At 41.1% G+C, this 1041821-nt stretch overlaps 4 protein-coding genes and 1 pseudogene across 9 annotated transcripts; 2 read left to right on the top strand and 3 right to left on the bottom strand.

The window, feature by feature from the left end:
• The first annotated feature begins 21733 nt into the window (after positions 1 to 21733).
• On the top strand, positions 21734 to 25577 carry C4H4orf36 (chromosome 4 C4orf36 homolog). Its single transcript, XM_077814776.1, has 3 exons — positions 21734 to 21798; positions 23943 to 24097; positions 25444 to 25577. The coding sequence occupies exons 1-3, from the start codon at positions 21734 to 21736 to the stop codon at positions 25575 to 25577; spliced, it is 354 nt and encodes a 117-aa protein (XP_077670902.1).
• Positions 25578 to 29054: 3477 nt separating this feature from the next.
• PTPN13 (protein tyrosine phosphatase non-receptor type 13) lies at positions 29055 to 175483 on the bottom strand. The gene is made up of 48 exons (XM_077814754.1): positions 175369 to 175483; positions 165775 to 165783; positions 158495 to 158664; positions 147394 to 147459; positions 142304 to 142489; positions 139087 to 139180; positions 122246 to 122809; positions 105602 to 105697; positions 101446 to 101545; positions 92248 to 92467; positions 89465 to 89539; positions 89182 to 89356; positions 87803 to 87956; positions 87519 to 87657; positions 86818 to 86970; positions 83907 to 84089; positions 81624 to 81786; positions 77084 to 77501; positions 76805 to 76902; positions 74871 to 74924; positions 71185 to 71274; positions 69636 to 69743; positions 68692 to 68823; positions 67546 to 68021; positions 66266 to 66391; positions 62662 to 62755; positions 61676 to 61761; positions 60839 to 61004; positions 59328 to 59542; positions 59140 to 59238; positions 57300 to 57664; positions 56747 to 56933; positions 54206 to 54364; positions 52915 to 53086; positions 52584 to 52794; positions 50883 to 50953; positions 48957 to 49018; positions 47624 to 47780; positions 47102 to 47248; positions 45473 to 45552; positions 43847 to 43902; positions 41338 to 41441; positions 39841 to 39989; positions 36782 to 36872; positions 33820 to 34157; positions 32801 to 33016; positions 30967 to 31029; positions 29055 to 29880 (listed from the first exon to the last, which is right to left on the bottom strand). Exons 1-48 carry the CDS (start codon positions 175481 to 175483, stop codon positions 29800 to 29802), a joined length of 7533 nt encoding a protein of 2510 aa, XP_077670880.1. The 3' UTR covers positions 29055 to 29799.
• A 79914-nt stretch (positions 175484 to 255397) lies between these two features.
• LOC144263490 (large ribosomal subunit protein uL14 pseudogene) lies at positions 255398 to 255841 on the bottom strand (annotated as a pseudogene).
• A 189930-nt stretch (positions 255842 to 445771) lies between these two features.
• MAPK10 (mitogen-activated protein kinase 10) lies at positions 445772 to 564289 on the top strand. Of its 5 annotated transcripts, XM_077814366.1 has the most exons (14): positions 445772 to 445837; positions 462475 to 462564; positions 468629 to 468798; positions 489431 to 489560; positions 492947 to 493005; positions 494567 to 494705; positions 496302 to 496467; positions 513358 to 513429; positions 530239 to 530421; positions 533951 to 534075; positions 548150 to 548182; positions 554586 to 554649; positions 556231 to 556308; positions 564147 to 564289. In XM_077814366.1, exons 1-14 carry the CDS (start codon positions 445772 to 445774, stop codon positions 564287 to 564289), a joined length of 1518 nt encoding a protein of 505 aa, XP_077670492.1. The 5 variants fall into 5 exon arrangements, with proteins under 5 accessions (XP_077670492.1, XP_077670494.1, XP_077670493.1 ...); XM_077814368.1 differs by lacking the exons at positions 462475 to 462564; positions 548150 to 548182; XM_077814367.1 differs by lacking the exons at positions 462475 to 462564; positions 513358 to 513429; positions 548150 to 548182 and adding an exon at positions 499956 to 500027.
• Positions 564290 to 582160: 17871 nt separating this feature from the next.
• On the bottom strand, positions 582161 to 934017 carry ARHGAP24 (Rho GTPase activating protein 24). Of its 2 annotated transcripts, none has more exons than XM_077814995.1 (10): positions 933873 to 934017; positions 879752 to 879951; positions 798986 to 799073; positions 632636 to 632758; positions 620572 to 620779; positions 602518 to 602650; positions 598554 to 598627; positions 594837 to 594958; positions 590867 to 591935; positions 582161 to 582946 (listed from the first exon to the last, which is right to left on the bottom strand). In XM_077814995.1, exons 2-10 carry the CDS (start codon positions 879929 to 879931, stop codon positions 582703 to 582705), a joined length of 2241 nt encoding a protein of 746 aa, XP_077671121.1. In that variant the 5' UTR covers positions 879932 to 879951; positions 933873 to 934017; the 3' UTR covers positions 582161 to 582702. The 2 variants fall into 2 exon arrangements, with proteins under 2 accessions (XP_077671121.1, XP_077671120.1); XM_077814994.1 differs by lacking the exon at positions 933873 to 934017 and adding an exon at positions 920846 to 921187.
• Between the last annotated feature and the right edge of the window lie 107804 nt (positions 934018 to 1041821).

The following is a 1041821-nucleotide window of genomic DNA, read 5'->3' as shown; positions in this document are numbered from 1 at the left end:
CATGGCACGGCCCACCCAGTAGGATGTGGGGCGTGCTGCATATGCCCAGTCCTTTGGGACGGGAGAAGGTTGCATGGCCCAGACCATGAGGGTGCTGTGACCCAGCCTTTGGGACACATGGTTGCTGGGGATGGATCTGACTCTTTGCAAGCCCAGAGCCCATTCCTCACCCTTCCCTGAGTCAGCTCAAGAATTGTTGCCACCAGTGTGACTTGCATGCCCAGTTACCGGTGGGTCTCAAGCCACATCTTGAAGTCATAGGCATGGGAACTAGGGGTGCTGGGGGGTGATGCTACTGCAGCACCCCTGAGGTCCCAGCTGCTGGCCCCATGTGCCTAGGGCTTTGCTCCTGGCCTCAGCTGGGGGTGGTGGTGGTGGTGGTAAGGGAGCTGGCTGGCTTTCTGCACCCCCACTATGAAAAATGTTCCAGTGCCACTGTTTGAAGTGCACTCAGTCACCTGGCCTCAGCATATTCCGTTTATTCAGATTGCAAGAGTGCCCAGGAGCCCCACTTATGGATCTGTTATGGATCTAGCCTCCTTGTGCTAGGCACTGTATAAACACAGAACAAAAAGATGGTCTCTGCCCTAGAGAGCTTGCTCCAGGAGGAAGACCATAGTTGACAATATCACTCTTCTGGCACAGTGGAACTCTCTACAGTAAGGGTAAAACTCATCTGTTCAGGAGACGCTAGCCGAAAGAGCTAAGTCAACCCTTGGATGCATGAGCAGGGGAAACTCAAGTAGGTGTAGAGAGTTTATTTTACCTCTGTATTTGGTCCTCAGGCCACCATATTGGAATGTTATGTCCGGTTCTGGTGTCCACAATTCAAGAAGTATGTTGATAATTCAAAGAAGAGCCACAAGAATGACTATTCGAAAGCATGCCTTATAGTGTTTCACCCAAGAAGCTCAATCTATTTATCTTAACAAAGAGAAGGTTAAGGGATAACTTGAACACAGTCTACAAATATCTATACAAGGAACAAATATTTGATAATGGGCTGTTCAACCTAGCAGAGAAGGTTATAACAAGATTCAATGGCTGGAAGTTGAAGCTAGACAAATTCAAAGTGGAAATAAGGTGTAAATTTTTAACAGTGACAATAGTTAACCATTGGAACAATTTACCAAGGGTTGTGGTAGATTCTCCATCACTGGCAATTTTGGAATCAGATCCGCCCCCCCAACCCCCCCCAGCTCGCAGATATACTGTAGTTCAGAGGAATTGTTTTGGGGGAGTTCTATGGATTGTGTTTTACAGGAGGTCAGACTATTACAATGGTCTCTTCTGGCCTTGAAATCTATGAATCTATTGAAAGCTGGAATGAAAGAGTTTTAGCTCCCTTTCACTGTTTTTCTTTTAGAGACAGTATCACAGACATCATTTTCAATGTCCATAATATAAAATAGTTTCATATTAGACTGGCAGATTGCCACTACAATAGCGTAAAATATTCATAAGGGCATACAAAGATATTTTACATTAGTGTGTTTTCCCCCCTCCCTGTTTGTTTCAGACATTTTGCATGATTATTTTAAGGAAAATGGGTCAAACTCAATTGGATGTGAATATTTTTGCATGTTCTCAATATGAAAATACAGATTTATTGCTCATTGTGGGTCTGTCAGATTCATATATACCTCTGTGAAATTCTTGGGACAAAATGTGAAATCTGAATAGTTCTGTTGACACCTATTTCAATATTTCCAGTCTCATTCTAATTTTACATTGGAATTTGCCAAACATTTTACGTAGGCTCCAAAATCACTTTGTCACCCACAAAACCATCACTTTTGCAACTTTGTAGCCCTGGAAAAATAATTCATGCCACCAAAAGTGCTTCAGATGTCATGTGATGATATTTTACACATCATTGTATTGCCTCTCAGCACAATGCCCCAGATCCTCAAAGGTATTTTGGCTCTAACTTTGCTTTCATGTTATGCCATCCTTATAGCCAGCCACACACAGTTATCTCATGGGGAAAGGGCTTCTGTGGGATCAGATGGCGAGAGCTTATGATGCTTTAATTCTGCTGCCCGCGCTATATAGCTTTCAGGTTCCACCGCTTTCATCCTCACTATGCTATGCAAAAGAGGGGGTGATGGATACATCTCTTTGTGTACGTTTACAAACCTGTAAATTGGATTTCAAATCTTTCTCTTTAGGTGGTGAGACGCAGCACACCTGTGATGCTGTCGACAGTGTCATGTATGAGGAATAATTTTACATTATGTGAAGTATGAATTATTAATTAAATCCACCTGTTAAGTCCATAGGTTGAAACTCACACAGGTACGGAGGACCCATGCAAGGCCCTCAGCACTACTTGTGTCTCACATTGCCCCTCTGTGATTGCCCTTCTGCAAAGTGATGCCTCTGAACCCCAGCATACTATAAAGGGGAGTTCCAGGAGGGCTTGAAATAGGCTGGCACAGAGCAAGAGGCTGTGGAAGGGGCTATGCTGCATGAATACATGCTGCCACCCAAAAAATTTAGGGACCACAGTATGCCTTTAAGGCCTGATCCAAAACTCATCGAAGTTAATAGATTCCTACTGATCCTTGTGGGCTTTGGGCCAGACCCTTACTGTAGTCCCATGGCCTGTCCATGGGTTGAGGAGGCTGCATTGTGCATCTCCACCAATCTCCACAAAAGAATGAGGCTGAATGTCCCCTCAAGGAATAACTTAACACAGTGGAAGCACACTGAGGGATTCAAAAAGAGGCAAAAACTCCAAGTAGTTTGCTGTTGTGAATTCTCCAAGGAAACCGTAGCTTGTTGCACCTACCACACAGGTACACTGAGGGGTGGATTAACTTAAATGTTGAGTTAGGAATGCTTAACTCTTTGCCAGAGAAGACCTGAAGTGAGGAACACAAAAAACACACAGGAAAGGAAAAGAAGACGAGGAACAAAGGAGATGAGACAATACAGTTAATGACAGTTAAAATAACACAGCTTCAATTTTTATGTTAACGGATAGTCTGTTTTTTGTATTGTGGCTAAAGAACTTCACTGATTTGGCAATACGTTTTCCCCAAAAAGTATGTGAAGAGGGAGATGTGGAGACTGATTTATTGTCCTGTGGGGGTGCAACCAGTACATGAATTTTAGGTGCCAAACACAAGCCTCATTCCTGGTGTTGTTGAAATCATTGGGAGTTTAACTACTGGCTTTGCTAGGAGCAGGAGCAAGTTCAATGTGGAACAATTTCATAAAATAAGACTGTTTGAAAGGTTTCATAATGTATTTGTAGGAACAACTGATCAAACTGGCAAAGCAAGGGTTAATTTGGCTTCAGTCATGCTGCTTGAAGAAGAAGGCTTTTCTCTGGGAATACCTGGCAAAGGGATGGGGGTGAATAAAGTGTATTTGCAGAAATGTGAGAAGAGGCCATCTGGTGCTCAGGGACGTCTTCCATAATCTTATCACAAACCCAGAATAAACTAACCTTGGTGAAAAGAATATTAAGCTTGTGTTTTCCAAAGAGACAGTGAGTGCGTCTAGGTGAGACGTTGTTACTTATCTGCCTCTGAAAGAGCACTATAAACCCTATGTTCATAAGAAATAAGTTTTAATCAACCGTGTTGAGAACATGTTACAAATGTATAGAGAGAGCTGGGAATAGGGTAAGATAAAGACTTTGAGTTAGTCACAGTCAGAAAATAGTCGAAGAGCTTCCAGTCTCTCTCCAGCTGGTTTACAGCAGAAAACAGCCAGTCACTAATGAGTCAACTGCGTCAATGGGAGGTTGTATATATGAAGATGTGGATACCTTCTTGTAACAAAAGAAAGCTACCTTGAATTCAGAAAAATACTGGATGAATTTCTGAAGAATCCAGTAGCAGCCTGTAGGACTGACAGTGTTAAAAGTAGAATGTAGTACCCCTCTACCCCAACATAACACTATCCTCAGGAGCCAAAAAATCTTACCGCATTATAGGTGAAACCGCGTTATATTGAACTTGCTTTGACGCACTGGAGCGCGCAGCCCTGTCCCCCACTTCCCCCCGGAGCACTGCTTTACCATGTTATATCCGAATTCGTGTTTTATCAGGTCGCATTATCTCGGGGTAGAGGTGTATGTCTTATCTACAGACTCCAGAATATTATGTCTTGAATTATTTGTCTGAAACAACATTAGTTAAGTGTATTGTAAGGTGTTTTAAGGTAGTAATGTCAGGCTTGCAATAACATTCCTGGAAAGTTTAAGACTATTTAGCCTGAATTTCAAGAGACTGTTTTTGCCCTTACAAGCTGAACCTTGAGGAATAGTCATTTTCACCAGATTTATGCAGATCTCTGGGATTTGTTTTCCCTCAACTTGTGCTTAATTTTAAGTCAGTTGAAGTCAGTTTGACATGCTTAAATGCATTGCTGAATAGGGATCAGAGTTAGGAAGCTGTAAAAGGGCCATCTCCCAGATCTGATAGTTTTGTACCTAGACTTTCTGTTTAGATACTTGGCTTTTCAGCAGCATACACACTAGTGACAAGTGTGCTCTTTAATTGCTAGTAATATGTCCCTTTATTACGTAGCTATATAGGCTATAAGAAGTAGGCAGAATTTCAGTGAGTTATTACCTAGTTTCAGGAATAATGTATGCAGTTACACATTAGAGCTACAAATGCTACATTACAGACTCAAGCATCCAAGTATCGTGTACATAAACACTTGCAAATTAATTTGGAGGTTCATGCACACAAATGAGGAAAATATTATGTAACATTATCAAAGGTAAGGCAGACATTTTTTTTTATCACACAAAAACAATATAGCTTCATGACAGCTGTAAAAATTTCCTCTTATTTCAGATCACTGTATCCAAAAGTGAATGAAAATATTTTTTTTTTGGAGTATGTTTTGCTTTTATATTGCATACCTCCTTGAAAAAAACAAACCAACAAAAAATATACTGACATGATCAGCTGAGATGTCTGTGCACACACACACACACACCCACACACCCACCCACCCACCCCTGTGTGCCACATCCTGAAAATGGATCTGCTCAGGTCTATCCCTGCATCTGCATGGATTCAATTTCCACACTTTTTCTTTTATCTCGCATGGCCTTTTGTAAAACCTCTCAATTTTCAGTACATGACAAGACAGTTCTTAATTGTTTTCATAAAACAACTTCACGATAAGATAAATCCACCTTTGGTCATGCGGCCCCCAACAAAACCCTGCTCAGTTCTTCAATGTCACCTTCAGCAGGAGAAAAAATAGGCTTGTGCCTTTTATACATCATTAAAAAGGCTTAAAGTGTTATAATTTAAAAAAAAAAAAAGGGGTGGGTTTTTGCTTACTTGTTATAACCTTAAAAATCCGAAATAGGGCCCGGTCAAGATATAAGGCAATATAGGCCAGTGCTCAGAGTCCCAGCTTTTGGATTCATGTGATTACATCAAAATGTCATTTCTCCTGTTAAAAAAAAAAAAGTTGGTAGTCCTCTTGGCTGTGGAAAAATACTTGAAAGCGTGACCTGAGTGTAATCCCAGCAATGATGTCTGCCCAAGTCTGCAGACACCTAAAACAATAGCTCTAAACTGCCTTATGCTCCTCACAGGCGTGTAAACCGCAAGACACAATGTTCAGGGGAGATGAGGAGTCTGCCATCTCCACCAGCTGAGAACTCTGTGTGTGGTGGGAGGAGAGTGAACCTGGCCTGATGTCCACCTAAGCAGATAGCCTCTTGCTGTTGGGGTGAGTACTGGGGATCCCACTTCTGTCCCTCAGGGAAAGGGGATCCATGGTACAGCCACGGATGCTCATGAGGGGAAGGAAGCCCCTGCTGCCACTTTTGGCGAGGAGGAGGAGGATGCCTCAAATCACAGCCTCTCTGGGCAGGAAAGTCAGGTTGCCGCTGTCAATCCAAGTAGGGCTGGAGCTACGAAGCTGGTGTGGAGCCACCAGAGGCCCTGTATTGTGGCATGCCTGCGGCCCCAAAATCCCTTAATCTAGCCCTGCCTGGGAGGCTAGCTGGCAGTTACAATCTCTCAATTTTATCATGCGTATCATGATATTTGGAATTTTTCCTAGAGCTCAGACTACTGAAATAATCAGGTTAGTCCCTGATAAACTCATCTTGCTTTCTAAATAAGTTTCTAGCCCTCATGGCTATGAAGAAAAGATTGAAAATGTGAACCCCAAACGCTCCAACACCAGAAGGCAAATAAAAAGAACCCAAGATTTATTATTTCTTTTATCTCATGATTTTCAAGGCAGCCTCATGATTTTGAATGGGTGGGGGCTGGCTTATGATTTTCAGATACTTGAGTTTGAGTATGTTGAATTATGACACCAAAAGAAAGAAGAGAGTTAAAGCCGAATAACTGAGCGGCGAAGGGATTTTTACTCAGACTACGTAAAGCTGCATTTTGTTTATTTTTGCTCACACGTATTAATTCAAATGCCTGATTAACACTTGGCAGAAACAATATGTTTGTTTTTACTATAACACCCCTCTCCCTTCAGTTAAGAGGAGATCTCACAATACGCATCTCATGAAACCCCCAAGAAGTGCTCCAGCAAAACCAGGGAAGAACAGACTTGACACTCCAGTTAGTTCTAATTAAAACAAAACAAAACAAAACAAAAACCCCTTTCAGGATGTCTTTATAAATATAGAGAAGCAAAAAAAATGATACCAATGCAAGGCACCTTTAATTCCCAACTTAAGTCTTGTATTAAATGTGTGCAGGTTTTTTTAATAAACACATGGGAGCGAAAAACTCCGGAAAATGCCCAGGTTCCGTTATAGGGACTTTTAATGGAGTTCACGTCTGTTCACTCTGTCTACTGTGCATTCCAGCCTACGTCACTTTCCTGTTCATGTTCTCTGTGGTTCAATTCTTTATTGCTCATGTACACAGCAGGCTAAGTGTCTCTTTTTTGGTGTGGTTATACACTATCTGGGAAGGTGGGATGCAAACAACAAATGAGATGGTAGCTGAATATAGACCCCTAGGGAGAGCCCCATAAACATGGTGAGGACTGGGAAAGACTTGGTCTTGAGGTGGATTTTTGAGGTGAACTTTTGTTACCCTTGAAGGGATGGAATTTTGGTTTAACGGGAGGGCCAACCAATGAGAGAGAAAGACTACCGACCAGAGGGGAAATTGAGGCACTGCCACGTCATGTCAGCGAGAGGTAAGATACCTTCTCACCATGCCTCTGGATACTACCACAACACACATAACAAGAAACTAGTAGCTGCTGCTAGAGGATGAGTCAATTCATAGTAAAGAATCCAGATTAGCACTCAATTATTCAAACAGAAGGTGGTTTCCTAGCCTGCTTCTTGTGGTCTCTGCTTTTCTAGTCTGACCTACAAGTTCTTTCAATTAGTTTATCAACAATTTCATTGATGATATCCTGTTCAAGCATGATTTAGTGGCTATCTGTTCAAAGACTACATTAATGTCTCTTTGGCTGGATGTATGCTACAAAATTTTGAGGCATATGAGGTTATATCGTGTTGCTATTTTTCTTCCGTTTCCCATCTTATCTTCTAAAAAAACAACAAGGAGTCCAGTGGCACCTTAAAGACTAACAAACATCTATCTATATATAAAAGACATTCTCTAGAATGCCTGCATCTGTAATTTTCACTCCATGCATCTGAAGAAGTGGTTTTTTATCCATGAAATCTTATGCCCAAATAAATCTGTTGGTCTTTAAGGTGCCACCGGTCTCCTTGTTTTTTTAGAAGATAAGATCGGAAACAGACTCCTTGTTGTTTTTGTGGATATAGACTAACACGGCTACCCCCTGATACTTGACATCTTATCTTCTGGTTTTATAGTTTTCTTTACACAGTGCCAATTTCAAGAGATACAGATGGCAGTAGTATTCCTGCCAGTTTCAGGTGCAGAATTTCATAATTGAATAATGCGTGCCTGCTCAGCTGAGCAAAGTTACTCAGGTGTCTTTCCCCATGAGGAATTTCATCCCTCCTTTCCAGCTAAGAAGCAGCACCGCTTAGGAAAGCAATATTCCCTCTGCCGGAGAGACACAATCCCTCTCCTATCTATCTCATAACTTAGCTGGCAATGCTGGAATTAATCCTTATGCTGAACCTGCTGTTTCTTTATGGTTGATAGCCTTTTGTTACCAGTTACACAGAGCAGTTAGGCAGGGCACATCACAGAAAAGGGCATTATAAATAATGGTTAGAAGTGGGAAAGATCTGTTGCTGCTATTGAGAAAGGATGGTCCTGTGTTAAAGAACTGGCCTGGGACTCAGAAGATCTGGGTTTTGTTCCTAGCTGTCACACAGACTTTGTGTGTCTTTGGGCAAGTCACTCTCTCTCTCTTTGTGCCTCAATTCCCAATCTTCTGCTTGTATGTTCTAACTCTTTCTGCCATGCTTTGTCTGTCTCACCTATTTAGAATGTAAGCACCTGAGGTCAGGAACGGTTTCTTATTATGAACTCAGAGCTGTGGGTCACTGATTTTGGCTAGGGTCTCTAGCTGCTAATATAATGCAAATAATAAGCAGTATTTGTTCATCAAATCCATCCCACCTTTCCATCCTCATCATGCAGGATATAGTCCCCAGACAGAGGACGTATCAGTAATTAAACTGGTACGCCATTCTGTCTGAGTTTTCTTTTGTCCTTATAGTCTCTCAGGAGAAAAATATTTCTTTAGCAGAACTCGTTTCCTAGCAACATGGGAACTATTTTATTGGCAGCTATTAAACAGGTAGGAGTATATCACAGAGCTTGTAAACTGCTTGTATTAAATTGCTAGAAAATAAACTAATAATTTATTAACAATAATTTATGTCCAATAGTTTCTTGGTGACTTTCAATATTAAATTCAGACACATTTGAGTTGGAAAGTAAAGACAAACCCATACCCAGTTTTTTGTCCACTAGCACCCAAAGGTATTTTTGTGCAACATTATTAACTATCGGTTTCCTCCTGCTTAAGTTTCACACTTACATACAAAGTGTGTTAAGAGATTACTCGGAGCACATACTTATTACAAAAAAATTTTACTTTGACCGAACTCATACTGTATTAAATATATAAATTTTGGCCCCAAATTTAAAATCTCAGTTACAGTTGGGGAAGGGAGTGGGAAAATCATAGAATCATAGAATATCAGGGTTGGAAGGGAGGACCTCAGGAGGTCATCTAGTCCAACCCCCTGCTCAAAGCAGGACCAATCCCCAATTAAATCATCCCAGCCAGAGCTTTGTCAAGCCTGACCTTAAAAACTTCTAAGGAAGGAGATTCTACCACCTCCCTAGGTAACGCATTCCAGTGTTTCACCACCCTCCTAGTGAAAAAGTGTTTCCTAATATCCAACCTAAACCTCCCCCCCTGCAACTTGAGACCATTACTCCTTGCCCTGTCATCTTCTACCACTGAGAATAGTCTAGAACCATATTCTTTGGAACCACCTCTCAGGTAGTTGAAAGCAGCTATCAAATCCCCCCTCATTCTTCTCTTCTGCAGACTAAACAATCCCAGTTCCCTCAGCCTCTCCTCATAAGTCATGTGTTCCAGACCCCTAATCATTTTTGTTACCCTTCGCTGGACTCTCTCCAATTTATCCACATCCTTCTTGTAGTGTGGGGCCCAAAACTGGACACAGTACTCCACATGAGGCCTCACCAATGTCGAATAGAGGGGAACGATCACGTCCCTCGATCTGCTGGGTATGCCCCTACTTATACATCCCAAAATGCCATTGGCATTCTTGGCAACAAGGGCACACTGTTGACTCATATCCAGCTTCTCGTCCACTGTCACCCCTAGGTCCTTTTCCGCAGAACTGCTGCCTAGCCATTCGGTCCCTAGTCTGTAGCGGTGCATTGGATTCTTCCGTCCTAAGTGCAGGACCCTGCACTTATCCTTGTTGAACCTCATCAGATTTCTTTTGGCCCAAACCTCCAATTTGTCTAGGTCCCTCTGTATCCTATCCCTACCTGCCACCGTATCTACCACTCCTTCTAGTTTAGTATCATCCGCAAATTTGCTGAGAGTGCAATCCACACCATCCTCCAGATCATTTATGAAGATATTGAACAAAACCGGCCCCAGGACCGACCGTTGGGGCACTCCACTTGATACCGGTTGCCAACTAGACATGGAGCCATTGATCACTACCCGTTGAGCCCGACAATCTAGCCAACTTTCTACCCACCTTATTGTGCATTCATCCAGCCCATACTTCTTTAACTTGCTGAAAGAATACTGTGGGAGACCGTGTCGAAAGCTTTGCTAAAGTCAAGAAACAATACATCCACCGCTTTCCCTTCATCCACAGAACCAGTAATCTCATCATAGAAGGCGATTAGATTAGTCAGGCATGACCTTCCCTTGGTGAATCCATGCTGACTGTTCCTGATCACTTTCCTCTCATGTAAGTGCTTCAGGATAGATTCCTTGAGGATCTGCTCCATGATTTTTCCAGGGACTGAGGTGAGGCTGACTGGCCTGTAGTTCCCAGGATCCTCCTTCTTCTCTTTTTTAAAGATGGGCACTACATTAGCCTTTTTCCAGTCATCCGGGACTTCCCCCGTTCGCCACGAGTTTTCAAAGATAATGGCCAATGGCTCTGCAATCACAGCCGCCAATTCCTTTAGCACTCTCGGATGCAATGCATCCAGCCCCATGGACTTGTGCATGTCCAGCTTTTCTAAATAGTCCCTACCCACCTCTTTCTCCACAGAGGGCTGGCCACCTACTCCCCATGCTGTGTTGCCCAGCGCAGCAGTCTGGGAGCTGACCTTGTTCATGAAGACAGAGGCAAAGAAAGCATTGAGTACATTAGCTTTTTCCATATCCTCTGTCACTAGGTTGCCTCCCTCATTCAGTAAGGGGCCCACACTTTCCTTGGCTTTCTTCTTGTTGCCAACATACCTGAAGAAACCCTTCTTGTTACTCTTAACATATCTTGCTAGCTGCAGCTCCAGGTGTGATTTGGCCCTCCTGATTTCATTCCTACATGCCCGAGCAATATTTTTATACTCTTCCCTGGTCATCTGTCCAATCTTCCACTTCTTGTAAGCTTCTTTTTTATGTTTAAGATCTGCAAGGATTTCACCGTTAAGCCAAGCTGGTCTCCTGCCATATTTACTATTCTTTCGACACATCGGGATGGTTTGTCCCTGTAATCTCAATAGGGATTCCTTGAAATATAGCCGGCTCTCCTGGACTCCTTTCCCCCTCATGTTATTCCCCCAGGGGATCCTACCCATCAGTTCCCTGAGGGAGTCGAAGTCTGCTTTCGTGAAGTCCAGGGTCCATATTCTGCTACTTACCTTTCTTCCCTGTGTCAGGATCCTGAACTCGACCAACTCATGGTCACTGCCTCCCAGATTCCCATCCACTTTTGCTTCCCCTACTAATTCTTCCCGGTTTGTGAGAAGCAGGTCAAGAAAAGCTCCCTCCCTAGTTGGCTCCTCCAGCACTTGCACCAGGAAATTGTCCCCTACATTTTCCAAAAACTTCCTGGATTGTGTATGCACCGCTGTAGTGCTCTCCCAGCAGATATCAGGATGATTAAAGTCGCACATGAGAACCAGGGCGTGCGATCTAGTAGCTGTCCTCCAGATTCTGATGAACTGCTGTGTCTTTTAATTTCCACTGCTCTATCAGTGAAATATTATCTTTGGTCTCTGATGTGTCTGCAAACTAGCGATCATGGACTGTGCCTAGAACACAGGAATTGTCTTATCAGCTCAGGCCAGTGGTCTGTCTAGGTCTGTCTCCAACGTTGGCCAGTACTAGCTGCTTCAGAGGAAGGTCCAAGAAACCCTGGAGTAATCCTCCCCTAGGGAAAGCTTTTTCCTGACCCCCATTAATTAGGGGTTGGTTTATGCCCTGAAGCACACTTTGCTACAGCAGATATTAAACCCAGTTGACCTTGTCCATGCCAGTAGGCCAACAGTCCGCAATACGAGTTTGAGGGAAAAGGGGTGCTGGGTTAATATTCAGAGTCAAACATGGCAGCTTCTGTAGTGGACACATATAACCATCTAACCATATAACCGTGGTTATACCATACCAAAAAATTATTGCTCACACAGTAAAGAATTTGCAACTGCATAGGCTGCACAGTGTACTACAGAAATCCAGAATTATGGTTTGAAAACTAGGCACTGGAGAGCACTCATAAAAAAAAATGAATTAGTTGGCTATGCTAGTCCTTGAGGAGACTTATTTTTAAAGCTCAATCAGCAGTCATTCCTTCTGGAACCTCACCTTTACTGCTTGCCATTATTTTGACATACTTGAGCCTTTTTTTTTTAAAATCCTGTAAAAATAATCTTACACACAATTTGCATGTCTTTTTATGGTGTTGTAACTGTTTGCAGAGAAATTATTAATGGCGTGCTGATCATAGAATGCAGGAGTAACTACTTGTTGTGAAAACTGAAGCAGCAGTTGTCTCCCCCGAAGAGAAGAAAAATTAAAACAAGAATTCCAGAACACCTGAAACTGCAGCCGGGGGTTCACCAGAGTTCAGTCCCCCTTTGCCTTTAAGTCATGCTCACAAAGATCCACACCAGAAGCGCTGAAACCTTTTCTTTGGGCGAATGCTAGGGGGAAAGTCCCAAAAGACAGGTATGCTGTCATTTTCCAGGCTGTCCACCAAATGAAGGCTTAGCAGGATGGATGAATAGATACATGTGTATGTTTACAAAATATGTGTCCTGCAGTCTCCTAAGTGTTAACTAAACGTACAGGTTTGCTGATGTTGGTACTGAATAGTTCTCAGGGAGAGGTCACAGTTACCAGATTTAAAAGGAAAATATGACCAGTCTGAGAAGTTGGAGCTCTGGGGCCGGCTGGAGCATTGCATTGCATCCTAGGAAATGTCAGGGTTTTTAATATCAATTCCTTGACTCATAAAGCCTGAATCTGAGTGTTAACTAAGTAGTCAGAACCCATGGAGACCCTATCCCTCCCCAAACAACCTCCCCACCCCCAATTACTGGCAGTTGTCTTCTAAGGGAGAGGCCCAGCAGCCAGCAATTGCCCCTCCCCCCTGGCAGTCGCAGTCCTATCCCCTTTTTGGGTGTCTTCAGGAGGATTCTCCTACATTCTCTCTCCATTGAGAGATGGGGGATTGGCACATCGCCCTCCTCTCTGTCTTGCAGGGGCATCTGGAGACTTATCTCTTGTTGGTCTCTGTCTCTGGAGGTGGAGGGGTGTGCAGCTTCCTGCCTTCCTTAGGGCCCCCTCCCCATGTGTCCCTATCCTGCAATAAACCCCTGTGTGCTCCCTGCACATTCTGCAAAGTCACACCCCCACAAAAATGTATCCATCCTTCCACTCCCCCATTATTGCAGTATATTTCATGCAATAACAAGCCCTTAAAAGGCCAGGGTCCTGAGCAGAGATGGTGCCCTGCAACCAAATTCCCTACCTTAGCTGTTTTTCTCTTGCATGAACAATCAGCCTCCTAAGGACCTTACCCACCCATAGGATGCATAAAAAATATAAAGAATAAAAAAAAAACCACACATTTCTGGCAGGCAAAACATCTCTCTCTCTCTCATCCTGGGACATTGGCCAGGACTCTTTTTTGTACAAAGTCAGGACTGTTTTAGGAAAACCAAGAGGGCTGGCGACTCAGCAAAGAAGCAAACATTTACAAAATTTGCATTACTCAAGCCAGTGGGAAAGACAAGCTCTTTTTTTAATATCAGAAGCTGCCAAAACAGATCTCAGTTCTACACCCATCAAGTCAGATCCTTAGCTGGTGTAAATTAGTGCAGTTTAAATAACATCGATTTAGATTATATCAATTTAGACTACCTGAGGCTCTGGCCCAATTAGTTGAATGGGTGCGGTATCAAGTCCAGAGAAGGTAATATTCAGAGTGAGATCACTGCATCATCATCTCAGTAAACATTGCTCCAATTTTTATATTTGGTTGTGGGAATGTTGTCTTAATTTCACTGGAATCACTGCTTATTTACACAGGTGGGTGTGAGAGGACAGGCAGGTGAACAGTATTTCTTCTTCTTCTTCTTCTTCTTCATTAGTCTCAGATCAGACACGGCCGTTTCCTCTGAGTCATTTTCCGCTGATGCATGGACAGGCTTCCCAAAACAGAAGTGGGCTGCTTCAGCAAATGAGGGGAAATAACCCTCATGCAAAACACTGATGAGAAGTGTGCTGCCACCATGTACCTGGGTCTGACCTTTGAAAGGGAGAGTGCCACAATCATTTCTCCATTTTGGATGTAGTCCAGAAAGCAAGAGTGACCACAAAACTCTGTCAGGGTCAGACTCAGTGCAGCTCACAGGGGGGTTGTAAAGGTAGCCAATGAGCCTCCAGTGAGAAAAGAACCACAAAAGGGTGCTGGCACCCCTAGTTAGCGAGATCTGCCACTTCAACTTTGATTAAAGCCAGGAAAGCTTAGGGCTGAATACCAGGGACAAGGGATTTATTTAAGGTCAGGCACACAGCATCAATAATCACTTTTGAAAATGCTGGTTTAAAATGGTGTCCCATATAACTTAATACAGGGAAAGAGTTTCCATAATAACCCTACCCCAGAGGCAATTAAATAAGCCACTCAAGGAATCTGACTGCACCTTTTGCACCTAGGGCCATACATGCAATTATTCTGTGCCAAAGGCTGTGGTGATGACAGAAAATCACAAGCTGATAAATGCAATGTGCTTGGTATATTTTATATGTGAAGGGACTCTGGTGTACACAAATCCCTCTCTGGAGCCTGGGAACACAGACAATTGAATGAGCCAGAGAAGAATCTGACCATTTCCTTTGCAACAAGGGTCAAATATACAATTACTTTGTGAATTATTTAAGAATAAAACTGTTAAATTCTGCAGTCAGCCAACGTATCTCATAGTAGCCTAACGTTTTTAAGAGCATGCAGGCAGGCCCATGTGGTTCAGAAAGAAAAAGCTTTTATATAGTCTAAAATTCATTGATCCAGTTTTCTTCTTACCTCTCCGCACATACACTGCTGCATCTCCTTGAAAGATTTAAAATCCTAATGGCCTAAATTCTGCAAACCCTCCTGCTGATTATGGAATAGAAACAATCCCAGGCGACCAATCACAGCTAATCAAAACACTTCAGATTTTGAATAGAGAGTACTGAATACTCCCTCAGTGAACTGTTCATAGTTAGCTCCTACAACTTAAAAAACCCACACTGGGTAGATATGAATAATGAGGAAGTATGAGGAACTCTCAATCCACTCAGACATTCCATGAGCAGAAAAAGACGCTGAATTAATCGAGGAAATTATTTACTCTGCTGTAATAGTGAAAAACATTTATAGGGCCTTCTTTTTGTGACCACATATGCAATTTGCCTAATTGCTCACTAACTGCACAATTTGCTCACATAAGTGCCCCAAAGTGTGGTAACTTCATGACACAAAATTTGTATACCCAAAAAGAAGGCCCTTTATAAATTTAATATAAAACATATATGTGCCATTATTACCACAATGTTCAATGACAGTAATAAACCTTTTAATCATATTTTTGCCTAATTCTAAACCTCATACCACTTCAATAGCTTTGTTGGAATATTGTTTTGGTTTGCTTAGTGATTAATAAGACTGCAGAAGAAAAATGGCTTCCTGTTTTCCTTTTTGGCAAAAAAAGGAATCCCACAGTAATGAAAATCTTTGATGTAATGGAGAGTTTGCCATTTAAATCAACTAATAAAATATTTTCTGTTTTTCTTCTCTTGAACTTTGCCCATATGAACTGTCAGGCATCCTATCTTTTCTGTTAGAGATTAGTGTACAGTTTCTTGTTTTATTTCCTGTATTCAGTTGCTTTATTTTGTAACTCCCATTGCACACTACTTCATCTTTCCTTGTATTTTTCTGCAGAAAAAAACCCAGTAGAATATTATAAATGGAAATACGGTAAGTGAGTGATTGCATCTATGTACTTAATTGAATGTGTAGTTGATAATGGAGAGACAAGGTGGGTGAGGTAATATCTTTTATTGGGCCAGTTTCCGTTTGTGAGAGAGACAAGCTTTCGAGCTACACAGAGCATCAAGCTCAGGCCATTTAGCCTGTCAAGACTAGAATTTAAAGTTGTGTTGTTAGAATATTAGCTAACGTTCTAATTAACACGCTTGACAAGTCTAGCGTAGACAGGGTAGTGTAGATTTTAACATGTGCTTAGCTGGCTGAGTTAAAGCCTAGGCATTCCCATAGGCTTTACATGTCCAGCTTAGCATGTAGGAAAGGCAGTGTGCCTCTTCACATGTATTAGCCGACATGTTCGAACAACACACTTTTAGATCCTCGTCTAAACAAGGCCTTAGGACAGTGGAGAACAACCTGCGGCCCGCGGGACACACACGGCCTGTCAGGGTAATCCGCCGGCAGGCTGCGAGACAGTTTGTTTACATTGACCATCCACAGGCACGGCTGCCCACAGCTCCCAGTGGCTGTGGTTCGCCGTTCCCAGCCAATGGGAGCTGCGGGCAGCCGTGCCTGTGGATGGCCAATGTAAACAAACTGTCTCGCGGCCCGCCAGCGGAGTGCCCTGATGGGCTGCAGGTTGCCCACCACTGCCTTATGGGCTACCTGAGGTATCTGGAGTGAATCCACATGGGAATAAGCTATTCCTATATAAGGCACCTTTATTCTGGTATAACTGCTGTCATGCAGCAGGATTATACCACTTTAATTATCCTGGGACAGTTAACGTTGTACAACTTTTGTGTTTAGATAACCTCCACGTCTTTTTCTGTTAGCGTAAACTGCTGTAATCCAAAGTACCACTGGGTGGAAGTAGTGCTTGTGTTTGCTGCTTACTTTCCTGCACTAACAATGAAAATACCATTATGTGCATGATCTTTGGTGAACTCATTTTATTGTGAGAGAGGCTTCTGCCAGGCAGATTTCATCACACGCTCTGCTTTCATCAAGGATTGATCTCTGGGAACAAAGCGTTTCCAGAGCTGTGTGGCACTAGGAAGCACTGCACATGGAGAGATTGAGGGCAGCACGTGGTCCTCAAGACAAGAATTCTATTTGCAAGCGCTCTGGCAACTGAGCTGAATGTAATCAGAGTTGATTCCCATCGGTATCCTTTGAGGTGAAATGCCAAAAGAAACATTCTGTGTTCTTTGTTTTAAATCAGTAAATTAGGTGTTGAGCTAAATTCTAGCGTGGAGCTGAATGTTTTGAATTACCACTGGAACAGAGACAGTGAGGTGTCTGGCTATGAGAAAAGAGTGAGTGTAGGAGAAATATTTTCTTTAGCTGGCATGCCATTCACATTTTCCAGTGCCGCTGTGGTCAATGTCTTCATATTCTCTCTTGAGAATTTAGCACTTGTCTAATAACCCACTCGGGGGTTCAAGTATTATATTTCACTACATTCCTCGTGTATGTAAAACTGCTCTATACTTGCCTGGGCTTACTTGAATTTGCCATTGTGTTGTCTGCTTACTCAGTTATGTTAAGTCCTTCTGGAGTTCTCATGCGATAACTTGGGCTGCACCTACAGGACCCACCCAAGGTAGACTTCATCTGCAGTTGGAGCGGAGGGTGCGATTCCCAGCGTGAGTAGCCGCACTCACGCTAGCTCTCATCACGCCGGCGCGTTATACAGAGGAGTGTGGCAGCTGTAGCCCGGGGGCAGGGGTGGCACAGGCTAACCACCCCGATTCTGTATCAACAGCAGCCAGGTGCGTTTGTACGTGGCGCAGCCAGTCAGCGCTCTGGCTCACTGCTTGCCCTGCTCCCATGGTTACGCTTCTGTTTTTAGCACGCTTACGACTGACAGCGAGCGCGAGCGTGTCTACGTGAGCTGGGAATCACACCCCTAGCTCCAAATGTGGAGGTAGCCTCAGCCTGTGAACTCTTCAGAGAAGAGAGTATCTCTTACTGTGTGTTTGTGTATACAGTGCTTAGCGCCCACTCCCGCATTGGAGGGCCTTTAGGCACTACCACAATACAAATATTTAATAATGATGCATTGGTGCAGCTGAGTGTGCAATGGGGGAATCACACACACCAATGGCCACTTTGTGCTCTTCAATGTCCATTTGGTTTGCCCATTTGCCTGTTGGCATGACCATACCCAGGCTGAAATTGCAACACTTATATGATGCTGTCCATTTCTATGGGACATCCAGACACATTAGGTACGTCCTTTTAGCTTCTGACAAACTGACAGTGCAGCTCTTGGCGTCACAAAGTTTGCAGTGAGTATGCGTGACTGGGGTTCCAGGGAAGCCGACTGGGGTTCCAGGGATGCCAACTGAGGTCACTCAGTTCGGGTGAACTGCAAAAAATGGGGCAAACAATCCCCAAAGCTGGTGGATATTCCAATACTTAGATTTACCAAGCCAGCACAAAACAGCTTCTATAATACCTCACTGGTTCCCCACAAGCCAACAACACAATTCCCTTAAAAAGAAAAGGAGGACTTGTGGCACCTTAGAGACTAACCAATTTATTTGAGCATGAGCTTTCGTGAGCTACAGCTCACTTCATCGGATGCATCACCGAAGGATCAGACACATTACCTCCCAGGTCAATGCATATTCCAGATCTTATCCAAATACATGCTTACAGCCAATTCTTATTAGCTAAACTAAAATTTATTGAAAAATAAAAGGGAGTATTGGTTAAAAGATCAGTATACATACAGACATGAGCACAATTCTTGAGATTCAGATTCATAGCAGAGATGGTGAGCTCTGTAGTTGCAAAAAGTTCTTTCATAATTAGTCCATGGGTTATAGACCAATTTTCATATTCAAGCTTAAGACTGGGTTCTCAGCCTTACAACTTAAGCTTCGCCTGCATGAAGCATCAAGCCAGTTGAGATGACAGGATCAGGACCCAAGGGTCTTTTATACAGTTTTCTAGCAGCCACTTGATCATACAGTCCTGGGTGAACAACAGGCTTTTGATGTAACTTTCTGTTTCCTAAACCTCACCGGTAATTAACTATATGGATTAACATAAGATAATTTATCCATTAAGCAGTTTATCACAAACTTTAAAGAGACATATAGACAATGACATTATTGCACCCAAGATTCATCTAAATGTTCATATTCCTTTTTGATCTCTGAATCAATAGCTATAGTGACAGTCAGGAACTGTCTGTTTAAATGGCTAGCATCTAAGATATAAGTAAACACACACAATTAGGATCACCTCTTATTCTCTAACAATACAGGTTTGCACTTCGAAGTTCTAGCCTATCTAGAATGGAATGGCCTTAAATACCATTCACATACTTTCAAACACGTCTCAAAGGTTGTCTTTGGGTTATTTATCCTGCAAGCTGCTTAACCCTTTCTGGCCATGTGCCACACTTTGTATGAAGATCCGTTGCAATTCTACAGCAGTGGTAGCAACAATGATCTGCATCGTTATATTTTAGTTAGACAAGTCACAGTATGGAAGCCTCAAAGCTTGACAAGTAGCCAGTTTAGCAACTGTAGTAACTAAATGAGAAACTAAATATGAGCGTTCCAAAGCTGGTCATAAAAGCATGTGTTTGCAAATCCTTCTCCTACCTATATCTATCTAATCTAAAGATTTTATACAGCCACCCATCATCATAGTATCTACGTAAAATAAATAGCAATTGCAAAGTCCCTAGTGGACTTCATAGAGTCTCTGGCACTTCTCCCCTTTTTGGGGTCAGTTGCACCTGCACAGGCAAAACTACTTATAATGCCAGTTTGCATTCAAACATCGGATTTATGTTGGCTTTCTTTGAAAATTTTGCCTGTAGTATTTAATATAAATGCTCTGTTCTGGGCTATTCCGTTTTAAAAACTAATTGACCTTTATAAGTGTACAAGGGATAGTCTGTGTTCCTGAGCCACAAGCAGGGCCCAGAAAAGCAAAGAAGACTATGAAGTTACTTGGCACTTATTCTCCAAAGCTTCAAGAGCTTGACCACAGGGAGGCTGCTCCCATTCTCTCCCTCCCTTCTGGTTGCAGCAATGGGGAGGTACTAGACGCAGCCGTTCAAGCTGGTCTTGGTCAGTAACTGCCTCTCCCAGTCTATCCATGAAAGTGTTGTCTGCTGATGCGCCACAAAGCCCATTATTACATCAGCAAAGGAGATGTCAGGGATCAGTGTGTGTGCCAACACGGGGTAGCCTTACATTTCTCTCAGGCTTGGCATGAAATGCATCCCCTAAAGTAAACCAAAGGCGGCTCCAGGATCAGGAACAACACTGCCTGTGTGGTGCTCTATTTGTGGATTAGTGTGTGAGTAAGCAACAAACACAAAAATTCATTGCAAAGAGACAAAACAGGTAGCTGGTGTCACACTGAAGAGGGATCCGTTCCCTGCATTAGCAGTTTACTCAGTGGGAAGTTCAAACGCAGTTGCAGCAGGGCCGTGCAGCCCTATTTTTAATAACTGTTTACATCTTCTCTAAAAATCCTCACAGGAAGGCTGTGGGGGTGTTGAAATGAGCTGGTTAAGGGGTCAGTGGCTTTGTGATCTATAGATTTCTTGCATCCCCAAGCTTCAGCTGCAAGTTTACTCCATAATTTACACTCAGTTGATTATTACTTCCTTTAGCCCTTATGATGGTCAGATGAAAAGTTAATTTAAATAATTCTTGTGGGCCATTTTGTAGGAGTGATGCTCAGGGCTGAGACTAAGAGGGAGTTGGGTTGGTGGAAACACTTCTGATATTATCAACATTGGGGGTAATTTAAAAACTAAATGAAAAATAGGTCAATTTCAAGCCCTGCAAAATGAAATCAACAAACATTTTAAAATATTTCATGACCTTATTTCAGAGTAGCAGCCGTGTTAGTCTGTATTCGCAAAAAGAAAAGGAGTACTTGTGGCACCTTAGAGACTAACCGATCATTTGGGCATAAGCTTTTGTGAGCTACAGCTCACTTCATCGGATGCATTCATTGGAAAATACAGTGAGGAGATTTATATACACACAGAACATGAAAAAATGGGTGTTATCATACACACTGTAAGGAGAGTGAGCACTTAAGATGAGCTATTACCAGCGGGGGGGGGGGGGTAAGGGGGGAGGAGAAAACCTTTTGTAGTGATAATCAAGGTGGGTCATTGCCAGCAGTTAACAGGAACGTCTGAGGAGCAGTGGGGGGGCCGGAGGTGGGAATAAACATGGGGAAACCTTAATTATTTTTGTTTTCATTTTTCAACTGGCTCTGTTGACCTGCAATAGGGCAGGGCAGTGAGTCAAGTCAAACTACAGGATCCTATATCCAAGTCAAGCTACACTCTCCATTCACTCTCACAGAGAATTGTTTATACTTGTTCTTTTGTTTTCTTTAATTTAAAATTAGTCATCTAGTCTGAAAGGGCCTGATCCAAAGCTCATTGAAACCAATTGAATGGACTCCCATTGACTTCAGTTGGCTTTGGATCACGGCCATATGACAGGTTTTGCTTTATGTGCATGGAAAATGTAAGAGTAAAATTGAAACAGGTGTTGGAGACTTTGTTCATTCTGCTCATTTTGATCTCTTCAGAATCGAATAATCCAAAACTGACGGCAAGACTGACAAATGCAACTCAGTTAATTCCTGGAGCAGGTTTTCCATTTACATTTAATTCTTCCACTTAATGCACTGCAAGTAAATGCCCAGGCGGAATGGGTTTTCCTGGCTAACGATCTCTTATGTTATAGGTGAACAGGAAGCAAAAGAGGATAGTTTGCATCTGTTTCTGACATGTCCGTGTAAGTGAACTGCATCCACTGATCTACCATGGAATATGATTTTCACAGAAAGAGGACAGTAAAATCTGTCTTACAAGCAAGCTGTTATAAAGTGTAAGTGCTGGTTACTACATCCCACAGTCAATATACACAACAGTGGTCACTATTTTTTATACAACTACCATCTATTATCATTATATTGTTAATATTAATTAAGAGATTGGGACCAGACAGTTGCTGCTCCAAAGAGTTTAGAGTCTAAATAGACAAAGGGTGGGAGGGGATCTGAGGCACAGGGAGGAGAAACGTCTTGCCCTGGTCACACAGGCTACATCTACACTGCAATAGAAGACCTGTGGCATGGCCACAGCTGGGGGAGGGTCTCAGAGCACAGGCCCGAATGTCTACACTGCTATTTTAAACCTGTGGCCTAAGGCAGCTGTGAGATTCAGTGTCGTGAGTTTTGTATCCGAGTGCAGCCCTCACAGAACTAAGACTAGAACTCAGGTCACCTGACTCCCAGCATAGTGTCCTGTCCACTAGAGTCTAGACTAATCTGCCTTTTAACAGTTCTTCAGCCTTTTAAAGGTGGATTAAGTGCTTGTGAAAAGTGCCAGATTGCTGGCACTGGGAAATAGAGTCCTCTGTCCACAGAACCAGGTGCTGAATGGATACTGACCTCCTTTGCCTATACACACATCCATGTGCACCAAAATAAGCTTGTTTTAACTGAAAATTCAAGCCAAGTAGGAAGAAAGTATGTCCTGGCTTGTAACTTACTGCAGGTAAGTGGATATAAAAAGTTCCAGTGTGAATATTTTATATTGATTGATAGAAAAATGTACAATGACATAAAATAAGAGGCATAATTACAAGAGAGTAGAGTTAAGGCTGAGGTTTGAACTTCAATCTTGCATTTCCGGACCTGAGTGCCTGAGTTCTCAACCTTAGTTTCATTATTAGCCCTTGTTTTTAGGGTTACTCCCTTGTTAGTTAATTTTAGAGAGTCTTTTGTACAAGGGAAGAAATGGGAATGAATCACACAGTTTAGATGCTTTTGCCTTTTACATGTTTTCATAGTTTCTCTTGTTAACAAATTATTTGCATTTATTAAGATGTCAATCTTCTCCTAGCTGGCCCTGCAGCAAAATCCTAAGCAATGGCTGGAGTGAGCCTCCCTCACCTGCTCCTCTTCTACCAGTCTGAAATGGGATAAGGGTGGACGTTGCTGTAGCCACTTCCCTGCCTCTGCTCAGAAACTGGTGGATCGGTGTGTGGATGAGTGCACCTTCCCCAACTTACTCCTGACCTTAAAGGAACGATGGCCCAGTGGTTAGAGTACTAGCCTGGCACTCAGGAGGATGCAGATTTGTGTTCTGCTCTCTTACAGACTTCCTGTGCAGACCTGGGCAAGTTCCTCTGGGCCCCAGATCCCCAAACTGCAAAATGGGGATCATATTTCCTCCTCATAGGATGAAGTATATTAGAAATTGTGGGGCAATCAGACACTACAATAATGAAGGTCTTATAAGATACAGACATACCTGCCCCCTTAAGCCCTACAATATGGGAACAAGCAGAGAGCCCCCTCCCCCCAAATAGGTGAGCTGTTCTGCACACAAATGGCTCCAGCCCCCCGAATCCTGCCTCCTGTATCTGATGGAAACTTAGGCTGCATGTGGGGATCCCCAGTGGCAAAATGGGCTGTACTTTTCTTTGTGTGTTTAGGAACAAACTGACGCATGCTGGTATCATCTACCATCGTATATATTTTAATAGGTCCCTACTAATGGGGGCCAAAAAAGAGTGACTTCGGAGGGAAATTCTTCATCTTCTCACTGTTCACTGGAGGAACAAAACAGGGCTAAATTACTGTCAGGAATTCTATTTAACTGTCATAAATAATACAAACTAAATTATGTCTGACTTTCTCAGAGTGTGTTTTTCCATTAATCATGGCATGAATGAGGGAACAGATGGACTGATAGAGTGACTGACTGATCACACTAGTTTTGAAGCCTTTCTTTCAATTTTTTATTAATTCTTCTAAACTTTTTCAGTATGCTTTTATTTTTACACAAGATTATTGTGGCTCCCTCTGGTGGCCAAAAAAACACCTCTACATGGACGAACATGAGTGTCATTTGAAATCGCTAGCCTTGCTATAGAAAATGTTCAACAGGTGACCTGAACACCTGTGGATTTTATGTTTTCATTGCTGTACAAACCACTCATTCATGACATTTTTGTGGTCACAGGGCAGATGCTGCAGAACTTGCTTTGCTGACAAGGCGTTTGTGCCAGGAAAGGGGACAGACAAACCTGCTTCTCCTTGAAGACACCCCTTGGTGTCATGCTTTAACTCTGCGGCCAACTATCACTGTTGAAAGCAGGCTGATCCCATCAGTACAGAGTAAGTTTTCTGGTCTGCTCTTAAAGATCCAGTGTGCCATTTTGAGTGGAAATTGAAACTTCAAAACCAGCTAAATTGCAAATGCTGTTCCTAGCTCTGCTTTTAAATTTAAAACAAGGGAGGCAAGTCGTCTGCACCCTGCTCAGACCAACCATGAAGAAAAAGCTACTGCACATGACAGAGGATAAAATGAGAGTTTTAGCAGCTGTTGCCCCTGCCCCCACAACATTGTAGGGTTGTTTAATAATATACATTTTATTTCATGAACAGTGTGACCCTTTCTCCTCAAAGTCAGCATATGTCTTAAAATCTTCACTTCACCTCTGTTCAACAGCAAATTGTTTAGGGTCCTGATTTTCACTTGGTCAAGCAGTTAACTTCTTTCAGGGTTGAAAGGTTTTACATTTACCATTGTCCTCTGTCTTCTGAAGTGCCTTCCAATCTCCTTGATTTGGTGGATTTCAACTATAATGGTCTCTCAGAGCCTGGCCACTGACTGCTTTTGAGGTCTTGAGCAAGTCACTTAACATCTGTAAAATGAGGATAATACTTACCTGCGTTGGGGGGGGCAGGGTTGGGATTATTTAGTGTTTGCAAAGTACTTTGAAGATGAAAGTACTAAATAATATTACCACCTAGTGCTTATATAGTGCTTTTCATCAGATAATCTCAAAATGCTTTACAAAGGAGGTCAATAGCATTCTCTCCATTTTACAGATGGGGAAACTGAGGCATAGGGATGGGGAGTGACTTGCCCAGGGTTATCTAGCAGGTGAGTGGGAGAGCCAGAAATAGAATTCAGGTCTTCTGAGTCCCAGGCCAGTATGCTGTCCAAAGTGCTAAGACACTGGAAGGAGGGGAAACAGAGGGATGGGGTAATACCACAAATGATTTAAATTATTACATTGATTAAATTTAAAAAGTTAATTAAATTAAAAAGGTTTGATTGACAGCTCTGCCAACGTCATGCTCGGTCCAGCTAAGTGGAGTGGAGGCCAAATCTGAGCCATCCCAATTTTGTTAGCTAAATCTTCGAAAAATAGTGTTAGAAAAATGACTGATGAAAAAAATATCAAATTGAAACTGATCTCAGATGGAGTGTTAGCTGTGTGGATATGGTTACCCCATATATATGCATACTTATTAATAACCAGTCATTGCTCCTACTTGTAATGCAAATCCCTCAAGAGAGCTGGTTAAAAATATCCAGATGGATAAAATAGCCAATAACATGAATGGGAGTGGTATTCTATTTTACCTGAGAACACCCAAAATTGGGGTTTATATTAAATATAAGTTGCGCCTTAAGGAGATTTCAGTACATTTTTCTCTCTCTCTCTTCATAGCATTAGAGGCTGAAAGGATGTTTGAATCCAAAAGATTGAATAAGATTGACCTTGAAAACAAGACTGCTCAGCAAACTGAGTCTGACCTGAAGGGCAAGAGAATTGGTGCAAGAAGGCCACTTCCACCCTTCTGATGGCCTCATGCTAGGCCCAGATCTTTGAAGCCCTGGCTCTAGTCTCACTCAGGCCTCTTACTCAGTTAGAACTCCAGTCAGTGCAAATTGTGGCCTGACTTTACGCCATTGTAACAGATCATCGCCAGCAAAAACTGACCTTCAGAAAAATTCTGCTGTGAGTAAGGACTTCAAGTTTTGGCCCGTTACTTCCAGGAATTCTCGTGACTCAACACTTACCTGCCTAGCAAGGATGAGCTGTCACATACAGCTCAGTTTGTAATACACAGGAAAGCTAGATGTAGGAGATGACTAGGTCATGAATAAATTCCATCCTTGTACTAGTCCCTTCACGTCCATTTTACATTGTTTCTATTATAAAGCTCCCAGGATGAATATCCTAATGCATCATGAATGGGCTAAGTTCATGATCTACAGAAAAGATACAAGTTTATTAATCAATAATTTACAAGGGAATTAGATGCCTGAATACCTTCAAGGATCTGGGCCTTTGTACTTTTCGGGTTTTTTTCAATTCCAGAAGAAATAACGAAGCTAACAGCCACGTTGCCAGTATTTTCTTGTGATATAAAATTAATTGTACATGTTTATGTTTTCTTATTTTTGATAACAAATTGGGTGGGGTGGGGGAAGAAAAGTATCTCACAAAAACATTCAGATCCCAAAACAAGGTTATAAAGTAGCATCTACAAAATGAGATTGTATAGGATGTGTTTGTAACATACAGTTTTAGAAAAGGATTCAATTCTCAGGAGTATGTTAATTTTGATTTGGAGAAAGGCCTTAAGTGTATCTCTTTGGCCTGATTCAGGAAAGCAATTCTTTTCAGGACAGTACTTACATACACGTTTAAATGCCACTGAAGTCAATGAGTTAATTACTTGCTTATAGTTAAGCAGGTATGTAAGTGCCTTCCTGAATTGGGTCTCTCTGAAGTTTGCAATAATTTGATGCAATCTTATGTTTTCACTGGTTAAAGGGACACTGCCAAGATTTAAAAAAAAAAACCCCAAAAACACGACCAAATTCTGTACTTAGTTAAATCAGTGTCGAATCAGAGTAACTCCATTCGCTTAACGTGACTGTAAAAGTAGCACTTAGCTATTAAAGTGATATGTTCTTTGGGCCAAATTCTGCTGTCACATTAGTTTAAATCTAAAATAACTTAATGAGTTACTATGATCTGACATTGTTGAATTGAGAGGAGAATTTGATTCAGGGAGCAGGTCAGCTGAATAGGAAGGTGCCATTTTTAGAGCCCCCTAATCCAAGTTTAATTTAAAACAAATTTCTATTCATATGAGTTTCTGTGTGTCCTGTTTAAAAAAATAAGCAAGCCCAAATGTTGGGCCTAACCTAAAAGTGACAGTGTAGTCAATTTGTAATCAAATTCTGTCAGATATTGGGGTAAATATTAAACAGAACTTCTCTCATGCTTCTTAGTTTTCTTCTCAACATTTCACTAAGAAAGCCATCTAAGCTCACTAAAATCAATAGGAATCTATCTATTGACTTCAATGAGTTTGAATCAAGCCCTAAAGGCCTACTGTGGTCCCTAAATTCCATCTTCAGACATGCAGCAGCACCATATTGGTAGAGAGAGTAGGATGCTTCGTTCCTTTGGTTTGGGGTTTTTATCCCCCTTCTGCCTCGTGCTCTGAGCTGCAACCTCAGCTGATGGGAGGAGTCCCCTTGCATGACTCATCTTCATGGGGAGGCAAGCCGAGCAATCAGAGTGTTTCGTCCTTTTGTTGACGTTTTATCCATCCAGATGTAGGAAGTTTCCAGTTGTAAGATCCAACTCTATCCCGTCTCTTTCAGGAGGGGCGTAACAGTTTCTGTAGAAGAGCAGCTCCTCACACTAATTACACTCCTCTCCTGTATGGTGAATAAACTGCAGCGAGCAGCCTTTTAAAGCTTTTTTTAAAGTAGATTCCGCAACCGGGAGCTAATCACACTCACCAGTCAGAAATTAAAAAAAAAAAAAAAAAAAAAAACCAACAAAAAAGCAGAAGCCCATCCCCCACGGGCAACACCCAGAACAAGCAACAGGCTAGTTAAATAAATGAATAGGCAATTACTACACAAAGAAGCCTAATTAGGCTTTCTGGGTGCCACCTTGGCAGCCTTCACCTCAATACCATCATTGTATTTCCTAAAAAGCTCAAAATGCTGCATCCACTGGTTAAGTCAAAACAGTAACTAGCATTTTTGCTGACTATATTCCTTTGCTTTACATTAACTACACTACCCCTTGACAACTCCATTCCTGAAATATATTAAGTCTTCCTTTTTGATTCCTTTCAAAATGGTGCATTGTTCCACAATATGACAATAACTGTTCAATCTCTGTCTTCCCTTTCTCGTTATCTATCCTGAATTGTTCCATCACACTTGTAGGCCTGGCTTGACATAAGTAACTTACCTAATTTCTTAGTGGGCATAATTGGGACGTGAATGGAAGGTTAAGTTGCAAACAGGGGCTTGACAAACAATATGCTGGAGTCAGGATGTCTGTGCTAGCTAAAATAAGCAGCAATACCTTGATGCTAGGGACTATGGACAAGATAAAACTAGAATGTAAAGATCAGGTTCCACGAGAACAGCACATGGATTGGTTCCTGCAAAGTAAGAAAGCCAATCCAAAAATATGTGCTGTAATGTACAGCAAATACACTGTAATGTGTGAATGTAAAAAAAGGGAGCGGTGGTCTATGTAATTCTGAATGGGTGGTATGCCTGGGCTATACCCATCCCCTCCTCTTGAGTCTGATCAACGCAGTGTAGCTTTGCTGTATGACAAATAAAGGAACCTGCGTTATGAAATCCAGGGTTGAACTATGTGTTTTGGATCCCAGAGAAGGGAACCGGATGGCGTGTTCTCCCAGAACTGGACAAGGTGTTCTGGATAAACTGAATGCAAAAGGTCTCGGAGGGAATCCCAACAACACTACACTGCAGCTTAAGCAACATATTTTCTCAGCTGTCATGGTTCACTGGATACTGGGTATGCCATGTATGAGTTCTGTAACAAGGATGATCATTCTGTTGATGAGACAAGAAAAAAAAAAAAGCTCTAATTATTTTTAAACTGGGCTGTTGCTATATCAATTATAATTAAAATGCCCAGAGTCTCAGTTTTGGGATAAAAGATCTCTGCAGGCTGATAATTTGGGAATGAAAGATGCATATTCACAGGTCTCTGAGCCCAGCTTTTACCTTGAAATGCGAGATGCAGCGCAACTGCTAGTTAGTACATCTCATCAGCACAGGTTACACAGAGTACTGTTCCATACTAAGTATATGTTGTTGTTTTAAACCTCCAACAACTAAACACACACTAGCATTGGGCAGGGGAAGAAATGGAAAGTAAGATAAAAGGCATAGGTCCATTTCATTTGACACATAAGGTGCTCAGATAGCACAGTGAAGATTGCAGTGTAAGGACAGAAAAAATGGACATAAAACACACCTACATACATTTTAAAGTGTATTTTTATTTACACAGTGGAAATGCCTAATCAGTTATAAGTTTAGGCACCTGATAATTCAGCTTTTTTTGTGTGTAAAAGTATATAAATATATACATGACAGGCTTATGAAGTAAACATTATAAACTGTGATACTTACAGTAAACATTCACTGCTCTTTTCTAGGCTAACAGGCGTCTTGTAAAGCTTAAACACTGATTTCAAGTATCCCCTATAAAATCGCTCTACTACATCAAAATGCTGAAAAAGAGAGATCTGCTATAAACAAGCTTTTAAAATAGACTAATAAAATGTCCCTGTAGGAAAGTCCACCAGGATAAAATACTGCCTTATTTTCCCACCCTCCTCCCACTGCGGCAGAAACAAATGCTAAAAAATAGTTGCATACCCACAGAAGGCATTATTGAAATTTTTAATTAAAACGTTTTTACTTCAGTAATTTATCAAAGAGTAAGGAAGCTGCAAAAATGCAACTTTATTAAATATTCTTTTTCCTGGTACACAAGGAACCCCAGCACTACGGAGGGGCGTAGTGGTACTGCATTGTCTTGCCCTTCACCATGTACTATAAGTGGCCTGAAGGACAGACTGCGCGGAAGAGATGGCTGACAGAGAACGAAGAAAAGGACTGGAATAATATTGGCAGAACCAACAAAATACGCAGGAGCCTCTGCTTCTGTTGCCTTTTTTTTTTTTTTTTAAATTAAAAAAGCACTGCGGGCGCTGGTATTTTATTTGCCTCTCTTCTGTTCTTCAGCTTGGAGATGTTTCAGGACATAGAGGACAACCTGATAGCAGAAAACGTACTGATCCTGTGAGAGGAAGAATCATAAACACGTTAATCAAAATGTTCACACTCGCTAAACAAGGTGCCTCTACCTGTACTTCACAGGTGGCGGAGTTCCTGACTTGAATACGGTTTCATATACATTATTAACGAGAGAGTGTGATGAGTGAATGTTATGAGACAATGTTTAAAGAGAACAAGGGGGTGAAGAATGGGCTGCTCAGTTTTCAAGTGTACTTCATGTGGATTCACCTCCTGGTTAATATTTAGTTTGATTCCTAATCCCACCATCACTTTGTCCTTATATAGGGCCTGTCATCTGCAGACCTCAGAGCAGCTTACAAATGAGGAAAGGGAAGCACCAAGAAGTGAAGTGATGGGACCAAGGTCACACAGCAGGTCAGTGGCACAGCTGGGAATAGAACCCAGGTCTGTGATGCAACCTCCCAGTTTACAATGAGGATACCACAGGGTTTGGGGCTATTTCTGGATAATTCTGTATTTTTTATTAAATAAGGGTTGAGAACTCCCTGATTTTGTATTCACTGTCTTCTCTAGGTTCAGGTTAGGAGGCTTTTTCAACCTTTCCGTCCGAAAAGCCATCCATCCAATTACCATACTGCTATGGATAACAGCAGCAGATAAAATGCAGTTGCTTTTTTTAGCCTTAGAATAGGTAAAAAGACACTAATATGCTATTACTTCCAGTTGGAGTAAAATAAGTGTTTCTCAGAATGGAATAAGGGGTTTAATGCAAGAATTCTCAAATGAGACAATGTCAGATCTTTCATAGATTAACACAGTTCACTACATGTAAATTTGCACACACTTATACTTGCCAGATTTATGTTTGCATGCCCTTGTATTTGCACGTGGTGAAGCATATCCAAAAGTACATGCATTATTATGAATTCTGTCCCTATATTAGCATTTGATTTCACTCCAGCAACACTGAGGTTGAGTTTATGGGGTACAAAGTAAGTCATTCTACAATATTTCCTAATCCAGACATCTAGCACAATCTATATGCTTATCACAATTTTTTGAGAGATCAGAAATTCAGTTCAAAATCTTTATTAAAGCACAACTTGATAAACCAAGGTAGACATACCTCCGTCTGAACCATTCCATGTCTCTGTAGTCTCATTGTACGCACCAAATCAGAGATGTCAAACTGCCAAAAGCAAATAGACGGTAGCAACAAGTGAGATGTTATAACAAAACCACATTATATACAGGAAAATACACCTGTGGCACAGCAGGGAATTTTCACTTTCGTCTAGTAAGCAGTCAAATGCCAGTAAATCCACCAAGTTATGGACATACAGTACAGTATATGGAAAGCATACAGTAGAGCCTGTACGAGTGCAATAAATACGTGAGATCTGAGTACATCATCTACTTTTCTTTTACCTTTCATTTTACCTGCTCAGCACACCCTTATACTCCCCAGTCTTTATTCTACCAAAGCTAAGTCTGCCAGGGTGCTGCACACTCTGGCCCTAATCAAGCAAAGCACTAAGTATGGGCTCAATTTTAAGTATGTATACACTCCCTTTGACTTCCATGGAACTATAAAAGTGCTCAAAATTAAGCATGTGCTTACATGCTTTGCTGGATTGGGCTCTAATGTGCTGCCAATACACTTTATTTTACATCAAGAAATAGGAAAGCGATTGCTCCATGAATTGGTGGATGGGACGACTTTAAAATGAGGTTGCTAGTGCCCTCCGGTGGACAAGGAGTACATAATCTCTGTGAAGCATGGCATGGCATCCTAAATTCTGTTACAAAAGCTCTTTTACCACATCACTGACTTAGGTTCAGGCATAGGAGCTGGAACAGTGACCTATTTTGGTTTTGCTTTATTGCAGCCTCCTTTGTTTGGATAAAAGGTTGCTAACTACTGCATTCCACAGCTTCTGATTGTATTTATCATAGCTGCCACAAAATGTCCAAACTGTTTATGAAAAAAGCACTGCATGTTTTCTGTTTCATAATTCAATTAAATCAAATATTTAAATGTTACAGTGTAAAGTGTTCAAACAGACCCACATCTCAGAGTAAAATCAGGGAGTTTCTTAAAAACGAGAGTATTAGATCGTTTAATGTTGACTAAAGCACATTTTATAAAAACACTCGTAAGAAGAAATGTGAGTATTTAATTCATTTTGGATAAAGAATTACTACAGTCACTAAATAACTAGGCTTGTCAGAATTATATTTTTTTACAATTTTGATGGAGAGTATCCATGTTTATTTTTAAGCTTTTAATATGTTTATTTACATTTTCACAGTTGTGCAAAATGATGGGGCTTATGAATATTTTTCTATTTTTATTGATTTAAATTCACAGTCACAGGAAGTTACGTGGGGGTATCAGACAATAGTTATTTCATGACAACAGATATTGAGATTCAAAAAAAGCTTCATAACCACTGAAACAAATTGTCTGCATCACATGTGAAAATATACAAAGTAAATGTCCTTACACCACTCTCAAAGTTCTCAAGCAGCGTTTTTCTTACTTTGCTGATCTGTAAATTTTGGCCTTGTCCTTCTAACCCTATAAGGGTATGTCTACACCGTGTTCTGGAGCTCGAGGGAGTCTCCCAGTCCCAGTCGACAGACCTGGGCTACAGGGGCTCACGCTCATGCTCTAAAAATAGCTGCACAGACAGCACTTGGAAGTCGCGACTCAGGCTGGAGCTCAGGCTCTGAAACCTAGGAAGATCAAGTGTTTTTCGATTTTTTTTCTTGTGCTCCATATTTCTGCTTTTCACAATTATTGCTGTTTTATACCGTATACCTCATAAATCAAGTTAAGGTATAACCAGAGTCCTTGATTCAAAATAGTTGCACACTAGTAAAATAACCAAATAGCTCCTAGGGCTCACAGTTCACTGAGTGAAAAGCACAGTTCAATCTATCCTCTGGGTACTCACATCAAGATCCTTGCTGATTAATCCTAGAACGACATCGATACAAATAAGTGTCCCTGAACGTCCAATGCCTGCACTGCAGTGAGTGATGATAGGTCCCGATTTATGGATGTGCCGCATGTAGGAGATGAAAGTGAGCAGGTCGTCTGGTTGAGATGGTGTGTCATGGTCTGGCCAGGCAGTGAAATTCAGATGAGAAACACGCCGTAATTCACCAGTCTAAGGTTTTAAAAGAGACAGAACAAATATAGGCAGAAATGGCAAAGCAGACTGCCAGAAGTTGTAAGACTGGCCTAAGAACATTCTGTGGCCAAACAGCTCACTGTGAAGGGAGACTTGCCAATTAACAGTGACCCAAAATTTAGGGTTTGTGAACAGAACAATTTTTACAATGCCTGACATGATTACAAACCTGAATTTGTTTGAATTTCAACCTTTTCCTGCCGTGTGTGGAAAATAAGCCTGATGAGAGTGTATTAGAGCTTGAGAGCAAAGGACATGGACTATGCGTAAAGGTGAAAGTGACCAGTTTAGTTTCATTGTCCTAGCTGCACTACTAGCACAAAGTCATCCATCCAGGAAAGTGACCCTACAAACGAATTTAATTTTAATAAATCTTTCTGTTTCTAAAGCTAAGGCATTATCAGTAACGCAGATATGGGGCCATGTCCTGACCTGCTCTTATAGAGGTACATTAGCATTGTGAGGTGATGTCCTTGAGCACTGGAGAAATGCTACCTGCTGAAAAAGTCTCCACCTAGCTTATGCAGAATTTTATTCCAGTGGTGAAAGAAGCTGCTCACTCAAATTCCTACATGGAGGAAGAGTGGCCCAATCATAATAGTCAGAAGAAATAAGGACAAAAAAGATTTTTTAAAAAAGTAATCCTGTGGTTTTTTCAGGATGCGGAAGTTTAGACCAGCTCTGGCTGGACTGAAGGGATCCATGCCAAGCAAACAAAAAAGGAACCTGCCCAATCACCCTAGAAACCCACAGAGTGTAGACTGACTTGATTCACTTACTTGAATATCTTCTAGCTCCAGCACTCTAATGACAAAGCCTTTCAACTGTTGCAATCTCACAAGGGCCAGCCGGAGTCGGTCATTGACCATGATAGTTTTGCCAAGTACATCGGGCCAATAGCGCTGGCATTTTATCTTTTCTCCTTCTACTTCCTGGGTCATCATGGCTATTACAGTACACTGTTGTTCCCAAGTCATTTGCCAGAAGTCTGCTACTGTAGTAGGGAGTGGTCCTTGACATGCAATGTAGACAAATTCTTCATTCCCCACGGGCATTCTAATGAAGCTGGCATTGATGTATCCACCTTCAGTTCCTAGGGACACTCTAGTGGTATCATCTGCAATCCCAACATAGAAAACATATTTTAATTATATATGTCCATACTAGGGCTGTCAAGCGATTAAAAAAAAATCGCGATTAATCGTGCAGTTAAAAAAATATTTGCCACGATTAATCACACAAATAATCTCACTGTTAAAAATAATAGAATACCATATATTTAAATATTTGTGGATGTTTTCTACAATTTCAAATATATTAATTTCAATTACAACACAGAATAGAAAGTGTACAGTGCTCACTTTATATTTATTTTTATTACAAATATTTTCACTGTAAAAAACAAAAGAAATAGTATTTTTCAATTCACCTAATACAAGTACTGTAGTGCAATCTCTTTATCATGAAAGTTGAACTTACAAATGTAGAATTATGTACAAAAAATAACTTCATTCAAAAATAAAACAATGCAAAACTTTAGAACCTACAAGTCCACTCAGTCCTACTTCAGCCAATCATTCAGACAAACAAGTTTAGTTACAATTTGCAGAAGATAATGCTGCACACATCTTGTTTACAATGTCACTTGAAAGTGAGAACAGGCATTCTCATGGCAGTGTTGTAGCTGGCATTGCAAGATATTTACGTGCCAGATGCGCTAAAGATTCATAAGTCCCTTTATGCTTCAATCACCATTCCAGAATACATGTCCATGCTGACGATGGGTTCTGCTCTGGGTCCAGTGCTGTATCTATCTTTAGAAATCTCACATTGGTACCTTCTTTGCGTTTTGTCAAATCTGCTGTGAAAGTGTTCTAAAACGAACATGTGTTGGGTCATCATCTGAGACTGCTACAACATGAAATATATGCAGAATGCAGGTAAAACAGAGCAGGAGACAAACAATTATCCTCCAAGGAGTTCAGTCACAAATTTAATTAACGCATTATTTTTTAAACGAGCGTCATCAGCGTGGAAGCATGTCCTCTGGAATGTTGGCCGAAGCATGAAGGGGCATATGAATGTTTAGCATACCTGGTATGTAAATACCTTGCTATGTCCGCTACAAAAGTGCCATGCGAAAGCCTGTTCTCACTTGCAGGTGACATTGTAAATAAGAAGCAGTCAGCAGTATCTCCTGTAAATGTAAACTTGTTTGTCTTAACAATTGGCTGAACAAGAAGTAGGACTGAGTAGACTCGTAGGCTCTAAAGTTTTGCATTGTTTTGTTTTTGAGTGCAGTTATGTAACAAAAAAAATATATATCTATATATATTTTACACTTTCATGATAAAGAGATTGCTCTACAGTACTTGTATGAGGTGAATTGAAAAATACTATTTCTTTTATCATTTTTACAGTGCAAATATTTGTAATAAAAAATAACAAGTGAGCACTGTACACTTTGTATGCTGTGTTATAATAGAAATCAATACATTTGAAAATGTAGAAAAACATCCAAAATATTTAATAAATGTAAATTGGTATTCTATGGTTATAAATGCGATTAATTTTTTTAATCACAGTTAATTTTTTTTAGTTAATCGCATGAGTTAACTGCGATTAATCGACAGCCCTGGTCCATATACCCACAATTAAACCTAGGTCATGTAAACACTTATGGAGTACTTTTCATCTCACAAATATTAATGAATCATCACAACATCCTATTTGAAAAAAGTATTAACTCCACATCACATAAGGAAAAAAGAGGCAGCGAGGTTAAGAATCTGATTATCAGCAGTGCAGAGCCTTTGCTGTTGTCACGGACAAGAACTGAAGTTCTGGGCTTTCAGCATTCCTAGAAATCAGGCTCTGTGGGTATGTTTACAGTCAGAGCTGGGGGTGAGATTCCCAGCTCCAGGAAACATGCTCACGCTAGCTCTTATCAGGTTAGATCACTAAAATGAGAATGTGGCCTCAGCAGTGCAAGCAGCGAGATGGGCTATTGCCCCAAGTGCATGCCCGTCAGAGACCCTAGATACACACTTGGGGAAGCTTGCCCCTCCCCCTGTCACAGCTATGAGTTAGCACAAATATGTCTCCTCAAGCTGGGAATCACATCCTCAGCTCAAAGTGTAGACGAACCGATAGTGTCTTACCCACGGTTTCAGAGAGACTCTGTCAGAGCAGAAATTAGAACTTAAGACTTTCTGGCTCCCAGTTCTAGACTCAGACTTTACGTCTCTTGCATATGTAACTAACGGAATATAAACATAATTCTTTTATAGTGAGATTGATACAGTATATTAATATTAATTATTATACTTTTGCACTCCAGATTTACAATGGTATAACTAAGAGCACGGTCTGTCCTCCTATGTTTATGTCTATCGTATGTGATAAACAGGATCTGCTGCTTAAATAGAATTAAAGTTTTATGTGAGAGTGGAGGGAAAGGATGGGAGGCATAAAATAACAAGCAGGTGCACTCATAGAATGATTTTCATCCACATATCGCAAAGTGCTTTAAAAGGGTGGGCAAGCAGCATTATCTCTTTGTTACAGATAGGGACAATAGGTGCAAAGAGGTTTAATGGTCTGTCCAGTCACACACTAACTCAACAGAAGAACTGGGAATAGGAGTCAGGACTTACCAGTCTGATGTCAAAGCCACCAGACCACACTGCTTTTCTGGTGAAATCAACATAAAAGTTTATCATCAGATTACTTAGGACTTACAGGGAAGTATATTTTTATATCTGTTCTTCCTCCTGTTCTCTTTAGTTTGTCCAACCAAACACTGATCCAAAGGCTTTAAGTCTTGCAGGTTCTATAAACAGATAGTCAGTTTATATTAATAACTGCTGGGATAAACAAAATGTCATCAATTTTTAACTGTCAAGTGACTAACAGTATCTATTAGACACATATAGAAATGACAGGTTTCAGAGTAGCAGCCGTGTTAGTCTGTATTCGCAAAAAGAAAAGGAGTACTTGTGGCACCTTACTGACTAACCAATTTATTTGAGCATAAGCTTTCGTGAGCTACAGCTCACTTCATCGGATGCATTCAGTGGAAAAGACAGTGGGGAGATTTATATACACAGAGAACATGAAACAATGGGTGTTATCATACACACTGTAAGGAGACTGATCACTTAAGATGGGCTAATACCAGATGGGGGGGGAAGAGGGAGGAAGAGGGAAGAAAACCTTTTGTAGTGATAATCAAGGTGGGCCGTTTCCAGCAGTTGACAAGAACGTCTGAGGAACAGTGGGGGGGGGGAGGGGACGGGGGGAATAAACATGGGGAAATACTTTTACTTTGTGTAAATGACCCATCCACTCCCAGTCTCTATTCAAGTCTAAGTTAATTGTATCCAGTTTGCAAATTAATTCCAATTCAGCAGTCTCTCGTTGGAGTCTGTTTTTGAAGTCTTTTTGTTGTAATATTGCGACTTTTAGGTCTGTAATCGAGTGACCAGAGACACTGAAGTGTTCTCCAACTGGTTTATGAATGTTATAATTCTTGACATCTGATTTGTGTCCAATTATTCTTTTACGTAGAGACTGTCCAGTTTGACCAATGTACATGGCAGAGGGGCATTGCTGGCACATGATGGCATATATCACATTGGTGGATGTGCAGGTGAACGAGCCTCTGATAGCGTGGCTAATGCAATTAGGCCCTATGATGGTGTCCCCTGAATAGATATGTGGACACAGTTGGCAATGGGCTTTGTTGCAAGGATAGGTTCCTGGGTTAGTGGTTCTGTTGTGTGGTATGTGGTTGCTGGTGAGTATTTGCTTCAGGTTCGGGGGCTGTCTGTAAGCAAGGACTGGCCTGTCTGCCAAGATCTGTGAAAGTGATGGGTCGTCCTTCAGGATAGGTTGTAGATCCTTGATGATGCGTTGGAAAGGTTTTAGTTGGGGGCTGAAGGTGATGGCTAGTGGCATTCTGTTATTTTCTTTGTTGGGCCTGTCCTGTAGTAGGTGACTTCTGGTTCTGTCAATCTGTTTCTTCACTTCAGCGGGTGGGTACTGTAGTTATAAGAATGCTTGATAGAGATCTTGTAGGTGTTTGTCTCTGTCTGAGGGGTTGGAGCAAATGCGGTTGTATCGTAGAGCTTGGCTGTAGACAATGGATCGTGTGGTGTGATCTGGGTGAAAGCTGGAGGCATGTAGGTAGGAATAGCGGTCAGTAAGTTTCTGGTATAGGGTGGTGTTTATGTTTATGTGACCATCGCTTCTTAGCACCATAGTGTCCAGGAAGTGGATCTCTTGTTTGGACTGGTCCAGGCTGAGGTTGATGGTGGGATGGAAATTGTTGAAATCATGGTGGAATTCCTCAAGGGCTTCTTTTCCATGGGTCCAGATGATGAAGATGTCATCAATATACACCAAATACTGTCATCTAATACAGTGGGAAGATTTATATACACAGAGAACATGAAACACACCCATTGTTTCATCTTCTCTGGGTATATAAATCTCCCCACTGTATTTTCCACTGAATGCAGCCGATGAAGTGAGCTGTAGCTCACGAAAGCTTATGCTCAAATAAACTTGCTAGTCTCTAAGGTGCCACAAGTCCTCCTTTTCTTTTTGTGGATACAGACTAACACGGCTGCTACTCTGAAACCTATAGATTCATAGATTCCAAGGCCAAAGGGACCATTGTGTGATCATCTAGTCTGACCTATGTGTAATACAGGCCATATAATTTTCCCAAAATAATTCCTTTTGAACTAAAGAATATTTTTTTGTAAAACATCCAATCTTGACTTTAAAATTGCCAATGATGGAGAATCCACCATGACCCTTGGTAAATTGTTCTAATGGTTAATTAACCACATGATTAAAAATGTACACCTCATTTCTAGTATGAAAGTGTTTAGCTACAACTTCCTGCCATTGGATCTTGTTATACCTTTCTCTGCTAAACTGAAGAGTCTATTATCAAGTATTCGATCCCCATGTAGTTACAATTTACAGTCATACCATATGGGAGTAAGGCATGCAGCCTTGCAAAAAAAAAAACAAAACCCTATCTTCTTGTAATTACTTTGAAATCTTGTCCTGGAAGTTTTAATATTTGGTAACATATTAACAATTTTAACAAGAGTAGAGATTCATGTTTTAATTGTGTCAGCTGGATTTTGCAGAGGTCATTACATTTTCCACCTCAGATGTTCTTATCAACTGCTGGAAATGGCCCACCTTGATTATCACTACAAAAGGGCTTTTCTCTCTCCTGCTGGTAATAGCTCACCTTAAGTGATCACTCTCGTTACAGTGTGTATGGTAACACCCATTGTTTCATCTTCTCTGGGTATATAAATCTCCCCACTGTATTTTCCACTGAATGCAGCCGATGAAGTGAGCTGTAGCTCACGAAAGCTTATGCTCAAATAAACTTGCTAGTCTCTAAGGTGCCACAAGTCCTCCTTTTCTTTTTGTGGATACAGACTAACATGGCTGCTACTCTGAAACCTGTCATCTTAAGTGCTGGTTAAAAAATAATTATTAATTAGTATTATTATTAATGGATTTGAAGAAACAGGCAAGTCTCAATCACATTTCTAGATCCAAAGCCAATATAGCTCAGTCTAGTTAATGTAGTTAAACTGAAACAGAGGGGAGGAAAAGTATTCTTTCCTTTCTTTTGCTTTGGCCATGCAGAATCAAGCCCTACGTTTCTACCTGCTTCACACTGCCCCAGTGAAGAGTATTTTCATTGCATGATTCATATTTAAAAGAGGTTTACAAAGGACTGAAAATAGCCTGTGTTTGTTTACCTCAATCTCCTTGGAAGGAATTCCTTGTTCCAGTAGTCCACGTAACATTCGGATGACTGACTTCAATTTGGCTCCAGTATATTTGCCTGAAGGAAGCACTCTGACAATTGGGAGTGCAGAGAGCTCTTCATTTGTCACTAAAAGGCAATCTAGCAGCAGAAGAAGATTGATTTATGTGCACATATAAAAACAGCTAACAGAAAGGACAGTGTATAGCGTGCTATAGTGCAGTGCTATGAGAGATTTCCCAGGTACCACCACATCCAGTTTTCAGGTTGTCAATTGCTTATTTATACATATATTTGTTATATTTTATAGAAAAGATCACCCATAAGAGAAACAATCCTTCCAGCATTATCTCTTCATTGGTAATGCTTGCTACCTTTTATCACTATTTTCCCCAGAACTGTATACAGATCAATTCATGATTAAAAATGTCAACATTTGAGAAACCATGAATAAGTAATTTTCATCTTTAATTTCCGTGCAGTCAATACGCTGAAATAATCAATAAATGCATTTTTAGAATGGATTCTTGACGCACTGTAATTTGCAAGATCAATGACCATACACATAAATATGAAAGCAGAACTCTGCACTTGAGCCAGAGACCTTATATTTAAAAGTGCAAGCTCACACCTTGCAGTTTTTTCTTTAAAACTTCACCTTAAAATGCATTTTAATGATAAAAGCGTAAGATGTGTTAACTGCATTAAAGTTTTTCAAAAAATCTTGGTTTAGAAAAGCACGTCATTCTTTATTCTTTCAAACACCACACAACTTGTTAATAATCAAAGTTTCCTTGACTTGAGTTAAAAAATATCTTGTGACCACTGAATCATACAAAAAGTTTACTAGAATAGTTTATGTTGAAGTTTATTTTTCCTAAGTTAAAAAGCACTTTGAAGCACAGATGCCATAGATATGATTTATGAATATGAATTCAGATAATGGAACATATTCCTGAACATATTCAAGATGCTAAAGATAGACACCCAGTTCTGCCACCCTTACTCATGTTGCGCAGAACCTTATTCTGGGAGTAGGTCCATTGACTTCAGTAAAGATGGCAAAATCAGGCCCGAAGTAATGAGGAAAATGGTGGGAATTTAGAGTGTGGAGTCAGCACTCAATAGATGCCTATAGGATCTCAGTCCAATTGCACATTTCACCATATGCCCTTGCAGCTTTCGTAAAATAGCTATTATGGAAGGGAACTGGCTGCAGCTCTGACTATGGGCTCAATTCTGCAATCCCTTGCTCAGATGAGCATTCAGTGAATCAGTGGGATTACACCCTTGCGTGAAAAAGGGTTTACAAGCTTGAATTATTATGATCCACTCCGATGAGCTCTTGAGCACCCTGATTTCCCATTGACTGCTCTTCTGAGGACTGGGACCTTAACAATATCCAGAACATGTTCAAATACATTTCTGACATGATTACATTATTGTAATCCTCATTTTCCACTGATTGTTTATTTGTTCAAGTCCTTGCCTTTAGTTCGATGTTCCTGATTTATTGATTCAATAGGGAGTTCATCACTTCCCCATGTAATTTCATCTTCATCTGCTTGTCCCACCAGAGGTTGTTGAGGTGACCTAGAAAAGCAAAGAATGTAAAGGTTTCTCACTTCCTATCAGAACAATACATTTCAATTTTAAATATGAACATTTTCTGTAAACAGAAGACCCTACAACACATGAGATCATTTAGAAAAGTGCAGAATTCTTAAATTTAGATCAAATTTATAAATGACAATAAGAAGAAATAAATATTTCATGTATTCCATAGATTATTCCATAGATGTATTCCATAGATTCAACCAAAATAAGAGGTTTAATTCCATGATGATAGCTATTAATGTAATACACAGAGATTATTAATCATATTACATAATTCAAATGTAGGGAACTTTCTTAAAAAGAGAGAAACTCAAAAACGATATTTTCTGGACCAATTCTTATTGTTGTTCCTTGAAGACAGAAGCCTTAGCTTCTAATTATTTTTTAGCCTTACTGAAGTAAATTTAAATGACATATTATCTATAACACACATACTGCAAACAAAAAGCTACATTAAAGAGCACGAAAGTTGCAACATCAAGTGCCCCAATATTGAGAAATGCCAGAATTAAGTTTGCTCATGCAACTATGTGTGTGTGAGTGCGCATGCATGTTACAAATGTAATTATATGATACATACAGACATGTTTTACACCCATTCACACATACCAATGACTTTCTAGTTTGATCTGTATCTTTGCAGGCAAAATGATTATACAAAAATAAACTGAAGTCTGGATTTATTTGAGAAAAACAGCCATTAAGCAGTTAAGTTTTCTGAAGTTTTCCTCATAGCAACACAGTGTAGCTGCCTTTGTTATATTTTACTTTATTATGCTTGAGTCATGACTGAAGATTCTCTCATTTAAGACTAGCAGGAGAAGAACAGAGGAGGAACCTTTGCTGTTAGGTTATTGTATGCATGTCTGCAAGGGACTCAGATACCATGGTGATGCTTGTGGAATAAGAACCTACGTAGCTAAAACATTTCTCCACAAAATATCCGCAGTGCAGATTCCTCACATTCTCAGAGCAGGACACCTCAATCCAGTTTGGCAAGGACCACCATAAGCCTGTCTGGACTTTGGACTACGGAAGGTGGCAGCTACTGGCAGTTTTGATGGTGATATTGATGGGGATGCATTCCCACACGAAAATGTCTGTTCATTCAGTCAGTTAAATCACAGTCAGAAAGAAGCAACTTTCAAACACTGCTGTCCTGGGCTGGATTCAAACAAGCGATCTACAGATGAAAAGTTTCAGCGTTGCAGCCATGTTAGTCTGTATCAGCAAAAAGAACAGGAGTACTTGTGGCACCTTAGAGACTAAACAATTTATTAGAGCATAAGCTTTCGTGGGCTACGGCCCACTTCTTCGGATGCATAGAATGGAACATATAGTAAGAAGATATATATATACATACAGAGAAGGTGGAAGTTGCCATACAAACTGTAAGAGGCCAATTAAATAAGATGAGCTATTATCAGCAGGAGAAAAAAACTTTTGTAGTGATAATCAAGATGGCCCATTTAGACAGTTGACAAGAAGGTGTGAGGATACTTAACTTAGGGAACAGAGTAACAGCCGTGTTAGTCTGTATTCGCAAAAAGAAAAGGAGTACTTGTGGCACCTTAGAGACTAACCAATTTATTTGAGCATGAGCTTTCGTGAGCTACAGCTCACTTCATCGGATGCATCCGATGAAGTGAGCTGTAGCTCACGAAAGCTCATGCTCAAATAAATTGGTTAGTCTCTAAGGTGCCACAAGTACTCCTTTTCTTTTAACTTAGGGAAATAGATTCAATATGTGTAATGACCCAGCCACTCCCAGTCTCTATTCAAACCCATGTTAATGGTATCTACTTTGCATATTAATTCAAGCTCAGCAGTTTCTCACTGGAGTCTGTTTTTGAAGCTTTTCTGTTGCAAAATTGCCACCCTTAGATCTGTTACTGAGTGGCCAGAGGGGTTGAAGTGTTCCCCTACCAGTTTTTGAACGTTATGATTCCTGATGTCAGATTTGTGTCCATTTATTCTTTTGCATACAGACTGTCTGGTTTGGCCAATGTACATGGCAGAGGGACATTGCTGGCATAATGTGGAGGCAACTGGGGGACTATGCAAGCCAGGATCTGAATATTTTTTCATCCTAATTATGTTCCAGTAGTTGAGAAGCAAAATAGAGTCCTACAGCAAATTTGTCCTGTTCATAATTCACAACTGATGGCCTTGAACACCCCACTTGACATCAGGTTCTATAGCACTAAATAATATCATGACCTCTCAGATAACATGAACAGACACAAAGCCATCTTATATCAACATGTCAACAGACAGATATATATATATACGGGGTTTGGGGTTTGCTTGTGCTTTATCTTCCCTCACTTCACCGAGCTGTAAAAATTATGTTACTCTTAAATTCCACTTAAAAATCTCACCTTTCAAGCACTACTTTGTCTTCACAATGTTCTTCACAACCATTTATTTGTGTCGGCTAGTGAAGGAAGCATTTCAAAGTATAGTGAGTTATGTTGGAAGGGGACTGTACAACAAGCACACTTTTATTTTATAAACCAGAACAATGTTAACAAGTAAATTAAGTATTTGTCCAGGGTACCACACTGAAAGCATTATGCACTGACAATCTCTATTCTTCCAGGAAATCCACCCAACCACAAAATCCCCAAACATTCAGCCTCTGCACTGGGGAATGTGGAGCAGTTGGAGAAGTAAAATCATATCCCAGCCTAGAGCCCCTCCCTGGCTCTTCCTCCAGCTTCAGTCTCTCTGTGCTAGTAATGTTGGTTAGGGGTGTGATTTTTTATTTTTTTTTTGCCAAAAGCCCTAGTGTGTGTACATCTTATTTTCTCCAGAGAACTGGTGTACGCTATACTGGGAAAACACTTTTGGTGATATAAGCTGCATCTACACTTGGAGGGCTTGCCAGTATAACCATAGTGAAGACTAGGACTAGGAAGGAGAGATGGCCTGGCTCTAGTTCTACACATAATCAAATGTTCAGCATACTCACTTCCGAAACAATGCAGAGCTCAAATTCCATCAGGCGGAAAATCTGCTTGTGGCTCTGCTCAACATATAACTCAGTGACAATCCCCTGCCAAGTCAGCCTATACCCATACCCATACATCGAACAGAAAGCGAAAGGACAGAGCACCTGTGAGTTTTGCCCCCAAATGAAATATGTTGCATATGCATGAATAGAAGTAGAATACTCAAGAGAGGTAAGGAGCTTTTTAATTTTATTTTTTGATTAACAGAGCCCAGGCAGTGTAAGTGTAAAAAACGTCAAGAGCGACTCACAACTGAGACCAACTTAGCCCAGCTGCTGGTGCCTTAGCCAAGGGGAGTCTCTCTTTTAGATCCCCTACAGAGAGGTTACAGATCAAGGGCCCTGGTGTTGAGTCACAGTTGTACCTGGGCCGGAAGTACAGACAGTGAGTGTACACTGGATAGGGAGATTCTATAAACTGGATACATTTGCTGTGGAGTCTGGACATCTATTAACTGATGCAACATAGGACAACATGGGGAAGTGCAGAGTGAAGGTGGTACAGAATCTGTTTGTGAACATTAGTTTTTCTGAGCAGAAAGGTGAAGGAGCCTCAGATTTGGACTCTTTACAGATACTCTGCAAAATATTTGAAATGCTCTGATTTTTCCTAACCTTCTATGAACTGAGGGAGCTTTCTGGCTAGAATGTATGAAATAGCATTGTATTGGCATTTTATTATCATTACACTTTTAAAAACTGTTGGCTTTCATTGCTTCCTGCCAGGAACAGCAAACATAAATTTTCTGGTTTGTTCTCTTGCATGGTTAATTTCTCACAATTTAATTATTATACAGTATTTCAAAAACTATTTCCATACTCTTGGTTTATAAACACTGTTTTCTGGAGGCCAATCAAATGGCAGTGACAGTTAAATTTAAAATGTTGATGAAATTATTTCCACAAATTCAGTGTGATCGAGGGAACGAGAAGTCAATGTAAATAGTCTAGGAAATCGGCAAATAAAGACACTGCCAACATCTTTTCATTTTACCTCTGGAAAGTCTTCAGGCAAAGATGACCCATCACAGTCTGTGTCTTCAGCTTTTTCTTCTGCCAGCTTCCCATTGGTCTCTAAAGAACCTGCTGGAGAAATACATTGGAAGACAGAGCTATACAGAAGTGATGTTATGGGTAGGTTAAGTGAAAACGCTCATATTTCCATTCAAATATAATAAGAAAAATAGTGCCTGCAGCTAAGAAACCAGAAAAAAATTGGTTCTAAGCGTACGAGACCTGATATTCATTCTTAACAACTCTTCACTGTCACTGCAGACCATAGGACTAATGGTAGATTACGGGCCTGATTCTCATTTACACTAAAAGTCCTTTATACCACTTTGGCAGTGTAAAGCAGCCTTAAAGTGGGCACAAACTGCACTGGCACCCAGTAAAGTTCCCTTTACATTGCCAGAGTGGTGTAAAGGGGCCTTGACATAAATATTAATCAGGCCATCGTACTTCATCATTCTTGGCACAGAATCAAAATTTGGGGTTGTTTAAATGTAGTTTAACTACATGCAAAAAGAAAAGGAGAACTTGTGGCACCTTAGAGACTAACCAATTTATTTGAGCCTAAGCTTTCGTGAGCTACAGCTCACTTCATCAGATGCATTCAGTGGAAAAACATGGTTATTTGTATCAGTTTTGAGCTAATGTACCTACTATAAAAGGATGGCAAGATCTTAACCCAGCAACATGAGTCTCACTCACAGTAGGACTAGGTCTACACCTGGATTCTAGTTACTTCCTATATTAATGAGCCATCATAAAATTGAACAGGATAAAATCTGACCTACTTTAGCTATGTCACTGCTGCTACATCTCTCAGGTTTAGCACACCAGCCGTATTGCTGTATACAATGGGCCAGATCCCAGCCGGTGTAAGTTTGGCAGTAATGGAACCACACAGATTTACACCAGCAGAGGCTCTGAGTCTGTAGTTTTAAGAGAATGTTAATAGATGAAAATAGGCCAGCAAGTTCAGGAAGGAGCAGAAGGACAAGGGTTAAAATAGTTATAAACTGGTGAGTGGTGTCTCAAATCTGGTGACCACAGTAACAGCCACCAGAGTTTGCTTTAATTCACTGAACTATGTGCAAGCCCCCAGTGATACCTCACATGAGCAATTAGCAACCACTGTTCCCATAATCATGCTCATTTCAGTTGACGGTAATTATTCTTTTGTGAAGATAGAGCAGTAACGAAAAGGGAGTGCTGACTCTTGCAGCACTAGGACGAAAGGAAACTATAAAATTGGCTGAAAATTAAAGGAGCAGATTTGCAAAGAAAAGAATATTTTATATTTTTCAAAAATTGCTCTCACAATTTTGTAACCACCAGGGATGTAATTTGGGTGCCTGACTACACCTGCAAACCAAGACATCTAAACATAATCAGTTCTACCCACAAACAATTGCAGGTACTAATGCATACCCCAAAATTATTTAAAATAAAGACCAGATTTACAAAACCTGGACTTCACAGAAAGATCCTCTTACTAGACGCACCATCCCTTTAATTGGAAAAATTCAGTTTGCAAGCTACTTCCATTCCACCACCTTCTGTTAGTTAACCAAAAGCCCATTCAGTGTTCATTTCCTGGGTTTAGCTTTTTGATGGCTTATGGTACCTGGCAGATGGTCACCTTTGGTTGCATTATTGCGATTTAAGAGGTTCTGGGCTTCCTCGTCTACAACATTCAACAGATACTGGACAACGTCATTGTGGTCATCCTCATCAAAATAGTCATCCTCCAGTATCTCAGTTTCTAGAAAAATAAAACAAACAACATGGGGGAAAGGAATATAAAAAGATTAATGCTTATAAAGGAAGTGAATGACAAAAATGGGGCATCAAGCGGATATTCTATATATTCTCTAAGATACTAATAATTATTGACGCTCCTTCCTTGACTATGCTACAGAATTCCAACTCTGATCCCATGACTCCACTTCTCCTTCTCTTGGCAAATAACTCGTTTAGGAGAGAATACAGGACCAGAAAAACACATTATAGAAATGAATGTCAAATTTAAGATGTTCAAGAAGTTAAAATGGTCTTTTATTTTGAAATCTTTATTGCCTACTCGCTCTCCCACTCTCGAACTGAGGAGTACACAGATATTCAAATCCCTGCTCCTTACCTGAGTGATCACTGTTCTTGGAAAAATCGGATATCTGATTTGTAAAACCACTGGAGGGCATGTTTCTAGAATCAGTGAAGTTCATTAGCCCTTTTGCCTGATGAATACTGCTTACTGCATTTGCATGAGAAACTCCTATCACGCTTTCCCCATTAACCTAACAAACCAAAAAGTAGCATACGTTAGTTTTCTTTTTTAAGGGCTTGTTGTTTGTTCCTCTAACAGCCCCATTCTAACAGAGCATAGGGTACTGCTCAGGAGTGCAGGCACAGAAATGCAGCCTTTTCATGCCTCCTACTCCATTAAGAAAACACGATTTAATCTTATTGGTAACTTATGCTTGACATTTTTTTAAATTGACAATGTAACTGTACTATAACTTACAAACAAAATTAAGAAAAATGAAAATTAAGCCCGAATGTAAGGGGGAACTTCCTGACAGCGGAGATCTATTAGATTGTGGAACAGCCTACCAAGAGAGCAGTGCTGCTGCAATTACTTTCCTCTTCTTGTCCCTCAGACTGAGGCTATGTCTACACTGGCAAATGCATGACAAAACTTTCGTCTTTCAGGGGTGTTAGCCCCCATGTCCACCGAAAGACAAAAGTTTTGCTGTAACAAGTGCCAGTGTGAACAGTGCGTTGTCAGCAGGAGCACTCTCCGGCCGACAAAGCTAACCTTGCTCGTTGAGGGTGGAAGTTTTTTGTCAGCAGGAGAGCCGACAAACAGCGGCTACACTGCACGACTTTTAGCGGTACGGCTGTGGCGACACAGACATGACGCTAAAAGCTGCGTAGTGTAGACAAAGCCTAAGAAATAATTGTGAGGGATAGAATACTTTGCATTTATATTGTGTTCTCCATCCAACACTCTCAAACATTAATGATCTTAGCTTCACATCACTTGTACCTCTGTGAGGGAGGTGAGCATTACCTCCATTTCTCAGAAGAGAAAATGGAAGCAGAGAGAGATTAAATTACTTGGCCAATGTAACACACAAGCATTGTGAGGGGCTAGGAACAGAATCCAGATTTCTGAGTTACAGCCCTGTGCCTTGGCCACAAGATCAGTCTTCTTTCCTTAAATGCAGTTCTGGGCATTGGAAAAATAATTCCAAAAGCTTATGCACTTATTGATTCAGATCAAGTGACAGCGCTGTAACTGCACAGTTTAAGGTACAGAAATTTTGCCTTAGCTGGGGCTGGGTATTGATTATCTTTTTCTCTAGTTAATGAAAATTCCTACCAATAGGATTACATGCACCTATTTTATCAGAACTGAACAAAGGAATATAAAGCAGCTGTGTTAAATATGGTTGCTTCATTTTATTTACCTTGGGGACATAAACATCAGGTGCTGTTTCTGTTTTGCCATAGTGATCTCCATGGGGATGGCCTAAACAAAAAAGAACAAATCGATAACCCTTTAAATAACAAAACGTTTGTAGTGAGCACATTATGAAAAAAGTATCAGAGGGGTAGCCATGTTAGTCTGTATCCACAAAAACAACGAGGAGTCTGGTGGCACCTTAAAGACTCACAGATTTATTTGGGCATAAGCTTTCATGGGTAGAAAACCTACTTCTTCAGATGCATGGAGTCTCCATGAATCTGAAGAAGTGGGTTTTTTACCCATGAAAGCTTATGTCCAAATTAATGCATCTGAAGAAGTGTTTTTTTTAAGCTTGTGCCCAAACAAATGTGTTAGTCTTTAAGGTGCCACCAGACTCTTCATTGTTATTATGAAAAAAAGTTGTTTGGCAGTAAATAAAAACATTTATCATTTGTTATGAAATGTAATATACTTCCTTCTGCTGACAGTTATTAAAAAGAATAACTGAACCTAACTGAATGGTGGAATAGTGGGGTACTTAACTACACTCATATCTGAATGACAGCATATTAAAATAACATTATGTTTGCAGAGTTAGGAGAAATAAGAGACCATAATGGTATAATAAATAACCGAGTCTCCAAAATGACCACTGTTGATAAATAGTAATACCAATACAATATGAATTATATGGCACCAGGTGCAAATGTGTCACTTTAGAGGAATATTGTAAAGCTCCCACCTCCAAAGGTTTAAAATCTAAGGGCACGTCCCTGCAAACACGTATCTCTGGATGTAGTGTATACCCAAGTCAATGAGACTGCTCGTAGTAGTGTTTTCAGGACCAAGCTCTAAAGAGACAATGTCTAGATAAGAGATGGGGGATATGAAACAACAAAAATCTAGCGCAAGATATTAACCTCTCCTTTCTCTTTAATTGGTCATTTATTAACAGTGATGTAACCTCATGTTCAGGGCGACTCTAAACCTCTGACTGCCAGAAGCTAGGGTGGATCACTCCAACTGCCCTGTTCTATAGATTCCCCCTGAAGCTCTGTTATGGGACAATGTTGGAGAGTGGATACAAGGCTCGATGGACCATTGGTCTGACCCAGTCTGACAATTCCTATGTCACACTACTAAAGTAACACTTTGCAGCTAGAACAGCTCCAAACACACTTTGGCAATTAAGAAATAAATGATAATACTGTGGAAAGTGTTATTTGACCATTACAAAACTTAATATCACACTGTACTTTTTTCAGTGGGTATAAGAGCTGTGTTCTTATTCATTGCCTGATTAAAAGATCTGCATCAAATTGTGTGCGCATTCTGAGCTGATTTATGAATAACAGAAATAGTTATCTTGTGTGAAACATAGTAAGAGATTTCGAGTATAATTCTTTAAGTAAACAAAGTGTTCAGGAATTATCAAAATTTGCCCATCAATTAAATGGAGATCTTTGATAGCCCAGAAGACTATACAAAACCTATCAAAGATACGAAATTAAAAAAACAAGACTAACAAAGGAATAAGGGAGAGCAGAAACTGATTCAACTTTCCTCCATAGGCAAAGTGATATGTAAACAATACCACTGGAAGCACCAAATTATTTGTGTTGTATGTAACAATGCCTATATATCACCTAATCCAAGAATTTTCTAAAGCTGAGTACAGAACACTCCATTATGTTTAAATGGTTCTATTATATTTCTCAGAATCTGTGACATTCTGTATTGTCTCTTATCCATGTCCTTATGCAAAGTGGCTTCTTAAATTTGTTGCAGAAGTTTGGCAAACCTTATTTAAAAGAATACCATGTATCCTGTTTCTGACAGGCTTTTGTAGGCAAAAGATAGATATCACACTTTGGTTGTCATTGATAGAAAGCAACTCATTTGCAGTAGGTAACTAAGAGATCCTTACCATTAGCTTTCATTAACTTTGGACTTGAGCTAACAGAGCCCCTGGACTTTGGAACCAATGGGTGACCATCTCTGCGATAAGAAGAAATACACTATATTTTTGATTTGTGAAAAGGAACCATACGTAAGTATCTATATAAGGGCAATTTCTTGTTGACTATTGTGCTTGACATAGTTAAGGCCTATTTTCCTTGGACAGTTTTGGAATAAGGTACCAAGAATATTCAATATTCCAATAATAGAAAGGTATTCACCAGATAATATCCTCGTTCATATCTACTTTCAGAAGAAGGAGAAAACTTCACCCGGCTAGGATTTCACCCCAGACTCATGTAGACAGGTGCAATCTAGTGGCCTCAGTCTAGGGCCTAAACCTGAGAACTCCTCAGTCCCTGCAGCACTTCAGAAAATCAAGCTTTCGGTGCCTGAAAGTTAGGCGCACAAAAGTAGTGGAAACTTGGTAATTCCTCTGCCTCAGTTGCACCATCTATAAAATAGGGATACCAATACCTATATAGCTACCTCTTTACAGGATTATTGCAAGGATTAAATTATTGCTAGTAAAGAGTTTTGAAATTAAAGGGTCAAGGATGCAGCTGCTCTGTGCCAACCTGGTAGCATAATCTGAACCTACAGCCAGGTTTGCTGTGCCAGGGAGGATTGCTCCAGCACATACATGAACCTAAGGAGGCATAGAGCCAATGTGTGATCTCTTACACCACTCCCCCTCCCTGCTTCTGATGTAGTACGAGAAAGGTGTGGCTGGAGCACCCCTGAACTAGGTCAATCTTCATCTGCAATTTCCGTACTCTGTGGGTATCTCTACACTGCAGCTGGGAGTGAGCCTAACAACCCAGGTAGACCGACTTGTGCTAGCAGGGCTTGAATTAGTGCATTACAAATAGCAGTGTGGATGTGGTGGATCGGGCTTTCAAGCCCACCAGACCCCCCTAGGCTTGAGAATCTGAGATCCAGTCCAAGATGCAGCTATTTTTAACACGCCAGCTTGAGCCGTGCTAGAGCAAGTCTGTCTATCTGGGCTGAGAGGCTCACTCCAGTTGGTACAACTTTGGGGGGAAAAAAAAAGAAAAATGTTGACAAATTTGACAACTCTTTCCAAAACAATTAGGTTTTTTTTTAAAGGGCACTTTGATCCACTTAACTTATTACTAAGGCTAAGATTTTGTCACAGTTATTTTTAGTAAAAGTCACGGACAGGTCACAGGCCATAAATAAAAATTCACGGAAGCCTGTGATCTATCCGTGACTTTTACTAAAAATAACTGTGACAAAATGGGGAGTGGGGGATCACAGCGGATTCTGTGACTTCCATGACCTCTGTGACATAATCGTAGCCTTACTTATTACATACTTGTCCTACCCTGCTTATTACATAGATGTCCACACACAAGATGTGCATATATCAAATTTAGTCTGAGAATGCCTCTTATGGTGCAGTCTGCAGCTGGACAATTTTAGCCTCACTATGAGCCCAATCTGATGAGATACCGAGCACGCTCAACTCCATTAAGTCAACAGAATTGAGAGGACAGAGCACCCTAAAGGATCAGGCCTTTAAAAAAATAGCTGCCATTATCACTCCAATTGGTTAGCTATTGTGCCAGGAAAATGCAGTTAAGTGGACATGGCTACAACTATGTCAGTTAAAAATCACATGCAGGAATTAGCTTCCACAGGATACCTTGTCGCTTTCAGCACCACTTTAGGAAGTGACATTTCCAGGGCTCTTTTGGCTTCTTTCAGAGTCATTCCCTGTGTGCTGACTCCATTAATATAATGGATGATATCCAACGTACGGAGACTTTCCTCGCTAGCAGCAACTGACCTTGGCTTTATATCACTAATATACACCACCTGATAAAGGCTGTCATGACCTCCTGATATAGACAGACCTGTGCAGAAGACAAAAAATCCTCAATCTTTTCTTTTACTAGTCAAGTGTGATTTTTACAATGGGACATTGAAGAAAGGCATTGCACACAAGGGCAAACAGCCATACAATTTTATATTACCCAGCTCTTCTTTATGGCATGATAATGTAATATCAGGCAGCAAATGAGGCAACACTGGAATCTTTGGTAACTCCAGAACACGTCCAACCACCAATCTGACAGTCTTTGGCGCAGCTCGAAGAAAACTGACTGCATCTGTGTGACCCATGTTAGTGACATCCATGTCATTAACCTGAAAAGAGAACAGCAACAGAAAAATCCTCATTATGGTTACAATTAAGACAGCCAATGATACTAAGAAAATTCAGCTGAAGTCCCTGTTATTTGTATTTCATATTAAATGACAAAATATAAATGTTATCAATGACAGCAACTGCAATCTATGAGGTTATCCATTTCCACGAACAAACACATTTAATGGAAAATGATAGAAGAAACAAATCCTGAACTAGCAATGTCAAAATAGTAAATATATTACAAAAAAGGTTTAATATATACCAGTTTCCATAAAATGGAAGAATAAGCTTTTAGCAAGCCACGGCCTGAAAGCCAGACTCAGTCCCTAATCCACACTGGTTTATGATTTTATTCCTTACCTAAGGTTAAACGTTATTCCACAGGATTTAATTCCCCGATCTAGCAAAGACTGGCACGCATGCTAAACTCTATGTACTGTACTATGAGTGGTCTCATTGATTTTAGTGGAATTATGAACTGCACGTGGAAGTCTTTGTAGGATGGGGGCCTAAGAATGTAATTAAGCACATTCTTGTTCCACGACACCTTATAATGTTAGCATTTGCTTCAGTGTATTAATAGACTTTTTTATGTTCTGTTTACTGGAAGGAAGACAAGAATTTTCACACAAGAAAATTTATCCAAGCTTACCTGAACAGTTCTTCTCTGAGACTAGATGATCATGATGGTCCCTTCTGACCTTAAAGTCCATGAGTATTTTGAAAGGAACCCCTAACTGTAACCTAAAAGATCGTATATACTGAGCCCAACCCTACCTATTATTTTGCTGTCTGGAAGAATTACACAGATGTTAACAGCAAAATACATTTAAGTGGACACAGATGTTAAGAGCAAAAGGTTTAGTGAACATTTGTCAGTCATGTTCCATGTGTTTTATTTTATACTTATATTTAAGTTGGTTCAACAACTGTTATATTATGAATTTCAATACATGCATTTAGTTGTCTGCTTCTCATCCACACATTTGACTCCGCACACTACAGGATCCAGAATTCTTATTTTTCTGGTCCAAGGTTAGTTTGTTTCCTCTCCATTATCACACAGATCCCTTAATCTTGAGTTGGGTTTCACTATGAAATTCTACTCATCTCACCTTGATAAGCCGGTCTCCTGGTCGTAGCCTCCCATCACTTTTGGCAGGATCCTGAACAACGTCATGAATGTAACAACCAATGTTATCATTGCCTTTGGTCACTGTAAAGCCCAGGCTTCCTTTTTCTGATTTAGTCATGGTAACATGGAGTTCCACTTCCTATGGGAAAAACAGTGTTTTAAATAAACAGTGGTCTAGAATGTGGATAAATAGTGTATCCTCTATGAAACGTAGGGTCATCTGAATGAGCTGCTTTGATTAAGATTATTTAAGACAACACACTTCATTAACCAATTTACTTAAATCAAATATAGGTCCTAATCCTGCAAACACATCTGTACTGAGGCTTATGTATTGAAATCAATGGGACTACTTATGTGCATAAAGTTAAGCATGGGCATAACGTCTTTTTTGCAGGATCAGGGCCATACTGAGTACATCAGGGATGGACAATCATTTTTGCGGGGTGGGGGGGGGGACTCCACGCATTTTGGTAAGTCGTCAAGGGCCACACATTTCTACTATATTAATGGAGGGGGTATGGGATCTGGGAGGGAGTTTGGGTGCAGGGGATTGGGGTACAGGAGGGGGTGTGAGGTGCAGACTCTGGCCAGGAGGCACTTACCACAGGTGGCTCCTGGCCAACGGCGCAGCAGGGCTCAAGCATGCAGCCTGCATGCCATGGCCCCACGCCGCTCCCAGAAGCGGCTGCGGCTGGCTGCTGCTGGCACGTCTCTGTGTGCCCCTTGGGGAGGAGGGAGGCAGTTGGTCTCCGTACGCTGCCCACACCCACAAGCACCACCCCCACAGCTCACATTGACTGGTTTCTGGGAGTGGCGTGGGGCCATGGCAGGCATGCAGCCTGCCTGAGAGTCCCACTGCGCCACGGGACTTTTAGCAACCCGGAGATCGCAAGGGGGCAGTCAAAGAGCCTGGTGGGCCGGACAGAAATGTTAGATGGGCTGTATTTTGCCCACCGCTGGAGTACATCAACTAGAATAAAGCTGGGCACGAGAGGTGAAGATGCTCTCCTACAAAAGGATAAAATGTCAGGCTTCCGTTACTAAACTGGAGTACTGTATTGTACATCTTGCTATTACACACATGCATGCCTTTTATATTATACATTTGTAATTTACATGCATTTTATGTTCTCTGTTTAGGATTGTGCTTTACTTGCACAGAAATTAACAGAACAAGAAGAAGAAGAAAGGATCAAAAGAAGAGATTAATAGTGTGAATTTAGCACTGATTTTTAACCCTAGAGAATTGCACTGATAGGCTTGTCTAAATGGTGCAGCAAAACGTGGAAAAGGAGTGTGATTTCTAAGGTGCACCAATGTTTTGTGCACCAACTGGCCCACGTGGACTCTGCTAGCACACAGTAAAAGTTCCCTACTGTCCGTTAACATAGTACTGTTTATGTGAATATGCACGAGGGAACTTCTGATGTGTGCTAGAGGGGTCCCAGCATGCTTTAGAAATCACTCTCCCCCCGCCCCCGGTAACATGCTTGTGTAGGATATCCCTTTGTAATGGACAGTGCTCTGGGTTGCAGAGAGAAAGACCTGTCTCTATTTTCAGCACTGTTTTTCACTCTGTGAATTGACAGGGAGCGAGAGATGGAGGTCTTTGTGCTGCACAATAGCGTGCTCTGGGATATGAGGCAGCGATGTCAGAAGGTTCTCAGAAAAGTTTGATGCATTGCCTCTGTGGCCAAAAGATGTGTATCTGGGGGACAGACAGATGTAAAAGCAGAGGAAATGAATCGGATTACAAGGGCTCCAACCAGTCCGAGGGTAACAATGGGGAAAAATATATTGACAAGTAAGAAACTTAGCTTCAGAACATCATCACTACATAAAAAGAAAAGGAGTACTTGTGGCACCTTAGAAACTAACAAATTTATTTGAGCATAAGCTTTCGTGAGCTACAGCTCACTTCATCGGATGCAATTTGTTAGTCTCTAAGGTGCCACAAGTACTCCTTTTCTTTTTGCGAATACAGACTAACATGGCTGCTACTCTGAAACCCGTCCCTACATAGTTACACACAGTGCCAAATCTTCAAAATATGGATTCAAACTGTACCTAAGAAATGTGTGCGCCCATCCATAATATCCACAGGGCAATGGAGCATTTAACTACCCAAATTGTATGTATGCACAGGCAGTTATACAATCTGCACAGTTTTAGAGTCTGATTTGAAAAAAAAAAACCCCTGTTTTTTATTTAAAAGAGTAAGTAAAACATTTGAATCTCTCAAGTGCCTCATCTATAACACATCTAGGGACACTGTCTTAACAATGATGCCATTACTATTGTCACAAATGGCCGGGCCACCTTCTATAAGTAGATTGTATAAGTACCTTTTGCAAAACACATCCTCAGTTAACTATACATTTAAATTAGGGTAATTGTTCTAAGTAAATATAAATAGGATGCATTTTGTTACGGTCAAAACCATGGCTAAATAAAACCCCAAGAGGCACAATCTTTAACACATTTATGGCACAGAGAGAGAGAGAGAGAAAGTAATTACTGGTTCATATTCATCAGCATGTTTCTCAAATTGGTTGAGCAGTGATGTTATTTTCTCTCTTTGTGGAACTAGCTCAGAGGTGGTACTGATGTAGGCATCATCCATTAAACCAGGAGTAGCAATCTCGGTAATAGTTCTACAACTTGGTATTGGTGGCAAGTCCAGTGGTAGAGGAGACGGAGGATTACTATGAGAAGACAGGGAAACAAGAGTTTGAATGGTTTATAATATTTGAGGCAGACTGTGTTGCTTACATGATTAGAACTCTGCAAAGACACCATGCTTCACTTCACAGGTATTCATGTGTGAACTTTGATATTTCTGCAAACATTTACAAACTTGATACAGGCGTCAAATTATACCATCCCTCACTGCCAAATCAACACAAGTCTTTGTCCCGATAAAATCTAGTCGTTTTCATACCAAAGTCTTGAATTTTTATTAGTAAGCCTTATCATCCATTTTTGCAGACAAATTCCACCCTTTTGACTGTTCCAGGCTTGCAAAATCTGAGTATTTATTTTTGCAAAATAAGTAATATTTACAATCATACCTGTCCTCAAACTCTGGCTTGCTGGGAGTCTCATGAGCAGAGTAGTAGATGGTACGAATTGCTTCTTCCTGGCTACAAGGATTTTCATACTGAGTGTGTGCTGGAGCCATCATTTTGTCTAGAGTTTGGTACAGAGCAGAATTCCATCCAGGGCTTGCTATCTGTGTTGGGGTCACCACTACCTCTTCTTCACCACTCCCACTGCTGTCACTGTAGCTGTCTCTCCTAGAAGGGGATTTTAGTCGCTTCTTGCTCTTATCGGTCACTTCATTTTCATCTGAGCTGTCACCTTGATCTCCCTTTGACGCACCAGAAGTTTCTGTGCTAATGTCTGGAAATATTTGTTGTGGGGAATGTATGGGAGTCTGCAACAAATGTAGAAAGAATGAGGAGTACTTGTGGCACCTTAGACACTAAAAAATATATTTGAGCATAAGCTTTCGTGGGCTAAAGCCCACTTCATCAGATGCATGAAGTGGACATCTGTTAATCAACAAATGTGATGTTTAAGAAATCAGACTCTGGCTATAATGGTCATTTATTCATTTTAGGTTTGGCAGAAATGTGTAAAGAATGCAGAAATAATCAAACACGTTTAATCAAAGGTTAATTGTATTTACTTCAGAAGTCAGCACAGTGGACCAAACTCAGCCCTGGTATAAACTCCACAGAGTTCAGAGTGAATTTAACTTATTTTCAGTAACACAACACGTATGTAATTTTCAAACCTGTGTATCTAGGCAATTTCAAAAGCACTAATTAAAATGGGAGTTGCGGGTGCTCAGCTCTCTAAGAAACTGAAACTGCTGGGAGGCACTGAGAGGCAGATCCTCAGCTAGAATAGATGGTCAATGACAATTTACACCAGCTGAGGATCTGTCCCCGAAAGTTTAAACATTTGGCTCCAGTACCATTTCCCAAAAAACTGTGTAATCACACTCCCATAAACATGATGTACCAATCAATGATGAGTATGGAAGCTTTGACAGTTCCATTTATTCATCCCATGGGAAACCTGTAAGTTCACGTACTCACCCACCCCGAACACCATCAACCGCTTTTCGTTACTTTAATTTTCTCCTTTGTTCCTCTTGCCCTTTGTTCAGATTTGTATTGAGATGTCCACACACAGGATACAAATCTGTTTCTATTGTCATGTAAGAACAGTTTTTATCTGGTAAACAACAATAAAGTGACTTGATTTGAAGACTTCTTCCCAATAATTTTTTAAATTGTTCTTTATTACTGAAAGCTACTCTACTAATGTGGACTCCTCCATCATGGAGTTCCGATTTTTTTCTGCTGCAGTATATACAGTCTAGTTTCCATCGACACTAAAATATTCTAAAATGGCATTGTGCTCTTTGGACTGATTTGATAGAGCCCTTTTACAAATCCTCTTTGGGATCATGTATTTTAACTCAGAAAACAGGGCTGAGTTTTTTCCAGCTTGATGTACAGCAAAACTAAATTATAAATACTTGTTGTTATTTAATGGCAGTTTCATGACTAATTCACCACACATCTCACCGAAAATGTAACCCTCGGTGAAGCCAACTTAAAACTAACAATCAACATTTCCAAGGAAAGTGTAGTTATAGTATTTTAAGCCATTTAGGAGCCTTTTTAATAAAAGAATGTACTATTGTAAATGTACAAGAGCCTTGTATTTTTTCTTATTTTTATGTAATAGGCTGTGTTTCTATCTTGTGGCTTAACACAGCAAACACATTGGTATGATCCTGTATTCCCCTGCCACCTCTCTTCATTTTTCATTTACACGTGCAACCAATGTATTCTGAATAAGCAAAACTTAATGATCATATGCCATAGGCCTTACCAACAGAGAAGGATCAATTTCTGGTAGTATACCAGGTGGTGGCCTGCAAAGGAGGAGAGAGACTTCTGGGGATGTTCCTCTGAGTGCTGAGATGACCTCCTATAGGTACAGTTGATTTTGTATTAGACACAGGTCCCACTTGCAAGATATCTACTACTGACAAGTAAGGCTATAGAGAGAACTCTAACCTGCTGGGATAGTCCTTTCAACGAAGCCCCATTCACTTTCAGGATGACATCCCCCACTTCAATCTGCCCACTTTCAGCTGCAGGCTGCCCAGGGAACAGCTTTTTAACCCTCACTATGCTTGAGCCCAATTGCTCCAGAGTAAGGTTGTCTTCACGACAAAAACTGAACCCCAGGCCCGAGCTGTTCTTCAGCAACTTTACCTCAAATGTGTTATCTGGAAAATAAACAGAAATAATAGACTACTCTCTTTTCCTACAGTACCCTCTCCATGAAGGCTGCTTATTCAGCAATAACAATCAGACTGCATCCCACCAACGATCACACTAATGGTTTGGGGTAGGGGGTTACCGTGTGTAACAGTTTTGTAAGGAATCCCTGTGTATGATCGGTTTAGACAAAACATGCCATAATTATTCATGGTTTCTTTCCCTGCTGTTCTTCTCTTGGAAATGTCCACACTGCTGTATGTTATCCCCAAAACAGTAGTACCTGGGAGAAGCTCAGAGGACATTCAGGAAGGATGTAAGGGCATTATGCTGTAGAAATAATTGAGAAGTATAGAGGAGGAGGAACATTCTGGAGGTTGGCCATAATTAAGACTACGATTTAATGACAGATATTTTTAGTAAAAGTCATGGACAGGTCACAGGCAAGAAATAAAAAATCATGGGCCCGGTGACCTGTCCATGACTTATACCATAAATACCCCTAATTAAATCTTGGGGTGGGGGTGCAGTGGCGGAGAGGGGAGCCCTGGGGGGGCCCGCGGCACCAGCTGCTGCAGGGGAGAGGAAGCCCCAGGGGGCCTGCTGCCGTGGGGGAGCCCTGGGGTACCAGTGGCTGCTCAGGCCACTGGGGGCCAGCCACTGATCTGGCTGCTCTGGGACCGCTGCTGAGAGTCGCTGAGCTATGGTTGCTCCTGCTGCCCCCGGGACCGCTGCTCAGGCAGTCCCCAGGGCCAGCCGCATCAGCTGCTGCTTGGCGCCTCCAGAGCAGTGGCTGGGGCTGCTCCTGCAGCACTGGTATGACTGGCTGCAGGGCCGCCCAAGTGGCTGGCTGTGGAACCGCTCCAGCAGTGGCCGGTGTGGCTATCCCTAGGGCCGCCTGAGCAAGATTCAATCAGGGCCCAGGGCCCACTGGCTGCTTCATAAGTCACGGAGGTCACAGGAAGTCATGGAATCTGTGTTAAACACGGAGCCCTAGCCATGATCTATTACAGGAAGTAATGCCCTTCGTTTCAAAGGTGACCACTATAAATAGGTTAAGGAATGGTAAGGGAAGAAACTATTTAAAAAGCTGCTAAAATAAATGACTGAGACACCATTACAGGAAATATTCAAAAAGCATTTAACAACATGAAAGAGAATCTGTGTTGTACACAATGCTTGGACGTGGTCACTGCCAGCCCTAACTTCCGTGATTCTTTTCACTGAAGGGTCATCTGGCTGTGAGAAAATGGAAGGTTTTGGGGACGCTCTAAAGCTCAGATAATTTTTCTCCATGACCTGACCTTCAGTGACAAAGCTGTAGTCTTTGGTATTTGTCATTTTTCTCTCTGGTTTGTTCTGGGGCTCACTTTGTCCCGCCTCATTTGGAGGCGTGCACTGTGGTGTAATGGGAGCATGAACTTTGTTGGCCACTGGAAGCTGCCCCTTCTCCAGCAACAGATGCACTACCTACACAAATACAACATATTCAAATTAGTTAGCACAAGCCACAAAAATACCACATTTTGCTGTACAGGGTCTAGTCTAACCTGTTCTGGGTAACTAAATTACACAGCCATAAATTGTACAGATTCATAAAAAAATCCCCCATAAATCACTGTAAGTAGCTCATTAGTTTGTTAGGAACGGCAAATGGCAACAACATCGACAACAATAGAGAAACAAAGCCACAAGATATCAACCAGACAGCATTTAAAGTAAATTCAGATCCCCCCGCCCCAATATTATGAGGCGTGAGGGACAATTAAAAAATGCCACTGACTACATTCTTCATACATGGGTCCTGCATCAAGGGAATCTGGAGGAAAAGACAGTTTACAATATGTACTGGTGGCATTTTACTATTCCAGAGATTTAATATTTGTACATGCACTTCCATGCATGATTAGCTAAGGGCCAAATTCTGATATTTGAAGCAGCTGCCTTATGCCATGAATAGTGACATTCACTGAAATGGCACCACATTGGAGCGCGGTGCTACTCAACATGATTAAGTGTATCAGGAAGTGGTCCTAAGCAAGAAAGTGCACAGTGGAGAGCTACCGTTGTCAGTTTTGTCTACTGCATTTTTACTCATGATAAGTTTATTTACCTAAGACAGGAGAAGAATATTATATTACCTGGCCAGTGTTTCTCAGTGTTTCCACAGCTTGTTTATGGGTAGCACCTTCCAAACTAATCCCATTGACAGAGAGCACACGATCACCTAGAAACAAACAATGCATGATTTAGAAGAAGGAAGAATGTAATAAAAAATTAATTCATATAGAACACGCTTATAATCCATGCAACAGTGATCTGTTCATTTTTCAATGAACAAGGGCAGTGACTCGGGCAATTCCCCATGCACTGAGAGTAGAATAGGGCTTTTTGTATCAGAAGTGTTCTGTAACTGAATTCCAACCCCAAAATCTAGGACCATTTTAATGCTCAAAGCAATGCTTCACTGAGAAATCTGGGGAGAAATACAATAACCCCTCATCTAACTGTGGGACTCCACTTCACAAAGAAGACTAACTTAAAAACAAAGACTGTCAGAGCTATTACAAGGATTTTCTGTACTGAGATACTTAGCATGTCAAGCGAGGAGGTCACTAATTGCACAAAGCCTCTTTCTCCTCTCTCTGGGCATAACCAGAGCAATTTGCTCCATTAAAGTGGAACGCATTAGAACAAAACACTGACTAAAAAATATTTTGTAATTTTTTTTCTCCAGTATGGCTTCCATAGTTTCTTCAGATACTGCAATAGTCCCACACTTTGTCTTCCTTTCTTATCTCCTCATTGCACAGCTCTGTCAAATTTATAAACTTAGCACTTATTAATCCTTTAAATGGTCAGAGTGCTTTACAAATTAACCCTTACACCACCCATGTGAGGGAGAGACTAAGGTGACGCGCTACAGAAAAACCTCAGAGAGGTAGGTAGTTTCCCATTGACAATATAGACCCATAAAGAAATTACAAGTAACCAAAGCCAGGCAGTCGGTAGACCTCTGGAGTTCTTAGGTCCTAGACCATGATGTCTCTCCAAAGCCTACATAAAGTCATCTGGATTTCATTCTACTGCTATTTAAGAAAACTTGTGGAAAGAGCAAAGTATATACCTTTCTGAAGTCTACCATCAGCCTCAGCTGCTCCCTTAGGAATAACGGCCTTCACATAAATGCCACCATGTCTTACACTGGTGTTTATGCCACCCTAAATGGAGAATAAATAGGTAAAATGCAAACCTTTAAAACCTTAAACAGAAGATCTTAGATCAAGAAAGGTAAACAATCCTTAAGAAACTCAGGAAGCACTCAAGCCATCAGCATGTAAAATCAGCAGCCAACTTATTGTAAATAAAATATTTTGAGATCCATGCAAATCATAACCAGTTGGGGTGGATGTGTGTGTGTGGGTGGTGGGGTGTGAGTGGGGTGGGGGTTAAAACTATGAGGCTCAAATGCAAACCTTTCCAGTAAAACAAGCGTCCTTCAAGCAGAACTATGAAAGCACTAGAATCTGCATATATGAGTGTGGAAAAGCTAAGTGTTGTTTGTGCGCAACATGCATCAGCTGCCAAAATAAAAGATGCATACATGCAATATCCTAGTTTTGTCCACCCTCATTAAAGTAATGTGAAACTAAACGGTATTCTTCTCTCTCAGGTTACAGAAAGCTGTCTTGAAAGCAAAATATATTGAGCTAGGAGGTGCCATAAAGATTTGGGTTGAAGGTCTGCTTAGGTTTCAGACACTCAACCTACTTATTTAATGCATATAGCCATCACCACACAGTTCAGTGTTATTTCAGGGATTCCCCCAAACTTTTAAAGGAGGAGAAGGAGGAGCTAGCCCACAAATGATCTCCATGTGTTCCCCAAAGATCCAATTGTTTTAATATTACTTCCGAGTAAGCTAAAGGTTGACAGTAGATTTTAGAACAGTGCAAGGATACAGGTGGAGGCAGAAAATGATAAAGTGAGATATGGCGACCACTTGTTAGTCCTTGCACTGGTGACCATTGGCAGCATCGACAAAGTCACTGGAATAGCAGGATTGCTGCATGTCAACAGCTAAGTCGTCATTATACTACTGCATAATTTCACCTTCATTCATCTGTCATAGTGAATCTGGCTCCAAATCAATAAGTGATAATTACTACAATTTCTTTAGATTTAGAGCATGTTTTCATTTACAATTCATAGGCAAAGTTTACAATATGTAACTGAGCCATAATCCAGACTATGGACCAAAGAATCTGTAGTAAAGATTTCCCCCCACCCTCAACTCAACCTTACAGTCCTTTATCTAATTCTCCTGCCAGGGGCCGCTTGTAGTTAGAAACTACTAGGTATTGCCTTCAGCTGTTTAAGATATTTAAGAAGAGTGCATTACCTATAGCTAAGGCTACATTTTAGTCACGGGTATTTTTAGTAAAAGTCATGGACAGATCGCAGGCAGTAAACAAAAATTCACGGCTGTCACCTGTCCTTGACTTGTACTATATATCCCTGACTAAAACTTGGGTGCTCGGGGGGGGGGGGGGAGCAGCCCAGGGGTGCCGCAGGTGCTCTGGGGGGGCAGCCCGGGGGGTGGGTCAGGACCCCAACTCGTGCTGGGGGGGGCAAAGTGGGCTGGAAGGCTCCCTACCAGCTCCTGGAAGTGGCAGACATACCCCTGCAGCCCCTAGGCGGAGGTGTGACCGGGGGGCTCCGCACTCTGTCCCCTGCCCTGAGGGCCTGCTCTGCAGCTCCCACTGGCTGGGAACCACGGCCAATGGGAGCTGTGGGGGAGGCCCCTGTGGGCGGAGGCAGCACGCGAAGCCATCTGGCCGTGCCTCTGCCTAGAAACCAGACACGCCGGACACTCCCAGGGAGCCCCCCAGAGGTAAGTGCCGCCCAAAGCCTTCGCCCCCTCCTGCACACCAACCCACTGCCTCAACCCTGAGAGCCCTCCCACACCCCAATTCCTGCTGCTGATGGGAGGGAGGGGTGAGGTGGCCCGAGACTGCCCCAGCAGCTGCTGGTGCGGCTGGCCCAGGGGCCGCTTGAGCTGCTCAGGTGGCCCTGCACTGGCTATGACTTCCGTGACCTATAGTTACTGTTTGTGGGTATAGCACACCCACCCAATTTCTGATCTGAAAACATTAGAAATTGCTCCAGTGATGGCTAAAAAGTGCATAAAAGATTGCATTAGGGATGTAAAAAGGAAACAGCTTTATTCTGCTGTCCTCATCTTCAAAGTAACATGCATTAAAATCTGCTAGACTTGAAAGAAGGTGTCCGGATCTATGATCTATTTAGAAAATGCCTGCATCTGTAATACAGTAAATAGCCACTGAAATTGCCTCCCTTTTGAACTCTATTTAATATCTGCTCACTACTACCAGCGTGCTACTGTTGACATTCAAATTGTTTTCAGAATTGGGAGGTGAATCAGTTAGACTAATCCTTGAAAGTTAAATTGTCTAAGAACCAAAAGGTGTTTTTGACACCTACAGAAACACAAATGGAATGTTGGTGATATAATGATATATTATTCACCATGCCTTTAAAGCAACATTGTCAAGTAGGTTAGGCCTAAAATTTGAGCCAGTTTACAAACATTATAATCGGGTGTGAAGCTTTTAAATTAAAAATAGATATATATCTCCATAACATAAGAACGGCCACACTGGGTTAGACCAAAGGTCCATCTAGCCCAGTATCCTGTCTTCCAACAGTGGCCAGTGCCAGGTACCCCAAAGGGAATGAACAGATCAAGTGATCCACCCCCTGTCATTCCCAGCTTCCGGCAAATCTCCTTATCGACTTGCTAGAAGGATGACAAAAAATAACAACCAGCCACTCCTTACCCAGACAAAAATGTTTTGTGCTCTTCTGCTTCTCAGCCAGCAGAGGGAGAACATAGAACAAGTGACAAAGCCTTACTCTGAAACCTTTAGAGAGACTGATGCTGCTGGTGAACAAGTCAGTAAAACAAAAATAATGCTGGACCAAATCTGGCCCAATTTAACTCCATTGGCTTCAATGGTGTTATGCTAGGGATGAATTTGGCCCCTTACTGTCAACCTATTAACAAAAGCTACTTGACTTCACCTTCAAGGCCCTTCACTGTCCATCATCTCTCATTCAGTATTGGAAGATTGACTCCTGACTCCAATCAACCCATTATGCCAGTCTCCACCGCCCGCTCGTTAAATGCTCAAATGAGCACTTTTGTGCCTCCTTTGTGCCTGTGTATCTTCCTTACAACTCTCCTTTACTGTGATGCCTACCTGACAACTGCTCGGCTGCTAGTGCACTAAGACCACTGTCTATCATACAGATCTAGACTGTCTCATTTTTTCCCACTGTACTCCCGCATCTGTCAGTATACGTCTGGTGTCTTGTGTCTTACACTTGAATTGTAAGCTTTTTGGAGTCTTTTGATTCTGTGTTTGTATAGCACATAGCATAATGAGGTCCTGATCCATGACTAGGGCTGCTAGGCAGTATGGTAGTGCAAGTAATTAAAAATAAATAAATAAATAAATAGGGAGATGACAAGAAAAGAGATATGGAAATAATTAATATTTTCCAGCTTCAGGGAGATGGAAGTATCTGTAAGCAGGTACTGGACAGTGTCCTTTTAAAATACCTTGCTTCCCTGTAAATTAGCAATTGAACAGGTTGCTGGGAGTGGAGAAGAAGAGAAAACATCTAAAAACCTTGTCAAACAGTACCGTGACACTTATTCCCAAGCCGCTATCTTTTTTGGCTAGTTCGACCTCAAAGATATCTCCAGGTTTAAGAGGTGCTGCAGAAAGCTTTTTAGAATTCATTTTGTTTGCTGTATTCACTGAGGAAGACTCCTTTACAAAAAAACAAAAAAACAAAAACAGAAAAAAAAGACAAAAAGAAATAATGATTCCCTGTTAGAGCAGAAGTTAATTATTAGTTCCCACTGTGCGTTTACGGGTGAGACAGAGCAGAAAGGGGTTAATTGAGAGCACTGGTTAATAAAATGGGGTTCAGATTCTTTCCTACTGTAAATGCATTTATTGTACTTGAATGTTCTTAATCCCGGGATGAACTTGGTCCATATTGGCTAACTGTTTTTATAGACCAGTACACTTGTATGAGCTGGTCTTTAAAATGAAGGAATCATTGTACCAGGAACTCAGTGAGGCAGATCCTCTGATGGGGTAAACGGGTGTAGCTCCACTGACCTCAAAGGACATTTCTATCAACTGAGATCAGGGCCATTACCTTTAGGAGTGAATGTAGAATGTCCTCAGTCAGTTTACTTTTAGACAGGCAGAGCATCAGATCTCCTCTGCTCACTGGATGAATGGAGAACAAATACATTTTCCTTTTTTTTCCCTCAGACCCTACCCAGGACGACTTGTTTTGCTACGAGCTGACCCGTTCATCCCAGATAGTATCACTGCTTTTCCCTAATGCAGGTAAAACTCAATTTACCTGGTCTGTAAAGAAACTGATACCTGTGAATATGGTCATTTGCTACGATCACCTTGGCCAAATGATGCCTTTGGATGAGCATGCAGATTTTCTATTGCAATCAGTGAGACTCCTACATACACATCCAAGGGCAGAATTTGGCCCCTTTAAGGCTCAAAGAAGAGTTATGCTGGGGTTAAGCAAGAAGGCTCCCACTAGAGTAAATTGTATTCAGGCAGCTAAAGCCCTAATAACCTCTTTGAAATTTTGGGAGTACTTTTTTTTCCAGGTAATTTGAAAAAACCTCGAATGGGTTAGAAAGATACATTTTAAATCGTGGTCTGTTTATTCAGTTCCCTTATTTGCCATACATTTGAAGCACCAAAGGGAGTTAGCATTAGAAAATCTGTACTTCAACTTCAGTACCAAATGCGTTAGCAGTTAGCAGTGGAAGCTGCAGATTGTCCCTCCCTCCATCTGCTCCCTTCCCCTCAAGCACTACATTAACAATCTACAGCAGACTAGTCAGCCACGTATATGAAATTGTTTGAAAGCGTTCAACAGAAGTGGACTGTGCCTTTTTAGCTGCCTGTTGCTCCTGACTGCTAGAGTAAGTTGCTTCATCCATGTCAGAATCCCCTCGGTCAGAATAATCCACGGTTTCCACTACCCCAGGCCTTTTCGCTTTTGCCTGGATGCCGTCCGCAGAGTTCCTTTTTTTCTCATTAGTTTTGGAAAGGGCAGACTGAGAATCACTGCAGTGCTGCAAACCCTGCTGGGCTCTGTCACCAGTGTGGTTGCCAAAGAAGCCATTTGTTTGGCTCTGAGACAGGCTGGCACTTTCAGTCCTGGAATCTTGGGAGCTCAGGCTTCTGTCCCGTTTGCCCACAGACAATCCAGATGAACTCCCCGAGATGGGCCTCTGGTGACCTTGGGATCTGCTGTGTTCCTCTGAAGATGATTCTGCCTCATTGTCCTGCATTGACGAAGGCCTCCTTAAATAACCCTTTGTTCCATTGGCAAGATTTATAGATGACACTGAAAGATCAAAATCCAACAATTAACAAGTTACATTTACTCTGCTACAAATACAGAAATCATGATTACTCAGGTTAACACAAATGACAATCTCCAATCTTATCAACGAAGCAAGGACATACACTAGTTGCACACAAAATTTACAGTGATACATTTCTTATATAATCCAGTATTGGAGCATGGACTCAAACTCAGAGATTTATAGTAACAATTTAAACCTTCAGACTATTTCTACACTATTCCGCAGCGTGGACTACAGGGGGTGTGAACTGAAGAGTGTACCAAAATGTTGCACTCTAACTGCCGCGTGTGGATGCTGCTGTTGTGAACTAAAAGGTACCCAGTTCATGTTCACATAGTCCTCTATTAAACAGGACTATGTTAACGTGAGCTAGTTACCTTTTAGTTCATGACAGCAGCGTCTACACGGTGCAATTAGATCGCAACATTCTGGTGAGCTCTGCAATTCACACCCCTCGTAGTCCACACTGCGGTGCAGTATAGACAAGCCCTTAGAAAAGCTAAATCAGGCATTTGGTTCTTCAGAAGGTCATTAAAAGTCCATCATGAGAGGTCTTAGGGTGCGTGGGTGGAAATCAATCTCTCCTATAATGAAAGGTAAAGGAAAAAACAAAATTTGTAATATAAATTTAAGGATGTTTTAAAATACCATTGGAAAGTTTGTCCTTGGGCTGAGAGATGACAAGTGTCACATCTTCAGGAGCAGTCTCCAGAATTTCTAATGCTGCATGATGGCTGACACCCTCTAAGCTCACGCTGTTCACTGATATTAGACGGTCTCCTGCACAAAAAGATTTGTTCAGATACAAACAATCCAGAATTTATGTTTCCAGACTTTAATGAGGTAGCAAGGTTATATCTGTGTGCAAAGCTCTATGCTCATTTTCATCCTCAGTAGTTGAAACTGAACATCAAAATATTTGGCCAATAAAATTAAAGGAACACTGTCAAATTGAAGCCTAGACAAGTTTTTAAAATGAGTTTAAAGTAACTTCAGCTCCTAAACACCTGTCTTTGTCTCCCTGACAATTTTGGTGGGATTACAGCTACATTGTTCTCTAATTTATAAACATTTCTACATTCCTTATTGCTGTGTGAAACACAAACAAATAAAAAGGGAAACTGAGTAGTGAAACAGTGAAATTGATTATCCATAGTGCTGTCAAATGCACAAAGTAAATACGGTGAAAAAGTTGAGATTAGGTAAACACAATTTTAGGAGTGACTTGTGACAACAATAAATTAAATTTTTTCAGATAGAAGTGTGGTTTTGTGCTGTTTAAAACTGAAATAAAGTAGCCATCAAATAGTGAAGTCAAACATCATAATTTCTTTACATGAATTATAATAATTTTCAGACTACTTAGGACTTCTACAGAACATTTCATTTCATAGTGCGTAATGATAATCAATCATTAATACTTCTGAAGTAATTATCAACATGTACGCTCCATGGAGAAATAGAGACAGACATTTAAGGGGCAACCTCCCACAGCCAGAGATGGAGTCAGTTAGAGACAGGACTAGAACGAAGGAGTTTCTGGCCCCCAGTCCTTCGTCTGGAGCACATCTTTCTCTAATCATATAATTTACCTGGTTTTAAGGACCCATCCAAGTCAGCTGGCCCTCCAGGAATTACTGAATGAATAAAAATTCCCAGATCAAGTTTTCCAGTCTTCTCCCCACCAACGATCTGAAATCCTATTTAAAAACAAACACATGCACACAATGATGTCAACCATTCATTCATTCTTTACAAGTTTATATTTTGCCATTTGATACAAAAGATGTATTACTCTAGCAGTTTTTAAGATCACACATATGTAAAAGTGACCTGCAAAAGGAAAAGACTGCTGTCTTCTCCATTTTTTTTTTCCATTTCTATGTTGCATGAAGAAGGCTTAAAAGGTTTATTTCAATAATATTTTCTTTTCTGCTTGATTTTTACCTAAGAAATTCAGACCTTGCCTAACTGGCTTTCCTGAAAGTCTCTAGGGATGACTGGAAAACCTGGAGGACTGTACATCAGAGATATGAAGGAAGTCTAAATTAATTCATTGAGCACGTTTGAGATTTTTTTATCGATTTAGAAGGTTTGGGCCTGCTTGTTTTGTTAATGTTCAGACATTTGAGTTCAATGAACAAGACTTAGAGTAAATCTCTCTTGATTAAAGATGTAACACTCTGGCCTGCTAGTTAAGGCTGACAACCCTCATCTAAGACCTGCAACGTGTCTCTCCAGGTAAACCTGGGAAGACCACACTTGATTTTCTTCTTCTTTATTTTCAAGTCCCCCCCAGCTGCCTCACACACACACTTCTCCCACGTCTTAAGGTTATCTTTAAGAGATTTGTTGCAATCTACGAGTTTAAGGCTCAAATATAAATAACGTTTCTTCTTGGTATTTTCCCCATTTGGAATTACACAGTGGTGATACACTGAATCTACAGAGCAACTGTCAAAAGGCCACCTCAGAGGACATCACAAAGGTGGGCCAGATATAAAATTACTCTCATTTTTCATATGGGGACAATTTGCCCAGGATCACAAGGCAATCAGTAGCAGAGCAGGGACTATAATCCACTTCTTTTGTGTCTCGTTCCTCTGCTTTAAACCATGAATTAATGTTCCCTCTCTGATGAAATTGTGTGTTATATAGCAGAGGAAAGCAGTAAAAGTAGTTCATAATGGCTTTGTCATGTTTTTTTTTAAATCTCACAGCTGTCCATGTTACCTGGACACAGACACAAACCTGACAGCCCCCTTTTAGAGCAATTTAAACGAGAATAATTTGGAATGGCATTGAGATTTCTTTCAGCAGGTTACTGGCTTACAAAACTAATGATGAAATTTTACTGATACGGAGCTTTTCAAAGGGATGTACAGATCATTATCTGCATTTGACAGACAAGAAAACTCAGACAGACTTGGCAAGGATCATTCATCAGAGCCAGGAATAGACTCTGTGTCCCCAAATTCTGAGTCTGAGATCTTTCCACTGACCTATGCTGCCTTCCCCCAACCACGTTTCCTCAGTGTGTGTGCATGTGCATATTATATATATATATATAAAAAGTAGAAATAGTCTATTTCACTTGTGTCCTCCATACAGTTACCGGATCACAAGGCTTTAGCAACTTACCTAAGCCATGTTTTTCATCTTTTTTCAGATTCACCAAGGTGATCTCCCTTTCTGGCAAGGACACTATAAACAAGGCAGAGCATTGAGTGTCTATTGAAAAGTCATCATGTGATAATAAAACATATTGACTGGACATCTGCAAAGTGATGTGCCTTTTATGTTCATTTTTATATCACTCTGTTTACAGGACTTGTAACTCCAAAGGGCACTATCGAGTCTGACAGGTCTAAACATGGACCTGCCTCAGCGCAAGGGGCTGGACTTGATGACTTCTCGAGGTCCCTTTCAGCCCTACATTTCTATGATTCTATTACCTACTCCTCTGCCCACTTTACAGATGAATTAAAATACCATTCAATTCTCTCTTTTTTAAACCAAACAAAAGGACTCTTCTTCCTTCCTCCGTGTAAAAAGCAGTCTTTAGGATATACTGTTTGGGGCCACAATCTTGCAAGCTCTCTGATTTTGCAACATATTGGTCCCATTCAGCAAAGCACTAAAGCATGTGCTTAAGTGTTTCACTGAATAGGGAAAGACTTAAGCACATGCATAAAGTTAAGCCTAGGTTAAGCACTTTACAGAATCAGAGCTATTGAATTCAATGCGGGACTATGTGGGACTGGTGTGCCGGAAGAGGCTCTAAGTTTCTTAACTCCAGCACATCTGCAAATTTCTTTCTTTGCATTTGCTGTAGTTTGATAAGTTAAGTTGTTTTAATCTTACAAGCTTTGAATGCCCTCAAATTTTATCCATGTCATTCTTAAAGGGACCCTGTCAACTTGAAATAGGCCCCAACATTTAGATTCTGAAATATAGTGCTTTTGGGGGGAAAAACCCTGTTCCAATACAAAATGCTGTTTTCCAGATTTTTTTTTTAAATGAGTTCCTGTACTTGTGCACAGGGTCACCTAGAGAAGTGCTCCCTTGCCTGCTTACACAGCAGGCCGCAGGACAGAAGAAGAGCTGCTATAGCACAGTCTCCCTCAACGTGACAAAGAGCAGCTGCAGGCCACTATAAGCCTCCTTGACAGAGAGTAACATGAGCCATTTCCCCTGGTCCTATACCACTCCATGATTCACCATGAGACACAGATCAGGAGTGGGGGGAGCTCTTACACTGGGACATCTTCCAGGGAGACAACTCTACCTCCTCCTTGAAACAGGACAAGCCCCCTACCACGATAGGAGTGAGGAAAGAGGAACCGCCCCCAGATGAGAGTGGAAGGAGAGAAGAGCAAGCACGTGCCAGAAGTGACGCTTCCCAAAGACAGGAGGGATGTAGAAGGAACAGCCAGTGCCCTCAGTGTAAGTGACTGCTGAGGGGTAGTTGGCGCGTACCACACATCATGTTGGTGTTATGTTTAGTGCTGGCGGCTAAATATTTGGCAAGTGCTGTGTGTGTGGTGATGTGCAATATGTTGTGTTGCGTCATGGCTGTATTTTTGGGAGGGGGGAGACTGGTCAGGGATTGGCTGGAGAAGAAATCACACTAGTGTCTGGGGGTGTTGTTTGGAAGGTGGATGGTAAGGGATTGGCCGGATGGGATAGGGTAAGGTCAAAACACACAGTAGTATGGTGCAAATCAAACAAAACCAAGGAACAACTAAGTTACATTATACAACTGAAATGCATTTACTCATATTGGCATCACTAGTTCGGAGGCTGGGATTGGGACAGATGCTATCACCACAATCTGGCCCTACAGATTGCATAGGGGCTTTTAGAGCACAGTATCAGCTCTGCGAGGTCCAGGGGTGGCAGGTTTGTCGAAATTTTGGTGGTGCCCATCCAAACTCTGCCCACCCAAACTCCGCCCTGCACCTACCTATGGCTCTGGGAGGGAGTTTGGGTGGGGGGAGAAGGTCTGGGGTGCAGGCCCTGGGCTAGAGCAGGGGATTGGGGTGCAGGCTCTGGGAGGGAGTTTGAGTGCAAAAGGGGTGAGAGGTTGGGCTCTGGGAGGAAGTTTGGGTGGGGGAGGGGGTCTGGGGTGCAGGCTCTGGGATGGAGTTTGGATGCTGGGTGCAGGCTCCAGGCTGGGGCAGGGAGTGGAGGTGCAGGAGGGAGTGAGGGGTGCAGGCTCCAGGCTGGGGCAGGTGTGCATGAGGGGGTAAGGGGTGCAGGCTCTGGGCTGGGGGTGGCGCTGGAGGAGGGGGTGAGGGGTGCAGGCTCTGGAAGGGAGTTTGGAGGCCGGGGCAGAGGGAGGGGATGCAGGCTCCGGGAGGGAGTTTGGGGGTATGGAGGGGTGAGGACTGTAGGGTGTGGCTGAGGATCAGGGGTTTGGGAGGGGTCTCAGGGCTAGGGCAGAGAGTTTGGGTGAGGGCTGGTGGGTGGGGCTGGGGGGTTCATGATGCAGGAGGGGGCCCAGACCTGGGGCAGAGAGTTAGGGTGCCAGGGGATGAGGGGCTGAGGTCAGGGATGAGGGGTTTGGGGTGTGGAAGGGGCTCAGGACTAGGGCAGTGGGTTGGCATGCAGAGGGGTGAGGGCTCTGGCTGGGGGTGCAGGGGCTGGGGTGGGGCTGGGGATGAGGAGGTTGGGGTGCAGGCAGGCTGTCCCGGGGGGGTTGGGGCCAGAGAGGAGGACTCCCCCCAGCCCTCCCCCCGCTGGCAGCACACTCACCCCCATCACGGTCACTGCATGTGCTCCCAGGGCCCCTCTCAGGTCCCCTCGCCTACGCTCTGGGGGGGGGCTGGAGGGGGGCTGCCATCACATGTGCGCCTCCTCCGCTACGGCTGCCCCTCACTGGGGGGATGAGGGGCGGGGCTGCCCCTTGCCCAGCAGGGGCAGGAGCGGTGACTGTGGGCGGGGGGCCCTGCATTGGTGGAGGGTCCTGCCGGAAAACGTAAGGGCACAAGGTGGAAGGGCAGGGTAAGGGCAGCCTGCCCTGCCACTAGTGGATGGGTGGCACTAGGACCCTGCAGCGGCAGCTGATGCCTGCTGGGAGCCGGCGGAGCAGAGGCAGCCTGGAGCTGCAGGGACGCTCTGGGGCCTGGGGCAGCGAGTGGGAGCAGCAAGTGGGGGCTGGGAGACGCTTGGGGGAGGGGTGTGTGTGTGTGGGGGGGGGGGGCGGGGGCAGGCAGGGCCGGGGGAGAGACCAGGCCCCAAACATTGTTGGAGCTGGGCCCCCGGGCTCTGAATATTGCTGGAGCCTGGGCACCACGGACCCGTACAACGTGCTGCCCCTGGCAAGGTCACCGTGCTGGTGCATGTTAACTAGGAAGTATCAGGACATGACAACCAACTGCCTTGGGAAACATATGAAAACAAGTCACCACTGGAGAAGGTCAAAAGAAACCAACAAAAAAAACCAAACACACCCAAACACACCACAATTTGAAAAGAAACTTCACTTTCAGTTTTTAAGGTGTTACTAGCAGCGTACCAAAGGGAAAAAATGACTCCTAAAGAGCATGATTTTTAAAGTGACAGCATCCCTACAAATCTCAAACAACACAGGCTGCTGACTGACTATATTTAGCTGTGACCCTTTTGGAAAATCTCTCAAGAAAGTGAGTCAACATCAGCTGTTAGAAGTTAAATTTAAAAAAGTAAAGGGCACCCATCCCATTATCTGAAGACAGTGTCCGATAAGATGACAAAAGGGAGCAAGTGACAACGGTAGTCAAGAGGGCAGTAAAAGCATAAAGCACGTGTTTAAATATCATGAAGAGATTTTATTAGAACCCTACCATTTTCTTTCAGTGGCGCTGATGGAGGATTTCCAGAACTATTCATGCTAATACCTGGAATGTAAATGCAACTATTAGAGATTTAACTAACAATATTTCAATCTTCTTAATAAAACTAAAGTACTTCTTGGAAATGTCTATATACAGCGTATGCAAAAGTTGATCCATGATATTGCGTTACTTATTCATACTGAACATGGGTAAAGCCAGAGATTTTGATTTAGCAAAATCAAATTATAGGTGCATCTCGGTCCTGTTCCAAAGTTCAGAGTGGCAGTGGGTTGGATAAAAGGAGGAATCAGTAAAGAACTGAGGGTCTCTGAGGCTATTCTCAACTTCATATAAAAATTTAACATTAAAAAAATCTTATCAATAAAAATAAAGTCAAAGGCTAAAACTACTAACATCATACAATGTATACGCACAACTAATTAATGTACACTAGACACAAGAAAATTCCTTTCTTTGTGGGTCAATAAGAATTACAACAACAACAAAACTGTCCAGGTTGAATTTTTCGTTGAATTTTGCATCTCCAGATAAAACTTATCTAAATGTACAAGTCCTCATTCATATTCATAAATTGAAACTGCCCTATTTAAATTGTCATCTCTTTGTACTCTTAAAATATCCCCAGCAATACATAATCCAGGCATAACGCAATGGTTTCTTTTTTTTTTTAAGTGCCTCTGAGGTTTAGAAAGTTATGCATAGCCTTGCTCCCTGCAATTCTTGATTAGCAATGCTATGCTAATACAAACCAAACAATTTTTCTGACTTATGTTCTCATTTCTTTTCTCCACCCTCCATCGGAAAACAATTTCTAAGAAACTGCTGGAGTTAAATGATGAGCCTCAGCTGAATAACTATCTACCAACAGATTTGTGTCAAGGAATACATTTTCTATGGAGGTTTTAATTTCAAGATGATATTGCTGTACTACAGAGAGCAGCAGGAGAGTGACAAACAGAGAACTCCACGACCACTTCCACTTAAAAATCGGAAACATTTAATTCTAAGTTCTCTATCCCCTGTTAACATATTGCTTTTGATCCCCGTCTTGCCAAGGTCATGCAGAGGGAACAGTTATTACTGTGCAGAATCCCACTCAAGACAATGGGACTGGCAAAAGCATCTGTATTTGTGCCCCAAACCCTTTGCAGAATGGTGGAGTAAGATTATGTTCGTTAGTTACAGGTCCACAGAAGGATAAGGGTCCTTCAACCACCTGCTACAGCAATTCGGTTCCGTTCTTTTAGCTCAGTTATTAGAGGCCCATGTTTCTGGAGCTGAATAAACAGGCTTATAATTGTAGCATCATCTGCGTGTGTGCACACACAAACACTGATCATGTGTATCTTTTTAGAGCTTCATAATTCCTCAGAATAACCATAAGATATAGCATGCACATTGCTGTAGCAAGAATCCTAGTCATTCAGGATTCCTGCTACCAGGGCTAACGGAGATGGAGGGAACTCTGTAGGTACTGCTCTGAGATACGGGACAATAGCCAGTTCATGCCCAACTCAGCCCATCTCTAAGAAACCAACCTTTTCTCCAAAGACACTGCAAATGTGGGGGTGGGGGTGGAAAGGTAGGCCGGTGATGAAAGACAAAAATCCACAGAGTAACTGATGTTCCCAAATAACAGAACTGGGAAAAGTTATTTGGAACTTTAAGCACTATTTGCACACAGGTTTGTTACTTTTACAAAAAGGGGATTTTTCTGATTTGTTAAAATATTTTGATTTTAAAAAGAAAAATCAAAACACAACCAAAAAAAATCCATATGTAAAGGCAACACAAGCCAGTAGCAAACAGTTCCTTAGCAGGACACTAAAGCAAACTGATACCCTGTACATTAAAGCCTCACATCAGAGAATACTCTAGAGTTTAGTTAGCAAATAAAATAATAATACTTTTTCCGTGCTGACCTACAACATAAGCTTGACCAGTATCTTCAATGGATGATGAGTCTGATTCATTTTTCCTCCTTTCAAGGCTTCTATTTAAACCTGCAAGAGATTTTGAACTAAACAGGATGGGGAAAGAAATGGAAGGTGGGAGGGAGGGAAGGAGGGAGGGAGAGGGGAGAAGTCAATGTAATAAAATAATAATATAAATAATAAATGTGGTAGAAATGAAAACTGATGTAAAAATGTAGCTGCATTGCATAAAAAGACAAAGCTTTGGGAAGCAAGAGTGATTCTTACTTGTTCGGTTTCATTGCTCCAGCCATTGACCCAGCTTCAGATTTTGGCATCTGTTGAAAGATTCTTCCTATCAGCTCCTCCATTTTCTGTGGGGAGGAATCCACAGCGGTGATAACATTTTTCCGATGGGGGTAAATAGAGATCTGGCTCTGACTCAGATCATGAAATGATTTGCTCATGGCTCTGGGTCTTTCCTCCCATGAAGCTTTCTCATTCTTCTCTTTGGAGCAGCCAGGAAGTGGTTGAAAAAGTGACAGCTCAGAGCAGGAGAGTCTCTTCAGAATTTCAGCTTGAACTGACAAAGGTCGGAGCTTGTTCAAAGTACTGCTGGCCAGACTGCCTGTACTGATTGCACGTCCCATGTTAAATCCTTTAACGGACTCTGCGTGAAGGTTCAGACTCCTAAATGATGCTCTCTCTGCAAGGAAACAGGACTGATTTACACAAATTATAATCCTGACGTACACTTTTTCTTTTAATTTAACATCTGCTGATGTGATATATTTAAAACTAGTGGACACAGAACATTTTTAACCCTCGCTTTTAAGTATAAGTGGATTGTACGACTAAAATGGCCTGGAATATCTAGCTCAGAGAGAATGGCTTGGATTTAGTTACAGTATGCTGACCTCAGCTTAGTCTACACTTGAGTTAATTCCACAGCACCAAACCACTCAATATTTCTCCTGAATTTCACTACAAGACTGAGATCTGCACTGCCATCAGTGCACAAGAGTTTTAATACAGTGTTGGTTAAAATCCACCCAAAGGCCTAGGTAAGTATCCATGAGTTTAGATGCCTGTTCAAAACTCTACTCAACATTTCTGGGATCTCTCCTCTTCAAAACCTCCTAATAAGTCTCCCAATCTCCTTCCCCATCAGGCTTCTCACCATCCCTGAGCTTTGTCCTTGCAAATCCTTGACTCTTTTCCAGCAACTGACTCTGGCACTTTGCCCCTCCCTCCCAGCAATCATTCAGCTGATCCCTGGCTCCCACAATCTTCCTATAACTGGGTCCACTACCACTGAAGTCCCTGTTGCAGGTCCAGCAGGTTTGGCAGCCTCTCTTCTGGACGTGTGCCATTGCAATCAGGTTTCTCACTCTTTGGGATGTCCCCAACTGGAGAAGCCCCAAAGTGCTTTGACATAGAATAGAACACAAGTGTTGCTTGGAGCTCAGCAGTGCTCTGTAGATAACATTGACTCCTGTAACAGGATTCTCTCAGTTAAGGGGGGCAATACTGAGATCTGGAAGCTAGGCAGAAAGAGAAGAGTTAAATAAAGTCAGTTGATCAGAGCCCATTATAGACCCGGAAGTTCTGGATTCAATTCAGAAGAAAGACTGAGATACACCCATCCTTAATTTACATATGCTAGTACAGTTCATGCTCACAGATGGGAAATAAGATGCTTAAGAACAGAGAGAAACTTCGCTCATACGATTCCAACTCGGTATGATTTGATGGGAAAACCCTGTTTCTCAGCTGGTACAGTACACCCATTAAATATTACTATTAAAGTACTGTGGTCACCATTTAAAGTCTATTTGGCAACAGTTACCACACAACAGTGGAATCCGAGATGCAACAGTTTCCTCTGATTCTTAGAACTTGAAATAACTGTGATAATAATTTAGCATTCTCTATACAAAGTATGCAGACATACAAGGAAAAATTTATTTAACCAAGGCACAATTGGCAAGTTTTTAAAGGAGAACCAGTGTGCACATAAGTTTTTCTTAAAATGGTCTGGTATCTGCTGCTCCAAGATCTCCCCTAGTGTTTATTCCGCGTTTTGGTGAATCTCCTTGGAGAAGAACTCTTCAAATAGCTACAAACTTCACATCATGTCCTCTCATTCTGCCAGCCCCGTGTAGGACTTTCCAAAAATCCTGCTAAGACTCTTAAATGCTTACACACGCTCTAATCAAGTCTTCTGTCTCTCTTTTCCCCTAGGCCAAATGTACTCAACTGCTTGAAGTCTTTCCTCCTAAAACCGACTTAATCCTTAACTAATCTGCACAGTCCTTCTATGCACTCTTTCAAGAATCTGAATCTCCAGTGTTTAAACTTGTGGCCAGTACTGTACTCAATATTCCAAGTGTACTCTTACGAAGGTTACATAAAAGAAACCATTATGGCTTGATTTATAAATAATCTCCCTTCTTATGCATCGAAAGACCTTGTTAGCTGCCTTTTTATTTTTGGCAGCCATCACACACTGAACTCTTTCCTTTGAGCTATCGTCTCCCCCGACTTTCTCATCAAGAATGCTGTTCAAGGGGATTAGTGTTCTCCAAAATCATGATCTTACATTTACATTAAAATCCCATGCACTCTAGTCTCCTGCTCACCTCCCTAGCTTGCTGAAATCCTCCTGCAGCAAGTGCACAACTGTCACAGTATGCTACGCTCCTCTCATTTGTGTGACTCTTCTCAAATCTATGAATAAATCATCTGTTTTAATAGCAAACAGCGATTGCTGGTAATAGCATTAAGTTTTGAGGAAACCCACTTGCACCCATCATACGGGGGGAGGGCGTGTGTGTCCTTTTTTATTCTTACTCTTCATACAAATTAGCTGGTTGCAATTAATTTACCTAGGTCAAGTACTGATGCCAGCACCCTTTATCTTACTACGTTCCCATGAGATTCTTTATCAAATGCTTTGCTAAAACCAAGGTAAGAGTCAACTGCTCTCCTTTTAGACACCATACATTGTACTTCCAAGAAATGGGTCATAGCTTCATTCAAATCCTTATTTATAACCTGCCAGCTGCCCTTGCCCATGGAACACTATCTAATGAGTTAGTATAATCTATTAGAGTTAGTGTCATCTCTTGTTAATTTATACTACTAACCCTCCCCTCCATCTAAGGATGTACACTTTCTATTATAGACACCTTGTGTTCTTATTACAGGCACCCATGTCTTCTTTCTCCCCCATTCTGCTGAGTTCTACATCTACCTGTTAGATCTTGTTCCCTATTTAGATTGTAAGGTCTTTGGGACAAGGACTCTTAGCTTAGGTTTGTACCAAGCCCAGCACATTGGAGCAGAGATCCTGATGGAAGACTCTGAGCACCACTGCTATATAAGGATTATTATTATTAATAAATAATAATAATAATAATACTGCACTATTTTGTTTATTTACATTGTGGTTGTTTCATTTTAAACTGTATGTTGTTTAACATCTCTGCACAACTTTTTGGATATTACTGTATACATTTTTCTATTAATTCTGTAGGGAATACAACCTGGGCAATCACTTTAAAGGAGTCTATCAAAACATATTAATAGTTCCATTGTGAAACTGTGGAGGAAAGCATGATTTCCCCCTTACATCGGTTTCATTTTTGAACAAATGGAATTCTCTTAGATACTTAATTTACTTCTTCCTCAGAATTGATGGATGAACTCCCAGGCCTCTGAATTCGCAGAAGGCTGCTGTGCACACAAGCAAAACAAATCTATTAGTCTCCAGATTCCCATAGCAAAACACAAGCTGTGTGTATAAAAGTCACTGAGTCTGGCTGGGCAAGAAAGCCTTGCATGCAATGTCTTCTGTTCTTTTTAGAATAAGCTGACATTGAGTTAGAATATGGCTCAAAGGACTTGAGTCATTTTGTTCCATTTCTTTATGCTAAATGGTCTGCAGCGTCTGATAGAACAGAAAAGCTGCACAGTTGCCATGATCAATTCTCTCTTTCATCAGCTATCAGCATTTCTACAGCAGTGGGGCCAGACTCTGATCTCAGTTAGACCAGTGTAAATCTGTAGTACAGCAATTGGTTGTATAGGGGAGATGTCTCTGCAGACTGACTGAAATGTAAAACAAAGTAAGAATGAACAAAAGAGACTGAACAACATACCACTTTGGGGGCTCTATAAAAAGCCAGTGGACCAACCAGGCTGCATTCCAGGTAGAAGCCAAATAAACACTGCTTATCTATTTCAAGGAGGAGAGCATTGTTCAATCCAATTTAAGTTACTAATCTACAAAGGAATCTTTTTCTTGTATCTTAGCCACTCACATTAAGATTAATTGACAACTACTTTCTGAAGAAACCAACTCACACTGAGACAGTTCTTTTTTTGATGGTTGTCTAGAAGTTTTAATTAGCATGTAAATTAGACACCCCACTGCTTAACAGATGTGGTGTTATGAACTGCTTCCCCTCCTGTTTGCAGTCACACGGACCTCCTCTCCTATCTGCATTCACACATCCGGTTGTAGCAACTACCGAAATTGCTCAAATGAAAAAGCAGTATTAGGAAAGTATTTTTAGCTTTCTTTTACACAAATGTAGTGGCTGGAAGCAAGGAGAGCCAGCACCACGTGACCAGCCAGCTATCTTCAGATCACAGCTTGAGAACAGCTGGCCTACTATACTTTCCTTAGAATACAGACCCTCCAAACGTAGCAGTACGTGGATGGGGCTCAATGGAATTACTACAGTACTCGCACCCTTTTTTTTTTTTTTTCATATAAATATACACCGCTGTCGTTCTTAAAATAGAAACCCACAGTCCTTACCAATGTCCTGAATGTCTTGGTTGCTCTGTCTGGCTCTCATCTGTAGCTGGAATTTGTGCTGGGAAGAGCAGAGGTGCAGGAGGTATTGGCAAGTCTTACTCGTGTCAGTTTGGAATGCATGCTTTATACCATCTGACACATTCTGCAGAGTTACTTTCTTTTTCTATAAGATGAAAAATAGGTCATAAAAATGTTGCTGTTTTTCAGCCTTGAGAGAATGTAACATGTTTCTGTGCAACCAGGTGTCAGGAAATAAGGTTTACTAAAGCAAATTGCATTAACCGGATGCATTTTTAACATATAAACAATTGTATCCATTTAAAATAATGTTAGATTTACACAGTGACATTCCTGCATCAAAAACCAACAACTACATAGTATCTCAACCAGCCCAAAGTACATTCAATTCACTGTTTACTGTTGGGTCAGCAACAAACTAACAGCAGCAGTTTCTACCTGAACTTGTAGGGTAGAATTCTGAAAAAGCCCCTAAGGGAATTACAAACCCATCTGCCATTGAAAGTTCATGCAAGCTGGGTGCCTAAATCCCTTTGATAATTATGAAAATCTTAGCTGGTGTCACAGGCCTTATCTTCACTACCAAAAAAAAAAAAAAAGAGAGAGAGATGTGCTCTTAACCTGAGTTAGCTAACTTGAGGTTAAACAGAAGTGAAGGCAAAGCAGTTTGTAGTTTTCACAAAAGTTAGTACGTTGCATTAAAGACTTCTCTTCATTGTCTGTTAAAAGACTAGCGCTTGAAATTCCAAACCTATCAACACTTACTTAACCCATTAGATCATCTGAAAGTGTCCCTATTGAGTTGAGCATTTGTTAATATTAATATAAAGTCTGCTGCAGTTTCCACGGTATGCATCTGATGAAGTGAGCTGTAGCTCACGAAAGCTCATGCTCAAATAAATTGGTTAGTCTCTAAGGTGCCACAAGTACTCCTTTTCTTTTTGTTAATATTGTACTGATTAAGCATCAGATATTGGCACTCATTATCATTTTGCTAAATTGCTCCTGGAAACATCATAAAGCAGCATAAGTGGATTTCTTAACTGTGTGGAGTATAGTATATTTGTCACACAAGCCCACTACCTTGAAATTCTTCCTCTGGCTCCACTCAGCAGGCTGTGCCCCATCTCGCACACACTCTAGGAGTGCCGCCTATGGCTATAACAAGTGGGCAGGCTTTCTCCCTGTCTTCAGGATGGATTCTTGCCTTTATTTGGAAGAACTTCCCCTTGAGTTCAGGGAAACAACACTCCCTGGGAACAAGGTGCTGCATGTAAAGGGCTAAGTGACCCTAGAGCTCCCTTCAGAGTGGGGAAGGGGAATTTGCCATTCCTACCCTGAAGATCCTGTTGCCAGCTGGGTTGGTGTGGGGTTACAAGTGCACTCCTCCCTTATCTGGCAAACCCTGGAGAACAGAGATGAGTCAGCTACTCCCAGAAAACAATGGAAAGGAACGGATCCCTACCGTGGTATTTCAGGGCCATAGGAGGGTTTGGAAAAGTTGTGGGGAGGGTGTTTACGGGGCCTTTGGGAGAGCTGAGGTGCTGGGAAGATTAGACGGACACAAGGACAGTGGTGTGCTGGAGTGGGGTGGTGAGATGGGAGTTATGGGAGGAATTGAGGTTGGAGGGACCACAGGGCATTGGAGTTAGGAGGAGCTATGTTAGGAACTCAGATGGCATTGGAGGCTAAAGGGAGAGAGCAGTGGCTGGGGAGTGAGCTGAAACAGGACTGAAGGGGAGACACAAGTGAGAGGGCGGGGATGAGCTGCATGAGATGTGGGGGAGTAGAGAGAAGGGGCTGATCACAATAGGTGATGGAATCTGAGGCAGCAGAGGGTACCTGCAGGTGAAGGATAAACATGCAGAGATGGGTCCCAGAGTGGGGAACAGCAAAAGGGTGAGATTGGAAGGGAGGGAGGTGCTTAATAACTGTAATTCCTAATGAAAGTACAATTTCCTTTTGGAATGATGTTATGTTATTGTAAATCTAATGGAGAGTAGGGAGCAAATCTCAAAATTCACAAGAAAAGAAGGTGGCAAAAACCCTTCAGGCCCCTGAGCTGTGCTGAGTTTGGAGCTCCTGTGACGTATGGGCCTAGTAACTCAGAACCTTAAACAGCAGAACCCACAAGTTAATCCCATGCAGGTGGAACTCCAGCTCCACAAAAGACATTCACAGATCACACTGCAAAATGCCCAATAAAAATACATAAAAATGCAAAAATAATGAATGCAAAGCTAAAAACCAGATATACAGACGTACGCTAAAGGATATTTTCTTTGTTTCTCTCCACGGGAAGCGAAGTACAGGTGTGCGGACTCCATTGTGAACTTCAAAAATAAGAACTCCCTTGGAACACACTCCCAGCAGGATTCCAGTTTGGGATTTCTTCTCAGGCAACACCCGATGAAAATGAACACCATATTCTGTCAGCCTCTGGCACATCTACATAGAGGCACATTTGTGAGACTATGAAGTTAAGGATGTTAGAAAAATCTACAGGGACACTGATAAGTTAAAAAAAATCATATGGTCACACTTTACATTGAGGTTCGATTCATACAGGATTTATAGACATTATAAACATGTTACAGACATGAGCAGCATGTGTGGTAGATAGTTGTGAGCACATCATTAGAAGGTGTTATAAATAACTATAAGCTATGGTAATACGCAGTCTATAATAATTAACCAACTAGTTATTTTAAAAAATTTATTAAAGATTTAATAACCTATTTACAAGTGGAATATTAACAAAGTTTTAACGGTCACATTTACTCTTACTTATGCTTCTCAAACCTCTCTGGATTATTTGAAGTGAGGTGGAGCCAAACCTTTACATGCCACTGGAGGTTTTAAAGTTTGAAAAAGGCCCCCCCCAGCCTTTGGTTAAACAAATCCTGTGATTATGAGAGAATTTGGGCAAACATCCAAAGCTCTGTATGCAGATCAAGGACATGAATCTTCTCTGATATGCTTGACTGAATGCAACCTGGAAAGCCCTTTGCTACAATTTTAATCCTTCCTGGTGACAGATAACTTCCCAAAGTATGACAGCCTTGAATTAGGAGTTCCCATCACATCCCATTTTCCTCACCTGCATGCAGATCAAATTTTGTTACTGTTTTTTTTCCTGTTTGCAGTTTTCAGTTACACTTTCTAATGCTAAATGTTTGTCTTGCCTATGTTCCTCTGTCCAATAGTGTACTGATGTATTCAGTGACAGGTTTACAATGGCTCCAGTGGCTCCATGGAGCCCGGCCCATGCTCAGAAGGGGCCCCAGCCTGCTCCGCTTGCACTGCGCCCCAAGACCCTGCTGGCTCCTCCCGCCCACCACTTGCTCCTCTCAGTCTGCCCGCCGGCTGGCTGAGGGCTCCTCTCCGCCCCCTGCCCCCACCCCCTGCTCCTCTCAGCCCCCTGGCCAGACCCAGTGCACCTCCGGCTCTGGGCAGTCTCTGCTTCCTCCTACCTGTGGGGCCCCACCTGTCTCTCCGGAGCTGAGCTGCCTGGGACTGGTGCAGAAGCCTGGCCAGTCTCAGTCAGGTGGTGGGGGTGGGGCAGGAAGACCATGTGGGGGGCTTGAACCCTCCAGGCAAGTGCATCTTGAGGGAGCCTGGCCAGGGCAGGAACTGGCCTGACTGATCGTGCCACTCCTGAGGGACCGGAGCGATTCCTGGCCCTGGGACTGGCCCTGGCTGTGCTGCCAGCTCAGCCCGGCAGGCACAGTCACCTCCCAGCAGGGTTGGTGAGCACGGCCGGGAGGCAGGGCTTGGGGGAGTGGATCTGGGGGGAGTCTGGGGGGTGGGGTGCTGGGCTGTGAAGGGGAGGGGAAGATCTGTGTGTTGGGGCACTAGGGAGAGGAGGTTCAGGGGCGGGATGCTGGGTAGTTGTGGTGGGGTTGTGGGTAGGGGTGGTGTTGTGCAGGGCGCTGTGCATTTGTGGGTGGGTCTGGGGGATCGCTGGGAGTAGTGGGTCTGGGGGGGGCTCTGGCCATAGGGAGTTGGGGGGTGTTGAGTGGGGAGGGCTGCGTGGTGGGCATGGGCCCGCCCCCAAGGGGAAGGGGCATGCTGGCAGCACAGGGCCAGGCAGGCAACTGTGCATCTGGCAACTGCTGGTTTGTAAATAGTGCCCTCGCACTGGGCAGAGCAGGGCCACCCCTGCCATGCCATGCCATGCCCTGCCCCATTGCCTCTGGCTGGCCCCTCGCTCTGGGGACTGACCTTCCCGCACCATGTTCCATTGCCTCCATAGGGGCCCACAAATATGTTTGGCGCTGGGCCCACAAAAGGTTAATCCAGCCCTGGATGTATTGTAAGACTACTGAACATTCATTTAGGAGTCAATACTGTTCCCATTGAAGTCAATGGCAAAACACTGATCCACTTCAGTGATGCAGCAGTGGGCCCATATAGCAGAAGTAGCAGCAAACTGTGTAGTTAAGTATCCAAAATTGTTTCCTTTCTAAACTATCATAAAATCGGCAGTTGGCTGTATTCAATCTATCATCTGTGAAAAACAGATGAATGTGTATGTTAATATATACTAGCTATCTTAAAGGTGATCTGGAAAGGAAAGGAAAGGAAAGGAAAGGAAAGGAAAGGAAAGGAAAGGAAAGGAAAGGAAAGGAAAGGAAAGGAAAGGAAAGGAAAAAATTGGGGTTAAATGCCTGTGAAATATTTTCAGTGCTCCCTGCTTCACTGAAGGTGTCCTGAAAGACACCATACTCGAGGATATCCTAGATATGGACAGTATGAGTTACAATAAGACTTCGGTTATTTGCGGTATCACGATCTGGGATACCTTTAGTCAACAAATTAGAACAAAGATGATTTCAGAGAGGGGGATATATATAAACTAAGAGTTTCCTTTATAATCGTACGATGATCAGATTCTTTAATATCTGATGACATTTTAGTAATGCACCCAGTGAAACAGCTGAAGGAAGAATATTAAAGGCTTTTCTCCATCATGTACAATTTCCTTTCCTCACTTTTAATAATTGTATCTTTTAAGTGAATCCTCTTAACTTTTGCCTCTTGCCAATGCTATTTTAGAAGACTAACTATTTTCCTTTGTTCTCCATTTCAATTCCAGGCTTTTTATCTATCCCATGTTCCTTGTACAGGGAATCTCACATGAACACAAGATAACTCAAGAGCTGTTATGACTTACCTTCAAAAATTCTATCTCTGTTTCTTTTTCAGAAGCACCCACATAAGTGCTATGCAACTTGGGCAGCTCCTCTTTGACGTAGGATAGGTCTAGTTTCTCCATCACTCTAGCTGGTAGGTAATGTTCTAGTCTAAAATAGGACATGCCATGCACCTATAAAGTGAAGCATTTTTATTCTTCATATGTTATTACAAAAACAACCATCTTTTGTGTTTGTGTCTGTGTGTAAAGATGGGCTTCAGCTAAAACACTGGATCTGAACTTTCTGAGTTGGGGAAAGGAGCTCAGACTCTGAACCCAGAGCTGAGCTAAATTTCATTTTTGGCCCTTCACTCTATTCTACTATCACAAAGACACTGGGTCTGAGCCAACATCCATGAAATGGCCAAACTACATTGCTGGATCCAAACACTCACAAATATTGAAAGGGACAATGGACTTGACATCCAGATCCAGATCTGAATTCTATGGCAGAGGTTCAACATTCAGACCTGAAATTCTATGGCTGAGGCGCATCGCTACATGAAAGCACATCTGTGTCCTCTCTCCACTAGTCTTCAAACAGCATAACAACTACAAACAGCAGATCAATTGAACTCCCAAAGAACTGGAACATATTCAGCCCTAAACTATACCACAGAGCAACTGCAGTAATTGAATAGCACAAATAGCAGTTGTCTATAGATGAACGTACATCCTACCTCAGCCTGGTAATCTCCATACTCAGCCTGGAGGGCCAGAGATGCCAGCAGTAAAGCTGTCTCATCATCACAGTGCATCCTTTCCTCCAGAAGATCTTTCCGTAGCTGTAGATAATACTGGTGATATGTCAGAGTGTGCCTGGGGGAAAAACAACACACAATATTGTTCCTTTCAGCAATGCTTCTAACAGTGTGCACCTATAACCTGAGGAGGTGGGAGGAAATTAAAAATGGGGAAGGACCCAATTAAGAGGATGATGAGAAAATAATGTTCGGCTACTCACTGTATAAGACTGACATCATCCATGAAAAACTTAACGCGAAAGAACAAGGTAAAGTTGATTGTGGCTTTGCTCTTTTTCTTAGGTTCCTCTTTCCATCCTTCCGGAGCAACTTTAGTTAGTTTTAAGTCAGGATCAACAAAGAAAAATTCATTGTCTGTAACATGGGTGAGAGGAAAGCATTTTCATAAACAGACACTTTCTCTGGCTGCAGAATTAAGATCAACTTTACAATTTTGCAGTTTATTCTTGATGGTTAATATTCTATCAACTAGCAGAGAATTATAATACACAATAAAATGAGCTAAATGAATGGCTCAGTGGGTAGTAAGGAGAAAAAGTCTTTCACCATTTAAAACTTAACCCAGGATGTAGAGACAAAGTATTTCTATTTGTGATGGCTATTTGGTGGCCTACATGAAATGAGTATGGAGGTCTTAATCCATTTCCTTGTGGTCAGAAAATGACATTACCAATCCCAACACCCCTGGTAGGCGCTAGAAAATTTCATTTTGCTCCCTAGAACTTAAATGTATGAAGAGACTATGGTAAGTAAAAGCCTTAACACACTGGATAGGACTGGTTGGAACCCTGAATTCCTGGTCTGTGGGAAATTCCAAAAGTTAAAATAATCATTCTGAATGAGCATTCCACAGAACGGGAATTCCAAAATTTCAGTTCGAAAAAGTCTAAACAATATTTCACTTCCACTTTCTCTACATGTTTTCCAGGCTCACCAAGCTATTTGGAACCTGCCAGTCCACAAGGTGTGGAAACAGAAGTCTAGAAGTCCCTTGGAAACCTTACAGATTTCTGTCAATTTTGGCAAAACCAATTTTCTGGATCGGCATTTTCCCGTGGAAAGATCTTCTGCTGGAAAATTTCTGACCAGCTCTTATGCTGAATCACTAAGGGCTCAGTAACTAATACCTCTCTGCACAAGTAGCCCTACTGATCTCAGTGGGAATACTTGCATAGTAAGATTGTGCTCAGAAAGAGTAATGTTAGTAGAAGCATTTTGTAACAGAGCATTTTGATCAGACCCCAAGCCATCTCCAAGAGGTCCCTGTTGACTAGAAACACACGAAGTGAAAGACAACTTGGAGAAAAGAAGAAAATGCAAAGTAACAAAGATAAAGGGCCACCCTGATTTTCTTACCGTTATTTAGGTGGAGTAATACCATACAAATTTAAGCAAATGGATCTGTTCATGGAGCAAGGTAAGGGTGGCAGAGCCTGACTTGAAATCAATGGGTTGATCATAAATGATTGCTCTGGTCTCCCATCTGCAAATCTTAAATCTTCCTTTGCCTGTCTCCAACACAGCATACTTAGCTAAGTCTAGTAACTTTACACCTCCCCAATTAAAACATGATTCTTACCTTTTAGGCTAGCCAAGCCAAACAAGTGATGCTCCACTAAACCAACATGGGCTACCACCATATCAAAAACATCTTTGCAAATAGTTTTGGTATCACAGGTCAGCTCCAGCCTCTGCCCACTTAAAAGCATTATGTTTACTTTCCGCCTGGTATCCTCGTTCTTCCCTTTCTTAGTCTGCATTTTGTGAAACAAAGTATCAGACCAGTCACATGTGTCATAAAGATGTATTAATAGCTTAATATATTCCTACTACAACTTATTGCTGAATAGACTATTTCTTACCAAGATTGACTTTGGTAGATCCAAGGAGATGAAAGGCTCAATGGTCATTTTCACAAACTCGGGGCCAAAGAAATTCTGCAAATCACAGAAGTCTGAATTAACTCTTTGTGTTTCTACAGCCACAGACTGAGAAGTAATGAATTCTTAAAAGGTGAACTGGAAAGTTCAAATGAACACTGACTTAAACCCAGACGTGTATGCAAATTGTTTCCAGCAGCTTGGTTAGCTGGAAGATTCAACTGTGTCAGTGTGGCCGAAGTTACGTTGAAGGTATGACAAAAATATTTCCTGCACAGCATTATTTATATATTTCAATATTACACATAGCTAATTTACTTCTATGCACAAGAACGAACCTGCTGTCATATCATCTTCAGATGGCCATGCCTGATGTCCCAGATGTTTGGGAATCTGACATTCACTGACACGGTTAAAAACTGCAACAGTTCCATTCCACCAATGACGTGCACCATTCATAGGCTTAGTTCTATTAAACCATTCTTCAGTTAGACTAAAAAAAACGAACAAGCTACACTCGCAGACTCATGAGCTAACAAAAAACCCTGATGCAATCTAAGGCTCCGATCCTGCAATGCTGTTCTGGTTGACCCCTGTGCCAGAGAATCCTCACTGAAGCGAATGAGGCTCTGCATGCACTTAAAGATCTGCCTTGTGCAGACCAGCCTTGTGTAGGACTGGAATGTAAGTGCCATCATTGCAGGAGTTTCAAAAACACAACAGAATCCGGCTTATAGTTAAGTTAACTAAATAACTTTACCTGAATTCAAAGCTGCACAAAGTTCTCAGTCCAAGTAGGTACTAAAGGAGGACACTGGTTAACTTCACTACTTCTAGAACATGCCAACTTTCCTGTTCTCTTTAGGAAGTCACACAAGGATTTGTCTTTTTTTGGGGGGTGGGGGAGTGGGAGAGGAGAGGGGATGAAATACCTGGAGGCCTGAGGTTTTACCTGCTAACATATAATATTCTCTACAAGTATTTAATACAAATGCCTACATGGTAGCTCATTTAGAAAAGCAAAGAATTTGTGCAGTTTAGATCCTAGATGAATGACTTGGCAAAGTGCTGTGGGTCAAAAAGAGAGACATGGAGGGGACATTACCCTGGGTCATGAACAGGAGCTGGGACGGCCTGAGAGCAGTTTTATTTTTTTAAGCTGATACAGTTCAGGGCATGCCGTAGCAGAGGGCCTCAGACTGACTCCTCCTAGCGTCAGACACTCTATTTGCATGTCTGAGTCTCCTTCTCTCTTCCAACCCTCGGACCCTGCCTACATTTCAAGATGGGAGGGGAAGGGCCTGAGCTCAGGAGTAGAAAGAGAAACTTGTACAGGGACTCAGTGGTGGGCTGTCCTATGGCTGTGTGCCAAGATGCCAGCAGAATCTCCCAGGCCCCTCTTCTCCTTGGTAGGCTCCTCCTACAACCTGCTGGGGATAGAGAGAACCAAACCCGGTGACAAGGGGAGAAGTTGCTGTTGCTTTCAGATCATCCTCCCTGGCCTGGTGAGGGACAGGGGAAAAGATTTCCTGGGCCTGTTGGGGAAAATGAGAATCCACAGAATGACTAGGGTGAGCGAGAGAAGCATGTATGGGGTGAAGATGAGATTCAATTAACAGGTGACTGGAGAACCAACAGAGAAAATGGATTCCAGAACCTGACAGGAAGTGGCACCCATTTAGTTCCAGCATCCAGAGAGTTTGAATGGAAAGAAGCATTTCTCACTGTTATAAATAATGAATTATAACTGGGGGGAAGTGGGATAGGGCACCGAGGGAAGGAACTGTAATTAAGATTGGCATGGCTGAGACGCCTACTGGTGTCAAAGCCAGAAACAGTTGTCCTAAGTTGTTTGCTTAATGATCTCTGTGCTGTTCCACACATAGCATATGGAAAGCCCATAAAAAAGATTGAAAAATGCAGAGCATATCAGGACAGTAGAAATGAACAACCCCTAATAAATTGCTTGTACTGCTATTTGGCAGTGAAGTGGTTAACAGCTGTGACATTTAAGTAGTGAAGATTTGTTTTCTAACTTAACATCCCATTAAGCAAAACAGGTCTCTTGATGCTGTTTTAGGATGCGTGGGTACAGAATCCACAAGGCATTAGAAGTTCCAACTTACATGAGGGCTTTCTTTCCAATCAGAAAAACCAGCCATCTTTATATTTATTTTGTGAATGGCAGCTTTGATTCTGGACAAACAGAAGTGACGTTGGAACTCTAGTTTATTTGATCATGAGCTTTCGTGAGCTACAGCTCACTTCATCGGATGCATACTGTGGAAACTGCAGAAGACATTATGTACACAGAGACCATGAAACAATACCTGCTCCCACCCCACTCTTCTGCTGGTAATAGCTTATCTAAAGTGATCCTTTTCTTTTTGCGAATACAGACTAACACGGCTGTTACTCTGACCAACTTGATGATCACTTTAGATAAGCTATTACCAGCAGGAGAGTGGGGTGGGAGGAGGTATTGTTTCATGGTCTCTGTGTATATAATGTCTTCTGCAGTTTCCACAGTATGCATCCGATGAAGTGAGCTGTAGCTCACGAAAGCTCATGCTCAAATAAATTGGTTAGTCTCTAAGGTGCCACAAGTACTCCTTTTCTTTTTGCGAATACAGACTAACACGGCTGTTACTCTGAAACCCGTTGGAACTCTAAACACCATAGACTTGAATTTCAGTCTTTAAAATAAGTTGAGGCAATGCTCCACCAAAACGAATATTAAGAATGCAAATGTGTTAAAATGTTACCCTCAGTTTTCTTTGGGTCATGGCTGTTTCCAACGCTATCTCTCTAAGAGGGTCTCTAGTGATGTCCAGCATCGACGTCCTACCCAGGTCTCCTGGGTAGAGGCTTAGTCGAGACTGCCTAAGAGCCATTCTAGCCTGCAGCTGTATCATTTCCTCTTCTTGACGCTTTAACATTATTTCTTGGCTTATCAGGTTGCCTTCAGGTGCTGCTTCATACTGCCTACTTAGTTGGAGGGGAGGAAAAAGATACAGTTATGATTAAAATACAGCTAAGCACTAAGACACCATGGTGATGGGTACAGAGTAAGAACCTAGACCAGACAAAGCAGGAATTCTAGTGTAATAATTTTTTGGGACATTTATTTATTCAGTAACTGAGGAGTTAAGGCAGAATATTCCTGGACTAAAACAGCCTACAGCAATAAATTAATATGGAAAATACCAGGAATACTCCAAGTTTCCATCACTGTTTGTCATTTATTGTATGGGAATAAATGTGCAATTGCAGTCTCTCTACCAAAAACAATGCCACCAAAAAAACAACAACTCTATAGCTGGAAAAAAAAAACTAAGAGTGTTCTGATAAAGATCAGACTTCTCTTTTCCAGCAAGAGGAGTGGATAAGTATATTTTAAAATCTGCATTTGAAAGTAACCAGAATGCATAAACTAGATGACATTTAACAGGCTTACATAACGCTTTCAACTATATTCCTGTAGCAAGTCTCTATTAATTATTTAGATGGGACTGTAAGACAAAACATCTTTGCCTGAATCAGATACAGTTTAAAACATTCGGCATTCAGATTCCTGTAAAATGTTGCATTTTAACTTTATCAATCTGCTGGAAAGAGAGATCTTGTCTTTTAAAATCCAAAAAGTCAATCTTGCCCCTTTGCTGGCTTTTGGTAATGTCTATATAACGAAGAGTCGGGGGGGGGGCAGGGGCGGAGAAGACATTTCTCCGAAGTGGTATTTGTGAACGACTCAATGCCTCCCGCCTATCATTTGAGGGCAGAGAAAGCTCTGAATCAAGTACTCTAGCCATCCAAGGAGCCTGCCAGGAAAAAGAGGAAAGAACTACTTTTCTTAAGTCAAAAAACAAAAACAGACCCCAAACCACCCAAAACACAAAAACAAAACAAGAACAAACAAAGTCATTGCACAAAGGAAAAATATCCTTTTTTGTGCAAAAGTTATTTTCAAGACTTCTTTATACATCAAAAAAGGGCACAAATATACTTGATTTCTTCTCTTTTGCAGGCTGCTTATTCAGAAGGAATCAAACGTGTGTGGTATATATCCTTGGGACCCACAGCCAGGACTTTTCCATTCGTGAAAAGCACCCCACCTGCTCCTTCTGCTGCGAAGGGAAGTCCTGTAGCAGATAAGAAGTCTGCTGGAACTGGTCCCTGTCTGGGTGCCCATGAATGGGGCAGGGTACACTTGAGCATTTCCCTCCAAAGGCATGTCTACATTGAAAATTAAGGTGCAACTGTAGTGCAGGTAGGCAAATCTAGCTAGCACAGGTAACAATAGTAGTGAAGATACAATAGCAGAGGCTTCAGCACTCATTGGCTGCCCCAGTACAAGCCGGAGACCCTGTGTATATACTTGGGTTGCTAGCCCATGCCGTTGCATCTTCTCTGCTATCTCACTCATGCTAGCTAAATTAAAGCGATCACTGGTTTAACTACCTGCACTACAATTACACCTTACATCTGCGCTGTAGACATACCCCAAGAGAGCTCCCTTAGGCACATTGCCTCATAATGCTCTTGCTGGGGCACCAACCAATCTCTTGGATGTCATAATTTTACTCATTTTCCAGTCCCGCAAGCAGTCCCTAGCCAAAACAGGGAAGCCAAGACCTGACGTTCCTGATGTTAAACACATGAAAAAGGTGGGGGAAAAACCCAAAAAACCACACCCCAAAAATACCCACACTCGCTCACTCTCTCCTCTTCAGGCCATCTTTACACCTCATAAAGGAAATAAAAAGCATGCTCACAATTTTTTGTTTAATCTTTGAGAATCATCTTTAAATTTGAAGGGATGGAAGAGGTTAGAGAGCTTTGTATACTTCTAAAAGAAATTATTGGTCCTTCTACATGCATGTCAATTGTGACGAAATACTAGGGTGATGGGTATCATAGAAATAAATCATCTTAATAGTTACATACCACAACGAATTATGAATTCAGATTATTACACCTTTGTGAAACTGTAGTTAAGGTTTTCCATTATTATTTATTACTATCAAGAGTAAACAAACGTCATAAAAATACAGTCTTTCAGATTAAAATCTGATTTACAGCCTTCTAAGGCAAGAAAAGAATATTGTTGTATATATTTAGACTTAAGAAATTGTTAGATCTAAAAAGCAGACATATTTAGAAGAGATAAAACCAGCTAAGCGGGTGGTGCAGTTATTGACGTTAATTTGTGTGTGTGGTTTCAGAGATGTGAATATATATACACACACACACACACTTTTCCATAACAGTGATTCTAATGAATAAAATGCTAAGATTAGGGCAACTATGTCTACACAAAATCAGGATATTCTGTTAAATCTGCTTCACTCTGGACATTAACTGGCATAGAAAATTCTCACAACAGGAGGGATTTAAACAATCAAAAGCAAATTCAGTCATTTTTGAGTTGCAAGCATGCCAACAAATTGCTTAAGATACTAGTATGTTTCTTTAAATGGAAACTTGGGTGGAAAATAGAGTATTTACAGAAAAAGCTATTTATTTAATCACCTAATCTGCAGCTTCTATTATATTGTTTCCCCTCTCGCATCTCCACACTTTGCTCCATCCTACAGCAGACCCAAGCAAATGTTCATGCAAGATCAAGTAATGAGATAAGGCCTCAGTCCCACAAAGATTTACACACATGCTTATCTTTACATACAGAGTAGTCTCCTGCTGTGAAACTGTTAAAGTAGTTCCCCATTCCTGCTGTGGAATTATTCACAGTGAACAAAGTTAAGTATGTATATAAGCCTGGGTAGGATCAAGGTTAAAGGTTGCGCATTGGCTGAGATAAGCCACATTTGGAACATGAGTATCTCTGAGAGTTAACAAGTGGGATACAAAAATATGAGAAGTTTCAACAGGCTATATCAGGAATTGTTTGCCCTGCAAATTCAAAAATGACTTTTTAATAATATATCTACACTATGGTGACTAACTCTATTATTTGGAAAAAAATATACCTATATATTCATTTATTTTTGAGGTACAGCCAATGCATAATACACTTAAGCAGATCCACCACATTTTTATTAAGGGTTTGTTTGCTTTTTACATTTAGAGCTTGGAGGCATATTGGGCAAATGCAACATCTGCACAGATGCAGCTGATTTAATTGTTAAGGTAAATGAGCTACAAATTGAGGACTCTATGCAATGATTTACATAGGGAGCCAGCATGATTCATCAGATAGGTCACCAGAACAGGAGCCCATTTTCCCTTCCATTAAATGGAGAGTATTCCTGCTGCTGACCAACTTTTATAAAGACTTTGAGATGTACAGCTCTTTGCAAGGGCCAAATATTATTACTGTACCAAAAATCCCCTGCTGCACCACAACATTGTGCAACCGCATGGCCTAGGGCCACAATGTCAGCCTGGATTTTCAGCCACAACCCTGAGTTTCTTGGTCTGTGAGCTGAAGTCAGATCTCAATGAGTTACTTATTAAGAGTGCTGGTGGATGACAAGTCAAGTGGCAGATTAATTCCTATAACAGTGGGAAATGAGTTAATTCATTACCCAATGTACTTACCAAGAAATTACCAGGTATTGGATCAGAGAAGGAAGCTGGGGGAAGGGATGAATTAGGTCTTATCTAATGAAAAGTGCAGCAGAAGGATCAAGAGAAGAACTGATTGAGATAGGACGTACTGAAAGGGATAAGAGCTGGAAATGGAAACCTATCAGCTACTTGGAAAGGAAAGACAGCAGTGGGAGAAGGAGTAGATCCGTATTGGCTGCTGCCCCTGGAAAAAGAAAGGAAGAAGAAATAAAGAGGGGGAAAGAAAAGGAAGAAGAAAAGAGGAAAATAGACACAAAGGAAGAATATACATTGCTATGGTACTGACAGCATTCCAAGAGGCTTAGACAGAGGACACTAGCAATACCCATTACAGAACACAAAAAGGATTAAAAATATTCTTAAGCAATTGAAATGCCAATCGTTTCTGCTAGCTCATTACTAGACCGGCCCTTGTGAACAGCACACTTCTGATAGGCTGAAGATTCTGAACAACTTTACCAATCCTCTGACACAATCTATATATTTCTATTGTCCCAAGTTTTGCATCTATTACAAATCTGCTCTTTTATAAGCTCATGCTCAAATAAATTGGTTAGTCTCTAAGGTGCCACAAGTACTCCTTTTCTTTTATAATGGTTGTTGCAAGGATAATTAAGCAGGCTGCCCCAAGGGCATGCTACGTGGGCAGTGAATTTTATGAACAAGATACAGAGATTTGTGTTTGTATAGAGATGATCTTTGAATAGTGTCAATCAAAACAAAGAAATGTGCCATCAAATGCTAAAGGGACCACTATGCCATAGTGGCAGAGTCCTCTGGCACCTTATAGACTAACAGACGTATTGGAGCATGAGCTTTCGTGGGTGAATACCCCCTTTGTCGGATCCGACGAAGGGGGTATTCACCCACGAAAGCTCATGCTCCAATACGTCTGTTAGTCTATAAGGTGCCAGAGGACTCTGCCCTTTTACAGATCTAGACTAACATGGCTACCCCTCTGAAGCTTGACACTACGCCACTGTAACTCATATACACTTCATAGTACCCTGAACTCACAGGACAGAACTAATGAATACATGCAAGATTCCAGCCAACTGGGCATTTTTTGTGGATGGATGAACAGGGCAGGGTTGATTTACAACCCCAAGTAGGGAACAGTAACTTGAAAAAATTAAAACCTGGCAGTCTGCTCTCCTTAGAGGTGTGGGGGGTTTTTTGTTTTGTTTTTTCTGAGGCACTGAAATGTACTTCAGTAGCTGTAAATTTCCATAATACGAGAAAATGCATCTGAACTCTGAGAAGTGTTTTTGTAAAAATGGCACCTTCTTACTTCACAGATCTGCTCTCTGAGCTGTACTGTAAGGGCTCGCTTCCATGTCAATAAGAAATTATAGCTATTTTTACACCTGTAAACAAAGTCCATACATCTATTGGAGAGTGAACTTCCTTCTATTCTGCCTCGTACAATCAATAGTAATGTTAACGAAGCTTCTACTGCAGGATCAAATTCTGCACTGGGTTATATCTGCGCAACTCCACTGTTTTCAGTGGGGCTTCTAAGTTATAATTGAGAGCAAAGTGTGGTTTCAAAATCTTTATACTTTAAGAATCTAGTTTGACTTTCAGACCTCAGATGCATTTGCTGGGCTGGCAGTTAGAAAAGCCATGTCTGATCTTGGGAAGAGAGCAAGCTTATTATGGAAATCAATAAAAACAATAAACATGGTAGCCCACACATTGCCATTTTTGAGTAATTTTACAGAGCAAAATGGCACTTTAAACAAAAGTGGAGAGACGGGCCTAAACAAACTTGGGATCCAAATATCACTGAACCTTGGAGTAAGATCAGAACAGCTTTGAACTTTGCAGAGCTCAACTCTAAGCAAAACAAATGATTTGCATTTTCAAAACAACATTTTTCCCTCTAGATTTCACATCATACAAATTACTACCATTAAATTTACTAAACTTAAAAAATATATACAAAGGAAAGCAAGACAATAAGGTGAACTAAGAGAAAGCATGTTCTCACTGGCTTGAAGAAAGACTTTCAGTGTTAAAATCGGCAGCACTTCAACAGTCTGAGTCACTTTCACATATCCCTTACCATATCTGAAATGCCTTGTAAACAAAACCAAAAGATCTCACCCTCTCTCACTGCCTACCTACTACTGCTGCTTTATCCTGCAGTTCAGTCATAATGCCCCATCTGTGATTTTACCATCATTTCCATGGTAATTCTCACAGGATTTAGCAGCAGCAACAGAAGTAGTCAAATAGGGAAAATGATGGGAAAGGAAATGTAGAAAGTTATAAGATTACTCTTTGTGTAGAAAATAGTCTCCTTTCCCCCATTTACTCTGGTAGGAAAGTCTCTTTTGATTTGGAGTTAGAATAAGAAAAGGCACAATAGAAACATACAACACTATTTTCCAATGGGACTCCACGAAACAGGAATCTGTAGCAGATTACTATAAAACTTGCCTTAAAAAACTCATGAACTGGCCAAAAATCTCCTACATCAAGAAGAACCAGACCCCTAATACATTCTACACACCTACTGTTTGTGTACACATCTATACATTATATACACATGCATGTCTTGTATGTGTGTGCAAGTATATAGTCATGCAACACAATATGTATCTACTCAATTCCCTGAGAATGTCTCCTACACAACTAATACACACACAAATAAACAAAGTTTTGTACAGAATAATATAATTTCACACAAAATACACATGTAAAAATGTTATAGTTGTCAAATGAAGCACTGAAAAGTTTGGAAATGTCAAAATTAAAATTGTTCATGCAACTTTAATTCTGCTCCTTTGGGCATATGTGTTAAGACACAATTTTTAATTACATGATCACCCATTTGTCCATAGGACCACTGCCTCATTCAGGGCACTGAGTGTATGGTGCACAATGCACAAAGTCTCACTGTTCAGTCACTGCACACCATCCTAGACATGAAGGATTCTCTGGCGCTTTCAAGGAGCCCTTCTACATTCACTGAAATGGCTTCCATTTCCAGGTGTATTTTTCCTTTCTGCATGAGATGAGGTAGGACTGCTTTGCAAGCTGTACCTTAATACGTATGCGTTCACAAACATCTTTCAGAATGAGGCAGGGATCCTGCCACCAATATACCCCAAACAGTTGAGGCCAAGAGTTGTTAAAACAGTCTTTTCCCACTCTCTTACTATACAAAAATATCTGAACCACTTTTGGTTGTACTTTCCAGAGTGATTTGTCATCTGGCAGAGATGAGACATGAAAAATTTAAGCCTGAAAGGTGAAAGTTTGTGAAAGCTTTAAGCAAATGAAAAAAAATAGCACTTTGTAACAGAAACTCTTATATAACCTTAAGTATATAGCAAATGTTGCAACGTGCTCTCACTGGAAGATACATGAAGTAGGACCTGCTTTTTCACTTACACCAGTAACATGCCATTTTAATGAGAAAACTGACAGGAAAAATAGTTGTAGATAGTATTGTTGTAGCTGTGTCATTCCTAGGATATTACAGAGACAAGGTAGGGGAGGTAATATCTTTTACTGGACCAGCTTCTGTTAAACCCTCTCTGAGCTCACACCCCTAGTTGTCACTTACTATCCCACAGTGGAACCCATAGGGAGTATCATCAAACAACTACAACCCATACCTGATGGGGACCCCATCCTGAAAGAAATCTTTCCTGAGCCCCCTCTTCTGGCCTTCAAACAACCCCTTGACCTTTCCAAGCTCATCGTTAGAAGCAAGCGCCCTTCTGACCAGGACACATTAACTCAAAAGCGGCACCAGACTCTGCCAGAACAACAGATGCAAAACCTGCAGACATATCTCCACTGCTACAATGATCAACACCCCCCACAACATACCTTTCAAGATGTCTGTCACAACATGTGGGGTACCTCATCCAGTGCACGAAATGCCCCAACAACTATGTGGGTGAAACCAGATAGTCACTATGCTCTCGAATGAACTCACACAGGAAAACGACAAAAGACAAAAACACCCTATCATCTGTGGGTGAACACTTCTCACAGAGTGATCACTCTATGGTCATGTCTACACTTCACTTTCATCGTTAAAATTTTCATCGCTCAGGGGTGTGGGAAAAACACCTCCCTGAACGACAAAAGTTGTAACGATAAAAAGCGCTGGTGTGGACAGAGCTTTGTTGGTGGGAGACGCTCTCACAGAGACGAAGCTGCTGCCCCTTGTTGGGGGTGGTTTTATTTTGTCGCCGGGAGAGCTCTCTCCCAGTGACAAAGAGCGGCTACACTGCGTACCTTACTACGGTGTGGCCGCAGTGGCACAGCTGCGCTGTTGTGAGGTGCGCAGCGTAGGCATAGCCTGTAGCTGACCTATCGGTCCTCCTCCTCAAAGGAAACCTGCACCACACTTTCACAAGATGGGCCTGAGAGCTTAGAGTCATAACTTTGCTAGACACTAAAAACCATGGACTCAGTGGACACTGGATTTATGTCTTATTACAACAATCTATTACCTAAAAACAGCCCCCCAAAAGAGCTCCTTTCCCCCCTATGACTGAAGGGGTGTTAAGAGGCCTCTTCGCCTTGAATGGTCCTTTGAAATATGTGTTAACTAATTATGCTAAACAATCGGTTCCAGCTTGTGTTTAGCTGTGACATTCTGAGTGCCTTTCCCAGACCTGAAGAAGAGCTCTGTGTAAGCTCAAAAGCCTTGTCTCTCTCACCAACATAAGTTGGTCCAATAAAAGATATTACCTTATCCACCTTGTCTTAGGAAGAAACAGTGTCCACTCTACAGTATGATACATTCTGGTGACTGTACACCATGGATAAAATTGCCCTACCCGTCAGTTTAAAATTATGCTTAGTGTTACTTGTACAGACAATGAACAATAGCTTATAGTCATCTGTGTGCTGTCTGCAGTAAATATCCTGCTGTATGGCCCTTTGACTCATTTAGCAGTCATATTATAATAAGGGCATGATCCAAAAATGGACAATTTTGATTCAGTCCTTCAGTGTGTCGATATTTTCAATAATCCTCTTTTTAAAAAGGCATGTTTGAAGTAAAAAATGAATACTATACCTCCTAGCAGAAGATATTACCTGAGCCTCTGATAATTAAGACAATAATTTAGGGCCCAACCCAACTTCCATTAATCAGATTCTTACTTGCCATGATTACATTACTACCAGGATGTGTCATGAGACTTCTACTGGAAGCAATAACCACTGCTGAAATGCTGCCACCTCTAGAGTGGAATAAGGCACATGATTTACTACTACTTGCAACACTAAATGGAAGTTTAGGACAGACAGTGAAATAAATGATTTGACTGCAACTAAAGAATAATAACTGTGAGAGAGAGAGCAAGGACTGTAAAATATCATGATTTCACGCAGTTTACCTTGACCTTAGAGGATGAACTTGACTGGATGGAGAGATATCATCAGCTCCTGGTAAAGCAGTACCAGAGTCATCTCTCTTTAAACCCTCATTTCTTGTCACTTGCACATAAAAAGGAAACACAGATAAATTAATACCTGAATGGGCTAGAAACCATGTAAAGGTAATCCTACCTAAAATTCAAGGATTTATCAGACACATGAGATTACTTAGAAAGGATCAGTTTCATATGCACTGCACAATGGCATTACAGTATTAGAGAAATTGGCGTTGGGAAGTCAATTTCAGTTTTCAAAGAGATCCTGTTGTTTTCCCTCTGATGAGAGCTTCATAATCCTTTGAAGAAACACGTTTGCAAGGGGTTTAAAATACCGAATTGTTAATATACTTCTGTAACTTCAAATGTTTCATTGTCAGCTGAGGCTTGAGACATCTGAATACGAAGAGGCAAAACTGATCTATAGAAAGTTATGTGCCAGGAATAGTTTCACAGCAGCTGGTTAAGATTATCTGACTCAGAACAAGGGAGTTAAACATCACTATCTTGTGGAACTTCCACTTTTTATTTTTGCCTCGATTCTTCTCCCTCTCCATGGTTTATGAAATACTGGATTCTCCTTTTTGACAACAGAAGTCCTATTTATTAATGTGATCTCCATGAGAAAGTCAATATTTACTTACAGTAACATCAGAGATACTGCAGTTAGGGCACAATTCTGCAAGATGCAGAGACCTCTATTTTTAACTCCCACTGTCCTCAACAAGAGGGGATGGCCCAAACCTGTCACTTTGTGGAAAGTACTCAGCAGCTTGCAGAATGTATTTCCTAAGGATATGAAAACAGCAGCAGCATTCTCAGATATGCGTCACTGATTACTGCTGTGTCATCTAAGTAGTTCCCAAACCTTATTGGTTCACATGTCCGCTTCTTAAAAAAATTGATGTTTAAAGTACCACATACAAATTTCTGTGTGTGTCCCCATTTGTTTTAGGTCTTAATAGACTTAAATACTTCCAGACTCTACAGTAAAATAAAGGCCCAAGAAAGCCTAACGTGTTTGATTATAACTACGGCTAGCCAGAAAACAAGAATTCCATTTTGTGAAAAACTTTGAGGTGTCCATATGTTTTTGTTCTGTTGTGGAACAAAACCAAGACCTTTTGGAACAGAAAGAGAGAGACCACCCCAGAACAGCTAGTAGCTTGGTGCTTAGCACTTGTACCTGTGACATAGTAGACCCAGGTGAGTACCCTAATCACAGAGGTATTTCTCTGTATTTCTCTCTCTGGTTTTGACTAGATATTCCATCCCAGGCCTGAGAAACCTTCCCTACAAAAAATTAATCAAAAGTAATACGTTTCTGCAGAAAGTTTTGGTTCCGATGAATCAGTATTTCCCAACAAAAAAGTTTCAAAAAAGTTCCCGACCAGCTCTAATTAGAACATCCTTTTTATACATCTCAGGTTTTTTGACAGGGCATGAAAAAGAAACACAATGAAGCAGCCATTATTATGTACGATTTGTTAACTCAAATTACAAGAAACATTTATGATGTCCTGTCATATTTTGGTGTGTGCTACTGAACTATGTCAATGGTTTGAGTCTGTAACTTGTCTAATTTAAATTGGAAGTTCCTGTTAATTCTGATCTGGATTATGGCTGAACAGGAGCTAGAGTTCACATTGTTTGCCTTTACAAAATTTAAATCAATAAAAAACATTCAGAGTAGTTATTGGCGGAGTGGGGGGCAGAGTGGCATTAATGAGAAGGGGGTCTGTGGGTAAAAGGGCAGGGGGCTCTGGCATGGTGTATCCAAAAGAGAGAAAGGGGACTCCCGGGGAGAGGGCTCTGGTACGTGTGTGTGTGTATAAAAAAAGGAAGGAGGCTCAGAGGTGGAAGAGCATATGTGTGCGTGCGGTGTGTGTGTGTGTAAAAAGGGAAGGGAGCTCAGGGGGGAAGGGCATGTGCGTGCATGCGGTGTGTGTGTGTGTGTGTGTGTGTGTGTGTAAAAAAGGGAAGGGAGCTCAGGGGGGAAAGTACGGAGGCAGGGGAGTGATGGCTGGAAGAGGGGGCTTCTGCTCCAGGAGACCTCTTGCTCCTCAGCTGCTCTGCCCCCTCCTCCTACAATGCTCGGCAAATTTCATAAGGGCTCCCCTGCTGTGAGAAATCTCAAATTGCAGCCAGCTGGCCACTCTACTGCTGAAGAGCCAGGCTTTCATCCACAAGCCCCAATCAACCACCGACATTCCCACCTTCCCTGTGAAGACAAGAGGGAATTTCCCATGAGCTTCCATCTCCCAGCCCTGCAGGGGCCAGACTGCAACTTCTGAAGGGCAGGAAGTGCAGGTAGCTGCCTGTGTAGGGGCCCTTCCCTCTCAGCGCTGAGGTTGCAGGTTTCATAGCCACTCTGAACTTGCCCTGTGTATGACCATCTTTTTGGACAAGAGGAGCTCCGGTGGCACAATAAGAAACTTCATGAGTTAGCCTCACTAGCTTGACCTGTGTGACTCAGGGAAAGCTGGAGGCTAGGCCAAGTAGAAAGCCAGCCAGCTGCACACCAGATGAGAAGACAGCACCCATCTGCACAGCCACACTGCACAACACACTACTAAAGAAAATTACTTTGTTGGCATGGTCAGCAAGTATTACTCATCATTATAGCTGAAAGCAGGCATTTTCTGGTGAGTTGCAGTGGGTGCATGGACTGTTTGTTTGAAACGGATAGGGGTCTGTTTGTTTGTTTGTTTATTTGAAGAGATTTTGGCATACCACTTCCAACAAGCTCACATACCACCAGTGGTACATGTATCACAATCGGGAACCTTTGATCTAAGTACATTAAAGTCTTCTCCATTTTTCCCAAAGATTGGAAAACATAACAGTAGTTACAAGGAGCAACATATTTGCAGATGTAGCCATTATGGCCAGAATGCAATTCTCATTTCAAATGACATCAGTGGAGATATAATTACATGCACTGAGATTCAGTCACCATACAGTTCTCAGATGAGATGGAAATGCATTTACCAAACCGTTTGTCTATAATTTTCCAATTATAATATCCCAGAACTGAAATGCATTCACCTTTAGGAGTTTATGCAATCACAGCAAGTGATTTGCTCTCTCAAGGTTTTGCAAATTTATTTTCTCTCTCTTCCAATTGTCTTGAAGTAAATACCTTTGTTGTTCTTTGTAATACTAACGCAGACAGAACAAAAAGTCAAACTGGTAAATGACTAATTACCAGTAAAATATTAACGGTTTCAAGTGAAAAACTTTGTGCTGTGCTGGCTATATTATGTAATTCCCTGTAATTCTGACCATATCATCCCATCTTCTAAGCCTTTTTCACTGGCTTTTGCTCTCCTTCCGCAGTTTGGTCAAGCTCTTTGCCCTTACCTTCAAAGCTCTGTACAGGTCTATACTGTTACTTCTCTGCTTCAATTCACTCTACACCCTTCTTGCTCTCTGTGCTACTCCATTTCCTCTCTCTCCTGCATGTTCCTTTTGTCTACTCTTGCATTTCTGTCTTTTCATTAGCTCAGAACATCTTCTCTCATCTTGTGCATAGAAAAGCCTCCCGCACTCTCTGGACGCTAACCACTTTCCCTTCACTTCAACACTAGCCTCTGAAAGTCCCCGCTTTCACAAAACTTCCCTAAATTAAAACCTCCACCAATGCCTCCATACAGTTGTCTGGTATCACACATCTATCTGAGTCACAACATAAACTCAGTAGGCCAAAATCACAGAAGAATTTAGCCTCACGTCTTTCATAGAGGGCTATGTATAGTTAGGGCTATGTATAGCTATAAATACTACTGCTACTACTGCTGAAAATTCAGAGGACATGACCAGTCTTATTTACAGCAAACATTGTAATAAAATGTTAATTATTTCCACCACTTCCTGTTGATTTCCCTTACGCATCTCCAATATTCCAGATCCAAACCTATATTAAACAGTCTACAAATCATGCTGAACTATGTAAGATGATCTCATATAATTACATCTTCATACTGTTCTCAATTACCAGATTTTCTAGTGTAGGTTTTTGTTTTCTGCATACTCATCGGATTTTCTTTTAAATCTTCCGTGTGTGCATTTGTTTACTTTCTTTTGAGTTGGTCTTTATTTTATTTTTCACAGGTCTTACCTTGTCTGCAATCTGGCTCAGAAGAAGTAACGGATGGACTTTCACTGGAGGTACTATAGACGTCGCTGTAGTAAGATCTGTACCTTCTCAACGGTTCTAAAAGTTGAAGGCAAAGTGTTAGGAAAGCAAAGGAACAACAATTCTTAGGCAAAATCAAATGTGAACGGGTATTTTAAGTGACCCCCTCAGAACGTCTAAACATTTCTGTGGCCACAGTTTTAAAACATAAAAACAGTCCCTGAATATTGTGCTGCCCCATCCTGCCTGAATATCCTCCTTGATCCTGCACACTGTTCAGTCTCCCTTACTTCCTTCTAATCTCTCAGCAGACCCACCTCTTTCCAAACTCTCTTCTACAATGACTCTCACAGTAAACTTATCACTGTTAGTTCAACTAAAGCCAAAGCTTTGTTACACAGCTGGACAGTACTGAGTACAATGGAGCCTTGATGCTTTTTGGAGGGAGGGGGACTCAAACGTTTTCGTAATAAAAATAAAATACGTATTGAAGCTGTGGCAGAGTGGGATATGATACTATGTACTCTATTTTATACTACATGTGGAAATACTGGCACTAATGCTTCCCTAGTCTGGTCTTGTCCTGCATCCCAGGCAGCTGCCCTGGGCCCGAGACAGGTTTTTATTTTTTACATCATGTTGAAGGACCATCACAGAGCAATCTGGGGTTCTCTCTTTGAACGAACCAACTACTGGCCCACCCATGACATAATGGTCCCTCAACATGAAATCTCACGAGGGACATGAAGGAAAAGGATGACTGGTGGATCAGGAGCTTCTCAGTTTGAGTACATGGCACAGAAAAGGGTGTATTTCACCGCAGGGTCTGATCTGTGCAGGGAGCCGACCATCATGAGACACAAGAAAGAGGGCTGGAGGGATGCTGCCCAGCCTAAAACACAGAAAAATTTCAGACTTGTAAACAAGGTGAGCTCAGACTAGAAGAGGGTGGGCCTCAAGACTTCGTCAGTTTCAATTCTCTGTACCTCTGCAATGCTTTAAGAGTAAAGTGAGTGAAATTATGAAATTCCTTCACTAAGCCTGTGTTCCTTGCGTTCCTGCTACACACCTTGTCTCTGAAGGGGTTAAACAAGTAAGCCCAGAGTGACCACTGCCTAGGCAGGACTGAGGGAGCATATGGAAGCACCTGCTGGGGCTCAGGAGGTCTCAGGGCTTGTCTACACCACAAACGCTACAGCAACATAGCTATCACACTGCAGCTATGCCAGTGTAATGCCATCATGTAGACACTTGCGACAGCAATGGAAGGGGTTTTTCCATTGCTGCAGTTAATCTACCCCTTCCAAAGGTAGGTTGATGGAAGGATTCTTCTGGCGACCTAGTACTGACTACACCGGGGCTTAGGTTAGCTCAGTTACATCTCTCAGGGTGTGAATTTTTCACACCCTTGAGCAATGTAGCTAGGTTGACTTAAGTTTTAGATGTAGACCAGGCCTCAGACACAGCTGACTGTGTTTCTAAGACAGTGGCATCCCATGGCCAAAGGAAGGGCACCAGATAAGAGGTCTGAGCTTGACAGTGTGCCTTAGAGCCCCAAAACTAGAGTTGGTTTTGAGGCACATGGGAAACATAATGAGTTGGCTTGGAGGCTCAAGGGACCCAGTAACTGGGTCCAGGCACAACAGACTGGTGACTATTTGGTGGGGTAACTGGGCCAGTTTGTAAAAATTATATTAATTTACTGTGTCAATTATTAAAAATAATAACAAATACATAATATAATAAAAAATAAAAGAGCCCACGAGGCATATTCTTGCAATACAGTTTTCATCCTATTTTATGTAAATCTACCTCCCTTATGTTCCACCCTCAAGCTTGATGTCGTCTCTTCCTGCATCACGTCATGTAATATCTAACCAACTCTAAAATCCTCAGTGCAAGAGCCATATCCTAATTTTCCTCTGTAAAGGGCAATGAAGACTAGTAAGGTTTTTATTAATACGAATATAAAATATTATTTAAATTACCAGTAAATGAATTTCTGTGTAGAACCACAATTTAGTAAAGCAGCACAGACTTATAGCCTTTCAGAACCAATATAACACTAATGTTACATCTTTATAGTGGTATTTTCCCTGTGGTGACACAAAGGGTTTGTAATCACATGCTATTTCTGATTTTCCTTCAACAGTGTTCAGAATAAGTTTACTTTTTTTTAGCATAAACCATGACTGATCTAGACTTACATCGCTCATCTTTGCCTTACTCTCATATTGAAGTGTGCTCCAGCAAAGCTCAAATAGTTTCTCTGATTGAAAGCTAAATAAATAAAATCTTCCTAGTTCCAATGGCTTGGCATAAGGGCTGTAGGGAGGATGGTATGAAGAACTGAGAAGGGTATTCAGTTAATACTAGTTCAGACTGATTTAAACACATACATCAGGCTTAAAGAAAAGATTCTACTTCCTTAGCCCAAATGTCAAACATTTACTTTTTTCTCAAAAAAGTTACCTGCCCTCAATTTAATACCAACTCCTTAAAGAGAGAGAGTACACAAGCCTTTTTTTGTCTTTTTTCAAAAGGACAGAGCAACTCAGTTTATGCCAGCTGGTTGCCTGAATATGAAAAAAAAAAAAAAGGGTTTAAGAAGATTGCTGTATATTACAATCAGTAACATTTAGCTATTTCACATATTGTAACCAATTATAGCAACACCCCTAGCTCATGTCAAGCAAGGGATACCAAGACAGAAAATTACCGAGTTTTCTGCCACAATAGTTTGCAAGGAGTGGATCTAGTGTTTCAGATACAATAACTGTTATACATAGTCCTGTAGCATTATAAGATTCAAAGGGACACTGGGTCAGGTAGTGTTGCCCCAAGATGTTGACTGTGTTTTAAAAACAAATTTCACTAAACTCTAACATACCAATATTCCTGTTGGGAAGGCTTCCTGCAATTGAGAACAACAACTAAAATAAATCTGTGAAAATATTTCTTATTTGTATATACAACATTCTCATCAGTATTTGCTACACAAGCACTGCTGCATTGAATGCATGAGAACCAGAAAGGGAAAGAGACTAGTTTGCAAGGTAAGTGAAATGTAAGAAATACAAAATGGCATGATTAGAGAAAAGAAAGGCCCCATTCTGCAAGTTGTTCTGTGCAGGCAAATTTTGTCTTGGGTTTGTAACAACTCCATGCGTGTACCAACCACTTGTATATGTTTCAAGCAAGACTTCAGTCTGACAAGGCTGGCAAAGATACCGTACCAAAAACCTGGTACCAAAACACTGAACTCAAAACCATGGCCCCTCTTATCAGTAATTTGTTCATTATAGATTTTCAAGTGTGTTAAGCTGACTCCAGGGGGGAAAATTTAAAAGGTTTTAATAGTCCATCTAGTCAATAATCTGGGTTTCCCAAACTGAGAACTGTGGCTCGGAGGAGTATAGAAAGGAATTATTGGGGGTGGGGAAAGGGTGTCACAGGGAATATAAAAATTTGCAACAAAATAAATTTCAAAGGATAAAAACCAGATACACAAGGTAAGACTTGTGGTGGTGTTTTCCTTTAGGGGACAGCAGGACACCTGACTCTACAAAGAGATGTAGGGCTTTACTGCTGACTTAGCCTGTTAGAAGGTGTTAAAACTCAGCAGCAAACTAGCAGGCAAGCTCCTCAGCCACGGAAGATAGAATAAAGCTCCAACCACCATTCGGTGTAGGTCTCTTTCTTCAAGGCTGGTTTTATTAACAAGATATGTAAAAAGCTCCAAATAATGCCAGCACTGTGTGAGAGCGGGCATTCCACCAGCTGGCAAGGGAAACTCTTTCCCCACAGGCCCCAGCCCCTGGTGCACAGGGAGCCTGCCACGGTTGGGGAGGGTCATGTTAAGGCAGGATGGGGAGTAGCTGGAGAGTGCTGCTCTTTGGCTATACCCAGCTGGCATATGGTCCCTGGGTCCAGGGCAGGGAATCAGACCTGCCCGTGGTTTGGTCTCAGCTTCATTTCCCCCTCTGCTGGGTTGTTCTGAATGGCTGTGTGTTGCTAGGGACTCCCCTAGGCTCAGGCAAAGCCAGTTGGGCTCCTATCCTGTTCTCCATGGGGCTCCTATAGCCAGAATTACTCTCCCACTCCTCCCTCTGCAACGTAGCATGCGGGCAGACCAGCAGTGAGGAAGCTGCTAAGCAGTTGCAGAAGAGAGGAACAGCAGCTTCTTCCAGCACTGCCAGTTCACACCAGAGCTGTTCTGGGGGCAGTAGGTGAAGCAGTGATGGGAAGCAGCTGGGTAGCCTGCATCTCTTGTCACCTCCCTATGGTGAAAGGACTGATTCAGATGCTTCAGTTTGAGGCATCATCAAGGGTCATAGACTGGACTCCTCTACACTGTAAATTTGCTTACACTACAGTATAATACTGTATATTGCATCTACTATATTATTAATACTGGGCAAAATCATGAAGTCTTTTTACTCGGGCAAAATTCCCATTGACTTCAATAGACCACATTTGGATTTAACTTGGCAGTGGAATGAGAGTTTTGCCTGAATAAGTAAAAAAACCAGAGTTTCCCAACTCTCACAATATTCAAGCCTCACCTCCTGGCATCATCTGATTGATTATGTGGGAATCTTAGCTTTCATTTTAAAAATGAAAGCAAGTTTCCAAGGACTGTACTCCAGAGACCACTCAGACTAGAAAGTCTTAACACCATGTCCCTCCGAAAGGCTCAAAACCAGAAACAAATAGAAAGAACCCAAAGTTTATTATTTTTGAAAATATCATGATTTTGGGGGTTCCGACTTGTGAGTTTTGAATGCCTGTAGTTAAAAATGTTGAAATATTGAACAGGGATTTCTGGATTAAGCCCACTCTGCAGTAATATTCACATGTTACACAAATTATTACACTACCCATTATATTGTTTCTTGTATAAACTAATGCAATATTGTAATGTTTAGATTTCAGTGTTGTAACTAGGGTGGAGTCTCCTAATAACCATAATGTCTCAATCATTTAACATCTTAGTAGATCCACCTTGAATTAAAATGTCTTATAAACAGAACTGGTGAGCTGTTAATTAAACTGTACATTACAATGAGGAGCAGCCACAATCTAGCAGTGAACAAAGTATTATGGCTCGCAAGCCAGTGCACATGGTTTGCACTTTTTCAAGCTGCCTGTCAAAATCAGGAAAGCACAACCTTACAGCAAAGCACTTAACACTAACAGGACACACCACGTACCCAAGGCAAGATATGCAAGCCCAGACAAGTAACACACAGAAAGGCTCATCCCAGCCAACTGCACAACAGAAATCAAAGACCCACATTTAGCCTGGAATTTTGTCATCCTGAACACATGACTCAAATTACAGAGATACAGGTTTTCAAATGCAGTATTACAAAAATTACTGGCTTTACAAAGCATAGAGAGAAGGAGAGGAGGAGGAAGAGAGTGAGAGATGGGGGAGTTAAACAAGTATTGCAGAGGGATTTTTTTTTTTTAAGAAAGATAGCTAAACCATTTCAAAAGACTATTATTTAATAGGAAAAAACCCAATACTGTGAGTTCTGACCATTTTTCCCTTTAAAGGGGCATAGCCAACTTAAATATGGCCCACATTAAAATGGTATACAAAAACCCAAGCTTTTATAAAGCTTAAGGTCGTTAGAATGGTTTCCATATTTTTTTAAAAAAAAAAAATTTCAATGAAAGCACTGCAGTGTCTGGAGCCCAAATACTGAAAGTTAAATTGGGCTATAAAGAAAAGCAAGACCAACTTCCCTGGATTTTCACTGTTCAAATCAACAAAAATGCAAAAAAAAAAAAAAAAAAAAAACCCAAAAAAACCCCCCAAAACCCCCCCAAAGAACATGAAGTGACAAATAAGTCAGATTTTAAAGAGTCATTAAGAAATCCTGTGATTTAAAATTATGGTATTTTTTTCCCTCTGTGAGAAGCCAATTTACAAAATCTTTGTGGAATTCTTTATGTAAGTGAATGAAACATTATCTCCAACATATAAAATCATTTTACTTTTCCACTCTTCAGCCACTAAGATATAATTCTTGAACACTGGTCTAACTCAAAAGTTCAACCCTCTCCATATTGGACATACCAATGATGACAATCCATTTTACCAGCACTAACTTTTTAAAACCATACTTAAGCATGAGGATTACACGTGCAGTTGTGAGATGTCTGAACAGAGCCTTTTTGGCTGTTACACAGAAACAATACATTACATTACTCACTTATAGCAAACTCAGATCTCCTGCTAACTAAACCTGTGTACAATAGGGCAAGTAACTAAGGTATTGGAAGACAAAATATGTATTTCATTGCCTTTCTAAGATTAGTTCATAAAAGTATCCAACTGTTTAGTCTATAGCTGATTGGTGTTGACATTTTTATGGGGAACCCCCCAGCCAATTCATGACATTTTTATGGGGAACCCCCCAGACAATTCATGAACATTTTTTATTCCAACCCCAGCCACCTTTCTGACCAGCTCCAGATTAGACCAGAGGTCCCCACTGTACAGTCTATGGCACTCTGGTGGTCCACAGTGCACTTGCTGAGAGCTGTCTGGACACATGGGGCTTCTTCTCCTTGTTTCAAGCTGCTACAACACCTTAAAAGACATCTTAAAGAGAGATTTAAAATGTTCCTAACATCACGCTTCCATTTCCTGTAGTTGCTCCGGGGATGTTATGCAAACACAGACTGGATAAATCAGGTGGGTCTTCAGGATCAGAAATGGAATGACATTAGTTTCTGAGATAGTTATATTGAAACTCTGTATTGAACTGTGTAATTCAAGAATACCAGATTAAGGCCATTACAATGGACAGTGTAACTACATTGCACATTTTGAAAGAAAACAGAAACGCAAAGGTATATAAACCGGGGATGGGCCCAGAAACGAAACCTGAGATCCAACCTCTCTCTTCTTCATTATCTGAATGGGAATCTGAATTTTGCAGCTCACACCAACCTGTAAAACACATCTTTAAAAATTAGCAACGATGCAAGTACTATTTCTCATTAATATCCTCACTGCGCATGTGAATGATTGACATACATGACAAAACCCTTGCTTCAACTTTCACATTGTGTGTTTCAACTTCTGCATCACCCCCATTCCAACACTGCACCTAAAACTGCAACTCTCAAGGGCAACCTAGTAAAAAGATTGTTATGTGATGAGTCTATTTCATTAACAAGGTGAGGTTCACGCTCCTGCATGAAAACATTTCAGTTGCACAACTCATCAGCTCAGACATTTATTCAGCCATGTAAGAGGACTGTAGCATTAATGCTGCAGTCTCACTGAATACTTAGCCTGGATTCTTGTTTTCATTGCAAATGCCAAACATTCAAAAGCTTAGCGAGAGTAATAAGAGCAAAATATCTTGATATTAGGTACAAATGAGCAACTAGTAATTCTGGTGTGAAATAGGTTCACTTAAGTACTCCTTATTTACTTATCCACATTAAAGGAAACCAGTTTTATCCAATTCTCCTCCCAACAGTGAGGAGTAGAGCCAGAGGAATGTGGATTGGTGCTTTGGCTTTTGGGAGGCAGAGCGCTGCTCCAACTGAGCTGCTATTCTCTTACTACAGAAGCAGAGCACAGAAGAAGCAAGCCCACCTGAATGCAGTATTGCTAATTGCAAATAATAAACAAATTTGAGTTGGACCACAAAAATCATGAGATTGGCTTAAAAATCACGAGATTTAAGCTCATGAAAGCTTATGCTCAAATAAATTGGTTAGTCTCTAAGGTGCCACAAGTCCTCCTTTTCCTTTTGCAAATACAGACTAACATGGCTGTTACTCTGAAACCTTAAAAAATCTGGATTCTTCTCATTTGCCTTCTGGGTTTCGAGCCTTTATGGGTCATGTTCTTCCAGCTCTTCTCTACAGTCAGGATAGTTAGAAACTTTCATGTTATAAAAAGTAAGCGGTGCTATCACATCACTCCAGAAGCTGGGGCTTTAAGAAAAAAATCCTGTGTCACAAGACTTGCAACAAAATTGTGAGAGCTGGCAGTAGTCTGTGTGAAAGCAGCCTGAGAGAGATTCCAACACCATGGAAAATATCAGAGGGGCCACGGAAGTGGTTTACTAGTTAATGGGTGAAAGCCTAAGGTATCATAAAAAGTTTTGTTTTACTGTGGTAAGTTGAGAGGGGATATGGTGGTGGAGCCAGGGGACAGACTGAAAATAAGGGAAAGGTGTAATGCAAGAGAGCAGAATGAATGGCAGAGCAAGAGGGGCAGGGGGAAGGACAGAGAAGAGAACGGAGGAACACAGTGAGAGGAGGAAGAGACAAGAGACCAGACTCCTAGCTATACAACATGTTGTCAGTCACACATAGTGGTTGTTTCAAGAAGACACTGAAAAGCACAAAGGGAGGGCCAGATCAACTGGGATAAAGGTAGAAAAACTGAAAATAAAAGAAAGAGGGAAGAACTGAAGATGGCTGTTGGGATTCTTTAGCATTCAAATGCTTCCAGATTGCACATTTAATAAAAACTTTAATAAAAACTATGGGATGTTTTCTTAACCTTCCTGGCCTCTTCACACCTGGATTCAGCAAGATCAACTTCTGCCATTCATAATGACAGGTTTCAGAGTAACAGCCGTGTTAATCTGTATTCGCAAAAAGAAAAGGAGTACTTGTGGCACCTTAGAGACTAACCAATTTATTTGAGCATAAGCTTTCGTGAGCTACAGCTCACTTCATCGGATGCATCCGATGAAGTGAGCTGTAGCTCACGAAAGCTTATGCTCAAATAAGTGAGCTGTAGCTCACGAAAGCTTATGCTCAAATAAATTGGTTAGTCTCTAAGGTGCCACAAGTACTCCTTTTCTTTCTGCCATTCAGGATCCCTCCCCTGTGTCTTCCCTGCTTCCCCATTGCATTCACAGCATGCTACAACACCAGTGCTTATCTATACTTCCCTACTTTTGTGCCACAAGATCCCTTCAGTGCATAAGCAAGCAGATTCCTGGCACCCCCTCTGCATCCCATTTAAAACATGAGCTTAGTACTCCAGAATTTTGAAGACCACCATGTCAATACTGCTGAGAGAGACATGCATATCAATCACAGCAATAAAGCAGTTTAATTTTTATCATGTTTACCCTTGAAAATGGTAATTAAACACAGCAAAAAGTCATAAACACATAAAAGGATGGGGGAGGGTACAAATAGACTAACACGGAAACATCACCAAACTGCAGCATGCTATACTGCCAGACCCAATCAGGGGCAGGCCTGGGATCTAAAAACCAAAGTCAGCTTTACAGCTTTGTGTCTTTCAGAAGATACCATCAGTTTCATAGTTAAGAAGGTAGAGAAAGTGAGGGGTGGGGAGGAATGCACAATGCTAACCATGCTCTTTGAACAGCAAGCAGTGCTTGCAAAATGTACCGGGTAAATGACATTTCCCACTCTGTATGATGACGCTTGCCTGCAGGTGCCAAGCAACTGCCGCCAAGTTTCCAGAGAACAAGAAAACTAATTATTCGCTTTGGAAAGACAAATTTACTGCTCAGCTGCATAATGTATTATAACTTCACAACTGGAAATCCCATGACTGCTCTGAGATCACAAAAAGAAAGGTACAAACTGCAACACACTAAAAGATGTCCCAACACTTGAGAAACAGCAGACATACATGGACAATGAATATGGACATTGCAAACATCTCCTTTCCATCACCTCACTGTCTGCCAGCCTCTGTGCTGTTGAGGAGGATGAAAAACTTGGGGAAGGAGAATATCAAGCTGGAGCAGAGGGAAACAATCCCATAGTTGGGACACTCCTTCCAGATGATGTCACGGAATCCTTGCACACTGAGGATACCTCTCCAGGGGAGAGGAGAGGACCCCTTTTATTAGGAAGAGACGGGTAACAGCAATGGGGGATATGGTAACTAGAAATACAGGGTCTGTAACGACTGGGAGAACCACATGGTGAAATGCCTGCTAGAGGCAAATGTTGCGGACCTCTTGAGACATGTAGACAGACTTACGCACAGTGATGTGGTTGCGGTTCATGTAGGCACCAATGATAGAGGGAAAATTAGGGAAAGATCCTGGAGGCCAAATTTAGGTGGCTAGGTAAGAGATTGAAGTCCAGGACCCCTAAGGTAGCATTCTCTGAAATGCTTCCAGTTCCACATGCAGGGCCAGTTAGACAGACAGAGCTGTAGGGTCTCAGTGAATAGATGAGATGATGGTTTACAGAGGAAGGATTTAGGTTTATCAGGAACTGGGGACCCTTTGGGAAAGGAGAAGCCTATACAAGAAGGATGCGTTCCACCTAAACCAAAATGGAACCAGATTGCTGGAATGTAAAATTGAAAAGAGGCTCAAATTACGTGTATATGCCAAATTAAAAAAAACAAAAAAGCAGTAGGAGGACCGAAAAAATGCCACCATGGCTAAATAACAAGTAAAAGAGGTGGTTAGAGACAAAAAGACATCTTGTAAAAACTGGAAGTCAAATACTACTGAGGAAAATAGAAAGGAACATAAACTCTAAAGGAGTAACAGTCTCAAGTTGCAATGGGGGGAGGTTTAGGTTGGATATTAGGAAAAACTTTTTCACTAGGAGGGTGGTGAAACACTGGAATGCGTTACCTAGGGAGGTGGTGGAATCTCCTTCCTTAGATATTTGTAAGGTCAGGCTTGACAAAGCCCTGGCTGGGATGATTTAGTTGGGGATCGGTCCTGTTTTGAGCAGGGGGTTGGACTAGATGACCTCGAGGTCCCTTCCAACCCTGATATTCTATGATTCTAGCAAGTCAAGTGTAAAAGTATAATTTGGCAGGGCCAAAAAGAATCTGAAGAGCAACAGCAAAAGACAAAAAATAAATAGCAATTTTTTTTTAAGTACATCAGAAGCAGGAAATAATCACTGGGCCACTGGATAACTGAGGTGCTAAAGAAGCACTCAACGAAGACAAGGCTGTTGCAGAGAAGCTAACTGAATTCTCTGCATTGGGCTTCACTGCAGACGATGTGAAGGAGATTCCCACACCTGAGCCATTCCTTTTAGATGACAAATCTGAGGAACTGTCCCAGATTGAGGTGTCAAGAGAGGTAGTTTTTGGAACAAACCAATTAATTAAACAGCACAAGTCACCAGGACCACATGGTATTTATCCAAGTGTTCTGAACGAACTTGGATATGAAACTGCAGAACTACTACTTGTGGTATGTAACCTATCGCTTAAATCAGCCACTGTAACAGATGGGCTGTGGATAGCTGATGTAACACCAATTTTTTAAAAGGGCTCCAGTGGCAATGCTGGCAATTACAGGCTGGTGAGCCTAATTTCAGCAAATTAGTTGAAACTACAGCAAACAACAACTATCAGACAAACAGATGAAGACGATATGTTGGGGGTAGAGTCAAAATGGGTTTTTTAAAGGGAAATCATGCCTCACCAATCTATGAAAATTCTTTGAGGGGGCCAATAAACATGTGGATAAGGGTGATCCAGTGGATATATATTTGAACTTTCACAAAGCCTTTGACAAGGTCCCTCACCAAAAGCTCTTAAGCAAATAGGCAATGATGGGATAAGATGGAAGGTCCTCTTATGGACCAATAACTGGTTAAAAGACAGGAGACAAAATGTGGGAATAAATGGTTAGTTTTCACAATGGAGAGAGATAACTAGTGGGGTTTCCTAAGGGTCCATACGGGACAAATGCTTTCAATATATTCGTGAATGATCTGAAAAAAGGGGTAAACAGCGAGATGGCAAAGTTTGCAGACAATACAAGACTACTCAAGATAGTTAAGTCCAAAGCTGACTGTGAAAGTTACAAAAGCAATCTCATAAAACTGGGTGACTGGGTATCAAAATGGCAGATGAAATTCTATATTGATAAAGGCAAAGTAATGCACATTGGAAAACATAATTCCAACTTTACATACAAAATGATGGGGTCTAAATTATCTGTCACCACTCAAGAAAGATCATGGAATCATTGTGACTAGGTCTCCGTAAACATCTCCTCAATGTGCAGTGGCAGTCAAAAACGTGAACAGAATGTTAGGAGCCGTTAGGAAACGGATAGATAATAAGCCAGAAAACATCGTAATGCCACTATACAAATCCATGGTACACCCACACCTTGAATATGGTGTGTTTTTAGTGTTCATAATTGGATCATGTATACTTGAATTCAGAGAAGATTCCCCCACCATCTTCCAGCTAAGCACCTGGACAATCAACAACTACCTAAATTTTCATTAGAATAGAGAAATTAAATGACCTTATATCTGAGCTGAACACAATACTACAAGTTAATGAACTAAGCACCTAGCATGAGTTATCCTTAACAAGTTTATGAAGTTAAACTTGAAACATTCCGTTTCAAAACCCAACTGCGTATTTTAATATAATGCAGCTTATGTGGTTTGCAGCTTTTTGCAAGCTGCTGTATTACAGTGCTGCTATAATTAAGGTCATGTCAGCCTTTCCACTATAAGCCCTATTTTTCAGGAGTTTGTAATTTGGTTGTCAAATGGGTTTCGAGTTAAAACTTTGAACACCAGATCCTATGAGTGGGAACATTAAAAAAAAAAAAAAAACACATTCAACCCTTTAAGTTACATGAACAACACTAAAGTTTGTCAGCTTAACTCAAAATAAGATAGATTTAAAAATAAGATGTGGCTTTTTGTCTTCTTAAAGTTCCTTTGTGATGCAAAAAGAAAATCATATTCAGCACAGTTTACTTTGCACTAAGATCTAATGCCTTTTTGTAATTTGAAAAAAACAAACAAAGAAAAGCAGAGATTTATTGACCTGTATATGTAGTAACGGGGATGGACTAAGGACAGCTGGGACCTTGAGTAAACAACATTTCAAATCCCCCCCCAAAACAGGCCTTGCAAATAGACACTTCTTTCCAGCCAGGACAGTACTATAGTTCTAGCTCTTGGCCAGCATCAAGGACCTGTTCCGTCGTGCTAAATGCCCTCATTATTGAGATACCCTTTCCTCCCCATAACCTCTTCCTCTAGAGGCGGAACATCATCATTTTCCAGCAGCCCTTTCCCTCAGATCACTCTGGGTCAGGTGTGAAGATGTGATGATCTGATCTGGGGAGGAGAGAGGACACTGCACTCCTTTTCTCATGCTTTCTTCTTTCCAGGCAGTTTCTTCCTAAGCAGAGATCAGCCTCCTACCTGTCAGCTGTGTGATGTTCCGTGGGAAAGAGTCAGACAGCCACCTATGAGGTGCTGACCTAAGCCATTGCTATCTGCTTCTAAAGGATGGATAACAGATTCTACCTGAGCTTCCTAGGGGGATCAGTAACTTCACCTATGCACTTCCCCTGAACTACCTCAAAATGCTGCGCCTGCATTTAGGTTCATGTACCCATTTCAAGTGCACTCCAAAATATTACCACCATATTTGGAAGATGTAAACCATCTGCCTAGCAAAGAGAGATTTTAAAAGTGGTTGACAGTGGTAGTGTACTACATAACCTACTTGCATGTGATTACGTTCACCTCTTCAATAGAGTAAGCAAGTAAAAGACACAAATCCAGCACTCACTCTCTCCAACCCCTAAACTCTTGTCATACATTTTAAGGGTCTAACCCGGGGTGGCCAACCTGTGGCTCCGGAGTCGCATGCGGCTCTTCATAGGTTAATATGCGGCTCCTTGCATAGGCCCTGACTCCGGGGCTGGAGCTATAGATTTTAACTGTGGGGTGCTCACTGCTCAACCCCTGCTCTGCCCCAGGTCCTGCCCCCACTCCACCCCTTCCCCTGAGCCTGCCATGCCCTTGCTTCCCCACCCCTGCCCACCAGAGCCTCCTGTGCATCACATAACAGCTGATCACGGTGAGTGGGAGGTGTAGGGAGGGAGCAGGAGGCATTGATTGGTGGGGCTGCCAGCTGGCAGGAGGTGCTGCAGGTTGGAGTAGGGGGAGCTGACAGGCTGGGGGGAGGGGGGCTGCTGACGTATTACTGAGGCTCTTTGGCAATGTACATTGATAAATTCTGGCTCCTTCTCAGGCTCAGGTTGGCCACCCCGGTCTAACCTATTTTAACAAGAGGCAAGATACTGTATGATATAGCAAGAAACGTGGAGAGAAAAAGAGGAACGGAGGAAATGAAAAGAGGTAGACATAGTTCATATTTTATGAAATGTTTGCTTCATACAAAATAAGTCAGAGAGGAGTGTGTAACATTCAACAGACTTCTCGTGCAAGTTATAAACACAGATGAAGTGTGCCTCTAAAAACCCTTCACACTCCAACTTGATAAAAAATATTCCTCACAGAAAACCAATGAAGAGTAGGTTTTATTGAGAATTCATATTTAAAACAAGATTTTAGTCCAGTCATTTGTGAATAACGGACACACACAAAAAACAGAACAGTTTAAAAAAAATGAAAAGCCATATTTTTGAAGACTTGTCTCTCAAAATGGCTTCTCTAAAAATTCTGCAACACCCAAAAGCAAAGCTCTCCTTTGGCCAAGGACTACATGTGATAAATCAATGCATAATGATGTTTATTTCACAATTCTTTTTAAGGAGAATGTAAAATGTACATGTCACAAGTCAGGTCTTTGCTGGAAACTGGCTTACAACCTGTTCTATCAAATAGCTATTGCGAATTCATAATGATGGTAAATGAGTCATTAAGTATTGTCTACACCCTCTCAAAGTAAATTTGCCATTCAACAGCACTGACTAGGAAGCCAGAGCATCTGTTATCCCTAACTGCACTTTCACCCTTTTCTTACAGGAATCTAGTAGTTTCATACATTGGAATCATCTCAAAAGCTTTCAGGGCACGGACCTACAAGATTTTCTTCAGAATCGCTAAACTGTCTGAATGGGAATGATAAATTCTTGCTCATCAGTTGGATTGTCTGTCTTTGGTTTTGCTGTTGTGCAAGATTAACATGCACAAAGCAGAGAGCTCTTAAAGGGTGGGACAATTTATTATTTTCTTTACAGGGAGTGGCCTGCTCTTTGGTTTCATAAACTGCATATGTTCAAATATTGATAGTTAAATTAATTCATATATTAGTCAGATTAGTGTAGTCTGGCTTTAAAAGTTTTCAAGTAATATTGCCAGGGATAGTGACATTTCAAAATTAAGGAAGTGAGGGTGTTTAAAGAAAAAAAAAAAAAGCCCTTTGTTTCAACATGACAAACCCTGAAAAAATAATGTAACTATACGGCACAGCTCAGAAAGTACTGATGCTTTTTATTTTATTTACCATATTTTTTGCACTTTTCAAGATAGAAATAAGAGATGATACAGTCTCCTTAAATTAAGATCCTTAAATGACAAAAGCCTTCACTTACTACCTTAGCGTATGCATTTCTAGTGGGACAGAGTCTAATTCCAGGTACACAGTGGTTATCTCCAGGTATCTATCTTCACCCACTTTCATTCTATTGCTTTAAAAATGTAGCATTTATCAAAGATGGTAACTTGATAGGACAAGCAGGGCATTTCAAGCTTCCCCACCCCATCCCTAACATGCTTCACCACTGACAGGCAAGAACCACCTCCGATAGTAAGATGGTAGTTTGATCTCTACGGCTTTCAATCCTAAATCTCCACTGAGATGGCCAAAAGAGGTGCCGATAAGCAATTTTTGTGATTTAAGCCACACTTCAGAATAGTGCCTAACCATCTTGTCTAAATGGGGATGTGTTCCTGAAATAGTGCCTTAGACATGCCCACTAGAGCCTGGACTGAAACAGCCATTTCACATAGGCAGTCTTACAGCAGGCAGACCACAATGACTTTTCAACACTACAGACCCTCACATTCTGATTCAAACCAGTAACCTAGCAGTGAAATCTTTGTGTCTATCTAGCTCTGAATGTCAAATAAATATAGCTATTCTGTCTTGTGCATTAGGTGATTTTACAAGCTATTCAGCAAAGCATGCTGCCTATTCAAGGTCAGAATTTGTCCCTTAGTATTACTATTTGTCCCTTACTTACACAACTAAACCCATGAAAACACGAGCAAGTTTTTAAAACAAAATATTGCAGCCACACCCATGGGGTTTTACATGCAGATGATTTGAAGAATGTCTACAGAGCTGATAAAAGAAAATGTTTTTCATATAAATGCTCAGTTAGACCATGGGTCTCACTGCCACTCAATACCATTGAGCCAACCTCTTAGCAAGATTCAAAAAAGGTTAACAAGATCATTCGAAGTTATTAATACACAACCAACAAAGAAGGTTGGAAGAGATATAATCCCTTCTGCTTCAGGGCATAAACCAACTTCTCATTATTGGGAGTTAGGAAGAAGCTTTCTCTGGAGGAGAGTTACTCCATAATTGTCTACTACAGGGCTTTCTGCAATTTCATTTGAAGCATTTGTTGTGGGCTAATCTCAAACAGAATACCAGCTTAAATGGGCAACTGGTCTGATCCAGTATAGCAGTAGCTCTGTCCCTACCTCCGCACTGGCAGCAGCCATTCTAATGCTTTGTCGTTTACTTAAAAACTGAAGAAAAGCAAAATCTCACCTCCTCCAAGAGGTGCTATGGAGATATTAACTTAATCAAACGGAAGAAACCTCTGCATAAAGTAACCCCCTCACCAACAAAATGTAGAAAACCTCATTCACCTTCTACGTTCATGGCTTCCCTCAGAGCCTGCAATTTCTTCTGTCTCTCTCTGATTCGGTCAAAGGCACAGGATATTGCTGCAGAGGTGGATGACTCTGGCACGGGGCGCACCTGCTCCAGTTTTTGAGGGCCAAAGACATCCAGTGCTATGCTTCCATCAGAATACCTTGATTCCTTGTTCCTAGCGGTAGTTGAAGTCCGTACTGTAACTGTCTCATAGTGATTGTTGTGTCTGTGAGACTCTGCAGAATGGTCTGTCTCAGTTGCTTTCTTAGTTGTACACAGCAAGTCTGTGGAGGATGCCCAAACCTTCTGTTTGGGAGCACTGTCTGCTCCAACGTTACTTTTTTCCCCCAAGTCATCCGTTCTACACCGATAAGGACCGCAAGCATCTTCACGTCCAGAGTAGTAATCTGAGGATATGCTTTGGAAAAAGTCTTCCTCGCCTTGTGCTCCTCTGATGGACAGGAATCCCATAGATTTACTGAGCCCTTTGTTCAGCATGGCCTGTTGAGAGAATTGAGCCTTGTGTACTTCTGATGCATCACCCATTAAACTTTGTCCTGGAATGAGAAGAATCCATCATGTATGTACTGTCAGTTCAGGCACTGGAGTGCAACAAAAGTTATTGACTTTGCAAGGTATACACTATTTTAAAATGCAGCTTTTGGTTTATCATGCAAATGCTGGAAAAAACACTTTAAAGGATTCCTCACTGAATAACCCAAAACAATGCTTATGTTATCAGATACTTTCCAACATTCATTTTCTTTGTTTCTGAAATATGCAAGGGTGAATTCCTGGCTTAGTGGAGTTGGATAACTAATAACATTTGAAAACATACAGAGTGAAATAAATATTTTAACAGTTTTCTCCCATCACCAAATGGTCTTTTGAAAATAATCTGAAGCACTCCTGAAAATATTAGAGCTATAGTTTACATAATTCCCCAACATGCTCTAAAGGCATCATCCACATTTTTATTGCTTTATGACAAGTCTAGGTTTGTTCTACTGATTACCTGGATACACTACAGTATTGGCTGCAGTAGGAGATGACTATGTAACTTGGAATTTAAAAAATCCTGGATCTTACAGTAATTACTCTTTTTGGATGATAGACTCTTGAGTTAACTTTCTGAACTTAAGATAGGCACTCTGACAGAGTTTTCAATAATAATAACTCTGACAGAGTTTTCAGAGTAATTGTATGAGCTTTTCTACTTTACATTAAGGTAGCATTTCAGGCAAGTAGGCTATTTTGAAATTACTTACAAATAATACTATCAAAGGAGATATTTCTTCTACAAATGTACGTGGAAGAATGCTAAACTTTACTTAACCTCAATATCACCCCACTAGCCATGAAAACTGTCAGTGTAAGTAGAGGTTTTAGTCATGAAACTTTCTGAAAACTATGGGCCCAATTTCACAAACAGCTACTACTAGGAGAAGTACCTACAACCATAAGTAACCACACCAAAATCCTTGGTACTACTCACCAATGCAAGCATTTTGTTAAATAACACAAGGCCTGATCCTACAAACTACATATTTATGTATTTAAGACCATGGCTACACTAGAGAGTTTACAGTGGTGCACCTGCAGAAGCTTTTCCCACCGACACAGTGCTGTCCACATCAGTGCTTATGATTTATTCACCCCCGTGAGGGACATAAGTTATACCGACTTAAGCTGTAGTGTAGACAAAGTCTAAGGATGAAATGACACTTGCTTAAAACTACTGTGTAAAGATTTAAAAATTACTAATATTCAAGAGGTAAAACTACTAGTTACTAATATTCAAGAGGATCAGACGATATCAACTACTGTTACTCCTCTGTTCTATACACCTTGATACAAAAACATTTGAAAACTTTCAGTACAAAATTATGGAAATTTGAACAAAAAAAACCTACCATGTATTCCTAACATAGAGTAGTTTAGTCCTATGTATATTACAACTCCAGAAATATACTGCTAAAAACTACAAGGATGTTGTCTACCTGAGGTGTACACACGTTATATATGTCAATTTTCACCCCATGATAGCATCCCTGCTGGGAAAAAACGGATTGAAAACAGTCTCTGGCATGTAGCCAAGTCAATCCTTCTGCCAACCCAGCTAGAGATATAGTAGTGCACGTTGTCTCTCAGAGCGAACTTTTAATATCCCAGATGAGATATTAGCCTATATTTCTTCCCTCTGAGTTAGCCTTGAAGTCCTCTTCACAAAAGAAAACAATCCTAGAGCTCAAAGTAATTTGCTGCACTGAACCTTCTATTGTGAAAGACAGTTCTGTAATCTGAACTGCTGCCCTTTGTTACAGAGTTGATCAACCCTCATCAAGAGCCACACTTGTCCATTAGGCTCCTGCTGAGCTTCCAGTGAGTCTATTACTTTTTATTGTATTTTATCGAGTGCTCTAAGAGTTTCTACAAACACTTTGAAAGCTCACTGATTTGCACCCCTAAGCTTTGACTGTCTACTCTTCTCTCGTTACCATTTTGGCCTGAATAAGACCTGGCATGATAAAATAAGCATTTCTTATCCTTGCAAAGTCATAACATTTTAGTGTTCTGAGCTTCAGAAGAGATTAAATGTCTTCAAGGAAGCACAGAAGCTGCTGTGTGTTCCAACTCATTCAAAATACTAAAATGCAAGGCTTTGTCAAAGGGATAAAAACATTCCAAAACTGATTGTTACACAACCAAGTCAACATTCCAAAATTAGGGTTAAAGCCCTAAGCCTTAATTAAAAAAATAAAATAACCCATGGCTGGCCACCATCTTACATGGGGCATCTGTTGATGATTGGTGCTACTGATTACCCAGAAGGCCCCTGCCTAGCTCAAATGTTCAATGGCTGGCTGTCAGCCAATTTGCACATAAACGGCCTTCAAATGGCCATGGGCCACAATGCCACCACAAGTGAGTCTGCTGCTGCCAATGGCCCCGTCTCCCCACCCCACATTGTCTGTAAATGTGATTTAGGAAAGGGTGTAAATACTGCAGCAGATGCAAACTTGGGTGGGTGCACTTTGGCAACAACTCAACTCATAAACTTTAGAAATGTATTTCAGTATTTTCACTATTTATTTAAGATTCTTGGGGGTGGGGGGAGGAGGAAACACACATCAAAGTGAAATCACCAACTTTACCATCCCCACCCCAAAAGTTTCAATTCTAAAAGTCAGATTTTTATCTGGAAAAATTGCTTTTGCATTACTTCACCTTATTGTTTTACTTTCCAAATCAGACTGCCTAAACTGAAATTAAATGCATGCAGTAAATCTAGCGAAAGAATGATGATGTTAAAGGAAAATGAGGAATGCCCCCACCCCACCCACCAAAAAAAAGATGGCTATGACTCCCATGTAACACTTTTATTATATTTCAGGACAACTTATGAACCATGTAGGCCCAATTCAAGAAAGTATCCCTGTCATAAATATAAAGGGAAGGGTAAACCCCTTTGAAATCCCTCCTGGCCAGGGGAAAGCTCCTCTCACCTGTAAAGGGTTAAGAAGCTAAAGGTAACCTCGCTGGCACCTGACCAAAATGACCAATGAGGAGACAAGATACTTTCAAAAGCTGGGAGGAGGGAGAGAAACAAAGGGTCTGTGTCTGTCTGTATGCTGGTCTTTGCCGGGGATAGACCAGGAATGGAGTCTTAGAACTTTTAGTAAGTAATCTAGCTAGGTATGTGTTAGATTATGATTTCTTTAAATGGCTGAGAAAAGAATTGTGCTGAATAGAATAACTATTTCTGTCTGTGTATCTTTTTTGTAACTTAAGGTTTTGCCTAGAGGGGTTCTCTATGTTTTTGAATCTAATTACCCTGTAAGATATCTACCATCCTGATTTTACAGGGGGGATTTCTTTATTTCTATTTACTTCTATTTTTATTAAAAGTCTTCTTGTAAGAAAACTGAATGCTTTTTCATTGTTCTCAGATCCAAGGGTTTGGGTCTGTGGTCACCTATGCAAATTGGTGAGGCTTTTTATCCAACATTTCCCAGGAAAGGGGGGGTGCAAGTGTTGGGAGGATTGTTCATTGTTCTTAAGATCCAAGGGTCTGGGTCTGTAGTCACCTAGGCAATTTGTTGAAGCTTTTTACCAAACCTTGTCCAGGAAGTGGGGTGCAGGGTTTTGGGAAGTATTTTGGGGGGAAAGACGCGTCCAAACAGCTCTTCCCCAGTAACCAGTATTAGTTTGGTGGTGGTAGCGGCCAGTCCAAGGACAACGGGTGGAATATTTTGTACCTTGGGGAAGTTTTGACCTAAGCTGGTAAAGATAAGCTTAGGAGGTTTTTCATGCAGGTCCCCACATCTGTACCCTAGAGTTCAGAGTGGGGGAGGCGAAAGAATGATGATGTTAAAGGAAAATGAGGAATGCCCCCACCCCACCCACCAAAAAAAAGATGGCTATGACTCCCATGTAACACTTTTATTGTATTTCAGGACAACTTATGAACCATGTAGGCCCAATTCAAGAAAGTATCCCTGTTCGAGAATGCAATTAAGCTTGCACATGTTTAAGTGCTTTCCTGAACCGGGGCCATAATAGCAAACACTGAGTCCAAGCATATTATAACCACCAATTAGGTTCCCATATAGCAGCAAGCATGTCTATTGTACATTGACAGAGAGTGCCATAAGGGACTGTGACCTGTACAAATATAGGAATGAGAAAGCTTGAGTGGGAGGAGACGGGCATCAATCTCAAGCTTTTATTGTCTATTGTAGGGAGTAGGTGGTACAATACTCCCTACAATAGACTCCCTGGCAAGCCCTACTAGATGCTCTGTTAAAACCAAAGGCTCAGCAATGAGGAGACTAACTCCTGACCTCAGCATATGGGAATGTTTCCCATTCCTTAACTCCCATGCCCACTTGATCTTTCCTCGAAAGGAGGAGTGAGTGCCCTAACCAATATCTCATCATCAGGGACTGGGAGAATGCCCATGGCTGCAGCATTGCCACTCATTTGGTAATTATATGGACAGGAGAGGAGATGAGCTATCTTGACAGAAAGCAGTGCATGAAGTGGATGCCTGATAGACGCCCATTTCCACACTGCTATTCCATTCTGTTGATTGGGATGCTTAGAACACCATTTTTAAACGATTCACACATTGACTTTTGCTGCCCGTGTTTGCCTTTAACATATGACCAGAGGGAAATAAATCAGTGCTGGCCTTAGCATTTAGACATTAATTTACAAAACAGTTTCACTCCAATCTCCTGTGATTACATCACAAAGCACAGGATGTGGCTGAGGATTTTTGGGAAGGGTTATGTAAATGTTTGTTTGCATCCTCCTAAATCTTCAGTCTGCCACCAGGCCACCCTGTTGCAAGAGGAATGGAGAACCACCAGCTTACATTGAGGCCTGTATTGTAACACTGAAGCGGGGGGAAAAAAAAGCGAAGGAACAGTTCTTCATCTAAACTGGGATTTTTTTGCACTTTCGTTGAATTTTAAGTATTTCCCCCCCCTTTCCTGCATTTCACTGTGGATCACAGAATAAACCGCAATATTATTGTAACACAAGTGCTCAAAATATCACCTTTCCCCACAAGCTCACAGCTGTAGAAACATAATAAAGTTAAAAAAATCACTGCTCTTGCTTATTGCCTCCCTAGAAGTCTTTATTCATTTTTATTTCCTCCTGTTCTGCAACTCATTCTAAATTATTTTTCTCCCTGCTATTCTTTTCTTCCCAATTCGTATTCATACTCTGCTCTCCACCCCCTTGCTCTCCCCTATATTATATTTTCTCTTCCTCCTTAGTCTCATCTTTTGTTCCTCATCCCATCATTCTCACCTGGTCTCCTCACACTGTATGTTTAAGGTCTTCCCCACCACATACACACACTAATTCCAAATGAGCACTGACTGAACTAGTATGTAATTCTTTTCAAGCAGCTGTTTAATAGTCATCACTACAGCGATGTAGTTATTAACCCCATTTTACAGATGGGAAAATTAGGTGACTTGGCCAAAGCCACAGAAGGATTCCAAACCAAGATGAGAATGCACTTGCTTAGGTCTGGAGACAATGCTGACCCTTACACATGACAGTCACTTTTCTTATCCTTTATAGAAATGCTATTTTGAAACCACTTATATCAAGACTCTTTAGAGGGCCATAGCAGATCTGTCTCATGCAGTTTCATAGCCACAGATCCATTTCTCCAGCTAATCAATTGGTAGGCTGTCTATTATAGCACAGAGGCTAGTATTGCCATAAAATAAAACATCTTTTCCCTCCATTCAGTTTAAATCAGCACTATGGATTTGGTTTAACATGGTCTTTATCCTGGTGATTTGATCACTCTCGCTGTAAGAGAAAGTTTATTTATTTATTGTACACTCTTGGCTTTTAACTGTGTGCACCATCACCACTTTAAAATACTGGAAAGATTATGAGGGAAAGCCACATATGAGGATTAAATATCCAACACAGAGAAGAAAGGGAATTTGGCTGGATAAGACCAGGATTGTGCACTTTTGTGCCTCTGAAGTAGAGTGAAAGATGACATGCTTACTGTGAACTTCTTAGCCTAAATCTAAATTATTAACAGGAAATGGAAGATGGATGGTCTGGTGGTTACATTTGTGGACTGGGACTCTGGAAACCTAGTTTCAGTTTCCTGATCTGCCACTGACATTTTGTGTGACCTTGGATAAGTCATTTAGTTGCTCTCTGCCTCAGTTTCCCATTCATAAAATGGAAGGATAGTACTCCCCTACCTCACAGTGGCATTGCAGGGACAACACATGAATAACTGTGAGGCATTCAGGTACTACATTGTTGACCATATAAGTATGTTGATCATATAAGTACGTATGATAGACCGCTCAGCCTTTCCCCCAAATTACCCTTGGAAGACTTAGATGTCAGGGATGGGGGGAAGGAGCAGCAGGTTATAGCCTCCCTTATCACCTTTAGCAAAGAGGTTAGTGCACTCACCTGGGAGGTGGGAGACCAAGGTTCAATTTCCCTCTCTGCCTGATGCAAAGAAGGGATTTGAACTTAGGTCTCCCACATGCTAGGTGAATACCCTAACCTCTAGGATACATAAGCATTCGCTTTCCCTGTCCCAATGACTATTAGGTCATTATGAATGACAATGAATAGTCATTGAGCTAGGAAAAAAGAGTGAGATTGACTCTGCAACTCCCCTGCAACGATATCCACATTTGCAAATTTCTGTGGTACAATTACTACCGAAAGGCCAAATTCTGCCATCTTTACTCACACTAAGTAGAACAATGCTCTCCAAGTAGTCTCACTGATTTCCCTCCAAGCATGAGTGCCAGACTCTGGCCCTAAACAAACTTCATACATTAGTCTGCCTTCAGCGGTGCATTAACTGTGCAGTACAGGCAATTGATCAGATGTTATGTAACTGTGGATGCTGTCAACGCAGTTTATCTGACAGTTCTAGAATGCAGGCTATATTTATTCTCATTGAGTGAATTTAGTTCAAGCCTTTTAAAACACTTTACCCTATCTTTTTTTTTTCTGGCCAACATAAAATATATTTTCCTATTCAGGCATATGATTACATCTTTTGTCTATACATAGCTATCAGTGTGGCACTGGAAGCTCTGTAAAGAGGAAGTGATTACACTAAAGTTTAAAAAGATCTCCCAGACCAGCTATCATTGCAGGATGCAAACAGAAAAATCCTTGTCACAAAACGAGCAGCTAGTCACTCAAATGAGAGGGGGAAGCTCTTAGAAGAAGTTGAATTTACAATCCCTTAGGGGCAGACTGGGAGCCAGAAAGGAGATAATGAGTCAGATGTAGCCTGGGGGTTGCTTGCTGGAAACCTCCCCGCACCCTTTTTTTTGTTGTTGAGAAATTCCAAGTAACAGATTAAAGTTACTGCATTCGTTGTAAAAAGAAAAGGAGTACTAGTGGCACCTTAGAGACTAACCAATTTATTTGAGCATAAGCTTTCCTGAGCTTCAGCTCACTTCATCGGATGCATTCCGATGAATGCGTCCAATGAAGTGAGCTGTAGCTCACGAAAGCTTATGCTCAAATAAATTGGTTAGTCTCTGAGATGCCACTAATACTCCTCTTCTTTTTGTGAATACAGACTAACACGGCTGCTACTCTGAAACCTGCATTCCTTGTAGAGAACATGAGCTGGGAGATATTACCCTTTGAAGAGCTGAGAGTAAAAAGTGGCAAGAATGCAAACCTTTTAGCCATGCACATGTTTTGCACTAGAACAGATGTTATAAAGGAAGCAAAGAACTCCAGGATTTTGTGTGGCTGAGAAATTTATTCTTCTAACACTTCACCAAGCAGCATTTTGGTGCTTAACCTCACTTGCCCTCTCAGTATCCCTTCTAGAATTTAATTGGATAATTGTTCTTTTCTCTGAGATATGAGAGAGATACCTGCTCTTCTCGGACTAATGCCTAAATGGTCACATCGCTTCCCTCTTGATATCCAAGGATACCAAAAGTTGACGAAGGTCACACAGCTGGTCAGTTCCAGCACCAAGTCATTTTACATATCTGCCACTATTTCTTCCCTTGCCTTTTGTCTGCCTTCTCTATTTAGGTTCTGAAATCTTCAGGGAAGGCACCATCTCTTACTATGTGTTTGCCTAACAGTACCTGAATCTGAGCTGGGAACTCAAAGCACTACCGTGACATAAATAAGAAAAAATGGCCTGGATTTCAAATCCTTTACTGGTTTGCTATTTGTTTTGCAAGACTCATGAAGATATTCTCCACCTACACATTTCTGGTTTTTTAATGCTGAAAAAAAGATGACAGTGCCAGAGAATAACTTTCTGAATAAACTACTCAGCCATATTTACTGTTATCTAAAAAACAATAAACTTGGGTTTAGCAGGAAACAGTTTAGAATGAATTATGCCAGTTCAAATATGTGGAGGACACCAAGTAATTTGATTTCTTTGCAGACCGATTGCTGCCTTTTCTTCTCCTCAATAAAAGAACTAAAACAGGTTATTAAAAAAAATCTCCTTGCTTCCCGAACAAACAGGCACAGCTATACATTACAAACTTTTGCTGACAGTTTTTGCTGAGTGGCTAAATGAAAGAAAAAACATAATCAGGAGACCACTAATTAAGCAGTACAGTTTTCATATAGAAATGTCATCTCATTTGTTCCTTTGATGTTATAAACACTTTAATGATCACCTTTCCGATGCATCTGCTATTTTTACAGCTTGTAATTATAGCATGCAATTCAATGGAGAGTGTCGACACCTAGGATTTCATCCAGGTCTGCTGAATCATTTCCTGCCCTACTGTAATACATTCAGGCACACACAAAGATAAGGCTGCTCACTTTGACGAGTCCCTTAGAAATGATTGCTCACTTTATACAGTGGCCATATATTCTCTTAGGGTAGTCGAGGGTTGAGAGTTTGCTGGATAACCCACCCCCAGTTAAAAGAAAAGGAGTACTTGTGGCACCTTAGAGACTAACAGATTTATTTCAGCATAAGCTTTTGTGAGCTACAGCTCACTGATCTTAGCATGCTAAACACATCAATGGTAAGTCGGAGAAATTTGTGGATGGGAAGAAAGAGAAAAGAAACAAGCAGAGGAAGCATCTTTAAAGAGAGAAAGACAATCCTCCAAGAGACACTTTTCCTCCTCCCTCTTGCTCTTACAGCCCAGTGATAAGAGTTTCAACATGGCAGATAAATAGATGAGGACCATGGCCAAGATTTCCCTAACAATTAGAGCTCAACAAATAGGACCTGATTTAAATAAGTGAGTGGATGGGCTCCTGAGTGTGCCTGAAGCCCCAGTAACTTTAAAAGGGCTCTGCACAGATGGTTCATAGATTAGTTTAGATGGGACACAAAATCAGGTTGCATTTTTGGTTTCTTGGTGGCTGAACAGACAGCCAAGAAATAGGTCCATGGCATGAATACTCATGGTTTTGGGTATAAAACTCACTATCTGCAAATATTTCCCAATATTTACTTGAAGTTTATTTCTCCCACTTTCCCTGCCAAGAAATTCATTCACTAGGATATTAATATTAATGGACAGGGAATCTAAAAGAGTAGCAAAGACAAACCGAGTAAAGTGAATTCAATTTTTTATTGGAGTGAATATTCACATTTAAAAAAAAATAGCAATAGTTTTTTGTTTTGTTTTTAAAGGAGTAACAACGTAGAAAAAGAAAATGCTAAAAACATTCCATGCATTTTAGGAGTGCAAAAATATTTGATTTATACAACTGAAGTGGGAAATATTTTGAGATATTTGCCCAGCAGTAGTTATTATGTCATGGCAACTGGGATTTGAACTGAGGAAAGTAGCTTATGAACTGATCAGAAGGCCAATGGCTTTCAAAGATTTTGCAGAAAGATCTGGAAATTACATGACAAATGTCAACCTAAGCATATTTCTCAATTCAGCACATCAATCTACTAATTCATGAATTCTGTCTTTGGAAACAGAAATTAGTTATTTGTGCATAACAACACTTCAGCATTCTCAAGCTGATAGTGTATATCTCGTGACACATCTATATATTATATTAGTTCCATGTGTGACAAATTTTCCTAATGACTTCCACACTGAACAATTCAGTCTCAAGTCCGCACAAATGATAAGCTGTATAATATAAAAAGGAGATAGGACAACATTGTCCTTTATTTACTTTTCTAAAGCACATTTGTATATTGGCTTTCTACTCAAAGTTCCTCACTCCAGGACTATCATTAATGTAATTGGTACTAAATTCAAGTACTTGCTTTGCCAGAGGCTGGAAGCTCTACCCTTAAAGGAAGCTAAGCTACACTGATATTGACAGAATTAGTACCAATGATAGGAACTGTTGTATCGACCAGTCAAGGTACTAACAAGCTTCAACAGGACTTTATTTTCGAAGTGGAAACCTCTTTACTAAGCTGCTGCTGCACCCTCTGTGGCACTCTCTCCCAGCCTCTCAACTCCTCCCCCCTCCTTCCTGTTTCCTGTCCTTTCAGACTCCCAACAGCCAGTGCTCCCAATTCTAATAATTACAAACAACATCTAACCACCACAAGGAACATAGCTATAAAAATAGAAATACCAAAGGTGTAAATTCTCTGGAGTCTCCTGCAGTCTGGTTGTCACCCAGTAAGTTATTGTATAATCATCTCTATTCGCTCCTTACTAGTTTTTAAATGGTTAAATGCCAAATTGGAACCGAGAATTATTCTCATTCAGGGTTACTATCCTGATTCCGTATTCCCCAGGAACTGAATACGGTGGGAATCAGGTACAGCAGCTACCAAAGAGAAGGAGAACCTGTAAATTGGAAGATGGTGTTGAGAGCAAGATGTATTGAAGAACAGAACTGAAAGCTTCACCAGGAGGTGAAGGATCGGGAGAAGACACTGGGAATCTGGAGGGCATGCACCGTAGGCAGAAGAAAAAGATTACTCAAGATTTGAACACAATGTGGACCAGGCAGGAAAACCAGCACGGGAGCAGGACAAGCAGCCAACAGACGGAGAAAAGAAAGGAATCTGGGTTCGTCTCTTAAGACAGGGAAGGAAAAAGGACTTAATATAGTAAGAACACAGTTATTTTGTTTTTTACGTCTGAGGGAATTCTGGCCAAAAAATTAAAAATTATGGGCACAATATTTTAAAATTCTGCAAATTTTATTTGTCAAGAAATAAATGTGGCTCTAGCATGGCAGCGGGGAGCACAGGCCCCTGACTGCCTTGAGATGGGAGATCACCCTGAAGCCCCCACCTTCCTCAGTACAGGGACTTAGGGCCGTCCCTAGCCATTTTGGTGCCCCAAGCCTCCACGGGGGTAGGAGGGGGAAAAGACGAGCCCCAGGCCTTCACGGGGGAGGGGGCTGGTGGGCAGGGGGGAACCGCCCCTCAGCATTCACCAGCAGAGCGGGCTGAGGCCGGGTCGCTCTGCTTACCACCACCAGTGAGTGCAGGCTCGACCGCTGCTGGAGGCCTCAAGGGAGTGTGGGTGGGGTGGGGGCAGGGCAGGGGCCATGGGGAAGAGGTGGAGCAGGGGCTGGAGCAGCACGCAGCTGCGCAGGGCACCAGGAAATGTGGTGCCCCAAGTTTCCTGGTGGCTACGCTGCGTGCTTTGCATATGGGTAGGGATGGCCCTGCAGGGACTCGGCAGTGAGGCTGCACCTGACCCTGACACAGTGTAAGGGCTGGGCCTGCCCCAGAAACAGCCCGGGGCCCTGCCTCTCTGTGCTAGTGTGAATGGCCAGGCTCAGCCAAGCGGGATCCAAGTGTGGAAGGGCTTAGTGTGGGGAGATCCAGGTTTCTGTGGGGGGCAATCTGGGTGTGGGCGGCTCGGTGGGAGATCTGGATGCACAGGGGCGCGTTGGCTGGTTCCAGGTGCAGGGACAGTGGGACTCTGCAGGGGATCCAGGAGAAGGTGGTTGGGGCTCAGCAGACAAGGTCTGGGTGTGGGGGGCTTAATAGGGCGGGTCCAGGTGCTGGGGGAGTGGGGCTTGATGGGTGGGGGTCCAGGTGCAGCTGGTTGAGGATCAGTGGGGTCTGGGTATGAGGGGCTCATCAGAGGGATCTAGGTGGGGGGAGACGGGGCTTGTCAGGGTGAGGGTTCAATGGGCCTACTTAACGGGGGAGCCCCGGCTGCTGCTGAGGGGATGCCGCATGCTGGGCTCCCGCTTCCCCTATTCTTCTCCATCCCCCTCCCCTCACTCCCACATTCCCTTCCCCCGCCCTATTCCACCCCACTGGCTCTTCCTCCCCCGCTTACCCAGCTCTGCCCCAGGCACTCGCTGTTGCACAGAAAACAGGAAGGCTCCCAGCAGACAGAAGGGGAGCATGACTGGCACTAGGACTCAGGAGGTGGTGTTCAGCTGCTCAGTCCGCAGAGCTGAGAGACAGCCTCCTCCAGCTGGGCAGCTCCGCGCTTGCAGAAACGAGGGGCCGGGGGAGGGGGAGAGGGCAGTGGCACGTAACCCTGCGTGCCCACCATGCCTCACCTCTGTTTGGGGGGGCAATCCCCCCCAAAAACTGAGCCCGTGGTCACCTCTATGACACTACGCCCCATATTCTCCACAGAGATATTGTTATGATATGATTATGGCATAACGATGACGTATTTTATAGAAGATAAGTCATGTGAGATGTCATTGAAAAGGTTAGGATTTACTGAATATGATTATCCTATTTGTGTGCCAGGATCATGAGGTTAGGAATATTGTCTATGCATCTATTACAAATGTGTTTAGACCTGGAGAACGCCCACCAGGCAGAATGCACTCAGTCTAGATGGCTAGCTGGGAAGGGCCATTAGGAAGAACAATAGGCCTTAGAAGATGCTAATCTCCCATCAGTGAGCCTTCCTGAGGATGCTACAAACAGCCTCCTAGACATAGCTGCTGTGGCCCTACAGGGACATGTGACCAAGTCACCCGGCCCTGGACTCCATCTTGGAATACCAGTGTTTTTCCACAGAAAGGCATGGGAACCAACTAAGCCTGGAGACAAAGGGTACCCACCCTATGCAAAAGCTATTTAAGACTGGGGAGTAACATCATCGTGGTTCTTCTTCACTGACTCCCCACCTGAGAAGATTGCTGGAAACACCTGAGAAACAAGGACAGAACGGAGAGAGGGAGCGAATTTCATCAGCTTACGCTGCACAGTTCTCTGTGCAGTGCCAGCCGGTATAATTTTGGGTTGACCCTTCTAAGGGGTGCGTGCACTTGAGTAACTGGGCAGTTCCTTAGCTGAGCCTTCCCATGCAGAGCGGATCTCAACATCTGTGTGAAGGTGCAGCTGGGTGTGTCTCCACCTGAATGCGCTCTGGAAGGGGACTGAGAGCCTGTCACAGCAGTACAGCGTAAAGGGAGCTCAGGCTGGTGGGTCAGGCGGGCTCAGTGGTACCCCGGTTCCAAGTGGGAACCGATCAGAGCCCCCCGACCCCTGACACGCAGCTTCCCTTTGGTTCCCTGCCATTTTCTGCAGGGAAGCACAGGAATTCTGCGGGGGGCGGGGCGGGAGGGATGGGGCATTTTCTGCTGGTGTACAGTCACACAGAATCCCCCCAGGAGTAAAAGTTTTTATAGCCGGGGGAACCTTACCCATATAACACCAGCCTAGCACAGAAGTGGGTTTGGTAGCTGAAATAAACTCTCACAAGTTGATAGCACCATCTGTCCAGAGAAGTATTTCTTGAATAACTATTTCTTGAATTATTATTAATTCAAGAACTATTTCTTGAATTAATCCTTTGAGAGTCAATTTTGAGGGAGGTGAATGGATTTTGCTCACTCTACAACAGTGACGCTTGGACATTCAAAATGATGTCAAGCATTTATACAGCACCCAAAGCATTCTAAGTGCTTGTCATCTGAACATATGGGAGCCAAAGGATGGTTCCACTTCTTTTGCTTATTCATTTTTTCCTATCTTCTCTTCTCTTTCATTCACTCTTTTTTCAGAAAGCTTCTTTTCTCTCTTTCTGTGGTGTGGTTTGAGAGGTGGATATTTTATAATCTTGGGAAGGATGAACAACACTTTAGGTCTTTGCATAATGGAATGGCTCCAGGGAATTATAACGAGACAGTGAGCATTTCATCACCTACATATAACTGGCTCAAACCTGGTCCATCTGAAAGCTGGCTGGTGGTCTATATGAAACATACTGGAGGTCTCAACAACCTCTCATCCCACATCCATATCACAAAAATCCCTACAATTGCATTGCTGGTGAAGATCTTACAGAAGGGCAAGGACTGAAAGGACATAGTCACTGAATCACATTGTCACTCCTCCTTCTCAGGTTGAGGTACGTTAAGTGAGGACTATACACTACTTTCTATTTAACCAGGTTCTTATCTGAGCCTTATCACCACAGTACCTGCTGCTACCATGATGTACTTGCTCTGTGGACAGAGGACTTTAGTTTCCAGGGCTGTCAGTCCAGCACCTTCCATAAAGCACTACATGCACTTGGTGCGTGTGGAGGTGTAAATAGCACGGGCTCATTAGACAATGTGACATCCCCTGGATAGGGGGACATAGCACAGAAGAGGAGTACTGACTTGGATCAAGAGATCCCTTACCAAGTTGAGGGTGGCGAGCTTGCTTACAGAGAGTGGCTGTGTAACGTCGACTCTTCCACCTCAAGGAAATCCTAATGAACACTCTTCTTCACTCCAGGAGACCGCAAGATAAATCAGCCCTAAAAGAATCCTGTTATTTTTGGCATCTTGGAGCATACAACGCAGGTTATGAAGCCAAGTGAGGGCAAAGTGGCCAGCCAAACCTTTAACTCTGCAGAACCTCGGAGCCAGATGCTGCATTTCAGCTGAACTTTCTGAGTAAATATTTTTTTAAAAATTCCCTTCTCAACAAGTTCAGAGGAGCAGGTATCATATGTACCGAGTGATGCAGAGAAAGCAGGGTGAGCGGAAGAATATCCTGTCCTATGTTGTTTTACAAATAAATCACACAGGTTACAGTGGGAAAACACCTGTTAGATTAGCTCATCCTTCCCCTGCAAATACAAGACATGGTCCCTAGAGAGAGGACATGCTAGAAATTAAACAGATACTATTACACACTAGAACTGAGCCAGAAACCCATGAAGATGCTATAACAAGATGGCTTTTTATAGTACCAATCTCTGAAGGTAAGCAGTAAAACCCAAATATAACTATGTTAACAACAAAGCTTAAGACTGTAGACATAAAATTACTTCTGCTAAAGACAGTCTTATAAGTTGTGTGTATATGAACAAAAAGGAACAATCCAAACAAATAGGAAATACACACTCACTTGAGAAGAGATTTTAAGTTAAGGACAATTATATTTCTTGTGGTGGTAGGGAAACAAACAAATGTTGCAAAAAAACTAAGGTACTAAGTACAGTACTATATTATGGCTGTAGAAACCAGTGATAGTAGGGCACGCGCGAGAGTGAGACAGAAGGGATACTGCATCATTAACTGTTCCTAAAGCATACTGCCTATAGAGGACAGCAGGAAAAAAAATCAGCAAAGGAAGGCTCTTAAGAGAAACTTCTTTGGAAGAGCAGCCTACCATTCCCTCTCAGCACCTAGCCCTGAATCTCCAGTCAGTACAGAACAGTTGCAGAGCCATGGTCCAGCCTAGTTTTGCCTTCTTTGTAGTTTCTAGCACTACTGGCGATCCTAGTAGCTATCTTGATGCTTGTAATCCCTTCCAGGCTACTACGTTTTTTAAACAACACAAAAGTAAAATATATAAGAGCTGAACAACAGAGAGTAAAATACTTTTGTACTCTGTTTGGTAGTGGCAGATGGGCAAAGACTGACAGTAACATGTGAAGAGTTGAACACCCTATGTACCTTCTGTGCAATGATAAATCTAAGCAATTGTGTCTATTCCCTGTTTGAGAAGTGAGCAGTAACTGCTGGTAGCGAGATACTACATTTGCATGCATGTATTTTTAGGCGAGAATTGACCATTATGATAATTTAGTCTGGACTCCTGTACAATGCAGGAAAAATATGAGTCCTGGTTCAAATCCATAATTTCTGGTTGACCTAGAACATAATTTTTAGAAGACATCTAGTCTTGATTTAAAGATTTCAGGTGATGGCAAATTGGTAAATTGTTCCAGTGGTTAATTATTCTTTATCAGATATCTCACTCTAGATACCTGGCACGTGAGTGAGCCCAAGCTCAACACTCAGTTTGATTGCATGTCTTTAAAAATTATGTTCTACACAATTCTTATTCACCTGCTATCAATGGGACAGTCATTTGGCTGGCTAAGAATCCTAGATTTCTTCCACAAGGCTTTCATCATCTTGACCACCAAGGAGCATTTACCTGTGGGGAGTCCCTTCCCTCTCAGCCTATCCCGAATGGCCTGGCTTCTGTCTGTCTGTAATTTTCTTTCTCCATTGCAGGAAAGCTGATCGACCTGTAAACAGGCAGTAATACAAAGTCAAGTGTTCTGAAAAGACCATGTTAGCATGAAGACTGGATATTTCAGGACAAAAGGCTAGCACATTTAGCAGGACATTGCCTTTCTCAGGCAAATAAACGTTCAACAGAAGTAATATCCAATATTTACATTAGTTTGTCTGTGGAAATTCAGAATTTCTTCATTGAATTGGGATTATCAATTTGGATTTCCCCCAGGGTTATCTTTTAGGAACCCTTCCCTTATTAGTATCACTTTAGTAATATTTGTTCAATACATGTTTGGCATACTTCCCCCCCCCCCCGAATAAACAGAAAATAACTCCATAAATCTACAACACAAATATGTTCCATTACAGTAAATTGGAACTAGAAGAATTAAAATAGCTTTAGATATTCCATGATGTGCATTTTCAGGGTTAATTTGCCAAGTTATGGTTTGTACCTACTATTAAATGCAATCTTATGGATGATATTTTAGGCTGGTACCCACAGTAGCTATGTTGGATGCCCATACAGTAGCTTTAATAATTTCAGAAAAGTGTTTCCTTCAGTGTTTCCATAATTCAAAGAACAAAAAAGGAAATTCCAACTCTTGAGATATTTTAACACAGCTTCCACACTTTTAGAAAAAAGTTAATTCAATACATATATTTATCTGATTCTGGATACTTGCACACAAATAATTCAAAGAATCTCTTTAAATTGCACCGATAATTTTTACCCTAGCCTTTCTGTAAATTAGAAACTAACTAAGGAATTAGCATTGAAGCTTGTAAAAAATCAAGCTACTTTCTATCTAGTACAATTACAATGCACCCCAACTAATATTAAATAGATTCAATCAGTGATCTCCCCGCTCACCCTTTACAAAATATTTTAAAAAGTAAATGCACCCAATGACATTTTAAAATGTTTTACATTTCAATGGATGATTTCCTATACAGTTCAAGAGGAAACATTTACAGTACAACAATGCCTAATCAGGGTCAAAAGATATGTATAGGAACACATTTCTAAATTGGATGCTCTATATAATCCTGAGCAAGAGCAGCATAGTTTCCATATATAAATAGTGTATGTACATCATTAAGTTAACGTTTCAAAAGATATGTACAGAAACAAACAGCAACGGGACCTATCTGCGTACACTGGAATGAAACTGGGGAGTGAAGACTAGCCCAATGCATAAAGAAAACAACTGCACCATGAGGTCACCAACATTCTGATGATACCCGGTTCTATTTTCCTTTCTTGCTTAGTGTGAACAGTGTAGTCTCAGATATTCCAATGACTTGGTGAAACAGGGAGACGGATGAAAGATAGCTGGCTAAGACTCTGTTCAGGCAAAACATAGGTGATGTTGATTGGTAGAGGGAAACACAAGAACTAGCAGAATCTCAACAAGCAACACCTCAACTGAAGTTTTTTTTAACACCCCTCCCACTTATTAAGATGGTGCACAAACGGGCTTTTGATGGATTCACCTTTGATCCTGGAACTTCCAGATAAGCATTTTCAGCCACTATTATCTTTTCCACCGATGCTGGCCAAGATAAAGGGCTGGTGAAAGTCATTTACATCTTTGTTGCCTCCAGGCTAATGCTACTCTAATGCACTATTAGCTGGGACTGACTATGAAAGCCATATGGCAATTAAGACTGATACAACACAGATCAACTCACCTGCTAAGGAAGAGACATCATACAAGACTACTCACATTAGTGCTCTGCACTCTACTGGTTCTGCTCTATCTAGGTCACAGTCCAACCCTATTTTAAAAGCTCTGAATTTGCTGGGGCCTGATTGTCTCAATTACTGCCTCTTGCTCTGCATTGTAGAAGAACAGCTACATTGAGTTACCATGGAGGAGCGCAGATACCCCATTGATGATCACTGGAGAGAGATAGATTCAGCTGCCATGCTTAGGCTGACCGAGACCAGAGTATGCCCCACAGCACTCTCTCTGGAGGGCCCGTGGGTATGGAATCAGTGACGGCTGGAGATTCAACTGAGCCAGAGTCGTATCTCTTCATGCAGCAATTTACCAACCAGATTAGAAAGGCCCTGACAGCACTGGACTCTCCCATCACAAGAAACAGGATATCAAGCAATGTACTTTTCTGTGATCATACTGGTGGCATGTGTCCAGGGAGCCATTTTTACACCAGTGTAATAACTCATTGAGTTCCAAAGGGTTGAAGCAGTATAATACTGTAGTAACATAGCAGTGAATCAGAACCACAGTATCCAAGACCTATGGCCCAGCAATTCTGTAGAAATACTTTGCTTGAGTTGTCTGATTGCCATTAGAGATAATTTATAAATGAAAAATACTGGGAGAAGTACTGTTTGGCACCATTAACAGTTAGTAAGTTCCATTTCTATTCAGAGTCCTAAAATTATTTAACCAGCCCATGAATATGTTGTAACATTGTAGCGAAGGGAGAGGTTGCCAGTCAGGAATGGCAACTTTGTGAGATAAGTTAATGTAGCTTCTTTTACATATGAAAATAGCAAGTGCGTGTGTCATAATAATATGAATTCCCTGTCAGTAATAATGGCTGACAGCTGGGTAGAATCTCAGAAGAACTCAGAAGTCTGGTGACAGATTCCCTTATTTCCTTCAATAAACAACTGTCCACAACAGAATTTAAAAAGCATATGCGAAATCCAGTTAGCTAAAACAAGTGTGTTCAACACCTGCCCCATAGCATCTATTCAAATTTTTGTTATAATCACAATTTCCTATTTTTAAAAAAATGTGTCTCCCCATTACTGTGTGGAAGACCCAACACAATGAGAAACTGACCTTACCAGGGAAACTGCAAAAGTGACAATATATAGTGTTGCCAAATGCATAAAGTAAACTAACAAAAATTAGAGAACACAATGTTTTCCGTTAATCTTTCAGTAACTGCTCTTTCTGGTGCTGCTTGTGATAAAAGCAGGTAAAATACATTCAGACAGAAGTGTAATTTTTAGACTGAGCGTCCCTTTAATATAAGTTGGGAAAAATTACAAACAAGAAGCAAGACTGGTTGGAGAGAGACTTTGAACCAATTTCTTCACTATGTTTTTGCAATTCTCAGTTATTGCTCAACTGCTTGTAAACACTTACCCCAGAGAGGCTTCCCAGAACCAGTTTAACCAACTGTTTCACATATGAGAAAGAAGGTGCACAATTACTGTTCCTTATGTGGGCACTGCAGGCATCCAGAACCGTCCGTACAGACACACGGGCATAAATGACATCTTCACACATGCCAAGCAGTATGCTGTTTAGGTGATCCCCAAGCTTGATAGGCTGATTACAAAGGAAAGGAGGAATAAAAAAAAAAAACAACACTTAAATATCTATCAAACACATATGCAAATGGCTTGATTTTCTAAAGCTTCAATACTAATTCATTTTGGTACGTCTGAAAATTCCACCTGATATGCTCCATCTCAAACACATCTCATTAGTAGAGAAAGCAGTATGATCTAGTGGTTATCCAAGGGACTGCAATTCAGGATCCTAGATCTAAATGCTGGCTCTGTCACTAGCCTGTTTCATCTTGGGCTATTCACACAATCTGTAAACTGAGTATAATAATACTTGTCTACCAAGGACATTAGGGCTAATTAATATTTTTAAAACACAGTCTTGAATAATAGCTATATTCATTGTAACTGCTAACCATAAGGGGCCTGGAGACAGTATTTGCAGGAACTTGCTGATGAGATCTGACAAGTGTACTAAAAAGGCTTCCATAATCCTTTAGCTAGTCCAAGATTTTACTTCAAATGGATTTGTACTTTCATGTTCCAGAAAGGTGTAGGATTGACTCGCCAAGTCCCTTATGGCTAGCAATTATATTGGAGATGGCATTTATTATCAAGATTATCAAATATTTAAAAATCCTTTCCAGAGTCCAGAAAAGTTTTTAGATATTATTAGAAAAGGGTAAGGACTCAGGGAGCAAAGTAATTGGCTAAATAAGTGAAGCCCTGCAATTATGGGACAACACCCATAGGGTTGGGAACTACTTAGCCTTAATTTCTTCCCATCCAAACAGTCAATCCTATCATATTCTAAGTGGAATAACACTCCAAGCTATGCAGTAGTCAGTGATAACACCACTTTGCAGATACTGTAGACACTTGGCCTTCAGCACTGTGTCTCACTATGCACCCAAGGTGGGCGGTTATCAAAGAAATACATGCCCTGTCGTGTGTTGTTCTTTACTGAGCACATTAAGTTTCACAGGTTTCAGAGTAACAGCCGTGTTAGCCTGTATTCGCAAAAAGAAAAGGAGTACTTGTGGCACCTTAGAGACTAACCAATTTATTTGAGCATAAGCTGTAGCTCACAAAAGCTTATGCTCAAATAAATTGGTTAGTCTCTAAGGTGCCACAAGTACTTCTTTTATAAAGTTTCACAGTATTTCTTTCCATTTATTTTTAAGCTTACTATAAAAATTTGTTCAGCATCAGCCTCATTTAACATACAGCATTGATATAGGCTTTTACCATATACAAACTAATAGGCACTACTGTCTTTCAGTACATTTTTTTTATGGGAACAATTTTTCTCTCTCTCTCGAATCACAGAAATCATTTTTGCATGAAACCTGATACACAGCAAAGAACCTAAAACAACATATCCATCGGCTAAGAACATCAACAAAGATTTATAAATTGTACATCTTACATCTGTGTTACAATGGAAAAGCTTCCAGGATTAAAGACAAATTAAATGATGAAGATTTAAGTATTTTAACTTTTTATAAAGGTAGATCTTTGAGCTCTACTGGAATGTTAGCTACTAGCACTTACCACATACTTACAGGAGGGGTAAGATAAATTCACCAGATGAAAGTTGCTCTATTCTAGGGTGGCAACAGTTGATTCTCTTTTTAAAGTAGCTGAAGTGCTCACAACAGCTATAGCCAATTCCCTCCATGTTTCCATTGTACCTTTCTGTCTTCAGTAGCTCGTAACTTTCTAAAACATTCACCTTTTGGGCTGAAATTATCCATACCTGGTCTCTGCCTCAGGGTGATTCCACCCCCCTCTTTCTCCCATTTCTTCAGATTATGAAGTAGAGCAGGTCAGCTGATTTTGAGAATGAAGGAAAAGGGAAAAGCCCACAACACTTTCCCCATTACAAAAACATTCTGCAATCTATACTGATGTTACACATACACACACACGAGACAAATTAAAAAGCAGTCTATAGTAGGGGCTATATTATATGCCACAGCCAGAGCTGAGCCAGGGGTTACAGAACTGCTGTGTAGCAACGCACTCCCCCTCAGGCATATGGGAGCAGATGATCCATCCTTTTAATGAGCACAGTTTGCTCTCTCCCATATAATCCCTGTTCTGCTGGACACTGCGTATGCAGGAGTAGAGTCACAGTCTTTCCCTTTATGGAATCTAGTGTCATTACCCACACTAGGACTCTTCAAATCCTGACCATCAAACATATAAAGGACCGGGGATTGGGCGTAGTCCCAGAAGTGGAGCCCAAAAGAGCGGGGAGATCTTTGTATCCTCTTCCCCCAACTTATACACCCACACAGGGTCAGCCACAATCTGGCCCTTACCTTTAGCTACAGAACGTACAAAATGAAGGAAAGAATCGTAAGCCGCTCAGAGCAGGGATGGTCTTTTTGTCCTATGTTTGTACAATGTCTAGCACAATGGGGTCATGGTCCATGGGCTCTAGGGCACGACCGTAATACAAATAATAAATAATAATAATTGGTCTTTGGTCTCATGGTTAAGGCACAGGATTGGGAATCAATTCCAGGTCTGCCACAAACTAGCAGGATGACACTGGGCAAGTTACAGTCTCTCTCTGTGTCTCAGTTTGCCCTAGGTAAAATGGGGTTCATAATACTCCCACATTTTTGTCAGTCTTGTCTTTTTAAAGTGTTAATTCTTCAGAATGGGGACTGTCTCTTATTATGGAACTCACCTACTACAATGCAGCCATGATCTCTGTTGGCATCTCAAGGTGCTATGGTTATATAAATAATATTGAAGGAATACATTTTTCTAAAAATATCCTAGTAGTTACAGAATATATCAATACTATCATGAAAGAGATGACACTTTGTAAACGCCAGAAGCATGTGCTTTGAATGAAGAAGTCAATGACAATCTGTAACCACCCAAAGAGTCCGTTAGTACAGCATAATGAACTTCTGGATGAAACTCTTTATAGCATGCTTTGTTTTTCCATTCTAACCAAATGATCCCTGCATGCAACTAGATAACTCTTTGGTTTTGGGAGGAAATAATGGTTTTTAAAATTGTAGATTTTCTTTTTTAGGTTATAATATCACCAAAGCCACAATATAGTTACAGTAATGAAAGCATTCATTATAAATCCCTATGTTCAATAGCTAGTTTTTCCCAAAAATTCAGCTATTAGGGCTGAAATACATCAGTGCTTGAATCCTAATCAAAGGAGTAACTGCCCTCACTGCCTTTGAAAATCTTTCCCTTTATTTCTCAGCCATAACACTGTATCAACAGCTTTCTCCATTTAATTAGTAGTAATAATAATACATCTTTTAGCAGCTGAGTAAGTTTTGTGCTGAAACCTGTTTTTTCACCCACATCTGAGCAGGAGTCAGGCCAAACATATAATATCTGCATATCCCTACCTCATCACTGAATCTACTTTCTGGATACAGACTCCTAATTTTTCAGTCTCCTCCAACCATTTCAGCTATTGACTTAAAGTGTAGTTGTTGTGTGGGTTTTTTTTGTTTGTTTTATTTTTTGTTTCCTAAGATGAAAGAGCTCTGGAAGAAGATGAGTCAAATGCTAAAGAGTAAATCCTCCCAAACCTGACTGAAGGAGTTCTGACAGGTGCACATACTGTATACGAGATAATCAAATTGAGCAATGAGGTTAAGCTCTAACCAGGCCATAACTGTGTCTGAAGATGCTGGCAAGTCAACAGCAAAGAAGTCTACTCCCTATTTTCAACAAGTACTCTCCCTTCAGAGGCAGTCATGTAATGAATTCACCCAAACATGCCTACCTTAGGCTCACAGAAATTATATTCGGGCCAAATGGAGCACAGTGGTTAGTATCTTTTTAAGTAAATCACAAATACTTTTTTACTATACAGCATTAAAGAAATTTCAATATGACAAACAAAAAGCAACCCATTTTAGAATCCTTAATAAAACAGAAATACGATTTTTCTTCTGATAGATTCACAGCATGATATACAAGCAAGTTGTTTTTTATAAGCCTTAAACAGCTGTGGTTCATTGGGAGACATAAGGGCAAAGTTGACTTCACATAACTTCAAAGTGGAAGACAATGCCAGTGCTTTCCCTGCTTCAAACCAACACTACTGTATCCCTAATCAAGAAAAATAAAGAAGCAAACAACCAGAATAGAAACAGTGAAGAGTATTAATTAGAGAAGAACAGTAGTTTTGTCTCATAATGGACAAAGCAAGCTACTTCACTACAATCAAAGCTCTGTGGATTCTGTGGTAAAAAAGTCTTTAATTCTACAGCAAAACCCCCTGCTCTCAGCGGCGTTATGGTTAGGAGTGAATTCAGTGACAAATTCTGCAGCTGCAGGATCACAGAATACATCAACAGTCTCTCTCTTGTCTGTTGCAGTAAGACTCTGGTAAACTCACCTTTAAGTACCCATAACTTGGAAGTCCACAGTTCAGCCACCAAGCCTCAGTATTCAAGAGGAAACTACTTCAGATAATGACATTATACCTCTAACCCTACATATTTAGGCCTGATCCTGGGAAGACTGAGAACCTGGAACCCCCCGTGACTGCGAAATGACTGCAATGGGAGTTGCAAGCTCTCGTACCTCTTGGGTTCATGCCCCAAAAGGCTTAATTCTGCAGCTCTTACTCATTAGAGTAGTCCCATTATATGTATGGAACTACTCACATGACTGAGGGCTTGAGGAACAAGCCCTAAATTCTGCTCCTTGGGGCATCTTTCCCCTCTCACAAGCACCTTGTAATTATGTAAATTACAAAAACCCAAACTATGTAAAAACTCCTGCTTTTCACTTAGTCTCACCAGTCCCACCAGCATCCCAAGGGTTTACCTTGCCCTGTTACTCTGTTTCTTTAGAAACGTGGAGGAGGTTATCAAACAAACCCCATTTTAAAACTTTAAAATGGTGAGATTTTGTAAAAGAAGTCTTAAAAAAAATACTTACTTGGCTTTGAGGGACTTCATGGTCAGCTCCCCAATAAAGGGTCATACCAAGAGAATAAACATGAATCTGTAATACAACACAAACAATCTGTAAACTTAAAGAAGGGACAGTTCTGGAAATTAGACAGTATATCCTTCAAGTATTAAATGGGTGTCATGAACTTGACATTTTGAAACAGGGTGGTCCTTTCCCCCGCCCAAATTAGGTGCATTATTGCACATTTACATTTTTGACAACTAAGCTCAACCATGGACTCAATTAGCCTCCTTGCCTTGGAGAACTTCTGAACTGTCCTTTGCCCTGGTCATTACAGTCAGAGCAGCAAATCCCACTATGGGAAAAGACTTGCAAAAATCTTATTAATGCTCCTCTAACTTTTTCATTTAGTTTTTACTCTTCATTTAAGATTAAGCCCCGGTATACATAGATAAGATTATGACTCTTGATGGTGATGAACACATTCTGAAATGCAGCAGGGCATTCCAATCCTGCAAGCCTTAAAAGGCGCATAGTTCTGAAGGTGGTGAAATGCTTAGGATCACAAACACTGGCTTTTGGGTTGCCAATGGACTTTCACCTATGTACACAACATATGAGGTTGTCATCTTAAAATGTCAATCATTGTAAGCTCCTCAGAGCAGGAAATGTGTTTTCCTACATATTTGTACATGTCCCAGCACAACAAATCATCCTAATGTGGGCCACTGGCCTTGCTGTAATACAAATAAATAACAATAGAAAAAAGTAGTGAATAGTAATGAATCTGCACTGTTTGTATATATAATGTGGTAATGACACTCTTTGTACTGGACAAATCAACTATTGTACAGTAAACATGTGTTAGTAACAACTGTATAATTTAAAGCAAGAGGTGCATTACATAATTTTAGCAAGATAAACATATATTTAAATCAATTCTAGGACAAAGTTATGTATTTGTTCAGCACTGACCAGACACTTGACTTGGTAAAAGGCACAGATATTAAGACAATCTCTGCCCTGGAGAGTTTATAATCTATCAGAGACAATATTTAGAGAGATCTACAATCTACACAGAAGATGCTGTGGGAGACAAAGGAGAGAGCTACCATAGTTAATATTTATTATTGCTCTAGTTTTTATGAAACAATAATATGGTAAAAAGAAAAGGAGTACTTGTGGCACCTTAGAGACTAACCAATTTATTTGAGCATGAGCTTTCGTGAGCTACAGCTCACTTCATCAAATGGCAGCCCCACCGAGGGGCAAACTCCTGAGGTAGGCTGTGGCACAAGTGTGCCCTCTCAGGTAACCCAAGAACTCCACTTCAGGCCCCCTTGCTTCAATAATGCCCTTCTGTGGGGCCAGTTTATTATCAAAACCATAGTACAGTTCAGTTCATAACAAAAGTCCTCCACAGAGTCCATCTATCATCCCAGTGCATATTATCCTCAAAACCCCATGACGTAACATTCCACAAGCCAGCATCTTCTGCCACACTCGAGGCTCCTCACCAGTCTCACCTGTCCCTCTGTCAAGATGGCCACCCCAACACTTCCAACTGGAGTGTGAGCCCACTCTTCTCAGTGGTAACTCCGCACAAACTCTCTGCTGGGAAATGATCTTCACCAGGGAAGCATCTCTCCCTCTCCCTGTTCCCTTAGGTCCAGCACTCTGGCCCTGGATATGTCAGTGGGCAGATTCCTCTGATGCTCTCCAGCCTTCAGAGTTCTCTGGCCCTTGGCTACATCTCCAGCTTAGAAGTAAGCAGGAGACTCCCGCTGCTGCTGTCTGGCCCTGGCTCTTTGGCTTTGGGATGTCAGCCAGCAAACCCTTCTTTGCTGCTCTATTGCCTTCCGTCTTTCCCCAGAAACCACCTACAGCTTCCTTCCAGGACCCTCCATAATCCCCTGGTAGCTCTCACCTGCCTCTTTCCTGAGGAACTCACCAGGTCCCTCTGTCTCCCAGGGGTCTCTGCCTCTCAGATTCTCTCTATCCTTTATTGCCTCAGGTGTTGCCCTGCCCTCTTAACTGGCCAGAGTGGGAGCACTTGCTCTGGCACAGGGAAGCTGGAACTACTTCATGTACAGGGCGAGCCAGCCACCCTCTGATATATATAGTTGTATTTACAAATTTACACAATAAATATGGACATTGCTATTAAAAAGGCTTTTTGAATTGCAAAATCAACATTAAAGTGCAGAATATACACAAAGCTCTTGCTTCACCTAAATAAAGTATTATGCCAAGTGGCTTGTGACCTGAATAGTAAGTGAGAGTGAAAATGGCAGCCTCCTTCATTGCATTGCCAAGTATCAGTCCTGTATATAAATTCTAAACAACAACAAAAAATTAAAGAGTGCTTCAGCAGACTTTTTCAAATATCTCGTAAGTGCTCTTATGTATGGTTTTGAGCCATCCTAAATTTAAGAAGTGCATATATTTTGTACTAAAGAAAAGCAGAGGTAAATATTCAGTGCTATGTTTCAGACATGTGAACCAATGGTCCCGTTGTTAACAAAACCACCTACATATTCATGCTGCCATTGATGTCAGTCAAAAATAATTAGTAGCCTATTGTCAGCTAGATAGGACTTAGAAACAGATAAATATGGTGTACATTTTAATTTAAAACAATCACCTTTTTTCGTTTGCATTTCATCAAATTCTCAGTTCTTTTCCTGAAAATTTTCAGTGCGTGTATTAATTTTTAAAAATTGATAATCTCAAATTTCCAATTTGTGGTTTAAAAAAAATCATACATATAAAATATTTTCAGTTTTCCACTACAAAATAGGTGCAATATTCTCCTTTTATTTAATCCCTCCACGTCAAGGCATGGTAATGTCAGCAGTTTAGGAGCAACATATTCCCCATTCTGTGCTCTATTTATTTTTATTATCTATTTTCCACATAACATTTGAAAATAGAGGCATCCAGAAGAGCACTTGAGTCCTAAGCTTTCACCGGTTATTACAAAGAGGTCTGTCTCCCAACACACACAGCGTATGAGTCATGCAGAGGGCTGCACTGATATGAGATTGTGATAGAATTAATACAGCTGACATATGGTTATATTCACCATGAGAGTTCAGTTCAACAAGCTGATGAATCGTAAAGCTTACGCCTGAGGTATATGTGGGAGGAGGGATTATGCAAATACAAAATATTTTTCTTGGAATTTTTCTGTAAATTACTTTATATATTATAAACAAAGCTGGAGTACATGCCATGGAAGGATTTGTGGTAATGCTGTGCCTAAGAAGACAATGGGCCATTTTTTCCTAATGTGACATCCACACAAATTTTTCTGAGTTCAAGATCTCATGGATTTCACTGGTGTTGTAGGATGCAACTGAGGGTGCAATTTGGCTTGATACCCATTAGATAACAGGCCCAATCCTGAAACCACGTTCTATCAACTGCAGACTTAAATATTTTTTTTCCCTTTTAATTGATAATGACGAATGGAACGACATCAAGTAGCAAGCAGTTGCAGTATCAGGGCCATAGCTTAATCTGGGAGAACTGGAATATTCAGTCCCCCAAAGTCTTAGCTTGGTTGTAGCAGGGACCTTTGTAGAGGTGAATGCCAATAATAAGAATGAACTCAGCTCAACTTCTTTCACATTGTTAAAAAGACAAAGTTATACATGTTCCAGAGTAGCAGCCATGTTAGTCTGTATCCGCAAAAAGAAAAGGAGTACTTGTGGCACCTTAGAGACTAACAAATTTATTTGAGCATAAGCTTTCGTGAGCTACAGCTCACTTAATCGGTTATACATAGTATACATCACTTTGGAAAGGACATATTTAATTGTTTCAGAAAACATGCTCATGGTATTGAAAAGTGTTAAAGTACTTTACACAGAAAAACACACAATGACCGAGTAACCCATCTAGTTTTTGAGAGGTCAGGAGGAGATTAATTTCAGTCAGTAAAAAAAAAAAAAAAAAAAAAAGTGAAATTTACTCAGAAACCGATTGCTTCTCCAAGGAGCTAAAAAAAACTAACCCAAATGAACTGGCATTCATCATGACTTGCATCTTCAATGTATGTTCCACCAGGTTATTTGGAAAGGGAATCCGATGGTATTTAAACATGTACCTTCAGCTGAAACTGACATTTTTTTGATATGGTGGTTGTGAATGCTCAGCGGAAAAATTAAAGACTTATTTGCAAACTGGCTTCCAACTGCACATGGTTTTGGACCACAAACCAAACTAAGATGGCTACCCTCACGACACAGGGTTTTGGGTTTTTTGGTTAGGTTTTTTTTGTAATTTATTGCTATTTTTTACCTTTAACCCTTTATCTGAAATTTGGATTATAAGGGAATTGTTAGAAGTCACTGTTTGACCGCTTTAACCATAAAAATAAGCTTTACTCCTAAATACAGATCCCTCAATTGCAGGTACTACATATTTAGCAATGTTTCACACATGCATCAGAACCTCTTTTCACTGAGGAAAGAAATGATGGCCACAGAACTAAGTTTTCCTTGTTTTGTGGAAAGATTGCTATGGGCTTTACCTTCCAATTGGACAGTCAAAGTCAGGTATCAGGGACTCTCAGTTTAATGAATGTGCTAGTCATTGACTTAGTCATCTACAAGTAAATGAACTCTCCAAATACTGAGCTGGTACTTCTCATATTCAGCTTATTACCAAGACCTTCTACTGAAAGATTAGAGAGCATTGCCAATTTGTGCCACAGACACACCATAGTTATGCATGAAAAGGAAACTAGACCATTGCAATACCATCAACGTTAAACAAATAAATACATACATAAATAAATCTGGCAACAGAGAATGGAGAGAAGAAAAAAATATACTTACGAAAACCAGGTAGTATAGGTATAAAATAGTTAACTGATAACACCAGTTTTTCTTTAAATCTCTACTACAGAACAACCTTATTAATTCTAGGTTAGCTAATATACAAACTGAACACTATTCCCAAAACATCTGAGAGTCTCATGCCTTTTCCCAGCAAAGCTTTTATTACAGAGCATTGTAAAGAGGTTCCTATACTAAGACCATTATTTTTACAAAATTTACTGCATCTCTACTACACAGTGAAGAACTATTTTTCAAAATAAGTGAACAAAGCACATTGTGGTGTGGGTGCTCCATTGTATGCTTAATTTGGGATCAGTTTGCGTGAATTGCTGAGGTTCTTCTGAATGTAGTATTTCACAAACTATTACAACAGCACTATACAATATAAACAAAATTGCATAAGTTACATACATATGAAGCAACCTTTTACATATAAAAATGCTTGTGATGAATAAAATGAATTGCATTTACTCATATTTGTTACAATTTGAGTTTAAAAACATAGTTATATTACTTTCATGTTGGTATTTTACATTTCTTCACATCAATATTATATACTGTTCTCTAACTGTTCATTATGGTTTGACAGACTAATGTCATGCCAAATATTTTTTGGGGAAAAAAAAATCTCATACCAAGGCTAGGCTGTTTATTTGATCATCATGGTTGAGGCTTGTGCATTGTTATCTCAAACTCCATTCATATGCGATAATGTCAAGTACATTAAAACTAGATAATGCATCTATTTTAAAAGTGCTGATAATAAGAAGATCAAGAATGAAGCTAAGCATGCGTTCTCATATACATGTGTATTATGTATACACACTGTACTATTTAAGACATATTATATCAAGGTAAAGTTGAAATATGAACTTCAATAAGAATTGCAAGTACTCTGCACCTCCAAAAAATTAAGATACTTATTTAAATGCTTCTTGGTAATCCTGATTTTTGGCTTTTATGATTTATATTAAAATATTTTGAACAGTTTTCACAAGAAATAAGTAGCACTAAATTCATATCACAAATTTATTATTTGTGGAATGATTTGCAACTGTATATTTCAAATAAGCCTACGATTACAAAGTCACCTTTTTTGTTCAATTTAACAAGAGACTTCGAATCAGTAGGGCATTCACTGTCTGACTAGCACTTTGGATGATATTTATTGTTGAATACATAATTTCTTTGGTTTAGAAGAAATGAAGTCATGACCCAAATACTAATGCAACCCTGTCATTGTGTTTTAAGAGGTCATTACAAACAGGAATTTGTTTTGGTTTCAGTAAAATTCTGACATGAACCAATTTCAGAACAAGAACTGAAAATAAACCAAAGATTTCCACTCAGAAACTAGTTTGGTAAACTGCAGTGAAATACACTGAATGAAGATTGAAGCTTAAAATTGAAAACCAGATGAAATTAGCATGTATACAACATCATTTAAGAAATGCAAAGTAAATAAATCACAGAAACTAACCATGACACCACTCAAAACTTAGCTTAATACAGATGGAAGGGAAGATGACACTGGGGTTACGGGCAAGATGCACAGGAAAGATATTGTAACCATAAACATTTTAAAGAAATGGTACACACCAATCATGAGGCAATATTACTGTGTCTTAAACAACATTTAACACAGATTATTAGAAATGGGACAAATTATCTTTCATTACAGAAGGGTTTGACTTCTATCCATTTTATGCCAGAAGAGCAATGTATTTGATTTTGATTGACATATTTTCCCCCCAGAATCAGCAATTTGCCTCCATATCCTTTTCATTAGATTGCTTTGTCAACCATCCCTTGCAATGGATCAGAATATTACCCCAAAGAAACATTCTTCTTCAGCTAAATCTACACTATATTATGATTTGCATTACAGCAGCAACCAGAGGCCCGAGTCAGGATTAGAGCTGCATTGTACAGTTGACAAATATTAGCTGGTTGAAATGTCTAAGGCAATGTGAAAGAAGGAAAAAATTGGGATTGAGAGAAGGAGATAAAGAGAGACATTCGAGAAGGATTTTGGAATAAATACAGGGGATGAAGGGCAGATGCAGACAAAGATGCAGGCAGGGTCACCATTAGCAAAAGAAATTTCACTTAACTCTGAAGGACAATACACATATAGAAACAGAAATATTTCTGAAGGAATGCTATCCAACACAGACTGACTTTTCCTTCAAAAATGTCTGCCTCATAAAGCCTTAATCTACACAATAAGCTACATTTGAATGATTTCTGTACAGTTCAGAGTTCAGTAACCTAAAACAATAAACTTGTACTTGGAGCCTATCTGCTCACTGTGATATATGCAAGTTTATCACACGCTTTTTCTCCTATTACATTCTAAACTTTATACACACTCTTTAAAAATTCACTCTATTCAACCTGCTGCACTTTTAAATTAAAATAAGACAACATAACTGCAAGACAATATTCCTGATACCTTTTGGTGCCAGAAGCTGCAGATAAATTAAATTATATGGCCTAATTCTGGCAGACACTAAAAATGATGTAAATAGCACAGTCCCCCCACAAAACCAGGTAAAAAAGTACTGTTAATATACACCTTTAACAGCTGTTAAAAAGCCCCATGCATGCACATCTGCCATGTAGTAGGAAGGAATTAATTGAACTGAAACTGCACGAACCACAGCTTGGCCAGGCAAGTTTCATATACACACATTTATGGTAAACAAACATATGGATCAGGCTCCTAATGTTATGGCTGTACCTTGTTAAACTCATACATAGGGCCCTACTAAATTCATGGTCCATTTTGGTCAATTTCACGGCCATGGGATTTAAAAAATCATTAATTTCATTATTTTACCGATTGAAAACTGAAATTTCACAGTGTTGTAATTGTAGGGGTCCTGACCCAAAAACAAGTTTTCTTTAAATCTCTACTACACAACAACCTTATTAATTCTAGGTTAGCTAATATACAAACTGAACAGTATTCCCAAAACATCTGAGAGTCTCATGCCTTTTCCCAGCAAAGCTTTTATACAGAGCAATAAAAAAATATTTTTTGCAAGGTTATTGTGGGGGGGAGGGGGTTGTGGTACTTCTACCCTTACTTTTGCGCTGCTGCGGGGGGCGGTGCTGCCTTCAGAGCTGAGCAGCTGGACAGCGGCGGCTGCTGGCCGGGATCCCCGCTCTGAAGGCAGAGCCACCGCTAGCAGCAGCGCAGAAGTAAGGATGGCCTGGTATGTTATTGCCACCCTTACTTCTGTGGTGCTGCCTGCAGAGCTGGGCCCTCAGTCAGCAGCCGCCACTCTCCGGCCGCCCAGCTCTGAAGGCAGGGCAGAAGTAAGAGTGGCATGGTATGGTATTGCCATCCTTACTTCTGCGCTGCTGTTGGCAAGGTGCTGTCTTCAGAGCTGGGCGCCTGGCCAACACCCGCAGCTCTTCAGCCACCCAGCTCTGAAGGCAGCGCAGAAGTAAAGATGGCAATACCGCAACGCACCTAAAAATAACCTTGTGACTCCCCTGAAACTTCCTTTTGGGTCAAGACCTCCAATTTGAGAAATGCTGGTCTACCCCTTGAAATCTGTATAGGGTAAATGCACACAAAAGACCAGATCTCAAGGGCTGTGATGCATTTTTCATGGCCATGAATTTTGTAGGGCCCTACTCATACACAACTCTTTTGTTGGAGGCCCAGCAGAATGGCCTCTTCTCAAGTTGACTGGGGAACTAGAACCGAGGAACACAATTTTCTTCAAATTCTGTTTCATCGTTTCAGTTTGATACAGTGGTGGTTCGGTTTTGGGGGTTTTTTTCCTGCCACATGTGTATGTGCAAAGTTAGCTAGAATTCAACCCAAAATTAGATGTATTCAACTCCAGTAAAAAACTTCAACACAACACTAAAACCAAATACCACAAGCTAAAAGGATAAACCAAGTTAAATCAACTGTATGAGTAATCTCCTTATGCAAACCAAGGCATATATATGTCAACATGCAAAAATTTCCCAAGAAAATATGAATTCAGGCGCTTGCAGAGGTAAAGGGTCACAACTGTACTACCACCACTTTCCAGAAAATTATGTTATCAGATGTCATATAATAGCTAAATGTACATTTTCATAAGCTAGAGCCACAATCTGAGAGAATTAATCACAGCGGCATGTGGGGACAAAGGCCATAATTTGGTCATCAACAATGAATGAGTTCAAGTGCAAGAGAAACATGCCACATCAGTTCCCATCAGTTTTAACTTCTTTCTATGCAACAAGGAAACACAGGGCCTCTGGTTTGCAACATAGAGTGTTCTTCTTCTATTTTTAAAAAGAAAACAAACAAACAATTGCCATCAAGTAAATGTAGTGTTAAATTAAGAATGCACCCATCTTTGAAGTAAAAGATTTCACCTACACACAGTTTAGTTGCTTAAGGAATTTACTGATTATTTCCCTGGTGCTTTTGATAAGAGAGTTCTTAAGCCAAATTCAGAGCTAGTACAAAGTGGCACAGCTCCACTGACTTCAACTGCACCCGCTCATTCAAGTTATAAATTTTAGTAAAGATTTCTAACTACAAGGTGCTTCACAGTACCACTATCACAAAGTTTGGAATTATCCCTCTTATCTGTGAGTTCCAGATGCTGCAGTCCCTATTCTGGCAAAACTTCCACTGACTTCAGTTCTACCATTACTTGTGTAAGGCACTTCTGTCTCTTGGCCCTGAACAGTTAACACACTAATCTACCACAAGGTATATATATAGATAGCCTTGACTGTGTCGCAAGGCAAGAGGCCTGAAGCCAAATGCTTTCAACCACTGAAGAAACATATACAGACCAAAATACATTTCTTGGAGGGCATCCTTTAGACTGGATATTCAATTGATACGGTTCTAGAGAAAACTGACAATTTAAAAAGTTTTCAGAAAAAAATATATCAAAGTGTAGCTAGTCCTTGCCCATGTCATAGCAATAGTGCTAGTACCAATCTCCTTCAGAACAAAGCCACGCAAACTGCTCCTCCAGGAGGAGTCCTGCCAAGCCATATAACAGCTTCCAAACACACAACTATTTTGGCTGTAGTCCTGTCTCATGGAGGCCGCTGGTCCGAGAGGTTTAGCACCCCGTCTACCTGTGACGGGCTCCACTAAGGAAAGTGATCCACCTGGAGACTAACTGACTAAGTAGCTGGGCGGCAGTTAATTAGGTGAACATCACCCAGTCTAATAAAGGCTTCCGAGGGCTCAGTCAGGAAGCCTCAAAACAGAAAGAGGAAGTTCCCAGAGAGTTCACCGAGAGCTCACCAGAACAGAACAGAACACAGAGAGGAAGTTCTCTCTCTCACAGAACAGAGAGAGGAAGTTCCCAAGGAAAAAGACTGCTCAGAGGAGCAGTTCAGAGAGCACCAGAAACAAAGGGGACCTAGGAAAGGGCAGGGCAACGAATGGCAAAGCCCTAGGAAAGCCCAATCCCAGTGAAGGGACCTTACACACAGCAGCAAGAAGTCCAGGTCTTTGGGGAATTACACACCACTCCAGAAACAAGCTACTGTAGTTTTCCATCTGGAGGGGCCCAGAGTTCAGAGAAGGAGCCATTCTAGAACCCTGAAGGGGCATCATTCATGATATACAAGCCTCGCAGAATTGACTGATAGCCCACAGGGGAAACTGAGGCAATGTCATATCTGACCACAGAGGCCACATCAGGGTGACTTCCACACTATTATACCCTGCAACATCCCCCTAAATAAGAGTTGAAGAGTTTAGGATTATGAAGACCAGTCAAATGAAAGGGGTGGGAATAGAACCCCATCCCCTCCTCATTCCCAGCCCTGTCCATATTCTGCTAGGCTGAGTGGGTATTTTGCTGAAGAAAACCTTAAAGCTGAAGAAAAAAGAAAAAGGCTAATTTGGAGCCATTTGGAAGACTAGTCAGTTAACGATGCAGATACAATTTAGATTTATGTTCAAGCTCACCCTTCCTTAGGTGAGCACCTAATCTTGGGGGGCAGGGAGGAGGAGAAGGGGGACTTCGTTACAGGATGTATGGTAACACCCATTGTTTCATGTTCTCTGCGTATATAAATCTCCCCACTGTATTTTCCATCTAATGAATGCATCTAATGAAGTGAGCTGTAGCTCACGAAAGCTTATGCTCAAATAAATTTGTTAGTGTCTAAGGTGCCACAAGTACTCCTCTTCTTTTTGCGAATACAGACTAACATGGCTGCTACTCTGAAACCCAGTTATAATACAGTTTCATAGAGACTAACATTTTATGGGAGTGAAGGTAACGTACCTTTTCAACATCTGAAAGGGATGACAGTGACTGGTTCTGCAGAACCTCTGGTGCCGTGAATGCTCTCAGGTCCTGGTTGGAAACATTTTCATCTGTAAATGACACACTCCCAGATGGAAGCAACAGCAAAGACCATGGAGAAATGATGAAGCTCAGGTCAGTAGGATCAGCTATATTTGAAAATACAAATAAAAAACACAATTGAAAGGCAGCTGCTACCAAATAACAGGACTCCACAAAAATCATGTAAGTGTTCATCTGACAAAGAGAAAGTTGTGAAATGGAGTGGATGATCTAATTAGTCTTCTTCATTTGTAATTTCTATGACCACAATCGTTAAAATGGCTTTCATCACAAAGAGTTCATGGGAGATAAGCAGCAAAGACCTTTCGGGCAGTTTCAGTATTTTACTTTGAAAACACTGATGTTATTTATCTGGAATTCTTAAACAAAAGATCTACCAGAAACATGCACCATCCTTACTGTTTTATATTTTTAAATAAGATTGAGAAGACAAAGAAATAGACTGAAATAAAATTGTTACATCTGATTGCTAATGCTATTTAAATACAATGCTCAAGACAAGAAGAGTGAATTATTAAGCCCTTTCCCATCCACTTGTTTTCTGTAATTTCGCTCTACTTTACTTAAATGTAATCAATATTATTTTTAATATTTGTTATTTATATTAACATTCAACATCTGAGAAGGTAAGCATTATTCCCACTTTCCAGATGGGGGAATCTAAGGCACTGAGGTTAAATGAGAATGACTTTATCCTAAAGGTCAGAGACAGTATTATTGTTATAGCCAGGATTAGAACTCCTGACTCCTACTCCTACACTACTTTTCATGGCCTTTGTTTTAATGATCCAGACTGATGACAAACATTTGATCATGCCAATATGTTCTGATTTATTTATTGTTTGTCATAAAACAGCAAGCATCCCAGGGGATTGTTTTTCTGATCAGAGGTAGGAGAATAAGGATATAGCAGAGACTAGAGCAGAATAAGAAAGTAGATTAAACTAAAACACATTAAAAAAATATAAATAGCACAATCTCATGCAACACATCTTACGTATACATCAGAATACAATAGCCAAAAGAAATTAACCTTAACTATCCAGTGCACAAGGGCCATGAAGTTTCACATGCTATATGTCAAGATTTAATTTGTTAACATTTACTTATAGCAGTTGAGCCGATGAGCCTTCTCTAAGAAGCGGCTAATGTTACAAGGTTATCATACTTCAATGTATAGTTCAATTTTAAATATAGTGAATATACACAAACCTTATTAAAACCTTTTCAGGGTGAACTGTTTGATATTATTAATTCATTCAAAAATGTAAGTTAACATTAACCTATATTTTAGGTTACTAGGGACTAGATGCCTGCTCTCTTTTCCTCCCATTTTGCTTGACGACCACAATGGCTATCAATGTTTTTTCTTTAAATAATCACTACAGTAACCTCTATCAATTGGCTGTCATTTTTGTATTATTACTCATACCCTCAAAGTAACACAGAACCCTCCAAATGATTAAAGATTTCCCCCTTCAGGATGTCTTTTTGTTTTTAAAATGGAGCTGCCCACTGAAGTTACTTGATTGCTTCCTATTGGATGCTCACTATCAAGACTAATTCCTATAGTAAGACTGAAGTTAATTGGGGTAGCAGTGGAATGTGCAAAGAATCTGCACTCAACCAAAGAGCCTCCATTCAATCTGTGTGAATAATATTGTCAGAAAGAAACACAAACACTGAGATTATGAAGCCTACTGTTGACATTTTAAGAGGGAAAAGCTCCTACACCAGGAACTTGCAATTCTGGCACCTGGATATTTAAAGCTCTCTGGATAAAATCTGATGTAAACTCTGGCCACTAACCTGCAAAGAGGCTTTCAATCCATAAAACACATCTTGAAAATAACAGTGGGCAAAGAAAAAGCAACTGTTCTCATGGGTCTAAAAGATTTTAATGACTGCTGTATGAACGTCAGAACACCACAACTCAAGTACATACAAATTGTGATGTAACAAAGATTTAATGTAGTGTTGTAATAACAGAACAAATATTATTGTCATTCTAGGGAGAGCGGCAATAGTTCCATTTCCTCCTACAATTCTGTTTCCTAGGCTGTCCCATACTCCTGTAATTTACTGTAATTCCAACATCCCAGGAGATTTACTGAGTAACTATGTATGGAATAGATATCAGAAATAAACAGACCTACCAAACAAATCCTTCAAATTCCCAGGCTTCAGTCCTTCCAGCACTCTGAGATTATGCATCTGGTTCTAACGTCAGACATTTAACAAAAGAAAAACGTGCCTCAGAAACGTAGGTTTAATTTTCTAGATCAATGGACAGAACTCCCAATTTATAGATACCAGAGAAATTGTCCACTCCTATCTGTATGTAGCAGAATAGCTATTAAAGACCATTTAATGTGTATTGTGGGGATTAACCTTTGGTAATTTTTTGGGGTTCGAATAAGAGCTTATTGTCCCTATTGGCTTGGAAATGGAAAGTTTCACTTCATAAATTAAGAACACTTATGGCAACAGGAACACAACAAATATTCATGAACAGGAAGGATTTTATGGACTTTACTTAAAATAATGATGATTAATGTTTAGAGACTCAAAACTATACTATAAACAAGCAAATATACAACTGCACCTTTCACCTTCAAGTATCTACTCCCTGTTGCCTAATTAAGACTGAATGTGTTTCAGCATTTGTCATGACACTGAGAACATTACACTTTCAACACTCAGGGTATATCTACACAGCAAAAGCTGTGCATAGTACAGGCTACAACCTGAGTTACGCAGGCCAGCTGGATTTAAGCTAACAATAGCAGCAAAACCGCTATAGTACAGGCTTCAGAGCAGGTCAGTGAGCTTATTCAGTGTGTCTGTGCTGGGATTGTACTACCTGTGCTGAAGCCAGGCTTTACTGTCTTCAATGCTACTGTTACCCACATTAGCTGGGTTCAAACTTAGCTTGGGTAGGCTAATCCAGGCACAGCTTTTGCTGTGCAGACAAACCCTGAGACACAGATTTTGATTCACAGTTACAGCCACTAGGACTGGAATTCTATTCTACGGCTTGATTCTTTAAGAGGCATAATGACATATCTACCTGTAACTAATTCCTATGCACAGCTGCTCTACATTTTTATTTAAGTAATTCAGCATTACACTAAAAGATACCAATGATGATGAGAGTGAACTCAAAGGGGAGAATTATAAAGGATTAATAGAGAGTGGCATCTTAATTTAAAAACCCTTTCTTGAACCTTATATTCAAGCCTCAAGAGGAAAATGGGAGAAGGAAAAAAAACTTCAGGGTTCACACTGTAGAGCTGGTTTCCTCTATTCTCCCACTTTCACATTATAAGAGCGACCTGAACACACTTTCTTCAGGGAGTAAATGGAGAATACCGTCTTTGGTTACGTGAGGGAAGCAGATTTTAACCCACAAACAGCACTGCAGCAGCTTCCCATTGAAATGGTATTGGCATTTTATGAATCATAAAAACAATATTAGTTGATACAAGTATTTTTTAGGGCTGTCAACCGATTAAAAAAATTAATCGCGATTAATCGCAATTTTAAATAACAACAGAATACCATTTATTTAAATATTTTGGGATGTTTTCTAAATTTCCAAATATATTATTTTCAATTACAACACAGAATACAAAGTGTACAGTGCTCACTTTATATTTATTTTTTATTATAAATATTTGCACTGTAAAAACCAAAAGAAATAGTATTTTCAATTCACCTAATAGAAATATTGTAGGGCAATCTCTTTATCATGAAAGTTGAACTTACAAACATAGAATTATGTACAAAAACAGATCAGTGTAAAACTTTAGAGCCTACGAGTCCACTCAGTCCAACTTCTTGTTCAGCCAATTGCTCACACAAACAAGTTTCTTTACATTTGCAGGAGAGAACGCTGCCCGCTTCTTGTTTACAGTGTCACCTGAAAGTGAGAACTGGCATTCGCATGGCACTGTTGAAACCGGCGTCGCAAGATATTTACTTGCCGGATGCGCTAAAGATTCATATGTCCCTTCATGCTTCAATCACCATTCCAGAGGACATGCGTCCATGCTGATGACCGGTTCTGCTTGATAATGATACAAAGCAGTGCAGACTGACGCATGTTCATTTTCATTATCTGAGTAAGATGCCACCAGCAGAAGATTGATTTTCTTTTTTGGTGGTTCAGGTTCTGTAGTTTCCACATGGGAGTGTTGGTCTTTTAAGACGTTTGGAAACATGCTCCACACCTTGACCCTCTCAGGTTTTCGAAGGCACTCAGATCCTTAAATCTTGGGTCAAGTGCTGTAGCTATCTTTATGTATCTCACATTGGTACCCTCTTTGCATTTTGTCAAATCTGCAGTGAAAGTGTTCATAAAACAAACAACATGTGCTGGGTCATCATCCGAGACTGCTATAACATGAAATTTATGACAGAATGTGGGTAAAACAGAGCAGGAGACATACAATTCTCCCCAAGGACTTCAGTCGCTAATTTAATTAACACATTATTATTTTAGCGAGCATCATCACCACAGAAGCATGTCCTCTGGAATGGTGGCCGAAGCATGAAGGGGCATATGAATCTTTAGTGCATCTGGCACGTAAATACCTAGCAATGCCAGCTACAAAAGTGCCATGCGAATGCCTGTTCTCACTTTCTGGTGATATTGTAAATAAGAAGTGGGAAGCATTATCTCTTAGCATGGCTGAACAAGAAGTAGGACTGAGTAGACTTGTAGGCCCTTTATATTGTTGTTTTTGAGTTCAGTTATGTAACCAAAAAATTGTATTTGTAAGTTGCACTTCCACAATAAAGAGACCACACTACAGTACTTGTATGGAGTGAATTGAAAAATACTATTTCTTTTGTTTATCATTGTTACAGTGCAAGTTAGCAACTACTACAGTTTTGAAAAGCAATGAGTCAGACTAACCTTACTGCCAATTGAGACCGTCTTGCCACTAGAGTGCCAATTAGTCAGTCACTCAGCATTGAGGTCTTCCCCCGTTTCGCTTTTTGTGTTGAGAATGTTTTCACCTCAAGGCAACACCTATTTTAGTACTGAAGGAAACTCGTCTTTGCTTTGTCTGGAAAGTAGTAGAGGAGGACAAAGAAACAAGAGCTTTTTTCAAAAAATTACCTTTTCTATTCACTTCAGACTTTAATTTGTTGACTTTGTGGAGAGACGACAACATTTATCCCCTGTGCTTGGTATTAGACTTATTATAGAACGTCTCAGTGTAAACGCTCCAATAAGTCTGGGTGAACTACTTTCACTGCAGAGCATATAGCAGGAGAGCAAAAATTGTGGTTCTCAACATTAGTAATCAGTTGATGCTTCTTGGCTTGAGATATGAGAAACTTATTGGCCTTCTTTCATGTTTAAGAGGCACTGAAAGTCCTAAGGAAATGTGGTTCCCTGTAGGTGGGAGGGACTGAACAATATAGGGAGAAAGAGATCAGTCTTGAAGTGCTACGTAGTTATGCCTGTTGCTGTTGTTTTGTGCTTTCCCAATCTTGGGGTAAAGAAATTCTACTCAAGGGTCTGAAATGCTGTAATTTCATTGTTTTTGCCTGCCATTAGTGTAATGGAACTGACTAATCCATCAACTGTAAATTGGGGTAAGCAAGACTAAAGAAAAGCCAAGATTTGTATGAGAAATATCTGAATAACTTGTGCAAGAGTTTAAAAGAAAATGGATTAAACACACTGATGTCACCTTAATTTGTGTCAAATGAAATTAAGGCCACTCTTCTGTAACATAGTCTGAAAAGTATCTCTAATGTGTATTTAAGTGTTTGAAAGGCTGTAATACATGCATTTATCAAGCTGTAAAACAAATTATCACCTGAATTTCCATTTATTAAGCTGCATAAATAGTGATGTATATAGGGGTGGGAAGAGAATTCCAAACCTACCGACTTCGTGTATTGGGCCCATTTCTGTAGCCTTTGACTGCAATGGACTTCCACTGAAGTCAATTCCCTCCTCACATAAGATATCTTTCTATATTTGTGATTCCTGCTTGTAAACACACTTCACATTGGGAAACTCTCTGTCTAGCACCAATGAGTAATCAATTGATTTATTATTATTTTCATTAGAGTAGCACGTACAGGACTCAACTAAGATCAGGACTCTACAAATTCATAGTAAGAAACGTTTTACTTTTATATATGCCTTCTATTCACATAGCCTATTTAAAACCAACATTCCCATTCCAGTATTCAGAAAGCTTTCTCATTATGCAGAATTGCAGTAATAAACTTTGGAAGATAAAACAGGAGAGCTACCAAAAACCAAAATATAAACCAAAACCAAAATAAAAAAAAAAACAAACCCACCAGCAACAGTTGAGGAGACACCACATTTGACCAAAATAACCAAAAGTCACTCCAATCAACTGAAAAGTAAATCTTAAAAAATCTATTTGGTCAGATCTTTTCTTAGTTTAATTTTTACAGTATTAAGAGTCTTATCATGCTCCCTTCTTAAGCCAACCAGAAAACTCTAATTTACTGCAATGCCTGGAGGCTCAGGACCTAAATCAACAAACACAGAGATGGAAGAACTGTCTTCATTATCTTGAAATACGAAAAAAGGTATGGTATGCTATATAATAAAATTAAGGCAACTTTAGAAATCAAAGTTTATTGCTGTCACTCTTCCAAAACACACACTGCAGCTAATTACTGGATTTGGAAGAAAAGGTTTTCTTATTCATATTAAAACCACAAAAAACAAATATTTTAAAGCAATGTTAAGGGTCTGACTCAAACATGAAAGGAAACTTAGAGTTATGGCTAGACTCCATCTTTAAATTACTTTTCTGTACCACAAGGATTTTAACACAAACACACCCTATGAGCTGAAAATACAGGATCAAAATCCATCTTCCTAGTTAACTCCAATAAAAGCAATGAATTAGGCCTGGAGTCCTATTTTTACTAGGGTCTGAAATATTTATTGGACACCTACTACCCCGAAGACTCAGTTTATTACCCCAGGACAAAAAAAATCCTTCCTACCACACACAGGGCCATACTCCTCAATTTTATGGAATAAACAGTCACACTGCTTACTGTTTCCTATATTTCATTGTAATATGGACAGTCGGTCATCTGTTTAATACATTTTTAAAAGGTAGTTAGTAGGGGTATGTCTGCACTGGAGCTGCCGGTATAATTTCCAGCTTAGCTAGTGATACCCATGCTAGCTCCAATTGAGCTCATGTGCTAAAAACAGAAGTGTAGCCATGGTGGCGCAAGTGGAAGACCAGGCTAGACAGATCATATCTCCATCTGAACCAGTAAGTACGAATTCAGGGCAGCTAGCCCCTCCTGCTGCTCACGTCAGCACAGCTACGCTTCTATTTTTAGCACGCTAGGACAATCAGAGCTAGCGTGAATGTGTCTCATTCAAACTGTAAGTAACACTTCCAGATCCGGTCTAGACATCTCTCTCTTGCTTTTGCTTTGTCTTCTTTTTCTTCCTGTCTTCTCTTCACTTTGTGTTTCTTTTCTTTCCTTTAATAGATCCTGGTGTATATCATACCTTCAGCAGCCATTTCCTCTTTTCTTTCACTCTCCTTCTATTATTCCCTTATAACCTGTTCTCTACCTCTTCTCATACGTTTTCTGTTTGGACACCCAACATCTCTCACTTTCTCAATACCCTACCTCTTTTCTAACTTATCGCATCAGTTTCTCCCCACAATTCTCTGTCCAAACCCAGCCATCTAATAGACCTTGAAAAATTATAGCAGACTCCTAAGAGCCAGGGGACCCAACTAAGATGAGGGGTGCAACTGTACAGGGGAAATATTCATGTGAAAAGCCAAGTGCCCATGTCTTCTTTCTCAGCTGGTAAGAAATGAATGGTGCTTGAGTTCTTGCCAGAGTATTGTCTCTTGACCCTACTCAGGGTAAAAGATGCCTGATCAAATTTGAAGTCCCCACCCAACCTCCAAACCTGCTGGCTGCTGGAAGGTGCACATACTTTGTCATTCTTGCATTGCAGAACCTTCTGGGTGCTCCAAGCGTGGGATACTGATCTACTCCTCTTCCAACTTCCAGGTTGTGTTTTCTAAGTTCTCTTTCACTGCGAATAAATCCAGGGCCTTCCTCTGCTGCCTCTCTTAGGTTTCCCAACCAGCCCAGGAGCAGCTTGAAATTGATCCAGTTCTTGGCAGTTTCATGAACTAATAAAATGATGCAACAGCATTTCTCGGTACACCCCCAGACAACCCCCAAAGCAATGGCTCCTCCAACATGAGAAGGACCCCTGTCTCAGGAAGTATCTCTGGGAGAAAGACAGAAATGTATTCCCTCCTCCCGCCCCCAGTCTTGCTGCATGTCACCCTACTCACTGTTGTCACTGGCCATCTTTCTTCCCCTGATTTTACCTGGCCTCACTGTCTGCTTATTGGTGAGCTAGAACAAAGAGGAAATATCCCCAGGCAAACAATAGCAGGGACAAAATAATTAAATGAAATACCACTTGTTTACTGCTGGAAGAAAACACATAGGCAGCTCAATTCCTGCTGCTGGTGTTCCTGTTACACTAACAGTTTCATGCTGAGACAGGCAGGACAAACATCCCTGACTTCCTCTTTGAATTACTTCTTAATTCAGGGTCCCCTCTCTGTGGCAGGAGTCATGCCATTAGGGGACTGCGTGTGCCATTCATCTGAGTCCTGCCCTAAATCCACTATGAGAATTATAAGAAAGAAACAATTCGCTTTTAATAGTTTGCTTTTCATCCACAGATCTCAACACCTTTTAAACAACATCACTATTCCCATTCTACAGCCAGGAAATTAATGTTCAGAAATGTGGGATGAATCACTTAATTTAACAGAGCAGGTCAGTGACCATACTTGGAATAAAACCCAGGTCTCTTGACTCTCAGGCTAGTATTCTATCCAATTGACCATGATTCCCAAGGGTTCCGGATACCAGGAGCAAAACTGGAGTCTCTAACTTCACTCCGCTGCTGTTTTGCAAAGCAAGGAGCACCAGTAAAGGCCTGGATACTCTCTGAAGATTTTGAGAGCCACCACCGCATCAGTTTACACTCCATTTATATCTGGAAGACCATTTTCACAACCAGAAGAACTGGAATTTTTGTTTTAAATCAAGTCTTAAATTCTGCAGAAGCGAATAGGACTCACTCATGAAAGCTATGTAAGTGCCCTGGGTGAGTGGATTTTTCAAGCTTCAATTAAAACTGTAGATAGCACAAATAACGTGTGTTAAACAGCAGCACTAAAACTTTTCTTTTAAAAAAAAACCATGGAAGGTGATACAGCAATTTTGTATGACTGCTTTAGAAACAGATTGTGACTTGGTATTGTAAAAGCTATCCCTTAAATATGCATTTACAGACTTTACAAAACCCAGATCATTTACTCAATAAACCTCAAGGCCTTCTTCGAAGTAATTACTGCCTGTCATGGAACTGAACCCATATATTAAAAATCCTTTTGAAGAAAAGCTTGCACAGACACTCTGCTCATATTTCTGAATTAGAAGACATGCTTGTAAAATCACTTTTCTCCAGATGGCGCAAACTAAACAGTCTGCCTTGTGAACTAGATGCCTACTAATTGTGCATAAACAAACTATTCTTGATTGTTATAATGCAAAGAAAAAGTTTTAAAGATTGAAAAATTTGGTTGACAACGTACAGCAAAAAATGCTCATCCCAGGATCATTAAATATATTTACAAACCTTTGGCACCTGGGATTTAACATGTAAAGTATGGCAGACTCCTTCATCAGAAGTATTCTGTGCACGTATACAAAAAAAAATAGACTTACAGGAATTAGGAAATATGCCTTCCATGGGTATTTCTCACTTAAAATATTATTCCACTACCAGTTCCTGATAACATGTAAATAAATGTGCATGATGTGCCATCGCTGGGAGACCACGGAGAAGCAGAAGCAGTTTTTGTAGCTGTGCTGGTACTAGGTATAATGGAGGAATTTGTAGTCTCTTCTTATTTAGAGGAAGCCTTTTTATTCAAACACTTGACAAAATATCTCAGAACTTTCTTCTGTGTATTTATGGTTTGTTTAACATGGTGGGGATCTCTCCTTGGGGAAAAGACAAATAAACATTCTCTTTTTAACTATCTACTAAGGCATGAAGACAGAGTATGGGTGTGTATATATATATATATATACACACACACACACACACACACACACGCACGCACACACCCAGCTGAGGGTTCACATATATACGCTACGTTACAAAAATAAAGGTTTCAAGTTTGTCATTTGAACATATGTAGTATTCAGCGATTACTGTATAAAGACTACTAGTTGGGAATCTAAGCTCTGATATTCCAAATAACGATACTTTGAATTAAGGCAAAAATCATTCTGAACACCACATTTATATTAATGGAATAATGATATATTCCCTATACTCACTACTTGAAATAAAAGGGGAATTCAGGAGCAATACAGATGCAACGCTTATTATGAGTGGGTAAATCCTGCTGCCTGCTCTGCAGGACATTCACTCCAGCAGAACCAATACTGTTCTGCTCAGCAAAACAGAGACTGCAGACAGGATGCTCAAGATCCCGTGTAGGGGGATGTGACCGGGAATATGGCCATGGAGCTGCGATCCATAGGTGCAACTCGTGCCCCAAGCACAAAGAGGGAGTTATGGAGTGTGTGGGGCAAGTGGATCCTGACTATACCAGCTCTCCTCCCCACTGCACACTCACTCACTGTATATGGGAGGATACATGGACCTGGGGGTTATAGCAGCCCTTAGGCCACAGTACGGACCACCAAGCGGATTCCTTGTCCTGCCAACCCCTAAAGACTTCTTCAGCACACACCCTTGCTGCCCAGGTTATACCCTTGGACCAGGACTTGCTCCTAAAGCGTTGACAGGCTCCACTTCAATCTACAAATTAACGTAGTTCGACCAATTTAGACATAGGAATAAAAATATGTCATCTGATCTTTTTCTTTTCTTCCTTTTCCTTTTTATTTCAGGCTGGACATTTATTCCCAGAAACACAGGGAAGGTAACTGACTGGGAGCTTCTAAAGTAGAATATCAACAAAATTAATTTAAAACAACACAGCCATTAAGCCAGGTACAAAGAAAGCGAATGACCTTTTCCTAGAGGCAGAGGAGCTTCTCCAGAGGTCAGGGAGAGGGCGAAAGAATTTTTCACTAATTATTAAGCTTCTTCGTGCCTGCTCTGAAGTTCTTCTTGTTTTGCTCCTCCAGAAGAACTCTTAACAGCAGCAATAAGGGAAACATCCTCTGAGAGGTCCCTTCCTTCTAACCAAAATACAGGAATAATCTTTACAAAAACCATCTCCAAATCCTCCTTTCAAAACCACTGGAATTTTTGGTATGGCTTCTGATCAATTATGTGTCCACTAGTCTTTACTGAGCTGTAGTTGCCAGCCTTGTGAGCTAAGTCCAGAATTATGCAGCTTGGTAACAAAACACTTGTGAGAGCAGAGTTTATTAAGCATTGCCAGAAGACAGATAAACAGTGTGGTCCAGTTTAAAAAAAAGAGAGACAGAACTGGTTTAAAAGGCAATAAAACCAGGGAGATTATTCAGGTAAACAGTATGCAATACAAATGTAAGGCAGTAATTTTGAAATAACCCTTTAAGCACATGCAGCTAAAATAAAAATCCCTGAAGTCACACAATAACTTTGAGCAGCACCGTAAAAATTGTCACTTTTAAGATGTTGATGACTGGTACTCTTGAATTCTCACTTCAGAGAAATAACACACACACACTCACTCACACACACACACACACACACACACTCTTCAATCCCTCCATAAAGTGTCCCCTTTATGACTATAAATTTTATCAGCTACAACTTCATTTTGTTTTACCTGTCCCCATCTTTTTGTGTGTGACCATTAGCAAATAGTAAAAATAGAGAAAAGCCTCTCCATGTAACAGTTTCTCCATACGCATCTTCTCAATGCCCTGTTCTATGGATGTGACAGTTTTTTAAGGGTATGCCAAGGCCAGGTTGTGGGAGGTCAGGCAGGTGCCCAACAAGTCTTTAGATAGGGCCAGATTATGCCCCATCCTGCGAGCCAGCAGAAGGGAGTGGATGGTGCACCATACCACCATTCCCTGTGCACAGACAGAAACAGGCTCTGCAGAACTACTACATCCTCTCCTTGTTCAGGCAGGTGGGAAAGAAGAGGGGCAGGGAGATCCCTGTCTCCGTACCCCCAACACACCAGCAACATAGTTACAATAGCACAAGGGGGGAGCGTACACTGTGACCTGTTACAGTTAACGCCCTTCTCAGAGTAGTGGAGAGACAGGGAAAGAGATTTTTTTTATTAGGGGTCCACTAGTAGTTTTAATACTATGACTAGGACTTCAGCTAGGAGTTTCAGGTCCCAGAAAAACATAATTACTACTTCCCTACCACCAATGTTTTATAATACTGTATTGCAATGCATGCACATACTCTTTCTTCCATACAGCCACAATTCGCAAGCTGGCCTGGTCTCTCCCCATTCCACTCTGGTATTATTTTTAACTCATTCAACTTTGCCTGGTCCTATTGGTTGTCTGTTTCACCTCAGCTCCCCGTTTTTTTTTCACCTGGTCCACATGTTTTTCTGTTCCCCACCACATATATCTTGATATGGGATTGGACCAGGTGACATATTAGGTCCTTTCTACCTTTAACTTTGGGTGATTATTCACAAGTTATCTAGCTGAAGCAGGTGATTCCTGGTTTATTTTTTCTTGGCAACAAAAAACATGACATGCCCTTTTCATTTCTACAGATATACACCAAAGATATTGCACCTGAAAGACTGGTTACTTCTGACCTCATGGCGTACAGGGTGCAAGACCCAGCATGTCTGAAACAGCTGAGACACCCTCTAAACAACAAAATTGTTGTTGCAAGTAATTAAGCAGGAGGTGGTCTAGGATCAGCTTTTTCAAATCTATCTACAGATTAATCTAAATATTATCACTACTCTAACTAGCAATACCAGACTGCCTGATCTTCTCCTCCACTTAACTTATCATACAACATGCAGCCAATTCGGTGTCCAGAGCCGATTTTTTTAAAATTTGTCTTTCCAAATAGGACACTCCAAACCATTTTTTCCATTAATGATTAGCTATGGAAACAATTTATGAAGTGCCTTTATGCAGAAAATTGGAGACAGCCCATAGGAGAGCAACAAGAGGTTTAGAAAACACGACTTATGAGGAAAGGTTGAAAGAATTGGGCACATTTAGTCTACATAAAAGAAGACACAGTATTTAAAGATATAGTAATAGTCTTCAAATAACGTACAAGGTTGTTATAAAGGGGATGGTGATGAATTGTTCCCCATATCCAGTGAGAGTAGGACAAGAAGTAATAGGCTTAATTTGTAGCAAGGGATTTAGGTTAGGTGTTAGGAAAAGCTTTCTAACTACAAAGATAGTTAAGCACTGGAACAGGTTATCTAGGCAGGCTGTGGAGCCCCATCATTGAAGGTTTTAAGAACAGGGAGGGTCTAGGTGTACTTAATCCTGCCCCAGTGTGGGGAGATGGGTAAATGAACTCGCTGAACTCTTGAGGTCGCTTCCAGCGCTACAGTTCTAAGATTTAATGATTCTGTCATCTGCTAGAATTGTAAATAAAGAGTAGGCATAATAACGTGCATGCATGTATATTGGCTAACGAATTATACATACTGTAATTAATCCATCTATGGTAAACAATATAAGAAGTAATTTCAGCTTTGTTTTTAATTAAACACTTGAGTGGGGTAAGGTTCTGGGCTCAAACATAAAAAATGCAGAAGGCTACATTCTAAACAGTCAAGACTTTTGGAAGTAACGAAGTTATCAAATGCATAGTAGTAGTTTGTTTTGGCCAATCTTCTTCCATTACATGGAAAAAAATAATTTCTCAAATTAGCCATGTTACGATAGTGATTGTTCAACGTCTGCCGATAATTGGCTGCCTTTGACACTGTTGATTATGAGGTATTGCTTGTGTGCCAGAGAACCTTGGAGGGAACTAATGGAAATCCCAAAAGGTTGGGTACTATAGTAAATGAAACAATGAATTCAAACTACTGTGGCTCTTTTGGGTAATGTTGATCACTAATTTGGCTCCTGAACCACTGAGGTCTGAGTATCACTGTTCTACAGGCTACATTCCTAATTAAATCTTTCAAGTACAGACATACAAATAAACTAAGCATTGATTAATTGGCTTTGACTGTCCTTTTTATTATAAGGCTGGGTTGTTGTTGGTGGTGGTCTTTAAAAAATGTAAGAAGTTAGAAAGGAAAACCCCACTTTAGGACAACAAACAGAAAATCTTCTTTCAATTATGCAGATGAACTCAATTAAAATAATATTTTCCACAGGCCATTTTTACCTCTGAAAATTGTGTGGAAGGAATTAATAGGAACTCTTCAATGAAAATCATGCTTGTTCTAAAATAATCCTACTGTCACTACATAGTAATTCCTGCTGATTATTGCCCATTACATACTTTAAAAGAACTGGCTAACAAGGCTTTTGTTACTGCAAGATTAAAAGCCTTAAGGGGGTTGAAAGATTTATTCCAGTTCTTTAAATATATTTGAAAAGCTGTACCATTTGTGAACCGAAGGAGTTTTTTCATAAGCTTCTTTGTAACCCTTTAAAACAAAATTATTGTCCAGTATAGATGACCCACATTTTGAACTCTTAACTTTCGGATTTATCTGAACCTTCCAAAAAATGCTACAACAAGGCCTTATCCTACAAAACTTTACTCACATGAATAGCCCCATTGAAACCAGCAGGACTACTCATAAGACTAGGCCCACCGTTTGTTTTTGTCCAAATCACTTTCTGAAAACAGCATTCACTAGTATGCCTAAGAAGAAAGCATTATAAAAGTATACAAAATAATGAATGGCTGAAAGAAGGTAGAACAGGAACTTCTGCCCTCTCTGCCTTGTAACACAAGAACAAGGACACATTCATTTAAATTAAAAGATGGCAGATTCAAATAGATAAATGGAAATATGTTTGACACAATGCATAATTAAACTGTGGAACTCATTACCACAGAAAGTCATTGAGGCCAAGAATTTAGCAAGATTAAAAAGGATTGGACATTAACATGGATATAAATAATATTCCTAGTTACCCTAACTGACAATAATTTTGGAAGGAAAATTAAACCTCATGCTTCAGGGCTTAAACCAATCTTTAAATATCAGAGATCAGGAAAATCCCACATCTGCCTAATGTGAGATGACCTAAGCAACCTGAACTGGCCACTGTTGGAGACAGCAGCCTAGACAAAACATGAGTCTGATACTATATGGCAATTCCTACGTTTTATTTTACACTTCTGTTAAAAAATATGAAGTGTCAGTTTGGAATTATATGCTTGAAAAAAAAATTTTAGTGGGCCTTTATTTAGTAGCTGTGACTGTGCAAATAAACCCTTCCCTAGAACAGAAGGGGTTACGGGGCTGTTTTGGGCTGGGCCCCACTGCACCTACAAATCATGCCAGGACTGGAGGAAGAGTTAAAAAGAAGGAACTCTACTCAGATGGGTGAAAACCTTGGGAAGGGAATAGGCTGTTGAGCTTCTCCAGTCCTGGAGAGAGGACTGGCAGCTTACAGAGCCCCTATGCTCCCAGAAGGAAGGTGCAGACACCCTGAGTTGAAGGGGAAAAAGAACTGCAGCTTTGCACTGGAGCCTGGTGAACTCTGAAGTGCACACTGATACTCCCAGGACATCAACAATCCCTCTAAAGCAGTGATACTCACAACTCAATGGTTCAGGGGACAAATTAGCGATCAACATTTCCCAAAAGAGCCACAATAGTGTGAATTTATATGTAATTCTCACAGGAAAATGACTGACCAAGTATTCTACAATTGTTTAATAACATAGTAAAGGCATCCTGATTGGTTAATAACTTAGATTGGTTAATGAATAAATCACACAGTGTTTTAATATCATGTGCTGCAAAGAGCTGTAGGAGACACATTAAAGAGCCACTTGTGGCTCCCAAGCCTCAGTGTGAGTATCACTGCTCTGAAGTAAGAGATGCCCATATCCTGGAAGGAGCTGCCTACAGGTTTTTCTTTACTTTTGTTTTATGTAACCCTTTTTGCTGACCACAGGCTGTTTGCTGGCATCACCAGAGACACAGAAGAGACTGTCAAGAGGCCCTGCCAGAAGGTGAGCACCAGCCTGCTAAAAAGATGCCCGGCAGTATCCACTGGGGTTGGGGTGGAGTAATTGGACTCACGTGTGTGCACTCCCAATGTTGTCTAAAAGAGGGTGACCTACCATGGGCAGATTTGTGACAGTTGCAGAAATAAGTAATTTTCAAAGTAGGGTCCAATTTCTCAGAGTAAAATTACACATATAGCTGTATGTGCACATTTATGTACAAAAATTAGCACATGTAAATACAACTTCTCCACATTGGTACAAATACTCTTTCAGAGACCAGCTTAAGGCTGCTACAAAAGTCTGACCTTTGAGCCTAATTTACATTGTAAAAAATTTGCAAAGGGGAAAGGAGGATGGCTGCAGGGAGAAGGAAGAGAGAATACCCTTAGGTTTGCCCAGGGCGGTTTAATGCCTAAAGAACTCCTCATATACAGCATTTCAGATGCTCCAGATTGGCGCCTGACACATTGTCATTTCTTCAAGCTTTTACTCCATTAAAGCAAAGATATTGAACTTGCTCTCAACATTTCTCCAGTAGCATATGTGCTAGCATTCTAAAGGCATAAGAGATTACCTTTTCTGAATAACTCTTGAAGGCTTTCCGCACTTTGATTCAATACAGCCCATATTTCTTCTTCCTGCAGTGGCCCTCCCCGAACCTCCAGGGCTTCAGCCAGCGACACATGCATATTACCTGGGAAAGAAGACATAACTGGTTTAAGAAGGCATGTGCACGCACGCACGCACGGCCGTTTTTTCCTTATGCGTAGCATTTAAGTGGAAATGTATATTTTTAAAGCCTAAATCACAAACTCTCTACCACGCTACTGTTAATAAAATATAGGTGGGGAGTGAGGGGGGCATCCCCCTACAGAATTTTAATCATGAGTGAAATTTTTAATTAAAACATCATGATTATAATGAAGCAGAGAAAAAAAAGGAACAGTTTTGGAAAAAAAACAAAAACACATTAGCTTCATGTACTATCCAACAATTAACTGCAACATTCTAGCATTAAACTATCTGAACATCTACTATGGGCAGGAGTTTTCTTTGTTTAAACTACTGATCAGAACGATTAATATCTTCAGTTGATTTACATTAGTAATCCCATTAACACTTTCTGACTGGAATAAGTAATACCAGCAATTTATCAAGAACAATCCCCTCCACTCCCAACATCACAGTTTTCAAATTTTTCCTACCCGAATCACAACACAGTGTATGCTGCTTAGAGAAAGATCAGTTCTGAATTTATGTCTGCTGTATTCAGTGTCTGCTTAGTAAGCATGGGGAAAAGTGTTGATGTATAGATTGTATCCCTGAAAATAAGACAACTTTGTTGCTTCATAGTTAGGAGAATTAAAGACTTTGCAAAAAATTTGACAGTGCTTTCACAGTAACAAAAGAATATCACCATAATGTGGTGCACAGTTGTTTAATCAATCAACATACTATATGATTCTGACAATAATTGAATGTATCCCAAATGTATTCTTTTTATTAGTCTAAGCTCCATTCATTCCTATGAGCTGAGAAGCATCTGACATTTACTTGCTAATTTTCTGCAGCTGAGCATGGATGCCAAATGTTTTCATCTTAAGCAACTGTGTCATTTTAATGAAACATATGATAATTCTGCTGCAGAATCAGATGGAAAATCTCTCTGTTTCTTTCCTCTGTTGCAGGAACATCTTGGGGCACGCAGGTCTCTTATATAGCAAATTAGAGATCATAATTGCTTCATTTTCCATTTGGAAAGACTTCGATTCTGGCTTCTGTTGCCCACAAGAACCCCAGACTCCACAACTTCCATCACATCCTGCTAACAGAGAGCCATTTAATTCCTAATTCTAACTTCATGGGGTCAGTACCTTGTTCTTCTAGGAATGTGACATATGTGCCTATAAAGCAGGTTATTTCTGAAGTGCAGCAGGTTTGTTTTTTTTTAAAGCAACCAACCAACAACCCCAAAAAAACAAAACAAAAAACTTTTTTTTTTAAAGTTTCGGGTTCAGGTTATCATTGCCAGCTCATATGCCCTTACATTTTGTAGGAGAAAAGAGATGGTCTATATTTTCTTGCTTATATGTATTCTTATGTAGCTCATGTGGTGATTTTATTAGTTATCCAGCTTTAAGCCTAGCCAAACATACGCAGCTGCAGGAAGGAGCTATGGCTATTCAATAGGTGGCACATATCACTCTGAGACAACACGGAACCAATCATCCAATATCATTTTAGAGGGTATTGCACCACCAGAGGTACCTTTTTCCACATAAGATGAAAACCAAAAGTCCTGACCAGTCGTGGTCAGATCGCTAACTATGTAGTGTGACAAAGTTCCTGCTCTACCTTGGTGGGTCTTGCGCTTATTGGCGGATTTGCTCGCCTTGGAGCTTCACGGCAGCCCTCAGCTTGGCCGTTTTTCTGAACCCACAGTCCAGGTCGACGACTCCTGTGTCTGACCAGGAGTTGGGAGGATTTGGGGGGAACCCAGGCCCGCCCTCTACTCCAGGTTCCAGCCCAGGGCCCTGTGGAATGCAGCTGTCTAGAGTGCCTCCTGGAACAGCTGTGCGACAGCTAGAACTCCCTGGGCTACTTCCCCATGGCCTCCTCCCAACACCTTCTTTATCCTCACCATAGGACCTTCCTCCTGGTGTCTGATAATGCTTGTACACCTCAGTCCTCCAACAGTCCGCGTTCTCACTCTCATCTCCCAGCTCCTCACACGCACACCACAAACTGAAGTGAGCTCCTTTTTAAAACCCAGGTACCCTGATTAGCCTGCCTTAATTGATTCTAGCAGCTTCTTGATTGGCTGCAGGTGTTCTAATCAGCCTGTGTTAATTGTCTCCAGAAGATTCCTGATTGTTCTGGAACCTTCCCTTTTACCTTACCCAGGGAAAAGGGACCTACTTAGCCTGGGGCTAATATATCTGCCTTCTATTACTCTCCTATAGCCATCTGGCCCGACCCTGTCGCAGTAGAGATGATCTGGTCCCATCACCATAGTATCCTGGGCAGGTTTTTCAACATCAGGATGTTAATCCTATGGCCTGGCCAAATGCCTTTTTGAATAGCTACATTCCATCTCTCATTTCCCCATGCATTTGGTATCCTTCATTTCCTGACCTAAACTGAGGTATCATGTTATTGAACACTGTTAAAGAGCTGTTCAGGCCTATCCAGAAGAAGAGATTACTCAGCCAGTGCAGTAACTGTGAATCTTCAAGATATGTGCTCCATTGCATGTGTGCAAGCGCCTCTCGAGTCCTCAATCAGAGATTTTCAGTTAGCTGCGTCTGTTCAGCCTGCGCACGCATGCTATGCCTCCTCGTTCCTGACACCAAAACTATATATGGGTATGTAGACGAACGCCCTCAGTTCCTTCTCCACCCAAACGTCCCTTGAGGAACAGTCTGAAGCAGAGGGGAAGGAGGGTGGATAGTGGTAGGCGTTTGAAGGGTGGCTGTCTTATCTGCCCTAGCCTCCTATTCCTCAAACGTCTCTTCCTATGGGGGGCGGAGAGGGGGGTGAGGGAAGGAGGGTAGGGCTGAACAACTCTGGCCTTCCTGTGAGAAGATACCAGTCCCTGGGGTCCCAATGCGGCCATAGGGGAGCCCATATGGAAGTCAGTGGCACACAGGGTTAGTTCTACCACCCTTGGTAGTAAGCGCAATCCTCCTGTAACTGTCAGGCAAAGGGTTCTCGGAGAGGTATGTCAGAGAACCCTGAACATAAATAGAGGAGACTGACTGAAAGTCTCCCTCATTTTCCTTTATCTCGTCCAATGGGGGGGATGGACCCCACAGAAAACGGTGGAGAGTCCTGCAGTACAGGAGGGCAGTAATCCAGAGATCAGTGTCTCTGTATTGAGACACACTCGGTACCCATGAGAAGAGGGGACTCTGGCTCATCTGTTATCCAGAGATCCCTTGTATATCCTTAATTCTTGAGGTACTGAGTAAGGGATTAGTACCAGCACGATATCCAAGGCCACGGTCACTGACACTGATGGTACCATTGGTGTGTACTGAAGTTGATACCAATGGTGTCTGGTGCCATTGTGTGCTTGGTTCTGAATGCGCAGGTACCAACATCTGGGCCAAACTTGAAGGTGCCCGACCTGATGTGTATTCCTGCCCTCCTTGCTTGAACACAGAACCAAGGTCTCATCGGAGCTGTGTCCTTTTTCCTTGGAGCTGTGGGACTTCACAGTCCTGCTGATATTGGAGGAGGAGTCCAACTCAACGACACCAAGCCGAGAAATCGAGGCTTCGGAGACTGTGGATCTTGTCAGACACCTGATATTTTTCAGAGCTAGCCCCTTAAGGTGATATAGGGTGATAGTCCATGCTCCTCTTTTTTGGAAACTTTCCCTGACACTTCCCATGTCTCCCTGGTGTTAAGGGAAAGTTGCGCTGAGATAGAAAGCGTGCTGGATCTATCTGGAGACAGATGTATAAGGGAAGTCTCCTGACTTGGCTCAGACGCTGGTACCAGGGAGCGCTCCATAATAAACAGCCAGCGCTTAATCTCCCTGTTCTTCCTCACCCTGGACTTGATGGCTAAACAGAAGTTGTACTTCTGGGAGATGTGAGACTCCCCCAAGCAGTGAACGCACTTAGAGCAGCCGTCGCTCACTGGTATGACCTCTCAGCAGGAGAGGCAGTGTTTAAAACCTGGAGAGAATCAGGCATGGCCTGCCAGGAGAAACAAATCCCGCATAGTGAAAGAGAGGAGAAAATTATTATCTCCCTACTTAACTCTACTGTCTATAATAACACTAAAACTAACTACACTAAGTATTCTAAGAGAGTGATAAAAGCCGAGGCGCGCTCAAGGCAGACAGGCTAAGGCTCTGTCTCAGGCTGAAGCAGCTGAGAAGGAACTGAAGGCGGTTAGCCTGAGCACCCTTATATAGCCTGGGTGTCTGGCACAAGGAGGTGTAGGGCGCATGTGCAGGCCAAACAGACGCTGCTAACTGAAAATCTCAAGGGTTCAAGAGGTGTATGCCTAGCTGAAGCGGACCACCCGTTGGGGCACTATTCGAAGAAGCGGCATAGGTATTTAAACAGTGGGTGAAATTTTTACATGTACCTATAGCTATAAATTGTTTACACTTTGGAATCCTTTAGAATAAAAAAGATGCTATATTCAAATATATGTAATTGTCACTTATGAAAGAAGAAGAAGAATGCCTGGCACAGACGCTGCTGCCGACGTCCTACACAGTAGTCCTAGACTGTACTGCTATTTGAAAGAACAAACTCATGGTTGCACTAGGTCACTGAAATAATTTAGATTTCTCTCTAAGTGATTAACTATGTTTAACATTCAATTTTCATTAGATGTATTTATTCATCTGAAGTGTTTTCAGGAACCAGGCTTTGAAGTTACTAGGTCAAATCAGCATATTATAAATAATTTACAAGTGTAAAGTCACAAAAATTAAGGACTGAAAGAAATCCATTAAAAGAAAGTCAAGGAAATTTGTAGATAAGGATTAAAGTTTGAAAATCTGAGAAGAAGGGGAAGATGCTTCAGTGTTATCTTACTTCACCCTGTTATGACTAGGTACTTAGAGATTCAGGGGCAGATTTAGACTTGCATAAATGGATGAAAGCCAGACCTGCACCTGCTTCCAGTCTGAATTTGACTTGAACAGGGAATTTTGTCTCAAATGCTGAGATCTGAATTTACAATAAAATGGGATAAAATAGGTGGAAAAAGAAGGGATATCTTCTGCCTGCAAAGACTGAAGGCAGGTGTTATCAAAATGTTGACTACTTATGCCATACCATAAGGAGGTATGTGCTGACAGCTTGCGCAATACAGTACCACAAAGAAGATCCCAGAGAATTTAGCTCCTCGGTAATTGAGGTTAGATTATAAAACTGGACAGCTCTTCACATAATACGCTTCTATGTAACTGTGCAAGGTACATTTATTTGTACTGACATGTATATACGGAATTAACGGCAGCGGGATCTGGAGCCTTTCACTTGAGTCACTGATTCTAATCCAACCAAGGCTGATAGTCCCTGAAATTTTTTTTACCACCTGATACATGTTTCCTGGGCTGTGTAAATTAGTCCCTCTACAGTTTATTTTTAGCAACCTTGTTCACGTTAGCAAAGGGCCCAGGAAGGGAGGAGAAAAAAAGGTTACCACATTTGCTTTAGGTAACCATAAAGCCTAACGCAAAATTATTTTTGCTACTATATTTTTAATTGACTAAACTAGTCAGTCTCCTCACTTGCTTTTAATTGTCGAATGTAAAGTAGCTAGCAAAGCTTATTACAGCAGCTTTTATCATTCCACTCAGACACATAGAGGCTATTATCTCCAGCTCACATAATCTTCAAAATAACTTTGCCTTATGGGTTTATTCCCCATAGGTCCCAAGACTGCATCTGCATTATTGTATGTGTAGGTCAGTAAGTGAAGATTTTCTCTTGAGGTTCTCATTTCTTCTCCTACCTATGTTTCCCCGTTTCTTCTTCTGCATCCTGAATTTGAAATAAAAGTCTGAGATACCCGCTGAGAATGGCGAAGCGAGAACATTTTAAAATGGCACATGCCTGATTCAGTGCACACTCTGTACGTGTTTGTTTTGTTTGAACACTTTATACCAGTCATAAGGGCAGGAACCATTTTCATAAATCTCACTGTTGAAGCCAATGATAGACAATTTTGTCAAGTAGTTCTCAAATATATATATTAGAGACTACTAATTTAAAAGTGGAATTGAACAGTCACTTCAGAAAGCGAAACTACTACTTAGTCCATGTATTATCCATGTATGATATGTCCTCCTGTTTTGAATTTTGACCTTAATATATTGTTCACGGGATTTTGTCATCAATTTGCACTGCCAAAAAATGTGTGCAACAGATGTTCCAATGGTGCTAAAAGTCGTGTAAATCTTGTATTTGGGAATGATGTTAGAGTTTCTGGATCATCATTTCATCTCAGCCATAGAACTACTCTGGATTTAAATATTCTTTTCCATTTGATGTCATTAAAAAAAAGAAAGAAGTACTAATAAAGAGATTCTCTGTGTTTTAGGTCTGTCCTAAATGACCCACAGATTGACAAAACAAAAAAACCCTCAATTCATTTATATAAAAGCCCGAATTTCAAACTTATCTTCTTCTGTACCATATTCTGCATTACACTTAGAATAAGAGAACAAACTGCATGTGTACCAACAAAAATTGGTTGACACTACTATCCACAGCAAAGCTGTTCTTCTCTTAGCCACAGGTTAACTTCATAGACCTCTCCCCACTTCTTTCTCTTTTTAGATTAAAGACCCGCAAGAAGCAACACAGCAAGGGAAAGCTTATTATAACAGTGGGGTCAAAAATTGGGTGCCTATAAATTAGGTTCCTACATTTATATTTAGGTACCTAAATACACATTTGGCCCAATTTTCAATGAGCTGATCATCTTCAAACCCCGTTGAAGGCAATGGGAGCTTCAGGCAGTGCTTAATTTGCGCCAGGCTGGCACCTCTGGTCTTGGCAGTTCATAGCCCTGGCACCTCAAGGCTTCCCATGTCAGTTATGAATGTAAAAAAATGGCTTGAGCCACAGCATCTAATTGCTTGAGCCCTGGCACCTCTTTAATTGCAAATTAAGCACTGACTGCAGGTGCTCAGCACCTTTGAAATTCCCCCCATTAATATTGTGGGGCCTAATATTTTGGAGATAATCTCGTGGCCTATAATTGCAGAACGTTCTGCATTTGTGTTGACCAACTCCCCACCCGCATCATCTTCAAGGAATGGAATGTGTCAGTATGTTTGAGTTTATCCCCCTCTCAATGTAGTTTCTGACAATATGGCAAAGTGAGGAACCTGGGAAAAAGTTACTGTGGATGTGGCACAGTATCCTGTGAAGATACGAGATATGAGATACGAGCATGCCTAGATGTGTGCACAAGAGATTACATGCCTAATTTACATACACTGATTGCACAAACAAATCAGGAATTTTGTTGTTCAAATACCCAATTCACACATACAATCATGGTAAATACATGTGCTAAGTCCAAACACATTCACATTTTTAATAATTAGCCCATTTTTTTCAGGAAAATGCATAATAGGTGGCTCAACTTTTCCTTTACCCTCTTTAGGGATGACGTGGAAGAACTTGTGCAAAATCCAGTACTTTCACTCTATTCGGGGATGGGAGAAAAAAAAAGTTTCTCTCCCTCCATCTGTCATAACCCTTAAGAGTTATAGGCTCCAAGATGACACTGCAGCTTTTCCTCTCTATTAACAACTCCCATGGATTTCAGTAATTCAGAGTTTTGATGACCAACCAACAATCTTCTCTGGTACCTTTTGCTCTTATTAATTACCTGTGTAAGTAAGATATTATTATTTATTTTAATGCATACTGTTCCCTTACTGGTGGCCACTGCAACGATCATTGCTAATTCAATCAGTTTTTAAAGTGTGGGAGTAAAAAGAAAGCCTTTCCTTGTATATTTGTCCAGCAAAGTTCAATATTTGTTTCTCATTTCCCCCCTTGTAGGCAGATGCAGAGTTTAACAAACACTACGAATAAGGTACATCCATCTTCCTTGGATAATCTTTGAGGGATATGAGGAAGGTTTCTTTGAAATCAAACACCTCTTCCTCTGAGTGAGAGCTCAGTGGAACAGGACTGATAGTGGGTAATCTAAGCTTCTGTTTGAATGTAGAATAGGGGGCTTCTGCAATTTTTTTTTTAAATGGGATGAAGACTGGCAAAGTGCACATCCAGGGTGTATAAACACTGCTGGTGTACTCAGCGGAGCCATGCAGTGATACTCTTTGAAAGACATTCACTGCAAGCCTCAGACATTTTCTTGCAAGCCTTCATCTCCAACATCTGGAGTTTTAGAGAGCAGAATGTGCCATGCTTGGAGTTGAGGCTTGCATTTCCAAGATACTCTTTCTTTATGTTGCTCTAGAAGCATGAGCTTTCTCTTCTGGTTGATGGGGGAGCGAGGTCAGCCTTGGCACAGAACTTACCCCACAATGGAAGGTTGGCAAGTACTGCTGCCAGCAATACACTCCTTCACTTTTCTCTTCCATACACTCTCACCAGAACAAGATAAACTTGTTTATTTGATGCTTCATGTGGAGCAAAACTAGCAAATCCACTCCAAGCTGTGTACCATTCTCATGTGAGTCATGTCTTTTAGGAGACGACTGCACAATGTTCTTTCACACATCAAGTGTCAAAGATGCTCAGCGAAGATGACATTTCACATCTAGCACACCAACGCTATTCAGAACGCTACATAATTATGACTACAAAGTAAACTTAATCCTTGTAAATGTGAATAACAGTATGACTTGTAGCCATCTCGAGTTTAATCTTCAGTGTAAGAATCTTGGGCAACTCCCTTATTTTGGTGGTGATTGACTCCATAGAGGTGGAGTCAGCTACGAAGAGGCATGTCTCCCTAGGTGTGTTTTTCATAAGCAACTTTTTTTTTTTAATTGCTGAGAAGGAACAGAGTGCCTCTGACTAATGGAAATCCAGTAAATGAAAGTGACTAACAGAACTGGGAAGACCAGTTAGTAATGGTAACCCTTTTTAAATAGGCAGATTAGCCAATTATATCATCTCATTAAATAGCTTCTACAAAAACAAACAATCACTATTCTAATGCTGCATGAAATAATTACAGGCTAGAATAATATGCACTACACAACAAGTAACCTGTTGATGCAGTAATAATCATGTACTATGTAACTTTCCACAACATAGAGTATAATCTTTGTAGAGAAAATGGGTGTCACTCTATCCCTAGGAATCCCTCTTAATGGTTAGGTGTGGACACTATTGTAATGCTTCTGTCCATGAAGCTACAGAGACTGCAATGATCCTAGACAGCAGGGTTGGATGAAAACTGATCATCATTTTTGACCAAAAAATAAAAATAAAAAATTGGATCGGATTTTTTTAATTTAAATCACTCACTTAAATCAGTCTATCTTCCTAGACTGGCCCATGGAGTTGGGAAGTGGCACTGTCTGTACTAGGATAGGGACAGACCCCTGCTGAAAGACAACCTCGGGGCGGCAGCCCATTATGTGCACCTTGCTCCTTCCATTTTAACTAGGAAAAAGAACCGGCCATATAATTTGTACATGTTTCTGCTTGTTTCACAGATGAAGGAGAACTGACAGGTATTGTTAATTAACAGAACCAGCTTGAAAGTGACACACAGAAAAGATTTAAACATCACTAATGACCTGATGGCATCCCTGTGAAGCAGTGGTTACTATTATCTTCCAATCAGTCTATGGTATTTATTAGGTGCCTATGACTAAAATAACAGTGATTGGTACACTAGAATAAGTAGGCAGAAGTACAATGGATCACTAAGTTCAGTGTCCCAGCGCAGATCCTCTGAACAAGCAAGTTCCAAATTAAGTGGAGAGTACCGAATACCAGTTTCATCCACAGACTTATCCATTCACTCAAAATGTATTAAAGTAGACTAAGGGCTTGTCTACACAGGAAAATTTTACTAGTTACCCAGTATAATTATACTAGGTTAGTTAAACCGATATAACTCCCCACATGGACAAATTTATTCTAGAATAAGAGTGGCTTTTTTCAGTTTTGCTTAAATTCCTTTCAAACACACATAAATTAAACTGAAAAAGCCACTCTTATTGTGGAATAAGAATGTCCACACAGGGCATTATACCAGTGTAATTATATCAGTTTAAATTCACATCTTAGGTTATACTGGTATAACTTTCCAGTGCAGACAAGCCATATTACTCTATAGCGGTTCATAATCTATTAGGGACTAATGATGTCATCCTTAGGGCTAGTCTGCACTAGACGTGCTACACTGGCACAGCTGCACTGATGCAACTGCGCCCCTGTACCACGTCTGGTGAAGATACTCTATGCCAACAGGAGAGAGCTCTCCTATCGGCATACTTTCTCCACCTCTCTGAGAGGCAGAAGCAATGTCGGCAGGAGAGCATCTCCTGCTGACATAGTGCCAGTGTGGACAGTGGTCAGGTTGCTGTAACTTGTTCTGTTTCTTTGGCGAGAAGCTGGAAATAGAAGTTTTCAGAGGGACATGATATTTGGTGTGCGAAGGGAAAAAATAATTCGGTACAACATTATATGTTGTCATGGATGGGACCCATATGTCTTTAGTGATATGCCATCATTTCTCACGGAAGAGCGCTATAGCTCCTAGTAAGGAGGGTGAGACGTTATCTTTTGATTCCAGTTCCTTTGCTCTACTACAGAAAGGAGTGAGTTTCTGTCCTGGGGAAAGGGCATAAACTTGGATTTCAGTTACTTGAACTTTTTGAGCAAACATATAAAAAAGAAAATTTTCTTCTTTTAGGACCAAAGAGGGAGTTTTAAAAGTTCAGGATGCTCAATACCATGTTTCCTCAAACAAAGGGAAAAAACATGCACTCTAAATCTAAGACTTATTTTACATTAGGGACAGCAACAAAAAGAACAAAAAATAAAGCTTCTTTCAAAATCCTCAATGTGTATTTCTCTTCTTTACATATTGTTCCTCCTCTGAAAATAAGATGACTGTACTCTCTAAATGCAGGCTGAGTTCTTAGAAATGTAGAGGATAGATACACAGCAAAGACCAAATTCATAGTTACTTATATCACACGTCAAATAAGTTTCAGAAATAAATGGTATTTTACACCCACACCCCACTGTACTTTAAAATCTGTATCAAGTATTTCGCTGAAGAAATCCAATATTCAGATGCAAAGGGTTACAGCCTTCTTATGGAGAGTAACTCTGCTTTCCAAAAGGGATTACCTTCAGAGAACTGAGCTCCATTCCTGAGCAGGGCTGCCAGCACTCCATTCTCTAAATGACACAGACAGAAACTTGCACACCTCTGGCGAAAGTTAGGTACCTGGGCAAGGATCTGACTCGATTTACCAATTTATGTAATAATGGACCTAGTTACACGAAGTAAAGAGCACAGACACTTGACAAGCTACTGGTTCATAATTTCTTACTCCCACTCTGTTCCATTAATCACGTCAAAGGAATCCATAGGAGAGAGACATTCTAAAGGAAATGAGAAGCACCGACTGGTAAGACTTCAATTCTAGCTCTCTAAAATTCTACCCGTCAGGAAGGAGTGTAGTGCCTTTCATATAGGAACTCATTTTTATTGAATTCATTTTGCAGCATAGGACATAGTCCTGAAAGACAGGAGGGGTTTTAATGGGCCAGAACTGTAGGTCTATTTTCGGAGCTGTCAGCCATGAGTTTTAGTTCTCAATAGGGAGCCTAGAAAGCTTATTAAGGTTTTTGACCAAAGACAGCTTTACAGCAGGAGTCTGCAAGCATTTTAAATAGATTCGGTACCACCAGATAAACTAGGGCTGTGGAATCAGCTTTTCCTTTGTCCAGAAACTAACCTCCCTCTCCTCTGCATGGCACTGCAAGTATAGGGTCCTGGCACTGGTACCTAGTTTAATGAGGTAGAACCAGTTTATTGTTTAGTGTATAGAAATGTACAGTATAATTGCCTTCCTAAGACTCTTCCAAGGAAACTCCTAGATATGTGAATAACTCTAGATTGCCCAAAGAGGAATCTGACCCTAAATGACTAACACTTCTTGAAAGCAAATCAGATTGGTAAGGGAATGGTGAGGATTTTTACTCTGAGCCAGAGCAATTTCTTAGAGGGTTGAAGGTGTGGGAATAGGTGGGACAGAAGAAGAGACCATCAGGAGTTCTCCTAGGAATGTTATCCTTGAATAGGAACATGCTGTACTTTCCCAAGAGACATGGAATTTGATCCTACCACATACTTAACATGAGAAAAAGGTGCCAAATGAGCTACACAATCAGGTCACAGTATTAGGTCTATCAGGCACATGATTCAGTCACAAACAACTGAACCTCACTCACGTCTAAAAAAATTTACTTTGAACACTGCCAGGAACTTTTATCTTCTTTCCTAACATAAATTGGACTGTCGTTGCCACCAGTTAGGCTGGTACACAGGAAACAAAAGGCCTTTTGCTGATTCAGGGATAGACTGTATGACCTTCACTCACATTTAATAGCACTTATTCACAAGGGAAGTCCCACAGAAGCCATTTCAAGGGAAAACAACACGGTGCGGAGGATGTCTGTTCTTTGACTCAGTTCACAGACATTACGGTTCATTCTTGTTGTAATGACAAATTAAGCACATGACAAGATTAGCTTGGACCATGACAACTAGTTATAGTCCATACTGTCAACCTAAAGAGCTCTTCCTTCAAGGCTTGATTCTGCACACTCTACCTTTGTACAAGAGGATATAAAACTCATACATGCAGAATGGAATATTATGTACAGGGTAGAAGTGGGCTACTCTGTACAAAGAGAGTAGAAGTGGTAAAGATGCAAGTATTCTTGCATGCTTACCCCCGAATGCAGAAAGTTGCAGGAGGGGACAGACCAAGAAGATCTAACTAAGAAAGCAGGGTGAGGTGCAGTGGAAGTTGTTTTAGAACCATAAAGTGGATTTTGAATTCATTTGAGATGGGTAAAGTGACTGGGTCTCACTAGCTGGAGAAATGAAAAAAAATTTATACTCTCTGAAGTTTGTAAAGTAAATATTTAGAAAAAAATATCATGACAAGAATTGATATAGGAATAAGTAAGGATTTCAGCAAAGTTGCAAATGTTGAAGTAACTGGCTAACTACAAAAAGAAAAGGAGTACTTGTGGCACCTTAGTCTCTTAACACGGCTGTTACTCTGAAACCTGGCTAACTACACTTTTTCACAAGTTGAAGCGCAAAGCATGGTCAATTATTTTCACATCACTCACTTCAATTCTTCCGGGCTTTTCATCTTATATACAATTATAAATGGGAAGGTTTCTAGGTTCTTATACATTTGAAAAAAGAAAAAAAAATAAATTTTACAACCACCTTGGACGCATAATCTTTAAGCAGGAACAGTTCCATTTCTTTCTACATTACTGTAAACAACCACCTTCTTCCCAAGTCATATTGCTTTATAAACACAAGTTTGACTAAATGGGAACTCTTGTTTTAAAATTTCAGCCTGTTTTTAGCCACTCTACAACTCTGATATTTATATCATTCTTCCTTCAGTAGGAAATGTCTCATTACCACCACTAACACAAGGGTAAATACACACCCTCAAAACACAGCTATTGTGTTCACTGAAGCTATACATAATAACTGGAATTTCATGCCCCTTTAAGATAGCAATCAAATTATTAAGAAATAGTCTAAGTTTTGCAATAGGTCGCATTTTGTACTTCAGCTTAATTTTACATCCAATTTGCTGCAAGGGAAACATCTCTAGGCCCTGGTCTGCACTAGGAGTTGAGGTCGAATTTAGTTGCATTAAATCAATTTAACTTTGCACCCGTCCACATGACGAAGCCCTTTTTTTCGACTTAAAGGGCTCTTAAAATCGATTTTCTTACTCCACCCCCGACAAGGGGATTAGCACTGAAATCGGCCTTGCTGGGTCGAATTTGGGGTACTGTGGACGCAATTAGATGGTATTGGCCCCCAGGAGCTATCCCAGAGTGCTCCATTGTGACCGCTCTGGACAGCGCTCTCAACTCAGATGCACTGGCCAGGTAGACAGGAAAAGGCCTGCAAACTTTTGAATTTCCATTTCCTGTTTGGCCAGCATGGCAAGCTGCAGGTGACCATGCAGAGCTCATCAGCAGAGGTGACCATGATGGAGTCCCAGAATCTCAAAAGAGCTCCAGCATGGACCGAACGGGAGGTACGGGATCTGATTGCTGTAGGGAAGAGGAATCTGTGCTATCAGAACTACACTCCAGTTTTCGAAATGCCAAAACATTTGTCAAAATCTCCCAAGGCATGAAGGACAGAGGCCATAACAGGGACCCAAAGCAGTGCCGCGTGAGGAGCTGAGGCAAGCCTACCAGAAAACCAGAGAGGCGAACGGCCGCTCTGGGTCAGAGCCCAAAACATGCCGCTTCTATGATGAGCTGCATGCCATTTTAGGGGGGTTCAGCCACCACTACCCCAGCCGTGTTGTTTGACTTCTTCAAGGGAGATGGAGGCAACATGGAAGCAGGTTTTGGGGATGAGGAAGAGGATGATGATGAGGTTGTAGATAGCTCACAGCAAGCAAGCGGAGAAACCGGTTTTCCCAACAGCCAGGAACTATTTCTCACCCTGGACCTGAAACCAGTACCCCCCGAACCCACCCAACGCTGCATCCCGGACCCACCCAAGGCTGCCTCCCGGACCCAACAGGCAGAGAAGGGACCTCTGGTGAGTGTACCTTTTAAAATACTATACATAGTTTAAAAACAAGCATGTTTAACGATTAATTTGCCCTGGCATTCATGGCTCTCCTGGATATACTCCCAAAGCCTTTGCAAAAGGTTTCTGGGGAGGGCAGCCTTATTCCATCCACCATGGCAGGACACTTTCCCACTCCAGGCCAGTAGCACTTACTCAGGAATCATTGTAGAACAAAGCAGTGCAGTGTATGTTTGCTGGCGTTCAAACAACATCTGTTCTTTATCTCTCTGTGTTATCCTCAGGAGAGAGATATCATTCATGGTCACCTGGTTGAAATAGGGTGCTTTTCTTAAGGGGACATTCAGAGGTGCCCATTCCTGCTGGGCTGTTTGCCTGTGGCTGAACAGAAATGTTCCCCGCTGTTAGCCACGGGGAGGGTGGAGGGGCTAGCCACGCGCTGTGGGGAGGCAAAATGCGACCTTGGAACGAAAGCACATGTGTTATGTATGTAATGTTAACAGCAAGGTTTACCGTGAAAGAGTGTACCCATTGTTCTAGAAAATGTGTCTTTTTAAATACCACTGTCCCTTTTTTTTTTCCCTCGACCAGCTGCATATGTTTCAAGTATTACAGGATCTTCTCCTTCCCAGAGGCTAGCGAAGATCAGAAGGCGAAAAAAAATGAACTCGCGATGAAATGTTCTCTGAGCTCATGCTGTCCTTCCACACTGACAGAGCACAGACAAATGCGTGCAGGAAAGCACAAAATGACCGGGAGGAGAGGTGGCGGGCTGAAGAGAGTAAGTGGCAGGCTGAAGAAAGGGCTGAAGCTGAAAGGTGGCGGCAGCATGATGAGAGAAGGCAGGATTCAATGCTGAGGCTGCTGGAGGATCAAACTAATATGCTCCAGCGTATGGTTGAGCTGCAGGAAAGGCAGCAGGAGCACAGACCGCCTCTACAGCCCCTGTGTAACCAACCTCCCTCCTCCTCAAGTTCCATAGCCTCCTCACCCAGATGCCCAAGAATGCGGTGGGGAGGCCTCCGGCCACTCCTCCCCAGAGGATTGCCCAAGCAACAGAAGGCTGGCATTCAATAAGTTTTAAAGTTTAAACTTTTAAAGTGCTGTGTGGCCTTGTCCTTCCCTCCTCCACCACCCCTCCTGGGCTACCTTGGTAGTTATCCCCCTATTTGTGTGACGAATTAATAAAGAATGCATGAATATGAAGCAACAATGACTTTATTGCCTCTGAAAGCAGTGATCGGAGGAGGGGAGGGTGGTTAGCTTACAGGGAAGTAGAGTGAACCAAGGGGTGGGGGGTTTTATCAAGGAGAAACAAACAGAACTTTCACACCGTAGCCCGGCCAGTCATGAAACTGGTTTTCGAAGCTTCTCTGATGCGCACCACGCCCCCCTGTGCTCTTCTAACCACCCTGGTGTCTGGCTGTGCGTAACCAGCAGCCAGGCGATTTGCATCAACCTCCCACCCCGCCATAAACGTCTCCCCCTTACTCGCACAGATATTGTGGAGCGCACAGCAAGCAGTAATAACAGTGGGAATATTGGTTTTGCTGAGGTCTAACCGAGTCAGTAAACTGCACCAGCGCGCTTTTAAACGTCCAAATGCACATTCTACCACCATTCTGCACTTGCTCAGCCTGTAGTTGAACAGCTCCTGACTACTGTCCAGGCTGCCTGTGTATGGCTTCATGAGCCATGGCATTAAGGGGTAGGCTAGGTCCCCAAGGATAACTATAGGCATTTCAACATCCCCAATGGTTATTTTCTGGTCTGGGAATAAAGCCCCTTCCTGCAGCTTTTGAAACAGACCAGAGTTCCTGAAGATGCGAGCATCATGTACGTATCCCGGCTATCCCACATTGATGTTGGGGAAACGTCCCTTGTGATCCACCAGTGTTTGCAGCACTACTGAAAAGCACCCCTTGCGGTTTATGTACTCGCCGGCTTGGAGCTCTGGCGCCAAGACAGGGATATGGGTTCCATCTATTCCCCACCACAGTTAAGGAACCCCACTGCAGCAAAGCCATCCACCGTGACCTGCACGTTTCCCAGGGTCACTACCCTTGATATCAGCAGATCTTTGACTGCGTTGGCTACTTGCATCACAGCAGCCCCAACAGTAGATTTGCCCACTCCAAATTGATTCCCGACTGACCGGTAGCTGTCTGGCTTTGCAAGCTTCCACAGGGCTATTGCCACTCGTTTCTCAACCATGAGGGCTGCTCTCATCTTGGTATTCTTGCGCCTCAGGGCAGGTGAAAGCAAGTCACAAAGTTCCATGAAAGTGCCCTTACACATGCGAAAGTTTTGCAGCCACTGGGAATCATCCCAGACCTGCAACACTATGCGGTCCCACCAGTCTGTGTTTGTTTCCCGGGCCCAGAATCGGCGTTCCACCGCATGAGCCTGCCCCATTAGCACCATGATGCCCACATTGCCAGGGCCCGTGCTTTGAGAGAAGACTGTGTCCATGTCCTCATCACTCTCGTCAGTGCGCTGACGTCACCTACTTGCCCGGTTTCACTTTGCCAGGTTCGGTGCTGCATATACTGCTGGATAATGCGTGTGGTGTTTAATGTGCTCCTAATTGCCACAGTGATCTGAGCGGGCTCCATGCTTGCCGTGGTATGGCGTCTGCACAGAAAAAAGACGCGGAACGATTGTCTGCCATTGCCCTGACGGAGGGAGGGGCGACTGATGACATGGCTTACAGGGTTGGCTTACAGGGAATTAAAATCAACAAAGGCGGTGGCTTTGCGAGAAACTGAATGGCCCCCTCAAGGATAGAGCTCAAAACCTCAAGGATAGAACTCAAAACTGGGTTTAGCAGGCTGTTGATTTCACAGAGGGAGGGGTGGAGGAGAAAGTGAATACAAAACAAACCTGATCTATTTCTTGTTTTGAGCCACTTCATCTATCTTTATGCATCTTGCTGGCAGCAGACTGTGCATTACGACCGCTAGCCATCGTCTTCTCCTGGGTGCTCGGCAGAAGACGGTGCAGTATGACTACTGGCCATCGTCTTCTGCTAGCTGCAGATTAAACGACAGTGTACTGCCAGTAGAACTCAATCGCCACGAGACGAAACAAGGGAAACGACCTGGCTGAGTCACTCCCATGTTTGCCCAGGCGCCCGGTTAAAAGAGCACCCAGGACTACGTCGCCAGCGGCTACCAGTCATACTGCACTGTCTACTGCCAAAAGGCAATAAACTGCTGCTGCGTAGCAATGCAGTACCACGTCTGCCAGCACCCAGGAGACATACGGTGACGGTTAGCTGAGTGGGCTCCATGCTTGCCATGGTATGGCGTCTGCACAAGTAACTCAAGAAACAAGGCGCAAAATGATTGTCTGCCCTTGCTTTCATGGAGGGAGGGAGGTACGGAAGGAGGGAATGGGGGCCTGACGATATATACCCAGAACCACCCGTGACAATGTTTTAGCCCCATCAGGCACTGGGATTTCTACCCAGAATTCAAATGGGCAGCGGAGACTGCGGGAACTGTGGGATAGCTACCCACAGTGCAACGCTCCGGAAGTCGACGGTTGCCTCGGTACTGTGGACACACTTCGTCGACTACATGCACTTAGAGCATTTGTGTGGGGACACACACGATCGACTGTATAAAAACGCTTTCTACGAAACTGACTTCTATAAATTTGACCTAATTTCGTAGTGTAGACATACCCTGTGTAAGCATGGAAAAGAACAGTTTTTCTACAACAGAAATTAGCTAGTGTCAGAGAAGAAAGCTTGTAGCACGTTAGAGACTAACAAATTTAAATGTCAGCCTTAAAGTGCATTTTTGAAATAGTATCAACGGATACTCAAAAGGTCTGAATCTCAACAAATAAATTTACTCTGCCGTCATGAAAAAATAAACTAGATGAAGTCAAAAGGTAATTCCAGATATAAATGGCAACATTTACATGAATAATGAGTCACAGGAGAGATACACAGATTAAATATCATACACATTTATAAGGGGGATACAAACTTTCATGCTTCAAGGCACACTCCAACCACTAATTGCCTGGGATGAGGAAGTAATTCTTGATGGGCAAATTACTCCACAACTGTTCACTATAGGGTTTCCTGCAATTCTGTCTGAAACATCTGGCACTAGCCACAGTTGGAGTCAGGGTTCTGGACTGATATATTAGCTATTTAGGTAAATGCTGAACTACTTGTACTACAGTAGAGCATAAAAGCCACACTCAGTACCTCATTTGCCATGGTCTGGCAGCTGCTGGTCAACTGTGGACTTTTCCAGTGGCAACTACTATGGGCTTTTGGCATGCAACAGTACACAGCAGATGTTTTTTTCCACCTCACTGACAAAGAATCCACATCCAGACTTATGAAATGCTCACCCACCTTTGTAAAGTGCTTTCAGATCTGTGGATGTAAAGCACTGTAAGTGTTAAGCAGCACTAGTATTAAGAACAGCACATTAAATATGACACTACCATTATCGTATCTATGGCATTTTTCTGGCTAACTGCACGGTCATTATCCAAATCACAATTTGTATCATATCTCTGGGATACCTGAAGAACAAGGCACTTTATGGGAAGTTCTTTTTTAGTTGTAAATAATTTTTTAAACCCTCTTTCCTTGTGGAGATCAAAAGCTTACAGAGAGACTTAAATTGTCTAGCTTAAATCTTGCAATTAGGAGGTTTTAGCTCTAGATTAATCAGAAGACAAAGCTACTCAAAGACTTGGAAAGACTATAGGAAATCATGATCTTGCACTAAAACATTAGTTGATACAGCACATATGGCTCCGTACGAAATTTACACAAGTGAGTAAGAACAGGGAATTATTCATCATGTCATCATTCACTGCACTTCAGGGAACTATGCAATTATGACTTAGCAAAATTTGGTGCCCTATTTATAATGTAACAATTGCTACATTAGATACGTTGCTCCTTCAAATGTGTTTTTTTTTGGGGGGGGGGGGTGTTTACATAGAGCTGAGCTCTGATTCATCCTAAATATAGATGCTGCCAACAATAAACACAGACACAGGATCCTTTTTGTCTTTTAACTGTACTTTCTGGCTGTGGGATTGCAAACCCTCTTCCCTTTTGATGTGATAGGATATTTAAAAAAAAAACAAACAAAACAGATCCTGGATCTACCATTTATTGCTGACACTAATTTAAATTATCATTAGATTTCTGGTTATTGAGCCAAGAAATTGAAAGAAGACCAAAAATGACTTTGCTTTCAATGTAAAGATGTAGCCAATTCAACTGCAGATGCAAAACACAGCAATTTATTATGCGTCACTGTCAGAAAGAAGATATCTTCTGATGATGAATGCAATGTGGCTAGCACAAAGGGGTCCCTTTCTGGTTCATGACTTCTAGGCATTATGGTAATACAAATAACAAACAATAATAAGGATTAACTTTGAATAGTATTCATTATATATTAGCAACTCAAAGTTAACAAATGACAGAAAAATGCTACTTCATATTCATGATGGGCTCGTCCCCATTTTTATTTTTGGATAATGTAGTTTAAAGTTAAATCTATTAGAATTCATATACTGAAAGTGCAAATGGAGCTGTACTTCCACTATAGCATACGAACAAGACCTCCCAATAACTTCTGATGACCAAAGATATACAGATAATCTTGATATAGCAAGATCAAACTATGTTTGTCAAAGGAAGAATTTCTACTACTAGTAATGCCCCATGGCTTTTAATTATGATTCATCTGTCCCAAAGGAAAGGGACTGATACAAATGTATTTTCTACAGATGCCAATAAAATCTTTGATCGCATGCAATTTTTATTTGCTACTTAGGAAATATGGCTTTTGAAATCATTTTGGGGTTGCAGTTGCTTTGTAAGGTAAGCCTCATGTTCATCTTCATTAACAATACTGCACCCGATGAAGTGAGCTGTAGCTCACGAAAGCTTATGCTCAAATAAATTGGTTAGTCTCTAAGGTGCCACAAGTACTCCTTTTCTTTTTGCGAATACAGACTAACATGGCTGCTACTCTGAAACCTGTCATTAACAATACTGTTTCCTTCTGTTAGAGCAGGAGGCAGAACACTCCAACAGAGACAAACACACACACTTGGGTCAGTTTAGGGCCAGACTACAATACCCTTATTCATGAACAAGTACTTTACACCACAAATAGTCCCACTGGAGTCACTGGGTGAAATCCTAGGCCCTATGGCAGTCTGTAGGAATTTTGCCAATGACTTCAATGGAGCGAGGATTTCACCCAATACCACTACTTGTGGAATAAGGTACTACATTCAATGTAAATACAGGTATCACAAGCTGGTCTTTGGTAATTAGCTTCCATGTACAGACTTTGCTGACCAGAAGCAAATTGGCAATAGTATAATAGGAAAGTTCTGTATTAGAGAGGACCCTTACAATGTAATACAAAACTCTAATACAACATTTTCCTATTTTGAGGACCTCTGGTTATACTAATAGTTGGAATGTCCCATGATTTCTAACATGCTGAAATATCAAAAATCTACAAAAATGCAATAACAGAGTTAAAACTGGTTAGAAAGATAAACAGTGATGGGGAGAGGATCATTAGGGTTTTGTCAGATGCCGTGCACGGGGACCAGAATAAGAGACTCATTACAAAGTCTGTAATTTCAGTGTCACTTGTTGACAAAATTGTAACTAATGTATTCCAGATGCCCATGACAAGGGTATCCATCTTAGAAACAATGTGGACAGAAAGACATTCTAAATTATTTGCTTTAATTGTATCCTAAAATTATTCATTTTTAAAAGCACAAGGGTCTATATCAAGTCTATCACAAAGACATTTATACCCTTGAGTCTGACTACTTGTCTACACCAAAATATTTTGGTAATTGGAGAGACTGTGGAGCCGAATAAACTACAGGAGATGTCATATTGCTAGCTGTAAGATCACATTGCCAGAAAGCAGGAAAAACAAAACACCAGCTCCTCCTACCATGACACAAGGCCAGGCCTGCTGTCGCCAGAAAGCAGAGATCCTGGTACTTTTCACAATGTTCAGATGGATAAATCCTTTCATATTCGTAGAATTACAGGACAAAGTGTCATAATACACCCGTGGTTGCGCAGGACGGACATAAATTACTGGAAACTTCTCTACAGTGAACCAAAAACCCACAGAGAGAAGGAACCAAAGCATCGTCCTCCTCTCCTTGTAATCCTGTCTGCATGAACAATGGAGAAGAAGCTTCTGAAGGGCATGCATTTAGGCAGACAGGGAGAAGAGCTGAGGGATAGCAACTCTGTAGAAATATATATGAGTGGGCAGTTGCTGTAAGCCTCCAGACTCATGCCTCTGAGGATACAGTGGTGAAGAGAGTCCATGAGGGGCACCAAAGACAGGGACCCAGGGAAATATCCCAACTTGCATAGAAACTCCCCTAACAACATTTCATAATTCATCAGGAACATACTTTGCGCCTGTGAAATCATGTCATTACAGCTAGCATCATGTTCCCCTATACAGGGCCAGCCACTCCCCTTAGCTGTATCAGACTATAGATGCAATCCCCTTGCCCCTCCTTAAAAATAATCAAATTTCATCACATTAAAATCTCCCTCTCCCTGACTACGGAAACAGTAATAACCTTTCATTGTATTGGGAATGATGGTGGGTAAACTTCAAAAATCCATTTTGGTATTTCATCAGCCTAGCAGTAAGCTAACAAGCAAATGTAATAGACTGTAAGACGCAATAACTTCCTTTGGGACAAGATGAAATAAGTTTATTTGCTGAAGGAATTTTCTTTGGGTATACACAGCAAATATGTATATCTGCACCAAAGAAAGTCCTCATCCTCTCCAGCATACAACGAGCTACAATTTCAAACTTATACCCACTTTCATCTTTTTTGTATATGAAGGGAATTTATGTGACAATCTTAATTCCTTCTAGTCCTGAAAATATGATTTCAGATTTATTTTTTCCATCCCACATACTTATTAAATCACAATCATCTTTCAAACTTATTACTCACAGTCCTTTTAGACAAACAGAAAAACAGTAAGTCTACTGGAGGCACTGTGAAAAAGTATTTTAGTATTTCTAGGAGAATTGGTTTGCAAGCCTCCTTTCCCTCCACCCCCCCAAATTAAAGCTTTAAGGGGACTGCAAACCAGTCATTTCAGGGGTGGGTAAGAAAGAAGGAATCAGTAGCCAAAGTACCATTACAAAGGAGACATACACACTTTGAAAATTTTAATCATAGTCTCAAATCATTTAAGGGTGTCAGGTGCGTGTTTTATTTATTTATTTTTATTAAATTGTCTCTTAACAAGCATTCATTTTCCTCCCATTCGCATGCATAAAAATGCCCAAATTTGGACTGAGTGAATGCTTGGAGAAAGCGATACCCAAGTCTTTTCTCAATCCTCAAATATTTCAAAACCTAGTAAAATGCAGAACTAAAGAATAAATATTAATTTGTTGGGGTAGCCGATAATGTAGGGTACCTAGAAACATATTCTCTACATTCCATTTTGGGTGGATTCTAGAATACTGCGGCACTCACGTTTTTTCGCCCGAGTCCCATTAAGACTCAGTTGTGTGTCCCAGCAATATATATGAAGAACTGAAGCCACTACTTTCCCCTCTTCTTTTGGCACCCACAGAATACTCAGTTTGCTATGTGGCTACCAGCCATTCCAAATAAAACATTATATCTGTGATATAAGTCAACAGAAAGGGACGCAAGAGAGTAAGAGATATTACTACAAAAATGTACAGTAATAAAATACTGTAAATACATGAGCTTTGGAATTGAGAACATCAAATTTTCTTCAATCTGACCAAAAATAATTTATTCAGGTCTTCTATTTGCTTTGAAAAACAAACGGATATTGATGTTGGCATCTGAATGGCACCCACTGATAAACTCCCAGAGGTCAGATAGAAGCAAGAATAGACTCCGGGAAACTGAATGATAAGAAAACTTCATAGTTTAAATATATAGCTATAATAATCCTTCAGTTGCTCTTTTTTTTCACCTCTCATGTTGAACTGTTTTTATTCACATATATGCACACAAAACTACTGGTGGACATATTTTAAGCAACTGGAAAATAAAACCCAAGCCATCCTTTACAACCTACACAACATAATATTGAAAGTCTGACACTCACAACATTTTTTTCTGTAATTCCTGCCATCCCTGAAGTTTCAGAAAATGGATTCCCTAAGCAACTGTATTGAGCTACTTAATCTAGACAGAGATTAATTTTTGCCCCAACCACCATACAGAGTACATGTATTTTATACTAGTGGTTCTCAACCAGGGTTATGCGTACCCCTGCGGGTACGCAGAGGTCTTCCGGGGGTACATCAACTCACCTAGGTACTTGCCTAGTTTTACAGCAAGCTACGTAAAAAGCACTAGCCAATAGGTTTGCCAACTTTCCAATAGCACAAAACTGAACATCCCTGCCCCGCCCCTTGCCTGAGGCCCAGTCCCCACACACTCCATCTCCCCTCCCTCTGTCACTCGCTTTCCCCCACCCTCACTCACATTCCTGGGCTTAGGCAGGAGGTTGGGGTGCGGGAGGGGGTGATGGCTCTGGCTGGGGGTGTGAACTCTGGGGTAGGGCCAGGGATTAGGGGTTTGAGGTGCAGGAGGATGCTCCAGGCTGGGGCCGAGGGGTTTGCAGTGCGGGAGGAGGATCAAGGCTGGGGCAGAGGGTTGGGGTGCAGGCTCTGGAGTGGGACCAGAAACAAGGGGTTTGGGGTGCGGGGGGGGGCTCAGGGCTGGGGCAGCGGGTTGGAGTGCAGGAAGGGGTGCAGAGTCCAGGAAAGAGTTTGGGTGTGGGAGGGGGCTCAGGGCTGGGGCAGAGGGGTGGGGTGTGGGAAGGGGTGAGGGCTCCAGCTGGGGGTGTGGGCTCTGGGATGGGGCCAGGGATGAAGGGTTTGGGGTGCAGGAGGGGGCTCAGGGTTGAGGCAGGAGATTGGGGTATGGACTCTGGGAGGGAGTCAGGGTGTTGGAGGGGGTTCCCACCTGGGGTAGGGGGTTGGGGTACAGGAGCGGGTTTGGGATATAGGCTCCAGCTGGGTAGCACTTACCTCAGGCAGCTCCCAGTCGGCGGTACAGCGGGGCTAAGATAGGCTCCTTGTCTGCCCTAGCTCTGCGCAGCTCCTGGAAGAGGCCGACACGTCCAGCTCCTCCTAAGTGGAGGGGCCTGGTGGTTCTGTGCGTTGCTCGTGCCCGCATCCCCATCCCCCACCCCCACAGCTCCCATTGGCCATGCTTCCCAGTCAATGGGAGCTGCGGAGCCGGCGCTGGCTGGCGGGGGCAGCACAAGGAGCTTCCCTGATTGCTCCTCCACCTAGGGGCCACAGGGACATGCTGGCCGCTTCCGGAAGCTGGGCAAAGCCATGGCAGGCATGGGCCAGCCTTAGCCTCGCCATGCTGCCAACTATACTTTTTAATGGCTGGTCAACAGTGCTGGTCAACAGTGCTGACCAGAGCCACCAGAGTCCCTTTTCGACCAGGCGTTCTGGTCGAAAACCGGATGCCTGGCAACCCTATTAGCAAAGTAAGTACAAACTACAACTTCATACAGACAATGACTTGTTTATAGTGCGCTATACACTGAAATGCAAGCACAATATTTATATTCCAATTGATTTATTTTATATGGTAAAAATGACAAAGTAATCATTTTTTCAGTAACAGTGTGCTATGACACTTCTGTATTTTTATGTGTGATTTTATAAGCAAGTTGTTTTTAAGTGAGGTGAAACTTGGGTGCATGCAAGACAAATCAGACTCCTGAAAGCAGTCTGCAAAGGTTGAGAGCCACTGTTTTATACTATATATTGCAGACAAAGGGTATTAAGTCGTCATTACGGTCCAGGCTGACTGGATGATTATGTGACTTTGTTAGGTCAATATATCTGTCTCAATTATTCACTATCATTCACTTCTTGTAAAGCAGTTTTCCTATAAAGAGTTAAAAAGAAAACATGAGAAGCCGAAGGGATAAACAATACCGCTCTCCACTCCAGTGACGTCATGTGTGCATGTCGGTGGCGACCAAAACCTCAGCTTTTCCATCCCTGCTATGGTTCCGTATTGATTGAATTAATTATTAGATTAAGTGTACTAATGGGAAAAAAGCAGTACTACTGCCTCCTGTTTTGTAACAGCAACAGTGATCGCACGGTCAGTTGTGGTCACAGATGTTGCACAGAATGAAGTCTCATCTGCCCTTTCACCCTCTCCCACAATTTGGCCGAGATCTGCAGAAATAGGATAGCTATTTTTTTAAATAGACACAAGTAGACCAGCTGTATCAATATACCTCAAAGTGTGGTAAAATGTTTTCGTGTATGTACTTCCCAGTATGCATTTCTTTGGGGAAGAGAGGAATCCCAGAATGCATTAGTCAGAGGAACCAAGCATTCACTACAGAGGGGAAAGAGAAAGAAGGATCTACAAATTCACATATTTAAGGGGAGCTCAGGATGTATTTGGTCTAGGATGGGGGAAAGAGTCCAGAAGTTATTAGTTGGGGAACAGGGCAGAAGAGAGGAGAGGAGAAAGAGATTTTATTAAATGATGTTTGTAAGAGGGGAAAAAGGGAGGGGCTGTGTGTCAGAAATGATTTTATTGGGGTGGGAGAGGGCACAGAATGGATTTAATTGTGATATTGTGGAGACTAAATTACTGTGCAGCTAGGCTAGGCTAGCATTAATGTGTGTGTCCCGAAGTATTTGCTACCAATAACATAACTTGTTGCTAAAAGGTAAGTTTTCACATGGATCATTGTGGACTAACTGAGAGGAAAGTATTTTTATTTGAGTTATTTAAATTATTGCACTTTGCACACACAAATCCAGTGATTCTCAACCAAGGGTATGCATACTGCAGGGGGTACACAGAGGTCTTCCAGGGGTACATCAACTCATCTAGATATTTGCCTAGTTTTACAACAGGCTACATAAAAAGCACTAGCAAAGTCAGTACCAACTAAAATTTCATACAAATAACTTGTTTATACTGCTCTTTACGCTATACAGTGAAATGTAAGTACAAAATTTATATTCCAATTGTTAATGTTATAATTATATGGTAAAAATGAGAAAGTAAGCAATTTTTCAGTAACAGTGTGTTGTGACACTTCTGTGTTTTTAATGTCTGATTTTGTAAGCAAGTAGTTTTTAGCTGAGGTAAAACTTGGGGGTACGCAAGACAAATCAAATTCTTGAAAGGGTACAGTAGTCTAGAAAGGCTGAGAGTCACTGCACAAAACTAGAAGTCAAACAATGCCAAACCATCTGGAAAAATTAGTTTAATGGAAGTGTTTTTCATGTACACACCAAAATTGAAGATGAAGAGATTAGCATTTAGTTGTCAGCAGAAACATGAAATAGATAGTTATAGCTGTCAGCAACCTGGCTTTTACCTTCTCCTGGTTTACTACGGTGAGGAGAACGCAGCTGAAAACAGCAAAGGTGCTCAAGAGTGGCAGGCTCCCAAAACAATCAGAATTCAGTAGTTATGACTACAAACTCTGAACTGCATTCAACAACAATCATTGTTTACAAGAGGGGAAAAATACAGCCATTCTGCCTGCCAGTTAAAAAAGCAATTTGAGGAAGGAGTACAAAACCCAGAAGCCTCTTACAAGATTGGTCATTGCTCCCCTTGTATCATTCTATCTGAACCAAAAATGGCACTAGTCACTAGTTAAGACTTTTGTTATAAAACTAAGGAAAGGAAAAAATAAAAAGGGAATCTAGTTCTATGCAAATATTTTGAGGTACTATACTGTAGGGTGTTTTGGAAACAGTATCATAAAAAGCATCACTTCCATTAGGAACATAATAGCTCTTGGCATATCAGTTGCAATCTTCTACTGGCTTTGGTAGCATATTATTGAAAATACATCATTTGCCTTGAAATGAATACTGTCTGCACTAACAATTTTATTTTATTAGTCTAGACAGGCAGTAGTTTCTCTTCTACTTTTCCAAAACCAACGAAGAGGGAAGCAAAGGAAGCAGATTTTGTAACATCAGCATACTTACCAACTTTCAGTCCAATGAGGGTGAAAAGTTAAATTCTGTGATCTGTAATAGTCTCACAGCAAAGGGCAGTTAGAGGGAATTAAAGTGTGTGAAAGAGCTCAATGAATGTCAAGCACAGCAAAGGTCATTCCGTAATACTAGCACAGTTTGTAACAATGCTAATCCATACAACGTGTTCACTATTTGTAAACTCAATTCGTCTTTTTCTATCATGCTACTTAATAATTAGTATTAAACCACATTCAGATGGTGTTAGCATCATAAAATCAAAACTGAAATTAAAATTTCAGTTTAAACTTTAGAAAGCACCCTTTTCCACCTATCTGCCTATTTCAGCACATACGGCACAAGGGAAAACACACTGTTGTGCGTATGTACTGCAGGAATCTCACACTGGGGCGAGTGACAGTATGCTTTCCAACTTCAAAGAATATGCTTCAAAATTAAAGTAACTTGTAATTCAGATTAATAAAATAAAGCCGTTAAACTGCTCCCCAAACTATTTTTTAAAGTCATCAATTTTCTCCAATCTGAGCAAAGCAGGCACTGAAAAATAATTTATTCAAGTCTGCAAATTGCTTTGAAAAACAAACTGACATTGTTAAATAGTGTATCATATTTTTTTTTCTCCATTTTCAGGTCCTTCCCAGGAGGACTGGCTGCAGGTAATTGGGGTGTGGCAAAAAAAGACATCCGCTTGTTTAAGTAAGTTTAGAACTCTAAACATCATAGTGCAATTTTACAAAGCAAAATTGGTATGGTGAACAACAGCAGAGCCCAAATAGATGCTAATCTTATTCCTCAACAGAACAAGTTGATTTATGTCTCTCCAAATCCTTCTGAATTGCTTACCACTGACCTTTTATATGACATTTTAGAGATTTATACTTCCACACACCACCAAAGTATGAGGGCTTTATTTTCATAGATTCTAAGGTCCAAAGGGACCACTGTGGTCATCCAGTTTGACCTCTTGTATAAAACTGGCCATAGGATCCCTGAAATAATTCCTGTTTGAACTAGAGCACATCTTTAAGAACAACATCCGATCTCAGTTTAAAAATTGTTCATGATGGAGACTCCATCAAAACCCTTGGTAAATTGTTCCAATGGTTAAATACCCTCACTGTTAAAAGCGTGCCTAATTTCCAGCCTGAATATGTCTAGCGTCAACTTCCAGCCAGTGGATTTTGTTATATCTTTGTCTACTAGAGTGAAGAGCCCATCATCAAACTTTTTGTTCCTCATGTAGGTACTTGTAGACTGTGTGCAAACCGTCCCTCAACTTTCTCTTTGTTAAACTAAATACGTTGAACTCCTTAGTCTATCACTTTAAGGCATGTTTTCCAATTTTTAAACCATTCTTGCGTCTCTTCTCTCAAACCTCTCCAATTTACCAACATTCTTCTTGAATTGTGACACCAGAACTAGACACAACGTTCCAGCAGCAGCTGCATCAGTGCCAAATACTGAGGTAATATAATCTTCCTACTGCTTGAGATTCCCCCGTTTATACATCCAAGAATATCATTAGCCCTTTTGGCCAGCATCACACTGGGAGCTCATGTTCAGCTGATTATCTACCATGATCCCCAAGTCTTTTTCAGAGTCACTCTTTCCCAGGATAGAGTCCCTCATCCTGTAAACATGCCCTACATTCTTTGTTCCAAGATGAATAACTTAACATTTAGCTGGTTTCAGAGTAACAGCCGTGTTAGTCTGTATTCGCAAAAAGAAAAGGAGTACTTGTGGCACCTTAGAGACTAACCAATTTATTTGAGCATAAGCTTTCGTGAGCTACAGCTCACTTTGTCGGATGCATACTGTGGAAAGCGTAGAAGATCTTATTATATACACACAAAGCATGAAAAAATACCTCTTCCCACCCCACTCTCCTGCTTGATCATCATACACATTGTAAGGAGAGTGATCACTTTAGATAAGCTATTACCAGCAGGAGAGTGGAGTGGGAAGAGGTATTTTTTCATGCTTTCTGTGTATATAATAAGATCTTCTACGCTTTCCACAGTATGCATCCGACGAAGTGAGCTGTAGCTCACGAAAGCTTATGCTCAAATAAATTGGTTAGTCTCTAAGGTGCCACAAGTACTCCTTTTCTTTTAACATTTAGCTGTATTAAAACACATGCTGTTTGTTTGCACTCTGCTTACCAAGTGACCTGTCCTCTTCATTATTTACCACTCCCTCAACTGTGTCATCTACAAAATGTATCAGTGATGATTTTATGTTTTCTTCCAGATCATTGATAAAAATGTTAATTAGCACAGGGCCAAGAGCCTCTCGAAGATGATTCCCCATTTACAGTTGCATTTGGTGATCAGTTAGTTAGCCAGTTTTTAATCCATTTAATATTTGTCATGTTAATTTTGTTTCATTTTAGCTTTTTAAATCAAAATGAAGCAACAGACTCAACCACTCAGTATATGGCCCTTTCCACAACTAGGAAAAACCTTTAACAGCACACCATGTTTTAATAGTTTTTGTATAAAGGGCAGGGACAGGTTTCCTAGCTGGTGTAAAGAGGCCCATAGAGGCTCTCTCTGCTCCTCACCCATGCCTCCTCACTCATTTTTTGCCTCCAAAGTTTGGATGCATGGGACATATAAATCTACTCTCACCACTGCTTACCTTTCCTGCATTTTCTCCTTCTTCTCAGGGTGGAGGAGAGAAGGGTGGTTGAAAGGAGTCCATGAGAGGAAGGATGATAAAACAACAAAAGAAATGCAGCCCAAAAGGGCAAATCCTGTCTACTTTAGTGCCTCAGTTGCATAGCTTCAGCTCTGTGGAAGTGTCTCTCATCTACAAAGATTATTCTGTGTTCCTCACTCCTCAGGTACAACCATTGTGACTTGTCTGCGTCATGGCAGCAATGAAGCAGAGCACTGCCCCATCCTTTAATCAATCCCTGTTTAAAGTGAGGAAATGGAATAAACCATGTTTTAAGTCAGCTCCTTAATATTTTATTGTAAATACCTTTGTTTTGAAACTGGAAGCTAACAAAAATGCTTTGAGGTTGTCCTAGTGGAAAGTGGATACGCTGTATTGTACAGACCGACACAAATTCAAAACACAAACTGTAAAAGGTTTGTGTCACGGAGCAACTGGCCCTTCAAGGTAAATCTGGGCCTTACTTGCCCCTGACACCCCTCTGATGACCAGCTGGGAGCCATTGGGTGCTCCAGGGGTCTGGTAATTAGCCAATAAGCAAGGGAGCACCGTAGCCCTATAAGAAGGCTGCCTGAGCAGTCCAGAAGGGGAAAAATAAAATCCCTCTGAAGGGGAGAGACTTGTAACTGAAGGGTAACCCGGAGAGAGGGAGGGGGAGAATAGGTATACCCAGAAGGCAAGGGGCTTGAAGTGGAGAAGAAGGGTTTGGAAAGAAGGCACCACAGGCTTGTCCTAGGTAGAAGGAATTCAGATGGAACTAGAGACTGTTTCTAAGAGTAAGGTTTACTCATTTTATTTTCTGTTATCAATAAATGAGGCATTCCTTAAAGGAAAAAAAGTCTGGTTTGGATTCGTTTATACCTGGCGGACAGAAAACGGAAGCTGGATCCACCTGTGGTTCCTTACTCATACTCCAGTGGGTAATAAGAATGTGGGGCTAGGGTATCCATTTGCTTTTAAAGTTGGGCCTTTTTGTTGTTGTTGATTCTTTGAAAGAGAAAATGTAAAGAAAGATTTCTGCCTTTTTTCATTTTAGGATTTTCTCCTTGGTTTTTTTGTCTGATTTTGGAGCTTATAGACAATATATATTAGCTTTCACACCTTAAACAGAGGGGGTGAGGGTTATGAGTCTCTAATAAAGACTTCTCTCCAAAACACTAGTCACTGAAATTAAACAAAAAAATGTGGACAGTGATTAACAACCTTCCTCTCTGTTGCCCAACTTCCACTCTTAGTCCTTGTGATGTCATCATCTCACCAGTTCTCTAGTCACCATAGTCCTCCAAGCTAGAAAGGACTTGCTATTCTACCGTAAAAAAACAAGCATCTTTTTATGCAGGCTTTTTTATGCATTATAAAGCAGCAAAAAAGCACAAGCCCAACCTTTTTTCTTTGCAGTTCACCTTTAAGAGCCGTAGTCTTAAAAATCAGTAGAGCATGGCAGCTCTTTCAAATGATAGAAGATTGGTAATGCCACAGACCTAAGGAAAAAGGGAAACTACAGGAAGAGAGGTAGAGTGATTTTCTGATAGAAGTATGCAAATATTGTTGTACAGATGAAATAATTCCCCTCAAAACACTTTGTCATACCGATGAGGAGACTTTAATGATGGCATTCCTAAGGGAGAACATGTTTCACACACCTATCAGATACTTCTATACAGTCAAAAATATTTTAATGAAATATAAGAGTGTCATGCACAACTATTTCATTAAACCCATATACTAAGCCTTACAGGCTGATTTAACTGTTTCATACATGTGACAACTTAACTACAAAATTGCTCGCTATATGATAATGAGTCTCTCTAATTGATTAAACAAACTTTTCAGTGCTGCCTACTACCAACTTTTTATAATCAGATAATCTTTAAATTCACTATTAAAGTCAATCAAGTGATTTTAATGACTGAGCACACTACAGCAAGAAATGTAGCATATAATGGCACAAAATATGAAGGTTTAAGATATGAAGGTGTCTACTTCTTAAACATATAGAGATGCAAGATAAATAGCACCAGAGCTCGTGCATCAGAAGAAATCTGTTGAAGTCAGCGAATGGTTTCCAAACGATATACTAAAGTGTTAATTAATCATGTTTCCTCACCGGAAGTCACGGTACCTATGGTTTCCAACATCAGTTAGCAGGTAAATCATCATCATGCCAACTCTGCCCATTTTAAAAATAGAATGTTGATAGTCCCCCTCCCTTCCAACAAAAGGAAACCCAGACAAAACAATTTCCAATGCATTTCAATGGAGTTAGTAGATGTGTCCTTATTTTTAAACCCCAGCAGCACTTATAGATTTCCAGTAGCAGCCAGTAGGCAGACATTTTTTTCTTATTTAAATAAGTATTTTTGACTGTAGTTTCAGGCTAAAATACTACCTCAGTGGATATATTTCTTCATTTCTCAGTAGTTAAGTTAATAAAAATAATTGAAACCACAATTTTGAAAATAAAGATGCAAGCAAAATCATTTCAAAATGACAACAAAAAGTATTAAAAAATCAGTTATAGCTGATAACCAAAGACAATGTCAAAAACCGAGTGGAAAAGAAGAATTTATCTTTTGCAGTTTGTTGTTTTTGGAACCTCACATATACTCTGTAGTTAAGCTACTTTATACTTTCCCTCCATACACATATAACTGTACAACTCCTGAGCCTGCAGTAACATGTGGCAAATTCTACTGAGACTCTCTCTCAAAACAAAATATTTCCAACTAGTCTCTGACATTAACACTTCAGCAATGTGAAGGGGCGGGGGAAGGGAAGAAGAGGAGAATTCATATAACTGTATTGACTATTATTCAGTTGGAAAAGGTTTTCTGCCAGGGTGGATTAAACAACATGTCATCTGCACAGCCTTAACATAATATCACAGTCAGACTACTTTATAATATGAAGAGTTCCTCGTCTGAGAGTTGTAGCCAGAACTGACTCTGGAATGTGAGGTAACTATGCTTGACCCAACTAATTTAATTCTAATGGTCTAAAAGACTTCCTTCCATATACAACACTGTCTCCAATGGTACAGTGGAATGCTCCCTCCAGTGTCATTTTGGGTCTGCTCCTGTTCCCATACAATTCTATGGTGCAGGATTGAGCCCTTTGCTAAGCTGTTAAAAAGCAAGCCATTATTTTATGCATAACAATAGATAATCAAGCATGAAGGAGGATTATCAATTTATTAGTAACATAGCAAATATGCTAAGACACAAACTGTCCATTTCCCCCATAAAAAGCTAAATAACATGATGAGAAAAGAGACTCTGCAGTGTAAAATACTGGTTATAAACACTGTTTACTGAACTTTGAGTTGCAATTAGGTGAGTAAATTTGATTAAACTGATTGATGGATTATTAGACTGTTCTAAACAATCCATGCCACCAACAAAAAAAATAATAATCCAGACAACAATTCAAGAAACAGTACTGCATGTTATGGCTTTAAAAGAAACAAAAGTGCTACTAACAAAATGTCACACAAATCATAAAAGTTTCAATTTCTACTACCGTGATCTCTGCAATTCTTAGATTTATATCCCAATCTCCTTTACGGTAAAGTCAAAATAAATGGTTGAGATTCACAGATGGTGAGAACAAGTAACAGATGTCCATCATTAATGTGCAATGCACATCCGGTTTATATTTTGATGAGTACTCCTTAGAAATAAAATACTAATTTTATTTCACTTTAGAGCTGTTGAATACATAAAATTATATCAAAATCTAAATTTTTCCATGAAGCCCTTCTGTAACACATTCAGGCATGAAGCTTACATCACAGAATAATTAAAATAGTTCACCTTGCCATTATGAACAGAAGCTCCAACTGAAATAAAAATGCAATAATGTCAACTATTTAATTCTATCAGGGCTAAAAGCAAAGCTTTACATTCATTTTCACTTCTATTTGAGGAAACATTATTTAAAATATATAAATAAATTTAACAGAACAATAAAAAAGCTCTACATTACAATAAAATTAACACTGAACAAAAAGGGTTTAGTTATTATGAATTTTGTAGTTTACCACATATCAGCAATAAACTGAAGCACAGCTTCTGACTAATCTGGCTTTTGGTAAATGTCTATCTTAATTACTCATCTACATTCATTCTCCTCTCTGACCTCACTGAAGTGTTAGTACAGGGATCACTACAGGTTTATTCATTTTTATACTCTCTACATAAACCAGTCACTTATATTTATATGAAAAATGGTAGATACTGTATCTGACCAGCATATAAATCCAGTTCAGAGAAGAGATTAATATTAAAGGGAAAAAACCCTCAGCTGGGCTGAGTATAAAGTTAATCATTGGGAACCAGTTCCATTGCACAAACAAAGAGTTTCAAATTAGAGTATCTATAATCTTCGTGATAATGAGATAAGCCATGTTCTGTCCGCACACGGTAATAACTTAGAAAGCCTTATACTCAACTGCTGGTTCTTTTCTAAGCAGGATTTGATGGACTCTCCAATCCAAGAGCATAGCACTTTGTACTGTATTCAGATAAGGAACAGAAGGAAGAGTGTAGAACTGGCATGAAACTTTTAATGTATTGTATATCATGCCTTTTAACAATGGGGTAATATTAATTTTCATTCTACTGTGGACCACTTTGTGTACAACCCTGGTTTTCAACATTGAAGCTGAGAAGAATATACTAATGCAGAAGGGTCAACAAAAGGCAATCTTAATTAAAATAAAAGTTGTGTTACTGTTAAGATTCTAACTTTTTAAAAGAACATTTAGGGCCTGATTTTCAGAATCCATAGTTTTAGACCGGGGGGTTCTCAAACTGGGGGGTCAGGACCCCATGGGGGGGGGGTTCGCAAGGTTATTAAATGTCACTCTCTACCGCTTCACCTCCAGCATTTATAATAGTGTTAAATATAAAAAAAAGTTTTTAATTTATAAGGGGTGGGAGTCGCACTCAGAGGCAGGCTGTGTGAAAGAGATCACCAATACAAAAGTTTGAGAACCACTGTTTTAGACGGACTCCTAGTACCTAATGTGTTGGTGCAATCTGTCTGTTCCACATCTTGAGGAAATCAACTGTACCTGCAAAATTGCTTGTGAAAAAACAGGAGGCAGAGTTAAGGTCTCAGTCAAATATCAGACTCTTAAAAACTTAGGGCTGATTTTTGAGTTACCCTTCCATTACATGGAAAAAAAAATATGTGAACATGATGTTTCTACTAAGTTATCCAATGTGAATTTTTGCCTCTGAATTGGCAGTCATTTGGAGACCGTACGTCCTTGCACTTGTATAGGTCTGAAGATCTCTTTCTTCCTTGAATGTGCAGAGAATTTACAGGGCAACCTTCCATTAGATTTAACGAGATGCAGTGAAAGATTCCTTGAATGTTGTAAGGATATGAGACAATACTTGTGCTTCTCAGGGATATATTTAAAGTTCTGAGTTGCAGAACTGAGGATTTTGTATAGCTCGACTTATAGTTGGGAGATGATTTACACCAAGTGAGTAGAGAGGTGTTCTTCACTAAGGTGCCAGATCTTCATTGGTGGATTGAAAATGAGCCCAAATATGCCCAACCCATACTTTCACAGCGTTGGGAAAGAAAGGAGAGAGAACAGGTGTGTTTCCTATTAAAGTTGTAGCACCAATTTCAAGTTTACAGCATGTCTACAAATCATCTAATTGTGCACAGGCAGAATAGCCGCCCAGGCAGTCTTTCAGTGCAAGACATTTTTTATACAATACTGGACAAGTTTAGATATGCCACTTCTAAGCTGCCTCTTCACAGATATTCCCGGAAAAACATTAGATACAATAATCCAGTTTTAGAAGATAACATGAGTAGTCCATCTAAAGCTGTTTCAAATTATTTCTTTAAACAAGATTCAGTTCAGTAGAAGTTTCCTTCTAGAAGTTACCCCAAGGCAAGAGAGTAATATTCTATCCTAGACAAATATCCCTAATCTGGAAAGCCATTGATTCGGAGTTCTGAAAATTCCTGCTCAATTCAAAAATTGTAACATGCTTTTCTTCCTATGAAGGCAACAGTACACAGAACTTGAAAGAGATGTTATTCTGAGTTTTTGCAAGAAAAATAATAGTTTTATCAGTAGTATGGTCTTGTGATTAACACACTGAACTGGAACTCTGAACACTGAATGTGGCCTTGGGAAAGTCTCTTCATATCTGTGCCTCAGTTTACCCATACATGAAATGGAATAGCTATTACTCCTTCCTTTCTCCTGTCCATTATCTGAGTTGTCTACTTAGATCATAAGCTCTTTGGGACAGGCAACTTCTTTTGATATATGCTTGTTCAATACCGAGTCCAACAATGCCTGGATCAACTGGGCCCTCTAGAAAGTACTGTAATACAAATAACCAACATTCATCCTGAGAATTATAGTGCATATTATTTAAATATAGAGTGTTCTCCCTAGCTTTTCCCTTTAAAAAGTCACCAAGTACAGTTCTATTTTTATATCTTGTCCTCTAATTAGTACAGAGACAAGGTAATATCTTTTATTGGACCAAAATCCGTTGGTGAAAGAGACAAGCTTTCACCCACCTTGTCCCTCTAATATCCTGGGACCAACATGGCTACAACACTGCCACAAACAACTTTACTAAATATGTCAAGAGCCATTTCTAAGTCATGTTGGACTGATACATTACGTTTACCGAAATACATATATGGAGAAGCAAACAAAAGTTTGAGAACCTAAACCTTCTCTCCTCCATGATATTAGGTGTGAAGTTTTTTATGCTAACTAGGACAGAGCTCTATCACGAAAAGTGCCTTATAAATTTAAAAAACATATTACTACCCTTGAACAGAAACCTGCTCTTTTGCCAAATCTGAAAGCATTCTAAGAGACAAGGATGCACCAAGACTACGCCTGCATCCTCACCATCTGCATAAGTGGTGTAGGTTAGGCAGAAGATTAGACAACATAAATACAGCCATACTGATTCTGTTTCTTCCTTCCCATCTGTACGTGCTAGCTTCTCTCTATTTACTTTAGGTGGAGGTGAGAAATTCTTCTGTAAGAAATTCCACTCTTCCTTACAGTTGTGCACTGTTAATTAGTGGCTCACAGTGGCTAACACATTAACTTATTATGACATACATAGTTCGTTGTCCAACTTCACTTGTCCAATGGAAAGTGATAACCTAGAGCAATTGTTTACTGATACTTTCTCAATTGTTGTACAATACACTGAGACTTTCCTTGTTTCATTGACTGTCACCTCTCCTTTTGAGATAGTAAAATTCAAATAGCCAATTCGCAATAAACTAAAAGATAGGCAGAGTTGTGTATAGAAGAGAGAGGGGTGTGCATTCAAAATGACCTACGGAATATATTGACAAAACCCTTCTGTCAGATCCACATCTGAAATGGCACTTTCCCTTCACTTCCAAGTAGAATATCTGAGACATGGCAGTCAGGCCAACACTTAATGTTTCTTCAGTTTGATCCAGCTCATAGTGAAATCAATGGGAGATGTGCCACTGGTATCGGAATTGGATCTCTTGTGAGATAGATATGCTAAAATCTACTCAAAAGTAAATCTTGCTTTCTAAGGGCCTGATCTGAATTTCATTTAAGCCAATGAAGGTTTTCTGATTAACTTCAGCAGGCTTTTGATCAAGCTCAAAAATCTGTTCCTGCAGTTGGAACCTCTGAGAGCAGAGCCCTGCACAAGTATGGAGCACAAATGAAGTTCGAAATGAGATTGTTGCATACTTAGCTACAATGTATGTTCATAAGAATGGAAAAGGGACAGCCATATTGCAAACTCTTCAGCACAGGGCCTTAAAGAGTTCCTAGCACAGGAGGACTCCAATCCCAACTAGAGCCTCTGGGCACTATTATAATAAACATATCTGAAAACTCTTTAACTTACTGTGTTGCCCAGAAGCCCCAGCAATTACAAAAAGCCTTAAATGTCTCTTCACCCGAGTTACTTATGCTATGAAAATGGGTTCCATAGAAGATCCTGCACAGATAGATAAAAATGGGACTAATTACTTACCTCCCTCGCAGGAGTGGTGAGAGGTTAGGGCTTGAGCGCCAAAATTTGGAAGGCACTTTAAAGATATATAGCACTGTATAAGTCCTAATTATTATTACTCATCCATGTACTCAGTTGTGGAGAAAAAAACCCTGTGCTGATTTGTTACCTCAGAACTGCAACCAGTTTCAGATCTGCTTTGTAGCGCGCTTTAAAATAGACTTATCAGCAAGGCACTTGGAACCATTCACTGGTTATCTTTACCCCAACTTCAGATGGTTGCGAAGTCCTGTTGTGAAGGAAAAAAGCACATCTCCAAAATCGATCTCTTCCTTTCCATCACGACTGCCAAAATCATGTCTTCATAACCTCTCACCTTGGCTGAGAGACCCTCTTCCTTTCCCTGGCTTTCCTGTCACCCACCTCACTGTTTCTTCCAGGGCATGGAAATTCGACAATGCTAAATTAATGTTGCCCTCAGGTTCTGACCATTCCACACTTCATTTTTATAAGCCCACTTCATTGGTTCCACATCACTTAGACATGTACACATGCTTAAGTTTATATATTGAGAATAATCTTGCTGAAGTCAATGGAGTACTCCAAGTGTGTAAAGGTAAGCACATGCTTAAGCCTTTGCAGCATCAGGGCCTTACACTGCAAACTAGCTGGGGAAGATACCTGTCTTGTTTATGTTTACAATGTTGTTAGCATCCATTTGGGCGTTATTAAAAAAACCAAACATTAATATACCCATTTGTACTAGGAATGCTTGTTTATCACATAAACAAAAAAATGAGACAACACTGTTTGAAAAACGATTATACTTTTTTCATCAGTGTAAACAGAATTGTGCATCTTCAAAACAGCAAACCAAACCCCCAAAACCTACTTTTAAGATCATTTGTCTCTTACTGTCACTCTTGTCTTATTTTAAGACATTCTTATTTGTAAACAGCATTTGCAGAAAGACTGCACATGTGGCAGAGAAAAGAAGCAGGCAGGATAAAATACAAAAGCCTTACATGAAAGATAAATAGATGGGTAGACTTGCTAGCCATTCAGTGACAACACACTGTATTGCAACTGAACTACCAAACAAATCACTGTAAAAACAGCATTAGTTTGTCTCCCATCAGTTGTTCTTATATAACAGTGGTTTTCAACCTGGGGTCTGCTGACTATGTCTAAGATTTCCAAAGGGGTCCACACCTCCATTTCAAATTTTTTAGGCATCTGCAAATGAAAAAAGGTCGAACCACTGTTACAAAAGAATATTACTGTTTAAACTGTTCTCTTATCTAAGATTTGGTGTTTATTTCTAGCTTCCAGCTCCAGCTTCTTACAGAAGCCTCTTTAAACATATCCATTGTTTTCCATGCCAAAGGTTTGTACAGAGAGGGAATAATATGACAGGCCTGATCCTGACATGGTGCTGAGCATGAAATTGGGGGTGCTTAGCCCCACCTCGTAGGATCAGATATTATATTAACTGAAATCTTTACCTTTCAAGTACTCATGTATTCAATGACAGATTTTCCTCAGAACATTCCAACACCAGCAGAAAGTTTGGCATAATTGTATGGCATTGACCCAGTTATACTGTACAATCACAATACATGTCATTTCAGGGATTTGGGAACTCATCATTGTTACCATCCTGGCTAGTTCTATAACGAAGGACTTTTATATTTACTTTTCAGAATGTACACCCTAAGAAGGTGCCTAGACATAGGTAATTTTCAGTCATCTTTATATCCCCAGTCTTCATGCCATACATTTAATTTAGAGCCTGCCTACAAAAAACCGGTTCCCCAATACACAGGTGGGGTACAGAGAAGCACCCGATGGCTCCCTATGAAGTCACTGCCTTTGTTGTTTGAAACATGCCATTTTTAAAGAGAACGACACAGTCTACAATATGAGAGAGATTATCCTGTGGTTTGCTGAGGTGTTGATCATACAGAGATAAAAAGCCAATGAAACCTACACTATTTCTCATCACAGGCCATTAGATTTACTCTTGATTTCTATCCCTCACCCGTCAAAAATGTGGATAGAGTTTAAGCAAGAATCTTCTCTTAAATAAGAAGTTTTTAACTTTTAGTGCCTTAAAATAAACCCTTCAGTTGTTCAGCTCTTACTGCAAATACACAGCAATTCCTCTGCTCCAGCTATGTACACTTACTGTTTTGAGAACCCTGAAGTCTAGTTTAACCCAGAGGTCTTTGGACAGGAAGTAATGGAAAAACAGCAATAATAATAAAACCACTTGCTTCATGTGGTGCTAGGCTCCCTCCTCCCAGCATTCTTCTCATGCGACATAGAATTTCCACAATCATTTCAGAAATTGGAAACAGACAGGGGCCTGCTATGTAGTCTTGAACACAGACAACTGGAGTGACTAATATGCATTGAGTTTTCCTATGCACAATAAGTTCTTTCTTTGCTGGAGTTTTCATTCACAAACTTAAGAATGTGCAGCCAGAATGACTAACACCAAAAGGAGCCTCATGCAAAACAAACAGGCGCGCACACACACACCCTGAAAATCCTGGTGAAACTAAAGAAAAATGTTCCTTACAGCAGAATAGCTTGTAAATATTCTCTATCACCCTCCCACACAGCCCAATCCTGGATCTTCCTCAGGAGGCAAGCTTGGAAGTCTCACTACTCCACAAACCACCGACTTGCACCCATCCAGTTTGCTCAGTTTCTCCAGGGGGCTGCCTGTCCCCCGCCCCGCCTCCCAAGAGCGGCAACCCTAACCATCTAGCCCGACACTTCCCCCTAAAACCAGAACTGGAGGCAGAAAAAGCAAAGTCCTGCTACATGGCACTGGTCTACACATCTTCAAGGCACCATACACGCATAATTAAGAGTCATTATAATAATTAGAGAGGGGGGCCAGAGGAAAACCCATAAGCAAACACCCTCCCAAAGTCTGGGAAAGTTCAAGACCCAGATCCCAACTTCGCACCTGGAGTTCCTCTCTCATAACAAAGGGGGAGGGAAAAAACAAACCCCCAACAAACCCCAAGCCCACGCAGACTTACCCGCCGGTCTAGAGCCCCAAGCCCAGCGTGCAGGGGGGTGATGGAGACGAGGACCCTGAGCCTTCACCCTCCCCGCGCAGCGGCGCTGGCTGGAGTCTGCAGAAGAGCCCGGGGAGGGAGGCAAAGGGGAGCAGCAGCAGCATCTCCTCCAGCCCAGGCACCCCCGCTCCCGCCCGGCAAGGAGGCGGCAGAGAGCGCCGCCCGCTCGCCTCGCTGCAGCTCCCCGGCTCTGCCCTGTGGCAGCAGCCGAGACCCTGCGGACAAGCCCCGCTACCGCGGGACACCCCCGCCTGCCCCCGCCCGGGCTGGTGCGCCTGCGAGGCGAGCCTAGTGGGGCTCCGGCGCTGCAAACATTGTAACGAGCGGCGGAGAGGCGGCCTCCCCCGCCGGCCTCTCGGTCCCTCCCTCCGGCCTCCGCACACGCCCCGCTCGCAGCGGAGCAGCCGCTGAGACTGGCTGGGCTGGGCTGGGCTCACCCCCTCCTCCCTCTCCCAGCCCGCCCCGTGCTGGGGCCCTGGCAGGTCTCGGCTGTCTGGTTACTAAGCCAACCTCCAGGCCTGGAGCTGCGCTGCCTGCCCCACAGGCAGGGAGGGAAGGTGCGGGGGGCGCCCTCCCTTCCTCCCCCAGGCACCCCCTTGCCACCTGGGGGGAGAGGAGAAGCAGACACCCGGCTGAGGGAGGGCAGGGAGAGAGGATCCTTGCCCGGAGCCCCAGCCCGTAGAGGAGGAGGATTCCCAGGAACCCCGTCCTCCTGAGTGGGGGAAGTAGCCAAGATCTGCCACCGAACCCCATCCTTGGGGGGCTCGTGGGGGAGCGAAGGAGATGCCCCCCCAACCTATGCTCCCACAGTAAACCCTGTCCAGGGATGCCGTCCCTTTAGCAGAAGTGGAAGGAAAAGGAACCCCCTGAGCTGGGAACCTCATCATTCTAAGTTGGGGCGGAAGGGAGGGAGAGGACCCAAGAGTTGGGTGAGGGAGCCTGTAACTTGAGGACAGGAGTGTAGCTGGGCAGAAGGACCAGACTATCCCTACCACGGAGGTCTAAGCTCCCAGCTGAGCGGCCACATTCTGCCAGTGAGATCGGAGAAATCACACTACCATACCTCTCTGTTACCCAGTGTCCCATTTGCCATTTTTCAATAGGAGAGGGCAGTCTGATATTTATTTTTCATGCCTCCTCTTGTCCCATCCTCTTTGAGGGATGGCCTATTTCCTTGAGGGTGGCTGGCTGCTGTCTTCTCCACGTTGTTTTCAGGGTTGTAGGACAGCAACGTCTCCCCAGCTCCGCTTTGTTTTCCTACAGTATCAGAAACTAGAATCCATATGGATGTATTTTACTGCACACGTAGTTAAGGTTGTGTGACACAGTTCGTTATAAGACCTCTATTTTCATTTGCTTATAAGTTTGCCAAACTTTAACTGTTCAGGTTGGAAATTTCCTTGCTGAGGGCAAGATTAGAGAAAAATATGTTGATTTCCCAATTTTAAAGTAACTATTTCAACTGATTCGGTGAGAAGCTCTAGCATCTCCAAGCTTTGAAGCAGGGACTTGAAATTTGGCAGGGCATTGTCCTCATGACAGGAACATGCCTTTTGCTGTTCCTTTGAAAATCTGCCCAAACTTCAAGTTAAAGCCCCAGAACAATTTCAGGCCACATGTGCTCCATACTGACTTGTCGGAGTTTGGCAGCAAAACTATCTGAACATTCTGTTAGCACTGAGCATGCTCCATTCTTGCACAGATACTACATGCCAACCAGATTACACATGCACAGAGCAATTGAGCATGCTCCAGGCCGCAGCTCATTTTGGCAGCTGGGGGCCACTTGACAGCATGCAAGAAAAGAAGAACGCAATCTGGAAGCCTGGGAAGAGGGGTGAGGTATGGGGGTTTCAGGGTGGAGATCCAGAGTATGGAGTGTGCTGCTTGCGGACCAGGTGCCAGCCAGCTCATGCCAAGGCCCCTGGGCCTCACTGAACACTGACAAATGCATAACTGGAAACCAGTCTGGTCACCCGTGTGTTAGTATTGTTAAAACAGATATTAGAGTTACAAGAATGCATTTCGTGTTTAGACTTCATGAAGTGACTGTAGGATGCTACATATGTTAATCTTACTTATAATATCTGTATCCCATCTTACAAGGTCATATTGAAGTGTGCTCTGTAACTATAAAAGTATTTGCTAAAACTGTAAAACCCCACAGTCAGGAGAGAAGCAATGCCAAGTGTGAAATACTAGTTTACCACAAGCGGTATCATCTCCTCTCCAACCAAAGAAGGCCTATAGACACCAGACAAACCATTCTGGAACATCAGTGGACAAAAGACTTTATAGATTGCTTCCTCCACCCATGAAGAGAGTATATGCACAGGCCCTTGTTCCACCACAGCTTGAATGCTGCAGGAAGGGCATAAAAAACCCTGTCAAGGAGGAATTGTTATCACTATGCAGCTTGGAATTGGAGAGGGCAATATTTGTAAGCATAAGCAAGGGATCCCTGAGTTGCTTAGTCCTAACTTACATATAGAGCTTGCATATTACAGGAGCATCTATTACCTTTAGAAACCTAAGTCTGTAACGTGTGTGTGTGTGTGTGTGTGTGTGTGTGTAGGTTTACCTGCTTGAATGTTGTAAATAACTCACTTGTTTCTTTTTCTTAGTTAATCTTCAGTTAGTTTATTACAGGATTAGCTACAAGTGTTGTCTTTGGTTTGAGATGTAAAGTACAACTGAATGGGATAAGTGACTGGTCCATTGGGACTGGGAGTAACCTGAATATTGTTGTGATTTTTGGTGTAAGGGACCATCTATCACAAAGGCAGGGTTGCGTGAGTGGCAGGATAGACCAGAGTGCCCAAGGCTCTGACTGTGACTTCATGTTAAGATTGTTTTAGTGCTTGAGAAGTTCACACTTGATACTTGGTTGGTGAAATCTAATTATAGAACACACAACCAGTTTGGAGTTTGTGCCCTGGTTTGTAACAGTCTGCCCTCAGGTTGGCACCCATGTTCGTGAGCCACTCCAGTCAATGTGATGGGGCACAAAATCAAGAACTTGGAGCAGGAGCAGAGAGGAGCGGAAGGTGGGCAGGGATGGGAGAGGGGCAAGGGCAGGAACTGGGGTGGGGAAGATAGGTGCTTATGGGGTTGGGAGATTGGAATGAGGGATGCCTGAAGATGGGGCAGAAGGGTCTGTGCCCACCAGACTCACTCCCCACCAGAACCTGAAACTCCTAAATCTCTGTTTTTCTTTGCTGTCTAGCAAATAGCTGTGAAAGCTACTGTAAAAATGTGTTTCATTCCCTTGTTGTCTCGCTGGTCCACATATAGAATGATAACTACTGCTGATGCTGTTGCACAGACAACTTAATTCTCGCACTTCCTAGCTTTTGAGTATTTGACTTTGCAACCTTAACTTTTAAAGCAGTTTTTTAATGTAATATTGTATGGGCTCGCAGTCATTGTTAACTATTTAGAAATAAATGAGTATGATGTCTAGAGTGTCAAGGGAGTACAGCCTGGGAAGGGGGCATTAATCCCCACCCAAAGTGGGGATTTTAAGGAGGGCCTTTGTTTGATTTTTGCTAAAAGTAGCTGAACAACAATTAAACCAGAGAGTCAAAATATTATACAAAACAAGCTTTCTACAAAAACAAAAACCCTTAAGCCAAAATTTCCAAAACTGGCCAGCTGAAGTCTAGTGAGAATAAAGGCTCCTTTCTCCTCCTCCCCACAATGTCTGCCACTTAGATGAATTTTCAGAAAGGGGGCTTTTTTCCCCCTCTGTCCTGAATAAGAGCTCTGCTGTGTGAGTTATTTCCCACTCCCACTCTTGCTGGGATACTAGGTCCTCCTCCGAGGGATGGGGTGCCTGTGATGGCTCTCTTTTTTCAAGAAAACATGAGCTGACAGGAGCGAGGAAAGATGAGTGGATTAGAAAACTTCCATTTGTTTAAAAGGGACAATTTAAAGGTTTTGTAAAAATAAACTCTTACCCAAGGAAAGGCCAATATTTTTTTAAAGCATTCCCATGAAAACAGTAGTTTTATAACATGTAAACATGCTTTTGCAATAATTGTAGCTTTAAGAACAAGAGTGAAATGGACTTTATTTTCATTGTCCATGTTGAGAGAAATACAAAAAGGAAATAAGTGGCATAAATAATTAGGATTTAAAAAAAATATTTCAGTTTCAGTATGTCCTCAGTAACAGATAAAGAAATGTGTTTACAATACAAGTTTTTTAAGTTGCTAGTGTCTCTTTCAGTGTAAGGTCTCCCGAACATGCACCCTATTTACAGAAAACTCAGCTGGACCTCTCAGCATCTTACACACAAGCTGCAAACTAGGGGAGTGCTTTCTTTACTGAATTCAATTCTGGGCATTGTATTATCAGAAAGATACTATGAAACTGAAGGGAGTGTAGAGAAGAACAACAAAAATGAGCAGGGGACTGAGGGATTGATTCACAAGGAAAGATGAAGAGTTAAATACAGAGTGGATAAGATTTTCAAAAGCAACTAGTGATTTTAGATGCCTCAATTTTTTGGTGCCCAGCTTCAGATACCTTAAGGATACATGATTTTCAGTAAGTGCTCAGCCTTCTTAACATCCATCTGGGATCCAAAATCACTGCTCACTTCTGAAAATCTTGGCTAGTTTGTATTGCTTGGCTAGATGATGAGCAGAGAATGGATGAACATAAGCTGACAAACATTTGAAGGGGGTTAACACCAAGTAGAGAGAGAGGAACTATTTAAGGCCCTGATACTACAGTGAGATCCTTGATGCCAGTGGGGTGCCACACAAGAGCAAGGATCGATCCACGTGAATCCAATAATAGGGCCAGTGCCTACAATATATACAGGGATATCCTTAAGTCTTGAGATGAAATTAAGAAAGAAAATTTAGGATGAATATCAGGCAAAATTTCCTGACACTAAGATCTATTAGGCTGTGAAATATTCTCCCAAGAGAAGCAGAAGAAGCTAATTTGGTTGGGATATTTAAAGCTAGGCTTGTCAAAATACTAGTAAATGTACAATAGGGAATAACCCTACATTGGCATGGAGGTAGACCAGGTCTAGGTAGACTAAGTCTTTTCCACATTCTAACTTCTGATTCTATCTTAATAAAGATTTTGTCTGGGAATTATACAGTGAAGAGTTAAATAACAGCAGCTGTTAAAAGGTTTAGGCAAGGGAGGAGATAAGAGTTGTTTTTATTTGAGATTTGAAATGAGATGAAGGGTCAGGGAGGCAGAGAAACACACAAAGGCTACAGAATGTTTCTAAGAAAAGGCTCTCACATCAAAATTGGCTAGATTGTGCGGAGGGACAGAGGGGAGTCTAGACAAGTGGGGCGGGCAGCAGCAAGAGGATGTTTTGCACAAATTAGAATGTCACAATTCTGTAAGTGATGGCTCTTAAGTAACCAAATTTTTAAAGGGGAAACCAGCAATTTGAACTCTGAACCCTCTTCGACTTGCAGCACTGCAAAAGCAGAAAGCGTATTTAACGTCAGCACATCTGTTGTTTCACTGCAATATTGTGATTCGGTATCTTGTATGTAGGGCCAGATGTTGCTCCCATTGAACTCAGTGGGAGCTTCCCCTTTCAATTAATGGAGTAGGATTGGGCCTATAAATAGTAGCCTTACATTACCTTGTGATCTTCAATAATCTTCACATGGTGATGAATACACCAAAAAAATCTTCTGATAAATTCTTTTGTATATTCTGTTTTTATTTTTACCATGATGTATGCAGTGAAGATTATGGATCTGACAAGTGAGAGGTTGGAGTGGGTGGGCACAAGAATGTAGGTGAAAAATCAAAGGCACCCCCAACATGGCATGACTGGCCCTTTAAAATGAGTCGGGTTCAGCCTTGCCTGTGAGGTGACTGTTAACTCCCTGCTGATCCTGATCTGGTGACTCAATTACAATTAGTGATCCCAGCTGTGAAAGGGTCAGAGCAGGAAGAAAACTCAGTGAGGGAAGAGAGCCAGTAAAGAGGAATAATGGAAATTTCTTCTCTCCCGGAAGGGCCTCAGGAAGCTGGGTTGGAGAGAACCAAAGGGAGTGGGGTAGACTCTCGAGGGAGGGCTTGAAAGGCTAGGGAGTCCCCGGGGGAGGGCTGGCAGTGAGGAATCCCGCTAAGAAGCAGGGCCTCCAGGGAGATATGTTCTGGAAGGCAGTGTTCAGCTAAAGGAGCAGAGAAGGAGTTATACAGTCCGTGGGAAGAGCAAGGAACTTCAGTATAACCCAAGAGGTGCAGAAAAATAATTTGTTTAGACATTTATTTGGATTTTCAGTTGTCCTCTGCTACCTTGGAAGAGGTCTGAACTTAAAAAGCAACCTGGCCAGAGGGCTCCGTCATGGAATGTGTAGCTAAACACAGGCTATTGCAAGGCCAAATAAGTGGGTAATGGGGTGCTGGAGATGAAGACCCCTGCAATGTCAGGCTCTAATACCAGGAGGTGCTGTGGCAGAGAGTGGAACTACCTACAACAGTGGCTCTCAACCTTTCCTGACTACTGTACCCCTTTCAAGAGTCTGATTTCTCTTGTGTACCCCCATCTTAAAAACTTACAAGATCAGACATAAATATACAAAAGCGTACAGCACACTGTTACTGAAAAATTGCTTTACTTTCTCATTTTTACCATATAATTATAAAATAAATCAATTGGAATATAAATATTGTTCTTACATTTCAGTGTATAGAGCAGTATAAACAAATCATTGTCTATGAAAATTTTAGTTTGTACTGGCTTTGCTAGTGGTTTTTATGGAGACTGTTGTAAAACTAGGCAAATATCTAGATGAGCTGATATACCTTCCTAGCCATGAAGACCTCTGAGTGCCCCAGAGATACACATACCCCTGGTTGAGAATCACTGGCCTACAGCACCTGATCTGGCAAAGTATATAAGCACAGGAGTGGTCCCACTGAAGTCACTAGGACCACGCATGTGCTTATCATAGAATCATAGAACCATAGGATATCAGGGTTGGAAGGGCCCTCAGGAGGTCACCTAGTCCAACCCCCTGCTCAAAGCAGGACCGATCCCCAACTAAATCATCCCAGCCAGGGCTTTGTCAAGCCTGACCTTAAAAACTTCTAGGGAAGGAGATTCCACTACCTCCCTAGGTAACGCATTCCAGTGTTTCACCACCCTCCTAGTGAAAAAGTTTTTCCTAATATCCAACCTAAATCTCCCCCACTGCAACTTGAGACCATTACTCCTTGTTCTGTCATCTGCTACCACTGAGAACAGTCTAGAGCCATCCTCTTTGTAACCCCCTTTCAGGTAGTTGAAAGCAGCTATCAAATCCCCCCTCATTCTTCTCTTCTGAAGACTAAACTTCCCCAGTTCCCTCAGCCTCTCCTCATAAGTCATGTGTTCCAGTCCCCTAATCATTTTTGTTGCCCTCCGCTGGACTCTTCCAATTTTTCCACATCCTTCTTGTAGTGTGGGGCCCAAAACTGGACACAGTACTCCAGATGAGGCCTCACCAATGTCGAATAGAGGGGAACAATCACGTCCCTCGATCTGCTGGCAATGCCCCTACTTATACATCCCAAAATGCTATTGGCCTTCTTGGCAACAAGGGCACACTGTTGACTCATATCCAACTTCTCGTCCACTGTAACCCCTAGGTCCTTTTCTGCAGAACTGCTGCTGAGCCATTCGGTCCCTAGTGCATTGGATTCTTCCGTCCTAAGTGCAGGACTCTACACTTGTCCTTGTTGAACCTCATCAGATTTCTTTTGGCCCAATCCTCCAATTTGTCTAGGTCCCTCTGTATCCTATCCCTACCCTCCAGCGTATCTACCACTCCTCCCAGTTTAGTGTCATCTGCAAACTTGCTGAGGGTGCAATCCACACCATCCTCCAGATCATTTATGAAGATATTGAACAAAACCGGCCCCAGGACCGACCCTTGGGGCACTCCACTTGATACCAGCTGCCAACTAGACATGGAGCCATTGATCACTACCCATTGAGCCCGACAATCTAGCCAGCTTTCTATCCACCTTATAGTCCATTCATCCAGCCCATACTTCTTTAACTTGCTGGCAAGAATACTGTGGGAGACCGTGTCAAAAGCTTTGCTAAAGTCAAGGAACAACATGTCCACCACTTTCCCTTCATCCACAGAGCCAGTTATCTCATCACAGAAGGCAATTAGATTAGTCAGGCATGACTTGCCCTTGGTGAATCCATGCTGACCGTTCCTGATCACTTTCCTCTCCTCTAAGTGCTTCAGAATTGATTCCTTGAGGACCTGCTCCATGATTATTCCAGGGACTGATGTGAGGCTGACTGGCCTGTAGTTCCCAGGATCCTCCTTCTTCCCTTTTTTAAAGATGGGCACTACATTAGCCTTTTTCCAGTCGTCCGGGACCTCCCCCGATCGCCATGAGTTTTCAAAGATAATGGCCAATGGCTGTGCAATCACATCCGCCAACTCCTTTAGCACTCTCGGATGCAATGCATCCAGCCCCATGGACTTGTGCTCGTCCAGCTTTTCTAAATAGTCCCGAACCAGTTCTTTCTCCACAGAGGGCTGGTCACCTTCTCCCCATGCTGTGCTGCCCAGTGCAGCAGTCTGGGAGCTGACCTTGTTCGTGAAGACAGAGGCAAAAAACGCACTGAGTACATTAGCTTTTTCCACATCCTCTGTCACTAGGTTGCCTCCCTCATTCAGTAAGGGGCCCACACTTTCCTTGACTTTCTTCTTGTTGCTAACATACCTGAAGAAACCCTTCTTGTTACTCTTAACGTCTCTTGCTAGCTGCAACTCCAGGTGTGATTTGGCCTTCCTGATTTCACTCCTGCAAGCCCAAGCAATATTTTTATACTCATCCCTGGTCATTTGTCCAATCTTCCACTTCTTGTAAGCTCCTTTTTTGTATTTAAGAGCAGCAAGGATTTCACTGTTAAGCCAAGCTGGTCGCCTGCCATATTTACTATTCTTTCTACACATTGGGATGGTTTGTCCCTGTAACCTCAATAAGGATTCTTTAAAATACAGCCAGCTCTCCTGGACTCCTTTCCCCCTCATGTTATTCTCCCAGGGGATCTTGCCCATCAGTTCCCTGAGGGAGTCAAAGTCTGCTTTTCTGAAGTCCAGGGTCTGTATTCTGCTGCTCTCCTTTCTTCCTTGTGTTAGGATCCTGAACTTGACCATTTCATGGTTACTGCCTCCCAGGTTCCCATCCACTTTTGCTTCCCCTACTAATTCTTCCCGGTTTGTGAGCAGCAGGTCAAGAAGAGCTCTGCCCCTAGTTGGTTCCTCCAGCACTTGCACCAGGAAATTGTCCCCTACATTTTCCAAAAACTTCCTGGATTGCCTGTGCACCGCTGTATTGCTCTCCCAGCAGATATCAGGGTGACTGAACCAGGGCCTGCGATCTAGTAACTTCTGCAAGTTGCCGGAAGAAAGCCTCATCCACCTCAACCTCCTGGTCTGGTGGTCTATAGGAGACTCCCACCATGACATTACCCTTGTTGCTCACACTTCTAAACTTAATCCAGAGACTCTCAGGTTTTTCTGCAGTTTCATACTTGAGCTCTGAGCAGTCATACTGCTCTCTTACATACAGTGCAACTCCTCCACCTTTTCTGCCCTTCCTGTCCTTCCTGAACAGCTTATATCCATCCATGACAGTACTCCAGTCATGTGAGTTATCCCACCAAGTCTCTGTTATTCCAATCACATCATAATTCCTTGACTGTGCCAGGACTTCCAGTTCTCCCTGCTTGTTTCCCAGGCTTCGTGCATTTGTATATAGGCACTTGAGGTAACCTGCTGATCGCCCCTCTTTCTCAGTATGAGGCAGGAGCCCTCCCCTGTCACGCGCTCCTGCTCGTGCCTCCTCCCAGTATCCCACTTCCCCACTTACCTCAGGGCTTTGGTCTCCTTCCCCTGGTGAACCTAGTTTAAAGCCCTCCTCACTAGGTTAGCCAGCCTGCTTGCGAAGATGCTCTTCCCTCTCTTCGTTAGGTGGAGCCCGTCTCTGCCTAGCACTCCTCCTTCTTGGAACACCATCCCATGGTCAAAGAATCCAAAGCCTTCTCTCCGAGACCACCTGCATAGCCATTCATTGACTTCCACGATTCGACGGTCTCTACCCAGGCCTTTTCCTTCCATGGGGAGGATGGACGAGAACACCACTTGCACCTCAAACTCCTTTATCCTTCTTCCCAGAGCCACGTAGTCCGCAGTGATCCACTCAAGGTCATTCTTGGCAGTATCATTGGTGCCCACGTGAAGAAGCAGGAAGGGGTAGCAATCCAAGGGCTTGATGAGTCTCAGCAGTCTCTCTGTCACATCACGAATCTTAGCTCCTGGCAAGCAGCAGACTTCTCAGTTTTCCCGGTCGGGGCGGCAGATAGATGACTCAGTCCCCCTGAGGATAGAGTCCCTGACCAGCACCACCCACCTCCTTCTCTTCTTAAAGTTAAGCATGTGCTAAGTGCCTTGCTGGATCTGAAACTAGATTTCCAAGCATAAACTCGAAGTGGTTGGAAGCACATTGTGACAGTGTTCTACATAAGGACACTTTCAGGGGTTTTAGCCAATTTCTGCTGTAATAGAGGCCAATTTCTGCTTTCAGATATACATTCTCAAATCAGTTTGAAGGCAAGGGGGGTAGATTCTTGCCTTATGTCTTTCCTAATGAGCCCTTTTTTTCAGAGCTGTGTTTACCGAGGTCGGTTTTGTCTTGACACACAAACATTGTCTAAACTAGATAACTTTTACAATTTTCACTGTTGCTAAAACCAGTTCAGCTGCAGTACGGGGAACTCCCATTCTCAAAGAACTGTCAATGTTTTCCCCCATTCTCTTTCCTCCCTAATCCCCAAAACTACAGTAGGGATAAATCTGGCCCATTGGATTTGAGGTAGTGGTGAGATGTTCAGGAGGACATGTCTGACATATATTTGTCAATATCGGACAATGCAAAGGATTAAAAGATCAAAAAGGGAAGAGGTAGATATGAAGGCATCAGTGTAAAGGTGATAGCTGAACATTAAATGGATGAAATCTCCCCAGAAAGATAGGCCTAAAGACAGAGTTTTGGGAAACCCTATCAGGCAGTCACAGAACGGAAGAAGTAGAACTCCTGAAGGAAATGTTAAAGGAGCTGTCGGAGTCGCAAAAGAAGAATGAAGAAAGTAAATCTAGTACTTTGAAAACCCAAAAAGGATAGGGAGACCTGTAGCGAGGTGGTCTGGTTCTCTGCCGCCTCAGAGAGGGACGAGCCTCTCTGGACGCCAAAGTGGGCAGAGCCAGCGAACCCTGCACCCGCCCCTCAGAGGTCAAGGAGCAGGACCGGAAGTATAAAAGCCCGATCCCAGAGCTCAGTTGAAAGACAGCCACCGGAGAGGCCAGACACTTGTGGCAGAGTTCCCAGCTGGGAGACCACGGCGATCAGCGGCCGACCCGAGGACTGGCCAGACCAGCCAATGCCTGATGCTAGCCTGAGCCCAGAGATGCTGCCAAGCTTGCCGTTCACCAGTTACCCTGAGGAGCCCTGTCATAAATATAAGGGGAAGGGTAAACCCCTTTGAAATTCCTCCTGGCCAGGGGAAAGCTCCTCTCACCTGTAAAGGGTTAAGAAGCTAAAGGTAACCTCGCTGGCACCTGACCAAAATGACCAATGAGGAGACAAGATACTTTCAAAAGCTGGGAGGAGGGAGAGAAACAAAGGGTCTGGGTCTGTCTGTATGCTGGTCTTTGCCAGGGATAGACCAGGAATGGAGTCTTAGAACTTTTAGTAAGTAATCTAGCTAGGTATGTGTTAGATTATGATTCCTTTAAATGGCTGAGAAAAGAATTGTGCTGAATAGAATAACTATTTCTGTCTGTGTATCTTTTTTGTAACTTAAGGTTTTGCCTAGAGGGGTTCTCTATGTTTTTGAATCTAATTACCCTGTAAGATATCTACCATCCTGATTTTACAGGGGGGATTTCTTCATTTCTATTTACTTCTATTTTCTATTAAAAGTTTTCTTGTAAAAAACTGAATGCTTTTTTCATTGTTCTCAGATCCAAGGGTTTGGGTCTGTGGTCACCTATGCAAATTGGTGAGGCTTTTTATCCAACATTTCCCAGGAAAGGGGGGGTGCAAGTGTTGGGAGGATTGTTCATTGTTCTTAAGATCCAAGGGTCTGGGTCTGTAGTCACCTAGGCAAATTGGTGAGGCTTTTTACCAAACCTTGCCCAGGAAGTGGGGTGCAGGGTTTTGGGAAGTATTTTGGGGGGAAAGACGCGTCCAAACAGCTCTTCCTCAGTAACCAGTATTAGTTTGGTGGTGGTAGCGGCCATTCCAAGGACCACGGGTGGAATACTTTGTACCTTGGGGAAGTTTTGACCTAAGCTGGTAAAGATAAGCTTAGGAGGTTTTTCATGCAGGTCCCCACATCTGTACCCTAGAGTTCAGAGTGGGGGAGGAACCTTGACATGGTGGCATAGTGGTGGGATTAACCTGAAATCATTTTGAGATCCAGTTGAGATTTTTTGAACTAGAAATACAGATTTTAAAAAGGAATTTTTTTTTCCTGTGGCTTTGAAGCAGCTTTGAAACTGAAAGCATCTTGGGTTTTCCCTGCTTTGTGGCCAAGCAGAGACAAAAGGGGATTATCTTGTGAATTGCAGGTTTTCTTTGCCTGGAGGCAGGGTACTTAACTCCTGCAGGGAAATTCACAGTCTTCCAACCCAGAGGTTTTTTTTTTTCTTTTCTTCCTAAAAGTAAATAGGGGGTGTGTGTTCTACCCATTTGCTTTTTCTCTGGGCTGGGTAAGCAGGTTTCCAAGTAGTTTGGAGGTTTTTTGCTTTAAGTTGGGCCCAGAACAGAGACAAGGGAATTGTCTTTTTCTGTAGGCTGACAATCACTATCAGAGAATAGGTATTCTATTCCAGCACAGCAAAATTTTACAGCCAAGTTTTGTTTGTTTATTTCTAAACCTCGGGTGTAAAGTTAGTTAAAAACAGAGAGGTTAGAATGACCAAATCCTCAGCTCGACTACAGCTGGAATTAGCCAAATTTCAGGCTGAGGAAAGACAAAGGGAACATGAAAGACAGATAGAACTCATGCGGCTGAAGAAGGAACAAGAAAGGGAGGCAGAACAACACCAAGCGGCTGCTCACAGGAGAGCTATGGAAGCGAGGGACAAAGAACTGGAGGAGAAGGAAAAAGAGAGGAAGTATGTGGAGGAGATGGAGAAGATAAAGGCTCAGCAGAATATCCCAACAAACCCTAGTAATCCTTCTCCAAGTACCACTTCCCATCCCAGAAAGTTCCCCACCTACAAGGCAGGCGATGATACTGAGGCCTTCCTAGAAAACTTCGAAAGGGCCTGCCTTGGATACAACCTCTCTACTGACCAGTACATGGTAGAGCTGAGGCCGCAGCTCAGTGGACCCTTAGCTGAGGTGGCAGCTGAAATGCCTAAAGAACACATGAACAAGTATGAACTGTTTAAATCCAAGGCGAGAGTCAGAATGGGGATAACACCCGAGCAGTCTCGTCGGAGGTTCAGAGCCCTAAGGTGGAAACCAGACATGTCATTTACCCGACATGCCTACCACATTGTGAAACATTGGGATGCCTGGATATCAGGAGCAAGTGTTGAATCTCCAGTAAATTTGCCCTTCCTAATGCAAATGGAACAGTTCTTAGAGGGTGTTCCTGAGGAAATAGAAAGATACATCCTAGATGGGAAACCCAAAACTGTAATCGAGGCAGGAGAGATTGGAGCCAGATGGGTGGAGGTGGCAGAGAAGAAGAAAACTGGTCGCAGTTGGAGCGGAGACCAGAAGGGACCACCCCAGACCACACCCTATTACCGGGGGCCGCCCAAGGCCCCACCTACCTCCCAAAGAACCCTCCAGACCCCTTATCGTCCTGCCACCCCGTTCTCCAGCAACCCTCCTCGCCCCAGTGACCCGTCAGCTGGACGATGTTTTAAATGTAACGAGCTGGGGCATGTAAAGGCCAACTGCCCCAAGAACCCCAACAGATTACAGTTCATTGCACCGGAATCACACCAGAGGTCCACAGGCCCAGATACTTCCCAGATACCCTTAGAGCGGAGGGAAACTGTGAGTGTGGGCGGGAAGAAGGTCACCGCGTGGAGGGACACCGGAGCACAAGTGTCAGCTATCCATGCTTCCTTAGTGGACCCCAATTTAATCAACCCAGAGATCCAAGTGACGATTCAACCCTTCAAGTCCAACTCTTTCAATTTGCCTACAGCCAAGTTGCCTGTCCAGTACAAGGGCTGGTCAGGAATGTGGACTTTTGCAGTCTATGATGATTATCCCATCCCCATGCTGTTGGGGGAAGACTTGGCCAATCATGTGAAGCAGGCCAAGAGGGTGGGAACGGTCACCCGCAGCCAGGCTAAACAAGCCGTGAGGCCTAGCTCTGTTCCGGAAACTGCTATCAGGACCCAGTCAGAGGTGATGGACCTGGACCTTAGGCCAATGTCTGCAACAGCAGTAGTGGATCCAGTCCCAGAGACCCAGACGGAACCAGTCCCAGAACCGGAACCAGCCGAACAACCAACACCAGACCCTGTGTCAGCACTGAATCCAGTACTTGCAACCTCAACACCAGAGGGCCCCACTGAACCTGAACTGGCAGCAGCCGATAACCCTACACAAGAGGCTCAGCCGGAGCCTGAATCCCAACATAGTGCACCAGCGGAGAGCGGTTCACAGTCAACAGAAACAGCTCCATCCCCTATATTGCTTCCAGAGGGACCAAGCCTAGGTCCACAATCCAATGAGGGACTGATGTCTCCAGCATCAAGGGAACAGTTCCAGACCGAACAGGAAGCAGATGAAAGCCTCCAGAGAGCTTGGACAGCGGCACGGAGCAACCCACCGCCTCTCAGCTCTTCTAATCGATCCAGGTTTGTTGTAGAAAGAGGACTTTTATACAAGGAAACTCTTTCTGGTGGACACCAGGAAGACTGGCATCCTCAGAGACAGTTGGTAGTTCCAACTAAATACCGGGCCAAGCTCTTGAGCTTAGCCCACGATCACCCTAGTGGCCATGCTGGGGTGAACAGGACCAAAGACCGTTTGGGGGGGTCATTCCACTGGGAGGGAATGGGCAAGGATGTTTCTACCTATGTCCAGTCTTGTGAGGTGTGCCAAAGAGTGGGAAAACCCCAAGACCAGGTCAAAGCCCCTCTACAACCACTCCCCATCATTGAAGTTCCATTTCAGCGAGTAGCTGTGGATATTCTGGGTCCTTTTCCGAAAAAGACAGCCAGAGGAAAGCAGTACATACTGACTTTCATGGATTTTGCCACCCGATGGCCGGAAGCAGTAGCTCTAAGCAACACCAGGGCTAAAAGTGTATGCCAGGCACTAGCAGACATTTTTGCCAGGGTAGGTTGGCCCTCCGACATCCTCACAGATGCAGGGACTAATTTCCTGGCAGGAACTATGAAAAACCTTTGGGAAGCTCATGGGGTAAATCACTTGGTTGCCACTCCTTACCACCATCAAACAAATGGCATGGTGGAGAAGTTTAATGGAACTTTGGGGGCCATGATACGTAAATTCGTAAATGAGCACTCCAATGATTGGGACCTAGTGTTGCAGCAGTTGCTCTTTGCCTACAGAGCTGTACCACATCCCAGTTTAGGGTTTTCCCCATTTGAACTTGTATATGGCCGTGAGGTTAAGGGGCCATTGCAGTTGGTGAAGCAGCAATGGGAGGGATTTACACCTTCTCCAGGAACTAACATTCTGGACTTTGTAACCAACCTACAAAACACCCTCCGAACCTCTTTAGCCCTTGCTAAAGAAAACTTACATGATGCTCAAAAAGAGCAAAAAGCCTGGTATGATAAACATGCCAGAGAGCGTTCCTTCAAAGTAGGAGACCAGGTCATGGTCTTAAGGGCGCTCCAGGCCCATAAAATGGAAGCATCGTGGGAAGGGCCATTCACGGTCCAGGAGCGCCTGGGAGCTGTTAATTATCTCATAGCATTCCCCACCTCCAACCGAAAGCCTAAGGTGTACCATATTAATTCTCTAAAGCCCTTTTATTCCAGAGAATTAAAGGTTTGTCAGTTTACAGCCCAGGGAGAAGATGATGCTGAGTGGCCTGAAGGTGTCTACTACGAAGGGAAATGTGCTGGTGGTGTGGAAGAGGTGAACCTCTCCATGACCCTTGGGCGTATGCAGCGACAGCAGATCCAGGAGCTGTGCACTAGCTACGCGCCAACGTTCTCAGCCACCCCAGGACTGACTGAACGGGCATACCACTCCATTGACACAGGTAATGCTCACCCAATTAGGGTCCAACCTTACCGGGTGTCTCCTCAAGCTAAAACTGCTATAGAACGGGAGATCCAGGATATGTTACAGATGGGTGTAATCCGCCCCTCTGAAAGTGCATGGGCATCTCCAGTGGTTCTAGTTCCCAAACCAGATGGGGAAATACGTTTTTGCGTGGACTACCGTAAGCTAAATGCTGTAACTCGCCCAGACAACTATCCAATGCCACGCACAGATGAACTGTTAGAGAAACTGGGACGGGCCCAGTTCATCTCTACCTTGGACTTAACAAAGGGGTACTGGCAGGTACCGCTAGATGAATCTGCCAAGGAAAGGTCAGCCTTCATCACACATCTCGGGCTGTATGAATTTAATGTACTCCCTTTCGGGCTGCGAAATGCACCCGCCACTTTCCAAAGACTTGTAGATGGTCTCCTAGCGGGATTAGGAGAATATGCAGTCGCCTACCTTGATGATGTGGCCATATTTTCGGATTCCTGGGCAGACCACCTGGAACATCTACAAAAAGTCCTTGAGCGCATAAGGGAGGCAGGACTAACTGTTAAGGCTAAGAAGTGTCAAATAGGCCTAAACAGAGTGACTTACCTTGGACACCAGGTGGGTCAAGGAACTATCAGCCCCCTACAGGCCAAAGTGGATGCTATCCAAAAGTGGCCTGTCCCAAAGTCAAAGAAACAGGTTCAATCCTTCTTAGGCTTGGCTGGTTATTACAGACGATTTGTACCGCACTACAGCCAAATCGCTGCCCCACTGACAGACCTAACCAAAAAGAAACAGCCAAATGCTGTTCAGTGGACCGGAAAGTGTCAGAAGGCCTTTAACAAGCTTAAAGCGACACTCATGTCTGACCCTGTACTAAGGGCCCCAGACTTTGACAAACCGTTCCTAGTAACCACAGATGCATCCGAGCGTGGTGTGGGAGCAGTTTTAATGCAGAAAGGACCTGATCAAGAATTCCACCCTGTAGTGTTTCTCAGCAAAAAACTGTCTGAGAGGGAAAGCAACTGGTCAGTCACTGAAAAAGAATGTTATGCCATTGTCTACGCTCTGGAAAAGCTACGCCCATATGTTTGGGGACGGCGTTTCCACCTGCAAACCGACCATGCTGCACTGAAGTGGCTTCACACCGTCAAAGAAACTAACAAAAAACTTCTTCGGTGGAGTTTAGCTCTCCAAGATTTTGATTTCGACATCCAACACATCTCAGGAGCTTCTAACAAAGTGGCTGATGCACTCTCCCGTGAAAGTTTCCCAGAATCAACTGGTTAAAATCGTCCTTAAGATGTGGAAAATATTGTTAGTCTTTATGTACTTGGTAGTATATTTAGAGATGCATGTGTCTTATTAACTCTGTTTTTCCTAGAGCTCCAGGAAGAAATCCCAGCCAGTGTTTCACCCTAGCTGAGATTTGGGGGGCGTGTCATAAATATAAGGGGAAGGGTAAACCCCTTTGAAATTCCTCCTGGCCAGGGGAAAGCTCCTCTCACCTGTAAAGGGTTAAGAAGCTAAAGGTAACCTCGCTGGCACCTGACCAAAATGACCAATGAGGAGACAAGATACTTTCAAAAGCTGGGAGGAGGGAGAGAAACAAAGGGTCTGGGTCTGTCTGTATGCTGGTCTTTGCCAGGGATAGACCAGGAATGGAGTCTTAGAACTTTTAGTAAGTAATCTAGCTAGGTATGTGTTAGATTATGATTCCTTTAAATGGCTGAGAAAAGAATTGTGCTGAATAGAATAACTATTTCTGTCTGTGTATCTTTTTTGTAACTTAAGGTTTTGCCTAGAGGGGTTCTCTATGTTTTTGAATCTAATTACCCTGTAAGATATCTACCATCCTGATTTTACAGGGGGGATTTCTTCATTTCTATTTACTTCTATTTTCTATTAAAAGTTTTCTTGTAAAAAACTGAATGCTTTTTTCATTGTTCTCAGATCCAAGGGTTTGGGTCTGTGGTCACCTATGCAAATTGGTGAGGCTTTTTATCCAACATTTCCCAGGAAAGGGGGGGTGCAAGTGTTGGGAGGATTGTTCATTGTTCTTAAGATCCAAGGGTCTGGGTCTGTAGTCACCTAGGCAAATTGGTGAGGCTTTTTACCAAACCTTGCCCAGGAAGTGGGGTGCAGGGTTTTGGGAAGTATTTTGGGGGGAAAGACGCGTCCAAACAGCTCTTCCCCAGTAACCAGTATTAGTTTGGTGGTGGTAGCGGCCATTCCAAGGACCACGGGTGGAATACTTTGTACCTTGGGGAAGTTTTGACCTAAGCTGGTAAAGATAAGCTTAGGAGGTTTTTCATGCAGGTCCCCACATCTGTACCCTAGAGTTCAGAGTGGGGGAGGAACCTTGACAAGCCCATGGTGTGTGACCCCTTGGAGGACGCGGGCCAGACCCAGGTACCTCTAGATGGGGAGGTAGGAAGTAGCCTGGGGGCAGCCGACCCTAGTTAGGCTGCAACGCTGCCAGAGCCAACGTCAGTGTGTTGCAGCCAGGAACCCCACTGACACAGCAGTGGGTCTTCTGCCGCTGTTAGGGCCCAGGGCTGGGAGGCAGTGGAGTAGGTGGGCCTGCCTCCCCCCCGCCACCCATCTCGTGGGTGGCCGTCTCCCCCACTCCCAGGCCGCTTGGAGCCAGGAGCCTGGGTTTGCTAGTGAACTGTTTGCTCAGCCCCTGCCTGAGGGCCTGAGCTACTGACTGTTGGCCCTGCAGCCAAGCTAATTCCCCGATACACCTGACAGAAGTAGCGAGTGGTCTGGTTCCCTGCCGCCCCAGAGAGGGACGAGCCCCGGCCGAACACGCTTACAAGACCCCATACAGAAGCACGAATGTAATGAATACTAAGCAAAATCTCTTCTATCCTAAGATAAATTGGAATCACAAACCCCAGAGAGAGACAGAGCCAAAATTCTAGTCTTGGTTTCACTAAAGTAAATCTAGGGTAACTTCACTGAATTAAGCGGAGTTACTCCAGATTTATACTGATGTTGCAGAGACCAAAATCTGGTTGATATATAGGGCAATTATTGTCTTCCTTATTAACTCTGCTATCTGCTAATACTTGCACATGTACCTAGATTTATGACAAGCTCAGAATTCTCTTGAACTGATTCCCAAACTTTGTCTCCTGAAAGTCTCTTGAAACTTTGTTGCTTTGTCTTCTGAAAGTCTGTGTATAATCTTAAATGGGAGTAAATCTTTTAAAAATATACTTCATATTTTGGTGTACTTGTTACATAAAGAAGAGTCATTCAAAAGAGCCAGTACCTAGATAAGACACAGACAAGACTGGCATATTTAATCTACTACACAATTTTATCTAATGAAACAAAACTAATGTAATCAAATTGAGGGGACTGAGGGACCGATCTCATAACTAGTTATATCTGCCTATGCAGTTAAATCTATGTTGTCTTACTTGAGGTGAATGCCTTTTAACTCGATGAGACTCCATGTAGGATATAAGTCATAATAACTCTCTTTAGGATCAAACATTTATTTTTGAATTACTCCTGTCTCCCAAAGTTACACTATAGCTTTCGTAATGAACATCACTGATTAGTTTTAGTGTCAAGCTTTTAAATGGAGTGTCTTAAAGAAGCTTTAAAAAAAGAAAAAAAACAGAACTCCTAGTATAGAATTGTTGCTGTGGGGAAGGAAGCAGGTTGTGGTGGCAAGCTTTCAGGATTCTCACCCTCTCTGATAAAAGGGGCAGGGAATTACTGTAGTAGTTATACCTCTTGGTTCCTTTCTTATCCATCACACAGAAATTATTTTACTGCATATCTAGTATAATATTTAATGTTTTTCTTGAGGGGTTTTAGGATTGATTTTATCTATTAACATAAGCTTACATTGCCTCAAATTTTTCCACTGCCAAATTAAATTATTATTGTGGGGTATCCAATTTTACATGGAGGCCTGAGGGCATTTTTCAGGGAATCTTAGTCCTTTTCACCACATTTTAAATATCAAAGGGGAGAAAATTAAGTTACTGGCTTTCACATAAATTTATTTCCTGATTGTCTAAGTTAATTAATCAACTGTGGCATTACACTATCTGTTTTATATCTTTTCCTTAAGCCTTTGTGGCAGACGTTTAAATGTGTACTGCAGATAATGCTGAGGTATCTTTTGTTGTTGCTTTGTTGTTGGGCCAAATTTTCACCCTCCGATACATTGACTTCAGTGGGAGCTATACAGTTAGATCTGTGGACAGAATATCACCATTTATTTGATTGATTATATACATTGGATTTTAACTTGTATTATTGTTGGAAACCTCTTTCCTAGTTTGTGGCTTTAGTGTCTCTCTCATTCTCTCACACACACACTTTCCATCAATTTATAATGCTTATTAACCTTGATGAGAAATGACTATGTATCCCCTATAAATAAAGAAGAATTCACTGTGGAAGCATGGTGTTGACATAGTTTCTTCTTTCTAAAAAGGACAAGTCAGATAGTTAGATCCACTCTAAAGGAAAGGCTTGGTAGTCCATGGGCATCAGTTATAACTGACTTAATCCCTGTTAACTCAAGTTCCATATTTGCAGGTACTCCTAATTTCAGTTTCATTCATATTATTTCCTTCACTATTCTGGATTTAAAAGTCACACCCTTTTCTCCATGCAACTGTGGAGGCCTTTATTTGGAAAACTACCTTATTTAAATCTTAAGGGTTTCATTGGTTCACATCTTCTGTACGGTATAACAACTAGTTTCTGCTTTGAAATAGACTCCTTAGTTGGCATGTTTGGATGCTATAGGGCACTTCCTGCATAAAGCATTTAGGGATACATTTTCAAAAGTGCTCAGCATCTTTACCGCTCTCTCTGCTTCAGCAGAGAAGAGGGAACACTGCTTTCCCCTTAATGGAACCTCTGATTGTGAAACTGATTCCATACTCTTCCTTCTCCCAGAGTTATTGCATATAGTCAGATCTAAGTGGCTTTCCCAAGGAATTAACTTTGTTGAGCTTCTCGTAGCATAGTCAGTGTCTTGACATCTAAGGGATGGGAAAGAGCAGAGGAATTGGTAAGGCTCTTGAGCGTTCATTTCTGTTGGTGCAAGAAATCTATTTAAAATGACATTCATAGAAACTCTACAAATTGTGTTTAAATCATGTTTTCATGTATAAGCGAAAAATAGTTATCTAACTTATCCCTGTTTCTCATGCTGTGGCTTGTTCGCTTTCCTCTCATCTTACAAGATTCATCACTTGGTGAAGAGTGATAGAAGAAACTGCTTTCCCAGGAAAAGCCTGTTTTCCATGCATGAAACATTTTATAAGGGGGAGGGAAATCAACTACACCACATGCTTTGGTAGTAAATCATAACCACACTGCCAATGATGGCTGGGCAATAAAGTATATAGGGATGTTAGTAGTGCAATGAACCCATTAGCTGGAGCATAATAATGTATGACGCTAATAATGACTTTCATATAATTACAGGAAGATGAAATCCACTTGAGGTCAGAATAGAGAAACTGCTTTCATTCTGAGAGTAAAATATTGGCATAAATTTTTCTTCCTAAATTTTGTTTAACCATGATGTTAGCCCTGTAGAGGCTGCATACATTTATATAGACGTATGAAGATATCTTGACTGACTTCAACAGTATTACCAATAGACTTTTACTTGGGTGGGGGCAGGGTGGTGGTTTATTTTTCTGTGGGCACTTTATTAAGCAATAGGAAGGTATTTTTTCCTCTGCTATTGCCCTTGGACCAACTGGAATGTTTCACTAATCACAGTTTTCCTCACTGAAGGTACTTGTTAGGGGAAGCCTCCTCTTTACCACTCCCTTCTCCCCACCAAATCTTCATGGTACATGGGTCAGGAGTTTCTCTCTTTCTAGCCAAGATAATCTCACCCCTTTCCACATTCTGTCTCAGTGAATGTCCCCAGAAAGCCAGCACTTCAGGATTGGGGGGCTCAGTGTCCCAGAATGTTCAGTGCAGCTAGCAGAGACAGCTAATAATAAATGTCTCTGATACCAGTGATGATAGGATGTGAACTATTCTGCATTGTGTACTTCTGCCTTCTTAAAGCTATAGTGCACATTCCTCTGTATAACGTGACTGTTTTCAGCCAGTGATGAAACAGGAAAACTGAAGAAGCCTAATCTAGGTACATCTGTGTAAGAGTGTGTGTGTGTGTGTATAACTATATCAAGTATCCCCATAAGCAATTTGGGGAGTATCCCTGTAATCAGTATTTGGCTGGCAGTCTGGAAAATGTCAATTCTATAACGGTTCAAACGAGTGACTTTCATATTAAAAAAAATTTCGAATTTTGTCTTGGAAGTCTCATACGTGGAGGTAGAAAGCAACTAGTCTGCATTCAGCCATTAGAAAAAAAGATGGAAGCATTAAAAAAGTGAAGGAAAAAACCCCCACTTTGAAGGCCAGAGGCACTGGACAGTGTCCTGTATCAGTCTTCTTCCTGGAAATATTATTTTTAGGGAAATGCACATTAAGTACATTACTACCAGATTTAACATTGGCTTATCTGGTTTCATCTGACAGTTAAATGAAGCTTAAAATAAGTTCTTTATAAAGATATGTTGGCATGTTCCACTGGATCTGATGCTGACTTAAACCATTAGCTGGCCACATTTGGGGAAGAGTCTTTTGTTCACTACAGGAAGCAATCTGGAGTCAACAACTTCCTGTTCAGCTGGTAGATAGTCATTGTGGAAAGAATCATCAAACTGAGACCCCGAAAAGCAAACTCAAACACATTCTATGCGTGCACACAACAAAATATAAAGTAATACACCTGTCAGTTTACTTTCAACTGACTTCCTGTTTAACTCATCATTACTGGGCAACGCTAGTAATATTGTTAGAAATTACGCCAGTGGAGGAAACTGTTATGGAACAACACTTCCGAGAGCTAAATCCGCAGGAGCATGAGGAGTAAAATGTGCACGTTGTGGTGCAGTAGTTACTTGAAAATGATTGGAAACTTGAAGAGTTTCTCATGTTACACTTCAAAGGGGGGAATGAAATTTCTAGTAGTAATAGGGTAGTAAACCCTTTAGTTTGTGAGGAAGCTAATGGATGTCACTGTGTTTGTGCGTGGGTTTTTATTTATTTATTTATTTTTAGAAGCTGCCTGATGACAGTAAGAACAGCAGTATGTTTGTAACTAGGTCTGGCATGTTTGCGTACATGAAATAAGTACTGTTACTTTGGACTCAGCTGTACCCATGTGATTTTTGTCATCCTTTTTTAAAAGCAAAAGACGCAATACCTTTTAACAGTGATCAGTTTTAATATAAATTGGGAAAGTGTAACAGTAATACCTGTTTAAATCTAATTTAAATCTCAAAATTTGCTGAACTATGTTAGAGATACACAGAAAACAAAATATTCTCTATCGGTTAGAACTAGGAGCTGAGAACTGAGTCTAGATCTGCTCCAACCATCCGAAGTGTTTAGCGAGTGAAATTCGCCTCTTAGGTTTGTGAATTCTCTGCGTGGAGTGGAACTTATTCCTTTTGTGCAATTGTTCAAAGAACAATCATGGTAAAGGAGCTTCAGTCTGTGTATTTCTCATGAATATTCACAAGTATAGTTAGACTATTCAATATTTTGAATTTACTAGTCAAGCTGTAGTGAGCTGTAGCTCACGAAAGCTTATACTCAAATAAATTGGTTAGTCTCTAAGGTGCCACAAGTACTCCTTTTCTTTTTGCGAATACAGACTAACACGGCTGTTACTCTGAAACTAGTCAAGCTGTGACAATCATCTAAGTATGGCATGGTTGCTGTTGCAAGATTGGATAACCTAAGTTTCTTGGCCAAAAGTAGATTTGTTTAGTAACTAACCAGACAGTTTCAGAGTAACAGCCATGTTAGTCTGTATTCGCAAAAAGAAAAGGAGTACTTGTGGCACCTTAGAGACTAACCAATTTATTTGAGCATGAGCTTTCGTGAGCTACAGCTCACTTCATCAGATGCATACCGTGGAAACTGCAGCAGACTTTATATATACACAGAGAATATGAAACAATACCTCCTCCCACCCCACTGTCCTGCTGGTAATAGCTTATCTAAAGTAATCTTCAGGTTAGGCCATTTCCAGCACAAATCCAGGTTTTCTCACCCTCCACTCCCCCACACAAATTCACTCTCCTGCTGGTGATAGCCCATCCAAAGTGACAACTCTTTACACAATGTGCATGATAATGAAGTTAGGCCATTTCCTGCACAAATCCAGGTTCTCTCACTCCCTCACCCCCCTCCAAAAACCCACCCCCATACACACACAAACTCACTCTCCTGCTGGTAATAGCTCGTCCAAACTGACCACTCTCCAAGTTTAAATCCAAGTTAAACCAGAACATCGGGGGGGGGGGAGGGGGGTAGGAAAAAACAAGAGGAAATAGGCTACCTTGCATAATGACTTAGCCACTCCCAGTCTCTATTTAAGCCTAAATTAATAGTATCCAATTTGCAAATGAATTCCAATCCAGCAGTTTCTCGCTGGAGTCTGGATTTGAAGTTTTTTTGTTTTAAGATAGCGACCTTCATGTCTGTGATTGCGTGACCAGAGAGATTGAAGTGTTCTCCGACTGGTTTATGAATGTTATAATTCTTGACATCTGATTTGTGTCCATTTATTCTTTTACGTAGAGACTGTCCAGTTTGACCAATGTACATGGCAGAGGGGCATTGCTGGCACATGATGGCATAAATCACATTGGTGGATGTGCAGGTGAACGAGCCTCTGATAGTGTGGCTGATGTTATTAGGCCCTGTGATGGTGTCCCCTGAATAGATATGTGGGCACAATTGGCAACGGGCTTTGTTGCAAGGATAAGTTCCTGGGTTAGTGGTTCTGTTGTGTGGTATGTGGTTGTTGGTGAGTATTTGCTTCAGGTTGCGGGGCTGTCTGTAGGCAAGGACTGGCCTGTCTCCCAAGATTTGTGAGAGTGTTGGGTCATCCTTTAGGATAGGTTGTAGATCCTTAATAATGCGTTGGAGGGGTTTTAGTTGGGGGCTGAAGGTGACGGCTAGTGGCGTTCTGTTATTTTCTTTGTTAGGCCTGTCCTGTAGTAGGTAACTTCTGGGAACTCTTCTGGCTCTATCAAACTGTTTCTTTACTTCTGCAGGTGGGTATTGTAGTTGTAAGAAAGCTTGACAGAGATCTTGTAGGTGTTTGTCTCTGTCTGAGGGGTTGGAGCAAATGCGGTTGTATCGCAGAGCTTGGCTGTAGACGATGGATCGTGTGGTGTGGTCAGGGTGAAAGCTGGAGGCATGCAGGTAGGAATAGCGGTCAGTAGGTTTCCGTTATAGGGTGGTGTTTATGTGACCATTGTTTATTAGCACTGTAGTGTCCAGGAAGTGGATCTCTTGTGTGGACTGGACCAGGCTGAGGTTGGTGGTGGGATGGAAATTGTTGAAATCATGGTGGAATTCCTCAAGGGCTTCTTTTCCATGGGTCCAGATGATGAAGATGTCATCAATATAGCGCAAGTAGAGTAGGGGCTTTAAGGGACGAGAGCTGAGGACAAGAACAACGCTTCCTCAGCTCTCGTCCCTTAAAGCCCCTACTCTACTTGCGCTATATTGATGACATCTTCATCATCTGGACCCATGGAAAAGAAGCCCTTGAGGAATTCCACCATGATTTCAACAATTTCCATCCCACCACCAACCTCAGCCTGGTCCAGTCCACACAAGAGATCCACTTCCTGGACACTACAGTGCTAATAAACAATGGTCACATAAACACCACCCTATAACGGAAACCTACTGACCGCTATTCCTACCTGCATGCCTCCAGCTTTCACCCTGACCACACCACACGATCCATCGTCTACAGCCAAGCTCTGCGATACAACCGCATTTGCTCCAACCCCTCAGACAGAGACAAACACCTACAAGATCTCTGTCAAGCTTTCTTACAACTACAATACCCACCTGCGGAAGTAAAGAAACAGATTGATAGAGCCAGAAGAGTTCCCAGAAGTTACCTACTACAGGACAGGCCTAACAAAGAAAATAACAGAACGCCACTAGCCGTCACCTTCAGCCCCCAACTAAAACCCCTCCAACGCATTATTAAGGATCTACAACCTATCCTAAAGGATGACCCAACACTCTCACAAATCTTGGGAGACAGGCCAGTCCTTGCCTACAGACAGCCCCGCAACCTGAAGCAAATACTCACCAACAACCACATACCACACAACAGAACCACTAACCCAGGAACTTATCCTTGCAACAAAGCCCGTTGCCAATTGTGCCCACATATCTATTCAGGGGACACCATCACAGGGCCTAATAACATCAGCCACACTATCAGAGGCTCGTTCACCTGCACATCCACCAATGTGATTTATGCCATCATGTGCCAGCAATGCCCCTCTGCCATGTACATTGGTCAAACTGGACAGTCTCTACGTAAAAGAATAAATGGACACAAATCAGATGTCAAGAATTATAACATTCATAAACCAGTCGGAGAACACTTCAATCTCTCTGGTCACGCAATCACAGACATGAAGGTCGCTATCTTAAAACAAAAAAACTTCAAATCCAGACTCCAGCGAGAAACTGCTGAATTGGAATTCATTTGCAAATGGGATACTATTAATTTAGGCTTAAATAGAGACTGGGAGTGGCTAAGTCATTATGCAAGGTAGCCTATTTCCTCTTGTTTTTTCCTACCCCCCTCCCCCCCCGATGTTCTGGTTTAACTTGGATTTAAACTTGGAGAGTGGTCAGTTTGGACGAGCTATTACCAGCAGGAGAGTGAGTTTGTGTGTGTATGGGGGTGGGTTTTTGGAGGGGGGTGAGGGAGTGAGAGAACCTGGATTTGTGCAGGAAATGGCCTAACTTCATTATCATGCACATTGTGTAAAGAGTTGTCACTTTGGATGGGCTATCACCAGCAGGAGAGTGAATTTGTGTGGGGGGGTGGAGGGTGAGAAAACCTGGATTTGTGCTGGAAATGGCCTAACCTGAAGACTACTTTAGATAAGCTATTACCAGCAGGACAGGGGGGTGGGAGGAGGTATTGTTTCATATTCTCTGTGTATATATAAAGTCTGCTGCAGTTTCCACGGTATGCATCTGATGAAGTGAGCTGTAGCTCACGAAAGCTCATGCTCAAATAAATTGGTTAGTCTCTAAGGTGCCACAAGTACTCCTTTTCTTTTAACCAGACACTAGGGCTCCAAATCTGCCTTCAGTGATATGTATATGGACAAAATTTCATTCATTGACCATGCCAGAATCAAAATGGAAATCAGAATTTTCAAAAATGTTTTGAATACTACTTTCTCTCTAAAGGTAGAACTTCCCTCCAAAATTAAACTGGCCTGAAGCTCATGGAAGGTTATATTCAAGTTTAAGGTCTGATGACCGTTCAAGGCTAGGCATTAAAAGTTTATATGGGAATTCAGTTCCACTGAAAAGGGGAGATTCCTAATGGGGCATTAGGTGCTTGAGAGCTACCATGACTACAGACAAGATACCAGACTTAATGTATAATGGGTCTCATCTAAACCCCTAGAAGCAGGGACTTGCACAAGGGGGGTGGGAAGCAGGGGCATCTCTTACCCCCCGCCCAATAATCGGAGTGCACGGAACTCCTCTGGCTCCTTGCCATGGTGGGGAGAGAGAGAGAGAGAGAGCTCCTCTGGCCCTGGGGTCGTGGTAGGGGGAGAGAGCTCCTCCAGCCCCGGGGCTCCAGTGGGGGCACTGAACTCCTGCAGCCCTAGGCCGGAGGAGCTCACTCTCTCTTCCTGCCATTGCTCCAGGGCCGGAGGAGCTCTGTGAGCCTGCTACAGCCAAGTACCCGTTGGATACATTTCTTCGGATGGCTCCACAGCACATGGATTTTTGTTGAAAGGGTGATTGTACTGCTATTTATTTCTATACATATGATGTATGTGCATGTGTTGCTATGGTGTAATGTGTATAATACGTCTGTGTTTAACATGCCACTCCAAAAGCAGTCAAATTTAAGCCCCTGCACATGCCCCTTCCTAGAAGTCAGTGATACCACTTCTGGTAGCACAAACACATGACAAATGTGACCATGTGTAGCCACATCTCTTAGTGAACTGCTGAAAGTTGCTCGCACACTGCTGTGGTGAGTGCACTATAAGAACATATGTTGAATAGCTTATGAGTGTAGGCTCTTAGGTAACATATAAACAAATGTTATATTTCTTCTCCTTCTCAAAAATTCTGTACAATTGTACTTGTATTCAGGCAGGCAGCCATTAAAGGTGAAGCAATACAAAATAGCCCCAATAATGTTTTTAAAAATTCTTCTACTGTGGAAAACTTGCATGGCATGGTTATTGTAATTTTAAATGCGGTATATACAAATGGTATGATGTGCAGATTTTTATTAGCACTCCTTTGGGAAGTCAGCTTTACCCACATTTGGTCCATCTCAGTTCATGACAAAACCTTTATACACACCATCATGTCTGCTAGGTTCTGAGCTGATGTGAACTGGCATTGCTCTACTGGATGTATTGGAAGTTGTGCCAATTTGTAGCAGCTGATTTATAAAGTATATAATGTTATCAGTTTTATAACTTAATTGCTTGAAACTTGGTGCCATCTTTTGCTCCTCAGAGCATATCACCTACCTTATACTGCTCGCTTTTCTGATCTTGTAAAGTTCCTTTTCTGCTAATATAACCTACTTGTCTTGATTACTTCACCCTTCTCGTCTATAACCTTCCTATATCTCTGTTCCGTTTCAAGAAGTCTAGAATTCTGTGGCCAAATGGTTCTCTTTGTTGCAGGAAGTGGGATGAGATCACCCCATTCTTGGTCACATTCTTATCCATTTCTAAATCCCACTTAAAATTGCTTTCCTGGACTTCCAAACTCTCTGTGGACTTATTCCATCTTCTCACTCTATCCTGTACATCTTCACCCATCCACTCTCCTCTTTTAGCATCTACTTCCTTTCCATCTAGCTGTAGGTTACTTTCACTCATGTTCTCCCCTCCAGTTAGAACTCTTTCATCTCAGGAAATATAATTTTAAAACCTCCCTGCTCCTGTTTGCTCTAGATGCCACCCTAATCTATTCCAAAGCCAGTGTCATTCTGCTCACTGCAACCATTTTTTTGGTTTTTTTTACTATTGATCATTTCTTGCAAATCTGAAATTAGTATTTCAAATGCTTAGACCGGGAATAAGAAACACAAACTGTAACAAAACTTCCTCTGCATTAGAAAATGAAAATGCCATGTAGGTAGTTTCTCTCTCTCTCAATAAAGACATGGTGGACCAAATCACTGACTAGTTGTAAACTGAAATAACTCAATTGCGGTCAATGGAGCTACACTGATTTACACCAGTGGTGGATCTGGCCCCACCTGCTTGTTAAAATTTAGAGTAAAATCCTTCATTGCTTAACAGTTTCTCTTCAGATGCATATTTTAAAGTTAATTTGCATAATCATTAATTAGGAAAATAAGCTACTTTATTCCAAATCTATTGATATTTTTAAAATAGAATACTGGCAAAGCAACCAGTTTAAAAGCAAATAATTCAGCATTCTCCCCACATATAACAGCCAGAACACTAGAAATTAGTGATTATTTTATATTTTAAGGGTATATTCTCAGTACTTACATAGTAATTGTCCAGGAGATATTTTAAGCGAAGTGAGTTAACTGTACAAGGAAAGCAAATATAAAACATCAGTTGGTTTTGTTAATGTAATCTTATGTATGCTGTAGACCTGAAATATATTCATTACACCTGGGGGATTGTACTCTAATACACATCTGTTCTGATCTTAAAACAAAAACAAAGGGAAAAACCTTTTCACCCATGGCTCCTTTCCTTTGAATATTAAAGCAAATAATGAACGTCATGTGATCTAAAAATGTACACGTATGTAGTATATTAATGGCTTTCTCGAGTTTTTACCAGCTGTATGATTAGTTTAGTGTGCTGGAGACTTCTGTGGTTTCATACTCTACATTATAAACATTTTTAGTGGAGCAATGAATAAAATTCTGGAACTAGAATGTCTGTAAGTTCTCCCATACTCTTTTGGCAGAGCTGTCATGTGAATTGAATGGGTGCTTCTTCCACCGACATTGCTTGCTCCTTTGAAGTATCATAGCAGACAGCTTGCTGGAGTATTATGTTTCTCCCCCCAGAATACATTCTACTATGATGCTGTTTCAAGGAAGCAGATGGATGAGGCGGCATCTCTGTGGAATACATCTACCAATCAAAAGTGCCGTTACAAGAAAGTGTTGGACAGTTAAAGAGTGAATGCACAATGCTCAACTCAATGAAACCTTTTAATGTATTCTTTTAGTTTTGTAGCCACTCTCCTTCCATTCTTCTCCTCTGAATTGCTGTGTGTTACGGCATAATAGAGAGAATTTCTTTGTGTGAATTTGACCTTATTGCAAAACATTTACCCTCATTTTTCCTTGCATAATCCTGCTTTCTGAATAATTAAATCTACCATGACTCTCCTGAAGCCTGTTGTCCAAGGCTATTGGATTGATAGTTGGGTTAAACAGTTAATAAGCCCCAATCTGTAATATCTATATTTTGCTAGTTTTTTCACTTTGTAGGCATGTAAGATCTTTTTATAATATACTGATCTAATAGTTGTAATAGCCAGTCTATCAAATTCTCAGATATGGTGATGAGTAAATTTTATTCAGAATGCATCATCACCTTCTTTCTCAAATTGGCTGGCACAAGGATTCGTTGACTGACTTTATCCTGATCTAGGGTTTTCTGCCAGAGGCAGAACGGTACAAAGTTTTTTAGATCCTGGTGGAACTTCCCCAAGGCTTGTGGGAGTTCATATTCCAAGGCTTTGGTTTTAGACCATCTCTAAATTTGGGTGGCAAATCTTTCCCCATTCTTCATATGTTCCCCCTCTCTCCCTCCCTCCCTCCTTCTAAGTCTTCTAATGTGCCGTTTATCAATCTGCTACGTTCATTAAGTATTCTTTCCATAGTCTTCGTAGTGCAGTCTCCACTAAAGAGAGAGTATTAGTTCCTCAATGAACATGAGTCCAGTGGGAAATCCCCTATCTGGATGTCTTATCGAATGCCATATTGCACCACCAGGCAAGTCATTGGACTAGCTAACAATTACTTTGAGAAAATTCTATTCTCACACGAAAATAACCCCTACTTCACACTTTTTGATTGCTTATGAAATATATTAATATGAAGTTGACTAGTTACCCACACAACCAGTCCTACACCAACCACAACAGTGAAAGTTTCTCTATTCTGCCCTGCCAATACATTTTAATGAAGACCTGGAGGGAACAGTTTTAGGGGCAAGAGATTAGTTTATTTGGTATGCCCATTCTGCCCTGGCTTCTCTGTAGATACTGATGACCACATTAATTATGGTGGAAGTTTGTGTGATTTGGGCTGAGAACAAACTCCTATATAGGTCATTGAATAGCTAATTGATGGTAACAATGTTTGGTCTCTGTTGTCCTCCTCAGGCTGATCTAAGGTTAGACGACTGTATGACAAAACTCTGCTGATTATTCTGTAGTACCTTTCCTTAGATCTTTTGAAGATTTTTGTCAAACTGAGATTGTTGCATTATTTTTTCCCAGTAAAAGTACAAATAAATAAAATTGCAAAACAAAATTTTCACACATACATACACACCCCTCCATCTTTTAACCTCCTGATAAAGACTAATAGAATGCTGTACTGTGGTCTTGTATTCCTAAGCGTTCACAAGTACACAATAGGACGTGCTCTGATACTCTCAGTATCAGTTATGCTTATGTAGTTATGCTTGTTATGGCCCCAATAATACAATATCTCCATTATACCATATCTTCACTATTTTCATATTCCTGGTGCTAGTCACTCCACTATGTTGTAGATAACGCAGAATTTAATAAATATTTCTGAGAAAATTTCTCTAATATAAGTCTATAAAATAGTCCGGATCTTTTTCAAGAATGCCGTATTTTATCTTTAACTGAACTTCTCCTCTTCCTGAAAGACACAAGAAGATGTCCAGTGATCTCCTTTCCTCTTCTATGAATTGTCACAGAGAATGCTAGAAGAGAGCGGGGAGGGACCCTAAGGGAAGGGCAGGGACTGAGTCCAGGTGCCTGTAAGGCACCTTGCTGCCATAAAGAGGCACTTGTGGACAGCCTGGCTTGTTACATACCCAGACAAGAAAATTTAGATTCTAACCTTCCCCTGATCTAAATATGGCTCCGACTCATCTCTACTATAAAGTATTATCATCAGTCATTAAAAGTAAACAAGCTGCCAGAAGCATTAGCATTTTTCTTCCCCTGCTTCAGTTTAAGGCAACTATACGCAGTTATAATTTTCTACCCTTCAGATTGTCCGATTCCTATTTGATAAAGCCTCTCGAAACAGATATGGCACTAACATTATCTGAAAGATGGCCTGGATAGAGCAACAGGATCCCACTATGTTTAGGACTCTCTTCATATTTGTGTAGTTTGAACTTCAGTCATGGATTTTGTTAAGGAAGCTACATACTGACACCATGATCCTACTTTAGACCTCTACGCTTGGAATAGATACAATACCACCTCCAGAACATTAAAAGTATTGTGGAACTTTAAGACCCCAGTCCTACAAGGACTTAAGCAGGTGTATAACTCTACATACACAAGTAGTCCTATTGACTTTGGTGTGACTACTCACATATGTAAACTCAAGCACATGTTTGAGTGTTTGCAGGATCAGGGCATGGCATTAATTTGGAGAGAAAAGTGGGCAATTCTGAACCAGTGGATTTCCCCCCATGTGCTCTGTTTTTTCCAAACATGACTGAGTTTCAACTACTTCATATAGCTTAACTTGTGTTTTCCAGGTGGTGGTGGTATGGAACTTCTTTAAAATAATTCCATATGCCCTGAACTGGAGTGATGAGTTCTGGATGTTCAGAGGGAAGTTTGATCTCCCATGCCATCTCAATCCCTGGCCTTCATGCTGAGGGTGCCATTTAGGATTAGCTTTTCTGTGTGAAGTGGACATCTGCATATTGGAAACTGAACTGAAACTACACAGTCACAGTCAGAACTGAAACTATACAGTCAAAAGACCATCAGCCAGGAATGACTTCCAGTAATTACCTGGTTAGAGTCATTTTCCAGTAACTTAGAAAGAAATGTTCCACTGTTTGTGTTCTAAATTCATATTGGATAGAAGAAACCAAAGGCAATGTACCGAAGGAAAAAATAGCAAAGCTATCATGTAAATGTTAAAATATTGTTTGCAGTGTTGTTGTTTGACTTCCTCACGCTTATTTTGTAAAACTGACACTTTCAAATACATGCTGAGACATTTTTATTCATGTTACATGTTAAAATGTTATGATCTGTCAGACATAACTTGGCTTCCCTCTAGTGGTATTTAAATATACTACAGTTATTTGAGAAATCCCAAGTACGAAAAGAACTATGATCGAGTCTCAAAAACAAAGCAAATATTGATTAGAATTGGGGTTTGTTTTTTTTACTGGGAAACAGACTTGCAGTTACATTTTAGAGAAATATAACTTTCCCACTAAAACTGGGTATATAATGGTGTATTGCCCAAACATGATTAAGGTATATGGATGACTATTTATATTGTGGTTATGCTCAGAGGCCTCAATCGGGATCTTGCTTTGCAGTCACACCCGCCCCCCACTCCCAAATATTTAGTTTAAATATGATGAGACAAGGGAAACAGTAAGATGCCTGTGTGCATGTAGGCAGTAGTCACAAATTGCCCACTGCCTAATTTATTCTGAGGATGAGTGTGCATGGATCTGATACACAGTCCTCATCTTCACAATCTTTTAGACCTTGAAGCCAGTTCAAGATTTAAGTTTTTTATTCCAAAGCTGCCAACACAACACTAATGGCTCCCAAACAAATAAACTTTAAACTTGAAGGCATAGTTTAATGTTTAAAATGTATTTAAGTCATTACATGAGTGAAAGGAAGTAAAGAGATTCTGGTTTGCTCAGTCATAGTAAACAAGCTTTTCTTCAATTTCTTCTTGGCTTATATGATTCATGCTGCCTAATTTGCTCAAGGAAAATACACACATAGATAAGATTAATTGAAGGCATCTTTAAAGTACCTTGATTTTCAAAAGTGAATAGTGTCTTTACATCCCCTTTTATTTATTTTGTTTGGTTGGTTGGATGTTCAGCTTTAACTCAGCTAAAGAAGCTAGCTATTTTTCAGCAGGCTCAGAACTTTCTGAAAATCTAGACTCATTAACGTGTCTTAAATTGACTCCAGAGGTGAAAGTGGGCCAGTATGGCGTATCAATAAAAAGTGGCCGCTGATACCGGCCCATACACAGCTGACAGTGCTTTAACGTCGCTGCCACTTTTGCCCCCCCCAGGCTGCCAACGGGAGCGGAAAGGGGCAAAAGGGGCAGCTTCCCCGGGCCCCGGTGATTTAAAAGGGCCCGGGTCTCCCAGCTGCTGCATCTCCCAGCTGCTGCTTTTAAATCACCAGGCCCCAAGGCAGCGTGGGCGGGCTGACTGGGGGAGGCTGCCCCCTCAGCCCCGCCCCTTCTGCCTGAGGCTCGGGAAGGAGCCAGGCCCTGGTACTGGTAAGTCTTTTATGTTACTTTCAGCCCTGGTTGACTCCCTAAAAAATGAGAAACACAAAATCACTAGTCACTCTTGAAAAATTAGGCCAAGATATTTAATTTCAAACTTCATTTTATATAGTTCATCTTGGATTAATTATTTGGCTAATAAATGTTAGTTGTTTGTAATATCATGAGCTACATTATTTCATACTTGTATTGTTTATAATGTCACTTGCTATCTAAAAATTACTTGATCATTACAGCTGGGTGAAATTTTGAGACTGAAACTTTTTTGGTGAAAAATGCGGAATCAGGTTGACCAAATCATTTAGCAAATTCATGTAGACTTTGGCAAATTATTTCAGTTGAGCAGGGGAGGAGGAATAGGGGGCATGCTCCCAAAAATTGGAACCTTTTTGTTTTGACTTTTTTTTTTAAAACAAAACTTTTCAATCTTTCACTACAAAACAACTTTTTTTTGTAATTTCTATTAAATTTATTTTTAAACCTTTACTATTAAAATGCTGAAAATCAAAACAAAGGTCTTTGTTTGGGTTGAAGAAAATATTTATTTGAACTGAAAATCTCAAACTTAATATTTTGGGTAGACCCCAAACAATTTTTTATATGGTCAGCGAACCAAAAAAATCTGATATTGGCATATTGATGATATGCAGACTATTTCTTCCTTTGAAAAGCAGATAAAAGCTAAAACTGGATTTTTTTTTTACTGTTCGATTTGTTTCCACTGGAGACAGAGCAGGGAGTGAGCTAAGCAGTTAAGTCTAATGGACTATTGTACTATAGGACAATATCCTAGAAGGGATGGATGTTGGTATACCCGTAATGCTTAACTAATTCACTTGTGGGGAGCAGGAACTGAGGTAATAGTTGCACCTGAAAACTAAATCGTAAGCTCCTTTTACAAGGGTGCCAGCTAGTCTGCTGGCAAGAAGGACAATCTTTTCCCCCCTTTAATACACATTCAGTTAATGACTCAAAATTCTTCAAAAATAAGAACTTCCTCTTCATGCCTGTCATGAGCACTCTGGGATAATAGGTACCTGGGGCCGGGTGAGGGGAGAATTTATATTCTGTATGCCAAGTGTCCCCACTCAACTTTTATTATCCTTTGCTGTCAACAGGAATTAATCTGAAGCTTTAAAGATATCTGCCTGTTTCATTCTTTCCTTTCACATTTGTTTGAACAAGTTTCTTATGTAGATTCACTCTGAATCCACATTCCTGACTCTTTGTGTACAGTGACTGTCTTCTGATCATTGCTTCAAAACCTATCTACAAATCTAAGGTATGTAATTCAGGGAATTCTTTGCTTATCTTGATGCCTTTTCATTCAAGGTGTCTAAAGATCATCTGTAAGAAATGAACCATTTCAGAGAGACCTTTTTAGTTTAACTCAGTGCTTCAAGTGCGTCTTCTTTTTTTCTATGTTGCTGCTCTCTTCATAGGTTGTCATCTATCCCTCTTCAATATCAGCCTGCACAGTAGAAGCCAATAGAATGTAAAATTTCTGCAGGGCAGGGTATTTGAGGGGGACTCTTTCCTTTGATTCTACACACAGCATTTCCCATTTAAAAACTAATCCTAATCAAGTTCAGTGCTATGGATTTTCAGCCTTCTGCAGTTAAATTTTTTTTTATAGAAACCTACTTTTACTCCTGTTTCCTAAGTGGATCACAGTAGGCATTTATTTTTGTTAACGCTACACATATGAATTGCAGGTAAGTACTAATAATTGGATTTTCAATTTCTAACCTTAGTGGTGAAGTCCCACCCCGATGCATGTATGTGGCTCCCATTGATATCAGTGGAAGCTATGTGTGCATCAGAGCAAAGAAATCGACCCTCATTAACCCCGACATTATCACAGTTTTTCACACTGGGGTATCTACGTGGGGGGAGAACTGTTGTGCCCCCAAACTCCTGGTGTTTAAAAAAAAAAAAAAAGCTGCTTTTCCTTATGGTTCCATGACAGACCAGCACAGTCTAGTTCTTAGTGGAAAAATTAAGGCTTGCATCAGCCAGGGATCAAACAGAAACATAAGACTTGAATTCCAATCAGCTACATCTCACTCTTATGCTTGCTGGGCATAGAGCTAGTCCCCTTGGAACACAGCCCCCTTACTGGCAATTACCTTGATATGCCTGGGGATTTCCTAAGGGGAATGTCAACAAGCCTAACTTGTGGCAGCTATGGAACTTGTGGATGAATAACTGAGGAGGGTCTTCGACCTCAGGCTGCTTAGGCCTCTTGGGTCAGTAATGTCTAAAAGGCTATATAAATGCAAAGCGTTTAATTAGTGTGGCCTTAAATATTTTCTGTATCAAAGGTTTAAATTCTGACCTACATTGTAATACGTTGTAATACAATTTGACTTTTTGGGAAAGGTATTTTTTTCAATACTATTCAGCACTTTTCAGCAGAGGATCCGAAAGTGCTGTAAAACACTGGTATTATTGGAAACACTATAAAATGTAGGCCTGTGACTTGTATTGAAGACAGTGGGTCTGCTAGCATGCATACAGCTAAACATTTGTGTGCTTGCAGGTTTAGGACCTTAAAACTAACAACATCCCTGTTAGGTAGTTCATATTGTCATGATTTGACAGAAGGGGAGAATGAGGCACGGAGGTTAAGTGACTTGCCCAAGGTGACACATAAATCAGTGGCAGAACAAACAGTAAAACCCAAGCACCCTGACTCATAGTAGAGTATTATAACCTCTAGGCTGTACTCTTTTCCTATATTATAATTTAATTTAATACTCTTTATTTTGAACACTCTTACTTGGAGAATTAACCTCAGAACATATTTGCATTTGTAAATATTCCATTCAAAAGCTTGCTGTGTATTTATACAACTTAGATTTTCAAAGTCTAATATAATCCAGCAACTCTGCTTAATGGATAATTGCCAGAAAATAATTCCCCACTGTATAAGAGGCCGTGTGTGTGTGTGTGAATTGTCTCATGGAGGAGCACAATACTGTAACAAGAGAGGTGGGTGTTGGAGGCGGGGAGGGGGAAGAGATGACTGGAAATTGACAGATTGCACCCTATAAATTCATTTATATGAAAAAGGGAGAAGCAGCACTTGTTATTTTAAGAAGCAGACAGTGAAATGTACTAAGATACTGGCTGAAGTGGGGGCAGCTGCAACAAGCTGTGTCCTGCAAATCAATGGGTGACATGCTTCTATTTCACACTGTATAAAAAAATCAGGCTTGTTTTACCGGAAAACAGTAAACACTAACTTACAAATGTGTAAGATTCTGATACCACTCAAAAAAAAAAGAGTGGTATGAATGTTAACCTGCTAGTAAAATACATAAATACTATAACTTATGTCTCTATCCAGTTGAAATAGTGTGTGAGAAAATTGGAGTCCAATTTACTGACTGGCCACTCAACCTTATTTCCCCAGTGATCATTCCTAATTAGGCTAGTATCATTGTACTGCAAATAGCAGTTTCTAATAATTTTCAAGGGTTGGATTGCTAGCTCCTGGAGGGGTTTTTGTTTGTTTGCTTGTTTTGGTGCAACCACTTGTATTTTATCTTTACAACGAGGATGGAGCAGGTTTATGCGATGCTGCCAGCATTGGAGGCTATCCTGGGCCACAGATCTGTGCATTCCTTAGCCACGGGGCCTGTGATTGCTGAGCCTTTCATTTCCCCTTTGTTATGTACTATCACTCCTGCGTTGTCCCCATCCTTTCTCCGGTACGATTTTCTTTGCCAAATTACCACTGCCAGGTGCACCTTCGTCCTGAGCTCAGGCTTGCCTTCTTGACAGGAGCCATGATCATGTCGCCTACACCAACAGCTGGCAGCCTATTCAGGTGCCCCTTAACCCCTTTCACTGAGATGAGGTACAGGTTCTTGGCACCTGTGTTATCTGCACAGTTAATCACAGCTCCCACGAGGAGACCGAGGGAAATATGGAGTTTCACACCAGACGAATCACCACGTCCTTGCTTGAACATCTTGGGGCTGGAATTAGAAGTGGTTTTGTTTATCCTGTTGGGATAAGGAAGGCAACTACTAGTAGGAAAGAAATGTAAACCAATGTTATGAGCATTTGGCAATAGAAAGCCACACAAATTCCTTTGCAGAGGCATCAGAGTTCACAAAGCTAGTGTGATTTCCTTTTAGAGAAAGCATGATGATGGTTCAGGGCTACTAATTTAAGCCTTCTCTCTTCCGCAGCAATATGCCCAAGTCAAATCAGCTTCTCCTCTCTTTCCATAATGAGCCCCCACATAACAGCTGGCCTCTCATATATTAAAAATCCTTCTTTGCACCTGCTGTTTTTAACTCTTTCTCAGTCCCAGGCACATGGCCATAGATGTTGCTAAAAGTCCCTATGAATACCCTTTGGGCCCAGGTTGGGCAGCTCCTCCATGTTCTCCTGCTATTTCAATCTCTCCTTCCTTCAAGTTCTATTATCCTCACTCTGTTTGGGTTTTTAAAATTCAAAACCTGTAATTTTCCATGTTTCTATATTCAGGAGAAAATAGAAGAGCCTTCCTGTGTCTAATCTAACACCTGTAACGTCATACAGATCATACCTGTAACAGGGCATGCTGGCCCTTAAAGGTGGTCTCCAGGCCCAGCACTACCAGTTCCCAGTGTCAGCCCAGAGTGGATGGAATTCTGGGAGTAGTACTTTCCGGATCTGATGGGAATTGAGGCTGTCACAGTGAAGAATTCTGTGAAGGAGCGTCGGAGGATATAAACAGCTCCCTTCCCTCAGAATAGTTGGGGGAGGAGCAAGACTTCTTGTGGAGACTCCCCAGGAAAGACGCAGGAGGTTTAAGTTTCTCTAGTCCAAAAACAATTTAAAAAACCCCACAACAGTAGGTAAGATAGCAAAGACAATCTCAGGGTAAAGAGCCAAGTCTCAAGAGGGAAATTCAGGGATAATGGCAAAGCAAAGAAGGTAGTCTTGAGGGAGAGATGTATGGAGACCTCATGCCCACTTTATTGTCCAGAGCACTAAGGCTGGAGCTCATGGTAGAGGCTGGGCATAAGTTCCTCTTGAAAAGGGATGTCCCTGTAGCGAGGAAGAATTTCTTGTTCAGGAAGAGAGGAAGCAGGTAAAGCAGCGGTTCTCAAACTGTGGGTCAGGACCCTGAAGTCAGTCATGACTGTGTTTTAATGGGGTCACCAGGGCTGATGTTAGACTTGCTGGGGCCAAAGCCTGGACCCCACTGCTTGGGGCCGAAGCCAAAGCTCAAGGGCTTTGGCTCTGGGTGGCAGGGCTCAGGCTACAGGCTACAGGCCCTCCCTTCTTGGGGCTGAAGTCCTGGGGCTTCGGCTTTGCCTCTCTCTGGGTGGCATGGCTGTGGTGGGCTCAGGTTTCGTTCCCCCCTCCTGGGGTTGTGTAGTAATTTTTGTTGTCAGAAGGGAGTCAAAGTGCAATGAAATTTTTGAGAACCCCCGAGGTAAAGAATTGCTTCTGTCTGAACTTATATTTTCTTTACTTTTCTTATCTGGGAGGGGGTGAAGTTTTAGCTTAGCCAGAGAAATTAACAACCCAATCAACAAAAGAGACCAAGATAGCAGCCACACTTCCAGGAACATCAGAAAAGCCATTGTGCCATAACCTTCTTAGCCATGCTTCTTAGCCAAAAGGTTCCCAAGGTGCTATGCAAACTATATATTGGTGCTTAAATCTGATGACAAAGAACATATTATCCAAATGAATCTGCAGAGGGAATTTAAGTAGTCAGAATGTACTGAAACTTTATCTGGATGTTGATACTCCAGAAAATGTGATGGGATCTTTAATAATTAACAGTTAAAAAGTTATAAATAAATACTCCAGATTGGCAAATAACCTGGTAGAACATACACCATTAAAGCTTGATTATGCTTGCTTCCTTCTAGTTTTAAAAACTTCAGCTAGTAGAAGTAGCATGGTGAATATTTTATAATGGAAATAGCTTTAAAAATCTTACTGTGAAGGGTGTTGGAGGAAAACTGTGGATTTAGCTGAAGCAACATTAATTGTAGCACAGGAAGTATGTAGCAGAACAAGTATTGTGAGGCACTGTGATGGGGTGTGTTCCTCACACACTAGCCCAGCAAAAGCTGGATTGGGCCAGGTGGGCCCAATCAGTTAATTACGCTGCAAGCAGTGGAGATTTAGGGGGAAGGCAGCTAATTAAGGAGTGGCTCACCTGTGCAGGAACAGAAAGCCTGTACCTAGCTTTGTAGCTGGTTGCTGAGAAGGGTTGCAGGCTGCAGTCGCTCTGTGAGTGGAGGAAGTTGGAGGCTGGCAAACCCAGAGAAGTGGGAAGCTATATATGTACAAAGAAACCAGGGAAATAGCAGTAGGAGGTAGAACTGTACAGGGACTGTGGCTGCTTGTTGTAAGGTTCCTGGCTTAGAACCCAGTGTAGAGTGTGGGCCTGGGTTTCCCTACCAGACACTGCGGAGTAGCAAGCGCATTGGAGGCACCAGGAAGCAGGTCTGGAAAGATTGAATTTCCTGGAAGGGGATGACTTTGTGGCTTGGCTCTCCAGTCATCTCACTAGAGAGGAAGCTGCAGACTTGGGAGAGAGTGGGGCCATAAACCAAGACAAGATAGTAGAAGACTACACCAGAGGGAGAGTGCAAGCTGACAGAGCTGATGGCCAGCAGGAGGTGCTGCTTATGGTCAGTGGACCCCCATGATAGGCACAGATGACCATATTAATTTATAAGTATAGCAAGTCAGATTGGTGGTGATGATGGGAAGAGGTGATAATAGATTTATTTTTGCTTTGACTCAAGGGTATATTTGTGAATTTCTACTTTGAATGGCTTATCCTAGGAATAGGTCAGGCAGCAACAAGGTGAGAGCCGTGGTTAATGGCTCAACTCCTCTGTCACATTGGAGCTGTCTGTCTCAAGGGTAAACCTTTTCTGTACATGAGCTAGAGCTTTGTTGGGAGCTGATCCCAGACTGTGGAATGAACTTTCAAGGGAAATCAGAACCATTACAGACCTCATCACCTTCTGCTTCATGTACAAGGAGTGCTTTCTTGATGTTGACTTACTACTGTAGAAATATAGTAGCATGTGTATAAAAGAGAACCACCCTGCACACAGCTTTCCTCCAGGAACACTATTACCTTCACAGGTGCTGAGTTTTGTCTTTCCTGGTGGGTGCTCCACCCATGCTCTGCCTGTTCGTGTCACCTGCCTGCCCCGATTGTCTACTGCCAGCCACTTGCTGACTTGCAGCCAACCCCGGGGCCCACCAAACAGCTGACTGGCGGCCAGCCATGGGGCCGGGACCACTATGGCTGGTGGGTACTGAGCACCCCCTCTTTTTATTCTGTGGGTGCTTGAGCTGCGAAGCACCCATGGAGTTGGTGTCTATGATTGCATGTGTTAGTCACACAGCTTAATGCACTACTGGAAAGAACCTAGGTACTACAGTAAGGAGGGCATTATAATAACCTGTATATAATAAATGTCTCCAATCCTTTTAATGTTAGTGCAAAATATTCAGATCATTGTGGCTTTTGTCTCTTTCCCTGTTTGTGAGAGCATAGCCTCTCATTTGTGGTATAGAGGCACTTAATAGCTTTAGTTCTATTGCTATACCAAAGACCTACAACTCTTTTTACTAAAGATTTTTTTTTCTGTCATCAGATAAAGCAGGATTTTCCAGACACCCAAAAATATATATATTTAGTTGTTTATATACAACACTAGCATTCTAGCTCACTATATGAGTGATGAGCTGAGGATTTCAGAGAGATTTCTACTCAGACATAACTGTATATCATCTGACAGTCAACATGAGGAAGGGCCACAGATCCGTTCAGAAAGGTACAGTTTACTAATCTGACGGCATCTCTTCTCTAACAAAGGCTCAAAAAATAGAGTCCCCAGAGGGGTGGAGCAGGGATGGGGCAAAGAGAGAGGGAAACAGGGACACCAACTTAAATGTTTTGACAGCCCAGTCAAAACAGGGAATTGCCTCAGGCTGCTGTACACTTTAAACCCTGCTGACTGAGTGAGACTCCTAATTAATTTCCTTTCTGTATTCTGCGCTTCCTCTGGAGTCTGCCATCTAAAAAGCAGAATGTATTGAGATGCTCCATGCTTCCAGTAATGGGAAGAACAGAACACCCACACCCAAAAATAGAGGGAGCAGCTGTGAGGAGATGAGATGAACAAGAAAGTGAATGTGCCTGAAATAGCTCCTATGTGTAGGTGGTAGTAATTCATCATATAAATGTTAAATGCATCCCTTTTAAACTTTGTAGCACCAAAAAAAAAAAACTTTTTTTTTTTTTTTTTTATCAGGTGCAGCATTAACAGTCTTTGATTTCTTTTGGCGCAGCAGTCCTTAAATTATGTATTGTGGACCCTGCTATCTGTATTCACTGGGGAAGTGGTACATGAGGCAATATTTAGTTCCATAATATCCATGTCAATGACTAGTTTTCAGGAGAAAATGATATTGAGAAAGTAGTTAATGTAACAGCTGGAAACACGGGAGTAACATGTCATATGACGAGCTCGCTCTCCATGGATTGCCAGAAGCATGTTTGTTGTGACCAGTGGCCCACACAACATAGTTTGGAGCCTCCAGAGCAGTAGTCTGCAAAACATTACCTCAGCTGAGGTAAATTGTCGGAGAACCATGGACTTTGATGGAGCCATGACCATTTACACTGGGATCTGCCCCAAGAACTTCAAGTGCTACTTCCCCCCGCCTCCCCCCGCTAACTTTAATAGTGAAGAAAGAGAAAGCCAACTTCAATCTAGGTCAGGGATGGGCGAACTTTTTGGCCTGAGGGCCATGTCTGGGAATAGAAATTGTATGGTGGGCCATGAATGCTCACAAAATTGGGGTTGGGGTGCAGGAGGGGGTGAGGGCTCTGGGCTGGGGCCAGAAATGAGGAGTTCAGGGTGCGGGGGGGGACCTCTCGGGTGGGGTGGAGGAGTGAGGTGCGGGGGGCAGTGAGGGCTCCTGCTGGCAGGTGTGAGCTCTGGGCTGGGGCTGGGGCTGGGGATGAGGAGTTTGGGATGTAGGAGGGCCCTCTGGGCTGGGACTGAGGGGTTTAGAGGGCAGGAGGGGGATCAGGGGTGCAAGAAGGGGCACAGGCTCTGGCTGGGGGTGTGGGCTCTGGGGTGGGGCTGGGAATGAGAGGTTTAGGGTGCAGGAGGGGGATCAGGGCTGGGGCAGTGGGTTGGAACATGGGAAGAGGCTCAGGGGTGCAGGCTCCCAGTGATGCTTACCTCAAGTGGCTCCCAGAAGCAGCGGCATGTTCCTTCTCTAGCTCCTACGCAGAGAGCCAGGTGGCTCTGTGTGCTGTCCTGTCTGCAGGCACCGCCCCTTCAGCTCCCATTAGAGTGGGGTCCTTGGAGCACGTAGGAGCCGGAGCAGGGCAATGCTGTGGCTTCCTGGAGCCGCATGGTACGGCCCCTGACCCTGTGCTCCAGTGGAACACAAAAGCGGGGCAAGCCCCAGACCCCACTCCCCAGCGGGAGCTCATGGGCCAGCTTAAAATGGCTTGAGCCATAATTTGCCCACCCCTGATCTGGGAACAAGTTGACTGACTGAACTAGATCATGGCAGCCTTTGGGTGCTATTATCATTTAAATATTTACTAATAATATCACTGTGGTTTGATTTAAATCAAGGCAATTTAAATCACCAACTTTAATCAGCTTTTCTATTTGTACTTCAGTTATTTTCTCAAGCAAGATGCATTCTCATTGATTAACCTAACCATTAAAAATATTGATTTACAACTAAATAGGGCCTTACACTAGATTTGGTATGTCTTTTTGCTACCTAGGAGAGTACGCTATAAATATATACATGTATTTAAGTGATTCTATAGCTTAATATTTTCAGATTATCAATTTTATTGTTTTAGTACAATGGTGACTGATATATTGCGTATTAACTAAAGAATTAACTTTAAATGTTTTGGATACATAAACTTCTCATCAAAATTTGTTTCACATTTACAACTAAATTATAATTTCTGGAATTAACACTTTTGTATTAAATTCAGATTTCATTTTAAACAGGTTTATTTTTACAAAGAAACTGATTTTATTTAAATTGGATTTTTTAACAAAAAAATCATTGATTTTTCATCCACCCTGAATAAAGTTCTTAAGAGTCATGCTCTGTTTCTTCCGGTAAAATGTTGCTTGTTGTAGGTAAAGAAAATACGATTCTCTTGCTGGAATAAGAAATTTAATGTAGAGCTGAGAAGATTTCTGAACTGTGTGAGGAGAGGAGGGGGGAGGGCATTAGTGTTATGTAAATGTATTCTTCCCCTTTTCCTCTAGGAATCCAGCATAAGGAGCTTTATATGCAATACAATTCCAGTTCTGAGCCCCCAGAACACCACACCAGAAAAATCCTCAGTATGTCTGTTTGCATTACTCCTTCCAAACTAAGCTTGTTTCAGATCAGTTATGTGCAACTGAACTCTATTTGAGATTAATATCTGAGTTCAAAACACTATCCCCCAATATGGCTGCAATTTTTAAACTATATAATATTTGCAGTGTCTATCTTGGATCCAAATCAGGACAAATGTTATTAGGAGTATCTAATTTTTCTCTGTAGTTTCAACTGAATATGATGGTACTTTTCGTTTCCTGACCTAAACAATTTTGCAGTAGTTTTTTTGCTTTTGTTTTGTTTAGTAGTTGCCCTGATCTACTCCAAAACAATCTGCTTCAGTGGTGAAGTTTGTATATATTGTAGTTAGCAAGATGGTTTAGGATACTTCGCAATAAAAAGTGCTCTGTCATATTATTGTGGACAGTGCCTGAATTCTAAGGATGCAGCAAGGTCAAGTTGTCAGCAATTGAGGTGTTTATCCCCAGTTCCTTCACTGACATGTCTAAAATCTAGTGAATTGGTATCCAGTTCCATAGGGGTACTTCTCTTCCTTACATTTCCAAAATAGCCATGAATTCCAAGCACTGGCCTCTGCCCAATGAATACAAAAGCACAAAGGATTTTTTTGTAGGTTAAAATTATCTGTAAATTTTGTGCTCTTTCTCAGTTCTACAGGATCTTAACCAAATCTCTTGGTGACCATCCTGTTACATTGTTTAAAGAACAAGATGGGTTTTGACATCTTGAACTACCCAAATTCAAAACAGTAAACTTTTAAAAATAATACTCCTATGGAACTGGAATGCTCATGGGATAGATACAGACCCAGATCTTCAACTAGTGCTTAACTAGTTAATTTCAGTCAGTTAGATGCCTAAATACCTTTGAGGATCTGGGCCATGGTCACCAGTTCAAATCCAGCCCACATTAGTGGTGCTAGAAAGTGGTGACCTCATAACTCTTTGGTGAATTATGGGTCTGTCTGATGGCAATGACTACGGATTTTATCTGATTAGAAACAGAGGACGGAAGAGCTTGGTAAACATGCTTATGGCCCAATAAGACTCTTGCATAGGTGTTGGAACTAGTGGTGCTGGGGGTGTGGCAGCACCCCTGGCTTGAAGTGATTTCCATCATATACAGGGTTTACAGTTTGGTTCAATGGTTCTCAGCACCCCCACTAGCATTTCAGTGACACAAGCATGGTGTTTCAGCCGATGGACTTGAATTGATTTGATTCAGCCATAGTGTTTTGGGTGCCCTTTCCCCACTTAGGATACATTTCTAATTTATTTTTAGTAGTCGAGGCTTCTCCCTCCAGTTGCTCAAACATTGCCGGAGTTGCAGGGTCAGAGTAACTCTTATTGCTCAACAACTAGCACTGTAGTAAGCAATTAACGATGTATTGTCAGAGTTGATAAATCAAACATTGGGCTTAACACTGTTGTTTATATTGGAGGAGAAATACCTAGCAAGCATGTGCACAGGAATATAAGTTTGACTACTTTTGGAGGGGCATGTTGGGGCAGTGGCTATCAGTCAGCTGCTGGGGCAGTGGCTGGGTCAGGAGCAGAAATACATATTTAGATGAATATTGGCGGGGGGAGAGGAGGGGACCTGTGCCCCTGCTTGCTCCCACTTGTGCACATCTCTGCAAGGGAGGAATTGCAGGGACTAACACTGGATTTAACCACAAGACAGTGAGGACTCAGATCCTGTGAGAGAGGGTGCTAGGAGATGAGGTGGACCAGCTTCAGGAGAACCTGAGTCACAGAACAGGCTTTGCAAGTGTCTGTAGACAACTCAGAGCTCCTGAGAATAGAATACCAGGACACCATGGAGGAGAAAGGCAAGCTGCTTCTCATGGTGGGGGACCTGAAGGAGGAAAGGGATGACATGTGAGCTCACTTCTGACAGAGGCAGGAACGGAGATACCTGCTCACCTGTGGGTTGCAGTTTTGAGGGTGATTGTGTGGGTGTATGATGGGGCAGGCTCCACACACTGGCCCTGAGAGGGATGAATTAGGCCAGGCAGGCCCAATTAGCTTAAATCTCTCCCATGTTTACTGCTTATCAGGAGGCTGCTAATTAGAAGCAAGCTAACCTGTGAGGGAACAGGTACAGCTTACATAAAGCCAGGAGACTAGGAACAGAAGGACTGCAGTGTGAAAAGTGGTGGTCACTTTTCCCTGGGGTAAGAGGGAAGGAGAGAGAGGAATCCCTGAGACCTAGGAGAGCGGGGTCTGACTAGGAAGAGTGGAAACAAGGTAGGAAGTAGTGCAGGGTTGAGAGCAGTAAAGTTAGGGAAGCTGCAGATCTTGACTCCTTGGTAAAGGGACTTGGACTGGGACCCTGAGGAGAAGGTGGGCCTGGTTTCCCCTACCAAATGGTAATGCCAGGGGTGGTGAACTAGCAGATTGCCTGAGTTGTGACAGGGTCAGGGCAGCAGGCATGAGGACTTTTGGATGCTGCTTGTCCAGAGACACTTGGAAAGTATCCAGTCCCTTCTCTCTTCTTCTCCTCCTCCTCCACCCCCGCCCGTGGAAGGGGAAACCATGATGCGACCTGGCTGGAGGGCTGAGTCACAAGGTCGCAGCACCACAACTTTGAGAGCGGCAAACAGTGGAATGAATGAGTGGGAGGACAGACAACCACAGGAAAGGGGTGCCAAACTTGGGGGAGCTAATCTCCTGAATTGCCCAAAGGGGTGCCACCTAGCAGTGAGTAGAGTGCCCCATGCCACAGAAGAAACAGGATTTGGCTCTAAGATTGGCCTAAACCAGGTGAGTTTAAAATAAAGAGCTCAAAATCAACTAAAGAAATTAATTAAATTGCAGTCACAGTCCAGAAGTGCTGGTTTCAGTCACGGTGTTGGGGGGTGGGGATCTCTGTTCAATTTAGGGAAGTGAATTCTTCAGCAATATGTAATTTAGATGAACTTGTCATGTGATGCACTCAATATGGCACATACAGTAAATATAAGTTGTGATAGTGTGTTTCTTGATAAATAGCTGCTTGGCAGTTTTCTAAGGAAATTGAAACAAGGACTAATTTTACTGAAAAGTCTCTTACCTGAATCTTGCTAATTGCAGATAGGATGACATTTTTGCTGTTTTAGTTTCCATTTCCTCTTCAAACCTTTTGGTTAAGTGGGACAAAGACATGCCCTCATTTGGTCTATATAAAACTATGATGACACATTACAGTAATAATGTAATTACACAATTTCATGCTTCAGGCAAACAAAGGCGTTCAATCCTTTAACCTAGCTGTTCCAGTCTGCAACCATATATATCTGAATTCAACAAAAGCAATAAAATGCAACAGATTAGCAGTGAGTGATCTAAATGATGTTTTTAAAATATCAGTTTCTAATTTATGAATGATAGAAAAAAATCTGGTTTTGGATTAATGGTTTTGGATTTTATATTTTATAAAACAAACAGCACCAAAAGAGAAGGGGATCATGAATATATAAAGAGGTGCGTAACTGCTGGACACGGTAAATGGAAAATTTCCATCCAGGTATGAACTTTATTTAACAACTGTTATGGTGTAAGATGATGGTCGTGCTTAACAGGTAGGAGCTGGAGCTACAAAAGTCTTTCCAATATAACTCCATTTAATTAGCCTGAGTGCCTCAGCACAGGGTCTGAGTTTTTGGTTATGGGTTTGTATGTTGCTTAGGGGTCCAATTATGGATCAGGATCCAGAGTGCTAAGTGCTACGGCACTACAAATGCTACTACTATCTTTTGCTCCGAGTTGTACCACTGTGAATTTATGTCTACACTACAATTTGACCCAGATCTTCAAGGCCTATTGAAATCAGTGGGCCTAATTTAAAATGAGTGAGATTTTTGAACCTTGTCTCTACTGTCTTTGAGGGAACAATGTTGAGACAAGGTTGCAGTGGGGATAAGGGTAAGACCAGGTGTACCTCAGGGTCATGAAGTCAATCCAGTGTTCATTCTGTCTGTGGACAGACAATAAAGTAACCTACCAATGAAAACTTAAACACTTGTACTGTCACAGGGATATGAGTGACTGAATTGTAAAAGGGGGTGAAGAGCTTATACATACCACAACCTTGGGGCTGGCTAGGTAGAGGTATGCGTGTTAACAGGGTGTCCTGGAGCTTTGCTGAAAGCGAATAGAGTTCAAGTTGTAGGGGCAATCTTAATTCTGCGTTTCCTGGTTTTCAGAAATTTGAGTTTTGCTCAAGTGAACATTCTGCAAGGGGGTGACACATCCTCAAGCAACCTTAACTCCATGACTCTCACATTATAGCAACCTCCCACCACTTACTCCAAGTGGTGGGAGATTTGGTTTAAAGTGGGGGGTGTACATATGTTTAATGTATCCTTAGATATGTTAATTAAAGGATGATATCACAGTAATCAAGAGCTCTGTGATTCATCCAGTCACTAGTACTTCTCAGCTGAACAGTACAAGAAGACTGAAGGAATTTTTTTTTTTTTCATGGAGAAGGGAGGTTCTGTAACTTGGGGACCCCTTAGCCAAATGACTCCAAATTTGGATCGCTAATGCTATCAAGCACCCTCATGAAGCGCACTAAATTTCACATAATCATAACATAACCATTCAGATTTTAGAGCACTTACAAGAATTGAGCTATAAAGCATATAACCTGGAAGGAATGGAAACTCTCTAGCATTTTTTCTGTATTGGTGCATAAGCAGTGTAAAAAACAAAAAAAGTACATTTTCTTAAATACCATTCTCAATTTAGGTTGTGCAAAGATTTAATGAGTCTTATAAACTACCTGGAACAAAATTTGGTTTGAGACCACTTTGACTACATGTTTGAATTTTTACATTCAACCCTTGTAGTCAGGTGACAGATGTGGGTCTTTTTGGTATTTATTTTTTTCCCTTAAGTCAGATGTAAAATTTTTAGGGTAAAAATGACTTGTAAACTTTCATATCCTGCTCAATATGCATACAATTATAAATTGGACCTAGTGTTGTTTACCTGCATTGTTTTGTTGGGTTAAAAAAAGCATTGTTGGATAAACTTGTATTCAGATCTAACTTGAAAACACCATCTTCTAGTAAGTACTCCCTAATCTGACAGTAAGAATCTTCTGAAAATCACAATTTCTTATTTTTACTGATGATCCAATTTTTCTCTTGGAAGTGAGTTTCCTAGGTGACGTGCCTGGGAAGAGAGGTTTTGATTAGTTTTACTGGGGTTTGGTAGGAAGAAAAGCTCTCAGAGGGAGAGGGGGATTTCATTTTTCAAAATATGGAAATTAGCAGGATACATAATCTAACCCCACCTGCTGTTAAAATGGTATACATATTTTGTCTATTTGACAATCTTTCTGGGGATTCCTATGATATCTTGAAGTATAGAAATAGAAGTTAAAGCTTTTTCATGTTATAACCTCCCTTCATTGCAGCATCAATGTTAAAGCAATATATAAATGTGATAGAAATATTGTTCTAATGGCAAGGATTATATTGGGCCTGACATTGGGAAACATGGTAATCTGCCTTATACCAGGCAGGAGTGATACAACCAAGAGCCTGTTATAGTGTAAGTGGATCAGCATATCTACTGACAAATGGCAGCTAGACAATTTAAAAGCACTTGTCCATAAAAGGTAAACTTCTTCTGAATCTTGCTTAAAGATATTATTGTAATGAGGTTCAAAAAGCAGTGCTGTGCTATGCCAGCCAGCGTACAAATAGCAAGCCAGGAAGGCCACAATGTTGCCAAGTCAGCCTTTTTAGATTTGAATGGCCATCAGCCAACAATTGGCTGACCAGATGCTAATCACACTAAACAGGAAACAGTTTTATTTTATTTTCAAATTCCTCATAGCTGTTTCATTTTGCCGCAGGACTAACAATGAATGGCTGCTGAAAAGTAGCATTTCTGCACTTTGCAGCATACATCTGCAATATATGGAAGGAACAAACATGGATATTCTTCCAGTTGGCCATTCAGCCTTAACCATAAACTACACAGGACCAGTTTGATTGGTATCTTGGTTCTCTTCTTGTCTGACTAAACAATCGTGCCTTTTCTGTTCAGTCTCTAAGCTTCACATAATAAAAAGAGCATATCAAAGCTATGTGCTATAGCCCTGAGACTTTGTGAAAGTACCCATTCAGTGCAACCCTGCTCACTTACCTTGATTCTCCAATGAAACTATTTGTCATTCGCTTCAATCACTGAATTAGGCAGGGTTACAGTATTAGGAGTCATGTGGTAAATAAAGGGAATTCTGAAATCTCTGAATTGCAAAATTGGAGTAGTAGAAATTTCCACAACTTTTTACTTATTGGCTCCTTGAAGAAAACCTCAGAACTAATTTACCTGGAAGTCCTTTATTTGCTTGCCATTCAAAGGTAGAAGGCCAACTGGCACCCTCAAAGGAAGAAGAGAAGGCAGGCAATGGCAATGAATTGCAACAGGTGGAAAATCTTGAAAGGAAAAATAGAGGAAAGAGTGAGGAATCATCCTCTTGCTGGTAACAGGTAGGAAGGCTGCCATGAGAGAAGCCATTTCTGGTATCCAGAGGGTAGCAGGAATGAAAGGTCTGGCAAATGTTACCTGACCACAGATAGGAAAACTCAAGGAGAATAGCAAAGACAGACTGAAAGGAGAAAAGCAAAGAATTGCCTCTGACTTACAAAAGTATCTTGTAGGAGGATCCATTCCACCTCACGAGGGACTCAACATTTGTAACAAACACAGACTTCACAGCATCACTCATTTTTGCCTGGAGGGCACAGCTCTATACTGTAGAGCCCTGCAAATCTCCACTTTTAAATTGGTGGATCACTTTTGCGGCTTGTGGATCTGATGCAGATACAAATTTTGTATCTGCGCAGGGCTCTACACTGATGTAGAGGCAGGAAGCTCCCAGATTCTCCTAGCATGCAGTTCCTTCCTCAGCATATGCTCTCTTCAGGTGACCTGCTGCTCTGGCCATCATAGGGAGTAGTGCATGGGTCTGCCTGTTTCAGGGTGGCTATCATTCCTACAGGAGATATCTCAGGCCTGGTCTACGCTGGGGGGGGAGGGGGTCGTCTATCTAAGTTAAGCAACTTCAGCTACATTATTCACGTAGCTGAAGTTGCTTAAGTCGACGTACTTAGATCGACTTACTGTGGTGTCTCCTGTGGTGAGCTGACTCCTGCTGCTGCCCCGTCGATTCTGCCTGCGCCTCTCACCAAGCTGGAGTACAGGAGTCGACAGGAGCGCTTGGGGGGTGTGTGTGTGTGTGTGTGTGGATTACCGCCTCTAGACTAGGCGCGATAAATCGACACTCTCCCTCCCCCCTCCTCCCCCCCGGATCAATCGCTGCCTGCCGATCCAGGTAGACCTACCTTCAGATCAAACTAACAGCTCATTGATTTTAATTGGGTACGGCATTTTCAGGAAGAGATCCTTTAATTGTGAAGTTCACTCCACTTCATAGGTCTGTCAGCCTTGCTCCTGCCCAGCTTTTTTTTTTTTTAGGGGTGAATGGAATAGATGTCAGGAGGAGCCAGGAGAAATCTTGGTTCTGGTGTTTTGGAAGATTCTAGTACGGGTAGTGTTCCTATTGGATTTGAAAGTGGTTTTGCAAATAGCTTATTCATGCACTTAGTTTTTTTTTTTTTTTAGATATGCACATTTTTTTTTAGAAGTAGAGCTAAATACTCAAAACACAATTCCAGATAAGACTAAATATCTAAGGAAAGGAGATAACTCTTATCTTTTTATTAGACCTGCTCTACATTGCAATAGCAGAAGATGACCTTGCTTCATGAGAGGATGGAAAACACCTCAGGGGTGTTTAAAATCGATAGTACTGTGTGTTTAATTTTTTTGTAAAACATCTGATGTGCTCAAATAGGGGGAAAAATCCAGCCAAGTTAAAGAAGGGGAGCAAGAGAGCACTATGCAAGGATGTAACTATAAAAAGAGCCATGAGGTAGCTATATATTTCAGTGATTGAGTTAGATTTCAGAGTAGCAGCCGTGTTAGTCTGTATTCACAAAAAGAAAAGGAGTACTTGTGACACCTTAGAGACTGTGCCACAAGTACTCCTTTTCTTTTTGAGTTAGATTTAACTGTCTTGTCTTGTAATTTCTCTAAGGCTCTCATGTGAGAGTACATGAACTTCATCAGGCTACTCAAACAAATTGATCAAATTGAATTAGTCTTATCTGGTTACTTAATTGGCTAACTCTCTCTCTTAGAGTTGTGGCTTTATATAGGTGATATATTTCAGTATTACAGAACTCTTTTTAATATGGCTCTTTCTACCATGGGAAGTATTTTGGAATCAAATGCTACTTTGGAAATATAAGAATAAAAGATGCAAAACCAAAAGTTTTAAAAATAAAATATAAAGACTAGTCTATTTTCTGGCGCAGGGAGTCTATTTGCTGGCTCCTGGGAAAGGCAAGCCAGACACCTCTTGAATCTGTGGATCCACATACCTATGGTGACATGAGCAAGGCAACTGTTCCCAAAGGAGAAACATTCAGGTTGTGGACCTAAATGATATAATGCTGACTCAGTGTTTTATGGCTCAGTTAACTTTGTTGTATCTCAGCTTTGGTAAAATCAAGAGGAAGACTGTTACAGTTTCAAAATATAAATGGTTTAGATCTGGGTTTCTCAAACTTCATTGCACTGCCACCCCCTTCTGACAACAACAATTAGTACACAACCCCAGGCAGGTGTGTACTGGATACTACACGACCAACATTGGCAGGTGCATAGTGGATAACTGTAGCCCACAGGCACCTAGTACTTCCTGCTGGTGCCTAGCAGTGCAGAAGAACTAAGAGCTGGCTCGTCTGTTCAGAAGCCAGACATTGCTGGGAGACCTCCTCAATTCCATGCTCAAGGAGGTTTGGATAAAAGGGACCTCTTGTTCTGACCCAGCAGCACACGTGCTCCCATCACCTTCCTCTTGTTCCCATAATAGCCGGTTTAATTTCTCCTTATGGTGATTCACAGTTGAATGTGAGCTTAGTGGGAACAGATTCCTCCTTAGAGAAAGATTCCATGCCCATTCACTTCTTGGGCCAAAAGAGGAGAAGCCATCATGGAGGAGTCCTGTTGAACTGTGACCTTGCATTCAATACACACCTCTAAGTACACATCGACTGATCTGGGCTTCAGACTGCTAGTGCTCAGGAGGGTTCTTCCTGAACAGTTGTAAGCAGTGTTTCCCTCCAAAGTCCTGCCATTTGAATCCATCTATGTTTTCTCTATCCTTATTCCCTCCTTTGCCAGTCCAGACATTTCCCATTCTTTCTTGAGCTAGGCTAAAAGATTCATGGCTAAACAGACCAGGTGCCAACACTGGCAAAAGCCACATTCCACAAAGAAATAGGAATTAAGAGATAATGGTCTCTATATAGTACAAACTTTGTAAACATTAATAACTGTGGCCAAATCCAGAAAACCTCCTTTCTGAATAAAACCTCAGGAATTGGCTTTTGTCCACTTGTGAATGTAAAAGCAGTTAAAAGTGCCTGACACTCCTCCTATTAAAATCATGGTTAAAATCGAGGGAAAAAATCTGGTCAACAATGATATTCTTCCCCACCCCGCCACACACCTGTAAGTGCCTGATCCAGAACTGAGACATGCCATCTCGTAGCTCGTAATACTTGTTAAAAGGCCAAATTAGAAACTTTCTGAGTAAATGCGACTTATAATAGAGATACTGGAATAACACGCTTAACTCCCAGTGAGAATGGGGCTTCTAGCATAGACTGGTCATCATGGTTTGAAGCTTCACACAGGTTTAGGATAATAAACTACGCACAATGGTGATGTGAAAACTGGGAGTAACCCAGAGGTAATTGAAAAGGAAAAGATAAATGAGACTTTCAGAAAGTTTTATAATAGGACCTTGTGTTCTTTTCAATTTTCTTCAAGGAACCAAAGCACTTCTTCACATAACTATCTCCACTTATCAAGAGGCAAAAGGTTAGCTTTAGCAACTACATCTACAGAAAAGGACATTCCAGCTGTGGCAGTTTCTCTGAATAGTGGTAAAATACAGAGGGCTAGCTCTTGCAGCCTGCAATGCATGTTAGTCAATGTCTTAGCTAGTAAATTGGAGAAGATGCTGTTGAATCTCATAAACACAAATATCTTACATTTATGTAGCATGTTTACAAACATGAATCACTGCAGCCATCTCTGAGGTAGAATATAATTGTGCAGGTTTTATTACTAATGGGATTGATGTAAAATTGCAGTGCTCAAGAAAATTGTTTTGGCCATGGAGCCTTTGTTGATTTCCTTTAATAGTGGAGCTCTTATCTTCAGCAGTGAAGGTGCCCAGACAATGTGCTTTTGATGCACTCTGTGCTGTGAAATGCTATGATCCCAATGTATGATAGGATGAAATAGTGGGCTCAGGGTAATTGAGAAGAGCTCCTATAGGAGGAGGGCCCTGGCCAGTGAATTTACAGGGAGACCAGGAAAAATTTCTGTAGGCGATTGAGTAACTCATGACAGAAAAGTTCAGTTCAGCTTCTGAAGAATGTTTGTGTCTGTATATTCCTTCTACCATCTCTTCAGTTTAGAGAGTACCATATGCACTAGTGATGCATATTTTGCAAGTTAATGTGCACTAGCTTGTAAGTATTATGAAATTTGCTGAATGAGTTCAAGATACCGATCCGAGTACTGTGCCTAAAATTTGAAAAGTGGATTGCAACAAGAACTGAAATCCTCAATATCAAATGTGTGGTTATACTAGGAATTAAGCAAAAAGCATAGTAACTGAAGTGTCAAAACTCTTTTTTTAAAAAAAGAAAAACAAAAAATGAGTTGTGATTTTTATGGTTAGGGCTGCTTAGTACTTTCCATTCTAAGATCCTGTTTTTTCTCTTGCTAATATTGCTAAACTTTAACTCTTCAGGATGGAATTTTCCGTGGTGGATGAAAGTTTTGGCTAAATGGGTTCAGCCATTTCTGAGAAAAGGGTTAATAAAGTGTGGTGGTTTGCCCGTGTCAAAAAGTTGTTACAACTATTTCACTGAGAAGCTTTAGTACTTCCATGTTTTGGCATAGGGGCTTGATATTTAGAACACTCATTGCTGTAGTGTCAGGAATGTGCAACTTTTTGCTTCCCCTTCATCTAAATTTAGTCAAGTCATGAGCCTCTGAAAAGTGCTCTTTCTACATGCTCAGTAGAGGCTTGTTAGCAGAGCTTGGCATCTAAATTCTCAGACAATTCCGTCTGTGCTGAGCATGCTCCATCCCCTTACAGCTTCTCTGTGTTGGCCAGGCTGCACATGCACAATCCTCACAGAGTAAATGACTCTGCTCCTTCCCAGGTACTGCAAGGGCTGAGAAGAATATTGTGTGCAATTGCTCCCCTTGGCTGCTGAGGTGCCAGGCACCAGAAATAAGTGCAAGGAGACTGTCTTCCTGTGCTTTCAATGTCTCCTCTACTGGCACTCAAGATAAATCTACACAGCCTGCAGCAGGCTATAGAATTGCCCATGAGGAAATTAATAATTGTGTATTCCATACACAGTTTGGATCATGTGCAGTAAATAATGCATCAGGGGACACATTGATGCAGATAAAAAGAAAGATTAAATAACTACTCATTCAGTGCGAATAATGGACAATTATCACTAAATGAGGTAGGGATCCTGTGGAAAAAATGGTCTGAGTTCATGTATTAAAGACTGCATCTTAATTCAGCCTCTGGTGCATATGAATTATGGTTGTACAGGCAACCATAATTCTGGCATCTCTTAATTTTGGAGTGCTTGACTTTGCAACCTTAACATTCTTAAGTGTGTGTGTGTGTGTGTGTTTTTAATGTAGTGTAAATTAATAGGGATAAATCCATCTCTATATCCTCCCTCTTCTGAATTGTGCTGTGAGGTGTGTGCCCAAAGTTCAGAGTCCAAGCTAAACTGCCTATTAAAGTGCTTTGTGGTCCTCCAGACTGAAATGTGCTCTATAAATGCAAAGTGTTTTATTTTTAACTATTCTTCTACTGTCAAAGCCTCCATGTTGTATAATGCAATTAGAAAAATCTTGTTTGAGAGAGCAAGGTTTATTCCTATAGGCCCCAGTTTAGCACATGATCAAGTGCCACTGAAGTTAATTGGACTTAAGTGCTCTGCTGAGTTGAGGCCATATACAAGTTTAATTAAGTAGGCAGGGAACTTGAAGTATGTGAGCAGTCTTATTGACTTCAGTAGTCCTAATCACATGCTTGATGATAGGCATGTGCTTAATTACCTGCCTGAATCAGGAACTCAGGTAAACTATTACTATTTTCATTGCTGTAGTGGGCAGATGACCCAGAATACTAGGAGCTGTATAAAGAAGAATCAATGGTCCTTCCTCTGAAGCTTGTAAACTCTTATCTGTATTTTTATGAGGGTGGGGAACAGGGATTTTTCCCATTTTTGGGATGCGTAACCGCCTTGTAAAAAGCAGATATCTTGGTTATTCATTTAGTTCTTTTTAATATCAAAAGTGATCTCATCCTCTTATACCATCTGTATTGTAGCCTCAAAACAGTAAGATGCTTCAATCCTGTGGCGCATCCAGTGTTCACTGACAAATAGTGATGATAATACAATAAAATTCACCTGCAGCTACCATAAAAGCAATGAGAGACTTAAGGTATGTCTACTCTGCAGTGTAGGCTGCTGGGCTCAGGTTGGAGCCCGGGCTTGAGGACCCTGCCAGGTGGCAGGGTCGCAGAGCTGGGGCTGCATCCAGCAGTCTGCACGGCAATGAAACAGCCCGAGACAGTCAACTGGCATGGGCCAGCCAGGGGTTTTTAGTTGCAGCGTAGACATACCTTTAGGGTGTCAGGTAAAATCATGTAATGGAGTCAAACAACTGAAGAAGAAATGTCCTTTCTTTCCAGTTCTGAGGACTACCAGGGTTTCTGCCATGTATGGACACTCGGCTTGCTGAGTTAATCTGGAAATTACTAGTGGCTGCACTCACTTGTTTTCATTGACCACCTCCCTTTATGGCCTTGTTAACTTTATAAGTGTTCCATCTGCAGAAGATCTCAATCCCCCTTGCATGCTAAACTGTTTCTAAGGAAAAAATAGTGTCTGGAGCTGTTTCTAGGAGGAAAAGTGCATTTCCCGCGTAGTGTGCAGTAAGGGCCTGCTCCAAAGGCCACTGAAGTAAGAGTCCATTGATGGGGTCAGGCCCTAACTAACTTAGATTTTTCTATCCATTTGCAAGCAATCTGCTCCTTTTGAACTGTTAACAGTATTTTTTTTTTAAAAAAAATCTGCAGTTGCCTAATTCCAATGAAACTATAAATCTTTTGGGCATGTAACGTTGCAACACTTACAATGGAAATGAATACATATTTCATACTTTATAATTTAAAGTAGGAGACTAATCTCACACTTTGTTTTAACACTCTTAATTCTGTATGCAGAATTCTCCTCTTAATGGAAAAATAAGTTGAGTTTGAAGCATTTCACTGTACAGTCCTTCCTATCCTGTCAGTGCAGAGTGAATTCCACTGAGCAATATTACAGTTCCTATAATGCAGAAGGAATTTTGAAGAGCCATGTGGTGAGCTGACCATGCTTAGGCAGGAAAGGAGAAAATTCTCTACGAAGAGAGCCAGGCGGATGACCTACCCTGCCCCACAGAACCAGCTGTGCTTTCCAATTAAGGAAACAGTTTCTATCTGGGTTCAGGAATGCACATACTGAAGCCTGAAAAGGAAGCACCTCTTTGTATTTGTCCAGGGACAAGGAGGAGGTGTTTTTTGCTTACTATCTGGCAGCTGAGCTGAGACTTGGAGGCCCTGGAACAAGGGGTGAGAGGACTGAAATGAGACTCTTGGCTAAGTCTTTTTGTTTTATTTCTCTCTTTTACTTTAATTGCCATCTGCTGATGAAGCCTGTGGAAGGTCTGGACTGGAGATTTGAGAGCCAGGGAAGCTGGGCTATGTTGCAAGTAGTCCTGAGGAAAGAATTAAGTGGATGTTTGAAGCTGAAGCAGATGGGCCATGGTCACGCTGCCAGAGTCTTGCTGTAAGTGCCTGTAGTACAGGAAGGTACAGGCTTCCCTGTGCCTCAGCTTTGGCTGATGTTTTCTGTTTAGATGGCTGCATACCCTGGAAGGCAAGGAGTAAGCCAACCTACCAGCAGGAGGAGACTGTGGACCTGCAAGGGAAACTGAGGCATAGTTGTACCTGTTAATGGAGAGGTAAGATGACTCTGTAGAACCAGTAAAGGATAATAGCAAAAAAACACAATAAAACCCAAAGCCCCAAAACTTATGACTAGCTCACACGCCGAGTACACACACCTTGGGAACAAACTAGTGCTCTGCTTAATGTATTGGGGACTGTGGGAATATGTTGTTCTAAAATATTCATTTGTCTGGCTATCAGAAAAATACTATCACTTAAAATGAGGGTTAGTACAATTCATTCTGAATGATTTTCTGGATGTCGTGTATGTAAAATGTGGCATTTATCTGAAAATATCTAAGCTTTTTTGGACATTTATGAGAAATCATGGCTCTCTGCTCTGCACATGAGATTTCTATTCATCAAAAGTCTTTCTGATGGTTTTCATTCTACTGACAAGATGAAGACCTCCTGTAAAGGTATTCTCTCTTGAACATATGGTTGTCAGAAGGTGTATTTTGCTGCTGCTGTTGTTAAATAAGTAAAATACAAGTATTTGTATGTAGCGAACTTGACACACAATGTCTCCAATACTCTACAGACAGTCAAAGTAAAACTCAAGAGAGAAGGAAACCTGAGAACTGAAGAGAGTGTGAGCCACAGTATTGGTGGGATCAATGGAGGGGCAAGTGAAGGAATGCCCACTAACAATAAGGCCAAAATAGCAGAAAATAACAACCCTGTTTTTTGAAACTTTCATAAATGTTCTAAGTTGGATTCTCTGACATGTGGGGAAACTGGTGGGTGCTGGGGATGTCATGGAGCCACTTTTTGGAGTGAGAGAGTAGTTTGCTCTAGCTCAGGGGTGGGCAAACTTTATATGGCCCGCTGGCTGGATCCAGACACCCCAGGGGTGCCCTGGGCCCTGCGCCGCTCCCGGAAGCAGCCGGCACCACATCCGTGGGGTGGAGATGGGGGGCAGAGGGCTCCATGTGCTGCCTTCGCCTGCAGGCACCACCACCCATAGCTCCCATTGGCTGGGAACGGGGAACCTCAGAGCTGCCACACCAGAGCTGCTCCAGGTAAGCAGCGCTGGGCCGGAGCCTGCACTCCTTGCCCTGAGCCCCCTGCTGCACCACAGCCCCTTGCCCTGAGCCCCTTCCTGCACACCACACCTCCTCCCACACCCCAACCCCCTGCCCTAGCCTTACATTCATGGCCCTGCATGCAATTTCCCCATCTAGATGTGGCCCTCGGGCCATAGTTTGCCCACCCCTGAGCTAAAGCAAACTACTCTCTCACTCCAAAAAGTGGCTCCATGACATCCCCAGCACCCACCAGCTTCATTGGCTTCCCCACATGTCAGAGAATCCAACAAGGACAAGAAGCAATGGGCTTCAATTGCAGCAACGCTGGCTTAGATTGGACATTAGGAAAAACTTCCTGTCAGAGTAATAAAGCATTAGAACAAATTGCCTAGGTAGGTTGTAGAATCTGACATGGGAGGTTTTTAAGAATAGGTTAGAAAACCCATCAGGAATGGTCTAGCTATTACTTCGTCCTCCCTTGTGCAGGGGACTGGACTAGTTGACCTATCGAAGTCCCTTCCAGTCCTGCACTTCCTTCAATCTGTGATCAGAGGAAAATAGGTCATTAACAGTCTTCATATTCTGGAAAACAAATCTAGACTGAAAAGGATCTTGGGAGTTCTGATATGCATAACAGTGGCTGTCAACAAACTCTAGCTGCAGACAGGGAGGTGGGATGATATATACATATGGCTTGGTGTGTCAGGTGGGCTCTTGATTTGTTGTTGTTGGTTTTAAACACACTTGGTTTTTGCAGAGGACATTGCAGAAATGAGTCCTGAGGAGCATTTCAATGAGGCAATGCTTGAAACTTGCCAAAGGGGCAGTATGGAGGAAAGCATGTCGGTGGTTTTGTGGCCTGCACTAATGGAACAAAAAAGGGTTTGGGAAGTATGAAAATAGGGAAAGCCAAAATGGAGAAAGGGGCTGCATGATTTAGGATCTCAAAAGCAAGGGCAAAAAGTTGCACTTCATGCTGAGTGCCACGAGGTGGCCGGCATGATAGCTGAGGTGTGGCTTATGATAGCAGCATTTTTAACAGATGGCATGGGGTGAAGTTAGTATCAAAAGGGTGTGAGTGGAGGCATTTGCTGGATTTGTGGTAGGAGATCAGTGCCATTGGGACAGGAAGGAAGGGGGAATATTTTTTTTCACATCCTGGATGTGGGGCGGTTCAGAAGGAAAGGGAGAACTTGGAGGTGGCCACTTGTTACAAGCTTGCATGGCAGTAAGGATGGTGCTACTATGAACAGTAAATGAGACAAGGCTAGCAAAAAGGATTTGGGATACCATGAGCTCATTTTTAATTGAGCTTGATATGATGGCGAGACAGATTTCCAGAATGGAGAAATAATTCTGAGTGTAATAGTTAAATTAATTCAGATGAAGTCACCCAAGGATAAGATGTGGAGGGAGCCAAGTCAGAGGGATTCCAATGAAGAGGAGACAGGGAGAGGAGGGGAGAAGTTGAAAAGATGGTGAAGGAGAAGCTGCAGAGGTAGGAGAACTCAACTATGGTATCATGGAAGCCTGTGGCACACAGGATGTCAAGCAGGAGGAAGCAATCAACCATATCAAAGGCAGCACAAAGATTTAGGAGTCGAGGAGGATGGAATTTAGGCTTTGAGGCATAGTTCAGTTGAGACTTCAGTGATGGTAGCCTTCATGGAATGGAGAAGGTAGATACTGGATTAGAATTTATCCGTGAATGAGTTGGGGGTAAGGAAGTTAATACAGTGGCTTTTGATGGCCTGCTTTAACCTTATAGGGAGGGTTGAACTGGCGGATAAGGATGAGGGTGAGAGTTATGTATGATTTATCATTATTTTAAAATAAAATTTATCAAAGCTTTATTCTGATAACTGGGAATGTGTGTGTCTAGAAAGTGAAGTTCTGCTATACATTAATGCACACACATTATGTCTACAATAGCAGCAAAAAATCAGCTTCTTTCTCTTTTTTTTAAAAAAGCTTTTGAAGAATGGAAGTCTTTTTTTTAATTTTATGGTTTGCTTTAGAATGATAACTTGCAATATTCAAAAGCTCATTTTAATTAAGGGTTTGTATCTCATTATACACATGTGGAATTTGCATTTGAATCTGCATCACCACTCTTCAACAGACTGGGGGAGATGAGGGGAAGCAATGGATTTGTATTCGGTTCTCTGACAGATTATTCCTGCTGTACCTATAGTGTTCTGAGGAAAATTCATTTCCTCCTCTCACCCCAGGGGAAAGGGATAACAAATCTAATGCTAGAGAAAGTATATAATACGTCATGAAACTAAGAGTAATATACTGGAAGTAGCAAAATAGAAATAATGAGGCAATAAGAATGAAAGCTAAAATAGCTAATGAGAGATACAGGGTCCCTTTTTTTGTGCTACATCATTTCTAGGCATGCTAGGAGGCAGTTTAGGTTTGCAACTTGACCATCTTTGGAAACGTTACATTTGTATTCCATATTCCTCTTTCACTTATCAATCAGTTGCTCTGTTGAGCAACTTAAAAACAAAAACCAAATGCCAAAGACACTGTTATGTACTTCCCCTTCTGACCTAGCAACTGAAGAAAACCAACCAACCTTGGGCCAGATTCTTAGCTGGTACACATGGTTATAGTTACCTTCCTCTCAATGGAGCCGTGCTGGTTTATACTAGCTGAGGGTGTAGACTATTACTTCTTACGAGTTGTTTGTTCCATTTCTGATGGTATCCGTCTATTGTAAGTGATTAAAGGGGGGAGAAGTGAGAATGGGGGAGAGGGAACACTCAGTCTCATTCATTTCAGCTCCCCATGAGCAAACTTTGTGTGTGTATGGGTGCGGGGTAGGGGGAGAGACATCAGAGCTTACAATATGAGGACAAAACTGATAGTGTAGGGGGAGAAATATTTTCAACCAATTGAGTTGAAATTGCGAACAAACAAGAAGAAAAACTATTTTAAAAACAGTGGTATGGCCTGGGCCCTCCATTCCCCTCTTAATCCTTTATGAAATCACTTGCTAATTCTTATCTCACGAGGCACTTATTATTTTGACAAACAATAGTCAATGGTTTTACAATGCCTACCAGAACATGTAAGTCCCAAATACATATAACATGGCTCAGATATATGACACTTATATTTAGTTTTGAAAACCAATAAAATAACAAAAGGAGTACTTGTGGTACTCCTTTTCTTTTTGCGAATACAGACTAACACGGCTGTTACTCTGAAACCTGTCAATAAAATAACACTTTTTTTTTCTATTTGTATTCTTGTTTTTTTGTAGGAAATATGTAAGGTTATAAAATTATTGGTCTGTATTGCAGTAGCACCTCAGAGCCCAAGTCTTGGGGACCCCCTGGTGCTAGGTGCTATGCAGACACACTTATTCCAAAGAACAGGAGACTCATGCTGATCATTTTTAAAAATCTGGCCACAACTGTGTTTGCATAAGTATTGAACTCTAGAGCCAGTTTAAAAAGGGGAAGTTTGTCTCTTCTGAATGTCTGAATCACAGCCCCTCAAATGCTTTACACTAGCTCTGCTGAGCCCCTAAAAATCTTAAGTCAATGGGAGTTAACTGGGTGCTCAACAGTCCTGAAAATCTGGCCATGAAGCACTATCCAGTAATTTCCTCATATGTTCAGTACTAATTATATACTCCAGGGTGAAGATTGGTGGTAATTAATAAATTGCCTGGAATAGGGTAGGTGATTTAGAGGCCTCATTCAATGCCCCTTGAACTCAACACAATTATTTCTGTGGGATCAGCTGTTTTAAAGAACAAATGAAAGATGGTCCATGCCCCCAAAGGATTTGCAGTCTAAGTTTAAACCAACTGATGGAACACATGAACAACAGCCAAGGAGAAGGGAGAAAGCCAGGGGGTGTGTCCATGAATTTACACAGTTATTCAGGTTTGCTGCTGTATGTACAACTGCTGTTTCAGTGTTTTTAAGCTGGAGGGGGTATTTCAAATGGAACAGGAGAGAGAAATGGATAAATGAGAGGTTGGAAAGAATGGCACAAAATGGTGGTGTGACAGAGTTCTGAGAGCCAGCATGTAAGCCAGCACTCTGATCACTGAGGCACTAATTAGCCCCCCCCATGAGAGTGGTCTGATGGGATGCAGTTATCTCATCAGGCTGGGCATGCTAGAGGCTTAATTTGCTCACCAGCTAAGACTGGTCAGGGTGGGAAGAGCTAGGTAGCTGAGCCCAGATTCAGAGAGCTCTCACAGAAGGGAGACTGTCCCCACTCAGGTCCTGCAGAGAGGGCCAGTGATGCAAGTAATACTATTTATGCATGGAACCTTAAAGGTGTTGGTGGAGGGAACTTAAATATAATTCACAGGGTGGACACCTTGCCAGTGGCGTATGAGTGGTTTCTGTGATGTGAAAGGCAGATGTGGAGCACTGCCCTGCTACAGGTGGCTAGGATTAGGAGAGTAAGGGAGAACAGTAGAGCCAGATTTAGACTGAGGTCATCAGCAGCTAGGAAGATGGAAAGCTAAATCGGAGATCTGTGGTGGGCTGGAGATGAGTTGTCACCTTGTTAATGTGCCTGTTATAATAGGCGTTATGTGGAGGTGTTGATTGTGCGTATCCTCGTGTGGTGTTGGTGCTCTTTTGTTTGTTCTGTAGTGTAAACTGAAATTTCTAGTAAGCAGGTTACCCATATGACTTTAGTGTTTGTACACGATGTTAACTACAACGTATCTTCTTCTTTTTTATTTACATAGCTAAATATTTAGATGTGCCTTGAATGTGGTTTTTTAGCCTATTTCAATAGGGATCATGACACTACACCATAGACACATGGTCACAGGTCTCTCATGATGATTAAACAGGGAAATCTATATATCAAAGTAGTGCTTGTTAACCAAAACCAATCTCCTGTCCAGATGTCTATCTTTGCTCCATTAAATGATGTCTCACAGGAAATTAAGTCAGGTTCTTCAATTTCCTTTCACCAGGTAAAAATATGTAACTTTGCATACCCAACTGTCTAATACCAGCAGCACTGAATCAGATAGAGGTACCGCTTGACAATTCTAAACTCTCAGAGGGGAAAGGTGAATATAAGAAGCTGCTGCCATGTGAAAAATTCATTTCAGCCTTGAGTGGAATGCTCTGAAAATCGATATATACAGTCCGCTGGTAAAGGAACACATGGCTGTTTTACAAAGATGCTTTTGTGAGTCTGTGATGGAAATGGATTTCCATATAGTAGATACCAAGTGAATGGGCTTTGAACACTAGATAAACTTCATGATCCATCCGTTTCTCCTGACACGCTTACATTTCCATTTTACTTTTAGACTTTCTGCATAAATTGTGGTATCCCCCCCACACAAATATCAAATGCATACTTTCTCTGCTAACCTCCAGAAGTTTTTTTGAGGAGGAATTTTAAAGGCAAAATAGAATCAGCCATAGAAAATGTACACTGCAGCTTATCTTCCAGCACAAAATATTTCATACTTCACTCAGAAATTGATTAGAAACAGTGTTTTTAAAACAAAGCAAAAAATCCTAAGAAGTCTCTAAAATTTCTAGGCATTTACTAGAAATAAAATATTCTCAGGGACAGAGTGTAGTGTCATTAGAATTCAGTGTTTGTGCTGTCCCTATAGTATCAGAAGGCAAATCCTTGACCAGCCATCTCCACAGAAAGGAGTCCTCAGCAGTACCCTGTGCCTTCAGAACCTGCAGGCACAGATGGTTCCTTAGGTTCTGCGAGGACAGCTTTTCTGTGTAAGGGGCCAACTAATACTGATGTGATGATCCAACTGCTTTCTATCAGGAAAAATCCATAAATCTGCCCAGTTTGAGTCCAGTACGTAGCTACTGGGTCGCTGGAGATGATCTCCAGGGAGACTGTGCCTCTCTGATATCCCTATTGCAAATAGGAGGGGGTTCTTTTTTTGCAATACGTTGCCCAAGACAGAAACCCTCTTTTGACAGTTCTGTTTCAGACAGAGGAGAGCTGGTGTGAGAAGAGTCTCACGTGGATAAATAATCTCCTCTCAGGAGCAACTGGAGGAAAAGGAAGAGATCATGGCAGCACGGCTTCTCCCCACTTTCTTTCTCACATTGCCATAAAGTGGCGATCTTCCTTTACATTCTTCTCTTCTTCCCTTTTTTGAAGGAATAATCCAGATTTAGTTCCTTCTCTCTTCTTCCTCATGTGCTGGAACTGCACAGTGGCTATTCCAGCATTAGGAATGTATAAGGGTTTTCTGTCCCTTTCTGACACATAGACAGGGCCAAAATTCTGTCCTTAGCATGGCCTAAGTACTTCTGAAAGAACCTGGCTAAGTTAGGTCATAGATAATTCTACTTGTAGCTTACAGTACATATTTTATATATTTATCTGTAGGCTCATGTGGAACTGCATATTCACGAAAATACATCCTTTAGAAATGTAAAGTAATAAACTCGTTTTAATTAATGCAAATTGGAGTCACAATAATAAAGAAGACTCCAATAATTGGTGTAACTGATTTGTGGGGGATGGAAAATGAGTGGAGTTTTCTTAATGTGGAAAAAGGAAATCACAGAACTTTCCCTGTGTGAGAAATCCTAAGGTACTTATTCTGTTTTTACTGATGGTACTTTGGCAAAACTCCTATTACTTTCTGAGAGCATCTTGAGTTAGGAGCTCTGGATATGATCCTGTTAAGTGCAGGCTTATAAACAAAACTAAAATTTGCACACTTGAATACACTGCAACAAATCAAGACTTTGATGTAGATAATACTTCCAACTATAGTGGCTTAATCAGACTACTCTAAAGTCAAATTAGTCCTTTATTAGACCTGTGCAACTGGCAGTCGTATTGCTTCTTTGATTCCAATTAATATATTGGAATTTCCTTGTATCAGAGTTCACTATAAGCATGTTCCACTGTGGTGGAGATGACTGTGGGCAATAAACAAATTACTTCTGAGCAGACCAATACATATTACAATGCTCTAAACATTTATGTTTGGGAACTAAAGGTTTGTCTCTGTGGGAAGAGTTTTTATATAATGTGAGATGTACTTTGGCAAACAGTGAACCCTTCCCCTCTAACTTTTTCAATCTTCCCTACTGAGGAGGAGGCTAAACACTTTGGTCAGTAATAGATGTTCCTTTCCTATTAGGAAAGGGAAATAAAGGCATTTTTTTAAAAAAAGTGAAGTATTTCTTTAAAGTTTAATGATCACTGAAGTTTGTCTTAAGAGTAAAGCATTTGCAGTAATTAATAAATATTCAGGATGGTTTCCTGAGGAGAGAAGCACAATGAATGCTGCTTTATTGTGTGAGCAGCCGGCTCAGATTGGGGCTGTTGAGGTTTCTGAAAAATCTGGTTCATGCTGCACATAGAGTATCTTCATGCAGGTGTAGTTACTGCCATACTGTAACATTATTCCTATCCTTGCATATTTCCCCCTGATAGTTTACATCCAGCGTGGCCCTAACAGCCTTCCTGCACAGTACTGTCATGGTTTTATTTGTGGTAAGGCATTCTTTTTATTTAAAAAAAAAAAAAAAAAAAAGATACTCGATTGGGACTCATTTCCTGGCCCTGCTACAGGCTTCCTGTGTGTTCTTGGGGAAAGTCACTTGATCTGTGCCCCAATTACCCATCTGTAACACGGAAATAATAATAATGTCTGGGGTGCTGAGGTATTAATGGGACAAGGAGTCAAATAAGAGGGGCCACTGATGACCATCTCTTAGGCCAATGGGGATTAGGTTGAACTAGTTTAGTGGCTTTCATTCCCACTTTCTAGTTTCCTGGAGGTTTCTCTGTTGTGTAATTTGAGGCACTTCCTTCATGAAGCAGTCTCTCTAGAACATTCTTGCTCCTTGACAGCCTAGAGTGAGATCAGGACAAAAACTGAACCAGGCTTTCCCACATGGGTCTTCAGATCACTGCCACCTAAATCAGTGTCCCTGCCCCTTGGAATGTATTTGGATCATTGTTCACAATTATGTTCCATGTTCATGAGCAGTCAGTTTTTGCGTATCAGCCTCCCATATTTCCACACTTTCTTTACTGGCTTGTTTTCAAAGTGAACTAATAAGTTGGTTCAGAGGAAGAGGGCATGGGGACAGATTCCCAAGCTCTGATTTAATTGTGTCATCTGGCACCCCTTTTCTCCTCCCACTCCAAACGTGTTCCTTTTACTTTCTCTGATAACATATGGCCAGTGCGAGACTGCATATGGGTAGATAAGATTACATCATAATTAGTTAATCTGGTGCAACTTCATATAACGTGACACAGTGCAGAAGACCAGATAAACATCCGCTATAGTTCACAAAACTAGCTCTAGTCATAAAACAAGACCTAGAAAGATTAAATGTCAGGTTTCAGAGTAGCAGCCATGTTAGTGTGTATTCACAAAAAGAAAAGGAGTACTTGTGGCACCTTAAAGACTAAACAAATTTATTTGAGCATAAGCTTTCATGAGCTATAGCTCACTTCAAAAATAAATTTGTTTAGTCTCTAAGGCGCCACAAGTACTCCTTTTTCTTTTTTTTAGAAAGATTAAAGGATCTGAATAGTATCAAATTACAGGAACACACCTACAGTACAAGTAACATGCTGTGACCATTCAGTCTTGAGGTTGCTATAGGCAAAATTTGCCTTTGACACACTTGTGTTCAGGTAGTGAAAAAGCAGAGTTTAAAACGTATTAAAATCCTGAGTGCCTCTCTGAGCCACCCGTATGTTGAATAGTATTGTTCTCCTTGAGCAGTCACGTTGATCCGCCATTTTTCATCAAGACTACTCAACGAGAATCCCCTATTGACTAGTTGTAGCTGTACAAACAGGGTGTTGGAGGGGCCAGGATCTTGGTCTGCATGTTTATCTTACTGGAGTTGGGTGTGAAATAGGCTGAAACAGAATAATACACTGAGCTAATTAAGAAGATTTTCAACAGCCAGGGCATAGCAAGCCTAGTGAACCTGACAAATAGGTGAGTTTGGAGGATTATGGAGGAGGAGCGAGATTAACTAGAGAAGAGCAGGATAGACAAAAATGTCCTGGCTTCTGAGCAGTGTAAGGATTTTTTTGGCGGGGGGGAGAGGGAGAAAAAATTAATGTGTGCAGAGCAAGGTAGTCCTCCCTGCTCGGATTTATTCACGCTATGTTGTTCATGGCTCCTGTTCTAGTTGAACAGAGGTGTCTAAAACAGCAGAAACAGTAGCTACTTTTATATATGTGCAACACCATTTCTAGAACTCCAGCAAAACAAAGCTCCGAGTTAAAGGTTCCTCGCAATCAAGCTCCTTTCCTGGCTTCTACTTGACAGACTGTTCCTCACTGCTCCAAGCCTGCATTAGATGCCCTAACTAAATCAGTTTATTATAGGCGTCACGTGAATTACTACTCAGACATTGTGTCCAGCTGAAGGTCGCACCTGATAGGAGTCATCCTGTTAGACAAGGATACATTATAACCTGTTACACTAGAGAGGAACTTCTGGTTGAATTGGTAAATGAGCCAGTTTGATAAAATTATTTTAGTGCCTCAAAGTAGTTTCATTGCAAAATGGTGGTATGTAAAAATGGCCCCACAGATCCATTCCCTGTGCATATGTAGTCATAACCATTGACTTCAGTGACCAAAACATGTTTTTGTTTTTTTTTTAAACTTTTTATTCCAGTTAGTGCTGTAAAGCCACGATAGCTCTGGGAGAGGAAGATCAGATTCTGTTTCTTCTTCTGCATCATCAGAGTGGTTTACTAGTTGCCAGACTGATATCTTTACTCATGACGAATAGCACCTTTTTTGCCTTGAATTGGGCTTTTTGTGGACCAAGACACTACTCTGTGCAAGTACATGTGTTGGAAGTTAACCCTTTGCCCTAATGATAGGGCCAATCAGTTATACCTGACTGAATGGACTTGCACAGATGTCAACGAAGGTATAACTTGAGGACAGTGGAGTTGACAGCTTTAATTGAGGGCATAATTTTGCCTGCGTAACTATTTATTACATGTATGAGAACACTCTCGGGTCTTGTGCTGAGAGTGCAGGGCTGGAAGTTAAATTTATATTTTTTCACTTCTGAACAGAGCGTGTGTGCTCACGCTCTCTCTCTATTTTACTAAAACAATAAATAGGGAACCTCATATTTTTGGAGTGACTTTTCAGAGCAGGGCTACCCTTTGAGTGGTTTTAGATCAGTTCATTCAGACAGTGGTAATGTTGCCCTCTGTTGCTCTTCACTTTTAACCTTTTTCTGGAAATTTTATCTCAGAAAAATACTTGAACAGAACTGTCATCTCAATCCAATATGAAGATTATCTGCAATGTGCGGAAAGAATACTGACTGAATTGAACCAGTTCTTCTCTTTAAAATCGAGTGGCTGAGTTTTCCATGAGATAAGGACCACCGTTGTCCACAGTGAAGAACAGCTATCTCTGAGGATTCCATCTACGGTCGCTCGTACAAAGTAGCGTATTGTGGCCAGCAACCAAAACTTTCGTCATCAACCCTAAAGGCTTGACTCTTCAAAATCCATTATAAAACCAAATTTTTTTTTACTGCTTTGAAATAAAGGCTTCTAGGGGACCTGGGATCTGATAAATACAGCTATTTGCCACCTCTTTTGAGTGATCTCTTGCTTTCCCCTGTCTGTCAGTTTCATTCTGCCCCATTGCTGTCATAGTAGTGGCCGGCCAGGATTGTTAAGCTGTACCCAAAAGAAGAAGAAAGGGTCTTGTCTGGTGCCGTGTAGAGCAGGAACCACACTCAATCATTGCATTGCCCTGAGGTATGAGAATGACAAACCCAAATAGAAAAGGAGTACTTGTGGCACCTTAGAGACTAACCAATTTATTTGAGCATGAGCTTTCATGAGCCACAGCTCACTTCATCAGATGCATACCGTGGAAACTGCAACAGACTTTATATATACACAGAGAATATGAAACAATACCTCCTCCCACCCCACTGTCCTGCTGGTAATAGCTTATCTAAAGTAATCATCAGGTTAGGCCATTTCCAGCACAAATCCAGGTTTTCTCACCCTCCACCCCCCCACACAAATTCACTCTCCTGCTGGTGATAGCCCATCCAAAGTGACAACTCTTTACACAATGTGCATGATAATGAAGTTAGGCCATTTCCCTGCACAAATCCAGGTTCTCTCACTCCCTCACCCCCCTCCAAAAACCCACCCCCATACACACACAAACTCACTCTCCTGCTGGTAATAGCTCATCCAAACTGACCACTCTCCAAGTTTAAATCCAAGTTAAACCAGAACATCAGGGGTGGGGGGAGAGGAAAAAACAAGAGGAAATAGGCTACCTTGCATAATGACTTAGCCACTCCCAGTCTCTATTTAAGCCTAAATTAATAGTATCCAATTTGCAAATGAATTCCAATTCAGCAGTTTCTCGCTGGAGTCTGGATTTGAAGTTTTTTTGTTTTAAGATAGCGACCTTCATGTCTGTGATTGCGTGACCAGAGAGATTGAAGTGTTCTCCGACTGGTTTATGAATGTTATAATTCTTGACATCTGATTTGTGTCCATTTATTCTTTTACGTAGAGACTGTCCAGTTTGACCAATGTACATGGCAGGGGGGCATTGCTGGCACATGATGGCATAAATCACATTGGTGGATGTGCAGGTGAACGAGCCTCTGATAGTGTGGCTGATGTTATTAGGCCCTGTGATGGTGTCCCCTGAATAGATATGTGGGCACAATTGGCAACGGGCTTTGTTGCAAGGATAAGTTCCTGGGTTAGTGGTTCTGTTGTGTGGTATGTGGTTGTTGGTGAGTATTTGCTTCAGGTTGCGGGGCTGTCTGTAGGCAAGGACTGGCCTGTCTCCCAAGATTTGTGAGAGTGTTGGGTCATCCTTTAGGATAGGTTGTAGATCCTTAATAATGCGTTGGAGGGGTTTTAGTTGGGGGCTGAAGGTGACGGCTAGTGGCGTTCTGTTATTTTCTTTGTTAGGCCTGTCCTGTAGTAGGTAACTTCTGGGAACTCTTCTGGCTCTATCAATCTGTTTCTTTACTTCCGCAGGTGGGTATTGTAGTTGTAAGAAAGCTTGACAGAGATCTTGTAGGTGTTTGTCTCTGTCTGAGGGGTTGGAGCAAATGCGGTTGTATCGCAGAGCTTGGCTGTAGACGATGGATCGTGTGGTGTGGTCAGGGTGAAAGCTGGAGGCATGCAGGTAGGAATAGCGGTCAGTAGGTTTCCGGTATAGGGTGGTGTTTATGTGACCATTGTTTATTAGCACTGTAGTGTCCAGGAAGTGGATCTCTTGTGTGGACTGGACCAGGCTGAGGTTGGTGGTGGGATGGAAATTGTTGAAATCATGGTGGAATTCCTCAAGGGCTTCTTTTCCATGGGTCCAGATGATGAAGATGTACACTCTCACAAATCTTGGGAGACAGGCCAGTCCTTGCCTACAGACAGCCCCGCAACCTGAAGCAAATACTCACCAACAACCACATACCACACAACAGAACCACTAACCCAGGAACTTATCCTTGCAACAAAGCCCGTTGCCAATTGTGCCCACATATCTATTCAGGGGACACCATCACAGGGCCTAATAACATCAGCCACACTATCAGAGGCTCGTTCACCTGCACATCCACCAATGTGATTTATGCCATCATGTGCCAGCAATGCCCCTCTGCCATGTACATTGGTCAAACTGGACAGTCTCTACGTAAAAGAATAAATGGACACAAATCAGATGTCAAGAATTATAACATTCATAAACCAGTCGGAGAACACTTCAATCTCTCTGGTCACGCAATCACAGACATGAAGGTCGCTATCTTAAAACAAAAAAACTTCAAATCCAGACTCCAGCGAGAAACTGCTGAATTGGAATTCATTTGCAAATTGGATACTATTAATTTAGGCTTAAATAGAGACTGGGAGTGGCTAAGTCATTATGCAAGCTAGCCTATTTCCTCTTGTTTTTTCCTCCCCCCCCCCCCGATGTTCTGGTTTAACTTGGATTTAAACTTGGAGAGTGGTCAGTTTGGATGAGCTATTACCAGCAGGAGAGTGAGTTTGTGTGTGTATGGGGGTGGGTTTTTGGAGGGGGGTGAGGGAGTGAGAGAACCTGGATTTGTGCAGGGAAATGGCCTAACTTGATTATCATGCACAATGTGTAAAGAGTTGTCACTTTGGATGGGCTATCACCAGCAGGAGAGTGAATTTGTGTGGGGGGGTGGAGGGTGAGAAAACCTGGATTTGTGCTGGAAATGGCCTAACCTGATGATTACTTTAGATAAGCTATTACCAGCAGGACAGTGGGGTGGGAGGAGGTATTGTTTCATATTCTCTGTGTATATATAAAGTCTGCTGCAGTTTCCACGGTATGCATCTGATGAAGTGAGCTGTAGCTCACGAAAGCTCATGCTCAAATAAATTGGTTAGTCTCTAAGGTGCCACAAGTACTCCTTTTCTTTTTGTAAATATACTAAACAAATACTGCTTTTATTATGGATCTGTCGTTCTCCTCACTGTTACCCTTTGGCTATGTTTAATTACCACTCCAGTTTATCTGATACATACCAGAGAGTCTTATTTTAGGAATTCCCAGGATCACTTCAAGTATCTTATAATATTTGGTGCCCCGAAGCAGAAAGACTACATATCTTGAACAGCAGCTCGGCCACTTCATTCTTAAATTCCTTCAAGTCTTTGGATGAATATATTTGAGACTGATGACTTCTTGCTATCCCTGTCTTTTCTGCTGACTTGTGTGACGTTGAGCAAGTCATTTAATCTCTGTGCTTCATTTCTTTCCCCTATCAAAAAAAGTATACCTATACCCACCTTTTGTAAAGAGCTTTGAGTTCCTCAGTGAAAATTATGTTGTCATGGTGAAGCATTGAGTACTGGCCATTGCTGGAGGCAGGATCCCAACAGAGACTGGCTGATATGAGCTGATTCACTGAATCTTAAGTCTAACATTTCTAAGACTGTTGTGCCACCAGTACGTAACCTATTCCCCTCCATTTTACCCTAATAGTCTCTGTTCTCTTTGAAATTTTCCTTTTTGCTTTAAAAGGATGAGAACAGATTTTAAAAACAAGCTGCCTGTCTTTCCTTCACTCTTACCAGCCATTGCTGTCTGGTGTTTTGCCTGTGATCATGAGTATTCTTCTGTGCAACTGTCAACGCTGCTTAGTGCCCACCCGAGGAGAACATTTCTACTGCCATGAAGTCTTCCCTCCACTGTCCAGTTTCTCTGCCCTAAAGACTCAGAGCCAATGCTGGCAAATTGGAATAACTGGAGTGAAACATGAGATATTGAGGCCGTGACAGCTAGTTTCTCTCATTCTCTGAACATTCTTCACTCTGAGTCCAAAGAAGCCCCTGAAACCATTGCCAACCTTTTGTGGATCACAGTGCTGCACATCCTGTCTAATTGATGGGAAGCTCAAGCATCAGCAGAATCGGTAAGAGAAGGACATGGAGGAGAAACACATTCCCCTTCTGAGTACTACAGAACAGCCTTTTCTTGCCTGTTAGAAGTTCAGTCCCTTAGGATTATGGGGTCACCTCTCCTTGCTGCTGTGTGAATGAAATATCATTTATTTATATTTTTATTTTTGAAGTGGGATACTAATGTGATTTAGAACAAAATTTAAACTAATGCAAACTGGCTCCACAGAACTTGAAATGTTGGATTGAATTCTGTTTCTAATGAGTGAAGTAATGTCAGCTTTGTCGCTGGCATTTGCTAGGGTTATGTATGGCCTTAAGAGTGGGCTCTTGCCGTGCAACTTCAGGGCAAAGGCAGTCAAGTACAGTTTTTAAAACATGTCAACAAAACTGACAAGTTGCTATCCATCTTATCTATTTGTATTACAACAGCACCAATAGGCCCCAATCAGGATCAAACCCCCGTTTGCTGCTGTTCAACATCAATGTGTTAGGTGCTGTGCAAACACTTATTAAAAAGATAATCCCCCCCTCAGAAAGCTAACATTCAAATGATCTATCACTGTAAGGGAAGATTCAAGTAGAAATCAGTATTGCATTATGCGAATTTGAAATTATTACGTGCAGTCCTTGAGCTTCTTGCAAGTTATATACGTGTCTGTCTGTCTGTCCTAAGTTTAGGAATGCAGGGTATAGAACGTTGAATTAAACATTTCATTTTTTTAAATCTTTTTATTTAAAGGGAGACTGACTTGGCGGTTAACAATACCGCATTGGTGGCTAATACAACACTTTTATACAGTGCATTCTGTTTAAGAACTTAGTGATTATGACTGCAGGTATCTGTGGTAACTAATTTTTATATTTGGAATAAGTTTTTGGGGTAATGGCAGTTACTTTGAAGCTGTAAATTTTGAGGCTTTTTGTTTACTGTGTCCGCTGTATATTGCTTTCCATCTTTTAAAACAGTTTACAGACATGAGCTATCTGATATTCTCTCAGTACCCCTGTTTAAGTGGTGGAAATATAGACAGGGAGCCAGATCCTCACCTGGAGTAAATTGGTGTATTTCTGCTATTCCAGTTATAGAAGCTGAGGATCTGGCCCAGAGAGCTTAAGTGCCTTGTCCAAGAGTGCACAGTTGCGATTAGATCTTGGTTCTTGGTATCTGCTCAGCCCCTTGAACCACATAATCCTTCACTTTGAGACTTGTTTAAAGCTATTTTGTCTGTCTTGCCTCATGAGAGGGTTCAACCCATCCACTAGGTATCTCTGTTTTGAAAAAAAAAACTCTTGGGTTATGGATAGAATAGTGCAAATCAAGTGGTGTTACTAGCAGCCTTGCTGAGTTTTACAATTCTAGGATTGAATCTTAAGTTTCATTTAAAATTTAAATTATGCAGGCTATTAGCAATAAGTCATTTCAAATTTGATAAAATTAATGACCTGAGACAGTGAACTATTTTTTCCTTTGGTTTATTTTCCCTTTTAAAATATTTTTACAGACCTCCCCTTCCCAAAGGAAATTAAACAAAAAAAAAAAAATGTTATAAATCCACAGAACACCGACATGTCCCAATGTCAGAACATCAGGATAGACAAACTAACAAATGTGTTTTACATTTGTTACTGAACTAATTAACTATGGTATGGATAATGTGAATTAGTAGATTTTTGGATAGTTTAGAGTACAGACTTGGGAAATTAATATTTGATCAAGGTTTATTAATCAAAACAACATGTATAATAGCCATTATACTTTAAAACAAAGTTTATAAATGAATTTAATACAGGATCTGAACACTTACATCAGTATAACTTGTGTATGTATGAGAAGCGGAATAAACTATACTAGCATAATTGCATTCACATTCTAGTTATACTAGTACAATTCCTACTATTTTTATTTTTAAAAACTCTGCATAATGAACATAGTCCAATATGAAGAATATGTAGACCTGTTTTCTCCTGTTCTATGCTTGGCAGCCCCCACTGTTATAACCCACTTTAAGACTTTGTCTAATATGGTAATGAAAGCTAAAGTGAAATAAAAGATCTTCTGTGAAGACAAACACAAAAATGGGAATAAGTAGCGTTGCAGGAGAGAATACCCAAATATAAATTTTAAATGTGGAGGGCTAAAAACTGCACAAGTGTATGAAAACTCCAAAATATTTACATTCGGTAGCATGTCCTTAATAAAAAGAAAAGGAGGTGGGGAGAGGTGTGTCACTGCGAACCTGTTGTCTTAATAGAAGCTTTATATCAATCAAAAGCTGTGGAACTATCAGTGATAGTTCATCCAAAAGTAATTCTAAAGTTAGACATGTCAGACTTTTTTAAGTTGAAGTTTCCGTAATTGCCATACTATAGATATATATATCACACACTAACCACTAATACGCTCTAAGGGCCTGATCCTGTAAGGCGCTGTGCTTTTGAGAAGTGTGAAACACCCTTAATCCTCACTAAAGTTAATGAGGGTTGGTAGTGTTTGTTTCACAAATGATGTGTAGCCACATTGCTTAATGTGTTGCTGAAAGGTGCTCAGATGCTAAAGTGATGAGTGCTGTACAGAACCTGTATAAAATAGAAGTTCTTGGCACCTTAATGATTCAAAGCTACTTTTTCTTGACGTTCTAATAGGTGTAACCATGAGAATCTATAATCCTAACCAGATGTGAAAACAACAGTAAACTCCTAACTCAAACTTCTATGAATCTGGGCTAGTGTTTGTGAAGTGCACATAATAATACTTTTGAGACGTACACGTTTTTTATAACTAGGGTACATACTGTCTGGTGATGTAACTGAGAATGGCCGAGTCATTTGTTGTTTAACAGGAAAGATGCATATAAAAGATAACTGCTGTGTAGATAAAATCGCTAATTCATTTTGACAGAGCAATGTATGATCTCTCAAGTGTAGTTCAAGGTAGTATTACAGGTGTAGCGTTCTGACTTGTGGTCTTGCTGGTGGGTGGGTGAGCGAGAGAGAGAGCGTGTGAGTGCACGAGCAAGGTGCCTATCTCTTATTAGTTGATTACCAGTAGAGGGAGACCTTGATAGCTAAGTTTTGGTTTCTCATCCCCTCATTTTTTGGGTTCTAGAAAGCAACCTACTCAGACATATTGGTGGAATATGTGTGTGGGTGGTACGTTTATTTAAAATCCAGTTGTAGAGTGCAAACCCCCTTGTATCATTAGACCACATCTTGAAAGGAGATAGTGCAGGAACTAGGTTTATGACACCACATTCCATCTGTCCCATCAGAGGAGAGTTTTGATATTATTTGGAGCTTGTCCACCTTCTCAAGTCAGATTTAGTTCACTTTTTTTGAACACTCTTCTATCTGGTCAGCTGTGGGGAGTCTCTTTATCTGCAGGACCAATACCTTTTTGTGATGGTTATATACACATTCATGACCAGATCAGTTTTTTGCTTATTAAATATTATTTCCTGTTTTTGGAGTGCATGTAAGCATGGCTCAGCTCTTCCTGTTGAAATGGCAGAAACTTGGTTTTATCTATAATCCCAACTTGTTCAGTTTTTAACAAATTCCAGGATCCACAGCCGTATGCCTTCTGGTTTGTTTAGATTCTTTTCTAATATTACTAAGACAGTATGAGGAGTTAACTTCTCTGAAGCAATGCTATACAGCAATAAACTATACTGCATTAGTGATACTAGGAAAGAATCTTAAAATCAGAAAGACCCATTCCAAAGACTGAACCTTCAGTAAGAGAGCTGTTAGTACATATTTTGAAAGTCCTCTCCTTCCATTGTCTTGGATTCTAGATTAGTGGAGATATTTCTAATCTTAGGGTCATCTTTAAAAGCTGCTTCTGCTTCACTTCTTTCAAAATGTTGATGAACCATAAATGGGAGGAGAAATGGAAAAATCCAGCAGAAATAAACCTATTTTTTTTTTCAGCTTACCCCTTACCTGAAACAGACACAGCAGCTGCTTCTAGATAAAAGCCAAAATAATTTTTCTTACAAATACTCTGGTCACAATTTTCAAAATTCCTTTAGGTTTAAACAACACATGTAATACTGAAGTACAAAGCTCATTTTATTCTCATTGTTCAGAGAGAAAGTGTGGCTCCCTAATGTGCTGAAGGCTCTGTGTCTTGAGAATTGTTAATGCTGCCCCAGTGGCCAGTGAAGACAAAATTAAACTTCCATTACCTGCTCTTGCTGTACATGACTCCGTGGTCTCCCAAAGACTTACTTTATCTAGTTCTTTCCAAAGTGTTAGTCAGTGGGTGTTGTATAGCTGAATTCTGTGCAACACTCAGAAAATGAAGGGGGGTAATGGTTTGACTCTGTCACACACAAGCATGCAAATTCAGAGTTACGGTTTCATACTCATGCCTTTGAACCTGTTGCTCCAATGGATCTGTTCTATCTATAGGATTGGCGCAGACTCACCACTTGTTCTTGCAGCAGTCATTGCAAGTTCACTCCATCTGGGGGACAAGTCCCCAGGCTAGTTTTGTTTCATTTTCAAAGCAGAACACCTTTGTTAGTACAGCCTGCAACTGCTCTTTTGCAAGGGGTGAAGAATGACCTGTATCACCTCTAGCTGTGATCTTGTCTGGTCAAGCTAAGCAATGCTAAGCCACCTCAGTACTGAATGAGACTCGTCAAAGGCATCACTTATGTGCTAAAGGAAGACTGTAGGTAACTGGCATATTGTTAAAGTTGATTGACTGCAGCACCAACATGCAGCCACCTCTGTGGCGAAACACAGCAAATGTTCATAGCAAAATGAATCCTATGTGCAGGGCTTCAGGTTAAGATTAGTTTATGAAGTATCTGGGGTCTCAGGTACCGTTATAAATGAAAGATCTATTATCCAAGGGTCTAAGATCATTTGGTATTACTATGAGCTCTTTTGAGAAACAATACTTTCTGTGTAATGGGGACATGGTCATATTAAGGCCATTTAAATGAGGGTGCAGTTCCTGTGGTAGACGCAGTATAACTATTAATTTAGGAGCCTTAATGGTGGCAGATGCTTTGCGATAATGTGCCTATACGGTGCTGTAATGCCTCAGTTAGCGTTAGCACTGTTCGACAAGTTGTAGAGTCTAGACTTAGACAATAATGGCTAATATTCTTGACCTGACTTCCAGTTATATTAATGTGTTCTCAGGAATCTGTGGGGTTTGAAAGAAGGCTGTTGCCTCCTACTCTAATTTATCATGAATAGCTGCCATAAGGAGTCCTCTTTATGCATGTACATGCTACCAACCAGGAACCACAAATACATTCAGTAGGTGAGGTGGAGAGAAACCCGCCATTAAATAATGTCATAGCAGAGGTTAAATTGTTCAAAAATGTGTCTAAAGGCAAGGTGTGTAATTAAAATTTCTAACACAGTAGCAAAGTAACAAGGGCCTTGGGTAACTTATAAACATTAAGAGAACTGCAAGTGTAAGCAAAAATGTTTAGTTACCTTGATGACAAAATTCTGCAGTTACAAAATACTTTCTGAGGCTTTAGTTTTGACTGCTAATTTCAGAATCAGCCTAAAGGTAATTCCTATAGAAGAACCATGAATGACGCACCATGAAAAATCTTAATACAACCTTCTGCTAGTTTGTCACTCCATAGTTCAGAAAATATATTCGTGAACTGTGCTGGTTCTTAGACTCTGCACAGGTTTCTATCCAGAAAATGGAGGCTTCAAATGTGAAAGGCTAGACTGCTGCTCCCAGTGAAGTTTGTGAAAGTGCATAAAGGGGGTGCAGTACGGTCTCCTCTCCAGTGTGGCTGGTCTGGGGAACTGGCTAGTGCATGTGTGGGGCAGAGTTATGCTCCTTACACTTTTCAAATGAGTTGCTCCTGTGGGGACAGCTCAAGGAGTGGAGGAAGAGTCTTTACTCTCAGGAGCCCCTCTCCTCTGTACTGTACAACTCCCCTTTTACTTTGCAAAAGGGCTAGCCACAATCTGGCCCACAGCATACACTTCACCCACCTCTGGCAAAAGTGTATCAAACTCTGAAATCAGTGAGGCTGTGTGTGACTACAGCAGCAGGGAATTTGGCTTAAAGGGTCCCATTCAGCCATTAAAAACACAAGTCTGACTCCTGTTGTGCTCAGCAGGTCCGATTCTGCCCTCACCCAAGCATAAACCAGGAGTACTTCTATTGAAGTCAATACAACTACTGTGGTGTAAATCCAGTGAGACCAGAATCATGGACATTGCTCCCAGTTGTCATGCATTTAGGAGCAAAAATGGGACCGGAGAGTCACATTTTGGGGGGGAGAAAGGCACCTAAGTTACAATTGCAAATAAAAATGTTCTCAGGCTAAAATAAGCTGTTAAACAATAAAGTAATTGCTCGCTTACATGCGTGCAGTTCCCATTTTGTGCATTAGATAGACTATCTGGAACATGTGGTATTACACAAATAGTATTTCCCCCTCACAATTATCAGTCTATGCATAGTTGGTAGATCTGTGAAATCCATGACATCTGGCAGTTTTCTTATTTTTGAGGCTGAAAGCTCCTAAATGTGTCTGGTTGCAATTTTAGACTTGGACCCTCAACTGTACTGAGTTTAAATGCTGGAGAAGGGTGGAAGAGGTGGCTCTAAGACACGTTTACTCCTCTGTTACTGGAGCCTTCACTGAGCTGCTCTAATGTACACCGCCTGAAATGGTCCAACAGGGCAGATTCCACTGGCCTAGGATCAGCAGAGTGCATTGTGCACTGGCTGGATCCCATTTTCATCCTAGAATGTCCCCTGTACCAAGGATTCCCCTGCTCTGGGGGAGGTTTTTTGCAATTGATTAAGGAAGCTTTAAGCCCCTTTTGCACAAAGGAGCAGAGCTGAAGAACTGGCTTGTTACTAAAAACATTTATTAAAGATTACTGGTACTGTCAACAATTCCTTTATTTCCCTACATAAAGAGTAAAAGAAGAGGGATGCTACTTATAAAAGAACCCAGAACTTGCTCTTTCTGTCAGATGCTGAATTCTCATTCCTCAATGGGGGCTGGTCCTAGTTTCTGTACTCCCTGTGCTGTGTAATACAAGGCTATTGGAGTTTTAAAAAAGGAAATGGCAATGTGCCATATATAAAAATTATATGTTTATAAATGCGAAAAAAAGGCACTTGGCTGTGCTTATCATTCAGTGCCCCCTGGCTATGTGGGACCCAAGGGCCATGGGTGAGACTTTATATTTTATCTGTGCTGCACGCTCCTAAATAATGGTTCTCTCTTCTTTAATAGCTTTCATCCCAGGTTCTTAAAGCACTTAAACTCTTTCCATCCATGCACAGAGTTAAACTCAGGCCAGATCTACACTACAGACTTATATCGCTAAACTATGTTGCTCAGAGGTATGGATTTTTTTCACACCCCTGAGCAACACAGTTATGCCAACCTAACACCCGGGGTCGATACAGTTTCTCCTATCGACGTAGCTACTGCCTCTCAGGGAGGTGGATGAACTAAGCCGGCAAGAGAAGCTCTGCTGTTGGCATAATAGCATCATCACTAAAGCACTACAGCAGCGTAGCTGCACCATAGGTGAAGACAAACCCCAAGCCTTTTGGAGATGATGTGAAACATGTTAATATTCTATTCATTGTATAGGTGGGTGAGCTAATGCACAAAGAGATTAAGGTTTCTTGCATAACTCTCAATGCCAGAGAGACACCTGGGAAAGGAGATCTATGCCCCAAAGTTCGGTCACAGAGGGACTTGTGCTGAAGTAGCCACAACCACTTGTGCTGAAGAATGACTCTGGCATGGGTAGAGGAGCAAATGCTAGAACAGCTAAATGCTTTCAGAGCATGTTCTTCCCTCATTGTGGCTTCAGCCAGACAGCTGCTCCAGAGGGCAGGGCACTAGCCTGACCCATTTGAGGAATCCACCACTGTAGCTGCCGTCCATTCTCCATCAAGAATGGGACTGTCCCTTGGGTTGGGGGATGATTCCTTTCCATATCTATGCCTAAGTCGCATGTGTTTGAGCAAGCTGTTTACACTAGGTCAGTGGAAGAACTAGGAACAGAACTCTTAGGAGTTTTGAGTCCTAGTCCTTTGCTTACCCACTAGGCTGTTTCTCAGTAATCTGCACTCCCCGTCCGCTAACGTACACGTTAGTCCTGGAAATTGGCTACAGACCAGGAGCACAACGGTGTGTGAGGTCTTGACCGAGCTCAACTTGTTCTTTCCAAGGTTTGCCAGAATCCCTAGGGCTAGGGCTGCATTTCCAGGAAAATAAAAATCCCACTTGAGGTGCTGGGACGTTGCTCGTGAGCTGCAGGTATACTTTTGAAGTTTCAGGGTGCTTTCCTGGTATGAAAGGTATAAATCTTTTCAGGCGTGCATCCACCTGATGTAATTAAAGTCTTTTGGGTTGTCCTTCTGTGGAGAGGAGGAGTTGTAGGAGATTCCTAGATGCTCAGCTCGATGGACTAGGAAGTACTGAGAGACTCTTTCAGAAGAATATGCGAGGTGGGGAACAATGATTTATAGAAGTGGGTGAATTTAGGTCTTTCCCCTTTTTTTGCTCCTGAAATTCCATGCTCTCCTGCTGACTCAAATTTGAAGCAATATTAACTGAAAGAATACCAAATTTTTAGCACCATTGATCTATCATGAACAGGTTCCTGTTCACGATAGTTTGTTCTGTACAGATCAGATTGTGATAACCTTACTCTGTGAACAGCTACTTGCTTCACAAGTAGTAGTAATGACTTCAGTGAGATTGCTCATAGTCTAAGGTACTGTTAAACATGAGCAAATGTATTACAACCTGGCTGTCATTCAGCAAAGAGTTAGTTACTTGTGCCACATCAGAAAAGATGCATACCATTTCAGTTCCATGAAATCTGTTCCTCTGCATTAGTGCAGAGTTGTTCCATTATGAATACTGCTCCATGTAATTCCAAAAATGACTAAGTTTCCCCTCCCTCAAAATCATTGTGATTTTGGTAGTTCCTCTTAATGAACATTTGTGCCAGTACAACCTGGATGTGTTAAGAAGACAAACTGCATTCACTGCAGTAGGGCTATACTGACTGACACCAATGAAGGATTTAATCTATGACATTGTGTGACTGGGCACCTCCCATAAAGTCCATGTAAGTTGTAGATGCTTGGCATCTCTGCAACCCAAGCCATTGAGTTAGATGCATATACCTGGAAGTAGGTGCTTAATGTTGGTCTGAGTTTTATGGCCAGTGTGAAGGCTGGGGGTGGAAGTTAGCAATGGAAGTCCAATAGAAAGGAGTGAATCTTGATGAGAAATTTGAAGTAGTGAGGCTTCCTGCTGAATGAGGGGGTGACAGGATATTCCAGGTATAGAGTGAAGACAAGACTCATAGGGTTAGAAGGGACCCCAAGGGTCATCTAGTCTAACTTCTTGCCACAATGAAGGATTTGTGTCTACATCATCCAAGACCAAGGGCTATCCAGCCTCCTTTTGAAAGCCTCCAGTGAAGGAGCTTCCACAATCTCCCTGGGCACGAAGAAGGGGACTTGGAGGAGGAGGAGCTGGACAGAGGGCACAAGTTGGAACACTTCTTCCCCTTTCTAGCGGCTGACTTCAGCAGAGTTATTCTAAATGTACACTGATATAACTGAGAGTAGAATCTGACCTATAGAGACATTGTTAAAGTAAATGCTGGAATAAAGAACACAACAAGGATGACAGCACCTACCACATCTTCCCCTCCCCCCCCCCGCTAGTCATAAGAAAAAAGACTAGGGGACACACCAACTCAAAGCAACACCAGTTCCTGCCAGAAGAGATGAAAAACCTTCAGACACATCACTGCTGCTATGTTTGATAACTCCCCCACTACACCTTTCAAGATTTCCCAGACTGACTCATGCCCATCAGCACAGATGGTGTGCCTCATCAGGTGCCCCAGCAACTACCACCATCTGGGTGAAACCAGATAATCACTCAATTTTTGAATGAACTCTCACAGAAAAATGCTAAAAAAAACCCCCACCCTCTCGTCCATGGGTGAACACTTTTTAAAAAAAAAAAATCATGAAGTGATCGCTCCATATCCAGTGTTGCCAGCTGCACGTAGCAGGAAGTCGGAGAAACCCTGAAACGTCAGTGGATGTCGCTATTTAAGCATTCCAAAAGTGTCAAATGTCACTAAGCAAACCTTCCATAGAATTTAACAGAGAATTTTGTTTATATACACAAGGGATGGTAAATTTGCATTGAACATTATAGGATTTTTAATAATGTATTATTCAAGTATTAACACTAATGGCTGAAAGGGGGGGGGCATGGCTGTCCCTAGGGAGGTGCGGGATCTCGGGCCGAAGTACCAGATTCGTCTCTCTTAGGACTGACTGTGCCAGCCAACCATACCGACCCGTAGGGCCCCCAAAGTTCAGGGCCTGGAACTGTCACCCTGATTCGCCCTGCCCAAAGGATGGCTCTGCTGTGGGGTCCACCCTACTTCTTAACCTAGCATTTGGCTGCCCCTTCAGCCCTCCCCTTGTGGCTCTGTTCCCTGGGGCATGGCCCAGATCCCATAGCCCCTTACTGCTTTTCGCATGTTCCTTTCCATAACTGCCCCTGCGGCCTCCAGGCAAATACAACGCTGCACGGTTGTCATCAGGCAGACGCTGCTCACATCGCCTCTGCTTAAGGTTGAGTAGCTGTAATGACGCTGACTTGGTTCCCAACAGAATTTTATTTTATTAACACTATTGAACTGCTTGTGAATGATTTTGTGACTGTACAAATTAGCAGTGACTTTCTCTGAATATCACTGTAATTGGTAGTGAAAGTCACTAGATTTGTCACTGGTCGCTTTGACAATTTATTTCCTTGCTATGGAAACCAAAAATTCACAAAATCTAGTGACAAAATTGCTAAGTTGGCAACACCAAGAGCTCCTAGTCCTCATCTTCAAAGGAACCCTGCACAACACCTTCAAAAGATGAGCTGCAAATGTATTTCATAACTTCGCTGGACACTAAAAGTCATGGATGTAATAGAGACACTGGTTTTATGGCTCATCACAACAATTTGTGATGCACTTTGCTACCTAGTAACCCTCCGGTGTCCTCCTACTGCAGAGGTATTGCAGGGGTGGGCAAACTACAGCCCATGGGCTGCATCTGGCTCATCTGCATTTGCTCCTGCTGGAGAATGAGGTCTGGAACTTGCCCAGCTCCAGTGCTCCACCTTGGGAGCAGGGTCAGGGTTCTGCTCTGCGCGGCTCCCAGAAGCAGCTGCATGTCCCCTCCTCTGGCTGCTATGCGTAGGGGCAGCCAAGGTCCTTCACTCCGCATGCTGCCCCCACCCCAAGCGCCACCCCCACAGCTTACATTGGCCAGGAACTGCAGCCAATGAGAGCTGCAGGGGTGGTGCCTGTGGACAGGGCAGTGCACAGCAGAGCCATCTGGGCTTGCCTCTCCATAGGAGCCAGAGTTGGGGGGGGACATGCTGCTGTTTCTGGGAGCTGCTTGAGGTAAGTGCTGCATGGAGCCTGCACTCCTCAGCCACCCCACCCCTGCCCACCATACAATTTCTATACTCAGATGTGGCCCAAGGGCTACAACATTTGCCTACCCCTGAGTGTTGAGTACTCACTTTATTTTAAGTGGTTTCCTACAACATGCGTGAATCCCTTATGCTTAATCTGGCCCATTTCATACAGTAAAAGCTGTGTTATCTGGCCTTGTACCAACCAAAAAGATCTATAAACCGGCATTTCTAATATTCATAGAAGGTCCGGTTGGCACAGGCCAGCAGGTCCCTACCTGGCTACCCCGGAAGTGGTGACATGTCTCTGCTACTCGTAGGTGGAGGTGTGGCTCGGCGGCTCTGTGTGCTGCCGGCCCCTCAGCTCCCATTGGTCATGGTTCCCAACTAATGGGAACTGCAGAGCCTCAGGGTGGGGCGGGGGCAGCTCACAGAGTTGCCTAGCCACATGGCCTCCTAGGAACAGCAGGGGCAGGTTGCTGCTTGCAGGATGAGCACCCTCTGGATCTGGCATCTTGAGTCCCCTCCAACACCCAAACTCCTTCCAGGACCCACATCCTCTCCTGCTTCCCAACCCATAGCCCCGCCGCACCCTCCTGCACACAAACTTCCTCCCTGTTAGTTAACTGGAATTTTTCACTTGCTGGGCCCTGCCCCAATTCCCCCAACATGCTGGATAAAAAAAGCTTTTACTGTATTTAGCTGTAATACTCTGTTTATTTTCTCTAGACCTGAGGAAGAGCTCTGTGAAGCTCAAATGTTCTTCCCCTCCACCAATAGAACTTAATCCAAATTAATTTCATCCACCTTGTCTCTTTCGTATCCTTGGACCAACATAGCTACACCAACACTGCAAACATATACAGTAGCATTGCAGATTTTAACTATAAAACCAGACATCTTTTTCTAATGACCCAGGCACCCCCCACCTTTGGTATTGCTGATTTAAAACTGGGTTTTGTCTGTGTGGGACGGGGTGGGGGTGGGGCTGGCGCATTACATATGTTTGTTGCATAACCACAAAACTGAAAAGAGTTTCTTGGATCTGCTAGCAATTCCACTCAGGGCTGCTGGCAGTCATGGTAAATCTTTCAACTTGCGTTCCTTTTTCATACTTCTCCAGCACAAAACCCTTGAGATTTACATCTCATTTCCAAGACCTTCCCTGGAGCACGTGGTCTTAATGAGTACAGTTCCACAGAAAATAAATATGATGTTCCCCTAATCTGCACTGTTCTAAAGATTTGTTGTGTGGGTTTTTTGTTGTTGTTGTTTTTTAATGGACTAAAAGACATTTCCTTTTGCCCACAAATTATTTCGAGCTCAACAAATTCAAAGCTAAAATTGGAATGGTTAAAAATGTTCAGGGTGGCAGCGTGCACCCTATGTACTGAAAGATTCCAAGTAGAGCTCAGCTTTTTTCTTCAGTTGACAAACATTTCTGTGATTCAAACAATGACTTATTTTTGATGTCAGGAAAATTAATTTTAGTCATACAAAATATACAACTGGATACTTTCTGTGCCTGGACACTTGACTCATTGAAGTAGTGAATACAATGATTACCATAGACTACGATAAAGTCTCCATTGCTCTTCTAAGTCTTGTCTAGGATTTTCAAAAGGCACTTTGGCTAATTTCTAGTTAAGGGCATTATTTGACAGGAATTTGGAGTTCTCCATTAGCTATAGGCAGTAAAAGTATGTCTTCCTTACCTGTGAATCTCAAAAGCAGTCAAAGAACAAGGCATCCTCACATTTATGTGGAAGATGACACACTGTGTGGATGAGTTATTAAGCTAATAATGTTTTAAATGGGTGTAATGCCTTTCATCCAATGCACTTCGGAAACTCTGGGCTCCGCTGTGCCCAATTAGGCACTCTGATACCATAGTGTTGTCTCCAAATGATATATTGTATGCAGATAAAGTAACTCCAAATAGCTTCCCTTCTACAGTCCTCTACTTTGGGCCTTTCTGCTCTACCTTGTCCAAGTGACAATCACTGTATTAAGTGTGGTGCATGCTATGGAAGAAGTAAAGGAACCTGTACTCTGTTATCTTGAAGAGCATAAACAAAGGGATATTGGTTAGGAAAATGAGCTATAGACAGAAGAATGGCAAAGTCCATTTTGGCAGCTAAAAAGTGGCTATTTGTGAGATGAAGGAAGAATGTTAGGGTAATGGACATGAAGGGGGAAGATCAGAAATATCAGTTGCCTCAATGGCAGGTGTCAAGATTCCTTCCCCACTCTGAACTCTAGGGTACAGATGTGGGGACCTGCATGAAAGACCCCCTAAGCTTTTTCTTACCAGCTTAGGTTAAAAACTTCCCCAAGGTACAAACTTTGCCTTGTCCTTGAACCCTATGCTGCCGCCACCAAGCATGTTAAACAAAGAAGAGGGAAAGAGCCCACTTGAAGATGTCTTCCCCCAAAATATCCCCCTAAGCCCTGCACCCCCTTTCCTGGGGAAGGCTTGATTAAAAATCCTCACCAGTTGGTACAGGTGAACACAGACCCAAACCCTTGGATCTTAAGAACAATGAAAAAGCAATCAGGTTCTTAAAAGAAGAATTTTAATTAAAGAAAAAGTAAAAGAATCACCTCTGTAAAATCAGGATGGTAAATACCTTACAGGGTAATCAGATTCAAAACATAGAGAATCCCTCTAGGCAAAACCTTAAGTTACAAAAGACACAAAAACAGGAATATACATTCCATTCAGCGCAGCGTATTTTACCAGCCATTAAACAAAAGGAAATCTAACGCATTTTTAGCTAGATTACTTACTAACTTTACAGAAGTTCTGAGTCTGTATTCCTGATCTGTTCCCTGCAAAAGCATCACACAGACAGACAGACCCTTTGTTTCCGCCCCCTCTAGCTTTGAAAGTATCTTGTCTCCTCATTAGTCATTTTGGTCAGATGCCAGCGAGGTTATCTTAGCTTCTTAACCCTTTATAGGTGAAAGGGTTTTGCCTCTGGCCAGGAGGGATTTTATAGCACAGTATACAGAAAGGTGGTTACCCTTCCCTTTATTTTTATGACAGCAGGGATAAAGGGTAGTGGAATAATATAAAGTACTGTCTTGTTTCCTTTTTGCGCAGGCCATTATCTGAGCCTGTCAGAGATTAGTTAGGAGCATTTGGTACTATGGTGGAGGTGGTAGAAAACGAAACATCATACACAGAGGGATCCATCTTGAGAACACCAGTTTTCTTCCAGAATTCATTGCCACAAAGGACAAATAACCACTATCTCAATTGTTTTATCGTGGTATTCCATGTCCTTTAGTACTATCTACAGAGGAGTCAGTCTTGGCTTGCCCAGCTGAACTAATGGAACATAAATCAGAGCTTGAGAGCTGTTTTTGGCATGATTTGCATTGCTGAGGTGTCCTAGTAACTTAGGGAGAAGAACAATTCGGTGACTAGTGTACAATTGATCCAGTGTCATTTTATGATCCCTACATCGGGAGGGCATAGAAAGAAGTGCAAATGTTAAATTCATATCCAGCAAGAGAATTTGATCTGGCTCTGACACATTTTGCTGGTGGATGGAGACCTTCAATAGTTATTCTATTCCAGGGCGGATCCAGGATCAGGTAATGTGGAAACACCAAAGAGAAGTGTAGGAGATAAAACTATTAGCCAGGCTTTTTTAAACAAAGCCATCAGGAAAAAATGGTTATGTGTATGCCTCTAGTGACCTGGTACTTCTACAGAAGTGGTTCTTAACCTTTTTGGGCTCAAGACCATATGTAAATGTTTTATGGCCTGTCATGACCCAGTAAATAGTCTGGGAGTGGAGGTCCAGTGGTGGCTTTTGTCGAGTCCTGCCAAGCACTCCACCCACAGTGGCAGCTCCTGTGCTGTGGGGCTGGTTTGGCTTGGCTCTCTACACCTCGGCGTTGCAATCTCCAGGGTTGCAACGCTGCTTGGGTTTGGCCCTGCCCCAATGACTGGACCCAATTTGGGAGAGTGGAGTTATTTCACACCCATGGTGGATGTAGCTATGCTGATATAACTTTCCAGTGTAGAGCAGGGCCTAGACTAAGACTTCCATTGTGCCTTTAATTCAAAGGCTGAAATGAAGCGCTCCACTCAAGATTCATCTCTTCCCTGTATGATTAGTAATCACTAGAATATGCTCTGCTTTTTAAAGCAACCCTTTGCTCCATCCCTGAACCTCCTGAGGTACAGCACAGGCTTTCATTCAGATCCTGAATTTAAGTAAAGAGAGAAACATTGCCCCGCCCCCGCCCCGGCCCATGTGTCAGTTCACTTTTTATGCTGGGTTTTATTTATCTTTTTATTTTGCCTCCATAAACAGGAATGAATCTTTTTGAAGTGGTTCTCCTTTGTAGCTGATTAAAATGGTATACATTACTGCAGTCTTTACCCAGTGAAACAATTAAACCAGCTTTAAGAATGAACCCAGGGATCAGGCCCTGCAATCATTCTAAATAATGTATGCTTCTGTAGAATTTGTAATATGCATTGTGTCAGGCTGGTATTGTTAGGGACATCCTATTAAATAAGCTGATGCATCTTTACAAGTCTGTCCTAGTACACAATAAACTATACTAATACAAAATGCAAAGATATTTTCCAGTAATGGCTTCTTTTTCTTGGACTTGCTCTATAATCTGGAAGATGAGATAGAATTGGGTTTGTTTTTTTTAGGTCACTATAATAAGTGAGTAAAGGGGCAGAATCAGTGCTCTGTCTGTAGACATAGAGACTCTACAGCAATACTTAGCTTATCATGTGGTGATACTCCAAGCTTCAGTGTTGAAAATATGTGGCTTTTATTTTAGTTTGAATTTGGCTAGCTTCAATTTCCAAACACTGGGTCATCTTATGCCTTTGTCTACTAAAAAGCCTTTTCACTGGGTAGGTACTTCTAGATCATATTCAAATCACCTGCTAACTTTCTGTTCATTAACCGGACAGATTAAGCTCTTTGTTACTCACTGTAAGGTAGGTTTCCAGTCCTCAGTTTTCACTTTTCCTCTTTCCACTTAAGGCTTCCCCTGCACCATGGTAGAATAGCATGAAAGAAGGTGAGTTGGGTGATGGTGGTGGTGGGGGAATAAGATATGAAGAAATTAGTCTGTACTATACAGGCCATTATGTTTGGTTTGGAATTGAATTCGTCTCATACCAACCTTCTATACTAAAGCACAGTATGATATACCCCCTTCTTCAACTAAGCAAGCTTGCATATAATGGTCACTTAACTATTGTTTTATGCTAGCGTTAGTATAAACAAATGGAGCTGTGCTAATCTGACATGGAGCTGAATAATTTCACTATGTCCCATATGCATACCTCTTAATACGCAAGTAAACAGGTGCATTGCAGAACTAGTGGGTCTGAGGATTTCTTTTTGTGCATCTGCTGAGTGTAACTGTCACATGCTTCAACAAGTTCCATTTTAAGTCAAGACAATAAGATAATGATATATTACTTAGGGCACTATTTCCCCCTCATCCAAGCTGTGCTCTGCACTGGGGAGGCTAGGGGGAAAGGCCATCAGGGATTGAGTTATGGATCCCTGATTCTGTGCTGGCTAGCCCCAGCATGAGTTAGAGTAGCCTCCTGAGCCACTCTCTCTTTGTGAGTGCCCTCTGGGGTAGGAGGGCTCCACAACATCTCTTCTCAGTTTCATGTGTAGTCTGCACTCTGCCCTTATTCAGTATTTCAGAGCCCTCAGCAATGTTTCTTTGGGGTGCATGTACAGAATATAAGCAAATTGTTTTTGTTTTCTCTGAGCAGTTTATCACCTCCCTCATGTATAGCTAACCTACGCTATGGGTATCCGCATGGCCCGCAGTATGCCAACATTTTTATTACTGACTTAGAATGCTTCCTCAGCTCTCGCCCCCTTACACCCCTACTCTACTTGCGCTACACTGATGACATCTCCATCATCTGGACCCATGGGAAGGAAGCCCTTAATGAATTCCACCATGATTTCAACAATTTCCACCCCACCATCAACCTCAGTCTGGACCAGTCCACACAAGAGGTCCACTTCCTCGACACTACAGTGCTAATAAGCGATGGTCACATAAAGACCACTCTATACCGGAAACCTACTGACCGCTACACTTACCTACGTGCCTCCAGACCACATCACACGATCCATTGTCTACAGCCAAGCTCTAAGATACAACCGCATTTGTTCCGATGCCTCAGACAGACACCTACAAGATCTCTATCAAGCATTCTTAAAACTACAGTACCCACCTGCTGAAGTGAAGAAACAGATTGACAGAGCCGGAAGGATACCCAGAAGTCACCTACTATAGGACAGGCCCAACAAAGAAAGTAACAGAACGCCACTAGCCATCACCTACAGCCCCCAATTAAAACGTCTCCAGTGCATCATCAAGGATCTACAACCTATCCTGAAGGACGATCCCTCATGCTCACAGACCTTGGGGAACAGGCCAGTCCTCGCTTTCAGACAGATCCGCAACCTGAAGCAAATACTTGCCAGCAACTACACACTACGCAACAAAAACACCAACCCAGGAACCAAACCCTGCAACAAACCCCGGTGCCAACTCTGTCCACATATCTGTTCAAGGGACACCATCATAGGATGTAACCACATCAGCCACACTATCAGGGGCTCGTTCACGTGCACATCTACCAATGTGATATATGCCATCATGTGCCAGCAATGCCCCTCTGCCATGTACATTGGCCAAACCGGACAGTCTCTACGCAAAAGAATAAATGGACACAAATCTGACATCAGGAATCGTAACATTCAAAAACTGTAGGCGAACATTTCAATCTCCCTGGTCACTCAATAACAGACCTAAAAGTGGCAATTCTTCAACAAAAAAACTTCAAAAACAGACTCCAACGTGAAACTGCGGAACTGGAATTAATTTGCGAACTGGACACCATCAGATTAGGCCTGAATAAAAACTGGGAGTGGTTGGGTCATTACAAAACCTAAACCTAATTTCCCCAATACTAATTTCTCCCTACTGTTACTCACACCTTCTTGTCAACTGTCTGAAATGGGCCACTCTCATTACCACTTCAAAAGTTATTTTTCCTCCCTTGGTATCCTGCTGTCAATTGAATTATCTCGTTAGACTGACCTCACACTTGATAAGGCAACTCACATCTTTTCATGTATTTATACTTGCTCATGTATTTTCCACTCCATGCATCTGATGAAGTGGGTTCTAGCCAACGAAAGTTTATGCCCAAATAAATTTGTTAGTCTCTAAGGTGCCACAAGGACTCCTCGTTGTTTTAACCTATCAATGGACCTATCATACTTGTTAACTGACTCCTGCATCTTATTGTACCTAGCTATGAGTCAACTTTCAAGGAGCAGTGTTAACTTGAATGTGAGGCTAGAACCAGTCAGTCACCGTCAGCATGAGATGCAGTTTTCAAATCCTAACATACAATACTTAAATTTCCATTTTTGGAGGAGGCTGACCATTCCCCTTGGCAGGGACTAGAAGGTTCAGCATGCCCAGGATAAAAAGAAAGAGCAACAGAGGGACATTTTTGGAAGCTATAGTCCTCTTTCCAAGCCTGGCCAGTGACTTTTTTTTTTATACAACATCCTGAGAAGATAAGTCTGGGAGAACCAAATGCAAGTGACAAGTCAATCCATGCCATTTGTCAGCAAACACGGTACTTGCTCATCAGGACAAAGTGCAGCTGGCTATCAAGTCCTATAACCCCAGTCTTGCAGTTGCAGCTGAAGTTAGTTGATCTCCACATGGACACACACAGCTTTGTTCAGGAGCAAAAAGGTAAAGAATCAGGGCTTATCAGGTGGGGAAAAAAATAAGTTTGAACAAAATGGATGTGTGTGCCACAGCTGAACACCACTTGCAACAACAAGAAACCTTTAAATAAAAGTAATTTACCAGAAAAGGTTTTAGAAATTCTTGAGAAACAAATATGGCTCCCAGTAGAAAAATAAGTCTTGTTACCTGTAAATCTGGATTAATTATTGAAGTCAGTGTAATTTATCAATCTAGTTGTTCACACCGCACTCATTAACCATCATATCTGAGCAACCCTGTATTTATGGTAGAGTAACACAGCAGAGTTTGGCCCAACAAGTCTAAACCCCATTTGTAGTACCATTTTATTATGAGGATGAGGGTAAGGCTGTTCTGGGAAGTCAAGGTCAATGCAGGAATGTATTCTTCTGAACCATGCACTCACAAAAGTTGTTAAAATGATCAGTATTTATACAGCAAATAATATCTTCGGGAAGGCTGGGCACCATCTGTCACAACCTAATTTAATTTTCTGGCTATAGCAGGGTGAACTTGCAGTTTAAAATTTTTCCATAAAAGTCCTGAGTGGGTGTGTTAAGGCTCCAAATTAAACTTATGAAACTTGTTCCATGATTCTTGTACTCCCACAGTCTATCAATGGGAGATGTACATACTTGTTTTTTCTGAAACAATTTTATATTCTCCTTACTGCTTTACAGCTCTGGAATCACTTATAATTGATAAATGACTTGTTTATGTGCAGGGAAAATTGATCACACAAGTATTCACTGTGGAAAACCTAATACATATTTGAAATGTGTGAATGACAATTTTTAAAATTAAATAGAGTGGGAGCAATTCTTTTTAGTTTTAAGTATTTGCTTTGTTTTCTTCAGATGGTGATTCATTAATATATAGACTCATTGCTATGGTTTGTAAAAAAAAAAAAACAACAACAACAAAAAAATAACAAAAAAAAAAAAACCAGGTAGCCCAGGATTGTACAGAGAGTGGTGGTGAAGATGGAAATGCTTGCTTTAAAATGACTGCAGAATGGGAGTGAAGTTTATCCTTTGATGAACTAGAGTTTTATATTGCTGCCTTTTTACTATGTGTAGTAGCTGAATAGGTACTAAAATATTTTTAAACGATTAAAAAATAGCAATGTAAGTCACAGCTGCAATAACTAACAAATTCGTATCACAAAGCCCCAATCCTGCAATCGCTTATGCACTTAAATACTTCTGGCCCAATTTTGGGTCTCATCCAATGCCTACTGAAGTAAATGGGAGTCTTTCTACTGACTTCCACAGGCTTCGGATCAGTGCTCTGACTGCAATATTACACCACATGGGAAATTTTTTCCTAGTCTTGGCTGATTATCAGTTTATCCTCTCAATTTTTATTTTAGGTGGTTGAACTGAAAATGTTGATTTTAGCAACTAAGGAGAGTGTCAACCAATGGCGTAGTTCATAATCCTGCTGTAGTGGTACTCCATGGGTGTTTTGCTGCAGACTAGATAGTGGGAGCAGAATCAGGCTCTAAAGCAGTGTATGCTTTAGAGGTCCATTTTCCAGGAGGCTTTTGTCTGCCCTCTACTAGGAGATCCATCAGAGGAGTGGCTGTGTGGCCGGAAATCATGTTAGCGTTTCTCCCCACTTTCCATCTTGAAAACAAGCCCTGTATCACTGACTGGAACGCAAAGATGCTACCTTACTTGTTTCCTGACTGAGTCAAAGGGTATGTCTATACTGCAGAATGTGTAGACATGGCTGAGCTAGCTTTAATCTCGCTAGTTGCAGTGCTGGAGTGGTGAAGCCATGGCAGCCCCGTTTCAGTGGGGGCTGTACAAGCTGTCCTGAAACGGAAGGTAATTATTCAGGTGGCTAGCCCACGCTGACGTCTGTGCGGCTGCAGCATTACCGCTCCAGTATTTAAGCTAGCTTGCGTACGTCTACGTAAACTGCAATTACACCCTTGGATTGCAATGTAGACATGCCAATAGAACTCTTCCAGTGCTGGCACACCTGCTGCTTTCATAGTTGCCACTTCCTTTATAATGCCATCTATGGAGGGAGAGTTGCGTATAACATCTATTGATCGTGGGCAAAAGACACAGCTGATTTGCCTCTTTATTTGCATAGGAATTGATCATTTATCCACATCTATCAGTTTTATTAACTAAATTATGAACAAGCATTGGAGCTGAGTGTGAATGAGAATCTCACATCCAATCCCCTATCTTCTTGTATTCCAAGTGTATTCTTTTTATATGCGTGGTACAGTACTGGGTATGAGCAATTCCAGATATGCTGTAGGAAGATCGAGTTCAAAGGAAAGTGCTTTCTGTCCACAAAAAGGATATAACAGATGTCTATTCACCCGTTCATTTGCTGGGCTACAAAATTTAGAAGGGCATATTTGGGAACCTATTGTTTTGCAAATAAAACATGAATATTTTTGTGCAAAGTTTTGCCTTACCAGTAAGTCTATTTTAGAAGCACAAAGTGAACACAGATGTTTCCAAAGCACGCAATTCAATAAGGAATGTATTTTGCAGTCAGTGGGCTTCCAACCTAGCCCCACATTGTAAAGATATTCTGAAAGGATTGAGATATTACATTTGCCTTCCCCACAACCCTTCCTATATTCAGTTTATTGTTCCTTTTGCTTACCATGGTGTGAGTTTCACACCCCTGACCTTTAAAGAGCCTGGTAATGTGGGAGACTGGACCCTGTGGGGTCCAGTCCAGAAAAAGAAAAAAGAGTGCTAAAATGCTTTCACATTATATCTGGCCACTGCAGTATCACCCTGAGCTCAGTTCCAAGCCAGGATACGTTTTATAGGATCTTACTGTGCCTTAGCCAAGCCACAGAGCCATTTCAGCAAGGCACTGCATAAAGCAAGTTGTAAGTGCTACAGATGTATGTGAAGTGAAATGCTGATAAATCTGTGACTGCCTATAGGAAGCACAATTCCTTTATCACAAAAACCAGCATTTGAGAAAGTGCAATTTTCTATTGGCTTGGTTGTTCAAAAGACAAATACCCTAATTACTTTCTGAAGCCTTTGCTACATCTGAAAGAGCGTAGGCTCTTTTCTTTCCCAGTCTTTTATCGTGGCTTGTAAATGGGCCAGGAAACAGAGCCCAGCTGACTTCAGCAGGGCTTTGCACTGGCTCTTGTATTTCTAGGAACACACCTCTTTGCAGGACAAGGGCCCAAACTGTCCCGGGGCTCAGTGTAAAACTTGGGAAGGACTCTCTGTGGGTGATTTTTTTTTTTTTTTTTGGTTTGTAGTAGAGCTGAGGTTAAAAAAAAGTGTCAATTATGTGGGAAATTTTTTACATATGTTTTGATTAGAAACAAATGATACGTTGAAACTTTGAATTGATGTGATTAGAAATTTTGGCCTAGAAGATGAATAGCAGTGGCCGTTGTTGAGTTTATTCAATGAGCAGGAGAAGGGAAGAGTGGGTCATCCCTAGGAGGCCTCCCATGGATAGTGGAAGGGAGACTTCAACAGGAATTAGGTGTCTAGGCATTTCTGAAAATTCTACTAGGTGCTTGTGTGTCTTTAGGTGCCTAAATAGCACCTCGTCTTCAAAGTCCAAGCTGAGTGCCAGTGCACTAGACAATACTACTTCAATTTTATTGTCCTGGCTTCTGATCGGTGAAGAAGAGCTTGAACTTTTGTAACGGGCTATTAACTTGTTGGGAGGAAAAATTACTGGACACAGGCGCCAGTTACTCTTTTCTAGCCTATCTTTATTTTTATTACACACACAGTCTTTGTTTTTAACCATTTTTTGCTGAAGGCAATAACAAAATCAGCAGCAGACTTTACATATAACCACACAGCAGTTCTCTGGTAAAACAGAGCTGTGAGCTTTGACTCTCCAGCCAATCTGCTTCACTCCAACATTGCTTCTGAAATTGTGGCCTGTTGTACTCAGGTGATGTGTCACTCTAAAACCTCATAGGTATAGAGTCACCATGTCTTTATCTCTGAATAAAACAAAGGACAAACATGTTTAACCTATTATCTTTAAAGAGGAACTCAATAGATGGGTCTATTTATTTGTATTAACCGTAGTGCCCCGGGACCCTAATGAAATATCATAGTGCTAGCTTTTCTCCCCCCGCCCACCCCCACAACCTCCCCACGTTTGAAAGTATCTTCTTTCCCCATTGGTCCATCTGGTCATGTGCCAACTAGGTTAATGGAACTGATTAACCTTTTACAGGTAAGTGATTCTGTACCTCTGGACAGGAGGGATTTGATGTTACTGCATATATAAAGGTTGTTACCCTTCCCTTTATATTTATGACACATGCTGTGGAAGAACTTGCTTCTGAGAACTCACACTATAGGATTATGATAAGTTGCAATAGATGAAACTGACAAATAGGGTGGAGAGGATGAGATCAGTAAAGTGAGCACATTTTAAATAATCATTAGTCCCACCTGTCTAGCTATTGTCAGAATGCAGTGTAATGTAGGCATCATGTCTAAGAAAGTCTACAGGAGGTATTTGAAGCAAAAGGAGGTGACAGCAGCTGTACGGATTTTGATAGATTTCCCATGCGCATGGGATGAAAGCTTGTGTTACTAAATATGGTGGATAATAAGGAAGCTTGGTGGATGCTTATGGGGAGAGCCTTCCGAGCATGAGGAGCAGTGTGGGAGGAAGCACTAAAGTGCTTGGTAGAAAATTTAACAAGTACTGTAGCTAGAGGAAGCTGGCCTCATGGACTGGTTAGAGGCGAGTGTTGACCGTTTAATAACAAATTAGGGATGATATGTGGGGTTGGGATGGGCAGAAGGTCTTGAAAGTGAATACAAACTGCTTATGTTTGATGCAATAGAGAGAAGGGGGAACCAGTGGACTGATGCAAAGAGAAGGATGATGTGAAAGTTATGGGCTCGGAAAATTGTCTTTGGAGCAGCATTCTGAATGGACGTGATTGGGGAAAGATTGGATTAGTCAAGGCCCGAGAAAAGGATGTTTCAGTAATGGAAACATGAGATGATGATGTGGAGAAGTTTTGGATCTGTGGCTGGATAAGAAAACTGTATCTTAAAGATGTTATGCAGAAAGAATCAGCAAGACCTGGAAATAGCCGGGATATGAGAATCTAGAGAGAGGTCCAAGTTGAAGAGGACACTCAGGTTATGGGCCTGAGTGACATACAGGATGGTAGCATGATTGGCTTGTGATGAGGAAAGTCACATGCAGCTGAGGTGAAAACTTCTTTGGAGAAAATCTCTTTGATACTGAACATTTTAATAAGATCTAATGTCAGTGAAAATAAAGGTGGCAGGTTAGTTCTGTTCAGTATACAGACTTAGGGCTGGCAATATTGTCAATAAGAGATGTATTCTTTGTTGGTTGCTTCAGGTCTCAAGTTCTGTCCCTGATATGCAGTCATGCCCACCTTACCTTCTGTAGTTGGTTTCTCAAGTTATTCCCAAGCTCCCACCCTTTCCCTCTGTTTCCTTTCAGTACTTTCTGCCAGACATGAAGCTCACCCACCTTGCAGTATGCACTGGTAATGGATGAGTAGTGCTGGTGGAGATGATGCTTAATTGTCACTTTGTAAGCCACTGCAAATTGCTACAATGATTGTCATGGGCAGTTGGCATGCATGAGCTGCAGCTAACTTTATGTCTGATTCTTGGGTAATCCAAAGGAATATCCCATCACGTTACTGAAACAAAAAGGAACCACCCATCAGTCCTCACATTGGGTTTGCCACAGATTTTCCTGTGTATGCCCTATGAATGCTAATGGTTCACTTAAAAACACTCATAATTAGCAAAAACATGACATACTCGAGGTGTTGTTTTGGTTGGCAACCGGGTATCTCTGATATAATAGCAAAGTTCAAAGTTAACATATTGGTCTGAGTTAAAATAATCTGGTATTGAGTAGAGTCCCTAGTAGAAGAGAAGATTGCAGTGATGGCTAGAGAATTACTCAAATCCATTAGGGTGTATGGAGTATTCACATTATATTTGACCCTGTATTTCTTTGTGACAGCAGTTTAGTTCTTTCTGTAATGGAAATGAAATACTATGAAGGATTTCAATACATTGCTTGTATATCTTATATTTTATTATTTGTATTGCAGAAGTGCCTAAAGGCTCCAACTGAGATCAGAGTCCAATTGTGGTAGGCACTGTACAAACTCACAAACAGATACTTCTTGTCCTTAAGAGACTAGAATCTAAGCAGACAAAGGGAGGGAGAGTTAACACTATTCTCATTTTAGAAAATGGGAACTTAAGGCACAGAGGGGTTAAATGACTTGCCCAATGTCACATAGGAAGGCTGTGGCAGGACCAGGAGTTGAACCCAGGCCTCCTGAGGTCTGGTTCAGTGCATTAACCAAAGACCATCTTTCCCCTTGCTGTTGAACAGCAAAAGGGCAGAGCAACTGCTGAGACATGTAAAGCAAATGTGCCTCAAATGGCAACTATTTTGACAGTGCTAGTTGCATAACCCCTAAATTGGAAGACTCCAGAAATCTGAACAGTCTGTCAAGTCAAACTACACTAGTATCTATCTACCAACCAACTGGCTATCTTGAGCTGCAAGGTACACAACGGTGGCATCCTGAGTATCCAGCTAAAAGGCACAGCATACTGGTAACAAAGAACAAAGCCATGGTCCTGCCCTAAAGGCTCTATCCTCATAGATGCACTACTTGCCTATGCTTCTTTATATAAGGGATGGTATAGGGAAGGGAGTAACTCCCTGCTGTTTGTTGTAGTTTAGCTATTTGAGCACAAAGCTGGAGTGGATCACAAAAGGTGTGTTTTTGGGTTCCCTGCATAGATCCCTGTGTGCACAGCAGCCAGTGCAAACAAGAGGTCAGAGCTGCGTGAAGTGAATCCTTTCTGTTGTTACCTACTCTTTATACAGGCTAGCTCCCTGATGTTGCAGATGCCAGCGCTGCTGGTGCTGGCAACGGCTACAGAAGGCTATTCAGCCTCCCTTTGCAGTCTGCTCTAGCCCCTGATTCACAGGGAGATACAGTAGCTGTAGCAGCACATTAGACTGACTTTTTTCTCTTCTCTCTTTTTCTCTCCCCCCACCCTCGAGACCTCTGAGCTTTGACGTCACGTGTGCTCCTTTCAGTTGCCATAGCAGCCCCATTCCCCAAGCCCTCTGCCTGTCTCCTCTGGTAGGTTCCACAATGGTACAGCCAGCATCACGCTGCACAATGGTTTCCAGGCAGTGAAAGAGGGTGATTCAGCAAGCCACTCTTTCTTCCCCTTTTATTTCATTATTATCATATGTTTTCCCTCCCTTTCCCCCCTCTGCTTTATTTTTTTCCCCAGGGATTTTATTTAGTACACTTTTTTAAAAAATTGGTTTGCCTTGAAGTCACCTGCCCATCATTTTAATTATTATTATTTTTTTAATACTCCATCTCTTCCTCCTCAGTTTGGAATGTGGTTAAAAATACCACGTAAGGTTGCAGTTTGAGGGAAGGGTTGCTGTACCGGGAGCATAGTTCGCAGGCACGGAATGGTAGGTGGTTGATACTAATATTCTACGACTAACCTGCCTTTGCAGGGTGGGGTGATGAATATTGATTGTTGATTTAAAAAAAAAGAGAGAGAGAGAGAGCCAGGTTAACGAAGTAAACTGCTAACCGATGCAAGAAGGCAGCAGTGTTACAGAGTTTGTGGCCGGAGGACCATCATTTTCCTGTTTTTGGGTGTGTATGAACATTTCTCTTCGGGCTGTTTAGGTGACCGGTGGTTTTAGGAGCCGTGCAGAGGCACAGCATGGATGGGGTGATAGTGATTTAACAGCTGGTGCATGTAAACAGTAGGGCTGTACTCAGCCTCCTTACCTCTGAAACTGCTGGGGCTTTCTTTGGGAGATAACTCTTGGCTTTTAATTCAGCAACGTAAACATTTTGTTTGGGTGTGTATGGGTCTAGAGCTATATAAAATAATAACTGTATAGTCATTTTTAAAAAGGAATTGCTGTTACTAAACACCTTTTGTGATCTGGAAGCTTAAAGAACTGGCCTTTTGCATAGGGGTTAAATTTAAAAAAAAAGATGGTCTGGGGGGAAGAATGAGTGTGTCAGAAAAATTGTGGTGTTGGGATGTGTGTGGTAGTTGATGGAAATTGTAGGCAGATGGAGGGATGTCTTGAAGGAAGTGGTCTCTTAAGGTAGGCTTTACTCCGTTGCATGACTTCCAGATGTAATTAAACAAAAACTGCTGTATTTTATAGAGACACCAGAAGCCCTTAGGAAAATTATGTGCAAAATAATTGCCCAGTGGTATGGTACAGAAGAGAATCCAACAATTTTTTCGACTGCAGTGAAATCAATGTAGCTTTACAGAAAAATCCTCACGCAGCTCTGGCAGCACAGTTATTGCAACAGAATTAACTATTTTGCTTTTTTCTTTTGCAAAGGGGGGCTTATTACAAAATAATATGCATTTCCCTTGGAGAGTGAAATGCCATAGCCATGCCTAATAAGCAAACCTGTTCCCCCGGAGAATCTGAATGGGCTTGTACCTTAAGTGATTGTTAGCTTGTTTACATGGGCTCCTTTTTACTGCATAGCCTCACCATATCCTCAGTGCATCCTTCCCCTTCTGTGATTTGTTCAGTGTGACTTTTGCAAGAGACCTGGTGAAAGATGAACCCCAAGCCAAAATATAAATACAGATTTTACCAAGGGAAATGAAGACACAGAGGGAGCGTTTTCATGGGGAAATATTAAATAACATAGTATGCATTGTCAAATCAAGGATCCTCTCTGAAATGAGCTGGCTGCTGGACATAGATATTTTGTCATGCATGGCTAATTTTTTTTTAAAAAACAGGGGGTGGAGGAGTGAGAGCATGCATGTACATTATACTGGAATTGTTTGGGTTATGTTCCGCCACATGCAAACACATCTGATTCAGATTACCAGGACATAAGGAGATGTATAAACACCGTGATGCTCTGACCCTAACTCAAAACATGTCAGTATTGGTGACTGCATAGTATATGCTCGAGTAAAGTGCCCTTTTTTCCCTGGTTTTCCTTCTGCCTGCTGGGTACTTTTTCTAGACCCCCAAAGTGGCATAAAAATACCTGTTTTTGTTGGATGGGGCAATTGATTTTTCTCCATTGGGAACACAAATGTGAATCACAGACATAGTTGGACCTCAGAAAGCCATTAAACTGTATATTTTCTCTCCCACTCTCTCATATTCACATACATGCAATGTTATACACATGCTCTGAAACAGCAGCAGGATAATTTGTTAGGGTCCTGTTGTTTTAGTATGGTGTTACTGAGGAGCTTCATGATTCCAGAAACATTTCTAAAGTGGATAAGGGCAAAAAGCACTTAACATGAAATATTAGCTGCCTTCAGCTGACTCTGCTTGCATGCTTGATATTAGAGAACATTTCTCTTGTTGTTGAGAGAAGTGTGTATGTGCTGGAAGGGTCGGTTTATGAGCAGATCCCAGCAGGGGTGAATGTGTTGTTTGCTGTCAGTCTCTGGCATGTCTGCAGCCATTATTTAATGATTTCATAGTACTGGTCAATAATTGCAGGCATGATATTGTTCAAGTGTTGATTTTTTGAAAGATAGATTTGATATTACAACGAGAGATCTACCAAATTTCCCTTTGTGTTATCCTTTTGGAATATTATAGAGCCCAGTCCTGCTTTGCACTGTGTTGCAAAACTCTCCTTAACCTCAGTGGGAGCAAAAGCAGGCCTCAATAAAACAGACTCCTTTATTACGCATACACATATGCTATTTTAAAAAAATCCAATTATTGGAAAATACAGAATTAAGAAAAAGGTCCTTGCTTTAAAACGTAAATGTAAACTACAATGCAGTGCAAAAGAACACCATTCTTTAGATGGTTCCTGAATAGCAAAAACTACAAACATCATTCTGGTGAGAACTAAATTCAAAGCAAAGCTTTGATGTGCTGTTCAGAGTGGAGAGCGCTCCAAATCACTTAAACCTTGGATTATCCAGGTCACATTTTTAGTTCATAGTAGCCCTAGTAGAAATGATGACATTAAAAAAATCTAATCATTGCTTTGCTATCGTTCGTGCTGCTTTATTTCTTCATTGAGGTAACAGACAGGAAGGAAAAAAAGATTTCGCTGAACCAGAATAATAAACAAATGCAAATTGGTTTCCTGCTTCTATCCATTCTCTGCTTCCCTTGCTACAGGTTCTCTGAAGCTCCATGCTACCCTGCAAGAAAAATACTTCCTCCCACATATGGTGGGTAGATTTGGCACTAATCCAAAACTATGATGTATCTGCTGCAAGCTGCTGTCCCCCCCGCCCCTCTTACTATAGTACCCCCACCTTGGGGACAGAGACTTAGGGGAAAAAGAATCTTTTAGAGTAACATAGTCTACTGTAACGTAGAAACCTTGTTTATTAGTAACTGAAAGCAAAATACAACTTCACCTTCATTTCTGTGGAATATTAGATGTTAGGGTCGTATTCTTGTGCTCTGCACTGAGACACTGATTATTGAAGTACAAATGAAAGGCAATACTGTGAAGGAGAGAGGAAATGTGTAATTTTAATGGTACCGAATCTTCTAGTTTCAGAAGTTTATCGGATGGCAATAAAATTTTACTTGGGTCGGTTACTTGAGATACAAAAGTCTTAGCTCAAGAGCGTCACCATTATTATTGTTAGCAAGCTTTAAGAACAATCCCTTTAGGGTTTTTTTTAAGTAATAGGAGCAGAAAAAATTAATCAGATATGTTCAGTAGGTTCTGATGCTTTTCTCTTTCCTTTGCACAATGGTATCTTAAAAAAGAGGGTGGGGCTGGCCAGTTTCTCAGCTCCTACTATGGAGTGCTCGGCACAGCTCCCGCAAAGGCCACTGGCTTCTGAGTGCCCTGACAGTCCCCCTGACCATGCCAGGAGGTGGGATAGGTTAGGAACGGCTGCACTGGCATGATTCTGACATGGCTGGACATGTTGCCTTTGGGGCTGCTTTGCCCCACTTTCAGGGTTCAAAATGGATACACTAGAACACAGACTTTGGCTTTTGGCATATAACCAAATGGTAAAAACAAAAGCCCCAAGGGTGAAATCCTGGCCCCCTTGAAGTCAATGGAAAATTCACCACTGGTTTCAAAAGAGGCCAGGATCTCACCCTAAGGAGCCAAATACTGAATTAAGCATTAACTACAGTAGGATTGCATAGGATGTGAGTCAGTGTAAAGTTTGGCCCTATACCTTAAGATGATGTAAAAAGCTTGCCCCCTGTGATTAAGGAGTAACCTCTTCTCATAAGGATTCTTAATGTGCTATTCTTATTATGCTGTCACAGTACAATCTTCTTTTGAGCTGCTTGCAGTGTGTATTTTGAATGAATGGTTAGAAAACTTTGCCTAAGCCTTAATGGATTCATTGATATTGGACTGGAGCAGCCTTCCATATCATGTGACAAATACACGCGCAACCTATTTTGTTTGCTTAGAAATCCCCTCACTATGGTGATTATCTTATAAAAGAATCTTATATCATACACACAAAATGGTGGGTTAATGTTGGAATTTTAATTTAATGAGGATTTTCCTTCCTTTTATGTTTTAGTCTTCATTTTTTGTGCATGGGGGTCAATTTAAAAACTCATGTTTAAAAGGTAAAATACAATGTTTCTTTCTCTTCGTTTTTTTTTTTCTGTGTTTAGGGCTAGCATTAGAAATTGGTACCAGCAGCAGGCCAGATTCAGCTATGGGAATTCAGGCATGAAGTTGACCCCTCTCAATCATTTCCTATAGATGAGACATAGCACAAGCTGTGGTGAGTTGCAATGGATTCTTTAAAAATACAACACACTCTTTTGAAAACTCTTAATACCAACATGTAGGCTGTTAAAGCTGTCATTTTAAATGCTGTCTTTTTGGTCATTTTTAGTCAATAGGAGTACACAGCTGCCTTATAAGTCTGTCTTTTAAAACCTTTATTACCGCCGCACTGGAATGTAATGGCAATATAGTTTTGGAGGTGGTGTGAAGGCAGTACAATAGTAACATAAAAAACATGCATTGTTATGGACATGCGTATGCCATTGTTTATCATTTTTACCTTATGTATCTTTTTTTACTCTGCGGTGACTAAATATATCTCGTATGAGGAGTGCTTAGTGGGATTTTTTGGACATAAATCCTATTTTCCTTGGTTTGCTGCAGCAGGATTTAGATATTTTTGTTTGGTACCACTAGGAAAAGAAAGTGAAATTGACAGTAAAACTGACCATCTGAGCTGAGTGAAGTGCAGAAAATAAATAAGCAGCATGAATGGTGAAAGGCAAATAAGATTTTAAAAGTTCTTGTAGTTTTACTAATCCTCCTAAGTGTCATTAGTAATGCAGGAAAGGAAGTTTTCTGAATATATCATTTTGATCTTGATGGTGTGTTTCTCTTTAAATTGATCCATTGGGCTTTATTTTAATTATATGGCAGGAGGGGAAAACCTACTTAATTGTGAGATGCCCAAAATGATCACAAACCAGATTTTTATTTCCTGTGAATGTTTTAATTTTATGAGTAACCACATTTCTTTTGAAAATAAGCCAGTGTTTATAAAAACATGAGAACTATATTTTTTTACCATAAATATGTTTGCTACTTGGCAAAGCTAACGCCCAGCCGACCATACCAGAAAGGTTTGTGAACTGCATCCTAGCAGCTTTGACAACAGCTACAAGTACAGCCTGCAGCGTCTCCAAGATGAATTGTCTGATCTGTGTGTTGTTACATCTCCTGTGGTTTTCTTGAGGACCATACCAGCTCTGCAAGATGCAAAATCTTCACATCCTCTGTGATTTGGTGGAAGCCAATGGTCTGTGTGTGTGTGATCCAGGTCCCACTCTGTGCCTGGGGAATCACGTAAGCTCCACTCAAGAAGAGAGGACCTGAGTCTTCTCAGCTTGAGCTAAAAAGCCAGATTCTGTAGCTAGGAGCTGTAACAGACTCTTATCTTCTATAGATGAAGCATAAAGGGGTACACAAACACATGCCAGCCAGTGCGTTATGCTAACTTGTTTAATATAGTAATAATAAAATTCGCAGTGTGATAGGATGGCCTCAGTATTGTTGGTGAGAGCTGCTGCAAAGGAATATGGGCTGGGCCTGAAATAGCAAACCGTTGAGGCAATTTGTTTCTGCTTGGGGAGTGGAAAGGGTGAGAGAAGAAAAACTGCCCAGTGGTCTTTAGCATAGTATTGTAATCTGCTTACCCAAAGGGGTTTTTCAAATAGGTAAACTGTGTGCTGGGTGGGTATTACAAATCAGGTCAGAAGTGTGGCAGTTGGGATACTGATGTTGCTGATGCATGGATATTTAATGAGAGCAAGGTTCTTGAATAGAATGTGGGGCTGTACTTCTGGTCAGGAAGGGTGGGGTTAGGGGAAGAATGAGTGGTGTTGGTTTCCAAGTTTGTGGGTTGCAGGCAAGTTTTGGGGGGAGGGATAGCTCAGTGGTTTGAGCATTGGCCTGCTAAACCCAGGGTTGTGAGCTCAATCCTTGAGGGGGCCATTTAGGGATTTGGGGCAAAAATTGGGGATTGGTCCTGCTTTGAGCAGGGGGTTGGACTAGATGACCTCCTGAGGTCCCTTCCAATCCTGATATTCTATGATTTGTGATCTTCATCATGAGCAGGCCATTCTGTGTCCATGTTAATAAGCACATCAGTCTTCATCTTCATTTAGTAGGGAGCCAGTTTACATTGTATACTAGTCTGAATTCCTCCAATCCAAAAAAGAGCTCTTAAACTATGAACGGGTAGTTAGAACTATGCAAAGTTCAGCTGGTTGAGTTTGTAGGCTTTCTCTTGGACTAAACTTTCTTTGGCTTACATCCATATGGGTCACAAACTATGGGTTTTGCTTTCAGCTTTAAATAAACACAAAAAGAAAGGAGAAATTCAGATGAAGCTGCTGTTTAGGTTAAAATCACAGAGTCGTGTGGTTTTCATCCAAGTTTGCTAAGAAAAAAGCCCAGATTCACTCAGAAGATGTGTGAATTTTACCACACTCTTGATGGATCTGGCTGAACATCAAGTTTGTATTGAAAACCAGAAAAAATCTGCATGGTTTCGATTTTGTAATGAAGGCATATCACATCTCTAAAGGTTGTAGCATCCAGATAAGATACAGTTTGCAACAAATCAGTGCATGCACGCTCTAATCGGAAGACATTTTTTACTGGCTTGTTCATGGAGAATTGCAAAAAACTCTCATCAGAAGTTTGGGAGTTTTCTTATTTTATTTTGAGATGGAGCAGTGATATGTTTAAATTAGGGCTGTCAAGTGATTAAAAAAATTAATCGCAATCAATTGCATGATTAAAAAATAATTGTGATTAATCCGCGCTGTTAAACAATAATAAAATACATTTATTTAAATATTATTGGATGTTTTCTACATTTTCAAATATATTGATTTCAATTACAACACAGAATACAAAGTGTACAGTGCTCATTTTATATTTATTTTTGATTAAACATATTTGCACTGTAAAAAACAAAAGAAATAGTATTTTTCAATTCACCTTAAAAAAGATTCTCAAAGGGTTTCTTATCCTTCACGAATCTTAAGCTCAGTGTCTTACAATATTTCATAACAGTATAAAACCCTTAATTCTATCAGTGGCTCTTTCTTTTTCATTGGTATCCTTATAAACGTTCAACACTGTAAGCCATATACTGATCTTGGTTTCCCTGGGTATATCTACACTGTAAAAAAGACCCGTAGCAGCGAATCTCAGAACCCAGGTCAAATGACTCAGACGCACAAGCCTTGTGAGCGTATGGGACTAAAAATAGTCGTGATGACGTTGGGGCTCAGACTGAAGCCTGGGCTCTGAAATTTGGCAGGGAGGTGGGGGGTGGGTTTCATAACCTGGGCTTCAGCCTGAGCCTGAATATCTACGTTGCTGTTTTTAGCTGTGTAGTGTGAGCTGCCAAAGTCAGTTGACCTGGGCACTGAGAATTGTTGCCATGGGTCGGTCTTGCAGTGTAGATGTAGCCACCAATATAAATATGGAGTAGCTCAAAACTTTGTACGTGTTACCAGAGCTCAGATATCAGCATTCTGGAGTCATAGCTGAGAGCTGTAAAAACATTCTGGATACTTACATGTAGAAGAGCATGATTTTAAAGTTTAGACCCTGATTGTGCAACTTTTACCCACGTTAATACCTACTAATGTGCGTTGTCTCATTGAGTTCATGCAAGTTCCGTGTAATCACACTCAAGAGTACTACTCTAAGGTGAGCAAAGTTTGCAGAATTGAGGTGTAGTGAGATGCCTAGTAGCGGCAAAATCTGTCTGCATTTGCTTGTTCTTTTTCAACGGTAGCAAAAAGCTGGTATACGATATGAAGTCATACGAGGTTTCCCAGTTTGAGAAGAAAGATCTGTCATTTATCAGATGACATTTCACTGCTTCCTTAGTGGCATTGAGTCACTACGTTGTAAATCCTACCAATAATTTTTTTTAACATGAATGATAACGTATAGCATTCCACAGAGAAAAGCATGTTCCGTTCACAGGGATACAATCAACTCCATGCATAGTCGCCTAGAATACGGACATCATTGGTATGTGTAAGAGTCTGGCAAAAACCCCCAGCTCAAAATGGGGAACCACTGATCTTCTCCTGCCCACCAGAAAAGGATGCCTTTTGTTTTTCCTCACTTTTGATCACAGAACTCCTGAAAGCAGCATAGATAGATCAAAAGTTGGTAGAATTATCACAAAACACTAGGACATATTGTAGTGCCTGTTCTAGAGGGAAAATCTGGAGCAGAAGATAAATGTGTAGCTAGTTTAGATAACTTGAGTTTTCAGTGTTGCACGTGAATAATATGTATAAATAAACACACACACAATATGTAATGTATAATCTCCACATCAACTGTGTAGTTTGGCGATATGTGATTTTTACACATCTGTTGTCCAACTGAAAAATGCAGCACTTGAGAATATTAGGTGGATTTTAAATATTTCCAGGAGGATGTGGGGACCATAAAATGATGGCTGTGTTAGAGTCCAATATAGTGTCTCATTTGTGATAAATGCAATCTTACCCCAATATTGCTACCATTATTAGAGAAACTTGGTCTAGTTGTTTGAGCTTAGAACTGTTGGTTGTTACAGGCTCTCTGGCTTTGAGTAGATCACATAACCTCTCTGTGTCTCAGCTTTATGATTTTTAAACTGAGGAGAGGGATAACATTTCCAAAAATTCCAAAATTTCCAAAAGTGAGTAGTGATTTTTGGTTGACAATATGAGGCAGGCTAAAGGGAACCTAATATTCAGAAGAGGAGTGCTCAGCTCTTTCTGAAAGTCGGGCCCCTTTAAAGTACCTCAAGTTGGCTCTGCAACATTGATTTCTTCTGTCTCAATCAGAACTTTGGCCTTTTTCCTTGTGAGTTAAATGGCAATGTTTTCTAGACAGTGATCAAACTATTCTTGCCTAATCTGATCAAAATAAATCAAAAGGGTAGTGACAGAGAGAGGGAGAGGTAGTGTGTGTGGTTTGTGAAAATGATTTGGCGCCTGAGATTTTAATCCAAATAAATGTTGTATCTGAACTCTTTGATTCAAGTAATTAGTGACTTAGGTTGCATATATAAATATTGGTTAATGTTTCTAAACGGGCTGTAGGAAGGATTGTGATTATACTGGTGGTGATTGTCTACTGACATTTTAAAATGATTTTTTTTTTTTTTTTTAGAAAAGTTGAGTATAGAGTAAAATCATTGTCCAGTCTTTTTTTCTGAACAGGATTTGGATATATTTACTTTTACCTCACAACTTACGTTGTTCTAGAAGCAAGCAATGCAACATTTTCCATTAAATGAACTTTCTGGATGGATTTATTGCCCATGATGAAAATGTTGACATTCTCCAACGTCAAAAGCAGAAAAAAATGGTAAAAATGTCCTTTCAGAAATCCACAACAGACTAAAAAACAATGACTAGGCCGTGACGTTTTTTCTTATTTGCTCGTTGAACATGAGTGCACAGAGATTCACATGCCTGTAATGCTGATTATAATGGGGATTGCAGAGTATGCCATTACAACAGGAGAGCAAACTGATAAGAGAAAAAGGAAATAAAATTCAGAAAAGCAAAGATTTTTATTTTTTTTAAGCTCAGTTTTTGCCCTTATTTTAATAATCAGCCTCTTACAGGTGCTAGTTGTACAGACCAATTGGAAGCTGTGGTCTAGTAGGAAATGTAGGTATTTGGTCATATCTTGTGCTCATTCTTCATGTGAAACAAGTGTAAAATACACCCCAAAGGTGTGTAAATGACAAAGAAGGGATATGCTTTCTAGTGAGCTAACTTGTGGCCTTTTTGGGGGATATTGGTGAAATTCCACATGACACCCATTGTAGTCAATCAAAGCTATATAAAACGTACACAGTACACAATGGTAGAATTTCCCCCAATTTTAAGGTCCCAAAAAGACTCAAAATAGGTAGATAAAACCAGTTACCACCTTACTTCCAAAATCAAATGTGCGAATGAGTCATTTGAAGGCAGTTGATGAACAGTAGAGTGAGTCAAGTCTCCATTCGTTTCTAAAGATGGCAGCAATACTTAAACTCCCCATATGGCCATAGTAATTCCATCGGATCTGAAATTTCTGCAGGTCACAACTGGCAGATGTTTCCTCTTATTCTGTTTTTGCAACTGAGGATTAAAACCAGCATAAAATGAAGGTGAAGTTACATTAGGTTGTGTGCTGGTGTTGCGTACCGTACACTGGCCTTTGACAGTTCTTAGGTTATGTCAAATTGTAGGGCAGTGGTGTATTCCAAGGTCTGATGTGCCTTGTTGTCAATAGTTCAGGATGCCCATGCCTCCCATTGAAATCAATGAGCTCAATGTGATTGAATGACTAGTGCCCCAAGTAGCAGTCACCCCTGAATAGTTCTAGGTTTGTGGGGAGGTGGCCCTGGCTGGGCCTCATTTTATCTTCTTCCCGCCCCAGGGCAGCAGTACCTGCTTAGACTCAGATGCAATTAAATGACCTGAGCAGTATTTAAAGAGGGAAGCAAAACCCAAATCTCTCTCCACTCCCGTACAATCTATCTCCAATTTATGGGCATTGCAGAACTGTCAGTCAAACAGAGAGTAATTACTTAGGCCCTGTTGATTATTACACTGGGTGGAAAGTATCAAACCTGCAATTTCTGTGAGCTTTCTCTTTGGAAATCTGAGTTAAAGTTACCCCTGAAAAAGAAGGAGAATGTATCTATCAGCATATCTCTGGAATTTCATTTTGGCTTGTTTGTAATTTCACCTTGTACATTGAGGGCCAGATTGTGCCTAGTCCCTGCATGAGGGTGCCAGGGAGGGAGAGAGGGAGGTAGGTGTGTGCAAGAATGTCTTACTGACTGAGAGGGAGTACTTTGACTCTTCCATAGGGCTAATGTTCCTGTTAGCAACAGGCTCTGCAAAGGAGGAGGGAGGGACAGGGAGGTCTTTGAGCCATTATCCTTCTGAGGCATTATGGTGGCTTCGGGAACAAAGCCTTCCTGAGCTCCTGTTGAGATATCCAGGGGTGAAAGTAACTTAAAGGACTTGGTACACTGGAGTCCTGAGCAGGAGGCGTGGCCTCAACCAGAAGAGGCGGGGCCTTTAATACGCGGGCCCTTTAAATCAAGATTTAAAGGTTCCACGGCTGGGAGCCGCTGGCCCTTTAAATCACCCCTGGAGCTACCAGTTGCAAAGGCAGCTGGGAGCCTCAGGGCTCAGGGGCAATTTAAAGGGCCTGGGGCTCTGGCCGCTGCTACCGCAGCGGAGCTCCAGGCCCTTTAAATTGCCAATGGAGTCCCAGGGGCTCCCCGGCTGCTGCTGCTACCCCAGGGCTCGGGCGGAGATCTAAAGGGTCTGGGGCTCTGCTGCGGTAGCAGCAGCTGGTAGCTCCTGGCCTTTTAAATCACCACCAGAGCCCTGCTGCCTGCCGGGGTAGCAGCAGTGCGGCTCAGGAGGCGATGTAAAGGGCCAGGGGCTCTGGCCGCTGCAGGGAGACTCGGGACCTTTAAATTGCCAGCCTGGGGAAGCTGGTCTGGTCCGGCATGGCATACTGGCCCATACTGACTGACTTTCACCTCTGACTGTATCCCAAGCACAGGGTAATGCCTACAGGCCCCAGTAGAATGCCACCTGTGTAGCTGTTGAGTCCCATGGCTTTGCATTGTTGTTTTTACCAAGCAAACATGTAAATGGTTTCGTGTTGACAGTCGTTCCATCCAAAACATCACTATCTATTATAGGGACTCTTTAGTACTGCTCTTGGGCATCACCTTATTTAGCCAGTACAGATGGGCAAACGAAGGGGTGAATATAAATAGTTAATGGCTCAATCGTTCATCCTTAGGCTACCCAATGCTCCAATTGAAATTAATAGATTAGTCTCAGCTGTATTAATAAATGGGAGACCTTAGTTTGAGGAGGAATACTTATATATATATTCTAGAGTGAACTAAATTTGAACAGCTTCAGCTTTGCTTTCTGAGACACTCTTGTTGAGATTTTTGTTTTTATTGTGGTGATGGTTTTCCAAACTTCCATATTCTCTTTCAGTAACTATATTGCAGGCTTTCACAGTGGCTTGGAAATGAAGGGACAGATTCTACTTTCTTCATGTGCAGAATTCTCATTTATTGCAATGTCAAGATCAAGGGGAGCCTATGATCCAAACTCTGCCATTAGTCCTGCAATCAGATTCCACCTGCATGGATTAAGTTGCAAGATTGTAGCCTGCATGAAAATTTAATGGAAGCTAGTGGCATCCTGATAGGCAGTGCATTGGGTCAAGAGCAGAACTCGAATCAGATTGTGACTCTGACAATCATGACCTGGTTCCCCCTTGCTCCAGGAGGAATGTAATCAGTGCTAGCCCTGTACCTGGCACAGCTACTCCCATTGGTGTGCTGGTTGGAGCAGGGTGGGGGCATGTCTGTGGAAGCAAGTCTCTCATCACTCTCCCTTCCCACACCCAACCAACCCACTTTAATGGGGGTGGGGGAAGTAACGCCCTCATGGGAATTAATTTTTCTCTGTGCTGCTACTCACAATATGAGTAGCCCTTGCAAGTGAGTAAGGGTGTGTAAGGCACCTTCTTACTCCCTTGACCATCAAAGCCAGTAGACACAATAATCCATAATCCTGTATTTCTGAATTTCCCGATCCCTGTTGCTCAAGTTGCATTGAAGTTGATTTACTAGCCATACTTATAACTATCCCCCTTTCTTGAGATAAAAAAAAAATGCAAATAGGTTCCTGAAAATGTAATTGAACATGTAAGAGTCTCTAAAAAGAAATAGTAATTGGTAGGAGAATTTTACCCTTCAAGATCATTTACTGTCCTAAGCAAAATGTTCTAATGTAGGTTAAACAGAACACTTTTACTGACTCCTAGCTTTATTTTCAATCCCTTCCCCAATAATTTACATACGACTTACTGCAGAGAAGTAAGCCACTGTTTGGCTTTATATTTTGGGGTAATCTAAATATACTTAATCCCCAAACATAGAAAGCTCAAGCAACAAAAAAGAAAAATTACACACACATTTAGTTCTGCTGCTGTTGCTGGAACTAGTAAACAAATTCGTCTGTGAGCTTTTCCTGAAATAGAGCTCCACAGTTTAATTGCAAATTATAATATCTGCATTAATTTCAGGTTAGATTTCAGTCATCAGTTCATGGATAGATATTTTTATGGCATTATGAATGCTTGATTTACAATTGTATTTAAAATTAACTTGGTTATACTTTACCAAATTGTATTAAGAGAAATAGCTTTCATACCCTACAAATATGGCCACAAGCTTTTGTGGCTATCGTAGTGGCAATAACCTATATAGCCATTGATAAGAAAAATTTAAATGCAGTGAATTCTTCTTAATCTAGCAAACCTGTAGCGCAGTGCACGGATTTTCCTTTTGTGTACCTGAGAACAATATAGACATAGATGTATTCACTTGGCTTTGGCCTTTCTTACTCTTGGGGAATAGAATAGATCTCAAAAGTTTCTTTAGCGACTATGAATTCATGTCACTCCGGCCGTCCTATGCAAACAAATGAGCACACCATGCTTCTAAAATGTAAGGTCAGAGCCTCAGCTGATGTAAATTAACATATTCCATTGAGTTCTGTGGAATATTGGTGGTTTATACCAGCTGAGGATCTGGCCCTTAATTTCAATTTAATATTACTGTTTTAATGTCTTGTGCAGATGCTCAAGAATCCATATGTGTGCTGTCAAAGCCAATATATATCACTTTTGTGGTATGTTTAGTTACGAAGTTTCTGGGATTCTTCTTGCTTTTCCCATAGTTTTCCCTGAACGTTACTACATTCAACGTGCCACATGTTGCAGTGACCCTGGTAAAATATCAATTGTCAAAATTGATTGACAAAATTGTCAATCCCAAGTATTAAAACAAAAATGATGGGGTCAAGGCTTAAACCGCCCCTCTCCCCCATGAGATTGGCTTAAAAAGCATGAGATTTCTTTTTTAAAATTGTGTTTATTTGCCTTTTGGTTTCTGGGCCTTTAGGATACTCTTGGATCATGTCTTCTAGCTTTTTTTCTGTAAGTATGAGGGCTCAAACTTTTGGCTTAAAAAAAAAGCTTCTCATATAATCAGATGACTTCTGAAATTGTAAGAAAAAAACACTTGATCGTGTGAAAATAACAATAAAAATTGAGTAACATTGGGTAAGCTCTTCAGGCATACCTTACAGGAGTAGCCACATGTTCCTTATCAAACTCCACAGTAATTTCCCAGTCTGATCTGGGAAATTTTCTCTGTGGCAGTTTCTGTTTTCTGGCTTTCCAAAGTCCTGGCCTGGACCCCATGTTACAATCATGGTTGGTGTGAATGCCTTGAAAGTTAAGGAAGCTTTCAAAAAGCTCAAACCAAACCGCAAAAATGGAATAATAACCTCCAAACAGGCACTTGTCCGTGATATTTTGTACTAAAAAGAACTTGCTGCTGATATTGAAACTCTTTGTGCCCAGTTCTATGATTCACATGCTGCCAAGCCCTTCATGTGCCACTTACTCACCCCCTCCTCTCTCTCGCTCTCTCAGAGGAAAGAACACTTAATAAATAACCTGAAGATACCCAGATGACTGACAGTTTGACTGCTGCCAGAAACATAGCAGTTCTTCCACTGTTCCTTTGAAAGCTCTTAGGACACTGCTACCCTCTATTTTGTTTTGTAATCTTTGCCTGCTCCTCTTCCCCTCCCCCCCCCAAAAAAAAAGAAAAGAAAAAAGGAAAAGAGCAGGCATAGCGGGCTTACTGACTTTTTATTCCCTCCCCCCGCCACCAGCTATCTTTTGGAAGAGAGAAGTCTGTCTCCTGATTCTGTTCTTGCTACGTACTGTACATGCCAATGACATTCGCACTGTGGCTGCCTTCACAGCACCTCATCTTAAGGGCCTCATCATGCTGTTATTGAGATCAGTGGCAAAACAACATTGAGCCCTTAATCTGTTGCTCCCAGCCTTCAGTAACTAAGGGAAAATAGTAAAATCAGGAATAAGAGAATTGTTTTTTGGTCTAAACCATTACACAAGTTAGCATCTGAATCAGTCTCTCAGATTCTAGAATGCATATGTATCAAGTAAAAAGAAAAGGAGTACTTGTGGCACCTTAGAGACTAACCAATTTATCTGAGCATAAGCTTTCGTGAGCTACAGCTCACTTCATGTATCAAGTGCGATTCTGTAACTGCTACATTTATGAATATGACAAATGATTCTGCCTGTAAGATGGCTATTCCATTAATTGCTTTGGAACTATTAGGATCACTATATATTGTTAAAAGTTGAGTAGAATTCACACGCTGGGCCAGATTCTGAGCTGTCGTAAATTGGAGCGGCTCGATTGTCTTCAATTAAGATACGTTGACTGCTCCAGCTGAGGATCTATCCCATTACATTATTTTGTTTAAAAGTCTTTAACTATAAGAGTGAAGATACTACTAAACTCCTTAAGAGTGTATTCCAAAACTTCACAAGCATATATAAAATTGTATAATATTTATGCTAAACTCCCAAGATTTGCAAGGAGATTACAAAATAGAAAAATCAAATATCCCAGCACAAGTGACACTGAAATCTTTATAATAAAGCAGTAATAATACTTTGTATTTATCTGATACTTTCTAATAGAAACTCTCAAAGTGTTTTACACGCAACCCTTTCATTACCGGTAAGTATAAAACAAGTATGTGAGCAGATTGATTTTAAATGGTCTTTCTTCATGGAGGAAGTGCTAGACATGGGAACCAAATTTTCTGTCTTGCAGTCCTGTGCCTTAACAAGGCTATTTTTCTTCCCTAGGATACCATCTGTGTCCCATCTCATCTCTCCCTTTTCCATTCCCTTCCTCTCGAAATTAATTTTTAGTTTCACCCTCAAATGATGAATTGCTTTTTGAATCTGCCCTTGAAAATGTCAAATGGTTATTTACTTTAAAATGTATGCCCAAAGTTATGCCAAATGGAAATTGTAAGAAAGCAGTAGCATTCAGCTTTTGAATCATCACGAGGCATCCTCCTTTCCAAAATATGTTGGGTGAGACCCTCACGATTGGTTCCTTGCTGCCCAGTGTGGCACAGGGTGTGTACACAAAGGTGACTGTAAAATTAATCCAGATCCAAGCAATTTTATCAACAAAATAACCTGAAAATTCCCAGAGTGAGGAAAACCTCAGCACCGATTAACAAATCTTCCTACCACCTGGAATAGTTCCACTGTATGAGCTGTTGCAAATGCTATGGTGAAGGTGAAGCTACCTTCACTTTCCTCTATGCTTCTCACCCAGGAACATTATCTCTAAAATTATTGCATAGTATAGTCCATCAAAGTTCCCCAGGATGTTCTTGCAAAATAAGGCTTCAGATGCAGGCATCCAAAGTAAAGATTGGTATTTAGTTTTGTTCACTGAGTAGATGGGTGGAAAGGGAAGAAAAAAAGGAAAAAATGAAGGGGACTGTAGAATTATCTTAATTCTGGAGAATTATCTTAATTTATCTCCTTTTGATATGTGATGCATCTGCATTTAACACTCTAATGATTTCCACTTGGTTATCCACTTTCAAAATTTGAAGCAGTATTATTACTCTAATGCCTGGATTCTCAACCTGGGGGTTGGAAATAGGTACAGGGGACATGGCATCCCTTCCTTTCTTCATAGAGGGGAACCCTGAACCTTCTTTGTGTTGTAACATAGAGTTGTGGAATGGAAAAGGTTGAGAACCATTGCTTCAATGGACTAGCACACAGGAAGACAACGAACTGACTGAGTGGCATTCTGTGTTCTAAATGTACGAAGAGGAAAGTAGAATTAATCTTAAAAAATAGCATTATTTTATTGCACTATTATGTTGGATTAATATGGAAACATTACATGAATAATGTTAGTCTTATTGGAATATGGAGAGTTTTATGCTATTGACCACACCTAAATCTCATAATGTTTACAATACGTGTAATTAATATATTACTACCACATATAAAATGGCAATTGCATTTACATTCGCAGTGAATAGTACCTCTTGCTAGACTTCCTGCAGGTGCAGTAATATAATTTTCTCCCCTCTATTATCATACATGAATAATAAGTAACCATGTAAACACACTCAAGTTGTTATCCTATCATCAATGATAGGCATTATGTTAGCGATTTCTTTCCATTTACATTAAAAAGAATCTTTGCAATAAAAAGGATCATTTAGATCAGAAGTGCAATAAGTTGTCAAAACTCAGTTTTAATAATTAGGTCTTTTATAATTGAATGAGTTAATGGTAAACTCATATATAAAAATTAAATATTTTCATTGTAATATATGATGTGAACACATTCTATTGTTTGGGTGCAGCCCAAAGTGAAACTGCCTATTTAGTAAAAGAGTAGAGACTGCCATGAAGGGATGATATTTGCCATTGGAAAGTGGTTAGTGTTGCCTCAGTATTACCGGTATTTGTGGTTCCTGTACTTAATTGCTTTTGAATGGCAAATATCAGTATTGTAATGGTGACTTCTGTATATTACATTCAATAAATATTATTATTCAGCGTAAAACAAAATGATACAACTCATGTATCTTGTTGCAATGTTCTGACTGAGATCTCAGACACTAAGTTCAGGGAATTCAAAATGGTTTCCTCAGAGCCACAGAATTAGGCCTCTTTGCACACGTGCAGTATTTTGCATTATTTGATATTCTGTTAAATTGCGTGGCTTAATTTTCTACCATAATGGAGCATTAAGATTGTTTGTTTATTTTCATTGGATTGTCTTGCTTGCTTGCTAAGTTTAAAAAAAAAAAAGCCATGTTTTTTATTGCACATTCAGGTTTCTCACAGTATATCAGATTTGAAATAAATAAACTGAATAAGTGTATTTGGTCTCATGTGTATGGGATATATTCACTGAGATTCCTAGAAATGCTAGAAAAAGGAATCTGTGTATCCGCTCTATGCACCCTTGAAATAACTTAAAATACCTCACAAATAACTCTGTTGATGAAGAAGTACAATTTAATGTAATTTGCCATAGTAATCCAGGTAACTTCAAAACTCGTACTTCTCCTCCTCTATTAAATCCACATCCTTACAATTCCTGCTATTGATGATTACTGGAGGTGGGGGCACATGAGCTTTGCAATGTGTAATGAGCACACACAAGAAATAGCTGTTCATTGCCTCATTTACACTTTCAAATGTTTAAAGTATTTCAAAAGAAAGAGAAAAAAATAAGGTTAAGTTACCCGTCTCTCTGTGGGAATTTACTGTATAGTTCTTTTACCGCTCTGAGCCTTGTTGTTTGGATAAGGTGTCACCTAATAATGACCTTTTTCAATAGCACACGTGCCAACTATCCTGTGTAAGACTGTCTGTCTCTTTCAGCAATCGATTGACAATTTTCCCACTCAGTCTTAAATTAATATAATTGAATGGAAATAAAGGCATGTGCCATAAAGATGTGGAAGGGGTTAAAAGTGGAGTTAGAAAAGGTCTGAGTTTGGAAGGGGAGGAGCTGAAGCTCTGGTGCATACTCCCTTTTTCCTTGGAACACTAGAGAAGCTCCTTCATGTTGACTCCGCTTGGTCAGAACTCTCTGGGAAAGAGGAGGTGGTTCAGGGAGAAGCAGAAGCTTGGCAGCAGCTGCCTTCTGCATGTGCTTCCCTTGTGACTGTAGAAAAGTGTAAGTTAACGCTGCTAGCAGCTGTACTAATTCTCCCTTCATGCTTGTTGGCCCTCAAGGAGGGCTGTTGGGGACAGAAGAGACAGCTAGTAGCCCCAGCCTTTCTCAGGAGACTGTAGTACAGTGAATATATGAGGATATCCTTCCACTAGTGTGAAGTGTTCTTGCATCCATGTGATTGTCCCTCTGCTTTCCTTGTAGATCTTAGAATACAGGAGGTATCCAGAACTCAGCTCTCTCTTCTCCATGAGGCCGTAACCTGCTCCCTACCTTATTTATGAAACTCTGAGGAGAACCTTGAGGGCTTTCTAGCTGAGGCTTCCCCACCTGCAGAGTTTTCTATAAGAGAGGAATGGCTGGACCTATAGTTTATCAGTGTGAGCAGGTGTATTCTGTTCATATAGCTGATGCAGTGGGAAGTGATGTCAGTGAGTAGAAAGTGAGGAAAGGAACAAATTTCTGGTATCCTTCTCAACTGACACTGAGATGCTCTATCTGCTTAAATGGCCAGCACTCCATCAATACAATCCCTGAGCACCTCCAAGATATTTATGCATTTATCCTTCTATCTGTGTCAAGTAAGAAAAGATGAATATCCTCGCCTTGCAAATGTGGAACTGAGCCACAGAAATTAAGGAATTTCCTTAAGGTTGCACAGGAAGTCTGTGGCAGAGCCAAGAATTGAAATCAGACCTCTCCAGTGCCTTATCCACAAGACCATCCTTCCTCCCCAAAGCACATTCCCCTGGCACTTGATTTGAAGGAGAACATTTTCATAGGGCAGCAGTGGAGATAGATGAAGGGAGCAAAGAAGGAAGGTGTTGGAGAAGAGAAGAAAAAGGGTTAGAGGGCAGAGGAAGAAGAGCAACCTCTAATGTTAAACAAGAGGAGAGGAGAAAGTGAAGAGCAAAGAGGAGGGACTGTGGCACAGACCATGTTTGTTTGTCCTGGGCTGTGATCAGGTTGTCTTCATTCTTTAGGTAGTATCATGCCACTGATAGTACCAGTTTCAGCAAGAGACCTCCATATAGTTGACCCCATATTTTTGAAATAAATACTTGCGTCTTGATATGTCTTGTTGCCAGGTCTGATACAACCCTGAGTTAGAGGAACTCTCTACTGTCTGTGCAATAGTGCCTGGGGCAAAGGAGGTGCAGTGTTTTTAAAGGGTGCTCACATAAGAGAAAATACAATTTTTGCTAATATAGTATTAAGCCCTTGCTATTGAGGTTGTTTAGCAGGAGGAACACTGGAGCCTGAGACCTTAGAAAAGTCTTCCTACTGAGCAGGCAGAATTTATGAGTATTTAAAACTGCCATTCAATATGCAGGTTGAATCAAGCCTGGAGAGTGAAGGTAAAAAAGTAAACAATGAAGCAAACCTGTTCAGTTAATTCTAAATCAGCTAAATCTTTGATTTCTGGAGAAATCATCCATAACCGAAGAGAATTAGCGTAATGAGAACATGAGTAGAAAGAGGGAAAGTGAGGAGGAGCTCTCTGCAGAAAGAAGCTGAATTAACTTACGCTGAAATGTCACAGAGACTGTGCTGTGATACGCTATTGCTTAGGGCACAAAAGGGTAGGAAGAGGGAGTAGAATGGGGAGGCTGCCTATGTGCTTCCTCCATTTCAGAACAGCTGTCAGTGCTACAGCTTCAATGGTACACAGAGGTGACCCACTGGCACCTCACTTGGAATGTGGCAGTGTAAAATGGTATCTTGCAGGAAAATAAAAAAAGGACTTAAGGCTCACTGGTTGCAGGGTCCCTTAGCAGTACTGCACAACCCCTTTGTGGGCTCCTCAAAAGTACAAGGAGGCTTCTGTGAGCACAGGATAAATGGACCTTACAGAGGGTGTGGGAGTTCCCCCCGGACTTTGGCTAGTCCCCACCTCAGAAAAACGGTGTACCTTCTCCCTCGCCCCTCTTGGCCAGTCCGCTGTTAATGTGATAGTTTGTGGGAATCCCAGAAGGCATGAGAAAATTTTGCATCCAGTGCTCTTTTCCCATAATGGATCCAGACATCTTTTTTTCTTTTCAAGCCATCGTTTTTAGCCTTTGAAATCTAGCACAGGTTCTAGTTCTACTGAAACACTGTAGAGAATGAATCTGTCCCTCAGCTACACTGGAATCCTGTTTGCAGATGTTTATTGTTGGTTTGTACTGGGGAACATCTATTTATGCATCCGTTCCTATAGATCAGGAGAAGGTGGTGTTGGGTTTTTGTTTTTTATTTTTGTTTTGTTCTAAGTGTAAAGTGTTTCCTTTGGTGCAACTTCCCCTGCCCCTGGGAGCCATCTCAGAACGAAGGGCATTTTGGATAGCAAGTGGGACAGGCACTCTGCTGCCGATGTGATTTTTAAAGAGTCATTGTTTTGGCCTCTGATAGTTATCCTATTTTAGAAGGATTTATAAGCCAGGGCCTCATTTAAGCAGTTTTTATGGTGATGTGTCTCTTCAGAGAAGCTTTGAAAGGATGGGGTGGGGGGATTTTTCCATTGTTTGAAGATGAGTTTGTTTTATTTGCATTTATGTATGTTGTATAAGTGGCAGAATTTATGTTCTGTAAGCCTATTTACAGTAGATTTAGGAAACATCAGGATTTGTTGAGATATGTCTTCTGGCACATTTGTTACCTCAGGATATTTGCCTGTTTTTGCTTAATTCCTTCATTGTGATGTCTGTAACCTCCTCAGAAGTAGATTATTTTGTAGAAGTAGTAGAAGCCCATTTTAAAGTACACTGTTCCTTTTTTTATAATTTTTTTTCATGTTTAATGGAATGAAAAGTTGCACTGTTTGTGTATGTTTGTGTACTTCAGTTTATTTGGAATACTTTGTTTTATTTGATATCTCCTACTTCCCTGACTCCCTGATTATAGTGTCACATTCTGAATGGGCTGTATGCCTATATAATGCCAGATACGCTAGAGCTATGGTGTTTCGCTGCACAAGCAGGGTGGACAGCCAAATGTAATGTGCAGTCCACTTTGTGCCATGGAGGAGGTCTCCAGGGTTGCTCTCTGCATTGTAATAGGGAGATAAGGAAAGAGGGTACACTGGGGACATGGCTTATGGGTGTGAAGCAAAAAAAAAAAAATCCATGTTCTTATATTGGAGGGATGTTAGGCTGCATCTGCTACTTCCTCCACATACCCTTCAGGAACTGCCTGGGTTAGAAGCTCCTGAGGCACATATTGAGGTTGAGGATTTCTTCCCTCACCCCAGCTGTGATTTAGCACCACATTGGGCTAGATCCTGAGCTGCTGAGTGGCCACAACATCTTAGGTATTGAAGGTGCTGAATGCTTTGCAGGAGGAAGACTTATTTTCCTCAGAACAAAGCCTTTATGCTCAGGCTTGCTGTTTTTCAGACCCACTGTCAGGTCTTTTACATTCTCTCTCCAGGCAGTGCTCTAACGACCTAATCCTCAGAGATACAGAATGTCCTCAATTCTCACTAGAGCTAGTGGGAGCTGGGGATGCTCAGCACCTTGCAGGATTGGGCCTTACATTCCTCTGAAGACCCCACATATGTTACACTTTCCTGTGCTTCAGGCTTCATGTGTCCATGAGGACATACAGAAGTAAAAGAAGACAGTCAAAAATAGCTGCATGTTAGCTGAGGGAGGCATTTGCCTTTCTGGCATTTAAGCAAAGGGATACAAATCACAAGCACCTTAAAATAAATAAATAAAGTTGAAGCCCAACCCTCTGACTTTCTGTTTACATGCACAGGAAACTTACATAGCCGACTACCTTAAGAAATATGTTCTAACCTGCACTGCAGCAGGATATATGGAGTACATAATTAAAGCTGCCTCTGTGAAAAACATTCCACAGCAGGAAAGGAATCCTTCCCTAGGAGAAAAAACCTAAATCATACAATGAGGAATAAAAAAAGAAAGCAAGCCACCATAAATAGTGACACAGGGAAGTGAAAGCCACCTGGAGTGTTAAAGGCCCAAATCTTAGTAGGGGGTGGGGGGGGAGGGGAGTGAGCATTTTGTTGTATCTGCAAACTAATAGCAATTTCAAAGCTAAGCTCTCCCTTGGTATTGCTTGCTGATATTTTTACAAATGTCATCACAGTATTTATGTAGTGTGTATGAAAGTCGCTAATGCAAAAGTCAATATGCCATGCTCATTGATCAGCAACTCGCATACTTTATCAAGTCACTTTGGCATATAAGTGAAAGCCAGCAACTTTCCATCACAAACAGAACATGTGCATTGCATTAGCAAAAAGGCAAAGTTAGTGACACAGTCATACACTAAGTCCCAGATCAGGCAGGTTTGTTTTATTTTTGCTTTTTATCTAGCTGTCGTAAAGGGCTTGGTTTGGTCATCCTTAATAATGTTGACACTGGACCGTACTTTGCAAATAGTCCAATTATTCACCAGTGCAACACTTACAAAATAAAATACAGCTTAATGTTGAGTAAAGATGTAAGAACAAAGCCCACAGGAAGTGTTGTTGTTTTTTAGGGCTGTCGATCGCAGTTAACTCACACGATTAACTGAAAAAAATGAAACACGATTAAAAAAATTAATCGCAATTAATCGAAGTTTTCATCACACTGTTAAGCAATTGAATACTAAGTTTGGTGATCTTCCTAAAAACACCATCCTGGCCACAACGGATGTAGAAGCTCTTTATGCCAATATTCCACATGAGGATGGACTACAAACTGTCAAGAACAGTATCCCTGATGAAGCCATGGGACACCTGGTGGCTGAGCTTTGTGACTTTGTCCTCACCTACAACCATTTCAGATTTGGGGACAACTTATACCTTCAAGTCAGCGGCACTGCTATGGGTACCCGCATGGCCCCACAGTATGCCAACATCTTTATGGGTGACTTAGAACAACGCTTCCTCAGCTCTCATCCCCTAGCAGCCCTCCTCTACTTGCGCTCATTGATGACATCTTCATCATATGGACCCACAGGAAGGAGGCCCTTGAAAAATTCCACATAGATTTCAACAATTTCCATCTCACCATCAACCTCAGCCTGAACAAGTCTACACAAGAGAGCCGCTTCCTGGACACTACAATGCAAATAAGTGATGGTCACATAAATACCACCCTGTACCGGAAACTTACTGACCACTATACTTACCTACATGCCTCCAGCTTCCATCCAGGACACATCACACGATCCATTGTCTACAGCCAAGCCCTAAGATAGAACCGAATTTGCTCCAATCCCTCAGACAGAGACAAACACCTACAAGATCGTTATCAAGCATTCTTAAAACTATAATATCCACCTGGGGAAGTGAGGAAACAGATTGACAGAGTGAGACGGGTACCCAGAAATCACCTACTACAGGACAGGCCCCACAAGGGAAATAACAGAACACCACTGGCCATCACCTTCAGCCCCCAACTAAAACCTCTCCAGCGCATCATCAAAGATCTACAACCTATCCTGAAGGACGATCTCTCACTCTCACAAATCTTGAGAGACAGGCCAGTCCTCGCTTACAGACAGCCCCCCAACCTGAAGCAAATACTCACCAGCAACTACACGCCACACCACAGAAACACTAACCCAGGAACCAATCCCTGTAGCAAACCTCGTTGCCTACTCGGTCTCCATATCTACTCTAGTGACACCATCAGAGGACCCAACCATGTCAGCCTCACCATCAGAGGCTCATTCACCATGTCTACTAATGTGATATATGCCATCATGTGCCAGGAATGCCCCTCTGCCATGTACATTGGCCAAACCGGACTGCCCCTACGTAAAAGAATAAATGGACACAAATCGGACATCAGGAATGGTAACACACAAAAGCCAGTGGGAGAACACTTCAGTCTTTCTGGACATTCTGTAACAGATTTGAAAGTAGCTATACTTGAACAAAAAACCTTCAGAAACAGACTTCAGAGAGAAACAGCAGAACTATAATTCATTTGCAAATTTAACACCATTAATTTGGGCTTGAATAGAGACTTGGAGTGGCTGGCTCATTACAGAAGCAGCTTTGCCTCTCCTGGCATTGACACATCCTCATCTATTGTTGGGTGTGGACTACATCCACCCTGATCAAATTGGTCCTGTTAACACTGGTTCTCCACTTGTGAGGTAACTCCCTTCTCTTCATGTGTCAGTATATTTATGTTTGCATCTGTAACTTTCACTCCATGCATCTGAAGAAGTGAGGTTTTTACCCACGAAAGCTTATGCTCAAATAAATCTGCTGGTCTTTAAGGTGCCACCGTACTCCTTGTTGTTTTTGTGGATACAGACTAACACGACTACCCCGATACTTGAATACTAAGTGACGTTTATTAAATATTTTTGGATGTTTTTCTACATTTTCAAATATATTGATTTCAGTTACAACACAGAATACAAAGTGTACAGTACTCACTTTATATTGTTTTTTATTACAAATATTTGCAGTCTAAAAATGATAAAACAAATCGTATTTTTCAATTCACCTCATACAGGTACTGTAGTGCAATCTCTATCATGAAGTGCAATTTACGAATGTAGATTTTTTTGTTCCATAACTGCACTCAAAACCAAAACAATATAAAACTTTAGAGCCTACAAGTCCACTCAGTCCTACCTCTTGTTCAGCCAGTCATGAAGAAAACAAGTTTGTTTACATTTGCGAGACATAATGCTGCCTGCTTATTATTTGCAGTGTTGCCTGAAAGTGAGAACAGGTATTTGCGTGGCACTTTGTAGCCGGCATTGCAAGGTATTTATGTACCAGATGTGCTAAACATCTGTATGCCCCTTCGTGCTTCGGCCACCATTCCAGAGGACATGCTTCCATGCTAATTATGCTCGTTAAAAAAATAATACATTAATTAAATTTGTGACTGAACGCCCTGGGGGAGAACTGTATGTCTCCTGCTCTATTTTACCTGCATTCTGCCATATATTTTATGTTATAGTCTTGGATGATGACCCAGCACATGTTGTTTGTTTTAAGAACACTTTCGTTGCAGAATTGACAAAACACAAAGAAGGTACCAATGTGAGATTTCTAAAGATAGCTACAGCACTCGACCCAAGGTTTAAGAATCTGAAGTGCCTTCCAAAATCTGAGAGGGACTCGGTGTGGAGCGTGCTTTTCAGAAGTCTTAAAAGAGCAACACTCTGATGTGGAAACTACAGAACCTGAACCACCAAAAAAGAAAATCAACCTTCTTGGTGGCATCTGACTAAGATGGTGAAAATGAGCATGAATCAGTCCACACTGCTTTGGATTGTTATCGAGCAAAACCCGTCATCAGCATGGGCACATGTTCTGTGGAAAGGTGGTTGAAGCATGAAGGGACATTTGAATCTTGAGGGCATTTGGCACATAAATATCTTGTGATGCCAGCTACAACGGTGCCATGTGAATGCCTGTTCTCACTTTCAGGTGACATTGTAAATAAGAGGAGGGTAGCATTATCTGCAAATGTAAACAAACTTGTTTGTCTGAGTGACTGGCTGAACAAGAACAAGATCCAAGTTACCTGGGAAAGAATTTTCTGTAGTATCTGGCTGAAGAATCTTGCCCATATGCTCAGGGTTTAGCTGATCGCCATATTTGGGGTCGGGAAGGAATTTTCCTCCAGGGCAGATTGGAAGAGGCCCTGGAGGTTTTTCGCCTTCCTCTGTAGCATGGGGCACGGGTCACTTGCTGGAGGATTCTCTGCTCCTTGAGGTCTTTAAACTACAATTTGAGGACTTCAATAGCACAGATATAGGTGTGAGGTTTTTTTTTTTGTAGGAGTGGTGGGTGAAATTCTGTGGCCTGCGTTGTGCAGGAGGTCAGACTAGATGATCATAATGGTCCCTTCTGACCTAAATATCTATGAATCTATAAGAAGTAGGACTGAGTGGACTTCTAGGCTCTAAAGATTTACATTGTTTTATTTTTGAATGCAGGGGTATTTTTTAATGTAATTCTATATTTGTAAATTCAACTTTCGTGATAAAGATTTTGCTACAATACATGTAATGCGGGGAACTGAAAAATACTATTTCTTATTTTTACTGTGCAAGTATTTGTAAAAAAATAAATATAAACTGAGCACTGTACACTTTGTATTCTGTGTTGTAATTGAAATCAATATATTTGAAAATGTAGAAAACATCCATAAATATATAAATAAATGGAATTATATCGTTTGACAGCACGACTAATCACTATTAATTTTGTAATCACGCGATTAATCATGATTAATATTTTTAGTCGCTTGACAGCCCTAGTGGTTTTTTTAAGAAAACAAGTATTGATTAGATAATGAGCCAAAATGTCAAAACTTGCATCTAGAGGAGAGGATAAAGAGTCAGAATGTCTACATCTAGAACTCATGGCCAGTATGTTCCGGTTAGGAGTACACAATTAAGTGCATACGCATGCACTTGCCTTACTCAAGATGAGTTCCTTTTAGGGCTGTCAATTAATTGCAGTTAATGGAGGCGATTAACGCAAAAGAAATTAATAGAGACTTGTTTTTTAATCTAGTTAATCACAGTTTTAATCACACTGTTAAATAATACTAGAATACCAATTTAAATTTATTATACATATTTTTGGATGCTTTTCTACATTTTGAAATATATTGATTTCAATTACAACACAGAATACAAAGTGTGTGTACAGTGCTCACTTAATATTTTTTATTACAACTATTTGCACTTTAAAAAAATAAAAGAAATGGTATTTTTCAATTCACCTCATACAGGTCCAATTCTACTTCTTGTTCAGCCAGTTGCTGAAACAAACAAATTTGTTTACACTTAAGAGAGCTGATGCCTGCTTCTTATTTACATCATCACCTGAAAGTGAGCACAGGCATTCACATGGCACTGTTGTAGCAGGTGTTGCAAGGTATTTACATGCCAGATATACGAAACATTTGTATGTCTCTTTGTGCTTCGACTTGTAGGCTCTAAAGTTATATATTGCCTCGGTTTTGAGTGCAGTTTTGTGTTTAAAAAAAAAACCCCAAAACGTATTTCTGTGAAAGTGCAACTTACAATAGAGATTGCATGCAGTACTTTTACAAATTGAATTTATACACATGCCTGCACCATGCACATTTTCTCTCTCTCTTTATCCCTTCCCCCAAATCCTTACATTAAAAGAAAGTTATTTAGGTTGCAAAGTCAGGAAAAAGTTAAGATTTATTTTAGCTTTTTCCACCTTAATTTAGACCCTTTGTGTCCATTCTTGCTCGCTAAATGAGCCATGGATTCTGTGGGGTGGAAAAAAGTATGTGATAATGTAATTAAAGACTCTTTCATAATGCATATGCACAGAGTAACACAGGCACCTGACAATCTGACATTTCCTAACCTTGGCTTTGCAACCTAAGTAACTTTCTTTCAACATAGTTTTTTGTGTGCAATTTCCTAGCTTTTTGAAAGGAAAACAGATAAAAACAAATGCCATGTTGGGCAACTGTAAATACCTCCTTGTCATGCATTATCAGCAGGGTTTGAACCCTGAATCTTAAACACCACAGCTTATCACTTGAGCTACAGGACTAACTACAGCAAGTGCTGCTACGAGAAAGTGGTTATATCAGATAAGGGGATTGGCCTCTGGGGCCATGTGCTGGGCGCAAAAAGAGTTTGGGATGCAAATGGCCTGGCTGTGTCTCTTTACTCGCACTCTGATGCTGGGAGATGGAGGTTTCCTGCCCCATGGGGTTCCCCAGAATGGAGGATGGGACCCTGTGCTAAATCCAAAGGGAATGGTGGTGGGCAGAGGAGCTCAGCTAGGTTGCCCTTATGCTGCTGTGGCAGGTCCCAGGTATTTCCAATGCAGTGTGGCTTATTTACTTGGGATTCACTTGGTGTTTTGCTGCAAATGTGAAATTCCAAGTGAACCTGATATGGTGGAAGCTTTTATGAACTTTGTCCCACAAGCTAGAAACAGGCAACCCAGAACATGTATCTCTAGTTTTAATACCCTGGTGTTGCTACATCCTAAGGAGAACATACAAGGGCAAGATTTAACCATTCCAACTTTTATATGTCAAGACATGGACCAATTAATCTCTCCTTCTTCTGAAAAGCCTACGGGGGTAATAAGAATTTCAGATCATCTACGGAATGCACATGCACATTTATTCTACATCCTAATAAAATTAACTTGTTGAATGACATTATAAATGTCAGACAAATGTAGAACTATCACAAATCATTCACCATATTTCAGTAGACATTAAAGAATGCAGCTGTGCAGTTTACTGAGTCTCAAATGACTTTTTATCAAGATAGCAAGCTTTGAAATAAGATTCTGTCTTACATGGTTGGTTGTCTCCTCCATGTAGGTCTGGAAACTTGACAACACTGAAAAGGATTCTTTTTGTTTGTTTGTTTCTTTCCTATGAACTGTTTGTGTTTTTATTGGGATGTTTACACATACTGTGTTTTTAGACGTGGAAAAACATTGTTTGGTGGCAGGTGTGTCTTGTTCAGCCATAATAATTTTCCAAGTAGTTCAATTTTTTTTTATACACGGAGTTCCATTAGTAATGACTATGTTTTATATATGTAGATAGGTACATGAGTGTTTATATGTAGATGTTTTTTATCTGGTGTATAATTGAAAGATGGCGTTTTCTAGTTAATAGTGTTGATTTAGCTTCAGGTCATGTTGTTGTTTTTGTTTCTTCTATGATACAGCTAGCTCATTGGCTCTCATCTAGTGCTCCTAACCACTTTTAGGATTGGCTGATCTATGGTCTCTTTATATTTCATCTTCCTTGTATTTTACTTAGCCACATGGCTAACTTGGATTTTTCTTGGTAATGCCTTTCTTTGCAGATCTTTCTTGGTATTTTTGAAGGTTTGAGGGATTTTCTCCCAGAACATAATGTATGTCAAAGTTTTTCTGCAAACTGTTGTTTGTAACAAAATGTCTGGATGTGGAAGAATTCCCAGAAAATGTGTGTGTAGCAATCAGCGTGGCTACAAACCCTTCAGCAGAAGCTGGGGCTTTTGAAATAAATTCTTTTGGTGATTACAAGGGCACAATTAAAATCTTCCACACAGAGGAGTTCACAGACCCATTGGCCAGAGGTCTGGGTTATCACATCTTTGAAAAGAGGTCAGCAGAATTTCCAGTTGATGGCTATACCGTGCAATCTAGATGGGCAAATCTGCCTACCTTGAATTTCAGCTCATAGCAAGATTCCCATGCTCATGTTCTCTGATAGTTGATTGTAGAGGTGCCTTATTATAAATGAGTGGTTACTCTTTCTTGTCTTGGAGAGGGACAGAAAACTACCCAACTCACTCAGAGTTTTTCATATTCTTCCAGAGATGCGGGTTCAGGTAGCAATTAATCTTTCCAGATCATGTTCCTATGCATTGAGCATTTAGCGTTCTAATAAAAACAACCCTCCAAGCCTCCTATCCTGTTCACTGTTTAAAATGTGGCTTGCTGATTTCTCTCTATCCACCAGGTGTCACTTTCCCCTTGTTTGTTAGGAAATTATAAATTTGGAGTACCTTTGCTTCCCTTTTTCATAAAGGGATGTGTTTCCCTTCCTTGTAACATCCATTGGCATGCAGATTAAAAAGACAACTTGTCAGCAGTTAATCTGTCAAATCCAAAAGCCTCAAGGCATGTGGAACTTGTGACAGATAAAAACAATGTTGGGTCATTGGATGGTTTGATAGGATGCAAATTGGAATCTCCCAGTAAAGATTTAGGTCACACTGCTGGTTTAAACAAGTCTGTCTCACTGCAGAACTTGCAGAAGCCTGGAAGATGAGTTTCCTTTCCATACAACCAGGCCTGATATAGTCTAAGTTCAAGGCTGTAATGAGAGCTACAGGGCGGGTATTGTAGGAGATGATCTAAGGCGTCACTGCGATCAAGAAATTCTGAATGATGAATTGCCCATAAGCAAAACATGAGGCAGAGGGCGTGGAAAGCAAGTCAAAGTCTCAGTAAAACAAGACAAAGTCAAACAGAAGAAGAGCCAGTCTAAAGCCAAAGGGAAGAAACTGGCTAAGGCTTTATCTTCACAGGAAAATTATATAGGATAACTTGCATCTTTCCAGGAGAAAGTGCCCTGTGCCCACACACAAAATAGTCTTTTTTTATTGGTGTTTCTCATGTTTTAAACCAGAATAATTAAATTGCTTTGGAACCAGTGTTGTTTTATTTCAGTAGGAGTTACATTGGTGAAAGGTTTGTATGGACACATCCACAAATTTATATAACTCCACTGCTTCAGTTAGTTCTCCCACTCCTATCCGACAGTGCATTAGCTCACGTGTGAATTTGCCTGTCTGGTTACCTGTGTGGACTCCTGTAATGTTGTCTGATAAAAATATAATAATTCAAATCATTATTGCTACCACTTTTATACAATTGCAACAAATCGTATACAAAGTGTAAAACTTGGCCAGAAAGGGTTAAACAGCTTGCAGGCTAACTAACCAAAAGCCAACCTTTAAAGACATGTTAGAAAGGTATGCAAATTGTAATTAGGGCCATTGCATGCTAAATAGGCTAGAACTTTGAAATGCAAACCTATATTGTTAGATGTAATACTAATTGTGTACTCATGAATGTTAGCCATGTAAACAGACAGTTCCTGTCTGTCACAATAACTATTGATTCAGAGATCAAAAGGGAATATTAACATTTAGATTAATCTTGGGTGAAATAATGTAATTGTCTATATGTTTCTTTGAAGTTTGTGATAAACTGCTGAATGGATAAATTGCCCTATGTTAATTTGTGTAACTAATTACTGGTGACGTTTAGAAACAGAAGGTTACATCAAAAGCTTATTGTTTACCCAGGACTGTATGAGCAAGCGGATGCTAGAACACTGTATAAAAAGACCTTGGGTCCTGATCCTGTTTATCTCAGATCTGCTTAAGCTTCATCAGGGAAAGTTTGAGTCACAAGATTGAGGTCCCAGTTATGCTGGTACTCCCTGAAGGTGATAGTGGACATTGGACTATAACCTATGAACTAAATTCTAAAGCAGGGGTCGGCAACCTTTCAGAAGTGGTGTGCCAATTCTTCATTTGTTCACTCTAATTTAAGGTTTGCATGCCTGTCAGGGTTCCTTCCCCACTCTGAACTCTAGGGTACAGATGTGGGGACCCGCATGAAACACCCCCTAAGCTTATTTCTACCAGCTTAGGTTCAAACTTCCCCAAGGCACAAAGTCTTTGCCCTTGGATTAGGTAAAACACTGCCACCACAAAGTGTTTTAGACAAAGAACAGGGAAAGGACCACTTGGAGTCCTATTCCCCCAAGCCCTACACCCGCTTTCCTGGGGAAGGCTTGATGGTAATATCCTCACCAATTGATACAGGTGAACACAGACCCAAACCCTTGGATCTTAAGAACAATGAAAAATCAATCAGGTTCTTAAAAGAAGAATTTTATTTAAAGAAGAGGTAAAAGAATCATCTCTGTAAAATCAGGATGGTAAATACTTTACAGGGTAATCAGATTCAAAACATAGAGAATCCCTCTAGGCAAAATCTTAAGTTACAAAAAGACACAAAAACAGGAATACACATTCCCTCCAGCACAGCAAATTTATAAGCCAAAACAAAGAAAAACCTAACGCATTTTCTAGCTAGATTACTTACTAACTTTACAGGAGTTGAAGGGCTTGCATCCTTGATCTGTTCCCGGCAAAGGTATTAGATAAGACCAAAACTTTTCCCCCACTCTAGATTTGAAAGGATCTTGTCCCCTCATTGGTCATTTTGGGTCAGGTGCCAGCAAGGTTACCTTAGCTTCTTAACCCTTTGGGTTAAGGATTTTGCTTCTGGCCAGGAGGGATAGTATAGCACTGTATACAGAAAGGTGGTTACCCTGCCCCTTATATTTATGACAGTGCCAGTAATACATTTTAACATTTTTAGAAGGTCTCTCTCTATAAGTCTGTAATATATAACTAAACTATTGTTGTATGTAAAGTAAATAAAGCTTTTAAAATGTTTAAGAAGCTTCATTTAAAACTAAATTAAAATGCAGAGCTCCCTGGACCGGTGGCCAGAACCCGGGCAGTGTGAGTGCCACTGAAAATCAGCTCGAGTACCGCCTTTGGCATGTGTGCCAGAGATTGCCTACCCCTGTTCTAAAGGAACTCTTTGCAACTACAAAGCTCATAATCTCTGATATGAATCTGAACCTCAAGAATTGAACTCATGTCTGTATGTATGTTGATCTTTTAATCATACTCTCTCTGTTTTCTTTTTTTAATATATTTTAGTTTAGTTAATAAGAATTGGCTGAATGCGTGTATTTGGGGTAAGATCTGGAATATTCAATAACCTGGGAGGTAATGTGTCCGATCCTTTGGGATTGGTAGAACATTTTCTTTTATATGATGAAATAAGATTTTCAGATATCTTCATCATATTTGACTTGGGTACCTGGATGGAGGCCTGAGGCTGGGTTGCTTTAGGCCAAGGTAACTGTGTTGGTTTTTGGGCAAACAGTGAGATAATAAAGAAGCTGTTTTATGCTGTCTTAGTAAATCTAAGTATTGAATTATCCACCAGCTTTGGGATTTGTCTGCCCATTCTTTGCAGTTCACCCTAATTGAGTGACCTCAGCTGGCCCCCACTGGGACCTTCATCACAACTCCATTCCTCCAGGATCAGCAGCACCAGATGCTTCCCCTCCGTTTAAATGATGCTGGCACAAGTCAGAGAGCATCGTTGTGAACTGACATTGTTGCAAGTGTGATGACAGGTTTCAGAGTGGTAGCTGTGTTAGTCTATGTCAGCAAAAACAACAGCAACAACGAGGAGTGCTTGTGGCACCTTAGAGACTAACAAATTTATTTGGGCATAAGTTTTCATGGGCTAAACCCCACTTCATCGGATGCATGCAGTGGAAAATACAGTAGGAAGATATATATACACAGAGAACATGAAAAAATTGTATACATCTCTTCCTAATGTATTTTCCACTGCATGCATCCGATGAAGTGGGTTTTCGCCCACAAAAGCTTATGCCCAAATAAATTTGTTGGTCTCTAAGGTGCCCCAAGTACTCCTCGTTTTTTTTTGTTGCAAGTATGCTCATCTTGAGTCCATCACCACAGCCATGACCTGTACTTCTGCATCATCCCATCAGGAGGCCCTGGACTTCCTTAGCCTTTGGGGATATAAATGTATCCAGTCTCATCTCTCCAGAAGTAACCAGATTTACAAGCAGCTGTTACAAGAAATGGAGGAGAAAGCAGAGATGTGTTCCAGAGCAGAGCCAAAGAACTGCAGAGAAACTACCAGAATACTAGGAAAATTGAAAAGGGCTCTGGTAGTGCATTGAGTTCACGTCCATACTGTGATGATCTGGCCAGAGTTTTGTGCCCTAGGCGCCATCACAGAGTCCCAATTTGTTACAGTTTGACCTTGGGCTAAAATGAGGTGGAAACATCAGCAGAAATAACCCAGGCAATGCTGACCATGAGTAGAGTCCCCCTGACAGCCAGAACCTCTCTGGTACTCTGGAGACCCAGATGGAGAAGCTCCTGGAATGCTTATCTGATAATGTTGCTGAGTGAACTTCAACTGGTGAGGCATTTGGTATAGTACAACGTTCTGTCAAATTTGTACTGATCTGGAGGGATTTTGTAAACTTTCTACCCAGTGCTGGCTCTGCATCACCATGTTTGGTGGATCTAGCTAGCTACAGGAGAGGGTGGATGTGTTGGTCCCTGCCTAGTGGCCTTACTTCTCTGCTTGATCACCTTTTTTGCTCTCTTCTCAATAGTATGCTCTTCAACACACCACACCTGAAAATGGCATCTATCCCTGACATCCCCAAGTTCCCCTCATCTGCCCCGAGCAATGCTTTGCCTCTGGCATGCCAACCCAGTACAGTGTGTTTATATCAATGCAGCACCACACTGTGTGGACACAATGCCTTGCAAACAAAGCATCTTAAACCTGTGTAAACAAAGCAGCCTGGATGCTTTCTTAATGTTGTAATTTTATCAGTGTAATTAACCTATAACAGTGCAACTTTCTCATGTAGAAAAGGCCTAAGATTAAGCCACCTTATTTGCATTCGTTAGAGTAGCAAATAAAGTGCCACCATGGCACAGACAAATATTACCCATATAGTTTAGAATGGTATCTCCAGTAATGGGTTCCTCAGAATTTGACGCATGAACAACCCTTCCCCTATCAGTTATTTAGTAGTGCCATGTTAAACCACTGAGATAAATTTCTTCCTGAATGCATGCTGATGGTGGAGTGGTGATTATGTGGTGGGAAAGATTATACTGTAGTTATGTGACTGAGGAGCAGATCTTTGTTTCCTATGTGCACTGAGGTGTTGGAGAAGGATTGGTAAGGATAAAATATGTCCAGTCCAATGTAAGCACCAGTTGATTGCATGTAACTTGTGCTTAGGCTTGTTTTGTTTCTGTGATGGATGTACTTTTTTACTCCAAACTGCAATAAGGAACTCCTTAAGACTGTGGTTAATATTTAATTTACACCTTTCATCCCAAAGGATCACTGTGTTTTACAAATTATACAAAAATCACTTCATCTTACAAAGAAATGTAACCAGCTGTAGTGTTAACGGTGCTCTGCAGGAGAGGCCAGAAATGGAAAAATATCATATTCATCTGAATGTAAGTAAGCAAAATGTAACCACTTGTGTTAAAATTTGGCTGGAACAGTGGGTGTCTTATGAAAAATACCACTGACACTTTTTAATCACACATGGTCAAGATATTATCTTTACATGGTATCTGAAAGATGGCACCAACATTAACACCATGCTGGTCCATTGGTTGAGTACTGACACAGAAGGGATACTTTCCTCCTCAGATATTTACTTTATGTCCAGGATTAGCCTGCTTTAGCCATAGTAGGTTTAATCTCAGCATGCAAGCTGACATTTAGTCACTGATAGTGGCATTAAAATCTTCACCTAATAGAAGTATAAGAGGCTCTGGGGAGAAACTCAAAGTTCAATAATTATTACTGTGAAAAGGACAATTTCTTTGAACATTCATTGGCTTGAAAATCTCAATGCATCAGTAGTCAGGGGGACAGGTAATGTCTTTGAAATGTGAAGAAAGGTACTGTATGACGTGTCTCACTGAGCGTTGCATTACAACTTGAGAGCAATTAAAACACCCAATTCTTTGGGGTAGCTCATAACACGGAGCATTTCTAGTTGTTTGTTTTGCTGAGTGAGATCCTGGCAATGGTTTATAACAATACTTTTTTTTAAATAGGAAACTGGTTGGGTGTATATATCCTGCCCTCAACTAGGAAAGGAAAGGGTTAATTTCCTTCAGAGGTAACCAAGGCAGAAGGCCTGGCCTGGCCTACCCTACCCAGAGAAGGTGCTGAGCCTTTCTGCCAGAAGGGAAGATCCTGTCCAGAGGATATGAAGGCAGATATATTAATAAGAAAAGGAAGCAGTCTGGAAGCTGTTTTCCTCATTCAGGGAAATAATTGGGCCAGGTCAATCCCAGATGAACCTCTGATTAAGGATTATGAAGACCCTTGCTTTAGTTACACTGGGAGAACTATATTCCTCATTACAGACTTTTAGTTAAGATAGTTTATTTCTCTGTTATGGTTTTCTGTGGCTGAAGGAAGCCTTCCATCCCATTTAGTAGTGGATTTTCTTTCCCCTTTGGTCCAGGCTGTTCTTGATACCCTACAAATTCATAGGAGCAAAGAAGATATATGCAGAGAGATGTACGCTCTAAAGAGGAAGCATTTTTATTGTTGCGATTTTTCCATTTCATTGGTACCCAGTACTGCGGCTATAGGCGACTCTAGTTCAGTGAGATGTAATCTAACACAGTGTGATGTATCGGAAGTGTATTTAGCTTTTTCCTTTCAAGCACAGAGAAGTTATTGATGGATCCTAAGGTATTCATTACAACCATGTGTCATTAGGTCCTATAGATGTTGACCAAATGAAGTTAGTTCAGCGCCAAACTGGTAATCTAATGATAGTGCTTTGCTGGAAAGATGTGTTTAAATCCCAGTTCTCTCAACAGGGGCTGGATGTGTTATGCACTTATTCAAGAATGACTGTTCAGGTCATTAAAAAGAAAAGGAGTACTTGTGGCACCTTAGAGACTAACCAATTTATTTGAGTATAAGCTTTCGTGAGCTACAGCTCACTTCATCGGATGCATTTCCACTGAATGCATCCGATGAAGTGAGCTGTAGCTCACAAAAGCTTATACTCAAATAAATTGTTAGTCTCTACGGTGCCACAAGTACTCCTTTTCTTTTTGCGGCTACAGACTAACACGGCTGCTACTCTGAAACATGTTCAGGTTATTGTAAGACTTTTTTTAAAGAGAGATCCATGCACAGAATTTCAGGTGCAGTTACATACCTGCATTTGCACTCACAATTTCACATGCAGATCATACAATTATATGAACAACTGGCTTAGTAAGTATATAACTATTTTGCAGGAGCAAGTAATCACAATTGCAATAACTGCATCTAGAAATGTAGCTCACACTTGTCTAGCCCTCTCCTTTACAAACTGTCCTATTCCAACTATGTTTAAGTGAGTCCAAGATTATAATTATCTAGATGTTCGGTCTTATGTATCCTGTTATAGAAGAGATGTTCTACAATGCCTGATACTGTGTTATCAAACAGGAGGGTGCAAATAAAGATCACATTGGGACAGACATATGTACGTTCGTATGTACCTAAATTTTACTCCAATTATATCTGGCAACTCTAGCCCTACTAAAGTCTTATTGTTTACTTAAATTACAAGTTTTTAAAAAATGGCTTTTAGTGGTATTGCTGGACTCTGAAGAGAATCCTTTTCAGGGCTCCATAGTACCAATTTTGTGGCTGTAGTTTTGGGGTATAAAGCAGGGGCAAATAAATAGGAATCTGTTTCCCTCTCTGGGCAAGAGGTGGGTTTTGAAAATATATACAGTAAATTATAAACATTTCTTGGAAAAAAATATTGGTAGAAACACTGTTCAGAACTATAGAATAGTTAAAACCAAAAAACCCTACCTCACAGAAGAGCTATTAATTTACTATTAAATTGCATAGGACTTTTCCATAAAGGAAAAAAAAAAACTTATTTGCATTAAATAACTGATTCTTGGTTTAAAACTCAAACCAAACATTTTCTTTGCACTTACTTGCCTCTGAGCTTCCTGGTTCAGGCCCAAACTTGAAGACGGCAGTACTGGAAATCTCCTGTTTAGGGCTATTTCTAGCCTACACGTCTTAGGTAAGAATCCCAAACCTTTGGGTGCTATTTCGAGCCTACACATCTTAGGTAAGAATCCAAACCTTTGGGTGCTTATCTAAACCGAATAGCTGAAGCTTTTTGAGGTTCGTTCATCATGAGCAGTGTTTGCTTTTTAGTCATTGGAAGGCAAGCAGGGAAACCTGAATTCAGAGCTTCTTCATAGTAAAACTTAAGGCTCAGTTCTTCCCTTGGGCATGTGTGCACAAATTCCATTAAGTCAGTGGGAGCTGAGCAGGTATTCCAGGTCAGGATTTGGCCTTAGCACTTTGATGGGATCTTCAGAGTTCTTCACTAATTAATCCTTTAACATGCCTACAAAGTAGGTAGATAAGGGTTTTTTAATGATCTCCAGGGTAATGCTGAATCAGGAGAATTAATAGTTGTATTTTTCAGAGGGGCTGAGCATCGGCAGCTCCAGCTGATATCATTTGAAGTTCTGGGAGCCCAGCATCTCTGAAAATCAGGCTTTGAGTGTGTGGGAGCTTTTGCTGCTTCCAGTGAATTCAGTGGAGCAGAGTTAAGCCAATGCTGAACACTTCAGAAAGTCCATCTCTCTGTGCCCTGGGTTGGGGTGCATGTGTCAGAAGTTTTAGGTGTGACGTCCTGTGCTGGAGGCCACCAGATCTCTCTCAGGTGAAATCGGTAAATAATAGAGGAACTTGTTTGTGAATATTTGGTTAGGAATGTAATGCAGTTTAAAATGTTGAACCTTACCTATGTAGGGCCTGATCCTATGATTCTTATCCAGGCAGGTATCCCTGTGGAAGTCAGTGGGACTACTTGCTTGAGAAATGGCTGCAAGAACAGCTTATGTTGTGTTATGTGTTTGGAATCTGTTTGTAACAATAGTTCTGCATCTCACCCTCCACAAACAGGAACTCAGCTGTCCATGATTTTGAACCCAGCTGGAGTCCAGCTCACTGCCCTGACACACATGAGTTTGCTGGTGTCACTTAGTCCTAAATTTAATTTTCTTTGCTTGTCGATTGTAGGTTTTGTGAGGACAAAGATTTACTTAAAAAATGAAGGTGAGAAGAAACCCAAACTCTTTGTATGTTAGCTCACACTTCATGGTTCTTGCCACAGCAACAAGGAAGGTCGTGTTGTACGCTGTCTTTCAGCCAACTGACTTCATTAGTGAACTCTGTGTGAGGGTGCCAAATGTCTGGCTTCTGTATTTCCTGATCCAAACAGTTGGTCCTTACTTTGATGCGATTGCGACAGTTCAGGGCCACTGACTAGATAATAAATCATGTATGGAAAAGTAGTGATTATATAGGCAGGACATTTATTTTTTACATTTAAATTGATTGATCAATGTATTCCATAACTACCTGCAATAATTTCTTCAGCAGTGTTACCTTGCAGTTGATAAGTAGACCTAATGATAAACTAGGACACATCCATCCTGAGGAGCTGACTGGATTACTCTTACCTCAGTGCACATCTAATATGCCACTGAGGTCCTCAAAACCCTGGCTCAACTCCCGCCTAACTTTTAGGTGCCTAAAGTCCCTAGATCCCTCAATTTCCACCATTCAAGCCCACAGGCAACTAAAAATCTGCCAGTGAGCCTGCACACAGCTGCCTCAATTTAGGCATGCAGATGCCTATTTTATGCCAAACCCCAGAGGGATTGTCAAACTTTTCATTCTCCGACCTCTATCACCTGTGGGGCTTGATCCAGTAGGCATTCTCCAGAGCACATCTGAACCCACACAAAACGGCCAAAGGAGGAGGTACCACCACTACTGCCCTTATAACTATGTTAACCCAGCACTTGGAGCACTCTCCTGGGTCTCCCACATTCTGTGTTCAATTCCCGCCTCGGTCTGATGTAGCAGGGATTTGAACTTGGCTCTTCTGCTTCCTAGGAGAATACCTTAACTACTGGACTATCGGGTATCCTTGGGCAGGTAGGTTTCTCTCAGTTTGTCCTTTTGAATCTATTTTATTGTGTATAAATAATTAGATGTTCATTGGAGCAGGGGAACTGGAACCAGAGTCTCCCATATCTTGGGTGAGTGCTGTAACCAGTGGACTAAAAGGTATAAGAGGGAGGTGGTGCCAGCGTCACCACTTTCTTTAGGGCTGTGAATCCCAAGTGAAGAAAGGCGCCTTCCTCTGACCGGGAGCTCAGGGCCTAATTCCCGCTGAGGGCAGGGCTTAGGTCGCACCCTTCTTCTTGGCTAGTTTAGGCAGCTCCCCGCTCAATGTGCTTGCTTTTGTGGTACCCATTCTTAGGCACCTCACTCTTCCCGTGCATTGTACAGGGAGTATGGGAGGCTAACTCAGGGCTGTGGATTGCAGGAGCCTAAGTCCCTTTGCAGATCTGGCCCTTAGCCTCTCTGTGCCTCAATTCTTTTCTGTAAAATGGGGATCCTAGCATAGCCTTGCCTCACAGGGCTGTTGTGAGATGCCCAGATACCACAGTAAAGGGGGCCACAGAAGTACTTTCCTTGGATAATTATGTTGCATGGAGGGGGAACAGTTGCTATACCAGACCTTTCTCATGACTGGTGTAGTGCATTGGGAAAGCTGCTCTGCAGCTTTGTTCCCTGGTCATAGATTTAGGCAAGAAGTTGCCTTTCCTAACCCTACCTCACTTGATTCCTAAAAGTCTAATTACTCGGGTTTTATTTCACAAAGTGAATGTCACCACTCTATTATAGCAAGATATTTTCACTCACATTGTGCAATTTTTTTTTAAAAATGCCCCTTTCCACTTGAATCCTGAAGTTCAATAAAATCTGGAAGAAACGATCAAGAGGGGAAAAAATAGGACGGTAGAAGTGAAATGATTGATTAGGGGTTGAATTGAACAGTCACTAGTGGTGTTTCCAAATCTGCCATGACCTGTAGAAATCTGAATTAAAATTATTTAGGTATCTGCTGTGCTTTTATAAAGTCAGAAATTGTATCCCATTCACTCTCATGGTGCTGCACTATGATAAGCTACATTTGGAGTGACTTTCTGACCCAGTGCCCATTGACTTCAATGGAAAGACTCCTCCTGACTTCCATAGGCATTGGATTGGGTCTCGTATGCATTGTATTAATGGTTCTCTCTTTCTAAAGATCTTCTGAGTTGTCAGTACAAGAAAATGTTGGGTTCATCGAAAATGTATTTAGAAATCAAAGCAGAGAGAAAATGGCTGTGTGTGGATCACCTTAGTAATGCACCTTGTGCAGATTTTAAGGAAGGACCTCAGAAGTAAAAGGTGGTGAGAGGAAATTAGGAAATAATGAATAAGACATCTTAGCTCACAGTGATTATGCAGCCAGTGAAATGTGCACGGTTTATCATGTGTTGGTGTTAAAAGCTCTGGGCCTGAGCGGAGCATCTCTAACATTGAGCGCTGGGGTCAGGATTTTGGGTCAGGCCCAGCTCTAGCTAACATGACATACCACCTGTTCCATAAATCATGCGTTCTCAGCTGGAGAGGAATTGCAGACAGGTCCATAGTGTTATGATCTCAATCTATTCTTCTTGTCCTGAAACCTCTTTTTAATGTTGTATCAGGGGGTCAGTGTGTGGAAGAGCCAGAGAAATACTGTGTAGGTAATTGCAGTGATGACGCTAACTTGCAGTGATGATGGCTGGCCACTAGATGTCTCGGTTCTGCATTGAGAACTCCAGGTCCAGGAAAGGAGAGCTGCAGAAACAACAAAGGTGGAAGCCAGCTTGTTGTAGTTCTCTGATAAATGGCTGAGGCTTAAGAAAGACATTGTGTATTGTAACAATAGTGAGCTAAATTAACCCAAAGATCTGTGCTGGATTCTGTTAGCATATGCCCTGGCATATTGCTCTACCGTATTTACCAAGGGAGAAAATTCTGAAAGGAGAAAGCAGCTCTTTTGCATTCAGGGTTAGCGTCACCCAAAAATAGGTCTCCTTGGCTGGGAATGGGGTGCAAATGGGGGCTGTGCTAGCATGCTGTAGCTCCACTCAGTGGATGCACCGCATCCTGTTGGAAGTCCCAAGTGTGAGCATCGGAGGAAATAAAGCCTTCCTTCCGTGTTGGGTGCAAAGGGGCTAGGTCGCAGAGGGAGGGTTGGATTATACTGTCCTGCATCAGCTTTTGAGGTATATTATTAAATGATGACTATTAGAACAGGAGGCTGAGGCTTAATGATGACCCTCCTAGGAGTAGCCAACATTGCCATTATGTGTCATAGTGAAGGTGTTGCCAGCAAGGAGCTATTTATAATGCTGAAGATGCAACTAGCAGAAAAGTGAGGTAAATGTATTTGCAAGGCTGTCACAGATGGAGGGCCAGGAGGTTAGTATTTTTTCACATCTCCTAACTGTCCAGGAAAGTATAGCATTTACCATTTGATGGTAAACATGTTTTAAATAAACAAGGTAGGAGCTGGCTGCAGTGACTTATGGGTGCTCAGCACTGCAGGAAATGTGACCATAACTCCCATTTGAAGTCAAAACCAGATGTGGGTGTTCAACATGCCTCTGAAAACTAGGCCATTAAGATGTGTAAAAATTATCAATGGAGGAAAAGCTGACAAAGCACATTGTAAACTGGTGGGCTTCCACAGTCAAATGTGTCCAATAGCATTAGTTTGCCCTTCTCCACAGGGATAGGCTTGTTTGCCAACTCAGTTTAAAACAGATAAAACCTGATCTTGCTCCCTGGCTCCTGCTAAACCTCTTCCTGATAAGGGTTCTGCCCCTGCCCGCACTGCAGGTGTGTCCAGCCAGGCCTTCCATCTCACCACTGTGGAGGGCCTCCCCTTCCCAGATCATTTTCTCTGAGTCTTCTTCAAGAGCCTTCCTGCTCTCCTCAGGCCTCCCCAGCTGAGCTGTTTACTGGCCTGCAGATCTGTTGCTTGGGGGTGGCAAACTAGGCATAGGTGGGGGTGAGTTCAACTCCCTGTGACATGTTTCAAGGCAGTGGCATTTTTTTGGCTCCAGTTGCTGTTGGCTCCGCTTCATCTTATATTTACCTTTAGTGGATAAGATTCTGATCTCATTTACACCAGGGTATATCAGGAGTAACTCCGCTGAAGTCTTCAGGTACACACAGCATAACCAAGATCAGCCAGTACCTATAATCGGGCAATAAAGGAGTAAGCTCAGCCACATAGTGGAATGACTAGTTATCCTTCCCAACTGTACCACAGGTTTGGATTAGTCTGGCCAGAGAGATAGCGTGATGGATGGTGGGGGATAGCTGGAGACAGAAATTACAGAGCAAGGGTGAGTAATCAAATCTGTTCATGTAGTACTGGAAGTCAGCTGACTATTAACCACTAAGGACCTGATATTATTCCCACTGAAGTCAATAGCAAAACTCCCATTTATTTTGATGAGTACATTGATCATTATAATAGTAAACTGTGCAATACCATGGTCAGCAAGAGGAGGGGAGTTATCAAACCAGATTGCATTCTCACTTACTGCAGGTGGTATTGATGGTACTGGCAATTATCAGAGATCAGCTACTATGTTTTTGAGTGATCTTGTGACTGCTAATCTCAAAATCTGCATACATGCGGATGTATGTACATTTTACATTGAACTGTTGTAAAGTGACAACTACTTACTGATACTTTGTAGCCGTGTCGGTCCCAGGATATTAGAGAGAAAAGGTGGGTGAGGTAATGTCTCTCTAATTGACATTGAAATTGGTCCAATAAAAGATAAGCTTTAGAGCTATGCTCTGTGTAGCTTGAAAGCTTATGTCTCACACCAACAGAAGTTGTTCCGATAATACTTCACTTTGTCTCTCTAATCGACTTGCTGATAGGCTTTTGAGGGGGGATTTCAGCTGTTGATGGAGTTAGTGGGAAAATCCTGCTGTAACCCACAAGCTTGTGAGGTTTTTTTCTCAACTGATTACATTTTATATATATATATATATATATATATATATATATATTTTGGAAATTCAGTAGCATTAAATAGTAGTAAATTCAGTGGAGTTGTTGGTGCTTAGCTTTCCTGCATATATGAATTTCAGGTATTCAGCATCTCTGAGCAATATTGGCTCATATTTAACTAGTAAACGCTTCAAGCATATTAATGTTTGACCCAGATATGATTAAAGAATCAATGGTGACGTTGTTTTGTATTTTGGATGCAAGACAAAGAAGGAAGAAAATTGAAATAGTGCTCTGTATAATTACTTCTAGGAATTAACAAGCAGCGATTAAGGATAATGATTCTGATAGGAAATATAATTATTTCTGCTGCATTGTCTTTGTTAATAGCACACTATTGTTCTTATCTCTATTTCTAGAAGGACAAGTTTGACAATCTAAAAGTGAAGGAAAATTAGATTAGTATTGACGTAAAGCAGATTTCAGATAATTTCAAGTAATTAAAAAAATCATTGGTCAGCTGCGGGTTTTTTTGCCTACTTTCTTTGGAATGCTTTTAATTTTTTAAAATACACTTTGATGTATCACTAATATTTCACACTCATTCAGAAAACAAAATATTCAACTGCCTGCTTACTATTTCAATTTCCTTGTTTCTATCAACAGCATAATTGACTACAATATTACACCCCTGATAAGAAAGGGAAGAAGCCAATTCTACAAGGTACTTACACACATGCTTAATTTTAAGTACCAGAGTAGTCCCTAAAAGTCTAATGTTAAGCACCTAAGTAGTTCCTTCATGGCACTACTTGGGTACTTAAAATTAGGCACACGTTTAGGCACATTGCTGAGCTGGGGCTTAAGTGAGGAGTTTATATCCAGGAAAAAAAAATTTCAGTGCTGAAGAGAGAGAAATCATTCACAGACAGAATCAGATCTGCAGTCTAGCATGCCTGTAACAACAATTATTCCACAACGTTGTGCCCATAGTGCATGGGCATTTAGATCACCACCAAGCACTGTAGTGGGTTCATTGCTAGTATGTATGACAAGCATCAATAGACCCAGTGGTGAAAAGAGTCCTCCTGCTATTGCCCATAATGCAATACAATGCTTAAGAAACCTGTGTTTTACTGGTCAGGGATCAGACTTGCTGTAAGCCACTTAATTATGCAGATGGACTTGCATGTACCATAATGTTCACTTCTGTACTATTATGCCAGCATCGATTGCTTCTATACCACTGTCCTGCAATCAACTCCTTTCGCAGTGAGCAGGTCTCAGAAGGAGGCTTCCTATCAGAATGCTGTCAGCTGGCTGAAGGTGCGTGTGCAGCCGCTGGTGACCATCTGGAGCAATGAGAAGATCCAGTCATAGCTGAATGCCCTGGTCTGTGGGTGGACGTCCAAGGGCCTCACTCAACAGGATATCACTTGGTCTGGCAAGCTGCCCTGGGAAATAGATTAAGGGCTTCAAGTGCAGTACGCTGGTGACAGTGATCTGGGGAAAGGAGAAGGAACATGCTCAAATCTATGGAGCTGAACAGGAAAGCTGAGACTTGTCCTTCAGTGCAGCCCAATGTGGCAGTGGACAGTACAGAGGCATCCTGCACTCTGGCAGGACAGGGGAGGGAATGGACCCCAGATCCATGGCACAAGCAGAAACCTGAGAGGAGGAGCTGAACTGGGTGAGGGAGAGTCCCATGATCTGGAAACAAAAGCAGAGAGGGTGGTTGAGCCTGTTTAGCAGGTGAAGGAAGATGGTGGGCAGGGCAAAGGTGCCTTTGACATCAAGCAAGGCACCTTTTATAGCGGATGTACTGATTGCAGGCTCTGGGGATGAGGGGAGCATTTTTGTGGTGCTGTGATGAACAGTGTCACAATTGCTGTGAAATGGACAGATCTAGTCTCATAAGATGGAGCACCCCCTTTTCCCCTCCACAGCGAAGCCTGTTTCCCTCTGCCCTGCCTCCAGTGCTTTCAGCATGAATAGCACCCGCTGAACCCCTCTCCTGCTGCCAGGTTTAGTTGCTCTGGTCTCTGCCAGGTTTGGTATCCCCCCCTGAGAAACTCCATCCACAGATGTTTTCATAGGCTGCTCTCACTGGTAATTGCAGAAGTGCCTGGCATGCTATGTGCAGTGACTGGCTGATCCCTGCCACATGGCCAGATACAGAATGGTGGATGAGTACAAGAGGAGTTCTTTAAAGGGAAACAAACAGCAAATGAATCACAGGATATTTTTACTGCAATGCACTACATGGTGGGCACCGTGAGCCAACCATTGTACCAGTCAGCCCATATGCTGGACCAGGACCCCTATTCAGCACTCTGATCCTATCTATCTTTAATCATTTTTCATTCTGCTTTTCTATATATTGCATGAAATATAGGTGTAGGCATAAATTGATAGCAAACCGCTGTCCAACTACCTGAGACTGGGGGGGGAGGGGAATCATTACATTGCCTATCACGCCTTCTGCCAGCCACACATGCATGCAATGAAATCTAACAGAGATACCCTGCCCACGCAAACACAAACTTATTTTTGGTTGTTGGGATCCTCTCCACAGAGATGTTATCAAGGCTTCTGTTAGCCTGCAGCATGGAACGTTTGTTGCTGCATTTGAAATGAACCCAACTCCCTCTGTTTCTCCAACTCTGTTGCTAGCATTACACCCCATATTCTTCTTCCCTTCCCCCCAAATCAAAATGTAACTTTGTTCTTTCCACTCCTAGCTTGGGATTCAAAACTGAACAGTAATGGTTCCTTTTATCATATCCTTGGTATTCCAGAGGTTGGATGAGCCATTTCTCTAGTTTTTAACTGTGTTGTTTCTCATTTTTCATACCAGTGATCAGTTCTTGAACAGAGATCTCTCAGATAAGGTGAGGGGGTGGGTGTATAGAATTACAAGTGGCTGAGCGACTGACTAGCATGAGGACAAGGGAAGGAGAAACCACATATTTAAATTTGGAGAGGACAAAATTAAGCGTGTTTGGGTTTTTTTTTAAGGAGGATGACAAAGGATTTGTAACAGTAGATTTGCAGCATAACCTGGAAACAAGGCTTCAGAACTAACAAGTTCAGAGGGGATCATTTAAAGACAACCTGGAGATCCAAAAAGAGGTGGCACAGCTGTCCCAGCAATAGTTCCTTAAATATATTTTTGTATCACCTGCACATTTATAATGCAATGACAGTACTATCTGTCGGACTTCCCCATTTTTCCAGTGTCATCCTATACATTCTAGGCCTACCTCTATTTGTGCATAAGAAAAGAAAAATTGGAATTCCTACTACATAAAGATCCTGTTCCTGTAGTCTACAAACTCTGTTGCCCTTCCGCTTTACTCTGGTAATTGGGTTATATATTGCAGCTGGCCTGTATCTTCCTGAGCTTAATGGTTTATTTTGACAAATTATCTTTCTGTGAAGAGTAAATCCAGTATGTTGTATTTTAATATCAATATAACCATATTTATTCATCTATAAATGCACTCATCTTGTCTCATACAAAACTTATATAAATCATGCTAAAAAGAGAAGAGCTGTAAATCACCAACAGTAAACCAAAAAGGACATCCCCATGCCAGCAGTTTCTAGCATTTAATATTGCATTGATACCTCCACCATTCTCTTTTCCCAAAACTTCCCTCACCTTAATTTAGACAACATATCACAGTGATTATTAAAAGAAATTCACACATTAAATCCATCATCAGCTGCGCAAGAGGCAACACTTGCTCATGCTTACTTCTGACACCCTCAGGAATCAGCATCGTGCATCCCCATTTTCCTGGATCTCTGCAGGTACTGCTAGCACACACTCTCGGCTATCTCTCCACAGCCACCTTGGGTCAACTGTGACTATGTTCCTAAAGCTCCAGCGGAAACGTCTGTTGTGGATCAAGATGACCATTCAACCTGGCCTCTATTTTGAGACGATGATTTGGAAATTGGGGCAGTTCCCAAGGGTTTATGGGAATTTCCTAGGAAGTTTGACTGCTCTCACAATCATCCTGAGCTCACCAGAATGGCTAATCAGAATCTGCTTCAGGAGCTATGTTGAAACTGTGGAATAGGTACCCAGAGACAGTGCACCTGCATGGGTAGAGTACAGCAGTAGTGCATGGATGTTGGGGAGACCTAGCATTTATTCAAGAACGACTGGTTTTTACACTGATGCAGTTCCACTGGTTCAATTACCTGGTTCAGTCCATAAAGTAGGAAGATTTTTTTTCCTCTGCTGGATTCACTCTTCTATATTCTACTGAATTCTGTTCTGATGCCCTTTCCTATATGTATCTTGAGGATAGTTTTAAAGGGTTTTTTGCATTTTATTGTTTATGGGTAATCAGCACCCACAAAAATGTGCGTGCACCCATTCTGCATAGAAGAGCTGCACTTGTAGATGCAAATTGAGTATTTACATGTACAAATCTCCCTTTGCTTGTGAAAATTCTCTCTTGTTTAGCAGTGGGTTGCGTGAGAATTTTTGGTACCATCAAACTAGACAGCCATATTTGAGAATGGAGCTCAATATTTTTAAGCATCAGGGAGCAAAGGACTTTGGCAGAGAGAGCTGATGAGATGAATAGCCTAAATCCAAGAAAAAATAAGGGTTCTCTTCTGGCAGTAGACACTGCTTTCTCATTGTGTTGGGTTTTGTCAGTTTGAGCATGATGGGGCTTGAGGTTTATCTGTCCCTGCTCAGTGAATCTAGACCCCCGGAAAAGGTAAAACTTTACTTTCTTGGGCCCACCTTGCCTTTTCCCCCTCCTCTTCCTTCCTCGTGGACCATAATAGAAGATCATGAAAAATGTAATATTTTATTCCTTACATCTGTTATAAGTAATGCATAATTCGGTAGCGTTGGTCATTGTGCAAAAGTGTAGAGCAAGGGTGCAGGAAGCCTTTCACTACTATTCCAAACACAAGGATCATTATAGTCCCAAGGGGGTGGGGAGGAGGTGAGAGCTTTGCTTTGTCTCAACTGTACTGCAGCCCGTGGAGCTGGCTGCCAGTGGAAAGCAATTTCAAGGAATGAGGCAGTTTATGTGCGACCCTGTGTGCTGGGGAGCTGCAGGAAGGGATTGCACCTCTTGATAAACAGTTCCTCCCCAACAGTGCTACTCCACACTGCACCGTACTGTAGGCCAGTGGTTCTCAAACTTTTTTTTTGGCGGACAACTGGGAAATTGCTGAGGGTCTCGGCAGACCACTTCATGATCTTTCCAAATGTTGTTTGTACCGTTAGCTAACTCTTGTAAAGAACTTTTGGATAAAAGCGCTATATAAGAAAAACCTTAACAATAATTAAGGTTTTTTTGTTCTACAAATAACAGCACACAACTCATATTTTAATATCAGTAGTCTTACCTTTCTAATGCAATGGATGTGCCCTCTCTCCTCCGCTGCTGGGGTTGGGAAGGAGGGGGGTCTCTCCCTCTCTCCCCTGCCATGGCAGCCCCTGAGCTGGGGCTGAGATGGAGGGGGAGTCTCTCCCCGGCAGCCACAGCCCTGGAGCTGGGGAAAGTCGCCTTTTTCTCTGACTGCCGCAGCCCTGCACGTCCAAAATTCCCCCATCCCCTCTTCTCACCCCACTGCCCCCTACCACCTACTCCCTATTCCCCCCAGGGCTACCAGCTCTTACATGTGCATCTTCTTCGATGTGCGTCTACCTTACATGTGCGTCTTCTCAGGGGCCAGGCACCTAATTAGTGGAGCCACACTAATTAGGTGGGCAGCCCTTCATTCTCTTATGTGCGGCCGCCCAGACGCACATTGTCATTGTCCTACAGACAGAAAACATTTCTGTTGGTACGAAATGAAATATTTATGCTGTAAAGGAACACAACTTTTGGAAAGGAAAAGGGAGTTCTAGCAATAAAAATAATTTTACCTTTCACTCAACTATCTGTTGACTGGTGTAGCTATTTCCAGTGGCAACACAGGGTCTTAAATTAGATGAAGAAGTCAGGAAAGCAAAGAATAATGAAGTGGCAACTTTCTTTCCTCTTCTGCTGAAACTTTCTCCTCAGGTGTGACTGAGGGGGCATGCTTGGTTCTCTCTCCATTTAAAGGAGAGATGTTTTTATTTTTTTCTCCTACCCCCAAATGTTTCCTGGTAGCTCTGTTTTTCCCTGTCCTCTAGAGAAGGTTCTCTCCCTGCTTCCAGCTTACTAGAGTTAATGTCCTCTGGATTCCCCTGTTATGCTTGGAAAGATCTTTGCTGTGATTTGATGCTCTGGACCATCTGCCTGAGCTTGGCTTGCACCTATTACTGTGTCCCCTCATCCCCATGTTCCCATCACCCATTCCCCTTTTCACTGTGTCCCCAATTCCTCTCTTGTTTTTCCCATCTGTCCATCTCTCCATTTCCTCCCCAACCCCAAGATGAGAACTCGTGGACCACTCATCACATAGCATTAAGGGACAGGGCAGCAGCTGCCTTTCCCCTTGGTTATTCCCTCTGCACTGTTCTCTGCCTGCTCTCTTATACATGCCCTAGCTAAAGGTTGAGTGAGTGTAGGCAGGGAAAGCAGAAACTGAGGCAGCTAGAAGTCTTCTGTCTACTCCCTGCAGCAATTGCTAATGGTGAGAGACCAACTTTTCTTTGTGGGGGGAAAACAAAGCGGCTCAATCGGCTGTCTGGGATTGTGGCCAGGGTGGAAATCAACCAGGATTTGATTTTAAAAACTCAGGGTATTTCTTGCCAAAATAGGACAGTTAGCCAGTTTGTTTGGCATATAAACTATGATTTAATACCTCTTAAAGTTCACGTCAGCAAAACATCTGTCATTCTTGTCTGCCTTGATTTCTGAGCTGCCTTCCATTGAGTCCTAGAGGTTATTCTGAATGTTCCCATTCTTGCTATGTTTAAAAAAAGAGAGAAATCTCTCAGCCTATTTAAGCTACTTTTTAAACTGTTCATTGCATCTTCAAAACAGCTATTTTGTTGGCTCCATCCAGCTCAGCATGTGATCAATTACTCTTAATCTGCAGCATATGGAGGGAGTTTAATGAAGTTTCCCTAACAGGAAGGAAGTCTGTTAATTTGGATATTCTGTGTTCAGGGGCTTGGGTATTTGCATCCTTGCCGATTTGCTCAGAAGGGAACTACAGAAGAATCTTGCTGTCCAGAGAACACATGTTTTATCTGCACTCAGAGCCTGTTCTCATTTCCTGGCAGCCGGGTGCTACAGTGGATTACATTTTTAAAAGCATGTTTTTTCACTACTGAGCTTGGGAAAACAACGACATAGATATCATGGCTTAATTAGTGTAACAATGAAATTAATGTGAGTGGTCCAGTCTTGGGTCCTCTTCGGGGTGTTTATCTGATTTAGTGTACAGTCCAGAGGCATGGGGTAAGCCAGTGGACTGCTTGACCACTGTTAGTTTACTGATGCACACGAGTTAATTTTAGCTGCGTACACTGGAGTGGATCCATTGCTGTTTTATCTGCCCAGCTTTTACACTCTGTAACCACTGTCACGCTACTGCTGACTCGACTACTTTAAGCAGTGCTGGATTCTTGGGTTCCAGTGGTGAAGTGGCCTTAATGCTCAAATTCCCTGCCAGTGGGGCCCCTCATCTCAGGGTGGGTCAGACTCATGCAATGGGGAACCAGGGATCACCTGCTTCCCACCTCCATCCAGCTTCCAAACTCCTTTTGAGGGCATGAGCCCTAGAAACATTAACACCTTCAGTGCTCAGCAAATCCTGTGCGGGCTGCTGATGTAAAGGCACCACAGGCAGCCAGGGGTTAAATAAAGAAGGGGGAAAGTGCAGCTAAAAGCAGTGCTCCTTTTATTCCCCCTCCTTAGATTGGAGAGCATAGCCTCCCCCAAAGCCCCCATTCCTCCAACTCCTGGTGAAATGAGGACTCTGTAGAGAAGGAAACAGAACAGCAGGAGGAATTGGTGTTCAGCACTAAAGTTTCTTGGGCTTCAAGCGTTCCCCTTCACTAGTAGGGGAAGCAGCATCAGTATACTCAGGCTCTTGTTCCCTTATGTTTCTTCAATGCAAACTTTGATCCTTTGCCATTTCCACTTTTCCTCTGACAACCCAAACTGGCGACCTTTCCTTCTTGCGTTGATCTATTTTAACCACTGCAAGCAGCAGAATTAAAAGAGAGGTTTACTGCCAGGTCCAGCTGGGAAAAGCCACAATGGCTGCACACATTGCAGAGAGAGAGAGAGAGAGAGAGAGGATTAACCCCATCAGGCCAAATAGGGAGGCATCTCCTGCAGCTGGTCAACTCATGAGATCACGGGCAGAGAAAAGCCAGGGCAGAGAGAGGGCTTACGGCAAATGGGTGGGGTGGGGAGAGGCGAACCCCTGGGGAAGAAATCGGGAAGGAACAGAGGCAGAGCAAGAGGTGAGGTAGGAGAAAAGATTGGTAAGGAGGAGTTACAGGGAAAGAGAGAGCAGAGAAGATGACAAGTTGTGGTCACTGCGGGAGATGGGAGGATCAGTAGATGAGACTGCAAAAAGAAGAGAGAGGCCTGGGGAAGAAGGGGAAAGGAGACAGAACAGCATAAAAGGGAGTAAATGAATAGAAAGAGTAAAAAGAAGATGTACACAGAGAACCAAAATGGCATCCCCCTCCCTCAAAAAATGAAAAAGTCAGATACACATGAGAGAGTGAATGAATGAACATATGCATTAATAAATTAATTTGAAGTTGAGGAAAAGGTAGCAACCAGGCGAGGGAATGGACATGAACTCGGTGGGGAAGGGCACCCAGCCACCAGTCTGTCACCAGAGGGGCTCTAACACTAAGCAGTCAGGGACTGCTGCCTTAAGGGGACTCTCCATTTCAGTTAGTTGGTGATTTTTACTCTAGTTTTTGGAATAGTAAACTCACTAACATTTAGCTGTCCACAATAGCTTCTCAGGTCTCAAGTGACTCGTTTGCCCCTTGATATTTTTCTTTTTGTCATTTGTCTAATAACATGCTTTTCAAGGCTCTGAATGACCGCGCTAGTGACAGGGAACGTGTTTTCCTGTCTCTAGAAAAGTGGTTTTTTTTGTTGCAAGGACTTCATTCGTATTCGTCTCACCAGCGTAATGTTCAAAAAATTTGAAAGGCTCCTCTGAGTCAGAACTGACCTCTTCAGCTGATGCTGGCATTATTTGCCAAGTAGTACAAGTGAGTGGTGGTTGCTTCTGCAGTTTAATAATGAGCAGACAGTGGAATAGCAAGAGAAACATGTATTATTTACGTAAATAACAGCTGAAGCTAGACAGACTAGAAAATAAGGCACCAATTAACCATTAGAACAACTTTCTTAGAGAAGTGGTGGATTCTTAGTGATGTGAAGTCTTTAAATCAAGATTGAATGTCCTTCTAAAATATATGCTTTAACTTGGCCAGAAATGGGCTTGAAGCAAGAAGTATTGGGTGAAGTGTTATGCAGGAGAGCAAACTAGATAGTCGTAATATTCCCTTCTGTCTTTAAAATCTATACAATCTATCTTCATATAACAAACATTTTTAGTGATTAAAATGGAGTGAAAGGCAGTTGTGATGTTGCACTCCGTATGTTTTATGGAAATATGCTTATGAGTGTGAATATGATGTAACTGGAATATGCTTTATGCAAAAGGTATCTTGTAAGGTATCATAACAAAGATTATAAACTACTGAATATATTCCTCCTATTTGTATGCATGCATCATTCTTGTATCTGAAGCTAGAAATATGAAGTATAACTCTGAGGTCCTATTATAATTGTGCAACATTTGGGCCATTAATGGTGGTTTAGAATCTTGATGGCTCCCATTGACTAGGACAATTGGTTGTAAATGGTTTATTTACCTGCAAGCCTTCCTGTGTACGTGTGGGCCAACCCAGGAAGAATGGAGACTAGGGGTCTTACAGTGACATGTTAATTCTTGTACTTTTCCATTCATGAGGCGGGGGTGGGGACAAGCACAGAGAAAAGATTCCCGCCTTATCCCAAAGCTATAAAAGGGGGTGGAGCAGGACAAAAGGGGCTGCCAGTCATGAGAAAACCCCTGCTTACCACCTGAGATGTCTGCTGGGTCTAACACAGACTGTACCAGGGAAAGGATTGGGCCCAGACTAGGCATCTAGTCTGTGAAAGAAGCTTATTGGAACATCTTTGAGGGTGCTATATTACCTGTAATCAGTTGCTTAATGTTTTAGGCTTAGACTTGAGTGTTTTGTTTTATTTTGCTTTGTGACTTATTTTGTTCTGGCTGTTATTACTTGAAACCACTTAAATCCTACTTTTTATACTTAATAAAATCACTTTCGTTTATTAATAAACTCATAGTAAGTGATAAATACCTGGGGGAGCAAACAGCCGTGCATATCTCTCTATCAGTGATATAGAGGGCAAACAATTTACAAATTTACTCTGTATAAGCTCTATACAGAGTAAAACGGATTTATTTGTGGTTTGGATCCCATTGGAAACTGGGTGTCTGGGTGTTGGAGATAGGTCACCTGCTGAGCTGTTTTCAGTTAAAGCCTGCAGCTTTGGGGGTTTGGCCCAGACCCTGGGTCTGTGTTGCAGCAGGCTAGCATGTCTGACTCAAGAAGACAAGGTTCTGAAGGCCCAAACTGGCAGGGAAAACGGGCTCAGAGGTAATTTCAGCACATCAATCCCAAGGGGGGTCTCTGTGACCGAAACCATCATAGAGGTTTAAACCACTCATTGTCGATCTCCATCCACTCTAGTGAGGTTATCTGGAGTGGGGCATCTCATGTAATTTCCCAAGAATGACCTCTGCCCTAAGCTGCAGAATAGTGGCTTACATGTGACTCAAGCTTTGTGTTTGCTTTGTTGGTTTCTCAGAATTAGATATTTGACCAAACTCTGATTGGAAAAAAATGAACTGTGATTTTTGTAATTAACTTATATGCATTATGTTTCTGGAAATGTTTTATGGGTGATATGCAAAACTGTGGACTTGTCCAGTTCTGGCATTAAAGAATCCATTGGCACTTGGAAATGTTCTAGTCAGATGCCAATATGGATGGCCACATTTTGGTTGTCTAAATTCTCCTACTCTTTAGCCATTCATGTAGTTCTGCTGGAATTGTTATAAAAGGTGACACTTTTCACCACATAGATGACTGAGTTTTGGTGATGAATAAAGTTAAATCTCTCAGGTATTAATTTACTAAAGCACCTGGAGGCTTGCAACAGGTGCTACATAGATCAATAAAAAATATTACAGCATCAGTAAACTTACTGATATTATTTAGGCTTTGATTCAGAATTGGTCAAATATTGCTATGTTTTGATTATACAGTAAGGAACGTGTGAGAGTTCATTCAGTGGGTGGCAACATTCTCCCTTTTATGAAGGTACAGAAAAGATGCAAATGAAGCCAGTGTGCTAGTGGGCTAATTTACAGAGGATCTTAGAGTGAAACCAGGGATTTAGGTGAATGTCCAATATTTAATCTGTTAAGATACTCACCCCTTCTTTTTATTTTATCCTTTACATCAACATTATTCCTGTGTTTCAGCCGTATGCATGAACAACATTGGCCAGTCACACACTTTAGTAGCATAATCTACTCAACCTCAGACTAATAATTTTAGAGCTTTGGAAAGGGCACTTCATTAAAAAATTAGAATCCTTCTCAGAATTCAAAGTATATTGGGTGACGCATGCCATAGCAATTAATGATATAGTCACATCTCAAAATTCCTATTAGCAGATGTAGCAAAATATTTTGATCAACTGAGATTCCTTTTTTCTTTTAAGCAGACCAAGATGCATGATGCATATAAGATGTTCAGAATCTCCATGTTCCCTGAAGGAATAATAATACTGTCTGGGTGAAAATGACTTCTGTGTTTGATGTTACTGAGCATGAATGGTATCTGGCAACTATGAGCAGTGGTGCTGACCTGCCACCTCTCACGTTGTGTATATGACGCAGCCTCTCCTGGTGGAGAGACATGGATAGTGACGCTCTGAGCTGACTCTGACTTGCTTGCCCTTTCCTTATCAAGGTTCCAGTACAGCTAAGCATATGCTTGACTTCAATGAGAGTAAGCACAAGCTTAACTTGTTGGAACATGTGCTTAAATGATATGATGAACTGGGGTCTAATCTCACAGTTCACTTGTCCCATATGAGAGTTCAGAACCAGAACCAAAACCAAAACTAGGCATTCAGAGTACTCAAAGACAAAGTTATGGTTGACTTGGGTATACTTAACATTTCTGCTATAACATTCAACAACAGAAGCTGCACTACCAGCACTGGAGAATGTAAAGGTTTTATTTCATTCTGAAACCTCAGAGCTGTTCAGCAGAACACCTGCAGCTTAGAAATGTGGAACGTTCATCATTATGACTTTTTTTTTAAAAAAGAGACATCCAAAGCAGGCATCTGTTACTCCCTCAGTTAAGAATATGCTTAACACTGGCGTAAAGAAAACACGTGGAGTATATTTAGATCAAGCACAGAGCTTCCAAGGTGCATTGTTGGCAATAAAGTATAGCTTGCAAATAGATCAGTCATTTAATAGAAACCTTGTAGTCAAATATGCACTGAGAGAACTGACAGTACTGGCTGCTTCTCAGTGAAATTGTTTTAAAGTATGGTTACCAGTCAGCTGTGATGGACAGACAGAAAGGAAGGCAAGAAATACTGCTCTCTTGGTTTCTCAAATGAAAAGGGCTAGTTTTATATAGACTTACATGCCCAAAAAAATCATTGAGTAGTTTGAATTACATCTATGAGTAGGTTATATTGAAGTTCTGGGTTTTGGAAGGAAAAAGCCTTGAGTAAGGGGATGCAAATGACGCAGTTGAATAACCAGTACAGCTCTGTGCTCACCTACTTGACTCATGCATGTCTGTTATCCCTTTTTTTAGTACTTAGTGAGATTTGGATGCTTTGAAACAAAAAAGGAAATGTAAAATACAGCTGTCTGCATACAGAATCAGGATGGGCCTTGAGTGAAGATTCCATACATGAGCAGGTTGATTCCCTGTATTTTGAACACGTGGTACGGGAACTATTTAATACTGCAGTTAAATGTGGTACATAGCAACAGAGGGGTAAGAACTATAATCCTGAGTGGTTCAGAAGGAAAAATTAGCTTACACTAACAGAGTAAAGATTCTATTTAGTCTTCCATTTCTCATGTTGTTTAAACTACTATCTTCATAATATCTGCTGCAGGTAGCCTCATTGTATACTTTTGTTAGTAGACAAGGGCAATTAGATATACTTTGAGCCAAATCCTGCTTTTATCAACCCCATTGCATATCTGGAATAATTCCAGTGATGTCAATAAAGTTGCTCCAGAGTTAAACAGATGCAACTGAGAGAAGAATAGGCCCTGGATCTTTTATATTGTCCATAACTGAATCCAGTAAAGGTCAACTTAGTTTTATTTTCCATCATATTGAATTTCGGTGCTTCTTTCAGAACAGAGTCATTACCTGCTACCTATATAACAGTGGATGAAACACCTTTACATTCGCTAGGTGAGATCAGTTTTCTTCTTCCTGGCTCTTGAAAAGGTAATAGGCATCAGTCTTAAAGCATTTTGCAAACATGAATTTAGAGGCAGCACGATAGTTTCTGTCCTATTATCTATCCCTTTCTTAATTATTCCCAGCATTTATTCGCTTTTTTGACTGCCGCTGCACATTGAGTGGATGTTTTCAGAGAATTATCCACAATGACTCCAAGATCTCTTTCTTGAGTGGTAACAGCTAATTTGGATCCCCATCATTTTATATGTGTAGTTGGGATTATGCTTTCCAACTGTGCATTAGTTGTGCATTTATCAAGATTACATTTCATCTGCCATTTTGTTGCCCAATCACCCACTTTTGAGAGATCCTTTTGTAGCTCTTTGCAGTTTGCTTGGGACTTAACTATCTTTAGTCATTTTGTATCATCTGCAAATTTTGCCATCTCACTGCTTACCCCTTTTTCTAGATCATTTATAAATATGTTGAATAGGACTGGTCAGAACAGACCCCTGGGAGACACCACTCTCCATTCTGAAAACTGACCATTTATTCCTACCCTTTGTTTCCTATCTTTTAACCAGTTACCAATCCATGAGAGCACCTTCCCTTTTATCCTGTGGCAGCTTACTTTGCGTAAGAGTCTTTGGTGGGGGACGTTGTCAAAGGCTTTCTGAAAATCTAAATACACTATATCCACTGGATCCCCTTGGTCCACATGCTTGTTGACCCCCTCAAAGAATTCTAGTAGATTGGTGAGGCATGATTTCCCTTTACTAAAACCATGTTGACTCTTCCTCAACAAATTATGTTCAGCTATATGTCTGACAATATTGTTCATTATTATAGTTTCAACCAGTTTGCCTGGTATTGAAGTTCTGCTTACAGGCCTGTAATTGCCAGGATCACCTCTGGAACCCTTTTTAAAAATTGGCATCACATTAGCTATCCTCCAGTCATCTGGTACAGAAGCTGATTTGAATGATAGTAGTTCTGCAATTTCACATTTGAGTTCATTCAGAACTCTTGGGTGAATACTCTTGGGTGAATCACTTTCTAAAATCCGCACTTGTGCTTTGTGTAGTATGGCTTCCAGTGGTTTATAGTCCTTCTAGGTCATATAACTTCTGTCCATTAAAATCTTCATGCAGTTGCAAACAAAACAATTGCTAGTGTTTCTTTTTCAATCATGACATAGTTCTGTTGTCTTAGTGCTTTGGAAACACCTGCCACTGAGTGTTCATCTTTTATTACAGCTCCCACCTCAAGGGAACTTGCATTTACTGAGATCTTAGGCCATCTCTTATTTTCAAAATATTTCCATAATGATGCTTCTGTTTCTTTAATTCCCAAGAGCTTGCCAATCATCTGTGTCCTTCTGTACTATCCTCAAACAGCATTCTATGAGAAACACTTAACTGTGACAAATTGAAAGTAATTTATTTAGGTTAATGGGCATGTTAACATATCTATGTGATGTCTCTTTGTTTTAGGGTCTTTCCATTCTATAATTGCCTCCATCTTTCTTGGGTTCAGATTAATGATATGTTCTGGCTGCTGTGGTGCCATTCTGGCAATGCAAAGAAATCACAAATCAGCTAGTTAACTGGATTCATGGTTATTTTTTGTCACCAGAGTTATGTTCCAATGAATATGACCCAAATTTCGTATGCTCGGCCATGTATATTTTACAATATAACTTTAAAGGGGCCCTTGCAGAAACTTCCATAAACCTAGGGGCATGATCCTGCATCCACTGCAATCAGTAGGAATTTTCCTATTGATATCAATGGGAATGGGAGCAGACCCCAGGTTCTGTAATATTACAACAACTAGCTATTAGCTGGTAAAATTTTTTTAGAGGTGTGGTTATTTCTCTTGGACAGCTTTCAAATATGCAGTGTACTGCTAGATATAAATATTATTCATACTTTCCCCCCTCAGAACAGCTGATGATATTTTATGGACAGCCAGAACTGTGGTTGCCTACGGCCCTTCTTTCCTTATTGTACCAACTAAGTAATGCTATCTATTGTGCAGAAAACAAACAGAAGAATAATGAAATAAGACCAGCCTTGAATGTTTGTTCCCCATGTGCTTTTGCAAATGCTTTAGTTGATTCTAGGACAAGAAGCAGTGGCCTGAAGCTAAAATAGGAAAAAGTTTGCACTAGATGTCAGGAAAACATTCTTAATGGGAAAGGCAATTGAACAGTGGAATAAACAACAGAGGGAGGTGGCTGAGGCTCCATCACTGCAGATATTCTGCAATAGGTTACATAAGGCTTCAGTGGGTGGTACACAAGGAGTACAGGCCAGCCAGCTGTTACACTTGAGTATATCTCGTGTAAGTGTATTCACTTCAGCAGAGTTGATCCAGACGTCCAGTGCTATTTTCATACCAGAACCTGATCCCTCTATATGTCTGAAAAGTGAGAAGGGTTAGATTAGATGACCCAAAGCAGCATGCTTTCAGACCTTGCTCTAGGTGATTCAGTAATACTTTCAGCTTAGTCTTAAGAAAAGGAGTACTTGTGGCACCTTAGAGATTAACAAATTTATTAGAGCATAAGCTTTCATGAGCTACAGCTCACTTCATGAAGCATATCCTACATAGTACTCAGTCTGATCGGAATCAAGTTCTTCTTCTTCGAGGAGTGTCCCTGTGGGTGCTTCACTTGAGGTGTCCTGGTGCCCTGTGCTTGTAAACGGAGATTTGTAGTAGCAGTGCCCTGGTTGGCTACGCACACGCAGCAGCCATCTTGCGCCACTCCGAGTGGCCACTTAGCATGTGCAGCCAACCATCCCTCAGTTCCTTCTCTACTGCCTTTGGCTTGAGTTGGAGCAATAGCAGCGCCCGTCTATCTCATAAAATTGCTTATATTCCCATCTCTGTTGATCCTTTTTGCCGCTTTTCTTTAGTTTTCCTGTCCTTATTTTACCAACGGCACCGAGAGCCTCAGACCAAGAGGTACCAGGAACATCTGGTACCGAGATGTCCAGAGGAACCAAGGCACTGACAAGGCCAGGCTCTCACTCAGGTGCATGAGCTAAAGCTAAGCTCTCTAGCTCGGCACCGAGAGTGCCGAAGAATGCCTCAGCACTGGCTAGTGAAATGGTACCACCAGCTGCATATCATAGAATATTAGGGTTGGAAGAGACCTCAGGAGGTCATCTAGTCCAATCCCCTGCTCAAAGCGGGACCAACCCCAACTAAATCATCTCAGCCAAGGCTTTGTCAAGCTGGGCCTTAAAAACCTCTACACAACCTCACAAGACCTTGGCACCAGCAGAGCATACTGTGATGCCATCCACGGCACCGAGCTTCCCGGTACCGCAACCCTTCACCAGACAGGTGGACCTGGCAATGTCCTCCACGCTGGGAACACCCATCTTCGGCACCAACGGTACCCCAGTCAGACCAGGACCGAGCCAAATAGGCACTCTTTTTGTGGATCTGCACCTCCACTTTCTAGTAATGAGGATGAAGAGGATGATTCAGGTCTTTATACCCTTGTCATTCTTCCCTGAAACCAGGACCCTCTCATCAACAACCAACAATGCCAGGTCAAAGCTGGCAGGCATAACCATGGATACTACCACCAGTTGTTATGCCACCCAATTGACCATACTGGGACCCGTGGGCAATCTACAGAGCCCCAAATCTTAACCCCCCCACCAACCCACCAGCATCAAGGGCCACCCGGTCCCCTTCACCCATAAACCAACCACCATCGGAGGCCCCTGAGGAAGAGAGAGAGGAGCTGGAAGAGGCTCCTGAAGGCGACATACTGCCACCCACCCATATTCGTCCTCATCCCCAGATGAAACAGTTATGCCACCACCTCCCACCACAGAAGATGATTTCAAGTCCTTCCAGAACTTATTTAAAAGAGTTGCAGAATCCCTGGACATCTATTTAGCAGAGCTGCCAGAGACCCAGCACAAACTTACTGACATCTTGCAGGCATCCCCATCAGCAAAGATAGCTTCGCCCATTAATGCTACTATAATGGATCCTGCAAAGATAATATGGCAGACACCAGCCACTGTCCCACCCTCCTGTAAATGCTTGGACAGAAAATATTATGTACCAGCGAAAGAGGCTGAGTTCTTATTTACTCACCCCGCTCCAAATTCACTGGTCGTAGAGGCAGTAAACCAAAGGGGAAAACAGCACCAGTCAAAAACCACCCCTTATGACAAAGACTGGAAAAGGCTTGATCTCTTCAGACGGAAATCCTATTCCTCAGCCTCACTGCAATTTCGCATAGTAAACTACTCTGCTCTGTTGGCGAAATACACCTACAATTTGTTTAATAAAATGACATCTTTAATTGAACAAATGCTGGAGGAGTCAAAGGAGTAATATAAAACTAACATTGTGGAGGGCTCCTTAATTGCCAAAACAGCACTGTAGGCCTCCCTTGATTCTGCTGACATGGCAGCTTGTTCCATCGCCACATCTGTGGTCATGTATCGAGCTTCATGGCTCCACCTCTCTGGGTTTCCTAGGGAAGTACAAGCCACAGTTGAGAACCTGCCCTTTGAGGGACAAAAACTATTTGTGGAAACCACAGGTGCATCTATACATACCTTAAAGGACTCAAGAACCAACTTGAAGACTTTAGGTATTTACATCCCCACAAACAAGAAAAAACAGGGCAGATTTTATACCCAGAGATTCTGCCCACCCCATACTCGCAACCCCAGAAACAATACAATCAACGCTGCAAGCAAAAACAAGCAAGGCATTGGCAGAACCAGGATCAACTTGCTACGTCTCAACTGTTAACATCCCATCAATCATTTTGAAGTATTGGTTGAGGGCTCGAGAGCTTTATTTTAGCCCACGCCGGATTGTCAGATGACATCCAGTCTCTTTGGAGACCGCCTGCTCCCAGACTACCCAGTCTGGAACAACATCACTGCAGACAAATGGGTGCTGGAAATCGTACAGAAGGACAGAATCTGTCCCATTTAATTCTACTCCCCCTACCCACCCACCTTCCACATCCCTCTTCAGGGACCCTTCTCACGAGACCCTGTTGCAGCAGGAAATAAACCATCTCCTGCAACTAGGAGCTGTGGAAATAGTACCGCTCCAACACAGGGGAAGAGGGTTTTATCATCAGAGCAATACCGCTGCTCCACCAGAGCGCTATCCACGTCTGTAGCATTCCTCAACAATGAATTCATTGTAGACATTTGCAGGCCAGCTACCTGGGCCTTGGCCCACGTGATTACCAAACACTATACTCTGGAACTACATTCCTCTGCCGATACTCAATTCGGACTCTCAGTGCTATCCACCGTCAACAAAGATACTCTGAAGCCCCTCCTTCCATCAAGGGGTACTGCTCCATAGTCACCTAAAGTGGAGCACCCACAGGTACACTCCTCGAAGAAGAAGAAGAGAAGGTTACTCACCTTGTGCAGTAACAGAGGGTCTTCAAGATGGTTGTCCCTGTGGGTGCTTTGCTATCCTCCCTCCTCCCCTCTTCTTTGGAGTTTCATGCTGATTCTCTGGGGTAGAGAAGGAACCGAGGGATGGTTGGCTGCACACGCTAAAGTGGCCACTCAGAGCAGTGCGAGACAGCTGCTGTGCATGCGCGGCCAACCAGGGCACCACTACTACAAATCTCCAATTACAAGCGTATGGCACCAAGACACCTAAAGTGGAGCACCCACAAGGACAACCAGCTCGAAGAACCTTAGTGACCACACCAGGTGAGTAACCTTCTCTTCCTCTGATTAATACAGTTCAAAGGAAAGCTAAATAAATTCTTAAAGCTTGTCACTAAAAAGACTAATTTCTCAAAGTCAGACTTGATAAGATGCCAATGAAATATAGGCAGTAGAAGAATCCCGTTTGTGCTCTACAGACAGTCATTTTGATACTGACCAGCATTCATTAGGATTTCACAACTTTGGGGCCTGTTAGAAAGAAGTCCTTCTCATGTAAAATAAGATATTTATAATACGCAGTCTCATCCCACTTTTTAAAATCTTAATGCATAACGGTGAAACAAATGGATTGGGAAGCATGAGAGGAAATTCAAATAATTAGGTGACAGAAATAGGAGCAAACATTTTTATTTAGCAAGATGAGTGGAACTTCCCTATGTAAATACATTTTGTTGTTTTTTAATGGTAACTGTTGGTGTCTGATGGTAACCAATCAAGAACACAATGAAAATCTCGTTAGTCTAAACCTTTTAGTATTCCACCCAGAAATTAAAACCAAGAAGTCCAGTTTTGTTTGTATTTGTGTTAAACTTATACATATTCTACCCCATGGAAACATCTCCTGGATGAGGTCAGATTAAACACATTGTAAAACCTCTTTGAGGAAGGTTTTGCCCCCTAATCAGAGTGATAGGCTGAGATAGGAGAAAGAAAGGGGGGAGGAGTCTTACTTCCTATACCAATGAAGGGAGAAAAGCAGAAACCTTTTATGAAGTCTGAGAGATTTGGTTATGTAGGGTTTAATTTACCTGGGAAATGCTTAGCTACTAGAGAGATTGGTGCTATAGAAAACAGACTTAGATGATCAGCAAGTAATTCTGGAAGGAATCAAATAAGGGCTATTTTACCCCGTCCTTTCAATGGATGTGCAATGGCGAGAGGTTGCAAAGAGATCTGTTCTTGTGTATATTGTGCAAGGGTCAGGGATAACTGCACTCCATGCCCTCAGTGGTGTCCAAATGCTGCTGTCTCTGTGTACCATCATGGATGCAAATTGCCCAAAGGTGAAAAGAAGGGGCTGGGAGGGGTTGTGGCCAGCGGAAGAGGAGTGCACCAGTCAGTAGATGTGCATTGGGAAGCCTGGAAAGGGACTGTGCCTCTTGAGGCAAAATTTCTTCCCAACTTTCCATCTAGGGCAGTGAGGGGAGATGCAGTGCTCCCCCCTGGGGCCAGTGTGTAAACAGCTCTTTGCTTCTGAAGTGAATAGAGGTACAAATATTGTTTCTCTTCCTTCAGCTGCCACTGATACTGAGCACCCTTGACAACAGTGGGATTTGAGAGTGCTCAGCACCTTGCAGGATTGGGCCCAATGAGCCCTTCAGTGGATACCTTGACAAAATAAACAATTTTCTCTTAGCGAAGGGACTGCCTACAATCCTTACCAATATTTCAGTAATCAAGAAAGCTATCCTCTGCCTCTTGCCCTGGTAAACAAATATCTTTTGCCATAGTGAGCCAAATCCATTCTCGGTGCAATTCCATTAACCGCAGTGGAATTATGCCAAGGATGAATTTGTCCAAGTAGTTGCAATTTCATTTTGTAATTGCTGAAAATAGTTAATACATAAATGAATTAAATTACAAGGGACAAAAAACGCATTTTTAGCTTTTCTTGTATTCCTCATTTTGGGCCTTTGACACTTTTCAAGGTTGTATATGTGTATCTCATCTGCATGTCAGAGGGTTCACATATAGTTGTCAAATCCAGTATGCTGCAAAATAATGACTTTCGCAGCTTGTTTGGCTTTTTGTAGCTATTAGCACTGCTAAACATCACAGTGCATTACTGTGCAAGTGATTTCTGCATTGCTGTCTCTTATCACCATGCTAGAAAATGTCTTACTAGGATTTCATGAGAGCCCTCCTTACCTAAACTGTTGGCACTGGGCATTGAGAAGCATACAGTGGACCTTGGACTAGATGACCTCCTGAGGTCCCTTCCAACCCTGATATTCTATGATTCATGCATGTTGAGGAATGTCTCTCATGTCACACACTTCCTCTGGTCTTCAGTATCCCACTATTTCCAGTTCACAGCCCATTCCCTAAGCCTTGCTTTATTAAACATTTTGACTGACACACAGTGACCAACTCAAAGAAGGATGAGGGCAAAGAGTCCATGTTGAAGAATATGCCCTGGGGCTGGAAATAGTGCATTCTCTCTGCACCGAAGGGAGTTCAGCACCGAGAGGTCTGCTGAATTACGGCCATTTGAGTTGGTTTAATGTACATTCAGCCTATTTCAGCTGCCATCTTTGAAGGTTACATTTGTTAGTGAGGCCTTCAGGCCAGTTCCCTATTAACTAAGGCTTTATGACACCCAGTGCAGCTCATTTAAAACAATCTAGCATGCAGAAAGTTGTCCATCCATCTTGTTGACAATCGTTAAGGCAGTGTAAAACAGTGATTCAATCATGAAACTTTTCCCGGTCCATTTTACTGCAGACAAAATATAGCTGTGGCTTTATGTCTCAAATATACTTAGAATTTGTGCCTTCCCAATTATTTGTCTGGTGACATGTTCTTTGTTTCCAGCTAGAGCAAGCCAAATGGTTAACTGTTTGGGTAGCCGGATCGGGGAGGATGGAGGTTTTGGGGTAAGACTTGGGAGGATATTTATTTTGTGAGCTAGGGAGGTTTTGTTTTTGTGGACTGACTTATTTTGTATGGAGAAAGGTGGTTGATTTACTGCTTCTCTTTTTGTATTAACTGGGTTTATTTTTTAAATATCCACCCAGAATACCTGGATCCTGAGGTAGGTGTTTGTAATATGCTGAAACTGAAATAAATGAAATCCAGCATCTGTAAAAACTGCCACAAATACAATGGTTAAAATGAGGAATGGATTTTCTTTAAAAAGACCCAAAATATTGGGTAGATTGATAGTAAGGGCTTGTCTAAACTAGAGACTTGCATTATTGTAATTATACTGGTTTAGTCAAAGGGGTACAACACTCCCTAGAATGGATGCACTTGCATTATTGTAATTATACTGGTTTAGTCAAAGGGGTACAACACCCCCTAGAATGGATGCACTTATACCAGTACAAAAGTATTTAAATGCGAATAGCGTATTCCAGCTGGGGAACTGAAAGAAGCTACACCAGTGTAAGTCACCTCTGTCGACATGAGGCTTTTTAACAGTATAACTGTTGGTAAAAGTCATGCCCCCTGTGATCAGGGGCAGAAGTGTTGTGTTTGTTGCCTTCCTGAAGATGAGCATTATCCTGCTGTTCATCTTTTGTTGTTCCTATTTGGTATTTGCTAATCAGTAATAGTGAAGAGAGCAGATATGAAGTGTGTCCCTGCCCCCAAAGAACTTCCAGTACAGAAGGCAGACACAAAGAGGGCTTGACGGAAAATCCAGAGAATGGAGTTAACTATTTATGTGTTGAATTAATTCCAATGTATTAACTCATTTCTTGTGGGCATCTCTTTGCACTTTGGAACTGGTTTTGAAACTATTTTTGGGGTGACCTGCATGATATTTGGCAGTAGCTCTGGGTTTTTCAAACTGTTCTTGATGGCACCAAAGCAGCCCCAAAAGGGCAGACGAGAGGCTACCTTTTTGAGATCAGATCCTGACATCTTTACTCATATTGAATATCATCTTACTTCAATAGCAGTTCCACTGCAATCAGTGGGAATATTTGTGGAGTAAGGTACTATTCTGTGTGAGTAAGGGCATCAGAATCTGGCCTTAGGGAGCTCTCTTATGAAAATGGCCCCAGAGTGTGGGGCAATTCAGATTCTGGGCTTAACATCAACCCAGTATAAAGAGAGAGGTTATTTTGCAAAACTGTGGGTTTTGGATCTGAGTTTGGATTTTTGAAGACTCTCCCCTTCCCCAAATGTTGGGAGTATTCAGATTTGTGGTTATGTTCTAGACAATTTCTAGATCCTTATATTAGATTCTCCTTTACAACTTAAAGACAAATAGAAGGGAGTGATTCAGGTTCCTGCCCTTCCGCTTTGCATAGGGATGTGCTGACAGATGGCTTCATTATAACTCTTGATAGAAACATCTACAGTAGCAAATGCAATTGAGTTTATTTATAAACCTGCAGATTAAAATTGTTTTACCATTTTTACTCACCTTGGAGGTTATGATATTCAATTTCCAAGAACCCAGTCCTTCTAGATTCTTAAAAACTGTTCTTAGAAGACACTAAGTGTTCTATGTAACATTTTTAATGTGAAATTGGATTTCTGTGAGGCATCTCTAAGGTAACACTGCATAAATCACAATTGAAATGCCTTTATTGCTTCTGTGGTGCTCATGGAATTTCTGGTGTTACATTTTTCTTTTGTTTACCAGTTACAAAAAAGTGTGTGTTCCCCTCCCAGTTCTGTCTATGGACATCTGGGGTCTCTTTATTGACTTTGTAGAAGGGAAGAAAGGTACTTCAAATGACCTTTTTGTTCTTATTTCCCAGCCGAGAACATTCTGTTGATTTTTTTCCCCTCCTGGTTATTATTGTACCATCAGTGATATGATGTTATAATGATAAGATTAAAAAAAAGTCTCCTCATCGCAAAAGGGAACGGTCGAGTGTATGGGTGGTTTAAAAGTGTGGGGGGTGGGATGGGGGGGAGGGGGGAAATAGCCTGAGACGGATGTCAAGAAGGATGAAATTCTATCTGCTAGGGCTCATTGTCGCTAAGGTAGGCATGATGGCTAGCTGCTCTGAGTCCAAATCACTGTTCCACTGAAGTTGGTGTCAACACATCCATTGACTTCAGGGGGCTAGAACTTACCAACTAAAAAGCAAGAGCTCTAAATGGCTCATGGTATCATAGATCTAGCTGTGTACAACACCACTGAAGTGCATTTAATGCATTAATGTCTATTACCAAAAAACCCCTTAGTGGCAAGTAAGACTGCGGCAAGACACATTTCATCTATCCAAAATCTTAAAAGAATATAAATAGGAGGTTAAGGGGAAAGACTTGTGCATTCCTTTTCACTTTCATATTGCTTATGACACTGCCTATAACACACTCCATTGCATCATAAGGCTTCCATTTTGATCTCCAATATGTACCCCAAATTCATGAAACTTGTTCCTCAACACAAAACCTTAACAGTGACTTCATATGCTTTTATATCAGTTATTACAACAGCTCAGCACATAAGACTGCACATTCCATGTAATTGGGAAATTATTCAGTCTTAACATGGCTGAGGTCACAGTTCAGGATTTGCATTAGAGTTCACGTTTGATGAAGCTGGGGTACATATTTTTTTTTTTGGTATCCAGTGGAGAGGGAAGCAAAATCTGTTTTTAGAGAGGTTTGTCATTGGGTGAATCCAACCATGGCATTCACCCCACAGATGAACAGTAGAGTTTGAAACCGTTGAAGAGCACTAAAGAGCTTGAAAGCCTTTACTGACTTCCAAAAAGCATTTGACAAAATCTACTACAAAAAATTGCTCAACACATTAAGATCTGTAGGGATCGATGGATATGAACTCAGAGTAATAAAATCATTATACTAGAATTAGAAGGCAATTATAGTGGGAGATAAAAATGAAAATCTAATACAGGTTGAGAGGAGTGAGACAGAGTTGTATAACGTCACTGCCTTTATTCAACATTTATAGCATGTGTTTGAAATTAATCAAATAAACAAAAGAAGATACTAAGATGGAATGGAAAATGGGTGAAAGACATTTGCTATGCAGATGACAGTGCTGTTGGCTGAGTCAGAAGGTGGCCTGAAATTTAGTAGAGATTCTACATGAATATGGCAAAGAATATGGTCTGAAGTTGAATATCGACAAGGCAAAAATTATGGTGCTATGCAAGAATCCGGGGGCAAACATGCACAAGGCCAGTGGATGACAGTTGTACAGCAAGTGAAAAATTAATGCTACTTAGGAAGCATCATTACAGAACATGGCAGGTCGGATACTGAAGTCAGCATGAGAACTGAGACAGTACAGTGAAAAATTGCCCAAAGGGGTGATTTCTTTTTATTCATATTATTCTTTCTCTATCAAATTCTGGAATAATAAACATCTGATGAGAATGACATAAATGAAGGCTAAATTCTGACTCTTAAAAACTTATATTTGGTCTCTTAAATTATCGCTGTGAAACATGGGCTTTCAAACAACTGATGATAAAGAAGCTACAATCCTTCAAATCATGGTGTTATAGAAGAATTCTGAAAATATCATGGAATAACAAAGAAGTATTGGAGATTATTGGAACTCAGCAAACGCTAGTCAGAGAATTTATTAAAAGAGAGATTTGATTTGCATAGCATATTTTAAGTGGTTCAGCGGGTGATGCATGTATATGGATTCTGGAAAGGGAAGTTAATAGCAGAAGAACGTGAGACAGAAAGAGATGATCTTCAGTGGATGGTCATGTATCCTGAGTGGATCAAAAGAACTTCTCATCCACAAGGAGATCAGCAGAGGATCATACAGAATGGGCTATCGTGGCTGCAAAACTTCGGTAATGGAGATGCCACATAAGAAGAATTTTGGTGGTGATCAGGAATCCTGGATTCTGTCTCTGGCTCTTGGAAAGGAGTATGGTGTAGAGTGGTTAGAGATAGGATAACTAAAACTGGCTTAGTCACATTAAACTCAGTGTGGTGCAATGGCTAAGGTTGACATTTGTCATGTTAGATACCTGGGTTTTGGGCCTACAGTGACCTTGCATAAGTTCTCTGCTAATCTATTTAAAAAAAAAAAATTGAGCAAAGCCTTTGTAAAGAAGTCTGCTTATTTGTAGACAGACAGCTCAACATGAACTTTCTTCAAGAATAAAGCTCAAACAAAGTTTACAAGAAGTAAAAGAACATGTGACTTAGGGGCAGGGGGAGTCCTTTAGCAAGTGGAGAGCTTTTTTTTCCTCCAGAGCAGCTGCAGTAGCAACAGCCCACCTTCCATCAGTCTGGTTGCTTTATATGAGCATCTGGTAATTGGGTAGAGCTGAGATCTTTAGGGAATCTTTATTTTTGAGATCTTTAGGGAACTCAGCCAGCTACTAGCTTGCCCCTGCCACACAGGCATTGCCTTCTATGGTTATGGAAACTGATACATGTGGGAACCATCATCACAAGGGCCCGTTAAAGGTACCAAAAGTACCATTCTGTCTTTATCACAGAACATGCATACAGGTGTATTTTTGTGGACTGCACTAAAATAAACCATGGTTAAGGCTCTGTTCAGATTACATGACTCTGTTGTGCAGTTGAGGCTAAATTCACCCAGTTGGTCTTGGATTCCACCAGCACAGAGACTGGAGGAGGGTCCTAAGCAGCAAAAATTTCCATGGGAGCAGGAGCTTTCGAAAAGCAGTCTCAAACGAACTGAGTGAAACTTTTTAGAATAATTTGTTTATTCACAGAAAAATGCAGTTTTGGGCTCACCAAAACTGTCTGTGAATTTGGGTTGACTTTGGAGAATAGGTTCAGCCAAAAGAAAGGGAAAACCAATGTTTCATTTCAAAATGTAGCTATATGCATTTTAAAATCCAAAAAAGGATTGAAAAAACTACCTGAAAAGAAAATGAAACACATTTTTGGGGTCAAACACATTTTGTTCAGTTTGAAAGAACCATTTTTTCATTTCAGTGAGCAAAGCCAAACAGGTTTCATTTCAGTTGACCCAAAATGATTTTTTTTCCAGATTTGTTGATTGTCACTGAACTGAAAAAATCAATTATTCACTCATCTCTAGTCACAATCTTGCTTACATCGGGATGAAGGAATATGTCTAGTCAGCTTCTCCTACACTGGATGTTGCTGGCCATGGAGGGGGTGTGGGTGTAGCAGCTAGGGGATGTATTGATTCAAAGCATTCCCTCAGAAACCTTCCCTGGGGGGCTCCTTTAGCTCCTACTGTGGACATTAAAGTTGCCTTCCTTGACAGAATTCCAAGGAATGACAGAAGTGGAAACACCATCTCTCTTCCCTGTGGGACATCAGGGCAGGCTGGTGCAAGGAGGTGGAATTTGCAGTTCCTTGTGACAGGGATGTAGGTGTGTGAGATTCAGTCTAGTGGGTGAATACATGACAGACGTCAATGACAGAAGTGGCTGAAAAAGACAGGGAAATCCCACCCCATCTTCATATCTGCAAAGGGAACAGGCTTTTAAAGTAAGTGATTGGGAGTATAAAAATTAGGGCCATAGTCACCATTGCCTCGCATCTTCTGCAGTTATTTACAGCAGCACAAAATGGGTTTAAAGTGATTTGCATTGGTTTAAATTTAAATGAATATACATGGTGCAGGGCAATGGTGAATAGGACCCAAATATTGCCTTGCATAACATAGAAACAGGTGAAAGTGAAATAACTGAACAGTCCACACAATGCATGCATTTAAAAAAAAAACAATTTCCTACAATGCCTATAAATACCATCTATACTATTGACATAATTCTTCAGAGCATATCTCAAATTACAGTGTGTATGACTGTAATAAGCAAGACACTTCAGAAACACACTGACTGCTGTGTAGCCAAAGACAAGAATGGGTGCTGCTTCCTTTTGAGATTTTATACGTTTGTATATTGGGAAACACTTTGTTGAGGGAATGGTCATGTGTATAAGAACGTAGTTTATTTCCCTCTGGAGTAGCCTAATTTTTTCATGTGCATGGTGGACTGAAGTTATGGTAACCATTCAGAATACAAAGGTGAATAATCCTAATCTGTTGCTTTATGATGTAGTTTACTTAGCATTTACCTGTGGTCTTATAATACTGTTAAAAAGGCTTTTGCACAATTGCTCTGAAGGATGAAATGTTACCAGTGAGTCAGAGGATTTCCTCACGTTTGGCAGCCTCATGATTGCTGCTTCCAGAACTGTTTTCTCCTCTTAAGAACACTATGCTATGCAAAGGGATGGTGGGGAATAGAGTCCTTTGTTCAGACAATTATGTATTTTTTTTTAATGAAAGTGTAGTGAATGTTTTTTTTTTTCACCATTACATCCCCAAACTAGTGTGTGTGTTTCACAAGGAGCAAGCATCTCATTTGGTGTTTGCAAACAGAACGAAATCTCTTAGCTAAAGGCTTTAACATTACAAAACAGATTGTTCTCATCACCTTACTCTGCTGAGCACAGTTGCAGTCCAAAACAAAGTGCTGTAATAAGAGGAAATAAAAATAGGCAATAGAGACAAATAAATTAGAGACAAGATAAACACAGAAAAGGCAAGCGATACTAGCCTGGCATGAATTTAAATGGAAAGGTAAGACTGACTTACATTATGGAGACATGAAAACATAAATGGGCTAGCTTATTAAAACAAGAATCAAACAACAAGTAGATCTTGATGAATGTTCAAAAATGGAAAACTATCGCCTAAGGTCAAAATAATAGTAAATGGGAGTATATAGGCTGAACTTTTCATAACTGTGCAATATAATTATGCAATAAAAATGTGAAAACATTTTTGGGTCTAGTTCATGCATGCGCTTAGTCTTTAATTTAAAGAGTTTTGAAAATCTGGCTCTGTACTGGAACAGCCTCAGAACGGGTTATACTAAGGGCAGAGAGGGAGCATGTTAGTGATTTGAGAGAAGGGTTATGAGGGCAGGAAAAATTCCAGGGGAGTACAAAATAAAGCTAAAGGAGCCAGTGTGCCCACCTGCCTCCTCTTTGTCTATCCATCTGGAATAGGATTTTCTCTTCTCTGGAGCCAGATGGGCCATAATCTCGACAGGACTATTTACGCCCCTAGTGGGATCTGTAACGTTTCTTCTGTGGTTTTGGAGAAGGAAGGGATATACATAGTCACTCTTTCACTTTGTCCACCAGTTCACCGAAGACCTTGTGTCAAGGTTCCTCCCCCACTCTGAACTCTAGGGTACAGATGTGGGGACCTGCATGAAAAACCTCCTAAGCTTATCTTTACCAGCTTAGGTCAAAACTTCCCCAAGGTACAAAATATTCCCCCCGTTGTCCTTGGACTAGCCGCTACCACCACCAAACTAATACTGGTTACTGGGGAAGAGCTGTTTGGACGCGTCCTTCCCCCCAAAATACTTCCCAAAACCCTGCACCCCACTTCCTGGACAAGGTTTGGTAAAAAGCCTCACCAATTTGCCTAGGTGACTACAGACCCAGACCCTTGGATCTTAAGAACAATGAACAATCCTCCCAACACTTGCACACCCCCTTTCCTGGGAAATGTTGGATAAAAAGCCTCACCAATTTGCATAGGTGACCACAGACCCAAACCCTTGGATCTGAGAACAATGAAAAAGCATTCAGTTTTTTACAAGAAGACTTTTAATAGAAAATAGAAGTAAATAGAAATAAAGAAATCCCCCCTGTAAAATCAGGATGGTAGATATCTTACAGGGTAATTAGATTAAAAAAACATAGAGAACCCCTCTAGGCAAAACCTTAAGTTACAAAAAAGATACACAGACAGAAATAGTTATTCTATTCAGCACAATTCTTTTCTCAGCCATTTAAAGAAATCATAATCTAACACATACCTAGCTAGATTACTTACTAAAAGTTCTAAGACTCCATTCCTGGTCTATCCCTGGCCAAGACCAGCATACAGACAGACCCAGACCCTTTGTTTCTCTCCCTCCTCCCAGCTTTTGAAAGTATCTTGTCTCCTCATTGGTCATTTTGGTCAGGTGCCAGCGAGGTTACCTTTAGCTTCTTAACCCTTTACAGGTGAGAGGAGCTTTCCCCTGGCCAGGAGGGATTTCAAAGGGGTTTACCCTTCCCTTTATATTTATGACACCTTGCCTTTAGGTTTTGATGTTGTTTGGTCTTATATATGTGTGTCAGGAGGCTTGGGTGTTACAAGCCCTGGATCTAGTTGAAAAGCAGCTAGCATTCACTGAGGCGTCTGAGATGAAGGCAGGGGCTATGGAAATCTTCCTTAGAGTCCCTTCCAATTTGTTAATATTATCCAGCTCTGAGGCATTGCTGCAGCCTTCTCCCTTTTCTCCTCAGGGGTATGATCCTGAGTTCATCTATTAGTGTGCCTAGTGCTTCCAATCAGGAAACCCCTTGCAATGCAAACAACACAGAGGGCCTGTACTTTGGGAATATATTCAACACCGAATTTCATATTGAGGAGTGTCAGCCAGAGCATAAAAATATAATAGCTATCACAATTCCCGGAGTAATAAAACAATAACCAAGGCTTTATTGTCTATGGGGATCTCAGGATAGTGAATAATAAGAAGAAAAGGAGTACTTGTGGCACCTTAGAGACTAACCAATTTATCTGAGCATGAGCTTTCGTGAGCTACAGCTCACTTCATCGGATGCATACTGCCACAAGTACTCCTTTTCTTTTTGCGAATACAGACTAACACGGCTGTTACTCTGAAACCTGGAATAATAAGAAAAGGTATAGGATAATAAAAGACAAAATTAACACTATGTAAACTCTACCCCTCCCAATATTTACAGCAAATATGAAGCAATCTGCTCCCTCACAACACCTACCTACGCAAATAATGAGTTTAGGCTCAGTCTTTGGTGGGTGGTGCAGCACAGAAATGGGTGGCTAGGGGTTAGGTCTAGTGGTTAGAGTCTGAATGTCAGAGCCAAAGGTGAAAGCAGAGTCGGAGCCAGGAATCATAGCCAAGGTTCATAACCAGATTACCTGGGGTCAGATAGGCAGAATCAGGACTGGAACAAGGCTGGGTTCATGGCACAGTCTAGGCAAGCAGTGCAGGAGCAGGGCTTGGAATGAGATAAGCAGAGGGAGGCAGAGAATGTGTGGGTGTGTGCATTGGGCAGCCACAGATCCTCTGCAGCTGCTGTAGCTCATCAGGTGTTTCTGCTATGGCCTAGCTGCGCTTCCTTGCTGCTCTGATGACAGGGCAGGCCCTCATTCCTGACAGTCTCCACACAAAGGATGATATCATTATCCTTATGGCTCCCTGGTCAGGATTAAAATGTGCAGTCAGGCTGGCTCTTGGTAGCCTGATCTTGACTCTCTCCTCAGCCTCCTGGGTTTCTGGTCTTTGGTGAGATGACACTGTCCAGTGTCCCAGAAATCTCAAAGGGACTAAATCTTCCCCTGGGTAGGAATGTGGAGGGTAGAAGGGTCCTCTCCAGCTGAGTAGCTCCTTTCTCTGCTATGCTCCAAACCAAAAGTAAGCCTTTTGTCTCTGGGTTCTGGCTTATGACTGGTTCTTGCAGTAGCTTCTAGCTTGTTCTTTTTCCTCCCTGGACTCTAAGCAGACTTGGAAATGGAGTTATCTATCACCACTGCTGCTGTAATCCAAAGGCAAATCCCCTAGAGACTGAATGTGGTATGTCAGGAGCACCTCTTGCAAACGGATAACATTACACTTTTTGATTTAATGAGGTAGGACTCACTCTGCCAGTGAAGCTGTCCAGGCTAGAATGGCATGAGAAATTCATCTAAACCACTGATGAAGCACAGAAGACTGTAGAAGATGCCTCATCGTCACCTCACAATGAAGCACTGACTTGCCTGTTTGGTCATTACAGAAATAAAAAGTATTGAAGATAAAATAATGTACGTTGCTAAAACATTGAAACAATTGCATATATTTTCAGGCATTCCAGCTGTAATGACCACTAGCTGCTGTGTGTTTGTTCTGTACTCCCTAGTGCCATTTTAGCAGAATTTATCCCCTGAAGAGCTGTTGACCTGTTTTTGGCACACATTACCTATAGTAATGCACAGTACATACAGTAGTTGCCTACATTTGTTATCAACTACAGTGCAGTAATATCTGAGATATAGCCGTTATAGCCTGATCGAAAGGTTGGTGGCAACTATTGTATCTGTGGTGCTGTATAAATAATACTACATTAAAATCAAGGGATAACAGACTACTGTGCCAATTAAAAAGTAGTGTTAAATTGGTAAAGCCCAATAACTTGAATTAATACTCATGTAGATTTGAACAGTAGGCAGAGAATATCTAGGTGATAGAGGGGAACATTGAACCAGGGCTTATAAATCCCTGGTGAGGTAGGGCATGAATACAGTCTGTGATAGCATCCATTGAGCTATCTCTTCCTAACATCTTCTATGGCCAGACTGGCCCTCAGTGCTCTCATAGATTCCAGGTTATGGTTGGCTCACCATACATACACATTTGTATCAGTGGAGGTTTGTCCAGTGGATGTATAGAGTATAAATGACTTCTTTTACAATTATAGTTACCTTTCCTCATGTCCGTGGTTTTTTAGAAAAGGGTAAACATATTTGCCTCAGAGAGCATTATTCTCTGAGCAAGTCTGTTCATAAGAGGGCCACCCCCTTTAATGCAGACAGGCAACTGTGCCAAACATCTTGACAGCACTACAGAAAGATAGCTTTTATGCTTTAAGGAAAGAGATGCATTGTGAAAGCTGTCACGTTATGTTGCATTGATGGAGAAGCCGACTGGAATTACTGAGGCAATTCTCTTGGATAGCTATAACTTGTGATTTCAGAACCGAATTGCATTCTTTTAATATCCAGTTTAGCTGCTGATTTAGATACTTTCAGAAATATAATGTGCATCATACACAGTATACACACTGGTTTCTATGTCTTTATTTTCAGCAATACTTAATGGATGAATTTTTCTCTAAAAATCCAGGGACAGATATGAAGTAAAGTGACTATTGTTCCACTAACGCGCACGGTATCTGTGTCAACCAGTTGAATTTCTAGCTGTCCTCTGGATGCTTGCTCACTGATCATAGTTTAAAATGGAATTAAAATAGTTTTAAAAATTAATTTAATAAACAAGGGAAGTCTGCTTGGCTGAAGAAAACTGAGTCTGATTCTTTCCTAAGTATTTAAATGGCCCCATTTACCACATATCTAGGCACCACACAATCTTCAATACACTGATCCTCACAAAAGTGTTTTGAGGTAGGGAAATGCTATTATCCTCATATGGAGGAAGGTCTGAGAGACCAAATGACTTGGGACTTGTCTACACGGTGCAGCAATGTGCACTATCAGGATGTGATTTTTAAAGCAAATCAACATGTTGTGCATGAACTGACCCACGTAGACCCTGCTGGTGTGCACTAAAAGTTCCCTACTGCACTTAAATGCAGTACTGTTTGAAACAGTACTGTGTTAAAGGACCCTTAAGGAAGTTTTAGTGCAAACTATCAGGGTTTACATGGGCCCATCAGTGCGCAACCCATTGGTGAGCTGTAGAAATCACTCCCACTGCAGTGAGAATTGCTGTGCCATGAAGACAAGCCCTCTGTCACGCAGGAAGTCTGCAGTGGAGCAGGGAATTGAATCCAGGTCTTCCAGGCTAGTGTCCTAACCACTGGATCATCCTTGCTCTGTGATTTTTGATCTATTACATTGGTAACCCCATGGAATACCCCTTTGAAGTCATACTAGGTTATCTGGCACAATAAGTCTATTGTCTAATAAGCAGATCAGTGACATGGGGCTTGATAGTGCTTTTAAAGTACAGCTATAAAGGCCTGGGGAGTTCTCCACCATACTTGCCCTTGCATGCCAGTCCTGTTTTGTGGACTGATATGAAGGAGGGAAGGCAACGTCATACTTTCTCCCCAACTCCTTTGAAGTGCTAAGTACTCAACATCCTAACAAATTGCACTTCCCCAGTGCTAGAAGAGGAGACATGACTCTTCCTGATTTAGCAAGCAGGTAGCATCATGTGTCATGGATGCCTCAAGAGATAAGCTTTGCAACGAAGGCCCTGGTTTACTCACCGTGTTATACTGAAATCCAGTGTCATTCTGCCAAATATGATTGCATTCCCCTTTCTCTTGGTGGACTGACACAGTAGAAGTTGGTGTTATTTACTTCTTATGAAAGATTTTTTTAATCCATAATTTAATCAAACTCTATACATTCCTCATCTGTCAGTCCAAACATTCAAACAGCCATAGCTGTAATGGATGAATAAGTAAGCTACATTTTGGGTTAGCAGAATTAATATTTGCTTTCCCTGAAAAAAGGAAGTTCAGACAGAAGTTGAGCTTTCTAAATGTGTGTAAATTTCTCAGGCAAGTTATGTGCTGACTAATCAGCAGAGGCCTAAGAACAAACACCAATTAGCTGGAAATACAAATATGTTCCCTTTGAATTGCTGTGCATTTGAATCTGCTTGAAAACTATTTAGGTATTCAGTGCTCTTTACAGCAGAGAGGCCATTTATTGGTTGCAGCAGTGTTTGACTGGATGTTTCAAGGCCATTGTAGGCTCAGTAGAACAATTTAGTGGTAAACAAATAGTCACACATTAAAATAGATCACCAAGGGGAAGAAGGGAAGTATACCAAGCAAAAATGAGAACCAGAGAGTGAAACTGACTCAGAATGGACTAGTCTAGTTTCACTGTCCAAGGTGAGTGAAATACTAACTACTGAATTTTACCTTGGCAGTGTAACTTTTAAATACATTGCAACTTTCTTTATGCAAAATAATTTTTCAAAGGACGCAACAGGAAATATAATTCCAGTAACACATTCATTTGAGATATAAGCCCTGCCACCAGGTTTTAATTTTAAATTAAAATTAAGCTGTTACTTAATTGTACCTGATAATATCACAAGACCACAGTATTGCCAAACCCCAAGCATTTGGAAATAACAGGTCAGGCTTCTTAAAAATCATAAAATTGGCTTAAAATTCGTGAGGTTTAAAAAATAACACATTAGCAGTCCTTTTTATTTGCTTTCTGGCTTTTGCACCTTTAAGGGTTCACATTTTCAAGTGTATCTCTGCAACCATGAGAGCTAGAAACTTACCTGTAAAAATGAAATGTGAGATTCTGCTGTATTCACATGATTCCAGGGTTTAGGGGTTAAAAATTCCATCAGATATCTCCAGACTGGCAATAAAATTTCAAGAGTTGGTGATTATGAAGCTAATTTTGCACTGGCAATGGAAGCACCTGGACAGTGGTGGAAGGAGACAGATACTATCGATTAAAATCAGCATACTTCTAGCCCTCATTGGCCAGCAGAGCTGAGCTGACCTGGAAGGGAGTGTGTGCTGCACTCTGAAAAATGGGTTAGAACCATGTTCCCCCAGGGCTTTGTGCTTGCCTGAGGCTAATGACTGCAGGAGTTGCACTAAGGTAGTGCTTCTCTATGCTAGCTGCTACCAGGGGCAGTGGTTTAAAGCTACAGTTTAGCCCCTAATCTTGTGCTGGTTTATGATGAGGGTTTAATCAGTAAAAGTTTTATTTTTTTAATTTTACTTACCCATTTTTCACAGTCCGAGTTGTAAAATGAAAATTAGAATTACTGATGTTGATGGAACAATTGAATAGTAAGTACTAACCTGTTACACATTATGGTATTTTCTGAATGTTTAGGATTGTGAGTAGAAGGGATTGGCAAGCAGTTCATTAGGTCAGCAAGGTTTAGGGTAGAGGAGTGACTGTCAGTTAAGATTAAGCAAATTTCAGTTTGTGTTCCCACTCTCCCTCCCCCCACCCCTCCAGTTCAGCAAAATGTTTAAGTACATGCATAACTCCAATGAAAGCAGCAGGACTGGAGCACATGCTTAGGTGCTTTGCTGAAAGTTGAAGCTAGACAAATTCAGAGTGGAAAGAAGGAGTAAGTTTTTGACAGTGAGGGTAGTTACCCAATGGAACAATTTACTAAGGGTTGTGGCAGATTTTTGGGGAAGTTGCATGGGCTGATTTATACAGCAGGTCAGATGATCACAATCGTCCCTTCTGGTCTTGAAATCAATGAACTATGAATATGATTCTGGGCGTTAAATAATTAATAACCTAATAGACTAATATGTTAAAGGTGTATAGACAAAAGTAATACTGTTGGAAACCAGTGGAAAGATGCCCCCTGAATTTAGGGAACTTTGGGTCAGGCCCTATGTATCAGGGAAAAATTGATTTATGCTAATTTTCTTTGAGATGCTGTTTCCGAAAAGCAGAAACTCCAAATGAAATAAAGGAAAGTAAACTAGAAAAAAAAAAGGTTTGCCAAAACCCCTGGGAACCCGTTGTGCAAAGTTTACACAGCTCAACTCTTGGGTTGAGCCAAATGTTTTGAATGCAATCTAGGTAGCCATCATTTTGTAGGGAAAGTGGATAACTTGCAATCTGTGGCTCATGGTGTACTTGTGGTAAGATGCTGTCAAATGATACCACTATAACTCTATATGATTTAAAACCAGAAACAATTTTATTTTTAAAAACTGCTGTCTTTCTAATATAGGATAATCATAGGCAACACCAGGAAAAAATAACTGACAATATGAAAGCTGTTTCCTAAACAAGTTGGTGATACACATATCTATAGTGAGGAATAACTATAGTGATGATAAAGCTTACCCTGATTTTTAAAACAAACAAAGCAAAACGCTAATGTATAGTTCTTAGATAATAAGCCTGTTAGGGCCCAGAGGTTAAGTAATTTCCTGAGATCCTCTGTTAACTAACCAAGTTATAAGACTTGAATTATTTTGTATCAAATCCTATTATTGACTTTTGAGCATTTATTCCCAGAATTAATTGACTTCCTACTAACTAGACCATCAGATTCTTATTAATACCCATTACTTAGAATGCTACTCTTTAGGAATCAGGAATTTGCATTTTGTGAAAAGGAACGTATTTGGAGGATTAAAAAAAAAAAGAATAGCACTCTAGTACTCAGGTCAGTAAAAGTCTTTAAAACTGACAATTTCCATTTTCTGAAGGATACACTTTTGACTCGGATAACTTCACAGGCTCTACTGTTTAACCACAGATTTTTTCTTTTTACTGCCCTTCTGTTCACTTCTTTGGATATGAGTGTGCATGCCTTTTGAGAGTCCCCTATGGTATGCTTAAGTAGTCTTCATACTGATTCTGAAGAATTTTAATTTTCTTAACTTTGAATTTAATGTCTTTTTGAACTAGCTTCCCGCGCCCCTTTCTGAGGTTTAGCGTCGCAGTGCTTTTTATTTATGTATTGTATTTATTTAGGAGTACAATTTCTGCCCTGAGGATACCGAATTTATTTATATTGTGGTCGCTATTACTTAGTGGTTCTAGAACCAACTCATGTGTGTTACTTGGGACCAAGTCAAGAGTAGTCTTTACTTGTGTGCTCTAGACATTTCACCAGATAGTGTGTTTAGCTAATGTTCTCTGTTAAATACCATTTTATTAGCCTTTGTTTTGTCTTTTAAAATATTGTCTATACAATATCCTTTGTTCTGATCAGGAAGTCAGTAGTATAATTCAACTTTGGAATCTTTTCAGTATAATGCTACTGCTCCGCCACCTCTGATCTAGTCTGACCTTACTGTATAATTTATAACCAGGTATTACAGTATCCCATTGATTTATCATTCCACCTTCTTTCTGTAATATCTATTATGTCATGATCTTCCTCCATTGCCAGGCATTCTAGTTCACCTATTGTGCACTCAGTGAGGGGGGGTGGTCATATCACAGTAGGGTTGCAAACTTTCTAATCGCACAAAACCGAACACCCTTGCCCTGCCACTTTTCCGAGGCTCTGCCCCTGGTCTCTCCATCCACCCTCCCTCTGTCACTCACTCTCCCCCACCCTCACTCACTCCTTCATTTTTACTGGGCTGGGGCAGGGGGGTTGGGAACAGGAGGGCGTGAGGGCTCCGTCTGGAGGTGCGGTCTCTGGGGTGGAGTCAGAAATGAGCGGTACAAGGTGCAGGAGGGGGCTCAGGGCTGGGGCAGGGGTATTGGAGGGATTTTGGGGTGCAGGCTCTGGGAGGGAGTTTGGGTGCAGGCGGGGGCTCCAGTCTGGGAGTGCGGGGGGGGGGGGTGTGGGCTCCAGGTAGTGCTTACCTCAGGGGCGCTTACTCTTGGCTCCTAGGTGTAGGGGTGGCCAGGTGGCTCTGCACACAGGTGCCGCCCCTTTGGCCGCCCCTGCAGCTCCCACTTGCTGTGGTTCCCAGCCAGTGGGAACTGTGGAGCTGGTGCAAAGGGGTGGGGGCAGCGTGCGGAAGCTCCCTGGCCGTCCCTGCACCTAGGAGCCGCAGGGACATGTCGCCACTTCCGGACCCACGTGGAGCCAGGTAGGGAGCCTGCCAGCTCTGCCAATCGGACTTTTAGCGGCCTGGTCAGTGGTGCTGACCAGCGCCACTCGGGTACCTTTTCGATCTAGTATTCTGATTGAAAACCGGACCGTGGCAACCCTATGGGTGAAATAATCCCAAGCATCTCTTCATGTTGGTGGCAGAATTTTAACAAGAGTCCCCTGCAATACCTCAGTGATTTACAGATATCCCCCTAATAACATGATTCTTCTTCATGCAAAGGTCCACAGATCTGCTACAACAGGATCAGCTTATTTACGGCACCCATTGTATTGGATCTGTGGACCTTATTACTTAAAGAAAGGATGTTTTCAGGTAAGCGCGGCTACGTTTTTGTAATCCTGCTTTCTATTTGTATTTTGACACTTCCACTTCTTTGAAATTTAGCATGGTGCATTTACTTTGCTTCAAATAATAGTTGCAGATGGATGGTACTCCCTTAAGATGTTCATTCTAACCAGCTTAGTGACTAACTGATTATAATTGGATATCAATACTTTTCTTGTAGTGAAGTTAGAATGTCCTTAATTGGCTAATCATTATGCCAGCTTCTTTAATGAATAGTATCTGAGACTGAGACCGTGGCAAGCAGGACTTCAGTATTCTCATGAAAAAAAGATATATTTCACATTTAATTATGTCTATGCACCATAATTCCCATGTCCTCATTGAATTTCCATGAATAACTCCACATACATGCACTATGTCTGTGTGTTAATATATGCATGCACACTGCAATATCTGATTTTATCCTTACAAGAGTTATGCAAAGGATTTGTAGTTCATCTCATATATAGATGACAGTACCTAACATAATGACTGAAAGAGTCAGGAAAAAATATTTTTCCAAGTGCAACACTGTTCAATTAACCAGGTGTGGTATGTGAGGTTCTTGTTTTCCTCTGAATCATTGGGTATGGCTGGAGGCAAAATACAGGTTTGATGGGCTAGTGGTCTGATACTATGGTGAATCTTCTGTTCCTAAAATCCCTGTGGTAAAAAGAACATTACTGGGCCATTTAGAAATCCACTGACCCCTTCTGTCTCGCAGTTAGGAACTGGGCTAGTACTTGGGAGACCTGGCTTCAGTTCCTGGCATAACTGCAGTCTTTCTGGACTATGTGTTCCAGGGAACTCAGCTTGCACAATTGGGGCCAGATTTTCAAAGGGAGCTCAACCCACATTTAAACACCACAATAAGTGACCAGATTTTCAAATGCATTCAGCATATTGGTGTGCTGAGCATAAATTTTGCCGTAAGTGTCACAATGAGAACATAAGAATGGCCACACTGGGTCAGACCAAAGGTCCATCTAGCCCAGTATCCTGTCTTCTGACCATGGCCAATGCCAGGTGTCCCAGAGGGAATGAACAGAACAGGTAATCATCAAGTGTTCCATCCCCTGTCGCCCATTCCCAGCTTTTGGCAAACAGAGACTAGGGACACCATTCCTTACCCATCCTGGCTAATAGCCATTAATGGACTTAACCTCCATGAATTTATCCAGTTCTCTTTTAAACCCTATTATAGTTCTAGCCTTCACAACCTCCTCAGGCAAGGAGTTCCACAGGTTGACTGTGCGTTGTGTGAAAAAATACTTCCTTTTGTTTGTTTTAAACCTGCTGCCCCTTAATTTCATTTGGTGACTCCTAGTTCTTGTGTTGTTTATTTACTTCTCCTCATAACACTTCCTTATTTACTTTCTCCACTCTAGTAATGATTTTATAGACCTCTATCTTATCCCCACTTATTCATCTCTTTTCTAAGATGAATAGTCCCGATCATGTTAATCTCTCCTCGTATGGCAGCCGTCCCATACTCCTAATAGTTTTGTTGCCCTTTTGTGAACCTTTTCCAATTCCAATATATCTTTTTTGAGATGGAGTGACCACATCTGCATGCAGTATTCAAGATGTGGGCGTACCATGGAGTTATATAGAGGCAATATGATATTTTCTATCTTATTATCTATCCCTTTCTTAATGATTCCCAACATTCTGTTCGCTTTTTTGACTGCCGCTGCACATTGAGTGGATGTTTTCAGAGAACTATCCGCAATGACTCCAAGATCTTTCTTGAGTGGTAACAGCTAATTTTGATTCCATCATTTTATATGTATAGTTGGGATTATGTATTCCAGCATGCATTACTTTGCATTTATCAACATTGAATTTCATCTGCCGTTTTGTTGCCCATTCATCCAGTTTTGTGAGATCCTTTTGTAGCTCTTCGCAGCCTGTGAAGATGACTTAACTATCTTGAGTAGTTTTATATCATCTGCAAATTTTGCCACCTCACTGCTTACCACTTTTTCTAGATCATTTATGAATATGTTGAATAGGACTGGTCCCAGAACAGACCCTTGGGGGACACAACTATTTATCTCTCCATTCTGAAAACTGACCATTTATTCCTACCCTTTGTTTCCTATCTTTTAACCAGTTACCAATCCAAGAGAGGAGCTTCCCTCTTATCCCATGACAGCTTATTTTGCTTAAGAGCCTTTAATGAGGGACCTTGTCAAAGGCTTTCTGAAAATCTAAGTACACTATATCCACTGGATCCCCCTTGTCCACATGCTTGTTGACCTCCTCAAAGAATTCTAGTAGATTGGTGAGGCATGATTTCCCTTTAGAAAACCATGCTGACTCTTCCCCAACAAATTATTTTCATGTATGTGTCTGACAATTTCGTTCTTAAGTTTCATCTAGTTTGCCCAGTACTGAAGTGAGGTTTACCGGCCTGTAATTGCTGGGATCACTTCTGGAGCCCTTTTTAAAAATTGGCGTCATATTAGCTATCCTCCAGTCATTTGGTACAGAAGCTGCTTTAAATGATAGGTAACAGACTACAGTTAGTAGTTCTGCAATTTCACATTTGAGTTCTTTCAGAACTCTTGGGTGAATACCATCTGGTCCTGGTGACTTATTACTATTTAGCGTATCAATTTGTTCCAAAACCACCTCTAATGACACCTCAATCTGGGACAGTGCCTCAGATTTCTCACCTTAAAAGAATGGCTCAGGTTTGGGAATCTCCCTCACAATCTCAACCATGAAGACAGATGCAAAGAATTCATTTTTTCTCCGCAATAGTCTTATTGTCCTTGAGTGCTCCTTTAGCATCTCAATTGTCCCGTGGCCCCACTGGTTGTTTAGCAGGCTTTCTGCTTCTGATGTACTTAAAATATTTTTTGCTATTACTTTTTGAGTCTTTGGCTAGCTGTTCTTCAAATTCTTTTTTGGGCTTCCTAATTATATTTTTACACTTCATTTTCCAGAGTTTATATGCTCCTTTCTATTTTACTCACTAAGATTTAACTTCCACTTTTTAAAGGATGCTTTTTTGTCTCTCACTGATTTTTACTTTGTTGTTTAACCATGGTGGCTCTTTATTTGGTTATTTAACTATGTTTTTTAATTTGGGTATATTTAAGTTGAGCCTCTATTATGGTGACTTTAAAGAGTTTCCATGCAACTTGCCGGGATTTCACTTTTGGCACTGTACGTTTTAATTTCTGTTTCACTAACTTCCTCGTTTTTGTGTAGTTCCCCCTTTCTGAAATTAAATGCTATAGTGTTGGCCTGCTGTGGTGTTTCCCCCACCACAGGGATGTTAAATTTAATTATATTGTGGTCATTATTACCAAGCGGTTCAGCTATATTCAACTCTTAGACCAGATCCTGTGCTCCATGTCAGACTAAATCAAGAATTGCCTCTCCTCTGGTGGGTTCCTGGACTAGCTCCTCCAAGAAGCAGACATTTAGGTGTCAAGAAACTTTATCTCTGCATCCAGTCCTGAGGTGACATGTACCCAGTCAATATGGGGATAGTTGAAATCCCCCATTATTATTGAGTTTTTTATTTTTATAGCCTCTCTAATCTCCCTGAGCATTTCACAGTCACTATCACCATCCTGGTCAGGTGGTCGGTAATATATCCCTACGGCTATATTCTTATTATTAGAGCATAGAATCTCTATGGATAGTAATTCCATGGTACACTTTGGTTCATTTAAGATTTTAAAATCATTTGATTCTATGCTTTCTTTCACATATAGAGCCACTCCCCCACCAGCATGACTTCTTCTGTTCCTCCGATATATTTTGTACCTTAGTATTACTGTGTCCCATCGATTATCCTCGTTCCTCCAAGTTTCTGTGATGCTTATCTAAACTAAATATCCTCATTTAATATGAGGCATTCTAGTTCACCCATCTTATTATTTAGACTTCTAGCATTTGTAAATAAGCACTTTAAAAACATGTCACTTTTTACCTATCTGCCATTATATGATGTAATTGAATGGGACTTTTTTTTTTTCATTTGATTGTTTCTCATGAAATCCTATCCATATTTTATCGTCTTCCATCCTCTCTTCCCTACTAGGACATAGAGCATCTCCATTAATAGATCCTCCCCTAAGGGATGTTTCTGTCCGAGCCACATGTTCCTCTGCACCTGTTGGCTTTCCCCCAGCCCTTAGTTTAAAAACTGCTCTTTGAGCTTTTAAATTTTAACTGCCAGCAATCTGGTTCCATTTTGGTTTAGGTGAAGCCCATTCATCCTGTATAGAGTCCCCCTTTCCCAAAAGTTTCCCCAGTTCCGAGTAATTCTAAACCCCTCCTCCCTACACTATCATCTCATCCACTCATTGAGACCCTGCAGTTCTGCCTGTCTGTCTGGCCTTGCGCGTGGAACTGGAACTGGATGTGTCACCTTCAAACATCAGCACTGTGGACAATACAGCCCCATGCTGCTGTGATAAAGAGGCTATCAAAGTGGGTTAAACTGTGAGCTTCACTGAAAGAACAAAGTTAATCACAGACTAATGCCCCTCTCAGGTCCAATAGAATATTTATTTCTTGTAAAAATAACCTGAGAACTTTTATGGCAAACTGACCCATTTATCAGCAGGAGGGCTCCTCTCCACCCGGAGTATTCATCAAAGTATTTCTGTGACCCCATCACAAGAGTATCTGAACACCTCACAATGTCCTTACAGTGTCCTTGTGAGGCAGGGGAAAAGTATAATTGCAAATGGTGAAATGAGAAACAGCGAGATTAAATGACTTGCCCAAAAATCACACACTTGCCCAGAATCACAGAGCCAGATGTTAATCCCAGGGCTACTGCATTTTAAACTAAGGCAGAGGTTCCCAAACTGGGGGTCGGGACCCCTCAGGGGGTTGTGAGGTTATTACATGGAGGGGTCGCAAGCTGTCAGCCTTCTCCTTAAACCCCGCTTTGCATCCAGCATTTATAATGGTGTTAAATATATAAAAATTTTAATTTATAAGGAGGGAGTGGTTGCACTCAGAGGTTTGCTAAGTGAAAGGGGTCACCAGTACAAAAGTTTGAGAACTACTGAACTAAGGCTTAACCACAGGACCATCCTTCCTCCTTAGCAACATTCAAAGAAGGATTGGATATTTATATAGATAATAAGAATAGCCGGAGTTGTTATTGTACGTGCTTTAAAAAAAAAAAGAGAGAGCTTGGGAAAAGAGAGATGAAATTTTCCATGTTTTAGCATTTTAAACAAGTTTCCATTAAAGATTAGAGGAAACTTCCCAGAGGTGCAGATTATCCCACATATGTCCACTGCAGGGTTTCTTGCGTTTCCTCTCAAGCATCTGATGGTGGCCACTGTCATGGACAGGATGTTGGACAGTCTGATGTAGTATGGCAATTCTAGTGCTCCCGCTTTAAACCAACGAACCTGCATCTGATTTTTAACCCTTTGTTAAATGTTGGGATACCCAGCAACTCCACAAGAAGTCTTCACCACCCACTCACCAAACGCTGACTGTGTAGTCATGCTTGTGGGGACAGGATATCATCACTAGAGAAAAATTAGCCATGAGAGCTGGTAGTTATACTTCACTGAAGGTATTAGTGACATGACTATTGTCAGGTGCAGGCAAAAGTTGTCATGTAGTATTCCTCTTCTGCCCTCATAGTGCGGGGAAAAGGTGGCCAACTGTCCAAGAAAAGAGTAAGCAACAAATGTCAGGTAACAACTTGAGCTGTGAGATAATAGTGCTGTTTATTTACCAGCTGAAGAATGAATGAAGCATGCAAGTGCCACACAGGCAATAAATTCAACACAGTAAAAACACTGACTGTCAGGCCAGAAATACTCTGCCTTTCACTGGGTACACAGGAAAAACATGTCTAGGGTTTTTATAAGGTTACTTTATACAATAAAGGTATTCTGGAAAAATGAATCAGTGCTGCCTACACATTATTTCACCTTCTAGTCCGGACACTCTCCTGGCTCTTCCTGAAGTGCCTTATTGCCTTTCTAATTTGACCTGATTTGAATAATTTGATTCATGTGTTCATTGAAAATTCACACAAAGGGCATTGTGTTCCCCTCTGCTGAGAAGCCTGGTGCTTTAGATGAGGTGGAAAAAAAACACCAAAGAAAGGAAAGGAGAGGAGAGACATTTCTCCAACAGGCTCCCCCAACCATCTGGGAGACTGTGAAAGACTCTGTTACCGCTGTGTCCCAGGGCTTTTCAGCTCAGGTGAGAACAGTTTTTCTCTGCCACATGCTAATTGGGTAGATATCAGGAAGGATATTTGTGCAGAAGTTAATGCCGCTCCCAGTTTTTATTCCACACATGCTGCTGCATTGGAGAATGGGATTTAGGTAGATTTGGATGGAAGAGGCAAAGGTAGCATAACTCCTAAAGTAGCAATGCTAAAAGGATAAGGCTCTCTTTGGGGCTGGAGCTTTCTCTCTCTCTGCCATCTTAGTGCTGGATAACTAGATAACTTCATCAAATGTTTCCTGTGTTGGACAGCTGATACAAATAGAATATCGGTGTCCTGAGGGAATAAAAAACAACAACCACCTGTTCCTCTTGGATACTTTTCGACTACCTGGAATGAGCCTGAAGGAGCTAAATAGGGTGTGTGAAATGTACCTGAAATCGTGGGACAAATGACCATCCAAGGAGTAGGTGACATTTATTCTCAGTGCAGTAATGAACATAAATACTATGAAAAACAATGGAAAGTTGGGGCAGGAGAGGTTATTTGCAGCTGCCAGATCAAGAGAATTATGGGGTACTGTTTCCTTATGTTTGATAAGAGTATCCTCTGGAAGAGGCAGCTGCAGTCTACTCTGCTTTGGGCCAAATCCTAGTTCTTACAGAAATGAATAAAAAAACGACCATTAACTTAAATGAGACCAGGATTCGACCCTTTGTGTGTATAGACCCATGTTGGGAACAGATTACGTAACTCTAAATGCAGTAGGTGTTCAAAATAATGCTTGGTACAGTATGTATAGAGCAATTTATATTTGTATAATATAGACCATATAGGGACTTAATTAGTAGCATTACATCGACCAGATTCACTCTGTAAGTGGGCATAACTCCATTTAACTCCTATGCCAGTGGTTAATTTAGCCTGAGGTATATTGATTTATATGTTTTTGAAAGCTTAAGTGGTCTGACTTCCAGCTTGGCTTTCTAATCTGTGTAAAATAAATTAAGGGGTTATGGTTTGATTGAAATTGCAGCAGTGTAAAGCAAGAATCTCTTCAATGAAGTCACTGGAATTTGTCCAGATTTAAATCTGCCATAGTAAAGCCAGAATCTGACCCGAAATGGTAGGGAACAGATAAAACTGAATGTATATGAAAGAGATGAGAAGTTACTCATCCTTTGTTCTTCACAGGGTGGTTTGTCACAAGGACTTGCTCTTCTAGGATTGCTTGTGTGGGAGGCACAGCATGCTCACTGGTGGTTATGATGAGAATGGACAGGTTGTTGTTGATACTTTGCCTTTTGCATTGACAGATAAGGGTCTTTAAAGGGGCCTCTTCGTTAGCTATTTGTTCTTTCTTTAGCCCATGCTTTAAATCAAACTCTGCATGCAATACAGCCATTAGTGCACAGAAGAGGGCTTGGGAAGATAAATACGGTACCGTAGCCTTCAGTGCATATTCTGCATAGCCCTCTGTAGAATGTATTTCAGCAGCCGTAGGAGCAATTAATAGGAGCAGTCTGCAAAGCTCCAGGTTGCTATGGGTGTTGCCTAGTGTTTAGTGCTACCATCTGGGCCACTGAGAGCTGGCCTGTTGCTTCTTGCAAAATCATTTCCATTTCACTCAAAAAAGATTTTTCGCTCTCTGCTTTTTAACATATTCTCTAGAGCTGGTCAGATCAGCAAGGCACAACTGAAGCCAGGGTCCAAAATGTCCAGAAACAAAAGGGAGATGGGGGGGCAAGTCAAGTACATCAACCTCATCCATTTGTTGCAGTGGCTCATAATGGCTGCCAAGGAGATATCAAAGAGAAGATTAGTAATACAAATAATACATTAAAACGCCCTCCAGGGCAAATGTATCTTTCTCAAGGAAAAAGAAAAGCAAGACCCACATTTGTGGAAATGAAAAAGTAATTAATTTGTCCATCATTTGGGCGGGCAGAGAATTGCATTTTGGCTTGCATGTTAAGAAATGTACAGATTTGTATGGGGAGCCTCAGCTCAGTCTATATACAACCCGATACTTCTGGTTCTGATGGACTGGTGGATGTTAGCTTCCTTGTGTTTTTAAAATAAGAGATGAGAAATTCTGCTAAATTTGAAGTGAACTTTCCTGCTGTTATTATTTATTTATACTGCAGTCTTGTCAAGGAACTTCACTCATGGACCAGGACTCCATTGTAAGGGGTGCTGTACAAATACATGAACCAAAACATGGCAACAGGTTGAGTAGATGACAGTGTACATCTTTAAGTTGGTTGAACTTGGTGACTGGTGGGTCTTAGACTACATATATCAATGTAGGTGCACATGCATTGTATAGGGGTGTGTGTGTGTATGTACCATATATATACACATCCATACAATGTGTGTGCACCTGCATTGATATATGCTGTCTAATACCACATATATGATAGCGATAGCTGTTTGATAATTGCAGACCAAACAGTACTGTGCCTTTATCAGGTATCTTTGTCTCACCTGCATTTGATCATTCCCGTAGCATCTACTTAAACATTCCAACCCCCTGAACAGCTTCTAATACCACAATAAAAAAACGGAAACATTTTGTGGCAGGTGTTTTTATCTTTTTCCAAATATGGAATTTTCCCATTCCCTAATCCCTTTCCCCCCAAAATTGCATCCATCTGCGGTACGGGATGGAAAGTACTCAGTCCTAGATCACTGATATGTTTAGGGAATGACATCTTGTTTGATTACCTGGACTCCTTACTGCCTCTGGATACCTTAGTAGCCATGGCTGCTCCTTATTTAATCTTTGGCTGGCCATACCCCAAGGAGACCACACCCATCCAGCTCTATCAAATTTGCACTTGACCATACTTGTCACATCCAGGTTTGATTATTTTACTGTAGGGCTGTCAAGCGATTAAAAAAATTATTCACAATTAATCGCTCTGTTAAACAATAATAGAATGCCATTTATTTAAATATTTGTGGATATTTTCTACATTTTCAAATATATTGATTTCAATTACAACACAAAATACAAGTTGACGGTGCTCATGTTATATTTTTTTTATTACAAATATTTACACTGTAAAAAAGAAACAAAAGAAAAAATATTTTTCAATTCACCTAATAAGTACTGCAGTGCAATCTCTTTATCATAAAAATTAAACTTACAAATGTAGAGTTATATACAAATAAACTGCACTCAAAAATAAAACAATGTAAAACTTTAGAGCCTACAAGTTCACTCAGTCCTACTTCTTGTTCAGCCAATCACTCAAACAAACAAGTTTGTTTACATTTGCAGGAGATAATGCTCCGCTTATTTACAATGCCACCTGAAAGTGAGAACAGGCATTTCCATGGCACTTTTGTAGCTGGTGTCGCAAGATAGTTACGTGCCAGATGCGCTAAAGATTCATATGTCCCTTCGTGCTTCAACCACCATTCCAGAGGACATGCTTCCATGCTGATGACGGGTTCTGCTCAATGACGATCCAAAGCAGAGTGGACGCATGTTCATTTTCATCATCTGAGTCAGATGCCACCAAGAAGGTTGATTTTCTTTTTTGGTGGTTCGGGTTCTGTAGTTTCCACATCGGACTGTTGCTCTTTTAAGGCTTCTGAAAACATGCTCTACACCTCATCTCTCTCAGATTTTGGAAGGCACTTCAGATTCTTAAACCTTGGGTCAAGTGCTGTAGCTACTTTTAGAAATCTCACATTGGTACCATCTTTGTGTTTTGTCAGATCTGCAGAGAAAGTGTTCTTAAAATGAACACGTGCTGGATCGTCATCCAAATTGCTGTAACATGAAATATATGGCAGAATGCAGGTAAAACAGAGCTGGAGACATACAATTCTCCCCCCAAAAGTTCAGTCACAAATTCAGTTAATGCGTTATTTTTTTTTAATGAGCATCATCGGCATGGAAGCATGTCCTCTGGAATGGTGGCCAAAGCGTGAAGGGGCATACTAATGTTTAGCATACCTATCACATAAATACCTAGCAATGCCATGGTGCCATGTGAACACCTGTTCTCATTTTCAGGTGATATCGTAAATAAGAAGCAGGCAGCATTATCTCCCATGAAGGTAAACAAACATGTTTGTCTTAGTGATTGGCTGAACAAGAAGTAGGACTCAGTGGATTTATAGGCTCTGAAGTTTTACATTTTGTTTTTGAGTGCAGTTATGTAACGAAAAAAATCTACATTTCTAAGTTGCGCTTGCATGATAAACAGATTGCATGACAGTACTTGTATGAGGTGAATTGAAAAATATTATTTCTTTTATCATTTTTACAGTGCAAATATTTGTAATAAAAATAATGGAGCACTGCACACTTTTTGTTGTGTTGTAAATTTTAAATCAAAATTGAAAATGTAGAAAAACATCCAAAATATTTAAGACATTTCCAATTGGTGTGCAATTAAAACTGCAATTAATTGCGATTAATTTTTTTGAGTTAATCACGTGAGGAAACTACTATTAATTGACCACCCTATTTTAGTGCACTCTATCTAAGGCTGAAATTGTTGATCTTGAAAAGGCTCCAATTCATTCAAAAGACAGCAGCTGGCTTACTCGGCAACCCGCGCCATCGAGAGCACGTTACTCCTCTGCTTTGCTGTTTTTTCTGTCTTTCCATCATGCATCCGGTGAGATTGAATGTTTTAGACCTCCTCCTCAAAGCTCTGATCAGACTGTCCCATGTTATCTATGGGATTGCCTTATCGCACACGATGAGGACCTCCCATGACCGCCGTGTTCCAGTGCTACAAGAGAGAGCCTCGTGCGCAGCACACAGAGCTTATTGGCCACTGGTCTTCAGCTTTGCAGCTTGCTTTGAGGAGAGATGAGAATGGCCCCAAACACAGCATCTTCAAAGAAAATCTAAAACCCACATATTTGACCTAACTTTCCCCCAATAAAGCCGTGTATTTACATTCAAAAACAAATTCCTCTCACAAAAATGAAAATCGCTACGGAAGGGAGAGAACGATACAGAGACCTTCTTATGTTCATTTTAATACATTTGTGAGGGTCTCAGATGCCACAAAGATGGGAAAGATTATAAGAACCATGACAGACAGGAATATGAGGAGAGTCAGGGCAGAGGGAATCACTAATCCGAAAAGAGTTCTTGCCATATTTTTTAACTAGCTCTAAAGGTGAAATGTCGGGGGATAGAAAGTTGACATTTGGCAATGAAAAAACCTTCATTTATGAAAAGTGCTTTTCAATGTTATGTGCAAAGCTGGTTTTGATTTGATCAACTTATGAATCTTTGAAAACCCATGTTCCATGAATGAACATGATGTTTGGAATAATGAAAGCACTAAACTTGGAAAGAGCACAACTGAGGAAAGTCGCATTCCGTATGCATGCTTGACTATCTTAGCTGCACACGTTACAATACACTCATGGGCTAAGGTTGTGCATGCAACTTTACCTTCAGCATATATTGACTTTTGAGTGCTTAGTTGTGCAGTCTTAGGCCCTGTTTCTGCAAAGTCTTATGCTTGTGCTTAACTTTATGTGCATGAGTAGTCCGATTGAGGACTTTGTACATGCAAGTATTCCCATTAAAGTTAGGCATGTGTGTAAGTCTTTACAGGATCAGGGCCTTAATGCTTTTGTGGTATAGTTTTCTGTATTATGTGTGTACACAGGATACATTTAAAAATATTGTTTAGATTGTAAGCTCTTCAGGCTAGGGATTCGAAACGGTCTACTCTGTGTTTGTGCAATGTCTAACACAATGGGGCCCCATTACTGGTTGATCCTTAGGTTAATAAACATGATAATTGTTGTTATAATATAAAATTCTATATACTAAGAATAAACAATTTTTTTGCATACATTTCTGAAAAAATGTTTATCAGTTGTGGAAAAATTTCAAAAGTTGCGCATTTTCTTTTTTACTTTGTCATAATCAGACACCTGGTGCAATTAGTGACATTGTCTGAGCTGGAACAAGGCATCCTTCGCATCCTTTGCACTAACTAGTTGAGCCATTATTTTATATACTGCCAGTGTATACATATAGTTGGTCTCCATGTGGTAGGTGGAGGAGGAGGAGAATGAGACAACTCTGGTTGCATCACAATTAGCAAAAGTTTCAGCTGGTATCTGTAGTGCAATGTATTTATGGCATCATTCAGTACATGTTGTGATGCCAAATCCCCAATATCACTCATGGATCACTTCCCTTGGTCGCTGCAGATGGTGCTCTGACAGTTTGACATCATTCTTTATGTAAGTCATTACTGATTGGCTGTTTTCTGACGTGTTCTAGCTGTGCTAACCTATTAGAAAGAGCCTCGGTTGTTTCACTGGCCTGTCACTGTCAGAGAGGACCAAAGGGTGGTTGGCATAAATGAGGTGATTCATTACTGCCACTGGGCAGAACAGAAGACTTATTTTGTATATTAAAATATAATGTATATATGACTATTTGGTGCCAGCAACTGGGAAGAAATAGCGTTTTCAAGTGGATTTGGTGAGAGGGGGTGCTGGAGAAATAGAGAGTACCGAAGCCAGAGAAGGGGAGATTAAAGGTCCAGAGAGTATGGATGAGGGAAGGAAGTCTGGGGAGACTGGGATAGTAGGATGCAAATTGTAGCAGAAAGCAGGAGATGTAGGAACTGGTGTGTGTGAGGAAGCAGGAATAGAGAGCAGCTGGGCTTGCATCATCCAGTTCTCTTTGGGGAGCAAAATCCCCCGTCTGTGCAGAATAGGAGTGCTCCCTCTGTGACATTCTGTCACTCCCTGGGGCCCTGCAGTCCCTCTCAAGGGGATCTACACAGAATGAGTTCCACAGGAGGGGTTTGTTGTAGGGTTCCAGCTGCAGTGCTTGGCACCATCCACTGTTCAATTTGGGCACATCTGTGCAGAAGTCCTATCAGGAGTTAGAGCAACATTAGCTTCTGGGCAGGTCCCTCTGTGGTTGCTGGAGAGATATTGGATGAATGGCCTGGGCATATCTATGTGTGCCTTTCTCCTCTAGATTTGTGAAGTCAGGAGGCTTTGTCCCCTGTTGACTTCATGGCTCCTCAAATGCCTCCCAGTTGTGTTCCCATGTGCATGCATGTTTCACACACCCAGTCTGCAGAACGTAGGAGCAGAGACTGCATTGCATGGGGAACAGTAAGTGCTGCCCAAGAAAAGGAGTCAAAATATGCCCTAATCCCTGTGTAACCTCCAAATAATTAATTATGTTGATTTTAAGGGCTTTGTTTTAAGAATCTCATCAAAATATGTGAGAAAATTGTCTGCACGTAAAAAAGAAATACAGGCTGTATACAGGCTTGATTCTATCTCCTGATTGACTGCAAGCATCAAAGCATCTATTTTACATACTGCATGGACAAGATCAAGGCACAATACATGATTGTGAAAGCCTGATTTCAACTTACATTCATCTGGCAACATCTGCTGTTGAATGACTCATGATTTTATCTCTCATCCCATCACTTATGAAGATTGGCTTACTGTAAGACATCCGTTCCTCTTTCCCCACACATGTGCACATGTACTTGTATTAGATTCTCAACCAGTGCAAATTGGCATAGTTCCATTTTGCTGCAGAAGACAACTTATACCAACTCAGGATGTGACCCGACAGCAGAAATGCATGTACACACTCAGTCTGTATGTAAACAGGCAATTTATTTCTAACAAACCTTACAGAATGTGGCACCTGATCAGTTCGCCCCAGAACCAAACCATTTTAAAGAAGTACCTAGAGATAAAAGGAGGGGATGGTTGTGTGTAGTCAACCATGAAGTGATATTTACATTGTGAGACCTGTGCTTTTAAGGAAAGTGCATGGATGACAGGAGAGGCCACATTGGGGAAGCAGTTGCTCTCCCCTTCCTGGGGCTCTGGAGATGCACTCCTGCAGTGTAGGCTTTCTTGGAACAGATTTGTGGTGACATAACATAATGTATTTGAGTCTACTAAATTCAAACCCACCTTATTCAGATTTAGTCCTCTGCTTGTATTATTTGATGAACTTTACACATAGTATTGACTATCTAATTTAGCAAATCCGTCCATCTTGCCTGCCCTGTTTACAAAAGCTATGGCACCTAATCTAACATCGAGATCGTAACCGCTGCCATCTGGAATGGTGTATAACTTGTCAAGGCAATACTTCTGGACAATCTATTGTAGGGCTGGACAGTGCTGAATGTGATAACAGTCCCAGGGGTCTACAGAGTGGGAGCACTGAGGTATTTTTATTTTGGGTGCGTGGTGCAACCTGAAAAGTTGGATAGGATAGAGTTGGGATCAGGTTTTCTGCTACATCAGCTACAAGGAAACAATATGCAGTATTCCACTGGAATGTTCCTTTTTGCTGTTCCAGTGAATACACTTCATCTAAATTATATAGCGTGGGATCCAGTCAAGTGGGTGAATAGAATAAAGACAGATGGCAATGGATTAACTTTGACACTTTTTTATTGCAGCCATAAAACTATGAAACTGAGACTAGGGGGCCAGATTTATCAAAAGGAGGGAAGGGAGACATTTTTCCTGTTTCTCCATTGTACGTAATAGGTGGCACACTTATCGATTAAGTATCTGCTTTGCATATGATTGAATCATTCTAGTTATAATTGAGCACCACTTGTTTATATTTCTAGAAAGCTAGGAAAGGGATAGAGGCCTGTCATAGGTTTGAATCTGCCTAACAGAAATAATAAATGTATATATTTTTTACCATTTGATGTGTGTCATTGGTCAATTTGTAATGCATTTGATGGTCCAGCAAAGTTCCTCGTGGACAGGTATCCATAACCTAAACAATAACACTGTTTGGCAGCACTTGGCATTCTCAATGGCAGTCTCAGCAGGCAAGCTGGGATTTAAGGGGCGTGGAGAATGATGATGATCATGAGACGCTACCCCAGGATGCGGTATAGTGGTGGAGGCTGTTCACTTGGAACTGGAGCTGCTCTGTGAAGTCAGTGTGGCACCTTTCAGAAGCACTCGATCCACTCCTACATTTTAATGTAGCAAAGGAGAAAGCAAGGCATGTGCAGTGTAGATAATAAAAATTTGATGTTCAAAAGGTAAATGGAAGAGTAAGCCTGAATGTTTGACTTCAATTTACCAATATTTGTTAGCCAGATTTCAGATCGCTGGCAAACAGCTCACTGCCACTCTGATTACTATTTTTTGCAGGTCTTTTGCAGCAATATAATTGAACCCCTTGAGATGAGACGTTCAGCACTGCACTCAACTCAATTTTTCGTCAGTGTGCCTGTTACTGTTTTAATAAGCTATGGCCTCACAGGTCTCTATCTCAGAACTGTTAACGGGCCAGTCATCTTAGGGCAAATAAAAACCCTTGTTAGTAACTGGAATTTAGATCAATTCTTTACAACTGGAGAACTTTATTCCCCCGATAAAACAAATACTTGTGAAAATGCTGATTGGCATTTGTAAAAGTTGTATCTAGGATGATTATGATTAAAGATGATAGGCTATTTGGATGAAAACAGTCAGGGTATCGTAAAAATGCTCTCAGGAAGGTCAGGTTTATTTAGCTGACGTGGTGTTTGGTTATCCAAGCTCCATAGTACTTCATTCTTATTAAAAGAAATTGGTATAGTGTAGCGTTTTTTAGTAGTAGCAGGCTTAGTATTAGGTAAACCTCGTTGAAACTGGTGAGTGTAACAACTGCCCTTCATTTGGGATAAATGTAAGAAACAATGGAGGCCTCAAACCAAAACACAAGCACATAGAGTGACAGGGAAGTGGATGGAAGTCAGACACAACCTGAATGTGCACATGGAGTGTCAAGGTTCCTCCCCCACTCTGAACTCTAGGGTACAGATGTGGGGACCTGCATGAAAAACCTCCTAAGCTTATCTTTACCAGCTTAGGTCAAAACTTCCCCAAGGAACAAAATATTCCACCCGTTGTCCTTGGACTGGCCGCTACCACCACCAAACTAATACTGGTTACTGGGGAAGAGCTGTTTGGACGCGTCCTTCCCCACAAAATACTTCTCAAAACCTTGCACCCCACTTCCTGGACAAGGTTTGGTAAAAAGCCTCACCACTTTGCCTAGGTGACTACCGACCCAGACCCTTGGATCTTAAGAACAATGAACAATCCTCCCAACTCTTGCACCCCCCCTTTCCTGGGAAATGTTGGATAAAAAGCCTCACCAATTTGCATAGGTGACCACAGACCCAAACCCTTGGATCTGAGAACAATAAAAAGCATTCAGTTTCTTACAAGAAGACTTTTAATAAAAATAGAAGTAAATAGAAATGAAGAAATCCCCCCTGTAAAATCAGGATGGTAGATATCTTACAGGGTAATTAGATTCAAAAACATAGAGAACCCCTCTAGGCAAAACCTTAAGTTACAAAAAAGATACACAGACAGAAATAGTTATTCTATTCAGCACAATTCTTTTCTCAGCCATTTAAAGAAATCATAATCTAACATGTACCTAGCTAGATTACTTACTAAAAGTTCTAAGACTCCATTCCTGGTCTATCCCCGGCAGAAACCAGCATATAGACAGACACACAGACCCTTTGTTTCTCTCCCTCCTCCCAGCTTTTGAAAGTATCTTGTCTCCTCATTGGTCATTTTGGTCAGGTGCCAGCGAGGTTACCTTTAGCTTCTTAACCCTTTACAGGTGAGAGGAGCTTTCCCCTGGCCAGGAAGGATTTCAAAGGGGTTTACCCTTCCCTTTATATTTATGACATGGAGCGTGGAGAAGTCTAGAGATAGGGAGCTTTTGGGCCCAGTGCTGGCTGAAAGGGGCTTGTGGCTGTGAGCAAAGAAACTCTCTCCTGCCTGAGTTCCGTCTAAGCTGTGTGGCTGTGCAGCAGGCTATCAAGGGTTGTGCAGGAGGGAGAGGTGCCTCTCCCCCAGCCCCGGAGCTGCCCCATCTGGGAAGAGGTGCCTTTCCCCCAGCCCCAGAGCTGCCCCAGCTGGGGAGAAGTGCCTCTTCCCTTGGCCCCAGGCTGCTGCGGTGAGAGAGGGCTGGGGGAGTCCTCTCTCCCCGCCGCTGCCCCTGGGCAACCTGCACCCCAAACCCCTCATCCCCATCCCAGAGCCTTCTCCCCCAGCTGGAGCTCTCACCCCCCTGCACCCTAACCCTCTGCCCCAGCCCTGTGTCCCCTCCCACACTGCGAACCCCTCAGCCTCACCCCCGCCACACATCACCTCCCTATTGGTGCACATAACAAAATTCATGCCACACATGGATGTAAAAAATTAGAGGGAACATTGTCTCCTGCTGTTTGCTTCCTCCTGCACTCAGGGGAACAGGACTTTGTACTTTCTTTGTAAACAAACAGGATTGCATCAAAGACACCTAATTTGATCAATGACTTCTCCTCCTAAATAGCCTGCAGAGCCTTGAGATCCCTTATTGTTAGCCATGCCCCAGCACAGCTAGGATTGTGCAGCTGGAAGTGGCAACACAGCGGTATGGAGGGGCTGATGCAGAAGCCTGATGGTGGAGTAGAGGAGGAAAGGAAAAGTGGATTCTTTTAGCTGCATTTAAGACTTTTTAAGTACTGAAAATGTTGATTGCTGTTAAAGACCCCACCTTCTCTCCACTCGTTCACTAAACCCATATCCAGCTGCAGCTATTATTTCTCCCACCATGCTTGCTCAAGTGTGCAGGAAGTGAACCTTGTGTCAGTGAGCCTCATAAGGTCTATTGAGCAGGGTTTCCCTCCTGTAGACCTTATATGCCTGTGACGAAGTGGCTGGATTCCTTAGCTGAACGTTTCCGGACTTTTTAATATTTAGAATTTTTTTGGAAGAGTTGACACTTCGTAACTCTTCCTTAATGGTTTTTGTGTGTGTCGGAATTGAACACAGTTTACAATCAAATCCATCAATGGTCTGATACGTTTTTATTTTGATAGTATAATGTGAAGGGAGTAATGGATAGTGTGTTTTCTAGTGGGTAGACTGGGGGTCAAAATGCTTGGGTTTTCTCTCTGGCACTGCCAATGAATTACTTTGGACGTGTCATTTAATTTCCATATGAATTGGTTCCCTGATCAATAAAATGGGTGTACTCATTTTTCACAAGAGTGTTGTGAGGATCAATGTTTGTAAAGCAATTTGAGCTTGTCGTGCGGAAGCTGATATAGAAGTGTGAAGTATTACTTTTAATCCATTATTTTTCTTCAGCGTAGCAAACGTGTTTTTGGGGGGATGGTTAAGAGCTGTTTAGGGTGTCAACTTTCATCCCCTTAGGCAGCCATAGAACCTGCCTCCTATAACTGACTTGGCTGACAAAATGGAAAAATGACAGTAGTCTGGGATATACAGCAGCTGTACACATTATTACAGTGATTTACATAGCTTACACTATGGAATTTATATCCTGGTCTCCTTCTGAGATTGCAGGGAAATGGGGATAACATGAAGAAATGTCCTCTTCAGTTTCCAACTTGTTCCTGGACACCATGTCATTTCTGCCTGATGCAACATTTTGACTTTCATTCCACATATAAATAGGTTATAATATCACTTTTAAAAAGGAGGGGAAGGAATCAATCAACACTCCCCCAGTTGGAGTACTCCTACCAAGTGAGGCCAGGTAAATCAGATTTAAATTGATTTGTCTTGCATGCAGCTTCTATAATAGTTTGGAATTACATCAGTACATGTTTAAGGACAGCCACATCAGACGCTCTGGATCTTCATTCTTGTTTAGTAAATAGGCTTCAAACATGCCTGTAACACCCAGTTTAGTATAGAAAATGAAACAGCAGGGCTGCCTGCTTTTTCTCATATGCGGCTTTTCTATATAGCTCTCAAGGTGAATGGAGGTGCATGAATAACCCATGCAATCTTGTACTGTTGGAAACTCATCCTGCCTTCCAGGAATTGATTTCAGTCAGCTACTCTCAAACCACAGTGAGCGGCGAGGAGATCCTAGAGAGAGCAACTCTGCATGACTGCATGATTGTCTACCCTAACTACTGGTCATAGTAGCATAGGATGTGGCAGGCTTTCATAAAGTGCTTTATAGCAAGCATTGCAGACGCGCAGATCAAAGATAATGAACGAATCATGTTGGGATTTGCAAGAAGCCAACATCTGATTTGATTTTTCTCTCTTATTGTTAGTTGGTTCTTTAAACACAAGTTAACAGCAACACAGATCTATTATTTATACCACAGTAGCATTCTGTGACTCCAGTCAGGGTTAGCAGCCCCATTGTGCTGGGCTATGTATATACATGTGCGCACAAGCAAGACAGCTGCTGCCCCAAATTGCTTAAAATATGAGTGTAAAATGAGAGGTGATGGAGAGAGCACAAGCTTATGATCAGTGTTACAAGTAGTGGTAACAACACCCCAGGTACTTTTCCAGTTAGGCAGGGTGAAAGTAACTTAAAGGACTTACTGGAGTTACTTAAAGGTACGCTGGAGTCCTGAGCAGGGCGGGGCCTCAATTGGAAAAAGGCGGGGGCTTTAAATCCTTGAGCCCTTTAAATCGAGATTTAAAGGGTCCCGGGCTCCGGCTGTGGTAGCAGTGGCTGGGAGCTCTGGGCCCTTTAAATCACTGCCGGAGCCCCATGGTAGAGATAGCTGTGGCAGCGGCCAGGAGCCCCGGGGCACGGGCGGCAATTTAAAGGGCCCAGGGCTCTGGCCACTGCCGGGAGCCTCCCGCCCTTTAAATCGCTGCCCTACCCCCAGGGTTCCTGGCCACCGCTGCCACTCCCGGGGCTCCGGCAGTGGGGCTGTGATGGCAATTTAAAGGGCCAGGGGCTCCACTGCAGTAGTGGTGGCTGGGAGCCTCGGGCCCTTTAAATCACTGCCAGAGCCCCATGGTAGCAGTAGCTACAGCAGCGACCAGGAGCCCTGGGGCTCAGGTGGCGATTTCAAGGGCCCAGGGCTCCTGGCCACCCTGGGCCCTTTAAATCGCCATCTGAGCCCTGGGGCTCCCAGCCACCGCTGCTACCCTGGGGCTCCGACAGCGGGGCTCTGGCGGCGATTTAAAGGGCCCAGGGCTCCAGCTACTGCCGGGAACTCTGGGCCCTTTAAATCACCAGCCTGGGGAAGCTGCCCCTCTGCCAGTACAGTCGGCTATGTACCGGCCCGGATCGGCTTACTTTCACCTCTGCAGTCAGGTAAGCCAGCTAAGTACAATTTATCACATGGTTCCATGTGTAATTAGGAGTCTGTGTAATTAGGAGTAATAATAGTAGTCACCAGGTGATAAATGCTCTTACTCAAGTTACCTTGGGATTTTAATTTTAATTCACTGTTTTGCTGTTCATAACTACATAAAAATTATCGTGAGGATAACTTGTTCTATGCTTGATCTCCGCCCAAAGGAAAACAATTTGTAAAGTTGAACTAAATTTTTTCATTCATTTTTGAGAAGCTTTGAAGTTGATATATATTCTATGCATTTAAAAAGTAAGATGCTATTTTGCTCATGCATGACTTAAAAATCACTCAGCTTCAAAAATATGAGAGCCTCATTTTGAGCCTGATCCCAAGCCCTTTGAAGTATCTCAATAGGGCAATGGATCAGATACTTGAAGACCCGCGGATTAGTTCATTTTAAATGTGTGAAAATTATAAAATTCAAAATAAACACACATTTTTCACTCATCTGCATGATTTGTATGTGTGTGTGTGTGTGTGTGAGAGAGAGAGAGAAATTAGACCACAGGCAAACATGTCCTTTATAAACAGTAGAAATTGTGTCTTGAAGTTCTCATTGAATTGTTCTGTTATTCATGTCTGAGTATTTCTTCACTTAGCTGATACAGTGTTAAAGCCCTTTCTTTTTGGAAGTGATTACTGCACTGTAGGAAATGACTCAAACAGCTTTTCTTCTGGCATAGCATTTGCCTTTTTCTGTTTCTAATATTGTTTCCGTGTGATCCTGTTTGGCTGGGGGCTTTTCTAAAATTGTCTAATACACCAGCCTTTTCCCAGATAAATGTTATTAGGGTAGCGAATATCAAATCCAAGAGCAATAGTGAATTTATTCATAGGCTTAAGAAAGGTGTTTGATGGAATATATTATCTCAAATACCTTCCCTCACCATGGGACCAAAGTGAATTCTGTTAAACTATTCAGTCGATGGTGCAGGCAATGTTGTTCTGTGGTTAAAATGTTAATGGTGCTTGTGGCCCCCAGTTGCATACCACTAACCGTTTTCCTGAGTCAAAAATTATACTTGACTTTGGAAGAAGGAAACAATTATAGTGTTTACTCGGTAAAGTTCAAGCTGCAGCCATTTAGTAAGTCATTGCTGGTTTGTTCATTCTGCTACATTATATAGCCAATGTACTAGAAAGCTCCTAGGCATTCACTTGCAAAGTCGCTTCTTGATTATCCAGTAAATAACTTTTTACTTCATCTTTCCATGGGTTGTCCACAAAAATCTAAGGTGTGCTTGGCAATGCTAATTGAATGCTTGAGATGCTGAATGCTTCCTTAAGTCAGTGACGGTGGAGGTCATTGGTACCTTGCAGATGGAACCAGCACTGCACAGGAATGGACCCTAAAGGTAGAATAGATTCCCGCCCCCCCCCCCCCTTCTGAAGGAAGCCACCAAGGTAAGATAGCATTAGCCCTTACCCAAAGGGTACGCACATTTCCTGAGCCTTAAACATTTAGACTTGGAAGTATCTCCAATAGATGTTAATGGCTCAAGCTGGTTGAAAAATTTCAGTGGGGCAGTTTTGTCAAAATCAAAACATTATGCAGTAAAGTGTCTATTTTGATTAATTTTTTGATGACAAAAAGTTTCCTTTTGCTCTCTGAATGAAATGTCTCATCTTTTATATTATACTAAAATATTTTTGAAATTTTTGGTTTTCAGGAAATATCAAAACTTTGGCTTTTTGTACCAATTCAGAACTAATTTTCCACCTGAAATATCCCATTCCACAGGAAATTCTAAGTTCTCATTCCTGACCAGCTCTGTTAATGGCTTAGATGCATTAGTATAATGGTTGGTTTTGTTAGGTTAATTGTACATATACTGGTCATCATGGTAATGTGAGATGTTTTTCTCTGGAGGAAGCTTTCTAAGAAAAAGAGCTGTAAAGTAAAGGTCAGAGTTTTGTTGTGTGGAGGAGAGGGAAAATAAGAGGAGAGAGAAAAATAAGAACACACAATGAAGTGAGTGAGCATAGAATTAGTTCAGATTGTGCCTAGTTTGCCCAGTCAGGGACATTTATAGTTGCAGTTTTGCTGCAAAAATACTCTCAACCAAATCCAGGAAGTTTAATCTTGGCTGCTTGTGCTGCCCATTGAGATGAAAAAGACAAGAAAATTAGAGTAATTGCTTACATGATGTCAAGTACAGTTTCATTTATTGCACTCTTGTTGTATATGTTGATTGGCTGCTGTGGAGAGGGGGAAAGAGCTAAGCATAGTACATTCCGCCACTACAAGCAAGTGAACACTTCAGAAAACCAAATTTCTCATTATCTCTTCTACCCTGAAAACGGGGGAAAAATCCAACCCTGAAACCATACTTTGAGGTTTGGAGCTCTTGCACATATTGACACAGATTCTCATCTGCATTTACGCTTATTTTTATGAAAGAGTGCATTTACTAGTGCTTTGTTAGGTGGGATATTTTTCATACCTTGTTGAGATTGATGTGCAGCTTCCATTGGGAAATCTGGGAAGCATTGTACCTCAGGGAAGCACAGTGCCTCCCAGAGCTTCTGGGAATGCTCTGCATCACACTTTGAGCACTCCTTCTGCTGATGACCAGATCTACTCTGTTCAACTACACTTCTATCTATAGGCATGAAATATGAGTTAGGATTGTCTCTTATGGTTATTTATTACTTTTATAATGATGTGCATAGTACTTTACAAAATACATACTGTGTTTAATCCCAAGGAGTTGTGTTCATCCAATGTAGACTCAGTATAAAGACTATAAGGACTTAGTGTAAGTAGAATGAACTAGTCAGTCTGCTGTGGAAGGCTAGACAAAAGAAGTTGGTCTTAAGGAACTATTTGAATTTGGAGCTGGAGGGCATTTGGCACCTGGGAAGTGGAGAGGATCTTAGGTACCATTATGAAGAAGAGAGAGTGGGTGAAAAAGGAAGAAAAGCGCATTAGGAAGAGAGATTATAAAATAAGACATGGGCAAGTGCACACATGGAGAGTCTTCAAAACATATTTGCATTTATTATTCGAGTGAAAAGTGGGATTGGATTTTGTTCTAAGGTATTTGATGGGAACATACTGAATCTGCTACCAGTAACAAATTACCTTGTATCATGTTTTGGAACAGGTACTTCAAATGTCCAGATTCCAACCCTTTAATTAGATATAAAAAGTCAGGGAGCTGGATTCTCCAATATGCTCAAGGTACTTAGTGCTGCTTCAATTCTTCAATTTCTTCATTGTTCAAAGGTGGCAGAGCTGGCTCCTGCTCCAGCCTCCCTCTACCGTGGTACCAGGGTATGTCAGGTGAGAAAGAGGTGAGGCAGGTATGACATTGCTCTACTGGTCCCCAACTGGCAGAAGGTCCCTTAAGGACCTGGCATCAGTGTATAAATTAGATCTGCCCCATGGCCAGTGGAGGATCAGAGAGCCATAACTGGCTTCCCTGGGTGGATAAAAATCAATGTTTTTTTTTTAATGAAAAAAAATCAATTTTTTAAAATTTAAGTTGGATTTTTTTTTATAAAATGCTTTTTGTGGGAAAAAACCCATCTAAAGATAAAAGAACAAGTACTCCTCATTCTTTTTGCTGATACAGACTAACACAGCTACCACTCTGAAACCTATCTAAAGATAGTTTTAATTAAGATACCTTAACTCAAAGATATCTCATCATGGAATAGGCATTATAAATTCTAATTCTATAGTATGAGACAATATATTCATGTAATGTTTAAGAAAAGTTTTGTAGATGAGTTCCAATAGTTCATGGATTAGGGACCCAATCTTATGCGGTTCCAGGGGCTTCTGAAAAGATTATTTAGGTTATTCTTTCTTTCTATCTACCCAGCGGGTCTCAGTGCTCAGTCTAGAAACACCATCAGAGATGATTAGTTTTGCAGTTCTCAAACTGTGGATTTGTGTCTCCAGAGATAACATGCTTGTTAACAGCAAAAATATTTTAAAATAAATAATATATAGAGGTGAGAAATAGTTAAATAAAACAATTTAAATGTCTGTCTGGTGATGTTCTCCTCCTAATACAGCATGGCAAGAAAACCCTTGAAATATTAGTGATTAACCCGTTGAATTGGAGATAGTTCACCTCCCAATGACTTCATAAATATCTGCTTCAATTACCTTTGCTAAATGAAATAACCAATCATTCATTTTCTGATATAGCTGTAAAACTAATCTGAGAAGTTTTCAAAATAAATCACTTAAAAATATATAGTGTGTACCTTCTAAAAATGAAACCTACATCTATCTCTGAGTTGGAAAGAATATGTATTAAGGTTATAACAACCAACCAACAAGAATGCACTTTTATGTAGAAATCCATGATTAAATCGAGTCTTCCTGACTTGTGATTTTAAATAATGTTTTAAATCAAATCCGCCCTGTGGCTCCCTGGTGGTTACTTGTTCTATACTGAGAGGAGTGTGGATGCAGGGGAAAATCAAGTCCTTGGGTGTTCTTTCCATTTGAAGAAGGTGAATTCGCTTCTCTCCTCCCACCCCTCCAAAGATGCCAGAGGCTATGACCGTGAATTTAAATAAGTTCTAATGCCTTCCAAGATCTCTAGGATAATTGGTTTTATATAAACCATAAATAAATTGACTAATATTTGTTCCTAAATAGTATAAACTCTTCCAAAGTGACATTAAGAACGAAATCTGGAGGAACAAAACCAGTTGACCAGATAACAATTCAGAATTGACTAAATTAGTCTAATTGTGGTATCACCCAACAGGATTCTAAGATGTGTTAAAGATGGAATCCATTATCCAGAGTCTGTCAAAAATAGCAAGGGCTTTACAATGGCCTGCTCCCAGCCTTTGGTGTGGGGGAGAGTGGGTCATGACTGGAGTGCACTCCTGAAAGCCACCTTTGCCCAACCCCCTTCATCTCTGCCCCAAACACAGGAATGTTGATAACTGAGTATCATCTGTAATGGGTGTATATGAGTAGCCAGTGAAATTCCCTTTAAATAATCCAGTCTGCTCTTAGCCAGTATTTCAGCATCCTGTAATTAAAAGTCAGCGCATTTTGTTTTTCCTTAGGAGCCTTTAAGTCTTAGGCTATGGCTACACTAGAGAGCTTACAGCAGTGCCACTGTGCCACTATGAGCTCTCTAGTGCAGTGGTTCTCTACCAGAGGTACGTGTACTGCTGGGGATACTTAGAGGTCTTCCAAGGGGGACATCAACTCATATACCTATTTGCCTAGTTTTTCAACAGAGTACATAAAAAGCACTAGCAAAGTCAGTACAAACTAAAAATTAACACACACTTGTTTATACTGCTCTATATACGATACACTGAAATGTAAGTACAATATTTATAGTCCAATTGATTTATTTTATAGTTGTATGGTAAAAATGAGAACATAAGCAATTTTTCAGTAATAGTGTGTTTTGACACTTTTTTGTTTTTGTATGTCTGATTTTGCAAGCAAGTAGTTTTTAGGTGAGGTGAAACTTGGGGGTATGGAAGACAAATCAGACTCCTACAAGCGGTACAGTGGTCTGGAAAGGTTGAGAACCACTGCTCTAGTATAGCCGCTCTAAGCCAACAGGAGAGAGTTCTCCTGTCGATGAAATTAATCCACTCACAACGAGTGGCAGCAAAAGTTCTCCCACTGACACAGTGCTGTCCACACCATTGCTTAGATTGCTGTAATTTACGTCACTCAGGGAGGTAGTTTATTCTTACCCCTGAGCAACATATGTTATACCAACATAAGTTATGTCTACACTATTACTTATGTTGACTTAAGCTGCAGTGTAGCCATAGCCTATGTCACTCAAGGGTGTGAATTAGCCACCGCCCTGAGCGACATAACTTATGCTGACTTAAGCACTGGTGTGGACAGGCTAAGTCGGCAGGAGAGCTTCTCCCATCGACACCAGCAGGGGCTGGAGTAATTAAGCTGACGGGAGAGCTGTCTCCCATCAGTTTAGAGTAGCTACACAGAGAGCTTACAGTGACACAGATGCATTGGTGCAGCTGCACTGCTGTAATCTCTCTAGCATAGCCATAGCCATAGCCATAACATTAGTGAAAGTGAACTTAAACGAGAAGCTTGGACATCATGGAGACAGGGAGGGACAATCTTAAAAAACAAAAACAAAAACAAAAATGGCATGGGGACAATGGGCCGGGGGCAGGCAATATTCTGTATATCTATATATTCACCCTCTGGCATAGGCCAGAGTTCAGTCTTTTCAGAAAGCTTTACACAGAGTTATATCTCAGGACTATTGTATGTAGAAGCCTGATGAATAGATAGTAATAGTTCCCAAGGAACTTCAAAGAGAGAGTGCCATACGCTCTCATAGTATAACAAAAATGTAATGTACACAAGACACATTGTAAATAGTATACAATATTGTAAATAATGTGTGTAATGCTATTTTAACTTTTAAACAAAAGTTATTAAACACTAAATCTACTGGTGTTCCTTATGCAGATTCCACTGTGTCTGTTACAAACATTCAAATATAAGATTTCAGCATAGTATTTTCTATACTTGAGCACACACATCAAAACACGAACACCTCAGATCTTCCCTGAGATTATTTCTCAGGCTTTACAGTGTGACCATAGTATGTAGTGTGTGTCACCTGGACTCTTCAGAGCTTGGGAAATGTCAACATCTCAGTCCTTTCAGATACTCCAGAACCCTGTCAGCAAACAAATACTCTGGAGATCTCCAGAGCTAGCAGCATTCCAGCACCTGGGTTCATAGCTGATTGGGCCTCTCAGTTGCGGGTGAAACAGAAATCTGTATTCTGCACCGAAAGTGATCAGGATATAAAAAATCCATTTCCTGGATCTCTGTAAGGTCCTCGGTCTGTAGGGCACCATCTTCTCCCTACAAGCCCAGCTAAGTCAGGCAAGAATTCTCAAACCCTCCCCTAAGTACTGCCCCATTCCCTCTTTAACTGAGGCAGAATTCCCAGTTTAGAGCCATTAGCTGATAGCTCAGTGTAAGTTCCACAGGCTCTCTGGCTCTGGGGCAGTGGTTCTCACTCTATTTGGGCTCAGGACCCATTTGTAAATGCGTGTGGCCTTTTGCGACCCAGTAAATGGCCTAAGGTGGTTGTGATCTGGTTCTGCCTTGAGGGAGTCATAGAAGTCATAGAGTCATAGAATATCAGGGTTGGAAGGGACCTCAGGAGGTCATCTAGTCCAACCCCCTGCTCAAAGCAGGACCAATCCCCAATTTTTGCCCCAGATCCCTAAATGGCCCCCTCAGGGATTGAACTCACAACCCTGGGTTTAGCAGGCCAATGCTCAAACCACTGAGCTATCCCTCCCCCCGAGCTTGGGTCCTGCCTAGCACTCTCCCCACAGTGGCAGCTTCTGTGCTGTGGGGCTGGCTGGCCTTGGCTCTCCTCTCCAGGTATTGCAACCTCTGGGGTTGCAGAGCCATGCAGGTTTGGCCCTGCCCTCCCTGACTGGACCAAATTTGCGTGGGTGGATTTGTGACCTGGCTCATGGGGTTGCAGTGCCACTCACTCAAATTTGGCCTATCTGGACTCCTGTCGTCATGATGGCTATGCTAAACCTGAGTGGCGCTGGGTCCCCAGAGGTTGCAGTGCCTGGAGTAGGGAGGTGAGCTCAGCTCGCCCTGTGGGACAGGAGCCAAAGGAGCTGCCATGTTTGAAACATTCTGGCGACCCAATTTTGGGTCCCGACCCATGGGATGAGAAACCCTGCTCTAGAGGGTAGCAAGTGCTTTCCCCCACCAGGTCTCCCTACAGGTCCATAAATCACACCACAGTGGACCAAACGCTATCCTAATGGGGTGCTTCATGAGTAAGCAAAGCTGAAATAGGTAGCTTCCACACCCTGTTCTGGAAGTTTCTGGATCCTTCTAGCTGAGTTGCCCTTCCCCGCTGTCTGCACGTGTGCAGACACACTATTCAACCAAGACCGGTGTCTTCTCCCCATTGCTTCTTGACCCCTTCCCTGAAGAAACAAAGTCAAGTGCTGCAGTATAAGGCATGAGGGTTGCACAAGTTAACTGAACTCCCTTAGTGTTACTCAGTCCACAACAGCTTAGTTCTTTCAGTGGGACCCTCGCTCTGGGGGGCTGTTTCAGACATACCCAGTAAAATTCTCTGAGAGCTGAGGCCATCTCCAGGCTCTGCCCTGCTTATGTTGTAGGGTAGGGTCTGCTCCTGCTCCACTGCCCGCAGCCCCAGATCCTCTCTGCAGACAGGGAATGGGAAGTGCTCTTCCTCCAGCACACCCTCTCGAGATTGTCTGACTGACAGGGTGCAGGTGAGATGCTCTATTCACAGATATTCCTGCTATCTGTGATCTCACCTTGGTAGCCCTGGCCATACACACTTTCATGTCCAGGTACATACGTATCCCACTTCCTGTTATGTCTCAGTTTCCCCAAGAGATTCAGACTCCTGCTGGAGAGCCCATGAGAGAGCACCTAGAGTTGGGAAACGAGAGGCAGACATTTTTAACTGAAGATATCTGCATGGTGTGTCTGCTTTGGTACTGCTTTAGGATCTAGGTCCAATCTGCCAGCTGCCCATAGAACCCTTGCTCAAAAATGGGGTTACACAGCACAGACAAGGAAGCTGTGCAAGTCAGTGCATGCTCTGTGTTTTGGTGTGGCTGGGGAGTGGGAAAATACAGCACAGACCAATTGGCCTCTCATTTCATCATCTCCCAACACCTGGCCAGAACCCCCCAGTCTCCCCACTCAGACACTTCTTTGGGAAGAAGGGAGCTTGCTAAGGAGGCAGAACTGTGCTCACTCTCAGCTTGGGATCATAGACATGGAGGGAACAATTTGTTGTTTATGCACTGTTTGCAATTTTGACACACTGCCTCTGGCCGCCCGAGATCCACCAGAATATTTGTTGCCATTCCGAACTCTTGGTTTGTCTGTATAAATCATTTCCTCTATTCATCTCTTTTTCAATAGCTTAGCTGTAAATGAATTGCTCGTGGAAAAATTGCATTTGGAATTTCCCATTTAATTGAAGAACTGTATTCTTCCAATGAATGTGTCTGATGGGAAATTTGAATGTCTCATCCTCTTGGGTCCGTGAGTTCTTTCATACTCAGCAATGGAGTATCAAATCTCCACACTCTAATTCTAGATTCGCTTTGCACAGAGCATTATTTCCAAAGTTCTAATGCAGTGATCTGATATTGTTTGGGAACTAATTATGTTCTCAACAAAGGGCAGTAGTTAATAATGATCTGCAAATTCTTTTTTAATAAGACTAATTATAATCATCCATATAACTAATTGCTAAGCAAGAACACCTATGATACAGTATCTCTGCATTAAACAGCTGCTCCGTAACTCTGCATTTCTACTTACTTGAAAATTAATGATGCTTAGCTGTGAGTCCAACAGCATTCAGTGACAGCAGGCAGGTCTTCTGCACTCATGTATGTTTCCATTTTGATCATTTGATCAGCAAATCCAACATGAGAGCTTGTAATCATGTCCATATTATTGGATTTAGCTACCTCTTCTTCCCATTCGTTGTTTCTGGCAGGCTATTTAGCCTATACTTTTGTTTCATTTAGAGTCAGAGCCTAAAACAGAGAGTGAACATATTAGAGCAAGCTAAACTGTGTGTAGTTGCAGTGCGGATTTGGAGAGTTTGGCAGAATGAAAGCAGTAAGCACTGCTGTCTGCTTTTTGTGCTGCTCAGGGCTGGATCAATTAATCAAAGTCAGGATCAAGTCTAATGTAACACTGGAGAGCAGGTCCCCATTTGGAGAAATGAAAACACAGTCATAAGGGATTGGTACAATATCCTGGAGTCATTAAAGGTGATGCTACCCAAAGATATGTGCACCCACCCAGTAAGGTCAAAATAGAAGGCATTGTTCAAGTGCGTTAATCAAACTTTGGGCTGAGAAAGGGGTGGCAGGAGCTCAGATACTTTATAATAAGGACTGTATAAGCTATAGCTAGTTGGACAATGTTCCTCCCCACCCCCATGGAAAATTTTCATTTAATAACCCCAGCAACCTGAAAACAAAAATGCTGAAAACGAAAACATTTTGATTTTTAGCCAGAAAACTTCACTTTTTAGTTATCAGAAGAAAACCCAAGTTTTTTTTTTTTTTAAAGGAAAGCAGACCCCTTCCATGAAAATATCTGTTTATCAAAAAACAATTTTCCACTGGAAAAAAGCTTTAGTGGAAAATGCTTGATCAGCCCTAATATCAGCTCTTTGTTGTTTACTATGTTTGAACAGTGCCTAGCACAATGAGGTCCCAGTCTGGTTGTCCTAGGTGCAAAGTAACAACATAAGTACTTAGATAGACAGCAGTAGCAGGTAATTTTCTACTGGTAATGCTACATATTTAATTTAATTATGAATCACCAGCGGTACAGGGCCCTTTTTTCCTCAAGTTAATGCATCTCTTCTATCTGCTTTAGTATAGTTGGAAATTTAATCAATACATACTTGAAAGTATCAAAATATGCTTTATTTTCTTGAGGAAAGATTAAGGTTGTGCTTCATATTTAACTCCCATTTGCGTTGCTGAGGTGAGTAGTCCTATTAACTTTATAGTTACAGGAAAGAATTTAAATTTAGAAGTTAGGGATAACGCGAGATTATGAAAGAAACCTACATTTTGGCTGTTTGTGTGATAAATAAGACTGTATATTCCATAGCTGCAGAATTTACAAAGGAATCTACTCCCAGTCACAGAATTGTGCTCCGGAATCTAAGTTTTACTTTTTAAAAATAATTGTGTTGCTAGCAATTATAAACCTTGAAAATACAAACCAATTATAAACGAATGCAGTGTTGTTATCCTGAGGTTTTAGACAGCCTGAAACAATAGTGCTGAGTAGCATGAACTGCCCCATTCATCTCAATGACCAATTAAGCTGTCTTTTTAAATTTCAGAGCTAAATATCAACATTGTTAATCTAACAACGAAAGTGTTTATTCTAAGTCCCAAACTACCTCGCATGGCATGCCCCAAAGTCTTTGGCATATCAAAAACTGAACCTGTGGGAACACCACAAAATAAATTGAATTTAATATAAAAATAAGTACTACCATACTCATTATTTTATTTATTTAGATCTTTAATTCACTGTAACCTTTTTTTTCTCTTTTAAATGAAGCTGGCTCAGAATTTCCAGTGTGCCACAAAATTCAGGTGCCTTGAAACAGAGTTTAAGTCTAGCTTCTTATATGGTGCCTCGGTCCTCAACTATAATCTTCTCACAGATAAAGTTTGACTCTCAGATCAAAATGGCTGATCCCAGCTATGATATTGTGCTCACAATAATGTATATACAAAAAGAAAAGGAGTACTTAGTCTCTAAGGTGCCACAAGTACTCTTTTTCTTTTTGCGAATACACACTAACGCGGCTGCTACTCTGAATAATGTATATGGAGTTTTCATTGATTTGGGGGAGAGACAAGCATAACAGAACTGAATGTCGGAGTTGAAATCTCCTTTGACGACCAAAGTGTTAGAATTATGCCCAAAGCTAGCAGATTCCTGTTACTATAACTTGTTTTAATATGTTAATTAAATATTTTAATATTGTTGTCTTCCTAATAGGGAGTTCCATAGTCAAGCTTCAGTCCTTGGGGAGGGAATATGGTCTAGGAGTTACAGCACAAGACTGGTTTCAGAGTAACAGCCGTGTTAGTCTGTATTCGCAAAAAGAAAAGTAGTACTTGTGGCACCTTAGAGACTAACCAATTTATCTGAGCATAAGCTTTCGTGAGCTACAGCTCACTTCATCGGATGCATACTGTGGAAACTGCAGAAGACATTATATACACAGAGACCATGAAACAATACCTCCTCCCACCCCACTCTCCTGCTGGTAATAGCTTATCTAAAGTGATTACTGTCCTTACAATGTGCATGATAATCAAGTTGGGCCATTTCCAGCACAAATCCAGGTTTTCTCACCCCCACCCCCATACACACACAAACTCACTCTCCTGCTGGTAATAGCTCATCCAAACTGACCACTTTCCTTACAATGTGCATGATAATCAAGGTGGGCCATTTCCAGCATAAATCCAAGTTTAACCAGAACGTCGGGGGAGGGGCGTAGGAAAAAACAAGGGGAAATAGGCTACCTTGCATAATGACTTAGCCACTCCCAGTCTCTATTTAAGTCTAAATTAATAGTATCCAATTTGCAAATGAATTCCAATTCAGCAGTTTCTCGCTGGAGTCTGGATTCGAAGTTTTTTTGTTTTAAGATAGCGACCTTCATGTCTGTAATTGCGTGACCAAAGAGATTGAAGTGTTCTCCGACTGGTTTATGAATGTTATAATTCTTGACATCTGATTTGTGTCCATTTATTCTTTTACGTAGAGACTGTCCAGTTTGACCAATGTACATGGCAGAGGGGCATTGCTGGCACATGATGACATATATCACATTGGTGGATGTGCAGGTGAAGGAGCCTCTGATAGTGTGGCTGATGTTATTAGGCCCTGTGATGGTGTCCCCTGAATAGATATGTGGGCACAGTTGGGGACGGGCTATGTTGCAAGGATAGGTTCCTGGGTTAGTGGTTCTTTTGTGTGGTATGTGGTTGCTGGTGAGTATTTGCTTCAGGTTGGGGGACTGTCTGTAGGCAAGGACTGGCCTGTCTCCCAAGATTTGTGAGAGTGTTGGGTCATCCTTCAGAATAGTTTGTAGATCCTTAATAATGCATTGGAGGGGTTTTAGTTGGGGGCTGAAGGTGACGGCTAGTGGTGTTCTGTTATTTTCTTTGTTAGGCCTGTCCTGTAGTAGGTGACTTGTGGGAACTCTTCTGGCTCTGTCAATCTGTTTCTTCACTTCCGCAGGTGGGTATTGTAGTTGTAAGAATGCTTGATAGACATCTTGTAGGTGTTTGTCTCTGTCTGAGGGGTTGGAGCAAATGCGGTTGTATCGCAGAGCTTGGCTGTAGACGATGGATCGTGTGGTGTGGTCAAGGTGAAAGCTGGAAGCATGTAGGTAGGAATAGCGGTCAGTAGGTTTCCGATATAGGGTGGTGTTTATGTGACCATTGTTTATTAGCACTGTAGTGTCCAGGAAGTGGATCTCTTGTGTGGACTGGACCAGGCTGAGGTTGATGGTGGGATGGAAATTGTTGAAATCATGGTGGAATTCCTCAAGGGCTTCTTTTTCATGGGTCCAGATGATGAAGATGTCATCAATATAGCGCAAGTAGAGTAGGGGCGTTAGGGGACGAGAGCTGAGAAAGCTTTGTTCTAAATCAGCCATAAAATGTTGGCAGACTGTGGGGCCATGCGGTGCCACTGATCTGAAGGTATACATTGTCCCCAAATGTAAAATAGTTATGGGTAAGGACAAAGTCACAAAGTTCAGCCACCAGGTTTGCCGTGACATCATCGGGGATAGTGTTCTTGACGGCTTGTAGTCCATCTTTGTGTGGAATGTTGGTGTAGAGGGCTTCTACATCCATAGTGGCCAGGATGGTGTTATCAGGAAGATCACCGATAGATTGTAGTTTCCTCAGGAAGTCAGTGGTGTCTCAAAGGTAGCTGGGAGTGCTGGTAGCGTAGGGCCTGAGGAGGGAGTCTACATAGCCAGACAATCCTGCTGTCAGAGTGCCAATACCTGAGATGATGGGGCGCCTAGGATTTCCAGGTTTATGGATCTTAGGTAGTAGATAGAATATCCCAGGTCGGGGTTCCAGGGGTGTGTCTGTGCGGATTTGATCTTGTGCTTTTTCAGGAAGTTTCTTGAGCAAATGCTGTAGTTGCTTTTGGTAACTCTCAGTGGGATCATAGGGTAATGGCTTATAGAAAGTGGTGTTGGAGAGCTGCTGAGCAGCCTCTTGTTCATATTCCGACCTATTCATGATGACAACAGCACCTCCTTCGTCAGCCTTTTTGATTATGATGTCAGAGTTGTTTCTGAGGCTGTGGATGGCATTGTGTTCTGCACGGCTGAGGTTATGGGGCAAGTGATGCTGCTTTTCCACAATTTCAGCCCGTGCACGTCGGCGGAAGCATTCTATGTAGAAGTCCAGTCTGCTGTTTCGACCTTCAGGAGGAGTCCACCTAGAATCCTTCTTTTTGTAATGTTGGTAGGGAGGCCTCTGTGGATTAGTATGTTGTTCAGAGGTATTTTGGAAATATTCCTTGAGTCGGAGACGTCGAAAATAGGATTCTAGGTCACTACAGAACTGTATCATGTTCGTGGGGGTGGAGGGGCAGAAGGAGAGGCCCTGAGACTGTGAGGCAGGAGGCCTGGGTTCTTGACTCAGCCATTGACTGACTGTGTGACCCTGTCCTCCCTGTGCCCCAGTTTTCCCATCTGTAAAACAGCAGATGTTATGCTCATCCTCCCTTGTAAAATACTTTGAGATCCATGAATGAAAGCTGCTACATAAGTACAAATTATTAATTATCCCAAAGTCTCTGTGAATAATCCCTTTGAAGGGGTGTCTTGGATAAACAAGTGTTCCCTTAATGAGAGTCTCTAGGCTTAGGGTTCCTTCCTCTTAAACTGGTTGGTTTTGCTTAGGCTAGATCCTTTCTCCCTTTTTTAGACATTCTGTTCTCTTCTATATATATTCTATATAGACTGCTAGGACTGGATGATGGTTTGGATCACTCATGCCCTGTACTGCTCATTCCCTTTGAGGCATCTGGCACCGGCCACTGTCGAAAGCCAAGATACTGGGCTAGATGGACCATTGGTCTGACCCAGTATGGCCATTCGTATATTCTTATATTTTATTGCACTCACCACCAAGCACCTTCCAATAGTGCATTAAGTGATTAGTATCTGTCACATGTTTATTCTCTCATCCTCTCTCCAGGGGAGAATTGGAATGTCTTGTTTACATGTTGCTTTATATTTATGGTAAAGGAGGCAAGGTCAAAGAATAGAGCAGAAGGTGGTGAAGTTTGAGATAGTTTTTAGTTCCTGAAGGAGTTCATTCCATGGTCTTTGACCAGACACTGAGAAAGTTTTGTCTTCCTCACAGCCAAGCTTTCCCCTGATTGTTGTGCATACTTGCCTTGAGACAGCTGGCTGGCTGGAATGAACAGCTTTTCTTTCTTCTCCTTTCCCTTCATGCGACTGGCCTTGTGGAAACCAGCTGGAGCAATCAGCGTACTTCAGAGGACTATCTGACTTTTGGATAACCAAGAATTTCAGCTAACTAGGGTGCCATAAATATAAAGGGAAGGGTAACCACCTTTCTGTTTCCAGTGCTATGAAATCCCTCCACCTGTAAAGGGTTAAGAAGCTAAGGTAACCCCACTGGCACCTGACCCAAAATGGCCAATGAGGGGACAAGATTCTTTCAAATCTGTGGGGGGGGGAGAGAACAAAGGGTTTGGTCTGCCTGTGTGATGCTTTTGTCTTGAACAGATCAGGAATGCAGCCTTACAACTCCTGTAAAGTTAGTAAGTAATCTAGCTAGAAAACGCGTTAGATTTGCTTTTGTTTAATGGCTTGTAAAATAAGCTGTGCTGGAGGGAATGTATATTCCTGTTTTTGTGTCTTTTTGTAACTTAAGATTTTGCCTAGAGGGATTCTCTATGTTTTGAATCTGATTACCCAGTAAGGTATTTACCATCCTGATTTTACAGAGGTGATTCTTTTACCTTTTCTTTAATTAAAATTCTTCTTTTAAGAACCTGATTGCTTTTTCATTGTTCTTAAGATCCAAAGGTTTGGGTCTGTGTTCACCTGTACCAATTGGTGAGGATTATTATCAAGCCTTCCCCAGGAAAGGGAGTGTAGGGCTTGGGGGGGATATTTTGGGGGAAGACGTCCCCAAGTGATCTCTTTCCCTGTTCTTTGTTTAACACGCTTGGTGGCGGCAGCATAGGGTTCAAGGACAAGGCAAAGCTTTTACCTTGGGGAAGCTTTTAACGTAAGATGGTAAGAATAATCTTAGGGGGTCTTTCATGTAGGTCCCCACATCTGTACCCTAGAGTTCAGAGTGGGGAAGGAACCTTGACATAGGGTAATTGAGGTTTAATTGTAATATCATATGATTTGTCTGTTAGCTGCTCTGTCCCCAGAAAATGTTACAGAAATCACTTGTACTGAACAGTCAAGAAGTAACAATTATAATACAATATAGAGACCAACAATACATGAATGGATAATAGTGGAAACAAGAACAAAACACAAAATTCAATGTGCTGTAACTTCTTCAACAAATGGGTTTTGGGTGCATCTGAGTAGAGCACACTTGTGCAGTGGAATGTATCCAGTACAGGGTAACATTCCAATGATATCAGCTCTTCATTAATATATTGCTAGAATTGCAACAGTCCAGTAGATGTACAAGGAGACCAGCAGCAAAAGGGTTTATATTACTAGCATCTTGGGATGGAGTGGGTCTGTTTGATTCCAGGATATGCTCAGTTCTGTCTCATTGACTCAGAAATACTTGCAGTCATTACTTTAATAAACTGCCAGACAATGTCTGTTTCTTTTTTCCACTTGCGTGTGTTAAATATGGGTGAAATATTCAAAATGTATATTTCATTGATATTGCATTAGTATAGGGTAGTTATCTAATGCTTTTATCTGTATATTTTGTGGAATATATGCCATTTCTACCAATCATTAAATGCCAAGGATATGTTCTTTGAAGGCAAATGAAACTAAATTTGTATTAGATGTGGAAATTGTATTTTGGCTTTGGAGTGTTTTAAAAATGTTGTTCATTATATACCTTGAGGCAGTTTGACCACAGATGTTTATCTAAAGAACAGTTTTTATTGATTTTTTTCGTAGCATGTCATAAACTTACTCCCCTGGAATGCATATGAAATTCTGAAAGCTGTAGATGAATTTTTTTCTGAAAGATCAACTTTCCACAATCATTAAAACAAACAAATATTGGGTTGATTGAGAAATTAATTCATCTAAAGCTTCATTTTACAGTTTTTGTACACAAAGACTTGGTCTATGCTTTATAATTTTTTTCTTTTAAAATATCTTACCTCCCGCTTTGCTTTTACTGACAATAATACAATATCAGATCCTTTAAAGTATGTTATATTGAGGTAGCAGTGGTTTTATTGTGGATGTTAAAGTTTGGAATGTTTGTTATAGGTGAGAAAGACAGGCTTCTCTCATGCACAAATGGCTTTGGAAGAGAAGGAAACTTCTGATGGGGAGAAGGGAGGGGAAGGCTAGATAGTCTATGCCAGAGAATCAGGCGAGAAGCTGGTCAAGGTCCTTTTAATATTTAAATTAATATAGTCGGATTTAATGGTGATGAAAGTTTATCAGGTCAATCCTGCTTTGTAGAAGTCAACTGTGTGTATATAGTATATTGTGTGCAAAACTCAACTCAACCTTTTCTATGGAGCTACAACTGGCGTCTCCATAAAATCTTTGATATATTCCTTTACACATCTTCGCTTTTCTATACACAAAAATGGAAAAATGAGATTCATAACATAGCATTCTACAATCAAAAAAGTTTTGGCCTTATAATAACTGTAGGGCATAGAGGCCCCAACCAGGATCAGCACCCTGTTGTGCTAGACACTGACCAAGCATAGTAAGAGACAGTCCCTTGCCTGGAAGAACTCACAATCTAAACAGACATGATAGACAAAGAATGGGAGGAGAAAAAGAGTCACAGATAGTTGAAGTGACTTGCCCAGGGTCACACTGTGCATTAATAACAGACACAGGAATAGACCCAGGGCCCCTGGGTTTCAGTCCAGTCCCTGATCCATTAGACCATGATGTCCTATCCTCCAATTCTTACTTAGGCAGAATTTCTGTTGGCTTCAGTGGAAGTTTTGCCTCTGCGAGGACTACTAAATCAGGCCTTTCATTTTATTTTTTTTAAAGTTCGTGTTGGATTATGTATGAGGGTTTTTTGCATATATTAAAGGACTGAGAATAGAAGTCTGTGTGCTTACCCATTACAGCAAAAGATACATGGTATTAGGACTGTGTAATTGATAGTTATCAGTGAGTTTTTATAAAACAGTAAAAGATTATTTCTTCTTCTTACGTTAGAATACTCCTTTATTACTGAGAATAGGACTTTTTTTTAAAAGCTCCAAATTGCCCTATCGAAGTAAAAAGGACCTGAATATATAATGGGGAATAAGTGTCTACACAATTAAAAAACAAAGAGCATTTTTTAAATTTGAAACTGAAGAGTTGTGTGTTCACCTGAGAAATACTTCAGACTTGCTTTTCCAAGGACTTTAATGATTGTGTGATGGGATTTTTTAAAATTCTTTCAATGAGTTTAGTACTTGCCAAAACAAAGAGCTTTTTACAGTTAGAGTATTTATTTAATTCTTGACTTTTACATCAGTTCAGTTAATTTTTCAAGGACAAAGTCTTCTCTATTTAATATTTTATATTTAAGAGTTCTGTGTGGTTATAAGAAACATCTTGCAAGGAGTGTCATATGGTCTGAAAACCCTCTGGGTGTCCAGCAAAGAAGGAGTTAATTTCTTGCTCTCCACTATGCAATTTTTGCTCACCTAGGATGAATGAAATATCATTAATTTTTGTCATCATCCCCAAGCACTCTGACTAAAGGCAGGCAAGTATATTTTTGTCCTTGAGCTGGTAAAGTTTTGAGAGCCTGGTTCTGAGAGGTTCTGTGCACCTCTGCAGTTGGTGTTATGAGGGTCAGCACTTGTGAAAATCAGCCTCTGTAACAATTTTGCAGTCTGTTCTCTCAGGACCCAATTCAACAAAACGTTTAGGCACATACTTAAGTCCTGTTCTGAACTGGGGGCCTAAATGTGCAGGAAATTTGAACACAGCTCTCCATTACTGATAATGGTAGATATGCCTGTACGGACCCAGGTTATGCCTCTCCTTATCTGAACGTAGAGGGGGCCTCCATGCATGGGCTTTCCTTCTTCCATGCGGAAGGATTTCAGGTGCCCCTACAGAACTGTTCTAATTCCTAGACTTTGGGTGATCCATGCATTGCGAGGTGTATAGAGGGAGAAGGAATGAGGGAAACACATCATCCCCACCTCTATGCTCGTGGAAGATAGTGTAAAATGAATTAGTGCAGACGGCTTCTGGAAGCTGCTGTAGACAGGGGGAGTCCTTGGTAGTGTGGCTGCAATGGAATCAGGTTACAAGGGAACTGGGTGAGGGCCAGAGTCACTGTGGGTTTCAGGTCCTCTGGGAATGTGGTCCTGGCCTCCTGCGGATCCCAGAGAATCTGTCAGGTTTGGGGGATGGGGGACTTTTCCTTGGCAGAGCAACACCCTCTGATTGCCCCTTCATGAGATGATGAGATTCCCATGGGAAAATATTACACTTTGTTAGCTTTTACCCTGGAGGGGACAATCTGGGCCATAAATCCCCCCAAAACATTTAGAAGTGAATTAGAAGTACCAGCAACTTGGTGTTTGATTCTAATCTTGGATGTGTTGACATGCACCACAATCTACTAGTGTGCATGATCTACTATGTGCAAGCTCAGGTAACTTTTCAGTACATCTGGAGGTGGGTGTCCACCTGTCTGAGATGGGAATGAAACCTAATGACTGCAAATTGTTATGAAATTCATAACTACTCTGTTTAATCATTAATATAAGTAGTTAGTTCTCCGAGATAAAATGAAGTACTGCATATAGAGGAAATGGTGCCTGTATAGCCCAATACATTGAGCATACCACTGAGAATCAGGAAAGCATGATTCTATCCTAATTTCTGTCCCTAACTCTGTGACACCTTGGTCAGGTCTGCATCATTTTGTGATGGAATACTCAAGAGTCTGAGTTAAAACTGGTTCTGTTTATTGCCAGAATCATGTAACTTTTTGTTCTTCTCTTTACAAGAGAATATGTGAGAATAATTGAGATTTAGGGTAAGAAAAATGTAGTTCTTAGAGTGAGATTCCAGTAGCATCACTCCAAACTTTAGATATTCAGTGTATTATACTTCAGTGCTCAGATCATGCGTGTTCCAGCAAAGGAGAAAGGTCTACCTCTTTTTGAACTATGCATGGAATAATTCAAACCAATTTTCAAAACAGGAAATATTAAAAAACAAAACAACTCCCACACCCCCGAAAGTATGAATCTTTTGAAATTAGCATTCTTCAAAAACAGTTTGTCTGTTACAGATGAATTGATGAGAAGATGCCTTATCTCAGACAGTAGGAACTGAATGTTATTTTTTAAAACCAGTGCTAGAAAATGTATAGATAATTTTGATAAGAGGAATAACCAACTCCTTCTTTCTTCCATGCCATGAATTTTCTGAAATCTTTGTTTCAATCAGATACATTGAGGCAGCACAAACTATTTTCAGCTTTTCCTCTTCAAAGTGAGTACATAACCAAACAGCCATATAAAGATATGCAGTACATTCAACCTCTACCCCCCACGCATACTGTACATTTTCTTATGGCGATGTGATAAATGCAGAAATGCTTGATTTATCTCCCCATAAAATTACAGTGACAAACCTTACTTTAATATTGGGAAAGTCATGGTATGTTGGGCTGGGAGTAGGTTATGATATATCATAGGGTACCCTGCAGTCCTGATCAAATTCTGCAGTTTACAGCCATACAGCCTCAGGTTTTAATCTTATCATAGTTGATAAATAAATCTGGACTGAGTGTGATAGCATGGTTTACCTCTTCCCAGAATCAGGTTCCAGCCATTAACTAGTTTTCTGGGCTTAGGTTATTTGGTCTTCTGGCCAAATGAAATGTTCCCCTTCCAAGTTAAAGAAAAGTCCAGATATGATCAGGAATGCATGTCCTTCACCCCTCAATACAGGACAAATGTTTCCTTCACCCTCTCTAGGCTGAACTGTTCGATAGGTCTTTCGCTAGGGTCCACACTAGTCTTTTCCACTGTTGCAGAAGGGTAAGGGGCGGGGGCCTTCCTCCTGCCCTTTCTGGAAGTTGCAGGCTGGGGCCTCTAAACAAGGATAGGTGCAAACACCAGGCCTCAAGCCTACACCATAACCATATTGCCTCAGGCCTTTCCCTTCATATTGCCTTTAGGCCTCCTCCTGGGCTATCTCCCAGGCTTCCTTTCTGGGCTTCCTGGCCCCTTTCCTGGCAAGACCCCACAACAGCCGCTGCTCTTTCAAATCTCTCTTGTTTCCTGAAGACCATCCCCATCAACTGCTGCTCACCCCTAAGTCTCTTCTTGTTCTGAGCAACAGGCAGCTCTTTTATACTCCTTCCTGGGTGGCCTTCCTATGGTAGCATGTGTATCATTAAATTTGGTCAGTGCCAATGACTCATTTCTTATGAAAAGCACCAGGGGATCTTTAGTGCCCAGCAGTGGTCAGGGCCCTCTTTTTTCCCCCCTCGATCTCATCCGAAAGTAGACACCTCCAGAAACAGTGTTGGATGCAGAGCCAAACATTGCAGTTAGCCCCTAAGTCTTGAATGGGAAGTGCCAAAACCTTGGTACCAAACATCCCTGAACTTTGGAAAAGCTTGGATCTCAACTGAACTTTACCGCTTCAACCCATCTCTACCAAAAAAAAGTAGTTAGATATTTACTGATGCCAAATTCCTTTTAGATTGCCCTCCTTATGTCATGCTTGTGAATGTACACTCCTATTGTGGCTATGCAATGACAATGTTTGGGAAGTATTATGATAGCACTGGCAGGGACTGTGTGTGTGTGTGAGAGAGAGAGAGAGAGAGATGGAAAATGTCAATTTGTCGAAGTTAAAACTTTTTGTGGGAACCCTTCAGTGTCACGTTCTGGGTGCAATCCAGACTAGTGAGGGTTGGTGTCACTGAATGTCCTGTAACCCTGGGCACCTTAAATTGCTCTGCTGCTGTAGATCCCTTCTCTGGATGCAGCTAGTCAGGGCAAAAGTATGTACTGAGTGTCTATGTGATAAGTGGCCCTGGACCAGCAACTAAGATTCCAGCAGCTTGCTTGCTACACCCTAGCCACACTCTGGTCTCCACCAGCTTTGTGGTTACGCCTGGCAAGATGACCCCAATGCCCCACAGTTCTGAATTTTCCCAAAACCATGTGCTCTACAACCTCCAGCCCTTTCCTTTCAGAGGAATAATAAAGTTTGTTTGTTCTTCTAAAGAAACAAAATAAACAGGTTATCGTGATAAACTGGAGTTAACAATCACTTCAATTCAAACACAGCACTGGTTTGGTTCAAATGAAAAGTAAAACAAGTTTAATAGCAAAAGGTGCTAGGATTTTAAATGAGTTCCGTCACAAAGAATAGAGTTTATATGGGTACAAACAAAAGTGAAAAACACTTTCTAGAGACTAAAACTTAGCAAATTAGGCTTGATTCAAGGTAAAAATCGTATCACGCTATCTTCCAGCAAGATGTCTGACCACGCAGCTGGTCAGGATCTTTCACCAAGACCAAAGTGTTTTTTAGGTGAAAGACAACTTGGGATTCTTTACCCCTCTCTTTCATAGTCCAGCATCTATTTAAAAGATGCAGTGAAGGTTACCTCCCCCCAAATTAAGCTGTGAGGAAAGCAACATGGAGTCTGGTGGTGAAGGAATTTCCATGCTGGTTTCTTCCCCCTCTGGTGTTGACTAAAATGCAAATTGATCTGTTCCAGACCTCTGTGATGCAAATGAATGGCCACTTGCGATGTCAGCTTGTCCTTTGTGTGGGAGAAACCTGTTTACCCACTCGCCCAACTTGTCTGGTAAACACATTATAGTTCCATATTTCCTTCATATTTGTGTGGTCACTTGGTAATTACTGTACACACACCGTGCAAGAATATGTGGTGGTAGTTTTCCAGTGATACCTTACATGATACATATCAGATACAGTTTATGATATTAGCAAACTGGGGTGCATTGAACTGGTCACTGAAACTCACCAGATACCAGTGAGTCTCTTGCTCTGGGATGCAAGTTAGGGTCACCATCAAACTTCACCAGGAAGGTTTTCTCAGGTCTAGAATGGAATTGAGAGAGCAAGAGAGACCCCAGACTAGCCAATAGCTGCAGTGGTGGGGCATTCAACTGGGATGTGGGAGGCACAGGTTCAAGTGCCTACTTTGGAGCAGAGACTTCAACCCAGGTCTCCCACATTGATTCATTCTCTCTCTTTTCATGAAAAATGTTATAACGTTTCAGTTTCCTCTCAATGTGAAATGAGAAATATTTTGAAACCTCAGAAATGTTTGGAAGATGAGAAAATTGTTTCCTGCCCAGTTCAAATCAAGATAATGCATCAGCATGTAGTCCTACTGAATGGAGATATGTCCTCTAAACCTCTTCAGTGAGAGAATTTAATAATCTGCTAGTTTTCAGAAAGCAGTGAGATTATGACTAATGTTAATAAATATATATATAAACAAACCTTCTGTGAAATGTGGAGCTTCCTCAATAACTCATCGAGCAACGAGGCAGCAATCTGAGACACTGTAATGTGATGCAGAGAAAGTCATACACTTGCTTTTCATGACCAGATTGTTCATTCATTCATTAAAAATTAAGCACATGTGGGAGCATATGGTACAATTCAGGTTGCAAACACTGGTGGGCATTTTTTTCTTTTTATGGTTTCTTCAGCCCTGTGCAGGCAGAATAGGGTAAAATAACTCCAATAAACTTATTATTAGTTCACAGTACTTCAGCCTATCGTTAATGCACCGTTATTACAGTCACATAAATATCTCAAGACCACAGTGTAGAATTTCAGGACTGTGGTGGTATCTCCATCAAAGTAGGATAGTATTTCTCAGGATTAGCTTTTACATAATCTTATTATAATTACAAGGCAAAATTGAAATTCTACAATATTTGTCTCCTTTTCTTGTAAAGCTAGCAGATTTTTTTTATTTTGGTGCAATTAAGATTTTTGCCTTTTTCCTTAATGCAGTCCTGCTTCTTGGCAGAAAACCAGTGGAGATTTCTGTCTTTGCTCCAGCACAGCTACTCATTTGAGCAGCCTTACTGGCACTTGTGCATTTTTCTGTGGTGCTCTATATTGGAATTATAGTATGCCACAGTAGGGCTGAGATGAGTAGTAGGAGTTGAAGGAGGAACCATAGACTCTTTCATGATGGGTCAATAGACCAAATGAAGGTAACTCTGCTATCCCTGCAGTTCTGGCCACTGAGCTCCAAGGGCTCAATTTCGCTCCAGCTGGTGTGGGGAATTTGTGAATTGCACTGGCTTGCATGTAGGGAAGATTCTGATCTAATGATTTCAAGTTACTACCAAGCTAGATTGTGTTTAAACAGGTAACCTTTCCTAGTAGTCTGAAAGCTCTGAAGCCTATTACCAATCCACTGAGCCACCCCAATCTCTTTTATTCATATAACTGAATAATAACTCACATGTTGTTTTCATACTGTGAAATCAGGTGGATAGAAATTGTAATTCCAAATCAGCAACAGGCAGGTGATTTTGACTTTTTTTAATTGCAGGTATTTATGAGCCGCCATTTCTTATACTACTGCAGTGAACCTACCCTGGATGTGAAGATTGCCTTTTGTCAGGTGTGTGTTCCTTACAGGTAAAACAAGGTACAGTATATACTTGTACTTCCATATTTGTCATCTATATTATATTGACACTGTAGAATTACAGTAGAAGCCCAGTGCAGGATACTGAATTGGGAGAATTAACCAGAGCAAAAACACAACAGAAGTGCTTGATAATGCATCACAGAGTTTACTTTTTCACTTAGTTTGACGATCATAGTTTGGTTTTAATAATTTATGACTGTGCTTGTAATGGCTAGTGAATGTACTGGAGTAATTTTATACAAATAACAGTCTTAGGCCTTTTTACACACAATGTGGAATTGAAATAAAACATGGTTTTAATTCACACCAATTTAAATTGAATCAAAATAGGACACTCTCTTAATCTCTGAGAAATAATCTCTTAAAAGTGTCCACATACAGACAAGCACAGAAATATCCAAAAGGATGAATGAAAACACATTTTTCTTATTTCCTTTCCCGCCTTTATATAGGTAAACCCTTTGTACGGTAACACCTCACTACAGAACTGTTCTCTAACCTCACTGTATAACTCTCTGCTTTTACATCTTTGCTAAGAGATGAGGAAGAGTGACCAAATTTGTGCATGGAGTATAAAGTGTATGGTTTAATGAAATGTGTGTGATTGAGGTTCCGCTGTATTTAAGCAGCAGTGTAGCCAATTTTGTACTTTTAAAATTGATCTTGAAATTCAGTCGTGATGCTTTAAACTCTACAGGACTGAAACTAAATTCAGTAAATTAAGTGCAGAATGAAAGCGGATTAAGTTGTCCAGTTCTTGGTCCTGTTAGTTAGATTTGGGAAGTTTAGCATTCATACATGTTCACCAGCCACAAATCTTGGAGACATTTTCGTTATCTAGGTGAGCATGTTTTTTATTTTCCTATTCACTTCTCCTGTAGCGTGACTACTGCTTGAGCGCTAGCTCTTCATTCATTTTTATGGTCTGATGGATCACCAGTAATCTGGGTGATCACAAGAATAATATGTGTTTCTTGATTGGTGAGAACAGTGTTGCATCCCTAGAAAGAGCATTAAAGGTATTACATTTAATACTTAACCAGCAAATGATTACACTGGGTCCAAGTAACTGAAATTCAAGAAAAAAAAAGCAATATTTGTTCTTTGGCAGCATTTAATACAAAGCAGCAAAAAGGATGTTTTTTCCCCACAAATATCTTTTCCTGTTCTCTGCATTTCACCAGGCATTCAGGTTCAGGGTGGATCTGGACCATATAATTTCATTTTTCAATCTGACAGTCTGCTTCACACATTTTCTTTCCCCTCATCCTCCTCTGCCCGAGGCATTTTGTCTCTCTTTGTTTCTCATCTACATATAGATCTTATTTGCTCAAATTCCCCTTGTTCTATAACCATCTATGGTAGTTAGCAACATTTCATAATTCATCCAGACTCACTTTTTTGTCACCATCACAGAAAGTTACTATTACTTTTCATCCATAACTCCCTGACAGAGTTGGGGACACTCTTTCCATCAAAACGTTTGTACTGAAGCAAAATGACTTCTCAATGTAACTACATTTTCTGCCCCAAAAATCCCATTTTCAATGATTTTTTTATGTTTACAGTTGCCTAAAAAAAGTGGTTTTAGGTTTTTTACATCCCCTCGTCCAAGATCCCCCCCCCCCACAATTATTTTTGTTAAATTTTTCATTGGGGGATGGGGGAAAATCATTTTCTGACACTCTCTACTTCTTAACTCTATCTTCTCCCTGTCACTGAGACCCCAGTGTAAAGTTGTACAGGAATCTTTACATATAATTCTCCTCTCCCACTTGGAAGTATGCTGTATGCAATTATAATGCATTAATATACAAGAGAGGCATCTGACCACCTGCATTGTGATCCTTCAGTCTCAGATGAAATGACATCTCAAATGGTGTGTGCTTCTTACCCATCACACCTGATTTAGATTTGAGCAGGGGAAGGGTGGTGGTCACCTTTTTCCTTAATATTCAGAATTCCTCTTGTTAGACCAGTGATGCATGTCAATTAACGTTTTTTCTTGCTGGATACAAGGTTTTGGAAATAGATCTAATAGTGACAATGCTGCTGTAGTTATTCCTGTTCAGTTCATTTACTCTTATTAAAAAGGATTTGGAGACACATGTAGAACTGTATTTATGTGCAATGAATTGGACAAGCAAAATAAAACAAAAGTAACAACAACTCTGGCAGTATTTTTAACACTAAATGAAATTGATTGTGTTATAACTGTAGAAGGTTTCCAAAAAATAAATCATGCAGTAAGTGGTTGTGAACTGTGCCAGACTGACATACTGGAAATTGTAAACTGTATCCACAAAGCAGACACAACGCAAACAATAATTCAAGCTCCATCACATCGGTCCACCAACATGCCTGAGCCTTGACCCTTTAAGGGTGGAAAGCAAGTTCAGTCTCCATGCTGAGTGAAAGTGATCATGAAAAGTGATCCATGATTCTAAGGAAAAGGAGTGAGAGCAGATGAAAAAGGACAATGGTTTCAAAAAAGCAGACTTCAACAAACTCCGGGAACTGGTAGATAGAGTCCCATGGGAAGAAAATCTAGGAGAAAAGGGGGTTCAGGAGATCTGGCAGTTTCTCAGGGACAATGTTAAAGGCACAACTTCCAACCATCCTGATGCAAGGGAAAGATAGGAAGAATACTAAGAGACCAGTATGGCTGCATCAGGATCTCTTTAAAGACCTGAAATGTAAAAGGAATCTTACAAACAGTGGAAACATGGACACGTTGCTAAGGATGAGTACAGAAGAATAGCACAAGCATACAGGGAGAAAATCAGAAAGACTAAGGAAAAACTGAACTGCACCTAGGAGGACATACAAGGGAAAAATAGTTTTTATATGTACATTAGGAGCAAGAGACAGATGAAGGAAAGCATAGGTCCATTACTTAATTAGTGGAGTAGAAGAGCTAACAACAAACAATGCCAGGAAGGCTGAAAGTGTTTAACCTTCATCCAGTGTTGAGAAAAAGGTCACATTAACTGTGTTGTGGGAGACTTTTGTCCCTCAGATGCATTCAGAAACTAAGAACAGCTCTTTAATGTTTTAGTGAAAAAATGTTAAGTAGCAAATTGAAAGAACTAGCTGGGGTCTCATTCAGTGTGAGCATCAGTGTAGAGTGGTCAACATGTACAAATTCAGTGCTGTGACTGGGTGCCTGGGATGGGCCACGCTGAGAATGCCACAGTCAGGGCAGACTGCAAGAAATAGGGTAGACAGTCCCCAAAGCTATAATCAGATTCATCAATCCAGTAACAAAAGATCTTCTGCAGTACCACATTGGTTAACCAGAAGCCAAACATAGTCCCCTTTAGGCATTCCTGCCATTGGCTCCCATCCAGACTAACAGGTCTAATATGGTAAGGGGTTATTGGAAAACCTAATTCACCATATGTGAGATTCTTGCTAATCACAAGGGATTAGACAATTATCCTTGGGTCAATATGCATCTCAGATTTTACAGAAATATCACGCTGTCAGCCAATCCTTAGTAAACTAACTAAAGATTTATGAATAAAAAGAAAAGAAGAGAGTTATACATAGTTAATAGATCATATACCTACAAATGACTGCAAAGTCCTTATGTCCGGTTCATAGCAGTGATGGAATAGCCCACTGGCTTGCAAAAGTCTCTCTGGTAACTTCCAAAAGATTGGAAGGTCCTCAATCCATAGTTCAAAATACTCGTTTTAGTTGTAAATCCACAGTCCAGAGTACTGGAACAGGAAAGAAGCAAAATGGAGGCCTCTCAGGGGTCTTTTCATATCCCTTGCCATGTGCATGGAAATGTACTATCCCAAACAAAGCCCACAGCCCCTATGGAAAGTTAATGGCCCAAGATGGAGTCCAGGGTCACAAGAGCATATCACATGTCCTTACATGGTTTGCTGAATTACAAGGGATGGCCATTGGTCCTCACTGTCTGAGGCATCCAGAGGAAGAGCTGTCTGGATGGGATGAATTTCTTCAATGGCCATTTGTGAAAGTGCAGTGTCCTTAATGGGCCATCAGTACATAGCAGCCTAGTCCTAATGTAAATCTATCTTGGGGGTGTCACTCAGGAACAAAACACATGTTGGCAATACAAATATATAGTCAATATTCATAACTTTACATACAAAATGTGATACATGGATGTAATCAGGATAATCATACTCAATAGATTGTAACTTTTCCATTGACACCTTACATGATACACTTTTTGCAAAATGTTTTGCAGTTGTATAACAGTGGTAATATCAGTTATGTAAATGCTCCTCTTCAATCATACAGCATCACAACTGCATTCTTCACACTGCTTGTGGCTTTTCCAGTTAGCTGACCTTGGGCACATGTGGCAGCCTCTACTGCTGAGTTTGCTAGGCCCTCTCCTAGTGGCTGGTTTTCAATTGTAGCAGCTTTGATGGGCATGATGAGATGATGGGTATACACATTCATTTCTACATGTGCATCTGTAAGTCGTTCTAGACTGACAAGGAACAAGCACTTTCTTTGTCATGGTCAAATGTGGTGCCAAGCAGGATTGTTGCTGACCCAAATGATGAAACTTGCAGTGTCAGTAATATCAAGCATGTTGAAGAAAAGAATAAATGTCTACCTATTTGTCTTGTGCCTGCAAGACTACATTCTTGCAAGATGGTCCATGTTATCAACACCACTTTTGGCATCATTCGAGTGGAGAATTATGTAGCGTTTCTTTTTGTCTCTTTCTGCAATCTTATCATGATGCATTGTCAATAGAATTATTACTGACTTGCCCTTCTTGCAACGTAGGGAACCAGTTTAGAGCAGCCCAGCAAACCTGAACACTGACATTTTTTTTCCTCGGCTGCGATGTGGATGCATCTCACTGGCTTGTTTTGTGAGATTGTTCCAACATAGGTCACATTTTTGTTGACTATATCTTCAGCAAGCTGAATACTGGTGAACAAATTACTCCCAACTACATTTTCCCCAATTTTATAACAGGGCTGAACACAAGCTGTTCATTGTCTGAAGATAAACTTGATGAACAATTGATGGAGACATGGTTTTCCTTTTCAGAGCAACTCTCAACATGATCTGGCATAACGTTATTATCATCTAATATGTTGTAATCACATGACAACTCACTTTCAGAGTTGTAAATCACTTTATAAGGTCAGAAGCAGAGTATCATGCCTGTTTGCCATCTTGAATTTTGCAATACAGAAAATTCCCTCAAGAGTCTCCTGAGCCTGCAGTTTTTGGAGCACAATATTTAGACACCCTCAAGAGTGTGAGGCAAAGAGGGCCTGCATCAGTCCATTCTGAGCTGAGGATACTTAACATGCCCAGATTTGAAGGGACCAACCTCCCTGGAGTACCTTCTACCTTAGGGTGACTGTATGTGGCAACCACTGTCACTACAATGTATTATCAATGAGCATTTTCTATTATAATACAAGATACTCGCACTAGAAGCAAATGTGCAGGTAGAACAGTGCAACACATTTGGAGTACATTTGTACCCCACATATTTTTTTTGATACAGAAAAATACTTTTTTTTTTCTCCCTGGATTGCATATATGTGCCTAGGTCCTAAATCAGCATAATTAGAGTGCCATTAGTTTGTTATTGCAATTTTTATATGCTTGCAGCTACAACATTACCCCATGAATGTGGATGAGGGTTGACGTCTATTTTGCTTTAGTCATCACTAAAAAATTTGCAGAAAGAACAGGAGTACTTGTGGCACCTTAGAGACTAACAAATTTATTGGAGCATAAGCTTTCATGGGCTACAGCCCACTTCATCGAATGCATTGAATGGAACATATAGTAAGAAGATATATATATATATATATATATATATATATATATATATAATATATATACAGAGAAGGTGGAAGTTGCCATACAAACTGTAAGGGGATAATTAGTTAAGATGAGCTATTATCAGCAGGAGAAAAAACTTTTGTAGTGATAATCAAGATGGCCCATTTAGACAGTTGACAAGAAGGTGTGAGGATACTTAACATAGGGAAATAGATTCAATATGTGTAATAACCCAGCCGCTCCCAGTCTCTATTCAAATCCACGTTAATGGTATCGAGTTTGCATATTAATTCAAGCTCAGCAGTGTCTCGTTGGAGTCTGTTTTTGAAGCTTTTCTGTTGCAGAATTGCCACCCTTCAATCTTTTACTGCGTGGCCAGAGAGGTTGAAGTTTTCTCCTACCGGTTTTGAATGATATGATTCCTGATGTCAGATTTGTGTCCATTTATTCTTTTGCGTACAGACTGTCCGGTTTGGCCAATGTACATGGCAGAGGGGCATTGCTGGCACATGATGGCATATATCACATTGGTAGATGTGCAGGTGAATGAGCCCCTGATGGCGTGGCTAATGTGATTAGGTCCTGTGATGGTGTCGCTTGAATAAATATGTGGACAGAGTTGTCATCGGGCTTTGTTGCAAGGATAGGTTCTTGGGTTAGTGTTTTTGTTGTGTGATGTGTGGTTGCTGGTGAGTATTTGCTTCAGGTTGGGGGGCTGTCTGTAAGCGAGGACTGGCCTGTATCCCAAGATTTGTGAGAGTGAGGGATCGTCCTTCAGGATAGGTTGTAGATCTTTGATGATGCGTTGGAGAGGTTTTACTTGGGGGCTGAAGGTGATGGCTAGCGGCATTCTGTTGTTTTCTTTGTTGGGCCTGTCCTGTAGTAGGTGACTTCTGGGTACCCGTCTCACTCTGTCAATCTGTTTCCTCACTTCCCCAGGTGGGTATTGTAGTTGTAAGAATGCTTGATAAAGATCTTGTAGGTGTTTGTCTCTGTCTAAGGGGTTGGAGCAAATATGGTTGTATCTTAGAGCTTGGCTATAGACAATGGATCGTGTGGTGTGTCCTGGATGGAAGCTGGAAGCATGTAGGTAAGTATCGCGGTCAGTAGGTTTCCGATATAAGGTGGTGTTTATGTGACCATTGCTTATGAGCACAGTAGTGTCCAGGAAATGAACCGCTTGTGTGGATTGGTCTAGGCTGAGGTTGATGGTGGGATGGAAATTGTTGAAATCATGGTGGAATTCCTCAAGGGCTTCTTTTCCATGGGTCCAGATGATGAAGATGTCATCAATGTAACACAAGTAGAGTAAGGGTGTTGGGGGACGAGAGCTAAGGAAGCGTTGTTCTAAGTCAGCCATAAAAATGTGTTGGCATACTGTGGGGCCATGCGGGCACCTGTAGCAGTGCTGCTGACTTGAAGGTATATATTATCCCCAAATGTGAAATAGTTGTTGTTGAGGACAAAGTCACAAAGGTCAGCCACCAAGTTTGCCGTGACATTATCAGGGATACTGTTACTGATAGCTTGTAGTCCATCATTGTGTGAAATGTTGGTGTAGAGGGCTTCTACATCCATAGTGGCCAGGATAGTGTTTTCTGGAAGATGACAGATAGAATATAGTTTCCTCAGGAAGTCAATGGTGTCTCGAAAATAGCTGGGAGTGCTGGTATCTTAGGGCCTGAGGAGAGAATCCACATAGCCAGACAATCCTGCTGTTAGGGTGCCAATGCCTGAGATGATGGGGTGTCCAGGATTTCCAGATTTATGGATCTTGGGTAGCAAATAGAATACCCCTGGTCGGGGTTCTAGGCATGTGTCTGCACAGATTTGTTCCTGTGCTTTTTCGGGGAGTTTCTTGAGCAGATGGTGTAGTTTCTTTTGGTAATCCTCAGTGGCATCAGAGGATAACGGCCTGTACAATGTGGAGTTAGAGAGCTGCCTAGCGGCCTCTTGTTCATATTCCAACTTATTCATGATGACGACAGCACCTCCTTTGTCAGCCTTTTTGATTATGGTGTCAGAGTTGTACCTGAGGCAGTTGATGGCTTTGTGTTCAGTATGGCTGAGGTTATGGGGCAAGTGATGCTGCTTTTCCACAATTTCAGCCCGTGTATGTCGACGGAAGCAATCTATGTAGAAGTCCAGTCTGGTGTTTCGACCTTCAGGAGGAGTCCACGCAGAATTCTTCTTTCCTTAGTGTTGGTAGGAAGGATTCTGTGGGTTAGTATGTTGTTCAGAGGTGTGTTGGAAATATTCTTTGAGTCGGAGATGTCAAAAGTAGGATTCTAGGTCACCACAGAACAGTATCATGTTCGTGGGCCTGGAGGGACATAAGGAGAGGCCTTGAGATAGGACAGACTCTTCTGCCAGGCTAGGAGTATAGCTGGAAAGATTAACAATATTGTTGGGTAGGTTAAGGGAACTACTGTTGTGGCTCCTTGTTGCATGTAGCAGTTTAGATAGTTTAGTGTCCTTTTTTCTTTGTAGAGAAGCAAAGTTTGTGTTGTAAATGGCTTGTCTAGTTTTTGTAAAATCTAGCTATGAGGAATTTTGTGTGGAAGGTTGTTTTTTTATGAGAGTATCCAGTTTTGAGAGCTCATTCTTAATCTTTCTTTGTTGGCTGTATAGGATGTTGATCAGGTGGTTTCACAGTTTCTTTGAGAGTGTGCGACACAATCTCTCAGCATAGTCTGTGTGATATGTAGATTGTAATGGATTTTTAACCTTTAGTCCTTTTGGTATGATGTCCATCTGTTTGCTGTAGCCCACAAAAGCTTATGCTCTAATAAATTTGTTAGTCTCTAAGGTGCCACAAGTACTCCTGTTCTTTTTGCGGATACAGACTAACATGGATGCTACTCTGAAACTAAAAAATTTAACTGTGACCAGATGTTTAACATGGTTAACATTAACAACCAGAGGGAAGGAATACAAGCCAGAATAGGGAAAGAACAGGTTAAAGAATATTTAGGTAAGTTAGATGTATTCAAGTGGGCTGGGCCTGTCAAAATTCACCTTTGGGTACTTAAGAATGAGCTGAAGCAATGTCAGAACTGTTAGTGATTACCTTCAAGATCTCATGGAGGATGAGTGAAGTCCCAGAGAATGGCAAACATACTACCTATAATTAAAAATGAAAACAAAAAGGACCCATGGAATTACAGACCCAGTCAGCATAACTTACGTGGAAAGATACTGGAACAAATTATTAAACAATCAGTTTGTATGTACCTAAAGAATAATAGTGTAGTAAGTAATAGCCAAAATTGATTTGTCAAGAACAAATCATGCCAGATCAACCTAATTTCCTTCTTTGACCAGTTTACTGACCCAGTGGATGGGGCTGGGGAAGCAGTCAACATGATTTATCTTGATTTTTATTAAGGCTTTTGACAGAGTCCAGTGTGACATTCTCATAAACGAACTAGGAAAAACTGGTTGAAAGAGTACTCAGAGTAGGTGTCAATGGTTCATTGTCAAACTGGATGGATGTATCCAATGTGGTCCCTCAAGAGTCTGTCCTGGGTCCGATACTATTCAATATTTTCATTAATGACTTGGATAATGGAGTGGATAGTATTCTTATTAAAATTTGCAGATGACACCAAGCCGGAAATGGTTGCAGGCACTTTGGAGGACAGGATTAGAATTCAAAATGACCTTGATGAAGGAAGGAAAAATCAAAACTGGGAAATAACTGGCAAGGCAGTAGAGCTGCAGAAAAGGATTTGGGAGCTATAGTGGACCACAAATTGAATATAAGACAACAATATGATGCAGTTGCAAAAAGGGAAAGTGTCATTCTGAGATGTATTAACAGGAGTGTCGTATGTAAGACACAAGAGGTAATTATCTGCTCTGCTTGGCACTGCTGAGGCTTCAGCTGGAGTATTTTGTTCAGTTTTGTGCATCACATTTTAAGAAAGATGCAAACAAATTGGAGAAATTCCAGAGGAGATAAAAAAAAAAAGTTAAAGGTTTAGAAAACCTGACCTGTAGAAAGATTACGAACACTGGGAATATTTAGTTTTAAGAAGAGAAGATTGAGGGGGACTTCAATATGTTAAAGGCTGTTATAAAGGTGATCAGCTGTTCTCTGTGTCCTCTGAAGGTAGGACAGGAAGTGATTGGCTCAGCATACAGCAAAGGAGATTTACGTTAGATATTAGGAAAAGCTTTCTAACTATAAGGGTAGTTAAGCTCTGGAGTAGGTTTCCATGGAAAGTTGTGGAATCCCCATCATTGGAGATTTTTAAGAACAGGTTAGATGAACACCTGTCAGGGATGGTCTAAGTTTAGTTGGTCCTGCCTCAGAGTGGGGGATGAACTATTTGACCTCTTGTGGTTCATTTCAGCCCCCATTTCTGATTCTATATTAATTCACTCTCTCTGCTAAGCTAGGCCACGATCCAGAAAAACACTTAAGCACATGCTTAACTTTAAACATGTGAGTAGTTCCATTGGACGTCTTTACGTGGTTTTGTTGGATCAGGACCACAGCCAGCAAGGGTATCATCAGTTATTGTGGCATGGGGAGGGGATGTGTGATGCACATGACAGTCCTCTAAGAAGTGACCTAAATCCTCAGCTTATTCACAAATGGTAGCAATGTTTAGTCACTGCTGAAGTCATGCTAGTGACATGGAGGCGAAAGGCTCTGGAGTGAGTTAATCCTTCTGAGCCAGTGATGAAGAAATAATGAGTTGAGGGGGTTTTTTGGTCACCGGGAAGGCTTGCAGGAAGCAGCTGTCAGTTCAGTGAGTAAGCCTCAGGGATTTAGGGATTGCTTCCAGCAAAAATAAATGATATGTACATGGAATGTTCATTTGCAGCAAGGGCTTGATCCTGCAACTCAGATCCTCCCAGGACTATGGCCAAAGGGCATTCATACAGTTTGTATAGCAAAGAGCACCTATACGTTCATCATTTCCAGAAGGCATCATTATACCCACTTTTTGGGTTTTCTGGGGTTTCAGTGCATTCAAAATATTTTCTTGTTGTATGAGCCTGAGTTGGAGATCAGAAGAGTCCCTGATGTAATTTGATCCTAATCCATTGGCTTGCAAGATAATGAGCTAAATTTTGCTCTGTTACATCATTCTAAATTCAGGATGCAGTTGAGAGCAGAATGTAGCCCTTTAACTTTTAATTTCCAGCCCCTTCCCCCCCATAGCATCCTGGGTGTTTATAAGATGGTCTCCAGAGGGGACATTTTAAAAGTACCTACACCATGGGCCAGATCCTCAGCAGGTGTAAATCCATATAACTCCATTGTCTTCTATGAAACTATGTTGATTTATACCAGCTGAGGACCTGGCCTTCTATACAAGGCTGGACTCCTGGAATATGCAATCTTTTGGAGACAAATAACCAATGGGGGATTCTGAAGGGCAGCATTTATATCTGGCGAAATAGACCTATTACACAGAATGGAGTAGCTGGAATTATTAAAACTGGTGGTCTGTTAACAAGTTGAATAAATCATTGGAATACACTATAATAAAGTCCTGCTTCCATTCAGAGTATCCACCTCTTGGGCTTCCTTCCCACAAAAATGGTTTGTCCTATAATATCAGTTCAGGAGGGCAAGAGGAAACTGAAACTTAGGGCTCTAAGTAATGCTATGCAAACTTTTCCTTGTAGCATATTCTTCTTGAGGATTTATCTGGGACTACCTACGGTAGGCATAGCTCTTTATGTTGTACATGAAAGTGGCATAGGCCTAATTATAAACTGTCCCTCTACAGCCAAGTTACAGTATTAAGTGTAATATCTCTGTCAGTAGCTCAATAATGTAAATGCCTCAACATGAAGGCAATATAAAGTATTTTAAGATTAAGAAACAAAATACATCCTTAGAAATAAGCAACAGCATTTTAAAAATTATGGCATGTAAAGAACTGGTTCTGAAAAAGATGACAATCGTGTTTCAGCAATGTCTCCTGATGTTTCTGTCTGACCAGAATTTGAATCCGTCCATATGGGTTAACAGATATACATGCAGTGAAATTAAACCAGCAAGTCCATCTGTTCCCCAAATACCTCCAGTAGGCCATTCTTCATGGGGTATCTTTGTTTAGTCTTGCAGACCCCTACTTCTCAACTTGTTTTGCTCCACAGCTCAAAAGAAGTGTTCGTGGGTTCTCTGTACAAGTTCCTGAATGGTCTTTTTCAGTCCAATACATTTTTTGTTGGAATATAATATGATCCTGTGGTTTCACCCAGTCAGTGAAAGGCAAGATATTTTTTATGTCTTAGAAGAAAAATAACTTAAAACATTTCCTTTATTGGATTATGTGCTTTCATAATATGTATATTGTACCACAATCAAAAATATGGCACATTTTGTAGTTTTCAATGAGACACACCCATAAATGTTAAGAAGATGTTTTTTCCCGAGTCATTCATCGTGATTTTATCTTAGATATGACATGCATCATCATATTTATTGGTTAATTTGAACAATTTGGTATCTCAAGTACACGATCTGGCAGCGGTTTTGTTCATTGTAATTCTTGCTGCATTGAGACCACCAAAAGAAATACCTAGAATGAAATTTTAGAGTGGGATTTTGGGGAAATTTTGAGTCCTTTGAAAATCTTAGCTTAGATTCTTGCTTGGTGGCTTTCTTTCCTCATTACTGTGACAACCTGTGTAAACTGCTTGACCAATCACTATGTGCGCGCGCTCTCTAAAATCCTTTACAGACTCCCTAGTTTCCATAACAATGTCATTGATGAACATTTAGAAACCAGATTATTTTGAGAATGCTCTTAGATTAGCTTGAACCACAGAAAAGGTCATGTTTGTTGATAATCATGCAGCTATTCATTGGTTGAGCTCATCTGGTCTGATTGCGAATTGTTTCTTAATTTTGATAAATCAGTCTAATGTTTTAATCAGATTGGATGAAGATATTGCTTGCAGCCTTAAACAAAGTTGTTTCCATGCAAAATGTCCTGTAATTTCCCATGGTTTCTGGTGGGTCATTAATCAACATTCATGATAGTTACCCTTGGGTAAATAGTGGTGTTCCCCAAGAGTCAGTTCTAGGACCAATCCTATTCAACTTATTCATAAATGATCTGGAGAAAGGGGTAAACAGTGAGGTGGCAAAGTTTGCAAATGATACTAAACTGCTCAAGATAGTTAAGACCGAAGCAGACTGTGAAGAACTTCAAAAAGATCTCACAAAACTAAATGATTGGGCAACAAAATGGCAAATGAAATTTAATGTGGATAAATGTAAAGTAATGCACATTGGAAAAAATATCCCCAACTATACATACAAGATGATGGGGGCTAAGTTAGCTACAACTAATCAGGAGAAAGATCTTGGAGTCATTGTGGATAGTTCTCTGAAGATGTCCCCGCAGTGTGCAGTGACAGTCAAAAAAGCAAACGGGATGTAAGGAATAATTAAAAAAGGGATAGGGAATAAGACGGAGAATATTTTATTGCCCTTATATAAATCCGTGGTATGTCCACATCTTGAATACTGCGTACAGTTGTGGTCCCCTCATCTCAAAAAAGATATACTGGCATTAGAAAAGGTTCAGAAAAGGCAACTAAAATGATTAGGGGTTTGGAAGGGGTCCCATATGAGGAGAAATTAAAGAGGCTAGGACTTTTCAGCTTGGAAAAGAGGAGACTAAGGGAGATATGATAGAAGTATATAAAATCAGGAGTGGTGTGGAGAAAGTGAATAAGGAAAGCTATTTACTTGTTCCCATAATATAAGAACTAAGGGCCACCAAATGAAATCAATGGACAGCAGGTTTAAAACAAATAAAAGGAAGAAGTTCTTCACTCAGCGCACAGTCAACCAACCTGTGGAACTCATTGCCTGAGGAGGTTGTGAAGGCTAGGACTATAACAGGGTTTAAAAGAGAATTGGATAAATTCATGGAGGCTAAGTTAATTAATGGCTATTAGCCACGATGGGTAAGGAATGATGTCCTTAGCCTCTGTTTGTCAGAGGGTAGAAATGGATGGCAGGAGAGAGATCACTTGATCATGTTAGGTTCACTTCCTCTGGGGCACCTGGCATTGGCCACTGTTGGTAGTCAGGATACTGGGCTGGATGGACCTTTGGTCTGACCCAGTATGACCACTTTTATATTCTTATGTTCTTATAATCTATAAGAGAAGCACTGACCTGCAGTTTAGATCCTTAGGTTACAAATCCTGCCTGTTTAATATCAAGAGTGATTTTTTTAAGGGGGAATTTTAATTTCTCTGCTGCTTACCCCTTATTTATTTATAAAAGGGAGACTCCTTTGTTTGCTACCATTTCCATGTCAAGTGCTGTAATTATAAAATAATATATTAAAAATAGAATTTATAGGGTGATGAGTCTGTTGTGATATGGCCATAGGTGTTGCTTCCATTTAATGGAAATAGTGATGTACATTTGTGTATCTTCCTTTTCACCCTGCATTCACAGTAGGAATAAAAGCTCTTAAATATTGATCAGAATCTCAGATGTATCCTACTTTCTTGAAACGATTACAGATCTATTTAATATCACTATGAAATATTGCATTATATTATCAATGTATGCAGTAAGCTAGAGAAATAGTGCATCTCATTACATGTCTTTCTTTTCTTCCTAAACTCTCTATGCCACCTCCTTTCTTTACTGCTGTTGATACATTCACTGTCCTTCCCATCTCCCGGACTTGAAATCCTCAGGCGATCTTCTTTCCCTTCCTTCCTGTTCTCCCTCCTTTCCCTGCCCTCACTGCATCCAGTTTCTCTCTAAGGTTTTGTTACTTCTTCCTCCTAACATAACCAAAACCCACTCTTCATTCACTATTGGCGTCACTAAACCCTTACTCCAAATCCTCTATTGCAAACTTCTATGAGTTCCCTTCTTGTCACTTCTCCCACTTCAGTCTATCCATGATAAATTGCCTTCATTCTGAATACATTATCTCCTCTATTCTGTCACTAACTCTCTATGTGCTACAGCATCAAATTCAGGCTAGGTTTCAATGGCCTGTGTAATATTGTCCCAGCTATGTCCTTGCTCTCATTTCCTTTTTCCTCCTATGCACCTCACAGTCCTGCCTCCTCACTGCTGTCTTTCTGGTGTCTCTTACCAGTTCTTGGCTTCATGCCTTCACTGCCTCCTGTGCTTGGGACATTGCTCAATTTCTTGTTTACAAAATGTCTTCTCTCCTTCATGTCCCTGTTGATAACACACTTATTCAAAGAATCTTTTCTCCCATGGTCTCTCTTGACCTCATATGTCCTCCTCCCTCCCTTGCTATTATGACCTGAATTTTATGTTGTCTATGTGTTGGCTTTGTGAACTCTTCAGGGCAGGGACCATGCAACTTTTATGTTCTGTGTGAAGCACCACATGCCTTTATGTGGGGTGGTGTGAGGGAGCTTGCATGTGTAGGCCCTGTTCTGTGTATAAAGAGGTTTTAATGTCTAGAGCTCCCAGTCCAGTTTTTTCCCCAAAAACATTTGTGTTGACTAAGGGCCAGATATTGTACTTATATGGGCAAAACTCCCATTGAGATCAATAGGAGCTTTGCCTGAGTAAGCAGTTCAGCAAAAAGCTTCAAATGAGCACTAATAATACAATTCTAAATGCACACGTATTAGTAAGACCAGTTTAAATTCCAATATTATGTGATTCTGCAGGAGTAGACGTGAGAGCTTTATAGAACTGGAAATGAGAGATTCCTGGCTTCCGAGTAGGTCACACAATATTCACTCCTAGCTCCAGAAAATCTCAAGGAATCAGATTTTTAATCTGTGACACTTTTAGGTATCAAAAACTATTTTAGAGTAGTGGGGGTTATGGCTACCTGTGAGCCTTAGATATAGTTGACACCTGACTATAAAGTAAGAGGGATATAAATAATCTTTAATTTATATGTTGCATACACAGAATACATGATGGTGTGATATGATGATTCATTGGCTTCTCTGTGGTTCCAGTATGCATTTGGTCAGCCCAAATTCATATTTCAGAATAACCAGTGATTTAAGTAAACACATGTTAATCTTAGAATTCCTGTATTGTTCCTTGCAGAATTACAGCCTAGATGGCTTTTTGTGTGTCTGATTCAATATTTAGCCAAGATTTACATCCAATCTGACCTGCTTGCAAACTACTTTTTAATCACTTTTGCTTGTGCTATATCCTTCTGAGCATAGTCTCACAGCCCTTTAGGGGAAATGAGGAGATTCATGATCTCTCACTGCTGTAGCATTTCTAATCATCGCCTCCAGTGTTAGCACAAATTTTACTTTGAACCCATATGTAGGACAGACGTTTGAATAAGTCCTTGTAAGGTTCTGAATACACGCTTGCTTGTAGCACTCACTGTTTCTAGGAGTCTGAGAAGGATAAAAGTTCAACTATCCTACAAATGCAGTTATCCATTAAAATATTAAAGCAGCTGACACCATCAGAGGGGATGAAAAGATGTGAGGATTCTGAAATGCAGTGAAATAACCAAATGCTAGGTGTTGTTGGCATTAAAGAAAGGGCCAAAAGAATATAGAATAAAACAGCATATAGGAATGTGTTTGTTCGTGAACATGAAAAGATTAAAGTCTCTTTAGACATAAATCAGGAAGAACTGGCCTGGGGACCATTTGGAAAAGGATGATGATGAAAGAGAGTGTGCTCAAGGAAAGAGATCCAAGGGAAGGGACATAAAAATGAAATGACTGGACATAAAGGAACAGTTGAGCCCCATGGCTGAGTAGGGGAAGCATTCCATAGGTCAGAATCCTAAATGATGGCAATTGTGTTGTGTTATCTGCCCACACAGATGAGGAAGGGACACTATGACAAGGGTTTCAAAAAATTATCAATAGAAACAAACTCGACAAGAAGGCAAAGAATACTTGGCTTGTCAGAGGTGGGTCTGTTTTGCTTTCTTTGTGCCTTATTTATGCATGTAGCTATTACATGAATAAAATCTTTGACTTGGTAAGGTTGCTCAGGAGAGTCGGAATTTGCAGGATCAAGCCCTTATTTCCACTTTGGCAATTTGTGAAAAAACTCTATGGATGTCATGATTGAGCCTCTTTATGTGAACAACTCTTTCCTTTTGACTTTGGGGACCAGATGGTGGGTATAAGACATTGCCTGTGTTTGAGGTAAGGGGTGAGGAGGCGTTGCACACACCTGAATCCCTGGAGGGATTCTATCTGAATAAGTGGCAGTTGCTCTTATGGATCTATGGTAGCACACTCTGGAGCAGGAGTTCTGCCACCTGCAACATATGCTGTTCATGAGGCTGGTCACTCTCTTCTGGATGAGATAGAGAGATGTGGGGCTATGGCCACCATTGGAAGGACATCACTAGTGCTAGGTTGACTGCGCAGGGGCTTCCATCCCATTCTCTTTCCCTCTATATGCCCCGCACATCCAGGATAGGGTCAGCACCAGTCTGGCCCTCAACAAAGTAGCTAGCATACTGGTCTTGATTCAAAACTCATAGAAGTCAATGGGAGTCATTCCATTGACTTTCACTGAGCTTTGGGTCAGGCCCACTAATAGAATGACAGTACTTTATATACATATATATATATATAGGTATATATTGTGACACATTCAGACCAGAGAGTGGTGGAAGGCACGTGTGGTAGCCCTAGAATGCTAAAGGTCCTTTTCCCTATGAGTTGAAAAGGAGCTACCTCAGATCAGCTAGGTACACTTGAATCCAATTAAGGGCAACTTCTGACCTTTGAAAAACCCATCTTCTCATGAGAGAAGGAGGGAGGGACTCTGGGGAAGGACTGGCATCCAGAGGCCGGCATAATAAGACAGCACCCCAGAGTGGGGCAGGGAAAGGTTTTCTATTACTGTGTTGCAAGGGTTTTTTTGTTTTGTTTTGACTGAAGAGTACTGCTTGGGCCTACCCTCAGGCCCACTTTGTAAATATTGGAAAATAAAACCTGAGTGAGGAATACAAACTCTCTGGAGGGGGGCTGATTTACTCCAGGTCTTTCTGTGTGTGTCCCCCCCCCCCCCCCCCCCCCAACCCACCCACACATCGCCAGAGGGGGAAATGCTGAGCCCGGCAAGCTGAAGGAGGTATAAAGTACCTGGAAAGACATATTTAAGATATTGAACCGTAAGTATTTGTGATATATTAGGATTGCCAATCATGGGATATGGGTAAAAAGTGTCCATAAAAACAGTCAAAATAAAACTGCACCTGTTCATGGACAACCATAGAGTTTTTACAGTGGAAAATAGGCAAAGAAAGCAGTGGAATTACATAATATGAGAATAAAGTTCTTTGGTCTTTTCATCTGCAAAGGCGAGAGAAGACTTTCTGAGAATCATAAATCTGGTTCTGTTTACTATTGTACTTCCTTCTGTTTTGCCCTCCATGTTGAAAAAGAATAATTTAGCTAGTCAAAGTTGAGTGTCAAGCAGCAATTGCTGGTTGAGTTTTATCAGATTTTTTCATTTAATTGTTCCATAAGAGCCAATAATGTGTTTTCTAATGTGCTACGATTTGGCAATGCCCGAAGCAAATTCATTCTCCAACCCTTCCGCTGATGGAGTCTTTACAGCTCTATTTCCGTGGTTTTGGCATTAAGCAAATTGTAGGTGTATCTCTTCCCTTGCCAGACATAATGAGCCATATCCTCCACTGGTGTAAATCTCCATAGCTCTGATGTCTAGAGCTGATCAAAAAATGAAGAAATAAGTTTGCAAATAAATAAAATAAAAATGAAAATTTGACATCGTTTCTATTTTGCAAAGTTCAAAATTGAATACTTTTTTTTTCAAAATATTTTTTCAGTAAACTGAATTTTGAAACTTTTGGTTTTTCCCTGTTCTTAGCCCCCCCCCCTTTTGTCACTTAGTTCAATAAAATGAATGATGACTAGGGATTTTTTCTTGTAGTACTCACTAACTTTTCCAAAATTGATTAAGTTTTCAGAAGTTGACTGGAAAAAGAAAATGCTGCATGAATGCTTACACATGCGAGTTGAGTATTCAGTTCCCATGAATGCTCATGCAGTAAAACTTAATCACACAAATGTATGTAGCAAGCAAGCACAAGCATACCCAAACTGAATTCATATTAAAATCCAAGCAATTATCCAGGCACTTTTTTGTATTGTTTGGCAGTAATCATCTAGTTCTAATAGTGAATGACAGAAATGTGTGAAACTAAAGTGGCTTTTGTTCAAAGGGGGAAGAGGGAATACTTTTTTATTTAGTTTTGTGCCACCTGAATTGTACAATTAATTTGGAACCCCAAAACTATAATGTGGCCCAGATTTGCTGCAAGCTTATTTCAGCTTCACCAAAAGCTTTGTTGACATCGGCAACACTGTTTCAGGATTGAGCGTAGCAGCCATGTTATTAGCCTCTTAGAGTTGGTAGGCAACTGCCACCTTTTCGTGTTCTCTATATGTATATATATATATCGTCTTACTATATGTTCCATTCTATGCATCCGATGAAGTGGGCTATAGCCCACAAAAGCTTTTGCTCAAATAAATTTGTTAGTCTCTAAGGTGCCACAAGTACTCCTGTTCTTTTTACTGTTTCAGGATGAAACTTATTCCTCTGTAGAAGACCCACACAAGTTCTATAAATTGCTTAAATCCCAAGTAAACCCAATTTTGAGTGGGGCCTGGTGTGAAAGAAATAGCTCAAATGAGAATTTGGCTCAGCATAAACTTTAATTGTGTTTTTAAATGAAATGTATGTTGATAAGATATGAAAGCAACTCTTTGCTTCACGGTCAGAAATCACTAGGTATTAATCATGATCTTGCCCATGCACCCCGATAGTAGGTTCTCTAATTTTTTTGGTTGGGAACCTGTCATGGACTTAAATTTATTTCTAGTATTTTGAGAGAATATATGTGTGGACGAATGACAAACTTGCTGACTAGGCTGTTAACTATTTTTGTGAGTCTGCTTAGGCCTACAGTGAACACTGATGAAGGTTAATTGTGCACTGACTTATAAAAGGAATTGCATAGGATGCATGTCAACACAGTATTTGACACTTAAGCTCTAAACACCTTGATTTTTTTGAACTTTCTCTTAATTAATATTGCATCAATGTCTTTTCCCCGCCCTGGATATCCACCCATGTAGCATCATGTCATCAGTGAATGCGAGGACAATAGTTGGTATCATTAGATTGTCCAAACCAAACCAAAACTGTCTCACCTTTATCAATATATTTATAGCACTAAAGAATGTGACTAGTATTCTGGTGCAATAACTAATGCTGGGTTGAGAGTAGGAGGCTTGCAATGTGAACTTTGTCCTCACTGTACAGAAAATGATAATGGAATAAACCACATTGCAATCTGTTTGACTACTTAGAGGTACTTGCCTCTCACTTCCAGTTCTGGTAAGCAGGACTGAGCAAACCATGTGAATATTTCTCTGCAGAAAATAGAAGACTGTTCAAGGCTTAACTTTCACAGTGCAATTCAGAAGTAGGCTGTTTCTGCAAATGTATTTTTGAGTCATTCAGGACTTTGTTTTGAAGCTTGAATTTGGCACTGTGTCAGAGTCCATAAAACTCTTATTTTTTTGTGTTTCCAAAAAAAAAAAATCCTTGCACTGTCGGGCTCATAACGAACTGTAATATTTTAATTGCTTCTCTGAAAATGATGTTTACTGCCTGAATGAACAGCCATGTTAATCAGAATATTTCAAACAAATTATCTAAATGAGCTAGTTGTAATTAAACAGTGCTATCCAGTGGAGTGGTTGTTCTCATGAGAAAATTGACAGAATATTAAGCATTCTAAGGCAAAACCAAGAAGAGATGATCTTGACAAGGTCAGTTTTTGAATTGTAACACTCACTTTATGGAGTATTGGCATTAAGTCATTTAAAAACAAACAAGCAAATAAAAAAATCCTCCCAATGAGCTCTTCTCCTTGCCCCAACCCATCAAAATCACACTGTTTGAATTCTATGGCCATGTATCACAGTTGATTGTGACAGCAAAGTTTTGATTATGTAACTGAATATATTATGATCTATTGTTTTTAATAATAGAATAAGTGAAAGGGATTTCTCTAACTAAAGATGGATTTAAAGGAATTAATAATGGAAAACGAGGGAGGGTGGCGTATAGACAGTGGAAGACACAGACTTGGGGCAGGTTCCTATTCTCATTGAGGGCAATAGAGAAACTTTCATTGTCTTCCACGCATGTACTATCAGCTACTTAACCCTCCATCCTGCAAGATATGGAGCACCTTTGGTTCCCATTGAAGTCAATGAGCATTAAAGATGCTCAGCATCTTGCAAGATGGGGCCTTACATTACTAACTTTTTTGCAATGATTTTAATCCCAAAAGAATCCCCATCTATTATTCAGTCCACTAAACCTATTGTTTGTTTACTATTATTATACTAATGTAAATGAAGTTAATACCAGAAGCTTCCATCAGGATTGTGGCCCTGTTGTGCTAGGTGCTGTAAAAAGCACAAAGAGCTGATAGCAGCCACCCTTTATATTTCAAGACAATTGACTATTTGCTCAGAAGCTGATGAGATCGGTCCCTGTGACTTTTGGGGGGGGGGGGGGAAATCACCCAGATCATTTACTAATTAATACAGGGGAAACTGAATTAAAGTTATTCATACCTATATGAACCTGTACTTTCACATTTTTTCAAATCCAGAGTTTTTGCTGTAGTGTGTAGAATACAAAGTATACAGTTAGGACACAGTACTCAGTTGGGGTCTTGCATTCAGTGCATGAAAAATCCAGGCATATACCAAGTTTTAATCATAGGCTTTAAGAGTCTTTGTTTTTTTCAGTTGAAAGATTTATGTGCTGGAGTGATAAAATGGAAAATAAATACGTAATGTTCAAATCATCAAAGGGTCAAAAAGATGGCATTTGCCGAGGATGTCAGAAGACGTCATTATGTGATTGGAGGGGTCTTATAAATCCCAGATCAGATTACCCTCCTATTTTCTTACTGACCACTAGGGATATGAAACTGGCTGGTATTTGCTACTGTTCTTAGTTATACATGGAGATGTTCGTGTATTTATGATAAAATACTTTGTATTGCTTTTCAGAGGCTTTTGTACCCCTCTGAAAGTTACCTGTTGTTGTTGCAGGACCAAATCCTGAAGTGCTTACTCTGCTTTTACTCAGGTTCAGTTTTATTTCAGTGAAACTTTTGCTTGAGGAAGGACAGAGCTAAAATTGATAGGTGTCTAAGATTTGCCCCATCATTTTAAAATTCAGTCATAGTGCCAGAATCCTCCTCCTTGGCAGAATGTCTACTAATAATTTTCACTTAGTGCAGTCTGAGACAAGGGTCTAAATCAAAGAAGGGCTGTGCACTGCCATGCTCAATGAGAACTGCTCAGAATCTCTCAGGCAGGATCAGTCCAATAATTGTGGCTTGTTTTCGTGCTTATCTGAAATGATTTGTGGCTTTGCCCTGATGCTCTGCAGTAGTAGTACCCCCACCGGCCCTTTATTTTTTCAGGCAACTGCTACAGTTTACAAAAGTTAAGAGTTTAATTCCCATGTCATTTGCACCATTTTACATTGATTTAAGTCCACTGATGTTAAAGGAGTTCTCAGCTACGCCTGGTTTATTGCAGTGTGAGAGGAAAGTCAGACCAAAACGCTTCAAGAGCACCATATAGAACCTTCCTGCAAAAGGCCTGAAGTACCAGTAATGGCATGCATATACCAATGGCTGGGAATTTCTGTTCTACAGACACTGGCTAGATGAGGATTCATGGCTTTGCAATGGAAATTTCCTAGGTGAAGGAGAGTTTACTGTTGTATTTGAAAGCCTTTGAGAAATTGTCTGACAGTGTACAAGTCTCTGACAATGAGCATAAAAAGATACCGATACATATTTGAAAACTAGGCTCTCTTTCATTGTTATGCTGATGGTTTACTGGTCTTGGTTTTGTCTTTTTGTCAACTCCTCATCTCCATGACAGGGATTTGGAAAACAAGTGGATGTGTCATATATTGCCAAACATTACAACATGAGCAAAAGCAAAGTTGACAACCAGTTCTACAGTGTGGAAGTAGGTGACTCGACCTTCACCGTTCTCAAGCGCTACCAGAACTTAAAACCTATTGGCTCTGGGGCTCAGGGAATAGTTTGGTAAGTCTCTTCAGTTTCTTTTATTTATGCTTTTAAATGGGATATGCCTTCTGCCTTTCTTTAGAGTTTGCTAGTTCCAAACATTGTCTAAGATTGTAAAAATAACAGTTAAGCAGCAGACATCCTTTGATAAAAAGAGCCTAGTGTTCTGCTAATAAATGTTCTTGCTGTTGTGAATGGTAGCATTGGGTTTGTTTCTCCACATAGCAAGTATTAACTAGCAAGAAAGTGGGAGACAGATCTTACAATAATTGACAGCTATAGCCCTTATTTGCAGTAGAAGTGGAAATTATATATCAAACAGACCCTGTAATTTCTACTCCTGGCACAATAAAAGTCACTGAGACCTATTTAGAAAGAATTCACATCCCATAGCATCTTGAAGCTTTCACATATCTACATGACAGATAATGTTTTCCTTTATTTTAAGTGACATTTCAATGCAATGTATACATAATCCAAATGAATGACAGAAATGTAATATCTGATATTATATAATATATACAGTTAATAGAATTCACAGAGTAAATAATCATTTAAATAATCCCATTTAAAGCTTATGTGACATTTTCTTTTACATTTGTTTCTGCAGTTTTAGAGATGGTCCTTTCCTTTTGCCTACCAATGGTTTATAGTGTGAACCCCTGCCCAGTGGCACTCAGCATATTTGTTTTAGACAGCAAATAGTTCTTTTCCCCCCAACTACTTTATCATAGATGTCCTTTTCTGTCTGTCTTCTCTAACACTGCAGTATTGTGAATTTAATGTAATACTACCTTACCATGAGATGGAATGGCAGAAACACTAACTTTCTCTAACACAAAGGCAAGTGCAATTCTATAGATTGCTCAGCATGGACACTAAAAATTAGCAGTGAAGAATGGCATCTGTACCTTCAACCCCTTCCAAGTCTGCATTACTTACAGAACCTTTGCCACTTCCACCGATCAAACTGTGTAATTTTCAAATCTGCTTCATGGCATCAAATTGAGAATTTATTTATTGTTTTTATCATACAATTTTTTCAATTTTGTTTAGAGTCAGATTTTAGAAAGAAATATAATGTATGTATTAAATGCTTTTGTTTGTTTTCCCAGGATGTTTTTCCTTCACTACCTAGCATTAAGCTCTTGTCTTCTCTTCCTACTTCGCACCCTGTATTGCTGTGAAACTCCTTCCTCCCTTCAAATCAAATTTTCCTATGCCTATGCATAACTGATTTGCTGTAAAGTTCAATTATGAGCAACAAAGAACAGATAAAGCTAAAGGCATCTAAACAGAATCAATAACATCCTGTGATATTTATATTTCATGCTGAGATTTGACAGGCCAAAAATCTGAATGCCTTAAGCAAAAAGAAACCAACCCAAACAAACAAACAAAAACCAAATACCACCCAACAAACAAAGTGTAAGCTAATACAAATCCCCTGGAATAAATGAATAATAGGATAAGACTGCAAAAAGACCAGTGCAGTTTTGGGCTGCAGATGTAAAGATAGCACATCATGGATTAGGAAGATAAGATTCATTTCTATACAGAACCTGAAATATTGTGTTGAGTTTTAGCCTCTAGTTTACCATAAGGATATTGACAAACTGTTAGGTGCAAAGGAAGATGAATCATTGGTAGGGTAGGATGAAGTGATTTATTTACAAAGACACATTCTAAAAGGTATCTGTAACTTGGCTATGAGAAAACAAATGGGGAGATATGTTAAAAGCCTACAGATATTTGAAGGTTGTAAACACCAAAGGCAGAAATACAATATTTTGTGTGATGCATGTGGATATATCTAAAAGCAACTGAATTAAGAAAAGGAAAATGTAGGCTAACAACTTTCCTGTCAGTGAGATGTATTAGATTGTGGAATAATCTCCCAAAAGAAGTGGTGGAAGCCTCGTTACTTGGAACTTTTAAGCCTCGATTGGCCAAAACATGAGAACATGGAGTTGAAGGGTTTTTCCTTACGTTGACAAAGAGATGGACTGAGTGATCTTTTTAATCTCTGAATTCTCTGATTCTAGAAGATGTACTGTATTTAGCTGTTCTTTCTCACCCCTGCAACCCCCAAAGAAATTGTGCTGGAGCAAATTCATGCCCTATTGGGCCTTAAGAGCGCTGCCTGGTAAATCAGCCAGGCCCCACACCTAGCACTCAATGGAAGGTTTGGTCACAATTCTGGTTGGCTCCTGGGAGGATAAAGGTTGCCCAAGGTTTTTTTGTTTAAAAAAAAAAAAAGAGAGAGAGAGAGAGAGACCCTACCATATGAAGTGTTTTCAACCCCCATTGTACCCATGTGGAACAATTATAAATGTTTCAAGACAAATGCCCTATTGAGATGTGTTGATGTGAACATGTTCAGTTCAATATTATCTGGTTACCCTGAAGTTAATTCCTTCTTTTTTTCATACCATAAGGGTTTCTGCTAGTCTGAGTTCATGTGGAGGTTTTTGTAAGTGCAGAGGCAGAACACTTGTTTATGAGCAGGGTTTTGCTCCTTGTCCCTGCCACCGATGTGTCTGTGAAAAAGATTAGCTGATTAAATGGCAGTGTATGTTTGTATGAATGGTATGTTTGTTTAGGGGGGTCTGTAGCATCCTCTAGTGGTGCATGTGTACATAAATAATACCACTGGCAGTGCTGAAACATTTTGTTGTGTTATCTCAACCATCATATTGAGCTCATAAGCTTTGGCATTGCTGGGGAGCATATCGGCTAGATTCTTCAGTCTGCACAGGACACTTAAGCTCTTACAGGGAGGGACTGTTCCTTTGTTCTATTTTTACAGCACCTAGGGCAATGGTTCCTGGTCTATGACTGAGACTTCTAGACTCAACTGCATTATAAATCATAAATAATAATTTATGTCAGATGGCCTGAGTGTCTGCAGGTGGCCAGCAGACAATTTCCCCTCCGTCAGTGTATCCATCGCCTGTACCAGCCACAGCCCACCACTGGTATATGGGGAAGAATAGGGCATATCAAAGGTGTGGACTAGCAGAGGTCAGACAGAGAAGAGTAGATCCTCTGTGGCTTGTAGCTAGTATACAAAAGAATATCATTGGCTTACCTACTCATGTTTCACTCACTCATCTAACTGAGAACTGGTGTGTAGGAGCTGTTAGAAGCTGATTTCTAGTCCCTCAGTGTGGCTTCCCATTAAAGGTAACGTTGTTTTAGTTGACTTATGCAGCAGCCTGAGGAAAAGTTATCGTCCTCTGTTTCAATAATTGTACATAGAGGACGAGGTCCCCAACTGGTGTCATTTGGCATACCTCCACAGAAATTAACCTGAATATCTGGTCCCAAGGATGTAACACTAACTTTCCTGGGATGGGGAAGAGAGAAAACATTTCTTTCCGAACAAAAAGACTAAACTGTAATTTTACACCATGTGTAATCAGTTATTTCAGATTTGGAAATGATAGCTGCAGAATAACAGCCTAAGAAAAGAAAAGCACAGAGTGACGCAATCTACTCAGAGGAATTTTAAAAACGTACACCATGATGTGCTGCAGTCGCAAGTCTCAGATGATCAAGTATCTCAGGCCTACTTAGAATTTGAAATGCAATTTTTCCAGGAAGCTTATTGATAATTTATTCAGTGACGTTCTTTCATGTGACTCAGAACTGAGCAAATGCACCTATGTGATGGCAATTCCATTCCAGTTAGGTAATCCTGTAGAACCAAATCTTGCAATCTTTTTGTGGACAAAATTCCACTGGGCAATCATTCTGTCTACCTAAAATTTTTCTCTCTAGTTTGTATCCTTTCAAATGGCTTCTAGTCTTCATTTTCTATCCTAAGCTATTACTTATGTTGCTATGTGCCTACACCTTCTACCCCAGAAATAGCTGCATTTCAGTAGTGGTTGAAGTGTTCCCTTTAGAGAAATCAATCTGTAAGGTGCTTTGGAAGAAGGGCACGATATATACAGTAAATGCCAGTTTTTATTATGGAGAAAAGATGGGTGAGGTAATACCTTTTATTGGATTAACTTCTGTTGGTAAGAGAGAGAAGCTTTTAGAGCCACACAGAGTTCTTCTTCAGGCCTGGGAAAGGAACTCCCATCATCACATTTATCATTTTCCTGTGTGAGTTCATTTGAGAGCGTAGTGATTGCATGGTTTCACCCAAATAATTGTTGTTGGGGCATTTGGTGAATTGGATGAAGTACACCACATGTTGTGATATGTCTGCAGGTTTTGCATCTCTTGTTCTGGCAGGGTCTGGTGTAGCTTTGAGTTACTGTATCCTGGTCTCTGGTGAGCTTGCTTCTGATCATGAGCCTGGAGAGGTTGGGGAGGTTTGGGGAATTGTTTGAAGGCCATAAGTGGGGGTTCAGGGAAGACTTATTTCAGGATGGGTTCCTCATCAAATACGGGTTGTAGTTGTTTGTTGATACCATATGGGTTCCAGTGTGAGGTGGTAGGTGACAACTGGGGTGTGTGGTCAGAGGGGTTTTATTTCTGTATTGAAGAAGGTTTTTTCAAGGTATTCGGGTGGCTTGTTCCATGACGCAATCTACTTTTTTGGTAGAGTCCTTGTTTGAAGGTAGTTTTGAGTGTGTTAAGGTGTATATTCCGGACTTTCTCCTCGAAGAATATTTTGTGGTACCTGAGTGCCTGGCTGTAGATAACAGATATCTTGGTGTGTTTTGAGTGGTTACTGGATCTATGAAAGAAGGTGTGGTGATCCATGGGTTTCTTGTATATGGTTGTCTGTAGAGTTCCATTGATGAAGCTGATCATGGTGTCCAAGGAGTTGATGCTAGTGTGGGAGTATTCCAGTGAGAGTTTAATGGATGAGTGGTGGTTGTTGAAGTAGTGGTGGAAATCTATGAAGGAATTTAAACTATTTGTGCAGAGGATGAAAATATCATGGATTTATCTCCAATATATCATGGTCATTTGTCCAGAAATTTTTCTCCAAGGTAGCCCATGAAGAGGTTGGCATATTGGGGAGCCGACTGAGTACCCATTGCTGTTTCCATGCTTTGACTTGGTTTAACAGGCCACTTTACTTTGAATGGTCCCTTACAATATGTGCTAACTACTTACACTAAACAATCTCTTCCATATTTAATTGCACGTTTTCATTTAGCTCTTGACCAGATGAAATGATTACCCTCTGATTTACATCTGGAACAGTAACTCTGACTTTCCGTTGTTATGTCTGTGATTGGTTTCCCAAGGAAACAATATCAAATTTCATAAACACATTTGGAATCTGTATTGCTGACTGCTGCATCCTGAGGTGCTAAGCACCCGCTACTGCCACTAACTTCATTAGGGGTCACAAATACTCAGGATTTGGCCCTGGGTCTTTAAGGAATGTTTATGTAACTGTGTTTCACCAGACGGGGCAGAAGATCTTTCTTAAGATGTGATCATTGCAGCCTTTCTCCTAGTAGGACTGCAGAGGCAATTTGCTCAGCCACTTGGGTGGGAGGAGAAGAAAGAATGCCCTGGGATTCTTCTCCTTCCAGCAGCTTGGCTGGATTCCAGAGGGAGCTCCCTTCAGCCCTGTTTACTTAGAGGGTGTGCTGCCACAATGTTAAGCTCTTGTGCAAAGCGGAGAGGAAAGGAAGCTCCAGAATGGGCTTGGAGGTCTGCGTAAGAGTAAAGGACTTATATTTCACCTCTGCTTTGCTTCTTGTAACTTTTTCCCTTTATTAATATCTTGAAATATGGGGAGAAAAAGGCTGAAAACGTTAACATGTATCCACCTGTAGTGCCTGGAGACACCTGAGACAGGATGAAGACGCATTTCTAAATTAAATAGGGACTTGAAATATGTGAAGTTTGAGCAAGAGTTATTGTCAGTATCTTCCTTTTTTTTCCCTTTAAAGCTTAAAGCAATAAAAAAAGACAGACTGACATGTAATTATTTGACAAAAATGATTCCTCACATTTTTATAATGCCCCCTTGTAACCTGAGAGGCTTCTGGTATGAAGGAAGTTGCTACATATTTCATGTTTATCTTCTCGTATTTCATATTCCTTTGTTAGTACGCAGAAATCTGAGAGAGAGAGAATTTGGATTCTGGAACCATGACAAGATGTAATAAAGCCTGCTACAGTGTAACATGCCCTCTCTGGGTGTTGGATCTCTGGTGTTTTCACATTCTGCTTGTCTCTTTATGAGGATCTGATAAGGCTCCCGCCATTGTAGTAGCTATTGTAGGTACCAGTGTGCTCCCATTTCCTCTCTGAGGCCTTGTCTAAACATACAATTTAACTACATTGGTTTAGAAACAAAGTAAATTGGTACAACCCCCTTGTGTGGACATTTACATTGGTTTAAGGGTGTCCTGTATTGATTTAGCTATATCAGTGTAAGGCATTCTCACACTGCTTTGAGTGTCCACACTATAGAGTTTTAATTTAATTAATCCAGATTTAATTAAGTCAGTTTCCAAACTGATTTAGTTCAATCAGTTCAACCTCTATGTGTACACAAGGCCTACCTAACTGTCATTGATCTCCACAGCTCCCTTCTCTTTTCAATGATTCTTTGATTGCCCTCCTTTCTAAAGTTGCCATTGTTTTCTGTTATAGTTGAGTAGCAGGCAAGTTTGGGTTTGAGAAAAGGCTCGGTTCAAGTCTGACTATTGTCCACAAATCTCAGTGATTTCCTGATTGAATTCAAACTTGCCCCTGCATTCCAGGGGTGAAATCCTGGCCTTACTGAAATCAACAAGAGTTTTGCTATTGTTTTTTATGGATTCGGGATTTTACCCTAAGCTAAAGCTAAAAGCTCTTCAGGGCAGGCCCTGTGGAAAGGGGCCAGTGCTCTCCTTTTCAACTCTCTCTGTGATGACGTCACATCACACAAGTTTCTTCTGGTCATTACCTACCCTTGCTTTTGCATCACAGTCTGTCTGCCCATTCATATTTACAATGGTCAGGTTCTGTCTGACAGATCCAAATACTGTTGGCATGGGAAATTACGGTTTCCACGTAAATCGCTACTATTATTTTGTATATTACTAGCTAGGAATCTCTCTCTCTCTCGCTCTCCCTCTCCCCCACACCACACCATTCCACCCCCTCCCTCTCTCTTTTTCTCTAATTTCCTGCCATAAAAGATAGATGATATGAACATGGTCTTCTGTCAAAATAACATTCAAATACCTTTCCTGAAATAAGTCATGTGAATTGTCTGATATATAAACAGTATATGTAGATTTTTTTTTTATTTTTTGTTTTTGGAACTGAGCGGGAATTCACAGCTTTGGGGGTATCTGATATTCTTTACTTTTGTAGCTCAATGAAGGGAATATTCCTGAGTCAGTGGTAATGTTATAGCTGTTCTCTTGATTGTTGTTTGTTTGCCATTAGATTAACCGGTCCACAAACTTCTGTTTCCTCTTGTTAGAATTCCAGTGCCAGCTCTTGCTGAGCACAACAGGGTCTCTACTGCAGTAAAATAATGACTGTTATCATATGGAAGAGACAGGGGATGGGAAGCAGAGAAATAGACAAACAGCAAAACAAAGAAGCAATTGAATCAGAAATGGAAAAATAAATGCTAGTAAATCATAAAAGAAATGTGGCTTTCATCATCAGACTGTATTGCTTATTTATTTTCTAATATTTATATATTAGGTTATATCTAAGTTTGCACAGTGCTTTATAGAAAACGAAAGGAAGTCATCCTTCTCCCAGAGACCTTACATCCTAAATTAAACAAACACAGGAAATATGCGTGGTGGGTTAGACCCCTCTTCCTGGGGTGCTACCAGCCTGGGTCCCCCCAACTCTGTATTGCTGTGTCAGGCTCTCAAGTCCCCTTCCAGCATACACACACACACACACAGGTAGGGACACACTCAGCTGTAGAATCACAGAGTCTGCGATCAGCTCTCTGTGAGAGGTCTCAGCTAGGGGAATGCCCAGTGCTCCTGTGCACACTGTATAGAGATCTATATAGCATAAGCTGATAAAAATGTTCCCCTCCCTCAATGTGGAGAAAGCTATGCACAGCTCTCCCCCCCCCCACCCCAGTTATGAATTGCACAAACTGGGTTTTGGAATAAACAAAAAAAATAAGTTTATTACCTACAAAAGATAAATTTTAAGTGATTATAAGGGATAGCAAACAGAACAAAGCAGATTACAGAGCAAATAAAACAAAACACACAAACTACACTTAATACACAAAAGAAACAGGTTACAAATAGTAATTTCTCACTCTAAATGTTGTTTTAGGCAGGCTGCAGAGTTTCTGCCGCTCAGATTTCCAGTTATTTCTCTTCACAACCTAGACGCTTGTTTCAGCCTGGACTCAACTCTTGCCTTTCCCCAGCTTAGTTCCTTTGTTTCTTCAGGAGTTTTCAGCAGTATTACTCCTTGGGCAGGGCGGCAGTGGAGAATAGCCCTGATTAACTCACTTCCCAGTCTTAAATAGGATTTACATAAAGTGAGAATCCTTTGTTTCCAGTGGAGAAATATCAGCAGTGTCCAAGGTTGTACTCCGTACCAGGTGACATCATCACATGACCTTGCAGTGTTAAAGCAACCATGAGACAAGATTTATTTGTAATGTCCCCAGGAAGGAACTCCAGGAAGATGAGAGATCATTACCTTCAAAGACCCATTCTGTTTCCTAATGGCCCATTCAGGCTGATTGCCTACTGTCTTGTGGGCATTTCCCAAGTACACACACAGTTGTAATTGTTACATAGTCAAGATTCCTAACTTTGGATACAGAAACGATACATGCATACAAATTGGATAATCATATTCAGTAAATCATAACCTTTCCAATGATACCTCACATGACCCATCTTGCATAAAACATATCTCAGTTATGCTATATTCATATTACAGCTATATTTTTATGAAGAATATGGGATGCAGCATCACAATATGATGGCAAAAAAGGAAGGGAGAGAAGGGATGAAGGTTAAAACAAATTTAAAAAAATGTGAAACAAGTAGTTGGGAGTGAAGTTTGAAAGATCAGATGACATTTCAGAACAGAGTAAGGTGAAAGAGAAGAAATGTTGAGAACTGGATTAGAATTCCTCAGTGGGAAAACTCACTGAAGGAAGTGGATTTTAAAAGAAGACCTGGAGGTTGAAAGAGAGAATGCTTGGAGAGGAAGCAGGATCCAGGCATAGAGAACAGAAGGGAAGAAGGGCCAAAGTTATGCGTGAAAGTAAGAGAGAAAGATAGCATCAAGATCAGAAGCCTTTGTTTAGAAATTGAAATTGGCAGAAATGGGCAAGGGAGCAGACCGAAAGAAGATGAGAGCTGTAGGTAAGGTGGACTTGTGAAGTGTCTTGAAAGTAAGGAAAAGGAGGTGAGGGGAATCCTGTGGCTCTAAGCCATCTTTGTGTCCTCCTGATGCTCCACTGTGTAACTTAGGCTCCCTTAAGTTATGGCAGCCTCCCCAGCCTGCCGTATGGCCACAATACTGCCCAAAATCTCCACAGTGCTGCATGCTATAGCTCTGTCCCACCATGCCTGATGCATCAGGGCTTGAAAGTGGTTCCTTGGAAGATAGTCTTATGGACGTCTTCCACATTTCCTGTGCCAGCTGGATACAGATACCTTTATGCTGCTAGCCTTTTTCCCCCGTATATAGGTGCTGTGGGGATGAGGCTGTCACTCAAGAAGTGTAAACTTGATGTAGAAAGAACTGTGGACCTAACTTAGTAGCTATAATATTGCTCTAGAACTACAGAATAGTTATGAAAAAATCAGTATATTTTTTGGTTTATTAATATTAATGAATTCATGTCCTGGAGACAAAAATATTGGCGAATAATTGAGCAAAAACAGAAGTCTGAGTTTCTGATATATCACAAGGCATGTGACAGGTTATGTATGAGGCATATGGTGCAGTATGTTTTTTTTTTGCCAGCCCATTAGTAGAGTAACTTCATTTTCAAAGGTTGGGTTAAGAAGACTCTAGCTATCTGTTCACATTGAATTGCTGAAAGATCTCCATTGGATATAATATTTTTACATAATGATTTCTTCAGAAAAGGACCATGCATATTTAGTTTTGTCTTTTCCAACTTTTTGTGTAGTCTGTCTTATTCACATAGTATGGCACCATTTAGCAAAGCATTGAAGCATTTGCTTAACTCCATCTTTGTACAGCAATGTGCTCTAGTTAGCAAAGGACTGAAGTATTCTGGTAAAGGTGTTACAGTGCTGAAAAGGTCTCCTTGTAGGAAGCATCTCTATACTTGGACAAAACTTCAGAAAGAATTTTCAATTTATAATTTCTCAACATTGTTATTTTATGCTACGGTACTTTTCGTAGAGTTTTCATAGAATGTTAAAGATGGCTAAGGATCATGTCTCATTTGTGAGCCAGATACTGAATCAATTTCACAGGTATAAATCCTTTGACACCTTTGACTTCAGTAGACTGATTTGAGATTGAGACCTGTATAAATCAGATCTGAATCTGCTCCTATGTTTTGTAAAGTGCCATGTAATTATACAGTTGCATGTAGATATCTGTTGTTTGACAGTAATAACAGCGTTTTTTGAATTTTTTTTGTTAAATATACTTTTTTCAGTCTTTCATATCGCTCATCCTCATTCACAGATTCCTGGCTATTGAGGGCTATCTGCATACCCAAGTCATGGCAGGAAAGATATGGCTTGCTGCTAATCTATAAGCCAGAACCTTCACTGGTATAAATTGTCTTAGCTCCATGGAAGTTAATGGAGCTACGACAACTTATACCAGCTGAGGATCTGTCCCTAAGTTTTCAAGTGGAAAAACTAGATAGGCAACTCAGAACAGAGCCCCTGAAAAGCTGTTACAGCATTTCTCCTTGTAAAAGCGAAGAAAGCACGTTTTGGTCTTTTAGGGCTCTCAGGTTATCAGTGTTTTTCCAAAGGCAATGTAGTAACAGATGGGGCAAATCTACCATTGTCTTTCTGGTAAACTAAATTACAACTGCTTTAAATGACAGGTTTCAGAGTAACAGCCCTGTTAGTCTGTATTCGCAAAAAGAAAAGGAGTACTTGTGGCACCTTAGAGACTAACCAGTTTATTTGAGCATGAGCTTTCGTGAGCTACAGCTCACTTCATCAGATACATACCGTGGAAACTGCAGCAGACTTTATATATACACAGAGAATATGAAACAATACCTCCTCCCACCCCACTGTCCTGCTGGTAATAGCTTATCTAAAGTAATCGTCAGGTTAGGCCATTTCCAGCACAAATCCAGGTTTTCTCACCCTCCACCTCCCCACACAAATTCACTCTCCTGCTGGTGATAGCCCATCCAAAGTGACAACTCTTTACACAATGTGCATGATAATGAAGTTAGGCCATTTCCTGCACAAATCCAGGTTCTCTCACTCCCTCACCCCCGTCCAAAAACCCACCCCCATACACACACAGACTCACTCTCCTGCTGGTAATAGCTCGTCCAAACTGTGGGTTTTTGGAGGGGGGTGAGGGAGTGAGAGAACCTGGATTTGTGCAGGAAATGGCCTAACTTCATTATCATGCACATTGTGTAAAGAGTTGTCACTTTGGATGGGCTATCACCAGCAGGAGAGTGAATTTGTGTGGGGAGGTGGAGGGTGAGAAAACCTGGATTTGTGCTGGAAATGGCCTAACCTGACGATTACTTTAGATAAGCTATTACCAGCAGGACAGTGGGGTGGGAGGAGGTATTGTTTCATATTCTCTGTGTATATATAAAGTCTGCTGCAGTTTCCACGGTATGTATCTGATGAAGTGAGCTGTAGCTCACGAAAGCTCATGCTCAAATAAACTGGTTAGTCTCTAAGGTGCCACAAGAACTGCTTTAAATATAATTTACAATGTTGAGAGCCTAGTTGAAATGCAGGGAGACTGCAGCCTGCTCATTTGGGGGCTCAGTAAATAGATTTTTGTTTTGTTGAGTCTGCCAGGGTAAGTGACAATAATTAGGGCTACGATTGTTTTGCAAAGGTCATAAAAATCACAGAATCTGTGACTTCCAGAGACATCTGTGACATGAGCCCACAGCACCTGGGAGCTGCAGGCTCCCCCCGCCAGCCATGGTGGCTGGGAACTGTGGGGACCCCGAGCTCCCAGTTGCAATGGGCGGGGGGAGGTTACCACAGGAGCTCCCAGCCACGGAGGTGGGGGGCAAGCCATGGGCGGCAGGGGGACCCTGCAGCTCCCCATTTTGTCATGCATATTTTTAGTAAAAGTCACGGATAGGTCACGGGCTTCTGTGAATTTTTCTTTATTGCCTGTGACCTATCCGTAACTTTTACTAAAAATGTGCACGACAAAATCTTAGCCTTAACAATAATACAGCCAAAGATGGTGGGAAGAGTGTGGGGAGCGGGGGGAGTTGTCCTTTTTGCCATTTTCTCTGGGCTTGTTTTTTGTCACCCTTAGAAGTGGTCAGTATCTCTCCATGCAGGCGAGCCTCACATTTTGAGAGCTTCTGGCACATGGCAGCTAAGAGGGACAAATGATACTGTAGAGCCCAGTAGTGCAAATGGATCTGAGTGGGTGGACCACAGGGATTTGCCCATTCAGATCTATTTGTAGCTCAGAGACCTTGGTGAGTGCTTTGTGTATTGACTCCATAAAGAATTGTCAGCACTTCTGATGGCAAATGCATGGGGTTTACCTGTGAAAATAGTGACATTTCTCCCTCAGTGCAGAACTGTACATTTTGATGAATTTGTGATCTTCACTCTAAAGAGACATTCTCCCTCCTGCCTTTTTGCTTTCAATATAAAGCAAAGTAAAAACTGGATAATGAACCTGCAAATGTGATTTTTTCCTCCTGCTGGCATTACCATTAGTGAGAATTTGTTCTAATAGTTCTAATCCCATTATGATGCAAATGCGATGGTTTTGTTTTCTGTGGTAGAAATATCAGATGCATTTGCATTTACAATGGGTGAAAATAAAATATGTCTGCCTCCTATGGGGATTGCAGCATCTTCAGATCTAATAGAACATCAAGTTAAAGCCCAGTATTCTTTGAAATGGTGGTGAACCAGTATTTACAAAGGAAACAGTTACTTGACTCTTAACTATACTGGCTCTAATGAGTTTGCCACAATAAAGGAAGAAATCAAATACTATGTAGACGTCAGTGAACACTTGACCAGACTCTATCAAGGTAAATCATTTCACTTGGAATAGATGGATGAAAAGAACTTGGTTGGCAAATGTTAGTGCTCAAAAGCCAAATAAATTATCCTAACCGCAAAAACAAAACATCCCCCCCCCCCAAATAAAAACACCACACCACTAGAGTCAGATTAAATACTCTGCTGACTCTGATATTCTTTAGCAAGGCAAATGTTTCTAAAAAGAGCACGTTAGTAGGAAAAATAGAGGATTGCAGATTTCTAAGCCTGAGGTATACAAACTGTGTGGGTGGAAGTGGGGTAAGGAAGCAGGAGGATAAGCCTTGGAGACAGAAAATAAAGCACTATCAACATTCCTTGGGAGAATGAAAAACTTTCACGTTTTCCTCAAGTAATCAGCTAGACATTTGCTTTGACTATCCCCTGTACCACCAATGATAATTTTTCAGGTGCTGTAATTCCATGGCGTGCTGGGATTTCAGATCATGTAAATGATGCAGCACAAGATGTGAATTACATGTTGTGTACGTGGTACACTATGCTACATTGAATGCTTAGTAGTACTGAGTGGAGATACAAGTGTGAGAGCCTGATTCTGCTCTCCCTACAGTGAGCACTCTCTATCAGGAGTAATTTAATTTATGTCAGTGAATTTATGCTAATTTAAAAGTGATGTAAAAGCACATTCTGTCTTCCCATTTCTATGATTCACCATTAGCTAATAAAAGCACTTGAGTTTCTAATTCAGTTTTTTTTCTTTTTTTCAAAACTACTTCAAATTCTCTGGGCTGGATCTTCTGGTCCATTTCCAGTGCAGTAGAGCTGACCTAAAATCAGCATAATTGGCCAGCCGTAGATTCTCCGTGAATAAGGCAATGCAAGGTTGGCTCAGAGCAGCCATACCAGCTCCTGCATGCCCCTCTCCCCCTTCAAAACTGCCATCCTCAAGCTTGTGGCTGGGATGACCTTATACCAGGAATATTTACTTGCTGGAATTTCCCCTTTGGGCTATAGGTTGCTGTGCATAATTTAGAGCAGCCCTGAGGATGCTTTAACTTTTACCAGGGTGTTGGCAGGCCCCTGGCCAACCCTGTGATTGACGGAGGGTAATGATGGCTTAAAATAATGTTTGTTCCATCCCCAACCAGCTGTGCACCAAGTAAGGCTTAGCCATTAGAGGCTTTGGCCCCATCTGTTCTGTACAGTACATCATAGCTATTGTGTAGTTCAGGGATGCCAAACTGTGTTTTGCGAGCCACATGTGGCTCTTTTACTATTAAAGTGTGGCTCACAAGCCCCGCCCCCCATTCTCTGCCTACAAGACTGGGGGAGGGGAGGAGCTCAGGACCTCTGCCTGGTAGTGGGGTTGGAGCTTCCGTCCAGCAGGGAGGAGGGTCTCGGGGCTTCAGCACTGCGGGGCTCACCTACAAAGGCTTGAGGCTTCAGCACGAGTGGGGCTGAAGCCCCGAGCCCCAGCTCCTGGCAGGTGTGTCCCGGCTCTCGAACTTCTAAAGATTGTCATATGCGGCTCGGAGGGCCAGTAAGTTTGGTCACCCCAGGTATAGTTAGTCTGAGGAACTAAACTTTGTGGAAGCCTTTGCTCTAAAGCCAGTGGTTCCCAAACTTGTTCTGCCACTTGTGCAGGAAAAGCCCTTGCCAGGCTGGGCCAGTTTGTTTATCTGCTGCGTCCGTAGCTTCGGCCGATCGAGGCTCCCAGTGACCGCGGTTCGTTGCTCCAGGCCAATGGGAGCTGCTGGAAGCGGCGGCCAGTACGTTCCTCGGCCCGCGCTGCTTCCAGCAGCTTCCATTGGCCTGGAGCAGCGAACTGCGGCCGAACCTGCCGACGCAGCAGGTAAACAAACCGGCCCGGCCTGGCAGGGGCTTTCCCTGCACAAGTGGCGGAACAGGTTTGGGAACCACTGCTCTAAAGCTGTTGTTTCATGGTAAAAGCAGATGATTATTTCAATGCCTATCACTGCAAATTATTGGTTGTCTGCAACATCCTTCTTCTTAGGGTCTGGTTAGCTTTAATTATTCATTCAATGAGAAGTGTAGTAAGAAAGCTTAGAGAGTAATTAATTTGTTGATCCATATTTGACAGATTTTGTTATATTTTAGCCAGAAAAGACCAGCATGTTTTTTAAAAACATGACTATGAGCAGAATATGTGAGATTGTATCTAATGTTCAGAACAAGTTTTTTTTCCTTTTCTTTTTTTCTTCCTTAAGGTTAGTGGAAATGAAACGCCTAAAATATGAGCTTTATCATTGTATTTATAAATATTTGTCATTGGCCAGTCTGGAAGAGCCAGGAACTGGATTATTTGCCAAGCCCATATGCAGCCTCCTGCCTCAGTTTCCAGGTTTCCACATATTTGTAAATTGCTGTTGAATAAGGAAAATGAAGTTTCACGTATTGTACTTGAGAAACCCTCCAAGCTGTTCAAATATGTTACCAATTTTGAATAAGAACAATATAAGAATAGCCATACTGGGTCATACCAAAGGTCCATCTAGCCCAGTATCCTGTCTTCCGACAGTGGCCAATGCCAGGTGCTTCAGAGGGAATGAACAGAACAGGTAATCATCAAGTGATCCATCCCCTGTCACCCATTCCCAGCTTCTGGCAAACAGACATTAGGGACACCATCCCATCCCATCCTGGCTAATAGCCATTGATGGACCTATCCTCCATGAATTTATCTAGTTCTTTTTTGAAACCTGTTATAGTCTTGGCACTCACCATGTTCTCTGGCAAAGAGTTCCACAGGGTTGACTGTGTGTTGTGTGAAGAAATACTTGCTTTTGTTTGTTTTAAACCTGCTGCCTATTAATTTCATTTGGTGACCCCTACTTCTTGTGTTATGAGAGGAGTAAACAAATAACACTTCCTCATTTGTTTTCTCCATACCAGTCATGATTTTATAGACCTCTATCATATCCCTCCTTAGTTATCTCTTTTCCAAAGTCCCAATCTCTCCTCATATGGAAGCTGTTCCATGCCCCTAACAATTTGTGTTGCCCTTTTCCGAACCTTTTCCAATTCCAATATATCTTTCTTGAGATGGGGCAACCACATCTGCACGCAGTATTCAAGATGTGGGCATACCATGGATTTATATAGAGGCAATATAATATTTTCTGTCTTATTATCTATCCTTTTCTTAATGGTTCCCAACATTCTGTTCACTTTTTTGACTGCCGCTGCTCTTTGAGTGGATGTTTTCAGAGAACTATCCGCAATGACTCCAAGATCTCTTTCTTGAGTGGTAACAGCTAATTTAGACCCCGTCATTTTATATGGGGATATATGTATAGTGGGATTATGTTTTCCAATGTGCATTACTTTGCATTTATCAACATTGAATTTCATCTGCCATTTTGTTGCCCAGTCACCCAGTTTTTGCCCAGTCACCAACTCTTTTGCCATCTGCTTGGGACTTACCTATCTTGAGTAGTTTTGTATTATCTGCAAATTTTGTCACAAAAAATTGTTTTTCCTCTTTGTCCAGATCATTTATAAATATGTTGAATAGTACTGGTCGCAGTACGGACCCCTGGGGACAGCATGAGAGATGGTGCAGTATTTCCCTGTAGTTATGATGGGAAATTACTGTACTTACTCTGATACCACTTTGATGTAACTGTTGGTAAATGGTGAACTTGGTAACGATCATTAACATACCATACAAAGGTAGAAGAAGATGGGAAGCTTAAAGGTTCATCACTACCTGATCTTCTATACTTGGTGGAAATTGATAATGTGGGATTCCTTGTACCCGATCCCCACAGGAGACCACTGTGTAATGCTCCAGAGGAAGGTGGGGAAAAAACCCAAAGTCCCTGCCAATTAGCCACGCATGTTGAGAAGATTCCTTCCTGACCACAAAGCTGAAATTTCCTCTTTTGTCTGTTCAGGCTCAAATTAATTATTCCTGGATGTTACAGCATACAGGCCTGATTTAAAGCTCATTGAAGTAAGTGGAAAGACTGTATTTACTCCAATGGGTTTTAGAGCATGCCCTGTGTAGGGATGGTAGAGATCTACAGTGTTTTAAAGTTTCATAAAACCTTTAGAACCATGTCCGTGATTAATTTTCAATTATGTGAAACACTTTCCTCTTCTTTTAAACTATCTTCAAGGAAAATGTAAGATGTGCTTTTTAAAAAAAATTGCATTTACAAAATGGAATGCTACACTCCATATTCCCACTTGATCAGTTTAATAACAATGCTTTTCTGAATTGGGATCTCAATTTGGAATATGGTGATTGTGTGTCTAAATGTCCATAAATCAATTCATGGACCAAATGTCCAATAACATCTCGCTTACAGTGGAAAAAAATTATCTGGCTTTTTGAATCTCAGAAAGATTGCTTCAGAGAGTATAGTAATGGTGGTAGGTGTCTAAAATCAGGGAAGGGGGAATTTGAAGTCCTAGGAAAGCCTGGGAAAAGGGATTTTATTTTAAAATACTCTGACTCTGGTATGCAGGTTACTGGTCACTGCTCTTCCTCTTGAATGTCAGTTAAAGTTATATCACTACTTTTGTTATAACACGCACACTTTCAAGATTAAAGATTCACTCCAGTCTGACTCCTGACATAGGTTTCAGCACTGTAGATCAGGGTTATTTAAAGATCACTTTACTGTGTGTCATATTTCAATCTCAACATTTTGAGCTGTTTTTTTCAGCTGTGGTAGAGTTAAATAGGTAGGGTGAAATGCTGACTCCACTGATGTCAATCGCAAAATTTCCTTGATTTAAACAAAGGCCCGATCATTAACCTAGGTAGGAGAGAATACAGGCAGAAGCCCAGCAGCAGATTTTTGGGGCTGTCCTGTTTATTGCACTCAGTGTAGCATGTATGATTACCTGCTCTGTGGGCGGGTGGCATATATGTGCATTCAGTGCAAGGAGCTCTTGGCTCTCAGAGACCACGTAGGGGCTTTGGAGGCCAGGGTGGCGGAACTGGAGGAGCTAAGGGAGGCAGAGAGGTACGTTGATGAGGCTTTCCGGGACACTGTAGTTTTGTACCACCTCCGGTCAGACAGCCCCTGCGCTGTTAAGGAGGATGAAAGGCCCAGGGACAGAGAGCAGTCAACGGGAGCAGAGGGAAACCTTCCCATAGTTGGGACCCTCCTTCCAGATGATGTTGGGGTATCCTCTCTCACCAAGGTTACCTTTCCGGGGGAGGGAACTCCAGTCATTAGGAAAAGGCAGGTGTTAGTAATGGGAGATTCGATCATTAGAAACATAGATAGCTGGGTTTCTGATGACTGGGATTCCCGTATGATGACTTGCCTGCCTGGTGCGAAGGTTGCGAATCTCTTGAGGCATCTAGATAGACTTACGTGTAGTGTGGGGAGGAGCCGGTGGTCATGGTACATGTAGGTACCAATGACATAGGGAAGGGTAGGAGAGACATCCTGTTGGCCAAATTTAGGCTGCTAGGAAAGAAACTGAAATCCAGGACATCTATGACAGCTGGGAAAACTTTGGGATAGGGGGAGCCTAAACAGGAAGGATGGGCTTCACCTAAACCAAAGTGGATCCAGACTGCTGGCACTTAACATTAAAAAGGTTGCAGAGCAGTTTTTAAACTAGGAGATGGGGGAAAGCCGATTACTGCAGAGGAGCATAAGAGACTAATGGATGAGAGAATAATAATGGATGAGAGAAATTAGGTTTTTGAAAAGAATCATTTATCCTCTGAACTACGGTTTAATTTGTCCATTAAACTAAGATGCTGTTCTTTGCTTTTAGAAAAATACTCCCTAGAAATGATTCCTTAGGCTCTTGATGTGTGGTGGTATAACGCAATGGCAATTGATAATATACAGTCTGAGATCATACATAGAATTCTTGGTAAATTATACAGTTTGGTTCACGTAATTCTTTTTGTCCAGAACAAAATTGAATTACTTCACCAAGAGGAGGGAAATTATCATAAAGAGCATTGATAAACACTTAGTTTCATACACACTTTGTTAGTTGCTGACTTAAGTAAGACAGATATTTGGTTGAAAACAATTGGAGCCTGGGTTTGTTTGTTTGCTTGCTTTTTCTTGTAATTTGTTTTCATGTTCTCTGAGTTCTCATCAGACACATCTTACAAATTAATTTTTAAAATTCGGATATGTAAACAGTAAGCATTATTCTGAAATGTTTTCATTTCCAGTAGCAGTATTATTGGAATATGATGATTCACTCTGGAGAAATGGTTTAAGAAATTAAATCGAAAGGGGACTATTATTACTAACTCTCTCTAGAGCAAGTTGGGATTTGTTCACTGACCAGTTGCTGAATGAGTCCTTAATGATGGTGGGAAAAGCTACAGTAATAGTCCTTCTATTCTGTGTAGCTTCCTATATGGCAGTCATCACTGCAGTATCTGAGTGCATTAAGTAATATGACTGCCTTCTGTCACATTTGTTCTCTCATCCTCTTCCCAGAGGAAAAATGTATGTAGTGGACTATCTTGTTTTGGTAGTATGTTTTTTGTTTTGTTTGGGTTTCTTATATAGACATGCCACTGTATATTTATGTTAGAGAAGGCAAGAGCAAATAAATGCATATTGCATGTGGAACAGAGTTTTGAGTGTCTGCAAACAACATAATGACTTTCCAGAAATTTAACTTAGGACCTATTCCTTGTTCCTCACTTATTCCTTATTCAAATCAAATGCTATTGTTTTCAGCATTAGCTTGGCATGAGAATGGAAGATTTTACTAGCGTCCTTATCAATTTAGCATGAGTTAACTATAGCTCTCTAGTGAGTTTACTGTCATAAGAATAAAACATTAAACCAAACATACATCCAGATAATATTTCAGAGGCAACACTGGGTATGCAAAATCACAGACAATGGAGTTATGAGTAGGAAAGTTATGTTCTGGTTTCAGGATCACTCCAGTAACACTAGTTTTATTGTGGCCATGCTAGGTATTCCACCTCTAATATCTTTTGTAGATCACATGCAACAGGCACTTGCTTATTTACAATCAATTGCAGATCTCTGAGTAATTAATGTAATTTTTGAATTTCCGTCAGTTTAACAAAAATAATTGCTGGCTCTTATAAATGATACTGTATATGCATAAAGAGGTGTGCTTTGCACTGAAGACAGCAAAAACTCAGGTGTATTCTAAGCCTAAACAGTCTTCCAGTGTTCCAAATAAGGATGAGAACTCTTGCCTATAGAGAGATACTTCTGAATCTCTTTGCTTCCTAGTCTATAGTAAAATCCATCTTTTACAGTGACTTTTTATGTTGAATAGGTCTTTCCCTGCTTTGCATGTAAATCTTACACTGCTGTTGAAATTAATTATAAGTAATGGTGTGTACTCTGTTCCATTGCTGTAAGATCTCACTTCCTCTGCGTGTGTGGATTTCCCTTGACCATTGTTCCCGTGTCTGTCTCTGTAGTTCTGATTAATTCAGAAAACACCTGAATGGGAATTCCAGACATCCCATTCACCCTTAAAACTGAAGAATATCCTTTTAAAATGTATAAATCCTGAATCTGTAATCACTGCAGCGCTGCATATGATGCCGTCCTTGACAGAAATGTGGCTATTAAGAAGCTCAGCCGACCATTTCAGAATCAAACGCACGCCAAACGAGCTTACAGGGAGCTGGTCCTCATGAAGTGTGTGAATCATAAAAATGTAAGTTTTCTTGTGGGGACCGGGGGATGTTGTGTGTGCTTGATTTGTTAGGGAAAAAGTCACATCCTTTCATGCTGTAATGAGATACTTTAACTTATGACTTCTGCTATTTTAAGGGCTAGATCCTGACCCAGACTACACACCTACATATTGTAAGAACCCTACGTGGGCTACCCTAACTTTGGGTCCTGGCACATGTGAATAAGCATGGCTACTTTAACTTATGACTTCTGCTATTTTAAGGGCTAGATCCTGACCCAGACTACACACCTACATATTGTAAGAACCCTACGTGGGCTACCCTAACTTTGGGTCCTGGCACATGTGAATAAGCATGGCTACTCCCTTGCTTGCTCCTTCTCCAGAGGAGGTGGGCAAAGAATGGATGGAGCTTTGGCTTCACCCTCTATTTGCTGGTACTGGCCAGCAGTAAATTACTATCCTTCCAGGAGCATGGAGGAAGCGGGAAAGGGATTGTGACTCAGGGGAATGTCTCTGAATCATGCTACCTCCAGGAGCTACTTCTGTGGTGGTGCAGTGAAAGCACACCCCTTGCTCAGAGCTCTGCCTAAAGTCACAATCCTAGCCCCCTATGTTGGAGTATTTGGTTTATTGTCATTATGAAGATTCTCTATATTGATAATCCTGTAAAGAGCCTATGGAGCACAATGGGAATCTGATATGCTTTTCCTCTGTCATGTAAGAAGCTGTTACTGATTACTTCATTGCCAACAGTTTGGATAGTTCATACTAATGCTGTGTAACCAGAATCTCTGAAGCCACATGCTATTTTGTTTTATTTCTTCTTAATCTTAAGAAATGAACAATGACAGCAGATTTTTAGTCTCTTAATTCTCCTTACCTCCGCTTGCCTTGTGAATAAACATTTTCTTTAGAGTTGTACTGGAATGGTATCATAAGGGTGTACATTCGTGGTGCCCACATACGTATTCAGTGATTGGAATGAAATGTTTGATACCGTGTAGTGTTGCTTGTGGCTATGGGATACCCATGGGTACCCCATCTCATTGTTCAAATGTTTCTCTGCTAGTTTCTTTTTTGTGCAAACTCGCCACTCCTGTTTCTGCCCTTTTTTCCATAATTGGCCAAACCATGGTATGGAAGTCCCAAAGAAATCAGTAGAACTACTCATGTGAGAAAAGCATGTCCTTTTATTTGTAGCATACCGGCTCTTAAGATCCAAGGCTAGTATCTTCCTATGTCTGTGGACTGATTCTAGCCCACTGGGGATGCTACAAATAATAATGATCATCGACAGTGCACATTAGTTTCCATTAAGAGTAAATTAATAACAGTTCATTACCTATAAACACTTGTCACAGACCCTGAAAGGACTCTTCCTCTCCACACAAACTGAATGAAAGAGCATGAGAAGCTTGATAGACTGTGAGATTTGACACACTATTTCTCAATCATTAGTTCACAGGGAGAGAAAGGAATTGGCTGCACATTTTTTTTTCTTTCAATGAGAGGTAGCCCTGAAATCACAAAGAGCAGGGACTGAAAATCAGTGCAATTCAAAGACTTGCTCTGAAGGTTACAAATAGTAATTTACCACCAGTCTCCTGTTACTACCTTATCTCTAGTGACTATTTGTTTGATCCTTTAAATTACAGATGAATAGTGTGCCTGGCAGACACTTCTCAGAGCCCACTTAGAGTTATTTTGCTGTACTTTTCTAAACACTGCATTATCCTTAAATTTTCAAAGAGTTGTGCAGGGCTCTAGCTGTCTCATTCCCTTTGGCTTGGATGGAAACTGCATGATTTGGATCCCTGCACGCTAGTTTGAAAATGCAGAGCTGGGTGAGTTGTGCTTGGCACATAACTAGAGGCTGCATGGTGCATTGTTACCCATGATTCTTAATGTACTGGAAGGGGCAGAAGGCTACAAAGATGGGGTTGATTTGAAAAGTAGACTATTACAAAAGTACTATACAGTAGAACCTCAGAGTTACAAACTGACCAGTCAACCACTCACCTCATTTGGAATCGGAAGTAGGCAATCAGGCAGCAGCAGAAACCAAAATAAAAAAAAATGCCAGTACAGTACTATGTTAAACATAAACTATGAAAAACAAGGAAAAGTTTAAAAAAATGATTTGACAAGGTAAGGAAACTGTTTCATTTAAATTAAAAGCAGCATTTTTTTCATTTAAATTAAAAGCAGCAGAGTTTCAAAGCTGTAGTAAGTCAACAATGTTGAAAGAACAACCATAACATTTTGTTCAGTTATGAACATTTCAGAGTTACAAATAACCTCCATTCCTGAGGTGTTCGTAACTCTGAGGTTCTACTGTATGTGACACAACAGCTGTAAACCTATTACCTGCTCTTAAGTTCTAGCTGTCTGTCGTTAAAGCTTTCAAAGGAACAATAGAAGAGAGAGATCTCAAAAATATTAAGAAAACGGGGAAGAAGCAAGGAAAGATGGTGGAGGAAAGATAAAAGTGCAGAGGCAAAGAAGCGGATAGAACAGTAAGAAAGAAAATTAAGGCTTTCTTTAAAAAATATAAGCCCAGATGGTCACGTTTTCCCACGAGGAAAGCCTGCCAAGGGGACCAAGTGGGGATAAAGACTCTGTAAGGTTCTTTTCATGGAGTTTCCTCATAATTCTTCCTTCTCTTTCCCCCCACACACATGGAAAGGAAGGGAATTCGGGTCCCAAGTCCCACAACCTTCCCATCCTAGAGGTACTGTTGCTTTGTGCTGCCTCCCAGGCACTACCAGCTCTCCTGCAGATTCCTGTCAGCAGCATTCCCTACTGGCTGTGTTCTCTGGAATCTCACTTTAAAAGACAGAGTAGTGTACAGGACACCTCTGGCCACTTTCCACAGCTCTCTGAGGTTCTACGTATTACAGCAAGACAGCTGGGAATTGGATTTTTTTTTTAATGAAAGAGCATCTGTGCCAAAAAAATTAAGAAATGTCAGAGAGAATGGAAAGTCCTGTGTTTGTGTTGAATAGGATGATGTTTGATTATTTCTCCCCTCAGACACATAGCCTTGATATACCAGAAATGGCCAGTGACTTTACAAGGACTCACATTTGTTTGAGTTGAGGCTGGAATTTGAACCTGCAACTCCAGAATTCACAAGACTAATGCCTTCAGCATTTTGACCGGTTGCTGTCCATGACCACTCCTCTCTCGCGTACCCTTTCAAATGCATCCTGAACAATAGTGGAGCTCTGAAAAATTGTTCTGAAATTTGCCAGCTGCTTACTAGCAACTATAGCAGGACTTGTCAGTGCAAATTGAACAGTGAAAAACAGATGCTATTATTTAATACAGCTGTCCTTCAAAATGTGATCAACTGCACGTATTTATCTTCCCTTTCTCTCCCCCTGTCTTACTCTGCTTTTCAGATTATCAGTTTATTAAATGTCTTCACACCACAGAAATCTCTGGAGGAATTCCAGGATGTGTAAGTAACACGGGCAGTAATTACACTAAAGCTTTAGAGGGAGGTGGGCCCTGGTATTGTATAGTGAACATACAAATCCCAGTATAATAAAAAGGATGAGCTCCTCTAGAAAATTATCTTGTGAAGATGATGCTTTAGATAGAATTTGAAAATGTAGACTGGTCTATTTTAGGTATGTATAAGGCACCTGTAACCTTTGTATCTAAGTGCTGGAAAAAACATGCCCGCAAAGCATGCTCATGGCTGTTCTTAGACAGGTAGTGTGGAGGAATATGAGCATCTACGAGGAAGTGTACTTTGTTCCTTTGTGTTATTGGTTTGCTCAGGAAATGTTGTTGTATAACTCTCTGAGCTGTGTGAGTGGTTTAAAAGGTGGCGATTCACTTTGAAATAATTTCCTGGTAAAAGAGACTGATGTGAAACATTTTTTCCCTTTGATATTTATTGTGGGATAACCTTTGACTGTGTAAAATTTTTCTGCCTTGGGAAATAGTGGTGGCATGTGAGCTCCACTGAACTTTTGTCTACAGCATGGGCACTACTGCATTTAATGAACTTGCCCTGAATCAAATTTCAGGTAGTCACAAGTGTTGCTGTTTTATGTCAGCTAAATGGCTTCTGCTTTTCAGTCTATAGCACCTTGTTCCATATTGCAGTATCACAAAAGGAAGGGTTTAATAGCATTGTTTGGAGTCAGGCAAGTACTGTTCATGTGTCTGCACAAAGATCTGCTGCTCCATTGCAATAATCTTGTTATTTCAGTCCTCTGCAGAGAATTGGTGAGGTGAGCCTGAGTTAGGACGCTCACATATAAATCTAGATCTAGAGTCTTCCCAAAGTTTGAGGGAGTTTGAAACCGGTGTTCCAGTTAAGGTCCATCTCTACTTAAGAATAAATGTCCCTTAGGAACTGAGCTGGTGGGTTAATATATTAACCTATCACTTCTGGAGGACTGAGTTAAAATCTGATTAAGACTATCACTCAATCTTATTCAGCAAAAGCACAGTGTACAGTCAGATTAGTTAATTGGCATTAAAACCATATGGGCTCACCCAGTCTTACAAACACTTCAAACAAATTTATTGTGGCAATATATAGTTACCCTTCCTACCTCTTCCATCAGTCCAGTGATCTCTGGAAGAAATCTTCTGATCAAATTGCGATAGCCATTTCTCATGAGAAAAGGCTCACAGTTTGGTGCATGTGGCGTCAGCATGTTTGAGGATCCTGCTGCCTTGTGTGCCCAGGTAGAGCACAGTCACTGTGCTGTGGAGTGTGCCAGGTAATCCTTGATACTCCAAGGATGTCAATGGGCCATTCTTGGAATGCTGCAATGGGAGACAAGTCACAGAATGGTTCAAGTATTACTGAGCTCTGTGCTGGGGCTCAGGTGAATGGTCAGTTCAAAACCTTTTCTCCATCTGTGTTACCATCTCACAATGGAAATAAAAAAGAAGCAGACTGTGAAGAGAGAGAAGTGAATGTTGATTATTGCACAGAAGTTACTAGAAGCTCCATGCCTGCGCAGGCAATAATGGTATGACTTTACTCTCCTATCTAGTTACCTGGTAATGGAGTTGATGGATGCCAACTTGTGCCAGGTGATTCAGATGGAATTAGACCATGAACGAATGTCTTACCTGCTCTACCAAATGCTGTGTGGGATCAAGCACCTTCACTCTGCGGGAATCATTCACAGGGTAAGGGGACTGCACTTTGAAGGACAAGATAGTTATTGTTGTTAAGAATCTTGGTCATGTCAACATGGAAACTTTGTGAGTCAACCCCTTCATCAAGACCCAGCCTTCTGAATGTAAATATTGAAACTTATCTGTCAACAGCCTACATGTCTGGCAAGTTAGCTGCATGGTTGTATGTTAGGGATGAGGACGTTTGTCAAGTTAATAATCAAAAAGAGAAAAGGAAAAGGGGAATGAGCCCTAGGTAGTATAAGACACACAAGTGATTATGATTATTGGAGAAGGAGGCGATAACTTCACTTTTCCTAAAACTGTCACTAGCTGTCTGTAGGCTGACAGTTTAAACTCATGTAACCCATAGTGCATTAAAATGCTATAAACTGATGGTGTCCAAACTGTGGTCCATGAATCATTTGGTGGGGTTCCACGGAGAACTGTCTGGTCATATCTAATTGGTTCTCCTTGTTTTCATTTGCTTAAATGCATGAAAAGACTGGTAAACATATGTTAAGTACATTCCCAACATTATTTTTCCGTGTAAGCAATTGCGGTAGTTGCCACAGGAGTGAATGAGAAGATAGGTGGTCTGTGCAATTGTTGATACTAGAGTAAATGGTCCATGCAAATGTGAACAGGATGGGAGGTGGTCCAGCTGACCCTGAATGCATGGGAAAATGTCCATGAGACAACCTTTCTCTTAAGATGTGTTCCACATTATGAAAATAGCCTGGGAACCTCTGCTCAAAAAACAGTAATTTTTATGGCACAGTGGGCACTGCCCCACTCAGAATAAAGTGCAAACAAACAAAATATTTCATCACCCTGATTCTATAAGCCTTTTAGAGCTATTAATTTAACAGCAGAATGCTTCCATCATCCAGAGAAAAGTATTCATAGTTTCGAAGGCCAGAAGGCACCATTGTGATCATCTGCTTTGATCTCCTGTATAACACAGGTTATAAAACTCCTCAGAATAATTACTTTTGAACTACAGCATATCTTTAAAAAGTCTAGATTTAAAAGTTATCACTGATGGAAAATCCACCATGACCCTTGGTACATTGTTTCAATGGTTAATTACCATCACTGTTAAAAAACTATGCCTTATTTCTAGTAAGAATTTTTCTAGCTTCAGCTTCCAGCCATTAGGTCATGTTATATCTTTGTTGGCTAAATTGAGGAGCCCATTATCAAATATTTATTCCCCATGTAAGTACTAGAAGTACTGTGATCAAGTCATCCCTCAGTCTCCTCTTTGTTAAGCAAAATAGATGGAGATCCTTCAGGCTGTCACTGGGAAAGGCATGTTTTCTAAGCATTTAATCATTCCCTGACTTCTCTGAAATTTCTCCAGTTTATCAGCAGCATCCTTGATGGAAGCAAGCTGTTTGAAGGATCTGGACTATAAGACTAGAGCACACGTTCCAATAGGGTGTGCCAAAGCAACAACAGGATTCAGAGGCAGGCTAAAAAGTGGATGACTGCACATGCAGCTGTGGAGCAGTGAAGTGTTTAGAGGTCCACCCAAAGCATGGATCCAGATCGCCAGTGTGCATAGATGGCAGTCATGTCTGTTTTCCGTTGTCTCTCTTGCAGGACTTAAAACCAAGTAATATTGTGGTAAAGTCCGATTGCACGTTGAAGATTCTGGACTTTGGACTGGCCAGGACTGCAGGCACCAGCTTCATGATGACTCCCTATGTGGTGACACGTTATTACAGAGCACCAGAGGTCATCTTGGGAATGGGCTACAAGGAGAATGGTAGGGCTGAACCTCAATAGCAAAGACTATGTGGCCTGCAGGGCGAGGGCTACTTTGACAATTTATGGGCACAAGGAGAGGGAAATAATTGCAGTAAAGAACACCTTGAATTTAAACATTTTAACATTTTAAATTTTAACATTAGATCTGACTTTTCCCAGTATTACAATCAAACTGCAATAACTGATGGTACTTGTGGTGCAATTTGCATTGAATTTAACTACATGGTATATCGCAAATTAACAACCTGTGATTGACCAGCGCTCCCTTGAGCAGCTGAAGAAGCCCTTTCTGACTAAAGTGTGTACCCATAAAGGCTGCTGTGACCCAGAAACATTATGGGAATTGTTAGGGTTGCCAAATGGATGAAATAATCTAATGCCAGCTCTTCTGAGTCTCAGACCTCTTCTAGTGAGGAGGAAAGAAGAGATGGGACTAAACCAAATTTGGAATCCAAACATTCCCAAATGTTTCAAGATGCAGACCCAGATTTGAATCTCAAGAGTAGCTTCTCTATGTATAATAGGCTGAACTAACATCCCAGACTCTAACAACCTGCTGTTAGGTATACAAGATCTAGAGCTCAATTGTGCAGCTTGAGCCCATCTTTAGTGGAAAGAGAAGGGAGGAAGAGGAGGAAACTGAACTACTTTTCTGCTGTTTCACTGGTATGTAATCCTTCTAGCTGTAGGTAGAGGGCTCTGCTGTGAAAAATCTACTGGTGGTGTCTCTTTCTGTCATTGGACAGGTTCTGGGATGAAGGTAGAGCTACCATATCACAGAGGATATGACCTCTTATAGGCTCATAGAGGAGCCTATAAGAGTTCATTGTAGGAGAGATAAAGGGAAAGCATTATCAAATATGTAGGTCTTGTTCTATAACATAATTGAACATTATAACTGTCTAGGTGTCAGGTAGACCAGGCTGGAAAGAAGAGTAGGAAATGTAGTGGAAAAAAGTCTATTATACTATTTCTGATGCCAAAGCAATCTCCCTGTTAGATGAAGAGATCTTTTCAATGACCAATGTAATGGGAAAGTAGCAGAAGCTCAAAACTATTTTACTTTAAGTTGGAGAACCAAATTAACATGCAGTAGAATTTGAAGTAATACTGACAGCATTCTTCAGCGGACAATGACCTTGTATGCTTGTTTTTTTAGATGGATTTCTTTACTCAAGCGATAATACAGGCATGCTCATAACACATCTGTAAGCTATTTCATTACATGAATTGCTGGTAATATTCATGGATTCACAATGCAGGTTTTAATACGGTAGTTAGTAATTAGGAAAAAATGAGCACAAGTGCTAAATATGTTTCACCCTGGCTTTCTCATAAACTTAGTGCCTCCAAAAATCTTTACTGGGATCAACACACATGTCATCATTACCTAATCTAAATATTAGGTTCTTTTTATTCCAAAATGAGTTGCTCAGGCTTTGTGTGGTTCTCACACAAAATGGAATTGTTAATGAGTTTGCTGTGTTTGACACAGCAGAGAAATTTCCTCTGGTTTCATGCTATTATTGTGGCATCTGGACAAATTTTGGGGAACTTTTGTCATCAAGTGAAAGACAGATTTGCGGAGGTACTCAGAATGTGTGCAACCCTCAAAGGGGCTGATCTAGTGCCCTGGAAGTTAATGGAGAGATTCCCATTAATGTCAATGGGCCATGGATCAGGTTCAAAGAGAGCAAGGAGCTTTTCTCTTTCAATTGAGCAAGATAAAATAGGCAAACATTTAAAAAAATAAAATAAATTTGAAAACAATGAATAAAGGAAACATGGATCAGCAAATCTGAGGAGCTGATGTGTACGAGGGATCTGATCCAGGTCTCAGTGAAGTCAATGGGAAAGATTGTTCTCTGCACCTCTGCTCAAGCCTGTGCTGCTGTACTACGTGAGCTTCCCCACTTTTTTCTCCCCACTTTGTATGCTGACTATGAAGATTGTTCACTGCTTTCATTTTCTCTCTGCACCTGATTGGCTAACGATGCATAGTTTGCACCATTTTGCTGCACTTACCTTGGAAGGACCCAAAATTACCACAAAGAAGAAAACTCTAACCCCACCTCAGGCATGCTTTAGCTGTCCTGTGCCCCCAGTACCTCTACCCTCCTTTCCCAGATGAAACATTTCACTCTTATTTTGTTTTACCAACAAAAACAAAAGTTTTGGTTTGTTTGTTTTTATTTTGTTTTTTAAAGGAGGAAAAAGGGAGAAGAAAAAGAGGAGAAATTGGTTATACATTACAAAAAATTATCGTAAAACAAGGATTTGAAGTTGGGAAAATATGGCATGTTCTTGAAAATAGATTTTTCTTCACCATTCAGAGTGCTGATCCTTTCTTTCTTTGCACTCTGTATCCTCAAGTATCTGTCTTTTTTTCCCCCTCCTTGTACAATTTCAAGGAAGAAAAACCCCACCTAAACCAAACAGATGAACAACAGTGCACACTGCATCCAGTACGTGAAGTCAGGATGGGAAGCATGGAAGCATAGAAACCTTCATAAGATATGTTGGTATTCACTCTATGCAGCATTCTGCATTTCAATACCTATACAGTATCCAGGATAGGCAGTGTATTCCAGACTTTGTGTTCTTTCCTCTACATAGAGATGGATCTTGCAGCAGGAGTTTGGACTACTGAGTGACTGTAGGATAGTGTCCAGACCTGCAGTCCTTACTTTTGTTCCAGTTAGGACAGCTAGTGTGAGTGAGGACTGCAGGTTCAGATTCAGTCCTGCAGTAATAAACCCATAAACTGGCCCAAAAGGCCAAGTAGGAGGTGATTCCAGATGATCACTATCTTTTTTTTTTTTAAAGTAAAGATTTGGGTTTTTATTCTCTGCCATTGTATTTTTCCCACCCACTAAGTGCAGTTTGTCCTTGCAGACCCAACACAGCTGGGATTGCGTCTCTGTTTTTACTTTCTGGCTAGCTTTGTGTCTTTTTACCCTGTGGGTTCCACACAATCTCAGGAGCAGGATGAGGTAAAACGAGAGAGCTCCCCTTCAAATTCATGCCTTCCTTTTTCACGTGTATTAGAAAGCATAGCAGTAAGCCCTCCTTTGAAACCCCCTGGATGGTTTTAACATAGATTAGACATGCTTTCAGCTGATTAGTTTCCAACACATGAAGCCTGCTTGTGAGTTCATTGGGTCTAGGTGCATTTTTCATGTTGCCTGAATCAGAAAGAGACTGTATTGACAAACCTCTGTTGGTTTTCCTGTGAAAAAAGGTGCATATTTTTATTTCAGTTAGTGTAACAAAAACTCTGACAACGCTGATATTTCAAATATTTTTCCAATTTTACTGAGCCTGATGGTGCTTTTATCTATTTACTTATTTTAGCGTTTGGTGGGAGGAGAAAAAACTGTACTATTCTGATCAACCTGCTCTTTTTCCCCTCCTTTAGGAGTGAAGTGTCTTAGTTAACTTTGCTTTTTTTCCCCCTTCTACACTTCCCTGTCTCTGCTGTTCTAGTGGATATATGGTCTGTGGGATGCATTATGGGAGAAATGGTTCGCCACAAAATCCTCTTTCCGGGAAGGGACTGTATCCTTGTGCCATTTGCTGCAGTTTCACCTATTTATTTATTCCTCTCCTTCATCCCATCCCCTCTTAAACATATAATAAATATACCAGGACTGTAAGGATAGAAGCAAAAAGTTGAATATAAGAGGTATGAGTAATTTTGAGGGGGAATAACCCAATTCATGAAATGAACAAAAAATAAAGAAATCAAAATGGAAAAAGAGATACAAGCTGAATTATTTCAATCCAATCTTCTTCTTTTATTATTATTTTAAAATCTTTAGTCCTCCTGTTTTATGTAAAAAGTGTGTATGCCATATAAGAAAGAATACAGAAAACAAATGTTTAGCATACCTTATTGATTACCCTTTCACACAAAAAACAAAACACCCTGTCCTGGCCTGTCCAATCCTGTAAATCTGTTTTTCTGCTTTACTGTTTTGGAAATGGTAACTTCATGATGTTTGTGGTGACATCATAATCTTTTGCTCGCTAATGCATCATTGATATGGATTCATCTCGATGCTGTATGGGCTCAAAGTTGAGTCGATACAACATTTTTTTTTCTAAAATTTTTTCACTTGCCCACTTTAAAACAACCGTATATCTGGTTTTATCTCCAAATTTTCCTGAAATCAGATTCCTGTTGATTTGAAAATGGACTTTCCTTCACTTGCATGAGGTCTGTGTCCCTCTCTGTCTTGATCATCTAAGCTTGGATGATATTCTTTTTACCACCTCTGAGGCGGTGAAAGTAATATTAGAAAATGAAAACAAAGGAGGGGGTGGCTTTTGACTTGGCAAAGGCTAAGCTAGAGGACCTGCCTGGGGTATATGAGACGTGTGGGGAAATGTATTTGTGCCCATCAGAATAAAAATGCAATAACATAACACATGTTCTGTTTTCCAAAAAGGGGGATTAATTATGACAGGTTGACAGAAGGAAACCATAAAAATCTGGCATCAGAAGATATTGGCAGTTAGTATGGATTAAAAAACCCTATTTTTAAATACATAAGGTCATAGACATAAGGTCATAGGCACTAATTATTTTTGCTGACTCTCAAGTGATTCATGTAGTGTTTAACAAAGTTACATATGGATCTTGCAATTGGATTTATGTGGAAGGAGCCCCATGGAAGGCAATAACATACGGGTGTACAAATGAATCCAGTTGCAGAACTGGGACTTTACAACAGTCATATATGACTTTCCCCCACGTGCATTCAATAGGGAATACTGCAGATATTATTATCTCCTACTTGCCAAGGAGAAAATAGCAAAGATATTAATGGCTGCTATTGTATTCTCCTTGATTAAAGTAGACTGGAATGTGAAAACCTGAGACACACACACACAAAAAGAGACTTTGGATCACTGTTTAGAATTATTTTTAGTTGATTTTGGAGTCTCATCCTAAAAGGTGCTGAGTGCTTCCTGTGAAGTACCGGGTATCTTCCACATTCAGTGAAGTCAATGGAAGTTAAGGGTGTAGTGCACCTTCAAGTTGCAGCTAGCAGATCATTGTGGCTTTTCCAGTTTTATGGTGGTATCAAGGAGTCATTGTTAATTTTTATCAATTTCTGTTGCTGTTTTCTCCGACTTTCTTAAGGTACATGATGCCTAATTCAACTATTTATCAAATCTCAGGGGCCCAATCCAATGTCCATTGCATTCACTGGGAGTGTTTCTGAAGTCAATGAACAAGAGATCAGATTCAGTTTAGTTCATTAATCAACTGGAAAACTGTAAAAAAAACAATTGCAAAGGAAAAATGTAATACGATAGTTGATTGCAGCTCTTTTTTTCCATCAACAAACAGGATGCTACAGTCATGTCTTTCTGCCTATTCGTAACAATCCATTTAAAAAACATAAATCCCAAACTTTTTTCAACACAACTCTTACTGTGGTGCTTTCATCTGGCTATGTCAAAGTCACCCTTATTAGTGTCCGATTGTTCTTTTTCAGCGGATAGCCAGAGAATATTAAGAAGGAAATCTTTCACCATCCAAAGGTTCATTAAAATCATCTGAAGATGTGAGAAAAAAGATAGTTGATGATTTGTATGGCTCTCCACCCAAAGCCTGAGGCAAACTGTGGGATAGACCTGCTGTTTTACATCATTGGAAATTGCCTCCCCCAAAAAGTTAATTTACTGTGACCCTTTCAAAGCCAGCATTAATCACCCTAGTTTCTTTGGGGGTGGAGAGGGGAGTTTTTTGTCAGGTGACTTGCGGGAGGGGGAGAAAAAATGCAGTGTATAAACTCATTCCCAAGATATTTATTTGTTAATCGATCTGAACCAAAGAAGAATAATAAGAGTTTTCAGTGTCAGAAAGCCTGGATTGTGCGTGTGTCTGAGGTTCTTTTTTTCCTCCTCTGTTTGGTCAAACTGTTTGAATGGGCAGGTCCAGTCAAGCTTCTTGATACAGTAAGTCCCTGAAAAGCACTTATGCAGCAGCAGAAACCTCATCAAAAGCCTTCTTAACAAAACTTTTCTTGCAGCGCCTTAGGGCCTTTCTGATGATATTAAGTCCTCCAGCTGAAAGGGGTATCTCTCTCTCTAGAAATATAAATCTTTATTTCTTTGTAATCGCTAAAGGGAATGGCTATTGTGTTTGGTTTTCTGTAGGTCCATGAGGCTGTCTCATTTGTAGCTTGGAACAGGAACCCACAATTGTACTGGCACAATAAACACAGAAGATTGAGAGCTGCTGGCAAGTTTGAAGAAAAGGCAGGTTTAAATATCTAGGCATCCCAAAGCAGAATAGCCATTGAATTGGGTCTATTGGTCTCTTAAAGCTTGCATGGAAATTAAAGAACATGGAGGACAGATTGTAGACTAATTGATGTTTATTGTTGATGAGCTATTTGTAGGTGACTTTGGAAAAAGTCCTAAATTCTACATAGATGTCAAGGTAATATTCTCATCCTAAGGGCTATGGTTGTATGCACATGACTTCAGTTAGTGTTAATGGAAGTTATGCATCAAAATGAGAATATGTCTCCCAGATTTATTACCAAATGTAATAATCAAAACTAGGCAATCTCATGAAAGAGAAATCCAGCTTTTGACATATTTCCAGCCTGAGTTGCAGACCAAAATGTTTCAGAAAATGTGTCTAATCAAATCCTGAGGTTCTTCCTCAGTTTTTACTCAGTTCTTTCTCCTAATTAAGTCAGTAAGAGTTTGCTTGAGTAAGGACTTAATTTAAAAAAAAAGAGTAAGGACCTTAGGATATAGTCAAGTCTGAACTCTTGGAAGCTGCGAAAACTAGACAGAACCTCTGAAACCTCTTGTGGTTCCCAAACTCTAGTTTCAGGTCTGGCTAACAAAATCTCATAAGATTTCAGTACAATGATAGGAAATGCACTTTGTGCACTATGTAATGGAAGCAAAACATGAAACACTATGTGAACTCAGTTATTTTTAAATGAGAGATTTAAATGAGAGCCTTACACAGATAATAGGGGTTGAAACCCAGACTGACATCACACAGACAGACACCCACACTCATTCCTTCAAGGATTCTTTGTTGAAATATTAATTCTCACTTGGACTTGTTTTATTTCCCCCAGTGTTGGAACATTTATTTTCTATAGTAGGAAAGTGACACAGTTTATTTCTGGCATGAAAATGGCTCTAGTTTGAAGCGGGGTACGTGTGTGTGAGAGAGATTCCTGAAGAAGATCGAAGCTGAAATATTATTGTAGTTATGAATTGCTGTATTGAATTGCTCAGGACCGTATTGTACCAGGCACTGTTTTTTTTTTAAAAAAAACAGAGGCGGGGGGAACAAGGTTTCAGCCTTGAAAAGCTAACAATCTAAGACAAGACTTAAGTGAGAAAAGAGGATGAAGGTAGCAATAATAGGAATATGAGTTCAAACAGACTTATTGTATATAGCTATCAACACAGAGAGCCAGATTTTCAAAAGTGACCAGCTGACCAATTGTGGTCAGATTTTTTAGAAGAGCTCAGTTCCCATTTTAAGCATCTAAAATGAAGGAGCCAATTTTGCAAAATTACTCAGGATCCAGGAAGTGCTACTGAGAATAATGAGTTAATAGATGGTGAAGTCTTCAAAAATCTGGCCTATGCAATATTTTTCTTTGGTGAATTTATCTGTTTGGTTATGGATCATAATTATATTTACTTCTACAGGAATATACAGTAGAACCTCAGAATTACGAACACTTCGGGAATGGAGCTTGTTTGTAACTTTGAAATGTTCGTAACTCTGAACAAAACGATATGGTTGTAATTTCAAAAGTTTACAATTGATATTGACTTAATACAGCTTTGAAACTTTACTATGCAAAAGAAAAATGCTGTTTTCCCTTTTTTTAGTAGTTTACATTTAACACAGTCCTATACTGTACTTGGTTGGGTTTTTCTGTTGTTGTTGTTTTTGTTTTGGTCTCTGCTGCTGCCTGATTGTGGTGTATGGTGGACTGGTCAGTTCGTAACTCTGGTGTTTGTAACTCTGAGGTTCTACTGTACACGCAGAAAATACCACATACATTATAGTGATCAGTGTGATCTAAAAAATACTGTTACAAAAAGCAGTTGCCATCCATAGTTCTTGAAAGATGCAGTGAGAAGATCTGTATTTAGATACTGAGCGAGACTTAGGCAATTACAGTTGGTTAGTGGGTGAGGTTAGTGTTGTGAATGACAGTTTCTGATAAGCTTTTGTGTGAGAAATTATCTGTTCTTACCTTTGATGCAATTTCATGTTCAAAATTTATTGCTGCTATTTCTATTTGTTCAGCGTAGTATTTTTCTTTTTTAAAGACTTCTTTTGTTTAAAAGATCAGTAGCCATGAGACTTTAGTAAGGGGAGAGACTGAGAGTTTCAAAATGGCTGGCATGCTTCTCACAATTTGATCATTTGATGGGTGTTGACTTATTGTTTGGATTTTATCTATTTATTGACAGAGTTGGCTTGTGCATGCATCACTTTGAATTTGTATCCAGACACAAGCTTGGATATGGGGTTTTGGTTAGCGTGGGGACAGTTTGCGTTTCAGTAGTATTTTCTTTACATGATAGGTCATCTGGCTCCAATAGACATCAGTGAAATTTGCATCCATATAGATACTTGACCATTAACATTCTTTTAACTTTTTGGACTCAATATATATATATTCCATACATGTTTAGTTTACAGTCAGTTATACACATGATATACATATATGTGCAGACTCATTGCTAAGGCTATGATTTAGTCATGGAGGTCATGGCAGTCACGGATTACGGTGACTTCTTGGGGTTCAGCTGTCAACAGCTGAAGCTGGGGCTGGAGCCGAGGCTGTGGCTGGAGCCAGGGCTATGCTCCCCTGCTCTGCATTGGGGGCTGCAATCGGGACCATGTGCCCCAGCCCCAGAGCGTCCACCGGGGGCTCAAATGGGGCTATTTGCCTCTGCCCTGCAGTGCAGGTGGCACCCCTGCCCCCCTCAGGGGCTGCAGCCAGGGCCATGCACCCCTGCTCCATGTTGGGCTGCAGCCGGGGCTGTGCGTCCCTGCCCCACGTGAGGGGCTGCAGTGTCCCTGCCCGCCTCTGCCCCACATAGGGCGCTGCATCCGGGGCTGTGTACCCCTGCCCCACGGTTTCCACAGTGGTCTGAAACCAGGGCTGTGTGCCTCTGCCCCATGGCTTGTGTGATTATTTTTAGTAAAAGTCATGCACAGGTCATGGGCTCCATGAATTTTTGTTTGTTGCCCGTGACCTGTCCCTGACTTTTACTAAAAATAACCATGACAAAATTTTAGCCTTACTCATAGCCAAATCCTATGTGCAATCAAGTAAGTGGTTTGTACAGAGGGAAATCTCTGAATCTGGATTATCCCCAATAGCCTCGTAAATGGCAGTTGAGATAATCCATGGCTGCTTTTACAACACCAGCTTTAGAGGTTTTTGGATAGTGGATCTACGTAGCGGTGGCTCCAACTGACAACCACCCATACTTCCCTTGTCCACTCACCAAGACTTTTCTGCACTGAAGCAGGTAGAACCCCCTGGAGCACAGCTCTGTAGGACATAGTGGTCTGGTCTGGGTGAACTCTCCATATCTTGCCTGTGCTCCTGCACAGCAGGCTCTCACCAAGATAGAACATGAGGCAGTGAGTCAGGGAGGAAACTGGTTGATGAGTTCCTGATTTAGAATGGAGAGTATTTTTTAAAAAAAGGTTTTTTGCACATCTGGTTGGGGTTTCATTTGGGACAGAGGTATTATTTCTTTCTTTCAGTTAGGGTTTCCTTTACATCAATACTGGGTTTAATTAGCCTTGGTGTTTGCACTGTGAGCTATTCCAAAGAAACATTATCATAACAGCTTCTCTCTTTATGAGAATCAAATAATATGAATCTTAAAAGATCCATTCTCCGCTTTCTCCTAAGGAGATCAGGGTTATCTCTTACTTCTGGAGAAAGCCATTTCCCCATATAAATAGGGGAGACTTCACAAGTAATTTAGTCAAGTGGTGGTATAAATCAGAAAGGAGAGTATCTAATTTTTAGCTTTTAACTTTTAGTTTTTAATCATAAAACTAAGCTGGCAAGAAATTTTTATCTATTTGCAGTATTTTAGTGCTAGATGTTTTTCAAGGCACTATAAAAACTAGCACTACAATGCAAAGTGTTCGGTCTGCCTTTTAGCCAGGGTCCCATGTTGGCGGGCGAGTAGTGAGAGGAGGTGCGCTCTCCCAGCAGAAGCTCTAGGAGGCATAGTGGCTGAAGCAGGAGGATCACTTGGAGCTCTCGGAAACCAATGTTCTCCTTCAAAGGAGAGCACGCCCACTCCCCTCTGCACTGGCAAGCTCAATATATCTATATTGATTTATGGCAAATTTCTAGTCATGTTTTCTGATCTCAGTAATTAAGAGGCAGATTTTCAAAGGTATTTAAGTATCTGTTGATGCAGATGGACATCTACAGGGATTTTTCAGTCAGTGGGAGTTAGGTGCCCAATCTACTCAGGTACACTTTAAAATCTCACTTGGTGCCTATCTGCTGCTTTAGGCAGCTAAATACTATTGAAAATCTAGCCATTAGTGCCTACATGTGTCCATATATATCACCCAACACTTCAGCTTGCAGAGCTCAGATCATCTAGCTGCAGGGTTTAGAAGCACTTTCTGTGTTTTAAATTGCTTGCTTTGCGCTAGCTTTTTTTTGTGAGCCTCAGAAGTATACATGGGCCTGATTCTCCACTCCATGACTCTGTTGTAACTTTACTGATGCTAACAGAGTTAGGCTGGTATAATAGAGTGGAGTTTCACAATCAGTGTATGAAAGGGATATAGGTAAAACATTGATTGTCAGGGCAACTAGGTACTTTAATTACCAAAATTAGTACATAAAACATGAATTTACCATGGATTATACATTATATTGTTTCATTTTTATTAATAAATGTATACACATTTTTTATTAATATTGTGGAGAGAGAGGCTATTGAAAGATTCTCCATAGAGAAGATGAAATAATTAAAATATGCTTGGCTATAACCTCTGTGGCTCACAAAAAAAGCTAGTTCAAGGTAAGGCAGTTTAAAACAATACAGAAAGTGGTTCTAAACCCAACAGTTAGATGACCTGAGCTCTGCAAGCTGAAGAGTTGGGTTTAGACTACTTTTCATTGTATTTGGGTTAAGTGAGTGTTGGTTTAAATTGCTTGGCCCAGATGCTTTGCAGATTTACTCCCATTACAATGTTGTTGTTTTTTTCCCTGAGAGCTATAGATATTCATTCAAGTACTCACTACTACAGCTTTCTGTGACTCACTAATGGACCAATCCTGAAGTCCTTCTACAGGAAAAACCTCGCCCTGAAGCCAATGGAAGCTTTTCCATTGAGTGTTGTAAGGTGGGCGCGCCAAGTGCTCAGAAACACCTTTGGGCTCGATTGAGCATATACAATGTGCTTTGTGCAAGAGGTGCTACGTGAGGTGCAGCTTCACAGGCCCAGGAGCAGCACAGGAAAGGAATCCTGCCATCTTCTCCTTCCTTGCTCCGGGGTGGGAGTAACAACCTACTGGCCCCTTATCAGATTGCATCCCCCCATGTCAGCTCAGCTGTGGTGGTAGGCACATTGGAGGGGCAGATCCAAATCTCTGCACGCTAGCTCAGGGGCAAAATAGTGAATGTGCAGAATGTGCTTAGCCCTCGGAGTTTGGAACCAAGCTTTGGAGGGAACACAGGGTGCGAGGCATGACACTCTCCCCCTTATCCCCATGCGTGGTTGTGTAGGCAAGGCCACAATCAGGCCTTCTGTTAGTCTTGCAGCTCTACTGTGGATAAACTGTGACTGTGTTTAACTAAGGTGAACATCATCTTTTCTGAATTCCCAGCAGGTGACTGCTTTGAAGTACCTTGCTGAATCAAGGCCTGAAAGTAGAATATGGTCTTATGCTAGATTTGTTTGTATCCTGACAACTGTACATGCTAGAATTCACCATTACTAGTATCAAACTCAGAAGGTCTAAATTAACATTTTGTATTTCTTAAATTCCCTTAGACTTTCAGATACCAATTGCAGAGTGGGGAGATATAATTACTATGTATCAATGAATGTATATGTTGAGAGAAAGAGAGCGCAAGCTCTAAACCTATCAGGAAATCTGCAGCATTAATACTGTACCAATAAAATAAATTTGCATGCACCAAATCACCTGATTAAAATTTATAATCATTTTTATAGTGCAGGTGTAAATTTTTATAGGGTGAGGGTACTGAATCTTTTTTATTTTATGTAACTTTCTACCATATTTTTAAGAGGAATTTATTGAGGGAAAACTATCAAAGCAAACCGTCTGAAGCCCTTTGCTTGATGGGAACATAATTATTCAGCTCAGAGGTAAATGCAGTCTGCTCACAGTCTTAGTGTAGCCAAAGCTGTTCTCACACTATTATGTTGCATCCATTTACAGATCAGGAAACAGAAGTAGACAACAAAGTACACAAACCTTTTTGACCTCTATCATTGCCACTAAGCAATCAATTAATGTTTGTATTGTTTATATAGGACTAGTGTTGTGTATGGTGTTTCAAAGGCATAAAACAAGGCATGTCTTCTGCTCAGAAGATCTTATCCTCTAAGGTCTTAAGCATATATGGTATTGAGCACATGCAATCATCTGCTGAAGGTCCTCAACTCAATGGGAGTTGAGGGTGCTTGGTATCTCACAGGAGGCATTGAGCATCTTGTAGGATTGGATCCTAATTAAGACAGATAACTCAATAACTATATCATGGGGAAGGGACTGATAAGAGGGAGAGGCAATTATACAATCAGAGAGGAACACAGGCTAGGAGATCAGTATCTTCCACGGGAAGCAAATTGTAGAAGTAATTTTTGACTTTGTATGTTACTTTTTTGTTAACTTTTCCATGTTTTGTTTCAGTGTGTATTATTAAAGTTTAAAGAAATAGTGAGGTGACAGAAAAGGAGCAGGCTGTAGTGGAAAGATACCCAGGAGAAGTGAGGTTAGAAGGAAGAGAGAGCAAAGTAATTTTAATTTGATTTGCAGGAAGTAGGATGCTGCTCCAGACATAGAGGAAAGCATGAAAAAGGCACAGGGTTGTGAATGGGAGAAGGGAATGAAGGGAACATTATGGGAGAGGGGTGAGCAGAGTGGAGTGACCAGGAAAGAATGAGAGCAAAGATATAAGCAAGGACAGACCCATGTGAAGCCTTGAGGTTGAGGACTAGGAGTTTGAACTGGATTAAGAAAGAGATTGGGAGCCAGTGAAGAGATTCAAGAAGGGCAGAAGAGGAGGACATGTGAGGCTAACCCTTTAAAGGGCTTGTGTTTGCATTCATGCCTATAAAAGGGCTAAGGTTCGTAGAGCAGAAGGGAAGATGTTCTTATTGTTTTCTAAACCAGTTTGCCCATTCCCACCAAAATATCAAATGCCCCTGGGGGCATTGTCTTTCCAGCTCAGTGTGTTGGGCTCTGTGGTGCAGTGGGACCTGACGCAACACACTGCAGAATTACAGTGATTTTCCTTTTTAGTTGTATTAAAAAAACAATAACCAGACCCCAGGTACTGTGTTATGGTTACAACATATGAGTACATAGTTATGGGATCTATCTTGAGATGTACCAGAGTTGCTATCAGCCAGTTCCACTCTACTGAGGACTGTGCTGGTTTTTCCCTTTGAAAGTTTCAAGTAAACAGCTGGATTCAGTTCTGTAGCTGAGACCATAGTCTCCAGTAAGCATGAAGAGCTGAAGAAGTATTTCCTAGCAGAACTCCTTCGAAGAAACCCCCTTTAAAATGGACTTGGAGAAGTGAACTTAGTGCACTGACAAGCATGTTCAGACTTCCTTGGATTGTTCCCAGAGTTCAGACCTCAGCACTTGTGTAAAATAGGTTTGGGCTGTTACATATTCTGGGCTATATATATGCAAATGAGCATAGCAAGCATCAGAGTTTGCCTCAGAAATCCCACAGCCAGCAGTAGCTATTCAAGCTATTCAACAAGTAGCTATTCAAAGCAGGACAGTCTGTTTCCAGTTCTCAGTGGACAGGTGCACTATTAAAATATAAACAATCACAAATGGGACTAAACTGGCCATCTCGGCAAAGGTGAAAAGGTGGAGTATAAAGCAGCCTCTTATTCTTTGTAGTGGTTCTTCTCCAGGGTCAGAGCTAAGGCACAGTGGCATGGCAATATGGGGAAAGATTGCACAGCTTCTCCCTGTCCTGTACCTGTTGTGGATAAACAGAGGACTCCCGGATCTGAGACTGTAGTGAGGGGTACCTTTTGTGACCATGACATTGACATTCTCTCCTCTCACCAGTTTTAACCAATGTAACTCCACTGAATTCAGTGGAGATAGTCTTGATTAATACAGGAGTAAATTAAATTTAGGTCTCTCTACTACATGTTTGTATGGAGCCTAGTACCATGGAGCCTTGATCTCTAATTAGGGCTTCTGGACACTATTGTAATATACGTAACAATAAGGCTTTTAGCCTCAAGTGCCTTACTATTATTACACATATACAATGACAAATTTAGGGTCTTATTAGGGATTTTAAAATCTCTTTATGAAAGAGAAAAAGGAAGCAAGAATCATAGACTTTAAGGTCAGAAGGGACCATTATGATCGTCTAGTCTGACCTCCTGCACAACGCAGGCCACAGAATCTCACCCATCCACTCCTGTAACAAACCCCTAACCTATGTCTGAGCTATTGATCTCCTCAAATCGTGGTTTAAAGACTTCAAGGTGCAGAGAATCCTCCAGCAAGTGACCTGTGCCCCATGCTACAGAGGAAGGCGAAAAACCCCCAGGGCCTCTGCCAATCTGCCCTGGAGGAAAATTCCTTCCCGACTCCAAATATGGCGATCAGCTAAACCCTGAGCATGTGGGCAAGACTCACCAGCCAGACACCCAGGAAAGAATTCTCTGTAGTAATTCAGATCCCACCCCATCTAACATCCCATCACAGGCCATTGGGCATATATACTGCTAATAGACAAAGATCAATTAATTGCCAAAATGAGGCTATCCCATCATACCATCTCCTACATAAATTTATCAAGCTTAGTCTTGAAGACAGATATGTCTTTTGCCCCCACTGCTCCCCTTGGAGGGCTGTTCTAGAATGTCACTCCTCTGATGGTTAGAAACCTTCATCTAATTTCAAGTCTAAACTTCCTGGTGGCCAGTTTATATCCATTTGTTCTTGCATATCTTTTCTCCACAGACACTGGGTCAAATCCCAAGGTTTTCACCCAGTCTGTGTGGCATTGGAAATCTTATAAGAATTTCCTTCACAAAACTTCACAAGTAAAATAGAATGCAAGGAATTCTTCCATTGCTGGCTTATAGTATGAAAAGAGTTTGCAATTAAACTGTTAGATGATTTTCCATAGACATAATTTTTAATGAACATTTTGCAACAATAACATGAGACAGAAATTTCTTAAGATAACAAATGTATTAATAATGATTGGACACACAACTGTTTACTCTATCTTTTCCTGATATTCTGCATGTCATTCAGCTTGTTGTGATGGAAGCAGCAGTAATTAGTTCTCCTGGGTTTGCTTATTGCTACCAAGTAAGTAGCCATTTTTTGGTGCTGATAAAGCTTCTCAGATGCTAAGTAAAATTACAGGGAACCTTAAATACAGTCAGGATTAAGATTTCCACAATAAGTACATTCTCCTTACAAACCAAACCCACTTTAAGCTACTGCTACAAAATCAGAGTTGGCATGGAATCTTGAGGAGTGAAACCAAACAACATGACATTGGTCTCTCCCCACACAGATCCGGCACAGCAAAGACGTCTTTCTTTCTGTTATTGAATATCATAGAAAGAAGTTGGCACATGCAGTTTAGTGTCAGGGCTTGCTTACTTGCATGTTTGTGCTGTATTATGTTAAGCAGCTCATCCTCACTGGCAATAGCAGGGAGGAGAGCATCAGTTTAATTATACATTATACTTCAAGGGCCTGATTCTGATATCCTTTATATCAGTGTAAATCATGAGTAACTTTCTTGAAACCAATTCAGATACATCAATATACACAGGAGGGGAATCGGGCCTCTGGTTTGCTTTGAATTACAGTCCAGAATGGCCAGCTTAGTGCTTTGTATCAGAGCTGTTCCATTATAAAGTTAGCATTTCCTATCATGCAGAATGAAAATCTTATGAGTTTCTCAGGACACCCATTCTGAACTAGCTGCTTTGTTGAGATTCAATAGAAGCAAGCCAACAGACTCCAAAGCATGCATTATTGAAACTGAAAGATCTCAACACATTTTATTCACACTTCTGAATGATGTGGATATGTTTTGTCAAGACCAAGCTTTCTTTTGTGGCTGTTGGCAGTTCAGATTTTAAAATATGCATGGATCTCCTGTAGTTGAAAGGATGAAAGGGAAGTGATTTGCATATCCCCAATGAATACAAAGACCAGCATTCATTTACAGCACAAACTAGTATGATCCTAGGTAATGGAAGCAAATGAGAACTTTAAAAAAACGAAACTAATTATTTAATTATAATTGCAAACTTGCATGAACTCATAGTATAGCCATAGGTCTTACTCAGTTTCCAGGGTTCAATAGTATTGTCTCTCATTTTCGTGAGAAAAAAATTACTGGAGTCAGTTTTTCTCAACCCAGCTGTACTCTCATCAAACATGTATACACAAGCACAGCTCCTCCAGATATACCTTTCAGAAGAATGTAAGGCAGGCACTGCATCTGAAGTACCAACTGCAGGCTCCTGTACTTGGCATGACTGGATAAGTTGTCTTCTCATTTATTTGTTGTTCTGTTGCTGTGTTCTTGTTTACCTTCATTTCATTTTTGTTTTCAGTTGACATGTGGTCAATAGGGTGCATCATGGGAGAAATGATTAAAGGTGCTGTGTTGTTTCCTGGCACTGATCGTATCCTTCCTAGCAGCCATTGGTCTCTATAGGTACTTTCAATCCCTTCCCCTCAGGCCCCTCGGTAATAGACTAGTGCTGATATACATTTAATGTATCTAAATAACTGGGATAAGTCCCATTACAAAATGCTTGCAAAGCCTGTACCTTGCTATAATGTCTTTGTCTCCTAGTAAAAGGCTTACATGGAGAACACAGTGAGTATAGTACACGAAAGATCAAACACGATGCTATGTACTGTTCGTCACTTCTGCTGGTAGCAGCCAGTGACTATCTGTTTTAGTTATGTTGCACTATAAATGTCTCAAATTACCTTTTCTTATTTTCTTTTATAAATGACAATATTTTAATGTTCAAGTTATGTTTTAGAGTGGGTACCATTAAAATCCATGCTTACAATATATATCAGTGAGTGGTAAATCATAGACACTATGCTTTAGGGAGAAGAGATGATAACTCAAACACTACTTTTTGGTAAATGTTGATTTTCTAATGGTGATCACTGTACATAGAAACACAATGCTATTTAACTAGGAAATGCTTTCCGATGTGGGATTTTACTTTTTATAAGAATTGTAGTAGTCTGGATTGTACTAACTTAGTGAGTCAAGACTCTCTCTGCTTTAAATCATTGTAATAGACTTCATTTTCATTATGATTTTGAAAAATGAAACTAGAGCAGATAAGCCTGTCCTCTCTCCATTAAAGCAATTAATGTGATTTTATGGAAGTAGGGTTTTTTCATTATAGGTAGAATGGACAGTGTAGTTAGAGCTTTTAGGAGCTCTTCTTCAGGTTTGGAAAAGATAACCAGAGTGTCACAGCTAAATACATTGTATTTAAATACATTATAAATTATAAATTGTATTATAAATACAAAGTATTTAGCTATGACACTCTGGATACCGTTTCCAGACCTGAAGAGGAGCGTTGTAAAACTCAAAAGCTTGTCTCTTTCCCCAACAGAAGTTGGTCCAATAAAAGATATTACCACACCCGCCATCTCTCTAGCATATCTTAGGATCATCACAGCTACAGCAACACTGCAAACAAATATAGTTAAACTCATTTTAAATCAGTGGGCATAAAGGCCCAGTAAACAGAGTGTGCTTTTTAGTTATTGTACAGTTCTTCACTTACTACACTGAGGAATTCTTTTTTTCTGATTAAAGCTACCATTGAGATTTCTACACAAACTTCAATAAATACTTCATTATTTTAACGTGCATCAGCCTGAAATTTCAGTTCACTCAGATGTAACTCAAAGGAATTACAACGAGGACCATTTGGACCATTAAGTTTATAGATTTTATTTCTCATGTGGACCCTGTGCTTATAAAACACCAAGTGGGAAGAAGTCTTCAGGTGTTAATGCATTTGTCACTCAAAGATATGTAGCGATGTGCACTGTAATCTCTCTGATTGTAATTTTTTGTGCTATCACATGCTTGCTAGATGAATTTTTCATGCACCTGCTATATTCACATTGATATCTTTAAAGGGTATAATTATTTGATTAATGTGGGGAAATAATAATATCTGAAGCCTTGTTAAAAAAACAAAACAAAACAGATTTTTTTCCTGATCTTGACTGCCATCAATACAGTAGTTTCTGACTTGAGCCCACGTTTGATGAATACGTGGCTGAAATATGGGCTGCTCCTGTTCCCATTGAAATTAATGGCAAAACACCACTAGATTTCCATGGGAACAGGACCCGGACTCTGTAAGCATGGATTGGGCTAGATTCTCTGCTGTGTGAATCAGTGTAATTCCAGTTAGCACTAGCTCAGGATTCAGCCCAGGATGTGTTTCTGTATGTGCTATGGAAATTGTGGGATAGCGTGAAGCATTCAGACTGCTATACCTCAGTGCTGTAGTTCCATTGTTTGTTACGCTGATGGCTTTAGCTTTGTTAGATTTAATTAAATATGTTACCAGGAAAAAGTATAAAACTATTTGAACATGCCCTATATTTTGATTTTAAAAGATAAGTTTCCCTCATGCAGCTTTATACTTGTTAAAAAGAGATCACAAAAAGCCTCTATAATTAAACTATTAAATTCAGTTTACTATCGCAACAATTCCCAGAAATCAGTCATTAGCAACTGCTGATTAGTTTGGAATTATTTCTTAACTGAGTTCATGTTCTCCTCATATGTTTAGCATCATGGTTTCTGGTCCATGACTGGGACTTCTTGGTGCTACTATAATAATAAATGATGTTAGCAACACAAGTTTATTATTTGTATATACGTATATGGTGCTATATGTGCACTGCGTTTTATGTGCAGCTCTGCTGTATTTTTCAGCAGTTCCCTTACTTTCTTCACTGGTACTCTGCTGCAACTTATAAATTCTCTTTCAAACAGTTGAACATCCTTGGAAAAAACATTATTTTCTAATGCATGCCATAACAACCAAATCCAGCTCCTCTCTTCACCCTTCAGAGGATAAGGGATCTGATCCTGCAAGGTGGCGAGTGCCCCCTGAAAGATATTGAGCTCACAATATCTAGTGAAGTGAATGGAAATTGGGGGTAATCAGAAATTTAAAAGATTAGGCTCAAGATGTGTTATGCTTTGGTTCAAGTTATGCTTTTGAACTCTGAATTCACTGAAGTCACACGACCAATATTGACGCAGTATGGAGTCATGCCAGCAGGGAATAAGGTCTATAACCTTTGTGACCCTGATTCAGCGGAGCATTTAAGCATTTGCTTAATTATAAGCATATGCTTCAGTCCCATTCATTCCAGTTGGATTCAAATGTATGCTAAAATTAAGCATGTGGTTAAAGGTTTTGCTCAAGTAGGACTTTTATCATTCCTCTATCAAACACATAGGAGGAACCCGTGGATATTTATAGCAACAGAAGAGTTACAAATCTGATTTATTTATTTATTTTTATTGCCAGGTATAAGAAAGAAGTGAAATTTGCTAAGGAAGTCAGTGAACCAAATTTTGCTCTCAGTCAAGCAGAGAGAAATTGTGGGGAAATTTTCTGCAAATATCTGTTTCAATTAACAAACAAAACCTGATTTGAAAAGTGTTTGTTAGGCTTTTACATTCACCTTCCAGGAACGTTTGCACGCTCAAGACGAACACACACACGCACGAAAAGCAATTACAAACAAAGGCGCTGACTTTCTTTTTTTTTTTTTTTTTTCCCCCCGGTGGGTGCTCCAGCCCTGCTCTGCCCCAAGGCTCCACTCCTGCTCTGCCTCTTTCCCCGAGGCCCCGCCCTCGTTCCACCTCTTCCTACCTCATCCTTTCTCCCCCTCTTTTCCCCTGTTGCTGACACACTCCTCTCCACCTCCTCCGAGCGCCTCCTGCCAGCTGCTTGCTGATTTGCTGGCCAACCCTGAGCTTGCCAAACAGCTGATCGGTAGCCGGCCAGGAGCCCTGGAACCACAGTGGCTTTTGGGTGCTGAGCACCCCCTATTTCTTTCCTTAGATGCTTGAGCCCCGGAGCACCCATGGAGTCAGCATCTGTGATTGCAAATTCAAAAGCCTGAATATTCACCAAATGCAAATTTTAAATTTTATGTTTGATTATAAAATTCACAGTTTGCAAGTCACGTGAGTTTGGTTTGGTATATAAGTCACATGATATTGTTTCTGTTGTCTGAATTGGATGGCTTATGTAACAAACCAAAATAGCTAGAATTGCAAATAGTACAATCAAATATGATTGTGGACAAATTGCAAGCAGGTACTAGCTCTGACTGAACATTGTAAACGCTCCAAATGAATTGGGTGTACACAAGTGTTACCGAGAGCAGAATTTAGCCATCTCTGAGAAATGATCAAATTGTAGATGGAAGTTTTACATCATTAACAGTCCCTTCAGTCTTCATTGGCCCACAATTGTAAAAAGCTGCACTACTTTCCTAGCGTTTTCAGTGTTCGGCTGTGCTACAGTTTATAACAGCTGGTTAATAGGAGGTGGAACACTTTTTTGGTACCGTATTTGCCTCTGTCCAATCTCAGTTGCAGCAACACTGGAATTTATGGTTGAGAGCCTACAATTCAGGACCTTCAATTAAGGGATGAATTGTGGCTTTTTCACCAGCTCTGAGCAAGATTCTGCCTCCTAGTTTCCTCTTGTTTTTCATGTACTCCACTTTCTTGGGTAAGAGAGAAGGGACATAGCAGCCCCACAGAGAATGCTCTTATTCCCACAATGCTACCTGTGATTTGAGTAACCTGCACAAAGGAGGAGCAGGTGCCTTACTCACCCTAATTCCTGTAGTTAGCTATGAAAGCGAAGGTTATGCATAGCTTTATTTTTTTAAGAACAACTTCCAAACAAATTTTGTAACCTTTCACTAGGAAGTTTGTGAATGCAGTGGTGTGAATGCATATGGGAATGTATATAACTACAATGTATGGGGAATATCTGATGGTGTCGTATGTAAACTTTTATTGGCATGAGTATGGGATGGCCATATGACTCAGCATTCGTGAAGCCATATTCCACCACACAATCATGAATTCTGTGTATGCCACATAATTTTTTAAAACTATTTTGGAACTGTGTTAGTGATTTTAAAAATAATTGCTTCCATCTGGAAAACCAGGTGCCTTACACCAGGCATCCAACTGTACAGGACTTAAGGATGGAAGTATATCAAATCCATTTTAGAAGCCTTTAAAAGTGACCTAGAATCGTTTTTTCTATAATTAATAATGTTACATGTGGTTTGACATCAGAGTCTAACAAGGCTAAGAACAATTGCCTTATACCATAGGAAAAGGAGATTTTCAGATTTCTAATGGTTTAGCTGCTAATTTAAAAGCTCCCGTTTCTACCCTGATGAATCACAAGATATCTGAGTTCAAACCTGTTGTTTGTCCAAGACTAAATGTTGCCCATTCTAGACCTTGGTCTTCTGTAATTTTGGAGCACAGTTGACACATTTACAGATAAAGAAACAGCATATGTACCTTTTTCCACCACACATGATCACTACTGATAAAGTGAAACAGGACTGATAAAGGACCTAGTGTCAATAGTTTTCTCTTTCACTGTAGGAATGGTGTGTAGATAGAGCTATGAGAGAGCACGTGAAAGAGAAAATGAGAACACAGATGGAAAAAAGTAAAAAGGTGAAAATTAAATGCAGTTTATTCGATTACTTCAGAAGGGTATGGGTGTGTGGGTATCTATGTATGTATTATAGGTGGGGCTGGTAGCACCGCCTATTATTCGGGTTCACTGACAATTCCCATTATAAGATCTTGTCTTCAGTTGCTTATAACTTTGCCAAATCTAACCATGTGGGCTGAAATTATCCATATCATTTATCTGCCTCAGGGCCAATGTTTTTTTAATATTTTAGCAAAAACAGTTAAGCCATTTCCAAGAACAAGGCTAGGGGAAAAAATACGTTGCTTTGCCTGTGTTAAAAAATTCTGGTGACCATCCTCTTAACAGGGACTTGAAATTTGGCAGGGGGTGGCCTTATGTTTCAGGGATATGCCTTTTCTGATCTCTCTGAAAATTCGCCACTCTCTGGCCAATTCGAAAAATTGCAATTTGCACGTGCTTGGCAAAGACTTCTTAAATTTTAGTAGCTAAACTCCCTGAAGGTTCCATTGATGCTGAGCATGCTCCTACTAAAGTGGTTTGTCTGAGCTCAGTCTTTGACTAGGGGACCACAGTCTTTCTATTATTATTGTTATGTGTCTACAATTGGAGAAAGGATTCTATTATTTTGAGAACTAATGGCACTGTATGTTTTCCCTTAGGGCCAAATCCTGCTCTTCATAGATGTGTGATTAGTTCCATTGGATTAAATTTACTCAAGTAGGTAACCCCACTGAAGTGTGTGAGTGAAATCTGGATTAAAAACTGTGGAACAAACTCTGCTCACCTTTCTCACAGGTGGCTTCAGTGGAAATACTCCTCTGAGTTAGGTAAGGAAGATTGAGCCAAGTATCATTATTGATCTGTGCCCCAGGAGACGGAGCTAACCTTAATTTCTGCACATTCAACCTTAACTTCTGAATTTCCTGACTTGGTTATGGCTTAACTGTGCGATTTTAACTTTGCAATAATATTTTATATTAACGTATTTTCCCAGTATAGATTTTTTTTCTTTAGGAAAATATATATTTTAATCTCTGGATAAGATTGTGATTATTTACTGACTAGTAATGGCAAAAAAACTCTTGAGAGAATGTTATAGTTTAAAAAAGGGGTTGGACATTTTGGAAATTCCAGTTTAAGAATCCACTCTAAAGATAAACCCTCACCCAAATGATAACTTTGCGCTTGCCCCCGCCAAGCTTCCATCCTGCACACGTTGCCCCTTGGGGTTTTGCTGACGATATTTTGCTGAAGAACTCTTGATGAAGAAGATTGTGATAAGGACTTTTGGAAGTCAGTCTACTAAATCCACATATGTGCATAGTTTTCCTGTGCTGTTGAGCAGCAATGAAATATGTAAGTGGCCTGTATGTCTTTTATGCTCATATATCTGTGATATGATAGTGATCCCCAGTCACACCATTCCATGTGATGTATTTAATTTTGGATCAAGTCTTCTCATAGAGTTTAAGGCCAGAAAGGACCAGCAGATCATCTAGTCTGACTTCCTGTATATCACAGCCACCAACACAACTCAGCATCTGCATACTAAACTCAATGACCAATGTGAGACCAAGTATTACAGCTTGCAGGAGACTGTTATGTGCCATAGGCAGACAATAGGAGAAACTGAAATGCACCAATGCATGAGGCACCTGCAATGCAGGGGACTGATTAAATGAGATATACCCAGATAATCCTAGCAAGTGACCCACACCACCACACTGCAGAAGAAGCTGAAAAAGCCCCAAGGTCACTACCAATCTGAGTTGTGGAATATTCTTTCCCGACCTCCCATATGGTGATCTATTAGATCCTGATCATGTGAGCAAGAACCAAATAGCCGTAGCCCTAGACATAGTGAGCCTCATTCTTATTTACACTAAGTCCACTTCATGCTGCTGCAGAAAATTATATTTACACTTATTTCAAGGGCCCTTTATACTAGCTGGGCAAGATCCTCAGTTGACATAAAATGTCGTTGACTTCAATAAAACTGTGATGATTTATACCAGTTGAGAATCTAGCCCTTAGAATGACAAAAGTTGTCATAGTATAAATAAGAAATTGGGCACAGTAGCTAGAAGTCTCAGATTATGACATTTTTACATTTGCAACCACATGTACTTTTGGGGTATTGTCCTGAGTGATGTACTCAAATGTGGTCACGTTTTGTGAAGAGATGTAAAGATCTTGCTTTTGTTTTCGTTTTCGTGGGTGAATGTCTATGGTCTTAAGGAAGACGGGACTATTTCACCCTAGCAATGTAAGTACCTGTTAATTTCAGTCAAAAATGCCATAATTGCATGTAATTCATCTTGCTCACAAGAATAAGGTAGTCCACTTAGATTCCCTCTCTGTTTTGGAGTCATTGATGTGATTAAGATATCCATTGCCTTTAATTATTTTTTGCTTTAATTTGGTTGTTCTGGAGTGAGAGAGATAGAGGGGAATAAGTTAAGGTGATTTGGGTGACATGTCAATATTTTCTAATATGTTTTGTTTTTTAGTCCTCCAACTTCTTGGCTTTCCAACATTCATGTAGTTTGACAAAACTTTCTTTTAAAGTCTCCTCCGGACATTAATAAACAGTATTTTTACATTTAAAATTAGATAACAATGTTTTTGGGGAGGAGGGAATTTCCTTAGAATTTTTTTAAAAATAGGTTTTGTATAAATGCCCGAGACACTTCAGTGTCACCTGTAACTTTCTAAAGAGTATACTTATGACTCTGATGTTAAATAATAAGTCCGAGTCAATTAGCACAGCGTAACAATGTCATGTATTAAAATAGAGAAATTTTAATGTGAAAAATGTTTTCTCCAAGGCTGTGAATATCCTAAGGAATACATGACCTGGTGGTTCAAGCATGGCATTTGTTTACCATGTTGGTCTATCCAAAGAGCATCGGAATGAGTACAGATTCCCGGGGAAATCCATTGTTCATATGACATGAGTGACTTGAACCAGCTTCATACTTGACAATCACTTTTTGGTTAGTAATCGTATGCATAATAAAATCTACAAGATTTTTCTCTGGGATCATGGAGTATAATTTTAGGACTAGTTCATGGTTCCAAACTGGTGCTGATGAAAGGTCAACAAAAACTGTACAAATCTTCTGTCCTGCCTCAAAGGCATCCTTTATAAAATACGTCGGTCTAATCATTTGATCCTCAGCACTTTCGCCTGCTCAGAACCCTGCCTGGTAATGTGGTAACTATGGGTCAATTAAAAGCTTTTAAGTACCAGTCTCTCAAGTAACTTAAAAGTTACTCTGATCAGTGCAACTGATAGTTCTTCAGGTCATCCACTTTTCTTCCAGTGCCACCAGACCTTCGGAACAGTACAGCATTCCAGACAAGTATTATAGAGTCCTAGCTGGAAGTTGCTACAGGATCAGCTCATGTGATGCAGGAACTCTCCCTGGATTTTGTGAAGCCTAGGAACCTTGTAAGGTTTTAAGAAAGAAAAGTCACTGATTCCAATTCCTCCCTAATGAATGGGTGGGGTAAGCTGGAGTCAGCTGAGGAGGTTGACTGAAGTTTTTGAGAACAGATGATACCTTCTAATCACGATCTCTGTTTGTAATTACTGGTAAGTTATTGGCCGCAAGATGAATTTCCACATTGCTGAAACGTGTAGGACAGGTTGGGGTCTCTTCTGCCCAATGGCCACAAAAGAGTCCCAAGTCCTATGAGTTGAGTGGATGAAATCTAGACTTTCAATATGTGTGGGCCACCTTTCCTGCCTCTTAACGCTAAGACAGTCCCTTAGAATATTAGCAGCCTGTTTTGTCCCGTCAGGTGAAACAGACTATCTGACTTTTTGATAGAGGTTGTCACAAACATCCAAGCCAGTGATATATGTCCTATGAAAACCACATGGAATTGACTTTGTAGTTGCACTTAGCAAAGTCTCATACAAGACCTTGTAAACCAGAATCACATCAGCCGCCATATACCATGACTTCCTGTGTATGAGCGTCCTTGGTGGAATGGTTTCAGAGTAGCAGCCGTGTTAGTCTGTATTCGCAAAAAGAAAAGGAGGACTTGTGGCACCTTAGAGACTAACAAATTTATTTGAGCATAAGCTTTCGTGAGCTACAGCTCACTTCATCGGATGGAATGGGTTTCTTGAAGCATTAAAACATCCATTACCATATTGTTGGCTAGCTGCTGAAGAATATCATGCTTGGGGCAGAGATCCCCTCTATATTCAGCTATAAGATTGTCAGGGTGCCAAAGGCCAAGTAGGATTGGTCTCTCTGCACCCCCCCCTTGGGGGTTAATGGAGGATGCCAGTGTGAAGGCATGCATGCATACAACACACACACGCCTGACCTGTCACCCACCTCGGCAACTAAGTTTCTGTACACTGATGACATCTGGCTTGAAATAACTAGAAGCAGCTTTGAGGTGCTGGAGTTCTGCCTGTCATCGTACTTTGACACCTTGGCCCAAAACTTTTTGAAGTGGTGTCTTAAACTACATGCACTAAAGACAGTATCATCTTGTTTCCATTTTGCCAACCAGTTAGCTCATAGACAGCTGCAGGTCCTTCTGAGCAATCAGCCAATCGTTTTTGAAGTGTACCCTATTTATCTGGGGATAAAGCTTCACCACTCTCTGTCCCCAGGCTTGTTGTCAACTCCTGGGGCAGTAGCGCTGCAACCTTATGGACATCTTTCGATGCCTTAATTATTGCACCTACTGAATACTGTGTTGGGAGCATGGGTCTCCAGTCGTCATTGTGGATATTGGAGTTAATGATCAACTCTGCCTTTGTATCATCACTGGTGTGAGCTGGACAACTCCAGTTTCCAACCTTCTGCTCCTGGTTGGCACTGTTTCCCTGGCAATTAGGTGAGAAGTCATTACTGGCTGCATTACTAGGCGCAGCTACGTATCAAGACAGCTTACTTCACAATTTCATTGGAAAGCCGCATAAAAAATAGTAGTTAAAGTCAAAGACGTCCCTTTTCTGAAATAGTTGAGCCTCTCAGACAGGACGTCAGACATGATCTTTCTAAGGCACAGCAGTGACATGTCATGTGGGACACTATTTTGGATTGATGGTACGTTTCTTGGCAGATAGGCACCTCATATCTGTGTCGCCTAGCCTGTCTGAATCAGCTCTCACATGCCCCTCAGAGCAGCCATACGAACTGAAAGATTTTTCTTCGTTACAGTAAGATCTGTTGTGTTCACGGGTGGTTTAACTTACATCTTTACAGTTGGGGGTTCTAGAGCTCCCCATCCTGCCCCTGTGGAGCTCAAGAACAAACAGCATGCCATCTAGTTATGAATTGTGCTCTTTATCAATTTTATGGTGCTTGACATCTGTGGATGACGCCGTGTTAGAATGGCTGCATCACTTACCTGACATCTAATTAATTGTTTGTGCCATCAGATACCATACACCAGAAGAAAAGTCTATCCAAAACTCTGAATTGCTGCCAAAGACCAAGCAGGCATTATAATTAATGGACCTGAAACCATAAACACATTGTAATGTACGCATCTGGACCCTGCATTTATCCTAAAATATGAATTGGTCCCCCACTTTATTAACTAAATCATTATTCCCCTGTCTACTACCCAAAACTAATGAAAGGCACTGTTCCTTACTGAGCCCCAGGGAAGCCTACTTCACCTTAAGTCTGCATATATCATCACAATGTTAGTGTTTCCTGATGCCACTCCCTTCACCTCGTTTCTGTTGCCATGCAGGTTACACTCACCATCACATACTTCCATTTACCGATGTGCAACCGAGCCACCATTCACATCATCTCTGTTTTTGACCACGACATGTGCATCTAGGGCTCAAACTTAGACATTTGTTTTAAATTAAAGTTTATATTTTGCAGCATTGATGACATTGTTTCTGCCCACTGGCCAGGGAAAGCTTTTTGCCTCTGCAGTGGGAAGTAAGCAAGTGGTTTTCCAAGCCATGAATATCTAGATGCTGTGTCCCTGCAGCATTTGACCACGCTTTACATGTGTCCCATTTTCCCTCTGGGTATTTGTCACTGATCTCCGATCAACATTGGGGTAGAAAGGTATCTAGGATGAGAAATTTTCCCCTGGTGTAAAGCCATTTATGTCAATGGAGTTACACCAGAAAGTTCACCATGGATAAATTTGACCCAGTAACTCTACAAAACCAGACACGGAAATGGGGTGCTACTGCCTGACCAATATGCGACTGTATCATGACTGTACCCTGTCATGCATTTGACTTGGAAAGTAATGGACAAGGTAAATAGAAAGAAGTAACAGTAGAACTAAAATATACTAGTGTGAGTAAAGAAAGCAGCAATCTGGACTCATTTTTCTTTTGTACTTTTCTTTCCCCATCTTTTAATACTAGGGATTTGTCTATAAAAGCAGCTTTTTTGTTTTACAGAACTCATCCGTTTCTGCTATCTATTCTTCCTTTGAAATTCTGATCCTATGCTATGATGACACAAATCATAGATTTATTCAAGTGGAAGACAATAGAAGGAAATCTTAAGGAACAAAAACCCTATTCATGCACATTTCCCAAGTAATTCTGTTTTTCCATGAAGCATCAGCAGCTCTTTAAGGGGTTTCCTTGTGAAAAACGTGAAGTTTGCAATGTTTGATGTTGTCATTTGCATACTAGGTATCTGATTGATATATCTGCTACAAAAACAACTCGTAATCAGTACATTGTTATGGATTTAAAAGTTAGATATTAAAAATTGTTTATTACATATAGTAATGACAATACTTTACATGTAGAAAGCCCTTTTCATATGAGGAGCTCAGTTTTTTGTTTTAATTTTTTTAAACAATTAATTAAGCCTCACTGCACTCCTCTAATAAATTTATTAGTCTCTAAGGTGCCACAAGTACTCCTGTTCTTTTTGTGGATACAGACTAACACGGCTGCTACTCTAAACCTGCACTCCTATAATCATTTTACAGATGGGTAAATTGAAGTACAAAGAACTGAAGTGGGTGCTTTAAGTTCATATAGTAAGACACTGGTGGGAATGGAAGTAGAACTCAAGTTTTGTCTCCTGGTCTCCTGTTCCAATAACTGGACAGCAATGCCTCCCCTCTCTGTCATGAGCCCAGTATATTGTATATTGGCTTCTGCTGTGTTAATTAGAGCAGGGCAGGAAACAGGTTTTCCATCCTATGAAATTTCAAAAATTTTAAATTTTTCCTGTCAGGAATCGGGATAGAAATCGTATTATAAAAAATCCAGATTGGGTCGCCTGAAACATTTTTATTTCAGTAATTTCAAAATACTTCATTTCAGATTCAACATTTTTAAAGTTTTAAAACCATTTTTGTTATAAATTAACTATTTTTAAAAATCAAATGTCATTTTGAACCAAAAAATGAAATTTCACTTTGAAAATTATTTTTTTTCCAAAAATATTTCTAATCAGGAAATTCATCAAAACCAACCCTTTTCTAGGAACAGTTTCAGTTTTGATGCATTGACATTTTCAGATGGAAAAAAATTATCCTAAAATTCCCAATCAATTCTAATTTAATTTGTGTATGGTTTTAATTATGGTGAGATTTATTCAAGCTTGAGTAGGTGTAGCTGCCTACGATGGCTTCACCCCTGGACTAGAATACTTTGTTTTGTAGTTTATGATAGTATTAATTCAAGAGGCTGTGTTTTCTCATGTAACATGGATTGCTCAAATGAGGACATATTCTGCTCCATGATAAATTTAATTTGATAGCATCTATACTTAGAGGTCTGTTTCTGAAAAGTTTATCTCCACCTATGCTAGAGCATATTCTTCATAGTAAGATTTGTGATTTCTCTCTTCCGGATTTTGCAGGTTTGGGCAAATGGCCACCTGAATGTGAACTGCCACTGGTTTTAGGGTTGACTTTTGCAAAACTAAAATCACACCCACTTCAGTTCATCTTATGTAATCGGAGACTTTAAAGGCCAGAAGGGATCATTATGCACACCTCAGGACACAGAACCTCACCCACCCATTCCTGGAATAGGCTCATAACCTCTTGCTGTGGTGATGATACTTAGTAGTAGTAGTTTTGTTACCCCTTATTTTGACAAATATATTTAAGCAAATGTACACAAAAGAGGCAAAGTTTTATCGGAAAATCTGGTGTTGCTCCCCCAAATGAAAATATGCATGGAAAAGATTCTCTGTCCTTTCCCTCCATCGCCTGATATGATTTCTTTGATGCTTAATGCATGGATTAATTGTTTTATTGTGTGGTATGTACCTATCATGTATCATCTTCAAAGCAACTCCTGTACCTAGGTATTTCAGCAAGGTCCCCTTCTAAATTATGTTATCTTTCCAGGAAAAGCCTTTGGGTTCACCTACTAATTTAGCTTCATTTTTGGCAAGGCTATAAAATCTATTGACCATCACAAAATCCAACTCCTAAAAGTATAAATTAGACACATGTGAAGTGTTCAGCAGTTACCGTGAAAATTCTCTTATGAGTTTGGGAATCATCAAGTCAGGGAACAGAACCAGTACCATGTGATAACTCTCCAGTCCACAAGAAGAATAGTAATTTAAGAAAGGTGAGTGAATAGTTCACAGATAATTGATGAGCTGAAATATTTTTGCATTTAGCAATGTTTTTTAATAATGAACAAACAGGAAATGTGCCTTAATGGGAATGACTCCAAAACTTACAGAGAGCTTTCTAAGGTGGCCAGTGTGAATACATATGTGAATACTGGCATGAATATGTATTTGCAATACTTTTTCTTTACATTAAAATGTTTATCAACAAAAAGTTTCATTATCTGAATGCTCACAGGAAGCAAAGTAAAAGAGCTATTGAATTTTCTCAAAATGTAATTATTATTTTTACTTAACCAAATGTTCACAAATAATGTTGTGTACAATTTGCTTAGCATTAGTCCAGAAGTAAGAACCAGACAAAGAGCAATCATTCATATAAAAAACAAACAAAACTTAAACTTGTAAGAGAAGTTAAAAACAGGTGAGATGGTACCTCATGGTGATATAACTTTGATAATTATATTGATTTTGCGGGTGTTGCTGCATTACTTTCAGTAGTTTAGTTGGAAAGAGACTTATTTCTGTCCCCAAAGCTTTTCAGAAGTTTTGAAATAGTACTCCTGAGTTCTGTGGTAGAGGAGGTTCCAAGATGACATAAACGATAGCAATTACTGACCATGAAAATGAGAGCCATGCTGGAAGTTGCTGCATACACACAACACCATTTAGAAGATTATAAGTAATTGCCCCCTTTCCCACTCTCAGTGGGGTTGCCCAAGATTTGTCTTTCATCTTTTACTAACTTTACATCTGTCTGTGGGTAGTGTCATCCCACATCTCAGCATGTCTGTCTCCTCTCAGATGTCTTCTTGTCTGCTTAGACTGAATACATGCGGAACAGAACTTCCCTCCCTAACATTCTCTACTTTCCCCTTCTCAGTCACTGTCAACATCACCTCCATCTTCCCTGTCCCTCAGGCCGACAATCCTCTCCCGTGCCCCAAACATCCAAATCCGAACATATCTTCCTCCTCAGTGTCTCCAAGATCCATCCTGTTTTTTTCATCTTCACAGTCAAATCTCTCATTCAGGCACTCATTATATCCTGCCTTGATTATTGGCCTCTCAAATATACACATTGACCCCACCAGTTCATACACAATGCAGTCACTAAACTCCCTTCCTTTGCTCATATAACTCTTCCTCTCTTTGAATACTTCCACTGGCTTTTCATTTGCTGTCAAATCAACTGTAAGCATCTTCCCACCACCTTCAGAGCTCTGCATAATTTGGCCCCTCCTACTTATCTTTCCTCATCAAGCTTCATGTTTTCTCCATACCTTCTGCTCCACCAGTGTTCCCATCCTTGTCTATCCATTTTTAGTTGCTCACACTTTCACTTCTGTGCCCTCTTCCATGTGATCTCACATGGTACAACCTTATCACACAGTTACCTTCATGTTTTCTGTACATTGTGCAACCTCCATGAGTTTATATTGCAAAGCCCATATTTAAAGCCCCCCTTAAAGACTCACTTCTGCCATGCAACACACAGTGAATCATGTTGACCTGTATACAAATTAGAGATGGTACAAAATTTTTGAATTCCTACATTTTCCAGTGAAAATGGGGGACAACATTTTCATGAAAAATTCATCCCACTTTTTAGCCAGTTGGTTGAAAAAAATTAAATTTTGAAATTTTCTGACAACAAAAGGAGACATTTTTCATGGAAACTTCAAACCCCAAATGTTCCAGTTTTTCAGCCATCTCTAAAGCAAATTGTATAGAATTTTGTTCCCTTTCATCTGGCCTCTTTTCTGCCCTTAGATTGTGAGCTCCTCAGAGCGGGGACTGTTCTTTTTGCGTGTTTGGAAATCTTTTAGCACAGAGTGGGCACTACTGTAAATAAACAATTAACAATAATGAAAACAAGATTATCTTCATACTGTGCTGCATCAGAAATAGACTTTCTAAAATGAATGTTTTCTTTCTAATGGGTTCCCATGAGGCTTCCTTAGCTACATGCTTGTGACAGTCTCTTGGTAGAAACGTGTGCATCACTGTGTCTATTCGTATATTATTTCACGCGTTCTTCAAATCCTTAGCCTGATGAATGCAGGGACTGTGTTAGGGAGGTGGGACTGGTTTTAAAGGCAATATCCTTGATCAAACATTGTCGTAACCTCCCCCCCCTTTTTTTGACACAGCAGAGCATATTCTGAACATGTCTAGAAGTGTGACAAATCATTCAGCAGATATGCTCATTGGTACTCCAGGAAAGCTAAAAGCATTGCCCTCAAATAAGAGAGAGGGTTTCTTGGTTGCGTATGAAAGCATGTGGAAGCTAGCATTCATGATGAAGGCATAACAACTGTTTCTTGTTTTTTGCCATGTTTGAGGAAAACAAAAGAGAAATATTTGTGTATAACTGGTATGTTGTGTACCGATAGAAAATAATTGTTAGAGGAAATGGTGAACAATCAAGAAAACACATTACATTTTTACAACAATTTGCCAAATAGTTTTTGTTGTTGTTCTTATAAAACTAGGAACTGATAAATGGCTGGGAAGAATAAAGACGCAAGTATGCAGCATTTCAGTTTATGTATGCATCTCCAGGAACTTCTGGCAAATATGTCTTTTCCGTCACATAACATGTTTATTCCCAAATAAAATGTCCTTCACAAATTATTGATCGCTCATGAAGAAAGGAGAAAACAAGTTAGGGGTAACTTCTCCCCTTGCAGAACTCTTTTCACACCCTTTTCACTCCACTGGGTACCACTCTACACAATGTGACAGTTATGATTGATATGCCCAGCTGAACAAATAAGATTTGTTATACCCATGTAGCCTTACTGATGTCTATGGGGTTGCACAGGTGTAAGAGACAGTAGCCATTAAGCTAGGATTTAAAAACAGAAATAGACTGACATCCAGGACCAACAGAGAGAGAGTTTTATATTGTGAGGGGTCCAGCTATTACTATTAATATTTGTTTGTGCAGTGTCCACCAGTAGGCTAGGTGCTATAAATGTCTCACCCATTATGGCTTATAAGTCTTCAAGTCATGATGATGAACCAAGACATTGATTGAGAAGTATCTTGGGAGGGAATTAAGTACCTTTATGGGTTGCTAAAAACCAGCCAAACAAAAAAGCTAGTAGGCTGCACATTTTCCCCCTTAACTACCTCTCCTCAGATATTGACCAGTGGAATAAAGTAATTGAGCAGCTGGGAACACCATGCCCAGAATTCATGAAGAAGCTACAACCCACAGTGCGGAACTACGTTGAGAACCGACCTAAGTATGCTGGTCTCACTTTCCCCAAACTTTTCCCAGATTCTCTCTTCCCAGCCGACTCAGAACACAACAAACTCAAAGGTATGTCTAAGGAGGGAGCATGGGGCATGTATGACCAAGTACAATAAAACATGTTTTTTCTCCAGCTGAGATTAATTGATTTTCAGTGTACTTTGAAACACATTTCATATAGTGGGTCATAATTTTTTTTCTCAGTGCTAAGATGAGGGAGAGTCGTGGATGTAAAAAAACATACTAGAAAGAAAAGAGAGCAACACTTTTGATGTCTGCAAAGTTAGTCTCCATCCATGTGTTTATTGAAAACTGTTCTCTTTGATGTGAGGAAAAGAAAAAGTGGTTGAGATCTAAAGTGTGGTAAAGAAAGAAAAAGTAAAATGTTTTAGCTAGTTGATGTTTTCATGAAAACATTGTGGGGTTTATTTATCAGATCAGATTCAGGTGCTGTAATGACCAAGACACTTGCATTGGTTTTATCTAGCAAGGAGTTAGTTCTAAATATGATTTGGAGGGAAATTTGGTGCGAGGGCATCCAGGCCTCTAGGGTACGTATGTTGATGTTGATTAATACATCAAGCATGTCAGATTCATGGCACTCATTCTGTACAGCTATGCACTCCGATAGAACCATAAGCAAGTTTGGAAAACCCTGAATTTTTATTAATTTTGTTCTGACATACTGGAGCCCAAGGAGATCTCAAAGTGGCATTAAATCTTCTTTTGTTGTAAACAAAGAACTGTCAATGCAGCCAGAGCCCTGACTACAAAAGTGATGGTGTGTTTACTAAGAAAAGTAAAAGTATCAATGCCACCAGCTAAAATTGCTCTTGATGTAGTTGCAGTTTAATATCTGCCTGTAAGTGGCTTTGTGACTATGAAAAATGGAGCAACTGGGTTTTGGTATGTGAAGCAGAATGATATCTTAATTACAGTGGGGCTACATATTTCCATTGTACAATATATGCAGTGGCATGTGGTAAGATGGTTATAGTCATAAATTGAAGCAATGATAAACTTGAACAGGATGTTGACTTTCAATAAGAAACAATGATTAATGTGTGTTGAGTATAAAAAGATTTCCAGTCACAGCTTTGGAACCTTTTCAAACTGCTAGTGTGCATCAATTTTGCACACATGGGTTCCTCTGGTTGCTTGCTGCAGTGACACATAATGTTTCTTAATCACCTACAATTTGCATGTCATTACATTACCCAGAATGCTCTTCCAGTTAACAACTGTTTCATAGCACGGCTGTTGTCTGAGATCTGGGAGCAAAGTGAAAGGTCTGAGCAAATGCTTTTGGATGCATTGAGTCCTTTTCTGTACTCCTCCTACAAAGAAAATGAATAGTGGTCTTTCATTGGATTTAGGGCTAATGCACAGAGAATAATGATCAAACTGTGTTAACTAATTATCTCCTGGATAAAGGAAGCACACTTTTATTTAAGCACAGAGTGAATGTCTGTGTTTAAGATTATTTCTTGTTTGGTTCCTCTGTCCTAGGGTACTTTTATATCCTGAATCCTCGTACCTTCCTAAAAAGTACAATAAATAATGGTATATAGTCACTTTGATGTCACCTTTAGTAGTGTGCTGGGGTACATAAGATACATTTGGTGAAGGGGTTGTGTTTTTGTAGTTACTGATCTATTTTTGTTCTTTGTTTTCTATTCGAGGTCCACTTCAAATGGTATAAAAAGTAAGATAATAGTAAATGATTTCAAACAAGAAAGCAGTTTTAATATGATATGTGCAGTATTCTTAGCAGTAAGTGATCTGGTTAACCTTAAAGAAAAAAAAGATTGCAGTGAATTTATTGACAGTCGGGGGAAAAAAACAATACTGGGATAAGAAAAAAAATCAGTTTGTGGGTTGATTGGCAGCATATTTGCTATGAATACAGAATACTATGGGCTCTGATCCCAGATTAGAGGTTTTGGCTTGTACTTCGTATAGACCATCACATGGTACTAGGGTTTGTTTCGTTGTTGGATACTTGCCCAGCCAGACATCAGCATGAATTTCCATCTGATGCTTATTCAAACTCCTGTCAGAATGAATAGAGAGTTACTTTGCTCTCTTGGCTAAATCTCATATTCCATTTGCCACTACCAACTAATTTGTTCCCAGGCACTCTGAATAGTAACTCACATAGCAACTGCTACAACTGCCTCCATTCAGGTCCTATGCTATAAATAGGAAAAATTCAGCTAGTTATCAGGGAGAGAGAATTCACAGATTGTGAGCTTTTGCTGAAATCTTGCCATATTCAACTGTGTTACAACACCATGCTGGACAAATTCCAACTTTCTTGACAAATAAGACTAAGCTCACTGAGCTGTATGTTCTGTCAGTGTAAATTGGCATAGCTCTACAGAGGTCAAACACAAGTGTAAATGGGGCTATGCTTATTTACACCAGCTGAGGATATGGCCCACTGGTTTCAGCACTAGTTGAGTGAGTATCGGGATTTGGACAGAGCCTTCATCAACAATGTTATCTAGCATCTCTATGGTGGTGAATGTCCAAGCAATCAGAACGCCATATATTGCTACCCTGGGAGATTCTACTTTCTGTGACCCATAAAATGTTTCTTCACTTGAAAAGATACTTGTTGGTAGGGGCAGAATTTCAATATTACTCTCCTCAAGAGATATGGGAGAAAACTAAAATTTTTATCCAAACTCCCAGAACTTTGTTGTTGTTTGAATAAATGGATTCCAGAGCTACTCCTGTTCTTGGGTTTGGTTTTCCAGAATAAAAACCCCAGTGAAGGGGATCTTGCAAACCCAAACCATGGTCCACACACCAGGTCCTCAGGGTCATCAATATGGCTGATTTGCACTGCACAGCTCGCAGTTTCTGGCTGCAGATTTAGTGTATCTGGTCCCAGGAGAAAAGCCTCAATGCAGGTGGGAACCGCTGATGATGTATAGCTGGTGTAGGAACTCCCATAACACCCTTCTTCCTGCTGCCAGCCGAGGGCAGAGTAAAAGGGATAGAGCTGGGACTAGAGCTATCCGGCAAAAAGTTTAGAGGACTTCAAAAAGTTTCCCATCCCTTATCAGGAAGAAAAATCAATTTTAAACCAAAAATCTGGAAATTAAATCAGTTTGGGTCAGTTTCATTTCACTTTCAACCCACTTTATTTTAAAATATTTTAAAAATATAATTAGCTTTAATTTTGAAATGAAAAGTCCTTTTGAACTGGAAAACCAGAATGTTTTGTGCCCATGCAGAAACAAAATATTTTGCCAATTTCAAAGCTTTTTCTCCAAAATTATTCTGAGTTGAAATTTGATCAAAACCAACCCTGTCCCACAAAAAAATTGTTTTGATGAATCAGCATTTTTGGACCCATTTTGAGGGCATACATGAGACTTATGTAACGTGCAAGTCTTGTGCTGGCTCTTTATTCATCTTCTGCGTATATTTGGATCTCTTGCTGTATTGAGGAGTGGCAGAATTTCATCCAAATGAAGAATAACTGGAGGGAACAAATTGCCCTACTTATTTTTTTACAACAGTTAACCAATACCTGCATGTAGTAATTTTGTACTGACACTGTGTTCCTCTGATTTCATTGCTCTAGCCAGCCAAGCCAGGGACCTTTTGTCAAAGATGTTGGTGATTGACCCAGCCAAGCGGATATCAGTGGATGAAGCCTTACAGCATCCATACATTAATGTGTGGTATGACCCTGCAGAAGTGGAGGCGGTAAGTGAAGCATGGACATTTAATTTGCTTTCACCTCAGTACTGTAAAATGCAGCCATAATATTTTTTTCAGCCCTACCAATCATGCCCTGAAAAAAACAAGCAAGACTTTTCAAGTTTACATTATACCTTACTAGTAAACATATACCATATGGTGGAGACAGGCAGAACTAAACAGGAAGCAAAACTAAGCTCCCAACTAGGAAAGTTCTTAAACCCTTGCTTGGGTCCCATTGAAGTCAGTGGGATTTGAAGGATGTTTTAAGTTAAATGGTTATTTAAGTGCTTTCTTGATTTGGGGCCAGAGTTCACTATTACCTAGTGCAGGGATCAGCAACCTTTGGCACGCGGCCAATCAGGGAAATCCTCTGGTGGGCCGGGACTGTTTTGTTTACCTGCACCGTCCGCAGGTTCGGCCGATCGCAGCTCCCACTGGCCGCAGTTCGCCGTTCCGGCCAATGGGGGCTGCGGGAAGCGGCGTGGGCTGAGGGATGTGCTGGCTGCCACTTTCCGCAGCCACCATATTAGTGAACTCAAAATCCTGCTTCTGAAGTCCCCTGCTCTCAATGAATGAGAAAGTGATCATAATTCTAGCATATAGCCTGAACGCTACATTTATCTTGTTTCTTTCCCCTAGGGAATACCTCCTTCCCTTCCTCATTCTCATTCTTCCTGGAAACCTTCTTTTTAACAGTTTAGAGGAAAGGGAAGCAACAGTAAACTAGTCCTGGAGAAAGAAAAGGAGACTTGTGGCACCTTAGAGACCTAACCAATTTATTTGAGCATAAGCTTTCGTGAGCTACAGCTCACTTCATCGGATGCATAAAAGTGGAAAATACAGTGAGGATGTTTTTATACACACAGACCATGAAAAAATGGGTGTTTATCAATTCAAAATGTTTTCTTCCCCCACCCCACTCTCCTGCTGGTAATAGCTTATCTAACGTGATCACTCTCCTTACAATGTCTGTGTGTATAAAAACATCCTCACTGCATTTTCCACTTTTATGCATCCGATGAAGTGAGCTGTAGCTCACGAAAGCTTATGCTCAAATAAATTTGTTAGTCTCTAAGGTGCCACAAGTACTCCTTTTCTTTTTGCGAATACAGACTAACACGGCTGCTACTCTGAAATCTAGTCCTGGAGAATGTTTATTTACTCTTTGGTAATGCTCTTTTCCCCACTTCTTGACCTTTGAGTCCTCTTCCATTTATTGCAATGTCCCAGATGCACCATTCCTCCTGCCAGCCCAACTGAAGAACACATTCTCCCCCAAGTAATTTGTCTGGACATATTATTACGTGCAAAATCAAGATGTGAGTTTTTAATTATCATCTTAGCAACATTATTTCCATTGGAAATAGTACAGTGTGGCTATAATAACACATGGTCCTTCTGAGCATTTCTCATGACAGGACATTATTTAGCTATGTCACTAGTTAGCTTCATATGAAAAAAATCTGTGATGACATGATAAATGTAGGGCCCAATCCTACAAGGTAATGACCACTATCTATGTAGTAACTAAGGAAGTTAAGGGAACTTAGCACCTTGAAAAGCCAAGTCTAAAGGCATTATTACAGAAGTGTTCCAAATGAAACATCTTACTGTACATGCTGAAATTAGTGTACTTTGAAAAAATATATATATACACTCTATATTTCAGTTACATTTGCTTTTGCACCATCTATTCCTTATACCCTAAACAAATTAGTTGAATATATCCTTTAATTTCTATTGACTTTTTTGCTTACTTTTTAGAAGTATTTTAATCTGAAAATTAAAATATTTGACATGCTGCCAAATTTATTTTACAAACATGCGCATATTTCAATTCCAGATGCCTGTTCTAGGTATCATTCCCTTCCTTGGTCATCTTTATTGAATTACATCCCCATTTCTGAATTTAATTCAGAATGGCTTCAGTGCTTTTTGGAACTCCCATAGACTTGCTTGCACTCTCTTGTTCTCTGTCTTCATATCTACGCTCTCCTTGCTCGTTCACACCATTCTTTCAGTCTTGGCATTCCTCTCTGTCCAACCCTGTACAATTCAAGGTCACTGATGGATGGTGTACTGCTTCCTCTAACTGTAGAAGAGATAGAGGTCCTTTTCATAAACTTCCAAGTTGCCACATCTCTTCCTATCTCTCCTGAACTTCACCTTAGCCTATGTTTTGTGCTAAACCCTGCTCATCTTATTCTGTTTCATTCTCATATGCCTCCTTTACACCTCACTGTGACAATTCTACCCTTTTTTCTGAACAATCTCCCATCATTGCTGACTCCAGGCCTGCTCCACCAGCCGCAGCAGTGGTGGGATCAGTAATGTGACAAAATGGCAATGACTGCCAGATCTTCTTACCACTGTGTCATCTAATCCTTCTCATCTAATTTCCTGATGTACTGATAGAAATGCCAGTAGCCATCAGAGACATTTTCACACTAGTTGTCCACGCCATTACCATAAGTGGGATTTTTTTTTTTTTAGAAGAAAGACTTGTAAAGATAAAGATGTAAATTACAGTTTTGGCTTTTATTGCTCTGGTCCATTTTATTTCTCATTTTGACTTATTGCCTGTATGAGAGTCACTGTATCCAGTATTGTAAAACTTAATCCACTTACTTTATCTTTTGAGAAATTGCTTCGGAACGATGTTATATAACAATGAATTGAATTATAATTAGAAATGTTTAAATGCACAAGGGAACTTTTTATATCCTCGGCTTTGGTTGTGCTTTGTCGGTCAGAAATATGGATAAGGAAATTGTTGTGCTTCATGATTCTCTAAAGGCTTGGAAGATAATTCTGGATAAGCACCTGGAATGCTTAGGGGCTTGTGTAAACCTTTTTTGCTCAGGAAATAAGCTTGAAAATTTCAGAGGGCAATGCTGACTTTGAAGATTTCCAGTATTTTCTGGTTTTGATTGAGCTAGGAATGCTACAAGAGTGGCTTTTTTCACGGCGTTGCTACTTTTGCTTCTGCTTTTGGATGAAATCAGCGAACACGGAATCATTTTATGCTGTGACATGTAGCTGTGAAGTATATGAAAGTATAAAAAGCCCCACTATTGTTTACTAAGCAAGAGATTTGTACTGTCTTCCCAGATCTTTGTGATTAATACATGTACTAGAGGTGGTTAACAACTGGAATACTGGATCCGAACCGTCTCTGTACTTTAGGAAAGTTTGCACTAAAATCTACATCCACAAGAAGTAAAGGAGTACTTGTGGCACCTTAGAGACTAACCAATTTATTTGAGCATGAGCTTTCGTGAGCCACAGCTCACTTCATCAGATGCATACCGTGGAAACTGCAGCAGACTTTATATATACATAGAGAATATGAAACAATACCTCCTCCCACCCCACTGTGAAACCTACATCCACAAGGAAAGCTTTATCTTTTTATAGCCTGTACAGAGCTGAGCCTAGGACAGGGGAGAGAGGAAAGTGCCCTGAAATCCAGTATGCAAAGTCAGAACAATAATGTCATAGCACTTATGGATGGAACAAGCTTTTCTGGTTGATTTTCATCATGTCCAACAAGGACACAGTGGCAACCATTTGGCAACCATTAAGGGTCTGATCCGGTGCCTATTGAAGAAAAAGAAGAGATTCTGGTGAATTTAGCAAGCAACGGATCACTTTTTATCCTTCTCATGTCCAAAATTATTAATTAAAATAAGAAAGCTTTTCAAAGGGGATATCCTTTGAACGGAGGCCCCATGCAGTTTACAGCACAGGGGAACTGTCTCACATTTAAAGTTGTACTGCATTGTTACAGTATGTATCTGTGGGCACCTGATTCTCTACTGCCCTTCACCTTGTGTCACCGGTTATACCTGTGCAAAGTGGAAGAAGAAGAGCTCTGTGGAGCTTGAAAGCTTGTCTCTTTCACCAACAGAAGTTGATCCAGTAAAAGATATTACCTGGCCCACCTTGCCTCTCTCATATCCTGGGACCAACATGGCTACAACAACACTGCAAACAAAGTGGGTATGAAATTCTACCAGATCAGTTTCTCTGCTCTCTTCCACTGGTGGAAGCATTTCAGGCCCATTTTGCACTCAGCAAATGTGTACATGTCTACATAAGGTGCAAGGAAATGGAGAATCAGGCCCACACTATTATTATTGAAAGGTCAGATTCTGCCACCCTGACTTGTGCTGAGTAATTCCATGTTCCAGAAATTCCCGCATTGATTTTAGTGGAATAAGGTGCTGTTCAATGTGAGTAAGTCTGGAAGAATCTGACCCAAAGTGAACATAGTGTTGCGTCTTTGCAGCACTTCACGTGACAGAGGGATCACCTGGAGAAGGAGCAATGCATTGGCTAGTGATAGTTCAAATTTAAAGCAATCAGTTTTTTTGACCCAGTTATTTGTTCTAATTTGTTGTCTGTGTCTGAATTGCATCTTTTTAGAATGTCTCTTTTCGTTCACACTTCTAGCTCTTTGCCCAGCTGATTTGTAGTTAACAAACCTGCTGAACATCAATTTCCTCAGCTGTTATCTCCATCTGTCCTGCTAAAGGATTTCTTCTTTAAGACATGCTATGTCTTGTTCTTCCAACATGTGCAGCACACTATAGAATTGTGTCTCAGCACCTGGGCAGTGAATCATTAGTGAGCTGATTTGATACCATTTTTCTATCATTCAGAGACCTCATTCAGTTCATAGCAGATATGAAAGGAAGGAAGATTACGTTAGCATAAATAGCGGAAAATGGATTGAATGAATATTTATTGTATTTTGAACAGGTCATGTGTGTCTAAGTATAGAAAGGGCCTGACTACTTCTAGGGTGCCTTAATTTACAGATCTCATTTCCAGGAGGAAAATTAAACCAATGACTCTTGATTTTACTATTGACCGTTTATTAAACCTTAAATTTCCATCTGTTCCTGCTGACACACCTTCAGTGGCTAATTGTGAGTCATTGAGTAATTACTTTCCAGAGAGAATTTATCTCAGTTGTTGGATTTTGCTTGCTTCATCCGTTAGAAAGTGCAGTCGCTGACTGAATTGCATCTACACGGGGGAGGGGATATCTGCATGAGGAGGGGTTGTACAGCAGCATGCACTTTAGCAATCTGTTCTTTCTATCATTTTCCTATATGCCTTTCAGAAGAGTGTATTGAATCCAGTAGATCAACCCTCAGTTTGACTTTGACTTCGACTTCCAGTAGTTTGGCATTGTTTTAAGACATTAATTGTTGCTTAAATAAAAAAAAGTTTCACTTTTGCCTGAACATCAATCCAATTTCTAACTTTCTGCTCTTGGCTAAAAAGCTGGTGTCAGAATGGCTTTTGGTTCATTTACAAGGAAGATACCAGCACATGATAACTTTGGCAATACACTTTTTTTTTCCTGCTTAAAGTCTGCAAAGACTTATTTCCTCTTGGTTGAAGCTATAGCAGAATCTTTGATAGTCATTGGTAACCTGTCAACAGCCTTAGATGTTGATTATGCAAATCTCTTGGAATATCTTAACTGTCTTGTTGGAGAATCTTCTGCAGTTGTAACATAGTGCAGAGACTGAGTGTGCTATAAATTACTATTTTGTGCAAGTTAGTTTCTACTTTGACACGTTCTATGGCCTCCCTGAAGGGTCTTTGTTGTGCTAACTGTATTGCTCCGTTGTAATGCTGCCTCTTGTAATTTTTCACCATTGTGATACAAGATAATGTACCAGGGTTAAAGCAGTGACATTATACACTTTGTCCCTCTCTGACCTGATTGCCCTGTATTTTAATTTCTGGTGGAGGTTTGGGATGTGAATGACTAAACACTTTCAACATCGCATTTGAATATACATGATGAAGTGGATATGGAAATTGTTACCTTGTTAGATCTTGTAAGCCCAATGGTCTTGGGTCTAGCTAATACTAGTATGACAGACCTCCAAAGAAAATATACATTTGCTAGGAAGTGCCATGGTGATTCATTAGACAGTCTTGCCCCGGAGTCAGTCTACACTGAACCAAAGCTGTAGAAGTGGTGCTGACTACTTCTGGTCATTAAACTTCCTTGGCCAGTTTTTGCAAGAATAGAGATATAAATTCCAGTGCCCTGAACAAATTGGAAGTTGATAATTCCAGTCTGTGTACCTAAAATCCCCCCTCCAATTTTAATTGGACAAAGCAGTCTTCACTTTCTTCCTAAACTATAGTGTTACTGTTACTGTGTGCTATGGAACAACTGGTGTGTGTCAGACAACTGGTGCATTTCAGTAGGGATTCTTTTTCAACAGCAATGGGTCCAAAACAACACTCTGGCTCTAAACCTCCTGAACTTCGGAGGGTGAGGCTGGAATCCAGATCCTCATCTGTATCTAAATTTTGCAGCTGATCCCTGTCTAGAATGAACAGTAACAAAAACTTAGATCCAAAACAGTAGAAATGTGTGTGTTGAAATCCAGATACAGAAGCTATAAGTCTTTTCCCTTTTCCACTATTGGCACAGTTTGTAAAGCTTGTGATAAACATACCTTATGTGAAAGGTTCTGTGTCAATGAAAGCCTGTCATTCACCTTTACACTGAATGGATTTAAATTCTCCCCTTTTGCATTTAAGGAACAAGCTTCACCAAGGTCTTGATTTTTGTCACTGCATATCTTAACTGTGCTGAGAGTCTGTTTCTATCAAAGAAGGGAAGAAAGCAAATGAAACATATTACTGTCTAGAACAATTTATTCAAGAAATTTAGACTCCATGTTTCTTTGTGAATTATTCATGAGCAGGTTTAGAATTTGTGTTCATTGTTGGAAATATTTGACAAATGATTTATGCAAATGTATATCAGCCTGAGGATTGCTTGTGAACTATTTGAGAGTGTGTTATACTTAAGTCCCTGTTTTTGTTGTGTGATCATATGGTATTGTTTCTGTTCCTTGGCTGAAAGATTCCCAGTCCTGCAAAAGAGATTGCTTGCATTGGTAGGCATGATGCTTTCTCTTTCTGTAAACAGACTTGCAAACAAAAATTCACTTCCATAAATGCTTCTGGAAAGTGATTTAAGGAGGCTGAGAATACAGAGAAATGAAGTCCCAGTTTTCTTCAAATGAATATATTTTGCAGCATTTGTCAAACTCTTATACTGAATATCCTTCAGGTGTAATCCCTGAGGTACTTTAATGATTTGGAAATTTGACTATTCTAACTCTTTGCTCCTTTAATTATCTAATATACTAATTCATAGATTTTTGCTTTTTCAAAATTCTGCTGCACTGCCATTTACCTTTCAAAACTATTCCAAAACACATTTTTTCATTCTATTCTACTGTCTTTGTGTTTAGATTTAGCATTGATTTTTTTTTAATGATTTGACTTGTAAAGAAATTAAGGGTTTAGGATATTCCTGAAGCAATAATTTTGTGATTGTACTTAGTCCATTATGAGCTTATGTTGAGGTATAGCCACAGTAGGGCATTTGCCTGTTGAATATGACTAGAACAAACTGAACTGTTCACTGAGAGCAATTTAATGGATTTGGCCTTTTTTTCCCTGTTTGTGAATTGCCCATGAAATAATCATGAGTGTTATGAGTTTTGCTTAGTATTTTCAATTGTTTGATTAATGAATTTTACAGGTATTGGGGCCTGTGGATTTTTTGAACAACTGTTCTTAGAGCATTTGATCATCAAAATTCAGTCTGTGTGATTGTTGCCTGGTTCAAAATTCAGATCTCTCGCATGGTTAGGTCCTTGTTTCCTAGGAGACTAAATGTTTATGAACAAGAATTTAAGAAAAAAGCCTGGCTTTCTGGGCCTGCAGAAAAGGCTGGCATGTTTATAGTCAAAGGGCCAGATTCAGGTACCCCTAATCGGATTAAATAATACCTTATTCAAGGTGAACAATAAGGTGTCAGAATTTATTTATCAGGTAGAGGATCGGGAGCACTATAAGGAAGCTTAACACATACTAGGGCACTTTAAATCTTTTCCTGTCTTCTTTTCCACAGGAAAGAACATTATATTTGACTATGTATATGGCTCCCAGATTTTAAATAATAGCTGGGTTCCTTCCTGACAAAGCTGTAAATCAGATTTATTAGCTGTCTAGCATACTTTTCATTCAGTTTTCTCCCATCAGAGCCACACCAAGTAATATCTGTGCCTGTTACTATGCATCCTCCCTTCTTCCTCCTTGTCTGGCACGAACACTTGCTGGACATCCGTTTTTCTACATGAACTGGTGGCTCTAGTTAGTAGACTCTTATTCTTTTCAGTGAACCAGTCACTAGAGTGGGACAAAAGCATGGAGGGAGACACAAAGGGGATCGTAGCAGGTGTGTGTTACTCAGGGTAATCCTGCCCCCTGTTAGATTATTAATAGTGTAGTAAAATGGTCAACTGGCCCTGATGGAAACTGCAGCTGGCCCCTTTTCTGGGGTGCCAGGTTGGAGGAGGGTCCTTCCATCATCCTCTCCCACAGCATCTTGTGGTCCCACTCAGGACCCCACAATCTATTCCTGAATACGGAATTTTGGCTTTGGCGCTTTGTGAGTGGCTCACCTCAGCTGAACAATACAAATGGCCCATTCTCCTTTTCTTCTCCACCACTCAGCTATTAAGTGACAAAGATGTGAAATGGAGACAAGCAAAATTAAATAAATTGCAGTAGCTGTTGGGCACAGAGGGACAAATTAGCAATAGGACCCTGTTAATGGAGATGGCCATGAAAGGACTAAAGATGTCAGGATTTGGTGTAGAGTCAATAGTTAGCATTGCTATACTTGTACCCAGCTGTGTGTGTGTGTGTGTGTGTGTTCGTGGAACAGTTGTCCATCATCTTAGACAGCAGAGTTAAATAGTTAGACCTGCTGGGCTCAAACCCAGCCAGTAATTTGGATTAGGGCAAGTTATGCTGTGTTCTTATGTGATATATGAGGGGAAAGTGATCCCAAATTACTGTCCCATACAGTTGTGTATCTGATGTTTTCGGTAGTACAGCAACAGCTCTTTTTTATCTCCCCCTTGGACGTGGGCTACCTGCTGCAAAGAAAGGGAATGATGGCCAGCTGTACAGGGGAAAGCATTCTGCCCCATCCTCAGGAATGGTTCAAAGGTCACACTCCCACTTTGGGATGGTAAGTTCTGGGAGGGATTTCTGTGTCACAGTCCTTCCTGGACTTTCTTGTAAGACTTTGCAGCTTGACCTGTCCTACAGTGTGGTATAATGTGCCTGAATGGTATAATGTAGCCCTCTCTCAGGCTAGGCAGGCAGTGTGTGGGCCTGAGGGAACCTGGCAACAGAGGATAAAGTGAGTGATAGGTTATACAAGATATAAGAATAGCTTTCACTGAATCATTATTGAGGAGGACTGAGAATGCTGCAGAGAGATTCACCGAGGGCCTGATTCTGCTACCCATATTCACAGCAGGATTTCTTGTGGAGTGAGGTACTTCTCAGCATAAAAGTAGCAGGATCTGGTCCATATCTGTCTCAGGGAAAGCCTGAATCTCCGACTGCAGAAGTGTTCAACAACTGTTTAAAAAATGTCAAGGCTATAATAATATTTTAAAATTCATTATTGACCCTGCACAGCCTGAAATAGGAATACTTTGCAGAATACCAGCATCTGTAAAACCTTTAGGTATTCATTTTATTCCCATGAGCAAACCCTTTCTTGTCAGGAGCTAATCTCTCTCCTTTTGTCAATCCACTGTCTGCTCTCCAGTGCTGTACGTAGGGAAGAGTGAAGAACTGCAACAGCACGGCTCTTCAGAGCTCTTCACAGCCTCCCTCAGAACCCTTCCCCCCCTCCCCCCCAAAAAAACCTATAGCAAATAGGCAGAACTTGAAGCCAACTGAAATTCTTAGAAAATGCTGTCTTTCCAGAACTTCTCAAGTGCATTGATGGTGGAGTTTTTAAATTTCCCTACTAGCATTTATGATCTTGGCATGTGTCATGTTAGCTCAGGTCAGTGAATTGATTTCTGTTTGTAGCTCTTGATAAGCTTTCTTTGTTTAAAGTGAGGATTGAGGTAACTCTAATAGTCTGCCTGATCAGGAGAAGAGTTGTTTTTAAAGTGCTGTATGTCACTTGACATAACCCATTGTGACAGCTATAATCCAGTGTGACATGCCCCAGTGGGGTGCCTCTCCTGGAGAAAATTGAAGGAACCCCCCTGAAATTGCTTTAGCTTATTCACGGCCAGACAATGAGTAAGACAGCTTCATGTCTGGAGTAAAAGCAGAGGATTTTGTCAAAGTTTAACCTAGAGATAATGACCCTGTGCGTCTCTCCCAGATTTACAGCATTATGAATGTATAAGGAAGAGGTATGCATGATCTGTCTAGTCAAATATCTAGAATACTGAGCCTGCTACCATCGCTTTTTGTAAGTCTATTAAAAGTTTATGGTCTTTTACACAATATATGGGGGCCAATAAAATTCTGATCTCATTCTAATGGCAAAGACTATAATGGGAATGGGAGATCGTAGAAATGCAACTACCTTCTCCTTCTGACAGGCTTAATATGCTTAGCATCTTGTAGTCTTCCTTGAATGCAAAGCCATGACCGCTTGCTAACTAGAGGGAAATAGATATTATTACTTGTAAGAAGTGCTGTTCACTTACAGTGAAGGTCGCACAGCAGTTTGGCTCTCCCATGGAACTCTGTGCAGAAAGCCAACCAAAAATGCCAACCAGACTTCTTAACCTTCAATAGCTCTGTAGCAAACTTGTTTTGCTGATGTTTAGAAACAGGTTTAACACAGTTTCTGAGCCACAGATTTTGTGGAATGTCTGTGTGGGTGGACTGGATCTTGGTTCCTAAAGTTATTCCAGATAGACTCTTAGTTCTAACTTATTAACACTTTTGGATCCTGGTTCCGACTCCGTCAAAATGGTTACAGTACTTCTGTGGGTAGCGTCATAGAATCAGCCAAAGCGAAGTGTTCCTAGCTATTCTGAAACTGATTTGAATCACCCTATCCTTTATTAGAGTCATTTATATTCACAACCAATCTTTGATTAAAATAAGCATTTCCCCCTCCCCCAGATAATCTGTGTGTGCACATGTGCATGTGAATGTGTGTAGAAAACAGGAATTTAGGAATTACCATACTAGATTAGACTCATGCTCCACCTAGTCCAACATTCTGTCTCTTATAATGTCCAGCACTGAAAGCTCCAGAGGAAGGAGCAAGAAACCCTCACAATAGGCAGATGTGGGGGTAATCTGCCCTCCCCCCATGAAGGTGTCACCCTAATCCCTAATGGTTTAGAAATTGGTTTAACATGCAGGCACAAACCCATTCAAAATCAAAATTCCCTTAGTCTGAATCAAGTTTTGTCTGTGCTTCAGTGATAGGATCAAAACAACATAGGTCTTTCCCATCTCCTGAACATAAAGGTAAAATGCATTGATGCGGACACTGGTAATATTTCAACTGTTTTTTAACTGAACACCTAAATCCCCATTTACAGTCTCAGCAACCAACTTTTTTCTGTTCTCTAGGTAAATGGTGGGAGCATTTTTCCTGTAATATTCACGATGTGGACAATTCCTGCCCGTCAAACACTTAATCGTTTGCTCCGTATACTGCCACCTGCCTTCAATAGGTGGCAGTATAGATAAATAGATACTAGGGCAGTTTCCCCAGCAGTAAGGTTGGTGTAATATTGATGTATGTTTTACAGCAAATGGAGATTAGATCTTCTATTTTAGTGACATGAGGTGGTGTGAACATAAGAACGGCCATACTCGGTCAGACCATCTAGCCCAGTATCCTGTTTTCCTGCCAATGCCAGGTGCCCCAGAGGGAATGAACAGAACAGATAATCATCAAGTGATCCATCCCCTGTCACTCATTCCCATCTTCTAGCAAACAGAGGCTAGGAACACTTCAGAGCATGGCTTTGCATCCCTGCCTATCCTGGCTAATAGCCATTGGTGGACATATCCTCCTAGCTTATATTAGTATAGGAACTAAGATTACCTTGTAATGACAGACATGAGCTGAACTTTAGTTTGACTACTCAGTTCTTAATGTATCATGCTTCATGAGGAGCCTGAGTGTTGGTAAAAATCTGGACCAGAACCATTGTGAGCCTTCATCTGACTCAATAGATTATTTGTGATTGAAACGGGCGTTTCACTGCCCATGTAAACAGTTCTATCTTCCTTGTGTGCTAAATTCCTACTGAAGTTGGGATACGAGGGGGTGTAAGGTCTGCCTGATCAGGCCCCACAATAATACTCTGCACATATATAACCCACTCCTCCAAAAAGCAGTGATAGGCATAAATAAATCTCATGGCATCCCTGTGAGGTAGATAGCATTGCACCTATTTCATGGGTGGGGAAACCAAAGCTCAAAGAGGTAAAGCGAGTTCCTAAGGTTACAGAAAATCCATTGCAGACCCAGAATTAGAATCCAAATCACTTAACTTCCATTTCTCCGCGGTAACCCCAAGATCATCTTTCCCATGTGTTCAGTGGAATAAGTGTCAGTTTAACTTCTAATTATAAGCATATATCATTATATTACTTTAATATTATGCAAAAAGAAAAGGAGGACTTGTGGCACCTTAGAGACTAACCAATTTATTTGAGCATAAGCTTTCGTGAGCTACAGCTATCACAAGTGCCACAAGTACTCCTTTTTGCGAATACAGACTAACACGGCTGTTACTCTGAAACCTTTAATATTATGGTAGTTAATTTTTCTTCAACATTTGGACTATAACCACCGTGAATAAACAGTATATATTTCTTTCTCAGACTGCTATATTTTTCCTACCAGGTGAAAATATTATTCTCGCCTCTGTTTCATCCACATCTAGGATATTCTGTTTATTGTACCTTATCATGATAACTCCCAAGTTGCATATTACTTCACTGGCCCATTCTCTCTTTGGCCAAAACTTCACTCAAAACATTGTTTTCGTCTGTACAGATATCTTTTGTACGCTATAGGTTTGTCATCCTGTATTTATATTTTCCATGATAAAGCCCCAAATCTGGTGTTCCGTTTTCTGTGTGTTCCCTAGTTTTTACCAGATGCTGTCTGCCTGAGTGTGTTTTAAGCTGGTGTGTTTAAATTATTCATGAAGAAGGTATATTTCTGTGTTCTTCAGAGCTGCTGGTTTCATTTGCCATCTGAGTGACTCTGCACACTAGCTTTGACTTTCAAAACACTTCTGCTGGTGTCCTATAATGCAGCTTTTGGTTTGGTCTGCCTGATGTCTAGTGGGATTTTATGTATCCTTGGCTTTAGAAGTTGTTTTGAACAGGGGAGGTTAGAGTTAGGTCTCCTGTTCATCATCAGCATCTGAGTTACGTTCTGCCAAAGAAATGTTCCTGTTTTCCCTCCCTCTGTTCTCTCCCTTTTATAATAATTACAAAAAGCCTTTTTAGCCAAACAAATTACTGGTAGATTTCTGAGGGATATTGTACTCCTCTGCCCTGTCACCTACAGGGAGGGTTCATCCCAATCCAGGAACACTGGCGGGGTAGTGTCAGGAAAACATGCATTGCCATTGCCCCTGCACGTTTGTTCTGTGGCTAAAGAAGGAAATTCAGTTCGCCAGGGGTCTCACTCTAGCACCTTTCACTAGTGATACATTTTAAGACTTTTTAAAAAAATCACAACTTGAAATGTTGCAAAATGAAAAGTTTTTTTTATTTTGCACCCCTTTATGAGAAGCCAAACCATTAAACAGATTGTTTAACCTCACCCCATTAATATTTTGAGCCTCCCCTGCCTCCAGTACTCACATAACGATAACTTTATAGTTGCCCAGCACAGAGCTCTATAGCTTCCAAGCCAGATTGCCTGATCCTGTGAACAACTACAGTGCATGGGCTTGTTCCAGTCAATCCCAAGATCTTTACTGTGCTGGGTATTAACTCTCTAGAGACACGGGCGTCATCCCATTGAGGGCAGAATTTGGCTAAGTAGGAGGAAAGGGCTGTCAGTCTCATTCTTTTTCCCGTACCCTTACCAGCGGTAACTGTGACTACATTCACATGGATGTGGTAGGGAAGGGAGAGTTCACTAGCATCTGGGTACCTGCTTAAACTTGGTGTTTATTAACTTTCCTTTCATTTTTTTCCATAGTGGAGTGTTTTCTGCTCACCAGACTTAAAAAAGGTATTTATTGGATACAGTTGTCTCCTGTTTGTGTATCTCATCAATTAGGTACATCATGTATAGAAAAAAAGTTGCTTAAATGATGTGAGAAGATAAATGGCTAGGCTTTTTACTCTCTTTTGTAGAAATTGTTATTAAATGCAAGGAAAATTGAATACACCGTTAAACTATTTTAAAATGCATAATTTTTAATAAAATGTAAAACCAAAAACTAAAAGTCAACCAACCAAACCAAACTACTATTCGTTGTATACATGTGCCAACATGTCAACCAACAAAACCAAAAACCTGCACTACCCAAAATAGATTCCATTTTTCGTTGTTGTTGCCACTTTTACATCTTAAAAATCAACCCATTTGGGGGATAAAATGGTTATCCTAAATAAAGCTAGATGCTGCCACCCTTAGGGCTGGTCTGCACTCAGTGTTTGTACCAATTTAACTATACCTGTTTAGAAACTGATACAGTGGAAGTGGTGTAACCCCCTAATGTGGACACAGGGATGCTGGCATAAAGGTAGTTATATCACAATGGTTTATTTATAAGGACCTTTATATACGTATAACTGCACACACTGAAGAGTTGCCCCAATTTAACTGGATTGGTTTCTAAACGAATATAGTTAAATTGCTATAAATATTGTGTCTAAATAAGCCCTTCCTGACACTGAATAGTACCTTAGGGGCAGATTATGAAAGGCACAAAGGTTCACACTCAGGCACCCATTTCACACCGTGCTAGGGTCCCAGATACTACAGCTGCTCTATCTGTTACAGTGCTGTGTCAACACAGACATTATTAACCTCTATTTTTAGAACTCAGCAATAAAATTTAGCTCAGCGTAAACTTGGCAGCCCGGGGTAACTAATATTCAGCGTGATTATCATTATTCTTAAGTATTATTATTATTATTTATTATTAAGCTACATGATTCTCATTAGCATTAGTGTGAATCACATGAACAGATCCCTGATCATCATGCTAAGCATTGACTTAACTGGGTGTCCTAACTCCCTGTATGCCTTCTGCAAATCTCCCCCTTGCAGTCCCACTGAAATGAAGGAGGCCATTTTTGGAGTAAATGTGTTACTCTACAGGTGGCCACTCTACAATCTGGCCCATAGTTTTCATTCTTAGGGCTAGATCCTGCAAATGGATCTCCCCTGGGCAGAGCCCTGCACCCCTATGTCGCCCAGTTGAATTCACCTGTACGCTGCAGACACTATGCAGATTATAGAGTAAATGTTCTGCATAATGATCAGGGATTCATCCCATGCTAATGCTAATGGGAATCACAAGCTTAATATCTTATCCTCATGCTGAATATTAGTTATCCCTGCCTGCCAAGTTTCTGCCAAGAGCCAAATTTTATAGCAGAGTTCTAAAATTCTAAAAATAGAGGTTAGTAATGTAACTGTTGATACAGCATTGGAACAGGTGAACTGGCTGGAGTATCTGGAACCCTAGTAGTGTGAAATCTGGAGTTTAGTCACTTATCTTTGACTACCTTGTCAGCTAAATAGGCATTTGATATTGGGTTAGATTAGGTTGTGCCTGATCCCCCCCAAAATACTTCAATTCCCAGAATATGTTGATCTGTAAAATAAATCTTGCTGCCATTCTTGTAGCCTCTTACCTTAACTAAAGCTGCCTGCTTGAGACATCGGGTGGCGTAGATTAGCAGAGACACTAGACAAAGATATGTTGATTCTGTGAGGAAGTGGGGCAGATAATGTGCTTGAGAACACCCCTTCCTTTTTACTCCTTAATTCCATGCATTAAAACAGAGGGCGAGCCCCCTCTGTTCTCCCTCACCTGGGGGAACAACACTCCTCCTTCTCCTTGGATGGCATGGGAAGAGCTTCCCTGCCTGTTACAATCTATGTTAACCACTGCCTGTGTTCTTTGCAAGCCGTTCCCCAGAGCTCTTCACAAAGGAAGGTAATCATGGGATATTCTCTCTCAATTACTCTTCTCTACTTTTCTCCTGTCTCTCTGACAGAGACACAGTAGTTCTGCTGATGTGATTTAGACTACAGCTCACCCACATGTATCCCCCTGCAACCACCACCCAAAACCTAGAGCAAGCAGCTTAATGAAGCAGACAGCCGCTGTAGCTCTTATGTGAATTCATAGGCCTCGAGGATTTCCTTGTCTGTCTTGTCTTCCCAAGTGATCTCCACACTTCCTCATTAGAAAATGCATGCTGTAGAACTGGCAAGGTGGCTGAGCAACAGTCTGTCAGGCGTGCTGATCTGGAGGACCCTGGTTCACAGCATTCCCATTGTCACTGGCGAGGCTAGAATTCTCATTCTTAGGTTGAGTCGTGAGCTTCACAATGCCATGATCAGCAGTAAAGAGATGTCTCCAGCAGGGATTTCAGTGGCTTTGACTGAATCTAGCACCAGCTTCAGGGTGATTAGCTGCTGCAGGCCAGGCTGTAATAAGGGACAGAGATGTGTTTGTGTGGAAAACAAAGATCATGGCTTTATTAACAATAAACATCATTCCATATGGTCAAAAGCTCTTATCTGACCTGCACAAGTGACCTGCAGAGACAGCAGAGCCCCATTGCAAGTCACAGCCAAAGCTCCCAATGTTCCCCCTTCACCATGTGGCTTAGGCTCCAACCTGGCCACCTGCTTGAGCCACTGTGGCCTCCTCACAGCTCACAACCAAATCCGCTTAGGTACCTCAAACCTCACCTCAGGTCACAGACAAATCTCCTGAAGTATAGCTTCGGCAGACCTGCATGTAGACCCGGCAATCCTATAAAAGCCTTGCTTCGTATACCATGGGGTAAAGCGCACACTGAATGAGGGAAGGCTTCAAGTGTCCATTGAAAAAGGCACTGCTGTTGCATCGTTCACTGTGTATACTGTGTGGCATGCAGCAGATGAGGAAATGGCTCTTTTTGTAGAAAAGACTTCCATGGACTCTGTTTCTCCAGCACAAACCCAGTAATAGAAAATACGACTCTCACATTCCTAAATTAGGAGAATTATCTCATGTTACACTGTATGTTTGTGTGTTTTAGACTATTTGAGAAATATATGATTGTGTAAGAAAAAAAACATGTCTCATAATGCATGTGCACAAGGGGACAGAGTTACAGTTGCACAGCTCATCTCCCGCCCACAGCCTTGCAGCAAAGGCAGCTGTCACCTGTAGAGAAGCTGTGTGAGTTGCTTAATGATTCTCTCCCTGCCACAGTCACCACTTCAGTGGCCTCCAAGCAGCTAGCTCTCGTTATCTGCCCTGACTAACCAGACCTGGAGATGGAGGTCTTTGTCTGTGACAGAACAAAGATACAGGAGTTTCTCTTACCTCTAGCCCTAATCCAAAAACAACTGAAGTTATCTTTCATTGCCTCCAGTGGGCTTTGGATTGGGCCATTGTGCATGAGAGCACCCGTACTTGAATTTTGGTTCCTTCTACTGTATTCACCCGCTCCTGCACCTCCACAGAGGTCACTCTGCCGTACTTTCCTTTGACACCCTCAGCCGCTTCTGCTGCAAGCAGAGCCTCTGTTGGAATGATGGTCCCAAAATCCTTTGACAAAAATTTCACTCTCCAGTTAACCAGATATCATCAACCCAGTGATTGCGTGGTTGGTATTGGATAGTGCTGATAGGAACACAATGGTCGCCTTCCCACGATGCACCTGGAAACTCCTGGAGGTGTTGGTGAAGAAGAAAGCCCATTCTCCCAGCTCATCCTGGGCTCTATATTGATGATCCTAAGAACCTTTATAAAGGGGGGCAATGGGGTCACCAGCAGGTTGGGATTGGACCTACTAATTCATAGTAGATCATCAACTGGTCGAGAAGGCTGGTCCTGCTACATGACTTAGAGAAGCATGATATTGAGTAGGCTGCAGGAAAGAATTAAAAGGACATACCCTGTACCCATGGTCTCTCTTCTAGGCATCTTATTGTGGGAAAATCCAGGCAGCTCAAGGATCCATTGACCCAACCAATTGCAACCGCAGCAGCTGTCCAAGTTGGGACACTGGGCCTCTGACACAGCCAATTGTGGCTCCAGCTGCCATGCTGTTCCTGGCTAATTCATCCAACAGACTCATCCAAGGTGTTTGCAGCAAAGCTCTGCTTTCTCAGTGAATGACAAGTGAACATATGTTAGAGAGAGCTTGGGGATGAAAGGGTATCTATTTTACCCACTCCCCATACTGCATTACAGATGCTAGACAGCACAACCTCCTATCTGATGGCATATGATAGTTATTAATCTCGCAGTTCCATACTGTTGGAATCATTGCACCCTGTGTATCTGGCCTCTTTGATACTGAGAATGGATTTCACATATTGAAGGGGAGACGGGCCTTGAGGCTGAGGAGAGTGATGAAAAGTGCCACAGCAGAAAGGAAGAGAAGACAAAGAAGGTCCCTGGGAAGTTGTCTCTGTTGTGAGGGAGGGTGGCAGGAGAGTTCCATAATAGGGGAGCATTTGGGGCAGGCCGGGTGTTCAGAAGGATTTGGTGGGAGAGGGTGTTTGGGGTCAGAAAGGAAGGCAGAAGAGTGTCTCAGCAATTAAAAATGCCTCTCTGAGGTGAAACTACCAGGTGAGAGGAGTGGTGGAGTAAGAGGGATTAGTTGGGCTGGTTGGGTTATAGTAAAAACAGCTTCTACCGTGTGGCAGCAGCCATTTTAAATGTACCAAATCCAGCCTTTGTTTCTTTAGAAAGATAAATTTGGCAAAAGTGCTGGATGAATGTATGAATCAAATCCAGACAAGATTCATCACATTGATAATTCTCATGGATGTCTTATGATTACTTTCTTTGTTTTTCTAGATCATTGGGGTAGAGCTGGGCAACATTTTTCAGCCAAAATATTTTTTGGAAAAAAAAATGCAGATTTGGTAACACTGAAATATTTTGTGAATTTGTGTTGGTTTTGCCAAATTTGGTTTTTGGGGGAACCCCACAAACTTAAAAAAAAAGTCTGACAAATTGAAGCATTTCATTCTGACATGTTTGAAACAAAATGACTTTTTATTTTGAAATTTTCTTTCATTTTATTTTTAAAAAAATCAATTTTTAAATGGTTGAAATCAAAGCAAAACTTTTTGATTTCTGTCAGCATGAAACATTTATTCAATCTGAAATTAATTTTTATGTGCTGAAAAATTTAAAACATTTTCAGGTTGAGCCCAAACTGTAATATATTTTTACTGGTGGGAGAGGGGGAATTGTCAGCAAACCAAACAATCCATTATTCTTACATATCTACACTGGGGTACGGAATGAAGATGGTAGGGAATTCAAATATTCATCATGGACAAATCGTGGGCCCAGATGCATTAGTTGTGCAGAACCAGCTGTGCAGAGCCCATGATCCACTTGGACTCTGCAGCCATGGAAGCTGATACTGGGGATGCAATCTCTGTTGAAAAGGCCAGTAGTACTTACACAGCTGGCTAACTCCTCCCTCCCCAGATTGTTCTGCCTGGGGAGGGAGAGTTACACAAGACGCGGACAATTTTGACAATATAATGACTGGAGATTATGAATTCACGGTTCAATGTGTTGCTTGGAAACTGAATACATTACCAATTTGCAGAATTCTTGTGGGTAACCTCTCTCTTCCTGGGGAAGTGGGTTTGGGCACACAGAGAACAATGAGAAGAGGGAAAAAAAGTGTGACCTTCCTAAAGTCATCTTGGTTTGCAGATGAAATCTGCTAACTGGGTTTGAAAAATCTCAGACAACATTTCACATTTTTATCAGACTTTAAATCTTCATGGCATGGTGCAACACTCAGGTCAGGCAGGTGAGTACTATTCATCCCATTTTACAGATGGGAAAATGAGGCAGAGAGGTCAAATGACTTTGTCAAGGCCATCAAGGGAGCCAAGAGTCAAGTTCAAAAGCTCCTGGTTCCCAGTCTCATGCTGTAACTATTAGACCATGCTGCCTTTCAGCATACCCGAATGCCTCTCAAATCAATAAAAATGTGGAGTCCACAGGTAAGGCAGGTCTGTTGCCACCTGGACCACTCCCAGTTGATACTTCTCTGCTTTTGGCTGAATTCCTGAAGCCTTGCCTTTAAACACTGTATTCTGGTTAAAACATTCCAGCATCAGGAATGCAGATTTTGGCTGATGCTGCAACGTCATTCCTGCCAGTGTTGATTATTTGAATAACATAATTGCAGGGCAGGATTGCATGGCTTTCAGGATACATTCACTGTAGGGGTACTTACTACAGGTGAGGGGTGGAGTGAGCAAAGAAGCAGCCGGGTTCTTTGATATGAGCTGCTGATTTCCAGGAATTTTAGCCCTTTAATAATCAAGTATAAAAACATTCAGAAATTCTTACTATGTATTTACTTACTAATATAAAGGAATAGCCTGTTGACCTCTCTTTGTTTCTACTCTACAGCCTCCTCCGCAGATATATGATAAACAGCTGGATGAAAGAGAACATACGATTGAGGAATGGAAAGGTAATCCCATTTTAAAGATATATGGACAAAATCCTACTCTCAGATGTAGCAGTACAAATCCAGAATAACTTCTTTGAAGTCAGTTTAGCCCTGTGTACTGATACTTTGTTGGTAAATATAGACGAAGCTTCTAGAGTTACATCTGTAGTCTCCAAAGGAGTTAAAAACCACACCAATAAGGAGTATGTTTGATCTGTGAACAAATTCTGTTTTACAGTAGTTCGTAGCCTGATGATGATAGTTCTATAGGGTGAAATTTCTGCCCTATGCAAGGGACCAGCAATAGGTCTTAAATAGGGTTTAAAGTGGTACATAAAGCCTCGTGTTGGTCCCACTGCATACAGGTGAATTTCATCCCAAAGGATGCTCTACAAATTTAACCAACCCTGGGATTCAGTCCATTCACTGCTGAAATACAGCCATCTTGGGTTTGGAGAATCACAGTTGTTTTAACAGTACCCTAACACTATACAATATTTCAGGGCAGGAAGTGGAAAGGAATGCCATACTCATTTGAAACCACATGGCATTGCTCATACTGGGCCTGATTTTGTCATCTTTACTTATATTGAGTAGTGTCTTACCGTGTGAATAGATGCATTGATTTCCTGGGGGCTACTTGTGTGACATGAGTAAGGATGACAAAAATAGGCCCTGTACATTATAGTTCTTATTGCTTGATACATCAGGTACTATTTAGCAAAGACCAAAGGGCTAGATTCTGATACTCACGGAAGTCAAGGGGACTATTTGTGGAATAAGGTACTATTCAGAGGGGTAAGGTGTCAGAATCTGGCCCAGGATAAACAGCATTAAAGTTACTGTGCCCCAGCCCTAGTTATAAATAATGCAACATCAAAGCAGTTTAGCTATTATACTCTCCTATATATGTCTAAAAAGCACACACACAAAAAGTGAACTTGGATAGATAGAGCGGAAAGACTTACTAAAGCTCAAGTAGGCAAAATGAGATTGTGGAAGGCTGGTAGAATGCTCTTAAACGCTCTTCCTCTCAAGTAGGGGAAAAGAGGGCTGAGTGTGAGAAATAAAAAGAAACAAGCAAAAACAAATGGGAAATGATTACACAGGCAGCAAGCAGGCATGGAAAAATGTTGGTATAATGCTCACATTCTTTTATTACATAATCGTCTGGAAAGGTTTAGCTTCATTCTCAGTTTGTATGTTTTAAAGACTGGCCCATGCAGCCAGTGTTAAATCATTATAATGCATTGCATAAAAGTTTTAAAACTCCCTAGTGTGTGTGGCTTAATCTTGGTACACAGAAGAGTCTTAAATTACCTTAATTCAGCACACTGAATTTGCTGTGCTCAAGCCTATTTTGCAGTGCTAGACGTGGAACATAAGCTCAGTTATAACAGTCCTATTCCTTTCACTGTTACTAAAGTGACAGAGGACATGACAAAACTGCTTGAATGGCTCCAGCAGCAGGAACAAGGATACTGGGGAATAACTGGTGGGGGAAGAGAAGAGAGAGTGACTGATTTCGCAGTTTATAGCATTAAGTTGTTCATGGGCACAAGAACTAGCTACTTTCATAACGGCATCAATTGTCTTTCACAGAATTGATCTACAAGGAAGTAATGAATTCTGAAGAAAAAACTAAAAATGGAGTAGTAAAAGGACAGCCTTCTCCTTCAGGTACTCAACCCCAATGAATAACCTTAACATGTTCTCCACAGCAGCATAGAGAGGCTGCAGTTATACATCTGAAGCTGAAAATGTATTCTACAATTTAGTGCTTATAATGAGTTGTTCTATTAACTGAACTCCGGAGTCATTTTAATATTTAAAAATAGGCTGCTTAGATTCCATGCAAGTTTTGAGGTTATTTTGGGGATTTCTTCACATTGAACTCACGTTCTCATCTGCACTGGCGTTTCTAAGGACTAAACAAACACAATAGTTGTACAGTGTTGAAATGGAGATGGGGAATGGTTAATATTTTCAGAACCACCAGGAAAAAGAATGTCAGTGATGACACATTACGTTTCTAAATGAGTAAATGAGCAAAACCTATTCAAATCAATCTATTGGTGCCCATTTACTCTAGCACAGAATTTGGCCCTATGTCCATAAAAGTACACTGCACAAGCATACTATTTGGACCTACTACTGTAATTGATCCTTTCAGAAACTCTGATGTTAAAACACTTTATTTGAAATATTGATTGAGATTGGGTAAGCAAATAGACTAGAAGGGCCATATTTTTACATAAGGATCCCTAAACTGCCTCCACAAAATACATATGCTCAAAATGAGCAAAATCCACATGCATGCAAACAAGCATTTATATACCAATGGTGATTGTGTATGCACAAACAGGTAACTGTGGAGACATACATTTTTAGACAAACATTAGGCATCCGGATTTAAAGTATTTGCATCCCTGTAGGAATGTTTCTATGCATGAAACAACCTTCAATACATTCTAATCATTAATTGCAGTGTTCTCCACTTTGATTTCTTGTGAGTAGATGTTCACCATTCAATATGGAAAAGTCATATTTAATCAAAAGGTTCTTAATGTGTGATGTGTCCCTGTATGTTTACTGTTTTGCACTGAGCATATTCATGCCATCTTTCATCTTGCCAATGTTTGTGCGAACTAACCCAATGTGACACTATGCGATGCACCATTACTCAGCGATGGAACTCAGGGAAACATGATGTAAGTGTGATAAGTCAATACAGTGCTGACTGGCAATACTAGGCTCTGTTATTGAATCTTGATTTCAGCTACAAGGAAAAAGATATGAAAGGCAATCCAATGTGTTGCTGAAGAGTAGCTGGTGAAGTACATTACAGGCAGATTTGACGTAGGGAATTATTGTACTGTCACTGAAAAAATAAATCTGAAGGCCTGCCAGGTATTTGAATAAGTCCTTGTAATTTAACATTGCTCGCTAAAGAGCAGTGCTTGATACTGATTTATGTGCAAATAATACTGTAGTTGCTTGTTTTGGGAACTAATTCATTAAGCCAACCGAAGAATTATGTTTGCATAAAAAGAAAACTGAACTTCTTCCCTGTTCCATTTCCTCTATGCAGAAGGTTTTTGTTGATTTGTTTTATTTATTTAAACACTTTTGAGCATGCAAAATTGCAATTTCTTATGTGTTTTTCTTTCACCGTTCTCCTTTCAATTGCATTTTCATTATCAGTGTCAAATAACAGTAGCAACTTCCTTTAAAATCAAATGTAGGGAGGGGAGCCTGTTTTGTGGAAACACTAACTTCCCAGGTTTTCAGGCCTCTGTTTCTGAAAGATATATTTTTAATTTTATTAAAAATATGAAGACAAACAAATCTGCCAATTTTGAGGACCAGGGTACAGCAGGGTGGAAACATTACCTTTATAACAAAAAAACTTTTAAAATTTTATTAGTTAGCAAATCAAATACCAAAATGTGCTAAGGCTAGAAAGACATTTGCCCAAGAAAATAGCCCTCATAAAGTAATTGAGCTTTTGAGCATCCTGGTGAAAATTGGATTTGATTAGGCAGATTGAGGAGGATTTGAAAAAACACCTTTGATGCATATTTAATAATTGGGGCCTGATTATTTGCACTTCTTACCACAGTTCTGAGTAAAGGAAGGCTGCACTGTGTGGGCCAGGTTCTCAGCTAATGTAAGTCAGCTTAGTTCCTTTTAATATAACAGAGCTGTGCCGATTTACATTGGCGGAGGATTTTGCCCTGCCTAGTCATCCAGTTCATTTAGGCAGTGATTTATGGAGGAGAGCAGCCTCAACACACTGTGTAGGTGTTAAGATATGAACAGAATGGGGCAGATTTCCTTAGCAAGTGCTGTCTACCAAAGTGTGCATTGTGGGTGGAATCCAGCACTGTGCAGAGGGCCAGTACGAGGTTTATGCACCACTGAAGTTCTACTTTGAGGTCTTGATAAGATAGCCCCGTTGAGATTGGTAGATTTCCCTCAAGGGCACTTCTGTTTTCGTGTTCGTAATTTATTGATCACAAGAATATAAATTGTGTGAGAGTTTATGGCTTTCTTGGCAAATGAAGGCACCCTTCATTTTCAATGCAAATGAGGGCTGTTTTGCCAAAGAATAGAAGCACCAAGCTTCCCCTTTCAACTTCCTGAATCTCCATTTTAATACAACGCTACTGAGGTAAAATCAGTGGAGGGTCAGACCCCTAGAGTTTGCAAGCAAAACCAAAAGGCATCTTGTATATTTGTCACCTGAAGATTTGATGTCTTTCTGGCTACACAGTGAAAAGTACTTTAACAGCTGTAAATGCTGTGAACCATTCTCTAGTGAAACCTCTTGGAGACTTGTTAGCTAGGGCATATTGATAGTTGAAAACATTTCCTTTTTATATACGTATACATTTTTGCAATTAGTCAGAATTAATTACTTTTTAAATCTTAACCTTGCTGCATTTTGGGATCTCTAAATATATCTGTGTTACAGATAAATCCAGATGTTTCATACCTCATTGAAATATTTATATTTCAGAAGAAACCTTGTCACATCATATCTTGGCTGGCAGCCTGCATGTGCCTGGGAACTCTCTGGCTTCCTTGCTGTGCTCTTCCACAAAGAACATGCTAGGAGATTGCTACACATGGGCTGCTTAGATTTCTCTACCAGGAGTTTCTTATTAAAATGAGGAGCACTCTGGCATATAAGTGGTCAGTTTTAAGAGGTCACTTGCCACCCGCAATCCAGCAGTGTTCTTGTGCCATTAACTCTTGCAGCTAACCTGTGCCATGGCTAGGGCAGAGAATCAGAAACTGTACCCAGCTCCCTGACAGTGAGAGTCCAATTTTCACATGGTCCCAAGACTTGACTATATATCTTGTTTTACTCACACAAGCAGAGTATTTTGAAAGTGGCTATTTGTGCGCAAAAATAAGCAGGTAGCTAGATGCACAACTGCATCATTTCCAAATGCCTATTTTCCGACATGAATATGGCTCTTGTATGTACAAAACAATGCATGTGCCATTTTAAGAATGCAGGAGTAGAGGTTACATCTCACAGTGTGGTCCTGTTTGACCACCTTCACGAAACTAGTTTCTAGGTGCCAGAGTGGGCCTGAGCTTTATGATGCCTAGCTGGAGATCTGTCTTTGTTTTTCCAGCTCCCCCCCCCAAAAAAAGTTGAGAAAAGTCCTCTCATGCCCAGTTATCTGGAACATACGTTTTAAATATTTTGCCCTTAATTAGAATCCAGAGTTGAACCTTTACAGTGTTTCCTTTAATTCCTGAAGAATAATCTGAATGCTTAGTCTCTGAATTAATTTCAGATAGATTTGATGCTTGCAATATACATATATTTGAAGAACAAAAATGTAGGGATGGATACTCTTAGTGTTATGTCAGTTCAGGCATGTTGTATTAGTACATCCATAAATATAGTGACGTTTTAGATGGATTACTTTAAAGATTATAAGCAATTTTTGTTTTTAAGAGAAAGTGAATGGTCATTACTTTAGCATAACCTATTCACTAATGGTCATGTATGATTGACCCATGAACTTCCTGATGATGCGATCCAAAGCACCATTTAGAAATAAAAAATAGCTGCTGGTTATCAAGATGTTTGTTTCTGTTAGATCCTAGTTCTCAGGTCTCTTTTCTGAAGTCATTTGACAAAATATAAATAGAGAAGTGGCTGGGTAAGACTTGGTTTTGCTTCATACAAAAGTCAACTCATAGATTCCAAGGCCAGAAAGGACCATTGTGATCATCTAGTCTGACCTTCTGTGTAATACAAGCCATAGAACTTCCCCAAAATAATTCCTAGAACATCTCTTTTAGAAAATCCAATTTTGATTTAAAAATGGTCAGTGATGGAGAAGCCACCATGACCCTTGGTAAATTGTTCCACTGGTTATCCTCATTGTCAAAAAATGTATTCCTTATTTCCAGACTGAATTTGGCTAGCTTTACCTTCCAGCAATTAGATTGTGTTATACCTTTCTCGCTAGACTGAGGAGCCCATTATTATATATTCCCCATGTGGATACTTAATCAAATCACTCCTTAATCTTTACTTTGTTAAACTAAATGGATTCAGCTCCTTGAGTCTATCACTATAAGTCATCTTTTCTAATCCTTTAATCGTTCTCCTAGCTCTTCTCTGAACCATCTCCAATTTCTCAACATCCTTCTTGGATTGTAGAAACCAGAAGTGGACACGGTGTTCCAGCAACTGTTGCTTCAGTGCCAAATATAGAGGTTAAATAACCTCTCTGCTCCTACTTGAGATTCCCCTGTTTATGGATCCCAGGATTCCATTAGCTCTTTTGGCCACAGCATCACACTGGGAGCTCATATTCAGCTAATTATCCACCACAACCCCTAAATATTTCTCCATTAATAAAGAGAGGCGTGAATAATCATAGAAACAATAATGAGTGTCAGTTTGTATTTGGTCTCAAATATGAAGCATATCTTACTGTATGTCAACTACAAGGCAGAAAAGCAGCATTTTATTCCCATCCCCTTAAAATAAATGCATATTTGCCTGATTAGAGAACTGTGAGATTTGGGTCTGGTAGGCTTTGTCAGGGTCTTAGGCCCAGGCCTAAAAAGAAACAAGTTTCTGTTGGGAACCATGTATCAATCACTCTCTTGCATTCTGTATTGTGTCGTCTCACCGGTGTTGTAAGTGAGGGGGATTAAGATTGAAACCCATTGTGGTGGCTGAAGGAAGTTGTAGTCCAATTGTTTCCAGTCAGCTATGTGGCTGGTGAGAAGGAAGCCAGGGGAGAAACATTGAGACATCTCTGTATGTGGCTATAAATAGAACCCCTGGTTGAAATAACCGTACTCTGGAAAGTGGCATAAAGCCCCAGACATAAGGCTTGATGTCCCTTCCTCCACAAATGTTTGATAGGTCTTCTCATTACCTTCTAAGGGAGCCAGACACACAGTCTAGCATGCAACTTTGTGGAAAGCTCCAGCAAGGTATGAAAGTTGCTCCTCTCCCTAGCACTGTGATCTGGCAAACCTGCAGTGCAAGGTCTTTAGATCTGTAGCTTTCCTGTTATCTCCCAGATCATGGAGCGTGCTGTAATACCCTTAGGGCCCCCCTTCTTCTTGCACCTCAGATGCACAATGCCCTCCCCTCCCCAGCAAGGTACAGAAAGGTTGAAATTGTCTTTATGGGCCGGAATGTCAGATCTATATGGATCAACATCAATGCTGAGTCATACTGAGTCATGATTGGAAAACAAGGAGTCCTGGCTTTCCAATAGTATAAAGCATTTATTCCACTTCCTGGAAGGTTGCATTAAAGGCATTAAAATGAAGTCATGCTCACTATCATCTTGCTTTTGTTCTCCCACTGGAAATCTGACATGAATTTAGTTGGTACCACAGTATCTAGAACTCAAAGACAATTAGAAGCCCCAGGGACTTATATCTTAAAAAAAAAATCTGTTTATCATCCTAGCTTTAAAGAGATTTAAAGCATAAATCTTTGTGTGATATCAGCTGTTGAAATCAATTTGGAATTCAAATGGAAATAAAAAACCAAGAGTGTAACCAGAGTGACATGATTGTTAAGGTATGATATCTTGTGATTTGCCAAGGCTAGAAACCCCTTGGCAATCTAGCACTTAAGTTTTAGGACAGTAAATGTTTCCAAACACTGGCCCCTGGACCAGTGATCTAAAAGACAAAATGTGTAGTCAATGTCCAGATCGGAATGCATTCTCCCAAGTGAAGGGGTTTTGATTTGTTTTTCATATATTGGCTATAGGGTCTACAAGTCAATATTCATAATAACATTTTGAACCAGAAGTATGAGAAGGAATATCAGGATCCTGAATTCTAACTGGAATTTTTGCCTTGCAAGAAGGCATTTGACTTGTTTGCACATAAGCACTGTGACCCAAGAAACAATTTGCTAACTCAGAAATGTAAAACCTAGCTACTTGCTACAAAGCAGTGGGGTGAGCATATTAGATAATCTGTATCTGGTGCTGAGGAGTGCTGGAGAAGATCCCTTTCTTGTGCTGACCGTGGACATGTTACAAATTAATATTTATTTAAAGGCAAGCTGTTCTTGATAGGTACAGCTAGCTTTCCTTTTCCAAAATGCTACAGAGCATGATCTTCTGCATTAGTAGATCATTTTTCTCAGGGTACTGGAGTTGCCCTAGCATTGGTGTGAAAACATTCCAAATATGCCCCATTGCCCTAGAGTATGCAGTAGGAACTAATGCAGAGAATATGGATGCAGTGGTGTGGAAGGCATCAGAAAGCAGCATTTCTGTCCTTGCAATGCAAATCCAACTTGTTTGTTGTATATCAATGGAGAATGTCGTCTTTCTTGCTGAATGTGGTATAAAAATGTGCAGGCAATTCCCTTCACGTGATGAAAAAGGGAAGTTCTTCTGATTTATTTGCTGTCTGCTTTAAAATCTGCATGCCTCTGCATAATTTAGGTCTACTATGTCACATGCACTTGTTTATTCATTAACATGCCCACTGGGATGTTTTTTTCCTAACCCAGGGAGTTAGTAGAGGTTGACTTATGACCTGAAGCATGAGGATTTGTCGCCCGTACACATTTATATCCTCTCGAATGTGAACATGACCACTCTTAGTAGTCAGATGCCTGTCTAATCCTCTTTTGAATCCCATTAACCTCCCTCCCCTCAATAATATTTGTGGAAGTGAGTTCCTTGGGATAATTATGCATAGTTTTTAAAAAAAATTACTCTTTTTAGCAGTGCTAAAGTTGTGGCTTTTTAATTTCATTGGGTGACTCCTTCTGATCTCTTACTATACGGAAGGGTAAATAGGATCATCTGAGGTGACCTTCTCACAGTGAGGTGGCAAAGTTTGCAGACAATACTAAAACTGCTCACGATCATTAAGACCAAAGCAGACGGTGAAGAACTTCAAAAAGATCTCACAAAACTAAGTGATTGCACAACAAAATGGCAATTGAAAATTTAACGTGGATAAACGGAAAGTAATGCACGTTGAAAAAAAATAACCCCAGCTCTACATACAATACGATGGGGGGCTAATTTAGCTTCAACTAATTCCTCCTGCAGTCTGTTCAGGCTCAATTTCAGTGGACCACAAGCCCCTAGCCTGATTTTTTTCATGGCTCTAAGAGGATACATCAGTGAAGTCACTTTATAAGAAATGCAACATGGATTTTATTCAAAACAACCTCATGAGGTAGAAGTTTCTCACCAAAACTTCTGTAGTTTAAAATGTTAGTCAAGACTAGAACTTGAGGCTGGAAAAGGAAGCTTTATGGTCGAGTCTTACTGCTATCAAAGTCAGTAGCTAAACTTCCATCGACCTGTATGACTCCAGGATTGGGCTTTCCTTGGCCTATTTTGTTGACCTTCCATTGTTGCTTAAAATGGTGTGTGTGCCAAATCCCTGTTGCAACAAGTAATGCTTCATTTGTCTTCAAGTTGCAAGGATTCCTTGGGTTTCAGGTTTAATCACATTGGTGTTTCATTTTCTTAGCACAGGTGCAGCAGTGAACAGCAGCGAAAGCCTCCCTCCATCCTCATCTGTCAACGACATCTCCTCCATGTCCACTGACCAAACCCTGGCATCTGACACCGACAGCAGCTTGGAAGCTTCTGCAGGACCCCTCGGTTGTTGCAGGTGACTAGCCGCCTGCCTGCGAAACCCAACGTTCTTCAGAAGATGAGGCAATTTAGGGGAAAAATAATAACAAGAATAAACAATGGAAAGGAAGAGAAATAAAAGATAAAGATTTAAAATGAAACAAAACCCTTTTCAGCCTGCTTCTCCTACAGAGTTATGTAATGCAGCTAAGCTCAAGTATATATTTAACTTATAGTTGCTCTGCTTGGTCTTCTTCCAATGATGCTTACTGAAAAAAAAAGGGAATTAAAGAAGCCTTTTTTTCCCCATGAAATGTAAAATTAATGGCTGCAAAACCAGCAACCTGCAACTGTCCTTTTTCACACTGGCATGACAAGGTGTGCAGTAGCCACTCTACATATGTATGTGTGTGTATCTGATTTTCACTATCTTGCTAACCTATTTTACTACTTCTGGCCACTTAGATATAGATACACACACATTTATCTCAGTACCTGTACAGCAAACATACACAAATGTGTATGATAGTATGTGCAACTGTGTATCTCTATACATTATATACAGATATGCAGTGTGCACTCTAGAACTAATTGGCCCATTTCATGTGAACATCTGTAACATATTGCCAGTATATAATCTGTTCTGTTTGTTCATTAAGTTGTATATCAGATAAGATTTGTAAAAGCAAAAATAATAAGTCAAGCCTGAGCTCTCTCAGACCCTTGAAGATGTAGCACCCCAATTTCAACTGATATATATATTTTTAATAATACTGGTTTGTACGGAGGATGCACGGAATGGAGATTTACAAGGAAAATGTGCATGCTAACATTTGTTGCTTTGATTTTTAGCACAGATATGAGCTAGGACCAGGTTAAAAGGAAGCATATCTATCTTTGGGAGCTGTTGGGGTTGAGGATGGAGGAGTTGTCCTGTGAATACCTAATATCTCAGCCCACAAGGACTTCAGAGGACACACTTTTCATAGTGATAATACAGTGAGTTATTTTTCTTAGCTTATAGATAGGCTTATCATTGTTAATTATAATGTGTATGTGTGTGTTAGGGGCTAAAATGTGGGGGATAGGCTCAGATAACAACCAGAAGGATGTACACAATTTTTATGTATCATTTATGACTAGGTGCTTGGTCAGCCAGGATTGCAGACAAGGGATGTTTGCAGTCTACTCCCTCTCTAGGTATTTGTTGCTGCAAAGGAGTTGAATTCCCTTTAAATAATTTCCCTTGTGGGAATTACATTACTTGGACATCATTGATTCTATAGTTCGTTTCAGCCTTCCCCCCCCGCCCCCCGGTGACAAATCAGCTGATTCCTCAAAGTGCTTCATCAACTGGGCTACACCTAGCAGGTTAGTAAATTGAATGGTCAAATATTCTCATACATTTAATATGCTTTGCCTTTATTTAACAGCCAGGAGCGAAGCTGAGAGTGTAACAATCAGGATCTCAGGCAGCTTTTGCATATTTCAAAGAAGCCAATATTGAGTAAATATCAATTGGATTTTGATGGATAATAATACTTTGGACTTGCAGCAGAGAGTAGTGTCAGGTCTTTTAACAGCGTACAGCAACACGACACAATTGTTTAGGGCAACTGAAGAACTGTTTTTCCTCCTGAAACAGCAATGAGAATTTTAGGTAGGCAAAATGCAACTGTCTGAGTTGGAATTTAGCCAGGATTCTAGGGTTCACATCTCTCTCCTCTTATCCAAATGTGCTGTGCCATCTGTAATGTATGCCTCATCCAAATGGCAGGAAAAGTTAATTTAAATAGCTTATTCTAGTTAACTGTAATGTATGACAATTTTTGAATCTACAAATATTTGATTGGACAGTTGACAAATCTGCCATCCCTAAACTGGGGAAAATATCTGAATATCAACTGAGATTTTGTCCAAAGTAAAAAGCAAACAATAAAGCTTCCACTCAAGTATGTAAAATAAAAATAAAGAATAAATGTAATGTAAACTCAGAGTTAGTAGCTCTGAGTGGTCTTGAAATTACACTATAAAGTAATTTTTCCCCAGGTATGTTTTGGTGGCTTTTTTTCCATGACATTTTTTCATATATTGAAAACAAAATTATGTATGTAATTTTTCAAAAAAACTCAGTTTCAGCAGTAGGTGTGAAAGCAATAAGTATAAACAATAAACTACTACTGCTAATAGATTTAGCAATATTCTCTCTTAAAGCCATGAAACATCAAATCATCGTTTAGCAACATGACCTTAATCCAGCCTCAGGTGAATGCAAATACTTGTGAAAGTGTTTAAAGGGATACCACAATGCATTGTAGGTGTGTCAAAAGCAATAACACTGAGGGGGATTCCCTAGCAATAATAGCAGTTATCAGCTCCAGCTTTCAATCATCATACGTTAACACTAGTAAAATATAGAGAATTCACCTCCATTTTAGGTTGTCTTCTCAACTGAAAAAAGGGTGAGCCTCTTGGAGTGACAGATTATTAAATGAGTACAACTAACCACAACCATGCCATAGACTTTCAGAACAATTTCTGGGAAGTCCTGCGTAGAGAGCTACTTAAAGTGTGTGGAAACGCTCCCAAGTTTAATCTGTCAAAACTAGAACAACGACCACTCTCCTGTGCAGTACAATTCATTTTTCCCTGGGCTGATGAAAAGGGATGCGGACACCATAAAAGACGTCCCAGTGATTGGCACTATAGGAATCCCTAAGATAGAGAATACAGTTTATCTAAATGCCCATCTAAGGCCCTGATTCATCAAAACACCAATGCATGTGCCTAAGTCACACACAGGTCAATGGGATTTACTTATAAATAAGCATATGCTTTAGTTCTTTGCTGAATAGGGATGAACATAGTTAAGTGCTTTGCTGAGTTGTGGCCTAAGTAAACAATCATAGCATTTCTTTTTATCCTTAAATTTGTCAATCTTCCTTTTGGGCAGCTCTGCTCTTTGAAGGGTGCAAGGCTCTCCACCCTGGACAAAGCTATCAGCAAATGAGCAATAGACCTTGTCGGATCTGTCAGAGCTGGAGTAACAACCCCTCAAACCTGAATAGTATCATTCATTTTCCCTTGGCTCAGGAAGTTGATGCTGTCAGCATGTAACCTAAAGGAATACAGGTACCGATCAACTAGAAACTACAGTGACTCATGCTCTGTAAATACCTATGGATAGATAAAAACCTTCATAGCTTCTAGAAGTTCCAGACATCGGTGTTTCAAGCCTTTTCCTCATTAGTTCAATATTGTAGCCAGCATGAAATGATGGTTGCTCTTATTCTCTCTCTTGCAAGTGATTTTTAAATCTACCTCTGTTTTTAATAATATTAATTAATACCTCGCACTTATATGCTTTCAAAGTGCTTTACAGATAATAATAATAATACAAATAATGGAAAGAATGAGACACATTCTGGCTAAGGGCTAGATTTAATGCCTGAAGCTGCTGATAGGAACCTATGCACTTTTGAAATATCCCACTAGGCACCTAACTGTCATTGACTTCCATTGAAGTTAGGTGCCTAGGTGCTTTCGAAAATTCCACTAGGCACCTATCTGCATCTTCAGGTCTCTGAAACCTTTAAATACCTGCCCTTAAGTGACTTCCTTAAATCATGTTGATAGCCACTGGCAGAGTAAGGTGATTGCCAATCTCTGTTCTGAACACTAGTTAAAGTCACTTTAAGAAACTGTAAAAGGAGGAAATGATTGAAGAACCTTTCCAATGGGGCTACTACATCTTCAGGGGCATCTTCCTAAGTTTCTGGATGATATGAGAACCCTACAGGAATTACAGTGTACTAATGCTTCTAAGAGACTGATATTTTTCCTTGTTTGAACGTGAAGGAGGTTGAAATAAACAGATGGTTATGCAGATCTAGCTATTGGTATGGAGATTAACCTTGCTCCTGCAAACTTGATGGCTGTTGGAAGAGTGGTTTCTTTTTAGGCTTGCTCTGGTTATGCAACACCCACAATGCATGACTGACTAATCATTTCCCTTATAGAAAAATATAGAATGTAACAGAAAATTATCACCAGCCTATAGAATTTAAATAGAGGTATAATTTTCTGCTATAGGATTCTAAAGATTGGTTCACTAAATCTCCATAAAGGATAATATCCAGAGTGCCCTACTGGTTTCAATAAATTCTAAAGAAACATTCCATGAGGATTGTAAAGTATCTTTAGACAATTAAAGTATTTCTTTAAGTTGGTCCAACGCTGAGATGTTTGCAACTCACATTCTTCTTCTGAATTATTCTAGTTTACATGGGATGCCTGATGTAACCTCAAGTTCAGTAGAATACTACATCACATGGCGTGGAAGTACACTTCGGGTAGCTTATTTTGTTGATCAGAAACAGAATCTAGATGACGAACACATCCCTCATTCAGTGAATTTTTCCTTTTGAAATTCTTTTCTTCATGGCATAAATCTGTAACTCCAAGAGGTGGCAACATTGGCTAGATCAGATGATGCTGTGACAGTACCACTCACTTTGCTCAATTTACAAGCCAAGCTGAGGCTCCCGTATGTGGTTTCACCTTCAGGCTGTTACCTGGTGCTTACTGAAGAAGCTAGACTTATGTTAGTGCCCTGAGGACAATTTCCATAACACTGTCCCTTCATTAAATCCCATCCAAGTTGATACCATTGAGTAGAGCTCGTTGGAAGTTTTCTAACAACAATTTATTTTCATCTGAACATGCTGATTCATCAGAACCCAAACTGTTCGTGAGACAGGGTTGGTTTTGATGAAGCTTCCAATTTGAAAAAATTTGGAGGGAGAAAAAGGTTTTGAAATTGGCACAAGTCCCAAGTTGACCTGATCTGCTTTGTATTATTATGATCAGTTTGCAGAAATTTTTCAAGATTTTCCCTATTTGGGACAAGACAAATTTTCAAAATCTCTAAAATTCTCAACCCAGCTATACTCTTTATTGTTTCTGAGGAGAGGAACACAGAATGAAAACCTGTTGGGAAAGAATTAGATTTTTGTTAAATAGTCAGGCAAACACAAGTGTGAGTTAGGTGTTTAGGTTTGTATTTTTTCTGCGTGCACGAGTGGGTGTGTGTTTTTAGGTTCTTCGTGATATACTAATATTTGATCCAAATTTCTTAATGTGGAAAATGACCCTGTAAACTTAATCAAACCTTGCATCTTCAAGAATCTGATAGTTGTGCTTGTTTCAATTTACATCAGTTTTCAAAGGATACCATTAACTTGTGGCAGGCTGAAGATGAACTTTAAATAAATATACCCCCTGCACAAACAAAAAAACAATGTTCAGCAGATTTGAATATTCCACAACTATGTAATGTCTTAATTAGAAAAAAAATTGTTTGTCATCTTTGAGGAGTTGGAAAATAACTCTGTCCAATGTAGTTTAGTGGAATCCATGAGATATATTAGGAACTTGTCAGTAAGACCTAATATCTCTTTTTTTTAATTTGGTATTGATTGCAAGAGCTGAATTGTTTAAACCTCATTTCTGTTCAATCTCGTTGACAAATGTCAGGTTAAGGCTTTTGGAGAAGGTCCAAGTCTGCAAAAAGAACATTGAAAACTCCTGCCAAGGCCAAGTGAGTCATTTCCAGCTGAGGCTGAAAAGTATATACTCAAGTAAGACTTGGCCACTTTGGAAACTAAAATACCCTCATTGTGCTTATCAGTTTAGACAGGCACACCTGTTCTCTTTGCTAATTTCCACTGAACAGAGCCATCCTTTTCTTCTAGAAAACCAGATATTTACAATGTAAATAGCTGAACTGATTCTATTCTTCTCTGTAACTAATTTGTAATAATTCACCACCTCGTCTTGTTGGATCTTTTAAAAAAAAGATCACTGTATGCCTAAATGTAGTTGACCTCTGGCTATTTCCTTGGTCAGGCATGTACTGAGAAGGAAGATCCCAGGGGCTTGTGTATATAAAGAATGATGTATATTTAGTAAATTCAGTGGGACTTATGGCCAGTATATATTAAACAACAGCATCTTCAAAACCTAACTAGGAAAATGAACTGTTCACCTTGCCACGTCCATTCTGTAATAAGACACCTGCCTGTAGACCTGCATGAGCGGACTTCAAAGTATAACTGACATTAGGGACTGTAACATATAAGTGTTGATTAAAAAAACCACAAAGCCAATAAAAGTTCAGCATGAAGACTGGGGGATAAATATCCAACTTTGAAGCGGTAGCCAGAACCACTAAGCATGGATAAACTGAAAATATTACCATTTCCCCCTCCTTACATTATTTTCTTTTTTCCCCTTCTATGTTCCCTCTGGTTGGTGTAAGGGCCCCATATTGGCTTTGGCTTCATTCATCGATAGTTTTGAGTTATTAAAAGCAGAAAGGACTTTCCTTCCCCCTTCATGTCAAAAGAAAATCTTGTCTGAGTTCTTCTCGTGAAGATACTTTTCACTGGTGTACTGATTTGCTTCTGTTTAGTTGGTTTTTAGTGTTCCAGATAAATAACACAGCGTAGTAAACCATATTGATATAGGACCTCATTATGCATGTCTTCTGCACTCATTGACTTCAGTGAGACTTTGAGAGCACCAAGTCATGTAGGGTCAGGATTCAAATGAAATACTTTAAGTACTCTGTGTGTGAAGCCCCAAGTGCACCTCTGTGACTGTACATTAGGAAAGCTGCTGAATTTTACAGAATGGGACCCTCCTTACCTGTGAAGAAGCTGTGGCCAATGAGTGAACTTCACTCCTCCTCCTCAGGGCACCTGTATGAGGCCTGTGCTTTACTTATGCCCTACTTTGAGGAGTTAGTGTTGTGGAGGCCTTGTTAAGAGCTCTCTGCACAGGGGTGTATTTCACCGACTGAACATGTATGTATGTCAAGACAGACTGTTCCAATAAGGAATGTTTGGGTTGCTTTCTTTAAGAACTAGCTCTATACTAATTTAATTAAAATAGTTTTATCCAGGAAATCCTCTTTGATCTTCATGTGGTGGGTGAAATAAGAAAAGGCAAACCTACAGCCCTCTCTGTTTTCTTGCCCCCTTTCCTTCACCCCTTATTAACTTATGGAGATAAAAATCAGCCTAAAGCAACTCTCAACTTACTTCAATGCCTTTAAGGAGCAGAATAGAAAAGAGTGGGGTTTGGGTAACATTACTGTTGTAAATCAGTGATAAGCAAGGAATTCAAATGTATTTTTGTGTTAAGATAGTGATGTGATTAGGCTATGCAGAGCTGAGTCCCCTACACTAACCAGGCGAGCATTGTGGTCTATTCTTCTTCCAGTTTTCATGCAAAGAAATGGACCAAAACTAAAACATTTAATTCAAACCCCATTGATTTGCTGCAGAATTTGGATTTAAAACCCAGGCTCCAAACACCTTTATAAGATTTTGGTTCCAAAATGGAACGGGGTGGTGGGAATATTTTCCATTTAAATGTACTTGAAATCTTCCAACACAGAGTTTTTGTGAGGCTTGCACCTCTCCAGCATAGAAGTAAAAATCTTCGTGAGAACCCTTCATGAGATCTCTGAATCCAAATCCACACACTAGCCATATTTTTACTTCAAACAAACCCTGAATCCTAAATTATAGTGGTTCTAGATCAGGACCTGGCCATTGCTGTTGCATATCACATAATGCCCATTGACCTTTATAGGGAGCTGTGGTTCAAGCAGTTTAAAATAATAGACCTCTAACTTGAAATTTCAGTTCTTTAGTCTGCTGGTCTCACTTTTAATTTCACTTATTTTGGTGAAAAGTAGTTTGTTATAGAAAGATTGGTTATGGCAAATAATCTATGTTGAATAGCATTTATAGAAATGAGGCAAAACTTTACCTGTCCGTTTGTTCAGAGCACATAGGAAAGAGAGCAGTATCATCATTGGGATTAAGATCAGCAAGTAAATTTTGTGCCTGGCAAAAATTCATGAGGAGACTGTAAGGCTGGATTAAGCATATTAGTGCAGGTTTTAATTCATCTTAGACGTTTGGTATGGCTTCAGTCCATTGGTGTGATGGGAAACTAAAGCCTGATGGTCCTGTAGATGGAAACTGTGGCCAACAACCAGTCATTTTGACTTTCTCCACATTACTAATGGCACAAGCCTTTTCTTTTGGGGGTAGCATTATACTATTTTTTAGAAAAAACACATTCTCCAATTAAACTGCTCTCTAGCTAAGACCTTCCTCAAACCAATTCAAATAAAGCATTAACTCCATTTTAGGTTAATACACTGTGCCTTCTCCAGCAGATGGTCATGATTTTTAATCATAATGTTCTTCTGAACTCTCCTACTAACTGCACAGCTTGAAGCGCTTAGCTAGCATGTCTTCAAGAAGATGTGATTATGGGTCTCTTAGTGTATATGGTGCATTGTGAGCAAGTTTAGTTGGTTTAATTACTAGTGATTTCTTAATGGATTTGTCATATTTTAAAATGGGCCTCGGGGAAGGATTAATTATTGTTTGTCTTGTTGATGCCTCCGTCGAAGGCTCTGTCCATATCCCAGCAGGACACACATTTGTATATAATAGTAACTGGGCCAGTGAAAAAAATAGCTACTTTTCTGAATGCTTGTGCCAAGTCTCCTTATAGGGAGCAGCTGGTTCTCGGCTCTGCAGTGAGATACTGTAAATGTGGAAAAAATGATTTGAGCATCTAAAACTTTTCCCGTTCAAAGGAGGATTGTGAAAGGAATTTCAAGATGGTTAACAACTTCCAGCTCTGGCTGATGTGAGATGCAGGTAGAAAATGTATGATCTCATCTTAATACAAACTAAATTTTGGTTCCAGGATATTCGAGAGACAAGGTGGGTGAGGTCATATCTTTTACTAGAACAACCTCTGTTGGTGAGAGAGAAGCTTTCTAGCTACACAAAGCTCTCTTGCTTGTCTCTTTCACCAATAGAAGTTGGTCCAATAAAAAGCTATTAACTCATCCATCTTGTTTCTCTACAAACTATATAGGCAGACATTGAAATCATTCTCTTTCATTTTCCAGGAACAACCAATTGTTTAGGGGATGTGTGGGGTGGAAAATCTTTTAAGGTCATCTACTCTCTGATTGACATATGTTAGGGGGGAAAAGTCCTATATAGATATGGGCAAGAAATCATCTGCAGGTGCCATGAAAATACCACACTGTCATCAATTCCTGCCTAACATCTGAAGCAGCACAAATGAAGTGGAATTGGACCATTGAGTCCAGTATGTGACAGGGATCAGTCCCTGAGGCATCAGGCGGTGGAAAACACCCCTCAATGTGCCGCAGTATATATGATGGTGCAGAAAACAGTTCTTCTTGGTGATCAATTTATGCCAGGAGGCATCAGGATTATTTGCCTTACATTCTCCAAAACCAGATCTTATCTTTTCAGCTTCAGCCCTACTGCCTTATCCTAAAAGTAGGGAAAAGAATTACTAGTGGGCTGAACTCTGATGAGACCCAAAGCCAGGAGGACAGATTTGCGGGGTCCCTACAAATCAAATGTGGACCAGGTTTGCCAATGAGGTTAAAAAAACGCAAACAAAACAAGACTTGAGTCTAACCTGAAACAAATTTAGAGTGAACCTACACTCTTTATTGTAGAATATTGATTTTTTTAATGACCCCAAACACTGTATTAGCAAACCTATCATAAACTGTCCTGGTTGCAGCTCTTGCTGTAAGGTTTACATAAGGACAGGCTATGTTTCAGGTAAAACAATCAGACTCAATCCTGCATGCTTTGAACCCCAATTTAAGGGAGCATGAACAAAGAGAAATTTAAATGAAGAGTTTGCATAAAACCTTTCTAAAAAGCAAAACTGCTAATTTCCATAGACCCCCTAGCCAGAAGTGGGAGGACTAAGAAAAAGAGAGGGACTGCTATTTAAAGTCACTGCACCTAGTGAGAAATGAAACCCTATATCTAAATATTGTGAACTTTGGAGTTCTAAGGCAGAGCCCTGGTCAAACTTCAGCTCAAGCCCAATGACATATTGTGTGGGTTCTTAGCAGTGGCAGAGGATTGCTTTTTGTATTCAGTTTCCTGAAAGGTCAGTGCATGTTATTTAAGCGTAAATGCACTTACCCCTTGTGTTCTCTCTGGCACTGTAGACCCTCTCATCCTCTTCCCCACTCCAAAAGAGAGGCAAATTCAACTTGCCTGGATAATTCAGCAACACTCACAGTTGGTGATTCCAGTTGGACAAGTGGCAGCACTACTGAGCTGCTTGCTTTTATCTTGCGGACCTCCTGCATGATCAGTTCAAATGGAATGAGTATGTTAATGGCAGAGGCAATAAAATTACAGTGTCACTACAATCTTTCACTCACCAGCAGCAAAATGTAGGATTGCTAAAACTTAGGGAATGAATTGTTGCAATGAGTGTTAACTACCCTTTCTCCTTTTCTGGTGTTAGTGACATGGACGGAATAACAGAAGTGTCGCTCCCTAACATCTTTAACAGTGCAGCATACAATGCAATCTACATAGGCACAGCCACTAACTACCCTTTAATGCACAAAATGTGTTGGTGCCATTGTGACACACAATGAAGCCAGAGCTCAGGGACCTGGAGAAAGATTCCACTCCAGATTTGCAATGCATCTCTTTCAGCAAGTTGACTGTGGTATTGTTTTAATTGCAAACCCTTTAGTGGACATAGCACACACTGGGTTTAGAGCTGGACAGGGCAGAGTTGACAACCAAGAATATTCCCCAATTATTCCCTGCCGATGCTGGTTTGTATTACTGTAGGGAGTTAAAACTTACTTCTCCTATGACTGCAGTTTTCACATTACTCTTCTGATGTGGCCTTGTAAAGTTGTATGTATAACCTCTTTTAGAAGAACACAAGTGAAGGAACATGAGGTGAAGCAAGATCATCATCTAAAGGCAAGAATGTGCTGAAGGCATCACTGGAAACCAAACCAGTGCTCCTATCAGTTCTGTACTGCATTTCTTCCCCTACTCTGTGAAAACTGGGCAGTTTATCATGTTCTTGATGCTCATGGACATTTCAGGTAATGCTGCTTTTCTTGGAACAAGCACGTTTCTGCAGCAAGTTTGCTGTTTTAAAAAAAAAACAGTTGCCAGTTACCTTTATGGTGTGAGTTGTGTCTTCTCCATGGGAAGACAATGCAGGAAAAACTCAGATGGATCCTTCAGAAGTGTCACTGGCAGATACATTTTCAAAGCATTGTATGGGATTTTAGCCATGGTGAGTCCTGTGAAAATCATTTGCAAGCCTGTGCCTAAAATCCCTCAAAAGTTGGAAGAAAGTATGTTCATTTACACACTAGGGTTTCTCCAACTGGTACCGACCGCTGATAAGCGTGAGACTAGTTTGATGAAACTCACCTCCACACAAGAAAATGAATGTGTCAAAATGGAGATGACATGCTTGCATTGTTCTCTCTTTCAGATAGCTTGGTGGTTTAGGTTTGCTGTAATATAGGAAAGGGGAATTATTTCCCGGGGGCATAGCTACATTGCTTTCTCCCCACCTTCACGTTGTTGTCTTTGCTTCTTTCATGTTTCCATGGGGTTTCATATCAGTGGACTCTGTAAGTGCGTACATGAAATAAAATATAACCCCAATGAGCCCTGATACAGTAAAAGCAACTGGAGAATGCTGTAATTATGTAGACCCCTGCTGAAAACCCCATTTAAAGTATGTTTAACACACAGCCTACTTCCCAAACAAAAGCAAGTTATCTACCTGTAATTCTTACCATCTAAAATCAATTATTTAGTGGATTCCTACCCTTGGGTATATGCTTTCTATTTGCACCCACACTGCATAAGGTTGCTGAGGTAGTAGAAAGTGAGGGATCTATTGCAACTGTTAACTTTGGAGAAAAATTACCTATTTAGCTGTAATTCTTGGTGCTTCCCAAAAATATAATGTATGATGAAACCCTACCGTTAGGTCCAGCCTTCAAGTATAGTAAATTAATACACAGTGAGTTCTCTCAGAGGAAGCATAGATCCAAAATACTATATGTTTGAAGTAACTACTTTCAGATCCAGTTTGCTGTATAATGAAATTATTTCTCTGATGTGGTACATCTGTCAGGTAATCCAGAAACAAACTGCAATTTGGCAGTGTTGGGAGCTGCCATCAGAGAGGGTCTAACTTTGTCACCATGCTAATTAATATCTTCATCTGTAAATGGTCCCTTTTAGTATCATTCACATAAGAGTGGTGGAATAAGGTCCAAAGAGACTGTGATGTAGCTTTGATAAGTTATACCCACCTATCGAATTGGAATAGTTTCAACAACCTGGTGTTCCAAAGAACCTACATATTTCCAAATCACTTCTGATTAATCATTCTCTATTTAAATCTTAAGGGCTCAGTGAGGTTAGTATGATCATCTACACAACCCTAATGCTCCCTAGCATAGCAAAATTTATGACAGTTTCTCCATAAAGTTAATTTCATGTCTTCTATTTGTAAGTAGAATACTCCAATAAGAGATATTACATCAGATATACAGTAGGTAAAAATAAGATCAATGCATTCTCTTTAAAAGATGACAATGTAGTATGACACTTACTGATTAAGGAAGTCATTTTGCCCTGTCAGAAGACTTTTTTTTTTTTAATTGTGATTGTACTCAAATCCATGATACATTGTTTAGAGCAGATGTCCCCCAAGAAAAGTCATATTTGTATCAACCTTATACTCTTGCTCTGAGGAACTAATGAATTTGCATTTTATAGCAAAGAACATGCAAGGAGGATATAATTCCTCTGAATTACTGGCATACATGCTATAAGGGTAATATGCAAGGAACAGTGACATCACAGTGTGAATGAGAGCAAGAGCATGTTATGTTACTTTTGCAGAAAAAAATCAAGTGGAATAGGATTTAGGGTAATACATAGCACCAAGAAATTGAAGAATTAGCTATAGAGTTTCTGCTGTTTTCTAAGTAAATGGAGATTATTTGCCAAGCCAATTTTTCTGTAAAATAGTGTCAATTCAGTCATCTCTTGAATGAGAAATTTAAGCATATGCATTTCTCTAAATGCCAGTTATCTGCTAGTTTAATAAAGAACTGAGGATCTACCACATTTTTTCCCTTTCAATATCGGAAAACCTTTCCTGAAATGCAATCGGTATCATTATTTACAGTATCGAGAAATGCACAGTATGTGAAATACAATAAGACCTGTCTTAAGCCATTGTCCAAAGAGATGGCAAAAGTCAGTTAGAAGGTAGTGCAGAATTGGTCTTAAGGGCCCTGATTCTGTATTGCCTCGTGGCATGGTTTATAAACGTGAAAATTTGTGCAATACATGCCTATTCTGATTGGGAAGCGTGGTACACACACACCCCAGTATTGACACAAGGGATATTATGACTGGTTTCAGAGTAGCAGCCTTTTCTTTTTTCAGATAGGATGGGGATGGATGACCTTAGGCCCAAGGTATTTGGGAGTGGTCTCAACACAGGAGGCTGCCTCTTAATTAGGGTGTCTTGTTCAGATTTTACTGTACGTAATTTCAGTGCACTTTTTAAGGCACAATGAATGGTTAGGAGTTATAGAACCATAATTCAAGGGTATTACAATGCACAAGGCATAGAGTCATTCTTTTTATTTTTCCAGGAATGCAATTGTCTCATTTGTAATAATAGATGTAGCGCAGTAGCTTTATTGCTATTGCTTAAACTTTCGTGAGGGAAGAAAATGAAGTAGGCTATAATGAGTGTTGAACAATAGTTTCAGCCAAGCCATGTGATTTACATAAATTAATGAACTGGTACCTCATTAGCATGCTGATCAGCCAGTCAGAACAACTCTGTCATTATAAGCAATTTTGTAGCTGGTGGTACGTTTAGCATTGCAAACTGATGGATGCACACCTGAGAGTCACGTCAGTAGGAAATGATTTCATTATAATCATTACTGTGTTAATAGATACCAAATTAAATCAGCACAGTGGGACAAAGCAACATATTCCGATTGGAAATGGTCTTCATACAGGAAAATGCTTGAAAAAAAAATTAAACTGCTACTTGCAGCCCAGATCCTAAGTGGAATTCCACACCACCACCTGTGCTGGCGGAGGGCCAGGTTTGGAGACCCTCTGCCAGGAGATTCTCTTTCCCCGACAGTGTGCTGCCCCTTCACTGGTTGTTCTCCCTCCTCTAAAGGAGGGAAGAGGAGTAAGGGGAGGCATGTCGAAAGAACAGCCGATAAGTTCACACAGAGTGTGAATCTGTAAATGCCAAGCCCCTGCACTAGAGGAAAGCTGCAGGCCATGGCACCTGTTCCGCCTTCCATAACCTGGGGGAGTTTCTCTGCTGTGACTTGCTTCAGCACAGTGTCCTGGACACAGTTACTTAGGCTTGGCACTCGTTTTCAGAATTTACAAATGCATAATTTGATTGATGCTTTTTGTTCTAGTTGTCACGTCCATCACTGAGCAACAGAAAATGCAACATTGTTTTCACATGGAATTTTAGTGTGACCTTTTGGTTAGCTGGCAGAATTCTACATTAAGGCTCTCACCAGGCCTGTTTTAACCAACTCCCAGGACTTTGACTTACATCCCCTTAAACTCAGAAGACTGAGGCAGGCAGCTCTCAAGGCTGGAAAAGAAAATGGCATTCTTCAGGCCTGCAGGATTTAAAACATTGACTGAAAGGCAATTTTAACTAACAGGAGGGTAATAAATTGTGGAGTGCCCCCAAAATAAACCTTTTCCCTTTCACATCTGACCCCCGAGAATGAAATCACTCCCACCCAAAACAACTACTGCAGAAGCCATGTATATTAGCAAACAATGCATTATGTTTTCTTCCTTATCTCATGCGTGGATGCCAGGTAGTTTAGAGTTAGGGACTTGTTTGGAAAGCAAAGCTCCTACACTAACTACAATCATTGCTGCTGCATGGAACTCACTTTAACAACACTAACCTAGGCCCAACCCTGCATTCCTCAGTGAGGCAAAACTCCTGCTTTACGTCCGGCATGAGTTTTGTCCAAATAAGGCAGGTGGGATTAGGGTTAGAATCTTATGGAGATTGAACAAGTGAGGAGGAGGAAGAGGATGTTCAACTACTAAGACTAGATGTAATTCCTTTATGTAAAATAAATAGAAGTTCATTTTTTTTGGTACTGTTTGTGACTGATTTTGTTCTGGTGTGAGAAGGAGGTACGTGCACGGTTCCTCTACAGCAGTGCAGTGTAAAAGTCTGACAGTCTTTTTTTCCCATGCCCAAACTCCAGCTCCAAACAGCACCGGACTTTTCAGAAAAGTATAATCACTTCAGGAAATGACATACCTGCGTCTCCGGTCCTGAACTAATTATATTTTTTTAGATGGAAAGAAAAAAAAAGACACTCGAGATTTTAAATTTACTGTGTATGAATAAATACTCTATGTGTGTGACTGAAAATAAAAAGAACTCTTTGAAATCAGAAGCAGTGTGAATTATTTAATGTACTCCTCACACCACCTGTACCTTTCCAAGAGTGGCATTAGTATTGGCCACATTACAGCAGCATCTAGAGGCCCCAGGCAAGATTGAGGCCCCCTTGTGCTAGGTGCATGGTGCTCATACACATAATAAGAGACAGTTCCTATAAGAAAGAATTTATAATCTAAATAGACAAAGCACAGAGCAGCAGAATGATTGCCTAAGGATGCACAAAGGTCAGTGACAGAGCAGTGACTAGAACCCCGGTCTCCTGAGTCTCAGTTCAGTGCCTTATCCACTGGAACACACCACCTCTTAATATATATTAACATTCAATCCAACAAGCACTGCCCAAAGGAGAGCGCTGCTAAACAGTCAGACTAGAAACTTACCTCCAGAGGAATTAGGGGCAAGTATTCTGCTCAGGCAAAATCCATTTTGCCTTATTCATTCCCTCTAAAGTCATGCTTTTGCAAATAGTCTGACTTAGAATTTGCCCTGTTTTGCATCCATTGGAGCAGCTCTTGGATATATAAAGCAGAAGGGTGTAGTGTAGGTGGTCCTAAACATTTGAGTAGCGGGAGTATTATTCAACCCTCTCTCTGACAAAGATTCAAAAATTGAATAATCTATTCAATTAAAATGCAGTTTACTAATAACATGAATTTTTTTTAAAAAAGGGATATAGAGTACCAACTACTTTAATTAAAAAAAAAAACTTGCTATTTTTAATACCCACATTAGAAGCAAAGAAATAATTGTTTCACCTACCAGTGTTTTCCTTTTCCACTTGGGCAACATGAATAGGAAGTTAAATTTACCCCCTGTCCAGAGGCCCCACAGAAAACTTCATGCGTCTCTTTAAACCCAGTGTTAAGGGCTTAGGAGCACAGGGCCCAGGAACACAGGGCCCTCTGAATTTTACTACTGGAATCTAAACCAACATCGCTTTGCCTAGTTGAATTAATCAGCATTATCTTGATCATCATCAATACTGCCAGCACAGACCAATATGAGTTTCACTTGAGAAAGGACTACAGGATCCAGCCCAGAGTTGATGCGGCAATATTACTCTTGTGACTGTAAAATCATGCATACACAATAGCAATTGTTATTTTGGCTTTTTTGGTTTAATTGCTCACTGTGATTTCTTTTTCTGTTTGTGTAAAGCATCACTGTCAAATACCAGAGTTCCTTTAACAAGGAATTTTAAGTCAAATTCGGGGCCTTCCCTACATAGCATCTCCAAGGGAAATGGGGAACCTCTTTGGAGCATTTGGAGTCAACCAATAATATGCAGAACTAGAGACATGATAAACAGTTCAAACCCAGTCCTCCTTTTTAAATACTCCTACACATAGCTAACAAAATCGCAAATGAAATTTAATTGTGGATAAATGTAAAGTAATGCACATTGGAAAAAATAACCCCAACTATACATACAAGATGATGGGGGCTAAGTTAGCTACAACTAATCAGGAGAAAGATCTTGGAGTTGTTGTGGATAGTTCTCACAGTGTGCAGTGGCAGTCAAAAAAGCAAACAGGATGTTAGGAACCATTAAAAAAAGCGATAGGGAATAAGACGGAGAATACCTTATTGCCCGTATATGAATCCATGGTATTCCCACATCTTGAATACTGCGTACAGATGTGGTCCCCTCATCTCAAAAAAGATATACTGGTGTTAGAAAAGGTTCAGAAAAGAGCAACTAAAATGATCAGGGGTTTGGAACGGGTCCCCTATGAGGATAGATTACAGAGGCTAGGACTTTTCAGCTTGGAAAAGGGGAGACTAAGGGGGGTTATGATAGAGGTATATAAACTCATGAGTGGTGTGGAGAAAGTGAATAAGGAAAAGTTATTTACTTGTTCCCATAATATAAGAACTAGGGGCCACCAAATGAAATTAATGGGCAGCAGGTTTAAAACAAATAAAAGGAAGTTCCTCTTCACACAGCGCACAGTCAACCTTGCCTGAGGAGGTTGTGAAGGCTAGGACCATAACAGGATTTAAAAGAGAACTGGATAAATTCATGGAGGTTAAGTCCACGATTGGTGTCCCTAGCCTCTGTTTGTCAGAGGGTGGAGTTGGATGGCAGGAGAGAGATCACTAGAGCATTACCTATTAAGTTCACTCCCTCTGGGGCACCTGGCATTGGCCACTGTCGGCAGACAGGATACTGGGCTGGATGGACCTTTGGTCTGACCCAGTGTGGCCGTTCTTATGTTCTTATCCGTTGTTTACTGGAAACTGAACTAGAATGAAAAGACAGTTATTCTGGAAAAATCATGTGGTCAAGATTCCTTAACCAGACCATCTCCTTTTGGGTTTCAAATCCTGGATAAAGTGGTCTGACATTCCAAAAACCAAAAGATTGTTATTTATAAAGAGTTCAGAGTCCAAAGAGAAAAGTCCCAAACTTGTCAGATGTTAATGGTATATTTTTATAAAATTATTTACACTTTTCTTTTTGGTCATGGGCAAGTCCATTGGCACAAACAGCACAGCCACACATTAGCCTCTTGTTTTAATAACTAACATTATCTATATATTTGTTTATCTTTAGTCCCCCCCCCACACAAGAAGGGTAACAAAAAAAATTGATATACAAAATAAGCTGATGGTAACACAATGCCAAAAATAGCTTATTATGTTAAGTGCAAGGGAGAAAAGCCTTGATATAAAGCTTGATTGCAACAACATTTCAATTTACCAGTTTAAATACAAGACTTGCATTAAAATATTTTGTGAGATACGTCTCTCGCGCTCTCCTTAAGATGACTTTTTTTAAAATCTATATACACATTCAGTTGTAACACTTGATACTAGCATTATGAAGCATTCAAAAAGTACGATAACTTGATAAGTACACACTGCAGTATGGGTGGTTAATGTCTGTAGGTTTTTCCTCCTTCAATGGTTTACAACTCTTTGTTGAGTGCTTGCCTCAGTTAGGTGACCAGCCACCTGAAACAGTATAATACCCCAACATCCCTTCCCAGAATCCCACAGTCTCAGCTTAGAATGCTCACTGAATCCATATGGTGTTGCCTCTCTCCGGCCTGCGAGGCTCCACTGTCAGTTCTCCAAATGTTGAGAAAAACTGCTCCATCTCTTTTTGCAGCATGTCGTTCCTCTTCTCTGCATCCTCTTTGGCCCGCTCTGCATTGCGCATTTTGATTTCTACCATTGTAAACTTCTTTCTTTCCTGGTCCAGCTCATCGTGCAGGGTCATCATTTCTGCCTCAAGGGTGAGGTTTCTCTGTTCCAAGCTGCAAAAATAGAAGTATACAGATGACAGCCCTCACTGTATTACCCAGCCTAGCTCAGAGCAACAGCTTTTAATTTACGAAGCTTAGTCCAAGTTTCTTCAAAGAGACCATGTTAAAGTAACGTGTTTCTTACTGGATGTTAAATGTTGAATTGTCTCCTACAAGGAATGAGGGAATCTTCATCTCTTGGGTTATTTATAATTGAAGGATACAAACCACTGGAAATGTATATGGTAGAAAACAGCTCTGCATGTGCTAGGCAATGAACTAAATAGGCCTTTTCCTTCTCCAAGGGTTGATTCTGGCCTCACACTGGTTGTACACTGGTGTAACCACATGTCCCTGATCCTCTTTTTCTATTTGCAAATATTGATTTCCCATGCTGATCTACTGTTTGAAAAAATTATAGAATCATAGGTGAGAAGGAGCCACAAGCATCATCTAATCTAACCTTCTGCCAAGATGCAGGATTTGTTGTATCTAAACCATCCAAGACAGATGGTTATCCAGGCTCCTTTTGAAAATCTCTAATGAAGGAGATTCCATGACTTCCCTACGCAGTATGTTCCACTGTGCTATTGTTCTCACAGTTAGGAAATTTCCCCTGAAATTTAATCTAAATCTGCCATGCTGTAGTTTGAACCCATTGCCTCTTGTCCTGCCCACTGTGGCAAGAAGGAAATTTTTTTCCCATCATTTTTATGACAGCCTTTCAAGTATTTGAAGTTGCTATCATGTCTCCCCTTAATCACCTCCTTTCCAAACTAAACGTATGCAGTTCTTTCAGTCTTTGCTCATAGGGCGTGCATCCCATCCCTTTGATCATTTTTGTCGCTCACCTCTGGATTCTTCCCTGTTTCTCTACATCCTTTCTCTACAGCAATGACTAAAATTGGACAGAATACTCCAGCTGAGGCCTAACCAATGTTGAGTAGATTGGTACTATCACCTCCTGTGACTTGCATGCTATGCTGTTAATGAAACGCAAATTTGCATTTGCTTTTTTTTTTTTTTTTTTTTTTTTTTGCAACAGCATCGCGTTGTGGACTCACGCTGAAGTTGTGATCCACCACAACTCCCAGATTCTTCTCACCCATGTTGCTGCCAAGCCAGTTATCCCCCATTCTGTATCTGTGCATTTGGTTTTCCTTCCTTCCTTAAGTGTAGCACCTTACATTTGTCACGGTTAAATTTCCTTTTGTTGTCTATAGCCCATTTCTCCAATTTGTCAAGATCCCTTTGAATTTTAGTTCTATCCTCCAAAGTGTTTGCAACCCTCCCAGCTTTGTGTCATCTGCAAATTTGATCAGTATGCTCTCTATTCCAATATCCAGGTCATTAATAAAGATGTTAATTAATACCAGACCCAGAAAAGATCCCTGTGGCCACTTGAGAGTGCCTTCTAATCTGACATCATTCCACTAATAGTTACTCTTTCTTTGCAGTTGTTTAACCAATTATGTATCTAATCTACTTAATGGTAGGTCTATCAAGCCTGCATTTCTCCATCTTATTTATGAGAATGTTGTATGGGACTGTGTCAAAAGCCTTGCTAAAGTCCAGGTATATTATTATAAAGTCCTCCGCATACCCCTATTCACCAAACCATTTACCTTGTCAAAGAAAGAAATCAAGCTTGTTTGGCATGATTTGCTCTTAGTAAATCTATGCTAGTTTCATCCTCCAGGTATTTGCAAATTCAGTGTTTTATGTATTACTCCAGTCGCTCCCCAGGTATTGAAGTCAGGCTGACTGGTCTATAGTTCCCCAGCACCTCCTTTCCCCCCTTTTTAAAGATGGGCATTATGTCAGCCCTTCATCAATCTTCCAGGACCTCTCCTGTCATCCAGGAGTTTGTAAATATTATTGCCAGTGGCTCCAAGATTTCTTCAGCTAATTCCTTCAGAACCCTGGGGTGAATAGCAGAAGGCCCTGCTGACTTGAATCAATGCAAATTAGTCGTAAGATCTCTGACGTGTTCTTTACTTGTTTACTTAACGTGTTCTGCATCCCTTCCCCTTTATAGTCTATGATAACTTCCTCAGTCATCCGGTCACATGTTATGTTTTTGAAGCTGCAATTGATGTGGTTTGTTTTTGTTTTTCTTACTATATTTGAGGGTTTATGGTAAAGGACCAAGCACACTACTGGTATGATCTAATACATAATAATAATTAATAATAATGCATGTCAAACACAATGTGTTCCAGCATCATCAATAGTCTCAGCACAGCTTGGAGAATTGTGATGTACGTAGCTAAGGAAGTGTTCCTCCTTTTGCTTTCTGTGCACTGTACCTTTATATTTCTAAAAACCTGCAGTCCAATGGAATCAGCAGCTATGGTGTGTTCCAGTTCAGATACAGCTTGTTACAGAGGAGACATGCACACACCATGCTGTCTCTTGTGAGTGGCAGAGATGGGAACAGAAGCCACGTCTCCTGGCTGCTATTCTAGTGCTGCATCCACTATACAACTGTGCTGAGGTCATAACGACAATGACTTTTCCCACTCCATGCTGTTATGTGCCATTATTAAGGGTAGGCATAGAGTTTGGATACAATCACTCATTAGTTCATGCACCCTAGTCTCTTTTCCTCTAAACAAAGATTTAATTGACTGTTGATGAAGCAGGAGAATTAACGATTGGTAAATTGTTCTCCATTTAAAAACAATGAGAAATATCTTTTCCTAACATGACTCAGCTTCACCTACTTTAACAGCTCTTGAACTGCATAGGAAAGTTTCATGCAAAGTAGCAATGAAGAAATGCACCTCTTGGCTGGATTTACAGATGAAGGGAAAATCCTGTTTCCACCCATTCATTTGGGAATTCTGCCTTACCAAAAACAATTTGAGTCTGATCTTAAGTTGCATGTCACAATGATGTAAGTGCTGAAGATGAAAGTCAATCTGGTGTGTAACTTGGTGTCAATTTGAATCTTACCAATGGGCATATACATAACAACTAGCACTCATGATTTGAAATGTGGAAGGAGAGGCAGCAGGACTAAAGTAGATCAACACCTGTCCATCCTTAATTTACCTCTCCCCTATTATATGCATCACCCCTGAATTGCATGGTTGAGCTATATGACACAGTGGATGATATTCAGAACACCAGGAACAACGTGAAGCTGACAAGAATTATGTCAATTTCACATCACTGTTGGGGGAATCTATAAGCAGCAGAGGTAGCCACCACTGGAATGATTCACAGGGAGCAGGGCACAAAAGAGAATACAGAGAATATAGAGCACTAGTAGAGTAATGGAGACATCTTCCCTTCTGGAGATACGTAGGGGTTTAGAATAGCACACACACTCATACCCTCATAGCATCTGTGACACTGTGCATGGGGGAGGGAACAGACAGAGACTGCACTGTTTCTGAAGTTTCATCAGCTAGAAGAAAATGAGCATGTACAAGCTGCAAGCTGTAAAACATGGACTTCCCTCCCCCCCGGCACCCTCTCTTCCTGCCCCCGAAAAGAATACCACCCTCACAAGAAATTCCAGCACTCTCCCACTTACAGAAGTGAAGGGGTGGGGCCCTTGGGTTGCACCTGTATTTCACTGATAAACAATGCCCCATCCCCATCCTAGCTTATCAGCCTCTGACTAATCAGTGTCTCAAACTTTTTTGACATGAGCTAAAACAGTGAAGTCTCACTGGTAGGGTTACCACCCACCCTGAATCTGTGGGATACTATTCATTTTCTTAGTCAATGCTACAAGAATTCACAAAGGCCTGACTTTACTGTTGGTACTCAAGAAATATTATCACATTGTGATACTAGTGTCAGGATTGTGGCAACTTTCTGGAACAAACTTTATCTCACGATGGCTAAGTTTCAGCCAGTGGGACTAACTCAAAAAGGAAGAAAATCTAGCAAAGACGATGACTCAAGCTCTAGAAATTTTCTGGCAAAACAATATTTTAACATTTACTATAAAGATCAGTTTGAGTTTTGCAGGCTCTTAAAAATCGCATTTCATGGCTTAGATGTAGTCACAGCCATGAAATAAAACAACGCTGATAACATCAAAACCTCAGAGATGACTTTTTTTTTTTTGCTATTTGCCAGCAGGATTTTTGCCATAGCCATTAAATAGATTAACCATCTGTGTGTGTTGTACAAACTCCCTCCAGGGATTTGTGTTATACTTTGGGTTTCCTTTACATTGTTGGAGAACCGCTTGTATAGTTTGAAAGGGATGTGCCTATGAAACAGAATTATTAACTTCTATCATCATTATTTATTTGTACCCCAACAGCTTTACCTATGCTCCAAATTGAGTGAAAGAATAGAACCAAGTCTTTTGCTGGAGAGAACAGCACATTTTAAAGAATTGCCTCTTCTGTTTTAAGTGGTGATCAGACCAAATGATTTTCATTCTGCCTTCAAAATGCCTAAGCAACAGCAGTGCCACTTTCCAGTTGTTAATCAGAGCTGCACTTACATTGCACTGAAGTAAACTGAAGCCACCTTATTAAATCTTAGATCATTCAGTGCGAACGGGAACATTTTCACATCCACTGTGACAACAGAAAAAGCCCAAGTAAACCATTTTAATTTACAACATTTCAATAGTGGCAAAAGTGTTTTCTGTAACAGTACAGAATTCTTTTCTGGATGTAAACAGTGTAATTCATTTTAGGTAGTGAAGGTATGGGGGAGATTATCCAACTCACTTAAGGGAGTGAGGCGCACAAGTCCTATTGAAAGTCTCCCTCCTGCCTCATTTGATTTAATTTCAGTGAAGTGAACAGGCAAATCCTGTTTGGGTACCCAGCCCAAGCAGCTGTACTGGGTGCTGGGAACATCTGTGCATGTGAGAGGAATCCCCTTCCCTTCCCAGGTTGTGGAATGGGAGTAGAGCTACTCTGGCCTCAGGAATGAGAGTAGTCCATGGAGCCCTTTCCCCCATCTCCTCATGTGGCCTTCAATAGCTTGCACTCCTGATCCTGATGCTTGCTCCTCCCTCAGGGATCTTTTGTACACAGCCATCTTGGAAGCGATCATGGAACTGCACTTCATGTGGCACAATGGATCTTGCCAACCCTAAAATCCTGCCCATGCAGCAGGACCTTACTGGTTCCACTGCAGCAAGGCCCTCTGTACCCACCGATGAAGGAGAAAGATGTGCGGTTCTAAATATAAAGCCAGCCAAGAACTTGGAAAGCCACCATGCATAACCTTTCTCCTAATACACTAGCATTATCATTGTTCCTCCAAAGTGCTCTCAAATATCCAGTCTGCTACTTTTGCTTGGTATCCATGTTGGTCTTAACATGTAGGGTAGCAAAACTCAGCTCAACTCTATACTGAGCCCATGTTCAGGAAAAGTGGTGTTTAAACATTTCCAACAGGATATTTGTACCCATTTGGATCATGGATAATTTAATGGAATTTTTAAATCTAAGGAAGGTGACAAAGTAATTTTGTAAGACAGCCACATTTTTTAAATTGTACAATCACTCAAATCCTATTATACTCCTGGGAAAATGAAAAAAAATGGTTTTCTGATTTGTTTGCAGCTTTTGACTTCAGTTAGTATAGGTGTGTTAGAAATTCCACAACTATTGTTACAAAGTCACAACCAGTTAAAAAGAGCCTTGTTTGCATCTGTCATTCAGTGCCAGCACACTTAAATATGTTACATGAATAAAAGGAAATCATTTTATGCAAATAGAATTAATCTATGGAATGCACTGCTGCAAGATCCTATTAAATTAAATAGTTTAGTAAGATTAAAAAAGACTGAACACTTAATATGAATACAGATGGCATCTGCAGCTACTCTAGTTAAATTAAAATATAAGGGCCACCAGTCGTCTAACTTGAGGGCATAAACTGGGATCAGAATGAAATTCTCCCCAATAGTTCAGTTTGGCACAATTGGCCCTGTTCACTGGAGAGATTTTTCACTTAGAATCATAGAATATCAGGGTTGGAAGGGACCTCAGGAGGTCATCTAGTCCAACCCCATGCTCAAAGCAGGACCAATCCCCAACTAAATCATCCCAGCCAGGGCTTTGTCAAGCCTGACCTTAAAAACTTCTAAGGAAAGAGATTCCACCACCTCCCTAGGTAACGCATTTCAGTGTTTCACCACCCTCCTAGTGAAAAAGTTTTTCCTAATATCCAACCTAAACCTCCCCCACTGCAACTTGAGACCAACTCCTCATTCTGTCATCGGCTACCACTGAGAACAGTCTAGATCCATCCTCTTTGGAACCCCCTTTCAGGTAGTTGAAAGCAGCTATCAAATCCCCCCTCATTCGTCTCTTTCGCAGACTAAACAATCCCAGTTCCCTCAGCCTCTCCCCATAAATCATGTGTTCCAGTCCCCTAATCATTTTTGTTGCCCTCTGCTGGACGTTTTCCAATTTTTCCACATCCTTCTCGTAGTGTGGGGCCCAAAACTGGACACAGTACTCCAGATGAGGCCTCACCAATGTTGAATAGAGGGGAACGATCACATCCCTCATAGGCAATGCCCCTACGTATACATCCCAAAATGCCATTGGCCTTCTTGGCAACAAGGGCACACTGTTGACTCATATCCAACTTCTCGTCCACTGTAACCCCTAGGTCCTTTTCTGCAGAACTGCTGCCTAGCCATTCGGTCCCTAGTCTGTAGCGGTGCATGGGATTCTTCCGTCCTAGGTGCAGGACTCTGCACTTGTCCTTGTTGAACCTCATCAGATTTGTTTTGGCCCAATCCTCTAATTTGTCTAGGTCCCTCTGTATCCTATCCCTACCTTCCAGTGTATCTACCTCTCCTCCCAGTTTAGTGTCATCTGCAAACTTGCTGAGGGTGCAATTCACATCATTCTCCAGATCATTAATGAAGATATTGAACAAAACCGGCCTGAGGACCGACCCTTGGGGCACTCCGCTTGATACTGGCTGCCAACTAGACATGGAACCATTGATCACTACCTGTTGAGCCCGACAATCTAGCTAGCTTTCTATCCACCTTATAGTCCATTCATTCAGCCCACACTACTTTAACTTGCTGGCAAGAATACTGTGGGAGACCATGTCAAAAGCTTTGCTAAAGTCAAGGAACAACACGTCCACTGCTTTACCCTCATCCACAGAGCCAGTTATCTCGTCATAGAAGGCTATTAGATTAGTCAGGCATGACTTGCCCTTGGTGAATCCATGCTGACTGTTCCTGATCACTTTCCTCTCCACTAAGTGCTCCAGAATTGATTCCTTGAGGACCTGCTCCATGATTTTTCCAGGGGCTGAGGTGAGGCTGACTGGCCTGTAGCTCCCAGGAACCTCCTTCTTCCCTTTTTTAAAGATGGGCACTCCATTAGCTTTTTTTAGCCTCTGACGCATTTAGTGCAAGCCACTGCTGAATGCAGGATATTGCATTCGACATGCCACTGATCTGCTCCAGTGTGTCAGCTACTTCCATGCAATCCTCAAAGGGGTTAAAAGTTTGATTTGGATGGGCACCCTAACATCTGGAAGTTTTCTCCAAACCTTTGTGTGAGCTCTCCACTCCTCTTAGATCAGCAAATTTAGGCTTGGGATCTTATGGAAACAGACTCTTCAGTGAGATTTTACATGCTTACTAGGTTTAGGCCATCAATTTGAAAACAGTGATTCTCATGCTACACCAATCCTTCTGATCTTGGCTGAGAACATGAGGCACATGCAAATATGCAAATAGCAAATATCATGGAAAGAAAAAGTTATGATTTTTTTCCCCACTGTCAGATCAGGTTTGGTTTGAATTAGGAGGGAACGGTTCAGGTGGGCTCTTATTTTATCCAAGCAGTTTCTCCATCTCTACTACCAATTCCTATGTTCGGATTCACTGAGACATGGGAGCATAAGAGAATTACTCTGCCTCTCGTTTATATAATTAGCACCTATGCCAGAGATACACCACCTTACCTCTTTATCCTTGTTTCATACTCCACCTTCTGTTTTGCCATCTCCTGCTTTAAGCTGGACACTAGGCTGTGCAGAGCACTGTGGTTGCTCGTGTTGTTTGCAACAAATGTTTCACTGTTATCGCTGCTGCTGGTGGCCCGGCTGCTGCGTCCTCCCGTGCTTCTTCGGTCAGTTTTACTCTCATAGTCTCCTTGGTTGGAGAGGTCTTCATGTGGTGGCCCATCTAGCACCGAGTCTTCAAAATGACCCCCATAAAAGTCTTGCTCAGGGCAGGTAGTAGTAGACGACCGACAGGAGTTGGAGTGTTCGGGTAGGGATATTTCACAAGAGGATGTGGACCAGGTGGCGCTATCTACGCTCTGTTTATCATCTGAATTCACCATGGAGAACTGCTGGTGGACATTGTCATAGGTGGAGAGTCTGTTATGCTGGCCCGAATCACTCACCAATTCCTTTTGTTTACTGTCCCTCAACGTGACGTACCCATTGGGCATCCAGCTCAGGTTTCGGCTGTTAAGGGAGTTGCTGTGTGCATCAGTGCTTGAAATGCCCATTCGCACGCCTCCATTCTGCATGCTATGTGTGCCCATTTTAGTAACTGAACCTTTCAGGGATGATGTTCTCCTGGCCTGCAGGGTACCATTTGGTAGGGCCTGGGTTTTCTCATGGCCCTCCACAGAGCTGCTGAAGGACCCATTCGTGACTATGCCACTGCCTTTATTAAAGGCTGGGTTTTTTTTCACCATGAGAGGTGGGCTTCTTGTGACATCAGATTTGTGAATGCTGTTCCTTGGACTGTTTGACTTGCTCCCTGGCAGCACGGTGGGAGACCCATTGTCCATGCTGCCCCTCTGAAGAGGCTCAGGTGTGTCCCAAGAACAGCTTCTCACCGCTATCTCCTTGTTGTTATTGGTCTCTTTATTCTGGAGCTGACCAATGACCATTTTCTTCTGGATCTCATTGTTGTTATTGCACACCTCCTCCCCTGTCTGAAAGTCTGTGTCCTTGGGAAATAGCTGTTCATGTTTACTTATCATCACTGACATCAGCTGCTGGACTACTGCCGTGCCTGGAGGATGGCAAATGAACGATCATTAATGAGGTAGTTTCATTTGAGAAGTGAACAAACATTCTTTTAAAACAGATCTTTAAAGATTTCATAAAGATGCATCTGGTTAATATACACTTAATTTATGCATTTACGCATTTACTAATATATATGTAGTTTAGTTTACCTAAGCATTTAATATTTGCTATTACAACCTTCATGCCTATCTCCTCTTTCTAGCTCCAAATCACCACACCACAATCAGTTCTGTATTGCCCCCTTTTCAAGGAAGAAACAAAAATCAGCCCGTGTGTCTGCTAGTGCACCTTCCTACCCACTCTGCGCTGGCTCTGGTGTACTGGCCAACATCGTGGGGGCAGAGCCAAGACTTTGCTCATTCCTGTTAGCAGATGTTCTCCCTCTGCGAAGAGCCTGCCGATGTAGGTAGCCAGTGCCGGGGAGGAAAAGAGCTCCCTACATCTCTTACTTCAATATTAGGGCACGTAGCAGCCGAGAATGTTTTAAAGGAGATATTATCATGGGGAACTAAAACAAATATCCCAAGACAATATCTGCAATTGAAAACCACTGGGACCATACAGAGAGATTAAGAATAATAATAAGATGAATGATGTAACTGTAACAAGTGAGTTTAAGCTCAACATACCAAACATCTTTAAAAATGGACTCCTAGGCTGGGAATGCACTAGCCAGTCTAATACAAGGGATTGAAGGAGGAGAGGGTTTCTGGCCCATTAACTTTTTAGCCAATCAGAGCTGTGTGAGATATTTAATATAAAAACCTTTAACCATTCAGAGATGAGATTGTGACTGGCCAATAAAGTGTGTCATGCTGTCACGCTATGTGTAATCTGCTGCCGGTAACACATAAATCACAACCTTAAAGTCACACAGCACTCCATTTCGCAACACATTATAATAAATGTTCCTTCTCTAGAAACCCAAAGTGCACACACCACACAACTTCACTTTAATTTACAGAACTATCATTTGGAACTAGACTTGGGTAAATAATGATGTATCATTGCATTATAGATATATTTTACAGAACCCTATTAGGGAGTAGTAAGAGTCTTCCAGTAATGAGGTCAGGTTGGTTATAAACACCATTTTAAAGTTCTAGAAATGTTTCAGTGGCATGCTCTGCTCTTTTAATCAATAACTTCCCACTGGCCAATATAATTGTATACAGTTTGCATTTGAATATTTGAGCTTTTTTCCTTCAAATACATCTACTAAAAATTCAGTTTGCCACGGGGACTTGTCAACATTTTTTGTTCGTTTGCTCTGAAATACTGAAAATCTGCATTGCTTTGTAACAGCTTTGAGTCTACCATAAGAAATAGTGGTGGGAAAAAGTCAGCTTCCTTTCACAAACCTCTTTCTTTATTCATGCATATATTATATCTCCGTACAAGTATAATTCATTTATAGTAATTTTTGAGTAGTCAAAAGATTAGATACAAAGTGAAATAGAAACTGAAAAAAACAGACAGCAATTGAAATGAAGGTGATTCTTTAAAGGACGGTGGACTTTTTTAAAAAGGGTGTTGAGATACCTTTTTAGCCCCACACTGGATTCTTCACACCATGACCCCTCTTTGCCCTATGGATTGGTAGCATTAGATGAGGATTGCTGTGAACAATTTTTCTCATTGTATTGGAGGATAAAGGGCTGCAGAAGGTGACATCATACTGAACTCTAAGTCTGTGGGGGAAATTTTCAGAGACAGCAGAAAAACATAAAACAAAACAAAAACCCAAAGAAAAATTCCATTCTTGCCTTTTAGAGAGGCGTTCTGTGCAGGCCTTTGTATTTTCCTGCTGGTTTCTGAGAAACGAATGTGCAGTCTCCAGATGGAAAAAATAAGCAGTTCCACCATAAAAAAGGCAAAAGTCCTTTGAGCAGCTTCAAGACTTTGCTCATGGTGACTTTTTTGCCATGTTCATAGTAAAATGCTATCAGCTGTATCTGGCATCCTTCCAAACACACAGCTAGAATGGTCTTCTCTGAGAGTAATGTGTATAAAAGATCCACAGGACAGGCCTTAATGTCACCAACTGATGTTGTGAAAGTTTGTACCAGACTTAATTCTTGCAAAAACACAGGGGTTCAAATGTGAATATTTGCAACATGAAAACAAGCTGGTTTGCACAAAGCTAGCACCTTTCTCTCTAAAGTGCAAAACAGATTGGGGGTGATAAGAAGATTTTAAAAAATGGTAGATGCTTAAACATATGGAAAAATTAGCTGAAAATATGTAGATTTTGAGTTATTTTACCTCTTTACTGGTAAAATTTGTCAATCAAATGCTCTAGCATTGGATTTCTGATTCATCAAGAAAGGTAATCAAGACTGGGTCTTTGGGCACTTCCATAACATAATATTTACTACTTAAACTCTACTCTGAAAAGTGACAGTAAAAGTGGCATTGTAGTATTACAGCAGGCCCTATGAAATGTTGTTCCTGACAAAGGATTGCCCAAGGTGCAAATAAGTGGAACAATGTGGCCAAGTAGATAGAGTGCTTGGCTGGGATGAACGAGAGCTGGGTTCTATTCCTTGCTGTGCTCTATGTGGCCTCAGACAGACCTGTTGAGTAAGAAGTTGCCATTTTTTACAGTCAGTTTTCAGAATAGAGCTACACTTTAAGGAAGTCATGTGTGCTACAGTGTCTGAGGCAAAGTCAATGCACTACAAAGGAAATTTCAATTTCCTCTGCAGCAGCATGTTCAGCAGAGCAGTTACTTTAAGTTACTGTAGTGGAAGAAAAGTTGTGTCTACACACAAACAGGCAAAAGTTATTTTTGACATCAGACCACCCAAAATGTACTGCTGATGAATCTAAAGAAGTTCCTTCTTCCTGTTTTAAGGTTGTTTATGATTTTCCTTTAACTCACCCTCCATGATGGTCAGAGGATCTTCCACTTTTGGGCGCAGGATGTTGGGACCAAATACAGTAGCCAGGTTTTGCACGCTCATTTTGTTTACACCCGCATAGGACTGGACTTCATCCAGGAATCTGTGAAATAGAGGGGGTAAAGTGAGCACCAAGATCACAAAAGGGAAAGGTGGATGATGATCTCTTACTGTATTTTTTGTATGGCATTTCCTAGTTGTTTTTTAAAGGTCACCACTCTTTTTTAAAGGTCAGCACTGTTGTAGGCTTGGAAAAACATGGCAGTAGTTGTGATGCTCCCTAGGGTACCCAGGGCTCTGAGGCACGTCGGAGCGGGAGGGCTCTGAGTTACTACAGAGAATTCTTTCCCAAGTATCTGCCCGGTGGGTCTTTCCCCCTTGCTCAGGGTCTAGCTGATCACCATATTTGGCATCAGGAAGGAATTTTCCCCACAGGACAGACTGACTGAGACCCTGGGTGTGTTTTGCCTTCCTCTGCAGCATGGGGCATAGGTCACTTGCAGGTTTTAATGGTGAATGCTCTGTAACTTGAAGTCTTTAAACCATGATTTGAGGACTTCAGTAACTCAGCCACAGGTTAGGGGTCTATTTCAGGAGTGGGTGAGGTTCTGTGGATTGCAATGTGCAGGGGGTCAGACTAGATGATCACAATGGTCCCTTCTAAGCTTAACGTCTATGAGAGAGCCTTGTTTCTGCCTGCCTGGAATCGGCTCGACACCCCTGGATACTGGCAACACAAGCACTCCCCTCCAGACCTCACTTTACAGGTTAGCGATAGGCATACACTAACCCCTGAGTCCTCCAAGCATCCATCAGCAGCATCTAGCCCCTGCTCCATGGGATACTCACTGAATCACCAGGCCCACTGTTTCCAAAGGAATACTACATGCCAGCTTACTAGTTTGCCTTAAAACACAGCTCCACTTAACACACAGCACTCAGATACGTTTACAGAGAAAGCAAATATAAGTTTATTTAACAAAGAACAGAGATTCCTATGATAGCAAGCAAAATGCTGGAAAAATGCATTATATATAAAAAAATCATAACATGCTTTCTCCATGGCCTAAATTTAACTAACAAGATTTCCTCCTGTCTAAAGAAAGTTTTATCTCACCCAAAGTTCTTCCCAGCATTTTCAGCCAAGTCTGGCTGGGATCCATTTTTCATGAAGCAAACCCTCTGTCAGTTTACTTCCTCGGTGAAGGATGCCAGGGGGTCTTTTTTCACCTAACATATACCAGAAAGACCTTTGATCTTCACTGAAAAGAGTGTCTTCCCTCATCTCCAGCTGTTTACCTTTTCCTGTTAATTTTCTTTTGAAGTCCCTGCAAGCTCTTCCTTAAACATATGACTTAATATGCTAACAGACTGTGGTTGTAAGACACACGCTATACAAAGATTAGTTTGGGAGAGAAGGGTCTCTTGCCTCCTGTCTAGAGAATTGTCTCGAGGCATGCTATCAACGTGTGCCCTGCCTTTAACTACAAGAACATTTTTCCTTTCTATCCATGCACACCCCTTCTGAGATGTTATGCACCACACATCTCACAATGATTATGCCAGTGCGACACAGGCTTTCATTAGAGTCCATTCATGTCATCCCACAGATACCAGATGCAAGGGATACCTGCAGCCCTTATGTATCGCTGTACCCTCTGCCAGTTGATTGAAAGAGGTCCCTGGGTTTATTTTCTAATGTACCCAAGTTTTCTAGAGCATAATGCTCCTTAGAGCTAGCAGAGTTGAGCTCTTATCCAGTGTACCTTGTAAGTTTTCCAGGGAAGGAAGCTTTTGCATATCTTACTGTAACAAGACATACAGGCCCTTTAACCAAGGAAGCGCTGTCCTGTGACTTTTCAAACCCAAACCAAGGCTATTTTGGGGGTTGTCATTTCTAGAATGATTGTGGGGGAAAAATTCTGAAAACCTGCTGTCGCAGTTAGGCCTCCCATTCTCCACAGCTTACTGGCTGCTACCCCAAGTGAATTGAAAATGGGAAATTATTTCTTTCTTATCCTCCCCATAGAACCCCGATATTTTCTCATAATGTTATATGAAAAGCTTTAAAGCTTAATTGATAAATACATTCTTGATATAACATTCAGTGTCTTACCAAAATCCATAGATACTGTGATGCTGGCAGCCCAGGTGCCAGCTCATTAAAAGGTCCCCATGTCTGAACTGGACACTAACATATACATGGCTGGAATGTATCTGTCTCACTTGTGGGTTAATATTGATAAAATAGGTATTAGAAATGTTAAGACTCTATTGAATGCTTATGAATTACTGCATGCATTAATCTTACTTGTAATATATGTGTTCCATATTGTAACATAATATTTGAGTGGGTAATATTTGAGAAATTGTTATGCATCTCCCAAAAGAGGAGACCCAACCCTAACCTATCTGGTAATGATGTATCTTACAACTGGAAACTCCCACACCTGGATTGAGAAACCATCAAGAAATGGACTAAAGTCTCTTATTACTGTGCTCTCCTCCCTGTGAAGATGAATCATGCAAGGGACTCTTCCCATCAGCTGAGTTTGCAGCTCAGAGCACATGGCAGAAGGAGGATAAAGACCCCAAACCAAAGAAGCTAAGGAACTCCATGCTGCTTGGATTCTGGGGGAGGGGAACCAACTTGCTTCTATGCATAAGCAAGAGATCCCCAGCTGCTTAGCCTAGGTTAGCCCTAAAAAGACAAATTAGAGCTTACTGATTATAGAAGCCTGTATTACCTTTTGAAACCTAAGACAATAACTCATTCATATGTCTATATTTGCTTGCTTTAACCTTGCAAATAACTCTTTATTTTCCTTTTCCTATTTAATAAATTGTCATATAGTTTACTATAGGATTGGTTATAGGCATTGTCTTTGGTGTGAGACCTAAAGCACAACAGACCTGGGGTAACTGACTGGTCTTTCGGAATTAGGAGTAACCTGAATATTGCTGTGATTCCTGGTGTTATGGCTATCTATCCAAGAGATATATTCACCTGGGTAGCAAGAGAAACCTGAATACCCAAAAGGACTGTCTGTGACTCCATGTTAAAGCTGTTGAAGTGCCTGAGGAATTTGCGCTGAGTTGGTGAAATCTAAGTTAGGAATTTACAACCAGTTTGGGGTTTGTGTCCTCGTGTGTAACAGTCTGCCTGAGGTTAGTACTCACGATCTTGCAACACCATTGGGAGCGTCACAGATATTAACATGCAGCAAACTACATCAAAACATTACCTGTTATGAGGCCGTGTTTTATCTCACATCCCCATGCACACATACCACCTTACCCTTCTGGTGTTTTGACCTTTTTAACCCAGGACTCCCATAAGCTGTTGAATCACCAAGGCCAACAGAAGCTGCTCTCCAGGTAAGTGACCTGCAAATATAGCCCTGCTTCCCCTTACAAAAGTAGGTAGAAGGTGATATTCCTTTTTCCAGCTATATTTCCTTGCCTTTCATGCTGGGTGTGGGCTGTTCATTAATCCTACTCCCAGCTGTACAACTATAATTAGTAAGTTAGTAATTAGTAATACAATAAACAAACCTCTGATTGTGTTAGGTTAAATGTACCAGTACTCTGACTCTCTTTGTTAAACTTCTCTTGAGATATATTCACCCAGACAGACAGCAATGTCTTCTAGGGCATAGAAATAAATACCTGTTTGATAATCTTTCAGGAGCACTTACCTACAGATATATTTCAGCAGATTGTAATTGACGGGTGGCAGACTCTTTACTTGTTTCACTAATTCCTTCACCCCCTGTGCAAACAAATAAAGCAATAACAACAACAACATTGTTGAGATTTTGGTATGAAATAAATAGAAGATACTTATGGAAATGGAGTAAAACAACTGTTTTGTTAAAAATATCCAGATAAACTATGATCACTAGTGTCATAAATATAAAGGGAAGAGTAACCACCTTTCTGTATACAGTGCTATAAAATCCCTCCTGGCCAGAGGCAAAATCCTTTCACCTGTAAAGGGTTAAGAAGCTAAGGTAACCCCACTGGCACCTGACCCAAAATGGCCAATGAGGGGACAAGATTCTTTCAAAGCTGGGGGGGGGGGACGACAAAGGGTTTGGGCTGTCTGTGTGATGCTTTTGCCGGGAACAGATCAGGAACACAGCCTTACAACTCCTGTAAAGTTAGTAAGTAATCTAGCTAGAAAATGCTTTAGGTTTTCTTTTGTTTAATGGCTTGTAAAATAAGCTGTGTTGGAGGGAATGTATATTCCTGTTTTTGTGTCTTTTTGTAACTTAAGGTTTTGCCTGGAGGGATTCTCTATGTTTTGAATCTGATTATCCTGTAAGGTATTTACCATCCTGATTTTACAGAGGTGATTCTTACACCTTTTCTTTAATTAAAATTCTTCTTTTAAGAACCTGATTGCTTTTTCATTGTTCTTAAGATCCAAGGGTTTGGGTCTGTGATCACCTGTACCAATTGGTGAGGATTATTATCAAGCCTTCCCCAGGAAAGGGGGTTTAGGGCTTGGCGGAAGACGTCCCCCAGTGGTCTCCTTTCCTGTTCTTTGTTTAAAACGCTTGGTGGTGGCAGCATACTGTTCAAGGACAAGGCAAAGTTTGTACCTTGGGGAAGTTTTTAACGTAAGCTGGTAAGAATAATCTTAGGGGTTTTTCATGCAGGTCCCCACATCTGTACCCTAGAGTTCAGAGTGGGGAAGGAACCTTGACAACTAGCCTGTAGTATCCATTTCATTTGGACAAAGCAACATTTTGGCTAGCTCCCAAGGTCTGCACTAGCATTAGACAAGCAGAAGATTCTTTCAGTCTGTCCTCTCACTAGGGTTCAGAAGAGCTGAACAATGTGAACTTGGTTTCTGTGTCCATTGGAAATAGCCTCTGGCTAAGCTCCTGCCACCAGTGCATTTGGATGCTGTTTTAATTCAGCCTTTGGTGCTTTGCCAGCCACTGTAGGGTGTTTGATTTCAGTGGGTCAGCAAAACAAGTGCAACTCAGGATGGGAAGATCATGATACTGCAAATGTTTGCTGGGCAAATGCTCAAAAGGAAATAAGACAAACAGCTATCTAGATGAATAGCGGCATCGTTTGTAACTTGCACTGTAGAAGAGTCCAACATAGAAGACTAAAAAACTAGTCAAAAGATCTAACAATCAGATGGCTAAGCCAGCATTACAACAGGATAAAAAATGTCTTATAGTCTCTAGCATTGGGCACTCACATTGCCAGTATCACATGGCAAGAACTGGCTCTAGGTTCACACAGTCACTGAAGTCTCGTTTTCAAATACATTTAATAAAAAGTTTCATGTGATGTTCTCAGAGAAACTATACAAACATAGCTACTATAAAATGGACACATTTAATTAAAGAATGGAACACAGAGCAGCTATTAGCAGTGTGATGACAAGCTGAATGGAGGTTTCAAGTGGGATTCCGCTGCAGTTGGTACTGAGTTCAGTACGATCAATTAGACAGATAGACAGACTAAACAAAAGTAAACAGCAGTGCTTATCCAAACCTCTAGGTGCCCCTGCCATAAATTACACGCACAAAAACATTGAACAGCCAGCAGAACACACAGCTCCCCTCAAACTCTTCTAGACCTAATACAAAATGCTCCTCCACACATCTAACCCCCAACCCTCCATCTGATCCTTATTGATTTAGTGGATGGGGATGGAAAGAATCAATTCTGGCTGGTGACTCAGAACAGGGAGGATGTCAACCACTTTGTAGGAGGGATTAAAATGTAGAATGGTTTTGGAAAATTAGAGGGATGGGCTGAAATTAATAGAACAAAACTATTAATGATCACTCTGAGAAAAAAGACTGAGAGATAACATCATATACTAACTGCCAACGAGTACATAGAGGGGTGTAAAAAGGAGGCTTCAACACAGCAAGATATATTGGCCTTAAATTACTGTAGGGAAAATATAATCGGTCAAATCCTTCATTCTGTTACACAAGTTTCACACCAGTAGAACAGAGTTGGAAATCTGTCTCTATATCTTTAAGACGCATTAGACAATGGGGCATGTTTCCAAGATAAATGCTAGAGTAACTGATGTCAGAGTTAATCAAGACCAACTTGCCAAATATCTCTGAGTGATGCTTTAATGACAATGGACTCAAGGCGAAAATTTTAGAGACTAAATCCCATGGACTCTGACTTACGACAATTTTATCCCCAGTTAATTCCCACTTAAATCAATAGTTTGCTGTTGACTGAAACAGGAATTGGGTAGGACTAATAAGAGCAGTCCTGTTACAATGGAGGATGACAGCCTAGATGACCCAAAATAAGTCTCTTTCATACAAGATAGAACTCTTCTATCCCAATGCAGACACTTCTAACCATAATTCAATGGTATGCAGTTTATATAGGTAGAGAAGTGTTTCTTTTATTCCCATATGCCTATTTAGATTGCTATGTGAACCACAGATTTCATTTAAAGATAACCTACAAAGAAAATCGTTCACAGAGAGTAGTTATCAGTGGTTCATAGTCGAACTGGAAAAGCATATTGAGTGGAGTCCCACAGGGATTGGTTCTGGGTTCCATTCAAGATCTTCATCGATGATTTAGATAATGGCATAGAGAATACACTTATAAAGTTTGTGGATGATACCAAGCTGAAAGGGGTTGGAAGTGCTTTGAAGGATAGAATTAAAATTCAAAATGATCTGGACAAACTGGAGAAGTGGTCTGAAGTAAACAGGTTGAAATTCAATAAGGACAAATGCAAAGAACTCCACTTAGGAAGGAACAATCAACTGCACATACATACAAAATGGGAAATGACTGCCCAGGAAGGAGTACTGCAGAAAGGGATTTGGGGAGTTGTAGTGGATCGCAAACTAAATATGAGTCAACAATGCTGATACTGTTCAAAAAAAGCAAATATAATTCTGGGATGTATTAGCAGGAGCGTTGTAAGCAAGACAAGAGAAGTAATTCTTCTGTTCTACTCCACGCTGATTAGGCCTCAACTGGAATATTGTGTCTAGGTCTGGGCACCACATTTCAGGAAAGATGTGGAAAAATTGGAGAAAGTCCAGAGGAAAGCAACAAAAATGATTAGAGGTCTAGAAAACGTGACCAATAAGGAAAGACTGAAAAAAAAAAAGGGTTTGTTTACTCTGGAGAAGAGAAGGCGTGGGGGGGGGGCAGCTTTCAAGTACATAAAAAGTTGTTTCAAGGAGGATGGTGAAAAATGGTTCTTGTTAACCTCTGGGGATAGGACAAGAAAGCAATGGGCTTAAATTGTAGCTAGGGCGGTTTAGGTTGGATGTTAAAAAAAAATTCCTAATTGTCAGGGTAGTTAAACACTGGAACAAATTGCCTAGGGAGGTTGTGGAATCTCGGTCATTGGAGGTTTTTAAGAACAGGTTAGACAAACACCTGTCAGGAATTGTCTAGTTATTATGTAGTCATTCCTTGAGTGCAGGGGACTGGACTAGATGACCTCTCAAGGTCCCTTCCAGTCCTACACTTCTACGATTCTACATCATTAGAAAGACATCCTGATATGGTTCAAAGATGTGCATCTAGCAAAGAGTGAAAGCTGATGCAAAAACTAGAGAACCTTTGCCAAAACCAAAGTAGATTACAAAACACCACTATCTATATAAATCCCAATCAAAGCAGAAAACTCACCGTTTCCTCTTCCTTGCTGAGCAATTTGGCGCAGGAAAGAAAATCCTCATATTTTGCATAGGGGATAACAGGTTCTGGGAGTTCTCTTAGATACAGTTTGAGAAGCGATGCCACCGTGTGCACATCCGTACTGCTGTGGGGATGGAATGCAAACGATTACTGCTGGGGATCTGGGAAATGCTATACACAGCTGATGATCTCTAGTCTACTGTTTAACTTTTTCAATACTGAATCATCAGTTTGTTAGCCTTACATATAGCTCCAGTGTCTGGTTTTAGCTTGCTTTGTACTGCTGAGGATTTGTAAAAATACCTGTAACAAAGGCTCTCATAATTCTGATGATATATTATTTTTAAACAATTATTTACCCTACAAAATAAACATTGCAATATTCACAACATAGGTGCTAGGAACATCATGCCTTTCATATAGGTTACAAACATCCCACATGAGGAATGCAAATACCACCTACCCACCTGACAGATTTAATTTGTACTTGACCAGAAATTAGGCAAAATATTTCAATACATGGAATTATATTCTCATAACAATCAACAATTTGGCTCAGATTCTTGACACCTGCCTCTAACGTAGCTGAGTTCCAAATATCTGTGCCCTGCATGGTATCAATTTTTTATCAACATGTTGTGCACAAACCAATTTATTCCACGTGTTTAATGAAAGCTCCCTCTTATCTGAATCGTAGTTAAATCCCCAGGTGTGCATCACTTTCCCAGTAGTTCCCCTGAATAATTAATACTGTGCATTTTAATAGCACTTTTCCACAGAGGATCTTGACGTGTTTTGCATACACTAATGATTTAAGCCCTCCTCACCCTTGTGAACTGGTATTATCTCCATTTTCTGAAAGATAAACTGAGGCAGAGAGAGAAAGTGACTCAAGATCACAGAGTGACTCAGCACATTGTCAAGAATAGCTTTCCAGGGCCTAATTCAGAAGTGAGTCTAAGAGTTTGTGTGTAACACACATGCTAAAATCCCTCTTATACAAACAGATTCATTTAGACTTAGATGCACACTTACTTAGTTACAACCCCCTTATGCATCACCTCAGAAGTTAGCCCACTCCGACTACTGGAGTTTAAGCAAGTCTAAGCTAGTGTACAACACACACCAAGAGACAGAAGAGTAATAAGAAAATCAACAGGAAGGACATTCTACAGTAGGACATTCCCTACTTAATCTTACACATTCTCATACCTTTTTATGGCTCTCTGGTGTATAAAGTTATATCCATGAAGGATACATCTACACTGAAGTCAGAGGTGTGATTGCAGCACGTGTGGACATTCCCAAGCAAGCTTTGATCTAGCTAGCATGAGTACCGGTTCAGTGAAGCTCTGGCTTCATGGGTTGGCCACCCCAGTACATACCCAGGGTCCCAGACTGCCACAGTTTAACTGCCATTTTTACTAGAGCTAGCTTGGGTATGTCTACACATGCTGAAGTCACACACATCATCTGATGGCAAACATACCCTTAGACTCATTTGTGCATCAGTAACTGGATGTAAGCAGATCAAAGGGATTCCAGCTGATTACAAGCAAGTCTAACATACATCAGTTTTAACATCAGCTCTGTAATCACCCCACCAGATCTCCTTTTGAATCCTCGTTTATCAAAATGTTTTAAATGGCATCAATGTTTCAGATAAAGAGGGTTGTACTAGAATCTGAAATTCTCCTCAACCACTGTTAGTCTTATGAAAGACTTGGGAATCTGATTTCAAATTATCCCCATGTCATTCAGGATAGAAAGAAAACTGCAGAAATTTTCTGTAACACAGAACAGGTTCAGTATATACTGCCCCTTTTCATCTAGATGTGTTCATGTTTTATGAGAAAATAATATAATTTTAAAATTAACAATGTCATAAAGAGAACAACTATCTAGTATGATGCTGTCACAGTTCAAGGTGACTGCGCCTGTATTCCCCCTCTGTAGTGGATTCCTCAGCCACCACTTCTCTCAGGTAGAAATCCACCTCTCTCTCCCTCTTGATTTTTGTTTCCAGGCTGCATAGTTCTCTGCCTACCCTGGAATTCTCCCAGCAAGCCAGACTGTCTGAGCAGGCCAGCATCCACGCTTTGCTTTCACTTTCAGCACTACAAACAATAATATTTGCCACCCGTTATGACTTATCACACAGTTCTTTATAAGCAAGCATATTTGTTCTCAAGGTGAAAGCATTACAGAAAAAAACATATTTAAAACAATAAAAGAGCCTAAGTGGCATGATGATAAGTACGTAGATCATCCCAACTCCATCTACGGCTATGATAGGAGTCAATCCTTCAAACCCCACAGAGGGGCTTTTCTGTGGTTTAAAGTTCATAACAGCCTTAGTTCAGAACTCGCACACCCATGAACAGTTCAATCTTTCCTTTATACAGTTTGGGCCTTGGATCTTGGCCTCACATAACTGGTGATCAGCAGACAAAGGCCCACTCCTCAGACCGTAACTTCAAAAGGCTGAGTTTTTGCATAACCAGAGATAGGGAGTTAGCATTGGCCTCCCCCTCGATATTTCCCAGGAAATTCATTTCACACATATTGTCCCAAAAGACCATTCTTGTCTGCCACATTGTTTAATATAGTCTTTTGATCATCCAGGCCCATAATAATACATAACGTTTGCATTTAATACAATGGAATTCAAAGGTACTTAAACTTAACACAACAAAGTTTTTCAAGGATATTGAAGAAATTGCCATATCTGTCACAGAAGCACTTACACTTTGCTAGAGGTATTTAAACCAGTGACTTTGGAAGGTCCTCTGTTAAGCTAGCAACAGCTTTTACTTAGCTATATCTTAAGAAGAACACTTGCAACAACCCTAGGTTCACTGAGATTACGCGCGTATAAGAGATATAACATGGGGGGGGGCCATTCAGCTGTCTCCACATTTGTGAGGCCCAGGCTTCATGTACCTACACAACCAAACCTCTACCAAAGGAGCCAAATGAGCACAAAGGCTGTAGAGGTGGTGGTGGTGACAGGGGTGATATATTTTATATAAAATATATTTTATATTAGAGCAGTTTGACGAACTTAATGTTCCTTTTGTAGGAAATTTTGACATTTTAAATTCAGAATTAGAACCAGAAGTTGAAATACTGAAATTTTTCACAAAATGAAAAATTGAAAAAATGTCTGAACTGGAAATGTCAAAATGGAAAACTTTGACTTTTTTGATAAAAATGAAATTATTCAACATCTCAAAATGATTTTTTTGTTTCATATTGAATTTTAGAGACTAAAATATTCATTTCACAACACTGATTCCAAACACATGTTTTAATTTCAGTTTACCTGTGTGGAAAATCAAAACTGTTAGAATCAAAATTTTCCAACTGAAAAATCTTGATGTCAACAAAACCACATTTTCCAACAGGAAAAATTTTCAGTCAAAAAATTTCAACCAGCTCGAGCCAAAACTCTGAATCAGTACTCCTTTGGGCTTCTGAGGCAGGGTCAGATTCAAATCCCTGAACCTGTCCCCACTATGGTTTTAGTTCTTGTTTGGATCCAATGCCAGGAAGATTATTTTCTTTCATTTCTTCATTTGGATGTGTCTGAAACACATGAGAACAGTTTTACACATGAGATTTCGGTCCAGGATGGTGGATCTCACAGATATTGACAAGCTTCTGCCATACTAGTCCAAAATATTGTGTTACTTGTGTACTATCATATGAATATATGTTCATTCACTATTTTTGATTTGGACTCTTACTCAGATTCCGAAACCTCTGCCTATGTGCAGTACAGATCAGATATGAAGAGCAGCTACTCCTCACATCTCTGTTTGCCAACCCAGTACAGACAGTACAATTCAGGTGCCCCTGCTTCATATCCTGAAGCTCCAGACTCAGAGCAGTGCAGTTTTTCCTCTTTTTAAAATGCATGCAATAGTACACTCAAGGAGTTCTCACTGGTTGGCCTCACAATAGAGGTAAAAAGGTAAGCCTTAGCGAGGAAATTAAGGAAGTTTTACAAGCTAGCTTGCATGCAAGGTACACAAGAAGCAAATTGGTAGGAGATGATTTCTGTTTGCCTATTGCACCAAGCTAAGGAGGAAGAGGGAAAGCTAATTAAGGAGCAGAGCTCTGTTGACAGCCCTATTATTGGAGCTGTCAGTTGTCTGGTGAAAGGGAGCAGGCACCCTGAACTGATTGCATAAGTATCCCCTCACTGGATTGAGCCTCAAGATCAAAAGTTGTCATCTTGTGATCTCTCCTAAATACCTTTTATTGAACAAGGACACCCCACAGTTGTGGCTCGGGAATTTAAACAGTCTGAAAGAGCCTATATGGCATCCAAAATTGACAAACCTTCCAGAAATAAAATAAGATCTAAAACAAACAAACAACAAAAGAATTAGCAAGAGCTGGCAGTTTTCACCAGGTGAGAAGGTTAAACAATGCACTGCCCAGCTTTCGCTTCCTGCCAGTGCCAGTACGGTGGAAAAAGCTTGCAGTATTTTATAAAGATTTGTACAGTTCTTGATATGAAGCGAAGTACTTGAAGGCAAAGTATCTGGAAAGAAAGACAGACAGAAGGAATAAAAAAAAAAAAAGAAAGAAAAAAAAATGCTACCTGTGTCCAGAGTCGTCCACATGGAGAGGTTTGTAATACACTGATATCAGTGAGCCAATGAATGCAATAAAATAAGGCTTGTATTTCCAAGGTAAACTACACAAGGCTATTTAAACACATTAGTTTGGTTTTATCTCATTTCATTTTACTAAAACTCCAGTATACTACTTGCTTATTGCTACCAGATATAGATCTCTAAGAATGCAATTTCTGGGTTGGGGTTTGGACCCTACATTTGAACCATGCAGTTTATGCCTAATTCTAGGCTGAGGTAATGCATATATCAATTTGGTTCTAGTGTACCGGAGCATGGCATGTATCAACTACTGTTGCATGATCAGTGTACCATCACTAGATGGTGCAATTGCTAAGAAAGATTATCCTACGTTTTGAAAATGTACAAATGCAAAGGATTTCTTTCAGCTGTGCTGGAACAATGCCTGAATGCTATATTGAAAGCCTCAGTGTATCCATAACTATAACACTTATCAAGTTACCATGTATAGTTTAATAACTATATATTTGTGAGACTGTTTAAAACAAACTCTTTTCTTATATTCAGCAACAACACTAAACTTTCTATTTTTTGAGGCAAAATACTAATAGATCTGAAAAATAAGTAGAATAATGGGATTAAAAGTAAGAGTATTGTATAATCTAAGAGTATTTACATCTTGCAATCTAGTACTAAATTTTCTTCCTTTTATTTTAAAAGTAGAGATGCACTTGGACTGCAAAATTAGGATCCAGATTTTAAACCCTGCACAGTTTGGGGTGTTCCAATCCAAGATTGTGGCTCTACTGATTTCAGAGTCAGAAGACAACTGTGTACATGAGGCACAATTTTCCAAGCAGTCCCACATTTCGGGAGTGTTCAACTCTGCTTCTTAGTTTTCTTGCACTGTAGTTTCCACACCATTGAGATCTGCATTCCATTTAGCCAATTATCTTTATACAGCTATGTGGTTGCTCATAATGCCCACATCACCTTAGTATCAGAGGATCTAACAATCATCAATAAACTTTATCTTTACAACAGTCCTATGAAGTGGGGAAGGGCTATCCCCATTTTTCAGAGGGGGAACTGAGGCACACAATTAAGTGACTTGCCTAAGTTCACACAGGAAGTCTGTAGCTGAGCTAGGAACAGATCTCTTGCTAAAGAAGTCCTCTAATTCAATCACAAGTTATTGGTCCTGATACAAGCGTTATGGGGTGAAACGTTGCGGCCTGTTATGCAGGAAGTCAAACCAGATCATCATAATGTTCCCTTCTGGCATTAAAACCTATGAATGCATGAACTCAGACGAGTGCCCTAACCATCAGACAATAGAGTATTCTGGGATGTGTGGGCGTGTCTCAGACTCTCCTGTTGAAACTGTTCCACTTTGCATAAATAATTAGATATTTATTGGAGCAGGGACTGGAACCCAGGTGTCCCACCTGCTCCCAAGTGGGTTCCCTAAGTACCAAACTGTAGCGTCGTTCTCTCTCTGGATCAGTGACTATTCAAGTCTTATATACAAAGTAGGACAGCTTTGACAGGAGAGATGGGGAACTGATCACCTGAGCTGGTGGCTCACATAAGCCATTGACACCTGTACACTCTGGGGAGAAGTGCATTACCACAGCCAGTATAAATCCCCTATAGCCACAGTATATTGAGAGCTAGCTGGTTGGGCTGACTAGCACACAATTTAATTTTACAGTACAAGTTCTGTGGAATTTCTAATTTCTTTGCTTCTCCGAGTAATCACTGTTTCCGCAAAACATATACCTATATGCCCACTAGTGGACACACAAGTACGCACGTTAACACGTATATTAATTGCCAAAAGTTTGCTTCCACCCATCTCAATATAAAGGCATTATTTGTGCAAACACAACAAATCCCTTCCTTGCAATTAGACTGTACAGATTTAATGTTCTTTTTATCCGATGTCTGTGTCATTAGCATCCCTGATGGTGGTGCTGTTTTGACAGCACTTTTCTTTGTGTTATCACAGACATTGTGGAAGTGGTTGTCAGACCAATTACACAGCCTGGGGATTCTCACCCTTTCCTCCATAAACAATAATTTATTGAAGCACAGCAAGTCACCATAAATGCATGCATAACCCTCACACTCGCAGACAAACACACGGTGCCTTTATGGAGCTTGAGTCAGCACTTCAGAAAGCAAAGTCAACCAGCTGCTAACGAACTTCCAGTGGGGAAAAATAACGGTGCAAGGTCACATCAGAGAAAAATAAGTATTATGTCCAGGGGCTCTATGGACACGGATAATAGTGCGTAAAATTACAAATAGTAAGGAGCTGTGAATTATGGGTCTGGAATTCCACAGAGAGGCTCTAGTAGTATCATAAACCATGAGAGCAGAGCTCAAGTGCTTTGCATAGTCATCAGAACCCCGAGGTGGAATTACTGTCCCACAACTTAAAACGTTGCTGTTTTAAATGATTATAGACAGAGTCCTGATTCTGTCTCTGCAACCCCCCCTGCCCCCGCATCAATATGCCCCCTGACTCATTTAGTAAGTTCTCCTTCTCCCCCTCTCAATGGCTCACCTACTGCTTCCATATCAAGCTGCTTTCAGCAGTGGTGGAGTGGCTTCTTTTAGGACGCCAAGCACTATCCATTCACAGAAGGCCCAAGCAAGCCATCTCGCAGAACACAGCAACCACCAACACACCCTAAATGGCTGGAGGGTGCATTAATAAGGAGCAACTAGAGGCTCTGCCTTCCACATAATGTCTGACATAGGAAATGAAGGGCTACTAGACCCTACTGGACGAGTGAGATAATAAGACCCAAGAATAATTTACTACTAAAACACTGTGGAATGAGAAGAACTGTTGAGTGGAAACTTTGTTGGAGTGCTGTAATTATACACAACTCAGTTCAAAAAGAATTACCCCAACATTAAAGTTGAGAAACCAAGTACTCAAAAGTCAGGGAGCCAAATTTTGCTCTTAGCTATGCCACTGTTAATACACAGCAAGACCACTTACTTCACTGATGGATTTGGGCCAAGAAATACAAAGTTAATATTGAATGCTCAACCATAATTCTGTTTCCTCGTCCACATGCCTTGGAGCATGGTCTCTCTCTCTCTAGCTTTACTGTATGGTATAATGTTTGCCAAATAATACAGCATATAATTTAAATAGCAGCCTGATTCTTACCTGTACCCTTACAGACGTACCTCTAGAGCCAAATCCTTCAACTTTATTTTTGTGCCTGAACAACCTGGTCCTCTGCCCTCTTACCCATCTGTTCCTAACCCCTCCCATCCCCCAATGACTCTGACTGCATTTTCAATAAAAGCCACTCTCAATTCTCACTTTTTATTAAGTGGGGGGAAAATAAACTCTGAGTCTGTTCCCTTGTTCTAGTAATTACTAGTGTGAGAAGCCTCATTCACGTCAAAGGCAATATTCATAGTAGCAAGCCTGGTGCCCACGAGTAAAGATTTGCAGGATCAGCTACTGAATTATGAGCCCATACATTTATGATGATAGCAGACAAATTTGAAGAGGCCAAAAACTGTTGCCCAAAGAGCAGCCAGGGTTATAGCAATTTAAAATTGAAAAATAAGGAGAGAGAGAGGAAATATATGGGCGGAGGTAAAAACACAATGTAAAGAAGGAAAGTAAAAGAGAGATAAGCTTTCAGAGATATGAAGAGGTAAGAAAGTTTGTGGTGCGTGCATACAGGCAGATTCTCATAATTAGCAAAGTAAAATAACTTCATCAGACTATTGGAGTTTGAGTTAGACTGACTGGTTTTTATAGGAATTTTGCAGGGCTCGTAAAAATATATAAAATCCAAGCAAGTAAAATGATAATTGTTATTATTTGTTAGTCTGGAAGGTCACAAATCTTACAAATCCTGAGCAGTGATGTCTTTAAAATGAACATTTCTGAAAGCTTTGATGTGACAACAGAAGTTATCCTTTTTTTGTAAAACTGCATTCATGGACATCTGAGAAGTCATTTATCATCTAAATGTGAAATACACAATTCCCATGTTCTTCAAAGATCACAGTTTCACAGTAACAAGTATCAAATCCCCATTTGTAAAAGTTAAGGAGCAATTATGTTTCATAATCCACTTGATTCAGGAACTCAGCTGAAGAGACTTTAAACATTCTTTTGCTGTCCGACAATTAAAACATACACTCCTCCAGCTAGACACCAATTAGCCTGATTTACTGATCCGAGCATTTGAGTTAGAAACTGGCCTCCTAATGAGTAGTTAATTGCCAAATCATGTCTATACGCCAAGCTCTATTTAGATGCTATTCCCACTAGCCAGTTACAAAGGGCTGGTTTTAGAGGGGACAGGAAAGTGACAGGAACTAGATAACCCACCACTGGAGTTTCATTTGTAAAGATCAGTGAATAAAGTTTGGAACCTTGCACACTGTGCTATGATTTTTCAGAAATCTAAGGCCTTCACTGTTTTGCAGAAAGCTGTTTAGCATCTGCTGAGCGAAATCTTAAACTACCACAGCCCAGGCAAGAGGAGATTTGCTAAGGGACACTGGCACTTTAACCAAACCAAACAAAAAAATAACTTAGTCAACAGCAAGCAGAACAAAGCTGAAAAGAGCTAAGATGAAGGAACTGCAGGCGGAAGGTGATTTCCACTGCAAATTTATTTTAGGTACCTCGGATCTAACATCACCCACCCTAACACAAACATACACACATACTATCCCCACTCTCTCTTTTATTTTTACTTTCATTATGGGAGAAAGAGAGCCTTGAATCAATTGACAAAGTCATAGACTTTTCTCCTGTTTTATTAAAGGTGCAGCCAACTGCAGGAGTCTTCAAAGTTCTATGCAAAGTCATTAGAAAGGTAAAGCAGCACCTTTCATGGAATATCCTGCTATTTTTAGATGAAGAAAATCTCTTACAAGTGGTTACAGTTGAAGTTTTGGTGGGGGGGAGGGGAGAGAAAATCAAACAAAACCCCTCTTCCTCAGTTAGTTCCAAATCAACATCAGGCTGGGGTTGTGGTGCAGACAGTGGTGGTGGGGGTAGAGGTGGTGTCACTTCTGGCTTTCATCGGCAGCACCGCAGCCTCCCCCCTTACCACCCTCGAAGACCTTCAATCATGGTGGTTTTTGCACTAACAAGGGGCTGAAGGTGGCTCTCTCTGAAGCCCTTAAAATATAATTTTGAGAGTCAATCAGAAACAGTTACTCCTAACTGCTAAGAACCTCTCTGTCTTCTCTAGGGGCCAGTCCCTGAGCTCAGCAGTTCTGGTCTGCAAGGGTTTATGGGAAGGCATTTTAGTTCAGTTCATGTAGATCCCTGTCCCATTAGGTGTTATTCAAAATCCAGAAACTCACAGTAAGACCTCAGTAAATTATGGGCTTGACCATGCCTCACTATGCACAGGTGTGGCAGAGGGCACAAGCAGTCTTTCCCTATCCTTGCCCTAACTTTCATGTTAGCCAGTGGCCCAGAATAATTTCAGTCCTGCACTGGGACTGACAACATACCCTTATGTGGTTCCCCCTGCTGCACCCTCAGAAGAGCTGGGAAGAAGCAGGGAGACATATACAGCACACTGTAAAGGGGTATTGCAGATGCCATCCCAGAATGTGCTGCTACATTGCTTTTGGAAGTGTCATGCCTAACTCTTTGCTGCTGGCGCACAGCCCATCTCTCCCCATTTCCATGCCCCTGGGTGGACAGTGGCTTAAAGCCCCGCTCTAGCTCTAAAAACAATCCAGGTGACTAGAAGCTGGTTTTTTTAATTTCCTGAAAATGGAGGGGTGATTTCTCTCTATTTTGTTTCAAGACAGACAAATAGCCTGAATTCTGTCCCCAGATACATACACGAAACTCCCACCATCTTCAGCTTCATGCACACGCACACACGCAGTCTAGCCTTTAGGAGCCAGAGAACTTCCCTTACTTGATAACATTGCTAACAAGGTCAAATTTTGAGTGAGAAGTAATTTATGGTGCCCTTGTAACATGCTCTTGCTAAAAAAGCGAGGCTATAGGAACCACTATCAGACAGTCCAGTTCTCTATACACTAAGAATTCAACATAATATGCTTATGACCTTGATAATTGATATGTTTTTTGTCCAGGTGGCTCCCAAAGTGCTTTTGCTTTGACAGTTCCAGTGATTAAATGCACATAAACATTCCTCATATCCAATTCCACATTTTGGATTATTTGAACAACACAATTCAACCTTCAGCGATTGCTAGCTATCACATACAGCCACTTACGGGTTATTTCCTCAGCTGATAGCAACACTGAATAGAACAGTATGAAATACTTTAACTCTTAATATATTGTGTTCTTCTCTGGAAGAAGCCACAGCTATAAAAGAAATCTATTAGGATTTTTGTTTTTTGGAGACATTTGTTGAACAGTAATATATGCTGCTCCCTCAGCATGTATCCATATGTGTACACACACACACACACAAGCTACCTACTTTTAAGCTCCTCTAAAGATCTTGCACATTGATGGAAATAGCTATGAAAGTCTTCCTGCATTAATATTTATGTCTGTTTCAGTATCATTTCAAATATTTCCCTTCCTGTGAGATGTTGACTTTCATATCATCACCTAATAATTGTGATGAACAGTACATGGAAAGAAATAATATAAAAAGAGAAATCCAATTTTGCTTCCTTCCAGAAAAAAGTTACGAACTGAAGAAAATCTCACATTATTTTTTTTAATCAGAGGAAGCGTCTCCAGGCCAATTTTTACAAAATAAATAGCTGATCTTGATAGATTTTGTGCACATAATTATAAATATATTCATACAAGCATCAAGGTGTATTGGTTTAAATCAAAGCAATTTAAATGACCAATTTTAATAATGATTTAAATCAGCAAGCTGGAAACATTGATTTTAATCACGTTTTGCATTTATGCTTTTTATTTTGCTAAAGAAAGGCTGAGTCTCACTAGTTGGTAATCATTAAAACATGTTGAGTTGCAACTAAATATAGCTTTTGCACTGAATTTGGTGGGTTTTTTTGTTTGTTTGTTTTTGCTAAACAGGTCAATACACTATACCTATACACATATATTTAAACAATAATATAGCTTAATTTACATTTATTCAGATTCTTAATTTTTAATATTTTTATTATGTTAGAAAATGGTGAATTATGCATTTCTTATTTAGTAGATTATTTTTTTCTTGTGATTTGTGTCATGCTCTATTTGGACAGAAATTCAAATTCAATTAAAAAAGCATAAAACCAGCATTTTTAAAATTCAATTAAATATAACTACTTTAAATGTCCTGGATATATAAGAAAAGGTTTATCAAAACCTGTTTTGCATTTAAAATTAATAGAAAAATTAAACAAAGGAAGTATGATCTATAGTTAGCCAACTGAACTGATTGTTTTTTGGAGTACTTGTGGCACCTTAGAGACGAACAAATTTTTTTGAGCATAAGCTTTCATGAGCTACAGCTCACTTCATCGGCGCTGTAGCTCACGAAAGCTTATGCTCAAATAAACTGGTTAGTCTCTAAGGTGCCACAAGTCCTCCTTTTCTTTTTGCGAATACAGAATAACACGGCTGCTACTCTGAAACCTGATTCTTTTTTGTCACCATGCCCTTCAAGATTTTAAAACTAGTAAATGTCATCCTCTCTCACCAGTTTTTTAATCATAGATTGGAGGAGAAAAACTAACTTTCCTAATTTTCCAATTTCCATTGGCTTCTTAAATTTGAATGAACTTGTTATTGAATTGAAATGAAGAAAAGATTCTCTATGCATGTGCAGAAAAATCTTCTGCAGTTAGAAGCTGGTTCAGCACATCAGCAAACTCTGGTTCCAGATGCTTAGCCAGTAACTTCCACCAGTTCAATGGTTTGACTTTCTTTAAAACTTGACAGCAAACATGTGCTGCTTAATATTATTCTTTGCATTTAATTTATATGACTTTAATAGATTATAAATAGTTTAGGCCTTATGTTGTTAATTTCAAATTTAATTTTAAATAGGGTTATTTTAAAAAAAACAGTAGTTAATTTAAATTAAAATATGATTTTAATAAAAACAATCAGATTTAAACAATTTTTTAAAAATCATCCATTTTTACCTCCCCTGACAAGCCTGGACTGAGGGACAGTAAATTTAAAGTACTTTCAACACAACAGAATGAAGCAAAATCCAAGTGATAAGCAAAATTCACTGTCTGAAAGAGATAGTTTTTAAATAAAAGTCTAATGGAACTGTACGGAAAGTAAGAGGGATATTTGAAAGTGTGTGTGTGTGTGTGTGTACACATAGAGACAGAGAGAGAAATAGGGATAATACTGTCCACATAAGGCTGCTCTGAAGTTTAATTCATTAATGTCTTTAAGGTACTTTGAGACTCTCTGAATGGTACTAATGATGTGCTAAATATTTTTATAACTAACTCTACCAACTGAGTACCAAACTGCTACCTAAGCTGAAAGTTACAGTGCTTCAAATATGTAGCTCACATTGATTTCAAGTTAGGCTTTTTATCATTTCATTTACACTGAACCATGTACTTTCTTCTGCAGTTTACCTGATGGTCTTCCCTGCTAAATCAAGGTAACACGATGTGCACAGGAAAAAGAAAATTGCAGGGGGGAGGGGCAAGAGCTACAGGACCTTGGACAGCAAATGTCTTAAAGGATCCTTATCAGAAAAAAAATACCCATTTCTTTAAATATCCAACTTGCTCATGCTTGTAAGATGTCCAAAGAGAGATTGCAACATTTTAAAACACAGTGATGCTATTTTAAAGCAGAGATTACTAATATGGTAACTGTAAAATCTTGCTTTCTCCCTCCCATCCCCAAATTCTAAGGATGGTCTACTCAAATAACCAAAGAAGCTTCATGTAAGCATTAGAGCAGGGGTTGGCAACCTGCGGCATGCATGCCAAAGGCAGCACACAAGGCAATTTTTACTGGCACACTCTGCCAGCCGGGGTCCTGGCCACCGCCCCCACTCAGCGGGCTGCTGGCCTGGGTGAACGGAACGCCGGGCTGGCACCAGGCTGAGCGGGGCCAGCGGCCGGAACCCCAGACTGGCGGTGGGCCGCTCAGCCCGCCACCAGTGTATTAAATTTCTCCCCATAGGAATGTGCTACTTGCAGAGCACCAGGACTGGCAGCCGTAAGTAGTACACCATATGCAGCACATTCCTACGGGGAGAAATTTAATACACTACACCTGTGTAGGGAAGGCTGTGCCTCCCAAAACAGCCCACCCCCTATCCGCCCCCTCCCACTGCCCGCCCCTCCGACTGCCCCCCTTATAAACCCTGACCCATCAACCCCCCCCACCCCTTATCCCCTGACCACCCCGTCCTGGGACCGCCCGCCCCCTAACTGCCCTCCTCAGAACCCCCCACCCATCCAACCCCCGCTGCCCCTTGTCTTCTGACCCTCCTGGGACCTCCCACCCCTATCCGCCCCCCCGGGACCCTACCCCCCATCCAAGCCCCCCTGCTTCCTGTCCTCTGACTGCCCCGACCACTATCCACACCCCCTGGGACTCCCATGCCTATCCAACCCCCCCGTTTCCCGTCCCTGTTCCCCATCCCCTTACCATGCCGCTCAGAGCACCAGGAGTGGCAGCCGTAAGTAGTACACTGTAAGTAGCACATTCCTATGGGGAGCAATTTAATACACTACACCTGCCCCGCTCAGCCTGCTGACAGTCTAGAGTTTTCAAAATATGTTCTCGCACCCCTTATCAAAAATTACACTACAATTAGCTTAAAAACCTGAAAACTTTAAAAACTTTGTATATTACAGTAATCATTAAAAATGTATAATGTTAATAAATACATAGTTTTGATGAAACAAAGTAGTTATACTTATGTGCCTGTGCTTAATTTGTGTTTTCGATGATTTACCTTCTAAAATAATCTTGCATGTCTTGCACCCCCAGAAAGGGCATCTTGCACCCCCAGGGGGTGCGTGCACCCCAGGTTAAGAACCACTGCACTAAACTGATAAGATCTGCATTTTAATTTAATTTTAAATGAAGCTTCTTAAACATTTTAAAAACCTTGTTTACTTTACATACAACAATAGTTTAGTTATATAATACAGATTTATAGAGAGAGACCTTCTCAAAACGTTAAAATGTATTACTGGCACGCAAAACCTATTAGAGTGAATAAATGAAGACTCGGCACACCACTTCTGAAGGGTTGCCGACCCCTGTATTAGAGGAACAGTCTGCTAAGTGGTGGTTTTTTAAATGTAAGCATTTAAAATATAAATATTTCACTGCCCTCTCCTTTTATTACAAAAAATGGAATTGGACTCTTTGTTTAAAGTGTATTTATATTCAGAAAAATGTCGAAGTGAAAATGGCATCTTTTTATGCAAAACATCAGCTCCTTGTGTTTCCAAGTCATAACTCCACTGACCAAAAGTAGTTCTTCCTACAATTAGAGATGCAGAACCAATACTGCTATGGAATAGTGACCTGGATTTTGTTCTGTTTCATGCACCATCAACAAAACTGTCAACCAACTCAACTGCAAAAACCTTTATTGCTGGAGATGTCTGAGAAGGAAAAAACACAGCTTGATATTTAGATCCCAGGATGGTTCTGCAATGCTGGACTTCAGATCAGTCATTAGTCATTTGTGTACTAAATACACTGAATTCAGAAGTCCACGAGAGAATAAATATGGAACCCCCCCCAGAATTTCATTTTTACAGTGAATTTTCAGACAATCATTTTCCCAATGTTCCTCTTGTAGTACCGGCTCAACCAAACTAGTAGAACATGCAGTTGCCTAGAACAAAAATGTTACCTAGAGAAATAGACACAGAGTCATGCAGGGGAAAAGGGGTATATCCACAGCATGGTCTTCCCTTCTCCACAGCACAGGGTAATCCTGAATGCCTGCACAAGGGCAGGAGGGAGATGGGAACAGCAGGTCCCAACCAAAATCAGAGGTCCCAGCCAAAATCAGAGTCCCATTATGCTAAGCACTGTCCAAACACACAGTGAGAGGCAGTCCCTGCCCTGAACAACTCTTAGTCTAACTAGAAAAGATAAAGGGTGGGAGGGAAAACAGAGAGGTGGAGAAATGTCTTACTCAAAATCACACAGTGGCACAGTCAGGAATAGAACTCAAATCTCTCAGCTCCTAGACCAGCACTGTATTCCCAAGCCCACCACACTGCCTCCCAAAGCATGGGAAAACCAACAAGCCAACAAAAACACAGACGTTTGTTTTCATACAAACATCTGAGGTAGGAGTTAACTATAAATACACAAGCCTCTGAAGAAAAACTGCAGTGCCAGAGAATTCTAGGTGACTAATGCCAATGTTTCTAACTGCTTCCATCGCGGTTATGCGCCTGTTTCACAGCAGCACCACATGAAGCCTCTTCTCCATTTCATTCTCTGAAGCTGAAACAGCAAGCTTGTTCCTGCGGCTCAGTAGTGTGATACAGGTGTTGTGAGAGAAACCAGAGAGAAATATTCACGCTGCTCAGCTCACAATTCATTTGTTTGATAATAGATGAGCTCTGCACACCACTTGAAAGAAGCACCTCTGTCCAGAATGTTAGACACAGCATCTTCGTGGGTTATTTTAAAAATATAATGTTCTTGTCAATCATTTGGCCTGGTGGCACTGAAAAGTCTCATTCCGGCTCATTTATACCCCAATGTCAGTTCATCTGCATCTCTGGCCAGAGATATCATTACTAACGTTTAGCTTAAAGGATAAAACAAAGACGAAATGCATTCAACGAAAACTTGGCTACAATAGATTTCTCATTGCTTTTTGAAAATATGCCTTTCCCCATAGTATAGCTCTGCAATATCTTTCTAGTTAAACTAAAAAATGGTGTGCTTTTACATTCTGATGCAAAAATTCATCCCTCTAACAATGTCACTTGCTAGAGTTCTAACCCCATCAAGCCCTTCTCCAGCCAACCTTGCCTCCGGTCCACTTTTCATTTAAAAAGTAATAAAGCTGACATGGAAGCAATAGCTTTTGTTCTTTCTGTGCACTGCCACTTTCATGATCTGCTTGGAAAATGCAGAATTGTGGGGGAAATGGCATCACAGTGTTTGACACTTACAGTGTTGCTCCAATTCCATATCAAATGTGTTTATTTTTGGAGAGGACAAAAATGTTGTCTCATGATCAGACCCACAAACTCCAGCTAAGATCTGACTCATTTTGGCTCAGGCACCACTGAGTCAAAGATCCTATAGAACAAATGCAACCCCTCCCCCTGCCCCGCTCAAGTTAGGCCCTCCATCACACCTATGCAACCCTCTCCTGTTCTAAGGAGTTGTTAGAGGTACCACCAAGGATATAATTTGAAGACCATGGAGGTTCAACAGTCAGCCTATAATTGAAATTTAGTTAATTATCTTGGCACACGAATCTAGGTCACTCACCCAGAGTTACGGTGGCTCAGTGGTGCTGGTGTAATCCATGTTATATCTCCTCTTCTACCATATCTATTACTACTAGCACCCATCTAGTTCCTGAGGTAGAGGTCTCATGCTTTTAGCACTGAAGATCTCTGATTCAATCCCTGCTGATGGCTCAAGTTGGGGTTTATTATACTTGCAGTAGTAAAAAATAGCATTTATTTTTGTCACTAAAGGCGAGAGATCTGACTGTGATTGGCTCCCTCTGCTACATGATGCCATTTTTACATAGTCCTTTTCAGAGCAGAACTCCCTTTAAACCAAGCCTTGCACACAGAGATGGCTGAAGATGCCAATGAAAGGTGAAGACCATCGACAGCTGAGAAAATGGCACTGGCTCATTTCTGGGTCCAGAAAGTTCCTATTTTATGATTCAGTTTTGGATAATCAGCTGAACATTTAGATGCTATTCTGATCTGAACCCTCAATACTATTTGAAGTTTGACCCTCACAAGGGACTATAATTAAATTACTTTTATTTAAAAAAACCCCCAAAATAAACCTCACACCAACCTTAATTTAGACTCCTCCTTCCATCTACTTCATCAGGTAACAGAACATACTGAGGCTGGTGATAAGAGAACATGTTCCTTGATGCAACAGAATAAGAAAACCCACCACCAAACCATTCCTAGGGATGATAAGGTCAAAGTGGTCTATACATTTTTGATTAAGCTGAATTGCTTATGATACACTTTCTAACTGGCATCAATATTAAGCCATTACAAAAAAAATTTCTCAAAAAAAAGAAAACAACCAAAAAAACAACCATTGAGATCAGAACCTACAGTGAGAAATGAAGCAAATGCTAGCCTGTTAACGGGAAATGTGAAAAAGCCTGCAAAAGTTACACAGGTTCAAACCATGCTAGCTCAGGAAGGATTCAGTGCCATTTATCTCACAGTACACTAGGTCACTCAAACTCTAGTCTAGACCTCTTAAAGTAGGGGGGGATTTTGTGCATTTTACCTGTCAAACGATGGCTTCTCTCCACAGTCAAATGCATCTTGTAACTCTTTGACAAGGTTAGCCTGGCCCGGAAGTCGAAAGAGCCCTTCCTCCTTCAGCCCCCGCAGTCGGATAAAATCTACACACTGCTCCACCAACATGGGAGCCAGACGGTGCCCATATCTCTTCTCGTACCGGACTGTGTCTTCCAGCTTCTGTCCAAAGATACCTACGCATAATAAGGAGAGACATGAGTGGGTTAAGGGAAAGGTAGCATTGGAATGAACAAGGAGGGAAGTCAGTGCATGAATGATTTGTACCACAAACGGCCCTCCTTACAGATTAGTCAAATATAAGGATAGTCAGCTCCTATATCCAGGAATAAAGAGCTCCATTTCACATCTAGCACCCTTTATAAAAAACAATACACCACTGTATTTTACCATAATGGTCCAAAACACAATTGTAAAAGTATCATGAACCATTGGTACAGAATATTGTAACTTTTAAAAACAAAACACAACATTACCTTCAAATCCTAAGGGGAAAGCAACACAGGGACATAGAACTCTGTCACAAAAGCGTTAAACCCAAGATATTACATACGTCCCTGTTTACTCTTTGAGCCGAGGTTAAGTGTATGTGGCCACTGAAACAGCTCTAATATCACATCTAAGGTATCTGAACTTTTTTACTCTTATTACACTCAGGGTAAAACTTTCAAAAGGCGCATAAGTGATCTAGGAGCTTAATTCCCATGGACTTTCAGTGAGAATGGAAAATGGGACTTTGACAGCTTTTTTGAAAATTTTACCCCCAGGGCCAGATTTTCATAGATGTAAAGCAGCTGCAGCTCCTACTGACCTCAGCTGGAGTTGTTGGTGTTCAGCTCCTCTGATTTAGACCATAAGTAAAGTACACCCACCCCTCACTCCTATAATTTACTACAAGTTGCACAATTACTTTCTTTTAGAATAACAACAAAACATGTATATGAGAAAGAGCAGGTGGTGGCATAATATGCCAGACTGACAGCCTTGAAGACTAATGCTTGTATTGATCCACATGGCAGGAAAGCTATGAACAGCAACAGTGCAAGGTTGCTCATGAAATGCACTTCAAACCTGATCTGGAGAAGTAACTACCTCTTCCCTGCTATTAATGGCATCTCCAACTCCCTTCAAACCTTGGGCCCTTCTGCCAAAGAATGTCATTTGTGATGGTTGTTTTGTGATAGAAACATAGAATAGAATATCAGGGGTTGGATGGGACCTCAGGAGGACATCTAGTCCAACCCCATGCGCAAAGCAAGACCAATCCCCAACTAAATCATCCCAGCCAGGGCTTTGTCAAGCCTGACCTTAAAAATATCTAAGGAAGGAGATTCCACCACCTCCCTAGGTAACGCATTCCAGTGTTTCACCACCCTCCTAGTGAAAAAGTTTTTCCTAATATCCAACCTAAACCTCCCCCACTGCAACTTGAGACCATTACTCTACCACTGAGAACAGTCTAGATCCATCCTCTTTGGAACCTCTTTGATGTGAGCATCTGTTTCCTAGCAAGAGGGCTAAAGGGCACCAACACATTTCATATACAGAGGGACACTAAACAACTTTCAGACAGGAGTTGAATTCCAAATAATGACCTACAGTTGAGAGACTTTGCTTTCATATTACATAAGCCATATAATGAGAAAAATCCAATAGGTCAGATTCTTCCGTTTGATAAGCATGCACAGCTCCAGTGACTTTAAATTTTTTTTTAAATAAAGATTCAAATTAGCAAGTGTTTGAGTCCACTTTCCTTCTTAAACTAAATCTAATCTTTAAAGTTTGTTTTGTTTTTGTTTTTTAAATTGTATTTATTTTCACTAATATACCATAATAAAGAAAGCTGGTGGAAATTCTAGTTTCTGTGTCCAGCCACGTGATTCTGGGATAGAGGAATAGCAGAGTTCTGATTTCCACTGCCCCTGCCTAAGAACGCTACCTGTTGGTAGGTGGAGGGGGTGGAATTCTCTCTCCTAGCCCCCCTCTGTGCATGTTGCAGAAATGCCAAACGGGAACCATCAGCAGTTACAGAAGGAATATTTGAATGTCACAGTTAATGAAGCTTAGAGAAAGATTAACTGGCACAGAAAGTTTGGTGTCCAGCCAGGTCGCCGTCTCAGCTGCTAGCAGTCCATAGAAACTATGTTTTTTATTTATTTATTAAATAATGTTTTGGTTTCTAGCTCACTCCATGCGGAGATGATGGGAGGATTAAACATACTTGTGGTTTTTGAGCTAAGGATTGCTGTCTGGCAGAACAATGGAGTTCCTCCACTCCCTCCCTGGTTCAGGAGGAGTGCTGTCCAAAGGAGCTCAGTTGAAAGCATGTGGTGATATCACAAAGCACACAGCAGCGTCAAGGTTTCAAACCCCATTGTGCTCATGGGATTGTACCCAACTCCACAAGTCAGCAGCTCTTGGTGACCTGCTGAGTCAGGGCCTTGAGGTAGTTGAATGCAAATTGGCTAATTGGCTGCATAATTTTCACAAGCCAAGGGAGATTTTGATTTATTACTGGGCATAGTTTGATCTGGCCAGACAAATATTGACCCTAAGCCTTGAAATAAATCTGAATATTTGTCAATATAGGAAAAATCGTAGTAAACTTTTAATTTGTTTCGAATTCGGCATATCCTTGGGACATATGGGGTGGGGTGAGACAGGTCAGGAAATGGAAATATCAAAAGAAGCACAGTTTCCAACCTGGGCCAAAAGAGGCATCTCGTAACAAAGTCGTATTCTTACTAGATTTCTAGCTTCAATTTCCACATAGGCTTCAAATCATAACTGAAAACAGCAATTCCTCCCCCTTTTAGAAGCTGCCTATTGTTGAAAATAGGAGCTCATTGTTAGTAACGGAGATGAAACTGAAAAATGTTTTGCTTTGCATGAAATTAACTAATCTATTTTTTTTCACATCAGCCTTGTGAAGTTTTCTGCACTGCTCTAGCCATCTCTACCCAAGGCCTTCCCTGATGAAGATATGCTATGAGCAGACAGTCACTCAGAGTTCCTCCTTCACCAACAGCCCATAATATTTCATGGCACTAAACAGAAGATTCAACACTTTTGAAGTTAAATTAATTAGCATAAAAATGTGGACTACAATTATATACAACTCATGCCTGTTGAAAATACAATTAATATGAACGAGCTCTATCTCATTAATTGAACTTTTTTCTCACTCCACTAATGTTCTTCTGATTCATGTTCATATTACAGGCCTGCTTACATCTGCACAGAAAAGAGAAGTTCTCAAAGCCATTAAACTGCTTATAGTTTCATATTTGCACTGACAGCATTGTCAAAACACATAATTTCAGGTTAATAAATTTATTAGGTTGCTCTTTCCCCCCCTCTTGTGGAATTAGCTTTCAAATCACATCTAATCTGAAATGAATGAAATGAAAATAGGGTTTTTGAGGCACTGGGGAAAAATGTTTCTATATTGTTATAAATTGCAGATGCATTGCAGCACAAGCTCTGGTATATTGAAAGCAGCTGGCTGCTGCATAGTATTAAGATGCCCATAACCAGCTCTCAGCCAGTATTGCTGAGTACAAACAGAGAACTAAGAGGGGCTATGATAGATTTAAAATCGTGACTGGTGGGAAGAAAGTGGATAAGGAAGTGTTATATACTCCTTCACATAACATAAGAACTAGGGGTCACCCAATGAAATTAATAGACAGCAGGTTTAAAAACAAATAAAAGGAAGTACTTCTTCATACAATGCACAGTAAACCCATGGAACTCATTGTCAGGGGATGTTGCAAAGGCCAAAACTATAACTGGGTTCAAAAAAGAACTAGATAAGTTTATGGAGGAAAGGTCCATCAATGCCTATTAGCCAACATGGTCAGATATGCAACCCCATGCTCTGGGTGTCCCTAGCCTCTGACTGCCAGAAGCTAGAAGTGGATGACAGGGAATGGATTACTTGCTGATAACCTGTTCTGTTCATTCCTCTGAAGCATTTGGCATTGACCACTATTGGTAAACATGATACTGGGCTAGATGGACCATTGGTCTGACCCAGTTTGGCTGTTCCTTTGTTCTGAAATTATTTTCTCCAATATTTAAGTCTATGGGCCAGATTTTCAGAAACCTTTCTTGCATAGTTGCATGCATAGGTACACAGTTCACATGTGCAATTACAGCATTTTTGTGAACCAACAACCTGTTAACTAGACCAAGGTAATTGGTTATTTGCATGTGCATCCACAGTCAAGGCCTGACCCAAAGGCCAGTGAAGTTAATGGGTGTCTTTCCATTGACTTCAGTAGATTTGGATTGTGTCGTAACGATGCACACAGTGTTCTGCAAATCTGGCCCATAGACTTTCATGATGATTTCTTTTGGAAGAGACCTTGTATATGTAAAACACAGTTCAATTGGCACAAGTGAAAATGAGCAGCAATGGCTCTACCTGCATCATTCAATCCCCTGCCCGTAAACAGGGTGATTTCACTCATGTTTTCAGAACAGAAGAGTTATTGTGCCAAAACATACAGAAAAACTGAAACAGCTGAAAGTCTCATTTCTCTACGAGAAGCCTGCGGCACCACTGAGGTCAACAGTCTGCACATTAATCTGTTAATCCTTTTCTCAAATTCTGAACATTCCTCGAATAGCTAAGCTCATATGGAGGGGCAGACAGCAATGGAGAAGTAGCTTACACCAACCGGTACATAACATGTATGTACATAGACACATATGTCCTGTCTCAACCAGATTTTCAGAGGTGCTGAACAGCTCCAATTTTTTATTTTTTAAAAACAAATCTATCAGCAATATTTAAATCTAGGGCTAGATGTTCAGCACCCTTTGTGTGCACAGATACACAATTTGCATGTGCAATTACAACAGTTGCACAGCACTTGTGAAAAAAATCAGGCCCTCTGCCTTTATTGCACTGGAAGAACCATAGCTAGTGCTGCTTCCTCCTTCAGGGCATATCCTGTTCACCTTTGCCTGTGTGGGCAAAACCCCCAGAGCAATGGAGCCACCTTGTTACTGCCGAACATGGTGGGCAGGCGGCAGAGCACCCATGCTGGGAAAGATTGGCACATGTTGAAGGTCACTCTGTGACAGTTTTGTAGTAGGCTAGGAAGGGGACAGATGGGAGCACAACCCTGGGACCTGCAAACTATGAGGAAATAAGGGCCAGATCCAGTTGCATGTAGCAACTTGCAGCCTTAACTTCATCCCACTGGGGGGAGTGGCTAATGTTTCTGCAAGTTGGGTGAAGAGAGGATTCCAACCCTATTAATCCCTGTGTGTAACTCTTAACTCGTGCTTGGAGTGCGGATGAGAATTTCCATTCATGTACTCAGAGTAGTTCTTAAAAACAGCACAAAAATGTCTGTGAAACGCTTCTTCTCAGATTCCAAAAGACAAAGTTTCCTTTTTCTCATCAAAGAGTTAATTTATTTTTTTTCTTGGTGCTGTGACTCCTATTCCGTGTCACCTCCTACTCAGATTTTTTTTTCTCTTCTAGCTTTACCTGCTGATGCATTTTGAAAGCCAGCTTTACCTCCACAACTACCATACTTAATCATTAGGATTATGTACAATGTAGAATTAAACTTGCTTTAATAATGTTTCTGCAGCTAGTGGAAATGGGAGTACACGCTGCAGTGAAATAGGATGAAACAAAGCAAGGCAATGATATGCAACAGCATAATGCATGCGTGGAAATCCGACATCTTTGGATCCAAGTATTTGGACACCTGGACAGATATAAATTCTCTCATCCCCACCCCTCATGCAGGAATAAGTGTCAATCAGACCTATTCTTCCAATTTTGCAAATCTTATGGCTGACCCTGGGTGTCACAGGTTCAACTCCCTCACAGACTATTCATGGACTGCTGTACATAGAATACAATGCTACAACTACAAATGAACAAGGAAATTAATAAATCATTCATGGAACGTCGGCATCCTTATTGTTTCATGCCCTTTGTTTTGGACTTCTCGTTGGCGCTGAATACACAGCCCCCTCGACCTCTCAGAATAAAAGGCTCTAACAGCAAAGCACAACACAGTGACAAGCTGTACATACCTTTGCGAAAACTAAAGCACCGTTTAATTCTCCTATAGGTAGTTTTAGGAATGAAAGGAGCCGATGCTAAGGCCCCTGAGGTGCGGACCCCATCATTTCTATCTTCAGGCATCATGCAGGCCAGAGTCCCAGTATCAAGCCAAAGCTCTCCTTTAGAAGCTGCATCCAGAGGAAAGACTGTGACTGTTCATTCTTATTGATTTATTGGGGGGTTTTAATGGTGCATTTTCATCTAAAGTTGGAGGTTTGTGATCTTCTAGATCTCCGTAGTGTTTTTTTTTTGTTTCCTTCCCTGTTTCAATTCTGCTTTGGAAAGAATTTCCTTTTGTCTTTTTATTTTCTTTTCTTTTTTTCCTTTTATTTCCTGTGGTGAGACAACTAGCTACAATGCAATGTCACAACAAAAGAATTTCAGCCAAAAGATGCATCTTCTGTTCAAATGGAAGTGTCTGTGGAAGAGGGGTATGTGCTGGTGGGGGTGAGGAGGGAGAGCTCTTCCTGTCAGCTGGAACTGGGGGTAGAGTGGCAGGGGGCTCAAATTCCACTGGAAAAGGTCAGCACATCGTAATGTGCATGGGGGAAGAGAGAACAATGACAGAAGGGCCCCTGAAGAATTCTCCAAGATACTCCTTGCTGGCTCCTTTTATCTCTATAAACAGGGAACAAAAATAATGGCACCTTCGCCTGAAAGACTCTCTGTCCATAATGGATTCTTTTCAAAGTGCCTTCCTCCGTAACCGCCTCCCTTTCTGATGTTCTTGTGGGCTTCCCAGTTGTTTTGTTACCTTCAAACTACCAGAAGCTCTTGTGGGAGAGAGGCATCAGATGCAGCGGCGTTGGCCGAAAGGTCCTCGGGATCTGCTGAAGAATACAGGCTTCCACACGGGAGACGCTTTGCTCATTTCCTCCTTTTACTACTATTCTCACTGGAGGTGTTACGAATGCTGCTGCTGTTGCTGCTGCTGCTGCCTTCTGCTCCAGCCAGTCACATACAGCAGGTGCAGGCAAAACAATCTAAAGGAGGGAGCTGCTGCAACCTTGATTTTTTTTTTTTGACTTTGAGTTGACTTCAAGCCACTGTCACGTGTGCCAGCTTAGCAGGCAATAAGCCTCAGCCCTTCTGGCTCTCAAGAGGCTCCAGCCCTTGCTCTGCCTTACCCCCTTGTACCTCCCCCCCCCCCCACACACACACTGCATTAAAACTCTGTTGTTTCTTCTTCTCCTCTACCCCCTTCTTTCACTTTATTTCTGTTTTCAAGCTCTGCAATCAAAGCTCAGGCCTTTCCTTTCTTTAAAAAAAATTGCCTTTTTAATCTAATCAGGAAAGGAATTTCATGTGCAAACAAGCATTAGAAGTGCTGGCTGATTTTTCATTTATTTATTTTAAAAAAGAACGTTCTCCGTATTCTTCCTGCTCTTTTGGTTAAAAAAACAATCTTGTTCAGAGCACCTTGGTAGCTCCCCACCCCTTTTCCCATTCCTAGTACCAGTTAACAAACAATAATTTAATGATCTGGTTAATTATTTATAGATCTGCTTGCTCCATGACCGGGATACCTTTCCAGTCACCAGCCAGACCCTAAATATTAGTGATTTAACAGGGCTTATGCTCATATGCACAGACACCTGTGGAATACACACAAACCCTGTTTATAATACTCAGAAAAATTGATGATTGTACACGACTACCACTCTGAAACCGGTCTACATAAAACTACGTTTCACATCAAACACACAAATAATTTGGTAAGACAGGGCTCTCGTGATTCATTGTATTTTGTGCTAACTTTAGGCGGCGGGGGTAAAATGGGTGTTTTCCTTTTGATTAATTGGTTGGCTGAGTTTATTTGTTTTCTGTATTTGATTATTTTTATGCTGCTGGTTGGTCGACATTGTGATTGTAAGTCTAATTAATTGTTAGAATACCTACAGCTTTTGGATAGATAGATTTAAACAACAATTTTAAAAAATCCTATCTAAATAACAATTATAAACTCTGAGGGCACAGACTTTGAGCTTGACTCTCATTTGATATCAATCACTGAAGTCAATGTTGATTTACATCAGCTGAGAATCAGTTCACTTATACGGTATTTATTTTCTCTGTGAAGCCTTATGCATACCTACGGAATTAGATAGCAAGTCCATTAATAATAATGATGATGATGTTAATAACATGGACCCTCATTCAGCAAAGTTAGTCTGTTTCAGGTTTGTTCTGGAGTAATTTATACAGAAAAAGAGTAGGAAATACACGTGTTGAGTTACATATTGTCACAAAACAGCCAAAGAGACCTGATTAGGTCTTCTGGAGTTTCAAAAGTAGTACTTCAAATGAGAATCAGTTAAACAGACAGGCAACTCTCTAGATGCGCAATTCCCAGAGGTCTCCAGGCCCCAGGATAGTGTCCAGTATCCCTGTGTAAATACATTAGAAACCTAAAACCACTCAAGATTGTGAGGCTCACTATCAACATTTGTGTCACAAATAGAATTCTCTCAGGAATGTTTCTCTGGTCCAGGATGGAAATCCTAGTCAGTGTGTGTCCATGCAGAATAGTCAACAGCCTGGTGGTCAGGGCACGAACATGGGTCTTGGTTCAGTAGAAACAATTTTCAAAGCCTCAAAACTTTTCAGGAAATAGAAATTTTGTTTTCTGGCCAGGACTTCTCACAATCATTTACCTCACTTTTTCTGATGATTTGCCCACTAGAGTGAGACTCATTTTAGAGTTAACATATTTGCTCAAGAAGGCCAACATGAAAATGACATTTATAAAAGGCTTAAGTTGAATTAAAAATAATTCAATTAATAATTAATTCAAACAAACAGTAGCTCAACAATTATAGTCTCCCACCATGCCCAAGCCTTAATTGGTATTATGCAAACAATGAGCCTCATGTTTCAGAGTAGCAGCGTGTTAGTCTGTATCCGCAAAAAGAAAAGAAGTACTTGTGGCACCTTAGAGACTAACAAATTTATTTGAGCATAAGCTTTCATGAGCTACAGCATCCAATGAAGTGGGCTGTAGCTCACAAAAGCTTATGCTCAAATAAATTTGTTAGTCTCTAAGGTGCCACAAGTCCTCCTTTCCTTTTCAACGAGCCTCATGTTCAGCTCTGCATTTGCACCAATAGATGGCACTAAACATTATTACATTTGTGACAGTATCATGCCAGCTTCTGGGGTGCATCCAGTGGTTTCCATATGTAAATCCAGTCTCACCAAAGTCCATCTTACATCATAAATGGCTAAGGCGCCAGACTTGGATTCAGGAGATCAAGGTTCTATTTCTAGCTCTGTCACAGACCTCATGTATAAACTTGGGTAAATCACTCAATGTCACTTGGCCCCAGGTCTTCCCCTGTACATTGGAGATATTTCCCTACCTCACAGGGGAGTTGTGAGGATAAAGACATTAATATATGTGAGATGCTCAAATACTATGGTTGTTGAGATCACGTAAGCAGGTAGATTTGTAGCTCTCCTCTTCTCAAAACGGTACTGCTTGTACCCAAATGTGTTTTGCCATGGTAGCTGACAGTGATTTTGGGTTGGAATATAAAATGGGCCTATTATAGTTCAATATACTGCCTGGTATAAGACAGATTTTTTTTAAAAACAACGTCTTGTGTAGGGAATCACATCTAGAGTGCGGGCCCTTCCGTGCTTATCATGTAGGTCCCAAATTCCTTATAGGCTAGAGGGACATCTTTTACCATCCCTTTGGCAGGCATTTTCTCTAGGAATCCCCAAGCACCACTGAAGGCATGTTTGAGACTGTGCCAGACAGGCCTCCTGCTGATAGACGGTCACAGGGCAGTCCACCAGGCAGGGGGTCAAAGTTTCTGCCCAATATGAAATGTCTGACCTGGATAGAAGGTGAAGGAAGGTGTGTGGTTCCTCTGAAAGATTTTGTTCAAAATTATCATTTCCTTCAGGCTCAGGCCTCCTCTAGTTTAACTAATAGGTGGAAAAGGTGATTTTCAGCCAGTAAGAGCAATTTTCTGCTACAACAACTGTTCTTTTCTGTTGCAAAACAGCATGAACAGTCTTGCTGAGGTTCCAGACATTGTTTTCATAGCCAAACAATAATGGTGACAAGAGAGAAGTTATCTGGTTTAAATACAAATGCTCTCATCTAATGGGAAAGTAGCCCCCATATCCAAAAGTAAGGGCTTAAGTGCCCTGAGAAACAATATGATTAATGTGTAAGCATTTTGCTTCCTGAAATGATGATAATAGTATTATAGATAATAGTTGCACAGTGGTGCCCCCTCAGTATAAGGGGCCTTTCAAAGACAGCAGGTGTGCTGGACAGACTGAGTAGGGCCATTTGCCTTTTCAAGATTTCTAACCAGAAGGAACAACTTATACACTTAATGCCCAAATAATGCCACAGGGCTTCTAGTAGTGTTCACTGCGTTTTATACAATATTATCAGTCAGATGCAGCTTTCAGGCTTTGTGGGACCATAAATGCCAAGTTCTTGTGACAGGTACAAATTCTAATTGAATTAGACACCAAGATGCATCAAGATCCCTCTCATCTTACCCCGTGTGAAACAGCCTTCTCTATCAGCAAGGACTAGAACCAGTTGACCAGCTGTAGGAGTTGCTGAGAAAGTGTGTCCATGATTGTGTTGGGCAGAGATGAATACACTGTATTTGCCCATGTATTTTTGTTTTGAACTCCCCCAGTACCTAACAAAATGTCTTTTTCTCAGGAGCCTATACCATTTTTTTCTTCTCCTCATGCTAATATAAGGTGACAAGACTGAATCCACTATGTGCGCTGACTCCATTCTGTGCTTTCCGACTGCAGCAAATACAACTGCATGCTGAACAGAGAAAGGAGTGGAAAGAGAGCAACAGGACTGACACAGTGGTGCTGGAGGCCCCTCACTAGCAGCCTGCTCACCTAGGTTGTCATTGGGAACAGACAGGCATCCAAATAGACACAATAGCACGTAAGAACGGCCATACTGGGTCAGACCAAAAGTCCATCTAGCCCAGTATCCTGTCCTCCCACAGTGGCCAGTGCCAGGTGCACCAGAGGGAAAGAACAGAACAGGTAATCATCAAGTGATCCATTCCCGGCTTCTGGAAACAGAGGCTAAGGACACCATCCCTGCCCATCCTGGCTAATAGCTATTGATAGACCTATCCTCCATGAATTTATCTAGTTCTTTTTGAACCCTGTTATAGTCTTGGCCTTCACAACATCCTCTGGCAAACAGTTCCACAGGTTGACTGTGCGTTGTGAAGAAATACTTCCTTTTGTTTGTTTTAAACCTGCTGCCTATTAATTTCATTTGGTGACCCCTAGGTTCTCATGTTATGAGAAGGAGTAAATAACACCTCCATCGTTACTTTCTCCAATATGCCATGTTGCATTTTCATTCTGTATCTTTTTCGGAAGAATATTTTCGGTATTGGGAAGAAAAACAGGACCCTCTTAGGTGAAAAGAATGGCTGTCTGATTAAGAGACAGAACTGGGGGTCAGGCAATCTGGGTTCTATCTTCATCCTCTGTGATCATGTGTAAGTCTATTCAGCAGTCTATGCCTTACTTTTCCCCACCTGTAAAACGGGGATGACAATACTTCCCTACCTCACAGAGAGATTTTAAGGCATATTTAATTAATGTCTGTAAAGTGTGTTGAAATCTTTTGGATGGGGGAGAAGCAAAAATATTTACTCATAATATTAATGCATGTCACCCCTAGGGATTATCTCAGTCTACCTTATTCCCTAGGTGACAAACTGCCCATGAAGGACTGACTTCACCAAACCAATTTTCCTAGAAACCTCTATCATGTTGCGAAAGATGAATGGGAAGTGCTTGGTCCAACTATTTTAAAGCATCTGGCTCACTCACTGTCTTTTCTTCTTCACTAGGACCTAAACACACAACAATATGTATCTTTTCCCTGGGACTCTTAAATTTTCTCTCCTGGACTCACCTCCTCCAAAAGGTGCCCATATAACCCTGCGAATGGATTTCACCCAGTCCTCCATGTCATTCTGTGTGCTGGCCATAAGAAGGTATGTCTCATGATGAGCTGTCATCCGCTCTCGGTCTCCTCCTGCAAGAGAAGACAATCACATATAAACTCTATCCCTTCCAGCCCAGCCAAACTCCTGCCAGCCACCTACCACCAAACTGACTGCTGGAAGCTGCAGCAATGTGTAAGGATCCAAGGGTGTGGGTCCTTGGATTTAGCAGGCCTAGAACCCAGGAGCGTGCGAGGCTGAGGTCTCTTACCATTCCCTCACTGCCACCAAGGAAGACAGATGAAGCACCACCTCACTAATCTTGGATGGTCAGGCCCCACAGGGTCCTCTCAGGACACCAAAGGCCTGGGGCACCTTCCTTAAGCAAGGAAGCGACCCAGATGGGTTGTCTGAGCAACTGTGCAGGATCCCTGTTGCTGGCTGCTACATTGGATCAGGCCCTTTACTTGTCTCCTGTGATCTGCATCCAACCCTGTTCCTAGTTCCTGCTCTGCTCCTGTCTCAATTCCAGTTCCTGCCTTGCCCCGCTCCAGGCCTGCTCCTTGCCACATCTCTGGTTCCTACTCCCATGCCTCATTCCTGACCATCGGCTCCAACTCTGACCCTTGGCTCATCTCCTGGCTCCAACTCCAGCTCTGACTGTTAGACAAGACCACCTATGTCCCGGTTCCTAATACAATGGTTTGAAGTATTCAGACATAGATACCATGGTCTAGCTATGAAAGGCAGGAATATTTATCATCAGTCAATAGCGTGAAAAGAAAATACTGAGAGTATAGTCACCATCTGATTAAAAAAAGCTATTGAGAGGAGCAGATATTTTATTAGAGAAAATGAATATTCATAACGTTTCATTTTTGATAATATTCTGAGTCACCAACCAAAAGCACAGGCACAAAACATGGACCTCCTAATTCCATACTGCCTTGCATCTTGTAGGATTTATACCGCTATACAGTGAGCACATTCTACACACACTTTGCACAGATGGATGGGACAACAGAAGATGCAAGGCAGTGGAAAATCGGGCCCTTTAACTGTTCCCTACAGTTTCCATCCCTTTCCAGAGTTAGCAATTTGGCAATGTGACAAAAAATGCCTTCTTTTTGGCCAGTCCCAGGGTAGCTAAAGCGTGAGAAGGAACAGCTGTCATTCCTTCTCCTTCCCTCTCACTCACTCACAAACAGAGAGCATATGATGCGTCAAAGATACATTTCACTCTTTTAAAGTTGCAAAGGACTGGAATAAGAAGATGCATTTTTGACCCATTAAAATACAACATGAGAGGAGCACAAAAGTGCCATTCTAAGCCTGAAGCATTCATTACTGGTTTTGCCTGAAGGGCGATTTACAGCATATACAGCAATATTCTGCTCTGTCACCAATGCTCAGCCAGGAACAGCCCAGACACTGACTGCAAATGACAGCTGCTTCAATGTGTTCCCGGCTAGTGGAGAAAAAAAGTGAAAAGCACTACTAATCATTATTGCTGCTACCCACTTGATACTTTATCTCTGAGAATGGTGCCAGCGTCTAGTTTTTGACGTTGATTCTTATTTGGTTCGCCACTGTCAATCAAAGGATGTCAGTGCCTTATACTTATTACACAAGCAGACATTTAACTTGCAAATGCTAAACGGCAAAACCAAAAACACAGAAACTGTGCATCAGTCTGCTAGAATGTTCCAAAATTCCACCTTTGCATCTGAACTCCCTTCAAGGGTACACGGTGTCCAGAGGCTGGAAACTGGATTCAAGGCCCCAGATTCAAGCCCACTTCTCTAGAGCCAAAATCAGGAGCCTCTCTTTTAATTTTTTGGATCTGATGCAAAGGTTTATAAGGTCTGTTCTCATTTTGGCCTTCCCAGAGGATTTGGACAAGACAGTAGAAATCTTTCAGGAATAGCTAGTATGTTCCACCATTCAAACGGCAGTAAATCTCATTGTATCAGCTTGTCCGTGATATTTACTTAAACTGTGGCTGAAATCTCATGAGAATTAGGCATCATTCCATGCAACCCCAAATACCAGTCCTGAATCTCTCTAAGAACTGACCCCAGCCCCAACTGAGATTTAGAGCCGACCAGAACCACTTAGCCAAAATATACGGACTGGGTATTGAACATGGAATATATTATCTCTCTCCTAGATCTTTGTTACATGATTTAAACAAAAATAAACAACCCCACAAAAACACTGCATTCGGTTACTCTGCACCTCGTTATTGCAATGTATTTATAGAGAGATTTTCCTCCTAAAGAATTTAAAGTATTTTACATTTCACCTAGCACTAAAATTCAGCCATTTCTGTATTGGAACACATCTTGTGTTTAACAATGCACTGCAAAAACTACACAACAGTTTAGGACAGGAATTGAAGTATGCAGCTGAAAGGAGAGGGAGAGGGTAGGAAATTTCTTGTACATAGGCAGAATATAATCACGTGAATGGAATTTGGACAGGAAAAAGGGCTGAAATACCTGAAGTTGCTGAAACCTTTTTATATCTATGTAAAATACAACGGAGGGTAACAAATATTTGAAGGAACACCATAAATGCGAACACACCCCAAATCCATATCTCCTTCCTCCAAAAGGTAACAGACAAACTTTAAAACTACTTTCCGAGTACGGTGAAGACAATCAGCTCTCCAGAAGGAGAGTTGCAATAACCTTAGTTGCAATAACTAGAAGCATTAGAACATGTGACTAACACAAAACCCTGCACATTTTGGAGGCTAATAGTGATTTCCTTGCAGTGATGACATTGTAAAGGTGTGGACAGCTGTCATGGCTGAAGGGTGGGCTCCTATTTGTGATCCATCAGTCTTTTCAGTTTTCTTTTAATGACCTATATATTCCACTATGGCAGATCATATGCCATTTAAAGAATAAATGATTATATGTCAAATTAGAGGGTCTATACATTACAAACTGGATTAGTGCCAGAAGTCCAGATAGTTCATTTACACCATTCCAGAGTAGCACTCCAAACAACAGACTTGATTACATAACGATTTAGCTAACATTTAATCTGTGTTTAACTTCATAATGAAGGAAAGCATAAAATATCCTTGGTCAGATGCTCAGCTAGAGAAAATCAGCAAAGGAGCTCAAAGGAGTTTACACCAATTGAGGATATGTCCCCCTTGATGTTTGGTACATCCTTTGTGTGCTGCAATATTGGGCCTTTTATGCTTATCTTCCCTGTGAATAAATTATTATTTACATCATGCTACAAGTTTGCACGATGCTTCGAAAGAAGATATTCGCGAATACACTTGCGTTCATTTGTTTGATGTAGGACTGTAAATGCTGGTTTATGTAGGGATAATATTTAAAATACAGGTAAACCCTGATAATTTGAACAGCTCAGAAGATATATCTAAAATTCAGAAAATAAGAATTTCAGATCATAGGTATTTGGAGAAAGAAAATTATGGTTACATAGGACATTTCTAACTTTTCAATAATCCGATTTTATCGGTATAAAGATTTTCAGAGTTGCTGAGCACCCATAGGTCCTAATTATTTCAAGAGAAGTTTTAGGTGATCAGCACCTCTGAAAATACCCAACAGTAGGCACCCCAATTTTGAAAATGTAACAGATCACTGAGGTTGCACATGCACCCTTAACTCTGCCACCTGTGCGCACAAATCATTATACGGTGTAATTACATGATCACATAGGGTCAGATTATGCCTTTACAGCACAATCTCTCACTGAGCTCACATTGGAAGCACAACAGTTGCACAATCATTTTAAAGGCTGCAGCTTATTCATCTCTCCCAGGCTGGCAAACTGCAGGGCCTGGTGAAGGCAGGCAGGGTGTGCCCATTATCCTGTCTCTCCTCCCTGGCAATTTGCACCTACCAGGGGAGGGAGCAAAACTCTGTGCTTGCCTGACTACAGAGACTGGCCCTTGCCCACCAAGTTGAAAGCTGCAGCTTGCACAACCATCATACACATCCTACTCCTTCACAGCCCTGGGCCAGGACCAGGGCTAGTCTGGCCCATACTGTTTCTTAAAGATATACTGTTATCATCATGCCTTTTGCAACCCTTAGTATTCTCTTTTTTGGATCGAATCAGAGTCAGATTTATTAAAGGAATCGAGAATTTCAACTTGGAAGGGAAAAAGTGAAGTTGCCCCACCCCGTGTTCAGTCCTGTATCTCGGACAGGTCAGATTCCCTCCCCTCTCTTTCCTTTAGCAATGACTTATGGGTTCTCCCTCCTGGCCCATTCACTGGCTCTGTAAACAGTAAATACAGAATGCTACTTCTTGATCAAGGCTGTCTGTGACCACTCGAACCCATGCTGGGTACAGCTTTATGCAGTGAGCCGGCGCTGCATGGATCTGAGCTAGGCAGAATATTTTAGGAACTTCTGCCAGCTAACAGGAAAACAAAACACATGCACATAATTAAAATCAGGAGAGAGATGATTCCTGGAGGGACAGGAAATGCGATAGCCTTTTTTTGCTTATTCCACATTGCACTGTACCCTTTGAAAAAGATAAAGAGGTGCTTACTGAAATTAATGGGTGGTTGACTCCTGAAATACCAACCTAAACAGCTTTCCTGCATTTTCCCCACTATCAAGTAAACATGGGAAGTACATAAAATTCTTATGCAACAAAGTAAACCAGGACTTTATCAGATAATACATTCTTGTTTGTTGTACTCTCTCTTTGTCCCTCCCCCACCCAGAAATGAGCAAACTTTCAGGGGACCAGGCCTTGTTTATGCTCTATTAGAACTGCATCACCTTTCCTCTACTCAAAGTGCTTATCAAGCTGAATTCACATTGAAAAACACCCTCACTTTTCTGCTTATTAGCATCTTGGATTTACTGCTAACTGTAGTTCTTTGCTTCTTGCAAATGGAATGCACAGGGATTAATCTCCACCATTTTCTTAAAAGAGAATTTTCCCCCAGGAGAAACATCAAAACTAGGATTAACATGACTTTTTTTTTTAAACTGAAAATAACATGGCCAACCTCAAAAATATATTCCATATTCTAATATAAAAATGTTGGAGCCATTTGTAAGCTGAAATTATTTCCTATTTTCTGTGCATTTCTTTCAGTTCAAAGCCCAAAGCACAGGTTTGAAAATGGAGACGTTAGAGACAGCTGAGAATTAAGGGAGATACAGCTGGATTCTGTGCAAACCCTTCACTCACTTTAGACTACTTATCACCACATTTTAGGTTTCCGAAGAAAATACTGAATAATAATTGTAGTCTTTTAATGTTTCTCTTATGAGCGTCTATACACTGAATTTTGTCCATATACAGGCATTCATATGGGAGCTGCTGGGTGCTCAGCAATTTTGAAAATCAAGCCACTTATTTAGATGCCTGACTTTAGACACTCATTTTTAAAAAATCTTGCCTCTACAGACTTTTCCTCCTATTTTTATTTTATTTTTGGCCTTGAAATCCCATCTTTCTTTCAGTTAGCTTTGGCCTTAATGTGCCTTGGGACTTTCTTCCAGGTAAGGCTCAGCACTTCTCTATTTATGTGTTGACTAATGCCCATCTTTTCTTCCTCATTTCCTTCCATATCACCTGAAGTCTGCTGGTTCATCCACACTCCACCATAGAAGGAGTGCCTAGTTTTGTAACAATCTTTCTTTATAGAAGATACTGCTCAATGCAAATAGCTAGATGGTCAACAGATTCTATGCATCTCCCTGTTGGTAATTTGTTTAGCTTTTCCGAGTCTGAGCCTTTTGAAAATGTCACCTGTGGAAAATGTGTCTCATTTTCTTCCCTTTGTTCCGTATGGTCGCCGCTTCCTTACTCTATACAGGATGTCAAGATAACTGTTGTTTACCGGTTCAGGTCTCTGATTAACTTTTCTCAATACCAAAATAACCGATAGCCATGGCAGGCTTCACATGTGCTGCAAATGAGCTTCCCAGAAAAATGAAGTGTTTCATCTCCTACTTCTCTGGAAATGCAAGCATCTGTTTCTTTCTTCCTTTTCTCTTTGTCCTTCATCAGCTTTGATTTTACAGCATTTACATTCACACTTATTGGTCTGGACCACGAATCACCTCTTTATGTTATAGCGGTTACTAGATTAGAGTACAAGATTGCCTCTGCAAAGTCAAGACAAATGATCTCTTCCCCTTTATTCTAATGGAGTTCCAAGATTTTTTAAAATAATCCTATGCACTTCTTAGCACCAGCACAAAGCAGAGGTGACACTTACATGACCTCAGCACTGATTTCACATCAATCTACCTTAGTTTAAGCACAGCAACTTGACATGCCACACTGATTATGTACTAATGAAAACCAGTTCAGCCAGCAAGTCAGGTGACCCGTTTACAACAGAGGGTCTCATCAACACTGTGAATTTTAGCCATGTTGTGACATGGGAATTGCCAGACTGAATCAAGCCCAAGATCCATTTGTCCTGTACCCTGTCTGTGACAGTGCTGCTTTAGAGGAAGGTGTTTTTAAAAAAACCTCCTAAGCAGGCAGATGTGGGATTATCTGTTCCCAACATTAGATCTCATCTTGATCTCCAATAGTTAGAGATCGGCTCAAGTCCTATAGTATTAATTATCCCCGCTGCAGTGAAGACAAAGTCTAAATTAAAGACCTTTCTTTAGAGCAGGCCAGGCTGAGCCATTCAGATGTGTCTCAGATAACCATGGCTGAAAGAACAGAGAGAGACAGCTACTCGAAGTTTATGGTGTTTTTGAATCACTTGACTGACAGCCAAAGACAGACAGTCCTTGCGGTACGATTTTAAAGTGTTTGGAGGGAGGGGGAAATGAGACTCAAGTTTTGCACAGAAGTTGTGATTGAGCTGTGTGATTTTACTGGGACTATTCATTCCGGTATGCTTGGCTACTACTTTTGCTGTTTTGCCCATCTTTGATCCAAGCAATATCAGGAATCGTGTGCATGCTGTAAATTAAAGGAGACTGCAAAAATAGATCTATCCTCAGTTTGCATCCACTCACCCAAGAATCAATCCATTCCGGAAGCCCAAACCCTTCTTGCCTACTCAGAGTTGGAACAAATGAAAACCGCAAGTAAAATACATATGTGGAGAGCTGTGAATTAACAGATGCCCTGGCACAACTGCTGAGATTGACCTTATTTATTTTTTCATTACTTCTCATGAGAAACAGACCTGCTCAGTGTAACACTCTGTGCAGTAACAGTAGTTTTAATTTGCCCTACCACTTCCCTTTATCTCTGTGCTTGTAGTCATAGATTCATAGATATTGAGGTCAGAAGGGACTATTATGATCATCTAGTCCTCTAGTATAGTCCCTCCCCTACAGCACATTTTTTCCCTAAGTACATTAAATTTTAAATATTTTTATACGTAGCCTAATACTATCCCAAGATTTCCTTTCACTTGACTAATTACCACTGCAAAAGTGATTTGTCATCCTGTTGAGAATAGCCCACATTAATTGAATTGTCTCAACCCCTCACTTGGTAAGGCAACTCCAGTCTTTTCGTGTACTGTTATATATATCTTCCTACTGTATTTTCCACTCCATGCATCTGATGAAGTGGGTTTTAGCCCACAAAAGCTTATGCCCAAATAAATTTGTTAGTCTCTAAGGCGCCACAAGTACTCCTCGTTATTTTTGATCTCGTATCTTGTAAACCTCTACTAACTTGTCTACTTATTAGTAGAAAAATACAGAGAAAGTCTTACTGTAGCAATCGGGGACTCTGCTCCAGTTGACAGATAAACAGAGGGAAGAAATAGTTCACCATTTGTATAAATTCTACAGGATGTGCAAGGGTTTCTGTAGTTGTGTTTCAGCAATGTGTCAGGAGTAAGCGGATGCTGTGAAAAAGTGGAGCGGTGAAGGCAGAAAGATACTGACAAAGCAAAGAGACAGTCCTGGAGCAACCTGGGGAGGTGACAATGGATCAGAGAGGCTGGGAAGAGCTGAGAAAACAAAAGCTGGAGAGAATTGGAGAACAAGAGATAGCATTGGAGGGGCCTGGGATTTGAGATAAAGTATCAGAGGCACCAGAGAGGCAAGGAAAACAGAAAAACAGCAAACAAAACTGCCTGCAGGAATTAAGGGCTCAATCCTGCAAACTGCAGAGCAACTCCTGGAGGTGCTAAGTGTCTTTATCTCTTACTGATTTCAGAGGGAATTGAGAACACTCATTACCAGTATTGTCAACCTCAAGCATTCAAAACTTCAGAGTCAAGGGAAGAATCGGAAATTCTGCTCTGCTACAGCCACTGAACTTTTCAGGTCAAGCTACAACCACCTACATCTCTCCCCCTTAAGTTTGTAAATGTTCCTCAATAATAACTGAAAACAAGGGACTATTTACTAACATTTCTACACTTATAGGTGTGGGGGGCGGTGGGGAGGAGACAGCAAGCAAGATACCAAGAATCTAAGGTGTATGTGGAGCAGACTTTACTACGGACAATATTTTGTATATCTTTGTGACTACATTATGCAAACGGATACTGTAGTGGTAGGCATCTTTGAATTCTGTTCAATCGACAAATCCATCTAGAGAGCGCCAGATGCTATAAAGCATCAATAATTATTGTTACTATTTCATTTCTAAGCATTTTCAAAAGTTGTGCCACAAAATGAGTAAATATTCCTTGTTATTTATTCTTTTCCAAGTCTCAGCTGGTATCAGATCCTGCTGCTAGTATTCAGTCTTGCCAGCTATTATTCAGCATTTGTCTCTCTAGCAAAAAGAATATCAGAGAGTAGGGGTGCATGAATGAAAGTCACAGCTGTGCTTTCTGAATACTGTCTTACCAGTGCTGGTGACTCTGAACATAATATTGACAATTGGGTTTTGGACAGTCTGCTATTCCAAGTTCCATTAAACTGAATTACCTCTAAATCTTTGATGACAGGTAAGAGATTGGGCTGAGACAGGTACACAAATTATAACTTCAGTTATTTTCATCAGAATCACCATGTAATTTACTCGACTCCTGTTGGGTTCTCAGTGCATTTTGTCAGTCACAAGGCAATAAGCAAGTAGAGACAGCCAATGTATAAGCCAATCTAACTTAAACCTTGTGTATTACTAACATCACTGCCAGCAAGAACACTGGTTTCAATAGACACAGTTTCTAAACAATTTACTGTTTTACCCAGTCACTGTGTCAGCTACACATTTTCTTTGGATGCAGCACTAATAAACCTTATAGAACAAGAGTAATTAAAAAATATTGTAACTGTGGTAAAGGCACAGATATTTAAAGACCTGCAGTTTTACAACAACAAATGTTTACTGTTCAGATTCATAGCATCCCAGCTGTTCTTTTGTATTAGTAATCCTGAGCAACAGTCCTCTGCATTAGAGATGCTGTAATTTCATGTGAGCACTGGCTTTATAACCCACGGAGTAGTCCAGCGAAAGTGCCTAAATGACAAAAGCCTCATAAAAGCAGTTCATTCCCGACTGGGCATTGCACTCCATCACAAGTGGCCATTCACAGCCTGCTTGGGAAATAGCTGTATTCTCTAAATAGGAGAGGGAATTTTAAGCATGCATGAAGCTGTGAAATGACTGCCATTAGACCCCTCACACTAAGGTATGATTCAGGAATCATTTGGAAAGGATCTGTAACACATGGTGAATAACCTATGCTGGTAGCCTCCTACTTCGGTACAACAGTTATAGCTGCAGCCCTGAATCCCCATAATGAATGATAGATTAAGATAATAATAACAAGGCTTTAATTATAAGGCAGCACAGCCACATATCAAGATGCTCAGGGTACTGCATAAGCAGTTAAGGCAAGCCATTAACAATGGGTAAATAAAAACACTGGAACTGTGTAAATAAATCAGAACTAGTAGGGTTGGGGCAGGGGGTTGGGGTGCGGGAGAGGGTTTAGGGTGCAGAGTCCCGGTGGCGTTTACTATGGCTCCCAAGAAGCGGCCACCAGGTCCCTGCAGCCCCTAGATGCATGGGTGGCCAGAGAGGTTCTGCATGCTGCCCCTACCCTCAGAGCCGGCTCTGCAGCTCCCATTGGCCAGGACCCAGGACCAATGGGAGCTGTGGGGGCAGCGCCTGCAGGTGCAAGTGCAGTGCGTGGAGCCTCCCCGGCCGCCCATGCATCTAGGGGCTGTAGGGACCTGCAGCCAGAACCATCCCTTGGATAGGGTGAAGATTGCCCCACACTTTGGGGGGCCCCGCGCTTTGATAAAATCAGGACTATTCCGATATTTAGCACTTTGTCCCGCATCCTGACCGATGTACGGTCAGGATGCCATTTGTCCCAGTATTCAGATGAGGAGGTGGGTGGGGAGGCAAGGCAGGTGGGAGAGTGGGGTAAGGAAGCGAACGGCAGGAAGGCAGGCAAGCAGGGAGCAGAGCGGTGATCGGGCACATGGCGGGGGGGTGCACCGATGGACAGCGAGGAGACTAGTGGGGAGGTGAGTGATGGGCGAGTGGGATGAGGAGGTGAATGGCAGGCGGGCAGGTGGACAGCAAGGAGGAGAGCGGGAGGTGGGCGGACATGAGGCAGCAAGCAGTGGACGGATGTCAAGGAGACTAGTGGGGACGCGAGCTACGGGCAGGCAGGTGAGGAGGCGAATGGCAGGTGGGTGGGTGGCCGGCCGGCGAAGAAGTGAGCAGCAGGTGGGAGGTGAGAAGGCAAGCAGCGGACAAGTGGGCAGGTGTGCCGGGTGGATGGCAAGGAGACTAGCGGGGAGGCTGATTTGTCCTGGGTCTCGCACTCCATTACGGACAGCCCTGCCTGCGGCCATTTCTGTAAGCCATGCAGAGCTAGGGCAGGCAGGGAGCCTGCCTTAGTCCCAGGCCCCTGCTGCACCGCCAACCGGACTTTTAACGGCCTAGTCAGCAGTACCGACTGGAGCCGCCAGGGTCCCTTTTCGACTGGGCGTTCCAGTCGAAAACTGGACACCTGGCAACCCTACCTGTTCTATATAGACTCTTCCTTGTTTCTCTGCTCTTCAGTGGGACCCTGCTATTGTCACTACAGTTGCCTCGGTCCTATCTTTTTCTCTCCTAGTGCCATTCCCAAACATAGAAACTTCCTCTTCCAACTCTACATATCTCTTTTACTTAAAGGGACAAGACAAACCATTCTATTTACTATTTTGATAGCAGCATATATTGAAAGGCCATCACTCCATATGTCCCTCATTACAGGTCTATATTTAACAAGCCCATAGGGCAATGGCACACATCATTGCTTTTCTGGTTAATCAGTGTCAAACAAGGCTCAGAGGAATTCTTGTTTGTCACTTTGAAAAACTCTTCCTGGGAGGCTGAAAACTTTTACTAGTGTTGTGCAAAGGCTTGTAATGTGAAACCTGGTTCTATGTAATTGAATTTCATAGTTCTGCTGTTCTACTGATATGATTTTCAGACATTTTTCAGAATATTTTACAGAAGTTTTCTATGTGCACTAGTGATTTCCCTTTCTGCTTATGCTAGATTTGTGTGCAACTACACTGGATTTTTTTTTTTACTGACGTCCAATCTTTGTTTTTTAAACCTGCAGCTATACCTGCAATTCCCTTCCTTCGCCCCCACAGTCAGAGAGAAGCTGAACTCAGAAAAGTAGGTAGAACAGAATTATTTCAAAAACTCAATTTCAATCACTTAACTCATAACCTTAAATAAATCAGACTTCTTCAAAGCTCTGATGGCAAAGATCCTATAATAGAATCCAGCAAAATATCTTCAAATTAACATGAAGCCTAACAAACAACATTACAGCAAACTATTTATGAAAATTGTTTGCTCGAAACATTATATGGCACACAGTATTAATTAAGCGTTATGGCTACTGTAGGGCAACAGAGAAGAGACTCAGTGGAAACAAAAAAGAACAAGATGGGCTCAAGACAACTGGTCTTTCAATCACATGTCTGTTGTGATGGAACCTTGTAGTATTTTTGCTTGTGGTGAGAATCATAGCACATTAAATAGATCAAGTCAATATAGCCAAAACCAGACCCATTTTTCTCAATCCTCACCCTGAACTTTCAGAATTGGAAGAAATGGCACTAGTTACAGCCCAAGCATTTTAATACACAGTTATCTATCTAGGTACTTATATGGCCCCATTACTGTACCACAATATACGGGCATCTGCTAAGTATTTAAAAATAAAAACAAAAACCATCTCTCTCTCTTACTTCCAAGTCTATGGAAGAAATCCCTTTGTTACTACCCTTCAACAATAATATATGCACATGCTCTATATTGAGGAAAATATGGCTCAAAGATACAGTATTGCCAAGCATTCGAGCATTGTGACTTAGACCTCCCAAAATAATGAGACTAACTTAAAAAAAGATATATTATACACTTTGGATTCTTTTGATTTGCCTTCTGCTATTTTAACCACTCAAGTACACTTAGGTTATATTTTCAAGCTTTTCTCTGCAACCAAAAGGGCTAGAAAGTTACTTTTCTACAAAATGAGTTGTTCATGTAAATATATGAGCTGGATAAAGAATGTGAAACTCGTGATAAAAATAATGAGAATCGACAACACTGAAGATATGAAATTTGAACATGGGAGGCCTGTGGTAATTCTTAGCTCTGGAACGAATAAGTTTCTTAGTCTAGGTTCTGCTCCTTTGAAGGTTTTGTCATAAATCATCCTCTCTTGGTCCACAATTTCCTGGTTCCAATGGAATGTAGATATTGTGTGAGGTTGTGATGGGAAAGGCCGTCTCTTAGGTAGATGGGGAAATCCCATGGAGACCTTTGAATAGCAGGATAAAAGACTTGACTTCAAAGGGGAGCCAGTGCAGAGAGAGAAACACTGGAGTGGTATGCTCAAAGCAATCTGTGTTGCTCTATAGACTGGCTACTGTGTATTCTACCAGTTGGAGATTCTTTAGGACAAGATGTTTCCTGTCTATGTATGAGTTGCAATAATCAAGCTGAGAGTGGATCACTGTGCCTAGGATTAGTACCCTCTAATTCCCAGTTGTAGTCTCAATTGGGTGTTTTTTCTTCCTATGGCTATTTGAGTATCCAATAGCAGTGAGGGGTCCAAAAGAATGCCAAGGAAGCAGTCAAATTTATCAAAATGAGGGCAGGTAGTGGGGAATATTATAGAGGAGGTAGCTTCTCCTGAACATTGGGGTTTGATTATACAAGAGAAGGATTGTAGATTTTTTAAAAATGCCATTATGTTTATCAGTTAGAAACGGGTCTCAATTGAATTATCCAATCTACCCAGTGGATAACTTGTAACTATTAAAATATTGTTAGTTCTTCAGAGCCTCGTTTAAAATTTTTTGATGTTCTTGCTGATTGATTTTTTTTTCTTAGTCTTTCAAATAATAGTGCATTTTGTGGATAAACAAGGTTTTCTATTTCCCATCTACAGAAAGTAATATTCCAGTAATAGCTGGATATATTTTTAATGCAAGTTCTCTCTTTTGGTGCCCACACATCATGTCAGTGAACGTGAAAGGCTCACTGCCACCTTTCCATTTAAACACCCGTAATTGGTTAACAACTGAAGTTTTATTTCTGCAATGAAGATTTTGTCTCAAAAGAAAGGCTAAATATAAGGAGCAATTTTTTTCGAAGTGACTTGTGATTTTGGCTGCCTCCATTTTTGGTTGCCATGTAGACACCTTAAAGGGGCCTGATTTTCAGAAAATGCTAAGCATCCACGTCTTAAAATCAAGTTCCTGGAAAGTGTTTCAAGTTGCATACCAAAAATCACAAGTAAGGCATTTTTAAAGAACATCAAACCCACTATTTCTACATAAGAGTCTCTCTAAACTTGTGTTCAAACCTGGCAACAGCCAAAAAGTTTTGACCTGGACAATGCTCCTTCAAGAGCCATTTAATCTCCTCTCTTTAAGGGAGAGAGAGAAAGCAGATTGAGTTCACTGGTCCATACATACCCATCATCATAAAAAGAGGCCTGGGAGAAGCTTTGATTTCTGCCCAAAGAAATGCTACAGAGACAGAGCGAGTTCCTCAGACCTTATGCTGTGGGTAAACAGATACACACAGTTACAAAATCCCCTTTTTATTTTTATTCTTGTTCATCATAGCAATATATCTCACATTAGAATCAAGTGCAAGAACTAATTTGAAGTGGATTATCTTAAAAGGTCAGCTCCTCGGTGCATGTTTGTATTGTATTTCCGCTGGTGGAAGACTTATGGTAAGAAAAGGTCCATAGCCTAAGGAAAGCCTTTTAAGTGGAAAGCCAAAGAGACTAGGGTGAGTTATTAATATCCATTCACATTCAGTCAGCTAATTTGGCAAGCCAAGATACTAAAGAAGTTACAAGAGAGCTGAGTTTGCCCTAGGTGACCTTTCAGATTTGCAGAATCTAACAAGACAGACATTCAAGGAACTCATAATCATTTCAACTGTCAACAAATACTCATTAAGCTATCTGTGCTTCATTAATATGAACTACTGAACCTTCAGTTGATGACAATCTCGATGGTATCTTGCAAGCTTAGACATAATTTTGTCTGCACAACAGCAACAAAACTGATTTAATATAAACAACTTTGAACAACTAGGTTCTGGTGCTCGCTGCTTAGAAACCAGTCAGAAGAAATAATAATGCAAAACACTTTTTGATTATGAGCTTATTTCCTTGTATAACTGAACTGTCAAATTACTGCTGCCAGCTATAATTGGATCTAGCCCTTCTAATTGTTTCAGCTTGTCTGTGCTGGTATCCCCACTGTCAAGCTCATATTGACAAGCAGATAGTATTTTTTTAAATCTGACAGTTAAAAAAAAAAGTGGTCCAAAGAATATTAATATGCTGTATTTCTTTTTTTAAAAGTCAAAGAAAGGTGCTATTTTTTTAAACTCTTGAGAGACAAAATACCTTTTTTTTCTTACCAACCTTCAGAGAAAACAGGTCAGTTCATCTCACCTATATACAGTTGATCTTCCACCTCAAAGAATTTTAGAGTCGAACTCTTATGCAGGTGTTCAGCAGCATTTCCAAACTTTATGTATAACTGAAACTGAAACAGTGCACTGAGTTGGGTCCAAACATAAATATACTGGTGGGAATTTGTGGGAGCAACCAACCACTTCAGTTCATATCTGATTTCCAACATGATAATAAATAGCAATAATCGTTCTGTCTTACATGCATACATCTTTCATCACAAAGAATTAAATTGGTTTTCAAACATAGCAAACACATACTTTGCACAGGCATCATTTCAGCCACTAGTGAAATACAGCAGCTGTTTAATAATGCAAATTTATAATAGAAAATGAAGAAGAAATTATCCAATTGAAACTGGAGGACAAATTTAGATACGCAGAATATAATTATTCAATTTAAAATCTGGCCAGGACACCAGAATTAAAGGTCTTGGACCTCTTAAAAAGTGACACAAGATCTTCAGCAACCAGGTCAGGAGATTTATTTTACAACTTATGCAAAATCAGGCTTCTCTTGCAACACAGTAACTGTTAACACCATGTTGGGCATTTGTTCAGCCCCGAATCAGAAGGAAGACTGACACAGAATGGATTACCAACATCATTGTTTGGCCACCTTAAGTGATTCTTGGAGGTTTGTGGTTCAAGTGCCAATTTGGCCCGGATTCTGAGATCCGACAAGATCGGGCCATCGTCCATTATTATTACCAGTTACTTATAGAGCACCAAAAGTGTGCTATGTGTTCTGCAAATGTTCATGGATCACAACACATGTAATAGGGAAGCTGAATTTGGTTACGTTTCCCTGAACATATGGAACAGACAGTTATTGGTAGTCTGACTGGCTATTTTTTAGATTCTCCAGTAACAGGACAAATGTTAAAATTAATTTTAATATGTGAATTTAGAGTGAACAGATCTGTGCAAAACCAGGAACAAAGAATGTTCCTGTGTTTGGTGTTTTCAGTGTAATAGCTGATTCTCCATCAATCTTGATACTTTACAGATAATACTAGTGCCCTTTTCAGACTTCTTAGGTTATTGCTGTGACTCTTCGTAAAAGGAATCTGCCACGTGGCCAGCTGTGGGGAAGAAACTGATCTGTAAGGGTACGTCTACACTGCAATAAAAAAAGACCCACAACACTGAGCTTCAGAGCCCAGGTCAGCTGACTCAGGCTTGTAGGGTTTGGGTCTAAAAACTGCAGTATAGATGCTCAAGATGGAGCCTGGGCTCTGAGACCTTCCCCAGTTGCCAGGTTTCAGAGCCCGGGCGCCAGCCCCATTTTATAGCCCTGCAGCCTGAGCTGTGTGAGCCCACATCAGCTGACACTGAGGGGGTCGTGCTGTGGGTCTTTTTATTGCAGTGTAGATATACTCTAAGTCTTGTTTCTTCGCCAGAGTGTTTGTTTCTATTTCCTTTATAGACACCTAACTGAGCTCAGCCTCTATATGCCAAAGAGAGACACAAACATTTTCAATAAAAAAGCAACAGCTCAAAGCTTCTTAATACTCACCAGAAGCCATCTGCGGACACTCAGGAATCAATTCGGCTGAGATGAAAGACTTTAGGGTACAATTTGCAAATGCTTAAGTGACTTGGGAGCCTAACTCCCATTTTCAAAAGTGACTTAGGAACCCAAATCATTTCGACTTTCCATGAGACTCAGGGTCTTAAGGCCAGGAGCTGTAAAGGTATTTAAGTGCTGCTGCACTTAGGTTACAATGCCTAACTGATTTAGGAGCCTAAATCTAATTTCCAAAAGGGATTTGGGCATTTGGGAGCCAAAATCCCATTGATTGGCAATAGGATTTATGATAAGTGCCCAAGTCCATTCTGAAAGAGGAACGTGTAAATCGCTTAGGCGCTTTTGAAAATTCTACCTTGTGTAAAACTGTGTGTGTGTACAAGGGCCTGAACCAAAACCTCAGGTCTGAATTCTGGATCTGGATTTCCTATCTAAATTTTCATATCTTCAAGGGTCACAAAATTCCAGGATGTAGATACTCCCAAACCTGTCTGTACAAAGTCCAATTCCAAGTCCAGCCTCCCCAGATGTTAAGGTGACCAGATCTGGCCCACTGTACAGACAGGTGTGAGCTGTGGAGCCGTACCTGGATGTGAAGTTTTGGTTCAGGCCCATCTCTAGGATTTTGCTAAGGACATTGAGTTTAAACTAAGAGCCCAGCATCACTGGAGGCCGTACCTTTTTCTGGAATCTACAAGAAACCTACTGACAGCTAGAGAGTTATCAAACACAAGTCCCAAACATGCCATCACAAGGAGCCTAAGGCTTTGATTTAAGAATTTAGCCCAGATCTCAGGCTGCACTGAAGCCACTTCACACCATGCAACAAAGCCAAAACAAAGCAGTCCTAACCTGGGTGGCCAGTCATTGAATCTGTACAGAGGAATCCTCTGACACTGGTTAAAAAGTGACACGGACAAAAACAGTAAATTCATCTACACAGGAAACCAATTAACGTTAGGCAGGAGGTTAGATTTAACAAGAAGTGGTTGAAAGGTCAATACATTCAGGAAATATTTGGGGTTGGTTTATAATTTTGTTTCCCTTCACTTTGTTGTTTATAAAATTAATTGGTTTCTCCAGACCAGTACTCAAAAACACTTATCTCAGATACAACCCATTTACTACTGAAAAGGACACTTGGGGATATGGCTAAGGCACTCAGATACAGTAGTGATGGCCATGATAAAGCCACCTGAATGGAATGGGAGAAAACAAAATCAAACAAAAAATACAATATGTAGAAGATCTGTAAAAGCATTTTGATGGAACAGCTTAATATTGCAATTGCTGCTTGCCTTCCTCCTCCTCACTCATGAATGGTGAATGGATTCTGGTTGTCTGGCAATGTAACTACCCTACTCTGAATGCCTCTATTTTTAAATGGATAAATAACATCAGCTTGTTTTGGCAACTGCAGTATGGGTACCAATGGGCTTGTCTTTCTTACTCGCATCTATATGTTTATGGATTTTTATTTGTCATGAAAAGTTCTATACAAGAACTCGGTATTATTTATTTCAAGAAGTTAGAAGGCAAATAAAGTATTTAAAAACCGGGGCTGCCACACTTTTTCAGCATCACTCCATAGAGGAAAATGCATGGGAGTATGGGGATGAGACTGAAAACTAGGATCACAGTATAGAAGAAAAACACATCAGTGATTAAACAGATAGTATCCATACCAGTTAGAAGCCTCCTGTGCAAAAGGAGATAGCTGTAACCTAGTCTCATTGTGAAATGTAATTACTTATTTGAAACACTGAAGCTCAGACTTCTGCCAGTCTATAGCTTCATTTCTGACAGGGAGAGAGGGGTGACACTCCCTCCTTTCCACAACTGCACACTCTTTACTCTCAGAACAGAAGAAATCACAAGAAGGAAATTCTAATTGTATAAATATTTCCAAATGTGTTTGATGATAGTGTTATATTATGGGAAATCCTTGGTATAGAGCTGTCTGTCTCACAAGGGGAAATCCCATGAAATCTTTAGATCGAAGAAATCAAGTAATCATGAACTGCTTACACTGTCCCTATGAAATATGAGATGTCAAATAAGAGTACTCTTGACCATACAGGCTACAATCGGAGAATGAGGTCACGCATCTTTTTTGTAACAATATTTGCTTTTCTGAATAGAAGAATGTTTGCCATTTCCTGTATCTTTTCATCCTATATACTTCACCAAAACCAGTTTAATTAAAGAGAGAGATCTGCTAAAGACTTCAGACCAAATTCACAACAGGCTTCAGAGTGTCCACCTCTACTGAGGCCTGTGGAATTGCAACTCCTTACACCAGAGAATTTGGCTTGATATGTTCATTTTAAATAAAATGAATGTATTTTTTGTTATAGAAACATATCAAGCAGAGAGGAACTTAGTGGTTTCTCTTTGCAAGAGTTGTTTTCAAGAGTTTGCACTGCTTAAAGTTCTGGTTTGAAAAATTCGAAACTCAGCTCAGCCAAAAACATTAAATTTCATGTGGCTTGGGGTAAAAATCATATGAAACCACAAAGTTCCTTAGGGTTTCCAAGGAAACCCATAAATCGGTGCAGGTTCACCACAGATGTATAAAAGCCTGGTGACCCTTTGGGCATGCAAATATTAATTTCTATTATATTATTCACATCAAGGGCCTGCAGCTTCAGTCCTCTGTACCTCTTGTGTACACACACACACACACTTTCTCTTTTTCATAAACCAGTCGGAGAACACTTCAATCATAGAATCATAGAATCATAGAATATCAGGGTTGGAAGGGACCCCTGAAGGTCATCTAGTCCAACCCCCTGCTCGAAGCAGGACCAATTCCCAGTTAAATCATCCCAGCCAGGGCTTTGTCAAGCCTGACCTTAAAAACTTCCAAGGAAGGAGATTCCACCACCTCCCTAGGCAACGCATTCCAGTGTTTCACCACCCTCTTAGTGAAAAAGTTTTTCCTAATATCCAATCTAAACCTCCCCCACTGCAACTTGAAGCCATTACTCCTCGTTCTGTCATCTGCTACCATTGAGAACAGTCTAGAGCCATCCTCTTTGGAACCCCCTTTCAGGTAGTTGAAAGCAGCTATCAAATCCCCCCTCATTCTTCTCTTCTGCAGGCTAAACAATCCCAGCTCCCTCAGCCTCTCCTCATAAGTCATGTGTTCTAGACCCCTAATCATTTTTGTTGCCCTTCGCTGGACTCTCTCCAATTTATCCACATCCTTCTTGTAGTGTGCGGCCCAAAACTGGACACAGTACTCCAGATGAGGCCTCACCAATGTCGAATAGAGGGGGACGATCACGTCCCTCGATCTGCTCGCTATGCCCCTACGTATACATCCCAAAATGCCATTGGCCTTCTTGGCAACAAGGGCACACTGCTGACTCATATCCAGCTTCTCGTCCACTGTCACCCCTAGGTCCTTTTCCGCAGAACTGCTGCCTAGCCATTCGGTCCCTAGTCTGTAGCGGTGCATTGGATTCTTCCGTCCTAAGTCCTCACCAATCTCTCTGGTCACGCAATCACAGACATGAAGGTCGCTATCTTAAAACAAAAAAACTTCAAATCCAGACTCCAGCGAGAAACTGCTGAATTGGAATTCATTTGCAAATTGGATACTATTAATTTAGGCTTAAATAGAGACTGGGAGTGGCTAAGTCATTATGCAAGGTAGCCTATTTCCTCTTGTTTTTTCCTACCCCCCCCCCCCCCAGATGTTCTGGTTTAACTTGGATTTAAACTTGGAGAATGGTCAGTTTGGATGAGCTATTACCAGCAGGAGAGTGAGTTTGTGTGTGTATGGGGGTGGGTTTTTGGAGGGGGGTGAGGGAGTGAGAGAACCTGGATTTGTGCAGGAAATGGCCTAACTTCATTATCATGCACATTGTGTAAAGAGTTGTCACTTTGGATGGGCTATCACCAGCAGGAGAGTGAATTTGTGTGGGGGGGTGGAGGGTGAGAAAACCTGGATTTGTGCTGGAAATGGCCTAACCTGAAGATTACTTTAGATAAGCTATTACCAGCAGGACAGTGGGGTGGGAGGAGGTATTGTTTCATATTCTCTGTGTATATATAAAGTCTGCTGCAGTTTCCACGGTATGCATCTGATGAAGTGAGCTGTAGCTCACGAAAGCTCATGCTCAAATAAATTGGTTAGTCTCTAAGGTGCCACAAGTACTCCTTTACTTTCTCTTTGCACGTTCATTAACATTTGCACCTGTCCTTTGAAGAGTGTAATAGTGGCACACATGTGCACATTAGCACCAGGTCCATTTTCTGGGTCAAATGATTTGTAGAAGTATTGCACTAAAAGAAGGACTCACACAAATATTAACAGTATTAGCAGGTTCTTACACCAACTGCAAGCATAAGTATATGCATGTGTAAATTGATTGTGCACCTCTGGATAGAGACCTTGCTGAAAACGTATCCCCACATATTTGCAATTCATTTTTTCATTAAGCAGCATCTATAAATGCACAGAATAAGTAAGATCAATTGGAGAACAGTTTTGTGAGACAACTATTTTTTCTTTCTAAAAAATCATCCTCATTATATAAATTAGAATAGATGAGACAAACGTTACGTGCAGCCTAGAGCCACTTGAGCCTTGATTCATCTCTGGTTTGTTCCTTTTTTTAAAAGTCTAGTGATGCGAGAAGCAATCATTCAATGACCAAATTAATCAGCAACAACCTGAAAAACACTGGCAGATTATTGACACACACTCAACAAACATTCACTAGCACTGAAGAGACAACATCTACCCTGCACACAATCATTAACCCTCACAGGCACAATAGAGCCTGAACCAGAGGAAAGGTTACTCAGGCTGGAATTTCAAAGGGGCCCAAAGGAGTTACCTGACTAGCTCCTATAGACTGTCAGTAGATGTTGGGCACTTAACTCTCAGACTCCTTTGAAAATCCCATCCTTTGGCCCATCAACAACATGACTGCAGTTTAAAGCACTTCCTAATCTTCCCAAGCTGCAGAACACACGTATGCAGATCCAGCAAGTTAACATGGGTTTGTAATATATTACGCATCAAACAGGAAAGGGTTAATAATTTCACCTTAATAATTGAAGAAAAATATTTTCATGATGTTCAATAGGGATCTCAATTACTCTGAAAAGCTAGCTAATTAAATGGATAATGGGATTCTTTCTACGGAATTTTTAAACAGCCCTGTAGAAGTTAACAGAGGATCACACTTCTGTAAAAGAGTTTAAAAATTCAATAAAAAGGTTATCACTCACTATTCTTATTATTTATATTGGAATAGCACCCAAAGGCCTCAATAAAAAGAGGCGCCCCCTTAGGAATGGACACTGTACAATCTGAGAGCAGAAGGCTTGATCATGAGGGCAAATGGAAATGCTAAAATTTAATTTACTATAGTTAAACATTTGCCAGCTGGTACAATAAACTTTACCACTGATCCATTCTATCTGAAGTATAAGGGGAAACTGACATTTCAGACAGCATTATGTATGATGGCAAATGCTTATATTTTTGAATGGTCACCACTGTACCTCCAAAAAGGCATTTGTCACAGTGTTCATGATGTGGCCAGAACTGGGAAGTACCAGAAACTTCGTAAGAGAGCCTGTTCTTGACAGATTTCCAGCATGATGTCTAGAACTAAAAGAGGCTAGGACAAGTTTCAGATAAGCATGCAAACTGTTTGATGCTTGTCCAAACCAAACCTCGGAACCTTTTGAAGTACACCTGGCTGCTCACAAAAGAACAGGGGGAGGGTAAACCTGGAGAGGGTGGCACTCTGAACCAAAGCGAGGAATGTGCAGGTATGGGAACACTTGAGAATTGGACAGAAATAACTAAGTCTGAAACTGTAACTTACAGTACAGTCTCCTTTTCTTCTTTCTTTGAATGTCCAACAGTTACCCAGTAAAGTCCCCCCAGTCATGTTAAAAGGTACAATCATCTCCTCCACGCTATTAGTATTCCTGCCTCTCACTCCTCCTCATGCTTCACTGTCAGTACTGAACTGTGTTCCTGGTCTGTCACACAAAAGCTATAATGAACAGTCCTATCTCCCCACACCTCTCCCCTCCCAATGGTCCAGTTTGGAACAGTAACAGTCCCTGCCCATTTTAACTTTCCCATCCAAACAAAACACTCAGCTTAACATAGTTTTAAACAGTCATACAGAATAGGGATATCATTATCCTTTATATAAATAAATACCCATACAAAACATATGGCCTCATTCTTCCATGTCCTTACAAGGGTACGAATTCCAACCACAACCAAGATGAACTCTGAAATTACATGATCAATTTTTGCTGTGGTTCTCAAGTGCACACATTATCTGCTTGCATTACCAAGCATACACCCAACACCTGATAAAGTTCTGGACATTTGTGTTTCTGCAACACTGGAAAAAGTTATGACTTCTAAGAAAAAAATTGCATTGCTGGCCAGAAGGGTGAAAATTCATGATTTCGGCTAACGGAGAGACATGGAAAATTGGTTTTCACCTAAAATTATTTTGCTATGCTAAAAAACACAGTTGGAAAAAACCAACAGGATGCCTGAAGCCAAAACATTGGTTTTTTGGGCTAGATTCACTCCCTGTTGGCACAGAAAGGGAAAAATTGCAATTCTCTGCACTACATCAAGACCTTCTATGTCAATTATTTTCATCTGAAGCAAGTTCTTAAATATACAAGAATACATGGGGTTATAAAGAAAAGTGTTGCACAGTCTCTGTGCCTTCACTGTAAACTTAACTCGAATTATCTGCACTTGAGTTATTTGAATACCAGCAGCCATATTGTGAAATAATACTCAAGCTGCTGTGCCCACTCTGACACTACACTCCCTTGTGTGTGACACATCTCATGGTTCTTTGCACCGCAGTAAACTGAGACACTTTATGAATTCTTTCCCAGTGAATTCTGGAAGAACTTGTCTGTCCTATCTGGCTACAGAGGACTGTGGGAAGGCATTAGAAGACTAGCAGTACTCAAGTGGAGCTAGCCTAAGTCCACACTGCAGAGCGGTCATATTAGTAGCTCATGAGTTTTGCTAACTCAAGCTTTAGTCCATCCCTCTCCCCTTCCCCTCCCACCCAACTCGAGTTAAAGCACCACGACACTAAAACCGAGGGCTGTGTGTTGACAAGAGCTAAAGTATTATCTGAGTTAACTTTTCTATGAAGACAAGCCCCAAGAGAGACAAATGGTTCCACAACAATGAAACTCATCTCAGTGAGCAGCATAGCATCTCACAGTGTTAACAGAACTGTAATCAACTTTCCAGTGGTGTCAGATTTCTAGAACACTGTGCATCATTAAAAACTGGAAGTCAAAGCCTAGTGAGGAAAATAGAAAGGAGCATAAATGCTGGTAAGTAAGTGTAAAAGTAGGCAGGACAATATTACAAAAGTAATAAGGCAGGACAAGGAAGAATTTGAAGAGCATCTAGCTAACGACATAAAAACTAACAGCAAATTTGGCAGGAAGCCTGCTAAACAATCAGAAGAGCCACTGGGTAATCAAGGTGCTAACGGACCACTCAAGAAAGACAAGGCCATTGCAGAGGAGCTAAACTAATTCTTTGCATCGGTCTTCCCCCACACCTGAGCCATTCTTTTTAAGAGACAAATCTGAGAAATTGTCTCAGATTCATGTGTCAGCAGAGGTGGTTTTGGAACAAATTGATAAATTAAACAGTAATAAGTCACCAGGAACAGATGGCATTCACCCAAGAGTTCCGATGAAACTCAAATATGAAACTGCAGAACTACTAACTGTGGTATGTAACCTATTGCTTAAACCAGCCTCTGTACTAGATGACTAGAGGGGAGCTGATGTAACACCTTTTGTATTTATTTAATTTATTTATTTATTTATTTTTAAAAGCTTTCAGATGTGATCCTGGCGCTTTCAGGCCAATAAGCCTAACTTCAGTACCAGGCAAAGGTACTGGCTGAAATTATAGTAAAGAACAGAATGATCAGAAGCATAAATGAACACAATATGTTAGTGAAGAGTCAACATAGCTTTTGAAGAGGGAAATCATTGTTCACCAATCTATTACAATTCTTTGAGGGTGTCAACATACATAAGGACATGGGTGATCCAGTGAAAACACTGTACTTGGACTTTCAGAAAGCCTTTGACAAGCTCCCTCACTAAAGGCTCTTAAGCAAAGTAGGCAGTCATGGCACTGGAGGGAAAGTCCTCTCATGGATCAGTAACTGGTTAAAAGATAGGAAACAAAGGATGGGAATAAATGGTCAGTTTTCAAAATGGAGAGAGGTTAATAGAAGGAACCCCCAAAGAGTCCCCCAAGGGGCCAGCGCTGTTCAACATATTCATAACTGATCTGCAAAAGGGGTGGACAGTGAAGTGGCAACATCTGATACAAAATTGCTCAAGCTAGTTAAGTCCAAAGCTGACTGTGAAGAGTTACAGAGGAATCTCACAAAACTAGGTGACTAGGCAACTAAATGGCAGATGAAATTCAAATGTTCATAAACGCCAAGTAATGCACATTGAAAAATATAATCCCAACTATACATACAACATGATGTGGTCTAAATTAGTTGTTACCACTCAGTGAAGAGATTTTGGAGTCATTGTGAATAGTTCTCTGAAAACACCCACTCAATGTGTAGCAGAAGTCAAAAAATCTAACAGTATGTTAGGAACCTCTTGGAAAGGGATAGATAAAGACACAAGATGTCATAATGCCACTATATAAATCCATGGTATGCCCACACCTTGCATAGTGTGCACAGTCTGGTTGTCCCATCTCAAAAAAAGATATATTAGAACTGGAAAGATCCAAAGGAGGGCAACAAAAATGATTTGGGGTACAGAACAGCTTCCATGCGAAGAGAGATTAAAAAAACAGACTATTCAGTTTAGAAAAGAGATTACAAAGGGGGGATATGATAGAGGTCTATAAAATCACAAATGGTGTGGAGAAAGTGAATAAGGAAGTGTTATTTACCCATTCACATAACACAAGAAGCAGGGGTCACCCAATGAAATTAACAGGCAGCAGGTTTAAAACAAACATAAGTAAGTAATTCTTCACACAATGCACAGTCTGTTGAACTCGTTGTCAGAGACTGCTGTGAAGGCCAAAAGTATAATCAGGTTCAAAAAAGAATGAGAAGTTCATGGACAATAGGTCTATCACAGGCTATTAGTCAAGATGGGCAGGGACATAACTCCATGCTCTGGGAGTCCCTAAATCTATGACCACCAGAAGCGGGGACTGGATGACTGCGGATAGATCACTCAAAACTGTCCTGTGTCTGGGCTAGCCGTGTTTGTCTGTATCCACAAAAACAACAAGGAGTCCAGTGACACCTTAAAGACTAACAGATTTATTTGGGCATAAGCTTTCATGGGTAAAAAAACACTTCTTCAGATGCCAAAACTGTCCTGTTATGTTCATTCTCTCTGAAGCATCTGCCTTGGAAGACAGGATACTGGGCTAAATAGACCATTGGTCTGACTCAGTAAGGCTGTTCTTATATAGTTAGGGTTAGATCAGCAGTTTGCCATCTAGCCCATAGCAATGGGCAGCTTGTTCATTTTCTTTGGAGCAGCTTGGGAGGGAGATTTTAATTTGGGGTGCCTTGCTACTCTAGAAAGATAGTGAACTGCATACACTTCTCCTGACAAGCTGGCATAACCATATTGCCTTGATGCACTATGGGTGTGTGCTTTCCTTGTGCCCAGGAAGCGGCAGTGAGGTGCATCATTGCACAAAGGTAAGGGCACATTATGTCCCCTTTACTCCATTGCATCAGTGAGCAGCATGGGCCACAATCTGGTCCTTAGTGACTACCCATTCCCCTATTAATCATTCAGGGCCAGATGCTACAAGCCATGCTCAAACTGAGTAGTAATTATTTGCAACTGATCTACCTGGCCACCAATGAATGCGTTTTGGAATCTGGACTTCATATAGTGGAGTCCCTAGAAAAAACAGAAATTAAAGTAGATGCAGATTTAGCCACTCTCTGCTCAAGTTGCATAGAGAGGGTAGCGATGGCCAAATCTCAAAATGTTTGGAGGGCACCATTGGGATGAGTCCCAAAAGGTTAAATGATGATGATGACAACATCTCATACTTCCACGGCAACTTTCATGTGAGTTTTTGAAAACACTCCACAAACAACTACTCCTCACTGCACCACTGTGTAGTAAGGAAGTACTATCATCTCAATTTACAGAAAGGGAAACTAAAGCACCAATAAGTTAAGTGGTTTACTCAGAGACAGAAGAAATCTGTGGTGTAGCTGGGAAAAGCAGCACATCGCCTGGACTCCTAGAGCTGTGCTTCAGTTCCAAAACCTGTCCCCCCAGCCCTACCCTAAATAAGCCTCTTGGATATAAAAATTAGGACAGGGAGTCTCTCTGAATTTTGAAAGCAGTTTTTCAGACTAAATTTACTTTGGCTATGTTCATGCCCCTCCGGTGTTCACTTTTCATGAATATTCTATTGTGAATGAATTTCCTGGCAGCAATGGTCACAGGAACACAGCTGTAAATATATGACAATATTAGTGGAAATCAAATTTTGAAGTTGTAAACACAGGCATTTACAGAAAAATATTTGCAGTAATTATTCATCTAAGAAGTCTGAATATTGCATGAAGCTGAGATAATTCCTGTTTGCTTGTGCACCGTTTGCAAACAGAGAAAGAGGCAACATTTATTGCAAATATGTTTTACTACAAATTATTCAGCCAGCTTTACCTAATAGATACCTTCAGGCATGGGCTTTTGTTCAATATGAAATTAAACTGACCACATTCCTGGTGTTTGAAATGCAACATAATCTGAATGCCATCAACATTAAAAATTACCTCATAAAACAAGAATACTGGAAAGTTAAACCGACTGTAATGAACAGAATATTTAACTGCCAACTGCTTTTTCCACGCTTAGGAAGCCAGTTCACAATGAATTGCATGAGGAATGAGCTGAATGACTACTGACTGCCCTTCTAAGACAACAAGCTTTATTAATATCCCAAACCCATGCCAGCTCAACAGCTAGTCTGTCAAGACCAGCTGCTGGCCCGTGAGATGGAGACAGAAGCTCCAGAATTCTTCCTTCTCCTGAAGCTCACCCACTGACTATGAGGAATATGTGCTGAAGAAGAGGAAGGCAGGGCTGGGAGATGAGATGAAAAAGAAGGGTATTCTTTAATAGACTCCATGCTGGGATTGCCTTGAATGAAAATGCTGTGAGGATGAACAACAAAACCTCAACACCACAAAAGCAGTTTCTATTGGTGTTTGGTTACAATATAAATGTAGTTGCTTTTCTAATCCATTTGCTACAATACACAAAACAACAGGAACCAGATGAATATGGAGAATGCCAATCGGATAGTAAGATGTCACTTCAAAAGTCCATAGAGTTTAATACAATTTTTCTTACCCCACTGTTCCCCTAAGTAGACTATTCTTATGGTGAAAGACATCAAATGGCACCATTACACATTGTTTTACAGATAGTTTTTTCTTAGTGTGCAGACATTATCTGAAAAAATGCTGCATTTTTGTTAAATTTTGTGATGGTGTTTCTTTTTGGAGCAGCTGTGGCAAGCAGCAAGGGAGTTTGCTCTCTGCCTTAAATTCCCTAACTAGAGTCCATTCTTGGGGCAGAGTTGCTCTCTAAGAACTAGGCACTGGTGTTTTGGCTGAGATTCCTGAAAGAGGGAACTGCCTGCATGCTGTTTGACCACCTCTGATCAAGGGCCAGCGTATACAGAGTAAATAAAACAAATTACACTAAGAAAACACCATCTCTGTCTCACTCTTCCAGTGGGAAACCAATGTAGAAGACCCTGAAATTTGCTACTCTCTGGCAAAGGAACCTATCTTGTAACATTTCTTAGACAGAGGTTAATTATGAAAGAAATAACTTCCTATATCTGTTCCAGCCAAGAATATTCTTGTTGTTCAAAGTATGATGTAGAAATGGATGAAATGGTCCCAACAGTCCCCAAAGATCTACCCACTATACCCTAGTAATTTTTGTGAATGACTGGCAGACAGGACCATTGGATTCTACCTTTGGATCTACTATTAACTTGCTATGGGGCAATTCTCACCCTTTCTCGCTCCTCAAGTGTGACAGGTCCGCAATGTAGTTGAAACAGTGATACAGGGGCTGCCCCAGTGGAAAGCTTATGCTCACACTTGCTGTGCATCAAAGAGCTCTTCTTCTCAATGCTTCTTGCCCCTTAATGCACATTATGATTCAAGGGGACACATCTGGTAGATATAGATCATCTGATTCCCTCCATCCATGCTCCTCCACTCCCCCAGCCCAGTGCAACTAGCAGAGCTAAAGTGGCACAATTTCCTCTCTGGTTCAAGCTGTGCACCGGAAAGAGGACTTGGTCCTATGTAACCATTGTTAAGTAATTTCAACTGTATGCCTCAGTTTACCATATATAAAATAGAAACAATACTTACCGAGCTGACCAGGCAGTTTGGTGCCTCTTTAATTAACGTTTTTAAACTTCTCAAAGGTGCTCAGGAGATTCCTCAAAAGATGCTTTCGAGCACTAGCTATCTAAATGCAAAGCACGTATTTCCCTATTTAATTGCTGTAGATGATGTTTATATTAACTTATATTGCTTTACTGCTCTTCCTAGTTTTCCCTTTCTCCACCAACTAATTATATTCTACAGAGTGAGCCTCCTGACACTGCAGTCTCCAAATAAATTCTAATATGATTAAGTATGTTTAGAGGAAGGAAGAAGTCTTTAATCATCTAGTGAACTGAGCACTTCTGGCATCCAGAAGATCTAGATTTCTGACTCTGCCACTGACTTACTGTGTGACCTTAGAGAAGTAATTTCATCCCTCTCTGCCTCAATTACTCCTTCAGTAAAATGGAGATAATAGTCCTGTATCCTCCTTTATCAAGTACTTCAGGATTTATGGATTAAAACCCCCTCTGTTTAAGGGCAAACATTATTATTGAAAAAGCAGCCTCCTGGCTGGAGATGGGAAAAGTAGCAGGATTTGGGAGGAGAGGTTAATTCAAATCTACAGTGAAAATATAATGTCAATAATCAGATTCAGACTAAGTGAATTACTACATTAATCTCAATTTGACCATGCAGACCTAATTGTCACCGTGACACTGGAAGGTATTAAGTAACTCTCATGAATTGAATCACGTAAAAAAAATTTAAGAAGCTACAAACAGCTTCTCTCACTTAGTGCTCCTAATTAAATTTCAGCCTCTTTTCTAAAATCAGCCTTTGATCAGCTAAGTCAGTAGTCAAACTTCGAGGTCTATTCTTCTCTCAGTATTTATGCGCCACTCAAATTAATACTAGGCTAACCTTGGGAGACAGGAGATATAAGTTTCCATTGGCTATGTTGAATCTGAGCCCACATATTAGGATACAGACGTGTACATGCCGGTAGAAAAATTATCATGCTGAGAAAGGAAGTGTGTCAGCAGTTCAGCAACACTCATTGCGGTAGTTGTAAATTAACAGTAACACATTTACATAGGTCCAAATTCATCCCTTATGATGTTCCATTGAAGTCAGTGGGTGAATCTGAAAGGTACTATGGGATACAAAGATTTTAGTGCCTGGAGAAGATGGTGACTGGTGCCCTAAAAATATCTCAAGTGACAGATAAGGATTAAGTAGAAGCCAGAATAGCTAGCATGTTTTACTGCATTGTGAGCTTGGTCTTGCTTTCTCCCCAGCTCTTCTTGCAAAGCTGTGAGACGAGTACAGACGAGAGCAACAAAAATAATAAAAGATTTAGAAAAACTGACCTATGAGGAAAGGTTAAACAAATTGGGCATGTTTAGTCGTGAGAAAAGAAGACTAAGTGAGGACTTGATAATAGTCTTCAAATATGTTAAGGGCGACTATAAATAGCATGGTTAATGATTGTTCTCCATGTCCACTGAAGGTTGGACAAGTCGTAATGGGCTCAATTTGCAGCAAAGGAGATTTAGGTTAGATATTAGGAAAAACTTTCTAACTCTAAGGGCACTTAAGCTCAGGAACAGGCTTCCACGGGAGGCTGTGGAATCCCCATCATTGGAGGCTTTTAAGAACAGGATGGACAAACACCCGTCAGGGCTGGTCTAGGCTTACTTGGTCCTGCCCAGTCCAGGGCTGAGCCCCAGAACCTCTAGGCTTGGCAGTTCATAGCCCCAGCACCTCTGGGTCTGCCACATCATTTATGAAAGTAAAAAAAATTGCTTGAGCCCCATCGCCTAATTGCTTAAGCCCTGACACCTTTTTCATTACAAATTAAGCATTGATCCTGCCTCAGCGCAGGGGGCTGGACTTGATGCATGGGTGGCCGGTGACCCCGCTGCTGGGGAAGGCTAGCTCCTGGTCCCTCCCCTTGTGCCTGAGGCCACTCCCTCCCCTGCAGGAGCCCAGAACACCCCCACCCCAGCCCAGCACCGGGCAGCGCCCCCGGCCCTGGTGTGCCGGGCAGCACGGCCACAGTGTCCCCAGCCCCAGAGCGCTGGGCAGTGTGCTCTGAGCACCGGGCAGGCAGCGCGGCCCCAGCCCCAACCACCCCAAGTCCCTGTGGGAGGCAGGCCAGACAGCCCTAGCCTGAGCCAGCCTGGGCCAGGGCAGAGTGCCAGGAACTGCAGGAGGGAACCTGGGGGCAGAGAGTGGGGGGAGGGGGGCCCACACCAGGCACAGACTCCCACAGCCAACAGTACCCACTGTCCATGACTTGATGGCTTCTTTCCAGGCCTACATTTCTATGATTCTATAAACACAAAGCACAACATCAATGGAGCTGCAGAATGGATCAATTTGGGTCTAGGATTTTAAGCTAATTTGGGGGCGGGGGGGAGTTAACTCAGTCCTGACTCTATGAAGCCCAAGCATTGCATAATTATTGTACAAACAGAGAGTTGCAAACATGCCAATTAAATGTTTCACTTCAAAAAGGAGATGCAATTAAAACAAATAAAATTTTATCCTAGGCCAAATTGTAAATTTTGACAAAAATCTAAGTTATTATTGTGAATCATGCATGAAGAAAAAATTGAAACTTTTAGATATCTGTGTTCATGTTGATCAAATACCTAAGATATGAATCCCTTCTGAACAAAACTACTGATGAAAAGATTTCATCCTTGTGGGGACTAGATAAAATAAGTGATATGAAAAGTTACATGAATCCATGACTAAAACAAGAGGACCTGATTCTCTACTCACATAACCAAAGTACATCAGTTGCAAGGCCATTGATGTAAACCATGTTATACTTGTATAAATAAATGAATCGAGAATGAGGATCTAGGTGTGAGATCAATGAGAAAATGCTAAAATTGGGTAATGTAATGGTCAAAGCCATCATCACCAGAAACATTCAAAAATGAAGAAGTCATTTAGGGAAAAATCCTGCTCCTCTTACATGCATGAGATTCTTGAAGTCATATCCCTCATGCAAAATTATGCCCTTAGAGAATTATCAAAACTGCCAGTGTTGCCCTACTGTAGCGGGATGGACTACACAGAGCTGTAAATGAAGAGCTTTCCAGCTCTATCATGGATGACATTTACTTATTTGATATTCTACAAGCACATAATAAAGGTGAACTCTCAAGGGTACACATTTTCTGCTTTCCAGTAGTCAGGCTCCCAAGTGACCCTGCATAAGAATGTTCCTTTGGGCCCGTGAAATTAATTTGCAGCCTGGAATCTAAACAGGTCTGCAATTTCGAAGAACAGTAAGGTCAGTGCTCTCATCTGAGCCATGTGCTTGGAAAGTCCCTACCTCAGCAGAGTCTGGTGGCCTCAGCTTAATAATTTTTCAGGAGAATTCTCCTTATTTGTTTGAAGCCCTCTGGTTTCAGCAAAGGGCTGACTCAGCTTATAATGCAGAGTGAACTCTAGCCTTCTGTTTAAGGAATGCTAGATTATAGTAAAATGAAGCAGAGCTGTTCGGGCCCCTTTAAATTCCCAAATAGTAAACAAGGATTTCATTTAGACACACACTGATAGTTTGTGAACATACTATATAACTTGCCCTATCTACTAAACTGCAACAGTTAAGTTGCTGAATGCCATTCAAAAGGTTGATTCACATATGTAGATAAGAACGTAAGGAAACATTTAATGCTTAGCAATGTGAATTAATCTGCTGGCAAGTAAGCCTATTCAAGCACTCATTTCACCTGCCAATTACTTCTTCATTTTCTCCCTGTTTTTCCTATTTACCTCATTATAAATACCCAAATAACTTTTCTCATTTTGAAATAGATCACTTTCAACTTTATTCCTACTTTTCCTGTATTCATTATCAGTGGCTTTTTCTCTGAGCCCATGAGATGTGTCTCCATCTTGTCTGAACTGAGCCTGACGCAGCTAGTCCTCACCCAAACCCCAGGCTCATATAGACGCTGGGTCAAATAATTCATTACATGATCCTAGTTGGTTGTGAGAGACAGCTGTGACATCAGCATGTTGCAGACATTGCAGCCTATGTCCTCTCACTAACCTCAGCTGCCTCAGAAGAACCCCAAACAAAAGGCGTGACAAAACAGATCTTTGTGGTACTGTACTACACTGTAGAGAACCTTCTCTAACTCCCCTTTAGATTATCTCAGAGAGAGGACTGGAGCCACTCAAGACCGACTTCACTACCTCTGCTAGGGTCTGCAGACAAAACTTCTGTGTCCATCGTATCAGGAGTGCTCACTGATCTAAAACATCACTCAATCTTCATCCAGGGACTACATTTGGAACAGTATCTTCACATAGGGACTAGCAATTATTTTTAGAATGAAAAGCTAAATACTGACAAAACCTAGAAGGCCCACAGAGACGTGCAAGAATGGTGTATGCCAGGCTGGATTAAGGCACAGGACTTTAGATCAGTGCCTATGATTCCAGCTCTGAGTAATGGGACCACATCATAAATTTACTTTCTGTTTGCTTTTAAATGAAAAAGTAAGTTTCTAGCCCTGGTGGCTGCAAAGAACAGCTTGAAACTGTGGACCAAGCATTCTGCAGCGAGCCTGAAACAATTGCTCAGAAGAGTGAACTGCCCTTTACATCTGAATGGGGTGTTAATGCCAAGACACACTGCTCTGGGAGCCTCTTCCAAAACCATTCCAGAAGAGAATTATTTATGTTTCAGGAGGAGAAAAGTAGAGAAGGCCCAGCCCACCCCAACTTCCTGGTTTCTGTGTTGGTGACTGGGAGACCCCTCTCACGATCACCCCTGCCTCTCTGGGGAGTAAAAGGGTATTGGTTATGATACCTCTCCCTGCCTCTCTTGATGCCACTTGGAGGGGTGAGAGAAGATGTTCCAATGCTGCTGTCCTTGCCTTTCTAGGAGATAAAGGGGTCCCCCAACACCTCCCCCCACCACAACCATACAGTGATTTGCCAAGGGCCCCAACATGCCCTAATCCAACCCTGAATGGACCACTGAATTGGCTCAATTGGACTCCTGTTCCTGTCAAATCTATATCCACTGTTCACAGAGAGACTGTGATTATACCCCTGCTGGGAACAGGGAAAGAAAATAGGGTATATGAACTCAGTACAACACAGAATGTGCTAATAAGCAGCACTGCCTGTAACAACAAAACTGAGCACACAACTAACCTCTCTAAAAACTGGGAGCTACATAAGTTTCTGATCTGATGCCCACTAATGAACTTTTAGTGTGTGTGCTTCATGGTTTCTTACAAGACATGTATTCCCAAAAAGAATCAAAGGGGGAAAAAGGCAGACAGGACTATCAGCAGCCAACCAGATCTCCTTGAACCAATGCAAACAATAGCACTGACCTTGGAAGCAGTCAAAGCAAAGTTGCACCTTATCTAGTTCCCAGGACAGGTATCTGATTAATGAGAAGGACACTTAACATTTCAGGATAGAAATATCTTTACTACCTACAGGAATATCTTGACTGCACACTTTACTTTATAAAAGGAGGTAAATGACTCAGACTCCAGATGGGGCACACTGATGTGATGCTATCATTGGCAACATGTCAGTCTCCATTCCAGTTCAATAGTCTATATAAATTATTTATTAAACGTTTTTGTTTAAAACTGGAAAATGGAACTGTCACATGTTGGACAATACTCAGGTGGGAGGCAATGGCTGAGATGACACAGCCTGAGGCTCAGAGAGGCAGGTTCTTCCGTACACTTTTCATGAACCTCTAAAGTTATAGCACAATATTATACAGTGTTTATAAAGGAATGGGGATGATAGCTAGAGGTGGAAGGTGGGGAGACCCGTATTAGCAGCAGCCTAGCAATATGGAAATTTCATTACAGAAAAATTACACTCATGCAAAAATTATGAGTCAGATTGAACAGACTTTTTCCCCTCTCATCAACCCAAGTCACATATATAGGACCAGACAAGAAACGGAATAACTATGTGGTAAGACTCACTGCACATGCAACACAAGCAATATACAGTTGATTCAGTAAATGTTTCTTCAGGAGAACAAGAAAAGTCAAATCCGTTATAACTGTCTCCCTGGTAAGAGGCTAGTCTGTGGAATGAAATATACATACAAGCTAAAATGTTAGTTGGTTGTTTTTAAAGAAAGATATTCCAAATATATTGGATGCCCTTATATCTACAGGTTTCAGAGTAACAGCCGTGTTAGTCTGTATTCGCAAAAAGAAAAGGAGTACTTGTGGCACCTTAGAGACTAACCAATTTATTTGAGCATGAGCTTTCGTGAGCTACAGCTCACTTCATCGGATGCATACTCCGATGAAGTGAGCTGTAGCTCACGAAAGCTCATGCTCAAATAAATTGGTTAGTCTCTAAGGTGCCACAAGTACTCCTTTTCTTATATCTACAGTCCTATGTACACAGTGAGCCTGCTTCGGAAACCCACTTATATCATTGTAAAACAGAAGAGAACTCCAGTGAAGACAATGGAGTTACACCAGCTAACCAAGATTGTGTCTATTAAGCACAGCCAGTACTGGGGCAGTGAGAAGCCAGAATGCAATTGTCTCCAGACTCTGCTCATGGAATGCAAAGGAGAGGAAAGACTTAAGTCCCCTCTGGCTCACTTCCATCAGGGAAAACTATCATTCCAAAGCCCTGAATAGATCCATCAGGCCCCTATTTAAAAAAAGTCGTCAGTCACTCAAATGTTTACTTCTTTCTCTCCCAGACTTCCTCCATCCCCACCACTAACTCCTTGGGAGAAGATGTTGGGATGACGGGGAAGGGCTGAGTATGCCTCAGCCTCAGTTTGAATTTGTTATTTAATGCTCTGATCAGGGGCCTGTGCAGAACAGTCAGGGTAGTGGACCAAATCTGAGCTTTTTAGATACAGCCAGGGAATTATTTTTGCCAGAAAGGCAAGCAACAGTTTTCTTTTCCAGCCATAGCATTGTAGGCTGTATAGCAACAATCAGGATCCATTACTTTACTACATCATCATTATGCCATTACACTGGGAAGAATATAAAACCATGTCACATTTCCATTACCCCAAATTCCTCATATCTCTGTTTTTGACTTTTTAAATAAAACTATCCTTCTGAATTTAGTTACTGAGACTATACTTACATGCTGGGAGAATCTCTGATACAGAATATAGCATATCATTGAATTCATTAAGCAAAACAACAGCAAAAGAGAATCATTTCCTTAAATCATTTTGGAGTGGAAGAGGGAGAAATCCATAAATCTCACAGACAGGCTCTAGGAAGTGGTATTTGATTTGCACTTTAGCGAAAGCCAGCCTGGAAGCTATATTGCTAATATTACCAAAAATATACAACATTCAGTTAATAAACATTACACATGATAATAAATTAGTGAACCAATAGATAGTTAAACAGAAGACTTACTACAGACTTGCTGATGGCATTTTGGTTCATCTACCAACAATATGTACTCTCCTGTCCACCCAGCAGATCTCTAAGGCATATTCAATCATTTAACACAGTACTCTCCCACTGACATGAATGGAAGTTCTATGTACAAATGGAAGATCTATGCACAACACAAGTTCAGAAAGTACAGAAGAGATTTACAACATGAAATGGATATGAGACTTTTGCCCACTAATTTATGAGTACTTGACACAGTGGCTTTTTGACATTGAAAGCTTTATATTTTCAAAGATTTAAACAACCTGTTCAGTGAAACATGTTTAATCAACCAGCTCTGTAAATACTTTAGCATTTGAGATCTCTTACAAGGCTACAATTCTGCTTCCAGTTACAATACTGTAAAACTAGAAGAACTCCATGGATAATCAATGGAGTTAATCCAGATATACATAGATGTAGCTAAGCAAAATTCAGTCCAATGGAGTCATTGCAGATATGTACTGGCATAACACAAGGGCAGAATTTGACATATTGTTTTAAAGAGTTAGATGTTATTATTGTCAAGATGACAATTTAGCCACTTAATGGATCATATATCAGTATTCAGTAAAGGAACTGTTCTAAATCCTTAAATATAAAGTATTTTAAAAGCACGTTCCTTACCCAGAGGAAAATTTTCCAACAGCAGAATCTCTTTTGTTTGGAGTTAAACAAAAAATAAAATCTGCCTCTGGTTAAAAAACAAACTGAAATCCAAAGGATTATATTCTCCTCACACTTACACTAGTGTAATTCCACTCAAATTAATGAATTATAAAGATGTACAACTGAGAAGAGAATCAGGTTCAGAGGCTCTGTATTTTGTCCCCAGCCTGCTAAATATTTGCTATTTTTAGAAGTGAAGCTTGAAGTTTTTCAGCTTTGTTATCTGCTGGGAACTTCATTAAAGCCTCAGGATCTAGCTTCAACAGGAAGGCTGAAGCTATTGAAACAACAATCCAGCTAGCCACTGTTTTTACACCCACTGTCTCTTCCCCTAATCAGGATGAGCAGCCAATCACGCACACAAAGAACAGAAGTGAAATGCCCGTTATCAGGAGTCTTCATAACTTCATAAAAAAGGAACAAAGCCTCAAGTATCAGCTGCACAGAGATAAGCATCTCACTTTTTCAGCATTACGAATAAATGGTAGGGATTAGATGCTATTGTTCACTGAAGGACACACTTGAGGACTGTCTGACTGCAGCCTCAGTACAGTGGCTTCGTAGGCATCTCTTTACTCTTAGCCAAACAGATTATGATCTTTACTCCCTGAAAAGAACAAACAGATCTGAATTGCTATAGGACTGAGTGCTACAGGAATTGCTATAGGACTGCAATAGAAAAAACAGGAGAGTTAGAGGTGAGAAGAGGAAGCAACCACAAACACTGTTATGTCCCAATGCTCACAAGTGAAATATTACAGCAGCAACCTCAAGACCTGGACCAATAGGTCCAGGAAGACATGTATTTAGCTAATAATACAGCGGGGCTGGTGGGGTTTCATGGAATTTAAGGACTGGCTGGAGACTATCACTGATAGCTCTGAAAGACCCTGCACTGAGGTAGTTGTGAGTAAGAGGAAAGTAGGGGGAAATGAGGGGAAAGGATTTTTTTTCCAATGGGTGCTGCAGCTTTATTTAGTACATACAAGGCTCTTGGATCCAAACCCAGCTACTTCCTCATTGAGAGTGGAAGCTCCCCAGAAGACCATAGAAAAATGGAGATGTTCCATTGCACAAGGCGAGGAAGCAGAAACCCAAGGGACAACATAGGGGATGCACAGAACCTGTGCAGCACGGAGCTCCGCTCTGTGGGGCCCACTGTGCAGCAACTGCATGCCAGGTTGGGGAGTAGCAGGATGATTAGCTGTTGCACAGAACCTCCAGCCTCTCTCCCTTTCCCCACCTCCACCCAGGGAGGCTATACTGACTACTTCAACTCCAACCTAGCTCCTGCCCTGTGCAGCTGCTCAGGATGGGTGCTGGGTTAGATTTTGCCCCTCAGCAAGTGAATGCCCTGTTTCTTTGCCATCATTCAGCATTCCACCTAGCTTCTAAAATACATTAGTTGATAATAGATGTAAGGTTATCAACTTACATGAATATCCATCAACTGTAAGAGGTACAACTTTATTATTATGCGCTGTATGGCTCCAAGTCTTGGTAGGAGGAATTTTTTCCCTCTGTAATTTAAAGCAACTTGGACCAAATTCATCCCAGATTTAACTCCACTGATTTCAACAGGCTTCCACTGAAAATGTGAATTTTAGCTCAATATCTCATCTAGGACATCGGTGTTTTACTGATTACCGTGAACAAAGAGCAGTACATGCTTCCAGAACAATCCTTCCTCTTTAGCATATCCCATGGTGTACACTGCATGAAACTGCATAGAAAACCAGGGCCTAATTCTAAAGTAACCCAGTGTAAATCAGAAGTAATTCCCATGAAGTCAGTGGACTTGCACAATGGTCTTGTATCAGTAGGTCTACACTGCAATGATACTCTTGTATCAGTAGGTCTACATTGCAATTGTACATGTGATTGCTGCTCTAATCTAATGTGTATGATAGCGAGAGATAATCCATGCCTCAAAGAGTTCACAATCTGAATAGACAACACCGACAAACGGCAGGATGGGAAACAAAGGCACAGGTAAGGGACGTGACGTGTGCAAGGTCATACAACAGGGCAGCGACAGATCTGGGAATAGTTTTTAGGTTTCCTGAATCTCAGTTCAGTGTCCTTTCTAGCAGGCCACTTTGCCTCTCCAGCGCCAATTGGAAATAATTATCTCCTTCATTACCTTGTGTTGCTGCATAGTGTTGTTATACAAAGTGGTTGCATGGCAGTGATAGGTGAAGCAAAGTGTTTTGGGATCTTTCTGGATGAAAGGGACTATGCAAGTTATTTTTCAGCAAAATAAATTGCAGTTTTTCTATTACTGCAATATTAACTTACTGTACTGAATTGGTCTCCATTTACAACTTCCAGACTAAAAATATTTAAAAAGAAGCAGTGACGGATTAATTTTGCAAGATGCATTTTAAGTATTCTTGTTTTCAGTGCAGTGTATGTAGTTAGTGTATTTATTTATTTTAAATGCTACATGTCAACATGTTGCCATCACTTCTGGTGGCTTTTTTTTCTTAAACAAAATATTTTGCCACCAGGTTTGCCGTGACATTAGCGGGGATACTGTTCCTGATGGCTTGTAATCCATCTTTGTGTGGAATGTTGGCATAGAGGGCTTCTACATCTACAACCTATCTTGAAGGACGACCCAACACTCTCACGGATCTTGGGAGACAGGCCAGTCCTTGCTTACAGACAGCCCCCCAACCTGAAGCAAATACTCACCAGCAACCACACACCACACAACAGAACCACTAACCCAGGAACCTATCCTTGCAGCAAAGCCCGTTGCCAACTGTGTCCACATATCTATTCAGGGGACACCATCACAGGGCCTAATCACATCAGCCACACTATCAGAGGCTCGTTCACCTGCACATCTACCAATGTGATATATGCCATCATGTGCCAGCAATGCCCCTCTGTCATGTACATTGGTCACACTGGACAGTCTCTACGTAAAAGAATAAATGGACACAAATCAGACTTCGAGAATTATAACATTCAAAAACCAGTCGGAGAACACTTCCATCTCTCTGGTCACTCGATTACAGGCCTAAAAGTGGCAATTCTTCAACAAAAAAACTTCAAAAACAGACTCCAACGAGAGACTGCTGAATTGGAATTAATTTGCAAACTGGATACAATTAATTTAGGCTTGAATAGAGACTGGGAGTGGATGTGTCATTACACAAAGTAAAACTATTTCCCCATGTTTATTCCCCCCACACTGTTCCTCAGACGTTCTTGTCAGCTGCTGGAAATGGCCCACCTTGATTATCACTACAAAAGGTCCCCCCCCGACCCCGCTCTTCTGCTGGTAATAGCTCATCTTAAGTGATCACTCTCCTTACAGTGTGTATGATAACACCCATTTTTTCATGTTCTGTGTGTATATAAATCTCCCCACTGTATTTTCCACAGTATGCATCCGATGAAGTGAGCTGTAGTTCACGAAAGCTCATGCTCAAATAAATTGGTTAGTCTCTAAGGTGCCACAAGTCCTCCTTTTCTTTTTGCGAATACAGACTAACACGGCTGCTACTCTGAAACCTGTCAAAGCTATATAGCTGTGTGAACCCAAAGACAGTGGAAGCCAGTGGGATTGTCTATGGTGAAAAGATTAAACCAGGTGGAAGAAGACAGGAAACCACAGTGATCAGTTGTGACTTACTATGGCTCTTGTAAATAAACTACAGTAGCATACACAAAACCTACTATTACCAAGTTCATCACTTGTAGAGCTCCCTATGATGTTTTCTGAGTTTTCAGCTTAGATGTGAGTTTTGGGATCTTTTGTTTGGACTCAAAAACAATGGGGTTTGTTTATTTCAACTACTGTACAAATAAAACCATTTATGAAATTCAACAGAAATCTCAGGCTTTTGTGTTTTCTGGGTTAAAAAAAAAAGCTTTCAGGATGTTCCATGGTTCAGAGTTAAAAATTTATTTCCCTCTCGTCTCCTACCTGATTCTAATAAATTGAATTTTCCCTGGCGACAAACTATTCACTAAATTAAGATTTTCATATGAGGGGGCCAGATTCTGACCCAACACCATGTGGAGTTACTCCTGATTTACAAAGGTGAGCTATTAAAATTAACCCCTGTATAAAGTGATGTTTATATTACCAGAATTAGATCAGATCTGGATCCAAATTTCCCTGAGGTTTGGGGGTTTGCTGTGTATCCACCTTTTAGTAGATCATAAAAAAAATAAAACAAACAAACAAAAAAAAGTAGACATCCATCACTGAGTATTGAGGGTTTGTGTCTATTTACAGCAGCAAAGCATTTAAACTTCCTTTGATTACACCAATGAATTTCCCATCAAAAAAGCTCACTACATAATCTCTCTCCCTGGAAATTTGGAACTGAGTGTTCCCAAATTCTGAACCCTCTATTCTGCTAACAATCAGTGTGTGCCCAAAAGAGGAAGCAGAGTTAGGTCTTAATTTATTAAAATCACAAGCAACTTGCAGCTTTCCCTGCCAATAAAGAAAGAACTCACTGACAGCAGAGATGCTTCACGGAACTCCTAAAGATGTCATAAAAATAGGATATGATAATTCTGTATTCCGTAAAGTATTCTGAGTCATGCTATGGCTGCACACTAATAAAATAACCTGGAGCTGTGATAAAGGCATGACAGTGCATCGGGCAATTTTTCATTATAAAAATTTCAAGAGACCTGTGGGACCAATTATAAGAACAGCACTACTAGCCTCAGATCTGCATGTCAATACTTGTACGTATGTGTTAAAGAGGATGTGCATCTTCGATGAATTCAGTACTCATTGGTTTAGATGCAGTTCCAATGCATCAGTCCATATAAAGCACATGTGAAATATACTGCACAGGCACTTAAAAGTTTGGGGGTGGGGGCACAATTGTCTTTCAGGTTTTAAATTAATTAATAAAGATAAACCTTTGGTGCTAATTAATGTAATCACCATATTAAATTCGGCTATATAGGATACAGTTTAAGACTCTAAATTATTCTGTCACATTTGCAAAATGCTCCCTGCTTCCCTACATATTAATGGGCCAAGTATATAATCTCTGCACAGTGATTACAGCTCTTATAAGGCCATAATAAACATGAGCATGCAGTGATACTGTTAATGAAGACAGGCAAAATGGAATTACACACTTAATTTACTCTGAAATGTTAAAAACCAAATATATCAATATGTTCAATAAACAATGAGATGGAGTTGTTGAAATCTGGGGGGAATGGTTATGATACGTACAACCTTCCTCCTCCGAGTCACCGGGTCTGTATCCAGGCCTCGCTGGGCAGGAATGAAAAGTGTTACCATCAGATGGCTGTTCAGTGGCCCGTGTGCCAAACTATTTACTCACCGCTAAAGGGGCCAGGCCAAATTAGCATTTAGGCGTGGGCAGGGCAGCCTGCAGAAGCTTCAACTACTACTACTTGTTCCACACCCCTTGTATAATTAAACAAGTGAGGTCAAGTTTCCCATGCTCTTGCTTTAGCATCTTTCACCAGGATTAAACTCTGTTAATAAAAAAAAATCCAAACAGATTCATGCCTGTGACATAGTCCAGGATGTAGATCAGAACCAGCTATGGAGAAAATTGTCTCTTGCGTGCGCTCAGCCACAATGAACTGTGGACATAAATCCACTGGGATCTGGGGGAACTAGTTGTCTTCCCTTCCCCTCCAGGTCACCATGTGCCATGGTGTGGCTCTGGTTGCATTCTCTTAGCAGGAATGACTGGCAGATCTACAGGCCCTATCCCTCCACCACTCCCTCAGCAGCCTGGTGGAGGTGCTCCATTGCATGAGGGAGTTGTGGACCCCTCCCTAGGCTCCTCACACCCTATTCCCACTATGTACAGGGGAACTGTCCTAACCATATTAATTCTGCTGCAAGCATAAGTTGAGCAGGATTTGCCCCCATGGCTGTAATATGGCTCTGCATGTGGCCTCAGTACGTGACATATTTCAGTATACTGAAGCAAAAGTCATGGAGGAAAGGAAAAGAGCATAGCATTTCCTCTGGCTTTCTTTTATATTCTTGAACAGAAATCATCTTCAACCATCCAGTTTTGGCATTTGCAGTCTCTATCAGCCACTTAACTTATAACGCATATATGTTATAGGGAGAGACAAGGGCATCCAGGATGCTGTGCTTGTGCTCCATAGCACAAACGGGAGGAATTAAATTCGAGTGTGCAGCCAGAAGTGATCCTCAACCAGTGAGGCTATGATTAGAGGCCTGTTTCCAGGGAGAGTACATTATTGACATCTAAAATAGAGACAGAGTCTCTCCTTAGTGCGCTCTCCCCAGCCCATTCTGGGTAAGTCTACACGGCAATAAAGAAGACCTTCGTCTGGACTGTGTCAGCTGACTTGGACTTTTGGGGCTCGGGCTGCGGAACTATAAAATTGAGTGTAGACATTCAGGCTTTGTCTGGAGCACAGGCTCTGGGAGCTCCTTGAGGAAGGAGGGCCCCAGATCCTGGGCTCCAGCCTGAGCCCCCAAACCCGAATGTCTACACTGCAGATGTACAGCCCCGCAGCCCGACCCCCAGTAGCCCAAGTCAGCTGATATGGGCCTGCCATAGGCTTTTTCTGCAGTTTAGATATACCTCTGAAGCATTCTGCCTGCCACAGAACTATACCAGCTGAATACCCCCAGCAACTGCCACGGGTGTCTTGGTGCACCTCTGCTCCCACACCTCTTCCAGCAGTGGTGCTCTGGATCTAAAAGCCACAACAGGGCCCCAGACATTAAACTGTAGTACTCCAAACAAATCTAACCTTACAACACAAGCCAGGAAAAAAAACCAAATACATTCTAAAAATTAAAAAGGAAAGTGGTTGGGGTTATTTTTACGGCTGTTGATTAATCGCAGTTAAGTCACGCAATTAACTCAAAAAATTAATTGCGATTAAACAAATTAATCACGATTCATTGCAGTTTTCATTGCACTGTTAAACAACAGAATACCAATTGAAATTTATTAAATATTTTGGATGTTTTTCTACATTTTCATGTATATTTTGTGTTGTCATTGAAACCAAAGTGTATATTATTTTTATTATAAATACTTGCATTGTAAAAATGATAAACAAAAGAAATAATATTTTTCAGTTCACCTCACAAGTACTGTAGTGCCATCTGTTTGTCGTCAAAGTGCAATTTACAAATATAGATTATTTTTTGTTACATAACTGCACTCAAAAAGAAAACAATGTAAAACTTTAGAGCACATAAGTCCACTCAGTCCTACTTTTTGTTCAGCCAATCGCTAAGACAAACAAGTTTGTTTACATTTATAGGAGATAATGCTGCCTTCTTCTTATTTACAATGTCACCAGAAAGTGAAAACAGGTATTTGCATAGCACTTTTGTAGGTATTTATGTGTCAGATGTGCTAAACATTCGTATGCCCCTTCATGCTTTGGCCACCATTCCAGAGTACATGCTTCCATGCTGATGACGATCATTAAAAAATAGTATGCGTTAATTAAATTTGTGACTGAACTCTTTGTGGGAGAACTGTATGTCCTCTGCTCTATTTTACCCGCATTCTGCCATACATTTCATGTCATAGCAGTCTCAGATGATGACCCAGCACATGTTGTTCATTTTAAGAATAGTTTCACTGCAGATTTGACAAAATGCAAAGAAGGTACCAACGTGAGATTTCTAAAGACAGCTATTGGACTTGACCCAAGGTTTAAGAATTTGAAGTGCCTCCCAAAATCTGAGAGGGACGAGGTGTGGAGCATGCTTTTCAGAAGTCTTAAAAGAGCAACACTCCAATTCGGAAACTACAGAACCCAAACCACCAAAAAAGAAAATCAACTTTCTGCTGGTGGCATCTGACTCAGATAATGAAAATGACCATGTGTCAGTCTGCACTGCTTTGGATTGTTATCGAGCAGAACCCGTCATTAGCATGGACACATGTCCCCTGGAATGGTGCTTGAAGCATAAAGGGACATATGAATCTTTAGCACATCTGGCACGTGAATATCTTGTGACGCCGGCTACAACAGTGCCATGAGAATGCCCATTCTCACTTTCAGGTGACAGTGTAAACCGGAAGCGGGCAGCATTATCTCCTTCAAATGTAAACAAACTTGTTTGTCTGAGCGTTTGGCTGAATAAGAAGTTGGACTGAGTGGACTTGCAGGATCTAAAATTTTACATTGTTTTATTTTTGAATGCAGTTTTTCTTTTACATAATTCTACATTTGTAAATTCAACTTTCATGATAAAGAGATTGCACTACACTACTTGTATTAGGTGAATTGAAAAAATACAATTTCTTTCTTCCTTTTTTACAGTGCAAATAGTTGTAATCAAAAATAAATATAAAGTGAGCACTGTACACTTTGTATTGTGTGTACTTCTTTTTTTTTAGGAAAAAATTATTGTGCAAGACTCCTTCCAAGTAAAATTCAAACTCATTTTCTTATTGGTTAAACTGTCACCATAGAGCTGGGAGATTATCTATCCTTCCGACCCTCCAGCTGAGCTGTTGGCTTTCTGGTGACTATTCACGCTGTCCAGCATTGAGGGTCACAAACTAAAGATACAGAAGTTAGAAATCTTTGAGTCTTAACAATGTTAGTTACAGATTATTTTCATCTCTTTTATGGATTCTATTCAAATCTATCGAACACCTGAAACAAACCAACAAGCAAAAATACAACCATACTGGCTAAGATGAAAATATATTTTTTGAGCAGAGAGAAGAGTTATAAGCATTTGAAAAACTCCTTTGCTATCCCTCTCCTTTAATCATTTAAACTTCCCATTGCAAATACACTCAGGGTGTATGTTAAAATTAGCCTGCTTCAATTTACAAAACTTTAGCTTTGAGTAGTCATAAGAAAAGAGAAGTTAAAATAATTATTCAAGCAAATAATGTTTTAGCATCTTCCATATTAACATGGCAAAGTCAATGACAATTTTACCTTCAGTATTCTCTAGCAGGAACTTAAACATTTCACAGCTTGACATTTCCAGATAAAATTCTCCTGGTTTGTGTGTGTGTTTTCATAGGCATGCAGAGAAAATGTACCACAGACCTCTCTACTGGCTTCCTTCAAGATCAACTCTGGTTTTGTCAGTGTAAGAAGAGAGACCAGTGACCGTACATAATAGCTCCTAAACTCCCCCTTAGCAATGTTTGCATGGCTAGACTTGACAGAAACTGATTGCAGGATAAAAATCACACCCACTAGTCCCCTAATAACAAAAGGCTCAACAATGAGGAGACTAAAATGCTTTAAAGGCAGACTTTGAAGTGCTTTCCTATATTTCACTGTCATTGTGTGTTTAAAGGCCAGAGCAGACAACACCTTTTTTCCCATAGCTTTTCAGGCCACTTCTGTCTCTTACAATGACCTAGTTGCACTGTTGAAACTTTTCAAAGTAATTCCAAGGAGCTATGGTTAAAATGTATATACATATAAAATACCTACACTTACTAAAAAGCTCTCCAAGTCTGCAATCTTAGTAATCTATAGTGTTATTTGTAACACAGATAGACAGGCTTGTTTACAGACAGGCTTGATTTTTAAACAGATAGTTATTCATGTTTGCAATCGGCTTTGAGATCCTTGGCTGAAAGTTGTTGGCCTTTGGAAACCCCAAAAACCCCCAATTCTAGCTACCCTAATTGCGCAGTGTATGGAGACCACTTGTTCTGATTTTTTAAAATGTTCTTAGCTTTGTGTGAATTAATATCTAATTCTTGTCTGAATTGGTTATTAAAGCACAGAGCTGCCATGGCAATAAGTTCCACAGAAATTAAATAAGCAACTACATATACATATTACTGCTACAGAAACACACTTTTATATACAGCACAATTTAATACCATCTCACCAAAATGCTCAACATGTCTGTCTTCCTAATGAAATAATAAGGCCAAGAACTTTATACTGTACACTTAAGAGGCACAGGCACTTGTGAGGGGTGAACCTCAAAAGGTTTACAAGTTTAGTTGAGTCCCATGAAATGGAAGTACTTTGGGAAGGAAGATAAAGCTCTTACACTTAAATATATACCATGTTTCACCATGAAAGACATCAACATTCTTTTTCAAACGCTGGAATATGATTAGACCAATAAATAAGAATAATTTCCATAACACCGAAGTGCGACCATGTCTGGAGTGAAATGCAGTTGCTAAGTGACAGTGTGCAGCTACACCACAAAGCAATTTAGGTTAAGAACAGCATCATGTCTCCTTGAAGCTAGAAAGGCAATTTAGATAGGCTCAATGTAGCTACCAAAAGTGGGATTTGGCCAGAAAGCCAGTGTTAGCACCCTTACTTTTTCATCTCTCCACAAAGACAGCACTTCTAATGTTACAGTGCTTTCTAACACTGTAGGAATGATACTGGATCACAAACAGCAGAGAAAGTAGAGTGCTGACTGTGGAGTCAGAAAAATGCTGGATTTTCCTGAGCAATATCCCTTCCAAGTAATGACCACAGAAATGGGTTAAACATTCAAGGTTGTCTAACACTGGGATGACAAGAGGAGAAACCCATTCTTAGCATTCACCAAGGGGCATTAATATGTACCACCATCATCGTTATTCTTATGGACGTGAGGCATGCAGAAGTGCTGGACCATTATCTAATTCAGAGACAACTCCCTTGGGAAATACTGTCTATTCAAATTGCTGACCATCACCAACACATTTTAATAACAGACTGGAAAGCAGCCTCTTCTATTCATTTTTTTGTTCTTGCTGTTGGGGAGAGGGTGACTCAGACAAAGGCAGCATGGTACCACGCTGGCACATCTGCAGCAACTTGGACCACAAAGCATCAAGTGAGATGAAATCACAAAGCCAGAAACATGGTAACCATCCAAGTGGAGCTTTTTCATTAGAGATGGCCCTGAACCAAAACCCTGTATCTGACCTCCCACTACCCCCCTTTCCGGAGCTTCAGTAGGATTTGGATCTGAATCAGTATTTTGCTGTTTGAGCCAATACGGTATTTATGAACCTCCATATGCATAATACTTTGAGTTATAACAGTCTCATCTTCTATGTGTCAGTTACATTTTAGCTTTTAACTCTCAGGGTAACAACAACTCTCAATAAGCTTGGCTCACAAGCTGGCTTTTACAAAAGCCATGTGTTGGGCTCCCTTTCACAGGAGACCAATATAACTGTAGAAGGATGATAAACACGTTATGAAAAGGTAGGGGCTCTCACTCTTGCCAGTTGCTAATGGCTCCAGACAAAACCAGAAAAAAGGATCAGCATGATGTATCATTCTAGCTGCCCCACCTTTCCTCCAGTCATACACCCTATACTAGCAGCAGATGGGGGAGACACAGAAACAACTATACCATTTCTGCATCACCGAAAAACCCCAGTCCTCTTGCACTAGGGTGATACTGTAGGAACACAGGATAGTGGGCGAGATGGACCACTGGTCTGACCCAGTATGGGCACTTATATTTATGATCTGCTCACAGCTGGCTACACCAACTCTGTGGCCTCAATACACCTGAGAATTTGGCCCAATATTTCACTGTTAATCTTTTGCATAACAGTAAACATTTAAAATAATAACAACAATGCCCTGTTGTTCTTGAAAATCACCTTGATTTTCATCAAAGCATATTACCTGTTGCTTCATTCTGACAGAAACAGATTCAAGAAACAACCCCCCAAAACAGGACATTGATTACATTTAGCAAAGTGCACACTTATTTTTTTTCTCCAGCCTGGTGTCAACCTGTCATCCTGGGTTTTGTGAGGAAGGAAATTACTCATAAGGCAGAAGACTACTATGCTTATGCTTTCTCAAACTCCAGTATCAGCCAGCCAGCAAAAAAGTAACAGACTCTTGACATTAGGCTGAAAGAAAAAGGTGGAAAGAAAAATACTGCGTACCACAAAGATCTCTGCCTACAAAAACTGCCACACACTGCCTACAAAAACTCTATCACGGGAATGGATTTGAAAGTACGCATACTCCTGTCTACCAGTATCTACGTCTCTCTCTGTCACACACACAACTACATAGCCGGCAAAGTGAGGTAGGAATGGATGAAATGATTTTATAGACAGGAACATGAACAGCTGTTAGATTCAACAGCTCTAGGAACAATCTACTTTATGACTTATGAATTTCAATACTGCTAAAGGTTTGCTTCAAACTAACTAAAACATGAAATTTACATTAAAGATAAACCTGTCATTCTCACCCACCTCAACTAAAGTATCTAGAATAGTGCAAAATTCTTCCCCTTGGATGTGCATTGGACACATATCAGAAAAGAATTTGATCTTCATTCACTTACCATCTGGCATACATCGAACAATGTCTCTTCTTGCTTTGATTTAAAAATATCTAATTTCATCTAATTCCTAGCCCTGGGAAACATGCTGATGCAACCATTTAAAACACTGTATAAAGTACCAGCAGTCACAACAATCCACCATAGATTATGGCAGCATTTTTAGCAACATTATATTCCACCTTTCTCTTTTACAATATTTAAGACTGTAATCTTACAAAATTCAGTTTTAGGCCTAGTCTACACTAGAATATTAGGTCTGTTGAACTACATCAATCAGGGATGTGAAAAATCACACCCCTGAGTGGCATAGTTAAACTGACATAAGTTCCAATGTAGACAGAACTAGGTCTACAGAAGAATTCTTCCTTTGACTTGCCTACCATCTCTCAAAGAGGTGGGTTACCTGTCCCAGTGGGAGAATCCGTCCCATCAGAGTAGGTAGTGTTTATACTGAAGTGGTACAGCGGCGCAGATGTGCTGCTGTAGAGTTTTAAGCATAGCATAGTTGTACAACATTTTTCCAATTTACACTTTCTCATATTCCATTCTTTCACCTTAAAATATTTCTCCAAAGTTCTTCATAGAGGAGCTAAGTTTTACCCCCTTAAAACAGAGTTTCACAATATGAGACTTTTTCATAAACCTCTCTCGAAGGAAAAAAAAGAAGGGATTTTAAAATTATTGAGAGGGTGAATAGTAACAACAGTCTAGTCAGAATTGTATCTGATAATTCCTGTCTTTATTTCAACATAAAGTCAGACCACATAATACACTTATTCCACTTTGGGCACATTAAGCAATGTCAGTCAATATTAATTAAACACTCAGAAATACTATCATGACCACCAGACTGCTCTCAGATCCTTTAAAACAAAGAGTTCATTTTGTTACTCCAGGTTTCCAAAAATAACCCCTTGCCTTGGGAAAATTTAGAAAGTCAAGTGAAAAGTGGAGAGGGTCTCAAAGAACCTTATTTAAATGTTATTCTTATTTTTAAAAGACCAGCCATTTTTATTTGCACAAAAACAAGCAGAGATGCAGCCCTGCGGCAAACACATACACAACCATCTCCTAATTGACAGGGAAGTAGTAATGGAAAGTTTTCACTGGTTAGTAGATTTCACTTTGTGGAATTTACTTTTGCAAAAGGTTAATCCCTTAAGTGTTCAGGGGAGGCAGACATCAAGCTCTGGTACATGTTGCAGCATACAATTCAGAGCTTTTATAGCTAAGTGTGGAAAGGTGATCAGGTTGTCCATCAGGTTAGCATTTCTGCTGGAAAACCCAAATGAACAACAACTAGTGTGTGAGATCCTCCCTTCAGAATCCAGGGGAGTGGACTAAAAGACCCTGATGTTAGAGAAAACCCAGTAAAAGACCATCTACCTTTATACAAGAAGTTCTTAAATGTTTCCATATTGTGACTCCATGTTACAGAACAAACATTGTTTTTTGGCAATGTCTTCACTTCCAACTAGCCATTAAGAAAAGTAAGTTGTGAACACATGCTTTATGCAATATTGGTAGGGTGCTCTGGTTAGATGAAGGGGGAAAACACAGTTTGAGACTGGTGTTATACTAATTCAGGAGTAGCAGTGGTGGGTTCACTGCCATATGCTCAGTCTCAGAGCCATTAATAAGGTATTTTTGAACCATTCCGTTAGCTAAGGTTGGAATTGTGAAAAAAAAAAATCTCACTGCTAGCAAAACCAGCAAGCAGAAAAGGACAATCACATTACAAAATATTATGCAAAAATGAAGGTGATTTTAAGCATGAAGTTGAGACCAGCCCTGACATCAAGAAATGTATCTAGCTGAATTCGACCCTGTGAGCATACAAGATAGCATGTGTCCAGGATGATACCTTTCAAAGAGATTAGTTTAGATTGAAGCCCCTGATCTGGATATCTCGAAGGACAGAGTAGTCTGGCACTATTAATTCAAAAACTGCTCTGCTACTGACACGGAGATGATCCTACATGGTTTGATGGAAAAGCGTGGGGTTGACATGCAGTGCAGATGTCACCCAGAGATAATGACAATGCTGAAGGGAAGGCAGGCAGGTGTCAGTTGCTAAAGCTTCCTTGCCAAATGGTTTAGTGTGTCCCCAGTTTTTGTGCAAAGTGGGAGGCAGCTAAGCCACTTGCTACCAAGCAGCTACCCAGGGCACATTCTATATTGGATTCTGTGACAAAGTTCCTGCTCTACCTTGGTGGGTCTTACGCTTATTGGCGGATTTACTCGCCTTGGAGCTTCACGGCAGCCCTCAGCTTGGCCGTTTTTTCTGAACCCACAGTCCAGGTCAACTCCTCCTGTGTCTGACCAGGAGTTGGGAGGATTTGGGGAGAATCTAGGCCCGCCCTCTACTCCGGGTTCCAGCCCAGGGCCCTGTGGAATGCAGCTGCCTAGAGTGCCTCCTGGAACAGCTGTGCGACAGCTACAACTCCCTGGGCTACTTCCCCATGGCCTTCTCCCAACACCTTCTTTATCCTCACCATAGGACCTCCCTCCTGGTGTCTGATAATGCTTGTACACCTCAGTCCTCCAACAGTCCGTGTTCTCACTCTCAGTTCCTAGTGCCTTTTGCTCCCAGCTCCTCACACGCACCCCACAAACTGAAGTGAGCTCCTTTTTAAAACCCAGGTGCCCTGATTAGCCTGCCTTAATTGATTCTAGCAGCTTCTTGATTGGCTGCAGGTGTTCTAATCAGCCTGTCTTAATTGTCTCCAGAAGGTTCCTGACTGTTTTGGAACCTTCCCCATTACCTTACCCAGGGAAAAGGGACCTACTTAGCCTGGGGCTAATATATCTGCCTTCTATTACTCTCCTATAGCCATCTGGTCTGACCCTGTCACAATTCCTACAAGGTAAAAACACTAAAATCTCTGCTAATCATCAGTCACTTGCAATTTATTGTCACAACCTAGCCCCAGGAACTCTGGTTACTTTTATCTTCAACTTTGCTTTTTCAATTGATGCTTCCTACAAGGTGAAGCAATCATGTGTCCAGCTTTGAGCACCACCACTGTGTGTAGAGGATATAAGTGCAACCATTCCTTTCAGGCGATTATCTAGTGATCTTCCCACAATGACCCAAAGAGAAAGCTGTTGAATTTTTCTCCTTGGATAGAAAGGTTGACAACTGAAATATAGAACTGTGACAATGAGGTGTCACAAATAAAACTTCCAGTATTTCATAACTCGTCTTCTGAGAGACCATCACTGTGAATCCCAGCTCTTTTCTTGCATTATATCACTAGCTTTTGTCTCCAAGCTATATTTCAGAATGCCCTCAAGTACCACCACATTTCAGTAAGTCATTTTCCCCACTATATATTTCTCATAAATAGCACCTTGTCCTCTAATTCATCTACCGCAGCTCCTCTTTTTAAACCTGAACATCCCTGCTCTGTTTCTCCTGCACTAAAATACCTTTCACAGCAAACTCATCTTTAACACACACACCCCCCGCTCACCCAGTTTTTATGATGTATTTGACACACAGCTAGGGAGTTTTGCAATTTTTCATCCATGTGTATTTCATCTCTGGCACTAGCATTTAAAATTAAAGCCTTTTTTTGGAGGCTCTCCTCAAGAAAAAGCTTGATTTTTGTCCTGACAAATTTCTTGCTCTTTGGAGGAATTTTTAAATTTGAATACTGATTCTAAGAATGTTGCTAACAGGTCTTCTGAAAAACATCACAATATCTCTGTGCCACTTGATGCTGTGCCATTGGAAATTAATGGCAGCCCATCTGCCCATTCATCTCTGCTGATTCAGCTGGAGCAAGATCAGACCCACAGTAACAAATCTCAAACTAATAAAACTTCTTCAAAGGAAAGCTGTTTTCTCTCCAGTTAGTTTTCTGTATCAATTATTTTAAACATTCTGAATAATAAAGAGGACTATTCTATCATTTCTTCAAATAACCTTTTTCCTCCCCCACTTTGGGTGGGTATGGCATAATTCCTCTGTGTTCTGCCTTATCAGCACTGTAAAACCAAATAATAATATTAGCATTTATCTCTCAAGGACTTTACAATTGTGGGTAAACGCCATTGTGCCCACTTTCAGAGATGGGAAACTTTGCTGCAGAAAGGTTATGTGATTTACTCAACACAATACGGTGAGTAAATGCCAGAGCAAGAAATAGAACCAAGTTCTCTTCCTGCCAGTTAAATGCCTTATAATCATCTACCAAACATAAACTGGACTGAGCAAAGCACTAATGAATATACTGAACGGAACAATCTGGCACTGATCTAACTGACTTGCTAGGTTTCTCCGGTCTCTAGTGTCTAATAAGCAATTCTATATCACCAACAATAACCAAATTTTTGTTGTAATTTAAAACAAAACAGTGGGAGCATAAAGCTATTGACTGGTGCAGGGAAAATAGATAGCCAGCAATGGAGAAAGCAGTAATACACATTTTTGGCACATATTAATGCTTTCAATCATTTGCTTGTGTGACAGATGACAAGACAAAAAAACCACTTATTTGTTCATTTATATTGTATATTGTCGCCAAAGTGATGTTGGAAAGAAGTATGATAGTTAAGCCAATGATGCTATCAATTGAATGCTTATCATAAATACTGTAATTCTATCCACTGATTTGTAACGGCTGTTGTTAAAATGTAACACAGTTCTAACACAAATTTAACCCATTTCTGTTACAATTCTGATGCTACTGCCTATGGATACAGTAAGAGTTCGGGATAGGGCCTTAAGAAACAAACAAACAAAAAAGCCTTCTAATATGGAATGGTCAAAAACTCTCAGGTAAATCAGACAAATGAAAAATAAACCATCAAACTCTGTACTAGTTCCAAACGGAGGACTTCTTTAGTCTCTTAATTGTTTTTTGTGGAGGGGTGGGAACCATAGTGCTGTTGACCTACGACACCCACAAACAAGATTGTTTGGCTGAAAGAACTCCAGCCAAGCACTGGCAGCAAAAGGGTGGTTGGTTTGTTTGGGTCTGAACTAACCTAAGCATTGTGAACCCTGGAATTCAGGGCTACCTTCCAGCAGAGGTGTCAGCGCAATTATTCATGGTACACAGTGAAATATTTACATCCCTTTTCATACTAGAGGTACAATGAAACTCTCTGATAGTGAAATAATTTCCCCCACGTTCCACATTTAAGTTCACTACAACTAGAACTGCACTTAGCTCAAGCCAATGCATTGAAACACTTTGGAACCTTCACATCATTATGTGCAGGCTCAGTCAAAATAGATTTCTATGTACCACCTTGCACTGAAGCGAAAATTAATTATTATTATAATACTTAAATGTACTTGCTGGAGCTATAACTGCTAACATAAGTTTCAGAGTAACAGCCGTGTTAGTCTGTATTCGCAAAAAGAAAAGGAGTCCTTGTGGCACCTTAGAGACTAACCAATTTATTTGAGCATGAGCTTTCGTGAGCTACAGCTCACTTCATCAGATGCATACCGTGGAAACTGCAGCAGACTTTATATATACACAGAGAATATGAAACAATACCTCCTCCCACCCCACTGTCCTGCTGGTAATAGCTTATCTAAAGTGAGCATCAGGTTAGGCCATTTCCAGCACAAATCCAGGTTTTCTCACCCTCCACCCCCCCACACAAATTCACTCTCCTGCTGGTGATAGCCCATCCAAAGTGACAACTCTTTACACAGAAACAGATTGATAGAGCCAGAAGAGTTCCCAGAAGTTACCTACTACAGGACAGGCCTAACAAAGAAAATAACAGAACGCCACTAGCCGTCACCTTCAGCCCCCAACTAAAACCCCTCCAACGCATTATTAAGGATCTACAACCTATCCTAAAGGATGACCCAACACTCTCACAAATCTTGGGAGACAGGCCAGTCCTTGCCTACAGACAGCCCCGCAACCTGAAGCAAATACTCACCAACAACCACATACCACACAACAGAACCACTAACCCAGGAACTTATCCTTGCAACAAAGCCCGTTGCCAATTGTGCCCACATATCTATTCAGGGGACACCATCACAGGGCCTAATAACATCAGCCACACTATCAGAGGCTCGTTCACCTGCACATCCACCAATGTGATTTATGCCATCATGTGCCAGCAATGCCCCTCTGCCATGTACATTGGTCAAACTGGACAGTCTCTACGTAAAAGAATAAATGGACACAAATCAGATGTCAAGAATTATAACATTCATAAAGCAGTCGGAGAACACTTCAATCTCTCTGGTCACGCAATCACAGACATGAAGGTCGCTATCTTAAAACAAAGAAACTTCAAATCCAGACTCCAGCGAGAAACTGCTGAATTGGAATTCATTTGCAAATTGGATACTATTAATTTAGGCTTAAATAGAGACTGGGAGTGGCTAAGTCATTATGCAAGGTAGCCTATTTCCTCTTGTTTTTTCCTACCCCCCCCCCCCCCAGATGTTCTGGTTTAACTTGGTTTTAAACTTGGAGAGTGGTCAGTTTGGATGAGCTATTACCAGCAGGAGAGTGAGTCTGTGTGTGTATGGGGGTGGGTTTTTGGAGGGGGGTGAGGGAGTGAGAGAACCTGGATTTGTGCAGGAAATGGCCTAACTTGATTATCATGCACATTGTGTAAAGAGTTGTCACTTTGGATGGGCTATCACCAGCAGGAGAGTGAATTTGTGTGGGGGGGTGGAGGGTGAGAAAACCTGGATTTGTGCTGGAAATGGCCTAACCTGATGCTCACTTTAGATAAGCTATTACCAGCAGGACAGTGGGGTGGGAGGAGGTATTGTTTCATATTCTCTGTGTATATATAAAGTCTGCTGCAGTTTCCACGGTATGCATCTGATGAAGTGAGCTGTAGCTCACGAAAGCTCATGCTCAAATAAATTGGTTAGTCTCTAAGGTGCCACAAGGACTCCTTTTCTTTTTGCTAACATAAGAGAACTAAACTGCACCACATGAGGGTGGCATTTTCATATGGGACAACTTATGGCTCTCAGTTAAATATCTTCTAAAAGGGATATTGGAACAATTTGTACAGTGTGGGTGCTGAGAGCCATTTAACCAAACCAAGCCAGACATGTACCCAGAAGCCTCCTGGTGCAAGACAAGCAGGGCCGGCTCTAGGCACCAGCAAAACAAGCAGGTGCTTGGGGCGGCCTATTTATAGGGATGGCATTTCGGCCCCAGCCATGCCGCCCCTAGAAATGTGCCCCCGCCACCCCAGCTTGCCTCTGCTCCACCTCCGCCTGCTCCCCTGAGCGCGTCGCCGCTGCTCCGCTTCTCCCCCCCTCCCTCCCAGGCTTGCTGCGCGCGAAACAGGGAGGAGAAGCAGAGCGGCGGCATGCTCAGAGGTGGCAGCGGTGGTGGTGGAGTGGAGGTGAGTTGGGGCAGAGAGCGGTTCCTCTACCCCCCCCCCGTTACTTCCTGCGCTCCCCCCCACCATCGCTCATCTCCACTCCGCCTGCTCCCCTGAATATGCTGCCTCTCCCTCGCCTGAGAGGGAGGGGGGAGAAGCGGAGCGGTGGTGTGTTCAGGGGAGCAGGCAGAATGGAGGTGAGCTAGGGCGCGGGGGGAATGCGGCACCCCTGGGGGAGGAGGTGGGGCTGGGGATTTGGGTAAGGGGTTGGAAGGGGCAGAGCTGGGGGCAGAGGGGGCACAAAGAAAAGCGGGGGCGGCCAAAAATTTTTTTGCTTGGGGTGGCAAAAATCCTAGAGCTGGCCCTGAAGACAAGCCCAAGAAAGAAACCAGCAGAACTCCACTAGAACAGCAGGGATGAGAAGGGCTAATAGTATCTGAAGACTGCCTTCAACCTACAAGAATTGTTTGAATGACAAGCTAGGCTGGTACTGAATGTCACAGGGGAAACTTGCCTGTCTTCAGGTTTTGTGATGCTTGGGCCATTGAAGAAAAAATAATGGTTTACTCTTTCAGCACATTAAATACTGCACAGTAAGTACGTAGCTAACAGGAAACGTGCTTTTGCCTTACAAATTAGCTTTCTATAATAAAGCACTTCGATTTTTTTCTTAAGGTATCTGCTCTGTGGATGTGGATGCACACCTTGAAATGCACATTCTGGTAAATTGTCTTCTCTTCAAAGAATAAAAACCAGCAGGGCACGGTAGAAACTTTTCAAGAGTCACACCTCCGTGTCCCATTCTCCAGATATATCAACTAATCGGGAACATTTTATATTGTATCTTGCCTGAAACATCCCCTGGATCTTGATTGTCGTTGCTAAGTGATTTCAGTTGTATGAAACAGATTGAAACTAGTGAGGAGATTAAACCTCTCTCTCTCTCTCCTACCTAGAGGCTTCTTTATAAGAAAAGCATCCTAATCTGAACTCTGGATGTGTGATTTGAGAAAAGCCAGCTCCATTCTGTCATTCCAATGTTTTCTCTCCTTCTGAAGACTGAACTTATACAAGTTCATCGTAAGGTGCAGAGATGAGAAGTAATGATGGGGTCAGTCTGCCACAGTGCAGATCGATAACAAATGCGAAATGAAAACCAACAAAAAACAAGAGTTATTAAGAACCCTATATAGAGACAGGAAGGCTCTGCCACCAATCAATCTTGCCAGATCCACATATCAGTAGTTAGGTCATTTCTTCAAGCTTCCTGGGACCTACACAATTGTTGGTATTTAGGAGAAAACTACTCCCTAGCTCAAAACAGCAAACATTCATCTCTCTGAAATAAGCTACTCCTTGTAAGTTTAACATATAATTAAGCTGCTGCCTTGGATGGAGTGCCAGAGTGTGATGTGGTCTTTTTATTTTATTGAAAGCAATAAAGATGCAATATACTACTGTGCAAGATATCCATCAATCAGGAAGATGGGGAAGTCCCCTGAGCAATGCAATGGTGACAAAAAGGAAGAGGTAAAGGGTTTCTTAAGGTGCTTTGAAATCCTTTATACCCTTTGTCCAAAGAAAGTACAGTACAGCAGCAGTAGCAAAAGGTTCCCCTCCCACTCCACTCATGTCCCAACTTTGACCTAAAAGTGTCTTCTCCATTCCCATTCACTCCTTGCTCTCTCCAGTGAGACACCATCAGGGTTAATACCCTTTGTGATATGGACCTGTGTGGCAAAATCCTGGATTAATGGTGAAACACCAGTTGTATCAATCATCAGATGATAACAACATGGGGTCACTACTGGCCTGGGCTGGATTTGAACTGCAAACCCAGAGGTGAAAGAGAATAACAGTGTCCTATAATCGAGGCCCTGAACCAATGAGTCCCTGCAACAGGTTTTAAAATATTAGAATCATTGCATTTTTATATTTACAAAACATCAAAATATTCTCTCTCTCTCTCTCTCTCTCACACACACACACAGCGTACAACAGCTAAAAAGCAATTTTAAGCATACCAGTTTAAATTGCATTCAGTCAACCACGACACCCTTACATTCCACATTTAGTAACAATGATTATAGGACTTCAGGAAAACTATTGCTAACAACCAAGTCTCCAATTTGCTATTCGAACAACTACCTAGTTAATACATGCCTTGTTAACAATATCTTTAATGTAGGAGACTGAAAATTAATCCCTTAAATATTGACTGCTCATGCCTTGCAACATATCTAGTGCCATGTCATATCTATGGAGATACTCATATTTTTTTCCATATTTTCCATATTTTTAAAGCTTGGGTTTATCTTTATAGAAATGAATTGATTTCTCAGCATTTATCAAACCAAATGTCACATTGCTGCCAGAGATGGCGGGCCTGTCTCTTCTCATTTTACTAAAATTATTTGTTTGCTCTTTAACAACAGCCCTAATGTTATCTCTTATTTCATTAGTATTTATACAAACACAGCTCAAGCAATCACCTATATACCTTTATTATTGCAGCACTGAGTGCTGTCAGAGCAGAGATTGCTGAGTTCTATAATAGGCAGCATTATAGTGGTGTGAAAAAAACATCCACCAGGTCCCTGAGGAAAAATGATCAAACTCATGTCATCAGTCTCTTTATGCATATTTGTATTCGAGTCAATAGAGAGGGTTAAACCTCTTACCTACTATCCAATCCAACTCCTTGATTAACACACTAAAGCTGGAATTTACGATTTTTAACTGAGTATTGTCCCTTCAAAATTCAATGTTATGTTGCTGTGCCAGAGTTAAAGGCTCCAGTAATTCACTGCTATAATTATCTCCAGCCTAGTTTGCTTCAGTGAAGAAAAAAAACAAGGTAATACACAGCTCTATATTCAATTGAGTTTAGTAGCTCTGCTTAAAAGTTTTAAACATGAGCTGCACACTAAGGCTCAAACTCTGTTGTCAGATGAGATGATGCACACTCTCCCAGCAGAATCATAATCCCAGCCTGGATTTAATCTATCCACTGTCCTCCTAGTAACATTGGGATAAAAACATGTTATGCCAAAGTCTTCCTTTGACTTCAAGGGGGAAGAGAGACAACATGGGTGAGGCAAAAACAACGAGGAGTCCTTGTGGCACCTTAGAGACTAACAAATGTATTTGGGCATAAACTTTCGTGGGCTAAAACCCACTTCATCAGATGCATGGACTGGAAAATAAATTTGTTAGTCTCTAAGGTGCCACATGGACTCCTTGTTGTTTTTGCTGATACAGACTAACACAGCTACCACTCTGAAACACGGGTGAAGTAATATATTTTTTGGACCAATTTCTGTTGATGAGAGAGAGAAGCTTTCGTGCTTACACAGAGCTCTTCTTCTGGTCTGAGAAACGTACTCAGGGTGTCACAGGTAAATACAAGGTGGAACAGATTGGTTAGCATAAGTAGCTAACACATATTTTAATGGACCATTCAAGGTGAAGAGTCATTTTCTGGGAAGTAGGTGAACTTCAAAGATCAAATATAATAAAATCCAGATTAAGTCTCAATTTGGGGCTAGGTTCAGGCTGATTCTTATTTTATCTAAACCACTTCATTCAACCTTATTGTTGCATGACTGCACTTGCTGATGTGTGTCCTGATCCTACATCTGGTGAAGAAAATGGTACTGATTTACACAGATAGAGAATTGGGCCAAGGTTCATTTGCTATATTCAACTGTCTTTGTAGCTCATGATTGTTCAGTATTGTCCCCTCCTAAAAGAAAACTGCATTTTCAAAATATGTCCAGCATTTGTAATCTCATCTGTATGGAATAAATTCTAGTCCATCTTGAAGTATTTACAGTTTTTGCATAGAGTAGTCCTAGCAGCAGCAAAAATACACTATCATTAACCTTAAGTGAAAGGCTTTTCTTATGGAATAGGCCATCACTTAATTACAGACCACATGCAACTGGATTTCATTTACACTGAAGATCATTAATATCTGAGCTGTGTGAATAACTGATTTTTCAGTTCACCGGCAGCTCCAGAAAAAATTGTTCCGTTCAGGCCAAACCAAAAGGGAAATTTTTCGGTGTTTTTGGCCAATCAAAAAAGTTGTAAAACCATCAAACAAATAATTTTGTTTTGTGCATCTTTAACAAAAACAAAGAAAATGAAGGGCTAGATTCACAAAATGGAGGAGGCGGTAATGGTAGCAGTGGTCCCCCTTCCCAATTAGTACAATGGTTAGAACACTCACTTGGGTCACGAGAGATCCAGGTTTGAATCCCTGGAGCAGAAAATACCAGTGAGAGCTGGTGTCTCTATATAGTTATGTAGGTACTCATATGGCCCCAGAGCATCTAACAATTGCTGCTAGGTATTTTTCTTCACAGTAGCCCGGTGAGGTGAGGAAGGGCTACCCTCATGTTTCAAATAGGGAACACAGGATTAAGTGTCTTGGCTAAGGTAACACAGGAAGTCTGTGGCTGAGCTGCCAAAAATATGCTCTAATTCAATCACAAGTTACTGGTGTTGATACAAGTATTAGTGGGTAAAGTTCTATGCCATATTATGCAGGAAGTCAAACTAGATGATCACAATGGTCCCTTCTGGCTTTAAAATTTATGAATGCATGAACCCAGCTCTGCCCCTGCCCCCTTCCCCTGCCCAGATGTGGGTCCTAACCACTAAAACCATTAAGGAAATTGTATCTTTCTGTTAAGTCTTCCAAGCTCTGGTGTCACAGGAATTACCTACTGGAGTCTTCCGAACTGAAAGTTAAATGAACAAAATGTAGAGAATGGGGGGAAGGGAAGGTGGGAGCTGGGCCAAAGCAAGCTGCAATGATATCAGCAGATTTTGTTACTCAGTTTTGTTACACATTGTTACTCGGTATGTGTGTGCTGGTGCAGAGCTAAATGAGCCAAATCATCTGGGAGGAAGAATTTCATCAGAAAAATGTGAATGGTAATTGGGAATCGTTTAAGAACATCTTACTAAACACCCACAAACCCACAATCCTACAATTGAGGAAGAAGGCCGTGCTGATTGAAAAACCATGCTGGTTTAGAGGGGAAATGAAGGCAGTGATAACAAATCAATCAATCATAAACTAACAGAAGAAAGGGGACATTGATAATGATCAATATGAATCAGAAGTTATGAATTGTAGAAAATTGATTCGGGAAACAAAGGGGCACCAGGAGAAATCTACAACCAGCAGAGTTAAGGGTATTAAGAAAGAGTTTTTAAAATACATTAGGAACAAAAAGAACCCCAAAATGGTATTGGTTCATTACTAGATGAAAATGGTAGTTAATAATAATGCAGAAAAGTGTTCAATATTCCTGTTCTGTATTTGGGGGAAAAAACAGATGATTATAGTCTCATCATATGGTGATAGCACTCTTTCCATTCCACTAGTGTCTCTGGAGGATGTAAAACAGAAGCTACTAAAGTCAGACACTTGAAAATCAACTGGTGTCCAAGAGTTTTTTAAAGGAGCTGGCTGAGGAGCTCACTGAACTGTTAATGTTGATTTTCAATAAAGCTTGGAGCATGGAGAAGTTCCAGAAGAAAGCTAATGTTGTGCCAATTTTTAAAAAGGGTAAATGGAATGACCCAGATAATTATAGGCCTGTCAGCCTGACATCGATCCCAGGCAAGATAATGGAACAACTGATTCGAGACTCGATTAATAAACAATTAAAGGGGGGCAATGCAATTATCACAAATCAACATGGAAAATAGATCCCATCAAACTGACAATTTTTTTTTATGAAATTACAAGTCTGGTTGATAAAGGTGAAAGTGTTGACCTATATACCTACCCATCTGTAAGGCGTTGACTTGGTACCTCATGACATTCTGATTAAAATAAACTAGAATGATGCAGAATTAACTTGGCACACATCCAATGGATTATACACTGGCTAACTGATAGGTCTCAAAATGTAATTGTAAATGGCGAATAGTCATCAGGTGGGTAAATTTTCAATGGGATCGCTCAGGGGTCGGTACTTGACCCCATGCTATTTAATATTTTTTTTCAATGATCTGGAAGAAAACAAAATAATCACCGATTAAGTTGGCAGCTGACACGATAATTGCGGGAATGGTAAATAATGAAGAGGGGAGGTCACTGATTCAGAGTGATCTGGATCTCTTGTTAATCTGGGTGCAAGCAAACAATATGCATTTTAATATGGCTAAATGTAAATTTTTATATCTCAGAACAAAGAATGTACACCATATTTATAGGATGGAGAACTCTATCCTGGGAAGCAGTGACTCTGAAAAAGACTTGGGGGTCCTGGTGGACGATCACCTGAACATGAGCTCCCAATGTGATGCTGTGGCGAAAACAAAAATGCTATCCTGGGATGCATAAACAGGAGAATCTCAGGTAGACGTACAGAGGTTATTTTATCTTTATATTTGGCACCGGTGCAACCGCTGCTGGAATGTTGTGTCCAGTTCTGGTGCCAACAATTAAAAAAGGATGTTAATAAATTGGAGAGGGTTCAAAGAAGAGCCACAAGAATGATTAAAGGATTAGACAACCTGTCTTATAGTGATAGACTCAAGGAGCTCAATCTGTTTGGCTTACCAGAAATCAGGTTAAGGGGTGACTTGATTATAGTCTAAGTATCTACATGGGGAACAAATATTTAACAGTGTGCTCATCAGTCTATCAGAGAAAGGTATAATGTGATCCAATGGCTGGAAGCTGAAGCTAAACAAATTCAGACTGAAAATAGGTGTACATTTTTGACAGTGAGAGTAATTAACCATTGGAACAATTTACCAAGGGTTGTGGTGGATTCTCCATCTGTGACAATTTTTAAATCAAGATTGAATGTTTTTTTGTAAAAGATCCTCTCTAGGAATTATTTTGGGGCAGTTTTATGGCCTGTGTTATGCTAGATGATCACAAAGGTCTCTTCCAGCCTTGGAATCCATTAATCTTGTGGCTTAATTACTTTCCAGTTTTCTATATAAGCAAACTGCCTGGCTAGCGGCAAGATTCAAGTCATAGTTTAGGTCAAATGATTCTTAGCGCTAGCCAGGGAATCGTTAACTATAAATGTGACCAAAATTTAACTCCCCATTTATTCAGTTTCATTTATACCTGAGGTTTGATCATCTCTTTCAGCTGTGCAGTTAGGCAGAAGTATTAAAACAAGTGAAGTTAGAACTACAATGTGGCTGCCTAAGCAAAGTCGATCCCTACAAATGAACCCCCTGTGAAGGCACTGGTGCACTGTACTACAGCTGTGCTCTGGAGTTAGTGAGCAATGGGTAGGGCTTGTGTAAATATTGCTCTGAGGAGGAAGGTCCATGGAGAGCTGCAAGCACATTAGCTGGATGCTGCATAAGCCTTCTAGAAGCACGTGTAAGTTTCCATCCTTTCCGCAGCAACCCTTTGGAGCATGCACAGTGACCTTGCCACAGATGTTAGAGTCACAGTTCAGGGCAAATGCACCTGTATTCCCCCTCTATGGTCCAGCAAGGGCACCCACTCGCGGCTCCAGGCTCCTCACCCTTCACCTCTGGGGCTGAGATGTTCGTCTCTCTCCCTCCTGAGTGACGTATTTCGAGGTTGCACATTTCCATGGCTATGCTGTCATATCCCCAGCAAAAGACAGACTTCTTAAGCAGGCCTGTTTTGCCTTCTCTTCGGAGACAGTATACAGTGTAACTGCCACAGTTATAAGTTACCGCACAGGTCTTAAGAATAAATGTGATTGCTTATAAAGTTAAAAGCATTACAGAGAAAACATCTTAAAAACTGTAATAGAATCTATATGCATGCTCATAAGTTTACCAGAGATCACCCCCTCACTCCAACAAGCACTCTGGTTGGTGAGTAGTTCTTCAAACCCCACATATGGGTTTTTCTTGTGGTCACAAGTTCATCAAAGCCTCATCTCAGAACCAACACCCATCCTTAAAAGGCCTCAGTGGGCCACAAATCTTCCAACTCCTTCCCTAAGAACTGGGGTCCACTTGGATCAGAGGCCCTGTCCATTTGCTATATCAGAAAGAAGGCCATAAGTTAGGTATAACTCAGGCTATATAAAAAAAATCTTCTGTCTCTTGGTCCCTGGAGAATCCAGCTTGAACCAGGATCTGTTAGCCTCTCTCCTGGAGGGGTTACAACCACCCTTCTCCTCCACCCACTGTTCTTGGTTCCTGAAAGGCTGTGGTCTCCTCAACAGTACATGAACATTGTGTTTTTAATACAATGAACTCCTAAAATACTTAATTCAATAAGGTTTGTCCAGGATATTGTCATATATACCACAGTCAGTTCACCCCATGCTGCTCTTCAAAAGCCACCAGAGCAGTAGCATAGCTAGGTAACCATTAATGGCTTGGACATCACATCTTTCCTTGGGGCAATTGCACACTGGAAAACCTGAGAGATACATGATGGAGGACTTGCCTGCTTATCTTATTGTGGTTTGACAGAGAACATTGCCATGTCCCTCACAGTCCTTGGTTACTCATGTATTCCCATAGTCCATTAATATTAGTAATTTACTAATTACTGTTACTAAATCTGAATTATGACTATAGAATGGTGTGCACCAGTATCATGGAATATTGACTCTGGTACTTACATGGTGGGGCTCCTCTGACTGTGATGGAGTGGATGGCAAAGGGGATATGGAAATGAAACTCTTCACTGCTGTCTCTTCTACCTTGCCTGGTGACTAAGATGATATACAGGAGATCAGTGCTGCCTAAACTTTAATTGCACTGTGGCGCTGAACAGTTGAACTGTACTCCAAAGATTGCATTGACTGCTTAAGCTAGAGTTTTCCAAGGAGAATCCCACAGCATCTCACTTACACTACCCCTCTGCATGTTCTTATATTGTGTCTGTTCCTATCCTGCTCACACCAATGGCCTCCTGCATTCTAACACTACACACAGCATACCCCTGTTTCAGCGTAATTTGGGGGGCAGGGAACATTGAGCCCCTGGGTGCTTCTTTGTGCTATACATGATGACTGGACCATTAGTGTGATATTCCAATCATCTACCACAACTTTCTGAGTTGAAAAATGTGCAAATATACAGCACTGGATTTATTTGTTTCCCTAAAAATTCCACTACCATGATCTGAACAGCACAGAATCAGTGTCAGTAACAGCCAAGAGTGGAATGTGTTTTGTTACAGAACTCTGAACTGTCCAAGTCCAGCGAGCTGTAATATGTCATAAACCTGAAGGAGGAGGAAGAGAGGGTGAGGAGGGAGAGAAAAATCAATCTGTGACCCAATTTCAGGACAGTGGATTTCACTCTTAACTCTCCTTGAATGTTTTTTTTTCAAATGTTCTTTTGGTGATTCGGTTCACACTCAATACATCACAGCTCTTCTGCTTCTGAAAGGCTAAATAAAATATATATTGCATTAGAAAAGTCACTCCTATTAATGACACACTCCCGGGCGTAGACCTTTAAATGTCGGTTTCAGCTTTTGACCCTGAGGCTCCTCAATTATTTTAGTCCTTTTCGTCCAACATTTCCAGGCTCTCCCCATTGTATACAGCATTAGTTTTCACCTCTGAAGACTGAAGTGTTCTGCATCCACCAAGCAACCATTCTGACATTTACACAAGAGCAGAACTCACAGTGGCAAGGGATGTAGGAAGTAGAATAAATGAAAGCAAAAGTGAACTGTATCTTTCCATCACTAACACGATAGCATCAGCAACTGCCCTAAAGAAGTATCAACATTCAAAATCCACTACTCAGTATGTTTTGCACTTTTAGAGAGAACATTTTTGTTTACAATCCATCTGCTACTGGAAAGTTAAGATTTTCTGATTAAAGTTCCAGCTTGCTAGCAATGCAATATTCCATAGGGGACAAAATGAACACTTTAGAAGTTAGAGCAGAATGTAAATAGGGAAGCTGGAAGTACTGTCAGATGTTGTTGGCTTCTTTCATTTTCAGTTTCTGGATGCGATATTAAACAGTAAAGATAAATGAGCATTACAGGTATTATGTCTAAAACACAAGGTTTTTGTTTTAATGAACCTTATTTGTCATTCATGGCTGCCTCGGCTTTCCTGACTGATCTGTGTGAAGTGTTAACTGTGTCACACTGACATACATCTTTCCTGTCCACAAAACTAGGCTTTTCCAATTTTGCTTCCAGCTGGGATCAACTTTTACCCTGTTTCTAGATGAGCTAGCAAGTGTGAGTGTGTATGTGTACTGGAAGATAACTCATGAAGCTGAGACTACTTGGACTGATCCCTAGACCCATATAAACCCATTTGGGCAAAGAAAAAATCACCCCCATCCTGACCTTCACCAAAAACTCAAGCCAAACAAAAATACAGCTCTTTTGCAGATGAGCAAATATTGAGAAAATTAAGTGTTCTCCCTCTGAATTTCACAAATCTGGACACTTGCTTGAAGCATTGTATTGGATATCTTAAGAGAAAGCCTATTCTATTGAGGCTTCCAACCCGATTCTGAACACCTAAGTGTCTCGAAGAGAGTTTGGAGAAGCATCCAAAAAGTTAACTGCTGTTCAGACTGCATAGCCATATTAGAACAAAAGCTCAGTGATACAAACAAAGAGAATTAAGTAATGTACACCTTGAAAAGTGATATATTCTAAAAAGAAACCCCATGAAACTGGCTATATGAAGATAATGTCATTGTACCATACTTTGGTTTGGTGCCTTCGACAATAAAAAAATACCCCTGTGTAGAATCTTATCATGCTTCATGTTCCAGGAACTTGAAAGTAAAGCCCTAGTCACCTACTTTAACCCCCACCTAAGCCAGCACATACAGGAGTTCTTGGGAGACTTAAAATTAACTTTATATTTTCAAAAGTACTCAGCTCTGAAACTGGGGGGCAAGTTTTCAAATGACAGTTAAGGCGCCTAAATAATGCTCAGGTTTTCAAAAGTGCTCAAGACACAGGAACTGCCATTGTGAGCCTCATGGCCAGATTTCCAGAAGAGCTCAGCACTCCAATGCACTGGTCACTTATTGGGATGAGTAAACAGGAGCTGAAAATCTGGTCACTTATTGGGATGTGTAAGGAAAGGGAAACTTAGTTTGAGTTGACAGCAAGACATATTAGGATGTGGAACAGTCACCCAAAGAAAGATGAGGAAGCCCCATTGTTTGGGACTTTTAAATTAGGAAGGATGAATAACTAGAAACATACTACAGGGAGGAATCCAGTGGTTAGGGTACTAGCCCTGAACTCAGGTTAAATTCTTAGGCTAGTACCCTAAAGGCTTGTGAGTAATATTGGGCAAGTCACTTATTCTCTGTGGAGATCATGGTGGCACTGCCCTACCTCACAGAGGTACTGTGAGGTTAAATCCATTCCAGATACTAAGAATCTCAGATATTTCGGTAACGAGAGCTATACAAGTATCTTAGGAACATAAATAGCCTTGCATTTGGAGGATTTTGAACTGGTAAATCCATGTCCACCTCACATTCAAACAAAAGACAGGCCAACCAGGCCCCAGGCTCAGAAGGGGCCAGAAATCATTCTCTGCTTCAATTTTTTATTGCTCCTTCACACCCTAGTAGAAGGTTTTTTCCCCCAGTTCCCTCCTCCTCTTTCTTTGCCCGCAAAGTGGCTTAGGGCTATGTTTATGATTATTTGGATTGCAACAGTACCCAGAGGATCTAAACAAGATTTGGTCCCCATTGTGTAGGGTGCCATTCAAAGACATAGGAGGACATGGTTCCTGCTCCAAAAAGCTTGTACATTTTAATTCAGCCTTAATCTTTTCCTGTACCGAGGAGCTATTTTTCTCTTCAGGGCATACATAACCATGGAATCAACCAGTGATCACCAAGTGAAAAGGACAGCAGAGAGTCCTTGGCACAGTGATATCACAATATGCTAGAATTTTTAGAATATAAAGATGAGCCAAATTCCCAATCAGAGAAAAGAGAAGTGGAAGAGGGGAAAGAAGGAGGCTGCGATGGTCATGCTACAGCATCTCCAAATTAAAAAATAACAGAATGCCTTGCTCTTCTCTCCAAAATAACCTGTCATTGCAAAACAGTAGTCCCTCTACTTTCTGATCAGAGACAATAGCAGAGACATAAATAGCTTCATTAGGAATGAACAAGTGTGTTCTTGGAAGTTAATATACCTTGCTCCTTTTACACATGGATTATCACTAAGAACACAAGACATTCAAGGTAACAGGTGGATGAATCATTTGATCGTGGCATTTCTAATTAACCTTTACATTGCCTTGCTACTCTTCAGCAGTGTCTTGAGTATTCTGTGTGCATATAATTCTCTTTACACACACACGGTTTACCATAGCAGACAAGATCTTTCTACCAGTAAGTCCTGTACTCAGTCTCTGGCAGTGATCTATACCTTATGGTTCAAAGAAAGTGAAAAACCCTCCATTAATGCCTCTAGGCCAACATTTTCAAGTTTGGGTGAAGCATCACATGAAGCATCAAAAGGCCAGATTGTGACACCCATAAGGTTTCACACCTTGTTAAGTCATTGCACGCTGCTCTGCGAGCAGTCCCATTGAGTGAATACGAATGACTCTATCGAGCACGAAATAAATTGATTGCTATAAGGGAGCTGCAGGTGCTCAGCGTCTCTGAAAAATCACACTGCTCTTTCTTTCTTTCTTCTTTTTGTTTTGGTCTGGTGCATGAATATGAATTTATGTGCTTAACTTTAGCCACCCAAATATTAAACTTACTACAGTAATCAGCTGTGCAATACTAAACATCAGACTGAAGGTAGCATTCCTTTCTGACCCGGTCAGTCATCAACTTGCAGCCTGATGCATGAGATTTGAGTTCACGCAACCTACTCTACATAAAAGGTAATAAAATTAGCCAAACCTGTTAACAATCCAGACACAGTGCTTGACTCATTATCCTGCAGTGTTTAATTCTACAGGTTGATTTCATGCTGCATGGAGCAGCATATCCTTTTATTTGTTCTACATTTATTCAACATTAGTTTGACTAAGCAACTCCTTAGTCCTAGCACTATGGGACGGCATTAAGTGACAGAAAGAGGCTCATCAATTTTCAATATACCTTTAATAATTTAAGAGTTTTAAACTCTTCTACTATTTTCCTCGTCTTTTCAGGAGAAATCACTATTTTTTTAAATTATTCAACATATGTAAATCCCATCATACCTCTAGCCTATGGGGTAGCAGGTTAGTCAGTTCAAGTCATATAATAATTTATTTATAATTTATATTGTTAAAATAAAGACATTCAGTCATTGGGATGAAAGTTCACCAATCAGAATGTTAAGCAATTTTACATTCTGCAGGAGCTGTCTGTGGACATAAATCATCTGTGAATGAGATATTCCTGTTAATTTTAGTATCTGACCAGTTTTTTAAACCAGTCACAGAATAGCCATTCAAAAATCAAGCATATATGACCAGTCAAATGTCCAACCTATAACCCCTATTCCTGTCATCTTTGCTACTCTCCAGTGAACCTTGCCAAAGACATGTTACCTACACTATAAATAAGCATAAGAATATATACACTTACTAGGAATGAGGTGAGAAATTGATTATTAAAACTATCACTTCTCCTTATGACCATCAAATAAAGCATAGTCAACTAGATTTGAAAAACCTGACCTCAGGAGCTCAGATATTACAATGATGAATATAGTGTAAGAACCTACACACAAGAGAATAGATTGAGGAGAATATAATTACATACCTATGTAGTTTCTCTACATTATTGCAGTAATTTTTATGTCCTGCTTGATAGATAACATCTTACATTACTGCATATAATTGAAGTTCACAATTTTTTCTTCTCCATTTCTGTTTTCTACAGAGTAACAAAGTGGCATTTTTATATTTTTAAAATATGGGGGGGAAATGTGCTGAAAAGTTATTTTATATACAGTAAAGCAGATGCAATCCTGCAAGCTCTCTCTCCCCTCCGCAAGGAATTCACAATACATTCCACAATACTAAGAAAAACTGCTAAGTGTAGAACTCCAAAGCCCTTTTTAGGCTACCAACCTGTAAAAGTTATGTCACCTAAAACCTGTCACTGTTCAAGAGAACAGTGACTTATTGCAGAGCCTAGGTTGTTAATTATCTTATTTCATCTTAAAGACGCTACTTTAAAAACTGTCACAACTAAATACAACATCAAGTCTTGCCTCTGGACAAGAATGCAGAAACAATTTTTAAAAAATCTACATATATTGACTATCGCACAGACAAGCTAATAAATAGATAGTGACAGAACCAGGTATTAAATGGAATAATGACCACCGCAACAGCTGGAAATGTGCTTGTTAAGCAAATATCAAATAAATCTAAAGCTTTGAGCTCTCACCTTGCACAAACACACACTTCCTGAAGAGTCAGTAACAATGTAGGCACTTCCAGCGTGCTAGCCAGAGCAGCTGCTGCTGTTGTGAACTGCTTACAGCACAGCCAGCCCTGTCGCTTTTCACACTGTTTGTTCTCTGCAGTTTCTCCCATGACTCCATCACCCAGGAATGGCAACTACCTCTCTCCTTAGCATTGGTGGTGCACTGGCTGCTATTGAACTCAGGTAACAAAATGAGAGTCAAACAAGGTCAGCGCAATGTGAGCTGAGACAAAGTACAGGAGACAAAGAGACCCTAAACAAGGGTTACTGAGCTGTGTAAATAACAGCTGAGACAATGGGAGGTCAGAAGAGCAGTGAATATGAGAATCACAACATGGAACAGAGCCAATCAGCTTACCCAAGAACCCTTTTTAAGGCAATAAACAAACACACAAAAAGAACCATCCTGGTGTTTGCCAGTACCAACGCCCCAAACACTCTGTTCTTATAATATCCTCCTCAGGCTGACTGTAGGTCAAAGGGGGGTTATTTTCTTTCACAAGTTAATATTATTAGCAGAAAAGGAATAGATCACAGCATGGCTTACAGACAGCAAAAAATTCCCCAAATAAATATATTACACTAACTTTAACAAGATTTCTCTACTACTATTTCCCCCCTTCCCCCTCCCACACTACTGCCCTTTGGTATTTTGCCTCAGTTTCTGTGAGGATCCCACAGAAGGATACCAAGTGGAGATTAAATGATTTAATAGCTGATGGTCAGAGCAGGAATTTATGGAATGACATCTCTAAGGACTTGATCAGATAGTACAGAACGTGCTAAAATTTTCATGCTCTGTCTCAAACTGACTAATTTCTTGTGCTAACTGTGGATTATAGCAAGATAATTTTTATTAAAATACCTGATCTTGGTTAGCTCTCCTTCCCAAACTGGAAATCTTTAGTATTACTTAAAGCTGTTTTCTCTGGTCTTCTTGCCTTTGTTGGTGACCCCTCTTAATCACAACATAGCAGCTCCCTGGGCTTCACAACAAGTAGTTTGTTGTAAGGGAACTAAAAATAGTGATGAATGTTCAGTGAAGCACTTGCCTTAGTGACCCTAATGCCAGTTACCATGTGTCCAGGGATTCTCGGAGTTCATTGTCAGTAAGCAACATAGACTAATATTAAATGTAGTTCAGACCATCATGGAGAAAAATAATGCTTTAACAAGCTCATAAAAGTTTTGAAAGAGAGACCAGTGAGTAAATCCTGACCTTGAAAACTAAAAAGGACAAGGTGAATTTTGAGAACTTGCCCTGGGAAAAAGTTGCTTAAACTGTTATAATCAGGTAAAGCACTCAATAAAAAAATTGTGCTGTAGCACTCAATCGATCTTTTCCCTCTGTGTGTATTCAGAACAGAGTCACAAAGATTTTTTTATATTAGTCTGAACACCTGTTTGCCCTGTAGAGACCACACTTCTATGGGAGTGTGAGCTGGATTCTGTTCTGCTAATGTATCAACAGGTTTGTTAATAGCTGGTTCAAACCTGCAGAGCCAGGCACAAGAGTTGTGAAAGAGAAGCACTAAAGCCACCTGTACAACTGCTCAGCATGGTAGTTTGTAGAGCTGAATGGTAAGTGCAGAAAAATGTCGGCAGGAATTTTTTTGCCCAAGATGTTTCATTGAAATTGATTTTCTTTGAGAATTTTTGACCTCTATAAACTGGCTGAAAAACAGGAAAAATGTCAATGAAAATACCGAAATTAAAAAATTTTCCTCATAATTTTGAAAGTACTAGCTTGAGTACTTTGTAACTTGTGAATCAGTAAAGCGAACTGCTGCAGGTGAAGGGAGCAGGCACTGTAGGCCACAGAAGCCCAACACGAACAGTGATCATTGTATCTTGGAAAGAACCTCTGAAGACAATGGGTTTGCACAGGGAGAATTCGGAGCTTAATTTTTCCAGCAGACTATTTAGTATTTGTGGGGGTGTACAAGCCAGACAAAATCCAGCTCGACTCTCAAGAGTAAATTTAGAGATGATGTTTAAGTTACCATATATTAGATTTCTTCACACATTCTCACTAGATTCCCCTGGACTTAATTTGGTGTAACATACAAGTCCAGGAGTGGGAAGATGTAAGTTAATGTGGGAAGTGGTTTGAGGGTATTTTTTAAATTTATTATCTTCTTATATCCTTCTTCTAGATGCTTTTTTGCAACACTAAGAAAGCTACACCAACTTAGCTTGTCTAAAAGTCAGCTAAGCTCAGTGAGCCAAACTGAGAAGTAGAAGGCTAGTCATTGGTAAGTGGATGTGAGTTTATAAAAATATGTATCAATGAGTCCAAGTTTACACTCACTTAGACACACCTTTGAATCTGGAACACATGTCATTGCGGGGCGGATTTGCAGCATTGGTTAGGGAAAGCATCTCTTCACTTAAATTGAGCAAACATGATTTGGAGTTCTTGAGACAAAACAAATGTGGAACCCTTCGATGCCATTTTCAGAAGGTCACTTTTCAGACTAGATCCTGTTAGGTCCATCAGGTCTTGAAAACAGGCCTGCATAGCTGTCAGCCAGGAGAAACCTTCATGCTGCCTCCCAGTGGCAGGTGTCACCAGCTTGCACTCCACTTCCCATGACCTCTGGGAAGTTCTGCCTCAAGGGGTCTAACAGGTAGCAGCCTCATGGATCCTGACTGGCTCCCTGCACTCTGTCCACCAAGGTTCCAGAAGTATCCAGGCAACAGTAGGAATCTCCTGTAGCTTCCATGACCATTCCCGCTTCCTGGTCTTGAACTCCTGGCTTTAACCTTGGCTTGATTCTGACCTGGCCTCCTGGCCCAGACTTTGGTACCAACCCCAGCCTGGAACTTGACTACAAAGTCTTCTGCTACTCTGAGCCTCAGGTTTGATCCTACTCTGACTCTTAGTCCCAACTGCCCTCATCAGGATCCTGACAGATCTGCAGTTTAAAGAATTAAGTGAGATGAAACATTTTGTTTTAAAAAGGTGAAGACTGAGGAAGAGACTGATAAGCTAAGGTAGTGCCGGGAATCTAGGAAGAGAATGGAAAGAGTTTTTAAATCACTGCCTTGCTTTGTTTATTGTCACACGATCACAGCAGTTTAGTAATGGAAAAGACCTAGGAAATAATGTAATCCATTCTGCTGCTAATGGAAGGTAGTTCCCTTCAATTTACTATCTAACGTGTTCTTTGTCCAGTCTCTTTTCAGTTGTATGTATTTGTTTTGCAAAAGTAATATTTCATCATCTTCCTCCTTGGCAATGAACCCTACAAACCGCTCCTACTCCTTCCCACTACTCACAAAAACACACTGAAAAGCAGTGCCTCCAAATCTACATCCAAGGATGTGTCTAGAAGATAGTCTTCTCGTTTGCTATTCATCTCTCTTGCTATTATTTAGTGGAAGAAGGCACTAAGAGAATGCCAAGTTCTTTCCCCCAATTTATTAGGGGAGCGGTTGAGCCTACACTCAGCAGCACGCAGCCATCTGTTACTGCTGTCTTACGGGAGAAAACCGCTAGTTGATGATAATAAGGAAGTACTTTAAAAGACAATTCCAGAGCCACCTGCACCCAGAAAAACAAACATGAATTTTCCCCTTCCCTCACCTGCTGCCTCTATTCTATGGGCCCAATCCTGCTTTATTGAACTCAACAGGAATTTTGCCATTAATTTCTATAGGAGCTGAATCTGGCCCTAAGTCACACCCTTTTAAATATAGATTGAGTGAATATTCCAGGTTTTTTATTTTAAAAGACTCCCATCTTCCACTACCCTGCCAGAGAAGTAATAAGAAAGCTACAAGCCCTCGGCATCAGATGAGCCAGCTCCTTGCAGCTGCTTCTACAGGAATAAGTAATATAAGTAGCACAATGAATATTCAGCAGACAGCCACTGCCTGAGGAGTCAGATGATGGATCGAGCTTCATGGTAAAAGAGTGGAAATGCAACACAACGTTGGCCAAGATTGTTAAAAAATCACATTGAAATCATAACAATATTGTGGCTGCCTGCAGACTGTTGAACAGCATTAAAACAGAATTAGGGAACCTTCAGTGAAAACAGCGATGCTCAACCTATTTCTCTCCCCCTCTAAGAAAATCTGTTCTGAAGCTCTATCTGAACTTCTCAGAATATTATCATCACATTTAATCAAGGAGGAGTATATAGTTATCTGCTCAGCTGCCAATATTGAAGTAAGTAGCACATGGTCAAGCCAAACACCCAGTCCCTGGACCCAATCTTGTTCCCACTGAAGCAAATGGCAGTTTTGCGACTAACCGCAGCAATGCAAAGTCTCATCCAGAGATTACAGCTTAATTTCTTCCTATCAGTGATGCCAATTGGGGTGGATGTGGGGGAAGTGAATGCACTTGCTCAAAGTTCCACAGGCTGCCAAGTTCCATAGGCATGTTGGAGCTACCAATCTGACACTGTTTTATATCATGTGAACTCAATACAAAGCAAGACAGATCCTATGAACTTCTCCTTTACTTCCTCTTTTATAAATGGATAGTGTGTTTATATCCAAAATATGTAAGGGTAGGTTGTGGCTGTTTGAAACTTGGCCTCTGGGTGCTGTGTGCTCTGGTGTAGGATTCATCATTAGAAGTCACTGGTAGGGTAGTGCACAGCCTAAGTAAGACACCTCAGTGCTGGGGAAAACTAAATGAGTAAGGAGAGAAAAGCCCTCCTGCTGAGTGGCGTTGGAGATGGACTGGTCATGTGCTTTGGATGGAACCTGATTGCATCACCAGGAGTAACAATAAGATGGACACCTGAAAGCAAGCGAAAATGAGGCTGCCCGAAAAAGAACATGGCAAAAAGCTGTGGAAGCCGAGCTGAAAAACCTGGGGCACAGCTGGGGAACTGTTGAAAGACTTGCCAGAAAGATAAGAGTGGAGGAGCTTCATCACTACCCTAAAGGCCAGAGGCGTAATAGGAACATGATGATGATGAATGACATAGGTACCTTAGTATTTCCTATGTTTCTTGAGTATTTTCTCCAGGAAGAATAAGGAAATGAAGGGGATATTGCAAATACTGGAGTAGACTGTTTTATAAGTCAAAACTGGCAAAAACTTGAGTAATCCCACTGTACAGAAGTACAAAAAATGATGTAAAAAAAATCTATACTCTGAATGCTGAGTCAGATGACCCTAAAGAAACCAATGAGTGGCACCAGCACCTGTAAACTATTCAACATCTATTTAGACATCATGAGCTTGATTCTGCACTGGCTCATATCCTGTGTGAAGTGTAATATGCTCACATCAGCTCTTTGGGACAAGGGCTGTTTTTTGTTATGTTTGCACAGCTCTTTGTGCAATGAAGTTCCGGTCCAGGATTAGGGCTTCTCACTGCTACCACAATATAAGTTAATAATAATAATGATCTCATCAGTATGTATGAGTGGACAGATCAGCTTTGGTTATGTTTTATCAAAATACGCACATAGCTATACAAGGTGCAACGTATTGAAGAATCAGACCTCATGATTACTACTGTTCAGTAAAAATACCTCCTTTTTTTTTTAAGTTTATCGTTTTATAGCTCTTCCATTCTCCCTTATACATTTGCTATTTTTACATACATGCCATATTCAGAGGGATCATCTGGAAACAGTGTTTGTTTCATCTGTCCCAGTGTTGACCAAAATACTGTTGGTACATTCCTGAAGTCCTTGGCTGTACATCATAACCATGGCTGCTTCAGAAGGGAACAGCTGTGTGAGAGGACAAGGAAAAGGGGAAGGAGGTAACAGGGAGAGTATGTGCTGCAAATTTTGCTGTCAGTCAGGCTTGTGGATCTCTAGGCTGCTAGTACAGCGACACCTCCTTGGCCCACAGTAACCAGATGTTTGAAACCTTAATGATAAAAAGACCTTTGTCAATAGGACAGACCAGACAGGAAACGAATCACACAATTTGGTTATGTAAAAGTGAGGTGTCAGGCCTTCAGAGAATTTTTTGGGCCCAATAATCCTCTCATTTATACTACTATAAATCAGGAGTAATTCCATTAAAAGTCGATAGAGTTACACAGCTATAAACCTGGTGTAAGAAAGAGGAAAATCAGATCATTTGTGTTCAAAGGCTGGATGGAGTTTTGCAGGCTTAGGAAGCCGCATACATCAAGATTTTGGTCACTATTCACTCTGTGCCACCAAAAAAACTGCAGGACTGTTTGGAAAGTCAGGATCAAATGTTTATACCAAATAGTAGCTGTTTTTTAATCACTTGAGCTTATATGTGGCCATCAGCTGAAAAACACCTTTCAGGAAGCATTCTGTAGAAGACGTGTGGGTCAGAGGACCTGGGGATTCTCCCATACCCTGGTAGGTGACTGACACTCCGGCTATGCCCTGATTGCCTTGTTTTTAGTATTACTTCAAGGAGAATGACTTTGCTTTTTGTGTGTCTCATGCGAGACTCAATATGGGGGCTCTCAAATTACTGAGTTTTAACATTCTGGCTGCATCTGTGTATTAAAGATTCATTACAAACCCATTTTCATATGTTCATCATTCCCTGACGATTCACTTTTGGGTCTGAAACTTCCATTCAGAGGTGAATTTTTTAGGCATATCTGAGCAAAATCCTTACATTTTATTCATATTCATTATTCATTTATTATTCATATTATTGAGTTTGGGGCATTAGGTAAAAACAAAACAGTGTTTTTCTATTATCCACAATTTTTTAGTCATGCTTGTTCCAAAGCAACTGACATTTGCAGTGGTCAAGTTTGTAGTGTAAATGATTTTTTAATGGGGAGTACTTTGTCTAGCGATGGTGAAATAAAAAATAAAAAAATGTTGTGACTGGTGAAAAGTAACTTCTGAGCATGTCCAGGAGCTTTCGTTAAGGGCCCTTTTGCAGAAACTAATGAAGCTCACCCTCTGTAGGACCTAAGATGGCAGATATGAGATACTTTGACCACCTGTCAGGCCTAGGGCCTGCTGCTGGCAATATTTGCCTGATGGACATTAAGATGAGACTGAAGGCAATTGAGTGCATTGTTTAAAAAATATTGTATAATTTAGGGTCACTACAATTTTTGTTCCATTATGAACATTTAAAATACCATAACATCACTAGGCCCGATTCTCCTTTCATGTCCAAAACAGGAGTAATTTATACTTTATACTCGTGTGAGAAAAGAAGCCAGATCTCAAGGGCCATACAGAAACATAAATTTGGTCAGGGTTTGGTTTTGGAAAGAGAACTGATTCCAGTTTCCCAGCAGAGATGGATCTGGACCAAGACCCCATCTTGAACATCCCCAAACTTTCAGGTCTGGAATGGTTCAGGTCTGGAATCAAACTTTGTCTTTTGGATCCTTCTCTAGTTTCCATGAGAGTAGAATAAACTTTACAAAGGAAACAGCTGTCTGAATAATTCTCAGAAAGCAATTAAAATGTACAATGTGACTGCAAATGTTATGTGATACTCCTATAGGAAAGTAAACCATTATTTTGAGTCCTTTCTCATGTAATAACTGTGCAACATGCACTCAATTATAAGAATATAAAAAAATCTAGTTGGTGGAATAAAGCTGACCAAGCCTTTAACTGTAAACTAAAGGTAAAGTACTTGAAAAGACAAAAAGGCAGAAGGTCAGATTCCAATTACAGTTACTGCAGATAAGGTACATCTCTGTGCATATTTAATGTAAGGATAATGGATTCATGGCTTCCTTTTCTTGTGTTGACGCCAATTCCCTGTTTACTGTAGTCCAGTTCCACTCAGTACTTTTTAAACGAGCACTTTCTGTGGGGGCAGTGGTAGTTTTTTTGTGGCACACTGAGCCGCCTGGATAATTCTCAATGGGACACAACAACATCGTTTCATGAATGCTAAATTCAGCTCTACTGTGTGAAGGGCTCTCAGCTGCACAACGCTTTAATTTGTGTGATAACACTTTTGGCTGCCACTGTGCCTGTACCTCTGACCCAAAACCAAACAAAACCAAACCCGTCAAGAGCTGTGAGAGCATCAGGAATCATCAAGGTGCTACCCTTCAAACAGTTTATTCCTAGGGGGAAATGGGGAGAAAATTAAAAAGTATAACAGATCGGACTGGACACACATACCCCTCCTCTGCCAGTACATAATCTGTTAGGAAAACATCTTTTCTGTCTCTCCTGTATATCTGTGTGTTGCAGGTGGAAATACATAGATTTAAATAGCCAAATTTATATGTAAATAGCATTTAAAACAGTAATTTCTTTTCTCTTTTGAGGATGGAAAATTACAGTGTCTCTGTGATGCATTTATCTTCCTGACATAAAAAGGCACCAGCTGGTATTGTGTTTAGTTTTACAAGAAAACAAGTAAATACCAATCTATTAATTACAATAGAGAATTTAGTTCCCATGTGTGCAGATTTCTTACTAGTTCAAGACTTAATAAGCAGCAGCACAAGCTTTGAACTGGGGCAGAGAGTCTAAGAGACCACCCATGCTGCTACATGTAACAGTTTCCTAAATATAGCCGTGCACCTTTCTTATATGTATCATGAGGATCCTGTCTGAAATAGCAAAGAACGGACTTCATTTTTTAGGTGCTTAGAGGCAAATATAAAGACACTTCCATGCTGGCAAAGGGTGGTATGGTTGATTCTACCTGAGTTTCTATTGATAACAGCACTGCCCTGGTTCCAAATTCAAACAAGGAGAACAAAAAAGTGAAAACTGGGCTGCCAAAGAAGAGAATTGGTATAAGAATGCTTTAAAAACCAGATCTGACCTGGATCAATGCAAGGGTGAGCCAGAGAGACTTAATCCTTGCTTCATTAAAGGGGTAAAAAACCCTGTAAATTCTCCATGTCTGGACAGCACAGAAGCACCCTACACTGGACAAATGGACCCATGTCCTCATAAATTATCCAAAACTTTTCTTAAGATCAGGCAGCTGCCAAATAAGTTCAGTGTGGTGCTGTCCTTCTGTCTGTATACATGCCAACAAGAACGACCTCACTCACGGATACAGTATGTACCCTGTGGTCCTCATTCCATTCCTTCTTCTGCACCCTTTGATGGATTACTGCAGGAGGTTGACCCACTTTCTCCCGGGATGACCTCATGCCCTTCCCTGCTGTGGAAGAAACGTCCAACCACAGCAAATAAGTGTTTTAGTCAGATGTGCATTAGGGCCAAATCACAGTCCCTGTTCGAAGTATGATGATGATGATTCATGTTTACTACAGTAGTGCCCACAGATTAACCAAGAAGCAGGCCCCATTGTGCTAGGCAACGTACAAACTGCCTCTGTCCCGATGGGCTTACAGTCTAAATAGACAATACAGACCACAGGATGGGGAAAGAGGGTGTAAAACACATAAGCAGACTGAACTACAATGGGAGCAAATATCATGTTAGTTCCACAATTTTTTTTCCTGCTGCAGTGCAAAGCCTATGTAAACTTGCTTTGCATTAGTGCAAAGGAGGAAGGAATCCTCCCGCTACCAGTTGTGGAGAACAAGACCAAAGAAGTTCCATGGACAGTAGCATTTATGAGCTCCCACTGCGCACATAGTTCTGGCCAGTGGGCCTACCTAACCACCCATCCCAAATATTCAGCCTCCTCGGCCCCCCCAGATGTGAAGTGTGGAGAAAACCACTGAGTGGTGCCTCTCTGTGCACAGCTAGAGTGAAGTCCCCTACACAGCTTCTCTGCAAAGAAAAACTGCACCACTTCCCTTGCCTTTGAGTCCTTCTACAAGCCACAATATTTAGTTCTTCACAATTCTTGTAACAGCTGGGAGACACGTTTGTGCTCCCTCCACCTTCAAAAAAAAAAAAAAAAAAAAAGGAGGGGGAACAACCTACAATCCCCAGTATTGCTAACCCTAATCATGAGTCAGGAACCAATGTTGGCAACACTGAAAGAGATACACATTTTTGCCTACTCAATGTGTGCCTTTTATGGTCAACAGCACAGTGATCTACACTGCTTCCATTCAATCTCAGCTGTGGCCAAATGTTATGTTAAATGTTGGTTTAAATGTCCAATTCAAAAAAGTGTGGTGAATCTGGAGACTGAGGTATTGCCTAACACATGTACTACCAGAGAAAATGGTTCCCCCGAACTCAGATTTAAGTCTCTCAAGTACCGCCATATGGGCAATCTTAAACAGTGGCTGCCCAGGCCAGTCTTGACCTGTAGCACACCCTGATTTCAACATTAAATATTCCTCGGCTTTTGCCTGCCACGTTCCTCTACAATTGGCTGGAGATTTTGTTTTCTCTCTTGATAATGAAAGATTTAACATTTCCTATCACAGAACCATAGATGACAACTTTCCTCCTCAGTTTCCCAGCATCTTCCTAGACTCAATCATTCTGCTCAGCAGCAGTGTGGATGATTGTCCTGTGCCTGCAATGGCCTTTGTTGGCAGGGAAGATGACAGGATTTGAAGTTGGTTTACTCTATGTCCTTTCAGTTTCATAAGCAGTGTTATTTTAAAAAGATGAATTAGGCAGAACTGAAGGCTCAGGGAACTGGTCATAAGATTTGAAGCCTCTCTTCCTGGTCACCATTTCAAATACAATCCTGGTCAGTAGTGACTAAAAACTGCCACAATCTGACATCTGTTTGGTGGCTTAAATAAGTGAGCTGGTGTTCTTGGTCTAGTTCCTAGTGGAAGCATCCATGTCATCCTACAAGTAGGGCTGTCAAGCGATTAAAAAAATTAATTGCGCGATTAATTGCACTGTCACACAATAATAGAATACCGTTTATTTAAATATTTTTTGATGTTTTCTACATTTTCCAATATATTGATTTCTATTACAACACAGAATACAAAGAGTACATTGCTCACTTTATATTTATTTTTGATTACAAGTATTTTCACTGTAAAAAAAAAAGAAATAGTACTTTGCAATTCACCTAATACAAGTACTGTAGTGCAATCTCTTTATCATGAAAGTTGAACTTACAAATGTAGAATTATGTACAAAAAATAACTGCAATCAAATATAAAACAATGTAAAATTTTAGAGCCTGAAAGTCCACTCAGTCCTACTTTTTGTTCAGCCAATTGCTCAGACAAACAAGTTTGGTTACATTTGCTGGAGATAATGCTGCCCACTTCTGGTTTATGTCACCTGAAAGTGAGAACAGGCATTATGGCACTGGTGTAGCCGGGCATCACAAGATATTTATGTGCCAGATGCGCTAAAGATTCATATGTCCCTTCATGCTTCAACCACAACTCCAGGGGACTTGTGTCCATGCTGATGACGGGTTCTGCTCGATAACAATCCAAAGCAGTGAGGACTGACACATGTTCATTTTCATTATCTGAGTCAGATGCCACCAGCAGAAGGTTGATTTTCTTTTTTGGTGGTTCAGGTTCTGTAGTTTCCGCATCGGAGTCTTGCTCTTTAAAGCCTTCTGAAAGCACGCTCCACACCTTGTCACTCAGATTTTGGGAGGCACTTCAGATTCTTAAACCTTGGGTCGAGTGCTGTAACTGTCTTTAGAAATCTCACATTGGTACCTTCTTTGCGTTTTGTCAAATCTCCAGTGAAAGTGTTCTTAAAATGAACAACATGTGCTGGGTCATCCTCCGAGACTGCAATAACATGAAATATATGGCAAAATGCAGGTAAAACAGAGCAGGGGGCATACAATTCTCCCCACAAGGAGTTCAGTCACAAATTTAATTAAAGCATGATTTTTTTTAAAACAAGCATCATCAGCATGGAAGCATGTCCCCTGGCCGAAGCATGAAGAGGCATATGAATGTTTAGCAATGCCAGCTACAAAAGTGCCATGCAAATACCTGCTCTCACTGTCTGGGGACATTGTAAATAAGAAGAGGGCAACATTACCTCCTGTAAATGTAAACAAACTTGTTTCTGCGATTGGCTGAACAAGAAGGAGGACTGAGTAGACTTATAGGCTCTGAAGTTTTACATTGTTTTGTTTTTGAGTGCAATTGTGTAACAAAAAAAATCTACATTTCTAAACTGCACTTTCACAACAAAGAGATTGCACTACAGTACTTGTATGAGGGGAACTGAAAAATATTATTTCTTTTAGCATTTTTACACTGCAAATATTTGTAATAAAAATCATATATACTTTGATTTAAATTACAACACAGAGTACTATATTATATATATATGAAAATGTAGAAAACCATCCAACACATTTAATAAATTTCAACTGGTATTCTATTGTTTAACAGTGTGATTAAAATTGCGATTAATCATGATTAATTTTTTAAATCATGATTAATTGAGTTAATTGCATGAGTTAACTGCGATTAATTGACAGCCCTACCTAAAAGCTACAGTCACAACTAGTTGCCTTGGTATTAGGTTCAGTAAAAAACCCAAGGAGAGAATGGTCCTGGAGAACGAACCTTCCTACTTCCAGTCGGTGCTGGGAAATATTGGTAGGGTGTGTCGAAGCTTGCACTGCATGAGCATACTGTGGCTAAACAGAGGACATCCATACAATAGGTCCTGCCCCTTTAGCAGCTCTAAAACAGGTTGGGAAAAACGTATTGATCAGAGAAACAATAAAATGAAGTCAGCTTCTGAAGGAACCTTGTGATAGGAGTCAGGACACTACCACTTTCTCTGTGCTTTCCTAGATCCGAGAATGCAAGAGGTACCCCATCCTTACTATTAATTAAATACTTCTCTCCTGTCAGGAGTTTTCTGCCAACAGCAAGATGGCTTCTATACTGAGGGGAAATGTTTTGTCATTTTTGTAAACTCAGAATATTAGGTCACCTGACATTTTCAATAGCTTGGGATGTGAAGTGAAGGTTGTAGATGATGATGGTCCGCCCTGTAGCCTGGGGTTTCATGCTTTCTTCATGCTCTGGACTGGAAAGGCTGCAGGTAAGGTCAAATGAGGTATTTCTACACAGCAATTAAACACTCGCGGCTGACCTGGGTCAGCTGACTCAGGCTCATAGGGCTTGGGGTGTTATGCTGTAAAATTTCTGTGGAGACGTTTGGGCTTGGGCTGGAGACCAAGCTCGGTGAGGGGGGAGATTTACCATTCTCTGTTTTACTGTCAAGATAAAAATGGGCACATCCTTCCTTCCCTGAAAGCAGGTCTTGTCCTTTTATTAGGTAAACAACATCTGAGAGACCTTTAAAGGCTCTTAAGTGTATCATACAGGTAGCTAATCTATAAAATGTTAATGACAGACAAAGCACACACATTACACCCATGTGGCTTTTATAAATTAATCACAATATTGATCCCCACTCCATCCAGGCAAACTTTTCCCTCTAAGCTGTGCGCGTGCACACAGATCCTGAACCCTGCGCACACTGCGAAACACCACGCACACAACAATTTGCACAGAAGACATTTTTTGCGCACACGGCCTGTCAAAAATTTGCACAGAAGAAATTTTTGGCACACATGGCCTGTCAAAAATTAGAGGGAACATTAGCAACAACTCCCTTTTCTTCCATCCAGCCGGACAGAGACCCACCACATTCAGTTTCAGTGAGCACATTGAGAGAAACAAGGAAGAGGAACAATAATTACTGTAATTAGTGCTCATGTAACACTTCAGAGGAAAGCACTGCACAACATTAATTAAATACACCTCTAAAGCAGCACTGTGAAGTGGGTAAACGTTAGTATCCCCATGTTCCAGACAGGGAAAGAGACACATAAAAGGAACAGCGACCTGCCAAGAACATGCAGAAGTCAGTGGCAGATGCAGGATCTCAGGTGCTCCTGATTTCCAGACCTGCACTCAGGCCACCACACAACTAAACTAGAGGTTACAAGTAAGTTTTCAACCTGTAGACATGCTTGGCCTAGGACAGCGATGCTTGGCTGCACCGGCATGAGGCCTCTGTCCTGCAGTGGGCAGCAGAACACTGAGTATGACATTGACTAGCAGTTGTCCTATTTTAGGAATGTTATTTGAAATTGCATTTTCTCAGCCATGGAACTTGACATTATTAAAGAGCCTCAAAATTTGCTGCTCCACAGAACTTAATATTTGGGTATCCACTTCTTGCCACCCTCTCATCAATTTTAGTTAGCAATACAATGACCCATTTGATACTTTTAGCGGATACTCAATAGCCTTTAATTTCTTGCCAAACTCTGATTAGAGAAGACAGTGGGGTTACAAGTTCCCTTGCAAAAACCAGGACTGAAATGCATTAAGAACACAGCTCTGTCAATGTTTTTCTAGGCTGTTTTCCAGCATTCCATGAAGGACCCCTTTTACATACACAAAGGAGGCATGGGGATAGATTCATAGCCCTTAGCAAAATGGAAAATAATGTCCACCAAAACAAAAATTATTCAAAAGCCCATATATGTTTCTCATTAGATGTCCATAGTTTATTTAGATCAAATCTGCAGTGTGTGTCTGTGTGTGTGTTGAGGAGAACTATGCCCCTTATTTCCTCACTCCTTTCCCCCCCATCTTTATAACTTCCCCCTACTTTTGACACTTTATAATTTTCCCTCAGTGTTGATGCTGGCTTTTTCACTGTTATTTATATTGAATGGACCTGAATCCACTCCTTGGATGGAGGTAATAGAGAGAGGCACAATATTTCAACTGAAATGCTTGCTACTTTTGAACCCAGGCACTACCCAACATTTTAGATGAAGTACAGTGATGCAGTTATCCGCTGTGCTTACAAACCAGCACTCTCTTTTGGTTTACCTACCTCTGTTAGACAAACTGGAAATAGTAACATGAGCTCCTGCAGTTACAATGGTTAAATAAAGATGCAAACTGAACTGACAAGAACTACAGTAAAAGTTGTTATCATTTGCCAACAGTGTCCACCATGATAGGTTAAGCCAGTGTTTGAATGAACAGTGGTATGCTTGGATATCAGATCTAAAGAGTACCTGGCTTTGTGTTGGTGTTTTTTAAAATTTATCATTTTAAGTGCTTTACTCATTATAAGAGCACTAAGGTAAAAGTTAACATTCTTAGTCTCTCTCATTTGAGTTTAGCAGAGAAGGGAGGCTGAGTAGAGCTAGTATCTTCGAGACTTTCTCACTTCCAGTGTAACTTTTATACCTCCTGTACTATTCAGTTATCTAGGCCTTTTCAAACCTGTCTCCTCTTCTTCAAGCTTATTTGCTCAATTTTGATCTAGCAGTTTTCTTCATGCTCCCTGGACTATTTGGACACATTGTTACAACTAAGAGGACATGAAAATGCTGGTCTTTATATGTAGTATCTTTATATATAAAGTTGTATCATGTACTGAAATAAAAAAAATTCCTCTCTGTGACATAGAAATGTGGACAGATTGATAACCAACTGTATTCCCTTGCTTAAGTACATATGTTTTGCAATGTACAGTGTTTTGTTAAAGGCTTCAGCCACCACATCATCAGAACACATATTGCACATTTTGTTTTTAAGGTGAACCTGTCATGCACATCTCGGTAAAGAAGCATATATTTGTTTTGCAGAGAAGAATGACAAATGATCCAGTTGAGGGACTGATTTACTGGATGTGGATAACCAGTATAATTTGTTTGGAGGCTCTCTCTATGGTACAGACGGAGGGTTCTCTGCTGTGTATGAGAGCCAGTCCCACTGGCTTTAATGGGGACTATACATATGCAGCAAGCCATGAATGTATAACTCAGGTACAGTGCTCCTGACAGTCATCATCTTGCTCCTAGTTTATTGCTTATAAACAGTGAATTTTTAAAAAAAATTCCAATAGACTTACTCTCTGTTTGCAAACTGGATGCAGAGTACTGTAACTGTGTGGAGGGGACATCCAATAGAAACAATACATAAGGATGGTGGGTGATTACTACTTCTGCAGAAGCAAATACTGCATTAAAAAACTGAATCGGCTCACTGGAAAAGTTAAAACAAATGATGAAAATGTCTTGGCCTTGGGAATTGAACCTGTCTACACAACTATAGTGTGTAAAGATTTCCTCTGAATCTGTAAAAGGCTATTTACAGGCTTATATCTCCATCATAAACATTCTATTCTAATCCAGTATAGTTTAATAAAGTGACAACTACTAAAACACCAGGTGAATAAGATCAACATAAGAGGCATTTAAAACATTGCCTACTTTTGTTTTTCACATTCCATCTTGGGCTGCAGGATCTTCTACTAACTCATCTACTAAAAGGGAATCAATGAAAGAACAATGTTTGTTTTAATCCTGGTTTGTTCTTCTTTGTTCTTTAGTAATTATTAGTGTGAAAGAGACTATAAGGTCTTGGCATTTGTTTGTTTTTAAAAGGTGCTGGCCCACTTGAAATCCTGAAGAGTAAAGTTCTCTCTGCATGCACAAACTAGGTAGCACATGAGCACTGCAGGGCAAGCTTCCCCACACAACAATGCCAGTTGACTCTAGGTCCTCTTTTAGAAGGCTCACTTCCATGGGCAAAAACTTTGTCTCCAGGCACACTCAGCCCTTTTGAATTGGAGCAATGGGAACTGCTGGGCCCAGAGCACTTGTGAAAGTTTGGCCAAGACTGACTGACCTGTTGCCTAGAGATTAGTGAAGCTACCTCTGTCATTACATAGACCGTGTGATTACTAACATTACCGTATCAATTGTGGTTATTTTTATCTAGCAGCATGTCACTATGACACTTAAGGAAGAACCAAAATGTCAAAGAAAAATGGTGACATCAAGAAATGAGAAGCCATAGTGTATGCATTGTTATGTATACTTATACCTACACTGGCTTTAGATCCTATAGATTAGCATTACTCTAATCTCATTGCATCTTATTGAAAATAATTTGTAATACATATGAAATCTCTTTCTAATCAATGTAGCTGAGAAGAGAATTTTAAATGTACCCCAACCAGATGGTACGATCTTATCAAATTTTCACATGTTGGTCTGCTCAGTTAATTAAAACCCTTTCCTTTCCCTAGTTAATGGCAGATCTGTGCAGCAGAAATGGCATTGGAACAGATGTTCATAAAATGTCAGAGCAGCAGGATGATCACTCCAACCTCACTGCCTCTTTGAAGGACTACTCTGTTTACATTCTCACTGGCCTCATGTCAACCCTGGTAAATATTACCTTTCCTTTGGCTGCTTTAGAAAACAGGGTAAGGCAAGTTTCTTGGCCAAAGTCATTTACTTTTTAAAAGCAGAGCATGTCACCACCTGATGATAGGTGGTCTTTTTTAAGATATGGGGGGAAAAACTCCACTTAATTATGAAAAGCGTGCCAGGATTTTAAATATGCCTTTGTCCTGTAAGTTTTCATACATTAGCAGTACAGAACTCCTACTAAAATAACAGCCAAGGCTTAACAGAAAAAAGAATGGGGGGATTAGTTTGGCTAAAATAAGAACAGATGCAAACTGTAGTCGATCTCTTGTCCCTCATCTTTTGGGGGGTGAAAATTTTGCTCTTTTGTCAGTCTTCTAGTGGTTCTGCAGTCCCCAGTTTTCAATGCGACAAGAAGTTGAGATATCACAAGGGAAGCTACATCCAATATTTCTGAGCCGACTGAAACCAGAAGGGGCTGGAAATCACATGAATAAAGCTGCCCTTGCCATGATAACACCACCTAGCTTTTGTATAGCACTTTTCACTCATAGATCTCAAAGTGCTTTACAAAGAAGGTATCATTATCCCCATTTTACAGATGGGGAAAGCAAGGTACAGATCAGCCAAGTGACTTGCCCTAGGTAACCCAGCAGGCCAGCAGTAGAGCTGGGAATAGAACCCAGCAGGTATCTTATTTCTCAGCCAAAGATGTTTACATAAGAATCTGAACTTTTGGGTACAGGAGCTGATGAAAACGCCTTAACAAGTCAATGTTTGTGCCAGTTAGTAGTCTCAGCTTGGCCACTGATCCCTTCCTCCTTGTTACACTCCAGTAAGGTCTGCTCCCTGCTGCTTCTCCCTGTGTCACCAATAAGCCTTTTAGACATCTCTTACTCTGACCTCCCAATAAGGCCGTACAATAGCTCTCCCTTCACTGACCACCTCACTGACCAGTTGTGCTACTGGCCTGCTCGGCCTCTGTGTTGGGCCCTGCCCTCAGCTGAATTAAAACAGCTTCTGCTGTGAGACAAGTTTGGTGGAGCAATGCAAAAATAAACAAACTCCAGACCAGCCAGACGTAATACAATATATAGCTCCCCCTTTATATGGAGTATACGAAACATATGGGCTGCATTAAGCAGCATGAAACTACGTAATATAGTGTTCATACAAACTATGGTCATTAGCTTAAAGTCAACGTAGTACAGGAAATCAGAGGTGACAGACCCTCCCTGAAAAGCTTTTAAACTGGAGATCTCACTCATTTTTTTTTGTTAATAGCATTAACTATTGATAACATTTTTAAACATGCCTAAGTGACTTTGGAGCCTAATTTCCACTCACTTCCAGTGAAATTAAGGCTTCTAAGTGCCTAATTCCCTTTTGAAAATAGGACTTTAGACTCCTAAGTCACACAGGCACTTTTGAAAATGTTACCCTACATCTTAATGGAGAGATTGTGCATTGGACCATTCCCCACCTGCTTGTGATCATATGGACCAGTTCCCTTCCCATTTATGAGAATCACAGAATATTGCCATGGTAACTATAGCAACTGCATCCGTGGAAAAGCAGTAAAAGTATTTTTAGCTACCTTGTAATGTAATTTACTGGCTCAAATGGAGAAGAGCCAAAACAGAGTTAACCACCAGCTCTCCACAGACCACAGTTCGAGAAGCAGTGCCTTAGATCAATGTGCTTCCCCCTGACTGTCAGTAGAACAAAGTGACATGCTGCGTGGAATAGTAGCATGCAGGAGGGATTGTAATCAACACACTGGGGAGGGCTGTGACTTGGCTGAAGATGTAGAGCACCAACGTACACCAAAATGGTAAATCAATGTCAGCAAAGCCCCACAGACAGGCAATAAAATCACCACCCTCACCAGGCCAGCAGTCCTCCTATCCTTCTGCAGCCATCTCCAAAAGGGGTGGCGAGCAACAAAGACTAATGCTTCCCCCTTAAAAATTTCTGCATCTCGTTGGGGAAGGCAAGAAGCCTGCTGCTCCCTCTCCCAAATAAAGGAATGAAATAGTCACAGGCCACCTGCTTTCTGGAAGCAACAGGTGACTCCAAACAGAGTCCATACACACAGTGTGTGGTCCCCATTTAGCCTTTCCTAGGGTTTGCATTGACAGTTTATTATAACAAAACCTCAGCCTAAGCTTTTCTCCCTGAATTTGGCTGCTACCAGGGGTCCTGCAGTGAAAAACTCATATGTTCCTGCCCCAGTTGCCTATGGAGACATATGACCCCTTTTATATCCTGGATTGGAACTAACAGGACTGAGCTGCCTGCGTGAGCCAGCAGGAGCAACTTTGCATCTTCTTGTAGTATCCAATCATCTGACACCAATGGGAGTCAACAAAAGAGCTCTGAATCAAATTGCAAAGTCCAAGAAGCCTTCATGCTGGGTTATCAGAAGTAGGGAAAACAAGGAAAATTGATTTGTCAGAGAGAGGGAAGGAGCCAAGATCTGTTAGAAGCAGAGGAGAACTACCACTAGGGGCAGCATCAAATGTGGATGAACTTTGGATATGCATCTCTATTATGGATGTTCATCTGAACTAAATGCCTGAATCTTTTCAGGGTTATAGCACTATAACTAACCCCGAGATAAATTAACTTTCCACATTTCTCTTGAAGAGAAGGTAGTTCACATAGCCCAGTGTGGTGATCAGTTTAGACCTGTTGTGATTCACAACTTGTGCCCTCACCATTTCTAAATAACTATCTTATCTACTCATTGTACAGAGCTATTACTATCCCCCAAAAGTTACCTAGTTACCCAGAAAAGCTAAACAGTTGCTAACAGTGTTATGCCATTGGGCATGACAGAGTCATTCAATTAGCTAGCTTTCCGAGAACAGTATTTGCAGAACAAGAATGTGACACTGTACTCCATCTATTTGTGTATTTATCTAGCCTGTTATAACAAACTATTACCATTCTGATGCAGTCAAAGCTGCACTTTTCATTTTGGAGTGTTATGCATTTGGTACTTTGTCTTTATAGCCAGAGGAGGTACATTCCCCAAGATTAAGATAGGCAAAGAACAACAATGCACATTTTTACTTGAAAGTGCTTTGTATGAAGGCCAAAGAGGCACACAGGAGTACTGTGCAGTAAATCATGCAGTGGAGTTGCACAAAAGGCTTGTTAAAGAAACAGCTGGAGCCATCAAGTTGCAGAGCGAGTATCATGACAATAAATCCTACAAAAAAGTTGGTTTGAACGGAAGCTACTCAACCCCTCCTATAGCTGATGTGTGAGCTTCCTCCCACTGGTGGTCCTGAGCAAAATCTATCAGGCATTAAGAAAGTCCCTTGATAATAACAACTTTGTGGTTATAAAGTGCCTTTCATCTGCGGAGCTCAAAGAGCTTTACAAAACTGAATTAACATCACCATGCTTTACTAGTGGGGAAACTGAGGCACTGATAAACTTTAAGGTAGTCTGTGTCCTTACAAACTACTTCTACCACACCTGTACCATTTCTCTTTTTTGTTTTAATACTATCCCATCTCCCCCTCTTAACTGGTCCTTAAGGGTCATGTCAGTCTATAAAGGGTCATTTGAGATAATCATGAAAATATTCTCAATATGCTGCTTGCACAGATCCTTTTGAAGCTAATTTGCCCCTCCCTTTTCCCCTCCCAAACAGGTAAACTGATGCTCTACCTGCCTCACATGAAAGTCTGCCCCTCTCCCACTTATCCCACTTTCTAACCATTACCTAAATTGCTCTCCTGATTCTTTTCTAGCTCCTCCTGCTGTTCTGCCACCTCCACTGACACAGCTCCCCCACCCCTTTCAGATATTCAGTATTATGTCTGAGCTGCTTCTGTTTGACCTTGAGCACTTCCAGTCTCACTTTTCATGAGCAAATAATGTTTGGTGTGCCCTTTCACAGAAGCTGAACATCTTAAAAGGTAGCAGGGAAAAAGTCTCTTGAGCATAAGACAGGATTTCATCAGGATGGAATCTGAAAGGCACAAATTCACAGAAGGGTGAGGTAAAAGGAAAGTCTGGGAGGAGGTAAGTTGACCAGTGTGCAGCAGAGACGGAGTTGCTGGTTGTGCTCAGTTTGATTTAAAGGGATAGACTACATCCTATGCATGATATCATCCATTAGACTGTAGTAAAGCTCAAAATGTGCTAGGTTCTTTCCAGATAGAGCATTCTTAGCCTGAAGAATGTACAAAAGGTAACATTCCAGTCATGCTTAAATATCTCTTAGACAGTAAACACCATTCTTTCATTTTAAAGAGATACATTGAACCCAAGTGTATTACAGATTCAGAAAAAAGACTTCACAATTGCTTATTTTCCACTTGGTCCTGTGAGGTGCCCACATGAAAGCAATGAACATTGCATGAGATAGCTGAATGGATAGAGACCTTTGTCAAGCAATTAGGAATGCATTCTCCCTCTATTTCAATGTGATTTTTATTAGCATTCAAGTCAGCTGGATAATTTGAAACAGTACCCAACAATGGTTAGCACAATACATAGAATTTTGGCTTTGGTCCATGCTCAATTTGTTGCTTATAGGAGTCTTCTAAAGCTACTGCTTATTTGCTGATTTCATCTCCATGGAAGATGAGGTTCTTTTAAATAGACATGAGCCTGATTCTCCCATCTTTGATTTGTTCTGTTTTGAAAGTGACAGTTATTTGAGCATACTGTTACCTTGTCTATTAGTGGAGAAATTACTCTGGTTGGTAAACAGTTGTACAGTGATATTTTTGGGTAATGTATGCAGTATATAATTGGGGAGTTACTAAGGATGATGTGAATTAAGGGAAACACATATTTCAATGTGTTCCTTGAATACAGTCCATTTGTAGTCAACATGCTATGATAATCATCCTATCCATTTGGTCTTGTTTTATGAAATAAACAAATTTTATATTTTTTAAGGAACCTGCACACACACAGAGCTTCCAGAGGCTGCCTACAACATTATCCATAATACTTCCCACCCCCACTTGACATTTATGCCTCCATCACATATCCATTATTATATGCTGATTAAAAGGACACCTGTACTACACTTTTTTATTGGATGAGGGAAGGAAACAGAATATATTCATAAACAAGATACTCATATTTTCCTTTCATTTGCAATGCGTATTTTGCAGTCTTTGCAAGGGATTTCTAAAATTCATTCAAATAATTTCTTCATTACATCCACTGGAGGAAAGATTTCCAATAGAAACTTCAGAAAACTTAGGTTGATATTATTTATTTCAGAGAAAAACATTGGAATACTAAGGATTCTTCTGTCATTGTGAACACTGCTTTGGTTTACTGCAGAGAGAATCAGCACATCTCAGAAGCATTGCTTGTTTCTAAAATAATTAAGATCAGTTTCCTGAAGTTTTTCTGAGAAATACTTTCTCCAGTTGATGTGCAAAGAAAAGACAACAGTCTCAAGGTTGGCCTTTGAGTGGCCATCAAACGATGGAGTACTCTGGTTTGTGGCCAAATTATTTACCCACTGTATTCTGCCATTTAACTTTTTGTATATAAGCCCAGATGCTGTGAGGAATGTGAAATAAATCACAGAGTAAATTGGAGTTATAAAATCATCCACTCGAGACAAAATTCTTTTTCTATTAAAACTTCTTAGATTATTAAAAGTACATTTAAATATCCAGTTTACTTTTTTACTGTTTCTATTGCCCGTTGATTTTTTGCATGTCTCTGAGCTTAGACCATGACAATCACTCTTGTTGATAGGAGGATTTCCAAGTTCTGAGTGTTGTTTGGGTTACAGACACTGTAGAGAATAATTTATTAGTTTTAAAACAGTAGTTTCCACAATAATTTTTTTAAAATGGAAACACTGATTCGGTTTTGCCAATAAAGTCTTCACTGGAGGTATTTCCTCCAATAGATGTGATACTGGCCTTTATAATGGCTGACAACAAAACATGCAAGAAATGAGATAAGATGAAAAATATTTGAGGATGCAACTTCAACGGACATACGATTCATTTTCTTGGTGGGTGTACATTTTTCTATCACTTTAATTTCAAGATTCAGCAGTTCTGGTAGAGAGAATTCATAGGAATAAACAGTGGGGACAGCCAGATCTGTAACAGATGTAAATTTGGGCACAGAAAAAAATGGCACATCTTGTAGTGATGTAGAGTTTAAAATATGGTGCCCATGAAAGTCTTACTGGAATTAATTCTGTAGCAGCCTAAGGGAGACTGCATTTTACATAGAGTATCCAGCAAACTAAAGATGTTGGGGGAGAAAAAAAAATCCAGGTTCAGGAGATTACCGCATGAGGAGACACTGAATTATTTAGAGCACTGGATTCAAGAGTCGGTTATAATATGCAGTGCAAACTGCTCATAATAGCCCATAATCCAACCTGAAAATACATACATAGTTTCTCACTGGACAGAATTTTGGTTGTTTAGTGTGTGTACATTCGCTGTCATCTGAGCCACAAAAAGCTGTGCTTAATGACGAAGGGTCAGATCCATGAAGGCTCATGTTTCACTTGCAAAGAAAACAAACCTGGTTGCTGTGGACTTCTCTACCATCTCTACTTATTGTTCTGTACAGTATCAAAAATATGCACTGCAATAGCTGACAATAAACAGCGCCACACCCAGCACCACTTCTCCCCTCTCTTTACATCTTTGATCAGTGATTGACGTATCTGCAGAATGGGTACCGCTGCATGACACAATCCATAATAGCCACTGTGCATCGTGTTGGGTGTACCAAATACCGTCTTCCAGACTGGCTTGACGGTAACGATCCAGAAGTATTGAATATCTTTGATGTTAAGTGACAAGCACATGCTGTGCTCTTAGCCGACCTGCTCTCTGAGTCGAAAAAGGTCAGATACAGGGCAGTTTGTAGTATGCGCCAGGGCAAATTCTGCCAAATGCAAAATATGTTGTTTGGCCATAAAGCAGAGGAATTACATTAATTAAACATGACTCCAAAGGTTTCTATGATGCTGTCAAAGCTGTGAATGGCCCTGACCTGCCTTTACACAATTAATAAGTGCTGATGGTCAATCTCACATCACAGATCATGGTGCCATCCACCAACGATGGTGTGAACATTTTAGCGAACTATTTCATCATTTATCTATTGTTTCTGATGAGTTGCTGGATAATGTCCATAAACTGCCAACATCTACTGCACTTGCCAAGCCACCCGCATGAGCAGAGGTGTTGAAGACTGTTCAAGTAATAAAAAATAATAAATCCTCTGCTCTTGATGCCATTCCAGCTGAGGTTTTCAAACACAGAGGAAATCTTCTCCTTGACAGGTTCTTTAAAATTCTGGCTTCAAGAAATTATACTGCAACAATCAAAAGATGCCAATATTGTCACTATTTATAGCGTAAAGGCTCAAAAAGTGACTGTGGTAATGACCATGGTATTTCTTTGCTCTCTGTGGCCTGCAAGATTCTTTCAGGGATTCTCTTGAACTGACTTCTAACCCAAATAATTGACAATTCTCTATCGGAGTCACAGTGCCACTTTCATGCTGAGTAGAGCACTGTTGACATGGTTTTCATCATTCAACAATTACAGGAAAAATGTCACGAACAGCACCAACCTTTGTACATTGTGTTTTTGCATCTATCCAAGACATTTAATATGGTCAACCGCACATCCTCTGGAAATTGCTTGCTAAATTTGGATGTCGAGACAAATGTATTAACAGTGTCTGGTAATTCCATGAAGTCATGGCTGGAAAGTTAGTATTGATGGTGATCTAACAGATCCATTTCCAACCACAAACAGGGTGAAGCAGGGATGACTCCTCACTCCTAGTCTTTTTGGTCTATTCTCTGCAGAAATGCTAGAGAAAGCCCTCATGGTGCTTCAGATGACATCTTTACATGCTTCTGCGCTGGTAAGCTCTTCAGTCTTTCCTGTATATATGTGAACCCAAAGACGATAGAAGCATTGATCCATGAACTGCTCTATGCCAATGGCTGTGCCTTGATGGCACACTTTGAAGCAGCAGTACAAGATCTCATAAATTGCTTTGTTGTGGCAGCTCCTAACTTTGGCCTCACCATCAGCTCAACGAAAATTGAGGTTATGTACCCGCCAGCTTCTCAACAAAACTTACCAAGACCCGTCAATAAGCCCGGAAGATATGACACTCTAAGGTATCAAACAGTTTACTTATCTCAGCAGTGTGTTGAACAACAAAGCAACAATCAGTCAAAATCTAGCACTGCATATGGTTCCTTCGATCACTAAATCTGGAAGCAACATGGAATCTGTCCACAGACAAAAGTCAATGCTGTTGTCCTCATGACATTGCTCTGTGAGTGTGAAACACAGACCTGTTATCAATGATACATTAAAAAGCTTGACAGTTTCCATTTGAAACAGCTACAATGCTTGCTGAGCATCAAATGGCAGGGCCAGGTTTCCAATATTAAAGTCCTGGCAAAAGTTGGTTTGGTCAGCATTGAGGTAGTTTGATCTGTGCCCAACTGAGATGGACTGGCCATGTATTTCGAAAGACTGAGACCCACCTATCAAAACAAGTTTTATATTCTGAATTAAGCTCCAGCAATCATAAGCATGGAGCGCAGAAGAAACACTTCAAAGACACACAGACAAAATCTGTGCAAAATGAACATTCTGACTTGGCCTTTGAGCAACAGGTAATGCATCATATTGCCTGGTGCCACACCATAAGTGTGTATGTCCATGACTTTGAGAAAAATAGTGTGGAGCTGCTGGAAGCAAGCACCAGGCACGGAAACAATGCACAGCTCAATCAACACAACTAGGCAAATGGCTTCATGGCCATTGCAGTACAAGTCGTTCTTCCCAAATTGGTCTATGGAGTCACACAAAGACCCACTAGTGCAAACTAGAATTGTCCGTGTTGTCCCTGAAATCAACGTGATCAGCATGAGTACCATCACATCTTTGTTCTAGTCTCTCTCAAAGGAAGCCCATCTGCAACCCAGAGTGTGGAGGCAGTAGAACAACTATACTATATTCAAATAACATCTTTAATTGCATTCTCTCCTGAGGTCAGAGAAATGCTGTGCTGTATATTGTTTAAGAAGACTATTATGCAGATAATATGTCAATATTCCTGGTCAGAAGATCCCCAGCAGGTCGGGGTTTGCACCCATAATTCTGATGGAGACTTAGGGATAAACTCACCATTTAGAATCACAAAATGGGATAATTCTGCTTTCCCCAAATATGCAAGAGTCTCATCAATATTTAAGGATGTCAACAGTATGAATCATAGCAACATAGGGCTGGAAGGGGCCTTGGAAGGCCATCTAATCCATCCCTCCATGCTGAGGCAGGACCAAATATACCTAGACCATAACATATCTCTTCAAAAAGTTTGGACCCCTATGGTTAACACAACCACCTAAGCATATGAGTCAATGGTTCTCAACCTACCTCCCATCCATAACTCCCCCCCACCACAACCTATCTGGGATCAGGCAAGAACCTCTCTCTCTTTTAGCAATATGGAATGGACTAGTTGGTGAATATTGAGAAGCCATGCTGCAAATAAAGATTTTAGCTAAAAAGTTCCTCTTTTCAACGTGTTCATACTTTGTGCACTGGAGAGCACGGTGTGTGCCAGAGACAGCAGAAACTCACTTTAAATGGTGGGGGCAAACGTGAATAGTGAAATCTAAAGGTACTGAGCACCGTATTAAGTATAGGGAGTGGGGAAAGTCAGGGCAGAAGCGGGGAACTGGGTGAGGGGGGTGTCAGGGAAGTTGGGGTAGGTGCTTTGCATGAGGAGCAGGGGACAGTTAGGGTATCAGGGATAGGCGCTAAAGGTTGGGAGCAAGCGGAAGCTATTGAGATTTGGCAGGGGGTGAGGTGGGCAGGCAGTTGGCTCAGGATGGGAAGGCAGGGTCTCAGCATTTGCCTCTCTCCTGCTGGAGGTAGCTGTTCCCAGTAGGGTCACCCTGGTTCTTACCTGCTCTCCAGCCCAATCCTAGGTGCTTCAATGACCACTCCATCCCACCTAGGTCCCACTCTTGCCTCCACCCCCCTTAGCTGCTGAGCCCGGTGTGGCCTGAGCATGTGCAGTGTGTGGAATGTTGCGTCATGCATGTGTAATTGATGGGGAATACTGGTTCCCAGAAGGTGTAGCAAAACACTTTGTTTAAGAATGATGCATGGGGCAGAAACATAAGATCAGACTTCACAGTATTCCCACTGAGGTGGTGTTTTGGCATACCCCACCCCCATTCCCGCTGCCCAAGTTCTGTGTAGATATTACTTCACCCACCTTGTGTCTCTAATATCCTGGGACCAATACAGTTACAACAACACTGCAAACAACCTCGTGCGTGCAGTCAGTTTAACCAACTGGGTTTCACCACTGTGTAAGTCAAACTGTCAGTTCCTCCCTTCCTGAAAAGACCCCTATATGAAAAAGGGAGAACCAGATCTCTTACAAAGATCGTTAATAGTAACTTTTAAATAAATGTTTCAGGACATTCTATTTAAAAAGTGTAAGGTCAGAAACTGAATTTTACAAAATTCCAGATGGTAGGCATCCCTTTTATGGGAGTTCTGAGAATGCAAGGAAAACAGGAGACCTGCCATACAGGTCAGAGAGGAATCTGATTATTATAAAATCTGACAACTGTTTATAAGATCAGGGAGTACCTAATATTAAGGAAGGGCAAAGGGCGTGTATTTTAGTTGCCCATCCTCAGCTCTCTCTTTACTAAAACTTTAACTGAAAACCTCTTTGTTCACAGTTTCACCCCCAGCTGGAATTTGTGACAAAAGTTTAGTGAACCATTGCTGAGCCAAAAACAAGAACAAGGGCAACAACAAAAATCCACCAAAGAAATGTAAACACAACATTATACATGACTGCTGCTTTTGAAACAATGGCTCATGCTCACTGGGAAATTAGATTAATTTTGTAGCATAGCTGGGGGTTAAGGAGAAAGAGATGATCCTCTTCCCACAGCATGAAAAAAAAAAGATTTTTGTTTCAGGTCAAGGTCAGAAGATTTATTTAAAATTATTGGGTTTAAAGGTCTTGAGATCCTGGGGTTCTGGGAAAAGTGTGCCTGTGACTTAACAGTTTTCCCTTCTAATGTGCAATTTTTAAGTGATGACCTGACCTGGCTGTATCTATAATATCTCAGGTATTTGGCAGCTTCAATAACCAATGTGCTGGCCTATCTGAAAGTCACACTGATATCACTTAGAAACCTCAGAAAATTGTTCCTTGTAGGTGCAATGCTGCTTATGCATATTTTGAGACTTTCTTTTGTCAGTCATGATTATTTATAAGGACATTATCATGAATACAAGATCATGGCTCCAGAAATCCACCTGTTCTTCCACTGATTTCCTCACCTGAAAATATATGTGAAAATCCACCCATGAAAGAGGTGGCTGGAATTACACCATGAAGGTTCCCAATGTACGTAATGCACTTTTCAGCCAATTATACCAAAGGTGAATTTGGTCAAATGACTGCAGGTGAGGATCCAACCTCCAGAGCTCATAGAAACAAAGTTCCTCTTTCCATGAAAAATGATCTCGTCAATCAAGAAGTTTAAAAATTGCATAAGCACAATTTATTTCTAAATAATTTCCACCTCTCTCCCACACAAGGTATACATGATATGTCAGTGGCTTTCAAATTAATTCTTGTTCAGTGATAACCATCACACTTTATCTAATGTAACAGTATGAAGGACAAAACCTCCCCATCTCAAAAAGACATGATTAAAGAAACATGACCCTATTCCTCCTTTAAAATGAGGAAAGACCAGAGCTAAATAAAGGTCTTTTATGGCTGTAGACATTACTTGTTTATTAGAGATATTCCAATTGTCACAGAAGACATTTGGGAACTTCAATGACCTCAAACTAAACTGTGGCCAGAAAGAGAAACACTATAGCCCTCAAGGGAAAATGATCTTTCTAAACATATTCAGTACTGAGTACTGTATGTCCCTAAGGACTCACTTCTTTGGCCAAAATTCAGTCAGAGGGAGGGGAACTGAGTCAAAATTCTATCATCCCTTCTCCTCACTCTCGGCACAAACTCTACATTTGCAGCTCTGATGTTTCCAAGGGGAAATAACAGAGGAAGGAGAGAGGAGCTAAGGAAAAAGCTGCTCTGTAGGACATTCTCAGTGCAAAATAAAGTGGATTCTTTCATAGTATTATCTTTTGCAGAATCACATTCCACATATCACTCTCGGCAAGGGAAAAGGCGGGCCCCGACATTTCTCAAGGAGCTTTGCTAAAATGGGGGTAAGAAACCTGGGGAATGGCCTGGAAGCACTGACCCTCCACACAAGTGTCCTGACCTACTGAGAACGCCCCAAGATCTGCATGATTTCTTCACAGATTTTGGGACATCTGTGGGGTTGGAAGGCTAGTGTCACTGCCCATGAGGCATTTATGTTAACCTCTCAATTGCCTTTTTCCACCTAATTTCAGCTCTCCTGTGGCACTTTATATAGGAGGGTATGTTTTAGCTACAAATCTATTTCTTCACATTAATGTAATTGGATGCATTGGTATGTGGTACAAAATCCGACTAACACTCAAATTCACTCCTTTAAAGCTTCCTAGGAAGACGTATCTTTGAACTAGAAAAGTCTCATTTTGAAATCCCATGCACCAGAAAAAGAACATTCACTTGTTTGAACAGAACAGAAGAGACTACATAGCACTGGGGAACAAAAGGCTCTTGGTACGCAATGACATTTTAGAACCTAATTAAAAAGTGACAGGGCTTACTACCAAGCATTGATATTAACTCTCCACAGCAGTTGCTGGATGGCTGCAAGGATGATTGGTTGATGTCTTCCAACAGCTCATGACAATGAAACTTGACAAAGCGGCACATCAAACTATAGTCAGTCAACTTGACAGAGCCGGGATTCTAAAGGCATTCTGTGAGTCTGGAAAAAGTTTACTAAGGAAAAAAAAAATCAGAACATGCTTTCCTACATAAATACATGAGTTTTCTATTACTCCATGCAAGCACAACCACAAGGAAGGTGGAGTTTGACCAGTGCGAAGTTCAGAGAATTAGCTGTTTGTGGGTGTGATATGTACATGCTACTCATCAGTATCAAATTTTGATGCCACATAATGTGAGTACAAGAGTAGTTATTAATCAGTGTCCCTATAACAGGACACAAATAAAGGCTATACCTTGACACATGAGGAACTTTTTGATTATAAAATCAGCAAAGGGGAATTTGGGAACAGAAGATAGCTGACCTTTCTTTTTTCCTATGCAGGGAAGGATATGACGGCCAGTAAAAAAACAAAGTGGAGAGCAAGAAAGAACAAAATAAAGGAATATGTGAATGTGAATGAAGGGATTAGAGAAATGGAAAAAGAGTTGGAGGATTACTTTGGTATGATCATCCCAATGTGGAATACAAAGCCAAATGCTATGTCTGTCATTACTATTCAATGTACGCCTAACAAGTCATTCAAGCTGCAGAAGAGCTGTTTTCTGCACATTCAATGTGAAAGCAGGGCTTCCCCATTCATTTCAGTGATGTCTTCTGGTAGGACTGAAATAAGTGTTTTGCTGGGAGTGTGACTATCAAATATAGCATAAGCTATACAAAGTGTAATATTATTTTTCTCCCTGTTGAGCCTTCCTTCTGGGTAGGTCTCATACTGATAACTTCACTGTTGATAACAGTAAATATCTATATTACCTGAGCATACCCAGATGTTTCTTCAGCTATTTTTTTAAAGTCCATCCTAGTTTTCAGTGCTGTAGTCAAAATATTTCTCATTTTTGTGTATGAAAACTGTGGACCCACTGCTGTAAAGTGTTGAGTGCCTTAACCTCTTATGTCCACAGGAGGTGCTCAGCCACACAGAATTGGGGCCTATATTTGCATACACACAAGTTATACAACCTCTCTGTTTTTTGCTGTATGTGGTGCATGCGAAGAGACGCAGTGTAAGTCTCATCCTTCAGATCACATTCTCCAACTCTCAAAATGTTCTGTTTGATTTTCATCAGAAGCAAGAGCCTAGAGCAATGGAAACTGTGGGAATTAGCTGCAGTGTGTGAAAATACCATTTACAGTACTTCAGGGTTCAGCCCACTCAGACAATGTAAATTCTTCCCATGTGGGCTCCTGCTGCCAACCAGCCTCCAAACTCGGACACAGAAAAAACATTCAGAATGTTCCTTTTAACTATTACTGAAATTGTGCAGCTGTCCTCCTGCGTGCAAATGGGAATAATATCTCTCAAATGGAGAGAAAGCCAGGATAGGATAGGAGATTATTTAGCATGTAAAGGAGAAAGAGCTGAGTGGCATAGTTGCAGATGGACTTATGTTGCATTCCCAAACTGAGCTCACAAACTGGTAAGTGTTCAAGGGTCACAAAGATCTCCATACTCCTTGTGGTACAAAAATAGCCTCAAAACAAGTCCAACAGCCTTGAATTTAAAGAAAGCTAAGTAAAGTTTCAGTGAACACAATCTTTTGTACCACTTACATTTGTATTATCCCTGGGAGATCAAATGCTTAGAAAGGGTCAGTGGAACATTTTAATGCTATCGTGTTGAAGTGAAATACATTTCCTTTCCTCCTTTAAGCTAGCAAACTGCTATTTACTTGTGCTGATGGGACACACTTTCTCCCCCCTGCACTGAAACTGTATAGCTACAGATTATCTAACACAGTCTCTGGAAATGAAAGTTAATATAGATAGCTGTCTCAATAGAAAATTAAATGTTAAACTACAGTATTTATGCATATCAAAATGGGTCCACAAAATGTTGTGGTTCTATCCTGATATTTCCCACTGGGAAGTTAGCAATTCTGCTTTATATTCAAACGTTGAAGGATACCACTCTTGCCTCCACTGTACTCATAATTTGAGTGGTGTAGGATCTACACGGGCAACATCTACAACTCACATGTGTCACAAACAATCAACGTTGATGCTTCTGAAGATGAATGACCTCACAGGATGCTATCTCAAGTTGGCCTTCCATTATCATAACCTCAACACTCACTCCTTGCTTGGTTTCCACCATTGTTCCAAGAAGTCTGTATTTTTTTAAGACTATTGTCACAGTGGCAATACTGGAAACAACGCCCTGCTGGCACAGAAATATAGCCTTGTGAAGGTAGCACTGGAGCTTACTCTATTCCCCATGGCTACTTCACCCTTCCTAGTCTCTCGCTCGACTCCTTGCTCCAGGACATGCTCTGCAGGCTTACTCTCCTCCTGTACTTCCTCCTGGTCACTGACTATCTTCTTCATCCCAGGGAGTGACTGCAAGATTTCGACCCCTGCAGCCCCCTTCTCCTTTCAGCCTCTTGGCTTGATTGTGCTGGCCCACCCCTTTCCCAACTGGGTTTCACTCTCAATTAATCCTGGTCCTCCCTCTCTCAGCTGATACCAGGTAATCACTGAGCTGTAGCTCATGAAAGCTCATGCTCAAATTAATTGGTTAGTCTCTAAGGTGCCACAAGTCCTCCTTTTCTTTTTGCGCATACAGACTAACACGGCCGTTACTCTGAAACGTAATCTAATTGGCCTCTGAGGCCCTCGTTAACCCTTTATCGTGGCTGGTGTGGGGCACACACCCCATCACACATGGGTAACTGTGTAGGTGCTAGCACATTACCTATGAGTCTGGTGTAAACACTGTTTTCAGGATAAAGGTGTGTTATTGATCCTCTTTCTGTACATCTGCCATAAATATAGTTAAGCCTCCTGAATTTCCAACCTTTTAAAGTCATGTTGGAGCATTTATTTTCTGTTTGCACAACTCTGATAGCAAGGGGATTCCAGACAGAGGGACACTATGGAGGGGTCCAAATCAATAATTACCTTGCATACATTACTATTTCTTGACCAAATTGCACTCTCCATTATGGCACTTAAAATCAGCAGTGACTTCATCGGAGTTAATTGAGTTACTCTAGATTTATACCGGTGTAACTACGAGCATAAATGTGGTCCTTCATAAGACTTCACAGTTCCTTTGTTTTGAAAGATTAGGTAGAATTATTTTACTTAGGAGAATTCTTGCTTTCAATAATATTTTGGCTTAATTATTCCGAGACTAAGATGATTTTTTTGGTTAGTTTTAGTTTCATTTACCCTTAAAATATCTCCTTTTGCAATATTTGTGAGCACCTCCTTTATTCAGGAAGCAGAAAGAGCCAAAATATATAGATTAATAAATGTCTGCATCCAGATCTGAATACTGTCCCTGGGACTTAAAATACTGACAGGAAATACGTTCCTCAAAGGCTGTTCAAGATCTTTCATGCAATCAAAGGAAATGCAGTACTTCATTTCACACACACATTTGCTGGTCCACTGGGCTGCTTTAAAGTGATATTAATAAGAAAAACACTGCCAGATCCTACTGAGAAAATCCACACATTAGTCATTTTGTTTACATGATAGAAGAGAAGTACTGGAAAATGTTGTTACAACTGCAAAGCTCCTGGCTCAATGAAACTTTGATGTCATAAATGAATGTTTCATTATTTTTCAGTCACTGTAAATGCCACTTTTCCCCATTTCAGCAATGAAGGTGTTGAAAGATGAGCTGATGAAGATGGACAGCCAAGCTCTGCTTTCAAAGAGCCAATCTGGACTGCCAAGCAGGTCACTTAGAACCGTGCATGCTGATCTACTTTGGTGATGGCTCAGTGAGCTGGGAGAAGAGGAGTGTGGATATCAATGAGACTATACCATTTGTTATCAACAGACTGAGTGACAGATGTGCAGCTGTGTGGTCCCTGGGCAGGATGAAGTTTACCCAAGGTGGAGAGCTAGCACTGGGTACTGTAGGGTATGCTGCAAAGTGGCCACAAAGGGATGCCTGTGTATTACAGTTGCCAATTTTGGTTGGATGTATTCCTGGAGATTTCCTCCTATGACAATCTTTACTTAAAAATTAATCCTTAATTCCTGGAGACTCCAGACCAATCCTGGAGGGTTGGCAACCTTACTGTGTATCCTGTAGATACTGTGAAAAGGGTCGCTACGCCAGCCCTCCATACTCTGGTGCAGAAGGACGCAATGTGAATGGACCAGGAGAGGGGCGAAAATGTCACATTGAGGCACATGCAGAAATTCCAGTACCCTGAACAGCTGGCATAGAAGGGCTGTGCCCACAGCAGCCAAAGGGGAAACATTGGAGGAGGATGTATAGCATCCTCACACTAAGCCCTAAGTGTGGGGCAGTAGGGAGTGAATGTGTAAATGTCTCCAGACTAACAATTCCCATTGGAGCACAAGCAGCCTCTTCAGCTACTCTGCATTTCACCCATCTTGGGCCAGAATCCTCTGCCTTTATGCAGCGGGAGCGGATTTGCCCTGTAATGAATTATGTTTTCCAGTAGCCAATATTAACACCTTTCTGTTGTGAAAAAGAACTCAAGGAGGAAATTTCAGGGTTCAGATAAGTGAGACAGTGAGAGATGCACAGCTCAGTCGGTGCAGCAAGCCTCTCTGGTGTTCCCCAAAGCAGAAGGGGCAAACATTCTTTTTTGTGTTCAATTCCCTCAGCCCCAGTGAGTCAGAGCACAGCTGGGAAATGGAGTGCAGTGGTGATAGGTTTGCCATTTTGGACAGAGTTCACCTCAGAATTACAGAATTATTCAATCATCTTAGCTAGAGGACATAAATCTCTTACAATTTAGAGTCCCTCCAATGGGCACACCTGAGTTATAGGACACATATCCAGCCTCTCAGCTATGCTTTGGCAGGCTGAGAGGCATGCATGTACACTGGTAGTTGTACCAAGCACTGATTCAAAGGGCAATCATGTGACCAGTAACAGACAGGCAGATTACATATTCACACTAGGCAAAGCAAAAGTCTTACAAGATTTTATATTGTGCTGCAATGGATAAACATTTTCTAAAAAAGTTTTTCAAAAGTCTTGCCTGTGTGTGTGCGTGAGCGTGCAAGTGTCTGGTGCTTTCAGCATACTTTATTTAAACAAACAGCTGGCCTAGAGAACAGCACTGCAATCCCACTTTAAGGAGTAAGGGGCAAGACACCAAACTCTACTACTCACCTCAGGAATTAATTTAGAAGATTTCAATCATAAGTGATTGATTTACATCAAAAATATTGTGACATCATAACAAATGACTCATAAGCCTACTTCTTCCTGCAGAGCATCCTGAATATTTCTCGAACACTAAAAATGGAACCCACTATTGTAATGTACTGCTGTGATCTTTGGAAAAAAATTATATTGATTTTCATAATAAACTAAACATAAAGCAGAAATTACCTGAGATTAGAGAACAGAGGTACACATGCAGTAAATCAGTATATCTTAGCATAAAAATACTAGACCTGATTTGCACCAACATAGATAAAGAGACAAATCAGGAGTGAATTCATTTGAAGTCAAGCGATTAAGTAAGAGGAGAATCAGGCCTATCCTAGAATGTAAGCTGTTTGGTGGACAGTCTGTCCCCCTCTCTGTGTTTGCATATTACCTTGTACAATGGAGCCCTAATCTCTGAGGGGACTCTTGGTTCTACCATGATACAAGTAATACATTAATAATATACTATATACAATAAAATAGAAGAGCAAGTGTAGTGTGGAAGTGTGATTATCCATAATCCATCTGATGGATCTGCACAGTCTACTCTACAGATCTGGGATAAATTTTCTAGGAGTTGATCTGAACTTCGGGTGGCTCTGCACCCTCTGTATTTCAAGGAAGAATATTCAAACATGAACTTTTAATACTTTGATCAAAGAGTTAACACTGTGCAATGTTTGGTCTGTTCTGAATGTGTACAAGGAGGCCTGCTAGTAACAGATGAATGCCTAGTGCCTGGCAGATGCAGTGCCTGCCTCCAAGTTACCTACTGTTCCTACGTAAAAATGCCCTCTAAGTTACCTACTATCTTGACATGCACAGTTCAGTCTTAAAAGTGGCTAAAATTTTTTTCCATCTGAGAGGAGAACATGTTTTGCTTGTGCTCCAATGGGAATTGTTAGTCTGGAGACATTTATTAAGATACAGAATAAGCAGAACTTCCAGCAGGATGCTCGTCAAACAGCCTCAAAGCAGCGTGAATGACAGGGCAAAAAAGTTGCAGGGGACAACACTGCACCAGTGGTTTAGTTTCTCCAGCCTGTTTGGTATGCAATGAAAACTCACACTCTTTTGTGACCTTTTTAGGGTATTTGCCCATTGAATTGCATATATTCACGCAGCCTGACAGAAATCAGGCACAACAAATAAGTTCTATGCCCATAGCTATTGTCAGGGCTTTTACAATTAATGCCCCTGAAATGGGTTTTCAGCATTGCCCACAGCCCACCCTTTTTCAGAGTGTTCACATCTTGCCTAAATAAAAAGGAGGGGATGTGGTTCTATGTCTCAGAACACTGACATAATCAAACGACTCGTGATGAGACAGCCTGAGGTTCTCAGCATTTCGCTGTTCCAAAGGATAAAAGAGGAAGTGAATGGCTAAAGCACAGCACGGGGAGTGAGATTTGTGGATTCTTAACCTTTTGATTTCCACAAAGTGCTGAGCACTCACCCTCTGAAATTCAAAACCCTTTAAAGATATCTCGGGGGAGGGGGGGGCACCAAAATCACTTGTCATTTTGAGTTTTCATCCAAGTCACTGCACGGCCTAGGACAAGAACACTCGGGGGAAAAGCTGGAAGGAATTTTAATTTATTTTTAATTGGGAAGGGATGAAATGAGATGGATTTTAACTTCCAAATCGTAGGGTTGCAACAAGATCTACCACCATCTCAGGCATCCAAGAGAGCCAGGATCAGAGCTGAGGTAGAAAGGCACAGGGTTCCATAATGAGAAGGCAAGCGTTAATTGACAGACACCCCTTCCCCCTGCCAAATCAACTGGGGATCATTAGCCCCTCTAGAAACCCTTCCTGGAGCAGAAATATAGAAATTCCACAAAGATTATGTCTCTACTACAATCACGGGGTATGACTGCAGTTTGGGTAGATATATCTGAGGTAGCTTCAATCTAGCTAGCGAAGGTCCCAGAGTAGTGAACTGCAGCGTGCAGGCTCACCCCGCAGGTTATTCCCAGGGCTCTCGGGGGGCTCGTATAGGCTGTGCCATAGCTTCGCTGCTCCAGTACCCAAGCAAGCTACATTAAAGCTAGCTCAGGTATGCCAATCTTGGTGAAAGTTTGGTAGTGGTTCTACTCCCAGCAGCTGTCTTTTACACCCAGTGACTGCAGTATAGCAATACCCAAAGAGGGGAAGGAACCATCCATAGGTTTGGGGTTTTGTTCTACTTATTAAGGAATCTGTGTGTTGTCCTTCCGTAACAAGGATGGAGTTAAAGACTGGTTTAAAGATTATTTTGAATCTCTCTCAGGATAAGAGGGATTTCCTTCCTGGAGCAGGAAGGGATTTAATGAGTGTGTCACTTATTTTTTGTTCACCTTCTCTGGGGGCTCTTTGCCTTCATGCAAAGGAGAGTATCCAGGAACTGTATCTACGTTTCCAGCCCATGGAGGTTTTGGTCTCCCTTTGATGGAGAGGGGACCCAGGAACTATAGTTGTGCACAAATTGAAAAATCAAGCTGTATTCAAAGTCCTTCCATAGAGAACATGGTTTGGGGTGGCTGTGGGTGTAAAGGCACACTCCTGGATGGGTTGTTGGGAGTGGGGAGTGAACCTGGGACCTCTGGATCTAAATACATGAACCACTACTGCCTGAGCTAAAAAAACAAACAATTCCGGTAGCCAAGGCTATATATAGCAGACTCACTGACTTCTTTTGTGGCCCAGTCACACTAGAGACAAGTGGAGAGCCACACTGAGGGAGCAACTTCCAGAGAGCAGGAGACGGGCAAGAGAATGTGGGACACCAATCGATACTTCTGCCTTGGTACAAGGCATGAGTCTATAACTTCAAGTGCAGGGCAGCCGCAGTCTCCGCCCTTTCCTTTGTACTAAGGGTCTAGGGGAAGAGCCCCTGACAAGGGTCCATCATAGCAAAAATTGTGGATAATGATTCATTTCTTACACAACCGTAGAAACTAAACAATGAGAGGGATATTAGCACAGATAGCCATCCGTGCAAGACTTAGGATACAGGTCTCGGACCAACAACAAAGACAGCTTTAAAAAACAAGAGCGGCAATTTTAAGTCAATATGCCATTTTATAGACAGGCAATGTAAAAAAACCACATAGTTGGCATAATGCAATCACAATATCTCAAACCAGGGAGAAACCATGCCATTGCACTGTGAAGCATCTATAAACACAACAATCCTGCCAAGAGGGAATTACAATCTGTAAGCCTCATGGTTACAAGAGAATATGTTGCTGTTTTCAGTTCAAGGGGTGCAAGCCAACTGCACAACCAGGTTCTGATAGAAAGGCCTTGATCAAATGGATGCCCAGATAACATACCTGACTCACCACTGCCCAACAACTGCCATCAACAAGTGAACATATGAAAGAGAACCGAGTCTCTTCATATAGATCAACTCTACGCAGTGAGACATCTCTTTTCTGTGGGTTGAAGAGAAGGAAGGACTGAAATACCTGTTAGTGACACTGTGCAAGCATCTCTCTCTAATAAAGACTCAACTCACATAGTTCCCAAGCTAAATATACAAAGCAGTGAATCATCTGTGTACTAGTCGGAAATGATCTCACCAAGAGGTATCATACACAGGCTTAATCATTTTGTATTGAACTTAAAAAAAGGAAATATTTACCTGCCCGTTGAGGCCTACTAAGTATTTGTAATATGCTTTAAATTCTTCAGATGAAAGGTGAGACAGAAATGCCAAGTATCAACATATCAGAATTTAAATTGGTTCCTTGCCTTGCACTGGTCTGTTACCAGACTTCTATTTGCAGCTGTGAAGCCCAGGCACATTGCTCTTTAACACCATCTGTGGAGAAGTTTGTACCTTTTCTGACCTCTGTATATATCCAGCATTCTCCAGACCAAAAGATAAATTCTATAACTACCCATTACACAAACTGCAGATGGATACTATTGTTTTTTAAAATTGTTTGCCAAGGGAATGCAGCTAAACAATGCCCATTTAATTTAAATGGACAGTCCCAAAATAATAGTTGAGAGACAGAAAATTTCTCCATCCAGATTTCAAAGAAATGTTCAACTTGACCTAAATATGTTTGACATTATTAAAAAAAAGGAAAGTTCTCAGCCATTCAAAAGAAAGGTACCTTGAAAGTATATGTCGTCTATTCACAGATGTTCCTCCAGTGCAAGCTCTTGCTTTAACTATTGCATTCAGTTAGAATGAAATTTTTATTTCTAATGACAAGATGTACACTGCTAGCTTGTCTCTAAAAAGCAGCTGGATTTAAGCCACTCTTGTCCATACTGTAGTTACTATTTAAAGGCTCAGAGGGAAGGGGGGCGGGTATGAATAAACCCTTGGTAGAGCTATTCTCTTCCTCTTTTTACAGCTTAGTCAATATCCCCTCTCCCTTGACACTTACAGGGGAGTTGGGACATAAGGCATTATAGCCTAAATAAAGTATTAGAGCAGCAAAGAAAGCGTTACTAATCTGGGAGAGTTCTTTAAAGCCATTATGCATTTTTCATAAGGCTTCCTGTAATCCTTACTTATTTTAGATTATGACCCCAATATTTTAAAGGTTATTCCTTAAATGTTGCCATATGTATGGCATTCATAATGTTATGATATTAGCAGAGAGCAAGGGTTGTACTGAAGTTTGTTATAAACTGAGGAACATTTTATATTAGAGTTGAAGACAAGACAATTTTAATGACCATAAGCTACTTTTTTCTTTATCAGTTGATTATATAATCAGAAATTTTAGAGCCTTCTCAAAATATTATTCATCATATGCACATGCTGGTTTATTACTGTAGGAGTGGTCTGCATGCTGGATTGCTGACCATTAAATAGCATCTTTAATCAGAAAAGTGATGTGAAACTTCACAATGGGATTCCATATTTTTCTGCCTTCCATAAGAGACGCATTCAGTTAACAAAAATACTTTCCTAACTGGCAGTGCTGTATGTGCCCCATAGGACAGGAAATATCAAGATGTTATTTCTGTGTTATACTGTGCTTCCTCACAAATAACAAAGGCCTGGATTCCACAAAACACTTTAGTACAATGTACATAAAATCTCATGATATATCTGCAGCACAACTGTATAATTGCATATGTATAATTTCATGTGTATATATGTATACACGAAGACCATTAAAGTTCGTTTGTCTTGCCTTGGTACCCATGGCAGATCCAATGCACTGCAAGAGATTTCAGTCCTCTGTGTCACCGCTATCACAGCAGGACAACACTTAGGCATCCTTAGCTATACATGCACATGGTCACTGGGTGTGTCACATACAGTAAAGTAGATCTATAGTCAAAACTTTTCAAGTTTGAAAACTGATGAAATTTGAAAAAAGGGGGAAAGAATATCCATGATTTTTTTTGCTATTCCTACCACAATTTTTGACCAACTTTAGAGACCAGTTCTAATACTACGGTAGTTAGCGAGCTCCCTGGTTTACCAAGAGCATATTATTTATTATATTATAGCATCTAAAAATGTGCTACATGCTTCACAGAATACACTTAAAAATCAGGTCCCCGGCCTCTAGAGTTGTAATTTTAATAATGGACTTAGTAAACAAATGAGGCTGTAACACCAGGAAGGAGTGGGTTGAGAACAGACATGGTTTACAACTATGGATGTGTGAGAATATAGTTTCTCACTATAGGCATACATACATTTTTGAGGTTTCATGGGTGTTTATACATAAACACACTTAAAAAAAAAGGCAATAACCTCTCCCTGCCCACTGGAACCCACCCAGAAACAGATGAACAAATCCAAGCTGTCTCCCATAAGAGCTATTCCTGTGCTTCCCACACACAGCTTAGTAACGGAATTCCAGTCCAATCATCTGTTATATACAGAATGCTAGATTCTACCTTTTGCAGGTAGAGGCCCTCTGGAGCAAGAGTGGAGGGGCCATCTTACAGCCAGAGTCCCCAGGGAGATTCACTACCTTCCCCTGTCCAGGCACACCTGTTCCCTTTTAACTGCTAGCTTTCAAAGTAGTATTAGGGGTGAAGGCTCAGCCAAATAATGGCTGGCCTCTATGTGGGGGTCCCTTGTGCCCATTTGTTTCCTTGTATATCCATATGAGAGCCATCCATAAACTGTCCCAGCACTCTAAATACTGCACTACCAAGTGTATTGCTCTTGCTTTCTAATATGCAGTGTATGTTTGCGTATTTCCCCATATTTTCTTCCCCCAACAAAAGGGTAATTCATGAAGTATGAACTTCAGTACCTAGGAGAAGTAAAAAGTGGATTTTTGTATGTGAGAGAGAGAGAGAGAGAATGCACAGTGGTGTAATATAAAAGTTTTCCCAGCATAAGTTTGGGATGGGCACATTACTCATAGAATCATAGAATATCAGGGTTGGAAGGGACCTCAGGAGGTCACCTAGTCCAACCCCCTGTTCAAAGCAGGACCAACACCAACTAAATCATCCCAGCTAGGGCTTTGTCAAGCCGGGCCTTAAAAACCTCTAAGGATGGAGATTCCACCACCTCCCTAGGTAACCCATTCCAGTGCTTCACCACCCTCCTAGTGAAATAGTTTTTCCTAATATCCAACCTAGACCTCCCTCACTGCAACTTGAGACCATTGCTCCTTATTCTGTCATCTGCCACCACTGAGAACAGCTAGCTCCATCCCCTTTGAAACCCCGCTTCAGGTAATTGAAGGCTGCTATCAAATCCCCCCTCACTCTTCTCTTCCGCAGACTAAATAAGCTCAGTTCCCTCAGCCTCTCCTCGTAAGTCATGTGCCCCAGACTCCTAATAATTTCCGTTGCCCTCTGCTGGACTCTCTCCAATTTGTCCACATCCTTTCTGTAGTGGGGAGCCCAAAGCTGGATGCAATACTCCAGATGTGGCCTCACCAGTGCCAAATAGAGGGGAATAATCACTTCCCTTGATCTGCTGGCAGTGCTCCTACCAATGCAGCCCAATATGCCGTTAGCCTTCTTGGCAACAAGGGCACACTGTTGATTCATATCCAGCTTCTCATCCACTGTAATCCCCAGGTCCTTTTCTGCAGAACTGCTGCTTAGCCAGTCAGTCCCCAGCTTGTGGCAGTGCATGGGATTCTTCCATCCTAAGTGCAAGACTCTGCAATTGTCCTTGTTGAACCTCAGATTTCTTTTGGCCCAATCCTCCAATTTGTCTAGGTCACTCTGTACCCTATCCGTACCCTCCAACATATTTACCTTTTCCCCGAGCTTAGTGTCGTCCGCAAAATTGCTAAGGGTGCAATCTATCCCATCATTCCAGATCATTAATGAGGATGTTGAACAAAACCAGCCTCAGGACCAACCCATGGGGCACTTCACTTGATAATGGCTGCCAACTAGACAGTGAGCTGTTGATTACTACCCACTGAGCCCAACAATCTAGCCAACTTTCTATCCACATTATAGTCAATTCGTCCAATCCATACTTTTTTAACTTGCTGGCAAGAATACAGTGGGAGATTGTATCAAAAGCTTTGCTAAAGTCAAGATATATTACATCCACCGCTTTCCCCATATCCACAGAGCCACTTATCTCATCATACTCATGAGCAGAAACGCCACAAGTAATGCAGGCCACCTCAAAGGACTGCTGATAAATTCTTGATACTAACCCACACAAATATGTATCCTACATGCACTGCACGTGTTACAGAAAAACTATGTTACACGTGTTTCAGGAAGTTCAAAAATATTAACTATTCTTTGAATGTCTCTGTATGTAAAGGCAGTTGCCTTATTTACCAGGAGTCCAAATGTAGAGGGCTGAGGGAGCAACAGAAACTTCTCAAAAATTACCTATAGCTATCACAACTTAATATGTCAGAACCTTCTACCAGCAGAAACAAGTGTTGCCGTGTCTCCCCTCCTACCCCACAGTTGGGACACTTATGTCCAAAGGTTCACATTTTCTATTTCTAGCCCTGCAAGCGCCTCAGCTATCAGACCTTGAACTCATCAGTGCAGAATGGAATATGACTGTCCTAGGAAGGTGTAATTATGGTTGGGAGTGGGGACAACTGGGAGAAAAGAGGGATGCATTTCTGCAGTAGGCTGATTTAAAAAAAGAACAAAACATAATGCCATCTATTTTAAGTTGCTCAGAGTTTTGAGACTGTTAGCGTAAGCCTCAGGGGAGATGGATTAGTGAGAAGGGAGCAAGTTAAGTGATCAAAGGTGCCTGATAAATCCAGTTATCACATGATTCTGCTATTTATCTCTGGGATAGTACCTCCACATAGTGTAGTGTATTGTTTATACATACATATGCCCCCTTTAATATGTTAAACCCATTTTCTTTGTTTCACACTGACAGCAGGCTGGAAATTCTGAGTTCAGATTGAAAGTTCATTCTTAACTGTCTCCTAGACACTTTCTCCCATATGGTATGAAAGACGAGTTAGTGTTCTACGGCTATTAGTAGAGGAGTCATACTGTTACCTCTTCAGAAACTCAGGAAGGAGTAAAGCAGATAGGCTTGTCCTTGATCTACTTCCAAATTTATTTTTACATATTGTTTGTATTGCAGTAGCTCATAAAAGCCCTGTCCAAGACTAAGTCTCCATTGTTCTCTGCAATGTACACACAAAACCTGAACATAGTTCCTGCCCCAAAGATTTTACTGTCTAATATTTATGATATAACTTTCTGGTGATGGGGTTGAAATTTGAAATGCAGCATCATGTTAAATGCAAAAGGGAAAATTATTTTTTTAAACTTCAGGGCCAGGTAGTTGGCCTCCAGTAAGGCTGCTTTGCAAAACTCTGGCAATGTAAACCAGGCTTAAATTCGCCTGGCATGGAAGGATACCCAGCATATTCACAGCTCTGCGCCATCTCCTGCCAACCTGCTCACCCCCACCCCAGCTTACCGGGGGAAAAGGAGCATAGTACTCTGGTTATGCTTGGCAGCTAGAGTGGTCCTTTGGGGTTTAATGCAATGGATACAACTTAGATCAACCCTGAGGCTGTCCGAAGCTGCTTCTTGGGACAAGATGCAGGCCCTGATGAAGCAGGGAGTAATAAAGATAGCTCGACAGACACCTTTACAATCTCTTCTCCAAAGCTATATAATAAATTCAAGTGGCCAGTTCTGATAATATGTCCTGTTTTATATATGTACAATGAATTTTATATTGTGTTGATAAAATGTATTTAGGGATTTTTCATAATGCATACACCCACTCTGCAAAGCGTTGTGTCAAAGAGTCTCTAAAATTGGCCTGTTTTTCAAACAATAAACCATAATGGCCCCAAAGAAACTATCCTGGTCTACTGTGTAAATGCAGCTGTGCTACCATTTCTTATTAATATTTTGTTGAACAAAATTAACAGGTGCAGCGTACGAAAAATAGCTTGAAATTTAAGTTGAAAAACAGTCAAACTGTTTTTCAATAAATCAATTAAAAATAAAACTTTATAATTTGAAGTCATAGTTACTGTTGGTCTGTTACTGTTCGCAGTCATTTTAAAACGGTCAAGCTTGGATTTCTTGGTCCAAATTTGAAGCCCCTATTTTACCTCACTTCCATTTTTACAGATGAAAAATAGCAGAAGCAAATAAAAAAGTTTTATGCCTACAATTATTTGTGTCTTCAATATTCATCACATAGATATCTTAGTCCCTGACTGCACTGTCAAATTAGTACTAGGGACATCCAAACAACAATTTGTGCCCACAAATAATTGCACCCACAAAACCGTGCCCACAATTATTCATACCTACAAAAATGGAGACTAGTAACCAAAAATATGGCAGTATAGATTAAATTTTGCTTTCAAATAAAAAATCCAACTTTGGGGAAATACGGATTTAGATCGGCAATCAAACCACGCAGTTATGACCCATTTCTATTGTAAATCAAGGTGTTTTTTCAAACACCAATATCTTCATAGGCAAATCTCCTACATTAAAAGCATTTCTACTTTTATTTGCTGAAGAAAGACTGATTCAGAGAAGTATTTGTGCGAAATGAAGGTAAAATTTAGGTAATAGTGAATACGATTCTGTATGGATGCATTCTCTCATGCTAGGTTCTCAGCCTTGGTTCCTATCTTGGGGTCTTGATATCTGCACCTCCCCAGAAATAAACACAAGCAGGTATACCTCACTGACCTGCTTTTAAAATCAGAAAACGGGCATGCAGGTGAGATTCCTGATTCTGAAGGATACATGACAATGGGCAACCATCTCTTGGGAGTGCATAATCAATTCTTCAATGTGGTATCTATAAAAATTAGTATGTTTCCTCTTAAGGTTATTTTTTAAAATGGGATTTTATATAATTTTTGTTAATGAAATAAAGAAGTATTTTCTTTCAAGAGTCCCACCAGATTATGAGAAGGAAGCAGTTGCACAGCATTTGTTTTGTATATAAATGTACACAAAATTTTTTACAACTGCCCCTTAATCTGTCATATGTTGTCTGATGTCATTATATAAGCAATTCACAAATCATTTTCTATTAGTTAATGAACAGATATTAGTGAATGGGAAGGGATGTCAGAATGGAAAGAGTAGCAGAATGTGTGAAACATTATTCTTTGAAGTTTGCACACGACTCAAAACTGTGGGAAAAACACATCGACAACAGCTATCCTGCACAAGCAAAGCAGATTTTGATTATGCTTTCTGCTTTCCAGGGCCAAATGGCAGAGGGAGGACATCCAATCTTATACTATGAAACAGAATGGGATACACACATGAAGAAGGAGAAGCATTTTCCAGGTGGCATGGAAAAGCTGATCTATAGGATTTCCAAACTGGAAATAGCACATTGTTAATTTTTAGTGGAAAATCCAGCCATCCTGTCCATCATTTTCTTCTTTCAATTCTTATGCTTAAACTTAATCCATAAAATCAATGCTGCTTCCTACCCCCCAGTTTCAACAAAATATGCCAAGAAAACATGTTGTCACTACCTTCAATATTACTAATGTGTACAGTCCAGAAATATGATCCATGCAACAATCACTCACTCTCCACCAACGAAAGAAATGTGATCACATAAAATAACGGTAACATTACTTTGAGATCTTTGGGAGAGGAGAACGAAAGAGGGAGAGAAAACATGGTGGTGTCAGTGTGTCTTAGTTGCAGCAAGTCGCGAATATAAAGATTCTCATTTACCTGGTTCAAAACCATTTCAATGGCAAGAATCAAAGTGAACACAAGGCTTGTGACATCCCTTCCCATTCACTAATATCTGTTCATTAACTAATTGAAAATGAGTTGTGAATTGCTTATATAATGACATCAGACAACATATGACAGATTAAGGGGTAGTTGTAAAAAATTTTGTGTACATTTATATACAAAACAAATCAAAACCCAAATATTTAGATATATATATAAACAATTGTATACATTTGACTGTCTCCCTCTTCATCTTTCCTGTGCTGTTCATTGTCTTAGGCTATGTCTGCACTGAGTCTGAGCCTGGGTTTACACTGCAGTGTAGACATATCTTAGGTTGCGTCTATACCATGAATGAAGGGTGTGATTCCCCTGCTAACATACACACACTCACGCTAGCTCTCATCAAACAGGTATTAGTATAAATAGTGCACTTGTGGGATCCTGAAACCAGTGTGTGTATGTACTAGCATGGCTCAGCCCTGCTTCCCCTGCTGCTACCTATGCTACTGTGGCTACACTTCTATTTGTACTCATGTTAGCTTGACGTGAGCTAGCGCGTGCATGTGTACATAAGCAGGGGAATCACACCCTAATTCATAGTGTAGATGCAAATTCAGGCTCAAGCCCGTGTCCCCTTTCCATCTACACACAATTCTAACTCAGTCCTAAGCTTGGGCCCCAGGATCCTGCATGGATGGAGAGTTTGAGCCCAAGTCTCTCAGCGGTTCAGGTTCAAACTCCATCTTTTTGCAGCGTGGACTCAGCTTGGACCCAGGACCTCCAGTTCTGGGTTCTGAGAGTCCTGCCAATGTGACCTGAAAATCTCATGGGACAAAGTCCTGTGTCCTTTCTATCCTAAGACTGGCCAATCAACTCCCAGGAAACAGAAGCCAACCCCTGGTACAAGTACAGATGTTTGGTGTTTAACCCTTTTATTTTGTTCCAACTACAGAGCTGAAAGCAGAGTGAACCTCTTCCTATGTTTGTAACAGCCACTTACACAAATAAGTCCTTTGCCAAGTGCACTGCTAGCTGACCACAGGAGCACAGCCAGCTTTTGGTTAATCCCTGGTGTGAGGCAAGCAAACAGTTCAACTTTAGCAAGAGTTCCAGGAATGATCATGGATACCAGCTAATAGCCAAGAAGCTAGCAGCATTGGAGATTCACCAAACCAATGACCAGAGCAGGGAGCAGATTAACTGCTCAAGACCAAATACTGGAACACCAGAGATGAGAACTGCATTTTGTACCTTCCTGGGAGCACCAACTGTGAACAAACAGTAGCAGGAATAATGAGGCACACGGATAGGTTAGGTTTCTGTTTCTTTGTGGTTCTTTTATGCTTATCACTGGTTTGTTTTATACCTGAACCCATTTGAGGAAGCCATGGGAATCATAACAGCAAAGGTTAGGTTTATTCCCCTCACACTTTCACAGAACTCTCGGCATCCTGGGAATTGTAGTTCCTGTACTCAAAGCTACAGGAATCACCTAAGAATAAACTTACAAACACAAACTGGGGTAGCTATCTGTACCTAGCTAGATAAACACTATCTGTGAGCACTACAACGTAGCAGGGAACTCGCTGCCATCCTGCCCCTCTTCTGAGGAGTTTGTCTGTGTACTGCACTGAGACATCAGTGCTTCATGACAGCCTGGTCAGCGACCTTCTCATCCCTGAATCCAATACAGGACTAGAGGGCAGCCAGCAAGTGCCAGATGCAGCTGCTGAAGTGGCTCTTGTACTCAAACCAGTCCCTGAGGAGGCTTTGCTGCCGGAGAACATTTTGATGCCCCCCCATAGGAGCTGCCCACCGCAGAGCCAGCATCAGAAAGACAAAAGGCAGAAGCAGCCCCTGAACTTGATAAGTTTCTAACTCCATGTTTGTTGTTATTAATATATGGAAGAGGGTGTGACATTACACCCCATATTCTTCATAGAAATATTATTATTATATGAATATGGTATAACAAAGATATACTTTATGCTAGATGGGTCTTGTAAGATATCATTGGAAAGGTTATAATTTACTGAATGTGTTTATAATTTACTGAATCCAATTTGTATCCATGTATCATTTTTGTATCTGAAGCTGGAAATATTGACCATGTCTCTGTATTTCAAATGTTCTACGCTGGATGAGGCCAAACCATGTTAGTGGCTTATTGAAGAAATGCACACAAGCACAAGGATTACCCCAGGAACTGTATGCAACGAAAACCTCTCAAAGATAGCTCTGCGCAATGGGAACTGTTTGACCCAAGTCAGATAGCTCCATCCAATGGGAACTGTTTGACCCAGGTCACAGCAAAGAAGCTTCCTAGCAAGTGGGGGCGGGGGAGAGGGAGAGAGGAGACACAAAAGAGGGACAATGACAACATGAGCAGTCCTCACTCTCTCTACAACAACACACCTGAAAACACCTGAGGAACAAAGACTGAACTGTGGGAAGTGATGGTCCCAGGCTGGATGGATTTTTAGCCTGTGTAAGAAAACCACTTTGAGGAAGAGGGCAGATTTTTATGAGCTTGCGCTGTGCAGATTTGTCAAAACAGCATAAGACAGTATTATTTTGCATTTATCTCCCAAAAGCGGCGTGCGTGTGAGTGCTGGGGGAGTCCTCTCACACAGAACTGACTTCAGTCTGTGGCTGCAGCTGCTTGTGGCCCTACTTGTGTGTGTGTGCTGCAAGAGGCTGGAGAGCCTAATTCAGCAAAACAGGGATTGGGAACCCAGGCTGGTGGAGCAGAAGAGGCTCAGTGAAATCCCAATACATCAGGTGGTATCACAGAAGGGGGGTCCAACCCATCAGAGGAATTTCTAGTTTGTGACCCAATGCAAAATTTATTACAAGCTGTGACCAGCAGCATGCATCTGTCAATGGCAAATTCCACGCTAGTGCCCTCATGTAACTCTCACACCAGTACCACATGGAATTCAAAATGGAGAGAAAGATACGCAAACAAGTATTTAAAATTAACTTTTTTTTTTTTAAACGAGAAATTCACACATTTGTGCAGAGATATGCCTTCCCTTATAGTACGCCCAGAGGTGAAAATGGGCCAGTACGGCATACCGGTAAGAAGTGCCCGCCGGTACCAGCCTGTACAGAGACGACATTAAAGCATTGCTGTGGCAGCACTTTAATGTTGCTGCCCCTTTTGCCCCCTCCTCCCCAGGGCCACCAACAGGGTGGGGAGGGAGGAAGAAAGGGACAGCTGTCCTGGGGCCTGGCAATTCGAAAATGCCTGGGGCTTCCAGCCGCTCCCACAGCAGTGGCCAGAGCCCTGGGCCCTTTAAATCACTGCCAGAGCCCCAGGCAGCATGGGCTGGCTGGGGGAGGCTGACCCTCAGCCTTGCCCTTCCCCCCGAGGCCCCACCCCTTCCGGGGGCCTAGAGTCAGCCCCCCGTACCCGTAAGTCTTTTATATTACTTTCATGCCGTGCCATATACGTTGTGTACATCACAGTATAAAGAACTGCCTGTAAACACGAACTGTCCAGAGTAAGTGCATGTGTCACTATCTGAAGTGCAGCCAGGGGCTAGTATGCAGTCCAGAAATGGGCCAGGGCAGGGACGGGATGGCTGTTAGTTCTTTGAGAGCATATATTATTGCGTTTGTTTCCATGGAGCCCCTGGGTAGATGCGTTCAGAGCAGCCTACATTGGGAGCCGTATGGAGGCAGTCATCCATGTGGACAGCAATGCACGCAATCTTTGCCATTACACAAGAAAGTCATAGATGTTGTGGAAGCTATTGTGGGTGTTGGCCCCTTTACTGCAAAAAGATTTAAGCAAAGCAATGATATCCATGAAGGAAACTCTGAGGAGACACTAGCTCTAGAAACTAGTTTTCCATTGTAAATTAAGTTATCACCACTACTTGCAAAACTTACTCAATTCCATCTACAATGTCCCAGAGCAGAAGTTTTTGAAAAGTTTGAGGGAAGTCAGACATGGCATTTTAGAGATAGGACAGAGTTTTAAAAATTAGGTGTTTTCCTTTTCCTGGAAAGGTTCCTAATGTTTATTTGGCTTGTCACAAGTCAAATAGGACTTAGTATAGAGCATCCAAACTTGTCTTATTCAGTTGGATTTAATGACTACTGGTACCCACTACACCTTTACAAGAATGGGGGGTTAATTAGTTAGAGTCAGATTCTGCTGGGCCCCCATGCAAATGAACAGGATGGAATGGGCAAGTAGCTTCCTCATTCAGACAGCCCAGGCAAACAGCAGATAGAACTGCAGTCTTTTCCACTGAGGCACAACACCCCAATGGTGTTGATTCACAGGTTGTAAGGCCAAAAGGGGCCTCTCTCCTAATCTAGTCTGACTCCTACATAACACAGACTTAGGACATCCCTGAATTAATTCCTGTTCGAACTGGTGCATAGCTTTTAGGCAACATCTACACTATGAACCAGGGGTGTGATTCCCAGTTCACACAGACATACTTGCGCTAGTTCTCATCAAACTAGAACACAAGGTGGAGCATGTTAGCTTGATGAGAGCTGGCACAAGTACATCTGAACAAGCTGGGAATCACACCTCTGCTCACAGTGTAGTCATTTCCTTAGAAAAACTTCCAGTCTTGATTTAAAAATTTCCAGCAATGGAATCCACCACTGCCCATGGTAAGTTATGCCAATGGTCAATTCCCCTCACTGTTAAAAATGTTCATCTTCTTTCTACTCCAAATGTCTGTTGCTTTAACTTAGGGTGACCAGATGTCCCGATTTTATAAGGACAGTCCTGATATTTGGGGCTTTTTTTTAATATGGGCTTCTATTACCCTCCACCCCCTGTCCCGATTTTTCACACTTGCTATCTGGTCACCCTACTTTAACTTCCAGTCATTAGATTTTGCTCAACTGAAGAGTCCTCTATTGTCAAATTTTTGTTTCCTGTGTAGGTACATTTTATAGACTGACATCAAGTCATCTCAGAGATGGCCAGCGGTGAAGCAGAACTGGGTAGAACTGTACAGAACCCAGAGAAATATTAGAAAGTCTCTAAAAAGGACCTTAAATAGCTTTTCTTTACCTAAAAATGTTAAAAGTCCTTTATCAGGGCCCTTTCAGGACTATAGGTAAGTCCCATATATCCACTTGACTGCCACTTTACCTTCGTATTAGTACAGCACCTTAATCAAATCCCAGTGAAATCAACAGGAGTCTTTCCATTGACTTCAGTGACCTTTGGATCAGGCTCATGAAACCCCCATTTCTAATCCTAGAGAGCAAGAAGTTGGAACACATTTATGTGTAAAAAAATCTGTTAATGGTGCATGATTGAATCTTGCCTGTCCTGTGCTTAGGCCTGATGTCGTCTGAGAGTAAAGAAAACAACAGTGATATGGCAAATGGTTTTTAATAAAGGGGGCTAATGGAGACACAATAAAGGTCTTCCTCCTGGGACCTCATTTCATCATCACAAACCTGTTGTTCAACTAATTACTGGAGCAGTATCCCGTGTTACTTTGAAGGAAATAAGATGGATTTTCAAAAGTGCCAAAGTGACTTTCAGTGGGACTTATGCTCTTAAGTCACCTAGGCACTTTTGAAAATGCCACCCACAGTCTCCCATAGCACAAGTTCTACAGTAAACTGAATTTGAATAATGGGAGCCAGATCACTTTAATTCATTCACCCCTCTCATTAGTAATTGAAGACAACAATTTTCTCTTAGATGTAGCTTGTAAATGATGTAAACAGCTCATGCTAACAACGTCTCTGCTCTCGACGCTGAATCAATACCACATCAGCAGTTAAAAGACCTGCATCAAATCACTGCTATGTCTGATTAATGGTATAAGGAGGGTTATCTCGGTACACAGATGGAAAGGTCAAAACAAAATTACATTGGATCAATCAGAATATTATTGACTGGGAAAGTGTTCCATCGATTGTGTAAGTTTTATTTTGTGGAATCCCATATCTTGTAATGCTTTGAGTATAAAAGCATAAAGCAACAATAGAAGCTTTCCACACTAATGCTTGATAATAAAGATAAACAAGTACTGCAAAGAAAGGTGGCTTCTTGACGATAAACTTCAATTAAAGCAAAAAAGTGATATAAACTGGCTAATGGTGCATGTGTGTTTATATGAGAGAAAGAGAGGGCTGAACTCTCAGATTCCTGAGAGAGGGGAGTAAGCAAAAATGGCTTTATGTCACCTTTATGTCCCTACACCAGCTGAGAATTCCCCAACACCAAAGGAATCCCCAAGCAGATGGTCAATCTGGTTTTCTGCAAGTTTTCCACTACTGGAATGGAAGCAGGCAGAATGTCAGCCAGGATCTGACCCAGTTATCTGAATGAACTGTTGGTTTATGAGTTTCCCAGGATTCTTTTCTAAAAGCTGGTGAGTTCATTTATTCACCTTTGAGACTTATGATAAACACCATTGTGAAAGTTGCCATTTTCCCCTCAATAAACAATATTTACTAGCAGATACAGGCTAACGTAAAAATTGATGCCTAAAGTTCGGCTCCTAGAGTTTATACATGGGCACCTAAATTAGTGGCCTAATTTTAAAACATGCTGAAAATCCAGGAGATCCTCTAAGTTTTATTTGACACCCATTTTTCAAACTCTTGGCCAGTCATTTTTTGAGAGAGACTGGTCAAAAAGAAGGAAAGTTTGGGTGATTCCATGTTTAACTGCTCATTCATCATTCTCCTGTGACATAAGCTTCTCCAATGGTCACAACTTGGATTGATTTCTCTTTACTCATTTGTTTCTTGCTAGAAACCTACTTTAAAAAAGAAAGAAGACAGACAGCTGAAAATCTCCTTTAGGGACCCAAAGCCTGGCTCTCTTGACTGGAGGATCACACAGACTCAGTGCTCTGACATACCTACTATTGTCCAGATTTTCAAAATGTGATGAACAATCACAAATCCCAGTGAAGTCAACTGAAAACCATGGGAGCAGTGTATGGTCAGCAGTTTTGAAAATCGGACTCTGTCTTCCTCTGCGAACACAGCTCTGCCTATGGTTTCCCAGTTATTCCATTAGTACTGAAGTGAATCTAATCACTTTGCCATGAATCGTTGAGCTAATAGGTTTTATTGTCTAGGAAGTACTGGGAACAGCTGTTTATTTTAGTGCCATTTAAGGTCATTAAATAGCTGCTACTAAATCATTTTGGGAAAAAATGTTAAAAGATCTGAACTTCCGGAGTGGGAAGCATGGCATACCTAGTTTTTTGCTTGCTTTTATTCAGTTTTCCTGCCATTAAAATAATATTATAATTGAATCACTGGAAGAGCCTACCAAAAGCCAGTGAGTTTTATCATGCATGAAGCTCTATATAAACATATAACCTTATTAGATGCAGGATAAGAACACAATCATTTCATTTATAAGTATTAACTCCTTGAAAGCTACAAACAGTAGAAATTCAAGCGTCACAAGACTTTCAACAGCTCAATAAATTTTACTGGATTAGTCAGACATTCTCTCAGCAGGGGTATGAGGGTGCCATTTTTCCAGACATTCACCCACTGTCCTTGGATCACCAAAGCAAATAAATATTTTGTCCAGGGCTAGACTGATATCAGAATTATGTGCACATATCTGAGGGCAGGACCTGGACCATATGCTTTTAACTTTTAGGTGACACTGTCACAACTGGTAAATGATTCATACAAATTTAAATTACACTGATGACTTTTTGTCCAGCAATAGCATTTGTAGCTACCAGGCATCATTTGTATAATCCAGCTGTTGACAAACATATGACCTTATCCTATGATACTAGATCAAGTCAGTCTCCTTAACAAAACTGAGGTTATATGCATGCAACATTTTGGTTCTACACTTGTGAGATGAATAGTGGCTGTGTGAATGTCTTCAGCTGACTCCGTTCTGCCCTATCGTTTTATTTAAATGTGCTAAGATCCGTTGGACCCTTGGACTGACCATCTGACTTTGGAGAGATGAGGAATAACAGAGGAAGTTGGGCCCTGTTGCAGCAAAGCAACTAAATAAATGCTTAATTTTAAGCACCTGAGTAGTTCCACTGACTTCATGACTACTCGGGTGCTTAAATGTAGATGTGCTGAAGCTCTTTGCTGGAGTGGGGCCTAAAGGAGGAGCAGAGAGAGAGAGAGAGAACGAGAGACTCTCTCTTTAATTTTTCAGGTCCTCATAGCCTGTATGACTGTTTGAGGAAACTGGACTTACCCTGTAACACTAACCAAAGGAAATTTTGTTTTGTTTAGTTCTGTTTCATCCCATATAATTTAGAATCAAGAGAAATGTTTCTGTGTTTTATGACTGCAGAAACAATTATAGATAACGGTTCACTTTGAAAAATGAGAGAAATGGATAGGAAAATGGCATTTTTAGAACAGATAGATTTGAAGAAAGCTGGAGCAGTTTTGATAATATGCTCAAAAAGTCTAGTAGCTGAAAAGTTATTAATCTATCTTACTACCAAAAACATTCTAAATGTATGAAGATATAAGTAATTTGTATTATATTTATTTTGGGGGGAAAGAAAATATTTTGTATGACTGTTACGAAACTAATAATTATTAAATAGCAGGTGAGATTTTCAAATGCACCCCAGGAATTAAGGAAGAAGAGTCTGTGACAGCCTGTACCCCATGGTCATTCTTTTTACAAGACCATAATAAATTCCATACAAAGTAGGCCTTGTGAAGTATCATCTGAAAATTCAGTGTCCTGAACATTATTGTCCTGGTAAAATGTGCATCAACACTACATGTAAAGTTATAAGATTCTACTGTCTAACATTGCTGTAACATGTTCCAGAGTTAGAAAGACAGGCCCAAACCAGTTCTTCAGAGACAAAGACACACTGGTGCCCCAGTCAGATATCAGTTTAATCAATTGGACAATCACCTACATAAATATTAAATACATATTGGCAAAGACAGAGTGCATGGGTTACCATGTAAACAGATGGGCTGTCGTCTAAACCCCAGACGGAGATAATCCTCAAAGAGGGAAGAAAAATATAAGAATGGAGGGGAGGACACAGTTCACCTCTCCCGCTCCCCTCCCCTCAATCTCTACTCATGGCAGCTACAATGCTTGAAAGATAAAGGAAACAACTTTGAATTGGAGAAGGGGTCCTGGCTAGGAGGCATTTCAGCCAGTACAGACTGCTGTAAACTTATGGTGAGAAAAACCTTTTGCTTTTAAATTCATTTAGCTTCTTCAATTAGGCATTTAGCTTGTGTTTTATCTTTTTATTTTCTTTGTAACCAATTCTGACTTTTATGGCTTATTATTTGTAATCAGTTAAAATCTCTCTCTCTCTCTCTGTAGTTAATACATTTGTTTTATTGTTTTATCTAAACCAGTAAGTTTAGATTGAATTGTTTTGGAACCTCCACTTGTGTCAAGGTTCCTTCCCCCACTCTGAACTCTAGGGTACAGATGTGGGGACCTGCATGAAAAACCTCCTAAGCTTATCTTTACCAGCTTAGGTCAAAAACTTCCCCAAGGTACAAAATATTCCCCCCGTTGTCCTTGGACTGGCCACTACCACCACCAAACTAATACTGGTTACTGGGGAAGAGCTGTTTGGACGCGTCTTTCCCCCCAAAATACTTCCCAAAACCCTGCACCCCACTTCCTGGACAAGGTTTGGTAAAAAGCCTCACCAATTTGCCTAGGTGACTACAGACCCAGACCCTTGGATCTTAAGAACAATGAACAATCCTCCCAACACTTGCACCCTCCCTTTCCTGGGAAATGTTGGATAAAAAGCCTCACCAATTTGCATAGGTGACCACAGACCCAAACCCTTGGATCTGAGAACAATGAAAAAGCATTCAGTTTTTTACAAGAAGACTTTTAATAGAAAATAGAAGTAAACAGAAATAAAGAAATCCCCCCTGTAAAATCAGGATGGTAGATATCTTACAGGGTAATTAGATTCAAACATAGAGAACCCCTCTAGGCAAAACCTTAAGTTACAAAAAAGATACACAGAAATAGTTATTCTATTCAGCACAATTCTTTTCTCAGCCATTTAAAGAAATCATAATCTAACACATACCTAGCTAGATTACTTACTAAAAGTTCTAAGACTCCATTCCTGGTCTATCCCTGGCAAAGACCAGCATACAGACAGACACAGACCCTTTGTTTCTCTCCCTCCTCCCAGCTTTTGAAAGTATCTTGTCTCCTCATTGGTCATTTTGGTCAGGTGCCAGCGAGGTTACCTTTAGCTTCTTAACCCTTTACAGGTGAGAGGAGCTTTCCCCTGGCCAGGAGGGATTTCAAAGGGGTTTACCCTTCCCTTTATATTTATGACAACTTGAGATAACATAACATTTTCCACTGATGAAATTACTTTGTATGATCTTTTATTGTCCAATGGGTGCTGGGCAGTACAAGATGCACATTTCTGGGGGAAGGTTTGGGACTGGGAATTTGCTGGTGTCATCTTGTATGTAATTCATGAGTGACTGGTCAGAGCATTCATGTAATAGAGCTAGGAGTGATTTTGCCTGCTACAGGCTGTGTGTGAATGGGCCAAGAGTGGTCGTTCTCATAGAAAAGCAGTGTAAAAGGCACCCCAGGCTGGAGTATTGAGGGGACAGAGCTGACCAGTGATCCAAATTGTACCCTGGGGAATGTCGGAGTCCCTTTGAATTTCAGTGGGACTTGTGTTCTTAAATTTTCCTTAAGCGTATTTGAAAATTTCCCTGTCCATGTTCACCTGAACATCCTAATAGGCATCTGTTATGTTGTGGGGACAACAGCTTTCTAATCCATACAAGATTTTATATTTTCAATACGGAGTTTACAATGGTTGCAGAGTACAGAGAACTGAGTGCTTCACAAATGAAAGGAGTGGCAAAAAAAGAAAGTAATTTCCTTATGGATGCCGTTTAAGCATAGTACAAAGCTAGTTTGGACCATGATCCTCTATCATTAGAAAATTCTCCAAATCAGTTCTGGGGTCCCAGATTAACAGCTTTTCTCCATACTTCCCTGAGCTCCATTCCAACTGCAAAGAGGCCAACAGACGAATGTCACAACTTAACAGCAAAATGCTGTTTCATGACTGGAAAAAGACAAATTCATGTAATTAACTGAGATAGTTAGAGCATTTTAGTGCATAACAGGGACATACAAATGATCTCCATTTAAAGGTCAATATTAACCAAATGTTACAATGTAATGTTATGTGAAATATGCACTTATTTCCTATTCTAACAATAGGAAAATGCAACATCTCAGATATTATAGGGTGGAAACTGCTATTAGACACTGATTCTTGAAAGGCAGCATCTATACATCTGCCCACATAATGAAGAATTATAAATAAGTGAACAAGTTTGATGCATGGAAGGCTATTGCAGTGCTTTTACTTCTCAGTTAGTCTGAGCTAATCAAACTTGTACCCCTCCAGAGTTTGAAGTCTGATGCAATTGTAAATGCTACGTCCAAACTTCCTCAGAGTTCAGTCACTATTTATTGTGAAGGCCTGTATTTCATTAGCATAATCATTATAGCAGGTACATTCTTATACACTGTGTCACAATACAATTTAGTAGCTCCAACTGACTTTGGGGTCCCACTATGCTAGAGGTTATACAAACATATAGTGGGATAATCCCTGTCCCGAATCTTATGGTAATGATTCCACTGTCTAGGCCCAAGCAAAGCTATTGATCTCTATGTAGTGCTGCCATCCCTTGTGTGTTTTTTAGTGTAATCTTTAACACCGACACTCTATGTTTAAAATACTTCACGTAGCTTTATCTAATCCATCCTGTAAAACACAGGGTGCCAATTACAGGATTTAAAGGGAGCATAATTCTAAATCCACTTTGAAAACCCAAACCCAGAACATAGTCTGTTGTATATTTTCCCCTCTCTTCAATCTAAGTATTTCCATCGTGAGTTTTTTTATACTGTAATCTGCATTAGGCAGGTGTTTTGTGAATGGGATTTATCAATATGATTGGGCTGTCTGGACCTTGGCTAGACAATTGTCTCCATTAGATTTCCTAGTATTTCATTTTTAATTGGGATATTGGAACTGTACACACTGTGAGCAGTAGCTACAAAGCCATAATTAAATTAATTTAGCGTTACAAACTACCCTTCTTTCCCTTAAACTGTACAGAGTGCAACACTGGCTTGTTTGCTATCTCTTGCAGAAAGACACTGTATAGTGTTCAAATAATTTCAGAGCAGAGTGAAGAGGGGTGGGTGGGAGGAGAAAGAAACAAAAAGAAAACCTAACAAAACCTTTCCATATGCATCCAGACAAATTTGGACCAGATTTTCAAGCACGCTCAGAACCTAAATGAAGTGGTCAAATTTTCTAAAGTGCTCAGCAGATCTCATAATCTGTTGAGTTCATTCTGATGCATAAACAGGAACAGAGCTCTTTAAGAAAATCTGCCTTCAGTTGTGAATGCTGAGCACGTTTGAGAACTTGGCCTTATATTTTAGTAAGGCATTTATACTTTCATGATACAAATAATCATGGATATGCATGGAACCATTATCACAAGTATATATAAAGCACCAATTCCAGCCGTTCACCAGTACCAAAAAATAAGCAGACCAATGAACCAGGACAAAGTTTTCAGTGTTTAAAACTGGAGACTATCAGGAGTTATCCTTTACCCTTTTAAAAGGGTGTAGACATCTGATCTGACCCCTACAGGCATTCACAGCTTGATTTAATAGCCTGCATCATGCCAAGACTTACTGAAGCAGATAGGCTACTGCCAGATCCAAAATTAAGATGTGTTGATGTTGATCAGAGGGTTACAAGCCTAGAGCTTTCTGCATTTGTCAAAGACCTTCCTTCTGAAGCTATTTAACAGAATAGCTGTTGTAACACAGGACAGAGCTGAGAACTGACAATATCTCCAGGGATTCCTACAGCCTATCCAATACTATAGACTGCAGAGATTCGTAGAAAGAACTACTGTACTATTACAGCACAGTAGATCTTATGTACCAGACAGCTGCCTTCAGTACACGAACCTCGTGCCCTAGGTTTGTTGTGTGGGGTGTTGTTTTAAGTTAAACTGTTTAATAATGTAGAAAAGGCTCAGGGTATGTCCACACTACGGAATAAGGTCGAATTTATAGAAGTCGGTTTTATATATTCGAGTGTGTGTGTCCCCACAGAAAATACTCTAAGTGCATTAAGTGCATTAACTCGGCGGAGCACTTCCACAGTACCGAGGCTAGAGTCGACTTCCGGAGCGTTGCACTGTGGATAGCTATCCCACAGTTCCCGCAGTCTCCGCTGCCCATTGGAATTCTGGGTTGAGATCCCAATGCCTGATGGGGCTAAAACATTGTTGCGGGTGGTTCTGGGTACATATCATCAGGCCCCCCTTCCCTCCCTCCCTCCGTGAAAGCAAGGGCAGACAATCGTTTTGCGCCTTTTTTCCTGTGTTACCTGTGCAGATGCCATACCACGGAAAGCATGGAGCCCGCTCAGGTAACCGTCACCGTATGTCTCCTGGGTGCTGGCAGACACGGTACGGCTTTGCTACACAGTAGCAGCAACCCATTGCCTTCTGGCAGCAGACGGTGCAGTACAACTGGTAGCCGTCCTCATCATGTCCGAGGTGCTCCTGGCCACGTCGGCTGGGAGCAGCTGGGCAGACATGTGCGCAGGGACTAAGTTTGGAGTGACTTGACCAGATCATTCTCTTTAGTCCTGCAGTCAGTCCTATTGAACCGTCTTATGGTGAGCAGGCAGGCAATACGGATTGCTAGCAGTCGTACTGTACCATCTTCTGCCAAGCAGCCATGAGATGTGGATGGCATGCAGTCCTTCTGCACAGTCTGCTGCCAGCCAAAGATGTAAAAGATAGATGGAGCGGATCAAAACAAGAAATAGACCAGATTTGTTTTGTACTCATTTGCTTCCCCCTCTCCCCTGTCTAGGGGACTCATTCCTCTAGGTCACACTGCAGTCACTCACAGAGAAGGTGCAGCGAGGTAAATCTAGCCATGTATCAGAGGCCAGGCTAACCTCCTTGTTCCAATAAGAACAATAACTTAGGTGCACCATTTCTTATTGGAACCCTCCGTGAAGTCCTGCCCGAAATACTCCTTGATGTAAAGCCACCCCCTTTGTTGATTTTAGCTCCCTGAAGCCAACCCTGTAACTCGTGTCGTCAGTCGCCCCTCCCTCCGTCAGACAGCAGACAATCGTTCCGCGCCTTTTTTCTGTGCGGACGCCATACCAAGGCAAGCATGGAGGCCGCTCAGCTCACTTTGGCAATTAGGAGCACATTAAACACCACACGCATTATCCAGCAGTATATGCAGCACCAGAACCTGGCAAAGCGATACCGGGCGAGGAGGCGACATCAGCGCGGTCACATGAGTGATCAGGACATGGACACAGATTTCTCTGAAAGCATGGGCCCTGCCAATGCATGCATCATGGTGCTAATGGGGCAGGTTCATGCTGTGGAACGCCAATTCTGGGCTCGGGAAACAAGCACAGACTGGTGGGACCGCATAGTGTTGCGCGTCTGGGACAATTCCCAGTGGCTGCGAAACTTTCGCATGCGTAAGGGCACTTTCATGGAACTTTGTGACTTGCTTTCCCCTGCTCTGAGGCGCATGAATACCAAGATGAGAGCAGCCCTCACAGTTGAGAAGCGAGTGGCGATAGCCCTGTGGAAGCTTGCAAGGCCAGACAGCTACCGGTCAGTTGGGAATCATTTTGGAATGGGCAAATCTACTGTTGGGGCTGCTATGATGCAAGTAGCCCATGCAATCAAAGATCTGCTGATATCAAAGGTAGTGACCCTGGGAAATGTGCAGGTCATAGTGGATGGCTTTGCTGCAATGGGATTCCGTAACTGTGGTGGGGCCATAGACAGAACCAATATCCCTATCTTGGCACCGGAGCACCAAGCCGCCGAGTACATAAACCGCAAGGGTTTTCAATAGTGCTGCAAGCTCTGGTGGATCACAAGGGACGTTTCACCAACATCAATGTGGGATGGCCGGGAAAGGTACATGACGCTCGCATCTTCAGGAACTCTGGTCTGTTTCAAAAGCTGCAGGAAGGGACTTTATTCCCAGACCAGAAAATAACTGTTGGGGACATTGAAATGCCTATATGTATCCTTGGGGACCCAGCCTACCCCTTAATGCCATGGCTCATGAAGCCGTACACAGGCAGCCTGGACAGTAGTCAGGAGCTGTTCAACTACAGGCTGAGCAAGTGCAGAATGGTGGTAGAATGTGCATTTGGACGTTTAAAGGCGCGCTGGCGCAGTTTACTGACTCGCTTAGACCTCAGCGAAACCAATATTCCCACTGTTATTACTGCTTGCTGTGTGCTCCACAATATCTGTGAGAGTAAGGGGGAGACGTTTATGGCGGGGTGGGAGGTTGAGGCAAATCGCCTGGCTGCTGGTTACGCACAGCCAGACACCAGGGCGGTTAGAAGAGCACAGGAGGGCACGGTACGCATCAGAGAAGCTTTGAAAACCAGTTTCATGACTGGCCAGGCTACGGTGTGAAAGTTCTCTTTGTTTCTCCTTGATGAAACCCACCGCCCCTTGGTTCACTCTACTTCCCTGTAAGCTAACCACCCTCCCCTCCTCCCTTCGATCACCGCTTGCAGAGGCAATAAAGTCATTGTTGCTTCACATTCATGCATTCTTTATTCATTCATCACACAAATAGGGGGATGACTACCAAGGTAGCCCAGGAGGGGTAGTGGAGGAGGGAAGGAAAATGCCACACAGCACTTTAAAAGTTTACAACTTTAAAATTTATTGAATGCCAGCCTTCTTTTTTTTGGGCAATCCTCTGTGGTGGAGTGGCTGGTTGGCTGATAGCCCCCCCACCGCGTTCTTGGGCGTCTGGGTGTGGAGGCTATGGAACTTGGGGAGGAGGGCGGTTGGTTACACAGGGGCTGTAGTGGCAGTCTGTGCTCCAGCTGCCTTTGCTGCAGCTCAACCATACACTGGAGCATACTGGTTTGGTCCTCCAGCAGCCTCAGCATTGAATCCTGCCTCCTCTCATCACGTTGCCGCCACATTTGAGCTTCAGCCCTGTCTTCAGCCCGCCACTTACTCTCTTCAGCCCGCCACCTCTCCTCCCGGTCATTTTGTGCTTTCCTGCACTCTGACATTATTTGCCTCCACGCATTCGTCTGTGCTCTGTCAGTGTGGGAGGACAGCATGAGCTCGGAGAATATTTCATCTCGAGTGCGTTTTTTTTTTCTTTCTAAGCTTCACTAGCCTCTGGGAAGGAGAAGATCCTGTGATCATTGAAACACATGCAGCTGGTGGAGAAAAAAAAGGGACAGCGGTATTTAAAAAGACACATTTTATAAAACAGTGGCTACACTCTTTCAGGGTAAACCTTGCTGTTAACATTACATACATAGCACATGTGCTTTCGTTACAAGGTCACATTTTGCCTCCCCCCACCGCGTGGCTACCCCCTCAACCCTCCCCCCTCCCTGTGGCTAACAGCGGGGAAGATTTCTGTTTAGCCACAGTCAAACAGCCCAGCAGGAATGGGCTCCTCTGAGCGTCCCCTGAAGAAAAGCGCTCTATTTCAACCAGGTGACCATGAATTATCTCTCACTCTCCTGAGGATAACACAGAGAGATAAAGAATGGATGTTGTTTAAACGCCAGCAAACATACACTGCAATGCTTTGTTGTACAACGATTCCCGAGTACGTGTTACTGGCCTGGAGTGAAAAGAAAAGGAGTACTTGTGGCACCTTAGAGACTAACCAATTTATTTGAGCATGAGCTTTCGTGAGCTACAGCTCACTTCATCGGATGCATATCGTGGAAACTGCAGCAGACTTTATATATACACAGAGAATATGAAACAATACCTCCTCCCACCCCATTGTCCTGCTGGTAATAGCTTATCTAAAGTGATCATCAGGTTAGGCCATTTCCAGCACAAATCCAGGTTTTCTCACCCTCCACCCCCCCACACAAATTCATTCTCCTGTTGGTGATAGCCCATCCAAAGTGACAACTCTTTTCACAATGTGCATAATAATCAAGTTGGGCCATTTCCTGCACAAATCCAGGTTCTCTCACTCCCTCACCCCCCTCCAAAAACCCACCCCAAAGTGTCCTACCATGAAGGACGCAATAAGGCTGCCCTCCCCAGAAACCTTTTGCAAAGGCTTTGGGAGTACATCCAGGAGAGCCGCGAATGCCAGGGTAAAGTAATCCTTTCACATGCTTGCTTCTAAACCATGTATAGTATTTTAAAAGGTACACTCACCGGAGGTCCCTTCTCTGCCTGCTGGGTCCAGGAGGCAGCCTTGGGTGGGTTCGGGGGGTACTGGCTCCAGGTCCAGGGTGAGAAACAGTTCCTGGCTGTCGGGAAAACTGGTTTCTCCGCTTGCTTGCTGTGAGCTATCTACAACCTCATCATAATCATCATCATCATCATCATCTTCTTCGTCCCCAAAACCTGCTTCCGTATTGCCTCCATCTCCATTGAAGGAGTCAAACAACATGGTTGGAGTAGTGGTGGCTGAACCCCCTAAAATGGCATGCAGCTCATCATAAAGGCAGCATGTTTGGGGCTCTGACCCGGAGCGGCCGTTCGCCTCTCTGGTTTTCTGGCTTGCCTCAGCTCCTTCAGTTTCACGCGGCACTGCTTCGGGTCCCTGTTATGGCCTCTGTCCTTCATGCCCTGGGAGATTTTGACAAAGGTTTTGGCATTTCGAAAACTGGAACAGAGTTGTGATAGCACGGATTCCTCTACCCATACAGCGATCAGATCCCGTACCTCCCGTTCGGTCCACGCTGGAGCTCTTTTGCGATTCTGGGACTCCATCATGGTCACCTGTGCTGATGACCTCTGCATGGTCACCTGCAGCTTGCCACGCTGGCCAAACAGGAAATGAGATTTAAAAGTTCGCGGTTCTTTTCCTGTCTACCTGGCCAGTGCATCTGAGTTGAGAGTGCTGTCCAGAGCGGTCACAATGGAGCACTCTGGGATAGCTCCCGGAGGCCAATACCGTCGAATTGTGTCCACAGTACCCCAAATTCGAGCCGGCAAGGCCGATTTAAGCGCTAATCCGCTTGTCAGGGGTGGAGTAAGGAAATCGATTTTAAGAGCCCTTTAAGTCGAAATAAAGGGCTTCATCATTTGGACGGGTGCAGATTTACATCGATTTAATGCTGCTAAATTTGACCTGAAGTCCTAGTGTAGACCAGGGCTCAGATAGTCTCCATGTAATTCTGAGAGTTACCTTTAAGGGAACACAAGGAAACAGAACACCTAGATTTGCGTATGGGAGAGAGCCAATAAAGAAGGCAACTTGCTGGGAAGCAAGACAGCAGAGCAAAGATGCCTAGAGAAAGCAATTGCCTTAGGTACAGGGCTTGGGGTAAGATGCACAGGTCAAGGGCCTGTTATAAAAAAAAATTGAAAAGACAATTTCAGATACATTTTTCAAACACCATAACTTTAAAACTCCTTTTCCAATTTCTGTCAGACTACCAGAGCGGGTAGGGGGAAAGTAACTGTTACCAGGGATGAAATGCAGGACATTTTCGGAAGATCAGTTTCTTTTTGCGTGGAAGCCGGGGGTGGGAGAGGGGGCTGATATTTGAAAATTGAGCTTAAAAGGTTGATACTAACTTCCTGTTTGACTTTGGGCAGCTATCACAGCTCTTCTATACCATAAGGAGACCATGCCTAGGCACAGCGGCCCACAGGTGTATAATATATCAAGTTCAACGGAGTTTAATATGCCTTAAAAACCAGTAAAGTCTTATTTTTAAGCATCCACTTTAATAGAAACAGACTTTTTTTCCCCCAATTTACTGTTTGATTCTAAAACCAACTCTCACACCGTGTACTGTTTTTGACTGTTCTGTGTATGGCAAATTCCCGAGAGTGGCGGTTTTCAATGTTTTTTCATTTGTGGACCCCTAAAATTTTTGAATGGGGATGTGGACCCCTTTGGAAATCTTAGACATAGTCTGGGCACCCCTAGGGGTCCGTGGGCCACAGATTGAAAACCACTGCCCTAGAGCAAAGACTAGTCTCTTCCCCGACTGACAGATTCTTTCTGTTCATGAGAAATAATTCCCTTCTACTCCTGAGTCATAGCTGCAGCCCTGAACTTTGTTGGGACTTCTCATTATAAGACCACCCCTCACACCTCTATTACCTAACTAGAACAGGATTTAAAACAAACAAACAAACAAACAAACATTCAGCTTGAGTTGTTTTTCACAGTACATGATTACTGTATGTTCTGTTTTTCTGGGACTTCAAAGCAGCCCCGGACTACAACAGATTTGAAATACTACTGTCACTGTGTTACTTCTTTTGGTTAAAAGGCAGCATGGAAAATATTACAACATTTTGGGGTGTTGACGGTTACCTGGAAAGTATTTTTTATACAACTTAAAGTAGGGGGAAGTCAGCAGCACAAGGAAACTCAATTTTAAAACCACATTTATATAAAACCTTTCACTTACACAGATCAGTCAATTTTTATTTCAAAGTTGGTGAGGGTTTTTTATTTAAATTTAAATTGAACAGTCTACTTACTTACTTTGCTTATAAGGTTTTAGGTTTGGCGGGGGGGAGGTTGTGGTGATGGTGGGGAGGGGCTTATAAAGAAAGATTTATTTGTCTGTAAGAGAAAGACAGATGATGGGATAAGTGGGCCCTCAGGAAGGCAACACTAGCTGTCCACATCACCGGGTTAATGTTTAGAAAAAGAGAAGTTTGCAAAGCAACCATCAAATAGCTCATTGTGTTTCTAATATTTTATTCTCTTAAGATTTCTGTTTTAAGGCCTGATCCAACATCAGTGGAATCAGTGGACGGCCATTGACTTTGATAAGCATTGGATCAGACACGTATAGAGGGAAGGATTGTCAGACATCTGGACTGCAATTTTACAATACTTTTTGAAGCCAACTGCAGTTTTTGGGCCAGATCCTCAGCTGATATAAGTCAACCTAGGTCCAATTTATATCAATTGAGGATGTGACCCAGAACGTGCATATTTGAGAATGGATTGGGGACCCTTGTGTTTATAGATAGAGCCCTGCACGATACAAAATTTGTATCTGCATCTGATACGCAATCTGCAAAAATGATCCACAGAAATCTGCAGATTTTCAGGGCTTCAGATATAAAATTTGGATCCGCATCCATCCACAATCAGCAAAAATGGTCTGCAGATGTAAAGGGATATCCGTGGATTTGCAGGGCTTTATTTACAGACTGTGACTGAACAGTTTCCAAATGCCTTCCATCTGATCAAGAAGACTCACAAAGAGATGGAACTTTGTGTGAATTCTCTCTGTAGCCATAGAATTTGGAAAGATCATTTTATTTTCTTTCTGAAGTCTACACAAGTACCGACCCCAAATAATCTCCTGTTATCGTCTCTTCATTTCACTACTGCACAGACAGAAATCAGGAACAAAATGAAGCCTCCTGGAATGATTATTGTAACTCTTTGAACAGACAGTATACTTAGAACAGACAAGTCTAGTGAGAAAAAATAGTTAAAACTGTCCTATAACTCAAAAAGAAAAGGAGTACTTGTGGCACCTTAAAGACTAACCAATTTATTTGAGCATAAGCTTTCGTAAGCTACAGCTCACTTCATCGGATGCATACTGTGGAAAGTGTAGAAGATCTTTTTATGTACACAGAAAGCATGAAAAAATACCTCCTCCCACCCCACTCTCCTGCTGGTAATAGCTTATCTAAAGTGATCACTCTCCTTACAATGTGTATGATAATCAAGGTGGGCCATTTCCAGCACAAATCTAGGGTTTAACAAGAACGTCTGAGGAGGAGGGGTGGTAGGAAAAAACAAGGGGAAATAGGTTACCTTGCATAATGACTTAGCCACTCCCAGTCTCTATTCAAGCCTAAGTTAATTGTATCCAATTTGCAAATGAATTCCAATTCAACAGTTTCTCGCTGGAGTCTGAATTTGAAGTTTTTTTGTTGTAATATAGCAACTTTCATGTCTGTAATCATGTGACCAGAGAGATTGAAGTGTTCTCCGACTGGTTTATGAATGTTATAATTCTTGACATCTGATTTGTGTCCATTTATTCTTTTACGTAGAGACTGTCCAGTTTGACCAATGTACATGGCAGAGGGGCATTGCTGGCACATGATGGCATATATCACATTGGTGGATGTGCAGGTGAACGAGCCTCTGATAGTGTGGCTGATGTTATTAGGCCCTGTGATGGTGTCCCCTGAATAGATATGTGGGCACAGTTGGCAACGGGCTTTGTTGCAAGGATAGGTTCCTGGGTTAGTGGTTCTGTTGTGTGGTATGTGGTTGCTGGTGAGTATTTGCTTCAGGCTGGGGGGCTGTCTGTAGGCAAGGATTGGCCTGTCTCCCCAGATTTGTGAGAGTGTTGGGTCATCCTTCAGGACAGGTTGTAGATCCTTAATAATGCGTTGGAGGGGTTTTAGTTGGGGGCTGAAGGTGACGGCTAGTGGCGTTCTGTTATTTTCTTTGTTAGGCCTGTCCTGTAGTAGGTGACTTCTGGGAACTCTTCTGGCTCTATCAATCTGTTTCTTCACTTCCACAGGTGGGTACTGTAGTTGTAAGAATGCTTGATAGAGATCTTGTAGGTGTTTGTCTCTGTCTGAGGGGTTGGAGCAAATGCGGTTGTATCGCAGAGCTTGGCTGTAGACGATGGATCGTGTGGTGTGGTCAGGGTGAAAGCTGGAGGCACGTAGGTAGGAATAGCGGTCAGCAGGTTTCCGGTATAGGGTGGTGTTTATGTGACCATGGTTTATTAGCACTGTAGTGTCCAGGAAGTGGATCTCTTGTGTGGACTGGACCAGGCTGAGGTTGATGGTGGGATGGAAATTGTTGAAATCATGGTGGAATTCCTCAAGGGCTTCTTTTCCATTGGTCCAGATGGTGAAGATGTCATCAATATAGTGCAAGTAGAAAAGGGGCGTTAGGGGATGAGAGCTGAAGAAGCGTTGTTCTAAGTCAGCCATAAAAATGTTGGCATACTGTGGGGCCATGAGGGTACCCATAGCAGTGCCACTGATCTGAAGGTATACATTGTCCCCAAATGTAAAATAGTTATGGGTAAGGACAAAGTCACAAAGTTCAGCCACCAGGTTAGCCGTGACATTATCGGGGATAGTGTTCTTGACGGCTTGTAGTCCATCTTTGTGTGGAATGTTGGTGTAGAGGGCTTCTATATCCATAGTGGCCAGGATGGTGTTATCAGGAAGATCACCGATGGATTGTAGTTTCCTCAAGAAGTCAGTGGTGTCTCGAAGGTAGCTGGGAGTGTTGGTAGCGTAGGGCCTGAGGAGGGAGTCTACATAGCCAGACAATCCTGCTGTCAGGGTGCCAATGCCTGAGATGATGGGGCGCCCAGGATTTCCAGGTTTATGGATCTTGGGTAGTAGATAGAATATCCCAGGTCAGGGTTCCAGGGGTGTGTCTGTGCGGATAGAGACTGGGAGTGGCTAAGTCATTATGCAAGGTAACCTATTTCCCCTTGTTTTTTCCTACCACCCCTCCTCCTCAGACGTTCTTGTTAAACCCTAGATTTGTGCTGGAAATGGCCCACCTTGATTATCATACACATTGTAAGGAGAGTGATCACTTTAGATAAGCTATTACCAGCAGGAGAGTGGGGTGGGAGGAGGTATTTTTTCATGCTTTCTGTGTATATAAAAAGATCTTCTACACTTTCCACAGTATGCATCCGATGAAGTGAGCTGTAGCTCACGAAAGCTTATGCTCAAATAAATTGGTTAGTCTTTAAGGTGCCACAAGTACTCCTTTTCTTTTTGTGAATACAGACTAACATGGCTGTTACTCTGAAACCTGTCCTGTAACTGGGAGAGAGCAAGCATGCATTCTCCAAAATCAGACTGACCCTCAATGTAATCTAGACTCTACAGCAAGAAAGTAGCACAGAGTTATATGCAGGCTTCATATACACACAATTAATTTTTTGGGACTAAGTTTTCCTTTGATACCATCAACACTTGCAGGAGACAAAAGCACACATGATTTACCAGCTTCCCCTGCCTTCCTCCCTTGAAGGAAGTTTGAGAATATTTGCGATTACAGATATATAACTTTGATAGTTTTGAATATGGTGTCAGATGAGTCATTCATCTGCAACCTCTTGCTTAAAAAGATCAAAAACAACATCTCAAATATGAATGAACCTTCAAATTCTCATTGGTAGGGTTGTCTCCTGCCCGCATTGAATCGGTTTATATCAGCCATTTGTTCCAGTCTTCCTTTCCTGAGAATAGCAGCAAGACTTTATTCTGACTAATGCCTTTAGAGCAGGTGTTCTCAAACTGGGGGTCGGGACCCCTCAGGGAGTCGCGAGCTGGCAGCCTCCACCCCAAACCCTGCTTTGCATCCAGCAGTGTTACATGGTGTTAAATATGTAAAAAAGTGTTCTTAATTTATGGGGGGGGGGGGTGGCGTGTCGTACTCAGAGGCTTGCTATTTGAAAGGGGTCACCAGTACAAAAGTTTGAGAACGACTGCTTTAGCATGTCAGCCATTCTATAAAGCATGTCCCACCATGTCGGTGAGCTGGGCAATGGGACACTGGTCAGGATCTAGACGGCGGAATAATCGAGTGACTGGGACACAGAACATCTTCAAAATAGTTTTTAGCATATTGCATTGTTTCAGCAGAATTTACATTTTGATAATCAAAATTCAGTGAACCAAATGCCTCCCTGGGGTAACACTGCTGGTTTCCTAGAAAGGACTTAATTGCTCATCTTTAATTTCTCTATGCAAAGTAATCATAAACAATAACAAAATCAGCAACAGATCACTGCTGCCAAACCCAGAGCTGGGAACTTTTGGACAGATTAAAAAGGAGTTTCTCTACTTGAAATTCCTCCAAGATACTGTGCATGCAACTAAGAGACCTTATTGCTATGAAACAAACCATATTTCTGGATGAGTTTATAAGTTACAGCAAAAAAGTCCAAATTCTGCCCTCGGTCCCACTAAAATAAATTCAGTGACAGCTCTAAATTCTGAGGGTGAAATCTGGCTCAGAATCTATCAGTGTTCTCAAACAGCAAGCTACATTTTGATGAAAGGTATTTGAATCTAAATCAGACAGGTTATATAAAAGTTGGATGAATGATACCATATTTTAATATTATATGTGTGTATACATATTAAAATTCACACACATATTTTAGAGAGCATAGGAAAGAGAACAAAGCGTGACTTCTGATAAAATACCATGGTTACTGCTCATGTGGAATTCTGAATCAATTATGTAGACCTGACCAACAGGTATGCAAATAAAAGTAAAACAATCACATTTATAAAAGGATCATCAGATATACTATCTCTTTCTCTCAGTCAACACCTGCCTGTCCATATAAATATACAAATTGCAGTTGCAAATAAAAAAAATACCAGTTATAATCCAACCTCTCTTCCAAACTATCTCAACAACACACTGCTCAGACAAGGCAGGAAAACTGAGCCAATGATACTATACCTGAAACTAACTTCTGGGAGGAAAAAAAGCATCAGTGCAAAACTAAGTGTGTATACACTAGATTGTTAGAACGGTTAATATACTAGCCCACAAAGCATGAACTTTAAGACACAGATTAAAAAGTAATAAATACAGATGTGTCTTAACATAAGGATATCTACTCACCTTAGTGCCTGCATGTTAAGCCACTTCACTCTCTGTCATTTGCTTACATGAGCATCAAATACATTGGCAAAAGCTTATTAGATCACATGATGAAAAGCTTAACAGAATAGCTGACATAATGCATTCCCAAAAGCAATAAAGGCTCACTGGAACTGACAAGCAGGAGTGAGAGTCTGTTGTAGAGAAGCACGTTAGTAGGGTGATGACAGAGGGGGCTGGGCATAGTGAAAGATTACAGAACCATCATATGGTGGTATGCAGCTCTCACCAGCCTTATCCAGGTAGGGTTTCATTAACAGCACTAGTCGCTGTGGGCATTGCAGCTGCCATGGCAGGAAGCTGCAGATGGAGTGTTGTGGTATACTTTCCTAGCAAAGTACATCACCAACAGTTAAAGAGAGACATTAATGTTGTCACTCATTTTTATATCACTCCCAACGTTTCAAAGTCATAGGAGCTAGGAGAAACCAAGAGATTTGTTCAAGACAGCAGCAACTTTTCTGCTGTACTTGGAATTGTATAAAACAACTGTGCAGTAAACAAGAGTCATGGTCCTAGGCACTGAAATGCTAGGATAAAAATTCTCATTTCAAACAGGATGGAAGTTCTCTGTTTCACACAGTATTCTGCAGAAGTCCCACATGTGGAATTCCATTTCCACTGTCATGCATTTTTGTGCAGCTCCCTGGTGTTCACACTTGGTCGGTGAGATCAGGCAATTTAGTAAAAGCAAATCAGTATTCCTATGAATACTGCAAAAGGAACTGGGAGGTAATGCAATGACAGACTTTTGGGTAACTTGGAGGATGAAAATACTCCTGACATTAAGGCAGGCAGAGCAGGAATGAGGAGATAACAGCTGGTCAGAAATAAGTGTTGCAGTCCCTTCCCCTAGTGGTACAGTGAGAAAGCTGGAATAGACCAGCATAAGTACAAGGAGAGCCAAAGGCCTGGTTACATGACCATTAGGATGCTGCTGTATAATACAAAGTTGACAATGAATTGGAAGCTGCAGCAGCAAAGCAACCAGGGCTTTGGGCTAACAGCTTGGCATCACATCAGGGACAAAGCTTTATCTGTTTACAAGCTGTTTCTGTTGTCTGGTCACCCACTTCAGCAGGGGATTAAGAAACAGATTTTTGGAAGCTGGTCTCTATTTATAGATTAGTCTCAGAATGCTCACCAAGACAACACCACAGTATAAACAAGCACATGCCTGAGCATGGTATACTTAAGGAAACACAAGCTTGTCAGTTCAGAAGATGGTGTTCTTTATTTTGCTGAAGAACAAAGCATTTATGTGGGGCAGAGAGAGGTCAGCAGTCTCTCTCTCCTTTTGATAGTGGAAAAAGTCCATCTCTTGTTAAAATTTCTTTAAGAAAGCCTGGAAAAAATATGTTCTGTCATGATTGGCCATCATAATATTTAAATAGAGTGACCAGATGTCCCACTTTTAAAGGGACAGTCCTTTTCTTATATAGACACCTATTACCCTCTACCCCGTCCCGTTTTTTTCATAGCTGCTATCTGGTAACCCTATATTTAAATGAATGGCGTATCCACTACAAGAACTGGCATACAACCTATAAAACAATCTCCCCATCACTTAACATAACGGAATAGAGATTAACACAAACTGTGAAAGAGAACCAGAATTTTCCTCACCATTAGAGCTATGCAAAACTCAGATGTTTTGCTTTTCAGCCACTTGTGTTGGGAGAAGGGAGGGAGAAATTGGAAGAATTAAACTGCATTATTTAATGTTTACCCTGCCTTCATGGCATCCAAAAATACGCTGGGCCAGATCCAACTCTAAGGGGATGGATCTCCAGTTACTTCAAAGGAGTCTCTTCCCAATTACACCAGGGTTGAATTTGGCCTGCTACCCTTTAGTTAACAAAGAGTTCAAAATACATTTATTAGATGCTTTAAATGTAGATCCTAATTATAGGATATTAATAATAAAATGAACAATTATGGTAATGAGTACATAGAAATTATAAATTAGGTATAACTTCACTTACGTCAATGGCACTGCACTCGTGACATGGCTGAATTTGCCCTATAGAACAAAAAACTCAAAGCACTTTTAAAAAATATTATCCCTTTTTTATGGGACAAGTAATCTGAGGCACACAGCACTTATATGACTTGCCCAACGTTATGGTATGAGTCAGTGGAAGAGACAGGAACTATACTCAAGTCTCCTAAGTAATGATCAAAGTTTTACCACTGTGTGACAAACACTATCTTCTTACACAGTAGTTAAATCTCTGTAAGCATAGTGTTATCAGTCAAATGGCATTTCCTATTGAAAAACTGATCAAATCTCAGTCCAATCCTTATTTGAGAAAGGTAATTTGAGAACTAAGCATTCATATAATTTCCAGAAAGGAGTTTTTAACCTATTTATTTTTAAAGAATGTGCTGATATTGAATTGGAGCTGTTCAGGATATAGGCAGAAGAAGTTAAAAGACCTAATGTTTAAAAAAGCTGCAGCCATAACGGTACTTAAGGTCAAACAAATAATCATACTTCGTGAACAAAAACCTAAGTTATCCAGTCTCTGGTGTTGAAACTTACTGCCAGATGTCTTTGAATTGTGGTTTTATCACTGAAGTTCCAAGAGAGGAAAAGCACTTTCAAGTGAAAAACAACTTTTACATTTTTCCTCCCCCATCATCCCCAAGTGTAGACACAGCTGTGTTTGACACACAATAAATCAACACACACACAGACACACACATACCCCTCTTTTGCAAAGGAATTCACTTCTCTGGAGATATATTGGGTTTTAAAAGATGTTTTGCCTGCACTGTAAGGAAAAGAGCCCTTAGGGAATGCTCTTAATGGCTTTCAGTGCATTGAAGTCTAACTTTCTTTTAACAGGGCTTTTAACAGAAGCTCCCAAATATGCATTCAGTTTTAACACAGCAATTATTGTATTTTAAATAAAGATTGGCTGGGTATCACAAACTTTTCCTGAAGGGTAATGTGGAGCCACAATAAATAGATTTATAGTCTCTTGGGGTACAATTCTCTTGGATTTGCATGGACTGCCTCTAGATACACGTAGGGAGAACAAAATACTGGAGTGAAGATATACTGTGCACATTCAGAACACCAACCACAGCATCAACATTCAGGGCCAGTATCACAGTATCCAGGTCACCTGTTTCCTTCTCTTCTCTGCTGTCCTTTCCCTTTCCCTCTATGATAGTAGCTCTGAGTGCCAGGGTAATGTGTGTAGGATGATTACAGTCATTCCCTTATAACTAACTAGATAACTGATTTTATGCTGTAGCAGTAACTCCACTGTAATCATGATTTTCAATAATTATTGTTCTAATGATGCAACTGTCTTAATGCATTTGTATTAAAAGCATGTGAATACATAATTGTAATCAAAACATTGAATTTTAATTATAAAATCTTGGATCTGTCAGAAAGAAACCAAAGATAAATGCTTATATTGTAGTTATCATACAAAATACAACAAGTTTCACGAGATCACTTCTGTATCACAAGAGCAGTTGAACATTTAGGCTCTGCTTTTGTATTGTTTATGCAACACTTGATTTAGTCACACCCCTTCTTAAACACATACCACTATCTGGAAATAATACCTATTATTTCAAGGAAATGAAGCCTCAATTACAGTTATCTGAAATGTTGCACATCATAACTCTTGAAACTATCTGATCCACTCTATTTTCAACAGCAAGATAAAACAAGCACAGGAAAGGAAGAAGGTGGGAGAGTGAGGAGATCTAAGCATTACCTAACACCTGTAGCTAACAGGCACCTGCCTGCTTCCTGCAGCTTATCTGCAATATATGTCCAATGGGGAAATAGATGTTCAGTAAACAGACTGACAAAACATCTTGGAGCAGCTAAAGTGGCAATGGTTTCAAACACACAACTCTTCTCAAAACCATGAATTCTCTGCATTATCCAAAACAGAACAGATGGAACCTAAATATGTATGTCTATTTATTTTGGTCCCACGATAACTTTGCAGTAAAAAGCAGTCTGCTCTTCTTGCCAGGTTACTTTGTCAGTTCTTATTTTGAGATACATATAAAAAACAACACCACCCTGATTCTGACTTTTCTTGTACTAGTTCTATTCCGGTGTGGTTCCTTTATCTTCAATGGAAGTTATACTCCTGATTTACACTGATGTTCTCTGAAGTCCATCAAGATTCAGAGCCAAATCATTCTCTCATCAATCTGTACAAACCTCGTTATTACTCTTATGCTTATACGAGCTTAGCAGTGTTGTTGTCCTTGAAAGGCATGTGATTGGTCATAATTTTGGGATCCTTTGCTTGAGTAACTAGAGTGAGTTAAATCCATTCACTCAACACAATTTGTTCTTTAGCAGCAGGTGACAGGTATTCAATGTCTTGGATTCACCCATCCCACTCCAGCAGAGACTATGCTGCAGGATGAAAAGACAGACAGAGACGGTTGATGTTTTAACACCATGTCCCTGCCTCTACTATCTCTTCTAAAAGAGAGCAGACTTGTGGGCTCAGTGCCAGCTTCTCCCCGCCAAGGTCGAGGACAATAACAAGCTCTGTGCTCTTACAGCCAAGTCATGCCAAATGGTAGCAGATGGTGTCTTCCCAACAGACCCTGTACTCATTGCGCTGCAGTTGGCAAACTGAAAAGATCACCCTCCCTCCCTGGGTGGTTTCCTTTCCCTCTGGCGTCCAGCACACTGGCTTATGAGTCTGTCAGATTTTCCATAATTACCTCTGAAAGAAGCCTTTAAAGAGCAGATTCTGACTCTGGCCTTTTAGCTGCACACAATCGGCGCATGGGCTGAAGTGCAGGCTGCACCCATAAACGTGCAGCCTACAAAGCAGAACATGAAAAGAGAACATCAGCTACTGTGTCTGGCTTGCTTCAACATACTCAGAGTTCCTTTCCTCCTCCCACGGAAAACATCATTCAGCTTTATGTATTATCAGGCACTGGAAAAGCTCCTTGGAGGATTTTTTAAAAAATCATCCCTTAAATTGCTCTTCTTCAAACTTGACGGTTTTATTTTAAAGCTGTGTGCCTGATTATTATTATTATTGCAAGAAGATAAAAAAAGTTTTAACAGGAAATATTATGAATAACGTGTATGTAAGGATGTGATGAATCTAAAATACTTCCCCAGCACAGGGGAAAAGCCCTCCAGGTTTTGTGACTACTTAAGTGTCGCAACTTATGCACTCAACTTTCATTTTAATTAACAAAGATTGAAATCTCTGGGCTTAATATCGCAAGGGCTTATGCAACGTGGAGAGAAGATACAAGAATATCCTGACCTGCACACAAATGCCTAGCAGGTGCACAGTCTGTAACTGCCCCATGCAGTGAACAGCATCCCATGCTCAGCACCAGAATCACCTCTTGTATGGTGCACTTAAAAGGCTGGTATTGAGAGATTAAATGTTGTGTCTACATGGAGACACTCAGGAAAGTCAGTTTGAATTAACGTTCAAGTGGATTAGTTAAGCCACATTAAACCCTTATATTGATACTCTTATCCAGAAATAAAGTGTCCTTAACATGGTTTAATTTAATTCACTGAAGGACACTAATTCTGGATAAGAGTGTTCACACAGGGGGTTAATGTAGTTTAACTAATCCACCTTGTTTCAGACCATTTGTTAATTCAGAATAACTTTCCTGAGTGTCCCTATGTAGACAAACCCAAAGAGAGATTGGTGCCTGGTGCTTAGGCCCTCACCAGGACTATGGAAATGATGTGCTCAGCACCTGCTGACTTGGCAAACTGGTACTCCTGCTCGAAGGAACGCAGATACTAGCAGATTGCTGCACCCCTAAGAAGAGGAAAAGTAGCTCTGCAGGGTACCAGACGCACAGCTGATCTGACTTTCACCATGATGAACAACAAATAGTTAGGGCTAAGATTATGTCACCGAGGTCACGGAAGCCACAGAATCCGTAATTCCAGAGACCTCTGAAATTTTTTGCTTCAGTCCCAAAGCAGCAGGGCTGCAGTTCTCAGCTGCTGCAGGCAACAGTGGGGCCCCCCACAGGTTCCCAGTTGCCGTGGGGGACCCCGCAGAGCTCCCAGCCTCCACAGGCAAGCATGAGGGACCCCAGCACTCTCAGCAAGATTGAAAGGGGGGAAAAGGCTGACAATACTTAAAATAAGGACTGACATTCCTCTGCTACTGGGACTGTTAGGGAGAGACCTGAGGATGAAAGACCAACTGCAGCACAGCTGGGTGGAGGCCAGAGAACTTTGGTGCCTCCTACCGTGCCCTAAGCAGCCAGCTATCAGGCCTATGCATAAGGTCACCGCTAATAAGGCACAACAGTGCCCATACAGTGACAAAATAGACTACAAACTAAACACAGTCGTTAAAAGTCAGTGAGGAAATTTGAAGCGAACTTCTATTCCCACACCACTCATACACTAATGACCACCCAAAGGTAACAAACTTTATCATCAAAGGTAAGCCCTTTGGTTCACAAACACTGGGTATATAATCTATTGGTCCAAAATAACCTAGTGGGTGTTGCCATCTTGAGTATCCTTATTCCTGAATCCAGAGCATGACACATGCTAATTAGCACACTAATACCTGTGTATTACCATTCCCTGAAGCACAGCACAAACTTCCTGGAGTGCTACAAGGAAGAGCAGAAGATGGAACTTATGAGTTCTGGGTTCTATTCCCAGTTCTGCCACTGACCTACCATGTGATCTCAGGCAACCCATTTAGCCTCACTTTCCTCCTCCGTAAAATGGGATACCACTATTTACTCAATACGGCAGGTATTAGGCTTTTAATTAATTGTCATTTATTAAACACCGAGGTTCTTGATTGAATGTTATATACTATTATAAACTATTATAAATCAAAGCATGTTATTTTGAAGGACAGACAGACATCAGTCCATTTTGGGAGACCCAGTGGGTAACCAGGGTATTTAGATAGTTTGGGACATCTGTAGAAACCTTAACCTACAGCACTATTTTTTTGCTTAATATAATAAAATTTGATGAAACCTTGGTTAATTCATTTAGCAGCTGGAATCCGAAAGACTTAGACATGCAAATATAGAACTAGCAGACATCTTTTAATAGGCATAAAAACTGTACACGCTGATTTGAATTAATCAGCCCGAAGTTCTGCAAAAAGATATAGTTAGTGTATTAATAAATCACCATTATTGTTAGTAACTGCGGCTTTTAAGAAAATATATTCACCAAAATCCCCAAATGGCCTCCACCTCTGGTTCTCCCACTGCCTTCTATTTCATCTGAATCTTTTTCGGAATATAAACTCTGTAGCGAAGCGATTATGTATATTGTGCAGTATACGGTGCCAAGCATATTGCTGGCATGCAACAATACATAGTCATAATCATAAACAGACTATCCAGCAGGAAAGTGCATCTGTTTATAACTTCATGGGTGTTCATGATCCTCACCACAAGAGGGCCAGGGCTTAAGCTGAAAACAAAGATAGGAGGCTAGTAACAAACAAATTATTGCACCCCATACTTAACAGAGCATAATATACAGGTCACGGGATGTATGGTTTTTTTTGAGGTGCCGAAGAGGAGATGCTCTTTCTTTACAAGTGATTCAGCTCCTGATGGATGTACATCATACTGAACCAGCTCCCCTCACACATGTGATGCACATATCACAAGCTGGGCTTCCTCTTCTGGAGTTTCTTAAAACTTAAAGCTGGCAATGACAAAAGAGAACCTGTCACACTCATTAGCTCCAAGTTATGATGAAAAGGTTGCCACAGCAGCAAGGTCAGTACTTCATTCCAAACGTCATCTGCAGATCATAGAGACTACAACAGTATGGGCATTAGCAACACAGAATTAGATAGATTATAGCTATCAATTGTCCCTTCTTACCAACAGTCAGGCCGGGTCTATACTACAAACTTTTGCCAGCACAGCTATGTCACTCAGAGGGTAAGGTATGATCCTCGACCAACACAGCTGTTCTGGCAAAAGCCCTATTATAGAAAGGTATACTAACAAAAAACAAACAAAAAACATCAGCTGTTGTTACTAGTGCATTACCATAGACCAGGACCCCGTTGTCCTAACCACTGTTCTAACACAGAACAAAATGATGTATTTTGCTCTGGAGAGGGCGGGGTGGGGCTGGAACAAGCTATACTACCATGCAGAAGAGTCGACTTACAGCTGACGCACTCCCTCGTGGCTGGGCATGGCATAGCAGCTCTTTCCCAGTTAGCACTCCCCGGCAATGTTTGCTCCAGTCCCACAGTGGTCGGCCTCTTTTTGTGACTTGGGCTTCCAGACAGGTCATGTTTAGTTCCACCTCTGCTGGGGCAAAAGAAAGTCCAACAAAAAACTCCCAAGGGTACAAACCCTCCATCCGAGCTGCTACCCTCAATTTTGGGTCCAGTGGTTTGTCTACCCTTTTTCAGGGCTTCCAGGAGCCCATATCCCCTTTTCAGGGGCTTCACTCCACCTTACCATTGACTAGTAGGGGAACTCAGGCCTCCCCTCTATGCTAGGTTCCAGTCCAGTGCCCCCCATGACAAGCAGCCAAGTTCACTCCACCAGACTCCTTGCTGCCACTTCCCTGGACTTCCTCCTACCAAGCCTTTCTCCAGGCTTTCTCCTTACCCTGACAGAGCCCTCCTGTGCCTTACAGGTCTCTTCACTCCTACTATTGGGAAACTAACTGCAGAGTTCCTCCTTCTCTCCCTGCAAACTTCTCTCCACTCCAAACTTTTCGTTTAGAGCACCACCCAGCCAGTCCCTAGCTAGGTTTCATCACACATTCATTAATTAGGCCTGGCCTACCTTCCAGTGCAACCAGGTGGGCTAACTGAGCTCTCTGATTGCTGTTAACTCTGCACAAGACAAAACACAGTGTTGCCAGTACAAGCTGTGTCCACGCTAGGAGTGCTTTACTGGTATTGTTATACTGCCAAGGTGCTTCTAGTGTAAACTTGTTTGGTTTATGTGCTACCCCTAGCTCCATGATGTGACTCTAGCAAAATTCCTGCCTGGGCTTTTAAAGGTGCAGCTGTCGTTCTCCTCAGAAGTCTTGTACAGCATCCAGCCATCAGATACTACAGCAAGAGTGCCATAGAAAAGCCTATGCAGAAGGGGCTGAACATATAAATGAGTAGTGATAGTATTTACTTCTCCATTTAAAAAAAAAGACCTGATTGTGAATATGACAGGAATATTCAAATGTAGGGGGGGAAACAGAAATAGTAGTAATCTGCTTCTAAAATAATTGGCAGAGAATTATAAAATGAACATTTTGATCTTAGCTGTAGTAACTGGGTGAGTAGCAGCAAAAGGTGTTAAAGAAGATACAGTTATAGGAAACTTTAAAGTAACTGTGCAGTACTCTATCCTGTGCAATGTTCTGTCATTTGGAAAAGCTGACCAAGAAGTACAGAAGAATTATTTCAAAAGAAAGTACAAGAAGGCTACAAACATTCAGAGGTTTTTGGTTTATTTTTTACATCTATTTAAATTAGATTCGTAGCTGGGGAATAGTGCTTATTAAGCAAGTTCTTATTTTTCTAATTTATACATAACACATGTATTTTATATATATAAGGCCCCCCCTCCACACACATGGAATACAAATAGGGTGTGGTTTTATTTATGTGAATGTGGGCACATTATTAGCATGATTTCATAAAAGTTAGGCATGTGATCCAAGACAAGAGATGATATAATTGTGTTACCATACTATCGTATAGTCTGAATATGCCATGTGTGTCACAGAAAAAAAATTTTTGGCAATGTTTTAGATTTTTAAGTTATTGAACCTATTTTTGCATCCTCTCCCTGTAAAGACAAATGACTTAGCTACCATCAGGGCTCAGCAGCAACTGATATCCCCTACAAATGACCTAAAATAGCGTGCCTAGTTTTAAAAATACAATATTTTAGAAACCTGATCTCTCAGGCCCTCTGTGATAGAAGAGAGTGCAAAGGTTCATCAGAGAACTGGACTCTCTCAGGACTTTTAAGATCCAGTATCTAACTATGCAGGTTAATAGACTTTAGGGTTGTGGCCATTGTATATATAAACACAACTCTACTAGGCCATGACTTTATTTTGTCAATCCTGGCACTCAGGCATGTGTGATATTGTGAGGGGGAAATTCCACTCTTGGGACAGTAGAAGGAAATATTTCTGGGGCATTTTTAAATCACATGGCTCTGATTTATCACATGGCAATCACCTCCACAAATATTCCTAATAGGTAATCTATTGATGCATAGATGCTTCTGGAATACCGCTCCCACAATATTTAATTTAACAGAGCACCATCTATCCAAGAAACACAACGGACTTTACAACAGTATTAGCATACCAATTTTTATAGAGGAGAAAACTGAAGCACAGAGAACATAAGTGACTTGTACAAGGTCACACAAAGAATCACTGCTAATGCTGGGAAGAAAAGCAGGTTTCCTGAAAGCAAAGCCCTTCCCTAAGTCCTGAACAGCACATAGCTGCAATAAACACAACAAAATGGCTAAACCTGAGGCTCAGAGTACTGATCTGCAGGGATCAGCATCTGGAAATATCACAGACTTTGGTACAAGGGTAACACTGTGTGAACCAGAATTGTAATTACATTGTTTTATTTTTTTAAAGAAATATTTATTTTCACTTGAACACTGGAGGAGGCAAGCTTAGTATGGGAATCGCAAATATTTACATGTCATAATGACTTCTCATCAAGCTGGAAGAGAGTTTATTCACACTGAGACCTCGGCTTTAACCTTGTGAGAAAACAAGCAGCAGAGTCTGCACTAGGTTCATTTTCTTGGCTCACTGACCCTACAGTTCTCTGGGAGCTCTGATCTCATTTTAAAAAGTGGCACTTTTGATTTGTTACACCATTTCCTTGGAAGAATTAAACTTAGAGTGTGTGTGTGTGTGTGTGTGTGTGTGTGTGAACACATTTGTGCACGTAAAACAATAAAAATAAAGAGGTGCTCCATCTCCCAAATAAATAAGACATATTCACTCTGGTAATAAGTTGAACAGCAATGATTAGGAGAGTTGCAGTACAAGAATAGTAGTTGGGGCTTTGATACAAAATAACATGTGTTTGCACTGAGATATCTGTATGCAATAAAACTGATATCCAGTTAATTAAACAGCCTCCTTGCTAAGTGCACTAGATATCACAGGCGCAATTAGTTCACGTGGTAGTATCACCAATGCCCTTGAGGTTTTGTGCTCCTGACGACTAATGAAGAGGCACTGCTGGTTGTCAGCATGTACAGGGGGAGGCATTCATCTTTTTGGCAGCAGCAATTAAATCCATCAGGGTCTCCTGCTTCATATCAGGCTGAGATCAGAATCAGTGTAGGGGAATGAGTTAAAACAGCAAGCCATTTTAACACTTAGTCATCAGGTTTCATGGCATGTGGGCAAAGGAGTCGGTAATATGTTAAAAGAAAAGGAGTACTTGTGGCACCTTAGAGACTAACCAATTTATTTTAGCATGAGCTTTCGTGAGCTACAGCTCACTTCATCAGATACATACCGTGGAAACTGCAGCAGACTTCATATATACACAGAGAATATGAAACAATACCTCCTCCCACCCCACTGTCCTGCTGGTAATAGCTTATCTAAAGTAATCGTCAGGTTAGGCCATTTCCAGCACAAATCCAGGTTTTCTCACCCTCCACCCCCCCACACAAATTCACTCTCCTGCTGGTGATAGCCCATCCAAAGTGACAACTCTTTACACAATGTGCATGATAATGAAGTTAGGCCATTTCCTGCACAAATCCAGGTTCTCTCACTCCCTCACCCCCCTCCAAAAACCCACCCCCATACACACACAGACTCACTCTCCTGCTGGTAATAGCTCGTCCAAACTGACCACTCTCCAAGTTTAAATCCAAGTTAAACCAGAACATCTGGGGGGGGGGGGGGGGGGAGGAAAAAACAAGAGGAAATAGGCTACCTTGCATAATTAAGTCATTATGCAAGGTAGCCTATTTCCTCTTGTTTTTTCCTCCCCCCCCCCCCCCCCGATGTTCTGGTTTAACTTGGATTTAAACTTGGAGAGTGGTCAGTTTGGACGAGCTATTACCAGCAGGAGAGTGAGTCTGTGTGTGTATGGGGGTGGGTTTTTGGAGGGGGGTGAGGGAGTGAGAGAACCTGGATTTGTGCAGGAAATGGCCTAACTTCATTATCATGCACATTGTGTAAAGAGTTGTCACTTTTGATGGGCTATCACCAGCAGGAGAGTGAATTTGTGGGGGGGGGTGGAGGGTGAGAAAACCTGGATTTGTGCTGGAAATGGCCTAACCTGACGATTACTTTAGATAAGCTATTACCAGCAGGACAGTGGGGTGGGAGGAGGTATTGTTTCATATTCTCTGTGTATATATAAAGTCTGCTGCAGTTTCCACGGTATGTATCTGATGAAGTGAGCTGTAGCTCACGAAAGCTCATGCTCAAATAAATTGGTTAGTCTCTAAGGTGCCACAAGTACTCCTTTTCTTTTTGCGAATACAGACTAACACGGCTGTTACTCTGAAACCTGGTAATATGTTAAACATGCTTCAGCATCTGCAGTTATCCCAGAGTGAGGAGAACAGAATATTTGTAGGATGGTAAATGTGGTGAAAGTACAGACATGCATTTTTGCGCATTATATAAAGGGTTTTCTTTTCAGCAGAGCTCTGTGTTTGTACAGAAGTGATATTTCCTGCCTAAGACAAGAGAAGCCAGTTTGCTTATCGAGCCATGTTCCCAACACTCCAGTAACATTTTGGGTAAGCTACCAACAGACCAGCAGCATGTATGGATATCATTGAATCTGACATGGCAATTACTCATGAGAAGATTTAGCCAGGGAATTCCAGTCTCTGATTTCTCAGAAGAAGGGGAGCCTCATTGAAAGGAAACAGCTTTTGTTCCAAACGTCAGAGTTCAGAAACCCTCTCAAAATATCCCCTCTTGGATAAGTCACGCTGAGTTGCAGCAAGCACATTCCAATGTCTCACATATCCTGACATCAACGGTCCCAGTTTGTGTGTCTCGTTTTAGAATCAAACTCTAAGTTCCACCCCATCCTGCTGCTACATGATCTTTGGTATTGCAAATTAATGAGGCCAGAAGAGAAGAATTAATGAAATGGAGGTTACAGAAAATTTTGATGACTAAAGAAATGAATCTTGCACCTATGTATGTTCTTCAGCTTAACTTTCTTGTATTTTGGGCTTCTTTCCCCAAACGCTGAGCTCCATCAATGTAACTTAATAAATAAATTAAAAATCATAATACTATGAATGGCTATTGCACACATTCCATCTGAAGAACTCCACTTTTTCATCACATATTAATGAATAAAGCCATTCTGCTCTCCTGTAAAGGTAAGTACTATTGTCCCCATTTTACAGATTGACAAACTGTTGAAGCACAGACCAGTTAAATAATTTTATGTTAGTTGTCAGAGACCTGAAGGCCACTGAGTGATGCAAAGTGATTCCTTTATTCAGCAATAAACATTTTCTATAATATCAGTTTCCTGGCTTTTCTCTCCCGATGGGGATAAAACATTCTCAGATTTGTACAACTAAATTATTTAGTGTTTTGAGAACTTAGGGTTTAAAAAAAGCCATAATAGAAGGTACAAATCTTATTCTATTCGCCGTGTACTGTATCAGGTGCTTGAAAACCCATGGCCAAATTTAGTGAGGACTTCAAAGTAAGCTAAACACTGTGTGTGCCAAGGGGAAAGAGGAGCAGTTTCTGTGTTACTATTTAATACCTTTGCTTCACATGTAGCAGGAGACAAGCAGTTGCTGTTTCAAAACTCATTTATAGATGCAGAAGTGATATTCTACTAAGTACAGATAGCAAAAGAGTGAGTGTGGAATGTACAGAGATATTAAAACTCACCTCAAGCCATTAAGCAGATGGAAGATGGACCCAAGAAACCTAAAACTGACTTAAAAATAGAATGATTTTCCACGAAAAAGAGATTTTTAAAAACAAGACAAATATAGTTGTTTAAAAAAAAAACAGAATTGCTAAAAGGAGTGGAAGTAGAAAACATCAGTGGGAATAAGACAGTTTAATATCAACTGTTTTAATACAAAGGAGATTAGGAAGAAAGGCAGTACACTACCTGAAATCCCATCTGGCGTTCTCCACCTGAACAAGGAATCTTTAAAAACCTTCACCAACCAGATGGTGTGCAATTAAAAAAAAATAAATAAAAGAAAGAGACAAAGTCTAGAGGCACCTCCATCTATCCTAACTAATGAAAAAAATCATTTTGATAGATTTCAGAGTTCCAAGAATTAATCTTTCACACAATGGTGGAGATTTAATACCAGACTATGGGCTCTGGGGAACTGGTCCATGTACAAAACCTGTACAAGTTTATAAAGTAAATTTAGCAATCTGATGGAGAGTTATTTCACACTGTACTGAGAAAACCCAGCAGAATAGCCTCTTGCAGCAGCAAGGAGAGATTCAGACATGCCTATAGGAGCAGCTGTCCAATCCTTGGAAAAATAATATAACACTACTTAGTATTTTTATAGCACCTTCCATATTAGTGTTTCAGAGTGCTTCCCAAACATTAATTGAATAAAATATTACTACATCCTTGTAAATTCTAATCTCCCATTTTACAGATAGGAAACATGAGGCACTGAACAGTTAAGTGACTTGCCCAAGGTCACAGTAAATCATCATCAGACCAAGATTAAAACACAGGTCTTTAGACCCCTGGTCTTGTGCTTGAATCACTAGACAAGGTTTCCCAGATCATTCTATCGAAGTAGCACTGTACACTGTAGCAATACTATTGTAAGCTGTGGTATTAAGGGGCAGTACTGCACTATTTTAAATTCTGAAGCACATCTTACATTTTGGTTTACATCTAATGAACCACAAAGGGAACTCTTGTCTGTGTGGGATGATAAACACCATCACCAGACTAAAAATGTTCCCTCAATATGTGCATGGATAGGAGCAGTTCCCTGAAAATTCTCATCCAAACTATAACAGGGATTTGTGTGTTTTTCTTCCACAGTGTGTTTTCTCCCAGAGTGCAGCCCTTAAGGTCTGACAGACGGCTCTTTAACATACAGAAGTGAACAATCCTTTAGGTAATCATCATTCATGCCTCCTACCATCTCCAGTTTTCACTGTGTGTTAAGAGCCCTGTGTTTACTGATGGATAGCAAAGCAGTCATGGCGCCTTGGGGGCCTGAGATTAGCAGAAACCTATGTGCAGGAACATGAACCTGTAGCACTGGAAGTAGAAATTAAGTAATTGTCTGTTCTCAAATATCTCAATTTCATACAAAACAAAATAAAGAAAATGCTGGCCAGTGGCGGCTCATGATTCCCCAGACCTCCAGGGAAACAAAACATGTAGGGAAGAATGTTATTCATGAACGGCACACAATTATGATGGAAAAAACTTCCACAGGTGATGCACTTGAGTCTGAATCTCACAACTTTTACAGAGTGCTGCAAGACACATCTGTGTCAATCAGCATTTCCCAGATATGCCGTACCAAAAGACTCCTCATGTCAACCGCCAGTCACTTATTATTGTGAGGAACTGGCTTAAAAGGAAAAGGGAAGAGAAATCTACCTTTCAGAGGTAATTTTGATGCACTGATAATGTTGTGAAGTTCTCAGATACCTAAGGCGTTGTCTGTACTAGAATCACTTTCCTAAAATTTCCTATTGTTGCTATCATAATAATGGCAGTGGCCCTAATGGAATGAATGTGTAACCCACACACCTCCTGGGTGTGATGTTCTGTCCCATCTAGTGGCACCGAGACCACTTAAAGAGAGATAAAATGAGTCTCCTCTACAGCCTTAGCTAACAAGCAGTTGGCTTTTAGCTCACGCGGTAGAGCATCATGCTTTAAGCTCCAGAGGCCGCAGGTTTGATCCCACCTGCCAATGACTGGGGTCTGTCGGTGTAACAAATGCACCACTGGGCACAGCTTTTTAACAGCCATGTAGCCCAAACCTGCTCAGAGTGGGGTTTTTAAAATGCCAACAGCTGCTCTACACCGCTTCTGTTGTGGCTATCACTAGGAGGAGTTACACCATGGTAGCAGTGCTGAGGAAATTTTAGGGAACGAATATAATTCAGTCATGAGTTTAAGGCAGGTTGTGAAACTTAATGTTTGAAAAATGCTTTCAGGCCCTTGAATGAAAGGTGCTGTAGAAGTGCAAGGTAGTTAGTAGTAATATTACTAAAAAGGGTTGCAGTTTCAGACAGTCCTTATTTTGCTCATCCTTCACTTCACTTTCATACAAACGATTTTGACATCACAGTTGCTTGTATATCAGCAAGCTACAAAATTAAGCATACTGGATTATGGTGTGATGCTATCATTAAGTGATTCCTGAAGGAAAAACAAGTTGATTATAAAGGTGAAAAATATATACATTTCAGTTTAAACACAGTTTTAATAAAATATTAAGACCTAAGCTTTGAACAAGTAACGTTAAGGGTGTTAATTTGTCCAATGGAATTTCCCATGCATTTGGTCCTGCACTCAGGACCACATCATATAGTCCTCTTCATATATTTTCTCAGACAAAGTTCCCACTGACTTCAGTAGGACATCTACCTGGGTAAGGACAGAGTAAAAACTGTATGGAGACCTAAGGAGTTGGTCTATTATTTACATTTACAGTACTGACTTGTACCTTAAAGGTCCCAGGGGATGAGGGACTCATAAAGGAGCTATACAACTCACATTTTTAAGAATATAGTTCTTTAAACAAGTTCTCCTTCAGCTGTGCCTCCTCAGGAAACATGCATGTAATATCATACCTACTCCATAGGGACACAAGTAACACATGACTGGAATGCCTTCTCACAGTGAAATACTAGAAAAGTGGTGAGCTGGCTTCCCAACACTTAGGCCAAACTGTGTAATCATTTACTGCTGCCATAAAGCAGGACCACCCGTTGCAAGCTGAGGTTAACATAAATAACGGGGGAAAGCAAGGGAAGAATAGTAGGCATTTCAAGTGATGGATGCAAGACCATGATTCAGTGAATGATGAGGGAAGCACCATTCCTCCAAGATTATTTCCTTATCCTAGCCAGCGTCAGCTCTTTTATGTGAGAGGCAGTGTGTCCTAGTGGGTAGAGCACTGGACTGGGACTCAAGACCTCAGTTCTATTTCCGGCTGTACTACTAGCTTGCTGTGTGACTCTGGGCAAGGTACTTCATCTCTCAGTTTTCCCATCTGTAATATGAGGCTAATGATACCTCCTTTGTACAGCGCTTTGAAATCTACTGATGAAAAGCATGACAGAAGAGCTGAATGTTTTATTATTTAAAAAAACTTTAGTGCTAACAAGGTACATAATGAAAATAAACAAACCCAATTATGTGACTTTCATCTGACTTTCCTGACTCCTTGGTCTGTATTATGTCTAATTTAAGGTCTGATCCTACAAACACTTATTACCAAGCAAAAACCTACTTGAGGCAGTAGGCACTAAGCACTTTTTGTGACAAAAACTTTTATTCTTATATCTTTACAAAGTGAGATGTTCACACCTATGGTTGTATATATAACAGTAAATCAAAATAAATGCCTTAAAGTAGATGTTCAAAGTACTGCAATTCAAAACACAAAACCTTACATAAATCACTACAACAGATCTGGCGTCTTGTATTTTTTATTAGTCTAGGTATTTCAGTTCTATCAAAGAACTTACATTTTAATTTAATGCCTATTTGGGAACCATAACTGACAGCAAAACCCTGAAGAAGAGCTCTGTGTAACCTTGAATACTCGTCTCTCTCACCACCAGACGGTGGTCCAATAAAAGATATTACCTCATGCACCTGGTCTCTCTAATATCTTGGAACCGACACAGCTACACCACCACTGCATACAGCAGTACCCAATGTTATTCAGAGGGTGCAAGGGATTGCAAAAAGGCTCAGAACTCTTCTGTGATACTGGGGTCCAACTGACTCCTGAGTAGAACGGATCAGCACTTAAGTGGTGCATGGACCTTGTGCTAGTCAGAGGACAATTTCATACTTTGGGTTTAAAAACATGCCAACACATGAAGTATGAACAGAATGTTTTAAAATGCAAATGGAATGAATATATTTTTAATTACAGCATCGGGCACAAGACTTTCTCCACAAATGCATTTCATTCATTCTGCTTCAGACATTATCATGTTCTGAGAATTATAATTTCATATGATGACCCAACTCCCACTCACATTCCCAAAATTGTTTGCATGTATTACCAACACACACACAAGCTTTAGTTCTGCCCACAAATCTGATGGACAAAAAGAAGATTGTCACTGCTATCTTGGTATTATAAATAAAATTACCTGAATTTGTAATGTACATGCAAAGGAAATAACATCAAGCTAAGACTGCAAATTTCAGTGTTGTATCATGTAACACAATGTTCAGTAAAATAAAAAAAAATCAGTCTATCCAACTAGATATTTTTCTATGAAGCTATTTTCATGTATGGAAGTTATTGGGAGGAAAACACAGGCTTGACTACAATATATTTTTCCTTTGTTATACCCCATGAGTTCTATTCTTTTTCCAGCCTGCTGCAACATTGGCTTTATAATGAGTCACTAAGAGGATAGAGCCAACAAATAGCTCAGTTTCAGAACACTGGAGACTGAGAATTGTCAGTGAATACTCTCTCTAAGCAGTGGTTGTGACTGAACAGCAGTAATAACGTTAACTCTGTTTGCTTATTGCCCCTCAGATGATATTTCTAAAAACCCTACAATCTTTCCAGATTGTGTGCTTCACTTTCAAAGTTACCTACTATTCCTTTTGATCCTGATTTTAATTTGGGCTCTAAAAGACCAAAACCATGGTACAAAGTGTGTGTGTGTTCAACTCCCAGAAGGCAATATTTTAGGAATTGCATCAGAAATAGTGCTGAAGTGTGGAGTAACTGCATGTTTATTGAAAGAAAAGAGCACTACACTAATGCCACTCAGACACTATCAAATTATAGTGGTCATCACTGAAGTCCATAATAATCAACAGTAATCATACGATGGTATCTGAAGCACCACAGTATTTCCCCATACTTGGAACAGGAAATAACCGCGGCAACTATGTGGAGTCTATTGGCCAATTTCAACTTTTTAGTGGCAACCATTGTATGTTATCAAGGAAAACCTATCACCGTGTAGTGTGAGTGACTCCTATGATTGAACAGGGAGAACTTGAAAGTTTAGAGTTAATCAAACACATTAAAATTAGAGGATACCGATATGGGGGGGGGCGCAGCGGGCAGTGTTAATTAAAGACAATCTTGAACAATTGGTTTTTCTCCTCACATACAGTTTCTGTTTTAAGGTTTTGGTTTTGTCTCCGCTTCTGATGCTGCACAAAACTATAAAAAAGAATATTTAAACTGCTAAAGATTTCAGTTCAGTTAGTAACTTTTCAATTCTGAAATCTGATTATGAAGCCTAAAAATAATTATAAGATATATTAATACAGTCACTTATACCTGGTTAATATGAATGTAATTTTTCTATGCACATTTTAAGTTTGATCTCAGAGCACAAACAGGACATTAAGTAAAAAAATCTTTGTCTACAGAGTCACTAATATGAGCATGTGGCTACTCAATATGTACAAATATCATTGGTAGAATAATTACCCCATTCCTTTTTCAGTTTAAGTCAAATGTGATGAAGTAGGAAACATTTTTTCAAATGCCGTATGTCAGCTGGCATTATCATATGTATATTCACTTCATTCAAAGAACACCATAAAGATTGTGACACTCAATATTTTCCATACTACTTGTTTGTCTTGTAGATCCTATACATAAACATCAACAGCAAAATTGTCCTAATTTGGTTATCCAATTCCATACTTAGCCAGCTAAAAAAAACTGCCTGATTTTCCAAGAGGATGTGCATTTACAGCTTCCATTGAAGGAATCCAAATTTGCCAAGTTCAGCCCAGCTGCTTTTTGTTTTCTTGGCTGTAGAAAGAGATAGTACAATGAAACTGTACTTTGAGAACTCACGATACAGATTGCTTTCTATGTTAGCACTGCCTGTTAGTTATGTGATGGCAAGCATTCCGATTACAGGCTACATTGCTCAGAGCTTTGTAACTCGGCCATGAAAGTTCATTCTAAGCTGAAACTTGGCATGTAAGATCTCAGGCTGGAAGTAAATAATTTATTTGCCAATGTTTCCGAAATCAGCAAGGAATTTTCAAACCATAGGAGAGGAACATTTTTTTTAAATGGTTAGCTAAAACATTGTTGTGCTCCGATAACTCAAACTCAGGATGAAACATGACATTTTTGCAGGCAGTCTAGAATACAAATAATAAAATAAAATAATAATAATACAAAACTATGAAGTGACTGCATTGCTGTGGATTTTTTAAGAGGAAAGAGCCGGATCAGTACCTGTTTCATTAAAAGTGGTCAGTGTTACAGAGCCCAAATCAGCAAAGGAATTGTCTCTAATACTAATTCAAAGCCTTCACATCTGGAACATGGTTCCATAGAGAAAAAAGCCAAAAAATAAACAAGAACAATAAAGTTTAATAGGGAGAACTAGATCAGGTTTACTGCAGTTATTTTCCCTTAGGGAAATTAATAAAAAAAAATGCATCTGACTAACCATTCCGCAGTTCAGCTGCCTCAATTCACATTAGTCATATATTCCTTCACCGGCCAGCTGAGCAGTGGCCTACAGCTGCCCCTACTGTTTTACAGAAGTGTTTTTGAGCCTACAGTTCCTTACATTTCAAATGTGAGGAAGAAAACATTCCACTGCCTTTGTGCCAAAGCTACATCAGAGACCAAAAAGGCCCTAGAGCCAGAGTGGGTTAATGGGCAGATTTAAGTGTCAAAGGAGTCAACATTTGGAGCACTAGCTGCAGCAAGGTCTCTTCACCAAGTTGTACATAGATGGTATGATGGCAAGGGAGGCATCAGAGCCAGGGTAGGTTGTGGATAACCTGAATTAGCACTTCCTCTCGACAGCATCTTCCAGTGGAGCTTGCAGTGGAATTAAAGCTGCTTCTGTCCAGCAGAAACTTCAGGGAGGACAGACAGCAACAATAATAAATTACTTATCTCCTCAGAGCTACTTACTTGTCCCCTCCTTGTGCCCCTGCTGTAGTATGAGTGCTCCCATGTCTTTTAAAATAGCAACCATCACCACCATCACTTCAACCTATCTTTCCTGGTCACCGTTGCCAGCCTGTAGAAATAGCTTCTTCATTTATAATAGAACTCATTGAAAAAAAGATGACAATTTTCAGGAGAGAGTTTTTCCCTTAATTTTTCAGTTTTTCAATTAAAAATTAGACTTTTGGGGCTTTTGAAATTTGTATTCAGTAATTTTTCCTTAAACAGAGACTTTTGAGGGTTTTGTTTTCCTGTTTTACATTAAAATAACAGAAAATTAAAACCGTCCTTTAAAATGTTTGGTTAGATCAAAAAGTCATTTTTCAATGAATAATTGTTTATAAATTGAAGCTGGTAAAAAAAGAGTCTAATGTTTTATGTTTGCTTAGTATTGTACATGCACATTTCTACAGCACGTGAGAAGTGGTGGAAGAAACTATTATTTACACCTCCTTGCACCAGCTTCAATTAATCGGATTAATTGTGACTGTCACACTTTTAATGTATTCAAGTTCAGTCTGAGTTTTGGACAATTGTATGTGTCAGTTTTGAATTTTATATTTTAGCAAGAATTGGTCATCAATCCATCAAACATTTTTTTAAAATTTTGGCTCTATTAGAAACTTATGGCATAGATCCTTTAGAATAAGACATGTAACTTAGCAATAAGTCATCTCACTCTATAGCAAGAATCCACTAAAGTATTAACAATAATAAACCGCTTTTTATTAACAACAACATGTTTATTTCACTGCTTTAAGTATATGAAATGTACTTTGACCCCACTTTAACTGAACACTTGGTTTTTGACATGCTATTTTTGGAGCTAAAGTTACTAGACAAAGTCCTCATAAAATGGTGACCTTATCACTTTATTTGCACTCTTCATACTAACTGTATGTAGTTTAAAGTCTCTCTTTTTTAAAACATGAATACAAAAAGAATGAATTAAAAGAGAGAAAGAGAAATAAAGACATTTCAGTATTTTTGACACAAGTTCCACGTTGGAGCTGTTACATTGGAAACTTGCTCCCACCCTTGGTGTGAAATAGCTACATTTAACAACCTTCCAGGCATGCTGCAAAAGACATCTATTTGATAGGGCATTTGGAGAAGGCTAAGGGCCTGTTCCTGGAATGAGGAGGAGAGGAAAATGAGCTTTTTGTAAATTCGTGTCTAGGTGGCCAATTTAAGTTACTGTTTCGGTCTGAAAGTTGTTTTTTAATGCTGGTAAGGGTATTATTATATTGTAAATTCAGTTTGGCATCAGGACACCTACAGCCTTTGTATAGGTGACTCATTATTTAAATGTAATAAAACAAATAATTAAAAAGGGGATTATAATATTAACAGTTAGCGATGGACCACTTCAAAGGTTCGGAGAAGCACCCAAAAAACAAAACAAAAAACACAGAAAAATCCCTTTATCTGAACTTCTGAAAATCATAGAATCATAGAATATCAGGGTTGGAAGGGACCTCAGGTCGTCATCTAGTCGAACCCCCTGCTCAAAGCAGGGCCAATCCCCAACTAAATCATCCCAGCCAGGGCTTTGTCAAGCCTTACCTTAAAAATATCTAAGGAAGGAGATTCCACCACCTCCCTAGGGAACGCATTCCAGTGTTTCACCACCCTCCTAGTGAAAAAGTTTTTCCTAATATCCAACCTAAACCTCCCCCACTGCAACTTGAGACCATGACTCCTTGTTCTGTCATCAGCTACCACTGAGAACACCTATCCACACACAACATGGCCCCTTCAGAGTATTCCTCATTCAGGCCTGAGTTGCTCAACTCATCCTTGTCCACTAACTGTCTGGCCTACAAGCCTCCAGGTTTGCTCTGCAGTTCCTACCCTCTCCCTTCCACAAATCCTCTCTTATCTCTAAAGATTAATTTATTCCAATACCAGAAAACCATTCTGTTCATCTTATCTGGCCTTCTGTATAACACAGGCCATACGACGCACCCAAAATAATTCCAATAGTACATCTTTTCGGAAAAAAGCATCCAATCTTGATTTAAAAATCACCAGTGATGAAGAGTCCACCACCACCCTTGGTAAATTTTTCCAGTGGTTAATTGCTCTCACTCTTAAAAAATTCATGCCTTATTTCCTTCTGAATTTATCTAGTTTCAGCTTCCAGCCATTGGATAGCGTTATACCTTTCTGAGCTAGATTGTAAAGCACATTATTAAATATGTATTCCGCATGTAAATACCTATAGACTGTAATCAAGTCACCCCTTAACCTTCTCTTTGTTAAAGCTAAATAGATTCAACTCTTTGAGTCTACCAAGATGAGTTATGGCCTGAGCTGCTTCTGTGCTAAAAGACTTTCAATTTTTGCATGTTTTGGTCCACCAGGCATTCTGGGGCACATTAAACTCAGGCGCCATAAGAATTCAAAGTGAAGGTACTTGAGCTTAGTTCAGATGCATTTAGACCCCACAACTGTGTGTGTGTGTGTGGTGTGTATGTGTGTGTGTGAACTGGGTGAGAGTTGGAAACCACGGAGAGGGATAACAAAGAGGGGAAACGGCAAGTTGCATCTAGTAAATAGCAGGGTGACTAGGGTTTGGGAAGGCGGAAAGGCCAGCCAGCTCATGGGTGGAGTGAACAGTAGCACTCAATGACCAGGGAGGTGCTCCTTTACCAAATCAACCTCAACTGTTTAGAAAAGGGCTAGGACTGAGTTTCAAAACAATGGGACTTAATTGTGTAAGAGCAGGTTCATGCAACCCTAGTCACAATGAAGGATCCTTAATACTGCTAGCCATGCTAGCAGGCAGCACTACACCAAACTGGCTGTTAAATCATTTTGCATTTATGGTACCACAGAATTCTCGACCTCACTTTGTAACATTCAATGTCACAAAAGCATTGCCAAATGTGCTTATCCTTCCAGCAGTCCATTTCACACAGTGCCCAGAGACCTGACTGCAGAACAATTGTACTGTATGTTCACAAATAAGAAATCATAATTTTCCTTCACAGCCTGGGGGTGAATGAATATATCAAAGACTATATCATTAGCAAAATTAACCAATTTTTCTCTTACACAGAAAGATTAATCATCTTCTGCCTCTGTTCAGGCTGAATAAAACCAGTCATTAGTCAACAGGAACAAACTTTTAAAGACATATTTATGGGGAATAGAATATCGTACCTGGAATAACTTCAAAGAGGAACTTCCCTGGGCTTTCTTCATTGCCAGGATGCTCAATTACTCTGTTTCCAGGCAGGAAAATAGCACCCTAAAAATCAACAAATAGGATCAGAACTTCTGTCTTGCTCTTAAAATATTATTGATTTTTCTCTCAAACTTTGGTATATAAAAATTATTAAAGAAGGTATCAGTAAATGTCTGGGAACCTGGCTAGGTATGGGGAGGAGTCAGCCAAGCTAACTGCTGGTGCCTCCTTGTGATGGATGTTCAGTGCAGGAACTCCCATAGGGAATTGATACAGTGATCAGATAAAATGGATTGGTACAGGATTAAAAGGAGGCATTCTTTAAAGGAGCCGAGAAACGGGGTTAGGAGTTCCTGCGACTGGTACAGCGTTGAGTTAACCCCTCCTTCCTTTTTGGGCTCCCTTTTAGCACTGGTATGAGGGGGGATGTGGCTGGGACCAGGATAGGGAAGGAGGCAACCCCGAGTGTATGGAAAGGGAAATGGAATTACCAGCACTGTACCAGTTTATCTACCACGTACTCCCAGATATTTAAGAAAAAAGTTGTGACCTAATTAAAACTACAATCGAGGCTTCTTCCAGCATGATCAGACAATTATATGGAGAGAGAGACTCTAGCCAGCTCAACCATGAACAACCTCCTGAACTGAACTCAATATATAAAGCCCTGGATTCTCCATGGTAATCTGAAACTGAACTCTGCAGGATCTCTGGATTCTGCAGCACTTTGGTATGGCAGTTTGGAGATTTTGCAGCATATTTAAATTAAAAACTGGATTAAAAAATATTTTCATAGGAAAATGAACATTACAGTCCATTTCAGAGTAACAGCCGTGTTAGTCTGTATTCGCAAAAAGAAAAGGAGTACTTGTGGCACCTTAGAGACTAACAAAATTTATTTGAGCATAAGCTTTCATGAGCTACAGCTCACTTCATCGGATGCATACAGTCAATGTGATTTCTCCTGTGATTTCTCTTATATGACATAACTGCATCATAGGGGGATGCTGGAAGTTTGGGCAGCTGTGCTGTCAAGGTTCCTCCCCCACTCTGAACTCTAGGGTACAGATGTGGGGACCTGCATGAAAAACCTCCTAAGCTTATCTTTACCAGCTTAGGTCAAAACTTCCCCAAGGTACAAAGTATTCCACCCGTGGTCCTTGGAATGGCCGCTACCACCACCAAACTAATACTGGTTACTGGGGAAGAGCTGTTTGGACGCGTCTTTCCCCCCAAAATACTTCCCAAAACCCTGCACCCCACTTCCTGGACAAGGTTTGGTAAAAAGCCTCACCAATTTGCCTAGGTGACTACAGACCCAGACCCTTGGATCTTAAGAACAATGAACAATCCTCCCAACACTTGCACCCCCCCTTTCCTGGGAAATGTTGGATAAAAAGCCTCACCAATTTGCATAGGTGACCACAGACCCAAACCCTTGGATCTGAGAACAATGAAAAAGCATTCAGTTTTTTACAAGAAAACTTTTAATAGAAAATAGAAGTAAATAGAAATAAAGAAATCCCCCCTGTAAAATCAGGATGGTAGATATCTTACAGGGTAATTAGATTAAAAAACATAGAGAACCCCTCTAGGCAAAACCTTAAGTTACAAAAAAGATACACAGACAGAAATAGTTATTCTATTCAGCACAATTCTTTTCTCAGCCATTTAAAGAAATCATAATCTAACACATACCTAGCTAGATTACTTACTAAAAGTTCTAAGACTCCATTCCTGGTCTATCCCTGGCCAAGACCAGCATACAGACAGACACAGACCCTTTGTTTCTCTCCCTCCTCCCAGCTTTTGAAAGTATCTTGTCTCCTCATTGGTCATTTTGGTCAGGTGCCAGCGAGGTTACCTTTAGCTTCTTAACCCTTTACAGGTGAGAGGAGCTTTCCCCTGGCCAGGAGGGATTTCAAAGGGGTTTACCCTTCCCTTTATATTTATGACACGCCCCCCAAATCTCAGCTAGGGTGAAACACTGGCTGGGATTTCTTCCTGGAGCTCTAGGAAAAACAGAGTTAATAAGACACATGCATCTCTAAATATACTACCAAGTACATAAAGACTAACAATATTTTCCACATCTCAAGGACGATTTTAACCAGTTGATTCTGGGAAACTTTCACGGGATAGTGCATCAGCCACTTTGTTAGAAGCTCCTGAGATGTGTTGGATGTCGAAATCAAAATCTTGGAGAGTTAAACTCCACCGAAGAAGTTTTTTGTTAGTTTCTTTGACGGTGTGAAGCCACTTCAGTGCAGCATGGTCGGTTTGCAGGTGGAAATGCCGTCCCCAAACATATGGGCGTAGCTTTTCCAGAGCGTAGACAATGGCATAACATTCTTTTTCAGTGACTGACCAGTTGCTTTCCCTCTCAGACAGTTTTTTGTTGAGAAACACTACAGGGTGGAATTCTTGATCAGGTCCTTTCTGCATTAAAACTTCTCCCACACCACGCTCGGATGCATCTGTGGTTACTAGGAACGGTTTGTCAAAGTCTGGGGCCCTTAGTACAGGGTCAGACATGAGTGTCGCTTTAAGCTTGTTAAAGGCCTTCTGACACTTTCCGGTCCACTGAACAGCATTTGGCTGTTTCTTTTTGCTTAGGTCTGTCAGTGGGGCAGCGATTTGGCTGTAGTGTGGTACAAATCGTCTGTAATAACCGGCCAAGCCTAAGAAGGATTGAACCTGTTTCTTTGACTTTGGGACAGGCCACTTTTGGATAGCATCCACTTTGGCCTGTAGGGGGCTGATAGTCCCTTGACCCACCTGGTGTCCAAGGTAAGTCACTCTGTTTAGGCCTATTTGACACTTCTTAGCCTTAACAGTTAGTCCTGCCTCCCTTATGCGCTCAAGGACTTTTTGTAGATGTTCCAGGTGGTCTGCCCAGGAATCCGAAAATATGGCCACGTCGTCAAGGTAGGCGACTGCATATTCTCCTAATCCCGCTAGGAGACCATCTACAAGTCTTTGGAAAGTGGCGGGTGTATTTCGCAGCCCGAAAGGGAGTACATTAAATTCATACAGCCCGAGATGTGTGATGAAGGCTGACCTTTCCTTGGCAGATTCATCTAGCGGTACCTGCCAGTACCCCTTGGTTAAGTCCAAGGTAGAGATGAACTGGGCCCGTCCCAGTTTCCTAATAGTGCATCTGTGCGGGGTATTGGATAGTTGTCTGGGCGAGTTACAGCATTTAGCTTACGGTAGTCCACGCAAAAACGTATTTCCCTATCTGGTTTGGGAACTAGAACCACTGGAGATGCCCATGCACTTTCAGAGGGGCGGATTACACCCATCTGTAACATATCCTGGATCTCCCGTTCTATAGCAGTTTTAGCTTGAGGAGACACCCGGTAAGGTTGGACCCTAATTGGGTGAGCATTACCTGTGTCAATGGAGTGGTATGCCCGTTCAGTCAGTCCTGGGGTGGCTGAGAACGTTGGCGCGTAGCTAGTGCACAGCTCCTGGATCTGCTGTCGCTGCATACGCCCAAGGGTCATGGAGAGGTTCACCTCTTCCACACCACCAGCACATTTCCCTTCGTAGTAGACACCCTCAGGCCACTCAGCATCATCTTCTCCCTGGGCTGTAAACTGACAAACCTTTAATTCTCTGGAATAAAAGGGCTTTAGAGAATTAATATGGTACATCTTAGGCTTTCGGTTGGAGGTGGGGAATGCTATGAGATAATTAACAGCTCCCAGGCGCTCCTGGACCATGAATGGCCCTTCCCACGATGCTTCCATTTTATGGGCCTGGAGCGCCCTTAAGACCATGACCTGGTCTCCTACTTTGAAGGAACGCTCTCTGGCATGTTTATCATACCAGGCTTTTTGCTCTTTTTGAGCATCCTGTAAGTTTTCTCTAGCAAGGGCTAAAGAGGTTCGGAGGGTGTTTTGTAGGTTGGTTACAAAGTCCAGAATGTTGGTTCCTGGAGAAGGTGTAAATCCCTCCCATTGCTGCTTCACCAACTGCAATGGCCCCTTAACCTCACGGCCATATACAAGTTCAAATGGGGAAAACCCTAAACTGGGATGTGGTACAGCTCTGTAGGCAAAGAGCAACTGCTGCAACACTAGGTCCCAATCATTGGAGTGCTCATTTACAAATTTACGTATCATGGCCCCCAAAGTTCCATTAAACTTCTCCACCATGCCATTTGTTTGATGGTGGTAAGGAGTGGCAACCAAGTGATTTACCCCATGAGCTTCCCAAAGGTTTTTCATAGTTCCTGCCAGGAAATTAGTCCCTGCATCTGTGAGGATGTCGGAGGGCCAACCTACCCGGGCAAAAATGTCTGCTAGTGCCTGGCACACACTTTTAGCCCTGGTGTTGCTTAGAGCTACTGCTTCCGGCCATCGGGTGGCAACATCCATGAAAGTCAGTATGTACTGCTTTCCTCTGGGTGTCTTTTTTCGGAAAAGGACCCAGAATATCCACAGCTACTCGCTGAAATGGAACTTCAATGATGGGGAGTGGTTGTAGAGGGGCTTTGACCTGGTCTTGGGGTTTTCCCACTCTTTGGCACACCTCACAAGACTGGACATAGGTAGAAACATCCTTGCCCATTCCCTCCCAGTGGAATGATCCCCCCAAACGGTCTTTGGTCCTGTTCACCCCAGCATGGCCACTAGGGTGATCATGGGCTAAGCTCAAGAGCTTGGCCCGGTATTTAGTTGGAACTACCAACTGTCTCTGAGGATGCCAGTCTTCCTGGTGTCCACCAGAAAGAGTTTCCTTGTATAAAAGTCCTCTTTCTACAACAAACCTGGATCGATTAGAAGAGCTGAGAGGCAGTGGGTTGCTCCATGCCGCCGTCCAAGCTCTCTGGAGGCTTTCATCTGCTACCTGTTCGGTCTGGAACTGTTCCCTTGATGCTGGAGACATCAGTCCCTCATTGGATTGTGGACCTAGGCTTGGTCCCTCTGGAAGCGATATAGGGGATGGAGCTGTTTCTGTTGACTGTGAACTGCTCTCCACTGGTGCACTATGTTGGGATTCAGGCTCCGGCTGAGCCTCTTGTGTTGGGTTATCGGCTGCTGCCAGTTCAGGGTCGGTGGGGCCCTCTGGTGTTGAGGTTGCAAGTACTGGATTCAGTGCTGACACTGGGTCTGGTGTTGGTTGTTCGGCTGGTTCCGGTTCTGGGACTGGTTCCGTCTGGGTCTCTGGGACTGGATCCACTACTGCTGTTGCAGACATTGGCCTGGGGTCCGGGTCCATCACCTCTGACTGGGTCCTGATAGAAGTTTCCGGAACAGAGCTAGGCCTCACGGCTTGTTTAGCCTGGCTGCGGGTGACCGTTCCCACCCTCTTGGCCTGCTTCACATGATTGGCCAAGTCTTCCCCCAACAGCATGGGGATGGGATAATCATCATAGACTGCAAAAGTCCACATTCCTGACCAGCCCTTGTACTGGACAGGCAACTTGGCTGTAGGCAAATTGAAAGAGTTGGACTTGAAGGGTTGAATCGTCACTTGGATCTCTGGGTTGATTAAATTGGGGTCCACTAAGGAAGCATGGATAGCTGACACTTGTGCTCCGGTGTCCCTCCACGCGGTGACCTTCTTCCCGCCCACACTCACAGTTTCCCTCCGCTCCAAGGGTATCTGGGAGGTATCTGGGCCTGTGGACCTCTGGTGTGATTCCAGTGCAATGAACTGTAATCTGTTGGGGTTCTTGGGGCAGTTGGCCTTTACATGCCCCAGCTCGTTACATTTAAAACATCGTCCAGCTGACGGGTCACTGGGGCGAGGAGGGTTGCTGGAGAACGGGGTGGTGGGACGATAAGGGGTCCGGAGGGTTCTTTGGGAGGTAGGTGGGGCCTTGGGCGGCCCCCGGTAATAGGGTGTGGTCTGGGGTGGTCCCTTCTGGTCTCCGCTCCAACTGCGACCAGTTTTCTTCTTCTCTGCCACCTCCACCCATCTGGCTCCAATCTCTCCTGCCTCAATTACAGTTTTGGGTTTCCCATCTAGGATGTATCTTTCTATTTTCTCAGGAACACCCTCTAAGAATTGTTCCATTTGCATTAGGAAGGGCAAATTTACTGGAGATTCAACACTTGCTCCTGATATCCAGGCATCCCAATGTTTCACAATGTGGTAGGCATGTCGGGTAAATGACATGTCTGGTTTCCACCTTAGGGCTCTGAACCTCCGACGAGACTGCTCGGGTGTTATCCCCATTCTGACTCTCGCCTTGGATTTAAACAGTTCATACTTGTTCATGTGTTCTTTAGGCATTTCAGCTGCCACCTCAGCTAAGGGTCCACTGAGCTGCGGCCTCAGCTCTACCATGTATTGGTCAGTAGAGATGTTGTACCCAAGGCAGGCCCTTTCGAAGTTTTCTAAGAAGGCCTCAGTATCATCACCTGCCTTGTAGGTGGGGAACTTTCTGGGATGGGAAGTGGTACCTGGAGAAGGATTGCTAGGGTTTGTTGGTATATTCTGCTGGGCCTTTATCCTCTCCACCTCCTCCACATGCTTCCTCTCTTTTTCCTTCTCCTCCTCCACATGCTTCCTCTCTTTTTCCTTCTCCTCCTCCACATGCTTCCTTGCCTCCATTTCCCTCTTGTGGGCAGCCTCCTGTACCTCCTTCTCCAGCCGCATGAGTTCTATCTGTCTTTCATGTTCCCTTTGTTTTTCCTCAGCCTGAAATTTGGCTAATTCCAGCTGTAGTCGAGCTGAGGATTTGGTCATTCTAACCTCTCTGTTTTTAACTAACTTTACACCCGAGGTTTAGAAATAAACAAAACTTGGCTGTAAAATTTTGCTGTGCTGGAATAGAATACCTATTCTCTGATAGTGATTGTCAGCCTACAGAAAAAGACAATTCCCTTGTCTCTGCTCTGGGCCCAAATTAAAGCAAAAAACCTCCAACTACTTGGAAACCTGCTTACCCAGCCCAAAGAAAAAGCAAATGGGTAGAACACACACCCCCTATTTACTTTTAGGAAGAAAAGAAAAAAAAAAACTCTGGGTTGGAAGACTGTGAATTTCCCTGCAGGAGTTAAGTACCCTGCCTCCAGACAAAGAAAACCTGCAATTCACAAAGATAATCCCCTTTTGTCTCTGCTTGGCCACAGTTTCAGCTTTCAGTTTCAGCTGCTTTCCAAAGGAAAAAAAAAATTCCTTTTTAAAATCTGTATTTCTAGTTCAAAAAATCTCAACTGGATCTCAAAATGATTTCAGGTTAATCCCACCGCTATGCCACCATGTCAAGGTTCCTCCCCCACTCTGAACTCTAGGGTACAGATGTGGGGACCTGCATGAAAAACCTCCTAAGCTTATCTTTACCAGCTTAGGTCAAAACTTCCCCAAGGTACAAAGTATTCCACCCGTGGTCCTTGGAATGGCCGCTACCACCACCAAACTAATACTGGTTACTGGGGAAGAGCTGTTTGGACGCGTCTTTCCCCCCAAAATACTTCCCAAAACCCTGCACCCCACTTCCTGGACAAGGTTTGGTAAAAAGCCTCACCAATTTGCCTAGGTGACTACAGACCCAGACCCTTGGATCTTAAGAACAATGAACAATCCTCCCAACACTTGCACCCCCCCTTTCCTGGGAAATGTTGGATAAAAAGCCTCACCAATTTGCATAGGTGACCACAGACCCAAACCCTTGGATCTGAGAACAATGAAAAAGCATTCAGTTTTTTACAAGAAAACTTTTAATAGAAAATAGAAGTAAATAGAAATAAAGAAATCCCCCCTGTAAAATCAGGATGGTAGATATCTTACAGGGTAATTAGATTAAAACACATAGAGAACCCCTCCAGGCAAAACCTTAAGTTACAAAAAAGATACACAGACAGAAATAGTTATTCTATTCAGCACAATTCTTTTCTCAGCCATTTAAAGAAATCATAATCTAACACATACCTAGCTAGATTACTTACTAAAAGTTCTAAGACTCCATTCCTGGTCTATCCCTGGCCAAGACCAGCATACAGACAGACACAGACCCTTTGTTTCTCTCCCTCCTCCCAGCTTTTGAAAGTATCTTGTCTCCTCATTGGTCATTTTGGTCAGGTGCCAGCGAGGTTACCTTTAGCTTCTTAACCCTTTACAGGTGAGAGGAGCTTTCCCCTGGCCAGGAGGGATTTCAAAGGGGTTTACCCTTCCCTTTATATTTATGACATGTGCAAGGGACAGTCAGGCATAAGGTACATGGGAAGGTCTGAGAAGCAGCTGTAGATTGTGAGAGATACTTGTAAAATCAGAAAAATTAACAACAACAATGATGAATTTAAATTTATCAATAGAAATAAGATGCCATGCAGACAAATGTGAAAGTTCATGCTTTTAGAGCTATTGTGTCACTTTCTGCAAACAAAGCAAGACAACACTGTATTAATTACACATGCTTCACATTTTTAAATTGATCTTCATAACCATTAGAGCTAGAAACGTTTTTTTTTTTTAACAAAAAAGAAAGAAAACTGACTCCAGAGCACAATTCTGTGACAAATGGTGGGAAAGGATTGGGTTTCACATCACTTTCTGCAGGTATATTTCTCTGCTCTCTACCTCCTGCTTCCATCCTGACCAATAACTAATTACTCTCTTCTTGATCCCCCCCTTTCCGGGGAATCCTTTGTATCCTGTCTTTGCAGCCAGTCTTCCCATCCTGCCCACTTCAGCTGCGTAATGGAGACAACCTCTGTGACATATGCTGAAAGACTTTATTACATATTTTATACCCTTTAGGTAGTACCTGGAATTTTAAACTAAATATTCAACCCAAAAAGGTTATCAAAACCAGTCTCCTGTTTACCTTGACATCACAAGAGTAAAAACATTTTGAGATGCACTTAAATGAAAACATCACTGGGATCTTTTCCCTTGACACCCTATATCTGACAGATACATCATTCCTTCCTATGAGACTTCTTTTTTTCATTGTCATATGGTGTCATATCCTCCCAACCTTCCACGCAAGTCACAATTAAACTATGATGAGTCGGACATCGGGGGTACATTTTCAGAGCAGTAGGGAGAGAATTAGATGAATAATCTCCATTAATGGGAATTACATGCCTACTTCCCAATACTCTACAATTGCCACAGCAGGGTACGGCCTTATCTTCAAAGTAGATGAAAGGCGACGTATGTAATTCACACATCTAAATAACTGGAGTCCATTTTCCATTGTTCACAGTTTAAGAGAATTGAGAATCACAGTGACTGTCACGAAGTCAACTGCATGATTATATTATATACACATGCACACACAATACTACAATTTAACATCTGGGGTGAAACAGATAGAGTAGAGCCAGGAAATACATAATTAGCAAAGATTCTCTCTTTAACATAATTGTGAATAGACTCCTAAGAAAGGGAACATAAGGAAATCATCTCAAGTTAACAGCCACCCTGCTGTGTTTTAGATCACTTGGTGCACTGCATACCTTCACAAAGCGTGTGGGCTGAAAATCCTTATGGAACTTTGACTGAAATAACCGTGTGCAAGTCCCTGCAGGATCCTTGGCCACTCAGGGCTTTCCATTCCTCATCATACCACACACCATAGCTATGCAGGCCTTCACAGATTCAAGATGGACTCAAGTCTTGCTCCAAGGACCTGATTTTGCAAGGTGTTGAACTCTCTCAACTCCCAGTGAAGTCATTGGGAGATGAGTGAGCTCAGCACCTGGCAGAATTGTACTCAGCACCTCACCAAACTGAACTCGAGAAGCACAAGTCTTTAATACATGATGCAAAGACTTCTTCAGGTGTAGTTGCACATTAGAATCAACCACAACAGCAGACAAATTTTTATTTAATAGGGACAACGCTACACATACTTATTAGCCAGTGCACTATAAACGAACATTCCTTGCTGTAATTATTGCTTGACAGAAAATACTTTACTGTAATTATGGTTACACTAATAGTCTGTCCCTTTTCTCATTCACACTACTATGCTGAGGTAACTGTATTTACATGGAATATGTTTCAGGAGATCTGGGTTCAGTTCCTGACTCAGCTACAGACTTCTTGTGTGGTACAGGGTAAATCACTTAATCTATCTTGTATAGTAATATTTAATCTTAATACAAATCACTTACTACTACTTGTGGAATAATACTTCCTTTCTCTCACCTGTAGCCTGTCTTGTCTATTTAGACTGTAAACTCTTCAAGGCTGAGATTGGCTATAACATGTTTGTCCAGTTCCACAATCTCATTCGGCATGTCTTAGCACTACTGTAATGCAAACGACAATAAAGGACCATGTAACTGGACGGTTCGAGCAAATTCTGTTCCTTATGTTATGCTAGGATGAAAGAAACACAGCTCTTTTGCATATGAGAATCTAAACCAATGATTCAACATTGCAATCTGAAACTTTCCACGTGTCAAATCCTTTCAGTCTCTCAATCCGAGTCTCATTAAATTGGCTTGGAAAATAATTTGTTGGTAGTTCTTTTTGCTCAGAGATTTGGCAACTCTTTCATGGCTTCATTACCCCTCGCCATCTGTTCATTTCCCTATCCACACTTTAAAGATCAACCTAGTTATGCTGCTGGCAATTTTAATATTTATAGCAAAAAGTCAAACTTTTCTTGAGTTGGCCTGGATTGCTACCTAATCTTTGTTTTAAGGGCTGGCTATTAAAGCTGAACTTATTTGAACTTGTCTCTCTAAAGTTCCTCGCAGAGCCCTGCAAATGGTGTAGGGACATTTGATGATCTTCACAATCTACACTAGATTTTTGCTCTCTAAATTAACGATATAAATCCTTCACTCAGATTACATTATGCTCCTATTTACTGGTAATGCTCATCATTTTTTCCTTGGCCTCCAAAACGTGCAGGAAGTACCACCCATCAAAGGATTAGTTTTAAAAAGCTATTTTCTTTGCGGTTGCATAGAAACAGTGTGCCCAAGTGGTAGTCCCAGGTCAATTTTTTGAAGGGGGCAATTGAGTATTTATTCATTCAGAGCATGCAGATGCTAAACTATTTTTGTGCATGCGTGTTTTAGTGCCTGAAAAATGCACGTGCAGGTATTTGTGTACATACAGCTGTATGTTCACTAAAGAAGGCCAAGTTTCAGCTTGTTTGAAAAAACATCTTTTTTGTATGTACATATATATTTAGTCCTCTAAAACTCATTTTAAGATGTGTTTCCTTCTTTGATTTGAACGTTCTCTTCTGCCCCTATTTTGACTTTCACTCCAATCACCACCTTTTATTCCCCCCCCCCAATCTTTTTACTATTACTCTCAACACATTTCTTTGAAGTGTCACCGTTATGATTTATTTTTAGCCCAAGTCTAGGAACTTGCCCAACCATAGCTACATATTTTAGCTTCTTTTCTTCCAGGAATATCCCGGTACAGTGGGGTAGTGTATGTGTGAATGCGCGCACTCACACAGAAATTACTCCCACTAGGTAAATCTTTCTACTTCATTTTTCCTGCTCCTTTACTTCTCCTGCTCTGTTGTTTTTTAACTCTATATTTCTTTTAGTTTTATAAATTCACTATTAATTTTTAAAACAGTGTAAATTTTTACTTTTTATCACTGTTTAATTCAAGTACAAATAGTAGTGGAAAATAGAGGACATCTCTCTAACCAAGCACCACACCATAGTGTCAGTGCACACTGTGTATCCATAGCTATAGAAATTAAGCTACTAGAAAAAAAACCAACACTGATAACCCACAGTTATCACAACTGTAATTGCCCATGACATGCCAATCACAGGTTGAAATCAGTGTTTTCAGTTATTAGAAACAAGACAAAGACAGAAAATCTGACAATGTTCCTGTAAAGGCAAGGATAACAACAGACAGAAGGGTCTGGAAGCTTGTCATAGAATCATAGAATATCAGGGTTGGAAGGGACCTCAGGAGGTCATCTAGTCCAACCGCCTGCTCAAAGCAGGACCAATCCCCAATTAAATCATCCCAGCCAGGGCTTTGTCAAGCCTGACCTGTCAGAGAAATCAGAAAAAAAAAAAGGAAGAAATAAGAAAGAGTATGCTGCCCAAAAACTGTTTCCAAAAGGTGCTACAGTGTAAGTCTGACTCTAGATTGACTTGTTAGCCTAGGATTCTCTGCCTGTGGGGCACCGCATCACAGGAAACCATATTACATTAAAACAAAAATCACTTGCTTTAGTTGTACCCATTAAAGATTAAAGGAACTGATTTATGGAAAGGAGTTTATCCTCACACCTGCTAACTTACTTCATTACTGCTTTTATTCACCTAGGGGCAGATTTCTGATACTGCTCAGTATGTATAAGGGTACCTTAGTCTGCAAGATGACCCATTTCAATCAATGGAACAAACCACAGAGCAATACTCAGCAGGAGTAAGTATACCAGAATTTAGGTCTTAAAAAAAAGTTCTAGGAGCAGAACTCATCACCTTCTACAACATCTAATTTTCCCCCTTTTCATCTAAATAAATGTATATAACATGTCTAATCTTGCAGGTTTTACTCAATCCTTGTTCAGGCAAAATTCCAATGGGAGCAGGTTTTCTTCAAACTTCTGCCATTTTTTTTAATTGCCGCCTTCTTATTTCTCTGAAAGATTCTCAGCTGTTTACTCTTTGATAATGGCTTCCTCTGTTTACAAGAACATTATATATGTTTTGTTTTTTTCTCTTCTAGAGCGAAAACCTGATACGTTTGACACACACTTTTCTTTAGAGGTCAAAGATGGAATATCCATATTAGTTTTTGGTTTGTTCCTAATAATTCCTGTTAAGACCCAGAGATCTGGTTTGATCCCATTTTTTACTTCCACAGCTATACAGATCTCCTGAGGGGAGTGTCTTGTTAAAATTTTCTTCTGTTAAATCAATCCAATCCATATAAATTTCCAAAAAGAGATTTCTATTTCTGAGTAGGGACTGAAGGATTAAGCTCAATACATTTATAATAACTGCAGCTGGTCAAAAGTGATAATTTTTTTTTGAAAATATAATTTTTGTTCTGCGGATTTTGAAAAAGAACAATTTTATTCAAAAGCTTGTAAAAAAATTATTAAAAAAATTAGGTATTTTGGCTTCCCCATTTTGCCCCTGAAAAGGGAAAAGGAAGCGACAAGGGGAAACAGGGGGGAGGGCACCCAAACTAAAAATGTAGATATTACAAAAAAAAAATCACTTTTGAAAAAAGGCCATTTTTCAAAAATATTTCCCACCAGCTTTAATTGAGAGCCTTATGCAGTTAATATCTAGCTATATACTTTGGGTCAATCTTTCTCTCATTGAAATCAGCTGGAGCTCTGAAGTTGGCCTCAACAAGAGAAGATACATTCTAACATGTGTTACAATATATTTGAGTTTGTTCAGGTCTTTATATGGCTAAGCCCAATGCAATACTTAATCCCCAATCCTGAGAAACCCTGGGCACTTCCTAGAAGTACTGAGTGTCCTCAGGTGCAACTAAGTCAATCTCAGCACCTCACAGGATCAAACCCATACAAAACAATTTTTCAGAAATGTATCTTTCCTCCCTGCTGTATTTAAGCCTACCATTCCTATATGCTAATAATTCCTTCATGACACCTCTGGCAGGTGCTAACCCAGAAAAAAAATAAAAGAGAGAAAGATTATTGTCATGTTTCTACAAGAAAATATGTTCTTCTGGGAAAAAACCCCAAAACCTTGTGGTTTGTTTGCCACAGTTTCCTGACCATTAATACAAGCTTTACAGAATTATTCATTGAACATTAAGCAATAAGAGGCCAGACTAGATCATCAGAATGGTCCCTTCTGGACCTGGCATCTATGAATTACACACATAGGCTATGCCTACACTTAGGGTGGCATGCAGACAGCGATGAAAGTAAAATTGAACTCTTACTGGTGCGGGGCCTCATGTGGAAGGGGTGGAGCGGGGGGGGGGGTCAGCATCCCCCCAGGCAGCCCATCTGCACTGCCTGGCCTGCACAGTGGTGATTTAAAGGGCCCGGGGCTGCTGCTCTTTTTGCCACCACCACCACCCCGTTGGCGGCCCGGGGCCATGGGGGGGCAAAAAGGGCAACGATGTTACAGCACTGCCATGGCAACGTTTTAAGCAGGGTCCTCTGCCGCATCAGCGCTTCAACATCGCTGTCGCTTTTGCTTGCCCCCATCGGCAGCCCTGCCAGTAGGGACCCAGCAGGGCTGCCAACGTGGGGCGCAAAAGGGGCAGCGACGTTCAAGTCGGCTGTACAGGCCGGTACCGGTGGCCACTTTTTACCAGTACACCGTACCAGCCCCTACCACCTTACTTTCACCCCTGCATGGAGAGTAACAGACTCTGCACTCCCAGCTAAAACAGAATAAATATCAGCGTAGACATAGTGTGTACAGTAGGGATATGTAGGGGTGGATATGTAGTGGATATGGGCTCTCTACACACCCAAGGGGATATGTAGTCCACACGGGCTCTCTACACATCCAAGCAAAGCCTCCCATGCTACATGCCTCATGTCTACAGGCAGTGTAGTTTCCCGCTGCCAGTGTCTTTCCCAGCTGCCTCCTGCTGCCGGATCCTTTCCTCACTGCAACAAAGGGTGGGGAGCAGGGGGCTGCCGGAGCCTTTCCCCACTGTCTCAGTGTTTCACCGTGGCATGTAGCTATGCACCATAGAGATAAGTGTTGACACAGCCAGTTTTAAACTGCAGCGTGTAGCTGCACTTGTTGTGCCTGTAATCTCATGCAGATGTAAGGGTAGACATAGCCTTAACAGGACAAAAGTTGTGATTCTCATTTCTTCAGGGTTTTTTTTTTTTGTGGAAACCACTTTTAAAGTTTCAGTTAAAAACACATTCAGATATCCACATTAACCGGAAAAATGCAGTGGGGAATAAAAGCCTTAAAATGAGAAAGTTAAGGCTCCTATAGAACCATTAACTTATCTACATCACACCATTGTCTGTATCTCAGAGCATGCATTAAACATGCTAAATAATATATTTCAAGGGGCAAAACTCTCCTGTTTGTAGAATGGTCATGTTTGCAGCCAAATGCCCAGATAAGACAAGCCATGGAGAAGGTAAGAAGGGAATGCTTCACACACACCTGCTGCTGCTCCTCTAACTAGCCTTCTGATCAGTGGTGGTAAGTAAGGGACATGGCCATCAAGTTGTTGTGACAACCAGGCAAGGTACTAACAAACTTCAACAGGACTTTATTTTTAAAGTGGAAACCTCTTTACCAAGCTGCTGCTGCATCCTCCGTAACTCTCAGTCCTCCTCCTCAACTTCGCCCCCCTTCCTTCCTGTTTCCTGTCCTTTCAGACTCCCAACAGCCAGTGCTCCCAGTTCTAATAATTACAAGCAGCATCTGAACACCACATAAGTCCACCCCTACATGGAGACAGGGGCCCAAACTCAAGCGTACGTTGGAGCTCTACAGAAACAACAAAGGCTGCTGCAGTAAACAGCTTCAGTAGTGGCTGTAGTGAACTTATGCAAGTGCTACACACCCTGACCTGAAGTTGAAGGCAGAAAAATATTTTCTCCCTCTAAACTCCTGTCTTATTTCCTGGCAAACATCCCACTTATTTTACCTGCGTGCACAGACTGGAATACGGGCACAAGCTGTAGAGCTATTTTTTTAAAAACAGAAAATACAAGATATGCACTGTGTGGCCATGTTAACGTCACTGGGGGAACTCAAGCTTTCACATTGCTTGATTTTATTGTAATTGTGCAGTTTTAGCATGGCCTTCATACAGGCCTCGCATTTCATTTCCTAGGGTTATTTTTTAAAGGGACAAAGAGGAAAAGGAAACAAAGTGCCTGTGCACTGGCAAGTTCCGTCACAGTGTCCGAGCAATTTGGGAAAACTGCACTTACGCGCGGCGCACGCATACGTGTACTGATTACATTCGATCCACACCTATGATCAGAGATTAGGGCATGTCATGATCAGGCCTTTGGACAGTTGCACAGTATAAGTATGTATTAGTAAGAGACTTTCCATGGCTGATGCTCCAAACAGCGTTTTTTATACAGTCACAACACTTCATTAACTCAAAATCAACATTTTAACCCTAGCATTTCCGAAAAGATTATTTCCATGGTAAGTTGGAACTCTCCACGTTCACCTGTTCTTGAGTTATCTGAGGAGGAAAAAAATGATTTTAAGAACAGGAAAATGTGTATTTTATCACCCTTTTATAAGTCAGATGTGGCTAACCAAAACTATCTCAACATTTCAAAAGAATAGTACAAAACAAAAATCATCTTTGGGCAGAGACCAAGCATGGAAAGTTGCAGCACAAAGGGGAACTTTTCTGGAAGTTATAAGCAAGCAGAACTATGGAGTTATAATGGAAATCATTTTGAAACCTTGGCTACAAGCAGTTGGTGACAAGTATAATAAATAAAATTTAAGACAAGGAGCGTTTTCATGCCTGATTCAGATTTCCATCTGAAACTGCTTTTTTAAACTCAAACTCTACACAGAAAATACATAACACTGGATATTGCTTTTGGAATAAGTGTCATTCATTGGACACTGGATCAGGAGCATGAATAAGTGCATACATAAAAGATACCCAAGACAAATAATTAAATATTTTTTTTAAATTAATCAAACGTAACGTATGCAAAACCAAGGTGATCTAATCTACAGAATTATAAACTAAAATAAAACTACAAATGAGGGAATAGATGAAATATGTATTTAACTTCCCAGCTTATCATTAGCAGAGGTGACAAAGAGCTTTATTTACAATATATCACACCTTTTGATTATTTGATGTAAAAAAGAGCCTTTAATGCTTATTTTCTATATTTTACAATGAAATGTCTGACAAATTTCAGAGAAAATAATGACTAAAACCAGAACAAGACAGTCATAATATTTATCACCCATATCTGTTGCAAGTTCATCTCCTCCTGCAACTTGAAGCCTACATCCATGTTTAAGTGACATCTACATTTGTATTAAAGGTTTCAGAGTGGTAGCCGTGTTAGTCTGTATCAGCAAAAACAATGAGGAGTCCTTGTGGCACCTTAGAGACTAACATTTATTTGGGCGTAAGCTTTTGTGGGCTATAACACACTTCATCAGATGCATGAAGTGAAAAAAAGTAGGCAAGTATAAATATACAGCACATGAAATGGTGGGAGTTGCCTTACCAAGTTGCGGGGGAGGGTCAGTGCAAATGAGGCCAATTCAATTAGGGTGGATGTGGCCCATTCCCAACAGTTGACAAGAAGGGGTGAATATCGACAAAGGGGAAATTGCTTTTTGTAGTGCTAACCATTGGCCTCGTTAGCACTACAAAAAAGTAATTTTCCCTCTTTTCATGTGCTGTATATTTATACCTGCCTACTTTTTTTTCACTCCATGCATCTGATGAAGTGGGTTTTAGCCCACGAAAGCTTATGCCCAAATAAATTTGTTAGTCTCTCAGGTGCCACAAAGACTCCTCGTTGTTTTCATTTATATTAAAGGATCCCAGATGGAAACACCATACAAGGCAATTAGTGAGCTTCATAAAGAAAAGATGCACTTGAATGGTAATTTGGGTTATTTTGCGGTCTGCCCATAAAACTGTTGTTGGAAACAAACAGATATCAAAGAGAAAAGGTTATTTTTAAATATAGCTTTGTTTGTGCAAAATGCACCTGGCTTCTTCAGTCTGAGGGGGAAGTATTAAAGAAAATGAAACTAAGAACTTTTCACTTCCCATTCTGCCTGGTTTCACACAAATCTGGATGTTATTTACTTCCCCTTTTTATAAGTTCTGTAACTATTTATATAGCATACCAAGAGTATCAGACAGTGAATGCTTGATTGGTATCTTACGATCTGTCAGAAAGTTTCATATGGGCATTCAGGCAACCAGAGAATAAATCTGTAGACTAAAGAAACTCCATTCCCCGCTGCGGCATATGACTGAACTAGAGTGTGGATGACAGCTTGCCTTCAGGCATCATTTTACCATCAGTCTCATTGCTCAGTTGCACTGGTGTGCCCATGTGTATAATATATGATCTTTCTTTAGTACTTGGATAAACCATGAATTTTCCAAAGTGTTGTACAAGCTTCTGAAGTTTCAAAATGTTAAGTATCCATTCTCCCCCTCTCCAACCCTCTGCTACTGGGGGTGGGAGAGAAGGAACCACTACTCGGGAAAAAAAATCTCAGACCTAAGAAGGGTATTCATCTTGATCATAAAACCATGGAACAGATTTCCAGGGAGGGTGAGGGCAGAAGGGCGGCAGAATGATTGCTTTGAGATGCTATCAAGAAAGGGGAAAATGTATTTTGCCTAATTTCAAGCTCATCTGAACGCTGTGGGTTCAAAAGTCTGACACCGTCTCATGTTACTGGACTCTCATTCCACTGCTGGAAAAAGCAGCAGCATGGGGAAAGAGAGAAAATCTAGTGAAACACATACACAACGGGCTAAATTCTGTGTTCCATCCACACACCCTGTGCCACCCTCTTGACCCTCCCCTCCGCCCCAAGCACTGAATTTGGATCACTATTTATATACACATTCTTGTGACAAGCACATGGGGGATAAGGCTCATAGTCCCATCAACATCTCCAGCAGTGTGCAGCTGAAGGAAGAGAGAAAACGGAGCAAAGCTGCTGCACTCATCAGGGTCCTGCAGCCTGACTTTCCGCTTGCAAGGAGATTACTCAGCCCCAGCCTGGAGTTTGAAGAGCTGGTACTGGGGTGAACCTAGAACCCTACTCTCAACTCTCATCTCCCCTGCACCACCCAAAGGAGACCTACTACCTCTGTAGCACATAAACTATATCACAGCAGGCAGGAGTGGTCTGGTTAACTTAAGAATTTGTGACCTAGTTTTTAACCAGACCCCAAAGCCATCAATGGGAGGGGGACGGGAAAACCCCCAGTTAATATCTTGGCAGCACATCATTTCTACAAACCAAGTGACACTGAAATGGTAGCTGAATAATTTTTTCCTAGAAATGAGAATGCTACATATTAGAAGCCTCTAACACAGGAAAATTAAGTGACTGATGAAATATTTTGTTCTATGGGGAGTGGATTTAAGGAAGCCAGGCTAGTTTGGATTAGAAACTTAATTTGACAGTATGAACTCACAGTTGCAATATCTCAATTGTACTCTCTAAGAGACACTGTATCCTTCTCTAATCCCCTGTAACACTTGGGGTATTCTTCTGCATGTGAATATCATGCTAAACAAGCAAGAAGAGCAAGAATATTTACTGCATAAGTGTCTCATGACAGTCAGATGACAGAGTATTTTTCCATCTTGTACTTTCTATTTAGCATGGTAAGATTGGTGTATCAGCTGTGTAATTTGTTCACCTGTCATATCCCCTGAAGTTTCTGATACCTGAATACACTATTCAAACCCTATTTGATCTTCACCATAGGTCTAGAACATTTGATGACAAAATCAGATTTTCCCCAGGGAAACTGATTAGCCATTGAGTTTGTCTCCTTATGAAACTCCATATATTTTCTTTCTGCACTCAATATTTCTTAACTTCTCCCTTCCTCTATTATTTTAATTTTGTAACTATTACCGAACTCTGTAAAAAATATAGAGATGCAGTTCGTATGTAAGTGCTGTAAAAGTAAGGGCCTGATTATGCAACTGTTAGATTGAGCAGCATTTGTTCACTACTAACTTCAGTACAACTACTTTCCAAATAAATGATAGTAAGGGTTGCAGCACTGGGCCCTATAGTTGTAAGGTATGCCATTCCTATTTATTTGTACTTCAGTAGCATCCAAAGACAAACAGGATCAGGGCCTTACTGCAGTAGTCATGATACATACACATAGTAAAACAATCCCTGCCACAAACAGCAATTAGGGTTGCCAAGTCTCCAGGAATTAAAGATTAATCTTTAATTAAAGATAATGTCATGTGATGAAACCTCCGGGAATTCGTCCAACCAAAGTTGGCAACCCTAATGGCAATCTAAATGTACAGGTCAGAAGAAGGTTATGGAGAAATAGCTGCTTTAGCAAATAACATAAGGAAGCATAATAGATTATGCTGAATTTTTCTGTTATGTGGGATTGATGACACATGACTATCATTAATAGTTATTTGTTCTTTCTGCAGCATCTTGAAGGAATATCTGGTTTCCCTTTACTCCTATTAAGGAATATATTTATGAATAAATGTTTTGTACAAGCTAATGTCTTAACTAGGATTTCAGACTCTCTTTGGCAAAGGTGCTGCTTTACTCAAGTGTCCTAAACTTTAATACTTTAGTCAAACATTAATGATACATCAGTTATTACAATTCCAGGAAAAAAAACTCACATGGCATGCTCTCCATGGTTCCACCTGCACAAGTGGCTAGTCTTAATAAGTTTTAAGACACTTACTGGCAGCACCGGAATTAAAAAATTCACTTTAACTGTTTTCCGAACTCCATGGAAAGAGTCTGAATGTATTGTCATGAAACCACATCATTATTATCTCAAATAACAGCATTTCACAGAGCTTAGCTAAATGTATATAGACTAGCTATTTGTTCTTTTTTCCCTTACAGAACATCATTTGAAGAGAAGATCTGAATCAAGTAACCAGCAGTTCTCACTTCTTCTATTCTCCCCAACCTTCTTAATCATCTGTACCATTTCTACATTATCAACTTGCCTTTCCACTTTACAGTAGAGCAGCTGTCTTAAAAATATATTTTTCCCTACCTGATTTGAAACTCCCGTGGGAGATTTTATGAAAGTTTTGTACAGTTTCACAAAAACTATGAGTTTTATTTTATGCAGATGATTTTTCCTTCGTCCTTACTTGGAAGTTGGTTAACCATATCATCACAGAGTTTTCTGTGCTGGTAGCAAAAGCTACAGTGCATTTGCTAGTGAATGATCCATATTCAAATGTGGTTGACTGAAGTGAGGCATCTAAAACAGGGTGGGATTTGCAAAATGGCTCAGCACTGGACAAATTCAGCTCCCATTGAGCTCAATGATAAAATTCACATGGACCTCCTTGGGAGGAGTGAGGGCTAAGCACTTCTGAAGATCCAACCTCCTATTTTCAGAACCGCCACATCTCCCCAGATCCCAACAAAGTCAGTGGCAGCTGCAAATGTGCTGCACCTTTGAGAAATTACACCTGCAATTTAGGTGCCTAACTTGAGGAATCCATATTTAAACTTTGTAATCATAGATCTCATTAGCTTATTGTGAGAGCGTGACATTTATCAATGCATCCCCTTTAGGGGAACATTGTTATTCTCCAGTTACTGGAGGAAAACCTGAGGTACAGACTGGCTACGTGACTTGTTTAAATCATAGTGCAAATCTGTTGCAGAGTTGAAAATAGAACCCAGATCATCTGTCTTCCAATCTTGTGCTGTAACTAAAAAACAAAAATCCATCGCTCCACTCTGCCACAAAGCACTGCCACATTTAAGGTTTTCACACCTTGGCTATGCAATATGACTAGTTTTATCAGGTCTATCACGATGTTAAAGCCTGTCTGAGCTTTGTTTTACCCCGGTGTCATTTACAATTATGGAGTTTATAAACAATATTACATGTTGTGAAGCAAAAGGACTCTCTGACCCCCCAGCTGCCGAAAACAGAATAATCTACCGGATGTCAGAACACCACTCCAACATCACTTCAGCCCCTACTGAGAGAAACTCAGATATCAGTAGGTGTGACCAAAGTATGCAAACCCTTTCATGGGATTACACTTCAGCCTGGAGAAACCATTATGCCTATTAGATCTGACTGTTCGTGCCAGTCATTATCACTACATTACATTATCATTAACTAACAACAGTTGATTTTAAAACATTCTACAGTCATTTACTTTGCTTCCTGCTGTTATAAGCCATCAAATAATTTAGCAGTGATTGCATAGCAATCAAATTACAATCTAATAGTTACAGCCTTGCAGGGTCACTCCTGGTAACTGTGAACCAAACAGGGCAAACGTTCTGCCTACTGAGCTTAGCTGGTATTTTAAAGCTGAACAATGTTATTCTTCTTTTCAGCTCAAGGGGTAGATGGTTTTCTAATGGAGATTTTTTTCCTCCCTATGTACTTTGGGGATATTCAATCTCATCACTGGATATTTTATGATGAAAACGGAGGGAATTATAAATATTGGCTTGCCACTGTAATATACCCTTCATGTTGTGCTGCATGACACAGAGAAGAATATAGAGACAGAGGGAAAAAATCTAAAGCAACAAAATGCATGACAGTTCTGAGGAAGGGAAGGTACCAGACATTCTATACTTAAGTGTGACAGATTATTATATTCCTTAACCTATTAATAAAGCTATTAAAGTAACGCTATTACTGGAGGATACAAGACAGGCACAGGGAGGCCAATTCCCCACGGTCTTGAAATTTGTGAAGCCATTTATATCTGTGCAGAGTGACTACTAAGCCGGCATAAAATGCTACCAAATAGGAGTGGCAGTATTTTGCACAGATGTATATGACTACACCAGGTGCAAGGCAGTGGAGAATCAGGCCCAATAAAGGTTTTGTGTAGAAATGATACATTGGTGGTAAGGGGACTGATCTCCTTGCTAAATGGTCATAATGGATGTGAAATTCAGATAGGAGAGGAACAGCCTCTCCCTTGCTTTCACTCAAACTGAACATTTGTTTTGTTAAGGTGTTATAGGAAAATCAGTCACTGCACATGTACAGAAGCCACTTTGGGAATTGCAGGGTTAGCCCCTAATATTAGTAGTTCTCAATAGAAAAGGAAAAAACGGCCAACATTAGAGGAATGGCTAAAGAAAAGGGATGTTGTATTTTATGGAAAAATGTACCAAGTACCTACATGGGAAGATAGACTGGTGATAATAGAGAGACAAGGTGGTGATATATCTTTTATTGGAACAATTTCTGTTGCTGAAAGAGACAAACTTTTGAGCTACACAGAGACAGTTATTGGACTACCATTTAGTCAGTACTCAGATACACTTGCCTGAAAAAACACCATTGCATTTGACCTTTTTTCTTAATTTTAAAACATTAGGAAAGACAGAACCATCTTTCAGCGTATGAAAATCCTCAGAAACAATAGTTTAAGGGAGCCTCATCCTCCATCCGGAAAAAAAAAAAAAAAACAAAACTTGAGGACTACATCATTGCATTACGTTTCTCTAAACAAAAAGCGATACGTTAATTTTTTAATTGTTCATATTGCTTTAATACTGGTTTTGTAATGATTTGCAAAATGCTTTTACTATACAGAAATAAATTCAGCTGTCAAATATAGAATATCATAGAATATCAGGATTGGAAGGGACCTCAGGAGGTCATCTAGTTCAACCCCCTGTTCAAAGCAGGACCAATCCCCAATTTTTGCCCCAGATCCCTAAATGGCCCCCTCAAGGATTGAACTCACATCCCTGGGTTTAGCAGGCCAATGCTCAAACCACAGAGCTATCCCTCCCCCAAATGGAATATAATTAAGTTCTCTTTTTTGTCCTGCCACATATTTCACCTCATGATTCAATGAATCTTTCTCAGCCTCAGGACAAGTTAATGAAGCACTCAGAACACTAGAGGAATCTCCAGAGTTTTTCCAGAAAATGGAAAGTTGTGCCAGATTCATTCACAGAGCCTCACAAAACTAACTTCACATACAAATACATTCTAGATGCATGCGTAGTACAGGACAGTGGATTTCATTAGTTGTATGAAAGACTTTGGAGAGAGTTAATTTATTATGTGGGCAGCTAAGATGAATCACCGTCTCCTGATAATGGCTGAAAGAATGCCTGGAATTACACAGCACAGTATCTCTCTCCATCCATCTCTATCTCCCAGCATTAATTGCTACCTTACTGCCGAAAAGAAAATTTAATATGTTACTTTAATTCCTCTAAATTCTGCCAGACATCTTAAAAGTTTTAAGACAGATGTTGGATTAAAAGGAAACAGCTTTTCTCAGTACAGCAGATTTGCTGAGGTACCTAGTCTAGTTTAACACGTCTGCCATACCCATCCTTCCCCCACCCACCCAGTACATAAGCTTATTTACTTAGATGCAACTAATTTTTCTTGAACAATTTCAGTAGAAGAAAGCAATTATCCCACTATCTTTTTTCATTTCTTATCTGTGTTCATCACAAGAAGCGGAGGGATTAAAAAATGAGCAAACCCCTAGTAATGTTAGTGTAAGGTACTTCAGTACATCTCAGACCCTGCACCATACCTAATACCAAACATTTTGAAGCGTTTGTCTACACACCAGCTTGCACTGGTTTAATTTAACCAGTTCAGTTAAATCAGTGCAATTTTGTGTGTGGACAAACTTCTGTGGGTTTAAAAAGCGTTATGTTGCTTCAGGTTGGCCCTATAAACGTACAGGGGTAAGCTAAACTGATATAAGCCAGGTATAAATGGTTTTAAGAGGGCCCACATTGAAAGCTGCACTGATTTAACTAAACATGTTTCCCAAAAATTCACCTCTTTGGTTAAATCAGTGCAACACAGTCTGCAGAATGGGACTATAAACCCTAGAGCAGGGATTCTCAAACTTCATTGCACTGTGACCCTCTTCTGATTATACAAATTACTACACAACCCAGGGGCGGGGGACTGAAGCCTGAGCCCGCCCAAGCCCCACTGACTTGGGAGGGTGGAAAGCTTCAGCCCCAGGTGCGGGGCCTTTAACCTGAGTCCCAACATGCAGGGCTGAAACCCTCAGGCTTCGGCCTCAGGTGGTGGGGCTTGGGCTTCGGCCCTGGGCCCAGCAAGTCTAAGCCAGCCCTGGCAGTCCCGACCCACAGTTTGAGAACCCCTGCCCTATAGCCTTGCTCCTGAAAGCTGCCCACATTACAAATCACATTAAGCCACATCTAAAGAAAAACATTGTTAATGGTTGCAAAATCAAGCACTCCAAAATTAGGAAATGCCCAAATGAAGGCTGCCTGTGCAACCCATTATGACTCGGTCTTTAATTATGCAATCACATACTATTTTTTCCACAGGAATAGAATTTGGGGGGGGGGGGTAATGCTGTTAAAGAAGGCCTAGGTGTTTAACCGCTCACATTAAGGACATGATTAGACTAATTTTTAAGCTACTCAATTCAGAGCTCCCCTTTATGAGTTTGGTTAACCCCTGGTTTAAAAGAAGGAAACCTCTGCACATTAAACACTAATTGCTATGTGTATCCCCTTCATTGTGAATTTTTTATCTGGAAATTCAGGGGTAGGAGAGAGGGAAAGTCACTGGCAGAGATATAGTTGTGTTTGTATATATTACGTACATACTGATGAGAAGAGGTGGTTGAGGGAGGAGGAGATGTTGGATAGATAAGAGGAGCAGTGGAAAGAATGACTTGAGAGAGATGTCATGGGCAGGGATAGAGCAAAAATTAATAATTCTGTACGGAGAAGTGCAACATTACAGGGCTTGGACTCAGCGTTTCAGAGATTCTGCAGGTACTTTACAATGAAAAAAATTACAGTCTTGTTACCATCCATGGAATTAATTTGCAGGGGTTAATTTACTTACAAGAATGGTTCCCTACTGTTCCAAGAATGGAAAAGGAACAGAAAAAGAAATACACGTCAACATTAATACAACACTGTATTTAAGGACTAATGAGTTGGAGCAAAGTTTATTCTCCAGCTCTCACACAGATCTATGCGCATGAAAATGCTCATTAAAATTAGACTTCATACTGCACATTATGTTTTGTTCAATAGACAACAGCGGTTTTTGGGGGTGGGGAACTGCTGAATTACCAGGGAAGACAGATGTGTCTCAGCTGAGCTGTACTTAATGTAGATCCTGTTTATAAGAAATTTAGCAAGTTATTGGAGAGAGCTAATTCATCCCCCTTTCTGCAATGGCTACCAAGAAACAAAGGGCCATTAAAACAGCAAACATTGTCATTTAAACATACCATATCTGAGGAGGAACACTCCTGCCCCCATAATGTTAAAGGCCTCATTCCCAAGAGAGAAATCTTGAGTTTAAAGAGACTTTAGAATGGATAACTAAAAGCCGTGAAATTATTGCCCAAATATTTGATACTCTGGAGCAGACAGACCATTTCAAGTATTGACCACACATTTATATAATTAAGGTCTCAAATGACAGCTACAGAAATGAAAGTCTTGACATTAAGAAGCAGCGGAGGGAGATAACTCAGTGGTTATGGCAGAGCAAGCTATAGAAAGTAACTCATTAAATGTTGGACTAGATATTGTTGAAAGTAAAATTAGGAGCAGGATAAAAGAAGGAGTCTCAGTTCAATATCTCAGTTCATATTCCACAACTGAGCTCAAAGAGATTCCAAGAGCTTTCTGGCAAAACAATTGCTTCAAGTTCCGGGAAGTCACCCTTGCCTATCCACTTTGATTTAAATGCAAGTTTCTTACACTAGGCAAGTCAAAAAACAGAAGTCATTTCACATGATTTGTCACTTTTGCCATAGTTTAAGGGCCAAACCTAAAGTCCTTACTCCTTTTTTTATTAAAATTATTCCTTAGACAACTCATGCCATACTGTATTAAAATAACCAATTTTCATTCATCAATTATCTTTTATACAGTGCAATTTTAGTAATATTATCCAATTATGAAAATCACTGGATGCCACTCAGTGATGCAAAGCACAACTAAAGCTAGCTTAAATGGCCAAGCGAGGATTCCTCTTGCACAGCCAAACCCTGCAGTAGTGTAGATCAGATGAACCATTTTTCTTGCCCCTGCATGAACCACCTTTGTTGTATCTGGTGCCTAACACAGCTAGTCCTGAGAATAGCGGCCAGTCAAAATGTAGGATTTACCAATGGCATTTGCAATTCATAACATTTTCCATTCTATTTTTGGCAATAAAAACAAATTGTCACATTGCCACATTCCCTCATTATCAGCTTCTCTCCCCCCCCCCCGGTTTTTTGTGTTTTATAGTTTGTGCAGATGATTTTTTTTTTTTTTAAAAAAAACAATTGGTCCCCTTGATTCTCTGGAAGGCAGTGGAACAGTCCCATCTACCTTCTCTATTCCTCACACACCTCCTCTCACTTCCCTTCCTCGATTATTCTAGCTCCTTTCCTTACGGCTTTGGCTTCTTCCCCCTCCTTTGCGGCTTTCCATTCTTCTGAGAAGACACTGTAGCTTAAACACCAATAGCTACTTAATTGAGTCAGAAGTGGCTGCTTGTTTAAACAATAAGGTAAATCGAGACAAAACCCTCCACTGGACTGAGGTACAAAAGGGAGCCATGCTGAGCTGCTAGGAGGCACCAAGCAGCTGCTGTTACTCAGAAGAGAAAAAGATGGGCCCGAGAAGAATCAATTGAACCTCTTTTCTTGTCGCACAGTACAAATATATGTAAATGGAAGAAGATATGCCAAGGTGTAGCTGTGCATGGATACTGCCACTTTGCAGTTGGTCATAGCACTCCGTTCTCCACATCATTCTTAATAGCTCACCAGAGGAAAGCGACTGATGCATGCTCTTTGTGCAGGCCCTCTACACAAGGTGAATTTCACATTCTGGCATTCAGGGCCTGCAAGGCCTTTTGCCTCACTCTAACCTCCTCAGTATGGGGTTAAGACATGTGGCCTGAAGGGGGTCTTCTGCCCTGGAGCGGATTTCACCATAAGTGCAGTCTACTCTGTCTTATGGTACTCAGTGTATTCCCCCATACTTCTAAGTTTTTCTCACTGACACCTAGAGCCTCCTAGTCCAGCTCTAAACTCTTCTTACAGAGACAGAGACCTTATTCCACACATCACCTTCCATTTCAGCCGCTCCAACTTGCAGAGCAGCTCAAGTTTCTTGCTGCTCAAGTGATATGATCTTTGGCCTTCTTAGGCTCCTGATAAAGAGCTGGCTGGCCTTCATGAGTGAACTCAGGCTTGTAGCAGAAAGCCCACGTTCCTAGCAGAGCTGTAGTAAGTCCTAGCTGAGCTGTAGAAAACTCGGATGGCCTTCTTCGCCAGTTTGCTGCAACTTTAATTGAAAGATCAGAGTTGCCCCATTTAGAAGCTTTTGCTAAATGATTTCTCAGAGCTCCTGAAATAAGTAGAGCTGCAGCAAAGAAAAATGACAGCATTAATTTGACTTTTTTTTGTGCTGAATACAGAACAGTTCATTAAAATCCTAAACAGGTGGCAAGTCTGGCAGCCCTACTGTGTGTATGTTGTAGACAGATTTATTATGCCTTTCATTCTAAAATATTTATGCAGGAATAGATTTAGTGAGATAAATTACCTTGCTCACAAGAGCATCCTGTTCAAGGCTCCTGTGATAACTGTCATATCAATCAAATTATGCTGTAAAAATGTTACCACCAATTTTATAATTATCATCAATTATTTATAACTTTGGTATTCTTTTCATTAGTTTTCTATTTCAATTTAGGAATAAGCCTGATCACTTTTACTTGGCAGAAGTAGATGGTCCTACAAATCATGGAAAGTAAATAGAGTAAGTCAATCCAATCATTGGCTATAAAGCGGGTTGGTTAGATATACAGAGTAAAGCAAACAATTACATATGAATAGCATATGAACATTGGTTCTAAATGTGCTGCATCACCATCACTAGCTAGGGACATACAGGCATATAGACCAGGATAAAACAGAGGTAGCTTCAAATTGTTATTGAATGTAGTAAACACCAAATGGAGTTAAGCTGCTTGTGATGGAATGAAATGCTCAAGGTGGCTAACTAATGTTTCCAGCATTCAGGGTATCCATTGTTACTTTGTTGTGAAGATCTGAGACATGGCAGGATGTGAAAAAAGGTGAGAAGGGATGTTGAATTTTTTTTAAAGCATTTCTGTTCATCTTTAACAGGAAGTGTGGCATTTTTTCAACTGTGCTCATGTGATGGAATTTAGCACAACTCTGAATGGCTGGATTTGATTTACTTTCAAATTTTGTTACTCACAGACTTGGAGTCTGTGTTTGCTTTATATGACCAGCAACAACTATTCTGAATGGACTCCTGTTTTGTCGGGTAATTTGAAAGCAGTACAGATTACAGGATAATTTCCTCCTGGCCTCTGAGATTTGCTGTTGCTTTTATCCCATTCAAAAGGTTTACTGGTACCAACAGAGTCACAACAAGGAGAATTCCTGACCATGTTTGCAAAATATCCAACTACCACAGAGTATGTGAATGAATGCTTGGGGGTGTATTTGTTTTTTTGGGGGGAGAAAGGAAGGAAATCAGGCATACATTAAGGAAAACACTTAATGGCTCAGAGATCAATACTTGCTTCTAATGCAAAAAGTTTGATATTCACTTGAACTTTTTCAGATGTCTCTAAGGAGAGCAATCTGAAGAGCTTTCCTGCATCCCACTGTAAGCCGTTGGGGTGTCTCATCAGCCCAGGAAAGATCAATATAACACAAAAATCTGTCTCAGCCCTTGCCTCTGGGCACAATGTATTGGCTCAAGAGAAAATGTTAAGCAAATTGCCAGAATAAAAATAATTACTCTGTTTCACATGGGCTACAATTCAAAGAGCTGATTCCTCACCCCTCTCAGCTCTTCTGGGCTCTTCACGCAGGGCCGGCTCTAGGCTTTTTGCCGCCCCAAGCTCCGAGAGTGCAACCACCCAAGCAAAAGAAAAAAAAAGAAAAAAAAAGAAAAAAAAAAGGAAAAAAAAGGATGGCTGGAATGCCGTCCCTGGAATTGTGCATGTGCTTGCTTTGCTGGTGCCTAGAGCCGGTCCTGCCTTCACCTAACCCTTTCACTCCTCTGGTCATCCGCTGACCATCTGCTGGCCTTTAAAGAACCAGGTGCTCCTTAGGCACCATCTGACCCCTTTCCCCAAAGCCACAGCTGAGAGGCTGCTAATAAGTCACAGGTTGGGCTCAGGATCTTAAAACATTAGCCATCCTGTGACACTACCAGTATTTTTCTGGCTAACCTACAGGTACATATCTCACTAGTTCCTGTGCCATAATATTCATACAATAAAAGTATTCTACTATGTCTCCATGTCTTCTTTTTTGTGCTAAAAGTTATTGCTGTGGTAGGATGGGACACTTGACTGGCTCTATGAAACATCTAAAACCATCTACTTGCATGGAACAAAGGACATTGCTGAACAGATTGGCACGTGCCTTCATTACTATTTACACCGCACCCCACAAGAGTGAGAGATGCTATGCAGAACACAGTAAGACAGGTCCCTTCAGTGACGCGCACACGATGCACAAATATTGTATTCAGTAACTCAAACCCAGAGGAAAAATTCACTTCCTATGAACAGCTGCATCAGCCCATTTCTGAACAGATTTCTGTTACGAAACCAAAGACTGCTTTCTTTAACGCTAAGTAAAAAATTCTGTCTCTAAACAGCTTATTTCCCTTCTCAGAAGAAGAGTTTGTTTTGATTATCCTTAGTAAGAGGGTTTTATGGCTTTTTTTTAAAAAAATTATTTGCTGACAATCATTATTGTCAGTCCCCACTAGGGGACTGAGTAGATTTCCATCTTGGAACACAAATTTATACTGTAATGTAATGACCTTCCTCTTGAGTAATAAGACAAAGGCTCATGTCTTCAGCTATGCCAAGATTACAAAACAAGCAGCTAGCACTAAAAAGAATGCAGATGTGGAAGAAGTGACTTTTCAACATAAATGTCTATATCAAAGAGAATCAGTAGGAGTGTCTGTATCAAAGCACCAATGGCAGCTCAGCCACTTGCTTGATATTCAGCACACCTTTCTCATCAGTTCATCTTCACTGACATGCTGTCCGTTTCTTAGTGTTTATTCAAGACCTAAGATATGTCTGGTCTGTAGCTATTTAAATACAAGTGCCATTCAGTAGAATGGAAAGCATTATAACACCTTTACGGGATTCTTGTCCCTCTTTAAATGGCTTGAGGCAGCTACAGTTTCTATTTAAATAGTCTAATATAGTCTAACATAGGAACTGTCACACTTTTTTGGATTTGTGTTATTCATTATTACTCCAATCTGTCCTGGGCCCCTGTTGTATTATGCAACATACAACACAAAAGGCGGCTCTGTTCTTGCCCCAGAGATACATTTACAAGTAAGATGCATTGGATATCAGAGTGATACTGAATATATATTTTTCAACTTTCACACTTTAAATAGTTAATCCATTTTCTACCTTTCAATATCATCTTTTGAGTTGAGCAATGATTCCAAGGATATGTACTGATTTTCTATTACGAAAAAGCAGCAGTTAATAAATTGCCCTAGTCTTTAAAGGAAAAAAAGAGGCATTAATATGGTCTACGCTTTCTCTCTGATGAAACTGAACTATAATATAACGTGATCTAACTGAACCAAGGTTCAAGCATCTCATACCAATCAGTATGATGCACTAGCATCTTTTTGTTATCCATTGCACCTACTTTTAAAGGATTACAGCTTTTAAAAGTAGTAAGCATGTTCACCTGCCTAAGGCTAAAAGGGGGTGAAATGTTTACTTCTCTTTAAGAGACGTTAAGCATGATTCTTCTCCCACACCAGTTTTACTTAAGTGTAGCTGATTAATATCTATGAATATCTATTAATATCTATGACTCAGAGTGATGTAAAAGATATCGGAATCCATTATATTGTTAAAAAAGAGATACAGTGAAAAAAATCGCCAACAGCCCAGATTAGTAGGAGATGTGTGATGCTAGACACAGCTACATGATAGTGATATATTTACACCATAGCTCAAATTCAAACAGCATCATATTAATGTTCATTTTTTCTTGCATGCAAATGAGCCGGTGAAGTCAAGGAAAGTTTTAACCCAGTAAGAACTGAGTAAGGATTGCTGGTTTCGATCCTATATGATGGAAGTTAGTAGTCATGAGCTGGATTTGTTCCTCAATGATCACGGTTCATCATCACAGGCCTGATTCTCCCACCCTAATTCATGTTCATTAGGACCATGCTCCATGGATAGTTCTACTGCTTCCAGAAGCAGCCTCCTGGGGAAAGGCACTACTCAGTGCGAGTCTGGGTAACACATTCTAGCCTCACATTTCATACCACTGGAATCCATGTGGGTGACAGTGGACCGAGAGATTTTTGGAGACACTGAAGGATTTTGACCCCCACTGTTCCCAGGTACACTGAGACCACCATCACATTAATACTAAATTACACATCTCCAGTCTGCATCTGCTCTCATAAAAATAATTAGGAGACTTGCTTTTGAATCCAGTAGGAGCAGGTCCCAAATAATTTATCCTTACCAGTATGGCAATAAATGTCATATGTACTAACAACAACACAAAGACTTTTGTATGTTTAATTAAATTATACAGGTCTTTTAAGTGACCTTACTTATTTGACACAAGGACCCAGGCAGGACGCTGCATTTCTAGCAATATTCAGGCCCTGCTGCTTTGGAATCCACCTAACTTCATATGTGCAAAAGAAACTGCTATTCCTACTCATCATGTTGCATGTGTTATTACTTAAGCTATTAGCTAATTGCATGGTTCATATGGAGTAGAATCTCAGTTACAAACACCTCAGGAACGGAGGTTGTTCGTAACTCTGAACAAAAAGTTATGGTTCTTTCAAAAGAACATTGACTTACTACAGCTTTGAAACTTTATTATACAAAGAAAAATGCTGCTTTTAACCATCTTAATTTAAACGAAACAAGGACAAAGTTTCCTTACATTGTCAAAAAAAATTACCCTTTCCCTTTTTTTTTAGTATTGTATGGTTAACCAGGTACTGTACTGTATTTGTTTGTTTTTTCCATCTCTACTGCTGCCTGGTTGCGTACTTCTGGTTTCAAATGAGGTGTGTGGTTGACCCATCAGTTCATAATTCTGGTGTTCGTAACTCTGAGGTTCTAATGTATGTGCATGCAAAACGGTGGGACCAAAGCTGCTCTCTGCAGTGTAATCAATCAGGATAGGTGAAGAATCAGAACTTGCATGAGATTTTGCCCATACAGGATTTTTTGAACTATACAGTAAAAATTAAACATGAAAAATTCCATTAAAATATAAATAAAACACAGTCGTGTTATGAAAACCTTGGTCAAATACAATGATGTTAAAAGGGGGGGAGGAATGGGGCAAGTTCACACCAGATAAAAGTTGGTTATAAAATAGGCCTAAGTCACAAAATAGTGTAAGTAGACCAGAGTTATACATAACAACATACTCACCTGAGGACACCATCGGCATATAATAAGATACTTGGGGATGGGGAGGGGTCCAATTTACTTTATATGCTCCATTAAGCTATGATTTCTGCTATCCTAATTCTTCCTAGTTGGCATGTATGTTGCATTTGTTCTTCTCATCTACTGAATACCATAGCAGTGCAAGTTATGGTATTTTGCCACATATGCAATTTTATGACCAACTTGTTCCAAAATTTATGGCACCACTTAATTTTCTGTAATGGTGAGAACGTGAAACACCTTAAATTTAGTTGAAAGACTGTTCATCCCAATCCTGTAAGCCTTACAGATTTCTTCCTGAAGTTGTCCCACATATGCAAGGCATTGGAGTATTGGACCCCAAACATTTAACTTGGGCAACTGCTTAAGTGTATAGTAGGTCGACATTTCACAGCTATGCACATCATGTGGGCACTGCGCTTTGGATTCCTGTGTATTCCCAAATTGGTGTCTGTTCTAATTTGTATTTTTCCCTTATATCGGGATTTAAGCTGACATTTAAGCAAGATTTAGCCTTTCACTTTCTCTCAGTTTCTCAACACAGCCTCTCCTCTCCTTGCTCTCCAGCGGTTGTTTGCAACACGTGTCACTTCTCTGTAGATGCCCATGCAGAAGGAGGAGGAGAGAAAGAGAACAGCACCCACAACTCCAGAAACAGTCAAGGAAATTGTTTTCAGGCCTCCAATGTAAGAGTAAAAGGATTTAAAAAACCCAGGTCAAGTTCATTCAATATTTTTCCCTACACAAGCCACTGTGCTTGGCAAAGCTCTAATAAAGCCTCTTTCCCTAGCAATAACTCATGTACTTGTAGCTGCTTATTCAGCTGCAAACACTGCTTTCATCTCAGATGTAATGGACTTAGGGGAGGCTATTCTTATGCACTAATAGGCTAAAAGAAGTACATTTCTTTTTAGTTAAAGACTAACGAGGGCTTCTTCTGACCCATTTGTTCTGCTGCTTGAGGGGGTATGTGGCATTTGTACAGTATCCAAGAAAGGAGTTTGGGAGGGGTGGGACCTAAACACCTTGTCCTCATGATGCTCCCTTTTAACAGACACACACTTCCCATCATTCTCAAGTTTCAGAGTAGCAGCCGTGTTAGTCTGTATTCACAAAAAGAAAAAGAGTACTTGTGGCACCTTAGAGACTAACCAATTTATCTGAGCATAAGCTTTCGTGAGCTACAGCTTACTTCATCCGATACTGCGCCGCTTCATGCAGCCCCTATTGGCCGGGCACAGCGAACCGCAGCCAGGGGGAGCTGCGATCGACCGAAGCTGCGGACGCGGCCTGCCAGAGGCTTTCCCTGAACAAGCGGCGTCCCAAGTTTGGGAAACACTGCTCTAGTAATTTAAGTTTTGATAGGACCCATCTAATAAAATCCAGTGTCTAAATGACAGATCAGATTAAAAGAAAAAGGACCATTACTATCACCTTGCCCTTTACACTTAATCAAATGAGTGACTGAGGACTTACCAGGGTTATCCTTCTCAGGAGCCAGCAGAGATTCTCTGTCAGTCCCAATGGCTTGATTAGGTGTTACTTACAAAACTTGCTCAGATAATAAAGATGCCCACCACTGGGAGATGAAAAAGTTCTAAGTGCCAAAGAAGATGGCCTAAGTTTTGTATGGAACAGAAGAACTTACTTGATTGTATTCAAATCTTTGTGCTCTCCTAATATATTTAGTGTATCTGGTTACCTCACTTACCAATTATTATTTATTAATTGTGTATCTATAATACCTATTAGAGCATCTACATATATTAGTTAAGCCTCACTATCACCCATGTCAAATACATAAGGAATGTACTAGCTATGACTAATTTCACCTATCATTGAAATGTAACCATCTCTGAACAGATCACAGCAATGAACACAACAACAAGAAAAAAAAAATTTATCCAACTAAAAGCAAAGGACAACATGTAATTACCTGAGTTGGAATTTTGCCAGGATGTTGAGGTCACTTTTATGAAAGGTGCCCTGGGAACCTTAAGGAACATAAGCAGTCAGACTATTGGTTTTAAATCTCATGTTTTTACAGTTTTGTCCATGTTCTAGTTTTTAGTACCCACAATGTTGGTTAAATGCATAAAATAGAATATTTAAGTTCATATCAAGAACATATGGAATTATATTGCTCAAAGAAGAGGGAAAATGTGTGAGGTGTTTATGTGCCAGTTTCAAACTGCTCAATTTCAGAAGAACAAAGATTGATTTTATGAATTTTTTGGGCTGTTTGTCAAGAGCTTACTATGTACATTCATATCTGGCCCCCAGACTTAATCAACTAAATGGTTAACCCACGTCTTTTACACGAATAAAAATATATCCGTCAACAATGGTTAAAAAAAGTGATGATCAGGCCCCAGGTTACTGAATACAATTACAATAGAGTTGGATGAGACTGTTTCATGAGAGATAAAAAAATTCCCTTGCCTCTCAGCTTAACAGCAGTATTTGGGAACCCTTGGCAGAGTCAGCTGACCATGTGATTAAGACTCTATATTTGAGACCTTTAATATTATTCCACACAGTGAAGGATTTGGAAACGTTGTCTGTCTGCAGCTGTGCTTAACTGAACTATGCAGAAGAAAACAAATTATTGAAAATATGAAGCAAAAAGCGGTACAATAAAAAAGCAAAAAAGAGAAGCACATTCCCATGCAACTGGGACACCAGGAATTGTGCCTAGCAACATTTAGGGGCAAAATTAAAACTTCCTCTTCCCTGTGTCACAAGCTGATGCTGCTCAGCTCATCCCTCTCTAGCTTTGTTCCATTTCTTCCACATGTAATGCCAGCTGATTCTATGACAAAGCCCTTCCTCTGTGCCTTCATGCCTAAATAACCGTCCATGACAGCTGTTCCCTCCACCTGGCTCAATTATCATCACACCTGAGGTCCTGTAACTGCTCTTCTTTTCACAGGAGATTAAAGTATTTCTAACCAGTTGAACTTGGGTTTTAAGCCGCTCTATTTGGGCAAGAGAACAGCGATGCTATCTGAAAGGCAGCCATGGCTGATAATGAGCCACAATTCCGCCACTCATAGGCTCTGGAAAGGGCATTCTCTCAGTTGGCTCTCGTGCAGTTATTTCCACAGTCTGTTTCTGCTTCATCTTGCAAAACAAATTCCCACTACCAACAATTTTCCAGCAGAGCAAACTTTGGCAAATCCCATCATATAGCCGCTTCGTTTTTCCAGGGAGAGACTGGATAGCTGTAGTTTGCTTCTTGGTCCTACACATAATGCAACAGCTTTACAAGTAAAGAGGTTAGCAGTCTCTTTGTTGGAGACCCCAGGGCATGGCCACTAGTTAAGTTGAGGGGATGGAAGGCCATAAGGGTCGAGGAGGTCTCCCTGCTGAAGGCCTAAGGGTTTCTTCTCAACCCCCCCCTTAATAGAATTCAGGCCTGGCTGGTTTAAGTAAGCTCTTTTGCTCTTAAAACAATGTTGCAGCCGCAGATAATGCCTTATAGTGTAAGGTTTGCTGACGCCAAGTTAAAGATAATAGGAGAGACAGTTACAAGGCCAGACAGAATGTGCTGGTTGTTTAAGTTGCTAGGAATGCTTGTTAGAGGTTGCAGGAAGTAAATATTGTTGTAACCCATATAAGGAAGGCAGAGTATTTGTGCAAAGTTTTAATTGGCTGATGTGTAGTGCAGTAGCATTAAGGAATATAAAAAAGTGTGTGTAATGACCTGCTCTGATGTGCCGGATTTGAGATTCTATTCTCCCTGTACCTTGTTTGCAGCTGCAAATAAACTTTTCTGCTTCTCCACCCCGTTGTGATTATTGAGTGAAGCACACCGGGTAACGAACCCCTGCTGCTGTTTTGCCTCTGGGCCCTGGCTGCCAGCAACATCTTCCCCTTTCCTTTCCCTGCCTTTCAACTTTCTGCCTTTGAAACAAACACAGTTAATGACCAGAATTCTGGAACAGAGACACCACCCCAGTATCAGTAGGGTCTGATCCAAAGCCTACTGAAGTCGGTAAGTGTCTTTCCATTAGCTTTGATGAGGCCCTTTAGTTTGAACTGCCACTGCATATTGTGGGGATAAATATATCATTTCCCCAGGCCCATTCATGGAAGGCACCCTTTGTGAATAGATATCTCTTTCAGCATGCAGGCAACCATCTCCACAACAATGTCCCTTTCTTCCACTCTGTGGGGATCAATGCAGAGTGAGGAGGTAAGGAGCTGGCAGCCCATGTTGGATGGCAGAAAGAAATGCACCTTATCACCCCTCCAGCCACACAGCGATTAGATGGAATAGAATTTGGAGTTGAATCAGTTTTCCTACAGAGCCACTTCCAGGGCATGGATCCCAGAGGCACCTACTGCCAAAGAGGAGTTCCTGTTAGCAGAGATCCATTTGATCGCTGTGGGATCTTCAGGTTCAGTGGCAGGCCCCATGGCTTATTGTGTGGTTGTGTTGCCTACCAGCCCTGGACATTAAAGCCCATTAGTAAGCCACAGAAGAGACAAACAAGGCAGCAGCAGTGCCAATTTCCGTACACTGCCCACCAGTGTGCGTTAAGCCTGACAGAGAAACCTTGTTCTCGAAGGTGAGAGGCTAGTTCAGTTTCTGTGCCTATTCAGAACCTCTGTGCCTTCATCAGACATGCCAGTTTTGAATACTGCTTTTGTGATGTGGACATGTCCACTGAGAACTGCACTAAGACCACAAATTCAGCTCATATGAGACACAAAAGACCATCAGATGGTCAACCTCATAGTGTAGTGGAGCAGGCTAGGTTAATATAAAAGACTCATACTGAGCTAAAGGTTCACACCTGACAAGCTGTGTGTTCCCACAATTCCCCTCAAGATATATTCCACACTGTGTGTGGGAGTAAAAATGGGTAGCTGAGTAGACAACTAATCCCATGTGCATATGCAAACCACCCGTCTGCACACACAAACATTTTGCAGGTGTCATGCATATGTGTGCACACATTCTGACAGCACATTTTCAGCAAATACATTTGAAAGTTCAGTCCAATATGTTTTACTTCAATTAAGCAAAGCCTCAAGTTCATTCATGTGTATGTGCTATCAGCAGCCAGAGATACTTTAAGCCTGGAAGATATCACTAACCCAGTACAGAGGCATGTCAGGTAGGTACAGAGCAGGGGGGGATGTGTGAAACCAGATGTGCATTTAAAAATACAAAATAGAGAGATGCATTATGATATCGTCCTAGGCACACAACTCAACAACATTAGTGGGAGATGTAAATACATTGAAAGCAGAGTATAACTCATAACAAACACCTCTAATGAGATTTCCCTTTTAGTCAAAAACAGCATTTAAGAGCTACATTTTACACATGGAAGAATTAAGCATTAAATTAGTCCTTCATTTAAGCAACAAGGACCATAGCATTTCCCCGGGATTAATGACCTGATGAGTGAGTTGATAGCTAGAAGACAGACAAGTCAATTTCCCAGGAAATGCTTTGGCAGACCAAGTCCATTACTGCCATTATAGAAATTTATGAATGGAAAGCTTGATAGGCCCATTTACTGCCTCTCCTGGGGATTACCTGAACCTCTGAAAGCATGATTTACTGTACTGTAACTGTTTAGATTCACATATGGCTAGAGAAGCCAAGTTGGTAGGTTTATCAGCTTCCGTACTTTCTTGAACAGCACTCCAGGGATAGTCAGTATCTAATGGCCTGTTCTTGTGGTGCATATTCCCTAAACTTCCCTTTGATATCAAGGACAATTATCTCAATGGGAATGGAGGGCACTCAGCATTTCACAAGATCAGGCTCCTGGACAACCGATCATCTGCCAGCGACAGGGCTGCTGCTGCAGTGGTCATTCTAGAGAATTATTGCTTATGGCAGCAGCCATCAGGTAAGTTTTAAAAAGAAAACCAAGAGCTACCTATATTCTATTGGAAGTAAAACTGAGGATTTGGAGGCTTAAAATAATAATTCCTTCCAAACCCACACCTTCACCAAAACTCACGTTTGTCATATTTAGTTTTCAAAATACCGTGACAAAAGGATGTTCCTTGCTCTATTTACAACCAAAACTGAAGCAGGATAGACTCGACATTTGGAAAGATTTCTAGCCCAATTTTGCAGAAGCGAGATAAAATGCAGATTAACTTCCAAGCAAAATTCTCATCCAAACCGAGCACATATTTAAATCTTTTGAACTTGCTTATCACTAGCTTAATATTAACTTGCCTGAATTTTTAAATAAAATTTCAGGGACAAATATTCAAAAGTGGCTACTGATGCTGGGTGCAACAAGAGACTCCTTAAAGGAACCTGATTTTCAAAGAATCAATGTCTCAAATAGGGCACCGAAATACTTAATCACACCTTAACATCTTGGCACTAATATTTTATTTAAAAATGTAGATGCAGAGGCAGGCAAACTCTCAAGGTTTATGGCTGGGCTGGATTAAGCACCTCCATGTTGGGAAACTAATCTGAATTTTATCTAAACCTCTAGACCTACATGTATTAAAGTATCCAACAAAATCGTACAGTGATTCCTGAAAGAAAGCAAGAGAAGCAAGTAGAAAAAATTTAATTTAGAAATGCCAACTTCCATTCTGCAGTAATAAATGGAAACAAAATCAAAATTGCCTTATACAAAACAATTGATAATACTACTGGAATATAGGAATTATCCTATCTGAAGAAACCAATGGTCAAACTTTACCACTAGATTGTGACTAGGAATGGATGAAAATTCTAGTCTGAAACACTGTATCTAGAAAGGTATGGCTGTTCTACACAATTCTCTGAAAGCAATTTATGCGTGATGACGACTCAATAGACCATGCAGTATGAATGTTTTTGTTGTGTTCAGTGAGGTTTCTTCCCATTACCTCTGTGTTCTTATTTAACATACCATCTTGAGTTTCATCATCATTTATGGAGATGTCTTTACTTGGATAAATTTTATTTTATGCTCATGAGCGTAGTTGGTGGTGGTGTTACATGATTTGGCAGAGCTGTCGTGTTGTTGATATAACATATGCAAAGCTGTCATGTATGGTTTTTTGTATTGAGTGTTTGTAATTATGTAGGCGGTATGAGCATCTGATGGAAAACTTATAACAGACAAATATATTTTTCATGTTTCTTTCAAAAGTATCTTGTAAAAATTAATAGAGATTTATATCATCCCCATAGATATATTAAAAAATATTTCACAATGGCTCTCATTCTCTATAAAACCCTATTTAAAAAAAAAATCTATTGGCTGTTTCCATAAGGGATATTTATCATTTTAAGTATAGAAACAGTAATCAAGAATTCTGGATTCTAGTTGCTACTGATTTTCTGTGCAGCTGTAGCCACTTAGCCTCCATGTCAGTTTTATAATCTAAAAAAAAGAGGATAGTAATATTTACTCACATGTATAAAATGCTGTATGATTCTCAAATGAAAGGTGCTATGCAAGTGCAACGTATTTATTTTAAAAGTCATCTGAAATCCCAGAAATCAGATAAGACTACATTTCTTCTTAATATCCGATTGTAAAACTCCTGCAAAAAACTTAGGTTTTAGGATGATGAAGCGAAACTCATACATAGAACAAATACAAACAACAAAAAAATCTTCTTTTTTATAATGCCATTATTATAGCTAGAAAGCATGGCCGTCCCTCCACGTGTTTTCTGGTTAGCAACTAAAATATTTCAACAGGAAAAAGAGTGAAATTAAAACCAGTTCCTTGCTTAAGTTGTAAAGCATGTAGGGACAGATTCTTATTTCAGTTATACCACTGTAAACCCAAAGTAACTCCAGAAACTTCAACAGACAAACTTTGGATTCATATCCGTACAGGCAAGATCAGAATCTAGCCCTTTTAAAAAATGGCTGCAGGGGAAATGACTTAGTTTGGGAATGTCTTTGTAAGTTTGGCCATAAGCATCCACAGACATAGTATGATAGCCATTTTTATACTGCTGGTTTAAAATTAAAAATTTTTAATACCACTATTTTTCCAAAGATGTTTTCAAAGATTGGCAAGTAAAAAAGAAGCTCGAGAAAGTGAGGGGTCAACAACTCGAGTCAAATAGGCAGCTGCAGTGGGAGCTTTCCTTGTAGACAACTGAAAAAAAAAATCACCTTAGCCCTCAACACTATTATATTCCTGGGGGGCCCTGAGTGTCTATCAGCTATGACTGTCATTCATATTAAATTGAGTGGTGATGTTTACTCTGTGCACACATAAGTAGACAAAACTACTTTTTTTTTCAAACGTGAAAATCATTTTCACTTTTGACTTGAGCTTGGGTTTAAAGAATCCAGAAGGGATCTGGTACGTTAAGAAAGATGGGATTTGGGACCCACTCCCTCACACACAAATGACATGCTCGCTGCTCCCTTCAACATTTCTGAAACTGAAAGATGCTCAGTACATACAAATACAAAACAGATACACCTCTTATAGGAGTCAGTGGATAGAAATATGACAGCTGGAGAGGAGCTGCCTAGGACTGTCCTCTTGTTATGGGCCACATTAGTCCTAGTATTTATTATGGTGTTCCCATAGATGTGACCTCTGAGGCAAACACATTCATTAGTATTAGCTGGCTAGGAAATAAGAAATCTTTTATGTGAAACAGTCCAGGTCTTTCAAAAAAATTTGTGAAAAAAATGAGACAGAATCCCACTCCAGAATAGCCAATATCCTGGAGGCTAGGGCACTCACCAGGGATGTGGGAGACTCAGAATCAAGTCCCTGATCTGAACCAGGAAAAGAAAGTACTTTGCTGGGTCTCATATCACAAGCGAGTACTTTAATGATCAGGCTATTAGCTATTCTGGGGTAGGACAACTCCCCTCAACATCCACACCTACATCCCCACACACACAGAGAAACCTTCCCCTTTTTCATCCAAAAACTTTCACCCAGCTGTAGTAATTAGCCATACGCAAAGGCTTCTCCCAGACACTAATTCACTATGCCATCTAGTTTTCCATAAACATATCTTACTTACAAGGTTTATGTTCTTCTACAGATTAATATTTGGCCAGGTCTTCACATGTAAAACTCATTGGTACTGTAGCAGTTCTAATGTACAGTATCCCAGTGGTATTGGTCACAGCCACGTGCTTCCACCACTGGAGATAGCAGTAAAATAATCCCTCATCCACTGTGTTACCTCAGTAGAAGGCATCACTTGTGATCCAGCAAGTATTGCATTTTGTAAAAAGTTAGAAATTCAGGAACTACAATAAAATTTGTTCCTTTCAATTTATCCTATTTCAAGGCAAGTAAAATAATAATAAACATAGATTGAAGAAAGTTATCATTCTAGAGCATGTTTTTTAAATAAAAAGCTACAAAATTTTAAGTGCAGGCTCTTGGACTCTTGCCAAGAGTTTGCCTCCCCTACCCCATTGAATTTCCGACTCATTTACAGCCTAATACAAAGTCCATTTAGTTCTCCCATAAAATGACTACTTTTTATCATCAACTGGTTCAAATCTGCCATTTTTGGCAATCATATCATATTACTCTGGTCTGTGACATTTTGGGAGCATACAGTATTCTGCCCCTAAAAGCTGGAGCACATCCCTCAAGCACTCTCATTTCCAAGGTCTTGCATGGTTCAAGGACTTGTTCATATTAAAGATAGTGACATTGACTTAACTAGAATTAAGTAGAATTAGATGCCAAAGTTTGTCTACTTTTGTATGCCTGGATAGAACAACCAGACAATAGTGAATAGGTGTGAAGTTCTCTTGGATAGCTTCCATTGGACATATTCTTGGTCCTGGTTAGGTGCAGAAAGTTCAACCACTTATTCATTTCAAACAAGCCCCTTCTGAGGATTTAAACAAACATTTTGCTTTTAAGAACCTCATTCCACAGTTTCACCATATTCTTTCAGGTGAACAAACAAACTAATTTCTCCACTCAATTTCACAAGATTGGTTGGGTTGCTTGCACAGACATGAGACGCATGCATATCACTTTTGATTCCTCCTCCAAAGGAATGTTTCTCTATTTTCCATTAAGAGAAAGCCCTAGGCCAGATAAAAAAATCTAATCCCTAGAATCCAGCATAACAAAGCCTGCAACAGAGACTACAAAATTACCTTGTTTATATTTCAGGTTACAGATCCTAGCATTTGCTTTTGTTCTCTCATTAACACGACCTCTAAAGGACAATACTTTCAGTAATGATGTTTTAGGACCAACCCCACTGATTGGTTGAAACTCAGATATCACTTCTGAAAGTCTGGCAGTTTGGCAATAAGTGATGAGATTGATATTCTAATTTAATTTTAATCTATGGCTCCTACATACAGACTTTGGCCCAGACCTGCTCCGTGCTCCCCAAATCACCCAAAGCTTTTTGTTCTTTTGCAACTCCTACTTCCCCCAAGAGTCCTTCCTTCTCTGTCTCCTTGCTATGATGAACTCATCTTTCTGGCTCACTTCCCCCACAGAATTTTGGGGCCAAATACCTAGCGTAAAGGGTGATATAAACAGTAAAATGTGTGTGAGTTGGGGGCATCAAGCCTGGGCGAGTGCAGCCTTTCAGCAGTGATGTAACTATATCCTGTATGTGTTTTGTTCCTACAGGTGTGGCAAGAAGGGCAGGTAGAAAAACTTGCCTAGTGAATGCAAAGAGCGGCTTACTGGAAGTTAACTGGCTAAAATGGTTAAACTATTCGCCCTGTCCCCCACAACCACATACGCAAGAACCAGAGTGTGATTCTCATATTACAGTAGTGTTACACTAGCGCAGTCCCACTGACTTCAAATGACTTACTCCTGGTTGATAGTGAAGTGAGCTCAGAATCAGGCCCATGCACTTTAAAAGCATCTTGGCACGCAGAAGGGAAAAAGGTGGACTGTGCCTGTCACAACTACTTCTCCTAAATGCTGGTAGCTGTGGGGCCATATCTGTTCACTCTGGGCTTTTTGAATAAGCCAAAGACAGTAAGGTGCACGCACTGCAAGCAACAAATGGGCTAAGCCAAACGTTAATCAAGGCACGGTCCAGTGTGTGTTTAACCGTCCCAGTGACACAGATTCTGTTTGAGAACCCAAGCAGTGAAGGATTTTGTTTGACAGCTGTATTGCACTATTCACCCAAGTAAGAGTAAGGAAACTGCCAACAGATTGTTAAAGAAAATTAGCTGTCTAAATAATTATTTCTGGAAAGCCAAATCATAAACAACACCTGTTGTCCCCGAGACCCAACCAACTGCCGTAACCTGCACACATCTCTACTCTATCCTTGGTCACCTCCATTTGCAGGTTGGCTCTACACTAAGAGAAAGTTAGGGTGGAGAAAGTTATGGTTAGTGAGTGTTGTTATGGTGAGTGGGTATTATGAAAATTTGGCACCCCCGATTACAAGTGAGCAGGAAGGTGTAACCCCTACCAAACTCACACTCCCGACCCCAATGAACGCCTATTACAAGTTACAAGTTACAGTCTCTGAGCGTCCTACAGTTGCAGCCTAGAGGCTGAACTGAATACGCCTTTTGATTTCTCCATGACGCACTTCTCTATCAAGCCCCACAGGTACTCTGCCCTTACTCGGCAGACTGTATTTTCACACATTTCTTTAGGAAGGTAATCATAATTGTGATTAAAAACTAATCCCCACCAGTGATACTTAATGCCAATATTAAAACTGAAACCTAAATACGTAAACGCAGTGATATGAAGATACACCCTGACAATGCACTGAGCTGAGTGATAAACTTTCTCTTTGCTATAAGACCTATTCTCCAAGTCAAATCAAATTAATCAGAGTCACAGGACACAGATGTATCAAATAAACACCACACAATTTACAGCCGTCCACCAATTGTATCAAAAGATCTTCAGTATACACTAAGGAAAACGCCAGATTCCAACTATCTCACTTCTTCTTGTAGCATTGCTCCATGTTATGTATTATGCGGGTTATACTCTTGACAAGGGTCAGTATTCTGTGACTTCAGCAGTTGTTACATGACTGGAAGCACAAGTGCTATCATAGCAAAAAAAGACTATTTTTCTGGAATTTCTGGCTGAAATGGAAGCCAAAAATTACCAGAAATATCATAAACTTTCCATTCCAATTTTGCAAACACAAAAGCTTCAGAGAAGTGTCTAAACTTTTCAGGTCTTTTGTGAAACAAAGCCTTTGGGATTAGTCTCAAATCTCAATCTCTCTCTCTAGCTCTTTGAAAGGGTGGCTCTGTAACAGAATACTACTTATAACAGTTACCATTTGGCACCATGTATTGTTTGTCAAGAAATAAAGCTAATCATAACTTGGCAAGTTGAGGAAGGAAAGAGAAGCAGAGAGCTGGTCAACATCCTAGAATTTTCAAGATTTGGAAGACCAAGAGCCATTGATGTGTGGGAGTCAATCTGAAGTGAACATTTCTTTTCATCACAGCATACAAAAGTACACACAATGAACGATGATTGCATGGAAAGTGACTAAAAACATTTGCAACCACTGTTTTTTTTCAGTAGAAGCAGAATGTTAATTGCTTTCGTGAAAAACATCAATACCCTAATTACTACTGAAGTGTTATGTCAAGACATTTAAAATGGATGCTATGTCATGAAAACATCTTTGGGCGATATTTCCTCACAGAATGTGGATAAGGGAACAATTATGAATACATTCCAGACTAGATTAACCGATGGGAGTTGAGTCCAACACCCACAGAAAGTCAAAGAGACTTAGGCCTGGTCTACACTAGGTGGGGGGATTGATCTAAGTTAAGCAACTTCAGCTATGTGAATAACGGAGTTGAAGTCAACGTACTTAGGTCTACTTACCACGGTGTCTTCTGCACCTCTCGCTCCGATGGAGTACAGGAGTTGACGGGAGAGCGCTTAGGGGTTGATTTATCGTGTCTAGAGTAGATGTGATAAATCAACCCCCGCTGGATTGACTGCTGCCCGCCAATCTGGCGGGTAGTATAGACATACCCTGAGATGCCTAAGTGCTGTAAGCTCCATTGAAAATCCCACCTGTAAATTACAATAGTTATGATATTTATACGATGCAGGGCTTTGGAGCGGTGCTCCAGCTCTGCTCCAGCTACAGGCAAAAACCTGCAACTCCACTGCTCCGGAGCTGCTCCGGGCTCCGCTCTGGGCTCCGCTCCAAAGCCCTGATAGGATGCCATAATTTGGGTGACTAACAAAATATGTTATACACAAGGCAATGTGGCCCCAATGCATTTTGAACCATTGTGAAAAAATTACTGACTGCTAACTCCTACCAAATACAGAGGGCCAGACTGCAACAGAAATTATGATCCAGAACTCAGATGTTGCCTGATTTGTCTTACTAACCCCAACTCTTTGCAAATAACAGATATTGAAGTGGTTGAGGGTTATTTTATATATTTTTATTTTTAAAACACATCAAAACATGTGCCAAACTACTCCCTGATCCATAGTCCTTTTCCCCATCCTCCATTATCCAACCCATCAATGTAGCAACTCCCGGGCTCTTTTTGTGTCCTCCTAACACTTCTGCAGAGACTCTCTCAAGCCTAAGTGCCTCAGGCTAAAACATGGCACAGTGGTATATCCCCCAGACCTCAGTCCAGAAAGATCAGATAAGGAAAGTGACCAAACCAACCAAAATCTATTTAGCAAACAACATGTTACTAGAACTCATTAAAATAATCTTATTAGGCAGTAGAAATCGCATCAGAATCCTTACTAATATTTACACACTTAGGACGTTATGTAGGAAGGAAGGGTTTATTTCAGAGTTTGTTTCAGCAAACAATCCAATTGTCAGAGGTGGAATGGGAGCTTATAGGAACTCAAATGCAATCTCCCACCATCATATTAAACACTTGGGCCTAAATAGTCAAGTGACCAGTGATTCTGGGTATCCAGCTTGACACACCTAAAAAGGGGCCTGTTTTTACAGAAAGTGCTGAGCACCTGCACTCTGAAAAATCAGGCCATTCCAAGGGGTCTTAAGTGGGGTACCCAAAAGTGGAGGCACTCAAAGTCACCAGTGACTTTGGAAAGTCTAGGTCTTTGCTTTTACTGCTTGCATTTTCTCTCTATTTCGCTTCCCCACGCACACCATGGTGGGATTATTGTTGTCCCAGTGCTTCGGTGCACCTCCTGCTTCTTCCCTCCCCCAGTTACAAAACTTTTCCCATGTGTGTCCTCTTTCTCTCCTGCTTGTCCCCACCTCTACATAAGCCATGGGAGAGCATTAGCATTCAGAGCATTGGGATACAACTCCACCTCTCCTCTGTTCTGCTGCAGGTGCTTCTCAAAGGAACTTAAAGATGGAACAGACCTTTCAGATCATCCATTCCAAATCTCCTGCCACTGAAAGCCTTGCACAACAGTACATTTTCTAGTGCCTTCTCCCTGTCTAGTTATAAAAGACCCGAAAAGGGGGACTGCACCCCATCCATTGGGAGATTATTCCATAGCCCAATACATTTCAATGTCAGGTTCTAGATTTACCTTTTCTTAAATGTCACTCCATTATATCGTTGGACTTTTGTAGGAATAAAAAGCCACTATGTTTTTTACAGCAAGATTTAAGGCGTTTTGAATTAATATGCTGCTTTTTGTTACAACGATAACTGGTTAGGAGCAAAAAAACCCAAATAGCCAAAGCAAAAAATAAATTACCATCCATGGAACTAAAAAGAAAAATATCTGAAAATGAATGTAATATATTCTAAATCAATGAAACTGTACTGAGGGTAATTGAAGTGCTGGAACATCTGTTGTCTCACAGGAGACAACAAAATCTAATTTTAACTCCTCAAATTCTAAAACATTCATAAGCTTGAAAATGACACCCTCATGCCACTGAAAAGAAACATATGGGCACCAGGTAATTGAAATAGCAAAGCTAAATGGAGCTTAGAGATGTACGCATTTTGTTGGGAACTACTGCTAGATTTGACTTTGCCATTAATTAATACAGATCCTAGATAGTCAGGCTGAATACCTGTTGACAAGCATATTACAGCACAAACACCTACTGCATGTAAAAGCTTTAAAGGCCTCAAGGCACATTCCACACACTTTTTATTCCCCCCGACTTTATTCTCCCTTTCTGAATGATGCATAGCTTCAAAACAAAAGCCTTCGTGCAATCCCCTGCTACTGATTTTCACTTGCACAAATCACCAGCAGGTCTGGGCCCTCCTAGGTTTGTTTTGTAAGTTAAACTCACTCCAGCACTCACCAGGTGCACAGTTATAAGCATTCTATAATCTCTTCATGTTGCACATGCTTAATTCACATTATTTAACTGGTGTTACAGAAATTTGGTTGGATGCAAAACTGAAAATAAAATCCCCTTCTACTTTTCATATAAATTTAGAAATGTTCTGTTCAGCTCTACTGTTGCATGCACCAGGAAGAGGACAGTCTCCAATAACCTAGCATAGAAACAACAGCCCAGAGTCCTCACTTGGTTACACCAGTATTACTCCATCTGACTCCAACAGAGTGGCAGTCTGGTGCTCCAATGAGTGCCACAGTGACTGGCAGGAACGAAGGACATGAAGACACTAGAGCTGAGTAAAGCCGGTGTGACTGAATGAGAACAGAACAGATTAAGAAAAGAAACAATAACTGGTGACTGAACCAACTACTACAATGCATCTAATTTTGAAATTCACTTAAACACTATGAACTAAGGATTATGCGAACGGTGCAGGTTCCTTACCCCAAACAGCATGCATATGTGCGCTTGCTCTCTCTCACTCACACGCACAGTAATTGTCCAAAACCTACTCATTCCTAGAATTTGTTCTTTGTTGCTAATCTAAACCAGTAAAATAAACCGCACCTTAAACTTTATCCTGATTTTCGCTTGTTCCTGGGATTACTCCAAACTGTCCCATTTCCCACGCCCCCCATCCCCCCAGCTTCCTTTTCACCCTCAGAAGGGAAAACAAGCTCTTTTATACCCTGGATTTGAACTAATAAGTCCCACCTGGTCCAGGTTCCAGCAATATCCTCCATGGCTTTCCATGAAGTTTGCAGGCATTTCACTGGGAAGCATATGCTTCCCAGTTCAGAAAGGAAGGAGGGAGGGAGAACATTGCAGAGCTGTTGCTCCTTCATAGGGTTCCTACCAGCTTCCCTCCAGAATTTTGCCTCCCTCTGCTTGTGTTACTGGAGAGAAAACATCCAGCACCACAATATAGTGCAATTACTGGCCAGAAATTTAATACGTACAAATTGGTTTCACTTCGAATTGATAACTGTGTAGGTTGGAACAGGGACTATCACTCCTCTTAGTTAGGGTTGAGAATTGCTTTCCATCTGTTAAAAGCCCATTTTTTGGTGTTCTCTGCAATCCTCAGAAAAGGTCCTTTTTCATTTTGAGCTTTCCATGTCTGGTTTATGACCCTCAAATCTTTTTACTCAGATTGGATGTGATACAGACCAGCTATTTTTGAGATATGGAACTTCGAGGGATATATTATTCCTCTGGAGAAATGAAGTTGCACCAACAGAAGTGTCTCCTGTTGAGAAGACTTAGGCAAATAAATGCCCCTCTCACAATGCCATATTTTGGGTCAAAGGAGAAACTTAAATTGCAACATGGGAGATTTAGGTTAAACATTAGGAAAAACTTCTTAACTGTCAAGTTGGTTAAGCACTTGAACATATCACCTAGGGAGGTTATGGAATCTCCATCATTGGAGGTTTTTAAGAACAGGTTAGACCAACACCTGTCAGGAATGGCCTAGAGAATCTCCCACCACGCATTTAAGGAACCTTGTACTTCTCCTTTTAGCCTCCCTCACATCTTCTGCCTTGTCTTTAGGGGTCTCCCCAAAGGCAGATAAGCACAGACCTTGTCTAGTGATGGATTCTTCAGCTTTTTCCCTTTGGAATGCATATGATAATCTAATCTTCAACTCCTAGCACAGGCAGTTAATAGAGGGAAGATCACTCAATCTTCTCACTGACTAGACTCACATTAATGAACTCCATAATGTTCAAGGACTCTTTGCTGGATAATATCTATTACTCACAGCCATGCTATATATTAAAAAAGACCCTCATGTTCCTCCAGCAGTGCTTGCAACACACTGGGGACATGCTGATCACATATCTCAGTGCAGAACAGTTTTTGCCTTTGGCAGGTTTCATTCTTCAACAGCAATTTGTCCCCATCCGAGCATTAACACTAACTGGTGAAAAAGCAGATTTATTGTCTTTAATAGTTCGGAAAAGCCTCTGCATTTTGCCATTAGTTTTATTTAACAGAATATTCTATTGTCAAATATTAATTTAAAAGGGTCTACAAACACAGGATATGAATGCCTTCTTTAAACAGGTCCATTTGTTTCGACGTCATGTACAAGATCTATTTTATGTGCCTTTCTGTGATTTGCAAAAGGTTATAAAAATCATTGGTGCCTCAGGTCTTTTATGAATGGGCATAACTAGCTGGGTCTTGCAGTTAATGGATGTTACAAATGCTTAGCACTTCTCAGAGTGATGAAAGTAGATAATTAGCCTCTAAAGGAAATTGGGAAACCATGAAGATTGGTGGTTATTACCACAGGGAAAGTGTGATCCCCACTCTGAAGTCCATCTTTTCCTCTCCACAGCTCCTGCTAAAGCCCTGATCCATGGCCTAGTCCTCGCTCATCTCAACTCCCTTCTCTCTGGCCTTCCCAGTTCTCATATTCACCCTTCAAGCTCATCCAGATTTTGCACACTAAAATCTCTTTCACATGCCACTCTGACCATGTCACCCTCCCTCTCTCCCCTAGTTTAATCGTTTCCCTGGCCTCCAGTCTCCTAGTACATCATATTCAAGCTCCTCATGGTCAAAGATCTGCACAGCATTGTTCAGCTACCCATCCTCTCCATTTCCCTGCTTGCACCCTACATGTAGAATCATAGAAATGTAAGACTGGAAGGGACATCAATAGGTCATCTAGTCCAATTCCTTGCACTGAGGCAGGACTAAGATTCTCTAGACCATTCCTGACAGGTGTTGGTCTAACCTATTCTTAAAAACCTTCAATGATGGAGATTCCATAACCTCTCTAGGTGATTTGTTCAAGTGTTAACCACCCTGACAGTTAAGAAGTTTTTCCTAATGTTTAACCTTAATCTCCCATGTTGCAATTTAAGCCCACTGCTGCTGGTCCTGTCCTCAGTGGTTACAGAGAACAATTTATCACCCTTTATAACAACCTTTTATGTGCTTGAAGACTGGTATCATGTCCCCTCTTAGTTTTCTCTTATCTACACTAAACAAACCCATTTTTTTCCAATCTTTCATTTTCAATTCCTTCATAGGTCATATTTTCTAGACCTTTAATCATTTTTGTTGCTCTCCTTTGGACTTTCCTTAAGTTGTCCACATCTTTCCCAAGAGGTTGTGCCCAGAAATGGACACAGTACTAATCTGAGGCCCTATCAGTTCTGAGTAGGATGTAAGAAATGCAGGTGAATAAGCCTCTGATAGTGTGGCTGATGTGATTAGGCCCTATGATGGTGTCCCCTGAATAGATATGTGGACACAGTTGACAACGGGCTTTGTTGCAAGGATAGCGAACATTTTTATGGCTGACTTAGAACAACGCTTCCTCAGCTCTCGTCCCCTAATGTCCCTACTCTACCTGCGCTACATTGATGACATCTTCATCATCTGGACCCATGGAAAAGAAGCCCTTGAGGAATTCCACCATGATTTCAACAATTTCCATCCTACCATCAACCTCAGCCGGGACCAGTCCACAAAAGAGATCCACTTGCTGGACAGTACCGTGCTAATAAGCGATGGTCACCCTATACCAGAAACCTACTGACCGCTATTACTACCTACATGCCTCCAGCTTTCATCCAGACCACACCACCTGATCCATTGTCTACAGCCAAACTCTACGATACAACCGCATTTACTCCAACTCCTCAGACAGAGACAAACGCCTACAAGATGTCTATCAAGCATTCTTACAACTACAATACCCCACCTGCTGAAGTGAAGAAAACAGATTGACAGAGCCAGAAGAGTACCCAACAGTCACCTACTACAGGACAGGCCCAACAAAGAATATAACAGAACACCACTAGCCATCACCTTCAGCCCCCAACTAAAACCTCTCCAACGCATCATCAAGGATCTACAACCTATCCTGAAGGACGACTCATCACTCTCACAGATCTTGGGACACAGGCCAGTCCTTGCTTACAGACAGCCCCCCAAACCTGAAGCAAATACTCACCAGCAACCACACACCACACAACAGAACCACTAACCCAGGAACCTATCCTTGCAACAAAGCCCATTGCCAACTGTGTCCACATATCTATTCGGGGACACCATCATAAGGCCTAATCACATCAGTCACACTATCTGAGGCTCGTTCACCTACGCAAAGTAAAACTATTTTCCCATGTTTATCTCCCCACCTCCCACCGTTCCTCCGACGTTCTTGTCAACTGCTGGAAATGGCCCACCTTGATTATCACTACGAAAGGTTCCCCCCCTCCCCGCCCCACTCTCCTGCTGGTAATAGCTCACCGTAAGTGACCACTCTGGTTACAGTGTGTACGGTGACATCCATTGTTTCATGTTCTCTATGTATATAAATCTCCCTACTGTATTTTCCACTGAATGCATCCGATGAAGTGAGCTGTAGCTCATGAAAGCTTATGCTCAAATAAATTTGTCAGTCTCTAAGGTGCCACAAGTACTCTTTTTCTCTGAGTATGATTTTCCAACCAATTGTGCACCCACCTTATAGTAGGTGCATCTAGGTTGTATTTCAGGTTTTATTTATTTAGATTATTTATTTACTTTATTTATAAGGTGGTCCTGTGAGATCGTATCAAAAGCCTTACTAAAGTCAAGATATATTGCATCTACAGGTTCCCCCCATCTGCAAGGCTTGTTACCCTGGCAAAGAGGATATCTGCCAGCTCAGCATGCCTTGTTGCACTCTTGAACTACTTGACCCACAAAGCAATTCCACACCTAAAATATCTCTCCTGATCTTGTGTACCATGTAGTCTAACTCTCCTACCTTTCAATCACAGAATTCCATTCCATCACTCCTGCCCTGCAAACGGACTTTGCTTCCTCAAACTAGCAAGGTATTTAAATACTTTTAAAAGGAAAGTTAAGAGGAACAAGATGTTTAAGTAGCAATCATATCTAATGACCATTCACACTTGCCCGTCTCCTTGCATTATCCATTCTTTGTCCATCATCCCTTGCTGACAACATCTGCAGACACAATCCTGCTCCCACTGATTCCAATGGGAACTGGACCTTAGATCCCCTACACGGGGGACATTTACAGCTGAGGCAGCGTTAGAACCAGGGTGGGTAGATCCTGCTTCAACAGAGCATATAAATTCATGCTTAACTTTAATGTTGATCACCTCTTTCAAGTTAATGGGACAGCTTGCATGCTTAAAGTGCACGTGTAGGCGCTTTACAGGATTGCGGCCTCAGATTGTGAGATGTTTTAACTGATCTGACTGATCTGGAAAGCATACTGCATATCTTTGTTGCTGTAAGTGTACTAAATAGTTAAAACAGTCAAGTTTCAAAGCCACGTGTTGGATTTTAGCCATATGACTTCAATTAAAGTCAATTGGAGTGGTGTGTCTAAAATTACCATGCATTGCTTTGAAGAATAACATTGAATGTTTGAGGATGAGAGGCTCCCAGTAAAGCATATGTTCAATAATTAAAGTGCATGTCATATTTCAGAATATAATTCTTACATAAATGATGGAAAACAGGTTGAAAGTTCCCCCGCTCCAGGCCCAGTTTTTTTGTTTTTGGTTGTTTCTTATTTTAAAAACCACTGCCATTCAAACTGAGCAAAACCTTAGAAGCAAAAAGATGAACCTGCAGTATTTTATTAGTGAAATTATTTCCTGTCCTAACCAGCTATGTAGTGATGTTGTGTGCTGATAAATAGTTCTTGCCTTCTCACCAAAAGTGGATAAACTGACACCCTAAAACAAGTATGTATAATATACAAATATACACAGAGATAACAGAGTGAATGTGAGATCTTGCCTTTCCTAGGTGAAGTGATTTTGCGGACCTCCAGATAAAACAGTTTATATACACCTCTTGTACGCTTTGCGTGTGTGTGGTATCTGTGCACATTACAAACAAATGTATGTAATTCACATTACACATATTTATGTAATAATACATATGCATAGTACATACACACAATTCTAAGTGTTTCTCTCATCCCCTAGCTTAGAAACCTATCCTCTCCTTGATGCCCCACACGTAACTCCTATTACTGTTAAAGGGGAGAACAATAATCCTGATATTAGTTCTCTCTCCTATATGTATATACAAATATGACTGACATTTCTGACCAAAGATTGGCCTGAACTAATACATTGGATCTGAACACTGGCATATTTTATAATCCTTAAAACCTAGATCTAGATGTCAATTCTGCAGCATGAGATTGTCTTTCTAACTGGTTTCTCTTGGTACAGTGTAAATAGCTGTTCCTTCTCTTAGCTATAAAGGACTCAGTGTGCTTTTAAATGCAAATCCTCGGACAGCTGCAGCAAACTGCACTTCTGCTGTACATGGAAAAAATCACTGCATCAAATCTAACATTTCGGCCTGAGTGTAAAGGTGGAAGATGGAATAGCATTGCTAAGTGGAAGCACAACTACCTCCTTCCTGCATTCCATCAAAACTCAGCTGACTTCTACAGCCCCAGCATAGGCAATTATTTACTAGTAGGTCCAGCAACATGTAAGAAACTGAGCAGATGCACCCAGAAGTTCATTAACTTTCTGATTTTAAAGGACAATACAAGGTAATAACACATCAAGAGTAGTAAATTTAATTTTCCTATTTCTTGAATGCTCTTTTAAAATGCATACACAAGCAGCTAGCTAAATGCAGGAGATAGAATTCTGTGACATTTGAGCAACTCATAAATTGTATCAGTCAGATGAAATGAGTTCCAAAACTGAACATTGTTAATTATTCATCCCCTCAATTGCCAACTTTTATTAAAGACAATCTTATCACATAACCTCTCCTGCCCAAATGAATGAAATGAAAAAACAAAAATTAATTCTGTAATGGTTCAGACTACAGGCATTTCTGAAAGGCTTAAAGATCAATTTAGAGATTGGTTTCCACAGAATTTCACCTTACATCCTTAAGAATTGTGTAGCATGACGAAATTCAATTAGTTGGTATATTCCGCAGATATAGCAGCTGCCAGGAAAGGTAAGTTAAAGCCACACTTGGCAAGATTCGATTTATATGATTAATCATTGTTAAATGTCAATTTCACCTTACACACACAGAAATACACTAAAAAATAGTAATCAAACCGGGGTCTTTGCTCTACTTTGTGGCAACCTTCCCTGCACCTAGTGCCTGCAGGGAGCTGGTATCCTGAGCCCCTCGGCAATGCAAAGAGCCTTCTGTAGCCCAGTGTCACTGGCCCTGCTCACTTGCTCACTCACTCAGTGGCCAGGAGGTAGGGGCCATCCCCAGGCTAAGCTGGCCTCCGCCATCATGGTCCCAGTGAGAGATCTCTGCTCCGCCCTGCAAGTGCGGTCTCCCCTGTACTGTGCATCCACAAAGATCCAGTATCCCTTCCCAGGCCCCGCAGAGACACCCTCGTAGTCCCACCTTCCCTGACCCCGCAGCGAGTCCCCTGCAGCTCCACTGTCACCGGCATGGATGGTTTCCATAGAAGTTACAAAGCAACAAAAAAATCTAATTTTGCCAAGCCTTGTTACACCCTTTCGTTGACAGGACATCACTGTCCTAAAGAACATCACAAAAGATGTGCACTGCAAACGAAGCAGGAGTTGATCATTTGAAGCTTTTAAGCATTTAGGAATTTAGATAGGCAAGATTTCAGCAGCAAAGCTGGAAATTATCAGTAAATGACTCGCCATAGCAAAAATCTCAAGAACATTTTAAAAGACAAACTCCACTGCACCGTGAAGCCCTCCTCCCCCCCCCGCCACATAACTTTAGTAACATGTAAATCCTGCTCCTCATTCCTCCCCACCACAGAAACAGCTTTCGCCATGCAGAGATGGGTAGGAGCTGGAGACAAATCAGGTGGTAGCACCACCTCTGTTCATCACAACCTCTGTGGAGGCTCCCACTGGGCCTGTGGGGCCAGTAAGGATGGGCCGGGCGAAAAGTAGGGACAAAGATGGTGGATCCACTAGGCTGCAGTTCCACGGGCCATCACTTCACATGGAGCAGTGATACAGGAGGCTGCAGTCCAAGCCTGCGATAGCAGTGACAGAGCAGGCAACCCCTCTGGCACAGCAGAGTGGAGGTGCCCCTCTATGCAGTGGTTCATTATATCTAGAAATGCAATTGGCCCATGCAATGAATTCAAATATGACAGAACTTTCATTCTGCTTCACTGTAAGGAGGCTCCACTGTACCACAGCATGAGAGATGGGAGAAGTCCTGTGAACATTTGGAATGAACAAATGCATGAGGCACAAAGGTTTAAAATTAAGCAGTCGACTTGTTGGTATCTCATTAAAAGTCCCTGGTCCTCTTCTCCAATCTAACTCAGACAAAGAGTTTATACACCTCATGATGGCAGAGTCTAGAGACTTTGACTTCAGATGCTCACATATTTGCAGCTCAAGGTCAAAAGAAGATTCTTCTATTGTCTTCTTTTAAATTTTATGAATGAAAATCTTTGCTGAAAAAAACCCCTCGTTTTCAACCACATATAGATACTGTCTTGATCTGATTAAGGATCCAAATGTTCAGATGCATGCCTGAAGTATATCAAAATCACTTTGGAGAAGAAATTAGAGTGGCAATATCTCAATGACAGCCTTTTGTGAGATTACTATTCCTTTACTTCCTGGGTTAGGGTCTTGATCACAAAGAGAAAGAACAGTTGGTATACAGAAGTCCAAGCACCAAAAAAGGTTACCTACATTTTCCTATCCAGAAAATCTTAACCAAAACAAAGTCTGTATAGTAGACATGGGGCCAGTTGTTTAAAGGTATTTAGGTGCCAACAGATTAGGTTGTGATCATAAATGTACTCTAATTGTGAGCTCAACTGTAAAAAAATATGTACCATTTTATGAACTTTCACAATAAACTTATAATTGTTACCTACTTAAAAATAACCATAAAATTGGTTAAGTTTGTTTCAATAAATGAATACTATAAACAAGTGTAAGGGAATCAGACAAAAAAGATGAATTAGTCCAAATGAAAGGGATCTATTGATTTGATTCAAGGTTTGTTGAAATCATGCTTAGTAAAAATAAAAGATGTAGAACCAGAACTTTAATAGACCAAAATTACTGTGATGGATATTAGGCCTAATTGGTGGACAAAATAACGAGGGAGGTGAACTATGCTGCCCACCTTTCCCTTTTTCGGCTTTGTTAAAAAAAGACTTTATAAAAAACAACACAACATTCTCTCTCTCTCTCTCTCTCATCCCCATCCCGCCTTGCATCCCCGCTTGTCTCGTCTTATCTCATAATCTCTAACCCCAAAATAAAAGAAGCAGACCAGACTGAATTACCTTCTTCTAGGACGATGGCCAGCCGGCCTTGCTCTTATTTAATAAGCCTGTATTTTCACCTGTGGGTTCTGAAAATCATATCACGACATCCAGTCCTCAGCCCATCAGTGAAAATACTTAACTACCAGCATCACAAAGACATCCAAAATCCTCTTTTGCCTCCTTTCCCTGTTGTGTTATTTTCTGCCCCACTATTTCTTTCCTCCTCTCCCTTCTCTTTCTCAGCTGTTCATGAAACCCTGAAATCAACTGCATTGCATCAGCGTAGCATAATGAATGACCACAACCCTGCCCTGTCTAAAAAAACCGTCCTCCTCACTAGATGATGTCCCTGACCGGAAAGTAAACGTAGGCATTTTTGACAACCATACTCTGTGCCAATCTGCATCTTTAGGTGCCTAAATCCCTTTGAAAACCTGTCCCATGATCAATATAACCCTATTTACAAATTTACCCTTGAGTGCCTACAGGCTTCCATTCTACAACACTGCTGTGATGATATGCTCTCCATATTTCCAAATGAGGGCTCTGAAACAAACAAGAACCATGAATGCTCGGATATAACACCTCAGAAATTTAAGCTTAGTGTATTTTAATAGGTAGAAAAAACAGCTATGTCAGACTTATGTAGCTATTAATCCTTGACTCAGTCTTAATACATTAAAGGTTCCCAGTAACCTGGGCCACAAAACCTACTTTAAAGTATTGAAAAGTTCATGAGGATCTCCCCCAGAGCCAATTCACAGCAATGTACATTTAAAAAGGGCAGGGGAAAGGTATTTTGCACACTATAGGCCTGATTTTCATTTCCTTGTCAACTGATACACTGTTCTGGTAGGATAAAAGGGAAAAGCAGAATGATCTCCACACCAAGAAATGACCTCAGCCTAAGGGGCTCCCTGGACAGCACTGAGTCTGCTAAAGGAACTCGATCTCACCTCCTCATGCATCTAAGCATAGGGTATGGCCACAACACTGCTGAGTTCCTGCTACTCTTTGGCTGTTTCACTAGTCCCTGCGTTTCTGTATCAGAGCCTAAGTTAGAGCCTGATGATACCAAAGAAAAGCACGTTGGGAGTAAACACTGAATAACTTTTTCCTGACATAAATTTTAAAATAAAATTTATTTTATTTCAAGCTAAGCTACAGTATTTATAATTATGTGTTTTGTTTTAGATTTTTTTTTTTTTTTAATTTAAGCTGCTTTGGAGGAAGCACTTTTTAAAACTTCTTACCGTATCATGCAAAGCACTGGCACGAGGGTGTGTGCTTGGACAGTCACCAATGCTAATGCATGCTCCACGATAGCATGGATTTATTTGTGGCTAGAACTACCGAATTTACAGACTATTGAGATATAAATTGGAAAATTATTGATTCGTGCCCGTACAGACCTGATTCTTTATAGTATTATCTGTATTTCCCAGAAATTATTTGAGCCTTACTGTTAAATTAACCTAGACTAGTATTTCTTAGGAAAGCAGTGATGGAAAATATACAAAAACAGCTGTACTTGGCTTGAATTGCAGGTCCTCTTAGCCAGTGCATGGAAAGGTGATGAAACGAATACAGGACAGAGGCTCTTGCTTGCTTTCCAAAAAGGCCAACTAAACTTTCATACTTCCTTCAGAAATGTCATTTCCCTCCACCCTCGCATTATGAGCAGTGGCACTGGAACAATTTTTATAGTGGGGGTGCCGAGTGCCATTGTACCAAACTGTAAACCCTGTATATGACGGAAACCACTTCAAGCCAGGGGCTACAACAGCACCCCCAACACCCCTAGGTCCAGCACCTATGATTAGTAGGTCTCCTGAGCATTACTTCATTTCAAGGAATATAAAGGCAACACTCTTCCTCTTTCATGCATGAATCTATCATCTCTAAGTGGCTATATCATTTTCGCACAAGCACGACACACTCTAAAAAGACAGGATAACGTAAAAATCAAAAATCAATAATACGTATGAGCAAAGCTTCATCACCACAGTTGCATTCTCTTTGTCAGTAAAAGAAAAGATGGCTTCAGGAGAGACTGCATTAATATGCACATCTCTGACTCTGATCTAACACCTAAGGCAACAAGAGATTTCTTTTTTATTTCTTTTAATGCTAAACTTCATACTCTCTTCACTATTTCTCTTAAGATCTGCCAGTCAAGCTTCTTCCCTTCTCTTTCCTCTCCTTGCTAAGTGAGATTCTGTGACTAGATCAAGCCTCTCACCTGGCAGTGCAAGGCTAGCCCTGATCTAGTGGTGCGTAAATATAAGAGTCCTATTTCATTATTTCCACAAAAGGACTAGATATGCTTCTCCTTCTCTGGTTAAAATCATTGTCCCAATCATGTTCCCTTAGTTATCTTCAAGATCAATGTCTCTGGGTCATTGTGTTGTTCCAGTGGGGAAGAGTTAGCAATCATTACTGCTGCAGCAAGGTAAGGAGAGAACTGCAGTCTCTCTAAGATAGCTAGGGCCTAGTCCAATAAGGGCTTTAAATATCAAGACTAGAAGCAGAAATGAGCTAATGAAAACCAATAATTCCAAACTAGAACTTGAATAGTAAATTATTGGCGATAAACATTGTACACTGTCAGATGGTGACACAGGGTCTGGACTGATCATTCAGTCAGGATCTGAAGCATTAATGGATGGTTACATGGGCAGTGATATGATTTTTGTGAAGGGTTCGAGTGCTATCTAGCATTAGCTGCTGTTTCAGTACCACTATGGAGTAGTATTGAGTCTATTCAAGTTGATCACCAACTCTCTTTGAACTGCAGTGAAAGGTGGCTTAAATGGCAACTTTTAATAAGAGGGTAAATAAAATAGATTAACTCAGGATATTAAAGAAGATATGGCATAGGTCTGCAGTAAGCTGTTTAACAAAGACATGAACTGTTGCATATAAATCCCAGAAGCTTGCAGGCTATACTATATTCAGTAAATAAACAAGTAGGAAGCTTAAGAAATATTTCAACCTCATGCCAATGAGCCAGCAACCAAAATCAACAGTTACAATGGTGGCAGTCAGGGTCACTGCTGGAACATACAACATTCAGAACAGGGTCATTGCATGAGGAGCATATGGCATGAGGCATGCAAGAAGCCTAAGGTCTGACTGCCTAAGGGAGAAGACAAAAAAACAGCTAGGACCAACAGCTGATCTCTCAGTCATTTCACACTGCTGTAATTCCACTGATTTGTATTTGCTTGGGCCCCCTAATGTGATGCTATCAGCAAAAGTCCCAGTCTCAACAGAGAGTTAGAAGTGAGGGATTAAAAGTAGGCAAAATAACCCCCCCAGCAATAGATTATTTGTATTCAGTTTAACTTTTCTAACCCTCCAAAATAGGTAACACTTACGAACTTTGTCTCTCTCCCCCTCGACTTTCAATCAACTTATTTGTTAGGCTTGAGAAGCTTTTGCCAACTAGATCTTACACATCACATTTACAGCTCTAATGGGCACTTAAATCTCCTGTGGCGGTTGATTAGGATCCAATCCAATGCCCGTTGAGGTACACAAAAAGACTCCCCCAGCTGCCCGTGTTGTTGTGTCACCCCTTCCCCACGCTGTATATAAAACATTGCTTCAGAAGCAGCAGCTGCCTTACTATATGCTGTACTGAAGAATGGGAACAGACCCTGGGAAGAACACTGTACTAAATGAGAGACTGTGGACACTGTCCTCTGAAGTCCAGTGTCAGATCCTCCGTGGTAATTAACAGCAGAAATGGGAGGAGACTAACACTGTGCAGGTACTAGCACCAGTCCTCCCAACAATCCCAAATCCAGATGGTTACTCTCAAGAAAATCATTGCACTGAGGTCCACAGGAGGTATTCCCGAGACTGGACTAAGCAAGGATTGATTCATTTGGCCCCAACTGCATAACAATTTGCAGCAATTAAAGAAATAAGGACTTCTCTGAAGAGGGTTTTAATGCTCTCATTCACATTTCAGTAGTTCCCAGAGATCCTAGTCAGGAGGGGAGGGCCACTATCCCGGGAGCTGTGCATTCACAAAAGCAGGACATAACTAAATGTCTTGTGTTTTACAATTTTGGGTTTATTATCTCCCACAGTGATATCACTGAAGTGAACATTGTTACATGAAGGATTAATCTAGCCCATTGGTTCCCAAACTGGGGGGGCGTGCCCCACTGGAGGGGCGTGAAAAAATTCCAAGGGGGGCGCAAGACTGCCTGGCCTTGAGCTCCTGGCCGGGGAGGCTAACTCCCAGCCCCTCCCCTCCCCTCCTGTCCACTCTCCCCCGCAGCCATGCCGCCGTGTGGGGAGTGCAGCTTGCGCCTGCCCAGGCTTTCCAATAAGCCAGTTCTGCTGCTCTGAGTAAGGGGGCTTGGATAAGGGGCAGGAGTTCCTGGGGGAGCAGTCAGGGAACAGGGAGCGGGGGGGTTGGATAGGCGTGGGAGCCCCAGGGGGCCTGTCAGGGGTTGGGGGTGTGGATAGGGGTCGGGGCAGTTAGGAGACAGGGGGTGTGGGATGGGGGAGGGGTCCCAGTGGAGTGGGGAGTCCCGGGAGGGGGCAGTCAGGGGACAAGGAGCGGGGGAGGGGGGTTGGATGGGGGTGAGGGAGCAGGGGGGGCGGTCAGGGGACAAGGAGCGGGTGGGTTGGATGATGGTAAAGGAGAGGTGGAGGGTGAGAGGGTTTCTTGAAAATTTAAAAGGGGGTATGATGCTGAAAAGTTTGGGAACCACTGATCTAGCCCATTTACCTTACATATGAAAGTGAAATTTTTTACCTATTAAAATGGTAGCGTCCTTTTGGATGTCTACTGGCAAAAGTAAATTATGCATCTAATGGCATTAATTTAAGTCATGGGACAGTAATGATTCTGTGTCCCTACAATAATTCGCCTAAATGTGCAGTAGCAGTAAATGATAGTCATAGAGGCTAATCACAGTTCAAAGAAAATGGCAGAATTTTCTGTACTTAATGTGAGAGTTTGAGCAAAATATTCAAGAACCATCTCTATACTGCAAAATTGTCAAGGGCTAGATTTTAATATTAGCCACTGGTGTAAAACCAGAACATCTCTACTGAAGTCCATTCATATCAGTTTAATGGAGATCAGAAACTGTTCCCACATAACCCGAATAACCTTCCAAATTGTTTTTCTCTTTGCAGCCCACTCTGGTACTGAATGCTCTCAACTTCCACCAATAATGCAAGCTGAGGTAGCTCAGGCCTCATGGGCCTTTCGTATCCTTTATCTGAGACTATACCAAACCACATCTATTTCAATGTCAAGTACAAAAAGAGTACAGGAGTAAATGAGATTCTGCTATCTGAAACAGGCACAGCAAAACTCTTTTGCTTCTGAATCTGAAACTCATTCAAACACTGGGCTAGAAAGTTAGACTTTAAGATAAACATGAGAGGGTTTGCGCTCAGCTAATATAGGCTATGAATAATCAGAGGGGGAAAAACATGAAAAAAATAGCTAAATGTCCAAAGTGGAAAGGTATGTTGTATAATAGTTTGTCTTCTCTCCAACAAATGTTTCAGGAAATGGAAAATAAGTTTAAATCAGGGACAGATGGTCTAAATCCAGAACATGTTTCAAGTTTGCATGCTGTATGCAAAATTAACCTTGCACATTGAAAAGAGTGATCCTCTCCCTTGACTAGTTAATGCAAAATCAAAAGTCATGCGGGGAAAGCAAAATAAGAACAGGAGCTATTAGAAAGAAGAAAGAATATTGTCTGTCACTACAACTGACTCTTGGTGTGACTCTGAGCAAGTCACACAACTGGTCTAGGGCTCCAGTCACATATCTAGAAAAGGGAATAACATTTTTTCTATTTCTACTTCACATTTGAATTTATGTTTTCAAGGGAATTTGAGATCCTTCAACTGAAGATGCTAGAGAAGTGCATTATTACTATGGGAGATTAGTAGGAACTCAGAACCTTTGAAAAATCAGGCCTAGTGTTTAAGAAAGCCTAGTGTTCAGCACCCATTTTTGGGACTCTTGGCCACAGATCCAAAGGTCATGTTCCTTTTCATTGCATCCATGGTGAAGGCAATACTCCTTAATTCATTTTTGAACCAAGTTACACTTTTCATTTTCTAACAGTCAAAGATACTGATTTCAAAAAAGTTTTTTTTGTAAATTCCCTCATTATTGGCAGGACCTCATCCTAAATGATGATGTTGGTCTCACGAAAGTTCCACATTTAATCCAACACTATCAGTTTCTGAAAACATTTCCAAATAATTTGCCCTGATGTATAATTCAATGTTTTCACCATCAGGACTATACATTTCTATGCAATCTTCAAGGTAATGTTACCTCGTGTACATTAAGAGACAAATGAAATATCACTCTTAAGTGCAGAGAACCTCCTGATCAGTGTTATAATCTGCCTTTTGTTTTGTTAAGTTATCGTATCAGACAAAACAGCAAATGCCATTTCTTTAGTGTTGCGGTGGAGGTTTGAAAACATCTCTTATTGCCCTTGTCAGAATAAATGTTGATGTGCTATGCCCTCCTTAATGAATTACAATAGATAAGGTCACGGCAAACCTGGTGGCTGAACTTTGTCCTCTTCCATAACTATTTCACATTTGAGGACAACGTATACCTTCAAATCAGCAGCATTGCTATGGGTACCCGCATGGCCCCACAGTATGCCAACATTTTTATGGCTGACTTAGAACAACGCTTCCTCAGCTCTCGTCCCCTAACACCCCTACTCTACTTGCGCTACATTGATGACATCATCATCTGGACCCATGGAAAAGAAGCCTTTGAGGAACTCCACCATGATTTCAACAATTTCCATCCCACCATCAACCTCAGCCTGAATCAGTCCACACAAGAGATCCACTTGCTGGACACTATGGTGCTAATGTGCGATGGTCACATAAACACCACCCTATACTGGAAACCTACTGACCGCTGTGCTTACCTACATGCCTCCAGCTTTCATCCAGACCACACCCCATGATCCATTGTCTACAGCCAAGCTCTACGATACAACCGCCTTTGCTCCAACCCCTCAGACAGAGACAAACGCCTACAAGATCTCTATCAAGCACTCTTACAACTACAGTACCCACCTGCTGAAGTGAACAAACAGATTGACACAGCCAGAAGAGTACCCAGAAGTTACCTGCTACAAGACAGGCCCAACAAAGAAAATAACAGAACGCCACTAGCCGTCACCTTCAGCCCCCAACTAAAACCTCTCCAACGCATCATCAAAGATCTACAACCTATCCTGAAGGATGACCCATCACTCCCACAGATCTTGTAAAGTGTAAAGGCTAATGCATCACAAAGTGCATTCAATTTATTTTGTAGTTAAGTTTTTATTACTTATTATCCTGTACATCAGCACATGCTAGTGAATGGGCTGCAATATATTTTATAAAAACATGGAACTCTTAGTAATGCAAGCCATCTCTTCAGCCCCACAGGTGAAGTTTACCCCACTTCAGAAGCCACACCCAAGATCCTCTGCATGGTATTAGCCCTGCAACTTGACCTTTTGCACAGAAATGCCAAAAAGCAAAGCAAGATGATATGCAGGTTCCTCTGCACTCTGTGGGTGTCTCAGATTGGGGCTCTGTGCTGGGTCTATATAAACTGGCATGAAAAATAAGTTTGGGAATGCAGTCCATATCACGTGTGACTGCACTGATTCACCACCTTAAAACCTCTTCAAAGATACGACAGAGAAGCTGCAGCTGTCATTCTGATCACAGTTAAACAGGTGTAAATTGCTGTCCATAGAGATACTCTGGTTTTATACCAGTAGCTTATAATGACATTTGCCGACGAGCAGAGTTGCCCTCCATTGAGTTTATTTCATTGCCCACCACTCCTGTTCAGTATTTGAACAAAGCCTGAATTATGTGATTTCTGGCAGGAGGGATGAATGTTGAACTCTGCTATTAAAATTCTGCTGAGAATTGGGGAGATCTCATCATTTTTGTAAGCTAATTATAAAGCGTGTGGATTTGCAAATTTCCACTACAAAAATATTACAAAAATATTATCCATTCCAGTGCTATCTGTAAGAGAAGGCAACAATTTCTCTCCTTATCCATATTTAACTACAGTGCTGAAAGGATTTTTCCCCATTGGCAGGCTCAGTTTCAATTTATGTAATTATCATATTAACTTCTATTTAAGACTTCCATTAGAAGCGTTACATTATTTTAATTAAAAAATTCAGTTGAACTCTGTTGGTTTCCCATTAGCTTCTAACAGATGTCTTAAATGGACTTCTCTGTTAATGAAATTTTTACACAAGTTATATCAGATGGAAAGCATATATTATGCCAGAGTGAGAGACTTATAACATTCAGTTTGTACACAAGAGGCAGCCCTCTCATACACAGACATCTGATGAACTGCAGGCCAATCTGAGAGGACAATTATTCAGTTTTAGTCAGAGGTGGGCAGAAGCCAAAATTTCAGATTTGGATGAGTGTTCAAATCTAGTACTTCTTCCCTAGCTTTGGCTATGATCCTGTGAACAAATGAGCATATGTTTAAGGCTCTTTCAATCAGCAGACCAGGGCATAACAAGAGCCTGTGGCTGGAAGCTAAAGTTCAAGACATTCAAACAGTGAGGGTCAGTTAACCATTGGCTCAGATTACCAAGCCTTGTGGGAGATGCACTATATTTGGCAGTGGTGCGACTGCTATTGGAATACAATGTTCAGTTCTGGTGTCCACAGTTCAAGAAGGAAGTTGAAAAATTAGAAAGGGTTCACAGATAGGCCACAGGCATTATGAAAGGACAGGAAAACATACCTTATAGCAAAAGATTCAAGGAGCTCAATCTATTTCATTTAACAAACAGAAGATAAAGAGGTGACTTGATTACAGTCAAAGTAGCTACATGGGGAACAAAAATTTGATAACACCTCTTCAGTTTATCAGACAAATCTGCTAGACTGAATCTAGACAAATTCGGACTAGACATAAGTTGCAAATTTTTAACAGTAAGGGTAATTAACCATTGGAACAACTTACCAAGAGTGGTGGTGGATTCTCCTTCACTGGAAATTTTTAAATCAAGATTAGATTTTTTTCTGAAAGGCATGATCAGGTTCACAAGCTAGATGATCACAGTGCTCCCTTCTGGCCTTAAAACCTCTGAATATTTGAAATTAGGTCACAGTTTCAGCTCAGAGCAGACAACCATCCTCAGCACAAAATTAAATGGCAATAGTAAAAAAGAAGCAAAGAAAGGAAACAAAGGCCCTGATCCTACAAGGAGCTCTCTGCAGACAAATCCCCAAGACAGAGCCCCAGTTACTTCCATGGGGCTCTTTACGGGCAGAGGGGAAAAGAGTGATGGTTGGGAGTGGTTTGCCAGCATGGAGTTCTAGAAACTGCCACCTTGTTACACTAAAGCTCAAGAAAAGAAAACATTCTTACAAATGGGAAAAAAAAATTTCCCTGAAGTAATTTTTTTAAACACTGTAAATTTTTTTTCCCTTCTAAAAAAATCATTTTCAATTATACCCCATCTTTTAGTGAAAAAAAAACATCAATTTTTGACACCCCGCTCCCCTAATGTAACATCAACACCGGGGCCTTAAAGTAGATAATTTCTGAAACTTTATTCCTAACCAAGGGAGGTTACCTTTCCAGTGACATAAGCATCACTTTCAGCTCAGAATGATCTGGGAAGCATAGGCCTCTGATTAGTTATACTGTGACCCAGGGAACCCCTCAAATGCCCACTGACAGAAAGCACACCGAACCATAACTCTCCTCAGGCCTGATGCACTCATTGCCTCCAACTCACTGTTGTCATAATCAGTACCAAAAAAGTGTTGTGTAAGGTGTCATATGCAAACTGGTAACATGCTGTTCATTAATATTACTGTGTGATGTATGTACAGGCAGCGTATAAGAAGAGTTATACATGTATGCTGGAAATACGTTTCTAAAATATATTTGGCAGGCAGTGCCTAAGGTACCCTAATTTTGTTACCCATCACTGGACAGATACAAGGAACCAGAGCACTTGTAATCTGAGAAGGCTGGATCCTTCAGACAACAGGGTTGGATTCTCTGAGAACTGACTATAGGTGAGAAAATAGTTTAAACAATTTTAATCCCTAGAAAGCGTGTTTTGTTTTGTTTAACTTATCATATTTGTGTCTTATCACATCACTTAAATACCTGTTCTTAGTTAATAAACTCTATCTGGTTTTATTACAAAACCATTTCAGTGCTGTATATTAAACTGAAGGGTAAAATCCTCAATGAAACTACCAGGCCGGTGTATCTTTTGTCTATTCCGTGAGGGTTCCGTGAGAGGGATGTCACATTGCAGAAGAGATGGCTTGGGGGAGACTCGAGATTGGAAGGTCTTTTGGGATCACCCTGCAAGGAGTAACCAGGCTGGTGGAAGCCAAGGTGAAGTCATTGAGCTATAAGCAGGCTTCTGGTACCAGGGCTGAGTCAAAGCTGCACAGAACAGAAGCATCCAGGGTTACAGGGCAGGCAATGACAGCCCCTTACTGGTCTGGTGAATCCCCAAAGCATCACATATACAAACAGCGGAATTTCCAAAGTTACATTCAAGAGTGAAAGCATGGTTCCATGGATTACAAGGAAATAATGGAGAGAGACTGTAAACGAAGAAGCTACAGGTGGAAAATTTCTGTTTGATTGTTGACTCAATCTCCCTGGAAATACAGCATTCCTCTCTGCAGCACATTTTCTAGTCATTTGTCCAGTCTAGTTCTGCAGAGGCATTTAAAGCTGCCAATAGAAGCTATTGTCCTGACACTATTACAAAGAGTTTGAAATCTCCTCTTGAGATGTATGACTCCCTCATTTGTTTTCTTGCCTGGAAAATGCTCAATTCCACTTTAGTTTATTTCATACATAAATAAGCCACTTCTAAATCCAATTTGCAAGACATCTTGCTGGAACTTCCTGGTTTCTGTAATCTCATGGGTTGGATTTCTCTCTCTCTATTATATGTAATCTATCCAACAAGTCACTATTTACATGCCAGAGTCAAGAGATTCTTCCTAATCTTTTTCCTGAATTGCATGAAATCTGTCAGAAAGCTGTGAAACTACAACAACTATAAACTGGTCACAAAATTTGCATCAATCATATAAACAAAAAACAAAACAAAACAGAGCATCACTTATAATTATCTTAAAAGAGCATTTGTGTGTATTAGGTAACACCACTATGTATATTTTTGACATACACAACCTTTCTAAAGAAAAGAAACTATCCGAAGTTATTACCACCAGGTATTGGTGGTATTGCGGTTATATGATTATACAGATATTACACAACTAGCACAAGTGGATTCCCTGTGTATGGGTGAGTAGCAAGTCGTGATTTTGAGGGCCCAACTGGAAACTATTTTAAGGGGCCTGATTTTACGAGGGTAGTTGAGCACCACCTTTGCATCTCCTGGATCCTGGAAGTTAATGGGGATGACGCAATCCCCAGCATTAACTAGAGAAACCTCTAAGTGCAGCTGCATCAGCTCAGTATAATCAGAGAGACATTCCTGTTACATTCCCGCCCCTCCCCCCCGACCTGATCACACCCCTACACTACTGGTTATTCCTGGGTGGCCAGTTCATGTCTGTTAGGTTCCCTTTACTGGCCAAAACCCAGAATTAAGACCTTCAACTTAATGGAGTTAGTCTTGATATAAAACAAGTACGAGTCCAAAATCCAGCCCAAAATACTGAAGTGGGTTCAAAATGAGTTTGCCCATCACTGTTTATGCCCTTATGTCAATAGTGCTTCATTTAGATTCCTGACTTCACTCTAGGAGACTGATTTCTTGACTCAATAAAGCTAGTCTTAAGCATTTGTGATATATAGTGAAACTACTGTAAGAAAATCACACTGCAAAGATTCTTACTGCCAGTTGCAAGACTACAAAAACACCACCACTCAGAAGGCACCACCCCTCTCCTCCCTGTCTTAAATCCAGATATCGCCTACTCAGACATTGCTGGGAAAACATTTTCTGTCAAAAACAGAGTAGAAGAGGGAAAAGCCTGTTGCATCCAAACAACAGCTGTATTGTGAAATGGAGAATGTTAATTGTTGATCTCTTTGGCTACCCACTTTTCTGGCAAGATATTTGACCTTCAGACATGGCACAAGACTGGATCTCAAAGCACAAAAAGCCAAGGAATACAAGAACAACAAGACTTAGGAAGTTAACCAAAAAATGAATCATTTCCAAGATGAGAAATTATTCAGAATTATCAGAAATGTAGTTGTCTCTCCCCAGCTGGTGTTATTCTTCCATATTGTATTAATCTGCTCTGCATCCATTTTTTTTAGCCCTTTCATTTTTGTCTCCAATAAATAACTAAATCTATTTATATCCCTGCCTTCATCTTCAATAAGTGAAAACACCGTCTTCCTAAGGCCCTTTGAGATATTTCAAGGCATCACACAAAAAGGCATCCATTACAATCTACATACCACACAGACTATGCTGACAGCTTGTGCCACACGCTCTCAAAGAAACTGCGAAATCACCTGATCAACATCCTCTACAGCAAACAGGGAAAGATTAAGAATGAGCTCTCAGAACTGGATACTCTCATAAAAAACCAACCTTCCACACAAACTTCCTCGTGGCTGGATTTTACTAAAACTAGACAAGCCATTTACAACGCACACTTTGCTTCTCTACAAAAGAAAAAGGACACTAAACTTTCTAAACTACTACATGCTACAAGGGGCCACAGCAATGGTTCCCTCAACCCACCTAGCAATATTGTTAACCTATCCAACTATACTCTCAGCCCAGCAGAAGCAGCTGTTCTATCTCGGGGCCTCTCCTTCTGCCCCTCCACCCCCATGAACATGATACAGTTCTGTGGTGACCTAGAATCCTATTTTCGACGTCTCCGACTCAAGGAATATTTCCAAAATACCTCTGAACAACATACTAATCCACAGAGGTCTCCCTACCAACACTACAGAAAGAAGGATTCTAGGTGGACTCCTCCTGAAGGTCGAAACAGCAGACTGGACTTCTACATAGAGTGCTTCCGCCGACGTGCACGGGCTGAAATTGTGGAAAAGCAGCATCACTTGCCCCATAACCTCAGCCATGCGGAACCCAATGCCATCCACAGCCTCAGAAACAACTCTGACATCATAATCAAAAAGGCTGACAAAGGAGGTGCTGTTGTCATCATGAATAGGTCGGAATATGAACAAGAGGCTGCTCGGCAGCTCTCCAACACGAGTTTCTACAAGCCATTACCCTATGATCCCACTGAGAGTTACCAAAAGCAACTACAGCATATGCTCAAGAAACTTCCTGAAAAAGCACAAGATCAAATCCGCACAGACACACCCCTGGAACCCCGACCTGGGATATTCTATCTACTACCCAAGATCCATAAACCTGGAACTCCTGGGCGCCCCATCATTTCAGGCATTGGCACCCTGACAGCAGGATTGTCTGGCTATGTAGACTCCCTCCTCAGGCCCTACGCTACCAGCACTCCCAGCTACCTTCGAGACACCACTGACTTCCTGAGGAAACTTCAATCCATCGGTGATCTTCCTGATAACACCATCCTGGCCACTATGGATGTAGAAGCCCTCTACACCAACATTCCACACAAAGATGGACTACAAGCCGTCAGGAACACTATCCCCGATAATGTCACGGCTAACCTGGTGGCTGAACTTTGTGACTTTGTCCTTACCCATAACTATTTCACATTTGGGGACAATGTATACCTTCAGATCAGCGGCACTGCTATGGGTACCCGCATGGCCCCACAGTATGCCAACATTTTTATGGCTGATTTAGAACAACGCTTCCTCAGCTCTCGTCCCCTAAAGCCCCTACTCTACTTGCGCTATATTGATGACATCTTCATCATCTGGACCCATGGAAAAGAAGCCCTTGAGGAATTCCACCATGATTTCAACAATTTCCATCCCACCATCAACCTCAGCCTGGTCCAGTCCACACAAGAGATCCACTTCCTGGACACTACAGTGCTAATAAACAATGGTCACATAAACACCACCCTATACCGGAAACCTACTGACCGCTATTCCTACCTGCATGCCTCCAGCTTTCACCCTGACCACACCACACGATCCATCGTCTACAGCCAAGCTCTGCGATACAACCGCATTTGCTCCAACCCCTCAGACAGAGACAAACACCTACAAGATCTCTGTCAAGCTTTCTTACAACTACAATACCCACCTGCGGAAGTAAAGAAACAGATTGATAGAGCCAGAAGAGTTCCCAGAAGTTACCTACTGCAGGACAGGCCTAACAAAGAAAATAACAGAACGCCACTAGCCGTCACCTTCAGCCCCCAACTAAAACCCCTCCAACGCATTATTAAGGATCTACAACCTATCCTAAAGGATGACCCAACACTCTCACAAATCTTGGGAGACAGGCCAGTCCTTGCCTACAGACAGCCCCGCAACCTGAAGCAAATACTCACCAACAACCACATACCACACAACAGAACCACTAACCCAGGAACTTATCCTTGCAACAAAGCCCGTTGCCAATTGTGCCCACATATCTATTCAGGGGACACCATCACAGGGCCTAATAACATCAGCCACACTATCAGAGGCTCGTTCACCTGCACATCCACCAATGTGATTTATGCCATCATGTGCCAGCAATGCCCCTCTGCCATGTACATTGGTCAAACTGGACAGTCTCTACATAAAAGAATAAATGGACACAAATCAGATGTCAAGAATTATAACATTCATAAACCAGTCGGAGAACACTTCAATCTCTCTGGTCACGCAATCACAGACATGAAGGTCGCTATCTTAAAACAAAAAAACTTCAAATCCAGACTCCAGCGAGAAACTGCTGAATTGGAATTCATTTGCAAATTGGATACTATTAATTTAGGCTTAAATAGAGACTGGGAGTGGCTAAGTCATTATGCAAGGTAGCCTATTTCCTCTTGTTTTTTCCTCCCCCCCCCCACCCCAGATGTTCTGGTTTAACTTGGATTTAAACTTGGAGAGTGGTCAGTTTGGACGAGCTATTACCAGCAGGAGAGTGAGTCTGTGTGTGTATGGGGGTGGGTTTTTGGAGGGGGGTGAGGGAGTGAGAGAACCTGGATTTGTGCAGGAAATGGCCTAACTTCATTATCATGCACATTGTGTAAAGAGTTGTCACTTTGGATGGGCTATCACCAGCAGGAGAGTGAATTTGTGTGGGGGGGTGGAGGGTGAGAAAACCTGGATTTGTGCTGGAAATGGCCTAACCTGACGATTACTTTAGATAAGCTATTACCAGCAGGACAGTGGGGTGGGAGGAGGTATTGTTTCATATTCTCTGTGTATATATAAAGTCTGCTGCAGTTTCCACGGTATGTATCTGATGAAGTGAGCTGTAGCTCACGAAAGCTCATGCTAAAATAAATTGGTTAGTCTCTAAGGTGCCACAAGTACTCCTTTTCTTTTTGCGAATACAGACTAACACGGCTGTTACTCTGAAACCTGTCACAAAAAGACAGTTGCTACTCTGATAAAACAATATAAGGGAACGACTGTTGTGTTTGATGATAATAAAGAATCAATGAAATTTCATGGCACTTGATTATGAAAAATAAGGGTCGTATACTGCACCTTTCCCTCATCCTTTCTACGTAATCTGTATGCATCTGTGGGGACACTTTGAATCAGACCTTCAGCCAATGTTGCAGTGACTTCAAAGAAGCTACATAGGTTTACAATAGCGGGGGAGCTGACACGATGTAATCAGACATGTTCCTGCCATTTATCATAACTATTATTTAGTTGTCATGAGGTTTCAATTCCTGTGTTCAGAACAAATACGATGTACATTATTTGCCCACACAACTGAAAGATTTCTAAAGATAACACTTGGCATTTATAATGAACTGCATAGTCAATGCACTGAACAGGCATTAACTAATTGTCCCGTCATTCTTGTCGTGTACCTGAGTTGGTACAATCTCCATTGTATAGACAAGGAAACAGAGATAGGTGACTACTGTCACAAAGCTAACAGCAAAGCCAGGATTAGAATTAAAATCTCCTGACTCCCAACCATTTACTCATTCCTCTAGTCCCCACTGCCTTCCAACTTCATACCTGAGGTTGCTGACGTTTTTAATAGTAAATTTTATTGGGAAAGTAAGGAAGGTTTTCCTTTACACATTAGAGCTATTGCTTTACTACATTTACTTACAGCTACTGTGGATCTGATAACTAATTTCCCCTTCATAGTTTCTATCAAATTTAATCATGTCCTAATGAAAAACAATGGAAATCTGAAGACAAAATAATTGCAGAGAATTTCATTGTATTTATGGAATGCTGCGAAGCTACCCTACAGTAAGAAACTGATTTCTAATTGTGATATAGTTTTTGCTGCAAATATGCTGAATTTAGGGTATAACTAAACAGCCAATTCCTGTAAACCTGCAAAATCACTACTGGCAAATTCTCTTGAAAATTTCAGCTCAAATCTTCACATTTCAGAAGATGGTTAACTTTATAAGTTCTTTTAAGGGGTGAGCTTTGGAAAATTTTCTGCCAACTCTCCACGGGAGGACTGTAGAACTTGACAGCACCCTGAGTAGATGCAGCAGGAGATACAGGACTGATTTGCCTGTTCCCCAGGCATGAATAAAGCAACAAGAAAATCAGAGGAAATGGGCAGGGCAGACTACCTTCATAGTAAACTCAATCATGGGTCTCCATACTGGCTTCAGGAACGAACGTAGACAGTAAAACTCAGACAGGCTTCTTTATCAAGGATCCATGCTTCCTGAGCATGTCCAGTGGAGTTCGGTTGATTTTTAATGGTAAATTATAATGTACTATGTAAGTCAAGAGGAGTTACACTAAGGATTAATTTGGCTAATATTTAAAAAAAAAAAAAAGAAAATGGAGTAGCTGGAGAACCTAAGTGCAGAGACACCAGAACAGAAGCACAAAAAAGAGGATAGCATCCCCCAGGCAGTTTAACACTAGTACTGGGTGAATGGAGGGAAAGTTATTTGCCAATATTTTCCCAAATTTTTACTTTGTTAGTAAGCCATGTTCTTCCCTTATGAACTTTTGAATGAACAGGTTGTCATTATTCTAATACTGGGAAATGGCTGTTCTTTATGCAATTATCAATACTTATCTGCTAACAAAGGTATTTGTGCCCAAATAATTTTTCACTATGTGCACCTCAAGTGCTTACCCTTTTATAAAGATTCAGTTATCCAGTCAGGAAATAGAAACAATATCATACAACATGCCCTTCATCCTTTTCTTCCCTTCCACATGCAGTACAAACAACTAATAGTCAGTAACTGTCAAAATTAATAGTTTGGAAACAAACATAAGCTCAAATATATCTGCAGAAAGCGCTCACCCAACAATCATTCATAGCAAATAAACTTATAAAAAAATGGAAGTGTTTGCAAATGATTCCCCAAATCAACTAACTCCAAACAAACTTAGCCCCTCACGGGTTTGCCTTAATGACAAAAATATGAGCAAATAAGAATACTTTTCCTCAAGTCTACTTCCACTCAGGCTCCTCCCCAATGGGTTCCAAACCCTTATTCTTTCTCTCCCTGAGAGTTCCCTTCTGCCAGGTGCCTAACAAGCCACCTGGAGCAGTTAGTCTTCCCAGACAGTGCATTCCCAGCTATCAGACCAAGTGTACTAGGGAGCACTGCCAACCTGCTGCAGGGCTTAATGTGTTGAATAAATTGTTCGCTAAGAATGTTTGCCTAACCTTTAATTACCACTTATATGTGCTATCCAACAGGACCCATAAACGTACCCTGATCTTTTTTACCATCACAGGGAGAGAGACTCAGCCCAAGCAGTTGCATCATTCACAAACCCTTTCCCTCTTCTCACACCCACCAGCCCAAACACTATGATCTGGACTGAAAACAGATAAAAAGAAAAATAATTAGTTCTCCTCCTTAGTTGTATTTTCTAAGTGAGTTGCCGTGGTGTGTGTGAATGAACCTAAAAATCTGTTAATAACTTTAAATCAGCACATTGGGATTCCTCTCAGTAGGTGTTTGTTTTCTTAATTATAGGCTCCAGAAAGTTAGATAAATCCATTTTAGAAGTTGCTGCTCTCCATCTCATAACAGCATTGTTACTTAACAGACAGTAAGTGGTCAAAGTAAAGTTGTTTGCTTCACGCCTCTGCCCCAAATTCAGCATAGAGACTAGGGTTCCCAGACAGTCATGGGAATTTTGATACCAGAATGCATACAGTATAACTTTCCTATGTAGCTAAATGAGAATATTGTACTACATGTTACAGTTGAGGCATCAAATCCAGGATACCTTTCAGCATTCTCATTTGCTTCAGAAATATTTCAAAACTGCAACAAAGTGGGTATTGGAACAGCCCTAATTTGGTCTGGTCCACTAGTTTCCCGTAACTATTGATGGGGGTTTTAAACAAGTCATACTTCTGAAGATTTTTTCCCTCCTACATCTATCATGGGATGTTTTAATAATTACTGATGACTTTTAGGCAACAAACTCAAAAGGAGCTCAATTAGAAGCACCAAAGGTTTCAGAATCAAACTTACAGATTTCTTTCACATATAAAAGTTAAGAAGCTCTAGTAGCCATTGAGACACACTACATACTTTATGGCCTCTCACTATTTAATGCACTTATTGATGCTTTAGCGCACTGAATAACTGCCCATGTAAAGCTGTGTGGCCTTATCACAACTATTACTGCCTTCAGCTAGCAGCCCAGTAAAGCTCTGTGTCCTGAAATATTGTGGTTAGTGTTTTTTAGATGATCGTGTAAAGGCATGACCTTTTTAGGGCTTCAGTTCTACAAAACAGATACAGAAAAAAATCCAGTTTTTCTTATTTTATCAGTGAATAGAGGGAATAAATGTAGAGAACACTAAAGTGTCCTTATTTCTAAATATATTTTGTTTTCAGAGAGTCCTTTAAATTTTGCATCCATAAAAGAGTAACTGACTGCCTGTAAGTGTGAAAAGTCTACATGTAATAAGAATTCACCTCTCTTTAGTAGCTTATTATATTTATGCAAATGTAACTGTGAATACAATATGGCACCATTTTTTCTTACGTTTAAATAGCAACACTCTCCTTAGAACATAGCCCTGGCTCACTCAAAAATATTGTATGCTCTGGGTGAGAAAAGTCAGCTGTAGTTCTAGAGGGGTGGGATTTGCAGGATTGGTCTCTTTATAAGAAAGAGGAGCTTATTATAGAAATTACATCAGTGAGTATCTAGAATTAGCCATGTTTGAGACTACTTGGATTTTGCTACATGATATGACACTTTGGTTGGTCTACACAGATTAAAATTACTTCAGATAGCAAATTCTAAACAATGGTATACTGACAGAACAATAAATGATACTGCCAAATATACTGACTTCTTATGGCTCACTAACTGTGTGTTGAAGATAGGGGACTAGATCCTGGGATAGGGTGCATTTGCACAGATCCAGTGGAATCAGTGGAACAATGTTGATGTACACTGGCCGAGGATCTGGTCAAGTGGCCAGAATTTTCAGACATGAATGCCTGAACAGATTTTGGAGCCTACCTTTAGGCATCTGCATAAGTGGCTTGATTTTCAGAACAACTGAGAATTTATAGTTCTCACTTAAGTCTAGCTCTCTTAGGTAATTATGTGGTCCCTCCATCATGGTATCTGAGCATCTCACTATCTTCAATGTATTTATCCTGACAGCACACCTGTAAGGTAAGGCAGTGCTATTATTCCCATTTGACAAATAGAGAACTGAGGCCCAGAGAGACCAAGTGACTCATCCGAAGTCACACACAAAGAGTCTGGGGCAAAACAGGGAACTGAATTTTTGTCTTCTGACTCACAAGCTAGTGCCCTAACTACTGAGGTGAGCGTGCTGAACACCTATGAAAGTCAGGCCATTTTTATTTAGATGGCTACATATGCAAACCAAAGTTTGAAAATTCTGGCTAATGCAATTACTTTAGCAAGCTGGCTAACACTCTGACTCAAGAATTTGGTGTCAGTTTGCTACTTCTAGGCCTGGCCAAATCGTTACATTGGCCGTTATTCCTCAACCTCTCCTTTCCTTTGACCAACTATACATTTTTGTTTCTTTCTAAACAAATATTGTAATTCTTCCTGATACACACAACCATCTGCTGACTGCACAAAAGATTTATTGACAGTGCTCAGCACCCAGGGACCTGGGATCATTTCAGATGCAATAAAATATAACGTAACTTAGGAGAAATTAAGTTAGAGGAGTTCATAGGAGTAATTTTTCCATCCTCAGAGACAGAGTCAAAACCAAATACTGAATGGTCACAGAAGTCATGGAGGGAACCTCAAAATAGGAGAAAGAAAAGACTAGAAGAAGATTCTGTATATCTGTTTGGAAGTTGCTTTTGCATTTTCATTCGGAAAGTATAAACGAGTGCAGAATCAGGCTGCTCATTTAAGTGCTGCATCAAAACAAAGAACTATGCAAGACAGGGTCTGATGGAGAAAAGTAACTAACTAGGGAAGACAGATTATTAAGATTTGTATTCAGGCACAGAATAGCCTACTTTCCTTAAACATCATTCAGTTTGTAGCAATTTCATTAAATGGTTTCTTGTTTGCCTTCCAGAAATGCACAAAGGTCAACAGAGATGCAACTTGTATGTAAAATCTCAAAATGCGTATAGTGAAAGATATACAGAGAGGTTGTAAATATGAATTTTAAAAGGGTATTTAGTGAAATATGAAATAACTAAAATGTGTAAATTAAACAAATTAGAAACCAAGGGTTATTTAAGGAGAATAAACCGCTGCACTATGGGCCTTAACTTAAACCTTACATTTCTTGAGGTTTATACAACAGGAAACTTCCTTTAGAACACCTGGATCAAGACTGGCTGTCTCTCTGAAAGATATGCTCTAGTTCTAACCCAAGTTATGGGGTTGATGTAGGAATTACTGGTGAAATTCTATAGCCCATGTAATACAGGATGATCGTCAGTACTGACCTTTGAATTAACGATAACACACTATGAAAAAAATCTATATAAACACACACTGTATTTAAACTGATCTTAAGCATTATACCATGTGTGTGAAAAATATGAGCGTAAGTGTATATGTCTATATGTATAAATGTGGGACATAATTAACAGAAGTGCTCATCATACAGAACACGATCTCAAGTCAGGGGGAGCTGTGAGGTGCTCAGGGCCTCAGAAAATTAAGACCATATATACTACAACATTATTCTTCTGTTTGCAATAACTTAATATCACAGATGCCCGGGTTTGCCCTGAGCTGGGAGGGAGGCAGAGTTATTTACTCTTTTCTTATGGCACTTTGGAGATTTGTAGCCATAAAACAGGCCTATAAAAGTAGTAAGTAAATAGGAAAATAAATGACCATTAAGGAACAGTAAATTTTGAGCATATTCCAGACTGCAGTTTATTATTGTCAAGGTTCCTCCCCCACTCTGAACTCTAGGGTACAGATGTGGGGACCTGCATGAAAAACCTCCTAAGCTTATCTTTATCAGCTTAGGTCAAAACTTCGCCAAGGTACAAAATATTCCACCCGTTGTCCTTGGATTGGCCGCTACCACCACCAAACTAATACTGGTTACTGGGGAAGAGCTGTTTGGACGCGTCTTTCCCCCCAAAATACTTCCCAAAACCTTGCACCCCATTTCCTGGACAAGGTTTGGTAAAAAGCCTCACCACTTTGCCTAGGTGACTACAGACCCAGACCCTTGGATCTTAAGAACAATGAACAATCCTCCCAACACTTGCACCCCCCCTTTCCTGGGAAATGTTGGATAAAAAGCCTCACCAATTTGCATAGGTGACCACAGACCCAAACCCTTGGATCTGAGAACAATGAAAAAGCATTCAGTTTTCTTACCAGAAGACTTTTAATAAAAATGAAGTAAATAGAAATAAAGAAATCCCCCCTGTAAAATCAGGATGGTAGATATCTTACAGGGTAATTAGATTCAAAAACATAGAGAACCCCTCTAGGCAAAACCTTAAGTTACAAAAAAGATACACAGACAGAAATAGTTATTCTATTCAGCACAATTCTTTTCTCAGCCATTTAAAGAAATCATAATCTAACACATACCTAGCTAGATTACTTACTAAAAGTTCTAAGACTCCATTCCTGGTCTATCCCCGGCAGAAACCAGCATATAGACAGACACACAGACCCTTTGTTTCTCTCCCTCCTCCCAGCTTTTTAAAGTATCTTGTCTCCTCATTGGTCATTTTGGTCAGGTGCCAGCGAGGTTACCTTTAGCTTCTTAACCCTTTACAGGTGAGAGGAGCTTTCCCCTGGCCAGGAGGAATTTCAAAGGGGTTTACCCTTCCCTTTATATTTATGACAATTATACATTATGGTTGTCGGTAAATGTGAGTTTACATGTTGTATGATTGTGACTCTGAAGGCTGGGGAAATCCACATGGCTACTCCTTTAAGTAACAAGCAAGCTACATACACAATAGATTACTTATCCACCTTATCTCAAATAAGTACCTTTCATTGATTTGAAAAAAAGCAGGAATTTGCTACTGCGACTTGTCTCACAGTAGGCAACTTTTAAAATGGTCTGAGGAAGAAAATCTGTCTTAGGGTATGTCTACACCGCAATAAAACACCCATGGCTAGCCTGTGTCAGCTGACTCGGGCTTGGGCTGTGGGTCTATAAATTTACAGTGTAGATATTCAAGCTTGGGCCAGAGCCTGGGCTCTGGGACCTAGCCTCCCAGGAGATCTATCCTGTAATTTTACAGCCCTGCAGCCCAAGCCCTGCAAGGTCAAGTCAGCCGACACAGGCCAGCCGTGGTATTTTATTGCAGCATAGACAAACCCTCTGGGACCCAAGCATCTGAGGGAAGCCATATATTTATTTAAATAAGACAAGTACCGTTTTGTGTGCCAAATGCCTAAGCCAGCCCTCTAAACAAAAACCAAACAAGGCAACCCAGACTGGGGTGCCTGTTTCTTCCAATTGCATCAAATTCTGCCAGTATTCTTTCAGTTCCCTATCTCACCTCCCACCCTCCTGCTCCCCCCGCTTACCAAAGGTTTGGTTTCATCTTCATCTTTGAAATAATAAAGCTGGTCCCCCTTGAGAACAAACCAGCGTGTGTGCCAAGTCTTGACAAAGCCTCCTTGCTTCCGCAGCCACCCACACTTAATGGCATTGTGCCGTCCTTGGCTTAGCTGGTGACTCTCTGCAGAGCCATTGTTCTCATCCATAATGAGGCCGACAGACTCTCCTGTTTAGACAACAAAGGGGGAAAAGAAAAAAAAAAGGAAACCACATTATTCTCTTTTTGGAGGAGGGGGCAGAAGTAGCAACCTGCCAATTTTCAACATAGCTAGAAAACAAATAAGCCCCAACAACAAAAATGCCCTACAAGAGCTTTTACTATCCACCTGTTTATTTTCATGCCAGTGTCAGTCAGCTGGGAGAGTATAATCCGGTTTCCAAAGTTTCATGAAAAGTAAATTCCATGTTAAGCAGCAAATAAGCAGGGAGAGAAACAAAACAACTTTTCACGTACAACGCAATATATATTTCCATTCACAACAAGCAAAACATGCCCCTTCAATCTAGATGATTTAGGACTTATTCCTACTCGACAGTTCATTTGGATTAAGGGAAGATGTGAGTTTAAAGCACAATAGCTTTTCCAGAATAATTCCCTGTGTTGACAAGCCCTTAGTTTAAAGGGAAGCAACAAAAAAAGAACCAACATAAAATCTCCATGACAGAGAAAGATGATCGTGTCTCACGCTATAAGGTCCTCTGTTCCATCAAAGCCTTCCCCCGAACAAAGAAAGGCTTCTTACATGTAAAGGTGTAGTACACAGAAAATAGAATTGTTGCTAGGTTTACCACATAATGTAATAGATCCCCTACTGGAGGAAGGAGAGGAGGGAGAGTGTGTGTGTGGGGAGGAGGGCAGTAATCAAATGTTCCAATTAGTGCAGAACTTTTGTAGTTAAACCTTAAGTCATGAAAAACTTGACTACTTTGGGGTTTGAACATGGACATGAACCTAGAAAAGTTTCATGTAAAACTCTTTCAAAGCCTGCAACACCATTGTCAAAACTTAAAACCATACTTTCCAGTGTCCGGATAGGCATGAATCTTCTAGACTGATTTTGCATGTGCAATATATGCTTATGTGATAAGCTTTCAAGGTCGAATAATTCCTCATTAACCCAGATGCAATGCATGGAGTTGAACAAACTCGTGAAGCTTATTTTTTCCAACCTTCAATGTACTGGGTTCAAATACACTGAAATTATCAAGTGAAACTCAAGGATGCAAAACCACATGTACTGAAACAGCTTAAAATGAGATCAAACCCCATACAACCCCTTATATAAAAGGGCAAACCCTTAACTAATACAGTAATATACAGTGCCATGACTAGGACAAAGACAGGTCAGTCATCACAAAGGCACCTGTTTTGCTTTTTAGGAAGTTAAGAAATGGATCATCAAATAAATCAGAAGTCAGAGAATAAAACCAGCCCTGCTTCACCTCAGGTACCCCAGTTCGCTCCCCAGCAGCCAGACCTGTCTCCCTCCACAGCTAGAGGAAACTCGGTCTGCTCCTGACCCACTGCCCTCTTATAAGGGCCCGCCGAGCCCTGATTGGGGTGTGGCCACAGCTGAGCCTACTTCCCCAATCAGCCTGGGAACTGCTTGCTCCCAGCCACAGCCCTCTCCTGGGCTGTTTTAGCCCTTGAAGGCTGGAGCGGGTGACCACCTGGCTACATTGGCACTGACATCAATGTACATGCAGTAGGTATCTGGATTTCAGTTAGCTGGCCACGAAGAATGTTTACTGATCTGTGTGTTTTTGCTAGATATCATGTATACATTAAATTATTCACATAATACTAAAGTAAATGAGGTGCTTGGGAGTAAACAATGTTCTTTTTTTTTTAAAAAAAAGAGAGAACATCCTTTCAGGTAAAATATTCATTGGTATGATATATTCTTTTTGTTTAAAAATATATTGACAGCTACATCTCTGAAGGAGTGTAATACAAAATTAGTTGCTTCCCCCCAATTCCCTCACTCTTCAAACCATTTTCTCACATGAAATTAGCAGAAATGCGAGTCAGCTGACTTGTTTTTGGCAATTGAACCATTACACGCAATCCCATGAGACCAAATTTACAAAGGGTCTTATTGTTCTACATTTCTCCTTTACTCTCCAAACCTGAAAACTACAATCCAGATTTTGAATCAGAAACCCAAGAGTTGGCTTACTCCCGCTAGTTGTTTTCACAGCTGCTTCAGCACCATCACAAAAATAAACGGCAGGAAGACCGGGTGTTGGCACTGATACAGACAGCAGAGAGGTGCGAAGAGGACATAATCCCATACTTGGTCAGGTGTTGTTTATCTCAAGATAACCAACTCTCTGTCTTGCCATTGTGAGACATGAGGCAGAAAGCCATGGCATTTTCTAAATAAACAAAATAAGAGTATTTCTGAAAACCCATCTTCTGAATGAAGCATAAAACTTGTTTTCTGAAAGAATCTGCCCAGTTGTCCTGGCCAAGTTCCAATTTAGGTAATTACTAGATATGAACAAATCCTGTACACTCCATTCATTGGGGCTGTCTATTAGTGAACCCTCTTGGGTTTGCCTGGAGATATGGGGTTGTAAAGAATATACAACTAAGAAATGCTCCCACACATTCACCAGCTGCTCTTTTTCTCAATGTCACAGACCCAATCTCTACCAACCACTGCTGGTCATACTTCATTCCCTTTTCCCCCTGCCTAATGGGGCATGCAACCTTCTCCCTAGGGTCTTTAGACCGTTCCCTTAATTTTCTTTTCCAGAGGGTTGGGGGAGCGTTACTGTTTCCACCTGACAGTGATAGCGGAGAAACTTTCGCTCTCCACCAACCAGTTATCTGTATATTCAACAGGCATTTCTCATAAAATGTAGCACTTAGTAGCCACAAAATGCCTGGAGAGAGGATGGGCCCAAACAGCATCAAGTCCCAATCCACCACATTTTCATGAGCGTGAGCCATCGTTGACAGGTTTGTCTAGAAACCAGCTGGTTTCAGGTCCATTCGTGGTTCTAGCTGAAATTTTTCACAGTTTTAGTAAAACATTCCAAGTTCTTAAAACACCACCTGCCTTTTCAGTTAGATACAGTACCAGATCCTACATTCTTGCTGGTCCTCAACTGCCATGTCAGGCTCTTGACAGCCAGAGACCAACCCTGCATAGAATGGGCTCAGGATCCAAGGAACTGCCCTTTGGATGCTCCTCCTGAATGGTGCAGTGCTCACCTTAGCTGTAACTGTTTGGTGAATTGCTGCAGGTGGTGACCAATCTGGTTAGGCAAAAAGCAGCATACATTGGTCTGGTTATTATTCTAGAGAAAATTAATTCCTTGTCCATTACTATCCATTTTTAGATTACAGCCAGCTCAGTATTAACCTGGCTGGACAGAATATTGAACAAGTGGCAACTGTCAAAAACTTGGGAAAAATCCTAGAGGCCCATCAAGCAAGTGTTGCAGGGACATCATGATGAAGCTCACTACGCAGCTGTTGATCTGTAGAACTATGGTTATACCTGCTCTACCGTACAGCTGTGCAACACAGGCACTGAGGAAGGCTGAAAAGCAATGGATTGATATTTTTGATTCTCATTGTCTTCGTCAGTTGCTCCATATTAAGTGGCTTGGCAAAAATCAACACTGAGGATATTCATAACAGATCCTACCAATTGCCTTCAGCAGCAATGGTTTTGCTTCAGAGGCTCTTGATAGAGACATATTATTAAGATGGAAAACAAGTCAACTACAAGTGTGTTTACCAAGGAATGCCACTAGATGGTCAGCGATCACATGGCTGATCACATTGGTCAGACTGCCAATAACAGACCGGTTTCAGAGTAGCAGCCATGTTAGTCTGTATCCGCAAAAAGAACAGGAGTACATCCAGCCAGACCAAGCTAGAGATTGATTCAGGTGACCTTCAGTGTGAAAGGAAGCTACATCCTGTTGGGATTTGCCCTGATGATTATGATGATGGAGGTTAACTTTTGCTGTCCTTTCCACCGGGTCCTTCTTTTTTTTAAAATTCAGAAGACAAATGTTTGTTTTTCAGCACTGTGACCATAGTAGGGGTACAACCAGCTGGGACTAAATGTGCCTAATTGGTTACAGAGAGTTTTCTGACCACTAGAAAGCACACACCACAGGTCTCTCTGTCACTTGCTAGCTCCACTGCACTGGTATGAGTCAAGAGGAGCTGACATCAGGAATCATAACATTCAAAAACTGGTAGGAGAACACTTCAACTTCTCTGGCTACTCAGTAAAAGACTTAAGGGTGGCAATTCTGCAACAGAAAAGCTTCAAAAAACAGACTCCAACAAGACACTGCTGAGCTTGAATTAATATGCAAACTCTATACCATTAACTTGCATTTGAATAGAGACTGGGAGTGGCTGGGTCATTTGAATCTATTTCCCCATGTTAAGTATCCTCACACCTTCTTGTCAACTGTCTAAATGGGCCATCTTGATTATCACTACAAAAAAGTTTTTTTCTCCTGCTGATAATAGCTCATCTTAATTAATTAGCCTCTTACAGTTTGTATGGCAACTTCCACCTTCTCTGTATGTGTGTGTGTATATATATATATCTTCTTACTATATGTTCCATTCAATGCATCCAATGACGTGGGTTGTAGCCCACGTAAGCTTATGCTCTAATAAATTTGTTAGTCTCTAAGGTGCCACAAGTACTCCTGTTCTTTTTAAGAGGGGCTCTGTTTGTAGATGACTAGCAAAACTGCTAAAAACTTACCTATATAACTCTTTGCAAGTATGATTTGTAGAGTATGTGACATGCACTCCCTGAGTCAATGTTGACTACAAAATGTCCCACCACAAAGGAGGATTTTCTGGACCGTGAAGAGGAATTTACAGAGGAACAACTACTCCTGGTCTGCTTTTGATTATTATTGGTTGGATAGGGGGCATCCATCTCCCCACTCCCATCCTATCTCATGTTCTTTACCCACCTTCCTCATTATATAATATTTAATTGTGGGGTAGGGCAGATACTTCTTCTGTGTTTAGAAGAGGGGAGGGGCAATTGAGGCAGTGGGAACTGATGGTTATCTCATCTTCCTCCTGCTCTCTAGGTTTCGCTCAAATTACTTGTTCTATATAACCCACTGTGCTGAACGAAAATACATACAGCAGGACATTGGCAGTGAGAGCCTGAAGAAGCAGCTTCAGCCACATACAAAGCTGCCAGAACGATAAGCCCTAGTAACTGGAGGTCCAAATGACATGCAGAAAAATATTTCAGGTCTCACATGGGATGGCCAGCGGGGGAAATTCAGAACATCTGCAAAGTCTGGTGAACTGAAGCATAGAGCAGTTAATTGATTTGCCAAAGGTCAGAGAACAAGTCAGAGGCAGCATAAGGAACAGAAACTAGATGTCCTGATTCCCAGATCCCTACCCTAACCATTGGGATAGGCTGCGTCGGAAGGTCTGAAGACACTGAAAAGCCTTTTGATCTTGTTTATCATGTGTCATACAGTATATGGAGGAAGAGTCACCATTCCCCTCCCCTCAGAAGGACAATTTGATGTGTACATGCTGTACTGTGAACACTTAATGTTTGCTGACTTCATTAACACATGAATGGATTAGAGCTGGCAGGCACAATCTCAGAAGATCATTGCTGTACATAGAGAAATAATTTTCGTGTTACTCTTTCTTATCAAAGTGTGATAGCAAAGTTCATCTGAGCATGGATGTCACCAGGTTTCTTGAATAATGCACCGCTGAGAATGTAACTGGACAGTCTGCTCTCTCACAAAATGAAAACAGGAATTCTTCCTTCATCTTTTGTACAGCAGTTCAGGGTCATAGTCAGGCTTTCCACACTTGGTGTAAAATTTCCCAATGGGATGGTGTGTTACAAATTATAATGGCTAAAAAATATGCCCAGAGAAATTTTAGTTTGACAACAGCTGAGAAGAAACAAAACCCTGCTGAAATTAAGTGGCCCCTGGGCAAATCAAATTGGAACTGCTATTTAACTGACATCCTGAAGGATGAGTAAAGACAGAACGGCCTTTTTGTAAAAGGAGAGAAGAATCCAATGCAAACACTGCAGTGGGGAAACAGGACTGTTCAAAAATGAAGGAGCAAGCAGGCTCTGGAAAGAGTGAGGCTTGTGGCTATTGGGGTGGAGGAGGGAAGGAGATGGGATTGTTTGCTACTTACATTACACGTTAAATTCATCTCATTCTTACAGTAAATACTGCCCTCAACAAAGTACCAAGTCTGGAAATGACATGGTATCACTGAAAGTACAAATTGGCCAACGCAGTGATATGCATTACAGAGGTCAGACCTGTAGTAGTGTGGATACAGAGGAAAACTGGTGTATCTACTGATGTGTGGGTGTTTGGGGTAGGAGCACCTACTGGTGAATGTTTTAGTTCAACCCATCTCTACTGAAACTGTTATTTTACAGTGTTTGTGTATATACCTATAAGGTAAGAGCCAAGTAACAGCAAAAGCAACAGCACGTTACTCTTGTCCAAAGGAAAACATTGTAAACATTAAGTTTACAGCTCAAATCTTTTTAAATAAAAAAGTCAGTGTATATATTTTTGTCATATTTAATGCTAATTATGTTTAATGTTGATTCATTTTCTGCTACTTTGATCACGGAACTAAGATGATCCCTTCTCAGTTAAAAAAGTTACATATCAGCAAATTTGGGTATTCAACTATCTAATTGGAAATTGTCATTGCCTCGATCGTATAAAATATTAGCCACACTGACACTGAGATTTCCATGTTCGTATTTTGGAGACAGTGTAGTCAATGTTTTTAAAAGCTGAGATGTGTGTCTTTCCACTGAGGAAGCCAGCTAATCAGTGCCATTGCTTTGTAGCTGGCGTTTCAGTTCTCTGCCCAGGAAAAAATGAATTTGTATTCATGGAATTAACATTTCACTTGGTTAAAAGCCACAGAGGTTTCCTTTACATATCTGAGAGAAGCAGGGAATATCTGTTATGTCATCCTAGCAGTCACATGGAAAGTAATATAATTCCTCTATTTTATGTTACATTTGTTCATGTTTGCACAGCCATTTCTAGCTGTGAAAACCCCATACAAATGCTATTATTATATACCTCTTTCCTGCCTTTCCTTTTGCCTCATGCCAGCATCTTCACCCTTACACTTGCCTCCTACACACCTCCATAAATATTTAGGAATTGTACTTGCTCGTACAGTTCTCTCTTACGAGACTAAGACCAATACTTTGTGCCTGTACCAAGGTCTTTTGCCAGGCAGAGATTATTTGGGAAATGCCTCTTAATTGTGTGGTACAGACATTGCCCAATATTAGACCCCAAAACTCTGCCTGAATGTCATTTATGTATATACACATTTGAAAAGATTCCTAGACCAAAAAAGAAAGACAGGTTTTACTATAAAGAGACCGAGAGAGAGAGAGAAAGACAAGCTTTACTATAGAAGAACATATGTAGCTATAGCTTTAGATTTTTAAAAGTGCTTACATGACTTTGAAGCCTCGGTCAATTTAGAAAACAGTACTTAGGCCCATATTTGTAAGGGTATTTAGACATTGTTCTGCTCAGCGTAACAAGACTCAAGTAATTTTCAAAGATGATATAGGCACTTCGTGTCATTTTCACTCTCTCTCTCCCCCTCTCTCTCTCAACCATTGACTATTTCTTGTAATTATGAATGACGACAGCAGGGCTACCACTACCACCAGTATCTCCTCCTCCAACTGTTTTGTGAATGATACCGAAGCCCTGAAAAAAATGGACTGAAAATATTCAGAAAATGTGTGTCAAATTCATGAATAGTTTCAGGTTGACCAGAACAGTATTTTTCAACAGACTACTCACCTGAAAAATTTCACTCATCTATACTTAGGAACATTAATCTCATTGAAAGTCAACAGGATTTAGGCTTCTATTTACAGCCCAGGGGAGTTAGGGCACTCACTCAGGGTGTAAGAGGCCCAAGCTCCTTGCTCCAATAACTTAGTTTATGCAGAGTGGAACAGCTTTAAACAGTAGAGCTTGAGAGAGACCCACACCAGAATATCCTAGAGCCCCGTGGCGAAGGCACTCTCCTGCAGTGTGGAAGACCCAAGTTCGAATTCCTTCTTCACATCAGGCAGAAGAGAAAATGAAAACTGGGTTTCCCACATCCTAAGTGACTGCCCTTACCACTGGGCTAAAGGTTATAAGAAGGTTTCAGAGCAGCAGCTGTGTTAGTCTGAATTCGCAAAAAGAAAAAGGAGTACTTGTGGCACCTTAGAGACTAACCAATTTATTTGAGCATAAGCTTTCGTGAGTTACAGCTCACTTCATCGGATGCATATATAAAGCCAACTTTATAACAATATAAAGCCATCTCTTAGAGCTTGAAATGTACAGAGCCCCAAGACCCATCCTTACTGCCTGGTGGATCCACAGTACTCACCAGAAAATCATTTAAATTGGTATTGTGCTCATTTTTACGGAGAGTGGGAGGAAGAAATGGACGTCAAGAATACTGTAGCAATGAAGGGGTTCCATAAATTGTCTTATACTTGCAATAGGAAAATCAAGCACCAACACTTGACTTTTCTCCCTCTCTTTGCATGAGATTTAGGTGAAATCAAGGACTCTGTCACCTTCTAAGTTGGTGATTCAAAAACAAGAGGAGCACTAGTCCCTTTTACAAGATATCCCGTGCTGCCGAAGGCCAACTTTGATTCCTGCAAACATCAACGAATGGCAAAACAGCTTCAAGCATGCATTATGGATTCAGAAAGAGAACCAATTGTATTATTCAACTTTAACATTTTAGCATGGAAGTAGAAATAGTGTGCTCTATGAGCCACATAACACCCTCCAGCTATTGCTTATAATGTAGTCTGGAGTAGTACTCAGTACTACAATAGAAGTTTTCATGTTTTCAGCCCACAGGATAAAAGCCCAGCTGAACACTCCCGAACTTTGAGGAAGCTCTTATCTGAATCCAAACTTTGTGGTTAGACCCTCTCTCTATAATAACTGAAACCTAAGTTACTGATCCAAAGCACCCTGTGCTTTGAATCCAAATCTGGATCCAGCTCCAAACCCATCCCTTGGGTACAGCAAATCGGGGGCGACCACTCTGAGCCTCGTGATTTGGGGGGTCCTGTGGACCAGTGCAATTGGCCAGTGCGGTCGGTCCCGGAAATGACGGTTGGTCCCAGAAGTGACAGATTCATCACTTCCGCCCCAGGCCCTGCACCCCTCTAGGGACGGCCCTGGACATGGCCTATTTCTAGCTGCAATGTAGGAGCAGATGAGCATATCATCATATTTGTTCCTGTCACTACCATTAGTTTAAAGGGATTTGAGACAGGATGAGCTACTCAGGATAAAATAGGTGAGACATTTGCATTTCCAGTTGAAAAGTTGTATGGTGATAATGTGTATCACACCTGTTGCTTTGGTGTACGCTACCCAAGGAGGAGGTCTCGGACGGGACAGGAGCACTGAATTTAGACACATGCCCCCAGGGGTCAAATCAGGGCCAAGTAGACAGGATAATAGGGTCTGGCTGCTTCTTACGAGTCCAATTCAGGGTAAAGCTTGGACACCAAACAAAGCCTCTCCCCCTGTCTTAACACAAGACGACCGGCTTGGTCAGGGCCTAACCAACTGCACCCTTTTGTTTGAGTTATCAAAAGACTGTTATGTTTATTTTGTGGAAGGTCAGGCCCAAGTGGGCCATCCCGAGTCAAGATGCTTCAGCAGACATGGAGGTCCTGCAACAGACTAGTACTGACTGGCTGGCTGGCTAACTGAACAAAGCATCAACTCCTACGGGCTGCTTGTTTAAAGACTCCTGCAGGAAAGAAGCACAGCAAGACCTCAACCTGCAGCCAATGTGAATGTGATACCAAACATCAGCATGTTGCATCTGCATAGTTCACCCAGCATCCTTTCCCTGCGACAGAAGGAGTCTATGAATGCAACCTATGAATACAAATCGCCCCTCCACTGAGTGACTGAGCTCTCATCAATGACATAAAATAATTATGAGAACAAAACGTCAAGAGGAAATGACTAATGTAGCCCTGCTTATATTACAGAGCCTGCTTTTTATTTAACTAATCATTTGGAGTGCAGAGTCTTAGCACACCCAGGGGACAGTAATTTGTCATCTTCATTCACATGTCTTATTTCAGACTAGTTCGGTTACTGGAACACAGGTTTCTTTTTCTCTATTTCAGCCAATTGTAGCTCAGTTCCCTTCTTGGGGATGCTAAGGAATGAGCACGGCTCTGCAACAAAGCACATTCATGCTCTCAATCTCTCTCTTGCTGTGTAGATGGTTATCCTTTACAAAACCTCATATATTAGATTTTGAGTGCCTGAATGGTTTTGATCAAGATCTGATTTTGGCCTCTTTCTATTTCATATCAAAATGGACGAAACCCAAAATTCCGTTGAATCCAGGTCTCATTTTATTCAACCTCCTTCCCCGAAGTTTGGAGGAGGTGGTAATCTGATTTTGGTTATGATTTTGGGCCTTGTCTATTGTCTAAATAACCAGCTACAAATGTTTAAAGAAACTAACCATCCTGTTTTATCAGTAGTGTACTATATTCCACATTGCCTAGCATTAAAGACTATACTTAGTACATCTCCAAGGCTTATATCCCTCTCCCAAAAAAGGCATCCTATCTACCACAGCAGCACATGGCTGTTTTATCTTTCAGCAGTTACCTTTAGGCATTAATAGGGAAACTAGCATATTAGGCTTGTGTACGCAGACCGGAATGTTTTTTTTTGTTTTTTAAGGAGCTGCAAAAAAAAAAAAAAAAAAAAAAAAGCAACAAGCTACTTCTATTATACACAAGCATTTTACTTTACTATAGAATTTTATACCCTAACAGTCAAGCCAGTTTCTAAACTAAAATTACCTACTGATTTAGTCAGCTCCTACGATTGCTGTTTTTCCTACAAAAATTTAAAAAAATTGTACTCTACAACAGGTCATCCAATGACAGATCATGTGTCATGGCCAGCGCAGCATAACCTATAAAGCATGAGAATAAAGGTTTAGAAGACTGATCAATCCTATGTTTATATTTACAGGTGAACTTGAGTTGACAGACTCATCACAGAGAGCGACTAGGCTTCCAGTGCTAGCCTCATTCATTCTCATTAGTTTACTGTGCCACCCGCATTGTTGACACACTCCTCGGTGGCATGGGACCAGCTGCTCCTCAGAGGCAGGTGAGGATACACCTTTCACCCCTAGAACTGGCTCCTCTTCTTCCACATTAAGTAGATGTCCTGTTTTTAGTGAGACAGTCCTGCGTTTAAGCCCTCTTCCTTTTTGTTAAATACAGGAAAATTGTCCCGCATTTGCTGCCTCCCCGTGATTTCAGTACCAATTGGTCCTGCTACTGGCCGGATCCCTGCTTGCCCACCAGTGGGAGTGGGGAGTCGATGATGGGGGTGGGTGTGCAAGGCTGATGGCAGGAAGCTGCAACACGTGGGGCCGGAGGGCTCCCTGTGCTGGTTCATCAGCACAGCCCCCACTGTGTGCCGGCTCTTGGCCAGCAGGGCCCCGCCGCACCCCACTCCACGCACCTGCTGTGCCCCCTGCCCAGCACCTGGGGGTCCAGATCAGCACCTGCGGGAAGATCTCTGCTCCCTGGGTGGAGGGGCTCCGCTGGACCCTTGGCAGGGCAAGTGGGCTGCAAGCACCATTTTCACCATGCATGGGCGGGCAGCGGGGGAGCTTGGACCGGGACCAGGGGGAGAAAGGGGTTGCAGGCTGACAGCAGTGGGGGGGCTTGGGCTGGGCCCGGGCACCAGTGGAGAGAGGGACCTCAGGTTTGTCCTGCATGGGCGGGAGGCAAGGAGGGCTCAGGCCAGCCCCACACACTGTGGGGAGAGGGTGGCCTCAAGCAGCCTGCGCGTTGGGGAGCTGGGGAGATTCCATACATGGGGGAGTGGCAGGGATGCTGGAGGACCTCAGCCCGGCCCTGTGGGTGGGAGGCAGGGGGGGGCTGGGGCTCGGCCAGGCTGGGGCTGTCCCATTTTCCCTTTGGGAAAATATGGTCACCCTAACCTTAAGCAAACCCCACTAACTTCACACAACTGGGCTATCCACACTCTTCTGTTTCACTCTACCCCAGCACTACCATCTGCTGACATATGAGACAGGGGGCTAACTAAAAAGATTTAAAAATGTATAGAGGAGACCAGGCTTCCACATATTTACCAGATCACTATATAAGAGAAAAAGTTATAGAAAGGTTAGTTCTCAGCAATTCCTCCTTACATACCATTTATTTTAGACCCAAGTTTATGTCTGTCCCACAGAGACCTGGGGACATTTAAAATTTTATTATTGAAAATTATTTAAAGGACGAATCATGAAACTGAGGGTGCAGAAGAAACATTTAAACTGGCAGAAGAAGTGACTCTCCACCATATGTTACAATGTTATGCCTTCTATTTCTTTAGTCTCTCACTTTGGTTCTTTGGACACTGTCTGATGGAGAGACACAAAGAGATACACACATTTTTTAAAAAATAAGGAACACACCCATGGGTATTACATTTATACAGCTGGTCAGAAAACTTTTATTAAAACACTTTTTGTTGGAAAACACTGATTCATCCCAACTGAAGCTTTTTTGTGGAGGTGTATTGGTTTGGACAGTCCAAAATGGAATTTCTGGTCAGAGAGTGAGAGACCAGAATAGCAAATAGCCCTGATTCAGAGCATGGAATTGAACCTGTGTCTCCCACATCCCAGGTGAGTGCTCTAATTTAAGCACCAAGGTACAGAGTCATTCTCTCTCTTTTTTTCTCTTTTCTCTCCCACCTCCCTCTTTCTCTCCCCCAAGTCCTTTCTAGTTCAATGAATGTTCAATTATTTCTGCATAGTGGAATAGTTCTATGAGAGAGAGACAGACAGACAACCATAGCTGCAATGGTTAGGGCACTCAGCTGGGTTGTGGGAGACCCAGGTTCAAATCTCTTGCTATGCAGGATTTGAAGCAGGGACTTGAACCTGGATATCCAACAACACAGATGAGTACCCTCATCAGTGGACTATTGGCTGTTCTGGAATTGGTGGGTGTATTTTCGTGAAAATTTTTGAAAGGTCTCTGTGGTGTTCCAATGCTGAACGAAAACAAACTCTGAAACCTTGATTTGTGTGCGTGTAATAGAATTCTTGTTTTCTGGCCAGCCCTAATTATTTACCATAGGGTAACGCTGGTAGCCTGATAATCCATGCTCAAATAGAAGAATACACTGTATTGCTAGTTCTATCAACCAGCCTGAAATTCAATTAAATATCAAGTAACTTTTCAACACATGATCACTCTCAGAAAAAGCAAAAGTCAACACCAAAAATTATGTATTTTACAATAATTTTCCATACAGTGTTACTCCTAACTCCTTACATTATTAATTGTGCTGTTTATTTACTTTTCACATTTCACTCTGTTTGGACAGCAAAGCAGTCTGTTTCATTTCAAGTTTTGTATATAGTCAACTGCACTTTCATGCTTTGGTACAATTTCGCCCTGTCTGGATTTCCCACATTGCAGGAGAAATGTACACATGAAAAATTGTTTCCAATTTTGGTGGATCTGGTTGGGCAAAATCAGGAAAAAGTGGGAGTTTTTGTATCTCAAGAGGAATGAAAAATCATTTATGTACTGCATCATGTGTTAAAGCAATCATGTCATTGAACCCACTACTACAAAAAGAAAACAAACAATGAGTTAGCCTGATAACAGACACAAATTCTGCAGTGGCTACACATTTGTGTAATGGTTTACACTGGGGCAAGTTCACTCTGATTTCAATGCAGTTACATCAGGGTGGAAATTTGGTCTATAGCATTTTTATGACCAACAGGTTATATTTACACTCTTCCTGATCGAACAACGCTGCAGAACAGCCAGTAACTTCAATGAGCACTGCCAAGATGGGGAGAAGTCATGAACAGAAAATCTACAGTCCATGAAACGAAAAAGTAGTATGTTCTCCAAGGCACTTGGTGTTTGACCTTTCTTCCTCTTTATTCATCTGCAAACCTAAATGAACCATATGTGAATGCAAGACAATCTCTTTCATTTCTGCAATAAATCTACTATAGCAACAGTTTATTTGTCCTTGACCAGCTAATGACCCAACAGATAACTCTCTCGAAGAGTGAGCTAGTAAGTTACTCCTTGACTGTACACATTCTAGTCCTCATTGCCTTATAGACACTCACAAAAGACTGGCTCTGGTTCATTTGAGGTCACCACAGCCTTTCCAAATTAGTAGTACTGAATTAAAGAAGTTCATGCAGGGAATGCACTGTTCTACACTAGATTAAGGAGGTAACATAAATGAAACAACATATTTGTGATCAACCAACAGGCTAACTAGCTCAAAAGCTAGCACTCCTCCCACTAGTCTCTCAAGCTGCCCTTTCCACACACAGCTCTGTCTCCAGACCCATGGCCAAATCCTACAAAAATTCATGCATGCAAGCAACTTTACTCAAGGTGAATCATCCAATTGACCACAATATCAGCAGGCATATAGGCAGGACTGGACCCTAATTAAAACAAGTGCAAGATAGAACATTAGCTGAAACAATTAATTTTTCTGTTCCCAGGCACTGCTTACCTATGGAAACACAGCAACTTGCACAGATTTGATTTTAGCCAATGGGCATACACTGAGATAATTAACCATTTCATGATTAGATTACCCAATTGAACAATGCTCAGAGGCAACTATCACTGAATTTACTAGAAGGCGGCGGCTCTGGAAGCTGCTGGGTTTCTGTGATATGAATTACTTTTATTTTCTGAATTTTAGTTCACTTTGTGCTAGGTTGTGGGAGTTTAAAGTTGAAAGAAAAGCTGCACTTTTTTATATCCTATATTATTCCCATAGCTTTTATATTTTAAAAAAGAAATCTGAAACCAGATAAACAATGGGTAGATAGGTTTTCCCCCCTTGCTAATTGTGAAAAATCATTGCTATTTAACATTTAATTTGCCCAACCTCCTGAAGTGACCTGCCTAACCCAAAAGAGCGGGTGCTTTCCTAAAAGAAGAAAGACGAAGAAGAGAATGCCACAGACCTGTTAAGTCTCAATCCATTACAATGAACTCTGAGACTGAACACCATAGATAAATATGATACACCACATCTGGTCAGCAATCAGCTCCCTAGGTTTCTTCAGTAAGTTGCTTTTTTGTGGAGAGGCAGATTTAAGATGGTTGCTTCCATTCCATTGTGTTTAATGATGAGGTGGATAGACCACAAACCTCACCAACAAGTGAAGACAATTCTATGACCTCACCTTTGCTAACATAAACCCAGCACAGATATAGCTAAAGAAGACATACAAAAACCCACGCAACTGCATGTACAATTCTCACCTTGGCAGAGGAAGAGAGAATAAATGAACCATGTGTTATAGATGTTAGTCACATCATTTAATGAACTGTTGGAAGGTGCTCAGACCCCACAGCAATGAGGGTGGTATAAGAACCTATTTGGAATAGACTGCTTGTACTATGCAAAGCCGCACAGCACACCAACCCATAACAGACACACTTTCCTTTTGAATTAATTTTATAATAGCCAGATTCTTTTTAAAAGCTTGTGTGTTGTAGGCTTTTGCTGCGCATATCAATGAGTTGTAAAATGATATTTAAACTTGCCATTAGTGACTAGGTTTAGCAATAGAGCAACATTCACTATTGACCTACTGAACCAGTCGAAAGATTAGAATGAAATCCAGTGCGGCATGGAATGTCATTTAATATATGTGTTAGTATTTAACATGTGGGTGTTCAAAAGGGCACCCACCTAGTTGAGGCCTGTAAGTGCTACTGCAATGTACATGTAAAATGAACACTAGCAGAAAGAACAATGGAGCAGCAAATAGGCTGTTCAAACTTATGCCAAGGACTGGAATAGACCCCAATTGACCTTATGATAGTGAATCTTGAAGTTGACAACCATATCTTTACCCCACTCCTCCAGGCTTGGACTGAGAGGAGCTCAGCCAAATTGGAGGAATGTGGGCCATTGTCAATGAATGGATAAGACAGACCAACAACGTAAAGACTACATCCGCACTACAAGATAGGGGTGTGGTTCCCAACTGGCATACTCATGCTAGCTCACTGAGAGCTAGTGCAAATAGGAACAGTCATGTAGCTGCTGTAGCCCAGGCAGCAGCACGATTTAGCAGTGTACACAACTGGGAATCACATCCCTAGCTTGTAGCTTAAAACACACACACAGTTATTGGGTTAATACCTTCCATCTACAGTATCTCCGTCACATTTCATCATGAATGATGACTATTTCAGGCACAGCCAGATTCTAAATCAGATGCAGGTGCTGCAACATTTCCAGCAATCAGAGAGACGATGCAGCTAAAATCTCAACTAGCCCAGAGAGCTCCTGGATGTACAGCATTAAGCTTTCTACAACACAAAGATGATCTGAGGAGGCAACTACTGTGAATTCATTTCACAAGGTTATTTAAGATACAACAAGACATCAGAAAAGAAAAAAATATAGAAGCCTTTCATGTACTTCCAAATTGAGGTCAGATGTTCATGTCATGTATCTGGACAGACTCTGGATTCAGTAAAACCCTTGTCTCCACTTCAAAAAGAGGAAATACAACAAAAGGAGAAAGAATGTATACCTCTGAGTTCAGGCAACCACAGGATAGCCAAGATAAATTAGGCTACAGGACCAAATCCATCAGTTTCCTAACCCCCTCAAGACGGATCAAACCCAAAAAGCTGTTTTATCAAGAAAAACTGAATTCCCAAGCACATGCACTCCAAAGTCTCCAAAACTCCTGCTGACATGGATGTGAATTTTGCACATGTAAGGATTATAGGGTTTGGATAACAATGGGTTAAAAAACTAACTCCTAGAACTATTGGAAAGTTATCCAAAGCATAACATTTATTCATGTATGTCTTGCTAATACAAATGCATAGAAGGAGGGAAATAAATGTGGCTTAATTCCCTTCACGCTGGCTAAATTTCCACTGAAGTCATTGGATATTTTGCCTACATGGAGAGGGCAGATTCATGCCCGCAGTGACGACATCTTTTTAGAATATTTTGAAATGGATTTATTGCTAAGAAGGAATGGATAATGTAATTTATACCAGCAGAGGTGATGCATCGCTCCTGTGTCTCCGATTTACCAAAATTTTCTCAGAGAACATAGAAATTGCCATAGTGGAACTGCTGGCCATGTAGGTCAGTGTCTTGTTTCCAACAGTGGCCAGCACCCTATGCTTCAGAGGAAAGGACAAGAAATTGACCGTGTTGTGTGTCCTGTATTTACCATGATCCTCTCTGAGTCCCACCATGCAATTGCCATTCTAAATAGTCTCTTGTGTTATGTTGCTTTTTGATTTTCAAACATACAATCAGGTCTTGTATACAGCCAAAACTTCTCCATGATTGTGCGAATTTGGACTGAGTAGGGACTGCATGATCACACCCCAGAAGTCCTTAACCCAATGCCTAAAAGCAACTTGAGAAGCAGTTATTAATGAAAACGATCACATAAAACAAATGATTTAGCTGACCTACATTTGTCAGGCCCAGTTTTCCACTGAAAACTAATGTCGTGACTGTAAACATAGCTCCATATGGACATCGGCCCTTTCGGTGCACAGCAGAAATGTTCATGTGCATGCCCACATATAACCATTTGTCTTCAGCATATGATACCAGAAACTTGATACAACACACACATGCCATGTTGTCTTATCCTCTGACTTTCCAGTGTTCCTTCACTTCAGAGAACACGGCCATCATACACGTGAATGGAAGCAGTCAGTAGAAAAGGCATGAAAATTCCAGGGTTTCAAATTTTGTGCATGATATTTTGCACATGCCTAAGTAGGTGCCTGTTTTTCAATGCATGAGCAGTAAAATTCACCTGAGAAGAGCACCTACACAAAATCAACTTTGAGGACTTCAACAGCACTTAAGTGGTTGACCCTCTGCACAGGAGTGAGGTTCCCCACATGTTTTAAGAGTTTTTCCTGTTGTGATTTATGTGCATGGGGAATTTTCACTTGTGGGCCAAGCTATCGGTTTAAATCTATATAATTTGGAGAACATGTTTATCAACAAGTGCATCAGCTTCATTATATTTATAGGCCTGTACAGTGCATCACCTGTATTATATTTATAGATTTGTACAGTAGGAGCAGACCGCAAATTACAAATATATTAAAAGGCAAAGCAGCTGCTCCAAGGAGCTAGAAATGTAACAAATAAAAACAATGAAAAGATCAGGCTGGAGGATAAATGCAAATAGTGATATCAGATTGTATCCTTTAAGATTATTCTTCATGGACCAGTACAAGAATCTATCTCCTCTGGTTACATTAGCACTGGCAATTTTGATGTATTCATTGAACAAGTGCATTATCTAACCAAACACAATCTCTGCTATTCATGCAGAAAGTATGGCTTTGCTAATTTATAACTTTTGTTTCTTTATTACTACATTAGTTTAAAATGCATTTGTCTTCACAAAGGGTTGGTATGAACCAAAATGTGGCAAATAGGTTTATTTTCACAGGTTTGTCCCTTTGTCAGGCAATCTTCCAACATGTGAAACCGATGGTTAAATACATATAGACAATTGCAACTAATACACCCCGTCACACAAGTTGTTGCATATGATAGCAGTTCAGTGAAGATCCCATCATCCATTCCTGGTGCAAACCTGACAAAAAATGGCATCCTGAGAAGTACTGTTTCTATCTGTTCTTGGTTTGTGTGTGAGAGCACACATATGCTCACGCACGCGCACACACACACACGGCCATTTTCATCGAAACAGAATAGATCATTTGCAGGGTCTGTATTTCAGGAAACAAATGGCAGTCCTGTTTGTTTACACCTGAAGGAAATAAGAAATAAATGGTTCAAATGATATCAGATTTCATTATTGATAGGTGGACTGACAGTTCACGCATATCAAAATGTGCTGGTGTTATCTCCATCTATTCAACAAATACAAAAATCTCTCAACAGTTTCCTACAATTCAGAATACTTTTTACTTTGGGTATATATTACTCATCAGCAAAGGCTCTCAAAGCACTTTGCAACACCTTAAAAAGAGAGAGGTATCATTATATCAGTTTTACAGAAGAGTGATTAAGGCCAAAGTTCAGAAGTGTGTGCTCATTCTGAATACTCAGTTTGAGATAGCCAGGGCCTGGTTATTAGCATTGCTGACCAGCCATAGCACCAACTGGAGAAATCAGTCCTTAGATATTCATATTGCGTGTCCAAAAACGGTGGCACCCACACTGAATGACATTCTTGAAGGTATTAGTGTACATGCTTTGCTCAAGGATTTTCCTGAGTTAGTGACAGAACTAGGAAGAGACGCGAGGAATGTTGACCCACCTCCGCCACCAGGACTATTCCTGTTTTTTAATTTTGATGAGGAGAAGACAGAACCTGATATAGTTCCTGAAGGACCCCACCATTATCACTGCACAAATGTCCACCAGGCAGACCCAAGAGCAACAATGGCCCAACGCTACAACAGAGTGTGTTCAGACTTCTGTAGCTAAAGAGTTGAGTCCATTCAGAACCTTTTAGGGATGTAAAAATGGGGGAAATAAAGGGGTAATGAAAAATTCCATCTTCCCCTCCAAAAGAATTTACACTGAAAACACAAAACCATTCCACCCACTATCCTTCCCCTTTCACGAATGGATCTGTAGGTTATAGAGAAAGATGTGTGAAACTATGCACCAGCCCGAACTATTCAATTCATGACACTTGGGAAAGGAGACTGTACCATAAGCGGATAATGAAAACCTCTGGCAGTCAAATCCATACCCTTCTATTCTGCCTACAGGCATTATGAATTACAAGCCCACAAAACAGCCTGACAACCTTCAACGGCACATATGCTACATAAATCTTGTATCCTTCATGTATAAGATGTAACGATAGAAACCTCAAGCAGCATTAAATGCTGGCCCAGATCTATTCACTGAGGAAGAATCCTCTTTTTAAAAAGCAAGGAAATCTAAATGACTAGAGGTAAAGGGCAGCCAGAGTCTCTAATTAAATTGGTTTTGAATAGCTAAGTGAATAGCCTTTTTAAAAAAAATAAATAAAAACCACACAAAACCAAAAAATTAGCTTTGCTAGTGAAGTTAGCTCAGATACATTATTCTGCAAGATATACCTTGAGGAAAGGTAGAGAAAAGCAGCTGGCAGCCAAACCAGAATGATGGACTCCATGGACTAATTAACTTCTGCACATATTTGTCCTCTCTCAAATAAAGCAACTAGTAATAAGTTGCAGATCTGGAGGATGAACCGGGAGGTTGAGCAGCACAAGTTTGAGACTGAGAGTAGGGGTAAAATTTTGAAATTTAAGCCACTTAGTGACTTAGGCTCCTAAGTTCCATTTTTAAGAGGGACTTTGGCACTCAGTAGCCTAAAGTCTCACTGAAAGTCAATGGGACTCGGGCATCTAAGTCACTTAGGCACTTTTGACCTTTCCTGCAAAGTCACCGGGGCTGAGAGTGCTCTCTGCAAAGCCATATACATGATTCAGGAGGAGATCCTACAGAGTAGTGGTCACCCTAATATATTATTAGTCTATGTGAAAAGAATATATTTTTCATTAGCAGATGTTAGGTGAAACCTGCATACCTCACACTGCTGCAGTCAATTTCCGCACAGGCCAATCACATTTGGATGACCTGCTACTGTTGTGTTGCTTCATACATACTCCTCTGGGTTACTCAGGAAGTAAGATAGTCAGATGATGTTGAGCTTTTGATGGCAAGGAGAGAGAACAGAAGGACTGGGAGGGGACAGATCCTCCATGATACAAAACAAGAAAGGAGGAACCATATTTACTCCAAATTATAAATGAACAATAAGATGTGCAAAGAAGATATCATTTAAAATGGTTGTCTCTTTAAACAGACATCTGTTAACTTTTGTCTTTGGCTTACTGCCAGCTCAATATAAAAGCAATACATATGTACAAGCTAAGAGTTGCTAACAAGATCATTCACATGCTTTTAGGATCATTACTAGCTTGATCATGATTCCACCTCAGTCAGAAATCTCAGTATGATACATCATTTGAACATCTCAAAGCCCCTTACAATGAGAGTTGAGATAGTGTGGGAAATGACATAGATCACATTTTTGAAAATATTTTCTATCCATTCAAACTTTATTTCCATTAAAAAACAGATGCTGAGGAGAAACTGATCAACCTATTTCCATTGCATTCCTAAAACTACAGCCCAAGCTGCACCCTCTCTCTTGAATTCTTTACCTTGAAAAATAGTGGAGTGTGGTAGGTCAGTGAAAAAGGGGAAAATGAAGTGAGAGAATGTGATCAGGTAAACATATAGTCTAGGCTAAGGTCACTGCAAGTCAGAGCAACACAGTGATAGGGACTGGAGCAATTGAGGTGCTGGTTGAGGTATAAATTCCCAAGCAGTCAAGAAAAATAAAGGGCACCTAGAAAGCCAGATGGTGGTGTGCGAAGACTGATAAGGTGAGGATTCAGAAGGGAACTACAGCTGTTTAAAATATAACTTTGAAAAGCCCCTGGACATGACTGTGAAAGTTACTAAGGAAACACTCCAACCAGACAGAAACCTCATGGTAAGGGCTAAATTCTTCTTCCAGTGACACCGGATTACACCTGAAGCACTGAAATAAATGGATTTGCTCTCAGTTTATATTCATATAAATGAAAGAAGAACTTGCCTGTAAATCTAGAAATAGACATATTTTTGTGTTTCTATAGACTACCCTTTCATCTAGTATATTACCCTGTGAGCCATGCCATTAAAGTCAATGGGATTACTCAGAGAACTGTACTACTCAATAGAAGCAGTAGACGTGGTATATCTTGACTTTAGTAACGCTTTTGATACTGTCTTGCATGACCTTTTAAGAAATAAACTAGGGAAACACAACTTAGATGGAGCTACTACAAGGTGCATATAACTGGTTGGAAAACCATTCCCAGAGAGTAGTTATCAGTGGTTCACAGTCAAGCTGGAAGGGCATATCGAGTGGGGTCCCACAGAGATCAGTTTTGTTCAATGTCTTCATCAATGATTTAGATAATGGCATACAGCATACACTATAAATTATGCAGACGATTCCAAACTGGGAGGGGTTGCAACCAAGTGCTTTGGAGGATTGGATTAAAATTCAAAATGATCTGGACGAACTGGAGAAATGATCTGAAGTAAACAGGATGAAATTCAACATGGACAAATGCAAAGTACTCCACTTAGGAAGGAACAATTAGTTGCACACATACAAAATGAGAACTGACTGCCTAGCAAGGAGTACTACGGAAAGGAATCTGCAGGTCATAGTGGATCACAAGCTAAATATGAGTCAACAGTGTAACACTGGGGCAAAAAAACCAAACATCTTTCTGGGATGTATTAGCAGGAGTATTGTAAGCAAGACACGAGGAGTAATTCTTCCGCTGTACTCCACGCTGATTAGGCTTCAATTGGAGTATTGTGTCCAATTCTGGGCACCACATTTCAGGAAAGACGTGGACAAATTGGAGAAAGTCCAGAGAAGAGTAACAAAAATGATTAAAGATCTAGAAAACGTGACCTATTAGGGAAGATTGCAAAAACTGGGTTTGTTTAGTCTGGAGAAGAGAAGTCTGAGGGAGTGGGGACATGACAACTGTTTCCAAGTACATAAAAGGTTGTTACAAGGAAGAGGGAGAAAAATTGTTCTCTTTAACCTCTGAGGATAGGACAAGAAGCAGTGGGCTTAAATTGCAACAAGGGTGGTTCAGGTTGGACATGAGAAAAAAAATTCCTAACAGTCAAGCTGGTTAAGTATTAGAATAAATTGCCTAGGGAGGTTGTGGAACCTCCATCGTTGGAGATTTTTAAGAGTAGATTACACAAACACCTGTCAAGAATGGTCTAGATAATAGTCTAGATAATGGTCCTGCCATCAGTGCAGGGGACTGGACTGGACGACTTCTTGAAGTTCCTTCCAATCCTATGATTCTATGAGTACAAAATGACAGAATCTAGACTTTCAGCCAACTACAATTTATTTTAGATTAAAGGAAAACAAGACAAATTAAAGTAAAATCTCCAAAAGCGAAAGTACACTGTGGGTGTCTCTGTGACAGGCTGCAACAACTCAGAACAAAATGGCTTCCCCATCTTGCACGCAGGAAGAGGTCTTAAAACTGCAAAGGTGCTGTATCCAGAAAGCAAGAGCATCATAATTATATAAACCACAGTGACCAGATCCCTTAGGACACAATCCTCCCTATCAAAATTCATTATTTTATATATTTTTAAATGTCTCTCCTTCCTCTGACAAACAAAAGGAAACCTAGCACATGTGAACCACCCTTAATAGCAAACCAGCATAAGAGCAAGATGGAAATAAAACAATCCTGAAAAGAAATACATTTTATTTTTCACATTTCCAAGGGGTTGTTCTATAACAAACTGCTTTCCTAAATTTTAAAAGATTTGTTTCCTGACATCGTCCTTTCAGCATGTTTGAGTGGACAGGATTTTACTTTAATCCACCAGACTCCAGAATCTCTTTGTACTGGTATGTTTTGTTGACTATAACAGTGACACCCACTTGCTCAAATTGATCACTTCATGCAAGTCTTTATAGCAAAAACAGGACAGTTAATCTTTACATTCTTCATTCCTCCTTAATCTGCAGCAATGCCATGCTACACAGATGCTATTCGGTCAGTTATATTCCCAGTGTATAAGCGATTCAGCATGTGAAGAATATCTCTGTTAAAACAAATAAAGCTGTCTTTTAACCTCTTATCTGATTAACCAAAGCATTTCATGAGTAACTCAGGGGTTATACAACCAAGGATGCTGTTTGATAACGTCACTTTCAGCAATTCATCTCGCTGCTTATAGCATTTCTGCCTGTTCTATTATAGAAGCTTATTCAGAACCCAGAGTCTCTCTCTCAAAGCTCACTACTAGCTATTATAAGAAACATCACAGTTCACCTCCTGTAGTTTTTATTCTTTTGCCCTCATATGCTGCGTTTTACACACCATACGTGTTCTCCAGTACCCAGGAAAGACAGCAGTTTCCTCCTATGTAATTTATAATTGAAATTCTGACAAATGCTCCTCACTCAATTTTACAAACTTGAGAGGAGCAAAAAGCAGCAGGTATAAGGAGGAAGGTCGTGGTGGTGGGTTAGCCCCAACTCTGAGGCATGCTTCATCCTGTAAGCCCTTCTGCAGGTGCTCCATGAGGAACTGGACACTGCAAGCCAGGCTTACTGCATCTCACTTCAACCCTACCCACATTCTGAAATTGAGATGATAAATATTGCTCACCTTTATAAAGCACATTGAGATCTATGGAACAAAGATAAATGGTAGTATTAGAAACAACCACCAGTTCAGGAAAGCATTCATGCACACACTTCAGTGAGTTTTAAATACATGCTTAAGTGCTTTCCATAATTGGGAGTCTTTTCTTGACTCAGGAATACATAATTATTATTAGTTAAAAACTATCATCGATAGTATGGGTCTTGCCCCTTTTATCCAACAGCCCCAAACACTGGACAGCCCATAATTAAGCCTCACTGTCCCTGAGGTAGGCAAGCATTATACAAGTTGTACAGCTTCATAGACTGAGGCACATAAAATATAACACAAACTCCTAAAGTAAGCACATGGACTGCGTCAGGAGCAGAACCCAGAATTCTCAACTCCCAGATCCATTCTACAACAAACCTTTCGTTTGGAAGCATTCACTAAGATAGGATTACTTTCTAAACATGGTTTCAGAGTAACAGCCGTGTTAGTCTGTATTCGCAAAAAGAAAAGGAGTACTTGTGGCACCTTAGAGACTAACCAATTTATCTGAGCATGAGCTTTCACGAAAGCTCATGCTCAAATAAATTGGTTAGTCTCTAAGGTGCCACAAGTACTCCTTTTCTTTTTTCTAAACATGATATTCATGTTGGTATCTAGACAGATCAATTCAAGTTCTTATTATCATACATCCTCAGGATATAGTACTTTCAAAAGATGTTTTCTTCTTTGTATACATTTTCTTTTCTTCTTTCAACTAACCATCTGTGTGCACTGAAAATTTTTAATTCCAAATCGTAATAAGACAACTCACCATATCTATAGCTGTGGTTCTTGCTGTCCTATTCAGAGTCACAGCAGCATTCTGGAGCTGTTTTTGACTGAACAGTGAGAGTTCTATTCATCGGACTAGTTTATGTGTCCAATGTGGTCTAGTCTGACAAACCCTTTCCAGGCCGCCTTGGATCTTCAAACCAACTACAGTAACTCCCCACTTAACATCCTCTCACTTAACATTGTTTCGATCTTATGTCCCTGCTCAATTACAGAACATGCTCCATTTAAAGTTGTGCAATGCTTTGCTATAATGTTGTCTGGCTGCCTGCTTTGTCCACAGCTGGCAGCCCCCCTATCAGCTCCCCTACGCCACCCCCACAGTGCCTCCCACTCGCCAGCAGACCTCACAGATCAGCACCTTCCCCCTCCTCCTCCTGCCCACGGCAATCAGCTGGCTTGCAGCGTTGTGGGGGGGGAGCGAGGGCTTGGAGCGCAGGCTCCCCCTCCCTCCCCTGCATCTTGAATGCTGCAAGCCAGCTGATTGCCGCAGCCAGGAGGCAGGGGAGGGAGGGGGGAGGAGTGAGGACGTGGCGTGCGGAGTAAAGGGGGAGGAGTGAGGGAAAGAAGAGGTGGGTTAAGGGTGGAGGCTTGGGGGAAGGCGTGGAGTGGGCAGGCCGAGGGTTGAGCCCCCCACCCCTGGTGCTTGCAGAGTAGGGGAAGCTGCCGTTGCTGCTGCACAACATGCTTCTCCTAGCTTACAGCACCTTCAGCCTCCTTGCCTGCCTCATTGTCTCCAGTGCCAGTGGGCTGTGCCCATGTGGGGTAAGGCAGGGGCACCTCCCAACTACAGTACTGTACTACATGGCAAAAAAAAATTTCCCTGGAACCGAACCCCCCTATTTACATTCATTCTTATGGGGAAATTGGATTTGCTTAACATCGTTTCACTTAAAGTCGCATTTTTCAGAAACATCACTACAACGTGAAGTGAGGAGTTACTGTAGTTAGCAAACTGTACTGGCATCCCGAATAGCAAAGGCTTTACTAGCAGTAATTTCAAAGTGATTGAACATCATTCATATAACTCATTTAAAATGAATCATAAAGCTTCTCAGTTCTTTGTAAAGAGACCAAGTGGCTGCTCTCTGACAGGGAGGCATGTTTATCACTCATTATTACAAAGATAATTTAGTCCTCATAAAAAGTGCAAGACTGATGATAATGAGGACGAAGTTCTCCATGGAGTCACAGGACAAATGCAGCAAAGGCAGTGGCAATGCAAGCATATGCACTTGACAGTGCAATCTTGGGGCAGCAAGTGCCGGCCTTCTCCTTACAACACAAATCTTTAGCCAGCTTCATCAGCGTTATCTTGTCCTTAAAATGCTGCAATTCATTAAATATACAATTTTCTAAATATATAGTTGTTCTTATGGGTGGAGAAAAAGAGAGAGAGAGCTCTAATACAACCAACCTATTCAAGGCTAGCCTTTAAGCCTCAGATCTTCAAAGCAGTAGTTAGCACGCTGTGCTGGTGCCCTGAATATAGACAATGCTTTAATATACAAATACGCACACTTTATCGATATATCCAGCGGAGAGAGAGAAAAAATATGCAAGACAATATACTACGGTATAAAGCTTTTATTAGGATGAGTTTGGGATGGATGTGTTACTTGTGAGTGGTGAGGTCACAGGTAACATTATTCAAGTCCCCTTAAAAATATAAAAAGGGTGTAAGGCAGGGGCTGCTCTGGTCGATGGTCCCCTAAGCTCCCCTGAGATAGTGCCATTCTTCTCCAGCAATACCACTTCCGAGAAATTATTAAGTACTGAATGAAATTCTTGTATTTACTGACTGTTACGTAGAAGAAAGGTAGATATTCACATTACTAATCTGAAAAAAAGTGACCTGTCATTTACTAGCTTGAAAGGAGAACTTCTACTACCAGCAAAATAAAGAAACACATGTTAAGTCTCTACACATACAGGGTCTGAATATGTGGCAGTATGTTTCACTCAATGCAGGGCAGAGTCTAAACAGCACAAAAGAGCTCACAATACAAAAGATTTCACATCTATGACCAATATACAGCATAGCTTCACAACGAATAAATCTTATCAGACATACTACAGGGAAAAAAGTTAAACTATGTCATATTAGGGGATAGTGTTCCGTGGGTACTACAATGATTGGCATTAGGTCTGGTTTTTATTTAACATCTACATTGCTCATCTTGAAGAGGAAATAAAAACAGGTTAATGACATTTTCTCATTAGGAAGAGCACAAATACTAATATCAGTGCAGATGAAGAAATAATAGAAGAAAACTAAGAAACATGGAGAGAAAACAGAAGATTAATATTTGAAAAAATGCAAGCTATCATATCGGGGGTAAAATAATCTGAAACTGATATACTCATTTGGTGGAAGAAATCTGGAAAGCAGTATTTCTGAAAGAGACCTAGCAGTGATAATAGATCACAAATTATGCATACATTAGTAATGCAATTCCATATGGGAAAACAATAAAGGTCAATGTAATACTGGTCTGCCTACTGATTTTGATTCTTGGGCACCTTTCAACCAGAAAAATATTGATGAACTTGAAGAAGTCCAAAGAAAAGAAACAAAAATTAGCAGGAGGCTGGCTTGGTGAAATGATGAGCAAGTGAACACAATAACAATCTACACTTATTTGAAGGTTGCAATCACTAAGATACCAGGGCAATTATTTAGGGTGGTGAAAGAGGAGAAGGGTAGACATCAGGAATGCTTCTTGATACCGATTCATATTAGGCTGTAGAAAAGTCTCCCAAGGGAAGTGGTAGAAACTTCATTTGGTTGGGGTATTAAAAAACTAGACTGAAAAAACCCTACCCACTAAAAATATTCAATAGGGAACACTCATGCAAGTTCTTCAGAGCAAGGAGTTAATGTGCAACATTCAGCACAATGGGTTTTTCAAGCTTGGTTGATGTTTCCAGGAACTGCTCTGCTAAGAAGTAAGTAATGGGTTATTCAGTCCATCTTCCTGCCTAATACATCTTCTCCACTCCTGATGGCTCTGATTCCATCAACCCAGCACTTTTCACAAGCACCACATTACATGAAAGCTGTACGTATAAATGAAATAACGAAAATATTGTATCATTTACATAACTGATATGTCAGAGACACAAAATTAAGATCCAATCCGATTTTGCCCAAAAGTTCCAAGGTGCTCAGATTCCAATGTTTTGATATATCACAAGGACAGAAGCCAGCCCCAAACTTTAAATTTGCATGAAACTTAACAAAGGTCAATGCTACACAGGCTCACAGCTCTACTACAGTAGTGAATAATGACCCCAGAGATTAGTGTACCATTGGGATAGTCATTTGTACAGCATTTAGAACAAAAATGGTTCCTGCATCTGAAAGTTCACAGTTTAGGACTTAGCCAATACAAGTGAACTGACAGACAAACGTATGGAGGACAAAGTAACAGTAGAAACAAGTTTGAGACATCTGAACACACAAGTCACAGTAACTTGGCTCCAATGAAAAGCAAAATTTTATTTGGCATCTGAACCTCCCTTTTAATCTGTGGCAGCTCTAAGTTAATAGAATCAGCCTTTAACTTCTGCTGTGATTCACTGTAGTGATGGTTTCATAAGTACAATACTGTTACATCTCAGTCATATCACTGTTTTATATCTCAGTTCAGTTTCTCTGGTTCAGATTTTATTGGTCCATACTGCAATTCTTCTAAGCAATATTTTTCATTCTATTTTATTATTCATGCTCCCGGAGGTTTTGGGGCATGAATACCATATAAATGAAAAATATTATTACTATGGGAAAATTATATCAGCTACAGAAAAACCATAGCCCATTCACAGGGTCTGATCCTGATCCTCTTGCTCAAGGGACTAACCTATTTTAAGTTAAAGGCAATATTCAGGGAAATATGGGCTGCAGAATAAAACCCATATCAATAGTTTCCCTTGTAAAGTTACTTTGGAATGATACCGATAAACCTGTATCAATGAAAGAGATGCTAAAATCAAGCTCTACTAGAGTTCAACATGTCTGACAACAGTAAACCTAAAAAGAAAGGAACAAGGGCCAGTAATTGTATCCAGCTACCCCAGTCTCCTGCATAGTGCTCAAGTTAAGCCAGCAGACTGTCTCCTTGTTCCACTTGTGGACAATTTGATTATCATACTGCTATAGTTCCCGTTTACCACTGCCCTAAGCTCCAGGATGGAGAAGATTCAGTGCTGCACCTCATGGCATCATCATCATCTTGCAGAACAGGAGGGCTAGAAACAGGAGCTTTGTATCACTGGTGAAAGGCATCGTCTCAGGGAGCTGGGTAGCACTTGCTTCCAGCCCAGGTAGATCCTGAAACAGCAACTATGAACTGAACACTTTAGCATGGAAAAGCTGATTTTAACATTAAGAAGTTTTTGTTGATGCTGTGAGCCCACACATTTGGATTCCTGGTAACTCAAGGCACTTGGGCTTTACAGAAAGAGGGACATGAGAAATAGTCCCAACAAGGTGGGTTTTTTGTTTGGTTTGTACATGGCATATACAGAATATATGCTAGTGTGATGTGAGTATAAAGGTTTCATCAATACTCAGTTGGAATGACCTGTTGCTGCTTTGCCACTATCAGTAATGCAACATCCCAAACTCATCAATAAAGCTTTTATTCTACCCTGCACTGTCATGCATTCAAGTATTTTATGAAAAACAATTACCAATGTTTTGCAGCATTAATAAGTAGGGTGACCAGACAGCAAGTGTGAAAAATCGGGACGGGGGTGGGGGGATAATAGGAGAAAAAGACCCAAAAATGGGGACATCTGGTCACCCTATTAATAAGTATGACTAAAGCTGTGCCTTTAAGTCATTGGTTCCCCACCATCCCTTGGGGAGTTCACAGAGGATTAATCTCTCTCTAATAAGGGATGACTAAATTGGTGGTACCATTCTTTATAGCCTGCTCCTCCAGTATGGCCATCCCAGTCTGCCAACTGATACAGAAAAGAGGTGGAACTGTGACTGCTTCCTGCCACTCTCCAACCCCTCCCCGCCCCATTTGGAGCAATGAGACCCCTACAGTTGCACAGAAACAGCACTCCTTTTGTTCTGAACATAGGTATGGCAATTGAGTCTGACCCTTAGATGTGCAACCTTCATGTGGAAGATTCCTTGCACTCAACCTTCTTCCACAGGCCAGGCAAGTGAGGTGCAAGATTTCTTTTGTACTCTCCAACCTTGCACATACCCCACACAATCATAATCATTATCCAATCATAATCTGGCTCTATGGAAGAACAAAAACGACTCTCCTATTCTGACATACTTTTTTTTGGCCATCAAAAAGCCTTAAAAGGATCTATTGTACTTTGCTAATGAATACACCTCTACCCCGATATAACATGAGTTCGCATACAATGCAGTAAAGCAGGCCTCCCCCACCACCCCAGGGTCTGGGAAGCAGGAGTTGGGGGGGCATTTTTGGGGGCCCCGCAGGCCCAGAGTGGCCTGGGTGATTAGCAGGAGCCCGGGAGCAGCCCGCGCCACTTCTTTCGCCCCGGCCCCAGCCATGTCGCTTGGGGGAAGGGATTCTCCCTCCCCCACCCCCGCACTCACCGACAGCGGCAGAAGCGGAGCCACCCGGCCCCAGCCCGCTCCGCTCTGCCAGCTCCCAGCCTCAGCGCTCTGCTTCCCGCCGCTGGTGAGTGCGGGGGGCGTCCTTTCCCCTACCTCCCTGCACCCACCAGCGGTGGGAAGAGGAGCGCCGAAGCTGGAAGCTGGCGGAGCGGGCTGGGGCCACATTGCGCCGCTTCCTGCCACGGCTAGTGAGTGCCTGTCACAGGCCAGGGGGTGTGGATGTCACGGGGCGGGGGGTGTGGATAGGGGTCGGGGCAGTCAGGGGACAAGGAGCAGGGGAATTGGGTAGGGGGTGGGGTCCTGGGGGTGATTAGGGATGGGGGGGTCTCTGGAAGGGGCGGTCAGGGGACAAGGAGCAGGGGGGCCAAAGCAAGTTCGATATAACGCGGTAAGATTTTTTGGCTCCCGCAGACCCCGTGTTATATCTGGGTAGAGGTGTAGATTGACTATTATTATGAACAGCTTCTCTGTTTCAGTTATACAAAGCAACAGAAAAACTTCCAGTAACCAAGCGAAAAAGAAGGTTACAAAGTCTTCCACTTTGAGTTAAATTACACTGAGAAGCATGTGAGGGAATTTCTAATATACATACTTTACAACCTCCCAATGTCAAAAATGTACACCCAAAATGAGAACAGAGATATTACAGAGGACCATTGAAATGACGTGGGATTTTTTTCTTTATCATTGCTGGAAAATTTCAAACTTCAAGTTGCATGATTCACCCTAAAAATATCAAGAACTTACAGGCGGCTAGAGCACAACAAATCATTTGTTATGAATAATTTCATGAATTTTTCATTTTTCTGCCCACATGTCTGTCTATAGTTCATATCTTGTTCCAGAATTCATTCAACATTGTTACACTAAATTTTCATGAATTTGATAGGTTCTCTGGTTTGCTAGTCCTACTCTGTTGCTTAGTTGTTATTGGCTACAACTCACATGGTATTGTTTCTGTTCTCTGATTGAAGGAGAGTAGCAATTTCTGTTGGGAATGTTCATAGGAGGGAACTTTTTGCCTTCCATGAATGCCCTAGCATAAGACCTTAACATTTGCTTTTTGTAAGCATTTGGGCTTGTAAAATTCATTCTTCATGAATGAGCATATGAAGCAAACACACAAAGGGGGTGTGAACAAGGGCAAAGTGATTTTTTTCAAACAACAAAGAGCCTTGGTTTCTCCCTTCCCCCTCCCCCAGTCTGAAAAAAACAGGCCTTTAAGCCCATCTTTACAGGTTACATCATTACATCTAATTTGCTTAGGTCTATAGAAAACATCTTTGTAAATGTTTTGGTTATGCTATTGTAATTGATATACAGTACTTCACAATGAGGCACAGTTGAGAGGCCTGTATTTCAATATTCACATTACAATGTCCTTGTCAGTCACAGAAGTACAGGAACTCCAGTCCCTAGATGTTATTATGGGGCCTGAATATTTCCTCACTTACAGCATTGCAAATCAAGGATAATTCCACTATGTTGATCAGGTTATACCAGTATAAAATTGGTTTAAATGAGAGGAAAAAATTAGGCCACATGTAAATTAATATTCATCAATTAAAAGAGTTAGAGCTATGCACTCAGTTACAATGGTGTAAATCCACTGCTGTTGATGGAACTAGTTCAGATTTACCTCGGAGTAACTAAGAAAAGAATTCGGCTCTTGTTTTCTGCCAAAGGAATTCCTTAATCTATTAATGGCACCTCACATTTGGCTATGAAAAGTAAACCAACATTCCAACCAAACCTGACATTCCATTGAGATTAAACCAAAATCATCATGAGCTGCTGTGGAGATAGTTACTGATGCTGGTAAGATCATTCCAAATGATGAGTATAAGCTACTACATTTTCAGGTTTTTAAAGTCAGAGGCATTCATGCAGCTAACACTACATGCAATTCTTGAAAATATCAGTGTCCACAGTATGGAAGAGTTACTAATGCCATGCGTTTGAACAGTTCTCTTTTATAACTCCTTCAAAAATTCCTGCAGCCTAGGAACGTAACAGACATTCTTTTGAGAGGTCAAGAATCATTTTGCATTGAAGAAATCAAAAGTATGTACCAATTAAAAATGCTTGTACTGGAAAAGCTTACAGTTCTGGGTAGACCAGGATGAAATATCTAAGGATAAAAAAAACATGGCACTGTGAATCAGAATACGCTGAGAGCCAGCAAGTTTCTCTACTCAATTAATAAAAGAGAACCTAGATAAGCACACAGAAAGATATAATTACTGATTAGGCCAAATTCATTCCATTGAAGTTAGCAGAGTTACATCAGGAATGAGTTTATTAGTACCTTGTATTTTCAGCATCTTTCAATAAAAGCAAGTAGAGCTGGTGCCTTCACAAACAAGTGATAAGGAGATAAATTGATGAGGGAATTGCTGCTTTAGTTGCCTTTGCCCAGGCAGATAGTTTTGCTTTTTTTTTTTTTTTTTTTACCTAGCTCCTTGATCCAAAATAAGAGATAGCAGAGTGTTAGGATTGTGTTTTTCTTCATACGTCCCAGACTGTTTACCACCTGGTACCACCATAAAACTTTGGCTATCTTCTCTTACTTGCAAAAATAACCAAAAGGAAGACATATTGTGATAACACACTACATTGTCACAAGACAGAAAGCATACCCTTATGTCCATATTATGATTAAATATATGGATAAACATCGAGGGAATCCTAATGTGAAAGGGTGATTTTGTTGTGTCAGCCTCAACTGCAATACTGAAATAGTGGGGTTTCAATTTTTTAAAGCTTTGAAGAATTGTTACATTTACTACCCACACCCCCCTTAAAAATAACATACAATGCTTCCAAATGCAGTAATAGTTTCAGGGTGTTTCTTTTCACAAGAGTATGTACACAATCCTGGTCAGGAAACAAAGCTCCTGCCATTTTTTCTGAGTTCTTCTGAAGTTAATAATGTCAAGTATTCTCGAGCCCCCGTGCTTTCCACATATTTGCATTACCATCAGCCACTGGGGTCTTGTAAGTCACCTCTTTTAGTCTAATACTAGATACAGTACTTCCATTCTTTATCTTACAGAGCTGTGAAACAGTCTTGGCAATGTCCAAGTTGGTGGTATGGCGGGAAGGTTAAACAGGGGTCCAAATTAAAAACCAATTTAAATATCCAGGGTCAAATTTTTGAAGACTCTCCTGAACTCTACTCTTCATACGTTAGAGTACATCTCTTTGTACATGTAAAAATGCATTTTCCAAATTCATACTATTAGTTAGCATGCCTAGTAACCTGCTTTCATACATGTACATTTACCCAACTTTGACAACTTGGTGTTGGTCAAGGGATTATGTGGGGGAAATGGATTTATTTTGTCAATATGCTCTATTCAATTAAAATAAACCAAATTTTCAAAATGTAAATGTAACTGAGAAAGCCAAACTAAGTGTCTCTTTGTACCATACTGGGTCCAAAGACCAGATCTCTAACTAGAACTACAGTAGGAAGGTATAAAGAAATATTTTCCCCTATATAATAAATAAAATGATGAGGAAGATGGAGATGCCTATTGGTGCGAACAAGAAACAGAATCAAGAGTCTCAGGTTCTATTCCCACCTCTGCCACAGACTTAGCATGTGACAAATTGGTTCTGTGCCTCAATTTATCAGTGAATAAAATGGTAACACCACCTTCCACACAGAGATGTGATCATTATTATTTAATGTTTATATGAAGCACTGAGATTCTCCAGTAAAAGATGCTACCTAAGCAATTCAAAATAAAATAAATGAAATAGTCTTATTTTCACTATGCTGTTCACAACTTACAAATAATAGTCAGTGTTTTAAACAGGGCTGGCTGGAAAACAACAAACAATTCTGTTTCACAAAACATTCTGCATTCCAAATCACTCCACACCAAACAGCAGGAATTTGAAACAGAATCCCCCAGATCTGTGCCAAACCAAATAAAGAGAATGTGTTCACCTCTCCCTCTTTTTCAAAATGCCATCCTGTACCTAAAACTTTCCTGACCAAAAAAAAAATCATTGAAAACCATATGTTTCTGTATAACATTTTAAATTTAGATGAATGGCATTTTTCAATGGAAAAATGTTGTCAAAAAATTTTCTACCATTTATAGTTTTAAAGTAACTCTATAGATCCCACTGAAACTTTAACAAGTCAGTTAACAAAAAGAAATGGCAGTATCCTATGACGATTTCCAAAGTACTTTACTCTTTCCTACCACAGTAGCTTTGAAAACTTCTAGCAAATGATGAGCTATCCAAGAAACACAGCAGAAAAATAAGAGCCACTTTTTGTGCAATTTTCAATTAATGAGACTCAGATTCAAAATGTTTACTAATATCAGTTTCCATAAAAGCATCCAAATTCAAAATTAATCTAAGCATCCAAATTCAAAACTGCAAGAGTCATTCAGACATCCCTGCTTCTAGACATACTGAAGTGGAGAAGCTGGCTAGAAGCCTAACTGACCCATTTAGGTGTATGATTTCCTGCTGGCCCTCCTCTCCCTCTAACATAGAGCTGTGCTCCTGCCATCATAAAAATGTAGAGCTGAATGGGACCTCAAGATGTCATTTAATCCATTCCTTGCACTGAGGCAGGATTAAGTAAACCTAGATCATCCCTAAAAATAAAAGGAGTACTTGTGGCACCTTAGAGACTAACAAATTTATTTGAGCATAAGCTTTCGTGAGCTACAGCTCACTTCATCGGATGATCAAGATCATCCCTGTCGTTCTACTAAAAACACAATCAATGTCATGGGATGCTTCTAGATACAGTACATACAATGATGAACCCACAACAAGAAGTGCCTGATCTTCCATTGCCTTGCCCCTTCTGCAGTCATTTACACCTGCAAAAGCGAGTGTAAATCTCTAGCAAACCAAAGTTCTCCACTCACACTGGTGGTAAAACTTTACACTCACTTTTAACAGGTGTACATGACTACACAAGGTATACAAAAGTGCAGAATCAGGTCTCAGGAAACTGCTGTGAGCCAAGAAGAAGTCTGAGTAGAATTGTGCTACAGAGCAGAAAGCACAACTTGGTTTACTACATGCTGCATAACCAGATGATTGTCTATTTTATGCCAAGGTGTATAGATTCATAGATTCCAAGGCCAGAACGGACCATTGTGATCATCTAGTCTGACCTCACATATAACATGGGCCATAATATAATTACATTCCCCAACAATACATTAAAAGAAAGTTGCAAAAGTCAAGAACTCACAGGAAATTCCCCAAAATAAGGTTGCCTGCACAACTTTAATTCTGCCCACTGTGCATATATTTATCAAGATAAAGCTCTTAATTACATGATCACATACAGTTTTTTCTACTGGACCCCCACAGGATGGAGTTACTCAATATATTATTTTTTTTATCCTCCATATTCAATGTGTGGCCAGGCCTTATTTCACTCACACTATCCACACTACACAACCTTGATTCATTCCCTGAGCACTGTCCGTCACATACATGGAATAAAGGAAGGGGTCGGGTGGGGACGATAGTGTGTGATCATGTAATCAAGGACAGTATCATGATGCATATACACAAGGGGGTCAAATTAACTCTGGCATTTCCTAATTTTTCAGTCTTTAACACCACAACCTTTATGTTCTCTTAACATATGTTTAATGAAAATTTCCCTTTTTTGTCTCCTCCCTCCCCCCCAAAAAATATACCCCATTATGTAAGATCATCCGGACACCCACACTGGACCATCAGTGAGTTCAGACTCTAGCACTATGTCTACGCTGCAGCTGGAAGTGTAATTTCCAGCCTGGGTAGACATACCCGACAGAGCTAGAGTCCTAAAACCAGAAGGGCAGCTGCAGCTGTATGGATGACAGACAGGCTCACCACTCTGAGTACAATCCTATATGAAATCCAAGGTACATACTTGGGGCAGCTAACACATGCTGCCACCCATGCAACCACACTACTATTTTTAGTATGGCAACTCAATCAGAGTTAGTGCAGGTATGTCTACCCGAACTGGAGATTGTATTTCTGGCAGCAGTGCAGAGATATCCTTAGATCCATGGCACAGACCTGTGTCATTGCAGGTAATGAAGTAACTGATAGCAGCAGTAGGTTATCCTCCTATGTGGGCCAGTCACTAAAAGGGGGGGTGACATAATCCACTAGCAAGGAGTAACAGCTATTTGCTGTCTGTGGAGGAATGTAGATACAGAGGACTGCTGGGCTCAATTCTATCTGGGGAGTATTATTTAGTGGTAGTGAACCCTTATGCGCCTGTGTCCCAAGCCTGGTCCTTGTCCACTTCTGCTCCTATCCAATCATCCTATCGTCAATCCTCTTCTGCTCTTGGCTCCTGCCATCTCTGCTTCTACAATCCTCTCTGCCTCCTCCCCCTCCAATTTCTCCCCTCTCTGCCCTCCAGAGAAGCTTCTTCCTCCACCTTCTCTTCACTGCCTGAGTCCAGCAATAGGAGCATTGAGTGCACAAGAAAGTCTCTCTTTGCTGGCATCACAGTAGCTGCGGGGAGAGATCATAGAAAAAATCCTGTTCAGCCCTTCAGCCTTGGGCTGGAGCATGTTGAGTACAGATGGACACTTCCGAGAATTTAGCAATCAAACTCAAAAGTCTCTCGTGGGCATGTGCACACGGATATTTTTAGAGGAATATAACTTGGCCAAGTTTGGGGCAATTTTCGTGGACATGAAAAATGGCTCATCCCTGACTCCAGGATGCCCACTGCCAAATTTCGAAGTACCTGCTCCAAAGCATGGAGGTGCTATCATTTCTCAATGAAGCAGAAGAACTTTTTAAATGGGCAAAGCAATATATTTTCTCTAGTTCCTTTCTTGTAAACAGCTGAACCATTTTAGCTGAAAGTTCCCAAAAATGTTCAGCCAGAGGCAGACATCCAGCATGAAAAATTTCAGCCTGAACAATTAAAGTTTGGGACACTTACAAGCAACTGGAAACAAAATCTTATCATGGGAATTGTCAAGCAACCCTAAGAATAGATGGTACTGTCAGCTTCACCTATTTTTCTCATTTCAAATAGCTGGGGTTAATGTGCATAGCTGCCTCATATATCAGATTTATTTAGCATGCATTCTGTTTTTTCAGCTTGAATCCTTGTGCCACCATTGTTAGATAGTTACCTTAATTTTTCCAGATGGGATAACTAAGCGAGGTGAAAAGTGACTTGGCTGAACACCACAATGGGACTGTTTGAATTCAGGAGATTTTGGCTTGCATTCCTGAGTTCTAACAAAAGATACAATTCTGAGCTCACTTAGACCCTTGTAAATCAAGAATAGTTTTACTGAAGTCAATGGTGAGATCAAACCAAGGCCCCAAAGCCTGCGTCTCATCTTTACACATAACACCTTCCCCTTGACAGAAAAAAGGGCAAAGCAGGTGAAGTTGACTCAATATACGCAAAGAGTACTTCTATTCCCATTTTTACACTTGCTTTTCCATTTTGTATAGCACATGTTTTTAACTGACTCATACTGACTATAACTAAGCCACTCTAAGATAATTTTTCCAAAAGAACAACAATACAAGGATCCCAGATCTCAGTTACATTACACAATAAATAAATCATGAGTCAAGATTAAGAATGCTATGCTGTCATAAATCAGCTGAGCCTATAATGCTACTAATTCATGAGAGTATCTACAAATGCAAATACATAAAAAAGTGACTGTATCTTGTGAGCAGACAAATACTATTGTCTTCCACAACTTAGAGAGGATTGCATAATTCACTAACAAAGAGAGAGATCGAAGACTGAGGGTATCTGGTACTGAGAGGGATTAAAGTAAATTGATTATTTTAGCATGGAAAGATGGAACAGCAGAATGTACTTGGAACAATACTGATGTACATTAGCACCAGCTGGGGATATAAAAGTATAAAACCTGGCAACCATCAGCCTGGATTAACTGAGTTCAGGTACTTCCACAACTCATGTCCAAAATATCTTTGTATTATCTTCAGATGGAAGCTGCCTCTTTGCTGCAGGTTGCCATATAAAGAGTATAATTATACCTTAGGGCTTTAGTATATTGTCAAAGAAAAGAACTCCCAGGGTATCTTGGCCACTTCTTATCTCCAAGCTTTTAAGTAGGTAAATGCCACATTAATAACCCTCATGACTGACGTTCTCAGCCTGGTATAGAGAAAATAGTATGGGCAGCTACAGTGCGAGCTTTACCTACACTCTCTCAATAGTGTGCTTCAAACTGGACCTGAAGGGTTCTCTCTGGCGGTGCATGGTTGTGTAGTTTGGATATTTCTTTGACAGAACACTTGGCTACTGCTCCTTCCCCCCTTTCCCCTCTCTTTGCAGCAGAGGAACCCATACATATCGTTAGTAAAAGCCAGGGGGGAGGAAAAGAGTGAAAATCTATTAGATAAATCAGTTTTGTTACTCCATTTGCCTTTTCATCTCAGGTTTTATTTGATACAGAATTGAAATGAAATAGAATAAAAAAGCTCTTTTTTCTTATTGTTAAAGATTGGAATGCAGAGGAAGTGTGTACCGTGCTAGTTGTTAAAGAACGAGAACTTCAAAAAGTCCAGTAACCTGAGAGGAAAAGACTGTCCACTACGGAAAAGTACACATTTAAACTGAGTATTATAGCTTTTGTTTTTTTAGTTCAAGATTACATTTAATAAGACGTGTATAGAGCACCTAGTACAAATGAGACCTGACCCCAGACTGGGACCTCTAGGAGCAATCACAATACAAATCAACAATAAGACTTCTGACAGTGTACTCAGTTTAGAGGTCTACTTTTAAAAAGACAGGACAAAGGAAATAAAAAAGTGGCTTGCCGATCTACAATATACACCCAACGACAAATCACTAAGTATCAGATCTGCGTTTGAAAAGAAAATACTCCACTTTTTCCTCAAAGAGGATGAGGCAAATCTCTGCGTAATAAGGCAAGCTATGGCTTTCCACAAGCAAATCTGACTAAATACTAAATATGCCTCATTTGGGGATATTTCAGTTACCTCATGTTTTTCAGAGACAGGAAGAGTTTTATACAGAAAGTATTATACAGATAAATTTTCCTCATACCATGCACCAAATCCTAACTAAAAATCCATCCCCGGTAAACTCTTTTAAGACCAAAATTCTGCCCTTAGTCATACCTATGCAACCCAATGACTTCAGTGGGGCTTCACAGCTGTAACTGAAGGTAGCATTTAGTTCCTCAAAAACATGTTTCGAATACTGTACTACCAAGGTAACTACAGTTTCTACAGTGTGTGTGTGTGCGCACACGCACTCACATTTTTTTCCAGAATTTTATAGGTTAACAACATTCCATGGATTTGCACCATGTCCTACTTACTGATCAGATAGTTGTGTTGCTTAAAATGCCCTTCAAAATACTTCCAAATGGACTCCCCCTTTCAACTAGATCAAGATCTGATATCTGGAAATGACTACAAGTCAAGCAGCACAAAGCTAAGCTTGTCAGAAGAGAGACAGACAGATATATATTCCCAACACAGTATTCTAAGGACCATTCTGTCAGAAAGATAATAAAGAGAGGTTTGTGGCAAGTCTCATGGAAGAGTTAAATGACAGGAGAAAGCTTGTAGCAAACTCAAGGCAAGCAAAATTTGACCTAGCCATTTGAGAAATAATTAGCTGCCATTGATCCTCAAACTCCTTTTCTCTATGTCCACAAATGCAATCCTAATTATTTTGCTGAAAAATTGCTGGTCAACCAGTGGTTTTAGAGAATCAGTCTCTTTCATGGAGCCAGATCTATTCCCTGCCATCCCTGACTGACAAGAGCATCGTCTCATTAAGGTCTGTCTGCTGTGTATTCAAAATAAAAATCTGAAATACCACAAATGACTTCCCTATGAAATTCTTCTGTAACAATCAATATTTATAACCCCATTATACCAGCTTCACCATGCCCCTGACGACTTTTACTTTTTTGTTTTATTGTCCTGAATTCATTTGGTATTCAGTATCGTAGCACAGATTGTAAATTAAATTATTAACTGAGTATTTCCACCAGGTATTTCCCTTTAATTTCCCAATAGTTCATGGACACTTAAAGAAGCTATAAAATCTTTACTATGTAGTCAGGTAGAGACATAAAACAACAACAATCATAATTAACATGTCCTTGTGGCTAGGGTAGTATTTTTTGTCACTCCCTAAAAGAATAAAAAACAGCAAAACTCACGATTCACAGCTTTCCTGTTCACGCTGGAAGATGAAGATATCAGAAGCAGCGTCCCAGGAGTGACACCATCAAACAGCATGCAAATGTCTGAAGGGAGTCTAAGCATTTAGGATTCTCTTTTTAGTGTTAGGAAGAGACCACCTTTGCTGAACTGATGTTCTGCACTTTTCAAATTGCCTGGTAAAGGTATCTGGAGCAGCGTGTGCCTGCATTATACGGCACTGCTGCATGAAGGCTTAATCTTGTTACATGATAAATAGTCTCGACCATATGTGCCATGTGGTGCACATTCAACTTGCTGCTCTGGTCCTTTCCTGGTGTCAGCAGAGAGGCATTCTGAGCCCTGTGAGCAGTGTCCTCAGGCTGAGGACAAGGGAGAGAGAAGTACATGTGGGAATTCACCACATATTAAACAAAGGAGGACTCCACAGCAAACAGTGAGGTAATATAAGTGCTGCACTGACAGAACTCTGTCTGGCTCTCAGATTCACACAACAGCCTGCACAACCAGCCACCCACCTCGTTCTCCCTGCTTATTCCCCTCACATCTAACAAAATGATTTGTCTGACAAATGCAAAGCTTAAAATGATTAACACTGGTTTCTCCCACACAAGGTCCATGCTAACCACTACAAAGGGCAGAGTGTTAAGAATTGTTATAGAAGGTGATAGCTCTTTGTAATAAGTTGTCTGTCTTAAAAGTTGAATTATTATGAGAATTCGGCATAAGTGTTTATGACAGCCACATTCATAGCCAGTAAATTCTTCAGGATTAGTGTTATTACCAGAAATGTCAAAGAAATTAATGATTGGCTCATTACTGTAAAGAGTTACCAAAGACAGAAAGTGATCTAATGCAGTGGTTCTCCATCTTTCCAGACTACTGTACCCCTTTCAGGAGTCTGATTTGTCTTGCGTATCCCACTTTTCACCTCACTTAACAACTACTTGATTACAAAATCAGACAAAAATACAAAAAAGTGTCACAGCACACTATTACAGAAAAATTGCTTACTTTTAAATGACTTGGAATATAAATATTCTATTTACATTTCACTGTATAGTATACAGAGCAATATAAACAAGTCACTGTATGAAAGTTTAGTTGGTACTGACTTTGCTAGTGCCTTTTATGTAGCCTGTTGTAAAACTAGACAAATATCTAGATGAGTTGATGTATCCCCTGGAAGACCCCTGCGTAACCCCCAGTGGTATGTGTACCCCTGGTTGAGAACCACTGATCTAATCTGTGTGAGAGATATGGATTTGGTGTGGATCTTTTCTTCTCTTTTAAGACAATGTTGGGTAACACTTTATATGTAGGCATGGAAAGGTTAGATTTTTAATCGGTAAATGTTGATTTCCCCGTACACAAACACCGACGAAAAAATATTTCCATTTAAAAAGGTAGGCAAAGAAAGAAAAATGCCGCTTGAGAGTTCAGAGTTTGATTTAAGGATATTTACTTAGCATATTTTGAAATGAGATGTTGACCATTTATATCTTAATGGTTATGAAGCTTTAACTTTTTGAATCTCAGCATCTGTGATTAAATAATTACCTGACCCCTCCCATAATTTCATGGAACTTGAAAATTTAAAACTGAAAAAATTCTTTAAAATATCTGTTATCCATTGAAATTATATAAAAAATAAAAATTAAATTCTGCCTCCTCTATTTATACATATCAAATGCTCCTAACCTACTCATTTGGGGTTGGATTGCCTCTCTACATCTGGCTCTGGCACATTTGCAAAGTCAGCTGTAAGATTAGGGCCCATGTTTGTAAACACAGTCCTGCCCTAACATTTAGTTAGTTAATTAAAAATACATAATAAAGATCACTTGGTTTTACATATATCCATGGATTTCAAAAGTGAACCCCAGGAATGTGGTGGGATCAGTCTGGGCAATATCCATCGTGCACAGCATATGCCAAGAGTGGGGGAAGGATATTACCCATTTACAGTAAAAGCTTTGTTATCCGGCATGTTGGTGGAATGGGGGGTGCTGGTTAGTCAAAAATTCCAGTTAACTCAGAGTTATACTTACCAATGGGTGCGGGAGGGGGCTCAGGTTTAGGGGTGCAGGGCATGGGCTCTGCGAGGGAGTTTGGGTGAAGAAGGGGATTCAGGACAGGGGATTGTGGCACAGGATTGGTTTTGGGGTGCTGGATCCAGGCAACACGTTCCTCAGCTCCTAGGCAGAAGCCCGGCCAGACAGCTCTGTGCGCTGCCTCTGCCTGCAAGCGCCACCCCCACAGCTCTCATTGGCCGTGGTTCCCGGCCAATGAGAGCTGTAGAGCCAGTACGTGGGGTGGGGTGGGGACAGTGCAGGGAGCCCCCATGGCCATTCCTCCACCTAGGAGCAGGGACACGCTACTGCTTCTGGGGAGCAATGCGGAGCCAGGTAGGGAGCCTGCCAGCCCTGCACCAACTGGACTTTTAATGGCCCTGTCAGCGGTGCTAACCGGAGCTGCCAGGGTTCATTTTTGACCAGACATTCCGGTCAAAAACCGGACACCTGGCAACCCTATTGAAGATTTGCATTGGGAGATATCAGAAATGCCAGTTTCTAGAGATTTCCGGTTGGGAAAGTGTCAGATAACACAGCTTTTACTGTATATCCCTTTACTCTGACCTTAAGTTTATTTTGCATAGAAATAAAATAAGAGCACTATATATATGATGATTTCTCAATTTCTTGCCGTTCTCACATTAACATCCCTTAGGAAAGACACCTGACAAAGCTTATCATACATCTAAGTGTATACAAACATGTAAGATTTAAATATATCACCAGACATGTGTTTCTGAACGGTGAAGCCAGCTGGAACAACTCTGCAGATGCTGTGGTCTCCTGGGAGGTGCATATTTTTAACTCCAAGCTGATACAAATGAGAGTTGGTGGCACTCCGAACCTTGCAGGATCAGATCCTTATATAATATGACCTAGTTGCAATAGTCCACTTTTTCATATTCTATAGGGGCATTTACCAAGTTCCAGTACTGTCAGACAACTATTCAAAAGTCATGAGACTGGACAAAAAATCATAAATGTTAGATTCCTTTCTTTCGCCTTCAGAGTTTTGAGCTTTTAGAGTTCATGATTTCAAACTTTCCTCTAAAAACCACAGCAACTAGTAATGTATTGCTAAAAAAGAGCGAGAGAGCCGAGATTCTCACGTATCATAACTCCAGGTGCTGGGGCTTTGAGAAATATATCAAATGTCACAAAAGTTGCAATAAAATCATCAGTGCCGGCAATACTGATATTGCAAGATAAATTAAACCAAACATTTTTTGAAGTGCAATACTATATATTCTTATAGACATATTAGAAACAAATTTTAAAATTTGCTTCTAGTATGGTATTGCCATGTCATGCTAGAAGCTGTTTTAGCTGGAACCCCTTTTTAATTCATACTTGAACTTGGTTAAAGGCACTTTGTAAGGAGGACCCTTGTCATACTTGTACAGTGCTAACTAACATTTAAGACTCAATTTTACACTGCAATAAATAATCAGCAATTACTAATTTAGCTCGTAGTAACAGTGTAATTAAATCTAAATTAAATCATATTAACATTATTAATTTGAAGTGCAGATATCAGAAATATAACTATATAAAAATAGCACCACCCAACATACCAGTACCCTGTGTTTCTGAGTTATATTTGCTTGCTTTATATATCTGTATTTACTGAGGGAAAAAAGATATGCAGATGAAGTTATGACAGAACAAGCTAGATTCCATTCTGCCTCATATATCAAAAATTAAATTAAATCCCAACCGTGTACCCAGTTACTCACATACCAGGGCCCTAGCTACTATGTTTGTAGTCCAGACTCTTATTATTGGCCACGTTACATAAGCCAGAAAGAACTCAGTTTGACGTCTGATTGAGTTTGTAGGGTTGGACTTTTTCCATTACTTTTTAAACTCAGAAAATTTGACCTAGAAGTCATTGAGGTAGAATAGGCATGGAATCCAACGAGATCATTCTTAAAAATTCACAATGATTATAACCACACTTTAAAGCCAGGCACCCATTTTTATAGTATCTCTTTGTCCTGTGTTTTGCCAGAATCTCATTTATTCCTGCTCAAGACAAAGCAAACCCAGACTTAAAAAGTTGCAAGTATTAAAAACTGTACTATGAATTCTTATTTAACTTTTTATTTTATAATTCATTGACTATAAGGCATAGCTTGTTTCTCCTGAGTCTGCTCCAGTCAGGCCCTGCAAAGAAATGCCTTCCCCTTCACCCTCCAAAGCCATCCATTTACTTGTTTCTGGGGGCTGAGAGTGAAAGTTAAGACAGAGCTGTGGAAACAGCTGCACAAATATTACAAACTGACAGTAACAAGGTTTCTTTCCACTGTGCAGATTTTTTGTTTTGTGTTTTTAAAACCACTTTACAGCGGATAACCCCAGTGACTATCCATGCATGCAAGACGTGATTTTGATCTTGTTCTCTGAGAAGAGGTAAAGGCTTAATTTTCTCACTCACACACAAACACACATTACACAGCACACCTTTCAAAACAATACTCTGATCATTAAGCGGTGCTGCAGTCAATATCAATCAACATATCAATTAAAAAAATATTCATAAGCTGTCATTTAACTCATAGTTACTCCAGCATTCACATATTTGTCATAGCAATGCAAGTTTACAGTGTGTTCAAACAGGAAGTTTTAGAAGTTTGTTTTATCCTGTCCTGGGCTATTCACCAATAAGTAAAATTTTTATCTCTTGGTCATAGACCAAGTAGTTCAGGTAGATGTGACTAGCAACACCTTACAACAATAATTAACTAAATTAAAATAGCCAGTCCTAAATACACATCATGATAGTCCTAACAAGATCCTGGTAGTATCATGGCATGCAAAGCTCTAACGGTTGGAGGATTTTTTTAATTTACCAATTTTCTGAATTTTTTTTTAAACAAAATAAATTAACCCTCATCCAGTGCACGAATTAGAAATATAGGGCCCCATCCTCAGGTCCGGCTAAACTGCATTCACTGCAGAACTTGAAGAAAAGGAGGCAAAGAGGAGGTTACATTTTTCCATCTTTATGCCATTTTCCGTTCTTTAGGTGATATGGCATTTCAAGCAACTTAGAATAGCCTTCGGCTGATTTAAACAACATCTGGCTGCAGTGGCCCTCCAAAGTGGCATTCCAGCAACTGGGATCACTGGAGAAGAGAGGTGCTCTAGTCACAACCTCTTTCCACCACCATGTCCTCTATGCTACAGGCTGTGAAGGTGAATATAGCACAGCCACTTAAGCCAGACTGAGGCTTGCTTTCCACTGCTTCTATAAGCCAGCCTTAGGCTTGCTTCCACTGCCAACAGATCTTGGTCGGCGGCAGCCTGGATAAAACCTGGGACCTTTGGAGTTTAATGCATGAGCCTCTACCACATGAGCTAAAAGACATGTGTCTAGTAGACAAGGCTGTAACAGGCTCATCAATCTCTGGCTGATCTAGGCGCCATTAGAGGGGGACATATGACCACACCAAGCATGGGTTACATTCCACAGGGCCAGGCCGGCTTTCCACTGCTCCGGGTGGACCACACATTTCAATCTTTTTCTAAACTCATATCTGTGGGGATTATGCCACTACACACTAATAAAACAATCCATGACCACATACATACAAACACATTATGATCATTAGTTGGGACTGAGCCTGGAATCTTTAACACCAAAAGCACGTTTGTATCACCTGACCTAAGAGGACAAGCTTTGCTAGCTGTAAGCAAGCAGCAGGCTCTTATGCTAGCTGATGTCCCACACATAGGACATAGAAGAGCTTATCTTTTTAGGTCATATTACTGTTGGCTGAACACCAGCTGTGCAGTAAGAAGTTCTAGTTCAATTAGAATCCAGCCCTTTGTCGCTGCAGGGTTCATCTCTAAATTCTTCTCCTGTACAAGAGCAGCAATATATTGTGTATATTTGTAGATTGCCTGAAGATCCTTTAGCATTTGGCTGGAAACACACAGAATATGTATTAGAGTACGTATACTGCTTTACCCTCCCTTAGTCAGGATGTACTGACAACCAACAACTTTCAGGCCCATTCTACTCTGTTTTAGGTTTCCCGTAAGACCTGCATAGGACTGGGGATGTGGTAACTGAGGGAGAAGAAATGGTTTCAGCAAGACAGTTAAGGGAAAACCCAGAATGCTGGATTTAGGGCCCAAGATTAGGCCATAGTGAATAGGGTGGGCTGGGGCTGCCCTCTTCTCTCCCAGGTGAGGGACCATCCTGACTCCTTCTGGGTCCAGTCAGCCCCCTTGCCCCTCAGAATCAGGGGAGTGGGGCAAGCTGGGTCACGTAAAGAGAGACTTAAAAGTCACAGTCAGGGAGAGACCTGGATGGAGCCAGGTAGTGGTCAGGGTCTCTCTCCCAGCAAGTCGGAAAATAAGCTGCCATCTCCATAGACGTTTTAAAGGAAACAAAATACTACTATTTTGGCCTTTTTGTCAGCACCACCACATGCCGGGGTGAATTTTATTTGTTTTTATACATGCTCCAAAAGCATTCTGGTGTTTGACTGGTCACGCTTCCCTATCAATACAATGCTCCCTGTTCTGGAGATGCTGGGGGCAGTCCACTGATGTCAAGTTTTGAAAAAGCATTAGGGGAACTAAAGGAAGCACAGTTGTGGCATCCATGTTTCCACATACAACACCCATGTTGTACTGATTTATCTTTACTATCTGATGGCTGCTCAGTGACCCGCGTGCAGGATTTCATATATTCCACAATTCCAAAGCTGTGGCAAGTGCCAAGGAATTCACCCCTTGCTGAAGAATTAATGCTCCAGAATCTCAGCTTTTTTAGAATATATGTATTTCTAGCCCTTATGATTGGGGAGATAATCTTGGAAATGCAGAATGCAAACTGATGTAGTGATCTCTGCAGCGGGCCTGAAACAATAGCTTTGAGAGCAGTAAACTGCCTGATTTGTTTCACTCAGCGCCCTGTAAATTCTGCAATTCTGTTACTGCATCATTTGGCAATTTCCAAGATGCCCCAGAACAAACACATATTTGCTCCAGAGTTCATCATTTTACATTTGTTTTGGTTCCCTGCCTACCAGAACCTACCTGCCTTTGACTTTTGCTCCTCGGTTTTCCCAAAAGCAGAAGTCACTTTGATTAGGGTGCATGCACCCTGCACGATTCCACACAGCTATGCTGCCCGTGGTGAAAGAGCCAGCACTGGCGTGCAGCAGGCAACCATGAACTGAGGGAACTCAAAAGAAGGATGCTGAGAAACCCGGAGAACAGTGCAGCATCTGAGGCCCAGATAGCCAGGGAGATGAGCTGCTGATACATCCCCTTACCTGGTTCTGAGCTACAGGAACCAAGTCCCACTGAGTTGGGCAGCATGGAAGAAAAAGCAGTTCAGCCTTGAAAATTATCACCATCAAAAATATTCAGCCGAAGGTTATGCCAATTAAATTGGTCAGCTATGACCCATAACTGTATGGGGCTAAGAAAGGAGGCATGAGGGGTACTTCATGACAAGAGAATAAATGAATGTTGCCATAGAAATTTTTTGCCACTGTTGTGGAATTTAGTCCTATTATGCCAGGGAGTATATAAGGCCCTGTCAAACTAACAAGATATTTATTTTGATGAGATTACAGATTCATCGATAAAAGGTAACAGTGTTGAAGTAATATACTTAAACTTGTGTAAGGTATTTGACTTGATACAATACAACATTTTGATTAAGAAGCTAGAATGATACCATTTAATGTGTGACATATTGTTGATTTTGTAGGACTCAAAATGTAATTGTAAATGTGGAATCATCATTGAACAGGGTGATTCTAGTGGGCTCCCGCAGAGGTTGATTCTTGGCTCTACACTATTTAATATTTTTATCAATGACCTGGAGGGGGGAAAAAAATCATTACTGATCAAATTTGCAGCTGACACAAAGATTGAGGGAGTGGGAAATGATGAGGAGAACAGCTCACCAATACAGAGCAAAATGAATCCCTTACTGACCTGGGCCAACCAAACATTATACACTTTAGTAAAGCCAAATAAAATCCTACATCTGTGAACCACAAATCCATGCCATATTTGGCCTAGGAAGCACTGACACTAAAAAAGATTTGGAGGTCTGGGTGGATCATTAGTTGAACATGACCTCTCTGCGCAATGTTGTGGCCAAAGAGGTTAATCTGATCCTTGAATGTATAAATGAAAATCTCCAGTTGGAGTAAGGAGGTTACATTGATTACCATTCCGTATTTGGTGCGACTGCTATTGGAATACTTCAAGCAGTTCTTTCAGGGAAGAGCCATGAGAATCATTCCAGGATTGGAAAACAGGCCTTAGACTGAAAGAGTCACGAAGCTCAATCTATTCAGCTTACCAAAGAAAAGGTGACTTGATCACAGTCTATAACAGTGGTCACCAACCACTCAATCGTGATTGACTGGTCGATCCTAGAGAATCTCCCAGTTGATCGCGATCTCTGGTGGCACAGGACATCTGTCCTGCAGCCCTGGGGGCTGGGGGGTCTCCTCTGTGCACTGCTCCCACCTGTAAGCACCGCTACTGCAGCTCCCATTGGCTGGGAATGGGGAGATGTGGCCAATGGGAGCTGTGGGAGTGGTGCTTGCAGAGAGGGGCAGCATCCAGAGCCACATAACCCTCCCCCCCCCCCCCGGCGCATTGGCCCCTTTCAGGAGCAGCATGGAGCCAGAGTAAGCAGGGAGTCTGCCTTAGCCTCCCTGCACTGCTGACCAGGAGCTGCCCAAGGTAAGTGCAGCCAGGCGGGAGGTCGCACCCCAACCCCCAGCCCTAAGCCCCCTCCCGGAGCCAGCAGCCCATAGCCCATGCTGTACCCCAAACCCCTGCCCCAGCCCTGACCGCCCCCAGAGCCAGTACCCCGCACGCCCTCCTGCACCTCAGTGCTCTGCCCCAGCCTGGAGCCCCCTCCTGCACCCCAACTCTCTCCCAGAGCTTGCACCCTCCTGCACCCCAACCCCCTGCCCCAGGCTCAGCCTGGAGCCCCCTCCCACACTGAAAACCCCTCGGCCCCAGCCCAGACCCCGCACCCGAACCCCAAACCCCTACCTCAGCGTGGTGAAAGTGAGGGTGGGGGAGAGCGAGCAACGGAGAGGGGACGATGGAGTGAGTGGGCAGGGCTTTGGGGAAGGGATGGGACCCCGGGGAAGGGGCAGGTTGATCCTGGGTTGCCCTTAAATTCAAAAAGTGATCTTGTGCATAAAAAGGTTGGAGACCACTGGTCTATAAGTACCCACAAAAGAAACAGAAATTTGATAACTGAAGACTCTTCAATCTAGTAGGCAAAGATATAACAAGATGCAATGGCTGGAAGTTGACACTAAACAAATTCAGACTAGACAGATGGCACACATTTTTAACCGTGATGGTAATTAACCATTGAACATCTTACCCAGCATCACGATGGGTTCTCCTTCACTGGAAATTTTTACATGATGATTGGATATTTGTATTATACAGGATGGCAGGTCAGACTAGAAGATCACAAGGGTGCCTCCTGGCCTTATAATCTATAAATCTCTGTGAAATAGTTCACTGTTTCAGTTCAACAAAGGCAACTGTCCTTAGCACAAAACTTAGTGGCAATATTAGAGAAGAAGCCAAGAAACGAATGCACTTGGAAACAAAGGCCCTGATCCTTCAAGGAGTTCTCTGCAGAAAAGTCCCCAAAACAACCTCAGTTACTTCCAGGATGCTCTTTGCAGGTGTGGGGGGGGAGGGGGTTGAGAGAAGGTGGAGGTTTGCCAGCATGGAGTTACTTAGAAGGTCGGGGCTTCAGTAGGTCCCTCCAGGTCAGAGTTCAGGCTCTTTTGGTTCGTCCTGGGGAAGCTTGAGCTCCCACCATCTGCTATGCCTGCTCTAAAGGTAAGAAAAGCTTAGATTTTTCAGGGCTGTCAATTCAACAACTTCGAGGAGCACTAAGAAACCCCCTTTTTTCAACTAAAAAAAAAGAGAGATTTCAGGGTGTGTGACAGGGTGACCTGGCATTCCTGCACCCCACCCCAACATTCGCGCACACGTACACACACACACACACTTTACTTTCCCTAGACTCTACAATCAACAGCCATTCTAAAAACAGCACTAGTATTTTGTGTTTCTTTAACCAAGACATCAAAATACATATGTAGGAGGTATATGTTCATTTTCAGTCCCTGCTGTCTTTCTGCTATGAAGAATGATTGAAGAGATACTTTAAATTCTACAGTCATTGCAACCTTCCGCCCCTCTGAAGACTGACATGATAGTGTTATGGGTTTCTTTAAATGCCCATGTGCTTCCCTATGGTAAAGCAGTATCAACCACCTGTTCTGCTTGCAGCATTGCACTTACACAAAGACAGAAATATCATACAGTGAATGATGAAAACATACATAGAGAAGTGAAAAGACAAGAGAGCATTTCTTTTCCTGATGGAAAACTAATGGATCACACTCAACTGCAATGGGGTTTAGGGAAATGGTTCTCAACCATTGGTACACAGAGGCCTTCCAGAGGGTACATTAACTCATCTAGATATTTGCCTAGTTCTACCACAGGCTACATAAAAAGCAAAGTCAGTTCAAACTAAAATTTCATACAGACAATGACTTGTTTATACTGCTCTATATACTGAAATGTAAGTACAATATTTATATTCCAATTGATTTATTATATGGTAAATATGAGAAAATAAGCACATTTCAGTAACAGTGTGCTGTGATTTTGTATTTTTATGTCTGATTTTGCAAGCCAGTAGTATTTTAAGTGAGGTGAAACTTGGGCTACGCAAGACAAATCAGACTCCTAGAAGAGGTACAGTAGTCTGGAAAGGTTGAGAGCCATTGGTTTAGGGCACTCAAGCTGGTACTATAGTGAAAATGCCAGGCACAGTCTGAACCAGCAATGCTTACTTATTCACGTCACAGAAAAACATACCAGATCATTAATAACTCTGGGGATAACATGTACTTCAAAAGGCCAGTAGGTCACACTAGAAATAAATAAGGATGCTGGTAGCAAACACCAAACAGCCTAAAGAAAAAAGCACTACAGTAATAAGATGCAAACAACTTTTGTGCCACCTGCTATGACTCATCTATACATCCTACTTTTTCCTAGTGTATTTAAGATCATGTATTGAATAAAACCATAGTAGATGAAAGTCCTTGAAAGCGGTGTGTGTTTTGTAGCTGTGCAAAGCTACAGACAATCTCACAGGGGATTTTTGTTATTGATGCTCCTACAGACATGTTTTTATCAAGAGTTCACCCTATTAGTTTTGCAACAACTACATCTAAGAGGTCTTATTTCCTCCTGCATCTAACTCTGTGAGCTTCATCTTCCTAGCAAAGAACAAAAAGCCAGTGAAAAGTAAGCTGAGCTACAGGGCCCGTGGCACAGCAGGATTTGAACCTGCAGCCACCAGAGAAGTCCAGATTTCAGAAGTAATGCCATGCAGCATCCCCCTGAAGCCAGAAATCATCTGGTGATGTACTCTCTCTGAGGAAGGAGGGAGGCAGGGAGGAAAACTGGACTCACTACTGTCCTTGGGCTGGCTGTGGGGCTTCTCTGGGTGGGCACCCACTTAAACCTCAATCTATCTCTGTGTAACTTTATAGGAGAGATGAGCTGCAAGAAAGTGAGACAGCAGCATTCAAGGAAGAAACAAACAGGAAACTAAAGCAACGAACAAGATGCCAGTCACACACAAAAAGGGAACTTGTAAGCCCATTTTAGTTTTTGTCTCTAAACTCATTGTACCATGTGCCACCAATGCCTGTTGCAACAACAAAAACAACACCACAGCATAGTATCTGAATTTCAGGGGGAGCTAGGGATAAGGACTTCACTCAATCTCTCTCTCTCCATCTACCTCTGCTTTTGATTATGGGACGCACATACTGCTTTTTGGTAATAATTTGTACTTATCTGTACATACCACAAGTTTCCAATCAGCTTGTCTTAGTGAGGGCAGCATGCCTTGTTCTGTTTATGGATCAATCCCCCTCTCTCATTTCTTAATACAAGACACCCAACATAAATCAATTCCTCCTGAAACTTGGATAAAAGTAATGTCTCTTTTTAGGACAAGATACCTAACAACAAAAGAAGTTACCCGAAGAACGATGTTTTGAATTCAACTATCATATCTAGGTAAATGTAGCCCGATTGAAGTCACTGTGGTTACACAATGGATTAATCTGGACCCTTTTTCTACATATGTATGATATATTGGCATTTGTGCCTAAAAAGGATCATGCTGTTTATTTCTGGTCAATATCTAGTGAGGTCTGGGACAACAAGTCACAGTACTCAGTAACTCTCCTATACTAGAAATCCTATTTAAGATTTGTTTTAAAATGAGAACTCAAAACTCTGCAAGTATATATCCATATTTCTGAGATATACTAGATATATATTTTATACAAGTTCAAAAGAGGGGACAAAAAATCCACAATTTCTGCAGCTCTCTTATCTTAAACACAAAACCACTTGGGTGTCTTTAAAATCCACTAAAGATTTCCTAACTCTTTGGTGATTACAATCAAAGCACTTATTACAAATTCTGCCCCGGTGAGCCTGTTATCTAGGACAGCTGAACTCCAGACATTTGTACCAAAGAGGAACATGCAAAGAGAACTATTACAAATCTGAAGATGAATATTAACATGGGAATTTCAGAACACACAAAGAGCCTTTGTTTTTATTTATTTTTAATCTGGAGTTAGATGACAGAATATTCTATTTTTATCCCTGGGAGAAATAAAAAAGGAACATTGCGACAAAGTTTGTAATTAAAAAAATAGCAGCACAGAACAGAATCCTCAGAGCTGCCTCCCTCTCCAAGACAAGAACAGCATTGTCACGGACAGCTGCTGCTGTGGCTTCCTGGTCTGCAGTCAGAGTTTGTCCTGTCAAAAGAATGTGCCCTTCTTCAAAGTTTTGTTACAAACACCACTTTAATTCCACCTACCCTGCTTCCAACTGCAGCGCTGATCCAGACCAGCAGCAGCTCGAGAAAACCACTCCACCCGGGTGAATAAGAAAGGAGAAAACCAAAAACCAAAAACCAAGCACTCTACTTCCCACAAGTGGGGGAAATATTCAGACCCATAAACGTGGTAGCTTCACAAGACAGTTTCAGAGAGGAAATACAGTGGTGCTAAACTAAGTTGTCACTGCGAAGAAAAAAAATTTCCTCTCTTCTCTCTCTTGAATGCTGAGCCCATCTGCAGACTCGATCCCCGAGGACTGCGTTACTTTAACTCCGAAGCGCTGCACTACCACCACCTGTACTTGAGAAATCCTAACAGTCACAGAAGGAGTAGTCCAGAAGGTTAGAAAGAGAGTGATTGTGTGTGCAGGGATGTGTGAATACACAGTACAGAAGGCTGGAACAACCTAGCAAGGCCAGCCCTCAGACACAGCCTCAGGTTTCAGATTTCACTGGCAACTGGCTGCCCTGAAACACACCAGCAGCAGCACTACTGAGTGGGAGAGGATCCCTTCCTAGCCATACAGCTCACTTCTCAGATATCTCTGGAACCCTGATTGACACTGCAACATCAGCTGTGCCAAGCTTCGTCACATACTGATCATTCACTGTAACTACACTCACTGCTGGCTGGTCCTGGTCCATGAATCTCATCCCGTTAATGAAAGCAACCTGCTCAACTTACCTGAATGCCTCCTGACATCATGCTTTGCAAAGTATTACTTTCAATTCCACATCATCTTGTATCATAGCATCAGGCTTGTTTATAACATCATGCAGCCTCTACATTCATTACTTATCTTCAACAAGCACTTTCAGCTCTGTTCTACTTATTTTAAGGCATTACAAAAATCATTTTGCTTTGTTACAGCTCTGAGGATGACACGCAGAGGGGATTACCATGTTCTATAGTTAACTCAAGCAGCCAGACACGAAAAAGAAAATGTCTCAGACTGCCTGCCTCACAGGAGTGCGCTTCAGCTTCTCTCACTAATATGATCTCAGGAGACCTGTGGGAGCACCTAGCACATTACACATACAGTAAATTGTGGGTTTCCTCAAGAAAAGGAAAAATTCTACTGGGGTATGCACAGGAGATGATCACAGACTGACCCTGGGTCTGACACAGAGTCCATCTGGAGCCCAGAGAAGACTACTTGGGGCAATTTTTTTCCATTATTTGATAACTAAATCCATATTTAGGAACTTAAAATGGCCAGGGCTTGATTAGTACTTACAGTTCCCATTAAGTTTTTGGCCTTTACCTCTCTGCCTCAATTTCTCCATCTCTTTAAGAAAAGGAATAGGGAAATATTACGGTTTGCCTGCCTGAAAGACATGTCCTCAGAATTAACGTTGGTAGAGTGGTTTGAAGGTGAGTGCTGCGCTTATTCTAAAGGCCCAATTCTACCCTGAGTTACATGGGTGTAACTCATGTTTTTCTATGGGAAACATATCTATGTAACTGAAGGCAGAATTGTAAAAAGAGTTATTCACCATCTGAATTACACAACAGTCTGTCTTCTAAATTCATTAGAACACCGACTGACTCAGTGACTATTCGGGAGTGTATCTCAGACAGACTACATTGTTCTCTTTTCCCCACATTCACAAAGGGAAGTGACTTGTAATTCTTGCCTTCCACCATACTGCTCAATGCCAACACATCTCAACCCATCATACAGATCTGGTGGGGAAATATGACTTCAGCTGGAAAATTATAAATGTTGATACGTTATCATAGCAGATGAAGCACAAAATTCCAGTCAGAGAATAGATCTCCTCTCCCAGATTCCTGTGTGGAGCAATATCATTTTTGATATTGTACTGTGGTAATAAAATAACCTTGTACTAGGGATAAAGAACCATATGATACTTTAACAAACAAACAAAACTCCTCGTTCAAGTCAGTGGGGAGTTCTGTTTACTGCGTAAGTCAGGAGTGTATAGTTAGTTAAATGCCACTTAACATACAAAGGATCTGGGTGCATTTCTGCATACTTCAGTTGAGGAATCCAGGAAAAAGATAGGAAAACTGATTTAGGTGACATATAAACTTGATTCATATATTTGTATCTAAACTATTGCAGATTCAGAGGGGTTCTTATAATGGACTTCTCCTCCCCCAGACTATTTCTCACACCTCCATGCTGACTAGTTCCAGTTCTAAGTGAAGAAGGCAGTACTTAAATATCATGAGAACTACAAGAACCACCCAGGAAATACTGGAACTGGAATAAGAAAAGGAGTACTTGTGGCACCTTAGAGACTAACCAATTTATTTTAGCATGAGCTTTCGTGAGCTTGGTTAGTCTCTAAGGTGCCACAAGTACTCCTTTTCTTTTTGCGAATACAGACTAACACGGCTGTTACTCTGAAACCTGGAACTGGAATAATTTTCACAGGATTTCCAAGCCAATTCTGCAGATCAAGAAGTTTTGATTTAGTAAAGGTTCTGAAAACAATTAAAAATATAAATTTCATTACTGAGCAAAACACTGCAGCTTACAACATTGACACAGCAGTTTGGGGCAATTATTGCATATATTGTAATAGGGATTTTTACTGCTTTTTTTTAATAAAGGAAGATTCAAATATGCATCTGAAGGTTCCTTAATTATCCAGACAGCACCAAATCTCAACTCTGCCTGTCACTAATCCTGGGAGACAGACTGACATTCTATTAGACTGTGGCCAGCGCTTGCATAGGTACACGAGGAGAGGGAATGCACAAGTAACTATCCCCTTGTGCAGAAACTAGCTGAAAACAAGGACCCCTTCAATTCGCCTGTGCCCAAGGACTGTTCCCTGCTAGCATCCCCTGGGAAACAAACCACTCCAAATGAAGCAAGGAGGAAGCAGAGCCATGGAACTACTCTTCACCACCGCCCTTCCACACACAGATACTATGCCAGCACGTTTGGCTGGCTGCTAATGGAAGGGCATGCCTCACCCAGCGTAAAGATGTTAGCACATTCTCCTGGCTAGCACAGAAGTTCCAGGAGGGACGGTGCCTTGTTGAGATAGTGTCAGCGTTACCTTTAGAAGATGCAACTTTGGTGCCTAACAAACTAGAGGCGGAGACAGACCGAAACAGAACACGTAAACATTCTATATGGGGAGGAAAAGGATGAGATTAAACATGGGCACAGCAGGAGACCTGTGCTTGCCTTAGGCTTGGTTCGCTGGCAAATGCAACCTCACAGAGAGAGCAGCCAGAATGACATACTAAAAGAAACATTTTCAATGGGCTGGGAGGCCCTCCACCATCAAGAACCTTGCCTGCTCCAATGAGGTGCTGGTGCATATGGGAGCTTCAGATTATGGATCACAACCATCAGCATTGTACAAAAAGTACGGGGGGGGGGGCTCTTCTGTCACTTACAACTCTCTGGTTTTCATTTATTTGAATGAGAGCGGCATATGAACAAACAAGTTCTCTTGTCTAAGTGATAGGAAATTACTGTTCTGCCGTTAAAAGTAGTACAACCCCAGGGCATTTCCAGTTCTGAGACATTCTTGCCTAAATGCAGAGGCAGAAAACAAGCAAGAGAGTAAAATGAAACATTTAGTGCCAATAATGAATAAATATAGCTCCAGTAGATACTGTGCCAGCCTCATTTATACATGTGGCACTAGAAGGAAGCAGGTTGCTGCTGCTAGTTCTGAAGGCAGGTGCCCATTTGGAAAAAAATATTTACTGTAAAACATGCCTATCCCATCAAATCCAGGCGCTAATACATAAACAATGGCAAAGAGAGTTTTTGTGGTTGGGTTTCCTTCTTTATTACATTTGATATAGTGGTGTCTGGTTTGTTACTTGTTCTAACAGTGCTGCCATGCAGTATTAATCAAGGTCATCTTGCAACCCTGAATTTCAGAGGATGATAAAGCAATGCCTATTTATAAACCACTTTGTGAGGTGCTTTGGAATCCTTCATTGTGGGAAATGCCTTATAAATGTACATCATGATCATCAAGTCATTCATTAGCCGTAAGAAGCAGGCATGAATATTAGCATTTCCATAGTCAAGGACCATTGACAAAACTGGAAGGAACACAGGATACAGGCTAAGAAAAACCCACATTGATACTGGCAGGTGCCCAAACCATTTTCCATGTCAAAATACAACACACCTACCAATCTGGGTACAAGGCCTGGGAGGAATTGAAGGATATGTGTAAGATAGTAGAAAGAAGCCTGAGTGGTTTTTTTTTTAAGTGCACTAGAGATGTTCAAAACTAATTTCATGTATGAAGGGGTGAAGTAAGATACCCATAACACTGCAATCAGTGGAAGAGTACAGCAAGACCAAGAGGAAAAATTAATCCTGGGTAGATAACTGATAGTCCTCAGGGCATCTGGGGGGGCACCAAAGGTGGCTCAAAGCTACTTCCCCGCTTCTCCCTGAGCAAAACAGCTCCCAAAAGAAGTTGGGGCAACTGGAGTATCATAAAATACTCATAAAATACTCCAGTCACTCTCCCTCCAACCACAGGAATCCCCAGATGGCCCTTCAAAGCAGCTTTATGACCCTTTTGTGCCACTGGAATGGCATGAGAATTGGGCTGTTACTTACACTTACACACACACACACCCCTAGCCCTTAATATTGCATGGGGCACAAGAGAATTTTTATTTTAAAATTTACTGCTGAAGGTAAGAGTGGCTGTCACCAAACCTGAAAGACGTATGCTGAGGAATTTTGACCTACAGAAACCCAGGGAGCATGATGTAAGGATTTCATTTTCTAAAAGGACAATACTCATCTTGCTGGTGTTTTCTCATCTGACAGGAATGGTTTATGCTACTGCTGGACCATTATATACGGTTTTTAAAACATTACTTCATAGTTTATCTAGCTTATTTATATACCTACTAATTTTCCACATCAGCTCACAACTCTACATTCAAGGGAGACCTGTTCCAGTGCCCAAGAATGCATTTGGTACCGTTGCCATTTGCCTGCTAGTACTGATGTAGAAGGTATTGAATTCACTGTTTGCTTTGGAAAATTTCTTTGTTCACCACAGTCAACATCGCACGCTTTCCTGGTGTGTTTTGTAGCCATGGAACCCACTATATGCCATTTCCCATTTTCACTGTCATGGCAATAGATTCATTTTGTACCTTACTCTCTTCTGGTTGCAATCTGTCTGACATACCCAGTGCCTAAGGCATTCTGTAAATGGCATAATTTTTTGTTCTATTACTTTGACTTTCTTCTGGATATTTATTTGCTTTAGCTAACCCTTCTGTGGTACACAAGAAGAGATCTAAATTCATTTGTTTGAATTCCACAGAACCTTAAGAAAGGTACAAGGGTGGATGATGCACAGCTACAATTTATTGAATAAATATTCTGTTATAACAATAACTCACTAGCATCTAGCAGCAAGATAAGGATGAAGCACAGATGAAATCCCTTTGAAAACATTGGGGTGACATCTTGAACAGTAGCTTAATCTTCTCTTTCCCATAGGGGCCAGATGCTGCGAACACTTACGAAAGTGAAAAAAGTTACTCGCATGAGCAGTCTCAAAACTCAGAGGTACAGATGCTGAGCAGCTTTGGGGGAAAAACAGGCCACTAATATAGGTGTCTAAATGTGGATTTAGAAGCTTTGTTTTCTGCATGGTCACAAAGGAAACCTGAGACATAGCACCCCCAGAGCTATGCCTTAGTGACAAGACCATCCATCCTCTCCCCAAACACTAGATGTTGGTTTGCTGTCTTATCAAGACAAGCTGTAGCTCATGAAAGCTTATGCTCAAATAAATTGGTTAGTCTCTAAGGTGCCACAAGTACTCCTTTTCTTTTTGCGAATACAGACTAACACAGCTGCTACTCTGAAACCTGTCTTATCAAGGAAAGGTGAAGTGGAGGCTAATTTGTGCAACTTACTCCTGCAGAGTTTAAGTAGGTGGATGGTGATTAGAATCTCACATTTTGTAAATGATGAAAAATCAGGGTGCCCTGCCAGTCTGGGTAGATGAGAAGATTGGTTGGCTCAGTTGGTACTGGGAAAGTTTCTTGGCTCCTTAAAGGACCTCAGAGCCCAGCTGTCTCTTTTGGGCCAAATTTCTCTCCTTCCCAGAATGCAGCCCCATCTTAGCACTCTCAACAATATATTTCTTCCCTATTTCTAGTTTCTTTCTGGCTCTTATGTCCTGCAAGTCTTCCTGCCTCCACTCTGGATAACTGGGTTTCAGCACCCACACTATGGGGTGCACCATCTTAAAATCATGGCTCCCTCTCTCCCCTGTCCAAGTTTTCTCCCTCAGAGGTGATCCAGTGTTTTCATCAGGGCTGATCTCTAGCTCCCAGTCAGAATACTGTAGGGAGCTGTGGTGGTGTTAATAAATATCATCAAAATTAATTGCATAAAGAGATGGCAACTTAAGGACTGAGCAAAAATACTCAATATTATATTGGTCCCAAATTGTCACTAATAAATTGTGTTTGCAGGTAAAGTAGTTTTAAAAGTCAAACAAAAGAAGCTCTTAAGCGCTACTTATCGATGTTCTGCTTATTGATGTTTTCTCACAAGACTACTTTGCTTAATATTCCTGTCCTTGCCTATTTAGGAGAAAATATCTAAAGTGCAATGTAGCAGGGGTTTTTTTCCTTAACAATCAGCATTCTCTGTTCCTAGCAATATGGGAACAATGAGGAAGAGAAGGTGACAGAGAAAATAAAAATATATAACAAAAAAAAAAGCCAGGGGTGGGGAGTAAATACATTGGGTGCACCTGGCAATGCACTAAGGTCAATAAAGCGAGCACATTGTACATTTCTGCAACTACTTAGATTTATTTTAAATACCTTTGGAAAAACACTGCTGAGTCCTGTGACATTTACTCTAAGACGTAGAGAAGGATCTCTTCTCAGGGTGCACCTTTAAAATGCACACTAAAACCCTACTCAGTTTCTTAAGAAGCTGTCATAAATATAAAGGGAAGGGTAAATCCCTTTAAAATCCCTCCTGGCCAGAGGAAAAATCCTCTCACCTGTAAAGGGTGAAGAAGCTAGGATAACCTGGCTGGCACCTGACCAAAATGACCAATGAGGAGACAAGATACTTTCAAAAGCTGGGGGAGGGAAAAACAAAGGGTCTGTCTGTGTTATGCTTTTGCCAGGGACAGAACAGGAATGGAGTCTTAGAACTTAGTAAGTAATCTAGCTAGATATGTGTTAGATTCTGATTTCTTTAAATGGCTGAGAAAATGAGTTGTACTGAATAGAATGGATATTCCTGTCTATGTGTCTTTTTGTAACTTAAGGTTTTGCCTCGAGGGAGTCTCTATGTTTTGAATCTAATTACCCTGTAAGGTATTTACCATCCTGATTTTACAGAGGTGATTCTTTTTATTGTTGCTTCTTTTTTACTGTTTCTTCTATTAAAATTATTCTTGTAAGACCTGAATGTTTTTTCATTGTTCTTAAGATCCAAGGGTTTGGGTCTGTGGTCACCTATGCAAATTGGTGAGGATTTTTACCAAACCTTCCCCAGGAAGTGGGGTGCAAGGGTTAGGAGGATTTTTGGGAGGAAAGGCGTTTCCCAACAACGCTTTCCTAATAAAATAAACCCAGATAAACGTTTGGTGGTGGCAGTGGAAGTCCAAGGGCAAAGGGTAAAATAGTTTGTACCTTGGGGAAGTTTTAACCTAAGCTGGTAAAAGTAAGCTTAGGAGGTTTTCATGCAGGTCCCCACATCTGTACCCTAGACTTCAGAGTGGGGAAGGAACCTTGACAGAAGCAGAAGTAAGCTATCCTTGTTTTGCTTTGTCAGAACTCTACACACTCTCATTGAGAGTGGCTTTCCTTACTATGGGTAAAATTCATCCTCATAAAGGATCAGCTCACTAAGACCATGCACCACTTATACTTATATAAGTCCTAGACAGGGCTGAAGTTGGACTTGACCAGCGGCTTTCTGATAGCCTTCTGCACAGAGGAGAATTTCGCTACATCTGCAAAGTGTCAACCCCAATTCAACTGGAAACTATTATTTAAATTTAAGAAGTGGGCCCAAACCAAAAGCTGAGATCTGGTCACCCCCATACTTTGGAGGTGTTATATGTCAGAATCACTCCCTTTGTAATGAGCTGAGTCAAAAGCTCACAAGGTCAATACTCTAAGTTTGGAGAGTTTGACTGAGTTCAATACTAAGTTTGGAGAGTTTGATAAGCTGTTCCGAGCACTGCAGTTAAACCCATCTCTATCAGTATTTTTGGAATTTCCATCCTAATGGAAATGGACAAAATTTCACCATCAGCCGAGCCGCTGCCAGCGTCAAATAGACCCATTTCCATCTTGCTCTACCAGCCATTTAATCAACAAAATGTAAAACTTTAAAATGATACAGTCTTTATTGGTAATTGAAAATATTTCATTACAAATTAGATGAGGGTTGTAGCAAGAAAAAGAAAATCACTGTTGCTATAAACAAATAGTAAGGGGATCTCCAACCATGTGACTACTCTACAGTCTGATTAAATAATTTTAGAAGCAAAAAAAGAGACACCATGGGGGTTAGAGAGAAATGCTAGATTAGTGTGAACAATGAAAACTTCCGTTATGTATGGAACAATGACAGCTATGTAAATGTTAGTGGACTGTACTCAGCAGAGGATAACCTATTGAGCTGGAGGAAGGCATTAGCAACCTCTAGCTCCTACTTAATTATGAATTCATTCTCAAAGAGATGCTCTAGGTCAAATGTGTCATTGGGCTTAGTGCAGGAATCTGTTGGTGAAATTCTACCACCTGTGTTACACAGAAGCTTAGATTAGATTTCACAGTGGTCCTTTCTGATCTTAAAAATCAGTGAATATTTTCCCTGGGTGAAATTCCCCCTGTGCAGAGGGCCAGTGCAAAGCCAGTTCATGAATTACCTTAAACCGCCCCCTCAATATAGGGCTGAAGTGGATGGCAGCATCATGATGGATGTCTACATGGGGCAAATTTCATCTCCTTTGATAAGAACTTCAGATTGATGAGTCCAGAACTCTATTAAAAAACACTATAACAAACAAGGCTGAACTGGAGACACAAAATGAAACTTACTCAGTGATGCTATGATTGAGAAAAATACCATTGTCCCCATACTGACGTGAAACATTTTCCAGTCTAAAACTGTAAAAATGGATGGGGCTATCTACAACACACTATTAACAAAGTGGGCATAAACCTGAGGAAATTAGCTGCATAGACACAGAACTGTTGTGACAGAAGATGAAAGGGGAGAAACCATCAGTCTGAGGTTAAATACACACACAAAACTCTAAAAATAATATTTTGCCTAACCACTTAGCAGCTGCAAGGTTTTACTCTCTCTCTCGACGCAGTTGCTAGGATTCCGGACCAAACACTGGTAAGACACTGCTTACCTTTGATTTTTCTCCCAATATTACTTTGACATCATTTTGGGAATTAAGTTGTTGCAGTCATAAAAACTCTGCCCTCTTTCCAGACACAAAGGCAAACCAAATTCTGACCTTTGGGGAGAGGCAGAAAAGTATAAGACTTTGAGTATTTGGTCAGAAACAGTGTGTTCCCAAAAGGTGCTGCCAAATTACTATCTACAGTCAGGAAAGGACAAGAGAAAACACTAGTGACTGAAAGGAAAGGAGAAAATAGAGACCCTCAAGGTACAAGTATCCACAAAAAGACTGGAAACTATCAAAATGGGAATTCTGGATCCTATTTGCACTGGAATATAGTTCTATTCTAGAGCAAAATGAAGCAAAATTTCAGTTTTTCTTCCTATGAATCAAAAAATGAAAAAATCCTTTGATTTAATTCAGCTGGAAATATTTTACAGAGCTTTAACTGTGATGGCACGCAAAAGGCTCTACACTATTGATTCTCACAAAGGAGGCAGTGAGCAAAACATTGGAGAGTTTTTCTAGGAAGTGAAACTGGCAGGAGAGAAGACAGTCACCATGACCATCTCTCTGCAAAGAATCCTAATACTTGAAAATATGTTGCTTCCCTTCAAGAAAATACAGTCTAGCTTGCAGTTATGTTCTGCCATGCACATTTTAATACCTTTCCGTCACCTCCTCAGCAATCTGTATAGACCTGAGGGCTTGTCAAAATGAGAGAGTTATACTACTTTAAATTAAATTGGTTTGAAAATGGACTTAGTTAAAACTAAAGTAAAAATCTGTGTGGCCACTCTTATTTCAGTTTAAAGTAGGTTTATTTCAGTTTATCTTAACTGAATCTTCACTAAGATTCAGTTTAAGCTATGCCAAAACTAGCCACCCAAACTGAAATAAGTGTCTCTATGCAAGAATTTGCTCTGGTTTAACTGAGGCCATTTTAAAACCAATTTCAGTTAAACTGTAGACAAGGCCTCATACACCTCATACGAGCCATCCAGAGATTCTTTCCATCTCCAAAGATCTGCCACATTGGAGTTCAGATTGTGCTGAGCACTAGAAGAGTTTTCCACCAGTTATTCACCCTGCAAGTGTGCCACTGTACTGCTGGCATAAGCCTATTCTTAAAAGCTGTGAATTAGCTGCTATCATAAAGCAAACCAGTTTAGTGCCCTACTCTCATGAACATCACTGATTTGAGGCATCCATTGGTCTTTGGAGACCTTTGAAATACAAGTGCCTTTCAATAATTCTGTTCTAGTAAGTGAGGATCTCTAAATATTTCCAAGCCTAGTAATAATTCTTGAATGTTGTTTTCATATACTTGCATGAATACACACGATAAGATGTGTTTTATTAATAAGACAGGGAAGTCAGTTTCCTTGCAAAAGACCCAGCCAATGAGATGTGATACTGGACCATGAGTGCTTATGGTGGTGTTGAAGAAGAAAGACGTTTTCCACATGCCCCTTGGGAAACGAACTTAATTCAAACGGCAAATAGGGTACAACATTTTACCAGTAGAGTAATTAACAAATGGAGCAGATCATCAAGCGATGTGGTAGATTTTTCATCAGAGTCTTTAAACCATAATTGGATCTCTTTCTAAAAATATGCTCAAGTTCAGTGACAAGTTATTGGATTTTATGCAGGAATAACTGGGTGACATTTCATGGCCTGTGCTATGGAGGGGCATAGAACAGATTACAATGATCTCTTCTGGACTTAAAAATCTATGAATCTAGAAGAAATGTTAAGGGTTTAACCCACATTCTATATTTATGAAGCACCGATGAAATGCTTGTATAACCCAGAGACTTTTAGACTGCAGCAGTGAGGAAAGAAGTCACCTGGTTTTCCACATATGTGCATATGGCAGAGCAGGAGACAAAGCTAGAAATGTCAGGAAAATTTCTGACAAGGGTGTGGCAATTACTGAGCATGCTAAAGAACATTTCCTATAGTCTATATAAAATCCACTTTGTGTATAGGTTGTTCTGGATGCCTTACATACCCCTTAGAGGCTAGAGAGCTTATAGAACTCACATTTAGCCAGTGGTGAGCTGGAACCAGTTTGCACCGGTTCGCTAGAACCGGTTGTTAAATTTAGAAGCCCTTTTAGAACCTGTTGTCTCAGATAACCGGTTCCAAAAGGGCTTCTAAATTTAACAACCAGCCAAAAGTGGAGCCTTAGGCGCCGACTCCATGGGTGCTCCAGGGCTGGAGCACCCACGGGGAAAATTTGATGGGTGCAGAGCACCCACCGGCAGCTCCCCACCCGGCCCCGCCCCACGCCCGGCCCCCAGCTCACCTCACCTCCGCTCCGTCTCCTCCCCTGAACGTGCCACCCCGCTCTGCTTCTCCACCACCGCTCTTCCCCCGAATCAGCTGTTCATGCAGGAAGCCTGGGAGGGCTGAGAAGCAGGCGGCAGCTTCACGTTCAGGCCCAGGGAGGCAGAGGTGAGCTGGGGCGGCGGGGTGCGAGGAGGGCTGCCCGCGCCGCAGCAGGTAAACCAGGGGGGTGCGCAGGGGAACAGCTCCCCGCCCTAGCTCACCTCCGCCCCCCTGGGCCTGAGTGCGAAGCCGCCGCCTGCGTCTCAGCAAACAGCTGATTCGTGGGAAGCTGGGGGAGGGGGCGGAGAAGCAGAGCAGGGCAGCGTGTTCAGGGGAAGAGGTGGAGAGGAGGTGAAGTGAGCTGGGGCCGGGCGGGAAGCTGCCCACTAAAGTTTCCCCATGGGTGCTCCAGCCCTGGAGCACCCACAGAGTTGGCACTTAAGGCGCAACTTTTGATGTGGGAGCGGCTGCTTTCCCTGCTCCCCCCCAGCTACGCTACCCCGTCCCTAGGAGCCAGAGGGATCTGCCAGATGCTTCTTGGAAGCTGCCCCAGGTAAGCACCACCGGAACTCCCCACCTCGCCCCCCAGCAGGTCCCTCTGGCTCTTAGGGAAGGGGTGGGCACCCGCTACGGTGGCACACGAGACGCTCCTGCCCAGTTCTGGGGGCAGTCAGGGGACAGGGGAGGAGGGTGGATGGGGCAGGGTCCGGGGGGAGGGCATCAAGGAACATGGGGGGTTGGATGGGGCAGGAGTCCCCGGGGGGCAGGGGTGGGCCACAACCCCCTCGTGGGGTGAACCGGTTGTTAAGATTTTGGCAGCTCATCACTGCATTTAGCTATCAGATAACAGCTTTAAATGGGGATTTGTTTCAATTAATGGAGAGGAATAGAGGCAGAGCTCAATGAGATGAAAATCTTTAAATACCTCATCTGACTCATTTGGGCTCATAGGGAAAGCAGTTCTGCCAACGCTCACAATTTTATTGTGAGTCTTGTAATATTTTGTATTTTCCTTAAAGCCTAGCTCCTGAAGTCCTGTGATAATGTCAATTTATCTTTCATTTAAAAACTGTCTAGCCCCCATGATTGGACAAAAGCCTGAAGAAAAGTGACTCCAAAAGTTAAAACACTCAAATGCTAATAAGAAACCAAAATTGGTTGTATTTTATTCTTATGATTTTTAAGCCACTCTCTGTTTTTGGAGGGTTGACTCATGATTTTTGAACACTTGGGGTTTGGCCATTTAGGGAAAGATAGTACCTTATACAGTTTAGATTTTAGTACTATTTTGACACAAGTCTGAATGCAACTTTAAATAGAGTCACTTTGTGACTCTGCATTAAATAGTTATTATATATAATAAAAACTATTTATATAAACTCTATATATACACACACACACACAGATACAGAAATATAGATTATACCCAGAGCACCAAGGGAAGACTTTCTATTTGCATAGATTTAAAAAACGTAACATTCATGCAGTATAGAATAAAAATCGCAGGTGAATATTTAGAGTAATCCGAATAGAACAACAAGCTTTTGTTTATTTCAGTAATGGTCTTAAAACTTAGGGTCTTCAAACTTGAAGCAAATAAGAGTTGAATACACACATGAAAGTGGAGATGCAGAACTAACTGTGATAATATTTGTATCATACCATATTTTAAATAACATTCTTATCTCATTTTTACTGGTGTAAATCAAGAGTAACTCCGCTAAGATCACATGAGTTTCATCAGGTTAAGTGGAAGGGGATTCTAAACTTGAGAGCTCAAGATGTCCCACCATCCAATTGGTGAGGTGCTCCAATTGCATGGAAGTGAACTGATGTTTTAATGCGTTGATAGCAGATGTGAGCTCCAAGTTACATCAGCTCTTAATATGATGGACAGAAAAATAAAAAAACATTCACCTAGTAAAGCAGAAATAAATTGAACAGGAAAAAAAAGCATCTCGTAGCAATCCCATCTACAGGAATAAATGATTCAGAGCTGATGAATTTTTAATACAGCAATGTTGACAGATAAGAAATTCAAAAGAACTCCAAATAATGAAGTTATCAGTGTCATAGGATCTGTATTTCAGAATTCCCAGGGCTTTTATCTAGCTGCCTGAAGGTTCTGTCCAGAAGGCAGTCATTCAACTATCTGTCAGAGTTCATCGCTCAGTAACTAGGAAAGATGAAAAGACCAAAGAGGTCTACCTTTATGTGGAGATATTGTGTGTACACATATGCTGTTCCAATGCCTTCTGAAAAGATTAATGTTTTATCACATGCTGCTTTTACTCAAGGTGCAGTTGTTGCACCTGGCAAAATTTTCAGGCTCCATCAAGACACCCCAGGTCTGTATCTACCATTGTAATGAAATGGAGATGTCCATCTGCATCACAATATCTTCCAGGTACATAAGGCAGTCATTGAAAAATGGTACTTTACTACAAACAGATACATAGAAAAAAATCAGTACCTGAAATATTGCTTTCACAAGTAATTTATCTTATTGTTTGAAGAAGAGGAGTACTTCTTTGAGTACTTTGAGACTAACAAATTTATTTAAGCATAAGCTTTCGTGAGCTACAGCTCACTTCATCGGATGCATTCAGTGGAAAATACAGTGGGGAGATTTATATACATAGAGAACATGAAACAATGGGTGTTACCATACACACTGTAACCAGAGTGATCACTTAAGGTGAGCTATTACCAGCCTCCCCTCCCTGCACCCTCCCGCTCTCCTGCTGGTAATAGCTCACCGTAAGTGATCACTCTGGTTACAGTGTGTATGGTAACACCCATTGTTTCATGTTCTCTATGTATATAAATCTCCCCACTGTATTTTCCACTGAATGCATCCGATGAAGTGAGCTGTAGCTCACGAAACTTATGCTCAAATAAATTTGTTAGTCTCTAAGGTGCCACAAGTACTCCTTTTCTTTTTGCGAATATAGACTAACATGGCTAGTACTCTGAAACTTATTGTTAGAGTAATCAGCTGAGAATATTCTGGTAGCCATTACCAGCCTCTATCCTGAAATCGCTGATGGAAGATTAAAAGGAGGAATCCTACAGAACACGACAACAATCTTACGGGCATTTCTGACACATTGGTGTCCACAACCTCTTCTCTAGATTTCCAACATACGACAAACAAAATTGAAAAGGAAAAGTAAAAGGAAAAAAGAGTGGAAAGACAAGACTGTCCACAACATTAACGAACAATCAAAAATTGAAGGGAACATCTCAATGTATGTCTTATTCACAGAAGGCTTGGATTAATCAGACAGCAAGCCCAATCACGAAGTTAGGTTTGTGTGTACCATGTGAATGAGATTTTGTTTTAAGGTCCTTGTATAGGGTAGTGGGAAGAATCTATTCTGTCATGGTTGTCCAGCAACCCTACAGTAATATGTGAGTAGGCAGGTGCCACTGAAAGCAACCAGTTGAATAAGGGAACCAATTTCAGTTTCATATTACCAAGGCATTAAAATGAATGATTAATAAAAGTAATTTTCAAATATTACCAATAGCTTGACTATGTTCTTCAAATTATTGTGATATTACTTCCACTATGGTTATTATACAGTACCTTGCATTTTGTGCCTAAAACCTCAGAAGCCAAATTAGACATGCTGGGGCATAATCCACACTAATAAATAGCTGTGTGACCTGTAACCTGGGGTAGCCTTTACAATGCCCTGCTGCTGTAGCCTCCAATGTGGACTGCTCACAAACAGTCTCCAGCATGTAAGTCACTCCCAGCTAGGTCTGTGAGTGTGCTAGCCAGCCAAACATTGGCTCTTACTAGTCTTGTTATGTGGCAGGGTGACCCCAACACCTGCCCAGTCCTAGATGTTCCCCCAGAAATATTTGTCCTGTACGGCCCAGCTCTCTCCTGGACAGTACAAATATGTTAAGTTTGTTATTCCTTTAAGGGAATAACATACCAGTTTATTATTTGAAATAGGGTACCCAGGTACTCCAACATAAACACACTCGATTAGATAAAACAGTAAAACAAGTTCATTAACCTCAAAGAGATAGATGTTAAGTGAGTATAAGTAATGAGGCATAAAAGTCAGAAATGGTTACAAGAAAAATAAAGATAAAATGTTTACTAATATCTGCTTAAGAAACTAACTTAGTTGCAAAGCAAAATTTCTCACCACATGCTCCAGCAGATTACTGGCGAAACTCTTCAGGTCAAGAACCATCTCCTCCCCCACCCCAGTCCAAGAGCTGTTTTCCTTCTTTTTATAGTCCTGTTCTCCCTTTGAGAAGTATTTCCAGCTGGAAGCAAAGTGACAGGCAGTCTGGTGAAGAAAGGGAACCCTATGCTATTTCTTTGCCAAGATGTAGATTTTTGTCCCTACCTGCTTCCTTGCCAAAGAATGGCCACTTAGCAGGTAGTGGTCCATCAGCCCTATTGAGACCTGGCTGAGACATCAGCTTGCCCTCTGTCTCTGAGGAACTGGTTTAGCCACTCCCCAGACTTATCTGGGAAACATACTTCAACCATGATTTCATCTTATGTTCATAATTTTACTTTGTGTATTTTGCCATGATATTACTAAACAGCAAGTTATGAGTTTTTAAATGATACCTCACAAGGCATACCTTGTATGGACATTATTACAACAGTGCATAGATGTGACCACAGGGGTATGTTCTGTCACACCATATACAGCTACTCTTTTCATAGGAGATCTGTAGGGTGTTAGTCTTTAAATAATGCCTATTTTCCTGTTTCAATAGTTTTTGTTTCCAGTAGCATCTCCCACATGCTAGGTGCTGTATATAGTGTATATGAAGGCACAGTCTCTGCTTACACTATATGGTGCCCAGTTCTGAAGCTGAATGCACTACCAATTCCATGAATGCATATGGAGTTCTATTCTATTTAACAGGGCTTTGGTGGGTTCACAGATCACACTAGTAAACCTGATTGCTCGACTGGGGATTGAAAACTGTTACTATGAAATAAGAAGTATGTCTAGAGACCCCACCACTATAGTACCTAAGCATCAAGGCCTACAGCCCTACTACTAGCTGGTCCTATAGCTACCTCATGAGCTGAAAAATCATATCATAGCAAGTTGTATGCTGATTCAACAAATGTTTTATTACTTGCTATGTCCCTGAATCATAGGAAAATAATTTATCTTTTCAATATTGCTCAGATTCCTGATCCCTCAATATATGAAAAGTTTGAGCTCTACTGATGATCATATCCATGATGAACAAATATTTTCCATATTCTTACAACCCACATAGGATACCCATCCAATTTTTGTCAATACTATGAATACGTTATGTCTTTGGCACTGAACGTGTTTTCATTAAGTTGCTGTGGAATGGTTTTGATGCAGGTGTGAGTCTGTGCTGCTTTTTCTATACAATGTAGTCTATATCCTGGCTCTGCAGTCATAGATCTACTTGTCTGTCAAACTGAAAGGGGGTTCAGAAATATGCTGTACTCCATTAGAAGTTTTGCCTCGGTTTGAGCTTGGATGTCTGTATACTGGCTGCAACCTCGACTACAGATCCATGACCATGGTTTCAAAATAAAGTAACAATTAAATCCAGCGATGGCTCTTGTTGAGGGCTGGCGCTTGTGTTCTCTCAAGTCTCAGTAAGTTCTTAGCACTCTTCATCATGACCACATTTTACAAACATTAATTCTCATGACTGCTGTGAGCTAGGTAGTATCGTCCTCATTTTATGGTGTAGAAACTGGGGAGGAAGGATAAGTTACTAGCCCAAAGCCACAGTGAAGTTAGCCTTATAGCTGAGTGTAGAACTCACTCAAGAGTTGCTGGCTGACTGTCCTGTACTCTTAACACTAGACCTAGCCTCTCAGTATCACTAGCACCAAAAATCTTATCTGCCCATGGAAAGCTGTTGAGGTTGGCTGAGCTGTCTGTGTTCCATCCTGAGATTTTATCTGAATTAGGCAAGAACCTTGGCTTTCTTGGTTTGGGGATCCCATTTATCCAAATCTGCACTATGGGGTTAAGCATGGGGGACTTCCATTATCCATACAACCCACAATTAACCAAAACCCTCACTTATCTGAAGGTCCTGACTCTAAGGTTTGACTTCACCTCAAAATTGTCTTTGTAGGAAAACCATTAGTTGCTGAAATCCTTAAACCAACAGAGTTTATTTATACGCTCTACAGGATAAAAGTTTTATTCTACCATGCTTTAGCCCAGTAGACTCTTGGGCCCTTTTTAACTAAAGAAAGGTCACATCTTCCACTACATTCAATGATTGCCTTGACTATGAATTAAAGGTGTATTGTTAGAAGGTGTCAGCTAACATTCGAAAACACTAATGCAGACAAGGCAGTGCAGACTTTAACACATACTAAGCTGGTTGCGTGAAAGCAGTAGGGAAAACTCCACAGCCACATTTTATGTCCACCAGTGTCTCACTGCATACATCTTGAGGCCTCTCAGTGTACGGTCTTTTATCATAAAATCTTTGACTATTTCACCCTCTTTCACCAACTTTTTTTTTTTTTGGGGGGGGGGGTCATATTCCTTTGCACTTTCTTTAGTAAAGTGGCTGCTTCATTCTATCGCTAGACTCAGCTTTATTTCAGTATTTTACATAGCACCTGAATACATGATGGTGAACTCTATAGAAAAATAACTAAAGAAATATGTAAGCACCAAAATACTTTACTTTTCACTTCCTAGTAACCTACAGGTACCAAGACATGATTACACTCTACTCCCAAGTACCTATGCAGGCTGTCTCATCATGTTTAGTTCCCATTATGGTTTTAGTAAGCCACAATGCTGAGTAAGATTAGCAAAATCACATGACTTTAAAGAAAACAGCTTCAAACACATCCCTTGTTCTTTCCTTGCAACGATGAGATAAGAGTTATAAACTTACTACCAGAGATTTGGGGAACAAGTAGAAGAGGTGTGAGTACTAAATTACCTGCTCCACCTCCCCTGAGAATTGGTAGTTAGAAAGTTAACTGCAGCATGAGTTTCAATGGAATTTTTTGCAAAAAGAAAAGGAGTACTTGTGGCACCTTAGAGACTAACAAATTTATTTGAGCATAGGCTTTATGGCTGACTAACGTTTACTCTGTTACGCAATATTTATTTTGGGAGATTGAAAAGCTTAATTGGAAGTTCAAAACAACCCATCATGGGTTGAAAATGACAATCTCCCAAGACTTTCTAGCAGCAATTTCAAGACTTTTAAAGTCACCCCCCTCTTCCTCCTTCTTTCCTTTCCCATCCCCCTTGAAGTGAGGATTCTCTCTCTAACTTTTATTTGCCCACATTCAGCCATATTCAGTCCAGCTAATCCACAAGGGGCACTCCAGTCCCCAACACCTAATTCAAGTAGCTGAGGCATAACTCTGGGAATCCGCATGAAAGGAAGAACCAAGGAATCCTAAGGACCTTGGAATGATAATGAAGTTGCTCCAACACCACTACTCCAGCCTCAAATTACCAGTGGAGTGACAGATCCATCAGCCCTACCCTCACCTGCCTCATGTCTACAGCCACTGTGCTGATGCATCCAGCTGAGCAAGGAGCATAGGTAGTCCCGGGCTGCACCGCATGCTGGGAGTGCAGGCCTCCTGCACAGACTCTGGAAATCCTGTCTCTTCCTGCAAAAAGGAACCACTGAAGCTCCTCTGCTGGCAGCTTTCACACTCATGGATGATGCGGGATTTAAGAATAAGGACTTAATCTACTCCCACCAAAGACAATGAGCTTTGCCAGCAACTTCTATAGGATCACGACCTGGCCCTCTGAGCCAGATCTTTCAGTCATTACTCAGGCACAACCCCCACTGATTCCTCAGTTAAACCTTTGGGTAAACCTGCATGACTGAGAAAAATCTCCCCACCATAAATTTAAAAACAAGAGTGGAATGAAACAACGCCTAATATCAGTGGACAAGAACTCAGGTGATTGTCACTCTGCTACAGGTGTTTGCTGTTTGGTCACCCATAGAATATGAACATATTTCTGGTGTAACCTCTCCACAGCCCTGCTACAGAATTTCTCTCTGCAAGAATTTCCCCAACCTTTTCCTCACTTACATTATAACTTTGATGAGTCCTATTCAAATGGACTTGTATTCATTCAGACCAGAAGAAATCCCATTTATATTCAGCATTTTCCTAATCTTTTCATTTGGGATGGAGCTGTAGTATTTCTGACTGCTGTGTTTGCTCTTGCAATGTAACTATCACCTCTTTGCCTTTCCCCCCAGAACTCCCTAATGAATATAGACCCCCTGTTGGACTAGATGGATAACTTGTATATTTCGGATATGGGAAATGTAAGAAAGAGTGACTCCATAGCAGATCGCAGAATTTGGCCTGACCATTAGAAAGAAATGTGTTTCTCAGCCACCCTGCTGTGTCTGTGTTGATTGAAACACCCCAGCATGAGCTTTAGTCTCAGAGTATATAGCTGCCATTGGGCTCAATCCCGGAGCCCTTAGTACGTATGCCTTCAGAATTTTCAATCACAGGTGCAGTACATTTACTTCCAACAAAACAGGCTCTATTTACTGACAGCAAAAGTTGTCTTTAGAAAGCAAGTCATCTTCTTCATCCTGTCCTGTTAGTCGGGGTCAGCAGCTCTTGTTCTTTTTCCTCCACGTGCTCCTCGTGAGTGCATCTTCCAAGTTGACACCGCCCTTCTTCATGAACTGCAACCTCTCAAACCATCTTTTTCTGGGTCTTCCTCATGATTTTTGTTACATTACTACGAGACCTGGTCAAGACCACTGGCACCGTTGTAGAAAGGGTGGGGGGAGGTGACATGTAACTGTGGCGGGGGGCACAACTGAAAGGTTCTGGAGGGGGCACGCGATCACCCCACACATGGCCTCTGACGCACCTCAGCGGGTGGTCTGCAAAGCATGCAGCAGCACCAGAACTCCAGAAGCAAGAAAGGAGAAGCAGCCCCATGTGGGGGTGGGGGGGGTGGAGGAGCTCAGCCAGCAGCCAACTGTCCTGCTGCTTCCTCCCTCCCCGCACTGCACGGACACTCCAAGTGCAGCTGCAAGGGGGAGCACTGCCTTCTCGCTGCTGGGCATCCCAACCAGAGGCATTCCGAAAAATTGGGGGGGGGGGACATGCCCCTGCATGCCCCCCCCATGCATCACCTCTGTTTCCTGTGCCTCTTCTCCCCTTACACTTGCACTCCCCTGCTATTCCCCCTTCTCCCTTAACCCTGCACTTCCTTGTGGCTCTAGCCCCCTACATTCCCCACCCCACACCCTTGGGGCAGCTGGTCTCCTGTCTCCAGTGGCTACATGTAGCTTGCTGGGAACCAGCCATGCAGCCCATCCTCCTTCTGCCCTTCCCACAAGCCACAGTCCAGCACCTGCAGCACTGTGATCAGCTCCCACATCATGAAATACAGCCCTGCCAACAGCACCGCGCGCCTGCCTGAGGCTTAGAGTTTGGGGGAGCAATACCTCCTTTTTGCCCCCAAACTATGCCCAAGTTAAAAAATGGGGGGCAAGCATCGCCCACCAGTGGATCTTGTACTCTCAGACCAACAGATCTTGCCTCTTGTCACCTCAGATGATGCAGCCATCTCAGCTGACATTCCCTCAGCTTTTCAGTGATGGGGGCTACCTGCATCATGGCTCGTACTGTTTCACTGCATACCCAATCAGCCCTTGTCTTCCACCCAGGGCTGGCATAACCACTAGGTAAATTAGGCGGCCACCTAGGGTGCCAAGATTTGGGGGAGGCAAAAAGGGCTCCAGCAGGCTGAGCGGCAATGAGCTTGCAGGTGGGAGGCAGCTGGGCAGAGGGGGGGTGGGCTTGGGGTCACCCCCCCCCGCCTCTCCCCCTGCAGGTGCAAGCCCCATGCCGAGCCCCAGCTCCCCCGAACCCGAGGTGGTGAGGCAGGCAGTGGGGAGGGAGCGCTGGGCGCCCGGGCTGCGGGGGCAGGGTGAGGGGGAAGGCGGCTCTATGTGCTGCCCGGGGTGCTCTGCCCCATGGGGGGTAGACAGGGGCCTGCTGGTGCCGGAGGGGAAGACCCTGTGTGCCAGGCTCTGGGGGGAGGGGCAGAGTGGTGTGGCTGGGCTCGGGGGGGGTGGGAGAGGAGGCTGTATGCCAAGCTCTGGAGCGGGGGGCAGGGTCCAGTGGGCCGGCCAGGCTGAGGTGCGGGCGAGCTGGGCTGCATGCCATACTCTGGAGATGGGAGCAGGACTCAGCCGTGTGCCAGGAAGGGCTGGCGGGGGGGTGTGCTGTATGCCAGGTGGGAAAAAAGGTGGAGGCGGGGCTGCGTGTCTGGCTGTGTGCCTGGCTGGGGGGCTCCTTGTGTGCTGGGCTAGGCTTTGGGGGGCAAGTGGGGGGCCAGTGGGCCAAGCCGGCCGGTGAGGGGGCTGTGGAGTAAGGCGGAGTGTGCTGGTCCAGGTTTTGTGGGGAGGTGGGGGGGGACGCTGCGTGCCTTGCCAGGCTCCAGGGGGAGGCAGGGGAGTTGTGTGCCAGGGGGCTCTGGGGAGGGCTGTGTTCCGGGGAGAGTGTCGGGGTGGGTGCGACAAGCGTACTGCTTCACTATGGTACAGAGTGGCAATGATGTCATTTTTCTCGTTGTGCGCAGCCATCACCCGTTCTGACAGGCTGTTTATAGTGCTACGTTTACTAGTTTTCAGAGGTTGTCAACTGAGGCTAACTATTTTTGTTGAGTTGTTTCAGATTTAAGACTCTGGCAATTGCTGCTGCATCATTTTGCTAATACTTTGTGTCAAGTGTGAGCCCAGGAGGAGGGGCGGAAGAGGGGGGGTGCAAGGTGGAAGTTTTGCCTAGGGCACAAAATATCCTTGCACCAGCCCTGCTTCCACCTGGGCACTCTCATTGCATAGCTTATCAGCTCCCAGCATACACCCACGCATTCTCATTTTGGCAGTGTGAACTAGTAGTTCTCTTCCTCACTGGCCAGCATTCTACCCCATACATCATGGCTGGCCTAATCATGGTCTTACACACTTGGCTCTATAGTTTACTTTTAAAACACCATCTAATTTGGCTAACTTGTTACCTACACATATAGTTCCCAATCCCACTGTAGTCAGCTACATACTTGAATAATGACCAATGACCAAAGACCAAATGCTAGCCAGCCTCTAGGCAGATGCTCAGCAAGAGGAAGCACAAGAAACACCAACTCCCATTCTTGCAACTCTGCTCACTAAGATCCAACAAGACAGCACAGTCCCTGCTCTTTACTAAAGTTTCTTTTGGCAGGGAGGGAGCAATAGGCCACAGCTCCACCCCTGCTTTGTACTGGCCAATGAAGCTGGCTGAGTATAGAGGTAGGAGTTTACTATACACCCTGAAAAGATATTGCCACAATGTGCCCTGGCTGGGAACCCCAAGAAGGAATTTCGTCTGCTTCTCTGCACTCTTCGTCCATCACACCTAGTGGTGCATATAAGAGAATGTAGCCCATAATAGCTAAGAGACTACTTCAGTACCTCTAAGGAGTACTTTGCAATACTTCGGCAGTTCCCAATGTATCCACACATCCTAACACATTGTCACGGTTCCTCAAAACATCAGGACACAGAGACACACTGAGCAGAGGTTGCATTGTATCAGACATTCAAACGAAGCCACCTAATTGGGTGTCCAATCACTAAAATAGATGCTGGTGCATTTATCTCCACATGCCCCATTTAGTTTTATGACTACCTTTCAGAAACTAATGTGTTTTGACGACCTGTGTGTGCAGAAAAGTTGTTCCTTCCAAAACTTTGATGAAGATATGTTGATAGCAAACGACTTGCTTTTTCTTTCTCTCTGCATGCATCAGCACAAATAAAAAAAGGGTCACTTCTTCCTATCTTGAGATACTTAGTGCCATTAATTCATAAAGAAAAAAATTCATCTCTTATTTGGTTATGCAGTGTGCTATTGTCAAGTCATCAAGTCAAATGAGGAGGGAGAAAAGATATATTATGCAGTACAATCACAGGTGGATTGAATCTAAATCCACCCCTTGATCCACATCCCTGCAGAAGGCTAAGACCTTGTGCCACAGCTTCAGGCACAAGTGGGGGATGGGGTAGAGCAGGTATTGTATGCCCAATACTTGCCCTATAAATTGATGAGTAGAGAGTGATATAGGCACAGCTGCACTTCCCTACATACTGGCCAGACACCAGGTGAGGGAAGAACATGCTGCACTCTGTAAAGGGCAGTAAGAAAATCCCACCACCCAGTGAAAAAGGGAAGCAGGTGAATAACTGTACCTCAGAGATGCGTCTGTCTGACTTCTCAGGGTGGTATCTAAGGACACAATTTAGCCCTAAACGGCCCTGAGGACTTTTTCCAACAACCTCTAAAACCAGTACTAGACTGTGAGAAGTTATTCCCATCCTCTGAGCCTGACAAGCACTGCAGCAGATCTGAATATCTGAGCTGTAGCTGGTCATGTTATTTACAATTTCTTAGTACAGCCCTTGCAGACTACTGGAGCATCTATTTTGACAGATTTAGGGCCAAATTCTGCCTTGACTTACACTCTGAGTAAGCCCACTGAGTTCAACAGGGCTCAGTGATGTGTAAATCAGATCAAGACATGGGCAATAATGATCCAAGTAAGTTTATATTTAATCTTTAAGAAATGGAAATATGAATTCAGTTGCAGTCAAGAAATACTCAGTGAACCAGTGAAATATTTGACAATGAAAGTTCTGGGTTGCTAAGTAAAAGTTACTTGGGCTTAGACTGTCCCCACCTCATCCCGCAATTTGTATGACTAATCAGTTGCAAATCAGTCAGTTGTAAGACTTAAAGGTAGACTCATGTAATAATGTATACAGTCTAATAAAAATAATTGCAATGCAATATTTTCATTATAAGTCTTTAAAAAGATGAAGAAGTAATCATTCTTCCCCAAATTTATTACTTGCAATTAATTGGTGGGAAATGCATACAAAGTAGAAATTTGAAGATTTCTAGAATCCTCCCATTAACAATCAATTTCCAAGTCATTTCAATGCAACCAAATGCAAGGTCACACATCTAGGAACCACAATGTGTGGAGGACTGTATCCTGGAAAGCAGTGACTTGAAAAAGGACTTTGTGGTCATGGTGAACCTCCCAGTGCAATGCTGCAGCCCAAAGAGCTGACACAACCTTTGGATGTATCAACAGAGAAATATCCAGTAGCAATAGGGAGCACCTTCAACCCAAAAACGGGCTCAAAGAGGAAGGGGATTGGCCTGGGCAGCCACAGGATGCACTGATTCATGTTATCTCCACTGCATGGTGGAGTATTAAGAAACATTGAGAACTTAAAGTTTCTCTCCCCTTCTCCCCAGTTTAACTCGTGAAGGAGACATTGGATATCACTAACTTCCCTCCCCCAGATATCAGTCTCCCTGCATTCTGAAGGGCCTACCCTTTTGTTTTAACAAAATCTTGGCCAGGGAACCATACCTCATATGGAGAGTCCTCCAACATTCTCTTTCCAAGGAAGCTAGAGTATAAAGCAGGTGACTTTGATGTCAGTGTTGGCCTCAAGCAGATGGTCATTAAATGGCTGATTAAAATTCACACGCAATCCCCTCTTTATAACAATGTCTGCGTAAAACAGCCATTAAAAAAGACTGCAGTAGTAACAAAGTCTATTAGGCTGATCTCATTAAACAGACATTATCATTAATAGGGAGCGTTGTACTGTATATGCATCCAAATTAGGTCAGCGAAGAGCACACTGCAATACTTTGCATGCAGGCACACACAAAGTCACACAACATAAGCTCATTACCAGGTCCATACTCCAACACATGCAATTAAATGAATTTGGGTCACACGCTTGGCCGTGAGACTAGAACACAAGTCCTGGCCTTTTGAAGCAAACATTTTGTTATCAGGCTGAAGAAGCAATCATTTTGCTGTAACTGGCAGATATGTAATACTTAACTTCCAGGGCTTTTTCACATTTCTTCCAAGTCTCTCTTACCCCACTCAAATTTGACCAAACCAGACAAACTACAGAAGCAAAAATCAAGGAGGCTGCATGAAAGAAAATGAAACAATCTGCGAACTCAGATCACACAGCATTCCAACACCAATTGCACAGTCGGAATCCAAATTCCTTTCAGGAGAGAATGCCAAGAATATATATAGTTCCCAGTCAGAATCTGGCTGTCAAACAGAGAACTGGGCTTTACAGAAACGTGAGCCTTCTTGCTAGCCAAGCCAGTGGGGACCAGGTGCATACAAGAGGGGACGTGATGCCAATGTAATTGGTTTTTAAAGCACTCCTCGCTGGCCTATCAACAAAATTATAATGGCATGCAGCTTTGGAATAGCCTATCTTGCTTCCCCAGACAGACATAAGGTGCTGAGTGTTAACATCGCAATAGAACCAAGGGGGACTATGAGAACAAAAGTGCGTCCCAGAATCATAGTGGTTGAAAATATAGAATTAGGTAAAAAGACTCAGACCCTCCTGTAACTGAAATCTTTTGGAAAATTTAGGTCCCAATCAAAGAAAATCCATTGGAAGGGAAATCGTAATTGTGGCATTTGCTAACTTCTGAATGCCAATTTTGTGACCTTCTTATTCTCTTAAAATTTTTGCATGTACACAGAGTAAAATTATGCATGTATGCCTCAGAAAATAGATAGAGATGAAGGATGAAAAGCAAAGAGGCAGCATGGTCTAGTTGATGGGGCATTGCACAGGGAGTCAGGAGAGCTGAAAGCCATTCCTAGCTCTGCCACTGACCTTCTGTGTGACCTTGAGCAAGTCACTTGGCCTCTCTGTACCTGTTTTTCCTCCCACACTTTTTTTGTTAGATTTTAATCTCTTCAGGGCATGGACTATGTGGCTCCATGCCTAAAATGATACTGTCCGCAGCCTTGGTTGGGGACTCTAGATAATTGTCACAGGATTTAGGGTGCAATCCAGACCAATGAGGGGTTGTGTCACCACCTGCCCTGCAATCCTTGGTGCCTTACAATGCTTCATTACTGCAACTCCGTGCCTGGGACATTCACAGTCAGCAACAAGCATACAGGTCACACCCCGAGTGTCTGTGTATAACTGTAACCCTGGTCCAACCATTCTGACCCCAGCACCCTGCCAGCAACAACCAGTCACTATTCATGGTCTTTACCAACCTTGGTTACTACTTACAAGGTGATCCCAACACACACCCAGGTCCTGAATTTCCCAAAACCATGTGCTCCGTGAAGTCCAGCCCTCTCCTGGACAGTTCAGAGAAATAAGGCTTGTTCCCCTAAAGGCACAAAACCACATCACAACTTAACTGGGGAAAATACACCCTTCCATTCAAACACAGCACTAAACTCATTTACAATAAATTTGTTTTATTTTTACTATCAATAAGACATAGGTTAAATGATGCCAAATAAAAGGAATAAAGTTAGAATGAGATACCAGCAAATGAAAGTGACAAAACACATGTAGAAGGCTAAAACTAAATCTAGCAAAGTTCAGACTTTGTTCAAGATGTTTTCTCTCACCAATCCTCCTCCTTCCCAGCCATGGCTGACTCTCTCTCAAACAGGACCTTCCATAGAAGTACAAGGTGCTGGCTTCCCCTATCGTCCTAGGAGAAGGATCTTTGCCTAAGCAGGTTCCTCACCTATGTTCAGTTCCCGGAGAATTCAACCTCCTCCCACTCTGCCCGTGGTTGAAGGACCCATCTTTCTCAGCTTGCAAGAGCTCTATTCCCTTGTGTCTGTCTAGTGATACATAAATTAGAGGTTCTCTGCCCCTCCCTTTATAGTCCAGTAAATCTCTGGAAAGCATACCTCTCAAAGTTCATTTAGATTACTTCAAGAGTCAGGATGACCTCATGCTGTTCTTCCCTTTCTATAGTCTTCCCACCCCTATATAAATTGGGGTTCCACCGTTTTGGTCACATCTTACTTAATTTCCAAAGAGACAGGTAGATAGCGGTGATGTCCCCCCCCCCCCCGCATCTGGGAAAGAAACCCTTTCTCCCTGTTTGGCCACACACTTTAAAGCATAACATCATTAAGTATCCATAATGCCTCAGTGTTAATACATTTCACAATGATATTAATCACCAGTGTATCAGCTTTTCCTCCACTCTACACACTTTTCTTATATAGTAATATTGTATATAATCAGTCTATTCACTTGCTTATCACTTGAGGTCCAGCCCCTCAAGTGACCCTTTGCAATGAATTCTTTGAAAAGTAAAGCCCAAACCAAGCTTCTCTCTCACACTAGGGCATAGATACCAGGCTGCCTCCTCCCCTCTTGTTAGCTTGATAACTTTGTTTACCCAATATGTCTCTGCCTGAAGACCAGGATTGTCAGAAAATCATACACAAATTCTTTTGTCTAAGGCAAACTGTGCCAAACACGTTTTAAGAATGTAATTCTAGCACACATTCATACCTTTTTTGTACATCCTGTGCATATATCATGCAACCATATTAATGATCAGTGAGTTATTAGTTTTCAAATGATATCTCACAAGGCGTATTTTGTACAAAGATTATTTCAACAGTGTGTAGAGTGTGAATACAGGGCTGCTTAGGATCACAGTAATATAAACGATACCTCTTGGTCTGTACAGAGAAAGGGTCTCTTGGAGAACTCAGGATCCCCAGACCCCATTCTAACAAACAAAGGTCAGTTTTCAGAACATCTGGCACAATACCTCTCCTTCTAATGCAGTGGAGTTGGCTTATATAGCCCACCTACTGCAACTCTGAGTAAACTGGAAGAGAAGGAACCTTGTGAAACCCATCCCAGCAGAACATGAAAGGCAGCCAAGAATCTGCCAATACTCTCAGTGGGCACAATGTGGACACTCTACATCAGTGTTAAGTGATTGTAAAGCTGCTGTACGTGTCCCCAACCACCCCAAGTATTTCTGCCAACAAAGAGGTTGTAATTATGGCATAATGGTACCATAGCCAACTCTGTACCATCCCTTGCAGGAGCCCCCCAGTACAGAGAACATACTGGGAGCATTCTAGGAGGAAAGGCAGTCTGCCAGCTATTCCTGGCTATTGGAATAACTCAAAGGGGCAATTGACTACTGGGCACAAATTAGGCACGCTCACAGGTTGTTCTATCCTGTATTGAAAGCCACATGAGCCAGGGAGAGTGCTAAGGTGACAAAGCCACTTTCCCAAACATTTCTCATCCTCTTGAATCCTACTGACTAATTGGGTTCAGTCAGTGTAGCTTCCCTGCAGATCCACAGAGCCCCCAACTGCAGACTCACCTGTTTGAAGGGCATAGGGGGCAATGCTCTTTTAGAGACATTCCAGTGCTTCACTAAGCTACCTGTAAGCATCTATTTCATTTTAGTAGGGTCCCCATGAACTCACCAGATAATTAATAAGCAGGTATGGGCTCCCCAAAAAGATTAAAAGGAGATGGGGACAGTACAAAGGGAATGGTTTAGGACAGAAACTAAGATCTTCTTCTAAAGGTGCTGAATCATCTGCACTGAATGCTTTCCAGAGTCTATCAGGAAGCAGAAACTCATCCAATTTCGTAGACATTTTGGTGGCTGCCTCACAGTGTGGACATTTCTGCTGAATTACACTATTCCCCCAAAGCATTTCAGAAAGTACATTAGCACAGCATTAATGAAAACATGACCCCCTGCCCAGTTAGCATGACCCTAGTATCAGTTGCACAGACAGAGAAAGCAGCAAATTTCCAGGGGCTTATGATGTCTACTATAAAACAGGGTTGCTTACCCCATTCCATACAGCACCCAAAAGAGGTACAAGCTATGTGACACCCACCCAAGCTGGTGGTAAGTTATAACGAACAATAGCTGCTTGTGCAATTCCACTGGACATCATACATTACGTCAGTGAGCATTGTCACCACACCCACAAAAAGTAGAACCAATGAAAAATAGGCATGAACACTAGAAAAAAAAGAAAGAGATCCAAGAGAATGCTGCACATTCCATGCACCAAACTGTACTAGCAGGTACTAAATGGCTCATAAAATAAAGCTACCAATGTTAGCTTTAAGGTACGTGACCCAGGAATTAGAAGCACATGAGCATGGGTAGAAGTCAGAAACTACAGTGAGACCAACTGTTGCTCCATTTGTTGGTCTTTGCTACTAATGATTGGTATCTCTCATCATCTGGGGAAACCTCAACATACTAGTACTGCGATTATCTATCATATGGAACTTCGTGTGGTGACACACATATCTGGGGTACTGTCCTATCTGCATCCCTTAGTAACCCAGTTCTATGCCTGCATTAGGCTAGGATGTTTGCAATGCTGTGTTATCATGCCCTATGCTTTTAATTCTGCAGGTTCATAGATACCAAAACAAGCTCTCTGCTTATAAATTAAGCGGCATGAATCAAAACAGTGTTGTAGTAACACCAGGTCAGTCTACCATTATGCACTTTTAGATTGTATTATTTTAAACATGCCTCCATTCTAAAGCAGGGGATGAACTACACTAACAGAATCTATTGGACAGTGTCTGTTGAGAATTTCTGCTACTCTGACAAACCCTGCCTAGAAAGGCTCTTCCTACATGTTCATAGCTTTGCTGCTATACTGCGGCTGTCTTCCACTTTAATATAGATATCTACAGATCTACATGAGCTCAAATGGTAATAAACGTAACAGCAGCCATCCTGGGTCAGACCAAAAGGTCCATCTCAGACATGCCAAACCCACAAAAAAAAAAAAAAAAAAAAAATGCAGAAATTGGGCTTTTTTGGCCTAATTGGCTTGTGAGTTGCTTGTTAACTAGTTTTTGGCTTATAGCTTGTTGCAGCTTGTTGCTTTTTTTTTTGATTGGCTCCCGGCAAGCAGGGGCAAGGGTGCATACCGGGCCCACCACAATCCCAGCCTGCAGGCCAGGGGGATCTAGTCACATACAATGTTGGGGTTCTTAGGGATTGGCTTGTTTTGGCCTTGTTTTGAAATGGGATTAGCTTGATTTTTGATTATTGTGAAAGTTGGGGTGCTTATTTACCACATGAAAGTTGGCAGCTGTGGTCTAGCCCAGTATCCTGCCTTCCGATAGCAGCCAATGCCAGGTGCCCCAGAGGAAATGAACTGAACAGGTAATCATCAAATGATCCACCCCCGTAGCCTATTCCTAGCCTCTGTTCACAGAAGCCAGGGACGCCATCTCTGTCCATCCTGGCTAATAGCCATTGATGGACCTATCCTCCATGAATTTATTTAGTTTTTTTTAACCCTGTTATAGTCTCGGCCTTCACTACCTACTTTGGCAAAGAGTTCCACAGGTTGACTGCTTGTTGTGTGAAAAAACAGGAGATGAACAGAGCTCTCTCTCCACTACTGACAGAAGTTCTATACAGCTACAGCGTTAGTACAAACTGTAATGTCCTCACACTTTGTACACCCATGTAACACTAATGTCCCACTGAAATCACAATGGAGAAATAGGACATCCAGATTCACAGTATCAGATAGTGCCACAGGTGCTTCTTGACTGACTCTACTGTATTGTAACTGGCCTTGTATCAAAAACAAAGTGTTTGCGCATCCATCTGGGGTTTATGCTTGGAAACAGAATATTTTGGACAAATGATAAATCACAACTGAATGACCTTGTTTTTGCTGATGACATTGTCCTACTCAGTTTCATACATCATTTAATGGAAGAAAAGATGCAGTTTTCAGGGGAGACAGCAAAATAAGATGGTTTGTTCATCAACAAGAGGAAGACAAAATACGTGGCTATCAATGTCCCAAAAGGAACCATCAGAGTAGGTGGAGAAATACTAGAAGATGCAAGTTATTTTATCTACCTAGGGAGTGAAATATGCAATAATGGTGAAACCATGACAGATGTTATGGAACAAATATCAAAAGCAGCAATCAACTTCCATAAACTTGAGGAGATTCGGAAAAAATAGTGTGATTAGCAGTGACAAAAATGCAATTTTTTTGTTAAACACGGGTGTCATGTCTGCCCTCCTTCATAGAACAGAGTCATGACAATCTGTAACAAAAATGTCTAAGACAATTAACTCATTCCAAAGTAAATGCCTGGGAAAGATCTTCAGAATTCATCAGAAAGAGTTTGTTGCAACATCAGAAATTTTAAGGAGAGCAAACCAACCCAAAGCATCAAATATGGTATAAAGATGACAATAGTCATATTTAGGACACATTTAAAAGGTGCCACCAATACAACTTCCACATCAAGTGGAAACATGGATACCATCTAGAAAGAGAAAAGGAAGGTGACCTAGAAAAGCATTACACAGAATAGAAAAACAAGGTAAATCCATCAACATGACACTCATAAGCCTGAACATTCCAGCACAAGACTGAAATAAATTACAGAAACTGGTGGGTGCCCTATGCCCCTGAAGGTGACAGGAGAAAGAAAGAAAGAAAAGAAAGGTCCAGATTCTAAACTGGTGTAAATGAGCATAGCAACATGAAATCAGTGGAGATATATAGATTTATATCAAGTGAGGATCTTGTCCTATATCTTGAAACATTCTAATCAGTTACTACCTTAAAGGGGGAAGATTAGATCTGAGCAGAAGAGAGAAAAGTTCAGTTGAGACATGGGAGCAAAAAAGGACTCAGCTGGGTAAAGGACAGACAACTGTATTTAATGTAAAAAGAAAAGGAGTACTTGTGGCACCTTAGAGACTAACCAATTTATTTGAGCATGAGCTTTCGTGAGCTACAACTCACTTCATCAGATGCATACTGTGGAAACTGCAGAAGACATTATATACACAGAGACCATGAAACAATACCTCCTCCCACCCCACTCTCCTGCTGGTAATAGCTTATCTAAAGTGATTATCAAGTTGGGCCATTTCCAGCACAAATCCAGGTTTTCTCACCCTCCGCCCCGCCCCCCCCCCCCACACACACACACAAACTCACTCTCCTGCTGGTAATAGCCCATCCAAAGTGACCACTCTCTTTAAAATGTGTATGATAATCAAGGTGGACCATTTCCAGCACAAATACAGGTTTTCTCACCCCCCCACCCCTTTTTGGTAACTACAATCCATCGGTGATCTTCCTGATAACACCATCTTGGCCACTATGGATGTAGAAGCCCTCTACACCAACATTCCACACAAAGATGGACTACAAGCTGTCAAGAACACTATCCCCGATAATGTCATGGCTAACCTGGTGGCTGAACTTTGTGACTTTGTCCTTACCCATAACTATTTTACATTTGGGGATAATGTATACCTTCAGATCAGCGGCATTGCTATGGGTACCCGCATGGCCCCACAGTATGCCAACATTTTTATAGCTGACTTAGAAAAACGCTTCCTCAGCTCTCCTCCCCTAACGCCCCTACTCTACTTGTGCTATATTGATGACATCTTCATCATCTGGACCCATGGAAAAGAAGCCCTTGAGGAATTCCACCATGATTTCAACAATTTCCATCCCACCATCAATCTCAGCCTGGTCCAGTCCACACAAGAGATCCACTTCCTGGACACTACAGTGCTAATAAACAATGGTCACATAAACACCACCCTATACCGGAAACCTACTGACCGCTATTCCCACCTACATGCCTCCAGCTTTCACCCTGACCACACCACACGATCCATCGTCTACAGCCAAGCTCTGCGATACAACCGCATTTGCTCCAACCCCTCAGACAGAGACAAACACCTACAAGATCTCTATCAAGCATTCTTACAACTACAATACCCACCTGCGGAAGTGAAGAAACAGATTGATAGAGCCAGAAGAGTTCCCAGAGGTCACCTACTACAGGACAGGCCTAACAAAGAAAATAACAGAACGCCACTAGCCGTCACCTTCAGCCCCCAACTAAAACCCCTCCAACGCATTATTAAGGACCTACAACCTGTCCTGAAGGATGACCCAACACTCTCCCAAATCTTGGGAGACAGGCCAGTCCTTGCCTACAGACAGCCCTCCAACCTGAAGCAAATACTCCCCAACAACCACATACCACACAACAGAACCACTAGCCAGGAACCTATCCTTGCAACAAAGCCCGTTGCCAATTGTGCCCACATATCTATTCAGGGGACACCATCACAGGGCCTAATAACATCAGCCACACTATCAGAGGCTCGTTCACCTGCACATCCACCAATGTGATATATGCCATCATGTGCCAGCAATGCCCCTCTGCCATGTACATTGGTCAAACTGGACAGTCACTACGTAAAAGAAAAAATGGACACAAATCAGATGTCAAGAATTATAACATTCATAAACCAGTCGGAGAACACTTCAATCTCTCTGGTCACGCAATCACAGACATGAAGGTCGCTATCTTACAACAAAAAAACTTCAAATCCAGACTCCAGCGAGAAATTGCTGAATTGGAATTCATTTGCAAATTGGATACTATTAATTTAGGCTTAAATAGAGACTGGGAGTGGCTAAGTCATTATGCAAGGTAGCCTATTTCCCCTTGTTTTTTTCTAACCTCCCCCCCCCCCCATTCTGGTTAAACCTGGATTTATGCTGGAAATGGCCCACCATGATTATCATGCACATTGTAAGGAGAGTGGTCAGTTTGGATGAGCTATTGCCAGCAGGAGAGTGAGTTTGTGTGTGTGGAGGGGGAGGGTGAAAAAACCTGGATTTGTGCTGGAAATGGCCCACCTTGATTATCATGCACATTGTAAGGAGAGTGGTCGCTTTGGATAAGCTATTACCAGCAGGAGAGTGAGTTTTTGTGTGTGTGTGTTTTTTTAAAAAAGGGGGTGGGGGGGTGAGAAAACCTGGATTTGTGCTGGAAATGGCCACCTTGATGATCACTTTAGATAAGCTATTACCAGCAGGAGAGTGGGGTGGGCGGAGGTATTGTTTCATGGTCTCTGTGTATATAATGTCTTCTGCAGTTTCCACAGTATGCATCCGATGAAGTGAACTGTAGCTCACGAAAGCTCATGCTCAAATAAATTGGTTAGTCTCTAAGGTGCCACAAGTACTCCTTTTCTTTTTGCGAATACAGACTAACACGGCTGTTACTCTGAAACCTGTATTTAATGTGTTATTTTCAGACTTGCCTTTAAATAGAAGCAACTTTGAAAAAGCTCTAACAGATTTTATAATGCATGCATGTCAGCAATAATTACAACATTTTTTTTAGAAGATTCCAGCTTTGGGTGTTTTTAATTACAAGTTTTAGTGAAATAAACAGGTCTTTTATTTTGTTGCCAACTGGGAAAGGAAGGGTCAGGTCATGTTTGATTTGTTATTATTTATTTTGTTTTCTTTTTGGCTAGGGAAAACAAAAATATTTTATTTTTATTCAAGAACTCCTTCGAGATTGTCAAAGGTAATTCAGAACTGGGGATGTTCTTTTCACTCTACTACTACATATAAAACCACAAGGTAAGCAGCAGCAGAGAAACTATGACAAAACTTCATCTGGGAGATTTTAGTGATGTCATAAACCACTCATGCTTTGCTCTAGTGGTTTACAGTGTCACCAGAATCATTTTATGGAGCTATTTCCTTGCATCTCCCAGCAGCTCCATCTATTCTTCTTTTATATCATGTTATTTTCCCCGGAAATTGCAGGTGTGTTGCACTGACAGAGTGCCAATTTTAGGGAATAATGTAATTTACTGGCATAAATAATACAGGTCTGTTAACACACCCTGGAAGAAAACCATCAGGATTTACAAGCCTCCAAACACAAATGTGTCACCGCTTTAGGAACATAAGCAAGTGTTAATTCCAAACGTAAAGGGGCTAACCACATTGTTGCTGAATATGCCTGTAGTCCATACACAGTGGAGGCATGAGTGGAATGTTCTAGTGGCAATTCTAAATGAACACGAGGTACAAGAAGAAACATTGAAACAGAGATTTACCCCCATGAAAACAACATATGTCAGGAAAACATGTCAAAACATGACTAACTCCTTTTTGGTCAACGCCAACGCCTTAGTTTGACAGTTCTTGGATGTACAACAGCAGCATTTTCCATGTGCCAGATGATAGGAAGGGGTGGCGGGCAGAATTAGTCACTGACCTTTCAAGTGCCTAACCTGGATTACTGGTCTGGGGTTGGAGTCAAGAGATAAGGTGTTTGGATGGAATGCTCAAAATGAGTTAGGAGCCTAAATGGAAGTCAGGAGCTAATATCTTTTGAGCATTCCACCCTTCGTTGTGAGAGTTTATTTATGGAAAGAAAAACTCCATCATAAGATTCATACTATTCAGGGGCAAATCATAAAAGTTTTAGAAATTCCATTCTGATAACCTCTCAAAAGTTTCGATACTTATCTAAATCTTATATCCACCTGACCCTGTCCAACAGGTCTGAAGTCCCGCCTTAGCTGCCTAGTCTCATAGGAACTATTTCAGAGACATCCTGCCCCCAGTCACACTGGAATGACTTGCAGAGCAGCTTTCAAGAGCACTGAAGACTTCACTAGCTGCAAGTTTATACTACTGACCGCTTCAGTCTACAGTATTGTGAAACTCCACTTGGGAATTTCCCCTACCATTTTACACCTAAACAGGATCCAACAAATTCAACCCAATTATAAATTGCCCAAATTTCATGTGTTCGAGGGCATTCAAAGAAATAACTCATCAAAAAAATGAAGACCATTAGAGGCTTTTGAACACATATAAACACTCATTTTTCATTTTATTCTTGGATTTCTAAAAGCTTCTTTGATAGAACAGGTAAAGTAAAGTCAACTTCAGATTTTACTTTTGGTTTCTCCTACCTCCAAAACATTTCCTTTCTTATTGTTTCTCAGTTTCCTTCAACTTATCTTGAGAATATCATTAAAGCCTAGATCTTTGGGAGCAGAGAGAAAGTAGAGGAAACCCTTGGCTTCAGTCTCTTAGCTTCACACCAGGAAATTTAAATAACTGGAAGCTGCCTCATCCCTTTTTGGTTACATGAGCTGAGTAGACCCAATATAGGCAGAACTCCCCAGGGTTATACAGCATGGGTAAGTGCTGCCTCCATGGCACTGCTGCCCACCTCTTGAGCTCTTGGGCAGGGGGGATAAACAATAGAGCAGAAACTGGATTTTCTTCATGTTATTGTCCCCTGGTTTAGCCCTCAGATTTCCATGCATAAATCTGGAAAAGAATTAATGCTGATTTTAAGTGGCTGCTATTGTTTAACTAACTGCCAAGGAGTAGAAAAAATCAGTAGAGAAATAAACTTCTGAAACATCTCCTGTGTCTGTAGGAATGACAATGCCCTTGTATCCTGGGTCCATGCTGTTCAGAGACCTTACCTGTGTTCAATCCATTACCAGAGTCCCTTCTGCCTAAAACAATGCTGATCCTTCTCAGAGTTCTAAAGCCCCCTCCCATGGGTTTTCCTGTGGGGCAGAGTAATCCAGCCCTTTGGCTGGGTTTTAATAGTAACCTAAATGTACTTCTTGTAAGGGTCATACCTGAAAAATGGTGGTGGTACAACTTTTCCATGCCCTGCCTTGCCCACAAAGTAAACCCTGTTACCACTATCAGACAGGGGAGGGTTCCAAGCCATGAAGTGAGGTTGAGCAGACTGAGCTGCTGTTTCACCTGCGAGGCTCATATGCCTGCGCTGAGAGTCACCAGATCAGCTTCTGGCTTGTAGATTGGCTGAAGCCTACCGCAGGAATGACTCATCAGTGCATATGGCTTAATCATGCTCTAGTTCATGGGGTGACTCATCACCTTACACAAATGCCACCCCACTCATGGTGCCAAAATGAGACATCACTCACCACAGATAATGCATATCTGTGATTCCCCTCTTTCCTTCCTTACATACTTTTCAGAGCCAACAAAACAGTTAATCTTCACATTTTAATGATCAGAGTGCATCTGAGTCAACACCTCACCAAGATGCATGAGGGAGTTCACACTTTCGGAGATACTGTTCCAGAGTCAAGCAGATGTCACTTCTCTTTCCACATTTTTGAGGTTCTCTTTGCAAGAGAGTGTCTAGAAACTTCCTTCTTTGAAAATGAAACTTGAGTTTCTGGATCACGTTGTGGTTGCTTGAGAGAGTTGCCATACTGCTGCATAGCAGCTCAATGATCGTTAAATATAATTTGTATGAAGCGTAACACTCGGCAAAAAGACCCAAACATTATAATTGGACACTAAATTTCCACAAACTGCTGCCTACTTGCAGTCTGCAACGCTGTAACAGAAAATCCGTGGACCAGAGATGGTATAGGTTTTCTAAATGAAGCAAAGGCACATAATGTTAAAGCTTTTAACATAAAGATGCAAGGAAAGGAGTCTACTTTGATAAAACAAATACTCTTCTTGAGGTTTACACATTTTGATGAAAGGCATTATTAACATGGTCAACAGATAAAGCTTACGAATACAAAATATGGCACCCCAATACAGGAAATACTGTATTTTCTTAACTCCTATATAAATGGAGTCCAGATGCTCCAATGAGGGCTGCGCGAGAAAGCAGCACATGTAATAAGTACAGCTGAGTGAAATTTTTTCAGCCAACAGTAAATTCACCAAAAAAATGCATTTTGGGGAGGCACCAAAACTATTCATGAATTCAGGTTGAATTTGGCTAACTGTTTCTACTGAAATAAACAAAAAAATAAGTCGAGACCATTTTGAAACAATGTTTCATCTGGACTTTTTCAAAGCAGAATGTTTTGAATTTTCATTTCAAAATGGCATTTTAATTAAAATTTAGCTAATTTTAGAAAGGGGTGAAAAATGCCCCAAAACGAAAAGAAAAACACAAAAACAACTTTGGGGAGAGCAAACATTTTGTTCAATCTGAAGTGAATATTTTTCAGGTCTTTCATTTTGTTGAGGAAAGCCAAAAAATCCTGTTTTGGTTCTGTGATAACTGAAGAAGGGGGAGCTCCATTATGGACACCCAGCCAGCCAGTTACCTGTAAAATCCCTGTTGGTGTCTGTAAGGGAGATCCCTCACTTCAGTTACCCTAGGTTCAAACCAAATCAATTTTCTTCTGACATTTTGGTTTGACCCCCAAACCAAAAAAAAAATTTTTTAGCAGAGCTCTAATAAGGAAAATATTCAATAGAATTGGTTTTCTTTCATGGAAGATATTACATAGAAAAACTCTATTTCATCTAGAACCATTTATTTGCCCCCTGAGAAACTGAACCATAAAGCTGATTCCACTGTTTCTCCCCTGATAGTACCTCATTTAGTTCTTTCTTCCTAATACTGTGGAATACAAATTAGTCACCCTATATATTTAACTCTAGGCATTTGCATAAACAGAAATCCTTCACTGTTAGGTTATTTGCAGATGAGTAATAGTGATTGAAAGGAACAAAAAAAAATTATTCAGTATTGCAAGTTACATTTGTGCTGATGTTTAAGTGACATTGAGATATTTTGATAGAAAGAGCCTCTCTTATCTAACCATCAATTCCTGTAACTCGTCGCCTACCTAATGAATTGATCTAATACACGCCTCAAAAAAGTAATCCTAGCTCTTCTACCTTACAAATTAAATCTCAAAAAATGTTACTACTTCACTGATTGACTTTTTGCAAATAAAATAAGGATCATGTGAATAAAATATGAACATATTTTGGTAAAATATTCTCCTCAACTTGAGAAAAAAAATAAGAGAACGACACCTAGATCTATTTAAGGAGAGAAAATGGTCATATGCCTTCTTTTAGTGTAAACTCTTTTCCAACGTGTTGGCATTAGCAACAATCCTTCAGCATTGCCAAGAGCAGGTTGAAAGTCTTGGTGGGGCGATGTCACCTTGTAACAAAATAATCTACTGGAACAATAATACTTTGTACTTACTGTCCAAATGCTGCAACTTTTCTCTTAGCAGTAGTCTTGATGAAACAAATCTAACGGAAGATCCTTAAGGCCTATTCAAGTAAGTGTTTATAGGATCAGACCTTCAATAGCTCCTTTTATCTAAGCATTTTCAAATACCAGTTTAACTTCACCAGGTGAAGTCAGCAGATGCAGTGAAACCTGCGCTAACTGAGCTCACTTGTCTTAACAGATAGCAAAATCACTGCTCTCATGAGAGTTCATTCATAGCAATCATGCCGTTGTGTAGTCACCTGTTCAAGGAGTCAGAAAAAGCCTAGTTCCTTTGGTGGCTACCATCAGCTGCTTCTCATTAGCAGTTTACACTGCAATATTATACCCATTTTTCAGATAAGTAAACTGTGTCACAGAGGTTGACTGGCTTGAGTTCATGTATGAGATTGAGGCAGAACCCCATAGCTCCTAGTCACAGCCTCTAACCACTAGGCTACACTCTCCTTAACCATAATTATTAGGTATTTCACTAGTACCGTATCAGCCATTCAGGAACCTGTGGTGGATATGAAACACCACTAAGTGCTATCAAACTTCAAAGCTTCACATATTTGGGTAATTGTCATAATGAGAATCAGGTCAACTAGGCAGAAGAGTGAAAAAAGTGGCTGTTGAGTATATCCAACAATGCACCAGGAAATTTTCCCTCTGTTGGAGCTGCAGCAGTCTCAATTTCTGTTCCAGGAGAAGGAACAGGAGGCAAGAAAAAATTCTGGGAAAATTGTTCTGGTACAGAAAAGAGATCATCCCCTGAAAAACAAACTTTCCATAGAATAATGGAGGCAAAACAGCAGCTGGCACTGAAAGCGATGAAAGGAGATGGGTAAATAAGAGGCCTATAAATTGACTGGAAAGACAAGGTATAAGGATGTCAAAGCAAACTATTACAAAATATCACAGTTATAAAAAATATACTAGCTTTATGGCCCAGCATTCCTCCCTAATGCTACAGCAACCCCCTCTGGCAGAAACAATACATTTTAAGAAAAATACAAGTGGGGAAAAAGCTCTTAAGCTTAAAATATAAACGAGAGCAATATTTCTTAGCAAAGGCCACGTGACCTTCGTACTTTTCCACATTTTTTGCAATTGTAAAATGGCTTCCATGGATACCCCACCAGTTTATATTTGCCTCTCTTTTCCATACACTGTACTGTTTTCTACAAAACAAAAAGGAATAAATAAAAAGGTTAAAACAAATATTCTGACCTAAAAGACATTTATAGCCACACTGGACAACTCACTAGAAAACATTGCTTTCGGGAACAATCCTGTACTAGCAGTGACGTAGATTAGATAACCTAATGTATAGCAGGTGTTTTCTAGCTCTAGTTTTTATTAGCTTCTCTACACTGCCCATCCAAGGAGAGAGCAAGTAAGAGATGCATTTTTGAAACCCTGTCTTTATATAAGCAGGTGATACAGCAAAGAATGGCAGTACTCTGCATATTTTTATTCAACAGTTATGTATTCAGACTCGTCACTTCATTGATTACTCTTTTTTGTCCTGCAGAGCCCATGCAGCTAGGAAATAGTGAGCTAGAGTCAATTCCTTCTTGTGCGTCCATAGCTGCTCCATGGCTTGGCTGAGACAGAGAGAATGCCTACACCTTGCTCTGCACCACTGCCCAGAGCACAACTGGGATGCTCAAGCCAAGCACTGGGCAGAGTGTTTCTCCTGTAGGCCAAATCCTGGTCTCACTGAAGTTAATGGTAAAACTCCAACTTCATTGAAATAAGGATTTTGCCCTATATTATATTCACAGCTAAGAAGTAAGGCTCCAGTGCTGCAACACTTACACATGAGTAAGTTTCTATCCGTGAGCAGTCTCCTTGAACTAGGTCTCTACAGTGTGTACAGTTACCCCATGTATACATTTTTGCAGGACTGGGGCCGAATATTTCACACTTCCTTCCAGAAGTTCCTGAGCCATTATGTTTGTTTGGTTTGGTGAGGAACAGGGTATTTCTTGAATCAGCAGTTTTATTTTAACTGGTACTCTTAAGAGGATGTTAGTCTATGTCATTTCATCCCTCTTGCAAACACACACACTATCCCTGAACCCCTTTCACTTGTAGCCTAACACAGATTCCAGCAGTGGAAAACAAGTACATTAATAACCGGTTCTAACACCTGGCTTACAGAGTTTGCTTTACTGCAATGCAATTGTGTAGAATTATACTAATCCCTCAGATTTCTGAACCCTGCTTTATTTTGTTTATCATTGGTTTCCAATTCAAGAAACTAAGAAGGGACAATCAAGTGCCTCTGTTTCTGCAGAAAGAATACTACACTGGCTGTATTGACTATTTCTTGCAAATAATCAAAAATACAGCAATTTAATCAGATGTGGATGAAAAGGTTTTGCTTGCTGTATCACTATAAAAGCTTTGCATCAAAACAAAACTACAGTAGCTTTTGTTTAAGAAGAAGTACAAAAAGTATAGTATGATAACAACTGCATACTTGTATTGCTTTTATAAAGTTCACAAACCTTTCTGAAAGTCTCCCTAAAATCTTGTCAAGTGAAAACCAGATATTTGGCAGATCGAGCCCTCCTGTATTTTATGCGTAAAACTTAACTAATGGTTCTTTCTCAGCATTTAGCAAGAAACAGTTAGAGAAAGCATAGTATTCTTGCTTGTTAATAATTTTATATATATATTGCAGAGGTTTCTTTTTGAAATGAAGACAGTTTAATCCCTTTTAGTAAACACTGTGGATTTCAGCTAGAATTTCTGGGGCACGTGGAGAGAATTATTACAGTTAGTCAATACTGTACAAAAAAGTTGTAGATATGTTATTTTGAATTTCTAAACAAATTCATTTTGAATGTTTGTCTGTAGCATTCTTGTCATGAAAATGCTAGTGAGTAAGTTTTAATAGAGCAAGAATACTCTTAAAAAAGCAAAATGTAATTGAATATTGTCATTAAAGTGAGTTTTGAACTGCAGAGATAAACAATGCAAGTTTTAAACTGTGAATCTTACACTCAAATATGCATATTGAATATGGGTTAGCTACAGAAGTTGCTCAACTCATCATATCTTTTTAAGGACTGAGGAACATCCAGTGATGTAGCAACTAAAGGGATGCTTCTTTTTGGATCCTCAAGTGAAGAAAATGCAGGCCAATAGACGTGGGCAGAAAATTTAAGGTCCTTCAGTGGAGAATTGTAACAGCAAATCAGCCTGATTCCTGCCAGCTACTGAACGAGAAAGCTAAAAGCTCTTTAAAAATAGTTGCATGATCTGAAAGGCAGATCATCTCAGTTTTCGTTCAGTACCCTTCATATATTTGATCCCCCAGGGTAAGGAAATTGTCTTGTTGATAGATTAGTCAAGTGGTCTGAAGGAGTTCGTACATAATCAGTACCTTTCATATTTACAATCCAATTGATTAAATCTGCTCAGCAGCACCCACTGGAGTTTTATCACAACTGATGAGTACAAATATTTTTTCATGCCTCCAACAGGAGATTTGTCCATTACAGGATTTAAAACCAAATTGTGATCTCTAACTGTAATGGAATTTGAATGTAATAAGATATATATTAGTCCCTTTAAGGCCAGACTACCCAGTTCCAGGAATTCTGGAGCAAACGAGGACCTCAGAAATGGCAGAGTGTGATAAATCATCCCGGAGTTACCGCTGAGCTTAAGGTCTGGTTTACTATGTTGCTATGGGGTGTGAAAAATCCACATCCCTGAGCGATGCAGTTACATCCCCTGTGTGGAGAGCTTCTCCTGCCAACCTAGCTACTGCCTCTCAGGAAGGAGGATTAACTATGCCAACGGGAGTGCTCTCTTCCATTGGCTTAGAGTGTCTTCGCTGAAGCAGTACCTTGGCAGTTGCATTGGTGCAGCTGTACCGACGCCGCATTTAAATGTAGAGTTGTCCTGAGCCTGCTAAACCTGGGTTACCTCTGAGCCTGAGCTTTTTTAAGCCGGATGAGTCATCCCTGAACCAGAGAGCATGATGAGTCAGAGGTATTACTTACGGGTTTTGTGATAGGCCCCATGCTATTCAACCAGGGTTCACCCAGTTCACAGGTGAGGACCCACCCAGATGAGTCCAAGGCAGGAATGTAAGCTCCTAAGGGAAACAATCTCTCCAGTCTGCTCAGTGTCAGGACCTGGCTAGGAGCATTCCCATTGTCTAATAGTTCTGACAGACTGTCCCAGCTCACCCTTGCTCCTGCTTTTGCCTATGCCCATTTCCACACAAGCCAGCCCCTGTTCCAGCCTTTATCTGTCCCTGCTTCAGATGGCCACTTGACAATTCTGACAGAGAGGCAAGTGCTGGAAAGAACAAGAGGCCCCTGGGAGGGACAGACAGTGACTGCAGAAAAGCCAGGTTACTATTTCTTTAAGATCCTGGGACCCGCAACCTTGTGATGTAGAGGGAAGCCTTGCTCCACTCTTCTCCCAATTAATCCACACCCAGTGGACAGGACTGTACTAAAAGGCTCCCTGATCTCACTAACAGGGGTGATTCAGTCTCCTTTCCAGGCTATGGAAGCAGGGTGGAACACCACAATCATTTCCCCCTTTGGGAACACTGGGAGGAAGGACTTCTGCTATTTAGGTTTTGGGGTTTGAGAATTTTATTTTAAAAGACTTCTGTGGTCAGCTAGGTGGAATTAGACCAGGGAAATGTAAAGGGCCTGTCAAGAAAGGAACATGGTGGATTAGAGTAGTAAGCGTGTCGCATAGGAAGACTAAGCTCCAAAAAACTTTTAAAAAGAGTTGCGTTAAAAGCATCCTCTCTCTACTGAATGAGCAGTTTAACCATCAGCTGTTGCACAGTTAAATACATGAGAAATTGCACCAGGTGTTCCATATGGAAGGACTAACAGGTCATTATACCACCTGTGCCCATTATATTGCAATCAAAGCAATTGCCTATTCAGCTGTGCAGAAATAGAGAGAATCTGTCAGTGCACTCAGTATGGAAATGATAGAAGGTGATGTGGTTCTAGAATCGAGTACGGAGATTTTTGTGGTGCAACAATTTTAACTGTTTCACTCTCACTGTGCTACCATCTGAGGATCAGTCTCTTCTCTGAGAGTTCCGGCTACTTCAGCCCAGCTAACAAATAAAGACTTGTGTGCTGTATATCTATTGTCGTGTTTCCTCCTTGCTGTTCCAAGCATGTCACAAGATCAGCTCGGTGCCTCACACGCATATATTACCAGATTGCCTTCTTACTCCTCACTTGCCTTGTAATATTCTGTGGGAAACGTAAATTCTTTTTGTTACTTAGGGTGACCAGACAGCAAGTGTGAAAAATCGGGATCGGGGGTGGGGGATAATAGGAGCCTATAAGAAAAAGACCCCAAAATTAGGACTGTCCCTATAAAATCAGGACATCTGGTCACCCTATTGCCACGCATCAACACATGAAGATCCAAGATGGAAGAAAAGGATGATTTTGTGATTAGGGCTGAGCACTTGGAATTAGACAGCCTGAGTTCTGTTTATGGTTCTACCACAGAATTTCTGAGAGTCTTTGGGGAAGTTATTTAGTATCCATGACCTTTACTTTCTTCTTCTGTACAAAGGGTACAAGGCCACCACAGAGGTGTTGAGGGGCTAAATTCACTGATCTATAATTGCTTAGAAAGCCTTAGCTAAAAGAGGCTCCTTAAGTCTTGTGTCTTATGAAAATGCTATTTCAGTAGCCTAAAAACATCCCTCCTCCTTGCTGCAAGTGCAAATAATGGACCAAAACACTAAGGTCCATATCAGTCAAACTCTCACTGAACTCAAGGGGAACTTAAGGATCTCAGGATTTAGTCATATATTGCAATCCTTTATTGTTTCTGACTTGCCTGCTGTCATAAATATAAAGGGAAGGGTAAACCCCTTTGAAATCCCTCCTGGCCAGGGGAAAGCTCCTCTCACCTGTAAAGGGTTAAGAAGCTAAAGGTAACCTCGCTGGCACCTGACCAAAATGACCAATGAGGAGACAAGATACTTTCAAAAGCTGGGAGGAGGGAGAGAAACAAAGGGTCTGTGTCTGTCTGTATGCTGGGTCTTTGCCAGGGATAGACCAGGAATGGAGTCTTAGAACTTTTAGTAAGTAATCTAGCTAGGTAAGTGTTAGATTATGATTTCTTTAAATGGCTGAGAAAAGAATTGTGCTGAATAGAATAACTATTTCTGTCTGTGTATCTTTTTTGTAACTTAAGGTTTTGCCTAGAGGGGTTCTCTATGTTTTTGAATCTAATTACCCTGTAAGATATCTACCATCCTGATTTTACAGGGGGGATTTCTTTATTTCTATTTACTTCTATTTTTTATTAAAAGTCTTCTTGTAAAAAACTGAATGCTTTTTCATTGTTCTCAGATCCAAGGGTCTGGGTCTGTAGTCACCTAGGCAAATTGGTGAGGCTTTTTACCAAACCTTGTCCAGGAAGTGGGGTGCAGGGTTTTGGGAAGTATTTTGGGGGGAAAGACGTGTCCAAACAGCTCTTCCCCAGTAACCAGTATTAATTTGGTGGTGGTAGTGGCCAGTCCAAGGACAACAGGGGGGAATATTTTGTACCTTGGGGAAGTTTTGACCTAAGCTGGTAAAGATAAGCTTAGGAGGTTTTTCATGCAGGTCCCCACATCGTACCCTAGAGTTCAGAGTGGGGGAGGAACCTTGACATGGTGGCATAGCGGTGGGATTAACCTGAAATCATTTTGAGATCCAGTTGAGATTTTTTGAACTAGAAATACAGATTTTAAAAAGGAAATTTTTTTTTCCTTTGGAAAGCAACTGAAACTGAAAGCTGAAACTGTGGCCAAGCAGAGACAAAAGGGGATTATCTTTGTGAATTGCAGGTTTTCTTTGCCTGGAGGCAGGGTACTTAACTCCTGCAGGGAAATTCACAGTCTTCCAACCCAGAGTTTTTTTTTCTTTTCTTCCTAAAAGTAAATAGGGGGTGTGTGTTCTACCCATTTGCTTTTTCTTTGGGCTGGGTAAGCAGGTTTCCAAGTAGTTGGAGGTTTTTTGCTTTAATTTGGGCCCAGAGCAGAGACAAGGGAATTGTCTTTTTCTGTAGGCTGACAATCACTATCAGAGAATAGATATTCTATTCCAGCACAGCAAAATTTTACAGCCAAGTTTTGTTTGTTTATTTCTAAACCTCGGGTGTAAAGTTAGTTAAAAACAGAGAGGTTAGAATGACCAAATCCTCAGCTCGACTACAGCTGGAATTAGCCAAATTTCAGGCTGAGGAAAAACAAAGGGAACATGAAAGACAGATAGAACTCATGCGGCTGGAGAAGGAGGCACAGGAGGCTGCCCACAAGAGGGAAATGGAGGCAAGGAAGCATGTGGAGGAGGAGAAGGAAAAAGAGAGGAAGCATGTGGAGGAGGTGGAGAGGATAAAGGCCCAGCAGAATATACCAACAAACCCTAGCAATCCTTCTCCAGGTACCACTTCCCATCCCAGAAAGTTCCCCACCTACAAGGCAGGTGATGATACTGAGGCCTTCTTAGAAAACTTCGAAAGGGCCTGCCTTGAGTACAACATCTCTACTGACCAATACATGGTAGAGCTGAGGCCGCAGCTCAGTGGACCCTTAGCTGAGGTGGCAGCTGAAATGCCTAAAGAACACATGAACAAGTATGAACTGTTTAAATCCAAGGCGAGAGTCAGAATGGGGATAACACCCGAGCAGTCTCGTCGGAGGTTCAGAGCCCTAAGGTGGAAACCAGACATGTCATTTACCCGACATGCCTACCACATTGTGAAACATTGGGATGCCTGGATATCAGGAGCAAGTGTTGAATCTCCAGTAAATTTGCCCTTCCTAATGCAAATGGAACAATTCTTAGAGGGTGTTCCTGAGGAAATAGAAAGATACATCCTAGATGGGAAACCCAAAACTGTAATTGAGGCAGGAGAGATTGGAGCCAGATGGGTGGAGGTGGCAGAGAAGAAGAAAACTGGTCGCAGTTGGAGCGGAGACCAGAAGGGACCACCCCAGACCACACCCTATTCCCGGGGGCCGCCCAAAGCCCCACCTACCTCCCAAAGAACCCTCCAGACCCCTTATCGTCCCACCACCCCGTTCTCCAGCAACCCTCCTCGCCCCAGTGACCCGTCAGCTGGACGATGTTTTAAGTGTAACGAGCTGGGGCATGTAAAGGCCAACTGCCCCAAGAACCCCAACAGATTACAGTTCATTGCACCGGAATCACACCAGAGGTCCACAGGCCCAGATACCCTTGGACGCGTCCAAACAGCTCTTCCCCAGTAACCAGTATTAGTTTGGTGGTGGTAGCGGCCAGTCCAAGGACAACGGGGGGGAATATTTTGTACCTTGGGGAAGTTTTGACCTAAGCTGGTAAAGATAAGCTTAGGAGGTTTTTCATGCAGGTCCCCACATCGTACCCTAGAGTTCAGAGTGGGGGAGGAACCTTGACACCTGCCCTGTTGTGAATATTTCTTGTACTAGAATATTGTCCTAGTTCTGTCATCTCGCCATCTAAAAAAAGACTATAGTCAGCCTCTAATAAGTGAGTGTAGCTGAATCAATATGGTTATGTACTAGAGTGTTTTAGCAGACTCTATTGTACCACAGCAGGCTGATAATAAAACCTCCAGAGCAATACTAACCCAGCTATGAAAACCAGTGGACAAGTAAGTTGTCTATTATTTTGTACAATGATCTCTTCCTTGGACAAACCTTATCCTACCACTATGCACAGACCCCTTCCGCCACCCAAAAGCACATTTGTCATCCATTGTGGGCCCACTTGCCCTGCCCGGATTTCTCTGCAATGTTGAAGTGACATGAAGAATAGTCTGCAGCTGACATCAGAAATCAGTCTCTTATAACTGACCCAACCATGTGTGTTCCTGGTTTTGATTTGCCGCACGGCTCAAATCGAGGCATGTGTCCTTCTGAACCGATTTCAAATGGGCCAGGGTCAGCGTGCAGCCAACCTTTGAACCTGGGGCCAACAAGAGGAACCCACATGCGGCTGTGGCCAAAGGCAGACGTCACACATCACTAACAACTGCCCTCTGACCAGATTTGATGGTGGCTGGAGCGTTCCACATTTTGCTAATGAGGCTGCCCCAAACTGACTTGGCAAGCTCTGCATTCGATAAGACGATGACTGCCCAACACTGAGGAAAGTTCTCTGGGCATCGGCTTGGACTGAGGCACAATGAGCAAATCAAACACAAAACTTAATGTGGTGAAAACCATGAATACCCCTCAAATTGTGCACCCTGGTGGGTTTCTAACGGACTTGCAGAGATGCACTCGGTCCCAGTTTGCACACCCACTACTGATTCAGGCCCACCACATGCTAGCAAAACCTTTCCTCATCAGTTTTTGAACGTATACAACAAATGATTACTCTGCTACTTCTAAAACATAGCTTGGCCAGTTCAATAAATGATTAGATATCTAGGTCAACACTTTCTATGAATGTTTTAATTATAAAGGGATTGCAAATAATTAACTTGAAATCATATCCTAATTCAATACCTGATTATAAAATAATGCTACACAACATATGCTCATTCATATTATTTATATATATATACATACACACACACACACACACACACACTTAATGTAGGTCCTTTGTCCAAGTGTTCTTTAGTAGTCTATAAATATATAGAAATCCATTCCCTATGGAAGTGGGCAGCAGATGACCACCCACCAGTGCTAGGCAGAATAAGGAATAAGAACAGAAAGTCAAGGCCAGGGATCAGCTCTCACTTCTATATAGAGCATCGCAGGATCCCTAATATCCATGCAAAGCCGAGAGGAACTTGTTATTTCGTGTTTCATCCAAAAGGCCCACACATGGTAAATCACGTGATGCTTAACTGATCTCACTCAAAATGCAGAAGGGCTAAATATGAGATTCCGCTTTGATTCAAATTTGGTCCCCAGTAAAATCTAAGTATGTGAAAAGCTTTGACCACTCAGCAATCCTATGTGGTCAGTTACAAAAACAGAAAATCTACAAGAATGAATGGACACTAAATGATTCACTTAAGATTTTATCATCTTTTAAAGAAAATTCTAGCTCACCTTTTGTTTTGTTTAAAGAAAGCTTTTAGATTCTGAAGCAAATTCTGTTGCAAGGGGTGATTTCTATGGCAAATGAATTGCACAACACTGTGGGCACTACTTAAAAAATAATTTGCAAAGACTTGTGCTTATTTTGTACCCTGCTGAATCAAGCTGAATTTCCACATCACTTATATAAAACCAGTTTTTATTATATAAATAAGCTGCTAAGGAAATTCTTTTATCAAATGTACATGAAGAAACTTCATAATAAATGCAGTACTAATATGAGCCTGCTTAAACTTTTTTCAGGAACCCTCCCTCCCAGTAATCAGGTACAAATGTGACATGATCTATGAACTCCACAATAGTCTAACTTAACTGGGCTGTTTGGAGACAAACTGTAAAAAGATAAGCAGTTGGAACTACTGAAAATAATTTAAGTTCCAACTGCTTCCTTTGTCTTCATAAAGGAAACTTCTCATGTTCATTTAATCACATTTTCACTTGGACTTTTCCTAAGTATTTTTAAATAATGGTTTTTAAAGAAAGCTAGATGAGGCCAGACCAAAACCCTGATCCAAACAGCCTGGAACTTGCAAGTGCTCAAAATACAAATATAACCGTGAATTCAGGTCCAAGTTTTGTGAATTTAGACAGAATTTTAAGAAAGTAAAAATGTGGATCCAGATCAACATTTTGCAGCTTCAGATACAGTCTGATTTAAAACAAAGTGAAAAATGTTTAACTTCTTCTTAATTACCTTTTTAGAGATTAAAAGTTTACATATTAATTCACAGTGATATTTGCTCCTGTCACTGTGCAGAAGCTAACACTAGGTCTATGTACCACTCAAAGCCTCCCACTTAAATCCTATATGGAGAAACTAAGTGCTGCATAAGTAAATTATAGCCCAAGGGAAATTAATCAGAAATAATTATTTTTAGCTATGGTGTCAATGGCTGGACTTGTCTTTAAATATATGGGACTAAGGATTCCTCTTACTGTATTTATTAAACAGAAATATTTCCCCCTATTTTATTCTATTAGTTATGCAAAGGGGAATGCTAATCCATCAACATTTTGGTCATGAAAAATCCAGTACACAAAATGCCCTTTAAATTCAGTCTCTGAGTGTAACCAATATTACCAAATTATTTGAGAGCAAATATCACCACCACCCAACATGGGTGCATCACCTTAAATGAGGGCAGATGTTCTTGTAAATATTACCTTTTAAGTGCAACTACACAATCTATTCTTATTAACGTGCTGTAAACGTATTGATAAGGACACAACCAGTTTGAAAGCTAGTGAAATTTTAAAGTGAGTTGGGAGCAAATTCAGGTACAGTATTGCACTTGCCATGGAGTCCCTTGGAAAATTTGTTGTTGTTTTACAGTCACGTTTTCCCGTTTATTAAAAGGATTCTCTCTCTTCTATTGCTGTATGGGAAACCCATACATACCAGCATGGGAAATTGACTCCACAATACAGGAAAAAAGGAAACTAGCTATGCATAAATACTGTCAAACGTACAAAGTAAATTAAATGAAACTAATAAAGCAGCATTTTTCTCTAAACTTTCACTTGTCTCAGATGTTACTTGTAAAAATAGTTGGTAAGCAAGTTTCAGACTACAGTGAAATATTTTAAATTGACATTAACCCTTGAATTCAAAGAATTTTTTTCACTAATATTAGGTATGTAGTTTTAATATCCTATATCAAACCCTGCAACAGCAAGAAGGCTAAAGAGGTCATGTTGAAGGAACATTATTTCACTGAATTAGGATGCTAACAGCTGCTCATTCTCATGACATTTTCTCCTCATGGCAAATAAATTGTCTTTTGCTTACATGGAGGCTCTGATTTTTTTAAACCTGTGTTTAATTAAAACATCTTAGATTCTGCTGAAAGCTTCAACACGAGACTTTTTTTTTTTGGTCTCTAGAAGAATCCTTGGATAAATAGCAACCCAATCCAGACATTCAAATTTGGAGGCAGATGTCTTAGGGGCTACAGGAATTAAGTCTCAACTGCCAGGAAATTGCCAACTCCTTGATACAGCCACAAAGGTTCAGGTGGACATCCTACTTGGATATAGAGTTGTCCTCTATGGAATGTGTACTCCTAAATTGGGTGGTCAATCTCATTGCCTAGGCAAAACAGGTTAAAGCGAGAGCCACAGGGTTTGTGTAAGGACATAGACAACCTTTAACTTAAAAAGTCAGCTAAAGAAACTTTTCTCCTTTTAACATTCCGATGCTCTTCGTTTATAGAAGCAAATGTCTTCATGACAGTTTCAATTTCTTTCTTAACACTAGCATTAAACATTAATCAAGAAGATTCAAATTCTTCTTTATATCATAAAAATTGATTCAGACTGGTAATTTAGAACTTAAATACACGTTTCCAGTAGGTCTGGAGTACATTTTTTTCTAAACAAGCATTGCTGACTTTTTTAAACCCTCACTTGAAAATTCTATTTAATTCTAACTACCAAGAACTCAGATGACAGAACGAGTGAGGAATTTGTCCTTTCAGTTATACAAAGCAGCAATAATTCCCACAAGAAAGTTGATATGCTTATTATATACTCTCTGGATGCAAAGGTCTTGTAAAGCTTTATATTCCCTGTTACTGCAAATTACAAGTCTCCATCCTTGTTTCATTTATTCCTTTAATCTGGAAATATTTCCATATGCTGCAAGTGTTCAAACATGCTGGTCCCAGAATAAAAACCTTTGTTACTATGGGTATGTCAAGAAAAAAAGCTGCTGTCACAGGAAGAGGTTACATTTTTATGCTTTCCTCTGTTGCCTCAGTATTTTGTGAATGAGAGCAAGTTTTCACAGTTAAAGGCCGGAACCTCAGTTTGTATAACTGGCATAGCTCCACTGATTTCAATGCAGTTAACCTAAATCACACCAGTTTAGGATCAGAACCTATAACTTCACCTTATAGGAATTCTGAGTTTTGCTCTCACTGTGAAAGCAAACGATCTTTAAAACAAAACATGGTAAATTTACTCTGGGACGCGTTCCTGAAAAGGCCAATTTTTTGCCAAGACAAAGGGGAAGATTTTTTCTCCATTTTCTCCACAGGAAAGAGTTTTCACTAATGACATTTTGCCAAAAAATAGCTAGGGAATAAATATGCCCCACCCCAAGCAAGGATAAACGTCCACTTCTTTAGTGAACAGCTACAGCTACCACATTCACAAAGTAAAGAAAGACCTGTCGCTTTACACAGCTTTGAATCGCAATAAGAGTATCCTGTAGCTTCATTTGATTAGCTAGTAAAATTTGCAGTAACATCAATACTCTAACTTTAGTGTTTCTAATGTTCTCTCTGTCCTCTTCTTCTTTGATCTTGTCTATACTACAGAAGTCACACTGATTCAGCTAAACTGATTTAAAATCCATCTAATTAAACTGTTTCGAATGCATAAAGTAGACTCACTCAAACCTGTTTAAGCTTTGCTTAAATCAATTTAGTTTGTGTCCATGAGGGTTAAACCAGTTTAAGTGCACTTACATTTGCATTTGTATCCATTTAACTAGGTTCGTGTTCACATCAGTTCCATTAAACTGGTGCAACTTTTCCAGCATAGACAAGGCCTTTGACTCCTCGTTTCTTCCTTTCTAGCCACACATCCTCTCTTTCCCTCACTCCCACCCGACCTGTGTTTCTCCACTGATACTTTTGCCAAAAATACAACAGGAGAACAAACACTTCCAACTATCTTCAACAGGAGTCCTATGTAAAACAACAATAGGCAGGGCTTAGCCCAAGTGGCATTTATGGCGCTTAAGAAAAATGCAATAGGTTGCAGTGATACATGTTTGAGTCCAGACCTGTTCTTATTTATCATTGGCTCTCACTTCAGGAGTTTTATTTTCCCTCACCTGTCACCTTTTAAAAAGTTTCTACACCACTTGCACTACAAGAATATAAAAGATTGCTCTGTCTTTGAGCCTGATTCTCCACTGCCTTGCAGCCTGTTTGGTCATCTACATCTCTACAAATTGAGTGTGAGATGCAGCATTTCATATCCAGATTGTGTGGGTGTAAGTTGACATGGGCTGCAAGGCAGTGAAAAATAAGAGCCAAAAGAGAATGCATCTGACTAAATACTGTACATGTAAAGCATTTTGTGTATACTTGATCCAGCCTCAGTGTAAGGAATGGAGTAGATGACCTCTTGAGGTCCCCTCCAGCCCTATATTCTATGATTCTATGTGACCCCGTTGAAGACAATGGGGGCACAAAGTATCTGGCTGATTCACTAGAGATGGTTGGGGAAAGGGTCCTTTTGAGCCCAGGGAACAGAGAAAAAATTCCTGTACGCAAGGAGGATCATCAGAAAAGGCTCCAAATTCTAAATCTAACATCCAAAGATTTAAGGAATTAAATCCAAGCTTCATCCAAAAATCTCCAGGTCTGTACAAGCTGAAGTATCTTTGAGGAGATCAAAACATCAAGTAAATTGTGAATGTTGTGATTGCAGACAGCTACCACAAGGAGAAAATAGGAAACCCTATGCAAGATTCAAAAATCTTATATTGGGGGTCAGAGCAGAGGAACAGCAGCCGACAAATCATTCTTCTGGCACAGAAAATATAAAAGCAAATTGTAGTTTGTTACAAAGCGAAGTGGGCAGCTTGGCTCCCACATCAGCTGAGCCTTTCATCCATGAAAGCAACAAGCAGAAGATAGACTCTTTCCTGTTTCCCATTTACATTTCTAGGAAATGGGAGGAGTGGCAATTCCATAGGCTGGAGAGTGGGCATGAAATTGTGTCTCTAGTTCCTGCCAATGCTGAAAAAGATTAAGGAATTACAGTTCTGCAAGCTCATTTTCTGGCTGCAGATGATTTGTTCATTTAAATATAATTAACTGAGATTGTTCTAAAAAGAGAATCTTGGGTTGTTCTAATTCTGAGCGTACTCCACTCTCCTGCATAACCAACTAGTGAACACATTGCATTCCTCCAGCAAGCAAAGGAAAGATTAGAGAGGTGGGGAGGCTTGTGTGTTATTTTGTTTTCTTCTTTTCAGTCTGCTGGTGGCAAAAGTCAAAACAGCTAATATCCAAGTCACAGGAAATATTTGCTGAACACACACAACCAATTCCCACCACAAACTGTAAATGAACAGGAGCGGCTGGGTGATGAGCACTTTTGAATCTCTAACTGCTTCATGTAGATGCCTACAAGGGATCAGAATTCTTTTGAATATTGGCCCGATAACTGATTTTGCAGGCCAATGGAAGTCCTGATTTGCTAACCTGTCAATCACCTGGAAGAGTCCCACTGGATGAGGCTTTACAGATGCAATTGCTTTTTTGCCTCAATGACAGCTGCTACAATCAGACTTGGAACCTGAGGACTGCCTCAGGCACACTAACCTTTACCTCATATTTCTCTGTCACAAATAATTTGCAGGTTACACAACTAAGGTGACTTGCAAAGAGATGACACTCTGATATGTTGAGTACAACAGAAGGTCATCATAGTGCATCACCAAGACACTGTCTATGCTCTACTGCCTTGACAATACTGTTCTTCGAAGGTATCAGACATAGATTCAGATACATTAGCCTCTGGAAGGGGTGGATGAAACACATTATCTGCCTGGTAGCAGTAAACCTGCATGCTGGTGTGGCCCTAAGAGCCCCTCAGTGCCAACTGGCAAAGAATTCAGTGTAATGTAAGAGTAACTCCTATCAGGCCTGACAAACTCATCATACTTAGCACATTGCTGTCATGGTATTTATCTATAAAGAATACTAAGTAAGATATCTCATAAAAACTTGTATCATACTGGTCATCATAAGCCCTGCAAAATGTACATATGGGAGATAATCAAGCAGTTGTGTGTAATGGTTTAAAAATATTTTTAAGCCATGTAACCAGGCAGGGTTGATAACATTTCTTTGTCTGGAAAGAGGTCTGCTTAGCTTTCTTCTGTAAATTAAGCAGGGTGAGCAAAATGCAAGGGGAGCTCATTTGCATCTGACAAGCGACAAGTAAATATGACTGACAAGTTAACAGGAGGATAACAAAGCACTACTATGGCGTCAGCTCACCAGAGCACCAGCAGTAGGGAAGAACAACTTCATCTGGGGGTACAGGTCAAAAAAAGTGACATTTGAAAACTTTACTGGACTATAAGAAGGAGCAACAACACTCTTTAGGTATCCATCCCCAAAGGAACAAAACGGACAGCACTTTGAGTCAACGTGTTCATAAATTGTATAGTAAATTCCTTGACTACACTTGAGTTTATTACAAAACATATTTAAGAGACCAAATAACCAATATCAGTCAAGTTAATTGCTATAAGCCAACAATATAGAATAGGAAAGAGGTTCTGTACAATACCACTCTTCAGGAAGCTGTCTCATGAAGCATTGTTACATTCACCTTACACAGAAGGTGTGCTCTCAAAGTTACACCCCTAAAGCCCTCTTTTAATACACTGTTTACTCGTAAAAGGTACTAGGTATGTCATCTGAAACTAAATTTAACCAAATCAATTTTCTACCTTGTTTTTGATACCATTGGGTACCGTTTATCTCTTTATTCTGAACAGATGTATTCCAGGGACCAGACGGCATGATGGCACCTCCTCGGTCTGTACTAGGGTAGAACAACCATGTGTCTTATCCTTTTTTTGAGAGAGATTTCAGTACTGGTTTGTGAGAGTAACTCCCTTCCTGTTGCTATGATAAAGCACTAATCTGTCCTGGTCTTTACAGCTCCCTATTTGTTTAAGCCACAATTTACTTCAGTGAATGCAAGGGGTTGTGGGATACTTAGCGTAAGTGAGCAGGATAACATAACAGGCACAGGCCAATTTAGGATATATAACTGCTACTATGTGTGTAATACATATTTATATATAGTACAAGTATTGGTGGTGTGATGTGTGCTAGCCCAGCATATGTTTGTCAACGCATGAAAGCTGGATCCTGGCACTGGCAGCTGATAACACTAAGCTACACTTGAAATGCTACAACTGTAGCTGAAGCACTTCAGCGCAGACACAACCTGCGCCAATGGGTAGGGGTTCTCCGGTCAGTGTAGGTAATCCACGTCCCTGAGAGATGATAGCTAGGTTGATGGAAGATTTCTTTCGTCAACCTAGTGCTGTCTACACCACGGGTTACGTTGGCTTAATTATGTCGCTTGGGGGTATGGATTTTTCACACACCCAAGTATGATGGCTATTCCTTATAACCCTATTATCCTGAATGTGCTTACTAACCATTTGTTGAATAATTTGTTCCAGATCTTTCCAGGCATCCAAGTTAGGCTGACTGGTCTACAATTCCCCAGGTTCTCTTTGTTCCCCCTTTTCAAAATAGGTTCCATGTTTGCCCTTCTCCAGGCTCCTGGAACCTCACCCATCCTCCAGGAGTTCTCAAGATAATTGCTAACAGTTCTGAGATTCTTTAAGTACCCTAGGATGACTTTCACAAGGCCCTGACAACTTGAAAACATCTAACTTACCTAAGTATTCTTCAACCTGTTCGCCACTGATTTTGGCTTGTGTTCCTTGCCCCTTGTTAACATTACTTGTGTTAAGTATCTGATCACCATTAACCTTTTTAGTGAAGATTGAAGCAAAATGGGAATTAAGCACCTCAGCTTTCTTGACGTCATCAGTTAACAGCACTCCTTCCCTATGAAGTAGAGGACCTATACTTTCCTTTGTCTTTCTCTTTCTCCTAATATATTTAAAGAACCTCTTCTTATAGCCTTTTATGTCTTTTGTTAGACGTAACTCATTTCGTGCCTTAGCCTTTCTGATTTTGTTCCTACGTACTTGTACTGTTCCTTTGTACTCCATTCCTCCTTCACAATTTGTCCATGTTCCCACTTTTTGTAGGATTCCATTTTGCTTTTGAGGTCATTAAACAGCACTTATGTAGACATATAGACCTCTTACTATTCCTTGCATCTTTTCTTTACATTCGGATCATTTGCAGTTGTGCCTTTAATATTGTCTCCTTGAGAAACTGCCAGCTCTCCTAAACTCCTTTCCCCTCCACATACATATCCTTCCCATGGGATCTTATCTACCAGTTCCTGGAGTTTGCTCAAGTTTGCATTTTAAAATCTATTGTCCTTATTCTGCTGCCTCACTTCTTCCTTTCCTGAGAATCATGAAATCCATCATTTCATGATCACTTTCACCTGAATTGCTTTGCACCCTCAGATTCATTACCAATTCCTCCCTGTTGGCTAGAATCAAGTCAGAAATGGCTGTCCCCCTGATTACTCCCTCCTTCTGGAACAAAAAGTTTTCCCCAGCACATTGCAAGAACTTATTGGATTTTTTTTTTGTGTTGACGTATTATTTTCCAATAGATGTCTGCGTAGTTAAAGTCCTCCATTACTACCATGTCTTGTAGTTTGGATATTTCTGTTATTTGTTCTAGAAATATCTCATCTACCTTCTCTTCCTGGTTTGGTGCATAAATTGCATAATTTAACCCTTTTACCTTTACCCAGACTCCTTCTCGACCTCAGAACAATTGTATATATTCTTGATGTATTGTTCAGGGGTGAGGCAATGCAAAAGCTATACCCCTCAATACCAATATTCTAGTCATGAGACTTAGAATCATAGAATATCAGAGTTGGAAGGGACCTCTGGAGGTCATCTAGTCCAACCCCCTGCCCAGAGCAGGACCAATCCCCAACTAAATCATCCCAGCCAGGGCTTTGTCAAGCCGGACCTTAAAAATATCTAAGGAAGGAGATTCCACCACCTCCCTAGGTAACGCATTCCAGTGTTTCACCAACCCCTTAGTGAAAAAGTTTTTCCTAATATCCAACCTAAATCTTCCCCACTGCAACTTGAGACCATTACTCCTTGTCCTGTCATCTGCTATTACTGAGAACAGTCTAGATCCATCTTCTTTGGATCCATCTTTCAGGTATTTAAAAGCAGCTATCAAATCCCCCCTCATTCTTCTCTTTCGCAGACTAAACAATCCCAGTTCCCTCAGCCTCTCCTCATAAGTCATGTGTTCCAGACCCCTCATCATTTTTGTTGCCCTCTGCTGGACTTTTTCAATTTTTCCACATCCTTCTTGTAGTGTGGGGCCCAAAACTGGACACAGTACTCCAGATGAGGCCTCACCAATGTTGAATAGAGGGGAACGATCACGTCCCTCAATCTGCTGGCAATGCCTCAACTTATACACCCCAAAATGCCATTGGCCTTCTTGGCAACAAGGGAACACTGTCGACTCATATCCAGCTTCTCGTCCACTGTCACCCCTAGGTCGTTCTCTGCAGAACTGCTGCCTAGCCATTCGGTCCCTAGTCTGTAGCGGTGCATTGGATTCTTTCGTCCTAAGTGCAGGACTCTGCTCGTGTCCTTGTTGATCCTCATCAGATTTCTTTTGGCCCAATCCTCCAATTTGTCTAGGTCACTCTGTATCCTATCCCTACCCTCCAGTGTATCTACCACTCCTCCCAGTTTAGTGTCATCCACAAATTTGCTGAGGGTGCAATCCACACCATCCTCCAGATCATTAATGAAGATTGATGATAATGAACTTCTCATCAAGTCTCTGTAATATGCTATACAACAATGGATCCTGGTTTCTCGTGTTCTGTTACCTTTATTTCATATTAAACCTGGACTCATTTCGGAATCTGGGCAGAGAACTCCAAGTTAAAAACTCAGTCTGAGACACCTTCCTTCAATAATTTATTAGCTGCAAGTGTCAATTGGTACAATAAACATTTTGCACAAGAATGACAGGCTGGATCCTCCACCGGCTCTCTGGAAAATTGGGGGAGGAATGAAGAAAAGAATGTCCCTTTATATTATTTAGGTCACTGTTAGGACAGAATGTGCCTGATTATACTGTACTTTGACCTCTGGATAAACATCATCTCATTGCTCAGCTCTGCTTGACCTTTAACTTTCAGAAATGACTACCCAAATTTATTGAAGAATATTTTCAATGTTATTCATGTTACGTGATGTTTAATTCGCATAAGCAGTAGAAAGCATTTAACACTGGTCTTAATTGTGAAGGTATCTGATAAGCAGGGTTAACTCTGAGGGAATCTGTTTCCCAGCACTTACTTCACCTTTAATACAGCATGTACTTGGCAGCCACCAGAGAGCGAAACATGCTCCTAACCTCACCAGCTGCTCTCTGCACCACTGAAATAACTCTGTAGAAGAGAGCCCATAACAACCTTCATTCCAACTCCCAGAATCTCAAACATTCACACACCAGAGCAACAGCTGCTTGCATCTTTCTTTATTGGCTAACTTTAATTTGTTTCCAGCAGTAATCCCTAGCAACTTCTGGCAGGTTTGAGGTGAAAGAAAGAGGAAAAACTCCATTTATGGTGCCAAACAATGCAGACCCTACTCAGTGCAGGCATGGTTTTTTTATATATTAAAAAACAGGGATCCTACTCACTAACAGTGTGCTATAGCAATGGTCTTAACACTAGTTTATATCCTCATTAACACATTATAATTTCTTAAGCAAGCTGATGGGAGTCTATTTTCATAACTGTTCACTTGCTATGGCTTCCCAATTTTGGCTCTGCTAGAGCCTGATTTTCAGAGCAACTGAACATCCACAACTCCAGGCCCTTGCTGTCTCATATTAGACATCCAAAAACTAAGGCACCCTTAACTAGCAGATGCTAATGAAAATTTGGGCCCACCCTAGCCTCAGTTCATCAATCTGTAAATGAGTGCAGTAATACTTGCCAAAGTCACAGAGTTGGCTGAATAGTGAGAACTATTTTTGCAAGCATTCTATCGAATTTTAAGTTTATTTTGTTTCAGTTGCATTGAGTTGTATTTATTTTCTGTGAACATTCATGCAGCGAACAAGGCTTTCTTTGCAAAAACATTTGAAAGATGATTGTGTGTGTGAATATGTTTATTTACATGTGAATATAAAAATGTTCATGCAAGTCTTTTCCTGGAATCCGTCAGAAAAGGACATCAGATGTAAATACACACAAACTATGGCAATGAGCTTGGAGACAGACAAACTAGAGGCCAGTAAAAATAATGCACTTATTTGGTATAGATTTTCAGACTATGATTAACATTAACAGAGTCAAGGAATAGATTTGCAGAAATACTCAAGGCCTTGGCATAGAGATCATTCATAGGACACAATCATATCTTTTCCAACTAGAACTGTGCCTGTACACACATACACTTGGTTTTAATGACCATGCAAAATGGTTACCAGTGACAGAAAATGGAAATCATGGAATTCAATAAATGCAGTTGGTGGATATATAGAACAAAGTTGTAGCTGACTTGGGATACACTGTCTACCACAGCACATTTGGGACTATGTGGCAACTGAAAGCCTTAATGCAAGTCCTTTTACTAAAGGAATTAAATGACCAAAGAAAGGTATGCCAATAGCCTTTTCAGCTAGGATGACATATACTAACGATGGGGGAGGGAGGGGAATATAAACTACCCAGATAGAATTGTTTTGTGAATGTGATGAAAAAAATAAGAAGTCTGGTATCAACCAAAAGCAACATAGCTCAATTTTTCTAGTATTGGTATCTCAGGCAAAAACCTATGTGGTCCAGACAGGAAAAGTTTAGAAACCTATAATTCTCTAATCTCATTTGTACAGCTCTTATCTCCTCTCCATAAACTGCTCTTACCTGCTCCCAGAATCAAAACTTCTCTTGCTTATAAAAGTTTAATCACTCAGCCAACTAAGCAACAGAACCAAGCCAAACAACCACCAACTGTTCAAGTCGCAAATTCCAAATATTCCCTATTCACAGCACATATTGGTCAAATCATTTTGAATAACCACATTCATAAACATGCTGTTCATTGAAGTTTTTTGGGTGGGGAGTTTAAACAGAAAAAGGGGATACATTTGACTATTCAATGAGAATAAATCATTCTCTAGGAACAGCTCACCTCTCTAGTCACTGAGATATTGTGATGCACTGACATGGCTCTCTCCGTGCAAAGGGTTATAATTGCTACAGTGTTTTGGAGTATTTCTGCTGAATATTACATTTTTGAGGGGGGATGTTTTATAGAAAATTAATGAAACTCATAAGACTTCAGGGTTTAGGTTAAGTAAGTTATCTAAAATATATTCTAAATTCACAAACTTCTTTGGATCTGGAAAACATATTAGAAATCTCACAAGGAAAGATTATTATATTTCTTAAAGACATTAGAGCTAACACTATGGACTTATGACTTCTTTAAAAAATTAGCCAGTGACTAAATATTCAATTGCCTCATTTCTCTGGCCAGATTTTCAAGCTTATACGCATGCATTTTCACAACAATAACTTATTTGCACAAATACACAATGTTAGATACATTGTATATGCCCCAGTGTACGTGCCTATATTTGAAAAACTAACCCCACAAGTTTGCTTTGTCTCATCATTTCTCCACAGACTATAAGCTTTTCCCTTACATGTTCAAAGCTTGTACTACACAACTCTTTCAGGGGCAAGCTGTGGCTCAAACACTGGGTATATCCAGGTTAGCTAGAGCTCCAAAGCCGAGCCAGGTTCTCCATCTATAGGGTACTCGTCAAATTCTGAGGCAGAGGTCAGTGAAGAGCTACTCCATGATCACCCACATAACCCCACAATGATAGAGGCAGGAGTTTCTCTCCCCATCCATCCATCCATCCTGATATAGGTGGTAGAGTGGCATCACTGAGGAGAGGTTCCCAGTGAGAATAACCACTGGGGAAAAAGCCAAGGGAATGAGTAGGTCCCAGCCTGAGAAGCTGACCTTATATTTGATATGGAGTGGTCATCTGGGAAAAATTAGAGCCCACTGGGGTTGAAGGACCCCTAAACCCAGACATTCAAACTGGAGTGGATAGCAACAAGATCCCCCCAGTACTTCTCCATCTTCAAGTAGTTTTTGGGGTTTTTTTAGGATCTCGTGGTGAGGTGCCCATCCTGAAGCTCCGATAACCATGTCCCTCATGGACTTCTCCGAAGATACCACAACCCTGAGGCAGAAGTTAATTTCTCAATGGACTATATAGGTGGTCAGACAAAGCCAGGATCTGGAGGGCTGTTTCAGGGGGTCAATCTAGACAATGGACTATAGAAAAAGCTATCAACCCACACGCCCACCAGTCATCACTCATTTTCAAAATTGGTCTGAGCTATGAGGAGAGGCACTATTTGAACTACTGGGGCTCAATCCTGCCAAGCCTCAGCATTTTTCTAACACTGAGTCCTCTGTTTGAAGTAATGCCAGCAGCTGAGTAACATGTACAATGAACTGCCTACTTTTGAAGGTATGTGAAAGCATCCTCCCTTTGAAAGAGGCTTCCTAGTTCAAAATTACTGCATTTAAAGGAAGAATTCCCATAATCCCAGTTTAAGACATGACACACAATTCAGCAGTATTTAATTTTATTCTCAACACTGCTAGAGTCTCAAGTGACACCAAAATTGTTACAAAATGTTCTGCCCACGGAAAATTTCATTCATGATGAGGCCATAATGGTTACCAGGGAGCAAATTTCCTATGCTCTGGGAAACCAAACATTGGTTTGATCCTCAATTAGCATCATATTGCACTGAAAACAAATAACTGAAAGGGTTAAATTGAGGAAAAACAGATGTGCAAGCCTCCCTGCAGCCCTTGAGATCCAGTGTCAATAATGAAACTTGTTTGCGAACACAGTGAGAAACGTGACCAATACCATCCCTAGGCAGCACACAGATCTTCCACTTGCCTGCTATTGATAGGGGTAAAGCATGAACTTTCTTTTGGAAGCTGTTAGTTCTGAAAGTTTACAAGAAAGTCTACAAGAGTAATAATCTAGAATAAACAGTCAATTTTTAAAAGCCTGCTAAAATCCATTACTGTATTGCTTTTCTCATTACTATTTCATTTAAGACCAGACTGTGCCAGCTTTACTCATGTTACTTAACTTCCTCACTTCCTGGGACTGCTCATGTAATTGGGTACTACTCAATGGGTGAAATTTTCAGAAAAGCACCCAAGTAACCAAGGAGGCTAAGTAAATAAGCAGCCTAGTTCAGGGCATTGCTAAGCTGTAAGTGCTATCACACAAAACCAGAATTAATTGGCTCACTATCCACTGAAGTGTAGTTTCATGGACCAATATACTCATACATTTAAAAGTTACCATAGTAACACCTGCATTGCATTTCATACTGGAATTCAGAGGCCTTTCTGAAAGTGACTGAAAGGTAGACCCCAGAGTTTAACTTTTATCTCTTTCATTAAATAGTAACCCATTCTAGAGAGTTTACAGATAACCAGGATTGCTAACTTATTTTTCTGTCAACTAATGAAAGATAAAATGGAACATGTTCCATTTCTATAACAAAGGCACCAAAAGAAATAAATATATTTTAGAGAAGCCAACCAATTCCCAGACCGTAATGACAATTCAGAAGTATTCAGACAAATACTTTTAGTCCCTCGTTTCATGCACTGCATGCTGGGTAACAGCATGAGAGGACTCCATGTTTCTAAAATTAAATTTAAGACAACTATTTACAGCATTCCAGCCATTTGCACATAGACTGGTTTCTTGATACCTCCTCCAAAGTTTTCCCTCTTGCAACCTGCATTCAAGTTCAATGCTAGTTGCTACACCCCTTTTTACACCAATCATTACATTTCCTTTAAAAGAAAACACATATTAAAAATTTGATGTGGAAAGGGGAACAAGGGGCTGCATGAATAACACAGCTGGAACTTAGTCATTGTGGCACTTCTTTTTTGGTCGAAGTCCTAAATTTAGATAAATTCTAAGGCCAGAAAGGACCACCGTGATCATTTAGTCTGACCTCATGCATAACACAGGCCATAGAACTTCCTCAAAATAATTCCTGTTTGAAGTAGAGCAGACCTTTTAGAAAAACATCCAATCTTGATTTTAAAATGGCCAGTAATGAAGAATCCACCACAACCCTTGGTAAATTGTTCCACTGGTAATTGCCCTCTCTGTAAAAATTTGCACCTTATTTTCAGTCTGACCTTGTCTAGATTCAATTTCCAGCCATTTAATTCAGTCAATTCCAACAATTTACTTATTTCTGCAGGGGAAAGAGTAAAAGATATCAGTAAAGTTTCCGAGGCCCCTCCTACAAAACCCTGAAACAATTTCACATAGCATCTGTGGCAGGGCATGGTATAGAAACAATGTTCTAACGTCAAATCTTGAGTTTTACGAGACTATCCTCTTCTCTGCTTTTCTTCCTGGTTAAAGTAGCAGGTTATTTAGATCTAACCTAATTTGAACAGTGCCACCAAAGTAGTAAATCCCAGCAGCAGACAAAAAACAAATCTATTGAATAGCCTGTTTTTCAAATGACAGAGTAACTATGAGCAGAATTGCCAATGATACAGTGCTTTCAGATGCAAATGAAGTGTATGCAAGAAGTTGTTTAAAAAATTGACATTGATAACTAACCAAGGCATTCAAAAAAGTTATATCTGTAATTAAAATCAAATGGTTTGCCACTGGAGACTACTAAATGAAGAGCCACTAACATATTTGTCCTAGAGCTAGAACCTTTTCATCCTATTAATGTTTCTTCACATGAAGTAGAAACGTAAGAGGTTTACCAAATGTTTTCTGATCTGGTTCAATTTGTGTCCATCAGGCAGCAGTTGATTTGGCTTACAACTAACTCTTGCATACAACAAGTGTACACGCAGCAGCCTGCGGGTTTAACAGGTTGAATTTTCGCCCTGACACTGTTATTCGAACATCTTCAGTGAGTAGGGTGACGACTAAAATGAGTTTGTTGACCTTCAGCTCTCGTCTTTCTTCTCAAAACAGATCTAATGCTGCAGACCTACTACTCATAAATTAGTACAATTGCCTACAGCGGGCAGCCCCTTCCCAGGGGAGAGTTTTGTCTAACTTGGCATGGAGGCCAGATCATTTCTTCTGATTTTTAAGGTAAACTCCCTCCCTTCTAAACTGGGGGCTGAAATCATTGGAAAGGCAATGTCCAGAAGTGTCCTGCCCTGACTGCTGCTCTATGGGAAATGCAGAGTACTTAGTCTGAAGCCTTCACAAGCACAAATGGTAAATAAAAAAAAATAATGTAAAAGGCACACTTACCTTGATTACCCCCCCACACACACCCTACACACATCCAATGCAACAAACTTGACAATTAATGGGAACATACAATTTCCTTTGTGTAGGATAATGAAAAATGCAAGTAGAAATAACTGGCCCCTAAGGGGTCTGTAAAACAGATGCCAGGGCAATCTTTACTTTGTATAGACAGAAATTCAAACTGAAGCCTACTAGGATATGCAAAGAGCAACTTCCAGCTGAGACAAACAGCTCAGCTCTGGCTAGTTTAGCTTGAGGGAGACTCCATTTTGGCTCATCTGACAGAGCTGTTGCCTTCTGATCTTACTGATTATAATGGTCCCAGTCTGAGTCTCAGATGTGATAATGTTGAGGATGCACAGCAAATCCATGACAAGGACCAAGATGCAATAGTCATGGAGCACCTACACCTGCCTTGAGTGAGGAGCTAGCCCAATCAAGGCACACCAACCCCCACGTAGCCCTCCAAACCAGTCATCTGTCTGGAAGGCAATCATCACAGTAACATACACGTTAAATGCCTTCACTGCTCTTCATACGTTTTACTTTCATCATCCTTCTATTGGAAAACCTCTGATTTATCATTATCTTGTTTCTGTTGAAAATGAAGACCCAAAACTGTGAGCCTAGTAATCCAAAGGTGACCCCTGCAGAAAGCAAAACGTGAGTCTTGTAGAGGAAGCCAGTTGTACAAAGCCACATTCTGACTAGATCTTTCTGATGTTGTCATAACTGCTGTAAGTGATCAATGAAATACACATTTAATTCCTGTTCACTCAGTGTGATTTGACGAGGGAACAATTTCTGATGTGGAAGAGAAGAGTAAATACAAGGGGGAATTTGGGAAGCTGAGAATATTCTTCTCTTTCCTTCCTTATTTTAAATCTTCCTACTTTTAACCCCACCTCATCTTCTCAGTCCTCTTGAAATCCATGTATTATGTTCCTTCAAATCTATGCTACTCCTCGGCTACACAATCTTTAAAAAAAAAAAAAAAGAAAGCCAAGCTCTTGTTTACTTTGCCTCATACAATCTGGACTACATACTCCCCACCACTTCCTATTGTCAAAGTCAGATTCAAGACTCACTGAATTTGGCAGACCACTCTGTTTATTAACAAAGCGCTTTGCCAATGCGCCCAGATATATGTGAGCCCCCTGCAAAAGCTCAAGCTAACTTATTTATACAGATAAGCCAAAGCCAATTTAACATAGGAAACAAAAGGAAGCAGAAACTGACAAATATACGTACATATCTTATTTGCATACTAACGTTTACCAATCTCCTAGCTCAGTAGGAGCTCTGAGTTAATTAGTTTGAGGACCCATTGTCTCACACTCCTTAACGTTTCTCTTCCTGACAACTGTATTTCAACAAACTCTTCAAGCAGCATTTCTTTAATGAGTTATAATTTCAATATAATTCGTTCTACTTTCACACTATCAATCAATCAGTCTCCAGTTTGATTCTCTTAGCCTCACCCAAGAAGAGAGCTGAAGTTCCATGTTAGCTGTCTTGGCAATCTAGGCCCCCAAGTAGGGAAGTTGTGGCCCCAACTTCTCCTCCAACAGCCATCAGAGTCAATGAGGGAAGAAACCTGAGGCTGCCTTGTAAAAGAGTTTCCTACTCCATCCTAGCATCCACTCCTCCAGAAGAATTCTGGCTGAGTCAGCTAGAATTCCTCAAAAGATTCCTGTTGCTTGATGGCCTCTTTGCTCCCCACTCATAATAAGCTGCAGCTGAAAAGTCACAATATGGCCCTTGAAGAGCAGGAATTACTCAAATATCACCACTGGCTTCTTCTGGTGAGACTTCCAACAAGGATGCTAATTAAGCCTGCTGTGGTCATGGATTTTGTTCTGTGGACATGTGCTCTAAGAATTGGACTGAAACCAATTTCACACAGCTAACCAAACATAATATGGCAATAACTCTCAGCCATTACTGATCTAAGGCGGGATTTGACCATGTTACTGAGTTGATAACTTCTATAACCCATTACTGGTCCCCTGGACATGCCATATCTATATCTAAGTTGTACCATGTTTTCACCGAATGAAGTGACCTGAGTGGTCTTCAGGTGTGCACTGGCTGTGCCATTCAAAAAGTTTAAGAAAACACAACACAGATGCATAAATGACTACTTTCAATCATTGCCCTTATTTATTTTATCTGCTCCAAATCCATCTGATCTTACTATGTTTGTTTGGGCACCATACTGCAAAGAGCTGAGAGGGAACAATATGTTTTGCCCATGACAAATCTGAAATGTCAATCAAACAAAGAACAGACACTAAAAGTTCTGCTATATCAAGCTCCTGTCTGTTCAGCCAGCCTAGAACAGCTACCACTGGAAAGTTTCATCTACAGGGCTTAACGAAATCATAAGCTAGTTTAATGGTAAAGGTCGCTGTTTTAACCTAATTTGAACTCTCTCATCAGTTTTAACTGTCACTGACGAGGTGAAATTGGTGCAGGTTACAACCTGACCTAAGTTGCTAATGAAAGTGCTATTCATTCCAGTTAACACCTTTCCAGACAGCCACCAGGCCCAGAGACACGTGAAAATCTAGAGGTGGATGGAAATTCATGTGCAAGGGTAAGGTCCACTGAACGCTCTCTGGACTATAACAGACCACTGGTCATTGGAGGTATTGCTGAGACCTGATATGACTCAGGTGACAGGAAACCCACCCCACCCCCACACACCAGGGAAGGTTCTTTTTCAATAATTTGGAGGAAGAGGCAGATCTTCAAGGTCATTGCTAAGTGATTCAAGGCAAAAAACCTGACGTTCCACTTTGTACTTAGATTAACATTCCTACTCTGGGTATTCATATGTCAGTGGAATGAGACTGATATATTCAAACGTAAGTCATATCAATGCCAAGATTCAAAACAGGCTCATCAATACTCAGGATTCCAAAATTTCAGGAGAAGACGTTCAACTGCATTTACACTGAGATCCAAAAATAATACAGAGCCCCACTGGATATATGTGTTTTAACTCTCCTGAAAGACACACAAGCACAGCAATCAAACTGCAGCCCTTCAATTGAGTACATGCTACTGGAAGCTTTATAAATACAAGAAACAGCTGCAATAACTGTGATCCGGTTTCAGTCTCATTTTATGGAGCTATATATATATGTAACATTGACTTTCACAACATTAATCCAGTTTAGACTACTTAAAATATAGTATATTGTTTTCCGCAGACTGCAAACCAGAGGTTTTACAAGTTTTATGTTTTGTTCAAGTGCCTCTGGCTATAAAGACATTGAACAGTACAAACTGGCTGTGTCAATTAATTAAGGTGGTAAGAACTTGAATGGAATGAAGCAGAAAGAACATTAAACATACATCAGCCAATGGACAAAATTAGCAGCTTCTGTTTTGCCTGAGGTTATCAGTGACTAATTCACACTTGTGTTATACCTGTCAGGGTCAAAACAGTCAGCTTCCTTCTGGGCATGTTTTGAGTTTACAGTTTAAAACCATCTTTCTTTTGAATCATGTATATTTTGTTTGACTTTTAAAAATTATTTCAGAGAGTTTAGTTCCTGAGTCAAAACAGGATTTATATAAGCTGTTTTAAACTTTTCAGTAAACCTCTTTTTAAACCATTCCCTTGGGTTTTCCTCATGACTTGTTGCAATCCAGCTCATTCCTTTGATGCTGCACACAAAATTTATGGATTGCTCAAAACTTTTGGATGGCCACACATCTATGCTCTCTGCCTTGTGAATTTCCTCTCAATGATGACCTGAATTGCTGGAGGGCTGACCCATGTCTTGAAATCAAAACATGAGAGCAGGCCAATCATAAGAGAACACAAGATAGGACAGCCCCAGGAGTAGCAGGTTAACAGTCTCCTAAGGGAAGAAAAACTAGTCTAGTTAATGCAGTCATCATTCCCATGGTAGCTGTAAATTGACTTTTTCAAACTTTCTGCTGTGGTGCTCAGGATGAATATTTTAACAGCGCCTCTAACAGATTATTCTTTAGAACTGGATATTGTACATTTTCCTGAATATTAAACTTCAACACGCTAACATTTTAAACGCAAAGAAACAATATTAAAATAACATTTAAGTTGTGAAATGAAATTGCAAGAATAAAGAATTTTGCAATCATGCTTCAACAGCACGTTTAATTAATCCATGCTATAGAACATTAATGCAGCATATGATATAAATTAGCAGTCCTCAATCAGAAAGGAGTTCACACCACAAGGAGCCATTCCACACTTTAGATGAATACTTACAAACAGATTAGCAAGTTACAAGTGTTGCCTTAATGCCCAGGGGAAAATATTTGCTATATATATAAATTTCTTAATTTCAAAAATTATGTTTTCATTGCAACACTCTAATATTGTCTAGTTGTTTGGGACACTCATATAGAGGGCCCTGTGCTAGAAAGCCTAAACATAATGGAACTGAAATAGTGGAGATTGCGCTCAGTCATATGTTTTCTTTTATATACATCTTATGAAATAACTTTAAAAAGTTCATTAGTTTGTCATGTATCATCACTTGAAAGTAATATTTTCTTTCATTGCAATAACATAGCTTAGTTTTTCTTGACCTAAACACCCTAGAGATTAGCAGGGCTAAGGACCCTCCCTTCAAAAAAAAAAAAAAAACCCGCATTTATATCATTGTCAGTAAGCATCATGTCATCATCCTTCCTAGATTTTCATGGATATCCTGGGCCTATTCCAGTCCTGGTGTAATTCTATAGATTTCCAGCTTACCTCTGCTCATTTTGTCATTTCTTCCATCTAGAGGGAAGCAATGCTCACCACCTTCCTGGGCTGAGTCCATAGAGAAAATAAGCATTATGTTGAACATAAATGGACAAAAAAATTTAAAGCACCTAAATGACTTTCAATGGGTCTTAAGTCTAAATCCCATTTTCAAAAGCTATGTCTCCGTGATGGGGTTGGCACTCACCACCGCAGCGCCTCCCACTGGCACATCTGGGAATTAGCTGAGTTCATGCAGAGCGCCCGCTGCTGGTGGCGTCCTGTCCATCTTTCGCCCTCTATTGGCATCCTCTGGACCCGCGTTGCTCCCTTCTCTCGCGGCGTCCTCTTCAGGACACTGCCCTCCAGCAGTGCCCCCTAGACCACACTTGCCCCCTTCGGGGGCGGGGGGGGGGAGAGACTAACAGCAGTCTTTTCTCTTCACCCCAGCCACAGTGGCCAGCCACATCCCAAGAGTCTAACCCCTTCTATCAGGGGTCAGGTACAGTCCACTATGGCCACTCCTGACTGCCAGGTGTAGTACAAGGGGGAAGGGGGGGGACCCAGGCCCACCCTCTACTCTGGGTCCCGGCCCAGGGACCGTTTGGCAGCAGCCTCCCTGCCCTCCTTCACATCCCTTGTTTGCCTCTCCTCCTTGGGTCCCTTCCCCTTCAGCCCGCTTGCACCTTGTGGGCTCTTCTATCAGGGCCTGTAGCCTGATGGGTATTGGGCTGGAGCTCTCCTCAGATCCCTCAAGCCTGCCCAGCACTGCGCTGTCCTGGGTGCTGGTCTCCTTCGCTCAGGAGACAGACCTTTTCCCTTGAAGGTCAGAGAGAGACAGCCTGCTCGCTTGCTGGGCAGCCTTTATATAGGGCCTCGCCTAGCCCTGGTTGGCTGGCTGTAATACTGGCCCTGACTGGCTCTTTAACAGGCCCTCCCTGATTGGCTGCCACCTTGCGCAGCTGCTCTGGCCAGTTGTAGCCCAATCTGGCATGGGGGTGGGGCACCGTCTCAGCACACACCTCCCCCCTTAAGACTATTCTCACATGGGAGGGGGAAGGAGGGGGATCCCTATTGCCCCAGCTTCTCTCGCAGCTGGGCCCACAGGGCATCCCTCTCCTCTCGCAGACCCTCCACACTGTGTAGCCACCTGCTTCCCTCTTCTAGGCTCTGGGTTCCCACCGTAGACCGCCCTGGTGCTATGGGGGTTCCCATCTCCATTTGGGTCCCCACTGTAGCCCCCCCTGATCCCGGTGTGGGTTCCCTGGTTTAGGTGGCACCTCTCTGCCCCAACCTCTCTCTCTCCTGGGGCTTCAGTTTTCACCACCCCTTCCCTGGGGCTGGTCTCAAACCAAGCCCTTGTCTCGGACACTCCCCCTTTCTGCCTTTGGGGGCAGCGCCCCTTTAAGTGTCCTTCTTTGTGGCAGTGGAAATACCGCTTGTGTCTTCCCTTGGCCACGGCCTTACCACAGCCTGTTTGGGCCCTAGCCCTTCCCTCTGGGCCGGACCGGGCCTTGGGAGCCCTGCAGGGGCACTCCCTCTTCAGGTGCCCCGTCTCCCCACAGACCCAACAAGCTGAGGGCCCCCCTGTTACCCTCACAGGGGGCACCTTGTCTGGGTGGGGCCTCTCTGTCCCCTCCCAGTGGGGACACTCCCTCCTGAAGTGTCCCAGTCGCTCACAGGCGAAACAGTTCTTGAGTCCAGGCCCTGGCCTCCCGCCCTTGGCACCTGGTCTCTTATAGGGCCTGGATGCCCACCCCCACAACAGCCAGAGCAACCCTCTCTGCTGCTCGGTAAGCTGGGCCGCCCAGGCCCTCCAATACAAGTCCAACTTCTCCACCATTCTCTCACTTGAAGGGAAAATCTATAATGGCAGCAGGCCATAAAAGAGACCCAGTTTGGGAATATTTTAATGCTTTTAATCAAATATTTTAATATTTTAAGTTCCTCTACCTATGAGGAATATGTATTCAGGTTATAACAACCAACAAGAATGCACTTTTATGTAGAAATCCATGATTAAATCGAGTCTTCCTGACTAGTGATTTAAATCAAATCCACCCTGACACTAACATCTGACAAGTCACAATCCCCCTGTTCCTTAAAAGGAAACAGTTACATGAATTCTCTGTATAAATCTCATATATATAACTATCCAGTACACAAAAACACCAACATACCTTCACAGGCTCAAAATCATGTGCATGTTAAAGTCACTGGAAGTTTTGTCAACAACTTCATTAGGACTCTCATTGAGCCTACAGTAATATTTTCACTGAGTTTATCATATTCACTCATTTTTTCTCTTAACATTAATATAAAAAAAACACCTCACAAAACACCTTAATTTCCAAAGCTATCACATCTGGGTATGTGAGTCCTTCAGACCCAGTACATGCAATTACAGGGCTATATAAAAATTAGTTTTCCCCTGGAACCCACAATAGGTCCCAACACACAAATACATGAGTGCCAACATTAATGAGGGAGCTACACAATGGTGGTAAATATCCAAAAAAGTCGAGTTATTTTCTATTGTAGGTATAAAGAAATTCACTTTATATCAGATACCCCTCTGCAGTAACTTCTGGCCAATACTGACTTAGAATGTTAGTCTCTCTATATCACTGAGGCTTCTTAATTAAGCTGCAGCTGAGGAATGAAATCACCATCACACCACTCTGCATCTTCCGCCTGCACTGAAACACAAACAGCTAATCTAAACAGTTCTGGGGCTCATACATACTACAAATAAAGCCCTATCAAAGGACCTGGTGGTAATTTTGTAACAGAGCTACAACTGTATTCCTTAACCAAGCTAAAGACCAGGTTTAACCGGTTATGGAACTGGAAAAGGGCTTTTCTACACAACAAAATATGGTGTCAGGCTTTCCTGATATAGCTGCATTTTGTAGCGTAGATCGGGCCAAAGTGTTTTCAATATAAGCTTATATTTATGACGTGGGTAGCCCCACTAGACCAGTGTTAAAGTGCACTTTACCAGCTCTCTGCCCACTAATTAGGGTGACCAGATAGCAAGTGTGAAAAAATCAAGACGGGGTGTGTGGTGTAATTAGACACCTAAACAAGACCAAGCCACAAGACGAATATCACGATTGTCCTATAAAATTAGGACATATGGTCACCCTAGCACTAATCTTTCAGAATTTATTACAACATGCCAAGCACCTCTGTTTTGTTTGTTTTAACTCAACCTTTTAAAGAAACGTTTGACTCTTTTCACTGAATGTCAACGTTTCATCCTTACAAATACTCTGGTCAGAGGTGCAGGATAAGCATGCATGCACTCATGCATGCTGATAGATTTAAGGTCTGATGTTTCATGACACTGCATAGCTGGTAATGGGAGCCTTATACTCCTGGAAAGGGGAGGATTCCTAGCATTCCAATGAGACAGCAAGAAACGCTTGCCCATAGTAGGTCCCAAAATATCAGGCATTAGAGCTTCATTATTTTTGCTGCTGGAAAAGTTGTTTAAATTCATTAGTTTTATTTTTTTCTGCTTGCTCTGATGTCTGTACTGTTGGACTCCTGGAATCTAAAGCAAATGGCCTTACAGGTGGAAGGATGCAATAAAAAAAATCCTTACAAGCAATCTAACACACTTCTAAAATAGTTTCTCCCCCCCACTTCCCCCCACACACAGCCGTATAGTACATGGCCTATACAAATTACTTGATGGTGAGGTAAGGTATAAATGCTTTATTGGCTCTCTTCTGAGACAGCCTATATTACTTACTTGCGGATGCCATTCCAAATCCATGCCTATTAAACTATTATATCACATCATGTATTTCATATATTCATATCTTATATATGGAATGAACTAGCTATTGACTCAGCTAGATAATGAAAGCAGGAGGATTTAAAATATGAATAGGTCTTCAAGTACTAAATACAAAGGTATTCCAAGTGCTGTTGAAGCACATCACAACTGGGGGTTTTATAGACTTGTTTAAATTCCCACTGGTTTTCATCATATACTAACCAGTGAGTAAAATAACAGCCAGTCTATTTTTATAGATAATGTTACAAAGCCCAGAATTCCTTTAGGGGTTAGAATAGGAAATTTACTATTTTAAGTTTCTGCAAAAAGATCAGCACTCCTGAGCCTCTTCCCCAGCAATGGAGTGATTACAAAGCTGAACATAGGTTTTATACTCATTCTAGCAGAAGGTTCAGCTGTTTCCCTCCATCTGAATGAACATCCACTTAGTCTTCTCAGACTAGAAGGCAAAGATTAGATCCTGCTTGACAAAACATCAGACACTATGATTTGAGTTTTCTCTGTAAAGTTCAGGATCATAATCAATACAAAGCCAGTCTAAGTTGGCCAGCTTTGTGCCTAAACAAATGTAAATTACCAAGTCTGGCCTTTCATGAGCTTTTAAAGCCAAGCTCAGTAAGAGATGATGGTAGTGACAGAATCATAAAATCTCTGAACAAGCATTTAATACAGTATTTTGCTCTGACATGCTTTAGTTTGGAGAGGGGCTACAATTAACCCCTTGCCACTCTCATTTGAAAGAGAGAGTCCCTTCATATCAGGTTGGATATCAGTGACTGAATGGTCCATATGCGGAAGCAGCTGAAACAGTGGGGAGGTTTTACAGCATGCACCCATCATCATGTTACCTGGTGGTGTGCATGTGGAGGGTGTGTGTGGGTGTGTTTTCTTTAAAAGAGCATTCTGAATGCAGTGTGAGGCAACACAAAGGCAAGAGGATGGTGCTGCCTGACTGTCATCAAAGTATTGTGGAGTGATCTTACTCCCAATATGTCCAAGGAGAGCAACAGAAGGACCCTCATGATTTATAATATTTAGCTGTTATTTTGCACTCTTTTAATCCTTCCATATGAAAGTGCTTTACAAAGTAGAGTTAATCATGAGGAAACTATACGGAGGGCAACTGACTTGCTCATGCTAAGCCATTGGTACAGCTGGCAATAGAATCCTGGTCTCCCGATACCCAGTGCAGTGCCCTAGCCGTTGGACAATCCTACCTTATATTTTAAAGGAGTTAAACTGGAGAGTGGGGGAGGGAAATATTTACTGGGCCTTCTAACAGCACAAGTCCCTACCTGGTTACACATTATATGAAGCAAAAAACACAAATACTATTTAACTTTACCTTGGTGAAGCTTATTGACCATAAAATACTGGAAGCAAACGGTGCAGGCAGAGAGGCTACGCTGCACAGGATCCCAGTGAGCGGGCAGAACATGAGGCAACCTCTTCATGACCATGGCTCAGAGGTTTTGCACAGGTGAGCTAGCAGCATTTTTCTCTTCTTCTTCTTCTTCAAGAAAAATGAATGGAAGCATTTTAAAGAGGAAGGAAACCTAGGAACTTGGCAGAAATGGGCACCATTAAAATATGATGTATGAAACAGGGATGGGTGGAAGTTGCAACATTTGGATCTGGATTTCAAACACCCCATTGTTTAGGTGTGTTCACGTGAGGAGTTCAGTTTTATTCTGGCCATTTATGCAATATGGATCAGGGTTCTCATTTCAAAACACTCCTGAAGTGGATGGGTGGTTGGATCTGGGGGGTCTGAGCAGGGTCTTAGAGAAAAAATATGCACTGTTGATCTTTACCAAGCCTTTACTGGGTAAGTCAGTCGTTCTTGGTGTTGACACCCCCTTTCTGAAAAAAAACTTGTGGCAGATGTACTGCCATGAAATTTTCTCAGCTAACGGAATGACCAAGTGACCAAAGATTTCTACATTATTACTGGTTTCAGAGTAGCAGCTGTGTTAGTCTGTGTTCACAAAAAGAAAAGGAGGACTTGTGGCACCTTAGAGACTAACCAATTTATTTGAGCATAAGCTTCTGTGAGCTACAGCTCACTTCATTGGATGCATTTAGTGGAAAATACAGTGGGGAGATTTATATACATAGAGAACACGGAACAATGTGTGTTACCATACACAGAGTGATCACTTAAGGTGAGCTATTACTAGCAGGAGAGGGGGGGGACATTCTTGTCAACTGCTGGAAATGGCCCACCTTGATTATCACTACAAAAGGTTTCCCCTCCCCGCCCCCCCCCACTCTCCTGGTGGTAATGGCTCACCTTAAGTGATCACACTGTGTATGCTAACACCCATTGTTTCATGTTCTGTGTGTATATAAATCTCCCCACCGTATTTTCCACTAAATACATCCGATGAAGTGAGCTGTAGCTCACAAAAGCTTATGCTCAAATAAATTTGATAGTCTCTAAGGTGCCACAAGTACTCCTTTTCTTTTTACATTATTACTGTCATGTTGTCAGCTGACCATGACTGCTTAGTCCAGGACAGGACTCAGGGAGACCTGGTGTGATGAGGCTAGGCAAGCACTGGCTAGATTAGTCTGATTTAGAAAGTCACAGACAACTGGAGGATCTGTGTTTAACCACCTAATTAAGAATTCCCCTTTATATTCATTATAGGAAAGTCATGTCTCCCCTACTGCAAAAGAAAGGACACATTTTAAAAGAAGAAAATACTTGAATGGTGGAAGTCAGAGGCAAGTTTACATAAATACAATAATGTTTCAACATACACTAAGAACAGGAAATACAAGTAATTAAGGGGATCATTTACCGAAAGAGAAATAGTATCCATAGTTCGACTGACAGGGTTTAATATTCTTTTGAAGGTAAGATAAAAATGCCCACACAACCTCCTTACCTACAAGCCAGGTTCTGCTTTCAGTTACATTAGCATAAACCGAAGTAACTCCCATAGCTTGGATAGTTAAGAACTGGGCTGGGAAAGACCTGGAGAACAAACAGCATGCTTTGGCAGGGGATTGGACTCGATAACTTAATAGGTCCTTTCTAGCTACTGTATTTAGATATCTATTTTAAGTTTTTCCTAGCTCTCATCATTGTGGTATATTGGCAGTCCCAAACACACTACATTTGCAGGATGAAGTCCTTAGTGGATTTCCTTGTTACTCTACCTTCCCCAGATAAGGAGCCTCTGCATGGCCTTTTCAGATAATCGTCATGCCAGGTACAGTGGAAATGCTGCATCTTTTCGTCTCTTATTAGAAGAGAAATTTCTCCTTGGTGCACACCTTTTAAAAAGTTTATCGCCATTGAAATTGGCAACTGTGCCAAAAACCATAGTCCATATGCCGGCAAAACAGTTGTTGATAGCACTGGGAGCTTTGCTTGAACAAAGTAAGGATTGCAGGATGTGATCCTGTATTTAGTCCTATAAAGGATTTTGGGACACATATGAAGTAAAAGATGTTATACAAACAAATCCTGCAGTTTGTGCAGCCCTACTTATTTCAATGGGACTTCAAGAAAGAAGAATGGTGCAATGTTGAAGGTGGTGGCCTGCAGTCAGGTGGTAGCCTGGAGTCAGGAAACTCAATTCCCTGTCCCCTCCAGTGCACACTACCTGTCTAACCTTGGTCTAGTCACTTAGGGCCAGATTTTTCAAAGGCATTTAGCTACTTTAAGATGCAGATAGGTGCCCAGTGGGATTTTCAAAAACATCTGTCTGTATCTTTAGTTGCCAAAATACCTTTAAAAATCTAGCTCTTGGAGAATGGAGGATCAGTTCCCCATTTGTAAAATTGGGATAAATACCACCCATATCTATAGCATTTTTCATCCACAGATCTCAAAATACTTGTCAAAGGAAGTCATTGTCATACCCATTTTACACATGGAGAAACTGAGGAACAGGGAGGGGCAATGACTCATCCAAACTCATTCAGCTGCCCAGTGGCAGACACAGGAATTGAACTCAAGTTTCCTGACCTCCATCCAGTGTCCCATTCACAAGACCCCATTGCCTCTTCTTACCTCAAATAAATAGCTTTTCCCTCATGCAGCAGTGTTGTGAGGACAAATGCATTAAAGATTGTGAGGAGCTCAATCACTTGAGTGATGAGTGCCATGTAAGTACCCAAAATAGATGAACACGACTCTATGCATGGGCACATCACTGTGCTTGCATAGCTAATTACAGGATTGGGACCCCAAATTCTAGTGTACTCCATTGCCAAGTACTTTATCTTTACTAGGGACTCAATTAAACCATCTTACACATATTCAAGCAATGCTTGTTATGTGAAACAATACTGACCACTCTTCTCATCTTCCAAAAATATAGTTATAACCAAAGGGAACAGTTTTATACTTAGCAGTAGAGACTTGTGGGAGTAGGAAAGCTGTCTGATATCTTGATGATTAATGTGCAATAGGCAGAGAGGAATACAGTATTGTTTTCAATTTACGGTAATAAAGACAACTCCAAAATTTTTCCTCTGTCTTTTAAAAATTATGATTTGTTTGACTCTCTCCAAGATCAGGGACATGGAACCAAACTCACTGTCAGAAACATTTTTACATACCTGTATTTCAACTCCAGAATGATTTGGTTTGTTAAACATTGCATTGTTTGAAAGAAAAGTTTTATTTCATAATAATTAAATAAATAATAATAATAATCTGTATTGCTGGAAACAAATGGATCCAAAATCGGAATTAGTTTTTTTAACATGGGGCGAGGGGGTGTGGAAATGAAAAATCAACAGGTTTGTACTAGAGTAATTTAAATCTCCAGACCAGTACCCATTTCTTGTACCTGGTAAATGCTATTTCTCTATAAGCATAACTTTGGAACTCAGACTTGTTCCTAGTTATCTCCGAAGCAACAACATTATTTTAAAAAAGTGCGCGCGCGCGTGTGTGTGTGTATTTTATATATTGGACTTTCACTCAGGTAAAAGTAAGACTGCTGCAGCTGTATAACAGCTGTGCAATACAAGGTTGCCTTTTTAATGTGAAGGACTGTTTAGTGCGCTACTTATTGGGAGAGAAACTCCCCAAATTCTGCTGTCTGCAACACACATGCAATCCTTCTGAAATCAATGTCAACTTGCCAGTCAAAGGGAGGAAGTCAATGATAAATTAATGGAGTTGCCTGGAGTAGAAGCCCACCTTTACTTTCTAAATAGAGCATCACAGGACTAAAATATTTCTTGCTAAGTATTATTAATGGAGATGGATTGTGGAGAGATGCGATTTTTTTTTTCCCTGTAGAGCTCCAGGAATAAATTGCCACATGACTGCAGAGTGTAATGTCATCACCAATACCCTCACAGGAATACTCTCACACATACAGAAATACTGAGCCAAATTCTATTCCTTGTTACACTGGTGCGTGGCCCCAAAAACAGTCGGTCAGTCTAGAATCTTGTGTTACTGAAACTCATTGCCTTTTTTTCCCTTCAAGAAGATTTAAGCACAAACAGATCAAAGCATTCTGCGGTGAATGATTTGTTTATTCTCTGTTATATGAGTTTTGCGGGAGCTCTCATGAAGTTATTTAGAATGTGAAAGCAAGTATAAATCTGGATGATCTGACAGCTTCTCAAACTAAAATGAAAGTTCCATAAATATTCAGGTCATGTCACTGGCTTAGTATGAATGGCTTAAGTGATTGATTCCTTTTGAATTATTTTTAAGGACATTCCCTCTTTCTATGGGGCTAGATAAATAGATTAATGGTAGGGGTTAAGAAATAGCATTCCCAGCCTGTGCAATCTTGACATTCATTCGTTAACATTAACACAGTACAGTGACATCTTGCTAATTTAGTAAAATGACTCTGCTCATCTAGCAATGGCATTCTCCAAGAGGGGAAAGAGCACAACACCCAGTAGTCACGGAGGTAATCAGCCATATCTAGCTACTTATATGGACCTCATCGCTGTAGTAACTAAGCGCCTCACAAACATTCGTTTATTTAGCCGTAATACCCCTATGATATAGTGAAGTATAGTTCTCCCTATTTTACAAATGAGGTGCAGAAGCTTAGAGACCCTAAGACCTAGACCTTCACAGGAATGTAGGCGCACAACTCCAGTTGACTTCAATGGTTTGAGGACCTGGGCCCAAATCTCAAGGTCACTAAGGCAGTCTGTGTCAGAGCTGGGAGTGGAATCCAGGCCTCCTAAGTCCCAGTCCAGTCCTTTTAAACAGAAGCCATCTTTCCTCCAATGCATGGTTATTTAGATTATTTGAGAGAACACAGCTGGGAGGGTTGAACAAATGTTTTGTGGGGCGTTTGGTCCCCCTCCTTTTTTAAGAAAACCAGTCACCAAGCTCTCATCATCATCAAAATCTGTCAAACTTCATGAATCAAAATTTGAACCTGAAGGTTCCAAAGAGGCTTCTCTATGATACCAATTTAAATTTTCAATTGAGAAACAAGGTTCAGGCATAATTTTTTTTTAAATTGTAATACACATTTCTTAAGCATCAATTTAGCATAGTCTCTTGATTATAAACTGATCCCCTTCCAAGAATTACAACTAACCTGTAAAGTGGCAAATCCATCCTGAGCTGGATGAAGTTACAAAGCTGCTGTCTCTTTCATCAAATAAGGTATGTCTTTTGCTGTGGATTAAGCAGATCTCAGCTTATGTGAAAGGACCTAGAGTACAGGAAGTCTAGAACTAGAAGAGCAATTACCACTCAGGAACTACAGACTAAGTATCTTCCACCTTTGTAGCAAAAGTTTTCCAGTCAGTGTTTATTATTCAGATGTCTTCTCCCATTCTTCATAACATTACAGCAGAGATGGGGTAGGTCATGACACTCAGACGTCTGCATGAAGGGATCCCTCCTCACAATCTCCTCCCTCCTGAGTCGAAGTGGGACTCAGCTGTCCCTGCAGTATATGATGGCTGACAGCCATTGTGATCACACACAACATTAAACTGACAAGCTCTATCAAAGATAATCAGAATCTAAGAACTTCATCAGACAGATGACAATATTTGAAATGTCAGCATAATGCAGCTCAAAGCAGAAGACTGAAATAATTAGAGTATTGTTGCTTATCTTGCAATCTTTTTTTAAAAAAACAAAACAAAACCCTCTTTCGTTAAGACTATTACATTTTATCTTTTCAGGTGCATACGATTCTTTTTAACTGTTCACCTACTGGATCTTGAACTGTTCAGTAGACATCAGTTTAATAATAATCTGCACTTTCAGGTTTAATACACAGCTCAGCTTTTTGAGTTAACTGTCCCATCCATTACACAAGCTGTGCTTTCGTGTGTCCGAGACATTCTATCATTTTGCCATTGCAGATAATTTGTCAGTTCTGTCTTTTTTGTGAAAGATATCAATTGTCACAATCTATTCCTGCGGGGGCTCTGGTTCCTCTTGCTACTCCTTGTCAAGCTGTATCAATAACAGACATCTCAGTTTAGCACACAGTGAGTGGGGAAAGACTGTCAACAGTTCCATCATGATACAAGTCATCATGGACACTAACTCTTACTTAAATATACGAATAAACAAGCCCAGAGAATTTGGGCTCAGTTTGTCTGGTGCTACACCCAATTTGGTGAATCTGAACCTGACCTTGTGTCCACTTGATGCAAGTGCCCTGGGAATGGGGTTCTGGGGTACAGCTTCCTAACTATGAATCTGTGTCCCTGGATCATTTGTACTGATGAAAAGCCCAGCAGAGGGACCAATGGGAAGCAGCTTGTACTTCCCGATCTTAGGGCTTTCAGGGGCCAATTTGGTCCAAAGCATAAATTATCGTCGCCCTGAGTTCTGCTTTAAATTGGGTTACAGATGCCATAGACCCAAAAGTCCTTGCAGTAGCTGAGGTATAAGAATGCCCTGCTCTCAGCAACTCCTACCACAGCCCACCTGGCATACAGAGCCAGCCTTCCTGGGCATCATGAGCAACCACCCAGGCCACCATGGTCAGGGGGGGAACATTGTGGTCAAGACACTGCAGAAGGGCCATGCCTGGGAGGTGGGGGAGGGGACAAAGGGGGCTGCAGGGCAGGAGCCAGGTGCTCACACACATCCCATCTCGGCCCTCCCAGAAGCATGACACCTGCAGCACCACTGCTGCTCCACCTGCTGCTACTCTGCCTGCTGAGCAGCACATAAAGGGCACCAAAAAACGATTGCACAGGATGCCATTTTCCCTAAAGACAGCCCTGCTGGCACAGTCATCGATTCCTGTAAAGGCAGCCTCCTGAACTGGGAACTTTCCCTGCAGGACCCTTATGGCTGATTTGTAGTTGCAAAATTTCAGTGCTGTTTCTCTTCAGACATGCCCCCAGTGGCAAATCATGAACTGTAGTTTGTACAGCTCGATGAGAAACCCCCAATGTGTAAAGGTCCTGAAAGCTTCTTTATTCCATGTGTTGCTGCAATGGGCTGATTTGACTTGTTTGTTTTGATGCTGAATGCTTTCATTTTTGAAAGCTTTTAGTTTTGAAAAAAAAAGTGACTAAGTTAACAATGCAAAGGCAAACAAAAACCACTAGCCAATGGAGCTAACTTTCTGTTTCCAGTTTTCAGCATTAATAGTGGGAAAATGGAATATTGGAATAATGGAAAAAGTCTTATTCATTGTGAGAATTTCCATAAAAAGCTATTTTTAAAATAAAAAGGTATTCTACTGCAAAAAGTTTTTGCCAGCCCTAAAAGCAGGTGCTGTGGACAGTCATGCTTTCCTAGCAAAAATAATGCTTCCAGGGAACCCTATTCAAGCAAACACCAAACACCCCAAAACTTATTGCTAATCCATGCCCAAATACTCGGCTACACCTTTGAAGAGTAGCATGCTTAGACTAGAAAGTGTCCTTGGAGTGATGACAAAAGTTTGTTCACAAGGCCATACAAAAATGTTGAAGACCTCTTGCTTGCAATGGGCATTACCTTGTGTTATTTACAATATGCTAATTTGAAAAACGTGTTTATCTTACATCCTGGACACCTTTATACATCTTTTTTTAAAATATACAATTAAATAAGCAGGTTCCCTCAATTATTCCCAAAATACAGCATGCTAGCAGCGGCAAAAATTTAAATTAAAACTGTCTATGTTTAATTTTCTCTGTTATGTTGTCTACTTAGTTACTAGAAATCTTTGCTGCTGCTGCTAAGTAATTTGAGTAATTTTTTGTCATCAGCAAGCTTATCTTCCTTGCTATTCACTCTACATCCTACATCTCACTCTACATCCTACATTTCAGAACAGCAGGTCGAAAACATCATCTACAGTGACCATTTTTACTTTTCACTTTCCTAATGAAAAAACTTTAAAACAAAATAAGATATTGATTCCATTTTGAGGCACTATTTATTCTTTAGGTTCATCGCAAATGAGAAATTATTCCACTGTAATTATTCCCATCTCGTCTCTATAAATGTTTTAAGCATAGTTAATGGAATCAAATCTTAAGAATTTTAGAAAACACTGATGCAATTTAATCATAGTGCATGTCAATACTGGTCATTAATGAATAAGCTTTTATTATTACAAGAGGTGACAACTTGTGGGACAAACATTGATATTTGTCTGCAAGTGTTTGAAAATACCTAAGAATTAAGAATATAGCAATTTAATTTTTTACAGAGGTTTTATCTATGTGGTACAGATTGTGATTGACTTAACATTTTGTAATTTATTCCCCCCCCTCCCTTTTTTTTTAAGGAGAAAATATACAAGAGTTTCTTAAATACTGTTATGTTTAAATTAGTCTTACAATGACAGGTATTTTATTAACTCTCTAACTGATCATAAGTAATCCAGTAACTATTAGGACTCTTATTACTCATGCTTGCTAGTTGAACAATCCCATCAATAGATTATGCAGGAAAATGAAAAACTGACACTGTTCTCCCTTAAAGGCTTATACTTTTTTTTTTTTTTTTTGAAGAGTACATAATTTCTAATGTTTGTTGTTTTTTATTTCTATCACCTGTACTTTGCTGCCTTTGTCATGGCAGCATACAAGATCTTTTACTTCTTGTTTTGCCTTTAAAGAGAAAAATTTGCAGGTGAAATTGAGTACTTAGATATCAAAGAAACTTCAATCACTGCTCTAATTGCACATGGCCGCAATGCCTTGCCAAAATAGGATCAGTTAACATCAGGCTGAAGTGTTGTCCCCACACAACATGTCCCAAGTGGTGGGTCCCAACACTCAAGTGGGTCATGGGAAGGTTCTAGATGCATCGCCATATTCAGATTTGGATTAACCCATCACTGGGCCCTGACGTTGGCAAACAAATACTTCTCCCATCTTGATGCGGAGGAAAGGTGGGAGGGAGTCTTGGAGACCAAGCCCACCCCACACTCACCCTGCAGCAATAGCTCATTTCCTATGAGGCTAGGTCCAGCTCCCCTCTCTGGCCAACCCAAAGCAGCACTGTGACCCCATGCACCAGGTTGCAACACCTGGAGCAGGGAGCCAGGCCCAATCTCCCAGGACAGGAGTCACAACTGCAGGATAATGTGGAGCAGGCTCGTTCTCCAACACTTTCTCTTGGCACTCTGCACCAGGCCAGAATTAGGGTTGTGGTGCTGGGTGCAAATACAAAATGGTGGGTTGAAAAAGAGGACAAATCCAGTTGGTGGGATGCCTTAGTAAGGCATTTGGGAACCACTGCCATAATATATAGGCAAAATATAAGCAATGTGTCAGAATAGTTTTCAATTAAATAGATACATTAAGCATACAGAACTATCATAATACATCTCACAATCCCCAAACACCTTTGCCTCCCTGTTTCATCATGCATAGTTACCCAAGGCACATAACTGAGTACATGGGTAAACATATAGAATCGTAGAAATGTAGGTCTGGATGGGATCTCAAGAAGTCAACTAGTCTTCTATGCTCAGGCAGGACCAAGTATACTAGACCATCCCTGATAGATGTTTACACCATTCTTTAAAACCTCCAGATTCCACAACCTCCCTTGATAATCTCTTCCAGCACTTAACTATCATCATAGTTGGAAGATTTTCCTCGTATCTAACCTAAATCTCCCTTCCTCAAATCTCTCTTTCCTAAATCACCTTGGTGATTACTCCTTTTCCTACCATCAGTGGACATGGAGAACAACTGATATGAATCCTCTTTATAAGTCGGAATAGGCAAGAGGAAAAATCTTGGACTGAAATGCTTATGAACTGAGGGAAAGTTTGGAGCCAGATCTCAAGTTTGCTATTTGGATCAGGTCTCTAAAAACAGAGATGGTTGAAAAATCCTGTGTTCAAAGCCTTTTTTGTATAAATTTCTTTGCTCTTTTCCCAAAGATTGTTCAAGAATGAACTCAATACACAAAGTAACACACCAAGCTGAAGCAATGTCTGTTCATAAGAAAAACCCTTAGTAGACATTCAGAGAGGAAGTGGGCAGAATTAAGGTGGTATATGAAGAATATGCCAGTAAGTTGTTTCTAGGGACTAACTTTGTATAACACACACTGAAGGGCTGTAGCTGTACCGGTGTACCGCACACACAGCGCAGAGGAAGGTGAAGTACTGATGGCCAATGAACACCAAATTTCCCTGGTGTAGGTGACTAGACGTCCTACTTTTCAGCAAGCCAACCTATTTTGACATTTATGTCTTTCTTCTGCTAGTAAGGAAGGAGGAAGTAAGGCGTTTCCTCTAACTCTGACAAAAACTGGGAAACTTTACTATTATAGATCCACCCAGGAGGGTTGTATACATGCAGAGGACATTTAAGACGCTTCCCTACTTCTTATTGTTATGCTTTTGCCACAGAAATATATGCAAGATAGCATAAATTCCTTTAATTTTACTACTGAGGCCAGCAAAAGTGAATATCATTATCACTGTGGATTTAAATTGCAGTGAATTTATTTCTAAGCATGGTGCCTGAGTCAAGTGTGTTGCTCCTGCTACAGACGCATTACTGCACTCTGCCAGCGTTTATTTGAAAGACTACATATTAAAATACATGCACTATGTGCATCTATTGAAATGGAACTCAGTGAATGCCTCATTACATATACAGGTGGTAGGTTTATGTATATTGTTGTTCTGCACTTTTGTATGTAATGAGGCGTTCAAAATGCACACAAGCAGGTTTTTGTTTTTAAAAAGTTTCTCACTCCTGAAATAAGCATTATGTTTCTTCAGTGTGTGGAGCTCCAGATAAATCATGCCTGCCTCTGTATTTAAGTTGCTGAAATAATCTCATGGAAAGTCATGTATTCTATGTAATGCTACAAGTCGGTTGCCAAGGTCATGGAATCCGTTATTTTATGTGACCTCCATGACTTCAGCCCCAAGCTGCAGGGCTCTGGCTTCTGTGATTTATTGTCTATTGCCCACGTCCAGTCTGTGACTTTTACTAAAAATACCTGTAACAAAACCTTAGCCTTAAATATATGTAATTACAGTATGCAATTTTAGCTATGTTACTTTGAAATTAAATTTCTTCCAGCTTTAAAAAAAAAAAAAAAAAAAAAACTTACACACTGAGGACTATGGCCATGGCAAAACTGAGAATTAAAAGTGAATTCTGTTTTGGAGTTCTCCCACAAGCACTTACAATGCATTTTAATCAAAAAAATCCATTAGCCATTTTTTGACTTGACCCCATGAAAAACAAGCTGTGGGGTTTTTGTTTGATTGATTTTTAGCATTTGGCTGAGAAGCTTAAAAAAATTTCAGCCAAAAGAGGAGGTTTTTTGAGAATGTTAAATGCCTGATGTTAGAAGCGTCCCTTTAAGTCTAACTAAAGCATCATTTATCATTACCCAACCTCACTTAGCTTTCTACTAGTCAAGCCCACCGATGGCAGGGGGTTGGGGGTGGGAAGAGGGTGAGGGGAAGCAATTGCCCAGGGGCCCAGGCAATTTACAAGGCCTGGTCACCACTGCTGCAAGCCCCGGGCCCTTCTAAATCGCCCGGGCAGTGGGCAGGCTTCAGGGTGGTACCGGCAGCAGTGAAGGCAGAGGCAGAATCATTACTGGATAGAGCAGGCATCAGGGAAACCTGCATTCCATTCCCAGCACTGACACTAATTCCCCATTCCGCCTTAAGCAAGCCAGCTAATGACTCACATAAAATTAGGACAATACTCAACTATGTGAAGCACGTTGAGACAGATGACGTTAGATCAGAGCAGAGTATTCTCTTCGGAGAAACCACCATAGTAAGTCACTGCCAATTTACAGTAAAAACCAACATTCAACAAGCCCTAAAATACACCTTTTAAAGATGGTAGCGTGCGGATTTTCATTTTCTTGCATCGACAACAGGGAGAGGAGATTGGTGAAAGTAACCGAGCCTTCTGTTCTGCTTGTGGCTACCTCTCTAACTTGCCCACACCTCAAAGCGTTTTCTCAACCTTTTATCCCGCTTCCGGCAAAGTACGAATGAGTGCAGCCAGTGCTGTGGATGAACATACTTCCCAACCCCTGCAGGGGACAGACTGCTTCAGGTGCTCTGTGGAAGCAGTCTTCTCCAACCCACACCCAATTCCCCTCAGGTTTGCGGAGCTTTCAGAGCTCTAACATGTGCGGGTGTTTTGTTATTTTTCAGGTATTTTTAAGCTGAGCAGTTGGTACCATATTTCAAAATACAGTCCAGTACACCACACACCTGATACATGGAGTAGACAGTACTTTCCATACTACTGCACAGAGACTTGAAGACCCAGTGTTCCAATCACAGAGCTATATTAGCATTAGTGGAAGTAACTTTTCTTTTACAGCTCCTAGCAAAGGTTTGCGAATATTAGCATTTGCGTCATGGTCAGCACTGGACAGGGGAGCTTGAAGAGATTAAGATCTTTCCCACCCAAACCAAATATCCATCTGCTGAGGACTTTTTAGCAGGAGAGAGGAGAACATCTACAATGGTGCCATAAGTCTTGCTTTCTTTTCTGTAAATACCACTTTCCTACTTTCAGCCCCTTTCTGGGCCATAGTTTATGTTGTCTCCTACCTCATCAGCCCCAGGAGCTCTACAAACCTGTCTCATGCAGAGCATGGCAAGGGAGAAGAGTAGAGGGTGAGACTAGAAATAAAGTCTTGTAATTGTCAGGAAGGGACTGATGGGAAAGGAGGCTAACGAGTCCTTGACTCTAGGCTGAGAGTGAATGGCCTTCAAAGTTACCTGAACAAATCCCTGTTGCTGTTGAGGAAACCCCATTGGCCACTATTCATGTTTCTTAATTCTCCACTAATAGCTAGTGAAAAGGGGAATCAGAAGGGGAGCCTGGTATGGAGCTGGGGGACCATCAAGATTTACTTCATCTCTGCTCCTGATTAGGTTAACAAACAAGCATCAACTACCTGCTATTGCCAGAAAGTAAAAATGTCTCCTCATCTAACGTTTTTACATGTGATTTCAATTAAGACAAACTTTTCAGGAACTACTTAATCCACCTCCCTTGATATAAGAACACTGGAGAAAATATTGTAGAAAAGAATCCTGTATTGGTAGTGGAATTAGATGACCTAATGGGTCTTTTCCACCTAACTTGGATTTTTTGATGTCTGGCATAAACTATATTTCCTATAACACAGTTCTACCATGTCTGAAAAAGTAACTGTTGTACAACAATGATATATTTAATTTTTCTGTATTGATGACAGTCGAGAGGATGAAACTTCTAAAGAATTTTAATAGAAATCCTATCTGTTTATAATGCAGGTTCTTATACCGCCTGGAAAAGAAAACTTCTAACAGTCAAAGCTGGCCAAAATTATCCTGGTTTGTACTGCAGCTTTGAAGATTTCACCTTAAAGAACTCATCAGACTTGTATCAATCAGTGTTCAGCGAACATCAGAAAGGTCAGAGGCTCTGTTTGGTCAGAGACTCTGATCAAAGACAGCTCCTCCCAAGACTCTTAGTACTTCCTTGGTTCCGATCACTAGACAGCTGACATAGCTCTTTTTGTGATGTTACCAATTTGGTCCAAGAAAAAGGAGACACAAATTGGAAGACAGATAAGAGACTGCAGGTGAAGGAGGGGGGAAAATCAAGTTCTGGGCTACAGTTTGGTCAGTTAATCTTCCATCCAAATTGGTTATCCCATCGGTATAGTGCTTACCTTTTAACAAAAAAAAAAAAAAAAAAAAAAAACAAAACAAATAAAAGGAGAAACCTATAGACCTAGAAATGAATGCCAATCCTACAATGGTAATAAAACACTAGAATTACCAGTTAAAATGTTTAACCTGCTGAATACATACTGTATAGTATGAGTGGGCACTCATGTCATAAGAAAACATTTTACTTTGTTGATATAGTTTATAGCATTAACCAAAAGGAAGAAAATGATAAGGGATACAATATTTTAAAGCAACTGACAACTGATAAATAGCTCCAGGCCATTATGACTCTTCATATATAGCATTCATTAACTGCAGTGAGTTATTTTTCATTCCAGTTAACTGAACAACACGTTACATGTGTAATGTACACAAATAATGTGGATATGTTGAGTCATTCATTTTGCCATTTAAATTAGTAAGTGTTACAATAAGGGGCAAGCCTTTTAAAAAAGCTCTCAGGGTCAGCTGGCACAAGTTCAGATGTAGCGGATGGTGTTGTATTCACCTACTCCACCCTTCAGTTATTACTGTAGTTGAAGACAAAGACGGCAGTCTGATATCTATATTCTTAATTTCTGGTGGGGGAAGGTGGTATCTTAACATATCCAGTGCGGGATAAACTGCCTAGGAATTCAAGAAGGTCCCTCAAAAATATTCAGAACCTGGTTCAGGGGGCTGGTGCCTTGCACCTGCAGGTTCACTGTGGTTATTTATACCATGCCCAGAAACATGCTAGGTGATTTACCTGCTCCAACAGGTTTACTATTTAAGGGCTTGATTGTATCTTGGACTGCACATCGAGCCAGGGGACTAAGAATGCTCCTAACAGCCCTGTATTAAGCTGACTGTACCTTGGGTCTAAGCATGTAGGCGTATATTGCATAGTCACTTTACCCCACTCCCTGGAGCAGGAGGGCTGGGAAAGGTAAGGAATGCGGTGCCTTGACTCCACCTACTAAACACAGCCAGCACAACATGAAAGGGTATTGCTAGTATTAACCAGGAGCATATCACTTCACCCCAGCCCCGGCACGAGGAGGAAGCAGGGAGAGAACTGTGCCTCAGAAGCATAAGTCAAGTCACAGTGTCTGCTGCGGCTAAACCTGGCAGTGGTGCAGGTTACACATCTCCCTTTGCACAGGGTTACACCTAAAAGGCACAGTCACTAGTTCAAATTTGAACTTGTTTGAGAGCAAAATTTTTCTTCTTTTTGCCTGGCATGTAATAAACTGGTGTTTTCTGTATCCCTTTGCTGTTCTGTATCGCAAGAAACCTATTATAATAGGCACACGTGTTGCCATTCTCTCATGGAATGGGTTTGGAGATTAATCTACCCTCTGACTCTTCCTTGTTATTGGCAAGATGATGCTGGGAAACTTGAACTGCCACTGCCCCTGTTCAAACTGTTGTGTATTTAAATAAAATATATCACTTTCCAGGCCTGTCAATCCAGAAGCTTTCAGGAGCATTACATTCAGTTTAATTTTTTTTTTAAGTTTAACATCACAGGGCTTTTACACAATATTCATAAATTGAAAATAAGAGAATGTTAAGTTATCATAACACGGTTTTCAGCCCTGAAGATGAAATGTGTCAGCACTTCCATTATAACAACCTCCAATGTGCACAGGCTAATAATGGATGTAAAACTCTGCAGCTGTATGGAACAAGACATGAACTCTCAACCTTTGAAGAAATTTTATTCAATTCACGTGGTTCTTTTGCACTCAAAACTTATATTCTCTTTGGAACAAAAGCAGTCTTAAAAAGGTTTTAAGAATTAGAATTTTCAGGCCACTAACCAAAAAGGGAAAAACAGCACTAAAAATTGAAAGTTTCCTACTGTATAATGCTGCTGTTCTTTTATTACCTATAGCTTTATGTATCTAAACAGTATGTATTCAAGCATGACTACACCCCAAACTGGATTTTCCTCCATAAAATGCTTGGAATTTAATTACTGGATTCGGTCTATATTCTGTCACAACTATTAAATGTGAAGACATTTTTTGGCCATCAAAATAATTCTTATAGGACCTACTGTCTTATTGCATTCTGGTTGTTTTAGAAAAGACACCAATCATGTTACAGCTAACCTGAGAACACTTCATGCATAAAAGATCTCTTAACAGTGTCATAAACACTTCATGCATAAAAGATCTATTAACAAGAGGTTGCTCGATTGTTTTTTTTAAACGCTATCTGGAGTTTTTCTTGAACTCCAAGTCACTATTCAATAAGATTAGCATATGGAATCATCAGCTTCAATGACCAAATTCATCCCTATATAACTCCACCGATTTCAGTAAATGCACACAGGGTTTAATTTGGCCTAATATCTTGTAATATTTCTTATTTGTATGTAGAATGAAGGAGGGCATATTTATTTACATGTGTTCTTCCAGGGCCAAATTCTGCAGTTTATTTGCATTTTAGAACATCATGCACAAAAAGAGCACAGGATCTGGCCCATTGTTATTATGGGTTTACATGTGCAGAGCATTTTGTGTGTAAGTGCAATATAAAAGGTGATGCGAAGGACAGGGAATGCAAGAGAACTTGATGCTGCGTTACTGAGCATGCTGCTACATAACAAACAAGTTGCTCCTCGCAACTGTTCAGAAGTGATTAATGATTTTTGCTATCTCAATTTTTCAGGGCCCAGCTTGACAGCATAAAAAAGAGCCCATTTTTATGTAAGAGCTGCACAAATACATTCTGGCTCCTTTAAGGCGTCTCAAATCGGGTACACCAAAATTACTAGTTACTTTTGACAACTTTGGTACCAAAGAATGAGGTGAGTTAGGAGTATACCTTTTATGTGGCTCATGTTCTGAGGCATGCTTAGAGGGGTACCTGCTCACATGAGTAATATGCCAAAAGGAGCATAAACAGGATGTCCAAACAAACATGGTATTGCCGCATTTTGAAATAATCACAACAAGAAACAAAAGTTCAGTTTCTAACATCTGGGGGTTAAAGTTACCCATGCCTTGTTTGCAGTTATTTTTTACACAGACTATTCTGTGGGGGAAATTAGCAAATGTTATGGAACTACTGAAACTAAGTCCAGAGTGGCTTCCATCGCACTGATGCATTTACGTGAAACTCAGTTAATGTATGCATTTCAAATGCTGTACCAGGGCAAGAAAATTTGAGCAGATGCAATGTGCTAAGCAGACTAAAGAAATTAAGTTTAAGTTAGGCCTGGTTCATAAGAACGGCCATAATGGGTTAGACCTGTCCTCTGACAGTGGCTAATGGCAGGTGCCTCAAAAGGAATGAGCAGACAGGTTATCACCAAGTGATCCATGCCGTGTCACCCAATCCCAGCTTCTGGCAAATAGAGGCTAGGGACACCATTCCTAGAAAATTTATACTAGAAAATTAGGTCAGTTTTACTGAGCTAATCATGAGTGTGAAAAATCCACACCTCTATCCATGTTGTTAAGCAGACATAAATCGCCGCGTAGACAGTGCTCGGTCGACAGAAGAATTCTTCTGTTGACCTAGCTACTGCCTTCTGGGGTGGGGAGGGGGACAAGGGAAAGAAGGGGATTACCTACATTGACAGGATAACCCCTTCTGTCAGCGTTGGTATTGTCTATACTAAAGTGCTACAACAGCGCAGCTGTAGCATTTTAAGACTAGTTGCTTTTAAGGCCTGAGTTGCTTTTCTTGCTACACTTCTCACCCTGTCAGCTGCACCATGTTAGACTCAGTTTGCCAAATTCAATGATGATGCATAAAGGGTTGTAACTGGTAAGTGGGTAAGAGTCTAGAAAGAATTTAAAATGGTGTTATGTGCACATAAAGGAGATCAAATGTTGGTTTAAGTTACATCAACTTAGTCTCCTTCTGGGATCTCTTCTAAATTTAGGCTGTGGTATGACAAACCTGGAAAGGAAATATGGACCAAAGACCTTGCTAGTCCGATTTGCACAATTTTATAGCCTAGGAGGAAAAACAAAAAAAGTAAGATAGCTTTCTCTTCAGTCATTATTCCATATCTTCCTCTTCTGGTGTAACAACTCTAACCTACGATCCTAAGGCCTTATTGCTACTCCAACATATATGGAGTATGGAGAGTGAACATCAACAGAACTGCAGTGAGGCAGGCTTGCTCAGCTGTTTACTTGATCCTCACACACTAGGCAAGTACCCAGCGTTTCCTGCAACCTGCCATCTGACAACAAGCTCATGCAGTGCAAAGATCTTCTCCAACTCCAGGAGCTTCTCCTCAGTTGGCATAATACTGCTGACTGAACTACAGTAATGGGCTACCTAGAACATGTACTAGGTACACTTTGATAGCTTTATGGCTCAACTCTAAGCACGAGCCACCAGCAAATATAGAGGAGCTAGAGTAGTGTTTTGGAGAATCCTAATTGAATTTAATCTGTTTGTATACTACCATCAGGATCAGCCCCAAGAGGTGGAAATAACCTAAATTGTCAGAAGTTTCAGTGCTTAGGTGGAAGAGAAACAAGGAATTAAGCCAAGGATGATTAACAGTAATGGGAGTTGGCAAACCTTAATCAAATGGACAGTTATTACTGGCCAGCTGTGCAGAATCTGAACAAGTAAACACAAACTGTTTGGGCAGAGGAATAAATGCAAAATCTTTGAAATACATCAGCTCTCCGAATATGAAATCATATTGACAATCCAGTCTCATGGCTGAGACACATCCAGCACCATGTGCAATTGAGAAGAGAAAAGTGAAGACCTGAGAGCTGGATGGAACACCATAAGCAATTTGGAACCCTGCACACTACCACCATACAGGTGAACAACTCCTCCTCCTTATGGGGCTTTCTACAAAATTAACACGCTACTTGGTACAACAGCAACTATCCAGGAACCTACCGAGTTTTGATAACCCGGAACACCAAATGTGATCGCAAAGCACCAGGTGAACAAGCCAGTGAGGTTGTGTCTTGTGTTGCAGATCCTACCAATGGTCACAAGGTATGAAAAGAAGAATGGTTCAATAAAAAGGTGAGGAGGTGCATAGATGCAGCCAGGAAAGAAAAAAAAATCTGTCCAAGCTGGCTTGATACCAAAGCCTCAGTAACTGTTGGGTGGCATTTTATGAAAATTAAATGCCTCTTACAATTCAAGTTCCTAGAGAGGTAGGCAAAGTGATTTTTAGCCAAAGCATGCTTACTGACACATTGGCTGAACTAGATCAGCATTTTTACTAAGGACAGCAATAGTTAGATTCAGATCAGCAAAGGTACATAAGAACTGCTATACTGGATCAGTCCAATGGTCCATCTAGCCCCAGATCCGGGCTCCAGCAGTAGCCAGTACTAGAACTTCAGGGGGAGCGTACACAACAGTTGTTTTGTTGTTGTTTTTTTGTTCATCTTCCCCTCCTGGCTTCTACAGTCATAGATTTAGAATCACCCTGAGCATGGGATGGGTTACATCCCTGACCGTGTTGGCTAATGGACCTATCCATCATGTGGGCTGGCCTCCATGGAGGCTGATGGATCTGTCCTCCATGAATTTATCAGGTCTTTTTTTAACCCATTTAGACTTTTGGCCATCACAACATCCGCTGGCAATGAGTTCCACAAGTTAATTGTGCATTGTGTGAAAAAGTACTTCCCTTTGTTTGCATTAAACTTGCTGCCTAGTAATTTCATCAGGTGACCTCTGGTTTTGTGTTGTGGGAAAGGGTAAAGAACACTTCTCTATTTACTCTTTCCACACCATTCATGATTTTATAGACTTCAATCAAATCCCTCCCTCCCGCCCCCCCGGTCATCTCTTTTGTAAACTGAGCAGCCCGAATCTCTTTTAGTTTCTCCTCATATGTTCCATACCCTTGATAATTTTTGTTGGCCTTCTCTGAACCTTTTCCAGTTCCACAGTATCTTTTTTGACAGGGAGGAACTAATACTGGACACAGTATTCAAGGTGCAGGTGCACCACAGATTTACATTGCAACATTATGGTATTTTCTTCCTTGTTGTCGATTGCTTTCCAAAAAGTTCCTAACATTCTTTTAGCCTTTTTGACTGCTTCTGCACATTGAGCTGAAGTTTTCAGAAAACTATCTTTGATGACACCAAGATCTTTTCTGAGTGTTAACAGATAACGTAGAACCAATCATTATGTGTGTGTAGTTGGGATTATTTTTCCCCCCCCATGTGCATTACTTTGTACTTACCCATGCTGGATTTCATCTGCCATTTTGTTATCATCATCCAGTTTTGTGAGATCCCCCTGTAATTCTTCGCAGTCAGCTTTGGTCATAAATATTTTGAATAAATTTTATATATCGGGTGCATTTCACCATTTCATGGTTTCACTTTTTTGTCCAGATCGTTAATAAAAATGTGGAACAGCACAGGTCCCAGTACAGATTCTTGGGGAACCCCCACTGTTTACTCCTCTCCATTGTGAAAACGGACCATTTATTTCTACCCTCTGTTCAGTGCCGGAGTTAGGCATAAACAGATTATACAATTGCTTAGGGCTCCAAGCAGCTCAAGGGGGCATCCTATACACTTTTTTAATGTGTGTTGGGGTAGCAAAAGTATTCCTGCTTAGAGCTCCCAGTAGGCTAGGCACTGCCTCTGCTTCCTACCTTTTATCCAGTTATTGATCCATGAGAGGACGTTCCCTCTTATCCCATGACTACATAGTTTCCTCAAGAGCCTTTAGTGAGGACTTTGTCAAAGGCTTTCTGAAAGTCAATATATACTACATTGACTGGATCAACCGTTTCCACATGCTTGTTGACATCCTCAAAGCATTCTCAAAAAGATCCAGTCCTCATGATTGTATGAACAGCTTCTGTGTTTTATTGAATAGGCTACTCAAAGTAGGTCAAGCAATTCTGAATAGGATTGAAAAATAAATGGCAAAACCAAAAATCCATTGGCAGAAGCTGAGATCATTAAAGTTTTCTTTTAACTTAGGAAACTTTAAGATCGCCTTCTACAGTTAGCACTGCAATGGAAACGAAGAAAAAAAAAAAAAAGGACAAGTTCACGCTAAGCAAAACTTTGAATTTAACATCCTTGTGGCCAGATGAGAACAAAAGCAAGAAAGGAATGAATTCATCATCTGCCAAGACATCAGGTTTTTCCAACAAGCATGTGTCACTCTGAATTAGCATACACATTACAAGTCAGAGAAGATTCCAGCAACCCAAAATCACAGAGCACACATTTACCCTAACTGGGTAACCTCTCGCCTTTTCTACACTAGTCACCAATTAGTCAACTGATGCAGATTACAACCATAAATATAAATGCGTGTGACTCCAGTACATCAGCCATCATCATTTTCAGACCACTATAGCTTCATTGATACCATAATAGCTAATAGAGCCATTACAAGGTCAATCAGTGTTCACAAACTGACATTTATTTTCCACTACGATACAATAGAAGCATTTTATGCACTTTAAGCCATTAAAACATTAATGGACGTGTCCCACATAACTGTGGATGCTATTATTATAAAAAGAAAAATTGTGCCTCAATTTACTAGACTTTGTAAATTGCTTTTAAATGCTTGGATTGAAGACACTAGAGAAGTAGTGAGTATTATCATCTCATACACCACTCTCAGTAGTATATGCTCCTTCTATTCCTTTATGCATATCCACCTATATATATTTTAATATCTTAATATTAATCTATGCTGTGTTAACAACCAAAAACCATCCATTGCCACACAGGTCAATTGGAACCCACCCACTGCCACACAGGTTAATTAGAACCCATCATTGTTATGTTGCCAAGTTGTCCGTCAATCCTTGGCAATAAGCTCTATCCCATAGAATTCTAGTCATCTTAAGGCCCTGGCAGCATATGCAGTAGATAGGGATGGGTGACCTTGTTTTGTTCATTTCTAGCCCACTGGAACATCATTAATTGGATAACTTCTGTATTGGAGGCAAAGTATCACATTCAATCCACTTGAGAAGCTACAAAAAGGGAATAAATATGTAAATACCATGAGCAAGATTTTGAAAAATAGGCGTTCGAGTCCATATTTAAGCACCTGAGTTTACCTTATTTGAGTCCTGCAGGACATATAGTGCTTTGGAAAAATTAGACCACTTATTTAAGTGCTTAAATATTGACCTAGGAGTCTATTTTTACACACTCATTTTTTAAAATCTCAAACAGTAGGTACCTCAAATCAAAAGCTACTTCAAAATAGAGTTAGTGTTGAGTACATTTCAGTAATTTAAGGTAAAAACATCACAGGAATGCTGTTAATCACCCCCAAAATAAGCATTATGAACAACAGAAATTCAGAGTCAAGATTAAACTTAAAAGAAATGCCAACATGTTCGTGCAGAAAAGCATAACTAAGGCACTCAAAAAATTTTAATTCCATCCTATAATAAAACCAACCTGTAACCATACAATTATTAGGGCATATTGGTATTTTACTAGAATAAACCAGATTAAACTGATTTTCAGAGACAATTTCTTTGTATTTATCCTCATCTTGTCATATTTCTTAGAACAGTATGATTTTTATTTGGAACTTTCTAATCCAAATTTAAATTACAAGGAGAAAAGTTGTTTGCTTGTTTTTTCTAAACTCAGCTGAGTTTTGTGGACCCAAAAAGTAAGAGGCTCTGAGAAGTTCAAGTTGCTCATCAGATTATCCATCCCTAGTACCCTCCTTTCCCCACAGCCTCTCCATATTATGCTGGAAAGTATAAGTGGGTCTTGGATCCATAAAGAATTACAGATCTCTGAAGCAGATGGGTGTGCTAACCAATCTTCTTTCAGGCTAAACAGAAGCGGCAAATAAATACCCTTATACGTAGTTTAGGGAACAAAAGGAAGCCATTACCCAAGGCAGCAGGCTTCATGGCAAGGTTGACCAGAAGTTTATCTATGCGGGCTGAGGAATTTACCTCAGACTGGTTGGAAGCACAGGGGATAAGGGATTGACTCAAAGAAAGGTTGGGCCGGAAGGAACCTCAAGAGGTCATCTAGCGTGTCCCCGCCCCCCTCACAGAGGCAGCATTAAGTATATACATAGACAATTCCTCACAGGTGTTTAACCTGTTCTGTGCAACCCCCAATGATGTGGATTCCACAGTCTCCCTTGGAAGCCTATTCCAGAGCTTAACTACCCTTATAGTTAGAAACTTTTTCCTAATACCCAACCTGAATCACTCTTGCTGCACATTAAACTATGACTTCTTATCCTATCCCCAGTGCACACGGAAAACAGTTGATCCAAGTCCTCTTTGGAACAGCCCTTAACATATTTGAAGACTTAAGTCCCCCTGACCCTTCTCTAAGTTAAACATGCCCAATTATTTTTGCAACTGTATGAACCTGTATGTGTAGGGCATAATGCCAGCAAAAAGCAAGGGAAGCAGTTATGGGTATGGCTTCACGAGGAAGACAACAGAAAGAGCTTCTTTGGGGCACCATACTTGGTAGAAAGGCAGGACTGGATTTCTGAGCAAATAATCTGCCTCCTGCATTCAGGGAAATAGGACTTTGCATACATAGTTTGAAAATAAACAGGACTGCCCCAAAGAAATACCTGGCCCATATCGTCAGTTTCTCCTCCTAAACAGAAACAACCTGACCGGGCCCCAAATATTAGCTATTCCCTCTGGCTCAAAGGAGCAACAATATCAACCCTCATATTGCCACAGCCCACCTTGCAGACTGCACTAAAGTCTGGTGCATTTTGTCAATACTTCTAATAGAAGTTGGAAGCCTTTCGTTGATGTTCTTGGCATTTTCTCCCTAACTACTTATTTATAGAACACCCATCACCATAGCATGGAGGTACTGCTGTGTTCCCAGTGTGCTTTTGCACACTGACAGTCAATAAAATGACAAGGAGGCTCAGGCTCTTCAGTCACTAACACCATGTCTACAATGCAACACTAGGGTATGATCCCCTTGCCCATGTACACATAGTTCATTGAGCTAGCGTGAGTATAAATAGCAGCATAGCCACAATAGCTATGGCTGAGCTGTACTGAGTACGTATCCCACTGGTTTCAGCAATGTTTGTGCTCAACACGGGTCAGCTATGCCTCTACTGCTGTTACCTGTGCTACCACGGCTGCTCCTTATACCTGCAGTAGCTCTATGAGAGCTAGCTTATGAGTACACGAGCAGGGGGATTCGCCCCCTAGCATAGAGATAGCTTACGTCACTTTTGAAAATGTTACTTGAGCACTTTGGAAAATGTTAGCCTGTAGTTACAGATGCTTTATGTGAGCCCTGCGTTATCTCAAAATAACACCATGCCATCCTTAATTCCTCTTGCGTGGAGGTAAAAGCAGGGAATTTTGTCCTCAAATCAAGATGCCTAAGAACTGAAAGCTAGTGTACATAAAAGGGACTAGGAGAGGGACAGCTCTCTGAATTTCACTGATCTTGAATATTTAAGTTAGAATTGTAATAGTGTGAATACCAATTATATTTAATCCACTATGCTTCAACAACATTTAAGTTACAGAGCACTTGAGTTACTCTGTAGCGTTAAGAGGAATAAGTAAAATCAGGGGCACACGGGGCTTATTAGAACTTTAGACAATGCAGGCAGGATGGTCCAGTGCTCTTTCCAGCACACTAGGAATCCTGAGACCTAGAAGTGAGTTCTCAGATCAGCCACCAACTTCTTGTGTAACCTCAAGCATGTCACAATCTACTCACTCCTCACGTCTCCATGTGCAAGGCAGGGAGAAGCATTTCTGTACTTCACAGGCCTTGTTAGGATAAAATCCATTGTTACAAGGCATTGGATATTGTTATAGTGATGAGGGGGACATCAGTAAATAGATTAAAAGGACATTGGATTGTCCCATATTGTATGTTTTCTGGCTTGCTTTTTTTGGGGGGGTGGGGGGAGGGGCTCAAAATGCTTTTCAAAACCCAAGACCTTGACTTCTTTTGGAAGCCTATTCCTCAGTCTAATACACCACTGTCAGAAGATTCTCATAATTTCAGCCACAATTTTTCTTTTAATGTTATCCTGCTTATTCTCCCTTGAACTAACCTCAGTAATTCTTCCCCTTCTTTAATACAAAACCTCTTCTACAGAAGATGAATAGGTTCCAAATTCTTACGTCTGTTCAAACGTTAACCAGGTTCTTTGGGAAAGAAACCAAAAAGTCAACCCAAAACAAGAACATAGCAATTTCTAATGTCTATTTTAAAAATGTGTAATTGACCTATGGTGAAGTCCAAGACACTCACTGCGCACATTCTCGGCAGCAATTCAACAAGTTACAAGAGGATGCTACAAGGAAAGTTTCAGAGGAAAACACTGTCCTGACAATACATGAACGTGCGTGCACATGCACACTGGGCAGACTGAATTACAGCTCATTAACAGGGAGAGAATGTTAAGCAATTTGTGAGAGGTGCTAATTTGCATCATCTCAGAAGAGCTGACTGAGGCACCGAGCCTCAGGCAAGCATGAAATCATCCAGGAACACAGAGGGAGGGCCGACTCTGCCACCATGTAACAGCTGCAACATATATTTCCCACTGCACTCAGCCAGCTCTGGTAGCTACTGAGAAAGAGATGGGTACCATTGCCTTGCCCTTTTCCTACATGTTCACAGAGGTTAGCACGGGTGTGTATGCTAACACTGGGAATTTTCCCTCAGTGGAGAGCAAGGACTTCAATCGTGCAACACGCATTCAGAGGCAGGGTTTAATCTAGTCATTAACATCTAATTCCCATTTCTCCTGGGAGAAAATCCAAGTCCTTTGTAAATGTGATATTGGCAGGCTGAGGACTTCTGCTAGTGACAGCAGAGGGACTAAGACACTTTGAACCTCTTAGCATCAAAGTCAGTAACCAAAATCTGATTAACTCCACCAGCAGTTTATTTAGGTCATCCACCAACCAAGATGTCAACAGAGTGGGCCAAGATAAAATCTGAGTTATCAATAGATCAGCTCAAGATGACAATTCCTCCGTATTTTTTTTAGAAAGCCTAAGACACAGGCAGAAACAGTGTATGCAGGGAGGGGGGTGTTGATGTCAAAAGAGAAGCCACAAAGAGTAAGGATGACTCCACATAGCTGGAGTCACTAGTGCCAGATGACAGAAGCCCTAGTTAAAGCAAGAGGGAAGTACAACTTTCTGATACAAGGGTCTCTCACGCCTTCTGTGTCATCCCGTAAGAGGATACATGATCTCAAATGTCAAACCTTAATGGGTGATACTCCCCAAAGTATAAATCCCTGTACTGTTTTGAAAACAAACCCTAGGTTAGAGTGAGGAAAGGAAGACAGAAGAATATAAAGTCAAGGAAAGACAAAGAAAAGGAAATAAGGAGAAACAAGGCAAATAAGGAGAAACAATGGAACAACAGAACAGAATTGTCTGTGTAAGTGTGTGTAATGTTTTTCTTTCCCCAGACACACATAGTTTTCTCTCAGCCTACTATTGACTGCCATGAATATTCTGAAATGCCATTAGCCCCAACGTTCAGACTCCCAAGTTTTTCCTCATCACATTAAGGTTAAATAGGCAAATTTTGAAATTCTGTTCTCCATTACAATGCTGTAAAAAACGCTGGTATAACCCCATATAGTGGGTGTCAACGGCGTTATTACAGCTTTATACCAGTTTTACTGAGTAGAATTTGTTGGTGGTGCCTCCTTTGTGTTTACCAGGACAAGGAAGACCTACCCTTTGTGAGACCTGGTTCTGGTGAACAATCACTTAAATTTTCCGCCACAAAACTAGTTTTCTTGTTAAAAACAAATTCCAGGACTTGAGGGTTGGAATTAGTCAGAGCATGTCAGATTTCTTTAAACCCCAAATAAATTATACAGCCTTTTCTAACAGTGAAATTAGAGAGATCTCTTATAGGAATTGAGAGACAATAAGGGAGGGGGAGAGGAATAACTTGTCTTTTCATGTTCTTTGACCAAAAAATGCTTGAATGAACTCATCTGAACTTGGCACTGATTTGTTCAAGAGACATTTCTGAACAGGCTCCAAATCTCTCACATTTTAGCTAATGTGGTTTAACTCATGTTAAAATAAATGTTATTTGCCAGTTGCTATTCACCCTCTTGCAGACTTGGGGGTCAATGCATCCTCAGAATTTATTGGAGGTGGAAAGCAAGTTGAGACAGAGTTTAGAAAAGGAGGCAGATAAAAGAAAGGTATGATCTACAGACCATAAACTACAGGAAACATCTTATAAACATGCCTTCATGTCGGTTTTTTCTAACCTAAATAAACTCCATTATGATCAATAATCCTTAAAGTGGATTCTAGCCAATTCCTGGAATAAAAATTCCCTTCAAGAGCAGGCAAAGATAAGTATTGCAGCTAAAGGAGTGCAGCCAAAGGTAATGTGCAAGGTCATAGCCAAGATATAACAGCCTATTGAAGAATCACATAAAATTACCTTGGCTCCAGGCATAAATATCTCCCATTTAAAAAAAAATAACCATTGCCTTATTATTTTATATATTGGAGCTGGGTACTGCCTGAACAGATCTCGCTGATTTTAAAACGCCACAGTCCTATAAATAATGGATAGCAATTTTAGTTTCAGTTTTCAAATTCATTTTGACAGCTGCGCACAATCATTTTTGTCCATTGTCCCACAAGTGGAGCTCACCACCCTCAAAAGGGAAGGGTGCACTGTCCAGGAGATAAAATTTCCTCACAACAGAAAGTGGTTTGATGCTAGCTATTGCTTTACACAACCTGGAAACCTTAACACCTATGTGAATGCAGCTCTGATTTTTTTGTATAGAGAAAAAAAATCGTCCTTGAAAGTAAAAAGAAAATGAGTACTTGTGGCACCTTAGAGAGTAAGGTGCCACAAGTACTCCTTTTCTTTTTGCGGATACAGACTAACACAGCTGCTACTCTGAAACCTGTGATTCTTGAAAGTGTTTGTTTTAAAGGGACTTCTGCAGCAGCAAGATATGCAAGAGAAAAAACATTTATTAAACAAAGTTATCGATCACTTTTCCTCCATAGCTCTCAAAGCAGTTTACAGTGGTAGGCATTAATTGTCCCAATTCCACAGAAGGCAAAACTGAGACAAAGAGGTTAGAGGACTTGCTCAAAGTCACACAGCCAGTCAACAGCATAGTTTGTTACACAACCCAGACTTTTTACTCTTATCATGGTGGTTGAACCACCCTGTTCCCCACTTTTTCAATCAAATTAAAATGAAAAAAACCCACAAAATTTGTTTAACTAATTTCAGATTTTTAAGGGCAGATGCTCCTCAAGTATGAAAGAAAGGAGCCAAGCCATGTTTTCTACGTGTGTTAGAACATCCTGCTCTTCCTGGATCCAATCCTGTTCCTATCCAAAACTAGCCCATGCTTATGAAGAATAAGCTTTTGGCCATCTTCTTACCTGTAATATAGGACATCATGTTGTGGGATGAGGTAACTTTTCTCCTTTCGTAATTCTGTTCTGTGAAGATGAAACTTTGTGTCTTGACCAACTGCTCTATGTGGTCAATTTCCCATACTGCCATGCACCTGAAATGCTGAACATGTTCATGTTTCAAACCAAAAGCCTGGGAAATAGAATGTCCCTTATTTCAATCAGATTGATATTTAAAAGGTCTGTAGGAGAGGAGTCCTATGCCAACATATCTTATGGGGCCCATCCAAGTGGGACTCCCCCTGCAGACTTCATAGCAAGCCCATGGGCAGTGTGCATGTCTAAGGGATGTGGTGTGGAGAGTGTACTAGACATACCCAGGCAGGGATATCTGTGTCTGAACATTTTCTCATTATTACACCAGCACAGGTTGTGTGTGGTCTCTGCCAAATGCTAAGATCTAGCTCAGAGATGGGCAAACTATGGCCCGTGGGACCGTCCTGCCCAGCCCTTCAGCTCGCTGCCTGGGAGGCTAGCGCCCAGCCCCTCCACCACTGTATCCTCTCCCCCGCAGGTACGCCACCACGCGGGCAGCACAGCTTGTGCCTGCCCACCTCCCGAGCTTTCCAATAAGCTTGTCCTGCCGCTCTGAGTGGCATGGTAAGGGGAAGTGGAGAGGTTGGATAAGTGGCAGGAGGTCCTGGGGGGCAGTTGGATGGGGTGGATGTTCGGGGGGGCGCAGTCAAGAGACAGGAAGCAGTGGGGGTTGGATAGGGGGTGGGATCCTGGGTGGGGGTTGGGAGGTCCTGGTATGGGGGTGGGAGGAACAGGGAAGGTTGGATGGGGGGTAGGGTCCGGGGGGGCAGTTAGGAGACATGAAGGGGGGGTTGGATGGGTTGAGGGTTCCAGGGGGCCTGTGGGGGGCGGGGGTGTGGATAGGGGTCAGATAGGTGGTGGGGTCCTGGGAGGGGGCAGTCAGGGGACAAGGAGCTGGGGGGTTGGATGGGTCTAGGATCCAGGGGACCTGTCAGGGGGTGTGGGTGTGGCTAGGGGTCAGGGCAGTCAGGGGACAGGGACGGGGGTTGGATGGGTCACGGGTTCTGAGGGGGGCAGTCAGGGGGCAGGAGCCAGCTGGTTTGCGGAGGCACAGCCTTCCCTACCCGGCCCTCCATACCATTTTGCAACCCCGATGTGGCCCTCAGGCCAAAAAGTTTGCCCACCCCGCTCTGATTGTCATGGTTATTGTGAGATTGTGGTAAACAATTTTAGAGATATGTACCACATAGGATATTGTGTTGCAAATTTGTGGGGAGTGAAGCCTATTGCATGAACAGCTGACCCAATCCACACGAACAACGGACACCCATGGAGACATCTTATGTTTACTCTGTGCAACAGTTGAGGGCAGGAGATTTAAGAGACAAAACAACCCAAGAGTTATTAGAGGGGAGGCCCCCGGGGCTAAGAGACAATAGCCTAGGATTGCATAAGAGCAGAAGATTGGGCATGTGGTTATCCGCTACTGGTGAAGAGCTGCAAAAACCAACCTTTGGGTGAGAAATACCTTATTAGACAAGAAAGTAACCTGTTAATAATTATTGGCTATAGATTGCTTCTTATGTTTTTCTCTTACCTGTAAGATTATGTTTCCAAACTCTTTATACTTGCTTTTATTTGAATCCTTTACCTCAGACTGTTCAATTTCATGTTACTATAAACCGATCCATGCACCTTATGGTGAGGAGAGTGTTGACCTGAGGTGAAGTCAGTGAACTGTGGTGCACTCTCTCCACAAAGGCAGTGGATCAGTGTGCATTGTGGGTGTTCAGAAGATATAAGACCGCAAACTTGAGTGTAACCAAGGGGGGGTATGTAAATTGCTAGCCTGCACTGGCACTGAAAGAGCAGGGCTGGTGGACCTCCAAGTAGAGTGCCTGTGTTACCAAGCAGCTGATGGATAGAGCCATGCTAATCGGCCGATATCTGCTTTGTATCTGCAATATCTGCATCCGTGGACACGGATATCCATGGACACGGATATCCATGGACCATATTTTGCAGATCAGATGTGGATAAAATTCTGTATCTGCACAGGGCTCTACGGATGAGTGTTTCCCGTCATGGGCACAAGACAGGGCTCCATCCCACTCTGACCAGGTGGTAGTGATTCACCCCAGACATGTTGAGTAACCCCAAAATAGTGTCATAGGGAGGTCATGAGAGTAGTCTAAAGTAGATGGACAAGGTTTTGCCCACTTTGAAAACTAAGTGCTTAACATTTGGTATCTATAAGTGTTACGTACATGAAGTTTAACATCGTGAAATTTCAGAGGTGGTGGTTTATTTTTGGGGAAGTTTGAGTAAGGTTGAAAATTAAGTTTCTAAAGGGAAGTCAGCTTCAGCCTTAACTATAGAACAGCTATCTCTGCTCTAATATATCAGTGTCTAGGAACCATTTCCCTTTCCAGGAAACAAAAAAATTATTTTAAAGTCTATTTAAAGTATTTATGGTCACTACAAACCACTGCAGGCCTAAAGTTTTAGACAGAACTTCTGAGGTAACAGACATAAATATGTTTAGTGTTGTTGTTTCGTTTTAAAGAAATACTATTATAGACAGACATGAATGAATTTAGCCTCTACACTCCTATGAAATAGGTATTACCATTTCTATTTTACAGATCAAGAAATTGCATCAGACTGATCCTGCATAGGGAGGAACTCTTCTGTATGCTCAACTGAGTGCTTAGTTTACCTCTAAATCCTGCAAGCTGTAGTAAAACAAAACCACCTTGCTCTGACGGTATACAGATCTGCGGTTGATGGTAGTGCTTGAGAAGTGGCAGAAGATTTCACAAAAAGCTTCACTACAGTAACTCCTCAGTTAAAGTCATCCCAGTTAATGGCATTTTGTTGTTACATTGCTAATCAATTAGGGAACATGCTCATTTAAAGTTGCGCAATGCTCCCTTATAAAGTTGTTTGGCAGCCACTGCTTTGTCCATTGCTTGCAGGAAGAGCAGCCTGTTGCAACTGGCTGGTGGGGGCTTGGAACCAGGGTGGACCGGAAGCCCCCCGTCAGCTCCCAACTCCCTTAAGTTCCCTGTGCAGCTGCCACCCAGCAGGCTACCAATTGCCAGTAGTTCAGCTGTCCTTCGCCCTCACTGCCGTGTGCTGCTCCTACCCTCTGCCTTGGAGCTGTTCTGGGGAGCCTCCTGCTTGCTGTGCAGAGGAGGGGGAAGAGGGGTGCTAATGTCAAGGTGTCTCCCCCCCCCCCCCCCCCGCTCCTGTACACCATCTCCACGGGGGCGGGGACAACACTACAGGGCTCAGGACAGAGAGCTTGCTGACAGCAGCTGCTGTGTCAATTAGCTAATCTACTTAAAAAGGCAATGTACTTACAGTGGCATCAGCTTACTGAAAAGGGCAGTGTGCATCTCTCTTTCTCTCTCTCACACACACAGGGTGTGTGTCTCTGTCTCTCTCTGCCATGCTGTCTCCCGTCCCTCCATTCATGCTGTCTTGCAGAGTGTGAGGCTACATTAACAACAATGTATTAAGCCTTGAGGGCTCAGCCGAGTGCTCGATCATTTAGCAGTAAGGCATTCCCTGGGAAATGTACTACCCTCTTCCACCCTCTGACTCTACCACCTCAGCCAAGCTTCATAATGATCATTGCTGTGTACAGTATTAAATGGTTTGTTTAAAACTTATACTGGGTGTGTGTGTGTATAGATGTCTTGTCTGGCCAAAAAAACCTTCCCTGGAACCTAACCCCCCCCCCCCCCGTTTACTTTAATTCTTATGGGGAAATTGGATTAGCTTAACATCGTTTCGCTTAAAGTAGCATTTTTCAGGAACAAAACTACAGCATTAAGCAAGGAGTCACTGCACTTGTTTCCCATGACTTGGATTACACACTTAGTGCAGGCTTTCTTTATTCATCGAACTACACCCTTACAGGATGCCTGACTATTTCTTGCAAGGACAAATTACAAAATAGAAATTGCATCTTTTGGGTATCCTGCCTGGAGGTATCTCAGTGGCCATTCCCTGCTTACTGGCAAAAAGTCCGAGCTTCAAACATCCCACTCCCCCAGTTACACAAATCTATAATGTGATGGAAGCCTGCATTTATAGCTCCAAAAACTAAACTCTCCCATGAAGAGAGTGTATGTGACACAAATATCTGATATCACTCATAGTAAAA

Source organism: Eretmochelys imbricata, chromosome 4 (genome assembly GCF_965152235.1).
Source record: "Eretmochelys imbricata isolate rEreImb1 chromosome 4, rEreImb1.hap1, whole genome shotgun sequence".
NCBI classification, from domain to species: domain Eukaryota; kingdom Metazoa; phylum Chordata; order Testudines; family Cheloniidae; genus Eretmochelys; species Eretmochelys imbricata.
The sequence above is the reverse complement of the archived record's forward strand: the minus strand, read 5'-3'. Positions and strand labels throughout refer to the sequence as shown.

Excerpts from the sequence above, each read along its gene's own strand:
- ARHGAP24 (XM_077814994.1), bottom strand. The coding sequence starts at position 920,951 with ATGCTTAGACTCCCTTCAGACATTTGCATGCTGTTTGATGGTGTCACT. Across the intron at positions 799,074-879,751 it reads AAGATGAAACCAAACCTTTG|GGTGCTATTTTCCTGCCTGG; the intron begins GTAAGCGGGGGG and ends GTTGATTTTTAG. Across the intron at positions 582,947-590,866 it reads TATGAAACAAGGATAAAGAG|CTTGGAACAGAGAAACCTCA; the intron begins GTAAGGTGGTGT and ends CTATTTTTGCAG.
- PTPN13 (XM_077814754.1), bottom strand. The coding sequence starts at position 175,483 with ATGCATGTGTCGCTGGCTGAAGCCCTGGAGGTTCGGGGAGGGCCACTG. Across the intron at positions 147,460-158,494 it reads CCCTTTCAGATGTTGAAAAG|ATTCATGTTTATTCTCTTGG; the intron begins GTACGTTACCTT and ends GTTGTATTACAG. Across the intron at positions 45,553-47,101 it reads CCATCTGCCAGGTACCATAA|AGACCAATGGGAAGCTGGCA; the intron begins GCCATCAAAAAG and ends CAGGTTCTTTAG.
- C4H4orf36 (XM_077814776.1), top strand. The coding sequence starts at position 21,734 with ATGGAATATGATTTTCACAGAAAGAGGACAGTAAAATCTGTCTTACAA. Across the intron at positions 21,799-23,942 it reads CAAGCAAGCTGTTATAAAGT|GGCAGATGCTGCAGAACTTG; the intron begins GTAAGTGCTGGT and ends TTGTGGTCACAG. Across the intron at positions 24,098-25,443 it reads GCTGATCCCATCAGTACAGA|CATTAGAGGCTGAAAGGATG; the intron begins GTAAGTTTTCTG and ends CTCTCTTCATAG.
- MAPK10 (XM_077814366.1), top strand. The coding sequence starts at position 445,772 with ATGAGCCGCCATTTCTTATACTACTGCAGTGAACCTACCCTGGATGTG. Across the intron at positions 513,430-530,238 it reads GTTGTTTCCTGGCACTGATC|ATATTGACCAGTGGAATAAA; the intron begins GTATCCTTCCTA and ends ACCTCTCCTCAG. Across the intron at positions 556,309-564,146 it reads AGGACAGCCTTCTCCTTCAG|GTGCAGCAGTGAACAGCAGC; the intron begins GTACTCAACCCC and ends TTCTTAGCACAG.